The 1,153,433-nt window shown below is 39.1% G+C and overlaps 5 protein-coding genes, 1 long non-coding RNA gene and 1 other non-coding gene across 15 annotated transcripts; 4 read left to right on the top strand and 3 right to left on the bottom strand.

Annotated features, from left to right (window-relative positions):
• The first annotated feature begins 219,554 nt into the window (after nt 1–219,554).
• TENM2 (teneurin transmembrane protein 2) lies at nt 219,555–935,047 on the top strand. 6 transcript variants are annotated; one of them, XM_029997793.1, is made up of 34 exons: nt 229,289–229,558; nt 287,897–287,902; nt 297,232–297,342; nt 390,311–390,601; nt 435,316–435,591; nt 611,093–611,176; nt 694,405–694,614; nt 747,678–747,912; nt 761,003–761,241; nt 802,190–802,360; nt 813,489–813,694; nt 821,687–821,882; nt 824,725–824,826; nt 828,740–828,772; nt 844,536–844,730; nt 850,255–850,455; nt 851,986–852,171; nt 880,139–880,285; nt 891,275–891,485; nt 895,797–895,916; nt 898,055–898,316; nt 899,039–899,306; nt 900,444–900,587; nt 902,142–902,391; nt 905,340–905,360; nt 909,212–909,444; nt 910,973–911,127; nt 911,622–912,496; nt 919,294–919,469; nt 921,070–921,305; nt 925,949–926,245; nt 927,166–928,780; nt 931,799–931,929; nt 933,158–935,047. In XM_029997793.1, the coding sequence occupies exons 4-34, from the start codon at nt 390,376–390,378 to the stop codon at nt 933,917–933,919; spliced, it is 8,463 nt and encodes a 2,820-aa protein (XP_029853653.1). In that variant the 5' UTR covers nt 229,289–229,558; nt 287,897–287,902; nt 297,232–297,342; nt 390,311–390,375; the 3' UTR covers nt 933,920–935,047. The 6 variants fall into 6 exon arrangements, with proteins under 6 accessions (XP_029853652.1, XP_029853653.1, XP_029853650.1 ...); XM_029997792.1 differs by lacking the exons at nt 229,289–229,558; nt 287,897–287,902 and adding an exon at nt 219,555–219,574 and having other exon boundaries at nt 828,734–828,772; nt 851,986–852,198; XM_029997790.1 differs by lacking the exon at nt 287,897–287,902 and having other exon boundaries at nt 828,734–828,772; nt 851,986–852,198.
• On the top strand, nt 437,168–447,263 carry LOC121232525. The gene is made up of 3 exons (XR_005931117.1): nt 437,168–437,294; nt 444,183–444,188; nt 447,253–447,263. It is a non-coding gene; the product is annotated as an uncharacterized LOC121232525 (long non-coding RNA).
• A 16,271-nt stretch (nt 935,048–951,318) lies between the features above and the next one.
• On the top strand, nt 951,319–1,025,992 carry WWC1 (WW and C2 domain containing 1). The gene is made up of 23 exons (XM_029997614.2): nt 951,319–951,670; nt 986,524–986,633; nt 992,552–992,755; nt 994,486–994,562; nt 995,505–995,584; nt 996,516–996,645; nt 997,206–997,352; nt 998,415–998,488; nt 1,003,732–1,003,974; nt 1,005,430–1,005,519; nt 1,007,922–1,008,460; nt 1,012,664–1,012,772; nt 1,014,556–1,014,636; nt 1,015,556–1,015,642; nt 1,016,326–1,016,518; nt 1,017,873–1,018,025; nt 1,018,633–1,018,733; nt 1,019,533–1,019,680; nt 1,020,381–1,020,545; nt 1,022,000–1,022,092; nt 1,022,947–1,023,177; nt 1,024,595–1,024,716; nt 1,025,248–1,025,992. Exons 1-23 carry the CDS (start codon nt 951,552–951,554, stop codon nt 1,025,312–1,025,314), a joined length of 3,363 nt encoding a protein of 1,120 aa, XP_029853474.1. The 5' UTR covers nt 951,319–951,551; the 3' UTR covers nt 1,025,315–1,025,992.
• A 909-nt stretch (nt 1,025,993–1,026,901) lies between these two features.
• Nucleotides 1,026,902–1,046,400, top strand: RARS1 (arginyl-tRNA synthetase 1). Of its 3 annotated transcripts, none has more exons than XM_029997620.2 (16): nt 1,026,939–1,027,026; nt 1,028,884–1,028,983; nt 1,032,600–1,032,734; nt 1,033,249–1,033,437; nt 1,037,813–1,037,924; nt 1,038,945–1,039,045; nt 1,039,533–1,039,654; nt 1,039,982–1,040,102; nt 1,040,415–1,040,544; nt 1,040,886–1,040,990; nt 1,041,930–1,042,108; nt 1,042,655–1,042,764; nt 1,043,500–1,043,605; nt 1,044,780–1,044,952; nt 1,045,630–1,045,877; nt 1,046,254–1,046,400. In XM_029997620.2, the coding sequence occupies exons 4-16, from the start codon at nt 1,033,285–1,033,287 to the stop codon at nt 1,046,361–1,046,363; spliced, it is 1,770 nt and encodes a 589-aa protein (XP_029853480.1). In that variant the 5' UTR covers nt 1,026,939–1,027,026; nt 1,028,884–1,028,983; nt 1,032,600–1,032,734; nt 1,033,249–1,033,284; the 3' UTR covers nt 1,046,364–1,046,400. The 3 variants fall into 3 exon arrangements, with proteins under 3 accessions (XP_029853479.1, XP_029853480.1, XP_040975243.1); XM_041119309.1 differs by lacking the exon at nt 1,026,939–1,027,026 and adding an exon at nt 1,027,663–1,027,794; XM_029997619.2 differs by lacking the exon at nt 1,028,884–1,028,983 and having other exon boundaries at nt 1,026,902–1,027,026.
• LOC115333995 (rho GTPase-activating protein 7-like) lies at nt 1,045,101–1,069,701 on the bottom strand. The gene is made up of 13 exons (XM_029997616.2): nt 1,069,606–1,069,701; nt 1,062,384–1,062,455; nt 1,060,805–1,060,886; nt 1,059,288–1,059,351; nt 1,056,736–1,058,093; nt 1,056,103–1,056,273; nt 1,055,370–1,055,529; nt 1,053,740–1,053,938; nt 1,051,789–1,052,008; nt 1,049,816–1,049,930; nt 1,048,097–1,049,320; nt 1,046,809–1,046,987; nt 1,045,101–1,046,098 (listed from the first exon to the last, which is right to left on the bottom strand). The coding sequence occupies exons 1-11, from the start codon at nt 1,069,628–1,069,630 to the stop codon at nt 1,049,303–1,049,305; spliced, it is 2,484 nt and encodes an 827-aa protein (XP_029853476.1). The 5' UTR covers nt 1,069,631–1,069,701; the 3' UTR covers nt 1,045,101–1,046,098; nt 1,046,809–1,046,987; nt 1,048,097–1,049,302.
• A 49,606-nt stretch (nt 1,069,702–1,119,307) lies between these two features.
• TRNAD-GUC lies at nt 1,119,308–1,119,379 on the bottom strand. The gene has a single exon. It is a non-coding gene; the product is annotated as a tRNA-Asp (tRNA).
• Nucleotides 1,119,380–1,127,126: 7,747 nt separating this feature from the next.
• On the bottom strand, nt 1,127,127–1,153,130 carry PANK3 (pantothenate kinase 3). 2 transcript variants are annotated; one of them, XM_029997898.2, is made up of 8 exons: nt 1,153,026–1,153,130; nt 1,143,006–1,143,358; nt 1,140,919–1,141,172; nt 1,140,092–1,140,268; nt 1,138,355–1,138,478; nt 1,135,048–1,135,173; nt 1,133,588–1,133,639; nt 1,127,127–1,133,020 (listed from the first exon to the last, which is right to left on the bottom strand). In XM_029997898.2, exons 1-7 carry the CDS (start codon nt 1,153,051–1,153,053, stop codon nt 1,133,589–1,133,591), a joined length of 1,113 nt encoding a protein of 370 aa, XP_029853758.1. In that variant the 5' UTR covers nt 1,153,054–1,153,130; the 3' UTR covers nt 1,127,127–1,133,020; nt 1,133,588. The 2 variants fall into 2 exon arrangements, with proteins under 2 accessions (XP_029853758.1, XP_029853759.1); XM_029997899.2 differs by lacking the exon at nt 1,153,026–1,153,130 and having other exon boundaries at nt 1,127,127–1,133,639; nt 1,143,002–1,143,116.
• Nucleotides 1,153,131–1,153,433: the final 303 nt, after the last annotated feature.

Genomic DNA, 1,153,433 nt, shown 5'->3' with positions numbered 1-1,153,433 from the left:
ACAATTTTAATAAGTAACTTTTTGTCTCCCAAGTGTTGTGTCCGTTCCTTTTGCCGTCCCTTGATTTCTCTACAGCTCATTTGATGTAAAATACAGAGGATTAATGAAATCATATTCATTTAGAACTTAGAAGTAAGCAGCCATGGAAAATATTGTTTAGTAAATAGGAGTAAGCAAAGACTGCAGAATTTGGTACTTCTGTTTGTTGCTGTTCCCTAACTTTAGCATATGGAAGAAAAAGCAGAGTAGGGAATGTTGCACTACAACATCCATTTCTCACCATAAATTTCCTCGTACAGCTCTGGCTGATGCACAAGAGTGTCTCCCGTGAAAGCTACTGAGCTTGTCATCTTCACTAACCCTAACGCTGCACCCTGTAGTTCCACACTGCTCTTTGGTCTCTCCTGTGGGCAGCTAGCTCGTAACATGTACTGCTTAGAATCAAAGAGAAGGCAAAAAAAAGGAAAGAGAAGTAACAGAACTAAGGTAAAATGTAGGCATTTCTGGATTGCCTTCTCATTTCTCTCTCTCTGTTCTCGCGTGACCTGAGGCCACTCTCAGGTGTGTGAGCCCTGCAGCGCGTAACTGCCCCACAGTCAGTTGTGGCTCAGCAGTGACTGTGGTGCAGCGCAGAGATGCCAGAACTATCACAGTCTCTTCAGGAGCCAGGGGCCATCTAGGTACAAAAGCTATTAAAAATCCGTACGTGTGCACATTTGTCCTGTGACTAATCCAGTCATTTAGATTCGGTCTCTGGAGCTATTCTAGAAATTGAAACTCTAAGTCATTAATGCATAGTGCTGATAATACCGTGACTAAATTAATTTGTGAATTTGTGTTAAATAAATAAATAAATAACATAAGAATCCTTACCAAAGGAAAAACCATAGTAAACCCAATGTCTTCCAATGTATGGGGACTCCTGGCTTAGCCACTCTTCCTCAAAATGTTTTCCTTAAGTGTGAAGGGGATGATCCAACTGGCTAGATTAATAATAAATTTCATTGGTACATTTATGGAAGGGGAAGGTACATACTAGGAGCAGGCTGAGAAAAATTTCATATGCTCATTAATACCTCTAAAGATCAGTTCTGAGATAGAATGCTAAATAGTTGTTTTATACCTAAGAATACGATCTTATTTATTTATGTATTTTAGTAAAAATCTGAATATACAATTCCATGTTTACTTTGAACATGTATAATTGATATCGAGGTAGGGAATGTCATAGCAAAGATTTTTAGCTAATGAAAGACGCATATTTTCTTTCAAGCACCTTTATCAGAACTTGCAATAAAAATAGTATTACACTTATAATCCTTGTAGACATGACTTATCTTAAAAGCAAACAAAGGAACAAGAAACTTTGGGCTCCCTCACTTCCCGAGCCTTTTTACATCTTAAAAAAAAAAAAATAAAAAATTAAAGTCATGTAGCCACATAATCTGACTTAAAGGAACAGCAATGAAACCAGCAGTCTTTCACCTGCGGGCTGCTTATTCAAATTCAGTCCAGACTAGGAGAGTCCTAACCCGATGACAAGGTGCAGGGGGTGTGTTAGTGGTGCGGGGCGGCTCTGAGTCCCCGCTGGCTGCCACAGCTGCGCGTGCACCTTTGCAGGGCCCCCGCCGCCGTACCCTCCTCTTCAGTCTTGCCAGTCTTCAGAGAGAAAAGCCAAAAAGGATTAGTTTTGGTGGCTTGAAACATCACTGCAGTTTTAAAGAGCCTGTCACCGAAGGGAATTGCAAAGATACTTTCGCTCTTATTACATATGTTTTTACTGAACTTACAAAGCTGCCGAACCAACTACTTTGCTGAGCCCTGAAACTGTGTGTGAGCATGTGTGCACACATGTGCGCACACAGCTTTTTTCCTTACAGATGTTGTTTTCCTCATGCTAGAAAGACGATACAGCTGCTGCGTTGTCATTTTTTTATCACATCACTCTGTACTTTGATTGCATCTTTTTCAAGTCTCTCCTTCTAAGCACAGGAAAAAAGGCATTTCTAAATATATTCTGTTAAGGAATTATTTTTGAGTCAAATAGCTATCTATATTCATTCCCTAAAGATACTATTGTATGTAAGGCAAAATACCAGAAGTGGTGAAGACAGATATTGATTATCACCCCCAAAAAGAGCTGGAAGAAAACAGCAGAAGCAGTCCGGCTGAAATTGTATCATATCAACTCCTGCAGAATGTTTTCATTTTCATTGCTACTCCTGTTCTTTCCATCATTTTTTTTTTTTTTTTTTTTTTTTTTTTTAATTTGTGTCTTGGACAGGCTAGAGTAATGATGTTTGGAAATTAATCTCTGATATATTTTGCAAGCTCTAAACAGTAGCCTCTTCATAGTTGCATCATGACTGTTGTCTCAAAATGGAGGTGGAGCTGGAAGAATGGGGTTTGAGATCTTAATCACTCTCATTTTGCTCTTGTATTATAATATCTTTTAAAAACCTACTTTGGTTTAGCATAGTCTGCTATGCTGTCATAAGATAGAAAAAGGGAGCAAGTTTACTTAGGCATAGTAAGGTGGAAGAAAAATACAGTAATGATGTTTAAATAGACAATGACTTTGCGGGCCATTTTTCATTAAAACTGTTCAGCAGGAAAAAATACTTTACCTAGAGTACAGTGTTTAGTCCTTTGGCACTCTCACATTATCATATTTAGAAAAAGCAGGGGGAATTCTCTCCATCTCAGCATTAGAACCACTACCACAAAGGTTGCAGGGCTGGCCACCCATTTCTTGCTGTAGTAGGTACTGCAGTCGACCTTCCCATTGCTTTTTTGTCTTCTCTTCACTCTCCTCCCTTTAGCAAAGACATCCTCAGTTCTTTGTGGTCCTTTGGAGGCTAGGTACGGCCCTTTTAGCCAAGTGCCCACACAAGTATGGACAAACATAATATGAGTGGGTTAAACACTGTTAGTACATATTAAGATTATTTTGGTGTGAGGAGTAGTAAAAGGCAATTAAATTTGGCATATGTTTTCAGCTGCAACAAGGGCAATGCAATGCCCTCCTGGAATGTGAATGCCAGGGATTTCCATGGGGTGTTATATGGGATATATGTGTGGCTGGTAGCTGAAGTGGTAAAACAGTAGATAAAGAGGGAAGCTGTAAGAGCTGAGCATCTGAGCGAAGCTCCTATGAGACCCAGATTTATGGTTTTGTGTGGGGGTTCTGCCAGGTAACTCCTTGTTAGCTTCCGAGCAAAGAAAAAAAGCATTTGTGCTAGCGTTCTCTTGCTGACTGGATTACTCAAAAATCTGAGTTCTGTCTAGTTGCTACTCAAAACATGTAGCTGTAACATTGACACCAGCTATTTTAGTTACAAGGTTTCCAAAAGAAAGCCAGGTAAAGCAACAGTAAGGGAAAAGGGGGGTTGCCTGTACACTATACGTCTTCTGCTTTATAACACTGTCATATCTAGAAACCTGGTCTTTTACGCTGTTTGTCCGAACGGAGGGATGGGATCAGCAATTGTTATCACCAAATGGCTAGGAAAGTCAATGCCATTGCGATTACATAGATATGCAAGAACCGCTCATCTCCAGAATTGTGGTAGAAATACCCAGTCCTACGCGACAGCGATGTGGAGCTCCAGGCAAGTTATGTCCTGTCCTCTCAGATATCAGCATAGGATGCAGCTAAGTAGGGCCACAGTCCTGACAACACCTGCCAAAGTGCTATTGCAGTTTCAGATAAGTGGTGAAAAATAACCTGTTGTATTCCAGCAACTTGGACTGTGGAGCAGTAATTGAGTTATACTGATACTATGGTAGTTCTCGTTCCTTTTTTATTTCTTTGTGGTAGTTGTTATGATTTTGTATTATGTTATACCTGGCACAGACTCCAAGAGTTGGTAATTCCACTTCCCTAGTTATAGCCTCATCAACTGAATGTGTTTTGATTGCTAGCTTTGGAACAAAGGGATTAATTTCATAGTGCGATTATTTTATTTCCACTTCATCTTGTTAAAGTTGCTGAACATAGAAGGTGTAGAACAAATCAACAAACAAGAAAGGTTGAACTTTAAAAGTTACAGTTGTGTAGTTAGAAAAAAATTGAATATGAGGAAAAATTCTGAGGCCTGCTACAAGTGTAAACAGGCTTTTGCCTTTTCACAGAAAACCAAGGAGTTACTGTCTGTTTACATTGTTGTAACAAAGATCCAAAATTGGCTGAGGCTCTTGGGGGAGCCTGGATTTCTCCTTCCTGGGTTGTTGCCTGCTGTTCCCATTTACAGGTCATGCCAATAGCGAGGCTGTGTATGTATTCCCGACAGATGCACACACACATGTACACACACACACCATGCACATGCTGGGATACATAGATCAACACAGAGCATTGCCTTTACTGGCACTGACAGCACTTACATGAGCATGAACACCATGGCCCACTCCTGCTCCTCCTCCCCAAAACATTAGGAAGTTGAGTATTTAATGCGTGCCTGTGTATATACACATATACATACAAATATGTATTTATAAACTCTCTCTCTCTCGATTCACAGTCGCTCTAATATTTGCAGAGCCCTCAAACCTTGGCTATAAAACCATGCAGAACTGATGTCCTGATTCTTGGCCACTCCATCTCCAGCCTGGGTTTTTTCCAGTTTCTAGTCTCTTCCTGCTTGCCAGCTAGTGCAGCTTAATTAAGTTCTCACTTCCTCAGGTGTCTTAAGCCCTACACTGGACTGTAAGTCCACACAGAATCCAAGCCCAGAACCTAAGCCCTGTTTATCCTGTCTCCGTCTCCAGCCTCACACCTTTCCAGGACTTGCTGGCTAGTCAAGCCTGAAGTTTGCTAGCGAATCACACACACACAAACACACCGGAGAGCAAAGTTGCACAGAAAATAGCTGGATGGAATTTCATAAGACTGCAGTTATCAGGCACAGGGCTTGGCCAGACAAGTATACTGAACAACAGCTTGTTTGTATGTAACCAGCCTTTTTTCTTTCTTTCTTTTTATATTAACCTTCCTCTCCATCTTCCCATGCTTGCTTCTCCCCAGTCCACCTTGATCTTAAGCATTCCTTTGCATGTTCCAATAGGCTGCTTAAAACTTCCCATAAATGTTTCACAGTCCCACAACCCCCCTGCAATAAAATCAGTCATTCCTATGAGACTCAGTAATCTTGTTTCCACCCCTTCTTATCAGTTCTTCAGGACTTTGAATGGTTCCTTCAATGGCCCATCGTTCAGGGACTTGAGAGTTCTATCCTTGGTATCGTCTTCATTATCTCCTGTTTCTTAGGGTTTCTGTATCTGGGTGTGATTTATTGCTTTTTCTGTCTCTTGTCTTTGTTTTTATGCTGAATAGCCTTTAACCGAATACCCTGTCAAGCCAGATGTCCTTACACGCCAGGTATTTTTTTGTTGTTGTAGCAGCAATTTAGTATCAATTCAGATTTCATCTGTTCTTTCTTAGCCAAAACAAAGCCAATGGGAAATCATAAATCTGAATGTATGGTGAACCCTGGCTGATACAACAGAAATGTGTATGCACACTTCTGCGATAAATTAGGCTTGCATAATGATACAGACTCAGTGTTAATTTGACTATGGAACCTTTTTTTTCCCCCCTGCATGTCACTGTGAGCTTTATGTGTACATCTAGTAGGAAAGAGTAAATCATGGCACAATAACATAAAATGCTCAAATTTTATACTGGATATGTACATGCAGTTGGACTAAGGTCAACAGTGGAATCAGGCATGCGTGTAAGTGTGAGTCACTGGTCTATGAATTACAGGGTAAATTGACCCCTAGGCTGTGAATTGTCTGTGGGATGGAGTACTCTCTTCTTTGGTTTGTACAGCACGGAACATGGTGCCATTAAAACCAGCCATCAACAGCTACAACAGTAGCCTTATATTTTCTGCAATCCTGGTGGCTCCCTTGTATTTGTAGGCAGCCCCAAGGACCAAAATGTAAGAGCACAGAGTGATTAAGCTGAAGAGGAAAGGAAATTAGTTTGAATGTTACGTGAGTGGCGAGATTGACGGAATGGTGCAAGTGGCTGAAGTTCAATTGGGAGCTTTTCAGTTCAAGGTCATAAATATGAATCTTTCCCAAGCTGGCAGTGACCAAAAGCCCTAACCATCTGAAAGTAACGTCACCCAGTAATGACAGAGATTGGAAGCAGGAATGTAGAAAGACATGACAAGCTTTTTGAAAGTGCCCTTGCGGGCTAATATTGTTACTCCAGTGAATAAGTCTCTTGAAGGCTGTGAGTCTGTGGCCATTTATCTGGTAGGCTTGCTATTCATCTTCTTTGAGTGTAGTGTAAATGCACTGTATTAGGGTCATGATGAGAGCAAACCTAAGACGTTTAAATATTAGAAATGAGTTAGCCAGCTATCCAGCGGCAAAGTACAGACTATTGCAAGCACAAACACAAAGAAAGCAGGGAAACAAAAGATAACATTTGGAAAGAGGTGGCTGCACTGGGAGTTGTGATCTTACAAACAAGTCTGTTAAGGAGGAGAGACTGTTTGATGGTATATAAGACAGCTTTTCTCTTGCAAAATAAGGAGAAAACATTGAGCATTCTCTTAAAAAGACTTTTCCCTCCTTCCAAAATATTTTACGGACACAAAAAGCAAGCATGCAAAGAAACAAAATCATGTCTAGATTGCTCAAAAGTTTAAAATGTTGAAAAATAGGAAATTGTGATAGAACAGACTGAGGAAAAGTCATGCTGCTTCTACTTATGAAGGCTTAAGAAGGAAATACTGAGAGAACAGACAGTAGAGAAGAAAGGGTTGGAATATAACACTTGGAGTATAGTCTAGTATTGAGACAGAGAAAATGATTCAGATTATCTTGCCTTAATCTCTCTAAAGAAAAAATGAGATAAGGAGGAAGAGCTTGCAAACACTACTGGCAAACCCCAGACATTTGTTCCTATTTCACCATTGAAACAACACCTCTCATCTCCGCCTGTGACAAGGGTCTAAATTCTGAGTCCAAATCCAGCTATCAGTTTGACATTTAGAGTTTGTGTCTTTAGCAGAAATGGGAACCTCAAATCTACACACAGCATTTGGAAGTATGAAATCCATGTATAAAATAGGAGCTAGACTTTTATTCCTGCCTTCTTTTTACCAGAAAGGAAGAGAGAGTAGTTGAAAGGCTTTTATTATTTTTAAGAAAGAGTGTTTTAATTAAAACCTGGAAATAATCACATTAGTTAGACTTGTATGAAAGAGGATATGGTGCTCCAGAATGTATTGGGTGGACGTTTTACTGTCCTGTCCCTTTCTGCTGTGTTAAGGAAAGGAATACTGGTTTACTTCTGGAATGATAGAACAGTTCACATTGGAAAGGGCCTCTGATGGTTGTATGGTCCATCTTGCTCCTCAGAGTGGGACTGAGTTAACTAAGGTTTTCAGTGTCTTGTCCAGTCTGGTTCCGAATATCTCCAAGGATGGAGATACCACAGTCTCTCTAGGCAAATTATTCCAATGTTTGAACGATGATGCCAAAGAGGAGTTAGTTGTAATTTTAATTGCAAATCAAAACTAATCTGGAGAAGGAGCTTAACAATATTTTAGATCAGAGCCTTCTTCAATTTGCATAAGATCTGGATTTTCAACAAAATATATTAAATCTTCCTCATCATTCCTTGGTTTGAAGGCACTAGTTATACTGTGTCAGTATAAAATTCTTCTTTACAGAAGATGCAAGTTACTCTTGTTTCTAAGCTGGAGTAAAATGTAGTGTTAATATCATCTCTAATTTGAGGGTTTGTATTGCTACAGCCACAGAGTACCTCTGGTTGTTACTTTTCGCTTACAAAGTTTTCTCCCAGAACATGAGCGTTACTTGGAAAGAAACATCTTTCTTTAGAAACAGTGAGACTTTCCTAATTTTTTTTTTTCCCACAAAGTATTTCAATAGCCTTAATTAAAATATTTGCTGAAAAAAATCCAAAATCCTTGTTCAAAGAATATTGGAATTTTTCATATATGAAGAATAATCTGTAACTGAAGATTTTAAGAGATTTTTCTTAGTAATTTGAAGACAGTTGTCAAGATCTTTATATACAAAATGAACAGTTTTACATATAATTATCAAGAAAGAATCCTTCCTGAAATTTGTTACTTTTCCTCACTTTCAACAAATGATATTAAAATGTTTTGGTGATCTAACAAGACATTTTTTTAACAATTAAAATGCTTATGTATAGAAATCTTAATCCTTATTTTTTCAATTACATAGTGAAAGCTATTTGTGTTTGAAAAACTAAGAAATACTTTTATGTAACATCACAAACATCTGAATGAATGAGGCAAATGCCTACCAATTTTCAGTGTACTGCCAATGCTTATGGCAAGTAATGTTTTTCAAGGCACTTGCTTGTGGAAGATGCCAAGGGAATGTCAGATACCAGTATTCAAGCTATGTAAATAAGGTAAGTATATATTAAAGCTATTTAAATAAATTCATTTAAGTATCAGAAACAGTGCTGTAAAGTTATATCAGCTTCTCATTTAAAGAGTCTATGCAGACTGGGACACTAATACAGCAGTTTGCTTTTCAGTTACCTGGACACAGCGCACCATTGTACCACATAGATTTGTCTGTGGTTGCAGAAAGAAAGATTGAAAGTGTGAACACCAGAGGCCTTAATCTCACAGAGTAAATAAGAAAAGCCCTAAATATACTATATTTTAAATGTTCCAACTTTTAAGCCATGGCTGCATTGTATATGACTTTCTATTTTTGTAGGTCCTCACAGGGTAGCACCTGTCTGCCTTCTATCTAGCAGCAGATGGACCTGCTCTTAAGAAGAACTTTTTATGGGGTATTTACAAATGTGAACAGAGGGACTGATCTCTGTAGGTTTCCAGTGCAGCGAAAAGAGAAACACAGATTTTATTCAGAGCCAAAGCCAAAATCACTCTCTTGGGAACTCTCTCACTTGGTTGAATATAGAAAGGGGCAGGAGAGACAATGGGTTAAAGTTAACATTTACGGATATCTTCTTGTTCCATTTTACAGTCATATATTAAACCATGTAAACAGAGAAGAGGAAACTCATTCTTCAACTATTAGAATCATAATGATGCATGAGTCTTGCCAAGAAAAAAGGGATAGGGATCTGTAAAAATGTAGCTCAACTTGAAAGAAAATGCAAAGCATGTTGAAGAAGTGTGGTAGTGTTGGTTTTCTTCCCTACACTTTAAAATATTCCTGACTTGGGTTCTGACTTTGCAATCTTTTGATTTTTCTACAATGTATTTAGACAGGAGGCTTCATGATCAACAAATAAACTGTCTTAATTAGTACAGTTTTTAATTTAATAAAAGCAGATTTTTCACAACTGATTTTTTTCAGTGGGCCATGTACCCACTTTTGGTAAAACATCAGGTGAAACAGCACTCTCAGCTTCTAAGCTTGAAAACCCCCAAACAAAAAATACCACTTGTGTGGGTTGTAGCCAAGCTAAAAATGTTCTGACATTATCTGACATGATCCTTTTGCATGTTTTTCGTGCACACAGTGATCACAAGTCCCTTGGCTCACCTGTGCTGGGCCTCTCATCACAGAGCCACTCCAGCTTCTGTAACAAATTAAATGGTCATTGGGTCAGAAAGGGAACCCCTCCATAGCACAGTCCTACCAGTTATGGGTGCAGAGAATGGTAAGGAATGTCCTTGAAAGCCCACATCCCAGCAGATTGTTTTCTGTCTGCTTCAGAGACAAAAACACACCTTAAATAAAAGTTTAAAAACCCCCTCATTTATAGGCAGCGTTGAAAAGGAATATCCTTGAAATCTTGAAAAGGATGGGAGAACTTCTCACATATGAAGTTGTAATCATAAAGAATTGGTAAATCTTAGCTGTAATCCAACAGTATATAGCTTGGTTAAAACCCATTTAAATAAGCAATATATATCACCACTGACAGGAAAAAGTACGAGAGATTCTCCTCCCAGTTGTACGTTCCAGTATCTTTCAAAAACTTCAAAACAATCTTGAGAATTTTGTTATGTGGATTCCTTATGGTATTCCTTAGGGCATATCTTCTTTGGAGATGCGCACAACCTGTATTTGCTATTCTGTTTTCTGGACAGCAGCTTTGCTAAGCTTTGAAAAGAGGATGTTAGCATTTTTAAAGCCTTTTTTCCCCTTTTTATTATATGAATCAGTGTTCTTGAAGGAGTCAAAGTTCAATCCTCCTGCTGCATTACAATGCCTTTCAGTCTAATATTAGAGAGCGAGTCCCATTTTACTTTGTAATACGAAGCTTCACTTCGGCATTAATTTCATTCGGAAAGCAGCTGCACTCATAATAGATTCCTTTTAAGCAAAATGGAAAATATACATTTATCAAATGACTTTCTTCCAGTAATGCTGCAGCAGTCTTTATTGCATCAAAGTTGTCAGCAATCAGCCCATCTTTCTGAATAAAGATGTGCCAAATCATAGAAGCAGACTTTATATTGAATAAGCAATAAGTGAATTCTATAGTAGGTGGACAGACAGACACTATCTCAGCTTTTACAATATGATGTATTTATTTATGCCCAAATCACATAGCTTTAGCAAATTACTATTGGCGAGTATTTCCTACATGGACATAGCAAGTGATGTTATCAAAATAAAAATCACGTTATTCAAAGTGTTTTGCCTGGGAGACTAATAACACCTTATTACAAACAAAAAGATTTTTAAAATCAGCCTTAACAGCTTTATCTTCTTCTGCTGAGACTTTCTTTCTTTTTTTTTTTTTTTTCTTCCAATGTGGTTATTTAATGATTTACATTTTCAGCAGAACATCAGTTTCACAGTCTGGTTCAGCACAGTTTTGTTCTGTTTGTCTTTGTAACTAAAGCAACGTTTAGATTTCATTTTTATTTTGGGGGTTTGTTTTTACTACTTGGGAAAATGCTAGGTCCAATTGAAATGTTAACTCAGTTATAAATTTGTAAGTTTAATTCTGAATATTCTGTGGATTGGAATATCCATTCTTATGAAGAGAAACTATTGATATACTATTCTTTGGTTACACAGAGAGACTAGCATTAGTCACTTGATCCCTCTCTGCTGAGCCAAGCTTTTGACATGAAATAAAGGATACTTCAGCATTTTTCATAGTTCATTCTATGGATTTCAGAATTCTGGAGGTTAGTGTTTTATAATCTCTCCCGTCCTTATATTAAACACCTTCAGGGACACTTATTCTTGCAGGAGCTGTGATGCAGGCTTTGGCAGTGGAGATGGAAAGAAAGGGAAGATATTTTCACTTACTCCTGATGTTCAGGTTGTAAGGTTTTGAACCTTGCCTATTCCACAAGCCCAGAAATCCCGCTGATCAGACTTACACATTTATGACAAAATCAATCTGAAAGTGTCAAAATCAATCTGAAAGTGCTTAACTAGGACAGTATATCATATTCCTATTACAATTTTTTTTTCCCCAAATATTTAAAATGACAGTATCATTTTGTTTTCTGACATAAAATGATCCATGGAAATAGCACATGATAAACAGGAACAGATTCGAAAGGGAGTTAAGGGGAAGGTGAAGTCCGCTCTTCCATACTTTTCCTTCCTGCCTGCTTGCCAACCAAGATCAAGTCAGCGTTGGAAAATAATTCAAATATTATTAAAAAACCCCAACCTATAAATAAAAGCATACAGTCAATCAGCAATAAATGAATCAAAATAATCACAATGGCATCGTAATCACCAGGTTTCAAATTCCGGTGGTCTGAATATTTCTCTTCTGACTGCTATGTTCACAGTAGGTATATAGGTAGTGGGTAGATACACCCAGTAAGACAGCCACTAAAATCAATGGAATTACACTGGTTAGAAATCTTGACAACTATATTGGCCTAGGTCTCTTTCATCTCTTTAGAGCTGAGAATCCTGCTATCTTTAGTTTAATGCGTGCTTGCTAAGCCTTGCAACAAAACACTCAGGAATTGCAGCAGCAATTGGATGCAGCCTGGGAAACGCCACAATTAGGGTAAAGCTCCAGCACCAACCGTCTTCTACGATGTTGCATACTATAAGATGCAGCACATACCATACCCTGTTTTTTTTTACTTTACCTAGTAAATGAGTAGAAAATAAGACAGGGCAGAATTCAGTTAAGCTGCAGTACGTTTCTGCAGGAGTAGTGTAAGTTCCCAAACTATATGCAAAGCTTCAGCTGTAGCTTCCTCCTCAATGAGCTCCAAGTCTTAGAAATTAAAAAGGGGGAAAAAAAAAAACCCCACCACCAAAAAATCCCCAACGCCTTTGATTGTACTCGTGTGAGACTGGCTGATCTAATTGATCTTACCTCCTCAGGGAAGCTTCTCTTTACTTAATTGAGAGCATAGCCACTTGCCTGATATATTGGTGTCTAGTAATTCTCTTTAGCGGTCCATCAGCAGATTAGGGCAGTCCTTAACTGATGTGCAGTGCTGAAACACTACTACTAATGCAGAAGCCGATTTTTTTCAAAAGCTATGCTGCAGGTTGGATTACAGCTGGCTGGGATACAGCTTCTGTAGTTGTGATTGGCTAGCAGCAAGTCTAATCCACATTGTATTAATAGAATAAGGCAAACTCCTTGAGAGACAGTATGTCTGTATCATTCATTTAGGTTTTTGCATATGGAAACAATCACTTTTTAGATAATGCATTAAATAAAAAAATGTAACTATGGTAGGTGCATTATAAAAATGGTAAGAAAATATAAAGCAAGGATGCAATTATAACTGTTGTTTATGAAGGTAAAATAGCTTTTTGCTGCTGTATCACCTGAGTATTCATTCAATTGAGTATGGTATATATGTGAAAGGACCGCTGTGTGCACTTGCATATGAGTAATTCTGTGAAGCGAAAGTATTATTTTACTTGAAGACACAAGGGATATTTTAGCTAAATTACACTAGAGTAAAAAGAGAATGCACTTGAATACTCATAGAAACTGTCTGCTTCCCTACTAAAGAACATTTATAAATAAGATGAGGCCAACCGTATATTTAAAGTGGATTTAACTCTTTGTATTTTCTTATGCTTCAAATGTTAACTGTTTTTATAGGACTTCAGCAAGATAGTAATCACTCTCTGAAGACCAATCATTTAAAAATTTATAAACATAGAGCCATAACATGTGTGTATCCATCAAGTAATTTAACTATGGCTAAGAAACCAGTGCTCAACAATTGTATATTTGCTCATCAGAAAAAGATTCTTTAAAGAGTAAATTGTTAGTTGAGCAAAGGCAGTTCTCTGTAATAACTATCTTATACTTAATCCAAATAAGAAATAGATGAGTAAGGGGAAAAATTTCAGAGGGCTTGCATATTTATAACTTGTTCTTCACTCACAAAATTAGCTCCACAATTATGATTAGATCATACTGAATATCTTAGTGTTCATTTGCAGAGGCTGTTAGTGGACTAGCACATAATTACATGAGGAGATATTTTCCTGTTTGGCTCTACTTGAGTGCCTCCAGCAAAGCTTATCTGAGTAAGAAAAATATTTTAAAAATGATTTCTTAGTTTCTTGCATAGAACTCTGCCACAAGAGACTGGGGTATTGGTTTGTTTACGGTTTTGCAAAGCTTATTTTCACTAGTTCCTTTACAATGGGGGACAGAAATGACCATGATTGAGCCTTCCATATGAAAGGGTAGGAAAAGTCAGGACCTGTCTGGAGGTACTAAACAAGGCAATGTATTGTATCCCTGTTCTTTGTGTCCACCCCTTCCCCATTCCATGGGAAGAAGAGGTGAAATAAAACTGAATGATAGGGCAGGGGTTTTATTTGGTGTTCCCACACACAAAATTATGGTTTTGAGACAATACAACTTTATGAATAGGATTTAAAATCCTCACTCTGCCAGTGATGAGTTGTGTAACCTTCACTAGTTCCCTAAGCCTTCCTTTGGACTACAATTAGTTTGGGGGACTTTTTGACCAGTTTATAACTCTCTGCTATTTTTTTTTTTTTTTTTTAACATGCTGAGCTTCAATAATTCCCATTGACTTAAGCTCAAACTTCAATTTGTTAGCAGTCCTGAAATTTACCCCAAAAGAAAATAAAATTCAACTGGCCTACAGATTTACTGTAAAGATGGAAATTATTTGTCATTTCTTTGCCTCAGCTTTTCCATTTGTACAATAGGATGCATCTCTTTTGTAGAGACTGCTGGAGGCAAAGATGAAAATCAAGTATGAATGATGGCTGTCTGTAGGATGTTGCAAACATTTTTGGAGTGCGAAGTATAAAAGATTAAGTTTTAAAAATACTAAAAAAAAAAGTTAATTTCTATTCGCAATGTAGTTAAAGTGATTTAATTGTTTTGCGCAATAAGGTTAAGTAATAGGAAATAAGAAAGTCTTTTTGAGAATTATGTAATTGTGCATAGACAGGCAGCTGAATATTGGGTTTTTTCAGGTGTGTAAATTGCTGCTCTTCTTCTTTCCTTCATTTGTGTGAGATCTGTCCACTAGATGGATTAATTTAGATTTTCTGTTTGTTGCAAAAACTACAGAGGAATTAACAGATTATGCATTTACTTGATGTGCCTGAACTCTTCATCCAGCATGTAGGCTGCTTTTTTAAAACTGCATATTTCGCGTTCTCCACAGTAGAATGACTTTGGCAATGTTCCAAATTCTTGGGATACAACTGTAAGGTGGGGTTTTTTCCATTTTCCTTAATTATTCAGTTCTGAGAAGGAAAGAGAAAGACCTAGGAAGCTTTCCTATATTAATTTTGGTGTATATCATTTTTCAAGCAGAGGAATGCAACTGTATACAAATCATCCCCAAGTGCAGCTGAAGTTTCAAAGCAGGCTGATACAGCCTCTGCATCAAGTTACTGAGGTTGGGCCGCTTCCGTGAAATATTTGCATTCATGAAGTTGTGCGCATGTGTGTGTGTCTGGCAGGGGGACCTAACTGAGCATTTGTTTTCCATATTGTTGAAGTTACTAGATGTTTCATAAGGCAAATGTGCTTCATTCTTACCCGATGTACTTGGTACTGATTTTCAGCTTCAGACTTCTAGAGTTTACCTCCTGGGGAAAGTGTGGTCTGATTTTCCAAACTTGTTTAAAGGTACAGATCCTGCTAAACTAACTGGGCGTGCTGTATTTTTGTGCCTGAAAGTAAACCTTTTCTGTAGATCCCTGCCATCAACTTGCATGTGCGTGTGTATGGACAAGCTTTTCTTCCTTCCACAATGCACTAAAGATTACCTTGAGGGACTACAGAAGCATTTAATATGGTTTCTGTACAGTTATATAAGTACTTACATGAATCTTACTTCAAATTAAAGACTGAATGTGAATTTAGATATTAAATTCTATATTCAGCATTTTTAAGTACTTCTAGAGGTAGGTTATTCAAGGCTTTTTGCAGTGGTTCTGAACAAATAGCTCCATGAACTAATAATAGTCATCCTCATGTTTTCAACTTGGAAGTACTGATAACAATTTGGTTTGCTACTGTATGTCAGAGAGAGCAAATTCTTAAAAAATACTGTATTATAAACCATTGTACATACTTCTACTGTAAACGAATAGAGAAAACCAGCTAGCTTTTCATGCACATTGAAATAACAAATATACCTCAGTAAAAAGAATTATAGAATACATTGTTGCAGAGAAAAAATGACTTTGGGTATTTAAGGATATTTGACTTAGTGTGTAGGTATTGACATCTTTTTCTTGTTTTTTAATGTTTCAGAGTTTTTCAGGTGAATTTTATGTATGTGTTTATGCATCTTTTAAACATATTCTTCCGAAGAGTATTACCCTTTGCTATTTCCATGGTATTAATGCTGGTTTACACAGATCTTTCGGAAGGTATGAATAGGACCTAGCAATAGTATCTACTTGAAAGGGATAGTTTTTAGTTTACAGTACATCTCCATGTATGTGAAAACTTGGGCATTTGCTTTCATTATCAAATTAGTTCAAGGATTTTGTAGGTCTCAGAGATACAAGACTGGTCTTTCAGTTTATTTCACAAAGAATAACTGAAATGCCAGTGGTGTTAGACATAGCGCAGTGGAGCAGGCTTCAGCCAGGTACAATCAGACTGAAATGCAAATTATCTTGGCATCAAAGAGTGCGTTTCCCATTGATCCACCTTCATGTTGTTAAAGTAGTCAAACAATGTAGAAGTCTGCATCATGCTTCCCTGCATCACGTTTGTAAATAAGTAGGGAGATTCAGTCTCTGCTTGTTAGCTAGATGATTAGAGAGAGAGAAATGGAAATTAAATATCCAATGAATTCAGGTGCCTTCAAAATGTAGGTGAGTTAAGAACTGATTTGCCTCCTGCTTGAAAAGATGTGGATCCTCCTCCCTTAAAGCTCCTTAGGGCATGTCTATATTAATTTCATATTTCTGAGTCCTAAAAAGAACTTCTATCAGCGATGGCTACAACAGCTGAAACTTTCACAATACAACCCCTGCTCCAACAAACGACCAATCCAAAAAAAGCGGGATACTTTTAGACAGGGAATTAATGAGACTTGAGATATCTTTCAGTTTTTGTCTGTCTTACTTCACTGTTTCCCCAGTCCCGCTCTTGCTCTGATCTCACTGGGGAGCTAAGCCCACATGGATTTCACTTTGTGATGAAAATTGCAGTGTCACTTGGAGATGGGACTCCCACCCTTTTCGGATAATGTGGGTGGGTTCCCTTCATCCTTCATGGGGGGAAAGACTCCTTAGCAAAGTATAACAGTCTCCCTAACTCCATCTCTCCAGGGCCTCACAGACTCCCTTTGACTGCACACTGACAGCAAATCTATTCCAGTACTTTGGGGAGAATAGGAATTAACGTTAGCCCAGGGAAAGGGATAATGTGACATTCTTTTAGTCCTATTCCTTCCGCAGTTCTGGTGCTGTGATACTTTTATTAATGCCGAGAAACTGAGAAGGTAGGGAGTGGAGACGATAGAGACAAAGAGTCTGATCTGTGGGTGGCACTGAGCAGGGTTTAAGGCAAGTGTCTGAGCTGTTATGACAGTATTGGTGCTGCCTGGAGTTGTATATATTGAAAATCCTTAAATTTTCCCCATATAATACCTTTAGAACATCCCAACACTTTTTTTCCCACAATAGGATTGAGGGAGCAGATGTGTATCAATATCCAGCTGCTTGTGATGGTTTTGGACCCTGTGTTTTGGCAGTGTCCAAGTTGACCTTCTGCTTTTTAGAGGTTCCCAAAATTACGTACATTTTGTCCTGTTAGTATGTTCTGTGCCATTCTTTACCATTGTGTCTGGGAACTTTGATAGCATGGGGGTTTTTTATAAGTTACTTTCTTTACTGAAAGCCTAGATGACAAACAACTGGTGTCACTATTCAGACATTAAAGAGGAGTCTTAGAGCAATAAAGAAACCTTACCTGTTCAGTGTAAACTTAAAAATGCAAATGTTAAAGTCCAAGATTTGATGACCTGAATTCACATCCAAACTTATGTCATCAATTTTAAGTTTTTTAGCTGGGTTTTTTTACACGTTATACCGTCATGCAATAATTATATATAGGAAGAAATTTAGACAGGCCAAACTCAATTTTTATCAGCAGAGCTCTAGCAGCTTTTGCTTCACATGCTGTAAACAGCTAGCTCATGCTAACCGATCTTGCCAATGTTGTTGAACCTCCACAGCTACTGCTATATAGTGGCTTCAGAAGAATAGCATTACATATATTACAATGCTGTCTTTCGGTCTGGCAGAGGGATACAGCAGACCAGAGGTGAGCTGATCTAGCAGGCCTTTATAAGAAATTTTACAGCACCTCACTGAATTATTCCAGATCATTAGTCCTGTAGTCTCTTTACTGCGTACAAAACACTGCATGTTTACATTGACTGAGTTTTGTAAATACTAACACTGGGTTTGTACCTACCTCTAGATTACAGATGATTTAATAATGATTGCCTTACAACTGCACTGATTAACATTACTACTATTTTCTGAAGGATATAGAATGTGCTCGCACTGAGTGTGATCTGGTTTCATCCCAGTGACAGGCACAACTCTTCACTTGCTTTTGTGGTATGCATTTGTGGCGTGTTGGCAGAGGTGCTAGCTGTAGCCTGAGAGACAGTCTCAGAGGCAGTTGTGTTCCTTTACACCCACAAACTCTTACTCTTATGAACAGCTCATAGACTTAAAAGATTTTCATGGTAGTTAAAGGGTTATTGAATTAAGCCTTGTGACATCTTGGTGCGCATTAACCCCGGTAGGCAGCTAAGTCCCACACAGATGCTCGCTCAGTCCCCCTGAGCAAGACGGGGGATTGTGGGTTGAGATAAGGGCAGTTTAATAAGTAAAGCAAAGCTGCATGTGCAAGCAAAGCGAAGCAAGGAATTGATTCACTACTTCCCATCGGCAGGCAGATGTTTAGCCGTTCCCTCTTCATCACACCTAACGGTTACTTGGGAAGACAAACGCCGAAACATCCCCCCCTTCCTTCTTCTTCCCCCAGCTTTTAATGCTGAGCACAATGTCGTATGGTCTGGAATATCCCTTGGGTCAGTGGGGGTCAGCTGTCCCGGCTGTGTCCCCTCCCAACTTCTTGTGCCCCCCCCAGCCTGCTCGCTGGTGGGTTGGGGTGCTATTGTGCTGTTCAGCAAAAGCTAAAACCTCCTTGTGTTAGCAACACTGTTTAGGCCACAGATCCAAAACACAGCACCATATGAGCTGTTATGAAGAAAATTAACTCCATCTCAGCCAAAACCAGTACACATCTTTATCTGTTATTTTATTATATATGAATAACTCGAATCAAATGAATGTTTTAGCTGTGCTTTATTCTGCAACGTAACTCAGACTTCTCACTTACACTTACATGTTAGACCAGCTTACAAATGCCTACTTTCTTTTCCAGTGCTATTAGTAGAATAGCATAATATAATACCAAGATACCTAGTAGCAGCAGGTTTCATATTTTCTGTTTTAAGGAAGAGCTCTGAGGCTTGTTTTACATTCCTGAGAAGTAAAAGTAGCTTTTACATGAAGAAAGAAAAATAAGGAAATAAAGAAATTACAGAAACTTTGAATTCATCCCAGTAGAGCCTGTGTTTCAGATAACTAATTTTTAGGTGTAATTTTTTGCATACCCCAGTTGCCTTAGCTATTCTATGCAAGTTTTGAGCTCTGTGTGGAATTGATAGCACTTTGCTGTCTCAAATGCCAGATCTGCAGGTTGCTAGACGAAGCTGACTGCTATTAATTGTTCTAGAATTGGGCACAGCAAAATTGTGCTTATTAAGTTAGAGACTAAAAGAAAAAAATCAAGCATTGATTGTGCCAGCTGATTATTATGTGTTAGAAGAGCAATCTATGTTTGTTAAGTGATTATTCCATAACATGATGATAACTGAAAGAAAATATGATAATCTTATTTACCTATTTATTTGACTCTCTCTTTGAAAAAATTAAATTAGAGGTCGAAGATTCTGAATCAAATTTCTAAGAAGCCGTGACTGCTACTCATAGTAACGTTTTTTTCCCCTACTGGGAATAATGTTATGCATCTTTCCTTTTTCGAAGGAAAAAGTGTAAGGGTACAATAACTCCTTATGATTTTCTACAAGTTACTATGCATTTGTTATGATTGTGACATTGAATTCTGTACTCTTTTTTGATGCAAGAAAGGAAAAAGTGTAAGTAAAATGTTGCTTTAGAAATTATTAAAACCAGAATTCTGACAGCATTGCACAATTAGCTCTTACATTAAGCATTTATGGCAGCTACAAATTCACAGCATGGTTTTTGAGGCAGTAATAAATGGGGGTAGTGTGGGCGGAACCAAAACCAGAATGAGTCCAATTGACATTCTGCAGTCAGAACAAAGGGTTGAAAGTCTATGCCTTGTATACAACTACTTATGTATTACATATTAGCCCCTTAAACTAGAACTAAACTCAGTATCACCCCTTAAAGAGGCTTCATGCAGTTAATTATTAGTAAATTAAGTCCTTCAATCATTCTGAAGGTTGAAGATCATTAAATTATATAGTGCTTACCAAATGATGGCCAAAATCTGACTTAATTTACACTCTGGAGTCAATGATGTTCAAGAGGTTGTGAATCAGGGCAGAGTCTGGCCCTCTTAATAATTAAAGTAGAACAAAAATAAAGAGCTCATTCAGAATGTCACTGTGAATCTGCAAAGCCTTATGGTTTAGAGCTGTACACCTCCAGGAACACAGTGCTATGTAGCAGTGCGACAGAGAGGAGAGGAAAACTCACTCCACTTCAGGGGCTTTCTTGAATAAAAATGATTTGTATGGATGTTCTGCAGTTTTGCTGTGAGCCTTGGGGAATGCCTTTGATGCACTTGATTAGGGAACAAGATCTCAACCTTGTAGACTCAGTAAGATCTTCACATGTTTAAATACAGATAATTAGTCTCAGTTCTCTTCTTTTTCTTTCTTTTTTTTTTTTTTAAACTTAGACCCTCATGGGGTTTTTTTTTTCCTTTCTTGTACTATTCATTGATAATAAGAGTTTGTTTAATTGCCGGTGCAATACCCTGTTCCTAATTTATGCAGTATAAATGACCATGTCTAATTTTTATTTTGGAATATAAGGTGATCTATATTTTAAAACAGGTTTTAAAAGGGAGGAGGAAATTCCTTCACATCTATCTATGTAGTGTAATGGAGTGAAGTGCAGAGATTCCTACTGTAGCTCCAGGCATGCTGACATATGCAGTATCATGGCGAGATACTAGCTCAGGAGCAGCCTAGCCAAGTCAGGAATTGGGTTGTCCTCCATAACCTCTAACCGGTATGAGCTTCTGCTGGGGTCCACATTTGCTACATCTTCTCTGACCTGAGCTTTTCAGCAGGATAAATTCGGTGTGCAGAAGTCTGTATGCAGTTGCAGAGGCATAGTTCACAGGTATGCACTGTATGCAGGGATGGGGAGAAGATTGGTGTGAGCAGTTATCTGGGCATAGCCAACAAGATGGATGTCATTATTTAGAATGCCTGAATATTGTATGATGGGCCCTGGGATTCAGTACGTGGTCATCCATCATGAGAGTGCTTTGGCCTACAGACTTATTTTAGTCCATGATTCTTTCCTGTCCTAAAAGGTGGTGTATTATGCCAAATACTCACATGAATTCAGCTATGTAAGTGGGCAAATATGTGTGGCTGAGCCATTTTTTTCTATCATCATGGATGAAAGCTTGATTTTCAGCCTTGTTGAGCATAGTTTTGCTCTGATTACTCAGCTCTAAAGAGTCATTGGTCCAAGGTAAATTTTGGGCAAAGCATATTCCACCATATCTGGAAAATGTTCTGATAGTTTTAATTCTGTCTCTGTTGGCAGACTTGTTACTGACTGGTTCAAATTATTTAACTATGGAGTTACCCATTTTCCATATCAGTACAAAAATTACCTTTCTCAGAGAGATGTTGAAAAGACAATTCGCTTGCTTATTTCATGGACTTCAAACCTCATGAGAAATACACGTATTATATTAGTTTCTGATTCCTTTTTTTCCACTATGTGACCATCTTGTGTATGGAAGGAAGAGGATCGCAGAAAGGTTCAGAAGTCTGGCATGCTACTGTCTGAGGGACTTTTTTATGAAGCCATTTCAAACTGGTTTTGTAGACAATGTACAGTATGTTAATTCTGTGTTGAGAGCATTAGAGAGGGAACGTAATGGGAGTTTACTGTGCATATTTGTTTATGTGCCAGGATGTGTTCCAGTGTTGAGGTGTGAAATCCACAGATCAGAGTCTTACCTTTAATCACTCTACTCTGGCACAGGTTAAAATAAAACAACACACCCTCCTTCTCCCCAAAAAACCCAACGTAAACTGCTGGTTGTGTTCCGCTCTGATGCACCAGTTCAAAATGGCTTTCTGTCTCGCTCCACTGGTTTCTTGGAGGTGGGGATTGATCTGTGAATCTCTTGCATGATGTGTTTGAAATATTTATCTGAGGTTGAACTGTCAGGTGATGTCCAACTCACTCATTACTAGGCAGCAGAGGGAGGCTGGGCTGTCAGGAAGTTATCATTTTCATAAGATATGGCTCTGTGTTGATATTTATGGACAGCAGGTTCTATGTTTTGCTAAACTTTGCAACTGGAAGAGCTAGTTGCAAGGTATTTGATTTAAATGGTAAACTGAAGGTAACAGTAAATTATATCCAAACAATGTTAGCATTGTTGTTGTCTGTAATAGTCATGATCTTTTTTTTTTCTTTTTTTCTCTTTGCACCTTTATTCTTAGATTATTTTTTTGTTTCCTTTCCCTTTTCCTCATTTTGTTTTGCCCTAAGTTTTTCTTCCCTGTGTCAGCGGCTGGCTTGCAACACAGTGTAATTGGTACCTGGTAAATGACCTGTGTTTTGTTTCTTGATCTGAATACTCCCTGATCTACCTGAGCTGAGTGAAACATGCCTTCAGAGTGCTACAAAGTTTGCCATGATCAAAGAATCGAGGACTTTTCTCGTGGTGCAACCAGGCACCAATAAACACTTGTCTTACTTCCTACGAATTGTAAGTTCAGTTGTGCTGCAGACTACTAGTAAGAAATAAACCATCAGATGAAATCAGACATGTCATTTATCCTGTTGTATGCTCTCTCTTACGCCAACATTATGCCATGATACAATACTGCTGTCTGTGCTGTGGGAACATGGTGCTACATACAGCCAAGACTGAAAGGTTTCATTATATTTTGGATTCCAGGAGCATAACAGACATTTTTACATTATACAAACTACCTAAAATTGTAGTTCTTAAATGTTTTCATTGTCTGAAAGGCACATCTTATAACTGTGGGATAGGAATGTTATCTTTAGGTCAAATTATTGTGTGCTGAAGCATGACCCAATTTTCAGTTTAATGTGAATCCTATTTTTGGTTGTGCAAAAAAATATAAGAAATACCCATTGACTGTGTGGTGCTTATTTCAGTTTTATTAAAGAGCTGCTGATTGCAAGTTATGGGATGCTATAAAATTGAAACTGCCTTATTTAAAAGAATTCTCACTTGTGCAATGGTATAAAGGTTGATTTTGTAGCTGTGTAGATATTGTGTGAGGTTATTTAGATAGTGGTTCTCCATCTGCAGATATCTTCTGTTCTTTCTGTTAAAAAAAAAAAAAAGTCCTGACACTTTTACATTTTGACAGTTAATCTTTAATTCTTCACCATACCAATTAACTGTGAACTATTAGAGAAACAATAAGCCATGAATCATCAGCTACAAGTAGGCAGAGAATTTAATAGTCAAGAGATTGAGCATTTCTTAATCTTATATACACTCAACATCAAAGTGAATAAATCCAAGGTTAAAAAGAAAGGCTATCACATTCCCCACTGGTTTAGAAAACAACTTATTTCTTTCTCTCTCGTTCATCTGCTAATACAACACAACAAAAGGAAGGACCCGATTCTGCAATCCTTGATTCGTACAAGAAGCTCTTATTTCTGTATCAGTCACGCTAAGCAAAGTATATTATTAATAGGCATTATTCACAGTATACAAATAAAATTCATGAGAACAAACAGCCTACTTCTGTAAACTTTTAGTTCTGTGGAGAGTCCTCATGAAAATGAATACTCCCATTTCAAGGGTATTATGTGTAGCAGTACAGCTATTCAATTAAGAGCCTTTGAAACCTTTAAAAGCTTGTACTCTGCCTAACTATGAGCATATAAATAGTCTTTGGCTTTTATAGAGTTACTCATCTATCAGAAGTTAAGCTGGAGTTCGTGTATATTGCTGGATCAGTGCCAGGCTCTCCTGCATCTTGCAGAACAAAGTTACTAGATGAAAAGACTGAAGACATTTCTGTGGTCAGAACTGCACAGGAATTGGACTGCTTCATCTTAAACATTTTGAAAATGATTGGTTAGTGCAGTGCTTCCTAAATACAGTTAACAACTACAGAAGGTTATATAGAAAGAATAGTTCAGATTATATTTAGAATTAAAATGGTTGCCACATGCTAAACAGAATTGGACGCTATGAATTTATAGAAAGCTAACTGTCCTTAGAGCAAGCAGCTACATTTCAGACAGGGCAAATGCAATTGGAAGAGTTTCACAAATGCAGTGTCTGTAAGTCAGGATTTTTATACAGACTTGTAGAGCATTTCACTCTAATAGGGCTCCTGCAATGGAGCTGACTTTCAGATCAGTGGGTATGCTCTGCCTGGTTGGAACTTTTTTAAAATTCTAAGTGAAGCAGGCTCAAATTTGGATTTCTGCACCTCCTCATGATATCAGTAAGCAAAGGTAGGCTGGTATATCCTGGAGAATATTTTTCTGCAGGAAAATACTTACTCATCAAAAGTGACAGTCTGAAGGAGAAAGAAGAAAATGAAAAAGACTGTTTCAAACCTAAATTTGGAAATGTTTTCAATTGCTAGAAGATATTGCACAAATGCTTCGAAGAAGCCTCACATCTGTCAAAATGACCCATTTTGCTGGTCTTTGAATATTTCCTGGCAGGTGGCTTAGTTCAGAGTAATTTCTTATTTCATAATCCATATTTAATTTGCCAAATTGGCATCTTTTACAGATGTCTGTGCAAACACTAACAAAATATTCAGTCCAACATTGAAATAGGAGGAAGATTGAATTTAGTAGTTGGTATATCCAAAGAATATCATTAAGTAGCATCCATCTAGATACTTTACAAAAAAAATGGTAAGACTTCTAATTTTATGCAGTTTAGATATTTTTAGTTTTGATAGTAAATGTTTCAGACAACTCTAGTGTTAATGCACCTGAGGCCAGTGCTGCTTCCTCACCATTGTCTTTCCTTTCTCAGCCATTTTTAGAATAACAGTTGGAAATTCTGGTAGTGTTTCCTTGCTCAGGTATTCCAAGAAAAAAAATATTTAATCCAAAAAGCCACAGGAATGAATAACATTCTGCTATCGTTCTTTTTCCAAAGCAGTTTGTTGCCAATAAAATTTCCTCAATACTACTTAAGATTCTAATGTGTTTAAATAAATTAAATAGGAGAATTAATCAAATTCTACTCTGTTACATTAGGAGTAATGAATAGCTAAAAATCCTACTCTGTTGGAAATATAGAATTGCTTAATTCAAATTTCAGTATCAACAATGCTGGTATGGAGGAAACAAAGGTGTTAAGGGGCCTGTTAAGAATCATTATGTGATCTAGTTCCACAAAGATAAAAGCAAATATTGAGATAGAATTTTATCTGCATTAAATTACTAATTTACTATCAATCACATTAGTTATGAACCGGAATGGAAATATTTTCTTCTGCTCAGAGTGACAGTAATCAGAGTACAGGCTTCGAAGGGACCTGAGAAATTGTTCTGGACCATCCACGATCTCAGGGCAGAACACTCCAGTCTGATATTTCTTTGCAGTGGAACTTCCTTCCAATTGATACAATCTCAGGAAGTCCATCAATTTAAAAGAACAAAGACTTTTTTTCTCAAAAATCCCCAGTGATCTATTTCTCTAACAGTCTGTGAGAATATTTGTAATCACTTCTACTTAAAAACTAACTAACTCCAACAGTATTTCATTTATACTCATCTTCCTTTAGCCTGCAGTCTATCAAGATTTACCCTGAATTACCAGTTTACTGTTAGTTATTGAGATGGAGTTTCTGTGTATTTAAAATAATGGAAGCTTTGGAAGAAGGTGTTGAAAGGAGAAATGACAAGGTCGTGTGCAGCATGCAGTAAACAGTGTATTTACATGAATTCTTTGCTTTGTGATCCCAATCCAGTGGGGAGAAAACAAGTGTTATTTTCATGTTTAACAGGGCACTCATTCTTCCAGGTCCATGATTTCTACAGTAAACCAGGATCCAAGAAGCTCTTACTGTTGTCCATCTCTACTACAACTTTTTTTTTAAGGTCACTATCCTGAGAACCTTGTCTATGCAGAAGACTACTGTATTCCATGACTAGCAGTTTCAAACCCAGCATGAGCACAAAATACAGTAGGGCACTGTTTCTTTTCTTTTACTGTCTGAATGGAAAATAGTAGACTATGGTTGGTATTATGACATCATGAGAAAGAGGCAAGAATAAATCATATAAAGGGATACAGAAGTAGTGTGGCTATCAATGTACTTTTATATTCTGAAAAGATAATTTCCATAAAACACTGGTGGAAAGGGAGGAGGAGGTGGAGGAATGAGTCCCTCAGGACGGGGTCTGTGCTGTCAGGAGAAGCTGCTGGAGCACTAAATGCCGTTTGGAAAACACACAGAACTGGGCCAGAAATTTCCAGATCTAGAGATCTAAGATCTAAGAGAGATGCTACATTTTGTGTCAAAACAGCAAAAAGCTTCTATCCTTTCCCATTTCGCTTCCAGAGACACCTGTAATCTAAACTACAAGTGATGGTGATAGCAGTCTTTTAATGGGAATTTTAAACAAATAGAAGTGCACGTCAAAAAATACTACAGACTAATTTGAAATTACCAGCAGTTTTTAAAATGTTGATTCCCTAGTTTTAATCCTTTGCCTTTCTGAGCAATGGGCTTATTCTCTGTTGAAGTGTGAAACTGAAGTATTTTTACAAAAGTCAAGTTATTTTATTTATCTGTGGTGTTACTTTTGTGGGGGGAAGTCGTAGAACAAACTCAAGTCAAATATTTCCCCCCCTCCTTAAAATATATAATTATAATAAGTTTGTATTTAATTTCTCTTGAAAGTCGAATAGCAATAACACTCCTGTAAAAGAACTTACATTTGAAAGAACAGTTCTGAAACCTGATGCACATTGGATACACCTTTACCTCTCAAAGAACACTAAAGTTTAACTTAAAAGTCTATCTTAATCAGAATCTCTTCCTTGGTTATTGTTATTTTTCTTTTTATATATATTTAGGATAGATATATATGTACATACTATTCTTTCTTGCATGTATAAAATAATTGAAACCTAGATATATTCTTTGATGGGGTTTTTTTCTGAATCGCTCATTTAAAAAAATTTATTCCAGACTTTTTCAACTCTCCACTGCCAATAACTATCGGGACTATATCTTTTTAAGGGCCAGAAAAAGTATTAATCTAGAGAGTTATGCTGTGGCTTGGCAATGGAGGATGATTTTGTGTTTTATTTGCTGACTATTTCTTCTTGTTTGCTATTTATGAGAAGTTTTTTACAGTTGCATGGATTTTTTTTGGCTATTATTTTTTGCATGGAAAGTCCAGCAGTTTACAGCAAAAAATAAGTTCATGTTCCCTAACTCATCTTGCAGTTTGGGCCTTAAACTCATGCCCTTTTTGTGTGGTGAGGACCTTAACTTACTCCCCAACTAATGCCATAATCACGCTCTTTTTTTAAACAGTTATTGCATTGTATTCACAGAAAAAGTTACTATGATGCTGAAGTACTGGCTGTTTGTTCGGGGTATTGCTTTTGTCACAGAAAGAATTTGTGTTCTTTTAATGAGGGATTTACCATCTTGTAATGATACAGTAAAGAAACTGTGTATTTTTTAAATCAGATGCAATTACACTTTTCATCAACATTGATATTACAGTTTTTAGCAGTTTCTGAAGAGTGGTGGTAGATAGTTGGCCTGAGATGTAGAGCTGCCTGCTGCTATTCGGAGAACAAGGATAAAAAGCTTTAGCCTATGTATTTCTGAAATACACTTTCCTGTTTTAACAACAAGCTGATACATAGTGATACTCTGTCAGTTCTAAAAAATCTGTCATCGTGCCTTCCCTTTCCTCCTGCGGTGGTGTTACACAACGTGTTTGAACTGTAATATAATTTGTAATGGGATAGTGTGTGTCATTGCATAAGCACTGTACATACTTCCTATCTTCCAGACCTCCATAAAATTACAGTAATGTCATAGTAAATAGAGAAACTTAATGCAAGAAGTTTCAAGTCACTGAAGAGACTAGTAAAAGGCCTCATGGGATGTTTTTCTGATCCAGTCTGACCAATCCAGACTTTCAACACCTGCAATGTTACATGTGGATAAAACATCAGATGTTTAAAAAAACCCCACCCCCCCACCCCCCCCCCCCCCCAAATCAACAAACAAATGTAATTAATATGGTTGTTTTCGTTGGAGCTGCTACAACAATAAGAAATTTAGTAAGCCCTGTAGAAGGAGGATTTAGCAATATAGCTTGGCAAGTACAGTATAATGCCATTTACAACTCTGCCATGTCTCCACAGAATCATCATGTTATAAACCAACACCATGCATGGCACTACAAGGTAAATATCACCACATTCCATCATCAGCTCACTAAGTCTATGCTCCAGTATATTAACATAGCTGAAAATGAAAAATTGGTTGTCAGTTCTGTTTAAAACAAACAAACAAACAAACAAAACTAAAAACCAAACAGGAAAAGATGTAAAAGCGCACTCAGTAGGAATTCCGTTGTTGTCAGTGGAAGCAGCTGACTCCCACTGACTCCCAGCATATATAAAGTTTTCTTTTTGCTGCCTTTTCATTAAGTTGGGTCCTGTACCTTTTTTTTTTCTTTTCTTCTGTCTTTTTTAATGTTTTCTAGACTCATTTCAGTGATGCAGTTTCTAGAACATCCCCTCAAATAGCTGAAGACTAGCAAATTGGCCTAGGCATGAGAAAAAGTCATTGAAAAGCAGGAGGATGGAAATTTTTCTTGTTGGTTTTCCCAAAAGAAAGGATATCATGTTACTACTCCCAGAGGGTATCATTACATTATTGTCATGTGAATTAGTACCTACTCTTCTCAGTGGGGAATTCACATCTCCGGACTCCTTCTGTGGGTTCTTTACAAATACAAACAGGCATGGGTTACACAGGTAACTTTTTGAGCTTTTTGATTATTTTCTGTGCAACCATAGAGTTCAGAAATTACCTATGCAGTTTTTAACAGTAAAGCTGAGATTGAAAAGCAGTGTAATATCCCAACCTATTGCTCTTGCCATATTGGTAAAGGGAACATTTCTTACTCCTTGGGAAATGCTGCTGAGAGAGAAGAGATGAGCAGCCATTCTAGTCCATGCTGTTAGCATTCCTTAACCTTTGTTGCTGGCTAACACTTTGAATAGCAAGAGTAGTAAAGAAAAAACACTCATTTTTATTTGTATATGTGCATAATTGTGAGCTTACAGAGGGGATTCAGAATTCAACAATATTCTTGAGTACGAGAACTCAATGGCAAAGTCTACCTTTCAGCTTATACAGTTGCAAACTCCAAAATACATTTCAAACCGCTTTGTACTCATACGTCAATGCCTGAAAACACAATGAAGCACTTGAATTTTGGCACTCAGGGAGCACTGCCTTGTCATCTTGGGTCCTACAACACTTCCCAGTGATGCCTCATTAGTGTGAAACTGTTTACAAGTAGTGATTCACTGTGGAGAGGAAGGAGCAGCAGTGGGCTGTCAACACATAATATGATAAGGGCTAGAATACATTGACATAGGAGTTGACATACTGGTATTTCGTCCCAGGGCTCAAGCTCAATCATTCAGTGAATATGGCTGTAAAGACATGACTGTTAGTTTCACTTAGTCTATAAATGCTGCTTCAGAGAAGACTGCTTTTAGAGCAAGAGAGATATGTCAGGGTCCAAACTCATCTGAAGATTTGACACAGATTTTACCGCACCTTCTCCTTTTAAAGCAAGCGGTTCCCAAAAGGACCTTGAATCTCAGAGGCAAAGTTCTACTAAAACATCCACTAGAATCATGAAATTGCAATCAGCTTGGTAAGATAACAATCAGAGGATTGGACCTTGCAGGGGTGGTTGTTTCCTCCACGCTTTCAGTCCAGCAACTCACTGGCAACAAATTCATTACATCTGTTCAGACTCTTTGAAAAAGTGTCTTTATCCTTATTACTTCTGAGACCTAGTTTTGTTCCTTGCTTATCTATCAATTTCCTCCTCTCTGCTTGAACCATAGATTCTACCAGTCTGAATCTCTCACTTGCCCCAGTGCAAAAATGGTCACCCATCCACGCCCACCCCCAATCTCAGCTGCCCGCAGAGGAAGACCATCCAGTCCCCTCTTCCTTTCACTGGGTTACACCTGCACCAGAAGCAGCAGCCAGAAAAACATAACATGGTCCCCTGCTTTACCACCCATTCATTCACTCTTTAAGGGAGGATAACATATGATGCACAGTAGATTATAAATAAGCAGTAAACTCATGCCATCTATCAAGGGGCGGAACATTAAAAGTGTTTCTAGTTGACAATAAATCATAATGTTTATGTCCTGTCCATGTCAATGGGCTGATCTACAAAGAGGATAATGGTGAATCTTTGTAACACTTTGCTTTTTTGATTCAATACAAAGCACGCATTATGAATCTGAGGGTTGATGACTGTTCCTTCGGGGGAAAAGTATGACCATATAAAGTCAAGTCTTTACCACGGTTCTTGTGGGTAAAACCAGTTTCATTCACATGGATATGCTCTTATCAGCACCAAAACTAAGTAATTATTTCTAAAGCTGAATCATACAGTCAAACAGAATTTAAGTAGCTTCTGTGTTACTTTGCTCGCAACACATAGCAGCTATGAATCTTGATCCAGATTGTCAGTGATGTAAAACAGTATAGATCTATCAAGTTCAGCAGAGGGTCTAGATTCTCATCAGCTTAGCTGTGCAGTGGAACTGGACATGTAGTAGTGGCCTCCCAGACTTTTGGGGACAATAGAGTTTGCAGTAGAAAAAGTGAACCCAAAATACATGTCATATTAAGTTTTAATCCTGTGCTCTTTCTTCTTTTTAGAAGTGGTTCACTCAGTCTCCTAATCACAGTGTATTATGTTGCTGCTTCACAATCACACTCCAAATGCAAATCACTTCATTGCTTTCTTGGTGACAGCAAGCTCTGTCAGCAGTAGGTACTTTGAATATGCCAATAAGATTTTAACTGCTTTGAAATGGTTGCAAGGGACACTGTTTCAGGAGATTACAATCAGGGCATTCCATCAAAGGGCTGCTAAAATAGCAGTGCTTTATTTCCACCAGCCTATATGCAATGAGCTAATAAGTGATTACTGTCTTTGTATCTTTATGTTTGAGGACTAGGTACAGCATTTCGTTCAGTGAACAATGATTATGTCTTCTCAAGGCATAGGCGGCTTCATTAATATTAATGAAGTTTGCATGCATGCATCAAAAAAAGGCTTATACCCTATATAATCACTATTTATCTAGGCAAATTTAGCTTCATCATTGTCTATTTACTAAAAATAAGCCTTGTGCCATTGATTTATAACTTCTGCCTGGTTTGTGTTGTGAACAGTTACCATTGTCTTGATCTCTGAGACTACATAACCACTTTCTGCTCACTTAAGAGAAGAAAGCTACCTGTGACCTTCACAAAGAGGATGTCCGTATGGCAGTTGTCCATCTGTCATTTGGAGAATCTGTGGACAAAGAAGGTGAAAGCTTAGAGATTAACACAGAAGTTCAACACGTTTTATTATCATTTTCCTGTGATTCTAATTCTACATTTTAAGTGTAGTGTAAAATGCCATGTGTGAAGTTGCAGTGGAGATAGAAGGGAGCAAATGCTATTCAGAGCACTTTCCACACTACAAGTGCTTCTGACAAGTCTGTTCCTTTCATTCAGGTTGAACCGTTGGCTCAACAAGCTGAGCTTTTATTTGATCATTTAGAAATTATACTTGTAAAGAAGAGATGAGAAAGCGGAATCTGCCTTTAAAGTACTGAAAAGTGTTCATTGACATCGCAAGTTCTTAGTATGTGTCATCACATGTAATTTTGATACGTGTATACACACAAAATAATTTTTCTAAGTTCTTTTCACAAGTTTAATTTTTTAAAAAAATGTATACACTTAAAATACTACCTTTTTTAAATGAAGTCAAATACCAGCCAAGATTCAGAGATACCTGTAGTAGAAAATGAAGTGATAGAAATTTCTGAAATTGGTCAGATGGCCATATCTGTAGTCCATGGCCCACCTAGTATAAATCATCCCATCAAGATAGATAAGTAGCAAACTGTATAATATTTGGGAATTGCAGTGAATAATTACCTGAATCTCAGCTGCCATTGCAATATCCTGGGAAAAAGGACATATGTAATTCTTGGGTGTGTAAATAGAGGAAGACTAAGTAGTAAAGGGATAATACATTGATTCTGTATCTTAATTTCTGACTATGAATAAGTTTCTTCATTATTCCATGCCTCAGCTGCCAATATTTAAAAAGCATATAATATATTGAAATTAATCTGTCCCGTTTCTTGAAGTTCTGGAGTTTCTGGGCGTACAGCTCTGGGAGATTCTACCCTTTCTTAATAAATCTTTTTTAAGCAGGTGGTAAAGCTAGTGTAGTCCCTAAGAATGAGAGGTTGAAAACAGAATTTCCCCTTCAAATTTAAAGGAGGATCTCTGTGATCATCTGCTATTATTTTATTCTTCAAATAAACTTCTTTTATTCCTCACTTATGTAATCCTTTGTTAGACTATGAATAGAGTCTGACAAAATTGGGTGGTCTCTTGGATGATTTGCTTTTGCCTCTGGGTCAGTCAACTTCCAAGACTTCCAGGTTTCCATATCGTGGGCTAATTTATACCATTCCCCATTGTCCCAACCTGAGGCCATTCTTTCAGGGACAAAGGCTTTCCCAGCAGCTCATCTAGCATAATTTTAAATGCCTTCTAGCCTTTTGGAGCACTCTGCTCATTATAGGCTGTTTGATTGAATTCCAGATATCTTTTAAGTAAGCCCAACTACTTGTTTCAGCTGTCTTTCACAGAGACATTTCTCAGTTCATACTACTCTAGCTCTTCATTTAGGTAACAGTCCTTTACTACGTTAATCTTTCCTATTCAGCACTTTCCTTCTGCAAATTCACAGCCTTCTAGTTCTTTAGAACAATGTCCCTTGTATTAGTGTTCTTGTGGATAAACGGTTCCTTATGTTACATGCATAACAGCCAAAAATCATGTCTTACTTGCCCCCAAATGCCCTTGGTGTTCAAGCGTTCTCTACAGTATCCTGCTATGAGAAAGCTCTCTTTTGATACAGCTTGACAGCTGGAGAAAATTCCCTCTATCTTTGTCTTAGCCTGCTCTTTAGGGTGCTTCTCTAGATTTTATTGTCTATTCTCTGTTAGGCATCTTTAAGAGCACTTTTTAATACTCTGGAAACTAGGCTAGGAACCCCAGCACCTGGGTGCTTGGTGTTGGGATGTCCTGGTGCTCAGTTTGTAGATCTGCACACCCCAAGGTGAGGAACACCTGATTCTTACCTAATCATTTTGGAATCACCCTTGGCTCAAGGCAGGTTAAAGTCAAGTGCAAAGAAAACTAGTTTTTCGCAGTATCCAAAACCCCCCAAATGTTTGTAAAGGATGTAAAAGAAAAAATGAGAACAAGCAAAGCAAAAAATCATTTTACTTAAAAACACACTTTACTTATCCTAAAATTACACCAGAAAGTTTTGTATGTCTTTATCCAAGGACTTTCTTCACACTACTATGGCAGGGATAAATTCTTTCTACATTATTTGTGTCTTATATTGGGGTAAAGATTCATTGCAACTTAAGCAAACCTAAGTCCAGGCTGCTGTGATTTTGCCCTCACTGCTGGTCATGTTTGTGCTTTGTTCTGGTACTAGTGTTCATGCATCCCAGCAGGTAAGCCCAGACAGGGAGCTAATGCAAATAAGAAAAACCTTATAAGAAAAGCATACCAGAGGGACCAGAATCCTGTACTTAAAGAATTTCCTTTAGAATTCTTACACCAGAAACATGGTGAACAAAGACTAATAGGCAAATTGCATTTCAGGTTTGCAAAAGCAAAAGACAAAAGTAATATTGTTCTCATGAATCATGAGAGGGTTTAAGGTGGTTACCTAATATTGTGTCTAATGCTTAATTTTTTCCATGTTTTTTCCCAATCTTTTCCATTCAGTTATTTCTTTAAGTTCAGTCAGAAAAATTGGACTTTTAGAATTAGATCCAGATTTTTGTGAGTCTACTTACATTTCTTTTCATTTGACAATAATTGTGAACTCAGTAGAAAGATTCAGTAGAATTGTGTATTCAGTAGAAGTTAAATATCTCAGAAATAATTGATACAGACAAGGCTACCTATGTAAAAGCTAACAGATATGGAATATGTGAAAATAAGTACTATATGCTTTACATGATCAACAACAAACTAGGAACTCCAAAGGTCTAGAAATTTTTCAAAATTCAGATGCAAGCAGGTACTGCTTTAACCTACGGGCTTTGATTTAATTAATTAGAGTAGAATGAGGTCACATTCCAAAATAAACTAGGTGGATTCATTGTGGATAAGCACTGCATGCTGTGCCTGAAACCACACAATCACTTTCCAGGTCTGAAAATAGATTCACCCGTGCGGGTAGGCTTGGAGCCATTATTCCTCATTATTATTACTTTTTTTTTTTAATAGTACAAAAATGAGAACTGAGGCTCTTTATGTATGAAGGAAAACACATCTTTCTCAGGATTATTTACAGTCTAACATACAGTATATGTTGAGAAAGGAGTGGCAGAAAAATGAAATAAAATAAATCTCTGACCTTTTCTGTCTGCCTTACTTTTTAAAAATCCTTTGCCTGTTTCCTGGCAGGTCCCAAGCTTTTCAAAAGATCTTCCCCCCATACAAAGAGCACCTACTGCTAATCACTGCACACAAAATCTTGCATGTTCCCCGTTTCTCCTGTCCTTTATTTTCCTTATATTACTTTATAGACTATTTATATTGCATCCTCTTGTCATTCCACTCTTTTGGAGACTGGAACTCCAACCCTTTATTTTCCAGAGCTGGTGAGCATTCACAGTTCTTTCCTGGGTTTGCGTCCATGCCTTTCTCTTATAATACATGAAGGGGACTCTGCCCATATCAGAGATTCCACTATGTAGGAAAGAGACTAATTTGCAGTGGTTCACTAAATGAATTTGAGACTGATGACGCTCCTAGCACATTACTGGAGGATTTCCTTGCAAATGAGAAAGTTTGGTAGTCCAACCTGTTTCTTCTTGTTGCAGTGAAAAGGCACAGTCCTGATATTTAAGCTGATGCCTTAAAAAATATTAATTTAATAGGGGTGCGGGTGTGTGTGTCTATTTAATGAGCCTACCCGAAGCTACTGCCCCTTAATCTGATACAAGCCCTTGAGAGAGGATTAATTCCTTAGATCAATTATTGAAACTTACTACATAGTACTGTCGTCGTCTTTGTCCATTTCTGGGGGAGTTTACCCTTCTCCCCTCTTTCTAAGCTCTAACTGTAATACATGCTGCAGTTCTTATCAAGACACCACAAGTTCATTCTGAAATCGATACTAAATATGAAGTGTCCTTCTAGCCACCTCCCCATGATTATAGATCTCTCTGTTGACAATCTGCTTGACTATGGAGGCTAATGATGCTTGAAAGAATTTTAAAATTTAGGCAGGAAAATTCATTGTACCACTGATGGTATAAAACAGGATCCTTAGATATTGACAAAATCTTTTTGAATCTATAATTTATCAGTGCTATAACAAATAGGAATAAGCGGAGCATATTTTTACAATCAGCATGGGTTAGCTACGGATATTATTTCTGTAGTCATGTGGTAGAAATAAACCCTTACTATCCTATGTTATGCAATTTCAAGTGAAATTACTAGTGAAAATTTTCTAGGAAGTGAAGTCCTAACTGGGTAAAGAAGTAAAAGAGGATTCATCATCTGAAGTATTCAGAGCGTTACATTTTGCATACTCTTGAGAGAGGCTAAGCAAAGTGCAAAACAGTGAAGAAGCAGACCTCACTCAGGCTGTGGGAGTAGAGCTTGAAGCTCTGAGAATGAAAGCAGTCAGTTTTCACGTGCTGGCTTTGTTCAGGAAGTTCTTCCAAAACGGAAACTGGACCAGCAGCTTTGAATCTGGTAAGCCAAACTTAAGCCGCAGGAAAGGTCTTCCTGTTCAGTGCCACAGGCACTGCGAGACCTGGTGAAGAGGAGTCGTCTAACGCACCTTTTGGAGGAGGGTATTTCCTCGTGAGATAAGTCTTCTTGCCTTGGGCATTCATTTTACAGTTGTGAAAAGAGAATTCAATCTCAGCTGAATCACTCCTGCCCCAGCACAGACAGTCTTGTCTTTTCCTTCAATGGTTCAAACTTGCTTATGGATTTCTTTCTACATTATTCCCCGCAGTCACAGACATTGTCTTACCGATATATTTATCCCGTTGTATTTATTGCAGTGGTGTGGACTATGACGCTCAACTCTTGGCAAAACCTTCCTGTAGTATTTTTTTCTTGACTAAATGTTAAAAGAAATTGATCAAGGATGATTTTTAATTATAAAAGTGCTTTGAAAAGACTTTTTTTCACCTGTATAATTAGAAGACATTTTTAAAGAAAATTTTCCAGTCAATTAGTCCCTAATGAAGCTCAATTTGTTTTACAAATTAACCTTTTCTTAAAATAACAGGATGATTTAATGTAAGAGTTATTCTGCTTATTTCAGTCTGTACTACAAATCCTCGCATCCACAAATATACATCCCTCCTAAGTCAATAGGAGATGGGATTTAAGTTGATAGGTTTTTGTTCCCTAAAGCTTAACTTAAGCTTACCTGTTGACTATGTAACACTGAAATACTAAGGCTGTTCCCAGAACTTTGGTTTGAGCTCTGGCTTCATTCTTGCTCCAAACCATGTTGCTCTGTGGTCCTGAAATCAATGTATACTCTCCATGAAATTAAGGGTGCCATATAAAATCTGGTTACCAGGTTTTCAGGCTCTTTGTGATTTTGCTGTCTGTTTATTGGAGTCAGCCCTGCTGCATTGCTTAGTGGTTAAGCCTACGCTCACTTGTGTTTACAGAGCTCTGTTTGTGACTGTGTCTGATTCTGTCCTTTCTCAGGTGTAAAAAAGCTGAAATTTCCTTGGAGTCAGTGGAGTTAGACAAATGTAAGAGAAGTTTGCATTATAGGAAGAAAAGACTGCACTTGGCTGTTGGTTATACAGATTTAAGTCCATAGACCCCATAGCCTTCTCTTGCATACACTGCAGTTGCATCACAGATGCTTCTTTGTTCTTTGAACTGACTTCTTAGTACACCTGTCTGTTCTAATGAAGTGGGGAAGTGAAACGTTAATTGGTTTAAATGACCCTTTTATTGCATGGATTTTATTTTGAAATAACGGTAGTTCATATATTGGGGTACTATGTAAAAATGTTTTGGTTTTTATGACAGTGTTCAATAGTACATCGTATTAGTCATTGAGTGAATGAAGTACTACCATTAAAGTCTGCCTGTATTTACAACTATACATTTTTACTGCATTTAGGTTAATGTATATGGCTTGTGACTAATAAGATAGAAAATCATAAACAACAATAACAGCAACTGAAATACTTGCCATTCTTTGCCAAGTTTCGTCACTGAGAAGGAGATTTTCAAAGACAGTAAGGGCAGTTAAGCATCCAGTTCCTGTTGAAAGCGCATGGAAGTTGAGTTCCTTAACTTTCACTTACTTGTGCCTAGGACAAGGTTCTGTTTAACGTTGTTGCTGAACACTGTCCATGCAGATTGGCAGCTGTAACAGCTTTGAGGCCAGATTCCTTTCTTGAAGGTGAACGCATGATGCTCATTCTGTCTCCTACCATGGTTGTGTGTTGACATGGGGTGGGGGGGGAATGGGGAAGGACAGTGATGCCCCACCTCTGCTCTGCCAGGGTGGTGGTGTCGTTCACTTCAGTTGCTTTTAATGCTGGAATACTGCTGGGAACTGAGTCTGGAAGAAAATCCTGGGGGAAAACCTGATTTTGCTCTGTATTTGCGCAAATCTGCCATGTATAGAAAGGTTCTAGGACTCCGACAGGTTTGTGCATCTCTCCTATCCTTAGGAAAGATGGTATCATTTGACTGTGGTTGGACAAACAGGTCTTTCCTAAAAGGGTATTACGCTATCTGCTGTGAAGAGAGATGATGGTTGTAGGCAACCGGAATTCAGCTGGAGTTCAGCTACCTGCAGGGAAAATGCTGAGTGAGCTGGATATTGAAAGCACCTCAGGAAGCTCAGGTACGAAAGCTGGTCTGCATATTACTGCAAGTTATTCTGAAGATAAAACCACAGCTAACGTTTCTGCTTTAAATTATCCCTTTCTGCAACCAGTGATAATTTTGAAATGGCTTAGAACAGGAGCTGGCCTTTTATTCATTTACTTTTTTGATTTGTAATGGTAAGCCAGATTTAGGCATAGCTATGAGCAAGTTCTATTGAAATGAGAAGTCTGGGGCTGGCTGGTAGTTAAGTGGACTTATTTACATTTAGAGAGTTCTGGACAGAATTAATGATTGGAGCATTTGTTTCTCTTCATCCTGTCTCCTACAGGCACTAGCTGGTATTACTAAAGAAAGAAACAAAACGCAAGTTAACAAGACTCTTGTTTAAGACGTGGTTAAGACCGAAAGACAGCAGAAGTATTGCAAAACTAACTGAACACAATTTAAAATATTTACCTGATGAATATAATACCTGTCATCTTAGAGATGTACACTGCCTTGACCCTGTTTTTCCCACCATGTCCATTCAGGGTGAGATTTTGTCTGGCACACTCAGCTGTTTATTTAGTGAAACATTCACATGATGTGCCTATCTGTCTTCATATGCAGAGTTTAGTGCTTCCTGGCTTTTTCCCCAACACTTTCACATTAGGAAAACTGCTGTATGTCTCTGCCTGTATACTGTTCTGTTCTCAACTGCGTCCGTCTACGTGCCGTGCCCAGCAGAGTATGCATTTGAATACAACCTGACACAGTATGGCCCTTACAGGCTCGGGCGGTTAGGTGTTACCAACATACCAAGCAAAAGATGGTGGCAACACGTCAATGGAAATAGTTGCAAGTATATGCAATATATCTGTTCAATGATCTTATCTCTCCTGTGGGATCTTTTCCAATATCTTTTTAAAAGTTAGATCATTCACAGTCAAGGAATAAAAGAGAGGAACAAATACAGTGCATCTCTCTATTAATGTCCCAAGCTTCTCCAGCTTCCAGTTTCTGTTAGAAACTCCAGGTCTTTCAGTAGTGTGTACGTTTCATTTAGGAATAAGTACACTTTTCAGATTTTCTGCTCAGGGCCAAATAAGCTCTTCTGTTAAAGAACTGCAGTGAGAGTGGTAATCCCTTGTTTCCACCCTTTTGGACTGAAGTGACTTTATATGCCGCATGCTGAGCTGTTATATTCGAGTCAGTGCAAGGTTAGATATCTCACCATGATCACCAACAGTGATTTTTCAAAAAGTAAATTTAACATAGCAGTCAAGAATAAAACAGTGTGAAATATTGTAATTTGTCTCACCAAAACATGCAGTTAAATGGAAGAGAAATATATGTCATTAATTAAGTATAGCTGATTTAGCTGACAGTGGTAGAAATTTCAGAATACCTTTATTATGCTCTAATTCTTCTATGTTCATTCTTCAATGCAAGTACTGTACTTGGAACTAATTTTCATCTATTACACATTTCATAATACTATTAGTCTGATTAATTAATGCATAATACCTCCTGCAGACTAATTTGTTTACTCCTAGAGGGCTCATTAGGACTTGCTATATGAATGTGAGATTAGATTTTAAAGTGAGCCACCTTCTAAAGATTGAATCATATGTCTGCTTTGCAGTAAACTGGCAAATGAAAATCTGGTAATCTATATCCCTTGTTGATATGCAGAAGCACGTTAAAAGTTTACTGAAGCTAGACACATAGCTAGACACCTCTCACAACTAAAAAAATGTATTTCCTCATGATAGGTATAGCTTTATATATTTCAAACCAAAATACTGATTTATTAGGACAATTTGCCACTACTGCGAATCTGAATGGAGTAGTACATGCATTTTTATTTTGCATTCAAATGCATGCTGTATTCTCATAGGATTTCACCTTTGTTATTTTACTTTTTAATGATATTGTCTAACCAGAATGAATGGATAACTCTGCACTGAAGCTAAACATTCACCAAATACAGTAAAATTTGGGAGAGTTCCCCTGAGTGCTGTGAGTCAGTCTAGCTTTTGTTGCCCACTGTTGTATAATAATGTCACATTGTTATAAGTTTTTGCCCAACTGGCTAAGAGGAACTTTGGGGTTTTTTTAAGTCCTGGGTTTTTGTCCTAGCATGAATTCTGAATGTTTTGTAATACTGGTGCAAACAGTGTTAGAGAATTTAGTATCATTACAGAAAAAGCCAGAGTGGTAGTTCCTCTAGGAGTATATATAGTTAAGTAATTATATATAAGTTCCCATATATATGTGTGTGTGTGTCTATATAGTTTATATATATTTATAAGAATACCTTACTCATTAGTACCCTCCTAGTTCTGAACTGGTCATTAAAGCTGATTTCTATTCTTTCTACCTGTTAGCCTTTTCAAATAGAAGAGGTATCAGGTCAATGCTTTTCCAAAAGCTTTGTCTTAGGCCTGTATTCTCTGCAGACAGGTGATTTACAAATGTTCTTAAGTTAGTTATGGTCAGTAACCACAAATTCTGAAATAAATCATTATGTACATATCTTTCATTTCTAAAACGTGGATTGGAAATCTTCCCAGAACAGGCTGTGTAATGAGACTTCCTGCTTTCTGTCAATTATACCTTCTTTACTGTGAAAATACTCTTCTTTTCACAGTATTGGGAACCTCATGTTTGAGCTCTGCCTTATTAGGAAAATGTGAATCCACAAAATGAAGAGAATGAGTTAACTGAGTTTTTCTTTCATCCATCTTCACAAAGAGTTCAAGTTAAAATAGCAATAACTTAGAGGGCTTTGAGTTGTGATTTAACTGTCTTTATTCTTCTTTCAGGAGGAATATTTGCATTCCTCTTTATGCTACTGTGAAATCACAGATGGCCTTAAAGTTTTTAGGTGGTGTCCCATTCTTTCTTTTCATCTTTTTTCTTCTTGTCACACAACCTTTTACCTCACTGAACAGAGATGATCCACAAATCAGTCTTTAGACTGAAATCTTAGCCCTGCCGAAGGAATTAGGAAGTTTGTTATTTATTTTAGAGTCTAGATTTTGAGTGTTAGCCTTTTGTTGGTCATAAAATTTGCCAGAGATTTGTGCCTTTCATTTATTTTGTGGATGCTTACCAGAAACACCTATTGTTTACGACCAATAAAGGAAGTCTATTTTCTGAATCATCCTGGTGAGATCAGCATATTGCTTCACACATGTATGTTATGTTTTAGTAAATAAGTTAAGTTTGGATTTGAAAGATCTTCACCTTGCTGTTGTGTAGCATATGTTTTGAAAGGCACATATACAAAACATAGTGTCTTAATCTTTTGCTAGTTTCTTGATGTTATATTAATTGAATACCCTGTGTAAATCTTTGGCACCAGTACTTTGTCATTGTACTTGAAACAAAACAGGTCTTGGAAAAAAATGAAGTGTTTCTATAATTACGGAAAATGGAATTGCCCACTAATAGCGCTCAGTCTTACTAAGGTGGAGATTAATATAGTGTCTCCTGTCTTTCAGGGATGATAGCACGAATGCTTTTGTCTTGCAGAATTTCTCTTCCTAAGCTTTGGCAAAGGGTTGACAAACGAACTATCTCTCTAAATTATCTCCATCCTCCTAAATCATTTTGTGAGCTAAATGTCCTTCTCCAGCAGATATTCTGGAATAACCAATAAACAAGCAGTTCTGAATGACATGATTGTCATGATTACATGCATAACCTGTAAATATGATCTCGCCAACACTATTTTATTCCAATGATTATACTTAAAGTCAATTGTTATATAATTTAACTAAAATATTGTGTATATTATTTAAAAACCCTATTTTAAAAAAGGTATTTACTTTTTATAAGCCCCCAGTTACCTATTCCCTATAGAAATACATGACTGAAAATCAGCTACACAATAACCAATGTTTCTGGAATGTCATTACACTCAAATCGATGGCCAGTTTGTAAAAAAAAAAATATTCTTGAGGATTGTCTTGTGTTTGTTCCTCTGGGATATTATCCTTTTGGGTCGTTCTAGAGGCATTCCAGGAGGTACCTGCACTGGGAATAGTACTATTGTGCCAAGGAAATGTAAGGAATAAACTGATTGCCTAATTACTCAATATGGTTCAAAATCTTGTGTTCACAAAATTCCCTTGTTTCTCACTGCCTCCAAACTCCAACTTCAGTAACAGAGAAATAAAACCCCACCCCTGGTCTGAGGTTTGAATTTCAGCTTCATAACTGCTGTAGTATACAAATGATCTTGATTTACGTTAAGAATGAAGTTTGGGACCAAGTTTATGCACCTCTGATAAATTGGCAGCTACCCAGCAAATACATCAAGAGGTATGTTCGCTCTTTTAGATGTCAGAGTAGGCGTTGTGGAGTGAAACACATTTCTCAGATGTTTCTCCTTGACAACACTGTTGGAAACACTTAGAGTTAAATCTTGTTCCCTGGAATGCAATAGAGTTTTGTTTTTGACTTCAATGGGAAGAGAATGTGCCCCTGAAAGCAGTTAGTGGAGCGCCCAGGACAAGCTAATTTGTTTTGCTAACACAGTTCGCTATGTTAGAAAACACTCTTCAAAAAGAATTAAACTTTCCTCTGGTATGGACAGGACTAATGAAACTTCCTTCAGAGCCCATCAGCACCATTCGTTTATAATCAACCAGAGGGGCTGCTGTCTAGTGACAGAAGACACTGTCCAATCCTAATGGAAACCAGTAGCATCTGCTGTGTGAGTGGGTAAGCAAAACCGACAAGTTAAGATGTCTTGAGAGCTCTTTTGCAGCAGCAGGTATTTTATGTGATTCAAAACAGGGTAGGAAAATCTTCCCTTGATGAATCGTCAGCATCTGTCCTTATCTGTAACTCCATGGGGCTGAGTAAAGTCCTTTACCTCAGCAATACTGCTGCCTGTAAGTTCAAGTAATAAGACTCTGGGAATATCTCTTACGTGACACTTTTAAAGAAATGAATTCTTTAATATTAAGCACTTGTTTCCAAACTGCCTGAAACTATGTAGAGGATAAGCAAAGCATATAACTGTCCTTCAGCACTGTTGATTAAAGCTTAGATTATTTCAGCTGGTTAAAACAATTTGTCTTGCCATTGATATTCCCATGGCAGAGACCAGAGCCCACGTGCAGAAACCAATTCTAGCATCACCCAGAAGGTTACGTGTTCAGCACCTGGTACTCTGTGCTGGGCTCCCCGCAAACCGTCAGGAAAGAAAGGGAAATTCAGCACTCTTCCTTCTATTTTATCAGTTTGCAATCTTTTATTAAATTTCGTGGTATGTAATTAAATTACATTCTATGTAATTATTGAGCAAGGAACGTTCTCGTTAAGTGGCTTTGGGAAGTAGATATTTATGTGTCACCTGCAAACAGGTTTTAGCAAGCTGCAGGTTTCTACAGAGATATATGCCTTTATTGCTAGCCTATCAGTGGAATATTTAGCACCAGCTAGAGTGAACAATGCAAAGAGGCTGTAGATGTGTAGTCACTTAGGAATGTACAATACTTAGAATAAGTGCAATTTACAGGGTCCTGGGAATCTTTGACCTGCAAAATTGAAGGATCCATAAGCAAGTGGGTATACTGGGACATAAAACACTTCTGGCAGTTCCTAACTGATTGTATTGCTTAAAGCCATATTGTTTCTATTTCTCATTTTATGTTGCTTAGATTATCTCAGAGACATATACTAAGAATAATAACTAATCATCTGGTTTTTCTTCTCCTCTTAATTCTAATTGACATTCAAACACTCACCACAATTTTTCAGCTTTTTCTACCATTACAGCTAACAAAAAGGCATGAAATGTACATAAAGGCTAGCACTGCAGGATTTTTCTTTTATTTCTCATTAACATAGCTAATGGAAAAAGAAAGTTTACTCCCCAGCTAATTACTTAGAAGCTTGTCCAGTGTTAATTCCATATATATATCTCCACAGTTATATTCATCCTTTGAGAAGAAGAATGCAGTGATCAGATGGGATGAGAAAGAGTTTGAATAATTTTTAAAGAAGCATATTTAACAAATCTTGGATTTGGGTTTGATATTACGGCAATGCATGTGTATTATACTGATGGAGGTGAAAAGCTATCAGTCTCTTATAGGATGGAGGTGCAGAGGCATATACCAGAGAAAAGGGAGTGTGCACTGTAACATATACAGCAGTGACCCGTGTGATTAATTTAAGGACACTGATGTATGTTCTTGGAATTCTAAATTACACAACTGACTGACTTAGAAAATCATAGTAAAAAATCTGCTAAAAATTCCTTTATTCTGAAGATCACCTGTGCAGCTGATGAAAGCATGTGTTTCCAAAGGAAAATTATTCTTTTTGTTTTTTAAACAGAGAATACGGTAAGTTGTAATGAGCATGTGCACACTAAACAGTTAATTTAATTAAGCTTCCATAAGCATAATGCAGGATGAATTCAAGGATAGTCAGCATTACCTCTGGCTGATTTCAGATACGTTGCACAAGAGTAAAAGGACTTGATGTTTTCGATAGCAAGATGTCTTAGGCCACAACGCAGTTACTGAAAAAAAGCAGTATCTGTCCTCTCCTCTCTGTTTTCTAAGCTGGCCTTTCATGTCAGTCTTCTGCTCTCTGCCACTACAAGCATTTGTGCAGCTGTGTCATGAAAGGGAGAAGGGAGTTAATCTAGGTAAAAAATAATCTAGCATCATCTAATGTCAGAAAGCTTTCTTTTATTCTTTTATCTTTTTTAATGATAGCAAGACATTAAAAAGGTATTGTCAAATGCCAGAATGTTCTTCCCCTAAGTTTAGACCTAAATGCTGCCTCCTTCTTACACCAAAGGCATTGGATTTTGGCTCTTTCTGAAAGAAAAGCAGATTCTTTTCTATATTCTAGGGCTTTTTTATGACATTGTATTAGAAAACCTATTGTTTAAATCGTCGGTTGGCTTCCCATCCTAGTTTACTTCATATCATGTTAGTTTGTCAGCGGTTGGCTTTTCCTCCTACCAGAGTTTCTGAAAGTTTCAACATATCAACACCGCAAACTGCTCCAAATGACATTTCATAGTACGCAGCTCGGTTTCCTTCGCTACCGAGTGAGAGCGCACGCTGCCGTCGGCGCCTGTGCTGGAGTCCTTCCAGAAGGAAGTGTGCTGCGTCGGTGTGCGCGTGGCCGCGGCGCTGCACAGGATGTGTGCTTCACAGCACTTGTGCTGCAGTTTGCTGTCTGTCTGAGATCTGATAATCTCATGCGATTTTGTACAGAATTAGTCTGGTTTTAATTCATATTATATTCTGAATTCTCTCAACTGCCTTACAGTAATTTCACCCAGAAAACAAGGTAACATAATGTGAATCCACCCAGTACTGTAGCTGCAGGGACAAGTTTATAGTTGAAAGCAGTGTTACAAAAAGACTCTTTAAATTCAGGCACATTTTGTACAAACTTCCTGATAATGTCAGCACCTGGTATGGATCGGACCTGCTGCCGTGCAGACTGCTCCTCACACTCTCCATTTGTGCAGTCCTTTGAAAGCCACTGCATTTTTTTTTTTTTGCTGGTGGAAAGTACTGAGTGTCATGGTTCATCTAATAGGTATTTCAGAAACGTTGAACACCATCGCTGAGCTCTGGGGGAACTGAGTGGGTGTTTGAGTAGTCGCCTTCACCAGAACTGCAGAACCTGTAACAGGTGAATTGCTATGGCAATGAAGGAAGAATTTTCAGTCAGATGTTATGTAAATCATTGAAGCCAGGTATAACCCTGACTGACTAAAGCCACAGCAAATGTGGCCATTTACACCAACAAAGACAAGACTTTTCCTCTAATCTTGCAGTCCATGTACTAAATTAAGATGAACTCTAACTGGTGTAGGTAACGAGAAATACAACTTATGTGTTTCTTTTAATTTTAAAAGAACAGTCAGTTGAATCTGCTTTGTTGCTTGATCTGCATCCTTTAATGTGTACTGTAAATTAAAAACTTTTTTTTTTTTTTTTTTAAATCTATTGAAATCCTTTTCCACTCCCCGTACTTGATAATTTCAACTCCCTCCCAGGCTGCCTTCTGTTTGTCATTGTGTGCATTGCACAAGGACAGCTTCAGATGAGCAATATTCCCAGCTTTAAACAAGAATCTGCTTAAAAATTCTCTTTGAGGAAAAAACGTACGTAGAACATCATCCTTCGTAATCACATTAGTAAGAAAGTAAAGTAATTTCTTATTGCCTTTGCAAAGTAGGTTTCTGTTAGCATGCTTTTTGTTTCTTCCAAAGTTTGTCTTAATGAATACACCAATCTCAGTACGAGAAAATGGTAGACATGCTGTCAGAAGAATTTAATTACACTCAGCAGTAAGTATGCATGTTGACAATAATAATTATTATTTTTTTTACAAATAAACACTGGATGTTGAGGTCACAAGGAAAAAAAAGAATAAAAATGTGATTCTGTTGAGAATGTTTTTTCTAAAGATTTTTGCACTTAAGAAATGTGAAGGTAGGCTGTAATTTTGCTTATCAACTGGATCAACAATCCATTCCTGAAATGATTTCCAATTTCCTTTACTGTGATGTTGATGTGGGGGGAAGGTGGCAGCAGTAGGAGAAGAGGGAACAGAAAAAAATTTTCTTCTGTCTGCTGATAGACTAGCGATCCCTAAATCTTCAATAAAATTGCAAAACTGGAAATGTAACAGAGAATGTTCATGTTTATTCGTTTTCTCAAGTACATGATTTATATAAAATTGTTACGATTTTTTTTCATGGCAAAATACAAGGCTTATTCTTCTTACTGAAAAAAAGGAAGAAAACACATTCATTTCAGAGGGAGCAAAACTGAGTCTGTATTTTTTTAAAGGGGTTATGATTTTTAGAGAAAACTTCCACCCATTAGGCTATGCTTCCTGTGTGTGCCAGGAATGCCCTAGCAGGATATTTGAACTTAGCTAAGATTTTTAGAAGGAAGTAATAATTTTGTGTTCTTCATTCTTCAGACGTTGAAAATTAGGTGCAAAAATATATTGATGCCCCATAATGTGTACTTTTTAGGTTCTTTTTCCTTCTCGTCCCTCCAATACGAAAGTTTCTCAGAAAACTGCCTGTTAGGTTGCATAGCCAGATCTAGTTTCTTATAGTAGGTAAGAGGATTTATCAACTGATAGATTTGCACATTGATATCATTCTCCAGAACAATAACTTTCTTCACATTTGTGTGGATCGAAGTTGGCAAGACTAGATTGTAACACAACAGAGATGTTTTTGAAGTGCAGTGCTTGCACTGAAAGGAGTGAAAATGGAACGTGTGCTGAACTTCCCCAGGCTTCTCTCAAATGTGCTTTGGATTAAGCCCTTTTCTTAATAACTTCTGGCATCTGGGGTGCTTGCTGGTTTAACAGTGATTCTCAGAAGGTACTTCTTCCCAAATCCCCTGTATTCCTACCTGCATTGGAGCTTGTGGAGCTATATGGGGAGAGCTTCCTGTTACTCTCTAAATACCTTGGCAATGCCGAGTTTCCCCAAATACTCTTCTGAAGTGTTTGGGTACCCAGTTCTTAAGGATTGCTGCTTATGTAGGAATACTATGTCTCGTTTTCTGTTGTTGTCGCTGCTACTGATAAATCATTCCTACTACTGACTGAGATAAATGTATTTATTTATAAAATTTGAAACTCTAAATCTTTGAAAAAGCTGTTGTCTAGAACTTGCAAGACATGCAGTTAAACTATGTTTATCCAAGGACTGAATTTAAGATGCCTCTCTCTATCAAGTTTGGAACTTGCAGACAAACATTTAACCCTTTTGGTCAGACTCTGTCATGGTACATACATACCATATACCTGCTAGTTGTGTTCAGAGGAGAAAATTACATGTTAGCCAAGCTACGCTAACCTTTACATCCTCTTCATTTCTTAGTGTCTTTGTTACATTTCACTTTGCTGATAAATCTTTTCTCTTTTCTCCCATTTTTTAATCCTTCAAAGATATTCTGAATCTGTATCTCCCCTCCTGGGAGTACTAATACCCCATGAGCATGTCCAGTTGCAATATTGCATATCTAGCCAGATGTGAAACAGGATCAGTGATTAATTGCTGATGGGCTAATGGCTTTGCAGTGGCTTAGCCAGCTGTGTAGCAGAGTGCCCTCTGCGCAGGGATGGGTAGTGCTAAACCGAGTCAAGTCCTTTTGCATTCCATTTGTGCCAATAATTTCTTTATAATGTTTTATACATTAACATCTGGAGTTAATAGTAAATTCAGATCTGCCCATACACATGCCGTGTGGATGCAGAGATACAGCCATCTAAACAATGCGATACGCCGGAAGGATTGCTGGGAGGAACATTAGTCTGATAAGAGCTTGTCTGGACACTACAGCTGGTAACAACACTTAGTTTTTCACACAGGGAAAATAGAAATCAGAAGTAAATGCTCTCTTACTATAAGTATTGTATCTGGAGCTTTCCTCAGAGAAATATGGAAAGTCAAAATACAGACACCACAAAAATAATTAACAACAACAACAAAAAAAAAAAAAATTAGGTACTACACTAGCATTCCATTGAAAAAAACCCTCCCTTTCCAAAATGGGAGCTTTGCTGAAAATCCCAAACACAAGGTGAAGGACAGACTGAAGCATGCAGCCTGCTGATCCAATGCTTCAGTGAGAACAGATGGTATTCTGAAACAGTCCATTTGTGATCATTCCATAATAAAGATTAAAGTTGCATATTCCCCAACAGAGGTGCTTTCGGCAGCCTGCCAATTCACGAGCAAGTTCTTGGCCCTCCTCTTCCAGCATTTGACTCCTTTTTGGTTTTTTCAACTTATCTGAATCATATCATTTTTCCAATGATAAATCTTTCTATAAAAAGTCGAGATAAAGAAAGGGTTTTATATTGCCATTGTTTTCCTGTTATAATAGTCTATTAACTACAGTAGGAAATTGTTTTATTGTTCCAGACCATAATCTTACAGTAATGTTTTTAGTCATACACATGTTGGAGCTGTACTCTGTTTCCAAGGTGTGTGAGGTTGATAATTACACAATGAATGCAGGGCATTCTCTCATTGAATTTGTCCTTGTGAGCTAAGAAATGTGGGGGTGTTATAACAAGGCAGCAGCTGTAACTGACATTCTAATCACAGTTGGGAGTCTGATATAAATTAATTTTTTTATTTATTTTTTTTAAGTTGGCTGCAAACTGTTATTTTACTGGTTATAGTGGACCTCATACCCTGACAGGTTGTATAGTAGCAGTCAACCATCTGATAACCTGGGATAGCAACACTGAAAAAAATAATAAGCTGCTTATAAATGCTAGGTATACAGGTATTACATCACACTTTTAAGCTTCATGTGATCTGAATTTTGATGCATTTCCTGTAAAATTGATAACCGCATTTTCAGAGGTCCATTCTTTTCTGGTTTGGGGTTGGGTTTTTTTTGTACAGCATGTCAGTTTTAGAACGTTGTCCATGTATCATCTTATTGGTATTACATTTGAAATATGTATCTATATGTATGCCAAAAAAAAAGTCGTTAAAGCAACGCTTGAGCTATGAATGCCCATACTGGTGCACTATAATAATGCATAAACAAATAGGTATTCAGGCCCTGATTCACTCAGAGTTGTTTGGAAGGCATTGAGTTCTTACTGTATTTTGATCATAGTAGATGTTCATTAAAATTGAAACAAACGCTTGCTTTCACCCTTCCTCAATTACTTGCTGTTCAGTAACCATTCAGATGAAGAAGCTTTGTTTGGATTCTGTAATTCTTATAACACTTGCTGGAATTAGGCCAATTTGCAAACTATGAGATGGAGAATACCGATACATACATCAAGGACAGTTAAGATTACCCCGTGTCTGTATGGGATGTACATAATACTATGTGTTTCTTTGTCTCCATAAGTACTGAGTTTCCTATTATGTTAGATAATGAATGTAAATGCCTTCTTACTGTAAATACCATATATTATCTCTGAAAAGATCTTCTGCCTTCCACTATTATTTTAGAAACCATTAGAGGAACCTTTTTAACATTTAATACTCGGTTGCATTGCTGTGTCAGTTGCAGTGATTGCCTCATCCTTGAGGCTGATGGCTGTGATGCCACAAATAAGAAATGTGAATGGTAGGGCTTTTGTAAATAACACTGAATACTTTTTGAGCACATGGCCCAGCATAAAACAAAATGCCAAATATATACATTTGGAGCTCTAAAACAATAAGTAATTAAGAATTCTGGATACTGTCTTCACTGAAAGAGATAAAAGGAAAGTAAAAAGTACTTGGCTTCATCTACAGAGATTCTTGACTAGTATAGCTAAAACGATACTGTTTGGTTATAGTGCTTGGGTGTGCAGGGTCAAATATATTAGTTGTGTTATTGGAGGCAATTTTTGTAGCTTGAATATACTGTGGCATGTTCATATCACCTCTGGGCAGGCAAAGAAATAATTCCAAGTAGGCTACAGCCTTAGAAAAGCAAGGTCACTAAATGAGATTAAAAGATCTTTGAAGACAAGGCTTGAGTGAGAATTGTAATACTTTGTGCTGTTGAAGTAAATTGCGTTCCATGCTAATGGGAATTGTGACCGTGTTAATAAAAATAGAATATGATAATTTATTAGGTTTCTCTCTGTGTGCTGTCATTTTCTCACCTAGAATAAATAACCATTACTTTAGGTTAAATGTTTGAAACTGCTCACAACAGTCACATTCCTTTGTTCTTTGGCTGTCACAATCCAAAGATCCTTCACAGAATCATTCTATAACTAGTTCTCTATTTATCAGACATTATGTGAAGAGGTGCAAAAGTGCGTCATATGAGAACAGACTACACGTAAGCAATGCTGTTATCTGAAACTAGACTTTGATTCATGATGTCAAGATTCTTGCTCTGAAGTGCACCATCCATTGCCAGAGTTTCGTTTCTTTTTTTCAAAGAGCTAAGGGTCCCTAGTAAAATTGCAATGGGCCACATCATAAGAGGATTCAATATGTTCTTCCTAACAACAAAAACATTTATAAATCTCTTTTTTTTCCATAACACATGTATTTCCACATTGTAGTTGGGAAAGATCTGAACTTCAGTCACTTTGACGTGCTCATAGCATCACCACAGTACTTGAATGTACTTACCTGGCTTAGTTTGTAAAAGTTGCTGACTTTTTGGCTGACTTTGCAGTGGCTCAAGTATCTAGTAATGATCTTCATGCTAAAGCTAACACAAGCACTACCCTCCCAAATGGAGCACAGCAAAGGTAGGGTGATTATTTCCTTTCTCCTCTTAACTACCTGGTGAAGTCAAACTCTCACAGGCTAGCACAGGCTGACTACTTTCTAAAGGCACACGGGCTACTCTGGTTGATTACTACAAGTCGGTAAGTACTGTGCTCTTCCCATCTCGTGACAATAATGACAGAATCATTGTCTTGTAACTCTGCCCAGAGGATGCTAACAGAAGAAAAGCTGGTGGTCTCTCTTCACCAGTGCAACCTCTTTTGTTCTTTTTTACAATGCTTCCTTGCAGAGCTCCTTCCTGAAACATTGTCCCTATCCCTCCCTTGCTCCAAATGAGCCCATGTGTTTTGTTACGTGTCCCTGAAATACATCATGATCATAAAAAGGAATGAGAACTTACGTGTCCTGCCATAAGAACTGTGTCCTGCCATAGCTTAGTCTCTCTGTATGGCATAGAATAGTCTGGTCTACAGACTGAAACATTTAAATTCCTCCTAGTTATAACCTAGGAGAAACTCTGAAAGTACCTGACAGCTCTGTTGGGCTGTACTTCCGGAGCAGTTAGCAAAAGTGTCATGTCAAGTTAGCACATGAGCTGTATTAGAGAAACAGTATGTACATACATATATGCAACATGTGTACCTGTGTGTACATTCATTTTTATTGTTAGGTGTGAAACTTGAATTTTTCTATTCCAATGCAAACTTTGGGCCTCTTCATGTTTCCTTTCTGCTTTTCTTGTATTTTTAAACCACTCTTAAATTATAGAAATACAGAAAGCAGTACGGCAGGATCTTTAGTATTTTGCTAGCAGATAGCAGCATTCCCAGTTTCTGGATTTGGCATTGTACTTTTTTTCTCTATTTCTCTAGTTAAAAACATTTGCTTTTGGAGACTAATGCAGTCATGTTGGTATCACATGAAATTTTAAGTACGGCAATATTGTTAGTGTAATTCCCAGAGGTGCGTGCTATGTCTAAAGCCAGCAGTGATCTAAACTGAAACCTAGGTAAGAGCATGTCTTTGAAAATAAGGTGTAAAGATAAATAGTTTGACATAGGCTCTTTGGTGAATTTAAAATCAGTTAGAGCAGTAGCAGATGTCTAGTAGAAGCAGGTCTGTTGAAATGGTTTATATCTTCTCAGATTTTTAGTCCTGGGTGTTTGGTTTGGAGTGGGGGCAGAGAGAGGGAGTCACTGAAGGCAGCAAAATAAACCGACTCTCCACATCTCTACCTGCTGTTACTCAGGGGGAATGTGATGCTGTGACACCTTCCATACCTCTGTTTTGAAATTAATCTAAGGTTACTCAGAAGAAAGACCACTTGAGTGTCTGCATCTAAACCTGGGGAGCGAATGGTTGTCCTGTTTTGGGGGTGGGGGAGGGAAGGAAGGTTCACCATTGGAAATAATTTTTTCATGGCCATGCAAAGGAATTGCATCTGTTCTCACACTCAGGCAGAATTAGAGGAAGGATGTAAGACTGTCAGAATAAAAAAAGTGGCAAGACTAAGTGGCAAGAAAAATATTAGAGAAATACTTAACTATATGTTTGGTTTATTTATTTAATCTTTTTTTTTACTCCCTTATTTAGTACTTCTCCTTTTTTGACCAATTCATAATTGGTGTAATTTGTATCCCAGTTAACCTCACATTTTGGATTTTTCTTGATGCATACTTTTCAGTTGCTGAGTAGAAGTAAACCTAAAACTGATACAAATAATGGAAAGAGCCGCTTCTCACTGGATTTAGCAATCAGTTAGGCAAGTGTTTACGTAAAAAGTACCTGTATTCCTTCTGAGGTTTGGATATCTACGTAAGATCAAGACTGGAATTTCTCTGTACCTTGAAGTAGACACTGTTTAGTTACATTAAACAAAGTGTTTGCCAGGAACCTTGATGTGAAGCATTCCCCTGTGTGCTTCTGTTCTTCATACAACAGGTATGTAACTAAAGCGAAGTGATCTCACTGGGAAGGACAGACCCAAGCCGGCAGTGGGAGACTTCCTTTGGGCAGTCACTGAGAGCGCTGAAGAGTAACTAAAAATAGATGGATTTTGTTGCCTTTGTGTTTTACACTGTTTGAGTGTTAGTTCCTGCAAGATGAATGGCAGCAGAGGCAAGACATTCCCCGTTGCCTCTTTCTTGTAAAAGCTATTAAACAGCTTTTGAATGTGCCCGCATCATCCTTGGTTTGTTTTACTTTAACTTGGGCTCGTTTCTCTCATCTATGTGAGTTCATTACTAATGTGAGATCACTCTGTGCAAAGGCTGATTTAATACATGGAGGTAGATCTTCAGCTGGTGTAAATCAGCCTTTAATGTTCTGGGGGTTTGACTGATTTACATCACATTATGATTCAGTCTTTACCTCCAGGCTTAAAATTTACAAGCCAAACAATTTATATTGCAACCATTTCACACTGGTTTATATAACAGATATTTTAAATCCACGGTCTCCTTGGATCCTAATTTTGGGGTAAAGTTTTTAGTTACATCCAAGCAAATGACCGCAGTGCTATTGATCATGTGCTTTCCCAGACAGATTTTAATTCATGAAGTTCCTTTAAACTAAAGAAGCATCGTGTTTGCTGTTGCATGCCTTTGTCCACTGTGGCTAATTACCAAGATGTGTGCATAAGAAAAAGCATTTCTGTTCTCGTCATCCTTCCCTGGCTGTGATTCATTCCAGGTTGCTACAATCAAGTATTTGTAGCATCACAGTTCATTACTGCATAAGTGAGTTTGATGTCACAGAATCATTGTTTTCTTCCGTGTGCCTCTAGCTGAGAAGAGGAACAGACTGTAATTAGGAGGAAAGTTACTTCTGTGGTACATGTGCACATGCACAGTCTTGGAAATCAGCAGAGATGAAGAAGAGAATACACAAAAATAAATCATTTTAAATAGAATTATTAAAAGATATGATTTGGAAGTGATGACTGAAAAAAATGATTTGAAGATGATGCTGTATGAAAGATAAAAGGCAGTTCAGGCACGTGAAGTTAATTTTGTCCTAAAGAGATGCTGTAGGATTAAGCGTATTTATATCCAGTTTGAATTAGCTGACAACTTGACTACAGAATATTTTGTTGACTGATAGATGCATTCAAAGAAAGAGATTGAATTCCAGTGCTGAGAAAGAGCAACTCCAACTCCAAGTGTTAAAATGTAAGAAATAGTAGCGTGAGTCTGAAAATCATGTGGTATTTTCAGGTACAGTTCTGTTTCAGGGGTCCCTGCTAATCCATTCACCCTGCTCCCCACGGCGTTGGTTCAAGTATTTGTTGAGTTGCATCATAACCAGAATGACTGAAATTATTACAGTTAGGAACAAAAGAACTGCCTTTGGTGGCAAGAAGGAATGTCCGGAGTTTTTAAATCCAGATTGTTTCCCAAAATGGCCCCACAACGGCTGTGCTGGTTCCAGGGAATAGCCCTTCAAAGAGCTGCTGCCTGCCCATTGCCTCACTTCTGCTAGAATGGCTGTTTGCGTGGGCCCCAGAGAACCGCCGTGAGACCTCAAACTGATTGCTGGGGAAAGGTTTCTGGTTCGGGTATTGGTTTCGCTTGCAGATTTCACTTAGCAGTCGCACAAAAAGCCGTGCGGAAGCGTGGCCTTGTGATGGAAGCTGCCCAAAGAGCGTGACTGTGCCAGCCCTGCCGGCGCAGGGGGCTGGCGCCCACCAGGCTGCTTTCCCCTTCCCCCTCTTAACCTCTCTTTTGCCCTAAGTTTATAAGGTTGTATTAAACAGTCGTGCATAATCTGTTTTACTTGGACTACACTTTTTCTTATTAGAGTGGATAAAGGATCTAGAGGCCTGAAAGCAAGTCAGCTTTTCCAATGTCTAATGAAAGTACGAGATGACTAAAAGTACAGCATCAGGTTTTGAACATCAGTGCTCCTTACTCTTGTTTACTGCTATTGCGATATCACGGAGTTTCCCATACCAGTAGTACAAGTAGATATGCTGTGTAATCAGTAGAGATATTTTAGATTTTTTTAAAGCACAAAATTAAGGAAACTAAACCCAAACATTTGCATTACTGCAGCATCGAAATTATCATTTTAATAGTCCAAAGTCAGTGCAAAAAATGTTTCATATGCCAAACAGCATTTAACCAATTTTCTTCATACTATTCCATGCTCAGTTATGACATGACTACTAATGCAAATACTATTTTTTTAAAATCCTATGAGGATTATATTATTCTTATCAGTGTTAGATGTCCAAATATTAACTTTGAAAATGTCAGAAGATACACACAGTGAATATGATTTAATGATTCTGAGAACCCATAACTTGTTTAATGCCTGATTTTGAAGGTTTGGGTTTTAAGTTTGTCTTCATTAATGCCAGTTCTTATTTTATTGACACTGGGGTTTTTTAACAGCATTGCCAGCAATTTTGCCAGCAATGTTGGCAAATGACAGTGTCATTTAATTTAGAAATTTTTTACATACATTATTTTACTTTTCCTTTCAGGAAAGTTGTTTTCCTTGGAAAACAAAACAAAAAAAAACAAAACAAAGAAATGGAATCATGCTAAGCCTTTTTTGCCAGTTTTTAGGATCAGTGGTACCACTAATAAATAATATGAGGAAATTCTGCAATATTTTGCACACTAGCTGAAAGTTCATAAATCTCTTTTCTTTTGGTTCTACAACAGTAAGGAGATATGTACTGATTTTTACAACCAGTTCATTGGGCTTGTGATACCAGGTTGATGCCTTATCAGCACATTGAGAACTGTCTCTCAAAATGGAGTTTAGGCTAGATTCTAGACTCGATATTTTTTGTTGAGGTAATCAGAGGATTTCCGTAATGTGGACTGAGACTCACACATTTCATCTCACCAGTAGAAATGTTGTGGCTCAGTGGGCCTTTCTGTAGCTTGTGTTACTTCTGTGACTCTGCGAGTCTTCATTTCTTGATTTGATTTAAAGTCCCAGCTCTTGTGACAAAGTGACGATGAGCTGTACCATAGGTAGTTGTTTGCTCTGCTCAGGGTACCATCTGTTAGGCCCAAACTTTTGTTGAAGCCCCACAAGTAACAAGTGAGAAAATCTCACTGTCCAATTATGTGTATAGTACTAGTGTATTATATTGCACAAAATAACAAAAAAACAGCACCAAAAATTATAATGTGAATTAGTTTCCCCAGCTGTGCAGGAGAATTAGGCATTTGTTAAGGCATTAGAAATTAGAGGGACGTAGAGTGGTCAATCAAAATACGCTGTTGATCAGTGCTCTTAGCATACGCATTTTTACTACTGGATTCAGTCCCAGAATTCTTTGGCTCTGTTTTGTATAACATAGAGAACTTCAGCTCTCTTGTCCTTGATATAATAGAGCCTTACAGCCTCACAGTTTAGCTGGTTAACCACTATAGGAAAGGAAGGGGCACATTTCACGAGTAGCAGATCCGGTGCAAATCAGTAAAATGCTGCCTGCAAATTAAGCCACCGGTACTCTTTCTTGTATACTGCTACTATTTTTTTTAAGAGTGCAAGAGGAGATGATGAAAATGAGTCCCATCTGTAGTTCCTAGTAGCTAACTGGAGTTTTTCCAGTAGGTTCTAAATTGTAGCGGGATGTAAGATGGGAGCCTGCAGAGGGGGAAAGTTAGGAAAAAGGAGTGTGCAGCAGGTATTGAACAGCAGTGCAGACTGATATGAATACAAATTAGCTCAAAGTTAGACCTGGGTAGCATCTTAAAAGTGATGTAGATGAACTCCATAAAAATTCACTATATGTTTCAGTAAGGTTCTTTGAAAATCATTCTGGCGTATAGTATATATTTTTAACACTTCACAGTAAAAGCAAAAGCAGAAGTATACAGTTTTTTAAATAATTCTTCTAAGGTCAAATTAAAAGATTTCTCAGGCTCCTCAACTAATCACACACTTATTTATTAAAAATCTATTTAAAGCATTCCATTGTTCTCCATAAATATTCATGTTTATTTTAATAAGTGCTTTACAGATTTATTTTAATTCCACCTAAAACCCTCCAGTGGCTAGAAAACTTCATATTCAAGTCCAGGTGTACAGACAAATCTGGAATGTATTTCTAAGATGCTGTAGCATAGTTATTAAGAGTATTATTAATGACAGCTATTTTTGTTGTTGTTTTTGATTGCCACAAGAGAACACAGAAGCTTGCAGCTGGGATGCTTTGAAGCAACATTCTATTCTTTAGGGAGCTGTTATTTCGATAAAAACAATGAAATCAGTTAGCATAGGTAATAAAATAATTATAGTAATTTATTTTGGCTATTAAGTGTTGAATCCCCTTAGCTAATCATCCACTTAAAGCTGTTACTCAAAGCGCACTGGTTGCTTTTGCCTTAAAGTTAAATGTCATGAATTCTTATTCACTGATAAATCCATTTTTAATAAATTCTTGCCAGGCTTTTCTACTAGTGTTAATCTGAACACAATCCATAATGTAATGTATCGTTACCCAAAAGTAGTAAAGGATATTTCCCATTGTCCCATCAATAAGAACAGTCATTCCTTGTTTTCTTTGTGCCTGGTTACAACCATACTTGAAGCTCACTTGCCTGCGCTTAGAAAAACCTCATTGCTCACAAAGAAGAGCGGTATTAGAGGTGGGTTTATTCATGGGGTGTTCAGCAAACCCTGTATGTGAGCTGGCTGGACATACGTCCTTCCAGCATGTGCATCAGCAGAAGTGCCCATCTTCCCGTACTGGGGAAGCATAATAATTACTGCTCTGAAACCAATATAAATTGTTCTCTTTGATTAATTTAAACTTGTTTCATTTTACTTTGTTGTGGCTTCTAATAAGCCCTTTAAATGACCAAAACCAAAACAGACAAAGGTTAATTTCTGTCTTAACTCAGAAAATAGTGTTTGTCTTGCTTAAGAGAAGAACTCTGGGTCTTCCTTTCTTTTACAGAGCAAAAGTCCAGGGAATCTGTAAAAAGTATGATTCTAACTCCTGTTTACAGAATGACTGTATTTATTTACAGAGATCAGAATTTGATCCTTCAGAATGTTATTGCTAAAGTACTACTGAATAAATTATAGATTAACTGCCAACAGTCAAACTCCATCACCTTTAGAGAAAACATAATTTTTTGTGTTTTAACATAATTTCCCTTGAACTGACTCCACTACTCATTTCCTCAGATACAGGACACTAGAAAGCTGTTCGATGAAAGCTTTGTATGACATAGATGAACACACAGATATATATGGGGTATAGAATTAAGATGCTGTCAACTTGTCTATAAAAGTGTGATCTAAAATCGATTAAAACCAGTACAAAATGTTCCAAAGACTTCAGGAGACTTAGAGTCAGATTTCATGGGCCATGTCCAGCAAGAGGTATACACAGGACTAAATCCAAGCATGTGAATGGTTCCAGTGAGGTTTGCCCTTGCGTAAAGCCGTCTCATTCCTTTTCTGCAAGTCAGAGCCTCACAAGCATGTGACAAAATGAAAAATCCCTCAGTGAAAAACTGTGTATCGCTAGCAACAATCTATATTGAAGTTGGTACTGCAGTGGTAATTTTAGCTACTTTACTACTGTATTTTATCTCTCAGGCCACAAAAAGTGAGAGATTCTAAAGCAGTAAATCTACTCAAGGAAGAAAGTTGAATTTTGAAATAAGTGGAAGAGAGATTCCAGGATTCAGGCAATCCAGAATGTGGTTTCTTAGCTGTATGGGCTTCATGGTGATCCTAAAGGTTTGGAAAGGTGTTTGGGATGGCAGTTGCTGGATTTTTCTGTTTGTTTGTATGTTTGTTTCTATTTTACCTCATAATGCTTAACAGTGGTGACTATTTTCAGGCAGTTTCACTGTTTGGTACTCCTGAGAAGTACAGGGACAATCTTCCTTCAAGAGTCCTCTGAAAGTAGGAAGAAAACATTGGTTTAGCCTGAATATTTTCAGGAAAAAAACCCAGTTGTCCTCTTGTTAGGTATGTCAACATTTGCACCCCTATTAAATTTTAAATAACCCTCAAAAGTTGAGCAAAATCTGTATTAGGCTGTGATAGAATTGATACATCATGGAAACCATTCTCTAGCTCTCTGCTTTTAAATACTGACTGACTTAAAACTCAGGATGTTGGAAAGGCTATTATTAAGGGATTTTGATATCCACATTTCTTTCTTTTTTAAGGGGTGTTCTTTGTTTTCTTTTTGGAGGGATATAAATTAACATCTTTTGGGAGTTTCAGTCAGGGAGTGAATAGGAATATAAACTCTGCATTGCATCATTTTATTCCTTTAGGAATCACATTTTACTCACAGTGAAGTACCAAAAATTGCCATCTTTCCTGAAAAGGATTAAATTAAACTACACTGCATAAGATACTTTGACAATTCCTGTAGAATATAATGATGAGTGTTTTGATAAAAATGATCTTTTTAAGGAAAGCCTTTAAAATACATTGTTCTGTTTCTGCAGGGTTTTAATGGATGAAATATACTTGATTTTTTTTGCATTTCTGACTGTTAATACCCGACATGGAGGTTCCTTTTTCTTTATCATGTCTCTAAATCTACTATTTGCTTACATGTCTTGGTAAAGGCAATGTTGAGGTCTCCTTTAACATGAAAGTGAGGGAGTAGTGAGATTACATGGTTATTGCCAGCCATGAATGAATTCTGCAATGCACAGTTTAAGATCACCTATAACATAAAAAGCAAAATAAATACATTCTTCTGCTCAGCTTTGATAACCCTTATAAAGAACCTGGAATATCGTTCTTCAAGTCAAAGTTACTGTAAATAGTCTAGTAATTGTTCATTTATTATTAATTTACATTAAATAAGGAAGAGTTAAGATTTCTTGGAAATGTAAAAAACTCTTCCAGTAATTAGTCTGCTTCAAAAATGGAAATTTAAAGTCTAATCTGAAAAATGCATGTGTGATTAAATTAAAGTAATGTTAGTAACTTAATTGACTTCATTGGAAATAATAAAAACTTAAATGCATATACGTTTGATCATGACTTTAAAATAAACTGGTTATTTTAATAGTTTCTAGAATGCCTTTCATATTCTGTTATTTAATTTGTGGTTTTGTTGGATAAAAACCTGCAATTTTTTATTTACTTTGCAGTTACAATACAACTGGCAGGAGAAAAGTTAATCATACATTATGCCATGTTTTTCTTAAAGCCTCTGCTCTAGAGATCATTTGATTACCGAGCATCACAGCTTTCATGTGCATAAAGAAAAAAAGCTTGAAAACGTACTAAAAAATATTTTATAGAGGGAAAATAAATAAGATTACAAAAGGTACTGGTTTAGAGTTTGCACTTTGTAAAGACAGTATCAGGTTGTGAAACAGCTTGCTAATGATTTTTGACTGCTATTGTTCATCAGTATATAATTCAGGGTTTCCTTTAAATCTTAGACCTTCTTAATTTCCTGTTTTGATAAATGTTGGAAATGGGAAAGGCAGTAGTACAAGAAATACAAACTTGCAACTTGCAGGCCACAGAGTGTGTTACCGTGGTGGTCAATTTAGGGATATCACTGTATAAAATCTTACATTAAAAAAAAAAATTAGAACAAAGGCACTCTAAGCTCATGGTCAAACAGTAGAGTACCCACAGACTCTTTCAGTCACCATGAAGCTCTTCCTCTCTTAAAATGCAGCAAAATCTGTTCACTTAGAAGCAAGAAAAAAATTTCTGTAAGTGATGGATTTAACACACTGGATAACCTTTTCGTTAGACAATTATGCGTTTCAGTCTATGGGATATGAAGTGTATATTTTTTTTGTAGTACGTTTTCAGATGTCAATGACCCTATTTCATGGAATATAAGTCACACTGTGAATTTAAAGATCTGAAGAAAATCAATAGATGAGACATTGAAGACTCTTATATCAACTGAAAATATTTTTTTCGGGTTTTTTCTCTCTCTTTTTTAATCTTCTTGCTGAAAGCTCAACCCAAACATCAAAAAATCATTGAAAGACTTGGATAATAATTACTAGAGTCTTGGATTTTACTGTAAAGAGCTTTTGTATCCTAGCAGTATTTGAAGTCCTAATCCACTAGGTACAATACCTCTGGGTAAGACACCAGTAATGTAAGAGAGAGTTAATCCATTGAGCAATAAAAAGTATTGCTCTGTATCAATTTTGATAATCTCCTCTTACCTTCACAATCAATAGAACCCAAATTGTACAGACACAATTCACATTAAGCTAATTAGAGTAATTAACATAATTATTTATAATTACATATGCATGCATTTGGTGTTAATACTAGGGGAGACATTTTCACAAACATACCTTTCAGGAGCGCCTTAAAGTTAAATAAGACTGTCTTTAATGTGCTTCCCCCGTATAATTCCCATATATGTGTGCAAAACAACCACCTCATTCTGTCTATTTCTCACAGATTTGAAAGTTCAGTTTTGGACACTTGAAATTTTAAGAGCAAGCCCCATTCTCAGAATTGCATGATTAGGAATTTAAACACACATTTCTCAGAAAAAAAGACTGGATCACCGTATGCACTGATTATATGTAATTCAACAGGTTTAATCCTGAAAAAGATGCCTTTTATGAATACTTCAGTGATTGTATGGATACAATTTTATATTCTCTTATTAAAGCTGTTTAGCATTTGCAAACAGGCAGAGCTTTGGAGTTCTCTGCTTAATTGTCTTGTATGCATGGCTATAAACTATGAAAATCACTTTAACAGTGAAACATGAGAGGAAATGAAGAATAGAACAAAGTGGAACAACAGCCCCAATCGAACTATCACAAATTTCAAGGACACTTATCCTGCCACTTAGTCAGAGTTAAAAATCGTTTGACCTTTTTGAATGAACAAAATACCAGCAAAAATGGCAATTCTTAATGCAATACAAATTTAAACAGAAAATTAAAAAAAAAAAAATCAGTGCAGGTATGCAGAGTAAATATTTATCAAATATTATTCATTCAATTGGTTTCTACTCAGGAAACAGGGATTGTTGGAAGGACTATGAAAGACACGTATGGATTTGTCTCAGATAAATAATCATACTTATCTATGACGATGCAAAAACACAGTTTATGTATGGTATTTAAAAAAAATCACATTTATATAGTAACAACTCAGAAGTTGTTGATAATTTTCATCACTGTAATTTCTTATTTTATTTCATGTCTTTCTGTTAATTTCTAGTTAAAAATACAAATAATAAACAGTGAGGAGAACATCTTCAGTTTACAGAAAGTCTGTGTTTCTGGAGATACGTTTGTGTTTCAATTAGCCTATTTTTATTTTGGTTGCTCGATACTGTATTTCTCAAGTAGAATTGTGCACACAAATTGATAAGAATTCATCTTAAGGCTATGTTCAGCTTAATGATACATATGAGAATGATTATGCATCTGAAACACTGCTGACAAGGTAATTAAAAAGTGAAAACATTCTCAAAAATCAACCACAAGTCTCAGACTGAGTCAGCAAGCATTTTGGCTCAAAAATTTGTCCGTGCTTTACTTCTAATGATGGTTAGTTTTAAGAAACTATTCATATTTAACTTGCAGCTTTAATGCAGTATTGTAACAATTTTATTTATTTTATAACACGTCATCCTGCTTTCAGATACTTCAGACAATATCTTAGAGGCTGTGTTTTCCTGATGAAAGGCCATTAGAGGTACAGGCAAGTACTTACGCTGCATAACAGGTCATGGTGGGAACTTTGTGGAGAACATGGATTGCTATAAAACTGTTGCAAGATACACATAGTTTAGTGCTGCAAATTCTTCCAGCGGAGGATTTATAATGCAAAACGTCACTTTGTGTGTCAAGTTGTATAACATGTAATAAAAAGTTGCCCTAGATTTGTAAATGCCATGAAGAACAATGTGAACATCAGACAAAAGTGGATGATATTAAGGGAGAATATCTCAAACATCTATGTGGATGTGAAAACTGTGACCAAGGAAGATGAAGTAACTTGCTTAAGGTCAGAGTAGGACTCAGATCTCTTGTGCATCGTCACTACGCTATACTTCTCACACAGCATTTCCTAAATCTTATATGCCCAAGTTACCCACTTTTGCTTATTCAGTTGATTTAATAAAAACTGGATACTTTTCAGTATTGATTGGTGTAAGTGTGGCTTAATGGCAGAATCATTACTTTTTTAATCTTGGAACTGCCAGCCCTTACTATTCTCAACTGAAATTCAGTTTCTTCGATTAAGGACTGCCATTACTAATTGTTTTTAAATGTTGCTTGGATGGTTCTAGTTCAAAAAGTTTACTTCTTCAGCAATATCTTATAGTTCTACACTTTTAGTAATTCATTAAAACTTTATGTTCTGTGGCATGACCAAAGCCAGAAAAGGGAAGCTGATAGAATATCCTGGAACAAAAGCTAGAACTTAAATGATAACTTTCAGAAAATAGTGGCTTAATAGCTTCCTGCACTGCATATGAGCTGCATCTTTATGTCCATTCATTCTTTGCATTAAACTGATACATGTCTGGTGGCAACCGTAACAGAGTTTGCCTACCTATCTCACATCTATTCATGCAGTTCTGGAGGAAAGGTCAGATAAGGATAATATGTCAAAAGGGTATAATTAAGATTCAGAAAGATTAATACCTGTGGTATTTAGTGAAATTGCCTTCTAGTGGAATGCTCATCTATTACTTTGATATTTAACATTTCTGCTGTTAAAATGTTAGTGCTTGTAAAAGTGCAAAATTGGTGGCAGACATTTGGTTTATATACTCTTTTTATACCAAAAAAGAACCCCATAGGAGAAGCAATCAGGTCTTTTTTTTTTTTTTTTTTTTTTCAACCTGGAATTCTTATGTGTAACTCTTCCAGTATTTCCACTATAAATTTGCATTTGGTAAGGTTATTTAAGTTATGTCAATCAGTTTGACAAGTGGTGTCAATTTAAGAGGGCGGGGGAGAACACACCAGTAACAGAATCTGAGATATGTGGAACAGTCTGTAGTGAAATGAAAATGATACATCTGTAGGATGAAGAGGAATAAATGTTGTTTAATTCTACATGAAGAAAAAGATCTTTTTGACATGATTCAACACATACTTAATACATAATTGAAAGCAGATGAGTAGCCTCACTGGAGTTCGTGGTACATAGCAGCTACAGTTCCTCCAACTATTCCAGCTAGTACACAAACATGTAAAAGATGGCACACTTCCCAAAAAGTTCAACTGAGATGAGAAGACTAGTGCTAACTGATACCCCAAAGCAGGTAAAGTTAAAATAGTAACTAGACAGGGATGAACATAATGAAGTCATAACTTTTTTTTCTTACTCGTTATGAACATTGCAAATAGTTTTTTCTTACACACATTCTGTTCAAGTCTGAAAAAATATGCACAGTACACTGCTGAAAATTCTAGCACAAAAAAATCTGAATGAAAATCTACACTGTTTTCCTGAATTCTTGTCCATTTTTTTAATCTTTAGTTTCTAAAGTAAATGTAAATTTTACTTTATTGAAAAATAGATCCTGCAAGACATTTACATGAATCATCCTTCTACAAATGGAGTTGATAATTAAGTGAGTCATAGGTAGAGAACTTCTAGATTTACTCAGTAAAACTTCTACATGGCTTTGCTACAGATATAACATGTATCAAGATTTTGAGTACTGGCTGTACTAAATATGCTTTATTAAATGTTGTATGACATAACATGTGCTACCATTAAATCAAAAAATTCCTATTAGTGTAACGATAGGATCTTAAAATGCATTCAAAGCAAGGAAATTCAGAGATGTTACTGACATCACCACTAGAGTAAGTCATGTAAGAGTTTACAAGATGACACCCCAAAATTTCTGCAGTTCTGAAGAGTATAATACTGTGAGTGTCATATCACTATTTCATTGATTTAACTGTGGGTGCATTGTATTTACAAAATTACAAATATGTTTAGTTAATGTAATTAACAGTGTGTGTGTTTCCATCTTGGCCTCGGCCTGACTGTCCTTCCAGCTGTGCACAGAAGGAGATCTGGAAGGTTCAGGATACTTCTGTTTTAAAAGAGCTTTCACTAGTTGTCTTCCAAAGCTTTGGGGATGTCTTTGCACTCAATTATCATGTAGGAAAATCATTTCTTTCTCTGTTCCTAGAGTTTTAATTCTTATACTGGGAAGAAGCGTTCAGCCTTCTAAAACTGAAATACAACTTTTTATTTCTCTTCTGATTCTGAAATGTTTGTAAAGGTATGATAATTACCTCACATAATGACATCATAAGCCACGACAATACATTTAGTAAATAGCTAAGATGGATATAGACTAGACAAGGTGCTGCAGGAATTCAGAAGAGAGTCTCTCTAGGAGTTTTTAAACAAGTACATGATTTAGCTTACCGGAAGTTTCATTGTGTAAATCTGATGGTTGACTGTTATGTGTTAATAAGTTCTTTTTCCGATCATTGAAAACAGATGTGAAATCAGGAGCCAAAATAATTACTTTGATGTCTTGTAAGACACTGACAAAGCTAATAACTTTGTATTCACATAAAAGACAAGGCTATCCTTCAGGCTATTTTGAGAAGAAAGTGCTGTTTGTTTGCAAGTGTGCTATAAAGACTCAGGGTCCAGAAATATGGCGGGTGGGGGGTGGGGGTGTTCATATTTAAGTACATAGTCCTACTGAGTCTACTAAAATGATTCGCATAAGAGTTTGTGGGATCACACCCAAAGATTTTTTCTGTTTTGTGTAATGACTATGTATGTTACATGCTAGACTATACTTTATTCTTCTGTATCTTAAGATAGATCTTGCTGTAATCTGCAAGTCTCCTCTACATCTTAGGAATTGAAGTTTAATCTAAGAACTGCACTCACTGTGACTGCATTTTAAAAAGTAGAATATAGTTAGGGTTGCCTTCAGACCCACAGCTGCTACTTTCGCAGGAGTCTTACTGAGCCCACAATTTAATTGACACATCTCATGTAAAATCTCCCATTAAGCAACAGTATGTTATTTCTTAACTACTAGACGTTGCTTTGTTTAAAAAGCATGCTAATTACTTATTCATCTTTTATAGTTTACTGAAAGAAAGTAACAGGAAGGGAATGAGTATTAAGGACTAAGAGAAGACTGAAAGGAAAGAGAGAGGGTAAGCTGAGAAATAGGAAAGATGGAATTTGTTTGGAATAAATGCAGATGTGTCATTCGGTATTCTTGCAGCTGGATGTAATGGAGTATTGTGACTACAGAGGCTTAAATGGACATCACAGCTCAGTGGGGGAGAAAAAGTGGGAAAATATTGGGGGTGGGATGAGGGATCAGCTATAGCTGGAAAGGGCCAAGGCAATCATTCGCGCTCAAAGTACATTTGATGTGATGGGTACTGAAGATACAAGGAAGGTTAAAGGATTTGCAGCCCTTCTCGCTGCTGTTTATGGTAGTGATTTGGAACAGAAGGGAGATATGAGGATGGGGCTATAGCCTGGAAGCTGTTCTGGACTCTGTGTTACCCCCAGAGTATAAAAAAGGCCAGACATGCCTTTTCTTTTCTGCAGCTGGCCAGAAAAAAATGTTGGAGATGAACCTTTTTGTTTTAGACTTAAATAACACCATGCTCCTCTGGAACTGCCGAATGCATATAGTAAAGCAAGTGATTAAACAACTTGTTGAATTTTACTTTAATTTGTCAGCATCTGATGGGAAAATATAAACGTTCAGTGTCATAAATAGCTCATTTAAAAAAGTAAAATAGAGTGGACAAAACAATTGAAACAAAAAAGGTTTAAGATTCTTTCATTCAGTCTTTATTCAGGCAGAATTTCTAATGAAGCGGGCAGTTCAGTAAGGATTGAAAGAGAAGTAAAAAATTTCTTTATTTTAATGAATTTGATCTCGCTGAAAAGTAGCTAAAATAGAAACTCAAACTGAGTTTTTAATTGCCAGATATTTGCAGAAAGATAATAAGTTCTGTAAGCACACCTGATGGGATAATGGATTTTTTTACCCCTCCCTTTTAAGCAGAAACAAGAAATAGAAATACTATCCCATGCATCTTACCATTTAGAATCACATATGCTTTACCTGCCCATACCTAGGTTTTCTAAGTATGCAGCAATTGCTCTTTGAATTACTTGAGTACTTGCTGTTTTCCCATTGCCTGTATTACCTACTTAATTAACTAGTTGTGGCTCTTAACTGGTTATCAACTTTTTTTTTTTTTTTTTTTTTTTTTGTGGCAACAAAGACAATTGCATTGAAGACTTAAGAAACATGCAGAGGATTTTTGTCACTCGTGAAGGCATGATTTGCCTTTGTAAACTGCAGGTATCAAAGCAGCTTTTCTATTCTGTTTGGACACACCGCGTAGTAACAGGGGGATGAGAGGCAGCTGTGCTTCAGACCACATGAGGTAATTTGCAGACACATTTTAATTGCCTTTTAGAGAGCATGAAGGAGTTCCAAATAGTCTAATGAGTTCCAGCAAACACCTGTGAAATGCTTTTAGACCACCATGTAAAACAGAAATTAAGAAATAAATAAAGCACAAATCTAGCATGTATATTCTAATGGAGGTTAGACAGAAAAAAAATATATTTTCTTAAGTCCTCACCACATTCTCTAAGATGGAAATTAAGAAAACAACAAACCATTCTATATTTTTATGCCAACAAAAAGTTAAAGAGACAAATTTTAGCAAATGGTCTTTGTGGAACAGTTAATATAGGAGCCTTAGGAGCAGAGGCTTGTTTGAGGTTGCATTATAAGTAGTTTCAATGTATAAATGTATTTTTAATCATTATCTTGTAACTCAGCAAAGTAATTATGGTCAGCCTTAACTTCAAGTGTATGGGACTGTACCCACTTAAATCAGAGGTGTTCTTGAGTGCTTTTGCTCCCTTGGATCTTAAAAGTAACAGTAGAATCTCATTGCAAAGATCCTGCAAATGATTTAATATAAATCATTTCTGTGCCTATGTAGTGTTCTGCCCAAATGTATTTTTGTTGGAATTGTGGGTTGAAAACCTCTGATGATAGTGAATTTGTTGTTTATGTTTAATATTTAACAGTTTAATGGAAATAGTACAAGAAATCTACAGTGAAGTTGATCCTTGAGGTGGAGCCTTGGGTAACATAGGTTATGTACCCCCATTATGCTTCAGCTCTATGAAATACAACTTACACCCCACCAAGAATGCCATGAGATTTTGAATGTGCAAAAAAGACAAGAGCTTTTTCAAAGTAGATTGCTCAGAGAAAATGTTCAGAAATTTAGAAAAGTTATTCCAAAACCAATACAATTGTAAGTCCTGTAGAAGGTATACATTGTGGACATTGTTGTGTGGTGGCTTGTTTTTCAAAATCTATACAGGGAGGATTTGCAGAAGGAAATATCTCTAAAATTTCTTTCTTTGGCCTTTAAAAAATGCCTAACAGTAACTGCCTTTTTGCCTTCAAGAAATCCAGCAAGTTGATGGAAGTTACGTAAGATGTACATTAAATATACAGTAGAAGAATATCAATTTGACAAGAAAAAGTGTGCTTGACATTTTGCATTTCATCATTTGAACTTGCAAGACTGATTTGTGGTGTGCAATAATGTTGTCTTAGGCCTCTTTGGAAATGTTATAGTTCTCAGATGATGATAACGCTGAATGTTTGGCTTTATAGAGAAAGGAAGGAAAGTTTGCTGTTTGAATGACATGAATGAAATGACAGTTCATCTCTAGAATAAGACATTGTGCTGTGAGGCTGCTGTATCATTACTTCCTTAGCAATGAAAAATTCCATTAAAAATCACCTCTATCGCACACTTCGTCGTAACGTATATTCTTCCTCACTGGCAAGGACAAAACTGTTTAGGGTATATGAGTTGAAGGAAAGACTTTATATGTACGATGCATGCTGTTGCTTAGAAGAGATACTGAACGGAGGGAGAAAATGTAGAATATCCATTCCTCTCTTCTGATTAATCCTTCAGGATTAAGAATGTCCTCTTTTTTTCAGGTGAAGTTCAGACATGAGTAGGAGGTAAATTAATCCATTTTTCATTTCTGACACAGTAGAGGCAGACTTGAGAAAAAATATTTCCTTATCATGTACAAATTATACAATGTCTTAGATCTGGATTTTTTTTCCTGGAACTAGGTAAGTTTTATCTGTTGTGCAGGGACTAAAGGGGTACAATAGATGGCATCAAGGAAGCAACAAGGTAGGACTGAAGTGTTTTATGACAGTCAGCATGTTACAGAATTGGCAGCACAGTGTAAATAGCTGCCAAATAAAGTCGCATGGTAATCCAAAAGTCTTGGGATGGTGTGGCAGCATGTGGTGACGTGAGGGCTGAATTAAGGACATTACATATTAACTACTGAGCAGTCATCCTCATTAAAATTACTATTAAACAGCAACAAACACTGCAATATCGGGAATAATCCCTTATGAAACCATAGAAACTGAAGGTGAGCCTCAACACATCAGGTATCAATACATCCAATAAAACTTAGAAGAGCCTAGCAAGAACAAGTATTTCTTTCAGAAGTAAAATGCCATATCTTCTTTTGCATATAAAAAGGTCTCTAAATTTAAGAATGAGCAATGCTTTTTATTTTTGTGGAAGGGGAAGAAGATCTATATTGACGATTGGAAATTATTGAAAGTGTAGAAGCTCTGCGTTTATACAAAAGTATTTAAGAAGAAGTTGTTTTTCAATTACAATCGGCTCAAAGAATCTTTATGGAAAAATATTCTTTTAAAATGCTGTTTTATTGAAAACTCAGTGGTTTATACTGAATAATTTTTGGTGAAATTTTGAAAGGGAACAATTAATCTGAATAACTTAAATTCCGTTTCATTTCAGTATTAAAACATCTTATTTTGCTTGTAATATTTTAATACATTTTGTTTCATTTGTTAATATAATTCTTTATTTAATATTATGTATCCTATTTTATGTTATAATACTTCCAAGTTATTTCTGCTTAGCATTTGAGTCCTTTGATAAAGTCACTTTAAACCTGATTTTTTAAGGTGTTTGCAAAAATACTGTCAATGATTTAATCATAAAATCCACACTGAGCAGTACGGAAGTTACAAATAATAAAGTAACATAGTAATAAAGAACTACCAGAGAACATTGCGAGTCCTTTAAGTTAAGGCTTTGTAAGGTATGTTCCAGGTACTTGAAATACAGTAAACATTGGTAGAAATATTAATAGCCAGGGTTAACATTTTTATACTCATTCTATCCACATCCACCTCAGTTTCATTTTCTTTTCATTTGTATCTATTTCTTTTGTCTGCTCTTTTTTCCTTTCCTTCCTTCTTTCTCTGTGATTTGAAAAGATTCTAGTGCATGAAGACTGTTCTCTCTGCTGTTGTTTAAGAATTGAGGAACTGTTATGAAAGATTCCTCTCTTTCATCCATACATTTCTTTTGTTTACCCCCTCCTCCTTCTCTGGCATGTCTGAACATCTTTCGCTGCCTTTCCTCTAGATTTTGTAAAGCATCAGAGCACATTTTGCTCCAGCCATATCTTTATATCTTCAAGAATGTTCACCCTCTTGCTCTTACGCTCTTTTTAAAGGGCTAAATACTGTGCAAACATTAAAGATCAATAAAACCATTATTCAAGATTTCATTGTAACATTATTCTAATTCCAAAAATAAAGAAATCCTAGTTTCCCACATAAGGAAACTGAAGCAGGGTGAGATTAAATTTCAGTTTTAAAGTTGCTATTGCTTTGACATAGCCCATATAAGAAATTTTTAGTATGTCTTTTAAAAATATTTAAAACTTACTTATCCTACTGATTTGTGTTAGAGGTGTACCTAATCATCAGCTCTGGGAATTGTGCTTTCACTTGTCATTTCCCACAATCAAAGCATGTTTTTGAAGAACTGATCTGAAATAGCATAACCCTTGTGAATAAAAACTATTCCATGTGTGCCAAGGTAAATGGCTTCTGATAGGTTTTATTTCCATTGTACACTCTGGATAATTGTTGAAGAGAGGAATGTGTCTTGCTTGCACAGGCTTGCTCACCATCTCATGAAGATGGAGGGTCTGGCACCAGGGTAATCCTGAGATTCTGCAGATACTCAAAAAGATCTATGGAATTCATGGTGGCGGGGGGGAGAAATTTGTAGGGATGAGGTGGTTTACTTTTGATTTCAGACTTGACCCTTAGCACTCGTAAAGTACTTAAGATAGGCAGTTTTGTGAGGTAGTTAGACGCTGCTTGAATGAAGTTAATTATTTAAATAAATACACATTTTCCTTTCCTAGTATCTTTTAGAAGTGAGTGATTTATCTCATTATCATCATATATATCCTGCAACATTACCGACACCATTCAAAAACCATTACCTCCCCTTGACAATGGTATTACCTCTTCTGAGGATAGCCTGAGGAGTTCCTTGCAGCCTGAATGTGCCGGAATACTAAGGAAAGCTTTAGTTTGGTCTGTATTTGCCAGCAAATCCTCTTTGTGTATGGTGACTTTTGAATTTTTTTTTTTAGCCTGCCCATGCTCAGTACTTGGATAACCCTGAAGAGATTTCAGGGCTTTTGGTTTAAAAATGGTTGATATCTCCTAGTCATGTTGTGAATAAAAATAAGTAGTTTATTTTGAAACTTAAGCTTTCCCTTAGATTTTCCTCTGAAATTACAGTAGAATCTCTGTCAAGGTTTGATAATGGAGAGAAATATCCTTACTTGAGAACAGAGTTAAACAATAGTGGTAAGTATTTTGATGTGCAAAAAGGCTAAATTTTACAGTACCTTAAATATAAACACAGATTCTGCGTGTTCTGGCCTTGCAAGGGATAGTTTGGGCTATGCTATTTAAAAAAAACAAAACAAACAAACAAAAAAACCCACACACAAAACCAAAACAACATGATTTAAAGTGTTTCCTTAATGGTACCAAGGACATTTTGAGTGTCTTAAGTCAGTGTATAAATCTTGTTTACATTAGTCACTACTCTGTAACAGAAGGATAGTCCTACTTTCAGAAAGAGGTTGGCACTGACGGCTTTGTAGAGTCTGGGGACTGTGAAATTCAGTCTGGAAAAAAATCCAAGCAGATACATATTTGACAGGTATTGTCCAGGCTCTTCACAGTTAAGCACTGAAGAGCTGCTGTCTTGCATTGGAAGCCTGGTTTAGCAAATCTCTCTCTGTTCCTGTTAAATAGCAGGTGTACCTGTTCTACTTCTCAGGACTCTTGAAAAATAGAGATTATTTGGGAGGAGGGAATACTTTTCTATTAAAGGAGGAGCTGAAAAAAGGAAAATTCACCATTTAGCCCAGTAAAGCCTTAAGTAAGGAAAGTAATCAATGACCAAGCAATAAGCTTCAAGATATTATATACTTCTTTACTGAAATGTATAGCAGTGAAGGATTTGCAGCATGAGGGTCTTACGAGTACTCATCTCATAGTAGGGTGTAGGAAGTGGGCAAATAGATGGAAAAATGTAAGGAAAAGTAATAGCTTGGGTTTTTTCTAGGTACTAACCTATGTAGTTGCTAGTGAAGGGTGCACAAGACCGGGAGTTGGGGGAGAGGGAGGAAGTGTTAAACCATGTAATATTTAATGAAGTTTAGGTTGATCTAGACACAGCATACTCTATATATGCATCCTTAAATAGGAAAGAAATACTTGATATATAACAGTGCATATGCCCAAATTGTTACAACACAGTCCAGAGGTTTGTATAGCTCCGAAGAGAGTACAGGAAAAAGCATCTGTTAGAATTGAAATTATATCATTCTTGATGAAATTTCTGATTGTGGTAAACTGAGAAAAATCTGCATTATTTGTTATGAACATGCCTCGCTTTTCCATTTGCTTCTTTATTGCGGTCTACCTACTACCTACATTGCCTAAAAAGAAATCTAAAAGGAATGTAGTAGGGAAGAGAAAAAAAGGATTTGTCCTGCTTTGTTAAGGCATGCTCTCTATTTGGCTTCCCTCCGGCTAGAATGGATTATTCTTTCCAGGGTTAAAGCCTGGCATCAAAGAAGATCCCAAGTCCATAGCAAAGATAGGGGAACTGAGTAAATGACTGCCCATGCTGTCAGTGAAAAGCTGACAGTTTGGCAAAGGCTTATAGAGGGAGAAAGGTAAAAAATGAAGGAGAAGCCATCTGCTTCTCTTTACCATGGATGAAAGAAACTCGTGTAAAAGTGATAACTGTGTCTGCTGGCCTTTGCCTGTTCATACCTTTTTTCTCCCTACTGTATATTTTTGAGTAATGAGTAAATAATGCTTTTCCCTGAAGAGCCACGTCACTGCAAACTTGTCACAGACTCCTGGGCGGAAACCCTCACAGATGCCAAACCCCAACTTGTTGTCACAGACACCGTAGGGAAGTTCCTATGGATGCTGAAAACCCAACCGAGACACTGTCATTAACGTGATTGGGAACCAGACAGGCATATTCCCTCATTGGAGAGTGCTTGGATTACACAGACCTCTGCTGAGCATGGTACGTGAAGCCAAGTGTCAGTCATACAATGGAACAAGAGAGAGGGGTGTGGTTTAGAGAGAAGCCGCTGTTATACAGTCAGTCTACATTAGGAAAAAGACAGAAATGTGAATTAGTAATCATTTATCATCATTAGTAAAGAGTTCAATCATCTGACTTTTCAAAAAAAGTAACATGTTTTTCTATTAACAGCCACTTTTATCACAAACATACATCATGGTTATAACAATATTTTAGGATATGAACCCTCTCCCTCTACATTTATTTTTTTAAAGTACTGTCATTCAGAACAAAGTAAACATTACTAAATGCTTGTAGTGAGAGCAGAGTAAATGTAGAGCAAATGCTTAGAGATGTTTCACATTTTTATCGCAAGGACTGCTTTTTACCTCTGCATGAAATGTTAAAAGCTGTAGTACAAGTACAGCTGAACCCCAAAGCAAGGTGAATTTTATTTTAATCGAGGCAGAAAATGTGAGATTTCTAAATTACAAAGGTAATATTGTAAAAAGTTTCTGAAAATAGGTCACTGTAGTGTATGAATTGGAGTCAGACCTCTACTGCTGGCCTTCCACCCTCAGACTTTTGGAATGTATCATCAAGAATTTACAAATAATTAAGCCAAACCAAAATATAGTCTTACACTGTCCAAAACATGAGCCTCGTACTCATATGGTCTTTATTTGTGTAAAATAAGCTGTCCACATATAGTCCTCTACCCACCATTGATTACCTAATTACACAATCACTCCATCAGTAAATCAGCACAACATCTGTGACCCTACATGTCACTGCAGTAGCCCCCTCTGATTCCCCAGGAGCTTTGCTGAGGCGGTTCTGCTGACATAATATATTCATTATCCATTAGATCTGGCACACGCTCTGCAGTGCTCAATTACAATACAATCGAGCGGAGGGCCTGGTGTCAGCCGATGTAATGACTTTCTGATTATCTGTCTTTAAATGATGAATGAAATGAAAATGTACTATTCAAACCAAATGTAAGATTGCTAAAGATGCTAAATGAAAATTTTACCTATACACTTTATGGAAAGAGGGATGAGGTAAGAGGGTAGGGGGTTGTCTCACATTCAAAAATAAAAAGGTAGAAATCTTTTCTTAAACCACTGTAAAACCATCTGGTGGAATGATGCCACCTTCAAAGTTGTGGTCTTGTGCCCATGCATTTTCTGACCATTTCGGATGTTTTCAGACTCCAATAATTCATTGGAAGGATTTAAAATTCAATGACTTCTTCAATTAATTTCATCTTTTCCTTTTTTGTTGGACAGACTTAGTTGCTTGAGTTAACTTTGTATGTGATAACATTTCTTTAGACTAAAGTTGATTATAATAGAGAGCTGTGATAATGAGTCACTTCCAACTTCATTTATTTTTTAATTTTATGAATTATGGGGAAAAAAATGCTCTACGTGGTTTCACTTTAAAATACATTTCTATGTGGAACACTCTATTTTACAGCTTACTGTTAAAGATGTGTTTGGGAGCAACAGTCCTGGCCTCCATTTTGTCTTCAGATAAGAAGATAAAGATGTTCATGTTGTGCGATACCAATCTGTAAAACCTTAGATAATGAATGATGTAGATCACTACCAGATGTGGTTTCTTACATAATTTCTTAAAATCACAACTTTAAACAGCATGTAACCAAGTCTCAAAGAGTAGGCTATTATCTCATAGAGTAAACACAACATATCAGTATGGGGAGTAATATTTTAACTGAACAGTATCCTTCCAAGTAGACTAAAACAAAATGAGAGATTTCAGTATATGCCAGGATTATAAATAGATGGGAGATTCATAAGCATTCTGCTGTTCAAATAATTATGAAGCAGATGTTTGATGGTACAGTCTTTTCTGTCTCTGTTTACATCTTCAGTTATTTTAGTTATAATTGAAAATCCCATAAAGCCACATGTTGGAGCACTCTTTGAATCTTACTTACATTATAGCTTCCCATTTTACACCCTTAAGTTGAATATTTCAAGCTTTTGAGGGGTGTGCAGCTTTTCTGGGAAATGTAGCTCTATCTTTTCAACAACACTGTGACCAGTTGAAGGGCTAATTTTTTTCCAGAATACCATCATGGAACTTATTTAAGACTTTTACAATGTTTCCAGATATGTTTATCAGCATCCTGATATCTCCATTCTAGTACTACTTTTAATACAAAATTATTTTTACCTGACTCACACTGTGGGCAAATGAATTTTGTTGCTTGTAAACCTTGTGTGCATATTCTGACTATACATTACATGAGTAATAAATGCAATTGCAATACAGAAGCCTATATTGAATGAAAATGAAGAAAGGCAGGGGCAACCCTATGGAATTTGTGAAGATGTCCAGTTCATTTATAAAACTTGATGCTGTACAGCAGCTGAAATAATTTGTTTTTACAAATATTCTCCTATTTGGGGAGCTTGAGGGAAGGAATCAAAAGAAATGTAACTTACTGGTGCTTCATGATTTATGACAAATTTATGATTAAACTTTAGATGGAAATGAATCTGAGTTGCAAGTGTCATCTCTAAATGGAAAACTACCCAAAGATTTTGTTGCATTCAGGTGTGTATTTGGGGTCGAGTCAGCCCTTTCTAGAAGCAGGAGCATTGAAAAGTTTTGTAGCCCCTTAAGAACTTTGGAAACGTCTATACTCCCCAGGCTCCAGGATCTCATTTTGAGTAGATATTTAATAATAAGCTTTCTGATAAAAAACAGAGAAATATGCCAATATAACATGAGATAGAGAGATGCTGTCAACAGAAAGAGGGACATTCTACTGTTACAAATACATTTGTTTAATCTAAACCAAGGGGCAAAGTTGCTCTGGGCTGGTCTCAGGAATCCAGGTGGATCATATAACCTCATGAAAGGAAGCTGTGGAATCTATTAAATAAGAGAAGACCTGCTGGTGAAATAATTTTCACAAATACCTTACTATTGTTCATACTGTTTGTACCATTTTAATCATCATCATAGGACCATTCTGTGCCCCTTTTATTTTAGCTGTTAAAAAAATCAAGAACTGATTTTTTTAGAAGTCAGTAAATTCTTCCAGTTGAATTAGTTTGTCAGATGGCAAAAGAAATGTCTCTGTGCAAACATTTACTTCGAATGTTAATGATGTTTCCTTCAAATTTAGTTATAGTACAGTCCTGTCCCCAACTCCAAAAAATAAAATAAAATAAAAAATTCCCATCATTTAATATTTTAACTTGGCTGCAGAACTCAAAACGTACGAAAAGTTGAAATGTCTGACAAGTAATTCTTGTTTTCTTAGTTTAATTTTCTCCACTCTTTCCTCATTGGCTATAATCCTCAGCAGCTCTGAAGATTTGTAGTGTCAGGTAACAAAGCTGGGATAATGCAGCGGAGTGCAAACCCTAGGCTGTTCCTTAAATAGAGAAGAGAGATGACCTCTGGAAGAATAATGCAATTTAGTGCTGCTCCACTGGATTTACTCCTGTTTGTGCTTGTTAGCATTAGAAGGCAAAAAGCCAGGCAGCAAGGAGAAAAAAAAGTGTGAGGAAAGTCAAATAAAGGTAAATGCTTAGAAAGATTGCAGTAATTTTATGACTTTTATGTTGGATTAGAAAATTTGCAAGTTTACAAGTTAATTGGCATAAATACACATACGGAAATAATTATAAACTGATATTGAAGGCTAAATATAGTATCTTACTGTTCCTTCTGTAAATCAGGTGCTGATCTTCTGTGAAATACCTCTAGAGAATCTCATGAACAACTTATAGTTAGTATTTGTTAGTATTTTAATGTTAAAGAATTAGAGAGAATACATTACAAGCAATTTCCTTCCTCGCTTTTCCTTTCTTTCTTCCTTTCCGTTTCACACTAGACCTTTTCCTCACTGAGGCAAGGTGCTCTCCCAGGATGCCAGCCCCCCTGATGCATACCCTCTGTGCCAACATACAGCCAGTGATACATTTAATAGATAAATGCCATGGAGCGAAATGATAGAATTTAGTGTACATGCTAATTTCACTGCAAACCCCAAGGGGTTTGGCAACTGTGGGGAGTTAATGGAGTACAGCCTGAAGCAGTACTTTTCTTCCCTCCAGGTCCTGACACAATACCCACAAAAGAGCTCAAGATGTCGCCTTTGTTTTAAAGGAAGGCATCTAATGCCTGGATTTATCCTAGGCTGGGATACCACCCCCCTTGGGTTTTGAATTACCTCAAGTGATTTACAGCTCGTGCTGAAAGGCTCCATTATATTCCCAGGCTTCGTTAGTGGCAGTAGGCGGAATGATTTAAGATGGTGGTTATCAGAGGTTATTGTGTTGTGTGGATAACGTGAGGAGCTTCCTGCTTGTGTTTCCCACTCATGTGGTTTTCTCATATGGCATATACACTTAGCTTTCTGGGAAGAAGAAAAAAGAAAACCATTGTGACAACCAAGCAGAAATTAGAGTAATCTTTCAGTGGTCAGTTGTTATTTTCCTCCATTTTGTTTAATCATACGCATGTAGAAAGGTACTGCATATATATTCTTTTTATCACCTCATGACCACCTTCCAACATCTTCTGACATGCAGTGCTGTGCGGACAGGCTGAGAAGCACAGTCTTCAAGGACGGTCGGGAAAGTTTAAGACATCTGCTTTCCATGATAGCAGCTACAGCTGCTCAAAGATGCTGGGGTCTAAAAAGTGTTTTTAGTCTCCCACGAATAGTTGGAACACATACGTATCCATTTCAGTGATATTAGATGTCATCTGCTAGCCCTATTATTCTGCTTGCTAGTGATACAAGAATATTTATGCAAGTAAAAGCTACAACTCTAAGGCCTTTCCCTGATCTTTGATAGAACAGTGATGTGCACATTAGTGATCTACGTGCGTGGGCATATTTTAGATACTCAGAAAAATGCATAGGTGCTTACCAAAGGAGTTGTAAGTTTCTACTGAAATATATACTGATAATTTTGGGAAGCAAACAGGCTTTTAATTAGAAAACATATTGCTATTCATTGGAAATACAGTTTCAAGTCTCTTAATAAAAATAACGTTTTAATCTCAAGCCTCTTACAACACTGAACAGTAATTTGAATACTCAACAACTGGACAGCCAATTTTTTTGCAAGCTATGTGGGTTTTTTCTCTGTGTGTGTGCACATTGTTAATAGCTCTTCTCAGCAGTCAGCACATTTCAAAGCCAGGTTTAAAACATTGTGCTAGTGAATCTAACCTTTCCTCCTATTTTTGTATTTGATCGCTGGTTTGTCTCACATAAATGACAAAGATAGGTGGGCCAAATGGAGTCTTCTGGTTTTAGTTATAATATTTTAATAACAAAGTCTTATAATTTGATAAACACAGAAAGCACATGTTTCAGTAGTTTACAAAATAAAGTTGGCTCTCTGTTTTCAAAGTAGCAGAGATTCCAGCCTCTCTCACTAGGTTGTTAGGTTTTGATTGACAATGATTTTCCTACAGTTTTCCCCTGCTTCAAAATATCATGGGAAGGATATTATGCATTCCCAACCTGTCAGCTTTGGCTGCTTTACGGAGTGTTCAATTATGCTCTAATCGAATAGCTGCCCAGTGTAGGCCACATAATGACTTCCTGATTATCTGACTTTAAATGATAAATGAAATGAATATGTAACATTCTTTTCAAATACAGGATAGTCACTGAGCCAAATGAAAACTGATTTTGTGCCTTTTTGTCTGAAAAAAAAAAATTTTATTGTAATTCCATTCCACAGTTGTTCTGTTGCTTACTTTGCCTTCATTAAGATAAACATGGAATGAGTTATCTAGGAAAACATTACTCTTCATTTTTGTTTTCAAACAGATTCTGAAGGTGTTAAACAGCATTTAGATTGTTCTCCTTCCTCTCTTTACATTGACTTGTTATAAAAAGCAAGGTCAGATTTATAAGATCAGTTCCTATTGGGAATATTTCAATACATGCTGGCACTGCAACAAGTCTGTTTTGAGTAATGTATTATACAGACAACATTAAGGTCTGAATAAATTATTTAGTGGTGATAGTGCTAGATGTTTTTCATTTCCAGTCTGTGGTATTAGTACTACGCAACCAATACGACATTTGAAATCAAATAAACCTCTACAACCTCATTGGGATAGCATACATTTATTATGCCAGAGTCGAAGAAGAGTCTCATAGTGATCTTTCAAAGGCTTGTCAGGGAGATTCTCCAACCTCTTTACCCAACAGCCTATGATGGGCATTTTTCTGAAGCACTTCTGCTTAATTTGAGATACGATTGTTTGTGCCAAAGTGATTTGTGAAAATTTGCCTTGATATAAAGACTTAAAGCAGCTCCTGATTTTCTGACACATTAGCCTGATACTTGTGGCTTCTAAACCACTAGGATTATCATGTGACGTAATAGATAAAAAGAATACTTGTAGTGAAGTTCAGCTCATTTTGAACTTTGTTAATTGGCTAAAGCACTGGCAGTCCAGGACCAGTTCCTCGATGAAAGATGTATTTTGACCCAAGTCTGAGCAATCCATCCCTGAACTCAGTTAGCTCCTGAACTACATTCTTTCCAATTTTCAGTCTAATGTGAAGATACAATAGCCATGTAAAATTCTCCAACTTGGCTGCAGCAGAACTGCCTTTCCAGTATATTCTTTTCGCCATTATTGTTCTTCGTATTAGGCAGATCATGGCTGGGAATAGAATCTCAAGGCCCACTTAATTATTTTGTGAAAATGCTCCAGTGATTGAAATATTTGAGAGAAACATCCCCTCTTCATAGGGCAGCATTTTGGGAATGGCCCCCTCCCCTCAGAACTAAATCCCCTTCATGGAAGAATTTGATGAAAATCTTGTAATGGGCAGGATGACGATGATCCAGTCATGTATGTGTGTTGAGACACATCATGTCCCTCTATGTCAGATCAGGTGACAGAGGAAGGCTGCACGCAGACGCTCACAGAAACCTTCTGCCCCCTGTTTCAATTCCAGGTGCCAAGCATGAAAAATCAGGTTGACCTGATTAGCAGATCATTTCTGCAAACCAGCAAGTCTACTTTTGAAATCTCTCCTATATGTTTATGTTGTCACCCCAAGAACTGTTGCCCAAAGTTTACATTTCAGCAGGTAATGGATGCATTTTGCATGCTTTAAAATATTATAATGTAGGTTTTGCACTATTGGATCTTTATATCGTGAGAGGAGCTCTGACTTGAGGAGGAATGCATTCAGGGAGGGAAGAGGTTAGTGACCATTTCTATGGTGCTTGTGAGAGTAGGTAAGAAGGGAGAGAGCCAGAAGAATCTGGTCAGTAGACAAAATAGCACTAAGGAGGCATTTCAGAAAGCAGGCAGAGAGTCTGCGGATGTTGGCAACAATTTCATCAAGTCAACAACCTACCATTAAGAGATGATAGCCCAGCTCAGCTTAATCTGAAGGAGCAGAAGTGCCTTCCTGTGTTGTACAGCCCTGTCAGAGTGTGTTTAAAGTTAGTGCAGCTTTAGACTCAGCTGTATTCCCATAATTTTTACCCAGTTATTCTCCCTATTCCACTTCTAGCATCTGGTAATATGTTTTATGAAATTTCAGAATTGAATTACCTAAAGAAAACTATGTAAGGTTTGAAAACAAGTTATTCTTGTGGTTCAGTAGATTGTGATTCAGGAGATCAAAACTCCGGTAATTTTTTTCTCCTGTGTCACAAACGGAGTGACTTGAAAGGAACTAAAGTGATTTTTTTTAGGTGTTAAATAACATCTATTTTAAAATGAAGTAAAAAAATCCCAGATTCTGGAAAGACATGGGGTTTCTAATTAAACTTCTTGGGGCTACTTTATAACAGTCTTTCTAACTACTATCTCACAGTTGGAACACACAACAGAAATAAAACTAAAGATACCTGAACTCTTCTACAGTTAAAGTACTTTCAGTTGCCTAAGTTCTCTTGATTTCATACTGCTGTGCTTGTGATTCTTTAAATTAGCTACAGCTGAGCTGGCTGCAGCTAATGGATAGTTGCTGTGAGGGTGGTTATTTCCTTAGTAGATCTGAAGTGAGGTGGAGGATATTTCTATTTTCTGATTAGGTAAGGTAGTATTTATACATAGAACAAACAAATTTAATTAATTAAAAGTGTCTCCTTTCTTCTTATTTTCTTTCTTCTTCTTTCTCTTTTTTTTTCTGCACTAATTGTTATTATGTGAAACTGAGGTAATTATAGTGTATGCCTATACTGCTGCAATGATAATTCTTACAGTTGTTACACAGGCTGGCTAGTTCACTATTCCTAACCCCCTGCACTCTGCACTTCACTCAACTAGCTGAGTATTTGCCCTGGGTTTTTGTTGTTGTTTTCTTTTTTTTTTAAACAGATAAAGTGCATTTCTGTGTAGCTGCTGTGTTAATTTTAGCAGCACTTGAGCTGCCTACTTAGAAGCGGTGTCTGTATGTCACAGTAATGCAGACATACTTTCTCTTACTCTCTGGAATTCAGTAAAGAAGAAAGAAATATTTTCTCTGTGGTTTAAAAGATATTCTGAAAAACCTAAATAATGCGAAATTAAGAAGAGAGAAAGCTAATTCTGTTGGTTCTTAGCTCATCTCTTGTAAACACTTCTTCACTGAGAGCATTCTCAAAGCAAGAAAGGCTATAAGTATAATTCTGAGAAATATGTTTATTAAACAGATGAGGGGAAGAGGAAATCAATCCAAAATGTATTCTGTCTTATTTCAAAAGTTGCTGTGGGAAGAATGTGCTAGTGTGTTTTGCCATGCTTTACGATCCATACTTTTCCCTCTCTTTCACTTTCTTTCCTCCCCATTTCTTTCTGCTGTCCATAAAGAGAAAAAATGATGGGCTGAGGGGCACTCTTAGATGGTTCTGAGCACCGAGTAGGGCTTCTTAGTAAAGACTGGTCACTGCATGTTAATGGTGAACTCTGCCAGAGAAGGAAAATAGACAAACAGAAAGGTAGGAGTGTGAAAGGGTGTAGGCTCTTTCTGGAGTTCAGACAGAAAAATAGGTATTTTGTCTGCTTTCTTCCTTTCTTCTTTTCTTGTCTGCAGCCAGGTAATCTAGTCGTAGGACTTTGCTATTTCTCTAATCGAGATGACAAAATATAAATCTGATTTAGGAAAACTACCATATTTAGCTGGATAGCTATTTACACCTGTGTTGCTGGATGTCTCTTAAAGAGGCAAATCCAGCTGAATCAAATCTTTCTGATCTGAACGCAGGCAATATGGTACGAGTTGTGTTATAAATTGTCCAGTTTTTAAGCTAAAGACGACAAAGGAAAATAATACTAAAACCTGATCCTTGAAGAAGAAAGAGGGGAAAAAAGGCAGCAGCAGAAACCTTTATTAAGAAATACCTATAACAGTGTCTCTTCCTAGCCTTCTGCTGCACTTCTGCAGCATGAAAACCTGAAGATAGTCTAGGAGGGATATTATCCTGATTAATTCTATAATGTTTTATTGGGCCTTAGAAAGGCAAAGTGAAGATGGCATGCAAACCGTTCATCAAGTCCAGTATGAACACAAAAACACAGAGAAATTTTTCTGAACCTGTACTTAGATTGCTATGTATGATTGGTATGTGCTCTAACGATGTTAATCAGCTAGGCAATCTGAGATACATTTTTTCATTTCTGAAACTTGATTGTGCAAGAAGCATAGCTGGTGCAGGCAGAACAGAATGGAAACATCTGTAAAGGGAAAGATGACCTGTTGCTCATTCCCCAGAATGAGTGCATGTTGCTCCTTGATCATCAAGAGTGAGAGATCAGAGAGAACAATTATTTTAAGAATGATATTTGCCCTTTTATTGACTCTCTCTGAATTCAGATGAGTTAGATGAAATATGTAGCTTACTGTTGTGTCTATGTGTAGGATTCATGAATGTTGCTAGGGGGTACGTAGCATAGTGACTGATAGAGGTGTGTTGGCAAGCTGTGCATTTCTAATTCTATCAAGACTGTTTCCTCTCAGAGTTAATTACTCCATGGAAAATTCAGGTATGAGCAGAAGCTCTGCGAGCTCACACCAGCGCTCCTTGAGGGCTAGGAACTGGTGTGCAGCAGTTTTTCTAGCAGTTAGCAACTGTTTAGTTTTTCATATTTTTTCTAGTATCCGTTAATATGTAGCAACGTGAAATTAATGGTTAGTGTTTGTGTGGTTGGTAGACCAACTCCGGTAGGTTTTGAGGGATGTAAATTGTCTTGGCAGGTTTTGGAGAATCAGCAGGAATCATGCATTTGTAAGTGAGAGGCAGTACAGCGTATGAAATAATGGCCTTGGATCCTCTTTGAGAAATTTTTGAGGAGTTTACTTTAGAGAAAGGGACAGAAAAATCATGGGTGTCACTGAGCCTTGATGCATATGGTAGTTCTAAGTTGTTTGGTCTTTTTTTGAAACAACCCTTAATAAATAAATAATAATGAAGACATTTCTAGCTTTTCAACCGAACACTGTTTTTTGCGGGTCAATACTGATGGCGTTGCTATCGTAACCAATGCTGGTATTAAGTATTTCTCCCTGCATATGTAGAAACGTGTGTGAAATTGTGAAGCAGAACTTGACTGAAAAGCTCTAGGGTTTTGAAATACAGGAGGCCTCAAAATTTGTTTAAATATTTCTTAAATTAGCAACAACTACCAGAGGACTGCACATGTAGTATGAAAGACAAAAGGCAGGGTCCCCTGCGAAACGATCCAGCGGTAACCGAATGAAAACTCGGTTTCCCTGCTGCAGCGTGGCTCCTCTCCACGGGCCGCAGGGAAATGGCCGCTCCGGCAGCGTCTCTGCCCCGGCGCCTGCACTGCCTCCTCCCCTCCTCCTTCTCCGGCCTTGCCGTTCGCGGCGCTGCCTCTCGCCCTTTTTTCCTCGCTGCCAGGTAGCGTTTCGCCCTTTCTTGAACGCGTTTTTCCAGAGGTTCCCCCCAGCCCGGCTGACGGGCTCAGCTGTGCGCTGTGGTGGGGCGGGTTGGAAGTGGCTGGCAGCAGCCCCTCCCCACAGAGGCGTGGGCAGGCCCGGCGCACGGACACCCCGCACACGGTGCGGTGTCGTCTGGGATGAGGCTGAGGAGGTAAAAATCTTGAAATGGGAAGCGTAAACTGAGATAGTAATTGGCTAGAGGACAGAAAATGAAAACAATACTGGAAGCAGTAGTAGCAAGTTGTTTAAGAATGTGTTTTGCTCTAGTTCTTCTGGTGCAAAACATACCAGCGTAGGTGACATTTGCTGGGATAAAAAATAAGAAGACATTGTCATCGCAGCGTGCAGGAAAGCTGGATGACTTTGAGGGCAGCAGTAACAGACACGGAATTTAAATCCAGTAGTATGACGTATGGGGCATGTAATCAAGGAATCGGAAGATTTCTGCTGTGAGTTTGAAGCTCATCTGCTGGACACACGAAATGAGACCTGGGCGTATGAGCTGGTCCCAGGGTGACTGCTAGCCACGAGTGCAGCTTGCCCACAGAGTGCAATTGGTAAAATATTTGCTGTAGACAGGGAAGTGTTAAAACGACATTGCGTTGGAGTACAGTGTTTAAAATCTGGTTTTTCATACTAAATAAATGGGAGGAAAAAAAGGATGGGTCAGATGCTGTAAAATGACAATTAAGATAATGGGTAACCTGTCATGCAAATGAGCCTAAAACGCCTTTAATCATTGGGCCTGCATGAGAAAGGATCTGAATTTATAACTACTTGTTATAAATGTATTAAGAATAAATAGTGGGAAAGGGAGAAGAACTGTTTAACCTGAAGGAAAACGTTGGTAAAAGAACCGAAAGGTACCATCTGGCCATGATATAAACTGGTTTCTGTCCTACCTACTGGAGGATCTTGAGTTACCTTTGCATAGTTTAATGGGGTCAGCAGAACTGACTTATTTTAAGCCAGAGTGGTTTCAGTTTACAAAGACTATAACAATGGGCATAATTGCAATAGCAAAGGATTGTCTCAGAATTTCTTTTCCAGACGTGTAACTGTTTCTTCAAATCTTGAGGTGTCTTTTCCTCTATAAAAGGATACATCAAAGTCAAGACATTCCACCTCCTTTTACGAAACCGAAGTGTAGCCTTACAGTATTAAATGTGGTGGGAGATTAGTGGGTAGCATCTTTGGGAGCAGAGAGGCCATAAATAATCATTACTGCCATGTGAAGCGCAAAGGACTTAAGAAAGAAGTGACCTGAAATATTTGCACTTTTTTCCTTCAGACCTGTCAATGTTGACATTTGACATAAGGTAGGAGAAGGGCTATGAGCAAAATGTAATGATTATAAGCAACAGCAAAATGTATTTCATTGCAGAATAATGTTGAATGTGGATTGTCTGATAACATGTTAATGGTACTTTAACTACGGAGAATCACTAAGACTGCCACTTGATGTTATTTTTAAAGAGGAAAGGTATGGCGTAATTGAGTTTTGAAGTTTGAGTGTTGTAGAAATCATACATGTTCTTCTTTTCTGACAGTAGCTAGTGCCAGTCAGTATTGTACTTAGCTTGTAATAAAGCACAGGTGCACATCTTACCACCTTTGGACTGTAATACATCAGTTATCTGTACTGAAGTCATGTTGTGCTCTATGTAGAGAACTTCTTTCAGAATAAATCTTTTTTTTCTTTTTCTGACAGTCATTTTAAAAATGTATCTCCAGGAATACGTTGTTAATCAAGATGTTGTATGTAATTACAATACTTGGAAGCAATTTGTCGAGAAAAACACACAAGCTGTGAAGTAGTTGCATGTACACAGGTTGACATTCTTTTAGTGTTCTGTGCTTCAAATCATTCATGAAAACAGTTCTACTTAAAATTGAAAGAGAAGATATGGATGTTCTTAGATGGGATATGAAAATAGCCGAGTAAGGTGGAGTTAATACAGACATATTTTTGGCTGAAAATTCTGAAATTTTTCAACCATTTATGCTTCTGTATCCTGGGTAACTTAACAAAGTTTGAGAGAACTCTGACTCTTTCATTAAAAACTTCCATTTTGATTATTGGGAATCAAAATCAATTAAGGGAGGAAATGCAGCTGTGATGTACATATTGAACACTTTCTAGGCAACTCAAAGTAGATCTGCCAAAGCTAAATATCTATATATTCTGCATTGAAGACAGTTCGTCAGAGAATGGGACGTCATCTCCTAGTCCTTTGTAATATATATACTGAGAAAAAGCCAGACACATTTAAAAGAATCCTGAAAATCATTGTGATTTCAGAATTTCAAATTAGGAAGAAAAAAAGAGTGTAGTCAACAAAGCCATTTGGTGTTTGTTTCCTGAAGGAAGTGGTAGCAATGTGCAGGTAGTTTGTATCAAGGAAGTCTGAGCTTCGCGCTGTTCGAACCTGGGCCCTGGCTCTGCTCCTGGGCTCCGCCTGGGCTCCATCCACTGGCTCTCAGCATCTGCCTCTCTTTGCCCCTGGACAAAGTCAACATCCAAACCAGCGTCCCCTATGTCATGACCACATGACCGGGCTCAGAAATGAATTCTTAAAACATCTCTGCAGATTTTAGAACAGGATACATGATTTAACAGTGAAGCATTTGCATACCTGCTCCTGGTCCGTGTCGTCGTCCCCCCCCCCGCTGTTCTGGATATAGGTGATAAATGACAGATTCTCTCAGATAATATTCATGTGGTACTCCAAAATAATCCTGCAGACATGGTAAAAGCTTTTAGAGACTGTAAAACTGATTATCTCTTCTGTAGCTCTTTTCATCTTCAAAGCACTTACCAACATTAACTAATTAATCCTCACAGCGTCCCTCTGAGTTAGATATCATTGCCATTATACAGATGAAGGAATTGAAGCAAACACTTTCTGACTAGCTCATGATCACCAGGACAGTTGGTGACAGAGATGGAATTAGAATGCACAGGCTTGTACTTCCAGGTTCTCTGCTTGAACCACCATGCCGTTCATCTCTTGACAAATGTACGTATAGGTATTAGCACCCTCACTATGGCTGAGGGCTGAGTTTCTGTTAATGAAATCGTGTTAGGAATTGCTTTGATGGGAAATCTGTTTGTAGTCAGACAGACAATTATCTTTTTAAACCCCTCTTCTGCAACTTTTTCCTGAATGGTCCAGAGTGCGACCATGAATGGGTTGCACCAGAAACAATTTATTTTGGGTACAGCTATAGCTAATTTTAAAGTGCTTCAGGTGTTTACTAAAACTGTTAAACTCCATTCTGCTCTCTATGGGGTAAATTCCTTAGTGGGCTAACATATTGGGTATCCTGGGCCTGTTCTTTGTGGACTTCAGATGCATTAGACGAGCTCCTGACTGCGCCCCATTACAAGGCAGCCTGATGATGACATGAGGAAAGACAAGAATGGGGGCACCCAAATTGTAGTTGAGTGTTATGACAGTATTTCCAAATCAGATGACGTAAACTTTCTGCAGAACCTCATGTGCTGTGGAGTTTTTTTCCCAGTAAAATAGATACCTCCATGAAAAAAAAAAAGTTTTGCTGAAAATTCTGTTCTGTAACCCCTACAAGTTCTATCAAAACTCAATTTTTGTGGAGCTTTGAGAAAAGGCCCACTAGATATAACAGAGTCTAGGCAGCCATGTCTTTTATGACAAGGCTTGGGTGTATAGGCAATAGTGGAGAACAGGGGAGGTTTTCATCTGTGATTTTTCACACATTTTTATGAGTAATGATATCAGCGATACTTAAACTGAATGAGGAGGATCACAACGTGAACTTTAAGGCAACTAGCAAGTGCAATGCTGAGCATAGGTCAATTGACAATGAACACAAAAATTACTATTACAGAAAGCATAATTAAAGCATACAGTAGTGATGACTGCGCAGGTGTGCCTGGAAAATCCATACAGAAAATCGTCCTTGTTAAAAAGTGGAAGAGTACCAATTTTCTAATTGTCAAACTCCCACACTGGCTAATGCTGCTGGCACCCGGAGTAAAAATATATTGTCTTAAGCAGAAACTGCCATTTGATGTAAAACTTATTCTGTTGGGTAGAGGATGTACAAGGAGACTGGGAGCCCGGTTTCTTTAAAATCTGGGTTTGCCTCTTGGCAAATCTCTGCTCTGCAGTGTGAAAGAGCATTGAGATTTAAACTAGTGCAGTAGCACAGGCTGTGTGGCCTACAGGATGTGGAAAGACCTAGAAAGCTGTATGACAGGCTGCCATACAGGCCTTAGTATGACTGATTCTTTTTTTTTTTTTTTCCCCTTTAAACACTCAAATCAAAATACATAAAAATCTTTAGATCTCCAGATCTGTCTCTTAGAATATAAAACGATAAACTTAAGTCCTTAAATTTGAGGTACTTTAGGTGTCAGAAAGAGACTTCAAAATGTTTCTGCTCCTTCCTCACATGTTTGTACAGGGTTGGTTTCCTCTACTAAATTGAAAATACAGTCTATTACTTACGTATTGTGTAACAGTGGACAAAAGATGAAGCAAATATAAATCTCACAGATTTTACCTGTATTAGAGCAGGAAAGCAATGAAGACAAGAGGTTTGTTTATTTTTGATAGGTGGTCCAAAAATTATTATGAAATGGTAGGCTTTGGAAGTTAGGGTATAACTAAATTTGTTGAAAGATAAAACTTTCTTGTAGGTTCACTGTTGACTAACTGCAGACCTCATAATTGAAGAGCAGGCAATCGTGATGTTTAGGCAAGAAGCAGAAATTGGAAAACAAGCCTCATTCCTGTAGTCTGAATGCAGTGGCCAGTTTATTAATATACTTAGTACCATAAAATTGAACGTTAAATATCACTAATTTATCCTGTTGCTGTAATGAAACAAACTAAACACTAGAAGGCTTATGTTTTAAAAGTCCAGAGGGCAGGTTTCAGGTGTGGTTGAAGACTCTCCTATATCCTTCAGGGATGTGTTTTTTAACCATCTCTGAGGCTGACGAGCACTTGGCTTGCGTTTCTTTGATGTCCATGGGAGTATTTGCCATTTGAGGAACCGTTTGCCATGAGAACAGCTATTTAGCTGTCTGTGAGGAGCAAGTACAGGGATTGGTGAGCAGATGTTGGAATTGTTGGTGCTGTGACTTTAGCTCTTTCTCGTCACCAGCTGTTGAGTGCGATGGCTGGGGCCGTAGGTGTTCCACACCGGGGTGAGCAGGATCACTTTGCCACTTTGCTTTTCTGTGAGTATAGAAAGCTGCGAAGCTGCTCTGAGAAGGAAGGCAGGGTGGGGGCTTTGGTGCTGTCAATAAATAGTGCTCAAAGTTCAGCAGACATGCTCTTAAAAAAATTTAGGAAGTATAAAATTAATATTTAACCAGATTATTACATTTTGTCTGCTTCGTTAATTTTTTATTAATTTATGAAAATGCTGTTGATGGAAATAATATTGACAGGGTGTGTTGTTTTGGTTTGGTTGTTGCTTTTTTTTTTAATATCTTCTGGTAAATGGAAACTTATCTTCCTTATGAACACAAACCATCTAACAAGCCATATTGGGCAAATGCTCTAATAAGACGATAATTATTAGGGCATGATGCATTAATGTTTTATGTTGTCATAACTCAGCTTTAAGAGATTAATAATGGAGATGTGAGGGGAATGCTGTCTTAAGTGTTTATGATTATGTTACTATTAAGACATACTGTAGGAAAGGAAATTGCTTTCAGGTGGTTACTCTTTTTGTTTGTAGAGAGAGTATTCTGAAGGAAACGTTCTTTCCATTTTCTTCCAATAATTCTTAAGCAGTTCTGCTGAAATGAAGTGATGGGAGCAACTCTCCCATGACTACAAATCCACAAGAACCTATTATCACTGTTCCTAAAAATTACAATTCCAAAGTCACTTGAGCTGCAACTCTTTGGCCCCAGATTATTGGGGAGCAAGAATTCCAGAACCTTCATTCATTTTGCAAATTTCACAGATGTTCCGTCTATGTCTGAATCAAATCCTAATGCCTCAGAACTCTGATGTGATTTGACCTGTGCATTTGGATTTGACCAGTACATTAGGATTGGCAAAGCCACTTCTAAATAAGAAGCTGTCCTTTCAAAAGGCAGAGAAGAATGCTTGGAAAATTTGGAGGTAGTATTTAATCACAATGACAGACTGAACAAATGTGGTAAGGCGAAAGAAAAGCAATAATTTTTGTGGAAATGAGTGGAGCATACAGCATGGTGGAGTTTTGTGAACCTCTTTAACTAGTTGTAGGCACAGCAAAACCATTCTGATGGCAGATATTTTTTCCTATCTCTTTTTTTGATCTTAAGCAATTGCTGAGTATCCTTTCTTTAAGAAGTTCCTGAAATAAAAGTGCCTTTTGTAGGAGACAAAAATTCTTTGCTGTGTATTAGAAACCAAAACATCTCTTAAAAGTGGTTCTGTGTCATTTTGATGCTGTAGGTAGAATGAAAATGTGGTAGTCATATTTTTATAGAGCATTTCTGTCTGGCCCTCTTTTGTCACAGAGTATATGTATCTATATGCAGTCTTCACTTGGCTCTGTTCTGTATTGAATTTTTGCTCTCTGCCCATTCTCTTAATATCTTTATCATATATTCTGATCAGAACCTGAAGCCAGTAACAGTTGAGTTGGGCTTTTAAGATCATGAAGTGAGATAGAATTACGCAATGCAAGTTCACCTATGCAGGATTGCTCCTACTACCAGCATACCACGAGCTTGATCAAACTTGCAGACTCATTTGTGTTTTCCTCCTGCTTTTAAGTGCCTGCACGCATACTGTTAATACTCATACCTAATGTGTGAAACACACAGCTGTTTATCACAGCCCAGCAGGCAGGATACAGATATTTTCAAACAGCACTACTGTATCCTTATCTCAATAGTGCTAATACTATCCCCTGCCAAAACAGACACGATATATTGAAGTATCTGTAACCGTTACAGGATCTCTGCATATTCCTTGAATTTAGCCTGCAGCAAGTCTGTCATCCATGGTGATCCTGATGTTGCAGCTGATGTTGCAAGAAGCAGCTTAAAAATATTGTCAGAGCACTGGTGCTGACTTAAAAGCAGTATAGCCTCTACTGACCTGTGAATTGATACATGTCTGTTAAGCTAGACTGCCTGCTTTTCCACCTTCCCTACTGCTTCTTTATATTGATAGTAGTCCCCTTTCATGTTTGTAACCCTCAGTCAGATAGAGATGGGGTTCAGATCATAGCCACAAGCTAGCTAGAATCATAGTTAGGGGCCAAACATCTAATTTTAAAGCTTAACAGTCGTTAATGCAATAGGGTCCAATCCACCAAAGTCTGTTTGAGTTTTGGGAAGACTTTCTTTTCTTTATTTTTGCTGACTGGATTAAACCTGACACCATAACATAGGAAAAGGACAAGTCCAATACTGCAAACCATTTTCTGGTTTATTATCTACAATATTTGCATACTGCAGTGCTCAGTTACACCACAATTGTGCAGAGGTCCAATCTTTGCAATGTAATGACTTCCTGATGGTCTGTCTTTAAATGATAAATGAAAAGAATATGCCGCCTTCCAGCTGCATATACGACAAAGTTTATTGCCACCCAAACCTGCTTTTTATTCCATGGGTAGGTGGGGAGGTGTAGAAGGAAGGTCAAAAATGTCCGTGTTACACTCTTTTCTAACCTGTCCTCATATGGTTACATTATTTGGGTATATTTCCAATGTTGTTCAACCTCCCTGAAATAAATCTTCCTAATATTCAAAGGGGAAAAGTGGCAGTATGGGGTTAATCTCAGGATTTTACAACAGAGTTTAGATCAAATCAAAACCCTTGGCTATTGGTGAACCACAGGTTCTTCTTGATCATGTAAGTCCCTCCATCACCCACTCCAGCATGGCACTTTTGAAATGCAGAAATCTGTCACTTCTGAGATAAACCCACTAATCCACCTCTCTCCTTGGCACATTCTCTGTTCAGTGGGCAGATTTCTTCTATGGATATTTTCTATCACTTTTGCCAGTGCTACCTCTGTGTCATAAGCTGATGGCTTTAACTAGTGATTTTCTGGTTTTCAGATTCAACAGAGAAATCCAAACACCTCTCTGTGAAGTGTTTTCGGAGTTTATCCCCTGCTGAAAGTCTCCTCTAAGGTAATGGTTACGAATGACATCAGGCGCATTGTAAACAAAATTTCTGAAAAACGTTTCTTGCTCATCCAAAAAGCTTGTGAATTCTGTAGCCTGCATTATTCCTCCCAGCACCAGCAGCAGCCTCTGTCAGTCTTGCTGGTTAAATATCCGTACAAGTCTTTGTTCCAGTTATTTTTAGTTAATTTTTTTAGTCATACTTCCATGCTGTTGTCCAAATTTTGCAGTTTCATATCCCTGCTCGTGCTATCTTTTCCCTTTTTGCAGTCATCTGATCTCAATATCCTGCTTGAATTTTTCTCTCTGTCCTCTCTGAGAAGTGACCTTGATTAGTGCCTTTAGCTGTTCTTACCTTTTTGCCACATCTACTCAACTATTTAGTTTACTTCTTTGTTAAGAATATTTTTGGTGTTCATTGTGTGTATGGTCATGCTAATGAGCTTGTGCACTTTATTTCTGAAATAACTCTCAGTCTAGTTCCGGTGCAGTTTGTATATAAGCTCATTGTCTGTGTGAGTTTCAAAAGGTTTTCTAGTATAATGGTTACTTTTGGGTTCTCTGGTGGAATGTTTGTATATTCAAATCCTCAAGATTGTGCCTGTGTATATACATGCAAATGCATCTGAATACACATTTACATATAAGTATATAAAAATATATATGCATGTGTATGTATATATGTGTATATGTATATACACCTGCCACTTCTGTTACTACACTTAAAACAAACTGTATATATATGTATGCCTAAATCACTAAGTGAGATTCTTTTGTAAGAGAGGACACTGATGACTATAAGGTCCTTATAATCTATTGATCTTCTTCCTGAGCTGTGTTGATAGTTTTGTGCTTTGCAGAATAAATAACATCTATTGTATTATAGCACAGGCTGTAGTCATGGGGTTTTTTAGATTCCTTCTGACACTCTTGCAGCAGTCTGTTTCCTTCTTCTTGGACTTCTTTTATGAAGAAGTCTTATCATTTGGGAAAATAGAAACAGGTATGTTATTCACAGTGCTTTGGCACCTTGTTGAAAATTAAAGACATCGGACATATGAGTCTTTTCAAGTACTTGTATTGATTACTATTACTGTATTGTTTAGATTAGGAAGCAGCAAGATGGTAAATTGTTAACCATGTGTCACTGTTTTGTATTCACTGTTGTAAAGAATTACTGAGGAGGGTTTCTCTCCGTTCCTGTGTGCTACCCTAGCACTTTTTTTTTTTTTTTCCTCTAGGTGTTTAGTGGTGTGTTTTACAATATGGTTCTTTTTCACAGAAAAAAAAAAAAAAAAAATCTTGTCAGCAGAAGATTATGGCACACATAAACTGGTGACGTGAGGCGTTGTATCTGTCTATAGCTTGCTTCCCTTTCCACTTTCAAGTCAGACCTACTGAAAGACCTGTTTCTGAGGTTTGAGATTCAACATAGTAACACCTAAGAATGCTACTTCCATGATTTCACTGTTTGCTTGGTTTGGGGGAGACAAGTTTGATAGTTACAGTTGATCACAGGATTGCTCATACATGCAGGTTATGTAGAACTGCCAGATGAAAAATCTGCAGCCTGTACATGGTACAGCCAGGCAAAATGTTGTGTTAGAGGACTGAAAAATTTAGGCAGTGATTATTCTGGAAAACATAGTAGTAGTCAACTTAGAGGAAATCAACCTGCTTGTCAGGGGGAAGATTCGGTCAGAAACCTAGAGAAACATAGAGTTATACTAATTGACAATGGAAAATCATAATCCTCATCTGTCACCTGCCTTTTTTTCATTTTGTCATTGTATGTCCCCCTGTCACCTTCCCTCGATGACTGCCAGCCTCTGCAGTCCCAAAGCCTCTGGAATGTGTTATGCTAATCCACCATAACCCATGAGCAAGTTGTTGGATCTGATCTCTCACTTTCTTAGCAGCAACACCTGAAAGGTCATCAGTCTCTAAGCAGGTTTCAAATATTCAAGTGCACTTTTCAGCTATGAACTCAGGTTTTGTGCATACGTTAATTATTCAGCACTGATAACTAGGGGAGAAAAACAACTTGAAATTTGACATTTTGTATCATAGGTCATCCCTTAAATTGTATTAATTATATTAATTCCTTCAAATCCTTAAATGAATTGGTCAGATTGCTCAAGAGGACAAGAATTTGGAATAAATAGTTCTGCTAGTAGGTTTTAAATCATAAATGTGTTAAAGGAAGTGAATGCAATCCAGAGGATATGCTCCAAACAACAGGATGAGAATATATAGTAACGATACATGAGATTTTTCTGCATACTGCTTATTGACTAGGTGTGTTAATACAGTTTCTCATGAGATGGTAATTGCACTTAAGGAAAATGTCAGGTAAGTTTCAGCAATTCAAAGCCACATTCTCTGTTTGTTTCTTGAGATTCAGGTAGTTGAAGAGCTCATGGTTTATGCAAAATTGTTACTTCATACCTTTCTTCTGCATGGGAATTCTTTGTTTGCATCTTTAATATCCCTAAATGTGATCATCTCAGTTTGGAACTGATGCCTTAATTTCAATCCCAGAGTTATGTAGATTGTTTAGGTCCACAAGCAACCTTGGAGAGCAATTGAGGAAGGAATTGGGTAGACAGATTCTTTTGTCTCTAAAAGTTTCCACTGCTTCTGTCTCACTTTTCTGCCTTGTATAATGCATAGAAGAACACTTCAAAAAGCTGCATATTTATGGAATTGCTTTAAAAACTTAAAGTATATTGTTTTGGAAACTGTTGTACAATGGAAGACAATAATTTAAATACGAATGCAAATATTGAATTCAGTACCTGGAGGAATTATAAACCTGGATTTTGCTAGTCATGTAGGAAAAAGCAAAGCTGCTGTAATGGCTGGTGTCCTGTGACAACACTGGATGGAAAGAATAAAGAATTACTGGAGTAATTTGGACTTCTCTATGGCAGTTGACATTTACTCATTAGTGGTGTTGGGGTTCTTTTTTTTTTGTTCTGTGGGGTTTTTTTTCCAGCATTGTCAAGTAGAGCATTTTATAATAATCTTCAGCTAACAGCACTTAGATTCTGTGGTAAAGCGTTTGGGTTCCCCCCCCAAGCGTTTTTTTTTCCCTCTCTCCCCCCCCCCCCCCCCCATCCCCTCCCTTCCTTTTCCTATATATAAGTCTTTGAGAAAATATCTTACTTCTGTTTGTTTGGCTCCTGCAAGCGTACTACCATTGGAGCAAGGCATCCACTTTCAAGAAATTTTGATGAGACTACTTCATAGCCAGCTACAAATATTTATAACCTTGAAGTTGTCTTTGATCCTAAATCAGCTTTCAATTACCATTTTAGTTACACTGGAATAAAATGATTTTATCATTTCCAGAATACAGCAAACTCAGGAGGATGCAGTTATTTTAAGGCTTCAGTTACTAATTATAGCTAACTTGTTACCATACATTGTTGCTGGCCTTCCAGAATACTCGTTTATGTAGAATTCATCAACTAGTGGATTAATTTCCTGAAGTTTTACACAGACCGTTGCACAAGTGCTGAGATAGTCACAGTATTATTTATGAGAAAATTTTGGATTACTTTTCTAAATTCTATTCCTTTCTTATGCAAGAGAGAGCAAAACCCCATGAATCCTGAGATATTTGTTTAATATTATAATGAATGTTAGATCAAATTTTGGATTTGTTCTTTGTCTTTCACGATTGTGATATGCCTTGAAATTCTCAAACATGCTGGGTGTAATTTTTAGCAGCAATGTTTGGAATATGTAGAGTCAGTGTCATGTTTCATGACCTCTGTAACCTCACTTCCATGTGATGCTAAACATATCAAAAAACTCTGGTTGAATTAGGCAGGAAAGTTATAAAAGGGTATCAGCGTGAAGCTGTCATATAAAAGACGTCCATCCAATTCACTTGCCAGACACACGTTTTGCTACTGTAATCTTGAAGAAAATTTTTGATGCATTAAGAATACTGTATATCTTTTATTTGACACAATTTTTTTTATGTCAGTATGATTCAGTCTTTATCAAAATTTAAAAATTAAGAAATATAGATTGAAATTGAGGAATCAAGTGATCAGCACCATCTATTTCTTATGTATTTCTTTTTTTTTCTTTTTCTGTTTTCCTTTTTTCTTTTTTTTTCGTCTTTTTTCTTTTTTTCCCCCAAGTGTCTTCTGTGCTCTGATTTTACAATATGTTTGGATGAACATTTGAGAACAGGAGAAATTCAAATGCACTTGATCCCTAAGCTTCTCTTATTTACATTTCTGGTAAAAAAAAAAAAAAAAAAAGGGAAACTAGATAGATCTCTTTCCTCTGTACAAACTGTTTGCCTCATTTCTAGCACTGTGATGTGAAGAATAGACGAGAAAGTTGGTATTATGCATACACTTGTAAATTAACAGCAGGTTTGTCACTGAGGATAGAAAGGCATAGAAGAAAAGATTGATTTCTAGCATGGTGGGCAAGAGACCTGAAACGAGTCTGACTATGTTATTTAGTTACTGCTCCCCAGAAGGAAGCAAACTGTCTATGCAATAGTAACTTGCAGCCAGAATAGAATGTTCTCATTTTGGAGAAGCTTATCAATCATTTCTGAATCTCTGTTTTCGGATTAGACAGCTAGTGCTTTACTTGTTTTGCTGTTTAGCATGTTCTAGCATTGATTCTTTCTTTAGTCATATATGACTTGATTATGTATTTGTGTCATGCTTTTTAATAATTCCTAAAGTTTGGCTGTTGAATACTGCCAGATTTTCCTTTTTGTAAATGTTAATTGAAGGGGAGGGGGAGGAAGGCGGGGGGGGAGTTATTTAGCCACCTGACATTCCTGTTGCTCTGTGAGTAAACAACAAAAAATCCAACCTGATATTTTAACTTCCCCGTATGATTAACCTTTTCACCAGATGAGTGTAGTAAAAATCTAAATGAAATAGTTGTTCTTCTCTCCAGTATAACATCCTGTATTTAATGCCAAATCCATCCTTGTGCCAACATCTTCAACAAAATGGACAGGGGGGCTGCCAGTGTAGCTGTGTAGTAAGTGCTGATAATAGTTTTTTCCATTTTGCCAGTGGACATCTTCAAAAAAAGTTGTTGAGAAGTAGAATCTCTCTGTGACTCCTGTACCAAAGTCTGCAATGATTATTATAACAAGTACTTCATTAAGAGACAGTGCTATCACATTAATGTGGAGGCTCCAAACTGTTTACTTTTCTCCCTAAAATGTTTTCTGGTCCAATAGTGAGGTATCTTTTCATGTCAGTAGTATGGGAACTTTATGGATAGATCAAAGGTTGCATTCACTTAATACTAGTCTCTGTTTTAAGTATAAAGAGAAGAGGCCTGAAGTAGAATATGAAAGCACTGTGATGGTACTGTAAGCTCTTAAGGTGTTAATCGGAAAATGCCAGCAGAAATCTTGAAAGAGCAAAATGCAAATAAATAGGGAGATAGAGAGTTGTGTAGAAGTGCCAGAGTATTCTGGAATTTTTAGTCTTTAAGTCCAAGCTATGTGCAGAGACTTGTTTTGGAAGATAACCTGCTAGTTTTTAACAAAATACCAAGTTATGAGAAAAGCTGGACGGGGAAGATTTTGAGGAAAGGTCTTGGAGCAACATTGTTTTGCCTGTTACGTTGGATTAGTAGCTGTACAACATCTGCATTTTGACTGCAAATTACAGAAGGTACCCATTGCTCACCTACCATTTTAGCAAATATCTGTGATAGTGAGACTGAGTGCTAGGCAAAAACATGAATAAAAATGATGCTTAGTTGCACAGCATCATTTGTGAGCATTTTTGCATACAGTGTGCACATGCATTCATGAACATGTATGTGTACAGAAGGGCATGGACATACGCATTTCAAAATCCAGGCATCACCTTTCTGGTACTAGGAAAGGACATGTGCATTAAATAAGAAGGAAAAGCATTACATTTTAATGTAATATTTAAGACTATTTGCATTTTAGTTCTTTCTTTTTACAAAGCTGGAAGTTTTCTCTAGTGATATTTAAGTATTTGGATACAATTCTCTTCATATGTCAAACCCTCATCGCTTTCTACGAAGTGAAGAGTAAACTACATTGTAATTCTTTGCTCCAAAACCTCCTACGTATAGCTTAGCTGCAAGGTTGGTTGTATGTACCTCGTGTTCTTTAGGGATTGTTTACACAAATAGTTTGCTCGCTTATCTGTTTATAAATATGATTTGTGCAAACAATGAAATAAATATCTGTTCCCTTTACAGTACTACTATTTCTATTTGCATTAGTAAAAGAATATTTAATGCGCAAATATCCTTCTGATAATGCAGAATAAACTTTATACCTGCAAAATTTCAGTTTCAGATAAATACTCTACAGTCAGTACAGGGTGATGTTTATTTTAGGTGTCTAAAACTATAGATTATTGCTGCTGGATAGTTACACCTTAGCCAGAAATGAATGAAAAAGTGACATATGACTGATGCTCCTTTGTGCAGATTATCTAATTGCTGGTGAAAGAAACTATTAGAAACAAGGAAATACACCCCAGAGTTGCTGCGAAGTCATCAGGTATTTTGTGAGGATCTTGTGATTTATCCAAGAGACATTGTATTGCAGTGCACTGGGTCTTTGAGAGACAGCTCATCAAAATCTCTGAGGCCATGACCTAACAGATTAAATAGAGCGATGAGTTTTTATTGTCAGAGCAATTCTGTCTAGAGGACAAAACATTTTATTTAGGGGGTAGATTGATGGGATTAAAGCTTTAAATTGATTTACTTTACACACAAATTTACTGTAAGTTGTTTTTTATTAAACCAGACACTGGATTGTTAAGGGAATTATTTTAGGACAGATGAGTTCATTTAAATGAAGAGTGAAGGGTCAAAAACCTCAGAATTTATTAGTAAACTCAGTCCCTGCCATTCCTTTGCTCAAAAGCAACATAATATTTTCTTATTTTATGTTTATTTTAACTTGCAGACTATTTGGAAGAACTGGAGGCATATAACCCTGTCTCTTTATTCCTTTTCAGAGCTAAATAAACTTGGAATGCCACAAGGTATCCAAATAATCAGAAATTCAAATAATTCTTAAGGTGGAGAGAGATGCTATCTGTTTTCTTTAAACACTCTTCAAAAATGGCACAAATAAATAGTATCTATTACTTGTGGTCCCTTGATTTGTTGTAGCTACACAACTCTTGAGAATAAACAGAGAAATATGCTATGAAAGCATATATTCTTTTCACAAATGCAGTTCTTCACTCTAAGATAATTACCTAAATGTTTAAATAAACAGTTTACAGTGAGAGCCTTTTCATTGTCTTTCCCTTTCCCTGTACTGCTCAGCAGGTGTTTAAATGTTTGGGGTTTGGGGTTTTTTTTTCTACTTCAAAATACCAGTGTGAAGGAATACCAATAAATGTGTTACTTTTAGATAATCCAAAATTCCCTTTGCTCAGCTTCTTAGTTTACAGTTATCTGTGTGAGTTAGAAATCTATTACCGTGTGTTCATCTTCAACCCAAATCTATTCACCAAGCATCAAAACTCATCAGTGAGATGGAATAATGCCATTTAATTAGACTTTGATATACAGTTAAATTAGGTCTTAATAAGGGGTAGTGCATCCTAAAATCAATTATCTCGGTCTTCTTAATAAGAGCAACTAATTAGTAGGTAAATCGCCACAGTTCCCCTTTTATCCTACAGTTTTTACAGTCTTGTGGAGGAGATTAGGCTGAGGAAATTACTCCCCAATAGCTCAGAGAAATTTTAGGGCATACCTCAGAAAATGCTTTGCCAAGCAAACTGCGGTACAGAAAAGAAACAAAAAAGAAATAGGGGAGGAAAAAAAAAAAAAACTCGTCTTATCAAAAAGCTTAATTTCTTGATAATATTTCCCGAATTCCTTGTGTCAGGTCACCTACCTGACAAAAGGAAACAGAAACTAGGTGTTGCCCTGCCTGCAGCAATCTGTCAATGTACAGGGAGTGTCTGTCCTGGGGTTCATTTCAATGCAGTCATCAGTTAAGCAAAATATCTATTTTTTCATGGAAAATTGTGCAGCTGCAAACAAAGGATACCTTATGGGCCCTAAGCACAGTCTTTACAAAATATGGCTTTATGTGGAGAATGGCTTTCTTTTAGATGGAGAATCTGAATCCCAAAGAGAAACATAATTGCCACGCCATATGAAAGAAGAGTACAGTGGTCATGGAAAAAGTCAGTATTTATCCATAGGTACCAAAATTGTTACATGTTTTAAGCACAAAAGCGTTGCCTTTGAGATCTCATTTTTTTAGCAAAGACTTCCAGCTTCTTCAAAAGGAAATTTCTTCCATTTTTTGATCTATATTCCCAGTTACAACAAACTAACTGCTGGAAAAAACTCGTGGGTACAGGGAGAGTATAGCAAAGAGTGCTCAGGATTTCTTTACAAGTTCCATCTGTCTCAAAATGCTACTAGACATCTACTGACTTTGACAGACCCTAATTTCATCGGGTCATGTAGGCTAGTATACAGTATATTGCCATAGATTTGTCAAATTTGATGGCGCTTTGTTGAGTTTTTGCTTTCAAAAGATGGTGTCATTCTCTTTCATTGGATAGTCATTTTTTTATCATGGTCAAACATTTGAAGGGAACTCAAGGACACACTTGTGATTAATCAACGAATGGAGAGGCTTTTTTCATTCTTTTTCTGCTGCTACTACAGCCTGCATATAGTAGTCCCTTCACACTAAACTCCCTTGCCAAGCATGTCAGAGAGATTTTATAACTGTGAAAGTGTGATGTTATTGCTTCAGCTTCCCTTATGCTTATTGTTGCAGTTTTTCTAGACACTTTCTGGTGTTAGTTGTTAATGACAACACAGTGCCCCCATTTAGAGAGACTGAGGTTGCCGTCTGTTCTTTGTTTTTCCTCCCTGCTGCATTACTCATCTTTTTGTGGAAGGAAACATTCTGAAGGCAGCCATTCCTCCCTGTGAGACTTAATGAAATGATGTATTCTTTGATATCTATTCCTGATTCAAATGCTTATCCCAGTAATTCAGTTCATGATCTTAACAGTACCAGAAAGCTGTGAGAAGCAGTCGTCCTATTTGACTTTTAACTGGTCTGGGACAGACAATTTTAATAGCAGGTATCTGAATCTCCAGGTAGTAACATTTACATTAGCATCTCTGATATTATGTCAGTGGTCTTTTTGTTGGTGGTCAGCTTAAGCAGCAGAGAAGAAAACCAAACGTGCCGTCCAATTCCCTTGCAAGTTCTTTGTCTGCATATAACCACTACACAAAATGTTAACATGTCCTAACAGAGCGCATGTACCAATATCTGTGCTCTTGACACATGCTAATAAAATGGGTCAAACTTGCTGAGCGCTTATAGCAAATGCCTATGATGGGGGGGTGGGGAACCAACAAAAAACTAGTGAACACCTTTTGGGGGCTTGCCTTTGGTGCCTCAGATGAATTCTCAAGCCTCTCTAGCTTTCCTGACCCTCTCCTCAGCAGTGGAAAGTTAAGGTAGGGTGGAGATTTTAGTAGTCCACAATCCAACCTAGGTGCAGTTTAAGCATCTATGGTAAGCCTGCTTCTGCTGATAGCCTCACATTTAACAGGACTGAAGGAAATAAAACAAGCTAATAGTATGGCTTCATAACTGTGTTTTCTATAGATGTGGGCATCAAGTTTCTGGATGGATACTAGTTGCAAGTTTTAAGCTATTTTTAAAGCGTGTACTTTATTTTTTTTTTTTTTAATCGAAGTTGGAATGGTGAACTAGACTAACTTGTAACTAGTAACGAAACACTGCGGGCAGTTGGGAAAAAGCCATTAAACGTGTTCCTACCATTCTTCATTGTATGTTCAATTTCACATATATGCAATGTCTTTTTAAAAAATTAGAAGAAGTCAACAAGCTTTGAAACACAGCTGGAGAATGTAAAATGTCAGGAATCCTTCTGTTGACCTCTGCAGATTTTAGTTCTGGTTCATAATGGGGACTAAAATGTCATCATCTCTCATTCTCCCTTTTCCCCAGCTGTACATCTTAAGCGAAGGCCAAGTTGGAACCCACAGGTTTAGTGGGGGTTTCAGAAACAGCTGTGCCCCCGTGACCCCAAAGCAACATTTTATTACATTTTTTGACTTGCAACAATAGGTATGGATCAAACTGTTGCCTTAATAAGTACTAACAAGCTGTTTAAGGCGTAACAGAAGGTCATTTTACTGAGTGAAGATGAATATTGATTGCTTTTTTTTCCAATTTATTATGTAGTCCTGACAAAAAAAAAAATCATGCCAGTTTTACTTTCTTTTCTGCATATCTCTCTATTTTTCCCATTTTGCAGTGGACCTGGTTCAGGTAGGAGTCTCTGGTTTTGCAAAATATTGAAGCGTTCGTGGCATGCAAGTTTGAGAAAATATCCAAGTGGATATGTTTGCAGTTAAATGAAGTTCATTTTTTCTTCACAAAGAATAGCTGAAGAGAAATAAAAGATATCTTTGTCTTCTTGCCTACTCCCTATTGCAATGGTAATGCATCTTATCCCTGCCAAAGGGCATGGTGGACTCAGATAAAATCACCAGACAGGACAAAATTTCATCTCCAAATGCCCTCTTACCTTATCTCTCCTTTGACAGCTTTTATTGTGTGACCCACAACTCTGTGAATTGAGGTGGGTTCTCCTCAGCAATATCCATCGATTATATTTATAGATCAACAATGCATGTTTTATTTAAACTGGAAAAATATTGGCTAAAATTGGCAACCTATGTTCAGTGTCAGGGAATTAACAATTGAGCAGGTCTGTTCTATTCCCTGTCATCTTGTCTCCTCAAAGGAGCTTGGACATTTTGTTGCTGTCACCTTGCTATCGTTATATCATGATTTACATCTGCAGCTTGTAAACAACAGTACTCTGAGCGGTTTGACAAGTGGCAGTTTCGCTAGTAAACAAATCAGCGATGCACTTAGAGTGATTAACAGGGATTGCCAGCATTTGAGATGGGGTTGGTGCCTGAAACAAGAGTTTGCCCTAAGCAGACCTTCCTGTTTAGGATGCCCCCATTAGGGGGAAAAAAAGATAAAATTACCTTCAGGCTTCAGGTGTAATACGTGTGTAAGATTCATGCTTTAATCAGTAGTCTCTATGAAACTTCTGGTGTTGTCTGATCCACTTGCATTCTGTGGGTATTATTTCCAAAGACTGACTCCAAAATTGAAGACTGAGGGTCTCTATCGAACAAGTTCTTTGTGAGGCAGTTAGTTGTTCATTTGGGTAAGTAAAAGAAAGAAAATGTCAGCACAAGGATAAAGCCTTGACTGCAGTTACAGCTATGACTTGGTGCAGAAGATGGAAGAACAGGCAGCTTTCAAATTCTGTGACAAACTTGCCCACATGTACCTTTTTTTATTCTGTCTTTGATTATTTGTCAAATGACTTTTTCATACATTCCAAAGGTAACACTTCAGGCTTGTGTATGTGTTGTCTGCTGTTATCTTGAGGTAACATTTCAGAGCCTCACCCCAGGTGTCAGAGGCGTGTTTAAGAGCAGTGCTTTGACTTAAAGAAGCATACAGATGCTAAAGCAAAATTAAATTTGAATCATTAGAACGAAATCTCCCTGACCTTAAGTTCAAATGATCACAGCTGTAATGGTCTATGGAGTTGCTTGTCATGAACTTTTCAGAATCCCACTCTTAACCTTGTTACAATTCAAATTAAAATGTTATTTAAAACCACCAGACCTCTTTGCAGGCAAAGACCAGTGACTTTACTGGCCTTTTCCCTGTATGACTAGAATCATGCATCAGTGCAACGTGAGTATAAAACACTACCAAAGAATAAAGTCTGTTCAAGTATTTAAAATTAACTTTGTGTTGATATAAAGGACTACACAGAGTAACTGGTGATAGAAATCAACTGTAGGGTGGCTGCATCCTGGTCTTTAATATTAACGAAGGGTTGTTAGTTCATGTAGAAACCTACTTTGCTAGATTTGCTACTTCCCCATACATACCTGTGTGATTTTTCTCCCCATTCCACATCTTCTCCTCATTGACAATGAGGTGTGCTGATTTAAAAGCTAAGATTGCAATCAGAACCATGAGATACAGCAGGTTGAATGTTTTTACGTATACATCTTTTCAGCAGGAATTTGATTCCTGTCCTCCCTCTCTTCTTTGAGATAAAGCCTTCTAGCCTTTTCAGGAGTCTGGGGAAAAACAAAAATGTCAGCAGCTGTACAACAAATTATAAATTTCACCTGCATTTAAAATTTAATTTAAAATAATCTAACCTTGTCTTACTTTAAATGCCAGCAAGTTTGATATTTCTTTTTACATGAACTTGAATTTACTTCCTGCAATGATAGATGGTTATAAATACTCCTTACTCCATCGGCTGTTAATCATTTTACATTTCATCTCTGTGCTTTGGGTAAACAGAATCCTATAAAACAGTAACTGAAGAATAACTTTCTTATCCTGTTGCTTTCTTACTGCTGCAAGTATTTCGTTCCCTGGGTTTTCTTTCCTATCACTTGCCACTTATCTCTACATTTTGCCTTTTCCCTTCCCCCTTCTCTTATTTGTCTGCTTTTACCTCTCAAATTCTCTTTAATTTTACAGCCCTCTCCTCAAAACACACGCCAATACTAGGAGCAAAATGAAGCAATGTCCTTCCCTCTTCCCTTCCCCAAACACGGGGATTTGCCCTTCTCCAGAGGCGAAGCTCATTACAGCCCCAGCCGAGAGCAGCATGTAGCAGTTACGGTAAATTCAAAACTCTTCTCAGCCTTTGCGGCTCTAGCTCTGGGGAGAGTAAGATCAGCAATACATTGTTTTACTCTGCAATTATAGCAATCTGCCACCCTTGGTGAAATCCTTTGCAGTGGGGAGGAGGCTGCGGGACCGGGGTGGAGGGTGGCACAGAGCAAAGCTGGGAACGGAGAGCGCTGCGGCAAATTATCAGGTTAGTTTTCCACTCTCAACAGCCTTCTTCCCTTATGCGAGTGTGGGCTTTACCTATGACTACAGCTGTCATACAGCTGGATAAATGTGTAAATAGTAATTGACTTATCTTGACCCATTGTTCCATTTCAGAAACAGGTTATTTAACAAATGAATGTCAAATGCTTTCACCTAATTTATGAATTGTACTGCTACTGCATGGGAAGTGTTATGACTTTGAAGTTAGAGTTTAATAACAAAGGCATTGTGTTTATGTTACCATCCATTATGGCCATGATTAATCCTGGCTGAATAGTACACTGCCACACAGGAATCTAGATTATGGAGCTGGATTTTTTTTTTTCTTTTGGAAAGAATATTAACGGTGTGTTGCACATTGTCCAGTCCTGCTGGATGTCATGAGGACAGTGAGAATACTCTGTATAATTTCCATTCCTATTTTAGCTGGAATGTTTCCCCTAGTATTGTGGTGCCTTTAGACTTTCATTTGCACAGAAACACTTATCAGTATAAGCAATTTATTCAGCATTTATCACTTCACATTACAATTATGTTATCTGAAGACAGGATTACATAATGCACTATCAGATATGAATATGGATTGTTTTGCTGCAAAGTGGCGGATTGCATGTATGCGTATGCTTTCTTCCATCAGATATGGGAAATGCAAAAACAAATGTAGAAGGGCAAAAGTATCAGTTGTATAGCTTTTACCTGGCTAAGGAGTTCAGAAAAAAAAAAAAAAAAAGATAACTGAGATTAGTGTCCTTAGTGTGATATATTTCCATTTCAGTCAGTAGCCAATTTTACCATCTGAGTGCTGAGACCAGTATGCGTATGCTTTTTCAAATAACATATTTTTAAAGCTTGATGCTAATCTTCACTTTGCTGAAGACCCTGATACCGTTCCAAAGGAACAAGGGGTTCAGGTCTGTTTTCACAAGATGAAGTCTCATATGAGAAGGTGCTTCTTTTCCCCAGTCTGTGGCGACCTCTTACTCAGCTGGGTTCATGCGTCATTGGAAGCTCTAATAAATATTTTGCTGCCATTGATTTCGCATTAACTGCACGACAGTACTGCTTTAAGCTTTCTAGGCTTCTACTATTTTTAATCTGTTGAGTACAGATGCAGATTACACATCTTTCCCTTCTCTGTGCAAGCCACCATTTGTGCCGGACAGCATGCCGCAGAGAAGGGGGATACACACCTCATCTAGTCATAGGCTAAAAGCGTCTTTTAGCTTTTTTTAAAGAACTTTTTAACCTGTCTGTATATATCCAAATTCTGAAAGGAATTGCTTTATTCTTCCAATTCTGATGACTGAATCCTTTCCTGCTGAAGCTCTTTCCTCCTCTCTTTCTTTCCTCCTCTCTTTCTTTCCTCCTCTCTTTCTTTCCTCCTCTCTTTCTTTCCTCCTCTCTTTCTTTCCTCCTCTCTTTCTTTCCTCCTCTCTTTCTTTCCTCCTCTCTTTCTTTCCTCCTCTCTTTCTTTCCTCCTCTCTTTCTTTCCTCCTCTCTCTCCTCCCGGTGCCGCCTATGTTCTTTTGTGGGCATTCCGGTAATGAGGAAACTTTCATAAATGTGAGTTGTCTGCAGTGCAGTTCCTCTGTGGGATCAAGTGATGTTGTTTATTCCTGTTCCAGGAATTTTTAGACTATTGTTGTGTTTAAAGGAGGTTTTTACCCAAAGGGGAATTACAGTCTCATATTATAAGGCTCATTTGGGTCCTGATCCAAGGGAAATTATTATTCAGAGGCTCTAAAGAAATGACAGATGTGACAGTATTGCTGTCCTCACTTGTACAAAGTAATTTTCATATATTTGCCCCCTGACCTTTGTCTTTATCACTGATGTTGGATTTATCCTTGCCAGCTGCCCTGTCTGGAGTTCTCAGCTTCCTTTAAATTTTGCTAGACACTGTCCATTCCTTAACCAAGTCTGAAAGGTCAGAGACTACTAACACATTTAAGATAATATCCTCCATATATTTTAGGTCAGAATCTTTCCTTCTTTCCTCTGCTGTTAGTACAGGGTTTAGCGAGACAAAATCAGGTACTGCCTTAGCACAGATAATCCTATGTAGTCAAACAGGAAACAAACCTGTATGAACTATAACAAGCTTGAAATTAAGATTCAAATATTATGGTTTTATTTCCTTTTTTGTTGTTTGAGACTTAGGTGTTCACAGTTCCAATTTTGTTTTTACAACCAGAAAAAAAAAAACTTCGAAGTTTCTAGCTTGCACAGCTGATGCGTAGAAATAAGACTAAGAAGTAAAAACATCTGTTTGGTGAACTTGCAATATTGTTACATGGGATAGGAAGCAGATTCTGCCCTGGTCTTCGTGTTGTGGGTTTTGTTCATTTGTTTTACAAAATTAGCAACATAAATAGGCAGGTCTGTTTCTTGAGTAAATTTTTACATCCTTTCTACACTTACCTCTCCTTTAGATCAATGTCTCATGACAGTTTTCCAATTTTTTTTAATTATTTTTTTTTACTCACAAATTAAGCACAATAATACTTCTTTTATTATCTGGTTTTTATATTCAGTTCAGAAATAAAAATATAATTAAGAACAAAATGAAGAGAAATTATGTTTACAATAAAGTCTCAAAACACAGCACTATTCTTATGGTTTACGGAACACATTTATGCAAAACCTAAATATTTCAAACAATTTAAACATATTTCTTCTGTTTACTGGTCTAGAAAGAAATAATCCATAACTAAATGGGATACTTAACTATCTCACCTTTAAAAATCAATTTAAAGTCAGTTACTCCTGTTTGGGTTTTTTGAGGTGGGGTTTGTTTTTGATTGATTGGTTGGGTTTTGGCACTCTTGGTAACCACACAAGAAGTCTGCCCATTTTAAGCTGCTCAATATTATGCACAGGACTACATATGATACTGTTTTCTATGTATTTCTTTGTGGAATATAGCAACAAACCACTGAAAGAGAAGCTGCTTTCGTCCAATAATCTGAACTACATGGTAGGTTTCTTCCACAGTTTTCCTGTAACCAGTCATAATAATTAAGGTCTGCAATTGGTAGATCAGTAGATGGTGCCATCTTTGAAGAATTTTATTGCCATAAAATGACCCCTTTGTGTGCAAGCATTGCAGTTTCAGATTACAGACAATCAAATCAAGGACATGAGGGACTAAATATTCTTACTGTGATCATTGGCCATGGGTGAGGGAAGATTTCTGCATTTATTAGTCAGTAAACCGTTTGTAGGAAATAGGTGAATTAATGTTCATTAGCAAGTAACTTCTTATAAATATCATATAAATATGATACTTGTTGAAGAGATCATACATGTAGATATCTGGGTCTCAATTTACAAGCTTTGTGTGTGAGTATATGTACATATAAAATAATACTTTAATTATGATTGAAAACAAGATACTGTTTGTCTGAAGCAAGGAACCACCCTTGAAAACATCTGGATTACCAATATTTTCCAAAATAACTTTATATTTGAGTACCTTTGCCTTAGTGAGGTGTAATTAACTTCATTTCTCTGGTGATTTTGAATCTTTAGGTATATTCATTAGATATATCTAGCCTCTTCATCAGTATTATAAAGAACCAGGTACATGATATCAGAAATTCAATAGTAATCATATTGAAAGCTAGTTTAATTGGTTTTTTAAAAAATTATTTTTTCCATAGATTAATTTGGCTTAAGGTTTTCTTCTGAGGTAGGAAGATTCTACAGTGTAAAGCTAAATATGGAGACAGAATTATGTCGACCAATGAAGGAACAGTATCTCTCCTGTCACTGTAATGAAAACAAAAATAAATTCTACTTGCACCTCCCAACTGGCTGTAATTACAGCATTGGCTGCAATTCACTTGAAGAAATCTGTTTTTCAAGTGATTTACCAATATAAATTGTGACAAAAATATTTATGAAACTACTTAATCAGCTTAGCAAAAATGTGCCTCCTCTGATAAAGAGAAAGAAACATTATTACAGAGAAATTGACGTGATGATTTTTAGGGTCTTTCTTTTCAGTATCGTTGTTCAGGAACTGAAAAAAAAAAAAAAGAGTATTTGTTGCCTTGTATATCTCATTGATAGGTTATCTTAGTAAAATTGAACTAAAAAGAACATAGAAAAGTTCATCAGGGGACAATGAAAACTCATACAACTGAGAGGAAATAACTGTGAAAAAATAGCACTGAGAGACCTCGAGGTGATAGTGGGAAAACAAATTAGATGTTAATCTGCACAGTTATATATCTGCAAAAGTGGTCAGTACTACCATAAGCAGCATATACAAAGTCATCCCAGTTTTGGACAGGGGAAGAACAGACCCTTTCAATAAAACTCATGAAATAATAAACTCAAGATACCACATTACCTGATAAGTCTGATCAATTATAATCTGCTTAGAGAAAAGCCAGATAGATAAGGGAGCTAGAGTCAGATTTAAAGAACAGTAATGCTTGAGAAATGCTTGGGAAATAGCAGTTTCATCTGACATTTTAAGGGATATATTGTTCATCTACTCAACTACATTGCAGCAAAACTGCAAGCTTTGTTATTACAGCATGAAGATGCTGAAGGCTACATTTTTAAAGCTTTACAGTTCTTAAATACTTTAGGCAGACAATGAGTTTCTCAGATGTGTAAGATGAGGTGCATAATATATACTATTTTCATACAGTGCCCTCAAACAGAGTGCAGTTACATGCACGAGTACCTTCACAGTTTTCCTTTCATGTTTTAAAAGGGACAAAGCATGCATGTAATGTTGACTATCGAGGCCGCTTACTTTCTTCTGAACAAAACTAGGTAAGTAAAAACTACGATGAAAGCAACTTAGATTATACACACACACACACATATATTTATGTTACATACCTATGTGCAAATTAAACTAGTGATCACTCTTCCTATATGCAATATGTATCTTGTGCCCTTGTTGGAAATCAAATTCTTCAGAACAATATTCTCCAATGGAATGGAAACAAACAAGCTTTTAAACTTGAATCCATAAAAATGCAAAAATTTACAATAAGGATGTCACCAGGAGTATTTTGAATGTCTTAATAAAGAACTTAAAAGATAAGGGCAACAGGGGTAGTTGTTACCTATAAAAGACAAAATATTTCTACAATCTTTTATCAGCAATGTCTTGAAAGTAACATTGATTTTTCTATGCTATTAACAAGAAGATTTAATCTCTTGGCACCATCTCTGGTAGTTTGCTAGGCATTTCATCATGTCTTCAATAGAAATAAAACTGGATCTATTTGACTCTCAATTTGTCATATCCCATGTTTGACACACAGTGTGTGAGTTGCCTAGTGTTGTGTTATTAATTATGTTCATTGTAATCTAGCAATAGTAAACAGAAAGTATATTCACAGGGGATTCAGCTTCACTTGGAGTACCATAAGCTGTTAGGTACATGAAAACAGCAGAGAAGTTCTGGAAACTTTAGAAACGTAGCCATTAGTTCACATTCTGTTCATCACGGAAAAATGCAGACTAATAAAACTGCGAGAAATTATGATGAATGTGACCATGTCCATTTTAGCAGCCATCCAAAAAAGCTCCTACTCAGTAATTTCAGGACTGATTGAAAAAAGTATATATACTTCAGCAGAAATGAAGGTAGTGTTAGCATTGTTTGGATAATTGGTTATATCAGATATGAGGGGACCATACATAAGATGTTGTAAACATGAACTAGACCTTAACATTTGAAAGAGCATTAATATGAACAGGAGGTATTTCTCCCACTGGTTTTGGCTGTAGCAAGAGAGGAAAAAAATCTATATAAACTTAAAAAATACCTACAGAAGCAGACAGGCTTGCTGTATTTTTCTATTTGAAAATTGAAGAGATTGCAGCATTTTCTCTATCAATGCTTCTGAAAAGTAAAGAGAAACAAATATCTTAAGAAAAAGAAAGTATGAAAGGCCCCATTATACTATGTGAAAATATATTCTTGTATAAAAACTTGTCATACAAGAAGCAAACGGGTGCAGGTTTCCCTTCTCTGTTCGCTGAAGTGACGTGTTAAGCTGTTAGATTAACCCGTAAGCGCAACATTTTATAGAAATAATTTCAGACATAGTTGTTGCTTACTAGAATGCTTGTTCAAAATAAGCTTATGTTATATAAAACAGACATGTAAAGAACACAGGGACTGTTCGTCAGACTTTATCAGAAAGGGACCAAGATAGAAAATAAGTTTTGTGTTCATACCATTCTTCTGTGAACATGCTTTGTCTAGACTTTGAATTTACCGGGCTTTTTAAAATGTGGATTCTGACAGTATAGAAGAAAACATGGCAGCAAACACTGGAAATACAGGTCCAAATAGTGGCTTATAGTTTTATACTGTATCTTTCAAATGTAAATGTGTTGAATAGGTTGCAAAATTAGCACTCCCATTCTGACCTTTCTTCTTTCACCTAGTGTTTTTCTATCTCTCAGGCATGTTCCATTGACATTTTTTTGCAATATTAATCTTAGCCAAAATGAATGAGGCATTTAATCTCTTGGCACTCCTCCCCCTCCTTCCTCACCACTTTCAAAAAGACAATTCTTGTTCAGATCTGTGTGCTAGCAGCTATTTTGGATTACTTCTTTTTGCCCATTATGTTAAAATCTCACAGTATCTTCCTCAACAAAATGTCTGATATCAGACTTGCTTGTTTCATCCTCATTGTCAACTTCTTTACTGATACAGCATTCTTTGCTTTGGCTTCTCTTCAATCCCTAATAAATACAACAAATTATTTGTCTGACCTGGTAATTTGTTAATGTTATCTCAGTTCTGCAGATCTTAAGCTGTATGATAGCAAACTCAGCCTTCTCAACATTATGTTGCTATTCAGCTCATTTATTTTTCTTTGAACCTTGCCCCATCTTCCCTCATGGCACATTCTTTTTTGTTAGGTTTTTTTTGTTCCTGAAACTTTGTCTGTTTTTTCTTTTTGAGCCCTTCCGTATGAAGGACCACTTCTTTTTGAATCTTTGGAAAATGTTGATCATACCACACAGATTTAACACAGACAAACAGCCTAGTCTCAACAACTCTTTCTGGTGCCTTGGCCAGTTTAAGATAGAAAAGCAAAGAAGGATGTTGTCTGCTTATAGAAAGGTTCTATATTCTGTAACTGGAAGCATTTTAGGATAGCAAATCATGTCCTGAGCATGAACTTCTCATATCTCATTTCTATGTCAATGCAGCTGAATTACAATTATTTTTTTCAGTATAGCCATTAAGCCCCTGAAAAAAGAAAATAGATCAAGCCAAATTGATTATTTGCACGCTTATCAAAATGAAAGACTTAAAATTGCTGCAGATTGAAATTAGATAAATCAAATCAATTTCAGAATTTTTCAATGAAAGCAAAGGAATGGAAGCAGACTGCATTTAAGTATCATTCAGAAAAACTGCTTTTATCTAACAATTTGAGGTATCATGAAAGGAAAAACCTCAAAAACGACACCCTTCCATCCCATTCCATTGATTCATAGTTGCTCTAATAATAATTTTTAAAAAAAACAAACCCATGTTTCAGTGACTAAGTTTGCTTTAAACATCCTTTACTTTCTTCTAATTTTTGAGTAGTATATCCATTTTGATTAATTTTTGAGAGAGATGAGGATAAGATGGGTTGGGCTGAAACAGGCAAGGTTTGGGTAATAGCTGTGATGGAAGCAGAGCCAATTTGAATGTGTGATCAACAATCCTATTTCACCCTAGTTTCTTCAACTTTTTGGATCGCATACATACATACTCCCTGTCATCTTCCACATCAAGCCCAAGGGGTCTTAAACAATATCTTAGGTAACATACTAGGCATTTAATTTTCTTTAGAAGAACCCAATTATGCTAGAAATTAATAATTAAAAATTATAAATAGAATAAAGAAGAAAACATGAATATTATATCCTACGGCTACATTTTTCAGCATGGTGTGCAGGGAATTAGGTGCAAAAATCCCATTTATGTTAATGGATCTTGCATGTCTAATTCCTCATACACTACAGTGCAAATTTACCCCCTGGTGTCTTTGATGGTACAGAGGACCAGCACAGAGGGGGAGAAGAGTGAGTGATTTATTTGATGATCTGTCAATCATAATGGCAATGAGAGAAAATTGCAAAGCTGATTTTAACCTCTGTAGAAACAGCTAGTTAGACCATATGCTTTTTTTCTCTTGCCAGATGTCACCATTCATCAATTTCTCATTAAGAAAATGGCATTTAAAAAAAAAAAAAAGTAAAGGTTTGTCTTTTTTTTTTTTTTTTTTTTTAGAGTCCAGAAAATCAAACTGTAAAATCCAGGAAGAGGTAGCCCTTTTCATAAAGACACTTACTCTATGCTCTTTAAATTTTGCAACTACAGGTTCAGATTGGAGTGCTTAAACCTGTCACTATCTAGTTTTTTAAAAGGATTTTACATAGTTAAAATATTTTCAAAATTAGAGACCATAAAAGAAAAATGTATCCATTTATTCTGATGATTCTTAATCCTGCAGAGTAATCTAGTTATTCAGTGTACCACCTGAAGTTTTTATTTTCTTTTTGTCTCTTAGAGCTGGAGGTCATGTATATCTACCTAAGCTCATTCAACCTATGTGGATAATAGGGGTCTTCTGGCTGCTGTTGTGTGTTTGGTGTTTAAAAACAAACCAACCAACAAACAAAAATCACTGACAGGTAACAAAAATGTTAACATCAGAATAAGGCGTTATTTGTTCTTATGTTCTTGAAGGCTGTCAAAAGTCAGTGTGCAAAGAAAGCTTTTTAGCTAAGTAAGTTGTCATTTTTGTTACTACACTGGTTAAATTTAAATATAGTTAAATAGCTCCTGGTTTGGTTTTTTTTTTTTCTTTTTTTCTAATATGTGCTTAAAGCATCCTGGAGAACCATAGGACATCATTTTCCAAATGTGACATACCCCCTCTTCTTGTATAAATAACATCAACATGTTGTAAGTGTTTGGTAGGCTGCCATTAAACAGCTGTTTTGTTATTAATATTTTATTGCCCTACGTTTTCCAAGATATTTTGACACTTGCTATTATTTCAAATGCAGTTTTTCTTGGAGTTTTTAATGGTTTGTGTATATCTCTAGACAGTTTCAAGATCCTGAAGCTGTCACAACATGTTAAGTAGGCAAATCAGCTAACACAGTAGTTTCAAGAAAGATAATTTTCTTTGCATAACTTCAATCTGCATCATTTTGCATGACTTATTAACAGGAACTGAGTCATTGACAAACAAGGCATATAGCTTTATGGAATAGAGAATGTTTCAGAGTAAATGTCTTCAAAAAGCGAAGCATTGATCAAAACTCTGAATTTCCTGTTGCTGACAGACAGTTCAAAATTTGCAGAGGCTGCTTATGGTTAAGAATTCATTGGAAAGCTTTCCACAGGTATATTACAGTTTTGATATATATAAAATGTTTAACTTTATGGCTGTCAGACCTTTATGCATTCAACCTCGCTCAGTAGTTCAAATCTAAATTTCTGAACCTCATATAAGGGACAGTAATTGTTTTAACATTTTAATTTTCTTTTTGCATTTAATCCTTCCAATCCTGGAGTGAGTGGGACAGTGAAGGTCAGAGTAATGGCAAAAATGGAGAGTTCTGACTTTTTATTCATATAACTAGATACTGTGCATCTGGTCAAAAATGTACGCTGTCATTACACTGCATTGCTATTGACCTCTGCCCCTTTCTCCCAATTACACTGTTCCTAGGATAAGAGGTGATTCACAGCCTGTGATAGCTTAACGCTGTGTCTCTGCCAAAGACTGCTGATTGTTCTGAATCGTGTGTGGTGATCAGTTTTCTGATATGAACTACTATCACAAAGCAGAACACCAGATTCTGTTTGTTTAAGAACTTGTGTTAGACAAAAGAGCTGTCCTAGAGGTGAAAGGATTAGTGTTTTATCTACTAAAGCAGGCCTCAGTTCTACCTTTGTCTAAAATTATTTATAAAGCTAGTAAAGGTTGAATAGTGTTTTCACTTCTTGTGTTTTATACCAAAACAAAAGTTTGAAGGAGCTATCGCTGTTCTTTTCTGTCTGGGTTGTTTGTCATGTGCTGTGATAGTGACTTCAGAAGAGAAACTGGCTCTTCTCTCCAATTCTTGGCAGATGGTGGCTGTTTTGAACACTTATACAAAGTTTTAGTAGCAACTATCCTAAGTCTGTGTTTGAGAGTTTTCATGAAAAGCAAAGAAAAATCTGCCTGCATGCTTTAAAAGCAATTAAGAAGCTAGAAGTCAATGCTAAATCTTTGTCCTTTTTCAGGTAAAACTCTGTATTAACTTCAAAGACAGTGTGCCGGAGTAAAGTCTTTAGGATCAAACTTTTAGCAAATAAAGATTTTGATATTTAAATCTCTTTCTGTAACCGTTATTTTGCTTAGTAGGAAGAAGGCAGCTCTTCTCACAAAATAAGATTTATCAGGAGGACTTTGAAGTTTAAAAAATACAAATGAATACATTTGACTTTTTAAATATTTGAACAGTTAACATGACTTAAACTGCCTATGTGATGACACTTTGACTAAAGAGAGGTTATCTTTTTCATATGTATGCATTATAAGAACACACGTAGAGTCCAATTTTTCAATGCTGTCTGGGTACAATGTGCTGCCTCACTGACACAAAAAAAGGTCCTTTGGATGTTGAGCAATTGAAGGGTTTTTTGCTTTATAAAACTTCTCTGCAAGCCCCAGAGCAGAAAACATGCTTCAAATAGAAGAGTGATTAAGGTACTACACCGTTTAATAATGCCCCATGCCAGAATGGTTACTTGCAGCTGTCAGTTGCGTACCAGATGTAGCAGTGTGGGCTGGACTAGCTTTCAGTCCTCCTCTTGATCGTGCACAGTCCAGAGTTTCCTCTCCCATCCCTGATTTCTGACCCAGAGCCCAGCAAAGCTGAGGACTTGGCTGTGTGCTCATGAAGATGCATGGAACAGAAGAACACTAAGGGAGTTGTGTGCAAATGTCTTCCTGGGTTTCATCAGTTGAAAGTATTTAATCTCTTGTAGTTACTGGAAATGGGAATTATAAAACTCAGAAAATTCTGATGTGAAAGAGGAGCTCACGAAAGTTTGTGGGACATTTCCTTCCTTCAGGTACTTGCCTAGAGTTCGTAACGAATCTGAATAGACACTAGTATAGACAGGCTTAGCAATCTACTTTGTGGGAAAATTTTAAAAAGTATTAAGTACTGCTGGGCACCCAAATTAATGTTAACCTGCCTTACCACATTTTATGCTCAGGAACGTGGCCTCTCAGGAGTAACACTGTTACTCAGTAATATTTGTACTTATTCATCATGAACACTACTGAGTTTTTCATCCTGTCTTTTACATTTATGTGATCAACAAGTAATTCAGTGTATTATTGTGTATAATGCTTAGTATTATTTTTCCTGCCTGATTTAAAGGGACTACTCAAGTACAGAGTCCTATGTCTGTCATCATCACTGTTACATATGCTTGATATCTCTTGTCAAATGGGAACATTCCTGAAAAGGCTACTGTCTGATCCAGCCCAGGTAGTTGAATTCCAGGCCAGGTCCCTGTTTATCAGTGCACGTTGGACGAGGCAGAAGTTGTCATCCTTAAAAATGCATGTTTAGCACTGGATTTCACAGATTAAAAGATTAACTTGCATACCAAGTAAAAAAGTTTTTCTATCACTGAAAATGCACACCAACTCAGCACTCTTTGCTAGTCTTTTCTCTAGATGCACCATTACATGGAAAAGCTGTTTCAAATAAGCCAAGTAAATACTTAGCTGTATTCTGCTCCCTGGAGAGTAGAGAGCAGTGGTAGTTACTGCTAAAAATGTTGCAGGAATTTTGCTCCTCCTTGGCTCACTCATCTTTTCATCTTCCTCCAGCTTCTGTTTCTTCAGAGGCCTATCTGTATCCCAAATGGCTGCAGCAAATAACGCCAGTCAGCTGTTCTCAAAACACATTAGGAAGGAGGAATTACTCAAAATTTCTTCGTGCATAGCTGGACAGAGTGCTTCATCTAGCCAAGAAAGCATGCTTTGAATTGGATGATGGAGGTAAAATAAATCACAAAGTCCTGTGACTTACAATGAGCACCTGTCTCTTGTTACCAGGGTGCATAGTGTCAGGGCTTTGTAGACCAACAGGGCTTGTTCTTCTCTTTCCTGGTAGCCCGCGGTGTTCCCTCCTGCATTGCTTGGCTAAGCTCCACCACTGGGTAAGAAAAAAGCAATACTGGATAGCCCAAGTGAGAAGTAGGGGAGCAGCTTCTGTCTGTGCTTCTTATCTATATAATTCTAGAGGGATGTAGGAAGAAAGGCTTTCTGTAGCGTGATGGAGAACAGAATGGTGTGAGTAGACAAGCGTGGCACGTACTGCAGAATAGCTAGGACTGGACACTGGTCCTGTTGGTTTCAATAAGCTGAATCACAGCAGTCAGCACCTATACATGATCAAGCCCACAGTTCTTCTAGTCCAAATCCAGCAAGTCATGCTCAACATTGACTCCTTACATTAAATGATGTTGTGGGGTCTATTTGTAGAACATATTCCTGTTCATTATGAGTAAAGACCTTTTATCTTTTCTCAAAAGCACTGTTTGTGGTGAAAATGTTGCTGCAAGTAGTATGAGCTTTTTTGACATTCCTCTTACGTTTTAGTAGAACTCCGTCAGTCGTGTTTTGAATCTATTCTGTAAAATATTTACCGAGAAATCCATTTTCTTACCATAAAATCATGTCTGTTACTTTTAAACAATTTTGATAGTGGCTTAAACAGCAATAAAAGGTATTGTGAAAACCTTTTTCAGAACTAGAAATTGGTCCAGATAACTCCTACAAACTGGAAGAAGATACTAATATATTTTGCAGCACTATTTTCTGTTTCCTAACTAGTTACAGTAATTTCTTATTGGGGTTCCAGTTTATCCTAGCTTTATTAAAGGGTCCTGTCCCGCAGGGTGCTGAGCTCTCTCACTGCAAAAAAACATTTAACGATTTCTTATCTGACTAAATAATCTCGTTGACATGAGCCTACAGATGCGCTTAAAATTGAACACAAATATTTTTCTGGATGAACACTGACATAATATGATAAAATGGAGTCTTAAGTATGTAAGATGGGAAAAAAATATGAGGGAAAATGTCATTCCACAAAATTTAAAAGCGTAAGTTGTTTTTAAGCATCTTAAATGCATTTCCCTAGAAGTGGCTACCTTTCCCAGGTGAGTTTGATATTGCAAAAAGATGATGGCAGCCAGGGGCTCACTTGGTTCTGTTGTTCCTTGGATTCTCTTGTGAACATACCATGTAGCAAAGCACTTAGGTATATGTCTTTAAAATATAAATGTGAACCCAGTCATCAAAAGAGAAGTATGTGACAGTGAACACAGAAAAGTTTAAACATACAAAGTCGCGCTTGAGGTTCAGAATGTCCTTAGGAGCTTTACTAAATGGCAAGCTCAGTTACAAGATTCTTAGTGGTGGTACTGGGTTAGTCCCGTTGTCCAGGCACAGCCGCAGCAGGAATGGCATCATGCTAAACTGTAAACTGTACAATGACCAGTAGGCTGATTTTATCTATTGGCTCATTGAGGCTTTTGATTCAGTATATGACTCGTCATTGTATTCTGTAGTGTGACTATTACTGTGCTGCTTTCCTAGGATACCTACAGTTTGTCTGCCTTAAAATAACTGGCTTTCATTTCTTGCCCCTGCATTTTTTCAGTATGTCTTATAAGCAAATAGGATATCTGTTGTCTTTTTGATTCTTGAGCATTTTATAATCAAACCATTATTAATTGGAATAGGCAAGAAGAGAGGAAAGGAGAAGAAACACAGTTTACTTTAAAAGTAATGTGACAGGCTCATGGAAACATTTATTAGGCTTTTAATAATCCATTTATGGAAATAGCATGTTGCCTCGGTGGAGTAATTGTGTAGTCTATTAGCCTCTCTGTTCCTAAGGAGTTCAGTCCAGCATTGATGTTCAGGTCAATGTTTCATTTTGGTGTTGAGAGGTAAGCATCTGAATTTTGATTTAGTTCGCTTTTCTTCTCAGAAGAGGGGGAAACCCCTCAAGTTTCCAATGGCTATTGGGAAAACTCAGAAAATCAGTTCAAGTTATGTAGCTTGCTGCTTGAATTCAAGAACAGAGAAGACTTCAGTTAATCAAGTTTGTTCTCTGTTAGATGTTTATATGAATTGAAGATTCATCTGAATTTGATTTTGTGAAATTTATAAATTGCTTCATTAAAACAATTTCAAAAAATTGGAAGGAAAAATAAGAGTAACAGCAGCAGTATTCTCTTTTCCTTTCCTGGAATTAGATGTGCAGAGCAGAGAAGCATCTCGTAGACATATATACAACAGTCTACATAACAAAGAACAGTAGACTTTAAGTACTGTTATGTCATTTTGATGTCCCACTTATTCCACTTACTTGCCATGCCCCACACCTAGAAATACTTAGTCTTTATGCAGAGATTAAAGCAGACTCAATACAAAGCAAAGAGAATAGCCATTTTCATCTTTATCCCAACTCTTCTTCATTCTGCACTAATTTCAGTGAATCACTTCTGAAATTATATTCTTGAAAGCAATAGAGATTTTTCCTCTTGTATTATTTTCTGGAGTTCATTGTTCTTGGGAGGTAGAAGATTGAGAATGCTATAAAGAAAAATATCACTCCACAAGTTATAGATAGGGATAATAAACTTGATTATTTTTTTTTTCTTTTAATGCATTTTAGCTAGAGATACTGGGACCCAGAGCATAAAGATTACTTGTTTTTTTCCAACATCAGTGACTTTTGAGCAACTTTGAACAACTGTGTATGTTCTTGCTATCTGTTAAGACTGTTTTGTGATATGAATTATTTTTGACTGCAGTTTTGAGTTTTAACAAGTCATTTGAGGTGAGAAACCCAGATGCCAAGGGTGATGAAGAATTCTATTCTAATAAATAATAAAGAATTTATTTGTGGCTTGTTCATGGGGTAGTAGATGTTCATTCACTCTGGACGTTGTATCTCAAACTGAGGGTCATGATCACCAGAAGAATTCAAAGGGCTTATGAAGTGTGAGCTGCAGTCAAGAGCAATTCATTTCCTCCTGTGTCAGCAGTGGTTTAATTCCTTTAAGGAGGAGAGAGAAAAGACACTGGAAATGTTTACTATTTTTAATTGCTCTCTGCAGTTGAATTTCTTCTAGGTGGAAAAGTAAGTGTAAATACAGTGCACACCAGCTTAGATAAAGCCAAGTGACTCTTTGGGTGACCAGGCCTGGAACAGTCCTGCCTTACTTTTTTCTGCCCTTAAGCTGTGTTTTTACCTTTTCTGTGTAGTGACAATCTAGTGACTGGGTGGGGAGAGAATTTAGGGTACGAGTATAACTGAAAAATTACTGGGGAGGGAGGCTGGGTGATGGGGAGGATGAACTAGATCACTACATGTTTGTAAAAGCACAGTACTAGCCCAAGGGAAGGACACAAAAAGTCAGGGCAGGGTTGTCCAGTGGAATCCTTGCTTAAATTGACCAAAACCACTGTGCAATCTCATGCTCAGCATGTCAGTCCTCATATGCATCAGCTCAATTTTTTCTTGGACATTCAAGGGTAATGCAAGGACAGAACTGAGGTTTGCCCCTTAAGGAGATGAATATCGTTTCACGCTATAAGATGTTTAGTTGCCACCCACAGAATAACATTTTTCAATAAAGAACACAGAAATGAACTCCTGCAATCCCAGTCTTGTACATAGCCAGTGCATTGCTTAAAGAAGCAAAGCTGTTATGGACAGAGAACACGAATCCCCTGAGAAAATGAATCTCAAGCTAAACTGTAAGCTATCAGAATAAACCAGCAAAGCTGATTTGGATGAATGTTATAAATAAATAAATAACTCTTTATTTCTAATTTGCATGAGGGATTAATAAAAAAACCCCACCAAACAAACAACTTTAAAAAGATGAGGTATAGATGCAATTTTATATCTTAGGATTATAAAATAGAATACACAATGGAAATTCATCTAAAATTTTGCTTACATAAGGTGATTCAGTACTGTGTAATCCTTTCCAACCCACATAATTGTAACTTTGGAAATAGAATACTCACAAGGCTAAGATATTCAAGTTAGTATTCAGAGCTCTTATATATGTTCCAATAATGCATTTGATTGAGAATACAGTTGAGTCCTCTTTTTTTTTTCTTTCCTTTTTTTTTTTTTTAAACAAAGCAAGAAAACAGTCCTTGCAGGACTCTTGGGATGTGCGATACAAATGAAAAGTGGAGATTTAAATGGACCTACACTGAAACAGACATATTGTTCTTTTCAAGTCTCTGTTTGGATTGATCTTTGAAGGAAAATATGAAAAAATCTTATTTTTAAATGCTTTATTTTCATCCTAAATTAACTACTTTTTCTAGAACTCATCTTGACTATTGAATGAACCCAAGGGTAAAATGCAAATTCTGTTTTAATGTTATTTTGCATAATACATTTGCACATTGTGAGAAATGGTACCCAGAAGGAAAGCAGCAGTGTTTAGTTATATAATTCTACAATTCTTTCTGTTACCTTTCATATTTTGATTCTATTCATTTGTAACATGTTAACACCAAAGCCATGATTTGAAACGTATTTGGTCTAATAGAGGTTTTTAGCTTTCAAGAATAGTAGTGTTAAGTGTTTGTAGTCTTTCAAAAATGCTGTGCAATCCTTGTTTATTTTTGTTGCAGCCAGACAACATGAATAACTACAAATATATACGTGTATATCTTAAACAAGCATATGCATGCATATACATATTTGTTATGCATGAGATTTCTGTGGCAGGTAAGATTTCTTGATACAGCTGGAGTAGATAGTTCTTTCAATTGCTTAATCAGATTTTGAACGAGCACAAGAAAGTGTGAAGCTGTATAAATGCTTCTCTTTAAAGCTTTCCGTATTTCAGAATAGCCAGGGCTGGTTATGTGCTTTTGTTGGAATATTTGACTGCACGAGGTAGAGAATGTTGTCTCAGACTGTGCTGGAAGCTGAGGATGTCTGGCACCTCACACACTCCTCCTTTGGTAGTGTAAATGCAAAGACTGATGTGATACTAGACTGTTGAGACGAGTGGGACTTCAGTCCAATATACACTTTGTCTTAAAAAGCTGACTCAGTGAAAGGGTAAGAATTTGCCTAGTATGATTAGGGTTATTCATGCATGTATGTGCCAAAATTTAAATGTGTCACTTTGTCCTGGTTTCAGCTGGGATAGAGTTAATTGTCTTCCTAGTAGCTGGTACGGTGCTCTGTTTTGAGTTCAGTATGAGAAGAATGTTGATAACACGCTGATGTTTTCAGTTGTTGCTCAGTAGTGTTTAATGTCAAGGATTTTTCAGCTTCTGATGCCCAGCCAGCAAGAAGGCTGGAGGGGCACAAGGAGTTGGGAGGGGACACAGCCAGGGCAGCTGACCCCAGACCATGTGATGTCATGCCCAGTATATAAACTGGGGGGAGCAGGGCTGGGGGTGGATCACTGCTCGGGAACTAACTGGGCATCAGTTGGCGAGTGGTGAGCAACTGCATTGTGCATCACTTGTTTTGTATATTCTAATTCTTTTATTATTATTACTGTCATCTTATTGTTGTTATTATCATCATTATTAGTTTCTTCCTTTCTGTTCTGTTAAACTGTTCTTATCTCAACCCATGAGTTTTACCTTTTTCCTTCTGATTCTCTCCCCCATCCCACTGGGTGGGGGGGAAGTGAGTGAGCAGCTGCGTGGTGCTTAGTTGCTGGCTGGGGTTAAACCACGACACGCTTACAAGCATTGAAACCAAAAATACGTAAATTTTGTTCTGTTTCTTTGTGACTTTGGTGAGTGTTCTATATATGATTTAAGGTTATATATAATTTTGAACAAATTTAATTAATGCAAGCTCTGAAGCAGTTTGCTGACTGGAAGCCATTATGTCTAGGGTTCTCTCACACGTGTGCGCGTGTATAAAATTAAAAAGAAAATTATTTAGCATAATATACCATATTTCAATTTAGGAAGGATCTAAAGGGTTACTGTAGTCTGTTTTATTGTAGAAGCTCTGAAAAGTGAGGTTTACATTGTCTTGAGCTATTTCAGTGCTGTTGCTGGGATGACACTATAATCCAAAGGACAGAATATCAATAAAGCTAGGATGTACAGGAATGTAAACAAGCTTTAGAAAAAACGTCCAACAGTTTGTTAAATAGACCACAACAAAACAAGTCCATTATCATTGCAAAAATAGCTCTGAACTTAGTATGTCTAATTATCTGAATAGCTTGGAAAAACATAATTAATCCATCAGCAATATTCGGTATTCTAATTCTGATACTGGATGGTGAGTTTTATGTTAATTCATATCTCTGTCAATATATTGGCATCTCCTAAAGATGAATAAACACAAGATTTTTTTCTCCTTGTATGATTCTTAGTCTGGCTGACTTTGGGAATGTAGTCCAAATCCCAAAATCTTTTTTTTTTTTTTTTTTTTTAATACAGAATGTTCTTTTTATTTAATATTAAAGAAAGAGATTTTTGCGTTAATCTCTAATATTGTTACCATTTTGGGAAGCCTTCTCAGCAAACGGTTTGCTGCCTCTCCCAACATGGTAACTTACCTTTGTGTTGGATTTCTCAAAGTAATACACTTTATTTAAACTTCAAACATGCTAATGTAATGCAAGCCCACAGATGCTCGAGTGACTTGTACAAGGCTACACAGTACGCTGTTGATCTCTGTGAAATCTGGATTGTGTCATAAAGAGTTGATTCAGCAAGCGGCAGAGAACAGGGCTCACATAATCAGGAGTGCTCCTTTTCAAAATCAGGTGTGAACGTAAACAGCATTGAAACTCAAACCGATTAATCTCGTTCCAAGTTCTCTGTACCCACGCAGGCAGAGTAGGTGTTTAAGTTCTTGAGACACCGTGGTATCGGCAGCAGGAGCCGGGGGATCACTTTGCAGCTCTCCTCTGGGGCAGCGCACGCTGCCAGGGTGGGCTGGCCCTGCTGCCGCTCGCCGCGGCCACGCTGAAGCCCAGCGGAGGAACACCCGAGCGTGGAAACCCAGGTGTCTTCTCATCCAGCAGTTTTACTGTGCTCTTTTAGATAGTGTTGGCATATGGCAGGGTGAAGAAAGGGAAGGCATGGTATCTTTTCTGAGAGTATATATAGCTTCCAGGACTGTAACTGTTTCACTAGTTTTATATATACCTATTAAGCCTCTTTATAAGTCCTTTTAAATCTAGTTTGTATTCCAGGTGGTACATTTTTTACCATTTGCTCTTTCTGTTTGCTATCTTTTCATACTGATAGTATTGAAATACACTGATCTCTTAAAACGCAAACAAATGTCTTTGGAGTTTGTGAATCAAATAAAATTTGGGAAGAATTCAATATTTATGTTTCTCCAAGTTACAAAAAATGCCAATCAAACCAATGCTCTTCAAACACGTTGAAAAGTAGTTTTGGGTCCTTTTTTCTATTTTCATTTTATACTATACCCCTCACTTTGCCTCTACCATACATTCATTATTGAATCTCATTGTTCTAGTGACAGTAAATAAGCACAAGTGACAGTATCACAGAATAGAAGTTTATTGTGTAAATAGATTATCATTCACTTCACATTTGGTATTATCGATTACTTCACTTTGGCTTACCACCTATGTGTACTTCCACCTTCTAATGTGATTGGCTCTGTTCCGTTTTCCCTGAGGTGTGCAAATTTCATAGCCCTCAGCACTGTATGGCGTATAATGGATAGACAGTTCAGAAGAGTAGCAGCTCAACAAGATTCAGCCTCTCCAAAATCAGCCAGCCATGGAGCTGTGTATGGTGATGACACTTCATCTTAGCAAAGTGTTTTCCTAGTGGTTTACAACTCTCATATCTGTAGGAGCCTTATCTAATTGCTCTGCTCAGAGTATCTGCATGTGTATCTATTTCTTTCACCCCAAATACGTTCGCTGATGGCTAGTCCCTCTCTTTCTCAGTAGTAGGGAGAACTGCATACTTCTGCCCTTTGCTGCTTGTATGATGATTTGTTTTCCTGTGAGCTTTCGGGCTGTTGCATATATATCTTTAAATCACAAACCTCTGAGAGGACCGTGAATTTGTTGAGGGCATCCAACATTAAACCAAGCTTTTGTGATTTTATGATACCAGGGTCTCTCCCTGTCCCTCTCCGTTTCCCTTTTTTCCTTTCCCTTTTTTCCTTTCCCTTTTTTCCTTTCCCTTTTTTCCTTTCCCTTGTTTCCTTTCCCTTGTTTCCTTTCCCTTGTTTCCTTTCCCTTGTTTCCTTTCCCTTGTTTCCTTTCCCTTGTTTTTTCTCTTTTTCCATTTCTGTTGTTGCTATTCCAGAAACCATTTCTTTCTTTGAGTTTATGTGACATCTGTCCTTTTTGGCTTTGTCAATATGGCAAGTGTGATCATAGAACAGGAATCTATACCATGAACTGATTGGAAAAAAATAAGCAACCTTCTTTATAATGAAGAGAACCTTACTATTTTTTTTAACCTACAGCACTCTGTTAATAACTGACTTGAAGTTAGCCTGAATTTTGGAATAGAATGCCATGTATTTCAATGAATATATTCCTGAGGGGTTTGAGTCTGTTCACCATTGCTGATATCCTCAATGCATCATCTGACTCGTTTCAACCTGTGGGTGACGTCCTGGCCCTAAAGCAATTAATTCAGGCACACAGAATTTTGACTGTTGCTTTGTGAGATACATGTTTTCTGTTCATAACCAGCACTATCAAACTCCTTCCACATGCTAAAATCTGTATTTCATCCTGCACGGATATCTCAATAACAAGTAAGATTTGTCTTGCTACATTTCTAGTATTGGTTTCCTGTAAGCCTAAGGAACTTCTCAAGGTTTTGGATGTTTCTTTTTAGACTTTGGATTTGCCAGCTATAGCTGCATGGTTTTGAAAGTGCATACCGTAGGGGTTTTTTTATTTCTTGATTAGCTCTTCTTGAGACAGTGACATCCCATCTAAAAAGTACCATAAGTACAAACTGCATGTGCCAGGTTGTTACAATGTGATGACAAACAGGAGGTTTGTATGGCAAAAATCACGTGGCTCCATGACTTCTTTAATGGCAGAGTGGTTTTTTCCTCCTGTCAAATGCAAGACAACTTTGAGTCAGTGTGGTGGGTTGGCCCTGGCTGGAGGCCAGGTGCCCACCAAAGCCGTTCTCTCACTGCCCTCCTCAGCTGGACAGGGGAGAGAAAATATAACAAAAGACTCATGGGTCAAGATAAGGACAGGGAGAGATCACTCACCAATTACCGCTGGGTACGTTATGGGCAAAACAGACTTGACTTGGGGAAAATTAATTTAATTTATTACCAATCAAATCAGAGTAGTGTAATAAGAAATAAAACCAAATTCCAAACTCCTCACTCTTCCCCTGCTCCAGCATGGGATCCCTCCCACAGGAGACAGTCCTCTATGAACTTCTCTGGCGTGAGTCCTTCCTTGTATTACATGCAAGGTAAAGTTATATTATCCTCAAGGGTAACAGTAGTGTCCTTCTGTTTCAGTGTTTGTGCAAGCTTCCATGAGAGCAACGTTTAGATATTTCTTTTGCTGATATCAAACAAAATTAAAATCACTAAATGTCATGGAAAAAAATTATAATGCAAACGCATCCAAGCTGTGGATTGTAGAGCTCACTGTTTTGTATGTATTTGAGGTTAATTGTTAAAACCTGTTGTCTCCAGGACTGAAAAGGGATATTCATCAATAGGATTTTACATCTCTGGAGAATATTGATAGCAGAGCTTTAGTCTTTTCTTCTTAGTTTAAATAAAATGTATCAAAAAAAGCAAAGCAAAACAAACAGAGGCAAAGGAATAAAAATAGAGTGAAAAGAGTGAACCATAGGTCCTTATATGATGAATGATCTGGGGCATCTTTCCCAAGTAACTGACTACATGTTAGTTTTATACAGTAACAGAACCAGTTATTTCCAGTTTTCTCCCATGTTGTCTTACTAGGTGTTCATGTAACCGGTTGCACAGATGAACTGAAGAGTGGTTGGAATTTTCTAGTACTTTTTCTTCACAGTAGAGCTTTAAAATACAGCTATAGATAGAAGATGATTGTAAATCAATACATTATTATTCCACATATCATGTATTCTTCGTTCTGCTGATCTTTGAATACAAACATTTTAGGATTATACCTATTTGGTAAGAATGCATTGAAATCATTAGCAGCATGATATTTGATTTTACATTTAATAGAGTTGCTCATAAGACACTTGTTGCCGTACTGTTGCACAAAGAGAAATCACATGAGCATGGTGTTGTGATCTTTTTTTCATAAAAGCATATTCTGCTATTCAGTATAGGGTTTTATACCAAATAATTACGTACAAACCATTCATTCAGTGTTATCCTGATTTTCAGAGCTGCTGAACACATACATTTTTCAGTGAAATTGAAGAGAATGCTCTGTTCTCATCATTGTCAGAAGTATGGCCATATATGCACAGTGTAATGATATTGCTGTACAATAGTGCACTTTTTACTCAGATTTTGCTTTCTCTGGTTCACAAGTGGCTCTTGCTGGCTTATATCAGTTGTCCTGCAGGAAGATTTGAGCAGTGATCTGTTTCCTAATTGCTGTTCTTTCCTAAATCATTTGAATCTGGGTTGAAGAAATCCTCCTTCTCTTTAAATATTCTGCAGGACATGTGGTTTAAAATCTGATATTGTCATGTTAAAGTGTAAATACCCACAAGTGAATAAGAGCATCAATTCACTCCCCACTTTATCTCCAATTAAGTAGCATTTACTTAGGAAAAAAAAAAAAAAAAAATTAAACACCAAACCCAAAGCCCCAAATTTAAAAAAAAAAAAATTGAATATCCACCAGAAAACAAAGGAACTGTCTGCATTATCCCTAATTACATACTGTGTACTTTGAAAACTATCCACAAAAATGCACACTAAAATTACAAAGAAACTAGTCCTCATTATCTCTCTTATGGAATTAAAGAAATATTAGTTTGCACAAAAACGTACAAATTTAAGTAGCATTTTAAACAGATCAAAAAGGGAAAAACCAACCAACTCCTTTTATATTGTGATATTCAGAAAATGAAGAAAATTGAAAAATACTTATTTCCTTTTATGAACGTATGTTTCATTTTCAAAAGTGACTTTTATAAAAAAATCTCTACGGTGTGTAAAGGATTGGTCAGTGGATTCTCAGAAGTGCTTATATACTAACTTCCTTTGAAACAAATGTAGCCTGGAACTTCTGAATATCACTGTCATTGCCTCTCTGCTTCTTCAGAACTATATTTAAAAAGATTTGGTCTGTGGTTATTTAGAAGACTACTGCTTAAATCATTTGGGAGGGAAAGAGGGAAAGACTTTGTCTCCTCAGTCAAGTGAATGCTTTTGATTTCTTTCTCTATGTCAATAAGTACAGTCCTCAGATGTTTGTCTGTGATACAGTTTTTTTCTGAAATTTTTTTTTCCTCATTTTTTTGAGTCTTGTTCTTAAAAACGAGCTGCTTGGGATCTGTCTGCTCTGAAACTGTGTTCAGGTTGCACAGCAAATTTCACAGTGTAAGCCTAGATGGGAGTTAGGGAAGTCTGATAGCTAGGAGTAGAGCTGCTAATTTTTATGTTCCCAACTGTTAAAGAATTCATAGCCACGAGGTGTGCAAGGAATCTCCCTGGTCAGTGCCTGGAGATTTGGGCACCTTGGGACGGGGGTCAATGGGAATTTCTACACTAGCCAGAAGGTGAGGATGACAGCAAGGACATATCTTGAACTTTTCTCCATGTGAAATTTAGTTTCTCAGTTGAAGGATGAATTTACAGTGACTTTGTCACATGAGAACGGACAAGGGTATGTGTTCGAGGATCAGCTCCCGTGTCCTCTCAGAGGGGCAGAGTGTGGCGGGGCCAGTGTGGTAACTGCCTGGGGTGGTGTTGGGCTTGGGCTGATGAACCTGACTCTTTTGGTCAGACAAAGTGTTTCCTCCCTCTTTCCCTGCTTCTGTTTTACACTTAAAGACTTGATATTTGCCGGCTCTGGGACTCGCATGTAGCCAGGAGAATTAATGAAGTAAAACCCCAGAAAAAACTAAAAGACTGAAGATTTAATAATTTAATTTAGAAGGAATGTTTAATTAGGACATTTCTTTTTTATTATTATGTTTTGGCAACTCTTCTATAATTCTGGTGCCTAAAGAATACTTCAGAATAATCTCCCTTTAATCAACAAATATCCCTAAGAAAAAAAGAAATCCAGGTAGTTCTTCAGCAGAATTTAAAAAGCATTGTATTCTAAGGAAACAAAATTAACCCCCCCAAAATATTTGTCAAGAAAAAATAGAACAGCCTTATATGCCTTCTTTATCAAACATACGAAAAGGGGAAATAAACATTAATTTTACTTTATTACTTTATGGACTCTTATTTAAAGACAATTTAATGGTGAAATTCATCTAATTTTCTCTGAAGCCTTCTCCCATTACTGTTTTCAAGTATTTGTGATTTTCTTTTCCATGACCTAATTCTCAAAAAGGAATCATTGTAAATTCTACTACTTTTTTTTTTTTTTTTTCCACACAAAATATGCCTATGTTTATTTATTCAGAGATGTAGTTGCTGATTTTCGGCTCTTTATATTAAATACCATGAGGTTTTCAGATTTTAAAATAACAAGCTCATTCAAACTTGAAGCAAATACTCCTCCAATGTAGTAAAGGATGTGCAAATAATGCAAAGGTAAATCAATATATATTTATCTCTGGTGGTGATGCTAAAGACTTTCTCTAGTCTGCATGGTTTCAAGCATGTACATCTGTGATTTTTAAGTTTTCATCTTACTTTTTCCTTTCAATTTTTATCCACTTCTTCCCTCCCCCTTCTTTCTTTCCATTAACAAATAAGATAATATAGAAAAGTCACCTTTCCTGTGCGTTCTCCAGGATTATTTGGTTATAACAAGTAAGATTGTCATTTCTATTGAGGCTTTTTAGAACTAATGAAAATTATCAACATGTCACACAGCTGCATTTCAGTTTTGTTTGTCAGAGCCCAGAACAGAATTGATTTTATAAATAGATCCTAAATGTGAGCACAGAATATGCATGCTGATGAGTTCATGATAAGACTTTGTTTAGAAATACTTTTACAATTTACCCATGAAGAGGAAAAAGAATTACATGTCAAACAGAACAATGTAAAGCAATTTTTTCCAAAGTCATTTATGCAACTCCATATCCTTCACAAAATATCCTACATAAGTGGTTTTTGCTTTATGCTCATTGAAGAGATAGAAGAAGGTTTCATGTGTATTAGAAAGAAATCACATGCTCCGGAAAATGGAACATCTTGTTTTACTGTAACACAGATTCAATGAGTCTGACGGGTTTTTTTAGATAAAGTTAATTAAAATCAAATTGATCTGGGCTCCTTTTCCCTGCTTAAAGTTTTTTACAATCATATTAGTGATGGTGCAGAAGAAAAGAGGGAAAGTGGAATAGGTCTACCAGGAGGTCAGAGGTTTCCTGCGTCCTAACAGCAGCTCCCTTTCTGTCAGTGACTTTCCTCAGCAAGGAGGTGGTGTAGCGGCTAGTTCTGACGTCTGAAGAGCAACTGCTCTTTGGTGATTCGGGGGGCTGCTCAGCTAGCCGGGTAGCTTACAAAATGTTATGGTCACACCCTTATGTAAGCCCTTTTTTCTCCATTTGCAAACTGGCTTGAGTGCTGAGTCTTTTTCCCATTAAACTGAACTCCGCCTGTTCATAACTGACAAGTGCTTCGTCTTGCCAACCACCAGCAGAGCTTGCATATGCAATACACAATTCTGCAGAGTCTGAATATGGGGTGGCAATACAGCTCTTAAGGTCATGTGAAGACCCTGCTCTTTGTATTAAAATATTCCTCCCTGGACAGCATCGCTATAAGCAGGAGTTACATTAATCTGCAGCTGTAAGAGATTTGCTGCATTTATTGCAGCATTTATTGCCAAAGAAGAGAGTAAGAAGAAACTACAGGTGCTTCAGCAAACGTTTTTTTGTTTAGATACCCATAGGAAGATCGAGAGGTTTGTCTGTTATTGTGTCTGTTGCAACCCAACCAGGGTCCCAAGCTTGTTCTGACGTACGTCCTTAGGAAATGCGCCTTTCGCTGCAGGTGGACTGTGGCACTCCTGTGCATAGGATAGGCAACCTAGTTCACAAGTTTGTCCTGCTATTTAACCCACGTATACCTCATGGTTCCAGTCTTCACATACCCTTACTTTTTTTTTTTTTTTCCCCTGACATCTTGAACAGTTGTTCTCCTCTTGAGACTTTCATTGCATTTTGTAGAATTGCAATCCAGCTCTTTTTTTCTAATATTGTGGAGCCTGAAACAGGCTGTCTGTGGAGCCGTGTTGTGGTCCACAGAGAGAAAAGTTCAGAACTTCCCGGTCTGGGGATTATGTTTTGCTTTTACCAGAGGTGGGGATATTTGCAAACTAGTTTGCCAGCTGGAGTTGTGCTTCCATTCTGAAGGAACTTTGCAAAGACAACAACCCCCACCTTTCTGGGGCTTAATGTAGGCAAGACATTTGTTTATATCATGCACTGAAAAATTACTGCAAATGTAGAGGCTGTGTGCGTCCTTGATAAGGTTTGAAGAAGTTCATAGACTTCGATATGATGGTTTTGCTGGTACTGTATTCTATTGATGATTGTGGCTGTAGTATTTGCATTTATTTCTGGTGTTATGTAGGCCTTTTTGTGACATCTATTACGTGGAAGTGCTTCTAGGTTTTGTGACTTGATTTCATAAAATCAATGCCCTCTGCAGTATTTTGTATTAGATTTTGGCTGGTTGGTCCACCTCATTTAAGAAACAGATCACTATATCCAGCTCACCTTGGATCCAACTTTGGAGAGGTTGGACTTCATGACCTCCTTTGGTCTTTTCCAACCTAAATTATTCCATGACTGGATAATTCCTGCTGCTTGTAGAATGATTTAATTTCTAATAAGCAACAGAGGAGGATGAATACTGTTCTGCCAAAGCCTGGATGATGCTGGTTTCCAGCACGCTCTTCTCAAGGTTAATACACAGACTGTTACACCTTTTTGGTATAACTTTCAGGGGTATCTTTTCGATTATCCAAATTCACTGTCTGCAGTGACCTGGAAATATTTTCTTTCTAATTTTATTATAATAATCAGTTTATTTTGATCATTAAAATATGAAAGCTGGTTGGATCATGATAATTTGGTACTGGTTATCAAAGCCATTTATATTAAATGAAAAGAAGCAAAAATCAGATATATAGCACACTTTGCATCAAAGGTGAAATGTGCTTTGCTGTTCTGAATTATAGATCAGGTGTATGCCCACTATGTGTCATCCAGTTGCCAAGGTATGGCCTCACTGAATACATAAAATATGACTTTAGGGAAACTGTGCACATGATCAACCTATAAAATGGCATGGTAGCATACCTGAAATCAGTGGTATCATTCTGAAGAGCATGTGCAAGCCACCTAATGCTGAGTGGCCTCTAAAGCTTGGCTGACATTAAAATGTTATTCTCTAAATCAGTGATTGCAATAAGCATTTTGGTTTGTGATGTTCAGAAAATAATATTTGTGCCATAGAACAGTTGAAGATATCTCTGAAAAATCAACATCTGATCACTGATGCAAAACTAAAAGTACCTGTTTAGTTCCTAGGTATTGATTATTTGTATTGAGCATAACCAGTATGGCTGATGTCACTAGTAGTAACATAAGGAGCAAAAAATTGAGATACGTAAAAAGTTGGATCAGAGCTGAAATAATGTTTGTAGCATGCATAAGTGTTTCAATAAAGCTAAAATAGTTTTGCTGGGGTTTTTTTTTGTTTTAAAAATTCATGCTGCTTGTTCTATTTTCCTGTTAGTTTCCATATTATCCTAGCAAGAACAGTCAGTCATTCATTTTTCTTTAAGTTATAATTTGTCAACTGTATTTCTCTACCAGGTTATTTTGTCACTGTTGTGCTACATACCCCTCTTGAAGTGATTTACCTTTTTAGTAAGCACTCAAAAATAAAATGCATGGCAGAAAAATTTTGATTCAGCCACTCCGCAAAAGTGAGCATTGTCCATGGCTTTGATTTTGACAGATTAATACTTCTGCCTTCATCTCTCTAAATATAGTGTTGACAACATAGCTGATAGATTAGCCCTTTTCTTAATTCTGTTCCTAAAACCTCATTGCTAGCTATGAATTTATGTGCTGTGCAAAATTAATATATAGAACAAAGGCTGTCAGAGCATGAGTATTGGTCAAAGACTTATGCAAGTCCTTTTACTTTAGTTTCTTTGGAGAGATAAAATGCATATTTCATTTTTGAAGGAAAATTATTTTTAAGTGTTTATCTGCATTCTCTTATTTTAAATATCTCATTCTCAGTAGTTTAGGCCTGGATGAGTAAGGATAAATAGATGTACTGATGCAAATCCGCGGTTTGATTTCAAGTTGGATTGGTCCTTGTAATTCCGTGCCACAAATTTAACAGAAGGTGCCGTATACAAATTACAGCTTGTTCAAAATGTAGCTGCCAGAATATTTATTTGAACAAAATATTCACAACCCACGTTTTTTCCAACTTCTGGATCTTTTGCTGAGTTTTCCAATCTGTTGATTCTGTGCTTCTGTGTGTTTCCTGATTAACTGGCAAGTTCTTGAAAAAAGCCATCTTTGGGATTCCTTGTGTTCCTCTGAACCCAGGCTGATTTCTGGCTTTTTTTGTCATGCTCTTTTGAATGTCTGCTCATTAGTCCAACACATATAAATGAGTGGCTGGTATGACTGTGTTTATTTGTGAGTTATTTCATTTTGTTACAGACTGAATCGATTCATTCTGGCTGATATACAAGAGATCTTTCCAGTCTCACTTAACTAGACCTGATGGCCTGACTTAGATTTTTCCGTGGGATTGAAGTGCTTTTAAGTGGCAGATCACAGAAGCAGATGTGACTTTCATATCTGAGCTGGACACGGCCCCCCTTCCACGTTCTTAGAAATACATTTTCCTGCAGAAGGCTCTGAGTACAAACCAGGAGCCCCATCCTGCCTTCCCATCTGTCCAGGCTTTCAGGTGAGACTCCGAACCTGTGGAGTGCTCACACAAAGGCTGTTTGAGAGTAAACTGAAAGAATGAAGAAGAGGTTAAAGCTAAAGAATACATCTAAGCATCCGTCGTAGGCTGGCAGAGAGATACCTCTGTCTTCCCAGGCAAAGTAACACCAGGTATAAGAGAGCTGTCCTAGCGTTGCATGATCTGTGCAATGGGATGTGATGTATGGCTGCTGCCTCATGTCTGTGTCCAGTTTCTTATAGGCTCTCACCAAATGGAGTTCTAAAACAGTTATAAAGTTGAAGATTACCTTAACAGATATTAATATACTGGTTTGATTGTATTTGGATTGCTTCCTAAGGAGAAAATGTTATTTATATTATAACTGTCAGAGAATGGAAGAAGAATTGCATTAACAAACGCATTACAGCCATGTGTTTGTAGATCCAGACTCCCTTAGGGAATGCTGCCAAACATGATATTCCTCACATTTGGTTTGTAAGTTGCATCTTACAGTAGAAAAATATATGCTGTAAATGCATTATTATCTTCATAAATGAGGCCTTGATTAAATAGAAAATTTAAACACATCCTTAAATCTCACTGAGGCCAGGGGGGCATAAAAATAAGCTGAAAATTAAGTATATGTTCAACATCTTTAATGACTTGACTATATGCTATTGCTGGGCCCAGAATTTTAAGAAATGTATTTTTGAAATTATTCTGGTGTGGTGCAGTGTATTTATAAAGTAAACGTCCTTTTTCTTCTCTTTTCTCAAATATACTTCTTTCACAGGATTTATTCTTTCATACTGCTAAGTCTTTTGACTGTGGTTTAATGGTGTCCTGTTTTTCAATAAGAATAGGAAATAAATGTAGAGGAGTGCTATCTTTTGGGCCAGAATCTGACATCTTCACATGTCAAAAGGTGACCTACTCTTCACAGTACCATATTAAATTTATCTTATTCTCAGAATAAGGTATTTCTCAGTTTGATCAAGGACAGCAAAATCTAGTGTATACATTAGGAAAATACCATGTGCTTGCAGAGTTTCATTTATTGTACCTTAGAAACATAGGCTAGTCCAAGTGGCCATCTCAAGACAAGGCTCGTAGCTCTTAGTGCTGTGGAGACCGGTGTCAAGGTCCCTCCTTTTAGTTTGGCTTTTCTTACAGTTGCCCTTTTAAAATTAATTTCTGTGAAGGACATTTCCATAAAAGACATTTGGGGAATGGCAGTGGCTGCTAAAGTTAAAGCTTCATGTTGACAACATGAGACTTAGTCTCATGAAATGTTGACGCAATTTTCCAAGGTGCTCTAAAATCCAATATCCAGCTGAAGTAACTTTCCACCATGAGGTGAATACTAAGTTAAGGAAATATACATAAAGAAATCTTTTTAATAACATATAATTCAGAAATGTTCCTTACATAATTGATCTTTCCACATTGTTTAAATAAGATTTCCATATGCTTAGTTAAAATAAAGTCAAGTTTGGAAAACAAAATATTAAAAAAATGGAACATGTGAGCTCAACACTAACTTGCGTGAGAGAAAATCATATTTAAACTGAAAATATAAACCCACTCTGACATAAACGTACATTCTACCAGAAATAAAATCCATGCTTTACAGAAATTGTGGAAGCCTTTTCAGTCTTTCATAACCTGTGCGGTAATTTAAAAGAATTAGGTGTTAATCTGTGTTCTGTATATTTGGTATATAAATAATCGTTTTAATCAGTCAGGCGCTGCATGTCTGGAGGGTAAAATGTTTCTAAAAAAGAGTCCTGATCACTTGCGAGCAGGTTGCCCCAAGAGCACTGAAACAGGGAAACAGGATTTCTTCTGTGTTTCTGCTCTGGGTCCCCATGCCCTCCGTGACAGGAACTCCCGTCGCCGCATTTGTCCCCACGCGCATCACAGCCCTCCCCGCTCGCCGCACGGGGCATCTGTCCTCTGGCTGCGGGTCCTGCTCCGCCACGGGCAATGGGCACGCCTGCCGCAGGGCAAATGTCCGCTCACAAAGGCACTCATTTAAATCTTTCTCTGCTGCTAGATGAAATTTTATAAAACTTACAGAAATGTCATTATATTTGAAGCCTCAGATTTAGTCAAATGCTTCTAGAAACATTTTAGAGATTTTTGAGGAGGAGCAAAGGTGGCTGGCAGCTTTCTGCAGCTCGGTGCCTATGCATTATTGTTCAGCAGCTGAGACTAGAGAGGCACTTTCCCGCCCTCTAATTACAAAGTTATTATCTATAGCTGCTTAGAAAGGAAGCGGCTCTAAAACTTGAGGGGCATTTTCTCCGTTCATCTTCCCAAGTGCTCTTTTCCTTATTTCATCAAGGGTATCATCATAAATGTCAATACAAGTTACATGAAAATGTCTCTTAGGCCAGCAGTGATGTATTAATGGAGTCAACAGGTGAATTTTCATGCAGTGCTGGGTAGTTTAAGGTGGAAGGAAACGTATCGTGAAGCCCTGCAAGGAAAAAAATGTAGAGGCTTGAGGCGACTCTTAAATTTAGGAGTAGAAGGTGTTGCTGGGAGCTCTAGTCTTTAGTTATAAGGCAGTTGTCTTTTTTGGGGGGTTTATGGTATGAAGTGTGTTTCAAATCATCTGGAAAGTGTTAACTGATAAATAAGCAGCTTTACCGGAAGCTTTTAATGTGAATTTTTGGGTTGTGCATTACAAGCAATGAAAATCTTGTAACACTGGAATGCAAAAAGCAATGTACCTTATCAGCTTTTGTGAAAAATAAACCATATTACATGTATTTACACTAATTGTATAATTAGACATTCAAATTACAGTATGTAAATACTTAGTAATCAGCTGAAATTTGCTTTGAAAAACAAGATAATTCCCTCAACACAGGCTACCTTAAAAGAATGTTAAGTTAGGAGAAACCCCACGAAAGTACAATGAGAAAATTAGCCTGCAGTAATGAAAACCTCAATAACTGGGGAGCAATGTGTAATTCCATCATTTCCTTTTGCGTGCAGCTATATTTAACAATTCGAAGCCTAATCAGGTGATATGCTGAGCACAGTGAAATAAATAGGAGTTCTCAAGAGTCTGTAACGCTAGAACCCAGTTCACTTTAAGGATTTGCCTTATATCCCTAAAAAGGGGGGGGGGGATCTCTCTTTTTCTCTTTAGAAGACTTCTTCCTCTTTAAAAGATCTCTTAGAAGATACACGGAGTGAGGAGTTGAATGTGTCAATGAGTGACATGGCGAAACTACAGCCAAACATACTTAAAAAGGCAGTACTATGCCTGGGGAGTTTTACTGAGTTAACAAAACCCTTAATATTTGTTACGGTTATTCCATCTCAGCCTAAACCTGTTCTAGATACAGTGTGTAAATAAAAACATTTCTCCCCATGGAACCTTACTCTTTCAGTGTTAAATAATCGAGCATCATTTTTGTAAATTGCTGGTTGTTGTTCTTGACTGGCATGTTTACTCAGATAATGTAACAGTTTTTCTCAAAGAAATCTACTTAGTGTCTAGATGACATAAACATGGGGGTTTTTTGTGGAAGAAAGAATTCCCAAGTATTCTTTACAGTTCTGCCTAATTCTCTTTCAGCCTTACAGCCTCATTTAATATCTTCCCTTCCTCGGTACTGGTTCAATTACAGTCTGTATTTGCCTATATCTGTAAAAAGTTCATTTGGTGAGTCTGGGAATGGTGTCTGCTTAGGAAGCACCTTCCTCCTGCGTAGACTGAACCTCATGAATCAATTATAGCCTGCGGTGCTGCTGCCGCTGCTGGTTTTGCTGGCTGGCACGAGTGGACGTGATAAGCCACACACTTTGCTTGACACTGATCTTTCCTAACGCTAACTTGCTTTACTTTTGTAAATGTGGCCCCTGTGGCAGTGAAATGAGAGGTGAGGGACTGCGGTCGCATGACACAAATCAGCACGGCTTTCATAGGAGAGAGTGTTCTTCTGGGCTAGTGACTCAGAAGATGATGGTTATATCCTGACCTGTGCGCTGACACTTCTTCGCTTGTGTGGTATGACAGTAAATGCAGAGACTGAAGGGCTAGGATAATTTGGAGATGTTGAGAATTTGGGAGAAGAGAGGAGGAGGAGGCGAGAGTGTCATGAGATGTGCCCCTACACCAGGTTTTCTTAGCAGATGGAAAGCTTTTTAAAATTTAGTTCAGTATTACAATTAAATTTGGAGCAGCGATAAAACTGAGCCAGTAAAGTAACAAAGAGCAGTAATGCTTTACTAAAATGTTTAAACTGCTATATAACCAGTATTATTAATTTATGCTAACATAAAATAATATATAACCAGTTATTATTATAACTGTTGAGACTTAAAACATTTATCTTGTTGGTCCCAACGACCTAGGTGGAGAGATTTGCTTTTTGTGGCAAAACTGGTTGATCTCAGACTATTTAACAGACAGGGAACAACTGCGTTCTCCTTCCTGGCTATCCACATTAGGTAAGAGAGCCAGTAAATAGGGTCTTCGGGTCTACCATCTCATTACCTGAATTGCTGAGGAACCCCTGGCAGGTACGGCAGCAAAACTGGGTTTTCAGCCACTTTAAGGGCAGTGTGCCAGATCACGGGTTGCTTTCCCAAACATAAAGCGTGCCGGTAAAGAAATTTAGCAGGCGATGAGAAACAGAATTAGGATGGTAAGTGGATCAGCATTGTCCCCTGGCTTGGCTGAGTCTGGAGTGCAGCGGGAGCCAGGAGCAGCTGCTGCGCCCCAGCTCCAGCCCCACCAGGAGCCTCGGCTGCGCCTTTGCCCCGGCACCTGCGTTTCAGGTTGCTGAGCATCTGGTTGTAATAGAGCATAAGATTATGTGCAGTAACAACTCGGAAATGTTGAATTTGTTGGTCATCTTGACCAGCTACAGGCAGCCTGCTCTTGCAGGTTATGGTCATATACGTGCAGGTTATATATTCAAAAGCTTGAATTAGGTAATTCACTGGTAAATTGAAGTAATCCAAGCATGGCAAGGGCGCATCCTTTGTAATCCAAACACATGATCAGGATAACCACAAATATGCTTTGCGCTGAATACATAATGCAGCAGCTTAGAACACAGACTTGCTGTGAAGACAGCCGTGATGAACAATTTTTGGACTACAGCTGATGGACGCTTAGACTGCAGTGGTTACTGAGAGGGTAGCTATACCATTGTGTTGTATTGCAAAGTTATTTTGGTTTGCTACTTGAGTGAAGACAACCTTAATGAAAACCAACAAATGACCTCGGTAGCCATAGACTTGATCCAAGTTTCCTCACTGATTCACGGGAAGACATTTTGGGGAAGGCAATTGCTGGTATAGGAGACATGACAAGGATAGAGATGACAGACAGGAAAGGCTCTGGGCAGTGCTGTGATCTCAAGATAACTTGCAGAGGCTGACAAGACTGAGTCATTCCACTTTAAAACAGTGTAGTCACTACTACTGATAAAGATACTAAAAAGATTCCTTTGACATTTCCAATATTTGGATTTTCCTATCCATCAGCTCTTAAAGAAGATCTCTAACTTTATAATACCAATAGGCTTTTGTGTGCAATACATGCATAGCAGTATCTGTAGAGACTTGGTCAGTTTCCCAGTTCTACTAGGAAAAAACTGAATTGCCACTCTCTAAAAGAGAGAGCAAAGAATTATAATACTCAAATGAATCCATAGGGATTTCCAGGAAGAACCAATTCAACCCAAAAGTCAAGACGGCAGTGGCTTTAAAAAACCCCTGTCCTTCATCGCAAGATGGGAAAAATTCCTAAGACAACAGTGACAGTTTCTCCAGTAACTCAGTTGAAGGCAATTCAGATCATTTGATCTGAGACAAAAGAGCATATTTGAACATACCATAGTCAGATCCAGGTACAAAGCAAAAGACGTGTCAGCTCTAAAATCTAGCGTAGTGCTTCAAGGCTATGCTCTTAGAGGGTCTCTTGCAGACAATATTTTTTCTTTTTATACCACCAGCCATCAAGCATCTAAACTGAAGGCTCCTTAGTTCATCACATACTGGAAATACACACAGCAAAATACTCCAATAGTTGACAAAGATCTATTTAAAATTAATAGCAATTTAACACTACAACAACCAAAACTTGCCATAGCGTTTTATTTCCGTGTATGAAACAGGAAGTGTTCATTTTTGACCAGCACATATTATCTTATGTCAATCAGGATAATGGTGCTGTGTAGCTTTCCCTTATCTGAGGGGATATATTTGATCAAAACACTGTTTAAGCATTCTTATGTTAATGCCCTCTGTCTAAAGGAAAACTGATAGCTTAGTTTTCAATGAGAGCTTTTTATTTAACCCCAATATATGGACATTTATTAATGGGTTTCCCTTGAGCTTTGCTTATTTCTAACAGAACAAAATGCTTCAAATGATAGCAGTTTGAAACATCTAATTCTCCTTCTTCTAACTGAAGGTGTCTCCTTGTCATATATATATTTGGAGAAATACTGTTCAGAATTTGGATTCAGATCATTCTATGAAAAGCAGTATCTTTAATATTTCTCCCAACACTGTTGCTCCATTACCTATTGTTGTTTCTTCATGTACATAGCTGTCAATGTTGCTGCTGGCATGCTTCTTTAGGGCGACTTGATTAAAATCAATAAGTTACTGGGAAGCGCTCAATTAGCAGTCTTTCACTCCTGGTGGCGATGCCTGCTAAGCCTCCTGTGCTTTAAGCACAATATTTCTGCATGACTTTTCAGTCCAGATGTACACATTAATCAAATGAAGAGTACAACAAGCAACGCTGAGTATACTACTTTGATTAGGACACCCGACTGGACGATGGCAGGCTCGCAATGACAGGCACAGGTGTACATGGAAGTGGCAGGCTGAAATGTTGTTAATATAAGATACCAATCACTTCAGTGGATCAGCGAGACAATAACTAGATCCCCGCAGTGAAATAAAAGAGAGTGAAAGGGAGCCAAGTGCTTTATCCTTTGCTTTCAGTTCAGTCTTTTGAATCTCTCTATCCCTTTTGTCTTCTATGCTTGCCCTGATGATACCACAGAAGATTGTGGTGTAGATTTAAATCTTTTTTTCTTCCACTAGATTCAAGACCACTGTGAAATCCAGGTTCTTTTTCTGTGAGATTAAATCGTAAGATTTCAATTTCATGGGCACAACCATAAGGTGCTGCCACTAGGAATTCATGCCAGTTACTTGTACTAATTAATAATCCCCTTCTGTGTCACTGTGTGCCCATGTTCCAATGCAAAATATTCCTTCCCAATTTCCCTTTATTAACCACACCCTAAACCTCATTCTAACTAAACAAAAAGGACAAATTACTCAGAAATGCAGTCTCCGTCAAACTGTCAAACAGTTACAGGAAGATGGCAATTAAGAAAAGCTAGAAGCAATTTGAAGGCAGAGTTTCAGATCGATAGGCAAAGGAGCAATCAGCTTTCAGAGACCTTTGGCTGGCCATGAGATGTTAACACTCTGTGCAAGACAAGCGCCTGCTTTATGTTTTTGACCATGCACTTTCTTTCCATGCTTCTTGGAGATGTTCATCACGTGGTGTCAGGTCCTCCATCTCATGAGGTGCTTGGTTGACACATTGTTATTTTTTCCAAATTCTAGATTATATAGTACATGTATATAGCTTGCCATACTTGGATGGGAAAAACAGAGTATTCGGAATGAGTTATTCACAGTTCCGGCTGTGTTTCACAGCACTGACTACATTTTTTCTGTATCTCTTATTACTCCAGACCTGGAGAGAGCTACTAACTGCTTATTTGTGGGTGTGGTGCAGACTCACTTCGGTAGCGCTTGTTGCTAGAAAGTACGTGGAGCTTGAAGAAAGTCACTATTTTGGGCACTATTAAAAATTAAGTGAATAAAAATAAAGGCTTTCAAGCATCTACATGCATTTGTTTATCTTATCAAAATATTAGCATTGCCCGGGTTTTGGTAATTTCCAAATACATTGCTGTGAAACGCGTGCCATCTGCTCACTGTTTTGTAAAGTAGTGCAGTGAAACGTTGAGATTGGTACGAAAGGTCTCAGCTTGGCTTCTTCACCAGTGCCACTGCACCCCAGCACAGCTGTCCTCTGAGCGCTTCCCCGGGGCCGCCCTGCTGGCCTCGAGGCTTTCTGCGGCCATCAGCCCACCTGCCCTGCTACTTCTTGAGTGCCCTCATGGAGCCTCATGTCTGCACTTGTGGGTTTGGGTGAATTGGGGATTGAGTGAAAAGAAGAGTCATGATGCCGGACTGAGGAAGAGCACGTGTCCGTTATACCTTCTCTGACCCAGTGGAGTTTATCCCAAAAGGCAGGAAGGACAGGGACAATGCATGTATCTTCTTCCTGGAGTCCCACCCCAAGGGTCCGAAAAGCAGCCGTGCCAGGAAGCGCTCCTGATTGCGCAGTCTTGACACAACCCAGCTTTCAGAGCCACAGAAGAGATTGCACATTTCAGAGTTGTTGTTGCAGCATAAAAATCATACAGATATATCTTGGAAGCCTCAGGGATATCCCACAGATTTTCTCATCCTTGGGATGAAGGGAGGGAAAGTCACAGTGTTTTCTGTGATGAATTACATTTGCACTTCTCCTCTAATTGGAAAATGTGAGATTATATGTAGAACGATATCTTCTAAGAATTTATGCTCAGTGGAAATGAAAGATGTGTTTTTAATTCAGATTAGGTACCACTGTAATTTCTCTTGGCCACTCCATACTTCATTTCCCTCTGTCTTTCTCACTTATATGTTGAACTTCCCTGTTTAAAATTTTAGGATTCATTCTCTGCTCTACAATAACACCTCCTCCAATAATCTGTCATTTTCCAAATTGATTTTTCTTTCTTCTTCTTTCATTACAATGCAACACTGTTTCTTTGTTGACCTTATTTTTGGTTTCACACCATCCTTTTTTCCTTCACTTGCCACGTCTATGCCAAATGTTCTGTAACCTACTCATGCTCACAAACACTCTTTCTCTCTCCCCCCTTGTTTAATTGCTATTTCTTCTGAACTCTTCCAATTCTCACCTCCCTATTCTGAGTCCCATATTTCATCTGTGCCAATTTTTATTACTGCCACTTTTATCTGTGTCTCCTTCAAGCTTCCATCGCCCTTTGTGTTACCGCAAACTAATGATCAAGTGGGAACTGTATCTGCTCTTTTATTCTTTCTTCTTTCAACACCAGTGTGATTAATCCTAGTCTTTCTGATTGGCCCATGCGATGATGATTGAGCTGTCGCTCAGACTTTCACCCTGTCTTACCACTGGTATGAAATTGAACTTCAAACCGTGAGAGCATTCAGCACTGGCAGGAAAGTGTGAGTCAGTAATTTACAAAGTGGCTCCGCATTTCATACGCTATCCCAACTTATGAATGCAGAAAATACTCTGTAGGACTTATTAATGAATCAGGATACAGCAATGCCACTACATTACGTAATCTTGCATCCCTCGAGATGAATGAATTATGGATACAAAACCATTATCACTCCCTCTTGGCAACATTTTCACTTTCTCTCATACTGTATACCTGTGACTTGTTGGCAATGCTTCATTTCCTCCCTCCCCCAGTATATTGCAAAACTCCTGGAAGCTTTGTATTTTTATTATTTTTGTAGAAGTACTTTCATTGTTTTTCCACTGAATTCCCTTTCCTTTTGCTATTATGCCATTAACCTCTTAAAGCTTACATTATTGTTTTATTCATCTTAATAATTTTAGTTTGATGAATGAGAAACATCGTATAATGCAAAGTGTTTTCAAAATCACTGACAAATAAAATTGATACTATTAAGGTTCTGTATTTATATTGGATTTTCTGATGCGGAGAATTCGGAAGTTCAGAGAGACCACAAGGAAAACTGCCTTTGTCAAAAGTGTGGGTACCCAATCTGAAATGCGAACATGTGGTCCAGGCCCCCTTTAAAATTCTGCTCATGATACTGGAAGAAGAATCTTGCGAAAATGAAACTTCTCTTATTAATAAGTCAACTAAATTTTTTGACATCTCCAACTAAGATTTGAGACATTTTTTCTTCTAATGCAAATGTCCTCTTTTTCTGATCAAAAAGCCTATACACCCTCCCCATGCGTGAAGTTCCTTTAATGGCGTCTTTTCAAATGTATCATAGTGCATATTCAGTATAATTTATAAATAATGTGGTGTGTTAGGTCAAATCATCTTATAATGTTACATCAAGAAATGAGGATGCGGCAACCTTCAAGGCAGAGCTTCTGTAGAGGCAAGGCACTGTATTAAGCTCTTTTCCTTTTTGATTTCCGCTCTTCCCTCTCCAGATTTATAATCCACTTTCACAAGTGGAGTAACTAAAATGAACAGAGAATGGGAATATGCCTTTAAAAAGTACAGTGAATCGGTTTCTATTAAACCCCACTGTGTAAGAATGGGCCAGTGAAACTGGCACAAAGTCGGATGAGAGAGAGAGAGATTAATTCATCTTCTGTCACTTCTGAGAGCAGAGTTCAAACCAATCCAAGGAGACAAAAAAGACTTTTCGCATGTGTGCTTAATGTGTATAGTTGTCAGCAGTGAGGTACTTCAAACTGCTCTGCCCTAGTTTCCAGTGTATAGAAGTATCACAACCCCAACTGCAAGGTCGTGGGTTTGGAAACAGCCCAGGAGCTGAACTCGACAAGCTGGGACTTTGTTAGCAACACATGGGTAAGTTAAGGTGCGCTGGAAGGACCTGATTAAGGGATGCTATACCAGCAGATGAGCTTATTCTTTCAAAGACTCTGAAGTTATTGTTTAGGAGAGGTGTTTGGATGTTGTGTGTTGGGAGAACGTCTGTTTTAAAGAAAGCAAGCTCAGAATAAAAAATGAAAGTAACGTCAGACGTTTGATAATTGTCTGCTTGTTGACAATCCTAACACAACCAATAACACGTAAATTTGGCCATGGACCATTTACAGCTTTTGAATAACGTGATCTCAGTTGGGGCTCTGACCTGTGGCCCTGGGAGACGCTAAGCCGAGGTTTGCTGAGCCAGAGAGGCCTCCTGTGGCACAGGGTGCCTGAGGCAGCTTCAGTGGGCTTCAAAATGGAGCGGTAGGGAGTGTGGCTCTCACTGCACCTTTTAAAAGCGTACAGGATATGTTTCTTTACAGGCGAGACCAGCCTGGAGAAGTTAGTACTATTATCAGTGCTAGGCTAATGCAGTCTTGGGCACAGAGATTATTTCCATTCCCTGAAAAAAGTACTTGAATGCGTCTATATACAGAAAAGGTTACGCATGTCCTCCAGCTTCCCTGACTGCCAGACAAGATCAGGTACTGTCAGTACATACGGCAATGGCCTCAGCGTTGCTGTAATTCAGTTTATTGCAATTCTGTGATACGATCCTATAGAAATTAATACTTCTTAATCAAATAGCTTTTGATAGAATGCATTTGATACAGTTTTCTAGAAGTGTTTCTGAGTCCTATAAAAAGCAATAGAAATATTATTTTTAACTTTTTAAACCACAATATTACAAAAGCAATTTATTAAAATTTCAGAAATAATTTCTATAGCTTTAATATTTTACTATTTTCCATTGTCTTCCGTAGAAAGTTCGAATAAAGGCAGAGGGCAAGTTGTCTACTATCAACAGCAGTAATATGGAAATTTAGAAGGAAAAATAAAGTGGAGGATAGGTCAGTAGGATTTAACTGGAAGCCATGAGTAGCAGCTAGCTTTTCTGCGGCAAACAAAGGAGGTGAGGCTGAATTTTTTAATTACGGCAATGTTAACATTGCCACTTTTTACAGCTCCTACACAACATGTAATCTGTAATGACAAATGTCTAATACTCTGTTAGGATGTTAGTTCAGTGTTATTTCCAAGAGAAATATGCTATTCACTGAATTTCTGTAGCAATTTCTGATAACAGTTACTTTGGTTAAAGCAAAAACTGAGGCAAGAAAAATCAGGTTTTCCTAGCAAGCCAGAGCAGTAACTCGCTCTGTACAGCTAAGGAGCTGGACTGACACAAAGCACTGACACAGCTTACATTAATGGTCTGCGGGAAGACTGAATGATTGGTCTCCATATTTTAAGCCCAAAGATTCCAGTTCTTTAACAGCCCTGCAAGCGTGATTGGTATCTTTTATTCCAGTTTTACATGTTGCAGATATGAAAGCACAAAAAAAGATAAATCTTGCATTTTTATTATTGCAAAAAATGTGCAGTTCTTAATCTGCTAACTGGTTTTTGTACAATGCATCTTGTATATCCAGTTGTACTTGAGCTTGGCAGAGGAGGCTGTGACTAGGCTAAGGACTCAGTAAATCTCCCAGAATAGGGAAAAAGCACATGATTTAGTCCTAAGGCATCTCTTGGACCCATTCTTGCTTTACTTTAAGAACATCTACCTCTATGTTGTTTTTCTCTTCTTTTTGATATATTCTTGAATGATTACTTTGCCTGGATTCATAGAAGTTTCCTCACCAAGTCTTTCTGGACTTACTCTGTTCTTTTACCAAGAAATGTCAGATTGTGTCAAACAAGTTCAGCAGTGAGTCTGCATATGTATTTCTGCTCAGCGTTTTGCCTGTAATTTTTCTTCTCTCCATCTGTTAATTATATGTAGTGGCTTATGAAGGATCACATTAAAACATTTTAAATAATTGGTATGATAGGGGATACTATTAGTCACCATTATCACCGATAGGTGATAATTTTCTGCTCTGTCCCTTCTGTTTGGGTAGAATGGACGGTAAGTCTGCTAAAAGGGAAAAGAAATGCTGAGTAGATTAAAGAAATGTTGGACTTGATTCTTCCCTCACACACACTGTATCTCCACTGATTTCACAGAATTGCTCCTGATTTATATCACTGTAATGTAGAGGAAAATCAGTCCCTTAAACTATACTACTGCATGTGCTTCATTTTGTGTTTTGTCATCCTATAATGTATATTTTGTGTTTTTAATGTTAAGCTACACATCTTTCAAATCACTGTCACGTTATATGTAAACTACAATATTATGTATCATAACACAGTGGTGTTTCTTAATATTTTAGAATTCTGTGTGATACAATTTGAAAATATAGTGGTCTTATCTTTTCTGTTTTCTGTAAGACTTGAGATTTTAAATATATATATTTTTTTAATATTCCTGGAGCAAAGTACTTCATTCTCAATATATATCAGGCATTCTGACTGATGAGAGTAGAGTTTTGGATTTTAAAAAGTGTGGTCTAATACACTTGATAATATAGAATATAATACAAATAGTGTTAAATAAATTAGAACTGTGCTTTTCAGAAACAAAAAAAAGATTTCTAAACAAGAACAGATTATAAAGAGAAATTTTCTTAAAATTCTGTAATAGGTGGAAAATGTGAAAATTGCATTTGTGGATGAATAAGTAAACAACCACTGCACACTTTTACTTAAAAAACAGATGCCCCTCCCTTAGGTTTTACTCTAAATATGTTTATAGTTAGAGGAGTGGGTGTGGTCTTCAGCTACTGCAGGAATCCTCAGAAATAGTAGGCACATGGAAAGTGTGTTGGAAAATTCTCCTTCTGCAGCCATGGTATATTGGTCTGGAAAGAAACCCTAAAGCAACTGTGTATGCATTAATATCTGTCCAACATATCAAAAAGCTTAAAGAGTGGGAATAGTTCTGTCATGTATTAGACATCACCAGTTATTTCTTTATTCAGCTTGCCTTTTTCAATAGCATAGCAGGGTTTGCATAGATGTTTCTTTCACACATGACCTTGAAGTCCTGAAGGATCAGGTTACTTTATGTTGAACTGGGATTTCACCTCGAGGGTAGCCCTGCTTTCAGTGAAGGTCTGGACCAGATGATTTCCAGAGGTTCTTTCCAGTCTGAATTATTCTATATGTTAATATGATGCAGAGACTTGTTAATCAGCCTCTGTTGCCCAATTCTACAGGCAACATAATTATTAAGGTGCAACGTCCCACTGAAGAGCTGAATACCTAATGAAAAACTAATGATTAATTCACAAATTCTGTCTGAAATACAAATTGCAAAATATTGCTGTGTGGATGTTAATGTACAGATGTTCCCAAACACTTCTCATGTTTGATGAAAAAAGTCTCCTGATCCTAAAAGCACCCTAAATTTTAGTATAGTTACTAAACTGAAAGTGTACAGCAGCCTTGATGTTAGATTATTTATTATTTAATCGCGTGGTTAAAAAAAAAAGTGACTGGCTATTGAAACAGCAAGCATCCTATGGTTTGGAAAAACATAAGCAGTTTATGAGAGAGAGTCAAAAGAAAGATACATTTGTAATTAATGCTGTTCACCACAAAGAGCTTTGACAGCTCTGGTGAAAAAAAGCAAAGCAGCTATAATTAGGATAAGAGTTACACAGAACCAGTATACAGTACGTAAATACTCCTAATCTGCCTTCCTTATTCTTCTCTCTACCAAAAAAAAGACCCCAAAACAAACCATCATAAAAAACCAAACCTCGCCAAAAAAATTCTTCAGCATCTTTGGAAAAATAAAACCGTACCTGCATAAGAAGAGAGTAAAATTACAGGAGGGAGGATTGGGTGGAGGGAATGAACCTGAAGAAAGAGTCAGAAAGGTAAAGGCTCCAAATGAGGTACCATTAGCAAACTATGTAAAAGGCAGAGCATGCTTTTAAAATGCATAAGAAGCCAGGGAATAACAAAAGGAGTTGTCGATCCTCTGCTTAAGAGGATGGAAGGAAAAAAAAAAAAAGTATGTAGAAAGCTGAGAAGCTTAATAGCTACTTTGTGTTAGCCCTTCACTAAAAAGATAATAGTTACAGGCTTAATGCACTAATAGTAGTAACATAAAGGTGAGATGGAATCAGGAAGGAACAGGTTAAAAAGTGCCTACCGATTTAAGATGGAACACATTAAAATAATCTCTGGAGAGCCAGGCAGAATTCCCCCTGGAGTGAGGTAGCATCAGTATCAAAGCCATTGGCAATTTAGTTAGTGAATTCATGGAGAGGAGGGAATTTCACTGGGGCTGGAAATGAATGTTAGAGAATGAAATCAAGCAGGTGTAAGATCTTCGTGTTCAAATTCTGCTTTTTCAACTCAGATCTTTAGGCCTGAGGGAATATTCTGCTGCTCTGAAAATCCATTGTTCAACATGGTATATGGCCCTGACTGAACAGCCTGTCAACCTAATTAGTACTTATTTTGGCAGTGGTCGTTATATGGCTAACAGCCAGTCTTGCAGGCTGTGGGGACGCATTCTGCAAAGACGTGGACTTTGAGTGGCAAACATTACATGATGTCGTTTCCTACAACAGTAAAGTCAACCTCCCAGTCTGCGATGGTACTATCTGATTGATAACTCGCATTATTTTTTAAAGTTGAGGGACTCAACAATATTGTGCTAAACACACATGAAGAGGAAGCATGAAATCACTTTGGTTGCTGTCCAATCTTTTCTTTATAATTATTTCATAAGCTGCCATCTGTAATTAAGTTTAAACTGTTAGTGGTTCCATAGCATAGTGGTGTCATTGATAATAACATGTACACAATTATATAATCCTTTCTATTGGGAAACATCAAAAAATCATGACCGGGAATACATAATGTTTTTTTCAAACAAGAGAGCAGAAAAAACAGAAATTTCAATGGACTCTTATAACCCCACATTCTTATTGTTGTTATCCTTTCTTTTTTCTTTTTAATCTCTGCAAATGGGGTATTTTTGGATCTAGAATATTGCTACATTTTGTTTGTTAAACAGTTGTCCTCAGTTAAGTTCAGGTTCTGATTTTAGAACAGGAAGGCAAACAGCAGCAGAGTGCAGGTGGGATTTTCCTTTCAGAATATTACTTACGTCATTTGCTCTGTGAAAACTCCTCCAGATAGTTAAGTCACCTACTTGCACCCTTTCCAGTTTTCCTGATGTGGAGAAGGTATTAAAATCTGTCCGTCCTTTGGGGGAAGCTTATGCAACCAAGCGCATGATTCTTATGACCCTTTTGGCTGTCTCTGTTGAAACGTTCCGTCAAAGCCTAAAGCAGCTGAGTATCAAGCAATGGCAGAAGCATAGCAGCAGCTCAAAAATGTTGCCGGCCCTCCTCAGAATAAAAGAGCACGTTCAATAACAGGAGAATGACAAATTTCTCCAGGCACTCCTCAGCCCTGGGGCCACTGTGGGAATTCTGCCATGCAGGAGTGGTTCTCACTGTGGGCAAATCCCCCCGTTGATCAGCAGAGCACAAGAGGAATGAAATGTAATTTGCTTCACCCTATTTCTACAAAAGATGATGCAAACATCCTGTTTTTATAGGATATACATAACATACACAATTACCATATATATATGGTATATATGGGTATATATTTACCCATATATTTGTACAGTATCAATGACTGCAGTCTTTTATAGTTTCTGTTGAAACACCTATATCGCACACAAGAGTCTTCCTCCTCCTTCCTACCCTCAAAATCTCTGGCTAAGACTATTTGTATTCATCTCACCCAACTGTAGAGGCCACGCATTGCCATATCCCATAGTTGTGATTCTCCTTGTAGATGGGAGAGTTTATGTTCCCTGCCCAAATAACAGAGGAGGAAAAAAACCCCCTTCCAGGCCATCTCTAGTGACATCTCAGTCTTGCGTCCTCTTCTCAGCAATAATTTCTGTCTGCCTCTCATTCTGTTTGTGAACCCATCTGGGATTATGTGTTATGTTAACATAACACACAGTTATACGCGTGCCAAATCCTTTCTGATATTTCTGTAAGTGACACAATAGATTTTCAGCTGTACAGCAGCAGCTTGGGACTGGATTGGATGCAGTCAAAGGTGCGGAGGGAGTTGGCCCAGGCCACCGTGAGGTTGCCACTTACTGTCCTTGAAAGGTTGTGGTGAATGGGGAAGGTTCTTCATTGCAGGGAAAAGCAAATGTTACACCCAACTTGGTAAAAGACAAGGAGGAAGGTCCCCCAAGGAGGATCTGGGGGTCCTAGTGGAAAGGAAACTGACTGTGAGACAACTTTGCCCTTCTTTTAAAAAGAGAATTTAGTAGATGATGTCAAGGTGACCTTCTAACCTTAATTTTTCTACGACTTTTGGCATACCTCTGACCTTGGTATGTATAGGATTCCCAGCTCTGGCCTTGTATGACCTCAGGAGTTCATCCATCCTTGTGCCCTTGTCCGATAGCTCCCACGTTGGCCATTAGCGATCGCAGAGCTGTATGTGCTCCGCAGCGAGCACCGGGGAGCCCTGTGGAGGGTCGCTTGGTTTGGTCCTTGTGGGTCCGTGGAGATGGCGTCGGGAAGCCGCCTGCGGTCTTGCTTCTTTGTGTGGTTCTGCTGAAGGTGCTGAAAAAGCCTGTGGCGTTTTTCTCTCAGCTGTGCATGAAGAAACTGTCATCCCCCGCAAATGGTCTCTGAAATACGGGGGCAGGGGAATGTTCCGTCATTTGTTGCTCCGATTGGATTCATCTGTTATTCATGTTTGCCGATACCATAAATTGCGGCTGTAGACATTCGGCTCTTGGATGGCACTTGTGTCACATAAGGGGAGTTGGATTCCGGAACAGGAAGGTTTTGAATTTGGTCTGTTTAATATCTGTCAATTTTTCTGCCAGCAATATACCATTTTTTGACTACTGTTATTGAATATTTGGGGAGTAACTGTAGTAATGCTTACTTTTTTTTAAGGAGGTAATAGCAAGAGGTCTCATATATCTGCAATATATATGTGATATTAGATATGTGAGTTACATGTTGTAGTATAGATAGCAATTTCCCTGGAGACAGAATGGGTGACTGTGAGGGAAGGGTGGCCTGAAGATAAGGGCTATCTGCTATCTTGGCATGAAATATTAGTAGCGAGCATTTAATGCGTTTTTGCTTTCCCACTTTATTTCAAAAGCAGAATTAAAAGGATTTTGTTGCATTGAAACAAAACCTTTTACAAATTAATATCCCTGTCAGCGCTTGCACTTCATGTAACTTTTCCAGTCTGACAGTGAACAACGGCAGTGAGGGCAGATCACTTTTAGGAAGTTGCTTTAAAGAAAAAGCAGAAAAAGAAACCTTTGTAATTATAAACCCTGATTATGTAAAGTAGTCAGATATGGGCTTTTTCACTTGGATTGTGTGTTTCTCTTTTAAGATTTCTTGTTTAGAAGTCCAAGTGCTGAAATGGAGGATTTTCATTTAACATTTAAAATGAAATCAAATATCTGCTTTCTTATTGTTTAGCGCTCTGCTTATAATCTTTAGAGTTAGCTTGTTTAGCTTTATAGCAGCATTCCTGTATGCTGTTTGGGTCTTTGAACCTCATTGCTCCCCTCCTCATTTTCTTATCATAAAATTCAAAATACTTGACAAGGGAAAGGACTTCAGAGACTACAGCACAATCATACTTCCCTGACATCAAAGTGAGAAAAGACTGTGAGATGAGCCTTCTTGACCAACATGAAACAGGACTTTGACATTGTAATGCATTGACATCACTCTCATTTAATCTTTTTTTCCTCTTTTTTTCTCTTGTTTTTTAATATTTTTTATTATTATTTAGGACAGTAAAAAGAGGATATCCTAAGGACACTTAGGACTTACGCAACCCATAAGTAAGCAGAGGTGTAAAAAGCATCCGTAGCCCCACTTTGCTTTGAAGAGAGAATCGAATCTACCAGACAATATAGGGATTGCCTGGCTGAATGTCACATATAATACTCAATGCTCTGATGTTTCCTTGCTGGCCACTAAAATATAAAATAAGAAATTGATTTATTATACCAGCTTAGCAGCGAATAAGTAGCACTTGATGCTGATAATACACCAGAACCTAAAAACACACAAGCCTTAGGGTATGCCAAATAAATGCGACTCTTTTTTTTTATTTATTTTTTATAATGACAAAAAATGAAAATCCTATTCTTTGGTATCCTAAATTCGACTTAAGCTAATGTCATTATTACTGAAAAAAAGTTCCTTAAATATAAGTTGGAAAATAGTTACTAGAATCATATTATCATTATAGGAAAATGTAGTTATTTAGAACCTGGGAAATATATGTGTTTGAAATGCAGTTCGTGGGAGGCATGCATTTACACACTCGGGAAAACTCTGCTTGTAAAACAGATAAGTGCTTTGTACAGTACATCTTATAATTCAACAGCTACTGGAAGATTATCACAAGTTTTGTGTTAGCCTGCCTGAGGACAAGAGCTCTTTGCTAAATTCTAAATGATTTGGCTTATTGCGCTTAAATATATTTTGTTGTGATTATTCAATAGATGAATATGCAAAACTGTTCTTTATCCTCAGTGTGACACTGATGAGCAAACAGTCTATGTGCTATATTTTGAAAGTGTCAAAGTATTAAGAGCAAATCTTGAAATAAAAAGAAAAAATAAATTAAAAAGAAATGAAAAAAACAAAACCAAAAGCATATTGGGGTATTTTCTGATACTGTCTGCAGCTCGGCATGATGTTGTGCTGTTACTGTAGGTAGAATGTGAGCAGACCTAGAAGCAAAAATGAAGTGCATCTGAGGGGAAAAAAAAATAGAATTTTAAAATTATTGTAGTGTTAGTGTTTTGACTTTTTTTAACATTTAAGAAATATGTTTAATGAAAATATATCTCACTGACAATATGAGCTAAAGTATGTATTTATGGACATAATTGTATTTACTAAACATTGCACAGAATATATTAATGGACATAGTATGACTAGTGTTATAATTAGATTATTACATTTTATTTCTGTTAGGTTCCTGATGTTTTTTATTAAATAACTATTTCTTGATTAATTAAATAGAAGGTTTTTTTAAAATAGAATATGGTTTGCTGTATATTGAAGTCAAAAGATTCACCGTAAAATATGAATCCTTTAAATAAGAATGTAAATAGCCAGCATAAGTCAGCTTTGAATGAGCAACTCTTATATCAGTAACTGAGGTATGTTTTTTTCTCAACTGCTTTGTCTCTGGATGCATGAGAACATCTCTCTAGCACTGCTATGATAAGTAATTACCTATTGAATCATTTAGAGCTAGCGCAGTGAAAGTAGCACATAGTGTACTTACCTGGCTAAACTGATAGAGAAAGCTTTATAAAAGTAAGGCATTGCAGACAAGTAATAATATTTATGCTGTATCTTTTTATGACAAGCAGCTGTCTTTATCTCACCATCTCCTCATCAGAATGCTTATTTTCTATTATCCTATGCTGTAAATTAGACACAATGCTGTGCATTATGACAGGCTGAAAAAAAGACATTAAAAGGACATGAAATTAAGACAACAAAGTATTTTAATCGTTAGTGATTACTGAAAAGGATATTACACCTCCTGTTCTCTCTGATGTAGTCAAGAATAAGCAAGTTCTGCTGTATTTCTGAGGTGGGCTGACGGTGTGCATGGAGAGAAGACAAGCGTCCTGATGTATAGATAAGTGGTCACTGATTTTGCTTTAAAAAGGACTTAGAGCAAGCAAAGGAGGAAAGTCTTTTCCTGCGGTAATGCAGTGAAGTCTATTGTTGCTATGGTCTCAATTGGGTGCCTGGAAGCACCGATGTACGTGTGAAATGTTTTCATATCACAAACACATTAGCAACTTACTTGATACCAAGCACAGAAAAAGAAACCCACACTGTTCATGCATATCCTTGTTTTCCTCTTTTTTGTACTACGGTAAAGTGAGGGTGTTGTTGGCAGCCAATTTGATGTCAGGTCGTTCTGTGATTCTTTCTCAGTGCTCATCGGGGTGCCGATAGACTAAAGCCATCCAGCATGAAGAGATTTTTCACATCACAGTTGCAGAAGCAAACTATTTCTTGCCAAGCACAGAAAATACCAATAAACATTACATATTCACATTTCCCTTTTGTTGTTTAATAAGGGAAAGGTGTCCTGGTGATTGCCCAGCCATCAAGCAGGAAAAATTACAACTTCTTTTCTTCTCTTTTTTGCTCTTTTGTCAACAGAGAGTCTCTTTTCCTCAGCCTTCTGCTGTAAACTATAGAGAGCATATAGAGAGTCTCAATAGGAAGCATAATGGGAAAATATGAAATTGCATAGCTCGGTTGCCAATCGCAAACGAAGGCGCCTCTCCTCTTGGCTGTATGTGGGTTTCTTTGTTAGCCAGAATTGTCTCCCTGATTTTCAGAGGCCTGTTTATATGTTTGGGATACGTCTTCTTTCTCCAAACACTCTACTGTAAGATTTATTAATGAGAGTTGTACATGTGCAACCTAGATTTCCCCCTTTGTCTTTTTAGTAGGGTTTTTTTTTTTTTTGCTGTAACAGGTACCTCTTCTGTTGGTCAGGTGGTGTACGGCACTGCTCTGCAAAGCACCTCCCAAATACAGAGTAGTCTGAGGGGCTGCTTTTGAACTAACCAATTAATAAAGTGTGTGTGTGTAAGCAAAATTCTTTGCTTTAAAGTCCCGTTTGCTTGATTTTAGTGCCACCACCAAGAACTGTCAACCTCACTACTTACACTGTAAGTTTCTGCTCAGTGTGAGAAAGAAAATCTGCTCAAGCTGGTTTTTTGGTTGGTTTCTTTTTTTTTTTTCTTTTTTCCCCCTGAAGATGAGAGGACCCAGATCCTTGCGCAAAATAGCTATGGAAATTCCTCCTTCGTTAGGCTGGAAATATCTTTACTGATCTTTAAGTCTACTAATTTACTCTGTCTGCCAACATGAATTTGGCTCAGTTTCTTACATGTCACTAAACCACTACTAAACTACTGCTACTACCTTAATCTTTCTTGTATAACAGTAGTCATAATAAACCAGCAGTAATAAATGCCATCAGTAGACATAAATACTAATATTCGAGCATGATTTTCTATTTTTTTGTTTCATTTATAGTAACAAAGAATGAAAATTGCAATAAATATGAAGCCTTCCCATTATTTTGAAAAGTTTTGCTCTTAGACTTTGTGGTCATTCAATGATCTCTGTGGTAGACGTGTACTTCTGCTGCTTACATACGTGAACTGAAGTGTGCAGCAAATACACATACTTTGTCTTTCATTTAAATGGTGACTCCAGCTTAAAAAGATCTGGTCCTTTCAGGCACTTGATTTTTTTCCTAGTACTTTGGGGTTAATTTATGTCTTACAGATAGCAAATTGTAGATGTAGAAAATAAGACGATGTTCCGACATTGCTGTTTCATGATCAGTATTCCAGTATTTTACTTACTATCTGCTTCTATGTCTCCTTAAATGTGCAAGTCAAGCACCACCTCCATTGCTGGCAGACCCTTTAGAAAGTATTACATCTTAATGCTTGTAAAAGTACTGATGTACTTTCGCTTCTGTAGCAAATGTAATATATTGTATATAGTATATATAAAATTGAACATTTTTCTTGTAACACCTGTAACAAAAGTATCTTGGAAATACATAAGAAACATATAGCTCAACTCTCAGGGAGTCATCTGGTGTGCTGTATTTTTCTCAAACTCCAGTTATTTTCCCAATAAATTCCGATAGTAATTTTGGTTTAGTATGCTAATGTAGAAAGTAATCACACAAAGATTATACACACTAGTTTATATTTAGGATACTGGGAAGGATCCTTATGTAGCTCCATATTAGACTACAGTCTGCTTTCTCTTTTCATTATGAGATACGAATTTATATGACTGGCTGCTCTGGGAAGTTCTGGTAAGAGTTTTCTAATATATTGCTTGGCAAAATAATCATACTGTATTGAATGAATTCATACATTAGCATGACTCACATACAAGGCTGAGCAATTGCACAGTTAAGCCAGCCACTTCCAGTAAATAGAATTCAAAATCTCATGTTTATTTTAATTTTATTTGCTGTATTGCATATGCATATTTTCATGTTCTTCCAGGAAAACATGATTGCTCGCCCCACCCTGCCCCGCTCTCTAATTGGCAGATGGGAGTGACACCTTCTCAGATGGCTAAAAAACTCCCAACTTTCACATATTTTTCTGAAACTACGTATCTTTTCAAAAATAGGTCCCTATATGTAAATCAGTATGGAAAGACAATGCTGAAAACCTGCCTAGTAGAAAACAGTTAAAGCTGTTTGATCGGGAGATGTTGTCAAAATACAATTGTTCTGTTACAGGTTTGTACATTAAAAAAAAAAAAAAAATTAATAAGGTAACTTAAAAAAAAAATTGAAGAGAGAGAAATTTGAGCAAATGAAATCAACGCATTTAGAGTCTGAAACTGTCCTATTCTCTCTAGGAAATAATGTAAGTCTTGTTGAAAGCAGTGCTTTTCATATCACTGTATACAAAGACAGTTTGAATTTCAGATACTGAATTCAGATCTAACTGTTTTTCAAGATACAGAGTTACACTGCATCTCTTTAAACTAATTCCTAATATCTTAAAATTTCTGATTTAGAAAATTATTTTAGAATTTGGCTTAAGCTTTTTACTTTGGACATTTCTCTTTCCATTGAATTGGGCACAAAGGGTTTTCATGCATCTTCCAATATCCAGTTTTTGCCAGTCTGTTATCTTGTACAAGGTGGAATATTTATCTTGTCATCATTCACTCTTACCATCTCTGTGCTTGAGGGAGAGTTATGGGCCAACATCTGGCAATTCACCAGATACAGACTTGGACTGTAAAATGATATTCTGTATAAATAAGTGTAGCTAATGTGAGGGTGAATTAGGGTGGGATATAAGTAAGGGTGGGATATAAGGGATGGCACCAGACAGCACACCAGGTTTACTTCTCTGGGATTACAGCCGTGCAGATTTATGTGTAGTTTTTTTGTTGTCAATAGTTAAAGCAAAGAACACTAACGAGGTGACTTTTTACCTTCTGCAAAGTCTTTCATTATACTCTGGTGGGATTCCTGCATGTTGTTCTTCTAATGGACTTTTCCTGCTGTGCTGAAAAGCAAGCTTGTTAAATAAGATCATACAGAAATACAGGACAAGTGGAAATTATTCTGTAATTTTTTTAATTGATGGGTAGGGAGAATCTTTCACTGTAATGCACTTTAGAACAACATTGTGGAGTTTATGACACAATTCGTAACTGATGGGGAGGTACAAAATAGCACTGGAGTAGGGGAATCTGTAAGTTTCAAGGAAGGGAAGGTTTTCCTGGTATAAATGTATCACTGCTGGGGATTAGCAACTTGCATTTTGGTCTCCAGTCAGAGCCTTGTTTTCAGTTCAGCTATAGGTAAAGATAATTTGGGGCACTAAGTGCCATCAAAAGCATGGATTTCTTAAACTTGCTTCTTGTTCGTTTACCTTTTGCCATAATATCTGGCATCTTGCAGGTTTTTTTGTGTCCATCTTCACAACATCAGATAATAGGATCGTAGGATATTTTAGGCTGGAAGAGACCTTGGGAGGTTGCAAGTCCAAACCTCCTGGTTAGAGCAGGAGCAGCTCTAAGGTCAGCCCAGGTTGCTCAGGGCTTTCTCCAGTCTGGTCTTGAAAAGCTCCAAGGACAAGGACTGCACAACATCTCTGGGCAACCTGTTCAATGCCTGAACATCCCGTGACCCTGTGAGGTTCTGCTATCCCTATTGAATAAGTGGGAATAGAAGAGAGTCTGAGCTTTCTTTGCTGAAGTTAACTCAGGTTACAGTGTCGCCTCTAACTGAAAGCTTCTCTGCAAGCAAAAATGTTATTTAAGAAAGCAGTTGTATCAGGAAATAGAAGACATAGATCAAATTAACGGAGTCCAGGAAGAACATACCATATAACAATCAAATCAATTTGTGTCGGTTATTAGCTTGCAGTGTGGTTGTTTCACTTGAACTTAACTCTACTGGAGTTATTCAGATCACCTCTGTAGTGAAGTTGTAGTCCAAATGACTGGTCCTGGATGACCCAAAAATCCAGAGACAGAAAGGAAAACGCATTCTCTGGTTAAGAGTCTGAATTAAGTGTCTTAACCAGTGAATTGGCGTACTCCATAGCAGGAACTCTGATGGGGTTTCTTGGTGGCTTTTGGCTGTCTGATAACTTTGAAGCCTTGTCTTATCAGCAAAATTAGGAACAATTGAGTAGTCCCTAAAGGAATTTGTACTAAGAACTGATAACTGCTGTAAAGCATTAGGACAATAGGGGAAAGAGGAAGAACAGTAACAAGTAGCCTAAGAAATATGCAAACAAAATGTATATGTGAGAAGTGGTTCCCATGCTAAATGTATTAAAATTGTTTAGGATATGCTTATAACCTCATCTTTAAAAATTTTGTGTGTGTGTGTGTGTTATCCTATTATTTTTTCATGCCAGAAACTCAAAATGGATGGACCACTTTCTTATAGCAGGGCCCACATCACAGTGTGCGTTAGAAATGGTTTGAACTAGCTGGAGGCATCAGTCCTTAACTCCAAGTCCCAAAATTCACCCAAGGTGGTTTATGAGCAGCCAGTTGATGCAAACACTCTCCTGGGTGCATCACTGCTGTAGCACCGGTGCGTGGGTCATCGGCCAAGGTAGCTGTCCACACTTCACCTGTCAGTAGCCGATGCTTCTGTATTTCTCTTTCATTTTCAGACACATTAAAAATTTATCACAAACATTTAAAGAAGAAAAATGCATTGACTTTTCTGAAAGCAATTTGTTAATTAACATCAAAGGGATGAAATTTGCCTTGCATTGCCTGGTGAGTGGCATTCTTCCATCGTCCTGGTTGCTATGGTGATGAAGGAAACTCGTTTGTTCCGGGTCACTCCTAAATTTGCACATGAAAGCATTAGAGATTACTGCTGTCTAATCAAGTTATATGGAAAAGTTTAAAGGGAGGTACAATGTTTTACAGCCAGCAACCCTCAACAGAATAAAACACAATAGCTGAGAAAAAGGATTATCTCGTGCTTTTAAAAACATACTAGGAAAGTTCAAAACGGTATGAAAGCTTTTTTAGCCAAACATCTTGATTTTTTAATGCTATTTTCTAAATGAGGAATGTAGAATCCCATTTCTAATAGAGAATTAGTGTATGCATCGCCCAACTCCAGGGCTGGATTCAGCATAATGAATAAGGCATGTGCTATGCATTCATTAAATGATTTTACTTTTGAACTCCAGATTCTTCTGTGTCACAGCCCTTGGTATCGTTGCATCACTGCTGAAGTACAAAAATAAATGGTTACTCTTAGTATGAATTGAATCTCAAAAGCAGTCAGGACTGACACTGAACTTCGAACAGGAAGCCTCAGCAGAAACCCACATCTTGCTGCACATACTTACTGGCAGCAGAGTCTGCATGCAGCACATGCGGGCTGTACTGGGGCTGCATGTTTGAAGGTATTCTGCAATGCTGTAGGAAATACCAGGTGCATACCATGGTAGAAACTACATTTTTGACAGAGCTTGTATTTTCATGTATTGATTAGGTTTTTTCCTTTTTTTTTTTTTTTTAGCCATTATTTTATTTATTTTTGTTGATTATTAGCTTTTCATGACTTGCAGTTTCCAACTAATGTGTCAGTAAGTAATATTAAATGCTGTTTAAATGGAAAAGTCTAGAGCTTTAACAGCAGTTATGCAAACAGCTCCATTACAGAACAGAACATTAAGTTACCTTAATTCTTAATATTTATGATTTAACGGTACTGTTCAGAGACCACAACTGAAGAAACATAATGAGTTCTTCAAGTTATCTTTTAAATTCAATATAAACAAGCATATAGCATCCTGTATCTTAATTATATATGAGGATATTCGTGCTATAAAATAGCATTGTTGTCATGGAAGCAATCAAGACTCAGCAACAAGGAAACTGTGTTTGATTGACCAAGGCTGTTTTTAACAATACAGAATAAAAAAATATCCACTTTAAAGTAACTGCTGAAGAAATGTATCTGCTTAAATGTTGGCTTATTTTTCAGTACTAAACTGGCATTTTTCACTAGTAAAGCAAAGTATAAGATATGTTTTCTGATGGTACAAATTAGTAGCACACAAATGTAGGAGACTGTATACACGTATGTCCTTAATGAAGAGGCATTAACTATAGTAGCAGAACACTGACGTATATATCCATGTTTGCCTTTATATGAGGAAGGATCAATTAAGAATGATGTATCAGTTACATACATACATTCATTAATCTGTAAGTTTTTACCATCCCATACTGCTAGGAGACTCACTTCCATACCTCTTGGTTCTACTTGTGACATTTGGTTCTGAATTCGAGATTTTTATGTGTGATTTCCCCCCTAGCATTTTCCTATAGAGCAGAAATATGCTTATGTCCTATATTAGTCTGTCCAATCTATTTGTCTGTTCTATAAGCTAGGTCCAGATACGTGACAGTGTTTAAGGAGCACACTCTATAAACATGTGGAAAGTGTTAGTAAGTGTGAGAGTCTGATATTGATGAGTTTTTTCATATTGCGAGTGAAATACGAAATTACAAAGACTTAATCACATACTTTGTGCTCAATTTATTATTTTTTGATCTGCTGCCTTTTACTTTCTACCGAAAGATTTGCCACTTCCTAAGTTGCTAGGTTTTAAGGTATAAGAAGTGCACGTATCCTGTCTTATGCACGAGGTGTATAAATTCATCCAGGATTGCATGTGCAACATGGAATTCCATATAGATATCTATTTTCCTTATATTTGCCTACTGAAGAAATCTGCCATGTGCCAATATCGACAACTCCGTAGCCTAAGTGCAGCCGTTCTGCTCTGCTCTGCGGGCTCTTACAAGGAACCGCCTGGTAGCTCGTACCCTCTGCCCTGCAGCAGAGTTCCAGCGCAGAGCAGGGAGGTAGTTGAACATTGGTGCTCTCCATTACTTCCCAGCTTGCCTAACCATCACTTCAAGATTATTAGGTTCCAATATATGGCAAAAAGAGCATTTTACTGAAGCCAACAGTAATCTTTTCAGCAAAGTGATTAAGCACGTGTTTAAGTGCCTCGCTAGATCGGTATCTTCAATATCACTGCTGATTCTGGTAGAGCCATGGTTAATCCTCATGTGCTAATATTTATGTGGAAGGGGAATTCTGACTCATAGTTCTCAAAAATCAAATTCAAGTTAATAAAAAAGAGCAAAATGAATGTAAAAAGGAAGGTTAGCTATATACATTTTTCTCTCAAGGCTTAGTGGCGACATTATCCACCTAACAAAAAACCTAAATGACACACATGATGTTACCCATTTTTTAGGACTCATTATTTGTAATTACATACAAAATCACAAACAAGGCTCATCAAATACTGAAAAACAAATCACAAATGTTATTTTAATTTGAGAGGTCTTTTCTGTTCTTTGCCTTATTGGCTATTTTTAAACTGGATTTGTTGGTGGAATGACTGTTCTTTGTATAAAAACGGCCCTAACCATTTACAAGCAAAGATATTCACACATGAGTACACATATTTTCTATTCTTCAGTTTAAAAGTGTTTTGTCTACACCAGGAACAAAAGTGATACTGTGATTTTAGTTGACCAATTGCACATCATGAATAATGCAGAGTAAAATGAATAACTCATCAGCAACTCTTATGCTGAGATATGTTCTCACCCAGGGTCCACTAATTGTGATCTGATTCATATAGAGTAGCCCGCTTATAAATGCATTGTGAACAGAAAAAGGAATACATTCTCAACAAACAGTATTTTCAATAATTTTACCAGCTTCAGTCACAACTTTTCATTTCAATTCAAAATCCAGCTCCTTATGCTGTGGCCCTATTTTGATCTGAAATGATACAATTAATATCTTTGTTTAGTCAGCATTTAAAAAGCATCAATTTCCTAATTCAGCTTTACAGCAAATCCCTCTATTGGTTACTTTTTAAGCATACAAGCAAAACAGCACTTTATGAAAATGAAGTAAATGCCAGAAGAACTAGGTGTTTACTGTGACTGTGCTCCCTTTCTCTGACTTACTGAAGGGAGGAAAAGAGAAAAACATGCTACTTTCTCTTTAGTCCCTTTTCACTTCCTTTAAACATACAGTTTTATATAATAAGCAGTTGGCAATTTTAAGAAAATACTGCAGTTATGAATGATGAATAACCATTGCATTATGTTATGTTTTCATTTTTATTTTGGAATTGTGATTCTACACTCCAAACTGAGTACAGAATGGGCACCTTGATAATTTAATAAGAGATGAAAATTGCGGTTTTTCTCCTAAATCAGTGCAAGTAAGAATTGTTACTTAATGAATGACTTTTAGAAGATGCATTGTGAAGGAATGGAACCTGAGCAGTTTCCTAAACACATAGAGAGCAGAACTGATGAAAAAGTTATTGAGAAGAAAGATGGGATTTGAAACGTAAGGAACAGAAAGCTGACAGCTGAGGGCCCAGGTTTTCCTTCGAGGGGCCTTCCACACGTGGCTTTTTGAATACTCGCGTGAGAGAATGAGCGCGGCCTGAATGCCCTCTCCCTTCTCTCTCCCTGTGCTATTTTCCATAGTACCAGAACATGGGGAGATTTTCGAGAGGTTGGGGTGGTCTTTTGGGGATCCTTCACAGCACCCACTGGTAAGGACTTAGCTGGTGAGTCTTCAGAGGCTGCTCAGGAATCAGTGGAATGAAGTAGGTTCCTCCAGAGGTCACTGGGAGCATCAACGCTTGGCTCCTCTTGCATTGAAGTTGGGTGATCAAAATATATCTCTTTCCACAGAAATTACTTAAAACATTTTAAGCTCCTTTCATCCCCCTTTGCCCATATTCAGAGCAGTTTTCGCAGTGTCGGCGCAGATACATCATCAGAAAAAAGAATGAGAGAACGTGGAGGCCTTGTTTCGGTGCCGAATGACACCAGCCTCTGCTGTCCCGTCTTCACAGCCCGCTGTGGGTGCTCCAGCTGGAGCAGCTCAGAGTCTCTCATCTCCCATATAGACGGTAATGCTCGCCACGCTTATCCTATTCTGAAAATAAAATGAAGTAAGAGTAATAATGTTTAGAGACCTTGGTGACAAGTGACAGGTAGAAATGTAAGGATTTCTACTTCTTCATTGTTGTTTTAAAGCTGGTACAGGTTTGCAGCAATGTGAAAGTTCATTCCTAATAGGCAAGTGCTCACATCCCAAGCCTCAGGCTACAGTCAGATATAATTAACACCCTTTGACAGTCTCAGAAGGGGGAGTACAAAGACCATCTGAGCTGGGGAGGTTGAAAAAACCCTGTTTCTGTTGCAGCTGAGATCTTCAAGGCTGAGGCACTTTGCTGAGAGAAGTGTGGAGAAGTCAGCACTGCTGCTGTCTGAGCTTTAGCTCTTCTGCTGATAATCTGGATCTTGGGGACTGGGACTGTGGAATCTTTCAGTAGCCTAAAAAAAACTCTCTCCCTAATGTTAATGTTATGCCACATTTTTATTTTTCTTTTATTAGAAGAATAAAAATGTGGCATATAAGTATCAAATGCATGGGAATGTTCACAGTTCTTATTTAAATTAGTTTTGGTTCTCTTAAAAGAAAAAAAAGGCAGAAAAAAAATAGAAACAGCATTGTCTTACAGCATGAAATCTTTCTGGCATTGGTGGAGCAGTCTGTTTTCCACCTCTCCCAGTACTCATTGTTTGTTCCAGATCCGTTACAGTAATATTGCTTTTTCCAGTGCTATATTGTTGTGATAAATGCATACGTATTTTCTTCAGCCCTGAATTTTGGCTTCAAGGAATCGATTCAGACTGGTATTTTTCACAAATAAGCTATTATAAGAACTTCAGAGAGAGCAAATAATTTTAGCTTTCAGAATGAATTGGCTGCTGAGATCAGGAGCTGGAAATGTCAGGTGTGGCACCCGTAGTTACCCTGGGCTTTCAGGGTCATGTGCAGACGTGAAGTGAGAAGGGGCCTGACTTGCAAAGATGCTGGAATTCCTGAGAGTTGTTAGCATTTCTGATAATTATGCCCGTTTTATTTCTGGTGATTATTTTAGGACTGAATTTATAGCTTTTGAAAATATTTTGTATTCTATTTAATTATTGAAAATAATGTATAACTTAGTTGTTTGATTTCCTCTAAATGTTAATGAATTTTGTGAGACATACAAACTTTTCTGACATGCTCAGAAAAACCAAAATAGTCTTTAGTAGCTGTTTACCTTCTGAAACAGTTATTTACTTGCTAAAAATCAAGTGGACTGGCCAGTTTTCTAAAGGCTTAATGGAATATAATCACTAATGGTTTGCTAATTTTTCTCTTAAGCATTTGGTTGTACTTCAGACTGTGAGAATGAAATCAAATGGAAACAGAAATATAAGGGAGTGCTGTGCTATACGGTACTGTTGCTATACGGTACTACACATAACACATACCGCATGTTTTAGGTTTACTGTCTATGAATTTCCTGACTTAGGTTACATATTTCAGTTACTTTGGTTTCCTTAATTCATTAGTCTGAAAAGTAGAAGTAAAGCATCCAGCTTTACATAGTGGGAACAAGAATCACAAGTTGTGAAATACTGCACTAACTTTTGAGATACTTCCAGCTATCACATATACATGCACCATTTCAGAGGCATCCTCCATTTTTTTTCTCTCTGAACTCTTCTAAACTTATTCCTAATGAAAATTACTTGAAGTACACTCGTGAATGTTAATAAAATACAGTATAGTGTTAAGAGCTAATCCAGTTAAATCTCCATTAGACTCTGTAATTCTACCTATTTGTCATTCATGCAAAAGCAGATTTTACTGGCATATCTTTTAAAATGCCTCAGGTTCATTTTACACTCTTCCTTAGCTCATAGCCTCAGAAAAAAGAAGGAAAAGTGCTGGTAATGTAGACCAAAATGAAATGTGTTTGTTTCTCTCAGCTTTTTTCTATACTGCGTGGCTCACAAACTGCTGTGTGCTTGGCACTAAATCCACATGAGAAAGTAGAGTTATATTGTGAAATGGCAGCAGTTACTGCAGCATGGTTTCAGGACAAACTCACAGCTGTCAGCTTTTGGATCAGTCAAGTGTGGAGTTAGTGCAGGGAAAATGTTTAGCCTCAAGGGGGAGAAAGCCAGCTGCCATGTCCATTAGCACCCTTTGTTGACCATCCAAGAACACCGGCGGCATCCAAGGCAGCTTTGTCCCAGCTCTCTTTGCTGGAGGAAATTATTGGAAGAAGCCCAGTATGTGGGCAGAGAATGGCGTGGGTAAAAATAAGGCAAAGGTAGAAATGCATTTCGATTTTGAGGTACAGGTTGTTTGAGCCTTTGGGTATCCTCAAGTAGAAACTTAATTTTCACCTGTCCTTTCAAAAAGAAAGGGATTAATGAAGCACGACAGAAGAAAAGACAGTTAGCCCCTTTGCCTTGCCTGGCGAATGCAGAAAAAACAGGCCCCTCAAAAGGATAATCAATGGAATGTGCTAATATTTGAGCCAGCGCTTTCAAAATCCTCAATTAATTTTGGGGCTGAGGATATTGGGTGCTCAATCTGAGCACTCCAGCTGCACTTGAATTATCTGAGAGTGTAGATGCTTGGGATCTCCTAAAATGAGATCCCAGCTGTTTCTGGTTGATAAGTCTAAAATTAGTAATCACTTTTGACAATTTTATTTTAAATTAAAAATTAAGTGCTTTCATTCATTATTTGTATTGCATCATAGCACTTGGGAGCCCAGTCACAAATCAGGACCCTACATTATTCAGTACGTACAGACAAAGAACAAAAGATTGTCCTTGTCCCAGTGATCTTACAGGTTAACTATAAAACTATGTATAAGAAACAAAGTAAAAGGTACAAGGATACTATGAGATACGATCCATCAGCATTGTCTCAACATAATCAGCAGCCTAAGCAATGGCAACTTGTTGCTTTGTTTGTAAAAATAAATATTTAAAAAAAAAGGGGGGGGGCGGGGCAAAGTTTAAGGGAAGATTGAAAAGAAAACAAAGCAGCAGCTCTTTCGGATTACCCGTCAAGCTATGCACTTCACATCCAGTGAGTATATACTGCTGCAGTTGGTATGGAAAGTTATTCTTATACCTGCAATGGATGGATGTCTCTGTGTTAGTATTTCAATATACTACCATTTGTTCTTGTTCTAAAATTATTAATGGTTCCCTTTCTTTTTTGTTGCTATTCTTCCTGGGACTATAATCAACAGATGAAGCATAATTTCTGTATAGATTATAGTTGTTGAATTGAATAATAACACATGATAGGGCTAGACAGAGATATTACCATTGATGTCCAGATGAATATCACCCAATGAAAATTCTCACCTTTAAGAGCTAAGAGAAGTACTAAGTAGAAAAAGGTACAGTTGACACTAATGAAAACTCACACAATAATGCAGTGCGTTTGTATTTTATAATAATTTCCTCATATAAGCTTTAGAGTGTGTGTGTGTGTGTACATACAGTTGTGTGTTTTCCTGTATTGCGTGGATGGATGAAAATTAAACATACAGGGAAATGTCTGAGTACTTTGTTCTCCTTTTGTATGTGCACTGCTATTATTCCCTCACTAACTCTTATTATAAGACTGAAGCATTGTATTTCAATCTGTGAAAAAAAATGCCGTTGTTTAAATAAACAATGTAGAGGCAGGAATTTGTTTGAGTCATTACAGAACGATGTATACACTAAGAACGAAATCCCTAGCAGGTAGCTTGAGTGTAGTTATGTCAAGTCTCCCTAGCACGGATGGTGCATCCACAGTGCTGTAAGTACACAGTAGCTAAAGAGTATTTATGTGTGTGCTTATTCATGGCAGAAGGAGAAATTGTATCGACAACGCAGGCAAAGAATTTTTGAAGAGTTGTTTACAGTTTGCTGGAGTAAAGGAATAGTACAAAACCTACTATAGGATAGTAAACCTATACACTCACCATTTCTGTCAACATTTTTACTTTTTAATTCATTTTTATTTATGAGACTGAGCCAAAATCCTGAATCTGATCATCATATTTGGATGAGACTAGGAAACAGATGTGAATTTTAGCATTCAGATACATCCTAGCTATCTAACTGGCTGTCTGATGGTTATTTTTTTATAGTTTTAATCACTTCCTCAAGTACATGACATATTCTTGATCTGGGCCACCAATATTTTTCCATCTTGGCATTAAGCGATAAGGAATTATTCCTCTGTGTAGGTGCAGGTGCAATGAAGAATTATCCTGACTGCTTATGGCTTTCTGATACAAATGAAGCAATCATAGAAGGTTGTATAAATCCACGAACAGCTGAGAATACCCCCAAAAATAGCCATGTAAACATCTTACAAGAAATGTTCTCACATGGACCCCAAAAGAGAATTCTTTGAATCTAGAAGTTTCTTGTAAAGCTCCATTTAAACTGTTATATTTACTCCAGACTTTCTTCTCGTCTACAGGACCTTCTAGCCCTGAAAACCTTTCTTATCCTCCTACACTCCATATTCAGCTTGTTCTTGATTACAGTTATTTTACCACTGTAAGAATTCTACTTCCAAAAATACATACGAAAGCTTTTATTTCTGTGCTATTCAGCAGAAAATAACCACAGCATGGAGGCCACAGAAAATTGTGGATCTTGTTTCCTGCCTCCTTGCATTAAACAGTAAAGAACTAAGGCCACCAAACCATTTCCATCCACCTGTGTGTGTATCTCCTCTGGAGACCTGATATTGAGCTTTCTATCTCTAATAAGCCCTTCCACTTGACTTACAAAGGCTGGTCATCTCCACACTCCAAAACAATATTTCGTCTAATTACTTAGGCAAAACCAGACTGAATGTCTTTCACAATCACTTCCAGTGAGGGGCTTGTCCTGTTAGAAGGAAAGAGAAAAAAAAAAAAAAAAAAAGAAGAAAAAAGCACTTCTGGCTTTAAATTCCTTGCTTTCACAAGCAAGATGGTCACAATCATTTTAAAATAATTCCATTCTAGATTATCAAGGCTTTGCTTGCAGTCATGGGCAGTGAACCTTGAGCCAATCTTAAAATATTTCTAGGAACATTTACCAATACCTTTTGATTTGGTCAGTTCCCCAGAATTTCCAGAGGAGATACTAATCTTGATTGTTCTCCATTCACGGTCAAGGGGATAATGATTAGAGACAATATTAAACTGCCAAAAGGGCAAGTTTATTTATTTGATCTTTTTTTTCTTTCTCCTTCAGGAATTAGTATTTCTAGAATTATCTTCAGCTGGTGAATCAAGGAGGCGTACTGTTACAGAGTCTCTCAGTAGGGCTGAAAGGAGACGTTCCATATCCTTGATTTCCAGGAAGTGGCTATTAGCTCAAAATAAAACAAGTGTTAGCAACAAGACAATGTGTCAATAGTCAGATATAACTTCAGTGAAAATTATTTTCAGTTAGGTGATTGGACTGTTTAAATTTGGATACACTTCAATGGAATTAGACTTAAATATTTATTGTGAAGGTGCTGTTAATATAACAAACGAAAAGAGAATAAAACTGCATGAAAATGTTGCCATGCTTGTAATAATTAATGTTTTTATAAAGTAAAGACATAGTAAGAGGGTATATTTCTTTTTTTCTCTCGGCTATTCAACCATTCCTAACAGCAAAACTATCTCTTTTAAACTTTTTAAAATATTGACATTTTGCAGCAGTAAAATGAAAGTGGTATTTTTCTCTATGGAGTTTAATTTTCAGCAATTTCATAATAATGGATGAAAGTTTTCCCTCAGCATGGATCTTAAGCATCATTGAAGCCCAGTTTTAAGAGTGCAAGCTTGGTACGTTTCTTAATATATAAACAAATTTTCTGTAAAGATCATTTGTTTTTTCTACTTGCATCATTTTGAAATGTTCACAACTAGTCACCTCCAGTGTGCTAAAGACTTCTCTTTGTTCCACAGCTGTCTACCAGCATTACCAGAAAGTTAACGTACTCACCAGCCTTACTCCAGTTCAGCAATGCTTCCCCAGCCATCACACTCCTTTCACAACACATTCAGTGCTCTGTGTTTCACAAATTAACGTAGGTGCCATGGCAATGCAGAGGGTGTGAGGAATGAGGCTTTCTCTGGACTCTTCTGTATGCTTTGTGCATCATTTTGATGGAGCCAGATACGTGAATTTATGTCAGAAAGGTCATGTAAACTGATATCTAGATCTGTGCACAGAGATAGGTCTTTATCTAATCACTCCCATATAAGAGGAATGACTCATTTTTATGAATAGTATATTTTGGAAATCCGTTCAGTCTGGGTTTAAAGATTCTAGGAAATCAGAATGTACAAATGCACTCGGTAGTTCTTTCCAATGTTAATGTAACATGTCATTGGATTAGAAAAAGGAAAAAAGATTCTGACATGACTATAATAGGAAAATTCTCAGCTTCAGAAATGATAGATATTTCATTGTATTTAATTTTCCTTTCATTTATGAGTTACTGGAAATTTGCTGATAAACTGAATAGGAATTGGAATAGCTTCTAATAGCTCAAGTATTTAAAGAATAATAAAGTCTGTTAACTATTCTGTTTACTATCTAAATAACATTAGAACAAGGTGGCTGTGGATTCTTTTTTTGTCGTTATTTTATTTCTGGGTTTGGGGGTTTTAATTTTTGTTCTCTGTAACAGGAGTGGTAGAACTAAGTGATATCTGTGGGGGTTTTGTGTATTTTTTTTACAATCTTGTAGACATGTTTTCAATACAAAGATGCACATATACACCAACACAAGATGTATATTTAGGAATCTGCAGTTTCTGCAGAGCAGAATCCTCAGAGATTTCAAAATCTAAGTGGGGTGTTTCAAGTAATGCTTAGGTTTTGAGCTAAGTCTTTGCACAACATAAATTTCACTGCCAGAGATGTGGAACTCCAGGTGGAACTCCGGTGTACATCTAGGAGTGTTTAATAAATAAAATAAAAAAATCTTTATTGTGTCATTCCTAATTTGAAAAAAAACCCTACAGTGTCAGAAGAGTTTATTGCCTAAATTTGATGATGCCTTCCTTAGACTGTTAATTTTTTCATTTGAATGAAAAAATATCATGTATTCCCCCAATTCAAAACTTGTGAGACCAAGCAATTTTGTGGATTTTCTTCATCTTCTCATCTTTTAATAATTTTCTTGCTGCTGTAGAGAAGATGGTAATATAATGGGCAAAATATTATGGGAAAGCATATAAAATTTCAAATGGTGATAGAAAACCCCTGAGGAAAAATATTTCCATCACAAAGTGTTCTCTTTTCAAGGCATCTTTGAAGTGTGTCGTAGGACTCCACATTCAAAAATCTTCCTGCTTTGTTTCTTTTTTAAATTAATCATTTGAACATTTTTGGGGGCTTCAAATGTTTACTGGGTGATTATTAAGACACTGAAGTACTGAAGAAGACTCATGAGGCTACATATTCACCCTCATAGCCTTTTTTTATTTTATTTTGACAAACCATCAATTGGAATTTTTAATTCAAACTATTCTCAAATGTTACAGCATTTTTACACAGTATATTATCAAAGTATCGAGTCCTTTGATAAGGGTAATTAAACATGCCAAGTTTGTTTCCATAGCCCTAAGTCTGCAATTGCCTAGCCTTTCATTATGTTACAAGACTTACTTCAGCTCGCTCTATTTATTTACAGCAAAGCCAATGGCAGTGCTCCATCCAGTTCTAAATGGTGGTATATTTGTCATCACTGTTAATGATAACATATTATTTTGGAATAGATAATAAAACAACGGACGTTAGAAAGTGCAATCACAGAGAAATAAATGTCAGTTTTACATTGATTATTGACAAGAGTTGTCTGGATAGAACAAGAGTTTTAGATGTGCCATTTATTTGGGAAGACAGAAGAAGAAATAAAAAGGGCATCCCTATTTCTCAGAAAAAATATTTTAATGGGTTATATGAAATAATACATTTTTTTAATAATTAAAAGTGGTGTAGACTTTGTGGATTTTAATGTAGATAAATGTAGGTTTTGCAAGGTTTTACAAACCCATAACTGCCACATAGTAAGTGTCATGACCTTCATCTCCTAACAGAACCTGAAAATGCCAACGCAAATAAATACTTGCTTTTGCGTGGTCTCCACTGTTGAAGCTGGAAACCTACAGCAAGTTGTGGCCATCCTGCAGACAGCTTCTGCACCTAGTATGAACATTTGACTGTGGGAGAAAAATCACATTTCAAGTATTCTTCACCACTGGTAATAAGGGTATATTTGTTTTAAAAAAAATTATACTTTGAATTAGAACCCAAATGTTATGCTAGTGGGATCATTTTCCTTGTCCTCAAGCTGACACTGAGTAAGGTGGTTTTCTTCTTTTTCTAGCCAGGAAATGAAGAGGAAATCTCTTAATATTCTATAATTGTCTTGGTTTCACAACATAATATCTGCTTTGTGACACATACGCTGGCTGATCCTTTTTATTTTCTTTCTCTTTGTCTGAGAGTGCTGGAATTTCTCGCTGTTGAGCCCTTGATTTTGTCATTGGAATGCATCCTAGCAGAAATTTCAATTCACAGAGCAACCTCCTCTTTATTTTAGATTTCTGTAAAAGTTAACAAATTACAAGTATTTTAATAAAAAAGCAGTAGTGATAGCTCAGGAATAAGGTTTAGACTTAATGTCTGTGCCAGGGAGTACATTAACTCTAGTCAGAAATAAAAGCATGTGAAATGCCATACTACTGACATGAGCTGATTATGATAATGCCTTAGTACAAATTTTTGAAAATCAGATACTATAAAAATATACCATTAACTTTATGTTAATAAAATATTTTGCTTGATGCCTTTTAAATTATTCATTTGAAGTAGTCTAAAAATATAAAAGAACTCTTATTATCATTCAATTTACATGATTACTTTAAGTTCACTTTTTTGGTTTAACATAAACAGAGTATAAAATTCCCATCAAGCTTTTCGATATTTAAAATGTATCATTTTTATGCAAAAATTGGAGCCTGTTAGGATGTTAAGGTTGTCATTAGTATAAATATAACTTCAATTTCTGATTTGAAACTATTTTACACATAGAAATTACTACGTTTGTTGATTTGACTCATTATTTCTGCTTTGATTATTCATGTGCTCTTTTGAAAAAACACAGTTTTAAAAAATAAAAGCTAAAAAGCTCTATAAATTAACTTAAAATATTATTATGAACGTTTCTTGTAAGTAATGCAGGAATCAAGGTAGCCATGGAAGGAGACATGTGGCTTACTAAATATGAGAGTTGTTATTTTTTTAAGTAAGCTGAGCTTTGTATGAACAGCGGCGTTACTCCAGGTATGAGTAAGGCACTTTAGCACTCCCCAAAGCGATTGAAGTGAAGCAGGTATCTTTTCCTGAGATGGAAGCCTCCATCAGCCTTTGCAGAGCGGCTGAGCGACCTCTCTGCATTATTTGCTGGTGGCTGAGATTTGGAGAAGGTGTTAGCCGATCCTCCGCTGCCTCTTGTTGCATGAGATGACAGATTCATATGGCTTTCTGACCTTTGTGATCCCTATTGTTTCCCAGAAGTAGCGGCAACTTCTAGAGCCTCAGATGACTTTTTTGTTTGTTTTCCCTCATCTATTTCTATTTGACTGTAAAGTCTATTTCCTTTGACTGTAAAGGCCAGTTTAACAGTGCAGACTTGTCGTCAGACTTTTGAGCCTGATTCAGCCGTCTTCATGACCCCTCAGTCACATTGATACCCTGGCCCACCTGGAGTCCTCACCTCAGTGCCGCATTTAAACGTGCACCTGAGGCGAGCCACCCTGACCCAGCAAGCTGCTACCGGCGCCACAAGTACGCTGTGTCATGGGAACCCAAAACTCCGCAAAAAGGACGGTGGTTGCAAAAGTCAACTCCCAGCGCTTAGCTTTATAGTGATGAAGGGGATTTTATTTGGGACTTCCTACAGAGAGCTGTGTGCACAAAGGATTGCAAGACTGGGGAGATAAACCTTGGCAACTGGAATAAGGCCACAAAATGAATAAGCCAGCTTTTCAGTCATTCACAAGGGATACGGCCTGAAATCAAGTCAGCCCTGGATCGCCATCCGCCAGCATATGCAGGGGGATTCTCACAGCTGCTGTGCTCAAGCCTTGTTTATTGTAGGAGGTCACAGAAAATAGATGGTTTCATTTCTTATTTCTAAGTCATCTCCGTTTTCTGTGCTATAGACTTAATCCATACCAAAGCCACTCTGGCTGAGAAACACTAGACAATGGTATTTCCCTCTGATTAGCACTTTTTCCCAAATGGTTGTTTAATCTCCATATCTAGGTTAATTTGAAATAGCAACTGAGAACACAGAGACTTCCAAGAAGGAAGGAAATATATTGTACTGCTTTGCTAAAAAAATTAGCTTGACAAAGTAAAGGCATTTGGATGCGGCGTTTGCTATTAAAAGGCACTTTTTGCATGAGTGCCACGCTGTCTTAAGCTCTCTTTCTAGAGTTACTATAAAAACTGAGGAAAGTTAATATGATGGGAGTTTTGCAGGTAATCATAGAGTCTAATTGGAGGAATTCAACTGATATGCCCAACATAGGCAGCTTGTGTCATTGGCTATCTCTATACTCAGGAGTAGGAGAGGAAGACGATTTTCAAAGCAATTCAGGGAAGTCTAAGTAAAGTCATTTCTAAGTTAAGGATCTTTCACCCTTTTTATTGCTGTACAGGGGGCCCAATGGTTAATTTAGGTATTTCTATTGGATATAAGACCAGGTAGTGTAAATATTCCTCCCTCCCCTTGTTCCAGTTTAGCCATGAAGCACAATTAAAACAGCTGATTTTTGGAGCATCTTTGACTGATGCTCTTAGAGGTTTGTTAGTGAATGAGAACTTCCTTTGTTTGACAGAAAATTCATTGCATGAAAATGCTTAAACCCCAAAGACTTCATGATCGTGGGTGCTGTAATGTAATAATTCATGTCTTTAAAGCTTTTGTTGCCTTCAGGAGCTTGCAGAGTACCAAGTACAGAAGAAAGCCAATAAGCATTGCAGATTATCCTAGATATTTTCTGTGTAATTATACCATTGTGTTTCTCTGGTTTAAGTTGGCAAATGGCTGCTGGGTTTGATGACAGCCTGTACCTCAAAGGTGTCAGCTACTACAATGCAACTTAATTTAGAACTGCAAGTTAGAGAAAGTTTTTCCCCTAACCTCTAAATGCAGAAACCCTAGTAAAGGGATCTTCTTTCTAGGTACCATTATGTAGGCATCCAGGTAAGGAGCTGTCAGTCAAGTGCTTGATAGATGCATTTTTTCATTTCCCCAGGTTATGTAGCCCAAACTACAGAATATAAAAGCAGTCTTCACTGGTATCTTAAACAAACAAATGTATTGTATTATACAGAAATATCACTGAAACTCGTTACCTGGTTGCATTTTTGAAGATTTAACATAACCAAAGCATTGGGGATTTCATAGAGGTAATAACAGTTACTTGGTTTTCACTAATTGGCAGGTTGGCATGACTATGTTTTTGGCTTTCTTGAGATCCATAGCTTCATATGCAGTGCGGATATTACTGTGTCACATCAGCGAGAAGGCAAAGTATGTTTGGTACCTGAGGCCGTAATTACTCACAAGAAGTTACAGACAGAAAATGTAGCCTAAAACCTCTTCCAGGTAGTAATTCCTAACAGAAGGTTAGAAGCAAGTTTGTGTAATATATGAGGGTCTGAAACTGGTAAAGCCTGTTGGGGATGTTTTCTTTCTTTAAACTGGTAAGTCATCTTGTGATGCATAGTATCAGGTCACGTCAAACAAACAGGTGGTGTGACAAAATGAGCAGTTCAGCAGTATAAAACAAAGTGGTTTTCTTAAATTGCCTTTTGTTTAACCTTGTTAAAAAGTAGTGATACAGAGAAAAAGAGCCTCCATTATTCAGTCTTTTATATAGAATCAGACTAATTTTTTGTGTAATGAAATTCAGGATAGAGCTATTAGCTACTTCCATAATTGTAGAAATTGTTTGAAATGTGACTGTGCTACTTGCAACCATAAAATCAACTTAGAGATGATTGATTAATAGATACGTAGCAGATGTCTGTTGAATCAGCTGAAGAGAAGTGCTATGACCTACCAAGCATGCATCAATAATAGCTCTCCTTTCTCACAAAAGAACATACCTCCTTTCAAGACATACACTTCAGAAGAGATAGGGACTACAACTCTTTTGTCTCCTAAATACATCTGTACTCTTCATTTACAAATGTCAGGTTTCGGTGAAGGGTGTGCCACAAAACTCTTCCCTCTGCGTTCGGCAGTGTCTGTTGTTGAGGCGATGTGTGCCCCTGGGACCTCCTGGGTAGCTCGTGTTGCTAAATTGACGGAGTGAGAATTTGCCCAAATTACTTTACTTTTCTGAAGAACTAATTATGATGGGTCTTCGGGGATTGCAGGGCAAGCGCAGTCTGTGGAGTTAGAAATGCGATGCAGAGGTCAATGATAAACCTGTCCTCTCCCAGCAGTTGGAGTGGAGCACTTTCTGGACAGCAGTTACTCCCTCCTCACCAAAGAACAGGGAAGCTTGGGAGCCTTTCACAGTTCTGACTGTTACACGTTCATTATTCCCTGCGATACCAGTTTGGACCCACCAGCAATTCTAAAAATTGACATCATTAGAAAAATAAAAAAATCTTCAGCAAAGGAATTTCCTACCTATTTCCACATTCCATTTTTATCTTGCATTGTACAAATGTCTTAGCCGAAAGTACAAAATGCTAAATTTGGCACTTGTGCACTTACTGCACTGTCTCATACAATACATAACCTTACTAGCTGGAAAGAAAGCAGGATGTTATGCAACAAAAGTGTTTTTACTTTATGCATTATTTTCTAGCTTTAGGGATTTTTTAAAAGTTTAGTTTAGTTTCCTTTTTAGCTCTAGTTTCTTTGTTACTTTATTCTCCTTTTCTTTTGGTCAGCTCTCACAAGACTCGTACGCCAAGGTGTGAAACGTTCTGGATTGTTTTGCAGCAGCATTTGTCTCTCTGGGAGGAATCGGAGTTTGTTTCACTGGCAACTATGAAATCACCACTGGGTCTGTCATGTGGTTAAGCTGCAGATGGTTTGCATGAGTTGCTTGTTTCAACTGCATGAAATGTCCCTGTGGACTCGGCTGTGATTCTGAGGAATATATGCACTATCAGTCACATGAAAACAAAATCATGTTTTACTTTTCTCTGACATTAATCCTCACTAGCCATAAGTTTAGTTGTACAGTGCAGCTGCTTCTTCAGGTGAGGGAAGGAAGCCGCACCAGTGGGATGCAATAGTAAGCTATAACGAACCTTTCACAGGCATCATACAGCCTGGTTTAACCTCAGGAGATACCATTGCTGGTAGTCAGGGATAGATGGGAAAGAAAATCCTCATGTAGAAGTTTATGTCAAGTATCATATCAGAAATGGAACTTTTTTTTTTTCCCTCAATGGATTGCCAATACAAAAAGGTTTCAAACAAATATAAAAAACAGATTTCTCCTTTACAGGAATTTTTAAAAGGTACGTTTCCTTTTTCAGAAGAGTATGTATAAAACAGAGGCTGTGGTGGTCAAGCTACTTTTTCTCAACAGTGTAACATTTTTATACGCAGCCATGCTTGATGCGAAAGCCACAGGCAATGCTGCAGCTTGTTGTTGATGGTTTGTCACTCATCTAGTTTTGCTGGCACGAATTATGTATATGCAAATACAAATTCTTGTCATGCCGCTAGATATTTTAAACGTCAAAAAACTCTGGTTACCCTGTACAAGAGTAGAGGCTTACAACACTTGCATGCACATCATGGTTCAGAAAGAGATTACAGATCAGCTGAAATTATGGTAATATTTCACATAGAAAATACTGAATTCATTGAGGAGGAGAGGTTATTGTCTTCATGAATTTAAGCCTCATGAAAGCTGTTCAGTTATCACATCTGAAGTTTCATATCCAATTATTGTTAACCTAAGGCACCAGAACATTGTGGCTGGAGCCAGCAGGGCAATGTTTTCAAAAAGTTTGTTCATCATTTAGATACTGAAAGAAATGGCCACACTTTCAAATATTCTCATTATGTGAGATATTGACCACTTTTGAATGTCTGGAGAGAAATGGCAGGAGGGGAGCTCCTGAGTGCTGAATTCTTCTGAAAATCTCCCATTTACACTCTTATCAAACTTAAAAAATCCCCAAATACACGATTTTGTTACTCATATTCATTATTTAGCTAGCTTATAGATTTTTAAATGAATATATTTTATACTACTTTTAAAATGCTGAATAATATTTTAGATTCCAGAGATTGACACTCTAATTGAATATTGGGATCCCATTAAAACGGGATGTTTAATTTGACATAACATGCATGGGTAGCCTGAACAGTAGGACGGAAAGCTAGACTGGTCAGCCTCTAGGTAAATAAGATGATAAAGAAACTACAACCATATCTGAGGGGAATAGGACTTTGATATGCCATCTCAAGTTGTAGATGAGATGCAGAAGTCTATTACTGAAGAGCTGTTTTCATGAAAAAGTAGCAGCTTCGGGGTGAAAAACTGGAAGCCAGCATTGCTATAATAGCTGGCTTTCCTACCTTAAAATAGTTTACTTTCATCTTACGGCACAACACTCAGATTGTAAGATTGAGAGTCACGTTTGCTCTTCAGATTCTCATGTAAGACCCCACCTGATGCTTTCAGGCACTTGCCTGTATCGGAAGGCAAACCGACGTCAGTTGTCAGACCTCTGTGATGTTCCGGTGAGAGGATATGAAACCATAGGCTGGAACAAATTACAAGATAGGAATGTTGCATCTTCCCCATTTCTTCTTTCTCTACTTGAAAGACAAAGTTACAAACTAAACAGAAGAAAGAGAACCACTGCATTTTCTTGTTAAGTAAAAGTTCCTGACTTGACCTCTTTAGTTTGTGAAAGGGGTGTGGGGTGTGGAAGTCACTTTGAAGTGTTAAGCTTTGTCTTCCTGGGGAGTAACTATATGTAAAGGCAGAGCTGCAATATTGGCTTGCCGAGTGTCGCGCCACCTGCTCTCCGTGTAAGTGACCTTGGGATTGTAACAGAGTCACACAGCAGTAGTCTGACGCTTCAAGTCTGAAACTGTTTGCCGATGGCAGCTTTATTTTATTTGTGTGGAAATTGCTCGGCTCTGACATTTATAGCATGATTGTTGCTCTGCTCAGATCCCTCTCTGATCTATTGATCTGTGCTTTCTTTTCTACTGACAAAGTATTCCGTACTCATTTATAAATCCTTGAAATTAGCAAAAGTCATCACCATAATATTTTGATATAAATTGGACATTCACAAATTGCTGAAAAGTCATGATGCCAGTACAAAAAAATGTGACCCACCCCCCAGTCTTAACAGAAGCACCATGTATACAAGCTTACAGTACGGGCTCACATTCTGAATTTTTGTTTTCCCCTTTCATTAGCGGGATTGGAAAAATAGCCAGATTTCGGAAGGAGCTGTCTCGCACAGTGCTGGAGAATGCAGCTTTCGATTCCATCCCACTCTCTTCTGGGTGTGAAATAGGAGGGGCTGATACTACCCCACATTAGCTGTGTTCAGCTGACAAGAGTCTCCTGTGCTGTACTACCACTAAGCTCAGCATCGGTAGGTCTGTGCTGAGGAAGGCTCTCTGTACCTCCCTCTTCTGCACCAGACAGAAATGTAGAAAAGCAGATCATGTAGAAATTAAACCAGCAGTTTGTATGTCTAAAATAGTTATACTGTTAAATATAACAGTAAATCCAAAATAATATTTGAATTGAAAAAATCGATTACTAATTGCTTGCAGAAGTTGTGTCAAATGCAGACCAAGTTGGCAGTGGCTAAAATTTTCTAATTTGAGCGCTTGAAATGTTTAGTGGCAACTTGAAATTGTTTTGGGAGCTATAGTCCATGTCTCAGTCGATACATGTCTATATTACTAATCACAATGACATATATTTTTTCATATTTGCCAAGAATAGAACCAGCAAAGAGAGAGAATGATTTCCATTCTAACTCACATTCATTATCCTTTCACTTCATTTGGAGAAGTGAAATTTCTCACTCATAAGAGACCAGGCTGTTGGGACTTACAAAAATCTGTGCTGATCATGATGATAACATACTGTGCAATACACAGAAAAATATTTTGCCAAAAGCTTCACTAGCAAAAAGAGATTTGCTTCATTTTATAGAGCTTCAGACCTAAGACGTTACTAATGTTCTCTTAAGAAAAAAGAAGAGATCCTGTTTGAAATACAACATGGATTTCTTCAAACAACATGGAGGGTTAAGACAGTAGGAGAAAAGAGAAATTTTACAGGAACTGTTTACTTATTAACCAAGGCACATAGCCTGACTTATGTACTCTGGAAATAGATCAGACATGCTGGCAAAAGATCAAGGAACATATAGAAGCTTAATATGATTTGCCATTTTTATATAGGATTCTGTCTCATAACTATTGAGAAGTAGTCATTGATTGCTGCTATAAAGGAAAAGAACAGCCACTCCCCATGAAGCACAAATTAACAGTAATATGCAGAAAATATTGCAGTTCATGTTGGATGCCAACAAGTACAAATAACAAAAAAGCATGACTGCATGAATAAGAACTTCTTATTGCTCTTTAAATAACACTTGTAGAGCAATTTGGAACTGAGTTAGTGTACTGACAAGTGCTTCCTGGAAATTGTCAAAATTGTTAAGGTTTTTGTGTTGTTGTTTAAACATGTCTGAATTTTAAGGATAGAATGTATATATGAACAGAAGAATAATTCAAGAATTCATGTACAGAAGAAAGGAAAAAAAATAGGAAACTAGTGCTAAAGAGAGACAAACTCATGAGAATTAGACTGAAAATGATCTTTAGCATTTACCATTTCTCCTAGGAACTTACCATTATTTCCAGCTGGTGTTTTTATTAAAGGCTTTGCACAATGCAAAACATTGGGAAAACTTGCAATGTATTTTCCCGCTGTTTGTTCCTCCTAATTTAGTTGTTCAGTCATAAACAGAAAAGGATGCATAACATTTCCTCATACTTTAGATACAAGCAAAAACTGATGATCGGAGAAACTCTTAAAGAATTTCTGTCTTCCACCCTCGTTTCCAGAGGATCAATAAAACTAAGGAAATAAAAGAATCCAGTGGCTACTATAATTGGTAATAAAAAGACTTGTGTGACTGTCAGTGACTTACTCATTGCATCAGTGACTTACTCATTGCATCAGTGACTGTCAAGTGTCAGGCGCATAACAATTTCTCTCTTTCTCAGACTAATATATCCACTATCAACAGTGGGTGTTTGTGGAAGGATTATGTAGTTTGCAGATCAGGCAAAACCCGAGTGTAGACATTCCCAACCTGGCTCGACAACTGCCATTACATCTTAAGAAATCAAGTCCAGCATGAGCTTCACCTAGTGCACCTTGGTCTGGGGCTTGCTCAGAGACCCCAGCTGTCTGTGTTCAGTAGTATCACAAACTTTTTCTCTGTTACATTTTCACGTCGTGTTTTCGTACATAACTTGTCATGAATGAGATGGCTGGATTTCACATGAGTGATGGATGTTATCCATCCCTTTGGATAATACAAGTCATCCTGCCACCCTTACTGTCTTAGATGTTTGTGGATTAGTTGTAACACTGCTGTGTCTACAGTCCATTCTGCTGTCACTGGAATAGAGGTTTTGTTTGGATGTAAAATATTCTAAAAGGCATCTTCGTCACCTTGGAGTGAATGTGGTGGGTCCATCCCATGTTGAAGGAAGGCCTTTTATAAATAACAATAGAAGACATAACTGTCATTTGAATAAATTCTTAAATAAAAACATTTGAAATTACACTTTGTGTTAGCTACAAAATGGCTAAAAAATTACTTCAGCTCTTAATGTTGAAGTTCAGCCACATATGGCATTGCTGTTTTTTCAGAGAAGATTCTCATTCTTCCAGAAAGAATATGTATTAATTTTTAAAGTCGTATTTACAAGTAACCTACATAAGACCTGCTGATGTCTTGAATTTTCATAAGGCATTCTTTTATGAATTACAGATTCATAAAATGTCTCATTAATTGTAGCTTGGGTATTTGAATGTATCATGGCTACTCCTGGTGCAAGGCATTTTCCATTATAAATAAGATTCTGCTTATAAGGCCTCTCCCCTGGTAAACTGCAGTAAACAAGATATTGTCTCCATTTGAAAGACATTCACCTTTAAAACAAAATGGATGATAGAGGCCTGTTTGCTTTTACTTTTTATTTTCTTCCTTTTTTTAACTGTGACAAAATTTCTTATAGCTTATTCTTTATCCACTCCTAAAGTACTTTAACATTTTAATTTATTTAAGGCTCCTAAAAATATTGAATTGCACAATATTCCAAATTTTTAGCTGAATACAGTGAGCAGAAGTCTCTGCTTGAATATATAACTGAATATATAATGCTAAAACAGTAGCACTCAGATGAGTGTAATAGCCAAAAATGACTTGTGCTGTTACAGTTCATAAAGTCTTGGTCATCTGATGAGGAAACCTTCATCATGAACTTGATACAAGTGGAATCTAAGCTATTTAACATTACCAGCCCTTTAAATGCACTTTAAAGAAGCATCTGCTTCTTTAACTGTCTTACAACCTGTATCAGAATTGAATAGCCACACTCACGTATGTTCAACTTCTGCATAGTATTTTCACTCAGTGTATTTGAATGTGGTTTATATATATAGTAAAGAAACTGGTTATCATTTATATTCTTTTTGAAGGTTGTTTTTTTGTTTTTTTACAATTTGAAACTCATACTTTAGTATGTTGAGGAAGAAAACCTACATAATACGAACACAGTTAATTCAATTGCATGTGCTATTGTCATCTACTTGCATGCAAGTTAAATTGCAAGAGTAGTTTAACTGATAATTGAACTTTTTTAAACAGATGTACATATGCTGTGTGTATGTCATAAAAAAATGAAAGTCCTCATTCCAGTTCTTGGAGAACTGAATGTGTAAATCTTCTGTCTGATTCAGATGGCCCAATTTTTCACATGCAAAGATTCATGAGAAACCTCATGAAATCCTCAAGTTCCTCTGTAAAATGTCACAAATGCATACTTTTAATGGAAAAAAATTACTGATCCAAATCAGAATCTCAGATACTTATCCTTAATAAAAGGACACTAAAAAATTCAGGTTAATAAAATATTGTGACTTTGGGGGGGCGGGGGGCGGAAAGGGTGATTATCCTTATGAGGAAAAGCAGAAAAACTATCCACTGCCTCCATATTTAGTTTACAGACTCGCTTTCTTAAGATAAAGTATCCTTCTCTGTTAAGAGAAAAGATCATTTGTCTGAAAAATGTAGGAAAGAAAGAAAACGGTCAAAAACCCTAGCTATTATTATATGGGTAGCTAGGGAGAAGGGATCAAACTCCCATGAGTGCCAGAATTTTTATTAAATCTGCTAATGTCTTCTCTATTTAGATGCTTATAAAATAAACAACACATCAAATTTAATATATATAATCAGTGATCTGATAAAAACTGTAGCCCTTATGCCAATTTTATATGCATTATTCCCCCTTTTATAATTATACTGATATTCTCCATTGTGAGAGAAACACAATAGGAACTCTCACATTATTAGAAAAAACCCAAACTATCGAATTTGTAGAACAATTATTCACTGTAGTTGCCTGTAATCTCCCAGAATCTTTTTTCTTTGTGTGTAGATACTTTCTTATAAGTACATTAATAAAGAATAAATCTAAACAAGATAAGAAGAGAAAATTGGAAGCCTTCTCAATACATTTTCTTCCTCACAGCAGGAATTACAAAATAATTTTGTTTCTTTTTTCCAATTCTTTGCTGTTGCCCAGCCAACACCTGAGGGATCACGAACAAACCTGGGAGTAAGTAATTAAAATTCAAAGCTTCAGCATTCAGATATTTTTTACACTTTCTTTTGCTTCCAATTAGCAAGGAATTTTCCAGACAAGCTTTTAATTAACAGGTGAGTTTAATTGATATGTGAGTTTTCTCTAAATGGAAAGGATATCAATGAGAAGTATGGGAGGACTCTTTCATACTCACAGTTTAAGACCATTACTTTATTTGCACATTGATGTTTTTGTTGAATCAATTTTCTTCAGTGAATAAATAAAATGGAAGATATAAATATTGGAAAGATCTGAGGAAGATTTCACCAGAACGATGGCTAACTTTCATAGCCCCTCCTAATACAAAACTTTGCCTCAACTATACCCGACAGAGATTAGCCTGCTGCCTCTATTAAAAAATAAAAGTGATGGAAATTCATAGGCCCCATAAGCAATCTGTTGTGCTTCAATAAACTTTATGTGATTTCATTAGGTTGGGACTAATTGCACCTAACTTTGCCATCTAAAATACAGGTGTCAACTGGGTTTGTACTCCAGTGAGTGGAGAGTCAGAGGTGTTGTTGAACCCACCTTAAAACGAGAAGAGTCACCTTCTGTAGGTGGCTAAAAGCCTGGCTTCAAAATGCCTTAATTTAGACAAGAGAAATTAACTCCCTAATGTTTAACATGAATGTTCCTCGCTGCAATTTAAGACTGTTGGGTTGTTTGGAGGCTTGGGGGTGGCTTTTTTTACTTAACAGGGGTATGAAATTGTAAGCGTGGGTTGGGTTTTGGGGGGCTTTTATATGGTTAACTTCTGAAAGCAGACCAACATACTCTTTGTTATGAAGTCAGCTATTTTAAGAGACTAAGCCATGCTGTGCACTGGAGGTATTTTATAAGTTAGAGAAGCAATCAGCCAAAGAGTTTCTTGTGATTAAGATAGTAGTAGGACAGCACACACATTTGTTCATGAAGAGATTTATTTCTTCCTCCATCATTACTGCTCTAGCTCCATATGAGTCCGGTGGAAGAGTTGGGGAGAAAAAAATAGTATAGCATAGTTAACATGCTTTTGACACCAAGTTCTACATTTTCATCTTACTGCCACTCTTTTTAAAGAGTATTTGTTGCCGTATTTATTTGACTCAGTATACTTATGTGTATAAGCAAGTGATTTGTATCTTGAGCAAGAGCGACCGAATTGGGCATTTAATATAAAATTGTCTTGTAATTGGATTGTGCAAGCTTCTACAAGAATATTTATAAATTCTTGTGTTCATATGAAGACAGCCTAGCTTTTCTCTGAAAGTATTTGATCTGTCTTTCTGAAATACGATCTTTCAAGGAAGAAAAATGTGGAGATTATTGTTTAAAAAAAAAAAGTGTTTTTCCATGAGGTACATTTTTCATAATAAACATTAAAATGAGTCCAGCCTTTCAAATAATTTTTAGAATTTCCCACCTTACAAGCATTATATAATTCCTTGCAGGTAGAACTAAGGGTATGGTTAAATATGACATTTATTGCGTTTGTAAGGAAAGACCAAGCAGTTTTCTGCAGCAGAAAATACTTGGCATACATTTTAGGCAAAACGCCAATCTGTGTTTCCAAAGGTATGGGTGTCCCTTACAAACTTCATCCCCGCTTTCTACCCAGACACTGAAAATGAAGTCTTTCCTGGGGGCTTTCTGATGTGATGGAAACAGGAGACAACTTCGCTCTGCATGTGTTAATCAGCAGAGGGCAATGTCTCATACACAGCCCACTTAGGCTCTCCTGGTATCATATCATTCTGGCTGTAGGGTAGCCTTTGTGTTGGTTGCACTTGGCATGCTGTAGCTTCGCTGGTTATGTTTGAAAGTGAGGCAGGGGCATCTGTTTCTTTGAGGGATTTTTTTTAAGTGTATAGTTGTATTTATGGATTACTTGGAGTAAGCAAAAGTGAGAATTATGTTAATTTCCATTTAAGACCTCTGAAACATAGGTTTAGGATGTTGCCTTTCTGTCTTGATGGCATCTCTTTTGTTTGGTATCAATTACATTTTTTTTCTCCTGCTCAACACGTATAACACAGTGCTCAGAGAGAGTCTTTTAAAAAGAAAAAAAAAAGCAAAGTGGGAGGAAAATGGCTGTGCAATGTAATATGCTGATGCTACTTAACTCCATTTCTCAACATATGAAAACCTGCCTGCTTCATGAAAAAAACAACTCATTTAATTAGGCCCTCATTTCCATGAATCTCATAGTCCAAATGTATCCTCTTGTCAAATGGGCTTGCCTTTATAACCTTGCAATCCATCATGGCCGTGTTAGAGGAAGGGAAGTTCTAGCTAGAGAAGCATTTTGTTCTCCAATTCCTAGAGCGTACTAAAACAACTTCCATCTTTTTCATTTGCTACATGTATTTATTTCTTTAGAATTAAACATGAGCAATGATCCCTACAACAAAGCTGCACATGTACAATTAGTGTTGTATTTGAGTACAAAAACTTAAAAATCTGAGGTTCGGATAGGAACTTGAGAACTCAACTACACAGCTAATTACCAAAACGCTTGTCTCCATGCACTGACCGGCTAGGGAACATGCCTCTTTTTTCTTCTTAAACAGATGGTGCTTTCAGCGTACTGTAAGGTCACCAAATTCAAGCTGTTACAAACCAAAAAGCAATTCCAAAGTTTTGCAGCTCTCACAGAGATGGCTCTGCCAAGCAGCCCACTCTGTTATAATGTGGAGGAACCGGTGTACTAGGCACAGTAGTGGCAGAATGTCACCGAGCATCTGGGAGGCTGATCTAAGTCACTCTTTGGGACTGATCCAAGGATCAGAGAGTAAAGGCTTAAAGCCACCTTTAACTTCCCAGGAGCTGAATTGGGCATCATAATACTAACCCAAAGAGCTGGCTCAAAGCTTTATGAAATTGTAGAATATGTGAAAGCAAGCTGTGAAGACTTAATCCAGATAATATCACAGTGGTGTAACGATGGGCTGGGGCAGCAACTGGGAGATTTGGCTGGGGCTATGTCGCAAAATGGCCAGCATTTCCTTCTTCAGGGTTATTATTTCTTTGTTAAAATACAAGATAGGTTGTTAAAACAAATATTTTCAAAGTATTTCACCGTTTACTGAACAGTGAGCACTGCTGTACACTGAGAAACAAATTAATGAATCAAACATTGCAGGACTATCCACAGGGGCTCGTTTAAAAGCAAATGCATGACAGAGCTGGAAACCAGCTTAAATGCAAATAAGCCAATGTGATGAAATCTGTAATGTTTGATTCATTAATTTGTCTCTCATCGTACAGCAGTGATCATTGTTTAGTGTGTGCTACTAATGAAAGACCCTTAAAGACAAGGATTTCCAACTTTCTAGATGAGCTTTACTTTAACAGAGAAGTTCTGTCACAAAACCTTTTATGATCATGTGAGATTCTTGCAGCATCTGTACTAATTAGTTTCACAAAAAAGTAATATTTAACATATATTTTAGTTTTCTTATGATGCAGGCTAGCAGATGGAAAGAAGGAGAGCCAGCATCATACGATCCGCTAGCTTTCCAAAGGCCACCAGCAGCTAATATGTTATAGTTAAAAGGAGAAAAATACTGGAAAAAATAAAATCTTGGCTATATAATGGAATAGAAAAGCCCTTCCCCCGGTCTTTAGATACAGTTACTTTCCAGAAGATTTTAATCCACTGTAAAAACGTGATCGAATGCCCAAAAGGGGTGAGGGGGTGGTCAACTATATTGTTTACATTTTATAAAAGTTAAACTATTAAATGTCAGGTTTGATATTCTGGTAAGGTATATTCAATCTTGTATAGCAGTGACATCAGCCTCTATTTGTCAGCTCCTTAACTCGCAGCCTATAGTTGTATTTCTGTTCTCAGTCGTTCATGTGACTATAAGATTGGGGAAGACAGGACAGAAAAGGATTATCAAATTAAATGGCCACTGTAAAGCGTATCATAAAATGTAGCAATCTGGGCTCCAAAGACAAAGAAAATTCTACCTGAGTCAGCCTCAGCATTTACAGCTGTAAATACAGACATTTGTATAGGTTTGTTTTTGTCAGGATTCATCAATATGATGATGACTTTGATTAGTAGGGATCGCCACATGTCATTTTTGAGAGATGGGTGGCACTAGCCTCACGGTGTACCAGAAAAAGAGAAAGAGAGAAGTCTTTTGTAGCTTATCAGCAGCATATAATAAAAAATTGGCTCAGTTAGGATTCACATTTTTGAGATTCTTGTTCCAAATCCAAACAACATGCACTAGGCCAATCTGTCTATTTATTTCCATTCTGTATTTACAATGGGGTGACATTTAGGCAAGTACAGTGCTAATTGCCTTGCAGGTACCTCTAGGTATTGACATCTACAATTAATCACAAAGCAGGTACACTCTTGATTCAAACATACCAATTTCTATCACGTCACCACGGAAATGTGATTTATTTACCAGATTCTGAAGCCATTTTTTATGATAGGACAGTTTCTGTTCTCTTGTTTTTTTCTGAGATTGCAAACTAAGATGTCAAATATTGCCTGCTACAAAGCAGCTAGGTCTTGAGGGCAACTAGAGAAGGTTGTAATGTCATTAGTAATGACATAGAAAAGATCTTTTCTGTGGAAATGACTGTCTAAAATCAAATTATAGAAAATCTGGCCCTCCTGCAAACTGAATTTGGTTTTCATGGCATACTATATACCAAACCAAAACAATATACACTTTTTCAATGGCTACCAAAATAACTTGGAAGAAGGGATTGAAATAGATGTTTAGAAACGTATGAATTGTGATCAAGATTTTCTCAGTGAAAAGTTTCTGGAGTCTTGTTGTGGTTTAGCCCCAGCCAGCAACTAAGCACCACACAGCCGCTCACTCACTTCCGCCCCACCCAGTGGGGGAGAGAATCGGGAAAAGAAGTAAAACTTGTGGGTTGAGATAAGAATGGTTTAATAGAACAGAAAAGAAGAAACTGATAATGATAATGATAACACTAATAAAATTACAACAGTAATAATAAAAGGATTGGAATATACAAATGATGCACAGTGCAATTGCTCACCACTTGCCGACCAATGCCTCATTAGTTCCCGAGCAGTGATCCCCCCAGGCCAACTCCCCCCAGTTTATATACTGGGCATGACATCACATGGTCTGGAATACCCCTTTGGCCAGTTTGGGTCAGCTGTCCTGGCTGTGTCCCCTCCCAACTCCTTGTGCCCCTCCAGCCTTCTTGCTGGCTGGGCATCAGAAGCTGAAAAATCCTTGACTTTAGACTAAACATTACTTAGCAACAACTGAAAACATCAGTGTTATCAACATTCTTCTCATACCTAGCTCAAAAGCACAGCACTATACCAGCTACTAGGAAGATAATTAACTCTACCCCAGCTGAAACCAGGACAAGTCTGCTGTCCTTAGATGTGGAATAAGCTGTCAGAATGAAATTTTGCAAAACCAACCAACCAACCAAAAAAAAGAAGCCCACATGCAAAGTCATTAGAAAGTAAATTCCATGAAAATTTCATTTCTGTTTTCATCTAGCATTGAACATGTGTTAGACTTCGATTTTTTGCTTAAATCTCTTTTTCTATGCATAGTTTTCTGTCTGGTAGCCGCTTAGTTTTCAGCTTCCCCACCACCATTTAAACTCCATTTCTGCCTACCATCCTATCTTACTGTAGATTAATGGTGTTATATATCTTCTCTGGATTCAAAATTATTTTGAAATTTCTAGGAAGAAAATAGCTAATTTTTTAGTCATTAATAGCTAGTTCTGTTCTGCTAAAGCCAGTGGCAAAAATCCTCAATGTGTGTCAATGATTCAGAACCAAGACCAAAGAATGCTGCAGTGTATTTCGCATAAAGCCATCGCTTCACCTGCCTGTTTTCCTTTAATCCAGTTAAAAATAATTTTTGTCGGTGTTTTTGAATTTAGCGAACCAGTATTTCTTGTAATAGCAGCATCTTGTACCTTAGAACCTGTATGACATTTAATTACCCATTCTATGAACCTCTTTGGAATGCATTGTCTCCTATTCTCTGTGATTAGAAATACAATATCAAGTGGGCTTTCCACCCAGGGCACAATGATTTGTGTGGCTTCTTTCAGAAAAGGCAGTTGTGCATTCTGTGGGTAGGCATAGGAGCAGTGTGATACAGAGCTGGGCAAGGTAGCTGTTGTGCCTTCCAGCCGAGAAGTAAGCTGCGGGTGGTGCTGCTAGAGGTGTATAGTGGGGCAAAACAGAGGGTGGAGGGTCGAAGAGGCAGGCTCAGGAGAGGACCTGTGGAGCTGACTGCAGACAGCCGACTGCTGTGGCGTTGAAATATTCATTCTCTTTGATCACTAAACTGGTCCCCCAGTGTTGGCACCAAAGGGTTAACAGAGTAATACCAGGCAGACAGAGTAAGTTGATCTTGTGCTTAGCATGATTTTTTTGGTCTCTTTTCTTTTGTAATTTTTATATTATTCATTTCTGCCTATTAGATCTTTTCTAGTCTTTGAAGTCCTACCTAGCACACTGGGTTTTTTCTTCAAAAACAATTTTTGCTTATCTTGAGATTCACAGCTTTGTTGTGGCTCTTATGTTGATGAAGCATTTTCTCATGGTTATGTTTATTTCCATTCATAAACTATTGTGGGTCTATTGCTTCACTTCTGAATGTCATTCCATTTCTTAGCAGCCTCTTTTCACCATCTCTTTTAGCATGTCCAATCCTTTACATCAGTCTTTCGGATGGTTTAATTTCTCAGTTCTTCAACTGATGGTATCAGACCTGTTTATGTTACTAGGCACAGCCACAGAATTATAACTTGTATGCGCCGTTCCGCTTCATGCACATGTTTATTAGTAAGCTAGTAATGTTGTAAGAAGTTGCACTAGCCATTGCCTGATGTAGTGTACAAAAATTACAGTATAGTAATTCAAAAATGTGTTATCTCAAAAGAAGGTTGTGCTTCGGAACTTCTACTCTCTATTCGAGCTACAGCAGGTGGTTTTAGCTAGTTAAAGAAAACTCTAAAAACTTTCTTTTTTTAGGTTATTTTAAGATATCGTAGAAGCTTTACAAATCAAAAAGTGTTGTTGCTAAACAACTGAACTAAATACTTCACAAGCCACTGGAGATTTTATTTCAGCTTTTTTCCGAAGTGTTTCCATTGAACAACAACATGTTACGCCTTTCTCTTTACTCACATTCTATTTTAATGTTATGTGAAGTAGCTTTCAAAAGTGACAGTCACTGCGCCTAGTCCACAGTCTATACCCAAGAATTTTTTAGTTTTTCCCTTAAGTGCGTAGGAAATAACTTTGTAGTTTAAGTATAGGCATGAGAAAACAAAGAAAGTGGAGATAACAAGAGATTTAAAATTAATAAAAAAGTTGCAGTTGCTCAAAAGTCTTTCCAGGGCCACTGACCTGTATGTTTAAGACCTGGAAAGAGCAGGCATTGGCACGGTTTGAAGGCTCAGACGTGGTCTGAACAGTTCCCTGGTAACGAGAGCACTGCAGACGTGGTCGGTCAGAGCAGAGCGGTGCAGCGCGGAGAACTTGGGAGCTGACCGAATGGGTGTCGGTGAGCACAGGAGGCAGGGCAGGATTCCTGGCAGGGCGACAGCTGCCTACGTACAGAGCGCTCCGAGTGCCACCGTGCCGCGGCTTTGATGTGACAGAGATTCTGTAAGCTAACACTGTTGCACAGAGGCCCAAAAGGCAGAGCGGTATATTAGTTTTATTCTTCTCAGCCTTTTTAAGGATTCTGCACTAACCAGACTGACAAGTATATGACAGAAAGGTTGACTGAGTAGTTTGCTTGGAGTGTAAATAAAACTGGAACAATCTTTAATTTAAAAAGATCTTTTAATCAGAGCTGAGCTATAAAAGAAGATGATGAGCAGCATCTAAACCTTACTGAGAAATTCTGCTATCGTGGCCGCCTTCTCCATAGCCATAGATATTTGTTGACATAAAGAAAAACTTCTCACCCTGAGGATGGTCCAGCACTGGAGCGGGTTGCCCAGAGAGGTTGTGGAGTCTCCACCCTTGAGTTTTTCAAGTCTGGAAAAAACCCTGTGTTGAGCTCAGAGACAGACGACAGATGTTGACAGACGACTTCCCAAGGCCCCATCCAACCTCACTTGTCCTCTTCTCTGATTGTAAACCCCATACATTGACCACGCCGCCTTTTCCGGTGATGAACTATTCAGAAATAATAGTACTGCTTAACTGTCACTAGCACCTTTCCATGAATGAATCTCAAAGTATCTCTAAAAAGAGATACAGGTGATTTGGGGGATAACTGGGACAGAGTGAGCTGAAGCAACTTGTTAAAGGTTACCAAGCCGGGCAGTTCTAGAGTTGGTGACAGCCAACAAACCTCCTGCTTTCCAGTGCTGTTCCCTTTACACATTGCACACTCTTGCATAATTGTAGAGATGCACGAGTCGGCTGAAGGCGTGTGTCTGAGGCACACGGCATCGTACTAGAGACCTAAGAGGAGAGCAGCTGCCAAAGCACGCTCCTGGGTCCAGGTTCGCACGTACTGTTTCTCAGCAGTGCTAATTAGTTTGGAGGCAGCATCGAGCTGACGCAGGCAGACTGGTTCTGGTTCTGGGGCTGGCTACCTTGGTCTGGGGTAACATGGTCCACTGCACCATTCTCTATTGTATGTCCTGGACTCGCCCGCTGCTTTTCCATGAGAGGAGCAATGTAGTTTTGTGTTCAGATCATGGAGAGGTTAGAAATTTTTTTATTATATTTTACAGGAAGTTTTCTAAGAAAACACGGAAACCTGATCAGTATTAAAAAGAAAATCTCCTGTCTGTCAGAGACAGCATGGGAGCCAGTACCGGCCTCTGAACCAGTCAGCTGAGAAGCTTAAACTACATAAAGGAAACACAAAGTGAAGTCCGCCACGAAGTTCGTAAAACTAGATGAGCTGTAGCACCCTATCACATTATTCTTAGTGCCTTCTAGATATTTCAGGAGAGGGCACAGGACCTACCCTGTAACTGTTACAAACCCAAGTAAGTGCTCACAGCATGCGAGACTGTGTTAGGATGAGTTACGTTTCGTGCATGGTGCTTCTTAAAGGCCAGTTCGACCCTTCGTGTAAGTTATGTGCATTATTAGCAATAGAAATTGATCCCATGAAAGTAGCATAACGTAAATAGATCAGTTCTGAAGACTCATTACCAGGATAAGCGAATATCATGTGTTATGTTTTGTAATGTATTCTTTTATTTCATTTTTAAGTACCACATAGCTGATTAATCAAAAAGCAGTAGTACTGTCCATTTTTCTCCTGTGTAAATTTTATTTTAATTCTTGTGAAGAATCTTTAAGAAATAACATCAGGAGTTGCAGTAAATGTTAAAAGACATTGTAGAGAAAAACCTCATAGACTTCCTAGTTAGTTAACTGGTCTTTCTTTAGATCTGACTTTCCCCTCTTTGTGTTGTAAGACATATGACTAAACCAATTTGGTCTTTAATCCACAGAACATGCTGTCAGCCTCGCCTGTCTGTTTTTGTGTCACTGCTTACTTGACTACGACTACAGATGTGAAAAATTGAATAGTAATAAGTCTCTTGCTTATATTTGATATGCGATTTTTAGATGTTTTGTGCTATTTCCATATATACATTTGCTGAGAACTAGTCTTTAAAATTACTTTTTACTTATCTTCATGACTCTAGACTTTCAAGTAATACTTCAATGACAGCTGAACTGAGACATTTTAACAGTTTCTGAACAGGGTCTGAACAGACCTCTCGGTATTCTGCACCATGCTAAAGAACTCCTTCCCTCTTGAAAGTTTTATCATGTAGGAGGCTATTAAAGTTATGAGTTTAGGCTGAGGCATGAATAAATCCTGAGTCTTACTGATGATGTCATTATAAAGGTCAATAAAATACATAGAAGCAAACGCTTTTCATGCTACTAAGATCAGCTAACCAAATCAGGATACACGAGCAATTAACTCTTTAATTAAGATGAATGGATGACATTAGCCCTCCTTAAACCCTGCTCGTCAGCATTTACAAATAGAAAAAGACGGATGTCTCCTTCCCAAGAAATCTAGCTTTTATTTTTCATTCTTTGACAGCATCTCATTCTTTCCACTTTGTAAACAAATTCACTGATGAACGCTGCCAACTGCAGAGATTTAAACAGCCCTGTTCAATCAGTGCTATTTCTCTCATTGCTCAGAGGTAATGTATATGAATTTAATTTATTTTCTAGGCAAGCTGCATTGAATCTATGTTTCTAATTAAGAAAAATAAAGGGCTTTTGGTGACCAAATATATAAGATCATATGAATTCAATCAGCCTGACATGTTAGAGGCCACATAGTTAAGTACTATGAAACTTCTTGCCTTTGAATTGGGTTATTAGTTCTGACAAAGGTGTGTGTAAATTGAAGGAATAAAATCTCTCAGTTCTGTGTCCTTGCAAACCAGAATAATCTGTCTGGAAGCAGATAGATTATCTCTCCCTACATTTAATACATATATTGCAGTATATTTTCAGAAACATTCGAATTTCCCAGTGATTGAGGTGTTATTGCCCTTTCATAATCCTACAAAATTGCAGGTTTCCCACTAATAAAGTCAATTTACTGCTACTTTCTATTTTTAATGATATATGGTGCATATACAAATTCTGGAAGGAAGTAGTATGTTTTCCTACTACATGTATTGAAATAACATACCCCACGTGTAGGGCACAGATTGGAATCAACATAACTGTTCAAAACAGGAATTTAATATTGTTTTCACTAATAATTCTACATGTGTATAATGTTTCAGGTACAGCTTTTATCTGTATGGATGTTACTGTTGGTAAATTTGTGAAGCAGAATTTTGCAAGGCAATATTAAGGTATTGCTTTCTACTTCTGTAGCAAGTCCTTTGTTCAAAGAGTCAGAAGTGCTGAACATTTATTTAAACCCAGCCCCTCTGAAGGATGGGAAGTCTATATGATCTTTCCTCCCATAGTTGCACCATCAACTGGAAAAAAAAAAGTTCACTGCATCCATTATGTTTCTGGTACAGCAGTATGGGGTTGCAGCAAAGAAACAGAAAAGTTCTTCTTTGAACATAGACAGATTTTTGCACAGTCATTGGTTTAACAGCAGTTCAGAATAATGGCGTTTTCCACTTTCATGTACACTTACCCACACATTAAAAGTAGTAGTCCAAACATTTTCCTGAAATATGTTAGCTCTCTGTCCTGACCTAACGCATCTATATCCTGCTGCTGGTGTCAGGTACATGAAATTATTCAGATAATTTTCTCGTCCCTATTGTGCGATATTCTGTTAACCACAAGCCCCATCTACAAGATGACCCTTATGAGGTGCTTTTCCAAGACTGTTTTGGTTTCTTTTTATTTAAAAAAAAATAATTTGAAATGGTTCAAGGAGGCAGAGACAGGTATATGTAGGAACGAAGTGGGATGTAGAAGAATTAAGACCATAGCTAAGATTAAATATGTGATGACACAACATGTGTCTATACTAGGATGTGGAGAAGTCGACAGGAGTCAATGTCCTGGTGGCTTTCTACCAGAGGTGTAACAGAGGGTCCTTCTCTTCAGGAAGTCCTTGATGGTTCAGATGCATCCAGAGAACTGGCTTTAACTTTGCCTAGTTAGGTCCAGTGAAGGAGAATTGCAATTATGCCCCACTTCAAATAGCAGAAACAGAATGGCATGGTAGCAGAAGAGTATTCTTGACTCCCTTTTCTAGGTTCAAAAACTATGGAGCCTTTTATGAAATCATGTGGCTTTTTGATCTCCGTGACATGGTTACAGGTAGTGAGGAGGCTAGGTGGGACTTGGGGGAAGGATAAAGCAAGGTGGGCAATGGTGTCATTTGCTACGTGTAAGCAGAAGTTCCCGTTCCCATCTCTTTCAGGGTTATGATTTCCCCAGCATTCTCCCCCGCAGTGCAGTCTCTAACCTGCCGGGGAGCAGATCCCTCTTTTCCTGCATAGGCAAGTTCTGGCTCCAGTGTTTTTCCTGCTGTACTGCCGTGCAGGACTGGAACGTGGGGACATAATCCCTACAAGCTATTTTTGTCATGCTGTACTCATGGCAGAAGGCCTGGTGGTACCTGTGATATATATGACATTGTTACTTGCAATACCCGGAGCCTGAGGCAATCACCCAGCATGTTATCCAGCGGTGCGGTCTTCAGTAAGACATTCTTATATACGATCAAAACATCCTCACTTTGCAGTTTGTAGCTCTGTTCTCTTAAAGAAGAAGGTGCAAAAGCTTCCCTACTCAGGGAAAACTGTTACAGAGAATGAAGTTGAAATGGTGAGATCAGCTGAGGAGCTAGATGATGACAGGGAAAGAATAGCCATCTGGGTTTCAAGCAGATTTTTGGCTTCCTGACAGAAAATGGAATAATGCAGCTATTTGAACTGCCCCATGATTGCATTACCCACAAGTCCAGTCAAGTAAGATATTCTTTCAAAAGCTTCAGATGATACAAATCTACATGTACAGAGAAAGATATAGGGATGTAATTATAAAGGGCACAAGCCCAAACAACACAGATTTTGTAAGTGAACTCTTGCAGTTATTAAAATGTTTTGGCTCCGTAACAGAATACAAATTGCAGTTTTGCCAAAACCTAGATGTGAGGCCTCTGCGGAGGTGACGCTGCCACTTGTTACAACTCGGGGAGCAGTTTGGCACGTGGGGTGCTGCCTGCCCGGCGCCCAGCTGGCGTGGCCAGAGCTGCCCGCGCACGGCTCCTTCGCAATGGCGGCGGACGGTGGGGAAGGGCACCCGTGGGCTCCGGTCACCATCCGCAGTTCTCCGTGTTTCCCTTTGTTGTGCCATTGCAATACAGACTACTGGCGTTTCTAGCAAACTTTTTAAAATGAGGAACGAAAACAACGTTTTATGAGTATTAGTCACACAGGTACCGAAGGAAGAACGTAACAAAGGAGTCGAACGCGAGGCGGTTTGAAAGCGTACGGCTGTGCTGCAATCAGCAAGGCTGCCACGTGTAGTAAATCAGCACGCGCTGCTCTTCACGTTGCTCCGGCCGGCGCTGCTGCTCGTGCCCAAGCGAGCTAGTTTAAAGCGTAGCTTCGCGTCTCTGTGTTAACCCTGCCGCCTGCTCTTGGATGCACCCCGCGAGCTCGAGCCGAGCCCCGCCGGCTTCTGCGCCAGCAGGATCGCGGGCTGCGCAGGTATGGGAAAAGGTGACACGAAATCATCTCTAGCGGCGAGGCGAGGGGCCGAGGGCGCCGGCACTCCGCGGGCCCCGTCACCGCTGACTCCGACGCGGCCGGACGCTGCGCGGGCATCGGCCTGCAGAGCCGCGCTGCGGCCGCCCGAGCTGCGCCCTCGCGAAGGGGCGGCGGGAAGGGCCGGGAGCCTGGCGCCCGCTCCGCGGCCCAGCCCTGCGGTCCCGGGGCGGTCCTGCCCTTGCCCCCGCGCCCGACCTCCCGCTTCCGCGGTAATGGGCCCCTCACCTTACCATCGACTCCCGGGAAAGCTTCTTGCTCGCTGCACGGGACGGTTAATGGCAAGTCCTTTACTTCAGTCGTCGCTTCTGGGGTTGGTGTAACTTTACAGTGCGTCGGAGTGACGGCTTTTGATAGTTTTAATGCTTATTTATAATTAAACTTTCCATCAAGTTCCCATGTTTTGATTATAATTTTAGTCACTTCAGTTTTAGAAGGCCGGAGAGGATTGCATTGGGATGTGAGGATGCTTTTAACCTCCAAGCCAGCCTTCTAGGGTGCCTCTTAACCTTCAAATTGCTTGTACGTTCGCAGGGGTTGTCCTTATAGGTTGGTACACGGTCAGTTCTGCCAAAACGATAGGCTGACCACTTGCCACGGAGCTGTGGTTATCTGCATCGATATATTAGCTTTATTACTGATAGCTCAGATTTAAATAACAGAGCGAACACAGCAGCACAGGCTGGCTCCCCCCGCATGCAGCGAGGAGGCCGGCTGTGCTGGCACAGCCTGCGCTGCCGCCTGGTTAGGGAGACTGCCGCCAGCTCTGGGTGCCTCCGGGTCCGCCACTTGTGCCGCCCACTTGCAGCATAAACACGGACAAAGGACTGATTTGGTAAAATAATTCTCTGTAGTTGCTTTGAATATTTAAGTGCCAGTCACTGCTTCTAATACGGACCAAACTTCAAGATTAGTTTGAAACATTAGGCATCTATAGAATCATGGAATCATTTAGGTTGGAAAAGACCTTCAAGATCATCAAGTCCACCCATCAACCATGGCCACTAAACCATGTCCTGAAGTGCCTTGTCTACGTGCTTTTTGAATACCTCCGGAGATGGTGACTCAACCACTTCCCTGGGCAGCCTATTCCAATGTCTGACAACCCTCTCAGCAAAGAAATTTTTCCTAATAGCCAACCTAAACCTTCCCTGCCACAACTTGAGGCCATTTTCTCTCGTCCTATCTCCAGCCACCTGACAGAAGAGACCAGCACCCACCTCACTACAACCCCCTCCCAGGCAGTTGTAGAGAGCGATAAGGTCTCCCCTCAGCCTCCTCTTCTCCAGGCTGAACAGCCCCAGCTCCCTCAGCCGCTCCTCATAAGACTGGTGCTCCAGGCCCCTCACCAGCTTCGTTGCCCTTCTCTGGACACGCTCCAGCAACTCCATGTCTTTCCTGTAGCGAGGGGCCCAAAACTGAACACAGGACTCAAGGTGCAGCCTCACCAGTGCCGAGTACAGGGGGACAACCACCTCCCTGCTCCTGCCGGCCACACTATTGCTGATACAGGCCAGGATGCCGTTGGCCTTCTTGGCCACCTGGGCACACTGCTGGCTCATATTCAGCCGGCTGTCAGCCAGCACCCCCAGGTCTTTCTCTGCCGGGCAGCTTTCCAGCCGCTCTTCCCCAAGCCTGTAGCGTTGCATGGGGTTGCTGTGACCCAAGTGCAGGACCCGGCACTTGGCCTTATTGAACTCGATACGATTGGCCTCAGCCCCTCGATCCAGCCTGTCCAGATCCTTCTGTAGAGCCTCCCTAGCCTCGAGCAGATCGACCCTGCCTCCCAACTTGGTGTCGTCTGTAAACTTGCTGAGGGTGCACTCAATCCCCTCATCCAAATCATTGATAAAGATATTAAACAGAACGGGGCCCAACACTGAGCCCCAGGGAACACCACTTGTGACCCGCCGCCAGCTGGATTTCACCCCATTCACCACAACCCTCTGGGCTTGTCCATCCAGCCAGTTTTTCACCCAGCGAAGAGTACACTTGTCTAAGCCATGAGACGCCAGCTTCTCAAGGAGTATGCCATGGGAGACAGTGTCAAAGGCCTTGCTGAAGTCCAGGTAGATAACATCCACAGCCTTTCCCTCATCCACTAGGTGGGTCACCTGGTCATAGAAGGAGATCAGGTTGGTCAAGCAGGACCTGCCTTTCGTAAACCCTTGCTCACTGGGCCCAATCCCCTGGTTGTCCTGGACATGCCACGTGAGTGCTCTCAAGACGAACTGTTCTATAATCTTCCCCGGTACCGAGGTCAGGCTGACAGGCCCGTAGTTCCCCGGATCCTCCCTCCGACCCTTCTTGTAAATGGGCGTCACATTGGCAAGCCTCCAGTCATCTGGAACCTCCCCTGTTGACCAGGATTGCTGATAGATGATGGAGAGTGTCTTGGCAAGTACCTCCACCAGCTCCCTCAGTACTCTTGGATGGATCCCATCTGGTCCCATAGATTTGTGAGTGTCCAGACGGTGTAGTAGGTCACTAACTTTTTCCTCCTGGATTAAGGGGGGTATATTCTGCTCTTCGTCCTTGCCTTCCAGCTCAGGGGGCAGAGTACCCTGAGGATAACTGGTCTCAGTATTAAAGACTGAAGCAAAGAAGGCATTAAGTACCTCAATATATATCCATACAGGCATGTATATAAAACGATCGGATGGCTAACTTCTAGGGGTCAGGCCTAGAATTAGGTGTCTAAATATGAATTTAATTCCTTGCTATCTCAATTTGAAGTCATTCTGCTCCTTAAAGTCTTAACAGGAAAACAGCTGGAAATTTTATACAGGAGCCTTCTTTAACAGACTGTCATTGCTGATGATTAAAGATGGAGATGGGACTGTCCAAGAAACTTAGGTAGTAACACCTGTTCAGAAATGTATGTAACTCATGTATCTGTACCTTAAATAATTTGTGACAGTTCCATTGCACTTTAAAGCAGGAATTAAAATTATTTTCATATATACTTAAGCATATATAGATATATAGAGATATAAACACAAAATTATTTTCAAATACGTAATCTGTAGTTATGGGGGAAGGAAACTGAACTCTTCAAATTTTGCATCCAACTGGTTAGGAAATGAATGCTTATGAAAAGGCAGCACTCACTGCTTACATATTTGTAAAAAAGTAAAGTACTGCTCTTTAAAAAGATAAGAGAACATTAAGACGGAAAACATGAAGTAAATAAAAAGCCCGTAGTGGAAACAGAGGATAATCAGAAAAAAAGTTGATTACTTCATTTTACAACTGACAGTTCAGCAAAGTTTCTGTTTTAATATTATGTGCAAGCCAAACTGCCAGGTTTTATTTATCATCTGATATAACTCTAGCTCTAGTCCAGGATACTGGAAAACCTCTCTTGTAGAGTTTTACCTCTTTAACCTCAAATGAAAACTGGCATTCCATCTGGATAGTGTCCAATGTGTCACATTTTGGTAGTCATCAACCAGCTCGCCTTATAAATCAAGAGCACTGATTAAATAATCAAGATTTTTGAAATGCCTTGAGGGAGCTGTACGTTTTTTGCATCAGTGATTAGTATTCAGTGGTAATACTGAAATCTATTTGAGCTGCAGATATAAAACTGCATTTTGCATACTAGGCATAATCAGAGAGATTATATTCAGAAAGTGTGCTTCCCCTAAGACAGCAGAAGGTTATGACTTTTGCCATGGCTCCATTGTTAGTTTAAGTGAGCTTTGTCCTTGCTGTTGTACAGACCTTCATTCACCAGAATAAAATCTTTTCTGCAGCTGTGTACTGGGAAAATGAAAACTCTAGGTAATAACTTTCATAGGGCAGCTGGTTAAATAAAACTCCAGCCCCTGAATGGAAAGCAATTTTAATTAAAGATCTTTTCAGTTATTAAAATATAGCTTACATTGTAGCATTTCTTTTGTTGTTACAAGTAAGCATTTTGTCGTTTGAATCATTCCCCCAAAACACATATTACTGGTAACAAGGGGGACTGCAGTTTACAAAAGAGACAATAGTTATTGGTTGCAAAAGAGACCGGTTAAGAAATAAGTTTCTGTTCATAACAAAATATAGAACCTAATCCCTAAATCCACTAATGAACTTAAAAGAAGTATAGGAATATAAATCAAAACATGCTGTCCTGAAAACCCATGCTTAGATTGTGCAAAACTTTGCAGGTTGCATCAGTTCTTTTTATCCCCCTCCTCCTTTCTAACGTGTCGGTTCTGGGGCTCTGAATGCCCACTGGGAGCAAACTGCACAAAATGTAGCAGTGACCGAGCGCTAAGCTGCCTGGAGCCTGGGAGTTCAGGTCTATTCCCTACAGTCCTGCTGCCAGCTACAAAGTTTTCCTGGGCAACACAGAGCAGTGGGAGACTCTCCCTCCTTGCAGACTCATCCTCCCAGCTCCCAGACTGACCAGTTTTAGCTAAATGAAAGTGTATCGTGTTACCCTTTAGATAGGCTGGAGAGGATGTTTGGAGAGCACTACATTTCCCCAGGTTTGAGACCACCACGTTTAGGATAGCATGCCCTGATGTTAAGCAATTATATTTAAATTACCCTTACCTCAAAAATTTAAGAAGTAAAAAAAAATCCTTGCAACTGTCAAAAGAATATTTGAGCCTTGATGTGGAGCCTTGCCATACATCGATCCATGTATTTCCTATAACCTTGCAGTGTAATGTGTAATCATACTTAATACAGTCTGCATAAGTGGGCTTAATGCATGCTCATCACTGGCCTGGAGGTGATTAGAGATGATGATGTATAATCATTTGGAAGGGGGAAAGGAATGATGATTTGGGGTTGATCTGTCCCGCTTCCTAGCCCTGTCCTTGATGGATACTCTGACAGCCTTCCATATTCATTCATAGCCCACTGGAAGGCAGTGGTAGTAGTACCAATGCTCATCCTACCTGCCAGCAAACCTCCAGACCTGAAAAAAGGTAGGTTTTTGTCTCACTACATCAGTTAGCCTTAGAAAGATAATAACTTTTCCTTCAAACTTTGCTTGTACCCTTAGTTATCATGACTACAATGATACCATCGCTTTATCTGCTGTAAAAGAAGGCTCTCTCCAAGGGAATGGAGGGCCTGAGTTCAATTTCTTTTTTAATGGGGGATTTCCCTCTCATGTTTTTCTCACACTCCAGTTGAAGTTCTGCTATGACGCAGAAGGGAGTTTGAGCCTTATTCCACAGATGAGAAAGGGCACAAGAAGTAGCATGGACTCCAGTGCAGAAAGTCCTTCCTTTCAACTTTCATCTCTCTGCACTGTTTTGGTATTTTATGTTAAATGGTTATTGGATAAGAATGCATTACATGAGGATAGGGTTCTATACAGTAAAGAAAATGGGGCAGAATCTGGCATGACATCATTCTCATACGTTGTCGTGGTTTCAGCCCCGCCGGTAACAAAGGACCACGCAGCCGCTCGCTCACTCCTCCCGCCCCCCTCCGGTGGGATAGGGGGGAGGCGGAGGAGAGAAAAGAAAAAAACTGGAACCTCGAGGGTTGAGATAAGGGCAGTTTACTGGGACAACGCAAAAAAATTTACAACAACAACAATGGTACTAATGAAAGAGTATACAAAAAAAGGAGTGATGCTCAGTGCAACTGCTCACCACCCGGGACCCGACGCTCCGCCACTTCCCCCACCGAAAGTCGAGAGAGAGCAGGAGCGCCCTCCCCCCGGCCCACTCCCCATGTATATACAGGGCATGATGTCACATGGTATGGAATAGCTCCTTGGCTAGTTCAGGGCAGCTGCCCCAGCTATGCCCCCCCACCTCCCAGGTTCCTGTAAAAATTAACTCTATCCCAGCTGAACCCAGGACATACGTATAGCTAGATTTTCGTATATCCAAAACAGGCTGGGTGGGAGTGGTCTTTGGCCAATGCTCTCACCTCAACAGCATGCAAGAGTTGTCTGGGAAGCGCTAGCTGACTTAGGCCAAAAGCACATTGACGATCATGCTAAATACGCTCATGCCCGTGCCTGGCCCAAGTGTAACCTCTACACTCCTGTCCAGTGAAATCCTTACAAATTAGGCATGTAAGTACTTTACTGGATCTAGCCTTAAGGCAGAAAGCACTATTGTGTATACTTCTGTAGAGGTGAGACTAAACTAAAGCATGGGAAATATTTTCAGATTCCTGGATGAAAGAAACTGCGTGACTGAAAGGTGTTATTGCTGCATTGTTTTGATAGGTATAAATACATAAAAACATTGCTATAGACTCACACAAAATACTGGCTAAAACCAGAAAAAGGCTTAAGAGAAAAGTGTGGCTGTTAATAGCCCTACCTTCTCCTTGTCCCCTGCTAGGGGTGGCATTGCTTAATAATCCCAGTTGTGGTAAAAATTGTATAGTCATTAAGATCCAGTATCTGCAGTACTTAAGCAGAACTTGACATTGCGGGGGTGGGGGGAGGATTAGGATATAAATGTAGATATTCTGTAATTTTAAGCACATACTATTTTTTTCTAGGTCAGGTTCATAGCTAATTCCACTGACATTTAATGTGCTAGAGTATGTGGAATGTGATCTCTGCATGTTCCAACTGAATGCTTCTTCATTTCATACAGTAAATTGGAGATTAAAGATGTTTGACCCTATCATACCGTACTAGTTTTGGTGTTTGATGAATACACTGCCCTTCAATTGCTGTGTTAGTCAGTTATCTGTTATTGATGCAGGCTTTGCTTGTCTTACTTTTAAAGACAGCTACATTTTTACCCCCCATTTCTCCCTGATTTTTAATAATAAATAGCATACCTTGTGAGAAGTTCAGCTGCTTACTTTTTAAGTTCACTATTATTCAGTGCTGGCAACTTCCAAGCTACTGCAATTACCAATTTCCTGTACAGTAACTTCCAGAATGGCTAAAACTTCCTCATCTTTTCATGGAAATAATACTGTAAAATAATTTGTCATTGACCCTGGTTTCATAGTATTGCAAGTCCCTTTCCTTTAGTTGATTTCATCCTGATTCTTACTGTTGGCATCGAGCAAAAGGTTGGGACCATTAGACCTCGAAGTAGGTATTTTTTTCAAATATTTTTGGGAAGACCTCTACAGACTTGTCATTTAGCTACTCTGCAATGCCACTTTTCTACATAGTGGTTCCTTTCAGTTCCTGTTGGTCCAGTAGATCCACTGTCTCCCTTACAGGCTTCCTGCTTGGTACACTGGAAGCATTTTTTACGGGTTGTCTTATGGCTGTGACTAACTGCTTTTCAAGTGTTTCCACAGGCCTCCAAATTTCAGTCTTCTATTGCACCTGAAATATAAGCACTTCTTACTGACTTTATTCAAGTCTCTTTAATAAGGACTAGCTTTTTGCTTTGCCTTAAACTGTGATATTTTCATTCTGTAGATTTAATAGCTGGAGTTATGTCTTGGCATAGATATAGAGGTACAGTACATGGGCAGAGAGGATTCTTAACAGAAGAAGGAAAGAAAGACAGTTTTGTGGTTTGGTAGACAAAAATCAACTTTAGAGATTTAAGGGCTCATTTGCAGGGTACAATACATTATTAGCTGATCTTCTCAGGAAAATTCCCTGCTGAGGTTTGTGAATGTTTTGGTGGGAGTGAGTAGGGAATACTGAACAGAGCCCATTGATGTGGGTATTTTAATCCTTGTGCCTCTTAGCTTAATACAGAACATTAAATTACTCTGCTGAATAATTAGGCATTTGTCAAGGAAAATAGATACTTATTAATGGATGATTTGCTGTGTTTCATTCTCTCCACAGCAGACATGCTTACTATTCTGTTATTTAGAGAGTGCAAAACATTCTCTTTATTTGTCTACTCAGTTATGAACCTGAAACCGCATTCCCTTCATTTAGTGATGTCTGTATGTAGAAACTTCTGACTCCACTTTTAAAAAATTTTTTCAAACTATAAGTTCTCATAATTCATTTACATTGTGTTTTAGTTTATGTATTATTGTGAATAAATGTTTCCCAGACTTGACTCTTGCAGTATCTGGAGCACTGTGTCCTTTTCTGGGCTCCCCAGTACAAAGAGATCTGGAGCTACTGGAGAGAGCCTGGCAAAGGGCTGCTAAGATGATGAAGGGACTGGAGCATCTTACAGACGAGGAGAGGCTCAGAGAGCTGGGACTGTTCAGCCTATTCAGCCTAGAGAAGAGAATGCTTGGGGGGGGATCTCATCAATGTGTACAAATCCCTGAAGGGAGGGTGTAAAGAAGATGGAGCCAGGCTGTTTTCAGGGGCATCCAGCGACAGGACCAGAGGCAGTGGGCACAAACGGAAACCCTCAAGGCTCTGTCAGAACATCAAGAAACGTTGCTTTACTGTGAGGGTGACTGAGCACAAGTTGCCCAGAGACGTCGTGGAGTCTCCATCCTTGGAGCTATTCGAAAGCTGTCTGGGCATGGTCCTGGACAACCAGTTCCAGGTGGCCTTACTTGAGCAGGGGGGTTGGACAAGATGACCCCCAGAGGTCCCTGCCAACCTCAGCCATTCTGTGATTCTGTGTGATTGTGTATGGTGATGGTCAAATTCACCAGACATGGACAAATGTCATAAAAAGAGCTGGTGCCACCTTTATGTGGACATGCATGACCATATTGAGTACCTGCAATTCACAGTAAAATATGGCCACGCTGCAGCAGTTAATTTAATAAAATACCAGTTGCTAAAATATCATTTTCTAAAATGAACATAAGAGATGTGGTGTATTGTAACTAAAAGCACATGAAAGCCTTTCACGATGATATCATAAATATTTCTTGTTACAGGAAAACCACTGGTTTTTGCTGATACTAGTGATAACAGAAGCAGGAGGCAGTAATAAGCAGGATTTGAAGGAGCTGAGAGGAAAACAACAAAAATAAATGGTCTGAGGTTTTTTGATGTTCTACCTATTGGTGGTTACATGTAAATAATTATCTAAGAAATAATATATTCAGCAAGTGACGTAATTGAATTATACAAGGATAAAGTGCTCAGTTTCATCAAGGGTTGAACTCCCTGCCCACTGAATGCAATAGCCAGACTCTCATGGGCTTTAGATCAAACCTCAAATAAAACAGTTTGATTAGTGCTGTTTGACCAGTATAACAGCAAGCCTGCGTGAACTTAGTCTCATGCTGTGTTTTTAGCATATTCAAACTGATTATAGCATAATGACCAACATGCTGTATGCCTTCAGTCTAATAAACTCAGTGTATGCCAGTTTTAATTAATGAAAAAGCCCTCTTGTGCTTATTTTAAATATTGATGGATGCTTGGATCTCCTTTTTTAATTCACATGATACTAATTTTTATCACCTTGCAAACTAATATTCTCCATGATAACCTGGCAGGGTAAATTGTAAATGTGGTATAATGGGAAGTTTCTTGTCATAAATGTAGCTGCTCAGGACACGAACCATTCCCAGCTGTTCAATCCCCTGGCAGAACTAGGAGAAAATTCTGCAGGTTATACCCAGATAGTTTACTGACCATACATTCATAACTGACACTCATAACAGGGATAAAAAAACGCCAACAACTGATAATGTTTATAAAAAGATTGCAGTGATAGAAGACTAAACTTTATCAGTGTGCTCCAGACTGGCCAGTCACTTCTCTGGCAGCACTGCCATAAAGTGGTCTAACATGTTTCTGTCTCTGAGAATCACTCCAGTAATAAAATACCATACCATTTTGTGCATTTATGCTCACTTAACCGCGTTGTTTCTCCACACAGAGAGGAGGGATATCTCACCTCCCTCTCAGAACAACTGCACTCCAGCTGGCAAACACTGCTCTAGCTGAACAATTCTGATAAGTATTTATAATAAGCTAATGCAGCTGCTCCAACTCATTCTTTGCTTTTGTAGATCAGATTTTGCATTTAGTATTTTCTTTTATGATATCATCTGTTATACTAGCTAAATTCCTCACAGATTCACCCCAAATAGTAACAACAAATTATACTGCCGTTAACAGAATTGTATTATGTTTCTACTAATAATGGAATATTTTTCCACAACTTAAGCTACATAAAGTGGAATAAACAGATATTCTGCTATTCCTTGGTGGCCTTGTTTCTTCTCTATAGGAGGCAGCAAGTCTTTCATTTCAGCATGCTGTCCTCAAAGTTCATGCCATTTGGAGGCTAAGCTGTGGATGACAAACTGCAAAGCTGACAGCAAAACATGCAAGGTTGATATATAAAACAAGCTCGTGCTTTAACTGTCATCACTGCTGCCAGCAAAATAAATAATACTGCCTCGGTCTGTGCAATGCTCCTTAAGAGTTTCTTCAGCTGACATAGGGAATACTGCAAATTTCTTTTGTATACATTTGGAATCTAAGAACTGCAGTTTCTAAAACAAATTCAGAAAAAGAAATATGTTTTTCCAAACAAATCTATAAAAGAAAAAAGCTTGTATAACTTGCTCCCAAATTGAACAAAGCTAACAGAAGAGTGATGGTCTCTTTCACGAACTGTGAAAAATGCTGTAGATATTTCTCTGGCTTAACAACCAAATGAAAACATTCTCTATTCACCACTAGCTCTGCAAATTTTGCTGCAAGCACCAACAACTTTACACCAAGAAGACCCAAAGGAATTTTCCATCAAAGCAGAAGTGTGCACCACATGAGCAGGTGAAAATGTGATGGAGAAAGGTGTGATGTCTCCGTGTTTGCTGTAAGCTTAACCCGTGCCAGCCTTCATCTAATATACAATATTTTGTTTTATTTCCAAATTCCTGTGGATTTAGTAGTTGAACTTTATTCTTGTGAGAAGTCTATTATTTGGCATTCATGTATATATGATACATATATACATACGATATGCTAGTATATCCTTAAAAAAAATCAGAATTCCTCTTGTCTGTTAACGTGCTGCAAAACGTACATGTAATAGAAAGGGCTATTTAAAACATCTTTATTTCATTATCTCATTTATTATGTTGTAGGTTGGCAACTAATTAGTATAGATATTTGAAGTTACAGATCGAGAGAAACTAAATTACTGCGCTATAATATAATTAATCATAGAAAACTTTTGTTCAGCAGCTAATCTTCTATTAGCTACTTCTTCCCTTCTTGTTGATACTCATAACTTTGATTAAGATTTTTGGTGCTTTATTTAACACCATAGCTTATGAATATGAGATTCCGTGAAGTATCTATGGTGAAGTAAAGTAAGCCTCTGGAATAACATTCCCAGAAAGGTTTGGAATGAAAATCCTCCTGGCTTCAACAAGAAATAGCATATATAAACCACCAAGGGTCAACGTATGCTAGAAGTCCATTGGAGAAGAATGCCTCCGGGTATTAGATATTCTTTCCATTTATGCCCTTCCCTCTAGTTATTTTCCTACGCTTTCAGATGTTCCAACTACTAAGTATACAGCCACAGCTAAAAGTGGTGGAAGAAAGTAGGAATTCCAACCAGGACCAAGATTCTTGCTAGCCCCTTGAGAAACCTATAGCAGAGATAGCGCAAGGGCGGAACTCAGTGGCATTTTGCGAGTATCCTTGCACTGTTCGTGTGTACATGAGAGAGCGGGATAGGGTCTGCATACTGTATCTGATTCAACATGATTTAAATACCTCATCTTACGTTACTCCTAGAGTTAGTATGCTGTTCAGCACTATTTCCTAGCCTTTCATTTACCTAGACAAATTACCTCCGAGAAGCAGGAATATCTGGTAAGATTTCAGAAGTGAAAATAAATTATCCCATAGAAAAATTCAGTAACATTATCCTGCTGTCATGTTTTTCTTTTCAGGTGAAAAAGTGACAGGATACATAGGTCTATGTTATGTCACAGGCATAACCTATCCTTGAAAAAATAAGAAGCCGCTTTCAAGAAGCACTCGCACATACTTTAGTGTGTGCCTGTATTCTGGCTCAGATCATTTCAACGGTCTTGCTTTTGATAACAACAGGAATGGAGGAAGCTCTAAGAAACTTTGACTTTACAGTCACTGCTTCCTAGAATCTTCCTGACTGCAGCCCCTCTACTGCAAATTGATCATGAAGTAGTTTCTTCCTCATTACGCTTACAGGTTGGGTTGGTCAGGTTTTGCTGTACGCAGTCTCTGACATGACTGCAGGCTTATCACACATCTGTACTCAGGTCGGTATTTCTAAAATGTTTTTAAGGAAGATCTGCTCATAAATTCCTTCAGAAATGTGTGGCAAGCATACTCAGTGAGCTATAGACTGTCATGGTGTGGAAGGAGGGATAATATCTTTAATTAGGCCAACTAGCATCGTTAGCTTTTGGTGGTTCAGGATCTGAAAAAAAGACTTGTATGTCCATACGCCTGTCAACTTTTTCAAATAATGTTTGCTGGTCTAATTGAAAATACTATTGCAGAAACAGGCCTTACCTTGCCTGTTTTCATTGCCAGTATAATTATAAAGAGGTATTAAATTATGAAACTAAACATTTAAATGCTTAATCTGTATGTTTTTTAATCTATAGGTGTTGTGGTTTAACCCCAGCTTGTAACTAAGCACCACACAGCTGCTCACTCACTTCCCCCCCCCCCAGTGGGGTAGGGGAGAGAATTGGGGGGGAAAAAAAGGTAAAACTCATGGGTTGAGATAAGAACAGTTTAATAGAACAGAAAGGAAGAAACTAATAATGATAATAACAACAATAATAAAATGACATTAATAATAAAAGGATTGGAGTATACAAAACAAGTGATGCAATTGCTCACCACTTGCCGACCGATGCCCCGTTAGTTCCCGAGCAGCGATCCCTTCCAGGCCAACTTCCTCCAGTTTATATACTGGGCATGACATCACACGGTCTGGAATACCCGTTTGGCCAGTTTGGGTCAGCTGCCCTGGCTGTGTCCCCTCCCAACTTCTTGTGCCTCTCCAGCCTTCTTGTTGGCTGGGTGTGAGAAGCTGAAAAATCCTTGACTTAGTCTAAACACTGCTTAGCAATAGCTGAAAACATCAGTGTGTTATCAACATTCTTCTCATACTGAATCCAAAACGTAGCACTATACCAGCTACTAGAAAGAAAATTAACTCTATCCCAGCCGAAACCAGGACAACAGGATTTTATCTAGTCAAATGGTTACCAATTGCAACACTCGACATATGAATAAAATATCCAAGCAGTCCTTTAGAAATGCCAACTAAACAGGATGACAAGCTATTGACCAGCCATTTGGGAAACACTGTTTAGTCCATTTACTAAATGTTAGAATATTTAAAAAAATGAACTGGTTTTACTGTAACATGGCATTACTCAGAATACAGCAGCAGAAAATAACTAGTTTTAAAATAGTACCTCTGGTTGGGGTAACATATTGGTAAACATTTTAAAATTTAAATTTTTATTTGATTTCACTGTGTGTGTGAGTTTTGGTGTAATTTGACACAAATGTAACCCATATTCATACACTAACTGTGTATTTATGAGAGATAGTTATTTGCAATTCATGCTTTAGTGGCCATTTAAATAGTTTTACTTATCATGTCAGCCAGCTCTGACATTATCACATGACTCCAATTTGTTATATGCTTTAAATAATGAATAGCAAATAGACAAGGAATAAGCAATACCATTGAACGTGGAAATTTGTTGTAGAAGATAAAAAAAATATTTAGAAAGTAAAAACAGTTTTCCTCATTTTATTTTAGTAAGTGGATGGTATGTTTTCCGGTATATATCTGAGGGGTTTTTTTCCCCAAATATCGCTATACTTGGATTAGTTATAGTAAAAAGTAGGAAATGTTATACGAGTAACAATTGTGTCCTGGTGAACAGCTTCAGGTATCTTTCAGGATTTTATTTTGAAAATTTGATAATGAGGAAAAGCTGTTAAAACTTAACACCCAAAATATTTGTAAGAGCAGAATGATACATATGGTATAAATGCATGATTTTCCATTCTATATATTCTAATGGATTCTTAATTGCTTTTTGTTCTTATCCAAAATTAAGATTTGATATTATAAGTTTGTGACACACAGATTTCTTTAGACACCAGTTTTATATCTGTACATATAAAATGGAATGCACAAACGTAGAACACTTGGCGCTACTAGGCTATAATACTTTATGGTTAGAGCTCTACAGTATTTATCTAGTAATCTACTACTTTTCTTGTTTTCTTAATGATGCTTGAAAACAAAAAGTGAGCTGCATCATTTTATGAAGTACAAAATAAATGTCCATTTTACAGAATGAGGAGTCAGAATCAGAAATGTGTGAGCTCTGAACTGTGGTCACACTGAATTACACTGCTTGACTTCTTTGTAAAAATTTGTTTGATTTGCATGGAGATCATCTGTAAATCATTAGGAGTCAACACATTAATGGACTTTTTCTTATCAAGATTCCCAGTGATATCACCAATCCATCTCTAGTGAGAGCTATTATGTGAATGTTAACACATAGAGAAGTGCCAGTATTTGGTGCAAGTCTCTGGAAAAAAACAATTTTTTGGATGTTACAGTGACAGCACCTGGGACTTTTCTGTTCCAGCTCTCTTTGTTATTACCAGTGCACATTCTCTGTAGCAACTATGGTGGGAAACAGTGAACAAAAAAATTCACTTTATGCTTTCCCTTTAAGAAATTGATATGCCTGTTCTCCTCCTTAGGCCTTGATCTCACCATGAAATTAAAAACATGCAAGTCATAATTCTACTTAAACACATTTTTGCTGACATAATTCATGGACAAATACCGTGAATAATCATGCACAGGTATTATTACTGTGTATGGTCTCTTCTAAATAAATCAGTAGTGGTACATGAATTACAGACTTCCAGCAGGCGTAGGGTTTCACAGAATCACAGGCTTTAAGGCCAAAGGGGATCATTAGATTGTGTAACCTGACCTTCTCTATAGCATATCATGTAATTTCATCCATTTACTCTGTACTGAGTCCAATAACTTATGTTTGACTAACACATCTCTTCTATATTTGCCTTTATATTAAGTTTCTTGGCCAAAAATCCATTACCATTTTTGTCAGGTCTACCATCACCTAAAAGAACTTTTGAGAATTTCTTTTACTATATTAGAAACCTGACATTGGGAACGTGGTGCTAAGTTCCTTTAAATGGCAGTGATCATCCTAGAGTCTACAGTTTTGCATGATCAGTAGTGTTTCTGTCGGGCTTTGGGATTCTTTGGAGTGAAATATACCACTGCCTGCCCTATTTTCTTATTTATAGTTTTTTGCTAGGAAGTTTTAACAATTTTTTAAGAAATTGGTTACGTTAGTAAAAAACCCAATGTTTCTGCCATTTTCAAAAGAAACATTATATACTAAAAATGCATTCTAACACCATCCAGACCCTTCCTCTCAATCTTTTTTTATCCTATATAATTCATAACAACATCTGATATGTTCCTGCTAGCATTGTAGCACAGATGATTAGAGAAGGATTTTTAAACAGGAGAGGGAGATTGGGGAAAACATACATTTGAACTGTGTGGCTGTTGCTCCCAAGGTGGACATTGCCAGCATTCTTCAATCTCCCAGATGTAAACTGGTATGCTGAAATAACGGTATTTTATTTAAATCATCCATCTCCTCTAGGCTGTTAGAGATTTGCAGTCCCAGAATTTATTGTCTGTTTGTAGTCAACTATTTTTTTAATAGATATTTAAAGACATGGCTTTACTTTAGTCACAGATTAATCTTTGGTTTTTTCAGGGGAATTTTTAGGCTAAAAAAAAATTATTTGGGATAATCAATAAAAAAACCTACTTTAAAGTATTTCTGTAAATTTGATTCCTCTAATATGTTCCTTAAAGTATTCCTTTTCTTCCTCGTAAAAGAACAAATAAACAAACCCCCAAACAAATAAAGAAAAAAACTCCCTCAGAGCAAAAAAAAAAAGCGAAGAGCAGATATTCCTCTTGTAGATCTTGTAACTGAAGAGAGGAGGCTTCTATCTTGCTGGCTGTCTTAGAGCTCTAAGAGGACTCCCTGTAAATGTAATGAAGACTCAAAAATACAGTTGGATCATTTAAATTAGGAGCCTTATTCTGTTCCTCACAGTATAGCTTATGTTCCTATAGATACTTAAGTTCAAGGCTGATGCTGCGAATACCCAGGTGCAGGCGGTTTCTGAATGTGTTCTGATAGTACGCGGACCCAGCCGTCTGAAATACACTGAAAGCACGAAATGAAGTCCGTGAACTAGCGCTTTTGCTAAATTCTTTATACCCTGATTCAACAGTCGTATGATATTTTCAACAGCAATAAGGAAAACAACGGTAACTTCACACACAGACTGTGGAAGGTTTTATCTTCATAGATTAGCATATAAGGTTTAAGCATCTTGTAAAATTAATTGGAGGGGAGCTAACAGTTCTGAGCACTTCTCATGCCAGCCACGACTTCTAAGATTTTGTTTTGTTACTTATTTAAAGGTGATCATACCTTTTTGGCAAACCTAGTGCTTTCAGATATTTTTAATAAATTCACAGTACAAAGTATCTGAAGTACAAAGATTTTATAATGAGCAGTAAAAATAAGAGATATTTTATTAGGCTGTATAACTACCACTTGCCAATTACTTTTAATTGGTGAAGTAACAAATTGCTGTTTTATCTCTTTAAGCTTTTGACCTAGTAACTGCACTGTTTTCATGAAACATCTCCTTTGGATGTAGCTAGAGGCTTTCTCAGTGGTTTTGTTCACAAACTTACAAATTACTCTCTGGTATTAGTTCATAGAATCATGGAGTAGTTTGGGTTGGAAGGGACCTTTAAAGGTCATCTAGTCCCCCCCTGCCCCCCCACAATCAGCAGGGACATCTTCGACTAGGTCAGACTAGTTATTAGTTAATATACTTTTCTAACAGCGTACTTACGAGTCTCTAGTAACGTGCTGCTGTTTTTTTACAGCTTTTTGTGTGACTTTTCAAATGAAATCTTTTTAAACCAAGTCCTAAGCACCACTTCATACAGAAACACTTGCGTTATTAAGAACTGCAGAGCAGCGTTGGTCCTGTCCGTCCCCTCTCCTTCCCTCCCCTCCTTGCAACCCAAGTCTTTGCCATGTACAAACAAACAATTCAGTAAAAGAAAAATAATCTCTGGACCATATCTCAATGTATTAATACTACTTGTTATGTATTATCATCTTACCAGACCGTGATGTTGTTTTCATACAGATTTCTTTCTTGCTGTTAAACACCCCATCCAGGATGCAGGGTCTAACATTCATTCTCTTTTGCTACATAATTGAAGAGTATATAAATATAGATAGATATATAATCTGATATCCCTGAGGGCAGTTGTCGGTCTCCAACAATCTGAGAAACTCAACTAATTGATATTCCTTAGCTTTTTTTTTTTTTTTTTGTTAAACGTATCACAGTGAAGTTAGAGACCTACTGAGTTACATCTCTGAATTATTTCCCCCTCCTCAGGCTGTTCCAATATTTAAACAGAATTCTATATGTTTTCTTGCTTTTAAATGAGACCATTGTTATTCATAATCTATTTAATATGAAAAACTGTCCTCTTAAATGGATTCTAATATAAAAAGGTGTACCTGTACACTGATCTCTTCTTTGACCAAAACAGAAATCATCTTATGAATCATATCCTATTGTTTCAGATCTCCGCTTTGAAAAAAGCTAGCCCATATAGAAAACTAAGCTTCACAGAAGTGCATTTATACAGATTTTCCTGACAGGGAAAAACCACAGTCGATGCAGTCAGAAAAGACTTTGATAAACCCAAGAAGAATGGATTTTTATCTGTAAAAAAGCACCAGAAACTTAAAAAAAAAAAAAAAAAAATCCTTGAAGACATTATTTTAGTCAAGCAAAAGATTTTTCTCTCTTTCTTTATCCGGTTAATCTATACAAGTGCTGTAGAAGTTCTGTGGACAGAGGGATTATAAACAAAGTTTAGGCATCCTACCGCTAAAGCACTGGCATCTGGTTTGTAGTCAAGTGTTGCAGACCAATTTACTTTAAATTATTTATTAATTAATTTATTTACCAGTCCTTTGAGAGTGTCCTAGGATTTTCTTGTGGAAGTGCTCATTCTGAGAATTTGTAATCCGTGTAGACATTAGTCTGGTGATATTCTCTCATTAGAAGAGAAATATGAGTACAAAACTAAATGAATAGCTAAAAATGATGAAACCATGTCATCAACTTTTTCACTTGTAAAGAATAAAATGAACAGAAAAGAATAGATACCTAGATATTTTGTTAATATTTATTAACGACTCAAGCTACCTTTCAAATTTTTACTGAAGTAACGATTGAGTACACATTTCTGATTTAATGAATGTAAAAGTGATTTTTTTTTTTTAATTTTCTTGGCTATCCCTTTTTTTGTGGATTTTTAAAAATAGAAATAGGTTTGCTGTTTTGTCAGCGTTCACCACTTCTGATTGGTTATTCCTTGCATGGCCAAATTCAGCCCTTGGGTAAGCGATATGGATTCTTCCAAATGAAATTGCTCACTGATTTGTAGCTGCTGTGAGCTACACTGACCTCTTTCCAGCTACATGTGATGTTTAAGCTGGAGACTAAAACATCTTATTGGACAGTAATACAGACAGAAAGAATCATAAGAAAATTCTATTATCAGATAAATATTTTTAGTAATGAGAGAGCAGGATATAGTTATGCTAGATGCTTAATCTGAATGCCAACAACTCTTCAGATCACAACACATTTATAACATTTTCCATTTCCAAACAATGAGCAATCAAACATTAGCTAATTAAAATGCCTTCAGTGGTGAAAGAAAATATAAAAATATATGAAATTATCAAATAAAAAAATCAAGTGACTAATTTGTCAGCTTCACCATCACTTTACAAGTAGCAGCAGCCAAGTTATCCCTATACTGCATATCAATCAATTTTACTTTTTACAGCTGATAAGATATTCTCTAATTAAATTATGTTTTAATTGCCTTCGACTTTTAATGCAAGGAAAATGGCAATATGCTTTCCATAAAAACACTCCCTACTCATTTCTGTATACTGTGATTGTCATTATGCAGTTAACAGTTGTTCCACAGTGGTATCAAGACTCCACGTTTCCTCCTTAAACAAAGACCCTGAAATAAATGCAGGGTTATTTTTTATATCCTAATATAATTCTTTTAATTGTTGGCAATATTGAGTAATGGCCATTTACACCCTGTTGTCATTCTTGGAGTTATTCAAATAGCATCTTTAGAAACATTTGATTCCATGTGTGACTGCATTTACAATTATGCCAGTCCTGGAAAACACAATCTCCCTATTTTTCACACTGAGTTACTTACTAATTACCTTTCAAAATATTTGTTTTCTATAAGACTATCATGAAGCACATAGATAGAAGTCTTATTCCTGCTTTATGATATGAGAATTAAAGTTAATTATAGTACGAAAATGTGTGTCAGAAAGAACGTGCCAGAATTAGGACTGTAGATCCTGTTCAGCCTCCCAGCACTGGTGTGGTTGTCCTGCATATGATGGCAAACACACAAGGGCTGTACTGATAAACAGACCAGATCCAAGATGTAAAACTTAAAGATGACTCTTGTCCAAGTCTCTCTTCTGCATCTGCAAAGCAAAGTGGGGGAAAGAAGCAGGTAAATTCCTGACAGTTCCTATTCTTCAATTCAGAAAATACAGGAGTGTTTGGGGGGCTGGTATTTTGGACAATTCAAACCATACTTCCTCTTAATTCAGGTCAGAAGTAAAGAAAGGTAAGCAAGCTATAAACAGACACTGCTGCAAGATATGAAAGCAAAACCAGAAAAACAACGAAAAAGAGACAACTTCTTTCTCTGGGCTTTGAGATAAGCAGACCGGAGGAAAAATCGAAGTGCAGCCATACTGCATTTACTTTACTGTCTGACCCCAAAATTAATTTCTACACCAGTTGCAAAGAATACACCATCTCAAGGTTGTACATGAAGGCTTCTGTCACACTGTCACACAATTACTCAATGTTTAAGCATTCGCTCATTGCTATATGGACCTAATACTATGCCCCTTTCACCTGGTTTACAAACAAACTAAGAAGGGCTGCAGCTGTATTTTCCAGCCATTCCTTCAATGAACAGATAATGATATAGCCAATGCTGAGATATTTGATGTGAGTAGTGGACATTTTAGTCCCTGCACGAGTCCTTAATCTCCCTAGGATCCACAGGAAGAAAATTATTTGATATGAGAACCTTTGATATTACAAGTTGTATTTAACATTTCAAGGCTCATTTGAATCAGCTCAGCTCAGTGAACTGCTAAAGCATACAGGACAACACATCCTGTAGAGAGGAAAAACCTATAGATGTGTTTTGTAGCCTAAAGGTATATTACCAAAAATCACGAAAAAATGAGTTGCTGAAGATAAGGCCCAAAATTTTATTGGTGCCATTCATTTCAGAAGTCATCTGACAGCACAGGCCTGGTGCATTACAGAACAGAAGGGTAGAGGGATCAGGAGAAAAAAAAAAAGTAGTGAGATTTCCGTGATGCACTGGGGAACGTCTTAAGACAGAAATTCTGTTATGACCTGCAAATACCCGTAGAGCATGAATCAATGAAATTTCGTGTTGATGCAAAAACTACTGTATCATAAAACTGTATCACGATTCCTTTTCCCCTGTTGTAATCCATTAAGATGCTAGAAAGTTTGAGTTTTCAGTAGAGATGTGCAGGCAATAACATCCACCTACTGTGCCTTGGCAATGTACTAATGGCTATTGCAAAACACTTATTGTAAGCATTCAGCCAGGTTTCTGCCCACAGCAGAAATAAATGAATAAATACGCTTTTACCCAGTTGTGCTACCCATGTTAACACATTGTTTTGTAACCTCAGTATAAAATAGAAAAAACCAAATCATTTCAGGGGTTATGTATTTTGTGGTACATTGAAGATGAAATCCTAAACAGAAGGTTTTATGCCTTTAGAAAAGTGTATCTTTGTAGTACTCAAAGTGCTTGGCTTCTAAGTATAGCACTACAAAAAGAGTGCTTTCTGCAGATCTGTCTTTTTAACGAAGTATATATGCTGATAATGTTGAACCGATCCTGAGGCTTTACTTAGGTGACATTCTCAGTGACCCAGTGGGACAGATTTGGGGGGGGACGGACATTTCTGTTAATAGGCCTGAAGGATTAAACTTGCATTTAATTTCTAAGGCCAGCACATTTTTTGACAAGACACTTTTATTTCTACTGGTGGCATGAAGTTATTGCAAAGAAAAGGCATGACGTAATGTGCACCTTTTCTCCTCGGGATGTTTGTTGGAAAGACAACGTTAGTCAGTGGTCAAAGAATCAAAAAGTCAGAAAATTCAGTGGAAAAAAGATAGATATTTTAGAGGAAATCAGACTGCCTGATGTATAAGCTCGTATTTGTGGAAAGAATAATTATATACAACTAGAGTGGTACCACCTAGGAAGCACAAAAGGATACAGTGATACATTGCCCAGCTACTGTAGGGGAAGGTCTGGTGTAGGCTCTCAGAAGTCAGTAAAATTCTCTGTGTTAATTCAAATCGATTGTGGGTCATGTCCTAGATTTATAATAATTGCATTAAAAGTATTGTGATTAAAAAGAAACCCTAGCTTTTTCAATATATATAAAGATGGTGGGAATTAACACATAACTTACAAGATCTTTCATAAATGCAGTTAATGTGCAAATTTTTAATCTTTTTTTTTTTTTTTTAATACTAGGCAATACTCAAAATCTAGACGAAGAGGTTGCAATCTACAGGAAGCTGGTAGGTCAAATTTTAAAATTATATAAACTCTAGTATAATTAGGCTGACAAAAAAGATATAAGCGGTAAGGTAATGAAACTTGCATTTACTGGGTATTCAGAGAATATGCAAAATCATTTAAATTTACATACTGAGGGGGACAAAATGTGGTTTAGCAGAGGCAATTAACATGAGAAAGTAAGACAGATGCTGTGCAAATAATTCATAATGAATAATTTCTTTGCTCCATTTTGTGTTTGCAAGTTTTCCAAACAAACTAGTTTTTCTGATGTATATGTTCAAACTGTTTGCTGAATAATATCTGTGCATAATTTTTTGTCTGTAATTCATTCATAAGCAGAGCTTTTTGAATAGTCAAGCTTTTTTTGAATGGGTATGTAGGTCGTACAACACATTTCTCTTTTCCAATTGGAGAAACATAACTTATAGGTTCTGCTATGAATAATCACAATATTTAACAATATTTGCTTCATTATTTTACCAAACATTCCTGCTAGTAAACTCATTTGTTAAAATAATCATGGGAAAAGAGATGCAAACAAAAGCAAATAAATTAGTCTGGCATCCCCTCTTTTGTTTCTGATTTGAGAAAAAGACTTGGTACTGTCCATAATTCCGTTTGTCTTTAATCAAAAGTACATGAGGAAGCTGAAAATACAAAATCATAGTCTTAAAGATACTCGGGCTTCATATGGCTGTAGAGTTATACTTAAATACACAGAGTTCCTTGCCCAAATGGGCGCGCTTTAATTTACTTCATACGTTCTTGTTGGCTGGTTTTCTGCCAATGGTGCAGTTCCACTAAATGACAAACCAGGTTTCTTAACTAGGGTCTGCTCTTTCAGCTCACTTTCTGAATAACTGATGTGACGGGCAGCTTGCTCCTCCACGTATGCTACAGCTGAATTTCCGTCCATTCGGTAGCCAAACGTGGTATCAGCTTCTGCCGTATAGCAGAAAGACTTACATGTAGGAAGATAATGAAGATAAATATACTATTTGTTGGCAGTCAAGGTGATTAATTGCGAGAGGCAAGCTTCATTATGCCAGTAGTAACAATTGGTGTCATGGACAGACACTAAGTTTTTTATGGCCCATTGTTAGAAATGTGTTGAAGTTTGAATATGAACGCATTAACGAATTAGTACAAATTGTGTCTTCTTATATCACAGGCATATACTCTTAATTATATTTAGAGTTGTATTTCTTTGGAACGCTGGAAAAGTCAGGTTTACTCTTCCTATAAGTGAAGCGGTCATCAGACCTGAGAAACTGCAGCATTCTTATGATAAATTGTGTATGATGAACTCGAATTAATTCCACTTGCAGAATCTTATTAGCAATGTAAAAAATGAATTCAATTTTATATATTTATTTTTGTTTTGTACATGTTTTTATATTTAATGCATTGATATTTCGGAGTTTCTATTTCAGTTTACTATTTCAATAGCGGTAATTAAAAAAAAAAGTAATTTTGGTATTAGTAAGCTAAGTTTCACATTCCTAAGGAAACAGTGGGAGAATTTTAAGTTCTATTTTTGACGTACCTTTATAACCCATTTATACACTGGCACTGAGGATCTGGCAGTCTCAGCTTACACCTTTTTTTCCTGAGATAAGAAATTAGCCTGGGAATAGCTTATGACATGAGAAGTACAAAGGATTCCCCAAACCTTTCTAGCACTAATAGGACAGGAGAATGCAGAGAACACATAAATACAGCTTCACAAATGTCAATTCTGCAAACATGTATCGGTGTGAAAGTTCTGCCATTCTCATATTTTACACTGAATAATGTGAGAACACCGAGACAATTATTTTAAATAACTGAAGTATACCTATATGTCTTTGGAAGAGAATGGAAATAATAGAATAACTTGCTTAGTAAGTCCTGGTGTAGTAGTGTGTTAACTGACAATTACAAGTTCCTTTGGGTACAAAGAAATGATGTCTTTAATGAGCATGGCAAACTAAGTAACTGTTTGAAAATACAGAAAAATAACAATGAAGTGACATTAAAACTAGAAGGAAATTGTACTTCACTAATCTGGCAGATTTTATATAGCAAACATGACTTCATTTTTTTAAAATGAGATATATAAATTAAAGTAAGAAAACAGCAGAAAAGAAAACATCCATTAAACTGATCTAGTTGAGTATATATTCTCATTGTTCCTTGGGTTACTTGACTTCTCTTCTCCTACCTTTTTCAGCACTTTAAATTTCAACTTCATAAAACATCTGGACATAGTAAACCTTACAATTACTATGTTTTGTTGTGTTCTTCCCTATTTGTCTACAGTTTAAAAGAACATGTTTTGGAATCTAGGTATTTCGTAAGTGATTGCTATAATACATTATTTTTGTGATCTTAAAACAGACACTCTAGATCATACATCCCTGCAAATATAACTCCTGCTCTAACTTCCCGTTCTTCCATGGCTACCTTCATTTCTTTTTGCACTGCAGGAGTTCTTACTGGTAGGAGTGATAAATGAACATGTTTCTTTGCATTATACATATTTACAGCAAATAAACTGTGTATACCATATCACCTCATAGATCTATCACCCAGTGCTGTTACAGCCAATGCATTAAATACTGGGCTTCTCAGGGACTGCTTACTGTTTAACACAACAGATAACGAAAGGAGATCAGGCATGAAAACTTCCTCTTTATCTTGCACCTTTCGTCACACAAAGTAACTGATAACAGCGAAGTTCATCATCCTTCTTTCATACAATATTCAGGAAATCAGGCCCTTAAACCATGACCTTCACAGAGAAAGGACTGTGTCATCTTGTTTAGTCAGTAGCAACAATGGCGCCCCGATCCTGAATGGAGTTGTTGGATTTTGTCAGAAGATAAATAAAGCAAGTGAATACTTTTGTGTGCTTGTATAGAACTTCTTTTCAAGGAAAGCATTTTGCATTAAAAGAAAAGAAGGTAGAAGAAGGCACAGAGCATATAAATTATACTTGTGAAAGACGGGGCTAAACTAAAGTTAAGCAAATAAAAAATAAAATTGTTTAACTAATAGCTTACTTAAACATCAGTTACATAGCCTCTATTATTTCATTATTTTATTAAAAATGCTACGCAATAACACAGAATTTATGCTGCTGGAAAAAAGTTATTCCAATCTTGAGAATTTTATATTGGTTTATTATGATTTAATATTTCCCATTGTCTTGGTAATTCTTGCACACTAAGAAAATGAAAAAAATATTGTTCTATTATGTTTTCTAATGCCCAGTGAGCCTATGGAAGTTAAAAGATTCACCAAAATATCATTATATTTTTAGGTAAGAAATTGAGCTTTCCCCCCCTCTAATTCTTCCCCCAATCTCCAGAGTGGTCATATTTAAAAGAAACAAATGCTGTTAGTGAAGTTTGCATTGGCATTTTATGTAGGGCTAGTAGTGTATCACTCAGAAGGTAAACCGTCACAAATTGTATGCCCTATTTTATATATTGCACACTTCTGTTTTTACTTTTTTTTGGTTCTCATCATTCTTTCCCCAATCATTCTTTGCATTTTTACATGTACCTTCCAGTAGATGATTTGTCTGCACCTTTTTACGTGCTTACTGCTGAAGCAGACTGCTAACTTAATATTGCTTTTGAGTCAGACTTTAAATCTTGTACTGACTGAATTAATTTCAATGTTATGCAAAATAGCTACTGTATCCTCTACACCTTGCTAGTTTCTTTTTCTCTTCTCTATGTATTGTTTCAGATATATTATTCTACCACTTCTTGTGGCTAAAACAATTTAACTGACCTTTCACCTAGACTAGATACTAGAATTGCCTGTGTGTTGCTATTTACCTAAACTTAGTCTCATTTACTCTTGTGCAGAGTATGTATCTGTGGTATACCTCATCCACACCAATACCACTTCATGCAGAGCTGAGAAAAAATACTTCTAATATCAGACATAAATGTTGATTTTATCCTTAGTTTACTTTGTCAGTGAACTCAGTGTTACTAACCAGAATGGTCCCTGACCTCCGTGGTTTTTATCATAATCACCTTGTAGTATTTTCTTCCAGACCAAAAATGCAAAGGCATTTCTATACACGGAGAACTACATAACGCATACACTTTTTTCTTTAACGTAATGGTTACAACCTCTCAGTAATTACTGCAGGAAGACAAGTGAAACTGTTCATCCTCTGTGGTGTCAGAGTCATTACAATGGCTAAGAGAATTAACATTGTAATAGCTTGCAATTACACTCAGTAGCAGTCAGTAGTTTGCAAAACCAAACTAAGGACTAGTTAACAGCTGTATCTTCCACTTACACTGCAACAGTAATGGGAACACAGATTTCAGTATTCAGGAACTGGAATCTAAAATGTGTATTAGAAACCAGTATGACTCCAGTAACTGGATGGGCCAGAAGAAGGTAAGAGACCTGGGTCCTGATTCGCACGAGTAGGAATTGCCCTGATATTCGTGTATTTAGTTTAACATTTTTATTAGCGCTTTAGGATTATCACGTAAGCACTTTTAGCACAGTTAACTACGGTGGAAATTGTGCATCCCACCAACCCTTCAACAGTGATACCTAATTTCAATACCCACAAGGTGTTGTCTCCTGAGAGCTGGACAATTTGAACACAAAATTTTTTCTCAGAGCCCAGTGAATTCTCCTCTTGATTTGCCAGATGAGCAAAGGCCCATCATTTGCTTAGAGATAGCACTAGTTCACTTTAACAATACGTTGGCAGCCATATTCTTCAGAATTCCTTTGAGATATTTGTGGTCAGCAAAGACACTGTAGGGCAAAAGGGGTTTAGGTATGTAAGTCCAGAGGTTCACGTATGTCGAACACACTGTAGACATGCACCAGGACAGACAGGTGGTATTCTACTGAATTTTGCATGGGGGGTGGGAGTTTCGTTAGGGATGGCTGTGCATACCGAACATGCTCATTTGCAGACAGCGATCTCTGTAAAGAAAAATGATCCCTCTTTCAGTACAACAGTGTTCTGTGCCTATAAAAGTCTTCACGTTTTCTTTACTTTCCACTGAGCAGGTATTACCTACAAAGACTTTCCATCTTTTTTTTCTCCCCTCCTTCTTCCAGAACTGCAAACTTGTTGATGGCTTTGAATTGTTCAGAGCCGTTCAAGCATATAGCAAGTAGCTTTCTACCTGCTCAGTACTTCCATTTGAGCCATTTCAAAGACAGGCTATAATTCTTACAAGGTAGATGGGCTGGCTGTAGAAGGGAAGGGAAAAAAAAAAAAAAAAAAAAAAAGCCTAAAGGGACTGGAAACTACCTGAAAATACTAGTACAATTTCAACACCTTTCTCTTCTTTTGGTTTGGCGAACTACGGACAGCTTCTGGCAATATTTAAGAGGTGACACAAACTCCCTTCTTTTAATGTCAAACATGCAGCACATTTACTGAATTACCAAAGACGGTAATTCCAGTGTGTTAAAATTCTGTATCTTGCCGCTCCTCCTCTGTTGGTAGCTCACTGCACGATCCTTGGATATTTCTCCTGTACCACTGTGTGGTTACTTCCTTGGGAAAGATACTCCCATGTGTATTTTTTTTAATTTTTCTATTTTTTTATAATTCACACTACTGTTCAGAGGATGTATTTCTTACTATGCAATTGCAGGCATAGGATTAAGAATGAAAATAGGACATCTAAATCAGGTGCAACTAATGATATTCCAGTATATATAATAAATGTGGGAAATTGTACCAATTAATTAAAATAATCCTCTTTACAACGTGTTAAAGCATTTGAGAGGCATTGTTCAGTAAGATAAGCTCTCTCTTTATTCTGAAGAGTTGAGTCCTATGTTGTTATGGTGGATCATTGCATATCACGATTTATAGCTTACAGGGGTGGAAAAAACTACGCTTATCATCTGGTATGACCTCTTGTGTAATGCCAGCCAGTGAATTCCACCTGAACTTCACCCAAGTAACCACTTCATCAATCCCATAACTTACATTTGAGATGCAACATATCTTTCAGAAAGATTTTCAGTTCTATTTAAAGATTCCAAGCAACATGGAATTCACATTCCATAGGTAAAATGTTCCAGTCATTAATTAGCTGCAGTATTAAAATTTCACCTTCATTGTACAATGCATTTACTTAGCATCAGCTTCCAGAAACTGTCTTTAATTATGCCTGTTTTGATCAAGCTATAGCAATGTGTGTGGTGGAGCAGCTACATACTAATAGAGTGGTAACGATATAGAGGGGCACATTGAAAAATCAGCAGTTCCAGGTTAGAAAATTCCAACACATGCTTAAAAGGCAAGGGGACAAGCATCCAGCATTTATCTCCAGCAAACTGCAAATCTTTTTCTTGTCTCCTTTTTCCTTTCCTTTCAAATCACACTGAAGGTGAATTCTTCAAAGAAGTGTGAGAAAGAGAACCACGGCCCTCCTGAAAGTGGACAAGATGTTCTCGTGTCAGCAGTTTCTGTAAGCGACAAGGTGATACGGAGAGAGACTCCAAAGATATTGGGGACTGAAGCCAATAAAGCACACAGGTTCTACGTTGTGTATCACAGGCCTACCTTTTAAGCATGTCAGGCATAGAGCAGTAACTAATATAGCCAACAGGAAACAGGACAGTGATACATCTGCAGTCCTGTTCCTCAGGCACTTTACCCAAATCTGAAAAAATACGCTTATATTCACTTGGGATTCACTGCTTGGAACTTGTTCTTGAAGGTAGGCACTTACATTCTTTCCTCTTAAGAACTATATAGAGCTAACGGATTTAAAACATGCTAGAGGAGGAGTAGCCTGTGGTGACCATTTACTTACTAAACCAGTAGTTAAAGAGTTCTAGCTCAAGAAATGAGGTATTTGGTTTACGCTCTGCAGCCTCATGCGTATTCAGTCTCACATCTCCCATTCCCAGGAGAACACCCTTACCACCAGATTAAAGGGATGGGAACAAACCTCTCTTCCATTGAAGCTGTATCACCGCATCAAGAAGGATCCAATATCAATTTAAACAGAGAACACGAGGAAGAGAGAGCATGGCTCCCTGTCTTCTGTTGGGACTCTTACTTTAGGGAGAAGACATGGTTATCCTTCTAAAACATACATTAATTGTCTCTCAGACATTCTATTTTTTATATAGTTATCATTAATCCTAAGTGTGGACACGAAGCCAGTATTCCCACATTGGTCTTACTAATAATGCCTAGACATGCAACTTCTGTTTATTTTTGCTTTGATACTCTCTCTGCTACCCATCCACTCACAGCTGTCAACTTTACTAACCCATAACAATGCTAGCATATATTCAGTTATTCACGAGGACAAACTAATGCTATTTCCTGTAAACTGCCTTCCAGAAAACAATCCCCCAACCTGAAATGTCACCCGTGTTCTTTTTCACTAGATACCTGACCTTGACTTCAACAGTTCTGTTGAACAAATGAGGACACCTTACCAGGGCATCTAGAGTGGTCCATGCCATTAACCTGTATCCATCACGATTGACTATCAACGAATCAGCCATTTGTCTGTTCTCTCTCAAATCACTGGTATATTAAGTAGCTTTGCAATATTCTGTATTATCACTACTAGAAATACTCCAATGAGATGAAGATTTACAAATATCTTTAGATCGTATGGGCTAAACGTATTTTGGTTTTTGCTAATTTCTGTTCAGTCGTCATAGGCATCAAGTCACGTGCTTTATGGACTGCTATTACAGACATTCCATTACCTTTTTCACTGAAACTTGCGTTGCACCAAAATGTAGTTTGACAAGATTTGTTTCCCATCTGAGTGTAATTCTCAGTCATTCTTCCTGGTAGGGACAACTCATTACTTAACTGCAACAATCTTTTTAATACATCTCTAACATTCATTTTTGCAATCTCGTTTATTTTCAGGCAGAGAGATTATTTCCAGTAAAATGACTATCACAGTATCACTGTACAGAAGCCTCTCTGCAGAATCAAGACATCACCATGCATATTACATTAAAATTTAGACCACAGCATTTGAGACAAGGACACATCTTGAAATCTGTGAAATGCCATAGAAAAAGATGAGGCCAGGGAGAAGGTGTGGCTATGTGGATCTTCTTCACCTCTGTGAATAGATGCAGTCCTCAAGCTACAGCATTGCATGTAATTTACCAAGCTCTACTAGTATGCTCAGCTCTCCCCTCCTCTCAATTAACCTTGAAAAGCCGAGAGATACTTCCCTGCTGATTTCTGGATTGCCCCGTAAAACTCCTGCTCTTTGTTGACAGTTACAAAACTACAGTTGCAGTTGGAAAATTAACTCTGCTGTAGTTTCTCTCTAATCATACAGTCTGCTTTTCCCAGCTACAGGTAATCCAATGTGCTCTAGTTTACTTAATTTCTCCAGACAGATTTTCCATTTTATGGAATACCCACACGAAGATTTGTTACGTTTTAGCAGCACTGTTAGCCCTGCTGCTGTGCATTGCCCATGGCCAAGGCTCCTTTTCACTGCTGTTTCTGTATATCCTGGTCAATTTAAGTTGCTACTTTCCTCCTGGCCTTGCCAAGAACCTGTACGAAGTTCTAGAGGCTGACATCAGCGTGCGTCTACCAGCTCGCCATTCTCTCGTTTCCTCATTTACCTTGCTTTAGTGCTCCTTTTTTTGGCGCCATTGGTGCTTTCACCGATGTGTAGCAAAGGGGGAGGGGAAGAGTTAAGGTTAAATAATAGTCAGCATTTAATTAGGCTTGACAAGAGAAGTGTTCTGCGGAGTATTTGGAAGTAACATTAAGGAGAACACGGTGTCTGAGGCTCACCCACGGCCAGCTCACCGAGAAGGGGAAGATACAGCTAAAGTAATTCCTTTCTGACGAAGTGCAGAGCAGCTTGTTGAAACGTTTCTAACTTGCGGCGGCGAAAAAGGTGGAAGCGATCTTTTAACAGTTTTTTTTTTTTTTTCCCGCGGCGAGGTTTGGTCGGTCGCCGTCGTTCCCTTTCCCCGCGCTGCCCGTTCGCTCCCCGCGGCCCGGCCTGCCCGCGGCGGCGGCCCGCACGCTGAGGCGGCGGCGCGGCTGTGAGGCGCGGCGGGCGGCAGACGGGCCCGGCTCGCCCGCGCCCGCTGTTACCTCAGCGCCGCCGCCGCCGCCTCACGGCTCCGGCGGGAAAGGGCCGGCAGGGGCCGCGGCCCTCCGCGGGGGCGGCCTCCGTCCTCCGGACCCTCGTCCCCTCGCCGGGGCGACGGGACGGGCATCCGGGACGCCGGCTTCGCCTCCCTCCCTTCTCCCCGGGGGCCCTTAGCCCGGCGGAGGCGAGGGGCCTCCCCCCCCGCCCCATCCCCGCTCCCGCACCTCTGCGGCAGCGCTCGGCTGGGGCGGCCCGGCCGCTCCGCCGAGGGCCGGGCGCGGCGCGAAGCGCTGCCGCCCGCTATGCGCGGCTAACGGTCAAGGAAACAAGGACACCCACGCAGCGCCGCGGGGGCCCGCGGCCTGACGGCGGGGCGCCGCCGCCGCCCCCGTCCCCGCGCGGCGGCCCTCACAGACCGCGCCGCCGCCCGGCGCCGGCAGCGCGCGCGCGCGCGGCCGGGCGCCGAGCGCGGGGATTGGCTGGCGGCCCCGGCCGCGGCGCGTGCAGCCGGGGGGCCGGCGGGGCTGCAGCCAGAGCGCGGCTGGCGCGCGCGGCTGCCGGGGGCCCGCGCTCCCTCCGCCCGCCCGCCCGCCCGCCCTCCGCGGCGGCGGCTGCTGCTGCTGCTGCTGCTCCCCCGCTCCGCTCCGCTCCGCTCCCCGGGGGCGGTGGGAGGCTGCTGCTGCTGCTGTTCCCGCTGCTCCGCTCCTCGGGGGAGGGACGGGACGGGAAGGGAAGGGAGAGGAGAGCAGAGCAAGGCGAGGGAAGGGGAAGGGAAGGGAAGGGGTGTCCCTCGTCAGTGAAGGAATCCGCACCGGTGCTTAAGTTATCTCCCAGAGACGGTGTGAGGCACTCGGGCTGCTCAACCTGCTGCTGCTGCTGCTGGTAAATGCTCTTCACTTCTTACTCGCCTACATGCTCAGGGCTCTCCTTGCTGCTTTGCGTTCGGCAGCAGCGCCTAAAGCTGCAGCGTTTCTGTCTCTGTCGCTCCCTTCCCTTCTACCTTCCCCCTCACCCCCCCTTGTCTGTAATTGCGTTAGTGGAGTTGACAACTTCTGATATGTGTCTTAAAACCAGGCAGCGAGTGTTTTGTTTCCTGGAGCCGTTTAATTCAGCAGTTGGAGAGGTCATTAGTTGCCTGAGTTCCAGGGAAAGAGGATTCTCTGTGCCTCTGCAATAAGTGCTGCTGCTTCTCTGCCCGTTAATTCTCATCCTTGATCGCTGGTATTTCTTTTATTTTCACCGTGTTTTAATGTTGCCTTTGTTCTTTAAACTGCTTCATTTTTTTCTTTTCTCTTCTTTACCCCCTTTCTTCTGGGATCGTAGTACAATATTTTTATTATTTTTTTTTTCTTCAGTTTTTGCCAGCAGTGTGGAAAGGTATCGCTGATTCAGAAACTATTGTCCACAGTGCGTCTGGGTTAGGAACGGGCAGAAATAAGAGAAGGCAGGCATTTGTATTCCGAAAGGGAATTAAAAAAAAAAAAAAAAATGCTGCTTTGCATCATTGCTGCGGATTTGCAGGAAGCAGTAAAGGACAATAATATTATGTTGTTTGCAAAGATAGTAAACATAGAAGCGCTTTGGTGTTTCACGTATAGCCCTGCGATTGAGCTGTTTTGAAATTGCACTTAATAATAAATTCATAGCTGTGGAGGAAGAGATTGCTGGCATGTATCGCATACATTGCTGAGACAATGTACCAACGTATGCTAACACCAGACCAAGTCCCCGTTAGACCTTACATGGAGTGGCAGTTTGACAAGATCCTATTTTGTTTCTTGCATACACCCAAACTGAAATTTAAATAAGGTGGCTTAATGGATGCGAATTGAGCTCTTAACTCTCTAGCTCCGAACCAGGCTCCTTTTTCAGCACTTCTTGTTAGGAAGCTTGTAAATGCTAGTGTAAACATTTATCTGTAGCAATTTCAGATGATTTAATAATACTACTGATGTCTTATAATGTGCTTTTTATGCCTTTTTTTTTTTTTTACTTCTATACTGAAGTGTTCTGTCCTTTTAAAAGGCTCAAAATGTAAGGGCAAGTATTGTTTCTGTGTGTGTATGTTTGTGTATATAAATATTTATATATATAATGTTTGGCTTGTACTTGTTTAAATTTGCCAAACCGTGTCCAAACCTTGTACTACATGGAGAAAACAGGTATTAGAATTGAAATGCAGGAACATAGAATTAAAGGAGACTTTGTTTATAATATTTAGTTGTATAGTTAAAAGATTGTATAAGATGAAAGAAATTCAAAATGCATGCATTCTAAAGAAGTAAAGTCTAGAAGTAGCAGTATTGTAGCAATTTATGAAAATGAAACTTGACTGAAACAATACGGAATGCAAGCTGTCAATAAGTATGTGTAGTTATCTAATATCCTCACACAGCACTTCTATGGAATGCTGTTTGAAATCTGATGTATTTAAAAACGTAGTCTTTGTTTGTTAAGTGCAGAGTTAATGAAAAAGTACTATCACCTGTTAATACAGTTACTTTATGCAAGTTTAATAGTTAACCTTGGTTGTACAGTCTCAAAGTTTTTCTTCAAACTTCAGAAGAATTTAGAGAGAGGTGATTCTTTCTTCAAGATATTTGTATTTTCATTCGATTTGTACTGATTTGAGAAACTGGTGAACCTCCACCGTATAGAATGATGACAGGTATTTTTCTGAGGGGCTTATGTAAGTGCTAGGTAAAGTAGATTTTTACAAGGGGCCGACAACCTAAAGATAGGTGGCATTTCTTGCGTTGTCAAGGTTTAAAATATATACAAACAACGTATTTGGGCATCATTTTCCTGTGTGTTGGCAAATCAGTAACCAGGTTGACGGTTATTTTATCTTGGCCCATATGCTGAGGTTTCTAGTTGCTGAGTAATAAATAAAAACTATTAATATACTACACTGATGTAGATTGTGTGGTATTCAAAAAGCCAGCCGTGAGGTCTGACCTTTAATTCCTTTCGAGAGGAGAACTTTTTTAGCTGTGGTTTCTTAGTGTCCTGGCAACATCTGAGAACTCACAGAAGTATTTTTTTCAATTCTTAACACACATTCAGCATATTTAAAAAAAAAAAAAAAGTTTTGATCCGGAGAATCTGTTTGAATTTTTATTCTGCTTATTTTTAAACATTTCTTACTAAGACAGTGCTTACATGAAAACAGTAATCTTTTAATTCTCTATATGCTTATTTTTCATGTGGAGAATGAAAATAAAATAATCATGTTTCTGTGTCATTAGATTTCAACTGTTTATGTAGCTTGGGGAAAATTAACATGGGAACATCACTAGTGATCTTTTTCTCTAATTAAATTGAACTCTACTTTCATTTTAAGTTTTTTGTACTAAAAGTCAAAGAAAGACCTGCATGAGAAAATAGAGGAGGCACTTCTTTCTCTTGTTAGGTCAGAGATTAACAGTGGTAGGAGTATTGATTTGAGGGGGCTAATAGTTAAATTTCTTTGCTTTTTTAAAGAATATTTTTATTTCTGGGAAAACCAGCAATATATATATCAACTTGTGATATATTATGGTCATGGGTTTGGCATTTTCCTGTCAAATACTGTTGTTTCTGTTTCTGCAGTCAAAGAAAATTCCTTGTGAACAGTATTACTGTTAGAGTAAGTAATGGTGTAAGCTGTATTAGTGATCTTGTGCTTAAAATTATTTAGAACAACACAGAAAAGGGAAAATGTTTGTTCAGTTCAATCAAGGTCAATGTCTAGACTTTCTTGTCTGAGAGGTCAAACTAAACTGAAGGTCAAATTAGATGGAGACAAAGCTCAAGGCACTGTAAGACCACTCAAGTCAATATACCGATGTTTGAAAAGCTGTTTTGTGTTTGTTTGCAGTTTCCTGTGAATTTAATCCCTCAATCCTTAACGTTTTTTGGCAAAAGGCGCACATAGGAGCAGCACTGCTGAAGTCTATGCCTAAAGATAAGACCAAAAAATTATTGGACTGATCCTTTAAGTAATAATATTCTTTTATATAAATGGATAGTTCTAAAAAGTCTGCCCTCCCCCACCCTGGATCTGTAACAGGAAATACAACCTTAGAATATAAATTAAATTCATTTCTACTAAACTGATTAAGATAAGAGATGTTTTAGTCCTGACTTGCTTTTTCAGAAGGTTAGTATTTAATGGAAATAGCAAGTTTTTTCCAGGCTTTTTTTTTTTTCTTTTTAACTATACTTACAATTTCGCAAGATCTTTATCAGGAAGAATAGTTTTATATAATACTTACTTTGCTACATTAGAAAAGATAGTTTTGCTGACACTAAACATATGCAGAACTGGTCCATACTTTCTGACCTGAGGTGTCACATCCCAGAGCCTTCATACCAACTGATGATAGTGACTCATTTTTCTAATTTCTTACTGCACAAAGCAGCTCCTGTACAGTGCACTTTTACTTTAGGTAAGTAAGTAGAGTATGAGATGACTCTGGCTGCATCAGACTGTTCTAGCCACAGACAGGACCAAATTTGTGTCCTGGTTGTCTCTGTAGCCTTGAAGAGCCCCTTGTTCTGATCGCTATTCAGAGTCACTTAGCTGAGTGGCTACAGCAACGTGTAAAATGTTTTCTGCAATACAGTCTCACCTAATCCCCATACGGATTTAAAAGATACTTTGGGGCATTCTCTGTTAGCTGAATTTTGTCTCACAATTACTGGTCTGCATTGGGATCTCGTAATGCTGTTGAAGTCCAAATACATTGTTTTAAATCCACCTTGCTGACTAACTCAGTGTTATCAGATAGGCTTTTCAGATAAGCAAGGAGCGTGCTAAGCTTAGATATTATCCATTTTTTATTATTTTTTAAATAGATTCTTTTTGGTTGAATTGATTGACATTCAGTGCCAAATAGTAATAAATTGTCTACTTTTGTGTTTATTGCTGAACATTTATAACCTAGTAGTCATCCAAATAGGGATGTAATTGTAACATTTTTAGCAACAAGCTGCACAACATTGAATTATAAACTTATGTTTAGCTGAGCAAGTTGCAAATGGATACATGATGCATATATTGCCTTACACCAGTGGCAGTGTTCAGACACGTTTAAGGAAACAACCGATCTTAAGTCACACTTCTTTCTTTAACTCAGGAACAGGTTTTGTAGAAGATATGTTTTATTGTCTGATGAATGGAAAGCAAAGTTGCACTGAGGTAGGCGGGTTTGGCTTTGGGGTTTAGGGTTTTTTTGTTTGGTTTGTGTTTGTTTTGTTTTGTTGTTTGTTTGGTTTTTTTTGTTTTTTTTTTTTTTTAAGTATAATGCCAGTCAAGTAGTATGGGGAAATTAAGAACAATGTATCACCCTTTTTGGTTTTGGATAATAGAGTCTTCATTCTAGTTTTTTTCTTAAGGGACTTCTTTGATGTATGAAAGTGTATGTTTAGCCAAAACACTAACTGTAACCCTTCAGAACTATAAACGTGTGTTAAAGTTGTATAAAATATATGAGTAGCTGCCTTTGAAGGATTTTCATACTAGTTTGGGGCACAACATAGCTGCCTTTGTGTCTTTAGTAGGAGCATTTAAAGCTTTCAGTTGGTCTCAATTCTCCAGATTTATCTCTTGTTTTTCAGCCCACACGGGCAAGGAAAGCACCAGGGATCGTTCAGAGGGCTATGTGAGCCTATCAAAATCATTAATGAACATATCCGTGAAATACTTCAAGAGTGTGGAAATAACTTCTATATAAAGTCCTTGTGGCAGGTACCACGTGAAGTACGTGGAGAGGCAGCAATGGAAGCCCGGTGCTGTTCCTGTACGGTAGCTGTGCGTGCAGAGTGGGCACTGCGAGCAAGAACAGCGTATAGTTTTATGCTGATGTCCTGTGGGGGGGAAGCAGTATAAGTGATAGGAACAAAGCTGCCTTCTCTTGCTTATCCTTGTTCATAGAAGGCTTTTGTGGGCACAGTGATAGTGGCTAGTGTAAATCTTTTGAACCACAGTCTGAGAGACCCAGAGAAGCTTTTACTGCAAATGTGAGTCCAGGTCTGCCAAATTTTAGTGTAGCACCTTAACATTGCGAGTCATCTTTTTACATCAGTGTCCATATGAACAAGAGCAAACAGAGCCTGTCTCCATGTGTGCATTTCTGTGGTTAGCTATGTAAGGTTCTAGATGCGTCCTGGGAAGTTTTATGTGTGTTCCCTTAACTCTGAACATGAAAATCTGGGTTTTTTTGAATTATTTTTTTAGGGGAGAAAAATTAGAATGTTTAGGAAAGTTATTTTTCCTAAACTAATGAAGTTAGGAGTGTTGGTTCTGTTGTGTTTTCGAATGGCTATGTACAGTGCTACGTGTAACCCATATTGTTGAAAATGTAAGTTTAAAAAGGTATGGATGAATGTATGTAAGTGGAAACTACGCAAATTCTGCTCTGAAGCCATTATTACATAGTAGTGTAGGGCTTACATGTAAACACATGTAAAACCAGTAAAATATAGAAAGTCCTATTAAATGTAAACGACAGATTTTTCCAAAGCTTTTTGCGAGTATAGATTGCCTAGTGACTTTTCTAATCTCTCTTTAAAACGCAGCTACCCACAGTGAAATAAGTTATCATAATAGCATGTTCCAACATTGTACTGCATACTAAAAAAATGGTAAGCACTTTTTTCAATGAAAAAAAAAAAAGTTGAATATTTAGAAAGGCAGAATACTTGATGTTGAAATATAACAGTGACACTAGAGACAAGATTTTTGATCTTGAAAATAAAGTTCATTTTACTTGCTACACTTATCTTGCCAATGTTATAGGAGATACCGTGTTTGCATCGGATCTGGGGGATCTTGGTCTTGGCTTTACACGAATTGAAATAAAGTAGCAAAGGTAAATATTAAATTCATCATAGTATATAAAAATACATTCTCTAGGGAGGAGTGTTACGCGCTTCATACTTGCAACATTAAATGAGTTTTCTGAACCAAATTAAAACAAGTGATGTGCAGCTTAATACACTTAAAGAATATTAAAAAAATCAAATTTCATTAAGAATGCATATCAGTGCACGCTGTTTGCCTAGTTCTGCTGTCACTGTGTAGATACCTACTTTCACCATTACCAAAGAATTAGGCATTTAAAGAAAACAACTTTTCATCTTAATTCATATATACATAGATTCTAGGTTTGGATATGCATGTGTGCAGGTTCTTGGTGCATTTGGTTTTGGTTTTGTGCCTAGGGACATTCAGAAAGTTATGGTCTGGAATATAGAAGCTTTTCTTAAGGCATGTTTTCTTGTCTAGGCATTTCTTCTAACTTTTCTCTACATGTTTTTGACACAGAGAAAATGTTTTCATCATTGTCTGTGGTTTTTGAGAGAGTGAGCTACGGTTGGTATACTAGTTTTGCATGAGAACATACAAATGTAAACATCCACAAAAACATAAGCCCCTGAAAGGACAGGGAAATAGTTTTCTCTTCCACTTCAACATAGCTGACTGGGCACTAAAATCAAAAGGATTATTAATGAATGTCACAGAAAAAATAATTGTTTTGGGAGACTCCTTCCAATCATGGGGAAGTTTTAGACAAACCTTAGTTTAAGAAGAATATTTGAATGAGTTGAAACTTTATACGTGTAACTGTAGCTGTGAGTAAACACAGCAGTGCCGTGAAAGTGGATCTGTAATTTTATAACCTTGTACCAGTTTGATTTGTCTGAGTGTTTATATTACATGTGTACAGTTACCTAAAACATGATTGAGTTTGTGTAAACGTTCATGTGACACATGAAGGTCTGCTAGCAATGAAGATGCAGAAAATTTCCATGGTGAATGGCTTCGATCAGTTCCTTCTCTTTTGGGAACATGTGGCCTAAATATCAGCTGAAGAACACTGGCAAGTGCTGTTGAGGAAACTGTAAATGTGCAGATCGCTATTGGAAGTGAAGCAATAGAGAACAGATTTTTAAAGAAAGTTGACTGTTTAGAGATGAGTGGGTGCCTATAAGATGATCAAAACTTCCTATTAGGTTTACTCACTTTAAGGTCAATTCTTAATGTCCCTCTGGACTTTATCTTGCATCTGTAGCTGTGGAAAATCCTTGAGAAAAAAACCTGCATCTAGGTATTTCAATTAAGACACCTGAAATAAATGTGTATGTTTGGTGGTTAAGTCTTTTCAGGAAGTAGACCATCGGGTAGATTATTAATAATCTGAAAAGCAAGGTATGGTAACAAAGATTTGTATATAGCCTTGGTCACAAAAGGAACTAAACCTCCTTTTTTTCCTGAGAAGTGAGCTGGCTTTAGTTGTCTCCCTGCATAGAGACTAACCTAAATCTTCTCCTTTTCCCTTTCTCTCCAGCTGCTTGTTGTGGGCACAGAGCAGTCTGAGAAAAAGTCTCTTAGTGCAGTGCTAAATTTGGAGGTCACAGCTTTATTAACCATTACCGAAGTACCTGGTATTCCAGTGCAAATCTTAGCTGACACCAGTGGCCCCAGCTACGGAGTAAAGAATAAGCTGTGCAGCTGTCTTTCTTTCAGCTTTCCTACCTGCTAAGGGATGCTGACTGAAATCCAGAACATTGTCACCTTTCTTCTGTGGTACCTCCTTGAGGTTGAGAGATGACATGAGAGTGGAACTGCACAGAACGTATCTTTTCAGAAGATCATGTCAGCGGTCAGGACCAATGCCTAAGTGGCTCACTGTGCAGCAGAACTTGCTGCAGCATTTTTCTAGGGAATCAAAGTCACAATTATTTCAGCAGTCCTAAAACAGGCCCTCTGGAAGGTGGAAATACCTTCACGGTACTTTGACTGTTTCATCATTGCAGGGCAAAGGAGAGAAGTAGTCTCTTTCAGATCACGACATTGATAATCGACATGCCTTCCGTTGGTAACTGATCTTACCGTCACCGAAAAAAAGCTGAAACAGTGAATCCTCAGTGGTTCACTGTCATCACTCTCTTCCTCCTGCTCCTTTAGGATCATTCCCTAACAAGGTGCTACCTCCTGCTTTGGGAGCCTGTCTACAAACAGAAGTCTCTTTCCCTTCAGGGCATGAAGAGGGGGGAGCAGGAGAATAATGCAGGAAAAAAGTGACCTGAATGTTGCTTCACCTGCCCTGGGGTGTGTCTTTTCTCTTTCAAAAGTGTACTTATGGCTTTTGGCTCCACCACTACATCACTGTTCCTGGGGTGAGAGCCTAGGAGACCTTGAGCCCTGCCTTCTGCCTCGGAGCAGTGGAGGGAAGGGCTGGCAGCTCCTCCCGGTATTGTGCTCCTTCTTGTATTACCGGTGAGGATTACTAACTAATGAGTTGAATGAGAGAGACCTTTCCCTTCGCTTTTGCAGCAGCTGTCACTGCTGGAGAGAAGAAGTGGCGAGAGGTGAGAAGAACCTGTGGATTGCCTGTAGAGTATTTATTCTTCTATTGAAGCTCTAATTACCTAACTGAAACTCTTCTTCCATTTCTCCAGCAATCCCAGGGGCCTCTGTAGGTTCCTCTAGTTCAGCTGGCATTCTGTATCAGCTACCTCCAGGCTTAAATTGTCTTTCTTTTTCCTGCATTGTTCCTTTAAAGGAGCAGTAATCACTTCCCCCTGTGTTTGTCAAACCATCCAAAATATAAGCCCTTAATAGATTGCTCTTTTATGGAGCAGCTTATGCATTTCCTCAATGCCTGTCACTTGTCAGTTCTGTAGATCTTGAACTTAGTATTTGTTACAAGATTAAGATTTGTAATTGTACCCCACTTTGTTAAAGGCCAGCTTCTGGATGGCCTTTCCCCTTTGCACAAGGGTACTGGAATAGGGAGAGCTGCGTCATTCTGTTTGCCTCAGCGCCTTCGTAGGGAAAGTCAGAATTCAGATTCTGTTGATATTCCCAACATAGATGGTCGTTCCTTTCTCCCCTGGTGATGCCACGCAAAGGAGACAGCCACAATACTTTTTCATTCCCTTGCTGTTATAGAAAGGAAGCAAGCAATATGAGGTGTGGGGTTTAGATCCTGTGGAAAGCTGCCGTGAGTGCTGCTTTGTGGTACCTCCATTTGCCAAAGGTTTTCCATCTAGCCCTGGATACTAGAGAGTCTCTGATTATTGAAAATTTCCTGACCCCTAGAACAAAGTGTTAGAAGTCCTAGGTATAGTCAGATTGGGTTAGTCCTAGTAAGGCTGAAAACTGGTGGGTATTGCAAAAATCTTTAAGCAGTTTCCATGAAAACAAATAATTTGTCGCTATGAACTGTAGAGTAGGAGTGTCTTTAAATTTGCAACATAACAATACTTAGATATAATGACAGTTAAGCCTGAATTAGCTATGTCTGAATATTAGGGTCTGATCCTGTGAATAGTCGTTATTGTCCTGTTGTTCAGACTGTGTGTGAGAAAGGGTCACTTGCTTAAGGCAAGCCCTACTAGAATGTGCTTTTCCCACTATTGTCCATTTGCAGTTTAGTTTAATTGATGCATTTGAAAGGACGCTTAAAAGATGGTTAGATGTCACTAATTTTGCTAATGAAGTGCTGTTTAGTACTTAGTAGGCCATAATATTGGCACAGCAGAACCTATCATTTATAGCTAGCAAGTTTTATTTTCAAAATAAGCAGCAACAAATATATATGAGCTTGAATTTGTGGCAGTTGAAGTTAATGGATGCCTCGCAATGATTATAGTGACTTTGGATCAAACCTTGCTTATACAGACTACTTTTTTAGCTGGGTAGGGAGGCTAGCTGTCTTTGTTTCTAAGTGTTTTTCTTTAAAGAAAAAGAAAAAAAGGTGGGGCCTGGCACCACACATTACACAAACAATTGCCATGGTTAAAGAAAAAGCACTCAATACTTGGTTTAAGATTGCTCTCCATTTAGGCGGTGCAAACAGAAATAAAACTAGGGACTCTACTGGTAATTCAAGAGCAGCTATGTGTTACTCATCTGTGTCTTGCCTTGTTTGCAAAAAAGAATATTGGGAAGCTGGAAGGACTATGGCTGGTGTGCTGTTTCCTGGGTCCATGTGCTGAGCTAGCAAAACCGTGGATTAAAATCTTTCTTGCTGTCTTCCTTCTCACTTCACTTACCTGCTCTAAACTTAACTCTGGCACAGCTGTATTTTAAGCTCCAAGACATAAGCTCCATGACCAAGGGTTATTTGACTTGGTTCAGTCAGTTCATGAATATTTTGAAGTATAATTCCCCAGATTTACTACAAACAGGTCTGTCCGTGTCAGAAGTCACGGTATGCATATCACTGTGTATTTTAAAATAATGCTTTCTGTGTCAGGTGGTTGGGTGGTTAATTTATCACATTTATGCCATGACCGTAAAAGGAATGTCTTTGGTTGGATGGTGGTGCTTTTTCTCCCTTCCACCTTCCTTCCTCCTGTTTCCTTACCCTGCTCCCCTCAGCCATGACATTGATGGGGAAGATTTTGCAGGTATAGTTTACTGTTTGTAGTTGACTAATTATCTTATTGCCAGAATTCATATGAATACTTGGTGCCATTTCTTCTGCTGTGTCTGAAATCTTATTTGTGTCTATTACCAGTAGATTATAGCTAAATGCTAAATATTATAAATGAATGTTTATTTCCACTTTGATTACTTTGGAAGTCCATAGAGCTATTATTCATCTTTCCTACTTAACAGTTATTCAACATATCAGTTTGCTCACGTAGTAAATCTGTAATAGCTTTTTGTATTATGGAAAACAATCCTTCTCTAGTAGGGAAGCAGTGGTGCAGGATAAGCTAATGCACTGAAAAATAGGTTTTTTCTCCACTTAGAAAAAGGGCTGTTGTGGTCCCGCAGATAAGGGTCTGGATCTGTTGCCTCTGAACAGGAGACAAAATTCTGCTGGTCAGTTCACCCACTTAGCTTACAAACTGTGCTTTCCTTCCAGACCTGCCGTAGTAGATTCATATGGGAACTGGATTTACTGCCAGAAACGTATCAGTTTTGTGGAAAGATGCATGTCTTTAGGTTTGCTAATTGCACACCTTTTGCTGTTGTGATTTTTTTTTTTTTTTTTTTTTTTTATTGCAAATGTTTCAACTAGAAAGTGTTCTGGAAGATGATAGAAGTTGGATGAGGTTCCAGTAGTGTAGGAAGGAAAGAAAAATTAATCCAATTTTTAATTTCAGATAAACAGCTTCATTATGGAGGCTATATTCTCCCTTTGTGATTAGTCTGAACATGGACAAGACTCTTCTGAACTAACTAAAATGGCTGTATTTTATTTGAAATATATGGTAGGTAGGTGGCCTGTTCACTGCTCACTTTTAGCACATTATGGGACCATATTCTTCTTTCAATTACCGAAGCTCAGGTTCAGTAGAGTAATGAGTGCCTGGTTTAGCCATTCTCTTCAAACTCCCACAAGATTGAAATCCTTTGTTGAGCAGGGCAGATGTACCTCACTGGTGACCGTGACTATGTCATACAGTGTAGAAACACCCGCACTTCTCCCACATGAAAACTGGGTGGCAGCACTAAAATCCTGCTGTCATCTTGTTCCCCATTCACTTGCCATCTTTGAAGATCTGTGTTGACTAAAAGCTGAAATTCTGGAATACACGAGCTGAGCTCCTCTTACTCCTGGGACATACCTGGGAAGGACTATTTCAGTCTTTTCACGTGACTTAATCCGTTATCCCTGTGGATAATGGAATATAGTGGCTCACAGCGGAATAGAGTGTCTCAATGAGAAGCACGTTTTTTGGAAAACTGAGTTATACCTTGGAGCTACCTGCTTTTCCTTAGTGGTTTATTTATAGATGTCTCTAAGTCTGTTGCGTATGAGTTATTCAAGACTTTGCAAAATGAATTTGTGCAGTTTTATTAGCAGAGGGTACCTTCTTTCACCATTATATAGACTTCCCCCACCCACTCCCCATTGTGTGTGTGTGCGTGTGTGTGTTACAGCTAAAGCTTGCTTCCAGGACACTGTTATCTGCTCTGAGTGCCGTGACTTATAATGGCAAAGACATTATACCTACATATAATACATAGCCACAGAGGAACTCTTAACCTGGCTCCCCAATTCCTAGCTACCACTTCAACGACCTTGGAGTTCTGTTTATCTTAGTTTTGAGGTCCACAGGACTTCCGCTTGGACCTTCTCATCTTTGTTTTCCCACCTCCTGGCAGGAATTCCAGCCCAGAGAGATCATTGTTCTTTTCCACAGTCACCACAGTGCTTCACTTCAAGTACCCTTTGTACAACCCTGCTGCCACTTAGGACTTCCTTAAAGCTTGAATCGCTTTCACCAAGAGAGATTGAGGTTAGAAATTAGAGAAAACAAACAAACAAAACCCCAAATCCCCTTTCAAATAATAACAATAGTAAAGCATTGGAATAGTATATCTGCAGAGGCTGTGAAATCCTCACCATTACTGATATTACAGTACAGACTAGACGAACATCCATCTAGTCTGATAGCATTACCATTGATACTGTCTTGCAGTTAGTGGACAGACTAGACAACTTTGTAGTGGGCATCTCTCCCAGCTGTACTTTTCTGCAATGTACTGGACTAGCACTTTATAATAGAAATAGGTTGATCTAAACAGATGCCTACAAAAACCCTCCAACTTTTTTCAAAGTATGTTTCTTAGAAACTTAATGTGTTTTTCAAGTTACTGAACTGCAATTTTGAGTTAGGACAACTGAAAACTTGGATAATTTGAGAATGGTAACAATGGATTATAGCAGTTAGTGCTATTTGAGATTAAATACATATGTATATATAACACAAAAAGGAAGCCTACAGAGGGTGGAAGCAAGGACAGGTAGCTTGGGAGGAATACAGAGAAATTGTCCGAGCAGCCAGGGATCAGGTTAGGAAAGCCAAAGCCCTGATAGAATTAAATCTAGTCAGGGACTTCAAGGGCAACAAGAAAATCTTCTATAGGTACATCAGTGATAAAAGGAAGATTAGGGAAAATGTGGGCCCTAGCTAGAAGGAAATGGGAGATCTGGTTACCCAGGACATGGAGAAGGCTGAGGTACTCAATGACTTTTTTGCCTCAGTCTTCACCGGCAAGTGCTCCAGGCACACCACCCAAGACGCAGAAGGCAAAGGCAGGGACCGGGAGAATGAAGAACTGCCCACATTAGGAGAAGATCAGGTTCGAGACCATCTAAGGAACCTGAAGTGGCACAAGTCAATGGGACCTGATGAGATGCACCCATGGGTCCTGAGGCAACTGGTGGATGAAGAGGCTAAGCCACTCTCCATTGTGTTTCAGAAGTCGTGGCAGTCCGGGGAGGTTCCCACTGACTGGAAAAGGGGAAACATAACACCCATTTTTAAAAAGGGAAAAAAGGAAGACCCGAGGAACTACAGGCCAGTCAGCCTCACCTCTGTGCCCAGCAAGATCATGGAGTGGATTCTCCTGTTAATGATGCAGATGAGACCCCACCTGCAGTACTGCATTCAGCTCTGGGGCCCCCAACATAAGAAGGACATAGACCTGTTTTGGCTGGGATAGAGTTAATTTTCTCCACAGTAGCTAGTATGGGGCTATGTTTTGGATTTCTGGTGAAAACAGTGTTGATAAGAAAGAGATGTTTTTGTTACTGCTGAGCAGTGCTCACACAGAGCCAAGGCCTTTTCTGCTTCTCCCCCCAACCCACCAGCGAGCAGGCTGGGGGGGCACAAGAAGTTGGGGGGACACACAGCCGGGACAGCTGACCCCCACTGACCCAAGGGATATTCCAGACCATATGACGTCAGGCTCAGCACATAAAGCTGGGGAAGGAGAAGGAAGGGGGGACGTTCGGAGTTACGGCGTTTCTCTTCCCAAGTAACCATTAACACGTGCTGGAGCCCTGCTGTCCTGGAGATGGCTGAACACCTGCCTGCCCATGGGAAGTGGGGAATGAAGTCCTTGGTTTGCTTTGCTTGTGTGCACAGCTTCTGCTTTACCTATTAAACTGTCTTTATCCCAGCCCACAAGTTTTCTCACTTTGACACTTCTGATTGTCTCCCCCATCCCATCGGGGGGGAGCGAGCGAGCGGCTGCGTGGGGCTGAGCTGCAGGCTGGTTCAACCACGACACCTGCCTGAGGAAGCTCTTAATGGATGGAAAGAGGCTGAGATCATAAGTAAGATAGCTGTTTTGCTGAGCTGTTCTGTAAGTGCTGTAGCAACCTTCTAACTCCATAGTTAAAATTTTGCACTAAGGAGTATTTGTATATTCAGGCAATTCATTTGGCATCATGTATCCTAAAAATAGCGGCCAAATAGCTAATGAGATTTCAGCAAATACCATGTAAAGGAAATGAAAGTGTCCTTATTTGGTAAATGAACCTGACATGAGAGAAATAAAAGCACAGAAAAGTAGATCATGCTTTAGATCATACAGAAATACTGTGAGGAGAGGATAATAGGAGCAAAGTCTTCATGGTAGTCCCTAGAATGCACATGAAATAGTGTAAGATGAAAGATTTAAGCTATAATAGCTTTGTGAGGGAATGCCCTGCCTCTCTCCTTGTTTCCCTGTATTGCACCAGTACTGTCTTTTAAAATGTGGAAATAGGTGCCCTCTGTGACTAGAACTGCATCAGTACTACAGAACGGCTACTTGAACTCTGAATTCCACTGAGGTATCCCCAGATGCCCTAGATACTGTTGAGGCTTTCCCTAGAAAACAAAATGGTTCAGAAAAAATGACCGATCATCCAGGCCGACATAACCTTCCTGCATGCTTTTATAATATAAATTACAGTGGAATGAGCGAGAAAAATATTGAATATTGTCTCTTTTAATGCTATCCTTTGAAATGAATGGTAATGATGATTCCCCGTTTTGGGGAACATGGTAGTGGCTTTCTAGTGACTAATAGCTTCAGTCAGTAATGTAATAGATTTTTGCAACATGATAATGAAAAAAATTCTAATGAAGGTCAGATAGCAAATGGCTACTGAATCGTTAGTTTTAGAAATCTGTCAAACTTTGCAATAATTTTTTCAGGTTTTGTTAAGCAGGCTTTTTCACCCCTGATGACAGAGCTGTGATCATTACAGATATTTCAGTGAATTTGTTGGAAGAACAGACCTAGTCTATTAGGCTCTTGAAGAAGGGAATTGATGCTGCTTTAGCTTGATGCATGATGTCAAAGCCCCATTTGGTTTTCAGACTTCTTAGGTGAGATGACATTGTTGAGCCTGACAGTTAAAACAGAACTGTGTGAAGACTAATTTTGCTGGTTTACTTACTGGTTGAATACCCATCACAGATAACCTGATGGCACGATGCAAGTGAATATATCGCTCTGGAACTAGTAAACGCTTTCCACTAGATGTCTTTACTGTAGGTGACTAAATCAGTAACTTAGTGATGCAAGAATATCGAATTTTTAGACATGAGTTTGTTTTTCTACGTTTGTAGGTTTTTTGTTTGTAGTATCATTAGCTGTTGCAGCACTGGTATTCTGCGGGGTGTAGTGGTAGTTTTGTTGATTTGGGTTAGTGGGTGAGGCTTTTCGTGTTACACAGGTAGAGGAATGTGTCATGTCTTAGAACATCTTGTAAACACATTTCTAAATTGTGGCTAAAATCAAATGTTTTGTTTTCTTTTTGTAGAATATTTTTTTTCTCGTTTATGTTTGTGAATCATTCATCTGTTTGTCACCAGCCAGTGATATTTCTGTAGTAAGTGAATTTCCATTAGCTACCTACAAAGTAATTTTTTTTTTGTATAGCATACTGATTCTTATTATGGCCTAGTTATGTTAGCTACAAAACATTAATCTATGAAGCATTAGGTAACTGTGATTATTTCTCCGAGTGATAGAAAGTAAATACAGAATAAAAGCTAAAAAAAAATTTGTCTCAAATCTTGAAAGAAAAATTATGAAACTGCCTTTTCCTGTGAATCAGTAGTTTAAAGTGAGGGTAATACTACAAAAGTATAGTTCAAGTTAAGAATTGGCAGACAATCCTTGCTGCTCAGAATCTATTCTGGGGAAAGCACACCACCATATAGGCTGTTATTTTTTTTCTGTGTTGAGATAAATTTAACTTTTGGAAGGATATGCATGTATACATACAATTTCCTTCAAAAAAGTAAGTATGGGAAGTTAAGTTTCTGATTACTGGTTCCATGAAGATGGAAGAGAAAGTCTGACACAAATTCTTTGTTAAAGAGGAGGTGTTTAACTATAGAATTATTATTGAAATAAATAATTCCTATCATGTCTGTTGAGCTTTTTCATACCAAAATATTAATTGTTTGCCAGTGTAAGATCTGTATGTGAACATTGGAAAGGAATGCAGATACTAGCTTTTTTTTAAAAACCCTAAATCTTCATCAGTTACTAAAAGGCTATGAATGACTGATCTGAAAATATTTCTTTTCCATTCAGTATATTTGAGAAGGGGGTTATGTATTATTTCAAAATTTAAAACCAAAACACAGTATAGTACAAAGTACAATATGGTACTTCTTTGTACTATACATGCATAATATTGTTTTAATATTCAATTTTTTAAAATTAAAAATAAAGTAGGTTAGAACTGCTGTGGAAAAAAAATGTATCTGTGTGTACCTCATTAGGTTGCATTTAACTGCTGTAACAAAACTAGGGTAATAAATAGATGCAGTCTGCAGGTCTTAAATAAATTTACTGTGTCAGAGAATTAAAAAAAAAAGCTCTTAAAGCTTTATTAATTTATTTTTGCATTTTCTAAAACATTTGTCTCTTAATTTGCTTCTCTGTTACACTTCCACAATATGCATTTTTGGGTCAAAACCTATCCTAACAGGTTTCTCATACATCTTCAGTGTAGTGATTATTTTTGCGCAATGACTGTTAAATCCTTGATTATGTTGTGGGAAAAATGTAATGAAGTTATCTAGCACCTCGTTTGGGAAGGAATAGCTGTTGTGTTGTTAATACGTTCAGCATGGTGCACGTGGAGCTTTCTGAGGTAAGATGTTAAGAAGGAAATTTGTATGTTGTTCAGCTGCTGCTCTGAAGGCTACAAATTCATAGCTGATGGTAGGTACGTTTGATTCTTGCGGCCATGCAGAATGACAGGCATGCAGGTTAGAGGGCAGAGTTAATGGTCTTGCTGGCTCTGAACTGGTTATGGTCCTACTCTCTGTGATTTTTTTTTTTCTCTGTGATGCAGAAAACTACAGAACTTTTGTCTGTTGAGCAGTTCACACTGCTTCCTAATAACCAAGGCACGTCAAAACCAATTGCATAACATGGTGTCATCATCTAATATTTACCTTTTGCTGGTGCAGCATGAGCCAGGCATGCGTGTTGGCAGAACTGCTTGGGTCAGTTCTGTGCGACAGCAGGGTTCACTTTATTTTGGTATCTGTTGCCTTTATAATGCATGCCCGTCATAAGAGAAGGGGCTGCCGTGCTGCAGCTGGGGGTCTAGCCCTCTAACGGATCTATGCTATGAAGTACTAAGTGAATGAATTACGCTGATTCAGAAGGGTAGGAATTCTTAGATTTGTTATCAGGGTGAGTTGTGTTCTCCTCTCACTCGATGCAGTAGTGCTGTCTGTCCATCATTGTTTTATTGGTATGGCACCCCGTATGAGAAATTAAAGAGTGGATGCCTAATACCTGGGAGCAGGTTTTTCATTTTGTAATCCGTGACAAGCTGGCAGACCATGAGAAAACATGATGGCCTTTCTGCTTCAGACATATCTATCTGTCTCGGTGCGAGTACCTTGTCTATGGCCACAGCCAGTGAGGAAAAAGTACATGTGGAGGTTAGATACACGTGGATATGCCTGCGCTTCTCCAAATCAGATGTATAGAGTATTGTGGATGAACTTTTTAAACCAAAGTGTGTTGTCACAGGTCTTTCCTGAACAGTTTATGAACTTTCATACTTGATCTCAATCTACTGGCACTTTGAATTCTGGGCCTTTCCAAGCTGTATGGGAATGGTGAAGCAAGGTTTATTCAAATATTCTCATTGCCGTATTCTCTGGGCGTGGGCTTTTTGTTTATTGCATGTTCTTACAAGTGAAATATTGAAGCCCAGATAGTTGTGCTCTGATACCCTTCCACAACCAAAAATGCAAGCTTCCTGGTAGCCATGATTTCTCTCACACAATGGATGTGGTAAGTGTAGCAAATACCATGAATGGACTTAAAAATCTAATCTCACCTGCAGCCAACTCTTTTGATAGATCAGAAGAAAATGAGGTATTTCTTTATCCTGGCCACTTGCAAGTATCATCTAAAATTTGCATAGCAAGCATATCATTTCAGATGAGCTTGGTCATAAAAGGTGGGTGGTTTATCACCTTGGTTAAAGGTGAAGAGGTTCAGAAAAAAGAAGTTACCAGAAATATGAATTCTGTGTGTGATTCAGACCGCAAGTACTATGGATTTCTTTCATTCTTTCACAGTTCACAGAAAATATATTCTCAAAGAGACTGTATTTCATAATACTTAAAAAAAAAAAAAAAAGCTATGATAGCTATATTGGATTTTTAAGTCATCTTTGATTCCTGCCCTGTTGAATAGAAATGAGCAGCCTAATGTGGAGTCTTCAGAATGCTTAGCAAGTGGTGTTTAAACACCTGCTGTTACATATAAATATGTGGCAAAGAGCTCTGCCTCAGACTCAAGGAAAATGGATTAAATCTAGTATTAAATAAACCTCTACAACATCGGACTTCCCTGTTCTTTGTGTATGAACAGTAAAGGCTGGGTCTACTCCCTCGTCGTAAGTTCTCTATTGTTTTCTTCTAAGTCGTTACTCTTGCATTTTTTTGCAAGCAGTGTTACCAGTGTATTACACTTTTAACCAGTCTATAGGTTAAAAAGAGGTAAGGCTGCATCTGGACCAGTTCTTGGCAACTTGCATCCTTTTGGTAGCTAGGAATTGTGAGTACTATGTGGAAGTGTTTTCTTTTATAGCCTGTGCTTTGTGGAGATCCATTAGTAACCCTCCATTTGGGATGTGCTGCTTCTGACTTTATCCACCGAGTTCACCATTAATTGGAGGATATCTTTGTTTATGTGACTTGAATTCATACAGTATAAATGCCTTAGTGTTCTCGAGTCACTTTATTATGTACGATAACATTTTATTTCTCTCTTTAATGGCAACACTTAATTCTCTTCAGCTCCTTAGTAGTACATAGAAACAGAGCAGATGATGGTAGCACTTGCTGTTCTATTCTAGGTTGCACAGTCTTGCATGCTCAGGACGCTTCTCCAAACTTCTACCATTTAGTTCTATGGATGAGATAATCTCCTGTTTTAACTCGGGAGGAACATTTAAGTTTTAAGTCTGTTAGGTTACAACATTTGAAAATTAGGTAAAATTACACATCTTGACCATAGTTTTCATATTATATGGGGTAAAGTGATCTTTAAAGCCTCATAAAATGTTCCTTGACCTGCAGATGTCAACAGACGATTGTGTTGTCTTCAGGAAGACAAATGAGTATGCTCTCACCATATACAAGAAACTTAACAGTTTAATTTTAGCAAAGTAAATATAAAATTATTTGATTCACAACACAGAAAAAACCCAAGTACTTGTTATTTGACCAAAGAGGATATGTTTTGGTACAGTCTCTTATGCATAATTTTGGAGAAACATGTGAGAAAAAATTTCTCTTTCGGATTTCATTCAAGTATTTACGAGACATATGATGGAGAAGCTAACGTTTTATGGTCTCGCTACACTTATTGTTGTAGAATATTTGAAGGATTGCATCCCCATTTGGTCATTTGGTGGAAACTTTTTGAAGCTTTAACAGTCGGTTTGGCTTCTACAACATATCACAGCTTTGAGACATCTTCCGCAGCATTATTGTGCTATCTGATTGAGTCTGCATTTACTAGAGATTACAGCTGTGATTATATAACCAAGAGATACAGGCAGACAGATAAAGATGAAAATCCTTTGTATTATTTGGCTTTGATTTTGTTTTGTTGTGGGTTGATTTGTTTTGTTTTTCCCTCCCAGATTCAAGTTGAATATAGAAACTTGAGAGAAAGAAGTAGAACACAGACTTGGGAAAAGACGACTGTAAATTGCAGTTAGAAACCATATAAATCAGGGTTCTGAAGAAGATGTGTCACCTTTACTATATTTATATTTGTGTATGTGTCTATACATACATATGTGGAAAGGCTTACAATGCAGATGCCCTTGCTGTGAACTCAATAATGTCAGTAAGATTTTTTTTTTTCTATGAAATGTAGGTTCTTCTTTGTTAATTCTTAATTTTTATCTGACCATATTTTATTTGGGTGAAGATGGTAGTGGTAAGTAGTTGTTTTGCAGTAGAAGAATTCAAAATTCATTAGCAAAATGCAAAGCTGTCGTCTTTGCCATCTTAGTCTTTATGAAAGTAGGATTTTACACACAGCAACATTAATTAAAATTAACTATAGCTAGCATTCTAATTTGTTGACTTTATTTATTCAGAACTCTATTAGTGTTAAACAATTAATGGTAAGTTGAACTTCAAAGTGGATAAGAACGTCATTCTAAGCTGTAATAGCTTAGTGAATGAGCATATTGTCCTAAATTGGCTTAGCTACATCGTTAAACGGTTGCTGTATACAGTGCGTGTGAATATATGAAGACTGAATGCTATTAAACGTATCACTGTCTTAGATACACATCACAATATTGTAGCAAATGTTTCTAAAAGTTCCAGTTACAAAAAAATTGTTTCAAGTACTGTCTTTAGGTGTTCACTGGATGAATTCAGATCAATTTACAAAAATATACAGGTCAGAGGATTTGACTTATTACCTAAATCTGGTTTTGCTGGTATGTTTACTTTTTGGCAACATTACTTTTCATTTGTTCTGGTAGAAAAATTATTTTAGACTTTGCTCAATAGCTTTATTCTCTTTCTGTACACTTTCACTTAGAGAGGATTTGCATTCATAACACATTTTTCCATTTAACATGCATTATATTATAGTAGGAAGTAGAGAAGAGAATCGCCAGGCTGTTTAAAAATTCAAATAAATACTTTTTTGTTCTGTGAGTTACACTTGAATTAATAAATTTCTTTTTTTCAAACTGCTAAGTGCAGTAAGGACACAATCCAATGATGAAGTAGCCAGTTTTCTAAAATAAAAATATGCTAGCACACACACTTTAAAATAAATGTATGTAGGAAGGATATTTTCTCTTTACTTTTGCATTAATGTGTCTGGGAAGGGTATTTTCTCCTTACTTTTACATTACAACCAGATGCACACATGCACACAGACATATCTATTTATCTCTCTATATTTATAAATATAGGCTAGTCCTTTCAAGCCATAGTAAGGCAGCGTACGTAGTGGGAGCAGTCCGAGGCAGAAATAGTGTGACTGAAAACAGCTGTTGCATCCTGGTTCCCCCACGTGCTCCCTGGAGAAATAATATGTTGCTTATCTCCAAACAGTAGCTGATTATTTTCTCCTACGCATTCCTTGGCTGTTAGCGTGCTCGTGGACGAGACGAGGCAGAATCACAGCACCACGTGTCTCCTTCGCTCTGAGAGAGGAAATGGTGTCCTTTGTAGTCTGTTCGTCCCCGTCAGAGAGGCAGCAGTGGCCTACACGGGAGAGTAACTAATTCATGCTCTCTGACCTTCTGCATGTAAAACAAGCAATATTATCATCCTCATTTGCACTTCTTTATTATTTACCATAGTGATAAAATCAGAGGTCCACAGACAGCTTTGAAGTGCCGTTGTCTTGGGTTGTGCGTGTGTAGAAACCGGTAGCAGTCACGGGGCAGGTGAGGTGTCAGCGCTGGTACGACGAACTCCCGAGGGACTCTGGGGCTCAGGCGTGCTCCCTGCTGCCTCGCTCGACGCCCCAGCGCCGCGGTGCTTCACCCGGCTCTCCGGACCGCGCTGGCTGCTCTCCTGCTGCCCGGAACGCCAGCTCCCCTCCGGGCCCGCGGGGCTGCTGCGCAGGCACGTTCAGCCCCCGGTTTCGTGGGTTACCCTGGGGAATATCGTGTGCTAGGGAGTTAAGAGGTGTCTTACCTCCTGCCTCATTTCATAGACTGCCGCGGCCTTGAGAGGGGATTATTTTGTGTTTAACCCGCTATCTTGAAATCACCCTTAGCTCAAGTCAGGTAAAGGACAAAATGCCAACTGAAAGTGGCCGCGGCATCCGAACGAAACAACATAAATGTTGCTGCAAAGGGTGTAAGTGAGGAAAAAGGTTCTTAATCGGTTTTTAATGAAATAAATTCAGGAAGTTCTCCCTCACCTTCCTACTGTCAGCTGTCCTGTAGGTTTTCCTGGCAGTCTCTACTTTTGCATCTAGTATGTCTTAAGATGCCTGTTGCAGAGAGCAACTTCTTGGTGAAACATAGCATTTACTGCCAATCCCGTTGTGAAGTCCTTGGCCTTAAAGGAGAAAGCTGCTTACTTTCTCTTCAAAACTACTTTATTTCTCACACCAGAAAATAGTGCAGGTCTTCCTATAAATTAATTTGGGTTGTCATTTTCTTGAAGATCCCTGTCTGTTACTCCATGTTTTCCTCCCTGTGTACTTACCTGGCTGCTGGTGACTCCTCCCTTCCCCTTTTGGTGATTCAGTGTTTGTTTCCCACCATGAACTCTGTTGGTTTTTTTCTGAACTTAATATTTCTGTGTCTGTTCATCCTTAAATAGGCATAGTTGATACAAATGTCGAAAGTGGATGAGCGTAGGTGGCTCATTACTGGCTCCAGGTTGAGACTGAGCACCACGGTAATCGCCATTTTGTGGACACCAGGGGCTTGGAGCAACTGACCTCCATCGTCTTGCTCTCAGCAATACAGAAACACAGGGTTTCAGAGGCGAGACAGAAGCACGAACCAATGGGTCTGAATTAATTGCCATTTTAAATGATACCTTTTCAAATTTTCTTTTGAATCTGACCCTCCCTGGACTTTGTTAAGCAGCTATCCAGAGTGCTCTATCAGTGTGACTAATGATGTTGAACATCATCTTTACTATTGTGGCTAAATTGGTTATTATGAACCTGTTTGAACAGATCACCCTAACTATGAGTGTAGTTATAGTCTGTTTTCAGTGGTCTATCAAGACCACCTTCAATAAGCAACCATTTTTTGTCAGGGTTTTAGTGTAGTTTTTGTTTGTCTGTCTGTTCACAAGTAGCACAACGGCTCTGCTTTTTCCTTTGGATGCATATAGCATATTATATAAAAAGTTACTCTTGAGGATCAAGGTTGGGCTGGTTTTGCCACATCACAAGTACTTTGTGGTCCAAAATCAAGCTGTGTCGATCCACAGTCAGTCCGTGGGTTTTCTCTGTGGGTTCAGTTTTGGAGGAAAAGGCAGGCTAGATGTGGTGTCATGACCCCGCGCTCCTTTATTGCATAAGAGGGAGAACTAAGCATGTGCACTCAGAGGGAACAGATGTGGACAGTTAATTCTGTTGCCCTGACCAAGTGATTAAGGGAATTAAACCTGGCCCATTCCATTATGCTGAGTGTCCTTACACCCACTCCTGTTTAGAAGCAAAATGCTGCTTAAAGTGAAGAGTTATTGAATAGCAGAGCACAAAACAAACATTATCAATCACAGATGTGACATCTAACCTCTGTGCCTAAACACATGCCTTCATGAATACGAGATTCCATTGCTGTGACCAATTGAATTAGACTATTCAAAAAAAAAAAATAGTGTGAGACACCCATTTGAGTTGTGCATTGTGATTAGATTTCATGAAAATTGCATCTATTAAAAAGGGCTAGGGAGGTAAATGCACACAGAAAAATTACAGCGTGTTTTCTCTATAGTGTTGGGATATATTTTGTTACTGGTTTTAAAGAGTATTGCTCTACACTTTTCTATCAAGCTTTGCCCTAGGGTGACAGTTTAGAATTTTTAATTTAACTTTGTCTGTCATGACAAATGTAGAGAACTAGACAGCTGGGAAATTTTAAAAGTCGGTTTAAAAGTGAATTATCGAGTCCCTCCACTTCAGTGGATTTAGCAAACCAAATTTTACAAGAACACTATCGATTATGCTTGCAGAAGTAAGAGCACAGTCTTATTTGTAAAATATGGCCATGCTAATCATTACTAATTTTCATACTTAAAAGATCATAATGTTCCAGAGCTGCTCTCCTGTAATTATTAATAGAAGATTAAAGATGGGCTGCAACCTTGAAGCTTCAGATTCAATGTTTTGAACTTTTTATAATGTGGTAAATAGAAAAGGAAAGGTTACCAAGAGCTTGATTGGGTTTTCAAGACCTGGAACTACATTAGTTAAACCCTAAATTTATTGGGATAGAAAATTGACATACTTGGCCAAAGACAGATGAAAGGGAGGAAAAGGGTGAAAGTGGATAGCAAGTTAAGTTCAGAAGCAGTACTTTATAAAGAATTTTACCTCTCCCATCAGAAGAGAGAGTGCTGTGGTGTTTCTACCATACCACATGCTTGGACATATCTTGTGCTGTCTGTAAAGGCAAGAGTTCAACTTTTATAGCCACTTCAGGCAGGTAGGCGTTCAAGAAATGTGGTGGTTCAAGAAAAGAATAATGGCCTCTCCTACTTCAACTCAAAATCTGTGAGGATGCAGAACTACTGTTATGTCTTTACCCTCTCCTTCAAAGCCTCCTGCCTATAGGTGAGGGCAAGAAAATATAGATATGCTATTCTCTCTGTTCCTCGTATTCTCTGCTTCTCTCAAGGAAAAATTTGAGTCCAACCCTATGACTTTCTGAAGCAGTAGCTGCAGCATAAAAAATAAATTGCAAAACCTCCTGCATGTTTCTGAACAAGAGCCATGAAACTACTCTTTGCCAGTTGTTTCATTCCAATATTCATCAATATCTAGAGCTACAGGAGAAGTGCTGGAACTGCCCATAAATTGAGGAAAGCAATGTTGTAGTTGTTAACTCTCTGAACTGTTAACTAAGTGCTATCGTTGAAACTCTGTGGATAGTGGTGTTGGTGTTTGAATATTACAGAAGCTGATAGCTTAGTCCACTGCTCACTAGGGAAGTATGTTCAAGTGTATTTTTCAAGTGTTGATACATTAGACTGCTTAATTTTATGGTCCTGTGACTGAATCTAATTAATATTTTAAAATTAATTTCAGGCAACCTAATTAGCATTCTGTATTAGTAGGAATTAATGCTAGTACCTCTTTTGTTTTCTTATGCACAATTATTTTGCAAATATTTGCTTTTGTCACTGCTGTTTGTAAAGAAAATGAAAGCTTTTTATTTTAATTGAAAACAAAATATATCTTTTTCAAAACTAAAACAAGTCTTATGAGAATTTTTGAACAGGAACTGTATTTCAGCATTAAGAAACTTAAGAAAATAAAACTTTTTTTTTTCCCTTGCTTATGATATGCTGCAGAGTATTTAATGTCAACTATATTTTTTTTTCAAGACCTTGAACCATTTTGGTTTACTTTTACTATGGCAGTGCCTACAGCCTCAGTCTCTCGGGCGTATCTTAGACCTTTTGTTATTATCATGTTAGAGCGCGCTGGGTTTTTTGCCTTTCGAGCTCTTGAAGGTGCAATGTTATTTGTGAATCTTTGAATCAAAAACATTTCTGAACAAAATTTTAACTTTATGTATCAGGTGCAGTTTAACATAGTTTGGTTCTTGCTGATTTTTGGGCTCATCTGTTTTGATTCTGGCTATCCTTTTTTTCTGCAAGTTTTGTGGCAGCACATATATTCTTACATGACCTTTCAGCCTGCTGCTTGCAGAAGAACTGGTAGAGGGAAGATTGAATTAAATAATGATGAATGGAAACGCAACGGGCTGTTCCTTTCTGTACTTAAATGGAGGATTTGTGAGAACGAATCAGCACCTTTATACTCTTCCGCCTTCTTTCCCTTGCTGTACCCATGGCTGGAACAAGCTAGAGGACCCCTTGACTTTCCTCCCCCAGGCCATGAAAAATGGGCCGTGACTACCCCTGGTTTCTGACACTGGAGAGGTCTCAAAGCTCTCCCTGTCCTTGCATTTGTTACTGCTTCCAAGTCAGAAGGGTTTGCTGCAGCCAGTAGTCTGTGGCTGTGGTGTTAATGAAAAGACCTGGGGTGGTACACAAATTCTGTCTGTTCTGCCATTTACGTAAGGACCTGAAGAGCAGGCAGAAGAATTGTCCGGGGAATTGATCAGAATAGGAAAAATTTGAAGTGAGATTAGGAAGTATGACTTTTTTTTTAACCTGTGAAACAGTATGGAGTTATTGTTCTTTCTCCTTGTGTGGACTTTTAGATAATATTCTTGGATGTTTTCTAACAGAGTAGAATGACCCAGTAAGCCTGTCAGTGGCCCAATGGGCACATGCCTTCCAGTTTCTACATTCTCTGGGAAGGTATGGGTGTTAGTGAAGCTATATGTAATGATTAGTGTAGAAGAATGGAAATATTAGGAGGGCACATTTGTGTGTGTGTGTAAATGTATTTACTTCTGATAACATGAGTTGTCATGGAAAAGGTTAAAATACTCTAGCAAAAATTCTAGGGGTTTTTGGTTTAATTACCCATTTTTTCTGATTTCCTTACAATTTCACTTTCAATTAAGTGTCCAGCTGATTTTACACAAGGACGGTCTTTCCTATCTTTAGTTGCTGTCTTTTGCCATACGATTGTTGGTGTGTTCTATTAATCTTGCAATCATTGCCCTTCTGGTGGTATGCTGTTTGATTTGTATCCTGCAGGATGCTGGAAAGAATGATAGAAGGAAAGACAAAATGCAAAGTTATACGAGCAAGATGAAAGAAGAATTTTGGATCAAATGCTGCAATAGCAAGCAGCATTTTCTTTTTATGTCATCCTGAGTCAAACACAAGATAGAAAAACCTGGGATATTTCTTGTCTAATAAACTAAACCATGAAACCAGTGTGGATCTATTCATCTGCTGCAAAGAATCCTCTCTGCTGGTTATTGTTACTATACTGGGAAAAGGAAGGAAAAAGGAAAGAGAAAATGCTTCATTTTTTTCACTGCTGTCATCACTCATCCTAATGAGGACAAAAAAGGTTACCTCTACTAGGAGCATGATGCTTTCATGTACTCTGAAACCCACCTGCTCACTTCTTAATGAGAATGTAAGGTTTGGAGATACTGTGATCGTGTTAGGTTATTTCTGAAATACATTACACAAGAAGTAACTGTCAGCTGCCTATTTGGTAACCATGACTTTTTAAATTCAGACATCTTATGAAATGCTCTTGAAATAAATTTTGGAATCCTTTATTCTGACTGTTTTAGACATTGTCAAGTGTCAGACATCAGCAGTATCTGTGTCTTGGGGGTTTATAGGTTGCCTTTTACACAAACATATTTCAGCATCTGCACGTATAATATGCAATATGTATGTATGTATATGCAAATGAATATCCAGATCAGCACTGTGGTTTGAATTTAGAAAAGATCTGACAATGCCTATGAGCTTTCAGAGACTATTAGTAAGAGGAAATGATTTTTCATAAGGTATTTTTGACATATCTGACCCATAAATTTCACCTAGTGTTCTGCTTCTGAGTTTGTGTATGTACCTTGGAGTTGAAGTGTCATCACCACCCTGTGCTTTACAGCTGGGGTGTAAAAGGGAGTCTAAAATTATTAAGATGAGAAGGAGATGGTTTTATTTTGAGATTGAAAGCTGCGGGTGAATTTAGAGAGGCTTTTTTTTTTTTTTCTTTGGAAGTTAGGTGATAATGCATACCATATTTCATATACCACAAGACATACAGCTTGGTTTTTATCCTGTACCTATTTGTTACTCCATTTGCTGTTAAGTATATATAAAAAAAGAGGTATATCTGTAAACTTCAGTGGTTAAAACCTACTTGAAACCTACTTGAAACTGATAGAAACAACATGTTACCACCTCATTTGTGGTCACTTGAACAAAATAAGTGAGAGAAGACATCAGCTCTGGAGCTTTGTCAGTGATCATGAAGTTAACCAGCTTTCTCAAGTCCTGACTGAATATATTTAAGTACAGAATGTTTTGCTCCAGTCTCTCCATTTTGTTCATACGAGTATTGCTACTGTTAAAAGTTGCTCACAGAGGGAGAAACAGATCCTCTACAGCCAGCTGCCAAATCATTTAAACACTTCTGGGAAAAAAGCAACACTTGGACTTCTATACGCCTTTTTACTTACAGTAAACTTGGGTTGGGACCAATTAGTATCTTTACGTCTGTAGGTCATTTAGATGAGGTAGTTCAGGCTCGCTTTTAGTATTTATATTTTTGTTTCATTTAATTAATCTGCTTTATAACCTAACCTTGTGACTTTCAGTGAAATACGGATTTTTCTTTTTTTTTCTTTTTTTTTTTTTTTTCTTTCTTCCTTGCTTACTTAATAACAGATAGATCTGGCTATCCATACCCGGTGGGGGTGGGGTAGGGGATGTGTGTTTCTTTGCTTTTTTGGTTATGTAAATTGAGCATGAGAAGAAATCAGCTTGCCTGGGAGGCGCAGGTTTACAGTAGTAATCAATTGCTTCCTCTAACGCAATACAGTTAAACTGGATGGAAGAATTGCTTAAGTTGATTTGTGCTGAATAGCTGTCCGTTGTCAAAAATTCATTATGGTCATTGGTCTGCTAATAAAAGTAGCTCATAGAGCAAAGTAATTTTGAGTTAGAGGAACAGATGTAGGCTCATTAGTGTCAAGGAGTTCACCATCAGGAGTTCAAGCTGAGTAATGATTAGCCAATGGAAAGTATGACTTAAAATCCTTAAAATTCTGTTAACCCTTGCAAATACATATCTTTTGAGGGCCAAATTGACTTGCTAATTTACAGTGCAGTTGGGGCATATCAGACTCTAAAAACTAGACGAGAGGTGGCAGGTGGGGTTAACTGGTCCTTGAGGAGACCAGGTTAATGCTCAGTGAGGGGGAGAACAAGGTGGGCACATAGTCTTCCCCCTCCTCCCCCTATTTTATCAAGAGTTGGGAGGGGCATTCATACTCTTTATCCCTTTAATTCTCCAAAGGTCCTTAAGCAGCAGCCAGGGGCTTCACCCTAGCTCTAAAAGTGGAGTAATCGGTCTGTGTGCTTTTGGATTGTTTTTGTGTTTCATTTGAAGGGAGTAGAAGAAAGAGTGCTTACATGGCAAGAATTGAGTTTTACAGGGTCCTGCTGCGGTTGCTGTTATTTAACAGATTTTTAGCCCGATTCCAGATTCTTGACCTAATGTTTCTAGTACAAGAGCGCTTCTGTTGCCTCTTGAGTCTTTTACTAGCTGTCCAGCATTTAGAAAGAAGCACACCCTCAGCGCTGGGGCTCCCACCAACTTACTGCTCCATGGTGCAACACCGTTGCTGTGAACTTAGGGTATCAGGTAAACGATTACAATACTGTGACAGTTTGTCTCAGAGGGTATTAGCTTCCTTCAGTAAGTGAGTTGTGCTGTTGGTCTGTGTAGGGGAAGTTAAAAGGGCATGGCATAATGCCCGTAAATATAATTTTTTTTTTTTTAGTCATTTAATTCTGTTTAAACCAGGACATCATCTTTGAATCACTGAATGAAGAAACAAATGAAGATTTCTAATATTATTACAGTATATTCCCTCAGGTCATAATAGAAAGATTAGTGTTACATAAAGACTTTCATCATAAAAATTCATATTCTGATGAAAAAGAGATTGTGTTAATGACATGAAACTACTGGAAGATAGTGCTACACAATCATATGTTACAGAAATGTAACATTTTATCCTTCAACTTGTTTTCCTTCCTATTCCATATTGTTAGCTCGCTTTTGCGTAAGTATTTCCTGTATCTGATGGATAAACTCAAATAAGATGTTTGATAGCTATTCATTGGACAAAAATGCTTCAATTTCTGTAACATAAGCATAACTATATCTTCTCCTCTGCCTTTTAACTGTGATTTAGCTGAAGGTTGGAGCATAGTCAGTTCCATTAATCAGTGATGAATCAAGTCTGTAAGCTTTATATTAAGATTTAGGTGTAAAAACCTTTATTTTAAAGCTTGCCAAACTCCACCCCTGAATTTTCTTTCTCTTGTAGGAGCTGATAACATCACTAACACCTAAGTAGAATTGGAACAGTATTTCTTGTGGTGATTTAAGTGATAGTGATAATCTCTCTTCCTGCTAGAGAGAGAGAATGCTCTGAGCTTAGGTCTGCGCATAAAAGTAAAAAGAATGTTTCAAATACATTGTTTGGAAATATATGGGTTTCATTTTAAATTTTTCTTCTACAAGGATTTAGTACAGTTTTTCTACAAGTAGAAGGTTGTTTTGGATTATACAGGCTATAAACCAACGTTGTAGAGTGACATAGCAATGGGAGGTTTATTTGGTACTTGCTGAAAATGGAAATTATTACAAGTCCCATTATTAGAAAACTGCAGAATGAAACAATAAGTACATAGCAAAATACATCTGCTGAAAAAAATGCAGTGGACTGCAAAGTACATAAATATGCAGGATAGTTGTAGATAGAGTTTAAGTTTGCTTTTTTGAGAAAAAGATTATCTTTCAGCACAGAGATGTGACAAATGACATTATGATTTCCTCCCCTCCACTGAACTGGTACGTCTGTATTTCTCTATATGAATGTATCTGTGAATGTATGTGCAAGTATCGTCCTCTTTTTTTTTTTTTTTTTTTTTTTTTTTTTACTATTTTTCTGGCAGTAAATATACAATGCTTTATCCACACTTGTGTCCCTATGTGGTCATCTACATGTCTTTTTGTAAGTGCTTGATGTTTCACTTCTGTGACAACCATCTATATTGATTTATTATGCAAAAAAGAATGCTTATTCTAAGATGATAGTTTTGTTAGAAGTGTCTGTTCTTCAGTCTACTTTATCAACACAGAGCATATTAATTTTACATTTCAAAAAAGGCTATTTGCTGGCCCAGAATAAAACTGTCATGAGCATAGATGGTGAAAAGCATCTTTGAAGAAGTAAGGCAGTTCTTGATCTTTTCCACCTAGCTAGTGAAAGGATCACTCCATTCCATTCCACTGATCTCCAGGTCATCTTCTCTGGTCTCTGCTGTAAGGGTATAACGGGATGGAAGTTTTGTAGGACAGAGAGACTACCTTTTCTATTTTTACTATTTTAACTTTTAGATAGACAATGTGGGAAATTGTAAGGAGGAGAAATTATGGGGGCACTGGAGAAATTCCTGTAATAGGATTTTCTGATGTGAGGAAGTATAAACCCATCATCTGCCAGGCAAAACAAAAATCAGAAGATAAAATTAACTATTAAGAAATTGCTTTACTCTCTCCTCTCTTTTTAATGATTTCTCAATTTTTATCCCAGGCTCTTCTGGCTTATACATCATAAACAGTTAAATAAATTGAAGAACAGCATTAATGTAGACTATTATTATAATGTTAAATAATATTTGGCTCAATAAATGAACTATTATCTATTATAGTATCTGTCGAAGATAGTAACAAATGTGTTTTGCCTGCTGGTTTGTGTATGGTGCTCCAAAGAGTATTTCAAATGCATGTGCCCAAATTTTTAATTCTCTATTTAGGTGTCTGAATTAGTTTAAAAAACCCCAAACCTAAGAAACAAAAAAGTATGAGTACATTAATATTTTAAAGACACTTTTATAGAATAAACTTTCAACATACAGTCAGGCTAAAATTCTATATTCACTTTTCCATTTTTACTGAAGCAGAGAGAACTGTGGAAACCAGAGTTTAGATGCTCAATTTACCCCTGTAAGCTCACCGCATCACACTGAAGTGCACCTGAAATCCATATGATCTACGCTTACTTGCTGAACCTGTACTGCTATTTGTAGTGTCTGTCTTGCCTGTGACATTTTATTTAGTTCTTATCCCTGCTATGCTCACCTTGGGGCTGCTGGGCAGATGGGAACAGACTCAATTTGCAAGAGCACACGGATACAAGGGAGCAATCCTGCTCACCGTTCTGTTTTTTGTGTGGAGGCCCATCTTTTAAGGAACCTGCACTTTGTAGAGCAACCAGACTGCTCAGTGACTACAAGGGCAGGCTGCAGCGTGGGTTGGCTTTGCAAAGTTGGAGTTTTGTTCTGTGAAAAAGGCTTTTTGATTGACTGTGGTTGGTGATTGACTGGCAGATCTGGTGAATATGATGGTGTCGGGAATAGGCTTCTGGTCATCTAAAATGCGTCTGTGTTTGGTGGAGTATTAATAAGCTTTTTTGAAAACTGCGCTGTGGAAGCACAAGCTTGAGATGTAAAGCTGTCAAGGATTTGACAGTCAATCCCACTTGACTTTCTTAGTCTTGATAGGACTGTGTATGTGCCACCTTCCTTGGGCTTGGGGCTATGGCTGCTCTCGGAGGTGGCCGCTTTCACATGCTCCAGGCTGGTACAGCCAGAGCTAAAGTCAACTGACTTGTGCTATTAGAGATGTCAGAGTTATCTGTGACTGCTGGCTGTGGTCGGGGAAGCAGTGGTCTGGCAGTATGGAGCTCCTTGAGGATTAGTTCCTCTTATTTCTTTGAGGAGGATGCTGTGTTGCTGTGCTCCGAAGCAACTAATGCTGAATTTAGATAATTTAAAGTTAAGTACTAGCTACGCTCGACTGTAGGCAAACACTGATAAAGTTATTTCCTGCATTCCTGGTCCCAGACAAATGTCCGTTACAAATAGCTAGCCGTCCACCATGAAAAAAGGACAGATTCTGAGATGAGTTGGGGCTGGAAGTCATTTACAGACTGGATCGTACAGCGTGGTGGACTTGTTTAGGATAATACATAAAGCTTTATTTTTCTCAGTTTCTTCCTTCTTTTAGCAGTCTCGGTAATAGTTTTCTGCATAATTTTATGCTTGTCAATTGTACTGTGCTGCTCTTTCATTAATAAATAAATTAATATTATTCTTGGCACAAAGAGAGCGGAAGTCTTACATGGGTCATAAATCCTGTTGCAGTTTCTAGAATTTGAACCTAGTTGTCAGATCAAAGCATTTAAATTCCACCAAGGTACTCCTCACCTCTTTAACTTTATGACTTCTTTGTTTTTGCAAAGGCTGCATATATAGTATAGTATCATACTAGACTATTTGGATATTCTTTCACTAAATGTTGGCAGTGATCCATATTAGCTGATATTTACATATTTGTATTTAAATTTTGGTGATAATATGACTTGTTCTCTGTTAATCTTTCTATTAACTGAGAAGTTTGTATTTTAATGTTGCTTTATTTTACACCTTATTCAGCTTTTCATGTTTATTTTAAACCAAACCTTTCTTCGCTCAAGCAGCACTGTAACAGTATATACAAAGTTATATAAATATAAAGCTAGCTAGGTTAGCCCAGTACAGTAAGCCGTGAAAATACAAGTTCCCATTTTCTTTTTCAACACACTTTCTTCAAGCTGGTAATAAACATAAATAGTATCATCTTGTATTCAGTAGTATCACAGATTCACTGGCAGTATTCAAAGTCCTTCATGAGATGAGCAGGGATAAACACAGTGGAAATATGAAATACTGGAAATCAATTAAGTCAACTAGCAGGAAGCATTTAATATCAGATTGTATGCGTTACCTCTGTGTAACCTTGTTACATATGTTACAAGGTTATATTATTATAACATATATTCTATATAATATATATATGTTAAGTATACTTTTTCATATGGCTATCATACGAAGAAATCATAACTGTAGTAGAAGTTTTTAAACATTTTCTTAACTACTGTTTTTCTGAGGCGTCATTTTTGTTAACTTCTGGAGAAGAATAGACCTTTACCATACCAACTTGATGGTGTTATGTCCTTACTTCTTGTGTGCGATTTTAAAATGTTAGCTTAATACTGCAAACAGCGGGTTTGCCATCTGACGGTGTGTTACCATCTGATGTAAGCTGTCATTGCTGGTTTCTAGGATGGCTCATGATAGAAGGGTTTGGGGCTTGGTGTGTGAGTGGCTTTAAAGTTCGGTACTCCTGCCTCACTCCAAGCTGCTGATGTCTTTGTGTATAACTGAAACTGTAATGTGACAGTCCAACAACATTCACAAAAAATCCTTATTAATTGATTATTAACATTGTATGCCAAAGACCCATGGAACTTAATTCTTGCCACTGAAACAAAAAGGTGCCTCTAGGACAGTTTTTAAGTCAAAAGTATATTTGTACTCTTCCTCCCTCCATTCAGATATCTTTCTGAATTAGTTTGGATAGTGCTTTCTGAGGAAAGAATAGGATTTTTAATATTATTTCTGTGGTTAATAAAAAATAATTGTTTCATAATTAAGATTTTTTACTACTTGATTTCAAATGCTGTTTTCCTGGTATTATTAAAAGGGATGAGGTGGTCTCCAAATGAAGCAAAAAATGTAATTTGAAGTTGATATTCGATTCATTTCACGCTACTATGAATTTTTACTTCTTCATTTTGTGCAAAAAAACCCCTGCTTAATTGCAGTTAGAATCAAGATTAACCTCTCCCGCTATGATGCAGACACTGATCCCCATCATCCCTCCCCACCCCCCATGAAAGTGTTTTTCTTACAGACCTACACAAGAGGCTTTAGCTGCTCTATGGTACTCAGACAGCAGAGCAACGGTATCAGTTTTTGAGCTCCTCTGGTTGTTCAGGTAGTTATGGTTGTCAAGAATACTGTTTGTTATTTGCAGTTGCCAAGAAAGTTTGATTTTAATAAAAAAAAAATAAAAAATTCTTTCTTGGTTGGTCATTCTTCACTTCCGTTACAGGCAGGGCAGCAACTAATGGAGGGTGTTTTTCCAAGACATCACATTTTATAGTATCTAGAAGAATAAGATGTTAGAGTAGCTCTGGCTTTAATGTAAACAGTTAGTACCTCAGCTACCTCATAGCTTGATCTTTGTCTGTTTCTCCAGCCACGGAAGTGTTATTCTTAATAAAACTTCCAACTGGTGGCAACCAAATGCCTTCATCTCTCCTGTTTTTCCTCTTGTTTTACTTCTTTGAAGGTCCTTTGATCAAGAGAGCATAAAGTTCAGAGTCTGCTGCAAACTCTTTCTTTCCCCTTCCTGAGGGAGCTGGCTGTCCTTTGGGGAGGAGGATGGAACTCAGTCAAATTTTGGAGACCTGGTGTAAAATGTTTTCTGGCTCTTAGATGACTCTGAGCTACTTGCCTTTTATGCTTAATATAACACTGTTTATGCACAAATATATTGAATTTAGTAGGAAAAAAAAAGTTTTAAAAGTAAATGTAGGTTATTTGTGATTAATAATTCTGGACTTCAGGTTAATAGTAGGCTATTGGCATCTATTAATGAGGTAGCAAAGAAGCAAATTACATAAATGAGTATAAAAGGATTGATAGAGATGTTTATCTGAAAGCTGTGGTAACATGTGCGTACTTTTTTCAGAATGAAGTTTTTTTCCTCATGAGTTGAGATAAATAACCAGATTTCTTTGGGATTGTAAATCAAGTATCTTACTATTTCTGTTAACACAATGTGCCAAATTCTTCTCTGACGGTTTATTGTACAATTCTGTGGTGCTGAATATTTTTCTCTGAGCTTCAATACAGTAACATGGGTTAAGCTGTTATAATTTTCATTATGAATTATTATGTAGAGATTTCAGATATTCAACAATGAAAAATCAAGTTCTTGAACCTCCTCAAAAGTAGGTTTAATTCACACATGTATTTTATGTATTCCTGTCAAATTAATACCTATGCATTAATGTGCTCATTAATGACATTAAAAAGAAATTATATATTTGGATATTTTACATTCCTAGAGTTTTACTTTGTATTGTTCTCTGCATTAACCTTGTTAAAAGCGATTAAGTTGTGCATAACAGTTCTATTATTGTAATGCATTATGTTAAGTAATACGTATCGGTTTGTTTTAGAGGAGTTGAACTACTAACTGTAGGTAGCTTTTCAGGCTGAAGTTGCTTGAGTACCTATGTATATGGCAGTCTACCAATGCACAGTCCTCAGCCTTGTAATTTTAGAATTCGGTGTCTTAATAGGATCAAATGGGTAATTACATACAGCTCAGTCGGCTGCCTTCCCTCACATTGAGTTGCAGTCTACTCTAGGATTGATTATAGGGGAGGAAGGTGCAACGCAGCATCTAGAGGGATGGCATGTTTTGGGGTCTTTGTTTAAAAATTCAACAGAACTGGGTAATGAAAACTTGTTTGTAACTATTAGGATCAATCAAACTAATCAAATATGGATAGCTTCATGGTATTTTCTCTTTTCATACTTATTAATGTTTTGACAGAAAACTCCTTGGGCTGTTCTCTTATTAAGCTGGAGGTGTGTATAGTTCTCTGGGGGGAGCTTGAGAGACAACAGCCTTAGCTCTGTCACAGCTTAGTCTGATTTGTAGATTGAGGGTGCAAATAGCCACGTACTATCATCAAGATCACAACCACCAACCTTGGCTACTACCTCCAGTTAGAGATAAGGAGCAGGGCCAAATGGGCTGGTATGTCTGGGATTTTTTTTTTTTTTTTTAGGTGCAATGTTACTTGAGCCATGTTGCTGGAGCTTTGGCATATGCGTGACCCTTTGGATGGTCAGTACGCACAAGCAATGTGTTTGATCTATGGCCTTTCTCTGAACAACAGGTTATATGAGTTCTTGACTTTAGCACAATTTGAGGTGTTCGCTTTGGCGGTTCTCTTCATTGGGATTGTCACAATGGTACAGAATGAAATACAGTGGTGAGAAATGAGTGAATGGACAATGATGCTAAAGGGCAGTATTCGGATGTTATTTGGCATCTGAAGTTCAGAAAAGTGAGGAGCGTTCAGATTCTTACAGAATTTATTGCCGAGTTACCACAGTCTCCTTTCTGAAGACAAACTAAAGATGTTAAAATCCTATAGTTGCCTCTGTATAGGGTTCAAAAAGTTTGGTCAGAAGAAGGGGAACTTGTTTCGTCTACAGTGGACATGAATTTGAAAGGCATTTTGCTGTATCCTAATATCCTAAGACCTTGCCAAAAAAAAAAAAATCACGTCATTAACTGTGTTAATGCATCAGCACTTGTACCATAAGCTGTTCTTACCCTGTCTTTTTCTGTTCAGGAGAGGACATGGTAAGAACAGTTAATGGTAAGAACGTGGTAAGATCAGATATTCAGTCCATAGTTATTCCAAGTCTCCCCATGTCTGTTTCTGTTCAGAAATCTTCTGTTCTGGAGGCAGACACGGAGAGACTCGGAATTAACTACAAGTTGAACATATAGACTTCAGTCCTGGGAAGGATATTGGGAATCTTTCCAGAGACTGATTTACAAAGAATTGAGCAATAGGGATGTAATTCTCAGTATGCGTAGCTTTACAGGAAATGAATCTTGAGCAAGCTTAATTTCAATATTTAAAGAAGTTCAAAGGTTTGGCTGATAAAGGTGAAGGTGTAGCTGTAACAGCCCTTTTAGGAAGACAGTTCTTCTCCTTGCATGACATTCCAGTTTGAAAAATAGCACTGCCCTGTATCAGTGAAGCACAAGTTAAAAGGATTAAGAACTGGCCAACTGACAAACCTAAAAAATTAGTCATAATAACAGAGTGCAGCTCCATAGGGATCAGCACTGTGCTTGACACCGTTTAACAGTTTCATCATTGATCTGAAGTACATGGAACTGTGATAAAATTTGCAGATGACACAAAGATTACCAAAGCGGTAAATAATGAGGGCAGGGAGTAATATAGAATTATCTATACTGATCCTGCCTGTATTCAAACATAATGTATTCTGATTCAGTCAGATGCTATGTCTTACAGCTAAGAAGTAAAGGCATATTAAGTGAAGCTAATAAGAAATGGAAGAGCGGAAGAATGAGAAACTTCAGGACTCAGAAACCGACAAATCAGCACTACTTTTCGGCAAATACAAGAACAGGCCCAACAATTCTTACCTATATAGACAGAGAAGTAGTGGATAATGGACTGATCTGTAAGCATTAGGATCAAGTACCAAAGGAAATGGTGAATTATCCATCTTCCTGAATCTTTACATCAAGACTAGGAGTTCTGCCATAGTTTAACATGCATTATTGGGCTCAAACCAGAAGTAATCAAAGGTAATGTCACAGCATGTTGATGTACAGGAGGTCAGGCTATATGAACTAGGATTGCCCCTTGACCTTGAACTGTATATATAAAAAGTACTGAGTTGACTTGCAAAATTGACTGACTTCTTTGGGGAAGCTGTTGTACTTCTTATAGGAAATTTCTTGTCCCTTTAATTTAAGGCTGAAGCTATATTTTTAGGCTCCACTAAAATGTGCTTCTTCCCACATACTAAATTTAGACAAATTAAATTGTCAATTTTTCTGGCACAATAACATGCTAGTCTAGAATGTTGGAGATTTTTTTTGTTTGTTTGTTTTTCTTTTTAAGTTCAAGGCAAAAATGTGTATATAAATTAAAGGCTTCCCAGAATGAGATATGTTTTTCATACTGCTTTTGTGACTTGCGATAAGAAGACATTTTGGCCTAAGAATGAAGCTTATTTTTGGCATAGGGAGGGAATTTCTTTCAAGACATGGAAAGTAGGAATATTTATTTCAAAATGTTTTAAGAGCAGATTTGGAGTTGAAACCTGAACACCTGTTGTCAGGCTTATACTAATCACCTGTGAACTTATAAGTAGGGTGACACAGTGCTGTGTTGTGATGTTCGTGTTCTTAAAGAACTGGTTAATGTTCGCAGGGACTGAAATTCTGTTGGGGCAGTGCTGGAAATGTGGAGGCTCTTTCCACTCTTTTCTGACGTGTTTTGCAGTGGCGGATATTCTCCACGGTCCCTGCTGTTTCAGTATTTTGTCTTTACCTTGCACTTTCTGTGCATCAGTCCCTATATGGAGCCGTCACAGTACCTAGCACTCAGCAGCATTGCTGAAGGACTGACAAGTCCCAGGAAAATAAGTCTCAACCTCAGCAGCGCTCACTATCTTTGCAAATGTAGAAGTGCCTTCTGAAGAGTACAGAGAGAGGATCTGCGTGCTTTCCCCTCTTTTCCCACTTACTTTTCCCGGTGCCCTTCAGGCTTATGATCCCTGGTGTTGCTCAGTAATTCCTAGTATTGGGGGGCTTTCATGTCCCCTAACAAGAAGCTGCCAACTTAAGTGCCCTTGCTAAGAGGTTACATCTTCTCCTGTAGTCAGTGAAATATTTTAAGAATGATTCAGACCTGGATGTAGGTTAAGGAAATATTCTTTAGAAATTTTACAGGAGTTTAAGGGCCTATGTCTTGTCTTTCTTTAAACTCCTGACACTTGTGTTACCATTACATCCAGTATAAAAAGTTTTCTATTAAAGTAGAGGTTATATTTTTAGATACAAAGATAAAATTATCTCATCTCGGACTTGAAATTTTTTTATCGTCATTGAATAAAGCAAAGATAAAGGCAGTTGCATTCACCTTTCTGCATGTTTTGTTTTGTTGTGAGTTTTTTTGAAGTGTGGCCTGGATTTTTGTTTTCCAGCCCTGGCAAATTTTAATTTCCTTTTTAAGTTAAATTGCAGTGTTCTTTCAAATCACCTTCCAAAAAAAGGTTTAGTTACATAGCAGCTCTTCAGAGTATCTGTGTGTGGCAGTGGTGTTTGTGGAAGGAGGGAGTGGCAGAGTGGGGAGAGATGTGTTCTGTTTTTCTTGTGAGTTAATTTTAGTCTTTGGTATAAGTAAATTTCCATTAAATGTGATGAATTGAGCTGTTACGCAAAACAAAATGGTGTCTGTGTATTGCAAGACTATTAGCAGAACAAGGGTGTCCTGCTGCTGAAAACCACAGGTGGAATATTGTGGAGGTCATGACCTTAGTAGCCTTTATGTGAAGTGTACAGTAATAAGACGTGCTTTGTTTTCTATTGAATGCATGGGTGCACAAAAAAGTATTGGAAGCAATAAGAGTGACATGACAAATACATGATGAGATTAGTATTATGTTTAGAAGAACAGCAAAAAAATACATTCCCTCAGGAAAATTGGAGTTGCATAGTGTGAGATTGTAATACAGCCATGAAAAAGCTGAGCCAAGTAGGAATTTTCTGCTCTTATTGAATAAGGCTCTACAGATCTTTTATCTGGATTCAGGCTCAGGCATATGATTATTATGCTGACTCACTTGGTAGTCTTATGACGTGAGGCCTGTTAATATTAACCCAGACATGTAAAACCATTTGAGTTTTTCTTTAAGGTAGGGGAAACTTGGGACATAGAAGTTGGTAACGACAAAGCAGCGACTGTAGGATGAAGGTGTAGAATTGGGTGGGAGAGGCCAGAAGAATGTTCTTGGTTCTTTTGTACAAATTAGGGCAAAAAGAGAGAAAATCTTGGAAATAGGCCACGGGTAATGATGTCTTTGAGGAGAGGGTTTTTATGGTATTCCACTAAAGAGCATAAAGTAAATCTTGCTTGGAGTGCTTGTGTCTGACATAGCAGCATGCAGGTGTTTGGAGTGTAGTCTGAGAAATTGGTGAAATTCCTGCCCAAACTAGGGGTTTGAAGGTCAAGTACACCCGAACATCTGAAAATAATGCACACAGCATGAGTCTTAAGAAAGAGGAAGTTCTTCATTTTACATGTGGAGACCCCAGATGAAGAAAGCAAATGAGCTTGCACGGAAGAGCTGTACTGCTGCAGCACATGTTCCAAGTTGCAGTCCTAACCAGTGAACTGTCTCTTATTCTGGAGTTTACATAATGCTTGAAAGGCTGAGCATGGTATTTCACTCATGACTACTTGAAAATCAGAAGTAAAGCAGAAACAAACAAAACAGTGATTCATACCCAGTGCTGTTGTACTTAGTGTTGCAAAAACATGTGGTTGGATGTTGAAGACTATATAGCGCTCTGCTGGCGCACAGCTGCCTTCATCTTCCTCTGTTCCCTCGTCAAGGGTGCGGGGAAGTTAACTCGAATCTTTGAATTACTGCCATTGAGTTACCATTATAACGGGTTTGAAAAGAATTAATAAATCATACATTTTCCCACTGATTACAGCTAAATACTTAATTAGTGTCAGTGGGAAACAATATGTAGATCTTATTGATATAGTAACGTTTCTTAACCTAAGGACTTCATAATGGAATAATATGATTTCTGTGAAATACCAGACCTCACGTGAGGCGGTCTGATGCTTTGAAGCAGACTGAATTCTTAACCAGGTGTGCTTATAACTGAACTGGTTTGGTCTGAGATGAATCTTGTCAAAACCAAAATCCCCACCATTTTAATGCAAATCATTGCAGGAATTAAGGGAAAGAGGAGAATATTCAGAGTTTTTGAAATATTTTTACAAAGACTATAAAAGATTCAGTCTCTGTGTGATTCCCTTCATAACTGAGAGATAAGTGTGATAAACCTTCCAACGCCCTGCCACACACGCGCCTGTACAACACTTTGAGATGGTATAAAAGTCTCATGCTGAACATGAGCATTTGGCTATTCTGCAGATCAGGGCTGATCCAAAAATGCACAATAGTGTGTTTTACCAGGTAGCCCCATTCTCTGAGTTTTCGGATGTGGCTTCAGTGGGCTTTACGTTGGACTTTACCCATTAACCTCTCTCTGCATGAGGACCGCCACTGGTTTATTGGGATTCAGGGCATGCTTGAATGACACCGAAGGCACGAGACCCACTGTTGGAGGTAAGGATTTTCAGGGCAGTGAGTTGCAAGCAAAACCAAATAATGTTTGCAGTTATAACAGAGTCATACAATGTTAGATAACATTGCAACCTCCAGCCAAGCAGAAATGATAGGATCGTATAAAAATAGGACTGGAGATGACTGTAAGAGGGACTCTGGTTCGTTTCTTGCCTGAGGACAGGATACAGTCGCTTTAATGTCATTCTTATCAGGTATTTGGCTAAGCCATTTTTAAAGGCCTCCCATGATGGTGAATCTATGAAACCTCTATCCCACCTACCCAAGTCATTCTTTATTATTAAAAAGTATTTCGTAATCTCAACCTTTACTTTGGTTTGTGTAGTTAGATTTCTTACTGTTGCTAACGTAGTAACTACATGAATATGAATAAAACTTTTCCTTTCCTTTTTACTTTTGCATTATATGCAGTTGAATGTGTTATCTTGTCCCATCCCCTTCCTCTGCTGTGTCAACTGTTCTTCAGACTGAACAATCTAGATTTTTTCAGTCTGGTTTTATGTAGGTCATGTTTTCTCTGATTATCCTTGTGGCACTCTTCTGGACCTTGTCTGGCTTTCCTCGTTCTTGAAGTGCAGTGCTGCAAACTATGTGCAGAACTGTGACTGAGCAGAGTTGGAAGGATTATTTCAGAGTCTGTTTTCTTGTTTATACAGCCCTATATAAATATAAATGTAATATATATTTAGAGAGTGAGCAACAGCAAGATATTGTTGATTCATGTGCAGCTTGTGATCTGCCACAGCCAACAGCTTTTTTTACTGCAGAATTACTTGTTTCTCATCTGTTTGTGTGCAGCTGAGTATTTTTGCATAAGGGAAAAATCTTGCCCTTCTTCTCACTGTCATGAATTCTTTTTTTCAGAAACATTTTGCCCATATGTCAAGCTAAATTTAATTTGAAACCTGTCCGGTAGCGCACTACTTTCTCATGTTTATGTTGTTTCTAGATTTAAATAATCCAGATATTATCTGTAAAATGATAGAATAATTTAGTTTGGAAGGGACCTTGGGTGGTCGTTTGGTCCAACCCCTTGCTGCAGCTTCTCAGTCAAGGTGTTTGTTGCACTAGATCCAGCACACGTCCTTAGAGCTCCACACTATGCATTCTTGTATTTTGACTGTGATCCCTTAGAGTATTCTGGGTTGCAGTATTCTAGAAATGGCTTTCTCCCTTTACCCCTTACTTGTCTAGCTAGACTGTGCTTCATTAGCTTGGTCAGCTTGTCTCTTCTATTGTCCGATAGGAGGTCAAATTGTAAGATTTTCAGAAGAAAAAACTCTTTAGTTTCTCACTACTACTTCAGGGTTAAACAAAAGCTTTAGGTAGTCTATGTAACCATTAATTGGTTCATAAGTGGAGGTTATTAATTTGGCTTTTCCTTGAAGCAGTACCTGGTTTTTAGTTGTATATTCTCAGGGCTTTGTCTTATTATTTTGAGTCATAAAGCAATTTCAGCTGCATCCCCCACTAAGTTGGGAGAAGCCAGCTCCTTTCAGAATGCCAGGTTTTGACATGAGAAGGAAGGCCGTTGGGAAAAAATGTATTATTGGTAGTAACCGTTGCTATATAAATCCCTATCTGTGGTGAGCTAAGTTTGGGAGAAGATGCAAATCCTTATTTTGATCAAATGTCTATTAGAGGTAAATCGAGAGCTGCCTGATGACTTTGGCTGAATTTGGCCTTTAAGAGGTTGGTGCCATGTTCTGCAGGAGGTATGTCAAAGAAGGTAGGGGGACACAGAGCTGTGATTAGGCATGTTTCAGTCGGGCTAACGATGCAAGGAGAGGCTATGCAGCTTTATAACTGCAAGAATAACTATGAAATATCATTAATGACTCGAGAAAAAAATTTGGCCACATGTGCTATGACTGACTGAGTAAGGGCCTGTGTTAGGATTTGGTCCTGAGGTTGTAGGAGACTGTGGGACAGGTTTTGATGGTGGTATTGGGCTAGATAAGCAAACTCATTTAAAATCAGGATTTCAAATTTCCTTAACATGGACCAAGTGTTTTAGAGCTACTTAATGGATTAAACCAATGTCTACTGCTGTAGGGGTTTTTTTGTACAAAATGTTCTGTGTGCTAAGCATGCAAAGGGAGCTTACTGGCAAGGTTTGATTTTTTTTTTTTTTTTTAATTTATTTTTTTAATAAGGTGTGATTCATCTTTGCTATTCTCTAGTCTAATTAAAGATTAAAAATCTGCAACAGAATACAAAATTGTAACATCATTCTACAATTGTATAGTTTTGTAGCAGCTTAAAAAGCATCATTGCCAGTTTTACCCTATAAGTAAAGTATTTGGATGAGTATGATTATCCTGTACTGCCCCATGGTATGGCCTGCAGTGCTTATGCTTTTTTCAGGCCAAATTCCCTGGTAACATTGCTGCCTTAGCCTTATGGGTAAGTCCAGTGGACTCCTTGGAAAAGCTTTTAAGTATCTTGGGAAGTTTTGGGTCAGGTCCAAAAAGCACAGCCCTTAATCATTTATGTTCCTGTGTGTTCCGAACAAATGGATGTTTTGCTTTTCTGGAAACTTGGTAAATTCTTGCCAATGCAAGGTGATAAATGCTGCCTCCGAATAACTATGACGTTATCAGGTGATTTCACTGTGAAACAGGGGCATGCCCTATCAAGACCTTTGACAGTAACACCTGCAGATTTAGCAAAGCTCACTATTGATGTGTTTTGGGGTTGGGGAGAAATGCTCAGAAGAGAAAAGCTAAGTGTTCTAGTGAAATTATTAGTCTTTACAGCCTGCATTTTTCTTTGAAAGACTGTTCTGAGAAACTTGGTTGTGTTGTGTATGCAGGGCTCTATTCTAGCATGGTTTTCTAAGGAGATCCTTTCTTGCTAATACTGAAATACTAAATTTCGCGGAGGAGGTCATCTGTCCTTGTAAAGGAAAAGGTTTTTTTAATGGCTGAGTGAGCAAAAGAGCTGGAAAATATTTTTATTTCTTCTTTTTTTTTTTTTTTTATGTTACAGATAGCAGTATTTATCATTCAGCCAACCGGGGAGCCTTTCTACAGACATCATAACAAAAAGCCCTAATGATATTTTTAAAGCAGATTAGAAATAATCTTTCTGCATGACCTTGCCCAGGTGACCTCCTGGTTTGTTGCTTTTTAGTTGGGCCCTGCATCATCATAGCAACATTTTGGTGTTTAATATGGTTTACGTGAAGTGGTATTGTATCTTTATCTATACTTCATCACCAGAGAGAGAAGTAAGGCAGTACAGTACGCTGTACAAAGTCTGCCTGCTTTGTGTAAAACACATTTGGAGAGCAATGTCACTCAGATAATGATATGCTCAATGACACTGCAGCAGACAGGAGGAGAAGAGAAAAATACAATACAGAGGATCTTAAAAACTTCTTTTAGTTTAATTTAATATGAACTCAATGTATAATTATTTAGTATGATTCCCTTGTTTACCAAGTAATTATAGCTTTAAAATCTGTTTGGGTTAGCATTTAGCTTCTCTCCATCCAAGGGGATCATAATATTGATGGAATATGTATTAGCCTGTTCTTGTGAGCAAAAGTAATTAAAAATATATCTCTATTATTCTCAGTATGATAGTAACCTATAATAAATTTTGAAATGAGCTGTTCAAACAAAATATCCAAGTAATGTGCTGCTTTTCCTTTGCATATAGAAAATGAAGTCAAACCTGCTTAGTTTTACAAGGTTTTAATTAAATTAAGGGCTTCTAAAACGACATAAATTACGAAAGTGAAGCATGAGTGGTTTAGTATTGGGGGAAAAAAGTCTTGACACCAAAATTTAAACAGTATAACACAAACATTAAAGTGGCCTTCAACAATGACTTGAGGATTAGAACTGTGGATATCAAGAATTAAAGGATTTTAAAGGAATAATCTTTCTCTTTTGATTATCACAAGCTAGTGCTGATATATTTGACCTAAAGGAAAAGCTTTTTCCTTTAGCTATGTAACATCTAATAGCTTTTATTGTTGTTCTCATTATAAAGAGAATGTCTATAAATGAGTGCTTGAATGTTTGCTTTTTTTCTTATTTGGCTATTGTAACATTGGGAGATAAATACAGGAAAGTAATTATTATTCCAACTTAACGGTACAAGCTTGTTTTTAATGTACACACTTTCTAGATTTCAGTAGATGAAGATTTATATTCTAAAATGCTGATTGCTGTAAATCGTCTTTTGAGGCTTCAAACACGATATGATATGTAGACAAACCAGAAAACGACCTAATTGTGTTTTAACTTACATTGTAAGTAGCTGAAGTGATAAGGGGGATTCATACGTATTCTTATCTTTCTAAGCTCCTATAATATATGGAATCTTGAAGTTCTTAAAGTGACAGTAACTGTTTTACAATAATGTTTATATTAGGCTTTCTGAAGTGAAGTATTTTATTACCCCACATCTGCATATTCAGAAATACAGGCATGCTGTAGGAGAAAATTCTAAATATAAATTTTAATGATTTTTTTTTTAAATAGACTGGAAAAATACATGAGGTCATTTTCTGGCCATTAAAACTGAAAGAGAATTTGAGACTTGAGTTACAGTTCTGAATATTCTGAGGAAGAAGAGCGTGCAGTATTCCAGAAGTCATCATAAATTGCCAAACATTTTTACAAGTTCTACAGTGCTCCTAGGTTTTGTGTTTTGGGGTATTGGTTGGGGTTTTTTTCCCTTAAAATAAAATCACTAATACTGTTACTACCTTTATGAAAGTGTTTTCTGTAAAATATACATAGTCACAGAAATATTTAAAGGGACAGTGTTTTGTTGTATGAAAAATACACTGAATTACGTGTATTCCAGAAGCACTTTGTTCAATCCTAATGTTTTGAAAAAAACCTGGAATATTGACAAATCATTTTAGTATCTCATATTTCTGCAGATAAATTAATTTGTAAAGCACTTGAAAGAGGAAAATAGTTAGGAGGTGACATTGTACAAGGCTTTCTCTCCCCCCCCCCCCCCCCTTCTCCCAAGTCTATGCTTAAAATGTCATTGTTGATGCTTCCTTTCTGTACCTGGCCTTCCAAAAAACCCCAAACTTAAATGTCAGGTATTTTATGTATTTTGCCTAATAGTCAGGAGATATACAGGCAAACGAAAGGGTTTTTGAATGTAATCTAAGAGTAAGGACAATTTTGGTATAAACCTGGTCCAGTGTCATCTTTATTAATTTATTTAAAGTATAGATCAAGATAAAACCACCTTGATCTTTCTTAAGGATAGTTTTGACTGGTCGTTACAAAAAATGAATTAATCTTGTTTGGTCATTCATCAGATACATTGTTTCAAGTTTCCTGTAGCTTTATGTGGTGTCAAACTCATCCACTTATAAACGTTTAAGCAGGTCCCAACCGTGACCTCCAGATATTCAGGTCAGGAAGTTTGTATTACATATAGAAAGTTGGATGTTTTGGTTCAGCACACCGCATCTTGCTCTAGGGACGAGTGGCCTGGTGCAGAAGTAGATTCAGTGATGCCTTCAGACATGGGCACATGCTGGCCAGGATGATCATCCACTGTTAAATAAATACCTGCATCAGCCAGGTCTCCGCTCGAGGATGTGGAGGGCTGCAGAGATGAGGCTCGCTGAAGGCACCACGAACAGATGAGGAGGATCTTCATGGAGCAGCTGATGTTCTCCATGGTAGTTGGATTGAGGAGGCGATAGAAATTGTTGGCGTTGGTGAAGTGCAGCCGGTAGGGTACTTCGCTGTCTTAGTAGCCAGTCCGTGCTCTTGCAAACAGTGACCGAAGTGCTGTAGGTTTTGAGTGGGTGCATAACTGAGCCTTTGTGTTGCTTTTTGATTTTTGGAAAGAGCTTGTTTTGTTTTTGTTTCCTATAAAGAGAGCTGTTGTTGATGGGGAAAAAACCCAAACAAACAAACTCCCATGTAAATGTCATAAGAAGTAATGAAGTAATCATTGTTTCTACTGAGGCAGCAGTTAAAAAGTATCCTTAGCTTTTTTTGTTTGTTTGTTTCTTTTTTAATTTTCTTTTCTCCCTTGGAGGGGAGGTGGCAGAGACATGGACATTTAATTGTTGTCTTTACTGATTATGCAGTATGCAGAGGAGTGCTCAGTAACTCTGTTTTGCTTATTTTGTGGCTTCCCCCCCTCCGCCCCCTATAATGATATTCAGGCTGTGAAGGGGTTGAAATATCAACCTCATATCTGAAGACAAATTTACATTTCACTCCAAACACCATAATTTAATGAAGGTTTTATGCTGTTGTGGATACTTAATTATGCTAGAGGCAGAGCTGAAATTTAATATTGTTCCACATGCAGGGAAGATTTACTAGTAGCTTATTTTCAAAAGTCCTCTAAAAGACTATTTCTTATGCAGTCTACTCTTGTTGTTTTTTAAAGCAGATTGGAATAACCCAAACTTTCATAAATAAAATTTCATTTTAATTGCTCAGTGAAGATAATGTATGTCTTTTTTTAGTTTATGGGTTTTTGAGAAGGAGGTATCTGGATTAGCTGGCTTGGCAGCAATGATCAATGCAGTGTTTACTGCCCTTAGCAGCTAAACTGATGATCTACATGTAAACAAATGTAATCATTCAGGACATGTAATGCTGTACACATTTATATATAAATCAAGGTGACAATTTAAAAATTATTATAGAGCACACCTGTTGGTACTTCCTGTAACAGTTCTTCTCTTGCGCAGCAGAAACCTGCCTTTTCAATCTTAACCTACTGTGTTCCTCATAATAAATGAGAGTACACTGCTCGGAGACATGGCTTTCTCAGTTTTAGAGTCCCGGCACCATCTAACTTTGTCCAGCACTGTGAGTCAGTGGGGTAGAAGATGTGGTAGCTGTTGTTAGTAGGGGACTGGGGGTCACTGTGGTGGGAGCTTTCTGAGAGACTGAGACACCGGGGAAATTTCCAGACTTCAAACAAGCACGTGTTTATGTACAGCTACTAGGCAATCTATCCGATAACAATGAAAAGCAATCAGTAATTATAAATATTAGTCAAGCAAGCCTGAGCTATATTATACCATGTTGGCTGCGATGGTTGCTGAATTTGAAATGTCCAGGCTGAAGAGCTCTTGGAGGAAGCTGGAGCCAAAGCGAGTGTCATTGCTCTACCACAGGCTGCGCTGCTTGGCGTACACGTCTTCTGCAGATCGAGACCAGCCCTTCTCTTTTGGTGGGTCAGAATCAGTCTGTTCTGGCACTGAGATGGATATGACCTCCTGACTGTTGGTCCCTTCCACCTGCTGCAGATGAGCATTACCAGCTTGGGGACTGAGTGCCAGTCATCCGAGTCCTTTAAGTAGTTGCAGACTGGATACTGTTGTCATAGGTTTCCTGTGTTTATACACCCATGCCAAGGTTATTTTACTTCTGGCACTAAATGAAGCTGTCTTGAGGTACGTCTGGGGCCAGGGCAACCGGAATGTGTTAGAATATGCTATAAAGACACAGATTAAACATACACAGGACCGTAATGTGAAAATATGAACTGGAACTCTAATGGTAAATGTATTTATTAGTAGGATTTATTGCTGACATATGGGCAATGTAACTGAGAACTCAGTGAAACAAAAATTGTTGTGATTAATGTCAGAAGTTAGTAATTTTAACTTAATTAAAAATAACAATTTCTGCCCAGTGCATCAAGATACTATATGGGGTTGTTGGGGTTTTTTTCTGCACACACTGGCTGTTGCTACTTTGTTAGGCAGATAGTGAGATGTCTTGACTGTTTGTTTTCCTTTGTTCAATGGGAGTTGAAAGAACTGAGTAATTCTGCAGTTCAGACTTTTTCTAATGAAGCCTTTAAAACAAAATCTGCTGCCTTTTTTGGGGGAACGGTTTTTATTCAAAGCCATCATCTCATTTAAGTGTGTGACAGTTTCACGCCTGACAACTTTTCTAGTAGTAATTCCTTATCACTGAGAACCTAAATATGACAGTTCCTGAGTCTTAGATGTCCAGTTTCTTGTCATTGGGTAAGAGAATTAGACTGAGTGACTTCAGCTGGAGAAACATCTGCTGTAGTTTTGAGCTGATTGCTGGCTTTTGGATAAGCTCAGCTCTAAATCATTCTGTAGTTAAAAGAATCCATTCTAGTTATTAAGAATTGAAATCATTACATAGGTACCACGTCATAAAGCAGGGGGTTTTTTTAAAGGTGAGAAAACTTTCTAGTAATTTCATATATGTTTCGTTATTATTGAAACTGTTTATATTTGGGGGATTTCTTGGTAGAAGGCATCTTTCAGCACAGCAGAACTTGGAGTCAATGTTTCTTAGATCACAGTGAGAATCTCCGAGTTTGGTACAGCAAGGGAGGTGCTATTTTATTTGGGCTGTGTACCCCCTGCTTAAAAACATATTTACTTTTTGCCTTCTACCAGTTGGGGAAGCATAGAAGTTCTCTACTAAATGTTCGGCTGTTGCTCCAAAACAGAAAGTATATGCTATGTGTTTCAATTAAAAGAAGCCCTGTAGCAAAATGTGTTAGTCACAGGCAGAGGCCAAGTGTATCATTATTCTGTAGGAACAGCAGTCAAGATAATGAACGGCTAAGGACAGTGGACAATGGAAAGTGAAGCATGTCGTGTCAGCGCACTGTCAATGGAGTCTGTGCATGCTTTGCATTAGAAAGTGCTGTGAAATTGCAGGGATGTGGCTGATCTGTGGAGAAAGAGTAGAAGGTTGCCTAATGGCATGTAGTAATTTTAAGACTGATTTAATGCTTTTGCCATAATAACCAAAAGACTTAAGAAAACAGCTTTGGTGTTTAATTCTTTCCTTGCTTTGAGACAAACAGAAGTTGTTCCTGGGCTTCCAGTGCGTTTTACTTTGAAACAAAAGAAATTAAAATCCAAAAGAGACTTAGTCTGGTATACTTTTCTTTCCTATGAAGTATATCCCTTATGTAAACAGCTTAGGTGAGAAGCATGTTATATTGGAGTTGGGACTTCAAGAATTACACTGGAGAAGTGGCAAATCTCAAAAACAATATTATGTACATGATCAGCCTCATAAATACTGAGCTCAGGATTCTGACTCTGTGTTGCAGCTGTTAAGCATCTTTCTGAAATCAGGACTGCAGAGCAAGCATACCACTAGTGGGAGAAGAAGAGATGGCAGCATGTAGATTGAATGTTGCACCGAGAATGAAACTGGTGAATTTGGAGGAAAGAGAAAAGTGGTCAACAAGTTGAAGGGGGAGAGTAGCAAAGTGCTTATTTTGCAAGCTAAGAGGATGTGTTGTTTGCCAGCCATGCATATTATCTACAAATCTGGGAAAATACGGAAATCAAAGGAAAGAATATTACTATCGTATTTTAAGAGGTCACAAAAAGGTAGCTGGAAGTGCTGAGAGAATACTTATTTTAAAACTGTGATTATTTTTTTTTTTAATATTAATATTATCGTACAGATTGCTGGAGCATGTAGCATGTTTATCTGCTTGCCACTTGTCTAAAGTAGCATACTCTTCAAAACAATAACAACATACTTCTCTCGAGTTTCCAACTTGTAAAAATGTGTTTGAGCATTATTACAGTTTAAAACAGAAAACAAAACAACTTCAAGATGTAATTTCTTTTCTGTTTAGTGGAAGCAAATAGGAAAATAACTTTAGCCACGTTTCTCTGCATATGTTCCACTTGAACATAGAACGATATGGTGCACAATGGATACTTATGAAAGTGGCATTTGATAGTGCCACCTATTGCTAGAAAAGCAGAACTAAAATGAGTATTTTTGTTATGTGTTTGTCTAAATTGAGCAGAAAAAATGAATGGTACTTGTTCATCTTTTAATTATTTCAAGTTCATTTTAGCTATGTGGATATAAGTTTGACCTTGTTTTTATGGCTATGAAATGGACTATAGTTTTAAAAAATGGATTTATCGTACAGTAGCATCAGACATGGTGTGGTAAGCTTCTAATCCAGAAAGCTTGCAACTATTGGTATGTGCTTGAATGCCAGTGGCTGTATTTTGGCTAAACCTATTAAGCCTGATTATTCCCCACCCCCGCCCTTTAATTGAGGACATTAAAGTTCATGTAATGCACTAGAAGATTGATCCTAATAATCCTAAAACTGCTTTAGATTTAGCAAAAAACTGAAAGTTAGTTTTTCCAAATGCTTGAGTTTTATGTTAAATGTGAAGACAAGAAAACGTTTTTTTAACATCCATCCAAAAATTCTATGAAAAGTAAACGGTTAATGATGAAAATTCTTTGAAGACAATTAAGATCTTAAAACTGAGTATCCTTTATGAGGTCTTTTAGTTAGCAAGCATGGAAGCTGATTTCTCCACCTGCCCTTTGAAGGATGATACTTGTTTTATTATAGAAGTCTAACTAATACTAATGGTAAGAATAATGAAAGATTTATAGGGGCAGCCTGAGATCAATTTTAAGTTTTAATTGTGGTTCTTAGCATTACTGATCCTTCTTAATGCATCAGTCCTGTTGTTCATCTCTACCAGAGAAACACCCTACCCTAAAAAAATACACATTTTTGGCTTGTAATCTTTAAGGGAAAGAAAACCTGTCTTCTCTGCATTGTTTTCCTCATGAAGGATCTAGATGGCAAGGTAAGAACAGGAAAAGATGGAGCACCTTGGGAGTAATTTGTTCATTCTCAGGTCCAGGCAGGTATCTCTCACGAGTTTATTGCTGCTTCACATAACTAATATTCTTTGGCTGAAGCTGTCCTCCTTCCTCAAAGATAGAGAAGTCTCATTACCCCTGCTGAGCTTCTGAAGGTTGCTGCAAAGCTTAAGGGAATCGAAGGAAGCAGCTCTCGAGTATATAGGCATCTGTAGATTTAGAGAAGGTTCAGAAGGAGAGATAAGGGATGACCTACCCATTCTCCTGACTGAAGAAATGATGTGGAGAAATCTGACTTCATCATCCTAGTTAAGTTCAGGGCTGAAATCTTATTTAGCCAAATAGAAAGTCTTTCTTTATTGATTTTTTTTTTTTTTTTTTTTTCCCCTTCAAATGATGTTTAACTTCCTTTTCTCCTAGTTGCCTCTTGGACCTGAATTTGAGGTCACTTGTGTTCTTTGTCCCTTTTGCCACTGATCCAGGATATACTTTCTCTTGCAAAACCTGTTTTAACATCTTCTTTTTCGCTGTATATTTGTGTTTAGCCCCTCTGTCTTTCTCATTCTGAATGCTGTGACAGCCAAAAGCAGCATAAAGCCTTTAGCAACTACATTTTGCAGCATGGAGAAGGAGGATGTTGCTGCCTAATGGTTTACTTCATGGATGGATTTTGTATGCTCTCCCTTCTTGAATCTCCATGCTGAATCTCTTCCACAATCTCTGTTCCTATACCTTTAATCTTCTGTTTTGTGTTTGTAGCTACCTGCTCTCTTGGTGTTCATTAGCATTGGTCCACCTGTTTTGTTGTTTCCTGGTTCATTCATCTGCCTGTCATCTATCCACAGAATTAGAGCATCTGAGCGAAGCCAACGAAGTTTCAATTCTTGGCGCAAAGATTAAAACCCCTTTATAATTTTCCCTAATGCAGATCCTGTTGATGTAAAAGGGAAATAATTTTCAACAATTAAATAATATGTCTTTATAGGAGTCCGTATGTCCTCTTCTAATGAAGTTTCGTGTTTAAGAAAAGTTACATACAAAATGTATGAGCAAAGGCATCTGGAATCGTGGCCAGCAGAGGGCACATCAGCTTGAAAATGAGAATGGTGCTGAAAGCTGTAGTCTAACTACCTTTAAATTGGCTGTCTTTGTTTAAAAATGAAATGTTTTTTAAAAAATGTTAATGAGAATCATTTAGGCAAGGGATATTTGCATTGTGATTGGTGCTTTGTTGGCATTTTCTTCTGCAAACTATGTATCTGTGGCCAAACACGATTGTACCATGGAAGAATTTGGGAACTGAAGGAGAAAAAACGCTCTCCGTATAGTTTAAGATGTGACTATACTGACAGAAATTATACCTTTGTTGTGACGTTGTATCATCTAAAATTGAACATAATAGCATATGTTAAAGCCATCCTTTAGAAACTTTTTCTCCCAAAGTGGGTGCTTCTGATTTCCTTTTAGTTGTGATTTATTCTTTTAATTAAAAAGCAACTGAAATTGGAGAATGCTGTAACCTATTAACTGACTTTTGTGAATGATGGTGTAAATGACTTAACACCAAATAGTAATCTATTTCCCCTTTCAATCCAGTGCCGATATTGTTATCTTGTAATACAATACTAACATACGATTATATCTGCCATTAATGCATTTAACAGTAGATGACAAATTTTATTAAGATAAGAAGGGCCTCATGCTCTTCCACTTTCCCTGGTGTAAATCAGAAGTTACGGCATTGAATTGAAAAGATTTATTCTTGTGTAAGAACTTAGTGGTGTAAATTAGGAAAGTCAAGCCTGACATGTGGTGATGTACCAAATTATATTACAGGATATTTAAATTCTGTCTCCCACTGTGAACAGCAGGATACCGTTTTTATCCTTCCTGTTGAATGCAGAATCACTTTTCCATTTATAAATTGAGCCTGAACAGAGTGCTCTCAGTATTGGCTGTTCCTCTGTTACTCCACATACAGAATATATTAAGACACCTGTTCATCCTTGTAAGGCAAACAACAAACAAACCAAAATACTTTCCTGTAAACAAATTGGTCTGTGATTAGTGGAACTAATGAAGCTTCACTGCCTGCAGATTTCTGTCCTTCATCCCTGATCCCCTCAGCAACCCTCCCACCAGAAGGATTACCAGTTTCTCTCCGCTCGTATTCCCTATGATCTTCCCCTTGTCCTTTTTCGCCTACAGTAGTGCCAGTTCCTGTTTTCCTCCATCCTTTAAACCTTCCTGGAATACCTTCCGCAGGTTCCTCCTGCCCCCGTAACCATGAGCAGCACTTCTGCCTGACCCTGCCTGACTTGGGTGCTGAGTGGCAGCTGGTCAGCTAGCAAAGAGTTATTAGCCTCAGATTTCTCTTCTCAGAGGTCATGCTAATTCGAGACTCTTGTTTTACTATCTGTCAGATTTTCTCAGAGCTCAGGGGAATTTATTATCTTCAAGACAACTGCCCGCTGTTAAATTTCATGAAATGGATCAACAGACATTAAAAGTGTGTCTTTATTCCCTCCTCCTTGTTCCAGCGATTGGCCTTTGTTAGACTAATTTCGATTTGGTTTCGCTAAACTGCTGCTCTTTCTCCTATCTTGCTCTCTCTTGTTTTGCAAATCAAGTGCAATGGTTACCACCCTTGTAATGATATTATTAACTGGATAGAAAGCAAGCACAGATCAGGAAAGGAGTGCTTAGCCTCTTATTATTTTTAAGGGCATGTATGCAACTTCCATTAATCAACTTATAGATCTTGCACTTGAGGACAGTATGAAATGATAGCCTTCAAGCACACCAAAAAGAAAAGAGGAAGATGAATACTGAAAAATCTTTAGCTTCAAAAAATAAAAAATAGCAGATCGCACAATTACAGCATAGCAATGATACTGAATTGTAAGTAATGATGGAATGTATGGGGCTGGAAGGAACTTCTGGAGTCCTACCGGTTCCTCCTACTTCCAGAGTCCCTCTGGAGTTCTAGTACGACCCCCTGCTCAAGCAGGGTCAACCAGAGCAGGTTTCTCAGGACTGTGTCCAGTTGGGCTTTGAACATCTCCACAGATGGAGACACCGCAACCTCTCTGAGCAGCCTGTTTCAGCGTTTGACCCCCTGTGCTGGAAAGCAGCGTTTAACCGGAATGTCCCGTGTCTCAGTCCGTGCCCACTGCTTGTCCTGCCGGTGGGCTCTTCTCGGTTCCACCCCCCTTCAGGTACATGCGCACGTGGGGGAGATCTCCCCTGAGCCTCCTCTTCTCCGGGCTGAACAGTCCCAGCTCTCCCAGCCTCTCCTCAGACGTTGTAATACACAGAGATGTGTGTGATGCACAGATGTGTCCTGAATATAATTTGACCACCATAGTATTAAAGAGTAAATGTCACAGAATAAAGATTCTCACTTGAGAAAGAGCGGTTCTGAATAATAGCCTACATGTGAACATTTGCTGTTCTGGTTAAAGCAGGAAAAGGTGTAAAAATCTGAGAGCTGAGCATCACTATGTGAGAATAAAAGTTGGATGACAGTCTGTCCTCAAGATGGTTTCTTGAGGATTCTTTGCAAGTAGCATGATAATGTAGAAAATATTTTAAAAACTTAAACCCAGCAGACATTCAGACAGAATTTGTTAGCCATAGCTACATAAGGTACCGTGCTGGTATTTTTTTTACTTTTTTTTCTGGTCATGTTACGAATGGTTAGCCGTTATGTTTATAAAGTTTTGTACTTTGTATATCTTTTTTTTTTTTTTTTACATCAGCAGTATTTGTTTTGAATTACTGAACACCTAGGTGCAACTCATGGTATTCTTTTGTAAACTGAGTATTTTTCAAAAGGTCATTTGAAATTCTGTACTCTGAAATTCAGATACTAATTAAGTTTTCCAGAGGTTTACTACCTAAAAGTTGGCCTGCCCATGTATGGATGGATATTTAAGGTTACTGTTTTCATAGTAAAGGGGAAACTATTCGAACTTCCTACCTATTATTGTTTTAAGTTAGCAAAGCCAGGAGCAATCCCTGTCCTTTTAAGCTCTACTTTTATCAGTGGCTATGTATAGATTCACTGTCTTACCTTTTAATACTTGAAAATCCTATCTAAGTGTATTTATGCTCACTTAGGTGCTATCCAGTATTTGGTATCCGAATGCCAATACTCTCAATTGAGGCCTTTAAGCTTGTTTGTTGCATTGAGTCTTTCCTGTCTTTTGTAAAAAGGAAAGCATGCGCAGTATTTTTTATCAATATGTATTTAATGAAAACATCTGCAAGTTATAAAATTGTCCCGTTTGCTCAGCGCAGAGCACTGACAATAGAAATAGCTGGGAGCAGAAGAATTGCACTGTGCTTGGCAAGATGGCTTTTTGCTTAACCTCATAGCACCAAATCTCCTGGTGAATATAAAGTTATTTTCTCTATGTGTTACTTTCCCAAAGGTGTATTTAAAAAAAAAAAAAAAAAAAAAAAAAGTATTTTTTATCTCAGTAAATACATATTTTTTTTTTTTAAAGAGATTTTTAGACTGTAATGGTTACCATATAAATATACTGAGCAGAAATTTTTTGCAAATGAATAAACCACAGTCAGCGACTCCTATGCTGGTGAAGAATGTACACGTGGCTCTTTAAGGACTAATGAACAAATGAAATGATTTCCATTAATGAGGGACTACTGATAAGCCATAACCATTTACAGATATGCATGTTTTATTGCTGTGTTGTATCAAGGTCCTTGCTTAAGCCCTAAGCTAAGGTGTTGACAGGTATTGTAAAAGGCAAGGACTAGAAATGATAAACAGAACCTACATAAAAAAAGCAAATCTGTCTTTAAACTACAATTTGTAAAAGTAAGTTGGCTTCAGTCTTATGATAAATATAACCCTTACCTAAAAGGCAACTGGCAGCTTGCTTCTTAATTCTCTAAATATTTGGTACGGCTTACTTTGAAATTATTTTGGAAGCAACATCCAATACATATGCCAGGTTTTTTTATTGTTGCTTTGTTGTTTGGCTTTTTTAATGAACTGTGAAGACTCTCTTGCCTTTTCCACTTTCATAGCTGAGAGATGATAGGACTTGAAAAAAACATAATATTAAAATATTTTATGATTTGAAATACTTTTTTTTAATTTATGTATTTATGTACATCACTCTGTAAAGGTAATTAGGTAAAAAAAAAAAAATGACCCAATAAAAAGATGTATGAATTTCTCCAAACTGCTTAATGAGGCCTAATATAAATCTGAATTTCAAATCACGTTAGGGTTGTCGTATGCCCTAATTTCAAATGACAGTTCTGGCTTGCCACTCAGTTGGCCTTTTATTTTGTGTCACAAATTAACCAACCATGTGCTTTTATGTCACTGTTTTATTAGAGCAGTGCTATACTTAGAGATGGGGAAATTTCATTACAGTAGTTTTGTTAGAGCACAACTCACATTGGGGGGAGGGAGGGGAATAAAGGCAGTTTCAGGCCATATTTAGATATTTTAAATATGGATAAATATAGAGGAGTGAAAAATTCCTCCTAGTTTTCCACACTTCCTAACAACACTGTTCAGTGCGAAGTACAGTTTATGCTCATTAGCGGCAATGTATCAGCATCAAGGTGCTACATTGCTCTTCAGCAGCCCTTGCTGTTAATGGATGACTAATACTGTATACAGTAGAGAATATATTTACAGGTGAAACAGTTCTTGAAAATGTATGGTGTTTGTGACACTTTGTAAAACAGAGGGTCTGCTATCTGCAGTTGAAGAAAGAGAATCTACTAAAATCATGAAAGGACAAAAAGCAACTGTGAACTGTGTGGGGATTTTTTGAATCCGCTGTTTGCTGAAGGGGATTAGCATCTCATAATGCCTATTTTTTTGTTCTGTGGCTTGATTCTGTGTCTCTAGGTCATATCATCTTGTGGGCCTAAATAAATAAGGTAATACATAGAGTTTGATGCACTGACTTAATATTCTGGGATTGGATTAATAGTCTGGGGAAAGGTGAAAATGTGACTTCTTGTCTTCATTTGCCAGTGCAAAAGACATTATCAAGATAAGCTGGTGGTATCAAGCCAAATAATTCTTTTCTGTCTCTGTGTAGAGGTAGAGAGATGCTAGAAGGAACAAGAAATAGACTATAGCCATACTGGTTCAGATCGATGGCCATAAGCGGATACCTGGGGACAGTAAAAGAGGCAATCGTAACTGAAACGCCACTTACTCCTTCCCAGGGTTTCAGCCCTTTTGGTCCTGGGACTTCCTGAGCAGGATGTGGCCTCGGCTGCTTGGGAAACCTCAGTGGGGTTCTCTTCTGTGGATCTTTCTTGCCTTTCCTTAAATCCTTGTAAACCTGAAGCCTCCCCAGCATCCTCCAGCAAATGTGCATTTGCTGTGTAACGAACCACCGTTTTTAAAGAGGGGGGAAGAACGGAAGGAAAAAAAAAAAAAGCGTTTTGAACCAGACTACTGCTAGTTCTACTTGATGTCCCCTGGTTCTTCTACGGAAAGAGTCAGGAAGATCAGGATAACACACCTTGCAGCTTTCTCCGTGGTCTCCTTTCCTCTGAGTGGTATGATTTTGTCAAAGGGGAGGATGTGAAGTGCATTGCACAGTTTGCTGTGTTGCTCTTTCCAGTGCTGTTCCCGGGTGGGAGGAGGAGGTGCTGCCCGGCGGCTTTGGGAGGGGAAGCCTTCCTCCTATCCTCACTGCCCAGGCAGGGGAAGGGAAGATGATCGCCGCTGTATTGCTCGTTCTTTTCAGAGCTGATCAAAGCAGACTGGGATTTTGACCATTTAATGTAAAGAGCTGTGAATCATGGTACGGTTCTTGTGGTCTAGACAGTTTGTAGGAATGCAGATCTGTGCAAGATTAGGTAAACCACAGAGGCATTCTCATCCAGGCTTTCAAATGCGTGTGCCTTCAGCATCTCAGTTTAGCTGCTCTTCATATATAGAGAGGGGTGTATGTGTATCCCTCTGAAAAAAATTATATATATATTTATACACACACACGTCTCTGAATGAGAGAGAGACTCTTCTGGACTGACTTTATTCATCCCATTTAAAGAGATATACTTGCTACTTCAGTATGCATGTAAATAATAACTCTTATCCAAAGACAGTGTTTGGAATTGCAATTACTATTACTTTTTCATAAAATACTGTTGGAATAGTTCTTCACTTATTGGAATGTTAAGTTTTGCTTATATCCGGACCAAATTACACTTGTACTTCTAGTGGTGCCTGGTGATGGTGCTGTGAATGGTTGTAGTTTCCTTCACCCCACCAAAAGAATGTTTCTGAATGCTCGAAGCTGCTTCGGGTGCTCTACATTAGTGGCTGGTGCAAAGTAAAGAAGGAAAGACCAGGACTTTATTGGCAGGTGGGTTATTATTCAAGGCTGCAGATCCATTTCAGGTGTTGACCGGCCGTAACTGTGTGCCAGCTGCTGCTCCTAGCAGCGCTAAATGGCTGATAGAGACAGGTCTTCTCCCTCCCCTGCTGATGTTCCCTTCACTTTCTGGTAGCCCTAGTTCCTTTCATCCTTAGGAGAGCTGTGTTTGGCCTAATAGGATTATCCACCTCTTCTGTTCCCTCTCCCCCTCCCCTCATGATTGCGGCTTACTTAAGTAACTGTCTGTTGCTGTTTGAATCCGGTTACCGTGATGCCCGTCTTTGAAGCTTTGCAGTAGTTCTGAAAGTTAATGATATTCTGGCATTTTCACTGTAAGTTTTATTCTTTTCTCCATTTTATGTTATCCTTTGTAATTGGAAACTCTCAGTCTAAAGTAATGGTAAATACAGTCTTACATTTATTTTCATGCTTACAAGTGAAGCCCCTGATTCATTTGCTCTGGTTATTATCTACTTGGCTGTTTGTTTATATCATTTCAATTAATCCCTTGGACTCGGTTGAGTCAGACTGCTAGTTGTGGTGTTTGTGTGTGCATGTACATACACTAACACTTTGCACCTTTTAGTAATTGCTCCGGTTTATGCTGTAGCCTGTACTCTACAGTGACACTGATTAATGTTTTGCTTAGTTGAGCTACTTAAAAAGAAAAACTAAACCAAAACTAAATGTCAAGAGAGAGTGGTTTTCTCGTTGGTCATACAGATTGAGGCTTTACTGAGTCGCAGGCTGTGGTGGGCACAGCCCGGAATGTGTTTCTTGCTGGCGTCCTGCACAGCACCGGAGTGCCTTTCACGAATCTTACTCAGACGCTTTGCTTTCTCCTTCCAACTCCTTTTTCCTCCTCTTGAGAAACTAATGAATTCTTTATAATTGGCCTGTTCGTCACTCTCCAAATTATTGATAGCTGTTTTCTGTTTACCTGACACTTTTCCAGTCTTTTGCTTTGTTTTATTTGCAAACAAGAAGTATTATTTGTAGGTGTTAAATACACACTGTACCTGTTCTTGAAAAATTTAATAAACTTTCCTTTCAGATTTGTCTTTTCAAATTCACAGGAAAATATTTGGTTTAGTAATTTGTCCTCTAGAGTTTTTTGGGTCTTTTTCTTTCAGGTTCTTCCCCTTGCAGTTTTAGGAACTCCTGATACCCTGGAACAGGACAAAATCTTTGAAGTTTGTTATCCAGGGGTTTGTAATCTATCTAAAGCACTGTTTTCTAACTAGATGTAGACCATGGATAAAACACCCAGCAGTGGTGGTGAATGATTTTTTTCACTGAGCATAATTTTGCTTTATGAGTGTCAGCTCTCCTGATTCATATGCTAGAAGAGGCTTCTTCCTGCAGGGATGGTACTACAGCTGTTGCTTGTTAAGCACCAACTTTTAGTGTTCCTCCATTGTAGCATGTTTAATTTATTTGTGGAATCACGGTCTCCTTCGTGTTTTGGATGACCATATTGCTTCACTTCAGCTTCTGCATTCTTTCTCCCTGCTCTTCTGGATACATATTTCAGTAGATGTGTCACAAAGGCTGGTATATTTTTCATTTTTACTGCTTTTCTTTTTATTTGGATTAAGGTTGCTGTGTCTCTGAAGATGTGAGCAAAGTTACTTCTCTGTTGTATTGTGTTTTGTATTCTGCTATGATTCAGCTGCGATTTTCATTCTCTGCCTCTTGCAAGCAGTGCTATTAGATTTTTGCCATGATCTTTTCTGTTACTGTCAAGGACTGCATTCTTGTTCTTGTTGGCTTTGGTCAATATTTCTCTTGAAAATTTAAACTGTTGTCTTCAACTATTACTAATATTCATTAGAAAAAAGGATTAATTTTTTAAGCTAGAAGTTTGGAAAGATGTCAGTTATGAAGTGGTACAGAACTTAAGATACTTGAAAAATCTATAATTTCTTCTGTTTTGTAATTTCATTTCTTCTTTTGTTCTACAGCTGTAATATTTTGAAAAACTTGTGTTTATAATTTCATGGCTGTTAAAAACTATATTATTAGTATTATTATTATCATTCATTACGCAAAATTCAGTTAATTTCCATTTACTAATCTACCACTGTCTCTCATATCTTTTGCTGGCTAATAGGAAGATGTTGCGGAGGCACGCACAATCAAATCCAACAAGTGGTAAAGCTCAGATTTATTCTTCAGTAAAAAGTTAGTTAGAACTCCGGTAACATTTTGTAAACCACAGGCTCAATGATGCGAAGAGAATTAATACTACACGGCCGACTTAAGAATCCCCAAGATTTAAAGTGATGGCTCCAAAACGCGCATATCACTCGCCTAAAAGCGGAGGGCTCTCTCCCTCGAGGAGTTACCTGGGGCGGTGCCCGACCCGAGGGGGAGTCCCCGACTGCAGACCCGCTGCTCCCAGGAGGACTGATTCCAACGTGTCCTCCGGCGGGACCCCGTTTATAGCCCTGTCGAATCTGACCTGTGGTCATTTAATCCCTGTTGGCCAGGAGGGTCACCTCGGCGTACCTGGCACGTCTCGATTGGCCAGTTCAAATTTCAGCCTGCGGCCTCCAGGGTTTGGGTTTTTTTTTTTTCTCTTCTCCCTGCCCCAAGAAGTTTCGTTTCCTGTTGGGGGGAGTGTACTGCCACAGAAGAAGAAATAGTAGATTTTCTTTCAAGTTTGGCCTAACGCTCATGAACCTAATTTCCATTATATGTATCGATGTCAGGATGAGGAAAAGCATATCTTGAAAGTTTTACTCTCATTTGTCAAGGGTGTTAGGTTTTGATCAATATCGCTTTCAGTAATTGGCATCTATGTGAAATATCAAATGTATACAAATTCTAGATATTCCCTGATTTGTTGGAATGTTTGGTATTTTATAAAGCGTTAGTTTATATAAGTTTCTTCAGGATGATAATGCTATACATTGAATATAAAGTTTGCACTGTACATTCAAAGTGAGTTGACATAAAAGTACTAGATTTCTCAATTTTTTAAATGCTGCGTACAGTTTTACTTACAAGTACACCCTCTACAAGCATCTACCTGTCTTTATTGAAAAATGGGCTATATTAGAGTGCAATTATTCAAGTTGCCAAAAAAAGGGGGATGGGGAGGAAGAGTAAAGCACTCAATAGCCAAAACTCAAATCTTTAACCTGAATTTGTCATGGCCTTTGGGTGAAGTTGCATGATGATGTCTTTTCCTCAGAACGCTTCCTTTATGCAGTATTTTGATCAGATGCTGTCTAAGAAGAAATTAGTCTTGTGAAGCCAAGTATGGTGTCATTTGTAAGATCACTGGTTTGTGGGTTTTGGTTGTTTTTTTTTTTCTGCTGGGGTGAAGGCAATGAAAGGAAGAGTTCAGGAGGGGGATCATCTTATAATGTACATGGTTGCATGTTGTCTTACACTACAGTTCTGCCATCAGTTGTCAGCACTTGATCAGGACATTCCTGTGTGCTCATTTCTGCCCTGCGCACTCCCCGCCAGCCCCATGTGCTGGCATTACATACTTACATGGCAATACACGGAGCTGGATTAAAGAACTGACGGAGACTAAAACTGTGGCAGAAGGAGACAAAAGAAAAGGGAATATTTTGGTAAAGTTGCCCAGTCAGGTTCATTGAGTAACCACATCCGCTCCTGTCCTGGCTCAAAGGAGGGGAGGTGTTGCAAAACTAGGAAGCCAGTTGCTGAGGTAAGGAGAGAATTGCCTCTTTTAGCCTGCACACAAAGACGGTGACTGCTGCTAACATATGTATTCGCCTGGCTGCAGTGTTGAGGAGAGAGGCGAACTGGAATCTCTGTGTCCCATAGCTTTCTGTGATGTGATAGATACCTGTATGAAACAGACGGTAAATGCTTAGTTGTTCCTTACTTACTGGATACCTTAATTTATAAAAAATGTTTATCATTCTCAACTTACAGCTGAAGGCACCCAGAGCTATCCTGTAGCACGCAAAGTGCTGTATAATGCTAAGTGCTATGAAAATTGGGCACATGGTGTTAGTAGACACTTCTTCAATCTTCCTGTGCCAAGATCCCAGCCAATTAAATGGGAATAGTGGCCTCTCGGGTGCGATGAACATCGAGTGGTTAGTGCTGCGTGGCACCGGGGGCTGCAGTGATGGGTCAGGGGAGGCTGCCTGGCCTGGGGCCAGCAGTTTCAAAAATGAGCAGGAAAATGTTTTAGTGACACTCAGTAGGCGAGTATCTTGCACTAAATGACCTAGTCGCTAAAAAAAAAAATTAAAAATATTAATACGAGACTTCAACGTAAAGTATGTACCGACCAGGACCAAATACAAATTGTCTGTGTTATGTAGATTTTGCAGTTCCGTGGCTTTTATATGCTTGCAGCTGTGATATTCCATTTCCATCATTACTGCGTGTGTAGTCTATAACCGTCATCCAAGAAACATGACTCATTAATTAATCATTAACAAGGGCAAGACATGCAACAGCAGGAAGTGTGCCAAATCCTTTCTCAAAGTTTTTAAGTGTTTGACTGCTTGTAGATACCATCTCAATAGTACCGGCAGATTACTCTGTAAGGACCAGATCTTGGAGCATACACTGAATTTATGGATTTCTATATCAATTACTCCAGTGGCACTCAAAGTAATTTACAACCCTCCTTTACATTTGATTAGCGCCTCTGTACTCTTATTAGGTGCACTGTTACTGTGGTATTAGCTGAAAATTAAACGGCAACATAGACCGTGGCCTAAGCGTGGTAAGTATTTGTGCAAAATAGGCACCCTTTTCACTAACGTTGAAAAGGATTACGGAAATGTGCAAACTCCGCTCTAGCGGAGGGTCCTGCGGCGGGGCCGCTGTGGAGCTGGCGGGAACCGGCCGGAACCGGCGGGAACCGGCCGTGCCCGGCACGAGGCAGCCCCGGCCTCTCCTCACAGAGGCCCCTGCAGGCTCCCTGCCAGCGCCGGGGCACTGACACCCCGTACAATTAACAAGAATGTAACTGGCAAAATTACCCTTTTTTAGGTTACTTTCAATACAAGCTTAATTCTCATTTATCTTCTTCACTGATTGATTAACCATTGGATGACAATTTTGTCATAAACTTGCAGTACGGCTGTGAAGCAAATAGATACTTTTCCAGGTACGAGAAAGGTATTCCCCTGTTCCTCCTGCTCCTTAGAAAATAATCAACTCTCATCTTTAGACGCTGATAAATTAGAAGAGAGACAGAGTGTCCCGGACTCCAGAAATGCTTAGTGTCAGTGACAGGCTGGTACATGGGACGTGCCTTCTCTTTTGAGAAGTAGTGTACTTTATTTTTATGCTGGTTGTGTAGTATCTACTGAAATTATTTTTAAAGAATCTGGTATAATTTGTTATTGTAAGAGAAGTCTGAAAGGAACGACTCCATCTGGTCTATTTTTGCTTCTTTTCTTGCTTGGTTTTGCTTATTGGTAAATGCTGGTAGACGTGTACAAATATTTGTCACCTGTCCTCTTACAGAAAGGCACATCAAGGTAAAAAATTATTTGTTAGAATTTAGAGAGACTTTTCAGCTTGTCAGACCGCATTTTTAGCCAGTCCTGGTAACAAGTAGGTTACTGAAAAAATGCTATGATGAAAGACGAAACTTGTTTTAATTTTTGTTAATTAATTTACTACATGGATTTAGGATGTTTTTTTGTTGTTTTTATTCAGTTGTAGCTAGACCATTTCATCTTTCTTTGGACGTCTCACACGTAAAACAGGCGAAAGGAGAAACTGAGAACAGTAACTGTAGCACTGCTGTGTTTTTTTACAGTGTCAGAGGAGAAAGAAAATCAAATGCTTTTAAATCTTCCCTGACTTTGAAAAGCTCTGTCCTTCCTTTAGTCTTCTTCTAAAGTCATTTCTGCATCACCTTTTGTCCCTTCCCTCCAAATTGCTAGATGAGAAGACGCGATACCAGCGGCGCAATGACAGTCAAATAAGGGCCAGCGTGCGTGGCGGGGCTCCACGCAGTCGCCTGTTGGCCGGCGTGGTGAGCGGTGAGCGGTGCGTGGTGAGCGGTGCGTGGTGCGCGGTGAGCGGTGCGTGGTGAGCGGTGCGTGGTGCGCGGTGAGGTTAGCGGGCTGACAGGTACCTCCCGCTGGCCGGCTGGGCTCAGCACCACGCGTCACCTCCCGGGCGAGCTGGGCAGCGTACTGTGCTGCGGCGGAGGCCGGGGCGGGAGCGCCGCGCGCTCCGATTGTTCTTCGGAGTCGAAACGCTCCTCAAGTTTAGCTGGGAGCGGCCACGCGTGTGTCTCTGTTGGTCGACGGTTCCCCATAATCAGTTTTAAAAGGCTGTATAAGACGGGTTTTTTTTGAGGATTAAAAGATGATCCTACACATCCGGCTGCCAGTTTTTGCATGAGTCTGGCTTGAGGCAGATTTTAGCTCTCACAAATTACTTATTGTTCTTTTTCTTGGTAGATTATCGGTGTTTGTATCTCAGTGTAACCTGATGCTGCTCTTATGAATGTTTCTGTTCCAAATTCAGCAGTTCCTGAAATAGTGATATACAAACAGGGAAGGTATAAAAGAATTAGCAATTATAAGCAAATACTGTAAATGGCACAGAATTACCAAAGCAGGAGGTACGTAATAGAACTGTAATTTGCATTGAGGCATAGGTTGATAGGATTGCACAAAAGAAAGTAAGCATAATAGTGAAAATAAGGAGATTATGAAAGTAAAGACTGCATTCCAACCCCTAATTAGTGAGGTTATCTGTATTTCAGCTTTCGCATTTGCAAATTAAAAGCACTGGGGTTTTTTCACATTGATTCATATTCTTAGGAGATCTTATGCCATGATTCTGGCCTTAAAGATTTTACATGATACTAATGTACAATGTGTATTGAATTCTTTGTCTTATTTAAATAATTGATGCTTTATGGAAAGCTGTTGGCCTGAAATACAATTATGCCTATTCATTTCCAGGGAGATAGACCTCAGCAGTTAAGTAGTGCTAGTACATCAAGCTTCTTTTTTAACCAAAAATAAGTACCATTAATTTAAATTCAGTGAAAGCAATAGATAAAGCTGGCAGTGTTAAATACCCTCAATGTTAAAAGAAAATTGCTTAAAAGTTGCATGCGTAACAGTGGAAAGCATTAACTTGTCTTTATAGGTGTTTGTATGCATTTATGAAGTATGTGGCTCTAGTGTTGATGGTTAGCTTGTCTGTTCCCACCTCCAGCCTGTGGTGATTTTGTATTTTTTGAGTGGGTGGGTATCAACTGTTGGAATTTCTTTGGCAGCATGACCAATCACTTCTCCACCGTTATTTCTTAGCATTCGATTTTATGACGCAAGGTGAAATCTATGTTTTTTCCAAGTCACCTTACAAGTAGTTGTGGCTCTACCTGGATCATTTAATTGACCAGGTGAAAAATAAATCAATTGCTGAGGCTGTGGACGTGTTAGGTAATTTTTCTTTTCCAAAATTACTTTTGAGGATAATGAAAATTCTGAAGAAAATGTGGGAACCAACAGGTAGTATAAAGTATTACATACTGAGAAAGAGAAGAATAAATTGACAGAGGAAGCAACAAAGTGGTCTGCAAAGTGGTGGCAGCTAGGAGTACTTTAATTTAAACTTTTTGCAGTGAAGATACCTGGAGGAAAAAATGTCTTGATTCAAAAGTTTTGAGGAATTCTATCCAAGATTATCATGTCTTTTCTTTCTTTGGGAATTGAGTAGAGAGGACGTGGCCCATTACTACTCCTAGTTTTAGCAGTGTAAAAATTAAAACGAGTAAGCAATCTCATTGCTTGCGTGTCTACATTCGGGGTAGGGAGGAGGGAAAATGAGAGGCATAAGGAAAGATGCATCTAGAAGATTACTTTTTACATCCTAGAGTGGGTAGACTGTGTTGCCCTTTTGGTAGTTAAAATCTGAGAGAGATAAGTACCAAGATACGTTTAAAGTCTTTGCTTATTATTAGTATTTTACAGTTCATTTTTTCGGAAAGTTTTATTTTTTTTCTTTTCTTCCTTGACAGATCCTTCTTGCTTCTCATTGCCCAATGCATTAAGAATTCTTTCTCACCTGATGAGCTAAAGACACGAGCCACAACGACTGCAAAATAAAGCATTGCTGACCTCCCCTTTCAGTGAGTAGTCACAACTTCAGTTTTGTATGTTGTTTTGCTCTGAGATGTGTTTATATTGTTGACCGAAGTGCTTCCATCTATGCTTGAAAAATGCCTAGAAAGATCTCTGCAGGAAAGTGTTTTTGTAGAGGAAAGCAATTTGTCTCAGCACTTTCCTTTACAGAATCTGCTTCAGTCTTTTCCAGCCCAGCTGAATTACTTCAGTATGCTTCATTAAAAGAAATATGCCTTTTTCCTACCTACCTGGATTTTCATTTGCTGGAGTTGCCCATCCTGACAAATTCAGGATCAAATGAGGATGTTAGGAATTAATTGCTCCGGACATCAAAAGAAATTTTTCTTCGCTCAAGTGAGCCTTTTATTCAGATTCTTAACACAACAAAAACTATTTAGTCTATATGAATGGGTCCATATCATAAAGTTGTAAATCCGTGTATCCTATAACATATGCTGTGCAAAGAAAAGATAAACAAAGAGAAGAACCTTTCAAATTATCTGTTCTTTTATGGTGTCTCTAACTGCTGGACAGAATGCTCACAAGATACACTATAATTTAATTAATGTACATACGCTCTGGGAATTCATGTAATTACATACAGTAACACATTTATCCCAATGTGTCCAGCAGAAGAAGTAGGCTATCTTGCTTAGGAGTAGCTCAAAAGCAAAGGAAATATAACCTTCAGTTGATTGACTCCCATAAAAATTTAAAACTTTTTAAAATGTTGAGGTTTTTTGTGGATTTTAATTTTACCAATACAATTTTTTGTGATACACCTGAGAATTCTTACTCAAGCCACTTAACTCAGTGGCAATACTACTTAAGAAACTAGTTCTAGATTGTGCCTCTTGTAAAATAAATCTTATAATTGGAGTTGGTTTAATATAACATTTTAAATGGTATCGTATGTCTTTCAAAGCATGGAAATACTGTGGTGTTTAGATATTGCAAGCACCAAATTCCAAGTGAATTCTTTCACTCGCACTGACATTCTTCTGCATTGTTTGCAATGAGTCAATTGGTTGTCATTATATATTTTCTACTAAAAGGTTATTTTCTGACTCCATGACTCTGTATTTCTTCAGTTACTAGAGCATTAAGATCTATGCTCCCTACTTATAAAGTAAGGCACTTAGAATAAGTGCCTGAATCTTTGAATTTTCAAAATTTTTGTAGTGTATAAGACAATTAAAATGAGAAAACCAGAAATGCTTCAGTATAAGTAATTCTTCATATTGGAAGAGAAAATCTGGTGGGATTGTGCAGGGGTTTTTTTAATCAATTTTTATTTTTTTACAGTCTGAGTTTCATGACAGTTTTCTGCCAATTCTGTATAATTAGAAAAATTAAATAGGGGATTCCTGAAAATTTTTTTTACTATTATAAATGTATCTATATACTCTATGGAAAAGTTCATATATTTGTTTGAAGGGATCTTCAGAGCTCATCTTCAAGTAGTTAAAGAACAGATTGACAAGTACTTCTCATACCAAATTCCCAGAGAACAAACAATAAGTGATAAAAGATATTGGTCCAGAAGCTCCCACTTTTGCTCTGTATCTCACTGCAGTTTGTCAGGAAAAGGTTGCAGAAGTAGGTCCTCAGTGAAAATTTCAGAACACCTGATAGCTCAATCTAAAAATCCCCTGCTGTAGTCTTGGTTTGTTTGTTTTTGCTGCCTATTCTTTATGAGGGAACCTGAACATCACTGAGTGATCTCCCAAGGTCAGACAGCAGGTCAGGAGCAAAGCTGAATGTGAAATCGCGTTCATAATTCCCTGCAGTAATTGAGGTTGAGAATGTGTCCATTTAAACCTCTCAAAATGGTGGCTAGATCCTGTATATTGCTTTTTTACATTCCTCTGGAAAATATTGAGGCCAGCGAGGATTTTCAGGTACTGAGGAAAAAAATTCCTTCCTTCTGCTCCCCGTTGTATGGCTGTGGGAGTTTGCTATGGGTTTGATTTGAGTTGAGAGACATGCTAGGACAAGAGAGCTTAATGCTGTGATGTTTGTGAGGAGCACAACCTTCCTTCACTAGCAGTGAAGTAGTTGCTTAAGAGGATTTCCACCAATTCCTCCAGCTTAGAGAGGAGGCCTCACAGACCTCCAGGGCGGGGGAAGAACCACAGGAAGATCGCACACAGTATATTACTTCAGCTGGTTTGGAGTTTTATTTGGGGGGCTTTCGGGTTTGGGGACATAATCTGTCTTTACATGCCACAATGATTTTTCCTTAGCTGCGGGTCTGGGGTTGGGAATTTGTCCTGGGTTCTGTCCCGGGTGCCGGTGATATCTCTTGTTTTCAGCCTGTTGTAGGCTCTGCTGTTTACTTTGCAGTGTTGAACCAGGACCCTCCATTCTTTATTTAGCTCATTAAATTTGTGTTCCTGTGGATTTGCTGGTGTGATGAAGAAGTGCTGGTAACTTCTCAATTACTTCCCTTCTGTGTTGTTTGTCCAGCCTCTGAGCACTGCCTGTTCCTGCCTTTTGAGTTGTTCTTCTTTATACAACTGACAAAGACTCGCCATCAGTTCCTAGACAAATACTGAGACTCATTTCCCTCCGTTGTGTCCTTCTCCAACATCTTCTGTATTATTCAGAGACCACTGCTGTGACATCAATGTTTCAGCATATTTGTTAGGTTTGCTTTTTGTTTTGGGGTTTTATTTGTTCTCTTTTCAACAAAGGCTGCTATCATCCCATCATGGTGGATCAAAGCCTTTAGAAAGTAACTACCTTAAAGAAAAAGGGCTGCCACTCTGTGTAAAAAAGCATATTCTGTATGGTTTGAAAACCTTCTGTAAACTCATATTGGTATGAATAATCAAAACTACTTGAGAAAATTGCTGAAGTAGTCTTCTTTTTACTGTGCCTCTCTTTATCATGTTTGGTTTGTTAGTTGCCAGTGTTCATGGATCTTCTAAGTGACAGCATCCATCACCAACACTAATGCTCAGGGTTTGAGCTTATAGATTAAAGTCTTGTTTGCGTGGTTTCTGCCAAATTCCAGGGCTACTTCTGCCAGTTGCACATACCTTTGTATCCCGTAATGTGTTTTGGCCAGCTCCTGAGAGGCACCTTCAGTGAGAGTTAACAGTAAATTCTAGTGTGCTTGTACTTACTGCTTTTCATAATTGTTTAATTTTCTGGCTCCTTTCCCCCTTCTACTGTAGTTCTGTGCTCACAACCTGCCCCCCCCCCCCGCCAAATACCAAAACACCCCAAAACTAAACCAAAATACAAACACCAAAAAACAACTCTCCTGCAAACCCCCAAACTCCACTTCCATGAAATTGCATAAATGCACTTCTTTGTAGGTTTTAAAGATACAAGATACCGTTTTGCTGAAGTAGTAGTCAATAGATGTGAGGAAAAATTCTGTATTCCTTAAATACGTAGTCTTGTAAACAATTTTATTTTAAAGTATGCTCTTATCCTTCCCTAAAGCAAATTATTTCCTTTCAATTGATTTTTTTTATATACTTGTGTTTTTGAATAGTTGTCTTTTATTTCCTAAGCACCAAACTCCCAATCACAACCTGATAAATAAAATATTTGCACTCAGAAATGGAACCACAAAACCAATGTAACTTCTGCTATTGATTCTTCTCCTGCGTAACTATTTTGGCAGCAAAGGCTGAATACTGTCCTGTGTAAGCATAAAACTTTCTTACAGTAAATTAGTCTCAATTATAAACTAACCCATAAATCAGTATTGCTACAGTGTTCTTTTCCCATTCCTCACCCCTCGCCTAAAATATGCATCCCAAATAAGAAACAATGCATTGGAAAATTGTTTTGATTTTTTTTCTTAATGAATACAGTAAAATGAGCACTTCCTGGAATTATCAGCAATAGTTCAGCATGATGAAAGAACAAGGATATATATTCAATTAAAATGGATCATTGTAATACGAATGATTACAGAAGTAGAATTAAGATGTTACTCATGCTTTTGTAAGTTGTGCCACATCACCAATTACTTGTTTCACTAAAACATATTTTAAGGAAGAAGAGAAGCTATTTCTTTACATTTCTGTCTTTGTTATAGTTTTAGTAGAATATTAATGAGGTTTAACCTATTTAGTTTTAGGAGCAGCTTTAAATTTATCAGGATATATGCCCACACATTGGCCTTAGTACTGCAAAAATACTCGTTGGGAGGGAAATTTATTTAGCAGCATTTCTTAAGACCCAAGATTTGATTTGAGGAAATAAATGAAACACTGTCATTTTTCAAGTCCTGCATGAGTAGATGAGAAATTGAATCCTATTTTGGATAAATTCAGGCCTCTGTCAGATGTATGGAAGATGGGAATAATTCAAGCAGAACAGTAAGTCTAAGATGATTTCCCAAGAAAAAAAAAAAAAAAAAAGGAGGATTACTGTATCTTAAAATATTTTTACTGGATGCTAGATATGGGTATCCAGACTGAGAGGCTGTAATGAGAAAAACTAACTATATAAAAATAAAAAATTATCACTAAATGTCAAGTAAGAGTGCACTGGCAAAGATAACTAGATGTTTGAAAACCTGGATTTTTGACTGATTACTATGAAGCATACAAAGTTGAGTGTTGATAAATAGATGCTGACAGTATTCAGTATTTTATAAGGATTTTCTTGGAGCAAGGTACAGATTTTACTAACAATAATCTGCATTCTGTGCCGTGTAGTTGTGTAATTCATATATTTTTCATATACTTCAGTGGGATATGAGCTTTTGTATAAAAAAGGCTCGGGGGGGGGGGGGACGACACCCAAACAAAACACATTTAAGCTTTGACCTTTGATTTTTCTAACTAAGGGCAGGTTTAAATATATGTCATAATTTAAAAAAAAAACAACTCGTCTTTTTGCTTCTATTGGAGTATGGGACTGTGGGTCACAGGGTGGCAGGAAAATGCTGTAGATATTCAGGCTGACCTAGAATACAAGCTTGAGGGAAATGCTAGGATATCTATCCGACTGCTTCTTGAAATGAGGCTGAAAGAGACACATCTTGACTAGAAACTCTGAAATGGCATTCTGTGGCTGTCCTTGGAGAGCCCAAAGAAAAGAGTTATAGCTCGGCGCAGGTGATGCTCTATGAAATACTTCTCTGTAACCTGCTACAAGCACTGAATAAGGGTATCTGAGATGAAGGAAAATGTAAAATCCTAGCTCTTGGTAATCTGTCCTTTATTCAAGGTTTTATCCATTCTTTCCTGTACTGAAAAATCAGTACTGGCAATTCTAGATTTTTGTGGAACTGATTCTGAAGTCTTACTGGAAACTTGGTGTGATTTCAAAAGAAATTCTGTGTGCTTGAGAATGATGTGGCCCTTCATGTTTGATGATGAATCCTGAATTGAACTATTTTAGAGCTACCTCGTGAAAAGGAAAAGGTTAACCTTCCTTCTTGGAAGGAATCCTCTGTTTGTAATTACTTTGTGACTGGAGTTTGAGGTAGTGTGGCTGTGTAAGTGTCTGATAAATGTTTTTGGTGGAATAGAGCACACACGTGAGGAATGAGTGGCTAAGCTGCATTTTGTTCCATTCATTCCAGTCCAGGCTGGTGCCTTTGCCCTCATGAACAGCTTATTTTTGTGTATTTGAAGACAAAGGAAAAAAAAAAATCTTTAAGAGAAGGGAATCTTATGTAAACAGAGATTTTCTTCAGGTTTTTCCTTTGCTTTTCATTGCACTGTTTGTGTTTATAGAAGTAGCAGGTATAAACTGGTTCATTAGGCTTTGAATGCCTGTTATAAAAAATACCGCAGTTCTGAATCAGTCTGAAATCAAATCACAGGTTAACTTTTAGTCGGCAAGCTATATCTGCTTGGAAAGGATCTTAAAAAAATCAGGCTTTATAGAAAGAAAACAGAAGTAGATAGAGCTAAACTGCCATCACAGTGAGAAATCAAAATGTTCAACGCTTACAGACGTTTTGGTATCGGGAAGAGCTACCACCATCAGTACTCCATCTGACAGCTATATATATTTGCCACTGAAGCTGGGACATGAATCAGTTACAATAAGCCTGAAAACAGGCTCAGATGTCATCCTGGAGATGGCTGCTATTGACTGCAGGAAAGGAGATATTAGAGTGAGCAAGATACCTTGCAAGAATAAATCAGTTTTGAGTAATAGGGAGTCCTCCAAGGGTGCTAATAATGCAGTAGAAAAACATGTCAGTAGGGCATTGGAGAGTGACAAGATTATGCTGCACTGTAGCAGTGTTGCAATTCCAGTAAGTAGACGAGGCAAGATGATTCATAGCAGAAATAATTTTTGTTCTACCCTTTTATTCTTCTTTTAAATTTGAAGTTGTATGCAGGGAAGGTTGTGGTTTGCTAGTTGTCTTCAAGCTATTATTTATTCTCGGTTTCACTGTGCCTTATACAAGTTTGTCATTTACATAAACATTTCTCGTAATGTTAGTATGTTTACAGTGACTTGAAGTGGAAAACCAATATGACTACCATTGTCTTACATGATCTACTATAGAAAACCAAAATATACCTAACTTTCAAAGTATGGGTTTCAGCAGAATAATTTAAAATTATATTTTTGGTATAATAAACTCAATATAACTGGATTTTTACTGGATTTTTTTTTTTTTAACCTAGCACCTGCTTACCTGTTTTACTGGCAGATGGGTATAATCTTGCCTTTTTGAGCATGTGCAGTAGAAGCAGCTTTATTTCATACAGGTCTTTACTGACCTAGCTTTTTATACCCTCTGGCAATCTGGTCCATGCTTGTACAACGCAAGGTTAATTACAGTAATGTGAACATGTACATTAAAACAATCTGCCTACTGTTAGAGAGATTTGTTATTTTACAAGATTGCATCTTTCTTCTTATTTTTTAATATTAGCTTTGTCCTAACTGTGATGTGGCACATTTCACGGAGAGTTGAAGTTTCCCTCACTTTAGCAGAAATTTAGCTCGTTATGCAGATATCCACTTTTGACAATGAGCATCTGCAGCTACTCAAGACATAGAGATGTTGGTGTATGTGTCTAGGCATCTTCATTTGTTATGCTGTGTTGTCCCAGAATAAATATGCAGAATATATTACAGTAGAACAATCACAATGCAAAAAAAAGAAACACACTGTTGTTTTGTTATATGATAGCTGGCTGTGCTGCTGGTTATAAAGCAAGTAGTTAAATCCAAGTGGAAAGAATTTTCCTTTTTAAAAAAAATATTCTAAATATTTGTTTTATCTCTCTTTTTTTTTTTATTCAATCTCCTTAGCAACAGAAACATCTGTTTCTTTTCTCTTAGTCATTACATTCAAAGAAAGTAGCTGCTTCAAAAATAATGAAGGTAATTTCTATGAATTGGGTAGCTATTAATTGTTGCCAAGATGTTTTAGTATGATAATAAGACATGCAACAATTGGCTCTTTTCTTTAATTGAAATATAGCTATCTAGTTAACCTGTGCTGGTTAGGTGAGCTATAATCTATCAGCTCTTATAGTGCATTTATTGTGTGATTTTCCATGTGGCAGACAAGAGCGAGCTTGACTATTTCTGCTTTATTTAGGAGATACTTAGTATCAATGTGTGGATTGTTGTTGCACCTGATGTTTTATTAATTTGCAACTTCAAAGCAAGTTGGTGAAGAGTTTGCCATAAAGACAGAGGACTAAATATGCATGGCCCTACAAATATATACTTTTATACCTCAATCTACAATTTGAAACAGTATAGTTCAAAATACGAACTTTGTTTTATATGTTCTCAAATTAATATGTATTTTTCTGTAGATTGTATATCCCAGTTTAAAGCTCCTGTTTGGTTTCAAAAGGGCTTACTGATCTGTAATCTTCATCTGTATGGCCAAGAGTGCATTCCTAAATCACGAGAATTTGGTATACGTAAGTGAGATTTAGAAAGAAATAAGCTAGGACTGCAGGATCAGGATATGAACTGCTCTCTCTAAGCCAAATGAAACCACCCTACCTTTTCAGTGTTGAGAGGGAAGGACCTTTGCTACTACCATAGTCTTGAATGACTGTCATTTAGCGCTAACTGCATATGGATGGACCTACATATGTGCTTGAAAACTAATGCAAAAAATGAAACTTATTTCTTGATAGTGTGAACCTACTTAGCTCATCACATGGAGATTAGTAACAGTGTTGGGGGAAAAAAAAATGTTCGGATGGGCAAAACTGGGAAGGCTTAAGGTCAACTGGAGCTAAACTAGCAAGGGCTAGCAAGAGTGACGAGGAGGGGTCTTACAGGAATGTATACTCATTGCAAAAGGAATTACTAGGTATTCGTGGGTGCACTGATGGATGGGGAGAAAACTTAATGATGGACACTGTGGAAAATGATTAAGTACCCGATGCCAGTTTTGCCTTGGTCTTCACAAGCAAAGTCTGATTCTAGACCTGTGTGTGTACCATCTTGGGTTGAGGAGGAGAGGTGCAGCCAGACTCATAAAAGGCTAATTTTATGCCTTTTGTACATGATGGCCAGCCTAACCTCAGTCCCTGGAAAGACCATGATCGTAGATTTGAAATCCACTTGCAAACGTGTCAAGCATGAGAAGGTAATCAGTAATAGTGTGGATTTACTGAAGGGCTGCTAGTGTCCTACCTTATGATGAAATGAATAGCAATGTCAGTCATTTTACATATTTCAGTACCAAGTTCTTCTTTCAGTGCACTTGCACACTGAAGCCACAGAATAGATTTTCTTGGATGCTTCTGCAGAGTACGAATCTTGTGGTTTTTCTTTTGGGGGGGTGTGTATACTCTTATTGCTTGTAATGCTCTCTGACTATAACGTGTACAGCAGGAAAAAGAAAATAAAGCCTGACTTTAATTTTACTCCAAGGACCGGCAAAACTTTAGATTTGAGAAGGAAAAAGTGAAGACGACTACTGTTATGCTACAACCTTTAATCATGTTTGTACTTTCCCTGATGCTGTCTTTTTCTTTGTCTCTCTCCAATCCTGAAAATGATAATTCTGCATAAGACTACTTCTGGCACACGTAGGTGGCAAAAATGGTTTTGAGAAGCTTTACCAAAGAACCATCTGGAGCCTGTATGAGGGCCAAGAACACTGAGAACTTCCTCCATGGAAGAACTGATAAACTGGGCGGAGCAGCGAGCAGTAAACTATGGCTGTAATCCTTTTAACTGGCCAGCCCATCAGACAGATGGGCAGGCTACCCAAATGCCATTTCCCTGGGAGTTTTAGATAGCAGGCCATACTCTGGTTTCCCCCTGAGGTTGTGCTAAAGCAATAGCTGAAGCCATCTGCATTCAAGTTAGATGTGCAGAGTAGTCCAAAATACAAACAATAAAACATTCCTGATTCCTCTGTAGAATGGAATGGAGTGGAATGGTTGGGATTGGAAGGGACCTTAAAGATCATCTAGTTCCAACCTCTTGGGACACCTTCCACTAGACGAGGTTGCTCAAAGCCCCATCCAACCTGCCCTTGAACACTTCCAGGGATGGGCCATCCACAACCTCTCTGGGCAACCTGTTCCACTGTCTCACCACCCTAATACAGTGAAGAATTTTTTCCTAATACCTAATCTAAATCTGCCTTCTTTCGGTTTAAAGCCATTACCCCTCATCCTATCACTACACTCCCTGATAAAGAGTCCCTCCTCATCTTTCCTGTAGGCACCCTTTAAGTATTGGAATGCCACTACAAGGTCTCCCCAGAGCCTTGCCTTCTCCAGGCTAAACAACCCCAACTCTTTCAGGCTATCCTCATAGGGGAGGTGCTTCAGCCCCCTGATCACCTTTGTGGCCCTCCTGTGGACTCGCTCCAACAGGTCCCTGTCCTTCTTATGTTGGGGGACCCAGAGCTGAACACAGTACTCCAGGTCGGGTCTCACAAGAGCGGAGTAGAGGGGGAGAATCACCTCCCCTGACCTACTGGTCACACTTCTTCTGACGCAGCCCAGGATACAGTTGGCTTTCTGGGCTGCAAACGCACATTGCTGGCTCATATTTAGTTTTTCATCCACTAGTACCCCCAAGTCCTTCTCCGCAGGGCTGCGGGCTCCACTCATAGCCCAGCCTGTATTTGTGCTTGGGATTGCCCCGACCCATGTGCAGGACCTTGCACTTGGCCTTGCTGAACTTCATGAGGTTTGCACAGGCCCACTTCTCAAGACTGTCAATGTCCCTCTGGATGGCATATCTTCGCTCCAGCGTGTCTACAGCACCATACAGCTTTGGTGTCATCAGCAAACCTGCTGAGGATGCACTCAATCCCACTGTCCATGTCACTGACAAAGATGTTAAATAGCGCCAGTCCCAATACTGACCCCTGAGGAACACCACTCGACACTGGTCTCCACTCGGACATCAAGCCATTGACTGCAGTTCTTTCAGTGTGACCATCCAGCCAATTCCTTATCCACCAAGTGGTCCATCCATCAAATTCATGTCTCTCCAGTTTAGAGACAAGGATGTCATGCCGGACAGCATCAAATTCCTTGGACAAGTCCAGGTAGATGATGTCTGTTGCTCTGCCCTTATCCACCAACACTGTAACCCCGTCACAGAAGGCCACCAAATTTGTCAGGCACAGTTTGCCCTTAGTGAAGCCGTGTTGGCTGTCACCAATCACCTTGTTGTTTTTCATGTGCCTCAGCATAGTTTCCAGGAGGATCCGCTCCATGATCTTGCCAGGCACAGAGGTGAGGCTGACTGGCCTGTAGTTCCTCGGGTCTTCCTTTTTTCCCGTTTTAAAAATGGGGGTTATGCTTCCCCTTTCACAGTTAGTGGGAACTTCCCCAGACTGCCACAACTTCTCAAATATGATGGAGAGTGGCTTATCTACTTCATCTGCAAGTTCCCTCAGGACCTGCAGATGCATCTCATCAGGTCCCATGGACTTGTGCACCTTCAGGTTCCTTAGATGGCCTCAAACCTGATCTTCTCCTACTGTGGGCAGTTCTTCATTCTCCCGGTCCCTGCCTTTGCCTTCTGTGTCTTGGGCGCTGTGGCTGGAGCACTTGCCGGTGAGTACTGAGGCAAAAAGTCATTGAGTACCTCAGCCTTCTCCATGTCCTGTGTAACCAGGTCTCCCGTTTCCTTCTGGAGAGGGCCCACGTTTTCCCTAATCTTCCTTTTATCACTGATGTACCTATAGAAGCTTTTCTTGTTGCCCCTGGTGTCCCTGGCCAGATTTAATTCTGTCAGGACTTTGGCTTTCCTAACCTGATCCCTGGCTGCTCGGACAGTTCTCTGTATTCCTGCCAGGCTACCTGTCCTTGCTTCCACCCTTTGTAGGCTTCCTTTTTGTGTTTGAGTTTGTCCAGGAGCTCCTTGGCCATCCACGCAGGCCTCCTGGCATTTTTGCCTGACTTCCTCTTTGTTGGGATGCATCGCTCCTGAGCTTGGAGGAGGTGATCCTTGAACATCAACCAGCTTTCTTGGGTCCCTCTTCCCTCCAGGGCTGTATCCTATGGTACTCTACCAAGCAGATGCCTGAAGAGGCCAAAGCCTGCTCTCCTGAAGTCCAGGGTAGCGAGCTTGCTGCACGCCCTCCTCGCTGCCCTAAGGACCTTGAACTCCGCCATTTCATGGTCACTGCAGCCAAGGCTGCCCTTGAGCTTCAGATTCCCCACCAGCCCCTCCTTGTTGGTGAGAACAAGGTCCAGCATAGCACCTCTCCTCGTTGGCTTCTCTCCTCACTTGGAGAAGGAAGTTGTCATCAATGCATTCCAGGAACCTCCTGGATTGCTTATGCCCTGCTGTGTTGTCCCTCCAACAGATACCAGGGTGGTTGAAGTCCCCATGAGGACCAGGGTTCTGAACGTGAAGCTGCTCCTATCTGTCTATAGAGGACCTTATCCGCTCGGTCTTCCTGGTTGGGTGGCCTGTAGCAGACCCCCACTCTAATGTCACCTGTCCCTGCCCTCCCTTTAATCCTGACCCACAGGCGCTCGGTCGGCTCCTCATCCATCCCCAGGCGGAGATCCATGCACTCCAGCTGGTCGTTGACATGGAGGGTGACACCCCCTCTTTGTCTCCCCTGCCTGCCCTTCCCAAAGAGCCCGTACCCTTCCATTCCAACACTCCAGTCATAGAAGCCATCCCACCACGCCTCCGTGATGCCAATAAGATCACAGCCCTGCAGGCGTGTGCACGTCTCTAACTCCTTTTGTAAGTAAGTGTGAATTCTTTGTATCCATTGTATGCTGGAAGTGGAGCTGGTTATCAGACCTCCTCAGGGATGAGGTTGCTGTAGGCAGGTGAAGAAAGATGGTTTTGGGAAGGCTGGGAGAGGCAGAGTTTTAGTGAAGATGGGCACCGTTGTCTATCCATTCTGTTGTAACTTTTGTGGATGGGGTGGAGGAAAGGTATCTGCAGGAGGACCTCAGAAGGGAAGGCTTTCATCAGTTGTGGTCAGGGACAGTGTTACAAAAATGACAGATACTGTTTTGCAGGGAAGAGCCTTAGGAAAGAACCAAACTCTCATGGTGTCTTGCTGTGAGGCAGGGAGGCATCACAGGCTGGCAAAATGGATGTCTCCTTCTCCGTAGGCAGAGTCTTCTCCCTGATGCTGGCTGCTAAAGTAAGTAGGTGCTTATTCCTACTAGGTGTTGAGTTTATTTGGTTTATTCCAGGTGAAAAAAATATTGATCCTATAAAATAAAAGCAGCTAAATACTTGAAATCTTACTGCCAGTGTCATCTTCTATAAATGGAAGTAGAACAGGTGTATGAAATCTCCGGTCAGGTGTTTTCTGTGAACTTGCACATACAGTTCATTAGGTGAGCTTCTGACTCTCTTCTAGTTGGATTGGAATAGGAGGCCTTTTCTTGGAAGCAGGAGAGGGTGTAAATTCTTTCAGGATAGGTGCAAATCATTGCTACAAATCGTTGAGGAAACACTTTGTCACTTGGAGTAATAATACAGTCATCAGTATGGTTCTTTGCAAAATGCCCTAGTTCTGTAGGAAAGCCTGAAAGTTTATGACTGCAAGGTGGAAAAAGAATAAGTTGCTTTGAGATAAGAAGAGCAGAAACTTCAGTTACTTGTTGTCTCCTGTGCTGACCATCCTGCCATTTCAAAAATGAAAGGGATTTTTTTTGTTGCTTCTTCCCACTTTACCCTCCACTGAAAAGCAAAATTTCCCTTGGCACAGGCTGTCTCAATGTTTCCTGGATTTTGGAAAATCATTACTTACGTATTGGTGCTCTTTCTAAATAAATGTAGATGATTTCTGCAGAGTATTTCAGAGTAAATTGCACATTTTCTTTCATGTTCTCTGTGTGTTTAGGTTTCATATGCAAGCTATCTGTTACTGTCCGTGGGTTTGGTACTTGCTTAGGATGGATTTTATTTAGAAGAAAATGACTGCGTCTTTTACCATTAAAGTGGAGTAAAAAAGAAACACTGGGTGAAAAAGAAATAGCAAACAGGGTGCTTGATGAAGATAGCACTCTCAGTAGCAGTGCTTCCACAGATGTTTAATGTATATAACTCTTCAAATGCTTGCATAGCAAATGGGTGCCTTTTTAACCTTCTTGGCAAATTACCCCTAAAGGTAATAGCTGATAAATCTGCAGCTCTTCATGATGTCTGTCCACAAGTTATTTTTAAAGACAGACTTCTCATGAAGAATACTTCTTTGATATTCAAAGAATGAATCCCAGTCAGTTTAATGCTAATGTGAATAAGACACAATTTTTTATGTTTCAAGTTTAATTCTGATTTAACTTGAAATTGCTGCAGTTGATAACAGAGAGGAGAAAATATACATGTAAAGTTAATATTTTTGAAGTAAGTGTTACCATATAGGTGTTAAAATGTGTACTTTAACCAGACTGAATATTCAGAATTTGGCTGGTTTTTTTCTGAACTGTTGTTGCAACTGCATGAAAAATATGTGAATATAATCCATTTAATTAATACTCTTGCAAGGACTGTTTGTTTCATCTGTGGTTTGTTTGTGGGTTTTGAGGGTCCAGGAGGGTTGTTTTGGGTTTTTGTTGGTTTTTTTTTTTTGTTTTGTTCGTTTGTTAAAACTAGCCTAAGAACAATCTGAAGTAATTGCCTTAAGTTGGATCTGGGTTCTGTCACAGTGTTAGAACAAGTTTTTTGTCTGATAAATTGATACTGTACTCCTGTGATAGAAATAAATATTTCAGAAAGGAAGCAATGAAAAGTAGTTGTCTTCAAAACCAGTAGGAATACATATGTTTGGCAGTTACCACTCCAAGATCTCATGCTTATTTTGAGTTGAGGGTGAATTTTCAGTAAAACTAATGCATTAATTAGAATTACAGTACCCAAAGTTACTTAGATATTGATTTTTTTTCATTACCTTACTATAATGATTATTCATTATTGTGGCAGATCACAATCACATACATATCAATACTGATAGCCATTTTTTATTATATATTTCAGGTGTACTCTTAAAAAATCATACTATTTTAAACAAATTTATAATACAAACACCTTCTCTGTAGAACCTACTGTTGTGTGGAATTCATTGTGCTCTCCAGAGAAGTTTAGAATCTGTGGAAAAATACTTTTCATCCACCAAAGGAAATAGGGTATTTGACAACATGCATTTGTCTACAAAATGCGAAGCAATATCTGATGAAATATGCTTTGTCAATAAAATAAATTGCCAAACAAAATGTAATCCTTCCTCAAAATACATTTAGCCTACACAGTGAAATAAGCTACTTCCACAAAGTGCATTTTGTTGCTTGAATTATTTTGATTTGCTGTCTATCAGAATCTGTAGATAAAGTGTTTTTTTGTCAGACACTGTATATCAACCTTATTTTATTATATATAGATAAAATACATTTAATTTGAAGGTAGACATTTGATAGGACACCTTAAACTGGTTTTGGTTTAGCTGAAATGATAAACCGCAGACATGCACTGTTTGTGGTGTGAGAGGCTCATTTCTTTTCCTAACTCTGCATATAAAGTAATGCCTCTGTAGTTTCTAATTCAGCTACTGTTGCTGTGACTTAAGTGTGTTTAGTTTTTCTGTGGCAAATAGTTTCCTTGAATTGCTCACTGTTCTAAAGCAGAGTACGTAACTGTTTGGCCAATTGATGCAAATGTTAAGTACTTGTTCAAATTTTCATGCTTTGTCAGTCATATAGCTTGCATTACCTATATCCACATGTGAACCATAGGTCTTCAGATAAGCCTTTCTCTGACTTTTATGGAGCCATACCAGATTCTTATCTGAGTAAGAATTTGCAGGATGGGAGGGAGGAATGTCTAAGCTGAAGAAAAGCTCTTCAATTTCTAATTAATTGAATTTTTTGCATTATTGTAATTCTGTTAAAGATACAATGAATTTTTCTTTTTCAATGACTATTTCTTAGTGATCTCAAAAATGTAAAAAGATCTTCATTGTGTATATGCAAAGCTACTTTAGCCCTTATGTAGCTGTTAAGAAAGGCATAATTCTTCTTTGGAAAAGGTTGCCAAAAACTTAAATCTCTGTAGAGAAATACAAGGCTCCTGTTGATTTGTTGAACATTAGTGTATGTTGAAGTTGGTACTACAGGGTCTAGAGTTCAGTTTTGTAATACAATGTTCAGAAAAAAGGATTACGGTTTCCTATTTCATGGTTCTTGTTAAAGTTAAAATCACATATGAGGGCTCCAAATTTTCATGTAAAGCAATAAAAGTTAAGTTACTTTGAGACTTTCTGTGTATCAATCTAAGAAGTACTAGTTGTGGTGACAAGTAAATGTGCAAATTGTTCAGTCGTAATTTGGAAGTACAGAACCGAAGGTGAAAGCAAAGCAAAAGTCTCCAACCCAGGTGAAGTATCTCCTGAATTGGAGTGATTGAAGGTTGTCTTTACTCAGAAGAGGTTAACAAGATCATTCTTGTCATTGCTTGCTTTCCCAATTGCAAGAGTATTAAAAGAAAAAGTCTGAAGAGTGTAAAGGCTTTAGTTCAGCAAAACAACTTAAGTGTCTACTCAAAAGTTAAGTTTGTACTACAGCGTTTTGAATGAGAATGGAATTACTTATAAATTTAAATAAAAGTTGAGGTCTGTTAAGTATAAATGTAAATGTTTGGCTAAACAGAAATTAATGCTAAGCTTTTGCATCTTGTGGAAACAAAAATATACAGTGCTACAGGTGGAAAACCCATCGCAGGTCTGGTTCCTTCACCTTCTGTAAAAATAATTTCCCAGTTGTTTCAGGAAGAGCTGCGTGGGTTGAGCTATGTTTATTTTTATCATGTGTAATAAAGTAGAAATTACTTTTGTTTTAAAATGTTATTTCATGTACAATAAATTAGAGGCTCTATAACTATAAAATGCATGTGTATATAGAAATGGGCAAATTGGACTATTAATATTATCTGAACATTGTGTAGTGTCATAGGAAGTGCATGCCTCCTTACTTTCTCCTTCAAACCGGTATGCTTCTGTTGTTAACATTATTTCAATGAAGTGTGTCTACGTGAATGAAATGATTAATGCAATATTTGTTCAGATATTTTTACCTTAATTTGGAGGATATTATTTTTCTTGTCCCTTTTGCTGCCATGTTTCAGAGCTAACACAATAATCATACATTATAAAATACACATTAGCTTGGGACATCAGAAAGATTTGACAGAGAGCTCGCTTGGCAAGAAGCAGACTAATCTATATATGACGTATAGGAGCTGTTTTTCTCTGAACAGCTTCATAGCTGAAATGAGAGATGAGCCCAAGTACCTGAGGATAACTTGGGTAAATGTCAGAGCTGTTGCATTTTTCTCTATTTTAATGTAAATCAGGATTGCTCCCTCTTTCCTCGTGTGATTTAATGCAGTAAATCTTTATAGGAGCTGTCTGAAGATTAATAGCTGTTGTAGAAGAAACTATGTAATAGATCTTTAAATGATGTTTTAGAATTACGTATTATTTCATATTTTATTACATAATTGTATATAGCACAACTAATGAAATACCAATTTAAAGAACAGCTGGTTTTTGAATATGTAGCTATTGAACATCAAACCATTCTTTTTGCTTCAGCTTGTTAGTACACCAGGTGTTGCAGACCTGAGGTGTAAAAGTTGCCTATTTATTATGGTTTCCCTTCATTGCTTAGACTTGTGGTTAGTCCTGTCATGTTGCTGCTTTCGTTGAAGATACTTCTTTAGACGTAGGTCGAATATCTATCTCTATTATTGCATGTGTCTGTGTGCACTTTGAAGACAAACTTCTTATAATTGCCCTTACGCAACCTGATGCTGCATTTTCATATTTACATCTTGCCATGGATCTGAATCCAGGTTATTCACGTAGTGTTTTATGCTCCTTGAAAGGAAAGGTCCTTGGGGGACTCAGTCATACATATGCTTTGTAGCTCGTTTCTGTTTAGGGGTGGTAGACAAAGGAAGGAAGATGCTTAAGGACTGAAAATCAGGCATGGGAAGTTAAAGAATTACAGCTACTTCATTGGCAGAACTCAGAGCCTATTGTGGATACAGGGAAATGCTACTGGAAGAATGAGGACCATCTGCAGGTATGAATGTGAGAAATAAGGTACTGTAAAAATGAGTAACTAATGATTAATATGCAGATAATACTTTTACTACGTAGAATGCTAGTTTGGTTGCAGAGAGGAAGAAGTGAAATGCGCAGAAAATAGTTAAGTCTTTTTAAGTTGCTGGAAAATGTTCTTTCTGTGCCATAAAGAAAAAAAGTAAAACTGGATGAAACAGTATAATAGTAGAAGTATAATAGTAGAAATAGTCTAAGTTAGCTTCTGCAGCCTATTGCTCAAGTTTAATGCTAAACCTTCATACTGACACAAAAACTCAACCATTGGACTTTGCCTTTGGAAAGTTATCATTAAAGAATGTGCAAAGTAGGCTCACTCTTGCTCATTAAGCCACTAGATGTATGTGTACAAGTCATAGTTATGTTCCTTTTTATTTTGTTGAGTGTAGAGTTTGCATTCAATTTTGAAAAAAATCGTAATTTCAGAAAGCTAATTCTTGAGTGGTTAGATTACAATTATGCTTCCCACTTAATATATTTTACAGTTCTAAATAATCTGATTCATATTGAATTTGGAAGATGGAGGTACTATCAGAGATTAGGACTGAAAAGTTGCTCTTGATGCATTTTTACCTTCTGTGTACGACAGCAAGGCTTATGAGATGGTGTTTTCTGCATCTCTGTCAACTTCTTCAATCTAAATTTTGAACTTTTTCCCATGTCCGCTGACTTTGCTTAAAGGCTAAGAGATCTGAGAGAGAACTAATTTCCTGCAAGATGAAAGAGAACTTTTAAATGCTTGTATTATGGGGAGCTCTCAGAGAACAGATTTCAAAATGCCTCAGCTCTAGAAAAGTGTCCATCAGTGAATATACCTTGTAAGGCACCACAATCAATCACACACATGCACAGGTCACACACACACACACACAACTATATAGGTCTTATCAGCAACTGGATTTCATTAGTTCCATTGCTCACAGAATTAATAGTTTTTGTTGAGAAATTAACAATGCAAGGTTTCGTCATCAGGGGTATAGTTTACAGATCTTATTGCTAGAAATCGTTATAGAAAATATCTGTCTTAAAATGGTTATGTTGAGTTTTCATGAAAAATTAATATAAATACTGGGAAAATTAAGTGAAAACGTGTATGGACCTGATAAAATTTGTCGAGGTTGTAGTGTAACTGCAGATAATTCTACATCCAGTCTCTGAGGCGGTTTCTTGTAGGCTGTGCTGTATTTGTAGGCTTTATTTGCACTTAGATGAAGAACTAAAGTATCACATTCTTTCCCAATGTACTGACATTGATTAGATATAAACAATATTTTTGTTTAATTAGTTTTAAGGAAGCCTATTATTTGGAAGGCAAAAATGAGTGCTATTTCAGTCCCAGTGTTCAGAGTATATAGAAAATGCTGGAATTTTATCCAGGTTACGTTGTATACTTACTTACCATTTAAACACTCTAATCGTTTACAAAGAGAAAGGAAATGTGCGTGTTCATTTGGGTACATTCAAAAGGTGGCAATACATACAGAAAAATAAATACACTTCAGGAATAAAATGCCCTGCATCAATTTTTAAAATATGTTTCTAAAATCTTGAAATGGTGAATATTAAAACAGATTAATATACAGTGCTTTAGTGGTTTTTAGCAGCTGGCTGAAATGATATAAACCTTTTTTTTTTTTTTTGCCTGATGTCATTCTGTGCTAGTGTGCTGTCTCAAGGCTTTTACTGTCAGTTGATTCCCTGTAGCAACAGTTTCTTACACTTAGGTTATTTTCTTTGAAGGAAATGAACCAGCCTATTTCTCAGTGATAACTAGCTATATCTTCTTTTGATCATTGATAACAACTCCATGAATTGTAGTATTAAGAATTGCTGGTCCTGAGCATCACTGCTGAGAGAGAGCGCAAAGCGAGGAGCAGTCGGTGTCGTTTAGTCTTGATCTCCTGCATCATGTCATGTGCTCTTGTAGACCATCACCAGCCAGTCCAAAACCTTTTCATGCCACTTCTGGCTAACAAGAGGATAAATTGACTTATAAATCTTTGTTGCCACGTGAACCAGGACCTTGCATTTGTTTACGAGGGCCAGAAACTGCTTTTGTTATTCTGTCTCGGTTCAAATGCACTGTTGCCATTCCCTTTGCAGTTCAGGTTCTGCATGTCCTTTTGCATTTGTCATCTTAAAAGACTGTTTAGGATGTGGTAAGCCAGTAATGCAGCTGAGATTCAGATGAGCATATTCAGATGAGCACTAGAGTGATGGAATTAGACATCCATGTTTGGCTTGCATTTCTCTTGTGCACAAACATTGGATTAAATTTACACAAGTCAATTTTAAGGGTAAAGATATTGCTGCGATTTCTTCACCCCACCTCTGTATGTGGGAATTGCTGGAATTAAATACTATTTTATTTGTGTTCGTAGATCTGTAACGTAAAGTGCTTAAACATAAGTCTCTTGCCATTTATTGCACTTAACAAAGATTAACTGACGGGAAAAGAGAGAGAGATGAACATTCCTAGTTACTAGCAAAGCATGTAACTGTTTTGTGGATAAAACATAACTTGGGTTGTTCTGGTATTTCGTGGAAGAGCCAGGGTTGTTGAGCAAGTGGAGGTGTTTCTTGGAGCTGCCACTTACAGATTAGCAAAAGTTCCTTATGTTCAATTAATAATTAGTTAGTTCTGAATTTGTTTATATTACTATAAGAGTAATAACATTTCTATATGGACTTGTATCAAATTTTGCAGTTAACTTAAAGAAGGCCTGTTCTCAAAGACTTGGATAGGATCCTGCAAGGATTTTGGCTTTGAAAGATACTGTATACATATTTCTACCTGGTTTTTAGTGCATTTTTCATTACCTTAAGTGCTAGAGTCACTTCTGTCAGTTAAACCATTCTGTCAGTTTTAGTTTTGAGTAGTGCTTCTCTGTGCTTTATTACATTGCTTCTTCCTAAAGCCTTTAGTCAGCTCTTTTAATCTGAGCCTTTCGCTATGATGGTTTTACAGCTTCTTCGGACATGAACTGTGTTGACATGGACAGCTGCTTTTGCAGTACAAGCCCATATTTGCTCCACACTAGTGAGCAAATAATTGCATAATATGGAAAGCGCCTTATACTGTAGTTTTTGGTGTGAACTTAAAACTTTCTTCTTTCCTAATACTGTGACATTTTTTGTCACAAAAGTTGTCAGGGACCAGTGGTCCCTGAAGTGATGAAGCTTGGTGCTTTGGTTTGCTGCTCTGTCTGAACAGGCTTCCAGTATCCATTGTGGATACAGGAAATTATATGCCATCAAACTGGCACAGCGATGATAATACATGCCTTTTGAAATTCTCTCTTTCTGTATTGTACATGTCATGCTTCAGTTGCTGCAGTTTTAAAAAAAAAATTGTTCTGTGCAGTACTTACATGGCTGCTTTTTTCAAATGGCTGTTGCTTTTTTGTCTTTTCTGTGTGGCTATGTGTACGTGTAGGAAGCAGGCTGAGGGAGCTGTGTCTCAGAACGTAATGTATGTGAATTCCCCTGACTTCCTCTATTTGTCAACTTTAATTGTCAGAGTTTATTTGGAAAGAGCTACCAAAACCAGGAATTATAGACAACGCAACTGAGATAGATTGAAAATGAAACTTTTTCTGTCAGTCATGGGGCTCTGACTACACTGGAGCAAAATTATATGATAGTTTTCTTAATATAAACCTTAGAATGTGTGTTGGTAGACAGTATGTTAGTGCTGAAATTCAGAGGCAATTGGATTTGTTTCTTTTATATAAATATCCTTAATGTAAAATGGTTGGTTAAAAGTTGAGAAAATGTAAAATATTTATGGAAATCAAGTGATCCTTGATAGAGCTGGGAGGATTCAGTTCTTGGGAAGGGCAACTGCAGTCTTAATCCGTAACATGAAAATAAGAATAATTTGCAAAAGAAAATAATAGTAAATGTTCATTTAATTAGTTTTGCAGAGGAACAAAATATAGGAAAAAACATTGACATTAAAAAAGTATGGTTTTTAAATTAAGCTCTAAATGAGGATTGCAGTATTGATAAATTGAACAAAAGCAACTGTCTAAGGAGGATTCAAAAAGCAATGTGTACAATTTATCAGAGTAAAATAGCTTTATGCAAACAAGTGTTTTGACAAATTATTTGAAGTGAGCACTATGAATACTTTTTTGAATCGAGTAATGTGCAAGCCTTCATCTAGGAGTTAATATATCACCTGGAAAAAGGACCCAATAATCTCCATGCAGTTTTCGACAATATGAATATAATTGCAGAAAGACAAAAACATAACCTTAAAATTAAGTCAGGAAGCTTACAAGAAAAATTAAACAACCAGAAAATAAACGGATTAGCAGAAGGGATGAACTTAAATACATAGGAATGGAAATAATTAATTCAGCTAACATGAGGTTGCTCATTATATTAGTTTTATATGAATATGAGATTATTAGGTACTGATTAGTACATGTGCTTATTTATTTTTAAAAAAGAAATCTGATCTGAAGGAGTTTCATTGACCTTATGTCCTGATTTATTGCCCGTTGTATTCCTTTAAATGTGAGAATGTACGAGCAGTCTGATGCAAGCCTGCAGTTAAGTTCTCAAGAAAACAATTTGTTAAACTAAGCAAGACATTTTAGTGGTTCATTTTTAAAATACAGAAAAGTATTTTAGCATAGCACATAGCACATGGTACTAGTTTATTCTTAAGCCAGTGAAACGTTGAATTTATCTTCCTAGCCTGCATGTTTCAATACAGAGTGTGCAGCAGAATTCTGTTCTATGTGCAAGATTTATTAAAAGTATGCTCAGGATTTATGATGAAATTAGAGCAAAGTCATGCCGAATTCATGCATGTCAGTAAGGTCAGATTTTATGCATGATATCAAAATCTAGATTCTCTGGATCACAAAGGAGAAAAGGTTTCTTCATCTGTGTGATGGACTTAAAAGTTCTTGTGAGATTGTTCCGCTTCCAAAGAGGGGAGCAGGAGGGTAAAAGCTATCAAGTGATGCAATAACTCAGTGTGATTATTCAAGAAGGAATTTCTTTTGTTATGGAGATGCAATATTTTTTTGATTCCTATAAAGTAGTTACAATTCGTACTTCTCAAATGTTGTATTATAATCAGCCTATCAAAACATAGCAAATAACATAAATATGTAACAACACTTGCAGTTCTGGCCCTTACAGTTTTGGTCCATTTTTTTAAGATATAAACCTTGTCAATGTTTATTATGTGTAGGGAGAGTCCAGATGTGTCTCCTACATAGTCCAATGGATGACATCTTCAGCATCTCAGTTTGCATCCCTAATTTAAAAAGAAATTTTGCCAACTCAAAATCAAATTCCTTATAATATGGATAATTAAGTTTAAGGCTGCAGATGACAAATACTCAACTAAACCAAGACATTTGAAATATATTTGAAACATATTTGAAATATTGCCGTAGTAAAAGGAAGCAATGAAATAACGGCTGCCCTGTGTAATAGAAGAGAAGGTAGCTTGAACTCTTGAAAGCGAGAGATAAGTCAAATAGTTATTGATGTGAATGAGTAATTGATCGATCAGGTAATAACTATCCTAATTTAAACCTGACAAGGAAATTGCTAGTTGATATTGTTAAATATCCTCTAATGAGGCAGAAAGGGGACAAAAGAAATGCTAGAGTTGTGTGAGTATGGTATGAGAGTTGCTTTGATAAACAAATGCAATATGGAATGACTGGGAAACAATAAGAGATGATAAAAGGTACAATTTTCTAGTCGTTTTTCAGACTATAAGCATTATGTCTAGCATGTACAATGGAAGAAAATGAGGGAAATTACTGAAGCTAGGAAAACATGGCATTATCCTTTGTTTGCAGTGAGTTTGCATGTGCCCTACGTTGTTATTACATCCTAATTATTTTAAATGAGCTCTATAAAAGCGTTATGTCATTCCTAAATTTCTTGGGAAGTTTAAGCATCTGGGTTCTGTGATTTTTTTATTATGTTTTTGTTCTGTGTTTTTGTTTGTTTTTCTCACACCAGATATGTGGGATTTGCAAATAATTAATAGATTTAACACATTTAACAATGTCAGTATGTAATTTCCACTTCTAGGTAAGTTCTTGCATAGATCCCACTGTGCCTGTGGAAGAGGTCATAAAAAAACCCACAACAAACAAAATTCACAGATTATTTTGTTTCACTTGTATTATTGTTGGTGTACCTTTAAAATACCTAATTGAAGGCAGAAAAAAGAAGACGTAAATTACTGCTTTTTGCAATTGCCTAATATATGCTTGTAATTTGGTAATCTGTTCTCCTGGGCAATTAAAAAATGTACTTTATTCCCAGAATTCTAAAGGAAAACATCAGAAAAATTTCAGTGAAGGACCAGACTACATGGATTAGCCCCTAACTATGGGGAAATAATTTTATGGCTTGTAATAATTGTGATAATCATTGTACTTGAGTAACTAAGGAACCCTTTATTGATCATGGTAATTACTAACAGCTACTGAAGATGCATTCTAAAAATGTTCACAAAATTAGTCTATTCTACCAAGTTTCTGTTTTCTGGATTTTTTAATGAAAATAAATTAAAGGAATGTTCAAATTAAAACCAAATATAATTTGAATTACTATAAAAATGAAGTACTCTATTGAATAACTTTAGGACTACAGAGTCTGTGTTACATCAGAATTGGTGCATAGATGGCAAAATGAAAAGAACAGCAGTCCTAATTAAGATGATCCTTTCTCCCGTGTGGTTAGAAAATTTTTTATGCCCCCAAAGTACTTGCTTGTACTTGCTTTCTCCTTGCTTGAAATTAAAGTTTTGTGTGTTTCCACAATGAACCAAAGCTAAACTGTGTTTTTTCTAAGATAGAATAGTGAGCATGTGATCACACTATAATTTTTTGTAACTATTGCTTTGGAAAAATGAGAACTTTGAGTGTTTCTTTTAGGGGCACTCCACTGGGGCTTAATGTAATTAAGAAACATCACTGTGATACAGGTAACACTCTGTTATAATAGTGGCCATTATGGAGGTAGAGTATGCTAAAAATAAATTAGCTTAGCTCCAACCTTATGTTCATAGTAGAAAGAATAAATAGCATGGAGGTAGTATGTATACATACTATTTTAAAAAAAATATTTGATAATCATGAAAATATTCTCTGCTGGCAAAGTTACTGAAGATTTTTGTGTGTCACTGAACTTTATAATTTGGATTAAGAAAGTCTTACTGGTTTTAGGGGTTTTATATAGAAATTTGTGTGCAAGAAGTGTGAGAGGTTGCTGATACATTTAGGAGGACTCTTATTTCAATGATTCTAACTCTGATCCGTAAAGCAGTGAGTTTCTGCTGTGCTGACTTGCATATGTTCTGCGAATATTCGGAAGTAAATGGGGAGTAATCACAGTGTGTATGTAGAAGTCTTTGAAGGATGTGAACCTGAAGTTATTTCTTAGGCCAGTAAGAACCCCTGGCAGATAAAGTACCATTAAGATACTGTTGAAGACTTATAGAGTGGGCTCTTTATACTTCAGTTTAGATTCCTAGGATTTTTGTACCGATAAAGTGATACTGAGTACTTCTAGGGGCTGTCAATGCTGAGCCTAAAGCCAGCTGATGCCTCTCCAGCCAGCTGCCATTTTCAGAACTGCTGGGCAGACGATTATCCTTCGACTCTTGCCACATTTCAGAATATACAAAGCCTATATAAAAGCTTCAGGATGCCTCTGTGACCTTAAAAACAAGAGTGTAGTCCTCTCATAAGGTTACGTATTACTGTGCAAAAGATCAGCATTGCTGTCACTATTATTTTCTCCTTTCCTCAGTCTGACTTTTTAAGGAGAATTAACGACAGGCGCCTGGTTTGTGCTGGATTGGTTGCTGCACAGAGGCACTGCACATGTTCTGGGAGTAGGCAGCAGTGCTACTGCCACATTCCTTAGTCACTGTGAACCTTAGGCATAAACAAAGGGCTGCCATGCATACGTGAAACATTTGGGCAGAGCAGCAGAATCATAGAATCGGTTGGAAAAGACCTTTAAGATCATCGAGTCCAACCATTAACCTAGCACTGCCAAGTCCACCACTAAACCATGTCCCTAAGTGCCACATCTGCACGTCTTTTAAATACTTCAAGGGATGGTGACTCAACCACGTCCCTGGGCAGTCTGTTCTAATGCTTGACAACCCTTTTGGTGAATAAATTTTTCCTAATATCCAATCTAAACCTCCCCTGGCACAGCTTGAGGCCATTTCCTCTTGTCCTATCACTTGTTACTTGGGAGGAGAGACTGACCCCCACCTCGCTACAACCTTCTTTCAGGTAGTTGTAGAGAGCGATGAGGTCTCCCCTCAGCCTTCTTTTCTCCAGGCTGAACAACCCCAGTTCCCTCAGCCGCTCCTCACAAGACTTGTGCTCCAGGCCCTTCACCTGCTTCGTTGCCCTTCTCTGGACACGCTCCAGCACCTCAATGTCTTTCTTGTAGCGAGGGGCCCAAAACTGAACATGGTACTCAAGGTGTGGCCTCACCAGTGCCAAGCACAGGGGGACAATAACTTCCCCAGTTCTGCTGGCCACACTATTTCTGATACAGGCCAGGATGCCGTTGGCCTTCTTGGCCACCTGGGCACACTGCTGGCTCATATTCAGCTGGCTGTTGACCAACACCCCCAGGTCCTTTTCCGCCGGGCAGCTTTCCAGCCGCTCTTCCCCAAGCCCGTAGCGCTGCATGGGGTTGTTGTGACCCAAGTGCAGGACCCGGCACTTGGCACTGTTGAACCTCATACAATTGGCCTCAGCCCATCGATCCGCCTGTCCAGATCCCTCTGTAGAGCCTTCCTACCCTCAAGCAGATCAACACTCCCTCCCAACTTGGTGTCGTCTGCAAACTTGCTGAGGGTGCACTCGATCCCCTCGTCCAGATTATCGATAAAGATATTAAATAGAACTGGCCCCAATACTGAGCCCTGGGGAACACCACTTGTGACCGGCTGCCAACTGGATTTAACTCCATTCACCACAATCCTCTGGGCTCATCCATCCAGCCAGTTTTTTACCCAGTGAAGAATACACCTGTCCAAGCCATGAGAAGCCAGTTTCTCCAGGAGAATGCTGTGGGAAATGGTGTCAAAGGCTTTACTAAAGTCCAGGTAGACAACATCCACAGCCTTTCCCTCATCCGCTAAGTGGGTCACCTTGTCATAGAAGGAGATCAGGTTAGTCAAGCAGGACCTGCCTTTCATAAACCCATCCTGACTGGGCCTGATCACCTGGTTGTCCCGTACGTGCTGTGTGATGGCACTCAAGATGATCTTCTCCATAACTTTGCCAGCACCGAGGTCAGACTGATAGGCCTGTAGTTCCCTGGATCTTCCTTCTGGTCCTTCCTGTAGATGGGTGTCACATTTGCTAACCTCCAGTCAACCAGGACCTCCCCAGTTAGCCAGGACTGCTGATAAATGATTGAAAGGGGCTTGGTGAGCACTTCCACCAGCACTCAGTACCCTTGAGTGGATCCCATCTGGCCACATAGACTTTTGTGTGTCTAAGTGGTGTAGCAGGTCGCTAACCATTTTCCCTTGGATTATGGGGGCTTCATTCTGCTCCCCATCCCTGTCTTCCAGCTCAGGGGGCTGGGTACCCTGAGAACAACTGGTCTTGCTATTAAAGACTAAAGCAAAGAAGGCATTAAGTACCTCACCCTTTTCCTCAGCTTCTGTCACTATGTTTTCCCCCTCATCCAATAAAGGATGGAAATTCTCCTTAGCGCTCCTTTTGTTGCTAATGAATTTACAGAAACATTTTTTGTTGTCTTTTACAGCAGTAGCTAGATTAAGTTCTAGCTGAGCTTTGGGCATTCTAATTTTCTCCCTGCATAACCTCATGACATCCTTGTAGTCCTCTGGAGTTGCCTGCCCCTTGTTCCAAAGGTCGTAAACTCTTTGTTTCCCCCAAGTTCCAGCCTGTCCTGGTTTCAGCTGGGATAGCATTAATTTTCTTCCTAGTAGCTGGTATAGTGTTATGTTTTGGATTTAGTAAGAGAAGAATGTTGATAACACGCTGATGTTTTCAGTTGTTGCCAAGTAATGTTTAGACTAAGTCAAGGATTTTTCAGCTTCTGATGCCCAGCCAGCAAGAAGGCTGGAGGGGCACAAGGAGTTGGGTGGGGACACAGCCAGGACAGCTGACCCAAACTGGCCAAAGGGATATTCCATACCATGTAATGTCATCCGCAGTATATAAACTGGGGGGAGTTGGACGGGATGGGGGGGGCAGATTGCTGCTCAGGAACTAACTGGTCATTGGTCGGCGAGTGGTGAGCAATTGCATTGTGCATCACTTGTTTTGTATATTCAAATTCTTTTTTTATTATTATTGTCATTTTTATTATTAGTAGTAGTATTTTCTTCCTTTCTGTCTTTTAAACTGTCTTTATCTCAACCTGCGAGTTTTACCTTTTTCCTTCCGATTCTCTCCCCCATCCCACTGGGGGGGCGGGGGGGAGTGAGCGAGTGTCTGCGTGGTACTTAGTTGCCAGCTGGGGTTAAACCATGATGTAGCCAAAGCTCTCTGTTCAACCAGGCCAGTTTTCTTCCCCACTGGCTTGTCTTTCAGCACGTGGGGATGGCCTGCTCCTGCGCCTTTAAGATTTTCTTCTTGAAGAATGTACAGCCTTCCTGGACTCCTTTGCCCTTCAGAACTGCCTCCCAAGGGACTCTGTCACCCAGTCTCCTGAACAGGCCAAGGTCTGCCCTCTGGAAGTCCAAGGCAGCAGTTCTGCTGTCCCCTTCCTTACTTCTCCAAGAATCAAAACCACTATCATTTCATGATTGCTATGCCCAGGACGGCCTCCAACCATCACATCATCCACAAGTTCTTCTCTGTTCACAAACAACAGGTCCAGCAGGGTGCCTTCCCTAGTTGGCTCACTTACCAGCTGTCAGGAAGTTCTCTTCCACACACTCCAGGAACCTCCTAGACTGTTTCCTCTCCACCGTATTGTATTTCCAGCAGACATCTGGTAAGCTGAAGTCCCCCACGAGAACAAGGCGTAGCGATTGTGAGACTTCTCCCAGCTGCTTATAGAATATTTAATCTGTCTCTTCATCCTGGTTGGGTGGTCTATCACAGACTCCCACTGTGACATCTGCCTTGTTGGCCTTCCCCCTGTTCTTACCCATAAACACTCAACCTTATTGTCACCATCATCAAGCTCTAGACAGTCCAAACCCTCCCTAACGTACAGGGCTACCCCACTGCCTCTGCTTCTTTGCCTATGCCTTTTGAAGAGTTTATAGCCATCCATTGCAGCACTCCAGTTGTGCAAATCATCCCACCGTGTTCCCATGGTGGCAACTATATCATAGTTTTCCCGCTCCACAATGGTGGGAAAGAGCTAGTGAGTTTTATTTACTCCTATGGTTAGACCACTATGGGGCGTGGGTTTTGGTATCGCTTCTTTAACTGACCCATGTAAGTGCAAGAGACACGTATTATTGTAAAATGAATTGTGGTTACTTGAGTAGTATATATATGTGAATTTTAATAAAATATTCATTCAAGAGAAAAAGAGGATGTTCTTAGAAAAGTGAAGCAACTCAAGTGATGAAACATATGCTCAAATATGCGCATCATTGGGAATTATATGAATGAGGAAAAAATTATGGTGATAGATCAGTTACTTCCGTCAGCTCTTAGTCTGAAATTATTTTCTTTATCAATGCATTTTTCAGAGATAATGACATCTCTTGAACCAATCAGTTCTATTGCCAGTAGCACTTAGCTCCTGTTAGCACTCTGTGGAACCATCAGATCAGATCAAGTGAATTAATCTGTGACATGCACAGTAAAGAATAGCAGTATTTATCATCTCTAAGGTCATCCCTCACAGCAGCATTCTCAAAGCAGCAGTCCCTTCTCGTAGCAGGACTTTTCACTAAATAAGTGACCTTGATGGCCCATATGTTCTTCCTTTATTTGTTTCAGATGTATAGCTTTCAAAGCACATAATAACAAGTATTGTACAGACGCGGAATTCAAAAATATTATGGTAGTGATGGCATAGCAGAACAGACTGCTAAGAATAGCTGGGAGGTGGGGTTTTTTGTTTTGGTTTAATTTTTACATTTGGAATGGAATGTCCTGCTGGAAGATGAGATTTTGGAACTAGAGGTCAGAAAATTCAGGCCATAGATAAAATGATACATCTTCAAGAACTGCAACAGTAGGAAGAAAAACAAACAAACAAGCAAACAAAATTTTCTGAATATGGTAGAAAACACCATAGGTAGGTTAGCTGACTTTGAAGGAAGCTAATATACTAGAATTCTTGAAAATAATGATAACTAGTTAAATAGGCAGAATTGACGTTGACTTCAAAAGACCATGAATTTACTATCTACTCACTAGGAAAATTTTATATTCCTTTTGCTCAAACTTGTAACTGGGGAGCTTTTGACAGCAGAGAGTGAGGGATGTTTGTTTGATTAAGGATGTTTATCCTTGGGTCTTAATGTGATGATGCTGTCAGTCTATCCCTGTTTTCCTTGCTTCTGCCTCTCCCTTCCTGTCCTCACTCACTTTTAAACTTTAGACTGACTTCTTCCAAATTTGACAAAAAAGTCAATGTCCTAAAGACAGATAAATTCTGCCAGGCTATAGGACAGACGATCCTATAAGCTTGAGGGAAGACTGGCATTATTTTGCCCATTGCTGGAAAATGGAAAGTTTATAAGAACTTTCCTGGACATTCTCTCTTTCTTAATATGGATTTTGTTTGGGTGGATCTTTTAAGGCACCCTTTCTGTGGCAGAGGTTTCAGACATGTGGCAGCGCTGTGTCACGACTGCCCAAGGTCAGCGTCCTGTAGCCTGCAGGTATGCACAGCCGCTTAGGAACCTGCATGAAGAGACTTGCAGACGAAGAGCATGTCTAAGGTGTTGGAAGTATGTGTACCAACAGTTTTTAAAAAAAAAAAAAAAAAAAAAAGTGTTGAGACTGTGCTCCATTCTATACATGCAGTGTGTATTTCTTTTGGATAATGCTGTGCTAGAAAGGCTCCCTTCTCCCTTATCCACAGGAACCCTTGATGGAAGCCTGTTTTCCTGGATTACAAGCTCTTGCTGGATTTTATTTATTTTTTCCCCCCTTTTTCTTTTTTCCCTTGTGGTTGGAGCGTTTATAAAGTTTCCCTCTCAAAGGAAATGCCTGATTTTTCTTAACTAGAGAAGAGGAATCAAGTCTAATGTGATTAACATCATAGGAAAAATCCGTGATTATAGAAGTGTTCAGTACCATTTTTGCTTAATGGTCTGCTTCTCTTAATGATTTCCTTTAAGAAAAAAAAAGATAAAAAGAACAAAAAAGGCGCCTGCATGAGTGTGCATAAGTTTCAAAGACAGAAATCAAACTACACTGTAATTTATTTATATCTCCTATATTGCAGAGAATTCAGTTGCAATGTAGCTATCTCGTTAAAACTATGCTTTTTGATAGAAATTTTAACATTTGAAATATAATGTCAGAAGATAAAAGATGAGAAAAACCTGAGGTAAAGTTACTGTTGTTCTTGAAATGCTTTTTATGCTTTTGGCTTGTTACAGCAGGACTTTGGTACAGTGAGAGAGTAATGGAATTCTTCAGCATCTGTTATCCCTGTGCTTTTTCCTTACAGATCTCATGTACAGTGTCAGTATCTGTCTTTGATTGTATATACTCCTTAACTCACATGCTTTATTTCAGTCTGGTGTCTAAAATAGTCTTTGTATTTATTTAGTCCTCCTTACTTACTCAGAAAAAGTTTCATTGTTTATATAGTCACTCTTTTTATATGGAAGATGAATGCACTCTGCAGCTGTTACAGAGCACTCTTGTACCTCATTGCATTAATGCACATCTGTGAATATAGGTGAGACTCACAGAGCTGATAACTCTCTTGACCAGTAATGATATCTTATATGATTGTTTTTATAGGAATACCTATCTATATAATGATTTAATTATATTTTTGGTCAAGGTCTGTCAGTCAAGTGATTTGCCACTCTAATGTCAAACATTTGAATGCTAGTTCAGTACCTTCTAAGTAGATAATGTCAAAGTAGTAGACTTATAATCAAGCTGAATTGAACAAATTATCAAAATCAAAATGTCATTAAGTCACTCTGTCAAGGGACACTTACAATTCAGTTTAAAAAAAAAAATTATTCTTCGCCAATTTTTATGGTATAGCCTTTGAACAACACATTGCTTTTGTATGTGCCTCGTTTGATTCCTGTGTTTGGGTGTGGGTTTGTTTTTTTTTTTTTTTTTAAGACAACAATATCTTTGACATTTATAAGCTTTTTATCAGGGCTTTTAACAGGTTGATGGTAGTTTAACTGTTGCCTTTTCCAGGCCTGTGTTTTCACCCCCAGCTGCCAAGTGCACAAAGATGAGAAATAATATAAAATAAATGTTTTTTTAATTTGTAATTATCTTTGGCTCTCATACTTCAGTGACGTATGAAACACTGTGGCCTTTGGTATAGCTGTAGCCTGAATTTAACAAAGTATTCAAGGAGGTGCTTTAAACCTGGTGGAGATGCCTGTTTTCTGAAAAACCCTGAAACATGGTCTTAAGTTTGTTTTCAGCAGGATGTTACTCTGTGAGTTAACTGTTGTTCGTATGCTGAATAGAGTTTGATGTAAGGACTGGCAGTAATTACAGTTGTAACAAATGGATATATGATTTTCAGTGGGCTGATGCTATATGCGTAAATAATAATGAAAACAAATTGAGAAAGGATAGTGTCTCAACCTCAATGGATGCAGTCACTGTCATAGTTAAAGGAACCAAATGGAGCTCATTTATTTTGTGAGAACTTGAGAAGGGACATTGTTGGCAAAGTATTGCCTCTCCCTGCACTGATAATGGCAATTGAAAAAACTTGCATTGAGGCATCTACATCTGAGTCCTTCATTGGCTGAAACAACGAACAGTGCGGCTAATTTAGTAAAACTAAAACTAACTTGATTTTTTGTTCATGAGCTTCTTATACCTTTATTATATGTAATTATGGACTTTCTTCAGCAGTACACATAGATTTGATTAGGCTCCCTGCCATGATGTTGAGAGAGACATTCATTTTGTGTATAATGTTTTGCAGGTTGGTAGTCGTTCATTCCTCATGTGCTACAACAAAGGAAATAATCTGAAATGGTGTATATTGGTTTTAAAAATTTTGGAGGTTTGTTTGAGTCAAAATATTTAACATTTTCTTATTTTTTCCTAAGCCGCCTTGCTAGAGCTAAGCAGGCAGAGGATGAAGGCTGTAAATATCAATTCTGTATTCACAGCAGGATTTGCTTGGCCCTAGCATAGGGTTCTAGGTCAAATGGCCAACAGCAGTTTAAAGGAAGCTATATGCATCAAAAAATTTACATGTATAAAGCTAGGTCACAATTTTTTTAAAAATGTATTTTGGGGTATAAATTATATTCCAGTTATGAGTTTGACATTTCAACTATATCATCCATGTCTCAGGCAATGCCAAAATCACTCAGTCCAAGTTGAATAGAAGGAAGGAAGGAAATTGTGCCTAAAGAAGTCTGTGCTCTTTGTCCACCAGACCCTATGTTGATGGGTAGTTGCTCCTGCGGGTTGGTATTTTTCCCTGAATCAAGCTTGCCCAGTCTGCTTAGCATCACTTCTTGCTGAGCCCTGGACATAGTTGTAATTGATTGTGCTCAGCCTTTTGCAATTAGATGTTAGATGTCACTAAGTATGACATGTCCAAGAGGTAGTATTCAGTCAGTACCTGCTGTTGAATCCAGCCACATAATGAATCTTTTACTTCATTAGTTGATATCCAAACAGCTGTGAATGAACATATTGTTCAGTACTGTTGTTTAAATAGCACACTGTTGGCATACAGAACAATTTTTGACTTTATAATTGTGTTTGTGATTTTGCTTTGATATGACTAGGTTCATTTGTATAGAGCCATTTCATCAAGAAAACAAAGTGTATGTTTGGCCACATGAACCTCAGTCTTTTATACATAAATATTTAAAACTAGGTCAGGGTTGGCCTTTAAGTAGTCCTTAGATTGTCTTCTCCCAGTTAAGGAGTAGCAATATCAAGTGATTCCTGGCTCCTTGTATCTTTATAGACAGAAAATCAGCAGGATGCACTGTTTTCAAACACGCCTGCCTTTGCTGAGCTGCTACAGTATGTCTTAACACCGTTGATGAACCTAGGTATAATTGACTTCTGTCTTCTTTCTGCTATTTTGTGAGTTTGAATTAGCAAGTGTTCATATATCCTCACTATTGATTTCTCATAGATGAAGTTCTGCAACAAAGGCGGCACTAAGTGCATGGTCAAATGGAAAGAATGGCTAAATAAAGGAAAAAGCATCTAGGTAGCAGACCTGAATCAAGTAGCAGCTGCTGCTGTTTTTAAGGGTCTGATCAACTGAGTGATTTTTGACCCATCTCTGCTGAGGAAGGCAAACAGAAATCCCCATGATGCAAGAGTCAAGCACTGACGACATTGAAACTAAAAACTATCTGAAAAACTGACTCTTTTGCTGTCAACTAGAAACTGGTTAGTGAGTTAAGTGAGCAAAATCTTCATCATTTCTGTTAAATTTTACAAACTGGCCAATCCATGTATCTTGCTGAATTTATTTTAAAGAACATGTTGAGACAAATGTGCTTGCATAGGAAGGTTCAAGAAGGAAGTCAAGAAGACTACATGAAATAAAATAGCTTGTCAGCTGGAGCTGCATATAAAAGAATTCACCCTCACCCTTCTCATCAGGCATCTGCGCCATTTACACATGCAAAATGGCTATGTGAATTACTAAGCAAAATGACATGAAGTCCTGCATTTGGAGTAGTATTTCTTTTTCTTTTTTTTGATGAAAACATTTTTCTACCTTACAGGAAGATATTAGTTTCCACTGATGGACATGCATGGTCATGGACTCCCAGGAACCCATGAGTGCCAGATTTCTAACTCTGTTCTCTGAAAGCAGAACAGATAATCTGCTCTGCTGTTTTTCAGGAGAAGCATATGCACAGCACAAAAACCAGAACATTATATCATGGCCAGGGAAGCACAAAGTCTTCATTGACCATATGGCCCTCTGGGGACTTGACTGTTTTGCTTTTGATTGTGTATACTACTACACTGCTTGTTACACTATAAACTAACCTACCTTTTCTGAAACTCTTCCAACTATATTTCTTCCCAGGTTGGAGAATAATTCTCATAAGGGTATGTATTTTGTAATGCCTGCTTCCTTCCATGATTCTGAGCTTGTTGGCACTTCTTTAAAAGAAGGATCAAGTAGAAGCCCTCAGGCACATCCTGCCAAGCCTTTAATGCTACTGTCTGTCACAATCTGAAGAGCATACTGACATCCCTTTAAAGTGGGCCATGAAGAGGATCCCACACCTCCTTTCTCCCAGTGCTAGTCATTCTCATATAGTGACATGCTTCCTCCCTGGCAACAGTGGCTCCTGCTAGCATTAAAAATTTACCTGGGGCAGTTGCTCTGAATCTCTGTGCTTGTTTGAATATGACTTTTGAAGCTTCTTTTACCTCATGACTCAAGATCCAAAGAGCATCTCTGTTGTCCTGAGAGAAAGCTAAAGGTACTTAGCCTGGAGTTTAGCATGAGTCTGAAGTCAGTCAGTATATAGGTTCTTCTGCTGAGTATTTTTATTAATGAACCTTTTGTTGCATCTCTTCCAACCTTGAAGACTGTTGAGAGACTGTCAGGTTGCCAGTTCGCTTGCCTGCAAACAGAATATTGTTGGGTAATGAGCTACATGCTGTAATCTCGCTCTCTGAGTGCCACTGCTGTCATTTTCTGTAATAAAACACAGTATAGGAGCCTGTGACTCAAAGCTACAGTCTGGGAATGTCTGGATGGGAAGAGGGGCCAAAGTCGTTGATGTTTACTCAACATTGTGTATTGGTGGCATCCCGTAGTCTGGGTCAGGTGATACCTTGTGCCTCAGTTTCTGTATTGAGGCAAATCTCTCACTTGGATGAAAAAATGTCTTTAACATACAACTGTAGATTTCAGAATGGCCTGAATTAATCTGTAATTTTTGAATATGAAGCTCTACCAAAAAATCAAAATGTTATTGGAGATTTAGTCTCTGAATTGCCAGTCTTCCTTTATGACTCTTTTTTGTTTGCTTTCCCCTGAGGCACTGCCTGAAACCAACTTGCCATTCTCACTGGTCTCTCTGGGCCATTGGTGTCCCAAGCTCAGACACCCTGCAGCGTGAATGCCGCGCCACTTCAGCTGGTTCCTGGGGTGCAGCGGAGCAGAGTGAGGCTCTCTGTTGGGCTCAGCCAGCTCTTCCTGCTCTCCCGGCCATTCTCCACTTGCCAAACTTGCCCTAGGCAGCTGTCTTTCGAAATCTACAGCCATGTGCTCCATAGGCTGCTGTGTTTGTCAGAGCTTATCGAGCAGTGTTGCATATCGCAAGACAAATGAACATTATTTTTAAAGCACTAATAAGTAGGAGATGCCCACTCTCTAAAACGCCACTCACTCAGGGGCATCCTTATCCTTTTTTCTTGACTCAAGCAGTTAGTGTGTTCAAGGTACATTTTCCCTCCCAACCTTCCATCCCTTTCTGTGTGAATTCAAAGAGGACGTAAGTTAAGGTAGTGTTGATTGCTCATGCTCTGGGAAAACTTGTTAAATTTTAAAACTGAGGATAGTATTCTTCCCTAAACTGCCATTTGGATAGACCAATTTACCCTCTCCAAGTATTTAAATGAGGTATGCATTGTATTTTTTTTTTTTTTTTTTTTTAATGCAAGAAACAGTGGAGGAATAACCTCTGTGGCATAATTAGAAATACAGTTATACTTGCTGTTGTGACATTGGAAGGAGAAGTGTAAGTATTGCTTACCTAATAAAAATCAGTAGCCCTTCTGTTGCTGTATTTTAAGTCTGGTTTACTTTAAGTCAAACTGAAAATAAAATTGAGGTATTTTCCTACAAATACCCAAATTTCCTACAAACAGGAAGACAAAACTTCAACTGAATTTCAATGGCCTCATGTTTACATGTATTTTTTTTTTTCTTTGAAAGGGAGGGTTTGGTCCATTCTTTCTAATTAAAATAGCTATTAAAAAAAGAAAAAGAAAAAAAAAAAGGCTGCTTTAAAGGATTAGGTTTCTGGGAAGAAGATAGGCTAACATCTTGTATTCAAATAAACTTATTATCTAAGGGCCATGAGCTTTCTCATTAAGAATTAAATTAATTTATCACCTTTATTTCACCAGTCACCACTCTGTTGTGCCTAAGATTCTCTCATTTTATTAAAGAAATATATATCTGCATGTGAAGGTTTGCATGCATACTTACTTTGTATGTGTAGTCAACTAACTTTGTTGGTAATAACTTTACATAGAAATGTTCAAGAGAATTTTCTTTATTCTTTCTGGAGTGATACAGTCAAATGTGCTCAAGTTAATGTTTGTGTGTCATGCATTTTCTCATACCTACAAAGATTATTTCTGCTTTTTTTTTTCCCAAACTGATTTCAGGGAACTTGGGTTCTCTCAGTAGACAGAATGACCTTATTTTGGAGCCTTCCAAATACATATAGAAAAAAAGAAAAGAGGAGGTATTATTGTAGACACAACATAAACTCATTTTCAATCCTAAAAAAAGTTACTGTATATGCTGAATGAAGATTGACTTGTATGGTAGTGTCTCTTTAAGGTTATTGTGAAGAGTAAGAACATATGAAAATGATTCACCAGGGCTGCTGCTTGTCTCCAGGTTCCTATAAGAGGGAGATGATCTCAATCTGCCTTCATGCTGTTAAAATGATGCATAAGCCTACCAGCATTCTCAAATGATGGAGTATTATTGCAGCCTCTTAAAAGTTGGGCACTGAGATAATTTGGCTGATGTTGGAGAAAGAATGTACCATAACCCCTGTGGCTCAACTTTCATTGAATAAATACGGCATGCTGCTGCTTTTGTTCTCCTTGTATATGGAAGAACAATTAACATGTCAAAAAAGAAGAATCACAGAATGTTCTGGCTCCTTCCTGTAAAAGTGCAATTCCACACTGAGCTGTGTTTTTGAAGTTATTGAGCAAGATTCAAGGCTTTATCTCCAAAATATCAGAGGTAGTCAGTCTTATGCTTCTTATGGAAAGATATGTTACTGAAGTTGGAAGAACTAATGAATACCATATTACTTTAGTACCTATCACATGTTTTAAGAATAGGACATATTTTTATTGCTAGATGTAAACAGGATCTGCAATATGACTACAGCAGTAGAGTTGTAAAAAAAATGGGGTTTGTGTAAAGGTAGAAGATGGCTAAGATCATAGTTTCCTTTTTTTTTTAATTAAGTCAAATAAAAATAAGTTTCATCAGTTGTCCATAATAACTTGTTGTGGGGATTTGTTGATGAGCTGAAGATTTCCATTCTTCTCTTTGGCTGTAGGAGAGATACTATGAGAGATATTAAAACCTTTATAAGATTTGATTACAGATTTACATATTTTCAGGCTCTTGACGTTAACTGATTTTTCGAAGTAGGAAATTATGCCTTCTTTCTGTGTTTTATCTTTTGTTTGTTTGGGGTTTTTTGTTTTGTTAGCCCCTTAGCCCTTATCGTTGAGGGAACTTTGCTTATGTGTCCAGCAGTATAAAAAAGCTATGGTGAAATATAACTATTTACAGTTTCTAGAGAAGTTTGATCTTTCTAGTTCACAGTCTGAAATTTGCACGAGGGAATCTGTGAAGAGCAGATTCATAAGGTGTTTCTATTGAAAAACTGTTGTTAATTTTTGGGTGAATGTTTCTGACTGTGGAGAAGTTCTGCATTTCTGACAACAATATGGAAACTTCAATTCAGTGTAACACAAAATCAATAGAAAGCAACTTTTATAATTTCTAATTCTCTAAGTGAGAATGAACAGTGATCAGTTCTTAGCATTGTTTGGATTTTGTTCTGTCTAAACCAGATACAGCTTGCCAGTATCAAAATGGTGATTGGAAGCTAAGTGGTAATTAATGAGAAGCAAGCATAGGTTCATATTAGTATATGTTTTACAGAAGGCAAGTGAATTAGCCCAGTTTTCACGATTAGAGCTTCCTTAAGGCAATTTGCAAATGAAACTGTTGTATAATGCCCTGTTTTGTAAAAAATAGGAAATTAAAAATCTTAGAATTTGCAAAAAGGCAGTGGTAGGTCACAGGCTGCAGTTACTAAATATTTGTTGCATCTTTAAATAGTCTGTGTGAAATGCTAACAATATCTAATTTAGCAGAACAGCAGTCTTGTAAGACAGTGTTACAAGTAGAGTTTGTGTAACTTTGTAGCGTACTCTTTGATAACACCTGTCTGCCTTGAAGCATACCTTCTAAATCATTTAGGAGTTCGAAGACAGTTTTCTTCTGAAATACATTATAAGATGTTTTTTACCTTTATTTCTACTTGTGTTTAACAGGAGAACCCCGAGAGTCATAATTTCAATATATCAGAACATAAATTTTAACAATAACATGATTGCATCTGTCTTGAGAAAGGTTTGTTGCTTCTTAAGGGTTTTCATAGTGCAAGTGCAGCACATAGGTGACTGCAAATTGCCTTTGTTTGAGGCTGTACATTGTATCTAGGTACTGGTGAAGCTGAAGTGCTTAGAGCGATGAAAAGAGCGAGAGATAGGCATGCCTTTAGTTTATATTGTGCTGTCACCAAAAAAAACCCAAGATAAATATGTACCTTTGTACTGATAAGAAAGTGTTTATAATGTACTCAATCTTTAACTTGACTGCTATGATGTACCCTGCTTATTAGGTCTTACCCTTTCTCTGGCCTGACTGCAATTCTGAAATCCAATAGTTTTGCCTAAGATGAATTGGGTAATTCTAAATTCTTGTGGCAATACCATAACTTCTGTTTTGTGAGGAAGTATTTCCCATTGTACCATGTTTCAGTGTGAGGAAGAACATGAAATGATGTAATCATGCTGGATAAAAAATTACTTTATCTGCTTTTAGTAACATCTCTTTCTGCATCACATGCATGGTAAAATTCAGGTTCTGGAGTCTTCAAAATACAAAGTGCTTGCAGATCCTGTGACCAAATGGTGTAGATCCACTGCTGCATCAACCACCTTGTATCCAGATGGCTATACTTTAAGACTGCGATACATTGCTTCAGAACAGCTCATGTTTCCCCTATTTCCTGCTGTACTAATTGTTTCTGCAGTTCATAGTGTTCATGTACTTTATCTGCTTAGCAGTTTTTGGCAGTCCTGGTAGATTCATGCAACTTGTCCAAACTGTTGTTCGGAAATTTAGCCTGAAAACACCCAACCTCAGAACTGTGCCTCAAAGTGTTACTCTTTGCAAGAGTCAAGGTTTTGCCTCTTAATTTCTAGATGAATGTAGATTCCTAAGAGCTTCCTCTAAAGTCTGGTCACAGATTTCTGCCTCACTGGATTTCCTGACTTAACGTATTTCCCACCCTTGATTGCTTGGAGGGCAAATCTTGCAGCTGCTGGCACTGATTGGTTTCTAAATATAGGGAAATCTTGCTCCAGGAAGTTTTGAGACAGATCTGATAAAAAGAAAAGGTGAGAAACTTCTCTCTGTTATCAGAAAGTGGTAGCTCAAGGTCAATTTTATATGGGCTTCTGTAATTTATCTAGCTGCTACAACTTAGATGAAAGATTAAATTTACCCTTTTCTGCATAGATCTCAAGTAATCAGTCTTTGGGTGAAGAATTAGACCAGATTTGTAGAGTTAGTATTTATCTTTTCACCTCTGATTAAGGTGGACTGCTAAGTAGCACTGTAATTCCTCTGTGATTCAAAGAGTAAGACTAGTGATGACGCTTTTCCATTTTCCCCATAAGATCTTGCATGTCACCTAGCGCTCACTTTTAGGGTGGACCCCTGTGTCATCTGTTCTCGTTCTCCACAAAGCTTTAACTCTGCAGGAGTCAGTAATTTACAACTTTTTCCTCAGCATGCTTTTTCCCCTCAGTTGAAGTCACTGCCCTTGCAGCAAATGTCTGTGGGGCTAACATTGCAGAAATGTTTAGTTAAGTGTGAAATCATTACCCCAATGTGATAATTTGACAATCTGTTGTGGCAGGAGAAAATCTTCTGCGCTAGCCCCAGTGGCTATGTTACATCATGCGAAACATGCCCTTCATACTGTGGCTGCTTCTCCATGTTTGAGAGGTCTTGTTTTGCAAGCGAGAGACACCATTTATTCACAAAGAATAGATCAGAATTAAATTGAGATGGTTTATATATAGAAAACCACAACAATCAGGAGTTACTTTAGCCATGTCACGGCTTGGAAGCTTGATTACAATTATTCTGTACTTAACCAGCAAACATCATCCCGTCATTTTTCTTGTACGATGGAAACAAAAATAAATACATGAGTAACTAAATATATGAGGACAGAAAAAATATCCCAAATGAGCCTGTTGCATGAGGACTAGAACCTTCTCATTCCTGGGCATAGGAACTGTGAAAGCAGTATTTTCTTCTGTTTCCCACTTTAAGGGACACTAGGAACAGTTCACGTCCAGATTTTCAAACACAGAGACTTTTGAATTAGGAGCTTTGAAGCAGCTCGCTATAATGGATCACTGCAAATTAACCACTTCCTGGGAAATATAACTCAAAGCTTACTTTAAGGGTTTAGAATGTTATGTAGTCTGAATTGGTGCTCAGGACAATTTTGACATGTGTGGCCTTATGAAAGGTAGCCTTAATCAGAAAGAGGTGTCAACTCTCTGGAAGATGACTAGGATGAGAACTAAAAGGTGAGGATTATGGTGTCGTGGTTTAGGCCCAGCCGGCAACTAAGCACCACGCGGCTGCTCGCTCAGTCCTCCCCACCCTGGTGGGATGGGGAGGAGAATCAGAAGAAAAAGGTAAAAAAACTCACGGGTTGAGATAAGGACAGTTTAATAGGACAACACAAGGAGAGAAGAAATAATAATAATAACAGTAATACTATTAATAAGAGTATACAAAGTGAGTGATGCACAATGCAATTGCTCACCACCCAGAACCCAATGCCCAGCCTGCTCCCGAGCCGCAAAACCCTCCTCCCCCGTGGCCAGCTCCCCCAGGTTATACGCTGAGCATGACATCATACCGTATCCAATATCCCCTGGGCTAGTTCAGGTCAGCTATACTGGCTGTGCCCCCAAGCACAAACCCGGGACATATGGTAAGCACTGAGGAGCTGCTACTGTTAAGAAAGCAGAAAACCCAGGCACAGGGTTGGGTTTTGTCTTGAACATTAAAGCTTGAAATTTGCTATCATTTAATTAGAAATGAGCTTTAAAAACTCTGATACCTGTGATCTATGTGTTGCTACTGAGGAAGAGTAAAGCCAAGTTTGAAAAAATGATTGGAACGTTTTATGAGACTGTTGGAGAATATTTAAATATGGTCCTTCACTAAATTATTTGTTTCCTGGCTTTTAAATGTGATTTTCTTTTTGAAGGATAAAGCAGGCTATTTCATATTGTAACTTAAATGTTAATTCTTGATTTTATTTTTTTCTTTATTGTTCAGTTACATGCCTTTTAAAACTATATTATGCTTTCAGTCCCTAATGCAGTTTCATTTGTTGGAGAGCAAGGTACATTCTGTCTAAAAAAAAGTATAATACCCTTATAATTGAAGTAATTATACAGAGTAGAGGAGCAAGACTCATCGAAATGGTGTTACCCAGGGTGTTTTCTGCCACAAATTTCTGTATTCATCAGTTCATGTTTTTAGAGAAATAAAAGGCTTCTCACATTTGCACGGAAAGGGAGGAAAAAGGTGTGTCTATGTGTCCATAAATACATATATATGAAAGACTAAGATAAACTAGTGACATGCATTGTGAATAAACTTCCAAGTAAAGCTTAAAATCAGACAATCATGAGTGCTACCATTATTCCCTTCACATCTTTTTCTGTCCTCTGCCAGAAATGTTTGGTAGCTAATACCAGATCTTAATGATTTATTACGAGATAAAACTCTTTAATGTCAATAATGTTTGACCGTTTGTCATGACTGCAAAAGGAATGCAACCATCTTTGATTTAGTCACAATTTTGATGTGCTTGCTTTTTTATAAATTTTTCCTAAAACACTATGCAGTCCATGCTGTGTATTTTTTCACCCCCAGGAGCAAATGTTTCAGTGTTCCTTTTTCTGTTATAAAGATCAATGCCAGAAGCCTGATGCTCATGAGCAATCCTATTATAGCAAACCGGTATTCACATACACTGCAAGAAAACAGTTTAGTAAAGAAACAGATTTAAGTTTAAAGCTTGCAAAGGATTACTACAAACAGCATAGAAAAATCTTTTTTTTTTTTTTTTGAAAATAATTACAAGTATCATAAAATTATCCCTTTAATGTGATTTAAACATGCCTTTGTGTTTGTAATAAGTATACATTTAATTTTGATGAGCTACTTGCAAATAAATTTAGAAATGCTAGAAATGAGGATGCTTTTTTCAGTCACTTGTGTCAATTGCAGGGTAATTGGCTGGTTCTTCAGAGGACTTGTGGGAAAAGCATTGGAGTACTGTCAGCATTTGACTATGCTTTTTTATTTCCTTACTGTAAAGTACCCATAATTCAGCATAAGTTGCAGGCTCTAACCACAAAGATTATTTTATGCTAAAGAGCCTCTAAAAGCAAGGTCAAAATGCTGCTGTGTGGACTAGGTGGAAATGTCAGCTACAACCTGTGTAAAAGCTGAAGAAGAGTGAAATGAAATGTACGCTAAATAGATCCTCTTACTGCATGTAGAGTGCTCATGTTGATAGAATGAATGCATTAATCAATGAGACAATATATATATACACAAACTAAAATGTATCTTTATTTTTACTAGCTGTTGTGCTGTTACGTGACAGTGATGGTTAACGCAGCTAAAAAGAGAAAATTAGGCATCTCATCTTTAAATCCACATCTGCACCTCAAAGACAGACAGGCACCTACAGGAAATGTTGAGGTGTTAGGTACTTGTGTATATGCAGTACAGCAAAAGCATTTTGGGTAAGGGGCAGATACTCTTGTTTTAATTTAAGCTATTGTGTCTGGTGGAGGCGGGGGGTGTGTATGTTGCACAGCAGAAGACCATAATAAAGTGTCAGCATGAATTTTTGTCCCTACTTTTATCTGTTTAAGACAGACCATTAATGTTATTTTAATATAGTGTTCTGTGGTTGAGTGTTCTGTTACAAATGCAAGTTGAAATACGCTGTGATATTATGTACTCTGGAAGAATTTGAAATGGATTGATAAGCTTGGGTACTCACAAATAATCTTTCTTCCATTCTGAGTTTGAGAAGAATACTGTTAAATAAGGCCTTCATTAGCTGTTAGTTAATTTGGGACAAAATACTGAACTTAATGTTTAGTAAATGGAAATGAAGGTGTCTCATGCTGATTGAGTTTATTTCCCTCATACATTTTGCCCATTGCTCAAGCTGTGGCATTTTTGATACCAGCTAATTAGGTAGATGGACAGCCAAAGTGACTCAGCAGGGCAGAGTTAAATTACTTCCGTCCATCCTGCTATGCTTGTTAGCAAGTCATGAATATCCTGATATTGGGTTCTTGGGTTATTTTGTATGTTTCAGTATTTTCTTCAGAGCAGTTGTGAATCATGGGATGAGAATTAGCCTACAAGAAGGTTTTAGATATGTTGAAGGTGATTATCGTTTTCCTTGGAAATATCTTAAACCTAGCGTTTTGCCTAAAATGTTTTGATGTTCTAATACCTATACTGACTCATTGAACTATGGCAGCTTTATACAAAAACTCTTTGCAGATGTTTGCCATGTGAAGATCAGTAATATGATTAATTTGCCTTAGAATAAATTCTGTATTTCCTAACTGTTTAAAATGATGAACTGCTACAGAATTGTTAACACTGGAAAAATCTTTAAGAAGTAGAATCCTTTGGAACCCGGAAAAGGTGCAAAGGCAGAGGATTACACAGGTCATCCTTGTCTATGTTAGTGACTCTAGGAGAAGAACAGGTTTTATTAGAAACATAGTTAAATAGATACATCTCAGGGACAAAACTGGTACAGTGTTTTTGTATTAAGCGTGAACATAGACAAAACTGGTCTTACAAACCAAGCAGTAGAGACCATGCTCTTAATTTCTTTCTCATGAGAGGCTTTTATGGTTTTCCATTGTATTTTTCTTTAGTGTTCATCCAAGATACTTCCAACATCTTGGACACTAATCGTTCGATAAGCAGCAGCTGTTCCAAATGAATACCACTCCAAAAATGTTAGTTTATATTTACCATTTCTTCCTGGATCTTTATAGCTAACTAGTTATGCTGTTTGCTAAACAGTCTTCTTGATTCTCCCATGTATTACCTTAAATATCGATTGGGTAAGGAAAGCTGTAATGGTGCCTCAGATATTTTGCTGTACTGAGATATAAGGTTGTTTGCGGGCCATGGTAGCAATGGTAGACTTCCCTCTGACTCTGAATTTCTTGTTCACTTTAATTAGGCAGAGATGTGAGGTTAGCTGGTGCTAAATGAGTAAGCACTGGTCCTCAACATACAGCTCCCTGGGAAAAATCACATTCTGGTGATGGGATCTTAGTAAACCAATAAATTTTCTTTTTTTGAGTTGGAATTGTTCTGTTTTTTCAAGTATGACTCAGTAAATTTCCAGAGCAGATGTTTATAATACCCATATACACATATAGGCCTATCTGTTGACCAGCACTAGCGTAATGTCTGTCTGTTCAAGGCCTACTTGATGATCTTTTAAAATGATGAGGGGTTTTGATTTTGAGCTAAATATAAAGCCATGTTAAACTATGAGCATAAAACATTTACTCAGACTGAAATGCCTGGTATGATAGATTCTGCAGGCATAAAACACATTTGCGTGCATATTAGTTTATGTTCATAGGTAGAAATTTCTTTTAAAACTTAACGTTGTTTGCTTGAAAATATGGTTGTTTTTTTTCAGTGAAGTTTTTTAAAAATGTAGTTTTTATAATTTCTTTCAGTGAAATGTTAACTATTTCCAGAATCCTAGCTTAAAGAAGTCCTAACTTAAAGAACCCTCAGTGAAGGTACTTTTTTAAACATCTCTGGCACACTGGTAGGTGCTGTGGGTGTACATCTGCTTCGGAATCCCCTGGTTACATGAAATAGACTAGTTTCCTACAAATGGCTCTACTAATTGTTCTTAATATTATTAATCCTAGGATGTTAAACTTCTTGCTTACTCAGGGGTAGATCTTTCTCCTGTTTTTAAGGGGAGACTGGGAAGAGCAAGGGATGTGCACAGAGAGTCGCAATGCATGTAAAGCTTCGGATAACGTAATTGAACTGCAGATACAGAAATCGAAATGGCTACTCTGCTATGCATATTTCAGTGGTTTCAAAATACTATCTTTAGTATATATTGAGCAATGTGTTTAGGAAATACTAACAGAAAGATAACTGCAATAATTGCATGTTTTTTCAGTTTATTTATCTCAGCTACATAACCAACACTGAGTGGGTTTTTTTCCCCACAATTTTCTTTGTTCCAGCAGGATTGATGAAATCTGATGAAATATTACTTAGCCCAATTTCAATAGTCAGCTTCTGATAATTGCTTTGGTTACTAAATACCTGACGTGAACTTTTCATTTCCCAAATGGATTAGATTATCTAAGCATTGGGTTCCCTGCGGGCATTGAATTTTTCAGCTGATTTCCATCTTGATTTTAATGCTTTTGTAACAATGAATAAAGTTGGTTGAGCTGAAAATGATTGATATGACCAGAAGGATGTTTGAACCTTGGAGGGGTTTTTTGGTTTTATTTTAAGTTTGTGTTGTTGGTTTTTTTAAACTTCTTACGTGGCTATATCAGAAACGTCTGCTAGAGTTAATGAAGGAAAAGTGAAGCTCTACTGCTTATCATATTAATACAGTTTTGGGTTTCCCAGGAGAGAATTTCTTATTTGTCTCAAGGTGATTTTTTGTGTTGTACTTAAGTTGTCTGAATGATAAATAGTGCCCTAGGTAAGTTGCAGGCTGTCTATGTAACGAAAAGTAATATTGCATTTGAAAGTTTTCTGATAAAGTGGAATCCAATTTTGCATTGAAAAGCTAAGATGAATTTTAACCACTTTTTTGCTGAAATTTCATCAGTCAATCTGGGCTTATTAGGAAATGAGAAATTATTCATTTAAATCTTCAGTGATTAAGGACTGACAAGATTATTTTAATAGAATCACTTTTTACAAGTAAAGGTAGAAATGATCCTTATTTATTTACCTTATTTTATAAACATCTATATATAAATATCTATTATGTATAGATATATTTTATATACATAAAATACACAGCAATATATATAGTTTTATATATATATCTCCATTGTTTAGCATAAGAAAAACTTCAGATTAATTCTGGAGTCTAATTGTTTGTGTGCTAACTAACATTAGGATGAAATTATTTCAGTCATTAATGTGTTTTTAGATAACTTTGTTATTTTAATTGGTTCCACTTTGTAACAAGATACAGTGAATAGAGCTTTACTAGTACTTCTGGGTTAGTTTTACCTACAGCGCAATTTATCCTCCATGAGACAGTGACACTCAATTCCATATGTAAACTATATCAAACATACAATTTTGCAATAGCTCATGCCACCTGCACTTAGTTGGATGGGAGGTTTAATAATTGGCTCATAAATTGAGAATTCTGCATATCAGTAAATGACAAAATACTCTCTGGTGATCTGACAGCACATATAAGAAACCATAGGGCAGGTTAAAAAGGACAAAATTGTTTCATGTGTGCAATATCTAAATATATTTCCCACAACTAAAGGCAGCAAGAGAAGGAATATAGTAGCTGTTTTAGAACACTTTGCAGAAGAGCTGGGATCAAAAATAACTTTCCTTCATTGCAATGGCTTGTATGTACCGAAAATGAGTAAATGTGATATATATATCAAAAATACTTACTTTGAGCATGAACCCCCGTGTAATAAAAGCACTTAGATATATCATTAACAATATGCAATATTTTTACATTTAATGACACTTATTCTTCCAAGTTACTTTACTCACCTATTGCTCTGTGTAACTAGCACAAATTTGTATTAATAAGTCTAAATTCTGAATACGTTTAGAGTAGAAACACCTGATAATGAAGATGTCTTACAGGATTGTTGAGTATAACCTATTGCTCTGTGTAACTAGCACAAATTTGTATTAATAAGTCTAAATTCTGAATACGTTTAGAGTAGAAACACCTGATAATGAAGATGTCTTACAGGATTGTTGAGTATAAAACAAGGTGGGTTTTTTCTTCATCATATTTACAGAAAGCTTTGCATATGGAATGACAAAGTGGTTGGCAGGAGCACTGGATATGGTGAGGAGATCTGAGATGGGGAAAGTCTTCAGTTCACTGGGAAACCATTCGGTATTGTACCCTGGGTGACTACCCCTGGGACTGGATGAATTTCGTCTCTTCCAGCCTGACCTTGGAGGCTGATTCACAGCCCACTGGTGCCAATGGAAAGGCTCCTGTAGGCTTTTGGATCGGGGCTGAGATCCTGCAGGGTGGTTAGTCAGAGGGGCAGGGATGTGCTCAGATATCATCTGTGCTCAGGAGCAGTTGAGGCCTCTTTAAACATCTCTCTCTTGTTGTCTGGAGATAATAGTTTGTCTATTTTATGGCCTGGGGGGAAGAAATTGCAGGTGAGCACCCCAGTTGTTGGTTCCATGCAGTACCTGTATGGAGCTGTGGTAAAAAACAGTGCCCGTTTCACTAATGATGGAAACAAATGAAATGTGTTTCTTGAAAAATAATATATTTGGATATATTTGAAGTATTAAAATGAAATGCAAGCAATACATTCAAACTAATATTTCAGACAGTTTCAAAAGTTGTGTACATTATCTGTATCATGAACAAATATGACAGGTCTGTATCATATAGGATTCTTTCAGAAGTGTTTCTATCTGCTTAATCATTAGCAAGGCTTTTCCCTGACAAGACAGAATGTGCTCAGTTTGTCTTCCATGCTACTCAGACTCATAGCCAATTGCTGTTTAAAAGGACAAAACCCAACCAAACAACAAAACCAAACAAAAGCTTGCTCCCAATCAAAAGAAAACAGCACACAAAAAGGTTACAAATCTGAAGTCCAGACAGGTGGTGTACTTACATCAGGTAAGTGTTCATATTCTGTAGCTTGATTTGAAGTTTCTCTTACGAAATTATTAACATATGCATACTTAAAAGTGTGAAGTTATGGAAACATCTTTCTAATAAATTAGTTGTTCTTGAGAGTTTATTTGGAAAAAAAAATCCCTTTTTTGGATTTAATTGTTATTACTACTTAAAACTAAACTTTGCTGGAGAGGTGAGGCAGTTTATGTTCCTTTGTTAGGCTGTTCATATCGCACTGTTTGTACACTGTCACTTTCACATTTTAGAACTTCCCATTAGGAAGCAGAGTATTGTCATTCTGCTGTTAGAAACCATTTGCAGAAGGTATCGTAATGGACCACTGAAAAAAAAATCAGTACTGTATAGTCATTCCCCATACACGCTTGCCTTTCTCCCCCAAAATCCTAATGACCGACTGCCATAATTGTCCACAGGTCACTGCTTTGAGATATATACCCAATGTGTCCAGACACAGCTTCAAGTGTAACCTCATGGGATTTAGCTGGTTGCAGGTAAAGGTGGAAAAGGGAAGGGTGAAGAGATGCGGGTGATTGTTTTGGTCATGTGGGAGGAAAAAAGAAGATACAAAAGGGAAACGATGGCTCCTACAATTGGTAAGAGCAGAGATGCCTACTTACATGATAGCTTTCCACCCAAATTCAGTAGGTTTAGGGCCTAGAGTTAACCAGTGTTATTTCCGTGTCTCCTTTCGCTCAAAGAGCTTTGGCATTTGTCTGTCTGTCTCCAAATGGGTCATTTACTTTTTCCACCTGCTGTTATCACCTGTTTTTTAACTCTTCTGCTTGCAATTTCATGCCTACCTCACTCCTACGTTTCATTCTTTATTAGTTTGCACCATCTTAGAGAAATTCAAAAGAAGTTTCTTATCTCAAACACCAAATAATCTGAGCAAGAATATAAGACACATATTATGTGCCACTTTTCAAGGACACATTGTACGACTGGCTCACTGTAATCTGTTCTAGAATGCTTAAGTTTTAAAGGGCACAAAGATTTTGATAGCTGATTTTGTTTCTATATGTGTGTATTTATATTTCTAGCACATTTGATAAAGTACAATTACACAACTGCCTCTTGGCTCTGGTGTTAGTCTTTGTACCAATGTTTTTTAATGCTTTGCAATATGATTCTGTAGCAATCTGTATGCGTATTAGAAGGTTTGCTTTTTGCTATAGTAGCTATGTCATCTCCACCTTTGTATCCTCTACCTGTCACATCCTTCATGTCTGACTCAAATTTAAAACACTTGTCCTAATTTCTGAAACTTTTCTTCTAAACTGTATTTAAAACTTAATGTTTTTAGCAACCTCCTCTTCTTCTCTGCTGACTTTATTCCCGTCTTCATCTTACATCTGACCCACTTAAGTGCCTGTGACTTTTTCTATGCTACTACTTATAATTGAAGCTGTTTACTTTGCTTTTTTGCGCAAAATACCCGTCTCTTCAGATCTTTTTTCAGACAGCAAGAACCCTCTTTACTTATAAGTCAGATTCTCCTATAGAGAACTTGTCATCAATACAGCTTACTGGCCTCACTAAAATCACCCGCATGTGATTTCTGACAGCCCAGTTTGTGCTGAAACAGAAACTCTATCATGTTATATGCTTCTATAATACCAAAGAGAGTTGCCATTTGGTAAAATTCACAGTGATAATATATAGCTCTCTGGCACCATACTTCTTTTTTTTTTAAATTGTGCTGCTAGAACTAAAATTATAACCTATTGCATCTACACTATGTGATGAAGCTAGGACCTGTGTTCAGCAGGGCTTGTGAGTATATTTTTGTCTTAATAAACAAACCGTGTAATTTAACAGAATATTTTTTATTTTATGGCTCTTACAGGAAGGCAGCAACTGTAGGGCAGGAACAAGAGGGGAATTTTTACACACCTTTTCTTGTCTTGTTAGTCCATTACTATGTTTTAGCCCATTCTCCCAGTGGGAAAGTGTGAAGCGTAAGTGCAGGCAACAGAGTTAAGCTGGAATGTCCTGCAGAGATTCACTATCACAAAGGGTAATACTGCTTTATCGATCCTTTCCATACCGTCTCCCACAGTTGTGTTAAGCCTGTAGCAAGTACAACCTTTACAAAACAAGATCAAGAGATATGCCTTACCATTTAAGTTGAATACTGGCTTTAAAATAGGATAAAAGGATGTTTCTTAGGCATGACATATTGTTGGCATTTTAGTATATAAATCATAAAAAATCTGCAGAGTGGAAGTTCACATTTATTGGAATAATTATTTATTTTTGAGCCCTACATCTGTGGACGCAAGTGATAGGGCCAACTTCACTTTATATAAAGCACAACTTAAAAAAGAAAAAAAAGAAGTATTTTCAACTTTAACCAGGCAGCTTTCCTAGAGAATTCAACTTCCCATTCCTCCCCATACTCTGTGATATATTACTTAGTCATTATTTTGTTATTTGTACTGTAGGAGTGAACAAAGATTGTCTTAAGATTTAACACAAGACCATCAGACATCTTTTCATGAATATTTTTGTGTTATTCCCACTTCTCTGTTATACGCAATTCCATCGCTGCAGTAGTTGCAAAAGATGCTTATAAAATTTTTCACTATTGCTTACTGAGAGCATTAGTACTCCAGGCTTTCGAAAGACTGATGAAGGGCTTTCAGTTTAGTAGTGCAGATTCTTGCTTCAAGTGTTGGCCTGTACTTACTGAGAAATACATTAATATGATAGGTCTTAATTTCTATTTTGAAAACCACCAGAAAAGCGTCAAGTGCTTTAGATCTGACAGGATGCTGATACCTGTTATTCTGCGCCTTACTGGACTGCACATTACCTTCACATGATTGAGGCAGAGCTGGGGTCAGAAAAAACCAAAGGAAATTGGGAGACTGTTCTGTTCAGGTGCTAGCAGTGGTGTTTTGTCATGTCCTCTCCCCCACAGCCTAAGTGCCTTATCTCTAGAACTGAAGCGCATTTGTCCTTGAATGCAATGCGTAGGTTTTACGTTGCAGCTTTTGCTTGTATGCTGCTTTGCAGGCCTTTATACCTATGGAAGGAGCTCATCTACAGCTTTGCCTTGACTGTTCAGCCAAGCCTTAGTGCCTTGTGCTAAACTTCAATTTATCTTAAAATTATTTCAGTGACTGACTTGAAGGGAATGCTCTTTAAAAAAAAAAAACACACCAAAACCAACAACAGCAACATAAAAAAAAAACACAACAAAAACAATCAAACAAAAAGCCCCTCAAAACAACCAAAAAAGCCCACCAAACCCCATATCCTAGATACCAACATATCTTTATTTCTCCCCTTCCATTACTAGAATAACGTTACCACTCTCAAACAATGTGCAAACAAGTATTGTGTGACCTGTATTTTAAGGAAGTTACGGATTTTCTGTATTGATGATGTGGAAGAATACAGAGACTGCTGGGAAATAGCAGAGTTGCAACTAAAACTCCGATCATCTCAGTCAGTTCTTTGTCTTGTGATTAAGACTGCTTGCCCCATAGATGATTTGTCCAGATGAGAAATTCAGCAATGAATTGGGAAGAAGCCAGTAGCTAACTTTAGACAGGAGTAATAGGAAATACCTCTCAGGAAACAGTATCTCAAATAACCCCCTCCCTTGCTTTGCTTTTCAGGATGGTTCAGTCTTAGACTCTTGTACCTGTAAGTTGTTATAATGAACAACATGAATAAACTTTAAAATCCCTTGTATTCAATTTTAGATGTAATGAAAATAGTGAAGTACATTGATTGTAGTGCAGCGATCCACTGAATGCATTGTTTACATAGATTACTATTTGCTAGCAAAGCAATAGGACTGCAAACAGGTAAATGACTGTCATTGAAGTCAGACTTAACACCATACTCTGTTCTTTTTGTTTCATATGGTATAGGTATATTTTTAGAAAAAAATATATTCAAGATGAAATGAGTTGTTACAAAAATCAATTTTGAGGGCAAAAACCAGGTAATTGTAATTTTTTCCATTATTTAGACAGTGAATAGATTAAGAAAGATCTCTGGTATGCACATGCCACATGAATGGAATTCACAGAGCTTGGAAAATACAGTGTGTGCTGTGAAGTATCTGACAAATAAGAGCAGAATTCTTTATTCCCTTAAGTAATTTTAACACAATCTTGAAGCAACACAAAGAAGTGCTTCATTGTTTTGAAGCTTCTGATTCTCTGGTGCTAATGACATAATTATTAAATCAGTACTGAAGTATCTAGCTGATTATTATTATTGTTGTATAGTATGAAAGTAATAATGTTAAAAATATTTTTTTTCTGTATATAAGTAAAAAGCATATGCATCTTAGTAAAGCTCCTCTTTTTTATGATCTAGATTGCAGGTTTGATAAATTCTAGTATAATTAATTAAAGTCTGAGGATGAACCCAGGCCTGGAAGGGCAGACCGGAGAGATATTGGCTTAAAATACAACATGTAGTTGGCAGATAAGTTCCTTGCTAATTTAGATGGTTGAAACTTTTTAGAGGGTGGTTGATAGCAAAAATAAAAATCTGCTTATGAGCAGACTACTAGCAAGTATGGGTACTTATGTGAAAAATTTTTCTAAGAATGTACTCATTTTTACCAGTGTTTATAAATGATGAATGTCTGTTCTCTCTTTCTAAGTTTGTTTATCTACTTGTGAAATGTAATCAAGAATATTTACAGAGGGAAAAAAAGGTGATAGGATGTTTGGATTGGTAAATTGCAACTGAAACAGTTGTTACCTTTGCTACTAATATATCAAAAGTTATGGGTAAGCCAGTTAATAGGACTATGCCTGAAAAGTAGAAATAAATAAATGAAAAGCCCACACGCTTTTCAAAGTTACTAAACTATATTGAGACTTTGGATAAAAAAATATTATGTGGTAATTTTAACAAAAACCATTAAATTAATGCCACTGCATTAGAAACAGTCATAGAATGTATCATAGTCACAATGCAGCACAGTTGCTCAAATACAGGAATTCAGGTTTTAGGGAAAAATTTTTACTGTGTTATTATGTATGCCTTTGGTAATGCACAGTAATGTGCAGTACTTTTCTTGATCTCTTAGAAGCTTTGTACCAAGCCATTAGTTTTTTATAGTGTTAGAGGAGAGCCACACACAAGAGCAGTTTTGCTAGTCCGTGACTGGAAATTACCCCACTTTAAAGTACTTGGTGTATTGTACGTGTGCATGTAGAATATACTGCACATCTTGTGTACTTCAGTTGCTTTGTGAAAGACAGTAGCTGGGAGTAAGTAGTTGACACCAGGAATTTTATCCATCCTATTCCTAGGCACATTGTCTCTCAGGGGCTCATTGCCACCCCCTCCCAGATTTGTAAGGGAGGTGCTGCAGTGAAAGATGTCACTTGCAAATGGGCAGATACTGGTGCCAGTCCATTAATCTGTACTTCTGACCTTCTCTGTCCCCAAAAAAAAGCTTTCCAAGTGAAGATCATTGGCTGAGATGAATAATTCCAGCAGACCGAAGGCAGCACGTGTTCTACAAGTTAAGCACTTCTCTACAACAGTTGTTCCATAGCCACCAACAGTGCTTCAACTGTGTATTTAAGAAGTGGAGTGGTTTACATGGAGCTATGTTTAGGGCTTGGGGCTTTATTTTTAATTAATACTCATAACATAAAAAATTATTAATGATCATCGGATAAATTGAGAGGTGGTAATCACTGGATAAACGGTGTACTTATGTTTCAGAGAATAATTATTCAGTTCTGATATTCTGGTTAATTCCACTTCGGTATTTTCCATCTGAACTATTTATAGGTAGCACAAGGCACATCCTTTTGCCACATTCCAGTCTATTGTGTATGTATTATGCTTTTATGTATGAAAGGCATAGATAGAGTAATAATCCTTTAAATTTGTGTAAAGAATATTCTATAGTCATGATATATTGAAAGAACGTTTTGCATTTCCTGATTTGGTGGCTTTCAGAGAGGTATGTGTATGTGTTTGTATGTCAAGGATTGCAAAATATATGTAAGGTAAAAGAAATGATGCATGCGTACACTGAAAAGCTCATTCTGACCCTGACTGAAAATGCTTTTGAGATTTGGAGGGGAAAAAAAAGTTCTGTATTATCATTTTTGCACAGCTTTTCTATTTGGTTCCATTAGGGATTCAAATGTGGAAATATTATGGAATAGCGGCTGTCAATCTGAGCAAAACCTAGTAGTAGTGGAAATCTCATTAGCCTGTCTATCAGGTAAGATCTAAAACTGAGGTCTTTACCACTTGTGGTCATTAAGTTGCTCACTGTTCAAAGGAGTAAAGGTGTTAAATGCAGTGTCTTGGAGAAATTCCAACTTGTGAAATTAGATTTGGTCTAAATTCACTACCACTTAATTCTTTGTTTCTTATTCTTAACTACAGTGTAATAATGCTTTTGGTTATTAAACAGCTGCTCACTTGTATCCTAAGCATGTCTGCTTTTCATTGATAGGAATAGTGTATGTTATACCTTAATGAAGTAATATAGAAAAAAGTTATAAGCAATCTTAAGTGGAAGCTACAGCGTTAAAGCTTTAACATGCAACACTTTGCTCATGTATTGCCAAAAATGTATATGCTGTGTTCATTACTGGCTCTTAATTTTTAAGCCAAACCCCACAGGTTAGTAGCAAGCCATCCTAACACTGTGGTAGGATTGATGCAGAACCAGTCTGTGGCACATAATGCAATCTTACTCTCAAAACACACCCTTCCGTCTCATAGCATGTAAAAATGTGTAATGGAAAGATCCTTGTAACTCAGGAATACATCCATTTTCTGATCCGGCTCACTTCCATATCCTGCACTGCTCTACGGGTCTGCCCGCAGAACTGAACCGTTGGCCGCTACAACCATGTGCAGCTTCCAACCATCTATAATCCCTGTTTAGGGGCGCCTGTATAAATTCTATGTCTGTAGAGATTAAAGATGTATTTGTTGATACACCTATTTGTCTCTACATACTAACAGCGATTTGTTCTCTCTGTCAGTTTTCCTTCTGTGTGTTCGTTCTCATTTAGCGTACCATGGGGCTCAGAGATCCAGCAATACCTAACCAAGACATGGAGGGCATGTATGCATTCTCCCTGGGAAGGAGAATGAGGACGTAGCAGCAGGCCTTGGTGTCTTCCAGTAACCTCCCAGATTACAGTAGCACTGAAGAATCTTGCCAGTCCTCAGAATAAGGCAGTCATAAATTATCTTTTTCCCTTCTTTCAACTCCTTGGCCTACAGCAGTTAACTGTATATGGAAAGTACTAATTCTCAGGGTGCAGTCTACGCTCAGGCATTCACATTTCATCAAATATCTAAGGACTTCACCAGCTTTCGTTTTGTAAGTGTACTCTTCACATACTGATAACGCTGTCTTATTTAAGACATGGAGACTTACCCTCTCATCTGTCGGGGACTAGGGGAATAAGAATGCCTTGATTTCAGCTTATTCTTTCTTTCTGTACCTCAGATAAGTCAGATCTATAGGAAATACCAGAAGCAACATATAGTGAAATGGTGGTTTACAAGTGGAAGAGCAGAATTATTGTGTTCAGGACCGAGGGAGTGGCATAACTGTGTCCCCTTATGTATGCAATCAAAGGAAAGAGCTATCTCATTTCAAGTATTTAGAAATGTACCAGACCCATGTGTTTAAGCATCTCCTTGCATTTCATATCCACAGTTAGCATTTCAGACGTGGGCACATTATCAGGTTATTGCAAACTCAGGCAGTTTTCACAAGTCATCTGTTCTGTGGTGACTGACTAATCATGTTCTTAGACTACATCAAATGTTTTTGTCACTTATGGGCAAAACTGCCTTATATCTTTATGGAGTACAAGTCGTCACACAGTCATATCAGACTGCTGATGCAGCGTGTTTACACCAGAATTTACTTTCCTCAGTTTGAGTGTCCCTTTCCATTAGTTATATGAGATGGTTTGGGTTTTTTTTTTTTTCTGGTTAATCTTGTTTTAAAAACCAGCCATATCCTCATTTTTCACATGCTGCTTATTTTCTACATCCATCCAAATACTCTTTAGTTTAGGCTAGTTCTAGCCTCTGAATTATGCATACTCAGCTTGTCATTCAGTGCAGCACTTACAACATTTCAGTAGAAATTACATTTCGAAGTCCTTTCCTCAAAGATGTATTTCTGGAACATTAGTGTGTGCTTTGAAATCCAGTGAGAATACGCTATAGAACCAGGAAGCAAACACTTAGATAAGTAAAAAATTATGTATGAGTATTTGTTGTTAATAGTAGTCATTTTGCAATACTCATAGGAATCCAAACTGTTGTTTCTCACATGCTTGCAAAATTTCATGTGTGTTTCCTCCCTAATCTTTCTTCTTTAATCTTAAAAGGCACACTTACAAACATACATTATATAGAACATCTAGTTTCTTCAATAGGTTATTGTTCTCCCCATCTCTTTGTATTTTAATAACATGGTAAAGCAGGTGAAAAATAAATCAATATTATTAGGAGAGCCATAAAAATATGGGTTTTTTTATTTTATGAAGTTTTTAAGTTCATTTGCAATTACGCAAATACTACAGTTATCAAGTGGAACAAATCTTTACATTGATGATGTATAGTTTATAAAACTACACATATTTTGTGTCTTCCGCTGATCAAGGTAGTACAAGGGCTCTGTATTGTGAATGATGAAGAGTGCCATTTAAGATGAGAACTATGTGTCAGTAGAGTTTTGTCTGTGTTTCAGTGTTTGCAGGCTCAGCACTTATATATGTTTCTTTCTTAGTCTCACTGGGGCAGATAACAGTATAAAAACAACTTATTGAACTCTTAAAAGGACTTTCAAATCCTACCAGGGAATGCAAAACAAGCTGTCTTTCAGTACTTTGCTTTTATGTGGTAACTCAAATATTTGCCCAATTTGTATATTTATTTTGGCATGTGACTTATTTAACTAATACTTTGTCTTATTAATGCATTGTCCAGTAATACCTACCTCGTGTTGATATACCTCAGTAGAATGGTAACCAGTTCCTTTGAAAAGAAAGCCACATGGAATAAGAACCTATTTCCTTTTTTTGAGTTTGTGCAAGTCTTGCCAGTTTGGTTCAAGCATTGTACAGGTGATGGAAATCCAACAGAAAGGAATCTAGCAAATGTCTTTTTATTAATGTTATTACAAATGGAGTGAAATCTGTAAAGGATTTGTATTCTGGATGTCAGCTTACTTCCTTCTTTCTGCATTGCAGTTTGAGTTACCTTTTAATTTTACTCTTAATTTAATGTTTCAAGCAAACAGGGGAGAATGAAGCGGTTGAGGACTTTGGGGGTGGGAAGAAAAAAGTTCAATGGCTCCTTTTTTCCTTGGCATGGGTGAACACTGCATGTCATGACAGGTCCTGAGCTGGCTCACTAGCAAAAGTGAGAATTACTATACTTTCATTATACAGCCTTCTGGCTACTTGGTATGCATCTCAAAGATACAGAGAAAAACTAGGAAAACATCAGTCAGGTCTCCCTAAATGCAGCGAGAATTTTACTTTTCTGAGGGGTGAAAAATATGCCCCTGAACCTCTGCCCAGTTAGGAATTAATCATGATGGATCTCTGAGGAGAATTGCAGTCTTCTCTCATAAGATCAACTCAGACATTACGCCCATATTTTCTTGGATTTAAATCTGGTCCCTTGTTTGAAAAAAGATATTTTCTTAGTCATTCCCTTTCCTATTTGATAAGCAAAATAGCAAATATAGTGTCAGATTTAGGAAGCTGTAGGATATTTAAATCAGTGAAAATTTGTCTTGCTCAGGCAGCTGTTCATTCACGACATCTATGACTGGCTGTGCTGGGTTTCAGACTGCAACTCAAAAAGCTTAAAATTTACCAAAGGAGATTTGGTTCTGTGCTTCCAGGAACTGTTGTGTTACCACTGATGTAAATCATGTTGCCTACAGTCAGGCTAATGAAAATGCTCGCACATAATTTTTCAGGTACTCTGTTGGAAACGAGACTTTTTTTTTAATATATTATTGATTGATTGATTTTTAATAACTGTCTCCTGATATATTTTTGTCCAATTATCTGTTGCAAGAAGAAATTTTTTTTTTTTCATTTAAAATTCCAAACTACATCCAGGCTTTCTTTGTTTAGCAAAACAATCTTATTTAAGCTACAATCTATCTAATCTACCAGCTACAAGTTGAAATCATATTGCCTTCCCCAAATTTATGAATAAAATACTGCTGTAGACAGATTTGCACATATGAATTGCCAGCACCTGTAAAAGCAGGGAGCTATGTTGGATGTTTAAGGTATGCTGGGTTTAAAGTGAAAATACCCTCCAAAACATAATAATAAAGCCTTTACAATTTTTTCATCATTTAAATGTTTGATGATGATAAATGGCAGTGTTACAATGTAGGAATAATATTTCCAGTATTTCCAATACAAAATGATGGAAAGACATTTTTATTAATTTTAATAAATTTAATTTAATGTCTAGGTCAGGAAATAATTGACCACATGCTTAAGATGGTGAATAGTCCTGCTAGCTTAATTGGGACTATTAATTGATTTAAATTTCAAGAAATATGTAAATGTTTATGTGATAGCATCCCTAGGCAGAAGTAAAATAATTTGGCAATAAATTGTCATTTTAAAATGATGTAGGTATTGAATAGCTAAACAAATTTGTGAAAATCTAGGAACCAACTAATTATGAGAAGAAAAGTGAGACCAGAGGCAAGCCTTCCCAAGTGTATTCACATGAGTGCGTAGCTGGCAGAATTGGTAGGCTAGAAAACAAAATAGAAAAGAGGTTTTCTAGGCACCAGGAAAAGCGCATCCTGTGAAATACATCTGTGAAAGGACGTTCTCCTGCCTTTAATCCTGGTTTAAGTGACCAGATACCATGTGTTGATGCTTCCTCATTTATTCCTTGTTTGGATTTAGAGCACATCTTACTTATGTGAGACGTTATGACACCTTCTCTTTAAGTACACCAAGTATTAAAGGAAAAATATTAGGATGTAATTTTTGAGACTTTGTTCTTTAATCTTGTTTTGAGTGAGGAATATATTGGTTATAAACAGCTTGGAAGAACTCTTACGTAAGTGTTCAAGGCAGGAATTGATTACTTGGTAGAGCTTGAATCTCTGGGAATTTGGCTTCTATTTTACCTTCCTCGCAGTCATTCTCTTGTGTTAATGTGCACATTCCCGTTGCATGTGTCAAATCCCGTTGGTGGTCTGTATTGTGTCCCTGCTTGTACTCTAAACCTGCTCATGGTTCTGCTGTATAACAAATTCAACATAATTGGTATTCAGTGCTTAGGCAGACCTGTGGTTAAATGTGTAAGAAAATGGAAGTGTTTGTTGTCTATAAACAGGTAATCTCATTAGATTAATGATATTCTGTGCTGATGATGTTAGTATTCTTGCAATGCCTGCATTACTTTGAGTTGCATACCTTGCTGTGAGTGTGTATTCCATGTTAGCAATTTCTGCTCTTAATGTTCTCTTTGTAAAAAGTATCAGACAGGCAGTACAGGCAGAATAACTCTAAACTCAGACCTTCATTTCTGTTAGTAAATGAAATCAGTTAAATGCCTAAATGCTTGGTCTTGTTTGTCCTGTATACGAGATCGTACTGACTATACTGCTGAAGTTTGCTGTTAAAGATTTTATTTGACTACAGAACTGTGCAGTCTCAAATCTACTGAAATGAAGGCTTCCCATATTTTTTCTGTGCAGAAAAATTCTCATTGAGGCAGAGATCCCAAAGTTCAAGTAACTAATGTAACTAGAAGTTTTGGATAGATCTCCTTCCCCCTGCCAAAGTTTTTATGTATTCATATAGTGAATTACAAAGGTGTTACTTTATTTCACTTTTAGAAATAATGGAAAGTGAAGGATAAAGTTTGTGTCTTGGTTTTGATATAACAGCTGCTGACTAGGATACCTGTTGTTCCTTGGTTAGTCACTGAGATTCTTCGATTTGGGAAATATGGCTCAAAGATTAGATTATGTGAAATAGCTTGTCAGCATCAGAGTAGTGAATCCCGTCTCTTCATATCTTGATTGCACAAATTAGACATGGATACAGCAGGCCGACAGAATGATTTTAGCACAGAAGTGGCAATAATGATAGGTTAATTTTAAACGTATTAAATAATCATTAAAATCTGTGAATTTCATCATGCTTGCAATCAATGTTTTCTCATCAAAACCTGAAATAGAAATTACATGGGATAGAGTGTTGTTGTCCTTGATTGCCAGCCTGTAGGACAGTAGCTAGGTTTGTGCACTGTGAATGGATGGACCAAGAAGAGTTTGAATATGGTTGAGTTGCAAAACCCCACCTCAAGGACCATGTGTAGCATTAAAGGTTATTGCAGTGCGTTAGCATGGAGCTGCACACCATCCCGCTCTTTCTGCTTCTCCTCCTGGTTACTGAAGCTTTCCTGCTTCCATGTCTCTTACCTCCTTGCTACCCTCTTCAGGATTCTGCCTCTGTCCTCTAATAATATTGACTGATAGCAAGGAGTATACACGGCTGCTCTCCACAGCAAACTGACCACAACATTCTCCCCAAGTCTGTGGTGCTTTTTGATCGTGTCCTAAAATGGTGGCACTATTTCATTTCATGAGTAATTACTATATGCTGTGTTTGGTTAAAAGCGTATGGGCAGACAGCAGAAGGGAGGGATACATCTTTACATTTTTCTGGGTGCTGGACACGAAGAGGGAGGAGAAGACGTGGCTCTGGAGCACCCTCCAGAGGAGTGGGTGCCTTTTTCCTTTGGCAAAACCAAGCACGCTTCTGTAACAGGAGCTTATAGATCAGAGGGTACAGCTGGTGTATATCTATTTTCTGTATTCAGAAAAGCAAAAAACCTTACCCTGTTCCTTGTCATAACACACAGTCTTTCTAGTGTGCTCACAGAAGTTGCACAAAGATATATTTCAGAGCGCAAACCAACTTCTATCCGGCTCTTGGGGACTAAGCAGGGGGTACCTGTCTTCTAGCTGAAAACAACCAGTCAGCATGTACACTTTCTGCTCATCTGTTGGCCTTAGAGATGCCAGATTTTTTTTTCTCTTTTTTTTTTTCTTTTTTTTTTTCTTTTTTTTTTTCTTTTCTTATTGCTTACCTGCTCAAAGGGTAGTTCATAAGCCCCTGGGCAAACTAAACATACACACAAACTGCCTTCTTTGCTGGCATGATGATCAAAGAGCTGTTGAGGTTGGGTTAGGTTGCAATCACTGAAGGTCTGCATTGCACACTGCTAACAGGTCATATGTTCATTCAAGCTTGATCCAGGAGCCTGATTTACCTTCAACCTTACATAGTCACACTTGGAATTAATAAGAGCTTAGATTTAATAATGACTGATATCCACCTACAAAGGAGTGTCAGTGATTACGCAGTCTGGAAGGTGATAGCAGAGCTTTGCCTGTTTGTCAGGCTGGGTTGTATCTGTTGCTGTCGGGGGTCTTTCTCAAGTTATGTAAGCCTACCTTTAAATTTCTTTTCTGTCTATAAAATACTTAATGTTTATTATAAAGCTCGTGGAAGGAGGCATGCAGACAGAAGGATTAACTTGGTGATTTTTACTACAGTTTTTTTTTATACTATTCCTTGTACTACTCTGCCTTATGATGATTTGGACCAAACGGTGGGGTTTCATCACATATAATGCAGCTTACACAGCTTTAGCCTGCATCAGATGATGGTGATGATAATCTTAGTTGGGAAGCAATTCGCCCTTCCAGAAAAGCACACAGAATGATGAATGCTGATTGAGTATATTCTTCTTTTTTAAACAAACAAAAAATCCCTTATATAAACGAGATGGATATACAATATAAATTGTAAAGATAAGAAATTTACTTTCCCTTCTCTTGGGGAGTATGTACAAGCAGATCCTGAATATGAATATTTGGCATTTAGCCTAATGTTGAAAAAGGCCCCAGAACATGTCAGAAAGAATTTAATAGATGATTGCTGATGACCGGCTGCCAGTCAAATGTACAAAACCCAAACCGAGCAGGCAGAAAAACAAGAGACTCGGTAGTTGTATCTACATCCTCTTAGATTACATTAGGCCAAATACTAAACAGGAGGAGGAAAAAGGTGGGGTGGAATGGAATTTAAAAACTAACAATTACTTGTTTGAGGGAGTTCCTAATTGTTTCCTGTATGTGTCTGGGTTGTGTAGCAGAAATAAAATCCTAGTTCAGAACGTGTAGTTAGAATAGAAAGTTGGTTTTATTTTAACTGGAGTTTTGATGCCTGTGGAATAAAAATAAGTCTGTAGGGTTTCTGTGATTTGGGGGAAGGAGTAGGAGGGGAATTTCAGACAGTAATGTTTTTGCAATAATTATGTAAGGACTATGATAAGTTATGGAAAAAATAATCTGGTGTTTTGAAAAATAATAGAATCTGCTGTTAAATTGCTGCTCTACAATGGTTTACTTGTTAAAATAAGACAGTTTATGACATTTAAAAATGGTAGGGGAAGCATCTTGAAAGCAAACATGCAAGTTTGTATTTTAAAAGTAATAGCTTTGGATTGTCCAAAAGTAATTCTTGTTTTGATTCCTGCTTCTGCTCTCCAAAATGTTGCATATCTTCTGATGGATTTGTAGGGACTGTATTTGTCTTCAGAAATGTAATATTAGAAGATGAAAACCAGGGTCAATAAGCACAAATTGGACAGTAGTCCGGGGACTAGTTTGACCTAATAATTTTCAGGAAGTCTTAAATGCTAAATAATTCTGTTAATTTGTGGTCTTTACAACATGTGCAGCATCTCTTACAAGGTTTCACAACAAAGAACTTGCTTTGTCTACAGTGGCAGTTCAGAAGGAAACAGGGTAATGATCTGAAGGTCCTGAAGGGTTTGCAAGGGGTGTTGTAGCATTACGGTTTCTATCAGATGCAGTCTTAGCGTCAGCTTATTTTTATGAGAGGTTTGATTGGTTTGTTCTTCTAATGTGTCTTTTTTTTTGTGTGTGTGTGTGTCTGTGGAAATGTTGGTGCATCATTTATATATGCCTGTAATGCCTGAGTGGTCCCTGTTTTATCCTCCTAATTTCTACTGACTCCTACGTTTAAATATTGAGTAAATTTCAAGTATTACTCGATCAGAGTTTTGGAGACACATCACTTATTTTGTGATTAGAAAGTCAGTTACAGCTGATGCTTTGCTGCCAGGCCTATCGGGCTTTGTGTGTTTTCATTGTTAACATGCTTATGAAATAAAACTGGATATTCAGAAACTTGTAATTAGTCTTTCTTCTCTGTGTTAAGCAAGTGTTGCTGTTGCCTTTTAAGGGAGGGTGGCACATTGCTCCCTTGGAGGCACAGTGGAACGATGGAGGGAGTCAGTGGTCAGGAAAAGGACGATCATCAACTGATAGCAGTCGTCGTAGCAAAGATACTTTTGAAAGACTGAGACTGGTGAACTACTCCAAAAAGGCTTAAAAGTGCCAGACGCTGGAAACTGTAAGCTCTCTATATGCTTACAATGAGGTGCATAAAACATAAAGCAGTATTACTTTGTATCATCACTGTTTTACAAACTACTTTGTCATACCCACCCCGAGCTCCGAGAGAAAGTTTGTGGTCCCAGCTGTCTCATTGATCATATGCCACTAGACGTGGCAGCACACACAATTGAATTGCTTTTCCCTCAGGGAAACAATGTCTCCAGGTGTGCTAATAATAAAATTAATAGCTTAGAGAAACTGCTTGCCACAGCAGCCATGGCTCTACAATGAGAGGATCGATTCCAGTGTTTAACTGTCCTAATTCCATAGTGGATACCCGACTCAGCCACCGCTGAGATATGTTCAGTCTCACAGTTAATCAATACATCCCTGATTTAAAACAAAGAACCAAGATTCGGGATTAGAAGTCTTTCTGAATAAAAGGATGTAGGTTAAAACTGTCAACACCCTTCAACTATTATCTTAACATAAAAGTTCGGAGTGCTTTAGCTAGTGCCTCCACAGGAAGTAAACATTGATACTGCTGAATATATTCTACTCATTTTGTGAAACATTAGCTTGTAAATATTAGAATGTAAAATGGCACTTAAATCATCTTCAGCTGGCGTTTTGTAGAGCTTCATGAATTTTGATTGTAATTGATAATATTACTTTAGTGTGGATAATGTATGTAGTCATACACTGTAGTTATTACTCTGTCACATAGAGCTGCTGTCAGTAGCCATAGATTTGACTGCCAGCAATGTGTCTTGAGGGGCACACATGCTTTTCATATTGGATTTTGAGGAGATCTCAATTCTGAATGCTTGTAAATGTCAGGGTTTGGCCTGTGTATGAAAGAAAATATGCATTCTTATAAGTTAATAGTGGGAAGTGAAAGAGCATTACACATTACTGTGTGGGACAGGGGGCTGAAATTTCAGTGACAGCTTCTTAGTTGCAAGAGGAATGAGGAATTTGTTAAAAATCACTTGTTTGCCAAAGCTGGTTTTTAGCCTGTAATTTGGTCTAATGACAGCCATTATTGTTACTTGTCTTGCTTATATCCTTAGATGATAACAACTCCACCACAGCTACCTGCCACAACTTAGTACAGTTAGTGAGGGAGGCAGCTGAAGAGGTCTGAGACATTCCTGTCAGCCTTTAAGCATGGCAGTTCCCTGCAGAGGGAAAATAAGTTCTCCTTTCCCCTCCCTCAGATTTCAGTGAAAGGAATCGAAATCAGCTCTCCCTATTGCATTCGATACCACCAGAGGAGTGTGGCTTCGTTTGGTTCTTTAGAGTTTAAGAAATCTAAGGCTAACCATTAGAAGAAGTTTGAGAGTGCTGCCCTAATCTGGTGGCGGCTTTGTAGGTAATGGGCAATTGGAGGTGGTACCAGACCCGAAGAAAATGAAGGAGTTAGGGGAGGAAAGGCTTCCAAACAAATGTAAGTATTAAAATGCTGTTCATAACCTAGAAAAGATTGATGTATGTCATCTGAAATGTGTAGAGGTATTGCTGTTACTTTCTTTACATCACTTGGCAGAGAGGGTAGGGAAAAAACTCCTGTAACAGAAGTATAACTGAGCTCTGAGCTATACCATGACGTCATCTCCCAAAGATCTCGCCACCACTCTCATACTTCAGCCGCCATACTTGGCAGTAATGTGACTTGGCAGAGAAAGATGAAAGAAATGAGAAAATCCCTTACAAAAACATGTTTAAAAGAGAACTTCAGCCACCTCCTACGTACACCAGCAGGTAAAACATCGCTTGTGCGGATGGGAAGCACCAGCACTGAAGAAGCGCTGGCAGGATCTGCGGGCCTGTGAGGTGCACGCTGCACTTCGTCTGAGACCTGCTGCTTTTTGTCTGGAGACTCTGGCCTTTTTTTGCAGTAGTTAGTTATGACAGATGTGGGAGAGGCCTGCGCTTCTATTTTTATCAAGTGTGTTTCAGTAACTTTGCTTCATAATAAATTGCTTTCATTTTTTAGTCTCTTAATGAATGAAACTACGTCCAGAGATAAAATCTCAGGATAAATAAGTTTCAAGGGAGTATCTAGGGCCATGACTAGATCACTAATTAGTTGTGTCTTCTTTTCTCCTCTGTGTCCCCGTGTCACACACTTTGTTCACAGAGGTTGAGGCCAAGAGATAAAGATAAATTTGTTAAGCAGCAACAAACTTTCTTCCTAAATGGGGAGCATGGCCTACTTATGAGGGCAGGCAGAGTCTGAGAATGAGGCTTGACGGCATATTTCTGAGGCAGTTAACTTTAAATGATCGCTGGGAGCTATTGGTAGGAATGAAAGCAATCCTTTGTGGTTTTGACTGTTTGAATAAATAAATTTGTTAGGAAAAATGTGCTTTGAGTTACTCAGATACGCTGCTGGACACAGGCTTCCAATGGGGAAGCTCTTAAAGGTGCAAATTAGAGTTTGGTCTGTTGCTTCAATGCATTTGCAAGTAGTGGGGCTGAGAGTCTGAGTAGTGCTAGATCTGTAGGATTGTGTTCTGGAAGAAGTCCAAGAAATTGGTTTTATCTGAAGAAGAGAGTTCAGATGGGAGATTAAAGAAATGATGCTCCTCCTGCCATATGAGGGTATTGGTCTGAATGAGAAGTCTACGTTAGGGGAGAAACTTAGAGGTCCCACTCACGGAGGCAATTTTTTTTTTCAGTGGGTGTCATTACAGGTGAAGTTTTTAATTGATCTATGAAAAATTTGGATTGCATTTTCAATCTTTTCTTTACAGCTGCAAGCATTCAACTCTATTTGTTAAAAACTGTCATTTTCAAGAAATGAATGTATGCTGCAGTAGTATACCTACATTGTCTACTTTTCTGTGTTCTGAACTTGTCCACTGAGGCTGGAGTCCTACTGACCAAAGTGATACATGGTTGCATATTTAGAAGTGTAACATAAGAAAAAAAATTCCTCATGCAGTATCACAACAACTGTTTTGACCTTGGTTATTTCCATTTTTGTTAGTTCTTTTCAGAACATACATATTAAGTGAAATGTTCTCTAAAACTATGTCGGGTAAAGTATATCCTTGCAACATACAAGTTGCTTGTTCACTCCAAGGTATATTGATTTTTATTAAACAGTAATATACCTGTTAAGCATCCTAGTTATTTGAGTGTAGTTTTTGTACCTGATTTTTTTTTTTTGCATAAGATAATGTGGATGTCTCAGAAGTGGTGTGTAAGTCCCATAGCAGTAAAGCCTATTGATGGTATTGGCCTAAATGTTTTTTGTTGCATTAGAAAATGCCATTGAGTTTTTTATTGTGTTTTAAAGTATATTCAGCTTTAAGAGAACTAGTTCCATAAGCTGCAGAGGAGCATCAGTAACTAAATAATAAAGAGACACCATTTAGTTTTCATGAATATTACACTTACTAGATTAAAACAATGAATTTTTATTAAATAGACCTGTATAAGAAGTCATTTCGATTAAGACGCTGTCTTTTCATATAATGGATGTTGGTTCCATACAGAGTAACAGATGAAAATTGCCTCTAGAAAATAATAAAAAATGTGTAGAGAGAGAGGGAGGCAAAGGTTTTTCTTCATGGCTTGCCAATACTTGCAAACATGATTTAACAATTCTTTTGTCTGCTTTTAATTTTACAGAATTAACAGTTGGCTTAGGGTCATGATGTATATTTAATTTGTTAAAGCACTTCTTTAGATGTTCTACTTTATACCTAATCATTATTCTTATGTTTTTGAAAATACATTTCAGCTAACTAGAGGGTTTTAATATTATGGTGTAGTCTGAAAAGATGCTAACAGTGTGTTTAAAGCCACAACCAAAAAACTAATGAGTTGCATTGCTACGTTAGGATTGAGTATGTCTACCTGTAAATAAGAATCGGTATGTGGATGTGCTTACAACTCGGTTTCAAAGAAATTCCAAAAAGCATAGCACATTGTATCATACATATCTGTAATTAAACCCTATCAAGATTCTCATCATAAATTGAAACCTGAATTTTCTTTGCAGTTGTGCTGGACTCAGGCTAGCTGGCGTGGAAGGAAGGTGAGTGAGCTGGACGGCAAGCGGGGTGCAGACGCCAAGTTGAGGGGATATTGGGCAGAGCCCCTCTAGGTCTAAGTTCCCTCGCTGCAGTCCAGAAAGTGCTCTGCTTTGTGTGTTGTGTGGAGTAGGCGGAGGAAGAACGGGTGGTGCAGCTGCTGGTGCAAAGCTGTGAGTTCAGTTCTTACGTTTTACATTTAGAGAAGGCGGCAGCTCTGCGGGAAGCTTTTTCCTACTGCTTCCGTCTATCTCTTTGTGCCCCCTTTGCATTCACAGGGCCTCAGCTAGAGCGGCAGAGAGGGGACCCGTCTCGAGAAAGTCCATCCTAAATTGTCATTATTGCTATTATACCGATACCTTCTGTGTAGTCAAGAGAAGGGGGCGGAGAAGGGAAAGCAAAATTCTGTTGTAAAGCTCTGCTGAAACTAAATAAACTCTCATAAGGGGAAAAGGCATGTTTTCTTTAACCCTTAGGCTATCTACTTGATGAATTTCAAAGGTTCACTGTGAGCAACAGAGGTGTTAGTACTTCCTAAGTAGCTTGTAAAATGTGAAGCTAAGCCTTGAATTAAGATGTTAAGCTTTGTACAAGTCTTCTTACCAATCCCTCCTGTAACATCCCAGTATAACTTCCCAAAATGGAAAGTTTTGATTTGTGATGGCATTAAGAAGATAGTGCCACACAACTGCAGATCCCGGTCTTTGATGTTTTTTTTTTTTTTTTTTTAATAATTTATTTAACAGTAATGTAAGTGCCTTTTGTGGTGTGGAAGAACAAGCGTGTTGTATAAAGAAGAGCATTTCCTTTCATTTGTAGGCTCAGGCTGTAGTAAGAAGAAGGTGTTGTCAGGGATTAATTGTAATCATATTCAGACTCTCATCCCTTAAAAATTAATTCGACAAATGAATCCAGGACAGACAGCATTTTCAGTCATTCCTATAAAATGTGGCTTTGTGTTACCATTCAAAGTATAAATATCTGTAAGCTACAGTTCTAGAACACAGGCATGGAAAAGAAATATAAATGCATGATAATTCAAAGGCCGTGGTCTTTATTATCCTTTTAATGAATAGCTGAATTACACTGCTAGCTCATAAGCCTTCTGTGAATATTTTGCTTTCTTGCACAATGACTGTTTAGTCTCACTTGACCTCAATGAAATTATATGAGAGGTGAATCTGATTATTAGTTACAATCTGAAATAGTCTTTGATCAATTTTGTCAGCTTTACTTTTTCCTGTGTGGCTTTACTTTTTCCTGTGGGACAGACCCGTATTCCTGAAAATGGCTATAATACTTCTATAGGTTTTCCTTTTCTTTTTCTTTTGTTGGCTACATTTTCCAGTGCTGGAGAGTCAGAACTTAGGAGAAGCAAGATCTTCTCTCCATCCCTAATTTCTTTGCCAATTGTTTTACTTTTATTCTGTGATAGCCAAATACTATTGTATGATAGCACATCAGAGCTTTTGTCCATCAAAATTAAAGGATGTGTAATACATGCTGTGCTGGAATACTTACAGGAAAAACAGCATTACAAACATGGATGCTCAGAAGGCAGAGATCCAAGCTGCTAAGTGTTGCTGCACTAAGTTACTAGGAAGAGTCTGGTTTAGACAGTTACAGAAGGAGAAGACTGTAAAAGTAATTTTTAAAGAATGGTAATATGTATTAGATACTTAATGTACAAAAGATAAGGCTGGCATTTCATTTCATAGATATATTCCTAAGACTGTAGAACATCAGCATCTTAGGAAGGGAAAATCATTTATGTAAGAGCTTTAGGTCATAAATGTGAAATAAACCCTCTCTCTATCATTAATACCAGGTGATGTCAATCACTTCTCTCATGCTAATAATCACTATAAATAGAGCAATTACTACATAAGCAGTCAATTATAAACCGTTGCATTGTGGAAAAAACCCACAGTACATTGGCTTGCTGTCATTTCCAGAAAGGGTTTAACCTTTTACTAAAAAATAAATAAGTGATTATGATTCAGTGGGAAAGATCTAGAAAAGCTGCTGAAAGGGAAGAAGAAAGTGGTGCTGCTTTCACTTGCATAGGAGTTAGAAATTTCAGCATTCCTTAGCCAAGTTCCGTTTCTTTCTAAGGTTATTTAGATTGAGATGCTAGATTGAAATGAAGATCCTTTGTCTTTGCAGGGCCACAGGGGCCACAATTACTATTTGACTAGTGAGAGGAAAAGAGTTTTTTGAGAAAAATGTTCACAGCTGCAGTTTAGTTCCTCAAGTATTCGTTCAGCAGGGTGGCACAACACCAGGCATTACAGGACTGACTCAGCTCTTCAGCAGATGTGGATTGTTTACAAAACTCTCTTTTTTTGTTTCTGAGTAACTTTCCTCATGTGCCTTAGAAGAATTCAGGCAGGCATTAAAGTTACTGAGTGATGAACCACAGTTGCAGAAATTAGCATTCTTATATGTAAGTGTTAATATGATACAGCAAAATAGAACCACCCTCTATTACTTAACATTTCTGCAGATTATATTGCTGTTATGGATAGGTAGTGTCATGGTAAGTAGTTCTTACTGTGTTCCAGTAACACAATTAGTTTCTTCACTCTGTGTTGTAGAATTAGAAACAACAGATATGTGTATTTGAAACACTCAGACTCTGTGAGCAGGATCCATTAGATACGTTTGGACACCAGAGTGTCCACATTCTGCACTAGAAAACTGCAAAGTAAACAGAATTTTCAAATAATAAAATGTGAAGTGATGGTCAAAACTGGAAAGAAAGAGAAATGTGGTATGAGTACTAGAACATTAAATTAACCTCCTAGGAATAAATGGTAAGGTCAGTTAGACAAGAAAAGTGTTTACGTGGGCAGGCAATGGAAGCAATGACATCAGATGTGTTTGTAACTAGACTCAGGAACTTTTGGACAAGTTAGTGAGAGAGCAGCCACGTGTCCTCTACTTTCATCTGCAAGTCTCAGTGCTGTGATTTTGAGGCCTGTTAATTGACTACTCTGCTTTTTTATTGAGTTGGGACCCTGTACATCTCAGTTAATACTCTGTAATGAATACAGTAAATGTATGTGCATCATTAGTAAAATCTGGGAAGAGAGATTTGATACCTCTTCATACATAATCAGTGATTCTCAGGTCCTTAACAGTCTGTTCCACAGTAAAAATAAATATGTTGTTCTTGTATTAATATTATAGTAAGAGCCCCTCTCTATCCCCATTTGGATGTGTGTTTAAATGAAGAAGAAATCCTCACTGTATTATTTACATACACTGCATAATATATAAGCAGTACTCACTGTTGAATAAGCTGAATTTAACTGACGTTGTATGTTATTGTCATTACTGTAGTTATAACAATACTGAAACTTTTCCTAACAGCTTTCTGTCATTGATGCTTTTTGAATAGGCTGACTTACCTTACTTGGGAAAGCTTTTTTGAGTTGTAGTTGAAGTGACTGTGTGAACTGAACAAGTTTTCCTTCTGGAAATAGACATTGTACAAAGTGAGACCCATTCCCAAAATTCTGTATAGGAAAATATGATCATCTGTGGTAGCTGCAAATAATTATAACTACTCTGTGCTGAACATGTAACTTGTTAAAAGCAGTAGCATTTAAAGGGATCAAATGATCAGAAGTGAGCTCTTCAATCAAATACATCTGGAGACTAAAACAGGCTTTAAAAGTACATACCTCAAACCCTAGGTACTGCTGTCTCTGAGATGCAGAGAAAAGTGAGGTCAGAACCTACGTAGAAGTTAGAAATTGTGTAATACCAAAGAATAGGGATGTAATACTGCAGGATGGAAACAAAATCTGGCTCCTATTTTGTGAGCTGTTTCATGTAATGCTGCTGTGCTAGAACACAGGTTTATGGATAGGAAATTTAATTTTGAGACCTTTTATGTATAAGGAACATAGTTCTCAGGAGGTGAAACTAAAGGGAAAAAAGAGATCTGTTTGTTGTTTAAATTATTATTCGAAATGTTCGAACTGGTTGTTTTGAAAAATGCCTGAAGTGAATCAGGTACAGTGAAGAAATGTTTGGTGTTTAATTACACAGTACTGCCACCTAGCATCAACTCACAGATTTGTATGTGTGTTTGTAGATTTAAAGCTGTATCACTCTCAGGCTTTTACTTATATTTATTTTTCTGTTGAACCTTGTTATGATCTTTAAGAGTATAAATGTCTATGTTGAAAAAAGACATTTCTTACATGGTAAACTTCAAATATTAACGTGAAAAGCTTTTCAATTCAGACAAATTGAAACAGGAGTAGTACAAGCTTTTTTGTTAAATAGAGGTAACAATATTATAGCTAATATAATAGCTAATATTAATGGTTTCCAAGTTTGTCCTGGTAGATGCCATGCTAATAGATGTTACTATTTTAGCAGCTCTCAAAATAAAATGTTGCATTTTCAATTAGTGATGTCCTTCCAAAATCAAGCAGAAAATGGAAAATGAAGAAATCTCCTCATGTTTTTACTGCACATACCCCAGTTTTAGATGTTCCTAAAAAGAAAAATGCCTGTGGAATGGTAATAAGCAGCGTCACAGTAATAAAGACATGACTGATTCTGTATGTGGCAGCAACTAGGTGTTTTATATTTGGAAATTGTGAGATTTGTTGAGATATTTCATGCTGACATATAAAGAAGTACCAGCTTACTTAGTCATATATCCTTTTAGTATAGCACAGTGTGAAGTCTTCCATTGTATTACTCTCAAGTGTAGTGTGAAGTTAACACATCCAGTCAAAAAGCTACTTTACCTTAATAATCTTTTAGTGCTTTGTTCTATTTTATTTCACTTTTTAATACATTAAAAAAAAAGTATCAAAATATTACTTTTAGATTGATGCTGTATTTAATGAGTCCTTTATAGGATGTAATACCAAGTGTTAATCAATAGACATGCCAGAATAACTTCCAATACAACCTTGTAGAGTTTTTTAAATTAATTCTTATTAAAATTATTGACTTGTTGTGACTTACTGGGGCTGCAACTGGAGCAGTTTTTCATCCTAATTAGGAGGTTAGGTTCCACTGCTCAAACTGCAGATAATAGTGTAATGATTGTCATCTTGAAACACAAAAATCAATGTGAGATACTATCAAAATCTGCCGACTGTCACAAATTATGGAAATTATTCAGGGTTTTAAAAACACTGCTAAATAGTGTTTCCTTTTATTCTTTCTAACATATTCAAGCACAGCTACTCAAGAGAGTGTCTATTAACATAAAGCAAATATCAAGTGGTGCTCAGATAGTTTGGGCCACCTCTTAATCTGTGATATAATTTACAAATCTTTTAAGAGAGATATGGAATAGTCTTATTTTTTAAAGTATTGAAAATCAAATATTGTATTACAAATTATGTACCAGGATTATATTGTAGTCAACACTGTGCTCTGTCTTCTGGTCAATTTTATTTGTTTATGGAATAAAGAAACTGGAATGTGAAGGTAATGACGACATACATGCCTGTACATTTCCTTCACTGGTAACATCATGAGAACTGGAAAATTTTAGGTCATTCTATAGATACATATTCCATCTTTTCTTTTACTGTTTTCACACTGCTATGTCAAGGGGCAAAAATGAGAGAAAAAGAAAAAATGTTAGTTGTCACTGGGGCTGTGCTTCAGTTAGAGGTTATTTATAGTGAGTTTGTTTTTAATATTTGATGTACACAGACCTTTCCATCTCAGTCAGGTGTAAATCTGAAAAACTCCTCTGCTGTAATTGCCTTTGGAGGTCTATGGGCAGCTTTAAAGCCTCCCATAGATTCTGAACATAATCTGAAGAGAGTATTTTCTATCTGTTCAGATTAAAAATCTATCAAGTAATAACAAACTTGAAGGTATTTTACTAAAACTACCCAGAATATTTGCTTGTAGAAATATATAAATATCCACATACATGAAATGCAGTTACAGAAGTGAACAAGATACATGCTATTAGATTAGTCCATTATAAATTACTACATAGTTTTCCATTCCATCTGCTCTGTCTGCAGAATTTATTCTCCCTCTTCTTATGTTCCATAATGAAAAAAAGAGTGTTCTGCATTTGAATGTTTGTGTATATCATGTGTAAGGGGAAATGAGGAGCAAAACCTTTGGATTCGGAAGAAAACTAAGCTAAAGGTTGCATGTGAATATTCACCAAGTTGTATCCATGTTGGTCCTTGTCTCCCTGCAAGTACCTTAAAGCAACTAATTTCAAGTTTTGTAATGAAGCACTTAAAGATCTGGGTCCAAATCTTGCATCTTATTTTTCATTTTCTCTTCATCATCTATGTACCCGGGGAATTGCTGACAATTCTTCATAACGGTCTTTTAAAAGAACCTATGATTTTAGAGGTAAAAAGCACAGAATCACAGAGTGGTTGAGGTTGGAAGGGATCTCTGGAGGTCATCTTGCCCAACCCCCCAGATTATGTCAGACTTCTCAATTTTCTTCTTTTCTTATTGAAGACTTTCTGTTAAAAAAAATAAAGTCCATGTCGTTTTCAAGCATGTTCAGTCCCCACATGACCAAGTATGGGTTCCAGTTGGAGTTAAAATGAGCAAATTAAAGTGGTTCTCCATACAGCAGGTAGCCTGGGCTTGTAAGCCTCCACACCAACACATACTGTGACTGCAAAAAATTGACCTAGGCTCCAGAGGAGACTGAAAAGTACTTTCAGCTTGAGTTACCTCACATCAGTTTGAGTAAATCCCGAGCTAAAAAGACTGATGAGTTTGGAAGCGTCAGACCTACATCCTCTCTTCTTCCTTTTCCCTGGTTTTCTACTTACTGCCACTGCTGCAAACAGGATGCTGGGTGCGATGGACCCATTGTCAGGAACACTTCTGTCCTCCTCAGGTACTTACTGGGACACAGTAAATGTGGGGGAGAAGGGGAGGTAGGTCCCATGCGCGAGAACTGCAGGTTTCACATCTCAACAGGATTACCAGATACCTTAATTTTAAATTTCAATTGTCTGTGCTCTAGAAGTGTCCTGTAGAGAGAGAATTTGGCAAACTTTCTATTGCTGGTGATAGGATATCAGCATTGTTTTGCTGTGTTTTAAGTATATTTGAAGTTTAAGAAATGGAGGAGCCTTTTACAGAGTTGTAGACTGGGATGTGATTCAGATCTCTTTCCTGAGAAGTATATGTTTTCTTAGATTGTTATGTAACACAACGTAACAGTTCACAACTCTCCACTTTTTAGATTTTAAGATGTGCATACACCTGAGCTTCCAGATATAGTGTGAACATGGCATACGTGTCCAATGGCGTTGAGATTTTATTGTTTACTGTTGCTCAGACATTTAGAGTCAGCTGATATGTAACAGTGGTGTGATGAGTTGACTGAAATTCTAAATGGTGTATTTAAATTTTAATGTAAACGTATTTTTGACAAAACCAAAACTTTTACTGGTATGCAGCTTTGCGTTTTCACTGAAAAAGAGCTTTCAAAATGATGATGCTAACCCTGCTTGGGGGCAGAAACTGGCAGAATTCTCAGCTGATGCAAATCAACATATCTCCATCAACTCAGTGGAGGTGAAGTGATTTATAGGAGCTGCAGAGCCGATAATCGTCATTATCTTTGTGTGAAGAAGATAAAACTGGCTCTGAAGATCTACACAGTAGATTATAACATTATTTGAAAAGTGTTTATTAACCTTGCACTGTTAAACAGAAAGTAGCTTCTGGTCTCTGCTATAAGAAAATGTAAGATTTATAACACTTGAAAAGGAAACAGTAACTTTGGCCTTCTCGTTAACTTACTTATAGCTTAAAACAGCTATGCCCATGGTTTTGTAGGCTTTTGAAAACATGCAGTTGTGTCCATATTTGGATTCAAACCTGCACACTGCTAGCATTAAGTCACGTGTCAGTAATTCTTCGAATTGCTCAGATGGTAAAACAGGATTTGTTGGAAGAAAGCCTCTTCTATCAGCATTAATGCAATATTCCAAAATTTAGGTGGTCTTAAATTCTTTCTAATACAAACCAAGGAGAGTTGTGACTACAATAATTAAAATCACATTAACTAGCCTAGGACAGGCTGCTTTTCTCTATTACAGTGTCAAATTCAATCCTCAGTGTGAAAACAAAACAAAACATAATTTCAGTTAAATGTTTGTTGAGTAAGAAAAGAATCATTTTCCTTTGTAGACTCCTTAGAAACAATTAAACATTAGCTCTGTCAAATACTGAATTGTGAGTGAATTCAGTTTAAAGTATGTGAACCATACATTCTTTGAAATTTGCCTGGAAGAACTCATTATAAAACTAATGCCATGAAAAAACACTCCTTTTCAAACTGGGTAAAGCACCTGAATACTTTTTGTAAGCGGCTGTACATGTTTTGAAAGCATTCTAGTAATGCCTAAAAACCTTCCACAGTACCTTTCAACCAGTAAATTTCATATTCAGCACATCTGTGTTCCTACAAGACTTGCAGTAATAATCAGATTGGTTAACTATACTTCTTTTTTTTTTAAGATTGATTTTAATGCTTTTATCGATTTGAGGCAGATAAACTCAATTGTGCGTGAAATCTTATTTATTTTTGGGACAAAAGGGAATTGAGTCTTGGTAGAAAAAACTTACCTTCCAGGGAGGAAAAGTCCTTAGACTTCACTTTTTAAGGCATGTTCAGCATACTTAAAAATTCATAATTTTGGTCAGCATTACTTGTCAGATATAGAGTTTGGTCTATTAGTGCATTTTGGATCCAGGACAACAGTTACAAGTATTACTGAATGGTACTGCAGATACGGGGATAGTGTATTAGTTATTTTTCTTTTACCAACCCATTTCTCCAAGTGGCTTTTACTGGCTAGTAATGATTACTTCAAAGAGTTGCATATAAATATACACAGTAGAAACTCATTAATTTTCAGTAATTTTGGAAATGCACATGAGGAATGGCTGAATTCTGCAAATCTGTGCTGTTGCCCCATGCTGGATTCATTTATAAAGAGAGTGGTAGATTGTTTCAAATGCAACTCCACCTAGAATTTGTGAAACCAAGAGAAATGAAGGAGTAGGATTTCCAGAAATGCAGATGGGTTTGGGGAACAGTCAAAATTAAGAAGCTTATAAAAACTGAGAGACAAAAATGGGTCAAAATCAAGTAGCTGAAACCCAAGGAATGTTAATGAAGCTCTGATTATAAACACAAAAAAGAAAATCTTACAGTATTGTCAGTATACTGCTGTGAAATGCATGCACCATACTTTGACTTTTATTGGTTTCCTTTTATTTCTTTTTTTTTTCTTTTTTTTTTTTTTTTTTTTTATCTTTTAGTTTTACCTGCTGCACAGCAAATTTTATACCTAGTTGTCCATTAAATCTGTTTTGGGTACTTTCAGTGTTACTTGTTTTGCTTTTTGTCACACACTGATCTAGAGCAAAATTCTCTGCTGCCTCGAATACTTTTCCATTGTTGTTACTCTCTCTTTTATTACTTTGCAGGGCTCTAATGTAAGTCCGAGAGGTTTGGTTTGACTGTGGAGCTTGAACACAGCATTGTAATCTGATGTGTGTATGTTCTAGTAGAAATTACAGGTGGTTTTCATGATATGACACCTTGCTTTTCCATAGTTAAGTTCTTACTGGGAATGATAAGGAAACATGCTTTTGGTCCTTCTGATAAATGATGTTACTTAGCAAAGCGAGGATTAGCCTGGTTCTACATAGATAAGTAGACTTACCCTTAGACTTATCTGATTTCCGGAATTCTTAGGAAGTATGGATGAGTATCTATATATAAAGAAATAACTTTTAAAAGCATTTTTATTCTTAATTTAAAAAAAATCTAATTAACTGATATGTCACAATTTCACGTTGAATTACAATTTTTAAATCATACCCATTTGAAGCACTGATCTGACCATCTGTCTGATGATGCACTTGCACTGTATCAGAACTAATATTAGGGCAGTCTAAATGGAGTCATGGAACTACGGACCAATTTGTATTTCATTCTTATCACTCAAAACTCAATTTCTAAATGGGACATTTCCTAATTCTGTAGTCTTGATTATTGGAAAGTGTTCCAGTAGCCTCATGTAAGTTTTTTATAGTGAATATAAAAACATTTCAGATGACTAAATGACTTAAAGAAAGGCAGCTATCTAACTTTTTTCACCTCTGCAAAACAGAGGGGAAGGTTTGCTTGTTCAGGCTAGAATTTCTGAGAACTAATATTACTTCTGAAAATTTAAGCCAATCCAACTGGAAAACTGAGGATTCCATCAAGATATTCTGTGAGTATATAGACTTCCTTGAAGGTATTTATAGGAGATGAGATAACTAGTTTTATTTTGTGCTTTAGAATCACTATTTTCAAATAAAGGTTATTCTATCTACATAAATTCAGTTGCAATTTAGGTTACTACAGGTCTTTCTTTTGGGACTTGCCTTGAGTCTTAGGCACTGAGATTTGTGTGTTGTAGAATGTCTCTTCTGCAGATCTTGTAATATATAAATGTAATCACAAATTCTAAATTACAGAGAGATAAACCTGATCTGCAAGGTACTCTTAAGGAATTGTATTTCTTTTTCTTGTGCCCTTTTTGCGTTTTATTATTTTAGTGTGTGAACATGCTATTCCACTGCTTAAAAAAAAAAAAAAAAAAAAGAAAGAAAAATTGGAGTTGAATGTTGAGCTGAAGCTTAAAAATAAAATTAAATAATTAAAAAAAAAATGAAGGGTTCATGCAAACTGCTTTGTCCTTGACAATATTTTTATGAGAATGAGAAATGGGACTTACAGCCAAAGTAAATAAATAGCCTGTTTATTTATTTGTAAGAATACCCTATGCAAAAATTCAAGCAAGGAAATTTTTAAGTTGTGTATGTATATCAGATCTTGACTAAAACTTACTTTTCAGTCAAAATTGTGGAGTTGGACAGTCTTGTTAAATTGCTGAAGCTTGATTTCTGTTGCTTCTGTTCTCAGTTGTTAACTTTTACTGTGCTTGCTCAGTCTGGTGATTGTCGTTCTTTTAGCTTGCCTCTCGGGAAATGGGAATGAAACAGGGGATAGCTGAGCGATCTAAATGGAAATCCTTTGTTCTTATGGTAACTGAAATAAAAAAAAATTGATCATTGTATCTTTAACGGTGTTAGAATTGAAACCAGTTTAGTGGTTTATTCACAGAATCTCGTTGGTTTTTTTTTTCTTTTTTTTCAGTCTAATTGCATATGATTGAACAAATATTTGTTTTCTTTTTCTGGTTTGAATTCTAGCTGCTTGTATAAGCACAAAACTCTTGTCCATAGAAAGTTGGCTGTATGGTTCAGGGAGCAGCTTTTTCTAGAATGAAGTCAGTATGGATTACTAATACAGGATGTATTCGTGCTGCCTAATGCACTACGTTCACATACAGTCTTCTGTGTCACCTGTTATTCTGTGTTACTGGAAAGAGAGAACTAGAGTTGTCCAGAGTCCTTCAATTATTTCTGTCTTGCATGAAATCTTTATGGTAGTGCTGTAAGAGACGTCACTTTAAGTGGCTTTAGCTATGCCACTTACAAAACCCTCAAACATACACTTTAATCCTGCTCTTTTTGGTTAGGAGGCTCTGTTTTGGGGGAATATGAGAGGTCTAAGGTTTGTAAGAAGCTCTTTAATTCTGAGGTACCTGGAGTTCTCTTGTCAGTAGCTGAGGACCACTGCCTTCCCTGGCCACGGACTGAGCTCGCAGATCAGGCACCTCTGGGAGTTGGTAGTCAGTCTCAACCACTGTTTGTGCAGAATTTGCTTTTGAAGAGTGACATAGGTGTACCACTGAAAATGGCATCAAGAAAGAGATTTCCCTCCTTTACTTTTTGCTTTTTATTTTTTAATTTAATAATTCATAAAAGGTTTCATGCAAGTTAGAAGTTACTGAGATAATTTGGACAGCTGAGTAAATTGGTAATGGTATATGGATCATTTTACCTGTAGGTCATCGTGTGTCTCGGTATTGACCTAAATTTACAATCTGATGGCTCTTAATGTATAGGAAAAGCTTTGTCAGATGCCTTTCCAATAATGTTTCTTAGTAAATTAGGTAAAAACTGTTCATAGTTTAATGATTTCAGTTCAGGATAATAAAGCATTTATAGTGTTTTTTTCCAGTTTCCTTCCTGCTCTGAGAGGTACAGAGATAGGAGACTGTTTTTCCCACTGCCTGTAAGGCAGAACAACCTACTGAAGCTAAGGGAGGCTTTAAATAGCAGGGTTGCTCTGTGACTTTGCTCTTCTCTGCCTCAGTAACTTTATGTATTAACATATGGGATTGCAGTGCTTTTCTTTGTGAAGAGGAGAAATGCTTTAAAGGGTGGAGCATTAGTAAAATTGTTTGTGAAAGATGTAGTAGGAGGTTGCTTACAGTAGTCTTTGTCCAGGGGATTGAGGTGCATGTTTGTCTACCATTAAGCCAGAAGCGTGTGTCTGGGTGATCAAGGTTTATGAACATAGAAATACAGAGCTTGAAATTCGGGACCTATCAACTTTGACAGCAACTCATCTCAGACATAACTGCAAAAAAGGCAAGTTACGAAGGACATGGTTAATTAGGACACTTTATTGACTCTGCACATCTCGAGAACTACCAACACTAGTTCAGGGAATGTATCTAAGTTTTCCTTCCTTCACCATTTCTGCTGGCAAAAATTGTCCCTAATCCTCCACAGATGGTCTGCAGCTCTTTGAAGAACTTGTAGGAAAAAGAAGATGCTGGGGAAAAGGTTGAGTATTTAGTTAGTTTGTTTGCTTTTTACACTAAGCAATCACAAGTCTTTGATGCAGTTACCATAGGTGATGCTCTCTCCAGAGGTCAGTTCCAATTCTGTTGGGTTTCCTCAATAATAAGACTGTGTGGTACTGTGGGGAAAATAAAACAAACAAAAAAACCCAGAAAATTTCAATTGGTTTTCTGACCTACTCGGACGACAACAGTTCTTCCTCTGACAATAACTAAAAACTACCTCTGGTAGCAATGGACAAACTCCTTCCTGGTTCACCAGGACGCCTGGGTGGTGCTGGGGGACTAAACCTTTCCTATACTAATCCCAGGAATGCAGTTATATGACTGTTCTGTCTGTATACCCTGGCCTAGTAGCTTGTGTTCTCCATGCACAGAGAATGACCCCTGCTTTGAATTAAATCCAACAGAGAGGAAAAGTTAGCCCACCGCCACCCCAGTATATTGGCTAAAATTAACAAGCCTTTTGCAGTTTGGCAGATGGGATTATAGAGGAAGAGAAACCACCATTGCCTTCTGTGGAGTCATGGGTTCATACCTACTCTCTGCGCAATACGCTGCAGTGGAAATAGAAATGGAAGGATTTGGTAGGTGAATCACTATCACAACTTCAGCTTTGGATATTTTTTTCTGTTTTATGACAATCTATAGATTTTCAGACAGAACAATGTACCATATATCTGAGTATCACACACACAGAGCTAAAGTTGGTCATTGGCCACATATCTGTAGGATAGGCATAGACGAATGCCATGCTTGCTGGGCTGCCAAACAAAAGACAAAATCCTCAGTGGAAAAAGAATATGTCTGTATTGATTTACATAACATGGGAATGTGGCTGTGGCTGGTGGAGAGGTGGACTCTTGGGTGTTAGAGGTTACAATTCCTTCTCATGCATTGTTTTCTTTAGATTTATGGTAGTGTCATTATAACATATGGCAGACTTGTTTTCTTTTTAATTTTTAAGGGACCGTTTCAAAGTCAGCACTGTCAAATGACATATTTGGAAACACATGAGCTTGCAGTAGTGTCTTGGGAATGATGGTAGAGCTTGTGCTTGTTACTTTTGTTTAACTGTGCTTTTAGTTCCTGTAGATTTTCTTCACTCTAGAACTGCATTTTGGGCATTTTCTGTTCCCTCAGGTGGGTCTGTATTGTGGAACTGAAGAAGCAACAAAGCCCATTCTGCTTTCTCTGGCATACCGTTTGCGTGTGACTTCCTTTTGTTCTGTCACCAGCATGACTGCGTAGCAAGGACCCCACTGCAGTGGTGTTTGCTGGTCCTCTGCAGTCTGCACGCGTGTGTAGACAAAATGCAGCCTCTGCCTTTTTAAGCCTGTGTGCTCAGCTTACAAAGCTTTCATCATGTGTTCACTTTGCAGTCTTGTTTCCTAAAGAAATACTTTTTTGGTTTGTTTGTTGTGGGTTTTTTTAATGACTATGGAACTTTTCCTAAATTAAGAATAACACAGTCACAGACCATCGAGGCTGGAAAGGGCCTCTGGAGCTCACCGAATCCGAGCTTCAACACTGAACTGAGACCAAATTGCTAAGGGCTTTGTGCAGTTGAGTCCTGAAAACATGCAAAATTCCCCAGCCTCTGCAGCAACCCGTTCCAGTGCATATTTGTCCCCATAGTGTTTTTTACCCACCTAATTTCTGATCAGAGCTTCCTGTACTTCAGTTGCGCCTATGGTTTCTCACTCGTCTTTGGTTGCCCTCACTAAAGACCCTGGCTCCCTCTTCTCCATAGTCTCTTAGGTACAGGAAGGCCCCTGCTAGGTCCCGCTTAGCCATCTCTTCGGCAGGTTAAACAAGCCCAGTTCCTTCATTTCTCCACGCAGATCACATTCTCCAGTGCCTTGAGACGCTGGCGTCCTTCCCTGGACTTGCTCCAGTTCATGAACATCTTTCTCGTTTTCTGGAGGGAGCGGAACTCGATGCAATATTGTTGCCATCTGTAAAGTACTGCTAAGAATAATAACATTACGAAATCATTTACCTAGGTAGATAATAGAGCATTGGAACAAAGAGAGCATTTTAAGGCTTGTGTTTAACTTTTAAGAAGTTGGTTATGACTGTAGAGAATTCTAGTTTCACAATGTCATTTTTGTTAAACTGCACTATTTATTTTTGTTTTCTGTATATACCATCTAATCCTTAGTAGAAGAGTCAACTAGGTTTTGGACCTCTAGTTACTTTTCTGTTTTGAAAAACAAAGCTATAAATTTTATCAATTCTAATATCTTTAGAGAATAAGTAATTTTAATAGCAATTTAAAAATATTTTTAATTCCATATACTGTGGATGTAGAACAGGGTGTCTATATACCTGTACAGATGCAATAGATACTTAGTTGAAACCAAGTGTCTTCATTGAAGTTATAAATTTTATTTTGCAAGAGTCAGTGGTACAGCTGAATGTGGTAGGTGAAACAACATTAGTTTTAAATTTGTTTTAAATTTTTTCTTGCCAGGTTCCCTTAGGTTTGATCTCTATCCTTGTCATAAAATGCTGATGCTTTTGCCTGGGAAGTTTGACCATGGCATTTGAAGAATGTAGGCATCTCTGTTCTGGATACACAGCAATCTAGGCACCAGATGGCAAAATTGTGGGGGCTGGCTTTAATGCAGTGAGCTTAGTTTCGAGAAGTAATTAGACATTGCAGCTTTGTTGTTGTTCTTTCTGTGAAATGGCAATGGAAAGAAAGGACAAAATGAATTTTGTAAAGATTCCTTGCAGTTTTGAGAGTGTTTTTTAACTGGTTACTTCCTTGTGACTGTTCTTGCTTTCCAAAGCTCAGCCACACATGGTGAACAGGAGATGGCTGTTTGCATTTCTCATGCAGTAGCTTATCTGAGAATATCCCCCTGGGAGCTCCCATGTTCTGTGCTGGTACAGCTTAAGACCTTGCTGTCTCCAGGTGCCTTCAGGCACTTCCTGCTAGGTGTTGGATGAAGATCACATACAGGGTTGAGAATTGTGGCAACCGAGGAGCCAGGGTGGGCTTGCTTCTGACAACTCAGCCACGTGAGCCGTGCCTGCTGACAAAGTGACACAGAGGAAACCTCTTATCCACCAGCAAATGCCAGACTTTCTTTGGAGACACCCACAGATAGTAAGCAAAATGATGGTCCTATCCAAGAAGTCTGCAGAAGGAAGTTGCAGCGTGAGAGTATATATTGGATTACATGTGCTGTCCTAAATGACTTGAATGAAGCACGTGGCCTTTTCTCTAGAGTGATTTTTCTCCAGAGTGATGTGGCCTTTTTCTTCATGATTTGGAGATGCAACAGAGAGTATAGTAATGTCTGCACAGTGACTGTACAATATTATGAGGTATTTGCTGCTTCCTGTGGTCTTGGACCAGTTGATTTCCTAGAAGTGCATTTTTCTTAAGTTATTAAAAATATTTCCATTAATCAAGGTAACCCTTTCTGTCCTCTTCTGCTATGATAATATGCAAGCGAACCTTGCACTGCAGGTTTGAGTGGACCAGCTTTAATGGTGATAGGACCTCAGTTCTGTTCCTGCCAACCCCTTGCTGTGTGGACACTGGAAATTCGCTTCAGAGATTTTGAGTTACAGTTGGTAATTTTATATAATAGTTGTATTAATTTTATCTGTTGCTGCGAGGTTTAATTAATTTTTATAAAACAATTCATTTTCCTTTATTGGAAGATAGAACAACACTTGAGGTGTAGTTGTTAGCTGAGAAACTTATAGAGCAGCCTTCTTACTTCATTATGCAAAGTTTCATTGGTGTCTGAGGCGGTCTAGAATTTAAAATGTTTCAGAAAATACTTTTATGGAAGCTGTTGAGATAGGATGTCATCTGTTGTCTTCCATTCATGTTTCTCTTTTCCCTTTGACTTTTTCTTAGCTTACCTTGAACCTTTAAAACAAAGGATCACTTTAGAAAGTTGTTATTACTGATAAAATCTGTGCGTTTACAAAAGCAGAGAACTCCCAAGGAGTAAGGCTAATAGTTTACACAAACAAAATTACTCTTTTTTTCCTTTTTTTTTCTTTTCAGTTTTTTCCCCCCCCCCCCCCCCCCCCCCGAGGGGAGTATCAGGGCTTAGCTGAGTGGGTTATTTACTTGTGTAATTGGGAATAGCTATCTTTATTGAAATTCTACTAAATACGATTAGGCATTTTAAAATATTGTTGCATTTTATTATCATAAATGTATACAGCCTTAAAAATGGTCCCTAGTAAAGCCTTCTTCAAAGAATATTTTTGTAGGTTGACACTGCTAGCAGTGTCATATTAAAGCATCTTGTTAATGAGAATATGAGAACTGTTAGTATCAAATTGAGGTAGGAGAGGTTCCATGGAAGCTTTAAAGAAAGGCAGCGAGTGTTTCTTGGACAGAATGAGCGAGAATGATGTAAATTTAGAGTCAAAAGCAGGTGGTGTTCTCAACTGAAATGATAAGTGAAGTACCTAAACTCATAACTGTTCGCATGATTACTACTTTTGATGAGTTCTGACAATAAGACTATTGTAGAGGTCTGAAAATTGCTGAGAAACCTCTTCAGCAACTTGATCTTCTTAACAGTAGCATCCTCTGATGAGATGTACACAGGAGCTTTGCTTGATCTCAGATTCTGGAAAAGTTCCCCTTTAACAGTGTATTCGTCTATTAAGAGTAAACAAGAAATGAAAGGTGCGTTCCTAATGGTTTTCTTTTGGCTGATATTTTACCCAGCGGTACAGCTTCTGCTATTGCCAGCAGGAGCGAAGGTGCCCAACAGGTGTAGAATTACAGAATGTTTTACATAAGGAAGTGGAGAAGAATTAGGAAGGAACTGTCTTAAAATTCTTGGCATTGGACCTGCTTGGGTGCAAGAAAAGTACGAGTCCTTTCATGTCAGTTACATTTCTCCAACTTTATAGCACGGTCGTATGTTTAAAATCAAAACCCTTGAGTCTAATATGGAAGCACAGTGCCCAGGAGTTCTCAGAGACAGCTGATGGATTAGCCTGGCTGTGAAGGAAAACGCTTGTGGAAACGAATAGCATTCAAATCCATAACTGAAACTATGGGGATAAATAAGGTTTTTGAGAAAATGGAAAGACAGAGGAGCCTGACAAGAGGACAGAACACTGGAAAATGCTGGTGAAAAATTAAATAAACTAATGACTAAGTGCTGGTGAAGGCAAACAAGGGGGGAAATGGCTGGAGCACAACTTGTGCTCCAGCCAGCTTGATGGTCCATTGAGGCTCCATTGCTAGTAAGGTTAAAAATCCCATTAACTTAATTAAAGACAGTATTCTACCCCAGGATTAGAAGGAAAAAAGAACATCACCAATGGACAATTAAATAAAGCAAGTTGTCATTCATTGCATGGGCATTTAGATCTATCTCACTTCTATAAATGTTGATCAGTTTGATCAAAGAATTAATCAAAAATTATTTAGACAATTATTTCCTGATTCAAAAGTATTCTCTAGTGAGAGGAAACTATTATACAGAATCGTTAAAGCATGCTTAACTGCATTGTGTTAATTATCCAATGATAAATTATTCTACTTTTCTTCATTAACAGCGTTTTAGCAGTAGATAATAGTATTGTTTGTTCTTCCTAGGCAGTAGAAGACTAATAATGTTATTTAGGCAATTATTTTTAGCAAACTTAGTCTTTTGAAGTGGCCAGTTTGTATTTGATCTTTAAATCTACTTTCTGAACTTCTTCAGCTATACTAATTTTAAGTAATTATATTAATCGAGAAGTTGGCTTGTTGTGTTGTTCTGTGGTGACTTGATTTTTTTGTTTTGTTTTGTCTGACTGCATAGAATGATTGAAGTATGTAGATAACAATTATACTGCGAGCAGGAAACCAAGAACTGGAGCTTGGGGTTCCCAGTCTGCAGCAAACTTGTTGTATAACCTCAGGTGGGACACTTACCCTTTTGGTGTTTAACATCTTCTGTAGAATAAGGATGATACAGATTTAGCTCTCATGGCTGTTCTAAAGCCTAATGAATGTTTGTAAATAACTTTAAGTTAGGATTGGAAATATGTTATCCCGGGTTAAAACCTCTTTTTTTTTTATTTATTTATTTTTTTTTTTTTTTTATTTGGGCAGTGTTTGGAATTGGGGGAATGTTAATGCTTCATTCAGAAAAGAAGGAAAAACACTCTCCAAGAGGAAAACTTCACACGGCTGAGAAACTCCAGGATACACAAAAAATTTTATTCTGTCACTTTCTTTTCTTTACTTCTTCTTCAAAGTTTCTACTGTTCTACCTCTGTGTATCTGGGAAGAAAAGTAGATGTCATTTCAGCCTCATTTATCTAACCAATTTGGGTGGATTTATAAGCCCTTCTCTGAAAAATGAGTTAAACTTTTTGCTGTCTGTAAATGTCTGTACTTTCTTCATCACTTGTGTCACATGTTTTGTAAAAACATGGCCATCTTTCTGAGTCAGTGTGACGCAATCTATTTCTAATGGGTGGTGTAACATCTAGGATGGGAAACAACATGGTAGTTGACATACTCTTTTGATGACCAGCTACTGAAATATATAGGATGCAAGTAATATTTTAGTAAGTTTAAAATAACTTTTCAAGAAAAATCATGTAAATATACTGTGTGGGCTAATGGAGGCACTAAAGTTTTTTTGTGATGGAGTCTTAAAGGCCACTAGTTTTCTTCCTGCTCTGGAACCTATCACAAGTGTTTGTGAAAGTTGCTATTTCTGCTGTTGTTCTCACAGGGGGAAAAGCTCACAGTTCATAGCAGATGAAATGAAAATGAAGAATTGATTGGTTCATATGTGCCACACTCTGCCTCAGACCTTGAACACTGGCAGGTGCTTAGCTAATAGTGAAATTTTACTGGTACAGTTTCTGAATCTATAGTGATCCCCAGCTCATGAGGTTCATACACCAGAATCCACATTTAATAACATTTAGGAATTTGTATGTGAGTTTGTCTAGCTGCTTTTTCAACTGACATAAAGTACCTTTAAGAAAGAAACTCCGCATTTCAGTATTTGGAGAGGGGAAAAAAAAAGAATATGAAAAATCAGAAGAAAGACTTATCAATGGCAAATGAGGTCACATTATTACACCAAACAGACTGTCCAAATATACTTTGATTTTTGGCCCAAATCAATACTAGCATACTTGTCATCAACATTATTTCATGTGACAAAGTGTACATACTATAGTAGTATTTCATTTAAAAATTGCATTTTATTTATTGCCTTTTAAAAAAGGCAGAGGTGATCCAGAAGTAGAGATATACTTTTTCACTACTATTAAAATCAGCAAAAAATCCAGCAGTTAAATAACCCTTTTATTTATTCCCTGAAAATTTGTTCTGTGCCAAAGCTGAATTATTGAATTTTCTCATTTCAAAAATAGTCTTTGCATAAAGTAATGAACAGCATTTGATTCTCTAAATCACAAGCTTATTTCCAATTGTTGATGATGAAAAGAAGTACAGGCTTTTAAGAGACCTGTTTTTTAATGATCAGTTTGGTACATGGTGTACTACTTCTTTTTTTTTTTTAAAAAAAGACTGTTTCTAATATTGTATGCCCTATTGTAATGTTTTGATCTAGTTGCGGTAGGTTATTTAGGGGCACAAAGTAAATGTGAAGTGCTTTGTTTTCTGTTGAACTTCCAAGTGATTACTGCATTCTGTCTATTGTGAGTGGCAGTTCTAATGGCCATGTACGCTGTAATAGTATAAGGGATCATTAGAAAATGCAAGAAACAAGCACATAAGTAAGATCGGTGTACGAATCAACTTCAAATTTAAAGAGAGCTTTAGCATAGGCTTCACTAAGCCATTAAAATTCATTTTGAGTCCTCCCTCCATGCCTCCTATTGATTTGACGTTGCTAACACACAAAGAAGTGGTCAATTTTTTTTAAAAAAACCCTAAACAAAAAACTGGTTTTTACTTCTCAGCTCCTTAGCTTTTTCTTCTCTTCTCTCTTCTCTCTTCTGTCTTCTGTTGTCTCTCCTCTCTTCTCTTTCCAGGACATACAGTGTTTTAATGCCCTTGGACTACCCCACAGTTACCACTTCACGCTCTTGTTACCAGTGCTGTAGTCATGTCCAGGTAAATGGTTGCTGCGCATGAACACAAGAAATCTTATACTGGGTGAATAGTGAGTCCAAAGGTTATTAGACACGTGTAACTTGTGGCACATGTGGTATGTCAGCAGCAAATACAGCATATCCCATTTATTGCTTTAGATCTACCATCTGTGGAAAGTCTAGATCAGCTGAGACTATCCATCTTTGAAACTTGACCAACCCTTTTGCAAGGCATAAATACCTTATTCAGAAGGTTAGAAAGGGGTCCTCTTAGTACTTCACAGATAATTAAAACAATGCTAGATGAGAAAAACACTTGAAGTCAGTTGTTAGTAGTTGTACTACTCTGTAATATAAATGGGTCAATATGAGCAGTCTTAGTGAAATCCTTTGAAACAAAAGAAATTATTAAATCAGTTACTATTTAGGTCAATTACTCAAAATAAACCATTCACAGAGTGCCCTTGAGACAGGCAAGTCAAAGAGTATAAGGAATTTTAAATTCAAATTGAATCTCGCCATTATTCTTGCTCAACCAAAGCCATCACATTTTACCTTTTCAGGAATACATTACATAAAGATTTGACTAACAGGGAAGGTATTTAGCATTGAATTGAAACAGTATTTCATCTATTTAAGATAAGTATGAGAAAAATGTGAAACAAGTTTTCTAGGAGTGCGTTACAACTTCATTTCACCGTATTTTAAGCCGTGTATGGTGATACTGTTGTCTGAATTTTAAGAGTGTTTTTTGATGATGCTATGGAACTGCTTTTTGCCTGACTGTTTTGTTCATAGAAATCCCCAAAGCAGAGATGAGGATGGGAGAAGAATCCATGAGAATATTTTTTTGCATTTAGGTAGATGTATTTAGTCTCAGATGCTTGGGATTTGTCCTCAAGTAATAGAAATATTAGAAAAAAAATTACAAGTACTGTAATAAATATGAACGTGTCATTGAATAAAAACCCCAATAAAAATGTTTTTCAAATTATCTATAATATTTTTAAGCATCTCTTAAAATTTAGTAAAGTTCAAGAAATTTTTAATAGTATGGTATTATAAAGATCAAGTTATTCACCAAATTATTATGACATCTGATCCTTGTAACAAGATTTTCCTTAAGAAAGGTCAGAGTAAAGCTGTTGGGACATTTTTATCATATTTCTACATTTATTTTCTTGTGTTAACGTGTTGGACTTGTCATGGTAATGACAGTGCAGACGTTGCACCTTGCATTCTGCACATGAGGGTGACTAAGAAATATTTCTTGGCATTATCAACAGTAGAGCATTGTCTTACCATTTCCTTTTATTTTTGTATTTGTGGGGTAATTGCACAAACTCTACAAAAGAATGTTTACTGAGGGAACAATTTCAAAAAATCTTGTCTGCCTGAGAAGATGCTTTAATAAACTAATATCATGGAAATACTCAGAAGTTTTATCTCAGTCATAGTAAATCCCTCTTTCAACTATAGTAAGAAGGAATTAAATGTTCTTTCAGAAACAATAGAAATCAGGCCAGACAGCTTAAAGTTTAGCAATCATAAAAACAAAAAGCTGTTTGTTTTCTGAACTGATAGACAATACCTTCATATGGAATAATAGGCTTTTGTATTGAACAGTAGCGTGAAGACGTCCAGAGAGTAATTGGCAGTTTTTTCTCAATACCGTACTGTATTCATCTGTTTCGGTGTTTTATAATTGTGATATATTGATATCTGAATTTGATGAGATAGTATTGAACTGGAATCAGAGCGCCAGGCATTGTTAATCTAAACGATCATATATCTCCTCAAACTTCAAGCAAGTGTTTGTGCCACCAGTGTTAACATGCTTTACAGTTTAATAAATATTACAGGGCCAAAGAATTGAACTGAATAATTCAGATACAGAGAAGTCAGCTTAACCACTAGACGTTCAGAGAGGTGAGAAATGGGAGTGTACCTTTAGTCTTCCTTTCTCTTTAATCTAAAATTCAAAAACTAACCCTCCCAGTTTTAAGTGCTGAACATCTTCTGTTTTGGCTTTTCTGTGTGTGTTGTTTTGTGGTTTATTTTTTTCTCCTCTGAAATGTACCATCATCGTTAAAAATAAGAGAAAAAGGAGGAAAAAGTAAGCATGTTTACACTTCTTATCGCTCACAGATTGCAGAGTACCTGTGGGTGGTTTAAAGCAGCTGTTTCTCCTGGTTACCTAACTTTCTTCTTTAAAATATAGAAAGAAAAAAGGAAAAAAAAAAAAAAAACACAACAAGTCTAAATGTCAGAGTCTAAATGAAGCCAAGAAACCTTTTCTCAAGTCACTAGCTCATCTGGCCAAGTACTTTTATTCTCTCTTAGGGACATAATCTATTCCAGCCAAAAAGCAATGATTTAGCCAATATACTTATGCCAATGTTATGACCTCCTCTCCTATGGGTGAAAACAACTGCAACAATGAAAGACATGACTGCCTTCTGGGTTTTTTATCGTCTTTCGCTGGAGCTTGTTACCTTAGTGGCAGAGGTGGCAGAAGGAATTGTACTGCTGAAGTGCTTTGGTAGTTTAAGTAAGACTCTGGCCTGCGACTGGGTGTAGCAGGCGTGCAGGACCTGCTCCCGTTCTGCTGGGTGGGCTTTTGAGTAGGCCACCTGAACTGGGAGGGGACAATGAGAAAGAAAAAGTCTTCAACTGTCCCAGCTAAATTTGCCAAAACCGTTTCTTCTCCTCCTTAGCCATGTATAGAAAAGCAAAGGTTTTGTTCCAGTTTTTGCTTGTTAGCAAATCTGGGTAATTTTTGTGGGGGTATTTTTTGTGTGGGAAGATTCCGTTTCCAGCAGAAAGTTTTGTCATGAGGATTTCTCAGGACTATTACAGACCTGGGCATAGGATGCCATGAGAGAAAGACATACGGATACCAACTCAAAATAATTAGTACCCCAGTGGTTAGGGTGCTCATGCTTAGTGTGTTTCTTGCTTTCTACAGTATCTTTCATTTTGCAGTTTATGCATGCTAACTGTGCATACATGAAAGTATATATGACACAGTAAGGGTGTCCTAATTAGGTAGACTGTAAGAATCTATCTCTTTCTGGTCCAGTGAGCAAGAAGGTATTTACACAATTTTGAAGAGCTCCAACTGCTGATATGGATAAACTGGTCATCTTGAGGGATTGTGAAGAAGAGCATCTAGTCATGTTCTGTGGTGCACAAGAGTAGCTAATTCCCAAAGTTTATTCAGAGAATCATAAAAATGCAGAAATGTTGAGGCTGGAAAGAACCTCTGGAGACACCTGGTCCAAGCTTTTGTTGAGAACAGGGCCTTGGACTATGTTATCCAGGGGCAATAAAATCAGTTGCTGCTGCTTGTGAACACATCGTTAAAGGATAATGTACACCTTTGTAATGCATTAATGCTGAATAGGAATAATCTCCTCTATGCAACTTTCCTGCATGCTTCATTCTTAATTGCAAGCCCTCCTGCAGGAAGAACGGAAATAATTAAAGCTGGTTTGAGTCTGCTTTTCTTGGTACTGTTGCATAACAGGAACAAATATTATTCTGTCAGTTCTGTGCTGTGTTATCAGTGCTCATTCAAAAATCAAAAGATAACAGTGTTTTTGTTTTATCATTATTTTTTAAACTCTTCAATGAGATGATAATTTAGATAGAAAGCAATTCTCTTACAGCATTTGATTTTCTCCCCCCACCCATTCAGGTCAATTATTTCAATTTCTAAGGATGCATCATGTGGGTCTTCTCTTTCTTCTCAATCTGTGCCAGATTGTTCTTCAAGGATAAGTCACAGAAAGCAGAATAAAACAAAATGTATTAGCAACATTGCTCACACTTTTGTTATCCTTTCCTGTTTTTAGGTGACAGTGACTGACCCCAAATATAAGCGTGACTTTTCTGAAAACGTCCTACCTGACTCAGAATAATGGATATAAAAGATAGAAGACACCGTTCTCTGACAAGGGGCCGTTGTGGAAAGGAATGTCGCTATACAAGTTCTTCACTGGACAGTGAAGACTGCAGAGTACCAACTCAGAAGTCTTACAGCTCAAGTGAGACGCTGAAGGCGTATGATCATGACACCAGGATGCACTATGGAAATCGAGTTTCTGACCTGGTTCACAGGGAGTCAGATGAGTTTCCAAGGCAAGGTATGTTTAAAGTCAGAACTGGTTTCTTTTACAGTAATCCGCGGTAGACAGTCTCTGCGGCTTGTTGAAGTATACCAGTGTTATAAGGAGTTTTAATGAAAGAACAGTAGGAGAATGGTTGCCATTTTAACATTATTTCAACTGTTTTGTGTTAAATTAGGAAGTTCTTTCTCTTCTCAGATTTCTGATACTGTCGGAATTCACTATTGGTAAATGAGGCAAACCAGGATCCACTCTTCCTGATAAACACAAATGCTAGTGACCCTTAACCAAATGTTGTATTTGTCATGGATCTCAGGGTTGGCCAATATGCTAACTTTCTATTCTATTTCCTAGGTTCATTTTGGAAATAATAATGGCATTTTCACCTAAACTTTTCTGTCTTTAACAGAGTGCCTGTACTGAAAAGATAACTAAAACACTGTTATAGTAAAACCCCATATGGCCAACATATATTCATTATTAATCAGGTGCCTTGGAATTCCTTTCCTGTTCTTGACTGCTCTGTAGTTGGAATGTGGGAATGGGAATGCTGTTTCCTCTGGTTTCATTTTGTCACTGCTTACCCTTACTGCTTACCCTTCACCTCATATAAACTGGAAGGAGGAAACCCGTCTAATTACTTTTGTAATTGGCTATAATACGTTATCGCAGCATTGAGATCCTAGAACTAATATTTGAAATAACCTGCCTGTGTGAACTTGTAAGCAAGGTGAAGTAACCTCTTCTTTTATAAAATGTTCCTTGCTTTAAATACCTGTTATGTCCAATGAATTAACAATCTAAATGTTTTTAGTCGAAAAAAATGTGATTATGCCTTTGCACTGTACACACACGTAGTTTTACTCTCATTCAGGTATTTACTTGTCTTAGTAAATCATAAGTCTGTGTGTTGAAACCGATAGTGAACATTGCTTCATAGGAACAGTGTTTAATCATCAGGTTAACTTGACCAAATAGCCTGCTGAAATTGTCACTTAGTCAACAATTAGATTTGGTTTTTAAAATAAATTACTTGGTTTAGTTTCAGTTGAAGAATCAGATATGGTTTATATATCAAGCAAGATATAGGCAGTTTTGAGGCATAAATGTATAGCCCTTTGTATCCCTCTCAATGGAAGGTAAATTATCTAGTACATCGTTAATTGCTGAAACTCTACTATTCTATATGTGTGCTTGTTAATGGCATATGATAGTTCTCTACTATACATTTTTAATATTGTGACTCATGAAGTTCTAAGTTATCACACTTCTATGTAGAGATCATCCAATGAAAGGTCATTTTTTATACTTGATATCATATCATGCAACTTGTTTAAAGCATTCTGCCAACAGTCAGTGCCTGTCTTCACCTTTAAATCAAAATATCTATTAATTAGCATCGCTAATTAAACCCTTGTCTAATCCCGTGTTTCTCTCGCATTTGTGTACAGACATTTGGAAGTGTTTGCATTGTGCTTGGTCTATCAAACACCCAGTTCTATTTTCTGAGGTAATCTCTGTTCTTGTAGAGTCTTTCTTTGCTTATAGGTATTTACCTAGAGATAACGCATCAAACTGCAGCTAGATCATACGAGCTACTGGAGCCATTTTCACTGTGGTTTGTTCAGCCTTTGTGTACAGGAGTCATCTAAATATTGCTTTTCCCTATCTGGATGATTGATGCTTCAGCTCAAGTGCCTCATTTTAGTTTCCAGGTCATTATTCGGCATTTCATGAGGGTGTTCTTTTTCTCTTGATTACTGATTTGACAACTGTTCATCCTCCTCCTGCTCTTAATGTGTTCTTATCTGCCCTCTTTATGAAGGGGAGTGCAGATTGTTGGTAACTGAATTGAAACGCTCAGGTTTTTTACTTTTTTTTATTATTTTTTTTTCCTCCTGCTAGTCTGTGTTGTTATGTCAGATGAATAAAGTTTATTTTAGAGGGCCAGAGTAAGTTTTTTGTTAAATAATACGAGCAGTAACTCCTTATTTTCCTGCTTTTGTTAAGTTTACAAAGCAAATTTCTTTAGAAAATAAGTCTGTATGATGATTTTTCCTGTTTGAAAGCTCGGTATCTTTCTGATTGTACAGTTCCTCTACTGACATGAAATTTGAGAAAATGTGGCAAGTAGATCTAGATTAAGACTTGCTACACGTTCTCACTTTCTATATTAATGTTATATGGATAAAAAAGTGGTTCATATAGTAGGAAATACTGTTCATTACATCTTATGCATGCGGTTTCCAGCTGCAAACATCTAGGAATTTATACATGTAAATTTATTCTAAATTTGAGTGGGTGTTTTGATGGGATTAAATTCTGTAGGAAATAAACATGCTTAAAATAAATAGTCTTTAGAGAATTTTTTATTCATCTATTATAAAATAGCTTGACAGTTTTTAAGCAATTGTAGATATTTTCCTCAATATTTTGTCTGTTCTGTTAGTAAAGCTATATGCATTTGACTTATTGAAAATTATCTGGTTTAACCATGGCACTGGATCTGCTCAAAGCAGTTGTTTTTAGCTGCTGCCTGATCATACGTTACTTGGTTTTGAAAATCTGTTAAGCATAAGACCAAGTTGTACTACTTCTATTTTTGTTTGTGATGGTTAGACAGTGAAATGCTAATAACAAAAACTATATTCAGGACTCAGAAGTCTGAAACAGATCATCTTGGTCTGCTTTAGTATTTTATTGCCCTTCTGTTCTTACTTGTTTGTCTCATTCTTCATGAAAAAGCAGATCTCCAAAGTATAAATACCTCTCTAAGCTAGTGTGAATAAAGCATTTAATAGGAAAATTGAACGTTGGTGGAAGTGTAACTCTGAGAATACAACTTTAAAACTTTGTCATCGTTTGCATGTTTTGAAATAAGCTTTTTGTGCTAATCATTGACAAATGCGCCTACCAAAGAAAGTTCCTCTTTGTTGTAGCTGCTACTTTCTGGTGCAGTATTTGGAAGTTTTGGTATAAAGGCATGAAGGGTGACGTGACTGTGTATTACCTAAAGCACCTTAGTCTGGCATTACTTCTACTGTGCTTTTCCTAAGATGTTTACCTGTAATTTTTCTAAGTAATAAAATTCCCCTTTTAAAGTCGGTTTTTAACATAGCAGTAATAATATTTGTGCAAAGTAATTCAGAATAGGTTTAGTATTTTTGTGTCAAGCTTATTTTCTGATCATCTTCAAAACAGGTGTTCAGGTTTTTGGATAAAATGACAGGTCCAATGCATACTTGAGGTATTAATTTGTCATAGATTTTCCCTAATATAGGTAGAAACGTATTTGTAAGTCAATACCTGCACTGAATATTCATTAGTCAATTGATCTGAAACATACAGTCCTTCAGTGGATCTGAGAGAGCATTCAAACATTACAAGATTTATTTAAAGTTGAGGAGTCCTTTTTGAATGCTATATTTTAAGATGAATAGAAACTTTTATACTTTCTGCTAGGTTATGTCAAAAGCTTGACAACAGGTCTGAGACCTCTGAATGTTTGGAATATTTTACAATCTTCTGGTAATACATGAATTTCTCTATATGCTCTGTATTTTTTCACCAAAGAGAACCAATTATCAAACTACTTTTTTTTTTTTTTTTTTTAAATACCTTCTTTCTAACTTCATCTGCTGACACAGCATGGTGAAGGTAGATGTCCTTTAAGGCTAAAATGAGGATTTGGGAAACCTTTCTTTAAAGAGGTTGCTTTGAAAGGCAACTTTTCTTCAAGTATACTTTGTAACCAAATTTTGCTTAAAAGAGCACTCTACTGAGTTGTTAAGGGTTTTAAACTGGGTTTCAAAGGCACAATTGCCAACCTTACTATTCCGGAGTTCCTCACTTGGCATTCATAGCTCACGGATTTTGTGTGTCTGCCTGGGCCAAATGCCAGCTGATGCAAAATTTATTAGCCAATAGTTATACTGAATTGACTGCTTTCTCATTCTCAGGTCAGATCTAGTTTAGCAGTAAATCTCTGCTGTGAAATGTTAGAACAACTAGAGTATATGATCGAAGTTATTAAAAATAAGTCTAAAAACCACAATCGTATTAAACTGGACCCAACAGTCTTCTGAAATATTTTGAATTTTTTTACCACAGTTGAATTTCTTTGTATATGTCACAACATCTCTTTTTGTATGGCGAGATAATTTCAGTAAAGAACAAGAGCCAATACCTTTCTGAATGTCAGCTCAAATTCCATTTTTTATTCTTTTATACTTAAAACCGTATGCTTTTTGTATGCTGTTTAACACTGTAGGTACATTAATGGGAGTTAGAAAAAAGTAGTGACAATGATTATAATAAATCCCTTATAATGTCTCTTAAGATTGTCCAGTATTTTTATTAACATCAAATAGAAAATTAAGTTATTGCAGTAGAATTCTCAGAGAGGGGCACTTGGAAAGTATATCGTGCACTCGGTTTTCTTTCACATGAAGTTGTGTTACTATGGCATACTACTCATCATCTCCTGGGTATTTCATACTGCATCTTTTCTCCATACATATTAAACAGGTTTCTTGAAGAAAAAAGAAAAATATCAATAAAACAACTCCCCCAAAACCCAAACCCAAAGCAACCCAAACCAGTTTGATGAATCTACATTTTATTTTTTACAGCCTACTCTAGGCAGCTCTGATTGCTGAGAAAAACGAATGTTGTTTTCTCTTCTTGTTCTTCACATCATAAATCTGTCACCAAATAATTTACTGGGACACATTCGAAGAACCACACTGCAGTAAGAACATTTCATGAGAGTGATTAAGCTTGTTCAGATTTAAAGTTATTGTGGTCAGGTATTCTGTGTTCAGCAGTGACTAATGTGCTGCTATACAGAGGGATAGTTGCTGTTACAGGTTCTAGGCTAACTGGACTTTGTCTCGCTGCTTATATTCCCAGTAACACCAAGATGAGATTTTTGGTTATCTTGTCATCAAACACAAGTCGTACTCAACTTTTAGGCTCAAATTAGTGTATCCCTTCCAAATCCAACTGAGTTTTACTAATTTTAGTTTTCTTTCCAGAACATGTGACCTTTTGAAAATTAAATGTTCAATATATAGATTTGGATTAAAGATGTTAAAGAAAACTTTTTCTTGTATTCTGGCTAGAGTGGGAGCACATTCTTACTTTTCCTTTCTCATGTTAGGTTTTGAGTAGCATTCTGAAATACATTGCTTTTTGGTATATCCATACACTTACGTAATCAAACAAAATCCGAGGTAGAGGCAGGTGGCAGAAGCTTAAGGAGGAAGCCCTTAACAGGGAGTCAGATGTAGGGTAGCTCGTGTGGGGAAAAAGGCCTCAAGGCAAATTTCCTATTATAACTGGTACACACAGGTAACTTGCACTGCTGTTGAATCAAGATTTACTTTGTTTTTAACGGTTACCTAAGAGATACATGATCCCAGTGTAAAATATTTATTAAGGTGAGACAACAGCTGCATTCAGTTTCTCTTCTCTAGAAAGCATGGCATTAGTGAGAAATAAAAATTTATATTTTAGTATGTATACCTTATTTAATAAAGCAAAGATGTTGAATAAAAACTCTCTCCCCTACCTTCTCCCTCCCCAAATCATAAAAGATTATATGGTTCTTGTTAAGTGATTTAAAAACATGAAAGCACTTTTCATCTGTGCTTTCATCTGTGTTGATAATGTTAATGATGGACCTATGTAGCAGCATTACTAGACTAGCAAATAAATGAAAGTACAAACCTTTACAGGAAAATATTCTTTTAGGAAAGGAAAATGTAAGAAAGTCTAACCCCAAATCCAGCATGCCTCCTCTCATTTATACTCTAGCATCAGTCAAGTGGCCTTTTGAGCTTTAATATTAAGATCTGCTGACAAATAGGAATTAAACTAAAACTTTGCATATATTAGATCTGAGTGACAATAACATAAAATCAGAAGGAAATCTCTTTAGAAGTGGCTTTTCAGGGAAGCATCATGGAATAGACTCTCAGTCTTCGGGGTACTTCCAAGTACATATGCATAAATTGTTTTCTTTTGTTCTTTTGTGTTGTGTATGTTTGGGTTTTGGGGGTGTTTTTTGTTTGTTTTTTTCCTTTTGAACAGCAAGCTCACTGATTTGTAAATAGTAGTTTAAATCAGTTGTTCTGAAAATCTCTTACATTCCCCTTCCATCCTCCTTGCTTGGTGTTTCACCATTTTATATCTTCATACATTGTGACTTAATTTGCTGGGCGTGGTTGGTTGCTCAGGCCTGCTGGAACTAACCATTGAGAAGTCAGGCTGTCTAACAGGGACTTGTTGAATGAAGGTGTAACTCTTGCTCTCTTACCTATTTGACTAGTAGATGAGCATCTTGGCCATTAGGAGTCCTTTTCTGAGAGAGCAGACACTGAATGGCAGCAGAGGTATTCCAGCCCCGCAGTTCAGAGCTGGCCATTGCAATACAGCATGCTGAAGTATTTAAAATGTCATTGCTATGGAAAGAACATAATCAACTAGCAAGCTAAATACACAATGTAATCAATTAAAGTATTACCAGGAATCTCATTCTAGATGAACATGATAAAGATGAAGTTGGAGTTGAATAAAATACTATCTTCTGAAGCTTTATATAGAGAAGCTATGATGCTGACAGAGGACTCCAGTAATAATTAATATGGCCAGTGCTGAAAAACACAGTACTATTCTAATATTAATATGTATTTGTAGAATAAACAAAAACCAGCCAGACGTAGTAGGCGAATTCTGTGTACACACAGTTTCTCCCAGGGAGTAATTTTTTATTCTTGGCAGTTTCTCTCTAGTGATCATTATTGAAAATCAGCATTCGTTTACAGTTTAAATTAGAGAATCAGAATGCAGGGATTTCCGATGCAAATATATAGGTATGTATATAGACCTATGCTCCTTTTTTTCTAAAGTTATTTAGTTTTCAAAAAGAGCTTCTGCTTTTTTTACTGCTGCTGTACTGGACTCCTCATTAGTTGATGATTAAGTTAAACTAGGTTCTATTTTTTTTAACCATTTACAAAGTTACATGAACATTATGTACACTAGATATGAAAGGATAACTTCTAAAAAGTAGATGTTATCAACTCGTGTAGTTAGCACACACTGTGAATAAAAGAAATTTTTAAAAAACCTTAGGTCTACTCTAGAATAGGCTTAGTAGCCATTTTAATGCAAATACCTTTTCAAAAGTACTTTGAAATTAATAGGAATTATACTTCCTATACTTTATGGTTACAAATTTGTATCAAGCAAAAAGATCTTGTGCCTCAAAATAGAGGAGTACTGTTTGCTCGCCTTATTATGCTAGGGCCTAACTGAATGTTGAAGAAAACCTGTTCTTTGATTACTTCTGTTTCTCCTCATCCCTTTGCTTGGCTATGAAATAGAAGTCTGAGACTTTGGACACTGAAAATAATAATTTTTGATCCTATAAATCCTTCTCCATTTTCTCATACACACACATGCACACACTCTTCTAAGAAGTTTGTAATATATAGGCCCATCCATGTGGATGCTCTTTCTCACTTTAAAATCCATTGGAAAGGGAAATAATGTACTCCAAGGAGATGAAATAATATTTTTCTTTTTAAAATAAAATACTCTAAATGAAAATACTTATTTCTTGATTAATCCTACTAACAAAAAATGGCTAAGTTGTGCAAATTCTGCAAATATTCCACCTTCTCTGGGTTCTTGTCTTCAGAAGTATCTGCAGTTTAACATAAGTATTTTTTAGGGTGTATTTTCCAGCAAGAAGAGTTTGGAAAGGAGGCTGATTACTTATGAGTGTTCCCAAGCTGATGAAGAGACTCAGATGCTTTTCTAATACACCTATTACCATGAAAATCTCAGATTTAAAAAGCTTTTACGTTTGATCTGGGTTTGAATTGGGCATCTTTGCCCCTGCATGTAGCAGAAAATTAGTCTTTAGAAGTCATGTAGTCCAGAATTTGCATTAGTCAATATTGTTTTGTTTCTGCTGTTGACTTGGGAACCCCTCTAAAGCTTGTTTTCTGGTAAAGAAAAATTAGGCCATTTGCTTCTCCTCTTCCTTTCTCATAATAGAGAAAGAAAGAAATATTTAAATAAAATGGAAATCCATAAATTTTAAACTGACAAAAGGCATTTCTTTTGGATTATACATTGTTGAACTTTCTGATACCAGAAGTTTTTAAGGTCCATATTTTCAGGAAAATAAGGAAAGTATTAGACATTTGTATATTTTTGGAGTGTGTGGAAGATGGGTTAAGCACCAGAGTGTGTGCAGTGCTCCAACGCACAAGTCAGTTTTCAGCTCAAATGCATTGGGAACAGGTTTTAGGTGTTTATTGTGTTTATTCTGTAATTGTCTTTTACACGTTATTGTTTTGTTTTTTTGCCCATGTTCTTTTGAAATATCTTACTATTGTTGGGGACTAAATTCTAGACTCAGTGGACAACTGGTTGCTCTGTGGTGATGATTACTATGTTTATATTTGTTTTCTTGTCCCTGTTTGTTCTCCTAATACCTCAAATGGATTATGTGATTTTTAGAAGCTTTTCAAATATTATGACTGGACCTAAATACACACAGTTTACTTAGTAAGAAAAACATAAGGAAACTTTCAAACAAACAAACAAACAAATACACCACCCAAAACTCATTTTCTTCCTTAGAGAACCGTGGATGTTTTGGAGTTGAGTCAAAGTGCTGATGATCAATTCACTTAAAGCCTATAAATGGGAATCAAAATTAGTAGAAAAGAAAACAAGAAGCAAGTATAATTGGGTAAGCAGGGCCCAGCATGTTTTATTTGTTCTTTTTGTTTTATATTATTTGTCTCTGGATTCAGAGTTTAAGTTCAGAAGGCCTTCCAGTTATCTTGTTTGGCCTGCTATCCAGTTGCTCATTAACTTTCATCAGATTATTTCTACGTTGATCCCAGTAATCTGTCCTTGAATGAAGCACATTCTGGAGTCTTGAAAAGATCAGTCAGCAGAAAATCCATCATTTCCATTGGCAGGCAGCGTCTGTGGGAAGTCAGCCTCCACGTTAAAAGCAGATGCCAGCTTCTCTTTGGATTTTGGAAAGTGGCTTCAGTTACTAACCATTAGGTCTGGTGATGCCCTTTTCTGTTTTATTGGAACAGCCATAGTACCCAGTGTTTTCTCTTTACAGTTCTGTTAGATGCTGCAGTTAAGCCAGTCATCTTTTATATGAGCTCTATCTATCTATCTAGAACTCTTCAAGCATCTGCCTGTGTAGTATCATCTTCTGTCGTGAAATCAGATTTGTTGCTTATTTCTAAACCCTTTCCTACCTTTTAGTTTTCCTCTAAAGGAAGCAATATGTACCATAGCAATGCCATATATGCCTCAGTGTCATGGATAAAAACATGTTGAAGACACAGTGACAGGTATAAAGATAGCCCTTTCATACTACTTCCATGTTTGTAAATCCAAACTTCAGATTTGCTTTTTCTGGTAGCAGTCAGTTCCTGTTGAGCTGCTGGTCCTTCAAGGTTCCTAAATTTTTTCAGAGTCTAGATAGCTGACTAGACAAAATAGCATGCAGATATTTTTATATATTGCAATTTTTTTATATGAGTGCTTAGCTGGAAGTGTCTTACAGTGAATGCAAAAGTACATGTCTGTGAATGTAGACCATATTGGAAACAGAGATTTACTGTCCCAAAGTGTAATGCTTACTCAGCCATCTGATGAGATTTGAGCACTAAACAGTTTGAGAGGGATGCATAAAGCTGTTTTATTACAAGATGCTGTTATGAATTGTAGCAGCTTTCCTTATGGTATACTGCTGTTGCCAAACAAGTTGCATGAATGTAAGCAGTTTTATTTGTAATTACTTGCTTACATTTCCTTAGAATATTTGGGTTATAGCTGTTTGTGATTCCTACTCCTCCACTGGTGGCAATCCCTACATCCTGTTTAATTCAGAATGAAAAGATATCTTTTAAAACTGCTTCAAGAAAAGCCTCTCTGAGGAATGCTGTTTCTTATACATGGTATAGAATGGGTCTCAGATGTGCGTGTGTGTGCGCGCGCGCGCGAGAGCGACAGAACCTTGTTAAAATCAATGTAGAAAGCTTACACAGGAAAACTCAAAAGAGTTTTCTCTTTCTTCTTAATGCCGTGAAAAGTAAAGTAAGAGATTTCATTTTAGCTGAATTTGAGCAAGTCCAGAAAATGGAGAGAGGAATTACCCGCCTAAAGAAATGTTATGGAAAACAGAGTAGTTAAGAACTAGGCTATTTTCTAAACTTTGGTCAGAAACTGGATGTTACAAACTGAATTTGGCACTTGAAAAACGTTCTTGACATAACACTAAAAGCAGTGCCTGTTGTCTTGCTTATGATTCTGTTCTCTGAGCTCTGTGTAACTACCATTGTGTTCGATGATGCTAGTTAGCTGTTTTCCGTACAACAATCCAATGCTTTCAGTCATTATTTTCACAAAGTAAGATACTTGCTTGAAGTAGATTACAGGAGAAGAACAGTTTGATCATCAGTACTGAAATGTCTCTTCAGTGTAGCTTGTCCAGTGTAATTTTGCAAGTCAAACCTTGGTCTTCTGTTGATTACCATGCAAGATGCTTCTTCAGCTTAATAAAAATCTTGCTTGGAAGATCTTACCAATATCCATCCTGTTCTATTCCTTGCATTGCTTCCTTTATCCAAGTTATCAGTCCAGGTATGCCTTGCCACTCCTAGTATTGTAAACTTCTTTTAGCTGCATGCACATCACTGTCATATTTCTTCTTTCCTTATCAGCTTATTTATCCACTCTTAAGTTCTGAATCTTGGTAGTTGCTGTCACTGTGTTTCTTCTCTTAGCGTATCTTATCGGTGTATTCATATGTGACCTAAACTTCATGGAAAGTTTCGTGGATGGTGAGATTACACAGAGAGCTACAGCAGAGGTTTTTTGGTTTGGCAGCTCCACCACCTGTTGTAGAATGTAAAGAAATGTCTAATGTTAAGAAAATTTAAACAAATATCCAACATCAGTAGTATTTTTTCCAGTATTCTATGTGAAAAAGGTAGAACAGCATTTGGTCAGTTTTTACCTAGGAATAAGCAAGTTGTGTGCTGACTGCTGGCTAGAAACAAGTTTAAATTTTGATTATATGAAGTAGTAAGTGCTCAGTTGCGGGATGACTCAGTTCAGTACAACTTTGTCTTCTCAAATACATTAATCAGTTCGGTTTGTATAAGTATTGAAGTAAAAATTATCAGTATTTTAGGTTTTGCTACTTAAGCCAGAGGTAATGTTAAGTCCGATAATTTAAAAAAAAAAAAAAAAAAGAAAAAGAAAAATTTCATTCCCTCAAGCAAATGGCCCATTCTATGGCAACTGGTCTAGCACAGTATTCTAGGTTTTCTGAATTACTTCCAATATAATACTGTGTTTTCAAGATGGTAGTTTAAGATGACATATTAAATATTAGAAATATAATATTAATATTTCAAATTATGTAGTTACAGGACCAAAAAAAAACCTTTTATAAGTAATATTCCATTCAATTTCATAGCAATATCCAATTGTCTCTTGAAGTTTTTCTATCCCTAAGATAGGCATTTGAACAGTATTGAAGCAAAGCTAAAATGGTGCTTAATCTCTGTGGGAAACTATTACCTTCGATGAAAATTATTCACAATATGCTGAAAGTTTACTACACAAAAAATGATAATCTGGAGATCATTCTTGCTTAAGTAATCTTATCAAAGAGTTGGAGAGGTGGGGAGGGTAGTATTAGGTAGTTTCTTGTTTGGGAGGTTTGTGTTTTAGTTTCTAACGAGTCTGCTAAATTTGGTGCAATTATATTTTGGCACTAATTTTAAAATCATGACAGTGAAAAAAATTTTGTGTATGGATAGGCAGCTAAGTGTCTGTGCTTCTATTAAGTTTTTTTCTAAATTCTTACAGATACAAAAATAAAACTTGTAAGACATTATTACCAATATCTGCTTCAAGCACTGAATTTATAAAGTAGATTGTTAATAATATGAGGAATGATATATCACAGCTGTAATACTGTGTCTTCCAAAGTTAATGAACAGTTACAATTTTCATAATGAAAAATTAAAATAAGGTTAAAGTGGTTTATAAGACTGCCTACAGATCTAGCAGCAGTGTAATTAGAAGAAAGAACATTAAATTAGAGGGACTTGGAAATATATGTTACCTAGTATTGATAGAGGACTAAAATCCTGTACTTGTGGTTAGGATTGTTTGAATGTGGACAATTCAACCAGAACACAGCACAGAAAAATGAAATGTTATTTGCTCACTGAAATCACTGTGTACACAGCAGATTGTGGTTTTAGATGTCTTCAGTAGTTCAGTTATGTGATTCTCTCTTGTTGACTGAGTGCAACAATCTCTCATCTGTGTTTGCCCGTTTCTTTGCTATTTCTTAAGCAAAATGAACCTTTGTGCTTGTTTTTACTATTAACGAAGTGTAATAAAGGTTTCGTTACTGTGCGTTGGCTATTCTGGGGTAATTGCAACTGTGTAACACAGACGAGGTGCTGGCTTAATATGTTAGGGTCTTTTTGAGAAAGTCCACTACCCACAACTGTTTGCCTTTGAGAGACAGTATTGCACAGGTAAGGCTTAGCTTGACTTTTAGAACTGACCCTTAAAGAAAACATCTAACTTCCAAGATGACATTCAGCTTCAAACCACAAGAAGCTGCCGTGACTTGTTTTCCATGTTCCCGCGTTGCCCCGAGTATCAGTGCAGGGGTGGGATGCGTGTCACACGGTCCGAAGCTGCGAAACTGCCTTCTCTTCCGACAAGGTTTGCCCAGGCAGGAGGCTGGGGAGACTCCGTCACGTGTAGGGAAGCTGTGAGAGGCTGACAGCACAGAAACTGAGATGAGCATTGTAATACTGCACTTCCCTGAACTTGTTTTTTCATTTTGTGTAATCCAGAATGACTGTAATTGAGAGTGTATTTGGAATAAGCAGGCTTTGTGGTTATCAAATATGTCAGCTTTGCTCTTTATGTTTATATGTCGGCTTTGTAACTCTTATAAGCTGTTATTGCATGACAGACTCCTCCATCTTAAATTCAGTCTCTTAAATTCATCTTCTTCCTTCATTTTTTTGACAGCATAACAATGTTATACCTTGATCCAAGAATATCTATCCCACACAGAGGGTTTTCTGTGTGGCGGGGTTTTTTGTGGCATCACTATGCTAGGCAGAACAGTCCTTGTTAATGAAATTCCTCTGAAGTATTGTTTTAGTGTGAATTTTCTGTTGATCTGTGTGTTTCCTCATTATTTCTACAGCTTGCAAATACAGAATGGGATAGGATTTATTCAGTTTTTCTCCAGTGTCTCTTTTACTGCTGAGGGTCTTAGTATCCAGTTTTAGAAAATGTATACCCAAAAGATTTCAGAAGTGTGGCAACCTATCCTCTTACCATACAGATGTGTTATTTATAAAACAGAAACTTTGGCATTTCAAAATGTGATGGTTATCTGTAGAACAAGATGGGGTATCTGTGCATAGGAACAACTTAGAATAAATAGAATGACTCGGCAGATCAAAGAAACCCCAAATTAAGAGGTTATTTTCACAGTTGTAATATTTTATTGTAAAATATATAAATATTGTTTAATAGTACTGATTCAGTTATTGAATCTAAAGTATCAATTTGCTCAGCTGTGGAGTAGTGGATTGGGAGAATAGGAATTTAATTTAGGTTCAGATTTGTTTTCCTGAAAATTATGATTTTCCTAGCATACAGTGGTTTTGAATGCTATTCTAGGAATATTTTAATTACCCCAGCATCACTATTTTTGCATCCTCATAGTTTAAGCTATAGTTGGAGAGGGTGAAGTTGATAGTCTTTATCATAGAATCCTAGAATGGGTTGGGTTGGAAGGGACCTTAAAGCTCATCTAGTTCCACCCCCCCTGCCACGGGCAGGGACACCTTCCACTAGACCAGGTTGCTCAAAGCCCCATCCAACCTGGCCTGCAACACTGCCAGGGACGGGGCATCCACAACCTCCCTGGGCAACCTGTTCCAGTGCCTCACCACCCTCACAGTAAGGAACTTCTTACTTATATCTAACCTAAATCTACACTCTTGCAGTTTAAAGCCATTATTCCTTCCTGTCACTACAAACCCTTGTAAAAAATCCCTCTCCAGCTTTATTGTAGGCCCCTTTTTAGGTACTGGCAGGCTGCTATAAGGTCTCCCCAGAGCCTTCTCTTCTCCAGGCTGAACAACCCCAACTCTCTCAGCCTGTCCTCATAGGGGAGGTGCTCCAGCGCCCTGATCACTCTCGCGGCCCTCCTCTGGACCCGCTCAAGCAGGTCCCCGTCTGTCTTATGCTGGGCCCCCACAGCTGAACACAGTACTCCAGGTGGGGTCTCACAAGAGTGGAGTAGAGGGGGAGAATCACCTCCCCTGACCTACTGGTCACACTTCTTCTGACACAGCCCAGGATACTGTTGGCTTTCTGGGCTGCAAACGCACACTGCTGGCTCATATTTAGTTTTTCATCCATTAGTACCCCCAAGTCCCTCTCCGCAGGGCTGCTCTCAATCCACTCATCGCCCAGCCTGTATTTGTGCTTGGGATTGCTCTGACCCATGTGCAGGACCTCGCACTTGGCCTTGTTGAACTTCACAAGGTTCGCTGCTCTCCTGAAGTCCAGGGTAGCAAACTTCTGTGTGCCCTCCTTGCTGCCCCAAGGACCTTGAACTCCACCATTACATGGTCACTCCCTCTTTCTATCTTCCAGATTACAAAGAAATTACAGTAGTTAGTATATTTGTCAGGCATGGGAAAGACTTCTATACTTGTGTTCGCACCAGGAACGTGCAAACATTAAACAAATGGCTCAGATTGATAGATTTACCCTAGATCCTCTTCATGTGACTTAAATAATGTTCTGCAAGAGAGAGGATATGGTAGCATATCAAAAAATGCTGTTACCAAAATGCATAGTAAATTTCCACAAAATGATTGAAGAAATGAAGCCCCTGGACATATTTACGGTACTGTTTTTTCAGAATAGGAATTAAAATCTGTGTCTCTGGAGGTCATATGACTATTTAGCAAGGAAACAGACTCGTAGTTATTGGTAGCATCAGTGAATATCAAGTATGCTTTTTTTAAAATAAGAAGTATTGTACCTGATATGTTTAAAGCCTACATTAAGTCCAGCAGTATAATTTACTTAGAGCTGTGCTTATACAATATGCCTGAAAAAATGCCAAATTGTTCAGTTTAAATTAATCTTGTTCATATGTAATGAGATGTTTAAAATAAGTACTTCATTTATTGTTTGCTTATATAAGAGAAAATCTCCCCTACAGAGATGACATATCTAAATGGCCTTTATGACTTCAGTTTTCAAGACGGAGGGTGAAGTTGAGCTAAATATCTGCACAAAGTTTACCTTCCTACAGCCTTTTTATTAAAAGATATTTTTCTGTTGTCAGCAGCTCTGAGAAAGAGAGTATTGTGGTTTAATTCTGCATATGATCTTTGGCAACCACAAACCTCCCCCCCAAAAAACCCAAAGGAAATCTGTTAGCAGTTTGAGCAGCTAAAGTAATAAGTAGACCCTGTTGGTTAGTATCCTTATCATTTAACTTCCTCCTGTTCCACTTAAAAACATCTTTGTGTGGACTATCTTAAATTTCTGATGGCTCGAGGTTGTAAATTAACATACAGCATAATCTGAAATGCAGATGAGGGGAGAGAGGGCACTTGTGGAAAGTGGCTTCTTGTCTTACTGTCAAGGAGACTGTTATGCTTGAAGTTTTATGTTTCTGCTGAAATCTGTAGATATTTTTGGATATGCAGGTGGTAGAGTGTCTGTCAAATTTTCTAGCTCTTTTTTCTCTCAAGGAATTCTTTGCAAGAATCTTTAGATTCTTGGCAGAAGATTTTTAATGCATTTGTGTTTTTTCCTTTTTAATTTGCATTCACCAATCAATTACATGGTTTTCTCATGTTGGTTGTCCTTTCTTAAGGACTCCTAACCTGTGCAGAATGGTACTGGTAAATAAAGGCTTTTAAAATCTCAGAAAAAAAAATTTCCAATGAAGCTAAATGAAGTGGCAGTATCTTCAGTGTTGAACAGGCAAGGTAAATTTTGAGATATGAGGATTGATACGGAAGAGAGATACCAAGATAAAGAGAAGATGAATAAGGCTAGTCAGGAGCAATGCTGAAAGAGGGATAAAGAAAGAAAGGTATCAGTATGGGCTCTAAGGTGCTAACTCTAGGCAGAAGCAGCAAGAAGAGAAAGCATTAGCAGAATTTTTGAAACTGGCTCTTATCTGGAAAGTCTTATCCATAAAGTTGCCATCCCAACCATGGAGAGAACTGGAAATATGGCTTTGCAAAATAACCTGGAAGGAGATAAAAAGAAAAGCATGTGTAAGATGGTATCAATCGGCATTGCACTGTACATCTTGGGTGCATCAGCTAGTGGTGACGATACAAGATTGGGTTTTGCTTCCTGCCTATGTAGTCGAATTGCTACGGACAACATTAAAATAGATCTCTGGGAAGGTAATAGCGTGGCTGCAGATAGAGGCAGTACCCTGCAGCTCATCAGCGACATATATACTTTCAGCAGCATAGGCAAACGCTGCTGTAAGCCCGCTTACCTTCACACTCCTGTTGGATCCTCCTCTTCTGTTATCTGCACTGTGTTTCCATTTTGGGAAGCGGAAGCCAGGAAAACAGATCGTGTGTTCTACAACCTGGGAAGCGTTATCTGACAATGTCAGGAGAAGAACAGAAGGGGGGAGGTATGTTCCCAGAGGTTTCCATGGACCAAGCCCAGAAGTGATGAGTGGTAGTGCCAACTATAATGGACATTCGTACTTCTAAATCTTTTTCTGCTCTTGTTACTTAGTGCATATAGCACAACTGATGCTTAAGGATTGCTGAAATCTATGTGGTTGGCTTTATTTACCTGAAGGTGATGTGACTGAGCTGCATTTAGCATTCCTTCCTTTCTTCTTCAGCTTGTGAGTTACTAATTTAACAAGAGCTAATGAGCTTTTTCAAATGATCTTACTGCCAGCTCTCTTAAATTGTCATTTGGCTTTTCGTGTTAATTTGCAAAAAAAAAATAGCGCAAAATGCCTTTCCTAAAAGCTTAAGGAATTTTTTCCTGGTGCGGAGCCTTTTCAGTAATTCCTGAGTTCAGTGGTGTCCTTTAAGAAGTATTTAGGCTACAAATATAAATACTATCTCAGCTCTTGAGGGAAAAAGCCTCTTAAATTCATATTGCCATACAGTTGTTTAATGTTTCAAAACCACAGGCTGACTGAAAGAAAAATCAATGGCGTAACTGTGACTCGCTCTGAAATGCAGCGATACTCAAGTCCATATCTATATTGGATACCTAATGTGCAACAGTTCAAAATAACCTTATGTTAAACATACAATCGTCACAATAAAACATAGTTTTCAACATAGCGGGCTTTGCCTAGAAGTGCAAGAGTGCTTTAACAGATGGTAACTAGAGGAAGCATTATCTGAGAGAGGGGGGATGAGGCACAAGCAAACGACTTGCCCAGAATCTGCAACCTGCGCAGTGGCGTGCTGAGACCGGTTTTGCAGGTGTGAATGGCAGGGTACCTTGGCGTGGGCTGTGGGACAGGTGAGTGGTTGCTGGCATCTTGGAAAGCAGTTCCACCTAAGTAGAGTTCAGGAAAAAAAGCTTGCTCTATTAACTGTGAACTAATTAGATCATTAAATAAGAATTTAGGAGGAATGCTCCGCTGTTGAGCAGAATCGAATGTTTTAATAGCGCAATGTGTTTTTCCAGTATTTGTCAAGCAACAATGCATTAATATTACAAAAAATTGAGGAATTAAAATATCAAAATATTATGAAGTAGGTATGATGATTCCACCTTCCAGGTCATTGTATGTTTATTCTGTAGGATAGATATAGCTGAGTGCTAGGCTCGTAAGTGGCATGCTAAAATACTAATACATTAACATGCTCTGAATGTACAAGGTGGTCTGCTAAAGTTGCCCATTGGGGGAACATCAATTTGAAGACAAGTTTTAGGTTTTCATAGCCAGATGAAGTTTCGACACATCCTGTCGACAGGTGAAAAGGCCATGATGTTTATATTATTTGGAGAAATTTTTTTGTCTGTTTTCCAGAACAAATCATAGTAAGACTTTCAAAAGCAATTTGGATAAAAAAGTAAATTGGAAAGTGGAAAAGGAAAAATGGCAGAAATAAAGCAAAAGATCACAAAACAATGAGTAATCAAAATGGTGTATAAATTTTTACATCAATATTTTGTCACTGTGTTTTATCAGCCTCAAAGGTTAAGTCTCTTTTAATACACTTTATGATCTGAGAGCACGTTGTTCTTTAGCAGGATAAGGATTTCTGTGATCACCTGACACCCTTTACAGAGTTTAGGGTTTTTTTTGTTGTTGTTTAAAGTTCCAAGTGCGTTTAAAAATACAGTATGAATTCACATATAGTGATAAGCAACATAAAAATTAATTTTATGAGCGTGCTGTTGGGAGTGGAAGATTGTACTGGTCGGTGGACAAATAGGGTTTTTTCCCAAAAAAAGCAATTTCTGAAGAATATGTTTAAAGACTTTTTTTTAAGAGAAATTTGGTGCAGGTCTAAATTAATATAGCACCGAGACCAAAAAAAATACTGAGGTACCTGAGTTTATTGGAGGCAAAGTCAGTGTGTGGTGTGTTATTAGGTGGTCTTGTCAAGCTGAGGCAATGCTGAACTCAACAGGCCGTGTTTGCATAGACTGCCATGGATTTTGAATTGTTCTTGTGATATCATCTTCCTCTACCTAAGTTTTCTTTCCCCACAATCCATATTTGTCATGTCTGTGACTGAACTCAGTGAGACTACTTCAGAGCTTGAAGTGCCCTGCTGCCGCAGGGCCTATAGCTAGAATGCTGCCTTTTTTTTTTTTTTTTTTAACCCTTAATAATTAATAGCCATGGTATATGTGAGTTCACTGTAAAAAGCAGCCATTTTAATTTTTACAGTTTTCATTATGACATCATTAATGCTTGCTTACAGTGATTTTGTGACTGTTTGGCCACCACTATTTTTCATGTATTTGAATTCTCTACTCACTTTACAGTTCTCTCGTGTTGGGGCTGCACATAAAGCAGCTGTCACTTTGCTAATGTGAAGTGAAATTTCATGTCAGCAGGACAATAGTATGCTAAACTTGGTTTTATTTGTTCCAGAAGAATGTAATATATTATTCTCCTAGGTAGCATACAAATATTTGAAATGTATTAATAGTAATGGAACTTTTATATAAATCTGTAAGATGCAGATGACATTTTTCTCTGAATTAGGATTGTTACATGCTAAGAGTAATTTTTCAACTAAAGTTCCCCAAAGTACAGTATTTAGAAGCACAAAAATGCATTCATATTGTACTTTTATTTATATAATTGGGGTTTATTTATTTTATAGAGACATCATTCTTACCTTCAGAAAACAAATATGATGGTACTTTCCAATAATAAGCATTTATTTACTTAGAATGTTAAGTTTTACTTTCAGAGCTTTTTGATTAGAAAGGAAGAAAAGCAAACTGATTATTATGAACTATAAAATTATTCAGGTACTTATTTTATTAAGCAGTAGATATTCCACGGCACTTTAAGGTGCAATTCTTTTTTCATCTTTTCAACAGGCTTCGAAATGATAATGAACTTGTCTTGATGTGCATATTAATTTGTGGTGAAAGGTGGTAAATGAGACAAGTTACCCAAGATTTAAAGTCTAAGGAAAACAACTTGATATGCATCTACTTCATCTTTTATGTAGCTGAAAATGATATAAAATGGAAGAAGACAAAGACTCAGTTGAAGAGTGAAAAATGTATAAATTTTAAGTAATTCATAGTTTTTTTTCCTGAAGAGAACAAAAGCTAAGATTATATATGTCATCCTGATGTACCAAATCCTATTTAAATAATTATGAGATCTTTGGATTTTGTTATTTTTTGTCTTACTCTAACTCACATATTATACCATTGGGATAAATTATGTTGGTTCATTCCCCTTTTACAGACAAAGTGCGTGAGAAAAAAGATTAAGTGAGTTGCTTAGGGGCATGAATAACATTGTGAACAGAAAAAGAAAAAAAAATCTTTGCACTTAGATTAGTAATCCATTTTTATTTATTTTAGCTAATATTTTCACTGTTGTTTTTTTCCTTCCTTATCTATTGTCTATGTAGCATGTATTCTTAACTAATCAAAAATTATTTTGATTTTAAGGAAACTTCTCTGATTAGTGAAACTTCAAGCCATCCATCACAAGGGAGAACTTCAGTTAATTCCATGTGTCTTGCCTTCATCTAATTTTCTGATGTTTCTGGCAAATACATATTGCCTTTATCCATCACAGAAATGTAATAATCATTTACAAAAATAAAGCTTAGAGTGCTTTATTTGTTGTTACAAAATAGAATTTAAAAATATGAAGGTGAAGTCAAAGACATGCTTTTACTGGGTTTTATTAACGTAGGAATTACTCGTGTTCAAGCAGTTTGACAGCTTTATTAATACAATTCATTTAATAAAGAAGTCTGACACTGCTGGATCGGGGAGAACAAAAGATAGTCAAAGAAATAGGAAAGGTAGGCTTCAAGAGACACAATAGTGGAGGCTGAGTGAGGACTCTCACACCTTAGAGATGAATGGTAAAATTAAAGGAAAAGAAATTTAAAGGAAGAAGGGAAGAAAAAAATGAGATGAATTTGCCAAAATTTTTAGGAGTTGTCTAACTCTGACTTATAAGTGGGAATAAGATCTCAGAAGTCAGTGATAACTATGTCTTTCATTGTGAATCGAAGTTCATTTTCTCACTGAGGTGACTCTTCACACAAAGTAAATACTACTTGACTGAGCATGTTTTAAGAAGACTTTCGCCTTGCTGGCTAAACCCAGTATTTACTATGCAGGATCTTTTCCAGAGATAGGGTTTTTTCTTGATTCTCTGAGCGGTACTCTGAAGGAAAATTTACCACAGTCTCCATTACAGTAATACTCTCTTACTTATTAGTGTCCTGTGGTGGCAGGAGATCTAATCATAAATCAACTTTCTATTGGGAAAAGGCAGCAGGCAAAATGCAGCCCCTGAGCTGCGCATGGATGTTCTTGCATCACAAGGGAGGAAGAAAGACGATGTTTAACATGGCACGCATATGGCCCCTTTCACATTTGGACACCCTAGCAGAAATGTTTCAGCCACCCTCTTGGTCTGAATCTGAGGGATTTTCGTTATTCTAGCAGATGAGTGCTTCTGTGGTTGAAGTGCAGAAGGAAAATTGTGTTTCAGGCATGCTGTTGTGGTCACTTGATTCTTTGCAATACTGGTGTTGATAACAACTTATATTGCTTGTGCCAGTATAATTTGCAGTCCCATATGCAATATTTACAGTGTTTAGTAAAAAATGAAGTAGCTGAGACTTCCAGACTGGCTTATTCAGATTATTCCATCCTTCTAAGCAATGTAAATCTTGCATGGCATTCATTAAAAACCTGAATCAAGATGATTTTCTGGTTTTCTGAAATTCAGGGTACATCTCACTGTCAAAAATAAATATTCCTTTTAGAGAATTATCTAGCCAACCTTGATGTAAAACATAAAGTTAAAATGCAGGGTTTGAGTTGTTGTTGTTGTTGTACTTTGGCCAATAATCCTTCTAAGTCTTCAGCCAAGCACTCACTTAAGAGCTCTGTTTTCCTATCTGTAACATGGAGGGTGATGGTATGAGTCGCTTCTCTGTGTCATACTAAAGTATATTTGTTGCAAAATACATGTTGCAAAACATGATGTAGCTTAAATATGGGCAGTGCTAAATATACATGTATAGATTATATGTGTGGTGGCCAGCCTCATCTGTCCATGGAGAACAGGAGTTTCTTTATCCACCCACTTACATTGAGAAAGCAAGAAAACATGAGTTGCCCTCAGGTAACTGTAAAGTGCAGGATAAAGTCTTTAGAATTCATGGAACTTTAGAAAAAATGCATACAAGAAGTATTTCAAATTCCAGGTAATTTTAAATTTACATGGTTAAACAAAACAATCCCATACATACATAAACTAAGTAATTTAAAAATCTGTTCACAAAAGTCAAAATATTTTATATGGAGATAATACTTGTAATTATGAGTGCCTCCAAGAAAATGAAACTATAGGTGTATCTAAATGACGACACTGAGGAAAAAAATAATCATAGGAGTTTAAAATAGTAGTTAAACTGCATTAATCGACTTTGTGGCACTCTTATTCAGAATTTTAGTGACCTTACTTCAGTTTCATTAGTTGATTTTCTTGGAAGCCATTACATCAAAGTAAAGCTATTACATTCTAAAAATCAGAGTTTGTATAGGTATATTTATTAGTTTAATCTTCAGATTTTCTTCTTAACATTTCTGGGCTTGTGCACTTAATTTCTTACCCAGACACATTTATGTAGATAATTCAGTTTTATAAAGACTTTGGCTATCAAGCATTTTAAGGTAGCGATTCAATGCAGACATCCCAACAGAAGTCAAGCTCCTGTTTCCATGTCACAGTCATGGCTGCAAATGATGTTCAGCCACAGAACTGGTATCACAGAATGGGGGGGGCGGGGTGTGAATATTTTGTTCAGGAGCTTCCAAATAATAATGAGATATGTTCCGAGTAGAACTAAATGTTCTATATAAATGAGCACTTTAATTGCACTGTTCTATGAAGAATATATGTTCTGACCTATTTTATGAGACACTTGATGATGATTTTTCTTCTGTTTAGAACAGATGCAGCAAAAACAAGAAACCTAAACCAGAATCCTCTGTCATGCCCTTTACATTGCAATTTACGAGTAGTTTCTCTTCTAGTCTGAAAAAAAAGCTTGTTACTATTTCAGTTTGGAGGTGCAGTTAACAAATTTAGGTCCAAGGGTCACCGTCTCTTTTCAGTTCATGTACATGAAGCAGAAGGAATCAAGGCACATCTGATACCACCTAGATCCAGTCCTACATTAGTTTTGACTTGTGTGTAATACAGTTTTCAATTCACAGCAGCCATTAGCCTGCTCTTTCCTAGCCGTAAAACTGCGTCACGGTGAAGATGAGGCTGCGGTAGTAGGGTACAGAAGTTAAGTTTCTGGTTTAATACTGAGTTCCCTTCCTTTTCTGTCTTGAGCCATACCCTTCATGTTATATGTAAGTGGTATGTTGTGCATCGTTATATATTTGTGTTTCCTGATGAACTGGACTGAATTGTGCAGCTGCTTTTTCCAGTCTTTCTTATGCTGGCATTGTATTTTCCTTGTGCTTACAGTTTTCTGATGGACAGGGCTAGGACTAGTTCAGTCCTAATGATGAATGCGATATAGCTGTTCACAAAAGGACTATTTCTATACCACATTGCTTTTAAAATGTATGCATAATGTGTTGCCAGTTAGGAAATTAGCCTAAATGTGACCGTTGAAGTGGCAAATCTGAGTAAAAACTAATCTAATGGATTCCTTATTTTTTTATGCCAGGGTTTATTTTAATTCTAAAGCAGGAGTGAAGGTTTACACAGTGCTTGGTAACGTTCCTCCCCTGCTTGAGAGGATTGAAGGTAAGTGGGAAGAGAGCCAGCTGCCAGATTCATGTGCTTGCAATTTCAGCTGGACTGTTCCTGTCAGGATCTCTTAACATAGCAGATATTGTCGTACATAAATGGGATTCAAATCAACTAGAAATGACTTTAGATTTTTTTTTTTTAATGAGTGTAATTCACAAAGCTGAGTCCTTATAAACTCCTATTAAATTTTGAAGTCTTTTTTTATATATACTGATGCATAGAACATTACTAGCATTCATTTTTTTATAATGGGAAAACATTTGGGGAGATAAAACCATAAGCTGTAACTGATCAAGCAATGGCAGATGAGGATTTTGTTTCCGAGTTGATTCACCTCCCTTTCCCTTTTTCAGGCTGAGAAATCAGTTAGAGGTGGCTTGAGAGTAGAATACGGCTCATTGATAGGGAGGATTTTGTGGAATTTATGGAGGGAAACTGAAAATGTGCTTCAACAAGTGAGGAAAAACAAGGGGAGTGAGGAGAGTAGACTGAGGTGTAGGAGTAGACGTGTCTTTACTTGGGTCCATCCAACCGTTGATAAGTGCAGATTTCAGTCCTACTGTACTTTAATTAATTGATAGCTCTTTGCTGTGAAAAGTAGACTTGCTAGGCAAGTGATTAACAACTCCAAAGGAGAAAGAGTTAATCTGACAAGTATGATCTCTATAGGCATACAGAAAAATAAATGCTTTGTTGTAGGAAGTATACCATAACTCATTTGTGGTCTTCCTTGATAAAGCGACAGTCCAGGGAGCTAATTTTTGACTCTGAAAATGAGTGCTGTACTGTCATCATTACTGCTTATTGTGCTGCTGTTCAAAAGGCTTGTTTCCTGATATAATATTACTTATAAAAGAAATGGAGCAAGCTATTCCTGAAGTTAGCTTAATGTAATAAAACAGATATCATGCTCTTAAATTTCACAGTGTTACCAGGGTTTACCTATAGTTATTCTAGAAAAAACAATTAGAATCCTTAATAATTTCATCTTGATGAAATCTCTGCCACTGAAGCTTGACTAATAAACACGTAACACTTTATTTTTTGTAACTGAAGATGGTGTTCTGGTTGCCTGGCTGTATAGCTAAGGTAAGGCAAGGTGCCAGGTAAGCTATATTGACTATAACTATACCATGCAAATGAGATGAGGGAAATTTACCCCTACATGCTTGTTCTTTTACAATACCTTTAGAATTCTTTTAAGAAGAGTAGAGATTGCATTTATTCTATTAAGAAATTGCATGGTGTATTTTCTCTTTGTGCTTTATTTTTGCAGAATATTTTCCCTGTGCTTTTTTATATTTAGAACCTGTTTGAGTTTGAAATGGAAGCCTAAAGGTTTTTCTGACAAATTGCTGGGGTCTATTAATTTGTATGGTTCGTTTGTGCTCTCCATAGGAAAGCTGAATTTGCTGGTGCATACTTTGGTTGTGTCAGAAATGCAGTTATAGTTTAAAGTGATACCTAGTCCCTCTAATATTTCTTCTATCAGTGTCAATGTATTTGGAAGACTGAGTCTCTGTAAGGTTGAAAAGAGTCACTTTAGGAAATAAAAATAAATTGTATGTAAGAGGTTTGCAAAGGGAAGCTTCAGTGGCTGGTGAAGGCTGTTACAGGAGTACTGAGGGGAGGAGAGAAGCTGTTTAATACCGACTCTTCCTGTAGCCTGTCAATTTATTCATGCAGTGGACCTTGCAAGCCCAATCCACAGATGCTATTTTCTGTTCCTTACTGAATAAAACTCAGTGCTGGGTCCTGAGTGTAAAGATTAATTAGTCAGTGAGTGTTAAAGGTCTGTTAAAGCCATTATGGCGTATGTCCACAGAGACAAATAGGGGCTATAAAACATTGTGTTCGAAACCTAATTTTACATGTGTATTTTTCATTAATAATAGTGATGGTAGTAATAACTATAGTCTTTTCATCCTGAAAGCTCTCAAAGGACTAAATGCATAGTGCAGTGCATACTGTGTAGGAAGGATCATGCTTTCCATCACTGAAATGCAGTCTTCCTTCAGGCATCCTTCAAGTTACGTTGAGCTCAGGTTATTGTTGGCCATTGCACAGACAACTGTGCAGTGCAGGTGATCCAAGTACGCTTTTTTTGTCCAGAAATAATTATTTCCTGAGTTGAGGGTACTAGAATAGGTATATGTTACTTTGCTGCAAATGGCAACCAAAGAAGTGCATATAGTTGTATAGATTTTACTTTTTTTAGTTTGACTTCAAAAACATATTCTTCCAATTGGTTGCCAGCTTTCAAGTAAGCTCTGAGTTACAACATTGTTGAATGTTTGACTATTTATCAGAAATTTTTAGCTAATTTAATAATTTTTATCTAACGGCATAAATGGGAAGAATTTTTTGTAAATATAATCATATGCATGAGTTGAAAATACTCTTGTTTGTTTCTCCGGACTAAGCTGCAACTGCTCTGTGTGTACTGAAAATGAATGTCTGCATTACCAGCAGCTTTAAAAATGAAGCGCTCCTCTGCGCACGTTTTGCAGATTTCTGTGGGGTTTTGTGTCATTGTTCTGTATGATTTTTTTGTTTGGTTGGTTTGGGTTTGGGTTTTTTTGAAAACTGATGAAGCTTAAGGCAGTTCAGATGAGTGAACTAGCAAGTATGGTCTTTCTCTTACAGTTATAACTGTTCCAGAATGTAAAACTAGAATTGACTATAACACATGTAACAGTATTCCTTCTTTTTGCTCCACAGAATGAGATTTAAGCAGGAAAGGAAGTCCCTATAAATGCTTCCAAAATATGTTGTGGATTTGTTTACCCCATTATGTCCAGCTATGTGGAACTTGTTTGAATAACGTAAGCCTCATTTACAAAACTTAAAAGATGGAATCAAAACTGACTATATTTATTCTCTATCTGGTTACAAATGAAAAAAATTGTCAACGTGATTGGAAGGGAACTTCTTCTTCTTCTAAGTTGGACACTTGCGTTGTCTGGTATTTTCATCACAGTGCCATACTTGGATCAGAAGATGCCAAGATATATCTTAAATACAGAAAGAAAAAAGGATGGCTTTTTCATGTCCAAGCAATGGACTGTCAGGTCAAATTCCCAGATTTTTATGTCAGAATGCTTTCCAGACTCCTTGTTACACATAGATATCTTAGGTAATTTTAAATATTTGTTGGTTCTCTCCAGTAATGGAGGGAAAGGCTTGCATTCAACAGTACGTGTATAAATGTTCTGGGGTTTCTTCCTCTCTTTTAAATTGCCTAACTCCTGCAGTTTTTAATGGAAGTCTTGTTCCTTTAGGAGCAACAGTAGGCTATCATTTAAGCTGTTGTGTTGATGTCAAACCTGGAAAGCACGGACAAGAAATGGGAAGATGATGACTTGATGAACAAGCTTCCAGCTCAAAGATAACTACATAAAAATAGATAGAGAAGATAGTTGATTTAGTGTCTATGTTAAATGAAGCTACGGTGCAGTAAGGAAAGGGTATGCTTGGAGGGAAGATGAAAAGAAAAAATTTAAAAACTTAGTGGCTTTTAGCAGATTTCTAATTGCAATTCCATAATTAATAACTAATTATATGAATGTTTTGGAGCCTCCGTGGATAGTCATACTAGAGGCTTCAAGAATTTAGCACTCTCTCTAAAGAAATTGAATTAATCACTCACTTTAGCAATGTATTTATATTAGCTAGTGAATGAATGAAGTCAAAGGGCTAATAGATCTAGTGAGCGAAGCACTTGCTTTTCAGCCGTAGGTCAAGCAGCAACTGCAGATCTCCGAGGAGCACTTATCCTGGAGACAACTTGGTTTCAGTGTGCTGACGTGACTGACAGAGCCAAGGGTATGACTGACAGCTGTGCTTTTTGGGCCTCATCAGAATACTTAATGCTGCTTGAAGCCCTATCGAAATATTTCATATCTTGTAATGAAAGCTCAGTAACAGAGGTATAATCTCTTAAAATAACACTAGTTTACAGAAACACACTTTATTTCTAACATAGTTATCATCAGAAAGGATTGTTTATTTTAGGGTCTAGTTCTTTTTTAAAGTATCTAATTTTAATCTTATGTCTAATATTAAGTAAATTGCATAGGAATTGTGAGTGCTGCAGAAGATCTTGTGAAGACTTTCAGTAATTCAGAACATTTCAGATGCCTTATTTACCTTTCACTGTGACAATCTATCAACAATACACTGGAATAATACATGCGTTAAAATTAATACAGTTTTTTTCAGCTATGTGCCAAGATGCATGCCCATAATTCCTTAGTTGTATGTACGATAATGATTCCTCACAAATATTCAAAATAGTTACAGACAGTTGCAATTTGGGCAAAAGTTTTTTAGTTTACATAGAAAGGGCAATCCATAATAAAAAATTGCAAAATTGAAAAATGCCTGTTTATAGTCCTAAGCTTTAATTTAGTTTTTGGCTTTTTCAGCACTTCCCCGTTTTGCTCAGTATTTGCTGCAATTCATGTATTTATATTTTGATGTAAATATATTTTGCTTACTAGCGATTAGAAAAGCCAGTGCAAACTGTTAAGTTTTAAGATGCGAATGATCCTATGCAGCAGAGAAGGAAGCGTGCTCACAATATATAGGCCAGGGTCAAAATGTGTTTGCAATTTGCAAACAATAAGTAACAATAGTAAAAGTTTTTAACAATAAATGTTTCAGAGGGAGAAATAATGTCTTGGTAATCTCAGTCACTGAGGACTGAGGAAAGGCAGCAATGTTCTTTGTAGATGGATAGCGATACCACATTGTGGCTTTTTCATCATCTTAAGCTTCTAAATCTCCCTTTCAGCCTTTTGCTGCAAAACTAGGCTTGAATGTTTCATTATTTACACGTAATATGAATTCAGTTCTTTTAATATTTAGTCTTCTTACCATTTCATTGTCTCACTGTATGCTTTTTTATAGCTAGTAACTTTTTTATTGGCAAGATAAAAATATTTTTGAGTGCATTTTGAACACCACAAATTAAGCTAATTTTTTACTGTTGCTTTTTAAATCTTAATGATGTATGTATTACTGTATAAATTATGTGAATGGCTTGTGTCTAATGTTAATAATAGCACTACCATTAACAAAAGAAAGCGAAGTTGAGTGGTGGATCTTGTATACTTTATGTACAGTTATTTCATAGGGAATAGAGACTAACAAAAGCCAGTGACAATTTATAATTTAATGCATACAGTATGTCTAGCAAACAAAGTGCCAGAAGTTGCATCTCAATTTAGGCAGGTATTTGCTGGATTCATTCTAAAAACCTCCACAAATACTACAAAGGCAGGTTGTGAATATAACATTGTAGGGTAGCAATTTATTACATCATCATTTTGTTTATGGTGCTACTGATTAGCAGTTTCACTGTGGTGGCTTGAAGCTCAACTTTTTGTGGAATAGACGTTTTGTGGAATAGCAGTGGCCAACAATTAGACGTGCCACAGCTTTTGTCATTTTCATATGGGTTTCATTTATTAAGAGCAGTATCTAAATCAGCATTTCAGAGGTTTTTCAGGCTGAATGATTGTAACTGCCTTCTCGCATGGAAGTCTTAACCTCTTTCATGGCACAGACCCGTGAAGTATAGGAAATGACTATAAGGTGTCTGTACCTGATAAATATGCCTTCTGATGAAGGCCGTAGCAACACGGGCTTCCTCGGGGCGATAGCATCCCCCGGCTACCCCCTCTCTCCTCTGCCCGCCCCTGCTCTCCTCCTCCCCCCTGCCCTCTTGCCCCAAGGGCAGACACATCTGCCAGTGGAGCCGGGCGGTAGAGGGGTCTGCGCTGCAACTACGCGAGAGGCAGTTTTGCAGTTCGGAGCTGCTGGTGCAAACACCAGAGGGAACGTGTGAGGCTTGGCAGCGGACTCGCCCAAGCCAAAAGGGCTCACCCGTGTCTTCACGACGCGCCGTTAGTAATAGCTGTTCCTGAACGGGTGGGAACGGAGCTGTTACCCCCCAGGCTGGCAAAGGGGCCCCGTGGATATTCAGTTCCCTGCAGCAGCAGGGCGCAGTACCTGGCTCAGCAAGGGCCCTCTCCGGCTCCAAAAGTCTTCCTTTGTTTGCAGATCCAAGGCCTGCCTTGCCGTGTCGGTGATAACTTGATAAAATATACATCTTGGCTTTGGCGGCCTTTAAAAGGTTTAGGTGCTAGGGCCTGTTCGTGGCTTTGGAATCAATCTTTGACATATGTCACAGCTGCTAAAGTAGGTATTAATACAAAATAATAAATTTGTGTAGTGTTCAACTTTTCTGTAGCTGTCTATCAGAAAGTTCTGAAGTGGATTTCTTTAAAGACTCCCTGTCTCCTGAGGAAAAGGGGATAAGGCAGTGTGTCCCTGGACAGGATCTATGACTCATTATGTCAATCAAACTCCACTTCAGAGGGGAATAAAGAGATTTGTATCTCAAAGCTGTGCATAACGACTTCTTGGCTTTTCATTTCATATTTATGAGCGGTTTACTTTGAAGTGTTTATCAGGCAATACGCAGAAACATGAGAGAGCATTGCCTGAAACCATGTTCAAGTGTCTAATCTGTTAAATGCTTGCTGAGCAGGCTAGTTCATCAGTGCATGCAATGCAAAAAAGAGAGAAAAAAAATAAACTTTCTGGGTTTTTAGGTTTTGAAGCAGAATCTTTATATTAGCAATATAAAAAAGATTAATAATGCCAAGCATTTTGAAATAAATGTAATATATGAAACTTACAAAAGTTGGTTATGTTCTGTGTTAAGTAGATAAATAGTTCTTTGCTTGAAAGGAAGCTTGACGGTACTTAATACCAAAACTATACAGTGCCACAGCTGCTCCTAAGATGGGAGTATACAGTGACCACAAGATTCTCACTGTTAATTTTGAAGGCTTGAGGCGTTCATAAAAGCAGACTTCTGTAGGGTTCTTTTCCCCCCCTCCAAAAAGGGCAATTTGCTGATAACAGAAGTGTTAAAAGCTGATAAAAGAATAGCAGTGGCATTAGCCTGCAATGGAAGCAAATTTTCGGCAGCATTACCCATTTGCTGTGTGCTGTGCCTGCAGTGGAACTCTGAAGAGGCAAGTATTGTTAAATAGGTCAAAGATAAAACACCACAATTTTAGGCAAAGTGGAAACAAAATGACAGTGTTTTTCTCATTTTAATATGGCTCTGGTGGGTTAGCTAGAAGAGAGCATATGCCTGATGATGATTGTTTCAGTTCCCTGTTCACAAATTTTCTGCTACCAGCCCTCTGAAGTCAGGCTTTACTAATTGTGGCTAGATGTGACTGGTGAAGCCAGTCCTATGCGATGGAGGACAGACAGTGCTAACAAGAGCACTCCAGCCCACAAAACCACACTGGAAAATTCTGATACGTCTGTGGTCAGTGCACAGTATTTATTTGGGCGAGTAGTTCCTGAGGACGTGTGGTACATGGCGTCCGTGCATGTTATCCTGCATTTAATTTTAAAAGCAACTTCACTTTAGAGCTCATTTTCAAATATATTCTTAGATATTAGTGATTTTAAAAAGAATCAACAGGAATATGATTAGTTCAGTGCTTGATTTTTACCAGGCCACCTTTCATACCATTTTATGATTTTGTGCAGATTATTTCTGCTTTAAAAAACCCTGGTTTTTTCCACACTACAGAGAACATAGTTGACTTTGAATGACTTGATTTGTGGGTCCCCCATTTTGGACTTCTTAAAGTTATCCCTAAAATGATGTACAGGACCACGGTTGATCAGTACTGTACATTTCTCATTATCTAGCTATAGATTTCTCTCTTGACTTTCCAGATCTGAAATCCTTGGAAACTTTTAGGTTGTTCACTATTTTGGGTTGAGGGTTCTTTCTTTTGGCTTTCCCATTGAAGGGTGAAATGGCTTTCTCCTTGATAGTATATCCGTGCATATTGTTTGCCATATTCCCAGTTTAAAAAAAAAAAAAAAAAAAGTATACAAAAAAAAAAGCGCTATAAAACATATGCTGTGTTCTGTTTCCATGACGAAAGTAAGTTGTAGGGGAACTTAAATCAAGGGTAGTTTTCCAACATGCATGCCTGTTCCCTGTTCTGAAGTCATTAAGAAAATGACAAAGAAGAAAATAGAGCAACCAAATGCCTTTCAGAACCACAGATCTGAAATTTAAATAGATGTGCTGGCAAGTTTTAATATGCTTAGCTGAATCAAAGGTTCATCAGTCTGAAAGTGATGGATAAATCTGTGAAGTATCCAGAGCCTGTCATGGTAGCTTAAGCCATCAGAAGCTACTGACCAGCTTTGCTCGTGTGCTCTATCACACCAGTAATTAAGAAAATAATTTTTTCAGATAAGACAGTGACTGAAAGGCCACAGGCAAGAGATATACAACAGTACCACACAGCCACAGGATTTCTGTCAGTATTCACATAATGGAAATAAGAGACTGGGAGCAGAAGGGGCAAGCTCTCTCATCCAAGGTATCCTGTCAGTAGGAGAGAGGAGATTTTTTTCCATCCCTAGTCTTCAGTCCTGTCCTTACCTTCTCCATACTCCCTTTCAAAACAAACCTGACTTGAGGTTGAAAACTGCCTGTGACTCCCATATAGCCGAAAAGGAAATACGTGAACTAGCCTAAAGTGCTGCTTTGAAAATGGTTGGTAGGTTAAAAAGTGTGAACTAGTGTGAGGATTAATGAATAGTCAATCTAATCTCCCTCTTGTTAAATCCAAAGAATTCTATAATTGGAGTCTGCAAAGTAAATAATAATAGTAGTAGTAATAACATTAATAAAAATATTAATGGCATCGTCCGATACCTAGGTATACTTGATTTTTATCAGTGAGATGTGAATTTATCATTTCACCTGATCTGCAAGGCACTTATTAAGCAAGTAAAGGCACTTACAAAGCAAGATGACATGTGTGTTAAAAGTAGTCAGACAACACTGCCTGCACAGTAACTCTCTTTCAAATGAACCAAATTTTGGTCTGGGTCTCTTTGTAGTATTTACTGTGTTATCTCCTAATAATAACACCTCACTAAGATTTTTGGTTTTAGGCTGAAGATATTTAGTGTAGAACTAAGCAATAGAGAAGGGCTAGGTAGTAAAGTGTTTTTTATTACAACTGGTTCTTATGTAGAATAGTTGACCTAGTGGGGGAAAATGTGTTTTTTAAAAAAAGTTTTTAAAAATCAGGGTCAACATTTTCCCACACATAAAAGAAGATTTGACAGAATCGTAGTTTTAGTTGAGGTATCTTGACATTGCCTCTTCAGAAGATCACACACTGCTACCTGTTAAACTCAGTGCTGAAGTGGTGGTTGGAGCTCAACTTACTGCTTGGCACATTTGCATCTCCATTCTGTTATTAACCAAATTAAAGTCAGTGCCAGCAGTCCTTCGAATCTTAGACAAAAATGGAAGGGAAAGGACAACAGAAGGGCAACAACTGGCCTTATTATTAAAATAGAGTTTTATAAAAACAAAGACATAGTTTCAAACAGCAGAAAGTTAGAATACACATCATCTATAAGCTCTTCATTGGCACATACTACAAATCTTCACTTCTGTTCATTGAAGAAGAAGAAGGGAAAAGTAATCTAAATTAAAATTTAAATACGGGAACTGAAATTCTAAACCACTGGAACAGACAAAACTTTAGATAAAATAGAGAAACAGATCGCATTAACCAAGCAGAGCTGTGCTTCTGAGGTAGGAAGAGAATGTTAGAACAGCGTGCGCCTGCCAGCGCAGTGGCCCAAGTGCAACAGGCTAAAATGAAGATGTTGCACTTGGATTTACAGTGACTAGCAAAAAAAAGTCAGGATAGCAGTGTGTTCTCTGTGTGCGGAAAATGCCACTGTGGGGAAGGAAAAGAGGTGCGTGGAAGGAGGTTATATTTCTTCCTTCCGTAGTGCTGCAGAAGCCTGGTAAGACCAGTCAGTTCCAGCAATGGAACTGATGGATCTGCTGCTCTGTTGCCTATAACATTGCAGCTCTTGTACAGCCAGAAAGGCCAGGATGCACTCAGTTTCTGTGTTCGCGATTGTATGTGCAGTCTACAAATTATAGTCTATTGGTAGATAAAAGAAATCCTGTATTAAGGGTGTGTATTTCATCTGTAGCAAAGTTCAGGACCAATAGTAATCTGAATTGGTGCCAGCTGTTCCATTTATAATACCACAACTGACTGGCCATGAAAATAACTAATTATTTTACTAGGATTAAAAATGAAAAGCTGAAAGCAATTTATAATTCAATCAAATAAATAAAGACGTTTCCTGATCTCTTCATAAAATGAACACAAATGATGAATAAAAGAAAATGTGGCTGTGTCTGTTTCCTAGTAGGTATACTGTCTCAAAGACCTTAATCTGTTTTCCTTGATACCTGATTATAATATTTTCTTTTCTTCAAAATTATAATGCTCAAATGATTTTAATTTCATTATTCTTTAAGTTTGGCATAAAATTTATATGGATTTGTTCAGTATGCTTTTTTAATTCATATGATGCTCCATTTAAATTGTTTGAATTTTGGGGGAAGCTCTTCTTTCCATTTTAGATGAATTCCTTTATCAGTCCTCAAAGTCATCCACATTGATCTGTTGGTTGTCCTCCTAGCAGGATTAGAAATGCAGAGTTAAAGGCTGGCATCTCTGGCATTTCTAAAACCTGTTATGAGCAACATCATTCAGAATGTAAACACAAAAGTTGCGAGTTGAATAATGGTTTAAACTTCTTTTATTCTACTGTACAGGATACAATTTACATTACCATTATTTCTAGGTGACATGATGTTTACAGTGAAGAAGCACCTTGTGACTAAACAGCTGACAGCTGCTAGAGCTAAGGAATCTTTATGTGTGCCTGGGGACCTTCATAAAATATAGACTACCCATGTTCCTAACTTGTGAAGCAAGGTATAAAAGAAAACAATTAAGGTTTCATCTGTGATGACAGCTGATTCAGGTTTTTCAAGAGTTCCCAATTAAACAGTTATGAAAGTATGAAAGCTTATTACCTGTGACTTTTACTGTTTCTTGAGAGCACAGCTTATTTATCAAGTCATGAACAGTGGTTTATTTTTTACTGCTTTTCAAATCTTGATTTAACAGTATAAAAATAAGAAAAGGCTTTTGATGAATTCAGCAAATTATCACCAGCTAATTTATCCTCTGGTAGTTTCCTACAGATTTTCATAGAAATCTTTCTTAATAATTGAACTCAGATTCGTGTATCAATGAAGATTAGTAGCTGTATAGTGATTTTATCCAAAAGTACTCATATCTGTATATTTATGGTCAACTGAGTTGTTGGGTTTTTTCCTGGAGACCAAGGAGAACTCACTGTCCTTTTCTGACATGACTAAAATGCTTTTACACCAGAAGACCAGCATCTTCATGAGCTAGACTAGAATGCAAATGACTCATACCATTTTTTAGTGGTGGAAACTGAGATTTTAGATTCTGTGGGTACCATGGTCTAATTATTGTACTACTTTGTGCCAAATGAGCCTAACTGTGCATTGCGAACATGGATAGACAGTACAGATAGTAAATGCTAGCTCTTCTCTGTTGGGATAGCACTTCATTCTTTCCTTGTACTATCTTTAAAACTGACTCCTCTTTGAAGTTTGCATTTTCCATGGAGCTGTTGTTGTTATTCCTTCATAGTAAAATACTATGCTAGTGTGACAGGAGATATTATCAGGTGTTAAACAGGTTGTTTAACATGAAAAAGCAATTTGAAAATAATTCTTTCTGTGTTTTTTTTTATGGTAGCAATCACTTTATGTACACAAATGCAGTATATTCTTTATCTTTTTTGTGCTTCTGTGGTGAATTTGATTTAGAAATTTATGTTCTCTAAAGAAGAAACAGGCATATAACAAAATTATTCCCTAGTTTGCGTCATTTTCGACTGGGAATAGAAAATATGCACTTTAACTCCTTTTCATAAATTTCTATTAAAAAAAAAACCAAAACCAACACAAACCCCCTCCAAAAACCACTGTTACTTTGATGATGTTGGGACAGGAGCTGGGAAGTTTACAGCAAGAACAACATTACTTGCCACGAAGCTTCATATTCTGTTCTTTCTCTGCTGCTTGTAAAAGAAAAAATAATAGGAACAGAATTTTAGTCATTGATAACCACATTCTTGTTGGAATGTATAACAGAACATAGCTGTGAATTGGTACAGATTTTATCCCCAAAATGCAGTATTTGTCACTGCAGAGGTACGTTATATCGTTTGGACAGTTGTGTTAGCACAATGTTGTTGCCTACACTTCACAGATGAAAAGAACAGAATCTGTGCTGGTTTTCCCCCAGTTACTGTTTTTGTGGGTTGCTTTCAGTCTCTCTTTTTAGTATGTGGAAGTTAGTTTCTGCTAGTCCCCAATGCTGCACAACAGCCCAATTGTTAACTTTGTAATTTTGTGAACGTATTGGGACATGAGTAATGTGACACAACTAATTTTGGAATGCTAAAATGTCTACTATCACATCTGTGGAAGCATTTCGAGTCTCGTTCACATAGGAAAAAAGTGTATTGTTGTAGTTTTAAACATAAAACTTTACTCCCGTTTTCTTGTCACTTTAACAAAAAGTGTAGAAAATAGGATTAGAGTTGTTTTAGATTACTGGTCATACTCATTGTCTTATTACACACTAAGTAGCCCTAAAAAGAGCAGATTTTTTTTTTTTCCCCTCCTGCTGGAGGTTGCCCAGGATGCCATCTTTGACACGGCACATGCTTATGGAAATACAGGTATACATTGTGCACGTTTAGCACACACAACCCCATGGATTTTTAATTTGATTTTGATCACAAAACAGTCATTGCCTTTTAAATGGTAGATGATACTACTGGAGATAAGTAGATACATGGAGAGGCCTAAAGTTGCTTTGAGAAAGGAAGTTCTTATTTACGTGTTAATGCGTTGCGTATACTTGAGTTTACATACATTTCTTATAGTAACACCTCAAAACTTCAATAGATCGAAGTATTTAGGTTGAAATTTGCCATTAATTCTGTCTACTTTGGGTTGATTTGTTTGGAGACCGGACAGGAGGGAGTACCTGACTGGTTCTGAGAACGATGGTAGAGAAAATACGTTATTTTGCTTGCAGCGGAAACATCACGTGACCGTTGTGTTCATTAAACTGAAGTATCTCCATCCTTTGAATCGGAGATTCCAAGTTTGGAAAACCTTTCCCTGCTCTCTGTCTCCGCGTCTCTGCAGAAATATGATAGATTTGCTGGAGTTTGCCTGCAGAACTGATGAAAGCTTGCACGTGTGCCGGGGAGCTGCTGCCCGCCCGCGGGTCGGGTCTGAGCAGCACCTTCCCATAGCTGCTCTTCCTGCACCGCTGCCGGCACCGCACGGGCAGTAACAGGGCGGGCTCAGCCCTGAATTTGCTTTCTGCTGGCACTTAATCAGCGAGGAGGAGGAGGAGGAGAAGTGCGCCTAGGCAGAACGCAGAAGGGCAAAGCAGCAGAGGAGAGCAGAGCGATTGCTTACAGAAGTGCGTAGTTTTTTTCCTGTCTCCTTCAGGTTTCAGAACGGACAGATCTGTAGGAATAACACATCCCTTTGTAATAAATGAAGCTGTTCTCCTTTTACCATTCCTCAGAGCTTGGAAAAGTTGGAAAGCTTACAATAAATGAAAGACTGCCTAAGAAAGTAAAACGTTAGCCTGAAGAATTACATTTTAACCTGGGCTGCGTTGGGTAGATAATAAATACTTGCCACCTAGCTCCATCCTCTTGTCCTCCCAAATCTAATTTTGTCCTTAATCAACATCAGCATTTGAGGAGAAAACGATAAATGCATAGTTTGCCCTAAACCAGCATATCATTAAAAAGAAGTTCATCACCATAAGGTGATACCAGAAATACAATTTTTAGATGGTATTTGTTCTGCCAAAATTAGTTTGTGCTCTGGAAAGAGGCTGTTCTATTCTCCCTTTCCTTAGTTTAAAAGCTATAAAATGGGGATGATAAAAGCTCACCTCATAAGGAGGTGAAGATAAAGAAAGTAGTGTTTGAGGCGTTCTCAGAGACTACATTCAGCACAACCGCAGAAAATGTGTATGAAGTAATTAAAAATACTGTATTCTCTATTTGGTATATAAAGACTGAATGAGGAAGGTAAAAAAAAAATGAGAGTAGCTCCACAGTCATTTCACCAAAGGAGGAAATTTTACTGAAAAAACAGAATATGATCACATAACTGAAGGTTATGTAATATTGTGAGCTAGAGTGAAATCTCATTAGATGCCTGGTTTTATAAACCTTATAATTTTTTTAAGTGGATATGAATCTACTGTATTAATACTGTCAACAGCCTTATTGTCAAAAAGAGAAACATCTGTATCCTGGTATTAGGCTTGGGAATCTCCGAGTCAGAAAGAAGCAAGGCAGAAAGAGGATTATAAAAAAGACAATTAAAGGATTTTGCTGTCATTGATGAGAGAAGCTAGAAAATATATTTCAAATTCAAACCACGTGTTGTAATGTGCGTATGGATTTCTGTTTACTGCTTCTAGTCAGTTTGCTGCAGAAGGGACCGGGGCTGCCGGAGTTTCACATTGAGGAAAACCATTGTGTTTCTATTGAATTTTAAAAAATGTTGTCTGCATACTACTGTGTTAGTATTTGTAACAAAATTTTGCAATGTACATGTATATTCTAAATTGTAGCAAGTGTTACCAGAGTGGCGTGTGTATGTACATATGCACGTGCGGGCTGGGTGACAGCACATTGGAGATGGGCATCAAGACCTCTGTGGTATTCTCATACTTCTCAGTAACATCTGTAAAGCATTTCCTGATGGCTTTGTCACAAATGTGCTCTATGAAAGTAAGATTTATCATCATTAAGTGGTGAAAGTTCACATTCACTTAGCTATAAAATGTTTCACTTTCCTGACTAGCAATACCTAGAATTTAATAATCTTACATGAAAATATGTCATCTGCGAATCTTCTTAGTAGGCAGTAACAGAAACATGTAGGACGTCCTGCTATTGTTAAACCCCAGCAATAGATTTTAAAACCTAGAACAAGGTATAGCTTGTTTATTATTGTTGCTTTCTAGTTTCTAAGGAATCCATTCTCAGGTATTTTTAGTGTTTGATCAGTGGAGAGTTCATTCCACAGGAGCTTACGCTGCCCCTTCCCCACGCTACCAAAGGACTATTATCAGGGGAAAATGGATAGAGAGTTAGGAAAGAGGAGTGTTAGGAGAGTTCAGGTAAACAGTTCAGTTTATGTAATCACGTTTGCGAATATTACAACGGGGAGGAAGAGCTAGCCCATAAACCTGCTGTACGCTGATGAGTGTCGTGGCTAGGGTGGCTAGTATCTGCTCGCTCTTACCTGGCCTCCCAAGCCGGGGGCTGTTTCCTCTACTTGGAGGGATCACAGTGAAAGAAGAGCTTATCTTTTCTTTGTGCTTTTCTTTTTGGATTTGTGCTTTCTTCAGAAATGGAATATTGCAGTCATTGTGAGATCAATGATGTTAAGAGAGAGAATTTTCCAGGCATGTTTCATGCTAGTATTAGATTTGACACAGAGGCTATTCATTGTGATTACGTGGTTAAAATTCCTGTATGTTACACAGAAAAGATACTTCTGATGTAAGTATATTTAAACCACCAGAAAGATGCAGTATATTTTATAATGATGCATCAAAGAGGGAGGTGGGGGAGGGGAGAGGGACATTTATAAAATAAAGGACTTATATTAATACAATTTTTTTCAAAATTCCTAAATAAAATAGTAGAAAAGCTATAAAAATGCAGGAAGGCAGTAGTGTATCCCTCAGCATAGGTTTGAAGTCTCAGTTTGGAGTATCTGATAGTGTAGAATTAGAAACAAAATTAAGTAAAACATTTTGTAGAACAGGATCTTTAACCATGGGAAAAAGAATAGTATTGAAACAGGTGAAATACAGCAGATTAAAAAGATGGCAGTTGTTTATCGGATAAGGAAGATGAGTAAAAAGGGTAAATGTTAAAAATGGCTACAGTAAGTAGATTAAAAAATGAGATTGTAATCATCTGTTGTCCCTGTCATTATAATAAATGAATGCATAAAGAATTGAGAAAAATTAAGTGTGCATCAGAGTTTGTTAAGAGGAACGACCTCTTCATATACTGCAGATTGGAGCTAAATTGTGGTACTTGTGCCAGCAAAAATCATTATAGCTATGAACATAACAAAATTTTGAGAAAGGATGAAATATCTTAAATGAATGTATTCTTGTTATCCTTACTTCTTGTAATTGATTATAGTAGCAAAGAATCTAAGTGATATTTATCCTTTTGATTTTAGACTTAGCCCAGTTTTGAACTGCTGATCTAGTGTTGAAGGCAAATTTATCATATCTGTGCATTACTGGTTTCAGATATCTTCCTCTGAGGCATCTTGTAGCGATCACAGCTGGATTAGATTAATCTTCAGAAGGGCAATTCATGCAATTTGTAATGACCCAAATAAGACCTCTGCCGAGAGGTTAGGTGAAAATAACCTTTGCTTATATGGTAATGCTTTCTAGTCTTCACTGAGATGATGAGTAGAATTGTACATCATTGAATTAAACACACTTTTAGTAAGTATTATATACTAAATAACTTCAGTAGTAAATTTCTGTAAAAGGAGATGTGCTCAAAAGATAATAGAAGTAATGTACTAATTAAAAGGAAAACATCTTCTTTTCTACTCCATTGAGGGACTATTCACAGCATGTAGATTATGGGCAATGATGATCAAGTACATAACATACTACACTTCAAAACTAGTATGCTATTGGTCTATTTCTGTATGAAAGATTGCATACACCTTAAGGGAACAGCTCGTATTAACTTCTTTAATGAAAATGGTCTAGTGATTTCTGCAGGTGGAGATGAAGGGACTGAGGATGGAGGCTAGTAAGCTCTTTTACACATGAAAAAGCAAAAAACCTTGTGAGGGTTTTTTTTTTCTGTGTGGTGTGTTCTTCATGAGAAAGAGGTTTTTTCTTTTCCACCAATAAAGATCGGATGTTATTTATCTCTTTTCATTTAGTATCACCAGCAATGTAGTAGATACTACAAGAATCTGAAAGAAAACACCCTTAAGTTTTGAATGGGCAAGAACGGATTCTGCCTGCACATTTCAGTCCTACTTTGCAAGTGAAGTTTCAGTAAAATGCAGTTACTCCCAACTCCATGCAAGCCCTAGAGGTAGAGCATGCTGTGTAACACCGTCAGAAGGCATCCATGTGCTTTGACTGCTAGTGCTCGTAGTGCACTTTAGCTCATGGAGCAGATTTTTCTCTGTGAATACGCAGCGGTACAATTTGAATTCCCAGGGCATGGCAAGCAACAGGTACTGCTGCCCCCCTTCCTTCGCTTTTCTTCTGGGAGGTCTTGGTTTGCTTGATCTCCTAATCACTTAAAGAGCTGTAAGAAAAGTACTTCTTGAAGGAGACGCTAAACCTTAACCCCAGGCCAGGCTGTGTCCGTTTCCTCACTCCAGCCCATAGGTGCTGCAGTTTCTACTGGCAGTGGGGACGACGAGGGCTGCAGTGTTCTTGGTAACCCTGCCGTCATCAGGATCCCACAGGGAGTATCCTGCCAGGATACTGAGCGGATATGAAATGGGTTAGATATTTTCTCATTATTTGTGAGACTATACTTTATTTGCAAAGTAATAGTAGGGTTCTTTCTGCTATGAATTATTGAACAAATGATTTCTGTGCATGCAGAACTGTATTTATCCATTATCTGAATTTACAAGGGTAGTCTACTAATGCCATTAATACCTTAATGTGCAATAATGGCTGAGCAAATAAGAGAATATTATATTAGTGAAAGCAGTTCATACGTTATTCAAGAGAAGTGGACAGTTTCATTTTAGAGAAATGAGGCATGTAGGAGAATATGATCCAGATCAAGAATAGGTCTAGAGAACGTAACTGTAGTGTTTCTATCTCCTTTTCCTCAGATTTTACAATAACTTAAGGGCTATGAAGGTATCAAGAAGTATAATATATATAGATACATTTTTATATATTTAAATATAAAATATTTCTCTGAAAAATGGGTTTATATATGTATGTATATATAAAATCTACGTATGTATATAGATGCGAAAAATGTCTCCAAAATATGTTCTTATGTGGTTACCTATTGGTATCCAAGGACAAGTTATTCGGCCATTGTATGCTGTCTTACAGAACAGTCTCACATATTTTGCAGAAGCAAACACTGAAAATTAATAAATAAAACTAACTTAGACTCTACCAGAGAAGAACATGTTTTTGCTGGAGAAGGAAATCTCTAGAATATTTCATGTCTATCATCAGGATGCTGGAGATTTTCTGTTGTAAGACTGTAAGGAGATTTCTGAGAAGCAGGATAGAAAATGCTTTCCCAGAGGCTGATTCCATTTGTGTTCTTGAGTTGATCTGATCCACTTCTCAAATTTTTTGAATTTGGTCAGTTTTCAAATCTTTTTCTCCATGTTTCTGGATGATGCCAAGTTCCCAGAGAATAAAACTGAAATGGATGAATGATTTCTGTCAATACTGTATTTTCCTTACACTTTCAATGCCTTTACCATTTTCCTCAGACAAATAAAGTAAGAATTTCTTTGCAGATTGCTTTTTGCATCAGATGTTATAGTCAGATTCTGACGTCAATACAGGATGCTAATCAGAGTAAAATCATTTGGGCTTGTAATGGCTGTTAAAATCCACAGAATATCATTAAAAAGCTATACCGTGTATGTAAACCAGCTTAATTAAGCTAATATATTCATAATTGGTGTGTATTTGTAGACATTTATGCCAACAGCAAACAAGAAAACTTGAAAAACTTCACTTTCATGATGAGTTTGGTAATTTTAACATGTATTTAATGTCAAGATGCACTCTGCCTGTGTAGGTCAGAAAGCTTGGGGCTAGTAGGCTTTAGTTCACTCAATTTTTTATATATGTTTTATATTTTGGGTTGGTTTTGACCTTTTTTTTTTATGAGTCTAAGGTTAGTTTGCTCATGTGGCTAAAACAAAACTCTAATCAATCAAGCTGCTTTTGTTAAATGTCTTCTACTGAAATTGGACCTGATTAAAATTTACATTTTCTTTAAAAGTAGCTTTGTTTCATCTGTCATGCCAGAGCTCTTTACTTACTAAAAAAAAAAAAAAAAAAAAAGGCAAAAAATGTCTAGACTGAAGTGCACTTGAGAAGCTCATTTTTAGGACTGTTCAGTTCACTGCTTTTGACTAAACCACAAAATTTCTGATTACTAGAATAAATATTAGAAGGCAGGTTAAAATATACTCCTAACTAGGAGGGTTCAGGTTAATTTGGTGTTGATGAAAAAGAGCTGACTTTTTTAATGTCAGCCTTTTTATAATCTTTTTAAACATTGCCACTAAATGCTTCGTTTCTTTAGAAGCATCCAGGCAGTGATACTTCTTTACCTGAAGCTGTTGGCCACTCTCTTGCTGCTGGCCTGTTTACGGGTTAACCTAGGGGTGAAAGAGAGCATGTCTTCTCCCTCCTGTCATGCTCAATATTGCTGTCTAGCTGTTGCTGGATGAAGATGTAGCTCAGTCTTCCAGAAGAAATCCATTACCTTCCTTTAATTGATGAGATCTAGGAATAAAAGTTAAGTAGGGCCCAGTTTTACTTTCTGCAGATGTGTGCATACATCCCATATCCAAAAAATACTTTAACAGCTAGGTGTGAAACTAGAGAGGGCTGATACAGATAGATGAACCAGATAGATAGATTTAATACTGTATGATCTTTCCTGGCTAATCTGTGAAAGAAATTCTAACACTTAAAAAAAAAAAAAAAAAAGTTACTGTCTTTGTTAATAGAAGACACTTAAGTGTGCTTTTTATTTAGTGTATGAACATCCATTGTATAGCTTCATTCTGATAAATATATAGAGGAAGAGGAGAAAATATAAACTACTTCTGGAAAAAATAAAACTACGTTTTTAGAAAAACAGACCAGAGATCTAGTTTCCCTCTGAATTAAGAAATTAATTAAATAGTTGGCAGTTATACTGCCAGTGACTTCAGTCTGTCTTTGTTCTTCATTTTGAGCCCAATGTAATGAAGCTAAAATGACTGCTTTTCAAAACCTTTGAAAGCCTTCAAGACCAGTGAATATTTCCCTATATTTTTTTACCATCCTGTTCATTACTGTAGGAAACAAATACATAAGCAGAATTCAGCCAGCAAGTCTATACTTTCCGCGAACCCTGGGGGACTCCATGTGCTTTAAAAATGTATGAGACTTTATCCACTGACTCGTTATTAACTGCTAAAGGTCACATGTTTTGACATTGTTCCTGAAAGTTTTGCCTTTAAACCCAATGTCCTCCTGATTTTGGTATCAATGCACACTTTATTCTTGAATATGGTGAAAAAAGGTAGAAAACCATTACAATGATTATAAGGTCTATCTTGATTTCTATAGCAGATATTAAACTATCAATCTCACCAAATGTAAAAGTGCAAAGCTGGTGACAAGCTTTCATGTTACACTGCTGATAAATTTGCATTCTTTCAAGTGATCCTGATCTGTAAACTCTGTTTTCCCAAAGAAATGTTTATTTTCTATGAAATAGGAAACTATATGAAAATTAGAATTAAAAATCCTATCTCTATGGAAGACTTGTGTATGAGAAAATTAGCTTCATAAGAAAAAATTTCTCTTTTTGAGTAATCAAATGCTCAACTTCAAAGCTCATGCTCTGGTCCTATAAATATAAGGTTAGGTACATAATAAAGCAGGTCATGTCATTAGCTCTTGTCATGAGCTTTATGTTAATCACATACCTAAGTGATTAATTATTTGGGGCCAAAATAGTAACCTAAAATTTAAAGACCTTTCCTACCTTTGTTTTCTGTATTTCATCCATTTTAACTATATTCAATATGTTTTAGTTAAGTTGCTAGATCTGAGCACCAGAGATTTCTGTATGTAATTCATTACAGAGGCTTATGCAGCATAGTTAACAGAAATAAAAAAAGTCTGATATTTTCCAACTTAAAATAAATCCCCTAGCTTTTAAATTTCTTTTTTTTTTCTTTTTTTTTTTTTTTTTTTAATTCCCCTTCTAGGAACAAACTTCACCCTTGCAGAACTAGGAATCTGTGAGCCCTCTCCCCATCGAAGCGGCTACTGCTCAGACATAGGAATACTCCATCAAGGCTATTCCTTGAGCACCGGCTCTGATGCTGACTCAGACACGGAGGGAGGAATGTCTCCGGAGCATGCCATCAGGCTGTGGGGAAGAGGGATCAAATCCAGGCGAAGTTCCGGTCTGTCAAGTCGTGAAAACTCAGCTCTCACGCTTACCGACTCCGACAATGAAAATAAGTCAGATGAGGAAAATGGTAGGCCTTTTTGTTCAATATATTCTTAATGCACATGTATGAGAACGTGATCATACTTAAAAATACATGAGTATTCTTTTAAAGGTTAATTTTTCACTTTTCTTTCTCAGTTTGACTAAAGCTGCTTTTTAATGTTGGGGTTGTTTTAGCATCAATATCAAGAAACTCTATGACATGTATATCATATAATATGATCTATTTTGTGTTTTATCTTACAATTTACTTTCCACGCAATAATCTTTCACAGAAGTTTGTGCTCAGAGTACATTAAATTAATCTTAATGATGAGAAGCAGAAAGAAATTTCTTAAGAGAAATAGTTTCTTGTATGTGATTTTTATACACAGCTTGAGGTAATATTGATAACCTACAATACACTACTAGCTGTGGCAATGGTGCTAATTTGTAACAATCAGATTTAATTTTGTGTGTTTTTTCACGTTTTTGAAGTTATAAAAAAATACAATTAATTTGCTGTTTGCTTATTGGTAAGTATTGGGGACTTTTAGAAAGCAAACCTATGCATCAGACTGAGGCAAAGCACTTCTGTTTACTATAGTCATTAAGTTCATAGAAATGAGACTTTAGACAGTGTAACAATCATTTGTGACAAAACGCCTAGACATTGGTTGATTCTCAAAGTAAACTGCATTAAGCCAGCTGTCCTTTCAAATTCCTATAACCCAGATTCATGTTCTTCATACCTATCAGCTAAAAATTTTTACCTAGGGAATTTTCTGTGCTCCCATGTTTTTAAATTAAACTAGAGGAAAAATAGTAAAAGTGGATTTGCAGGAATTTGTCCTCCATCCTGTAGGGTGATGAAGGTGCAAACTCAGCTTAGTTAAAATATGAACTAGATGTTTTGATACTTGCCATTCTGAGAAGGTGTCGCAGTTTAACCCCAGCCGGCAACTAAGCCCCACACAGCCGCTTGCTCACCCCCCCCGCCGCGGTGGGATGGGGGAGAGAATTAGAAGGGTAAAAGTGAGAAAACTCGTGGGCTGAGATAAAGACAGTTTAATAGGTAAAGCAAAAGCTGCACATGCCCAAGCAAAGCAAAACAAGGACTTGTCGCGGGGGGGATTAAAAATGAGAGAGAGGGGTTCGGATCACTTAAAGAATCACCTCCAATTGTATTAGCAACAGAAAAATTATTTAATACAAATTTGTATAACAGTGCGACTTCACAGAATTCAATGCCAAGGTTCACTCTATTACTTAGTACATGGATGAAATGCATACAGGAAAATTAAATTAGAATCAAACTAAACTTATGTATGTGGGGACTGAAAATGTAATAGGGTAAAAGGGAATGTGGGAAACAGTAAGAGAAACCCTCCTGTTGAGTCACGAGGTTCAGAGAAGACCCCCTTGCTTTCTAAACTCCTGCCGGAGTCTAGGTGCAGCTAGATTGACTCCTAGTCCCAGACTTGGTCAACAGTTTATATCTAAAGGGATTGTCAGTATAATTGCAGCCTAAAATTCTTTCACAGTTGAATAAAAATCATGACAGTAATTTAAGTATAAATTTTAAAGTATTAACTTGTATCTTCTATAACTTACTTAACATCTTATAATATACTTGCTATAACATAATATATACTTGCTATCACTTACTTATTATAGACTTGTCAGGTTAGTACACACGCGTGCATAAAGACGCTAAGAGAAATACATATAGAGAATAAGAGAGAAAAGGAGGTCTATCTGTTAAAAATTCCCCTTGAGGTCAGTGGAAATATTCATGTCGAATGCTGTGGCATTCGTCTCAACGGGCAAAGGGTCGATCCTCAAGGAGCGAAGAGAATCAGCCCAGGTCACGTTGGCTTTCGGCGACAGACCTCCGATTTTTGCAAACAGGAGAGCTTGCGAGCTCCGAGAGGCGTCCCGCTCAGAGGGAGATGCTGGCTGCAGCCCGCTGCCGTCCAGGAGAGCTCAAAGGGCCTCACTCAGTTCCGCTCTTTATGGGTTTGGGATCGGGAGACGATTGACTTTTGTCATCAACAAATTGCTAGAATCCCAGCTGCGCTGGAAAATTCCGAGACTGAGAACAACTCAAAACACAGATACGGGATGCTCCAAGATTGTCAGGGGAGGACCGTAATGTCTGAAGGTCGTTATGCGAGAGAACTGGCCGCGGATCGTTATGAGAACTGGCTGTCCCTGCTCCCGTCCCCCCGCCTCCGCCGGGCAGCAGGAGTCCTGGAGACGCCCAGCGTATCTCCCTGTCTTCGCTGCGGAAGAGTTCCTGGCACAGCCAAGGGTCGCTTCACTGCCCGACTCGTGACACTTATGCTAAGGCCTAGCGAGCCTTCCCGAGTTCGAAAATCAGCCCGGAGAGGGGGAAAGAAATTCACCACCACAGGACTTCATTCCCCACTTCCCATGGGCAGGCAGGTGTTCAGCCATCTCCAGGACAGCAGGGCTCCAGCACGTGTTAATGGTTACTTGGGAAGAGAAACGCCGTAACTCCGAACGTCCCCCCTTCCTTCTCCTTCCCCAGCTTTATGTGCTGAGCCTGACGTCATATGGTCTGGAATATCCCTTGGGTCAGTGGGGGTCAGCTGTCCCGGCTGTGTGTCCCCCCAACTTCTTGTGCCCCCCCAGCCTGCTCGCTGGTGGGTTGGGGGGAGAAGCAGAAAAGGCCTTGGCTCTGTGTGAGCACTGCTCAGCAGTAACAAAAACATCTCTGTCTTATCAACACTGCTTTCAGCACAAATCCAGAACATAGCCCCATACTAGCTACTGTGAAGAAAATTGACTCTGCCCCAGCCAAAACCAGCCCAGAAGGTGAAAAGGAATCTCCCTGATGTTGTACCCTCAGAGCAACTATTCAGGCAGCTGATACTAGCTAATGAAACCAGCTCTCTGCTACGCATATTACTCGTGATAAAATTTAATTTGTTACATGTTGGATGCCTCTCAGAAGAGGATTTCTTTTAGATGTTTATTTTAGGCTCCTCCCCATACGTACTGACTGTTGTCTCGGTTTCAACAAAGCCGGTGTGCCAGGCCACTAGAAACACAAGCAACTGCTTGTCAAAGCAAACAAGGCAAAACTGAATTACAGGTTTTATATTGATAGAAAAAAAGCTCAGAAAAGTGCAATTGATTTTGTTTGTAACAGCAGTCTTTTTTTGTTGATTTAAATTGAATCTTCAAGTAGTATCCCCTCTCCATAGGCATAGCAGGATACATTTCTTTGTCAAAACCAGAGAGGAAATGTATATTTACTAATAATGGTGTGTACAAGGAAGTCAGTATTTTAAAAAGAATCAGCGACTGATTAATTGATTTTTTATTTTTTTTTTTTTTTTAAATAAAACCATTCACGGAAAACGTGACAGCTTCCATGACTTTAGTATAGTTTTGATAAGGCTACTCTGCATAATTTCAAATAAAAAAACCTGACTAATGAAATTCTGGCATTATGGAACAATTGGGATTCATTTCTGTAGCATGAATTCACTTCACTGAAGGCGACTGTCTCCATTTCAGTGGAAGCACTGTGCCACACCTTTTGTCTGAGAAAATTTAATCTCAGGACCTACTTTCATACATACTGTCACAGACATTGATAAAAGAATGAGTCTGTTTGCTTGCATTTCAGTTTCTTCCTTATACTAAGTGAATTATTAAGTAATTGGAAATACAGTGCAGTGAATCCATTTTGAATAGGTAATTTTTCTAACAATGATGTTAATAAGAGAAAGAAGGACATGATCAAATAGCACACAAGAAACAAACCGGTATATGGAATTCATTTTTACTTGGAAAGGTTTTTGTGATAAGGGTTTCTGTATGTTTGGGTGTTTAAAAAAAAATCATGCAAGTTTGAAGCAACTATTATATACACAGAGGTGTTAACTTCAGTAAACTTTTTAGTCTTACTCTCTTACAAATTCTGGTTAGCTCAAAAATCAATGCTTCTTCACATCACTGATTTTATGAAGTTTTGAGATGCATTATCATATAGATTGACAGTTGCCCCACTGGTTCAGCACCACAGTGTGGACACTTACAAAACCATCATTAATTTCTTACGCTTGTGCCCAGCAGTGGTTTCCTACATAATAAACACTATGTCCTTCAGAAGCAGATCAATAACCTGCTAGGTATTCGTCTTCAAGAGGAAGTAACAAGAATCTATACTTCAAGAGAAATTTGCTCTCTGATATCGTTTCAGATTTGCAGGTTACTAGCATAAAACAAGACATTTCTTGGTATGAGATTTTATCCATTTATGCCTAGCAATATTAGAGTGAACTCATGATGCAAGGACTACTGAATTTATTTAACGTACCGTTGAAGCTTTTTCCCCTGATACAGTTCAACTGTTGTGTTACAAAACAGTAGTTCAACTCCAAAAGGTGATTTTTTTTTTTAATATTGAGATGCTATCAATTTATATCATTGCACTTAAAAAAAAAAAAAAAAAAAAAAGCCCAAAACAACAAACTATACCTCTCACTTTTCTTGTAATATTAAATCTATTTTGTCACTTTTAGTACATCTCTAAGTAGCACAGAGGAGGCTTAATTTCTAAAAATTGCTCTAACAATATGATTTGTTTCCCATTCAAATCCATTCACAAAGCTTATGACCATTTTCTGCACTTCTAGATTTAGTATGATTTAATTTTATCATAAATTAGAATTCTGTGAACCTTGAAATATTAGCAGGTTTGAAATGCTTATAGATAAATTGAAATAATGGAAACTCATTTAAATTCAATTTTTTACTTGGTATACTAAAATTCTTCCTAACAAAACGCCTTATTGATGATCCAATTTGAAAAGCAACACTTTTATTTTCACAAGTCTGATTAGGCTCTAAATTCTTCTTATATCTCACAGCTTTTACTTCTGTCTCGATCTGGCCATCTCTTCTTTAGGCATGGCAATGTGAATATATAACAGCAAATCTGTCACCAAATTGTTAATCAACATGATGTATTGAGTTGTGAGATTTAAGTAAATTAATCTTTTTGTGATATATACAAATGTAAAAAGTCAATTAGATATATAGCTCATCTCTGATGTCATGTGCCAGCTTTGTAGAGAGAATTCTTCGTGGGGACCCACAGGTACAGAGTATAGGGGATATACCAGAGTTCCCGAGTGCTTATTTTTTTCGTTCCTTTTATTAAATCCTGTAACTGTTTATTCCAAAACATCATGGAAGTCTTTTCAAAAGTAGCGCTTGTCATCAGTTGTCATGTGTTCTTTCCTAAGCCTACAGTATTCCTATTTCCAGAGTAAAGCTTAGGTGCCGATTATGTTTAGGTAGTGGCCTTGAAGCAAGTACTCTTCCAGGGCTATATTTTGTTTACTTTTTTAAAAGGCGAGCAGTTGTTCTTTTTTTATAAGTTGAGTTGAAAATTATATTCTTCTCAAAACTACAAAACCTGTTGTAAAATAAAGTAATTTTCAATATAAAAATCCATGTAAACCGAACTGTCATAATTAAGGAGGATTGCTGTACAGAATGCTTTTGCAACAAATCTGCAATTGTCTCCCTGGCTTCACTGTTATTGAATGACCAGTTACAGGCTGTTAGGGAGGTGATTAAATTCAGCCATCATTAGGCAGATGAGAGTGAAAAGCTGAACAAACCAGTAATACAGAAGAGAAAACATAATCCTAGGTAGAAGAAAGGAGAACAGAAAAATAGCATATAAACTCAGAGCAGATCTCGGTAATATTTCAGAGTGCTGAAATGAACTTAGAGACCCAAAGAGAATCCACAAGGAGGGCTTTCAGTTTGATGTGAATCTAGATCATTTTGATTCTCCTGTTGTAAAAAAGAAAACATCTGGAATCATGTTGGAGACCTTTTTGGGGGTAGAAAGTTGTTACCTTGATACTTTTTGTATAGTGCCTTTATTGTATATAATGGATAATATCACTGGTAGAATGGAACATAATATAAAATGTTTATCATGAGATTTCTACACTGATATTATAATACCAAACACTTGAGATGTTTCTGGTTTAGATTTGTGTGTCAGAAAAGAAGAAAAGCTTGTCTTGGGGGAGGAGGAGAAATTCCAGGACTGAAACCATGTTATTAAAATAATGTCAGACCAAAAAAGATGATCAAGGAATGCTTTTATCTTACCTAGTAGTGATTCTGAACTGAGCAGCAAGACAAGAATGAATGGGAAGAAATAAAGCAATCTCAAACTTCAGCAAAACAAGAGAAATAGTTCAAGGTCATACTGTGGTAATCTGTGTGTGTGCTTTAAAGAAATCTGCAATAAAACACAGTGATTTTGGTAGCTTTTTGTAGATAATGCCTATGAAAAGCAAATAATTTTGAATGTACGGAACCATTTCTGTATTGATAGCCTAGCTGTACCTTGTGAGGTGTGGAAATGTGGTGCATTATTGGAATGAACCTGGAGAGTCCTGACGTTGAATCTGGTAGTGCCATGCACTTTCCCTTTCCTCACTTCATCCCCTTTTCTTCCTGGAGAAGATCTTCCCTACTCCACTGGAGCCAGCCTGTCTCTAGCATCAGGTGTGAGGATTCAAGTCATATGGAAAGGTGTTGTAGGATGCTTCGCAAGTATTTTCAGGTTCAATATCCATCAATATTTGCTATGCTAGACATATCGGTGACAATGAATTCTATAATTTTTTCCGCATTATTTTGGTGGTGTTTTTATCATAGTAATTGAAAGTTTGAATACCAGACAATGCCATGTGTGCATATCACTTATTAAAAAAAAAAAGAATACCATGAATAAAGTTAAATGAATTTGGGAAAATTGTAAGATAAAATGTGAGAAATTGTATTTATGTGTTGTACTTCTGATTGAATCGTATGAAAAAAACAGGAAAATTATATTTTCCTTTCTTTTTTTCCCTGCTATGAAGTTTTCAGTGGTAATTTCATATAGTGATTTCTCAAATGCATACGTAAAGTAAATCTTAAAAAAAAAAAAACCAAAAAAAAACCCCAAAAAACCCCACCCCATAACTCAAACTGACCTTGTATTTTATTGTTGCTTCAATTTTATGAGCAGTATAATCTGGGCTTATCCTGGGATGTTGTTGAATAACGGACTTAGACTGACAATAGAAAAGAAAAGATATTATTGCATCAGAGGAGTTTACAAAGAGGCACCAGACAGATGACAGCAAGGAGTTTATTTTCTTATTTTTACTGTTTTAATTTTGGCATGTTGTTCTCAATATTTCATTACTTTAATTTTTATTCAGCTTTCTATTTCACACTTCATAATTTGCAGAAAAGGTTATGGTGAAACTGTGATTCTACTTTTGAGAAGATTTTGGTTGTGTTGTATGCGTGCTAATGTCTCTGAGTGGTAAGACCAGTTTGGAAGTAGAAGGTTTTAACGTTCCTGGTGTCGGAATTCTATTTGGGTTAAAACGTTGGGAGATTAAGTTTGCTTCCTAAATATTCCCACTAAGAAATATTCACTTTTGCCTACGGGAAAGACTTTCCTTGTTAAAATGGGGTGTTTAAACAGTGGTGATGCAGTTGGAACAGATCTGTGTAGTCTTTAATTGAAGCGGGGGAAAGATAATAGGCCCTTATAATTTTGAGGTAGTATATCTATATTTTGTGTACAAGAAGAAGCAGGGAAGCTGTAGACTTACTGTATATTGCATAGCAGAGTGCTAATTTCAGCTGTTAGTACTGTATAGGAATGTTGTGCCCATTTCCCTCCCAGATCAACCCAGGTAGCTTGGAAACAGCAGGAGGGACAGACATGAAAGAGAAGAGAAGAGGAGCTGCCACAGTTGTACGATCTGTTCATAGCTGAGAAAGTGTCCAGATGGTCCTAAGGAAACGATGAGATTTAAATGAAATGTCATAGACTCAGAAAATGGAATCACGTACGTCATATATCAACTAGACTTCTTAAGAAGGAGTGCTGGGGAGGTTAGCTCATGCATGGGCATACTTCATGTCTTCTTTAGGAAGGCTTGTAAAGTACTTTGTAAATGACAAATTTAGCAAGTCATTAAGCACAGTATCAAAGCTCGGTTGCTTAAGTGGATCCAATTTTGATGTGCTCTCAAAACTTGAGGGCACTTCTAATAGGAAGTGGTTTCCTAATGAGGGAATTGACTAGCAGGAACGACTTTTAAAGACTTAACTACACATCAACTACAATTTTGTCCAGGTAAATGGCTTATGCGTTCAGTGCAGAAGGAGGCTAGATGATGGGGTTAAGGACAAAAAATGGATATGTAGTACTGGTAAACTTTAAAGCCTCGTGGAAGACATGAATATGAAATGACAGTATATAAAATCTTAAACATTTGTTACAATTTTAATATAACCCAATAACACTGTAGTGTGGGTTGGCAGGATGATGCGATGGAAGTAGTGCTAAACATACAGGTATATTGACAGAGCTAAATAAATACTATCTGGAACACAGTGTTTGGTGATATTCTAGAGAGTAAGGATGCACATGTGGCAACAGTGACAGCTCTGCTTAGGTGGCCTAAAAAGGATAAAAAATTGCCATCTTCACATTCAGTTGCTTGCAGCTGGAATTCAGCAGTTTGGCAGCCATTAGATTTTTCCATTCAGTTCGGTGTTGACCAGAGAGAGGTACACCAGGATCTCAGGTTTTATTCTCCCAGAGATAGATTAATTTTTAGCCCTCATGATCATAGAAGAAATGGATGGATTGTAAGAAGAAAAAATCTCTTATGCATGGTGTGGTGAGGTCTTATACCATGGGTGTCTGTAATCTTCTTGCCCATTCATTTGAGTCAGGGCTTCAGTGTCTGTAAAAATTGTAAATTGTCTTTTCTCTGAGTTGTCAGTGATTTCAGTACCTCTGCCACAGTCTATGCCACGCTCTGGTTGCTGGGCCTTGACCATTGTGCCTTTTGTCCATATACCATGAGGACCTGGCTGAAGCTGTGTCCTGTTGTGCAGTCTCTCGCTTCAGAGTGACTTTTTTGGATTATTTGAATGCCCCCTACATAATTGCATGAACCAAGGCAACCAGGAATTGTGACACGGGAAATGAAATCCAGTATTTAGCCAGGAAACTGAGGAAGACAGAAATATAGGCTGGTGAATTAAGGCTACCTGGAAAATACTGCAGCAGCTGGGTTCATAAACTGCTGAGGCTAGCTGTGGTCTTCCTTTTTCCCGAATTCAGAGGGAAAGAGCTTTTGCGTGCAGTTGTATCTACATCATTGTGTGAAGGTCACAACATGGAGAGCTTTTTAAATAAACTCTCAAAATAACCATGAGATTTTTCAATTAGTATTTTAATTATGAGCCTTTCCCTCTACTAGAGAGAAATGATGAAACTATGTTTAACAAGAACTCCATTACAGCACATCATTCAGTTTGTCAATTATTAGTTTTAGTAAAGAAAACTTAGATGATATAGGTCACCTAGGTAAGCAAGCGGCAGCGCCTTTGTTCAAAGTACAACTGAGTTAGAATAATGCCTTTTTGTACTTTCCTATAACAGAGATGTGTATCTGATAAAGTTAATCCAGCTTGGTAATAAATGCATTGTGAGTGGCTGATGAGTGATAAAACCTTCGCAGAAGCTTTGCCTATACGTGGCATTTAACAAAATTTATCATAGTGAAACAAAAAAAATGTGTTTCACATTTCCCTTGTAAACCAAAGCACACATCACACGAAACCATATACTGAATTTATTTTCTGTCTTGCCTTTCAAAAGACTGTGAAATTTTACCAAAAGCCTACTCTAAATTTGTCAGGCCAGATACTAGCACCTTTCCTCATATAGCATATCCCACTATTAATAATCTTCCTAAGTACAAAGACTTGCATATTTCACTGAATTGTGCATAACTAGGTCAAGGTACATACTGTTTTTTCATTTACGAAGCTTGGCCTGAGTCTGACCAAGGAACTGTTTTTGACAGTACAGTGAATGCCTATTTGCCATACGTGTAAAACTACACGCGTATGTGGCTGTTTCAGTATTATTACTGTTTCTAAATATTTCATTTGGTATGCTTTGTGTTTACACTCTGCACGCTGTTCTTTTCAAGTAATCTGGCAGCTTGTCGAAGACAATGTATTTGAATTGACTGTTAATGTGTTGTTGAAATGTAACGTTCTATTCAGGTAGAATAGAATTCATCTTCAGTTAGAAAATGGATAGGAAACTATACCTTAGCTCTTTTAGTGCCAAAGTTTTAATATGGATTTATTAGAATCAACAGAACTTGTTGAAAACTAAATAATCCCGTAATTACTGAGTTTCAGGGGAGATTACTATTACTTTACTCTCTTTTATTAAAAACCCTTTTTTTATCTAGTTCTTAAGTACTAAATGATAAAGATGTGCTGCAAGTTCTGTTCCTTAGATCAGATGAGAGGAAATCTCATTCATGAGCCCAAGTTTTATGGTTTTACCCATAAAGGCTTTTTGTGACTCAACTTTTTGCAGAAGCTCCTGGCAGAACTGGACTTCTGTCAGGTACTATAGGAGAAATCTGGAAATCAACTGTTTTCTTTACTTTTAATTTCACTATATTTCACATGGATTAAAGACAACTTTCTGCTTAATTTAAGCTTTTACACATTCTGTGACAGTCTCCTTCCTTGACATTGATAAGGGAAATACTTTTATATATTCATTCAGTCTTTCTGTAGCATTTGAAATTGCTGACTCTGACATTCTTGCTTTAAGAAGCATGGGGATGATTGGCAATGCTTCAGAAAGGCTGAAGTTCAGCCTTTCAAATCAAGTGAAAGATTTCTTGTGAGCAGCTCTTTGTCCACTTCCAAAACACTCGCCTGTTAAGTCTTTGGCTCACAGACCTCTCATCAATGTTCTTCAACATCTCAAAAGCTGTTGGTAGCACTACAGAGACCAAGCTGAAATCTTAACCATATGTGAACTTGAAATACTATCTATGATAGAAATAGAGGACGATTTTTTCAATTTATATTTTGTCTATCTGATGCTTAAAGAACATTAGATTAGACTAGAACCCATAAAAGGAAGATACGGTCATATCAGAGAGATGGAAGTATTTTGAAGAACTTCCCTTTTTCAGAAAATTTGCTTGCTGTTGAAGGCTAGTTATCATTGTTCCTAAAAATGTCCACCTACATTTTGCAAGTTGCTGTAGGAATGTTTTCTGTGTAATAAGTTTACGTGAAGTAGTAGCTTTAAATGTTTTTTCCAGGCTGAATAATTTATCTCATTATAATGTGTTACTGTTTGTCACCAGAGGGTGCCATTGCTGTGATCTTGCACATTCTTGTGCTAAAACCCACTGAATTTTGGAAGAGGTACTGCTTCTGAACGGTACCTTTTCCTTTAGTTGTGTAAAGCAATGGCAAGAAAAAATGTCCTTATGGAGAATAATTTGCACACCTGGCAGCAGAGCTGTGTGTAGATTTAATTCTTCAGGTGCTGTTGATCTCAGGAAATCAAGCAGTAGCCGGAACAACCAAGTCCTAAAAAGGGGCTGTTTCCTGGTTATGGACTTGGGTTTGTTATGTAAATACATTTAAATAAAACCACTTACACTGTAGTTGTACAAACTCTACATCACTCATTTCTTACCGAGAAAATCACCTTGAGTTTCCAGATACTTAGTACTGTGCAGCAGAACACTGGTGTCAGAAGAAGAGGTAGTTTTATTTGTGAATGAAGTCACAGAAAGAGGTATAGTTACTACAAAATAAGTTGCTGATATACTTTGTGCTGGCTACTCAAGGCATCCAGTTCAAGGTCCCTTTCCTAATACTAAAAATGTGGAAGAGGCTTAGGCTTGTTTGTATGTACTACCTGTCCTCTCTGTCCCCCTAAGTCTGTGGTTGCCCAGTGATTATCCATCTGTGGTCAGGTGATGGGGTCTGACAGAGAGATTTACACAAGCTGGACTCGAAGAAGCTTAGTTGATTCATGGAATATATCACAGGTACTGTTCATTCACAGAGTATATCAGACTGTATTTAGGTGCAATATGAACTCATATTTATACCTTCTGTCCTTTGGTATTTTTCCTCTGTGCTCCCAAATACACAATGCATCTATCGAGGTAAATGAAATAAAAGTATGAACTTATCAAGCTTTTTAGGCTAAGATAGAAGAGGAAGTTTTGGTAGGTTTTTTACTTTTTAATTACTTAGAACCGTGCTGGTATTATTAAGGGCCTTCAGATAACGTCTCTTTGGGGCAGATTTTACGGCTGAGCAACAATTCAGTGGAAAGGCTGGCTTTTGTGATTTCTGGAGTTGTTATAAATATCTCAGAAGCTGCTGACTGTTCAAGTCATTCTAAGGTTTTCCAGTAGCACGTTGCTGATATGGAGAGGAAGACCGTTCAGTTCATGAAATTGTATTTGCCAGGAAGTTCAAGACGCCTATGGAAGCTGATACTTCCTTGCCATGTTTGCCCTATTGATACTGAGATACCATCTTGTAAGAAGGCATAATATCATTCAATTACAACAACATGCCTGTAGGCAAGGCACAATATGTGAACATCATTTGTTTGCTTAGAGCCATGACTGTCATTCAGAAATATTGAAAGGTAGCAGTTGGATTTTTTTCACACAAATGGTTAAGGGACTTTTCTCAACATCAAATTAGCATTCAAGAGTGAGAATATAGCTTCTGTTTCCTCAGATGCTGAGCTGTAAGAATGAGTAATCATGATTCCTGGGGGAAAATTTCTTTTTATTTTTTTTTAAAAAAACTTGAGTGGTACTAGATAAGAAATGGGTTTATCAGTTTTCCATAGAACGCTTCTATTTAGTAAACTTGAAATAAGATGAATTACAGTGAAGTTACTCCTCTTTCCAGTTTTCTTTCAAAAGAGGGGAATTATTTTTAAGGATTTGTATGCTATTTTTTGTATCTCCCACATAATGCTGTAGCTTTAAGCTATATTACACAGTGTGAATAAGGACAAAACAAAGGAATGGATATAGTTGCTTAGCAGAGTGGAGTTTGTCTTTTGTAGCTCGCTCTTTTTTTTTTCCTGTTTAAACTTCTTTTTGCTAAGTAAAACACAACATCACTAACGCTTGTGTTGAAGAGTTTTGTACAATGCGTAGAAAGAAGGCATGGGGTAGGAAGGATTAGGTAAAGGCTAAGACTGTGACCTGCAGTGTGAAAAGACAAGTGGGTGAGAACGAGTAGTGGGACATGAAGTGCAAAGGAAAGAGGAGTCCGAGGAGGCTGCAGAGAACTCATCAAATGCTTAGGTTTAGGACAGCCAGGGAAACAACAGACCTGTGCAAGGAAGTAGTAATCTGCCTTCAAAAATGTTTTTACTATATGTGTATGCTGTTTTTCAAAAGCATGCTATAGCAATACAGAGAATAAGTTTTGATGGGTTTCATCTGTATATAAATGCTGATGTTCACTCTAATAACCTCTTTTACTATAGCAAATGTTCTGAGCTGTTGACCTTGAAGGGTTAATGTGTCAGTGAATGCCACAAGATTGCTAGGAACTGAATAATTGTATTTGTGTTACATGCTTGTGAATGAGATAAAAATATTTGGAGTTTTAGTTTCCTTCTCATTTTTATGCATTTCATAGTTATTTCTAAAGCTAACAATATATGTAAATAATTCAGTTTGTTTCCTTCCTTTGCAGAGTTCTCTACATTTTCAGTGTTAAATAGTGAAATAATAAACCTTATCTGCCCAGTCCTGTCAATATATCCCTGGGTAGCTGCTCAAAGACTCCTTGAGTTTTGATCGTCTAGATTAATTTCCCAGCTCTAATTTTCTGGATAATTACTGCATAATTCAAGACTACTTCTATTGTGATACTTACCCAGTTTTTGCTCTTTGAGATACTTTATTTCTTGACCTATAATTTGACTTCCCTAAGAGCATCTGAAGACAGGTATCCATATTCAGTTTAATCCTAAATTTTGGGATTGGCTCACACTCCAAGCCTGTCCTCTGTCTGTCTCAATCAGGACTCATTGTCCTCTCCTCTGTGGACTCTCTATTTGTGCACTTAATGTCCTTACGCAGAAGTAAGGACATGCTATACATAATGGAGCACTGTATTGGCTCTCTTAGGTGACAGAATGCCATCTAATCTTTTCAAATGAACGTTTTTATTAATTTAAAAGCAGACTTTCTCCTATGTTTTCAGAATTTTGGGTGGTTGGAATTAATGCCTTACATTTTACTTCCATGGATATCAGGACAGATGAAGGCAGCCTGTGATTACAATTATAATATTTTGTGTGACGCTTTTTTTTTTTTAAGATGCAAAGATAAATAAGAGTCTTATGATAAATGTTAGAAGACTGACCTATAACCACAACAGGCAGACATTAATAATTGGTGTTTTCTATTAGCTGTTTTGCTAAAGATCCTGAGAAGTGCTGGCTGACAGCCGGCTGAATACGAGCCAGCAGTGTGCCCAGGTGGCCAAGAAGGCCAACGGCATCCTGGCCTGTATCAGAAATAGTGTGGCCAGCAGGAGCAGGGAGGTGGTTGTCCCCCTGTACTCGGCACTGGTGAGGCCGCACCTCAAACACTGTGTTCAGTTTTGGGCCCCTCGCTACAGGAAAGACATGGAGGTGCTGGAGCGTGTCCAGAGAAGGGCAACGAAGCTGGTGAGGGGCCTGGAGCACCAGTCTTATGAGGAGCGACTGAGGGAGCTGGGGCTGTTTAGTCTGGAGAAGAGGAGGCTGAGGGGAGACCTTATCGCTCTCTACAACTGCCTGGGAGGGGGTTGTAGTGAGGTGGGTGCTGGTCTCTTCTGTCAGGTGGCTGGAGATAGGATGAGAGGAAATGGCCTCAAGCTGTGGCAGGGGAGGTTTAGGTTGGATATTAGGAAAAATTTCTTTACTGAAAGGGCTGTCAGGCATTGGAACAGGCTGCCCAGGGAAGTGGTTGAGTCACCATCTCCGGAGGTATTCAAAAAGCACGTAGACAAGGCATTTCAGGACATGGTTTAGTGGCCATGGTTGATGGTTGGACTTGATGATCTTGAAGATCTTTTCCAGCCTAAATGAGTCTATGATTCTATGATTCTAAGACATTCCAGGAGCAATCAGTACTGCAGCACTATAATTCTGAGGACTTCACAGTCAGCATCATTAAGAAAAATAATTGTACATGGTGAAATGTAGAGGTAGACCAGGTAGCTGTACGCTTTCTACAGCTTTGGTCAATCCCCTGATAATTTTTATTAACCTTTTTTTTTTAGGTATTTCATTTTTTTACTGGTATTTTTTACCATATTTTTCTCCCATCATTTTCTCTCTTGCTAAAAATATTATGGCATTGGCTAGTCTTTGCCTGAAACACCATTTATTTGCCCTTTCTGCATTTCATTTTTAATATAACATAGTGCCTTGAGCTTAAGACTTTAATGTGGTTCCAGATAATCTCCTAGTTTTGTTTGACACGTGATGGCTTAAAAGCATTCATTATAAAGCAGAATGACTGTGCAAAGTGAGGGTTATTTTTTTCCTACGTATGATGAATTCTTTGCATGGCTTAAAAAAAAATGGAGGAACAGCTCATCTTACAGAAATAATGATCATCTTAGAAAAATGATCTGAAGAAATCAATATTTTTCTTTTCTCTACTTTTGTCCCTCCTTATTTGAGTCTAGTTCACGTAATAACTGCATGTTAGAAATGCTTCAAATCACTTCTGTGGTGATAAATTTTGATGCTTTCTCAAATATTGGTTTTATGTATTTCCTTTTTGTTAGTCTTCTTGTGCCATATGTACTGCAATAGTACTCTCATTTTTCTTAGCATGAAAGAAATGGGCTTTTTTAACAAACAAAAACTTTTCAAATAATTTTAAATGTGATTTGAAGCTCCTAAAGCCTTACTTGAGCTCTGCTGTTATGTCTCAGAGGAGTAGAACATACGTGGCAACTTCTCCAGAAAGATCCTCTCAAAAGAACATATTAAAGATGAAATATAAGGATTTTTAGATCAAAAGGATAATGATTTTTTAAAATCTTTACTATGTGATAAATTAATCAGAAGGTATTATAAAGATGTACAAACTTGCACAAGGAGAGAGAAGAGAAAGTAGACAGTGACTTTGAAATTAGTATAGACATAGACCTAAAGACATACTTCCAGAAGTTTGTTATAAACCAACAGACAAGTAGCATACGCACTTGTTAGAAATCTGAACTGTGTCAGGGTAAGCATGATGAGAAAAATTACTGATATGATCACAAATACCTTATTTTATCAGATATTTTATTGTATTTACAGAGATGCTAGAATGCTCAGACATAAAATAATCAGGAGTAATGCAATGACTGTTCAGAAGCCCAGCATTAGCCTTTGGTGTCACTCAAGTCTTCCCATGCAGTATAAGCTGTATACCAAGCAGGGTGAATAAAATTATACCTTCTTGTAATGTCTTTAAAGAGAAAAAAAACCCTGATTTTTAAAACTGAAAGTAATTAGCTAACATATATCAGTGTGGCCATAAGTTGCATATTTCTGACAGGAATTATAACCAACAGACTTGACTCTGTAATTATGAAAAAATTCTGCAATTTAATAAAAGCCCAACAGACTTTCATAGCAATGAGACCTATGTATCCAAAGGCAGATGCTGAACCAAAACACCTAATACTATGATAATTTGTTTCACATTTCTTATGTGAGCACGTATATGACTCATTCATGCTTAAAATACATTTGTGAATGGATGAATTTGGTTAGGTAATAATTTTTGCTTCAGAATACAAATATAGCGAAACCTGTTCTAACAGATCAGCTGCGACAAAAGCCAGCAGCAGGAGAGGAGAGTTTGTATTGTAGCTTTCCATATGAGGTTCACAGATAAGTCTTACCTGCCCGTCCCCCCAAAAGAAAGATACACTGTAATTAAATTTACAGTCTTCATTGCAGTTTATCTAATTTTTCAAGATCTATTTTACTTACTTATGGAAGGCAAGGTAAATTCCACAACTTTGTGAGCTGTTACGATGCTTATGTAAGCACCATGTGTTGTAAACAAGTTTAGTAAATCTTAACATTCAAAGGAATTTTGCAAGAATTAGAAACAAAAAGCTTGGTTCTGCAAGTCCATTTAAGTTTTAATTAAATACTACTAATAGTATTTTAAGAAGGATTCTGAGCAATAATTAGAGTACTTTCATTATTATGATTTATCAATAATAACGAAGGAAAGTTCTGGGTTGCATGCACACAAATTGTGAATTTATGGCAATGCTATAAAAATGTGATGGTTGTAGATATGGAACCTATAATACAAATGCACAGTTCTAGCAGTGCTGGGTGTGCTAACATGTAGCCCATGCTCCGTCTATTTGTGCATAAAAAAGTATTCATCAGTCTGGGAAATGGTTGCAAACCTGATGAAATTAGTTCTGTATGCTCGTGGTCTCAAACTACTTGCCTCATCTTTTAGAGAGTTTCCGAAGTCTGAGGAATTAAAAGGAGAGAGGCAATGTTTTTTACAGACCTTTTCTTATGCTATTGAAACACAAAGTTCAGTAAGGGAATTCTAATAATTTTGTACAAGAATTTCTATGAAAGATCCATCCCATTAGGTAGTTTCATTTCAACTGCTATTATTAAAGAGATAATATAAAGCCCTTGCCAAGCAGCCTTTATTTAGCAATAGCAAGATCATCATGCAGGTTGAGCATGTGCTTGAGTACTGGTTCATACTCTAAATCAAATATTTGGAAGAAAAATTATCTCATAGTAATTTCGTTACCTAAGGATTATTATCTGTCACCCAGGCATACTGTCACATGGGACCACAGCAGGCAGCGCATGAGCTGCGTTCACACCACGCGCTTGATTCAAACCTAAAGCGGTGTCCAGCGAGCCTCCGAGCATTCCTGCTTCTTATATCCCGATTAAGGATGCCCTTTGATGGGGTGACGGTATTGCACAGCCCCCCGGCTGAGGCTCTCCCAGTCTCGCACTGCACCTTGTCTCTTTTTATCTTGTTCTGCGTTAGAAGAGAGGAACGTGCGCGGTCGGTACCGGTGTGAGCTGAGCCGCCTCGCGTTAGTCTGTGGTGACCATCGCTTCCCACCTGCGACGGCCGAACTCCCGGTGCGAAGAGGCTTCTGTGTTGAAACTCACTGTCAGCCGAAGTATGTTTATTTACCAGTTAGGGGAGTGTTTGAAAGACCAGCCAGTTTGAAAGTTCCAAACAAGTCTCTGCTAGATCGATACTCAATAACAGTAAACCTGTAGTTCTTGGTCATGATCCACGACATACCTGAAGAGCCAGTGCTCACCAGTCTCACGCCGAGCCCTCCGCGCACGCGTAGCACCCGGGGCTGAGCTGGTGGCCGAGGGCAGGCCACCGGCTGCAACATCTGCTGAGTGGGCAGCTGGAACCAAAGGGATTAACTTTATCTTCCCCATTCTTCCTCGCTCTTCCTCAGTGTTTTTATGCTTCTTGTCCTCCTCCCCCAAAAGCAAGGATCTCGTTTGCTCCCTGCATAGCGTATCTTATTCTTCGGACCCTGTTCCTCTGGACATCTTTCTTGCTTGTTCTACTGCCCTTGTTCTTATCTTGCGGATTTTACGTCTCGCGCATTTTATTCTGTGCCCCGTTTGTCCAACTATATTGCAACTCTCATTCTGCCCCTGTGTGGTTATATATTATGTATGTACTTAATTTAACAGTATTACGAGATGCGTCTGCGCTGTTGCTGGTTGTGCTTCTTGCAGTGTTACAGTGTTAAAAAATGTCCATCCGCTGTCGCGAGTGGTACAGGTTTTATCCAGAGCCCTTCTGTCCGGGTGGAAGGCAGACACCCTGCCTCGGGGATACGGCAGCCGCTGCTTTGGCTGTGCATCCCAGGACAAAAGAAAATTTAAAAAAAGATTAGCTTAAAATGCAACTTGTAAAACAATTTTTTTTTTCATGTCGTTACAACCTTCATATAACCCATTTCTGTCCATAGTGCACAGAAAAGGGGGCCGTTGCGGCTGCCTTGCCCTGTCCTGCCAGGCGGCGGTGAGCGGGGACACGGAGGGCAGCACCACGTGGACCTGTCGCTGTTGGAGGGGGCGTGGGTGAGGAGTCAAGCTCTGGTTCAAAAGCTGCTTTGATTAATACAGCTATTAAAACAGCAGAAAAGTCTTGTAGCAATAAATCGGTTCCGTAGTATACATAGGACTTCGGTGGTGAAACCTGGTTTTTATTTATTTTGGGGTTTTTGCCACTTGTGGGTTTCTGCCATGCCTTTGACTATATATAGGATTTATTTTTGTTCAGCTCTGTTGCAAAGTGCTGAACATAATATGCCCCTGAGTCCCAACTGAAGCTTCATGTGATTTAAATGAACAGTGGCATTCACCTTCTGAGTCAGGACCAAACCGTACAGTATTTCTGCGGCAGCGATGGCTGCGTTATCTTGTTGGGCCCTATGACTGATTAGGGGCCAATAGTCCATTGATCGCTGTTCCTCGGCTTCTCTCCCACTTCACGCTGGATTTGAAAGAGCTACTCGGTGACTTAAGAAGTAGGTGCATAATCTGTGCATTTATCACTCGGAATGAAAGAATCGTTTTGGTTCAGACACAGGTGAGTTAGTGCTTTTGTTGGCTCGAAGGCTACTAGCGAAAAGGATTTCCCTAGAAAATAACTAGACAGGAAAAATGAGTTGGACTTCTGAGGATTTGAAGTATAAAATATGCAAATTACAAGAATTTGGCATACTGTTAGGCTTACGCTTTTTCCCTTGATACATGGAATTTGTGTGATCTGCTCGGTCCAGCATCTTATTTGTGATATATGTTTTTACAATGAAATTTGTGAGTGGCTTCCTTTTTTATTTTCTTTTTTAATGTGAGCATTTTATGACAGAAATTCTAAGTCCAGTTTGGAGTGTTATGCTTTAGACATCTGCCTCTGTAAAACTTGAGTGAAAATACAAGATGCCTATTTGAATAACACAGTGTCACCAACAGTGCTTGAAAGTGATGCTAGAGGTGATGGTGCTCCTTATGGTTCTCTCATCGTATATCGTGTAGTACATTTGTGCATGTATGTGGGTAGTTCTTTGAAAAAGAATAATAAACAGGTCCAAGATGTGATGTCAGATCTAGTTAATCAGTGTACTAGAAATACATTACCCTGAGTCTTGGTTAGGAAAATAGTAATCAAAGTCTTGAGTTTCTTTTCGTTTGGGGAGACAGATGGCATATCTGCTTAACGGCAAATATCCAAAAGAAATTTTTTTAAAATCCTATCTTTCAAAACATGGCAATCAGAATCATCTTGGAAAGGAACTATTAAATTTAATAAGCCATATGTTCAGTGAATTTACTTATTTTGTTCTGAGATGTAGACATAAAATTCACCTCTGTGTCCTTTTGTGTAAATTAACTGCCTTATTCTCTGCTACACAATTAAGGTATTTAACAAAGTTCCAAATGTGCAACGTATTATTAGCCAAATACAGCAACTAGTTTTCATGTTGCTAAAATAAATGCATTTAGGTGAACAGTCTGCAGTTTACCAGAGTTCCCTCTGTGGAGTTCAGCGTGTTTGAAGATCAAATTGACTGGCAGCTTCCTTGGTATACATAAAACAGATCTAAAATTATTTCAAATAGAAATTCTCTGAGGATTGTATCATCTTTGCTGTTCTGTTGTACTGAAGATGCAGATGTGCCAGACTGTTCTGCAGGATTATAAATGCATTAGTGAAACCCTAATACACTCTCTAACAAATATATGCAGTGCAAGAGGTTTTCTTAGCCATCTTGTACCCGTTCATTTTATTTATTTCATGTAATTGGCATGTTGTTCTGCTTTTATAGCTTGTTAAAATGAGATGTGAAAAGGGCTATAGCTAATGGCTGCTGGAAAATCTTTTCCCATGGTAGGCAGGAAGAACATTTCAGAAAAAATACACTGCAGATTTTAAAGCACAGTGCTCTCCCAGTGAGAAACAAAGATTAAAAAGATGGATGTAATGCATTGGTATGTATAGCAGAAGCAAGTTTTAATGACCTCGGATATATAAATGAACATCATATACAAGTGCCCAAGCGTTGAGACGGCATCCTTTTGTAGGTGCAAGGATACTGGCGTAAGCCAGGGCTCCTTGGCACTGTGGTGCTAATACCGAGGCGTAGATGCGGTGTGAAGGGTCTGGTGGTAGCGGAAGGGGTTTTTTCCCTTCTTCCTTCAAAGAAAATGATAAGAGAATACCTGGAACAAGGTTTTGTGAGCGTCTTCCTGCTCTCTCATTCTAGCAAACAGAGTGTGTTCCTCGATTGCATTTTTCCCACCTCTCCTTCTCAGGTGCAAAGTCTGTGTCACCTGATGATTCCTTAAAAGCTGGTCCTTGCTGCCAGCCACTGGGCAGGTGTGAGCCAGAGCGGGTGTGCGGAGGAGTCATTCCGCTTGACTTTTCCATGCAGTCTGACCTATAGTCCCTTGCTGCATGAAAGTCACCGTGTTGATCTGTTCTAGCCCTACCCTTTCCTACAGAGTTTGGTTTCTTGGGTTGCCAAGGGCTAGGACGTTCAGCAAAGTTTGTGGTTTGGAAAGAGGTTTTTTTTTGTTGTTGCTGCTGCTGTTTGTTTTGTTGGGATTTTTTCCCCTGCCAAGTATAGCAAAATTGGAAACATGCTGAAGAGATTTTCTTTTTATCCTTCAAGAGTCTGCTGCCTTTATATCTCCCTTTGGGTTGTTAAAACATCAGCTATTGGTGCATCGGTGAAACTTGCCCAGAAACTTTTTTGCTGAAGGAATCGGGGAGAAATGGACCCTGCAGGTTAATGTTTTTAATAAAGTTGCGTTACCATATTATGGTCTCTCTTTCCCCTCCTTGCCCTCTCTCTTGTTTCTGTGTCTCTATGAAATGACTTTTAGCTGGACATTCACCTTAGCTGTTAACATAAAATGAAGTTTTTCTTCAAGGGAAAATTGTTACAGTCCTCGTGATGCTGTTCTGTGGGCTTTAGTCAACCAACAAGTTGCTTCAATTCTACGGAATCCTTTCCATAAATTACTGTGGCAGTGAACTCCCTCGACTTACCAGATACGATGAATAAAAACATTTCTCATTTAGAGAGAGATAATTATTATGTAACATACTTCGTAGCGCTCTCCCCTTTTTCGTTCTCTTTAACTATAAATATTTCCCACTTTGCACTGTCAAAATATAAATCTATATGTGGTTTGTGCAGAGAAAATCAGGACTCAGGATTATAGTAAAAATTGGAAGATAAGAGTATCTAATTTTGCTTGCCAGCATGTCGTTGTCTTTTAGAAAAAAAGCACTGTAAAAGAATACAAGTGCCACTGTACAACAGCTAATTTGAGTATGACTATATTTCTTAACAGTCATTTGGAATTTCTTAACAATTGTTGGTTTTGTTTCTCTGTGTGGACAGTACACTTGATAGTCTTTGATGACTGTTCCAAGAGGAAAAGAAGGACCTATGGCCCTCCAAAATTACAGAGCTCTCTGCACTGATGCATCTTCTAGAACAGATAGATCCTGCCCCCAGGAGAACTTGTTTTTAATTCCTAGCACCAGATGATGATAGTTTGCTAGCAGAAGCATGAAAATCAAATGCCATAACACATTTCGATAATGCATAGCATAAACTGTATAAATTCAGAATAGCCTTAATAATAAATCTCATAGCATAGGATGGCAATTCTAGTCGGTAGAAGTTGTACTGAAAGAATTCATTGCATCAGGACTCGTATGTAGTAGTTATCCCAGTGCATAGGCAAAGGCTCATAGGCAGAAACAGAATAAATTTTCATTGCCTTCCTCTAACAAGGCCACAGAAAAGTGGCTTTATTTGTGATTCTTAACTCACCCAAATTAGACCTGTGCAGTCATTCTGTATTTATTAACAAAAGCAACTAATGAAAATAAGTTCAAAAATGAAACCGAGTCGGTATAAAATGTGAGGCCTGATAAACCAAGCTTACTTGACTATTTTAAGTCTTACAAAAGCAAATGCAGTTGTTTGGCAGTGCCTCGTTTAATACATTTCATGGTCCATTTAAGTTTTGGTTTTACTACTGTAGTGACGGGGCTAATTCTGAACTGTAAAGTGCAGCATACACTGGAATATAGATCTACCATGTAATTCAGAAAACGTAGGGTTTAAATCCAAGAAACTTTGACAGGGTAAACTGTGAGCAGATGAGTACAGTGCCTCCTCGCCCCAAGTCAGGACACTCCAGCCCATTTGGATGACATAAATTAACACCTTTTTATTCTGCTATAGCAGTGAGCTGTTGAGGTATGATTCGATAACGATCCATGCAAATGCCCAGTGTATACATTGCTACTTTAAAGAGAAGCTTTCTTGTTTTTCTCCTGGATTACACTGTAGATTCTGTCAGATTGTTTTCTGTGGTTTGAATTGCTATCAGGAGAAACACAGTCTTTCCTGTGATTCTTATCCATTTAGTTTTTAAGCTATAGTGACATTAAAAAAAAGATTACAGTGCTGCACACCATGATTTTAAATGGCCTTTTCAGTCTTTAACAGCTCTTGGAAAATGAAAGAGGATTTTGGTTTCAGGATTTTTACCTGAGAAAGTAGAAGACAATAGAGGAAGTCTGGTGTAACCGTAGTGTCATCTGTCACTAAGGGCATTACACTGTCTCACTGCTGGCTCATCATTTGATCTGGAAATTTGCCAGACTCGGAAAATCTAGTGGTGCTGGTCAGTTCAGCAGTATGCAAGGCTGGTTTGTATCTGGGGAATGAGCTGCTCACCCCCCCCGCCCCGCAGTGCGATGGGGAGAGAGTCGGAAGGGGAAGAGTGACAAAACTCGTGGGCTGAGATAAAGACAGTTTAATAGGTAAAGCAAAAGCCGCGCACACAAGCAAAGCAAACCAAGAAATTCATTCACGACTTCCCATGGGCAGGCAGGTGTTCAGCCATCTCCAGGACAGCAGGGCTCCAGCACGTGTTAATGGTTACTTGGGAAGAGAAACGCCGTAACTCCGAACGTCCCCCCTTCCTTCTCCTTCCCCAGCTTTATGTGCTGAGCCTGACGTCATATGGTCTGGAATATCCCTTGGGTCAGTGGGGGTCAGCTGTCCCGGCTGTGTGTCCCCCCAACTTCTTGTGCCCCCCCAGCCTGCTCGCTGGTGGGGTGGGGTGAGGAGCAGAAAAGCCCTTGACTCTGTGTGAGCACTGCTCAGCAGGAATGAAAACCTCCCTGTGTTATTGTCCTGGTTGTGTTATCAACACTGTTTAGGCCACAGATCCAAAACACAGTACCATATGAGCTGTTATGAAGAAAATTAACTCCGTCCCAGCCAAAACCAGTACAATGATGAAGGGAAAAACAATTATTAAATCAACTACGGATGACAATTGTTTTGAAATAAATTGAATAAGCAGTGACTTTACTATTGTATGAAAAAATGTGGTCTAAAGTGCTGAAGAGAAGCCGTGTTTAATGAAGCGAGCAAAAAATCTTTATATTGCCATGTGGTCTAGGAACCTGTGGTTTGTTTCATGGCAAGAAATTAAATTGCAAATTGGAAGAAAAAGAAAATTTCCACTTAGAAAAAAAAAGCCTACCTTGCAGAGCACTGGTTTTCTGGCTTCTTGTGCAAGAGAAAGTTTATTTAGATACTTCAAAAAAAAAGTAAGAAAAGCTTTTCCATTATTAAAACATCTTAGAAGTTGCTGGGAAAGGGCTTGGTTTCTATTCTGTATACCAATATCAATTTTTTAGAAAAAATATTTACAGTGTAATTTCTCAACAATAGGAGAGCACCTGCTAGATGTGTTACAAAGAATGATCAACTGTTGTGTGCCTGTTCCAGTGTAAAATATTGGTAAGATGAAGTATATCAAACACATTTATCTGCTGCAAATCAGTTTGTCTCAGAAAAGACTCAGTTAAATTTTATGGAGCCTAATTTTGTTACTGATACACCTTCTGAAATTTATCTGATATACTGTATTTTTCTTCCCTGATAGGTCAAATGAATCATCCTTTTCTTTCTCTTCCAGAATGGACAGTAAAAATAAAGCCACCGTATGCGATTTGTGTATAACTGGCATGATTTACTGCACGTCTGAATATAAAATCATAAAACTTACAGGACATGGTTAATACATAACCATCAAAATAACAGAGTGCAATTCTAAATTTATGAGGCTGAACTTAACACTGAATATCAAATAAGAACCACATTGATTTCTGTAGCGCATGGCTTAAAAACACATTAGGTGGCATAACTGCAAGACAGTACATTGATTTAAGCGTAAAATGCATAGCACTCAATACTTCACCACCTAATGTTTCCCAGTAATGAACAAAGCTGTTGTATATTGATGAAAGGAAAATTATTTGTTTTGTTAGATTATGGTACTCAGGCAGATGCCTTGCTTTCAGACTAGGTAGGCATAATTTGAATCGCGCTTAGTAACAAGTGACGTTGGACACCTTAAAGAGTGAGTACCCAGGGATCTCTACATAATGTGTTTTAAGAAATATGTATTTAGTCTAGCCTTAATGTAAGTCTGAATACAGGCACCCTCATATCAGGGTGAGTGCTTTGGCAGGTACGGAAGATTCACTGCATTTCGGAGGCCTCTAATCGCTTTTAAAATGTTAAACATTTGCCTTCCTGAATCGTGGCCAGAGAGTAAGTCTATAAATCTCTATCACCCTTGCTCACTGAGTTTTGCCAAAATTAACTCTGTTTACATCAGGAAACACGCTTTTGCCTTGTTTTAGGCCCCAATACACAAAATGCCTTAGCAAGTGAAGAGATTCATTGACTTCAGTCTAAGCTCCCCAAAAGATTAATTGCATTGACATTGGCAATTCATCTAGATTTAATCTTAAGTAGAAAATTCTACGTGGGGGTTGAAATTGGGTCTGTTGAACATGATTTCCTCACAGTACACCATATCCAGAGAGGCATCCTTGTCCTTTTTAACGCTCCGATAGCGCAAACGGGACTTGAAGCAGCTCAGTCAGCGGCTTCAGGTGAGCGCGGTTCCCGGTCGCTGCCGGGAGCGGGGAACGGCCGCCCGCGCGGTTCCTGCTGCCCTCCCTGCGGTCGTGCGCGAGAGCTCCGCTCCTCAGCGAGCGAGAGCGGTGAAGCAAAAATATGTTGGTGATGGAGGATAGAGCGACTTTGAACATACACGTATTTATATTAGATACACGCACACGCACGTATATATGTACCTCAGACTTGTTCTGTGAAGTACGCCTACCCCCGCTTTAGGTCTGTGGCATCTTGCAGGACGCGCCCTTTGGATCGTGTACATTTCGTAGCTGAAGTGAGCAGATACCAGATCAGAGTCTGCGTTGCATACTCGAAAATTTCACGGGGCGCTACTTTGATTGTCAGTGTTTTAGAAGCAAAAATTGGATGCAGTCTGCTTTTCAGTTTTGCCTACGTTTTGGGTTACTTTTTTTTTATCTTACGAAGTTTAAGTATTAGTCTTCATGACATGCAAAATGGACTGAGATGTTAGAGAATAATGTTTTTAATCATCATTGACATTTTCAGAGAAGATTAATATTTAATAAAATTAATTGTCCATTTTTGAATGGCTCACTTTGCAGTTAATCATACACCTTTAGCTTCCACTACAGATACATATTTCTTTCCTGCAGTGTTTTTTTTTACCTTGAAACTTACCTGCAGTAATTATGATAATTGATTAACTGGTTATAATTTTTTCTTCAAATTAATGCAGTGTAATTGTAAATTATGCTTAGTGTGAAACAAACTGCTTTTTTAATCTTGTTGAAAAAGACCTTTTCTAAACTTCTGCAAATATTTTCTCTTTTCCTTTTAAAGGAAAATCTCCAACTTACTAGAAGAATATGACTTACTGGGGTTATATTTAATGGCAAGTACAGAATACGTTGCTTTCACTGCTGTGCATCTCTAGTAATATAATTTGAAGTGCTAGGGCCCTTTGCATCCATTTCTGAATCTATTATTAGTTGATTAAATTAACTGGCTGGATCAGTACAGTGAGAAGAGACACAGTAATGATATTACAGAATTAGTATGCTATGATGAATTGTCAAGAAAAGTAACTGTGACAGCCCTGTGGCCATATGCACTTAGCCATGCAATTTATAGTCATTTGAAAAGCCAAGGACTTTTCAGTTTTGGTTAGGAAATTTGTTCTTGCTTTTGACAGAAGTTGAGGGATATGTGTGTATCGAACAAGAGGGAGTTTACAGTGCCAACATGAAAAGAAATCAAAGGCTCTCTTCAACTGCTAGCATTTGGGTGATTTGCAAAGAACAAGCTACAGAAAAGGATGACTTTTATTGTAGCTGTGCCAGTTCTTTTAAATAGATTATGATATGATAGTGCATAGTATATGATAGTGCAGTTCCTTTACAGTTGTAGAAAATAGTATTACTTAGGGTAAGATAAAAGTGAATGCAATCTTGTATCACAATTTCAATAGTTATAGAGCACCACAAATTTTGGTACAGCAGCAGGGCCTTTTTAGGAGGACAGTAAATACAGCTGGTTTTTATTCTTACAACTGATTTGAGGCTATTTAAAATGTCTTATTTTGCCTTTATGCAAATATTTGTAAGTAAAATAAAGATTGCCAAACGCCATCAAAATTGCTGGTAGTTGCAGTAGGTAATCAGCATGTAAAAATTGACTCACGGCCAACGTTGTAGCAATTCCCACTCTTTTCAGCTTGCCCTGCTTAGTTGCTGGACTCTTGGAATTTAAATTTAAAATCTTGCCACTTTAACATCTACCATATTGTGAGTTGGCTCTCTCTGTAACATTCTTAATCATTAAAGCCAGTTCTACAAATATATTTTCAAAGTAGTAACAGGCAGAGCCTGAATAGAAAAGCAAGCAGACTACACCAAAAGACAACAGATTGTATAGTTAACTCCTTCTTTTTGTGAGCCTAATAAATGGTACATCAGTTGTACTATGGATATATAATCTTTGCTGAACATCAGACTAAAATTCTTGTTGAGCTTTATAAAGTGGAGCGTAGAGTCATTTTTGTTAATACTGGTTACGTCAGTTACAACTCTTGTAAAGAAAAGGAAAAGCATGAAATACTCTGTTATATTTTTAGTAGTTGTGTGATGAGCTGTAAAAGGAATTCTTAAATTTATAGGTAACCACTACATAATTTTTGATGCCTCCTGGGATCTCTTCCTGGTACATAGGTGCTGGAGATGATTCTTCAGACTTCTGTATTTGCTACCTGGTGCCCAGAGAGCAAAACTGCTTTTGTCTTCTTGTCTGCTCCAGCAGATTTTTTTTTTTATGCACGTTACTGGACGGCTTTAAGAACAAACAAAATTTTTCATTTTCATAAAACAATTTCACATTCTAATTTTAACGTCAGAGAAACATTTTCATAGCTGTAGTCTGAAGTAGACCTCTAAAGATTATTTAGTCCATAGGCAAGGCATATCGGTTTATACACATGATGAAGACCTAACCACTTCTAGTCATCTGTTCCTCTGTTTTGCTATCTTTGTCATTAGAAAGTTTTTCTTAATGTTTAATTTGAGTCTTTTTTACCACAGTTGAAGGCCACTCTTGGTTGTTTGGTTTTTAATGAAGAATGGATTGTTCCTTCTGCTTAAGATTTTCTGGCTTCATTTAATTATTAGGTTCATTTCAAATCTTGTGTTTGAGTCATATATATTAATTTTTTAGGGTTAATACATTAAGCAAAATATGTAGTATAATGTAGTCATAAAAATAATGTCCCTACCACAGATTTCAGTAACATGAACTGGCAACAGTTTTATTATTTTACTGGTAGAAATCTTAATATTAGTAAAGTGCTAAATACTACTGTTAATACTGGTGTTAATTAAGAAAACTGTTTATACAATTCTCTAGTTTAAGCAAATAGTCCCTTAACTTCAATGTAAAATAGCTCAAATACTCATACATTTAGAAGTTAGTAGCATACAGATGTATTTTTGTAGTCTAAGATAAAGTATTTGTCAACTAACAAAATGAGTTCTTAGGGCTATGTATTTTTTTGGACTGACCTGGACAGAATCTTCCCTGAAGTTGTGACTTGATGATGATGATGATGGTTGCTGGTGTTTTGGTTTTGTTTTGTGTTTTACCGTTACCTTGTCATAGATATATCAAAAAATATAGTCTGGTAAGCTAGTGTTTCCATAATTATTGCATCTACTTAGCTCTTCGGATGTCAGTCAGTCTGTGTTTTAGTGAGATTTTGGCTTGGTCTCATGCTTTATTCTTGCAGGATTGTCAACTCTGTATTGCTACCTGCATGCAGTCTAGGTAATGAACACTACAGTCACACGGTAATTTCCTAATCTTCCTGATCTATGTACTGAAAACAATTAGTATGAAGTTGCTCTCATGCTTATTTGCAACAGTAAAATATGAATATGTTTTAAAAAAACCTAACTAAATAAACAACAAAAAAGCCCCATGCATAAATTATAAGACAACATAATATTTCCTTTGAGTTGTTCTTTTTGCCATATTTACAGCATCATTATTTTTAAAATGTCTTTTTTTGGTATTACACTAGAAGCAGTTCCTTCTGAGAATAGTTGATCCAAAGCTGTCCTTGTGAAATAAAGCAAACTTCTGTTGATTTCAGTGAGTATCAGTGAGTGTAGGACTAGATCCAAGATTTAAGCTAAGTAAAATTGAAGAGAGACATGAAATGAAAATAATTTTATTTTTCATTTGCCTTGCTGTATCTGGCAGGCAGTTTTTATGATTTGGGTGTTTGATTTGGGGACACATTACACTTGGGTAAACTGGAGTGATTAAACTTCAGCTCTGATCTCTGAGTCACCCAATACCTAAGAAGATAAGCACTTAAGATCTTGCTTGTAAATGTGTATACAGAAGTGCTTGGTCCCTTTTGTAGTGTGTAGTCAGGCTTTTGAATATTTGTGTTTGACAGTAACTTTTCGTAGACAGAGATCACCAGCTGGAATAAGCAAAAGATTATTTTGTTTAAAAAGAAAACAAAAAAAGCTTTGTTAGTAGAAGCTGTTAGGAACACGGGCAGTGAAAAATAGGAAGCTGTGGTTCTGTAACATGCATCTTTTCCATATGGATGGATATTATGTGCCTTGACCCAGAGAAGGGCCTCTCAACTCTCCAGTGCCTGGACCACTATGTTAAATACTCCTCAGAAGTAACAGCAAGTCGGAATGATCTGAAAAATATTGCCCAGAATATTTCCTCGCTGTATTCTGTATGTGGAATCTAAAGAGCACTTAAACCTGAGCGGGATAACGGTAGTTGCACTGAAGAGTCCACTCTTGCTACCCGTGGAAATGAATGCCTTTGATGTCCGTTCACTGCAGAGAAACGCAGTAAGCAGCTAAATGCCTTAATGCATTCTGCCACTGAGCGATCTAAAAGCTTCCATGTGCATCGTGGAGCTTGTGCAGTAAGGTTTTCACTGTCAGCAAAGGAAAATGAATGCCTTTAGCTTTAAAGTTTAAATGCCTTGCTCAGCAGGGAGCCCAGAGAGATTTGTTCAACTGAAATGAGCTTATAATAAGGCTTTCATCCTAAGATAAGTAAGGACAACATTCAGTAGCTCTGTACTCCCTCACCAGAAAATACAAATAGCTTTCTCTATGTGTTATGATGCTGTTATTGTCTTTCATGTGATATGTTGCAATTCATGCTAATAGACATTTTCCATCGTAGACTGCGGTTAGGCCATGTTGTAACTACATTATATTTAGAAATGCAGAAAAATACGAGTTGCAGCTTACATTTTAATTTGTTTGTTTATTTATCTTAACCCCCCCCAAAAATGAGCGTGAGGATTATATCTACAGAAAGCAATAGCAAGATATTTTAAACCATTTAATTGTGCTCAAACTTTACAGAGGTTCAAAATACATTTAGAGAGATTCATAGCAGAAGAAAAATCCATCAGTGGCTATTAAACATGAAACACCACTCCTGGCTTAGGCAGTCCCAGAGCTGCAGATTGCTTGAGGCCGAGAGAGCGTGCGGTGCTTGCTGCTGCTGCTGGAGGCAAGGAACTGAGCTGGATGGATGGACCATTTGTCTGACCGGGTGTGCCTGTTGTTCTATTTTTACTCCTAGCCCCACCCCAATCATAATTATTTGTTATGCAATAAAGATGCAGTTTTTGACCTGTGGGTTTCAGTTGGGATTGTTGAAATAGAACTTACGACCTGAGTCTCTGTCCACTCTGTTGTTGTGTGTGGCGTTTGTTACAGGGTTTCAGAGTCCCTAATAAGCTGTTAACAAGCTGGCCATTATAGTGCTCATGAAAATTAGCAAAACAGGGAGGGACTGATGTGTACAGTATGCTGAGAGGATGTAAACTAAACCCTTCCAGTTTTCACCACTGCCCTTGCCGACGTCGTCTTCTTAATGTCTATAAAGCATTCATCTTGTCTTTTCCTTTATATCATGTTTACAAATTTAATACAGTAGTTAAATATCAATTAGTACAGGTTATTTTGTGTTAAATACCAGGCACCTAAAAATAGAACAATGACATTTAGATACCAAGGACTTCAATGAATCTATCTTCATGGTGGTTTAAATGTGTTATTTACAATTTGCTGGTTTTCCGTAGTTCACTGGAATCATCTTGTTTTCATTTCCACCACCCCATTTGTATTTTCTGTTCACTTGGGTTTGATATATCTTATTTTTGCTTGGAAATCCATTATTTCTTGGACTCTCTTTTTTAACTCTTCCCCAAGGGTTGCAAGCCAGGTATAAGTCTCCGTGCACCAGTCATCAAAACTTCTGTGGCTGCTTATTTATTTATTTTCTAAGTAATTCTCAGAAATGAAGTCTCATAGCCCGTACTTCTTATCTTAGTCATGGTTCCCTCAGGACCATGCCATGAACCTAATCTCTTTCAAATTCTCCATCAACATATCAACATAAATTTATTTGTGTCCCCCTTGGTATTCATTAACTCTTGGAATACTCACCCAATGTCATTTCATACCCAGTGTTACTAGACTTGGCTGCGTAAGCAGAGATCATTTTGACCTTACTAGTTACAGTTAAAATTCAAATGCTTCTTTTTTGTGCTTACCACTGCAGTATTTTTTTCATCTGTTTTGAGGAAGTGGGACAAAGTAGCAATCGGTTGACTTTGCTGTTTGACCGTTGAAAGTGAGATTACTGATGGAGTACAAGTATCTAACATCTGACTGTGTTGTTTAGCAAGATTTCTATTTAGTAAAAATGTCTGTCTGGAAGATTTTGAAGGGAGTCGTGTAGAAGAAAAGCTACTTTTCTGGTGAATTTTAAAGCTAAAATGACCATCAAAAGCCTTTTAACTTGTGAGTTCCACTTAAGTATGTATGCAATTTTAACTGAGGAGGGGAAAAGGTAGGTAACCTGTGATACAACTGTGAGCAGAATTAAGTCCATTCCTGATTGTTCGCTTCTCAGTTGGAAGGGTAAAAATGTTATGCACCTGGGACTTCACAAAGAATTATGTTTTATGGGGTTCTGCATAAATAAAACAAATCAGATTTCAAAATGCACAGTTCAATTCTAGCTTTGTAAGATTCTCTTGAACAACCAGTTCTCCTTTGTGGGCTCATACTAGGAGCTATCTAGATCTTTTTCTTTATTTATGTTTTAAAAAGACAATTTGTGTCCTGGGCTTGAGTCTGTGTTAGGGAACCATCGAATGTTTTAGGTTGGGAGGAATGGCTGGAGATCATCTAGACGTCCCTGTCTTGCTCATAAAGTGCTTTATTCATCCTACCTTGTGTTCCCTAGCACTGTACAGACTGTCTACTGTCTTCAGTGTGGTGATTGCAGAGGAAGGTCCTAGACACCTCAGTAAGTAGAACGATCCAATTTCCTTGACTCAAGCCTGTCAACAGTTGTCTGACAGCTGGATCAGAAGGAAGTGATCTTTCACCATGTAATGTTTGGCTCGTGAATTTCAAATATTTAAACGCAATTTTAGGAGTGCATAGGCATCTATTTAACTAGAGTTAAATACTCATAACTGAGTATTCTGCAGCAACTGAGTTACATGCCTACCAACTTGATTCTGCTGCATTAATATCAAGGACTGTTTTTCTTCTGGGAGCTGAATGGAATCAGGATCAAGTGCTAAGTAAAGTTAAACAGGCATTCATATTCATTCAGGAGCAGTACAAAGTATGTATTCAACTTGGTGCCATAATTTTCGTGTGATATCTGGTAAGCTTATTACTTAGCAAGAGCTATTAGATGAAGTTAGGCTCACAATTACAAGGAGACCCAATCAGGCTTTTGCTTCACAGAGCATGTATGGCTGTAGGAAGCTGATTAGGATATTTGTAGGATATTAGTGGGAGGCTGAGGAGTTGTCATTCCCTTTTCTGAAAAGATGGATTTATTCAAAAAGCTATCTAATTGGATAGATAATTGATTATCTGAGAAATTATATTTTCAACAAAAAGCTCTCACCAGTCTGATAAAAAGCTTGTCCTTTACAGATTTGTGGAATATAAGATATAAGGACAGATGTCTTCCAGTTATAATTTCCCAGCTGGAACTCTGTAAGAAACATAAGAGTTGTAAGAGCATCATACTGCGCTCTCTCTCAAATTTACATTTTTTTTTAAATAGTCAACAACAACTGGCTGCAGCATCTGGCATTACTGTACATTTTTAGAATTGTTAATTCTACCAACTTTGGGAATGTTCAATCACATCTACAGGCAAAGGTTTAGAGGATTTTGTTTTATTTTTAAAAAATCTCTTTAATCCAAGTATTGCCATTAAGACAATGCTTTTGGATTTCTTTTTCTGTAAAACAAAGTGAAGAACAGGCAGATCTGCTTCAAAGGAAAAAAAAAGTTAAGGTTATTTTATTACCATGTAGGTTAACCACAGAAAATTATAGAAATAGCATTACGGACTGAAAACAATACAGCTTCTCATTGCTTTTCTTTTTTCTTGAAAACTTTACTTTATTTTTATTGGTTCAGATGTGCATTTTGTAGTTAAAACAGGAACCTTAGAGTTACTGATTATATGTTTTGGGGTAACTGAAGAGAACCAGATATGGTGATAGTATTGCTCATGTGTAGAAAAAAGCAGCAGGAATTATGTGTCTCTTCTCCTCCCTCATGGATGTAGTTCCAGAGAACTGGTGCAGGACATCAGTGGCAACGCTTTACCTTTTTCTCATAGTACTGCAGAAGTCTTGCTCACAATAGGGGTGCATTTAATGTTAAGTGGTTTAACGTTCACTTGATATATTGAAAGGCTTTTTTCAGTTATTACTACTGGGGGGGGGGGGAATTGTTTGTTTGGTTTTCAGGGTGCTGGTGCAAAGATTTCTGACCCTACTAATGACTTAGAACTGTACATAATGCATGACAAACTGGAATTAAGTGTATGACTGGGTAGGTCTGGTAGTACTCTACAAAAAAAAAGATCAAATAATACTTTGGGGGGGGGATTCCACTTCTCTTGTGAGGAATCCAGTCTCCCAATACTGTTTGTGATGAGTCTATGGGGTATAGTGCTGCATATTCTTATGTTCTTTATTCCTGTGGTACCTGGCTGCTTTTCATGCATATGCTAACACCCATTACCAGATCCAGCCATCAAATATGTATATAGTTGAAGGCACAAATTGGAAGGCTGGATTTGAAAGTTTGACTTTTTTTTTTTCCTCCTGTTAAGCCATCAGAGTTGATTTAAAATTTTGTGTGTGGAGTCTGATTAACTTGCTGTAAATCAAAAGTAGCTGCATTCAAATGAATGAAATTGTGAATGGAGGTTAAAATAAGTAATAGCAAGCATTAAGAATGTTCTCAAAAAATGAATGTTATAGAGTCTTCCTCTAATTTTGTGCAGAAGAGTACTTATTTCTTAACCCATTTACAAAAAAACATGTAAAGTTAAGTTGACTACATTGGGGTTTTTACATGTTTTACACTTCATGGACATGGACTAAATCAGCTGTGCTAAACATACTTATTAGTATTCAATTTATTTCTCAGTCCCTTTGAAGGAACCATGCAAATATTTGGGCTTCTTATTTTGTTTTGATTTCTTAGTGGAAAATTGTATCCACATAAGTAAGTATGCACTGAACAGCAATAAATCGTTATTTCTCAGATGACCAATATCAGCAGGAATCTCATATACTTCGCTGCTGGAGCTGATTTCTAAATTCATTGAATAATTATTGGTGCTGTTTTTCATATGTGACAAAATTCTTCTCCCTCTGATTCTGTTAAGTCTTACAATGATGTTCTTACACACACACACCCCCCAACATGCAAGGGTTGTTATTTTTAGGATGTGGGAAAAGGAAGGATAAGGAAACAACATACATTTTAAAAGAACAACTTAAAATATATTGGGAACTTTGTACTATGTAGTTTAAGAAAAAAACCTAATTCAGGTTATTTTAATAACTTTTTAAATTTTGTATTTTGTCAAAATGCAGGTATTTTATTGCAATGTTACTATTCATGTAGTATCATGAACTGTTTCTGTCATGAAGAATAATGTTGTCAATTTTCAATTATCATAACAAAAATGCAGTGGTACAGGATAAAGTGCCTCTACTGAATATAAAATTTGGTGAAGCTCCCGAGGTTTTAGCAACAATTATGCAGACGGTACTGATCAATGATTGCATGAAATTTTATCTTTTGATGTAGATCCAACACCAATTGTATCAGTGTGTTTTGGAGAAGAGCAATTGTTTTTATAATTTCTGGATCAGGAAAGCAATCTGAATTCCTGCAGATCTGCTCTACCCACACAAGTTGTGCTGTGTGTCAGTGGGGTTGTTTACACAGAGCAAGCAGATTCGAGAAGTAAGGGTCTCTGGAATTGGTGCTGAGAAGGCTAATCTTACAAGGGTCTGAGGGATATTAATTCACTTTACTTGAAGTTAATGCCACCTCGTCAGCACCATTGATGTGATATCAGGCAAAATGGGGAAAAAAAAGTGATTGATTCTCAACACCAAAAGGAAAGTTCTTTATAATTTAAAAATAGATCTGTTATATATGTTAGTTAAGTCTGTAACACCTTTGTCTGTCAGAACAGTACAACAAATTACTGTTTCATTCATCAAAGGGTTAATTGAATTTTTAAATAAACACTGCAGAAATTTTCTACAGCAGTGAGACATCAATTCGTTAGAGGGGAGAAATCCTTTAATAGCCTGTAACTTAAATAGTTTGCCACCAAAATGAATTTATTGAGTATTGATTGGCTCCCAACTCAGTTTTAATACCAATTAAATATTACAGCTTCATTTCAACCCCCCGCTAGCTTTTTTTTTCTTTTTTTTCTTTTTTTTTTCTCATATGGAAACCTGGGTAATTGGGTTCGATTAATTTTAGAAGTTAAGTTCACGATAAGATAGGTGCAGTGAGAAAAGGCAGTCTGTTTGCAATGACTTTTCCTTCTTGCTTGTAAAATATTGTTGCCGCCTTAGCCCGTGGCTGATGCCTTCCAACCAGAGATAGCAATTATGCTAAGATTTCCCCTTCTAGAAGCTGCTGCACTTAAAATAGCTCCATATATTTCCATTTATTTACCATATTACCTTTTGCTGGTACCAAAGCCAAATCTTTTGAAACCAAAGCAAAGTTTAATTTTCTCAAGGCTCAAAAAATGTTGTACATTTCAGGATTTTAAATTGACTTCCATAAACTGAAATTTTCTGGAGTTGGTTTATCATCAGTTAGTGTGTCACTCTCCTGAGTGACAGAGCTGAAATGTTTCAGAGAATGCTGGTCTCTGAGTTTTATTATCCCTCACTCAGCTGTATAGCCTGTTTTGCTAGCATCACTAGTCTATGTGCAACTAACTCATTAGATAGCAAAAATAAATCTTATTTTATTTCTCAGATTATTTATTGAATTTCCAGATGCAGCCTTCTAGTCACTCTTTGGGAACAAAGAGAGAAAAGAGAAGGTATCTACATACGTACATATGTGATACATCCACACAGATGCACAGCTGCCAACTTCAGGCAAGTTGTATCAATTAACAAAGTTGAAACTAACTTTGCCGTTGTACCTCCCAAAGCAGTAAAGCCTACAATGCCAAAAAGGTGAGACTTAGTCTCCACGCTGCATAGCCAGACAACACAGTTGGTAATCTAGAAACTGGAGACCTTCTCTTGAGCTGTTAAGAAATAAAAGCATGCTGCATTTAAGTATCGATGGGGATTGATCTTAATAAGAAGTATGATAAACTAGATTGAGCTGAAATTCTATGAGGAAATTCTATTAAGGCTGGTTAATGATCCTGGTTACGTAGACTATGTGTCTTTGCTTCTTCAAGCTTTGTGCAAACGTATCCTCATTTGAAACACTGTTTTGGCTATGTTATACTTTATTAAAAACCAGTAAGTTTGTTAAGATGGAACTGAGCTGCTTTTTCTTCTTCTTTTTTTTTTTTTTTTTTAATAATCCGTAGAAGGCATGGATGTGTTTATGAAGAAAAGCTGTAATTGTTAAAACGTTAATTGAATCATACTTTAGAGTATCTTCATTTGATGGTCTGTTAGGTTAATAATGACTCAAAATGAATGTCATTGTTTGTTCCTTGAGAATTCAGCATAATGTGAATATATTTTTTTCTTCAGCTGCTCAGACTCCAAGATACACTTTTAGTATTAGAGGGTGGTTAAGGCTTCTGGTACAGGTGAAATAACTCATCACCCTCCTTACTGTTCTTTTCAGAAGAGGGAAAGGAGAGCAATGTGACTTAAAATTTGTTCTTTTTCTGCAAATGATTGAACCTATCGCCCTGCCTCAGTGTTGCAGTCACCTCAGTAGCTGACTACGCATGGATAGATGGGTTAGTGTTACCAACATCAGCTCGTTGAACCAGCTAAGAGGCTATATGAGGTGGCTAACAAAGTCGAGAGCTAAATAGTCATGATTGAAAGGTTCAGATTTAATGCTGTGCCGTGATGAACAGTAGTGTTTTACATCTTTAAGTGCTGTCATTCTGGGTGACTCTGTATTCAACAAAATGTTCTTGCATCTGGATAATGCGTGAAAGGTTAGCCCTTCTGGTTGGAAAAGAATTTTTTAAACTTATACTTTGTAGCACAATTATGCAGGAAATTTTTTAAATGGTCAGATACATTGTAACAGGCATCTGCTTCTGCCCACAGTACATTGGTGACCCCATCCTCTGAGAAACTTCTGTTTCATTTTTATTAGATATAATTAAAATATTAGCGATCCAATAGCATTAGCTTGTACAATTTATATGTATGCATTTTTTGTTGCTTTTTGCCTATGTTTATATGACTCTGTGTTTCCATTATACATTTAATATGTTACACCTAAATAATGCATTGGAAAGGGCTCTGAAATAAAAGGTTAGCATAACTTCCAGCACCCTACAAGATTCCCTAAAGAGAGCCAGCCTGCCCAGGCGAGGTCTGTTGCTACATCTTCCTTTGGCCTCACAGTAGTTACTAAAAAGTTGTGGGATCTTTGTTTGTTTAGTTTTTGTGAAAGAGAGAATGAATATTTACACTTTCCTTTATTTCATGCAGGCAGATAAACATATATAGTGGCATTTCTTATCTCCTTTACATACAGCCGTATTGCAGACACTCAGTGTTCCTGGGATGTTCAGGTTTGTGATACTTTTGGAAATAAATTTGGCAGCATTTCTTCGTACATCTTTTCCAGTAACAGCTGCAGCTTCTTTGCCTGTTGTGTTTTCCTTCTGTGATGGGTTGCAGTCAAGTGTAGTTAGGGGAGATGGCTGCTTCCCTTTGTAAGTGTCTAAGCCAAGCAAGTTTGGCTAAGTTTTTGCTCTTCTTCTTTCTCTTTCCTTGTCATTCTCTCCTCTCTTGTCTTTTTGGCAGTGTGCTGTGGGAGCAGTAGCTATAGCAAAGCTGCTATAGGGGAATAGGCAGAAGGTGCCGCTACTGAGTATTGTATAGTTAATACTGATGTACTTCTTTTTGACAGTAAGTGAGCATTCCACACGTTAGATCTGTCCTGCAGTTTTAGAAATATTTGTGGCTTTGAACGGTTGCTCAGAGTCTTTTTTATATTCTCGGCTTTCTGTGGGTAGGCCTAGATGCCCCATAGTGGATGCAAAACAACGGACCTGTCAGATTAGCATGTTTTGCCGGCTCCTTTCTTCACAGGGTGCTTCATTCCGTGGAAGGAGAGGGAGTCAGGGGCGAGTGTGGCCGTGCTGAAGGGCTGCAGGAGTAGCCCAGCTTGCCGCAGGATGCCGCTGGGGACGGGGCTTTGCTGGCGCCAGAAGGCCGTGCTGAGTGACTGAGCTGAGGCTGGCCGGTGTGGAAGCGGCGACCTTCAGAAGGGTGCACGGGGTGGGCGGCTGGGTGGCGGTGGCTGACGTTTAGGACGACGTCAAGGTTGAAGGAAGGCACTGCTGCAGATGGTGATTTGCGGTCCCTGCTAGGAAGAATACTTAACTCAAAATTTAATACCTGATGCTTTTAGCTTTGGAGATGTGTAATTCAGCCATGTGTGTAAACCAGGATGATGACCTTCACAAAACCCTAAGCCATTAGTTAATTCAAACAAACATAAATGTTTGACCAGTCATAAATACCACAAAGGTTGAACGGGTGAAAAGAAAGGAAGGGAGAGTAGAAGCTTTATGTGTATATAGAAATCACCAAGTTTAGAATCTTAATGGTATTTAAATGATTCATTTACATCCAGATGGAAAGATACTTCTTTTTTATGCATGATTATAAAGTTATTGCAACACATCAATTTATACCTGGAGGCACAGGTCTGACAGGCAGCACCAGGTTCATGGTGTTTTTCATTGCTAGGGGTCTGTTTGATTTGGGTATGCATTTTTTTCACTTAAAATACAAATAATATGTACAGAATTCTATCAGTGACTAGGGTGTCTGAACAATGCAACGGTTTTTAATCCAAGAATTAAGAAATCCGGTTATGTTCTTTTTGTTACTTGCATAGTAAGCTAAATATATATATATTTAAATATACTCTACCGGAAGATCTGAAATCAAGCTCACCTTCTGGTTCAGATTTAATGGTTTACATCAAGGTAAAATTTTCACAGGACTTAAATGAGATTTTTACATACCATCAGACGCAGACAGGAATTTCAGACTCCCACTAAAATTGATCTGTTTCCAAATGAAGATTGCCAAGTCATGTAGGTGCTTCAGAGTATTTTACCGTGTTCCTTCCCGTACTTCAATTGTTCGTGTGCAGTGACTTGCCTGAATAAATCTACTTGTGTGAATTCTCCTTTTTTCCAGAAAGATCTCTGTCAGGGGGCTGTCTCTTGTCCAGTACCGTTATTCCAGAGCAGCTTCCCTCTTGCCTGCATGGCATAAACAGAGCATATCTCCCCCAAACCCTGGACCCAAAGCCGTTTGGATCTATAGGAGCAGCCCTTCTTCCCTGTGTAAGCCTGCCCTTTTTTACCCAGCTCTCCGACGGGGCACAGCCAGCGCTCCTCATTTATTTTTCTCCTCTGCACACATGCACTCAGCTCCCACTCTTTCACCAGGGGAGGCTGAGCTGGCCCCGTGGTTCTGCAGCTGACCTGTTGGCAGCGGTCGACGGATCGCGGGGAGCCCCTGAAGCATCACAACCCCTGACTTGCCTCTCGGGGTGGCATCTCCCCTCAGCTAGTGGATCAAACCGGCTGGACTTGTCTCACAGTGGAGGAGAAGGAGGCACTGCATGTAGATCTCCACAGCAAACCTCATAGGACGGGAACTCGTAGGCGGAGTTTTGGAATAACTAGTCTTTACTCATTGCCATTTTAGGGTGGGCAGATATTACGGTGATCAATGATTGAGAAAAGGCCGCGCAATTACAGTGACGGTGCTGAAGACTTCTGGAAATTTAAAACAACAGCTGCCTTTTACCTGCCTTACTCTTGAAGATTTTGGCAATGTAGATTATGCGATTAAGTAATGGCTTGCAGGAGATTTTTTTTCTAGTGTTTAGCTTAGTGTTAAAAATTTGTCCCTGATGTCCTCTAACATCTGTCATTTTTATCCTAGTAATTCAATTAATTAAATAATTGGTACTTCGTAAAATAAAATTTTACATATTAACATTCCTCTGCAACTAAATTTTAATAAATGTTATATATTTTCTGACTTCACAAAACTAGTAGGCTAATGATAAGGAAATATCTTTAAAAGCTTCACAGTATTTAGGAGTCCTTACATTTTTAGCGAACTGTTTTCACTATAATCGGTAAGCTACATTCTGCCTTTGATTTACTTTCTCTAACTACATTGATTTCTGTAGCCTAATATATATTTAATTAGTAGGGATGTGATTGCAACGAATATTATAGAGCTTTTAAAGGACAATAAATTCCAGAGTGTTTTATAGATTTTTTTTTTTTTTTTTCTACTTCAAATATTTTAACCACTGAGGAAGGTATAATTTATCTTATTGTTAGACTTCCATGCTTTTTTTTTATTCTAACTCAGGTTACATTGAGATTGAGTGGTGTGTTCACATCTTCCAGAAGGCGTTCCAATGTAGTTCTGTATTTGTAAACTGTTATCTAATTTATAAACTAATCTGTAAGGGAAAAGCTTGTCTTCCCTTGAAATTCAGGCTGATACAGAGTTCCTAAAGCTCCACATAGTTCAGCTGGCTTCCAAAAGTCTGGGATGTACAGCTAACGTGGCCCTTCCTTGTGGGGAAGGAGAGGAAAACTGCAGAGATACTCAAAAAATAATTTGTCCTTTAGGTTGATGTTTGGGATGTCACATACAAGGAGGCGTTTATTCCCAAATCTAAAGAATGGTCAGAGAAAAGTGGAGGGAAGTGTTGGAACTACATTGTCCAGGACAACTGGAACCTGTGTGGATATCCAAAGCCATGCCGTAAGGGCAGTAAGGAAAGTTACTGCTTTATAGAAGAGACTCCACGTGCAGGGGTGAAATCTGAGACCATTTCAGCATAGACTGCATTATTTCTTCAGAGATGGTGGTGGATAAGTGATTAAACTTTTTCCATCCCCTCCTGCTCTCAAATGACGAAACACCAGGCAAGTACACACGGGGCGGGCACGGATACCCTTCCCATGCCTCTCTGACATCTGTTGCTGTCCACAGCCGTCAAGTGGAAGGGTGTAGAGAAGACAAGGACGAGCTCCAACAGACACAGGTTGAAACGCAAGACATTTCAACTGATAGAGGATACATTTTGTTCTACGTGGTCAACTGCTGGAATAAGGGCCCAGAGAGGATATGGAGTCTCCATCCTTGCAGACATTGAGAACTTGACTGGGCAGGGTGCTGAGCAGCCAGGTCTTACTGGATCTACTTTGACCTGGGGGGTTGGACTAGATGACCTCCAGACATGTTATCCAATATAAACGATTCTATAAATCTAGGGTAGCTTTTGTACCAACCTACCTGTTTTGCTTAGTTTCAGAATGAGGTTTCAATTACTTTAGTTCTGGCTTGTAATGCTAGTCTTTAGTTTTGACTATTCATGCCGTGGTGGATTTAACAAATACTGTGAATATGGCAGGGTATAATTACAATTTTATAGAATTGTACTGAAATTTGCATTTTGTAATTCAGATGTCTTAACAATAAGATAATGTATGCCTTAGATCGTAGATTCCCATTGTACGTGAATTTTTATAGCCGTGTTGATAAATAGTGTTGACATAGGCTGAGTCTTTCCCTCTTAAATCCCTAAGAAAGGATAACCAAAAGAAAGTTAAATACCCCTATCTGATAGCAAGAGAGAGTTCCCAACTGGAGGAGTGAGAAGGAGCTTTAAAGGAGGAGGTTTGTGATTCAGCATGACTAATGCTAATTTGGATTTATGGAAAGAGATGAGGAAGTCTACACTAAGCAGAGTGGCTGCACATGGCAAATGTACTAGATCAGTTATTGCCAAGTATGGTAGAGAAAAATAAAGAAAACAGAAAAAGTGGCTTAGAAATTTCTTTCCCAGTGTCTGCTTATCAACATGAAACATCTGCTTCAGCTGCACTGGCTCCCACTGACAGTCAACATTACTGATACGGTGAAATTCCTACTTACATGCAACACAACACTACGCCTCCCTGAGCTGCATTGTAATAATTTATTATTGTATGCATGTGATGTAGGGTATGTTGGAGGTTAAAATGTAAATGGTACCAGTGCACTTGGATGAGCATCACATATGGAAATTAGCATTGGCACAATTAATTTTTGTTTGTTATAGTCTTAATGTTGCTAAGCTACAGAAGGAAGTGGATCACGCTGAGGAAATCTACAAGTTGCTGACTGTTTGCACAGAATCTTTTTAAATGTTACACTAATCATGTGCTATAGCTTAGCTTTTATTTAGTGTAAATAAAATGGGTACTTTTTAAAAGCCACCATCTTAGTTTTAAAATACTCCTGTCTTTACTTGTTATGAGAATACTTGCACCTATAAATAGCAAAAGAGCTATGCTTAGATCAGCTTCTTCGTCAAAGAACCTTCTTGGACAGACATGTACAGACGTGAATATGATCAACTCCTGTATAGTGCGAAAGAACAACACATTTTTATTTAAGAGTTGCAATTACTTCCATTTATATCTAAAAAAAAGTAGTTTCACAGACAACACAGCCCAGGGTCGTACCCACAAATAAATACAAGCTGAAATACCTCATATTAATAATATTGCTTCCTAAGTTGAAGTGCTTAACTTATTCCTCCCATGAATTCCCAGGGCAGCCATGGATTATTAGAGCTTGAAATATAAAAGTTAAGTGCTTATGGTTTCATAGGCTGATGAAATGGCTAACACTGTTCAAAAGAAGAAAGGTGAAATCTTGACCTCGGGGATGGAATAGAAGCAATCTATGAATTCTTCTTTCCCTATATATCTCCCGCCCCCCCCCCCCCCCCCCCCCCAATATCTCGTAATACTTTGTAAAACTTAAAAGCAGGGCTTGATTTTCTTTGGATTTTTATTCTTGCATTCACCATAGATTTAGTTTATTTGCATGATAACACAAGCCCGTTTGATGTTAAAGATTAAAAATGTTTTAGGGAGGGAATAAGGAAGGACAGACCTTTGATGATATGGTTTTACTTAATCCTCTTGCTTTGAACCATTTATAAAAAACATTACAAAATCTTACTATAGATAGCAGAATTTGTCATATGATAGCAAAACAAGTTTAAATGCCTAATGTTTAAGAGTAGTAGTAAATGCATCAGTTGTGTGAAATATTTTTGTCATTTATATTTCTGAAAAAAAAAGCAGGATTTGAGTCTGAAAGTATAATAGTTGTTCTGAAAACCTATTGCTGTTCTCAGGTCAAAATTTACAGCTTGCTTGCACTGCAGAGCGCTGTATCTTTGTATTTTTCTGTTGCTTCCGCGTACTTGGCAGTGCCTTACTTTAGAGGACAAGGAGTATTTTGAACAGTAACAGACTTTTCACCTGTGTTTCCTGAATGGAAGTTTAATCCTGTAACAGTTCTAAGCTAATGAGTAAAGTCTAATGAAATAGATAGAATTGTGTTAAATTCTACAAAGGTATCATTATCAGACTTTAATTTTATATGTTGTGTAAAATATATGGGTTTCGTTTCAGGCCATATTGGAGGAGATAGTTAGATGTTATCTCCTCCAGATGTAATTAAAATTATACTTAATATTAAAATCATATATTAATTATTTCTAGGCAAGGTACTTCATTCTAAAATGGATGCATTCTTTTTAGCAGTGGAAAGCTATTACTCAGCAAATCAGGATTTGCAGTAAACTGAGTATTTATCATATAGCAAAGTATTACAAATCAATTATTTAAACTGTTGTTATATTTTAAGTCTATGAATATAATATCTTCACAGATGATTTATTTTACAGATGCTTAGACATGCCATTCAGTATCACATGGGAGTTGGACTCAGAAATCAATTTGTGGCTCTTAAATATTAGATAGCTTTAATTTCCTAGAAGGAATACAAACCCCTATTTGCTAAAAAATACATAGGTGAAGAGTTCTTGACCCTAAGGATGCAAAAAATCAGTACATGGTTAGCACATGAGATGACTCAGAGCCAGTAATGAACCCACTACACACACCGCATGGTTTCAATTACAGCTTTATATGACTAGACGGCATGGTGCCAGAAACAAAAGATTGAAACAATTTAAATGATTCTCTTCTTCATGGTTCAGATACTTGAGCCTCTGGTTTCTGTTCCCTTATTAATGTTCACTTTTATCTGTGCAGAACTCAGACTTGGAAAATAGGAATTCGCTGCTTGAATATGTAGAATGTCATCTTGTTAAGGGATGCTATAGTATGATCTGGTAATATATCACTTAGTTAATTATTTGCTGTGCGATAGTTGCCTTCAAGGTTTATGTGCTCAAGGTCAAGAACTATTTCTGGAAATTGTCTAATTTGTCCCAGTCAGAATTAGAGAAGTTCTTCTAATAGACAGTTAGCAAAATAAGGGTTGTAGTCCCCTCTTCATATAATTACTTAGCAGTTAAATCATTTACACCTCCAGTGGTGTCATCTCTTCACCACCTCCACAGCCTGAGGGAGAGAGGGAGGCAAACACTTGTGTCACTTTGTAGGATACTGTAGTCCCTGTTCCTCTTGTTGAAGATGTCTCACTGTCTGGTGCTCCTCTGAGAAATAAAAATAATCATTGTTTTAGCGTGTGGAGATCCACTGACCAACCGCTTGGCGCAGGATTCCTTGCCGCCCGCTTGTCAGACTGCCGGCTGACACACCGGCGTTGGGCTCGCCTCGGTTCAGGTCCGCAGGAGTCGTAGCAAGCTGCCGTATAGCGCTCCATTTCAGCTACCGCGGATTATTTTGATGATGACTTAGGAGAGCGCCTGGAACTGGAACATCTTTGCAGGCTCTTTGCCCTAAACAACTAGCTTTTTCAAGCTTATACATCACCTACTTCTGCTGGTGTGAAGGGATACTGAGGTTGCATAGCAACTGATTTTTTGGCATTGCCATACACTTTATGAAAGAGACTGTGTGCAGAGCCATCTGTCCTAGGATGCCCAACAAAGAGGGACAGCGTGGCATTCAGGGTATGCAGACCCATCCGACCGACCTCTTCTATAGGGAAGCATCTCTATTACAGAGCCAATGGCTGAGGAATGGGGAAAGAGAATGAATCACTTTATCAAGCACTATTAAATGTTTTCTAAAGCCTTTGAGCACACTTTTAAAGGAAGCGATGCTTTCTAATATCCCCAGATTTTTCTTCTTTTTTTTTTTTTTTTTTTTTAATACGGGCTGTTTAGGCATAATAGATTTTCATTTGTAAAGCTTATTAAAATGGAAGAATAATATAGTCAGATTTCCAATTGCAACTCAACTGAATTATTGTTGCAATGATTAACCAAAGTAGGAATTGTAGGGTATTTAGTACGTTTCTTAAAATGAGACCATCTAACATAATTGAAGGTATGCAGATGTGAGTGGAAGGTATGCCTTGATGTGTAGGTTGCTAGATTTTTCTTTACGTAAAGCTTATTTTCTTTGTACAGTTGGAGCAAATGAATAAAAAAATACTGAAAAGGTAATTCCCTACTTGTCTATCTGTATTAGCATTTTGCAGCATTTTGCTTTATAAAATAAGCTATGTTGATGCTTATTAAATCCAGTGATACATACTTGCTTTTAAAAAGTTATATTAGATTGTATTTCATCAAACTCATTTTTTCAGTCACTTACAGTTGCTTCGGTTTAATTGCTACCACTATAAAGGACTGCATCTTAAGGATTTTATAGGAATCAATCATGGTTTTGCAATATTTCCAAAGCCATTCTCAACATACGTTCTATTACCACTATTACACTTGTCTTCTCATCCTGGAATATTTGTCTGCCATACATAACCTATCTAGCATAAGCATTTGACATTTTTCAGCCAGCCTTTTTTTGGCCAATATGCATCTTAACTCCATATAAAATGGTTCTTCTCTTGCTCCCAGAAAGTCTTTGTTCCTTAAAATACTCCCCCCCCTCCCCCCCCCGGAGTAAAATATCATAAATGCCTGGATAAATATGGGTTTGGGGATGCAGTCTATTGTAAATGTTAATGCTGCCAAAAATAATCTAGTCTTTTCAATATCTGATTTCCATTTTATTAACCTTGCAACAGTATGCCTTCTCTTTAATATTGCCTTCCGTTTTCTTTTTCTTTTTGTAAGACCAGACCATAACCTGACATCTACATTTTTTCAGTCTTGATTTCTTCTGTTCCTCTGTGTGTGTTATCACAATTATTTTTTAGTTGCTTCATATCATGACAATCAGTTCCTTGAGCTTATTCAGCCTGTTTCTTAAATTGACAGCTATCATTTTTAAGTACTGTAACTTCAATTTTATATGAATTTTCATTTCTTGAAATGCGGGATCAGGATGAGAACTCTGTTTCGTCTTTGCTAATTTAAACTAAATCCAACTACTTTTTTCTTGTTCTGCTATGTTAAACATAAAATAAGCCATTTAACTCTGTAGTTCCTTCTTTTCTGTAAATTAGTTTTGACTTCTGGAAAAGGTTGAGAGTGAAAATATGTAAGGTGAACTGACTGGCAGGTCCTTGTGGAATATGAAGTGCTTTTGGACTTAAGACTTAAGCCTTCGTATCAAACTTATGTCTATACTTTTTACAGTAACCCTCCTTTCACAGTATTTATCATAGTCAGGCAAAAAAGTTCTACATAAAATACATAACTCTCAGCTTATCTATAACTTTGGGAAAAAAATTACACTTTAAAAAAGTTTATAAAGTAAATCATCAGTTTAATTTTTACTAGAAATATCAAATTAAGATAAAGTGGATTCATCTGTACTTCCTAAAACAAAAGAGAAGAAAATAACAGAGAAACAAGTCTCTTTGTTCTGTGTGAAAGAGAATACTTAATCACACATCAGCAGAGAATTAAAAAACATAGCAATACATGAAAGTATTCTTTTTTTCTTCACTGAACAAATTAATTGCCAGCAATGGAAAAAACTACAAAGTGCTGTTTAAAAATAAAAAATACATATCTTAAATTTAATAAACAGGAGCTAACACAGCTAAAAATGAAGCTCCAAAAATCAACTAGCAACTGGCAATTGGTTTTGGGTCTCATCAGCTTGAAATACATATCAAACAACTTTCTTGCGAAAGCAAATTTGAAAGAGTAATTCTACATGCCTGATTTTCTGAGACAGACTCATCACAAAAGCTTCTGTATAAATGTCAAATGGACACTCTCTCCAGTTTAATTCATTTCATAGCTGAAATCTGGCCAAATGTGGAGGTCTTAAACCACCTAATAATATTGCTCGTAATGTTCCTCATAATATTGTTATTATGCTTTTGTAAAATAGGTAGGAATAATATTCAGTATTCACTAGGAAGTAGCATTTGTCTATCACTAGATACGCTGACAAGTGTAGAAAGGGGATAAAGAGGAGAAATGATTACCAAGTGGGTGAGAAGGATGCAGGATAATTACCTCCTTATCCCCTTATACTGACCTACAAGAGAGCAATATGTTGCAGAAATACAAGGCATATAAGCTTATCTTGCAACTGGAGGTCTCTGAGAAATTGCAACATTTATGCTGTGCAGTCATACGCTTCCCCCTTTTTGGGGATGACCTTAAACATGATATTCAAGGAATAATCACTGGAATTAATTCTATACTGCAAACATGTTAATTCAAGTCCACTTTTAAAAAATGCAGTGCTGTTTTTGTTTTCCAAGATTGTCAAAATACCCAAGCCAAAATAAAACAAAAAATGTTTTCGCAAAATGCAGGAGTGTGGACAGGGCTGAAAGGTCCTCCAGGAAAAAAAAATTCCTTCAAAATTTCTGGTGAACATGTTGCTGGTACATACTGACTACCTCCCTCTTCCTGACAGGGGGCAATCATAAGAGAGGAGGTACGGCTAGGGCACGTCTGGCCTCAGAAGCATTAAGTGAGCGTATAATAACCCAAGGGAGAACCATTACCAGCCCACACAAGCAGGGACTTGGTCTGCAATTTATGGAGATGAAAATTAGAGTTGAGTATTGAAAAATTCTGGCATTTGTCCTTATTTCTGTATCTTACTGATTATATTGGGAGTAAGTTCTCAGTCGCATTTGTCTGCTGGTTTTATTCAAATGTAGAGAATGTCTTCCAAGAATAAGTTGTCCTGTAATGTCTGAAATAGATGGACATAAAAAAGAATTTGGGCTGCTGCAAATTTTTCTCAAAACACAAGAAATAGAGAAATACACATTGTGTTAACTTTCTCTTTTTTTGTTGCTTTGTGTGGCTTAAATGCTTATCATCTCTAACATGGTACTGGTATTTTTAGCAGCATAGTAACGGGATCTTAACTCACTGTCATATTACACACAGTTCATCAGACTGTAATAGATCGGAATAGATCAGATCTAGCCGCATGACTAAAGTTTTGTGCCAAGTTAGCCTATCTGAGATGGCAGTTTAATTGTCCCGAACCACCTTAATACTTGAAGTTAGTAGTTCAGTAAAAGAAAAAAGTATGGCAAAATGGAGCTTTATGTGTTGTTCACAGGCTGGATGACTAACGGGGATCCACCTTTCTGACTATTTTAATCTGTTTCTCTTCACTGAGGAACACCCATCAGCTTTCCAAGGTGGGTTTTTGTGGTCTTCTGTCAATATTGTTTAAAGCAAATCAAAATTTTATTGTATGGTTTAGTTTCAAGTATTTATTTTAAGCCAGCAAGTGGGATGGTTTTGACTTCCACTAGTCAGGGCTGGTAACAATTGATGAAAAAAAAGATTAGATTACTGCTTAATGATGACGTCTTCAAAAGCCCTGGAGTGACTGAGGAAGATAAGTCCCATGGAAAATCAATGAAACTTAGGCTCGGAAGACAGTTAGGTGAGTAGAAAATGTTGCTCTAATGACCTAAATGGTTGTTCTTTCTTATGCTCTCAGTTGTAATATACAAGAGAGAATGGGTCTGTGTAAAAATATCCGGCATCTCTGAACATTTTTAGGCTGTTAAAAATCTGAGTGCTAGATCTTTATCTGATTACTATGTCTTGTTCTTACCTAACTTAAGCAGCAATGGGCTAAAGAGTTTTTAATGTAGAAACTGGGGAAAAAAAAACCAACCAAACCCCCACTCCCAAAAACCCAAAATGAAACAAAAAAATACCCCTTTAAAGGAAGTAGAGGCTATTCAGATAGCAAAGGAAAAATACGTATTTTAAACCATGACCATTATTAGCTAGTTATATTCTTTAAGTTCTTGGTTTTATCATTCCTGAAAGGTTGTTCTTTATTACTGATGCTCATTTCATACATGCATGTGATGTTTGTTCACATCACACACAGAGGACACCGTTTTCTCTTACAACTTGCCAGGCTTCACAGATTTGCAATTTCTAGGTGATGGTTTTCAGTTCAATCCCCTTAATCATTTATGTGGTTATTGGGTCGCTATTCTGTGAACCCTTTTGGGAATCTGTTGTTCTCCTTTCTGGCCTCTTACATATCAGAATACCTGTTTGCTGCTACTGGTCTGATGGCACAGCATTCAGATAACGAAGAGGAGGAGGAGGAGGAAGGCAAAGTTGCTAGATTTCAGTCATGCTGGTGTTTTTCAAGACAGAAACGATCAGTAATGCATACAATGCTGGACAGCGATACAACAGTTAAGTTACCTTGATACTTATCGCTATCTCATGAGGTGTTCCTTGAGCCGTACTCGTGTGTTACAGAAGTTGAATAATGGCTTCGAGCCTTATTTTCTGCCCTATTATCAGGTGGTATAGCACAGAAAGTGTTCCTAGTCTTCCATGTTCTGCCAATTTCTGCCTTTTTCTTGTTTTATAAAGATAATATATTTTTGTACCATGTTGAGTTCCTATCATAACTAGTGGATATTTGAGAGTACATCAACCAATGACTTACCTGACACATGGCTGTGACAAATCTGACACATGAAGGAGAAAATTAGTATCAGAGATGTGGGAGCGAGAGCCATCACTTTTAAAGATACATAATCCTTTTTGTTAGCAGGCCTTGTAGCAATTAATGTGACTCAGTGACAGAGTGACATATCATTCAGCTGAAGCTCTAACTTCAGTCAGACTCTGTTTAAGGCAAAAGACAAAGGACAGACGGGAGACATCTCACAGATCTGATCACTATTCATGTAACTGAGATGCTTTCTATAACCAAGGCAGATGTGCACACAGTAGCTCCATTTAGTGCATGTCTGGAGCACATGACATTAGAAGAGAGACTGTGAGAACTGGATTTGTTCTCCCCTAATAGAAGACATTATTTCTGTTCACAACAACCTAACGGAAGAGCGAGGGGGACAAACCTCTTCTCAGAGGTGTACAGCCGTAGGACAGGAGGCAATAGATACAAACTGCAACACGGGAAATTCCAATTCAATACAAGGGAGAAGTTTTTACCATGAGAGTGGTCAAGTACTGGAACAGGTAGCCCAGAGAGGTACCTCATTATCCATCCTTGAAGAAACTCAGAGCTCCACTGGAAGGTGTCCTGAGCATCCTGCTGTATTTGGACCTGCTCTGAGCAGCAGGTTGGACTAGATGACCTCTGGAGTTCTTTTCCAATCTACAGGATGCTATGAATCTTTGGTATATCCATGTATTCAAGGAAGGTTAAAGTCTAGATTTACTTATACTAGGCAGTGTGATCTTTTGCTGCTTTGGGTTAGGTTTTTTAAGCCTATATTTGAACTCATGCTGTGTGATTTTCTTCCATTACAATGACACAGGAAAGCTCAGTGGGCAGCTATAATACAAATTCATTGGTTTCTCAGTAGGGTTAGAAACGAGATGGGGCACTTGCTGAGTAACTAGCTCTACTGGAATACTGGGGATTGCATAAGAAATGCCCATACGTTGGGTGATAGTACTTCCCATTGTGTGGTAGTTAAATAGCATCAAAATTAATGAATGAATTTTCTTCCTTTAGTATCACTTTGATGCCATTGTTATGAACACTTGCATTATAGACTGGAGAGGGTGACAGAGATATGGTAAGAGATTTGTCCAAGGCTGTGTAAGGCTGTCATTGAGTTGAGAAATAAAGCTGGGAGTCTTGAAGTCTGTCTGAGTGTACTGCTGCTCAGACCATCCTCTCCGTCCTTGGTTCAGACCAGCTCTGTGACAGAATGAAACAACTGTATTTTCTGATAGTGTTTTACGTATTTTTGTGCTGAACATTCTGAAATGATGCTTCAAACAATAGGGGAAAGTGTGTGCAGCTACACAGATCAAACTAAAGGACTTGATGCATAAAAGTAAATCTTATCTTCATTGCAGCTTACTTGTCAAGGATGGGTGCTTGAAATAGAATATTCAATGTCTGTTCAGGCATCTTTTTTGTCTAGCTTGGTACATTGACCTTCTTATCCCTTTTATTATGAATTCAAATTCAACTGGGATATGAACTGTAGTGAAGATTGCGATGAATCTCGTGATCTTGACAGTAGAAATCATTCTGTGCCATTACCAAGGGATGAAAGCGTCATAATTCGTCATTTTAATCTATGTATCAAGTCATCTTGCTACCTGAGTATTAGCTATGATAAACTTGCTGTTATTGCATTGTTGCCCTTCTATAAAGTTTTATATGCAATTGTAATAAAGATACATGCGGTTACAAAAATGGGCACAAAGTGGAAGAGAATTTTAAGGATTTTATTTTTTTTAGAAGAAATGCTTGAAACTTTCCTTTCTGAGTTAAAAATTATCTTTGTTATTTAAGTTTGTGGGACCAAATTTGTTTCAGGGGTAACTGCAGTCTATTGTTTTAGAAAAAAGGTGACTGGACAAATACTTCTGATAAAAGTAGGGATTCCTCTTAAATGAAGAATACAAAAGCTAACATTTGTTGAAATGTAATGATTCATTTGAATGACCAATTTTCTTTATAGTTTTTTTTTTTTAACTAAGATCACAAAATGATTAATAGGTTGATCCAGCCTGCATTTATATTACATTCTAATTCTGCATTATATATTCTCCAATGTCAAAGAGCTAAAAGTTCAAATTGGACTCATTTTCATTATCAAGTTAGGGGTGGGGAACTGTAAATTATTCACCTCCACTGAGGACACCAGATTTATAAATCTGTTCTAAGGAAAGTCAAGAAAGGTTTCTAACATGTCTTGAAGGTACTAATTCGTATCATCATTTCAGTATGTGGAGTTTACGGCCAATAGCTGTTTTCAGACTAAGGCTAGATATCCTTTCACCATTCATATTCCTTTCACTGTTATTAGCAAGAGACTAATTTTTTTTTCAAAGTAAATTCTCCTAGAATGTCTGTAACTCTACTTTTGCTGGAAACATGAAAAACTAGTTAAATGTAATAAGAAAATCATTATGGATACTCTGTATGTGTGAGCAGGTCCTGTGATCCATAACATGATCCTCTGCAACGGCATGCCTTTATGGTTCTCATATGTAACGGTGATCATGTACCTTTCTGGGTTTTTAAGTAGATATAAAAATATGTGCTGTGAAAGTAATAAGAGGATGAGCCTTATTTTGACAGTTCATAAGCCCTTTTAAGAATATCTGGTATCTGTGTAGAAGAGGAGAAATGAATTAAAACCAGAGTTCGTATGTGTTGTCCTTCATTTCCCTTGAAACGTTTATCCTATTTTGTCATAATTAAAACATGAGTTAAATGCTCTGCATTCTTGAAAATCAAGCAAGCGAAGCATGCAGATTTGTTTTTCACCATGTACATTTTCTGACCAACTGTCATCAACATGTTTAAACTGCGCTTCATGTTGGATTGAATTGGAGATTATATTCATACATAACAGTGAGATCAGTTAGGCTGAATTCTGAGCTCAGATTTTCTTAAGACTTTGAAGAATTCTGTTGATTTAATGCAGAAAACTCAGAGAAAAATTCGTCAGTTTACGTTAGACCACATGTGGATATCGTAGAATCGTCCAAAGCCATATAGAGAAGATATTTAACAGAATGATAAGCTCTGAAATAAAAACAAACCAAAAAAGACCTCATTTTTTCTAAGATAAGGAGAGCTATGAATTTATTCTTACGCGCATGATATTTTAAATACCTGCCTATTCAGCTTTACGTGACTCACTTAACTGTTCTGTTCCAGCTTTCAATATCAGTAATGACGTGTTTCCTGACATCTGGGTTAAGGTGAAGCTATTGTATCTGTCAGTTAACCTCTTTTTTGTCAGCCTGCCACGCTGATAATTTTGTGTGTATGGTAGAGTCATTAAGGTATTCTCTGTCCTCTGGCAGAATGAAAATTTAGGTTTCCCATTCAGTATGAAGACATTTTTTATTTTCTACAGAAATATGTATGCTAGCATGCTTCTAATGTATAAACTGTACCCCAAGACGTCTGATGGAGGCAATGCCAATGTAGAAAGCATACTCTGTTTCTCACAAGTGATTTAATTTTTGCAAACTTTATTACCAAGTAAAGCAAAAACTATTTATTTAGCAGATATTATCACGCAAAATTCATTACAGTGACAATGTTCATGAGAAAGAAATGCCGCAAGTACATTGTGAGGTATTTCATAAATATATAAAATACTTGTGTCACTTTGTACTTGTTTTCAACATATTTAACTTCTTTACAGCTTGAATATTAAATTAGTGACATTTAAAGTGTGTTCTCCCATAGCTTGTGGCATCTTGTAGGTTATTTGGTTTAAAGTAATTATGCTTCATCACAGATTTATGCTCCAGTCAGAGATTCAAACACTATTGAGCTCTACAGTATATGAACGATTGCAAATTTTCAAAAGAGGAGAGTTTTTGAAGGTGTCTGTGTGTTAAGTTAAATTTTTGAATTAATAGGAACATCAAAGATACAGCATCTGGGTCAGAGAAGGACCTCAGCAGAACTGCTGTTTGAAGCCTTTCATTCTTGACCTCCAGGACTGTAATAAACTTTTAAATAATTTTCAAGGGCACTTCAGATACTCTGTCAATTAAACTGCCTTGCAAGCCCTTTTCCTGTTGGCCTGTAGCCATTATTTAATACAGTCATTAAAATTTAGTTTTAGGAGATATTGTATGGCACATGAAGTTTTTTCATCAAATGGCTTTCCCTACAAGAAAGCAAAAATAAAGGGAGTTAGAATATTTATTAAAAAATAAATAAATAAAAATACTGTGATTGTTTAGAGGAGCATTTTGAGAGAATATACCTCTTGGTTACACTGTGCTTTTGTATTCAAGTGCTTAACCTGCCTAGGTCAGGTGTGATGAAAGCATGCAATGAGCTTAGGAGGACATGTAATAGTAAAAAAAAAAAAATAAAATTAAAAATTAAAAATTAAAAATCTAATAGTGAATCCTTTTGCCATTCTGGAAATCCTCATGTAGAGCATGGAATGCTGTAGACACAATCTAAGATAGGCCTGCTGAAGACTCAGTTGTTTTGAGATATATTTCCAATATTACAAAACAAAATATTGTGATGAAACCAGAATTCTCTCTTCTGAAAGAAAAAAACTTTGAAGTGATGCATGCAGTAGCGAAGGGTAGAAGGAAGCATTGTCTCACAGGGTGCTGTTGCAAGAAATTATGATGGCCAAAGAAGAAGAGGATGACTTGAATGCCGTTCCTTGTTTTGTGACTGTTGTGGCATTGGAGATATTTTTTAGTCATTTTATTTCTTTTTTTCCCATGTCTGAATTGTAGGACGGCAGGAATAGCAGTAATATCTGCTAACCACAAGAATGCTTTGAGCCGTAAGACATTTGTGTGTAAATTTGTTCAGTGTCCTTGAATGGAGTGTACTATGTATCTCCACAATATTATTGTTACTGGACCTAGCTAAAGGGCTTCAAACGCCATTTGCCAATGGGGCTGATGCGCTGGTTCCACTCATAAGCCTGTAGTAGTTCTCCATGATATTGTAACTAAATCTTCAGTTCACCTTTGTCAGTAGTTAAGATTACTTCATCTTCACTTCAAACATTGATGACACTATCCAAATAAAGAGGTGGGGACATTTGATAATGTACCAGTAATCTTACCTGTGCTCCGCTTTCAGCAGAAATTGAGTTTTAATGAGGCTCCAAGTTGCTTGGCCAGATAGCTCGATCTAAACAGAGAGGTGGTGCAGTCAGGAAGAGAGTGAGTAGTATGATGTGACACATAGCTGAGAGACATATTTCAGCAGCTGTTCCTCTTGTCCTCTGAGGGAAAACCAAACCAAACCAACCAACCAACCAACCAAAACCCAACCAACCAACCCACAACACTGGCATTGTCTTGCTTTCAAAATTTAGCCTTAATTTCTGGCCACAATTCACAGTACGTGTGAAGACAAGTCTTACCAGCTTGTACTCTGCCTTAGGATCTTGATATAGTTCTTTGCTTGAACTTAATGTTTATGTGTTTATGAAGGCCAGAGTTTCTAAGCTTTAGAATTAAAATCAATAAAGCTATTTCCATGGTTCTGAAATAGCAACAGCTGATATCCCATCCATTTGGGAATGGAAATTTTACTTCCTTTCTGGCATTAGCAGAGCTTTAGGGAACTGTCGAACCCTGAACCCTGTTGCACTGATCTCCTTAGGTAGGCTTCCAAGTTTAGGCCCCATGTTTTATTCCTGGTACCTTACGCTTAAATTTGTTGTGCAGGGTAGCAGAGGATATACAGTCAAGATAGCAAGATTTGGGTCGTGCTGTTGTGCATTGCCTCCCTTGCTCTCTCTCCTACACATAGAGACTCACATACTTAGATCCTACCTTCTGGAATAAGTTTAACCTTCAGTCATTTGCTACACAGCAGAAAATCTGCTTAATGCTGGATACTCCAGAATGATTTTTTGTTGTTGTTTGCTGCTCAGTCAGTCAATTGGTTGATTTTCAAAGAAGCGAGAGTATGAAGAAGTGTCACTTTGTCCATATTTATTTATTTATTACTGCAGGCGTTAATATATTGCTTTGTTTAGTCTAGTTCACAATAGTCTGTCACTCCACGAAGTTATCTTTCCTTAAGCGATTAGGTTCTGCAATCTGCTGCTTATTGCATCTTGAAAAGCATGATATAAATTCAGGTCAGGGACATTGTACTCTAGTTAAGGGACTGAGAGGATCGTAAAGAAAAATGAGAGGTATAGCAAATGTGTTTCCAGTCTCTGTAGTATGTATAATAGAAGGTTTTATTCTACAGTTGTCAGAGGGGATCTCATCAGAGTTCAGAATTACCCATTCCTGAAAAAGTTCTCATGTTGGGTACTTTAAAGGAAAGACTTCACAGAGTTAAGATTTAAGGGCATAGGCTCCCTTCTAATACAGGGAACTGTGATCACAATGGACTGAAAAGTTCATAAGCTATTTTGAAGACAGTAGTAATATGTACAATTTGCTTTATTCAGAAGCTCCTTCATGATGCAAGTGCACCTGCAGAGCTGCAGAAGGAAAGGAATTTTCCATTCTGTTGTCATCTGCTGGCCTCCAAAGGTAGCTGCCTAAAAATAATGGACTGGATCAGCTTCATCTGATTTTTCTTTTTTTTTTTTTTTTTTTTTTTGTAAGAAACCTATCCAGGACAGGCTGAGGAACTTGGGAGTGCAAAAACCTCAATTTGAGATAACCCAGTTGCAGGGAGTTTTAGCCATTGGCAAGTGAGGTGTCCAGAGCTGTCAGTTAACAATTGTCAGAACTCATGTGCTCTGTGTTCGAGCCCCTCTCCAGCTGCTGCTGGGAAACTACACTCATCTCTATGCCTGCGGCCTTGGAGAAGGCTTCCGATGTCTTGTTCTAAGCCCGACAACTGGAATAAATAAATTGCCCCTTAGAATCTATCTCCCAACAGCGTTTCAGAGAGAAACAGGTGTCCCCAAACAGTACAGGTTTGAGTCCTTAAAATAACGTATTAAAATGTAAGTAATAAATAGATACATAAACCAAGAAAGGGAAATGATGGTGGGAGTTTCTGGTTTAAGTTCAAGTAGGCTTCTAACTTTGGAAATTGTGTTCTTCAATTTTTATCATCATAATCTACTATATTTTGCTTTCCTTTTCTGTTCCCTGTCTCTTCTATTGACCTGGTGAAATGGTATATTCATATTTTTTTCCCATTTTTTTTTGAAAAGCCCCAAGTTTCATTTTTAAAAACCTTATATTTTTAATATTCAGAATTATCAAAGCTCTCTGTCCCAAAACAGACTCTCCTTTCCCAGGTGGGTGCATGTATGTTTTAGAGGGAAGATGCTTTTTGCTGGTGCCGCTCTCCGAGAGACACACTGTTCTTGGGAGCGGAGCTGACAAGCAGCTTGGGCACCGGCACGACCCACAGCCTCCCAGTGCAGTGCCGGCAGCGGTGCCGGCACATTGCCTCGCTGAGGACATCTTTATCGGAGCTTCTGGTCCAGGTGATGCCTCCACTGGAGGTAGAAATGGGAAGGAAACTGGAGGCTGCCTGCATTCAGGCAGAGGAAGTGCATGCTCGGTCTCTCTGTCTCAGTCTTGCCCATAATACATGAGATTTTTTTTTTTTTCCGGGAAACTTCCCGCTAGTTTTTTTTCTTTTCTCCACATTGTTATCAGAGGTACTGGGCTCAGGGCCTATGGAGAGATTCTCAAAAGGATTGAGACCCCTCTTTTCTATTTCCTGCTGTGTTCTAAGTTTATCATTTGGAATTGGTTCAGAACATAGCACAGCAAAATATTGTTGAGCAAGCTGAGTAGCTGGGCCTTTAGTTTGGCTCTTCTTCCATAAAACCTTTAAAACGTCCTTTTTCTCCTTATCGTAAGCAATCCTTTATCAGTATGGTGTTTGTTTTTTTTAACTGAAAATAAAAATAAAACCATACTTTTTCTGAGCTGCATTTAAAATGAAACATTCTTAAATTGTTCATTCAGCTCTTACACATATTCCTGTTGAACTCGTTAAACCTTTGCAACAGATTAAAATTAAGAAAACAAAAACGGAAACTTGAAATTGGTCAGATGTGGAGAGGCCCAGCTACTGGAAAAATGAGCTCGAGCCTGACATAGTGAACACTTACCATATGTTTGATTTTAAGGAACATTTTGATAGTTTCCTATATGTATTTATTTTAATTCACAGATGGGTATCATATATAGCCAGTGTGAGAATAATCTTTGAAAAATCTGTTGCTTTTTAAAATCAAATTTCTGAATTTGAAATATACTGACAACACATTAGACAGAATCCTGGAAGCTGTTCCTGGTAGATTAGGTCTTCCTGTTTTAATATGGAGAATATTTTTTAAATTGCTAATTCTGTGTAATTTGGGGTAATTAATAAATGCTTCTTAGGCTTATAGTAATATATCTAATTATTTACTTATAGATCTCTTAGACAGTCCTCTTAACTGCAGGATGGTTATCTGTGAAGCCATTATTTCCTTGATTACTGAAATTCTGAAAGACAATTTTCATTTTGTACTCATTTGTTTTAATTACAATTTCATGCCATAATACCTTTCAAACAACAACAAAATACTGCCTATCGGAGGAATGAGCTAATCTTAGTTGGTTTATGGTCATAGCTCCTGAGGTGAGTTTTCCTGGATATGCAAAATAATATGAAATATGACAAGCTTAACTTGTGCTAGAAAACAAATAATTGCTTCTACCTTCTAGATGGCATGAAAACTGGAGATTTGAGCTGGAGCAGATTCTACTGTCCATTTCTAATAAACATGCATAGGATATGTGGCTTGTTTTTGTCATGGGTTAGACAGATGGTTGTCTAAACTGGGTAGCTCTGCTGAGAGTTTTCCCCATGTAAAATATACGCGCATATATATATATCATTTGCATATAAAGACAGATGATATAAAGATCTTCCTTGCTCCACATTTCCCAATACTGCAAATTAGTCTCGAGTAAATATATCCTTTTAGCTAAAGAAATGAAGTCTCAGAATGTTACTGTAAACACTGTATTGGTCAGCAAGTGTCAAACTCATTGCTGTTGGAAATTACTTCTGTTGGTAATTACTGAATACAGAGAGAGGCGCCTGGACTGGAACCAAGATTGACATTTGGGCTTAATAATATAATGAGGCTTTAATAAGCCAGTAATAGGCAGCCTCACAAAATGAAATGAGCAAAGATTACAAACACATAGATCAGTTCCTTGGATCTTAAATACATAAATTGTATTAATCTGTATTGATAAAAATTAATTGCTTATTTTATATGGTCCAGATGTAATTATAGATCAAGATAACATTTCTTAATAAGGCAACATAGCCTTTCAAATTTCAAACCTTATGAACTATGCAACCATGACTTTAGGAGACCTAGAGCACAAGTTCTATCTGCTGCTTTATTCTGGCTTTTTTTCTGCCTCTCCCTTCTTGTGTGGTGCCTGTGCCCTTGCTGCCTTGACTCCGTTTGCTCTGAACTGTTGTACTGTCTCTGTATATTTAGGCCTGAGTTTGAAAGTCTCTCTGTATTGGAGGTTTATGTTACAGTGACGTGATGGCCCAATCGGGCCTCCAGAAACTTATTTTCAAATTTCAGTTTAGTTAACTGAGCACAGGAACAGTCCAATTGACTTTACTGTAACACGTGTATAAATATGTGCAGGTTTATGGTTGGAAATCTGCTCTGCAGACTCGAGTTTACTGCAGTCCCATCAAAGACAGCGATACTGGAGTCCTCCCACACAACAAATCAATGTGACAGGGTCTTAAATAAGCAGAAATAAGGAAAATAAGAATGTGAAACTTTTGTTATAATACACCAATTCTTACCTACTAATTTCTGAAGGTCATCTGTCAGGTTTTTTTTAATGTTATTTTATCATACCATTTTTAGTGTGAAATATATAGGAGGACTACAGTGTAAGCTTTTAATTATTATCTTTTACTAATGTTTGATTTTTTCTGGCCAAGAATCAAGTCTTCCAATTCAGGTTTGCTCTGTAGATTTTGGTTTATCTGGATGGCCACTGATGGGATTGCAGATAGGCTTACCTTCTAAGTGTAGCTCTTGAAAAACTGAAGAGGTTTTTTTTTTAAAAAAGTGTCCAAAATTTTGGTATTAATATATACCAAAGAGGTGTAAGCAAAACAACAAACAGATGCCCTATATGGATTACTGAAGATCCTTTTTCCTCGTTGTTGCCCAGCTTCAATTTTCTGTGAAGTCACTGTTAGTTCTTCTCTGATTGCCATAGTATTTTAAGCTTTCTGCCAAAATAGGTGCTAAAGATCTTTTGTAGAACAGAATGTGAAAGAAAAACAACACTTAGATGTACACTAAAGAAGAAAAAAGATCATAACCAATACTTTTCCTTTACTGGTCTTGAAAAAAAAACTTTTTTGTGCACATTAACCTCAATACACACAGTGTGGGCAATGTATGTGAGTTGTTATGGTGAGGTAGTATTTTTTCATAAGGCTCTGTCTGGGGTATTTGGCAATATGTGTTTTACATGTAACACTCTTGAGTTAGTGAGTTTCCTACATGTATAAAAGATACGTCTGAAAAACAGGAAGGATATATTCTGTATTAAAAAAAAAAAAAAATTCCCAGTTAATTTAATTTGGATTACAACATGTTTTTCCAAAAGTAATGTAAAAAGTGCATCTTCATAGTCACATGTTTATTTGACAGTCCTATTAAGACATCTTCACTCTGAAACAGTAAAGGTGTGTAACAAGGAAAAAACAGGGATTTTGAACATGACTAATATTTTTTTAAATGTGTTGAATTAATGTGTATTTGTTTTTTCTAAAATCTTGTCAGACCTCTCTGACTTCATCAAATAAATGGAGAGACATGTCCTGGAGAAAAGAAAAGCTTATGAAAAAAGAAGTGATGTGACATATGAATTTTACTAGTGAGAAAAGAGCAATTATAAATCATTGTTTTCACAGAGGCTTTTTGCTGTTTTTTACTTGCCTATATATACAGCTATTTTTTGTCAATGTTGTAACTAGCAACCTCTAGCATACTGAAGCTGACTTGGTGGATTGGAGGTAAAAGCAGTGATCAGCTAATGGTAAGATGGACATATTTTAATGATGTTGGGAATATATAAAACTGAATATATTGTCGGCTCTGGTCACAAGTGCATCTCATGTTGCTGTTTTCCTTGCTTTGTTTTGTTTTTGTTGAAAACTCTGCATTGTTTCTTCTCATTAACGTAAAATAACTGGAATAAGTTTCATATCACCATTCACCATTCCCACTTGACTTGACATTTTCATAGTTCAGATGAGGCTCTAATAACCTTTCTGAGCTCTGCTCGCTCTAATGATGTCCATTCATTTGAGCACGGCTGCCATGGTAAATAGTATACTTGTACCTAATTAAAAAAAAAAAAAAAAAAGCTGCCATGAGAATGAATACTTAGCATTTTTGGCAAAAATACAATCAAAATACAATCAAAAATACAATATTTTGATAACAAGTACGGTTGCCTTGATAGAATTTTTTTTTCCTTTGGAACTAGATTGTTTTGCTGTACATCCCTATTTGCCCCTTTGTCTGAAAGTGATAGTGATCCAGAAAATTTGCTAATGTGATAACTCAGTTTCTTGTTGAAATTACCTTTGTCTTCCACAGCATAAGAAAATGGTGTCAGGAGTTATTCTGAGGTTTAGTCTGGCATAGGTTATGAATGTAACGGCTGAGCGTTGCGGAAAGGACGATGAGACAGGCTTACATGCTGCAAGATTTACTTGGGGGGGGCATAGCTAATGGCATGTGTCAACTCTAAGGGTGTAAGTAGTAAAAAAGAAAAGGGGCGAGAGACCGAAAAAAAGGAAAACTTCTCGGTGGTCAGCTGGGCGGAGGAAAGCCGGGTCTCCCAGACGAGTGCCTTCTCCACAGACCTGTCCCGCAGGGACTATGTAATTCTGGCCAGGACCTGCTCAGGCATCCCTGTGCTCCCTCCTGCTTCAGATGTCCTCATCAGCTGCAGTGGGTGACGTGACCAGGGCGGGTGTCGCGCTCCCGCTGGCTGTTAGGCTTTCTGCAGGCATATTTATGTGTCATGCTTATCGCCTACTTAAATGACTATTATCTACCTCATTACTCATAAAGTCTTGTTTTCCTCTGAAGAAAGGAGAACCTACAAAACCAGGGGTAGGAAAAAGAGGAGGAAAGAAGTAGTGATTTTCATGCCGTGAGGCACCCAACATAACGATATCAGGATTTGCAGCTGCAGAGTCATGAGAATAACAAGACAGGAACAGGGGCACGGGAGCAGGGGGAAACCTCTGCCCCGCAGCTGAGGGGCGAAGGCACCGGGCAGCTCCAGAATTGCAGAAGGAAGACCCTTAGCATGCAGAGGTTAAGGCCCATCTGGCCCTGTGGAAAAAGAGACTGAAAGTTAGAATAGCGGTGACAGGCAAAAGATTCTAAAGGAAAATATAGTAGTCCTACACAATAATTTTTATTCTTTTTTCAGTAATTTTTATACTTTTTTTCAATCCCTTTCCACGCTTTACTAAATGATGGCTTGAGGAAAGACAGCAAAAGATATTTTTACTGTACAACTAAATGTGGGAAGAATCTAAATGGCATAGAATACTCCTGGAGAGAAAATGAGAGAGTAGATGCTCCATCTGTGAGGATTTTCTTGTTTGCCACAGCACTCTCTCGGGCCTTTTTATTTCTGATGTTTTGTGTTTGTAAACTGGTAACTTTTTGTAAATCATTCCGTTGAAGCAAAGAAACCTTTAGCTAATATTTGTTGCCAAACACCGAGAGCTGATGGTGAGCATGTCGGTAACCTTTGATGGAACCTGGAAAAGCATGAGCTGAGCGTACACTGAACGGCAAAGACACTGTGTAATATACTGGGGGTATGGAGAGAAAGTGCGAAAGCATGCACTCCAAGCATCTGAGCTGCAGGACACCTACAGTGATGGCATTTTCTAGTCCCTATGTTATTGTCGTAATGAGAGTTAAATGCAGAAAAACTGTCACTCGGGGTGCGCGGAAGAAACTCGGCTCTCGTACAAGAAATGCCCCCGGTGCACTATTTGCCAGACTGATGAAAGAGACTTTCGCGTTGCGTGAGCACTGCTGCAGCAGTACCTGGACACGTGCTCCATCCAGCAGACTAGTCGCTCTCTTCTCTGGCTTCAGTTTTTCTCCGGTGTGACACAGTATAGAGATATATATATATATATATATATATATATATATATATTCAGGGAGCCCCAGCAGTCATAGGAACATGTTCTCATTGTGCTCTCCAAACAAACAAAATGTGCGTTTACCTGGTGACTTTTATAGCTCTCTCTTCTCTTCAGCCTCTCAGAACACTGAATTAATTACATGTTAAGGAGACAGAAGTCCTTCTATCCCTGCAGTCATAAATAATTTCTGTAAACACTGTTTTTCTTCAGATCGCAAGATGAGAGAAAACAGAGTTCTACTCCAAATTAGGAAAAAAATCCCGAGTAAAGACCACATTCCCTTTGCGACACCTGGCCGTGTTAGTGAACAAATTGGCAGTGAAAACAGCTATCTGGTGTAGGTCTCCTCCATACATTTGGCTGCACAGGAGATTTTGCCTCAGAATGGCTGGGTTTGCACCCCAGGGCAAGAATTTGATCACATGTATAATGATGTGAGTAAACAGACTAGGTCTTATCTCAGCAGAATCAATGCCCCAAATAGGCCATTTGAAATGGGAACTCCCAACCTGAGGAAGAGCACCAGCCTGCGGAGAACCCGGCGGAAAGCGTGCTGGGCATTTGACCTTCCGCTTGGCATTGAAACTTCCTCCTTTCTGGGAGTTGAGGGACGGGAGGAGGACCTTCACATCACAAAGTCCGCGTGTGGAAATAATGCCAGTGTAGGCATTTTGTGGGGTGAGCCCAAACACGTACCCGTTCTATCTACAGTAGCACTCTGTGAATTTTAGTGTAATGAATTAATTTGGGCTTGAATGGCTGTGTTTGGATAGAGTTGGGATACCAATTGGCACCCAGCTATTTGAGCATCTCTAAAGGTATGGCTATATTGAGACAGACCTAAGCTTGAAATGGTAAGTAGTATTTCTTTGCAAAGAGAAAGACGGACTAAGGGATCGTTTATACGTTTGTTTAATAGAAAGAACAAAGCATTTTTAACAGTCAGTGAATTAGTATCTTGTTTAGAACACAACTGTTTTTTACATCCTCTGGCTGGGCATGGCAGCAGCTTTTCCCACCAATATTTATATGATAATAAAATATTGAAATAATAAAACAAAGCCAAGAGTGCATTTTTAACTTATATTGCTCATATTAGATGCTGCTTACAGACAGTTAATGGATTTTTCCCTCTCCATCTTTATACATTGAAAAATAGTCACAACAATAATAAGAAAGCTTCCTTAATTTTTTTTTTCAGTAAGTTATGTTCACCTTTTAAAAAAATACTGTATAATTTGTTAATCTGTTTTCACTGCCAAACTGGTTGTCTTATTCAACAATAAATTGAATACAAAGCTTCCCCCAGGCAGAGAGACAGAATACCAACCCCTGAAAGTCTGGCAGCTTAATTGACATTTGGTGGTAGCCTTAGGCGGAAGTTAATTTCTGCGCTGTTTATATATACACATATACTTTTCATAAAGCATGCAGGCAGTACTGCAGATAAATTAAGACTAATTCATATTGTAGTTCCCAGGTATACACTTGTTGAAATGACATGAAACCATTTCATTTTATGAGTGAAGGAGTTCCTCACAATTAACCAAATCTGTCAGCCTCGTAGGAACAGTATGTTTCCAGGCAGTTGTATGAGGTTTTCAGAGTGTTATTTTTATTCAATTGCCATCCAGTGAATACAGCAATCTCGAGAAGTAAAACTAAGGGCTTCAGACCCTATTCCCAGAAGATGTCCCACCTACCTGAATGCTGCTATTCATGACTAATAGTTACCAGACAGGCTGTTAGGGCAAGTGTAAACTTTATTCATAAAAGCAGCGCTATGTATGCATAACTCACAGTTTCAAGTAAGTGCCAGGCAAGCCTCCTTAATAATGCATAATCCACAATAAGGTAAGAATAGAAATATCAGGCCATTAAAAGGTAAATGGAGGATTTATTTAAATTATTTGATTTAAATTACATTTTTAATAGTGATCTATTTCCTTTGTCTATGCAAATTGAAGTCAGTGAATGAAGTCCAGGCTCCAGCAGTAAAACTTCTGACTTTGGAAAGGAATGGTTTTGCTCCATGCCAGCTGTGGAGTTGGTCCATTTCTCTTACTGTACCAGTCCTTCATATATATCGTGATGAAAGTTCTGGCTTTGTAAGGCTAATCCATTAGAGCCATTTGATTTATACCTATCAGTGCTATAGGCATAGAAAATATTTATGAAACTCATGATCTAAAGTGCAGTATTTGAAATAGATGTATACGATTATAAAAACAGTATCAGTCACCCTGGTAGGGAAAAGTCTGTAAATCAAAGCTCAGAGAGTTTTTTTTCTGTAGTCAGTGAGACTCTCTATGCCTCTGAGTATGGGAACAATGGGAGGAAAATAAACCAAATGTATTTTTTCAAGCACTTTAATATACATACCATTGAATATCGCATTCCTAAGTGACAAGCAAACAACTGCTTTGAATTGCCCTATTCTTAAAGTGAACTTAGTTTTTGTTTGATTTCACAATACATATTGTCTTGTTTTGAAAAAAAAATCTATGTGAGAAAACTGTTTTGATGATACAAATCATTAGCTACAATAAAAATCTTCAATAAAGTCATCCTGGGGTTTGGGTTTTTTTTTAACTACTCAGGAATTGCAAAAGGCAGGTATTACAAGAACTCAATAGGAGCATTACTTTTACCCGGACGCAAGTCATAGAGCTGAAAATCTGCTTGATGATCAGAGACTCAATAGTAGCAGCTAATTTCTAGCTACTTGCTCGTAGGTAGAGTCACGGGGAATGGGGATGTGCTTAAAGCATGTTTGGCAGCTGTTGGGGTCGGAGAGTCTCCCGTTGAAGACGGTGGAACCGGGTGTCGTTCCATACGCACCGTCAGGTTCTCGGGTACAAAGTGTTAACGGCCTCATTACAAAAAATCACTAAAAGTTCTCCTTTAGTTCTTGCTTTGTATAACACACATACGCTGATTATCATAGTATTTATCAGCACACCTTTGACCAGTCTTGCTCAAAGATGCAAAAGAAAACTTCTCTAAAGGCGCCATACGATAAAAAGAGAAGTCGGACAGTTAGCTACAACTCACGTGGCGTCAACTGCGTTACGAGTTCTCTTAGCCCTTTGCTACGTACGAGTATATAGAACAGGGTGGCACAAATAGGTTGCTCTTCTGAGTTCATGCTGTCAGTGAATTTTAGCTGCTCGTCACCGACGCTGTTCATCAAGGAGATGTGCCAGCAGTGCGTGTGATAGCATGTTAGATATACAGAGAACTACCCATAGCAAATCACCTGCAGGTAATCTGCAAAACCCTTCTATGCTCTGTTGCTAAAATTAAGTTTATGGATAATTTATCACCTACTTGTCTCTTGAATAAATTACACGTACAAATGAAGAAAGAAAAACTATGACAAGTGTTGCTTTTGGCTCTGGCAAATAGGCATGTGAGAATCTTATCAAATATCTCACAGACTGTTCTATTTAGCAGTTCATGATTGTGAACAAGTGATTCATTCTTGTAGCTATTGTTTTTGCAGTACAAACATTAAATATTCTTTCACTTCCATGACAACTTAGAAATTATCTATTATATTTGACATGTCAAAACAAACTGATTTATAAAAAAAATAATCAGAATTTAATTTCAGGGAAACTGTAGCTGTGGTTAAAACTTTCAGTTATTTTGCTTTCAGGTACTGTCATTTGAGTCTTTCCAACGTATCTTTAATATAAAGATGTTACATTATGTTGTAAATATGAAACTTGTTTCCCAAGGTGTTTTCTTCCAGTTTCCCCAGTTTCTCCTCAAAGAGGTATTTTCAGGATATTTTTGTGGTCTTTTTCTTGTTTACAAATACTATTGTAGGTTTCTTAAATGTAAATAATGGGAGAGGAACCAAATGGAATGAACTTTGGAAACTGCCACGATAATAAATGCCCCACTGATTTTGTGTTAAACTACACATGTACATTTTTTAGTACTGCATTAATCAATAGATCTTTTTTTTTAATTTCACTTTTATAAAATCTTACTTCTCATAGGTACTCATGTGCTGCCCCTGAGAGTTTGCTTTAACTCCTTGGTCCTGCAGTAGGTCTGTCGTCTATGTTAAAAGGCTGTTCAGAAGCCCTGAGACATGTTGAAATTTGCATGTATTTTGTTTTTCTGCCCAAGATTCTAGAGGTAGATGGAAGATTGGATCCCTTTCTTTGCTGAAAGCCTGAGACTTTTTCTTCAGTTTGAAGATCTGAAAGATTCTTTAAGTTTAAAGATTTTTTTTTTCTTTAATTTTGATTGCCTTTGGCCAGTTCAGGTGTTTGAGCTCGTTTTTCAAGTCTGCTGGACTGATGCTCTTGCCCCTTGCAGCACAGCTCTGCAGTCTTGCTCCTTGCCAGCCACATATGCAGTGCTAGGGACTATTATTTTAAAGCTCTCAGCAAAGTTAGTACAGCTGGTTCACGTGCACATTAACCCTCCCACTCACTCATTTCATTCCAAAATGTCAAAAATCATGGGGAGCTTTCAAAAAAACCTTAAGAATAATGGACTCAGATTCTTGCTGTGACAAATACACAAAGTTAATGATTAGTTTCCACAAATAATTATACTGTTAATGGAGCAGAGAAAAAAAACAGCTTATACAACTGGAGCAAATGACCTTAGTTTTAAGAATGTTGATGTTCCTGAAGTACCTCATGCTGTCTTGGGTTTTTTTTCGGGAAAAAAAAACCCACAACACCTAAACCTGCCAACTATTAACAAAATTCAGTTATTTGTGATTAATACTTGGATTTTTAGGTGATTAATTTTCTTTTTCCTGTACGTGATTTTTGTTTGCATTTTGCATTTCACTCTCTTTGTGTTTTAAGTGAAGATCAATTTGGTTTTTATGACTTATTTTTAATTTCCTTGAGCTACCAGAATGATACTACATTTGGGTTTGCAGTATAGCAAGGGAATCTCACCTAAGATGATTCTTTGTATCAGGCAATTCAATATCTTTTAGAAACTGCAAAGAATTCAAAGAGATATACTACTAATTCTCTTTACTTCATTAAAACAAGTTGCCTTAAAGATAGAGTATGTCCTTCCTTTTCCAAAACAGTTCTTTTACACAAGTTTTCTGCTTGGATGATTCTGTCTGCCCAATGCTATAATGTAAAGATGTTCTGCTGATGGTTATGACCAGCCATAGGAGACAGCTTCCGTTCCCATGATTGTTTTTGGAAGATCATTCCTGCTTTTTACAACTAATCTTTTTATAGCCTTTTAAGTAGACTGTAAGGCTAGGTAAAATTAGAGCTGTTTATATCAGGTTTGATGACTCAGTTTTCTGTTACATAGACAGAAATAGAAATGTCAAGATATGAATACTTTTGACAAGCTATTTCATGGAATTCATTCAAAAGTAAAAAGTGCATTTTATTTTGAGTTTCTCATTTTGATACAGATTTTGTAATATAGCTTAATTCACAAGTGGATGAGTAGATAGTACATGACAAGTAATCACGATTATTCAAAGTAAACATTCTTATGAAAAAGGCATTGCAATATCTTTAGAAAATATCTTTGTTATATTTTAATCTGTGCAGAAAACCTGAAATTTTAACTTATTATTATAAATCATACTCAAAAGGAATCTTAAGATATTACATTTTTCCATGACTTAAAAATTTCATGAGCTAATTATCCATAGTAAAAAACTTGTTAGTACCATCTGTATGTTCAAAGTGAAATAATGTAATTACATATTCAGTACATCATTCTCTTACAACACATTCTCAAATACAGTGAATGTTGTAAGATAGACCACACCTAAATGTATACCATTTCTGTTCTAGCATTACTAGAAGTTCTGTAAAGATTCACTAATTTGCTATATAGTAAATGTGCTATATTGTATCTTGTGTCTATTGGAATTTGATAAGAGGAATGAAAAAAAAAGTAAAAAACTGAAAGGTTTTAATAATGAAAAGGTTTCTGTGCACTCTGCTAGTCAGGAGGGGGGGGAAGACTAGCAGTTTGAAAAAAAAAATCCAATTATGTGTCATTTGTATTATTGCCAATATAACTGTTATGAGTAGGATTTGAAGCTAAGCCCATGCAGTATGCTACTGTAAAATATAGCTAATATATTTATGCGGCAAAAGTATTCAGACAGTTTAAACTATGCTGAGGTTGATAATCATAAAGTTTCTAATAAAAGAGGGTTCAGTGTGATAAGATTTCCTGAGCAGGAGTTAGTATAATATTTAGAAGTAGGTATTTGTCTGCTGAGGAGTTTGTGAAGCTTCTTCTACAATGTAGCTGTACTTCTCAAAATCATAGTAATCCACGAGTGTAGAACCGTCTAGGATTTTAATAAGAAACATAATACCAGGATTAAATTTTGCTTGATTCTTCAAGCAATGCAGTTTCAAAAACAAATCAAAGGTAACCACCTGGTAAAAATACTAGTCAATGTAATAGACCATAACTGTGATCTTTAAAACTGAATCTTGGTGTGTTGTTTTCTTTCTTTTTTTTCATGGTGATTTGAAGATTAGGTAAAGACTTACGTAACCAATGTTCTCTCTTCTTCATGTAAGGAGGAAGATTTCTATTATAATATATGGGGCGGGTTATCAGTCCTGCCCCTAAAAAAATGCCCTGTCCCAAACCTGGGTGGAGATGTTCTCTATCTGTAAAGTGCTGTAAGTCCTTTGACTTCCCTTGGGATACAAAGCTTTACAAAATCAAAACGTCTTACACTAAGTGCAGAAGCTACCCTAAGATTAATGCAGTTTTAGGGTTGAGAAATTAAGCAGGCCAGTGTCACGTATAACTATATCCTGTGCACCTATGCAGTGTGTTTCTCAAGTGTCAACATTTGAGATACGTCAAATATTTATGTTGCTTCCTTCCTAATGTTACAGTAAGTATAAAAACTTTGTAATGTTTGTTGTAACTGCTGAGTCTGGTCAAAGGAGGCACAAGCAAGGTAAGTCATTTGATTTCAGTGTTATGTTTTTTATTTCAGACTGTATATTTTTTAGGCCAAGGATTATGCACAATTTTCAGAGAGATATACTGAGGCAGTCATCTTGAATCAGTTTAAGGAATGGTATCAATTTCATGCATGTACCATTTCTATTAGTCATCATAATTGGGGACTGAAAAAGTCTAGGCAACGAAAAACTATAAATTTTGCACTTGGTTTTTCTTTTCCTAAAATTCTGTTTGCTCACTTTTTCCTCTTAAATAAAGTAAAAAATCCCATTGAGAAATCCTGACTGCAGAATGCTTGAGCTCAGGTAGCTCTTTAGGTAGGGGACACGAGGCTGCATACACTGGCATACTTACTTGCTGTATGTAGATAGTCTTACATAAACCGGATTGAAAATACACTTATAAGCCTCACAACTTCTGCTCCAACTCTTCACAATCTGTGAACATTAAAACCGTTTTATCTTTAGATTTGGTTAGGATTTTCTCCTTTGTTGAAAAGATCCAGGGAAAGGTTGCCCAGAAGAGGCATTCTCTTACCTCAGTTTTGTCAATGGGAAAGCAAGAAAAAGGAGGATTAAATAATCAACAATAAAATAAATCAGAACCCAAATCAAATGGAAACATTTCAGTTCTTTTACATTACTGTTATAATATGCTAATTGGTGTGTACCTAGTGAGATCTGCCCTATTCTATCGATTTTAAAGTCATTTTTTTTCTAGGTGCTTCTCCATCATCTTGATGAGCAAAACTTTTTCTTTGAAATCGGTGACCTCTGCATTTCTACTAGTCTTTTTATGGGTGCTAGTTCTGTATTTTTTTTAGTTCAGATTTTTGTTATACTTGCAGATACCTTCCTTGTTCTGTATTTTTTTTTTCTTTTTCTCTACACCGTAAGGCTTTTTGTAGCATGAATAATATTGCTTTGCAATTCCTAGTCATGTGTCTTAATTTTACCTTTTAAAAGGCTATTTCATCATATAAAAATAACAATGCTGGGTATTCCTGTCATCTGTAAAGACTGAGCTGGGGAATCATATCACTAGAGATCCTGAAGTAACTTTCTGTCTCTTTAGACTCTGCAAGATTTCAGAGGCAAAGAAAATAGATTTGCATGGGACTTAATCCTGTACACTCTCTTCCCAATTTGAGACAACTTAATTTCCTTTACCAAGAGAAATCAAAGAAACAAATTTCAGAACAAAGTGGAGTAAGATCTCCTTTTAGAAACAACTGGTTGGGTTTGGGGTTGGGTTTTTTTTTTTAGTTTTGAGTACACTGAGTATATTACAGCCACTGCAACCGTCCCCCAAGTTTTCCCAGTCCCTCTGGCCTGCCCAAGGCCATGCTTTTGAAGATGGATTCTTTACTCCCCAGGAGGAATTGGGATAGTTTAACCATCTCACAGCCACGCCTTTGTAACTAAGTGTCCTTGGGTTTTTGCTGCTCTGGGCCGTTACAGAAGCTGTTCAGTGTGGGCTGTCACAGAGGGGCACCGGGAGAGCTCAGCCAGTTTTCCTGGATATCTTACCTGCATTTTGTACAGTTATTGTTCACATTTAGTCACAAACTCTGCGATACTGCCTTCACGTGCTGGATGCTGTTACTCACCACGCTGGTGTGAAATAACTCCATTACAAATCACTTGAGTGTATAGACCATATAATTTGTTTTCTATTCTTGTTATCAGTTCAGGGAAAAAGGGCTCAGGCAAAAAAATGTCACAGAAAATGCGCTATTGTTAATGACATTGCTGTCTAGTTATGGGAAGCGTGGAACCTGGAAAATCACTGATGTTGGTGAATTTACTTTAGTGCCTCGTGCCCAAGGTCTGAAATGATATGTGTATGACAGAAAGTTTCTTTTTTATGTTAGAAATGGAGCATCAGGTACGGAGTACTGATTTCTAGTATTTGTTTGTAACAGTTACCCTTTTCTTACGTGTTGTAACACGCTCACCTATCTTAAGAAATAGAGCTAAAATATGGACAAGCAGAAGTGGTAACGGGAGTAAAGTGAAAATGAAGAACATGAGAAAGGCAAAGGATTTAGAAGACTGGCAGAGAAAATAGTGGTCTGAACAGGCGCAGAATAGAGCTAGGAGATAAGGCAGGGAAGGAACGTGGTTATGAGGCTGTTCAGGGAAGGATTTATCTCACCAAAAGCAATGCTGTTTGTCAGTCTCTGTATTTGCTAAAGCTCATTCAGTATTCATGATGATATATGGAAATAATAGTAGAGGGAAGAGGCATACTTAGAGTGTGATACTTTTCCTTTCAGCTGTTTTTATTTAAATGAATGGGAAACCCTGCCATGTGGTAGACTTTTCAGATGAGCTTCTCACAAATTACTTAGTACTCCATAACTTAGTACTGATGAAGTAATGCTTTCTTTAAAAGCAATTATTTGTATGTATGAAAGTGTCAGCAGCTTGTGATGTACTATAGGCAAATTTAGTGTGCTGCTAATAGAAGTTAGCATACTAAATTATCTAGACAGAGGGATATGCGAGCTGGTGTGACCTATTTCTGCATTTCTTGTGGGAATTAAACCAGAGGAATAGCTGTAAGAAAATCTTTGACCCCAGCATTGCTTTCACAATCAACTCCCAAGTAGTGGAATTCATAAAATACGCAGCTCACAAGGGAAGAGAACAATAAACAAGATTTGTGTGTGTCACTTGTAACCATAGCTGGCAGGAATATTTTTTCTGACTTCATTTCTGCTTCTCATTTTCATGAGATTAAGTTGTTGTTAATATGTTGACATCTACTGCTTTATTTACTTTAGTCCAGTACTTAAGCTACAAATTTCATCTCTCCTTCATTGTCTGTGTTGTCTAGAGTGAAAACAGTATTTTATGAGACCTTTTTGTTGTGTAATGCATTTCTGTATGGATTTCAGGACAGATCATTGAAAAAGTATCAGCTTACCTACTGTAATATGATCTTTCAGAGGTGGGAACCAAGGTAATAATGAGTTGCAAGTAAATCTAAAAATATTGCTACTGTTCTAGTTTCTAGAAGGTGTTGATTTAAATTGCAAAATCCTAATAAAGCATAATACTATTAGAGCTTTACAGATTTAAAAAATCCCAACAAGCTATTATAAGAAAAAGTGGAATTGTGCAGCAGGATTGTATCTTGCCCTTTTTTTCTATAATTTTGTAAGGACTGTTATTTTTTCCCTTTTCCTGTTGCAGGCTTCGGAGTAGTGAATGCTATAGGTGGAGGTCTGTTGGCACATCTTTGACAATGTTTGCATGTTTCCTATGCTTGATGGTAGTAGAAAAATGAATTGGGATAGAGCAAATTCTTTGGGATTAGTATAGGGTGAAAATATATTTGAAAAACATTTTAAGCATCTCTTAAATTAATCAAGAACTCAAAAATAGCTGATGAAAATGCCTTCCAATCTCTACATGTGATTAAATAATCCTTAATGAGAAGTAGGTCCTTCGTTAGACACTATGTCTAGCTAATTGAAGAAATAATTTTTGAATACACTCCAGAGCACATGAATGAGCGAGCATGGCCTATACATGAAGATGTTTATTAGTTATTGATATTTAAAAGTTGCTAAATTAATCTTATTTAACTGACTGTGCACAGCCAAACCAGTGTTACGGTAATTGTACTGTATAACTTGAGGGGTTTATTTTGCTTCAGTGAAAAATGTGATAGTTCAATGTATTCCTTGATTTTTTTTCCTGCAGTTCGTTGTTGCTGTAATTAATTCATCAGGGCTACTTAGATATGCAGAATCTAAATACTACACAACATTGATTTTTCTTTTTTTTGTTTCCTGAATATGAAGCCTGTCTGAAAACCAGAGTATGAAAACCCATGTGCATCCTGCAGGAGAAATACTTCTTTAACCTGCCAGTGAGAAGCAGTGACTAAAGGCTCCCATACAGCATAGGATTGTAGAAACACTGAAGTTAAGACGAACCTGGGACAGCCCCCCCCCCCCCCCCCACCCCGTCCTGCAGTCTCTGGTTAAAATCAAGATTTTATTTTTTTTCCATGGCCATGCTTTTGATCAGGAAGAATTGCCTTTGGGTTTCCTTTCCCCTTGGTTGTTTTGTTGAACTGAATCCCACTTTCTTATTTCTTCCCACGGCTGTGTGGGTTGGAAAACCAAGCATGTACCGAAGTATGGGGTTGGATATGGTATGGTCATTTCTATGTTCATATGGTTGTGGTTTAACCAGTAACCAAAACCCTGTGGCTGTGGGGGAGACGATGACTGGGCCAGCAAATCCTAAGCAAGTCACAACATAGAGAAAAGTTTTTAAACACAAGTGTGCGCTCTCTTTGCTGGACAGTTTTACTTGTCATTTGACCGATAGTTTCCCCTGGGAAGAGTCGTTGAACTGCTGATATGAAAATGTAAGGTTGAAGAGCAAAGAGGAAAAGGCAATGTAGTTTTTCTCATCTCCTGCTTGACCAGCGGGTGGGGAAGGCGTACAGGTAGGCGCAGGCTAACACCCACCTCTGAGTTTGGTGGCTGCCTTGGCTACATGGCTGAGCTGTCTGAGGAGGCATCAGCTACTTGTCTGAAAAAACTCTGCCTGGCCTGGTCTGCTAAGAGTAGCTGAAATTACGATTTAGATAAATCTGTAGACTTCTCAACCCTTACTTACAATTGGTTTATTTTCTGCATTCCTATTGAACAAGATGCTTTGGTTTTGCAAGATCAAAGAGTGGTGAAGAACCTCTGGGCCAAGAGGCATATCTGTCCCTCCGGGCTGAACAGTGCCACCCATGTCCCCTCCCCAATGCTCTCATCCCCAAAGGGGGACCCCTCCTGGGTTGGAGAGGCTGTCGCCAACTCTTCATTTACACAAAGACTGCCGTGTGGCAGAAATGCATCAGTGCTGTAACCTCAGCACGGGCACCTTCATCACATGCTTTCAGCACCGTGAGGGAGGAGCAGAGCTCCACAAGCTCTTCCATAAGAGACGATGGGATCTCGACACACCTCACTGTCGTCTCCTGGTTACTTCAGTGTGCTTTGTACAGAACCAGGTTTCTGACTAGCGGTCTGTGCAAGGGGAAGTCCTCACACCAAACTTTTGAGGGCTGGGATAATCACTAAGACCATTGCAGATACTGCATGCGGAACACTTGCTCCGATAGTTAATAATAAATTAAGATGTATTGGAAAAACTATCACAAAGGTTAAGCAAAATTCGTGACTACCTCAGACGGTCTGGAATTTCCCTGTTGAAAAAAAAAGTGTGGAGGTGAGGTTGAGAGTTTAATCTCATACAAGCAGAGGTTAAACCAAGATGCTTATTAAAATAGAATATAATTAACCTGTTGCAACAATGCTGGTATCTGGCCTTATTGAAAAGCAAAACACTGTAACACAAAACAATGCAAGAGTGAGAAAAACAACCCTCTGCTTACCCAGGGAAATGCAGCGACCATACTTGCTCAGGTAGGGAAATTGGGCGGCATAAGTATTTTACTTTTCTTCACGAGTGAGTGGTACGAGAGGTCATGTTCGAGAATTGTGCATGCACAGGGGAGAGGAGAAGAGCAATGAGCAGTCTCATCTGCAAGGCGCTCCTTTCCCTTGCCTTGAGGGGAATAAGCAGGTGGTGTTAATTATCTATTAACGTGCAAAGATTCTTCCTAGAAGGAAGAATTGCCAGGCCAATGTGACACCTTCTTGCTTCCCTTTCCCATGGAGCATGAGGAAACCCCGTTGTTTGGAGGAGCTGAAAACATAGCCAAACCAGGGAGCTTTTGCCGTTGAAAGAGTGTTTCTGAGGTTTTGATGGGGCTCTCTCTGCCCTGCAGCTAATTGACTGTCAGTTCTAGCTGGCTCCTTTCCTGCCCTCATTATCTTGGCTTCCTTCTAGCCTTGCCTTGGCCTATTAATGCTGCTGCTTTTCAGGGTGTCTCTCCTTTGACTTTTCATGGCTATTTCCCTCTTAAATAAACCTCTGCCCTTTCTCAGAAAAGGAGGTCAGAGAGGAGCGTGGAGACCAGTGCTGTGTCTGGCTCTTCCTCCTCTCACGGGCTGTGCTTCTTCCCCCAGTCGCAGCGTGACTCCAGCAGTGCTGTGATGGACATGTAGGTGTCCTGGTACAGGGAGGTACCAGCGGTTGCTTGTTATGCTGCTTTTTAATTTCATTTTCTGTACGTACAAATGTCGGGTGTTCTTCTGAAGTATCACTTAGCAAAGAAGGGGCAACGGATGGTTATTTGCTTTTTCTTTTAAAGGTGTCTCTCCTTTGTGTAGTGAGCGGGTTCTAATGTTGCTTGGTCCTAAGAAAATACCCTGATGAACATGAATAGCAGTTGAAGCAACTGATAATGTATTAATTATTTGGAATTTTTATTGACATGTAAAGCAGAATAGTGCCTGTAATTCCTCTCATCCTCACACACTACCTAGAGATTCAAGTTAGCATTTTTCCAGTGCGGCTCTCATACACATGATGACATGAAGTACGGTATGTGCAAAGCTTTGTGAGAGTGTGGGAAAAGATTTCCCTTCTGGGATCCCAGAATAATATGGGCAGTCAGTGTCTCCCAGTCCTTATTTGAATGCAGTTTTTGGAAGTGTTTTATTTTGGAAAGTCTTTACTGATCCCATGGAAATAAACGTGGATCCTCTGTCCAGGTTCTTCTAGTACTGGTTGCTCAGATTACTTCTAAGTATGTAAACCTGACATTTTACATGAACTGGGGATTGTAAGAAGCCTGAACCGACTAGCTTTAATTTCATAATAAAGCTGTTTTCTAATCTGAAGTGTTTTGGCAAATACTAATTTAGTTTGGAAAATAAATAAATAAACAAAAATAATCAAGCAACTGATTTTCTGATATCAAAATTGCTTCATATAACAAGAGTCAAGGATTCTCTTGAATACAAGGGATTTTAACAGTGCCTAGCTTGGTATTAAGATAAGTGTTTATATTTGAATGCAAAAAGAAGAGTTGCTCTTAAAGCTGCCAGTTTAATGGTTTTGTCTAATTGAATTCTTGTTTAATTCCTAGGAGGAAGAAGCGATTGGCTTAGGTTAATTCAGAAATCGTGCAAAATGTTACTCTTTGAAACCATTTTAAGATTTTATTTTCACATTTCTAATTAGCATTTTGAAAGTTATACATGCTCTTGATTCTAAATTAAGTAAAATAATTAATGCCAAATTAAATTTGTTTAAGTTTGGGCCTGCACCTGTTTAATCATTCAGTCAGAAGGTGTATATGGTTTTTGTTACATTTAAGCTCACAACTTAAATATTAATACTACTAAAATGCTATTAAAACATAGCAAGTTGCTAGAAGCCCTTTCAAAAGGTATTATTGGATCTTTTAAAAATGGGATAAGTAAAAGAAGTCGGGATTGTGCTCTGCGCATTTCATGTCAGCGTAGTGAAGCCTGATACTGCTTTCAAGTAGGAAAATTGCTACTCATCTGTGAAGAAGTTTCTAATACTATGGGAAGATCACTGGTGATAATGTTCCACTATTTACAATTTCTAGTACAGTACCAAGAACAAGGAAAGGACAGTAAGATGGTGATTTTAATTATCTGTATAAATTAAACTCTTTGCTAGAGTCCTGTGACTGAAACTCATTACTCTAACTTTATTGTTTGGTTGTGAGTGTAAACTACAACCCAATTAAATTAGAAAGGATGGCTTGATAGATGTTTACAATCTGAGGCTTTCAGAAGGGAAAAAACACTGTCAAACAGTTCAAGATGATTTTGTTGGCTGTGCTTTTTTATCTTTAAACCAAAACATGCTATTGGATTGAGTATTTGCAGCAGGAAAAAAGAATTCTGTGTTGCATAGGATGTGATATACTGGAACCTTCAAGCAAGTAGACTGTCTCATTTTTTCTGTCTGCATGGAATTGTGCTATGTGTTTTCTTACGAGTCTGGATATGACTTTCTCAAATTGACACAAATAATGAGCCATTTGGGATGTCTCCAAACTTCACATTGGTCAGCATCAGGTCTTTCTGTGGCACAGGAGCATGAAGTTCTGACAGGTACCCTAGTATCTTATACCCAGTAGGACTGGCCAGGCCATTCTCAGATTTTTTTCATATGTGTTTTTTTTAAATGTTAGTGCTACAGAGTGGTGCTGGCTTTGCCATCAACATATTCCAATAACCATTACTGAACAGGTTCCCCTGAGTGGCTCCAAGGGCATATTACACATCCATAAGGATGTACAAGTTTGTAAGTATTCAGGGCACATGACTATTAGAAAACCTACAGAGCTCCTTCTGCAAAACAAAGCAATAAAACAGACTGTTAATCCTAACAATCCGTGGAAGTATAGTCTCTTGTTCAGTCAGAAAGTCTTTCACTAATTTCAGTTTGCTAAGGAAATCATCTGTCTGTCACTGTTGCCCAGACTCCTCTATGGGTAGGGTCGTTTCACTGTAAGGATGGTGAGGTCAGGTTTCTGCGGCGCCTAGTTTCAGAACTATTGTGAGATCCTTGGTTGTGTGGGATTATACTGGGGACAGGTGTTGCCTGCGACGTATGGACAACATACTGGCTCTGTAGAGACAATATGGGATTTCACATATTAGTCATTTCTTTGAAAAGAAGCAAGGTGTTGGCAAAGCCTTGTACCACTAGTGTTATCTGGTGACTCACATGGGCAGAGTGAGCTCCTCCCCTCCTGTCTGTCTTTCTCAGACCTATGTCTTTGCTGACACCAAACTTTTAGTTCATCGGTGTTTGTCATTGAGGTTGGTGGAGAATCACTTAAAAGAAAATTAGCTGATTCCTTCATTAAATCCATTTCTAGTGTCCTTCGGCTTGAGACTAGTACCAATCCTTGATATGGTTGCAAAAGCGTTTGAACTCCAGGTTTCCTTCTTAGAGAAAAATGTTGATAATAAGCAGCTACACTCAGGGATCGGTTCATATGGGGTTCTTCTGCAAGCAAGGTCCTCATTAAGATGTGATGACCACATTTTAACCCTGATCTTTGTGTCAACTCAGAATATTGATCAAAGGAAGTTGCACAAGGCTTCTCTAGCTTTAGCCCGCCAACAATAATAAAAAATTGTACTTTGTCACTTTCCTAAATAACTTTGATATGCCAAGCATATGTTCTGCTCATGATTTTTATTTGTAGTGGCTTGAATGATGTATTAATTTACTTGTGAAAGAAGTAGTTCAGAAATAATGAACTCCAAATACTTCTATAAATAAAAAGTACTTGGTTGTTTATGAGAAGTGTTGGGTTTAATGCTTTTTTCCAGCCTGCAAACTTTCAAACAACTTTTTTTTTTTTTTCTATCGTAAGCATCTCTGCTTCCTCAATGGATTCATTCCTCAATCCCATCATATAAAGTACTTCCATTTCAGTAGTCTTTTAAAATATGCATTTATCCCAAGCTTACGGGTGGGTTTACAGATATGATCTCCCTCATATTCTAAACAATCTCTGCTACCCACTGCATATTTTAAGGAATTAAATCCTCCTATGTGGATCTGTTCTTTTTAAGGTAGAGCTGGATATGTAGTTAAAAGAAATGCTTCCTAGAAATGACAGAGGAATTCATAGCATCTAGTAACCATAAACAGCTCAATATTGCAATTGTACATCCAAGAAACCTGAGAAAGAAGCTAGTATTTTAAGTGCAAGGCCCGTTTATGGCATTGCAGGAATGATGACAATAATTCCGGCAAAGAAAAATAATAGAGCCTATCATGGATATAAGCCAGTTGCAGCACAAGTGATGGTAATGTGGATGATGATACTTTTGGAAACAAAGCACCATGTTTCTGTTTGATTTTTAAGATTTTCTGACTGATGCTAATATAAGCAAGTAGCAAGGAAAAGACTGTGACAAACAAATGAGGCCCTTACCCTGAAAACATTTACATTCTTCAGCAGACTTGCTTAGCTCCATTGAGTGTAGTCACATAGAAAACTAGTTTGCAGTAGGGTTGCCAGATGCTTTAATAATCAGGCCTCAAGTCTAGCAAAGCAATTAAGCATACATTTTATTCAAGCATTTCTACAGTCCCTGTGTAGTCCATTGTACACCCTGAAAGTTAAGCACACGCTTATACACCTTGCTGGATCAAAGCGCTCGGTATCTCGGTCTTATTCTCTCTCCGTCCTGTTGTCCCAAGGAATTTTCTAGCTACATGTCTCCATGCAAACTGCCTAGCGTTTATCCGGAAGGTGTTGTCTCAGCTGTAGTCTTCAGCGCACAGCAATCTTGACTGCCTAATGTTAAAGCTGAAGAACATCCGCTTTCATGCTATAGTTTAGGGGTATTTGGATATAGTTACCTTGGCTGCCGCTTCATTTCCTATTTTGCCCTGGCATAAGAAAAGCTCGCTGTACGATTCTCATTTGAAAATGGCATTTTGTTTCTAAACCCACTCTAGAAAAGCATATACTGTTTTCAGTTTGTTTGTGCTTATTAGCCATGCAGGATTATCTGAGCTGCAGGTTAAGGTTTGTCCTGCATATTCAGGTGAAAATAAGAAGTAGGAAACATCTGACATTTAGAAGAAGAAAAGAAAATACAAACTTCTTAAATGCTAGCATCCACTGAGAGAAGGCAGAGCTGATCTTTCTATAAATAATTTGAAAACATTTTAATATTTACTTAATATGTATCTCTCTGAGTTTGTTCTCGTGTGCTGCTTTTCTGAGTTTTCTACAGCTGAAAAACTCTACATTCAATGGAAATAGATTAGAGCACATGTTTGTATATGCTTTACAGACCTTGTGGATTTTTTTGTAACCCAAGTGAGAACTTGAAGTTGTCGCTAAATACGCAACATGCACTAATTAATGTACTGTAAAGTCAGTTACTTTCTCAATTGACAGTTTTCCAGGAGAGATGATTGAAGGTAGAGGGGCCTATTTTTGCTAGATATTAGTTGTACACAGCAGTCTGTGCTACTGTACACCAGCATTCACAGCCAAGTCCTGTCTCTACCTATTGCAGTCTTGATTCTCCTCTTTCTTTTACATTCTTGCTGTGTAATTTTTATTAGTCTTTTGTGCATGCTTTGTTTTAGAGTGCTGGAAGATAATGAAGATGTTCCCAATTTCATTGCTGTGTGAGTGCTCTGTCTAATCTTGAAGCTGGTCCATCTTAATCTCAATTCTAAAGGGGCTTTTCTTTTTAACAGCTACCCAGGGAAGATCTACATACAATCTCTATTGGAAGCTTTCACGTCATTCCATTGCTTCATGAAGAATTTATTAATTTTATAAAGTATGTCTAAGCAATGCATCAGTAATTTATGAAGCTTCCATCACCATTTTGGTAGACCGAGGACATGTGGGAAATATCATTTGTGCCACTGGAATGATGCTCAGAAAACAAAAATGAATACATCTCACAGGCTGTGTTACAGCTGTTTCCTACTGTACCATTTTTGGCTGTACTTCAAATATGGAAATCCTCTGGAAGTTATTTGTGCTTGTAAATGAAATCTCTGCAAAAAAAATGAGGGGTGTTTTTTTTACATCTTACTGTATATTTTCCTTCATTTAAGGACAAACTTTGGTGGACCATTTAGTGCATTAGTGACTAGAATAGGGAACTTCGTATTCTTAGTAGTCTGTAGCCATTATTACAGCAATGTCAATGGCTCTGTTGCTTCTACCTCTTTTTCTAAGTCACTGAAATCCAGACAAAATGCCCTGCATGGGCAAGTGATGCTGTGCTGTGCCGCTCTGTTGTCCAAGGGGAGATTTGTGGGGTTCCCGTTTCCCAGCTGAGCTGTACAGCTCCCTCCTGGAGCTCTGGGAGCTGGCTTGGAAGGAAATTATTTTATGTGGATGAAGGAAAGACAATACAGTTCTGATGTCAATTGTAAATTGATCTCTCTGGCTTGGGGTATGCCATTTTTTACGAGACCAGCGATTGATAAATTTAGCATTGGAAATTAGGTGTGTATTTGTGAATTTCCAGTTTTATTATAGTGAGGAAGGGAAGAAAAGCTAAAAATTCCTTTGGGACAATTAAACATTTCTCTTCAGTTAGTTGCCTGGAATAAGTCTTTGAAGCAGTTGATTTATAGACATGCTCATGCATTGGTTATTGCCAAGGAATCAACTTTAAAAAAACCAAAACATAAATTAAAAATCAAATGTATATGGTCCTTTTGCTTTGATTATTCTTTTGCACGCTGTGGAAGACATTATGGAATGAAATGGAAATGCTGTAACAAGATTATTTCCTTGAAGATCTGAGCATTCTGAACTGAATTAGGGAATTGGCAGAGTGTAAACTATTAAACCTCATGCATTTTAATTTTAAAGGGCCATTGCAGTAGTATTGTCATTTAAATATTTTAAATGTTTTGCTCTCAAACCTGAAGGGTTAACTTTCAGTTACTGATTATTAGGTGTTTACCACACAAAAGCTATAACTTGTGTGCAATAATTAGAAGGGTTATTGTTCTCCAACCAAAAATTTAGGCACTTAGTTTTCATTTACTGACATTTCTTTGGCAACACTGTCAAACTCCTACCTACTCTCTGCAGGCAAGTGATTAATATGCAACGTTTACAATAGAGTTATTTTAAAAGGTAACTTAAATGGTATCTATAGCACACTAATGCTAAAACTTTAGAACGTTTACTTGCTCTGAGCCTGGGCTTTACACTGCCAACTTTTGTTGCCGAAATCAGTAAGAATACAATCAAGTACCCGTTTTCCATTAAGCTGGTGTTAGGGCTTCCTTTCCTTTAGATTCAGCTTGACTCTAAAAAACAGAAACATGGAAGAAGTTGTTAGAGCAGGTTTGCATTTGAATGTGAGACTGAAAGAAAGTATGCATGAAATCCCTCTGTTGATAATTGAAACAACAACACCTATTCTTAATAGCAATGGCCACACACTTTAGCTGGATTATACTAATACAGATTTTGAGAGAACAGGGAATTAGGTGGAACAGGTTTAGAAGCAGATGCATTTATTCTTCTAAAGAAAGCTTGTAAAATCTCAATTTATATAATTCATTTTACAAATTGAAATAAAAAATCCTAATGAAAATAAAGCCCGTGATACAAAGATATCTATGAAGCTTCTTTTATTTTCATCAAAATAAGATACAATTCTAATGCTCATGTTTTCTGGCTGGGTGTATGTAAATAGATGCCTTGAAAATGTCCAGTATCCACAGGAATATCCAGATAGGAACTGTTGTTGGGATGACCAAAATACCCATTCAGGCTATTCTTTAATATCTTTTTAGAACACACATTTTGCACGAGATTGTAAAGTGCTAACAAGTACCCACTTGGTGCAGAATCCCTAACTATGCATTGAAAAGCTTCTTAACAGAAAAATTCTGTAAAGTGCTCAGAGATGATCTCGCGTTCATGGCTGAATGAATATCCTTGGCACCACTGATCTTCCGTTGACTGAAGGGGGAAATCAGGAGCACTAAAGAATTAGCTAAAGGTGCTTGGCAGTTTATAGACTGAATACTTGTGATACAGATGTGCCCACTGTATGTGTTGTATTGTTCATGAGCATTGCAAAGAAGTCATATAAATTGTATTTTTAGTGCAGAAAGTGTGTTCAGGTCACAGGTTTTCCGCGTCATGAATTGTTTCGAATGTGATTGGGGGAGGTGGGTGTGTGGTATAATTTAGAGGTATTCATCCCAATGTACTCTTGTTTTTCCAGTTTCTTGTTGCTGTGTTTTTTTTCTTTTAAAGAAAGACCAGAGTACATGGCCAAGGAAAATGAAACTCACAGCCACCTTTCCCACCACCTACATGTATGCTTTAAGCTCTAATAATGGAGGCATTTTATGTGTGGGCTGGCACTTCAGTATAAGTCTGTGTAGTTTCATTATATTTGTACTTACTAAGGTGTTGGTGCGTACATTTTAGTTGTAGGTCCTTCCTCTGCCTACTAGGATACAAACTGGAATTTCAACATACGTTCTCTTTCAATTACTTGTTTTCTTTCTTTAATGCGCTTTTTTCCACTTCCAAATTTTCTTAATTAGGCTTTACCAAGTTTATTTCCATCTATTTTTTAAAAAGCTGTAATAGCAGGGAGAAGAATGAAAGTGAACTGGAAACATCCTTAAAGTTTTTATAAGATTATCTAAATATGGAGAAATTGAATTTGACATACTTCTAAAAATATGTAAATCTATCCAGAAGAACAACAGAACTAAAACAACTCTGACAGAAAATAACACAAAGTATACAGTATGAAGGTTAAAGGCTTAATGAAAGGATTAAACCACTCCTAGGAGTATTCTGTATGCACCTGCCCTATGTTTTACGAGTTCTGCTGTTGAGAGATGCACTCCAGGTTTACCCCTGCTAGAGGTTATTTTAGGTGGAAGCTGAAGCTGTCATTTATATATCCATAGGATATATATTCTCACATACATAGGATATATATTCCCATCCTTTGGCCATTTTACCTTCTCTGCCTCAGGAAAACAGTCCAAACCTTGTCCCTCTCTATTGAAAACTAGTACAGCTCAGTTGATCTGGCTGTTCTGCATTTGTATTCGAGACTGCGGATCCTCATTCTGTTACACATCATGAATCCAGCATTGTCAGAAGAGATTGTCCACTGGTGGTGTACTGAACTTTATGAAGGGAGACTGCTGCTCTTTTTCTTGTTCTGACTTCTATACCTGAATTTTTTAATGTAGGTCTTGCAGTAATGAATAGCTCCCTCCCTCTACTGTTAATGCTATGTCATTTCTCATCAGCTTCCAGCGTCAGAAGCCCAAGTGGATGTTGCTTCTAAGGCTGAGCTAAAGAAATCGTCTCTGTGTAGAAGTAATTTTCTATGCTCACTTTTTGAGTTTAAAAAGTAAACAGCATATGTCCAAGGGTGTGTGGGAGGCAAAAAATGCATACACTTAACAACTTGTGTGCTTCACAAAGCATGGACTAGATAGCTGCAGAAACACAGTACTGATACTGATAGTATGTGCTTGACAGAAATTTGTAAGAAGAGAATAACCTTAACAAAGTGTGTGGTTAATTAACAGCCTAATGGAAGTATACTAAAATAGTTAATTCATATAAAGTGAATGTCATATTTTTGCTCAAAATATTTTTTTCTCTATATTTTGCACATGGATTTGTATCTGATGCAGTCCTCTTACTACTACTAAAAGATCCACTCCTGTATTTACATTCATGCTTAACTGCAAGCTCACAGATCCCAAAGCAAATGCTTTCACAAGATGAGTATATGTGCAAGTGCTCATTTGAACTGTGCACAGAGATGCAATTCTTTTCTTCCATCCTTTCCTTTGGCTTAATCACGTGAGCAAAACTATCTAAAGGGCAATTGGTGTGGTGTCAGTTTGGAAGACCACTTTCAGTCCTTCTCATTCACACCCACCCAGATGTACTCCTTTTAGTAAGGCCTGTGTTTGGTTTTCAGCCAGCAATTTTGTCATCGTCAGAAAAAACTTTCCCGAGATACCAGGCTTGCAAGAATTATTTAATTTTTTCAAAAGTACTTTATTCCTAAATGTCAATCACAGAACGTCTTTGTTTATAATCTTTTAAAACTGTTGGAGAGGCTCTGTGTGAATGTAATGATAGGAGGGATTTCAATGGTTATCTGATGTGATAAGGATGCTTTTAGCTCCTGTTTTGGGAAGGTCTCGGAGCTAGCGTCAGCAAGCCCACACACAGGCTCTGTGCCATCTGCTGCTAGTACAGGAGAGAAGGGAGACTGGAGGCTGGCTTAGGTGCTCAGTGAGGATTTTTCTGCTATTGCAGACTGGACCTTCACATAGCCAAGCAAATCATTAAGAAATTTGCATGTTTTAGCAGCAGGAGTCAGGCAGACCAGAGGCGAAAATGACGAATCCCCCTTTGAACCAGCCAACCCCACCTCTGAGGGGCTTGTCCGGAGCATCTGATTCCTCTTCCGCAGACCTTGCGGTAATCAGCTCCACCGGCGCTTTACAAAACCTGACTTAATGACTTTCTATATCACATTCACTTGGTGTACATTAATGAGGATTTTTTAGTTGTGTTCCTGCTATTTGTCTCTTTTAAGACTACTTTCAGTGTTTTAGCATCATGTTCAAAAGGCTAGTCAGACTTCTGTGCTCACAGCCTCATTAAAATTCTGTTCTGCACATCCTCTGACTCACACTTTATAATCTATCAGAACACCTGTTTTCTTTACAATGGCCACAAGGCAGCTCAAAACACTGTGGTATTTAGCATTTAATAATGAGCACAAGATATGTATTTTTTGACACTTAAAATTTCCTTTAGAAAAGTGTATGGAAAAAATCCAGGTTTGAATGAATTATCTGAATTCTCTCGTCCTCCCCTCCTCCCCCTGTTTCATTATTTGAATTTTGACAAAACTCAGTAACTCTGTAGCAAATGGAGCATTCCTGCATGACATTAGGCAATGGTCATGACTTGAACTGTGGTAGAATCCACATAGCAATTGCTTTACCCTTAGTATTAGCAATTTTTAAATTTGTTAGGGCAGGAAGTGATTGAGATTTGTATCTACATTTAAATAAGAGCCCTTCACAAGCAGTTCATTGTAACTCTACCCCTATGAGGATGCTTAGAAGCTTAAGTATATTGTTAACATCTGTCTCTATCATTCCATTACTTAAATCAATAGTGGGCATTGCAAACAATTTTTCTTTTAGTTGCAGGCTTTTAGAATTGTAGTATTTAGCTTAATATTAGCCATTTGATACAGAAGCAGTTTGAGGGCTCAGCATGGGGTGAAAAATGTGATCTCAAAGGGCGAAAGCCTGTCACTGTTATGTAAGTGAAGAATCATTTCCCAGTGGATATGAAATGCTGTATCTTTAGTGCCCTAATAGAGGACATACTGCAAGTTGATTATTGTAATCCTACAGTGTTATCTCATCAGTGAGTGGATTAAGGGAGTTCTCTCTGCTGAGGGGTCAGAATAAACATTTTCATTTACTCCCTGCTGTGTCACAGACAAATAGAGGTGTTATCTAAGAATGTTTTACTGCACATGGTAAACAAAACTATAGTAATGTACCAGTGATTCTTCTTTCAGCTTTTCACTGTCATAAAATAGAATGCATGCTGAAACTAAAGTCAAGAAATTGTCACTAAAAAGGAAAAAGGAATTATTATACTTAATGAAGAAGCTTGCATTCCTCTCTAATTAAATTAACTCGCCTTGTTTCAGGTTAGTAAAGTTTCAGGTGCGGGATATTGCATGTCATTTTTAACAGGGAGATGAGTTCGCTGTCTGAGTTGGTCCAAGAATCAGGGATGTTTCAAAGTAGTTTAAAGGAGTAAGTTGAAAAGGTAAGGAAATAAGTGTGCAAGTGGAGGAGATATGTAACATAGGCAGATTTAACATTCTGTCTGTTGGAGAACAAAATTTCCAAGGAATGCTGTGCTTAAAAAGGCGTTGTGCTTTAGTTGCTTACCCCACATACTCTTCAAGGGAATTTTCATAAAATACAACATAAAGGAATAGCAATTTCTCTTTTCCTGCTAAATGTTGTTCTTTTTGAGAACTGCTACTCCCAGGATGAAACCTCCTTCTCTGAATGAAATGATTGCAGGGCACATTTTATTACAAGAACTGTTCTTGGTAAGCCAGCAGCCAAATTGTGTGTGGCAGCAGAGCACTGGGAAGATCAAGGGTGGCAGCAAATGCAAAGGGAGAACCAGTATCACATTAAAGTAAAAGACCTGGAGGTGCCTCATGCAGAGGGTTCCTGAGTCTTGTAAAGCAAATGTCAGTTTAGCTCTGTGGTCTAAATCACCCGGTAGATACTGCGGGGATTTTATAAACAGAAGAACCGTTCTCTTAGATGGCTGTGGAGTTCTTAGCTTCTAGTAATTCTTAGAATGGATTTCTTCCCTATATGGCATATATAGCTAAAAATTACTTTAGAAATAAATGGGTAATATTCATGGACAATACAGAGAAAAAAACATGATCAAAATGCAAAATTGCTGTGGAATATTTCAAAGATTCCATAATCTGCAGAGTGTATACCCATATTTTTTCAAACACAATGTAAAATAACGGATGGATGTGATGTGTACTGAACAAAGTACACAAAGGAAACTGAGCTCAAAGTTGAAGTTGCCTCTCTATAGAGGAAGAAATCTTTAGCATAATGATCTTCTTTGGGGAATGTGCAGGTTCATGACCTTTCACTTCTAAGATGCATGTTGTCCCCCATCACCTTCATGCCCTCCCGGCAGAGGTCTACACTAACGATCTCTTCCAGCAAGGCTCATTTAAGAGCCACCTGCCTAGTTTCTGCTCAGCTTCTCACTTCTGCCCCCTATGACAGTTCCTGTAGTTGCGCAGCTGAAATTGCACAGGAAAAATTTCCAGATCAGTTCATAAATGACACTCAGTTTGGGGGGGTGGTGGTTTTTTTTTGTTTGGGTGTTTGTTTGTTTGGTTGGTTTGGGGGGTTCTTTGAGGACAGAGCAGTTGCTCTGTTTAAGTCGGATCCTCAGCTAATATGTTTGCAGTTGTCTCCCCTTCTCCTGCCACTTTCATCGGCATAAATAGCTGAGTGTGCTGAGCGGGGGAGAGCTGGCAGGATGGGCAGGGATGAGTGGGTGCGAGAGGAGGAGGGCAGGATCTATTTACACTGGGTTCACCACCAGCAAAAATTACAGCATGAAACTGCACTCTCAGCAGACAATTTGATTACTGAGGCAGTGCTCCAAGCACATGATTTATCCATGTAGCTCAAAACAGATATGAATAGAGCCAGTGTGCTAATGCAAAGTAAGAGTTTCAAATAGAAGTTAATCAGATGTGACAAAATAGAATAAAATATAGACAGAATTAAACAAAACGTGAGTGTTGTAGAAAAGAGTGAACTTAAAACGCTAAATAGAATAAAACATAAAATAGTAGTTACATGGCATTCTAAAATCTGTTTGAATGTGGTTTGCCACATGACAGGTTTCATTATATCATTCATTTGACAAAAACAAAGAAGTTTTCTCCAGAGCCTAAAAGCAGAACTATTACCAAGGTCAACGTGTATTAGATTTGCTAGTGCAGCAGAGCATAGCCATGACCGCTGCGGTTGTTGAAGCCCTCGGGACATCACACCCATGTTACTGGGTAAGTGCTGAGGCTCCAGCAATGACTGGCACAATAGTTTGCTGGGTAACTTCTGTATCTGATGTAGGAATCAAAACTGCACCTCAGCTGATCTAGCTGCCAGCTCTTGGTCTTCCCAGTTCCATCAGAGCAATGCTTATGGAGTACTTGTGTTGGCATAAAACAAACCTTGTCAAGATATCTCTGTGTGAGATTTATGCAGAGTGAAATAAAAGTGTGACATGGACACCTGATGCGTGAGTCTTCTGTATGAAGCATGACACTTGGCAACAGAGATAGTGCTGAGCTCTGCAGACCTGCCAATTCGCACTCATTTGGAGTGACTCAGTCATTTTTTCCTGTTGGTTGTGCGCAAATATCTAGCTAAATAGCTCCTGAAGTTAGAGATTTTTTTTATGCAATGAAACATTTTTCTAAAGTATTTTTTTAACAGTGCTTCTTTAGACATATGTTTTCCTTCTGTTCTTTAATCACACTGTTAGCCTTTCAAAACAAAATCTATATGGATTTTGAACATGAATAATTAAAAGAATACATTCTGCTTTTGTCTCCTTCTCTTATAGAAGCATGAGATGATTTGGATCTTCTGTTTTTGTTGAAGCTCACAGTTCCACTGGGGAACTGGGGACCTAACCTTAACTGCAGGTTAGCTCCTTATTTTTATCACCCAAGTCTTTGTTAGGGACAAAAAAGAAACACAACCATATGTAAAGTCAAGAATTTATTGTAAATGTAATTGCAATCGTAACAGGCTAATAAAAAAATTACTGTTAGGCCAGATGTAGCTATTACAGAAAAAGAAGGGAAGGGAGAGGGGAGAAAGCTATTACAGGAAAAATCGCAACAAAAATAACCCATTAAATAATACAAGTCTCAGTACAGTTAAAATTGTTGCACGCACTACCTAGCATCTACCCCTTCCTGTCTCACGTTATGCAACACTTCCACTGCCCCTGGGTCCCAAGGCTGCAGACTTCAGTCTTGGGAGGGAGGTTTGGGTGAGTCATTCGTGTTGCAGGAGGGGTATGGCACTGCGGGTGAGGAGTTCGTCTTTCTCTTTTGCTGGGAAGAGCAGGATATTGCTGTCAATGGCTTGTCATCCTCCTCGCTCTAGGGAACGCTTGGGGCTCCTCTTAATTTTCTGACATGTTTTTGCACCTTGCTCCTTCTTCACTGATCTGCAGCTCTGTGTAACTTCTGAATTTACTATATATGCAGTGTCTCGTATGTGGTATAGGCAGTTCTTTGATTTCTTCGTTAGCTTTAAAAACAGTTTTGCCCGCCACCCAGGCCTTTTTTTCTTTAACTGACCCCTGGAGCTTTTATAGGGCTGGGCTTTCCCATGTTACCCTGTGCCCCTCTCTTTGCAGTCATGCCTGCGCTGCCACATGCTATGTCGTTAGTCTAGGGTCAGAAATGCTAAATGCTAAATGCTGCCCAGACTAACCACTTGTCATTACAATTTCTTTAAAAATTATGGTTATTTCACACGAGTATACAAAGCTAAGGAAAAGTAAAACAAATCGGTCAGTAGCCACTTGGTTATTAGAAAAATCATTGTTAGAGCTAAAAGCAAAGCTCCAGCGAGGCCAGGACAAGTCCAGACTAAGGCTGGCACGGCCAGAGGCCCGTGCTGTTGGTTAGTACAAAGCCTGGTGCCTTCCCAGGCACTGTCAGCACCTCTCTTACTGGCATCTGCCACTACACTATTAAACAAGTCAGCAAGAGCTCTGCTCTCTGATTTTGATAGGATTGTCCATTGCTTCTGTCTTCCCTATATGCATTTATTTACACTGATGATAGTATGAATAATAACAATGTGATAAGAATATTTTTCACAGATTTTTGCAGAGATGGAAAGTGAATGTGTATGTTTTCTTAAACTCAATTTGTGAATGGAGGCTGAAGTTAATCCTTTGGGTGTAGTGAATGTAAAAACAGTAAAGGAAAAATAAGTTTGAAATAGCAAAAACGCCATGAAAAATTGCTATTGATCATCTGAGTGGCTCTTTCAATATCTATCACATTGAAGTTACCAAAGGAAAATCAGTCATGTTACAAGAAACATTATGTCAATGTGGTTGTATTTTATAATCCTAGTGCTGCCATAACTCCTTTGTGCCATTTGAAGCTAGTATCTATAGCCACGTCTACACAGCTGGTTTAGGGGCCAATCTTTGTCTTGCAATTTATTACCATGGGAATTTTACCGTTAGATTAGGAGTTTGGTGCAACCGGTCAAGCTTCTCTTTCTACTAGTCATGATAGCAATTATGTGATATGAATATTTAACAAATTATGAAATATATATATAAACTACAAATATGTAAATTATTAAGTGAAAAAAATCTAAACCTTAGAGATTTATTGGTGGTAGCATGAGGATTTATACAGTTTACCATTTTTATTCTTTGTAATATTACGATGATTGTGATTGTTTCTGTTTGGTGTTTCCGTATCAAGTGAATTTCAGCGTTCGGGTGTTTTATCCTAGTGATAGTGTGGCAACGAGTTCCACAGGGTAACAGTCATTAACATTAGAGCTACCTTACAGTTTAGTCAAGTGTCCCAGTTTGTTGGGCTGGGTAAATGTGTAACCAGGAGTATGCAGCTGAACTTCCCGTCTCCTTTGCTGTTGTATTTCCTTTTACTGAGCACGTATAGAACTGTACTATTGCCTGGGCACTCTGACAGCACATCTATGCAATGGGTTGTATAGGACTTTTTCATACTGCTAACCCCCCGCCCTCCTCCCCAGGAGTTCAATCTTCCACAGTAGATTAATATTATCTAGCAAATATTACTGTACATAAAAGGACAACCAAAGAACAAAAAAAGTGAAAATAAATATGAAAACCATGAATCTTATATGTACTTAAAAGAACCTATTTAATAAAACTTCTGAACTCCTTATAGCAATATCTATTACCTAATGAATGACATTGAGATATTTTATCATTTTTATGCTCTGTACACTCATGTATAAATATGATGTGAATGTATGTGATTTTTATTCAGTTTCTCTTTTTCTCCAGAACATTTCCTACCACTGACACTTCCACCTGAGTATGATAGGATAGAACAGTCTCAGAGGTCCATGGAGTTAAACTACATGAGATCAGTCTTAGAAACCATAATCGGGACACAGAAATTTGTTTAATTTCCTGGGCACAGAACCTTTTTGCAACAAACTTTCTTAGGACCAGTGGAGGAGAGCATGTGGGTATTGGCTCTCTGGGGTTTGGTGATGATACTACTGTACAGCTTATCAACCAGCTCTTCCCTGTCATTTGCGGAGCCTTTTTGGGTTTACGTTTGGCTCGGTTTTGTTGGGGGATAGGGGGATTTTTTTGTTTGTTTTTTTTGTTTGTTTATTTTTTAACACATTCTCCATTTGATCCATTAGGAGGAACATTAAAGCAGAATGTTCGGCTCATTAAGTTTCAGTCATGCAAGACTTTAATTCTTGGAATAAAGGCTTATGCACTTCGAAATATTTGAAAAAAAAATGAGAATGTAGAAACTTGAACAGCTCCAAAGTACAATGGCATTGTGTGAAAGACCAAAATCCATTTGATAAAAAATAGCAGGTTCCATGTGCCAGGAAACATTAGGAGAGCATGCAAATGCAATTGGGTTTTCAGGCTTTCCACCAAGGTGTAGAAAGATCTGCAGCTACGTGAATCCAAGGCTATTAAATACTTTCAATACCTACTAAGAATGTGTTTCTGTTATTCTTTGACAGCTGTATAAAATCAGTCTTCTGACAAATTCTTCTCCATTTTTTATTTAGATAAAAAGTTCAATAATTAAACTTTGCCAATGAAAGTCAAATTTTAGTTAGTGAAAGAGAGAGAAAATGCAGAAACAATCAGTTATTACACAATATAATTCCATTTCATTTTCATAGAAGGTGAGTTTCATTATCTTAAAACTTAAGCTATTACTCTTTCTCCAGACATTTAAATGAATAAATGTTTGGTCATAACAGAAACAATTTTAAAAATTTGTTTTTAAGTAAAGGCTGGAATTTTTTTCTGCTGTGATTTTCTCTATGTTCTTTAGGAAAAATTTCCCCGCTAGATAAGTGAAGCATAAGAAATTGGCCTTTCTAGGGATTCAGTTAATTCAGTATTTTGCAAGGAAATGGCAGAAATAGCACAGCAAGTGGTGAGCTGCTATGAGTTACTAGACAGGCCTTTTCCTAAGCATATAGATCATGGCTCACAAAACAAGTCTTACCAAAGATTCATTTTAAATAGTGGAATTTTTTTAAGCCATAGAGTGAGGTTGATTAGCTCTGCACTGCAATCCCATACATTTGCGCTGTAAGTGTCAAGAAAGCAGTTGAAATCAAAAGAATTAGGTACTGAATATTAAATATTTTTAATATAGTAATGAGATATCTTTAACAGGTTGTAAGACTGATGAAAAACAGAAGAGCACAAAGGTGCAGATATTAGTATTCTACACATCAATGATGTAGGTTTGCTTTGAAGTTACCTATTAAAAAAAATAGAGCTTGTTGCTTGAACTACATGTTCTCTGAAAATAGATACATTCCTGCCCTTCCAAGACTTCTTCTATTTTTACATAAGTAAAAGTAGCTTGAAGGAAAATCTGATTTGTCCCTTGATCATCCCTGGTAAAAATGTTTCTTATGGACTGCTTTAGGACAGCAGTTGCTACTACTCTATTGATGATACAGTAGGCAAATTTTAGCAATGAGCATATGATCAATCTTTTTAGGACCATAATGATTTCTGCAAGAAATAGCAACTTGTGCTTACCTCTGTTTGCACACTTTCTTGACTTCACTTCTCACTGAGGCAGCTGCATAACCTAACTGAACTCTAAATGTATTGGCAAAATTTTCATTAAAAATATGCTAGCACAGACTTTTTATATTACTTCTTTATATTTATATTTATATTACTTCTTTATATTACTTTTATATAATACTTCAAAATGCCCAGTGATTCCTTTCAGTTTTGGAAGTGATGTGTTTGAACCAGAATCAGTTTCTGTATTTTGTTGGAAAGATATCCTCATTATATCCAGAACAGTGAAAAACTGGATTATAGGCGTGTTTGGTATCAGTTTGTACTTCCCTGAACACAGCAGCTTGTTATACCTGAGTGGCTCTTTCTTACACTCTTTTTTTCCTAACAATTCAAACATTTGTCTAAGTACCTAAATTTTCTTGCCTTTTTTCTTCCTACAAGATGCACCGTAAATACTGTAGTTGGGAGACATTTGGCTCTAACCAGTCATTCATTTTTTCAGATCAAAGAAACAAACAAGCAGTGGCTTTTTCACTCCTTCACAATATCAGCAGAGGACAACTAGATTAATATGTGCAGAACTCACAAATGTAAAGTTTAATTATTTGCAAGCATTTTAGCTCATGTTAATTGGCAGCTGAGAGTGCAAACCCTGTCTTCCCCAGCCAAACAAGTCTTGAATCTAGAAGTGAAGTAACTAATGGGGATTGCGTTCATCAGCAAAGGAGAGAATTCAATGCTCTTTACAGTGGAGTTGCCTTTGGTGACTTCTGTCAGTCATGGACTTGGAAGGAGAATGATTCCTAAGGCAAAGCCGAGTATGGTTTGCCCTGCGTAAGGGAGTGTGTAATAGGAACCCTGAAACTCTTGAGTTTGGTGTACCAAAATGAAAAAAAAAAAAAAAAAGTATATGGATGTACTGAATCATGTCATATACATCTGCCTCAATTGGTTCTTGCTTATCTGTGTAATCACAGAAAAAGTAGTCATCTTCCATCTTAGACTTCTGTCTGCCTCAGTGGACCACTTGTATGTAGGTTTAATCAGAACTGTATTGATTTCCTTTGTATCCGTATCGCTGTCTGTTACAGAAGCGATCTTTAGGGTTGTAAATGTCAAAATATTTCATATGTTCTAGAAGATAACCCATAATGTTTGTTAAGGAATGAACAGTAATTAAAGGTTGAGGGCATAGCTATTGTAGTTGGCATTAATATGTTTACATCAACAAGCAAACAAATGTAAGTAAAATCAGAATTTGCCCCTGCATATCAGTGTGAATAATATTGTAATGTTTTAATTATAAAAGTTAGATGAAGGTATCAAACTAATGTGAAGTATAAATTACTGTCTCAGGATAAATAGATATTGAAGAACTTATTCTTCTGTTGAATCTGTGAAAAATGAAAAGCATATTGTATATGTAGAAAAGGCAGTATCTATTTCAGAAACACCTTTGGGATTAAAAAACTGCCTAACTTCAAGCTAAAAATGAAGAAATTTCATTGAAAAGGTGTAATGCAAAATTGTAGCTTCACTTGCTATATATTATCTTGCCTGTGTCTGTTTTATTCTGGTTCTTAGAACTTGCCTTTTATTATCGTTTTAATCATCTTGATCGGTATTATTATAATCACAAAATGTCAGCCTGAGGAAAGTGATAATCTAGTCATTATTATGTTTCAATGTCACCTTTGTCAATTCATGCTTAGCTACCATTTAAAAATTTGATATCAATCCTGTGATTAGATAGCATTTGTGATATGGCCAGTATTTACAGGTGAGCAGTTACAATAAAACAGCACTTCAGTATTCCTGTTCGGAATTAACTTCCTCATCTGAAGTTATTCACCTGTGTCACCTTAATGATTTTTTTTTCTTTGAAACTCATTGTTGGATCTAAATATTAATATTCTGATACGTAAATAGTTTTGTATCATTAAATGACACCAGTAACTCTCCCTGGTAGTTTGGAACCATTTTCTATGCATGATCAAAGATAGATATTGTTCAAACATCTGTAGTATAAATTTATAAGTTACTTTTCAAGACACTATTATATTTTAACTATTCTAACATTCCAAAACCTTTCCTGGAAATGACCAGCACAAACACTAATTTGATGTTCTCAGTATCTGCTTAAGAAAAAAAATAATTTCATCATTTATATTTTATTCCAGATACATTTAAAATGAGATAAATTTAGCAAGATTATTCAGAAATGTAAAGGATTATTCAATACTGTTTTGCATTCTTAGTTTCAGTGCAATAAAGATTAAACTATTAAAAAGAGGGACCAGTTAATGCAGCATAAAAATGATGCATGAAATGTGACATCTCTTTAACATTGAGAGAAAACACTTCCCTTCATTGAGTGCTTTACACTGAATGCAAAATATTGACACAGCCCTATTATACCAAACAATAGACTTCTTTCAGAAAGATAATTTTATAGAAGGGATAGTATCATGTGATCTTATTAATATTTATGAAATATGATAACAGAAAAAAGGGAATTGGGATAGCACTGCTATCTTTATAGACCCTATCCATTTCAGCTTCAAAATGTTTTTCATTTCACACATCAGACACTAATTAGCAAATATCTAATTAGTGTTAGAAGAGTAATCGCTCATGGGAGTTGTTGAGGCTTTGAGCTTTCATGCATGCAAAAATAGTGCCACTTTAGGTACATTTGTTAAGGTACAGTAACTTTAACTTTTATTTTTCTCTGAACTGCGTGAATTAAAATAAAAAGCAAAATTAAGCTCCAATAATTGGGGGTGGGAAAATGACTGTATTGATAAAGATTGAGGCAAGATCCAGAAAACTTAAAATGTAGGTATTTTGAAACTTCTGCAGCTGCTGGTAAATTCACTAGACAGAAAAGGATATAATATTAATTTGATTTGTTGTTACTTTCCAGGTGAAAAACTATCTGTAATGTTCCTATTTACAAAATAGATAACTGTATATACCCTAAATTAGTTGAACACACAATGCAGCTAAGGATGGAATAATCAAAATGCTGTAGGAATTCTACCATTTTGAAGTTTTATAGTTCAAGTATGTCATGTTGATAAGTTTCTTGTTATGATAGTTAATTATTAAGTTATGTGGGGTTTATTTTGCATTTTTCTTTTAGGAGAGACATGAATTCTATATAAACAAAATCTACCTTACTAGTAATTTTGTCACAGAGCAGATAAATGCATTTTAGCTAGAAACATAGACAGTGCTCAGTATGTAGCGTTGTACTTCTGTTAGCATCAAAATTACAAATGTGAAGGAGGAAGTAAAACCATCTATTTTTCATTCCTTGTTTTCATTCCTGATGTTGGCAACATTTCTAAGTTCACTCTAAAATAATATAAGCAGGACCCCAATTTTGAAAATAATCATACTGTAGGAAATATATGAAAATAATGTTAATGATAAAATACTTGTATACTGTTTAAATATGCAACAAAATATTAAAAAGTGCTGGAGGACTGAAGGATTAGTCTTTTTTGATTCTATTGAATTTGATAATGCAACCCCTTTTTGCTCAACTTTCTGAAAATGAAATGTCCTTCTATCAAAACTGGGTGCCTTCTAATTCATATTCATAAACATTTTTCAATAACTGTTTACTATCAGTTTAATTTTAAAGATAATGTGGGTTCAAAATGTAGCTTTTAGATGGATAGAGAAAAAAGCAATTCATCTGTGATCTCCACTAAATTGATTTCCATTTCAGTGGAAATGGCTTGTAGTGAAGTTTCAACTGTCCTCAGCAGAATGTTTCCTCCAAATGATGCAATATTTGCACAATATCAACTTGTCATACTATCCAGAATCTGGTTCCTAGATATTAGAGAAATTGAGTAGTCTATTTTGTTGAAGGAACTGAATGGAAAACAGATGTAATAGCATAAAGGCTGGATATGCTTAATTTTTTTTTTTCTGTTCAGGCAGCCAGATCTGCATGGGGTTTACACCTCTATCCGAAATATATTAATAAAGCCATCAATAGGTCAACAACACCTACCATGCAACAGGAGAAGTGGCTATCAACTGTTTGATCAAGTGTCAGCTTTTTTAAAATCTTATCCATTATACTGCTGAGCGAAGTATTTATTCCTTGTATTCAATCCCAGTGAACTCTTAATTTCAGTTTTTTATTTTATGTTGCTTTCTGTCTTAGCCGCTTTTTAAAAGCACTGCATATTCCGAAATTGTGGGTCACTGAGTACAGCTGAAATTTTTAAACATGTGAATGAAAATGTAAGTGTGAAAAATGGTGCTTAGATTATAAAGACTGTGTGAGGGCTTAATAAAAACGTTGGGAAAAAATTGAAAGTTTAGAAGGAGACCTCTGGAAAATGAAGCGCATTTAGGAGATGGTATTTCTCTGCATTGAATCCATGAAAATGGAAAAATGAGTGTGTTTTAGGGAAGCTTCCATGCATGGCTTAACAGCATTATTGGAAATGGACTGATTTACACTGGTATGGTCTGCTGATGTTCCTTAGAACTTAAGGGGGCATATCAGCACATCTTTTTCATCATCAAAATGCTGCACAAATAGTTTGCATAATGGCAGTTTTCCATATATTGTGACTTTTCTAATTTCAACTACTGTTTACAATAATGATACTTAGCTGTTGCATGCAGCTTGTAATCAGTCGGTTGCAAAGTGTTTCTATAGAAAAGGTTAGTGTCATTATCTCAATTTACAGATGAGAACGTTGAGGAAGAGGGAGGGCAAATGACCTGAAGCAACTTTGAGAATACAACCTGCTTTTCCAAACTCCAGTTTGTTTCTCTAGTCACTTGTCCTCACTACCGTATTACCTGTACTAAAAATAAGAGTTTCTGAACCTTACTAAAATATTAAAGCCTATAATGTTGGGTTTAGGTAAACAATCTTGCTTTACAGGTTTTTACTTGTTTTTAAGGCTGTAGTTGGTCAGGAATTGCTACACAATAGATAGAATACATAATGCATGTTTTCATTTTGAATATTTTTTTTTTAATATAAGTGTGTGTAGTTTAAATTTAGTAGATGTATGGAAAAATTCCACACAGGAGGGTTTTGTTGTATTGAATAATAATTTTTTTGTTGGGTTGTGGGTTTTATTTTTGTGTTTGTTTAAACTTGGGGGGAGTCTTTTATTTCTCTTGAATTCCTCATGTTTGTCAGAGCAGGGCGTGTTTGTCAGGACAAGAATTTTATCATACTTTTGGAGAATGCCTGTCTTTCTTAAAACACCACTCAGAGGCGAAAGAAGAATCAGTTGATTCTATAGGACTCTGTCTTTCTTCTTTCCTCAAAGACTGAGCTAATCTCTCTGTCAACTTGAGTGTCCTAATTTATAACTCCACACCCGTAGGCTTTATTCCTGCTCCCCTTCCAAGTAATTGACATGTCAATGAAAATGCAAGAGCAACCCCCCCATGGGTAATAGGGATACTGAGACACTGCTGTTATCTTCTCTTCAAAGGATCTCTAGAAATGCCTTCAATTGATCCATTCCTGTATGCCATCTTTTAGTTTGTGTCAATCCAGGAGCAAGGTGGGGGTTGTTTTAATTTAAGCCCAGGGTTTTTTTGTGATCATCGTGAGATGTTCTACAAATATAAAGATTTATTGTTCTGTATTGATTTTATATAGCACAATAGTAAGCAAAATGATAATAGTCGGTATTGTTGAATCATTATACTAGTCAAACCAAAAATAATAATAAAGAATACCTTCATTAGTAACATTTTTCAGTATTTGTAAGATTTCTAAGTTAAGCAGATGGAATCAAGCTTGTAAACATCCAACTTATGGTAGGTTTTGCAGGTGTGTCACACCTGTCTCAAACATTTGATGGTATTTCCACCCAGCCTAATTAGCAAGGTCAAAAATCAAAGCTGTCTATATAAAGCAACAATGACCAGATCGTAAGTATGAATCGTAAACAGATTCTCGATATGCCATGATGATTTACTACTTGTGGGAAAACTTCATCTCCATGTTTTATTTCATTTTTCTCCTTCCTGTTGTAAGGATATACTAAAAAAAAGATATTTTGTGCTTGATGTAGTGACATAATGGATTTAAGATATGTAGGCAAAATCTTCTGGGTTCTTTATTTACTGTATTTCCTACTTTTTAGCTTATAGTCTCCTTGTGTTTTTAACCTTTCTCTGTTGTAAAAAAGGACTCTTTAAAAGCATTTCCATAAATTTCAAAACCTTTTTTAAGTCACTTTGGGGTGTGGCTTCACCAGGGAAAGAAACTTCATTCCCTTAACTCGACTTTTCAGTTTTGATTTTTGAGAAAGTTGGTTTTGGATAGTCTGAATGTACTTAGAATTTTTCTGTTAAAACAAAGGAAAAAAAAAATCTTAGAAATAGACTATTTTACTTTGTCTTCCAGAATTCTTTGAGTTATCATTAATATTATTCAGCTTGTAGAAATTATGTGTTGCCATATTATTTTTTAATCAAAAAATGGGACATATTCCCAATTAACAGAAAACTGAAAAGATCCAACCCAAATGCTTCCTTAAAAAAGAGTTAAAACTGAGTCAGGGTCATGAAATAACAGGTGTCTACTTAGTATAAGGTGACAAACTTGATAAAGAATCTGGAGCAGCTGAATGTTGTTCCTGGGGAAGCATGTTTACCATTTTCAAAACTGTGGATTTTAAGCCTGGATTGAATTTCATAAATACATTTGCTTGCCACAATATGTAGATCACAACTAGAACAGGTAAATGCAATTTATATAAGCATATAAATCAAAGGGTGTCATTTCAAGTACCCTTTCATGAATTAGATTTGTCTCATAATATTCCTATTAAGTAGGTAAATATCATTGATCCTCATTATTTAGAGATCAGGTAGCATTAGCAAACACACATTATATTTCAGCAAAAGATTTTCAAGCTTGTCATTTGAATGTTAGGATCTTTGCTGAATCAGTAGTAAGTAGTTCCTTATCTCCCACGTAATTTAATCTATTTTCTGTTTCCTCTTCTGTAAAATGGGAACAATAATACTATATGCAAATTCAATATAAAAATGCACAGAACAGTTTTTGCCACTTGTGAGATCCAAAGTGGATATAGCCAACTGTGTTGTACTGTTTATAGGAAATTTTCTCACTATGTTAAACTTCTTTTATGCAGTATAGCCCACTGAAGTCATGAAACCATCAAAATAGTTTTTTATGATGCTGAGCTTCCTAAGATTGTAGGTAACTGTGCTAACAACAACAGCTTTAGTTAAGCTATAGTTATTTCAGTTTCTTCTACAACCAGTACAAAACCAGGATTAAACTCTTTTGCAGAAATATATATGGAGCATGACAATATACTCAACATACAAAGACTTTTATTTAAGATATGCAAAACAAAATTAAAAAAAAAATCCTAGGTTCATATTTAACCATATGATAATTAGATTTACGAGAATCTGTATGGTGTTTAGGAGGCCATCTAATTTATTTCTCTCATGTAAATTAATGCTTTTAACTTACAGTCTCAAATAATGTTCTTTTATTCCAGACTGTAACATAAATGATACTGTATCAGTATTATTGTCCCTGGATGTGTTTACTTGCTTGATCAGAAGTAAAACCGTGTGGTACCATCTTCTCACAACAATTTTATTTCCCTTTGAATGAGAATGGCTTATTTGAAGTTTGTGAAAGGCATATCTGTACGGAATTCATAGGATTTCATGTTGTGATATAGCAAGGAGACTTGCTAGAAATTGCCTGTTTCAGGCTGATGATGCAAAGCTAGACATCTGTTAAATTAACATCTATCTAACATTTTTGCCTTTCAGTCAAATGCATTCAAAAAATTTAAATCTTTTTTAGCTGTCAAAACAATCTGTCACAAGATATTTATTTTTTTGTATAATGGGTTACTTAAGGAAAGCAGCATATGGCTGAGTGAGCTGCACCTATGCTGCAGCTTTCCCAGATCTGTACTACCTATGAACTACTGGAAAATGTACATACTTACATGATTACTTTTGAAAATTTAAATAAATAAAGTAGAACTCTATACTTTTTAACGTATTGGATCCCTTTCTAATTTGTGTTTCAAACAAAAACAAAAACCAAACTTCTAATGTTAATTTTGGTGAAAAACTTAGTAAATGTCACCCTGCCTTTTTGTCTTAAAACAGTCCATAGGATGATAAATACTTCCCTGCAATAAATCACAGTGTGAACACACCTGCATTCACCTACAAGTTTGTTTCTTTGCTTAATTTAGGACATTCATTACTTCTCACAGAGGAGGATATAATAACACATTATCAATTACAATTATGTATAATTTTAATAAAAACCTGTAATGATAGATCGTAATAATGACCAAAGCAAAAAAGCCTTCAATGCAATATATAGCGCTGCATTGTGCTGGATTCTCATTCCATCAAAATATGGCTTGTGTATCTTGGTGACATACTCAATACACTTTTATGTGCCCCTTTCAATCATGTAGCAGTCTGCCCTGCCCTATCCTGCAAGAATACTACTGCAATTTTTCCAGATTAAATTCATAGTGAAATCCTGGCCTCATTAAAGTCAATGGCCCTGCTACCTCGAAGTCAGCGAAACCTAAATTGACTGCTTGCTTCACTGTATTTTCTAATAGATAGACACACTGGAAGTCCGATGTTAGAGCTGTTTAAATTATTTCTTTCAGATGAATTTATTTGTATATATTTCTTCTACTTTTAGGTTTAGATTTATGTATGCTTGAAAAATGAAGGGGGTTTTGTTTTGCTTTGCTTTTGTTAGTCCCATAGCACATAAAAAGCATGTGTGAATATGAGATGTTTTGCTCTGGGAATAGTAGCTTTGTAGACGGGTGAGATTGGAAGTACTGAGGATGTGACATACCTCACCTCTGGGGAGACAAGAAATGTGTCACCCACGCCACTACAGCCCTTCAGGGAGCATCTCATGTTGCTCATTCATGGTGTAGTTTTGGATGTAGTTTTCAAGCAGAAAGAACGTTGTATAAAAGTATTGCAATAAGTCATTGTATTTCATTAGTTATTAATAGAAAACTTTTAAGTGCCCCGGAAGGAATCTCTGTGGGCTTCCATGTCAGTATGATATTTTCAGAGAGACAGCATTTGAACATTGAGAATGTATGGGGACATAGACTATGGAAATCATTCACTTAAATGTCACTTTTATCTTAGATTTGTCGTCTAATTTTAATATTTGAATGCCATGAATATGTTTAATTGTAGTTTGCTTTACAGTAAGTTGTATTTCTTACTACTGACTGCAGCCAAAATACATACATGTTAATTATAATTTGGGTTTTTTTTAAAGCTAGTCATTTTATTTTTGCTTTGAGAAATACGTTATGTGTATAACAGGCTGCAGAAGCTGTTTTAGGGTTTGGGGGAGAGTTTAGAAACAAGTTTACTATAGTAAAGACTTAATTACAGTGAGATAAATGATGCTAGTATCAGAGAAAGAAAAATGAAAACTTTTAAGATCACATTGTAAACTAGTGTACATTGCTAGAGCCCTATGGACTTCAGTGGAGCATAGAGCGTTTTAGGATTTTGGCACATAAGAATAAAAAACCCCCACAACCCACACCTGAGCATCACCAGCCAGCAGCACCCTCCGTTCCCCCGCACCCGTTCACAGCAGTCCTCCCGTCCGCCTCTCTCTTCTTACCTGCAGTCCGTTAGCAGGGCGCCGGCAGGCTGTCAGCTTTGGAGCAGGTTGTACGCGGGTCGGTACGTGCACGTCCGTGTGCCTGGTCTAATGGAACAGGCAGTTCTTGGGTTGTGTCAAAACTCTTCTGTCAGTAGGGACAACTTTGGTACCTGTTCTGTACTCGTCTTATGGGTTCTGTGAAACTTTTAGGAATTTCAGCCCTTTGGGATTCACACAAATTTGTTTGTACCTAGCTGACTAAATACTTCAGGGGAGGACTGACAAAGAAGCAGGTTTTATCAGAGAGACAGAGTAAAAATGTAACAAGGTTAATATTTGATTTCTAAAGCCATTAGTCTTCATCGTAGAAACTAAGATTTCCTTTTTCCTCTTTGTTACTGCTATTGTGTCTGTTCTTTAAGAGTCATAAAATACTTTGAATGTATGATAGTTTTAAAGTGTTGATATTTTTAAGGTGCAATGGGCTGTGACAGGCTGAAGCATGAGCCTTGCCTTTTCTGGGCAGAGGTAGACTGTGTATAAACTTTAGTAAAGGGGACAATAATCGTTACAGCCTCAGGGCTATACTGAAAGTCCGCTGTAGGAGCAAGAAGTGTAGGTATTAGCAGGTTTTTATCTACACTGCTTAATAAAATGAAACCTGTCCTTTTGTTTGATATGCTAATAGCAGTCCCTTTTTGTTTGTTAGGGAAGTCCTTATTATGTTGACGCTTCATTCTGATCTGACAGGGCCATGAGCTAATCAATGGAAAGTTGATCCTAATATCCCATGATGCAAGCACCGCCAGTCAGTCCCTGTAAGAGCGAAGGGTCACTGAAAGTCTCCAGCTTACCAGTGCCGAGCCATACAAGCTCCTATCCCGGGCTGCTGCTGTCATTCTGTCTTTCTCTTACCCACCACTCATAAGCCTTAGTCTGTAGCTTCCTCTCCACATTCCTCCCACCTCTGCAGAAGGTACCACTGGCCAAAGGCTGTAGCTGGCTTTTCTGAAAACTCCTCTGGGGAATGGATGGTGTGGGGTTTTGCCCAGCTTGAAACTGAGAACATACCGTTCCTAACTGCAGCTGAACACTCACTGGTACCTACAGCTGGAATTATGTGTGTTCTGAGCAGCGAGCTGCACCTGAGAGGTATATATATATTTTCACTGGTTGGCTGCCCATAAGCACCAGGACAGACCATATAGGATGTGTTTTCCTTTAGCCACTGGCAGGCCAATCAATGAAATGGTTTTTGCCGACTAGAAAATTGTGCTGGCCCTCTTAGGAAATGCTGTTTCAACTAGGGCAAACAGTAAAGCCCAAGAACCTCCAGTGTTTAGGAGTGTGGGCAATGTATCTCCAGGCATAGGTACAAAAAATCTGAAGAGTAACAAAATTATTTTAAAGTGCTTTTTCCTTAAAACGGGTTCTTGGCTTTCCCTTTATCTATCCATTCCTTTTTTTTTTTTTTCTTTTTTTTTTTTTTTTTTTTTTTTCTTAAATTAATACTGTTCTGAAGAAGCAGATTTTGGGAGCATTGTGCTGGGAACAAAAGGATTCTTTCAAAGACTTGTTGCTCAATCTTGTTTACAGGATTTTTCTTTTCCCAGAGCCTTCTAAAGTCTTCTCAATTATTTGCTTCCCTAATGTATTCATATTTGCTAGAATAAAACCTTGCTCTATTTTGAGAAGGACAGTACCAAGTGCAGTGGTTCCCAGTCTTTTCTGGGTGAAACATAACCTGAGAAAGCTGGCAACGGCATTTCTTTCCCCAGATATCTCTGTGTCCTCCCGTTCTCACCAGGACTCCTGCTACTTCCTCACTTCTTCCTCTGTCTCAGGATTGCTGCAGCTGCTCTCTTGGTTGTCTGTGTTGGGACTCCTGCTGCTTTCTCCTTGACCTCACCAGCTCTGCTTGCTGCCCAACAGCAGAGCTAGTAAGTCACAATGCTGTCTGAATGATTCAGGCTGACTCGAAATGGGGCTTTTTGAGGCATTTCAGAACTGTGCTTGCTAGCACATTTTCCTTCCAGCATTTCCTTTTCTAGCATAGTTTCCATGCATTATGACTTTTAAGGCACCGTGCCATGCCTTTCCTATCAGGTACCCATAATGTCATACAAACATCATGCCTTGGCGGGTGAGGAACAATTGCACTTGTGCATGTGGCATTAATAATAATTATGATCATAATCATCTTTGGGAATACATTAATATTGTTTTCTTACATATGTATTAGGTTAACACTTAGCTAAATAATCATAATTAGCATCTTGAAAATTTTGCGTAAACATTAGTTATTAAACCCTTAAATGGGTCCTATGAGGTATCATTACCACCATTATATAAACAGAAAAAATTGACCACATCAAAGGTAATTGTCTTTCCCAAGTTCCAGCAGTGAATCACAAACTGAGATGCGATTTGATCTCCAAAGCTCTGTTTCAATCATGGATTTTGCATGCTTTAACATACTAACTCCCCAGGGTTCAATGTCACTTGTCTGAACAATAAAAATATTATTGTTTACATTCTATTTTCTAGTCATGACACAAGAAATAAGTTGTCAGTACTAGCCCTGTGGTTTTGGGGGGCTCCCTATTGCAAATAAAAAAATATTTTTTTGTATTTGGGGTGACTGCCATAACTGTATTAGTAGTTGTAACCTTAGGTGTTGTTTTCTACTTTGAAATAAAATAACTGAAGCAAGATATTACCTGACAAATGAGAAGCTATGTTAGAATGCTGTTGAAAGTTAACCCAAATGGCACAGAAATGTCATACATAGTTGATTATAATCATGCTTCTGTGTAGAATGTTATTTTTGTATATTGCTCTGGTCTGTTTATAACCATTAAGAAGGGAATTATGCATAGTACTGTGTCTAGATTCCAAGGAAGTTATTTGGCCTGTACATTATAATTTTTATCTGTTGTTTGGCTGCAGGACAGCATATGGAGTCATTATCCACTTAATAAACAAAATAGATGCAACCTCCCTTTCCACTCGGTGAGTGTTGGTATGGGAGTAGGTAGCATCTGTCACCTGTGCAGACAGACTGAGAGGTGGAAGTTCAGTCGGGGCTCTCATTTCTGCCTGTTGCAAGAAGGGTTGTTTGGGTTGGTTTGTTTTTTTTTTATTTTACTACCTAGAATAATGATCCTTCCCTACGAATGTGTAGATGATGCAATAGCAATGGCTGTTTCCACTGGTAAAGAGAGCACACTTCTGTCCCTTATGGCCCATATACATAAGGTTCATCAGCTTACAATGGATGGTATGTAGCACGTTTAGAATCTGGGAGATGCGTATGTGAAAGTATGAAAGATACAACTGAGGAAATAAGTTCAGTGTTCTTTGAGGCCATAAGGGAACTAGCTGAGGTGAGATTCCAAGTGTGTGCTTTGCTTAAAGACTGAAACACACAAAAATATTGAGTGAGGTCTTTGTAGCCAGAGCACAAACATTTCCATGTTTGCATATTGTTCTTTGGAATACGTACTGATTCTGCGTGTCCCTGTCTCCCTCTGTTGTTCAACTTCCTACTCTTTTTTGTGTGTGTGCTTTTTAATGGGTTTTTTTTTGGTCTTGCTGAATTGTAATCCAGCGGCTAACAGGGCAACTAAATTTTAATAAGGTTTTATTTGACTGTAACTTAATTGAAAGCTTTCGGTTTTGATTGGACTCACGCAAAACCTACTTTTTTTTTTTCATTCAGAAGCGGTGTAGTTAAAAATTCACTGGAATCCTGTGTTTAAAATTGTTAATCTAAAGTGAAAACTATACACCTTAATTGTTCACATTACCAGCAGCTATCGGTTGTGCTAATTTGGGGTTTTATGCATGAGCAAAGCTATGCACAGTCTATACCTGGCTCTCTAAGAAAATAAAAGATCTGTTTCTTCAGGCACCTACAGCATCAGCCTTGTCATGCTGATGACTGTGGCGAGACAGAATTGCCATTAGTGTTAGCCCTTTGGCATCTCTTTTTGATCAGTGAGCCCTGCCGAGCTGTTCAGCTATTCATCGCACATCACGGCCGCAACTGGTGTCCAAAGGATCTCTCTCTGCTCTCTCCTTTCTGGAGCTCTTTCTCCATTCAGACGTTGTCAGTTCTGGTTTATATCAAATAGTGCTCTTCTCTCTCCTAACCTTTCCTCAGAAGGGCGGCCCTGGGAGGCGCGCACTGTTCCACTGCCCTTCAGCTCCAGCGTCGCGCGGCTGCGTGACGCGCTTCCCGGTGCCCGAACGTTCCTTGAGTTCATCCGACTAACCGGTGTGTGCCAGACAGTCGCCCGCCCGGGTTCCCGGGCTTCTTCGTGCCACCTCCTCGTGGCACAGCATGTCCCCTTTCCTCTCGTTCCAAAGAAAACCTCGGTGCTGGAAACCCCCTTCGGGCGGCTGTCAAACTCGGGGGCAGCGCGTCGTGACGCCTGCCCCACCGCTCTCCAGCCCGCCCGCCCGCTCTCCCGCCCTCGGCGGTGCGAGGGCCCGGTCCCGAGCGAGAGCGACCGCCGCCCTCCATCGCGGGGACGCCTGCCCCGAGGAAACCGCCGCCCGCTCCGCAGCTGCCGCCCGTGAGGAGGCTGCGCGCGCCCAACCGCCGCCCCTCGGCGCGCGCCCAACCGCCGCCCGCGAGCCCAACCGCCGCCCCTCGGCGCGCGCCCAACGGCCGCCCGCGAGCCCAACCGCCGCCCAGCGCGGACTCCGCGGCGGGGCGGGGCGGCAGCCGGCGCCGAGCGAAGGGGAAGGCAGCGCACGGGGCGGGGGGGGGGAGGCTCCCGCCCCGCCCGCAGGTGTGTGCTTCGGCTGACAGGGTGGGCGCGGGCCGGCCGCGGCTTCTCGGCGGGGCGAGGCGAGGCGAGGCGGGGGGGGGGCCGGTCGGCGGCCGCAACAGGGACGGTGCCGCGGTCCCCCGTGGGGCTTTTCCTCGGTGTCGTCGGAGCGGGGAGGGTGAGCGCGGGAGGGGCCGGGCCGGCGCTCTGCTGGGCGGGGGGCGGAGGGCGGCCGCTCTCCGGCCGGGCGGTGGCCGCGGCTGGCGGCTCACGCCTCGCTGAGGGTTGGGGATTTCCGCGGGAGCCAGGCTGTTCCTGCCGCTTCTGTGTCCGAGTCCGAGTTAAAAACAATCGCAACAACACGCGCCTCCCCCTCCCAAAGAAAAAAAGTAACCAAAAACCCATCAAACCACCAAAAAACCCGACCAAAAAAACCCCCCAAATACCCAACCCCGGCCAAAGCAAAACTCGGCATTCATTGATTTATTTATTCTTCCTTTATCCTTTCTTTTCTCCCTGTTCAAAGAGACACTGGATTCGGGTCAATGCTGAAGCGCGCCAGGCCGGGGGAGGAGAGGTGGTGGCGGGGCTGGGGCTGGGTGGGAAGAAAGCGAGCTTTGGTTTCCCTCGGCCTGAGCACCTTCACCCAGAGAGACGCCGTCTTAAAAGCGTTTCAGTGTTGCAGTGAGAGCCGTGGTGGAGGTGAACGTACCCAGAGCGAAACCTCCAGCCTCCCAGCCCCCTCTATGGATGCCACCCGTACAGCTACGTTAAATTCAGTTTTAATGGTTTGGGGGGCAAAGCACCGTGTTCATGGCTGGACAGCTCGAGCGCTCGCGTCCTCCTCGCTTGCCGTTTTAGTAAATGTCGGGTGTCATAATAAAACTCGTAAATGCATTTCGGACTCGGTGATTAACGCAACTCTAGTTTGGCAGGCTCGGTCATCCTGTAGAGGTAAGTCACTCCACGCCATCTCGGCAAGCAGAGGTTGCTCGTTACGACACAGCACTTCGGGGCTTGCCTAATTTCACGAGTCGCTTCGAGACCCTTCGGCAAGGGGGGGTAGTTCTCCGCCTGCCCGCCCATGCGGGGCCCGGCCTGGGTGGCGGTTGGGCGCGCGGGCGGCGGTTGGGTGCGCGCAGCCTCCTCACGGGCAGCACTTTTCGGAGCGGGCGGCGGTTTCCGCGGGGCAGGCGTCTCCGCGATGGAGGGCGGTGGTCGGTCTCGCTCGGGACCGGGCCCTTGCACTGCCGAGGGCGGGAGAGCGGGAGAGCGGGCGGGCGGGCGGGCGGTGGGGCAGGCGTCACGACGTGCTGCCCCCCGAGTTTGGCAGCCGCCTGAAGGCGCTCCCTGCGGTCCACGCACCGGTGAGTCCGTCGCATTTAGAGCTACCTGAGGGTGGCACTTGGCTCCAGGAATGCAGGGCTGCGAATTGATTTTACGTGGACATTATTTCAGTAGCGTCTGTAAGAGAAATGCATGTGTGCCTAGTGTCAGGTGGCTTATCCTGGACTAACATTTTCCTCCTGCCACCTTTAGGGTAAACATTTATTATGTCTTCTGAGCTTTAAACATCAGCAGATGTTGAAAGTATTTCAATAGCACCCTTTCATTGCTCTTAAAGGACTTCTTGACAAGCATAAAGAGATGTTTCCATTTTGGTGAACACCAGAAAACATGTTGGAACTACTTAGGCCTTGAATCAGACATTACGTATGAAGATAGGATGGGTTTGGCTAGTTCTTACCGAACTGAGAAGCATTTTTAAAATGAAATTCACAGTACTATATGTTTCTTCACGCTTTTTTTTTCTTTGTCGCGAACAAGTATCGGTTGATGTCAATTAATGCTCTGTAAATTTGGTTAACAGAAAATCTGTTAGAGTTGAGACAAAAACTAGGTGATAGAGATAAGCAGGGCAACGGAATGTTTAAAACATCCTCTATGACTTATGCATTGCATGACTGCAGTCATATCCTTTATATTGAAAAAAAAAAATCACAACAGCGTAGCATTGCTTTGCATTATTATAATTACTTTGAAACCTTAATCAGCAGAAAATCTATCATGAATAAGGAGTAAGGTTATATAAAATTCCACCAGGGATCCAAACATTTTCCCATTGAGGTCAATAAGCACAGTTTTAATGGAGAAAAATGGGGTATTGGGGTGGGGGGGGAAGCTTAAAAGTTCTGGTTGGTGGGTTGGGGGGTGGTGGTGTTTCTTTTTTTTATGTGTTGATACCCCTCCCTGATCTCTTCAACGGTAGTTTTCAAAGTACCCTTACACACCAGCTGTTGCCTCTATATTCTCTTCATAGATAGGGGTACTGAGTCACAGAGAGAGGAAGTGTATTTCAAAAAGCCCTAAAAAAAGAAACTAGGAGGTTCACGGAAAGAGGAAATGGAGGTTATTGAACAATTTGAGCATTTATAAGATAGTCTGTCTGGGTTTTTTCCAAGATTGGACCCCTTAAATATCATGCTTTTGGTGTTGTGCATTAAGATGAGCACTTTCCAGGAAATACGTGTGGTGACTCCGTCATATTGTGTAGCCTAGTTCATATCTATTCCTGGTGACTGCCAGAGGTTTTTTTAGGTATTCAGCATCTGAAATTGTACTGGTTTATTCCAGATTTCACAAGTAAGAATCAGATTATTGTCAAAGAGAGTTGGCTGATAAGTAAAGTTTTGAATTGCTTCTGTGATTGTCACAGGAGAGACAATGTCAAAAAATGACAGTGGCTGAAATAAACTGGATGGCTGAAAAATATTAAAAGTAAAAATAGTTAACACTTCTTTTTTTGTTGCCTACTTTTTTCACTTTGTCAGAAACTGTTTACTGGAAAGCTTTTGCTCTAATGTGTCTGACTTCATAAAGTTGAAGAACATTTCAAATAACAGCCAGATAGTTCACCAGTGCTTTTAGTCAGCTGAGTGGAAGAAATGACACAGTCTCAATTGAGTTTCCATGGAATCAAAATCTGTATATTCTAAAGATAAAAAGATATAGAAAAAAAATATTGGAAGTTACTATTAAATTTTGTTTATTTTTAAATACAGCAAGTTACTTATGGATATTTTTAAGAGAATTAACATACCTAAAAAGCCACATCTTGGTATTTATAATGTGATCTGGTTGCCTTTCAGAACTGTGAAACAGTTGTCTTAAAACCAAAACTAAAATGTGCGTTTAATTTTTTTTTTAAGTTTTAGTCATTTCTAATGTAATGTCATCTTCGCTTTTTATAGAACTTTTAATATACATATGCTTTTTTGAACATTTCTGTCACTTTTTAACAATTTACTTAAAATACTATGTCTTAAAGTTCTCAAGAGTCAATCATGTCAAGTTCTTGCTGTTCTCAACATTCTAATCAGTACTTTACTTTTACCAAATTTTTTTTAGTCTTTTGCTTCACTATGCATTTTCTGTTAGTGGTGTGACAGGGATAAAGACAGGAACAGCTGCTCTGGTTCATACCAAAGGTTCATCAAAACCGATATCCAATGTCTGATGAGAGCTGATGGCATGCCAAGAAAAGTGTTTTAAGGGTGCTTTTATATGCCTTCTTGGTAGAATTTTACTCTATATTCTAAACAACAACAGACGGATAGTAAACCAGACTTTCTTGAAACTACCCACCCTTTTTCTTATCTACTCATTTGCTTGAGTCATAGGATAGATACAGCATGAAACAGTTTAATAAAAAACCATCTTGACTCATGTTATAAGTAGGACTTCGCACATATGCAGGCAGCAAGTAGGGATTGTGCAGTTGTTTTTATATACTGTTGTTATGGTATTGCTTGTACAGCAGTTCAGTGTTTCTTGCATCATCACTGCTGTGGTAACTGTTGGTGTAAAGTTAACTGTTCATCATGGGTCTGTTATAAATGTGCAGAAATGGAAGTCTTCAGAATTCTCTAGGGGTCTTTCAGCTGACCTAGAAGACTTAGAGGGCTTTACAGTTTTGTTTCACGAGATAAGTGGAATTTTAGGTGTTCCAGTATAGTATATGACTATTCCACTTGACCATTACATGAAATGGTTTGAAGCATTTAATGAATTTTCAGCTGTTACTAGTAGGGTAAGACCTAATCCTGTAAGACCTTTGCACTATAAATGTGAAAACTGGAGTTTTGGTGCAAAAATTGTGGATCAGGACATGAGTAAACAGGAGCAAGTGTTAGAAAGTAAGACCTTTGTCCCAGTTTTCCATTTCCTCTACCATGCCCTGTGTTAGAGATGGAGCGCCATTTTTCTGTTTTCATCTTGGAACTTTGTTCTTTAATAACTTCTTTTCTTTTCCCTTCATTTTTTGGTTGTCTCTTGCAGGCTTATTCTCCCTTCTTAGGGAAGCCTTCCCCATTTGAAAGAGTTTTAGGCATCCTTGGCACATGTCACAGATCGAGCTCAGCTCCAGGCAAGTCAGCAGGTCTTTGGACCCTGGCATAACAACAGATAATTTAAGGAGGTTTCTAGATTTGGTTCTGTGCTTCTACATTATCAAGGAAATATGCTTGTGCCAAGATTAGCTTACAAAAAAGGACGTTTTTTTGATGAGTTCTGGTTATTAGGGAACGACAGCAGTGGCCTTTTAATTTGTTGACATCCCTCTGCTTTTTGGCATCTGTATCATAGGGGTAGCAAAGCAATGTATATAGCATCTGGAATTGAACTCACAGCAGAAATAATCTCAGAATAGAAGTCAGCCTGAATATAGGTCAAGTTAGTGCATAGGAAACCAACACATCTTCAAAGCTGTGGCTCAGAGAAGTACTGAATGCTCAAGGGTATACTTAAGGCATAAATGTTGCATATTAATTCAGAGGACAGGGCAGTAAAACTAGGCTTTGTTCAGTTTTTAAGCGTGTTGCCCAGTACTCTAAAATAAATTGTACGCTCTGTGAAGCTATGTACTCTATTGACTTGGTGTAGATTTGTACTTCATGTAGTGAACTTAAATTATCTAGTAGTGAAGAAAATCTTTTACAAGCCATACAGCACTCTCCTGGAAGCTGGCCTTTGTCTTTGCAAGCAGAACATACCTATACAGTGTGAAGGAGCTCTCAGCCCATGTTATAGGAAGAAATCATGGCAGGCAAACGTGTACCTTGTAGGTAAGTTATTCTTTCAATCCCTAATGTTAATTGAGGCACACGAAGTTCACATGACCTGGCTACCGTTTAGGCACAGATGAAGGTAAATAAGTTTACTGCTGTTTTAAAAAAATTAAATCTTCTCTGGGAGATACTTCAGGAATTGTTTGACGTCTGATGACAGTCTTAAAAGGCTTTAGCTTGTGTGACTGTATTCGGAGCTACAGTTGGAGCAAAAATTCTAAACAGAAATGTACCAAGCAGACAGTAGTACAAGTTGGTGCCACAGAAGTCTGAATTTTGAAATGTCATTTTAATGCATATTCCTGTATGGTTTTACAAGTAAATACAATGAGGGGAGGGGGGGAATTATATGTCCTTTGAAATTAGTATTCCCAAATAACCAGGAACATACTGATTATCTCCTTTTTTAGTTTGTCTGTCAAGCAAAATTTACAAAAGTACTGATTTCCATTCATTCATGAAATGACTGATTTCATAATACATTAACACTTATTTTATGAAATAGAGAAAACTAAAAATTAACTATATAAACAAATAACAACTTAGGTATTAGTTATTATCACTTACTGAGTTGACAATTACAAGAATCAAAGATTATTTTCAGTAGCCATTAAGAAATCCATATGACTCAGAGCCAAATTACAAGCTGCTTCTGCTGGTATTTTTTCTTTGTTTCCTTTGCATGACACTTGGCTATTTCTTCTATCGTGTAACACCAGCACTCATAGACAAATTTGTTCAACCATGCATATAGCGAGTAAGGTTGTAGTGTTTGGACCAAATGGAGGTCATAAACAATTACGATTTATAATGATGCTTTCACATGTATTCAGTTATGCTCAAAAAGCAGTATTTAGGTTGGTTTTATAATTCATACCAGCAATAGCATCACATGTTTTCCTCCACCCTGCCAGGGTGTTACATGTAGCTTATGCTTGTGCAAGGTCTTTATCTTGGGCCTCTCCCCATTAAAATTATGTCTGAATGTGACACTTCTTTTACCACACCAATTTCACTTCTTGTCATAAATTGGACACTGGGAAGTTAAGTGTAGACAATATAAGACAGAAGGGATTTTTTTGTATGCTCTGCCTCTGTTCTAGCCCTTGTCCTACTCTTGTATTTCCTCTGAGCAGTGAACAGACCGCAGTCTAGGGAATGGTGGTTGGGGAGGGATGAAGGGCCTCACAGTGCCGTTCTACTTTTACAGGCATGGCATGAGAGAAAGATCCAAAGGTATTATTGAAACAAGGTTTGTGGGGAACAAGGTGGTATGTTTTATTAAACCAACTGGTATAACTGAAAAAAAAAAAAAAAGATGCTTTCAGACACAGTCTTTTTTCAGGTCTGAAACAGAAGAAACAAAAACAAAAGGTTGGAAAAATTAGTTCTGTGTTCATGCCATTCAACTAGATAATTGGCAAAGAAAAAGTCTTTCCTAGATGTAAAATACAGAAGGATATTCATAAGAGAATGTGGTCATTAGCTCTTTTGCATAGCCAGAGGCTTTGATTTAGCTCCAAAGGATATGTAGTCAATGAGTGTTTCTGGCCAGTAGTCCCTTTAATAGGCAGGAGTACTTTTGTAGCCTTTTGCCACTTTATTGCCCCATAATTTGCTGTCGTGATGCTCCATCTTCTAGATAATACTGTCGATTTGTTTTCCCAGTAGGGGGTTCTGGGGAGGGGGACTCAGCATCATAGAAACAATGCAATGTGTTGAATGTTCTTCACTATTCTATTACTATGCAAGTTTTAAGTCACAGACATAGAGTATGCATTTGCGTGCAGGCTAATGAAATCCTAGACCTAAAACAAACAGAAGAATGATCCAGATTGCTCGTAGAGTAGAGAAGTAAGGGATCAAGAGGTTTTCTGTGATTAAACTTGACTTGGCTTCCTCAGGTAAGATTGAAGGAAAGCTCTGATTAGTTGTTTTCTCTGTAATGGTAAAAGTACAAAAAATGGGCTGGGAATCAGTTATTTATACCTCTGCACAAAATGACATTACTAGTACATTTCATTGTGTAGTTATTTTGTAATGTTCTATGGTGTGGTTCCCATACGCTACTGGAGTACTGCTTGAGGACGCTTAAGTGGAAGCACATTTAACAGCAGTAAAATACAGGTTTTGCATTGATGTTAGTCAAAGACCTAGCCTGTCTTATGGAAATGTGGCTGATTTATAGAATAACTTACTTCCATAGGAGAATAACTTGCTTTGCTCACTGGAGCTGTCAGGACTCAAGCAGTTCAGTGTCCAAACATTTCTAGTTCAAACACAAGGTCAGTTCTTGTAGAAAAGAATTTAGTTAGCATAGTATGTGTAAGCTTATGCTTAGTTTTAGCAACACAATCTTGTATCTTTCATGAAAAACAAACTGCATGCATGTTTTCAAGTGTTTTGTTGACCTTGGATGTAAATACAGGGTTTGGATTGCATTGTGAATTTGTAGATAAGCCTGTAAGAATGGATAAATACTTATAGAGGTATGTATATATGTTTGTGGTTTTTGAAAATTGTTGTCATGAATATAATCTAGTACATTTCAAGATATGTGGAAACTGCTTATCAAGACTTCCACGAGACAAGCAATTTACCAATAAGGGTGAGAAAATACAAAATGAAATGGGAAATAGACAGGAAAAATCTCTTTCCTAATTGTTACTGTTACTAATTTTAAGTTAAATATTTATGCTCGCTGCATAGGCAGAGTGAGCTTCTTATAGGAACTTGGTACTTCCTTTTTTTTTTTTTTTTTTTTTCTTTAAAAGGTAGCTACGGACTTCCATTAGAGTATTTACTAATAATAGTCTGGAAAAACTTGCAATAACTGAACACATGGATCTCTATTTCTCCTTCCTCCTTCTGTCCCCCCGAATCTTCGGGTTGTGTTTATTTCCTTCATGTCTGGAAGAGAAAACAGGAGGCCTTTAAAGCAGCTGCACTGCTTGGATTAGATTCTTTAGACCAACAGAGCAAGGAGAAATACTTGATGTAAACCATCACACAAAATTCTTCTTTGCTAGGTCAGGCAAATGCTGTATTGATACACATATGGAGAGAGGTTTAAAAGCCCGGTGTTCTTATGAATATTTTTCTCCTTATAGTAAATTTTACTCTAAGGTCGTAATGCAGGTCGCTCAAGATTAGTGAGAATCTGATTTTAATGGATCTGTATTTATGTAAGTGTATTGCCAGTCCTCGGGGGACAAAAAAATAAGTGAAACACTGAAGCACTCACAAATTTAGCAGTAAGTGTGAGGTTTGGGACAGTTTGCAAGCTTAAAGAGTTGTTTTTCAAGTTTTACTTTACAAATATGAAAACTGGATTCCATCTGCCCAGACCTTAATATGATGGTTTGTGGTGAGATTCTGGAGGTTAACATTCAGAGAAAAACATCAATTCTTGTAAGATTTGTGGTATGATAATGATATTTAAATACTGAGTATTGAAATTGGCCACTGATTCCCTGATAATAATTCATGAACTCATCTTCATAACCTTATCTGTGGAACTGGGAAATCCTTACAAAAGAGGATACCGAGTTGTGTAGAGCTGTTAAAACATTGTTTTTTAAACTAGCTAGGTACCTTAAGACACAGATGCCTGAACGTAGCACTGTGACGTGCATAAGCTAACAAAGAAGTATGCTATACAGTTGAGATCTAGATCCAGATTTCCAGAATCTTATGTCACTGACATAGTCCTTCCTTTTCCCTGATAGAGTTGAGATGCTAAGATCCAAGAGGAGGCCCAAATAGGATGCTGCAGCAAAGAGAATATATATGTTCTTTTCCAGGTTTGTTTACATTTCTGCTGCCCTCTTAATCTTACATCTCCATGTAATAGCCAAGTCTGATTGTGGACTTGTGTTGGTTCTGCAGACAATTGTCAGTTGGCTAAAAGCCTATTTGCCTTTACTTTAAAAAGGTAAAAGGTATAAAGAAACCAAATTACAGAAGCTGTCCTAATGTTACAAATGGTATATATAGTTAGAAAAAACCACCAACCAAACGAAAAACCAAACAACTCCCCCACAGGCACCACCCCCATCTTGCATGAAAATGAACCCTACTTGTATGAGGACTTAGTGTGCGGACTTTTTCTAAATGAGTAAGAATTCATAATTAAATCTGAAATTTTAAATTTAGTTTTTAGCTTGTAATTGCTTTTTAAAAAATTTGAGATCTGATCGTAGCTCTGATGGATTCCTTTAAAAATGTTAGTTCTGGGTCCCGTTTTTTCTTCTCCTACTACCTAGTGCAACCTCATATAGAAATAACAAGATAAATAGAAGACAGTGTCTGTAATACCTCTTTTTTTAAGCACAGATTTATCAATGCTAATGTGTTTTGTTGCTATGAAAACTCAGTTATCAACATTAAACATTTGTTCAGTCATTTGTTTATCAGTGGCAGTTTGTTAGTAGTTATAACTAGAATTCCATCTGCCAGTTAAACTATATTGTAAATTGATGTAGAAATTAGCAGCTCCTGGTTTTGGGGGGTGAGGGGAGGTGTCTTTCCTAATGAATATATGAACTTAATTGCACATAAATGCATCTCTAGAAGATGGTTGAGGGGAATCTCAGGTATACTGCACACAAGTATGCCAATCAGGCAAAAACAGGCACACATTGTGATTATCTCAGTTTTCAAACCTGGAAGAGACAAGAATGTGTTGCTAAATGAGAGAGGCAGTATGTCATGCTCACTGAGATAAAAACAGAAGCTGCCAGACACTTTGGCTTTATTCTGCAAATTCTTTGCTTCAAAACTCTCCTATCTTTTCTTCATGCTTATTCCCCCTCACATTCTCATTCTTTCTTTTTCTCTCATTGCTGTCTCGATCTCTCTCTTATTGTTCTCTCCCTCTTTTCCTGTCTTTGATGCACATACGTTGTCACATTTCATTGACTCTCCCCTCTTCTCTGTTCTTACACTTACGCCTAGTGGTGCTTTAGCCAGAGCTTGCAGCCTCTCAGGCGAGTTTTAGTCATGTGTGAAGCTCAGTTTGATCGAGCGCTCCTTTTCTGCCTTTTCACTCTTGCAAAAGATTAAAAGGTGGCGTCACATCGCTCCCCTGCTCTTTCCCGCAGGAGGGACTTTAAAGGGACAACAAAAACTAATCACTTTCAATAAGCATTTTCTTGCAAAAAGAGGACTTAGCTGTGCAATTTGAGGCTGGTGGTGAGGATTGGGAAAGCTAGAGGATGCTTCATACTGCTAACAAGGGAAGGAAGCCTTCAACTGAGGCAGGTAAGAAGTGCCTGAATCCGAATGTTTTATGGAGTGGCTTGGTCAGAGCGGTAGATTTTCAGCGTTTTGTAACTGAGGCAAGCAACTGCAGCAAGAGGCAGCATCGGTGTTGTATCAGATTCCTTTTGTTTAAGATGTAAAGTATGTGCTATAAATTGAATTAGAAATGGGTTTGTGAAGATGCTGTATTCACACTGAATGATTGTCTTTCCCCCTTTTCTCTGTGTATCAAAATAAATCAGAGAACCAGCTTTTGTGAAACCTGGACTTTGCGTAAGGTTAAATTCACTGCTTAAATCTCGGTATAAGAAAAGCTTTTGAGTCTTACAACCCTCGAGGAGCTTGGCATTCAGCAATTTGGTTGCAACAGCTGAAATAAAAATTAATTGTACTTATTTACTATTTATTTAGTAAGGTAAAATCTAGCATTGAGTTTAGGTCTAGGTGAATATGGTTTGTTTGCCTGGCATTTCATCGGATGAATAGCTATACCCTTTTAGACATACTGTAAAACCTATTTCGTGTTTATGTTTTGTAAATTGAGATTAAGTAGCATCCTGAATGAAATACGTGACTAAAACTCATAAACTGCATCTGTGTTTAGTAAAGCAATCACCAAATTAGAATAATGGATTTATGTCAGTTGTCAAATGGAGTTAACTCTGAAAGTGCTGTCCACAAGTGCACTTGCATTACAATAAAGGGCTTTCTGTTTAACAGTTATTGAGAGGAGCTAATTTGTCAGGCAAAGCCTATGAACTTAAGTCTTGTGATAACATAAAATTACATAGGTTAAAGTGTTTGTGGTTTTGGGAAACATGCCCTTTTATTCTTTAAAAAAATACCTCGAGGCTCTATAGGGATTCCAAAAGCAAAAATAATTTTAATTACTTTTAAAATGTTACATGCCGATAACTTCTTTTTATTCACAACTGGAATATTTAGCTATTGGGACTTCTGTTTCTGGTCTTCACTGGCTTTGATGCCTTTTTTTCTCTCCCTACATTTCTGCACTTACATTTTACAGTTGCTTTCTGTATGAGCAAACTAAGACTCTAAATAGAAGGAAGGGATTCTGAGCAGGAGTGATGTTCTGAATTTCATTGTCATACTGAAAAGTGAACGAGCAGTCAAGGATAGTTAGACCATTATTGAGGATTTAAAGGAAAGCACATAATATTGCAGTGATCAGAGTTATTTGTAGAAGTAGAGTACTAATTAACTGGCTCTGAAAACAGAGCTATGAAAAACTAACTTTATAAGCTGTCATAGAGTAAACATTGTTTGATAGGTAGATTTTAGTGTTGCAGACCTACAAATGTGGATACTGCAGATAGAAATTAATATGTTTACTTGAGAACTTTTGTCTTTATGCAAGTTTACCCTAATGACTCAATCCTGCATGCAGACATACAAATGCGCAGTGCTATGTACCTTGCAAAATTCAGTGGCAGTGCTTTCTGTGTGCATTTGCAGTAGCTGATTTTACAAGACAGGCAGTGACAAGCCACCACACAGCTGAATGGGATCAAGCCCCCAGGGAAGCCTAGTCTCCCATCAGTGTAGAGGGACTTCATGCATTACTACTTATCTTCAGTGGTAGTTAATCATACATATTCAACCTCATATAAAGGGACAGATTTTCTTCTGAGACAAAAGAACTTTTAAATGTTTCACTGATTTGTAGTGGACATTTTTACTTTTTAACTATAGTTTTGTTGAACTTGTTATTGTTTATTATTTGGCATTGGAATTGCCATTACACCTCTCTTTCACGTTTCAAAATGTTTCTATACATTCTTTCAAGCTCTTTTTACGTTTCAGATCTGTTTAAGTGCATGTTGGATCAAACTGAAATTAAGAGTAACTTGTCTGATAAAAATGGAAGTCGTGGATGTAATGTGGTATTTTAAATGATATTTTGTGACTTAAAGTGCGTCTAAGTGTAAATGGTAGGTGACTTTTGATATGAATTAGTCATAGAGAATTTGTTCCTTATGAAATGGCAGAAAACTAGAAGGTTGAAGACGAGCTGACTTGATCTGTTTGAGCCCAGAATGCAGGATCTGAATTGCAGATCATTTATCTCTCCTTTTGGCATTTGCTAACTCTGCCCTACTAGATGTTAAGTGGGTGATTAATAGAAATAGCAGCATTTTACTGATGTTCCAGTAGATGTTGCTGGAGAGCAAAGTAAGGATTACTTCATAGAGGAAAAGAAATGCAGTGAGATTACAAAAGCCAAAGAAAAAATCTCAAGGCGAATGGTTATACAGGCTGTTGGTAGTTTAATAATATCAGGTCAATAATTTTTTACATCATCATCCTAGGTTCTATTCAATCTGAAAATCTGAAGAGGTACATGTGCTGAAATGAGCCACATGTAGAGACAACTGTCTTTTTTTAAGGTTTTTAGTTTTCACTTGCCACTTTTAACATTTTATCACTAGTATTAACATTGTTTCACATGTGTGTGCTCTCAGAGGAAGGGCTGAAAGAGTATCCCTAAAAGTTTGGTTTGGGTTTGTTTTTTTAAATACATTCACAAAATACAAATGTTTAATTATAAATTAAGAAATGAAATGCATGCAACCTCAAAATTAGAATTCCAATGCAGTGAAGTTGCTTTCCTTTGAGAACAGTGAGAGCTTACCAGATCAACACATAACATAATTAAAAGCAAAACCCGACCCTCTTTCTTAACTGCATGTTATTTTTTTATTTGTACATTTTTTTTTTTTTTACTATGAACAATTGTGAGTTACCATCTTCTTACATGCTTAAATTCTGAGAGAAATCCTATGATGAGTCTCAGATCAATAAATTGTAGAGTAGCTAATGACAAGTGTGTGGATAGAAAACTGTGATGTCCTATGCTAAAACTACTGTTTTATTAATTAATCTTATAAAATGATAGAGCAGTCTCAAAGGAGTGGAGGTTTCTAGTATACAGGCGCTAACTGATGCAATTTCAGGCAACCACTGACCTCTATCTGTGGGAATATTTATTTTTGGAGATGATCATCAACTGTAACTGATTTCAAACTCAAAACAGTAATGTGTGTTGTGTTGGTTTTTTAATCCTAGCTTTTCATGTAAAGTAGGATAAACATGCAAAACTAGACTAGTCATAATAAAAATGTGATCTCTCTGCATTCAGCTGGTTTGTACCTATTTGTACCTTAAATAAAAAAGGAAAAACAAGAATTAGTTGAAGACTTCTTAGAGAAGAGATTTCAGTTTGTAGGATTAAAATTTTGTAATACATACCAGCATGGCTTTATTTAGTTTGCTACTTACTGTGTAAGAACATTTCAGCTTCTTCTTGTAACTGGAAAAAAATGCAGATAGAAAAACGTGTGGCAGATCTCTACAGTCATCTCCCATGTCATTTGCATTGTAGATTATTTATTGTAGTTTGGTTTTTAGTATTTTTATGGGGTTTTGCAAATGTGTGCGCCAAAATTTCTTTAATCTGACAAGCTTTAGGTTGATGGGTTTTTTCCCATGCAGATTTGCTATTGCCAGTAGGGGTTTTCCTTAACGTTCTGCTTCTTTAATTTATTGTTGAATCTGTGCATGCGTACAACTGTGTACATACTCAGGTGATTCCTTAACCTTCAGAAAACTGCGTACTTTATATGCGGAAGAAGTGAAATCTTCCTGTGTTACACGAGTATGGTTTAGAAAACATCAATGCTATATATATTTATTGAATGGTCATGTGTAGTGTTTTGCAGGGTTTTTTGGTCAAACTTAGAAGTTCCTAGACCTTTAGAGACGATTGGTGGTTGATATTGAACATTATGCATCTCAGCTGGGCATGTTCAAAAGTTCCTGAGCACTTTTACCATTCTATGTCATTCAGAAAAATAAGCCTGACTGTTACCAGTGAGAGAATATTACCAGAACTATGTCCTTGTACCTTCCCTACTTCAGTTTACTTTCAGACTTGTGAGTTCAATGAAATGGTACGTAATTTAGTTTAAAAGATCGTAATATGTCATCAGTTTCTAAAGAGAATTCCCTGTTGAAAACATTGGCAAATTTAGTTTAAGGGATTATGACACAATATAGCCCTAAGGAATAAACTTTTATCTTTGTATTTCTCTGTTCTCAAAGTCATGAAGAGAAAAGCAAGCATATTGTATAGTGGAATTCTGTTTATGAGTACACTATGAAAAGCTCAAAATAGCTGAATAGGGTAAATAATTCTGGCTGCAATTGAGTCTGGTGCCACATTTCTCAGTAGCAGCAATATTGTGTTTCTAGGTTTGTCTATGGATACTTATGTACGTATAAGCAAACACACAAATCTCAATCTATGTATTTTAATTTAAGCTCATTTCAAATCTAAAAATACAAACCCAGTCTCACATTATTGAAATACAGGAGGAATGGATGTCTAGGAGTTTGCAGTAAGTTATTGAACAATAAAGCTGTGATGTGTACATAGGAAAATGTACTGCAGATAATAGTAATTTAATTATTTATTTGGGAAGATTGTTTCAAATGCATCTATATAATTTGTTCCATCACTGTGATCGTTTCATTAAAATGTGATATAAGGTGAATAAAATAATTAAAAGAAATAGAAATAGGATTTGGCAATTAAGTTATCTTAAGGATGTTATTTCTAAAGGAAAAGACATGGATGTATATTTTTCCTCATTTATGCTGAAGTAACTCCTGAGTAACTTGAAGTAGTGGATATAAGTTCTCTTTTAGCTGTATTGTGTAAAATATATTTAGCTAACGCCGTTCTTATTCTATCTTCATGCATGCAATTTTTGAAAGATACAGAGTTCAGTTGCTATCTATAGCTTATATTGATTTCATAAAATTCAACCTGTAGCTCATAGCTGATTCTAAATCAAATAAAATGTGTGTTCTGTTATCATGTGCAATATGATATAACAGTGTAAAATGTTGCATTAAAAAGTCTTATCTCTCCACCCCCAAAGTAAAAAAAAAAAAAAAAAAAAATTAAAAAAAGGCTAAAAAGCTTTTTAGCTAAAGCTTTTTGCATTAGGACTCTTTTTTCAGATCATTCTCCTAAACTTACCTTTTTCTATGAGGTTCTGGAGGATAAAGTCATGACGACTCATCTTATGAATAGACCTTCTCTGTAAAACATTAGCACTATTAGAAAACCCCTTGTATATTTTCTGAGCTTTTTGATATGAAACTTAATGCAAAGTACTTTCAGTTGGAAAACATGCCTTTAAAATTTCACATGTTAATTTTGTATATATTTGTGGTAATGTTTTTTGCTATACTTGACCACACAGTATTACCAAGTAATGTGTCATAACAATGCCAGTTATGCTAACATTGTTATGGAGGAACATAGTCTTTTCTGTTCTCCTCATTTCTCTTTATTATTGGATTAATGTCTATTTTGAATAGGTTTCAGTTGACAAATTCAACTCCTTCAGCTCTTTCTGTTTGGTCTAAATGTCAAACCCAACACAGGCTTTTGTACAGTTTTTTCCCTGGCAGCAAAATGGAGACAAGGAAGCTGCTGCAAGATGTTATCATTTGGCGGGGGGAAGAAGTCTCAATACTGAGTTGTGAGAAACTTGTCTTCTCTCCCTACATGCAATAATGCCTATTTTTCAGTAACTAGGATCTTCTGGCTTTGTGGTGCTCCCTCCCTGGCAGGTATTCATGCTTAAATGAAACCTGGATTATCTCAATATTCATATTGATATTCATACTTGTAGCTTAATTCTGTATGTAACAGATAAAGAAGGCTATGGTGTGTTTGGGTTGGAAGGACACAGAGAGGAAAAGGGAAAAAATAGCAAGAGATTCTTCATGTCTAGAAAACACAGGAAAGAAAATGTTTCTAAGAACAATTTGTGATTAGAGTAAAAACTGTAATATCAGATACTGCATACAGATTTCTCTAAAGTCAATCTATTGTGACATTGCTCTAGTATGTGTACATGCACATAAATAATGTATATGTGCTATACATATATACATACAGTCTCTAGAGGTCAGTAGAATGTAAGGAATGGGCAGATGTTCAGTTTTCTAATATGAGACTTTGAGATGCAGCATATCAGTTGTTGCTACCTTGAAAAGATGAATATGTTTCTAATGAAATTTGGAAGTGAAGTAATTAATCAGAGTTAAGAAAGAGCTGAATGAAAGAGAATCATGTCTGTCTTGTTGTGGAAATGAGTGTAAATTATTTGTTTTGGGCAAATTCCTGATAAATGCTCATTTACGTTCTAAGAAACTTGACAGAAATCCAAAACATGATTATTGTATTATAGTTCATTATATTGCATCTCCTTACTGCCTTTTTTGAGAGGATTTTTTAGAATGACTGAAATAAAAATTAAAATGGTCTTTTGAGACAGCATATGTCAAATGCTAAGCAAATTGGGACTACAGTGCAGGCAACACATTTTCTTTTCATGTTTACCCAGTTAGCCTTGGCGAGCATTAAATTAATTGTTTTATCCTTGTTCACCACCTTCTAAAATGAAATCTTCTGAATGAACTGATCACTTATGGTTGAAGGTTCTATTTTCTTTTTAAAAACTGTTTTGATAGTTTCTTATTGCAACCTGCACTTTTGGTGGTGGTTTTTTAAAATTTTTATTCCATGACTTGATTTTGTTTGGTTTGGTTTTCTGGGAAACTAAGCAGATGTAGAGCTTTTATCTCTGAAGGAGTTGATACAAATTCTAATTTATGCTGCAAGTGAAAAGGAGTTTTGTGTTTCTAGTGGTATTTTATAGATCTAACATCAAAATTTAAAACAACTATAATTCTGTGCTAAAGAATAGTTGAGAAAGGTAGGAAGGGGTGTTATAGAAGAAATGTGAGTTAACACCGGTATGGTTCTTTCAAGGAGATCTTCATTAGAGCAGGCAAGCAGGGTGTGTGGGGATTTTAATATAGTCTTTATTTGTTTGATTCACAATTATCATGGTTTTGGTGCAGAATTTTGAATTATATATTGAAAAAATCAACTTAAACTGTTCTGAACAATAAAAGTATGTGAGCTAGCTGAATGAAAAAGTAGATGTTTTAATAGGTTTACTGATTCTGGAACATACGTGAGTGCATTGTTTTATGTTTCCATCCTTTCTGGAGGAGAATGATAAACTGGTTCATTACATTATGGAACTGATTTTTTTTAGTCAGTATCAGACCAAAAAGATACTGGAATCTAAGTCCACTGTGGTGAACACAGAAATAAGAAGTTTATTAATCTGATGGCATTCTGCTAGCAACAATTCAGTTATGTGTTGATTCATAGAGATGATTCCATGATGGCACCTGCTGGGCATGTTTGCTTTCAGTACTGTCTAGATTGCGGGTTTTTATTTCTTTGTTTTTACTAACATCACATTTTTCCTTATCTTTGTAAGAAACATCTCAAAAGAAAACAAAACACTTCTAAAACTTACTCATTCATACTCACCAAGCATTAATTCACCAACCACTGATCAAATGTTTTCCACCTTTAGTCCAAAAAGAAAACACAATAATTCTTAAAAAGTGGAACTGGGTAGTATGTATCCATAGCACAAAAATTACTGTTCAATTTGATAAATGATTGTGTTGCAACATAGGTCCTCTTAAGGCATACTTGCATAGGAAAATGTACTAATGTAGCTTTAGCACTCTCTTTATACCACTATGGTTACACATGGCTTTTTGTATTTGAAGATGCTTGCAGTTGCTGCCTCACCACACTACCTGAACTCGAAAAAAAATCTGATTCTAGAGTCAGGCTGCGTTACAGTGACACATATATATTGTTGCATAAACAATATAGTTAGGCTGTTAAATTTATCTATATATACAGGTCCTTAGAAATTATTGGTTTGTATGCTGTTTTTCTCTTCAAAGAGGCTATTTGTGTGGCATTTCATACCTTTCTTCTGTTCATGTTGTAGTTATGTTTTATATTGTAAAATATTGATAAGACAGTTCCTGTGCTAGAATTAGTAAGGTCATCAATTCCCTTTTTATTTGGCTTCTAGTTATTTCTGTTAGTTTGCCTGGAAGTTATGCTTCAAAAATCTCTATGATGTCCCTAGATACTCTGGAAGGTATGTTTCAAAATAGTGTATGAAACTTTTTAAAATAGTGAGCTAAACAATGTTAATTGTTGCAGGAATAATTCTGTTTTTCTTCCCCCACTGTTCTTTGAGTGTGCTGAAAACTTTCTTTAAGCATGAGATGTGACAAAGCAAAGAAGATGTAGCAGTGGAGCTCAAACTTCAGTGTATCTACTTTTGGAGGAGCGAGAACACTATCAACTCTAAATTTTCATTGAATGTATGTTTTAACATAAACTGTGGAGGTAATGAAAGACGTACTTACATTCATTATTAATATGTTCTGATAAATACTGAATATGCATGGTCCTTATTGAAGTCTGGTGGCTCTCCTCATAAACAGTACAGAAAAGTTTGAAGATCAGCCTGGTCCTGGTATGTGAAGTTGCAGTATCTGAATATATGAAAACGTCACCTCAGAAAAGAAGATTGGATAATGTGTCTGCATGAAAGAGGTCTAGGTGCCATGCCTTCACACAGCTAAACATAACTGTTTCTGATTCTCCATTGCTTGCGTTCCCAGCAATAGACATGCTGAGATGGGATGCTGCTGAGAAGGCAGGAGACTTGTGGAAAAGCCTGGGTTTTCAATCCATTGCAGAGAAATGTACAGTCAATTTGGCGTTCCTATTTGTACCTCCTTACTATTTTTCAGGGAGTTGGTGAGGGGATTTTTTTTGTAAGCTGGTGAGTTCCCACTCAAAGTACCTCACTGAACTATGGGACAAGATGACATTTTTAGAAAGAAAGCTAGGCTAAACTTGGTTTCCCTTGGACACTCTGCTGTATTCTGAGAGGGGGACGTACTAGGCAATTAATATCTGGAGAACCACTCTCTTGGGGAAAACCTACTTGTTTTCTATTTTAAGCACAAAGAAACTAGTATGGCCCCTCAGAATTTTATATTGTGGCCTTTAATATAGAGTTATTTCATGTGCTGGAATTAATGCTGAAGAGCCTGATGTCACAGTTTATCTGTATAACACGGAAGAGCAACTGAAGTTGATATAAGCAAAAGAGAAATATTACCTCTGTAAATGGATATTTATTGAAGTTCAAAAATATGGCAAAGTTGTCAGAGCTATTGAAAACAAATGGTGAAGAATTGGTTTCCTTGGTTTGAAATGACTGCAGGCTTTTGGGTTTAGTTGATATATGTCCGAATATTTTATTTTGCTTACCTGTTGTTGTGCTTATGTGATTATGAGCTCTCAGGCACAAAATGATTATACTATAATAGCAGTGGTCCATATTTTTAGCTACAGTGGCTCATGTCTACCTCACTGAGAACTGTATGAATGTTTGTGGGGTAAAAATGAGTCTCAGAATTATCACTTCTAAAAGTGCATCTGTTTTGATTAGGATTTTTTTTTTTCCCCATCAGAAATGTAAAAAAAATTTATAGTGGAAAGGGGTGGTTTAGATCCAGCAGCAGTTATGGTGGGTTTCTAGGTGAGACATATTTTTGGTTTCAGGAATGTAAGGAGTGTCTTGGATCTTCTGTGGACTGTTCCTTATGTCCCCAGTCAGTTACACAAGAGAGTGAAGAATAACTGGATACAGCAGAATATAGATAATAAGATTCTACCTTAAAAGGACCTAAGAAAATATTTAGCACGTCCACCTTTCACAAATATCTTAAAAGGTGTTTTTAAAGAACAGTTAAGATAAGTGGGCAGAGTAAGTATGTATTTTACACCCTACACTTCAAGGCATGCTATTGGAGAATGATGGGCTCTTTTGAATCTACAGCCTAGTAGACAATCCATTTATAGGTGATCATAATATTAATAAATTGTGTGATTATCTATGATTGTGGAGAACAATTTCGTTACTCAGTTGGTCTCTTATAGTTCTGCATTCACTGTTTTATTTCCTTGTGACAAGAAGTGTATGCTTAGAAAACAGGACAAAAGTGCTTACCTTCTAAAACAAATACCACAGAACTCTGAGAGAATTATGTGCAAACTTGAGTAACCATGACATTTAGATGTAAAGAAATCTGAAATGACAGTAATAACCAGTATCACTGTAAAATTACAAATTATTTCAATTTAAGTGGTTTCATTTTTCTATGCACATTTTAAAGTCTGTCACCATAAGCTGCTGACTTCATCTCAAATGCATTCTGCAGTCTTGACAGTTGTTGTGGATTTGTTACTAAATCAGTAATTGTTGGCTTTGAAGAGGGATCCAGCATCTTCAGCAAGAGCTTATTAAACTGTAAAATATGGATTGCCTTTACCCTAATGGCCTCTGAATCCTATTACCATCCCATTAGAGAGTGTGGGATTTTAGTAATTCTGTTGTTGTTTCCAGTGGGCAGCTAGTACAATGGGGAAGGGCAGGGGTTAATGCAATTCATCTCCTGTAATAGTGTAACAGTGAGTCCTTTATCATTCAATGGGAGTCTTTCCCTTAATGCGGGGAGAGTGGCTTCAACCAGAACTACCCCCCACCCCCCCAAAAAACCACCAAAACCCCTTTGAGATTTACTTCATTACCTCCACTTTGTAAACAGAATAGAAATTAATAAGTTGATAAATAAGCAAGTGCCAAGTAGGCTGCAGTCTAGAAGGGTTTTCAATTGCTATCATTATGCCAAGAGGTATATTGAAATATCTCTTCAGTCAAGATCATTATATTTTTAATTATTTAATTGCATTGATACCTTAATATTCTGATTGGTTTCCAAAAACATGAAAGCACGTTATTCCTTTCCTTATAGATGTACAGTGTGAAAAGTCTAAAACAAAATGTAAACCAAACGAGGAAAACAGGTGGTGTAAGTGGTAAGAGTGAAACTTTTGTACGTGGAATGATAGTTGCTTATTTTGATCTGTATAAACTACCTTCAGTGATAGTACATCTTACTAGAGGAATAATTTCTTAAAAGTTCATGGTAGAAAGGAATGTGAAGCATTAATTGTTATTAGGTAGGGGCAGAAAAAGTCACGTATAGAGGTTATGTCTGCCTTCAGTAGTGAATGAGGCCAGAATGTAACTTTTTCAACACTTGGTATGATTTTTTTTTTTTTTTAAAGTGTTTCATGGAGATTTATTTGACAGCTAAATTCCAAATGCTAGAGGCAACTTGCTTCTGATTTCAGAACAGGATCAAAAAGGAGAAGATTTCGAATAGACATTGCAAGATAATTTAAGAGGGACTTGTCAGTGTAACTTTTCAGATAAACAATATCTGATATACTGATGTGCATGCCATATTGAGTTGGAATTAGTTTGATTCATTAAATGCTTCTAGCTAATACTTTTCTTTTCAAATAAAGACAAAAGGGATTATTATTCAAGGCAGTTACTTTACCATTATTTATTTATTTGTTTGTTTGTTTAAGAAATCAGAAAATACTTGTAAGGATTGGAGTCTTCATAACTGTTTTTTCTTTGTTTTCTTCAAAGTTTGGTTCTACCATAGTGTTGCCTATAAATATAAAGGTTTGCTTTATTATGAATAGCTAGGATCTTGTGTGCAAGTAGTAAGAAGGGCCAGAGAAGGATCTGATAGACCAGAAATGGACTACTTTTTCTTAAAGCCCAATCAGTAATAGTCATGTGAGTAGCTTTTTACATCCTACCTGTATTTATTTATGCCTCCAGCATGTTTGATAACAGAACCCAAGAAAGCAAAAGAAAGAGATCTTTACAGAAGCACTTGAGATTGAGTGCTCTATAAATATTAATTAATTTATCTTTGCAGTATTCCCTCGGTTAAGTTTGTGGAGCCTTGCAGTTGTTACACACACATGCTTGTTCACATGTGGACAGGCACTTAGATCTGTTTTCTGTCACTGGTAGTACTGGGTCTTGGAGAAAAGGGATTGGGTAGCTCCTTGTCTTTCTGCATTCTTTACTTCCCAGAATGGAATATCACAATTGCTCATCCTTCCTATGAATGTTGGAAAGAGAAAGCCTGAATTCATATGCTGTAAGAATTGCACCTAGATAATCTGCTCACTTAAAATATAAAATCAGGAATCAGTAACCCAGTTTCTTCATTGTGAAACAGATAGGTTGTCTTCTCTCTTACAAGAAGTAGTGAAATTTAAATGCTTTACGATATGTTGTACAAGTAGGTCAGTGTTATAGCTGGAACCAAATCAACTTTGTCAGCAAACTATTTTCCCTGCTGAAACCACCCTCTTGATCTACGTTGGGTAGAGTCCGTATGTCTCAGTAGGTCAAAGTCTAGTTGTGTTAAGTGCTGAACAAATATGTGGGAAGGTATGATCCATGCATTGTTGAGTTAATTATCTAATTATAACCTACTTACATAAAGATGTAGCATCTGAATATTTTAAGGGTTTTCTTCTTGCTTGTGAGCAATTTGAAATAAGAGGCTACTAAGAGAAATGTGCTTGCTTTAGAAGTTGACTTTGTTCTACTAACTCTCAGAATTAATCTTTGTTCTAATCAGTAGGACCTAGATGATAACGATAGAATGAGGGAGTATATATTATATTTCTTTATTTGAATTTGTATTAATTTCAGAATTTTGCTACATCCTTCCAGAACATACTTAGTAAAACAAAAATTCAGTAAGTAGCAGTACTGGTACAGTTCTTAATTAATTTGTATACTCTCAAGTATACAAATAATGGACATCAATAAACAAGTTTTGTCAACACAGGTGTTGCAAAAAAAAAAAAAATCCACTTTAATCACGAAATTTTAACGAAGGGCAATGTTACAGGACTTTGGCTCACACTTTTGTGTGAACGAAGATGTGCATGGTGACCATGACAAGAGTGAGAAGGGTTTGATTCTGCGTTGTGTGGGTGCAAAGCGTAGTGCACGCACAAGAGAATAAGTGGAGTGAAACATAACTGAAGACTAAATTTTTTTCAGGGATGTAATGACCAGTAAATACATGAATTATCTAACTGCTATTATCTTTGAACCCTTTAGCCCTACTCCATTTGATTAGTGCTAATTTGTGTATACAACAGTGTGGTTCAGCCACTATGCTCACTTGTGATGTATCAGTAGACTAATATGGCTTGATTACTTTGTATGATACAACCAAGTTTTAATCTGAAACCCTTATTTCATACTGGATTATGTTTTGTAGTGCTACAGCTTGTTAGGAACATAGCTAGTAGAAGGCCTTTTTACAGGAGGCTTATCATTACAACTTTTTTGTTTCAAACCTACACTACTATATTTTTGTTTATGTGCTTCTAAACTGCTGTTTTAGAATGTACTATAAACTGGAAAGTGCTGGCATGGATTTATGTTTTGGGTTTGTTTTTTTTTTTTTCCAAGTGTGAGTTTTATTTTCATTTAAAAACATTGTGATTAAACTTAAACTAATTTCTAAAAAAAGCTTTAAAACAATTACATTTTCTCAGTTTGCTTTTTGCATTGGGAAGTTGACCTTGTACACTAAGTACTAACATTAATCTGCCATCAAGATCATATTGTTTAAACATTTGACACATGCCAGAGAGGTGGAGGGGGAAACAACAAGCAAATAAAACGTTTGTGCCAAAGAGCTGCATTTTACATTGACAAACAACATTGGTCTCTTAGCCCAAATGTAATTATAAGAGAGCTGAACCTAATAAAGCATGCAGTATTTTCATTTTAATCTGTAAAACAAAAATGCAATGCTTAGGGGAAATGCTCAGGGAAGGTGGAAGTAGCTAAACATATAGGTAAAGAATTGCATAGTCATGAATGAAATAACTTTCACGCAGGTCAGTTGTTAAACCCTGGTCTAATAACTTAGGAGAAAGGTTGCAGTCTAGTTTCTACAATGTAGTAGAGTAGTGTATCTGACTATTGAAGATCATTGATTCTACTTAGTAATTGTTCTTTTGAATTGAAATTTGATCCTCTCTGGACTCAGTAACACTTTTATTTTGTTTGTATTTGACTCAAAAGGAAGATTGAAGTCTAAAGAAGTAGTCTCGTCCTTTCAAACCAAAATAAATTTTGACTGCTGGAAGGAGCTTTCTACAGCTAATGTTATTTTTCTGTATACTTCTGTTACTAAACAGTTCTTTATTTTGAATGGCCAAAAATGTCTTTCCAAATATGGTTTCAGTTGTGCAGGTTTGAATGAAGAATCGAGAACTAAAATGCATGAATGCTATGCACAGAGGACTATAACCTGCAGCATCCATTTATATTTAAAGAGCTAGATTATGCCCTTTTGTGTGTACTTGGTTGAATAGTTTTGTCTGCATAGGACATTTAAGATAAGCAAGATGATCTGTTCTTGTTTGGATCACAGATTTTGTCTTGGTCATGTCTGAAATAACTTCCTTAGAAGAACTAATCTGGGAAGGATAGAGCCCTATTATGGGAAGGCAAGTAACCTGAAAGGTTGAGCTTAATATCTAAAAATAACTGTAAATTAATTAATTCTTTCTTGCAATTTTCTGATACTGGCATACCACATGGGGGAAAAGCCAAGAAGCTAATTGAGTCAGGATTAGCTTTGTTCTAACTGTAATCCAGCAGATATTTCTGTTATTTTCAGAAAATGTCTGCTAAGCAAATATCAGGAGGCCTAGCAGTTTGAAAGGTGTCATTTTCCTCCTACCTCCCACCCCCCATTGTTTTAAACAGCAGGAACTGCAGTTTCAAATTGATCAGTTGAAAAGTCCATCCTGAAAAGTTCAAGAGATCTTCTTCCAGGGACATTTATTTGAAATGCATATGTTTTGAGGGCGGAAAATAACCCGTCCATCTATCATTCTGTTATTAAATAAGGAGTGGTGAGTAGTTCTTGAGATTTTTTTGTGTTGGTGACCATCCTTTCACATCCTTTCACAGTGATGTGCAAATCGTAGTCCTGCTGATTTCAAGTTAGCTGAACAGTGCGACTGGACCTTTTAGATAATTAAGGCTGGCATGGCAAAGGACAACAGTCTCTGTTCATGTTTTTCCATGTCAAACTCCAATAATTTTCAACAGGATATCACATTTTTCATTACGGGATCTTTAGGATTGTTGCCTTTACCAGCCATACTTAGCCCAAGTGCAACTTGTTATATTTCTTGCTAAAAAGTTCTCAAGAGCTTGCATAAGCAGTGAGCCTTTTTTGACCTCACTAGTAGAATTGGTATTACTTGTGACAATCTGAATTCATTTAATGTTATGAAATGCAATACCCTTTTTGCAAAGTAGAAATGCTTTCTTTGCAATCTTGGCATTGTATTTCAAACCCGTACTAAACAGCAGTTTTTATCCAATGTGCTTGCAATACCTGTATATTAAACTAGAGCTATCCAGGTATCAATAATTTTGTGTGGTGGCACATGTAGAGTTTTTTAATATTTATTCCTTCCCTGCCTTCTAATGAAAAGAACCTTTCATCTACATTAACAAAAAGCCTATCTGCATCAGAATGTCTGCTTTTTTAATTAAAACATTCAGTTTAAATTGTGAATGAATTTGTACCCTGGTAGCTCTGGCATTTGTGAGAGACACAGGTGACACTGATTGAAGCAAATATCTGATTCAAATTGAAGATTAGAATATCCTAGACACTTCTGACTCTGTAAAAGCCAAGCATTGCATATGGCTTTTATATGCTTGATGCCAATCAATGTTCTGACCATCGGAATGCAGGAGGTCGGTGTTGGTTCCCCCACCCCCCACTATAATCTTTCTCCTTGTTCCTCCAAAATATATCTTAAGCAGAAGTACTGCTGCAACTAATACATCATTGTAAAACAATATTCCAGTATGTTCCATTTACTTCCTTAACAAAAATGTCAGCCCAAGTTTATATTAACCACTTACAAAATTGTTTTGTGTGTATATGGAGAGTGTGGTACATACAAATTAGAAACCAGATTTATAAAATGAGAATTGAGGGAATTGGCATTTTCTTTTCACACTGAAGTCTGCTAATTCAGAATTATTATCCCACTCAGCACTATATGGAGTTAAATCCCTCTTTTGGTGTTTACAATGTAGCATTTTCATTCTTCATTGAAATTTCAAATGCTCTTTGAACTAGTACAGAATTAGTTTGTCTTTTTGTGTTTATAGGCATTGGGATGATATATAGTCTATTTTCCCCCGCTGTTCTGTTTGCTGACTACAAAAGGACATAACCTATCAGTGGCTGGTTTGATACCATAAAAAAGAAAACCTGCAGTTGTACTGGCGCTACAGTAAATTTGAAGGGAGTGTGCTCTTTGTTTATATCTTGACCTACATGGCTTAGTAGTAGTTTCTTCTGGTATATGTATGTTGTCACTGTTGTCTGTATGGTACTTGGCTTTCAGGAGATACTCCCATGCTGCACTGGCTTTTTACAGAAAGGGTAGTTTAAAAGTTTGGAGCAATACTGCAGTACATTTCCTTTTCATTTGTATTGCTGCTAGTTTTTGTGTGATTATGTTGCGTATTAGATTGCTGATATAATCCTGATAAAAAGTATCCCTTGTCTCCCTGACACAGTTTAGGGAAGGGGAAAAAAAAAAAAAAGGAAAAAGCAAACAAACCCCAAACATAGGCAATGTTATGCTGGGCAGCAGAACTACAGGTTTCTGCATGTTGTGGCTGTACAGAAAAGCTTCACCGCATGCCTGAATCTAAGCTCTAAAGGGATCTGAAGAACTCCAGATTTTTTTTTTCTCAAACTTTGTTTTCATGTGGGTGGTGTTTCTTTTTTCCAGTGCTTTGGCAATACTTTCACAGGTATGCAGCTACTAACTGTAGGACCTTGCTTATTTTGTGTAAGTAAAGTGGATTTCACCTTGAAATAGTAAATGTATTAGCTCTTTTATTTGTCTGTTTAGGAAAGTGTATGCTTCTAAGGTTTTTTTTAATTCAACTTCTTTAACATCAAATTAGCAAAAATAAAAGGTATATTAAAATCATTAGAGATAGTGAGTTCCTGCTTTTACGTGAGCTCAATTTTCTCCTGTGCTAAGTCTCCTGAGATCTGTAGACAGTCAGTGCCAAGATAACATTGGCACCATTTTCTTATTGCCATGGTGATCTTCAGCTCTGCTGAATACTCAAGGGAGACTATGGTATTTTAAAGCAAGTAGAATTTTGGTAATTAAAAAGGCTGGAAGGAATAATCTTTCTAAATTTTGCCAGCTTGGGTAAATAAGGATAATGAATTATGTCTGAATAGGAAAGTTATTAGTCTGCTTTACTTTATTAGTACAGAATAATAGTCAGCTAAAAAGACTCAGAGTCAGAGCGGGGGGGCAGGTAGTATCTCCAGTGTACCATCAGTGTTCAGAGAGTCTCTGAACTGAGATCTTCAGAAATTTTCCCTGCAAGAGTGCCGGGGAGCAGCTGTGCCTGCCTGCATAGAAACAACGCTCCCCTTTGTTGGAGGGTGACTGGCAAGAGGGCTGCCGCCCTGCTCCTCTTGTCTGTCGTCTGCACGAGGAATTAAGGACAGGAATACACTCCAGAAGATTTTCCAAATAAGGCTGTTGCTTGAAAGTTGGGCTCCTCCTTTGTATGCTGCTTTATCAAATACAAATTTTACACGTTACTGAAGGCAGTGAATTTTTCAGACTTTCCATCATTTTCTCTGCGGTGGCCTAGTTTTCAGCTTTGTATGGTTACAGCATGAGTCAGCACTTCAGGTTGTTTTATGATATTCTTGGATATTGCCTCTGCTTTTTTTTTTTTTTTTTGTCCTTTCTCTTTTATTACCTTTTCAAGCATACCAATCAGTGCACAAATACAGTGTAAAGCATGCTGACAGGAAGGATAGTGAGACACCTGCTATATGCTAATATGTTTGGGTTTAAAAAAGAAAAGTTATGAAGTCTTTACTCGCATGATTTCAACCTGTTATTTCAGGTCAAATTTAGCCCTTCAGGCATAGTAGCTATTTTTGCAAAGCTGTGTATCATCTTTAACATTTGTGTAAAGTATGCTTTTGGCAAGCAAATAAGCATTTAAAATGAAAATTAAATTGTTTTGTGTTAAACTTCTGGCATATTTTGTCAAAAATTGCAAATGATTGTGTCAGTTCTTTTTAATTGCCTCTATCCATATGTATTTGCTCATTGTTACCTGTCATAAGTTATTTGTTAATACTGCTTGCGATTTGGGGGTAGGGGGCATTTTTAAATACTTCTTTCATAATATATGAAATTTTAGTTTAAGTTGCAAAGTAGAAAAAGAAAACGGGATTCTCATTCAGTGTATAGTTTAATCATGTCGCATCTGAAAGACCCCCATTAAGCTTATTAAGTGTTAAAAGAGATTTCAGTCTATTTTGTATGTTAAAAACCAATTTCCTTTTCAGGCCAGATTTTAAGGCTTGCTGAAGCAGAGCTCCCACTGCTCTGGTGACTTTAGAAACGTATAAATGCAGTTACTTCAAAATGGGATCAGTGTGCATACCACTTTTCATAGTAGTTAGTTTAAAAACTTCAGGTGATCCCAACTGGAGTGGTGCACACTGACTCTCTAGAAGGAAATTCCTTTTTGAGCATGTGAAGCAGGGAACATAGAGACATGTTTGAGCAAGTCATTGCTGGGACCATTCTTTGAGATAACTCTAGTGTCTGTCCTCCCTGCAGTTCCATATTGATACTGTGAGGTAGATTGTGAAAAAACAGATTTGAAAGTTTGGGGATTAAACAGGAAATTTGTGGTTTGTGTCAAATGGGTACGTGGATATTTACTGGTTTCCTTTTCTGTATGTGTCAATAAAAATAGCTGTATTCAGGGGATAGACTATTACTTCCTTCAGTGATCTTCATACGGGAGCTATGGAACAGCATCGCTACTGTGGAAGCAAAGGTTTGGCAGCTTTGCATGCTCTCCAGCACAGTCAGCTAATGAAGAAAAACATTGCCTTTCTGGGGGGAATACAAAGCAGGTGTTGTGCATGTGTACCTACACCCACCCTTTATCCCCCAGTTCATCTGTAATCCTCCTGATTCACATTGGACACTATTGCTTGATCCTATTCTGTGCCAATATGTGTAACAACACAATTTCACTTTTGGAGAGGTAGGTGGATTTGGACAGCTCTGTATCAATTCCTGAGGACACAGAGTAACTTTCCCCAAATGGTTCAGTCTCTAATTAGTGGGCACAGAGCCTTGCCAAGAAATGTAGTTCTGGCAGAGCTCCACTTTCACTGGGTGGGTCAGGATTTTCCTGATTATTATTACTGTACTTCATATGTGATTGATTTTGTTCAACTGATTGTAATCCTCTAGTTTGCTTGTTTTTTCATATTAGTGTAAGTGACATTAATCTTTGGTGGGGTAATCTTTTCAGATTTGTTTGAGGTTTTTGGTTTTGGCGTTGTTTTTTTTTCTTCTGTTTTTATGTATTTTAAAATGTTTCAATCAAAGCAGCCATTTAGGTAGATTAGAAGCATGCCAGCTTCTCTAGTTATTTGCATTAGTTTTTAATTATTTACAGACCATAGTATAACCATGCTCTAAATTTACCTTCCTTTAAAAAGGATAAACCTGTTACTTACCTGGCTCTGAGGAAGGATTACAGTAAATAAATAAGCAGAAGTCTCTATCTAGTTATTTTTAGCTTAACTATACTTCTTTTCTTATTATTTCAGTTCAAGATGAGATGAGAACTGTAAATAGCCTAAATTAGTCTGTAGCATTTATATCTTGTTAAGTTTCCTGCTTTGGAAAATATGCAGGAAAATGATTATACATGGTATTCATCTAGAGGCTGATGAGTTTGTTATAATTATGAAAGTAGATGTAATGAGATGAAAACATCTCTTTCTTTAGGCTCTCTGAGGAATTCCTTCTCTCCATATTGCTGTTGGGTTAACTATTTTCTAACCAAAGAGTTCTTCAGCGTTGACTTCTGATATTTTGGGGAGTTTCCTCAATTACTGTGTAGGAGATTGATTGGCAGCTCTGCTATTAGCATTTATAGGTGATAACTAATTAAATTCTACATGCACATGGGTGGATAATAAAGGACCCTTTGCATCTCATTTATTAAGACAAATCTCCAGTGTAATTATCATTTTACTATTATTTAGCGTGCTTAATAACTCTTCTTTGTCTGTTGAGTAATTTTCTAGTTCCTCCTAAAATATAGACTGAACTGAGATATAACTATATCTCAAATCTTCATTTTGTACAGAGTTACAATTCAGTATTTTTAGTTTTGGTTTATGCTCACTTTTAAGAAAGTAGTTTTTTTGTTTGTTTCAGCTTGAGTTTTTTCAAATAATTTGGTAGTTCCTAGTCTTCAAATATCTAATAGGCAGTATGAAGCATTTAGCTGAGGAAATTGAAGATTTACATGGGTTCAGTTTATCACTTCCTGTACAGGGAAGAGCATTAGCGAGGAATCTGTGAGAATGAGACTATGAATAAGATCTCCTTGATAAGGAATGCTGAGTTTCCTTGATATCAGTGTAAGAGTAGATTAGAAATTGGTTTGGTTTTTTTGTTGTTGTTGTTTTTGTTTTGATGATGATAATTTTTGTTTGTGTGGTAATTTTTTTTTTTTAAAGCTCCCACATTCTTTATTACTTAGTGTGATTAGGTATTAATTTTGCTGTTTGATATTGTATGCAACCATGAATCTTAAATTCTTTTAGGATTTTTCTCAAGTACAGTTTCAACAGTTTAACTTTTAGACCTTAAATTGCTGCTGTTCAGTCTCCAATGTCCTCCCCTCCCCAAAGGAATCTGTCTGTATGGTTTTTTTCCATGTGCATTTATTTGTGTTAATAACGTATATGTTTATATACAGTTGTCCAAATGTAATCTGTGCAAGTGCTTATGTTTGAGAACTGGTTATGATACCCTTATTTTTACATGAGGAGAGATCTGGACAGATTAAACGGAGACTGGCAAAAGCTTTCCATCATTGTGGTTGATCAACTTGAAATGTTTTTATGATAGGGTTTGCATATATATATTTCTATAAATTAGGGAGGTGTATTTACCTCGTCATACCTACATCCTGAATGTGCACTTTCATTAATCTTTGCTGCAGTTAGATTTTTGCAGTTTCCACCTGTCTATGTTTTTATTTTCTTGTTTTCATTTTTTTTTTCCCCAATGCTGCTTCTCAGGTCTTTTCAATCAAGCTCAGGTGCTTTCTTTATTTTTTTATTTTCTGGGCATCCAGGACTTAAAGTACAGCAGAACAGATATTATTCCTTTCTGTCGCATGCCTTTTGTTACTGTAGTTTCATAAAGGTTTGGCTGACTTTTATGTGGTGATACAGATTTCTAAAGGAACACAAGGTTTGGGGATATCTTTCTGCTATTCTTTTGTACATCTCTACTGTACCTGCAGAAGTGGTAATTTTTGGAGTCTCATACATACATTGGCTATTTTGGTATGAACTTTTATAACAGCAGCAGTTTCACCCACGATTGCAGGATGACTCTCTCTTTGTCTAACGTAGAGGTATTCAAGATTTCAATGCAAGAAACAGCATGAGTTCTTCCTTCACAAGAAATTGTATTTTCCCTTAACTATATTCCTAGATGCTGCTGTCACATTTTTCTGAAGCCTCCCAGAAATTTGACCTAGAATAGAATGTTTTTGATGATCTTAACTATGTAGATATTTAGTCATTATTTACCTTCTATGCTTATAGTAATGCCAAGCCACAGTCTGCAGCCAAAGGCCTTCTGGCACGGAAGGCATGTTTACATTTTTCGCAGCAAGCCGAGATCACTACCTGATCCAAATTTTTATTAAAGAAAAGTTCAGAAGAAAATCAGAAGACCTTTAAAGAGAGACTAGTCAAATGTCCTGGTGGGTTTTTAACATGTTTCATATGAGGCAGCCATTCTTGGGCTAGATCAATTTCTAAATAAAATATAAATGATGTCTACCTTTTTTGGTTTCTTGACTTTCCAACATCCCTTTTCCTTAATCCTTAAGTCTCTCTTGATGTGAAGTGATGATATGCCATAGAAAAAGGGAGAGAGTAGTTCTTCTGTGGACACTGAAACAGTAAATGTGTATTTACTTTACAGTCATAGAATGAATGTTCACTCAAGTTAGAGATAATGCATTTACAGTATGTGAAGGTTTTATCGAACAACTCGGTGGTGCTTGCAGTTTAGGATGTGAGTAGGAGCGTTGAGAGTGACTTTGCAGTAGTAGAGGTTTGCTCAGCTGTTGTCAGTTCATCTGGGGCTCTGGAGGAATGCACAGCAAAAAACAGATGTAACATCAATGTTTCTGAACTAGGTCTCTCTCTATTTCATCTTTACAATCCTTGAAAACAAAAGTAATTGCCAGTAGGATTGGGGTGGATGTAGCTGTAAGAGTAACTTTGCACAGGGCTGCTCACACCATTCGGGTTTTTTGTACTAGGAGAAAGATTAGTGTGGTTTGTTTTAGCTCATTTTCTGTTATTACAGCTACTTCCTGCATGTGTATGTTATGGAGTTTCACCTTGAATGAAATTTTCTTACAGGCTTTGGGTTTTGTCAGTAAATGCTCAAGATTTAGGATGGAGTTGTAAGCTAGCATCTGTGTGAGCTGAATTGTATTCTGCCTCATGGACAAACTTGTATTATGTTTCTTTAAATGTTAGGAATGGTATGATTTACCTATTGCATTCTGGGTTGATCTGTAAAAGACTTTTTTTTTTTTTTTTTTTTCCAGTGGGCTGTTACTTCACAAATGCCTTTGGAATAACTTTGCTTTCACATTTTGCATTAAGGTCCCCAACTAATTTCTTTAAATTCCTTAGTCACTGAAGACCAGGTTTTTATATAAGTGACTGAAGATACAGATAACTTGTTTTGTAAAATGCATAAGCATCTAAATCTCATTGCTGTGTTTATATTTTTGAGCGTTGTCACAAAAAAATGGAAAAAAATATTAAAAAAAAAAAAGCATACTTAAGAATTGGAGGCTGCTATACTGCAAAAAAGCTTGTAAGGTGCTCGTCGATGACAATTAGTGCAGAAACAGTTACCCATTCTCTACATTTTATATGGTAGAGAGTAAAGGTTCTAGTTTTCTCCGTATTTCTGTATCTTTTGTTTTCAGACACTCCAGTTTACTCAAAATTTCATGATGATACACAGACATATTTTGTAGATTTGTCACTTAGATCTTTTAACCATTGTTCCATACTGTGTTTTCTTTGTATTTTAAGGTGTTCTGGTGGCAAAAGTCTTTTGATTGTTAAATAATTCTTAAATTAAGTCTGTCTTGTGAGAACCTGACAAGAAGGGATTTACAATAAGTCTGCATTTCTGAAACTCAAAACTGGTATTGTTAGCTAGCTATGCAACTTTTGCTTCAATGTGCTTTTATTTTTATATTTTAATTTAGTATTTGGTAATAAGGACATTTTGCAAGAACTTCTAAGGACTGCTTAAAATAAACTGAATGCCGTGAAGACCAGGCTCTTCACGTAGCCAGTAAAGATGAAAATTTCATTGGAGAGTTCTCCTGTCCCTGCCAAAGTGACCTTGGTTGGTGGAAAGATGACAAAGTGCTTTCCTGGCTGTGCCTGACAGCAGTGCGATAGCAGCACATTTGACAAATCACTCACATTAAAATGGGGGGCACTTTCGGCAGCACTGGCGTCCCTATCCATCAGTCCTGATTACTACACAAACGTCAGCCATGGCACAGAGCACATTTGTCAGAGGGAGTAAAAAGCAGTTGTTAGTAAGAGCACTACCTGTCATACTAATGGACTAAAGCTTGCTACGTTCTGACTTGCAGGAGCCAGCAGATTTGCAAAATGTCTTGACCAGTACTTTGAGAAACCACTTTCTGTTTGCAGAGTGCAATGAGATAATTAAACAGAGAGAATTACAAACTTTGGATATGAATGATTGAAAAGTTTCTTGAGTGCTTTGGCTACCTGAAGCATATTTGAGAGACTGTATTCTATAAAATGCTTAATGTAGTACAGAAGCAAAATGCATACTGTAAAAATTCTCTGAAATGCCTAATTCAGGTGGTTTGTGGGGGCTTTTATGCTAATTGAGAAACTATAGAATAGGAAATCATTCAAAAATATAAGTAATTGAAGAATTGGATATGGATTGGTATTTTCAATCATAACTACTTATTCTTGCATCTTTCACCCGTCTTTCTTGAGGCTTGTACATGCACATCCAAGCATTGGAAAGTTAGAAACTTGATCATAAAAGGCAGATTTCTTTATCATAAAAGACAAAGTAAATATGGAACTGATTTATTTCATTGGAAAATAGGTGTACCTTAACTTATAGTGCTTGTTTAATGTTGTCAAGAAAGGTGTTATGGATACTTATTTACATAATTCAACTTCAGATATGAGCCTGAGCTGATTCTTTTTTCACCTTTAGTCTTCCTCAAAAACTAAGTTATCCTTCTTCAACACAGGGGGAATAAACCTTAGCAAAAATAAATGCATGTAAACCTGAACCCTATCCAGTATAGTTGGATATGTCAAACTTCAGATGCAGTTTGAGAGTTAGTACATCCATTCTGTCTGTAAGACAGTAGAAACATCAGTGAACAATGATTCACTTTTCAGAAGGATTCTCTGTGTCTTGACTATAAGAATGTCTATAATCCATAAGTAAGTTTATGAATACCTTTAAACCAGATAAGCAGTATAGTGATTTCTTCATATCTTGGTCATATGCATGGTTCCTAGTCTGTAGAGTAGTCTAGAACAGTTACTGAAAATTTCTTCTATCATATGAAGTAGAACAATTTTCTGTGGTGGTTGATGTGGCTGTGGTTTGCTTTTATTTGGTTTTACTATGCTATATAATTCATAAAGGATAAAGCCCCTGAAGATTTCTGTATCATAGTTAAGGAATTCTACAGAAAGATCATCATTTTATAGTAAATTAAATCACTGTAAATAGTGGTTTCTATACAGAACATCTGATTTTATCCTTATTGAAGAGAGTAGGACTATCTGATACAGAAACAGCAGGACTCTGCTATGACTTCTATATTGTAAAACTGCTATTCCTAAGAGCTTATTAGAAACAGAATTATTCTGCTTTTCACTCACTCATTAGTCAGTATTCAGTGACTAATAGATTTAATAAACCTCCAAATAATTACTCCAGAAAGAGTGAGTCATTTAAGTTCAAATGTGTTCACATTTGAACTGTTTGGGGGAATCAGTACTTTATATTTTTGGTAATGCCAATACTGTTTTCAACACAGCTTTTTCTGTAGAAGAATTTCTACTTTGTATTTCAAACCTTCATCTTGACTTGAAAAAGAATGCAAAATATGTGATAGGGAATACCTCACAGTGAATGAATAAAATAATATTGCAACTAAGAAATCTCAAAAGCCATCAATTGCTAGTTTATTTGCCCATGTGGAGTTTTTGTGACCTGGGGTTTTTGGGGGGGGGTTGTTTTGGTTTTTTTAGAAGTTTCACCTCACAGGTGTCCTACCCTAATTATTACCCATTTAAACAACAAAGCCTTTTTCGAACACTGTAGATGCTAAGAAAAAGTTAGGCTGGGGGAAAGCTGCATTTGCTTTTTCAGTTGCACATAGGTTCTTGTGGGGAAAACTTTCTTAGGTATTAGTTTACTTTTTGTGGATGGTTAAACTTGCATTCATCAGGAAAGAGAAAAGGAAATTCGTCTGAAGTCAGAAAGACATTAGTATTTCTGTGGGTCTCCTTGAGGTACTTTTGACTTTGTATTGTGGATTAGAAGCTCAGTATGCAGAAGTCATTATATACGTTGGTCCAGCCAACTGACATCTTTGAATGAATATTCACACGTAATTGATTGTTGTGTATGCTCTCTGTTTTGAGTTTAAACTTCTCTTCTGCTGAATGGAAATTATCAGTTTCTTACATTGCACAATAAACTGGGAGATATCTCACCCTTCCTCCAGTACTTTAAATTACATTTAGAGCATTTGATGCAGCGCAGCATTTGCTTCCAAGTTGAAACAATGGGGAGATGAGTTTGAAATGGGGGCATTCTTTTTTGGGATCTCTATTTAAGTAGAACCCAAACACCTCCTGGATTATTAGTAAATGTGTCAGGTGTGTTACATGGGCACATCATTGCTTTATTTCTTTATAATATTCCTGCTTTGGGAAGTATTAGCATGTTTATTTTCACTGTCTTAATGAAATTAAGAATGGATTACTAGAATCAAATCTTAAGAAGGTAATTGCAGCGTGTTTCAAAATGTAACACTAACTTTGTTTTTAGCTACTGAGATCCAATTGAAACACAGTGTTGCAAGCCCTTCTTACATCCGCAAATGTGTGGTAGTAATTCTGTACCAAAACCTCCAAACAGCTTTTTTGCGTGTGTGTTTTACTATAAAGATCACATTAAAATTAGATCTTACTGGTGAAAAGTGATTACTTAAGATTATTTTGAACCTATGAAATTAAGTGAAGGATTATCTAGATATTATGTATTTCTCACTTTATTATATCCTGCTATGCATTAAACTGTCACTTTCTGTGCTTTTTGTATTGATAAAACAGTGGCTTGAAGAAGTAAACATACTTTCCATTATCATGGCTTTATTCCTCTGCCATTCTCTTTTTTTTTTTTTTTTTTCTGAGTACATGTAATCAGTTGTATCTGTATTTGCATTGACAAATGTAGGCTATGTTTAGTTTACCAAGCTTGATAAAGAATGCCTCCAAATGTTATATATTATTGGAATTTGCACACAACCAAGAACATATGACATATAATGGTCACTGAGCTAATCAAAATCTGCAGCTAGCTCTTTGAATTTGATCCTCTTCCAAAACAGAGTGAAAAGTCACGTTGTTTTTAAATTTTCTGGAAAATGGAAATTTCCATAACATTTCTCTGCCCAAAACACACCAGTGTGGGTAAAAAACGGAAATCCCCAACAGTTTCATGACTAATCAGCATAAACCCTGAACAGTCTGTCAGGTTCTCAGATCAGCTGGTGCCTTATGATGGTAAGGTGGAGTTTGCAACCTGTAGGCATTTTCTGGAGGTTTTCTCTCTTAAGGCAGCATGGAACAATTTGTAAGGCAAATTCTGGCAGGCTGTCATGGAATCTGTTGAAAATAATGAACCATGACAGCTGGGTTTTCCAACTAACTCTGATCTTCACCAGTGAACTCCTCTAACAATGTTTTTACTGCATTCCACTGCATATTGGAATACAATTACAGGGATATATGAGGAACGGCTAACTTAACAGTCCACAGAACAATCATTAAAGAAGCTCTGAGGTTTATAGATTATAGCATCGTTATGTCTCAGAAGTTAATAAGGGAGGGGTGTGGTCAATAGACCATTTCAAAGGCTTTTAAAGTAAGTTCACTAGTGCAGCAAGGAAACAGGATGATAGACTACACTTTGAATTTTGTTAATGTCAAGTATTCATATGGCAGAATAGGAGTAGAGCTGTATGAAACTGGTAAAGGGGAATGCTACGTAAAATAGTGGGGTGCTTAGAACATTTCTGCTACAGTAGTGGGAGGAATCTTTTCAGGTACAAACCTTTGTGTTAATGAAGTTGTACTTCATCTTATTATTGATTATTTTCTTAATACGTAGTTTATGGATATTGTCACTTTCATACTTCATCCCAGTTTTGTGTGTAGGATCATCCATTTGCACATGGTTTATATGGATAAATGTGTTCTTTCATTAAGATTCTATCTCTGGCACAACCAGCGGTAGTGTGCTAAAACGTGAGAGACTATGTTCATTCAAATGTCAAAACTGGAGAATAAGGCCTTAGCTGATCCTCCTTACTCTAAATCCATACATGTGTCTGCTTTTTCAGACTTTTCTATTTATATTAAAATTTCAAGGAGACTGGAAGATATTGAATGTGTCAGAGTTCACTGCTAAAAATCGATATTTTGTAGAGGAGAAGCCCTTTTTTCAATATACTATGTTTTGAACAAACACTAGTAGAATCATAAAAATTTGCACACTTCTGTTTGTACATAACTTTGTTGTTTCCTTGAAAGGAAGGTCCCTTTCTTGGAGATCTCATTATTTAGTTTGGAAAATTCACTTGTCCTTTACCTTGCTAGTGTACTTCTCTTTTTGTAATAGGCTGCCTGAAAATAGTGAAACAATAGTCTCTGTAACTTTATGAGTTCAACTCCTCTTTAGGTTTTGATGAAAAATACTGCTTGCTTATGTACAGAATTTCATGCTGTGTTCAAAATATTCCATAAAGGACTATTGAAGTGGATAGAGAAAATTCATGAGACATTCCAACCAACAAATGTATTCCCTAACCTATTTACATACTTGTCCTTAGTCACATTATATTAGTTTGCCATTTCTTACAACAGTGTTGATATTTTATGAACATGGTGAGTTAAGGAAGTTGATAATGATTTTTTTTTTTCTTGTAAAGGTTGACCTACCTGATTAGATAATAGTAAGATATTACTTCAAGGGGGTAAAAAAGATAAATGCTTTGTTTATCTGTATTTTAAAATGTATGTATATGAAGGAATTGTAAATAAATATAAGATTTGGTGACAATTTTGCTCTATTTTATACTGTTCTAGCTCAAGCATTATAGTACATTTTGTTAAAAAAAGTGTAGGGGAGAGGCAAAGAGATCTTCAGATATGAAAATGGCTTCAAGTGGTGTTTGCAATGATGGAAAAGACAGCAGTTCCCCAAGGAAGGAAAAGCAGCCTTACAGTTATTTTATTCTCTGTATGTACACATCTGAACAGCTGGAGAGGAGCTTGAGTTGGGAATCATCACTTTTGTTGATGATTGTTTTGTCTTTTATTTATCTCTGTATTTTGAAACTGCTGCTAACTTGCTAGGATTTTGCTTTTTGGTTTTGGTTTTTTGGTGTTTTTTTTTTTTAATGAGATAGAATGGATTTTTTTTCTTCCCCACAAGATAAAAGAGAATATTCTAGACAAAGTAATATTAAATCTCATTTGAATACTAACTTCTTAAATATTCAGAATTATTATTTTGCTCATCATTTCTCTGATATGAATTTGATGGACTTTTGCATATTTGATAAGAGGTACATTGCTGTGATGAGATACTGCATCATAAACATTTGTCCTTACTGAATTTCTACTGAGAAAATTGGAGATTCTATGCAAAATATTCTGAAACAAGTTTCATGCAATAATTCCAAAAAAGAGAGACTCTTATATTTAATATGGGAATATTATTTTGATAAGCTGTCTGTTATTAAATTTACAAGAACTCTTTGGTGCAAAGAATATCCTTCTACATAATAAAAACCCACCATTTCCTCCTCCTTCCTGGTCAGATAGGTTTTTTGCTGTCGTGGTGGGGTTTTTTGTTACAATTACCTCTATTCTAGTGAAGTTACACACATTTGCCCATCACAAAAGAGCCTGTATTTGTCTTTAGTCTGTCTAGTTTATATTCATCCTGCAGTGGGGTCTAAGACTGCTAAATTTAAAGTTATTTTTCTGGAAACCATAAGGAAATAAAATGTGATTGTTAGCTCAATAGGGTAATAATCTGTTAAGGATGCAGAATTAGCTCTGTGCTGGTTTCTCTTCCCATCCATTCCTTAATCTCTACTAGTTCTTTTCCTGATTGTGTTATAAGTATATGTGGAAGAAAAAAGATACCTATATTTCTCTCTGCTACAGATACACAGCAGTAGTGGTCCTTAGTTACAGAGCTTTCTGAGTCTGTACAATAACAGCAGGAATCTGGCGCGTGAAGTCATCTTTCCACTGAATTAAATGACAAACTTTTACTTCAGCAGATAAAAACTTTGCAGTCAGTGAATCATAGATATCATTGTGGAAGTCTGCTCTTTGCCAATGCTTCAAAATAATTCCTAGTGGGCAAACTCTCTCAGCTGGCAGAGTGTGGTTGTAGTGGAAAGGTACTGGTGTGCAATATGGAGTAATGGAATAGCCTGGAAATGTGGCATATGAATTGAGGTTATTCTTCATGAGTAATGCCAAACAGAAGGCTGTTCAAAATTGAGAGCGCTGATGCCTGCACATTTTGGTAGAACTGTAAAGCGTATATAAAGGGACAGGTACCATAAGAGTTACTTCATTTGTGAAAGTAGTGATGCAACTACAAGGTGGCATTGCTATTAATGTGAAATCATGGCTGGGATTTTTTCACTCTCCATGTGATATTGCCTTTGAAAACTTGCTAAATGAAAAATTCTCTTTAATAAAGGAATATATTTTTGCAAAGGTCACTGTAGCCCTTTCTGCTGCACGTGCCTGCTCTGGAGATTTCTCTGTGAATGCAACTGACCAACAAAATACTTTGCTCCTGCTTTACCTGTAATAGCAAATGTCATTCTAACCGAGGCATCCCAGTTGAGTTAAGGGAGTCATTTGTATCTGGACGAGGAAACTATGACCAAAGATGACTTACAATAAATGCCTCTTTTTTTTTTTTTTTTTTTTTAATTCCACAAATTTTCATCTCAAGAAATGACAGATGTTTAAAACATGAAAGTGAGGGGATTGTTTGGCTTTGGTTTTGCTTGATATTTGATAAACTAATGAGAAATAAGGAATAATGAATGAAATAGTTCAGCACAAGTGTGTCTCTAAATAAGCATTAATAAAACAGGGTGATAGAAGTTTTACAGATGCAGCATATTTCATTAGGTTAACAAACATCTATCTGTAACCATATCAAAGTACAGTTTTTCTGAAACCTTGTTGAAAACTGCAATATCTAATTTAAATATTAATTAGATAATACCTTGGTTATGAATGAGGAGCTTTGGTAATAAAATATTTTGGTGCTCAATTTAAACATAAGCATTCACAGTTTAAGTTTGGCAACAGTAGAGTATAAGGTGACTAGCTGCCGGCAGGGGTGACTCGGCTGAGGTGTCAGAGTGGGACAAGAGGACTTCAGATTGACTCATCTGAGACTACGTTTTCTGAAATGACAGTCTTAATCCCTATGGATAGGGTACTCGGCAGTACAGTTTGCATATTCCCTCCTAGTAATCTGAAAAGTAGCCATGACATTGACTCCGGAGGGACTTGCTTGGCAGCTTTCCCTGTGTGTGTGTGTGAGAGAGAGAGAGAGAAAGAGGGAGAGAGAGAGAAGGTGCTGTAATTAGTGACAATAGAATGTGGAGAGGGAATACAGAGGAAAAGGCTGAATTTTATTAAATTAAATGTTTTCATCAATAGTTAAGCAACAAACCACATGTAACACTGTGAATTAATTATGGAAAATATGTTAGGTAATACACTTGCTATGTAAATACTACTAACAACAGTAAAGACAGTTCTATGTTCTGTATAACATTGCTATGAAATAAAGGTATATGAAAATGGGACAGTATCATTTCTGTTAATTTTATTTCTCTCCTCAATACTTTTTCTTTCTCTTTGAAAAGGAGAAAATAAGCTTGAGGCTTTTTGCATTTCAGACATGTACACCACAGATAGTTGCTACATGTATTAAATATGGAAGAGTTAAAGGGGTGGGTTTTGTAATGATTGTTGTTTGGGTTTGTTTTGTTTTGGATTTGGGAGGGGATTTTGTTTTTACTTTAGGCATCCTAAATAATACATAGGTGTTTGTAAATAACATTTCCCCTGACAGAAGTCCTAAAAATACAGTGTAATTCATGACAAAAGCTGACAATTATTTTCACAGTAGGAAAATAGAAAGGGCTTATAAGCTAATTTAGCACTAAAATGTATTTGAGATTTGAGGGCTATTAAAGCTGTGGTAGTGATGTCATTGCATGTATACTCAAATATTGTGGGGTTTGGGGTTTTTTTCCTGATTTTTAAATACAGAGTTCATTTTGTTGAATTAACATCTGCACGGCAGGCCATGTATTTTTATGATGATTATTTCACTTCCCAGGCTATATAATGCTACCCAAAGGCATGCTGTTCTAACCTAGAAATTCACTTTTTATGTCTTGTTTTTTCTGAATAACTAGATGAACTAATAATAGCCTGAAAGTATATCAAAAGTGTGCTTAGGTTGAGCAAGGTAATGGTGTCTTTATATTTTGCTTGAAAATTTTAGTTTGTGAACTAAGCAAATAAATAGTAGCTAGGATGTTTTATAGCAGGAGTTATGCGAGTTTCTAATATGCAGACTGGATGTACAGCTCAGTAGGAGAAATGTGCTTTACATCTGCTAGCGATCTTTTCAATGCAATAAAGAAATGGAGTTCTTGTGCTTCAGAGAAAGTGTCAAGTCTTTATCTTTGAAAAGAGCTCTCCATATTAGGCTTCTATAGGTGAAAAATAAGTGTAATCAAGTACCTAATTTTTTTGTGTGTAATCAGACAGCGTTATTTGCACAGTGCTAAACTGCAAATGGAGACCGACATGTTTTTGTATGTCCAGAAGATATTAACAAAGAGCCAAGTTAGTTACAATATATGGTAAACACCACTGAGTGTTTAAAGCCTGGACTAGGCTTTGGGGTAACATGGCTTGTAAAAACTGTATAGCATTGCTTATTTATATGTTAAGAACTGGCTTACTTTTCAGGCAATCCCTTCATCACTTCCTGAGAAAATGGGGAAGGTAATGCATGTGGAACGTCAGAGTATCTCCGTTCTGTTCCGCACCTGACAGTTCAGTTTCTGGGATTTCCCATCCAGGCCAAAGTTGTTATTTTACCATCACAACAAGGACTCCCCACATCTGTGACCAATAGCATAATACAAAATAGAAAATCCTTAATACTGTTCTCTGAGTGTACTTACAGATGTGGAGGGAAGCTTTTTTAGCATATTCCTGAAATAGTTGCTGTCTATGGCTTTTGGAAGGATGCATTCCTCTTTGCTTGGTCTGTTCAGTAACAATTTAAAAAACGTGGCGCATCATCTGTTTCCCTGTCACTTCAAAATAAGTTTGAGAGATGCAGGGGAGTGGGGATTGCTTTCTTTCTACAGTTTCTCTAGCAAGTCTCATTTTTCTTCATGTTTTCCTGAAACACTTTTTTCTTCTTTTCACTTGAAAATCTCCACTGTAAGAACTGTCATAAATAATATTTATATCATAATATAATATTCATAGAATATTTTTAATGTAGTGTCTGTTTGCAGTATGCATGATTGAAATGTACGCCTGGATTTTATTCTCTTTCTTTGAGTTGGGTCAGATGTTTACTTGTTGATTTACTGGGTGATTTCTGAAAGACTTATTGTCAATTTTTTAAAAAATGTAAAATAAAATCTGCATACCACAGTCTCTTAGGATAACCAGCTCTAAAGTTTGTAGTCCTTAAGGATAGACAGACTCTACAGTATCTTTCAGGAATGACTTGTTAGTCCTGCCTTGGGCCAGGCATCTTTTCATTGTCTTCTCATGGTGAAGATTAAATTGCTATAAAACGTATCATCTGGTGCACTATGTTGAAATCCTTTCCAAGAGTACCATATCCCTTTTAGCTAAAGAAACAACTTTGAATTGGTTCTTAATTCACTCATTACAAATCTCTGTTGACTGTTCCTTATCTTCATTTCTTACCTTCACAAAATTCATGTTTAGCAATTGGTTCCATGTCATTTGATATCAGAGTTAAGCCGACAGGTCTATTAATTTCCTTTTCCTCCCTTACCCCTCACTTTGTAAAGGCAGATATTGCTTTCTGTTCCTCTGGGACACTTTGTCCTCTCTGAGTGTTCTGAGATGATCACTAATTGGTTAGAGATTTCTTTCTTTTTTTTTCTCAAGAATTTCATTGAAAGCTGTAGGCTCAACTTTTGTTATTCTTGATGTAAATGTCTGTGATACTGAAATATTCTTTAATTCACTGATTTAAAAAAAAAATTCAGAATTGTTATTTGAATTGCAAGTTTTAATCGTAATGCATTGCATTTTTGAAGATAAAAGCAAAATTGCTATTTAATAATTAATGCAGTTTTAGCACAACTTTGCTCCCCCCCCCCCCTTATATTTAAAGGTTTTTTTCCCTCTCTTACAGTTTCTGGCTCATGTTGTGCTTTACATTTCTAATGATCAGGAATAAAAGTACAATGCACAACCTTACTCTGTTATTAACAGAAATAGCATAAAAAGCCTCAAAGAAACAAATTAATGTATAAGTTGTCAAGATTGAAGAGGGATTCCGATAATTAGAGTTCATAACACACAGCATGAATGTATCAATTGTTCTGTTATGGCAGCTGACTTGATTTGATGTATATATAATTAAAACCCTGAAAAATTAATTTTTAAACATTCTTCACATATGTGAAATACTGTGCTATCCACAGTGCTTTTGTTTGTACTCGCTAAAAACTCTCATATATAGCAAGAATAACCTTAATGGAAAGAAATAAAACCCAGAAAATTATATTTTAAATTTTTTTTTTAGCCAAGTACAGAACATGTGCATTTAATCCCTGTGTGATTAAAACACTTAAACATGCACTTGTCTTCACGTGTGAGTCTCATGTCATTCTCTGAAACGAGGCTGCTTATGCTTAAAACCTTTAGCAAGACCATATGAAAGGAGAGGTTTTGTCCATTGATAACTAAATAGTACTGATGACTCCATTAAAATGAACATGCATACAATATCTTTGAATTTATGTCCTTATTGCTCCCATTTTTCAAATTTAAAATATTAAAACAAAGGCAAAGCTATCTGCAGCCTGTAGAATAAAGCAAAAGAAGCCTCCCATCATAAATATGATTACTTCAATTGTATTTTTCCATCCAACTAGATAATTCTGAAGACACATAATATATCTCATTCCAAGGAGCAGAAGGAAAAAAAAAATAAATAAAAATCACACTTGGTCTGTTGTGCCAGCCATATGATAGTATTTTTAATGTCATATTTTACAGATGTCTACTTCTTTTTAAAGTTTGCATTTTGTAATAAGCTTTGCATGCAGCTTCAGTGAGGTGTTGCATGGCTCAGTTATCTGTCATACTGTACCTAGTACAAGTTGAAAGTTTTAATCTTTCTTTACCTTTTTTGTAAGGGTATTGGCACTGTATTCTTCAAAAACATTCTCAACAGTGCTCAAGTGCTTGTCGAGTGCCAGTTAGGCTTCGAGACAGTATTTTTGTAACATACTGAATAAGCATAAATTGTCATCAGGTCTTATCAGAAGAATATGTAATATTTATTCTGTAAATAATCTTTCAGAATATTTACAAGGGACATGTAAATCACCTATATTCTTTTTTGGCAGCATGGTTAGGCTTTTTTTTAAATCCGTTCACTATGGAAGTTTTTGCATTATGTTCTTAATATGGTTTTGAAAGTCTGTCAGTTGTTAGTAATTATATCAATCCATATACAAGCTTATCAGTCCAGTCCCTACACTAGCACTCTTCTGCAATAACTTAACACAGTCTGAATATGTTAGTAATTTCCATGTGATTTTCCCCTTTATTTTTTGGAGTTAGTCTTGTTTATAATAATTAGTAAGGGTCTTGAAATATCAGTGGCAAAAGCAGACTCTGAGTAGATTAAACCAATATTTTATCAAATGCATTCATGCAACTCCTTAAGCCATACTGTGGAATTTTCTGTTCTTCGCCTATTGTTCTTACTTAGTCCAAAGTTTTGCCTCAACCATGCCAACAACACTGCATGGGGCCACACTGTAAGATGAAGGACTGAACTCTTGAGGTCTTTAGCTGCTTGCTAAAATTGGCAAGTTCTCTAGTGAATTGTGGCTTCATATTAACCATTTAATTATGTGAGGTAGGTAAGAGATCCTGGCACTAGTTCGAGAACATTAATCTCATGCTAAAAAGTTGTTTCATAACTTTTTAAGGAATTGCCTCACATTTAAATATACAAGAAAGATGCCTAGAGAGTAAGATTTTGGTTATAAAGGTGCTTACTTTCCTTGTGCTGCCGTATGTGCCTGTAGGTAGTAGCAGCTCAGCATCATGATGAATTTTTCAGTATACTGAGAAGCGTAAGCAGCAGAAGAGGTAGTGGATGCACTTCATACCACTTTATTTCCTTCGTAACGTTGAGTAACACTGATGGTGTGGGGAAGAGAGTGCAATCTGGTCTATATGCCATTCGTGCACCAGATTGCTCTTGGAAAAATACTCCAAGAGGTCATGACATATAGACAACAATATCACTGTTAGAAACCTTTGGGGTCATTCTCTTGTTTTGCAGTCTGAATTGTAGAAGCATGCACTTATTTAGACATTCCAATTTCCAGCAGCTTGTGGTTAATAGTTTTATCCCATGTTCCTATCCAAAGCCTGAAATATTTTCCATAATGGTTTTGATTAGGGCGTGGAAGTAGATGATATTTAAAGGTCTCTTCCAACCCAAACCATTCTATGACTAGTTGTCTGAAAAGAGGTTCTTTCAGTTGTCAATCCTCATCTCATTTCTGTTAGCAAAACATGAAGGACTTTGTCAGGAAACTGCAGGGCAGGGAAAAAAGCTTCACTCTCTTAAAACTGGCTTGCTCCCTTATTTTTTTCTGTCAAAAATCAGAAATTCTTACATTCCTAGCAAGAATCAACTGGGTGAAAGAAGAACACCACTTTTGCTGTAAGATTTTAATCCCAGATGATAACATCCGTAATAGGATACAATTCACAGAGGTACAGAAATGACCACAAAATTGTATAGACTTCTGTAAATCTTGTTACTTTTTCATGACTATGACAGATGTTCAGTGGGGAAATAACTTGTCATGCCTACTGAATTTTTAGAATCACTGTGTCATTTGGAAGAGCTCAAATGTCATTGTAAGGAAATAAACAGGAAGATGTACTACAGAGAAGCAATATCGAATGAAAATTGTCTAAGAGGATATAAATGTAATTAGCGAAACACACTTTCATGACTAGTAAAATTAGCACCCATTTATACATGTTATACACTTGAACCCTTGTTGACACCTGAGGCTGGGAAAATATATCTGCTAATCAAAACATGTAATTATATCCTATGAAGCTGAAGTAACGCACTGAATCCTTGCTCTTCATGGTGTTAATGATTTGGGAAACTCATTTATCTGATCACCTCAGTTTGTCCTTTCTTGCTGTATTTCTGTTCCCCAAAATAGTAAGGTCAGGGACATGCTAAAGCAATTAAACATTGGATCTATGGAAGAGTGAACATCGCATAGATTGTTAGATAGTATTGATATCATTAAAGAAGAAGGTGCTCTCAACAGTGGAGAAAAAACCTCTGGTTGTAAAATAAGCAAAGCAAGATAAATTAAGTATTAACTTGCTGGAGTATTAAAATTCCTACAGACCTTTAGTATAGTTGGGGAGTTGATAACTTGTAATTTCCTGCTGGCATGACCTTAAGTAGCTGTCTTCAGAGTCCATATCTACATTTAATTGAAGAAGATTATGGTCTGACACAAAAAACATCAAGGAGAAAAAAGTATAAATGTTTGGTTATGTAGGGGTTTGGACCTATACAGGAGAATTACTGAGGAAAAATGGGATGTAAAAAAATGCTTACTAAGTTTAATGATACAATAACAGAATAATTTATTTTGTTTTACAGCCCAGTTCTAAAGTAGTGTTGTGGAGTTGTGAGAGATGAATAATCCTAATGTAGAAAACCAATTTATTTAGTCTTCAAATAGTAAAGTATGTCACTGTCGGTGAAAGGTATGCTGCCATAGCTAGCGATACAGTTCTCTCCCATCTTTTTGTTTTGTGCATGCAGTTAGCACAGATTAGAATTGGGGTGGGTGGGTAAGGAGTGCTGTAGATATAATTGTTTGATGATGAAAAGTAGAACCAGAAATTAACTGATTCACAGTAACATTAAAATAATCTTTAGTTCTTGCAGTTCAACAGAATCTTCAGGCTAGTTAAATTATAAAGGTGGTTGTAAAAAGGAGAAATGCTTCTGCTGTAGGACAGATGTCATCCGTCTTGATTATGCAGCTCTGGCAGGTACATCTGAATAACGAGTCCTAAATATTCTTTTTAATCACCCTGTTTTTTTATATATCCAGCTGTCTTAGGTGAACCAAACAAAAAGAAAACAAGGAGAGTTTACAACAGTGGTACTTTAGCATTCCTCACTTACATCATTTTTAGACTAAGTGACATTCAATGAGAATATTTTCCTTCTTTTTCTGAAAGCCAAGATAATTAAAATCTAAAACTGAATAAACATAGGATACATAATGTTTATTAACCACAAGGTCCCATGAAGAACACTGTAGTATAAAAATGCATTCACTAGTACAGATACATTAACATATTTAGTATTAAAATGATTCTTAGAAAGCTGGAAATGAGCAGAAAATCTACTACTTCTAATATTTGAAGGTAAATTAATTCAGTATCTCATCGTTCTGTTGATATAATCTTCCTTTGTACCCTAATTTCATGTAAGGAAGACTGTGGCAATATTTACATACTGTATTTGCTATATGCAATGTAGTTACTGTCCTAAATTTCCCACTTAGATACATTAATCTCATATTTTTAGGTGAAGACTCATGGAACACCATAGATGTTCTGGGAAAATCCACAACTTAAGTCCTCAGAAATTACATTAAAAAACTTCCTGTGCATACCTTGAAATAAAATTGGGCAGTCTAAATAAATTGTGTAAATAAATAGAACTGATATGATAATATATAATACTGCATTGAATCAGTACGTATACATATGTAGTCTAGCACCTGAATGTTCTATTAGTTACTGCTACTGTTAGTTACTATTATTTATCTACTGGGATTGTAGTAAGTGGTCTCAGTATATTCTCTCTGTGGTGGGATATACGGCAAATCCTGTGTATAAGTTGTCACAATTACTCAAAAAGTCAGTGTGTTACTTCAATATCAAGAAGGTTCCACTTCTCCCTTTAAAGAGTCATTAGGTATGATTTTTCAGGTATGAATTTAAAATTTTGTGGCCCTTTATACACTTCTTCCATAACACATCACTGGTTTGAAGTAATCTGAATACCTGTGCAATGAGTGGACTTCCCTGGACATTCAGAATCCAGGAACAAAGCAATAGGAATTTGGTGAAAAGTAGTGGAAGTGGTTGTCTAGAATTTTCTGACATAGTGGAGATATAGGCTTAATCACAGGCCTTGAGTTCTCTTCAAAGTGAATTGTTGCCTGAGCTGAACAACTCATACCTTGACGCAGCCAAGGGTTGCTCATGCTTAGTGACATTTAAATTTAACATTTTTCCTTGCTGTATCAATTTATATTACCCAGTCATGCAAGAACGTTTTTTTTTAGCAAGACTGTTTTTACACTCTGTTCTGTGGCTTAAAAGAGTGAAGTGTCTAAAGCACAGGTTTAGTTCGTGTAATTCTGCACCTAGCTTGTGCTTAATGCAGCAATTTTGCAACTAAAGCACTTGATTTCCTTATAGAGTCAGTATAGAGTGGTAGACGCTCTTGGATGCTTGCCAGAGAAAGACCATTCTGTCTTGAGTTCACTCATTTAAGTTAGATAGACAGGATCTCCCTCTGAAGACATCTCTGGAGTGCTTATTTCTCTCCACTGACTGTAGAGAATAGGAGGTTTGGCTTCACTGGCAAGAATTTGGGCACAGTCTAAGTGTCTAAGTCAGGTAAACAAGATCCTAACTGTATTTTTTTTTTTAATGCATGTTGGGGATGTTGATCAGTAAGTAATAACTTAAAAGGGTTTTGTCAGTGTCAGCTTGTAAAAAGAAAGGTCATAAAGATAAACTTTGACATATTTGTTTTTGAAAAGGCTACTTCAGCTGTGACATTGCTTGCTTGCACCTTTCCGAAGTAGTACATTCCACCTTGTAGTTGTACCTTTTGTGAAGTATTGTTATTATAGGTGTGATTTTCCTAATGGTCTTTATGTACCAGATGATTATCTAGGGTCTATCACTACTGAAAAATAGGATTTGATATGTGGAAATTTAAATAGTTGCAAATGCTTGTGATGAATTAATAAGACTAGGTAATTCTAAAAAAGCTAAGACAGAAAAGGCCTTTCAGTTGTGAAAGACTAGTTAAGTGTCTGAGTGCCATTGGTTGCTTCGTCAATGCATGTATCATGCTATGCTACTTTGTAAAATTCTTATGTCCAGAGGTGAATTAGTGCATTGGCAACTTCCTCTATAAAGTAAAGGTTCTACTTTGTCATAATTGCCAAACTCTGTTCACTCACTACTTCAGAAGGGTGCTGGTTTTACAACTGTAAGTTTATCTGTGTTGGAACATGGTCAGCAGCTGTATAGACTTTATGAACAATAAACATCATTGCATATAGTAAAGGTTTGGTTTTAAATCCTGTTTTCTAATACATGCCTTTACTCCCAGATGATTGAATACCTTTACTGCACCACACAATAGCCGAACTCATTGTACAGCTCACGGACCACGGGTGACTGGTGAAATATGTAACATCCCAGTTTATTGACCACTCAGTCCCTAGCTAGCCACATCAGAGGTACTGTGGTAAAATAAATGAAGAAATGACAATTGGGGGATTACTACTGGGATGAAGCACAGTCTGTCCACTGTTGAGAAAACAGGTTTCTAGTGACCCGTTCACTCACTTGAATTGTCTTGTCCTGCCTCTGTTCTTGTATCTCCATACAGCCTTCTAGGAAGTTTGGAATACATTTCTACTACCTTTCTCTTGTCTTTCCTGAAAACTTAACAGGAATCAGTGGTCAGCTTGCTGGCATTGCTTAAGTAACTTCTCTCTTTGGAAGAGTCCTGTTACTGCATCTCTTCATTCTGCTTTCTTGACAATTACATAAAAATGTCATACTGTGCACATTAATCCCTTGTTCATTTTACTGCACCTTATCTAGAAAATATGTTTTAGTATGCCTGCTTCTGAGAGGAGATAATGTGTCATCTTCTCTTATTTGGGAGATATTACATAGATTGAAAGTGGAAAATTATTTTTTAAAGCAACTCTTCCTTTTTTCAGGCTGATGTAAATTGGTCCAATGGCTAGTACTAAAAAGAAAATCTAAAAAAAAAAACCAACTCTTGGCACATTTTTACAGTAGCTGGTGAACTAGGAGTGCCATGTAGTATTTTATACATAAAGCATGCTTTCCATCCTAATGCACTCTTTGGATCTGCTGAAAAATAGTTGTGTGTTCACACACGTTTTGTGCCCAGCACAAAAAGAAGGTAGAAGCTTATACCAAGAGTGCCATGCCAGGAGTGTCAAGGAGAGGAAATTTGGGACCAACCCCCCGCCCCTGCCTCATTCTAAATGGAGTCTTAGTGTTTGGACGGTTATCCAATGCTTTATCTGAAAGGATGTGTGAGGTGTTAAGTTTATTTGCCTTGGAGGAATAAAATGCTCGGCTACACCTATTACAATCTGAACATATTTCTTCAGTACAGTCCTCTCTGAATCTTGGTCCTTGGATCTTTTGAGTTGGTTTTTTTTTTTCCTAGGTCTAACATAATTGTAACCAATTATGTTGCTCACCTACTTAGCTGTTTTTTCAGGTATGCTGACTCTTACTCCAAGATTTCCTGCAGGTTTTTTTAATTTGTTGCTCCTTTATATGCCAGCATGGAGTATGCAATGAACAGGCAGAAACTACCTATGTAGCTTCTTTTTTAGCAGTTTTTCACCAGGAAAACTAGCTGTGAAAATGAGGTACAGTTTTTGTATGAATATCTAAATTAATTTGGTATATAGAGAGAGTGAAAAGGAGAACAAGGAACAGGATCTGTCTTTGAAGGATTTGCTGAACTTCTGTCAGTCACTGTGATGGCTAAAGAATTAAACTGTTGCACTTTAAAACAAAGAAACAAAACCCTGGTTTTTACATTCAGTCCTAAAAGCATATTTGGAAGGGGCAGACTGGCTCAAATTCACAAAAGAACTTGTATACACATCCTGTGCTGAGTGCTGTTTCGAATATTCCTTGCTTCTGGTGTAGGATTTGTAACCTCAAGTAAAGTGCTTAAATTCTTTATACAGCAGACAAACAAAAGTCAGGTGATTAAAAAATTGCGAGGGCCACAATACTGAGCAAGAGCTTGCTCAATAAGTAGAAAAACTTGGGGCCTTTACACCTAAGGTCATCCCTGTCTGTATTTGTATTTTTATTTATTTATTTATTTATTTTTTAGACCGATCATCCTCCATCCAAGGGTGCTATCCCTTGGATATTTCCCTGACCTATTCTTGGAAGCATTCAGTGACAATGGCTCTACAAATGTCTTGGTAATCGCTTTCATTTGTTAATAATGTCCTGGTTAGAAGATATTTTGGAACATTCAATATCAATCTGTCTTGCTAAAATTTAAGTCATTATTTCTCTTACTGTTAATGGGCATGTTGAGTGATTGATCACTAATGCAACTCATTTTTCTAACCTACAGTTGGCTTCTCTAGACTGAACAACTCTTTTGCAAGTCTTGTTTTATAAACACCTTGATGTTCAAGTTATTTTCTTCTGTGTCTTCTAAATTATCTACATCATTAAACTTCAAGTTTGATATACATTCTTCAGCCAAAACCTTTTTACTTTTGTTGTTATGTACAACCTTTTGCTAATAAATCCAACAGTACTTTCCTTGGAATGTTACTTCGTGTTCAATTTGTGGCTTTATCTTTACACCTTCATCTGTTTCTGCAGTACACATCAGACTAATTACTTTCCTTTACATAGCTGAACATTAGATCTCTTCTGCCTTACCCTCCAATCTAGAATTTTTTTTAACTGAATTGTATCTTACCTCAGACTATTTATTCAATTTGTAATGTAATAGAGCAAAGATGTAAATCCTGGTTTTCTTTTATGGAGTATTATACATGTTATTATGGAAGATTTTTGAGAGGGGGAAGGATTTATAGCTAGGAGGTATCACAAAATGCTTCTATTGCTCTTTCACTCTTTTTTAGGTGTCCAAAATGGCACTCTAGGACACACAATAATGAGTTAGATATGGAACATATAATGGTTACTTTAATGAGTCTCACATTGATACCAAGGTCTCAGTGAGTCATGAGTGGGAGAAGGTGAAATCTTTTCATATTAGGTGACTAGCCAAGTTTACTTGAAAGAGGCAGAGTCACTCCATCACTGGGATGACTTCTTGACAGTCCAATTTTTTTGTTCCCATTGACATAGCTTCGCTCCCGTGTTAGTTTTAAATACTTGGACTTCATCTGTCTGTTCAGTGCCTACACAAGCTACTGGAGAGGCCAAAGTTCTTTCTGTGCAATACTGGACCTTACTACTTTCTCCATACTCTACCTTGTGTACTCAAGATCTAATTAGCTTTCTTCTTCCTTTTCCTTCTAGGCAGACTAGCTAACTTAGGAGCACCCATTCTACCACTAGTTTTAGACAGATTTAGCTGTCTTTTGTTGTGGCGATGTACTGGGGTGTCAAGCCAGTGTAATATTATGTGCCCTCAGTTTCTCACTTATAAAAATAACAGTAATTACTCTAAGGAAATGGTTTGAATCTTAAATAAATAGATTCATAGGAATGTTTAGTTTTATAGATATAGGCTTTCGGTTTTGGATGAGCTGTTCCTGATGCAAAACATCAGAGACAAAAAAACCCCCCACATCAACACCCCCTCTGCCAGCAGACCTCTTATGGCTTATTCAGCTTAGCTTTTTTTACACCCTACTGCCCCTGAGCCCCCAAAGCAGTTGCAGCAGATTGAAGAATTGGAGTAGCATTCTGGTTGCTTTTTTTTCCTTAACTATTTCCTCTGCCACTCAAGCTACAGCTGATATGGGTGTCCTAAAAATAGGGATTTGAGGCACATAGATGGATTTTTTTTTTTCTACGTTCTCAGAAAGCTATTTAACTGTAGTTACATTTTGTGCTGCTTGCACTACAGTAAGAAATCCAGAGGAGCTGTTTGTCCAATATCTTTGTTAATTTTTGAAGTATTGTTATCAGAAATAGTAACTACATATTTTTTTAATCTGTGTTAGGTCTGTGTTTGTAATCTTTCCAGTCTTGCCCCTTACCAGTATCTACCTGAGAACAGATTTTCTTCTGGGTTAATGAAGTCTAATTGTGTGTCTCCTGATATCTTTACCAACCTTGCCTCTTCCTATAGATTGCTCTGATATGGACATTGATAAGATAATGAATTTGGACTCCATCCACAATCATATTTTCTAAATATGTCAGACAAAGACTGTTAGAACAATGAAAAGAAGGAAGAGTTAACTTTGGCTTAGTATTGAAAACAAGACATGTTGAACATAGACTTGTGAATCTGTAAAAAATGAAACAAAATCAAAAAATGAACTAAGGATTTTTAGCTATAATATGTCACAGATGATAAAGGCAATACTGAGTTTCTGCAAAAGCCCTTTTATATGGCATAAATGGACAATGATGGACACTTAAAAGATGGACAAGAATTGAAAATTTTGTCATAAGTTCATATAAGGTCTGTTTTCAAATGCCAGCCTGTTTCAAATACCATTTTCTGTTAACCTCAACTGGTGCAGGAAATATTCAGCACTTCTAAAATTCAAGTTACTACTTGGCCTTTTCCTGGCTTCCTTTTTAATGAAGACAGAAACTTTCTTATTTAAAGGGAAAATTCTGTTCCCTTTAAAGCAGAGGGGTTTGATGTAGACTAACACTGGATCTACTTTTCAAACTCCCTCCTTCATCCCACAACAGACCATGTATAGGATTAAATAGCACTCATTTTGATCAACTGAAATATTTGGAGATAAGCTGTCTGTGTACTGTCTTATGCTTATGGCATTTCCATGATAATAACTGTGGAGGGGGGGAAAATCAGATTTATCCTTTTTTCCCAGCAGTGATTTGTCATTATAAGTGAACATTCTTTTAGGCAATATAGTCGATAACAAAATGCTAAAAGGCAAGTTTGGCATAATCCCAGTTTTAGCCTTTATGAAATATCACTTACAACATCTATAGAGAGTAACATGCCATGAAGTTCTTAATTGCCAGGATTTATAAGAAAATACTTCAGTATGTACTGATCTTTCACTATTTACACAAATAGTGATGTATGCTGTCATTGTTTTGTGTGTGTGTGTAACAGAGGCCAGAATTTTGTCTGGAATGTTTTGTGGGGAATTTGGCAATTCTGTGTAATAGCACTGTCTTCTGCTATGGTTTGGATGGCTTTTATCTATCCACTAGAGGCTATTTCAGGATAAATTGACAAACTGCACTGTATCTTTTTACTCAATCACTTCTATGTGCAGAGTGCCAGTAGTATTTTCAGAATAGCACTTATGATAAGGAAAAAGTAGGTATAAATGGGCTGCTGAGAATTTATTGGTACTCCTAGTTCTGTTGATCAGGAGCCTTGCGAACGCAGTGACTCAACTACCTGTTTAGTGAACAGGTAGAGCCTTTTCTAGCCAGAGTATTTCTCCTCCTCAGTGATAAAAATAAGAGTTGGTGACTTAAGGATAGAATGAACAGGAGCTGAGACAGCTTGTCATTGCTGAATCTTGTCCTGACAGCTGCCTTAGCAGAATGCATTTGATAAACTGTGATTGACAAAATACTTGAAAACTGCAGCTTAAAACTGAATTTGTGGAGCATGCGGAAGTAGACAGGATAAAGTAAGAATAGTCTTATGAGCACACAGAGCTGTCATCACACACATAACTCTCTTTAAATTTGAAAAATAGAGAGCTGTAGGGAAACGTTGACTGTCCTAATGTAATTATCAAGATCATTACTGTAATTGAGCCTTCATTTGAAGCTAGGTCATTATGCAATATTTTGTGCTTGTTTATTATATAAAATCTAATCTTGTAACTTAATTCAGCAGTAGAGAAGGGGCAAACTTTCAGCTACTAGTTGCTAAAAAAAAAAAAAAAATTTCAGCTACTAGTTGCTCTGAACTTTTGGAGACCATGCATAAATTTTGAAGTTTTATGGTCCATTTTGATACTAAAAAAACCATTAACAACAATGGACCTCATTTCACTGACTTTACATTTCTGGTTTGAGAACAATTAGAATTTTCCACTTATTGCAAATTAAGCTCAGAATTCTCCAAAAAGGAAACCATTCTAATGCATCTTCTGCACAATTGGAGGCACTCAGAGAGGGCTTTTTTCTTAGGTGGGTTGTCTTTTGTATTTCAAATCGATGTAGTGTCCTTAATTGTCTACATAAAATGTTATATGCCATTCCACAAGGTTATGGAAATTAATTACACCACTTTTGTATAAATACTGGGGTGATTTTCAAAGTCCTTCTATATAAATTCAGTTGCAAAAATAAGATATACAGAACACTGCTAGTATTGCCAACTGCAGAATGCTGTGGCAGTAAGCAGAGAGCACAGTAGTCTCCTTTCCTTTGTTGAATGTAGTCATTAGTCTGCACTACTAGTTGATACATGTTTTGGTGTTCATTGTACTTTACATTTGCATGTAAATTCCTGTGAAGGAAAAATAAGATAGAAGTAAACAAATGATGCTTATTTGCTCTTCAGTTGGGACATCCTATTAGATGTATGACTTTAAGAGAGAGAGAACATTGGGGGAAAATCCCTAGGTATTCTTTACAAAGCATCATATGTCCAGTCAGTCTCCAGCAGACTTCAAAAGGACATATCCCTGAGGTTTTAATGAAAACATAAATCAACAGGGAATAACTAAAAATACACTTAAAATGAAGAGGAAACTAGGTCACTCACCACATGACTCAGTATTTGTAGCTTAGACAGAGAGTATATTGCAGTGTTTTTCACATCATAAATATCCTTCTGGTACATGTAGAAAGTATTGTCTACATTTACTTACTCTAATATGTTATCCCTTTTGAGTCATTGTGTCTAATGCTTTCTCTCTAACACTGCACAGCATGAACTTGTAATATGTTTATGTATCTCTGTCTTGTCCAGACAATTCTTCTGGCTCTTCTATAAACTGCTTGGTTTGTAGCAACTGGGCAGAGTCCTTAGATAGATCCCATCTATCAGGAAACAGATGAGTATATTTATTACTAGCCTACGTTGTATGCAGAGGGAAGCAGCTACCATGATGTGTAAGGTAAACGTACGTTGTAGCATGAAAGAGCTGAATTTGTCTGCTTTTTTGAATGTGTTACAGCCTCCGCCTGCATTTTGTTGTTCCATTCATAGGGCAAACTTAATTTTGGTGTTTTTTTAAATGAGCTGGGAAAACAGATATGTACTGAGGTGATCGTTTTCAGTATGCCAAGTGTTATCCAGGGTAGTGAAGATAAAAGACAGTGAAAAATTTCCTGAAGAATCTCATGATGCTAAATGGGTGGGAGAGAAAACAGCAGGTGAAATTGATAATTGTTGAGGAAGTATGATGGGCTCCAAATTGTCTGTTATTATTCAGAAAAGTCATTTTAGTGTGACAGTGGACAATCCTATGAAAGGATATCCATAGAATATTACAATAATGCAAACAACTCCCTTCTTACAACAAACAAGAGGAACCAGTGGAAAGTTTATATAAAGAACAAAACAGAAAATATCATCGCTGCCATTGTATAAAGGTATGGGATGTCCATACCTTGAACAATATGTTAAATTCTCATTCTTCTGTTTGAAGAATGATATAGTAGAACTGCAAAACGTAAGAGCCAGTGAGATGGGTTACACAAAGTATGGCATAGTTTCCTTGTGAAGAATGACTTTAATAGTTTAATATTCTTTAGTGTAAAAAAACCAGCGACTGGTGACATGATTGGAGTCTGCGCAGTGGTGAGTGACATAGAGAACGTGAATAAGCAATGATTGTTCACTGCTTATTCCCCATATGGGAACTATACAACATCAAATTAGCAAATGGCAGATCCAAAATGAACAACAATCTACTTTATATAACATTCAGGGAATTTGTTGGAGTTCTAATCCCTGGACTTTGTAAATACTAACAATTTACACTGGTTCAAAGCCAGACTTGAGAAATTGATGGAAGAAAAATCCAACAGGGGCAGTTGAATAAAAATTTTAGGAAATCTGACAGACTCCTGCAGTTTCAGAAGCTATGCTGAAGGATTATCTTCATATGTTTACTCTAGTTTTATACTTTTCCTTAGACTAGAAATGTGATAAAAGATCTGTGATCTGACTCGCTACAGGTTGTACGTAGATTCTTTGTCGAAGAGCACGGAGAATAATTTTGTTTCAAAGCTATAGGTGATCTCATTATAGAGGCTGAAGACATAGCTGGTAAAATTTGAGATTGAAATCTTGTCCTTTGTAATTTTTTTTCCCAACAAATAACACAGTAAGACAATAAGTTTGTCTACGTGTTTTCTTGTGAATTGCGTGTCAGTTCTTAGTTCTTCAAAACTGTTTACAGGCATAGATGAAAAATTAGATTTTACCAGCTAAATTACTTGAAAACTGCAATTTGATTTTTTTTTTTCCACTAATAGAACTTGCTGTAGAAAGAGAAGAGAGATCAGTAAGTAAAAGTAGGTCTAAAGGTGGTTGAGACTCATAAATTAATTAACTTGCTGTAACAATTTAAAAACAAAAAATAATTCTTAACAGCAAAGAACATAAGTGTATAATGAGGAAATCAGATGCTGAAGTTATTACATTAAGAGCTGCTTTGCTTTGTTTTGTTTTGTAAGGCATTATTATTGCTAGGACATCGATCTCGATCACCAGCTCCTGAGGAACACAACTGTATGTATTTTTTATAGTGTTTCGTTATATTTTTAGGGGCTTGCTTGGTTTTAAATGGGCAATGGGCTATAGTGTTAGAAGCATACAGGATGTTGTAGGGCCTATGGAATATTCAGGTCATTGAAAAAAATGCCCAATATTGTCAGTAATACTAATGTGCTAGCGCTTTGGTCCTTCTTACCTTTTTTTGTCCATATATCTTAACTTTACACTGTTCTTTTGACAGAAAAAAATCACATTTCAGTGGTTTGGGGTTTTGTTTGTTTGTTTTAGAGGAGGAACAAGGTGACACAACACCCAGCGTGGTTATAATAATTTAGCTCTATTAGAATTGCATGCTTGTACTGGAAAACCTTCTTTCCATTGTTCTATGAATCCCGTAATGTTTATTTCACAGCTGTCACAGTGCTCCCTTCTGCTGACATTAGTTAATAAATTAAAACAAGTGCAATCTTATCAAGAGCAGCTAACTTTGGTTTATTTCCTTACTCACAAAAGCAGCAGCAAAGTGGTATGTGGCAGATAATTTTTACTGTAGCATTTTGCTTGACTTATTTGTTCTTTACACTTTCAAGCTGAAAAAGTACAGGATATCAACATGTATCCCACAATAAGGAGAAAAATTCTTTTTAAGGAATTCTTTTTAGAATTTAAATTCTTTTTAGCCTTTTCCATGCAGTTGTTATTTATGCAGTTTTGTGTGCTGCCAAAAGTGACGAAGAACAGCAGTGGGTGCTTTTAATTGAAGTGTTGATTGGTTGTGTACAATGCATATAGTCCCCTCTAAATTTAAACTTTGTACCTGACCACTTTTGTTGTAAAACTTGTGTAATGTGAATTTTGTCACCATATTTATGTTATGATACTGGGTGTAGTGATTTTTTTTTTTTTTTTTTTTTTTTATTTCCCCAGATAGCTGGATTTGAAAAAGTGATACTTTCACCAGGAACGGTTTAGTTTGTACTTCGGTAATTTAAATTCTCCCCATTAGCCTAATAACATAGTCATTGGAACAGAGGCTGAACTAATAGTAAAGTGTTATTTCAGAGAAACACTTGCATGGAAGAGGTATTAAAGGAAGAGAAAGCAACCTTAGAGTACCTGTAGTTGCTACTTGAGACTGCAGCTTTTCTTAGTTTTTAATAAATTATTCCCATGAGAATTGTGGCTTATGGTTTTATAAATTATGGGGATATTGACCTGTAGCTGAGTCATTGACCTGTATGGGTATACTAACCCATTCCTAACAGCATGAAGTAATAGTTGTTAAATTGACCCTTACTTTAAAAAGCAAAGCAAAACAAACCCAGAAGGAAACGGCTTGAGGAAGAGCAAAAATGTTATGAAGTTTCACTTAGAGTTTTTCTTTTTATGTGAGTCAATGACCATGTCGAATTAAGAGGCAATTATGAATATTTTAGATGTTAGGGCTTGACTGTTCAGGGGCATTTAAGAAGATTTATCCAAACTACCAGTGATTTAGTGGCATGATTTTAAAGTGGTATTGTGAAATTGATTGAAATTCCTATGTAGACATATTTGTTTGGACTTAAGAGGGCCTGTACTTAATTCTTTTTGGAAATAACACAAGTAGAAACCATTTAATTTGACCTAAATAAATCCATTTGAAATTTAGTTTCAGTTCACTTTAAGTTCATGAGTGTAAGCAGACTTCTGCACAAAGAAATAGACATGTCTATGCGCTCTACTAAGTGCTGATCTGAATTATGCATGTTCCTGTGATTCTTATGGTACTAGTACATCCTAATGCTTTTATTAGTCCGTAGGAAATGAAAATACAAAATGAAGGTATTTGTCATTTTAAGGCCTGTACTGTTGTCTCTAATGTAGCTAATTGCGTAGTTGATTCTGTATAAAAGACATGGGCAATGAGCTGGGAAAATTCAGTTCCTGGTGCAGTAGATCTGTTGCTGGTCATGTTTGCTAATGTTTAAGACATCATAAATAGCAATCTGAGTAAAAAATTCTTCCGACCTCCATTTTGTAACCTTACCTTTGGTAGACTGAGGAGAGGGAAAATGATGTATGTGCTGTTGAGTTCACTGAACTTATAATAAGCTTCCCAATGTACTTGAACTAATATTAGAACATTTTCCTTTGTAGTGTTTGTCATTCTTGCATGAATATTTGGTGGTGTGTTAACATATTTAAGTGTATACTTTCAAAAAATAAAATGTCTTGTGGATGTTTTATACTGGAGAATAATTCTGCTTGAGAGCTGCTAGTATGCTATTCAGGTAAAGCATTTTTAACTTTAATTGGCTTGGTGAATGTGCTTCTGAGGAGAGAAAAATGAATACAACTTTTGTAAAAGATCAAACAAAACATTGGATGTAAAATGTGCAATAGAACATAATAGAATAAGACAGCAGATAGTAATTCTGTCAAGATAACATAGGAAAAGAAAATTCGTGTGGCCCTTTTATTGCAGAACAGTACATATTCCCATACTTTTGTGCATGATTTTTATATCACTGACTTTTTTCTAATTTTGTCTTAATCATTATTTGCCTCCAGAAATGGTATGTTTATAGGTTAAGAGTACCACATTTGTTACATCTGTCCAGTATGCTTGATCCAAAATGTTAGGGGAGAATGTGATGAAAAAAACAAAACTAAAAAGGGTTATTTGAGGTAAACGTAGAGCTTTGACCTGCTCAGTACTGGGAGAGTGTTCTGTCAGTTGTTACGGTTTTTGTCCTACTCGTCAAAAACCATAATGATCAGTAATAAATGTTGAGCAAATAGCAACGAAAATGTACCAAGGTACTAACAGAGGAGCAACTTCTGCTCATTGAAAGTGTTCAATAGAGAGGAAATCAGAGACAATTGGGACAAGCCTCAGCCATGTAGGTGTGACAGAAATGAGGCAACTGTTTGTTACTGGATGTTTTTATGTGAATATTGGGAGGGAGGGGAAGCAGCCCGAGAAATTAAGGGTATTTATTTGTAAGACCTTTTTTAATGCTTCTGAAGTGCTAGTTTATAAAAATAAACCATCTTTTTATTGTTTATTACCAGTAAAAATTGGGTTATGCCACTTTGTTCTCATTTTCCCCCTTCTGTTTATCAGAGCTTAGGAGCCTATTTAGGCTCTGGTCATATTTAAAGCTCCACAGTTATTTTCTAGATGAATATTGACAGAGAGGTGTAAGAATTATGGGTGGAGGAAGCAAGCCTTATAAAATGCAAAAAGTTTTCGTACTGTAAAAAAAACCAAACCAAAACAAAAAAAACCCACCAAAACATAAACAATGTGCTATCATCTTAAAGGGAGGAGCATATACTATATGATTGGTAGCCAAGCTTTTAGTGATGCCTATTGGGAAATGGTAAAAAGTGGAATTTCAGAATACCTGACTAAACTAATAAGGTTGAAAATTCATAGTGCATGGTTGGAAGCATCCATTCATACAGGACTATGAAGGGGAAAATTCTGAAGGAAGAAAACAACTGGGGATGGGGGGCGGGGGAGAGAGAAAGAAGAGAGAGGAGTGATACTTGTTCCTGGATAGGTAATAGTTATGAGCCATTGTCAGGCCAGCTCAAAAGAGGAACCATAAATTAAGAACAACAGGACATTTGGCGATCAGCCTCTTTGCTGTGAGAAAGATGTGTCCTGCGGGACCCAGGAATGCTCTGTGTTGGGATCCTGATGAGTGGGGCCTCCGACTGCGTGGTGTTCAGAGGTGCCTCCTGATTGCTGGTTACACAGCATAGCGATAGAGAGGGAATGAAAATGAGGAGAGTAATTACAACCTTTCCTTGTCAGCCTTTCTGAGGGACAGCAAGAAGACGTTGTGTAGGTCTCGTGAGAGTGCCAGGCCTCATGGAGACTGTTGGGGTGTGAGAGAAACTAGATAAATGTTAAAAAGTAATAGAATGGTGGAAGCAGAGTATCAGTTTCTGAATAGGCTGCTGTGAGGAAAGGGGAAGAAAATAAGTTTGCTGAATAACATGTAGAACATAAGCAGCTAGTCTCAACATCATATACCTCACAGGAGTGAGTTTAGGAATTGTAGTAAACTGGAATTCCAGTTTAGGAATTGTAGTATTTGTTTTCTCAATTTTCAAAAAGTATTGCTAGTATTCATACTGTTATTTAAAATTAGCTCTATCAGCATTGTTTTTTAACTTAAACTGGGACTTGAGACAGCAAGCTGAAAACTGCCACTAATTCATCTTTGAAAGTAATGTGGAGAAAGCAGATTTCTTTCTCTCTGTCAGTTACTGTAGGAGCAAACAGACCTGTGGACATTGGGGTGTTTGTGTTTTGGAGGAATGTATAAGAGGAAAGCATAGTAAATTCACACAGTTTTTACTTTTTCCTGATGTAAAGTGTGGTGTCTGATAGGGACTAAAATTAATGTAATAATCTAAAGATTTACTTAAAAAAATTTTTTTCCTAATTTTTGGCAAGGCCAAAGATTGTAGGTCATAGTCTATTCTTTCCTGTCTGATAATTGCAAAATCCATTACTATCCCTTTGAGATGTTTTTTATAAAAGCCTGTATTAAATCTGAATAAAAGCCTAATAAGTAGATTAGTTAGAACAATAGTCCTCATGAGGATGTTTGATTCTGAGTGTAGCTGCTAGAGATAACCCTAAATGCAATTAGGTTTAACTCCCTGTGAGTGTCAAAGGAAGGTAATACCCAGCGAAACTTCCCTTCAGATGACACTATTTTTAAAGTGTCTCAACATTTAAATTATTCTTTCCTTTGGGCATCAGTAACAAACTTTTTTTTTTAATTGTTGGAGAAACAGAGCTTGGAAACTTATGTTTTAGCCACTAGTTTTAGATGGCTCAGTTTCTGTGGGGGAACAGTTTGTTGTCCTCATCTGTACCCTTTCTAATTGTAAGGATCGAATATCCCAAGGTGGCCACAGACAAGTAAAAAGAGAAAATAGCAGATTCAGTAACATACACAAGCTTAAAGCGTAATGTGATAAAATGTCAATAGATAAACTGTTGATGGATTAATTCTGATTTTTTCCTCTTGAGAGAGAAATGAAAGCAAAACTTCTATTAAAACAAAAACAGAGACAGTAAAGATTTCAAAAATTTGCATATTATAGGGTGTGATATAACAGAAACTGTAACATTTCAAACTACTAAAATTGTTTCATTTAATTGTAAGTACCACAGAAGAATTGCACTGCATTTAAGCATTCGGTCCCATTTTCACATAAAAAAAAAGATTAAAAAAAAAAGCTTAGGGAAACAATTCCATGACTTTTTTTTTTTTTATATATTCCTGAGTATGCATCTGTTTACTTATATTTAATTTCTCCTATTTTTAAAATATGAAAAGTATGAAAATAATCTCATCGACCTTTAGTATTATATTTTTGGGAAAATTGCTGGTAACAACAAAATGAAGAAATTTGCAATGATTTCTTTTTTTTAATTTACCGAAGTGTTTATATTCATAGTCATTGTGTTCCGTACTTCACGTATCTTTGCTTTACTTGCATTATTGTTCTTAGAATCATCTTGCAGTGGAACAGTCCTGAAAATCTCTTGTTTTCCTTCCTTGCTTTAAATCAAAAGTCTGTATCATCAAAAGTAAAGCTGAACTAATTAGACATGAGCCAAAATACCTGAAAATGACTTGTAGTCATACCACATCGAACTGGAATTTCATGTGTGGCAAGGAGACGTTTAGCCAGTTCAGTAAACTGGTTTTTATTGTTTGTAAAAGTGAAACCTGCCCCTTAAAATTACTTTTCACCCCCAAAGCCAGCAATGTAAAACTGAGGAGCTGCCATTCTTTCACATTATTTCTATTGCATGCATTTTAGGTCCAAAATATTTGTGCTCCTAAAAAATAGCTAATTTGTTGTCTTGCATCTTTAACATGCAAAGTGGTTTATTTTCTATTGTTTTGGTCAGCTGTTTTAATATCTTTAAGTGTCTATGCTTTGCCTTTTTTCCTTTGCATATAATAAATTACTGTGCTATACAGAACACATTTTCATTCTTGATTCTGGTGAGTCTTGGGTGCAAGATTAAATTATTATCTTATAAAAATTGTTAAGGATTTGAACCTGAGATGTACCAAGTAAAATAATTTCCCAGTGAAGCCTTAAAGGCAGTGAAGAACAAGAATTGAAGTGACCGTACATTAATAATTAAAGCTTTTTATTTTACTGGTGTGTGCAAGGAAATTCATGTAAATAAATAAAAATAGGTTTTATGTTTCCTGTTTACAACATCTGAAAACTCTCCCGTCATTATTATGAAATTCAGTAAGAATTTTCAATTGATTTTGTGGTTTTCAAATGTAAGAGGACTCCCTAATCACTTCATGTTTTCAAAACCCAGGTATATTTGAATTAGTTGTACAACCAAAAGAAACCTGTTCTCTTTTTAGTCAAAGAGAAAGACTATTCAAAACTAAAGGGGGGAGGGGAGGGGGGGAGGTGTATATATTAAAATCTGTCTTCCTAAAGCTGGAGAGTTTTTATGAGGCAAAAAAGAAACTCCTTGCAACAGTGCAGTTTCACTGGTTCATGTCTAGTTGAGATGCAGCAGAATGAGCCTGATTATGTTGATAGTCAATGTAAAAGTCATCATGCTGCTGCAATAAACATGTAAGAAGTGATTTATTGCAGCTGAAAGTGTCCATTTTCCAAATGTATCTTAAGAGTCTGTTTTTAGATAATAAAAATTATCTTTTAGAAGGATGTAATGATACATACTTGGTTATATGAGTAAAAGATAATACACTGAAAATAAGTTAGTAAGATCTTAAATACCTACTGAACAGCATGTATGGAAACTCTTATGGACTTCAGGTTAAATTGTAATGCACATATAGCCAGATTTTATGCACTCTGTCCTTTTTGTGGTTAATGATACTGACAGTGGTTATATGTACCTCCTGCAAAGCAAGATTTCACCAGTATTACTGCTACTCAATATGCCTTTTTATATGTCATTGATAACAAGATAAAAGAATTCTCAATCTCTAGATAATAATGAGTAATGTATTTTTTTATTATTCAGGAATGCTTTGGGTGGGAGGAGGTGAAACATTCTATTGGCTGCATTGCACCAAAGGTGAATGGAATGGGAGAAAAGGAGGGAAAGAGCCATCTCTAAAATGTATTTGTTTTATTTCATTTAGATTTTCACACACACCTTTCTGAGAAATTGAAAGACAGACAGACAAGCTGGCAGCAGCTGGCTGAGACAAAGAACTCTCTAATACGTAAGGTTTTTATCTTGCTTAAACTATTCCTTGTAAACTTAGAACCTAGTTTAGAATTTGTGGGTTTTGCTCTGATTGATCTCGTTCTGTTTATGTTCTGCTTATTATGTATTGTGGGATTTTTTGTTTGTTTGGGGTTTTTTTCCTCCTGGGTATTTATATTCTGTGGAATATACCTAATCTCTTTACTACTTACTTCTATTTCATTGTTGAATATTACTTTCCTGATTTGATTGAACTAAGGGTGGGGTTTTTATTGTGAGTCTTCACTGGGTGGTGAAGGAGCTGCATTTTCCCTGAGCTGATGTTGCTTCATGGGACGGGGCTCATTACATGGAGAGAAAGAGAGCTGAGACATGTAAGAGATGCCAGATCTGGGTACACACAGGCGTAATTTAAAAACAATATGGTACCTATATCTAGCAGTATTTCACAAAGGCAATTACATATGTTTTATCCCATTGCTAAAAGCTTGCATGTGATACAAGTTTCTTCAGTGATTCTCGAATCCGACTTTCTAATGAAAGATTTAGTGATAGCTCTGTTCATCTTTAGTTTTGATTTCAATTTTTTTTATCTAAAAGTTTCAGATTCAGACAGTCACACTTGGTGTGTCACTGAAGTTTTTGTATCTTAGGGGCAGTGCAAAACTATCGGGGGTTTTGTTTGTTGGGTTTTTTTGTTTTTTAAGGAATGACCTCATTGATAGACAATTTTTTTTTTTTGAAGTACCACTACTCCACATGCACACACATACCTTTTGTTTCTGTGAGAGTAAAACTCCTTTGAGAGGAGGAGGATGTTTGGAAAAAAGCTTGCAATGTACTGTTTAGCAAAAGAAAAAATTAACAAGATGTAGTAATATAAATCCAAAGACTCTTAAGGAATTTTAGTACAAAGATAATGATTCAGTGACATCTTCCTCTTGATGTTTCTTGAATTTAAAAAATGGTTTTCATTCATTGGATATGTACACTTACACTAACTGTAGTATCAGTATGTGCCCTTACTAATTTAGCAGGGGCCATTTTTTATAAAGTCTTTTGTCTTCAACACTGCAATTTTTGCTTTGTATTTGAGTGCCTAATGAGATGAAAGATATATTTTGATATTTCATTTTTTTCTTCCATTGCAACCGTGACCTAGTACATACATGAAAGATACCTTTCCATTTGGACTTTTCATTCAAGCACTTAAGTAAACGCTTTGCAAAATCAGGGCCCTAACCAGGAATAATATTCTGCTTGGTTAATATTTAAATGAGACATAAACCAAGGTTTTCTTGTCACCCCCAATTTGATTTTCTGATATACTTCTTTCCATAATTGCTTGATTGTTGGTAAAAACTAGTGAATGACATTATGCTTTGAATCTCAAACAGCATCTGAGCAAATACTGGGACAGTTTCTTACATCAAATTCTGGAAAGTACCAAGCATCTGTGACCATTTTGTTGTTAATGCAGCCCGAGAATGCTCTGTGTGTTTTCAAACTGGAGATAAGGACTGGTTTTTTGTGTTTCCATGCTTCTTAGAAGAGTGGGAGCCAGAGCATTTGGTAGAGCAATTAAATTTCCATAATGCTGGTATATAATACTAAAAACTGTCCAAGGTGGCATGTGTATGGTTGGTAATAAAGATGAAGAATGGAAATGATCTTGTATATATCTCTGTATTTCTGAAGCATTCATGATTATTGGCATTGCAGAAGGGATTTTGGCACAGGTGAAATGAATGGGTTATGCTATTTAGACCATACTAAATCTCAAAGAATAATACTTGATTGCATTTTCCAGGATCATGGAAATGTTTTGCCCTACAAATTGCATCCATCTGAACAATGTCTTCTCTTATTTGAAGCTTTGAGACTTTTCGTCAAATGTTGTTTCTCTTTGGTTTAGTTCTTTTCTCTGACAACCTGATAGTCTTCCCAATTCAAACAAATTTGATTTATATATTGCATTTAATTTTTGGTATTGTGTTTGTTCAGAGCTCTAGAAATTAAGAACAACATGAGAATGTATTAATAACTATATAGCAACTCAAAAATATTTGACAGTAGTATTAATTCTCACCTCTGGCTTGACAGTAACATGCATTTAAGAAAATAATTGAACTGGGACAAGTAATAGGAAAACTTAGTACTTTTTATTACTTTTATGACCCTGATTACTTGGACATACTAAATCTGATATGACTAGTAAAATAGTTTGTTGCATGCTCTAAATGTGGTAAGAAAGATGCAGTGAGCTTATAGATCCAGATGTGCTGACCGGCATTGATGTCAGCCAAATCTATTATGTTAATAATTCAAGGGAACTGACTAAAACCAAGCTTTATCTCTCTTCCTTTTAAAAAGTGCCATAGGATTTTTTACCTCAATCTGGATGCTGCCAAAACCAGACAGATGGCAGTAACCTTGGTTTAAAGCCTCAGCTGGCTGAGAATGCATCCAAACAGTGTTGCAAAGCTTTCAGTGTGCATGTTGTGTCAACAGAAGAGGACTCTTTGTATCACCATAAGTAGAGCCCTCAGACTTTTCATTTTAAAGCTACCCAGTTATCGAGTGTGCTCATTTACTGGGTGGATTGCTTTGCTGTGTTCTAATAAAATGTTAGGTTTCTTGATCTATTCAGCCTTTGCTTTGCTAAGGAGAAAGATGCCGCTTGTGCAGACCAAGAGTTAATGGGAAAAAAAGGAGGTTAAGTGCTGAACATGGGTATTATAGTGGTCAGTGCTTCAGAAATACAGGCAGAAGGATTGTTGTCAGATCCATGTTCAGGCTTTGGCAGGAAAAAGAATACAAAGCATCCTATAGGAAAATATCTCAATATCTCCCCTACCTAGTATTTTGAGTAGACCTAAATCTCACCTTTTCTGACTTCTCCTTTTCTGGGAGAGGAATTCTTATTAGATTAAAAACCAAACAAACAAAACAAAAGAAACCCCAAAATATCTTAAATCTATCTCATACATCCAGAATTAAAAATAAAAACAAACAAACAAATGAACAAAACCACCCTGGGTTTCTTTTTATAGCTGTAAAATAATGTAACAAAAGCTCAGAGATTTATCAAAATCATTAATTAATGCTTTTAAAGCATTCAGATAGTAATGTTGAGCAATATATAAAAGCAAAGGAAGAAATTTAATAGTGCTCTGCTTAGAGTATGATTTGAAAAGGATGCTGAGAGGCCTGTGCTTCTCATTAAGTAATAAAGATAAAAGGATCAGTTCCTTGTATAGTGTGTGCAAGCCAACCTAAACACTAAGGGCAATAGAAGACTTAACAGGGAGGGAGAAAGGAGCGAGTCAAGTAATTAAAAAAACATATTGCAGTGCACTAACAGTGGTTATCCAGGCAGCCTTTTTTCTACCATTTCCTATCTATTGGTTCACTTTGCAGTCATCATAGTGCAGTTTAAGCATCTTTGCTGTTTGTTTCAACATGATGATCTTGAGTAAACTGGGAGCACAAAAATCTGGACATTGTAGTGGAGTCCAATTAAGTCCAAGTTCTTAATTTTGGGATGTTATCAATTAAATAATTTAATGAAGATAGGGATTATGCCTTTTCTGGGGGAAGAAAATGGATTGGATTTTATCCTGTGCTTATGACATTTAGAAACAAAATGCAACTGGTTGTATGGGGTTTTGATTTAGGAGAAGGATGTCTCTATGGCACGACATTTAAAATCATCAGTGAGAATGGTAGACTGGTGTCCAGCAACCTTCAGATATAAATAAGTTCTTTTACTTTGTTGCAAATTGTATTGAAATACTGTGTATGGATATTGTGGATAGCATAATTCTGTTTAAATCACAGTAGTGAGGAATTTAGTTCACCTTGATGCTTTCAATGTGGATTTGCTTTACTGAGGATTATATGGGTTTGCATTTCTGGGAGGTTTTGGGGGGTTTCCATTTTAATGGAAATTCTTTCAAAAATACACGAGCAAAACCTGGTTTTATCATGGGATTTTAGCAATGATTTCTTTAAGTAGCCAAGTCCAGGTCGTACAATTGCTCTTCATGCAACATGCTGTTTTGTTAAGAAACAATCAACCAAAGAATGTAAACCGCAAAGCCAAAAGTGTGCGATAAAATAAAATAATGAGAATGTAGGAAATTCTGAGGGGGAAGTAAAACTCTCTTGCATATTGGTTCCTAGAAGAAAACAAGCTGACAGTTCTACCAGGTGCCTCTCCTAGGAGCAGACTTAACACTTGTTACAGAATTTGTCTTGAAAACACCAGTATTTGAACTAAAGAATTTGCAAATTTGCTTGAGAAACAAAACAGATTGTGTGTTGAAAGACTGAGCTGCTAGCAAAATACTCGATCGTGTCAGATTTATACAAACCGATCTCCTGTGTATTGCACCATGTCCTAGAAAACTGGAAGCCATGAAAACAAGAACTTATATTTTAAGGAGTTCTGTGACAGCTTATAAAAAATAGCTTTTCCACTTTTTACATGAAGCTTCTACCTTAAAGAAACTGATGAAATAGGTGGTAATTTTTAACACAAGCAGTGACAAAATAAACACCATCTGCTAGTGTTGACTTATTCCATAGTATTCTCATGCTGGGTGATTTTATTTCACTTTTTTTCAGAAATAGTTAATGACACATCTGCTGTGTGGTGGAGGTGCATTTCTGGTGATTAAATGTGGGCATAAGTTTTGGGAAAACAATAATGAAACTTTTTCAGGAAACTGAAGGAAATACTAAACTACTAAAAGGAACTTACAAAACAGATAGCTATATTGATGCCTTTTATTTATTTTTTTATTTTTATCCAATTTATTATTGGATCAAAAATGTTAAGCTTATATTTATTCTTTCAGAATACCTGGTTATCATGGAAAACTTCTCATGTAGTCTTTCTTTTATCAAAGCAAAAATCTTGCCACAATGACATTCTTAGACGTCTAAGCAAGCCTAGTTTTCTGTCACGTCCATGAATCTGTGGCTGTGAAGGCAGAGCAGGTTCAGGTGTCGTGTGGGATCAGTGACAGATGGGAGAAAGTATTTAAGGGAACATAACGTACAGGGCCATCATTGCAACTGCAGAACAAAATAATGAGGTTTATCTCAAGATCCAGCTGAATACTGTACAATAAGAAATTCTACATTCATGCGGAGTTGTTTACTTTTATAGAGTACGTCTTTATCCTGCAAAGCTCTGTGAAGCTATCTTTCCTCCAAGCCAGGTTGTAAGCCAAGATGTAATCATCTGGTGTCCCTGGGTTATTCAGACAAAGTCAGAATCCATGGTGTTTTGTATTGTGGCATGCTTTCTTCCCTTTGGTAGAGCTTGGTAGTCCTGTTGGTTTGAAGATTCCTCTCCTGGGTCCCTGAAGAGCAGTCTCTTCCCAAATTACCCCAGTATGTCCTACCTTTTCCTTCTCAGTCAGCAATGAGAAGTCTTTCTTGTGGGAATTCCTATTTAGCACTTTACTGCAGAGGCATTAACATAATGATCCACTATACAAAACCCAAGCAATTAGGCTGTTAAACCTGTGCTTACTCTGCCAAATCATATGTCTCTATGCTGTTATCAGTATAAGTAGATTTTAATAAATCCAAAAAACTAAATGCCTGGATCTCCATATGGATGGGTGGATATTTAATTTTAAGATTTTGAGATAGAAATTAAAGCCATGGATTGGAAACCTTAGAAAAAAGAACCTTTGTCTACTATATTCTCTAGTAGGTAAAAAACCAGGATCGACTACACAGAGAGATGAATTCAGATTCTTTGTCTAAAAATTTAAAAATCTCAAGTAAAAACAAATTCAATGTCTTCCCTTCCTGCCACCAAGGTCTGTTTAATGGTATGAAATCCTTGTCCTTCTTCTATGGTTTCACAAAGTGTTTTGACAAGTTGTGCAAGTAAAACTGTATACAGTATAAAAAGAAAATTATGTCTGGAAAAAACATAATATAAACAATTTTAAAAGGAATTACCATTTCTTTTTTAGTTGGGAGTCCTGAAACATATAGTGAGTATAAATGAAGCTTTGCATTACCTCCTTATGAACACTGGCTAAGGAAATATTGATAGAAATATGTTTAAGGATAAATGTCTGTACTTACAGTTATTTTAATACTTTTATTCAAATTTCATTCAGTTTATTATTTTCATAATGAATGTGTAGAAAAGCAGTGCCTGTGAAGTAATATGCGATTAATATTAATTGTTCTGATAAAAGAAAAAAAAGAGCAATCTGACTTAGTGGATTTTTGTCTTTACAGACTGCATAGTAATTAAAAATTGGAATGAGAATTCATGCGAGTTGCACTAAATGTGTACTGCGTATATTAGATAGTGAGCAGCTGAAGTCATCCCATGTTCCTTAGCAGTGATAAACAGATTTACATAAGTTAAATACTTATATTACAAACCTTTTGACTTGACCTGATTTGGTGTAAACATTGCATTTATGAATTATCAAACCTCTTTGAAAGACAGCCTTATGTATGTGTATTATCATTTATGTTAATCTGAAACATTTCTCAAGCTGCTGTGCATGAAGTTAGGGTGAAGAATCCCTTGCTTATTCATACCCATATGTATGCTGTGAAACTTGAATAAGGAGGGAGACAAGAAAAATTGATGTAAAAAAAAAAAATTATACAGATATTTTTTATATCAGTGCCATAATTCCTTAGATTAGGTTTACTTATATCCACTGCTAGGGTAAAAGTGGAGGGAGCTTGACCAGTGCTTTCTTTGTGAATTTCCGTATCTTGCTTTTATAAGCACTTTCTTTTGTTTGGATTATCAACTGGAAATATAATGTGCTTTATTCCAAACTGGATCTGCATCTGGGGCAAAATATTTATAGTCTCTAATGCCATAGTAGTAAGTAAACCAAAACTGATTACATTGTATTTCTTTAATATGGAGAAGCAATGAGGAAATGATGACAGTAAATTATTTTAAACTATGTTACTTGTGAACTCTTCCCCATGTTAAAGATTTTTACATTGACGATGCATAATTACATTCAGAGGTTGTCAGTGGAAGGCCAAGCATTTTGACAGAAATGTAGATAGTGGATGGGCTTATTGTATCTGAACAATTAAATCTGCTTGGGATAATAAGCAGAGCTGAAAAGCTGAGTCTTACACAGCACGCTTCTTGATATCCATTTCCTTACTAGCAAAAGTGAGTTCAGTATTTTCAACCAACTTCACAGTATTTTTCCTGCCAGTAAGACTTACAGCCATATCTGGTAATACGTTTTCATGCTGCTTCAAAATTTATTTCCTTAAACAGGATGGATAGGAGTTAGTATTTGATCCCAATATAATTGTTTAGATTTTGAATGATGGGTCAGTAGAGTGAATGTGCTTCAGAGACAGGTTTTTCTGTAGTGTATATGCTCAGAATCTGGCCATACTTGATTATAGTTGGTTCATTTTTTTTTTATTTAGAATGAAAGCTTTGTTTTCTCAGTCAAAGTCTGGGGTAGGAAAAAACATGTGCCTCATCCCACATGGCTTGAACTATTTGGTCCTTATTAATGAAAATATTGAATGTGGTGTTAATTCTAGGAGGCCCCTGAAAGGACTTAGTGAAACTCACTGACATAATCCTTTTTTTTTTTTTTTTTTTTAACAAAGCATGATTTTTATTTGATTAAATAGGATGTGGAAGTGGGAAAGTGCATTTTGGAAAACTAAATGATCTGCAACTAGGAAAAAAAATCAGGTGGCCTTCTTCTCTTTAGATACCAGAAATCTTCATCACTTACCTATCTAGCTTGCAAAATCTTCAGCTTTCTTTGAGCCCTGTAATATATTCATTGTTAGGGCAAAACTGTACTGCTGCCCTCCCTCCTCTTTCCACTCAAAGGATACTTGGCGATTCTCAAGATTAGTTGCCCCTGAGTTTTGATTCTGAAATTTGACTTTGTGTATCATGTGATATCATCATCAGTTTGGGGAACGTATATTGGTGCTTCTTTTCAATAGTAAAACCAGGTTGTGCAGCCTCCCTGACAGCTTATTACACAGTACAGACTGAACAGCCACATGTTCAAATTTACTGAGTGCCTGGCTTAGTCACTAGAATTGATGTATTCAGAGTAATAAAAGGCATCTCTTCTTTTAGCCACTGTCAGGCCACCTTCTCTTTATAGAAAGCCTTGTCAGAAGTATCAGAACTGCACTTGCAGTCAAACTTTTCATTGTCTTCTATTCTTAACGGTAAGGTTCAGATCCTTCATTTCATAGATCTAACTCAGAACTAGCTTCATCGTAGGTTGGTTTCTGAACATTATGTCTGATTAAAAGTTACTTCTGTAAAAAATTTTCAGTTCCATATCTTAAAGGCAATATTCAATACACCTGCATTTTTGTAGCTTAAATTTAGGATTTATATCAACAATCTCTTGAATACAGGAAGAAATTAAGACTAAAACAGGAAATTAAGACCACAACTTCCACGACTGTACCGTACTGCTACATGTAATAAAGGCTAAAAGATGTAAATTCGGCAGAGGCAGAATTGAAATAAGGAAAGTATGTTTCAGCTAGGTTTAGGTGAATCTAAGGAAGATAGACAGGATTGACATGTATTGATTTCTTAATTTTCTAAGTCACTTCTGTGATATGTATTATTGACATTCCTTTTAAGGTGGCTCAGAGTTGGTCAAGTCTGCGGTGTTAGGAAGTGATGTCATTTCAGGCATGTGTAGTTGTCAGAGTGGTTAATGCTGCTAGTTGAGTAATGTAGTAGTAATATGAAAAGTACTGCAAATGTTAATTATTACAAAAAATTTAAATGTTATTTGCTTTCCTTTACCATGCCTTTTCAGATACGTCCTTCTAAATCTGTGGTGGTAGTAGAAATCAAACGGTCTCAAAGTTAAATGTGAAGTAATGGGAAAGGACAGAAATATCTCTTAAGTGTGAGTACACAGATACACTAAATACATGTGGAGATTCATACAGACAAAATTTGAAATCGACAAAATCTAAGCAGCTGAGCTGCTTTATATGAATTAAGAAATGTTATATAAAAAACAGCTGCTGTTGTTCACCTTCAGGGTTTTTAAGTGAAATCATTCCTGAGCACGAGCATTTGGGTTGTAGCTGGTTTGATTGGGGATATTTTGGTTTTGCATTTAAGTTACGACATTCAACAGTTCACTGAGACTTTATGGTGGATTAGCTCTCTAGAGTGAGAAGTTGGGGTAGGAAAAAGTATTTGGATTGGTAAAGCACTAGAGCAGTTCTGTGATCAGTTTGTTGGAGTAGGTTGTTGGAGTACAGAAATTACTATAGCCTCAAACATCCCTGAAGTTATCGTTCCTCCATGATTTAGCTTTATTGTAACAATATAAAAGGTCTGAATTTGAGGTATTGTGGCTTCTAAGTAAATTTTAAACTGTTTTCTTAGAAAATTTAGAGAATTTATGTTAACAAGATGGAGGCAGCGTAATTATCAAATGCTTCTACCTCTGTTTTCCTTGTCAAATTAATATAGAAAAAAATGTATTTTTAAAATTTGTAGGCTGAATATGTGTACTTAGCTCATTCCCTAGTCTGCTTTTAATTAATTTAAATGCAGTTCTAAATTTGGTTCCTTGACCAGGTCATGCTTCTGAGCATTATTTTACATGACAATCAAATCAGCATTTAGAAATTCCCTTTCCTTCACCTTCATTGTTCTCATTATAGAAATATCTACTTCAATATTCATACTTTTTTCTAACCTCAACCTGAGGTAGGAATTCCAGGTTAGAGTTCCTGGAATTCCTGTTAACTACAGGTTTTCCAGAAGAACTGGATGGTATTATGTACTCAGACTTTTTCAAGATCCCTTTGAAATGTTGTCTCTTATCGTTCACTTTCTGTTACATTGTGGATCTAGAGAAAATGTCATTTCTGAAATGTGCCTTTTCTCTTTCACCCTAGAGTGTGTTGCAAAGACTTGACTTCTCATTTGCAATGAGTTAGCCAGCTAAGATTAGTTACCTACCCTACTTACCTAACTTTAAGTTTATAACCTTTTGCTAGACACACTGCTGGAATTTAGAATGTGTTTAACCCCTGGAAAACTGTGCTGTGTGTCTAAGAACATGTTTTTAATGCGTTTCCACTAAAACTGCCAAAAATAAACTAAATAAAGGTAGGGGTTGTTTATTCCAAGCCCTGTTGATATGAAGATTTATTCAGCCTCCTTGTTGAGGAGGCATGTAAGCACAGGATTCTATGGAAAGTTATTATTTTTACATATTCTGTAGGCTTAAAAGATACATTATAGGTTTTTTCCCTACATGTAAGTCCTTTGCAGTTAGCTGTTTTCTGGAGTTATAAGGGCTTCTATGAAACTGTCATCGTTAAGGTGCTGTTACTTTCAGAAGTGCCCTACCCAATATACCAGGAATCCCCCAAGAGAGTAATACAGGGCAGACCACTGTGTGCTTTTCCTGACATAGTGACCTACTCTCCTTTTATTTTTCCCATATCTGCCATAAATTTATACTGCTCAAGTTTAAGTCTCTTGGCATTAACATAAGCAGGCTAGAAATATGTTTAAACCTGATTCCCAAAGTAAGATGAATAGTGCAGCGTGTGAGGTTTAGCCTGTACCATCAGGACTATAGATATGTGTTCAAAAACTGTTTATTCCTACAAGCACTCTTTCTGGTGTTACTGTCAACTGATATTTGCAATGATATACTTCTATCAGTCATAGATATTTTTGTCTTTTTCAGTTACATGAAGACATTTTTGAAAACGAAGATAGAGTAGAACCAATATTTCACTAAACCCCTAGAGTTCATTTTAGTATTTGGTTTTGGTTTGTTTGGGCTGTGTAGAAACCCATTTCATATATAGGGAGGAGGAAGTCCATTTAATTTCACTGTTTGATGCTTTGGAGCTCAACTGAGGCAAACCTAGAATATGATCTATTCCAGAAAATTAAAAAGAATTACATTTACCTGATCTCTTTAAAGATATGTAATTTCTAAAATTAATCTGGAAATCCTAGAATTTATTAAAATACCTACTTGGCTTTCTTTAACTGTTTACATACGGGTGTTTCCAAAAAGCTGTTCTTGGATAAGATTTTAATTAGCTATTGAGTCTGTCTTTAAAAAAAACCCAACCAACCAAACATATTTTTTACAAGGTTCCTACTACATAAAATTAGAAAACTTTGAACAGTTCAGGTAACCACATATGAGCCTTTTAAACTTGTAACAGCAAAATATGAGAGAAGTTCAGTCTGGATAACTTTTCCTACCCAACTTTAACTTTGTATACTTTCTCTGTAGTTTCCCATTTGCTTAGTTAGACCTCCCAGTTGAATTTCTTTAATTTATAGATGAAAAGAATTCTCTTTGTGCAAATTACAGGAGCGTGTGTATTTGTAGTGTGTCAAGGTGACATGCATAGCTGTGGTTTTGTGTAATACGTATTATTACATATACAGAAATATATCCTTGAATTATATTTATACCCAAATCTGGAAATACAGTGGAATAATACGTATGTGTCTGTGTCCCTGAACTCTGTGGCACAGTTCCTGTTGCCTTCAGCAGGGCCTGCCCTTCAGCTAGTATATGTAGAAGGTGGGAATTGACTGCGGAGCAGTATTTCCCACCTGGCTGCAGGACAATGGTTAAAGAGGTACTTGTCTAAGAAGATTCCAGGCACAGTCAAGAGACCTCTAACAAATGATACACAGTTTCTTATTCTGTAGTAGACAAAATTATTTCTTTAAACCTTTCTGTTCTTAGGCTACTTAAATTACAACCATTATTAAGCTAAAGGAGCATAGCCAATGAATGTTTTGTGCAGTTGAAAGATTACAGGTCATATAATGATAGGAGACAAAGCTTATTGAAATGCAAAATTTAATAATTTGTGCTTAATAAAATGAATCTTTTCAGAGTAACATCTCAATCCATTCATTTTCTGAAGTGTCATGTATAGAAGATCTTTTTGTCTTGCTTACTGTAATGTACAGGACTTGAATAGGCTTTTGTCCTTATCTTGATATCCATCTATCATCCTTTGCACTGTGGCACAACTCTTTCTAAGCCTTCTTCACATTCACAGGAAAGTCAGATTGTACAAACAGCATAAGTTGTTGTGTTTTGTTTCGGGGTTTTTTTGTTTGTTGGTTGTTTGGTTGTTTTTTTAAACACTAGTCTGATTGGTATTCAGATGTACTGTGTGAACCTGTGGCTAGAACAACTCTCTTTGCCTTACCTGCTTAGCGTAGAAAATGCAGGTACTACTCTCGAAGTGGTATCACTTAATAAAAGTGGCAGATGACTGCTTATTTTAGTTGGAGGGGAGTCTGTAATATAATTTCAATTTTGTTTTATAGATACATATTTAATGAATTCCATTCTTCTGTTATTTCTGATAGAAAAACATACAGAATTTAACTTTATGAATTCCGAGAACGATGTTAACTTTTGAACTTAATCTCTGTCAGCTTTTTCTCTTTAGCCCAAAGTAACAGTATGTCTCTTTTTCCTCTGTGCCTCGTATGTGGCAACTATTACTGTCTGTGACAGGATATGGTAATTAAGTTACATTTCATGTTGAGGGATATTGGCTAAAAATAAAAACCAATTTGATTTCATAATCCACATCTTGGTAAGCTCCAGTTGTCAAAAGTCAAGGTTAATTTTTTTTCTATTTCACCTTGCATTTTTAGATTCCCCTGTGTCATCTTATAGCTGGGTGTTCTCTCGCAAAGCTCAGCTGTCTACTCCTTTCCAGGCAGTGCATCTCAGAAGCAAACACTAGTGTCAGCACATGCACAGCTGTGGTTCACTGCATGGTTAATTCTTAATCATTAATTTGCTGAAGTAATGTTTGAACCTATCAGCTTAAAGGTAGATCACTTCTTAAGCATGTTACATCAGAAGGTGTGATTAAAGAGGTAGTAAAATTGTATTGGTTTTAAACTGTTGTTTATTATAACTTAGAGATACAAACCCAAAGTTTTTCTTCTATTATGGAAAAAGGTTCCATGTCCAGAAACTGGGGGAAAAATACACTGAAGTGTTACACTGTAGCACTAGGATTGACACACTTTACATGTATATATACATCTTCTATATAGTAACAGATCCGGATGGGGACTTTGGCTACTGAGAACCTAGAGAAGCAAGGACATAAGCCGAGTATGCTTCCTAAAGAGGGCAGAGTATTTGAAAAAGATCGTATTTCAAGATCTTAACATTCCTGATGTGCTCTTTGAGTTCTTTGATGAATATTATAAAAATTAAGTTTTCAAGTAAATTACACTGTTCAACGAGTACTTTGTTGGAGGTTGGAGAAGAACAAAATCTCTGGTAAGCTCACCCTGTCTTTACTAGAATGCCTGTCATATGTGGGCACTTTTTTGTTAGTTGAAAACCTAATCAACTTGGTATCCAAAGGGTCGTAAGCACCCTGACATGAAAAATAAATTCCATTAAAGGAAAACTAAGTTGTGTTTCTAGTGAATTTAGTTTTTTAAATAATAAAGATGTCCATGTACTTTATGAATTGTTTATGTATACCTCACTGCCTTCATAGTGTTTTGTCATTGTCGTTGCTATGTATGGTTCATACTACGCAAAAGTTCATGAGTGGTAGTGTGAGCAGATGTTTATTGTGCCAAAATGCATGTGCAAGTGAAGACAAAGGACTGTAAATTTGGACTGCAACACAGGTTGTGCTTTCCTGAGTGACCATGCTAAGAGGCATAGGATGTAATTAATCTATGCTAAACATGCACAAGATGTAGTTGAGTAAACTAACTACTAAACATACTCTAACAGCTGTTTCAACATAATTTCTTTTTCAATAAGCTGAAGAATTTGTTGAAAAGAAGCCCAGCATACACTTTGTATTGGATTCTAATCAGCCAGCTAAGGGACTCAACAATTAGTACACTAGAGGTGAAAATTAATCAAAAGCTAACAGAACTGTGGTGAAAGCAAGCAATTTATACATTGATTGAAACAGTACTGGGGGGGGGGGGGGGGGGGCGGTTAGCTGGGAATATAATATACATGGTTCTTTTAGTTCAGTGTAAAAGCAAAGTACATAAATCAGTAGGATTCTCCTGGATGCATTTAAGAACAGCATCTGCCTTTCCTGTATAATGCTGCCTAATATAGTTTTATCTGCACTCTTTTTCTGGTGTTCCAGAAGCCTCCAAAGCATATGATACTTGGTTCCCATGAGTCTTAAGTATCTGGCAGATCTTAAGTTATCCCAAGGTGTCCTGTTTCCGCAGCTGGGTCAGGATATGTTTTTCCTTGGCAAATTTTTTTTTATTATTATTATTTTATTTCATAAACCAGTTAAGCTTTGACAGCTAGAGATATCTTTGAAAGAATTTTAAGTGTATCTTTGTAAGGCGTGGAAACTGTTTAATCAGTGGTTAAAAGCTAAAAGGTACTTAATTAAAATACAAATATCCTATTCTTGTTTGTATGGTAAAATCAGAGGATGTCATACTTGCTTGCTCAAAAGCAAGACTCTGAATTTAAGACCTGCATTTCCTGATGGTAAGAATGATTTATTCTGTAGATTTACATTTTGGGGTGGGTTATTTTATTTTTCTGTCTGCATGGGGTTTTGGGGTTTTTTTTCTTTTTTCCACAAGAAGCTTAGGCCCAGTCAGCACCATGGTAACCCCTAACAGCTTGACTGGGGTTTTTTGAGAGAGATCCCAGCTGTTCTTAAAGTGGAAGAAGGCATTAGCCATTCAGGTATTTGTGTCATAGCAGGTACATACAGAAGAAAATGTAGGGGTGATTTTGAACTTTCTCTTATTTGTGTAGATGTAAGTTCTGTAACTTAGTCCCTGGATTAAAGTATTATTTTATATGCAGCATGACCTTCACTTTTCTTATACATCTGAAATAAATGCTACTGAAGTTTCAATAAAGGAGATTTTGTGTATGTGTATAATGTGATACTAATTATATTTGGATTTTAACCTGAAATCTTTTTCTTAAATTCAGCTCAGACATTAGTTTATACTTCTTCAAATTGTTGATTTGCTCCCAGCTGGGATTTCCTATGTAGCACTGAGATATTCATGCACTCAGTTATGTTGGTGGCTTTGTGTACAATACTTCGAGCTTTCACATATCCTAGGCAGAGTTTTGAATAATTCTTTCCTTAGGATGTTGCTATTTAAAATATTCCTATGAGGTTGTATCAGTTGTTTTTTGACAGATTAATATGTTTTGTACAAATGCAACTTTAATCATCTTTCTTCTAAATTTGTCTGTACTTAAACATCTGCAACCCTGGAGTTCCATAGCTTGGTAAGGTTGTTCAATCCCACTTCTAATTTTCATCTTGATGTATTATAAATTTTACCTTGCAAGTAATAGCAGGAGGGAGTATAGCAGTATCCCTAGTAGCAGCACTGCACCTGCTGATCCGTGTTGGTGTAAGTGGCACATATTTCAGTGAAGTGATGTGACAAATGACTTTATTATTGTTTCATCATTTCTTTCTAAAGAAAAAAAAAATCTGACTTCAAGGAAATGTCAGTATTTCCTGTAAATGTAACTTGCTATTCATAACTCATCTTGAAAAAATGCAAGATTTGCATTTAGATACCAATAAAAAATTGGAGACAGAATATTAGTTAACATACAAGAGTTGCTAAAAACATAAGAAGAAACGGAGAAGGCAGGTCCTTATTTTTAAATCACAGTTTTCGAAGTTATTTTGTTATATGAAAATGACAACTATTTCTTTAGTATTTGTTCATGTTCATATATGTTCACATTTCTTCCCCCATCCCTCCCCTCCCATCCGTATCCCTTGTAGATTGGGAGAGTCATGATTACTAGCAGATTTCTTGTTAATGAAAAGTGGTAACACTTGCTTTATTGTTCATTGAAGGCTTTCTTCTGATGGAGATAAATGACGTGCTTGGGGTTACCAGGAAAATGTGATTTCATCATTGAATGGGGGAGCTTTGAAACAGTCTTCCCGATTTACAAATAAGTTATGAATGTCCCAGATCTGACAAAGAGAAACATTTACTCTAATGCCTGAAGCTCTGACACTGGAGTCACTTGAACATTGTGTCTTGCTGTCATCTATTTCATATAGGTTTCAGTAAATAACAAATTTTTAAGTTCTAGAAAAAATCTCTATTATTCATGTAAAAGCACACTGCATAATTTTTCTAAACATAGAAACATACTGTACACGGAAAGAGTAGAACACTGCTTATTGTTTAAGTCTGCATGTGTGAAAGGATCTGATATGCTTGTGCCAACAAAATTTAGACCCCTTATGTAGTCAGTAACAAAGGTAAGGGCTCTAAGCTCATCTCTTCCTCTTTCTGCTCCTATTTGACGTACCAAAAATAAGTATCTGAAGTTACAAAATGTGGGTATTTCTATCAAGAATGAAAATGAGTGAGAAGTTAACCTTATCGAACTTTGAGATTGGCTCTTGAGGTTGGTGTGTTGAACTGGATAACCTCAAGAGGTCCCTTTTAACCTTAATTGTTCTACGAGTCTGTAGTAATATCTCCCTATATTTCTAGGTGGCACAGAAAGAAGATAATTAATTTGTGTGAGCCCTGTAATTTGTTTCCTGAAATCATAATAATCTTGACCTAAGTATAGGCACTTATGCTACTGAGCCTTTTGACATCATTTCTGGAACTTCCCATCTATTCAGAACCCAGATCGTTGCTTGGTCCACTGTATCCCTGTGGGTTATTCCAGCAGCACAAATAGCAAAGGAGTAATGACACACCATTCTGAAATAAATGACACCTGTATACCAAATTTCCGGTATTTCCCAGAATTGATGTTATAAAATATCATCAAAAAATGTTATCATATCACAAAGTTCTCTGTTGCACATGAGACAGCAGTACTTCAACTTCTGCATTAGTTAAACATTAAATTGTATCAGGATGCCAGATGATAAACAACTGCATTTCCCTAGACTCGCAGACTTTAAAGGCAGGCCTGTTATGGAGCCCTGTTGCTATTTGTAACAAAAGGTTCATTGCCTCATAACATGATGTTGGTTCCATACATAAATAAGAATTAAAATACTAGAAATTACCCTGTAAAGAGGTAATTAACAAGATCTAAATCCTCCTGTACCTCCCATGTTTTATTTGAGAGAATTGGCTGACCTTTTTCTGCATGGCATATATTTAGTAAATCTACAAGGTGGGAGGGAAGGTCAGCAGTAACAATTGCTTTACAAACTGGCAGACTGCCAGCACTGGATCAAAATTTTAGTCTCGGAATGGTTTGTGTAAGTTTGTCATGGAGAATCTGGTGCTGTGTTAGGTTTCACAAGACTGTAACAAACTATTTTCTTCATTCTCTTCACATTAAGTTCTCTGCTAGAGTTGTTACTATACATACCTGAATGTAACGGGGTTATGACAAGAATTGAGCATTTCTTGTTATTTATCAGACAACAATACACAGCTGGTAAATTCTCCTGTTTGTGTCCTGTCCAAAAATGTTGAAATGGATGCCTACATATACTTTTGGAATATGTTATTGAAGAGATAAATATGCCCATGGGAAATCAAACCAAAAAGCTGGCTCTTTTGCACATGTTCTTTACCCTTACATTAAGAAGGTTTTCTTAGCTTTCAGGATTTGGTGTGGTTCTTCATAATTTATTTTATGCTTTCATTGTTATTCATTGCTATTTCTTTTCATTTTCATTGAAATGAGTAGCTATGGTTACTGTTTGGTTTCTGCAGTCCCATGCAGTGAGATTGTGAGGGTTTTTAATTGTTGTATGATATATGTTTTCAGACTGTAGTAGGAATTCTTCAGCTTCCAGCCCTAACTCCTATTTCTTGGGAAAATAAAATTTTATCAGAGAAGTTCCATAAGACTGCCTGAAACAAGGGAATTTGGTAAAAGGTGATGTTTGAATAATGATGTTAAGCCTTTTGTGAAGAGGCATGTATTCTTCTTGTCAAGGGCATAGAATATGGAGAGATAAACTGTTTTAGTAAATCCTGTCATAGTTACAGGTTACTTTGAAAAACTGAAAACTTGCTCAAGGTAAATGCTGTAGTGGTTAGACTACAGCAGGCCAGCATATTTGGGAGAACTCAGATGATATCTGATGGGGAAAGGACGTAAGAGAACTGAAGTAACAATACCCATGAGACATTTCTCAGTGCTGGGTAAGTTTACTAGGTATTCACCAAGATAAAATCAGACATAAACTGTTGGACTCATGTACACCGTAATCTGAAGCAAAACAACTTTTGCATGCTATATACAAAGGGGTTGGAATCAATTGTGTGAGCTCCTGTATCCTGTCTTATATTTTGTTTACGGAGCCATGAGATCTATTTTAAAAGAAAATCAGGAATATTACTTAAACCACTAGGGCTCCTTAGCATTGCTTTGTGAGCAAAGCAGCAGCAAACGTCTAGCATCCATATGGGGTGCCTGATAACATTGGATATTTTCCAGGATTAGTCATGTTCTCTCATGGTGAGTGTAAGGCTACCATTCTGTGCCACACTGTTCTGTGCCGCTGTTGCTTCTGGCGTAAGGTGGCATGGCATGGAAACAGGATTTATCTGAGACTTGACACTATCATGTTAATGTCTGGCTGCCAGAGCAACTTGTTTGAGCCACAGGAGTCTACATTTAAATTAAGTAAGTCATTAAGCTATTTCACATTAGAAGAGAAGCTAGTAATTTTAGTGAATTTTATAATATTTTCACACTGTGCATGTACGCTTATATAAAACTCTCACTAATCTAGTTACTTTGATATTATTTTTATACATATTCCTGATATTTATTGAAAAAAACCCACCTGAGTAGTTAGTAAACATAATTTCATTCTTGTTCATTGATAAGTAGCTAAAAACCAGCAAAAGTAAACAACAAGATTAACTTGCTTCTTTCTGATAATGGCCATTTGTTGATTTATTGGTAATCAGCAAAGCAAATATTTAAAAGTATAATTGTTGACAAATAACCTAAATTATAGTTTTGATGCATCAGTTCATGTGTAGTGCTTTGCTGCAGGCTGCCTGATCAGTGCCTTCACCGTACATTCTGGGTTTGGTTTTTTAAACATGTACAATACAATGAGAAAGGAAGAAATTGAGGAAAGGAGATATACATATGATGAAGGGACATAAATAAGGTTGAGTTCATGGGAGGGATGACTATTGAGAAGTAGAACATGTTGGATGTGGAACATTTTATCAAAGGTAACAGTTAAAACAGCTATTGAAAAGAATACAAAGCTGACTGGAACAAATAATAGAAGGGTTTTTATAGTGTTAGAAAATCTTCCCATTAACTGAACACAATATGCAGGAGCAAACATGGATCGGTCTCATTAAGAAAAAAGACGGTTGTTTGATGAACCTCAAAGGGAAGAAGAGAAGTGGCATTTCGCTTTGGGAGAGACAAAAGACTAATGGGGTTAAGTTAGAGCAACATCACATTATCACACTGGTGGAGTTTAGGCAAAGACAGAGAGTACAATAGTCAGTCTTGCTCTATGTGGAAAAACAAGAAAAAGAAAAGGATTGCGTCTGTTAGAAGCATAATAAAGTTTTGTTTATTTTTCAGTGTTTCAGTGCTAGAAAGCTCTTTCCCATTTGTTTGGTGCTATGATTCTGTGCAGTTTGGACAGTGTTGGTTCCATAGACAGTGCTGTCACACAGAATATTGAGAAGAAACCCTTAGCATTGAGTGTAATGTTCCTTTTGTTCCTCTCATGAATTTGCTTTTCTTTTCCTTTTTTTAAACATGTTGGCTGCTTAAACTTTTATATAATCTTTGGTCCTGATTCCCCAGGCTAAATGCCTAGATTTAATTGATGAACTGCAGGCATTCGGCCATCTTACTTGCTCTGCTTTTTAGTTACAGTAGCTTGGAGATGTTGGTAACCTGTATGTCGAAATGTATCAGCTGTTCTTCTCGTTGAAACTCATATTTCTGTGCCTGACTGATGGCACTTCACTACATAATATATATACACTCCACAGGGAATATGCGTGCCCAGAGCATTCTTTAAGTGGCACTTTTAACACAAAGCACGAAAAAGCCCATTTAGAGGTTAGCATCTGAATTTCTACTGACGCTAAGTCTATACTGTTGGTTATCTGGATGTTAGTAAATAAAACAGGGGAAAGAAATAATAAAATGAAAATATAGAAGAAGCTTCTGTGTCTTCTTTTTGTCTCGTTCCCTTCAACAGGTCTATGAATGCTGTTAGGTATTTGTAGGGGCACAGCAAGACAGGTTTGCTGCGTCTGATGTAAGACAGAATTTCTCAGGCAGATAGGCTTGTGTTTTTCACATTGATCCCTAAATCAAGCAGACAGGTACTCTTTACCATCCTGTGGTTAAAATAAATAAATCAGTAACAGCTTTTTCGTCACCGTGCTTTTGAGCTCCCTTGTCAACAAGTCCGGTTATCTTATGTGCTGTGTTCCTTTCTTTCACTGAATCCACTAATTCACTTTCTTCTTTCTCCCGCTCCCCCACAATTGTATTCCCCTGCATCTTAAATAGTTCATTTAAGAACTAGCAGACTTCCAGAGGAATTTTGATATGAACTTCCATTATGGAGATTTCAATCTGTTACACAATCACGATTCAATCTGTTAACTAGATAAGAGTTTAAGAAATTTTTTAGGCTTTAAGAACTTTGTAACAAAATGAAGCAATTTAATATGCAGTTAACAATACAGTATAATATTTGCAGTAATGTTTTAATAAAAAAGTGATTATATGCCAAGGAAAGATATTACTGAAACTGAGATGATAATTTAAAGGACCCAAAGATAAAACTTAGAAATTGCAAAAACACAGAGTTATAGCTAAGCCTTATAAGAAACATGTGCCTTAATATTAAAAAGCAGAGGGGAATGTAGGAAGAGAAGTTCGTTCTTTTAGCTCCTGAGAATCCTGTGATGTGCAAAATCACTTTTCTGTAGCTGTGATACCTGTTGTAACATTATACTACCAGGTGCTGCAATATCATGCCGCATGCAGTAGGACTGGACTGTGCAAAATAAGGCAAAAATGGCACCTGTTCACAAATATTTATAGTGCTAGCATAGGATCTACTACCTGGTCTGAGACTACATTGTGACTGTTAGGAATGATATAACTGACTTATTTTATTTTTTAGTGGTGGGGTTTTTGTTGTTGTTTTTTAATTACAAAAACCAGTAAGTTGTTGTTTTGGGAGTATTAAGCACAGTAGGAGACTAATGAAGCCAAACTATCAGAAAAAGTCTCTAAAATAACTTTACTTTTCATCTTCTGCAAGTATAGAATACAGTTCACATAATGATAGTATTTGAATGTCTTAAGTGTGTGTTAAGAGATTAACATTTGACCATTTTGATATCTTAAGAATTAGTTGGTTACATTGTCCCTAGTACATGAACAGATTGACAAGACAGAACCAAGTACGTATTTAGATAAATAAATTTATTAACCTTGTCTCAGAGCCAGGGGTACTCTCGGTCCCCGATGAGACAGAGAGCCTGGAATCAGTCAGTTATCAAAGTTTTAAAAATTACACTAAAAACTTCTAAAACAGGTGAATCCAGAATGTATTTCTGATGAAAGAAAGCAGGAACAGAATATAACTATAATTGTTATGGGTTTGTATGGTGCGGGTTTTTTTGGTAGCAGGGGAAGGGCCGCAGGGGCGGCTCCTGCGAGAAGCTGCTCGAAGCTTCCCCGGCTCCAAGATGGACCCGCTGCTGGCCCGGGCCGAGCCCGTCAGTGAGGGTGGTAGCGCCGCTGGGAGAACAGATTTAAGAAGGGAACCTGCAGTGGAGAGGAGATTGGAAAGTGAGAGGAACCCCTCTGCGGACACCGAGGTCCGTGCAGAAGGCGGGGAGGAGGAGCGGGGCGGAGGGGATGCCCCCGCGGTGAGGCGGCAGGCTGTCCCCCCAGCCCGTGGAGGGGAGCGGAGGCTCCCCAAGATGGCCGGGACTCCGAGGGAAAGCCCGCGCCGGAGCAGTCTGTGACTGCAGGACTGCACCCTGCGGAAGGGACCCACGCCAGGGGAGTTGGTGAGGAACCGCAGCCCGCGGGAAGGACCCACGCTGGAGAAGCGGGTGAAGGGCTGTCTGCCGCGGGAGGGACCCCACGGCGGAGCGGGGGCCGAGCGCGGAGTCCTCCTCCCCTGAGGAGGACGGAGCGGCAGAGACGAGGGGTGAGGAGCCGACCCCGGCCCCGGCCCCTGCTGCCCTGCGCCGCCAGGGGAGGAGGGGGAGAGGACCGGGAAGGCGCGAGGGCTGGGGGAAGGTGTTCTGACGTTTGGGTTTACTTCCTAATAGCCTTGTTTGGGTTTGAGTGGTAGCAAATTAAATTGATTTTGTTTCTTCCCCAAGTTGAGCCTGTCTTTTGCCCGTGACTGTGAGTGGGGAGTGATCCCTCCCAGTCCTTATCTCGACCCACGAGCCTGCCTTTATATTTTCTCCTCATCCCACCGGGGCCGGGGGGGTAGTGAGCGAGCGGCTGCGTGGTGCTTTGTTACCTCCTGGGCTTAAACCACAACAATAATGAAGGCCAAGTTGTCTTATCTTTCGCCAAGAGCAATTGATGAAGTTTAGCTTGTGGATTGAAGTGGTAGTCTGGAAGGTGTGCAGTTCAGAAGAGAGTACCAAATGTTTGATCCTGACAGAGGAAAAAAAAAAAGAGTTCAACTCCTGAAGTGCATGTCTTCAATGTAACGCTATCTTGGTCATGAACGTGAGGCCAGTCTGAAGTTACTCTATCCTTTCTCATGTTCCCCTCACCACTATATATGCCTAGTATGTCCAGCATAATAAAATGAGCTGTTCTGGGATTCCTTTCCAGTGGACTGTTGGAGAATTTTGTCTTTCCAGAGAACATACAGGGAATTGCAGGGAGATGCAGGGGAGCACTGGATGCCAGATTTAGGGAATAAATACACTTTTTTTTTTGTCAATCCGATTGGAGCAGTTTAAGAAGGTATGGCTTCAGTTATACCTTAGCCCTTGCCAGGAGGCCACTGCTACATCATGCGTGCGGCACTGAGGAAGCGTATGAGTACTCCAGATTTATTTCTATAAATGTTTGACGAGGTTAACTCAGGTGAAACCAGATTTAAAAAAACCCTCATTTGTAAATACTCTATTTTTTTTAATGTATTTCAGCAAATCATATGACATGGCTATCTTGCATCTAAATATGTCATAGTTCTTTTTCTCAAGCTTGCGCTGTACCAGCAGCCATTCTCATGCACCAGAGGTAGAGCTTTTCTGCATAAGGGTATTGAGCTTGATTATCCTCTGTTAAGTAGAATGATAAGCTTCATTTCCTTTGTTGATTCATGAGAAATATTTTGAAATATTGTGATTTCAGTTCAAGCAAAAAGTATTTTGATGACAACGTTTGCCATCCTCCTTATAACTTTGTCAGTATATATTGTGAGTTAGAAGGAAAAATGAGTAGTTGTGGCTGGGTCAGATAGCAGGAATTTACGGAGAACTTGGTGTTCTCTGTTGCATCCAACAAAGTCTGCCTTCCTTTGAAACAGGGATGACCTCTCTGACTGAATACCAAGGAAGTTCAAAAACCTCTAATTTTCCTTGAAATCTATTTTTATCGTTATCAGGGGCAGGCAAAGTTAAAAAGTACAAGACTGACAGTACAGAAAGGAAAAAATGCCTTTACTGAGTGGTGCAGATACTTTGTAGCAGAGTTTAGAAATGCCTCTGGGTTTTTTGGCTTCATCATTTTCATGGTGTGCAGCATGTTACTGAAGAATGCTTTATTATTCAATTCAATGTCTAAAAGAAATTATAGTAATTTATGAATCCCACTGCAAAATCATAAAGTTTAATTAGCGTTAGTGACTCTTACTGTCATTGGCAATACCATTAGTATTGAGAAAAAACCCATATACTTAATGAGGAGAAAATATTTCAAATATGAATTCAAAAGCATATATAAAACATATGTAAATGTGTGTAGATATGTATATGTGCACTAGAATTATTTTATATGAAGTCAGATCTACAACCAAGGGTCTCCTTGGGTGGGTTAGATAAAAACACTTTCCATAATTCACATTTTAAAGTTGGACTGACCTACTGTCCAGAAACAGTTTAGAAGTCCTAAGAAAAATTAATATAATGTCCATTTGTGTAATGCCATAAGAATTTTTGGAAGGTGTGCACAAAATCTGTTAGATAGAGTTTTAGTACTGCACTTCTGCAAATACTATATGCTGCTCCTTAAGAAAAACTGTTGTAATGACTCAACTACAATAGTTGATGCACTGATCCTGTGTCTGTGCCAGATCCCTCTTTGGTTTGTAAAAGGTCCCAACTGGGAATTTGTACTTGCATGGCAAAAAATAGAAGTAGGGAAGAAATTGCTTTTACATTTGAAAATTTTGCAGATTTTCCCAAGGTCTCCTACTGCAAATAACAACAACACTAAAGAAGGTAGGGTGTTAAAACATTTTCAGTGCTGCCCCTGTTAAATCTGTCAATCATGTTGATTCTTTTCAGTTTTAACAGTTCTGTTGTATATGAAGAAGGTAATATTTGAACATTTTGTACTGTCCATCAACTGAAATGTACCCATTGATTCCAAAAAGGTATTTGACCCTCAAAAAGCAATTACTTCTACCTAAATCAGAAGACAAAAGTGGAGGTGGTAATAGCATTTTAAAACGTTATAAAGTGGAGTTAGGAAGGCAGCAGTAAACACACATTTTTAAAGACATATATTTTTAAGTACTTGTCAGAAACGTTAACCTGGTGAGATGTGGAAATGTCAGACACATTACATGTGCAGGACGTGCATTTGGCATTTTGCTGTCAGCAGGGGAGTTCTTCTACAACTAATTCCTCAGGAACCACACGCTGAGTCTGTCTGCAGGGCGGAAGAAGGGCTAGGGGTGGAAGCATATATTGTTTATTTTGTGGAGGTGTATTACAGGATTTTTTTCTCTTTAAGGTAAGACCATGAGTTGTGTCAGTCATGCTGTATGATAATTTTCTGTAGTTAGAGTAAAATCTGTGGTTTATGCAAAACATCAATCAAATTGTGCAGCTCACTAGTCTTAGAGGTACAAATAGGCAAATACTAGTATCCTCCATATAAAATTGGTTAAAAATCTCTTCTCTTGCAAATCACATGTGTTTAATAAATATTACCTGCTTTTGAATTATGACTGTTGTAGGGGGACCTGTATAGCATTGTTTTATTGGGGCCTCTTTTCAGACATAAGAAAAGGGGGGGGGGGGGGGGTGTTGATTCCCTGGTTTAGCCATTTTTGTTACTTTCCTTCCTCTCCCCTCAGTTCTGCCAACTAATAAAAAAACTTGTTTGCTCTACTATTGAATTTAAATGGAAATGTTGGCCCCCATAATATCCACTATCCCAGTAGTACTACTGGCCGTGTTACGGTTGTTTATTTCAGCTACAAATGTTTAATTTGACACTATTGGTTTAGTATGTAGGCTTAAGAGCATGATATGGAAATGGAATTTAAGTATCATTGTAAACTCAGAACCAAATCTCCTGCAGGATAGTATCACATAAAATCAATACATTAATGAATACACAGAATATAGTGGGTAGTTATAGTTTAAGTTCATACACCAGTGTTTCCCATAGGAAGCTTCATAGGTACACCATAAATACAAAGCATTATGATTTTTAACCTCTTTTAGACTATAAACTCTAAATGTTGGAATCAATATTATCCAGATTCAACAGTAGTATTAAATAGAGGTGCAACACTGAATGGAAAGTCAGATTCATAGCAAATAGTTTCCTCTCCTTACTGCATTTTTTTCAAATTTTTAATGTTTATTGTGGTTATTTGATATAGTCTTGGTTACCACTGATAGATGCACTTTTTTATAATATGGTCAGAATGCAGTGAAAAAATAACAGACCTACTTTATGTTAAGAAAAATTATATTTGGCACTTTAAGTATGCCTTTGGTTCAGGTAGATGTGGTTTTAAATTTTACCATTATTAATTTTGTTCTCATTAAGACAAGGTTTTCTTATGTGAATAAACTGCAGTAATTGAGTGTATCTTGTTGTTATCAATCCAGAGAAGACAGAAATGGAAAGAAAAAAAAAGACTTTTTGGTTCCATCTAAATAAAAAAATTCTGTCTCATTCCTCTAGGAAGAAGTCACAAAATTTCTTCACAAACCTTTGCAGAATCATAGGGTGTTTTTTTTAAATAGCAAAAATTATTTCTGGAACTTAAGATCCTTAAATTTCTTTAAAAAGTATATTAAGACCCTTAAATTTCTATTTAAAATGTATAGCTTTCCCTTATGGACAATTGTTCCATTAATTTTTTTCAGGATTAGGCCAAAATTCTGATTACTGTGCATTGCAGCTTCACTGACAGCAAATAGATGCAAATGCTGAACCACATTTAATCTCTAGGAATAATCATTATTTGACTTTAAATGATATGCAGCAAGACTATTTCTTTTTCTGTGTTCTTAGCTGTAGTTAACTACATAGGGAAAATACAATTAGGAGATAGTGAAGCTATTTTTTAATCTTGAGAAATAGTTTATTAGTAGATTAAGCCTTTTTTCAGAGGTTTCCAAAGCATATATTCAAAGATATTTAACTTAGTGGACTACATATTATTGTCCAAAAGGGTATAAAAGCTGAATTATCCCTGTCTTTCAATTGAGACAGCATAGTTGGTCCACATTAGTAAAAATGTTCGTCATTCTTTATGAAGTCACCAGTGTGTTGTCAAGCACTGAAGTTTGTTATGTTTTCTTCAGCTGAAATCCTTTTCAGTAAGTGCTTCTGGTCCCATACACCCATATTCCTGATCCCATCTCTGCTACACCAGCATATGTGGAAAATAACATGGATTGTGATGGCTTATTGGGCTGCTAAATCAGCTTCTCCCTGTGAAACCTACTCTGTCATTCCACTGTTTGAGTATCTAAGATGAGTGCATGTCAGCATTCACCCATCAAAACCACCCCTTCCTAGGATGTTACTGTATTTTGTACAGCCTGTGCAGCACTTCTTCCCAGATTTGTAACTCCATGTTCTTGCTACCATCTTACGTACAAACGTGGCTGCATAGTGAGTATGCCTTCTAAGGCAAAGGTGACTCAAGTAATGATGTACTTAATTTTTACGTAGTATGTTGCAGTCATAGATTTCTGAACAACTGGGAGTTTTGTATCATTATGCATTGCATGAAACTGAGCAAAGAAAAGTGCAGGACAGTGAAATAGCTGATGATAAACCCCAACATTAAAATTATGGTGAAATGTTACTGTCCATTTCCTATCAGGGAGACATATGGGATTTTTGTTTTGTAAGGACTAACTGGTGTCACTCAACTTGGAGGAAAAATAACCTTTTTTTTTTTTTTTAATAGGAAAAACACACTTAACGTCTCTGTGTTATTAACTGAAAACAAACCACACTTTCTATATAATCCAAAAATTATTTGTAGCCTTGCTGAGGAATAGATTAAATGAATTAGAAAAATAGCTTGAAAAATATCTCAAATATCCTTTCCATTTAAGTTTTCTTAAATGGAAACCAGTAATAATTATTAATACCTCTCACACTTTTGTCACATGAAGATGTCACGTGATTCAGGCTCAATTGTGTAAACACTTGATTAAATGTAAAGCTAAAGATTCTGACTGTAAACTTTTTCACTGCATCTGAGCAGAGAAGGGTATACAGTGACATATAAGAGGATGTGGGGAAAAGATGTAGTAATCGCATTTTATTTATAAAATTGTAGTTTCCTGGAAACATGTTTTTATTTTTTAAAAAAACTGAAACTGCACAATTTTACTTTGGTTTACAGTCTTTCTCAAATGAAACCTAAGCACAACTGTAACTAGTGCATTTATCAGGAAAAAAAATTCAGCAGCTGTAGGTAGTTCTTCGGTGTGCTTAGGGCTAGCCTGAGGATCTTACTGTTCCTCTGAACCATACTTTGATTCCCACTCTATTTGTTGGGCTGGGAAATCAAAGTCATTTTGACCATTTAAACTTCTGGATAGAGAAAAGTCTTTATTCTTTGGTGTCATAAAAGAAGGAAGAGAATTTGGTAGTTTGGGGATGCTTGCGGAGAATTTCAGCAACACCTCTAGATCCTTTAACGTTTTTTATCTTGGTGTTGAAATTTTTCATTGGAATCTTAATATTTGCTACAACACGTATATATGGTCAGAGTGATATTAAGAAAAAAATGGTAATGTATAGGACTAGACTTTACTATTTCAATAATTGGTTCTAGTTGTTTTGGTTTCTTTTTTTTGAGAAAAGTTATCTATCACTCCATTTGAAGGCAAAAGGCTGTACCGGTTTGTAGTTGGAGTGGCTTGGAGGTACATTTCTCCCATAATCTCACGTAGTAGATGATATATAAAAAAAAAAAAAAAAAACCCACAAAAAAACCAATGTCTGCTGCTTTTATTCTCTTTGTATTTTCCTCAACAGAAATATTTCAACATTCCTGATGGAACTTTATGCCTCTGTGGTACCAGGCGTATCTGCATTAAGTTTTCACTTTTGACCAAAGTTTGAAACATTTGATAATGGTGGTTAATAAAGCATCAGTGATACTACATGGCTGTCCATATTTTTCATATTCATTGCCAAGTGTTTTATTAAACCACTGTAAAGCCCTTATCATTCTCTTTAAAGAACCATTAGCATACATAGGCAAAGTTATGGAATGTCACAACTACTGATTAAAACTCAGTATCATAAAAGCTCAAGTTGTTATATGGTTCTATTTGTTTTCCTTTTACAAGAAATTATTAAAATATCTTGGCTTAAGAAGAAATCTACTTTCACTTCAGTGTTTTTTCCTCTTCTGTAGTTTGATTAATAAAATGGTAGTCCCAAAGCTGAGATATTTAAACATGGAATAGGGCATAGCTTAGAAAGCTATGCAAAGCTGCTAAAGTTCCAGAATACCATTTTTTAACTCCCATACTGATGTATCAGTACTGAAACGCACCTGTGGCCACATGCTAGTAATGGAAACTGAGCACCAATGAAGAGAAGGAACAAATGGAATAGTATTTTGAATCTGTCCTGGTTTCAGCTGGGATAGAGTTAATTTTCTTTCTAGTAGCTGGTATAGTGTTATGTTTTGGATTCAGTATGAGAAGACCCTTGATAACACACTGATGTTTTAGTTGTTGCTAAGTAATGTTTAGACTAAGTCAAGGATTTTTCAGCTTCTGATGCCCAGCCAGCAAGAAGGCTGGAGGGGCACAAGGAGTTGGGAGGGGACACAGCCAGGACAGCTGACCCAAACTGGCCAAAGGGGTATTCCATACCATGTGATGTCATGCCCAGTAGATAAACTGGGGGGAGTGGGGCTGGGGGGGGATCACTGCTCGGGAACTAACAGGGCATCAGTCGGCGAGTGGTGAGCAATTCCATTGTGCATCACTTGTTTTGTATATTCCAATCCTTTTATTAGTATTGTCATTATATTATTGTTATTATTATCATTATTGGTTTCTTCCTTTCTGTCCTATTAAACTGTTCTTATCTCAGCCCATGAGTTTTACCTTTTTCCTTCCGATTCTCTCCCCCCATCCCACTGAGGTGGGGGGAAGTGAGCAAGCGGCTGCGTGGTGCTTAGTTGCTGGCTGGAGTTAAATCACAACAGAATCCTTTAATGTTTAAAAATAGCGTTATTTTCATGAAGCTTTCTGTAACCGTTTCTGAATGATGGTCTGAGTCTGCGTTAATGGGATTTGAAGATGGGATTGCATGGTGCTCTAATTACTTTAATCCTGATTTTCAGACAATGTTTTATTAATGGCATTGTTGTTAAAAGCCTGATAAGGTACTCTTAAGTGTGGCAGGAAGAGGGGCCTAAGTAAAAAAAGAGAGAGAGGATTATTGTTTACACTGAAGAGTTTATGGAGGTTTTTTTAGTGGAAACATTACCATTTAAGACATTCGGTGTTGGAGGAAAGAACTTCAGTGAGTACAATTTATCCCTAGTGCTTGATCCTTCACATTCTCATGCTTATGTGTAGAGTTGTCTCAAGTTATTTAATAGAACGCTAGCCTGGCTTCTCTGTTCCTCCAGCCTCATGGTGCTGGTATTTGTTTTTTCCTTCTTTAGCTTTGTCTTTCTGCAACTTAGAATTTGCAGCATTCAGCTTACCAGATGATCAGTAAATGTCAAACAAATCAAAGTGTTTCTGCCAGCAGAGCTATTGAAGTGCTGCATTCTGAATGTGACTTTTTTTAATTGATTCCTGAGAGGTTGACATAGAAAGTGCTAATGCATGAGCATCAGGGATTCACAGAAACAGGGCCTCAGCATTCCAGGTTTTGTTCTCCATGTACTTATCTGTGCCCTCCTTACCTTGGGCAGGTGTGAGCACCTGCTTATGCTTATATATATAATCACCCTAGGAACTGTTAACATGTAGTATAATTTTAGTTTTGCTAGGAATTAGCATATCCTAAAAGAGAGGGGAAGACATGTAGCTGAGTAGTGTGCATCCTTCGGAAAGAGCAGGGGCATGTTGCAGGCTCTAAGCTACAAGCATAAGGTGTCACAAGTTGTCCCCTGCTTTTCCGTCTTCTGCATTTCTTTACCCCTTCATCTTGGTGACGGCTGCTACCTCTTTGCTTGTCTGTTGGGCTGAGAAGTATTGCATGTGCTATTTGGGCCATATTTTCTTCCTCTTGCCAATCTGCATGTATTTTTTTGATAGGCCAACTGTCAAGCAGCATAGTATTGAATGTAGGGTACTTGTGTGTTCCAGCCAGTAGATGGCAAGCCATCAGCTCTGCCCAGCCAAGAGATGTGTCCTGTGGGTCAACCCACTTTCCAGTTCTGTGAAATGTGATGTAATTATGACTCAGCAGAGAAACAGGGACAAGAAAGGGATGGCGTTTACTATTCTTTACATATAATGTCCTTTGAATTAAAGGCAAATGGCTTCTGGGTTTTTTTTCTAGAGTAATTTCAAGATTTAACTCCTTTTGCTCTCCCCTGGCTCTCCCAATTCTTCTTTCTCTTTTAAATTACGTATATAATTTTGCTTTCCCCAAGGTCACAAACATACTAGTCCTAGGAAGTTTTAGTATAAAGAGAAGAGTTTTTGACCCACTCTGCAAAACATGGCTTACATGTTTTACATCTCCACTTTGCAACCTGTCTGCAGAGCGACAGATAAACATACAGGTAATCACAGCTTACTAAAAAGTTGGTCAAATCAATTTAAGCTAAAATACAACTTTTGGTATTATACTGTGCTGCTTCGTACTCTGATTTATCAGAATATTTACATTTACATGTCAGATGCAGAAAGATGATCCCAAAAATCAGGCTTGCTCATCTGTATAATCATTTTTGAGCATTTTCTAATCAGAGATGCCTTCTGCATTAGCATTGATGATTTTCAGTTGCACTGATATGTTTGTTCTGTATTTGTGATTAATAAGCTCTTGGAATATTTTTGCACTTGACTGTGTGAATATGTTTTCACCTGTACAAAAAAAGCATTGTTACAGAGGTTCCAGAGAATGTCCTGTGTTTGTCTGTTCTTAGTGATATCATATTCCAGGAAGATACTTGGAAACCATGGGTTTCTGAGGGTGTTTCACTATTCTTTTCTATTCTGGTCTCCACTTGCATACTGGGATGGAAGAACGTTGTCAGAATACATATTTATGATTCCTGGATAAATGTTCATGCTCGGTGTGTCAATGGAGAGCTCTACCAATCTTATTCTCTTCTATTTTTTCTGCAACTGACTGATATGTGCATGCAAATAGATATGTAGATGAACTCTTCAGCTCTCACAGTAAACATCTACAGTGAGGTTTATCTAGTACAGACATAGAATGATAAAGCTTTGAGAGATAAACTTTACCCACAGCCTGAGATTAACATCTTGGCCCTTGTGCAATGTCATGTGTATGCCCAAACTCTAAAGATGATGATGAAAGGAGCTGGGTTTGTATTTGCTGTTTTAGCAGATCAGCCTTTATGTGCAGCCAATATGCCTTCAGTACTACAGTAAAGTTAGGCAAGTGGATGGAACTGTGCCTATTAGAAGCTTCCCCACACAGGAAAGCAATTGAATGAAAAAATGACCTAAAAATATACAGAGAAGTCACTAATACGATATCATTCTAGCAGGGAGGTTACTGGGGAGAACAAGCCCTCGTCTTTCAGTGTATAGTACTAGTAAACATGTAAATTAGGTGTTGGTGTCTTGTCTAGATGATTCCATGGCTGTCATCTTTCTTTCCATCAATAAGGTTAAAATACATGTATAGTTAAATAACTGGTCTAAAAATAAGGAGAATTTTGAAGTGCGGGTTATGGGCTAAGTCTAACAATGTCATGAGCTTATTTTCCATAAATGGATTATTTTTAGAGACCTTCTTATTTTAAGTCCTTAGGCTACGCCCACATCCTTTTTTAAAAAGTCTTTTCCTGAAGCTAGGAGGATTGTAATGCTGAGGCTTTCAAATAATCAGCTCCTTCTAGGAGTGGGACCTAGAAGCAAAATACCAAATAAGGAGGTTAGTCACATTAACAGAATAGAACATACGTGACTCTGTAGACATAAAGAGCGCCACATTTAACAAGGTAATAAAGAGTAGCATATGCTAATATGTTAGAGATTAAAAGGAGGTGGCACAAGTGACATGCTAAGGCAAATTACATTGTTCTACCATTCTATAGGCTCCAAATAACCTCTGGCCTGAGGGCTTAAGATTTTTACTACTCAAAAATAAGAAAACAAAGATAGAATTCGTCTTGTTAATTTGCACTAATATAAAAGATACGCTATTAATCAAAGTTAATCATCAGTAAAATAAGACAGGCAGTTACAGAGTGATCCCTCCTGCATGCTTCATCTTAGGATGGCATGGGAGAAATTTCCCTGTTATGGGGTGTATCTCTGCTCATTAACTGCAGAGGTAACTACTTGACTAGTTATGGTTAGATAACTATTTTTAAATTGTTAGAATTAGTTGAAGCCCGTCCTAAACATCTACGTTAAGATAGAAGAGTGTTTTCATTTGAAATTCTCTCACTAGTTAATTGCTCTGCTCTGTCTTTTGGCATCAGTTTTCTTGCTGTCACCTGCTTCTCCATGGAGAGCCCTGGGAGACCAGCGGTGCTAATTTTTAGCTGCTGTCACTTGTAGGCTCTTTGGACGCATAGCCCAAATTTGGATATTCCCAAGACTTGTCTCAGTTTGCAAGTATTCCAAAGAAAGTGAAAAGAAATGGTTAACCCTATTTGTAATCTTGACTTGACTTAGCATTTAGGTTAGATAACTTTGACACAGGCAAAAAAAAACAATTCCCAAAGCAACAGCATTGCTAACCTAGAAATGAAGTTATAAAAGTGAGGAATTAAAACATGTTATTAAAATACTTCCGGACAACAGCATGTATCATGGTTGTCATTCAAAGGTTTTTTTGAAACAAATCTTAACCACAGAAGTGGCTATCTTGGTAGTACTTCAAAAAGAACTGTGCTGGGGCACAGTCTCCACAGTTAGGCTTCTCAAAAGAGCACTGAAGCTAATGCAGGTAAGTTCTTTTGAAGGAATTTCTTGCAGCTTGAAGACAACAGAGAGGCAAATAAACATTCTTGAGTTTACCTGAAAATGACTCTCCTTAAGTTTAGCTGGGAATTCTTCAAAGAAGTACTTGCAGTGGTTTGCTTTTGCTTTGTTTTTCAGGTGTTTCCCTTTTGAGTCTGGAAGTCAAATTGTAGTTATGAACTTCTTATATGTGTTGAGTTTGTTGATTTTTCTGTGTCACTTAAGAAAGCCTTGTGACAGAGTCTGTAAGTGACAGAGTCTGTACCTGACATCTCAGTAAAACAGATGTCAGTTTAGGGAATACAGCACTTGAAGTAAATGTCTGTCTGTCCTAGGTGCACACTGGAATCAGTTTTAGAGATCATGCATTCTTATGTTTATGGCACAGCACCCATAGTATTGTGTTAAGAAGTACATTGCTTGGTGTGTACCACCACTGGTTTCCGTGTTAGTGGCACTTATGCTACTTTATAATTTACTCCCATTTTATGATGAACTTAAAACTTTTTCTAACAAAGTAGGACTATGCATACTATGATGAATTTGAATTGATGGCATCCATGGAATTTAACTTTATTTTGTCATTATGTATAGTTAATTTTAGATTCATATACACTTAATGTTTTGAGAAAAATATAAAGATTATTCTTTAGAGCCAGGTTTACTTGTTTTTATAAAATACATGTAGTTTTATATCTTGTATGATTAGTATTCATCTCAGTCTCCATTATTAGTACATTTTATTTATGATTATGCTTTAGCTGCCTATTTGCACTTTTTATTTTGTTTTAAAAAACATCCCATTTTTGTAGGTAGTGTTTTGGATTAACTATTCCAGGCTTGTAAATGTAAACATTCAAAAGTCTAGATCCTAGATGAACAGACGTGCATCCTGCCACGCTGACTTGTGTGCCTGTGCTTTGCAGGGAAGAAGAGGGTAGGATGGGATTTGGATGCTTTAGTATGGTCCATGCTTCCTGTTGACTAACTCAAGACAGTTCTATGAGAAGCCTCTAGAGTTTTTGTTACTGTTTCTACTCACACTTCCGAGTTACCTAATTGCCATATTATCTATGGAGATTTGCAGATGCCTAACTGGAAGGAAGTGCTACAGTGCTTAACTGCAAGACCTTTTGTCTTTTATTGCATTTAGTTCTAAATAGCTAATAAGGCAATCGTCCAGTGTTTAGAGTCAATTTAAAAATGACAACTGCCAGATATTGCTGAAAGTGGTGTTTACTAATTGATTGGAATAAAGGGCAAGAATTAAATAGACTTAATGATTTTTATTTTTTTTAACCAACCAGCACACCATTGTATTCCTAATACGTTATGATATTTGAAAACTGTAGTTCATTTATTTTTTCCTTGCTTACTGAGAGCAACAAAGAGGATTCTCACTTGGCTGTGAAGGCTCAGGTCACAGAGTAGTTTTGTGAATTTCATAGAGCTAAAGAAAGTAGACTTTAGCAAGGCTGCCACTCAGCTGTTCACTTCCCAGCTTGTACTCGTGCTTGGGATTATTCCACCACGTTTGGAGAACTCTGTATTTCCCTGCAAAACGTCATGAGGCCTCTGTGGGTCATTCCTTGAGTTTAAAGGATCCTCTGGATTGAAATGCTGCAATTTGTTGTGTCAGCCACTCCCCCAGTTTAACACCAACCAAAAATATTGTGACAGTGTACTCTGTCTTATTGTCCAGGTCTCTGATGAAGATATTGAATGACACAGACTCTAGTACCTCTGCAGTATTTTGCTTGCTATTGGGTGCCAGCTGGATAGTGAGTCGTTAATTCCTGCCCTTTGAGTCCAGCAATTCAGCCAGTTTTTGTCTCACCAAAAAGTCCATTTGTCCAAACAATATTTTTTCAACTCGCAGTTGAGAATGGTGTGGGAGAGGGCGTCAAAAAGTTCACTAAAAACTAAGTGCAACATCAGTTGCTTTCTCCTCACCTCCATAGCCAGTCATTTCGTCGTATAATGTAATTATTTTGGTCAAGCGTGATTTGCCCTCTGGTAAATCTGGGTTAATTATTCCTGATTATCTTCATGTCATTGAAGTTCTTGGAAAAGTTTTCCAAAGAGAAGTAGTTCACATTCTTTCTAGACATCATTCTAGGTGAGACTGATCAGCCTATAGTTCCCCAGGTTCTCTCTTGCCTTTCTTAGATGAGCATAACGTTAGCAAGGCCATGCCCCCATGGCAATGCTTTTTCACACGTGAATGCCACCTTATGACAATATCCATCATTTTTTTCAGCACTCTTGGCAAGCCCTATTCAATCCTGTGCATCCATCCCTGACTCACTGCCCCCTCATGGTGTGCCACACCTCCTGGGCATAACCTTCATGGCTGTGCCCCCGGAGGTTCTGTCTAGCAATTCCTTGACTACACTGAAGCCTACTCGCAAGTTGAGAGTGCAAACTTTTGCTAGTTGCCTTCCCAGCTTTCTCAGGATCCCAAACTCAGTTATTTCATGATCTCTTCAAACTTGTACTGTGTGCAGTCAAGTAGTAATCCCTCTCTTTCTCATCCTTGCTTGTCCTCTGAAAATCAACAGCCTTTTTCCAGTCATGCATGTTCTTCTACTATGTCTCCATGATCATGATCGTGTCATGGATTCCTGAGTGAACTTGAATTTCTTCCTGATCGTTGCCCAAACTCTGCACAGTAGTGTAGTGTCTGAATGCCCTCACTTCTGAGCAGGAATGTGGAAAGTGCCTCTTGTTTTTCTCCCTCTTGCATCCCTCCTCCACTTACAGCTCCTTCTCCTTTACTTTTGAGTTTCACTCTGTGTTGCGTGCTTGTACTCCTACAGCTATGTTAATATATTCACTGACAGCTTTGGTAAAAATCTAGTTTTACAGATGTGCATGAGCATATATGCATGCATAACATTATACTGTATTACTTCAGTTTTTCATTTTCAGCCTTGTTTTACCTGTAAACAAACATATAGCTCATATTTGGTTGTCTGACAAATTTTAGTTGCAATTAGAAAGCATAAATGTAATCGGCATATAACCTTGGCTATGAATTTTTAAGGCAGGTGTCAGCCACTGCTAGTTACGTGCCTTCTGTCCGCCCTAACCAGCCACAGGTCTTGGTTTTGAGATGTGTATCAGAAACAGTGACAGCATTTCCAACTGCTGCTCTGGAGCCTTTTAGAACTTAAAGAAAGAAGTTATATCACTGGGAATTAACCTTTGAAAGTCCAAAGGAGAAATTGTGTTTTATTTGAAAGTCTGTCAGTGCATTTAAGAGTCTGAAATAATTCTTTGCAGTTCAATAAAAAAGAAATATCCCTGCTTTATAAACCTACTTCAGGGGGGGGTTGTTTGGGTTTTTTTTTTCCCCAACATTCCCTTTGAAGCTTGCTACTTGATAGATTAGCCCAGTGCTAAATAAAATGTCCTTTTTTATGTGTGGAAGCTTGGTAATTGCTGCAGAAAGATTCTTAGTGGCTCGTAATATACATATAATCAGATTAGTTTTGAATTCTCTCCCAGCTGAGAATGTAGGAGGAATCCAATTCGTTGTTGTTTACCTCTGCTTTTTCTGATGCTTCAAAGGGTGCAAGCAAGCAAGGCCACATCAGCATCTCAGTAAGGAGGGCAGCTAGTTTCATGGTGCAGAGAAGCAGTAGATTTAAGCCTCTAAGGAAGACATATTTGAAACTGTTGAAACTAATCATGGTGGTTTTGGTATATACTACTTAAAACTCGAAAGCCTGGTTGTGCAGTTAAACTCTCAAGTCTAATACCATTACATAGTGAGAAATCTTTTCCAAAGCTGTAAGTGTATGGCTATCTCTGATACTTCAATTGATTCCATCACGTAGGACTTCTAAATACTGCTCTTCAAGAGAACAACTGTCATGCAGTTGAAGTGTGTGGATTTCAAATACTCTTAGGCAGAGATTAAACTACTGGAGTTTCTGGACACTCTGTGTGTAACATAGAAGCTTGGGTAAAGACCAAACCCATGGGTTCTCTGGGTCTTTCAATAACACTTTTTTTCTACTACTTTCACCTTTCATGGGATTTATTCCTCTATGATAATAGCTAATTATGAGATTGCAGGGAACTCAAAGGTCAGTTACAGCTTTTAAAGTATTTTATTTTATTCTCCGACTCCTTCAAACGAGTCCCAGACTTCATTGTAGTTGAAACAATTTAAGAGTTCTTTATTTTAGTCATTCTCTCGCATCTTGCCCAAGCAGTCTTTCATCATGTTTTGTTATAGTCTCAGCTTCATCTATTGTAGCACAGTGGGAGAGGTGATTGGTTCAGGTGCTGATCTTATAATTAAATTAAATTATGTTCAGAGCATACATATAAAATGGCTATATGATAGTGTGTATATATAATAGATCTAAATGAATTTCAAATTCTAAGTATGTAGTAATCATTAAAGATTCTGCCTTCAGTAATAATCAAATATACATATATTTATTAAATGTAATATGTGTGAATTAGTATGTGTCAGCACAGGTATACAATGATGTTTAATGCCTTTTGAAACTTACATATTGGGAATCTGTTCCCACTCTCCCAGGGTTACTTCGCAAGGAATATTGTTATATATTTGGTATCTGTTTATAAACTTCAGTTCTTTGTCTTTGTAACTTTTTATAAAACATATACGAAAAGAATAGTGCTCTGGTTCTCAGTGTGTAACTGTGAGATATTCATAATCAGCTTGATACAGGTTACACCTGTACTGGCTACAAGGCCAGTACGGGTGTATATACTAGCAAAGCTTGCAGTATATGGTCTATTAAGATTTTTAAAAAGCAAATATTTTTATATTCTTTATATTATACCTATTTGTTAGCGTGCCAACAGGTCTTTTATTTATAAGCTTTATTTAACTGTAAACTGTGAAGGTTTTTAATTTTTCTTGAACAGTAAGTTTTAAAGCATTTAAAATTTCAGCTGCTACCAAGTGTTTGGCACTGTAGAAACTAAAATCACAAACTACAAAATTAAAATGTCATGGTAAAGACCTGCTTCATTGTGTTTATTGTTCATTAAGAGATTAAAGAGGAGTTGTTCATAAGGATAAAGAGATTCATTGTTTCAGTTTACTTGTTCTGCCTTCTTTATAATGTGTTGGGGCGGGGGGGGTGTGTTTTCCATAGCAGAATTCTGGTTTTGAGACTTGGTTAGCCTGCTTGGATAGTTTGAAGTTATTTAAATTGGATTTTAAAAAATACAGAAATTGATATTCTGCCTACTTGGACTATATTTTAAAGATACCAGCACTTCAAAGGAAATTACTGAAAGGAACCAACCTGTACCCAGCCTAGCAAAATTAGTTCAAGGTATCCTGGGGTACTGCTAAATTAAAATGGTGTTCGTGATGTCACAGCACACAAAAATTGTATTAATGTGTTCTTTCTTCTGCCGGACTGGAAGGAAAGATGTAAAGTTATTTTCTCATACATAGGAGGATAACTGTAAACAGTATAACTTGATAGATATTTGGTTAGGATACTTGATGTAAAATCCCTTCTCCTCACTAACTAAAGACATGTACTCCTTTTCAGTCTGCTGGAATTGCCATGTCTGACAGAGAGGGTCTCTTTTAGTAGTCTATTATCTCTTTTCTTACTGTAGAATAAATTAGGTCTTCGAAACAGTGATGTGTGCACAAGTTCTAGATGTGGTAAGCATTCTGGGGGTGGGGTAAGGAGTAAGGTTTTGTGGGGTTTTTTTAATGAAGCCAGAGAGATGGAGTGATCTGCTTGATAATAAAGCTTAACTTCAATGCCAGCTCCATGCTGTTAAAGCATATTACTAAACAGCAAGAAATGTGGCACAGATGTTGTGGGAGCCATATTTTACACCCTCCAAAAGGTCATGTCGCTTGTTATTACATTCAGAATCAATATTAAGTGAGCGTTCCAAATTTCAGCTGTCAGTTGAATTTATTGCTGCAAACCAAGGCTGAAAGGTTTTCAACTGTGATTCAAGCAAGCTAACAAATTAATAATACAGAAGTATGCATGGTGGAGCAGGTGATCCATGTTCCAACAGAAAAGGAAGTTTAATTGAAAATTGTAGAAATCAGAGCTGGGATGTTTAGTCCATTCCCTCTACCATAGTGGACTTGTAGTGTCTGCGAGAGCGCACTGTAATGGTCACTGCTAGGGAAGATTTGCAGCGAGTACAAGAAGTACAGTGAGATACTATGCATGTGTGTGGTACCTTTAAGTGTCTATCTTGTAAAATATTTGGATCTCTGACACGCGAAAGTCGTTTGCAAATTCCTATATTCTGTGCAGGTATGACAATTCTGGGTTTTTGTCATTGCCTCTGGTAACAACAAAAGTGAATAGGTCTGAGCGAGGGAAGTGGTCAGCAGTGGTCCAGGAGAGCTGCAGCAGAGGCTTTGAAGGCTGAGTTTGCACCTGTGTTTTCACTTTCTCTAGGGTAAGGATAAATTGCAACATCAAAACAGTTTTTGGAACAGAAAAGTTAACGTCATTCAATGCGGATGGTCTCGTGGGAAGGAGCCTTGTGCTTTTCGGTGGCCACAGTGCTCACAATTCAAATCTTTCTAGTTTTGGAAGATGTTGGGATTTCTTAAGTTTCTAGATGTTCAGTATTTTTGATCCTGCTTTACAGCATCAGGTACTCAGAGAACAGAATGAAGAAGAATCCTTGCAGTTTGGAATTTCTCTTTTCAGTAGGTATTAAAGTGACTTTAGCTAGATAAAAAGCATGATTTTTAAATCTGATCTGTGTATCTCATGTTTTGTTCTTTCTTCCCTATATTTAGATAGTTCCATTCTGCCAGATTTGCGTTTGCTTAAAGGCTTTTCCTTCTCTGTGGCATGCTTTGTTGCTTTTCCTCTTTCTGTTCCAGAAATGGTGAATTTTGCTTCTGACATATCTGTGAAGGAAGTTTCTCCATTTTAGAGTACAACTGATAAAAATTTCAGCTAATCTGCAGAATTTCTCTAGTTGTCTTACATTTTGCTTAAATTTGACATTCTTCATCCTACTTAATGTAAATTCTTCAGATAGAAGTTTATGGCTCTTGAAGCTAAACGTGTGAAAACAAGGAAAAATTACAAAAGAGCAGTCAAATGGAAATGAGAGCAATAAGAGAGACGACATGTCTCCACACCTGCCTTTGGCGTACTTTTTCACTCAAATTGTGTGTGGGGGGTGGTGTTCAACTTTCAGTTTTAAACTACCTTCTCGTTTGTGCTAGTGCCAAGAGAAAAGCAACAATGCAAAAGTGTGAATACTGTTGTACCCTTCTGGCTTCAGTAGACATCCAATTGACAAAAAAAAAAAAAAAATCCTTAACAATAATTGATAGATATGGGGAAAATATAATATCAGTTTACTCAGTGCAGATTTTGGAGAAATAAGGGGTTAATATGAAGGGGATTAAAGACTAAAACGGGGAGCAATGGGGCAAATGTGTTAATACACCAAAGGTGGTTTGCTGCACCACTGGTTACTATTTCTGGATAAAGCATAAATCATGGTTATTTAAAACAGATTATGAAGTTTATCGAGCTGATTAAAGTTAGTCTCAGTCTACCACATGAGTTATTATTGTGAAATAGAACTGGATTCCGGCTTTCCTGCTGCAAAGAAGATCATTTCTGTCACGTATCTTGTTTCTTGTCCTCACCTCCACTGCCATTATTCTTCTCATTGTTTCTGTTTCCTCAGTAACAACTATAGCTATTTGCATTTGCAATGGTCTTTTGAGACTACAAGCCCTGAAAGGATCAAACATTTCTATGTACCTTCAGTTTTAGTGAAACGGCATTTTCAAGGCCATTGTAAAAATCCACATATTTGTTTTCTTCTAAAATGCAGAAAGCAAGCCATGGAGACATCCAGAGACAATCAGTATTTTTTTTTATTTTTTTTTTTATCAGAACATCTCTATATGGGTGAGAAATTTACTTCAGTGCTTAAGTTTAAACGGTTAAACTGTAGCATAAACTGGTTTTATCTAGTGCTGTCAGCTAAATCTAAATAAAAACTTCTAGTGTCCTTTTTTCTTTCTGTGTACCTCAGTGAAGTAAATACTTCAGGTTGCATGGCAGCCAAAATCTGGCACATTAAAATTTACAGATGGTAAAAGGCATGTCTTTTCATCTGCCAATGTGTGATTCAGATAGCACAAGCAGACTTCAATCCACTTGACCTCAATAGAGTTGGCGCAGCCTTCTTTCCTGCTCTATTCCCAGACTTGTTTGATAAAGCAAAGTTGGTGGTGCTTCTGTGTGAAGAGGGACTGTAGCTTTTAGATCTAAGGTAATTAAAAAATACTTAGGTATTTATAGAAAAGTTTAATTTTTGTGTATATGCAGTTGAATTCTGTGTATGCCACGGAGTGTATGTTGGCTAGTTTGAAGCACTGTCTTTCTTAGAAGATAATACTAACTTCTAAATAATTTACATGTCAGAATCTTAGGTCAGGTACACATTAAAATGGATAGAACATCTCAATTCCACCAAATTAAGTCAAAATTGTAGAGCTAAAACTATAACTATCAAATTATTTAATTTGTGTTGGCAGGTTATAGAATGTATATTCAACCCTATAAAAGTAAGCACACTGATGTGGCATCCCATTATGAAGCTACAAAAAGAAAAGTTTGTGGTGGTTTTTTTTTTAAGAAATTATTTTGATAGAAATTTTGTGGGAGCCATTTACTTGCGGGGGGGGGGGTGTTTAGAAAAAAAGTGTTCTTAAGCACTGGAGGGTAAGCACATGGATTATTGTAGTTTCAAAGGACTCTGCACACTGTAATACATTCTTAGAGCCCTTAAGTTCTTTTCACAAAGGTCAGTTTTTCATTCAGCACTACACATCAGTCTCTATAGTCTGACATCCGGATTTGTGTTAAGGAATTGAGATTTCTACGACGTAGACTTTTATTTGATGGAGCCCAATAGGGTGCTTGTATCATGTAGAGCAGTAGTTCTCAAAATTTAAGAATCAGCATGGCACATCAAAAATTCAGAAGTACTTATTATACCACCTGTAAGATTTTGATTAGTTTAATTATAAATCTTTCTTGTTCTGATTTTTGCTAACTTGCACACAGCCTGATTGCAGCTCACCAGTAGTATATGCAATACAGTAATATATTGTACTCTAAATTTTGATAACCACTTTTGCAAAAAGATTGGTCTGCCTGTTTTGGACAATTACATATGTTGGTAATCTGCTCTTTCTGTTTTTCTTATTGTTACTTAAGTATCTCTGGAATAACAACGCTATTTTACTTAGAACATAGGTGCGCCTGAGTGGTGGTGGGATCATGAGCAGGAAACCTTGAGAAAATGAGACTAAACTGAATTTTAAAAGGGAAAAAGCAAGAGGACTGTCATGACTGCAGTCCTCATCCTGTTGAATCTAGGGGCAGGAACCAGAGTGCAGGCTGCTTCCTCCATTTTTAGAGTTCTTGAGGGCAGAAGTGTTCTCCTTCCTCGTGCCAACCAGCATCTACTTTCTTGCATCTTCTCTTATATTGAAGAGCTGTGTTGATTAATCATTCCTCTATACTCTCCAAGGAAAGCACTCATTTCCACTGGTTTCTACATAGCCCTGAGGCTAGTAATTCTCGTCTTTGTGACTGAGTTTGGTAGAGGTTAGTCTGTGCTTTACTCAAACCATTTTGGGATGGGATGGAATAAACACTGGTAGGACTGAAGTTTTGTCATTCCAGTGAGTGCTGGACTTGAGTCGGGAATTGTGCATCAACACAACTGGGCTCTTTAGGTATATTCTGGAAGGAGTTTCTGGTTTTATACGGTTTTCTGAGAGCAAAGGCTTGAACAACCCAGAAGCCTGTTGTTCACAGCAGCACAGAGTGCTTCTTGGTAGTTTTTCTTCCCTTCAAGAATTCTGTGATTAAAGATAATTCTTTAGGAAGACTTGATACGCGTGGCACTTAATATCCTCAGATTTGCACAGGGCTTTCAAAGAGGGGTTTCTAAACTTTAATAACTGGAGAATGCACAGGTTTCAGAAAAATTGTCATTTACTGCATGCCTCCATGTTACATCCCCAGAAGCATAACAAAACAGAGAAAAAAAGAACCTTTACAGGTAATGTCAACACTTGTGATTTCTTTTTGTTAATGAGTATTTTTCTTCTGTCTTGTGCTGATGAGTTTTGGTGTTTAGGCTGATCTGGTCTGAAACTTCTGCCTCTTGTACCCCACTCTCCTGCCATTGATTAGCAGCATTGTTATTACAGCAAGTGGTTAAGGGAGATCATAAATTTATAGGAACTTGTGAACCTTCTGGATTATCCTGTAGTTGATACATGTGTATAATTGAGATAAAAATTTTGAACTGGAATTCTTCTGTTTATTTTGGGGGCCAAAGGGGAAAGCATCACAAAAAGGTTACATTCTTGTAGCAGCCTATATATGAATTTCCATTATTTACTCTTTTCCCTAAGTCATGTGATTTATTTCCTTGTTTAAATTCTTTCTCTTGCTATGCTTTTTTTCCCTTTTCTGACTACAAAATTATGTCTTACTCCTTCAAGAGGCTTAAGTTGGTGAAGACTGGTGAAATTGTTTTGAGAAGCCTAAGTATATACTTGTCCTATTGATAAACTTTTTTCTAGACATACTTGTTGCTGTTGAGGACAAAATACAGTGTTGATGTTGTGTTCTGGAAGTTCCTGTGTTTGTGTATTCCCATGCTACTTTTGAATATTCTGGGTTTTCATTTTTTGTGGGTTTTTTGGTTTTTATTTCCTCAAATTCGCTGAGTGTTTTCTCAACTAAATCACACATTCTGCTTTTGACAGTTCAGCACTAGACATTCACCTCATTTCTTGAGGTGTTTATGGGCAACATTCTAAGACAAGCCTCTAGCAGTCTGTGTTGTGGCAGTAGTAGCTTTATTGCCAAAAGATTCACCACTGTCAGCCTATCGAGAGCGAGATGAGATTGGTCATGGTTCCCTGTCTGTAGGAAAGTCAAAGATCACTGGGGAGATTTGAAAAGAGAAAGGAAACAAATGTTACTTTTTCAATTATAATTTCACATAAAAAGATGCTAAACAAGAAAGAATAGACAAAGGGGTTTTTACTAGAAACAAATAACCAATTGAAAATACAGTTGTCTCTTCATGGGGGGGGTGGAAATCTAGTGGTAGCTAGGACCCTACATTGGAAATGATCAGTAACCATTGGTTGCAATTAAACAGAAATCTAATAGTGTGGTGGTAAATATATATTTATATATAGTGTACAGGGAGGAGGGAAGGAAATCTATCAAAACCTCTAGAAAATGTCTGGGGAAAAAGGGAAAGAAATTAAGCTTGCTGCCAGTAATGTTGTTATTCAGAGACAGTCAAAAATTCTTTCTGTCCCCAGATTACATTAAAGGACTCATAAAAGCAATTAACATGTGGACTATTTTTCTAAGTCACTAGAAGTTTCAGCATCTAATTACCCATTATGTAATAGCTGGAAGCCAGCAGATTAACTGCAAATTGTTGATGCACTAGGATAATTTAAAATATTTCGGTAGTAGTTGTGTTTAAAAAAAAAAAAAAAATTTAAAATATATGGACATTCCTTTAGCATGAATGAATGCATTTGAAATTTTTTAGTCTCAGATTGAACATCAAATGATTCTGATTAACTTGGTGTTACTGGGTTTTGATCTTGTTCTGGTGAACTAGAACTGATGCCATATCAAAATGGACTGCTCCTATTAAAAAAACAGGAAAAAATGAGTTTGTTAAATTGATAGCAGAAATTGATAAAATGCAGTTATTGATCAGTTGGGTAAAAATTATTCTGTCCAGTGCAATCTATTTGTTACCTGAAACAAGGTAAGAGATTTTAGTTCTGTTATTCTTGCTTTAAGTTTTAGATTTATGGTGTCACCATTGTATGTTAGGCCTTAACTCTCCACAGACTGAAAAGAGAGAGAAAGAAATGATCTAGTGGAAAACACTGTAAATCAAAAAGGTAACTGAAATGATAAAATTAATTTTGTGATTTTTTTCAATATTCAGTCCAATTTTCTAGTTTTCTTTAGTGTATTTTTGTTATGAAACTACTAGTCACTGTAAGAGATGAAATACCATTTTGTTGGTTTCATTCTAAAGAAGTTTGTCATCTCAGTGCTTATAAACATTAATTTTGAAATTGCCTACAGTTTATGTTATATTTTGATTAGTGCCACTGTTGCCCTCATTCACTGAAACATTTAAACATAATTTAAATATATTCCAAAAGTTTAACAAATGCTTATATTCTTGCTGAATATGACTGAAAGCTACACTTGTTCATGAATTTAATACTTAAGAAGGAAAAAAAACTCATCCTGAACTCCCAAGAACTGAACTCTATTTCTTTTCCTTCTTTGTCTTTTGAGGTTTTTTTACCTTTAGCCTGTTTTTTGTGCTGTATCAAAATAAGTTCTTTTTTTTTTTTCATCTAAAAGTAAAGCTTTGAAACTATCAAAGACAAATGAGCCTGATAGAAATCTAATTTTTTTTTAAAAAAAAAGGTCTTAAATAGAAAATAAATTATTACTATCTAATACAGTACAATGAAGAGGGTAAGATGTCCAAAGATTAAGATATTTGTCTGGGAGTCTAAAGACAGAATTTTCTACCCACATCTGCCTACGTGTATTAATCTTTATCACTAATGGCATGATACATGTGGAGACTTGACAGTCACGGTGCTTAGCACCATTGTACAAAACACTTCTTCACAGGCTCTACAAGGCTCTCAACAGCATTTTGTAAGTGCATGAAGAAGGGAGTTTTTCAGGTCGGGTCTTTGTAGGGTCAGCCAAGGATTGCTGGTGTTACGAATGCCTCTGTGAATGTCCTGCAGACAGCTGAAGAACAAGTGCCTTTTCTGGCACTTGGGTTGGCCGCTCGCTATGTTTTTTATTGCATGTTATCACTCACATGTTATTGTAAAAAGGGGACATAAGCACTTCAGTACTCAACTGAGACATTTGAAGAGTAGTAGGAGAACAAACACATCTTGTAGTTTTTGTACGTTCATTGGAGAAGTTGGTGATGAGTTTTTAAAGTCAGAATATCAGATATTACATTTCAATTGGATTGCAGTTCAGCTTAGGTTTGGTACAGTTAGAATACCAGCACAGTATACTTTTTTTGCTGAAGGCTGATATTCTTAGAGGGACATAAGCATATTCTTCTGTCAAATTGCTGTCTTTCTACTTACCACATTACCTTCCATATAAACATATGTATACTAAATGGGTATTACTCTCAAATTAAGCCCATTATTATATTACACGTAATGGGTACCTGTCAGAAAAGTTTGTCTAGTGGTTACCAAAGAAAGTTTCTTGTAAACAAGACACCTCTTATCATCAGTTTTCTCTGGGGATGTGAAAGGCAGATATTGATGGATTTAGGCCAGCCCATAGGGTTGCATTGAGTTAGTGTTGTAAAATATTATATAAGCCAAAAGCAAAAGGTATATTGAGAGTAAAGGATGGATTATTTAAACATTTAAATAATCTTAAACAAGCGTGGAAAAGACTGCAAAGAAACCAATTGGCCAATAAATGTAAAACTAGAGGAATATACCTTAAAATCAGAAAGGAGCACCATTATCCAATCATACTTGCAAAATGTGGAGTGCTTTGTAATTTTTGGAGTAAGCATGTAGGAAACAGTAATTCCATAGACAACCATTGACTATTGCAAGTATAGCATGAGAAATATGTTACTGTTAGACCTAATTCTACCGTTTCATTTAGCTAAAAGAGACCATGATAAGCATAGGTGGAAAAATTTGTCAATTCCAGAGTTTAAACAAGAAGAACTATTGCTCTATTAGCACCTAGAAAAACAAATGTATGTGTATGTGGAGATAGAGATAAAAAAATTAGCAGTAAGTTCCTGAGAAGAAAACAGATTCTACCATCCAGCCAAAGGCAGATCTTACAACCAGAACAGGTGTACATACAACTTGAGATTTTTTTTTTTTCCACACATTTATCATAAAATGAGAAAAGTGGTTTACACTTTGCTTTTGATCATCCAGGATTAGTCTTTTTATATTTACTAGCCATTGAGGTGTTTTTCTTTTATCTAGTCACTTTTTGACCACAGGTAAACTCTGGCATTTACAACATCTTTTAGGAAGGAATTCTACTACTTCAGCTATATGTACTGCAGGGAACTCCTTATTTTATTTGTTTTCAATTTCTCACCTGCTGTTTTCATTTGAGATGCCCTAAGTTCTTCTATACCTGTGCAATCTCCAGCAGAAGACAGAAAAAGCTATGAGGAAATGCAGTTTTTGTCCAAAATTATTAGTGGCTGGTTTACAATTAAATATCCAGTTAGTGGGTTTTATATAAAATTTATATAATATGTATTTCTCTATACAATACTATAGTACAATATGCTTCACATGCATATATAAATGCTTTTCATATATAAAACATATGTTTACATAGTACACACGTATATCTAATATGCTTATATATATGTGTGTGTATATATATATAGTGTTGTCTATGAAAAGCATGTTTTACATATACATTAGGGCACATACCTGAACATGATTAGTTTGCGTTATGCAGGCTTTAGCTGTATGCCCATTCACATCCTAAATGCTATTTTTTTTCTGAGCTGGTTCCTAAATAATGGAACAGTGTGTGGTTAAGTACAGTTTTTACTGAGATAAGCGTACTGAAGCCTGAGAAAAAAGAAAAGGTCCTCAATGAAAGAATCTCTAGACCAAACATAGTCTAAAAAGCTCAATGCCTTTTAATGTATCTGTATATGGGCAGTCCCCAACAAGTTGCTCCAGGTCATGGGGGTTTGTGGTTGTGGCCAAAAATGTTTCATTTCTAGGAGATTTAGTCTCCAGTGTTTTGGTCCTTGCCATGCCTGCTATTCGTAAGGCACTGCAGAAGTTTCTTGTGTCCTAGGTACAGGTTGTAGGATTACATTTATTGCTTGAGACTTTCTTCTTCTTTCTGAAACAGAGAAGAAAGACTGTGTTCACGTTCTTAATATAGCACTTCGTTAGGAGAAATGCAGTAATATTTCCTACCTTACAGAGAAACCAGTCAGCCCTAGCTGTCAGAACTGATGGAGAGTATTAAGAATACTCTGAATTCTGTTAGGAGGGCTTTCCAGTAGTTTTCTGGTCTCTGCATTTGCATCTGAAACATGTTCTACTTGATCATCTCATTCATTGATTAATCCCCATCAAATTGGGAATTTTTAAAATATTTTTCTCATTGGGTATATTTAAACACATTTTAAGAAATGGTTGATTTCTCCAGTGCATTGCTTTGTGTTTCTAATACAGAAAACGTACTCAAAAGATGACTAGTAACTTTGACCTTACAGCAGCTTTTGCAGCAAGTTTAAATCCTAACATGTAGTTGTGGGATAGTAGTACATTACTTGCCAAATACATTGTTTTGTTGAATACTTGAACTGATACTCCAGCATGCACAGTTCTTCTACACCACCAGTGAGAAGTGCATTGTAAAGTTCAGCCGCCAATAGCTTGATTTGCTGTGAGCTTTCCTAAAACCCTGTGTAGGTTCCTCTAACCAGCTGAGACAGTGATGGTTACCTTCTTGTGTTGCTTTCAGGTCTTACTTTCATTTTAAGCCCCATTTTAACTTCAGGTTCACTTCTTTCATTTTTCTCATGCTTTCTGTATTACTTCTGGGTTTTATTGACTGTCTTGGTAAACGTTTAGCAAACGAGAGCATCTCCACTGCATGCTTTCAACTTTATGTTACAGAAGCCTTATAAATTTCATTAAAAACTAATTGGTCTATGAAACAGACTCTTGTAACAACAAAGCGATGTTTTCTTTTTGCTTTGGTCAGTTTAAACTTACCTCTGTATTGGAATGTGATGGTGTTAATCCTTAAATACGACCTACTGATTTTGAGTGGGCAGCATTTGACTTAATGGAATTCAGTAAAGAAATGTTTTTCTGCTCCATGCACTGATCAGCCAGAGAATCTCCTCTGTGTTGCCTGTGAGCTTGGTATTAAGCTTGGGTCTCTCTGAATAAGTGTTGGTGTGTTCTAGTGCAACTAGTGGTATGTGAACAAGGTGCTTGCCTGTCACCTGTATTCTCAGACATGAGAAGAACAGTTGTACATACTAGCTTTCAAATACGTTATAAGCATTTTTCATCAGCTCTACAAGTGAAAAATAGGAGACTTTTGAAGTAATGCATAATGATTAACATTTATTGTAACACTTCAAGTCACTCTGTGACTTAACGTTTGGGCTTGGATTATATTCTGTAGGTCAGTTCATGAAATCAGTTGATTCATTTCTGCTTCTCATTTTTCTTGCATCTTCACACACTTGAACTTCCAAATGGCAGAACACTAATGGAAAATTCCTACTTACCTTTCTAAAGTATGTATGATCTTACACGTGTGATAGCACAAAAGAAGTCCAGAAATCTTACTTCCTCAGGTTCTGAAGAGCATCTTCAACCTTCCTGAACTAAGTATATGTGAACAAGTGTATTGGTTTACTTGTTGATCCAGTGAAGTGCTGATGGCCGTTGTGGAGAACAGTGTCGGCATACAATTTATGCTGAGAAATACATTACGAAGATAGACACATTATGAGGATAGACACTTACTTGAAGGAAAAAGCAGTCAGGGGAATAAGGTATATTTGTGAAGTAGCTCAGAAAGGCCTTAGTGAATAATGGAACCGTTACAATGCCTCACTCAAGAGCTAAGGGATAAAAATTAGTGTAAATATTGATTTTTTTATTTTTTTTTTTTAAACCATTACTCCTGAAAGGTGTCAGTACTCACACAGCTTCCATCTTGACATGCTATTTTTTCATCACCTCTACTTCATAAAGGCAACTAGGGTACAAGTTCATGTTAATGTTCCCAGGTATGTCTTGTTTTCACCTTATGACCTTGAGAGTTGTTGCATTATTTATTCATCATGTATACAGTATTAAGTGCTTTTCAGTGTCTGATCCCTGCCCTGATGAGCTTGTGGGCTATGTTAGACATAGGGACAGCAGGGAAGAGGGCAGGTTCCCAAACTGCCTAGGAGCACATATAATTGATTTTCAATTTCATAACAGAAGGTTCCCAGGAGTAGTTTTATTTGTTTCTCCATTTCTTTGTTTTTGATGGGTGGTTTTTGGAAACAGTTGTGTTAGTGTCTGGCAGTAGAAGTCAGACACAAAGGTTTAAGATGCGGCTTTTTTATTTCATAAAGGTGCCCGGGTTTTTTTTTTCACCTCTGTGCTGTTAAGCAGCGTACAACAAGAGTTATGCATACTAAAGCCTGTGCAAACTAGACAGTCTCACTTTGGACCTACCAAACAGACAAATGTCTGAACAGCACAAACAAGACAACATTCCAAACATAAGGGATAACTTGGTTTGTGTGGGAGTGGAAGAGAAGAGAAATGGAAGAATAGAATGAAAGATTATTTTTTTTTAAAAAAAGCAGTTGTTGCAAATGGTTAAGATCCAATGGAAGAAATGACTATTCAGTTTTCTGCCAAAATACGAGTTGCTTTCTACAAAGCAGAGTAATACCAATTTTTTAAACATAAGCTGCAGTTATAATATTGACAAAGAACGTGGAGTTGTATTCCTCATTTGAAACAGTCTCTTATGAATATTACAATAGTTCCAACACTTGAATATTGAACTCCTTGAGTTGGACTGATTCAAAGTTATAGTAATGGTTTATGTTTTCAGGGTTTTGAGAGAGGCAGATGAATTCCACTTAGCATTTGCTACTGGTAATAAGTTTCAAGTAAGATTTTATTAGTACTAAAATAAAATGATATCTTAATTATTAAATTTTAAGCCTAGAACAGTAAATTTATTTAATTAAGTCAAACCAGAAATAAAATTAATCCCCATATTTAAAATACAGGAATATAGCCAACCACAGACATAACAATAAAGTTCTGTATCTTCCCGGGACTGCAAGACACTAGTATAGGTTAGTATATCTTAGTCACACACTTTCACACAGACTATGATGTTATGCTCAAAGGTGTACACATGTAGAAGCAAGCTGTGAACTGTTCAGGGAAAGTGATGTTAGTCCTATGCAAAAATAAAAATTTATGACTAGAGCAAGACACTTGTACTTCAGCAGGAAATTTATAGTGCATATGAAATCAAACACGTAAGGAAGATTTTGAGACTAAATTTTTAGTTGGTAGGGAGAGATTGCAATATGGAGGCAGTAAATGTTCTCGGACATAAGCTGAGAAAGATGCAAAAGAAGAAAGGAAGTCCTTAGAAGCAAAATAAAATGCAGATTGGAGAAGGTTGGGAATTACTAAATTAATTATGCTGAGTGCCACGTTTACACATTCCTCTCCCGTATGTGAGTAGTGGATATAGGCATGCAGGTCAGATCTCCGGCAGACAGTAGCTCTAAGGAACCAGTAATCCTCTCTGTCACTCTTCTCTAAACCGTATTGTTCATCTAAACCAAAATGGTACTAAACTACATGCTGCTGGCATTTAAAATGTAAAGATTATCAAAAGATCTTAAGCTAAAGACTGAAAAAGATTGACAAGTGCAAAAGCACACATCATTCAGGATTCATTCCTCCAGGCGTTCAATCATAAATTATTTTCTATTAAAAGAATGAAACATAAGTTGACAGCATGAAGACAGGAAATGGCATGGATAAGCAAAACAAATGAAGCCCAAATTACAAAGGTACATACACATTAATAGTGAGATCAGGAGGAAGTGTGTAAGTATCTTTGTATAAATCTTAGAGGCCTACATTGAGAACACCGAGAACATTTTTTTGAAATGACAGTATCAGCCTCTTTGTAACAGATAAGAAACTGGCATGATGTAAAGGAAGGGAGTAGGGGGCTTTCCAGATGAGTCATAAAAGGCCAGACTTGGGAAGGACCATCTGTGCACACTGTGATTGGAACAAAGGACCTAAAAGACTCAAGAACTAGAAGGCTAGTTCCTTCTGGATCCCAGCAAACAGTAAGCCTGCCTCTCAAAGTAAAGTTAGGGATGTGCTGCATGTTACTGGAGATGCAATTTTCTGACTTACAGTTTCAGGTCATGATAGGGCTGTGACAACCAGGAGGTTCTTTTGGTCTTTATCATGGTTTCACCTTAAGGGAGATGGAGAACTAGTGTATTCATCTATGCAAATCTTCTGCAACATCAATGTATAGCACAGTCAATTATATTCAAGATCTAGTTTTGAGCAGGAAATGAGTAGCATGCTAGTAGACATAGAGTAAGGCCTGAATAGAAAATAAGGCACTTTTTTTTTTCTTTTTTAAGGGGGGGGACACAGATAGCTAAGATGTTAATGAAGCCGAATCTCCTACCTAATCCGGTCTATGACTGGTTCAAAGAACTGGAATCCAGTCTGTGACTGGTTTAAAGTATTTTGGTATCTCCAATACTGGAATCAGTGTATGCTTGAAAAACAACAGTTGCATGGAGGTTACATCCTGTAATCCAAATCAAAAGCAGTGGCCTTCTCGTGCTTTTGCTTGTCATTGTCAGTAGGCATCCTGGAAACTTGGTGGAAAGTAATCAGCAGTATGCTGCAATGTCAGGGGATAAATAGAGTAACAAGAAAGCATCGTATGAAAGGGAGAGCAGCTCTGTAAAGCACTATAAGGCAAACAAAGCATGTAACCAGGTAAAGAAGTCCAGTTTGTGTCACCAAATCTTTGTGGTTTGAAATTCCTTGCTGAAGTTGGAAGAACACAGTAGGAAGGCTGTACTTTTGACCATCTGACTAGGATGAGGATTGACTGCTAAATGTCAAGGAAGATCAGAGACTTCTGTGCAGGTAGAAAGCACTATAATGATGGCTTATAACACGCTCTGTAGATTAAGTCTCAAATGATGCAAAGACTGCATTTTTAGATGCCACAGATTACTGCTTCTTGGAATCCACTAAAGCTTTTGCTTTAGCTTTGAGTTGCATTTGAACTGCCTCAAGATGTAGGTGTGATAGGGAAGCTCTCTGTAATGGTGACCAAAACTTGCTTAAGCTGTCTTTATTTCAGGATGGTTTTACATGTTCCCAAAATACTTTTACAGTCTCCCAAAGGTTTAAGTGTCTTAGTTTGGAGAATTGTTCGCTGATTGATGGGGAAAGGGAAGGGAAAGCAAGACAAGGGGTTACTAGAAGTGGTTGGGTAGGGAGGGGATGGACTAGGTGACTTCCGATGGCCAACTGTAGTCCACTTTTCTATCACTAACTACTCCAGGAGATTAAGGAATTGAAATTTAAAAAGTGAAGGTGATACACTGTAAGTACAGCAAATCTTTTATACTTCCTCATACCTATATTGACAGTGCCACTAAAGAAATTGACTATGATTCTGAACAATTTTGTGGAGGTTGGCAGGGTAAAATATGTGCATATTTCTGATGATCACATTTCAGTGTAAAGCCTTGTAGAGGTAAGTATGCCCTGTGTTTTTATTAGGACTTTATGCCAGTATCTTTGAAGAAATGGGTAACTCTACTTTCTGTTACCTTCCTGTCTTTCTACTAGAGATGTCTCTATATAGTATAGGCTTCAAGTGACTGCAGTGCTAAGTAGGGCTTGTCAAACAGCTTATTGTCAAAAGGTTGAACTTTGATGGTTAAAACCATCTAATCCAAATCCAGACATGTTTCTCTGCTTCTCCTAGAATACACAGGGTGAAATAAATAAAACTTCATGTGTTTTTGTTTTTTTTTTTCCTGGCTGTGACAGTAATAGCACTTTATCATTAATACATCCCTAATGAAAATATTAGATTTAGTACTTTAAAGGGGACTTTATTCCTGGGGGAGACGTTCCAGTATCAATTCACTTACCTTTTATTATGTTTCTAACAAGTCCTTGCCATATATGGTAATTATGTAATAGAGCTGATATTCAAATCAAGTAGTCTCACCTCTTGTGCTGCTCCTTAACATGGGAAAAATAAGAAGGAGCCACAACAAGGCTGTAACACTTTAGAGTATATCCAGTGCAATACCTGGTTCTCCATGTTGTCTTTTCAGCGTAAGCGTCGTGTGGCTGTGACCATATCTTTCCCTAGTTTCCGGCTTTGAACTTGCTTGTTTTCGATATACCTCTTACCAGCTAAGAGTCACTTTTTGAGTGTAAGACATTGCAAATGCAAGATTTTGCTCAGCTGTGTAATGAAATCAAATAACATGGATGCAGACATAATGATGTTAAATCCATTCTTTGAAAATTTGAGGTAACAGGCTAACAGTTATTTGCTGTCAGTTGCTATTGCTGTAGGAAAATACATTTCTTCCTGGATATTTTTCAGTTATTTTTTTCTAGTGTCTGTATATATATTTATGAAGCAAAAGTTGTCATTATGAAATGCAGTGTGACATTAATACCAAAATATTATTAGAAAATATTAAGATGTTAATAAGCAACACAGCATTAGAAAGATAGGGCTGGTTAGGTCTTCTCTTCATTATGCCACAGGGTTGTTTTGCATCCTTGACCTAATCTTGTTCCTTTTTACGCAAAACTAAGGTAGCAAAATATACTTACCAGAGGGATACAGGAATAGCAGCACTTGAAAGACTTTTTAAAGCAGAATAATGGAAACAGCTTCAGTACCTTTTAAACTAAAGTACCATTCTACTCCAATACTTTGTCTGAAGAGAGGAAAAACATTTTTCTTCTTTAAAGGGGGGAAGAAGAGCAATTCTCCTTTCTGAGTAGAGTTGGCTGGAAAATTATGAAACCTCATCAGTTAGATGCACTTTATGCTTTTGAATAATCCTGTACAATTTCTTTATTCCCATTTATTTCCAAGAGCTGCTACTAAAGAACAAAATTGGTACTTCTATCTAATATTAACTAAGTTGTTAGTAATTGTGTGGAAATACTAATTAAATACAGAGTTTAATTTTTATTTTACACACACACACGTATCCCTTAGTAATTTTTTAAAGACTTGTGATGCACAGCGTGAGAAAGTACTGCTCATGTCAGCATAGCAGCAACCTCGTCAGTGGTGTGAAACTGAATAATTGTTGGTTTTGTTTATAAAACCTGTTTCTGTTTGCAGATTTTCTGGCAGATATATATTGGCCTTGTTACATTTTGACCATAAAAACCCAGATAATTGATAGGCAATGAGAAAAGTACAAGTAATGGGGAAAAAAAAAATGCAAAAAAAGCAACTGTTGTAATAGAGTTGTATTAGTGCTATTGTACTGCTTTGTCCTTGAACCACGGATCAGAACCACAGAAAACAGATCTCATGCATTCGACTTTGAATTGCCACTTAGCTTTCATCATGCAACAAATACTTGTCTTTCAAATATTCATGTTTTAGTTTTGCATTTCTTTGTGCTTTTCTGACTCATGGAAAAGAAGGTGGTATGTATAGGTGTGATATGGAAAGGTACCCATGTGGCTCTTCTTTCTTATCAATTAAGACTGGGAGGCAGGCGGAAAAAAGAAGAAAAATAAATGAATAAATCTCTGTTTTCCTGTTACAGAAACAGTGGAATACCTATGAAAGTAACTCATCATTCTTCTTTCAACTGAAGTGACATGTTTATAGGATGACAGAACTACTCTGGGTTGGACTTGGGGTGAAGAGGGAACCCCCACTGTCCCATATTGTGCAGGGAGCTCACTGCCATTTTGGGTAGGAACCATATTGAAAGTTGTGCCTTATATGTATATACTTGTCACTGAAAGATGAAATTTAATGTCCATGTTTCTTCAAAGGGCATATCAAGCTCTGTTGCTTCCAGGAAGAAAAAAAAAAACTGCTTTTGAATCTGGCATACCTTACTTTTCAAATCATGGCAGTGTGTATACTGGAGAGAGGTTTGGGGGGTTTTGCCTGATAATTGTAATTGGAAAAATGCACCTGACCTGCAGAATTCTGAAAAATTGATATTGCTGAGACTTGGAGCAGGTGGCTCCTGCATCTCCTGCTGAACCTAGAACGTGTTGACATTTGGGGTGTATTTTCTATCTGATGTGCTCCTTATCACGTACCCCGCTCTACATAGTGGTCTAGTATTCTCTAAGTTCATGTGAAATCAAATGGAGGTATTCTTCTGTGATAGGTAATGAAGACAGTGCTACCAAACTTAAGTCAGGAGTTACGCCATAAATATATGGCTCATAGATAAGCCAGGTTTCATTGCAGTCCACCTTGGAAGAATCTTCCTATGCCTGGACTTTTTAGATATTCCTGCCTTATTGGTACAGGCAGAATATGCTTAACTGTGCAGAAAGCCGCACATGATATCCTTAACGGAAGCTTATTGTAAATCATAATCTTAAGTTATTGAGATGAGGGAAACAGGTGACACCAAAGTAAGGTAGCAAATGGATCCATTACATACAGGCTTTTCTTTCCCAGTCATGCCATCTCTCTTTAATTTTGACTGGCATTAGCAAGATTCTAGATTATGCAAACAGCATAGCAATCAGTTTAAAAAAAAAAAAATTTAAAAATGAGGATTTTCCTTATTGAAAACTAGGTTTGAGGCATTCTTTATAAGAATAACGGTCGTTATGTTTATGCAGTGGTGGTTTGCAGAGGCATCTGGAGGAACACTGTGTTCCTCTTTTCAAGTTTCAGGAGGAATTTTGGGTTAGCAAAGTGTGATCATCGTGGTATAAGTTTCATTTACTTCAGTCAGCCTTACAGATATAGAATGAGGTATCTAAGTCTCAGGGGTTGTAAATAGCTGCAGAAATGTTGCAAAGATAATTTATTGTTGTATCTTAATTAAAACTATAATTAACAAATAAACATTTTGCTAATAACATGCTAACAAATTTTCTGAAAGGTAATATAATCAGAGACTTGATTCTTATTTTTCATACCCTTTACAGTGGTGTGTTTCCATTGACATAAATGAAAATACTTGTAGGTTTGGGGGATTTTTATATAATCATAGTTAGAGTAGGGACCAGAATTTCTAATTAGAGATTTGAAAGTTGGTTTCTTGGACCTGGAGCAACTATTGGCTTTTTTTCTCTTCAATGCATTTTTTTCCCTTAGTAGTAAATGTTCTGTCTGCAGTGGCTATCTGCAGACTCAAGTTAGAATACAGCCTTTTTACAGACTTTTAACAGAAATAGAAGGACTAAGTATCTGTCCTGCACTACAATAATAATAAAGTATTTCAAGGTGGCTTAGTCAACTGACAGCTAGAAGTTAGCAGTCCTTATTAAAAAGAAAGGTGTTGTCTTCCAAAATATTTTTACGTTTATTATATTTTGAAACAGTAGAAGACTTGAGAACATTATGCATTTGTACAGCTACTGCAAACACAAATTAGTAAAACAGATTTTTTTTCATAATACAGTGTTATCTGATTTTCACAGATTATTTAGTTTTAAAAATATGGTTGTTCAGTGAAGCCACTTGTAACTGTTTATTTTAAAAATCTTTTACATTTGTAAACTCCTTTGTGATTCTAAGCAAATTGGAGCTCTGGGAGTGTAAAGCACTTTTTAATAAATGGTTTGGCCTGTAGAAAATGTTTTTCAAAGCTTTGTTCACCCACAACATTCAGAAACTACATGCCAATTAAGAGCATCATCCTCTGACTGCATGGAGCTAAGTTCTCTAACAAAAGAAGTGACCTGGAGGAATTAGGAGAGGTGATAGAAGGACATAGTTTGGCTGGCAAAGTCAGGCCTTCATGTTTAATTTAAAAAAACATTAAACTTTTCATGTTTAATTTAAGGAAACAGTAGAATGTTGGGATTTATAACCCTAATGATGCTTTGTCAGTGCTACATGATGTTAGTGGCATGCCTGCTGTACAGGCTGCAGATGTATAGAAACATTTTACTAAAAATGCCTTTCTTTTTGTTATTGAGAAAAAAAGGAGAAAACAGCTAAGGCAGCAACAACAAAAACAACACATTAGGCATGCACTACTAGTCTAGCTAATTCTAGGGGTGCTATTAGCAGACATTTAGGCAAATCTATTAACATTTAGCATCAGCACAAATGCAATTGCATTCCTGCTTTTCATGTTTCTGGGAAAATATGCATGGCCATTCAAGGGAGGAAAAGGACATTGAAGCCATTTGTTAGGTAGTACAGCCTAAATGGGTAAAGAAGTTTTAGGGAAATTGTTAAATTGAAAAAGAAACTTGACTCAAAAAATGGTACTTAAAAAGGGAGCCAGATTTCTTAAAGAATAATGCTGATTAAGTGTTTAGTTGGCATTTTCTGTGCATCACCACTGATTTTAATTTTTAAACAAGTCTTAAGCTTTTAACACACTTTTATCTGTAACTGTTCATTATTTTATTCTTGGAATCTGGGAATACGTTTTGAAAAATGTATACAAAGTAGTCTTTTTGAGGTGCATCCATTGTACATTTCAAGTTAAAAATATTTAAAAAAATATTTCACATCTTCTAAGATATACCAGACAACTCCGCAGCAGAACAGGCTGAAGGGGTAGCTACAGTAATTGTCTTATTTTTGACAGTGACAAAGGGCAAATGCTTTATTATAAGTCATAAAATATCGATATTGTAATGTGATGCTGTAAATGGGAAAATTCTTCCTAACTCTAGCTTAGGTTTTTTGTGGGTTGACTGACATCATAAATTACACGATAGAAAATTCACCTTCAACTTCATAATTAAAGTAAAATATTTTGAAAAAAAGCTGTCATGGATTCTAACTATTGTGATTATTTTTTGAAGCACTGAAGTTTACCGTGTACATTTTACTCAAGGGATCAACATTTTTTGAATGTCTGGCTGTATAGTCCTTATAAATTTACCACCTGATATTACAGGGGTTGCCTGTTTAAAAAAGAAACCAAACAAATCATCATTATTCAACTGTTTCTATTTTAAAAAACTTCAGTTTGTGTTTTATTGGTTATCTTGTTCTTTGAGCTACCCAATTTGCAACTTGATATCAGGAAGGAGGATTTGTGAACCAAAATAGAAGAGTCCCTATGGGTACTTAATTATTATAGATACTCCTGTTACCTGCTCTGCTTGGTCCTCTCCTCAGTTCCTCTAAATGGTGTTAATTTATTGTGGCCTCTTGGTCCTTTGGAGACCCCAGAGCTCCCAGAGACATTCATAATGCTTGTTGCCTGTTCAGGCCCTTTTGTTTTTTTCAGCTATGTAAAGCATTAGTGTGTGGAGAAAAGATTTCTGACACTGTGTAGCATTAATCCTTTTTCTATATTGAGAGTTGTCTGTATTAACTTTTACTATTTTTCTCTGTCTCCTACTCCAGTACGTGGGTAGTCCTGATTTTCGTCTTCATTTCAGTACTGTATATTGAGTGCAATCATATTGAATCAGTGGAGTTACAGTAAATGAAATACTACGTCTCATCCAGGTTTTTATTATGTTGGTTTAGAAGCACTTTTTGTTGTAGGGTTATGCTGTTAGAATGTCTAAGATCTGTCACAGTAGAAAGCCATGGGTTTTGACCAATTTTACAACTCTATGCTGTTGTTCTGTCCTTTTCAACTTTCCATTGCGTTTTGCAAGTCTTTCCCACACCCCCCCACCCAGTGCCCCTTGCATCCTTCCATCCCCAAGGAAAGTTTTAAAATTTAAGGTAAGCCACATCTCAAGAGCTGTGACCTGGAATGGCCTGTGGCCAGGAAAGGTGAAACCTGTTTGGGTCTCTGTCACTGCGTCCCCCCCAAGCCTTGGCTGCTTGGTCCTTTCTCACACCCATGGAGCGTCAGCTCGGCAATCCGGCTGCGAGAAGGAGGAGGTGGTACTCACACCGGGGAAACGGGGGCAGAAACTCAGAGGTGTGCTTGTGAGCCCTCCTTGGTCTCAAGTTTCCTGGAGCCACTGAAGAATACAGTGGGTTTGACAGCTAGAGGAAGAGATGAGGAATTGGAGAGTTTCCGAGCTGAAGTGAGGGACCAGGCACTCCCTTCATCTTCTTTCCTCTGAGGCTTCTCCAGATGAGCCCCTTGATTAGGTGTTTATTCACCTTTTTTAACTTTCTTCTTTGTTACTAAAATTCTGTAGGGCTTCAAGGTATAAAATTCCTGTCGCCCTTCTAAGATTTTTTTCAGTAAATACACTGCACTAGTTTGTTATTTAATTCCTCAAGCAGCTGCTTTGTTTTATACTATAACTTTTTTTTTTTTTTTAATAATTTCTTCTCTTTCAATGAGGAACGCAAGAATCACATTTGTATGAACCGGATACTTTGTTATACTAACGCATATTTTGTACTGAACATGTACAGACTAAGTGATTATTTATATAAGATGTGTGATGATAAATTCTTCCTCTGCTTGTCTGTTGAGACTTAAATTCAAGATTCTGAATTTTTCTACACACAGCAGCTAATGATTTAATTTGTATTGGTGGCAGCTTAAATCCTATCACTGCTCAAATGTCATTGACTGCTGCTACAAAAATACACAACCATGAAATAAACCCCAGATTGTTATTTAAAAAAAAAAGTAAACCAGCTTTAAATACTTCATTTCTCAATTAGGTATTAATCTTGTAAAGTGAAGTGCCTAAATGTAAAAAAAAAAGAGTAAACAAACTATTCTTTACAGAATCCTTCAATGTATGTCTCAAAACTCAAATTTCATCTGGAATACTGTTACATTTGTGGGTTTCAGAGGATTTGGGACCTTTTAAGCTGTCTTTTAAAATTTTTCTTCTACCTTTTGACACGTTTTGGGAAGGCATAATGAACTGTTGAAGGCAGCGGAATTTGAAAGTGTTCAACAGTATCAAGCATAATGACAGAAAGAGTGCAAAGTCTAAGTGATCGTAACAAAAGTTGGTCTAGAAGCCTCCCAGGTTTTTCATTATTTTTTTCTGAGGCGTATTTCACATAGGAGCTGATCTTCTGGCACATCATAATGTATCTCAAGGATTGTGCTGACAGCATCGTAGAGACCCCAGCAATTGAAGTCCACCTTAGAGCATGGCACTGAAGTGATCGCTAGTTTTAAAATCTTTGAAGAAGTAAGAAGACACTTTGGGGAAAAATACTCATTCTAATGAGAACGCGGTACATGCAGTCCTCCTCACGCTGCTGCATCCCAGCACCCAGTTAAACCTCTGCACATAGGTTAATTTTTAACAGAGGGAGCACCAATTTGAATTATTGCAATGTCATAATGGCTTTCAGCTCCTCACCTGAACCTGCTTGTTGTCTACAAGCAAAAAACCATTAAAACAGTAGTTTTCCTTTATGAAAATTCAACGTATAAATTTTTAACCACATAGAAAGTTTGAAATGTCAACTTCATTCTGTTGTTTAGATTGCTTGGGAACCAGGCAGACACAAAGATGGTGGTGTTACTCTGCGTTCTAACTGCATTCTTTACTGAGATGGTGGTCAAACACTGGAACAGGCTTCCTAGAGAAGTGGTCCATGCCCCAAGCCTGTCAGTGTTTGAGGCATGCGGACAAAGCCCTCAATATCATGCCTTAACTTGGTCAGCCCTGCATTGCTCAGGCAGTTGCACTGGATGATCGTTGTAGGTCCCTTCCAACTGAAATAGTCTGGTCTATTCTATTCTAACTCTAAAACCAAACCCCAGACTTTGTGGTAGACTCCCCAAAAGCTTGTTCTTTGACCACAGTCCTCAAGAAATTAGTGCTCCAGATCTGGGACGATGGAACTATAATCTTAATATGCAATAAAGTGGCTGAAGCCATCCATTGCTAAGGGAAACTGTTGAATTTGTGGCGCACAGCAATAATTTCTGCTGAAGGCAGGTTTGAGGTTTAATATCGTCGGTACCACACGTATTGACACAGCAATGAAACAGGAAAGCAGTGTCCCTGTGTGTCCGGAGGCTAAACTGTAGCAGAGCTGAAAGCTGTTCTCAGCCTGTGTAATGGGTCACTTAGCAACACCTTTGGAGCAGGTGGGAGTACTCCTTCATTTGGGTCACCTTTCTGATAGTGACAAAGCAATGTACTTACCTTTAAGACATTATGTTTTACGTAACTGTCAAGAAGCAACAGTGAACTGGCTAATGCAGAAAAGGCATCCCTTAGTTACTTTTAGCTTGCAGAAAAGCTGTAAATGGGCTTGCTCTGGAAAAATGTTGCCAATTTTAACTTTTTTGTATATATATTTAAATTTGAATGTTCCTCTGCTAGAGGGTGTTCAAGTTGATGAAACAAACCGAGCTTTGACTTAAATCATAGAGGCAAACTCTTGCCTTATTTTATCAATCTAAATATTCTAATATCAGAATAGTTACGCAATCACTGATGTCAGCTTTTCCTCAGTGATGTACCTGCAATATTGAACATAATATCATTTTAATAAGGAAGATTCTTTTCTGCCTGCTGTCTTTGAGCTAGCTGTTGTATGAATTCTGTGGTACTGGCAGAAGACAAATATGCATGGATAACTTCCGTTAATACTGGGCAAAGAATGGAATAGATACTGTAAACATTTTCAGTCCTAATAATTTCTATAGGAAGGATATAGCAATTCATGTAGCTGTTGATTAGTTTGGGTTTTTTTAAACCATTTTCAGGGATATCGTTACTCTAACAAATTTTTAATCAAGTCTTTCAGTGGCAATATTGAATTTTAAAAGTTAGTAGTTACTGGTTACAGCATGACTTCGTTAGTATACAGGAAAATCATTCTGTGGTGATTAACATCTATTCGTATCTTGGAATGCATTATGGGCTCTAAATTATCATAGAAATTAATGCAATCTTCTTAAAAGGGCTTAAAATATGGTAATAGATACAGCATACTAGCACCTGCAGCTCAAGGTACCAAAGTTATTAAAGTTGGATATAATTATATTTATTTTGCAAGCATCTAAATGAGGGGGAGAATGAGAAACAAAGTTTAATAAAAATTAAAAAGGCACTCAATTGAAGTCAATTTAGATTTTTTTTAAATTTCCTTGTATTTAATGAGTATATTGCTACTTCTGATGCATATGAAATACTTTGTCCATTTTAAAGTTCAAAACCTATGGCAGAATTGTGACATTCCTTGTACTGATTTCATATTGGTGAATTCAGTCAACAGGGTTGCTTGTGATTTACACCAGTAAATCAAGGAGAGAAATTTGTTACGCAAGTTTAATTTTTCAAGGCTGCTGCTTCTTACCTGTGCACTGTGTTTGTATTTTTTTTTAAGGGTCACTTGCAGATTAATTTTATACTAGTCGAACAGAACAGGAAGTATGAAAAACAAAAATATGGCAGCTGCTTGCAACTCAGTTTCTGGTTTACACCTATGTAGGCATCTTGTAGGAATAGGCTAGCAGAGAGCAAGTCAGTGGCACCTGAAAATGAGCAGGTATGATTAACTTGGGGCTGATGTACTGTAGTACTTTGCTCATTTAGAGATGCGATACACGGATAAATAAGTAACTGATCTAAACTTGATTTCAGCTCCCATTCTGCAAGTAAATTAATGGAGCTAGCCAAGAATTAAAAGGGCTTTTTTTGCAAAAGGTTATGATTATTTCCCCAATGTAAGAGAAAATAAATATATATGTTTCTGTTGAATATCTGTGGCATAATAACTAAATAACTCCTTGTTCCTTTTCTTCTTATCCTTTAGCTGTTTTATTGAATGAATCCCTATCTTTAAGATAACAAGACGACAAGCTGACATTTGATGCGAGTGTTCATTCTGCATAAAGTGAAGCGTGTACAGCACATTAAGTGCAGAGTTAGAATGCCAAGAGAGATTTACAGATAACAGAAATTAACAGAAAATGCTTCTTATTATCAGTAGAGAAAAGCTGTATTTTAAATGACAGCCAGATGCTTGTTTACTATGATTATAATGTTAATGGTAATATTCTGTTCACAGTTCTGTGTGCATAGCAGCTACTGAGGTCATTGGGAATTCTGGGAGACTTTAACCTCTACCTTATTTTTTTTTCTTTTTCTTTTTTTTTTTTAAAGTAGAATGATGACTGCTGCTTACAGTGCCAAACAGTATGAAGTAACATAAAGAATGGTAGCTATTTAATGAGGTTTTTTGTTTGGCTTTTGGGGGTGGGGTGGGCGTTGGGATATGTGTGTGTTGCTAGACATAGTACAGGCAAGCAAAATCTTTGCAGCATCATTAGATTATCGTTCATCAGTACTTTTGTTTCAATTTTCTTAACAGTTCCTTCAGCACTAGATGCTTTTAAGCATCTGTTGGTATTGTATGATGATCTTAATGAGATAGGAAAACAAGTTTTTACTGCATAGAAATGAATTCAGAATCTTTTTGTCCCATTTGGAATGAAGTTAGAATTACAATGTAGTCCTTATGTAGATATCCTTGTCCAGCTGTGACACTTGAGATTTACTTTAGCTTTAAGTTTGAGACTAAAAATAAGTAGTGAAAGAGAAAATGAAATAAAAATTAAGGGATTAAAAAGGAATACCAACATACCACACCCCCCAACAAAACAAAAAACCCCAAGGAATGTCAACAAACAGTGTAATTACTAATTCATTCAGAAATGGGAGTGATGGTTTTCTAAAGTGAAATGACCAAATCTAGTAACTAGCAGTTTGTCAGGGCAATAATAATGGTATTTGTATCTCTTTTAATTAGCTTTAACCTTTCCTTTTGTGTGGAACCATTAAAAAATTAAAGGGGAAAGTATTTAGAGAGACAGATTTATGTTAGCTCATGGTTTGCACATTTTAATGAGGTCAAAGCAATAAAGACTCTCAACAGATCCTCAGGTCTGGATGATGAATGACTGTCTTCCACTGCTGATTCACAGTGTTGTGCTCAAGTCTTTGAGTTGCTGTTTAAATATGAAAATATAAATTTCTGCAGTTAGGAACTATTCTTGAATGATTTACTCTTTCTCAGGAATATGTATGCAAAGGTATTTGAATAAAAATGAAAGAAGTTTTGCTTCTTGGCAGGAGGAAGATTGAAGTGGTTGGATTAGAGAATGTGTTTTTAAGGTGTGGTTGATTTTTGAAATAAATAAATAAATAACCCCACGTGTACATATATGTGTTTAAATGTATCTGCTTAGGGTATTCAGGCATGTCTCCAGTAATTTGATCATTAATCATATGTAGTAAAGTTATAATGATAATTTAGCAATTGCTAAATGGGCCATTTTCCTAATGCAAGGTTACACATGTGGTGGATAAGTAAGTGGTAGTTTTAGTGGAAGTGTGGATAGTAATTATTGCGTATTGATCTGTCCTTAATGGCTTCATTTATGTTTGTTTTATTTGGTTTGGTGGAAGTCTACGATGCATCAAGCTTATAATTGAAAGATGATCCCTAGGATTTCTTGGTCTTATTTTAGGCCTTAATTTTTCCATTTTTTCTTTTGGTCCATTTCATTCTCTTGAAAAATATCTGCAGTAAAAATCTGAAGGTGGACAAACAGCGAGTCCCCTGGTTCATATCCACATATGCATTAAAGTTTGTATAGTGAGCAGCAGTATCTAAAAATAGAATTGGTAAAGACATGCATGATTGCTGACTGTATTCCTAAGGGAAACTGAAGTTGCTTAAGAAAGGAATATAGCTCCTCTTGCACTTAGGAGCACTATGAGAAATAAATCCCATGTAGTTACCTTCCTTTCACTAACAATAACTTCACATATCATTCACAAGAGAAAAAACACTATAAAAATAAAAAAGGTATTACTTTCTGTGACAAACAGCTACATTGTTGGTCTGAAAGTTTTATTAACAGCTCACATTTATATCTTTTTATGATACTTTTAAAATAGTGAATTATGAATGATTGAAAATACCCTCCAGCTTAATTGAGAACCATTATGTCTAGTAATTGACAGTGATTTCAGAGACAGCCGTTGTTCTCTGGCCTATTAACATAATTTGAATTTTTTATTGCACTTCATAATTATCTGTTGGAGTTAACAAACAGGCCCATTTACTGAAGTGTTTAAGAACAAAAGCCCCAAATGGACTGGATTGTGATGTATTATTTCTATTAACCGACCTTGCTGGAACAGTTTTGTGCATCAGTTTTTGATGGGGTCATGACTTCTGATAGAAGAGTAGTGTGGATTTTCTAGTTTTCATTTCATTAAGTGTAGGTAAAATAGCATCTTTTAAAATTGTCTTTGGCTCTTTCTTATATATCTACTCCACTGAGTCCTCAATACCACTTTTACACGTTTTCCATGGTAGCTGGAGAGAAGCACTATTTCAGCCTTATAAATTCAATAAATTTCATCTGTTCACCAAGGCAAGTTAGCAAAGACAGAAGAAACTTGACCCCTGCTTAGATTATAATATTTTTAGATCAAGACTCCTTTTTAGTTCTGTGATTTGTAGTGAAAACAAGCTCCTTACCTATCACTTAGATTTCTATGTACTACAATAAAAGAAATCAATGAAACTCACTGTGTCATAACTGGTTTTCCCAGCACGTGATCACATACAGCATACCATCATTTGTAATATAAGAATCTCCAGTGACAGAACGATCTCGTAGTCGTTCCTCTTTCTGTCATTCTTCTTTGTAGAAATCATTTTCAGCAGGGTTTTCTTCCTTGAGCATTGAGACCTCAAGCCTTCAGGTAATCTTCTCAATTAGTCCCTGGGGCTGTAGAGAGACAGGAAAGTGCAATTCTCTTAGCAGCTAAAATGGCAGGTTCAGGTTAAAATTAAGGTTTTAAACAATCTGGTATCAGGGGAAAAAGAAAGGGGATAGGAACAGATAGAAATCCTGGACTTTTGGTTAATGGTAAGGATAGTGAAATATGTGATCGACTTTTAAGAGAGAATTGTAACTAACTCTTCCTTTGTAGATTCACTTCTGGCAGATGATATGTTAGGCTGTGTACACTGCTTCCCTCTATATCGATCCCCTCTGTCCTACTAACTTCATCTACATTGCCCTAAAATCCATCAAATGTTGTGTTCAGTCTTCGTAGGGCCCTAATGGAAAGTCCGAGAAGATTTGGGGGACAGAGGACCTGGGGATGGGGGCAGGCAGAAAGGGGACAGTCTTCTAACTGTCTTGACCTAAGCCAATTGTTTATTTAGGGCATTCAGCTATCAAGTAACTTGACCCATCATTTATTGCTTCTTTCTATGGCAGAAACATTTACATTCCCTTTTACATTCGTAATCAGAAAGCGTATACCAAGAAATCGGTATAACTGCTGGGAAAAGTATGTTAGTGATGAAAAGACAATCTTTGCTATGAGCAAAGAGAAACAGGTCACAAGCCAGTGAGTGTAGGGTTTTTTGTTTGCTGTGTGTGTTTTTATTTTGGAGAAAATGCCTTTCGAATAAATTGACAGAACCCAGCTGTAAACCTACATTCCAGACATGAGCTTTCCGCAAGCTCTGAGTAACTTCCACAGAGCTGAGAGGACTGTAAAAATACCATGCATGCGTTGGCCAGTGGCAAAGTTTAGATTTGAATAAGCCTAGAGCTTTCTGAGGATTAAAATAGCAATTTTTTTCTTCAGGGATGTTTTAGATATGTGAGGTGGAATGAATGGAAAATTTCTTAATACGTAAGTGTTCTGCTATCATTGAAAATGATAAAATAAATGTTATATAAGTGTGATTCTTCGTGCTTTAGTGTAGGAGGCATCTTTTTGAAGACTAGGCAAGAAAATCACCCACTATCTTTTGTCATTTGTTAAGCCTAAACTAGGAATCTGGAATTGTTATACTACCTTTATGATAAATTTTTTTGTGGGCTAATGCCTATTGTTACTGAAGCATATACTTACATCATATTTGCATCAATCAGGCTAACTGGTTTTGCCTTGCAGGAAATACTTTTTCCTATCTCTAGCTTGCTGTTTTGTTCTTTGGGGTTTTTTTCTTAGTGACATCAATATAAAGTAAATCATACATCTTCCTTCCCATGAGTAATGAGAATTTTTTTCTGATAATAACTCAAAGGTCAGCTCTTGGTAGGGTTAGGACACCACATATCCTAGTATGTGTACACATATACTTGTGTGTATATGTATATATTTGTATGTGTTTATATAATATCCACATCTGTGGTATATGCCTAACTCATATATTACGTGGATTTTTTTTCCTATTACTTGCAGCAAGGTAAAGGGAGATCCTTAAATTGGAGACTGCCTCAGAAGGGTTATCTGCAGTAACCCCCCTAGTAAGGATAAACAGCAAAACGTCTTGCTTCTTATGAGACTAATGTTCTAAAATGTTTCACATTTCTTTTATAATTAAACTAGTGCATTCTTTATCCAAAAGATAGTGAAATACAACCCATTAGAGTTGTGTCATGCATTATGCTGGCATAATGTAAGGATTTTTAAATACTGTGCAGGATAGGACTGGTGATTGTATATGCCTTATAATAGGCTTGCTTTATTTTTCAGTTAGTCTTTGACTCCATTATAGATGTTTTATTTATTTTATCATATGTGCTATAGATTGAGAAGATATTAGGTCTCATAGTAAAGTACTAGCAAATGAGCAGGGACGTTCCTGTCATGAAATTTTACAAGGTGTTAACTACAGGCAAATTTGGGACTCTTACATAAGGCATCTTTTTTAATAATCTAAGCTCTTTTTGTACTTTTATGATAGCTGTCAATTGTTGACCAGAGAAGGAACTGATAATTTTTTGTCTCTTTCAAAAGCCATTCATTTTTAGTATATATATAGTGATTTATTTTCTATCTTATATATATGTGCTAGAAAATAATATGTATAAAATATATCTAAAATAATATATATTATATATATGCTAGCATATGTATACGCTGTTGAGTTTGTGGGGGGGATGTCTGACACCTTTGCATCATTTAAAATTAAAAAGGGGAGGAATGGATAATCTTATTAATAAGAACAGTAACATAGCCACTTTCTTTGTCTCTTTTTGTTATTAAAGGAATATGTCCTCTGCTACTCTTACAAGATTATTACTTGTGGCATCTTAGGGGTTGATCTGACTTGCATTTTCTTTGGTTGCTGTTGTATGTCATTGAATTTAGTGTATGTGGATCTAATAAATAATGGGATTAAACCAAATAAATTGTTGTCAGTCCATATAGTTGTAGCACATATATGCGTGCTTCAGGTATTTAATTGCCATTCTAACTCGGAAGACGGTAGTTTTATGTTCCATTGTTGTGAGTGATCACGTGGTTAATCTTGCAATCCACGGTGAACCTAAAAACTGAAATAGCGTTGTGCACAGTAGAAAAGTTACATAGGTATTGTTCGTAAAACCAAGTCTTACTGTGCAGAAACAAGTAAAAGTTTTAAAATTTTATTTGCTAAGTGTTATGTACTGTAAGTGTATATTGTTTCAGTTGGACATCAGAGAATATTATGTATTGCAAAGGAAACTGTTTCTGCCATATTTCTTTACCTCTCTGCTTACAGGTGATGCCAAGGTAGTGCCAAAGTTAGATGTGATGTGACCTGGGCTTGCTGTGGGATTGTTTTGTCTGGATGTGAGAGGGAAACTGTCAGTGTATTTAACATAGGACCAAGTTTTTAGTTGGGAAAATTGATTTTCTTCATACTTTTATTTGTGACATGCAGTTGTAAGTACAGTAGTTGATCTTCTTACCTTAAAATTGCAGTGTAAATGAATATTTGAAACAATTATCCTGAGTTAAGAAGTTCAGACAAGTTAGAAGTTGCTTTTATGGTATAGATACCTGACTTCAAGCAAGGGTAAAAAAGAAATAATCCCAGATTACTTAAGTACTTCTTAATGTTCTCTGCCTCCATCGATAGACTGAATTTTTTACAGTGAAAGCATATACAGTTATATTCAGTTCAACTTCCCTGACTGTTTTCTCCATAAGCCTTCGGCTGAGTTTAGTTATGACTTATAGCTTGAGTATGGCATTTGGGAAAAACAGAAAAAGTAGTATAAATGTAAATGTGAAAAGCTACAGCTCATTCTGTTTTTGAAAATGTTGGTGTGAAAAGAACTCAACAGTGTTTTATTTAAACAAGGTCTGCTTCAACCTTGATTGACTTGCAGTAAATTGCCTGGTAGGAGAGGCAAAAGGAAGTGGATAGAAAAATGGCAATCAGCACCAAATGTTTCACATATTGATTGACAAGCACCAGAGATGTGCTAGAGTAAGATAAATTGGCTAACAGAGCCCATCTTGACAGCTCCTGAGATGGGAAAATTGTTCCTGTTAATTTGCTGCTGGGACCTTGTCATTTATGGGGATATATATTTGAGTGCCTTCTAATGGTGTAAACAAACTTTGGATTCTTAAGTAGCATATTTCAGCTTCAGTTGCTTTAATTCTTCTCTGTCCGTATATTTCTGAGCTGTAGTTATAAAGTGCTTTAAGATTGAAAAGATGAGAGAAACTGTCATTATTTTAAAGATACAGTTCATGCTGAAGTACAAATAGTACATTCAAGCTATTCTGTAGCCTGTTTGATTTTCGGGGGGGGGTTGCTTTACCAAAAGGCATGGAACAGAGCCCATTTGTTTTAGGGGAAGAACATGTATCTTTATTCCTTTGTTCTGGCAACTTTAACTGTAACTATAATGAAAAGATTTCTTACCTTTTTAACATATCTAATTTTGTGCTTGCAAGTGCCTTTTAATCAGGTTACAGGTTTTCTTAGTACTGCAGAGTGAAGCTCCCTTTTCCATATAGTAGTCTTTCATGTCTGTGATTTCTTTTCATTAAAAGGAAATTTTATCTTTTTAATTTCCTGTACTGTTCTCCCAGAGTGCCATTAATTATGGTGATACATAGCAATGGTAAAATAGTTAATGGTCTGACAGCTGTTGCGTTGCAATCTGCCACTCAGGTTTTATTTTGGCTAAATCTTTTCACTTAAAGTGAAATTTGACATAAACCTCCTCACTTAATCAACATTTTCAGCTTTCATGTAAGGAAAGTGAGTATATTCCAGTATTCATTTAAGGTGTGGCCCTCAAACAATAAATGATATTTTCCTTTCTTCCATAATTTACGTTCTGTTTCTTTATTTGAGTCTACTTCCCAAACTCTGAACCGGAAATCAACTTTACAAAGATGGAATATTTCAAACTTTATTCAATACTGGGAGTGAACAAAATTTTATCTGCACTTAAATTGCTCATTTGTAAGTGGTTTAGTAGGTTGTCCATAACCCCGTATTTGGATATTTTCTGTATTACATGTCTTCTTCAGGGAATAGTCAGCTCTACCAGAAGACATTAGAAAGATTTTAAAGGGCTAAATAGGCCTAGCTCCTTATTAGTGATGGTATTTCCCTTCCCCCTTTGATTTTTAACTGCGGTTTAGCTCCAAGCTGTATTCCTAGATCTGAGCGCAGTGGAGCATCCTGAATTGACTGAACAGCAGCAGCCTCATATTCCAGTCAGGAAAAGACTGCTGCTGGGGAGCTTCTCTCTGTGCAAAAGCTTTTTAGGACTCTAGGGTGAAATCCTGGCTGTGCTGAAGGCAAAAATACAATTTGTATCGACTTACATGGAGCTAAGATTTCACTGTGGTTTGCTATTAAATGGTGGAATGTTCATTCTTGAAGCAGGATCTGTTATGGGGCCTGATAACTTCTTGTCAGAGCACACAAATGTTCAGTGTGAAAAATCGTAACAGTCCTAAACATTTGTAGCACCCATTAAATGTTTAAGAAAAAAAGATGTTTAGCTGCCTGAAGACACAGTAAGACACAGGCAATTTAAATGCTTACACGCTTTTGTGCTTTGGAAAATCCCGCCAGTGACATACGTGACTGAAAAGTCAAGCCTTTGGTTTCCTTGTACACCCCAAAACTTCTGCTCATGTCAATATGGGTTGTGTAAGAAATGTGAGATTGGATCCTGAGAGGAGAAACCAGGTGAAGCAGAAAAAGTGTAAGTATCAAGATAATATGTAAATGTAAGTATCAGTATCAAGAGTAATGGAAGATTAATTCCCATCATACTTTTCATACTTTTCTTATTGCACCTTAGTATCTCCCAGCACTAAAATACAAACATCTCTAGAGTGTATCACAGCAGATGTTTAGCACTAATTCAGAAGTACATTCTACACACATCTAGAAAGCAAATAGGAACACTGTATTCAAACTCTAGATGAACTAAGAAAAGTAGACTTTAATAACCTGAACCAGAATTAGCCAGAATATAGCACTGGCACTGCACTATATGATAGAACAGATTTTAAGCATATTTTTTAAATTATTTAGCCATTTACGTAATACTGATCATGTGAAGCCTTGTGTTTATTTCACATTTGTTCACCAGAAATTAGAGATGCTTTTTTAGTAGGTTGCAAAGAGTTAACACAAACTCTCTAATCATTATCCAACTCCCACCAGTTAGTATTATCTATGTATGATTTTCACGGAGTTTTTTAAATAATTACAGGTTGGAGTTTTCTCATTTTTGTTCAAGATAGTGTTATTTTTCCCACCTATTAGTGACTCCAGGCACTTGAATCACTAAGTGTTGCAACGTTCCTGGAAATAAATTTCTCTAATAGAAATAAAGCCAACAACATTCAGGAGGATATGTAGTGGAGACAGCATGAGTAGTTGTTTAACAGTATTTAGAATTTCAATAAAATAAGGTGAAGGTAATCAGGAGGTGTTTGGATAGTGGAAACAAGTTTGTAGCACATCATAGTCTGAACTCTCTGTGTCACTAGAATAAAGATCAAATCAAGTACTTGTAGATTTATCTAAGGAGGTGTAGATTTCATAGGGTGCCTGGTAATTACCTACCTAGGGCCTAATTAAAACCCTTTCATTAGTGGAATTCTCTGGCATGAATGCTTAGCTGATAAGATTGATAAATAGGAAATTCTCTTTCTTCTCAATTTTTAAAAGCTGCACATATTATTAATTTACTATAAAGATGGAAATTCAGTCACATATGATGATGGTTGTGTAGCTTCCAATGAGTTTCTTCTAAATATGTTCCTAATCTTAGAATATTATTTTTGTCCCACAAGGAACAGGCAGTTGATGAGTTGTTATGATTTAATGTTAGTTATACTTAGTTCAGTAGAACCTTTTTTAGGGAAATTAAGTTAATGCAAGTTCATGTGAGTTATGCTCATGTGGATTTGTCTGTTTCTTCTTGCTCTGATTTTACTGGCTAAATCAGAGGTACAGTAGTATTAGAGAAGACATTTTGACTTTATGAGTGATGGGAAAAAATCGTTGAAACAAATTACTGTTTTCCAGCTATGAAGGTATCAAACATATGCCAAGTAATCAGCTTGCTAGTGTAATAGGTTCATGAAGGAAAAGAGTTTTCTAATCTTATTCACTGATTTTTTTCCCAAGACAGCAACAGCTTTTATAAAATGAGGCTTATAACTTCTCATTACAGAATCTAATCTGCCCAAAAGACATTGAACAGCTGCAAAACCATAACATCATCTAGCTGTAAATTGTTTTTATTATTTATCTTTGTTTAACTAAAAAAAGAAAGGGGCATCAGATGATTTAACAAGACAAGAATTAAGTGACATTAGCTTTTGACAGCAGCAAATTATTCCTTTAAATACTGAATTGGTTTAGATAATTTTTAAGTCATGACTGTCTACTTATTTTTAATATCCAAATTCCATAAAACATATATTTTGTAGATGGATTGCTTAGGAGAATTAATTTAACTTTAACCCTGAAAGTCAGAACTATTGATTTCCAAGTTAGTCTTATTCTTCTGCATAGATTTTAGTAATGATAGTTTCTTGCCTTGGTACAGTGGTTTTCATATTCAAGGATTACACATGTGCAGTACTTCAGGAAATATTAGCCACATACAGAGGTCAAATGGTTTAAGGAAGATTACAAAACTTGAACAAGCTTGTAGAATGGATCCATAATAAAAAAAAAAATAGAGACCAGGACTTGCTGGTTCTTTTTCATTCGTCCCTTTAATATTAGCTGCAGTTCTCAAACTGTATTCCTGGGTGTGCAGTAAATGGTTCTACTTCAGAGGACAGGGAAGAGGAACATACTAAATATGAATATGTGTTAACACTGAATTTTTGTTTTGTTTTGTTTTGGTTTTTTGTAGCAGAAACTGTTTGCCATTTTAATTTTTTTTTTCTGTTTTTCTATCACATATAATACCTTATAAACAATTTCTTGTCCTGCCGGCAAAATTTAACTAGAACTACAACAATGCTAAACCAATGAGACTTTATGCATTACTGTCACAAAGAATCTAGGATTATTTTGTTTTGCTTTGGATTATCTTGATTTATCTGCACACATACCATCCCCCTACCCTGCCCCATAGGATTGCTTGGAAATATAAATATAAACTATAACATGTATCTAAGAAGAAATAGCCCTGAGTTTTAGGATAATTTTATTTAACCAATGTTTTAACTTCTAGACTATTAAAATGCCATACCTACATACACAGGTAAGATCATGATTTCTAGAATTATGTTTTCTAGACAATTGCTCTATTTTGCTTGTACAATGTGAATTTAAGAATCTTTCAAAACTATATTTTATGCTGCGTCAGATCATCCTATGTTACTGTCTTTCATATTTTCATAAAGGAGGTAAGAGATTTTGGCAGGTATGTGTAAATTCTTCAGTGCCCTTTTCCTGAGGGCTTTGGTCCCCTTAGAGTTGATTTTGCTTTTTTGATGTTTCACAGAAAGGCTGTAGGAAACCTGGGTGTGGTTGAGAGAAGAGTTAGTTCCTTTCCTTGCTTGAGAGGAGAGGGACTGGATGTGCTTGCGCCAAGTTTGGCTTCAGTATGATCTTTGGAGATCTTGCCAACATAAATGCTTTCACTCCCCCTCAATGCAACAGGAGTTCGTGTATTGGTGATGTGATGGAGCTGTGCCTCAGCAGCACTGACGCTCAGTTCCTGCTGCTCTGGGGAACTGCAACACAAGCCTTTCAATGTTTCAGCCACCTTGAAATGAAAATCCCACCAAAAAAAAAAAAAAAAAAAGACGACAGGTCTTAGGGCTTCAGGGGCCCAAGTGAAGTCCATCTGAAAGAATGTAGCTTCAGGGAGTCCCAGGGAGCAGAGTGGACAGTAGCCAACCCGTCATACAGGCAGTCCACAAAGACGTAGCTGTAGACATAGCTATCGGACTCCACAAACGGTGCCACCATTTCTTATTTGGCAGAGCAGAATCTACGGTGTGTCGGTGAAAATGGCATAACCAGGCTCACTGTGTGCCATGCAGGGCTCTGCAGCTCTGCTCTCAGGGGAGCTACTGACAAAAGATACAAATCTTTCTTCATACATTGATAGAAATTGCCTTTTAGGGCATATTCTTGCCTATACTGTAGTTACATACTTTTTTTTTTATTTATTTATTATCTTCACTCTGTTCATGCTCTTGCTTGGATTTTGTGCTTTTTTACATAACAAAAATTTTGAAAAAAACTGAGCGAGACATGGGGGGTGTTATTCATTTTGTTAAATGGGAAAGATAGGAACCCATAGTACTGATTTGTCTTTGCTGGTTCATTGTTATGTAAATCACAGGTGATGACCTACTGTGTCTAGATCTCTTGTTTTGGCATTCTCTTTTGATTGTTTCAAAGCCACCTTCTCTCTTTGCCTGGTATGACATGATGGTATCAACTTCATCCTTAGTTGCCCTGACTATCCGTTCTGATGCAGAGAAATACCTAAAAACATCAATAAACAGGTCTGTGTGGGTATATCGGCCCCATGCTTTTAGAAGGACCTTGTTTTCTCCTTTCGCTCTTGTGAAATAGACTCTGTGAAAACCTTTTTCTTAGCTTGGCTTGTTTTGTTCATTTGCTGCTTTTGGAGAGATAGGAGCTTCAGAAGCACTGGAAGTACCTTTCTGCAGTGATAACTCTGTCATCCCAATCCTGATTCATATCTTTCTTTTTTGCTGTTTTGAAGCTTGTTTGCCTTAGAGAAAAAATGCAACAGGAGTTCAGGCAACAGAAAGCAACTTTCTGAAGAAAGATGCTGAAGAAAATGATCACAAATTGTTAGATTTCTTTCCCTCTTTTTCTTGCGTACTTCACTTTGGGCTTTTGTTTTGTCTTGTCAACTTGAAATGCAGTCTGATGAATAAAGGGTTAACTGAGTCCTCTTTACAGATAAATTAGCACGGTTACTTGCCAGATGAGGTAACTGTTAGGTGGTGTGTCTTGTCTTTCTCCTGAGAGCTGGTACTAAGGGCCGCTTAGCTCTGGGGGAAAATTACTTTCTCCCCTGAGAAAAGCTTTGCCTGCTGGGGCTTCACGCTGGCCTCCAGTGGGCCGAAGTACAAATGCCATTTTAGCTATAATAATAATAGGTGCTGTTACTATACAGAAAACGGGTGATTTTTTCCTGTTGCCAGTGAACTGTAGTAATTTCATCAAATACAAAATATTTCTATTCCTTATGCCAGTTATGACAATATATATTTAATTTATTAACATGACTCGGCTTGAGAGTGCCCAGCCCATTGGCAAGATGTGCTTTGCACACATATTTGAAGGACAGGGTTTTTTTTGCAGAAAGCAATTATTCTGGGGAGGAATAGGAGAGTCTGCTGAATGTGCTATACCTCTGGCAAGTTTCACCTTCATCAGCTGCCTGCTTAATTTATGGTGCTTTGCACTGCAAAAACATGCATCTTACTTTATCTAGTTGTTTTCTGACACATTTAGCAACATTTCTCACTCTTTAAAGTGAACTTAACATTGCTGACAATGTAGGTGCTTCAGTCAGGCTGGCTTGGAAATGTAGTGAGAATGTGTTGTGTGCTGGGGGGGGCGAGGGGAGTGTTACCCCTGACAGCAGGGTCCTGCCTATGTTCCTTGTATAGATCCCGTTCGGCTTTCCAGCTGTTTCCCGAAGTAAGAAAGCAAAGGAGGAGGATATCTGATCCTTCTCTTTTATCATCTCTAGTTAATGTCCAGCCAATGCCATTACTAGATAGCCTTCCTTCTACAATTTTAGTAAATATGAGCAACACAGCAACTGCTGTTAATGATACTGTCCGTCATTTAAGTCACTAACATAATTTTATGGGATTACTTTATATAGGGTACTATACTTTGTATTGGTGTAACATGAATATCAGCTTCAATCAGTAAATGTCAAAATCTTAATTGCCAATTAAGTGTTTCACAGTTTCTGTTCCGATGGCATCAGTTATGGAGAAACAACTCATCTCCTTTCACTTTTTACTTCCCTAGCTTCCTGCATTAATACTTGAATATTACTACATCTTCCAAACAGTTGTTTAAAAAAAGAACAAAACAGTTATCTTAAAGTGAATGTTACTAAATCTTCCAAACCATTGTTTAAAGAAAAACAACAACAACCCCCCCAAAAAACCAGTTATCTTAAAGTTTCCCTTCTTTCTGCAATCTAATGTGTTGAGGATTGCACAGTGAGTTTTTGCTTGTGTGTATCTTTTCTATGTGAGTCCTGGTCCTTATGACCAGAGCCATAGAACAAAGACTGAAGTGGCTTTATTGGTATTGTGTGACTAACTGTAGTTATTATAGATCGTTTATGTTCATTTTCTTCATGAATAGCAGGTAGCCAACTTAGAGAAGTACAAAATAGTTATATCATAACCTTGATTATGAAGATTGCGGGGTGTTTAAAGCTATTGAAACTTGATTTTGCTTATAAAAGCCTCTACACATAGGAAGATGCCTTCATAAATGCAACTTAACAATGAAGATATGCTGTTTAGGTATGTGAAATTCTCAGTGTGACATGCTGAAAATGCATGGAGTTGAACAATCTACACAGATTTTTGCTACATGTGCTAAACTTAGAAGTGAGACTCTCATGATGGGAAAAGCTTGAGAATTCTTTTGCAGGTACAATAAGCTTTGAGATCTGTATTTATTGCCCCTGGGATTCAGCTATTTTCTAATGACATAAGTTTTACATTGAAATGGGTAACTTAGGAGTTGGGGATGGCAACGTACAGGTTGTGATCTTCCCCAACAAAGTTAATGGCAAAATGGCTACTTAAGGAGCCTGGATTGATCCTTTAGACCTCTTAAAATAATGTTATTTTCTGGATATTATGTATATCTGTCTAAACGTGTGTGGGTAAATATATTGAAATATATAAATATTTCTGTAAATAAATATACAATTATGTTTTTACATGTTGTTAGGTAGTAATACTATACTATATTACAGTTAGCTGAAAGGTTACTTAACAGCTCTTCAAGATGTATTTTTGTAATGCATATTTACACAGTCCCTGCTCACGTGTCAAAATTCTTAAATTCTGGGGTGGGGGTTTTCATGGTTGTTCCCTGCTTCCTATTATGCACCATGGTGGAATATAGAGGCCAGGGTTTCACACACATAGGGGCTTTATTCAGCCACAAAATTCCATAGGTCCTTTGCAGGAGCGGCGAGAAGGGAGAGTATGGAAAGTGCATCTCAAAAATCCTTCAGTAACTAATAAGCAGCTTGCTTCTCCTCTTGATTGTGTCTCTTATTTATGTATATTAATGCTAGAGCAATTAGCAATTGCAGGCAGTGTTTGTTTTGTTTTGGTTTTTTTTTTTCCTTCTTCCTTCCCCTTTTTCCCCTGGTGTTGGGTTTTGGTCTTTTAGGCTAAGAGCAACCAGAGTGCCTCTTTCCCAAATGTGTTATTGTGAGTAAGATGAACATAACTCTTCTTAGCTATCTTGTAAGTGTCTGGGCTTGAGACAGTCTTCTCCGTCACCCCATTGCCATGTTATACCATGACCACACGTGGCAGGCTCACGCTGATAAGCTTGTGCCTTGTTCAATCTCTGTCTGGCTGCGAAGCTGTCCTTAACAAGGAGATTAAAGGATTTCCTCACACCAATGTCTGATCTGCATCCTCAGCTTTTGTGGATGTCTTCCTGAGGATGGTTGCAGAGCTGTGGCATCATTACCGGCTACACGTGTGGCCCAATTTTTGAATGTAGATTCTACAGCAGATTTTAAGCCTTAGGGACTTAAAGTATAACAGTAATTGAGGAATAGTTTCATAGAAGTTCCTGGGATGATGATGAAAGATGTGAAGCTGGGAGGAAAAAAAAAATAAAGGAAAGAAAAAAAAGAAATAATAAGTCTGTGCTGTCTGCTATATAAACTTAGGGGGAAAAAAGGAATATAAGTGATAAGAGAGTAAAAAAGGCCCTTGCAGAATGAGGTGCTGTGTGGCATGGAAGCCCAAAGCTATCCCAAATCAGAATGCCCTCCAGAAGGAAAGTTACTAAGTTTCTTCCTTCATTCTAAGGAGTAAGATAAGTCAAATGACAGGAGAAAGTAATGAGGGGGGAAGGTTTTTTTGTTCTTGACTGCTTGCTTTTTTTGAAAAATGCCTTACAAATACTGTTCAGTATCTGTATAAGTCTTTGCCATGCATGAGTATATGCAGTAGGAACATGCATATGAACAGATATTGGAAGAAGAACTACTATTAACTTTTACTATTGAAATTGTAATATATCAGCTTTAAGACTTTGGTTTCCCTTTCTAGCATTTGTATCCATCTTATGTTTCTTTGGGTATGTTACACAATTATATTATTGCTGTCAATAGAAGTAAGTATCCATTACATAGGGTTTCTGTCAATGCACAACTAGATAAAAAACTTATTCACAGAAGCTTTATTTCTAACCCGTTATTTCTAACTTAAAAGTATATAGTAACAAATAAATTGCATTTATCATATTCTTTATAGCCTAACTGCATACATTCAATTCTCTTCAGTAGTTTCACAACCATTCTCTTGACTGTGGTGCTGCAGACAGTTACCCTTTAGATTCATATCCTAAGGCAACAAAGCTTAATAGTGTCTCTTTCTGTTCCTCTTCAGTAATTTTTCAACTCACTTCCCACCAAATTTTACAAAAGGTTGGGTGTCTTAAGATATTCTGTGTGTTTCAGGGGCTGGGGGTGGAGAGCCACATAGAGAGAAGACACTCTACTAGAGCCCCACTGCTGTAGAGGGAAAGGTTGTAGTGGGAGTTTAGTGTTTAGTAGATGCCAAAAATCAACTTGACAGAAAGATCAGGAATGCCCCAACCACAAGAAAAGTTTTAATCAAATTTGGCAGCTTATTAGGAAATTTAACCACAGGACGGATTGGCAATAGGTTCTGTGGCTCACAGACATCTATGTTTTTCAATTAACATGTGCTTATGAACAAATCTTCCTCAGGAGCCAACTTCCCACCAAAATAATGCAACGTTTTAACAACCTGATACCTTCTGTTTCCTCTAAGCTACAAACAGAGCTGTAGTAATTAGACATTTTACCTTGTCTTCAGGGACTTGGGCTGTATTATTTCATGAAGGTAACAATGTGATTAGCTTTCCTGGCAAAATAATTCTTGGGTTTTTGTTTCTCTCGATGTATTCTGCAAAAAGGTACTTACATTTCTCTGAAATACCATATGCAATTTACACAGAAGGAAACATCTTTTTCCCTTCATCTCATAACCTCACACGTCCAACATTTTTATAATACACTAATATATTTCCATGTGATACAACAAATGCAGATTTTGAATTTATAAAGCTGCTTCTTTTAACTTCATAATGTTGAAGCAGAGCCAGAATTTGTGAAAATTGAATGGACACAATGGGCACAGTGTCACATTCCTGTCTGAGGTGTGTCAAACCTCAGCCTCTCTGCTTGTTTCCAACACATTGCAAAGAAATAATTAGAAACTGGTTTTGCTCAATCACTTCCCTTGAATGTCTAGGATATTCACTGTAGTATTTCATAAGAATAGCATAATCATGAATAATAACGGTAATTATTCCTATCATCAATATTAGAATTATTTCCTCATAAATGCAAGTCCACAATGAAAATATTCAATGCACATTGAATTTTCTTTAGCATAAAAGACGGCAAATGGGGTTCCTATGGAGTAGCTTAAACCCATTTCTATCATATAACTTGGTCATTTAGTCTTATCATCAATTTATCCAGTGCTAAAAATATAATAAAAAATAAGCATAATAGTTACTTGCCTATCTCCAGGTACTTATTTTGTTCCCAACTTTTTGAAGGTAAGAAAGTAGCTCATGCTACTTGCTGGTACCATGCAGTGAAAGGTGGGGAGCTTTGGTTTTGGGGTTTTTTTTAGTATCTATGGGTATCTTTGGTTGATTGCTGTTCCCCAAATCTAATTTAGATGTGATGGCCTGAATTTTTTCATTTTCTTGATTTTCTTTTTTTTTTTTCCTCTGTTGGAATTTGATGTGTGACTCCAGAATATTAGCTAATGGTATAAATCTTAACATAATTTGTATAAAGTGGGGGGTTCTTGAGCCCCAAAATGAAGATGTAACTAATGAGAAAGCCAGTGTGTATTTGCTCTGCTACTCTTCCATTAAGAACAATGGAAATAAGGATCGCCATTTTGTGTAGTTTTGCTGCGTTTTAACATTTGTAGCTAGCACGCAGCAGATCTCTCTGTGCCTCACAGACTTTGGCAGTATCACAGAGGTCATATTTTCCTATGTATAAATTATTCATGAACAATTTCTCCAATGCACTAGATAAACTTGCAGAGATCAGAATGCATGTTTCTCTTCTTCCACTCATCCCTATAACTGGTCATATTCTAATGGGCAATGCAAAAAAACCGCCAAAACCTGTCTTCATCTGTGTGCATTTGATGGAATGGATTGATATAAAGTTATGAGAGGAAAGTTCACAAAAGCAAAGAATAAATAAGTATGAATGGGTTTTTTTGTTGACTTAGTGCCAGTGGTTTAGCTGACCAAAAATACATTGTTACAGTGGGCTGAGGTATATCCTACACATTAAGGATCGGGTTTCAGAGTTGAAATTAATCTGTCTGGTGAGCTAGGTGGGAAACTCTCCCCCTACAGCACCAGTGCCAAAAGAAATGAGAGTGAAAGGACAGAAAAGCTTAAGAGTTTCCAACCCATATTCCAGGTTAGCCCGTCCCTACAAATGGCGTAATTCCCTTTCAGTCCTGCTGTCCCCTGTGCTTCCTGCCACATCTGTCTGTGGGTTTTGGAAAGATCTGCAACAATACAGGAGGAACCTTAGCTTGGAGATCGCCTTCATATGGTTCTTGTTACATGCCTCTAATAGATTCCTGTAGTGGAGCAATTTCCCTGGTTAAAATAAATAAAGAAAGAAAGAAAGAAAGAAAGAAAAAATCAGACCACCACCATTATTTTAAGAGATGATTACAGACATGTGTTGTAATCCCAGGAATCAATTCATTATAGCCCCCTTTCTCATTGGTCTTATTTAGCCAAAAAAACTATTTCTGTGAAAATTGTTCTGGTAAAATACATAGCTGATGCACTTGCATTTTGCAGCATCTGAGAATGCAGCTTGGGGCCTTGCAGCGTTTGGCTGCTGTGTGTGTCAGTGCCCACGCAGAACGGAGTGCTGCCGGTCCGGTGGTGTGCGGTTCCTCTCATTCCCCCAGCGTCTGTTCATCTGATGAGTTACAAGCTGATGCTGCGGAGAGATTTTTGGAATGAGTTCACAACATAGCTGCTCACAATGCCTTGAATATGATACAAAGGGACAAGTTCGTACTAGTGGAGAGATCTTGTGGCTCTGCGCAGCGGTAACCATATGTAACGATGGACAGTTACACTGCAATTACTTGGCTGTTTGGTTTTTTCGTTACATTCATTGCTGATCTTTGATCCCTGTGTCCTCTTTCCCAGGTCGTCCCATTCCACCTACATCCTCGTCTAGCCTTCTCCCATCTGCTCAGCTGCCCAGTTCTCATAATCCTCCACCAGTTAGCTGCCAGATGCCATTGCTAGACAGCAATACGTCCCATCAAATCATGGACACCAATCCTGATGAGGAGTTCTCTCCTAATTCATATCTGCTAAGAGCGTGTTCAGGGCCACAGCAGGCTTCCAGCAGTGGTAAGAAAATTGCAAACATATGGAGTTTGTTTGTGACATGTTTGTGCCGGTTTTATGCTTTTTTTTTTTTTTTTTTTTGCAAATGTGTTCTTGCATCACCACAAAATTGAGAGCGTCTATGGAAATGAGGCAAACAAAAATCTTACGGTTTTATTTCATGGAAGCTTTTCTGGAAACACCATACATCATATATGTTTTTCCTTCATCTTACTACAGAGAGCTTTCTAGTTTTAGGAGTGTTATAAGTACTGTAAAAAATATTATTGAATTCTTGTCATCAGAGAGTTTTATTTTTCGAAGTAGGTTTCCTGCTCCTTGATGGATCTCGTAAGAGAGAGGGGTATGCACAATGGTTCTTTTTTCCGCATACGCTAGTCCAATACCTCATGTAGGTGATGAGGTTCTGTATCTAAAAACGTGTGTTGCTTCTGCCATTCTGTGTCTGTTCTTGTTTCAGAATCTGTCTGATTCTATACTCCCAATGTCACTTTTAACTAAGATACTGCTATTTTTCAGCAAATTAATTCTTGTCTTTCAGGCCACTGTTTTAAAACATTTGCAGCTCTGCTATCAGTCATATAATCTGTAGTGCTTAGCATTTTCTTTCTTTTCTTTTTTCTTTTTTTTTTTTTTTATTAACAGATGCTGACTTTTCATTTTGACAGCCAAAAATTGAGGAATGAAGATGCAATCCTTTTTTAGAAATACAGGCAAAACAAAAGAAGGCTGTTATAGCTCCTTATTTCTTTTCCTTTTTTTTTTTTTTTTGTTAACATAGATATCTGTTGTGCAGTTCCTGTCTATTTAACTAAACACTATAAGTTTATATCTTATATGCAGTTTCCGATCTGTTCAAAGTCGCTCTTCTCTGTAACAATACAGATCTGAACAGTATTGGAGATACGAGGTGGTGTAGAACTTTTGGCTTTTGTGGGTGCATAGAGTACACTTGAACGATGCCCTTTACATAGTGGCTGGTGGTGCATGGGGGGAGGATGAGACAATGAACAGAAGTTGAAACATAAGATTCAAGTGGCTATAAGGTGAAACTTTTGCCCTCAGCATTGGATTAGAACAGGTTGCCCAGAGAGCCTGTGCAGTCTCTGTCCTCGGTGCTTTTCAAGAACAGGTTGGTTAAATTCCTGAGCCACTTGGTCTGACCTCAGAGCTGCCCTTGCTTGGCAGGAGGCTGGACTAGGGACCTCCTGGGGTTCCTTCTGTCCTGAATTATCCTTTAACCCTTTGATCCATTCAGTTACGTTAAAATATAATTACACAAAGAAATAATAATTCAGAGATTGAGCATGCTTCCTTGCTACTTGAGGTTTGAGGGTGGAAAATGATACCAGTTTTTACGTTGGTTTTTTGTTGGTGGTTTGTTTTTTTTTTTAAGATATTCAGGGACATCTGGGGAGCAGCACACCTCAAAATCTGTAATGGGCAACTCAGTGGAAACCATCGAAATTAAAAAAAAAAAAAAAAAGTGGATGTGATCTGTCTTTGATGAGTCAGTATACTTCTGTAAAGGGTAGTCCTGCCTTAGAAACATTTAAGAGTTCTTTGAAGGAGTCAGCCATTTCTGAATAAGGGTGATCTAGTTGATGAAGGGTCTTTGTATTTTCAAAAGGGTCTCAGCAAAATTTGTCACTAGATGCTTTTAAGGAAACTAAACTAACACAGGGTAAGAGGGAAGGTCCCTGCATGGTAAGTAGTTATTTGAAAGACGGTAAGCAGAAGTTGGAGCTCCCCAGTGAATTTTCATGGGACATGAAGATACTTGGAGAAGACGGTGAGCTGTGGGGTAAGAAAGGTAGCTGATGGCAGGGTGCTAAGGACAAGATTGGGCTGCGAAGAATCACAAAAGGACCTTGTGAGACCAATTAAGAGGGCAATAAAATGACAGAGGAAATTCAGGGCAGAGAAACATAAAGTGATATTCATAGAAAAAGCAGCTCTGGTACACTGGTTATGGACCATTACCAATCAGGAGTGGGTTGTTGGGGGCGTGCAAGCTTCATCTCAGAGCTCAGGAACAGGTGAATGTTGACACCTGAAGAAAGGAATAAAGAACAAAAGAGATAACATTGTCTAAAGGAAGTGGTGGATCAAACAATTTATGAGGGTTTAAAGGGGAACGGGAAAAGTAAATGGAAGAGAGATGCAATGCAGGTTGCTAAGTTGAAGAAAATCAAGGTCAGGGGATGTAAACTAAAAAAAAGAGACTTGGAGGATACTTGAATACTTGGTACTTGGTATTTATAGCCGCTGTTGGAGACTGAGTGAACGAGCATGGCTTTTCTTACGAAGCCAAGTGAAGGAAGGTGCAGTAAAACAACATCTGAAAATTTGATGGAAGAGCTCTAGCTCTTTATGTTTCATTTTAAATAATAATAATTGTTTCTTTATATCCTTAAAAGCTTTGTGTTTTACACTTGTGACTGGGGACTGACCCAAGGAACCTTTTTGGCATGCTCAGATATGCTTTGATTTGTTTATGAATGGCTGATTTGTTCATTCTAAGTTTTAATATTTTTTCCCCCAAATATTCCATTTCCTTCTTTAATGTACAGTCATAAAATATATAATGACTTTTAATTTTCGGCATATAAGAAACAGCGGTCCTTGTTTGTTTTGGTTTGGATTTTTTTTTTTACCATAGACACATGCATAATTGTTTGATCACCACTGAGCTCTTCTGGACTTAATACATCCTCTGGAAACTAATAAGCATTTTCTAGTGATGTAGTTTTTTTCTGTTGTTCTCACAATGCTTCCTTTAGAGAGTTAATAAGAAAATACCACAGATAGTGACATATACCTTGAATTGGAAAAGCTTGCCTGTTTTTTTGTGGCTCATCCTTTTTCTTGAAAGATTTTTAGGGTAGCTTTTACCATCTACATGATACGGAAACATAGACCATGCTTTGATTTTTTTTTTTTTTTTAAATATTTTAAAAAATCTATTTTAGTTCCTATGGAAACTTAGGAATATAGATCCAGACATTTTGGAGAGAGTAAACAAATTTAAATATTTGTTTAAATTTGGGATTGCGTTAAAAAGGAAGATTTGAAGATACTTAGATTTAAGACTTAGTTTCCAGGTAATCTTTGATCATTAATAAATATTTGCTAGCACTTTCTAGGTGGTTCTTTAAACATTTCTATCACAGTCTTCAAAGTACATGCTGAAGATGAAATATTTGGAGAAATCTCGTACTGATTACATTATATGAGTGTCCTCTTGTTTGCCTGATTGTACACTTATGCTTGCTTCAACCTCTACAATTACAGAATAGCTCCTCAACAAGTTTAAGATGAGTCTTCTTGGATATGAGGTGATAGTCATCCACATGTACTGCCCTGTGCCCTTCACAATAGCCATTCTTGATATATCTGGAAAACTCATTTGCCTAAAAAAATTACCTAATCAAATCTTCCATCAAATGAGCAATCTATTGTTGATATTATGAAGGCCTTTAATCTACAATAAATCTTTGTTAGAACTCATCAGAGCTTCCAGTTTGAGAGAAATGTGATTATAGCACTCTTAAAATGACATTACATCATCGGGGTGATTGGTTTATCATTTGGAGAAGCGACATCAATCATAACTAGCATAACCACACAGTAAATGAATTCAACCTTTCTGCTGCAGAACAATGACACAATAATTGCTCAAAATCAGACTTAAAATGAAATCAGAAAATGCACTTTCTTTAAATATGATGTTAACCTAATGGAATATATTATTAAAAATCATGTTTGAGGAAATTCTATGTAATTAAAAATATGTGAAAATGTATTCCTTTTTTCTTTCATTAGAACCTGATTTCAGTTGCAGAATCATTTTCTATGCAACAGATATTATGCTGTTTTTAATTGAACTCCCATCACTTACATTCCTCTGCTTGTACTTCTTAATATAATATGCAGCACAATTATATGTGATGAAGGACAAGAGGTTTTTGAAAACCGGTGCACCTGCTGATAGTATTTTGAAAAACACAAATATTATAGAAGGAAATGAGACCTTTTATCCATGAAAAGTTAGTGGATTCCCCCCCCCCCACACACACACCTTTTAAAAGAAGGTCAGTTCCTGCCACACCATTTTCCAGGATGGTTTCTTACAGCTAACAGGAGGAATAGGCTCATTTCTTCTTCCTGTATACATTGTATGTATTTTCTTTCTGGTAATATAAAGTGACTCATCTTGTTGGAATGCCACTTTAATGGCTTCAATCATAATACAATATAACAGGCTGTTTTCCAGGCTTACATGGAAAAAAAAGATAAGGGTTTGGGGGTTTTTGTTGCCAGCACCTTTGCTTTTACTTTTTTATGTAAGATTTAGTCCTATTAAACCAAACTCTGGCATCCCAACAAAAAAACCTGTTTGTTTGTTTTTCAACATGAGTGAAACACCTAGGATATACCTACTCACACAATTGTTTTTGATATAACAGATCCTTAATTGGATACATTCATCATCTTCAACCATTCTAACAATGAGAAAGTAGATTCAGAATGATTTTTGGAATATTTCGATCTTGGGAAAATTCTAAACTGTGGATTAGATATTGTCATGATGCCCAGGAAGTTACTGAAGTTTAACTGGAAGGGAGGTCATGCTTGTTTTTTCAGCCTTAACATGTCTTCTTGGCTCAGAGACAGTAATAACAAAGTATTTGGCTCAATGTAACAATATTTGCCCACAGAGTAGTTTGGATGCTGCTTAGAAGACAGGGTTTGCTTTGATTTTTTTCACAAGCAGTTACTGGCAGCAGGGAGAGAGGAATGGAGAAATAGGGTGTCTTGAATGAAATAATTCTTGTTGTTTAATGTTGTCTGTGAGTTAGAGTTGAAAAAAAGAATAAGACTCCTTATGCTTATGACCTTAGTTTGTGGTAATTATGTGGTGGTAATATGTAAAATATCAATATTCATTATATCCAGTATAAATATCTAGAAGGATCTCCTCCATTCAACGTATATTACCTGTCTATAGGATTTAATTATTATTAATGTATAATTACTACCACTACCTAAAGCAGTTTAATCCAGTATGTAAAAATCTTTTTTTCTGAAAGCAGCCAGAACTTTCATTAATGCACTGTAGCTAGAAGCCTTATTTGAGATCTTCTACTGGGAGTGCTTGGAAGTGTATGGTTTATAACCCTCTACAGTCTGGCATCAAGTAAACATATTTCCAGTTTCTAGTCTGTAATGCAAACCTATATAGAAGATAGTAATCTTTAAGAAATAAATGAATCCTATGGAAAAATAATTACATCTCCTTCAGATGATTAAGTATTACTCCCTACTGAATGGAGAAAGTAGTTTCTGTATCTGCCAACTTACATGGTAGAAAATAAAGTAGCAACAACAAAAATCTAGGATCCATAGCTCTTTTTTTTTTTTTTTTCTTTTTTTTTCTTTTTCTTTTTTTCCTTTTTTTTTTTTCCTTTTTTTTTTTTTTTTCTTCTTCATAAAGGATTGACTTTGGCTTCTTTAAGAGACTAAATAAAAGAGTTTGGGTATCTCAGCAGGTAGCACCTTCATCTTATTGCCAGAAAGACATGGGTTTAAACTGTAGATAAGAAACCTAGGCATGCATAACTGTCCCAGCATGATATCCAGTTGCTGGGTTGCTGGATGAACTGTTCCACAATTAACCAGGCTCGATGCAGAGCATTACACATTCTGACAGCAATCTCATGGACTTCGACCAAGGGAAATACAAATTCCTGCACCCGGGGAGGAATAACCCCCTGTACCAGTATGTGCTGGGGCTGACCAGCTGGGAACCAGCTATGCAGAAGTGCACCTGGGGATCCGGGGGGACGACGGGTTGACCATGAGCCAGCAATGTGCCCTGGGGCAAAGGTGGCCAGCAGCACCCTGGGCTGCAGTAGGCAAGCACTGCCATCGGGTCAAGGGAGGTGATCCTTCTCCTCTGCTCGGCACTGGTGAGGCACATTGGGAGTGCTGGGTGCAGTGCTGGGCTCCCCAGTGCAAGAGAGACATGGACTTACTGGAGCATGTCCAGTGAAAGGCCACATCTAATATACCAGGAGAGGTATAGAGGAGATATAGGTATAGAGGATATATACCTGGAGAAGAAGAGGCTCAGGGGGATCTTATCCCGATGGGGCAGAGTAATGACAAGGGAGACAGGCTCTTCTCAGTGGTGCCCACTGACAGAAAAGAGGCAATGGCCGTAAGTCGAAGTATAGAAAATTCAGTTTAAACATAAGAAGAAACTTTTTTTTACCGTGGAGGAGATCAAGCACTGGAACAGTTTGCCTAGAAAGGCCGTAAAGTCGGCATCCTTGGAAATACTCAAAACCCTCCACTGTAACAGCTTCAGCAGTTAGTAGGTTTTAGAGGTGTGGAAGACCTACAGGTTCTTTATATGGCACCAGGCTGGCCAGGACTTAGTGAGTAGGTTTGTGTTAGCTCCTTGTGCAGCCCCAACAGAAGGTACAGATCACTCCAGTCCGCACTCTACACTCTCAGAGTTTTGTAGTTTCCCAGTGTTGACTATTAAAATGGTGAGATTTAATTCTGCTCAGATTCAAAGTAACTTTCTCATGGTGACTCGAAGTCCGTGGGCATTCTTTCTCAATCCCCACAGTATGGTGCCATCAAACTTGTCTTGCTCATATACTGTCATTGCAGGTGGTAGAGATCTTGCCCACACAATTACACAGAAAATGAGCATAGAATGCTTGATCAATATTTATTTTTTATTTTGCAGAAAGATTTATTCCCCCCTGCATTTGGAAGTCCTTGTTCTAAACTGTTTCATTGGAATTGAAATCTTCCTCTCCTTGTCAATATTGCAATTGGGGCAGGGAGAAGGGGTGTTGGTTTACTTTTGTTGTTGCTCTGGTGTTTGTTTACTTTGGGTTTTGTTTATTTTGGTCTCTGTGCACGACTTCTGAGATTACGTAGGGAGGAATAGTAATCCGAAAGAAAAGTTTTGGCCTTCTACACCTTTACTTTTCTGTCCTAACTGCTGTATACATTTGTTAAGATTTCAGTGGCATCTCTTTCTGAAACCTCTTTCAGAATGTTTCATTTTAGACTTTGCTAGGTTATGCTTGGATCAGCGACAGTTAAAATCAGTTAAGGTTCCAGGGTTGGTTTTTCTAAATTATTTTATGTACTTTCTAATATCTGCCTCTGAAAGGCAGCGCTGTATTACATCTGTATATACAATTTTGGTGAGGAGCAGTACTTCCTATTTAATATGTTCACAGGGAAATACCATAAGCAACTTTTTTCTGATGGCATTTTACAACAGTGCAAAAGAGTGTGGATTGATAATTTTAATTTTTATTTCAAAATTAAGAGTAAATTATGTATGTTTGTTTCTGGGTCTGTTGTTGTTGTTATTATTATTGAGAATTTCAGTGCTACAGGCTTTATCTACCTTGGCACCCATGGTTGCCCCAGAAGTAGAAGAAAGCAACGCTAATTTGAAGTATTCTATCCTTAATACTTAATGTAGCTGAAGAGCATAAACCACCCTATATTTCTTAAAGACTTCTCTTCAGCAGATGACAAAGTCCAATGAAGATTCCTCCATTACAGTAGATAAGATTGAATAGAAACTAAAACCTGTTGGTTTCTAGTGTTTATGCTATGAAGACTGGCCTAGCTTTGAGGTTTTAAGCAATAGTCTCTTTCCACACATATTGTTTTAAACAGTGCACCTATTTAGCAGCAAGGTCTTTGAATAGATTTTTTTTTTTCCCCAATTTGTTTTTAATACTTAAATTCTCTAAATCCTTAATGGCCAGTCACATTCTTGAGCATCTCTCTAATGGCCAGTCACATCTCTTGAGCACTAGGTCTAATTTTAGAGCTTTGGACTGGAATTAGAAGTTGAGGGAACAGCATGGACTATGTTTTCCCATTGAAACTGAAGGGTGTACTTTTTCTTAAGTATTAGTTCCATGTTGCTGCAACTATTACTGATATTATTGCTGCTGCTAATCTGTGTAGCATATGTTGATGATGCCAGCAGATGTCTGAATTTCAGCCAGAAGATGTGATTCCAGATATTAAGACGTTGCAGAAACATTGTATTTATTAATTTATAAATTCATAATCGTAACAGACAAACAAATCTCAAACAGAAGGTTCTATGGTAATAAAAACAATAATGCATTACAAAAAACTATAGAATTGAGAACAGATTCTAATTCTGTTGTTTCAGTATTTTTCTTAAGCTCACATGGTTTTGAGACCTGGAGAGGTTTTTCTTAGCTGCTTTTACATCATTTTAGTTCAAGGCTTGTAAATGTGTTGAACTGGAAGCCTCTATAGCAATAAAAGCAGCACAGCATAGTAGCTGCGGGTGCTAACTTTCCAAGGTTCCGTTTCTCCAGCATGTTACTCTGCTGTTTTCCGATATCTACCATAATGGTTGTGAAACAACTTAGTTACTATGGCCAGTCAGGCCTTGTTTTTTCTCATTACCGATCCTTGTTTTATCTCCTAGGAGCTAGTTGAGGATCACCAATAAATGTCACGCTTTTGAAACTTAAAGACTAGATATTGTTGCTCTATGCTGTTGTGCCAAGAAAATGGGTGCCCAGGCTTGGTACCTTGCTCGAAAACTGAAAGGCGCTGTGGACATTACAATTATAAGCAGAAAAATGCTTGCTTGCTTGCTTTTTTTTTTCTCCTTTCATATGCTAAGTCCAGATGCTGTTTGTGTGTTTTTCCTTTGTGTGTAGAAAAGCCTAAAATTGTTCTTGCTAATGGTCTCAGCTGTAAGTTGTGCTGTGTGGAAAGAATTTCTCAGGCTTTCTAATAATTTTGTCTTTTGATACAGAGTTTTTAATCTTCTGAACTACATCTCCTTTTTCATTGGCACTGATGTAGTCCTAACAACTTCCGTAGTGGATTCTGCTGCTGTTTATGCGGAAAGGCAACATTCAGAAAACATTTCATGTTTTTTAACTGTCACCAACAGAATTTGGTAGCTAATTCAAAGTGAGGAGACAAGCATATGTAAGCCATGTGTGCTTCATGGACTATAAAATCGAGAACCTAAAATTTAGGATTTTAATTTTTTCAGAATTCTTTGCAGTATTTGTACACAAGAAGTTCTTTGGGTTGTTTGGTTGCTTGCTTTTGTAATAACAAAAAGTTTAATAGCTTCATTCTTTCTCCCTATAAATCCAAATAAGTGCTGTTATGAACACTTGAAGGCAAGGAGATACTTTTCCTCTGAGTCAATATCTTGTCTTATGGATTTTCTGATTTTGATAGAACAAAACCATACACTCCTGCTTTATTTAAATGATAAATTGTGTGTTTATCTACCACTTAATTATTATTCCTGGTTATAGAATTACTTGAATAGTGTTACATATATAATAATAACTATTTCTAATATGCTTATAAATACTAGCATCTTATCAGGCAAATCTGTAAATATATGAGATCTATTGATCACATTATCATCTCTAGAAACTGAGTTTATCTTCATATAAAGCATGATTCAATCAATAGAAATTAGGACTTTTTTTCCTTTAGAATATGTTCAATCTTGTTCTAAAAAGTACAGGAGATGGAGAACTCACCACATTGCTGGAGAAACCGCTCAGTGGTTATTAATTATTCTCACTGCTATATTTTTTTTCACCATTCGTGCATGACTCTGCCTGAGAGTTCTCTCATGCATGTCTTTTATATCCCTTCAGCATAAGCAGAAAGAAACCTGAACTCTGTCATTTTACTCTGAATATTTTTCCCTTTCTGTTTACCTTCAACAGCCCTGTTGCCCTCGGAGTATGTACACAAAGAGGGTTTGCACATATAGCTTTACAGATGAAGCCGTCCACTGAAAATACAGCTCATCCATGCAAAATATGCTCTCCTGTTACTTCCTAATCCAATTCCTCAAACACATTAAGGCCTATTGTAAAGAGGACTCCTTGGCTTGCATCACTGCATCTTCTGCTGGGTTTTGCTGATGCATGCTTTTGTGGACCAGGATTTTGTCTTTATTACAATTTCAACTTTAGTAACCTTGTGCAGCCACTGTTACAGTGGAAATGTAACAGAAGTATATGGTTCCTCCATTAAACAGCTGCTTTATTTTGATGCAGGTTTGCAAATATTTCCCATAGAGGGAGCATGATAGAGGTGCACACCGTGGGGTTTATGTTGGGAGGCCAAGCAAATGTTCAGAGGCTTTGGTGTTGTGGGATGCGTTCAGAGCTGAGCATGGCATTTCAGCTTGGTACTGTCTGTGGTGATGCTGTTCACTTGCATCATGTCTGCTCTGATATTGCCTGTGTAGAGCTGGTACTACGCCGCTCTAAAGATTCAGGAACCGAAGGAGTTTGAGTGCAAGTCTTGAACTGACCAGTTCTTTTGTTGTTTGTAATCCTATTGTTTGTAATAATTACCTACTAAAACTACAGATGAGAGGTTATTTTTTCTCACATAAGCTAACCAACAAAACAATATTGCCTTCTTTATTACATTACAAATATACGTAATTTATTTTTCTGCCAGATTCTTACACAGAAAAGCTGAGGGCTTTGAATGTTTGTAAAAGTTAATTACTGGCCTGAGTAAATGCTTACTTTTTCAGATAACTTGACATCAAGGCATAGAGGGAATCCTGTTCCATTTTGTCAGCTCCCCAAATGTTTCCACAGCTCAATCTCTGGCATTCACATGTGAATGAAATTTCATCTCTCGCTCTGTTCCGTTTGTTTGGATTCTGTGTTTTCTTCCAGTCTGTAGCAATGCCGTACTTGCTCCCAGTTCCCTAGGTTGCTTTTATTGTGGTGACCTTTTTCATCTATGTAGGGTGCTATTTGTCATTCAGCTCTTCTTCGGTCCCTGCCTCGCCCCACCAAGGTATTGCCTGACATGTCGCTCCTTTACAATAGTTCCTTTCCATTTAATGCATTTGTGTTGGATATCATAGGGCTGTAACAGTGTGATTTTCAGTAATTGAGCTTTTCTCTCCTTTTATTCAGGTCAGGTCTAACGATTTGTGAAATAAATAAATAAATGCATACATACAAGCAGAAGCATAACAGCATCTTTATGATTGTAGTGATAGCTGGTGCTTATCTTGCGTATCCTGTATCTGAAAAAAACCCCTAGTAAATCAAAAGGAAAGAGAATTGGCAACATAGTGCGGAAGTTGTATTGTTTTGAGAAGGCTTCTTGTCCTTGGTGCTCTGTTAATTTAGGAGCAGTAACTAGAACACTGTGGAAAATGAGAATGACCTTTTATAAATGATAAAAGGCAATGTGTGGGTATAGAAGCCTATATATACCAAAACCCTAAAAGCTAGGGACTCTTACTGTGCTGCTAGATCTTTCAAAATCTGCCAAAGAAGGGACTGGCTTACTGTGAACTACCATGCCCCCAAAATTCCATTTGTAATAACAGGAAAGTTCAGTATTGTCTTAGTACTCCCTAAGAAAAAGATTTATGACCTTGTTATTTTGAAAGATCCTTCTTGGTCTTGAATCTACAAACCTGGGGGACAGTTGTTAGTATGTAATGAAATGGGAAGTCCCAACTGCAAATTTACATGATTTGGGGAGACCTCAGAAATCTGGACTTCAATATTGCACACTGAATTAAGTAAGTCTGTAATGTATAGGCCATGGTAATTATTTGGGGTTTCACAGATCGCTGCTTCTACTGGAATCAGTGGGAATTTTGCACACCAAACACCAGGCTAACTCCTCAGTTATGTAATGAAGTGTGAAATGTTCTGCCTAACAAAACACAGTGTTTGAGCATGTTTGTTAATATTTGTTCCCACAAACAGGTAGATAATTGTTTCACTTGACACAAATCTGTCAGTTATAGGGACTAGCAAACATGAAAAGGTGTAAAATCTTTGTAAGTTTGTGCACTCCGGGTTTCTGAAAACATAATTTACAAAGTCAAGAGAAGGGAGTTTGGGGAGTTAGGACTCAAGTGGTAAACGATGGCTTTGAATTATTCTATCAAGTGCTGAGAATGAGGATTGGGACTGGGATGGTTTGGGAGTGCATATAAATCCTTAGTGACCCTGTGATACAAGTTTCATCAACTCCTGGCACCTTCACCTCCAGTGTAGCTGAAAACTTGCTACAAAACCAAAAGGGAGTAACATGGAGGCCAAACAAAACAAACAAACAAACTAACAAAAGAGGCAATTGGTAAGGCTTATGTGGAATGAAAGAAGAAATTTGGACTTTTTCAATTTGCAAATTTGGTTAGGAAGAGCAGTATGAATTACTTCAATCTAAAGCAAAATGTGGGTTGGGTTTTTTTCCATTTTAAGTTTCAACCTTTTTGTTTAACTTTTTTTCAGTGTGGAAAAAAAACCCCAAACACCAACAGATGCAAATCCTCAAAATGAAAAATGCAAAAAAATCTTCCAAATGAAATGGTTCAGCATTTCAAAAATGAAATAATTACTGTTTCTGCATTTTCCAAATCTCTTCTGTCTTTCTCCTCTATCTTTTTCAGCTAAAAATGTAGCAAAATTTAATTATATATTCATGAATAGTTTGTCTCCTTGTGGTCTGAAGCAGGCACTAGGCAGAAACCAGTTAAAGAATAGCTTTTTCTTCTAAAATCCTTGAACTTAGTAGACATAGTAAGGCCAGTCAGTTATACTTGCGAGTGCTCTACGCAGCTGGAGAAGAGGGTGCAGACAAAACCAGACCACCTTGAAGAAAAGGAGGAATTTCCAAGACTGAGTTTCTGATTTGAGACTGACTTGAAAGCATGATGAGATTATGGAGAGCAATGTGTATGAACAGACTGAGAATTGGTGGTTCTGGTAATGCAGAAAGGCTGGTGAGGGACTGTACTTATAAAACGAATCTGAGGAAAAGACTCAAGAGACTGGCTAGAAACCAAACTTTCAAAAGTGTACTGTCAGCAACTAAAGCCCAGTTCATCCACACACGTAGCACAGCTGTTTCTTCCAAATCATTTACAGAAAAAGAAGTTATGTAATAGAAATCACTAGAAATCATCATCCAGAAGTATATAGATGGCCACAAAACTTATTTGTTCACTTGTTTTCCATCCACAGAGCAGTTGTTCTAAATATCTTTCTTCTTTCTTTTCTTTTTTTTATTGTAGACAGCTGGAAAGATTCCACATTCTTCATTCTTCAGTTCCTCTGAGATCATATCAGAAACACAAATGCATTAGAGAGTCTTGTTTCATTTTCTTTTTTTGGAACAATTTCCATTAACATCCTGCTGTCACAAAGCAACTGGTACTGTTTCACAGCTCTTTATCATGGCAGTTTTATTCTGGGGAGCTACAGAGATTGCTCCTTGAGACGCAGAACCACAGCAGCATAGCTGGCTTTGGGTAACATGGAAGTTAAACTTCAGTCAAGTTTGTTTCAGATGATAGCAGCTTCTTAATCTTTAACATCTATATTTATTTGAGGAAATTAGTACTGATGGATCCTGCTGGATCAGCAGCCTTTCCATTCAGTGGCTTCTTCATAGGATAGTATAGGTTGCTTTATAGAATAGTATTTTCTTCATATATTAGGCAGATTCAATTCAAATTTCCAAATTCCTAAGGGGGCTGCAGACCCAAATTCAGTTTCTGGATAGCTGGTTTGATGTTTGTTCTCTCTAGGTGGTTGGGGTTCATTTGGTTTTGAGGGGGAGGGGAGGATGCATGTGGTTTGGTTTGGAGGTTTGTTTTGGTTTGTTTTTTTTAGCCAGGTGTTTAAATGTATACATTAAATACTTTGACATCTTTCTGGGAATCTTAATTTTGAACTGCTTTTTAATAACCAATCTGTTATGTTCATTTGATTAACAAAAAAGTACATTGCAGTTGGTTCTTTTCAGGAATTAATGCTCTATCCTGCTGAGTTATATTAAAAGGATCTACAGAAATATGACCATTAGGTTTCAGTCTGTGCAAAAATTCTGTTGTTTAATTATTTCTAATTCCCAGAAAATGCTCTCAGGTGGTTTTATGAGAAAGCATCTAAAAAGTTTGAGAAAACTGTAGTGAAATTATATCATTTCAGATTTTGGTTTAAGTGTAGTGTTATCAAAGAACAGAAAAATAAAATAAAAATAAAAATAAAAAAATAAGTTAACAGAAAAGAAAAAAGAAAGCTTTCTTCTCTATAGTTTTTCTAACCCCCCAATATGCTTCCCAACACCAAAACTCTCTGTATCTCCCCCACTAGTCTTCAGTCTGAGTAACTTCTGTTCCTTTTTTCAGATAAAAGCTTTTATTTTCTCACTGCAAAGCAAACAGAGAGCAAATGTCGTAGATGGGAAGGAGTTAGTACTTCCCAAAGCAACCCAACCATGAGAGCAGGATTCTCAGCTCGCCACGCCACCGTGTTCCTATAGAAATTGCCAAGCTCCGTATGAAACTACACACATGTTTGCATAAGATTTGATGCTTTCTCCACCTTCAATTTGCATTTTGAAATCTGTTGAAGATATGAGACATTGTTAATTTGATAGTAAAATAACAAGTGTGAACGTTGCTAAATATTCCCATGAGTAAAATTCACAGCAATGGGGAATGTTTAGAGCAGACATGCAGCAAATTGCTCAAATACGGGACAACCTGTGGCACAAATCTGCCTGCTCTAACAGGCTTCATAAAATTAAAGATAACGTATTTTCTTACTGCTCTCCCAGCTGCTTTTTATTAATCTCTGTTATTAGATGATGGCTAAAGGCTCTCTAATGGTTCCTTGTTTGTACCCTCTTCATCAAAATTCAGGCAATTAAACTGTTTTCCTGCTTTTATTTGTTCTTAAATCTTGTTTGAGCCACTGACTCGATGCCTAGTGCTACTTTTAGCACTTTTTCATGTGGCAATCTCTGTTTCACAACTACAAAATGTAAACCAACAGAAGAATGTGCTCTATAGCTGAATTTTCATTGCTAAGCAATTTGAAGTAAGGATATTAAAACCACTTATACTTTACAAGTGATCCATATCAGAATATGGATAGTTTTTATGCTGTCTTGATGTAAAACTTAGGATTTTTACAGAAATTTTTATGCCACAGTTCTTTAGCTGAAAGTGTTAAAAGCTTGCTTACAGGATTTAAAAAAGGATAGATAATTAAGCTTAAAATAAAAGTGATTTATTGGCTGGTCTGCTGCAAACATTATATATTTAGTCAAGACAGAGAGACAGTACTGTGAAGAAGTTTTTGAATTTAGAATCAAACCTCACAGTCCTGCACTTCCATTTATCACTGTTGAATCCTTTTCATGAGATGTTTAAGATTCAATATTGATAAAAATTAAATCACCAGGAGAAAAAAAGAGTTACATTTTCACAAAGATGAGACAAGTAAAAGAAATATAATGCTATTGCTTTTAATGATAATAAAGTTAGGTTGCTTTTTTGAGTACTGGAAGAGCTCCAAAAAAGCCATTGGTACTCACTTTGGGAGTACTTAAATATCAGTGGCTCAGAGCAACATATAGCTCTGCTATGTCATTATAGAGAATTGTTATGCCTCACATAGGCATTATTGGGCCAATCAATTCATCAAGGAATTTGCATAGAATTAAAACTGCATAGTAAAGTTTTCGGGAAATAAAATTGCATATCCACTTATAAACACAACACACATCTGATTTAAAAAAAATAAAAAAATAGTTGTGTAATGAAGCAAATTAAAATAACAGTGGTTTTCTAATTGAACTTGGAATATCCAAGTTTCTTCCACAAAAGTAATGGAATTGCACAAGTGAAATTTACTCACACATTTTGGATAGGCATCACTATGCTCAAATATTACATTACCCAGCATGTCACATGATGAAGTGTACATTTTGTATCCTCTGGAGATCTTAATGGAATATTCTGACAGCTGTCAGTAAAACAAATATTATTGTCCGGTAGAAAAAATAATCATTACAAAAAACAGGGTGATTAACACCTATGCTTACATGCTTCACTGCTCCAGAAAATTGATCCAGTAGACATGACACATATGCAGAGGATGAGCTAGTAATTAAATAGGTACACGTAAGTATTGTCTTTATTTCATAAATGTTCAAAATCTTACAGCCCTTACTTTTTAAGGTGATCATTACCTTAAAACTTTTACCTGTAATGTGATAGAAAATTTTGAAAGAATGGGACAGAATTATTCCATAGAAAAGAAAAAAATTTACGAGCATCCTGTAGAATGGTTATTGTGTTAAAACGTTTTCACTGTTGAATTTGCCAGTTAAGAATATGTTTGAGGAGTCTTTGAAAAATGAGTTTATTCTCAAATATAATGGACTTTATAGCACTGATCTTGTATGTGGCCATTAGCTTAGGGAAAAAAAAAAATTTATTTCAAATACTTCTTTTTTCATCAGGAAAATAATTCGATCTCTGTTTTTAAACCACTAACCACTATTTATAACCCCATTGTTAAACTATTTTGAGGCTATTATAATATTTTGCTATTAGTAATATTCAGCAGATATTATTTAATAGATATTTATATTGCTAGATGTGTTTGGTTATTGCTCATATCCAGCCTGGAGAACTATATAGCTTATAGGTGACTCTCATATTGAACATGCATATATACATGCACATAGCCCCTGTGAGTCACGCTCTCCTTCACATTTATACAGGTACTTAAGGGGTGTTACCCGAAGTGGGAGAAACACGCTCTACTGCTCAGTTTACTTGTCCTGTATTTTGTCAATGCTCAGCAGATGGTGGAGACTGTATGTCTAAGTTAATGGAAACAAAAATTGCACGAAAAATACTATGTCCAGAAAAATAAAATCACATAAACTTAAAAAAAAAAAAAAAAATCCATTAAGAGAAGCCAAAAATGATGGAAAAGTGGGTGATGACTGAGACACTAGCAATGGCAGGACTTTGAGGCATTCTTAAAAATTATATTCTGTGCCAGATACCTCAGAACTTCCAGCTGTCATTTAATCACTCAAATCAGCTTTTAGAGTTTCAGAGAGTCAGAGGAGATAGAGTTCATTTTGAAAATGTGCTCATTGTTCAGGTTACCAAAAGAGGCTTTACTCTTAAAAAACCTTATTTCGCAAGATTGAATAAACTGAGATTTGCAGTTTTCAGATTTCTGCTGGAAATAATCTTTGGAGGAGTTTTGCTTTAATCTTATATTCTTCTTTATTGAGGGGAATAAGTAGTCGTGTACACTTGTTTCCAGCTTTTTATGTGCCAGAAATGGTGTGACATCTTATACAAGTTTTATTTCTGTTGTCTGGTGTTGGCTAGAAATTATATCTTACACTTGGTAATATAACCTTGAAATTCATTAGGCTGGTAGCTGGGAAATGTACAGATGGTGGGGTTTGGCAAGCCAGTGTTTTTGGTAAAGGTCTTCTCTGTTTGAAGTCAGTGATTTGATCGTTGATTTATTTATCACTGGTTTATTGTAATTTAAATGAAAACTTAATTAAGTGAGCTTTGATTAAAATTCCATATGAAGAATATAAACGTTGGTAAATGATAATTAGTCTCAGAATTGCTAAAGTATTGAAAATGCTTAGAATGTTTCCTATTACCTGTCTGGCTGCTTTGTTTTAGCAATTCCTTTTCAACTCTTCCACTGCATTTCTCAGAGTGTACTTTTGTGTAATAGTGATCTGTCTTACCAGATTATAGAATGGCTTAATTACAAACAGCCTCTTCAAAACCCAGGAGTGAACCTCAAATTTTAACAATTATATTTATTAGTTCTTAGAATTTTCTGCTGTTGTCATTTATCAAGTGCTTGAGCTTGTTCAGCATCAATAAACACAGAATCAACGCTGTAAATTTGGGGGATGCGATATTTATGTTTAATGATGGAAAGGAGAGCTAGAGGCTTAAGGAAAGAATTTATTAAAGAGGAACGTTGAGCAGAAATAAGGGAATGTTGTTTGGGGCAATATGGGGCTGAATTAGAAAAGGTGTAGAGTGCATTTGTAATGCATTTGAAGTTACCTCCGAGGATCAGTCAGTGAGTAAAATCCTTACACAGAGTGAGTACAACTTAGTGGTATTTACTTTTATAGCTAGCATTGACTGAGCCTGTATCAGCTGTAAATTATCTCTGTATATGTTGATATACCTATACACACATGTCCGTGCTCACATGTGTTATAAATATATAATGTGCAGTATACATAAACATACTATACATATATATTAGTATGTGTATGAAAAAAGGAAAGAAGGTGGAGAAATTAGTTGGGTTTTCTTGTGTTTTTTTTTAAATTACATAGAGCCTGGGTATTTGAGAAATTCTTCTGGACAAAAGCAAGGAAAAGGGCATTATCTGCAATTAGAAATAATAATGTATTTGCCATATTTCTACAGTTCCGATTTAGTTGAACAATGTGATCATTATGCCACCAGTTTTCAATAGAGGTGTCACAATGAAAAATAATTGCAATATTCCACAATATTAACTGTACCCTAATTGCAAAAGTTTTGAAATATAATTACCATGAAAGCTAATGCGACAGGGAACATTAAGCATAATTAGTGTATTTTAAAAAAGGGAAAAACTGTTAGAAGCTTGTTATTGTCTCATAAGGTAGCTTCAAATTAGCTGGATGCAGAGCACTTTCATCTAGGTTTTCTATAATTTTCGTTATTAGCACAGACTGCAATAAATTTATTTGACATAACCCACACCTGCTAACCCTGCAGGAAAGAATTTCTAATGTGCACAGGTCCCAGGTTTCTCACAGAATCTGTAACAATTTCCTGGGAGACAGCAGTGGGTGAGATTTAGGTGTGGGTTGGTTGGTTTTTGGGGGTTGGTTTTGGTTTTGTTGGTGGGGGGTTGGTTTTGGTTGTTTTTTTTTTTAAACAGTCAGTCATGCTGCACTGCGCAAATTGCACTGTTTTAAGAAATTTCTGCAAAAAGATATACAAAAGTGCTATTATGAAGCACTTAAAGCATTCATTACACATCATAACCATGTTCTGAAAAAATATATGGTATATTAATTATCTATTTTTTTTACAGAGCAACTACATACTTTCACATAGAGCACGAAAGTTCACTGATATGATTAGAATTTATTTTTTGAAGTAAAAACCCCCAATATATCGCAACCACTTGTATACTAGAAATGTTTCTGTGCTCATACAGCAGGGGATAGGATCCAAACCATAAGAAGTAGTGCTGATTTTCTATAAGATCAAATTTTCAATAAGAAACATCCAAGAGATTTTCCTGTGGTTTTTTGGTAACATTTTGCAGGTAGAAACTAAAGTTTTTCTGTTTTTACTGTGTTTCAAAATTATTGAAATGTGTTTTGGAATAAGCTATATCCAAACAAAAATATATGTAGGAACACCATTAATTTAAGTGTTGGGAGTGGACACAGTTTTAAGAAACGTTTGTATTGCGTGGTCTTAAATTACTATTAACCACTGAGGCTACTTTTTATCATCTATATATGCTGTTACTGCAGATGTGTAACAGATTTCTTTTTGGAAGGAAATTAAGTCATATATTAGATAAAATTTTGGATTGGCTGGTGCAACTTATTTTTCCCTAGAACGATGTCAGGAAAAAAAAGGCATCTGATGCTAATTTTCAGAAGTGTAATTTATGGAAATGTTTTGTTTTCAGTTTAAATCCTGTGATTTTTAATCTATCTGGTGTCTGTCCATCAACAGCGAGTGCTCTAACATTGCTGCTAGGACAATTTAGGATCTTATGGAAACTTGTAAGAAAGGTTCTTGTTTTTCTCCCTCAAAAGTAATTCTAATTTAATTCAAGCCCAGGACAGAGCTTGCTTCCGCAGAGGGAATAGAAAGTTTAAAACTGAGGAAAGACGTTAAGGTATGGAAATCCAAACAATGTTTATGCTGTGCATTGTGGAAGTCAGCCATTTGAAAGCAAGTAGGAAGAACAGGAACCTGTTCTTTCTTTCAAAAGGTAAACTGATTCATTTATTCAGCCTAAGACCATTTTCAATAAATTGCAATTCTGGAAGGGGTGAGGTGGGTTTTTTTAAGTTCTGTTAAACTGTGGGCATGGAAATCCCTTTAGATAATCTTTCTGGGTACTTGCATGGGCATTTCCGTTATGTTTTGAAGTGTTACAGTTACTGGAAACATTTGCAGATATGTCTGAACAGCCATTTGGTATATATGTTCTGTAAGTTACCAAGTCTTACTAGAATACTTCCAGTTAGGAAACAGCACGGCAGAGCTGTCAAACCCGGGGGGCAGGATCAGAAAGAGATGCGGGAGAGTGTGATCTAACACTCCGAACCAGTGGCCAGCCCACAGAAAAATTAAGATTAGATAATGTTAGGAATCATATTGTGTTCTCACTTATGTCCATTACGCTTACATAAAGAGAAGAGATTGCAGTCTGTTCAGTATTTTGTTTAAAGAAACTTAGCTACCCTAATTATTAATTTGTAGTAAAAAACATTATACCTGATCTACAGAAGAGTATGCTTACCTTAGCTAAACTGAAGAACATGAGCTTTAATGCATAGGGCTGGAATACCTTTATTCCTTTGTTTTATTGGATATATCCCCGGTTTATTTTATGAGCCTGACCCTTACACTGTTTCCCTCAGCATGCAGAAATACAAACCCAACTTGAAGGGTAGGTCTGCACAGTTCCTTGCCGTCCTGCTCTGCCCGTGCTCCTACCTGACCAGGAGCTATGGTACTGCAGCATGAAGATACGTACAGGTTAATCAGCGTTGCTGACAAGCCTCTCCAGGTGCTGACAAGCAGCAAGCCTCAGATCCAGGCCTCCGTTTCCAAGTAATGTCTCAGTAATGATGCCTATATTGAGAGCCTTTTCTTTCGATTATTCACCAGTGCTGAGACTTATGGGCAAAATATTGCCTTCATTTGGCAGCACAAGTCAGCTCTGGTCTTGGCTCAAACGGAGCTGATCGCTCTGAACGGCCATAGCCGAACATACAGGGCTGAACTTCCCTGCCCATCTAGAAAAGGAGTTGACTGATGTCACTTCTACAGAAGACTGACACCTTTTTCTTAAAATGCATTAATGTTTCTAAAGTCCCTCATTTTCATAGAAGTGATATACAGCTTCATGGTATTATATCTGTAAGTGCAGCCTGCGTGTGTCTCCTGTTAAAGTGCAGTACAATATTGGCCAAATATCATGTTTGATAAAGTTAAGACAGTCTTTATAATGACTTAAAGAGAGTGCCATAGCCAGCTGTGAAAGAGTTCATATATAAAGGTTATTTCAGTCTTAGTTTAATGTCTTACAAAAACATGCGTTATTATCCAACTCTTTTACTACTAAAATAGGTACTATACAGATGCCATAAATTTTAATTATCAGTATCCTATTACTAAATAGGGACTCATCCTCACAGTGAAATAATCTCTGATATTAATTCAGAATTAAAATATGACCTTTTTTTAGCAAACTAAGCTACTCAGGAATTAGTAAAACTATAGAACAGTCTGAGTGTGTGCACACACTTGTGTCTGCATACACCATTGTGCCAGAAATTTTTTGTCCACTTGTACAAATGCCTTAGCTCAATGGAATTTATGAATATGCGTGCTTCAGTCATAAGACCACCAGCAAAATATTTATCCTTCAAAATGTGTTAAATGGATTTACTGTAATGTTTATTAGACTATTTTTTTCTTCTTTCCACTCCCTAACACTACAATTACAACGAGTTAGAATTTTTTTGGGAGGGCTGCAGAAAACTTTTTTCTTGTTAAAGATTTACATAAAAGCCTAGGTCTTCTGTAAATAGTACTTAACAGAGCAGGTGAAATAACAGTATATGTAATGAGTTATACGTAATCTCTCGTGCTATGGATTTTTCCATGCACCTCCACGTGGCTCGAGAACTCTCTAGTCCATTTCCTCTGGCTTTGGCAGGGTGTCAGGATGTGGTTTGACAGCAGCTCAGGGAGCTGCATCTTTGCTGCTTAGGTCAGTGCATGTGTTTGCCCGTGGGCTGTGCAGTCCTGCACCATCCCCACCTTGTAACATCACCAGTACTCCCAAGAAAGGGCTGACCCGTGCAAATGATAGGAAAATTAATCTTACCCCCAGGGAAATAAACAGTGCTCAGTTCACAAACCGATAGCTCCTGGCACCAGTTTCCCACACAGTTGCACAAACGTTAAGCGTGGTGCAGGAGAAGGTGGAGTTTGGTAGCATTCCAAAGTTAATCAGCTGTTGGCTGGGGAATCCTGTTGCTCATCCACACCTTGGGGTACATTTTCATCGTTGGTTACCACCAGCTGAAGACTGTGCTGCTTGTGAAAGCCTCAGCCCTGTTTTCCCTGGCTTCTGGCTTCACACTGCTGCCGCTCTCCCTTCCTTTGCGCCAGCTCTAGAAACTGTCTAGTTAGTTGGATCATCAAAGTGGTCTGACTGACAGCTAGGCCAGTCCGGAGAGCAAGATTTGTTCTCAGCTGGATTATCAGGCTGGTTTGACTCAAAGCACGCTGGTGGTAGCAGTTGCCAACAGAAAGGAAAGAGGCTGGAGTGGGAGGGCTGGGACTAAACTGCCTCTTTTGGCAGCAGTCTGGACTTTGTCAAAACCAGCTGGAAGACTGCACTCTTGCAGATATTTGTGCAAAGATGAGCTTGTAATTACCTCTGCTTTGGGTCCACTGTCAATGTCTCCTTTGGAGTATGTCCTACCGTGCTGAGGGGTGCTGCTCCGTATTTGTCTTTTCGTGTGTAGTCTGAACTCATTCTCATTGCTGAGCTCTCTGGACCACATGTCAGAAACATGCCATGCCTCTTGCTAGTTCTTTCTCTGATAAAGGACTCTCTATTCTATCTCCTATTTTTTGCCTTTCTGCACCATTTTTGTTTGTTCTTTCTTCCCGCCTCCTCTTATTCTTCCTTCTTCTAGTTATCAGTAAACAGTTCAGTTCTTCCTTACTGCAGCCACTGCAGAATCAGAGGGCCTTCTGCCAGCAGGTACAAAATAGGAGTGATCATCTTTCCCAGACAACTTAGGGTTCTGCTTCATTTTTAAAGATCAAATCTAATGTATCTGTTCTTTTGCAAACAACTTTAAGCTATGTGTTTTGCAAGACTTGCATTGATTCATTATTTAACGCTTACTGTTAACTCTCTAGCTTAATTCTCCTGTTATTTATTGTATAGATCATTATTTTATTAACTAGATTGAAACAGATGAGAGTGGAGAACAGAGCTCTGACAGGCAAATTTAAATTTGTATTCAATATCCAAAATAAAGCTTTAGATTTTCAGGAATGAATCTCCATTTAGGCTCCTATATGAAAAAGAAGGATTTCTTTCTTTTTTCCTTTGCTCTTAAACATGTATGCAACTACTCATGCATACAAATAATCATGTCAATACTGGAAGGTGTAGATTTTTTTAAAAATAGACTGTATCTAGCATAGAAATTGGGCCTCTCATTACTACCATGACAAACATTTTTCTTACTACAGTTCAGCATATCTAGAAATGAGACTTACGTCTTCTTGCCTTTAGAAATTGTCTTTGAAAGTGAACATTATCAGTTGTGGTGCTAAGAGCTTGTATTTGCAAAAAGATTGCTTTGGTGGGGAGCAGCAGCCCTGATAGATGCAGTGCCTGCAGAAATGCTCGCAGCACTGTTGCCGCCTTCTTGAATTCTCTATCGGTAGCATTTCTGGACAAAGTGAAAAAAATGCTCGGATGTATATTTTGTTCTTGATATATTGAGGGCAGGTTATGGATTTTTAACTCGCTATATTTCAGCTTGCTCAATGGTTTGGAACAAAAGAACAGGCTGGGGAAAAAAAAATCACATTAGATTTGTGAGTCAGTCACCTACACCTGCTGTTCCCCACGAAACCTTTGCCAGTGGGTCACTGGGGATGTTCTTGTCTTCAGTTCCCTGATGAACTAAAGGTGTGTCCCCACTATTTGTGGCAAACAAAAAATTAGACATCTGAATCTTATTCGATCTCCCCCTTCTTTTGTCCCTTTGCTGCACAGTTTACATTGAGAGGGTATTAAAATAAGATGCCAAGCCCAGCTTGCTTCGCTCTCTTTGTTGAGCAGGAAGGGTACCTTCATTAATTAACATGAGAATTAGTTTAGTCATAGTGACACTTGTGATTCAGAGATTACTCTTAGCCCCTAAAACATACAAATATAAGGGGAATACCAGTAACTAATTTATGTTCTGTGCTTCACAATGTACAGGAATGCATGTTCCTCTTCTCATTAAGACTTTCTACTTATTTTTCATGTATGTTTAAAGTCAGACATTTCCTGTTGGGATTTACTGCCATAAATAGCTGTCCATTTTTTATTCCCACCAGCTGTGCATTTGAGTAGCACACAGCAAAGTTTATGAATCACTTCTCCTTGACAGCTTGTAACAACCACAATATTCTGCCACATAGCCAACAGCAGCAAGTGAATGATATTAGCTCTTAACTCTCCAGAAAACTCTGTTCAGTAATTAAACATTAAGCCTCTGATGCCTATCATCATTCAGTGCCAAGACCCTTTACAATACAGGTTTGCTATATTCAGGTAATGATATTAGAGATGATAATTTATTCTGGAAATGTAGCTATCTGAGAAGAATGAATTTACTGAAATCAGAATTTCATTTATAAGCTGGCTTTTCGGGACTTTTCTCCTAATTCTGACATTCACCATGCAGGAATATTTATTTAGTTAAAAAATCCTCTGCATGTAGGATAATTGACAAAGAGTGATGAAAAGAACAATATTTAAAACCGTGGCACCAGTAGCAGTGTGTAATACAATGCAGAAATCTGCCTTCATTCAATAAGGACAAATGATCCAGCAGCACTTCAAGCTTTGGGCATCGTTTCCAAGTTAATCTGCTCTGCTTTGGTGTCAGCGTAAAATTGAGATCAACTCGTCAGCTAACAAAGAAGCTCAGGAAACTTCAAATAAAAATGCAAACTTATAACATACAGCACTGCTGACAGAAGCTGTGAAGTCTGTTTTCCATCAGTGTATGTACATAGCTCATTTAATATTATTGTGATGAGAAATAATAAGGATAACCCTCAAATAAATTAATAGCTGTGTGGTGGTTGGTAGCAGCCACAGCTCCTGCTCACCAGCTGAAGCTGCAGTGCTCTGTTCACTGTTAGTAATTTTCTATTTTACAACAAAATGGCCAACAAAAATGAAACACACAGAACTTAAAAAGATCTTAAGCTTAAGGTTGCAAAATCAAGCATGTAGAAGCTTGCTAATTGTCAGAAATAAGGCTATCTATGCAATCTGAATTTGCCCAGTCTTTTACGCTATAACGCAGCGTACAGAAAGCTGGAGTGCTATTCTCGTCCCCTCAGCGCCAGCAGCTTTGCATCCAGGCCTGGCACGTGCCCCAGGGTAGCAGGGATCTCTTCCCACCGTTGTGGTGGTCTTTTTCCAGCTTTCCTATTTATTCAGTACACAGTCTGCTTCTTTATCCAGTCCTAATTTTCATTTTCCTTGCTCATCTTATAGTGTTTCTTATGAACTGACTTCCACTCTTTTCTTTGTCCAGCTCTGTGTGGGGTTTTTCCTTGTAGTTTTGTTTTTTCCCTCCTTTCTCAATAGTTTTCAGTCCCTCTTTCCTTTACTGGGATCTTCAAATGTCTCTCCCTTTCTCCACTCTCTTTGTTAGGTCTGTCTTTCTGTCTTGTTTCTACCAGCACCTCAATGTGTTATTCTCTTGCCTCCATCACCCTGACTGACAAGTTTACATTTCCCAGCTCCTCATCCCACCTCAACCTTTTCTAGCCCTCAGTCCTAGGCTTCCTATTCTCTGACTAACCAGTCAGATAAAAGTCCCAGCCCCTGTTCAGGCTAGTTTGTGTCCTGTCCCTGCAGCCTGGCATCCCTTGGTGGCTTCTTCTGCAGGTCTGGTTCTTGCCTGTGTTGCATTTGCACAGTAGGATCCTTCGTCTCTGCCCAGCGTGAAATGCTTTGGAGAGTGCACAGTGTGCAGCAGTGTCTTCTACAGCACTGACATCAGGAAAAGTTTTGCATCACCACCAAGCCTCATGACACCATCAGACTTCTTGGACAACAGCTCATTGTGAGTGGAAACCCCTTTCTCTAACTTTTGCTCTCCTTTCCATAATCCCTGGTCCTCCCGATCTCTTCTGTAGGTGGAGGTGTAGCAGGACTTGAACACAGAGGTCTTCACTCCATGGCGGAGACTGCAGTGTAAGATACAAGCGGGAAGCACTAATGTCACCCCTCCAGGAGATGGCCATACAGCCCTCCAGGAGATGGCCATACACCCCTCCGGGAGATGGCCATATACCCCTCCGGGAGATGGCCATACAGCCCTCCGGGAGATGGCCATATACCCCTCCGGGAGATGGCCATACACCCCTCCGGGAGATGGCCATACACCCCTCCGGGAGATGGCCATATACCCCTCCGGGAGATGGCCATACAGCCCTCCAGGAGATGGCCATATACCCCTCCGGGAGATGGCCGTATCTCTACTCCAGCATCACCCTGGCCAAGACCCTCAGACTCTGTGGATTCCACACATTCAGGTGCTCTTACCTGCCACAGTTGATGGCTGGAGAAAAAGGAGTGCTGCTCTTTGAGCACGTAGTAGCAAAATGTTAGCCGCTTCTGGTCTTTCCTAACTATGCCGTCACTGCTGCAGAGATGCTTTGCCGGTAATTTCTCCACCAGTCCATGTGAGCAGAGACACTGTAAGTCAAGACAGTGCAGAGGAGAGTGTGAGGCTACTACTACCGGTTCCTAATGGTTTTCATAGTGTTCGTTGTCATGTACCGTCATGGGTTAACCCCAGCTGGTAACTAAGCCCCACGCAGCCGCTCGCTCACTCCTCCCTGATGGGATGGGGGAGAGAATTAGAAGGGTAAAAGTGAGAAAACTTGTGGGCTGAGATAAAGACAGTTTAATAGGTAAAGCAAAAGCCACATGCGCAAGCAAAGCAAACCAAGGACTTCATTCCCCACTTCCCATGGGCAGGCAGGTGTTCAGCCATCTCCAGGACAGCAGGGCTCCAGCACGTGTTAATGGTTACTTGGGAAGAGAAACGCCGTAACTCCGAACGTCCCCCCTTCCTCCTTCTTCCCCAGCTTTATATACTGAGCCTGACATCATATAGTCTGGAATATCCCTTGGGTCAGTGGGGGTCAGCTGTCCCAGCTGTGTGTCCCCCCAACTTCTTGTGCATTTGCTTGCTGGCCGAGCATGGGAAGCTGAAAAATCTTTAACTCGGGATAAGGACTACTTGGCAACAACGAAAACCATCAGTGTGTTACTGACATTGTTCTCATACTAAATCCAAAACACAACACTATACCAGGTGCTAGGAAGAAAATTGATTCTATCCCAGCTGAAACCAGGACATGTAAATTGAAAAATGTGATATTAGTATGGTATTGTTGTATTGTCTGTCATAAACGTATGGCTTACAGTAGCCTGGAGTCCCAGTTGCAGGGGAGAGAGGAAAGCCCTCCTCTGATCCAGGCAGGCAACCGACTGCAGAGTCTTTGAAAATGTGAAATTTTCAAAGCGAAATAAAGCTGTTGTGTACATGGACACAGGGATGGCAAGAAGCATTTTCCTGATACTGAGTCATCGCACTTCCACATGCCTTATCTCTGCTGCGGAGCACAGGGTATTCTAGCTGTTCAAACATTCCTCTGTTTTCTTTAATACGAGCAACCCAAAATATTCCTGCTGTCTGTCTTCCAGAAAAAGTGTAAGCCTTTTGCCTGATGTATTCCAAAACAAGACTAGGCTAATATGTTTTTTGTAGAATGGTGACCAGGCAGTTTGGGGGTGTTCTAAGGAAGAAAAACAGATTATTCAAGTAGGCAACACAGGACAAGATTAATAATTGGTGGAGTTTGTAGTGCAAGGAATGTATGTACAGATGGAAAATTGTCAGAAATGTTGTAGACACGTAAACTTATGTATTTCTTTTTTCATTCAAATTGTTTTATCAATTTTATTAATCTTTAGAAAAATGGCATAGGAGCAGCTACATTGAAATTAATCTTTTTTACATCTTTAAGAATAAGAAAAATATTTTAAAATCGCTATGCAGAAAATAATAGTATGTTTACAAAATAAATATACATTTTTGCTTGGAATGATGATTAATAGATGCAGTATTTGAAACAGCTGTATTGCATATTGAGATTTCCTTTTAATATATCTCTAGGATACAAGCAAAAATTAAACTACTGAAAATACAAAGTATCAATGCTGTTTGGCTGTAAACAAAAAGGAAGTTTACATTACTAGAATACAGAATAGTTGTGAATGGAACCTTACACTGTAAGGTGGATTCAGCAGAAGCTCACATTACTAAAAAGAACACCCGAAAGAACAATGTTACATCTTTCATAGTATGAGATTAACACAGCTAATTCTTAATAACTAAAAGTGAGTTTGGTTTGTAAGATGTCAGATGTTAGGCAATATAATTGCCTAATAGCAGAGTTTTGAAACGGTAACTTCCAGTGGTTTTAGAGAGCCTTCTGAAAGACTCAAATGCAACAGCAGTAGTGCCATATTACATTATTCTAAAATTTTTCACCAAATATTTAGAGACTATATTTCAAATAGGAGTTGCATTTCAGATTTGGAGAAATAAAATGTCTGCCTGTAAGTTTTCATTCTTTCCCACCACCTCTCCTCTCTACATGTTTGAAGGTATGAGTTTGAAATGTTAAACTAAGGAGAGGAGTCAACAGGGAACTGTAGAGATGGCCATGTTACCATTTGTTATTGCGGTCTGTAGCATGACACTATCTCCAGGCACCTGGAATATATGATCATTTAAATGCATAACTTGATAATAGTGGCGATTGTGTTATAGCTATCATGTGTAATTACACTGACTGAATGTGTTTGTGTGTAGCTGTGTATGTCTATATATGCACATTTTTTTGGTTAATTTGGTTTTGTGTTGATTTTTGTTCACATCAAAAAATTGATCTTGACAGGTTGATGTGTGTCTGCAGGCAACGCCAAATATAGGTCAAAATCGTAAATGGGATATCTCCCAGTTTAGTGGTACTGCAGAAATTTTTGTTGCAGTACTGTGCTTTAGAAACTGGTTACTAATGTGTACCTTTTGATAATTTCATTAGTATTTGTGAACTTTTTTGTATTAAGTTAAATTTAACCTTCTTAAGTGTCTTATGTTCTCATAACAAAATAAAGTTTTGGATCATCCAATGGTATCAGGTAGAATGTAGCAATATTACTGCCAAGGATGACTGTGATAAGTGAATTTTGGATAGGTCTTTTACCAGATCTATGTGACTAATTGTTAGGTCATAGTTTGGATGAAACTATTTTATTTTTTCACCAAAGCTAGACTAGGCATAAGATTATTTAAATGAGCTTTGAAACCTTAATTCGTCTGGCAAACTGATGTAGCATACTAGGAAACGTTAAGGGGAAGAGGAGAGGAAATTCTGAAAGCAATTAGAGAAACCTTTTGAGAGCTCTTTTCAGCAGATAAAAAGCCAGCTTCTTGTGAGAAAGAATCTCCTGGCATTGGTTTCAGTGTCTTATGGACAATTGTGCCTTCAACATGAAACGCAGGATGAAGGGGAAGGTGTACTGAGATGCTTGCCGATTATTCAAAATTCAAACAAAATTACCAAGAGTATAAATAAGATTTTTCCTTCAAATCTAGCAGTCAAACTTTTTTGAAATTGTTCGGTATTTTACTTTGACATCTAGCTTCTTGAGCAATCAACCCTGTGATCTGAATTTTTCCATATGCATATTCATGTGTGTGTTTACATATTTGTTTGTTTATTACATCTGGTACTTCAGTAATGTGTAATTTCTATTTCTTCCTTTTGTCTGGAGGCCTCTCATATTACATTTAGATTGTATCTTTTATCATCCCAAATTGACATTTATGCTTTTACTGCTATTGTTTGCCTAGCTCCTCTCTGGTATGGATCAACAATTTGTTTTAATCTATGTCACTTCTCTTATCTCCCTCTACACAGAGATGCAGTCATTTTGCACTAGCGTACGCCTACGGAGATTGTGTTAGCAACAGTGCGGTGGCTGCCCCCTCCCCTCTCTGAAATGCCGGGGAATCTTAATTGCTTTTCCAGTTCGTTTATAAGCATGCAGAGACAACAGTATGTGCGAGACCAGTTTTGACAAAAGTAATGGTATGCCAGTGCCTATGAATAAATAAATCTGATTTACATAGAGGAATACTGTGGCAATAGAAAGGAAGTCAAAGAATGGAAGCAAATGATGGTTTAAAGACATTATTCCTCATTCTTAGCAGGGAGCTGAGTAAAGTCCAGAGTGCTGTAGAGCTTTCCGTGGTACTTTGCTTTACAGGTATGGCTGTCTTTGTAAACAATATTTTTTGTTCTAATTTTCTAAAATGACTGGCTGGAAAAATTTGAGGTATAAATGAGACTTAAACAAGAAATGCGTGAATTTCCAGAGGTCTCAGGAAGCCGTTATGCTTCCTGTGGATTTTTTTGCTTCCTAATAATCATTGTAACAGTTTGTGTTCAATTCCTTCCCTAAATCTGTTCAGTTAAAAGCTGTGATGTGAAATAGTTTAGTAGGTGAGAAATACTAGCATAGTCTGTGTGTAGTGACAGATTTGGAGCTGTAAGCAAAGGGTTGAAACGAGTCAGATTTACATACTGAGTAATGAGTATCTCTCTGTTGGAAAGAAGGAATAATGAGAGCAATCAGAATAGCCTAGCGGAGAGCAGGCGTGGAAAGAGGGTTCTGCAACACTCGATAGATCAATTTAGGTATGAAGGCTGATAATGGGAACCTAATAAAATAATCAGAGGTGAGCAGGGATATAGAAGTGAGAGAGCTAGGGCACATGCCTGTTCCTGTTTTCATGTCTATAGACCAACGGCCGTGGCTCGCTGTGCAGCCTTCCAGTGCCTCGGTGACCCTTCTGTTTTGCTTGGGGTAAATTTCATGCACCATGAGTTCACCATTTGTTACAAACTATCATGGTGGCGCACAATGCCTTCTCAGGAGGAAAACATGCTGCACCGTACAGAAGAGCACGGTCTGGAAGGAAAAGGTTGTTTGCATTCATGTACATCCCGGGATAAATACCGACTGATTTGTAAACGATAATCGCCAGCTTGGTAGGGAACTGTACTAATGGATACATTTCGGAGAGAAAACCTCTGTGTCAAAATTTGAAAGAGAAATGTCATAAGGAAGTGCAATGAGCATTTAAACTGTTTATTGAGTGACTTGGTAATAGCAGCAATATATATGTAACTACATATACGTAAAGACAAACAAAGATAATATTCACCTGCCTCGTTCAAGTCCGGAAGCTCTACCTTCGTGAAACATCAAAGCAAGTGAATCCGTTTTGTGTATTTCCTCCAGCAGTGTCCTTGTCACTGACAGCATTTCCCACTTTTACTTCCTTCCCTTATTTTTTTCTTTTCTTATGTAATGGTTATTGTTAATTTTACTTCAAGAAAATAAATACCGTTTTGGAGAGTACGTGACGTTTAGAAGGAAAAATAAAAAGGAAATAGATTTTCCTTTTTCAGAGGTCTCCTGTTCTGTGGGATGGGAGTGAAAGCAGCCCAGCAGCATGCCTGCACAAGCCTGACAGTGACGGTGCCAGATAGATAATTCAGGGACCACAAATAAACGATGAGTTATTTCTAGCTTTTATGAATCGTGAGATTCTATTTTTTTTTTCCACATCCCCCATAAAAACTGAGGCAGACAGCATGCCTGTCTCTTACAGTCGTATCAAATGTGAATAAACAATGCCTGTAGCACTGTAGCTCTTTAATTTATGATCTAGAGAAACCTTATTCTGTTTTTACTATGCAACGTCTCCTTGACCAACAGCTTTGTTTGCGGTTGCACTGGGCCTCTAATTGCTTGGAGTTAGAAAATCACATGTGTAACCTAATGATACCAGAAGAACCAATGTGTTACAGTTGCACCTGAACTGGTTAGTATGAGTCTTGTGAATTACCAAAAAATGACAGCAGAAGAGTATTGCCTCTTTCAGTGAAGAATTATGAAGTGTTAGAAAATTGAAGACAATATATTATTGTGTATCATTTACGACAGTAATATAAGTACTTACGCTGTGCCTAAGTAATGCCTTTGTTTTTATTTTGCTCTGTTGATGCTGCAGTTCATTTGAGCAACATATACCAATAACTGGCTTGACTCACAAGTGGAAAGAATAATATATATATAATGCAAAGCAGTTGGATTGAACAGGAAGCTCTAACCTCATTTATGCAGTTTATGTCGAGCCGTAAACTGTGCTTATAATATGGGCACAGGACTCCTCCGTTTGGAGTTGGGGATACCTCAGTCCCTTTGACAAGTCAGGGATATTTTGGGGTGGACCAGATGCCTGCCACTCGTTGTATAGCTCGGAGTGCCCCAGCCTGGGCTCTGACCTCGCTGCTGGGCACTGCTTCTTGACCATACTGCCCACACTGGAAAAGCCCCAGGAGTGATAGGTGCTGCACAGCCACACTGTCAAAGAGAAGTTGCTGCTGAACCATCTGCAGAGACATTCAGTTCGGTATCATCCAGCCAGGAATCTGATCTCTGCACAGTAGATGTGTATGCAACATTTTTAAACAGCTCTGCACACTTATAAAATATCTTGGGCTTGATCAACAGATCTGACTGTTACTGTAAGCTGGTATTTGGGTTTCCCATGTGATTGGTTAATATATGCCAGTGGAGAAATATGTTGCTGCATCTGTTTTGGCAATGTAGGTGATCTCACAACAGAAATGCTGGGTCATGACAGCTAAAAGAATGCCTGTCCTTCTGAGCAATAGCAGTGCACCTGATTGTCAGCTCTGAAACCAAATGATTGTATTCATGGCTTCCTGCTGTGTCCGGGGAGTCAATCACAAGCCATCTTTTGGCTACTTGAGCTTTTGGGTAAGTTTCTTTCCTTTATTAGTCCAAGACGTATCATCTCACCAAGCTAAATTCGGTGCTTGTAACAGAATTTGTTTTTCACAACACTAAGCATGAATGAGGCAGGATGGGTGTAGGATAACACATAACACCTTCCACACGTGAGCGAATGATGCGGCATTTCCTGACTTGGCATATTCGTGCATGTTAACGCAAGGTATGTCGTAAGTCAGCCGATAATTGTCTTTCACTTCTGTAAAAAGGATGCAGCATGCAATAACTTGATGTCAGAGCTGAGCAGATATGCTGCATTTTTATTTTCTTCCATTGTTATGCATTTAGAATGTTATTCTGGAATATCTGCTATATTACAGTTATTTTCATTGGTCTGTTTACAAAAATTCATCCCTCCACACCTTTTTCTTCTTGGAGTTCATTTAGGTAGTTTATAATCAATAGTTAATAGAATTTCAAGTTGCTGTTGCATTTGTCAACACTGAATTGCATCTCCTATCCCACCACCTGTTACATAGCTTTGCTTCCTTTTGAAGGACCGCCTGGTATATTGTAGTTAATGATTTTTAACGAAATACTATAACTTTTAGACTTAGCAAGATTTGTTCCCTATATATCTTCTCAATTTTCAAGACCTTTGTTAAGCACTCTCTGGTAGACTATTTCCATTCCATAAACGTTTTCCAAATGAAAATATTTAATTCACTGCCTGATTATTGCCTTTTTCTTTAACAACCATCTATTCCTATCATAAATTCCTGATCTACATGTTTAAATCTAATTTTAGTTGGCATTACAACTCCTGTATTGATATAGAAGAGCTCCTTGATCTCCAAAATTCCTGCTTTTTCATTTTTTATATGCTAATGCGTGTAATATATCTCTGCCCTATGATATTATAGCTGATTTTAATTATGCAATCCTTAATTCTTATTCTTTGAGCAGCTTAGCCATCTTGTTCTCAAACTTGCTCAATATTCTCGGTTTTAAGAATGTGTAGGCCCTTTGACATGCTTCTCAGATTGTCAATGGCATGCCAGCTATGTTGTGTGCTCTAGCTTCTTTTCTAATGTATCTTTAATTTCTGTCTTATATTGAGTGCTATTTTTAAAAAAAATTAAAATTGTGGAACTCTGAATCTTAGTATTTAGGAATTAAATTAATTTAATACCTAATATGTTCTGAAAGCATTAGCATTCAGAATGCATAAATAACTGCATCTAGTGGCTTCCCTATTTCCCTCTCTGTATGTTAAGGGAGAAGTAACATTTGAGCAAGTCATTGAAGCTAGTGAATGCAGCTGTCGCATTACTTGATCGTGGTAGTGTTGCCTTATGATTACATCCACTGGCTTGCTCATGTCTGTCAAGTATATGAATTTACGAACCCTGTATTTCTCGGCCTTCTAATACAAAACCTGATTTGGAACCCGGAGTTCCTGCTAGGTTTATTTTTCATAATATTTAACCTGATTTATTTGTGATGTGGAACAATCTCATGGTGTTCCTTGCATGTTTGACCTGTCATTTAGAACTGCTGTATCACCAGCACAAACAAAATCTGCTATTAACTCTTAGACCATGAAATATTTCTGTTGTTCCAGTCTACAATTTTTTCTCATAATGAAACAATGGCAGTGACAAACAAGAGAAGAGATTGCATTCTCAGTTTGACACCGGCAGCTGTATTAGACTCTCTGCTTAAGTTTGCATTTCGTTTAACTGTAGAAGATGTACCTTGAAATACAGTTTGGTAAGCTTAATTATTTTTGCTTGATTCCCGTAATATTTCAAGATATGTGAAAATGAATCACAATGGGAGTTATCATATGCTTTCCTAAAAATCTATAAAGGTTATAAAGGGTAGATATTGCTTTGTTGCGTTACACCATTTATTATCCTCTGTTGGTGCCGTAAGTCCTTTTATTTCTTTCAGTTTGACTTTAGGAGTTCTGTCTAGCTTGAATTATTTTATTTAAACCTTACATTGTTTCCTTCATCAGAATCATAATTAATCTTCTGTCCGCTTCTTGAGAAGTTTGGATTGTAAGCAACTTGATGCCACCCATCTTGGGTGATACAGGAACACAGAGCATGCAGGAACGCAATCCCATTTAGGGAATCCCGTTTGCTGTTGAATACAGCTCAGAAAACTCAAGTGGCAGTAGAACTCTCTGCTAACGGCCGCACTTTCAACAGTGCAGAATTTCACAGTAAGTTTTGCTTTCAAACCAGTGCTGCTTCCTCCCTGACCCGCCTGCCCCTTGCACCGTGCCCCCTTCACGGAGCACGGAGCATAGAAGTCCCAAACAGTCCTTATAACTACCATGAACTTAGTGTGAAATAACGTTCAAATGTCTTTAAGGAAAAATAGAAGATTCATATGTGCAACGTATATAGGTATGTAACTTCCGGAAAGAAGAAGAGGGAAGGAGAAATACAGTTTTACCACAGGAAATTTTTGTATATAATGTCGTACAAACAAAAAACTGGAAGGACTCTTCCAGCCTGCAGGGAGGACTTCTCCCTGGTGGGAACTCGTGCCTTTGAATGGTGAACACAGATTACACACCGGGAAAGGAGGAACGAAGGAAATGTTGTTAATCCTCATCAGAAGCATACAGTCATGATCAAGTAAAATATTGTAGGCATATATGGTATTCATAGTTTGCCCCATTGATGCAGTTTTTCCATTCAACCCTCAAGAAAATTTCTTTTACTATCCAATTAGTTTTTATTTTATTTCTAGTGAAGATTCGTAATATTAATTACCAACATAAAAACAAAGATGCAGTGCACTGAAACAAATGGATGCATTTTTATGCTTAGATTAAAACATTACTTGTAATTGTTTACAGTGAAATCTCCTTGCTGTCACAGTGGTGTTAACGGGGTTATAAACTTTTAAGTTCTTAAAAGGAAACAAAAAAGTATATTATCTTCTAGCTATGGTGTAATCTACCATTAGTCACCCAAATATTGCTGCATTTACACTGTATCATGTACTTATCAAACATCTATATGACTCCTTAACTATTTCCAAAACAAAAGAGTCATTATTTACCCACTGTGAAAATAGCCTCGTGTTAGTGGTATTAGAAATCATTAGCTCTATTAAGTCCGTTATCAGCTATGCTAGCAGCTGGAAATATCCTGCAGCTCAGGAGGGCTCCAAAATGTTCCCCAGTCATTATTTTCTAGATCACTTTGTTTTCTTGTACAGTGAAAACAGATTATAATCACATTCAGCCACAGGCAAAAATAGAAGTTGACAACACTGGTAGAAAAAGATTTATGAAACTTTTCATTGCTTGGGGCAGTATTTTGTAACAAGATAACAGTGTTGTCCCTTAGACAGGAGCATGAGTGAACAGTTCAGCTATGTCTTTCTATCGTCTTGGTGCACTGTGTCTCAAAATGACACAGTTATCACACCATAAATACAGCCCAAAGCATTACAGATGTCTATAAGCAGGATCCATATTAATTGTTAATGTGTAAAGAAGAGAAGATTTGATTATGTTAGCTTAGGAAACAACAATCTATTTTTTTGAAGAGTGTAGAATATAAAGAAGTATCAATTTTGTCTTGTCATTGCTTGCTTTAAATAGGATTGACTCCAAAGATGGTATCTTGAAGTATTGACATTAAAATAATTCCTTTATCAGTCTTTGCTCTGGGTGAGGTTGGCCCTTCAAACAGTATGTCTAAGTGGCAGGATTAAAATAATGTCTTGAAGGTGGCTTAAGATCATGGGTTTGTTTTTTTTCTTTAGCACAAGCATTTTTTGCCAAAACTGCTCCTTCTTGAGAAAGAAAAATAATTTAGTTTTGCAAAAGCTACAGTGTTGCAAGAATAATGATGTGTCCATGAAAGTATCTTTTTAATTTACTGGTTTAGAGGTGTATAGGTAGTGGCTCCCTGTTTTTAAAACCCTCTGAAATAGTACTTGAGGTTTAAGAAGTATATGTCATAGGACTTCCCAGTAACATCTCTGAATTTGGAAACAAGACAGTATTACTAGGACTAAGGGGAAAGGTGTACATTACACAAACTGCTGCACATTTGTAACACTAATCAAAAAAAGGCAGGTGTGTATTTATAAGTAATTACAGGTATAGATATGTCTATAGTAGACATATGGCTATATGTGATATAGCTATACAGATAAGCCTAAAGTACGTAGTACGGTTTACCCTATTCAATGCTGCATTCCTCCTGCCTACGCAATTCCCTTGTCCCGTCCTTGACAGCTCTCCTGGTTGTTTCCCTCTCTCTTAATTTACCCTGAATCTTGCCTGAAAAGAAACACAAACCGTCCTGGCGGAGCTCCGCACCTTTTTCTTGTCCTCCTTTTTCACCTTGCCTGCTCCGCTCTCGCGGTTCCCCGCTCAGAACGGTGCAGCACCCAGCACCGCGGGGAGGTGGTTCCTCCACTGCCTTTGCTACCCGGCTCCTGCTCCTCCCCTCCTCCTCCCGGCGATGTTCTTCCAACTCCTCTTCCCTGCCCCGTTGGCTCTGTGGCTCTGGGCAGGCAGAGCCCGGCCGTGTCCCAGGGCCGGGGGGGTACGCCTGCCCCCCGCCCCGGCAGCCCAGCTCCTCCTGCTCGGCACGGCGGCTCGGCCGGGAGCTCGGCTCGGGGCCAGCGGGGTTGTTCCCCGGCAGGTAGGGATCCGTTTTGTGTGTCGGGGAGGGTGCTGGCCTGCGTATTCCTGAATACCCAGCACCTGTATATGCCCAGATAGCAGGCTGTGCCTAATAAATTGTTAACATGATATGGATAAATTCCATCACTTCAGAAATTCTACTGTGTATATGCTTCCTTTTTCATTTATCATCTAGGGTAAATTAGTATAGGACTGATTCAAACTGAATCTCTAACTCTCCCTGCTGTTCACGTGAAGAGCTGAAATCTGCATCAATTGAATTCCTGTCTAGAGCATCATCTGAAGTATTTGTAACTAAGGCCCTAAAACTGTTACAAAGGTAGTAGCGTGCCACTTCTTTTTATGCAAAACCCACTTTGCTATGACATATCTGGAGCGGTAGGAAAGGCTAAAATGTTTATTTTGCCAGCTGACCCACGTGAACAAATAGGTACAGAAAGATTGGAGTGGGAATTGTTACATTTTATGTGATGAATCAGGTCTTGAAACGGGCTGAGACTAATTTGGTGCTGTGCAGGGCTGTCAGAATTCCTGCCAGTTACGGAAGATGTTTGACTCTTATGCAAGAATCGCAGTAACAGTTTTAAGCAGAATTATTTGACTAGGAAAAAAGCTGTTGTGTGTTTCTACTTTCAGCTGTAAAGATACTCCACACACATGGGGAAATATGGGAAAGGAGGATGGCATTTAGGGAGGAAAATTCGTAGCAGTGTTTTATCTGACTAGGAAGTGAGATTGTACGGAATTAAGATGAAGTACCTGATTTTGCATTTCTATGTCACCAAAAGATTATGGACCTTTATGTTATTTGAAAAAATATCTCAAACATATAGAACAAGGTGTGTAGGTGAGTGGGAATTTCATATTTCAGTGGATGCTACAGAAAGGTTTTTTTGCTGTAGACATATTTAAGGATATTGTCTTTAACACAAATCATACTTGTCATACTTATATATTTCAGCAGTGGAATTATACAAGTTAATAAGTCCTTTGTGATGCTGTGAGTGAGAGATGATTTGTTGTTTTGTTGTTTGTTTTTTTTTTTTACTAGGAGTTTAAGATGGATAATCTTGGAGGGTAGATTGTAAGAGATGATGAGCCGAGGGGTGAATCTCCTGAACTATTGCAGAGATGGCAGAACAGGAAAAGAAATAAAAACTACAAAAGGAAAGTATGAAAAAAACCCACAAGCTAAAGATAGTAGGTGGCAGAAAGAGAGGGCTGAGAAGGAATGGAGCGATGGTATTTAATGATGAGTTTTTCAGACACCCTCAGAGCTCTGGCACTATGAACCAGTCTGTTAGAGCAGGGTGGTGCTGTATTTGCGCGTGGTGTTTCACTCCATAAAAGGCATTGCACCAAAGTGCTATCTTCCTCTTCCCTTTCTTATTCCTTTTCCTTCTCTTTTCCGCCTCTGAAAGGCTTTCCATGTCACTAACATCGTACAGTTCCTTTTTCTTTCCAGTAACACCTGCACCATTGCAACCGCAAAGGTGGAATATCCCTTCCTGCCCATGAGTGGGTTGCCCACTGTGCAGATGGACAAAGCTCTTGTTCAGCACGTCCACAGAATGTGCTCCTGAGAAGATCTCAGGCTGCTCGTGCAACTTTCCTGTATATACCAACCCAATGCCCCTTCGAGTCTGCGGTGTGCTTTTCTATTTCATCAACAAGGAGTCTGAAGCAGGGGCTCGGGGGGATTCAGTGGCTCGGACACCATCCTCATCACTAGGTTCCATGCTCAGCTAAGGGCTTCTTTGGTACAAATAGCATCTTTCCTTGAGTTTTAAGCCAATTTCATTGTAGTTTGGCACAGCAGCACAGAGGTGCCCAGTGGCTGAGGCGGCTACCATCTAATGTTGTGGCTCCAAAGTGCCATAAAGTCACGGCACCTTTTTGCCAAAAGCAGGGGGTAGGCAGCTTGCAACAGCCACACAGTGATACCCAACGTATACCTACCTTACTCTTCACATGAGTCTGTCGCTTGTGCCTGAATTTGACTCTGAGGCTGCTTTAGCAGCAGGTTTCCTCTGTTCAGAGGGTATTTTGCTGCCAAAACATACTTTTAATGAGAGGACCAGCTGTTCTCCCTCAGGACCAAGCTTCCACTTGCTCCTTAGTTTGCTTCTTAATTGTCTTATCACTGATGAATAATTTAATAATTTTTTCTTGAGTATTTCATAAATTTAGAGTTTTGTGGAGTCTCAGTTAATAAAAAGACAACATACAACAACAGAGTTAGTTCTCTTCCCCTCCGTTCGTGGCACAGCTTGCCGTATTTCCCTAAGCTTGTATCAAACAATATGCAAGTAAATTGAAATAGTGAAACCGTATCAAGATGTCTGTCAGCATCCTACACAGATGTGTAGTTTGGGTTTTATTCCAGACTTCTTTTTTATGATGTAGAAAATATGCATGGAACAGTCTTTAAGCTTTAACGATGATTGACTTGCATGCCCTGTAGAGGGTAGCTTTTCCTCTTACATTTCTGTTAAAATGTACTAATTAGACATTAGCTTAAAAATGTAATCCTCTCCAATGGGTAGAACTTGTGTTATGTATCATTTGGAAGATCTATGATCAGCTGTGGGGCTTTTGTTTGGGGTTTTTTGGTGGTGGTTTTTTTTAACAGCTAGCTAAAAGGTCAGGCAGAATGATATTGCATTTCTAGATCTTTATCCGATGTAGAAGTTGCCCCATTTGTTTCTGTTTACTGAAATACATTATTCAAATACCCTGCATGAAAAAAAACAAAACAAAACAAACAAACTTGTTTGAAATAATAGTTAAACTTAAACATGGGTTACTTTCTGTTAGCACTCACTGGAATTAGTTTTCATGTGTTTTAATTTGTTATGACTGGAGAAACATATGTACCAGATGAGGAAAGCTTGTTGGAAGAATACCAGGTGAAGGGTGAAACTAGGGGACTAGGGTTCGGTGACACAATTCAATATTAATTCATTGCTCTCTGTGTTTCAGTTTACATGCCTGTAAAATTCTGATAACATCCTTACCTTATGAGGCTTCATTTATGAAGCACCTTAAAAAGAACACACGGCAAATATTTTAGAGAACACTAAGTATTATTGTTATTATTACATTGTGGTTGTTGGCATTGATCAATTCAGCATATGTAACATTAACTACGAACAGTTTTGAGAGAGAAAAACTCCATAGTCTGCGTTGCCAGAGTACCAGGTTACTGAGTTTTATGATCCCTTTCTGTACCATGTTTTACTCTTCAGTTTAGCATCTCTTCTTCCTTCCCATGTTTGTAAATATTTCTTTCAGAAACACCTAAAATAAAGTCTTTGCTATCTGGGCATCCATGTGCCTTTGTGACTATGTCAAAGATAACCATAATTTTTGAGAGTTGTGTTTGATAAAACATCATACTTATTGCTGATCCAGGTGCCATATGCATGTACCCACCTGTGATACCTTCTGAAGGTGCAGTTTGATTTTTTTTGTTATCAGAATAAATTTCCCCATTAGTGAAGTTGTCTGAGTTGATAAATGAGTGTAAATGAAAATCTTTCACACATACTAGTAGCAAGAAAATTACTAAAAATGAATGGATATCATAATTTAATTTTTCTTTTAATTTGTAAGAAACTGTTATTGGCTTGGAGAAGCATAGCTACCTAATAGCAACAGTTTAGCTAGATAAGGTTTGTTTTTCAAAGTAATTTGATTTTGGTTCATTCCATGTTAAGTAGGGACACCTAATAAGTAACCCACTACCTAAAACTATAGATAGCTGTAATTTACTGGTAATAGTATAAAGAAAATAACTTTCACTTAAAATACTGGAGATATTTGGGGAAAAAAATATCCTTTTGACTTTGGAATTTCTTAAGCTTGACTCCTCTTTTTCTGAATGTTCCTTGGAAAATGTGGTTGATAAAAGGTCCTTGCAGAAAAGCTTTGATGTGTTGAGCGTGTCTCTATAGATAGCTATGAAGACTTAACACAGATTTTTCTTGCATGTTAATTTAGAAATAGGAATATTGTGTGCTGTCATTCTGTATCATAGTTGTGATAACAAACCAAACTAGTCTTATTGGATTTTAAAAATACAGAATTGCAGCTTAATATCTACTAAATTATTAGTGTCTTGCCAAATTGATGCAAATGGGCTCCCTCTTCTAGTGGGGACATGAGAGGTGGAAACACTGACCAGTCCATGAAACTGCTTCAAAGCACATGGATGGTGGGGACTCTTGAACCAGGTGTGTCAGACTAAATCTAGTCCAAATTTACCACCCTACACTATCCAAAGAGCATATAGTGTAGAAGAGGGGGTCTAGGACCTTCTGTTCTCACTACTGATCTGTTTGTATTGTGCCAGATGACTTGCTGATCTCCATATAACCTATACATATAACATGCATAATCATCAAGAAGCTTCCTTTGTATGTAGAAGACTACTATCACACTAGTTTAAGAGCTTATAGGACATTTTTATTTAGCATCTTTTTCCCTTCGTTTCTGCTGACTCTTTCCTTGCCCCCATGTCTTAAAGAAGCAGAATTCTTTGACTGACTTCAGAATCCTTTTACCTCCTTTTCTTCTGTCCTGATTTCACAAGTCAACTTCAGTGTCAAAAAGCTTTGCACCTTGGTCTGTGGGTTTTCTGAAATTCATCTGTCGCATTAGGGCTTTAACTGCCATGAACCTTTTCTGTCCAAGGGATTCCAGCAATCCTCACACATTTTAAAGCAGAGATTTCAAAGATAGGTTTTGATTACTTCTCATCATTAGAAAAAGCTGTTAGCAATTTTTGCAAGGTCGCAGATGTTTATCCAGAGGTTTTAGCCAAACTGCAGTCTTGGTATTTAACTACTCTCCAGTCTCCTATGACTTTAGTTGGGTAAAATGTTGGGGTCATCCTCTTTTCCTATTTTAAATTCTTCTTTAATATTGCCACTATCATTATTGTGAATACAGCATTGCACCTGAGAGCTCTTTTCTCTCTTTCTTTTCATGGTACTAAACTCCACTTCGTACTGCAGTGGTCTTGGACATTCTGAAGAAAGAAACACTATGTACTTCACTTATCATAGCTACTTTTATACCTTGCATAGAAAATGGAATCTGTTCCCTCATTACTCAATTAATACCATATTTCTATGGCTCTTTACTTGAGTGTCTTTGCATTGCTGGTCTTCTCAGAAAAATGGAATCACGGCCTTGAGACAAAGAAGGACAGGTAAAGATGATGTGTTGATCTGAGTACCTGGGATGCAGCTGTGTTTTCAAAAATGTATGCCTTCTAGATAAGGGGTAGGACTGTGCTGTTCGCTCTTCCTTTGACACTGGGAACAAGAAGCATTGCCAAAAGACATTACAGTTCCCTGCATTCTGTTTGTTCTGGTAATGTGGGAGCACTTCAGTGTTTGGTGTCTGCCAGTATGATTACACAGTCTCTTCAGGCTGTAAATGCGATGGCCTTCTCCATGCTGGAGAAGCGAGAACAGTGCATATTCAAAGTGGCAGCCGAAAGCTTATAGTTGCATTGTAATTATGGTATCAGAGGCAGGCTGGGTAAACAGGGCAGAGGGATGTCAGATAAGCGAGCGGGTCCCAGGGAATGAGTAGTGACGGTGTTTTCTTTTTCACTGATTGTAGGTGATGAGACAGGTGTATTTTATAAAAAAAAAACAAAGTAAAAAAAAAAAGAAGACAGACCCATAGCCTTGTTCCGAGAGCCTCTTCGAGCTCACATAATAGAGAGTTGCACTGAGGTTTAATGTCCTGATGAGGACTAAGTTTCTGCAAGATGCGGGTGACGCTGTTTAGATAAGACAACGCTTGGTCTTCTCCAGCTAATCAAAGTCTTCAGTGGGCTGTTTCATTTCTTCTTCGCTAGAGAGTGTTTTTCTAGCTTGCAGTAAATTTGTTCACGGTAAATGCAGCAGCAGTTAAGTATTTGATGCGGTACTATTGAGAGGATGGCTGGACAGCATAAGCTCAGCGGGTGCCTCATCACGATGGTGTTAGGCAGTTAATTTTCCTGCTCTCCCAGCTGACCAAAAGCCAGCTGCAGCCTGAAAGCTGTTTCGCTGTTGGCGTGGAGCTGTGCCCGAAGCAGCACACCTTGCCCCTCGGGCGCGAAGCGGAACGCAGCGCGGGGTCAGCGCGGGGAGGTGGTGGTTCCCAGACCAGACCGGCGCTGACCTTCCCCGCGCTGGGCTGGCCGCGGCTCGGCCCCGCACTTGGAGTCCGTTGATCCCTGGGCAGCGCCTGCTGGCACCTGCGGGGGCTTGGCTTTGCCTTCGCTCGGCCCCGCTGAGGGAACGGGACGGTAGTTTGCCAGGCGCCCGCACGGCGCCGAGGCCGTCCGTGATGGGGACTGGGATCAGCCCCTGGAAGCCAGTCACCTCAGACATCGTATTTTGAGGAGTTCTAGCCCGGCTGCAGCACCCAGTGACAAAGACCGATTGTTTTTGTGACTGAAATTCTCCTGTATTCATTCTTCTGTTTTATCATGTGTGATTGTGGGGTGTGTGGTTGGTTTTTAGTTTGGGGTTTTTTTCCCTTCATACACTAAAAACTCTTAATTAAAAACTTTTGTTAGAAATGCTGGCTTATTGTTGGCTCGTTTGCTGCCGAGTGATAAACTGTGTGAGGGCGTTCATACACCACCTTACAATACCCTGTATTTTTACTCATTAACCCATGGTTTCATCTTCCGACTAACAGAAACTGTTGTTTGTGGTAGCTGAAGTTAACCTCTCTGGTACGCTGAAAAGTCAGGCAACTTCAACAGGACTTGTTATTTGAATGGTTTGTGATTTTCTTTTTTGTCCAATACCAACCAATAAAGAATTCAAACCAAATTCTACTGCCTATGGAAGAAATGCCGGTCATGTAGTATTGCCCCTTGCGATACCCTGGAGGCAGACAAGTACTTGTTTCTTTCTTACACTTATTCGTGTCTTGCCTGGTTTTAAAAAGAGAAATAACCTATTGAAAAGTCTGGTTCAATGCAACATATACATTGCATTATATTTGCTTTTCTTTACTACAGCATTATGCAACAGTCCTCTTACTTTTTCCATACAGTCTACACAAATTATTTTTACCTGTTCTACATGTTGGGTAAAGTAAACTGGCTTTCCAGGAGCTGTGAAATGGAATTGTCCCAGGAAGCTCCTCCAGGAACCTTGGATTTACTGGTCGATGTCAGTAAGTCTTCATGTTAACAATTCTTATGTATCAGTGTTTATTTCCACCATTTGATCATCAGGTGGTTCAGCCTAAAGGAAAAACTGGTTTATTATTTTCATGCTTTCTTTGGGCTGAAGGGGTAATATTGTAAATATTTCTGGGGGAAAAAAAAAAAAGCTCAGGGAAAAAAAAAAAAAGCTGAAAACCCATGGAAGAGCATTGTAGTAAGATAGAATGTGTTTGGGGTTTTTTTTAACAAGAAAACTGGTCTATTTTTGTTGATACTGCTGTTGAACTGAAAAAAATTCTAGATTTGTGTGCAGTATGCATTATGGCGAATCATCCCAAGGCAGTAGTGTAAGATGGAATATGAAAAAATTTCAGCAGTTGACAAAAGTTAGTGTTGCTAGGAAGTGATGATAGTACTGCCTGAGAAACAGAAATTACTTGATGCTGAAAGCCATGTTCAATATATTCAGTTTCATTAAGAGTTCAGCTGCCAAACTTCTCAGTGGTGAAACTTGACATTACAGACTCTTAGAACAACAGAAGGATTCAAAATTGTTACTCTGCTGATAGACCTTTCCTTCTTAAAGGATCTGCAGTACCTGGAAGGCTGATTTATTAAAAAGCTTGCCTAGGCATTGCTGAGGTCTCAGTCTCCTATTAGATCATCTCTCTGACACAGTTACTTTCAGTAATTTATTTTGAGAGAGTCTTTCTTGTATAATTTTTTTATGAGGTTAGGTTTAAAAAAAAAAATTTATTTTGGACAATGTGTAATATGTTTTGTGATGTTTCCGAAATAATCAAGATAATGTATTGCATTAAAACACCTGTGACTAGCATTTCTTTTGCCCCCTTGGAAAACAGCTTTGTGTGCTAGCTGACTGGGTTATGTAAAATCCAAAGTACTGCTGTAATAGCTTTGGGGATGACTTTCTATTGCACCTGACTCCAGACTCACAATGAATTGGAAATTACAGTACAATTATTCTTATTTCACTATGCAAATTTTCAGGCTCCCCCTTGGACTATCCAGGGATACAGCAGTTTTCAAGCTGTACTCCAATCAGGAAAATGTCACCAGGCTTACACTGCTGGCCTAAATATTTCTGTTCATAAGTTTCCGTATGTTGTTCAGAAAAATGTAAGTCTTCATTTTCTCTTTGGTGTGATTCTCGGTGTATCAAATTGTGTAAGCTTTAGAGAGGGTTTGTGTAAGTCTCTAGATAGTGTTCAACTCTTTCCCATTCTGTAGAAACAGCTATATAGAGCAACATTTAGCATTCTGCAGTAAAATGTTCCATGGTAATTATGACAGTAATGATGAACTTTATTGCTTAGAAATATATATGTACACTTTTCTTTTTAGATCTTCTTACATCAGTGCCTTCTTCAGACAGAAGTCATATATCTAAGCTAAAGAAGATAAATACACCCTTAGTCTCTCTGAAATATGTTTTATATCTATTTCATTATTGGAAAACTAGATGAGAAGGTTGATTGGGAAAGATGTGCAATGCATGGATTGTTTTTTTAATTGGAAAGACGACTTTTTTTTAACCTCTCTGTGACTCATTTTTATGATATGTAAAAATAGAAATAGTATGCCTACCTTTATATATATATACACATAGATACATATATAAAAGTATCACAGGACACGGAGTCCACATAAAGCATTATTATTAAAGCAATGTGCTTTGTCATTGACTAGCCATTCTTTTATGCAGCTGATGCACCTCGTGCAGTGTGATAATGAATACTTCAATGATGTATTTCAGCAAATATAATTAGTACATGGTATCTCAGATAATACTATTTTGTAGGGCAGTGGTATTTAACCTTTTTTGTAGGTGACTCTCACTTGAGAAAATTGTTTATAGGACTGTAATCCCTCAAGTTAGACTCCCGGTGAATGGTCCTAGTACTTTGCCTTTGCTTGCATGAGTGTGCACACCACTTTTTCACAACCAACCAACCAACGCACGCGGCACAAAGACCAAATCTGCCATTTCTTTGGCTCCAGCAATGCTGAGAACAAGCTAATATTCCTGCTCCGAGCAGGCGGATTCTGTCTAGATGCACTTGGGTATCTGCACAGACCGACTCAGCGCCTCTGGTTTCGGGAGCGCGACGGGGTCGCAGTTGCACTCTGTGTACGCGGCAACAACTCGGGTCTGGCAGAGTTAATTTGGTTGCTGCTGCTTCTGCCTCCCGTGCGATGAACTCGTGCCCGGCAGGCTGGGAGCCGCAGACACAGAGCGTTTGACTGGCTCCTACTGCAGTAGTATCTGATTGCCTTGTAAGTGGTAAGGTAATTTACCTTCAGCACTCCTGCGAAGGATATGGATAAAGACGCTTATAGATAACAAGTGATTCGTCCACAATCGCTCAAGGGTTGGCTCAGTCAGAGTAGGATATAGAAACTATGACAGAGTCCTAGACTTTATCCATTAAACCACCTTTCCCCTTTTCTGTGATTATCTGGATATTGTGGGTAAGCAAGGGGGTATTTTTTGTTTGGTTTTTTTGTTGTTTCTTTTTTGCCGCAGCAACATTTAATTTTCTACTCTAATATTGTGCTGAGGAGATGGCTGCAGTGCACTGGCAGAGGCTGATAAGTGACTTACAATTTTATACCACACGTTTACTGAATTTTCAGTTTGAAATGTACAGTCTGGGATGACAGCCAGTCATTCAACCTATTCTTGCCTCAAACACTGTAAAAACACGCGGACAAAAGAAGGAACACCCTGGCAAGTGTTTTGGGTTTACAACAACAAGAGAGAGAGTTAATGATATCCATGGTTATGCGCGAGATAACTTGCTGCTTTTACAGCGTATGTTGAAAACATTTTCAGAACATTTAGATTCCATTTAACTGTGGCCTTGCACAAAATAATGTAGAGAATTAAAGCAAACGAACAGAAGAACTGAAGCAGACGTAGCACAGAAGAGAGTCTGTATTGCTGGGAAGGACCCCTGGTCCCACCCCGCCAAACTCCAGTGAAGGCCGAAACCCCAGGGTGAAAGCTGGCCACGGAGACGGCAGCTCCTTGTGATACTGCGTTCTATTCCTGGGTGTTCAAACGCTTTCTTTTCTTCCTGACTCTGAGTAATGTGATCTGCCTTTGAAGATGAATTTAGCTTGGAAGGTGGCCCTGTGGTTCTGTGAAAAAACTGTTACTCATTGTGATAGCAGATGATGTGGTTTCCTTGAGAAAACAGTGTGCTGGAGTTATCTGAATAAAGAACTAGGAATACTGAAGACTGGGTTTCTAATGCTGGCTAACAAGGATTTTCTGTGGGTTTACTTAATTCATTTCTTCTTTCAGTGCATCACCTTCGTTATCTTTTTGTGTTCAGTATTCGTATTGTTTAGAAGAATAAGGAAATAGCCGCATCATTTTCATTTCAGAAAAATAATATATGTTTGGGTTTTTTCTTTTAGTTCTTTTGTGAAAAGGATTGATGAGGAGGTGTTTGTATGTGTCTCTAGCATTTAATCATGGCACAGGGGATAATTCAGCACAACTAAGATAACATCTACATTATTTTTTTGAGGTAGTATTGACAAAGAACTGGGACGCAGGGAGGCGATTGCTTTGCTTAGATTAGGGATGCTTCTGATTCTGCTTTGAATTTAATCTCTGAGGCGGGAGATTAGCCTGTTCTCTTCAGATCATTGTGTTGCTTGGATTTAGCACGTGTGTTAAGTGGGTGTACCAAAGCCTCGAAAGAACTTTGAAAAATAGTTTGACCATGTTAAAGCAGATCTGAATTTCACTTTGTATTCTAGGCAACATTTGAACAGCAAAAATAGCTGAGAAGTGATGTTTGGGAGTGCGTACTCGGGAGCACGCAGCCGTCGCTGTTGTACCTGTAACGCCGTGACGTCCAGTGGCTTTCCCTGGTCCCTGAGGTTGCCAGGCTCGTGCCAGAAGACGCCGGGTAGGACGCAGCAGCGCAGGCTCCCGAAGGACCTGCGCCAGCCGCCCGTCACACAGCGCTTCCCGTGGCAGCCCTGCGCTGTGCGCGGCACGGCAGTAACCACGGGCTGGACTTGGGGCTGCAGATCCTTTGCTCTTTCTTGTGTATGCAAAAGAAGGGAAGATCATAGTGACAGAATTTTGCTCGGGGTTGGTTTTTTGGTGGTTTGGGTTTGCTTGTTTTCAAGGAGACAAGTGCTATTTTGCATCTTGGTTTAGCTGAATTTTACCTCTGTGCTAGCCTGAGTTGTTTAATTGTTTCACTGGATAAAAGAATGGACAGAACAAAACTTTTTCTTTTTTTTTTTTTTCTTTTTTAGCATTTCAGTTCTGATTAAACCCAAATAAGTCAATTGGATAGCTTATGACTACCTCAAAGATATGTAGATCAGACTTTGTATTCTTAGATTACTTAATTAGAACACGATTTATCCTCACTCAACTTCTAATTTGCAATGAGGAGTGTTGATGTTCTTGACCACAGTAAGATCTCTTGAAGAATCTCATGTTGATTATATGGTCATCGGGCCCTGATTTTTCAGAAGTGCTCAACACAATCAAGGTGTACTAAAATTAATTAGAATTAGGTATGTTTGTCTATTTGTGAATTTAAATCAGAAATTAAAAAATAAAAAAAGCCAAGATATGGAGGGTACCGGTATTTCAGATTTCCAGTTATCTGATTTTCATTGTGGTTTTAAGAGACTTCTCCTTAAAACCTAAATGTTTTGAGATATTGTGTAGTGTATTCTGGTGAAACCCCTAATTCATGTAATAATTGAGAAAAGGTGTAATTTCCTCTGTATCTTTCCCCAGACATATACTGGCAACTGCTATATATAAAAAAAACCCAAAACCCAAAAAACTCTTTCCTGATGTAAAAAGCCAGAGGTACTCCATCAAGACACTTATTGTGTTTAAGCTTCCAACTAATAAAGCAATTTGCAAGAGGCCGCAGAGCATATCATGTCATAAGATACATTGTGCCAGTCCTTTAGGCTGCTGATCTTTTATTACGGGGCAAGTGATTTACTTTTCTGAACTTCAGAGCTCAGCAGATTTGCAGGTACTGCTGTTGAAGTTTTAATTTCGGCAAAGATGCTCATAAAGAAGTGCTCAGATGTTCAGATGTGAATCCAATTTTATATCCCTGGCAAGTTCAATAGTCTTCAGCTTCTGCTTTTGATTCATTTAAACAGGTTTATGAAGAAGCAGCATATTAAGCTTTTATCTCTCTCATATATACACAAGTGTGTGTGCATGCTCCCTAGTTAGTACTTTATATATATATAAGCTTTTATATGTTTTAATATAAACTATATAATATCTATATAATGTTGATATTGGTATTTGTTTTATTATTCTATATTAAATGCTACATTCATCTTACACCAGATTTGTGAGGTTTTGCAGCTGCAGTATATGTTGAGTTACTTCCGCAGAGCTTATTTTGCGCACTACATTTTATTTACTGTGTGGGAACTGAGTCTTGAGGCAGATTAAATTAATTTGTGGTAACTTGAATTCAGTTCTTGCTTCCTTAATCTTTCAGAAATTCTGTTTATTCTTATTGATGTGCAGTTGGCTCACTTTTAAGAACAGCCTCTATGATTTTGTGGTTCCAAGATTCAGAGTCTTTATTTAGCTGGCACTACTGTGTCTCTTGGAGCAAAACTTTTTTGTTTCTGTGGGTATGACTTTTCTATATTTATCCTCCGAAAGGAAAAGCCGCATCCAAAGTAAGTTAAGAAAATATGAAGCACATGAATCTTCAGAAGTAATTTTTAACACAAGGGCACACATTTGTATTTTATCATTCATAAATATCCACTTACTGAAATCCAAGCACGCTTTGTTTAAAGCCAGAACACAGACCAGGAGAGTAATTCCACTTAAGCTGCTATGCGTGTGGATATTGTCCAAACACATTTTCTTCCTGCTGCGTCTTACTCCACATGCTGTTGGGGAATGGCAGAGGACCTAGTGTAGATTAGACATTTGATGTTCTAGGGGTCCAAATGGGGGTGTTAAACATAAAATTTTCTGGGCTAAACAGTCTCTTTCAAGCTTAGGTAAGACACAGCCGAGGCAAGGATAGTGAGGAGAGCAGCACGTATGATGGCCCTAAAATTTAGGGTGCGTTCATGAAAGGTGACTTTGTATTTAAAGCAGTTGACGCTACCATAGGCTGAGCATTCAGGCAAGAGACATTTTAAAAAGATAAACAAACTTCTGTGCAAATTTAAAACAACATGTGAAGTATGCAGAATTTATTATAATTCACTTCTTAAAGTTTCTTGTCACAGGACTTCTACTTGCCTTGCGCAAGTCCCAGTAAACCTGTCTGTCTCTTCTTTATTGGCCTGTGCTTCCCCAGGCCCACAGTAACGCTTAAGAAAATTAATGATCTCTCTCCAAAAAACCTCTGTTCTCTTTCTGTTCCCTGGTTGTATTGCTGTTAGGAGTAGGTGTTCTCACTAGCTTTTCCCTGGGGCGGGCAGTCGGCAGAGCAGTGCCAGGAGAGGAGCTGGTCCCAGGGGTGTTGAATAGAGTCATAGAATCAATTAGGTTGCAAAACACCTTTAAGATCATCGAGTCCAACCGTGACCCTAACACTGCCTAGTCCACCGCGAAACCGCGTCCCTGAGCGCCACATCTACCCACGTAGGCAGAGCCCAGGCGGGCGCTCAGGACCAGGCAGGACACAGCCACTGCTGCGGCGCGGGGTGCCGTGCCGGTTTGCCCCTCTGATTGCCGGTGTTTGAGCTGCAATATCATGTGGTTTTCCCTACACAAAAGACAAGAGACTGGTTACTTCTCCTTTCTTGGATGGCTTAACATGAGAGTCTAAAATATCTCCCTGGTTATGGAAGGTGCTTTCACCAGAACTTTAGCATTCAGAAGCCTGAAATGATGCACCGATTTCAGTTCCTGGCTGTGTGGCCTGATTCTCAATGGGGATTAATCCCCCTTGAATGGTTTGGGGTTTGGTGGTTGGGTTTTGGGTTTGGTGTTTTTTTTTTTTTTTGGGGGGGGGTGTTCTTTTTTTAAATATTGACCTTAATTAACTTACAGTTAATTAATCAGTTCAGCAGTTTTTCTATACTTCATTGTTTCATATAAAAATAGATGTCTAGCTGCAAATGGTTTCCCCTTGTGATGTTTTCTTTTATCGCTTGATTCATTAAGTACAGAATGTGCTTCAGTTTCTAAAAAAAACTATACATCATTATAATTATCATTTCACTAATATTACTTTTTCTGATTATTGTTCACTAGAAAACTACAACTTGACATAATGACTAAAGCATGCGGTTCATAACACACAGTGTTTGTTTTCTTTAATCTCTTTCGCTGTTTTTCTTAGAAGTAAACCCTTGCAACATGTGGAATTGCACTTAAACTTATTTACCATTCTGCATTTATGTTTAGAAAAGTGACTATGCTAGAATGACACCTTCTTATTCTGTTTTCTTTTCATGTGCTTTTTTTAATCCACTGGCCTCATTGATTAGAAAAATTTATTTTCATTATCAATGCGAACATGTCAGTATTCAAAGAATGAGAAAAGTTTATATCCTTCTTTATATCTAAAAAACATCATCTGTCATTTTTCAGTGAAAGAAGCTGAAAGAGTAGCATAATTTTCAGATCTTGGTGTGTGTTTGTGGCATTACTAAATAGAAAAATACAGGCCAAATCCTGATCACATGGAAGAACATGAAAGATATCGTCATTGCATTGTTGCTCTCTTTTCATATTTGGAGTTTAATCTTTCACTGGCACAAACACTGTTCATTTGAAGCTGGTAAAATAACAGTGAATGAGAGAAGATTGAGATCTCTGATTAAGTTTTATAGAAGACTAAAGATGGTATTCTCCAAAGCTGTTTTTAATCCCTTAAGGTTCATCTCCTTAAAGTCCCTGATACAAACAGGGAGGAAAAAGTTCTTCTGGGTGGATATACAGAATGGTTAAGCTAGACTGCTGCGCTGGCTCCTCCACAGAGGAGCCTTTCTCCAGGGAGAATCCATAAAGAAGTATTTTTAAATCTAAGTATAGTCTTCGTGAAAGTCCCAACTGTGCAACCTCAAAACTCTGGTTTATATCTCTGATCTCTAATAATCACTGATCTGATTTAACCATGTTTTAATGCCTACAGGTCCAAAAGGCATGCAGGTTTAGCTTCCTGCTTGTGGGGTTTGGCTTTTTTTCCAGGCAGCGGTCCCTTGAAAATGCCAAGGAGAATAGTATCATCAACACACATTTGTGATTTATTTTTCTTTTCTATTTTAGGCCCTTCAAATCATCACAGCCAGTCAACGCTGAGGCCACCTCTCCCTCCTCCTCACAACCATTCACTGTCCCATCATCATTCCTCTGCCAACTCCCTCAACAGGAACTCGCTCACAAATCGCCGGAACCAGATCCACGCGCCCGCTCCGGCGCCCAACGACCTGGCCACCACCCCCGAGTCCGTGCAGCTCCAGGACAGCTGGGTGCTCAACAGCAACGTCCCGCTCGAGACCAGGTGGGTCGCGTGGACGGACACCCCCGGGGGATGCCAGCGCACGGTTCTCTGACGTGCGCGGAGAAAACGGTTTGGCTCCTTAGGAGATGGGGTTTAGTTCACTTTCTGTCAGCGATGGTTTTGGCTGACACAGCGTTGGGAGTTAGTGACGTTAGAATACCTGCCAGCCTCTGATTTGCTTTGCGTCGGAAGGTAGATAGGTGACCATCTCTCTGTTCATTTTAAAGCCTTTTATTCACTTGGACCAGCCCTGCGTACAAAACTCATGGTATTAGCACAGCATATTTTACTCACAGGCTCAGGGACGACTTACTTTATAATTCATATTGACTGTGTTGCTGAAAAATTATACATTTTGCCTTCCCTGCAGTAACAAACAGAGGCTCATTTGAAATTATGCATTTTGGAAGACCTTGAGATACAATCCCAGATTCAAGACTGACAGTACTATAATTTTAATTTATATTTCATCCAGTATGCAAGCTCATTTTAATCTCTTCTGTACGTGTTAACAGCTTGATGCCCGTGGGGCAAACAGTTGCATATAAATGAAAAGGTGCAGCACTTAGGCCTGCCAGATAAATAAATAAATAAATGCCTGACATGCTGCCGTTCTAAATATTCCGGTTTGTTGTCATTTGGGGTATGGAATGTCAAACATATTTAACTTGCGCTTTAAATAGCGGAGCTGGCAGAGCTGATCTCCCAGAATTTAAAATCAGCCATTGTGGTGCTGAAAAAAGCCATTGGAATAGTCGGGTGTTCTTGCTTGCCCAGAGAGCTCTGAACACAGCGTACAGGTAGAGGAGCTGGACTGTTTATAACGCTGCTCGTACCGTGGCTTCAGCTGCTTGGGTGCCGCAGCTTCTGAGAGGTTTGGTCTGCAACCTTCCGGGAATTTAATGCCGCTCTGCTGAATTACACCCAGAGTAGCTAGGTACGGTATAGTTACGCTGCTGTGCAGTCCCAGCCCAGTCCCTCCCAGATTTTCATTAAATATTGCCTTCTGGTTTGGAGCTCTGGGAGAAGTTGGTATAGCTGGATTGAGGCTTACAGCACCCAGGCCATTGTTATTCAGTGGTTAATCAGTGGTTGTAGCACCATGGGGAGCAAATGAGACTGAAAAGAGCAGGGAGTCTGTGCCCAGTCTGTGCTCCTGTGCCATGTTGGAACACGCACAAGGAGCTTCATTCGCATTGCCCTACTTTACTAAAATGGTAACATGGGTGCCATGAAGAAGGGGGGGAGAGGGTGCTGAAAAGCAAATGCAACTTATCCTAAAGCCTGAGGTGTCCAAAAAAAGAAAGGAAAGGGATTCTTACTTACTGAAGGTTTGGAGCTAACTTTGGCCAAAAAAAAAAAAAAAAAAAAAAAAAAAAAATATGGAGTGAAGCTCGGCTCTTAACTGCTGCTTCTGTGAGAGCATCTGCTACTATTTAGAACTTAATTTTGCCATCCTGAATTTGGTATTTATTGCTAAGAACTACAAGATAAAAGTATTGGTCCTATTCAGCAATTGTTGCTGTGTGGTTCGTTGCCCAGGATTATAACATACCTTTAATTCTAGTGTAGAGTGACCCCTTACTGTTCCTTGTCCATCTGTTTTCATATGAAATTGTTCTTGGGTACAATAGTACGTGAAATATGTCATTTCTGATGGCTTAAGATTGTCCCAATTTACCAAACACTTTATATGGAGGGAATTCCTTGGGATATTCACAAAAGGATTCTTTGTCATAATACTGGCATCCCTGAGAAACAGAAGTGGGCATTTGTCTGGCTCTTTTTCTTTTACTGTCTGATTTTGTGCCTATTCCCTCTCAGCGGAGACTATCAATTCCATTACTGACTTTGGTTCTTCTCATTTTCTTCTTTTTTTTCATCATAAAACCTCCAGGAATATATATGTATTCATGTTGATAACAAAAGGTTACTTTGTGAATACTGTTATTTTTGGAGGCTGCAAGATACCTGGCAGTTAATTGGAGCTTTTCCGTAGATAGGTTTGTCATAGGCAAGCATTAAGATATTAGAAAACATCCTGACAGGATTGCTGTGTTCTAAGACTATTCCAGAATTGCTTCAGGATCGATTTTTCTTCTTTTCTGAAATTACACACCTGACAGGACTTGGTGACAAGTTTCATCACAAGAATATTAACTCAGAAGATGATGGGGGGGTTTTTTGTTGGTTTTTTTTTCTGGTTTGCAGTGAGTTTTGCTGAAATTGATGCCTGCAGATTCATTGGGGACTTTCAGAATTAGCCTGTAATTCTTTCACTTTAAAACTGGTATTTCATGTACATTCATAGCAGTAGCCACAGAAAAAAAAAGGACACTTGGTAACTTTTTAGTTCAGCCTTTACTTTACAGCTTTAGCTTGTGAAACGCTGATCCCTCTTACGCTGCCTCTTCACAGTGCACTACTGCATAATTTTTTTTTCTTGTCGTCAGTTTATTAATCTCACTAGTGGAGTGCTCAGGAGGCAAAGCCAGCACTTGACAGCACCTGCTTTATCAGGAAAAAGTTTCACAACTTTTAGTTTTCACCTTTCAATTACCTTCAGTAGATTCTGCTCTCAACTGAAAATAATGTGCAAGTGGTCACATTGCTGATTATGAAACAAAAAGCTGTACCTGAACTGTCTGAAGGGAATGCTTTATGTCAGCACTACAAAACTCAGATCACAACTTAGATTCCAGACGTCTCTTTATCTAACAGTACCGAGCGCTGAAATCATTGAATAATACAATGTGCGTCTGCATGTTGGGGTTGTTTTTTTTTTTTTTCTGGTAAGAATGTTTTTCCCTTCCCTTCTTTCGCTTGCCATCTTAGGCAGTTTGGGCTAAATTCAGACTGTTTGGAGACAGCACATTTTCCACATATAGCCTTGTCCACCTCTTGTTTCAATATTGATGGGGGGGGCGGGGCAGGGCGGGGAGTAATCGCATTTGGTTTAGTTTCTTTGTGATGTAAAGTAAGCTTTTACTGCTTGCACATGTTTTCATGTACCCTCTTCAGGCAATTATACCCCAAGTCTCCATGTACCCTTTGTGGTTGTGTATTTTTTACCTAATTATGCTTAGCTGTGTTGCAGTAGCTTGTTGCTTTTAGTGGAGTTACAAGATTGCAAAATGCTTATACAGAGTTGCTAATTGTGCTTTTTTAGAATCATAGAATGGTTTGCGTTGGAAGGGAACTGTAAAGATCATCTAGTCTAACACCTCTGCCATGGGCAGGGACATCTTTCACTCGATAAGGTTGCTCAAAGCTCCGACCAACCTGACCTTGAACACTTCCAATGATGTGCGCTTGATTTTAGTGTGCTTGTTTCTGGTTCAAGGCAAACAAATTCGGACTGTATCTTCCCTAGTCTGCTGCTTCTTTATGACTGCAACAGGCCCCCAGGCTGGCTTCATAATTGTTCTGTTTTCTTTGAAATAAGGGTCCGTAATGGAAGGGTTGAAATATCTTTAACTAAGGATGCCGTAATGCATCGCCGTAGCATTTTTATGGTGCTATTTTTATGGTTCATTTCTGCAGTACTTAGATGCTTTACCTTTAGGCTCGGAGCTGCTGTTTAATGCTCTTTAACTTTTATTGTCCTCTTGCAGTCTGTTTCAAACCATCTCCTCCTCCTCCTTTCCAAAGTGCTGGTTTCTACGTTTTCCAGTTAAGAGGTGTTCCTTTATTGCTTCTTTAATCATTGCTTTCGAAGAGGATGAATGATGAAAATACTACCTTTGAACATCCCGGTGTAGGTCTCATTACTTCCAGACAGCTAGAGAGGCAGTGCTCTGCTTTAAAGCTTGAAATGCTTTGAGGGCACAGGGAGAAAAGTATGGCTTTGCAAGGAAGGTTTGCATCACTCTTTGCACTTTAAGAGTCCTCCCTGGTACGGGAACCTCACACAGGGCCATCTGCAGGCACCGGTCAAAAATGGAATGACTCGTAAGTGGGGATAACAGAAGAGCTTTCATGCATGGGTGTTTGACTAAGATTGCCTAATGTGCTAATGCCTGTTCCGGTACTTTATATTGATGTTAATTTAGTTGGTACCATTATAATTAATAATACTTAACCCAAGAGAAAAAAGACAAAATGAAATAGAAATTAGTGTTTTAGTCCCCTTTAGTCCCCTACTTGGTCTCTTACTCTGAATTATTTTCAGTCCAGATCTTTTACTTGTAAAGATAATTTTGTATGGATGTCTATAATTTCTTTGAGCTTGCTCACAAGGAACTGTTGCCAGGCTTCAAGGAAGACTGTAATGTACTAATGTTTCTCCTGTATTTCAGGAGAAAGGATCATGGTCACTCTTCTGCTGATTACAAAATCAGTTACTTTAGATCTTGTGAGCTCTAGTATAAAAGCAGTGGTCCAAATCTGGGGTCATTTAAGCAAAGTTCAATTTAAAGACTGAGCAATCTGAGAATTAGCCTTAAAACAACCCCCATGCTGCTCTTCAAAATATTTGCCTGCTCCTGGGGTTCAAGCTATATTTCTTACTTTGCCAGTCCAATTCCTACACAGTCATTCTGAGTGAGCCTGAGGAGAGAGAGCTAGGACAGAAAGGGGAGATTGATGGATGGAGTAGCAACGTAAGTTATATCCTCGTCTGCACCAATGCAGTGCATGAACTCAAAATCATGGGGCATCATAGGAGGGAAACATCTGCGCTCAGCATTTTTGTAGCTGCAGCCTTCCGGGCAGTGAAGGAATGAATGCGGTACGCGGTGGCTATGCATAGGCTATGGCAGTCCTGGCAAAAAAGCCAAGAAAAGAGTACATGAAGAGCGGGATTTAGTGCTAAGTGTTTGTTTTGTTTTGAAGAAAGAAATTAAATATCTGACATGTTGTTAATACTGCATTCAGATGCTGTACCACGCTAGGGTGTCAAGATCAGCTGCAGAACTTCTGAACTGAGTATGTAAACTTGAAGTTTCTGAATGTGTAGAAGTTCCAAGTTACAGCCGCTCTCCACAATTGTCTGCCTATTTTCAATGATGTCTCAATATTTTGATATCTTTATACATAATGCAAAATGTTCTGGAACAGAATAGTGAAATGAAATTTCTTTTCCTTTTGTTAATGCAAATTTCTAGGATATATTCAGCATAACACAACTACTTGGAACAGTAAAATAACTCTTCACTCTAATTTTGCTTTGTCTTACGTGGCTTTCTCTTACCACTTAAACTATATGGCTACAGACATATATGCTAGAGCAGTTTAGTCCTCTGAGTTTGAGGGCTGGGGCAAGAACTGACTCCTCTGTTCTCTTGTTCCTGCATGTGAAGGTTGCGGGAAGGTTGTGGACTTTCCAAATAAATGGGATCTGCATAGATAGAGGCTGGACCTATTTAAAAATCAAAAGCATTTTAAAGAGTCAAGTAAAGCACAGTCAAAAGCATCCCCAAGGACTTCGCACACATTTGGGCCACGTACTTGGATGAATTCCAAAAACATTGTAGAAAGGTCATTTTTAGCAGGCTACTGTAATATTGTTTTCATAACAAATGTAGACTCTGATAGGAGAGAAAAAAGGGTGAAGGAAAACACTACAAAAGCAGGTTATGTAATGAATGATGGTTCAGAAAATCAATCTAGATATACTCCCACTCACATACACATAAGCTCAAAGAAGTTTTTACAGATTGCAGATAATTGCATGTTTTTACGATCTTGTTGGTTTGCATTTTTAAGTTTGGGGTTGTGCAGAGTGAACAGGCAGCATGAGTGACTGTACGGGAAGAGGCAGGTATGTTTAGGGTGTTAATGTTTTATTTAAAAAAAAATTAATCTCAAATGATGTGATTTAGGTTTCTATTTTTTAAGTTTACATGTAGACTGATAAAATTATTTAAGAGATTTGAGTTTATTGTTCTATGCTGTTATTCTATTCTATTATTTGTAGTCTGCTATTTATAGACTTGAAATAGCACTGCTGTTAGTACTTTTTTTCTTGTTAAGTGAGCAGTTGAATTAAGAGATAGTGAAGACCTTACATGTATGCTTTTTAAAATAGAAGTGTTTTGAAATTATGTTCATTAATCGATGTAGAAAGCTAAAAATGAACGGACCTATTGAAATGCAGAACACTGTTGTCATTATCATCATTAACAGAAAAACAAATGTAGGCATTATTGGATGTCATTGCTTTGACTGCACTATGCAACATACTACTCAGAACTTTACAGCAGAAAAGACACAAGTTTTTCCATGTAAGAAGGGAAAGGTCCTATAGTTTGAGCTGATTCAGAGGTGCTTAAATCTTCCTGTATCTGCATTATTCATCCTGCTCCCATTTAATGTAAGTACATATGCAAAGTAACTGATTTTTTGTGATATGATTTTATGTCTGTAGCTATTCATGTTACTCTTTACTAGGCGTTAACTAGCAGTTTCATTGCTGCCTTCCCGGAGAATAAACAACAGTGTGAGAAAGATAGGCATAAATTTAAAAGGCAAAGCAGTTATTTACTGGCTAACTCTCACAAAAGCTAACCAGGATTTCAGCTGACAGGGTGAGTGAGTGTGCTCACCACCTGTTGCAGGGCACCTAGAACCTCTTTTGGCCGCGCAGGCACCGGTCAGGAAGGTAAGGGCTGGCCCCTGTAGCTCCCCGGGGCTGCCAGGCTGCCTTGTGCCACCAGCTCCACCAACACCAGCCATTCGACCCAATGAATCCTTGCTAGCCTTCCCGGGTTTTCCCCTTTCAGATTTTATGCCTTTCCATGTCGGTGTTCTCCCCCTCAAATTCTTGAGCTACCAATGATCCCCATCTCAGCAATCCTTCCTCTCTCCATATTTTTCACCTTATCTTTCTACAGACTCTCTCGCAGCTCTTTGTCACAGCTCTCTGAGCAGCCTGAGCCAAGGCTATGCCATTGGGAGGTGTCAGAGCTAGGCCTGGAACACAGCAGCGAGAGCCCCAGGAGAGCACTCCGGATTAGAGAGAGAGAGGGTTGTAAAAGTTTATCCAACAGTATCTCAATCAACATCTCCCAGATAAAAAGCAGGTGGTCCTGTAAGAAGGTATCAGTAGAGAGCTAAGGCAGCAGCTGTGGTACAATACAGAAGTTTTGCCTTTTTTGACCTACTCTGCTTTGAATTGCGGCTTTGTGAACATTGCCTATTTGTTTTTGTTTAATAGTATGACAGATCGGGGTGCCCAAAGGCTGGCACCTGCCTTTTTGTACAACATCCTACCCTCCTGCCAGACAGGTTTCAATTACTCTGCTTTTGTGTGTCCAACTGCGTCTTTGTTAAGAATGTGAAGATGGCAGTGACGAGCTAGTCTGGTACTTAAGGCAACATCCCCGACACTCTGCTTTACACTTTGCATTTTTTAGAAGACTTTGCCCGGGGATATGAAGAAACCAGCCTTTAAGGAATCATGAACCTTTCAAGAGCTGGAAAGCTGGTATTAGAGCTGCGCTGGAAGCTGAGTGGCTGCTGCAAGGCTCAGAGTTACGTTACAGTGGATAGAAGTGTCCCATTGCTATTGATGTGTTCATTCTGAATTAGTTTCCATGCCTGATAGAGTGTCCTTAGTTCCTGCACCGTGCACACTTAGTTACAAATTGACTATCTGCAGCAGGCTGAAAACCACTGAAATAGTGCGTTGTCGTGAGGGCTGTCCTGTCGTGGCAACAGGCGTTTGGGTGTGAGGGTGCCCATAGGCACACGTGTGTAAAATGGCAGGTTCGTATATGTAAGTGTGTATTTTAAATAGCTTTTCACTGAAAAAAATCTGTCTTACTGAGTTTAGTCTGTAGATTTGACGTGATTGAGACAATTTCTTGTAACTATACAATTTAAACACATATAGATGACATTTTAAACCTTTATTGCTAACTTTAGTGCATTTGGAGAATACCTAAGTCCCTGTGTTCTAGACACTAAAAAGAGTAGAAACTTGTGTGCAGTTTTACATCAGAGAGCCCTCAGCTGTGTAAACCTGGTTGATAATCCTGTGTTTCTCTGCAAGAACCAGAGAGCAAGAACATGCAATAAAATCTCATCTGGAGAAAGACTGAGAGACCCTTTCACAGGTGACCAAAGCTTGCACCAGTCTAACACTCAGAGTTCATTGTAGCATAAAAGGCATAAGAACAGCTTGTAGTTTTCTTCAGTCTTGGTTTCTTTTTGTATGGAAGTTAGAAAACTGCCATAAAACTTCACTGTATGAATTTGGCAGCCACTTTGAGGCTTCCACTGACATAAAATGACTCATGGCTACTTTTTTGGAGGACTTAGAAGACTACAGAAGATTAGGGTTTTTTTCTCTGATGAAAGACAGCATGTTACATTCTATATTTCATTGTTTTTTTCTGCTAAGAATAAATGTCCAACAAAATTATGGACAGGTATGATTTTTACCATAGCTTGAAGATATTTTTGAAGACCCTAGAACCACAAAATTGAGCCATTACTGTTTTCTTGGTATGTATTTTTTCTATTTATTAATTGCTATTTAAAACCCATGGGAAAAAGACAATCTAAGCATTACAGCTCTCTATTTCTTTTTTCATACAGAATAAGCTTAGGATAGTATGAGGGAAAGAAGCAATTTATGTTAGAAAGTATCTCGTTCTTCCTTTCTATTACAGTTTTTCATTGCAAACCCCCCCTTTTTTTTTTTTTCTCAACTGGTTCTTGCAGTGTGCTGCTATGACAATCTGGCCAGAAAGGAGGGAAAAAAAAAAAAGATCGTTCTCTCAAAGAATACGAAAGTTAATACAGTCTCTGTCAGACCACTATTCCCTGAACACCAGAGGTCCTTTTGACCTGTGGGAAAATAAATGCTATAGAGAGCTCTGAATTAATGAAGAAAGCAAAATATAGCTTTTTCCATTTACCATTAGTCCACAGAACTGTAGACAAATGTCCCCTTGCAAGCACAACTTTCATAAATGTCACCTTTCTCCTGGCGTCAGTGATGAGGTCCCCATCTGTGATCCAACGCATCAGCAGCACACGCTGCTTAAAACAAAGAGGGGGGCATTTTACAGCCCAGAAAGCTGCACAGTGGTAGAGGAGAGCACTGACCGAGCTACAGGGTTAACTTTTTTTCTGTAAGCAGCATGCGAGCTCCTTCAATAGCTTTCATGGTTGCCTAAATTACTGAATCGTTGTATACTGACAATTGTATTTTGTAGTTTTCCAGTATAGGAATGTCTTCATGATGCACAGAAATTAGGGAGACTGGGCTGAGACTTAGCAAATTTACTCCCATGTTTTCAAAATAGAAATTTCGTCCCAATCTAAATCAAATTACTAATGCTAATTGTGAGGTAGAAAATGTGTTTTTCTTAATATGTTTGATAGGTGAACAGGTAAGACAGAGAATATACAGGTTTTTTAATTCTAATATGGAATGTATTTGAATGTAAGGGAACGGGTACAAATAAGATTATTTCTTTTCATAACGCCTGATTGTACATACCTCCCAGTCTTACCGCTGTGAGACTGTAATTAATGTTGATAAATGCTCATGTTCTCTCTGTGCAGCTTGGGCCCACAGACAATTGGTTGTACCAGAGCATGTCAAATCCCACATAAAAATATAGCCATAGATCATTGGGTTTAGGGACAGAGTTGAGACAAGTCAATTTATTTCCATTAGTAGCTGAATCCAGACTTAAAACTCTGGGGGTCCTAGTATTTTGTCCATTATGTTCTCAGTCTTTCTGGTGTGCTTTACTATAACTTAAGTTATCTCTGCTAATCAGGTCTCCAGCTTCTGAATGCAGTGCCCATTTTCCAAAATGGCTTGGTGGATATTTAACATATCTTTAGTTAAATGTCTTTTAAAAGTTTTGAAGGCAGAATTTCTGTACTCTAAGATGGTGTGCTGTCTTCTTATTCTTGCCACTTTGTCAGAAATCCTCATATGGTGACAATAAGCTTTCAGCTTTCAAAATACGTGGGTAGGACCCGCAGGTGTAACAGAATTCAGAGTTTATCCAGTGATATTTTTTCTTTTTTGCTTTGAGAATGACAGCGTTCCACATATCTATTTCAATCGGCCTTTTTTGCTTCGATCAAGTTCTGAGCAGTTTTAATGATATAATAAAGATCATGTTTGCATGGAAAAGTATTTTGGTTTTCTTTATATACTTTATGTATCTCAAAGTGGATCACAGTGGAACTATTTTTTTCTTCTACTTTTTTTTTCTTCTTACATGAAACAGTATATGATTGACATGTTCTATTAAAACATATCTAGATATTCATTAATTCAATTTTAATGGGAGCAGAGTTTCATTATATATCTGTGTTTACTTTAACAATGCTTTATATTAAAATTTCTGTTGGTACTGTAGCTGCCTTCTCAGCTAAAGAGGACATAAAATTCCCTGGTTTAAAAACCTTGACATTTCAGATAAGGGCAATGCCAAGGACTGCAATTTCCAGTTTGATTCTGTGAGATCTGCTTTTAGGCAGGAAAAAGAAAAGAACTGTTAGAACTCTTTGTTGTAGACCCTTAGGTCCAAAGCTGAAAGGGCCGCTCATGCCATGAGGATTTAGGAGGAGAAGGAGGTCCTGGGCTGAGGCAGATGCAGAGTCAGCCTGAATGAGAGAGATGAGCCTTCCTACCTGCCTTGGTCTCACTAGGTCTGTCTTCCTTCTGTCCTTCCTTCTTTCCTCATGCTCCACGTCACTTCAATCCCTAGTTCCTATCCTGGAAGTTGTATTGTGTTTCCAGCACTGGCGAGCAAGAAGAAAGGACTAAAACTGCTTCTGCTAACAAGTGGTAGTCAGGTCTTAACCAGAGAAAAGGAATAGAAGTGTCAATAGATGTAGTGTAACACAACCAGCCTGATAACATCCTTTTCCCAACAGTTATTCTAATTGAATTGTTGCAAAGTAAAGAAACATTTAAAATGAAGTGTTCAGGAAATCAGACTTCCATTATTTCTTGCTTTCTTGTAACTGGAAGGTGTGTTTTTTTCTTTAAAAGGCTAGGTAATTTTGAGGGGGAAACCCTTTTAGCATTTGCCTTTACTGTGTTTTCTCATAGATCTTGTACAATGTGCAGAAAAGAAACAATTCTAACAGCCAATGAGCCTCACTGATAAGGAAAAAAAGAAGGGCAACTTTATTTGAAAAAAATGATAGAATGTTTCTGTTAAGTAGCTGGTTAGAATATTCCCTTTTTATTCTGCTTCTTTCTTTGTTTTACAAATACTGCATAAAAAAACCCAACCAAACAAACAAAAAACCGCCAAAAGCCCCCCACAGAATTAATCTGCTTAAGATAGTTAGGCTTTGAAAGCCACTTCTGATTGTGTACTTGTGTGTCTGAAGTTTCTTCTGCGGTGTCTCCAAAGCACAAAAAACCACTTATGACAGTGAATGCTACCAATACTACCACTAACTTAGGTGACTGAAATATTTTCTGAAACAAGCTAAATTTTTATCACTGGTATAAGGGATGTACAAGGTCATTTGGTGTTTAAAAGAACAAACAAACAACAACAAAAAACCAAACCAAAGACAGTGTCAAACTAAGTGATCTTTCATGTTCATTAATAGAGTTTATTAATGACGTCATTAAAAAAAAGACCATATTTTCAGAGACTGTCTTCAAATGTGAATGTTTAGCCATAAAACTGGGAAACCTAGCCAACTTTCCTTTTACTGTCTTCTACCTGTATGCAAATTCTATGCAATTTATGATGCACTGGGTTTCATTTCAAAACAAATATTTTAATATTCTTTGAAATCACTTTGATTATTCTGTATAATAAGTATACAGTAAAGTCTATGCTTGGAAGTATGCACATGCATGATGATGGGCTGGAAGATGCACTTAGGAAACACATTTCCATTGCAAACTTCCAAATCATTGTTGTAGTAAGCAGTGACTGAAACTGATTTTGAAGTTCTAACAGGTGGTTTGAGAGTGACATACTAGATTCTGATCTGAATAAAAATATTAAACATTTTTACATTTGAAGTAAGACTTGGGTTATTTTAGGCTGTGGTTTTGATTTTGGAGATTACTGAGTATCTTCGTTCTAATTGATTCCAAGAAGCACTTGTTTTTCAGTGCTGTGAAGGGATAGGGTATGGAAGGAATCTTCACAGCTCTTTTGTATCCAAACAAGTGGCCTACTTGAAGAGCACCGCCTGTAATCTGTGCTGCTGCTTTTATCATTTACTGAGAACATGCTTGTGGTCAGTTCTTCCTGACTGTGAGAAGTTAATCTAGAGAAGCCAGTCTTCTAGTTTGCTTTCTCCATTTCCTCTCTCTGGAATGTGTTGGCAGCATTTTCTGAGATTTCGTTAGGTAGTATATTTTGTCCCTTAATTTCTTCTTAACTTATGTATGGGCACTTAAGTCCTCTTTTTTTCTGCTGAGTTGTGTGCTTTTGGTGATTGTCTTAGTTGTTCAAACCAAACCTGTGTACCGTTAAAAAAAATATGGTTAATTCTAATTCTGGTAGGATCTTTTCTTACAGGACTATGGTTTTTGCTCAATATGTTCTTAAAGTTTTTTGCTGGCAGCTTTTGCCGAGAGTGTTAATGAGACTCATAATTTTTTTGTCTTAGAATATTTGTTGGGTAGTAGCTTCCACAGGGAAATCATGTAAACCTGTGAACTCAGAAAGGATGTTTTCTCATAAAGTGTTCTGTTATACTAATAAATGTTACAGGTATTTTGTAGTGGAATTATTTGCTTTTTCCTAAGCAAACACAGGCCAATAGGAATTGATAGTGACATCACTTCTGAATACGAGCTTTGTTACTAGACTGCTCACACTTCTTACAGGTGCAATCTCAACTGGTACTCAAAGACACATCATCGGTCATGCTGGTGTTTTACCTGGTATCTGGTCAAGTTGCATCTAATTATAGAAAGGATTATGCAGATATCCTGACACTGTGTTCTAGTGACAATTGTTAAGCTCTGGTCGCAAAAAGACTGAGAATTTTCACCTCCTTACTTCTTCATACAAAATCCTTTTTCTTTTTAGTTGAGTTTAACACATTGTGGCAGCTGGAATGGAATAGGAAATATTCTTTCTTAACTACAGGACTTGCCATTTTCAACTATGTTCCATTTTATGTTTTTCAGGCATTTCTTGTTTAAGACATCTTCTGGAACTACTCCGCTGTTCAGTAGTTCTTCCCCTGGTTACCCGTTGACCTCAGGAACAGTTTATACTCCACCTCCCAGACTGTTACCTAGAAATACGTTCTCCAGGAATGCATTCAAGCTGAAAAAACCCTCCAAGTATTGTAGCTGGAAATGTGCTGCTTTATCTGCAATTGCTGCTGCAGTCCTGCTTGCCATCCTGCTAGCATATTTCATAGGTAAGGCTGTGTTTTCTCTGTCAAATCACATAGCTATGTCGGCAAATGAAAATTCAGCAGATAAAAGGATGGTCAATCTGTTTCACAAATTCATGTTCTTAATGAGCAAAGAAAATTATTATTCCTTATACTGATTAATGAGGAAAAATAAAATGCTGAAGTCCTGCTCACTGTCATAAGAGCAGTAGAAGCAAGAAATCGATTCAGGATTCTCAATGTGCAGTGTTAACTTTAGGTGTCAGATGTGCATCTCTCATAGATGGTCCAAACAGACGGCGACATAATAATTTTTTGATGTACTACCATATGTTTAAAAATATTTGGAAAAAATGGTGCTAGGTGGTGAATCCATATAAGTAACAGAAGCTACTATCATTTGAATTCAAATATAGAATCATAGAATAATAGAATCATTTAGGTTGGAAAAGACCTTCAAGATCATCGAGTCCAACCATCAACGATGCCCACTAAACCATGTCCTGAAGTGCCTTGTCTACGCGCTTTTTTAATACCTCCAGGGACGGTGACTCAACCACTTCCCTGGGCAGCCTGTTCCAATACCTGACAACCCTTTCAGTAAAAAAATTTTTCCTAATATCCAACCTAAACCTCCCCTGCCACAACTTGAGGCCATTTCCTCTCATCCTATCTCCAGCCACCTGACAGAAGAGACCAGCACCCACCTCGCTACAACCCCTTCCCAGGCAGTTGTAGAGAGCGATGAGGTCTCCCCTCAGCCTCCTCTTCTCCAGGCTGAACAGTCCCAGCTCCCTCAGCCGCTCCTCATAAGACTGGTGCTCCAGGCCCCTCACCAGCTCGGTTGCCCTTCTCTGGACACGCTCCAGCAACTCAGTATTACCGTCACATGCTGCTGTTTTAGATAAAAAAACCTCACAAAATCATTTTGATGAATAAGTCTTGATCTATATCTGTATGCCTAAATTCCTGGTGATGTTAGATCTAAATAGGTAGTTCCATTTTGTGTGCTGTTATTTTCCACATTCCACACATCCTTAGTATTTTGTAAGCAAAAATATAGAAAGGAAACTCTAAATGTTATGCTTATTTCCTGTGATTAATATATTAATGCTGACCACATGATGTACTAATTCCTTCTGTGGTCTGTTGAGATTTTTTTAACATGCTTCTGTTATTTTGTCTTTCTTAATTTAACTAATTTCTGATTCTGTTGTGTCCGCCTCCCTCCCCCCCCCCCCCCGCCCCGTATTCCCCTCATTGTCTGTTGTTTTGGAGGTTTTTCTAAGTGTCTACACGCACTAGCAGTGTGTTTTGTACCTTTTGCAGTGCCTTCAACAACACCTTGGTGACAATGACGTCCTGCACAAACTCTCTAGCTCCTCTGAGTAAATGGCAAAATTAGGGTAGCTTGTCGATATTTTCTGTTAATATTTTCCAGACCTATTCTATGTGGTTTTTAGTTCAGCTCTGAAACTATTCTCATATATAGTGCTCAAAAGACCTATAAAGATGTACTGAATTTTGTCCTTATTCTCTCCATTTGAAGAGAATTATTTTCTTTTTTTGGATCCCATATAATCTGACTCAACAGGATAGACATTGTTTTCTAAGGAAACCCCATTTTTCATACTAATTAACTTCCATATGTAGTTAATGTATTCAGTAGTAAGAGAGAGCTGACTGGCTACTTTATTGCTGCTGTCTCTTTAGGCCAGGCCTACATCCCAGCATATTCAATACTACAGAGCTAACCATCTTTCTGTATTTCTTCTGTTGAAAACCTCAGAAGAATAATAGGCTTAGTTTGATACATAAATAAAAAGATTGGAAAGCACGTGATTTATTGAACTTGACAGTTATCATACAACAGCTCTCTGAGTGATTATGCACATGGGAAATGATATACTGCAAGTTGAATATTTTAATCATGTGCATAACTTTGAAGTGATGGATTATGAAATGTATTTTTTCTTGGTATTTAGGTTACTGTAATCTAAAGCAAAGCTTTGCAACATGGTTATTGCTTTCTACACTTTCATATACTAAAGAGAGAATGTAAGGCAATGCATTGACTCTTAATAATTGATGAATGAGCTATCGTTTCAAGTAATGACATAAGTGATCCATTTTGACAGAAGTTTTTGAGGTCTTCTTTCCTGACTAAAGAATGATGAGCGCGATAGAGTTGGCTAGTGAACACAAGAAAGCAGGTTCTAGGAAAAGAGTGTTGGCTCAAGGATTAAATAAAGAGAAGTTACCTGACAAGCTTCATGCCACACACAGTAAAGAATAAGTATATTGAAGAGCAGCTGTCAAAACCAGAAAATAGCTGCAATTAATCCTGTGGGTAAATTTGATGGCTCCACTGTGATCATAATTTAAAGCGACGGAAAAGAGAGAAAAGAAAAGAAAACAACAAAGAAGTTGCATTGCCTTAGGTGCTTGTGAACAACAGAAAGGTAAAAGGAGGCTGCTTTAGTTAGGCCATTCATTAATTTAATTCTCACTCTTAGCAAAAACTCATACAATTCATTCTACATGACAAAGAGCAGGCGTAAGACCATCAGCTATGAGCTAATCCACCCATCAGATTGCTGGGACTTGCTGTCCTCCAGTAGTATGACTTAAGGTGATTGGTACTTAAGGTGCTAAATCATCTCCTTATTTAAAAAAACAAACAAACAAACAAACAAACAAAACAAAAACAAAAAACCAACTTAAGAATGTTTCCTTGTTCTGCAGTTCTATGGAGGGTTACCTTCTCCTGGGTATGTGCAGAACTTGAGTCCTGGGGAAACTAAATGTCCTCTCTCCTGGGGAAAGAGCAGCAGTGCAAAATACCAACTGTCCTGCTCTTCTGCAGCTCTTTTGGAGCTCCTGACCTACTAATCCCTGAGCTGCTGTGAAGACAAAATAATTCTGTCTTGCTCTGTCAGGAGGAAAAATGTTTTTCTGTTTTCAAAACGGGTGACCAGAACAATGTTCAGATCAGGCCAAAATCACAATTCTGTCCTAATCATTGAGACAGTGAGAAAACGAGAGCTGTTAATCTACCAGGAGAGCTGTCAGTCTCAGGAGGAAGAAAGATGTGAAGTTCCCCAAGACACACGGGATGAAGGGCAATACTCCATATTGCAGTAACTCCTCTTGACGTATTTTGCTGTCAGAACTACAAGCATAGGAGAGGCTTTAAATGTGCTGATAAAGTTTTTCTGCCATACATCTCGGCAAAGAAAATTTCTTGCTCTCTAACCATAGCAGAGGTTATATCACTGGGGTTACATTAGCTAAAAGTAATAGTTATGGGAAAAGTCATCCAAATTTGCAGCAAATGGTTCTGCTGCTTAGGTTTGTCAATATATCTAGGCTGTGTGAAGATAATCATATCAATGCTAATCAGGACTAAATGAAAAAGGCAATGCTGGCAAATATGAGGTATATTATATTGAAGGAATGCTTTGAAGTTCTCATAGTCTTCAGGATTTCTAAATGAATAGTCCTATAATAAAAGAGATGGGGGAATTGATATGGATAGATCATTGAAAACATGCTGTCTACACATTTAAACATGGGACTTTCAGAGGACTGCCAAAGATTATGGGTGGCATAAAAAAAATTTCTAATGAGGAGTGATATAAAGAGACAAGCAAAAAAAGTATCATAACAGATAGAAAAGAATAAATACTTAAAAAATTATTTAGGCATTCCTATTGCCTTTCCGATAGCACACAAATAAAAATGCAGTTAATAAAATGAAAAGGCAGTATGTTTAAAGCTTTAAAAATAAATTCATAGTGCATAATAACATCTGGAACTTTTTGCCACACTACATAATTGATGCTAAATAAAGATACTACTGAGATTTTAAGAAGTTAAACATTTGTCAAAATAATGACAATGTGTCTTGTCAGAAGGAAACTTCGGTTTTTATTTTCTTTTTAAGATACATGTAGATTGATGCTTTAGATCATAAAATGCTATTGAAGTTTGGCTATTTAGATAGAATCTTCCTTTATGGGCCAGTCAGTACCATCATTATCTGAGTTTTCCTAAATCTTCCTCTGAAACTTATCCTGACTAATGTCTGTGAAAAATTCCTGCAGGTTTGTGTGCCACTGGTCTACTGTGACATGGCATGTGTACGTGCAAAATATGCTTGCTTTTGTATGTGTACAGTTTGCCATCTTAGACATACTGTTCTATACCTGAATTCCTTTACCCTGACAGAATTTCTGCTGAAACTTTGACACCCATCAGATTCACCAGGTTGAAAATAAATCAAGCAACTTTGGTTTGTTGTTGGGTTTTTTGGTTTTGGTTTTGTTTTAAAGGAATACACAGAGGCAAAAAATTTTCATATTGTTTCCATGAAAAAAAGCATTTTAAGATGTTTCTATGGCTGAGTGTTATACTATTTTTAATAGCAGAGAATAGGAAAAATTCACTTCTGTTAACTTTTTGCTCTACATGGTATACAAAATGTTCTCTGCTTATTGAAAGCCAGGTTTATCACTTCTCCCTGTTTCTTCAGTAGCCAGATGTAAATGTGCAGAGTATAGGTTGGTAGTATTGCACAACGTTTTGGTAACTTCCAGCATGCAGTACGTAAATAAAATTGTCCTACAATCCTGTCTGAGACATACGTCATTTCACAAAGCCCAGGAGTTATTGCTATTATGCTGGGGTGACATATGAAGAATGTAGAACTAGCCATTCAAATTAGGACATCCTGAAGGTATTGGACTGGTGGTAAAACCCAGTTACAAGAAAGTAATTTATAAAGTGTCAAAAGGAAAGCATATACCACACATATTGTCTTTGTCAGTGTTCACTTCAGAGGTTAAGGGAGTGATGAAAGCATTTGTCATGTTAAATTAGTTTTTAGCTCTTTAGATGCATGCCAAACTTGGAGGGGAAAAAAGGAGAGGAAAAAGAGAGTCGCCTTGTGTTTTTCACAAAGTAATTGCTGCCAAACATAAATACCACATTTTTGTAAGCCCCTACACTGCTCTGATTTCTGCCAATCTCACTCTGAGCATCAAAGAACATCTGACCATTAATATGTCAGTACATTACAAATGTGGTAATTTAAAGTATTTAGACTTTTCTTTGATAAAAAAATAAAAATAGAACTGTTATTTCCTGCAGAAATTAAAAGCTACAATGGGTTTAAAGATACTCCACTTGAAAATAGTATCTTGAGAATCATACTGATAACTTTTAGAGCATTGATGCTATCTTATCTACTCCTATCGTGCAAGAAGATACAGGAAAAATAAAAGGAAAATGACAGAAAGAAATTATAAGAACGGCATGCTTGCACTACATCTTTAATGTATATATTGCATATGAAAATGTTATTACTCATTTATTCTTCAGTGTTGTTTGGCCTTAAAGATATATGAGGTTTAAGATAAATTTCAGTTTTCTGCATAAACTTAAAATAATATATTCACTTCTGTGCTATAGAAAGGGCTGAATTGCCAAAGGGTCTGGAAGTTAATTAAGCAAATGAAAATGTCCTCTTTTTTTTTTTTTATGCCCTATAGGTATTTAAAATTAGAGCCTGAAAAATAGCTGTGCACAGAACAAATGTTTTGGTAAATTTCTTGCTATTAGAAAGCATCATAGTAGGTGTTTTAAGGATAAAAGATGTATAGGCAAATAAATGGTTAATTAATTTGGCTATCCCACTTTTACCCACAAAAGTATTCATTTGTTTCTGTGACAGTCAGAGTCAGAATTTATGGACTTTCTTTAAAAATTAGACTTGGAAGTAGAAGTCTTATCTTTACTCTGTATCAAATATGTGTACATACCACAGTTTGCATAAAATTGTATTCTTCAGGTGTTGATATCAACTTGAATTATTTTATTCCCACAGATGAGTCAGATATTTGCTGACGTGAGTGCCCGTGTGAAGTTTCTTGTTCATTCATATTTGTAATTTCTTCCACTCATAAGTCCAAGTGTCTTTTTGACCCTGATTCCACAGATCAGGATTGATCAAAACAGTTTGCTCAAGTGGCTATCTTATGTATCAATTGATTTTTTTTTTTATCTCTCCGAGTTGTTTTTGGTGAATGGCAACCTACATTTCACTTGATTTCTTATGTTGCATTTGTTATTTTTTACTTGTAGAGTCAGAAAACCACTGACTTTGTCTTGTCCAGACTTTGCTGAAATCAAATATGCTAGACATTTTGGAAACCAAGACTGAAAAAAGAGAAAATCATGCAAAGATGGAACCTCTGAGAGGCAGAGGTCATCTGGCTGCCAATCACTGCTATCAGATTTGCTTGAAATCAATGTAAACCAAGGGAGCTCTGCATCTTGCAAGATTAGCTGATGACAGAAGGTTCTGTTCTTAAATTTGCATTGAAAATAGGTGTCAGTTAAGGGGCAAGAATTAAATTTTAGAATATGCCTGTCATATTCTGAATGTCACACGTTCAGTGATTCTTATTGACTGATATCATCCAATCTGAGAGAGAAAAGAGTAATAGTAGCTCGGTAAGCTGGTCTGATGCTACGTCTGGGAAGAGAGACTTTGAGCCTTTCAGAGAAAAGCACGTGGCCCCATTCCGTAAGAAAACTATGCACTAGTGCTGGGAATCATGGAGCCTGGCTCCAGGAGCTTTAGATGTGGCTTTCTAGCCTAGCAAGTGGCCTATTTCACAGTCCAAAGGTGTGAGAGATTCATTAGGTGAAGGAGACAATTTTCCTAGAGACAAAATGTTCCAGTTGCTGCATATGCATAATGCCACAAAGAACAGGAGGATATTTATGTGAAATTACTCCGGTATAGTTTGCCTGTGCTCTTCCTGAGTCAAAAATAAAAGCTTGATCTACAGATTTGTTCCAAGAAAAGCCAATGTACCTATTGTTTTGCCTAGCAGAGATCTCGGCGGTAATGGAAGTAGCTACCTTTCAGTGTGAAGGGGCAATCTTATCAGCCTGTTCAATTCTTTTTGTCTTTGTTGAGGATTTTCATACAGTAAACCTCAGCACTTGAAACTAGAGTGAGACTAAACCTTTCTGTAACTTAGCATTTGAAATTGAAAACCTTTTCTGCTTGGCTACCAAGTCGAACAAACATACTCTAAAACCTCGGCAAGAAACCCGAGACCAAGAGGATGTTCTCTTTTGTGTGTTATTGGGGTTGTGTTTTGGGGGGCACATTTTTCTTTGTTTTTTTTTAATGCATATTGCACAACACAATCTAGGATGGGTCTGAGAACACATTTTTCATAGATGCTGGCAGTGCTCCCCAGAAGCTGTTAAAACATATTGCTGTGAACTTGAGTAAAGTAATGTAACTGCCTAGCTGATGCTAGCTATAGTAGGTGATGCTGCACTACTCAAAATATGTGGTGTGGTAGAGGTTAGTATCACAAAAATGAGCAATGTGATGCCATAGGATAGCAATGGCTACCCTGGAAATTTTAGAGAGATAATGTTTAAAATTAGTAGTTTAGTAGTACAATTATTCTTTATACAGTACAGGTTTTGGCTTTTTCTACTCAAAGCTGCAAGAATGGCTTCCTCAAGGAATGGCTTCCTCAGAGATGCTTGGGTTTTTTGGTTGGTTTTGGTTTTTTTTAAATTGTGACGTACATGCTGTGCTTCACATGCACTGTCATTGTCCTACTATGCACAAACTAGAAAATATCCTGGGTTTCATAATGGCTATGTAACAGAGCCTATTCTCACTTTCATCAGTGCAAATACTGAATATTATGAATTTTTTTAGTAGTCTAGGATTTAATCCCAGAATCACAGGTATGAAATCTTCTCAGGGCAAAGAGATAGCAGAGATAAGTAGATGCAAAACAAGTCTTGCAGGAAGTCAGGGGGAAAAAGATGAAAAAGCTTTGAGATACTTCAGTGAGACATGCTTTATGACCTAGCCCAACATACTGAGATGAGACCATTTTTCAAGGGAAGGTTTAGCATAAGGGATATTGAAGATTAAATTTTGCTAATATAATGCTAAGTCAGAGATACCTATCAAATAAACCTGTGGTGATTCTTTCTGAAAAGTCAATGTTCAATATCAGTGTAAAATGTCTCATTTCTTCCTAGGGAAACATTGCTCTGATAGCAGCTATTTACATTGAGATCACCAGTTGATCATTTATGGATTCATTTATATTGATTATTTGTTGCTGTGCTGCTGTGCTGCTGTGTTAACTCATGGTGTTATTTTGCACATAGCATGCTTCTGGATTTTATTCATTTAAGTGTAGAAGTATATGTTTGCCTTTAGGAATATATCTGTTGCTCAATGGGGTAATAGCAGATTGAAGGATGTGACATGGATTTTGTAAGTGTGGCTAATGTAGCTCTTGCAACACTATTATGAAAGCCATGAAAAAAAACCACAAATAAAAAAATACTTAACTGTGCTAAAGAGACAATATTTAAGGAATATTCAAGGAACTTGCAGGAAGACAAAATATAAAAATAGGACTTAATTCAAGCTGTGAAAATAATAAGACAGGGTGTCATGGTGTAACCCCAGCCGGCAACTAAGCCCCACACAGCCACTTGCTCACTCCCCCCTCAGTGGGATGGGGGAGAGAATCGAAGAGTAAAAGTGAGAAAACTTGTGGGCTGGGATAAAGACAGTTTAATAGGTAAAGCAGAAGCTGTGCACACAAGCAAAGCAAACCAAGGACTTCATTCCCCACTTCCCATGGGCAGGCAGGTGTTCAGCCATCTCCAGGACAGCAGGGCTCCAGCACGTGTTAATGGTTACTTGGGAAGAGAAACGCCGTAACTCCGAACGTCCCCCCTTCCTTCTTCTTCCCCAGCTTTATGTGCTGAGCATGACGTCATATGGTCTGGAATATCCCTTGGGTCAGTGGGGGTCAGCTGTCCCGGCTGTGTGTCCCCCCAACTTCTTGTGCCCCCCCAGCCTGCTCGCTGGTGGGTTGGGGGGAGAAGCAGAAAAGGCCTTGGCTCTGTGTGAGCACTGCTCAGCAGTAACAAAAACATCTCTGTCTTATCAACACTGTTTTCAGCACAAATCCAAAACATAGCCCTATACTAGTAACTGTGAAGAAAATTAACTCTGTCCCAGCCAAAACCAGTACACAGGGTAACAGACTACAGAAATTATGGAGCAAAAGAAGTTGAACGGTGGTTAGAGAAATGACACATCACTATGAAATGACAGAAAACGTTACTCAACATATAATATAATGTGGTGAAATTAGCTCCTTTCAGTAATTTAAAAAACTATCTAAGAAACAGTTTTCAGGCTTCTTTCAGCTTTTGCTTATTCAGGCGTTAATTCTATGTAGTCTTGCTACATCATACTTTGAGCTGCCTGCTCATGTCACTACTCAGATATAAAAAATCCCAGCCATCTTATATATTATATGTGTCCAGTAATAAAGTCATTGACTTGCCAAGGTCAGTGAGTTTGAATACCTAGCACGCCATATTCACGTTATGTTGTGCCTTGTTATTAATTCTTTATATGATAGCCTTGTAGCTATAATCAGGAAAAACAGCATCTTCCATGACAACCTATCTGATCCCTGGGACAAATTTTGCACTCCAGATTTAGGTTTACAAGGTTATAGGATAATTCAAGTTGGAAAGGACCTCTGGAGGTCTCCAGTCCAATCTTCTGCTCAAACCTGGGTCGTCTCTGAAGTCAGGTCTGGTCTTGAAGACCTCCAAGGACAGAGAAGGCACCACTTTCTTGGTCAACCTGTTCCACTGCTTGACTGTCATGGGGAAAAAGTATTTCCTTATATCCAGCTTGAACCTTGCTTCAATGTACGCCCTTTGTCTCTCATCCTCTTGCCATGTACCAGTGTGAAGAGCCTGGCTTTGTCTTCTTGATGACCTGTAGGTACCAGCAGGCTTGCTTTTAAGCCCCCATAGCCATCTCTTCCTCAGGCTAGATAAACCCAGCTCCCTCAGCCCCTCTTCCCAGGGCAAGTGCTCCAGCCCCCAATCATCCTGGTGGCATCCCTTGGACTTGCTCCAGTTTATTGATGTCTTTGTTGTATTGGAAGGCCCAAAACTGGTATCTTAGAAGCAGACTAATGAGTGCAGAGCAGATGGGGATAATCGTCTCCCCCCGTCTCCTGGCCGTGCTTGTGTTCCTATGGCCCAGGGTACTGCTGGCCGCCTTTGCTGCCAGAGCATGTTCCTGGCTCATGTTCAGCGCTCTGTCCACCGGGACCCCAGGGCCTTTCGCAAAAAGCTGCTCCCCAGCCAGTCAGTCCCCAGTTTGTACCACTGCAGAGAGTTATTCCTATTTCTAGTGATTTGAGGCACTTTTGCCTGAATAATGATGAGCGCTAAGCTCTAAGACATGTAGTCCTTTCACTGAGTATGAATGAATGTTTGTTTTCCACAACAGAATTTGACCATGATGAGTATAGGTGAGCCAAAGCCTATTTTATTTAATAGAGTAAGGGGTGTAGGAAGGAGAGGCTACTTTTTTGACTGGGGTGTGTGTATACTTTTTTAATATTCAGGGAATTCTGTCCTGCTTCTTTTCTCATAATTGTTTCTGACATCAGAAGCTTGAATTACAATGCCAAAATGAAGAACGTAGTTGGTTAGAAAAATCATGTTTTGACTTGTATATTGAGCAGATTTGATAATGAGAGAATCACTGTTGAGCCCCAGTCTGTGATTATTAGACACTATTAATGTCTTTATCTTGGCTATTACTAAATAATTACTAGAAAAGACAAGCATTTGCATTAATATAGTTCCTGAATGGAAAAAGAATTTCATTTTCTTATGTTGATCTTACAGAACCTTACCTAAAACTTTAAATATGCGCTGGGTTTAGTTTGTTTTCTTCTCTGGGATGTCCAGATTTATCCCCCTGTGTCGTATTTAATTTTTTAAAGGTAATATACATAATGCATAACAGTGCTGCAGTTAATTTAATGTTAAGCTTTTTTTAATTTGCTGGTTGGTTGATCAGCTGATTTCTTCCAACATTTTTCTTACTAAATACTTACAGAGTAAAGCCACAGAATAGAAGATGTTTTCATATACTAATGCCAGTGAGGCAGAATAGGTTCACCATTGCTGGATGAGAAGGCGTACTCTGTTTCTGCGGTACTTTATTTGCCTTTGCAGGAATTGACCTGGATTAGATAAGACTCTTTGAAAGGTCAGTCAGTCTATTGCATATATGCTACTTGTACCTGTATGTTAACAGTTGTTTTGTTTAAATCTGAGTGTACTGCACTATTTTTGAAATTAACATTTATATTTTGTATATTTGCATCTTCTCCTTTCAATTTACTCATTTCTCCTGCAAGAGACTTCCTACCTTCTGTGCGGTGCAGATGACTGCATATAGCTAGTGTATAGCTAAACCTCATATACATAGCATATAGCCTCTTCAGAGGCTGAAGAACTGTATGAGGAAGGCAGGAGATTATCAGAAGGCCCTGTCCATGTCTCCTTCAGCAGGAGGCAAGGCTTGAACTGCTGGTTCTCAGTATCCCAATTTGGCTGTGTAAAAAAACGTTAATGCAATTGTACCAACAGCAAGTACAAAGCCAACCTGCTACTATCAAAAGATTTGGCAATGTAGCTGCAATAATTCTGTGTAGTCAGAAGAACAAAAAGTACAAATTTTCGGTTTTAAATCAGGAATTTTGTGCTACAGCTATGTCTCCTAAATATGGAAACCATGAAACCCCTGTGTAATTCTAGGGGAGCTAGTTTGATCCAACACATGTGTTTTATCAGCAAACTCAGGGTTTACTCCTGACAGTTGGAATGGGTCTTAACTGAATAGGGAGTTGTGAGGGTAATGTTTTCTTTTGTGGAAGAAAAGACATGCTTCTTCTGTGAGAATGTACTGTTGCTAAAGGGTTTCTGTGTTCAGTTATTAAAAGACTTTAAAAGAGAGGAAAATAGTGCTTGATATACTGAGAAAATTAATAGATGCTGGACAAATGTCAGGAGTACGCAACAGGTATCCCAAGGTAATATAAGGGTAGATATGAACTTGCGAGATCTTTGCTGGTCTGTGGTAAATGCAAAATACTTTAAAGTGAAATAGAAGTTAAAAAATTTCACAGCAGGCATACTAACAGTTACCAGAGAAAGACAATGCAACATCGTAGTCCCGTTTACCTCGCAGTAATGGGTCAGTATGCCTGTATCCTATATGGTCTTTTCCGAGGAGAGAACTGTGCGTGTTTATAAGAATGTAGTGCAGAGCTGGGACATAAAAATAGAGAATCTTGTTAAAACTGCCCACAAGGCAGCAGAAAGCATAAAGAGAAAAGAGATGCAATTTAGGCACGTAAGATTTATTGAGCCAAAAGTTTATTTCACCTGTTGTTTCTTTCTTCATATATATCCCCTTCTACAACTTGAGATTCCATTAATCACTGAATTGCAAAACTCCAACCACGTGAGAAAAGAGAAAGAGCAGCCCATAATGGAGCCTGTTCATTAAGAAAAGCTCAGGGATCTGATTGGTCTTACTTTTGCATGGGGAGTTTTAACTTTTTTTTCCAAAAATTTTTATGTCTTTTTAACTGTTTAAAAAATGTTACTGTCTTTATAGCCAGAGTTTATTTTGAACCTTAAAAACATCAAAGTTCTTTAACATGGGTCGGGGATTTGGGGCTTGGTTCATTAAGAGTATTAGGGTCTTTTTCAACAAGAAGAATTTTTCTGCACCTCTGGAGGCATCCTGAAAATCCTAAAATAAATAATAGAAAAATAGTGATTTAAAACCTAATTTCTAATACAAACCAGACCTGGCTGTCTAGATGAAGAATAAGCTTCAATAAATGGGAGACAGACGCAGGCCTCTTCAGTATGAAGAGTAGCGAGGATGCAGAAATAGAAATAGGTTTTTCATTACATGAGGGATTATGCTTGGGCCAGAAATGCCAAATATTCCGTGGACCGCAGCTGCAGTTTCTGTCTGCTGTTGTATTAGCTGGTAATAGTAAAACAATAATGTGATGGTAGAGACAGCTATTTGTTCTCAGAAATACAGAAAAGTTGTTTTCCTTTTCTTTGCTTGGATTGCCACATTGTATGCCATGGCATATCTTAAACTTCTATCCTTTTGCGGCAAATGGGCTACAAATTAAAATATACATTCTCCTTGAGCACCACCTGAGGATGCACATACAGCTGCTGGTGTGCTCCCTTAGCCAATTTTTTCTTCTGTCGTTCTGACACTCCTTAGTCAATTCAGGAACTCGTTATTTGCTTGCACAACCTGGGTCATTGCAATTGCCTAAGCAGCCATCGGCAAGTGCTGCCAATTAGGCCTGCGGCTAAGGAAGTGTGTTACTGAAAGCAGTGAATTTATAGACATTCAAGAAAACAGCAAGATGTTTCTTTGCTACTTGATTGGTTTTCTGTCATTTGATCAGCACTACCTACTCTCATATTAACAGAGAGACTGGAAATAGCATTGGTTGTCAGGATGTAGTTTGGTGAAGGGTTTCACTCAATCTCAGCTTAGAATATTTGTAAAGGGAAATTACTGAGGTTGAAAAGCTGTGATTTTCATCACTTCTTTTAGATCTTATATAGATCTCTGACAAAGCGAATTTTATCTTTTGCTTTAGGACAAATAAAGGTTTAACAACATCTAATACACGCAGTTCTCTTCATCTTTAGATTTTTTATTTTTTTCTGTCAAAAATCTCTGCAAGTTCTTTCTATAAAAATCACTGTGAAAACGGTCTGCTTAACTCTATTTCACCATGCTATGAAGAATTGTTTTAATATGTTGTTTGACTTTTTAAAGTGAGAATTCATAAATCACTCATCTTTTCTCCCATATTTACCAGTAGAAAACTGTAAACAGCTAGAACAGAAAAAGGCTTTTAAACACAGTGCAATTTGCTTAACATTGATTTGAAACTCCTGGAATACTAGACACGCGACAGGTAAATTGAAAGAGTGGGAATTTTCTTTGCTTCAACTGTGTGTGCGTGGGAAAATGTACAGTCTTGACTGTGGTTTCCATGATTTGAAGAACAGACATTTAGTATGGAATTCACCATTTCAGAATTCCTGGAGACCAGTTTCAAAGCTATCCACATATCCCAACCTGCATTTCAACCCGAGTGTGAAGTAGGAGACCTTTCAGTAGAGTGGTGTTTTGCTGATGAGTAGTCCTCAATACAGCCCAGGTGAGTGGTTTAGGTCATTGGGCAGGTGTCGCCTGCTAGAACAACCCGTGCGGTCCCTGGGCTCTTTCTGGCACTGTCTTTTTCAAGGGCCCCAGAAAAACGGGAAAAGACTGAACTGCAGGTTGTGGACTGTGCTATAAATCCTCCTCTGCCAAGCGCTGGCGGCGCTATGGCCAGGACCTTGGGCTGTCAGTTCACATGGCGGATGCCTTTGTCCTGTACCTGTGACCGGTGTGCACTCAGTCATTTCCCAGGGAAGGGGCAGCACATGGCCTTGGACTGAATTCATAAAATCCATCCCATTTTTTACATTTTGAGTATGGAGCCTTATCCTGAGTACAGATCTTGGCGTTTCCTAATAGAAAGGAAAAAAACAAAGCTCAGGGTCCAAAACTTAGGAATTCTAGTTCTCTTAAGGCGTAGATTAATTTTTTTTCAGCTGTCAACTATCCTTCACGTACTTTCGGCAGATTTTGTTTTAAATGCTCTCCATTAACGGCTTCTGCTGCGTGCTACAACTTGTATACTCTGGCAGTTCCAGAGTACTTTGCAAAAGAGGTAATGGTTGCATATACTGCATACTTTGCTTTTTCTTTAGTATAGTCACGACACTGGAATCGTACATATTTTTTTATAGTTGTACAAAGGAGTTTCCTAAGTTCAGTATTCAGGGTTTGACACATGGGTAAATTACTGAACACAGCGGATCACCAGTAAGTTTCTGTGTGGATGATTTTAGCCAAAATTTGCAAGTTTTCTTACTCAGTTTTACTGTGTGACCCCACGTCTTTCTGTTTTCAGACAGACTTTTGTATTTCTCACAAGGCAAAACAGGCCTCAAATACCAAGGGTAAAATATGGGAGTTTGGAGGTGGCAGTAATTCAGTCTTTTACTTTGCTCAGTAAGGTTGCTCATGAAAATCTTCAGATGAAAGATTTACTGATTTGATCAGAGGGCAGGAGAAAGGCTTTGAAAGTAAGTTGATTCTTTTAAACCGTCACTGTTTAGCTGGTCTCAATCATAATGGTTAGGCACATGGCTACTTGTAGATAAAGATGAAGGCGTACAATTGTGTTGAAGATAACAGTGAATCTTTGTTTCCCTCGACTGGAAATTTAAACACAATCATGTCCTTTCTTGGCTGAAGGAAAATACAAAATCCTAGATGCTTTCTCCTCACTTGAAGTGTCTGTAGGGCTGTGGGCCTTCTTCCTGCCCTCTTTTGCTGGGATATCTTTTGTTAAATACGATTTTCGTCAACGTGCATGTGCACTATGCAACATGTGTTCGGTCTTTAGTAAGTCATGCTACTTATCAGTGCCAGCTGTGGACTGGGGGAGGTCTTTGAAACCCATGTGTGTCACCTTCATGAAAATATCACCTTTCTCAACTCCGGAACTGGAAATCCTGCTGTCATTATCCCTGGTTTTCAATAATATAGATGCCCTGCATGCCATTTACAAACGGAGACAGTATTCCTTAGTATAAAATGCCATTTCACTTTGAACTCTTTGACTAATCTGGTAAGATAAAGATAATATTATTCTATGATAGGTTTACCTTTTAAAGCTTTTCCTAAATATAAACAGAGTTTTTCCCTAGAGCCTTTTCTTAGAAGTCAAAGGTCTGGATTGAAATGGCAAGCTTATAATAGAGTTTGGGCTGCAGATTATGAAAAGGCCAAATTTGTAGTAGACAATTATATTATACATGTATGGAGTTTGCTCATTGTTTGTGTTTATGTGTACAGATATCTACAAATTGAACTGATTTATATATATATTTTACTGGTTTCATTCACCTGCTTTTTATTGTGTGTTACTAGATGCACTTAAGTCATATGTAGATAATCTTTTGTGCTGTTCTAAAAATAACTAATATTACTATAAATTGACAGAAATGATGAAAATATTTCCCCTCTTTTTTAGCTTGCTTATTTTTTGTATTTGTCAGAATTTTACCCTACGCCCATTCTTGAAAATATTCCACACGTACCTTTTTGAAGTTTGTTAGAAATTCACATGTAAGTAAAGTCAGGAATGGGAAAATTAGTCATAGTTTGTGTAGGCTTTTCTGCATCAGGGGAGAAGTTTACAAAAATAGCTGAGACAATGCTTTTATTTTCTTTGGTGAAATTCACAGTATCTCAAAGTGTTTAATATTTTGGAGTAATCTAGTACATATTGGCCACCAATACTTACTGATACTGAATTATAAAATTGTACTCTTTTATAATGAGAAATGTGACTGAGACCCATCGTTGCTACAGGATTGGCTGTAGTTTCGGAGCAATGTTTTATATAAGTTTTAGTAAAGTATACGTAAGGTTCACTGAACACTAAATCTAGACTCTCCCAACAGATTTACAGATCAGCTGGGTCTGCAGAAAACTGCCATTCCCACGTACGTTTTTGTGAAAGAGGGCACTAGAGAAAGTCTTTAGACAAAAGCCATTCAGGACGAAGCAGTTCATCCCGGTTATGAAGTTGGGGAAAATCCCTCTAACTCTCATTTTGACAGTATGGATTTAAAACCAGCCCATGGTTGGGCAAAACTCAAGCTGAAAGTATTCTTAGGCACCTCTAAAGCTTTAAAGCAAAATTTTCTCTGTTTCGCTGGCTGAAGGCTAGATGCAATCTCCTGCGAGCATGGGGTGAGGGAGCGGGGGGGGGCAGTGCAGCTTTTTCACTTCCTCCTCTCTTAATGTAAGTTCATCTGGATTTGACCATCAGTTTCTTCCCTGCCCTTGGCAGTGGAGCAGGCACCACTTCACAGTGTCTCTCTGGCACCATCAATCTGTTGTATGAGCTTGCAAGTCAGAAACGGGCTGGGATGCCATACTAGGAAAACAAATAGCACTAGTTTCCTAGCCAAGAACTAACAGATGGGGCTAAATTCTGCTATCCTCTTAGTAAATCTAGCTAGAAAATTGATAACCAGCTTTTGCAACTTAAATTGAAAAAGCTAAGTCTCAGGTCTACAAAAGGAATTCCATGTACCACCTCATAGCACTTGCCTCTGTGTTTGAAGTTAGGGTTGGTAGATTTCTTTTAGTAACAACTTTTTCCGCCCCCCCCTTCCCCCCCCCCCCCCCCAATTGTATTTCCTTATGGGCATTTTAATTCTTGATGGTCTGGACATCTTCTAGATGACCCAGATACTGCTGATGTCTTTCAAGAAAATGCAGTTTTAATTATGCACTTGGATTTTATTAAGCGAAAACATATATTCTGTGGTCCTCTCATAATTAAACAAAAGTTTGTGTAGAATCCAGTATTCTAAATTTTATTTTCCTTAAGAAAAAGTGAGCATCTTATTTAGGAGCAGTAAAAATTTTGTAAGTTTTATTTATTTGTAAAGCAATAGCTGCTGTGATTGAAATTAAACATGGAATCATGCTGCTTCTGATTAATTCTAGCACAGAGGAGCCAAAAAAAAGGACTTGATTTTTCTGTGAATAGGCTAAATTAGCTTCTGGTAAATAATGTAGTTGGAGGAATTGAAAAGAAAGACAAAAGTTTTATTTCCTGCTCAATGAAATTACTTATTCATTTTTTAAAAATAATGCTTGAAGTTAAGGCTATGATTCACTGTTTTCTAGAAATGAGATGAATAATAGTTAATGCTAATTTAGCTTATAAGCACTTTACTGTGGGGAAAGTAAATGTTATTATTTCTACATTTCAGATGACTAAATTGAGTTTGAGTAATGTATATATTTTACATTACTGTAAAAAATGCATCTTAGGTCTGCTGGTTTTGAGTATCTGTTTTGAGTAGTATCAGGCTCTATATTCTGGTATTTAAAAGTAATGTAATAACTAGATCTAATAAAGAGTGTTGTGTTTCAGAAAGAAATCATAGCACAGGGTGGTAAAGTACTATAGACAATTCATGCCTATTTTCAGGTAGTCCAGGAGGAGAGATCTCTGTGTGTCAATGTTTGTGTCTATTGATAACGAAGTGACTTCTTCACGAAGTGCTGGAATGATAACATGAGATTCACTACGCCCACTTTCCAAAGAATCCTAAATGTTCACATCACATTTGGGACAATGTTTTAACGTTGTTTTCCCTTCCAGTAGGCAAAGTAATTGTTCCAGCTAACATCTCAACACTTTTATTTGTGAATAACTAACATTTTGTTAGTTATTTTAATGAAGAATATCGGTACACTATTTAAGATGAGTTCTGATATTCTATTAAAACTTAATACGAGGGTCAGCTGAGCTTTGGGATCTGTGCGTCAGGGTGTTTTTCTCACTGTCCTGCTCCACGTAACCGCTTGTTCCCCAGCTAGTTTGGTTTTCCCAGGTAACTTTATGCAGGGAGAGGGGCTGTAGTCTTGGGTGCTACCAAAGCAATTAAACCCTTCCTCTGGTCTTTTAGGTTGTAGGACTTGCTCTCCCAGCAAACCTTATCTATCCGTTTTTATTTTGGGACCCCACATTATTGTCCCTGTGGAGCAAAGTATTGCTTTTCAGGCTGTTTGCTGGGCAAACACTGCTCCTTGGGGAAGTGCAGCTATTTCTGCACTTTTTTTCCTCCTGTAAGCTGAGCAGAGGGCAAATAGAAACCAGCACTGCCCAGCTCTGAGAAGGCTCTGTTGAGCGGAACCAAGCCCATGACATGAAGTGCATCCACTGGTTGTTGCAAGGATATCAGGTATGACACCCTTTGCCCACACACAGTGCTAAGTCACTTTTTACCATTATTTTAGCTGAGGTATATTCTTTTTCCAGAACAGACAATGATAAAGGAGCAATTTCTTCAGAGTAGGAGGGAAGCTGGACCACTTGGGGAATCTTTCAGTGCTACTCCTATTCTGAGAATAAATGGCAAATATCGGCTTCTGGGGCTATCAGTCTAGTGTCTTTTATTAGCAGGATAATCACCTTAAAAAATAAAATGAGTTAAAGTACAATCTAATGTGGCAGAAGCTGTAACAATAATAATCAAACATTTTACATTAATGCTCTGTTCTGAAGGGAAGATGACAAGTTTTATTCTGTTTCCCATACAACTTGATGAAAAGCACTGCACTGAACAAGGAAAAGCAGTGCGTTACTTCTGCTTTCTGGTTGATTCTCTTTTGGAGGAAGCAGATCCCAATTCCCTAGTGAAGCTTTCAAAATTACTCTGCTTGCACAGTAATCTGCCTTTTCCCACCTCTGGTTTACTCATCCATTTTCTAATGCTGATACTACACACTCCTTCTTTCAATGCTATCACGTGTAGGAGTAGTTCTATTTTCTTTGTGTTACTGTTAGTGGCGATAACGTGTTTTCTCATTTACGAATCTGCAGGAATCTTCGGTCTGATTCCAAGGAAAGTAATTTCTATGTTACTACTGAAAAAAAATTATAAGGCCTTGCAAAAGAAAAGTAAAATATAAGGAGATGTGAATGTTAGCAGTACCTATTTGTAATGTTGACAACTCTGCCAATGTTCCCAAATTGCTTTTAAAAATTTTAATGGTTGTTTTATGGAGAAGACAGTGAATATTTTGATCTTGGCAGTAAGACTGTGATTTCATCCAAATAACCTGATACAGGTTAATTAAGAGAGATGTTGCAAAGCTGCTTTAAATGTCTTGTGTTTCCATGATCGAGATTAATAAAACTAAATTTATTTTTCTTGATCGTTAAAGTTTGACTCTGTAGAATTTTGTTCAGTGTTTTGGTAGCTTTGTGTTCTTTGCTTTTTCTGTGGAATTAGTATAGAAAAGTACAAGCTTCTTGTTGATATATATGAATTGAAACACAGCTGGGTACGTCTTATTTTACTGCTTTGAAGATTGCTCTTTATGTGCTTGTATTCTGGTGCAACAGCAATGGTATGCAGCGTATTGTGCTACTAAAAAATTCAGCAGTTTCGATCTACAGCATTTATATGCCACTGCCTGAGCATTTCTGCCAATAGGTCGCATGTGCAAAGATAGTCAGAGTCCTCCTCTTTCCTGTCTTTTCCTCATCCTCTCCCCAGGTTCCATATATTTTGTCAGTTATCACCACAGCAGGTGCCTTACGTCAGATAGAGGCCCAAAAAAATGTGAATGAAGTAGCAGATAATTTAGCGATTGATTTACAAAGCAGACACTTGGAGGGAAAAATGCTCCCCTCTCTGATACCAGCAGGCAACCGCTAAATCATCAGCCTACACAAATGCATGCTACAGCCATCCACGAGGAAATTTTAAGGTGAACTAATCTAAGCAGCACGCCATGGCTAGCAGCTGGAAGGTGTCAAAGAAGGGTAACGGCGCGGAGCCTGTTTCTGCGTCAGGGTTAGTCACGGGGATGGGGTCCAGGAGCACGCGCCTCCCGCCCAGCCGCCCTCCAGCCGCTCCTGGGCAGGCGTTCGCAAGTCGGTTTTGTGTCCCTGTCACAGCTAGTCGTCCTTTGCAGTGCTTGTGTCAAGAATGCTCTTTAGTGATGATAAATTCATATTTGTCTTTTAGGAAAAAAGGAGGGAAACCGGCAGTGTTATGCTTTATCTTCTAACTGTTTGCCAACCCAGTCTCCGGGATGCCAGTGCCTTAGGTACACCAGAGTAATGTTGCTGTGGCCACTTGCGAACTGTTCAGATTTTTAGTTACAGCATTTGACAGTACTTCTGACAAATCCAATGCGAGGATATTTAACAGGAGATGTTGCTAAAGTTGTTTCGTACGTGTCTGCTGCATCGATATTTACGTTTACTGAGTCACTTGCGCTCCTTCCCGCATTTATCGTCTGTGATTTTGGTTACAGCGTTTCCGAAGTGGCAAGGGCCCCGTTTCTGCCGTTTCTCGTGGGGAACGCGGAGCCCTCGGCCCTGCTTCAGGCAGCGCAGACAAAGCCCGTGCAGCGCCGGCGTGGGGCGCGGGCCGGCGGGCGGGAGGGACGGGCCCCGGCCCGGCTGCAGGCCACGGCAGGCCTCGCGGTGCTGGCGAGGAGCCGTGGGGCGTGAGGAGCTCGGGGGCGGCTAGGAGCACCTGTGACGTCAGCCTGGCCCTAATAAAGACAGAAATTCGTTTCCCAGCTCACAGAACGTTTGTTTTGCCTACAACAGATAAGGAGCCCCAGAGGCTCACGCAGAGAGAATCTGGCCCTTTTCGTAGCCGAGTGAAGATCCAGGCTTTCCTGAGCTGTGTTTCTTTTCACAAGACTGAGCTCGGGGCTAGAAGCTTTATTTTAAACTCTAAATCATGCAGAAGCTGATGAAAAGGTATTGCGGGAAACAATCTTCAGTTAAGACTACAGGGTCTAACCCCAGATTTCTTACTTGGTCTAACGATCAATTAGACAGGGTCCTACTGACACCGCATTCTCCCTCGTTTCACAAAGCTGACAGTGGTTGTACCCTTCATGCGCAGAGTTAAGTTGCTTCTTGGCTCTTACAAGGGAAGACTTCAGGGTGCTGTAGTGTAAACAAGTTTTCCTTACAAATACTAAGGATTTATTGCCATCTGTCTAAAGATATGACTAAAACTGCTGTGGACCCTCTCCTGCAGTTTTCATACAGTCCCATTGCATTTTTCCATGAGGAATTAAATTTCATTTCCCTGTTCTGATGCAGCTGTTGAACTTCAGTTAGACAGCCCTGTTCTTGGCTCTCTAGTGATGGGTTCACATTAAGGTACAGCACGAATGTGGTACTTCGTTGGCCATAGTTGGTCACAGAGCATAAAACTGGTGCTGTGGAGGATGCCCGAGCCCAAGATGCAGTGCCGCAGGGCACGTTCGTTCCTCCAGCTCACTTTCGGGGCTGTTACCGAAATCACTGGAAACCATAAAACGTGCAACAATTGGTCGTGGGACACTTAAGCTATTTAGGGATACTTTTATTTTGATATCTCCTGTAACGAAACCTTAATATCCTTGCTATTGAATTTACATGACAGATCTAGTGAATAGCCTAGCAAATGATACCACTAATTAAGAGATACCTTAAGGACTGGGTGCAGATACAGGTAAAATGTATGCGTTATGGCCCCATTCTGCAAAATTTATTCTCTCAATTATGGCCATCAATGCTGGCGCAGCTATTCTCAAAAGTAAAGCCTGCATTTGTAGGTAAGATTTTGAAGGCTTGTTCCCAGTGTTCTGATATTTTAAGGGTTGCTAAGTTGCTAAGAAACAGGTGGAAAGCTAAGTTTATTTAATACATTTTGTTGAACAAATTTTATGAAATATTACTGTGATCTGTGGTTCACTAGGTTATATCTGAGGCTTTGCTGAAGTGGAATTGTCATGAAAAATAGTATGAACTTGATTCATGATTGCATTATTCCTTTTTCACACTGATATAGCTCCATTGAAAATAATTGGCTTAGACCAATGGGGCATGAAAAAGATGCAGGGATGAATTTGGCTCCGTATCTTGAAATGAAATATGTGCCATTTTCTGTTCAACATTTGCTGTACCTTAAGAAAAATCATAAGGCAAATTACATCAAATCACACTATTAAAAGAAACATTTTCTTGTTCCGTACAGTAGAAGTGATCTGAAACATTTATGTGTTCAGAATTTTCTCAAAACCACACTTTTTTTCTTGCCCTGTATTTAAAAATTGATAACCAAGGGGAAAGGAGTGATGAGTTATAAAAACAGTTTTTTTCTTTTAATTGTGCCATCCACTGGTAAAACATAATTGAACTCAAGGTTTGCATTTGCAAATGACCTTGACTAAAGTTTTACAATTCAAAGAATTCATTTAATGAATTAGACTGTCTAGATTGCCAGAATGACTTTACAGGGCAAAACCTGTGTCGCTCCCACTGAGGACGCTGTATTTGGCAAAGCCACAAAGTGAATCTTTCTGCCTCTTATGGGATGAGTTAGGCTCTGTTTACAAAGAAAATCAGTATGAGGAAGCAGTTCAGAGTGAGGCTGAATGATCTTAGCAGTCTTGTTCTCTCCTATGGCTTGAAGAACCAGCTTGTAAACTCTCTGGCGGTACCTGGCTCGCCAGTCTCCTGGAACCAGTAGCCCTTTATTGGCCTCAGCTTTGGGAATAATCTTCGCTCCATTGCTTTCTGCATATGGAGGCTGGTTTATGTCACGAGGATGACATCGCTGGGTTGTGCATGCTGCATCTTCCGAGCACTGAAGTAGTTCCTACAAGGGCAAAGATGGCTGTAGCATGTGTGCTTGGTGGATGTAATTCCCTGGCTCACACTGCTATGCTATATTGGTTATGGAAAGAATAAATAATGTATTTCTGTCTGTCAGCCCCCTTTGCTCCCTCCTCTCTTCTCCCTCCCCAAAGGGAGGCTTCAGGCTCAGGTTTTTTCCTTGATTCAGGTTTTTAAACTTTATTGGATATTTCTGAGTGCAAGAGGAGGGAAAAGAACAAGAGAACTATTACATACCTTTAAGTGCCTGTAGATGAAAATCCTCAGTCTTAATTTCTCACCTTCAAGCCACTATTCATTTTCTTCATGAGTAAATACTTTCCCAGAAGCATTAGTGACAAAAGCAGTTGTCTGCATGGATGTCCCCCTTGTAAGAATGTCTTAGGTTTTATCCCAGTGGTGCTTACCCAGATTTGCGTCATGTGCTGAGTATAGCATAAAGCACTTTGCAGAGTGAATGTTCATTGCAGATTTGAAGTACAATCACAAGTTGATTGGAATATATGCTGTTCTTTCTAGCAAGTTCTTTATAGTTTATTCTTTAGGGATCTTTTAAAAGGCGTAAGTCATTGGCTTATGATTGCTCTTCAAAGTAAGCTGCCTGGCTGTATCTGACAGCACCCTTCCCCAGATTCCCCTTTTCTGCCTCTAGCTCCCTCCCCAAGCTGTATCTTCCTGTGAGTATACTGAGGTAGGACGACAGAAGAGGGTGAAGAGGATGATAAAAATAATTTCTCTCTTTAAGAGTACTGATCCCCAAATAGGGTAGTTATGCATACAGATAATATGGGTGCTCTTAAAACCCACAGACAAGAGAAGTAGGTACTAGTTATTTGCTGTATCATTGCTCCAGACAGGCTAGTGTATACAGACGCAGTCAGGGCAATGAAACAACAGAAACCGGTATGCAGCTCACTGACTCCCTGTTCAGTGTGAAGCGATTAAGTGCAAGGCACCAGGCTGGGACCACAACCACCTCGACCCAGTTCTTGCAAAGGACTTTGGCTGACACACTCTGCTTCCTCTGGCTGAGGCTCTGGCTCCTGGTTTGATAGCTAGCCAGGTATATGTCCCAGTAGTTTTTAAGCTTGTACCTGTCAGTCAGGCATATTCTAAATGGACCATAGGCGTGAACAACTGCTAGATAGGGAATTTAATCTTTTGCATCTGCTTGCTGGAAGAAGAATTGGATGGCATTATGAGCAGGGAAACATTAGTGGTTTCCTAGCTGGCAGATCTGGGTTATGCTGGCAATGCAGAATCTGTAGGAGACTCAGCTCATATGTCCCTGGGCATCAAGGTATCTTTTTTTTGTTGTTTTTTTAATTATTATTCTGTCCTTTCTGGATATTTACAGTTCTGCCGTTTTGTAAAAGCAGAGCTCTAAACAAGGGACCTTGGTCAAAATGTAGTATCCGTTTACTGTAGTCTTGCTGTTAGTCTCTGTGTCCCTGCAGGACTTAAACGATGCTGTGTGTACATATATTTCAACATCATCTGGGATGTTTAAGTGTATTGAATATGATTAAGCAATGGGCATTATTAAAAATATTACTTGAAGGGAAGAGTGTTATAATCATGCCTTTGGATTTCCTCCTTTAGGGCAACCTGTGTTTTAATGACCTCATTGGAGTTTCATAAACTTGAAAGAGGCCTCGACCTGCTAGATATTGGCTTCTAGATTTCTTAATACACCCTCTTGTTAAGAGTTCATGTTCATCATAGTCTGCTCTTTATTTCCACTCATATAGATGCTTTAAAATAGATGAAGCTCAGTGATCAAATAAATGCTTCCTTTTTAACCTGGAAAAATATCCATGATTTAAAAAATAATTTAAAATGGAACTTCCCATTATTACCAGTGCTATTGTGAGAATTGGGCTGAAAGCCATACAGTTCCTTCCTTGCCAAAAAGGGGCATAACCAAGTTTGTTTAGCAGGCTTTTCATGAGTGTCAGTCCTTACATTGAAAGCTCCTATCCTGTCACCTGTTTTTAAATGCTTCAAATTTAGGAAGCCTGCTGCAGATGGTATCAGTAGTTTTACTGATCTGAGGCCTTGGGCAAATTCATTTGAATTGCTTTGAAACTGCATATTCAAAATTCAATAAAATAAGAGGGTCTGATGGTGCAGCTGCAGCATATCCCCTCCAGCTGGGTAAGCTGAGATGTTTCAAGGCCCTGGACTAGCAAAGCCTGGGTGTGATACACAGATTATACAGATAGCTGCCAGGGAAGAGGTTTTGGCAGGCTGGGTGCAGCAATACCCCCTGCCAGCAGACTTGGGAGTAACAGTGGCTTTTATGCTATGTGGCATCTTTTGCTGGCTTTCCTAGACAGAAATTTGTTGGTGCAATAGTGGCTGCAGGCCAGTGGGAGGGGATTGCCTCAAGGGTAAAGGGATGGAATGTAGGAAAAACAATAAAATCAAAACGCTCCAGTTGTTTTGAAAGTGATTGGCTATCCCGAATGCCCTGGTATGGATCCAAAATGATCTGCTCTGTGGGCGGGTATCGTTAAATTGCATTCAGAAATCATATTTGCCCTTGGGCAAATACCCTTGCTTTTATGCATACTAGGCAAGTCACGTGCAGCAAAATGGAATTCACATGGTGCTTTAGTCAAAAAGCTAATGTCAGTCATCATACCTTTTATGCATATCCAGTCCCTTGGTTCTTTATGCCCATTTAAATATGCAGAAGTGCTTTTTATTATTACCTTGCCTGTAAAGCACTGATATATATATATATAGGCCATGTAATTTATTGCAGTATAGACCCTTCTCTGTATATGTATTCACCACTTACAAATACAAATTAAAATCATGAGGCATAAAATATTTTGGTTGCTGGGTTCTGATTTTCTGAGATTTCTGCTGTTAAACTGTGGAAGTAATTCCTTTATGCGCCGTGCATCCATGCTTTCCAAATAACTACTTCAGTAGCAGTACATGGCTTATCTTTGTAGCATTGTAGTGCTGGTATCCTTGTGAGCTTCACAGTTCTGGCACAACCAGCACAGTGCCTAAAGGTGAGATAATCAGAGAATACATGCAGGGATGTTATTTGAGCACCATATCGTTGGACTGCACAGTGTGTCCCTAGTTACTGAAAGGGCTACCATGAAATTTAATTTAGAATTTTACAGACACATTTTGTATTGGAAATCTCTGTAATAACTTTCCCTTTGCTCAGCCTTTTAACTGTGAAATTCAATTGGGGAGTTTTGAAGCAGCAGGTAGTGTCGCAGCACTCTAGAGGGATTTTGCCAGAATTCAGCTAAAGTGCTTGCAAGTGTCATTTCCATATTTAACTAATTTCAGTTTTTAATTAGCTCCGTGTGAAAAATGAGAGTTCATGCTGAGCTAAGCTGTCAGCATAGAGTCTTGTTTCCTTTCTAGCCTCTCAGGACAATTATTGCAGCATCCTCTGGTTTTTTCAATGAGAGTGCTTAGCCACTGCATGCTCAGTCCCTCCCATTGTTCCCTGACAGGAGTCAGTGAGTGTGTTGTGTCTAGCTTGCTAAAATGGAGCAGATAAGTTCTGAAAATATTTCAAATTCAAAATTGGTTTAGTAAAGCTTCAGAGAACTTCATTGGTCTGACTCAGAAATATACAGCAGAATATAATACATTCCTTCCTCAGACCTCACTGGTACTGTGCAGTCAGTAACATTGTTCAGAACAATATCTGATCATTTCAGCTTCATTACTTTTTGCATTGGGTAATATTACATTTTGGAAATCGCAGTGTGAAAGCAGTTTTTTTTCACGGTGCTTTCTGCAACCTGAGTGCTAACAATGCAATGCTCCAGAGGCTGTTTCGTCCCAAAGGCCTGTGGTCCTCTATAAAAAGAGAACTGCTTTTGCATAAAATTCCATAATGTAGTATAGGGATGGAGATTTGTTTATCCTGCATCTGAACTGAAAATTTACCTCCGAGGACTTGAATGCAAATGTTAAAATATTTTTCAAGAATGAAGTGAGAGCTGCAGTTTATGTAAACTCTGCAAAAACATGGAATGTGGACAGATTTCTGAAACAATTTTATGAACTGATGGCAATCCTGAGTTACATTTACATGACAGTCATACAATACCATTGTTATTTTTGAAAGAATGTACTCATTAAATTGTCAAAATCACATTTAAATGGAAAAACTGGTGAAATAACTCTGTAGGTGTTATCACAGGGTGGTTTGGTTTTTTTTTTTTAAACCTGTCCTAGAAGGTGAGATTTGTAAAGATTTATGAATAGGTTTGGTAGTGTCTTCATTTTAATTTCTGTTCATATCCTAGAAAAATAAAGGTTGTGTGTATTTTATTTCTCACAACTAGCTTGGACAGCCACTTCCAGTAGACAGAGCAGATTTTCTCTATTAGACCATACAATCAAATGCACCTTTCTCAAATTGAAATGGATGGAAAAAAATCTCAGCTGTAGCACTTTCTGGGTATTTAAATGTTAGTAATGTTGTGAAAGAAGGTGGTAAATACATTGCAGAAACTCGTCAGATGTAGTGACACTGAGGAGTTTCTAGTAATCTTTCTTTTAAGTTATCAAGGAGCAGCTTTCATACCAGCTTCCAAGATGAAGCAAATTCTTGAAAGGAAAAAAAAAAGGAAAATAAATTTCATAGTGAAGAGTGAGGCTGAAATGCTAGATGGATTTTCAATATAGTTCAGGGTTTGTTGTTTTTTTTTTTTTTAAATATAGTATTTACTGTTTCATCTGTCAAAGAAAAAAAGGTATATAATCCTGGTTTGGTTGCTGGCCAACTGGGTGTTACAGACATGAAGAAGTAGAACTTGAGCATTAGCTATGAAGTGCTAATGTGTACTTCTAGCTACCATATATTGCTTTTTGCCCCTTGTCGTGTAAGTTGTCTTATCTGTGAAGGATAATTCCTGGTTATTTTATTGGTATTATTAAGTAATGTTGTTACATATGTTAAAATTTACTGTATTAATAATTTAACATAATTTCAGTTTACAAAGTGTATGCAATTAAAGCCAAAGGTTTTTGAGGTTATGTAATCTAGCTCATATTTTATTCTATGATTAATTAATTAAATAATTAATTGTATACAGTGATGTATATGCTAATGCATTATCACTCGTGTCCAATTCACCCTGCAATTTAAACTGTTGACTTTGGAGGGTAAAGTTTTTTATGGGTTGCATTGCTGTTGCCTATAGAAAACACTGTTTTTTCAGGCATTGTTATGATATTCGCAGTCTCAAATACTTAAAATAAATAGACGAGTTCTGAAGTGAAGCTCTCTCCACTGAAGTCAGTGACAATTTTGACCTTGATTACAATGGGCCTTGATTTTAAACAGCTCTAAACTGACTGATGATGAGCATTCTGCATTGCTGACCTTAGACAGTGGAATTGGCTTCTGCACCATTTTGTATTCAAGACAGAAAGCTTCATTAAAATGATCAGGTATCAGATGCTCTGTACAATAAGCTGGCTTCATTTTTCTGTTGTGGACAACAGCTCCATCTGTAACCGTGATTTCTACTATCTATCTCAGCTGTGATTTTTGTTATATCAAGAAGATGATCAAATTGAGCTAGTCTTAAAAACCCATATTATAAAAGGCAATTTAAGACATAATAGATAAAGAAAAGTAATACAAATATTAATATTTAATTAAGTGTGTATATATGATGATGTTCCTTAGATGAATGGGGATGTAGGTATCCAAATTAGATCTAATTGTCTTCCATTATGCGTGGTGCACAGTGCTTGAAATGCACTTATGTAGACTGGTGTGCTATCGTGATGTTTCTTGGGACTTAAAATGCATATGCAAGCTTTTGTTCATTCCTATATTGGCTGATGAAATTGTATAACAGGATGTTTAGGTGATGCAACTGATAATCATATATGAACACACACACACACACAGAAATTCCTTGTAAAATGTATATTGCTGCAGTCTGAAAACTTGCAGCCTCACCACTTCAAAGTAAAGCAGTGATCCAAAACTAAAATCCTGGCACCATGTAAACCCTTCATTGATTTCTCTGTTTTCTAATGCACTTCCATATTGGTGTGATCACACTGAAATCATGTCCTCACTTGCAGCTTGTACTTCCTTACCAGCTCCAGAATTCTAGACGGGAAGGTGAGAAGGCATGGATGCAGGAGGGCAAGCTTTCAGTCTCTGCTTTGTTAGAAAAATTATTTTTCCTGTGAAGGCAAGATAAGCAAACTTCAGACTTGGAAACCTGCCAAGAATAAGACAGGTATAAGATTAAAAATAGAATATATCCCAGTTATAATAAGCCCATTATGGGAAATGCTTAATAGAAATCAAGTAAGGACAATGGAAAAAAAAATTCTCAAAAACATAACTAGAGTCCAGTTTGATAGCTGTTTATTTTTTAAAAAGTCACCGTTAAAAAAAACCACAAAGGAATATGAGTTAGAAGGCTGTAACTGACTAGTTGTATAAGATATTTATCAAATAAAATCTGTATGTTTGATTTTCATATATGTTTCTGTTCTGGATCAGCAGGACATCTAATTCAGAATACATTAATCATGTCAGCTTTGCAGTGCATATAGAAGGTCTAAATCTGCCTAGATGCTAAATATCATCTATACCTTTATCTCAATATCAAGATATGATTTAGGCTATGTTTGTATATACCTTTTGAAGCATATCGTGAAAGAAGTATAAATAGTTTATAGTGTTGAAAATTAATGAGAATGTTTGGGAGAAGAAAAAATCTTATTTACTTTTCATCTTCAGATTTATTTCCTCTTTGTAATGAACTTTTAACTCCAATAATTACTTTGTGTAGAGAGTAAAACCTTAAATTTTATCATTCATGCAAGGTTTTACAGTCAGGTGATTAAATTAAACTATTCTGTATCAATTCTATTAAGGGAAGAATATACTCTGTGATTAGAAATTATACTTTTTGCAGTGTGGACAGAAATTTGGCCATTCATCATCATGCAGTTCCACTTCATTTAGCATACACAAAGGAGTAATAAAGGTGAAAACTATTTTCTTATCAATATGGCCAACAATCAGAGGTTGAGTCAAGGTCTGAATGCTTTGAAACAGTTAGATTATGAAAATCTTGTTCCACATGTTTGTAGAGATTAGGGCAGTTGCATTTTTGGAAGATGAACGTAGTTGAATAAATGTTTGACATGATATCCCTTAGGGTTACAATCAGTATTAAAAGTAAAGCAGTTATTCTAATTCTTGTAAGTTCAGGCATCAGTGATTTAAGAGAGTATATTTGTGTCTATATTCCTTGAAACATCCATTTCAAGGCCCAGCTAGGTTCTTCCTCCTCTTGCAAACAGAATAAAGATGAGCTGGGTACTTTGTTCATGATAATGGTGTCTTTTAGGTGTGAAATTAAAATTGGATTCAATTTGCTTTGTATTAACATTAAACGCTCACAATTGCTCCAAAAAAACGAGGTTTTCTATTGTGTTTTAGTCAAGAGCATCCCTTTCTGCTACTCTAAGGCTATTTCAAAAGTGGCAGTATTTTGGCAAGGCTGGTAAAGTGGGTAGTGTATAATGTGATTTGGGATCTTCCAGGCTGAAAGATGCTATATTAGATAAATAAAAATATAAACTTGTTTCTTACTAGTTAGAGCCATCTAGTTTAGGTGCAAGACCAAAAAGATTGCAGCCTTGACTCTTAAAATTGCCGTAAGAAGAGAGTTCATTTTATACAGTCTCAGGAACTGATTAATCTTGTGCCAGTTTTTCTATGCTCTGTACAATCTAGGGCCTGTCACGAGAATAAATGAATAGTGCACTGTATTCTGCTTCTCTTTTAAGGTCTTTTTCATGAGATTCCAGATTCTGAAGGTAGCATGCAATGCTGTTACCCTTCTTGTGACAAAAAGATTGCTCAAAGTGGCACAAAATCAAAACATTTCACTAAAGAGGACTGATACGAGAGAAGTTGAGCAGTCTAAACCAGAGAATCTTTTTCAGTCCCAGCCAGACTGGTGACTGGGGAACTAACAACCACCCAAGGCACAACTCTTGCTCCTGCAGGTTGAAGCTCTGCTTGCCTGTTGTTATCCTTGGAATTGGGAGCCAGGTCTTCATATCCTCCAATTTTCCCCACCCCCAAAAGTAACTGCAAGTGTGTGTAAGCTTTTCAAGTATTTTTGGAAGTAGAAGGACTGAAGTTGGACATAGAGGAATGAACTTTCAAAGCATTGCATGGCAGATAAGCACACAAATCACATTACTACTAATGGGATTTGTGGGTATATCTTTCATGCTGCGCTTTGAAAATTTATTCCATTCGGTTTATTGACGTGCGCAGGGAAAGAAATCAGTCAGCTTGGAGGGGGTGTGTGACCAATTAAAAAAAAAAAAAATTGCTTTTTTTGGGTCCCCCTATTTCTTCTATATGAACACAGTGATAATGAACCATCTTATAGCTCTCCTTCCCTCTCCTTTTTCATCTTCAATAACACTTATTCAAAAGAGAGCAATTAATAATTCCAGGCAGAAGTTTTGCTGCTGATTATAACAATACACTCATTCATAGATCCTTTATGGTATTTCTATAAAATGCTTCTTGGGCTGGATGCTTTAAAGCAAAAGCCCTGTTCTAAACAGTTTATTGTCTAAAAGAGTTTACATACTGAGGGTGAAATTATGCCTAAGGATTGCTTTCTTATATTTAAGATTGTGTGAAGTCAACTTTCCTTTCCATTGTGTTTTCAAAAAGGCACAATATCTCCTGTGTCTCCCTGGTGAGTGGAAAGAGCATGCCTGACATTTCTGCTGTAGAGGGGAGGCACCATGCTTTCCCCTCTTACACAGCAAGCATTGTCCTTACAAAGAATGCAGAAGCAAAGATAAGGGTCTGCCTCTGTTTCCCTCGCCTTATGTCCCAGAAAGCGAGGTGCTGAAATTCAAGTTTTACTGTGACTGTGTTTATAGGATCACTCTTGGATTAGAGAAGAAGAGCTGTATTCTCTCTGCAGCTGTGAGAAGGCTAGTGGAAATAGATATTTATTACATTCATTGTTTCATAAACTTACTGGGTAATGAGCCCTCACAGCTTTCCTCATGTAGTCAGAAAATACACTCTGTCTTTCTCTTTGGAAAGTTTCAAGAAGTTGTTGTTATTATTTTAAGTAAAACTATTGAAGAGCTCAGGCACAGTTAACAAGAGTATAAACTTGTAGATGGGTAACATATAGAAGCTTGTATGTGGGTAACAATATCAGCTTAATTCAACTGATGGAGAGGTGGAAAAAAACCATGTTACAAGATATAAAAATATGCAGCGGTGCCATTGTAGTTAATGGAATTCTCCATTTTCAACATTGTAAGCTAAAAAAAAAGCGAGTCCGAGAAGTGAGAGGTCTTGTTCAATGTTATGTGTAGGATAAAGAAGGCAGAAAAATGGTTCTTTATTGTGCTCTCTAGCCATAATACAGACAAATCTATTGTTTTAGTGAAAATAGTGTGATCTGTTAATTCTTAAAGTTGTGTATTTTGGAATGCTTTAAATGGAGTTCCCAAATGAACTTTTAATTTTAATTTATTAAGAAAACATAGTGCATACCAAATAGCATACTGATGATTAAGATGATTTACTGAGAATGAATGACCTTGAAAGTAAGCCATCTATTCGTTGTTGAGCTTCAATGATCACAGTCAAGAACCAGTATTTTTTGCATACATTCTACAACAGTAACATTAAATTTAGATCAAGTGATCTATTTTTGAAATACTACTTTAACCTTTCCTGCAAACAGTTGAATGCTCACAAGTAGAGGAGACAATATGATCAGGAGTACATCCAGATGTTTTACATTAGGTCTGTAGGATTCTTAGTCATTAACGTTACAACATGAGTTCATAAATTCGCTAAGTACTGGTAGTCCAGAGAATTTTTTTTTTTTTTTTTTACCTGATCTTTAATCTCTGGTATCAAATGTAAAAGTTAAATTCTTATCTCCTGTGTCCCTGAGATCTCCAACAAGATATTTTGAAAATATATGTCTCTCATAATCATAGCTGAGTCTGCTTTGCTATTAATTATTTAATTAATAATTTAATTAATAATTAATAGTATTTACTATTGTGCTGGTGAATAACTACACTAGGTTGAGACACCTGCACAAACTTTGTGGCATGTGAGCAATTGCCATTTTATATACTACATTCTCAGCCTATTTAGATGTACTGAAGCTTATGCCCTAGGGGACCTAAAAATCATACTGCTTCTAGAAAATGCTTTCTGGCATAAAAATTCAAGGGTTTGCCTGTGATGCGTTGATCTAAATATTTCTTAGATTGTCTGGGCTGGTGGGTAGGTAGGGACATACTGTGGTACAGTATAGGGGGTAAAAATGCATCAAACACTTCAAGAAACATTGGGACTAATGGGTACACAAAGGAGTGTTGTGAACATGTAGGAGCAGCTGTGTTGGGTCAGATAAAAGTCAAATAATCCATTAACTTATCTCCAGCATCCAAAAGTGGTTGTCCTGTAAGAACGGGCAAATCATATATGTACTTTTCCCTACTGATCTTCCAACCTCTGGTTCCTCTAGGTCTTTTCTGAGGTGAGGGAAGGTGGCATAACAATATTCCTTGCTTGGTTTGCTCTTCCCATAATGATTCAATGTTTGACTTACTTGAAATTTGCAGGGAACTTTATCATCTAGCCTATTTCCCTTCAGTTTTGTAATGGTCAGCTCATAGCTCATTATTTTATACGTGGAGTTCATCTTGCTCCTCTCCAGCTTATGTTATTTTATCTTAACCGGGTTTGAATTTCGTCTGCCATTTTATGGACCAGTTGCTCAGTTGCGTTATGTCCTTAGGCAGTTCTCACTCAGCCCCCTTCCTACATAATGCAGTATCAGCTCCATTTGGAATTCTATCATACCATATATGATAGGTTTGGATTTTTTTACATACTACTTTTAAACTTTCCTGTAGATAATATATCAAAAATGGCAGATTTCCACCTAGCAAGCCGTGTGGCTTTTGATTTGCTTTTAGAAAAAGGCCTGGGAATGTGATGAATTTTTGTGAGATCTCTTGGATACCCTCAGGAGGACTCTGGTGTCCTTGTCACAGTCACACTAGGTATTCAAAGAAGAATGGAAAGTTCTGGCAGTTAGTCCTGAATTTTGGGAGAGACATCATTTTTTCCTCTAGCAAGGAAAGGTGCTACTTGTACCCGTTGTTTATTTTAGGACTGCTTCTTTAAGTAACAAAGACATATTTTTTGGTAATGCTTCTCCAAGCACTTTAATATATGTTGAAGTGGAGGAATCACATATTAGAACTACCTAGAGACACTGTCACTTTCTGCTGGTAACAGAATATGAAAGGGCTTTAGTATAATTCTGAGTCCAGGTCCTTGGATGCAGCAGCTTTCTTTGAGACAACTGGCTCAGCCATCGTTTAATACAAGGAGTCGTATAGTCCATTCTAGCTGCATACTGACAGTGCTTGTTTTCCTCCTGCTGCAAATGTGGCTGATGGCTGGCCAACGAAATTATTGAGCAAAGGATGGTGTCAGCCTCTGTAAAACATCTGTGACTTGCTGAAACTGACTTTGTCAGGCATATTGTTGCCAAGTCCAAATTTTGTGGGAGAGGACTCGTACTGATTGTCCACAATGATGAGATACCTTGTACATAAATAACACTTGCAGAATTGCCCATCCAAAAAAGCCTAGCTGTCCTCTGTGCTCCGTTGCTGTTAATCATACGATATGTTAGCATAATATGGATCTCAACTGAGATTTAGTTCAGCAAATTCTGATTGTGTGTGTGTTTGTGAACTGTCTTATAACCTCTTCAGATGTGAGAGGAGCTAGGGAAGGCTTCTTACTTTTCTTGTTGTAGCTACCCAATAATCCATGCTCCTCAGATAGAGGCCTGAAAGCACTAGTTAGAATCAAGTGTAGTGTTTTCAGGCACCATGCAAGTTTTTCCCATGCAGCTCCTCCATTGCTCTTTTCTGACTTTCAGACCCCTGCTATTCCTGTCTCAGGCATCCCTTGAGGAGAGCTTGTCAGTTGTGATGAATTGTGCATTCATTTTGTAATGGGGGCAAGTAGTCACTGGGGAAGAGGCCTAACACACTCGTCTCACTTGTGACTTGGGTTGAACTTGAACCTATTTCTCCAACAGAATAGTAGTAGAACATGAAACTACTATGTTTCTAGTCTTTTAATTAACTGTTACTTTATGAATAATAATTGAGATCAGTAAGATAAATTTCTGGTATTCCTGGATTTCTGTTGCAAGATCAAGAAGCAGTAGCTAGTAAAGAACCACGAGTCTCAGCTGAATAACATTTAATACAAAGTAAGCATGCAATAATGTTTAATTATTTTTAATTTTTTGGGATACGTTTCTTCTTTTCAAGTTAGATGAGTTACCCATCTATATGCGCCCAGAAGTGTAAAACGCTACATACAAATATTCTCGTGCATTAAAACAATATGCAGACCACATGAAATAAAAAATAGATGTGCAGATAGTTCTTTGAATACATATAGTATTAAATTACACGCTGCTAAGATTTATTAGGTAGGTTTTGTTTCATCATGTCTGTGAATCATTAGCCCTGACTTGGAAATCACACTGATGTTGCTCAAGACTAAGTATACTGGAATAACAAGAGTTACATCATTGTTCACCTCATGAGTGGATGGAAAGGAAACACACAGTGTTTCCACTCCCCTACAGTACAATAGCCTACGTATAGCAAATGTGCTTTTAGTGTTTATTTGCTAATATTGTTCATGATATAGTGGACCAATTTCTTTTTCACGTGGAAAGAGGCAGGCCTGCTACAGTTAAACATAATATGACTAGATATATCCTGACAAAGATCACAGTTTGATGGGTTCATTTTGGATGACAATAATTTAGGGTTTAGTAAGCATGACAGCTTGGAAAATTAATGTATGGAAACATTCTGAATTCTGTTCACTTTTATAATCTTCCCATCTTTTTGAGTTGCTTAGGGAATACTGAATTTTCTAACAAGCAAGCAGTGCGTATCTTCCAGACCTCAACTGGGAAGGTGCAGTAGAAATGGGGAAAATGGTGGATCATTAATCTGCATATTTCTGCCTTTAAGAAGGAATATCATAAAGGGATGAGTTCAAAACCTGATTCTACCCTGCCTATTGGCAGACACCGCATTGTACTACAGGGAGATCTCTAGCACATGAAGAGACCAGAGGTGTCTCATTTTAAAAATACATGATCAAGAGTGACAGGAGAGCACAAAGGGAAGACAGAGAGCTTTCTCAGCTTGGAAACCATTGCCCATTAGACTAAACTCTGAATGGAGTGAGCATTGGGTTTATGGCCAGAACGAGAGAAGACTGAACGAAAGAGGAATGTGGGGTGTGGGGACACTACTGAGTCTTAGAGAACATTCAAGAAAGTTTTGCATGTAAGTTTTGTCTTTTTTTCTGTGGATTTGTATACCTTTTGGGATTTCTTAAAATAATATGTGATTCACTCTAGCAGCCTTTATCTTATGTAAGTATTAGATTGATCCTTGACAGCTCTACCACCTGGAGTGATGAACTAGTTCTCTGCTTTTGTTCTTGGTGGGCACGCAGGTTTAGCTTCCAGGTGCTTTTGCTCTGTGTGTATGTGTGTTGCTGGGGTGGGAGTGAGAGGTTTATTGTTACTTTTTACGTAAACCTCAAAGGTTTTACTTCAAAATTTGTTGTTTCTATATTCTTATTTTTAGACAATATAAATACACAATTCACTATCCTGAGCTACTAGATGTTAGTGTTAAATGAACCAGAGAAATGTTTGAAAATCGGGTATCAGAGACAAGAACTTAGAAAATATGCTTAAACATTGAGGGGGAAAAAAGCCAAACCAACCCAAATAATACCTACAAAACATATGTAAGTGCTCTGTGAATTAGAATTTATGAATACACCATAAGTGTAACAGATAAAATGGCACTTTTTTGTGTTTTAAATCTTCAGGGATATGTTTGTCCCTGAAGGTTAATCTATAAGCTAAATGTGGAGCTCTGGAAATGTGTTCAGTTAAGTGGGCTGTTTTGGAAAATCAGTGCTTATCTTGATGATCAGCTTTGGATCTAGCTGAGTATCCGAACTCAGCTGTCTGGTGACTATCCTTTGGAGAAAATGTGGCCAGTACTGTAATATTTGATGAACGTGTGTCATTGGGGAAGACGGCAAAGCCACAGCATCACAGATTATTTAGTTGTAGTTTCAAAAAAAAAAAAAACAAAACAAACCAACCCACAATAGAAAACAATAGGAAACAGGCACAAATTCACTAGCCCAAATTTCTCTTCTGACACACATGCACTTAACTTTTGAGTGGATCCCTGTATTTCTAATTAAACGGGCTTCTACTTATTCCTTTGCTGGAGGCATTTTTGTTTGATTAACAGAACAAAAGGTTAATCATATAAATTTGCCATCTCGTAGCGTTCTGAAGCAGGAGAGAATAGGTGGCTCCTTGTTCTCCCTGCTCGGCTGCCAGTCAGGTTTGCTATATGCAATGCAAACACAGAGCTTTCCCCTGAGGCCCCTGTGACATACTTTTCTTGACGTATTCTTGGTAGAAGGGGAACGTTCCTCGTGTTTGTGACTTCAGCTGTCTTAGTGGAAGTTTGTAGATCACGTAATGGTTACATGAGCTGTGCAGGAGATTGTCATCTTTTCTCTGTCTCTGTAAGGGACTTACAGCGGACGTGCAAATCCCTGCCCCGTTAGGAAGGAGCTTTAATTGCTCCTACCTAATGTGCATCTATGATTAAAACAGAGCAATGGAGTTATTAATGAAATCATGGCATACTTGGAAGCAGATGGATCAAAGTCTTTCTTAATACCATGTTAATAAGATCTTTTATAATTCCTTGTCTGAATTTACCTGGTAATTATAAGTTAGCAACTATAATTCTCTTGGACAGACTATTAGTTATGATTTCTTTATCTCTTTGTTGTAAGGAATGGTTCACACTTGAAGCAGCAGACTTTCATCTCTGCGAGTGACCTACATTTATGGTTACGCTTGCAATAAAATAAAAAAAAAAATGCAACTTTGAATAGACACACTGAGAGTATAAACCACAAAAGTCTAATTCTCCTCTGTGACTTGTTTTCATTTGGGAGCTCTGAAATTCACTTAATCTTTATGCACTCTTTGCTTACGGGGGTGGTCCAGCTGAACTCTGTCTTTGGAGCCCTGGTGTGTGCGCATCGCGTGGGAATTGCTGACAGCACAAACATGCCACAAGCTGCTCTGCTACCTGGCGCTCCCCAGCCCTCTCACGTCTACAGCACAGATGATGTCTCTCACTCGATGGGGAGAGTCTGTGTCAGCTAGCGACTTGTTTGTTGTTTGAGCTTTATGGACAATTTTTCAGTTTTGTTGCCATACTGAAAAGAAAATTAGTTGCTCGAGATTAGACTGAAAAGCCTTTTACAATGGGGGTTTTTTGGCAAAACAAAAAAGTTGTAATTGAATAAAACATTTGATCCCACGTAAAATTTTTGTATGTTCTCCAGGAATTCTTGAACATTCCCTAGAAATAAATTTTGAGTAGTTTCTCAGCAAAACATCCTTTCCAGGTTCATACTTGGTATTTTTTTTAAAATACCAGATGCTTTAATATATTTTCAATTTTTTTTTCCTAATAGAAAAAAAATTCTGCAAATTCAGGATGAAGGCAAAATCTGGCAACTACCCTCTTCACACAAAATGTCTCCTGATTTTAGTTACTATTCTTAGACATCTGCTTGGTCCATAGGTATGTCTAGGGGAAGGTGATGTTATGAAAGCTGTCTTACTTCTCAGCAGCTGCTTTTGTCAAACACTTGAAGGTTAAACTCTGCATAGATTGTGTGCTGAGAGATTTCCGGGATTTGGGATAGATGGATTCTGGGTGTGGGGTGTGTTTTGTTTTGTTTTGTTTTCTTGGGTTTTAGGAATATGTATAGGAGTCGGTCACACCTAAATAGATTCCCTGAATTCAGAGATTATCTGAGTGATGTCTCAAGCATTGCAAATTGCAGTTCCTGTGATAAGTCTTTTGCCTTACCTAGCCCTAACATTTAATCTCTGAATGCTTAGCTGTGCGGCCACCGCTGGTCCATTTGTGACCACACCAGTTATTCTACAATTGCTTGTAATTGGACGCAAAATATCTGCTAATTTTATGTGGATCTGCCACTGCAGAAGTGAACAATTATAAGGGTGCCCATGATCATATATATTTTCTGCCCCTAAACTGACAGTGAATCCTCTCAAACACCATTTTAGTATATAACTGTAAATGCTGTTCTCAGTGGTATGTAGGTTTACATACAACCCCCGTAAACAGGAAGAACGCTGATGGTGGATGTGAAGAACGTGACTAAAAACGGCTTTGTGGGCTCTCCTATCCTCACCACTCCTCTGTATTGGGAGGATGCCATAGAGAGAATATGATGAAAGTATGGAGATGTATTCAGGTAGCTTCTGTTTATACAAGGTGAAGATGCACATAAATCCACTAGCTGAATGATTCAGACCTGTCAAGTCTCATGCATTATGCACAGGACTTATTCAATTAGCCCCTACCACGGTGCCTATAACTCATGCACTTGTGGAGGTGGCGTCGTGGCCTTTCTCCCGCTCCATCTCTTGCGTGTCAGGCGCAGCTGCGTGGCCTCCGCCGTACCTGCGGGCCCTGCGGGCCTGCCTCCGGCGTGGGGACGGCCCCGCGGGCCTGCCTCCGGCGTGGGGCCTGCCTCCGGCGTGGGGACGGCCCCGCGGGCCTGCCTCCGGCGTGGGGCCTGCCTCCGGCGTGGGGACGGCCCCGCGGGCCTGCCTCCGGCGTGGGGCCTGCCTCCGGCGTGGGGACGGCCCCGCGGGCCTGCCTCCGGCGTGGGGCCTGCCTCCGGCGTGGGGACGGCCCCGCGGGCCTGCCTCCGGCGTGGGGACGGCCCCGCGGAGAGGCCGCGGCGCTGCGCTGCCACCAGGAAGCTGTGCTAGCACGTGGGTCGCTGTTGTGCGGCCCGGTTTCATGCACTGGATTAGAAAAAACTGCGAGGTCAAGGGATTGGCGAAGGCCTGGGTTTGTCAGGAAAGTTTAATCTACAAAATGAAGACAGAGGCTGTTAAATCTGTTGAATTAAATAAGTTGTAATAAACACAAAATAATTGCATTACAATGTCATTAGTATACATAGGGCTAAAGCTAATTTTATAATCAACGTATAAATTAATCACACCTAATTTAAACTCGGAGCTAGTATTTCGAGCAGTGCTTTGTTTCCGAGAACGTATCCCCCTGCAACGTGTGAATGGGGAAGGTGGTGCGGGATGCCAAAGTCTGAACAAATGGCTTGCCTCTGTTCTGATACACTGGACTGTAAGCATTTTTCCTTCTGTGTCTCAGTCATTTCGAAGACCTGATAACCGAACAAAAATGAGACAGATTTACGAGAGTCATCGGGGCTTTCGTTGGGGTTTTATTTCTCGCTGCTGCTGTTGCCCGTGTTTTTAGCGTGCGGACACCCCCCCCCCCGAAACAAGTCGCTTTAGGGCGCTTTCCAAAAGCCGCTCGGCTGAACTGAGCCGGAGCCTCCCCCGCAGCGTTCCCGGCGGTGCGCGGTGTATTGACGTTTCCCGACTTTGTGTCTCCGGCAGCGATGCACCTCCTGGGGCTCAACTGGCAGCTCCAGCCGGCGGACGGACACACCTTCAACAACGGCCTGAGGGCGGGCGCCGGCTCCGGCTCCGGCTCCGGCTCCGGCTCCGGCTCCGGCTCGGTCGCGGCGGGCGCGGAGGACGTGCCGACGGCGCCATCTGGAGGCAGAGGTGAGGCTGCGGCCGCCGGCGCTCCGCGCGGGTGTTGTCACGCGTGGGCGGAACCCGCGCCGAAGGCCGGTGCCGGCGTCGCTGGCGTTTCCCGCCTTCCGCCGCCGGATCCCCGCCCGGGTACGGCTGGTCTTGCGCTGGCCCTCTGCGCGTTAGTGCGCAAAAGCACTCGAACCTCGTCCGCCAGCGAAGGGGTGCTCCCTCGGACTCTGGCGAAGCAGCGCTCCGTCAAAAAGACGTGCGCTCGACTGGCCAGATGTCCCCTTTCCGGGTAGAGCTTAGAGAGCGCAAAGAAGAAGAAAAAGCTTGACTTAGTGGGAGAAGGACGCAGTACTGCTCGGGAGAAGTCAGGAGCTCTGGCTTCCAGCCAGGACCGCTTCCCCGGGTTTGTTCTTTCTCAGATGTAACTCTAAGAGAAAACATCAGGGACAGCAGAATTTGACCCACAGTAAATAATCTGTCCTGTGGTGTTAGTACGAGCAATGCGGGCAACAAATGGAGCCTTTTTCTCCTGAAGAAAAACGGTGTTTCAGCGGAGGATGGTGGAGACAGGGCAGTGAGAAGAACGAGGGAAAACCCAGAAACAGAAATACTTTCTCAAACTGAGAAAATTATATATACATATATATAAAAATACAGAGAAATTACATGTCATGAAAAGCACTTTCATCATTTAAATTGAATGCTTTTTACTGGTGAGGTTCAGGTGTTTTCTTTGCTACATCGCGATAAGGCTTTTCCTGGTTATTACAAAAACCATGATAAGAAGACAGAACAGAACGTTTCAGTTAGTCAAAGGACCTCACGAGCCATAGTGTACTGTGGAGGTGGATGGGGCGACCGAAACAAAAGTAAGAGCACTTGCTATTGGTCAACAGAAGAGTTTTGTTCAGAGCTGAGCATCGTCTGGCTCTCAGGACCTGCGGCTCGCGTTAAACTTGCTGATTGCCAAAGCAAGTGTTAGAAACAAATGCTAACTCAAGATACTTGCATTGGATGTATTGGAAAAAATTCAGGTAAAACGGAGCTGGGAAAGGAAGCTGAGTTGTTCTTTGGTGTGCCCAATCATTTCATGGATTTGCTTCTGTTTTCAATAAATGATGCTGCTGCACCTCAGCTTCTTCACATTTTCTGTGGAGGGACTAATTTTGGCTTCCTTCTTTTCATGAAATCCTACATCCTAGTGGTGGCAAAAACCTGTAGATTTTTAGACAGCTCTTTGTTCGCTTGGCTTTCATTTCTGACTGACTGTAGGTCAAACTGGACGAACAGTGCATCCCTAAGTACAAGGCAGAATGTTTATATTACTGCTGAACTTCTTCCAGATTGTGCACAGGTGAGAGACCCGGCGGTTTTAGGCAGGAACCTGAAGAGCTCAGGTCTGCAATTATGGTCACTTAGCAGACAACTGCAGTGTTTAACACGTTTCCAAATTCCCTCCCCTGCAGCTTTTTGTTGCCATCTCTGTGCAAATATAGGGCAGCAGGATTGTTGAATTGGAATCTGCTCATCTGCCTGGGGCACTTCAGTGCAAATTCTGGCAGTTTATCCCAGCCCCACTCTAATTAGCTTTGCACATTTGAAGAGGCTGAGATGCCGGCTGTTTGGGGAGTGGTAACCTCCTGTAGAGGAGACAAGGAGAGGGAACTGCTAGTTGTGTCTTAAATTGCTGCAGTTAGCTTTCCTCAGAGCATGTTGGAAAAGTTTACTTGTTCTTCTGACATTTCGTAGAAGATTGCTGAAATGTTGATAATCTGGGGAAAGGGGGGAAGAACAATATTTAGGCAAGTAATCTTCCACAGTGGAATAATATGAATGACAGGTTTGGGTAAACACAAGGATTATCTAAAAGACAAATTCTTATAGCAGGGAAGGGTGAAAAGTTTTTCTACCTCACCTTTCCTTTTATTATGTCCAAGTTAATATTGCTATCCCAGCAGTTTTTGGGAAAGCTTCTGACAGCTTTTAACACAACAACCATTTCAGGGCTCAGGGCTCTGGCTGTGGAGAGTGACCTTTCTATAATTGACACAACTCAGGATGAAGCCATTCTTTTCAAAACATGGGTCTCCCAAAGAAACCTTTAACCCCTAGACTGAGAACGGCCACTTAAACGCAAGCTGTGCCTACTCAGCAAGCAAGGCATTTTAAAGTAGAGCAATTTGAAAGGAAAAAAAACCCCAGATATTTCAATTTGATCTGCTTGTTCCTTATTAAGAGACTAAATTCTGGTATGAAACAATAAACTGCAATTTAAGAGGGATGTAAATTACCTTATTACTGCATTTTCCTATCTGAATGAAAACAAAATTCACTATTAAGATAACACAGTTGCGGGTTTTTTGTAATTACATCTCACTAATACTGGGGATGTTTGAGAAGAGTAGGCAAGTGCAGTGGGTAGAAAAATCCTCAGCGCTGCTGTAAAACTGCAAGTGAAGTCCACCATGCTCTGACTGTAAACAAAGCACCAGATAGCTTTTTGGGTTTGCCTTTAGGCTCTGGAAATTGTGCTGAACTAGGGGTTTAGATTATGAGACAAAAGTAAAGAAAAATTCCTTTCTTAATACGAACGATAAGGTACTATCCCTTCATAGTACATAAAAACCAAAAAGTTGGCACTGCCATGGAATTGCTACAGGCATGAGATAGGTAGTAATGACAGTAAAAAAAACTTTCTGAGAGTGAAACCCATTTGTCTGTTACAGTTGCATAAGGATAATGTTAGAATATTGGTGTAATAAATCTAAATTAGGGGAAAAAGAAAAAAAAAAAAGCAAGCATGTTTGGGAATAATTGCTTCTTCACAAAGAAGTGAATTAGATGACCTTATGGGATTTTTTTGTGCCTGGATTCTGTTAATCTATGCCAAAAAGATATTCTACATTTAAAATTATGTGGGGGGCTAGACACACATTTCCATAAAATCTGTGACTATCTATGTGCTGTTTCCTTTCTAATTGACAGAATATACTATAAAAGTCAACTTTAATCATTTCAGAGGACACCGAAAATAAACTACCATTTATGTGGAAATATCCAAACTAACTCCAGCTGCAAATCCAAGTAAAGAATGCTTTGGTGTAGAGTTTTTTGTTTATGACATATTGTCTTTGGTGTGCTTACAAATTTAGCAGATTTTCTACTAACTCAAAATTTACTTAGTATTTTTTATCTTGATTATTTGCTATAGATTCTATAAAGCTGAGAAACACAGTAAGAGATTGTGTTCTCTGATCCTAGAAACCCACATTTTAAAAGACACCAAAGATAATTATGGGCAAGGATTGTGGACCTGAAAGATCACTTCAGTTACCATATACTGACTAACTGGAAAAGTTAGATTTGAATTTGTGTTCTGATACTCACGTAATCCAGGGTTTGCATCTCCTTGGACCAACCAGCTGCATTCAGGTTCATGCTCAGTTCATGAGATATTTCACTAGGTCTACCACAGTGTGTGGATTTCAAAAAGACAATTACAGTTAATTAAATGGTAAAGTATTGAAGTGTCATGAAAAATACTTGTTTCCAGTTATCAAAATCAGCTTGCTTCCAGTTATCAAATTCAGCATTGTAAATATAATGGCAATAATGAAATGAAGTTAAATTTGCTGTTAAATTTGACACCATCTTTCTTGCTTGAGATGAGAGAGGGGAATAACAGATTTCTACTAATCTAGCAGAAAATTACCTTGAATAGATATGGAAAGATAAACTCAGCACTCGTTGTGAAGCTGTATAGGTTGTCTTCAGCTCTCTCCAAATGATGTTGAGACCTCTGCCAGATGCTGCAGCTTCAAGACACATTTTGGTTTGCACACAGAAATTATTATTTTCTAATAGTTAAGATATTTTATTAGCAATGCAGCAGACAGGCAAGGTTAAAGGAATAACAAAATTATTAAATGGGAAGATTTGCCACCCTTGCGTATTGATGAGCTGGGGTTCAGATGCGAATAGAATAGGCCCTGACTTGACCGTCTGAGACACTGGTACTGCCCCCAACTGTGTTTCTGCTGAAACCTAATCCTACTCATCGGACAGTATAAGGACCCAGGAACAACTGGAGGGACCTCTTTGTCATGTTGCAAAAGGTAAAAAGATTAAAAACTCATACCTCATTAACAATGTAAACAACATGAATCTTTTGGTTTCTACTATTTCCTTTCAGATGCTTTGAAACAGATGATCAAAATGTAAGAATAATCAATGTATTTTAAATGTCACTTCTGTTACCCTCATTCAATTTAATCAAGACATGGCATCATTTTCCAGGTGGATTAATCTTATTAAGTAGTTACGTGGCTAGTGTAATGTAGTTCTTAATTAACATGTTAGCAAGCAGAAATATTAATATGGACGCTATGAAGGCTTGCAGATGTGGTCTTCTGACAATATACCAGGCTCTAGGGCTGTTTTAGCAAAAGCAAAGCATTTGACTAAGTTCAACAGATCAGGAGAGGAAGTTTGTTTTTGTGATTGTGTTGATGGTGATATTATGAGTTGCTGTTTTTAAAGTTAGGTGATGAAGTGTATTATATACCATCAGAGATTATTGTTATGTTGATGTAGAAATTCATGCTAGTATATATTTGTTCTTTGTGAAATGCAGTGAACTAACAGATCTTACTTTTATTTCAGTTATAATTTGCTTTTGATTCTGAAAACAATGAATCTTGTGAAGCCATGCCCACATGAACGTGAAGGTGTGCCTAAAGTTTTAGGTGTATCAGGGTATTAAGGCATGTTTCTTAATTCCACCTGCAGGGTCAGATTGTTTGACTTCAGCTGAGCCAGAGCAGTGGTCTTAAGCAGATCCTCTCTTTGCAGAATTTCTTTCCTTTCACCACATCAGAAATATGGGATACTGACCAGAAAATCTGAGATTTTGATTTTGTTTCAGAAGCTGTTTTACCGGACTCCTGAAAGCTCATATAAATTCAGAAGCTTCTTTCCTCCTCACTTTACAAAATAGAGCTCATTAGTACCTCAGCATCTTCAGCACAACTGAAGTTCAAGATGTGTCATAGCAGCTTCTCCAGACAAACTCTCATTTCTTGGCTTTTTACTTTATTGTAGCTGTGGGAGTTTGTTTTGCATCCGCAGCCAATCTATTGTACACATTTTAAAAAGAATCTTGTTTTCCCTTGGGTCCTAGGGCACTTAGGTATTAGTAGGAGATATTTTGAAGCCTAAATTCATACAGGAAGTGATCAGTGTGGTAATAGTGCATAGCACTGATTTTTCCACTGAAGGAATTTGTATAAAAAAGACATTTTCTACTTTTTTTGTTTGCCTTTCTGAAACAATAAGGAATGTCTGGTCATGTAAGTAGCAGATTTACCTGAGGAAAAAATCAAGCTATCATTGAAAAACATAGTAATTCCCATGTATTTTTTTTTTGGCAAAAAGTCAGTGGAGTGTATTTTTATATTGAATAGTTTCCTTTACACAGCGGTACCATGAATTTCTCTGGAATTCTGAGTCATCTGTGAAAATCCCTAACTATATAACAAACAACAACAGAAAAATAAGTTAGATAAAACGATAAGGAAAGCTACGTCTGCAGCAGTGATTTGTAAGAAATGCAGAGGTACAGGAAGAGAAGAGGTACAGGAAAGAGAATTCTCTTGAACCAACATTGGTGATATTTATTCCTTGTATTTGATTTGAAATTGTCCAAATTATCTTGGTAGTTCATTATGGATCTGTTGGAACGGTTATTCTGCTAGGTTTTTTTTTCAAGAGTGTTATCAAGACGCAATTTACAGTCATCACCGTTATAAAGGCACACAGTCAAAGCTCTGGAGTTAATTGCTATTTAAATGTGATGTCTGTAGCGTGACACTGCTGGTCGCCAGATTTCATTTTTATTTTTTAATTTTAACTACAGTATGGGAGAGGAGCCCATAATAAATACTGAAGTATATCTGGTTTCAGTGTAGATACAGATCTGCCTCCATAGCTGACACTGCTTGCCATCAGTTAAATTAAAGGCTGACTGGGCATGTCCTATCAGCTGCCACCTTGAAACCGACCTCCAGCTCAAAGATGAGGCCTGCTGACAAGTTAGCAGGGGGAGTTTACATTGCTGTTGTCATGTATTGCCTGTTTGATAGCTTCAAAGGCAAATATACTTGAGTGCTAAAACAGTCTTTTCAAATGTATATGCCAAAATAGTAATTCAACTGGGTAAATAACACAGCAGTTTAAATGAATAAGTGTTATTTAGTTGATAAATATATGTTTGACTGAGTGATTGAAATGGCTCCCCTGGGTAAGATGAAGAAGTACGCTTTTAAAACTCTCTTTTGTAGATGTTTTTAGAGAGGAAATCACAGGAAAAAAAAAAAGTATCCATGGGGTTATGAGATAAACAGATGAAACTCTAAAACAGTCACCGACAGCAGAGATAATGATGTTGGGATTTATTTGTTCACAATAGTATGAGTTGTTTGGGTTAGTCTTTCTTCCCAGATTTGTCACTTTGTCACATCTGTAAGTTCACTTAAAGACGGTTGATGTTCTTTCAATGTGATCTGCAGTGGTCCATCAAAATGGAAAAGCTTCTAAAAATAGCTGGAGGGGAGTGAGTCAGGTGGCAAGGTACATTCTCTACATTAGGAGATGAAGACTGAAGTGAGCTATAAAAAAAAGCTTACTTTAAGAGTCTCTAGAGACAGAGTTTATAAGTGAAGCTGTTAGTGCAGAAAAAGGCATTGCAAATATAAAGCTAGGATGATGTTCTCCTTTCAGGTTTAAAAAAATAAACTTAAGCCTGTTAACTAAGAAAAGAGGTTCAGTGGTCATATCTACTTTGCATTTCATTTCTGTATTTCTAACTTGGGGAGGAAGGAACATGAAGAGGCCAATGTTGAGACACCTCCTGTAGTATTTTTATGTGACTGCTCTGCATTACTCATCTTCAAGGTAAGAATTTTTAAGAGGTCATTGTTAATATTTCTGTTTTACAAGTAGTCATCTGAGGACATCAAGATCATGACCAACTCAGGTGCACTGGCTGTGTCAAAGCAAGGAGTAGAACCAAGATGCTCTCGCTAGTTTTGTGTCTCCTACCAGCAAGAGTAACTCAGCAGGAATTTATGAGTGTATGATTCAATAATGCATAATCTTTAGCGCTCTGGTAGCTTGCTGGACTTAAAACTTTATAAATTGTTAGTTAAACTTGCAAATATAAAACTTATATTTTAGTACAACTTCAATCATCTCTAAATTGTGTTATTTCAGCATTGTAATGTAGAGCCATAAAAACAGGATGTCATGTATTAAGTTCTTAAAAGCAAAAATAAGGCTCCCTTTCAGCATGCCAGAGGTGAGGCAGCAGCTGTTTCTCACAGACATGGCACAGGCTGGATATAAAGCAGAGGCATGCCATACTACAAAAATACAGACTTGAAAATAAGGGGTCATCCATCTGTTCTTTGTTGTAGGTTAAGTATATCTTGATCACTTGTGATAGTTGCTCATCTAACCTGCTCTTAAAATCCTCTGCTGTGTCGAACCCCTACAGCTGTCACAGTTCTCCTCCTGGGTAGATTTTCCTGAGACACTGAAATGTTCCAGAAGGAGTGGTTTGGACAACTAGAAACCAGGTCATTCGTGTTGTAGAGCAAAAAAAAATGAGCACCTATGGGGAGATGTTTCCAAAGATAATGCCAAACTGAACTGCATCATTTCAGTTTTGGGAACCTGAATCATGTCTCTAGGCTGATTGAGAATTAAAAATTCAGTTCGTTTACCTGCAGTTTTCACCAATTTTTAAGCTAACAACTTCAAAATTTTCATGAGAAATATAAAGGAATGGTCTTTTTCTAATAACTTTTTGTTGGGAAAGTGTGGCATCCAATATATTTGTTTACCTGTGAGGTGCATGCTGAAGTAGTGTGAATGTAACTCTGGTTGTTCTGATGACTGGAATATTCTCTTTTTAGCTTTATTGATGTATTTGAGGATTCTTGACTCCTGAAAAATGCCCTTTCCCAGATAGAAATACAAAACAGAATTTTGGAAAACCAAAGGAGGCTAAGGCTAAATTCAACAAGAAATACTAAAACTTGAGCCTCCATAAGAATTAAATTTATTTGCAAAATTATAATTCTAGGGAATATATACTCAGCAGACCTGGAAGCAACGTAATTAGCAAAAGTCATTGACGGTGGTGGTTTGGAGCTGCTTTAATAGCCAATGAAACCATAATCTCCAACAGAGACTATGGTGGTCTTACCATTTGCATGCTCAGTAAGCTTGCTGCACTGGATAAAAGTGAGGTACAATGGCTGATGCAATATTCAATATAATCTCTATTTATTTGATGTATCAGATGAAAAACACGTGACTCAGTAATTTGTAAAGCAGATGTATGCATGCAGGCATTCTAACACCACATCACTTCTTAAAGTGCTCTGACAAGGATTCGTTTTTCTGAAACTTATTCTGTGCCATAGGCTATTTATGTGTGTTAGTAGCCGTTTCAGTATTTAATAACCCTGATATATATATGGTTTTATATATAAGTTTATGACATGAGGTAAGTGACTATAAACTGCTTATTTTTTAACTATTGGAATATTAGATTTGTGCTGCTAATACAAGCCATATCTCTGAATATACATGACCATTGTTCCACTGAATTCTAGAACTGTATTAAAAAGTATAAAGTATTATATATATACTGTATTAAAAAGGATAAAGATAAAGTTTTGCTTAAAAAGGAACTAAGTGAGAAGCAGATTCCAACATGGGGGAAGGCTAATGATTTCAAACAGATCTAAGCTCCAGATTCCCACCCATTTTACTTGTGGATTTCAGAAATAGATTACACTTGCTGACTTTTGTATTCTGTATGTCAAAGGTTTGCACTAGCTTCCGTGGACTGGAGCAGCTTTGTTGTAGACATGAAATTAACCAAATTGAAAAAATATGTAATTCAGATAATTTATTGAGTATAAGGAGTCTGTGGACAGAGAATACTGGAAGAGGCACTGGACTATTAATCTTTGCATCTTTATTACTTACACAGCTTCTATCATAATAATAATGCCTGGAAATAGCTTTTTCTTTGACTGCTTCACTTTGACTCTGGATATACTGATCCTGAAGAGCAAGGTTCTTTAGAGTGTGTCAAGGAGTCTGTTCTCAGGGTAGATACAGATGATGTTCATTTAAGTATGCACAGTCTGCTTCCAAAGAAATAATTTACAGCACAATTTTTAAGAATGTTGGGAAAAAAAATCACCATTTATTACCATAACTTGGAATTGTGAAATGAAATAAGTGTAATGTTGTACTCAAAGGAGATGAAGGAGCCCTCAGCCTTACACTGACTTCCTGGCTCTGCCAGTGATTCCAGTATAGTATTCAACAGGTGATTTTATGTGCTCTGTACCTGGTTTTCCTATCCCTGTGGGTAAGGATGAATTTAAAATCTAGTGAGATGGTGCCTGACTTCATTGAGGTAGGAACTTTGAGACATCCTCTGTTGCAGTAATCCATTAGAAATGAAATAATATAGTTTTTACAAAACATGACATGTTTGAATCTGGTTGATACCTGTGTTCTTGTGCGGCTCTGAAGGCACATTGCTTGACCTTCTCAGCCATTTTTCCTTTCTTTGCAGCGTCTTCTGCTTTTTTTTTTTCCTAGTGCTGTGATATTATTGTAGACCCATCAACATAGAAAATGAAAAAAACAAACAAGTTGCCAAAAACTGTATAGCAGTTGGTATTCAGAGCATTCTTTTACCATTTCAAAACACTGCCAACATAATATCTGTTTCATTATGTACAAGTGTAAGTGCTGCTAACATAGATAATTTGGAATCTATAATTGAAACCATGCTATTGCAGCTCTCTCAATTAAAGATAGTCAAGACAGAAAAGCTGTTATGTACTTACCTGCTGGAATTATATGTCATTCTGTGCCACCCTGTTACATTCATACAGTGCTGGAATATATTTCAAAAGTAACTTGCCATTTATTGAAAATAGCATCACACCATGAAAAAAACATGAAGTAAACATTGAGCTTTTAACAAATACTGCCAGGTTGTATCAGAGGTATCACTGCCATCCAGTGTGTATTTAATAGTGATATTAATGATACCTTTCCGTTTCTGTGATTGTTAACAGATATTTTCTGTGGTTTTCTGGTCTTTACAGTGTCTGTTGTAATAATTTTAAAATGGATTACTCACCATGTTGTTTGGGAATGTGGAACACAAAATCAAACATTGCTACATACTGTAGCTTGAAAGCACTGCTAACTCTTCACATATGACGCTCCGTGTTTAAAATATGTGTAGCCTCATTCAGCTGAGAACAGAAAGAATTTCCACCATGTTTTAAAAGTTGACTATTTCATGGGCTGGAAGCCAGAGCACTCAGCCAGAAAGGTCTTGTATCTTGTCTTCAGTAATGCATGCTGAAGAACCATCAAATGATGGATTTTAACTAATCACAGCACAAGGGAAAAAGACTTGTAGATAGTCCCTGCTTCAGGTAGAGAGAACTTAAAAAGCAGCACATTGAGTTGTACTAACTTTCTTTCAGGAAGGAGAAGATGCTTGTTAGGGTACAGAAACTGTCCTCTAAATCCTTTTCTGTGCATGTCATTTCTTCTGTCAACACTCTTGTCTCTGATCTGGAGTTTATTGGACTAGTTTACTATATAAAACAATGATAATAAAAATTTGCAATCAGTTCATTTAGATTGAAGTTACTTCTGCAGTTCACCTTTCCGATAATTTTTTTATAACCTTGTTACATACAAGATGCAACTGAAAAGAGCACAGGGAGATTTGTATGTGCTTAATTGACTGTCTACTGTATTTGATCAGTAAAGAGCAATCACAGACTTAAAGGGTTGGAGGGGTTAGAAGATTGCAGGTGTTCCACAGAAAAAGGTTCACAGTCTTTGTACTTCAAATATACGGGCCAAATTCTCACATACTGATTGAAACAGCAGGCACATTGCATCAGAATAAGAAAGAAAACTTACAGTTTGATTTAAAAGGTGGCATTGCCACAGAGGTTCATCTTGAATGAATAAAAATACCTGTATTAAAAGAAGTTATCTCATTTGATTTATATTTGGTTTTATTTTATAGGACCATGGGTCACTAGGAATAGCAGCATAGATAGCGGAGAAACAGAAGTTGGCCGCAGGGTCACCCAGGAAGTACCCCCTGGAGTTTTTTGGCGGTCTCAGATCCATATCAGCCAGCCACAGTTCCTGAAGTTCAACATATCCTTAGGGAAGGATGCTCTTTTTGGTGTTTATATAAGAAGAGGACTCCCACCATCACATGCCCAGGTACTTTATCAATGTATTTGTTGGCTTTAAATGTCAAAATGCAAAAGTATAGAGCATCTATGCTAGATTTATGTTGGAGCTTATGGAGCTCAAGTTTAGGGATTCCTGGGAATTACTTAATTTGTGATATTTGACTGAACACCCTGATACTAAGATTTCTAGGTTACTACATACAGCAATAGTACATTGATAAAAGAAAGAATCAGTGATGTTCTTGCCATTCAGGTTTTTAAGATAACTTGCAGTTTGGCACTCAAGGTTTTAAATCTTTTGACAGAATCTTGGCACCAATTGGGATAAACCTATCCAGTTATATACCAGTCAAAAATGATGAGTGGTGTTGGTCAAACTCACAGTATCAAAGCACTGTATACAGTTGGAATGCATGTACAGCTAGATGTGTTAACGTATAATTTTCTATCTTCATAGAAGTTTTAATCTTCACAGACTGTTGGAATGCCATTGCTGGGGTATCCAACGGACTTTGGCATCGCTGCTACCCAGCCATATTAGAGAACATAATGCAGTGGCCATGTGTTTGAGAGCTTTAATTTTACTACTTTTTTCTCAAGGACAGTATTTAGGTATAATATCTGATTCAGACATGGGGCAAGTCTTGCAGCTGGGAAACCTAATTCTTCTTGATTTCTAAACAACTTCAAAGATGCAAACTCAGTAACACTGCATTTTTACAGTGACCCTGTAGTACAGAGCTAAGGGCTGTAGGTAAACATAGTTTTAAAGTTAGTGAGACAAAACTTAAGTATCTTTTTCTTCTACATTGTTCAGTGGGTGTTTTAATTTCTTTGCTGTGAGAAGATATAGCTATATTTTCTGTTACAGAAGGAAATTTTTTTATTATATTGAAAACTCATTAATGTGAATGGAAGGATTCCCATTTACTTAGATTAGAACTGTAATGAGAAATAATACATTTGCCGTTACACATACTAAAAGGAAAGAGCCTCCGTTCTTTAGAGTGCAAGAGAAGCAGAAATAGCAACCAGCTTTTGGAAGGGACCCCTTTCTTGCTGCTAATAATCGGTTCTTCATTCAGAAATTACCACTTAAACTTAAAATGCTTTATTTAGTATATGATTTCAAAAATCAAATGTAGAACTCCATGATCCCTTTTGGGAAAGCCTCATTTCATATTTCTAGATGCCTTGCTCCGATTTAAAAAAAAATGCTACTGCTTTTTTTTTTTTTTTTTCATTTGGCAAAGCAAACTGCAATTACATAAATGGTTAAAATGCATGATCTAAGCTAAAAGCCCAGAGGCTTTAACATAATTGCATTGCTACATATTGCCATATAGGGAAGGTATGTTCATATTGCCGGGAAGGTATGTTCATATTGCCTGCAAGGAGATATCGATACTAAGTGAACTGTGTCCATGTGCATGCACAAACTCATGGTATAAACAATGAACCAATTAATTTTCTGGAGAAAACTACACCTACGTTAACTGAATTTTGGATTTGCTTCCCAACGTGAAGCAAATTTATGGAACTATTCTGCACTGCCTCTTGTTCCTTGGTGTTTATTCTTGCCTGTCGGCTGAACTGAGAACCAAAATTTTTAAATAGAGTTGGGAGGAGAGAAAAGGTGTACATGGGTTTATGACCTCTACTTCTAAGAACTGACTATCCGAACTCCATCAGCTTCCTGTACTGTGCTGTTTTAAAATGTTCTGTGAGTTATTGAATGGATATATCTGACTGGTAAGAAATAAGGATCAGCAGTCCACAACCCAAGGAGGGGAGGGCAAGTGGTCAGTTTTACATATAGCTAGAGGTTAGCATACAGCATATGAAGTTCTATACAGACTAGATAAATTGGGGAAATTGTAGAGGGCTACTGACTAATTTTCAGCCATTTCCAGACATCCATGCAACACAGAAGATATCCACAGAGAATATGTTCCAGGGTGGGAGCCCTTCTTAAGAATGTTTTGATTTTGGCTGTAATGCTTCAATATGTTGTCTTGAGGGTGAAATTATGTCTATGGATCTTTAAATGTTGCAATGAGGTAATGGCATAATTCATTGAGTATGTCTCATTTAGTTCAGAATTTTGGCACTCACTTCTATCATTCCACTATGAAAAAAACAGCAATTTAGTTGAGGAAAACAAACAAAAGTATAAATCATGAAGTGAAAATGACTTAGGGCAACGAAAGCTCCTAAGCAATCATCAAGGTTAGCTATAAATACAAGTTAATTATAATTCTCTGACTAAGACGTGATGGAGGTATGCCTGTATCTTTTACAAGAAATCCAGTTGGATGTAACTGGCAGTACAAAATATTTTTTTTAATTCAAGCTGAACTTTGATTTCTATTGCACTGCGATCAAATGTATTTGTTCTAGGTTTCATTATGATGTTCTCATCTGAGAGATCTCATCTACATCTCATCTATGATCAGGCAAAGTTTCTCTTCTTTCTCTCCACATTATGTGGAGAGGATATAAATTGCGTGACCTTTCTGTTAAATTAAATAATGAGAAATATCAACTGTGTTTCCTACTGAGCCAGATTCCTCCTCAGAGAACCGGTTTTCCAGTCTTGAGGAAGCAATTCGAACCCTCTTTCATAACTGGGGTTAATCAAATCCACCAGTATAATCTGCAGAATTACTTTCCCATATTCATGCAGGGTCCTGGTGCTTGTCAACAGCAAAAGATTGCTTGGCATTTCTGCCCAGCAATCAAAAATCAGCCAAGCTGCTACCAAGAGAAATAATTTTGGAAAAAGAAAGGCAAGCTGTTACAGACCTGAGTTAGTGAAAAGAAGCCTTGTTCTGACAGAAAGGAGCAGAATGGCTTTGTATTAACGAAAAGAGTCTGAAGTTGACACCAGACGATATTTTAAAATTGAAATTTAAAATCCTTGTTTCTGCAGGTTAGGGACATGAGCTGTAAAGCAGTGAACAACTACACTTGACAGTTCATCACTGATCAGTGCTGGTATGTCAAGCCAAGTAAAATCCTTTGTGGGAGCAAGTCGATAATCAGCAAATTAGGTACATGATTAACCTGAGACAACAAGATGCAGTTCCTGTCTGAGAGCCCTGCTGAGATTTAACCTTCTCAGTATTACTGTTTAGCAAATATTCCAAATGCCTGGTTTAGTCAGTCAAACTGATGTAGCTGTAAACTTGTCCAGAAGCAGCCTTGTGTGCCATGTGCATAGGGAGTGGAGCTTTACAGGAAACGTAAAAATGCAGTTTTGAGTGGCAAGCAGACTACAAACTGGACTGCATTGCTTTCAAGCAAAATTATTCCAACCTGTGTAGTACTACATAGAAATAACAAAAGGCACATTGCGGGCTTGAATGATCAGTAGGAAATTAGTAGAAGATAGTCATATTAATAAAATTGATAATGTATAGAAAATTAACTGTAAATGTCAAATAATGCATGAAGTGACTCTACAGAGATTACAGCAATTATGATGTTACTACACATTGGTAGAACATTCCAAATGACGCATGAAATAAGGTAACCTTACAGAAACATCGCTGTAATGCCTGGAGAAGGCAGTGCATGGAGTTGTATTGTTTTCATTTCCAGCAGAGTGTTTTATACTTACAAATTTTTCATGTCAAAATGAAAACTGTTTTCATTTAGAACAGGAAATGGCTTTATTTGAAACAACTTGAATAGCTGGGGAACTTCAGCATTTCCTTGGTTTTTAGCCAGTGCTAAAACGCGCTTAGGTGTTCTGACCACCTTAAAGTTATCTGATGGCAACTGTGCTGTTATTACTGAATGCTGTGCTGCATTGTACTTGTTGTGTTGTGTCACATTCAAATGTTGAAACAAATCGGTTGGCTGTCACTGTGGGTATCAGATGTTTCATGGGTGTATTTTAATGAATAATTACCAACTGGATTTTATGAAGAACTAATTTGAAAGCACTTTGCAAGCAAGTTTTCCTGACATATGTTTTCTTGGCTGCTTAGGTCTTACAGGGCTTTGGCATAAAGACGAATGCTAGCCACAACACCAAACGTGTTTTTTCCTTCCTCCCCCAGCCCCTGCCATTTGAATGTGCATCCATTTTTAAGACAGGAGCTCTAAGAAATCTTTCTTTTCAATTCCTAATTTCAGACACTGTTAGAGATTTTGTGGAGGCATGCAAATAGTTTCAAATCTAAGAAATAACCAAAGATTATGCAGCCTTTCTGCGTTTTCAGTCTTGACCCCTGCAAGCTCTCTTTGCTTTGCTGTGCTTTCACAACTAGTTCACTTCCTGTATGCAACTGGACTCAGTCGATCTGTACTGTATAGATGGCATTGTGCAGTGTAGTCACTACTGTATATGTAAAGTTCCAAAACTGCTTTGCTGACTCCCCATGGTTACTGGAAAAAGAAAGTCCTTATTAGCCTATGAATAAAATGCTTTGGGGGGTAGAAAGCACTGAATGGAGAAATTATAAAAACAAATTGCCCAGAAAGAACTTAGTATGAGATTTAGGTTTGTAAATAAAAGTATGCAGTAGGGTTTTGGTATGCTGTGTAGTAAAAATAAACAAACTCACTGAGAATGTGAATTTGGAATTTGTTTAGAGTAGGCTGGCAAGTCACTTGCTTGTATGGAGCTTTAATCATAGTAAGTACTACCCCTGCAAAATTGAACTCTGAAGATGTAGTCATTTGGGATTTCTGGTGCATTTTGTTTCTGAGCAGTTTTTGCCATTTTTGTGTGACTTTTGGTATGAAGCCATGAAATATAAAGGATCATTTAAAAAAAAAAATAAATTCAATGAAACTTCCAAATTACTTCAGAGATTTAGTTTGGTTTGACAAATCCATCCCCTAATTCATGTGATTTAGTTCTCTGTTCCTTAGCAGTTGTGTGTGTCAGATTAAAAATTCCACAGTTGCTTCTTAATGATCATGAAAGTACTTTCATTCTTTTCCTAGATGGGTCTTCCAATCCGTGCGTATTTGTCAATAAGTAGCTTTAAAGCAAGAGTGATATCTTCAGCACAATATTATATAAAAGTAATTAATCATGCAAGTGTGGTAAATCAGAAAATCAACAGGGCCACAAGAAGCAATATGATGATTCAGCCAACCATGTGAAGAAATCTTATCCGATTATGAATTCACAATACCATCTCGGTGACCCTTCAGTCAGGGATTTTAGATTTTGGGGTACATATACATAGTACTTGCTGACACGTTAAGACTTGTATAGCCAGGGAACCACCAGCAGATACATTATCTTCTTTCTTTTTTCCTCAGTCCTGAGGAATCCAGAGAGGGATAAAAATATATTGTTATATTCTGTATCAGTCTGCACTGGTACTTCACCATTCATAAAGTTATTCAGTCATTATTTAGTCATTTTGCTTTTGCCTAAGCATGGAATAGTTCTTCGTAGTTTGATTAAAGAGGTGCAATACCAGTCTTAACTTTACCAAAGTTAAAATTATAGCCTTATGGGGAGTCATGTCAAGGGACCTGCTCTCACTAGGTCACACCCCATCATTGTGAAAAGAGATTCTGCAGGTAAAACTACTTAAAGCAGTTTCAGCCTGAATACTCTTCCCCTTCGATCTTGCCAACTGCTGAGCCTTCTCTACTATATGAGGTAGAATCAGCATCAAACAGAGGGGAGGCAGAGGAACCTGCCAGCACAAGCAGAGATGAACAGCATGTTGCCAGTGAGAAATGTCAGCTTTTATTGCTACTTCCTTAGTTGACCCTTTGTGAACAATTGTTCCGAAGAGCAAGATTTCTTTTTCCCAAGATGTTGCCCGAGTAATAACATTTCCCAAGGAGGTGATGAGTCTCTCCTTAACCTCTGACTGTTAGACAATAGGTTTTAGCAATATTTCCAAATGTCATTGATTTAAAAGAGAGATATATGTGTGTTTGGCACCTCTGATACTCTGAAAGTTACTGACATGCCAGAATCTCTAAATCTCTGGCATGCATTGGCTTAAATGTACTAATTTACCTGATTTACCTTCTTCTGCAAAAATCCTGTGTGAAAAAAGGCTCAAGTGGATCGCTTTCTGATATTAACAGTTCAGTGAAACTTTTTATTCCACTTCTCCTACTCTTTCCCACAATTAAAAGCATAGGAAAGAGTGGATAATGCACTTACTGTGACAATAGCTTTCAACATTAGTAGACCTGGGCTCAAATTCCTACCCTGCCATGGATTTCCTTTGTGGCTGCATATTGATGTCAGTTCCACATGTTTAACAGGCAGGTAGTAGTACTTCCATACTTTCCCCTTTGTTGTAAGGTTAAGTGTATCAAGGACTCTATATTGCTCATATGTAACTTAAAAAATTTCAAATAGAAAGGTCATCTTTTATACCTCAGTTTTAGATAGATGTGTAGCATGGCACTAAAGTGTTAAATAGGTTCATCTGTCTGTCTCTTCGACTAGAAGCGAGAATCTTCATTATTTTATTGTATATTGTGTATTATTTGCTAGAACTCACTGTTAATGAGTGGAATACAGTGTACAAGACAGCCCTCTGTGGATGTTTAGTCTGTTTAGGATGCGAGATTACAGTTTTCTATTTAAACTGAAAGCAAGTGAAGGTGTATGTTTTCTCATAGCTGTCGCAAGCACAGACTGTATGTGCTGGAGATAACAGGGGAAATGCAATGAAACTACTGGCGAGCAAGCACATACTATTACTGTATTTTATTGAACACATACATCTTTCTTTAGACATGTCCATCTATCTCTATCTACTCCTACATAGATAAATGTGTCTAAAACAAGATGTGTTTTCATAGGAGACTTGTTATACAACTATCAAAAGATTAGATGTATTGTTTTTGTTGTTTCTTAAGGGCTTCCCTTAGATAGGGACTATGAGAGCTAGTAAGTTGAGCATAGCATCAGCTTGAGAGCTCCAGAATCACAGACATTAAAGACAGAAAAAAAGCTTATTAGGACAGCTAGTCCAGCTGCTTTGTTATGCAGAGTTATTCGCTGTTGTAGATTAACCAATATTTCTTCCAGTCCTGTTTAATTGTGTGATGCAGTGGCATCTCCATTGGGAGGCTATTACTGAGCTTAATAGATGGGAAGCTTATCTGACATTCATCTTAAATTTCTTTCTTTCTTTTTTTAGTTTCATGCCATTAATGGTGCCATCCCTCTTATACTCTAAATAATCACTTGCTCTGTTTGATCCCTTTTCCAAAGATTAATGTAATGTTCTACCTTACTGGAAACCATCCAACCAGAAAGTCTCGGTTTTCCTTAATATAAGTTCAATTCCTTCAGCCACTTGATTTGTGTTATTCCTTTCCATGCTCCCTCTGGTTTTTGTATGCTACTTGCCCCTAATTGTTCCACATACAAACTCAGGTAAGCAACTCTTACTCTGTGATGTAAAACTTGTACAGTGTATTTTTATTGGGTGCCGAGTTACCTAACATTAGACAAACACATTTCCTGTTTGTGCTGTTCCTGTTTGTTTTCATGTTCTGGGGGCTTCCATTCAATTATATGTCTGGAGCTACATCTGAGACTTCTGTTCCTCTTGCAGCAAGAATTTATTGTAGGCAATTGCTTAGAAAAGGGTGTGTCTCTCATAGGTTGAAGGTTTCTGGCTTTGAAAGCTGTGTAGGAACCTTAAATTTGATGGGTCAAATCATTGATTTCAACTTCTTTCTCAAAACTCAGCCTGTCAAGAAATACCGTTTGTACATTTTTGATCACCTATGCAGAGCAAAGATGCATAATTCTATGTCACTGTTTAAGAAAGGATAAGTCACAAAATCTCTGCGTGTTCCATGGTCGACTAGTAAATATTAGTTTCACATTGACATATCTTCTAAAAATACCATTTTATGACAAGGTAGAATAGAAAATATGGTGTCAGATTTTGAGCTGAAATACCATTCTGTATTCAGGTCTGTCTGTTTGGGGTTTTGTTTGTTTGTGTTCTTTTTCTTTTCTTTTTTTTTTTTTTTTTTTTTTTTTCCTGTTTTTTTTACCCTGCAGTATGATTTCATGGAACGCTTGGATGGCAAAGAGAAATGGAGTGTGGTGGAGTCGCCACGGGAACGTCGAAGTATTCAGACCCTTGTTCAGAATGAGGCTGTGTTTGTTCAATACTTGGATGTGGGTTTGTGGCACCTGGCATTTTACAATGATGGGAAGGACAAAGAAGTGGTCTCTTTCAGTACAGTTATTTTGGGTAGGTATCTCCATAAGCCGAGCATTTTTCCTCTCTGGTTACACCTTCGCTTACTTGAAGTCATAATACTTTTGCAGCCTTCAGTATTCGGCCTGTTTATCCTTATGTTAAGTTGTGCATTTTTTTTCTCCAACACTATGTCAAAAAGCGTGTAATGGGGTGCTGATTTTAATTTGCTGATTTCTCTTTTAAGATTTTAGCATTCCCATAGATCTTGAGTTTAGTTCTGGAAAACAAGACTTACGTAAGTTCAGTCTGGGTTGAAGCATTCCCCAGTTAATATTCCTCTCCCTTATCTCTGTCATTTTTATACTTCTTATTTGCTTCTCTGGAGAAGCTTCTTTACACCCAGGTGGAACAGTATCCAACAGGAGAACTGTTTAATCTTAGTAGAAAGACAGCACAAGAACCTGACACCTGCGAATGAGGTTATTGTTTGCAGTCACCCCAGAGATTAACTGAGTCAGTTAATTAGCCATATGCTGTTTTACGGCTTACTACTCACCTAATAGTGGTTCATCTCCTCAACATGGTGGCATCAAGAGCAGAAGAACATCTAGCCTATGATCTGAGAAGCCTGCGGTTTTGTTAGGAGAACAGGGTCACATTTAGTTGAAAATCAAACTGAGTCTAAATTCTCCAAGCTTTATTAGAAGATCTGCTGAACTTTGAAGCACTTGATGAACTTTGCTGAATATCTTGTCACAGTGGCATAAAAAATTTTGACATAGCGTATGTGGTATTCCTGGCTGGTGAAGTGTTAAATGGCACTATATTGTATAAATCTGTATTTCCTGTTAGTTTAGGGAAGAGAAACTGCAAAAAAAGTCCAAGTGAGTTTTTAGGCTTGATGAAAAATAGTTGGAGGTCTTTTCCAGTCTTGCCTGATTAATGATATGAAGCTTAATTTTTTCCTTTTACATGAGTATAAAATTCAGTTTGTTGGCTTAAGTCCCAAAGGGTGTAGGAGGGTAGCCAATACTGTGTCATTAAGTATTAATATAATTGTTTCTGTTAACCTTAGTTAAGATGAAAAAATGATCTTCCATCCATAGTTTATATGTGGTTTTGTAAGAGTTACTAGGTGCTATGCATGTTCATATAAATATATATATATTTGCATATTTGCTCATAGAAGCCTTTTTCTACTTCTCCAAAACCAACAAGAACATTTGTGCTTATACCTTGTTATGCCCCTATTGTGCTTAGAAAATCTTCAGATATGATAAGCTGCCCTTAAAAGAGTTGCCTGGTCTAGGCTACAGCTTTCAAGAGCATGAAAGGTCTAATAGACAGGTAGACTACTTGATAGTGCAATAATAGTAATTGGACTGAAACGTAGAGAAAAGTATAGTGTTTTATCCAGTTCAGAGGTTCTTCTACACACACCTAGTATCAGACATTTCATAATCAAAGGATCTGAGACAGCTGAAAGTTTCTTTGATGTGAAAGAGGAGAAAGAATAACAAATGATGTTAACTCCAGACAATACTAAATTTACCATGATTTTGAATACATAGAAAATGCTTTTGTGTGCCATGAAGCAAAATAATGAATAAATCTATAGACAAGCTTCTTCATGAGACAAATTGATATCTTTGAGCATTACGTTTCAATTTTTCTTTTCATTGTTTACATGAATCATTTCAAGAGGCCAAGTTAATGACGTGTCTTTGAAAATTTGCTTTAGAGGTTTTTTTATTTAGTGTCCTGCAACTGTGAAATTAGACTTAAAGTTGTGCTTGAATCTTTTTCCTCTTTTCAGTTTAATTTGACAGAAAAAAGCTCTGTATGGTTCTGCTAGTTCCAAATCGAAAATTCATTTTCTGTCTTGTACAGCTGCTATTTGTTTGGTGTCTGGGACTGACAGAGCCATTTCGTTTGGGACCATAGGTCTCACAACAACAGGGAGTAATAGTGAAAAGTAACAACATTCTAATTAGATTTTTGTTCCAATAATTCAGTACTGAAAATATGTTCCACTGAAATCCAACAGCTTTCAAACGAAAGTGATTTTAAGAATTAATTGCAAAATTGGAATTTTATTTCTAGGTTGTTATTATGCAAAGTAGTGTATATATTATCCAAATAATAACATAAATTGTGGAAAATAAGTACAGCTGAAATGTTGTCATCACGCTGGTGTGCTTACTCTTCTCAGATTATTGAAGTCATCAACACTTCAGTCAGTCACTTAAACTCTAGTGTTAAACCTTGTCCTCTGTTTTTACAGACCTCTTCTTCATCCTCTCACGTAGCTACTTGCACCTTTTTAATTCATCTTTATTTTAGGATAAAGAATATGTGCTGGAGCAAAAGAGCTCCTCTTTGTCAAGTTCAGCAGATATTTGGGTCAGCTTAATTAATGAGGCTTTAAATGTCTGTAGAAGGGAAAGAAGATACACTCCCTGGGATAATCAGTTTCACATGGAAGGGTGGTTGTGCAAGATCAAAGTCTCATTGCAAAAGGGAGATTGTCAGCTTTCCTGATGAAGCATTATGTTTGCTACATAATACAAATTCAAATGTAAGCTGTAGAGGTCTTAACAGGCAGTCCTGTCTACCTGTTGGAACAGAGGTCTTGAGCACTGTCAGAAGACTTTGAGTTCTAATGGTGCCCATAGACTTAATATGTAACTTTAGTCAATCATTAGGTCTCTACATCTACTCATGCTGCCATAAATCTTGGTACCTTTCTGCTTCACCTGAACTTTGTGGTGTTACTATTATCAGGGATTGTTCTTCTAAGTATTGAAGACAAAATAAACTGAAGAAAAATTAAGCAAAGAATTTGTAGCCTAATTAGGAACCAACTAATGTTCCTGTGATGCTTATATTTCAGATTCAGTGCAAGACTGCCCACGTAATTGTCATGGGAATGGCGAGTGTGTATCAGGTGTCTGCCACTGTTTTCCAGGATTTCATGGAGCAGATTGTGCTAAAGGTATCATTTTTCCTGTGTTTACAAATAACCACAGTGTGTGTTTGTGATGTATGGATCTACAGTGCCTGCTAGTTAGCATGGGTCCAAGCTAGATTCAAATAGATCAATATACATTTTTTTTCTTAGATCTCTTAGTTAAATATGATCAAGTGGAAGTATTCCTACATTGCTGATGAGCTTGCATAACTACAACTTTTTTTGTGTCAAAGGTAGTAGGCAGAAATGGCAGAAAAGATTTATTTTCTGTAAAAGTGGATGAATTATCATCAATGCTTTCTGATAATCATTAACTTGTCTGCAACAGAAGACTGATTAACTTCATTGATAGCATGTAATGTATATTCTGGCTTGGCTGAGCCTTACTTCTAGTACATAGCATCTTTCTTGCATATACAATTACTCTTTGACCAAAGGAAATTCGCCTTTTTTAGGAAAATAAGTAGGACTTGATAAAGTCTTAAAATAAACCTTTTCTTAAATGTCGATTGTAAATTTTTACAACTAAAACTGGGAGATGCATGATTATCAAGGATTAAACAGAAATCTAAAAGACATCTGTGGATTGGCAGTATGTGTTTACAAAGTTTTTCTGAGAGTCTGGGATAGCTGTCATAGGGAAAAGATTCATAAAGAAGGACCTCTTTAGTTTATACAGCTAGTAGCACATATGTTGTCTAAATTAAATGACTTGGTTGTATTCCCTGCTGTTCCTGAGCACAGTCATAACATTTTACAGTTTGCTTCGTTCTTAGTTTGTGTGAGATTTAGGCACACTGTCAATATCATATGCTTACAATGGTTTTCCACAGGGATAGGGTTGTTAGTGTTCAAAGGGGGAAAACTTGGTGTTTGAAAGCTTTTTGAAACGCCTTGAAGGGCCTTAGGAATGTGCTTATTTCTTCTTAGATTCCTGATCCAGTCCTGAGGACAGTTTGTTGTACCCCACCTCTGTCACTGGTGTAGCAGGGTGGCATCCAGCATACCCGTGCGTGTCTATGAAATACTCCTTGAATAGCTATTATAGTTGTACTGGAGCAAGTAATTTCCATTTTGTGTCTCTGTATTTGGCTCTTGAAGGTACCCCAGTACAAAAAAAAAAAAAAAAAAAAAAAAAAAAAGACCCCAAGGGCCTTGATGATATTTCAGTGCTAACCCTACTCATTTTAAAGAATGTTTCAAATACAGCATGCATGTTGTTTGATTACCTGAGAAATTAAGACACTTGGCAAATATATAGAGGAGATATCTGTATATTACAAAGTAAATGGTGGGATAATGTGTGCTATAAATACACACTGACAGCTATATGCATTTCTGTGGTGTTAACCTGTGAAAGTATGCATGCAGTGACTGTGTGCTTCACTGCCACTCTTCACACATACATGGCCATTAAATCAACTCATTTGCATTTTGAGTTGTGGAGCAATCCTGCACTGTGTACTGAACCTCTGTGTACCACTGTATTCTGTGTTAATGCTATAAAATACTTCATTCAGGCTATGTCAGATAAATCGCTTTTTTATAGGGTACTTGTCAAACTGTATCTGTCAGGCTTCTCCTACCCCTCAGTACATTCGCTCTGCTTCCTGCTTTGTCCTTTCTGTGTTGTCTCTCTCCCCTCAAAAGCAGAAACAGTTTCTTGGAAGCTTCTTTCAACTCTTCTACTGTTTTCTTGTCAGACATCATGGTATTTCTAAAGAACAAAGAAGCTTGAAAAACGACATAAAATGACAAAATAGGTGTGTTGACAGAATTCTCGTGTTTCTGTGCAAGCACACGGCTGCACATCTTTATAGTATGAGACATACCCAGAAGTGTGTGGCTGAGTTAGGGTGTCAGAGCTGTATGCCTCACCCATTTCACGGGCACTGTCATGCCTGCTCTCATGTCCACAGATTTTTCTGCTTACTTGAATGCTGATTATATGTGAGAGCAGTTTCAGAAGACAGAAATCAAAACTGGGATTGTATGCATGGTAAAACACAGTAGAATAAGATAGAGAATTAAATCTTTTCCAGCATATTGTATGTATGGACACATGTTTTATATATATTTACCGTAATGTTAAATTTATATTTAAGCTGTCACAAGTATGGAAGGATAATGATTTTCTTTCCATTTGATTTTTTCATTATTATTATTTCCCTAGCAACACATATTTCAATGTCTCAGTTCTCCACTGTAAAACAGTTTGAGGCAAGACTCAAATAGAAAAATGTGGAGAAAATGTGAACAAGCTCCTCAGCTGGCTTTTAGAACTTGATTCATGCAATAACACAGCAGTCTAAGAGCTTCACATTAGGTGAAACCCAAGTCTGATAGATATGAAGCGTGATCCATTATACCAGTGAATCCCCTGTTACAGGGCTGATCTTAAGGGCATTAGAGGGAATGAATCCTGAGAGGAGTTATCTGCAAACTATTTGCAGACAGTGCACAGGTACTCCCTCTGTTACTTTACTCCACCCATGTAGTCCTAAAAGATAAAAATGAAGGAAATCTGTGAGAGACAGCACAGATTTGACTTCAGATCCATTAGCTCCAGGAAAATACCATGAAAATTATTAGAAAGAGATGAACTTTTGGCCCAACCTACAGGCTGAAGTACACTGTCATGCCCTGAGTGAAGTGGAGGAAATTTCACCTTCTCAAGCACTCTTGCTGAATACTTGGGGGGGGGGGGGTTATTTCTCACTCTTACCTGTGGAAATAACTTATTCTCAGGTAGCCAGTATAAACAGATTTACTCCATCCTTGCCCAGGCAAGGATTTGAAATCATCTGGAGTTTAACCTAATTAAGAATTCCATCTAACACATGAAAAAGGTAATGATACATTTTAATCTCATCTGGATAAAATGTGGCATATAAAGACAAAGAAAGTCTGATAATCAAAAGATAATTCAGTGGGTGGAGATGTATCCTGATAAAGAAAATGTGTATAGTTAAAGCCAGTGGAAGATTTGCTGTAAATTGAACTGCACTGTGAGTAACCGCCTGTCCACAATTATCTCTAGGAGTTATTGATAAGAAGCAATGCTATGGCCAAGGATCGATTAAAGAATCAGACATGCAGCTCTGATTATGTTATTTTGGTGTGTTGTCACTTTTTTATATTCATCTCTATTTTTCTGTAACCTCTATGACATAACCACCCAAGTATATCAAGATGTCTTTTTTACTTAGTGTTCCCACTGTTAATGTCTGATAATAGTTTGGTCTTTCAGCTGCCAAGTTCTGTGGTAAATCTGCAAGCAGGCATCCTTCATTGTGTCCTGCTTTTCACCATTTGTAGAGTTCAGTGTTACAATGAGTTGGGTTTCTAGAAGTGACTCAGAGTTGGCTATAATTTCGTTTTGTCTCATAATATATTTGAAGGGCATGCAACTCTTCCACTCCTTTAACAAAAATACTTCCAAAGACACTGTCATATACTGTTTTGCAAATGTGCTTAGAGCCTTCTTTAATCCTCCATTTTAAAATACTAGGATTTGCATCATAAGCATATTTAGCTAATCTGAAAAGGTGAAACAATGTACCATCACATGGGATTTCTACATTGACATGATGAGCATAGCCTGTTAAGAGATGGTGTCCAATTTATGAAAGAAGGAAAAAAATTGAGTCAAGTAGCTCATGTCAGCTGCCATGAAGTTGCCATTTAGCAGATACTTTTAGTTGATTATGCAATGTAATGAGAAACATGTTTAATATTTTAATCTAAATGGATTGAAGGATTTTGGATTTTTTAAACCAGAAATTTGTACCATGTTTGATCAGTTGACTTTTTAATCTGATTTTAAGAACTCTAATGATTCAGATTTATGTTATTCACAGTTTCTTTTCCTGTTCTCCTTGTGTGGGTTTTTCATTATTTTATTTTCATTCTGTTTGTTTTTGGCTTACTGGCAAAGGACGGCGCCACTTTAATAAGTATAAAAAGAAGGGTAGGTTTTTTAAAATTTCTTTTTATTTCTTTTGCAACATCTATTTAGTTTGAAATAGTTACTAAGCTGTAAAGTGTAGTCTATCTCTTTTTAAATTTATTCTAATGGATTTGCTGTTTCTGATGATTGCCTGCACCACAATAAGAGTTCCTACCGCTGCCATTTTCTTTGTTATGTGTGTACTGTTAATCTCTGTATAAAAATGTAAAAAGCTGTCAATTATTAGGTAAGTAAGGTATAATTTCTAGAAGTAGCAACTCTTGCTTTTTCTCAGTTGTTATTCAAATTTCAGTTGTCTGGGACTCTTCTTGCTCTGAGGTTATTCAGAGGCTTATTGCTTGAGCAATAGTGCATAAAGTAATGGGGTTTTGTCCATTGAATACTCTGCTTGAAACTATTCTCTTAGTGCCATGTCCAGAATGCTCCCAGTGGCATAAGAGGTTTGGGAGTGAGTGCAGTGGGGAAAACATGAATTTTGGAGTGCATCTTGCTGAATAATTCAGTACTTGGTTCATTGCTGTAGAGCACGTGACCCACATGACTGAATGGTGTTTGGCATATAGTGGTAATGTATAGGAGTTAGTATTTCCTCTCTATGTTAGCAAGGAAAATGATATTGCCTTCATAACTTGGCTAGAAATTTTAGGAACTGAAAATAGTGCAGGGAGACAGAAGCTCACTGGACTTTGAAGGGAAAGGTGAGAGGTGACACTGAATAGCATTTCTCCTTTGCCTGTCCTGCACAAGTTCATAGCCTGACAGAAGAGATGGGACCCATGGTGAGGCAGCTCTTCAGGTCTTCCATGACACAGTCAAAATGGTGAATGTGTGTCTTGTACTATTCGAGTGACTCACTGCAAATTTATGCAATAACAGATTATAGATCAGACAAGTGAAGTAGAGTGGATTAAACATGATGGTACCCAAAGCAGATTGGTTTTTTGGCAGAGAAATGAGCAGGAGAGGAACAATACTATAGGAAAAACACCATTTTTATGGCATTATAAAGAGATTGTCATGAGCAATAGTACTTGTTAAAGGTAATCTATTGTGGTTAGTGCTTTACAAGCAAAACAAATAGGTAAAAACAGCACCTACCTCCAGGAATTTACCATGTCAGTACAAGTTGAAACGGAATGAATGGGAACCAATTGAAAGATGTGGAGATGCAAGGGAAAAATGTGATACGCAGTGTTATAAGCACACCAGCAGTGTGACTTTTGTCAGTTTTGGGGAACAGTGGTAAAAGGCAGTTTTAAAGAGGAATAGTGGGGCAGATAGATAACATCATGTGGATAATGGAGTGCAAATGGGCCCTCCAAAGGAGACAGAGCATAGGAAAGAGCTCAAAAAAGGTCTTTTTAAATTTGACTTTCAAAAGCATTGTAAGTTACAGAGAGGCTGAAGTCCGATTTCTAGCAGTGAGCCGTCTGGGGTGAAGTGGGTCTGTAAATGAAGTTGAAGCATGGAGTTCTTGTTCCATGTGACAGGAGGAAAGGACCTGAAAAAGGACTGGGAAAGAAAAGTCACATAGCTGAAGGTTAGATTAACAGATTAACAACGTGATTTTTGCATCACTGTTGCACACAGACATAACTGAAGAAGGCTGAGTTTATCGATGCTGGAGGAAAAAGGTGTTGATTTAATGTAGATTTTATTTGCTGAAAGCTAGGGCAAGAATTCTGACAAAGAGATGCAATGCAGAATAAATCTGTAGGACTTTGTCAAAGCCTGAATGTGAGGTGAGGAGATGGATGAGTCAAACATAACGTCCAGATTAGGAACGTTAATGACAGGTAGAATGATGGTATTGTCCACTGTGATAGAGCAAGGATGCAAGGGAGGTCTGAGAAGTAGTGGGTTAGAGAGAGGAGAGAAATTAGAGAAATAACAACTTTATTGGTAAGCATTTTATTTGTTCATAATCATAGCATGTATCATCACTTACATAGCACTCATGAAAGAAAAAAAAGTGTGCTTTTCTTTGGAAATACTGCATTCATGAGTTGTCACCCACACATATCTCACATCCTTTCTTGTAGTTGACAACATTCAACGTGTTCAGCTTCTCTCTTAGTATCTCTTTCTGGGTGGGTTTGTTTTGGGGTTTTGTGTGTTTATGTGTGTATGTGTGCCAACTTATGTATGTGCTGCAGCAGCAGCACAGCCCAGGCTTGTCACTCAAATCTTCTCTCACAGTGGGTGGAAGCATGATTTTGATACTTGAACAAACAAGGCTGTCTTTGGCAATATTCCTCTCCAGCAGTTCCCTCCTCTGTGACTCAGTACCTTAAAATGCCTTTGTTATAAATTTTCTTCTCGTTTTCCCAGTCTCATACTTTATTAGCAGACGTTTTTCATTTCTGGCAAACTGATCATGTCCTTGCTTGCCTTCCAATGAGTTCTATGCACAGGCCAGTGCTTGCCTGCCTGCCCTCAGTTTCTTAGTTTTATGGAACTGCAGTACACTCTGAAAAGGGTTTTGTGCCATCAACTGTGCCTAAAGTAATTACAGAATAAATAAATGGACATGTAACCTATTTTGACAATGATTGACAGTCATTGCTGTCCATCAGCTGCTAGCTTGCCTGCATGAAATGAGATAGTAGCTTTGATCCAGTGTCAGGTAGACAAGTAGAGCCAACACAAAATCCACCACTCTAACTCTTTCTAATTGGCAATTTAAACAGGAGCCAAGAACTGAAGGGGTCACAGGCTGAATTCTCTCTGATTGTTAGTGGTCATGGCTCCAAAAGGGGCTCAAGGCATCCAGCCAGTAGTGCGACAAGGAATAGAATACAGGAGCCATCATTTCTAGTCTGCAGCTTCCCTCATCAATCCTCATGAACTCTGTTGGAGATTAGAGGTAAAAACAGGGGACTGGAGAGTCTGGACTCCAGAATTCTACAACAGATACCTTGTTAAATTTCTGTTACAACACAAGTCATTTAGCATCCTAACATTTCATTACTCTTAAAAATAAGTACCTGTCCCTATAGTACATTGTAGATTAAATGTGAGGATTAGCAGATGTTTGTAAGGCATGCACTATTAGTAACAGGATGGTGATATAAGAGTACTCAGATTACTCCCTAGCCTGCGCCGGGCTAGAATTAGTGCTTTGTATCCTTTCATTATTTGTAAGGGAATATTTACAAAGCTGAAATAGGACCCAGAGCTACTTCTAGCATTGTGAATATTTGAGAAAACGGACTTTAAAAATATGAATTTCAACAAGCAAACTATTAACTTCTTGTTGTTCTTAAAGCTGATTCCAGCATTGCATTCAGGGTTATAAACAATTTATCTGTAGAAGAGCTTGTCCTGAATAATTTCAAGTGGGGATGCTCCTGTTGTTTAGAAGCACATCCTTCCTTCTGTCTGTTATAGTTGTGCCTTTACAGGGCAGCAAAAATGCTTTAAAATTTTAAAGATATTTATTTAATGTTGTTAAATATACCAAATACTTACATGTAGTATAGCAACTTAATTAGCATTTGTTTTCTATATTAAACCACCAGTAAACATACAGCCAAATTTGTGCCTGTGGATTGCATTGCCCTTTTATATGTTTCTAAATTCATGTTGCAGCATATGTACTTGAAATTTTGTATGACTTCTTTTCCCAAAGAGCTTGCAGGATAGTGGTGCAGCTAAGAAGGTAGACTTATTTCTGTAGGAGAAAATTTCGAAGACAAAGCTAAAAGGATTAAGGAAAAAATGGGTAATGCTGAGGAATTAAGTAATGAAGGAGGAAGGCAAAAAATGAGAAAAGTTGCTAATGCCACTGCTGGACAAAACATGATAGGTAAAAAGAAGAGGGCATGTAAGTAATTGTGAGTCTCTGATTTCAGTGAGCACTAGTGCATCTTTATCTGATCACTCATTACCCAACCTGTAGAAATTCAGAGACCAAAGACGGAGCCACAGGCAGTGCTGTAGCTGAGGCCTACAAACTGGAGCCAAGTTTTATTGGCTTAGTATGATAAGGAAGTGTCCAAGATGGAAAGCATATGGAAACACAGTAAAATCTTATTAATGGATTTTTCTTCAACAGTATTATAGTAATATGTTCATACTTATTAAAAGCTGGGTACATTCATTTGATCTCTCTCAGCTGCTTTCAAAGCCCACTCTATTATCAGTTACTTCACTTTATCTTTCTTCCCTTCTTATACATGTGCAGCAACAGCACATCTATTTGCACAAATATTTTCTGTTTCAATGGGATTCCAATAAATGGAATATTTCAAAATGTTCCCAGTGCAGCAAGGAGGTGGACATGCATACAAATACATGCAGGACACAAACCATTGTGCAGCTTAGTTCCTGGCAAGCCAAAAATCTTTCTTCCAATCTTATAATATTCCGTTGGTGGCTAAGAATCTCACTGCTCTAACTGTACTCTGTAGCTGAATTGTGCTCACTGTGATGTATGCTTTGTAATTTGTTTTTGTGTTTAATTGGTTAGCTTATTTAATTGTGTTGCAATCTACATTTTGTTTTTAGATTGCATTGTTTCCATGGACTTGGTACTGGTATTTGTTTATTTCATTAAGTTCTAAGAGTTTGTCTTTGACAGTTGTGTTGGGATCATCCTGGAGTCCTTGCGGTGGTGGTAAATGTAATTGAAGCAACTATGATTAAGTAGTATTGTAAATCACAATATAGAAATACAGCTGTTAAGAGATCCTTAGACATTTGACATCCCTGAATAACAGAAACAGCCCTGAATCACAGCTTCAGATTTCAACGTGCATGACTTTTTTCATATGAACATTCTGTCTAGATTTGAGCCTGTAATTTAGATCTTTTCCTATATTTAGACCCTCTTTGGGTGAGATTAAATTCAGTTAGCTGTCATCCCCTTTCGCTTTCTCAAACAAACAAAAAATTTTCTAATTTGAATGTAGAAAAATGTTTAAATATCTGCAGCTAATGTGGAACTGTGCAATTAATCATGTTATGATTCAAATCTTTTCTGGTAAATTTAATAAGGCAAATAGTACTAACTAAAATGAGACCAAAGCAGTCTGGGTTCTAAATACCCTGAATACTGTAGCCTATGGATGCAATCCTACATCTGCTGTACTGCTATTTAGCCACAGCTAAACCATTACCAGAGAAGTAATAGTTTTTACACCATTCATTGGGAATGGTGTAAAATCTTACCAAAAATATTTGAAGAAATATTTCAGGTTTTTATTTCTTTTTCTAGATGCATAAATGACTTCATGGTGTTAGTGCTTTGCTGTTATGAATCACAACACAGATGTTTGGAAGGATAATTCTGGTATTTGGTGTTTGTCCTTACTGCTGCTTTTTGTGAGCTTGAAGCACCATCTCTTTGCTTCCTCACTGGCTCTTTCCACTGAGATAGCTACTGAAACCTCTGAAATAGTTTAGTTTTCCCTTCTTCCTCAGTTTTTTCTAGTGATCAAGTTATCAAGACATACAAATGAAGATCTACATATGTGTCTGTGACAGTAGTGTATTTCAACATCTGTTTATTTCCATCTGTGGGTAGAAAGTAAAATTTATTTGTCTGCACGTTCTTGTAGTTGTATCAGCTTCACTGCTTATATCTAAAGCAGGAATTTCACAGCTCTGATTCTGTGTAACTAGTTCCCACAGAAAAAGAGTTTTAGATTGCAAGGCAGTGTTTTCAGGACATGCATATCCACCATCTACATTTTCCTCCAATCCCAGGTATCATGCAGAGAGTTGAAAAGAAGTCTTCCCTCTTTTTTTTTTTTTCCCTTTTTTTTCAAAGGCACAAAAATATACGGCAAACTGATCAGTCACATTCTCCTGTGGTAAACCAGAACCAGTGCAGGGTAACTTCCATTTCCTTGAATGCATTGATGCATATGAAAAAGAAATTGGACCATGCTGCTCTTTAACAATGTAGTAAACAGGGAGGACCCTAACTGGATTGGCTGCAAATCAATCTACCATTTTGTGAATCATCTTACTGTACTGCATGGAGAACTGCAATCTTTCCTTTAATATAGGTAGTGATAGTTGCAGAGCTTCTTCAGTAGTGGAGGGGGCACAAAGAGGCTGACAAAGTGTTGAATCCAGAATGTACTGGCAAGAGAAAGTCCTCATGACATTTGAACCCTGGCACAGCTAGCTGATTTTTCAGGTGTCTAGCTGAACTCAGATGTCCTCTTTTCTATCTCCAGTTTGTTTTATACCACTTGAAAATCTTTTTTATGTTCAGCTGTGGCTTTTCCAATGAGACAGTACAATGGCCTTTTCGTCTCCCCCCTCAGGACTCCAATATCTTTAGAGAACTAAGACTTAGATCTTTGTTGATGGTTGGCTAGATTGTCTTAGCTCATCTTCATGCTAGCAGTAATGGGACTTCAGCCCTTTCAATCCACCACTAAATTAGTTCCAATATATCTGACACCTGCTTAATTTTTGTTTTCCCTATTCTTACAGACTGCATTGTTATTGTTATCAAGAATATTATAAGGGTCTATTCATGAAGCAAAATTTTCTTGTACCAAGTGACTAACCCCAAAGACATAATTTTAAAAATTTGCTGTGGTTCTGGAAATTGCTGCTAGATAGTGTGGGAAGACATATTCATATTTCATACATAGATTTTTTTGTAATAGTTGTAACCAAAGCAGTTATCTAATGGAAATAGATACTTTGTAGAATGGTAGAGCAGGGAACAGCAAGTGTTGTCTTTTTGACAGGTAAGGTCACACTGAAGGCAATGAGAAAAACTATGACCTTTCTGATAAATTTTGGCCAAAGCAAAAGTTTGCTGAGTGTTCAGAAGAATGTAAATATTCATTGTGCAATTAATGCTGTTCAGTCATTTCTATAAAAATCCTGCCATTTTTTTTGTAGAACAGCTTAAGTACTTATTGATTGAGAACTTCTATAACTCCCCAAATGGAGGCATCCCCATATCTCTACAGGTATTTTAAATGAATTGAATTAATCATAGGCTTAAAAGTCTCTAGTGATCTTCGTTAACTTTCCTGGGTTTAATTAAAACATCTGTGCGCTTTTAATTTATCGATTCATCCAACTCATATGTCATGTTTTTAACACACCCCAGCATGCTCTGCATCATTTTTAACCCGATTTCCACTTAACTAAAGCAATTAAATTCACCCTGGATTAATTAAAGCAGCCATACTTTAGTGCTTAAGTCAGCGTGTGCTGCTTTCCCCAAATGGTTTCTGAATGTCAGAGATTTGACACACCTGATGGGTTTTTTGTCCTTCTAGAAATTCTTCTGCGAATCTCTTTCTTGCTTACTAATGTGCAGTTTGACAGAGCTAGACAAGGGAGCTTGGTAAGGCTTGGGTTTGGGCAACTGAAGTAAGGATTGTAGAGCATGACTACTATGAAGGGCTGTACATTTCTTCTTAATACTGACCTAATGCCTGCAAGCATAGAGTAACACTACTATTAAATCATTTAAATTATTTGTGTGTTCTGTCGTCAAAGTAAACAGTTTCATGAGGTAACTAATAAAGCATATAATGTCAGTAACAGTTATTCATAGTTGTTCATTCTTCTGCTTTTGGGTGAATTTCTACAAGATGACTTCTGCTTGGAAGAGCACAAGGTCTTAGAGCAACCTAAAAGGTGTTCTAGATCTTCCTAATTGTCACTGTTCTTAAGAACATTTCAGCCTGATGGAAGTTAGTGACCTCTGAAGAGCAGGCAGTCTAGTCAAACACCATTCTTCCTGACCATGCAAATATCAGGTTTGTGAGGCACAAAGAACAGATGAGAGAAAATGGTCCTGGATTCATTCAATCTCCCATTCCAGGATGATTGTCTTAGGGCTAAGTTTGCTAGGGGTGGGGAAGCTTCTTGCCAGAAAAGCAGCATAAAAATAGCATAAACTAGGGAAAGTGAAACAGTGTAAACCATGGAGTGGTCTTAGAAGTTATTTCAGATTTTCATATCCATAAATGAACTCCAGTTAAAACTAATAAGCATGCAGACAAGTAGTGAAATGTGCACCCAACTGATTAAAATAGGTTTAAACATAAAATATGAAGTAAAGTGTTGTCAAACAAAACAATTGTATTTTGAAGCTACAAATAAGAATACTCATATATTTAACGTCTCCTAATTTTCAGAAATATCTTATGGGCAAACACTTGGTGTAACAAGAGATGTGATAATTTGTTATGTTTCAGTACTGTTTTGTTTAAAGTAATAATAATGTAAAGTCAACAGCCAACACTTTGAATCAGGTTGTCAGAAGTTAACTTCTTAAATAACTGGGCTGATTTTCTAAAATGCAAACGTTTGCAAGTCTGGTGTTAGTGGGTTTGTGGATTTTAAGCCATTTAGAAATTAAGATTGTTTATATCTAAATAGGTATAACTTCACTTCAGGAGGTTGACTGTAGGCAAGAGCTTGGTTGTAGCTTTTGGAGTGAATCTAAAATGATTCAGGGCTTTGGTATACAATTGTAGTAGGATTCAGCTCTAGCATCAGTAAAATACATCTTCACCTGCTCAGATCTTAATCTAATTTGTCCATTGAAGAAAAATTAGCATTTTTAAACTAAATGCTAGATACGCATCACCAAGATAAAGATGAAAAAGAGAAAAATGCCAGTACGATATGACCCTATTCATAATTTTTAGGTATTTGGAACCAGGTGGTTATAAATAACAATGGTTTTGGATCTTTCCTGTATTTCTACTCCAGTTTGGAGCTGACCTGGAATGCATTTATTGGTTTCAGATTAGGCTGTCATAAACAGTAATCCGTCTTCTTTAATACTGGCAAAATCATGCATAATCTCTCAGCAGTAGCAGCTTAATCTCTGCTAAAAGGAAGTCCAAGTGTGAGCTATTACAGAGTCTGAACTAATTATCCCCTAGAGGAACTGCACCCAGAAGATTCACTGGTAAGGTTCATCGGCAAAAAATTTGACCTACATCTGCCTTCAGTACAATTTCTTGTGGTCAGTAAAACAAAGAACAACTTGATTTCTATTGTGCTAGTGTGTATTTCATTTTTTTATATAACTAGGAATTTGTGCGATTCTGTCCAAAGAGTGTATCAAAACTGCCCAGTCTGTGCGTTCAGATTATTTTTGAGACAGCTATGGAATGTTAATATGGTTGTATTAAAGACTTGAAAAACATTTACTCTGTTTCGTCATACGTAATGACTTCCCCAAGCTTAGGGACACTGCGCTGACTTGCAGTAGTGAGTATAGGGAAGAATTGTTTGGTCAAAATCAGACTCAAAAAATTTGGAAATTCTTCTTGATGAGAAGACTCAAAATGTGTCCGTATGTTTGGACATAGAACCAAGTTTTTGTCTGACCCCAAGCGAACTTTGTGTAAACCTCAACAAGTGCTCTGCATGCTAATATTAGTCCATACCCTCCACTGTTGAACCATACTAGTTACTGTAGACCAATAAGATGTACAAGTACGTGACCACATATACAGAAAAGGTGATCCTTACGCAGTTTTGTAAGTGGGTATGCTCTCAGGCACTTTTTTTTTTTTAATTTGTGTTCTTTAGCAAAAGTTTTGGGACTGAAACTCACTTCCTCCTCCTAAACAGGAACATCTACAGATAAAAATAATCTTTATTTCTCTTAGGTCTGCCAAAGTTCTGTACAGTTCAACAAGGGTGAACATATCTTACTCTTATAAGAGTATAAATAGTGTCCCTTCAGAATGTTTTTTTCTGAATGTATGTGTTTGTATAGAGGTTATATTACAGAAGTAAAGCTGTAATGGCTCAGACGAAAATTCCATTTTACCCAGGATTTCAGCTCTGATGGTGGCATACAGCAGATAGTTGAGGAAGAGTAAAAAATGTACCTGTCTTTGATGCTTCTCCAGTAAATTCTTTTAGTTCTAGAGATAACTTGTGTTAGGACTTCCTACAGTAGACGATGTCTCTTTGTGTATAGTAGCCTTGTAGATTTTCATTCCACGAATTTGTCTAATTATGTGTTCAATCAGGGAACATTCTTCCATGAGTTTTAACTTTTCAGATAATCTTGTTAAAATTGGTTGATGGAACAGTTAGCAGTACTTAGGATGTAAGGGCACTTTAGATGGTGTCTAAGTGCTCTGTTCGTGCAGCCTTAAACTTACACTTCAACAGTCAGTCCTAATTTTCCTTACAGCTTTCATTGTGAATAGGCAGTCAAGCTCATCTTTTATGCGCACCAGCTTGTGATGAGAAGAATCTGGTTTATACGCAAGATTAGGGCTTACAAGCATTATGGATACAACCATTCTGGTCCTTACTCAAACAGTACCCTAACAGGCTTGATGCAATTTTGTCCATCCAGACCAGTGACTCCCCTCACCAACCTGTCACGAGCATCTCACCACAAAATTCTGTGGTACATATGTGGAAAAATTTTGACTTGATATGGGGTGACTCCTGACAACTTGTCCGGGCTCTGAATAAGCCTGTAGGTGGCACAAAGGAAGCTAACCTTCTTAGGCCCTGTTTGAAAATTTACATTTGGATGTAAAACTGAGCTGCTTGCAAAATAAGAGCAATATAAGGGCACTGCTTGTGACCTGGTCCAGGACAGGGAAGCATTGCAGGTGCAAGTTCAAAAACCTTTCAAGTCTGCGTATTTTTGTGCCCAGAAACTCCAATAACTTTCAAGAGAAGTATACCAATTTGTCTCTTTTATGAGGAGGAAATGAAAAAAGTCTGCAGTAGAGAACTGACAGCCTAGATCCTAGTGGTACAGGACTCTCTCTGCACTAGGGTAATGTTTGCTCTACAGCAAGAGGAACCAGCCAGAACTCTGCCTTCAAATCCTGTTTGGAACCTCAAGTAGCAGGAGAAGGCCTCTCAACAAAGCAGCTGTGTAACTAAACCAAGGTCTGCAGCAGCCTCCAAGAGTTTGACTCCTCAGATATCCTTTACTGGTTTCTTGCCATGCTCTAGAAGAACACCTCTGGTGAGTATGTACGTGTGAATACCATAAGGGTGGGTGAAAGGAGTGTGTGCACAGACTGCAGCTGGCATACCTGTGTGTTAAGTGTCACTGGACAAAATGGTGGCTTTTGATGCCAGACCATTTGGGCATTATCCCTTACCATCTCCCCTCCTAGTCCATGTGTAACAGGCTGTTATCAAATCACCTTTCCTCATGCATCAGGGAATGTTAACATTACTCCAGAATACCTATGCAAAGATAACCTTTAGAGAGAGAACTTTGAGGGATGTTTGGATGTCTTTCCTGCTCAGTTCATGCTCTTAAACATGTGCAGCCTACAGGACTCAAGGGTGTGTAGTATCCATTGACCGACTGAGACCCATGTTACGAACTTAGTCTGCTTTTGTTTGAATGCTTGTAAAGGGCAGAATCACATCATCAAAAACACATTTAGGGTTAATACCTGTTGTGCTTATTCAAACTTCACTCAGGAGATATACCCTTGTGCTTAACATACTTGAGTATTGCCATAACTGCTCCTGAAGACCTCTGTCCACTTTTTGACAGTGCTGGTGTGTGATACGCAGTTGTCTTTATGCAACCTATCTGTCCACAGAAATGAGATGGAACTTGATTGTTCCATTACATAAACCAACCTTCCTTCACACTCCTTCAACAGACTTTGAACAGTCAATTCTATCCTGGAATAGGGGCCATCCACTTCACACAGGGAAAATAAGCAGTCCCAGATAACAAGAACTCCAGATGACTCTTGAGTTGATCGCACATTAATTGAAGCCACCTGGATGTAAAATTAGAGCGGACTGTTTTGGTCTCGCCCTGCAGCAATATGATCTAGCAAATAAGCATAGCAGACCTCTTTCTAGAGCGCTTGCTTCTGTTTTCTATGGAAGAGCAGCTTGATTCTCTCTCAATTCCTCATTTAGGACAGCCCATAAACCCATAGCAGAAACATTAATGAAGAGCTATTTATTACAGCAGTGAAAAGCCAGCTTCTTATAACCTACACTTGCTTGCATTCTTGCTTACATGTCTGAGTAACATGGCAGTCTTGGAAATGCCAAAATCTGACCAAGAACCTCTGTCACTTTTCTTATTCTCAAACTGATACTCCTGTTATATAGTTTGTAGAATAGCCCCAGCAGAGGGTTGTAGATTAAACTTTGTGGCTTTAGGTTGCAAGTGTCTTAATCTTAACTGTACTCATTTCATCCCTAAGGTTAAATGACAGATTCCCTCATTTGTCCAAAGTCAGTTCTGGTGTCACTAACATCTTGGCAATGCATACTGCAGTGGCAGACCACTGAAAGCAGATTACTGTTCAACTTTATATAAGCTTCACAAGGACTGAATAGATTTATGAACCACAGCAAGACCTCTGACCTGGTAGAAGCATGAAGAGAGGAATGAAAAGCTGTGACATGGCTTTCAGCTTTACTTACATTCTTGAAGCACCATAGCAGAATAAGGGAACACTGAAAAACTACTGTGGGAGCTCTTTAGCCCAAGACCCAGCACCATCTAGTAATCTTTCTTCTGCTCTGCCAGTCTCTGGTGTCCCAGAAGTTGAACCCTGCGAATTCAGATCAAAAGTCAGAGCTAAGAATGGCCTCCCCATAGACAAGTTCTAAATAGCAGATATACATCTCTTTTAGCTGGACCACAGCTGCCCATTGCTTAATGAGACTTAGGGGCAAGGTGAGGAGAGAAGCAATTCTACAGCAGGTGGCTGGCACAGTATTATCTAGCTAGGTCTAGAGTGGTGACATCTAAATTGCTTGTGGTTTTTTGGTTTTGTTTTTTTATTTATTTTAATAATGGATTTATTTCTGCTCAGTCCCTCTTGCAGGAGGCTGTGCTGTTCAAATAGAATTATTGCCTTTATTTGAGTTTTGACTCCAGAGGAGAGATTTGCAGAACAGAAGTGCTTTCAGGTGTTGAGTGCCATGTTGGCCTGTAAAACAACAAAACAAAAAAAGCTATTCCTCACTTGTATCCAGCTTGTAAGTCAGGTCTAACTTTTTGTCTTTATAACTACTTGAACAAATGTGGTTTGTCTGAAGAAACTGTCTACTGCCTACTGATTCATTTAGCTTTGCTGGGACCTTTTCTTTCTATGCAGCTTTATCACAGCATGGTGAGGAGGTTGATGGGCAAAAGCAAGCCATATGCTGGCATGTCCCAGTGCAGCTGGAGAATCCACACTGAGCAACCATTAATAATGATAACATCAAGTCTCTGCAGTGGCTCGTAAGCATGTAGGGAATTTGCATCTAACAATATTACTTCCTTCTGTGGTGGACTTGAAGAAAGGGACTGCAAGCTTAACCACCACATACAGGAGCTGAGAGGCGCCTTGTTCTAGAGAGAGATATTTTTGTGTTAAGATGAGGCCCAAATAAAGGGACAGCATCTCTACAATGTGTCAGGGTGTGGAAGGTGGCACCAAGAAACTTGCCACTCATGATTACTCCAGGTCTTCAGCACAAGCTGCCTTCTGATCACTCATCTCCAGATCCTCTACACCATGGCAAGTAAAGAGAGGAGGACTGAAGTTATTACCTTTTTTACAGTGATTTGGGAAAATGTATCAATGTCAGCCCAAACAAGACTTTTAATTGCAGTAAAATGGAGAGTTATGGAAAAAGGAATTTTTTGTCCCCCCAGGTCTTCATACCTGAAGAGTGGAAGTGGTCCTTGTTTGATCCCTTCCTTTATGGCTCACCTATATGACTTGCAGTAGCAGCAGTTAGCATATCTAGGCAGTGAAAAGCAGTGCATGCTGAGGAACTGAGATAGACTCCATGATGTAATGCATGCACACAGAAGGAAAAGTTAGTCATATGGCATTGAAGTTGCTACTAGTTCAGCACGTTGTATATCATGGAAGGGTGTTTGAGGATGACATGCAGAAAGATGTAAAATAGGCTGTCCTAGAGTGCAGTATGGACATAATGGATATTTGTCTGTATTGTAATTCAACCCAGCTGGTTCAGTAAACTTAATCCTGAAACCAGCTACAAAAAGCAAAACCAGTAGAACTTTAGCAGAAACTTTTTCACTGAACTCAGTAAAGCACTTGTGAACATATGTCACATCTGAAGTCAGGAAGTTGCTGCTGGAAATTATATTTTATTCAGATTTGTATTCATTTTTGGAGTGAGGAAGAAAAAGATTGAACAGCACTTGTAGGGAGAGAGAACACCAGGGATGAAGTAGAATGAAGTTCTATTGCTACCAAAGGATGGGTGATATGTCCCTAAGGCAGAGGAGGGGTGGCAAAAAACCCCCAAACTTCAGCATACCGATTTTGTGCTTATTCTACTGCAGAAAAAATAGGCTAAAAAAGATTATACATGTGACATGTGGCCCATCAGCCTGTAGTCTTAATTGAAATAATTCTCAGCACTCTAAATTTTAGCTAACGTATCAGGTTAAAAATCTGAATATATTTTTTCTGATCAATTTTTTCCCAGTTCAAATAAGAAAATTCTTGAAAAAATCTATCCTGGAATGTGTTTTTGCAGCAGATCAGTTGGACGGCTAAGATTAATAAGGGTTACAAGACTGAACAGAGGAGAAGTTGTATAACTGGACACTTACACATTTCTTTGTAGGAAATCAATTACTTGGGTTCTTCTTGATCATTCAGGTTAAAGGAACAATAGAAGCAAGAAAGCATTAGAACCTTTTAATGATTAATAGTAGCTTTTGAGTATATTTTTGGCACTGTAAAACTAGCTGTTAGTTTCTAATTACTTTGAAGGGTGAAAAGACAGGGAAATACTTTTCTGTCTTTATCAAACTGCATCAGAGAGAAGAGCACAAAAGGGTACCTTTTCTCAAAGATTCACTTCATTAATCCCATTTTCTGTTATTCCTCTGTTATTTTTTCCATTTCTCTGGCTGGTGACCATACATTCAGTCTTTGGTGGGCATGTGAGTTCACAGATCGCCATGTTCAAAGGGGAGACGTGGCCATATAGGAGTGTGAATATGCCTTAGTGCAACATTTATGTGCAACTGGCTTTTAATAAAACACTTGTTTCTTTCCATTGCTCTGCATATGTACAACATCTGATTCCTGGCATCCAAGACCTGCTGACTACCTTTATTATTCACAGGCTTCACTTCATTTGCATAAATGAATATTTGCTCAGAATGTGTCTTGCCCCTTAATAATACAAGAGGGAGGGATAAGGGTTAATGCTGCTTTCTTGTCAATACACACAGGGTAAAAGCAGTCACTGTGGGATTTGGGAAAACAAGGTTCAGCAGGGATATTGGTGGCAAGGTGCATTTGTTGTAGATGAAAGCTTGTGTTATTCCTGTGTTCAAGATTCTTACACTGAAAAAAAACAAGTCAAAGGGTCTAAAATATTTTGGGGACATTACATTAAAAAAGTGTTATGGAATAAGAAAGATGCTGTATAATAAAATGTTCTGGGGACTGAATGTTTTGTGTTCTGCTATCTGTGAAAATTGGATGTTACCTAGTGGAACAAAGCAGAGTAATGTCAGACTCAAATCTGTTCAAATTACCTCATTAGTTATCCCAAACATCATCAACAGTCTGTAAAGAATAGTAGCTGTATTCTCAGAATGCGCAACACATGCGTGCTTTATTAAATAGTAATCAGATAATTTCTTTGGAAATGAAGAACTGAACTACTACAAATTATCTTAGTTTTTTTTCCCAAGAAAATTAACATCTTTGAATATATGTATAAGTATTTGGTAGTGGATTTTTAGTGCACTTTTACATGACTACATGTATGACCCTGTATGCTGTTTTTCTTTCATTCAATTTTCCAGCTGCCTGCCCGGTTCTGTGCAGTGGCAATGGTCAGTACTCTAAAGGCACCTGCTTATGCTACAGTGGCTGGAAAGGTCCAGAATGTGATGTACCCATCAGCCAGTGTATTGATCCTTCCTGTGGAGGTCATGGTTCCTGCATCGAAGGGAACTGTGTCTGTTCTGTTGGCTATAAAGGAGAAAACTGTGAAGAAGGTAGGACATTTTCTTTCTATGTTGTGAGTTTGTTTGCTGGGTTTTGGAGTTATTTAATGGGTAGAAAAAAAGGAAAGAACAGAATAAAAATTTAAATGTAAAACTACTGGAGCAGGGTATTGTAAAAGAGGGGTAAAAATGTCATGCCTCACAATTTTATTGATGTATCAAAGTTCAGACAAAACTTCTGGCCTTCCATATACATTGTTTTGCAGTATTAAGTATGTCTGCCACAAGTAAACCTGAATAATTCCTTTGTTGAAGAGTGAAGATGAATCTCTTCTTATGGATTATCTTTATTGAACAATTTAGATGTGAAATGCAGAGGAAAAAGGAGCAGCGGTAGGCAAAATTGTATAGCTGCAGCTCCACACAAAGCAAACATATCAGTCACTATTAAGACAGAAGTTGATGAAACAAATTTGAAAGACAGGTATCCATGTTACTTACAGACTTAATGTAGGGAAATTACTCCTGTTATCTGCAATCATATGGGATTAAAGAAAGGTAGATGGCACACACAAATGATAACTGTCCTTTAAATGCAGAAAAACTCTTCATGTTGAAAGTGTCCAATTCCTTGTGTACATAGAATGAGCAAATTTAACAAAACAACCCATGCAAAATGTGGTCATAGATTAAGCTCAATATTGATTTTATTCACAGTGTTTTCTGTTAGAATGCACAACATAAATTGGACTGCTTTGTTTTTTAAAATATATTAGTATGGTTTTAAAAGGGAATTTAACTCGCCAGAAAATTGCTAAATAGACAGTTTAGCATACCTTGACACATCCTCAGAGCAGTAGTAGTTCAAGCTACATTCTGATGACATTCCAGAGCTTATTAATCTTCCAAAAGGGGGAGCAGTCTGAGGACTGAAGTGGTAGGACTGGAGCTTGCATGGTTTTAGGACTGAAGAGTCTCTCTATAGAGTATTCTGAGTGGAATGCAGAGCTGTCCACCATGTGTATTGATTTTTATCTTACCCTATAGTAAACAGCTCTTACTCCCACCGGAAAACAAAGGGAAGAAAACTAGAGGGACCTAAACCACTAAGGGTTTTATTCTTTGGGCGTGGACTGCAGTCATCACCTTTAAGACAAGTTCTCCCATTAGTCTGAGTGAACTTATTTTGCTAAAAGCAAAAAAAAAGCAAGGATCCTCCCTAGTGGGACTGCCAACACTGCAACTGTTTGTTCAATTCATTCCTGTCATCTCCTTCCAGGAAAGCTTCACAACACTGGTTATTAAAGCTCTAACCGAGAACTCAGTTGAAGTCAGTAGAGTTTTTCCGTTGTTTTTAATGGGTTGCATTTTAAGCTATATCTGGAAAATTCTGTAATGTCCTTTCTGTCTGCTAGGATTGATAGTTGTCAGTTCACCCTGAGTGTGTGATTATAGGAAATATTCAAAAATTATCTGAAATGCCTTGCTATAGCTAGCATTCTCATCGAAATCAAAGATGAAGAAGACTGTCTTTAGCATGCTCTACAATATCCAGTCTATACCCCAGGAATGCAGAAGCTCTCTTTCTGGTACTAACTGCAATTGTTTGCTTAGTCTAATCAAGTTATATAAATTTTGTCACATTTTGTGTTGTCGTATAAATGCTTGTATTATTAGAGAGACTATGGTAGATGGCCTAAAATTATCTTTCTTTCATTTGATTCTGTAAATTTTACCTTGTAAGCAGTTCCTCCCTCATCTTGATTGTAATTTCCAGCTACTTGCATGGAATTCTCTCTCTACTTTCAGTTGTCTAGAATGGCTGTGGTATATCTGGGCTAGACCTCTTGAATCCCCTAGCACTCTTGTAAGAGAAATAGGCACTTGTAGTGCTTAATTCAGCTTATCCTAAGGTGAATGTTTGAAATGGGTGAAACAAACACATCACCAACTCCAGAGTTTATAGAACAAACTAGTGCGTTTCTTTTTGTACAGGTGTTCATGTTAACACCACTCGAAGTTGGAAACACAACAAAACATTGTCAGTCAACAAAGTTTTGGGGGAGGTGAATTACTATGTGAGGTGAAAGGATATACATTATTTAATCAACACGGTGCTTGAAAGGTTAAGTTTTTTCTTAAAAAGATAAATGGATTACAAAGGCAGGAGATATTGACTGCAAAATTGGAAGGGGCCAATAACATGACAAGAAAGGTTAAAATAACCTTTTGCATACATCATTGGGCAATAAATAAGTCAATAAATTAATTTACAAATAAATAAAAACCAGGCATCATGTTTCTACTCTAAAATTCCATTTCTTCTGTACATATTTCTCACATTAATTCAAGAGCTATGGGAAAAAGGGCATAATATGAAGTGGAGTCTCTCCAGTTGCAGGTAATCATCTGATCTTATTTAAAGTTTTTGCATGAATTAAAATCCTACAATTCTAACGGTAGAATGATACAAATAAATACATCTTCATTTATATATGAATATATGAAATCTCCTCTATTGATTTTTGGCTTCCAAGAGGAATGGCAAAGGTTGATTCATTCACCATTTTCCAAGTAAGATGTTGTATTAGAACAAGTGGGTCAGCATTTTTTTCTTCCCGTTAGCTTTTTCTTTCTGATACTCATCACGGTCATATTGTTCAAACAATTTACCTGAAATGAAAGTGGCACCAAAATCAATATTTGTGATGCACAATTTTTGCAGCATAAACACTGTTGTCCTATTAACAAATTTGCACACAAGATGAAGTGGCATATTTGTCAGGTTTCATTCAATCTGGTTTGGGGGGAGACAAGTGAAATTGCCAAATTAGGTTAAGTTCAGGGTGGTTTTCTTGTCAGTTTCCTGGTCGAGTCATTTTTCAATGACATTTAACTTCGTAAGTGTAATTCATGGCTCTTTGGGGGCTTTATGGTACATATTGTTCAGAAAACTCCTTGACCTCCTTTTTTGTCCTTAGGGATATAAATTGCTTTCAGTACCCTTTTTGTCAAGTCTACAGAGGGCCCAATACTAAATGAGCTCTAATGATCTGAGCTGCCAAGGGGCTATGAGTTCTAAGTCTAATGTACTTACTTGCTGAGGCGCATTCTCCTTTGTTTAAACACCAAAGAAGCTCCACTTATAAATCCTTATTAAATGTCATTGTAAACCCTTCTAAAGACTCGGGGCCAGAACTTTTGCGGCATAAGTCAGTGTAGTTCTATTGCAGGTAATCACGTTATGCTATTTTAGCAGCTGAGGATCTGGCCCAAGATGATAACTCTAAGAACATGTATTAAAATAGAACAAGATTTGAGTTCAAAGTAAAAACTCTCTTCAATTTAAACTTTGAAAGCTATTACTTACCCATAGGATAGAACAAAACAGCTATAAAGTATATTTGTCTAGAACAAAAGACAAAGGTAGTTCGTGTGTTATTCTATAAACCAAGGGAGATTGGGGACTTAGGGGTATTGGTAGGCTTATTCTGTGGAAATAAGTCTTAGCTGCACAAATACTGTAATTCAGGATAGAGGAAGGACATTTAATTTATGTAGCAGAAGGTGGTGTTTTTCACATGCTCCACATTGCTTTCATTAGTACTTTCATTTGAGAAGGAAGATGATACATTTCTGACATGGAGAGTACATTAGGACTCATCAATGTCTCCTAAAGTTAGCTGTCCTGCCACATACAATGTTATACACATATTACCCTTTTAAATTTTCCATTAAAATATCATCATCTGAAAAAAATAGAATAGACTAAATTTAGGGGAAAAAAGTAACCTTCATCCTAAAATTAAATTGACCTAAATCTTTGTGTTCTTTATTTCTTTATTCAATCAGATTATTTCCTCACAGCTCTGTGTCTATCGGGTTCAACAGAAATAGTATGAAAGATACATTCTAACCTTTGGACAGTGTCTAATTTTATTAAGCACCAAGAAAGAGTAACAGTACAGGATAAACATTCTGGATAATTTTAAAACAATTTATGAATTTATCAAATCTTATCTGAGCTGAACCACAAAACGGTCTTTGTTTACCTATAAATACAAAATTGCATTATAGTATTTTCATGTCCAATTAAGTAAGCATTACATCTTAAAAAAAAAAAGGAAAAAAAACCCCCACCCTATAACCAGTGTTGTCATTAAAATGAAAATCTTATAAGAAATTTTATAGTAATTTATTCCTGTACTACAGTAATCTGAATTAAAATCAAAAGTATTCTGATAACTCATGTTATTGCATCTCTAAATGTGCCTGCCTCAATCCTCTGTGTTGTATCTAATCTATATACTTACTTTAAATGTTCTGCAACTACATAAAATAATTTGACAAGACTCTATGTTTATAGAAAAGTTGAGATTTGAAAGATCGAGTATTGTTCACATAAGGTAGAGTGAAAATGTCTCTGCCTTAATTTAGAAGGATCAATTTGGAAAAGATGAGAGATAAATCACTTTCATTATAAACTCAGATCTTCCTGGAGCTGCAAGAGAGAATGCCAATCATTCTTGGTCCTTCTGTTGTGAGCTAATATATACCAGTCATGAGAAGAATTCATTTTATTTAGGACATGAATTTGACCTTGGCCCTCAATTCCACAGCAAAAGGCAGTTGGTAAAGCCTCTATGTTGGTATTTGCAGTAGAGCATAGTATACTTGTATAAATTCATGATATAAGATAAAAATTTGGAAAACCATCATGTTACTGATAGAGTTTATTTGAAAGACAGCTCATAACATTCCTTTATTTATCAGGATTGAAATAGCAACTGAAATTTCATTGGATGATTTTCCATCATAAGTTTTTTCACTTTCTTATTCTGTTGTTTCTGGATTGAGAAAAGATGAAATCCATACCTATATCTGTTTTCCTTTATTTCTTTAAGAGGAATTATCTGCTGGTTAGAATATGGGTTGAAGTAACTAAGACTCTCAATTTCACAGCTCAGCTACTAATGGACCATGAATCAAATGTTCAGAAGTGCCTGAATAATTTAGGAGTCTAAATGAGGCTGAAAGCCACTGATATTTTGACTTCTAGGTATTTAAAGTGGATATCATAATGTGATTCACAAAATCCTCTAGCATTTCAATAGTAATAATAGCAGTATTGATGAAGATACTCCGAAGAAAAATATCCTTTTAAAAGTGCAATTTATTCAGGGGTTTTTTTATTTTGTTATTTAAATATAGTACATGAGTCATTGGAGCTTCAGTGTATTTCAGAAGAAATGTCCGTAGGCAAAGGCTTATGTGTGGAACTCTTATTATATAAATTTAGGTGTTATTTTTAAGTGTTTGTGCTTCTTCACTACAGCATTCCTGCAGTAAACTTTCATTGTTCAGTCACATACTGTTTTATTTGGAGCCAATATAAAACACAAATTACTTTGCACTTTCCCATTCTCGGACCGGGTATTAATATGACTTGAAGATCTACATCAATTTGCTTTATTTATCACCGTGATATCAACTTTTTAGAGCACACATCTCCATGTTTTCCATACATCACATTGTGTGAACTGACCTTTCTCTACATTGTTTTTTTCTTCTGTAGTTGATTGCTTAGATCCAACGTGCTCCAACCACGGAGTCTGTGTGAATGGAGAATGTCTCTGCAGCCCAGGGTGGGGTGGAATAAATTGTGAGCTTCCCAGAGCCCAGTGTCCAGACCAGTGTAGCGGGCACGGTACCTACCTGTCTGACACAGGTCTTTGTAGCTGTGATCCCAACTGGATGGGTCCTGACTGCTCCGTTGGTAAGAAAAATATTTTTTTCCTGATTTTGCAGTAATGTTCCTATTTTGTTAAAATGTTAGCATCTGTGACAAGTTTGAAATTCAAATAGTTTAGAAAATTGTCTTTGGAACGTGTTTGGTCCTCTTTAGTTATGTTGGGAAGAAGTGTGTGTATATCTTAGATACTATTTTTTGTGACATTCTTAATTTGGGACTGTCAGCTGGGGGGCAGGGGGGATGCAGGTTAGGAGTTTGTATTTTGTTCTAATGTTGACCCTCATTTTGACTGAAAAAGTTACTTCAGTGCTTCACACCTGTTTCCCAACTGTAGATGAAAACTTCCATAATTTATAAATATGTTTATAACATTTGAGGAATGGAAAACACTCCAGTTAAGTAAATTTGGGGGGGGTTGCTTTACTGTGCATCAAAATGCTACTTATTTATAAAAACATCACAAAACAGAAAAATCTCTTTTCAAATGGAGGGTATTTTTCCCTTTTCAATTGTACATGGAATATAAAAAAAAAAAAAAAATTTAGTGGAAGAGACACTAAATTGCAGGCATAAAAGTGTAGGCTAAAAAATTTCATCCTCTCCAAAGCTACAGTGGTAAAACTTGATTATCCTAACAGAAGGAGCTAAAGAGAAAAAAAACAGTTTTGACAAGACAGCAAATGTTCTATTTGTGGGGAAATTTTGCATTTATGTTGTAAGCTGAACCTTGAGACCGAGCTGTTGGCCATAAGCAACTCTCTCAGAATAAAATTTACACTTTTCACACTTATTCAGTTATTTCTTAAGATTAATGTCTTAGAATACCCCACCAGTAAAATGAGTATCAAGATGTGTTTTTTCTGCTTCATGCATTAGCAGCCAGAAAAATTTATGAATGAGAGTTTCACTCTCAATTTCTTTGATGATGCATGAGGCAAAAGACCCCTCTGCTTTTCTACAACTTCAGCTGGCAGAGAGCAGAAGAATTTTTGGAGTGAGACACCGGATAACTGACCATGTTAGTAATAGGATTCCAAAATCTCTCCCTTGAAAGTGTCTTTTACCCATCACTCCCAGAGTCTAAGTGACCCTGAATTGTCACTATTGCCTGCTGAATGAGTTTTAGGTGAGTTTCAGTCTCATTCTTAGCAAATCGATGTCTGTATCAAAATCACCAGGGGTCCAGGTTTGAGTAAAACAGAGCTACATGCTCCCCTTCTTCGCTGCTGACAGGTGTGGAGGAAGCTACCTCTGAAATTTGTTTGTATCTCAATAGAGGATGCAGCTCTACAGCAGTCTGTCCAGCATAAATTAGCAGATTTTTTTAAAACAGCTTTTTAATATAGTTTAGTTTGGTTTTAAGCACAAGTTAAATGCCGGTTTTGATCAGACGATGAACAGGCAAGCTTTTGACAGCATATAGTTTTCAGCAAAAGCATACCTGTTCTACTCACTTTTCCCTTCGTGACTAGGTTGCTGCTTCTGCCCCATTGCCGCTGCCATAAGCTATAGCTATTATAGCTAGCTATAATCTTTCTTCTTTTCTTCTCCTAGAAGTGTGCTCCGTAGACTGCGGCACTCACGGGGTGTGCATTGGCGGAGCATGTCGCTGCGAAGAAGGGTGGACAGGAGTGGCGTGTGACCAGCGTGTGTGTCATCCCCGTTGTACGGAGCACGGAACTTGTAAAGATGGGAAATGTGAATGCAGAGAGGGCTGGAATGGGGAGCACTGCACCATTGGTAGGCAAACGACAGGCACCGAAACAGGCACATATTGCTTTCTTTTCATAAATCGTAGAAACATAGTTACTGTTGTGTATTGTGATAGGCTGTTCCTTTAAGGACCCTAGTGCTTTCAATATTATCTCTGACTCAAAGTGTGTTGGGCGAAATGCAGATGTGCTCTCGGAATCATTTAAAATCAGTAACAAACTGATTTGTAGAGGAAAAAAAAAAAAAAAAACCACCAACGAATTCCACAGCAAATGAACATTAGTAAGTAAAGATGTAACAAATGGTCCATCACGGTATCATCTGAGCCAAGATTTTCAAACTTAACTAAACATTCCTTTGTGTGAATGGCATCTTTTTTAATTTCCTGGTCTGATGCATCAGTGCTCTCCGGCTATTATACATCACATCTGAAACACATCGCCACCATCACCACACAAAGCGGGGGTCAAGTTGTGGAGGAATAAGTGGTCCTGGTGTTACAGAAATAGCTCCCTAGCATTCTCCTGCGTTGTGCTGTGACAGTGGGCATGGTGTTTGCATATAGGCAATCCCAGCATGGGAGGGCCCTGCCGGTAGTGCAGCATGCTGCTGTACCCTTTCCTAATAGCGTGCTGCTCAGTACAGCATTGGCATCACGCAGAGTGCTGTGACTAACACGATTGCAGCTCAGCTGTGATGTGTCAGCCTGGGAAGTTCAAAAAGGTTATACTTACACAAAGCAATGATGTTCTATCCTCTCAATTACCGTGCTTGAACATTTATTCTGAAGAGGAACTAATTGCTCCTAAATAAAGTTCTTTATTTACAAGCAGTCAGGTAGTGCATTTGGATTACTTTGTAAAGTTACTGAAAACAAAGGGAAAAATTGTTATTTCCCCTATGCTGTAATCAAAAATGGGAAGTTCTGAGTGATCACATCTCTTCTGAAAAGTCTGAGCAAAATTGTCTGGAACAAAAGTATCCAACTTCCGAGGCAATGTGAGATTCAGGCAAATGTACTTTTCTCCAAAGATTTTTTGGAGGACTGTGAGGTATACCTTAAAAGAAACCTAGTGAGTCCAAATCCAAGGTCATATTGTTTTAATTATCTTGAAGTGGTAAATTTAACAAAGCAAAGGAGTAGATCAACTGAGATTTCTATGGCAATCAGGGACCCTAATGGAACAGTCCTATTACAAGTGAATTGCTATTTCTTTACTTAAAAGTATGGTGAGATTCTTGCATCCCGCAAGCTGGTTTTCTTTTTCATTCCCCTCTGATTTCTTCCTGGATATACAAGCCATTTCTGATACACACATGAGTTGGAAACTAAAAGTATACTCTTATTGGAGAGAAGAAAAAAAAAAAAAGAAAAATAAATACATATTTTGGGGGCATATCCTTTGATGTTGTGGTGCTGCATGCTTCCACCACACTATGCTAATATGATTTAAATCAAAGCTTTTATGACTGAACACTTTGTGACCAGCATAGATGCAGAGTGTTTTCTCACAATTGCTTTCTGACTTCCATCTTATCAACATATCTCTGCTAGATTAATCCAGGCATTTTGTTTTCATATTAAATACTTCCCAGATCTTTTCAAAATGCCTAGTATATAAATTTTTTGCATTGAATTGTGTAATAGTTGCTTAATTTAAAAGTTGCTGCTTTGCGCAAAATTTGTTTTGCTTTATGATCTTTTAGTACTATGCATATGTTTACAGGTAATTAGTGTATTTAAAGTCTTCATTACTGTGCACACAAAAAGCTGCCTTGTACTGATATGTTAAAAGAATTCTGAAAATTACAAGCAAAACTAGTGAACTCTGAAGTGAGATATTTTTAGTCTAATTTTCAGAGCTGTGAAATAAGTATTTTCCTTATTATTGATGTATATAATCAATTCTTCTTTTCAGAATAAGGGTGATACTGCTAAAGTGATTAAAATACCCGTAAGCTTTTTTTGTTTGGTATGTATTAGAAAGATTTCCTTGAAACTTAATGTGTGTCTGCCTGTGGCAAAGATGAGACTAGGGCAAAAAATTTAGGTTTGCCCTTCTAGTTATCGTATATTAAATTTGTGCAGTCATAAGTTGCCTGTTGTATGTAGGCAGATATGTATTTTTGTGACAGACCTGTATTAGTAATAATTTTCATATGCTTATATCATGAGGCCTGGTTGTGAGGCCATTTACAAAAGCACAAAGCATGATGCCAGAAATGGAATTCAGTTCAGAGGGACAGTCGGCTTGATCCCACTGGTTCATGTTACATGGGGCTGAAACAGAGAGAGAGTTTGGAGGATAAGGATGGTAAAACTAATTTTTGTCGGTATTGGTACAAACAATGCTAGAAGTTACCACTGGAAAATTTGTCCTTAGAGTGACTTGATACCTGGGAACAAGGATGAGTTCCTCAAGATGTTTTAAACTTTGGTGTGAAGAACTAAAGTGTACTTACATTTTACAGAAACAAATTTTAATTTAGAGTACTCCCTTTATGGTTTCACTTTCAACTGAAAGGTTGAAAGACCATTTAATGTCAGAATTACTCACTGAGGAGTGTCCACCTAAAAAGATAATATTCAGGAATGCAAATTTGATGTATTCAAACCTTGATTTTGTAATTTTTTTATAATTATTTTATTTTATTTTATTTAATCCAAAGCCATTGTTTTAGTCCTGTTTGAAAGGTACCTGGCAAACTGCACAGTCTGTTTGTCCTAAGGCAAAGCCAGGCCAGACTAGAGTAAAATAGCATATGAGCAGACGTTGAATCTCTCCCTTCCCTCTACATAGTTTGAATTTTTGAATACCCATGTTAGGTCTTCAGGAGCAATGAATGGCCAGGCTTACCTCACAAGACATTTGAGAATTTCTCCATGTGGACTTCAAGCAGAAAAATATGAATCACATAGGAGAGTTTATTTACTCTGAATTTCCATTTATTGATACACCTAGTCTGAAGTCAGTAGAAAAACTTGCTTTGATTCCAGTGACTTTAGGCCAAGCCCACTTAGAACAAATCGATCTAATTCGTGAGAAAAGAAACAGGTTTCTATATACAAAGCAAAATATATTTTCTTTTATTTGTGTTTCTTTACCAGTTTCATGTGCTAGATTCACATGGCTGTGGAAAAAGAAATCATTATAGCAACCTGCAGGTATCCAAGTTCATTCAGCGTATTTTGTTCTATTTAATATCAAATTAGGCCTTTATAGATATTTGACAGAATGCATACCCTTTGGCATTTTGATGTTGAGTATTTAAGCTCAAAAAATTTAACAAAAATACAGTTTCTCTCTGCATTACCTCCATTTTAAGAAAAGCACTCTGAAAAGTCTCCCAGAATGTCACTATTAGCTCGGTGTTAACAAGCTGTTTGTGCAAAGCAGCTTTTACCTATGTGCAGCAATAGAATTACATATAAAAATCAGTGAACGCAAAGTCCAGGTTACAGAGATTTTAATGAATCTATATCCAAAAATATAAAAATGAAAGGAGTGGTGTCTGGTCTAGCTCAAACGCTGTACGCAGCAAAGCAGAACTCCACATTGGGCACTACATTTCACTTTGTTACTTCAGGTAAGAAGAAAAATTGCTTACTGGAGTGATGATAAAGAAAATTAATCTTTTCCCAGTGCAAAAATAGACCTGTCAGGATATGTTTATTAAGTGATTACTATTCATTGATTGCAATTATGGAGGAAGTTATAACTAAATAATAGAGGGTAATCTAGATGAAAAAAAAATATTGGAAAACTAATAACAAAGCGAAACACTAAGATATAGCAGTTGCTAAATCTTGAACCAATTTCATGCCAGAATTTTAAGATGGAGGATTTAGCTTTTCCTTGAATCATCTGAGTGTTGTTAAAGCATGCTGTTACAAAACAGATCTGTTACTTTCCCTGAAAATAATATTTGGATGTTTAAAACTGTTGTTTTTAAACTGTTGTGGAGGGTGTTCTCCATATAAACTGTCAGGATAGCATACTAAGGACAGTGTGATATATGCGGAGATCTTAAGAAACAGTCAAAACACCATTTTAAAAGTGTAATTCTGTCTGTAATTCATATCCCTGCAGCATGAAATACGACTGTTATTAAGTCATTGGTAAAAATCTCACTGTGAGACCACTGATCCAGGATTTAATCCTAAATATTTACAAGTAAAATTTGAAAGTCTGCAAACGTATCTTGTAAGGTGAGCTCTCACCAGAAGACGATATATGAGGTTTTCTTTGCGGCCGCCTGTCATATTGCCAAAGCCTTGCTTTTATCTGCTCACATTCTACATTAGATGTAGGTTAAGCACTTCTGCTTTCAGACAGAAAGTGGCAAAAGATTGTAGTCAAGGCTATTTGATAATATGGATACTCTGCTGCAGATTACGATCAGGACAATTCTTTTGTGTTCCTTTTTTTTTTTTTTATTTTTCAATGCAAATGAGCTATACCTGCTTTGACAGCCATAGAAGCTGAACCTCCAACTATCTACCTGCTAGGTTGGACAAGACCCTTAAGATCATCGAGTCCAACCGTTAACCTACACTGCTTCCTGGCTTGGTACTGCTTTTCGGAATCTAACTCCAGAGGTGGGGATCTGCCACTCTCTTTCCCCCACTGAGTCCTTGGCATCTGTACTGAAACTGTCAAATGGTAGGACATGTTCTTTAGTAAATAAGGGATTTGGAAATCTGTATTAGCCCTATGCCTTATCTTCTATGTTTTCAGGGCCTTGAATAAAGAAGAAAGATTTGTAAGAATCAGGATCCTGTCACCTACGTGGTGGGAAATAACCTAAAATTTTCAGATACATAAAAATGTGCAGGAAAAGGGAGGACTTTCTGTGTCCGGGATGATTAAGATCAGAAGTTTCAGTTACAGTATGGGAGATTTGGGTTAGGTGTTAGGAAAAACCTTGTAACAATAAATGAAAAACTGAAGTAGGTTGTCTAAGCAGGTTGTGGAGTCCTCATCAGTGGAGCTTTTAACAACAATTTAGACAAACGTCTGTCAGGAATATCAGAGAGGCAATTCATCCTGCCATGGGGGAGCAAGCTGACTAGAAAGTCATTGAACCATATGAGCTCTCTTCCAGTCTGATTTTAAATGAGCTTAAAAGGAAGCATTCCTTCTAAGTACGTTATTTTATAATGGCCTATGTTAAGATTTGCACTGTCATCCCCTTTAAGAATCTAATGCTGCTCTTAGAAGTAGAATTGATCATTTATCCAACCAAGGAGACTAATCTGTGTGTTCTGTATTTGCAGAACAATGGGTTGTCAATGTATATATTGAGCCACTCTGAAACATCCAAACAAAGAGCAAATATTACACCCAGTAGGTAAATAGTTCAAATCCTCTCCCTTTAAAGCACCAAGACTCACCCAACTGAACATTAGATGAATAGTATTCTACCTCTGTTTTTACAAAAAAAAAATGTTTACTAAAATTTTTTTTTTCCCCAATTGTTTTGGGATGACCATGCCCTTCTCAGCTTTTAGATATGTTTATATTTTTTGTCAGCCGGAAGGAATACCACATATAAAGTGTAAAGATTATGATTTTTACCTTATCATGAAGTCAATATTCAATAGAAACATTAATAATGCAGCATTGTGTTATCTCTGGATACAGCAGGATATTTTTGTCCCATGATAATGCTCTTTGCGTCAAAGATTTTTTTTCTTCTACTGCTGATTTTTCTTGTTGTAATTACAACGGTAATGATTCAAAGATGAGGCAATTTTCAGGAGAGATGGAAAGTGTGTGGGAGGAGACAGTGGAAAGCCATCGTATCTGACAAAGAGCAATTTAGAAGGAGCTAGATATATTAGACTTCTCTGATGCACTCTAACTTAAAATTAATCTGTAACAGTTTATAACCTATCAAGGCACAAAAAAAACCTTCTAAGTACTTTATTTCATAATGGCCTATGTTGGCTCTATAGAGGGAGGAACACATTTTTTCATTTTATTTGAAAAATGCATAGAATATTTGGGTCATGACCACTTTTCATTACTGATGATACAGAAATATGTTGGGAATATATATGATGGCGTGACCAAAAATGTTAGAGACATCGGCTGTTTCTGTATCTGCAGATTCAGGTTCATCATCTGTATAATACAGTCATCCTATTGTCTTTACACCTGGTGGCACATATCTTGATAAGCACATCTATGATGCAGTCTTTTAGGTACATGTTGTCAAGCTTTCATTTGGAGTGTGACAGGGTGGTTTCCCCTCCACGCATCTCTTCAGCAAAACGGAAGAGTAGCAGATACCTCATGAAGTAATCTGAAAGATTCTCAATGATTTCTGTCATTCTTTGCCCATAATTTACATTTTCATTTCTGTCAGGCAGGCACAGACAGACTCATAAGGTAGCTTTCCTTATAAAGTGATGTTTTGGTCACGTATGTCACATTATATCATGTTACATTTTATAACCAAACCCAAGTAAATGTACTAGTCAATTAGACAAGTGGTCATCTAGTCCAACATGACCGTGCTTCAGTAAAGATGCAAGCTCCCGATAAATAAGCAATTAGAAATTTCTTCCTGGGAAGATGATGCTTTTTATCTTTTCCAGCTACATCTGCTATTGGGTGTTTTGTTGGTTTTGTAAACATGTCATCTTTTATTTCACCTCAAAAACTTCTGAATAAAATCTCTTGGCTGTAGACTGCCCAGATTATACGCTGTGTAAATAGCTCTTGTTTGGGATTTTTGTTTCTGATTTGTAACTTTCTAAATTCCTATCCCAATAACTAAAATATACTTCGCTACTTTTGTGTATCAGGGATGAGTAAACTTTCTAAACAATTTCTGTAGCACTAAGGAATCCAGAACTACCATATGCATCCTCTTACCTTATCAGAACTGAGCAAGATAGCCGATTATATATATTTGGAAGGAAGTATTCTGTGTAGAGATCTGTATACAGTGAGAGTGGTTTGACTTTCAGGGAGTTTAGAAACAGAATTCCTTTTCATCTGCGGAATTTACACAGGGCAGCTGGGGATCTTTTTTGGCTAAAAGGCAAGCTTATTCATGAGGAAGAACTTTCCTGTTTGCATTCTTTGCTGCGGGCTTCCTGTAAATGATTGAAATATGTCACAGCACAGTGTTGGAACACTTGAGTGGCTTTTTTCTTTCTCTTTATATAGGATATTTGCAGAACATGACCTTACTTCTTCGCTTTCTATCCCCCAAAAATTAATGAGCGTGTTTTCAGCAAAGCTTCCTGCATTTTGTCTGGTACTTCAAAGATGCACCCAGCAGATACTGGTGAATAGTTTCCCAAACTGAAATCACATTTCTTTTTTCTCCTTTTGGAGGGGCTTCTACATGAGTTATATTGATTTTCTGACCAATACTTGAACTCTTGAAAGACCACAAAAAGAGGGGGAGGGCAATCAATCAGGCAGCTGATCTAACTTTTGAAAGGGTAAAGCTGATTTTACTGTTCATAGGAGTATTCCCAGCATCAGGCAATCTTCTCTTCTTGGACAGATAATGTTTTCTCTGTTATTGTGTACCCTGTGGTGTCAAGCGCAGCTTCAGCAAGTGAGTGAATTGCATGGTGTTGCTGGATACAAAACAACAAAGACATGGGAATGCTTGTGAGAGGTCAGTGACATAGATTATATAGAGATAGGAAGGTAGTACCAGATGTTGAGAAACATATATATGTATATATAATACTTACTAAGAAACAAATACAAAAAAGAGCAGTATCTGCCCATCCTTTTCAGGCCTCCTGTTAGTGTTCTTGTTAAAGGTATCTTTTCCTTAATCACTTGCATTCTTGCTCATACATTCTCAAGATATAATTCCTGTATCTTCAACATCAGTTTCACATACTCTTTCATGCTTGAAGATGCAAATAAAGCCAAATGTGTTTTGCCTGACTGCAGCAAACTCTATGGAATAACAATTCAGACACAAGGCTTTAACTTTTCAGCTTCTTGTCAATTTAGTATCAAATTAACAGTAGGATCCATTAGAAGTTAGAGGCTTGTCTTCCTAAGATATTTGATGCTTTTGAAATTCTCTACTTAATATTTTCATAGTTTAATGTTGTATTAAAAATATTAATGTCAGAAAGAAAGAGGAAAAAAAATGGTCTCCATAGCATCTGTGAAGTGTCAGTTCAGGATTTTGCTGTGTGATCTATTTAGGGCTTTGGGGGAAAAATGAAACTATTGAAAGCTTTCTCTTTAAACTGTCAGTTATCTCTTATGCAGTAATACTCACCAAGGATGAAATACACACTGATGTTGAATATTGATATATCCTCCTTTCACTAAAAGCCCTTACTTAGACAATTTTTTTAAAAGATCTTAAGGATTGAATATGGGGACTTGTTCAGGGTACCAGTTATGAGGTACCGTGAGCCATTCTTACTGAACAAAGTTTTTACAAAATTTATGTTATTCGGCTCCTTTCTCTTGTTCTTTCTTTCCATCCCTATTCTGACCTGCTTATGAAATGCTTATTAGGATAACCTCGCTTCTGGAGATTATTCCTGTAGGTAGCCTCAGTCTATTTCATTTTCGATACAGTTTTTCTGTATATATAAAAAGAAGCAAAGTTTTCTGTACAACAGAAATCATCATATAATGTAGTATATTTTGTTTGCCCAAAGAAATTACAAACATCAGTTGGATAACTGAAATGTAAGAACTAAATACAAACTTGAGTGTTCTTGAAGGTGTTCGGGTCTGAGGTTATGGTCCATGTTCATCTCTGTATGTTGAATGTGCAGATAGTTGGAGTAATATTGGGATCATTATTACCTGATTTATAGCTGCCATGAAAATTGTAACTAAGTGTGTAGATTTCTACAATTTCCAGTACATACTACTGTAGCGTTTTCAGTGATATAGTATTGATTGACATATAAGTCTCCATCTCATTCTGTCCGTTGTATTCAAAACACATCCATGCTGGGATAGATAAGAGACAAAGCAATACTGGTGTCTCATTAGTCTAGCAGCAGTTCACAGTCATAGTACTAAGAGCCAAAGGAAAAGTGGGACATGAGAAATTAAGGTTACTGTATTTATCCTCATTCTCTCTTCATTCAGTAACAGGATTAGAGCAGAAAGGATTCATGGTCCAGCTGTTCCTTGAAGATTTTCAAATCTGAGAGCTGACCCTTAGCACTGGGTGCTACACGCCTAACTTAAATATTTCACTCCAAACAAGTACCTCTCTTAAACAGTTAAGCAGTTTTCATGGAAAAGTAGTAACTTTTGCTTTCACAAAGACTTCAGTGTGACATGGATCATAATATTATCCCTAATGAAAATTTAGGCAGAGGAGACACAGCTGTCTGGTTATCCATGTAAAGCTTTTCTCCCTCTCATTCTACTAAACTTAAAAGATACTTTTACTCCAGTCTTACTGTAATCTGCCAGTTCTATGGCCCATGACCGATGTCTAACATCTGGGATTCGTTGCCTTTTCTTGTGCTGTCTCACTGGTTATTGGGAGCCATGCAGTGAGTCCCAGATGTTCAAGTGTAAAACAATTTCTGCATTCTCTCAAACATGGTTTGCATAATGGCACCTAAGTCCTACCCAACTCATTTGTATTTTCTCTGTTGTACAATGCCTTTTGAAAGGCTGTGAGTTTCCTGGATTCTGTAAATAGGGAGCCATAATTTTGACAAACTGCCAGTCAATGTCAGGTTTTAGTGCTTTTTCCTAATCCCATTGTATTTTTAGTTTCTATTCGCAGTTTTTAACAGTCCAGCGTGGAGCAGGTTGATCGATGCAGCATCAATAGACTGTGGCCTGCTTTTAAAATGCTGTAAAATAAGATACCATACAAAATAGCTGCAAGGAAAGGTTTAAGTATTTCTTCTTAAATGTTCTGGAGTGTTTAGGGTAGACAGAACTACATGAGCTCATAGTTAATCTTTCATATAATTAAAAAGTATATACACTTTTAACATTTTAGTATATTTTTACAGAAACCCATGTAAAGTAAAGATGAATCTCTTCTGTATTCATTCGAGTTAATTGTAAAATTTCAGATGAAATGCTTTTAGGTAGATGTTGAAAGAGTAAAGTTATTCATGAGTGTGACAAATGAGTAAGATTCATAATGCATCTAGACCACATATGTTTTAATTTGCCTTCAAATAGCCAGTTTTTCAGAGCACCGAACAACTGAGCTAAAGAACCACAGTGCGTCAAGATGCAGTCCCTGTTCTAAAGAGAAATAGTAGTGATAAGAGCTTTGTTATTTAAGAAATAAATACAACAGTGTAATCATGATTAGACCCCATTCTTTTTAATTAAAAACTAAATCTCTTGGTAGTGAAAAATATTACTAGGTTGTCATTTTAGGCTAGTAAAGATACTAAGAGGACAATTATCCAAAAGAACAAATTAACAAAAGAAAAGATCAGTTTAGAAATAACATGTTTACCTAGAACATGGTGGTTTATTGATCTTCAAAGCAGTACTGCTTCAAATACTGTGATTTTCCAATTGTTAGGAATCAAGAGGGATTGCTGAGCTTCCTGTGGAATGAGTTCCTCAAGAATAGCACTGCAGTTATTTTTGTAAATTCAGCATGCACAAACACAAAACCCTCAATGTCCCAGAAGACACTGATTCTCCTAAAACCAGAGGTACATTAGTACAGATGAGAGAACTGACTTTTTTTTTTAACCACTGGGAATACCAGAGAGTAGAACTCAGTTCCTAATGTAGCATGTTGCCATCCACTTTTCAGCAGATTTTAAATATAAACTGATCTGACTTCTTTGCTTTCCATTTAATAAAGCAAGGCAAAATGTGTATATGCTGGGTTACAGATCACTTCTCTCTGAAATTAGCAGAGAAATTAGCAATATGGCATACAGTTTTACAATGGATGATAGTATATCCAGAATAAAGTGGTTATAGAAAAAGAAGTTGGGTGTCTCTCTCCCTCTTCCCTATTGTCTTTTATTTTTAAATTGCAGAATCACTTACATTTGAACAAGAAAAGTATTACTGAAAGCAGGAAGCCATGGATGATTATTTACTGCTGAAAAGTAAAAGCACAATATGAATGTGTTAAAATGTTAACAGATTCTGATTAATTCTACTCCTTACATTTTTTCTTTTTTTCCCCCCAGAGTAATTTGATAACAGTACAGGAAAAGTAATGGCAATGTGCCTTTTCTTGTTTCAAAAAAAAAATTGAAAAGATGTTTTAGACTTAACACAGAAAATCACTGCATAGGAGTTTGTTAGGAATATGAAATGAAGGTTGACATTGCTCACCGTGCTGCATTGTTAATAGATAGATGAATTGGGGGGGGGGAGTGCGGGGGGACGTATAGTGACACCGATTTTTAGATCCAATTCATCTTTTTGTTGGATTCTTTGGAAACTAGGGGTAAAATTGCTTTTTGTTACTGCCTCCCTTGGATCGTTATTAATTGATTCTTTATCATGAAGCCAATCCATATATATCTTCATTGTGTCCTGTGAATGTTTGAACCTTTTTTTTTTTCCAAAATAAGTCAGAAATATTGATTTAGAATGGAGAAAGCCTTCCATATTTAGAGAACGGGTTATTAGAGTCAAGGTCACTTTGTTTGTGAAGGCTGAGAGGGCAACAGTTGCTTGAAGGAAATACTAGGTGAGTGTTAACACTATAGAAAATGTTACGCTTGTGTAAACAGGTCTGCACTCATTGTTTCTGCATCATTCCTCTACAGAGATGGTTATGAACCAGAACCCTAAACAATGTATATACTGTGTTACTCTTGCATATGTAGCTAGAAGGCTGAAGGAGAAATGAAAAAAATCTATACAGACACCTAAGCATTAGCTTGCAGTTGCACCGTTCCTTAATTCAGATCCAGAGGGACCTGTAGAGGTTATCAGTTTTATGATTGTTCATTGGAATCTTTTGTTATATATTCTATAACAACTTTAATTGCTTATATGCTGAAGAAAAAAGTGAATCAAAATTGGTCAGGCCCTCCCTTAGTTTCAAACAGTAGTTCATATACTTTATCAAAAGACTTAATTACATATGAAATATCACTCAGATAGCAAACTTTGTGGATACACTGAAGTGTCTCCTGAAATTGTTAATATTTTCATACCACATGAAATTTTATTAAAATAAAATTCAGACGGTGCTTATTAAAACCTAATGATTTCCCCATTCCTTTGATCTTTCAATCTTCCATACATAGAGAATTTGATAAGTAAAGTCTGTCTTCTTTGACCAGTATTTGTATTTCTAGTTACCGTGAAATTCCTAAAATGCTTATTACCTAATTTAAAAGTGTTACTGCATGGAAAGTTTAAGATGCTTTGTAAAGGGAAATATTTATTCAGCAGAATTGGGGTAATTTAACATATTTGCCTTCCATTTAAGACTGTATCTGTTTATTTAACCTTTATAGTTACAGTTTCCCCTACTATACTAAGGATTTTTGTCAGCATTTCTGAGATAAAACACTGTATTTTTAAAAATTTCTGGCAAGGTGTATATAATGTATGTGATTTCTTCAGGTGAATGTTCCTGCTGATATTAAATGGGAGCTTTCTTAAAAGTTATTTGCAGAATATGGCCCTGGATCTTAATTATTTATTTTATTTTCTGTATTTTATTGCTTGAGATAAAGATGTCATAAAATGCGAGGAGAGGTGTCACTCAAATGTGAACAAATGACAGTGAAGTGAAAAGGAAGATGTCTGTTCTTTTCAGCATTGCTTCTACTATTTTGTTCTATGACTAAAAATTACAGGTTTATTAAAGATAAACTTTCACAGGGCTACTGCTACTGATCCCTTACTTGAATTAGGTAACTTCATTCCAGCTTAGGAAATAATTAAAATTAGTAAGTTGTTTCATTCAGCATGAGAAGCAGATACGTGTGCTGGAAAATGCACTTAAAGGTCTTCAGTTTACTGATTTGTACCTTGAGGAGAAGGGCAGTGTCATTAAACCGCAGGGTAGTTTTTCCAGTGAGCGATACCCAGTTAAAAAGAATTTTTGCAAAAACTTCCTAACCACTTACAGAAGTTATTACAGTAAATTGGATATACACTATGCTGATTAAACGTATTCCCACATATGTATTCACTCTGAAACCTAAAGCCGTTCCAAAGTTCACTTTGCTTGATTAAGAGCCGTGGAGATCTCATAAACTCAATAGAGTTAAACTGCATCAATCCTCAGGTGAGAGACCTTCAACTAACATTTTGATGTTGCAAGGGGTTCTTTTGTTAGCTATCATGGAATATAGAGTGGAGTATTATGGAAGTCGTTGGCAGTTTGAGTTAGGGCAGTACTTCTCACTTTCTGCTCTGAACTGATGAAATATTGCTATGCAGTGGGAAAAGGCTGCTATCTACTGCTTGGTTTCACAGCTTTGAACAAATCATTATTGTCTAAAGGAAAGCCTAATTAATCTGTGTTTCTAACATGTTCCTTAGAATGTGGTAACAGTTCAGCTACATATAAGAAATGAAAAATGATACTACACCACATTGAAATTATAGGAAACAGACAGAGTACGGTAGCCTAAGTTGGAATTCTATTGGAACGCTGATGGTAAATAATGCTAGTCTTCAGAGCAATCTCATGTTCTGGTAATTTTCCCTTGAATTTTTCTACGATAATTAATAACCTGGATAGAAAACAGAAAAGTCAAATTTCTTTGACATCTGTTTGGTATGTTTAGAGATACTATTAGCTACTTATGCTGTATTTTCAGTGTCGCAAAGAAAGAGCAAATTGCACAAAACTGTAACAAATTGTCCTTTAGATGTCCCATGCACAGATCTTAGGGTTTTTTCTTTCTTTTTGTTTTTTTTGTTTTGTTATTGGAAATTCCTTTTGACTGGTCTTTGTTTCTAATAATTTTAAGTCTGCTTTTCCCTGTTTTGTTTTTTTTTTAAACTAAAGCAAATATCATGACAATACATAGTTGTGCAACTTTTCGCCTGACATAAATCAGTGAATAAAGGGTATTAATCCAAAGTATTGATCATACAATCCTATTGCAGCCGAGGTGGAGCGATCTCTAGATTTCTTGGCTGCCTCTCCAACTCACTTAGTTTCTGTTCCCAAGAGAAGTGCTCCTAGCAAACAGTCCCATTATAACTAATAACATCCTGCTTGTCCCAGCATGGCTTAAAAACTGTCAAATACAGATGCAAGGCAACCAAGTTAAAAGCCTAGTTGGTGCTTCTGAAGGCTTCAACAGAGAAATGGAAAAGAAGTACTCTGTCTATAAGAAGAAAGACTTAAGTATTTGCTCCAGAGACTTAAGGTCACTTCTAGTGAGGCTAGGGGAGGAGCAGAGCTATCAGTTGCCTGATAGTAAATATTTTTAATGTAAAGCAAGCAGAGCTTAAAGAGTCCTTCCTCTTCCAAGTTTCTTCCAAGTGCAGATTAAATACTCTTGGCTTTCTCGGGGGTGAAATGGTGAAGATGACCTCCTTCGTAGATCAAAACCAGTTTCCCAGATTTATTTAGTATTTAAATATCAAGGCAACTGGCTGCACTTGAAGAATTATGAAGTTTTTTCCTTTGCCACTTAGGCAGATAAGGAACAAAAAGAGAGCTATCCTACGCTTTGTCTGTGCGTGCAGGATTAAAAACTGTTTATTTGTCAAAACAATATTTTTATTTCTATAGCTTTTATTAGTTATTTGTGCAGTTGGTAGATACAAAAATTGGAAAATTGCATGACATTCATGAGGCTTATGTATAGTGAAAAGGGATGCAGAATGGATGCCTAGCACTTAAGAATTAAAGGCATGTTTATAAAATATATTTTATGTAGTGAAATATTCATCTTCTATCCTACATCTGCCAAACAGCTCAGCATACACAAATACTCACATAACTCAGAATGCATTGTTTATGTATTTTAATTTCTTTTACATACATTGCCTATGTGGCAGAATACTGCTCCTGTCATGGGCATTATTTCATCCTTTACATTTGTACATATTTAAACTCCATAAATTCTAGCTTTAACAAACACATGAGATGTATGTATTTTAATATTCATATATCCATTTTTTTTGTCACTTCTGATCAGATTTTACTGTCACGAAGATTTAGGATTACTGCAAGCCAGAAGGGGTACAAGAAGCATTTAGCGTATGTTATCAAGGCTTTTTTCATTCCAAACTATCCCACAATGATTCTTAAAAGCTTCTTTTTTTTCTTCGGTGCTTTCTTTTGATTTTCCTTTGGAACAGCTGAAATGTTTGGACTCTATAGTCTGTAACCATACAGTCTGCAGCCATTTATTGGAATCCATGTAATGATTACTTTAAGAAGACCAGCTGCAAAATATTATATCTGTCCATATAGTACTTTTCATCCTGAAGGGATTCCAAAGTTCTGAACCAAATTTAAGGGATAGATGCTCGTAGAGCATACTAATCTGTTACACAGTAATGGAGGAAAATGTGTACTTATGTTAAGGCTCATATTTATTCTTCTGCTAGAGATAACCCTGCACACTTATACAGGATCTGCATTTGCATACCTGAAAGTTAATTGCTAAATTATAAATTCTGTGCAGGCATTAATATCTGATGAATAGCAAGTAATTATATTTTAATAATGCCTGAGAAAACTGGGATTCCCTGCCCTGAGAATTATGAATTATAAAGCTCTAAAACTGGAGGGATCATAGATAATTCAGTTTGGAAGGAATGTCAGGAGGTCATCTAGTCCAACCTCTTCCTCAAAGCAGGGTTAGATATGAGGTCAGATATTAGACTCAGGCCCATAGTTTTTAAGGCAGACTTCCTACAGCCCTCTTTATTGTACATTGGATAGGCTGTTACTCACCACTCAGTGCCCTAGCTAAGCATCTTCTACAGCCTATTGAGCAACGTAAGTAGTATATAATATCTGCTTGTTCTCACTACAGTGCCCTGCTTGTGTATGCATGTGTGTGTGTGCACATCCCGTTCCCTCCCGTCCCTGAATTCAAACGGGGTTAGAAATACTGGTGCCAACTACTGTTAAGTAGTACTGGTATAAGGGAACCAGTTCTGTTTGGTCGCTGTAAATGCTGGCTTAGCTTACTAGAGCAGTTTGGTCGACTTCAACTCCTCTGCTTTGTAAGCTATTTGTATATTAAAGGAGTTACGGTCAAAGAAATGCAATTTGTATTTGGAGCAAAAGTGGATAATATGTGATTCCATTTATTTAGTTATTTATATAAATATAGATAGATATATATATAAATGTGAGTTCTTATTTATAGAGTGAAGGAATTCATTCCTCCTGTATGCCCTATGTGGAGGATTTGTGAAGTGAATAAAAGTATTCCAAAGTCAATGACTGAACTGAGAACGGTGAGTGTCTTCCCCGAAAATCCCAAATTGCATTAGGTCTAGAATGTTAGTTTAGTTTTAGTAGGACTTTATAAAAGTGTTTGGAAATGGAAAGCCTGATGCTAGTGATATTTGGCTAGAATGGATACAACCGAGGATTGCCTCTTTGCGGAATGTTTAGGCTCATGCCAGTCTGATGAAAGGAACTTTCCGTTTCCAAGTGATTGATCGCTTTTCAGACAGGAGAAGCATTAGTTATCCATGACCCTTTCAGGAGTCAGGAAGGGCTGTAAAACCACCAGCAGCAGTCTATACACCAAGGGGTTTCACCATGCTTGGTAGTCAGTTAACGCATAGAAACCAGAGAAACCCCATGTTTTTCTGAACAACCACTATGTTAATTTTAACTATTATATAAAGGGCCCAGGTACAGCAAACTACCACGAACCTTGAGGCTGTACAGTAGCTGATTGAAATTCATGTAATTCTGTTGAATTTGGCTGAGTTTTGCCAATGTGGACCAGCTTGTGTCCTGGCTGTCAGCTGATACAACCGAGAAGGATGAAGAGTCAGTCTGGTCAGTGGAGAAGGATGTGATCCCAAGAAGTCTAGCCACTTCAGATTTAACAGTTAATTTTACATTACAATGTGTCAGTTTTTCTCACACAGATAAACTTTTCAATATTTGCAATATACCTTGTGTTTAACAGGGCTAATGCCAAGGCCTTGTCTGTAGTGTCAGCTTTCGTGTTCGGCACAGCATACCTGTTGGTGGCTTTGTTGTGCTCCCTCTTTCTGTCTGTGTCTTGCTTCTGCAGAGACCAGAGCTCGAAAGCTTGCCTTATGATCATTGTGTGTTAGGCCATCGTTTGCAGAGTGCTAGAAACAATTTTGTTACCAAATCTGATTTAGAAACCTAGATTCACATGTAAATGTGTGAGCACAGCAGAGGACAATATTTCACGCTTAATTACAAATATCGTGTTTGTAAAATAGGTCTACGTAAATCCTAAAGAATTATTTTAACCTGGTTATGTTTAATGTACCTACACACTGAGCTTACCAGAAAATATCTGATTTAACTTGGCTTGGTGTTTACCTTCTCTGCCTCTGCACTGCAACTTTGTTGCAACAAATAATGTTGCTTAAAAATATTTTCTGAGCAGTAAAGCTAGTGATTGTGATTTTCCTTTAAAATTTAAGGAAGTAGACTAAATGCTGGGTGGCATTTGTGTCTTAAGAAAAGCTAGCCAGTGACAATGTAGTCTCCTCTGCTGACCCCTCGGAGCATTCATAGAGAAGAAGTACATCTGCCTCACTGGAGGGTTTTCAATCAAATGAGAGGTCTGGGAGTACTCTGTACTACCAGACAAAGCCTTGGTAGCAATAAGCGATTCTGCCCTTTCCAAGCCTGATCTTGTACTTTTTATATCAGCAGGGTCTTAGATCATAAATATTTGAAATTAAGGCCTACCTTTATGGCATCTTGACGTATACTGGGATTTTAGAAGTTCAGATCTGAGCAGGTGAAGGATAGGGCTTATCTCTAATTTTACGCAGGCTGCATTCACAGCATCATTAAATTGGGTTCAACTTTGGGTAAGCATGGCACCACGCCATCTCCACCAGCAAGCGTAGTCTGCCTGGGAGTGCGGGATGGAGTAGCAGCATCCTTTGTTATCTGGGCTCGGTGTCAAAATTGCATAAAGGAACATGAAACTAGAAAAACCTGTAAAACCACATGACTTCATGCTTTCCTCCAAAGTTAGAATAGAATACTCCAGGTACTTCAGTAAGTTGGGTATGATTCTGAGTTCATACATTGTCTTAGCTGTTAACAATAGTAAAATTAGGGCTTTGGATTGTTTTCTGCCTGAAACAAGGAAAAATTAGGTCATTTATGTTGAATTTGATAAATTTCAGTTAGCCAAATGAAACTGAGCTTTTGACTTCTAATGTCTGGGATTTGACAGCATAATATCAAATATCCTTTTGCCAGATACAGATATCACTTAACATAAGAATTATGTCGTATTTTTTCCTCTTTGTCTCTCCCTATGACACGAAGAGGGTAGAATGGGTAAGGAGTATGGAAATGTGACACAACTTTGTGCATCAGTGTATATGAGATTCTTGAAGCTTTGTAGTTAATAAGTACATCTAAAGGTATACCAACACTTTACCAAAACATTTATTCAAAAAAGTTCAAATGCACATTTTTGAAAAGCTATGACTGCCGCATATTTCAAATAATAAAAAAGCAAATTGCATTGTGTGCAAGGAGGTTGAGTAGCAATTACTGTGTGAATCCTAATTTTTATGAACGAATGACTGAAACTGCCTGCCATAACGCTGTGATTAATGTAGGGATTTTAGTTACTACATTGTAATTGGGTTATATATTCTTTTAAATATGAGGTCAATGTTTTGCTTGTTACTCTTCAATTGACTGAATTTACACATCCTGTCTGATAGGTCACTTTATCATTACACTGCCACTAAACTAGTTATATAGACGTTATTTTAGAGATAAATCCAACTTGAGAAGGCTTCTTTCTCAGAAACGATATTAAATATTACAAAGGATAATGCCAGTCCTTGTATCCGATATCAGAAACATTAATACAATAAAAGATTATGGTTGTGGTACTGGTTTTATGAATGCAATTTCACCCAGAATTATATTCTAAATGGATTTTGTTACAGTAAGATTAATTTGAAAGAACCAGCTATCTTAAATACAAATTTTACTGCATCTTTTATGTATTTTTTTATTGGGTATATGAATATGAGTTGAATATGAGTCTTATTTGAAAAGAATACACTGTGTAACCTGAATGTGCTGCTAGGGTTGAATTTTAGCTCTTGCTCAAAATCTCAGCAAATAATCTGCTTAGCCTATAGAAGAAACTACGCAGCTATGCTGTAGCTTTTGGGCTGCAGCAGTGTCTTTACTTATGTCCATATATTTCGTGTGACTACTTTGCTTATGCTGGTGCACATCCCAAACTATCGTCACCTGATCATTGATAAAGCCACCGTGCAGAGATTTGGTTTCTGTGCAGGATGTGATGCATCTTCACGTTAAGGTTAGCAGTATCGGGGCACGCAGACAGCACGCTGCCCTCGTACCATCCCCTACCCCTGCCTGCAGTCAGTGGGAGATGTGGGGGCTGTGTGGTGGCGGGATATTGTGGACATCCCACATTTGCAGGGCTGGATCTGGCCTCCTGCCTACAGCGGAGCACTGGGACTCGTACCATTGCAGAAGCTTCTCAGTCTTACGACTAAACTTCCCATCAATGCAGTCTCCCTTCCTTCTTGAAACTGTCTTTTATATCTATAAATAGCCCAAATTCTTGGGCTCAGCTCTTTGTGTTTGCACAAGCTTCTGAGCAGACAAGGATTTTGTGATTATTGATCTGTTTGGTTTCCTCAAGTCTCAGGACAGTGTAGCACAAACTGTCACCCTCTTTTCCCTGCCCAGCTGTTAGCAGCTTGAAGGGGGGTCACACCAAAAGCTGGTGACAGTTAGAGAACTCTGTTGGTTGTGCACAAGAGGGAGACCTCGAGGGTGTCTCCCCCGATGAAAGTAATGGGAGCCCATCTGCTTGAGTCGCTTAAAATGAAGTTGGATAAAATGGACTGTACTGCTGGGAACAATCCTTTGTTAACAAGGCGTGATGCTCTCACACCCATGGGGGTTTTTTCAATCTCAAATTTTTGTGACCTATATTGCAACATGAGCTTTCCTCTGGTTTTGGCAGGGGGTGGTTTGTTTGGTTGGTTGGTTGGTTTTTGTGTCTGTATCTTTTCTGTAGGGTTTTTTTTCAGAAAGATATAAGTGACTTTTCTTGAGACTTCCTTGTTAATACCAACAGTTCACCTTTGTGTGAGGTTTAATTCTCTTCTTCTAAACAGTCACACACATGTTTTTCTCACATTTTCCTATTTTGTTTGGAAAGCTGGAAGTTCTCTGAATTCCTGCCTTTACATGTGAAAGACAGAAATTGCATAGCTATGTAGTAGATAGCAGAATTTCCTTCTAAATTCTATGGCATATATATCCCAGGCAATTTAAGGAACCTTACTTAACATTCATAATTATCTGCCTTCACAGAAGGTACTACAGTGGAGGGATTCAGGATTCTTAAAACTTACTTCTCGGCTTTTCCATTTTTTTCAGCCTGTTCAATAAATAAAATTGCAGCTGGCCCATTCGTTAGTTTTAACTCAGGCATGTGTTCGTCTCCCCCTACCCATCTACAAGCAGTTATTTATTCCATACATTCCTTTGTTTGATAAATAGCTTAAAGAAATATTTAGGCTATTGGGTAATTTAAAAAGAAATGTTTTCTCTAAAAAATAAAAAGGAAAAAAAAAGAAGCAAGGAAGCCAGTCAGAGCATCTTGGTGACAAATGCTTCAGCGCCAGAGAGAAGCTCCGGCTCTGCGTGAGCACTCTCTGGAAACGCAAGCAGGACTGCTGTGGTACAGGAGCGGTGAAACCGGGCCTTTTATTACAATGAAAAGCTGGGTTAATTCTTAGCAATTTGTCACTCTGTGTGATTATCCTCCTTAGAAGACCTGTGCTAGTGCTTCTGCATGGCTCTCTAGCCTGTTCTGGAACTGTCCAAACTCTCACTCAACCAATACTGTATTGCATTGACATATATTTAGTTACATGTTTGGGGTTTGGGTTTATTTTAGTTGAAATATTGCTCTGTAGAAAATAACTTGCGTGTGCCTACCATAATACTATGTGTCCTTTTTATTTGTATGCCCTTTCTTTGGCTTTAACTAAGCCCTGCAGGCTTTGGAATTGAAGGATTAAAAAATAACAATAGCAAATAAAAAGCATAATTTTATTTTCAATGTTGCTAGGTACCTCATTCTGTGTACCTCATTTATTATTTGCTAGATAGCTATAGGCACACCAGCAACTCACTGAAGGGATGAACAGAAAATATGAAAACAGTGATTATCCTCTAAAATCCAAATTAAACAGGCTATTATCATTACTGCTTTTATGTCATTTCTCTATATTCTGTAGGTACCATCATATCCCAGAATACTTTTATTTGCTACAGTTCTGTAGTTAACAGCTGTAATGAGAAGAGGAGGATTTAAATGTAATTTAAATGTTCCCCTTGAAACACATGTGTATCCTGTGAGCGAGAAAACACCGTGCTGTACAACATAGTCTGTACTGCAGGGCATCTTCACCCATAGGACCAGCTGGTCCAATGTCAATTCAAGTGAAAGAAAAGACTCCACGGACTGCCAGCGGGCTTTGGATAAGGCTGTGTGAAATGAGGTTAGGCGGAAATATAAACAGGAGATAGTATATTCCAGACTATAGCTGCACTACATGTGCACTAAATGGAGAGAGGTGCTGGGAACCCATTCTATCTGCTTGGAGACATTGTTTGGAGGAGTTTGGAGGATACATGGCTGACAGACAGTTTTGGATCAGAAGAAGACAGAAAATGTAACCTCTAAATTTACATCTAGTTTTCCATGTAGAAACAGAGTAGAGGCTAAAAACATTGTCTGCTTCTCTAAGTGGTTACGAGATATCACCTAGGGAGATTTTACTTTTTTTCCGCCATCTCTCCTATTCCCCTTTTTCCTTTAATTATACTAAGAGGCTACCTATTCCTTCAAAGTTTGAAAACTTTAAAAAGAACAAGATTTCTCTAACTTCTCTTTCCCTGGCTGCCCTTTCCCTTCCTTCTTTTCAGAATGATTGGCCCCACCATAAGTGGGAGTTCTGATGATTATGACGGTCTAGACTGGAACCACAAATTAATTGGACAGCGTGTCTTTATATTCTGATTTACTTAAAATGTTTGCTTTGGAGTTTTAAAGTAGTTTATGCAAAGGAAAAATCTATATATGCCTGGGTAGCTGGGTACATGTGTCTTTGTACACTTGGAGTTTGTGAGTATCAGTGGAATGAAAAGGAACTCTGTGCAGAATTTACCCAAAATTGACTGGAATTTTTGATGTACTGCCTAGACACTGGAAATTAATTTGCTGAGTTCAAAAATGAATTAATCATTACAATTTAGTCTCAGAATAATTTCATTGTAGATGAAACCTATGAGTATTCTCTCATAAATATATCTGGCACTATCACTTTCTTAGAAACAAGCACTGTCCATATTGATTTCGTTTACTATTCATAATGTTTCTGCAGACTTTCTTGTTAAATTCAGCTTTTCATAAATCTCTTGTAAGTTTTGAAAATATGAAGCTGCAGAAATAGATTACAGAAAAAGCTTACATAGGCCTTGAGGAAGCAGTAGACTTAATTTTGCTCACAATGACCTCGGTAACAGCAATGTTTGTTGTTTTCTAGACTCACTATTTATTTTTCTGTTGTTGTTATGAAAAACACTTTAATTTGTATTGTTATAGCATCTTCTAGGCCCCATCATGGACTGTGGCAATGTGGACCTTTACAAACAAATAACAAAATCTATTATTTTAAGCTCATTTTGTCTTTTGGATTGTAAGGGCTTTCAGACAGGAACTTGCTTTTCCTATTGTGTCTAACCAAAGGTCTCAAACCTTTTTAATCCCTTTTCTCCATGAATATTAATAACGTGAAATAAGATGAACGTAATAAGTGTATATATATAGTAGTAGTTGACTAAATACTCTTCATCATATTGACATGTTCTCACTTCTCATAGTGTTTTGTTAAATAGTGCCCTGTTCTTCTGATTACACTATTTACTTAGCATCCATGGTAGATCCTCTTCTTCTTGGTAATAGGCACCATCAAGAGACAGAAATCTAATTCATTCCTAGAAGAAGGAACTCAACTATTTTATGGCAAATATACCACACTTTTTTTTTTCTTAAGCCACAGTCTTCTCATGTTGCTATTGAGTATTCATTTGTACTATGTATCACCAGAGTTCCTTTCATGTTAATGTACTGTCATCATTTGTGCATTGGAATGGATAAGCTGAGGAAATGTAAGTGAAGGGCTTTCACATACTGAGAAACAACGTAGGTATATAGGGGGCAAGTGTCCCCGTGCACTGAAACAGATAAATTTGCTGAATCTTTGCTTACCAAATTGTAGAGTTCCAGGGTTGTCTTCAAGCCCATGTTGTGATCCATGAGAGTCAGCATTCTTGTGCTACTTACCACTGTAGTTGTGGTATGATATTAACGTGCCGAGAAATGGGCTTTTTAAACTATGAGCAAGTTAAGAATGTAACAGCCTGTTTGAACAAAGAGAAGCAAGAAATACAATGAAATCCATTTAATGAATTTGTCCTGTTACTCCAATTTAGTTGGGTAGTTGGAAAAAAAAAAAACTAAGAGAGGAAATAAATTCAGGCATTAAACACTAGCCCTAGTGTTCCAGAACTGCAAGATAATAGAGATTGTTCTGTTCAGTGAGAATGCTAAAAAGTGTTTTGGGATCTCATATATACAAACACCAGTTTACATCATTTGCTGTTAGATCCAGAGATAGAATGCCTTTATTTTCTCCTTTTTCTTTACCACTGCCTTCCAGCTTTCACTTTACATGAGTGCTGGGCATTTTGTCTGTCTGTGGTATAGAGAGGAATGAATTTTAGTATTTTGATTTTTAAACCTTCTCTGACTCTGATGAGCCCTCACAATGCCAGTCACAGATTCCTGACACTACATTACAAAAAAGTATTGAAATCTTTCTTGCTGTTTTAATTGTAAATGCATATGTAGCTGTATTAAAGCTCCCAGTTACCAGTCCCACAGGCAAGTTGGAGACTGAAAAAGAAGGGAGGCTGCATTAGTGTTTCACGTCTAGCAGCAGCAGCAACCTGTGCTGAGACTTTGCTAGAAAAGTGTAAGACGCTTGAAATGCTGTTGCCTGTACTCTGCCTGCTCTGTAAATAAATAGGTTGTCAATCTAGCACTTTAAACAAGCACTTTCTTCTTTTTTAACCTAGCTTTTTGACATTTTCCATTAAGCATACTGTAATAGAAAAGATGAGTAGAATTTCTCTGCACACCAGGAATAGCAACCTGTCTGCTTAGCGTGAAGGGCCCTCTTCTGTGCTGTGACTGAGAGCTTCATACCATGGCAGATTACTTCTTAAGGTTAGATGTTGACTACCTTACTCTCTCCTTGACTACCTTACTCTGTGAGTGAATTCGTAAGACAGCCAGGAGGTAATGCACTGCTCAGTGTGAGCTAGGACTGCAGAATGAAAGCAAGCTTTAACAAAGCACTTAGTGTTAGGATATGCTTTGCACAGTGTGCGTTTCCAGCAAAGATCGTATGTCCAGCTGTGAGCACTGAGCAGCATTTGCTGAGACTCTGAGGGCTCCTCGGTTAGGCATTTTGCGACCTTGTCCACTGTCAAAACCCATCGAAGGGCACCAAGGCCCATTAGCCACGTCCGAATGCTCTGTGCGCAGAGGGCGTTCATCGGTACTCGTCATTATGCACATGCAGTGTAGGAAGATTTAAAAAGAGATATTCAGTGCACTGCCTAAATATAAACTTTTTTAGAAGAAAACTTGTTATTAATAGCTCACAATGGAGCTCTGTTGTCTAGCTGGTCAACAGGCTGTTAGAACAAAGTTTGGTCTAACAGACTATAATGCTATGTAAATGTTTGCTTGAAGAAAGATAGGCATAAACAGAAATGCATATATGCACACACGCATGTACAGAAACACACATAACCATGCAAAATATCTAAATAGTTGTCCATTACTTAAAGCTGTTTTGAAAATTAATACATCATTAATTTAATAGATTTTTTAAGGAAGACATTATTGTCCAAGTACTTGGGTCTTATTGTAGTCTACTGCTGGTTTTTCCCCTTCCTTCTGATATTTATGTTATTGAAACACAAAGTCTGTCTTTGGAAGGCCACAGTTAAATAAACTGTATAGAGGTAGCAACAGGTGTTTCCTAGCAACATCATGTCTATACCAGTGATGCTTGCTTCTCTCTTTAAGCTAAACGCAAAGTCACGTCCATTAATCCCCAGCTGAACGTAAAACTTTTCAGAGATTTTGCTAGCTCCCTACTGTTCATGTTTTCATCTTGCTCATATGCTGCAAAGCAAACTGCTTCAGTGATTTAATTCTCTTCAGTGCCTCAGTATAAAGCCAACCGTGTGTATATATTCACAATTACTATTTGTTTTTCATTTAAAACAAATAATTTGTCCTTCAGTATGATGCCTCCCTTCAAACATTATCATTTTAGTCATTCAAACAACCTGACGAAAAAGATAAAATAAATGCCTTGAAAATGTATTACCTGTGCTGCAAAAGTAAGTGCAATTTTTTTTATAGCTAAGATATGTAATGCCAAAATAACCTTACATTTAAGAGAAAGGGGCACTGTATTTTTTTAATACAGAACAGCATTGAAATAAAACTTCTAGGACTTGTCTCTATCTGCTGATAGCTTTCTGTGTAAAATTAACTGAATGGTCTTGGCTCTGTTCACAGGGGTCTGGTGTCTCACTCCACAGAGCTTTGGTGGAGATCAAGCTGTTGTGCCACTGCTAGAAATGGTGCGGGTTCAGGCACCTTGGTAGGACAATGCACAGCAACTTTGATTGCTGTTATCTATAAAGAACCTTTTCTGTGGGACAGCTGAGGTCTCAGAGGTCTCAGTCCAGCACCTTCTACAGGCCCAGCATTCATTTAAAAAAAAAAAATAGTAAAGAAAACTTTTGGAATTACATTGAAAATTAACGTGGCTGTGGACTACTTAGTGATTAATTAAATTTTAATAGGACTATGAATGTATCAGGCAACAGCCCAATGAGGAATAGTAAAAGTGAATGCTTACATATTGTGATACCAGTTGTGTGAGTACCAGGGATACAAGGCAGCCCACTTTCCTGCATGAGCAACTCCTGCAGCAGTGAGAAAACCAGCATGGGGCCAGAGGAACTTCTCTGTAACATCACTTGGCTCCAGCAAAGGCAGCTGGGAGGAGTAGGAAGAGACATGAACTCAGAGCTGTGGCTTTCTGAACAGGTTTCTAGAAACACAGAGGCAGTGTAAATTAGTGACTTCTGGAAGGCTACTCAACCTCTCAGCACTGGCAGGAAAGCTGTGCTAGTTTGACAGTTGCTCCTATTCCCCGTAACCTGCAGAGGCCAAGGGGCACAAAGGTGACACACTGTCATCTTAGTCTTTCTCCAGTGCTGCACATCTGAGTGGTGCTGCTCAAAGAAAACATATTTATTTGCTTTCAGGATATTTCCCAGTGTCGCCTTCCTCACTCACAGTTGGTGAAAAGAGTATCCACACTCTGGTAGGGTGCCCATTAGTTCCTTGGTGCTCTTAAAATGCCTGGGGAAAGGAGTGGAGTACTATTAATTAATAGTCACAGCTTGGGGTCACGGTGGCAAATGCAAAGGACTAACCCAGCTAATCGGTGAGACCCGAGAGGCTGCGGGAGGTTCCTGCAGATCTTGATGCCAACAGTGACCCGTCGCTGCTGGTGGAGGGGAAAATGAGAGAGCGTGAAGCTTTGTGAGCTGTTTTGAGATTAAATTTTCTGCCCAAGACCAACAGCAATGAAATTAATTATTCCATGATCTCTGGTGGTTGTAGAGATGGCAGGATTAGACTGTATTTCCAACCCAAACGAGAGAGCTTGTGAATGATTGGGATCCAACATCTGTTGTCAGTATGGCAACACAGCCTTCTCCTCCTGCTCAGACTAATGAAAAGGTGCTATGAGAGGTCTGCTGCAGGACTCTCAAATCTTCTATCATCACCTCCACAGACAAATACGCATGCTTGTGTGGATTGGGTGTTGATGGATTTGATTGTATATACCAAGGCTTAAATTTGGTTTTCTTACCCTTTTTCATAATGAATATTCAGTAAGATACAGTAGTGCCTCCTGAGACTCATTTAGTTTCAGGAAAAAGCAGTCAAGGTATTCTATTACCTATGGACATTTTGTTAGAACATGTAAGCACCTTAGCTAATTAATATTTTTGTTCCTAATTCAGCTCTTGCTATACAATGTCACATCATACCCATAGTCAATTCAAAACATACATCTTTTGTGGGAAAGCTCTTCTAACGTGTCTTTCAGAAAGCACAAAATGCTACATTATAATATAAGTAAACTTAGTATTAAATGAGTACATCTTTTAAAATGACTATTAAAGGAAAATATTTTCAAAACTATTTATTTAAACTTTGTGTTTAGAGAAGCTCTGGAGAATTATGCAGTGCACAGTATAAAAGGCACTCTGAACATTGACATGCTTGTTGAAGACGACGTTCTCCCACGTATACGTGTACGCACGCACACATACGGTGGGAGAAATAAGAGGCTGTGATCTTCTGTCAGCAGACTGTAATTTCTATCAACTCAAAGTCTGAGCCTTTACAGGGTTCTTAAAACATGTATGACGGCTGTTGGTAGGACTCCTCCTGCCTTTTGGCCTGAGTTAAATCCCCGTTTCTCTGAGGTATCCCCTTTCCTTACCCTGCCTCTCCAGCCCAGGGCTGTGGCTCTGGGCCAGGAAAGCGTTTGTCCCGCCAGCAGAAACGAGCTTTTTTGTCTGCACAGTAATATTGTCAGAAGTCTGAGCGGCTGTGCGAACGAGCGTGTCTTGTACTTACCTTCTCCATTTCTTCGACCAGATGGCTGCCCTGATCTGTGCAATGGCAACGGGAGATGCACGCTGGGTCAGAACAGCTGGCAGTGTGTCTGCCAGACCGGCTGGAGGGGGCCTGGATGCAACGTTGCCATGGAAACCGCCTGTGCCGATAACAAGGATAACGAGGGAGGTGAGCACGAGTCTTTCAATTCCCAGTCCCTAAAGAGCAGAGCGTTATACGCGCCGCCTTCCTGAGTCACGTTAGCTTGGGAAGGCTTCGCCTGCCATCGCTGTCAAGTGGTGGTGGTGCTTTTCTTTTGAAACGGATGAGACTGAGCGAGCTGTGGCCTTGGGGAGAGACGCGGTGACCCGCGACGCCTGGCTCGGGAGCGGGCGGCGCGCTCGGTCCCACCCCGCATCCCACCGAAGCCCACGGTGGAGAGCGTGGCCCAGCAGACCACAACGTTCTCCTGCGGGCGCTTGGCGCAAAACAACTCACTGTGCCCGTGTGCACACGCATGGCAGCTGACCGAGCAGGACATTTAGCAATAGTTTTTCAGCTCGGTGCTAGAGGCCCGCGTCGTGTTCTCATGTCCGCAACCTGTGTAAGTGGTTGTAGCTCGCTGTCCTATTGCACAGTTCACGTGCCAGATTTTAAAGGGCTGAGTGAGCTGCACTGAACAGTCGTATACGGTAAGGCTTTGACACCCCTGTTCAATTTTCCCGCTCTTTTATCAGGCATATCCCTATGCAATATAGAATTTGTGTTTTGTGTTTACCTTCAAAGATGGCTTTAGTTTCTCTCGTTTTGTAGAGCCTTCCATGGTGTATTAGCCTATGGTGGGCTGAAAGCAGTTCTGAGTTGTGCCATCTGAACAAGATTGCTTAATCCATCTACTTCATTTGAAGTAGCTTTCTTATTCCTTTCATTACAATGTCTTTAGTAAGTCACGTAGATTCTTTTTCACGTGCTTCTGCTCTTCGTTAAAAATCAAACATCAGACGCAGCTTTCTTCCTTAAGACTCCTTTGCTTTTCTTTGGCCAATAATTGATCTAAAGAGCACATCTGGGTTTTGCTGATTAATAAATGTTTTACAGTATTTCCTAAAACTGCAGAGAAACATTTGGCTTATTTGAATGGCTGCTTCTAGGGTAAAATTGTCATTGAGGTGGGTGCTTTAATTTTATAAAAGATTTCAGGGTGCAGAAATTGTTTGTAAGTCCCAAACTGAGGAACAGGTATATTTGGGTTTGATTACAAGATATTAACCACATCTGAATATCATCTGCTAGTTTTAATCTGTAAATCCTCTGTTAGTTCCTTGGTTTCAGATGTGATCAGTGCTTACAGAAATACTTTAAAAGTGCTAGAGCTGATTCAATTTCAGAAAACTGGAACCTGCTTTATAGCTGTTACTGAACTGTAAAGAGCAAAATCTAGCTGCCAAATTACATAGTTGGCATTTAACTATACAACAAAACCCACTAAACTTGTGTTAATATGCAGTGTAAGACACTAAAAGGTGAACTGCTTAGGTTTGCAATTTTTATAGGCTTTGAAGATTATAAAGGAAAATTTGAAAACGGATGTATCATCAGATTTTCCTCAAAACAAGGAATGAGTTTGGAAAACATTATTAGAAATACTGAAATAAGATGTTTACTTACCTATCCAAGATAATATTCTGCGCTTGTAAAATAGATAGGCAAACAGGAAAAAAAATGACCAGTGAGACCATTCAGCTGTTCATCCCAATTTAAAATTGCAGAATTCTAAAACTGAGTTCATGGAAGGCAAATAGTAGTTCACAGAAGTCAAAGAATACATAGAATAAATAAGCCATACAACACATATAATATTAACCAGCATTACTGTACAAGGTGCGTGGTTTCTGGCCTACCATAGTTGCACCTGAACGAAAAGTGTTTGGTCTAGCTGAAGGCTAGAAAGATTAAGGGGAGAACTCTTCAGAAGTTCTCAACGCTTGTAGGTTGAATTCGTTTTTTTTCTAGAGGCTAGAGAGGTTACTGCTTATTGCTTCTTGTGGGAGTGTGGAGAGTTTAAAAATCTATGCCTTTTCCAAGGTCCAAACAACCTGAAAAGTCCATTTGACCCACACATTTTCACATGGGGATTTTATGATGAAGGCAGAAATGAATCTCTTGTCTTCTGACCCTTAGCTCAGTACTTGAATCCGACATCATTACTGCTTTCCAACAGTCTCATCCTTACTACGTTTCTGCAGAGTTTTTCTGTAGGGGAGCTTAGGTGGTGTTCAACACCTGTTCAGCTAGCGCTTTCTCCACATACTTGCAAGGTATACCTGAAAAACCGAACGGACAAATCCTTTGATTCAGCCATGCTGTGTTCTGTACACGGTGCAGGCTGAGAGTTACCCACGGGCTGCGTGGCACTGCAGTATTCTTCGGTCTCTGTCACGCCTTGGTGATTTCTGCTGGTTTTGCTTGATTATATCTGGAGTTCCAGATTTCTTTGAGATGGCGTGGGATCCTTTCCAATATGCACTGTAAGGACAAGAGTCATTGTCATTCCCATCAGTTTGTCAAATTGTCGGTTACTAGAGCTACAACAAAACTCACAACTGAATATAATGTTAATCACTTAATACTTAGTATCTCAGAGTGCAGCTCTGCCTTTGCCTTAAGCTGTACTGCTCTTGATGTGTCTGGTCACTACACATCTGGCCAGGAACACGTCCTGCGACCTGTATGTTTATCAGTGCTAACGCAGGGGAGACCACAGGAGTGTGCAGGAACGGAGCGGAAGGAAGGGATGTGTGCTCTGTGCTTCAGGCTGCATCTTTAGGTAATTGTGACTGTGTATATAAAGGAACAGATAAAATTAAGTTTTCTGATTAGACGAAGCTGAAAACTGTACTATGGGAATCAATGTCAAAGATTCAGCTAGTTACCAGAACCCCAAGTTTCACATGAAGTGCAAGATTATTGGAAGTTAAAGAAATGGCCTCTTTTCATTTGAAACTCAACTGAGTTTATTTGCAACAAAATGTTGAACTCATTTGCTGCTCCATTACCAACATTGCTCTGTTAACATAAGCAAGTAGTTCTGGAGTAGTACTGAAGATGGAAGCTGTTCTTTCAAAAGGCAGTAGGGTAGCTAAAAATACAATTTTTTGCCTAAATAAGGTCTTTACCTGGACAGCTGAACCTCCTTCCTTTCTGTCCATCTATTCATGTTGTTAAAATATAGTTGCTTCAGTGTGTCACTGAAGTGGAACTATCATTTTCTGTCTTCCATTCTTCCCCATGAGGCAACAGATTTAGCATATTTTGGAGCTCTTTCACTGTTCAGCCATTCTTATTGCAATTGTATCTCACAATCAGATTCAAAGGCCTTGGGCCAAGTCTTCATTTCATGGATGTCAAGAAGAGCATTGCCACTGACTCCAAAGGGATTCCCATTTGTCCTGTTTTGTCTTATTATCTGCCACAATGCAAACTCTATACCATAGTTCAAAAAGAGAAAAATGAAAGATTATACTTAATATTTTCTTTCAATTTTAGATTAATGCCCTTTAGTTGGTTTATTCCTAGAAGAGGCAGATGTGTCCCTGACTTGTTGAGACTTACAAATCTTCATTTTAAATGAGATGTCAGTGTGTATTACTCACGTAAAACGGGATTCCAGAGCAGAGAGAGGAGAGAGTGTCCAAAGCTGTTTTCTCCTCTTAGGGCTGCTCAGGTAGAGCTGTGCACGATCCAAGGTAGCACTGGGAAATTCACCTGTATTTGTCCTTACCATCACTTGTCAAATCTAGATATGGGCTTAACTGGGTCTTCATTATGAACCTGTTTAGGGTTGCTGTGGTGCATAGGCTACTTTGCTGAAAGGACTTGAAAATCTTTTATTTATCTGTTTGTTTATTTATTTGTCTTTAAAGAGGAAGCCTAACTGAAAGGTAAGGGGGTTTTGGCATTGACTCACTTTTAAGATCTTTTTAAATTGGAAGATGCTTCTGTTTTCCAAAACATGTTTGGATTATGTAATTTACCCACTGTGGCCACTTTTAAATCTAATCCCTTTCCTTAATCAGTCCCTCAGTAGTCTAATAGTTATTAAGCATCTTTTGGAGGGATTAGAAATAGCTTTATTTTAAGACCTATAATTGTGATTACAATGTATAATCCCCCCAATAGACATATATAACCCATTTAATTCACTGTGGATTTATTTTAGGAAATTAAGGGGTTAGAAATGTTATTTTGAGGAATGGGAGAAGTTACATTACTTTTTAAGTTCATATTTCTTTTGACATATTGCATAAGGAAATCACTACAGTGGCTATTTATAACCATCTTTTTACAATAAATATTTTATAATAATTTGCTTGTTCCTAAATTGAAAAAATGTTTTTAGTATCTCGGAACAGTCTTCATAAATTGTGTATGTTTAACTAGATTTCACCTTAGACCTTACAGTGCCTCCAAGTAAAATGGACAATGTAATGCATAGCAAAAATCATATTTCTTTTCTAAAGAATAGTTTCACTAGATGTTCGATGCAGGAGCTCATGTTTGAGGGGCCTTTGTCCTGAACTCGATGGGATAATTTGGGAGAGATATTTAGGAAGAAACTCTGGCCTCTGCAGAAGCAGCCCTGGCAGGAGCCCGTATTGCCCACTGGGATTGGTCTTTCTAGGCTTTTCTTTTCCATTTTTTTTCTCTTCTCTCACCTTTTGCATCTGTTCAAAATTACTGTACTCCTGTTTATAATTTCTATTGACAAGACAGTTAAATTATGTAGTGTCAGAGATAGGAAAAACAGAAAATACCCAGAATTTTGCTAAATTGTTTTGTTTCAGATTTGATCAGGATGGAGAGGACAGATGCAGGCAGATTAAAAAAAAAAACAACCAAAAAAACCCAAACTTAAATGCAATCACTGCTTATATCACTTCACAGATCATATTTCTCCTCAAAATGTAATTATCTGGACTAAAATTGGGTGGGGAAGGAAAGGAAGCAACCCATAGCAGTATAGAATACTAAGCTAAATAATAGAATGAGGAATTCCTTTTTGTTATTTAAAGTGGGACATTCTTTTTAAAATAGGTTTTAATTTATTTCCACTCGGCTTTCCAAAGAGAGTTGTGCATATCTCAGAAGGCAAATTTTGCCCTTCAGTTTGTTACTATATAGCTGTAACCCCACCAAGAAGTACAGTTGGCGGTAATTCTGTTTGGCACAATACATTAAAGATAATGAATGAGATAAAGCCAGCTATCTGCTCTGGTATGAATTCTCTTCAATTCACGAGAAAAATACATTTCTAGAGAAGTTCACTGTCAGGACAGTGCACTTGACTGATTGAAAGGCTGTTTATTTGAGTTGTCTTAGAAAACTCATCTCTGAAATTAGACAGAAAGAAAATAGAAAGAAAAGAGAAGTGTCTTCCTGCAATAAACATTTAGAAAAAAATTGCTTTTAGAAAATTACAAATCCTGTGGCTTGATACTGCATCAGGCTCGTGACATTTAAGATAATACAAGTATTTCACAGCACAAAAGCAAATCATGTAATTTAGCTTGCCTCAACAAGCATTGCCTCAGCAGGGGTCCCTAATTCAGCACAGACAAAAGATTTTATGAAGTTCTCAATATAAATACCCAGAATACTCTTGGCACAGAAAATACCTTCTCAGAGCCTGTACAATAGTCAGTTTTAGAACATTAAATGTAATGAGTAGTTGAAATCTATTGTGGATGGGGGCCAGAGTGAGTCATGTAGGCTCAAGTATAAAATCTGTATCAAAACTAGACATTATGTAAGTTTGACAAGAGCTAATGAGTGTGCTTGTATGTGATTTTGTTAAAACTTCATGTCAGCCTCTAATCGCCTTTACACACATTAGCCAGCTTATCCTAACGCTGTCCCTCACGGGAGATGTTACTACAATAACATGCTCTTATAACCCATGGAGAAGCGAAAGCAAGAAACTTAGTGACTGCAAATTCCACGGTTTAAGAAGCCACCAGTTGCTGCATAGGTATCCATATGTACACTAGAACTCCATAAACATTTTTTTCAAGATTGTTTTCATCCGGGAGCCCTCTAGGTCAACTCTGCTCTAAGCGAAGTGTGGTTTGAAGTTGGAGCATCAATAATCCACCAGTATTCACAGGTTCCGAAGGACCACCAAGCGCTCAGGGCGTAGCTGGAGCTACACCTGCAGGAGTTTCCTCCAGCTGATGCTCTTAGGGATGAGGGTTTTCCCGACTGCTGGAGCTCTGGGCGGCACAGGGATCCTGAGTGGATGAGGGAAGCGGGGCTGTTGCTCTACCAATGTCATGTTCCAGGGTACTTTAAAACCTCATTAGGGAGGATTTGGGGCATTCAGAGGCACACCCAGCTTACACAGAAGTCAGGTTTATTCTACTTTGCCACAATTTGGGGTTTACAAACCAGCTTTTCCTGAAGGACAGCTGTGGTTTAGCTTTATGGTTCTGAAAATACTCATGCTCACAGTTTGTTATAAAAGCCAGTGGTACGATGGCTATCCTGACAGTTTACAGAGAGGCTTTCCAGTTTGGCTAATTGAGGAACAGGGCTGGAACAGGATTAGAAGCACTTCCTTTCTTTTTAGCACTAGCAGCTTCTGAGGAATTGTTTTGAATGATGTATGCCAATATAGCTAACAGTAATTAGATCAAGCTACAAAAATGAACATTTGGGTTAAAAATTAGATAAAACTTAATGGTAATAAGATATACTGGGCTGTGGAATAGCCTGTCTGTAGAAACAGTTCTGCGGTTTTGGAGCTCAATTAAAATATTTCTGTGTTGGCAGAGAGGAGGCCTACTCTTTTGATAGTCTGAGAGAGCATCTCTAATTCTTTCACCTTGGGTATATTAATACTACACATAATTAAAATCGGATCATGATAAATTAACTAATTTGCCCTTAGAGTGATCAAAGGCCCTTTTGCCCTCAGGGTTCGTAGTAGCTGCTGTTCCCCCTCCCCCTCCGCCCCTGCCTCTATTTTAATCATCAGTCTGAAATGTTTATGGGAAAAAGAAAAATTTCCAGGAATTAGGCTCCGAAAGTCACCAGCTTCCAAAGCTAGTGAAGTGTAAGGATGCCCTCTGCTGAGCTTGTGCTCAGAAATTTGGGGTTGGAAACAAAATTGACCCCTGCTGGGTACCGAAAGCATTTTCTCAGGCAGCTGGATGTCAGGTCAAAGTTGCCTCATTCTAACGTGCATCATGAATTGAACCTGAAGCACAACCTGCAAGTGTTTGATGAAGAGTGGAAACTAAAGATGATTTACGTGAAGGAGTTAAAGAAAAAAAACCCAAACCACAATAGCTCAAGCATCAGCTTTCCAAGGAAAGGTGTAGCACAATTCTGGAATCCAGTGACCTGAACGTGATGAGAATATATTCAGTGGTTATAGAAAATTGATGATAAGAGGTTCTAAATACATTAGCAGTAATATATATCACTGTTTCTACTGAAAGCTTTTTAGGCCTTGTAATGATGTTCAAGATGAGCACAATAATAAGGCCATCTTAAAATATGGTGTGCACGAGTGGATTATTCTACTTACATGTAATACTTGAAAATTTTCTTTTTGCTGTATAGTTAAGTCTGCCAAAAAGCAGACTCATGTGGAAGAGTTCATGGAAAGTCAAGAAATGTGTGTATCCGTTAGCAGAAGTGAAGTCTTCAAGAAGAATACCAGGTCACTTGCTTTGTTTCTGAAAAGATTTGGGATTTCAGAAGAACCACAAACAGCAATGGAGAGCTAATACTGTGCTGCCAGTTTAAATCAGATCAACATTTCCTATTTCTTTCTTCTCAGTTAAGGCCAAGTCAGGACTTCTTTTGGTCTCAAATTGTTGGAGGATGTTCAGCACCATCTTAACTCCCTCTACAGTCTCTTTCCTTTAGCATACAGAGTTTCACAGAGCTGCTAACTGGCCACTTTAAACTCAGATGTGTACGCTATGAAAAGCAGCAATATCTTGGTGAGGCTAATGGTGAGGGGTTTGTCATTGAATTAACCATATAAATAATTCAGTGTGCCTGAGGAAATCTGGAAGACGACAAGCTCTGAAATATATATTAAAAAACAAAGTACTGAATTCTAATTAAAATTCATGCTTATGGCAGAGTTTTCTCTTACAGAAGCTACATTTTTTCTAGCCCTTGTTTTAATCAACTGAGTCTAATGCAACTGAATGATTCTGTAACGATTTACTTCACTTCATATGTAATGGTACAATATGGCTGGAGAAATGGGCTGATAGGAACCTCATGAAGTGCAAGGTCCTGTACCTGGTGGAGAACAACCCCAGGCACAACACATGCTGGGAAACACTTCTTTATCGTGAGGGGTACTGAGCACAGGTTGCCCAGAGAGGTTGTGGAGTCTCCATCCTTGGAGATATTCACAAGCTGTCTGGGCATGGTCCTGGGCAATCGGCTTTTGGTAGTCTTGCTTGAGCAGGGGGGTTGGACCAGATGACCTCCAGAGATCCCTGCCAACCTCAGCCATTCTGTGATAATATGTCTGGATAGCAAATTAGGCAAACATGGACTAGAAACACATAGATTCTGCCAGTAATGAATGCTCTTTCATACATAGAGTCACAGATTTCAGAGGAACAAAGTAAACAGTAGCAGCAATGCAACTATGAATGCAAACAGTATAGCGGTGTACAAGCCTTTGACACCAAACAGCAGTGCCCAGGTTCTGGCTGCGTATGCTGAACAGATCCATACCTCAGCTCTGCCGTTGCAACAAGCTGGATCAACTAGTTGGCATAAGGCAAAAATATCCTAACTCCCGAATCCTGCCATCTGGGAATAAATTAGTATGGGGAAATATAGCCATATATTATAAGTAATAATGTTCCAAACAAGTAAATCATGTATATTTATGTTATGGTATATGCCTGTCTTTTCTAAATATTCTTGTAAGCATCTGAAAGCATGCAAGTCTGAATTCACATAACTGCATAAAAACCTTCCTACATGAAAAGAATCATACACAGGTTTCTCCCTGGTATTGAATGGAGATGTTTCTAGCCTCCCAGGTCCTGAACTGGCAATTCAGAGCAGTTTGATTGCCTGCTTGATTGTTTGTGAGATAACGGTGAGATTGGCAGTGACAGGGTAATTTACTGAAGATTGTAATGTCAGACTATATCCAAGGGGGCTTGCGAGCATGAAGATGTGATTCGCATGACTGACAGGACGCTGAGAGATTGATATGCCAATTGAAAGTTCATGGAGTCATCAGAAGTGTTCGGTCACAGCGTCCCATAACCTGCTGCATGATGAGGTCATTACAGACATAACGTATGCTCGCCTCTAATAACAGGTATAGCAAAAATATGATGCAGCTTGAACAGGTAAATGTAAATTTGTCAAAGGGAGTGATTTATATCCAGTGTTTTGCTGCTGTTACTTCTAATGTGTTGATTGGATTCTCTTGACTGGTGGTCGTCTGAATAAAAGAACTGAGCTGACTAAAGAGTGGGCAGCTTTAAGTTCATAGTTGTAGAGGTGTCACAAACAGAAAGGATGTAGGATGCTAAGAAAAAGTTCTCAGAGCTTAATAGGAAAACTGCCTTGAGTTATAATCTGAAGCTAATGATGTCCTTACAATGATTATATAAAGTGGGTGGAAAAGGGACTGTAGCAAAAAAGAAAATTCCTATCACCACATTGCAAAAGATTTCAAGATATATGGAGCTCTTAATGTGAATAGGTGACTGACCTTAAAGCAATGTATAGCTCTCACAACAAGTTTGTCAAATTTCCTTAGAGGGCTGAACGGAACATTGTCAGCATACCTTGGCAATTTTGTTTTTAAAGCAGAAACAGTCATTTCAGGCACATAGAATCTGGTGGAAATACAAGGCTAATTGTAAAATAAGAAAGCGTTTTATAGGTTTGGGGTTGGGTTGGTTTTTCTTCTGTTGTTGTTATTGTTCCAATTATCACTGTGTGGGGTAATGTTGGTCTGTTGTGCATTTGAAAATCTTGAAAATACATGAGTCATGATACTATTCTAAAGTAGTTTTGTCAACTAACCTACTGGAATGTTCTCTCTTGTGTATGATATTCAGTATGTGCCCAGGCTGTATTTGTATTCAGAAATCAGATGCATGTGCCTTGGGGAGTCTCTGAAAGTTTACAGACCTAAGTAGATTGCAGATTGAATGCCTGATTCTTGCCAGAGTAGATGAACAAATGTTTCTAAATTGTTAAAGATTATAATATTTTAAAGTAAATGGCTATTAATTTCTAAATTACAGTAGAACTCCATTGAGAGAACATATTTCAGTTAAATGATGATATCAAAGGAAAGGATGATGCTAGAAGTTGTTACTGTATGTGCTAAAAATAGTCAGTTGTGATTTATCTAAGTATATAGATCGATCTCCCCATTGAGGATTCCATTTTAATTTCTGGTGTTTAAATTCTAATTTTTCTTAAAAATACTTCTTAAGAAACATTCTTGGTGTACAACCTAACATGTAATATAATGACTGAACCCACCAGCTTTGTGACTGATCCTTCCTTACCCAAGCATGCTAACAAGTTCTGATTCAGATATCTGTGGGAAATGGATTCCAGCAGCAATTCCCTATGAACTGCCAAAATGGGTACAATGTAATTTTTACTTTACTTAGGTAATGATAACTGACTCTGTCACCCCCATCTCCTTCCCTCATCTCCTCAAACAGAACAAATGAAATTAAACAGCATAGTTCTCAAGACTCTTATAGCCCAGCAAGGAAATCAAAAAACTTGGTAAAGCAAACAGTTGAAAAGAGAAAAAAAAAAAACCACACACAAAACAAATAAACAAAAAAACTAAACAAAAAATCCTCTACTCCTTCCACTATTCCTTCTTCCTATTTTCAACTCTTAACAGATTTCTTTGGGATTGATTCTCATCTAACACTGGTTTAAATTACTTGTATCAGTAATGGTATTTAACCAGTGTACTTGAGAAAGTCTCATCCTTATTGCATTATTGGTTCAATTACCAGTTTTATGGCGTAAAAATGTTATGAAGAGTAAGCATTAACATTTTTTCCCAGTGCCTTCAGGTGTCGATTAGATATTACTGCTTGATAGCACTGTGCAGCCGGCTGAGTCTTGATGATTCTTACCTTTCAGATGGCTTGGTTGACTGCCTAGACCCAGACTGCTGCCTCCAGTCTACTTGCCAAAATAGCCTGCTGTGCCGGGGTTCACGTGATCCTCTTGACATCATACAACAGAGCCATTCCGGTTCACCAACTGTGAAGTCATTCTACGATCGCATCAAGCTCTTAGTGGGGAAGGACAGCACTCATATCATCCCAGGAGAAAATCCCTTCAACAGCAGGTAGCAGCTATAAATATGATGCTGTATCTGTGCAGTTGCATTGTATGGGAAAATTTCTACCAGAGATTTTATTCATGTTTTAACATGAGATGCTGCTTTCAGGTGCTTCATGTGTTTGCATCTCAGGCATCGTTCCCACTGAGGGCACTCTGTTGCCATTTATGATGTGGCCTTTATTTTATAACACTGAGTTTTATTAGCATCTTAACATATTGGCAACACCTAGAAGAAGGTTCCTTCCACTGAGTAGGACCTTCTGAGGTTTCTATTTTATGAAGACTGCAATCTAGAACAAGGGAAAATGCAAGCTGGTTTCCAGTTAGAAAGAGATTGCATTTTATTTAGCGCCATTAACACAAGTTTCAATAATGGAATAACATTTCACATTAATTTAAAGACACATTAACTTAGGAGGTTTTATTATTTATTCCTCACATAAAACTGTTTTACTTGCATCATCAATACATCTGACTAGGTTTTTGTTTTCTTCTTGGTTTTCTTTTTCTATGTCTGTTCTTCCTATGATTCTTAATTATATATATATTTATAATGAATCTAAAAGCCAGCATATCATTAATTGATATTTGATGCCATTTTATGCTTACAAGAAGAGTGGTGTTCCTAATTATCAATAGTATTTAAATATTTCTCCATGGAAAGATGCTAATAAATTTATAAATATGTGAATTATGTTCATATTGCCAAAGTTAAAACTGAAGAAAGAAGTTCATTTGAGATAATGCCCAAAAGATTGGACTTCATTACAGGAAACTGTTTTTTTAAGTCAGGATTTCATTATAGGCTTACTGGGTGATGTAGAGCAAGTCACTAAATATTTGTCTGTAAAATGAGGATCATAATGTTTCTGGATACACCAGGCAGGTCCCTATTGTATTCATCCTTACAATGCTCAAATAGCACAATGATTTCTATATTCTATCAGAAAAGCCCTGTTGGATCCTACTCTATATAATATAGACTTCACTTTATTCTATAAATACCCTATGTGTACACACATGGAGTTGTTTGGAAAAAATGGAAGAAAATTGTTCTGTTTTCATCTAAATTTGTTGTGATTTTTTTTTTTCCTCATCAGCTCAGTAAAAATAAAATGGAGGAATTCTTGAAATTTTCTGCAATGTTGCATGAAAAGGGGAACAAGACAAGAGAGAAGCTTACTAATTCATGAGGCTGAATAATTTGTCCAAAAAGGAATAGAGGCTACAGCATAAAAAGCATATAGTCCACAGGCTGGTTGGTACATGCTGCTCTATATATGTTACTGTCAGCAAAATTTTCTTAAGTAAAGACGAGCTGGCAGTTTCCTGTTACATATTGTATGCTAACCAGTGCTTGAGCTGTTGCCCCATTAAGCCACCCAGAATGAAAATTAGTATATTCCCTCTATCTGTGTTCTGCTATCATCTGATAACATTTAGTTGTGTTATTAACATGATCCAACACTTTATTGCCAGATCTTGAAGTATTTTACAAAAGCAGATGATTATCATTCCAAATTTCTAGACAAGGATAGTGATATGCAGACATTCTTGCACCATCCAAGAAATAATCAAGCTGTTTATGTATAGACATGGGTTGTGGTCTTCAAAACAGTCTAAGAATTAGAGCTCCAGACTAAGCGGGAGCTGGGCAGTTCAATCCTGAGGCTCCTTTGAAAAAATCTCATTTTAAATTTTCAAATTTTTTTTAGTGTTTTTCTAGGGTTCCTGGTGTCAGGAGTCTTAGTTCTGTTTTATTCATCTGAAGTACGTCACATATTTTAATACAACTTTGAAATGGCATATTAATGACATTTTAAAATTGGCCTTAGCCTCTAAGTTGTGAAGGTGCTTTTGAGAATTCTACAGCTCGGCTGTTATTTTTGGTACCAATTTTAGGCAAATCTAATGCATAGTGTCAAATTGAAAGTTTTAAAACTAAGGGGTTTGACTTTTAAAAAATGCCACAGGGTTAGACTCCAAGTTTCACATTTACTGAAGCTGCCATAGTCTCAAGAAATAGCTACCATGAAAGATAATGGCTTCTCTCTTTTCTTAGCTCAACCTCTCATTCCATTGAGAGAGATGAAAACATAGGGCAAAATAGTGGTTATGACTTTTTTCCAGTACTAGTATAAGAAAAAGAAGTTATTTCCTACCATGCTAAAGCAATAAATAACAAAATGTATTGATTGCAAAATTATTTAGATCCTGCTGATCATTTCCATGCAGAAACAATGTGAAATGAAGTTTTCAGGAAAAAAAAATAGCTATGTGTTTTTACACTTTTAACTTCTGTGTTAAAAAAAAAAAAAAGACTTGATGTATCAGCTTAATTTGTCAGTTACACTGTTAAAAGATTACCAAAAAAGTTGTCCTATGTGTGACTATTAGTCAACATATTACTTCTTATAAATCCAGATTTTAGCTACAAATTTTAATACGCATTGTGTTGCGTATTTTGGCATTTTAGAAATAAAAAGGAAGATTATTGGCCAAAATGTTCTTATTCAAATTATGTCCTGAAATATTAAAATTGAAGGTAGAAAAAAATGTCATGAGCATTACTAGTTCTTTTCTGCCATATAATGATTTCTTTCTAAATCTGCTTGAAAAAACTTGACCTGGAGGCTCAAGAAATGGTTGAAAGTTCTAAAAGAAAAGTAACAGAAATGGCTTATTTTCATTAATTAGTTTCTTTTATCTAATATTGAAGAAAATATTACACCTTGTTTGGAATAAAAATATGAGGCAGTAGTTGTTAAATAGCCAGTATAATACAGTTAGAAATTTACATCACAGCACCTTGAACATTTCAGAGTTAATAGGAAAGACCTAGAAACAATCCCTGATATTACTAATGAGAATTGATGTTCTCTGATTTGGGGATGATGCAGGTGTTACAGCCGTCCCAGAATTCAGCTGCATTTCGTCAGTTTCCAGCAAAACACAGCTCGGTTTAACCCGCTTGTCCTGCAGCTCAGGCTGGGTCCAGAACTCTGCGGTGTCAGGGTGCTGTGCATGTCGGTGTGCCTGAAGCCAGCTAAGGTTCAGGGGCAGCTCCAGTCCTGCCAGTACAGAGCCAGTTCAGAAACGGGGCTTTTCATTTTCTGGCACTCTCTAGAGCTACACATGAGAGCTGGTGGCTCGCGCTGGAAGGACGTACTGCTGAAATAGAAATCTGTTCACCTAGGACTACAGCAAAATGCAATTTTGCAATCCCTGAGATTATGGGTTGCAGCAGGATTTAACTCTCTCCCTGTCTCCCAGGATCGCCTTCTCCTTTTTTCACATTTCCAATGTAGAAATGGAAGCCATCTACAAGGAGCTTCTGCTTTTCCATCTCCCTTTTACCGTGCAGCTTCCCCTACTCGCCATTCTGCTTCTCTCGGGGTACGGGGAAGGTGGAGGGCAAAGGAGCCAGGGGACGACGACTCCTCTCCGGCTGGGAGAGGAGAGGAGGGGGCAGGAACGGACTGGCCATGCCGGAGAGCAGAAGAGCAGGGAGAAGCGGGGCTTGCTTCTTCCAGCGCTCAGGAGGCGGAGAACGCAGCCAGGCGGGCAGCAGCAATGTCTGCGGGCTCTGCACGCAGCAGCGGCAAAGCACTCTCAAAGGAGAAAAAGACTGACTGTGCCTCTTACAGGAATAACCCATCTTCATCTCCTTCAGGTTAAGCAAAGTTGCTTAACCTGTTGGCTAAGAAAACTCTTTATTTTGCCTGTGCATAAAGCTAGCCTTAAAACCAAATCCTTTCTCCTGCTGACACGGTGAAAAGCAAGGGTTACAAATCGGGACCAAATGCAGCGTACAAACATCAGTCACTCCCTAAGATGAAGGAACGTGAACCTTAATTTGGAAAATTGGTTGTATAAAAAAGAGGTATGGATTACACCATATTTTCCAAGTGTATTAGGCATCCAAAGACACGCTATGGTACCCAGGGAGGTTTTTGAGAAGTGCCCAATCGTCATTTCAGTGGGACTTCAGGGTGACGGTTCTGGCTTGGCTGAATGTGGGGTAGCTTTCTACTGTGCAAAGCCTTGTTAGACAGTGAGACAAAGCCTCATTAGACAAGGAACGCGCTAACTCCCATTCTGGGTACACAGACCTCACTGCATAGATAAGCAGTTTCTTGATTTAAGTATATAGAGGGAGCTGGGCAATATTGTGGTATCTTCAGTAGTCTAAAAATCTTTGGAGTAAATTGGATTGAGAGTAAAGAGGCACAAGTGTTCCACTACTCAGTTTATAAACAACGTAATTTTGCTTTTGTAACTAACTTTAATACCTTTAATTATCTTTCTTTTTCAGTCTTGTGTCTCTCATAAGAGGCCAAGTGGTGACTACAGATGGAACTCCTCTAGTTGGGGTCAATGTGTCATTTGTCAAGTATCCAAAGTATGGCTATACCATCACTCGTCAGGATGGCACGTGAGTTTGCTTGCTTCATTGAGCCCCTATTTCGTATGTAGTATCTTTGCTGATTAACAGATGGTGCAATCTAATGGAACCATGTGGTATCACGCATTGCATTCCTCCCAGGGCAAAGAGCTATTAAGTAAACACAAAAGTAATTTTTCACATGGCATTTTGAATACTAACTGCAAGTAAATATGAAAAGGCTGACTTCTGATAATAACGTGTTAGCAGGCAGACTCCTTTCAAATAAATTGCTCTGTATCTATGAAAACATTTGTGGACTACAGTAATATCCAGCTGAGACCAGAAATATTTTATTTTAAAATGCAAGGCAGGCTGACAGTGCTGGGGAAAAAAAAAAAAAAAGAAAAAAAAAAGAAGAACGTAGCATCATTATAGATAGTATATTTTGTTAAAAGTTCCCTTCTGCCTCTCTTTCCTTTTGAAGATCCGCTATCTTTTGAGTTTCTTCAGGGTAGAATGTAATCAAAAGATTCTAATTGAATATATTTAGACAATTTCCTGCTGTGCAAAAAAAGTGCTTTTTCCCCCTTGTATCAGCTGATTTGAAATGCATACAAATTTGGATAAACAAAAATCAATGTGTCATGGTTTATCCAGTTTACTGGCTGTGGTAACTAAAACAGTGTATCTGTGACACATGCATTGTAAACATTTGCCATTTTATCTTGATCTTGCATGCAAACAATTGAGTTGAAATAATTAATATGAGTCAACTGAACTATAGGGAGTATTTAATTTCCACATTTCCCAGAATATTTTTCTGTTATAATAAAAGTATAATGTTGTTGATTTCAGTGGTTTAATACTACAGTAAATGGTGAGCTGAACTATATTTAGATCTGAACAGATTATTGAAATCATTGAGTAATTTATTATGTTGCCAGCATTTACATGAAACAACTGATATCTACCTCTGTTGTCGGAACAACCTGGAAGTATTTTACTCACTTAGGCCAGACTTCAAAATGCCTGCACAGCTCCACATTACTGCTGTGACTATGTAGGGGGTTGGGAGTAAATACCTAATCTCTCTGAAAAATGACAGATCAATTGTCCTGGGGACAGGAATTCTTATCTTATTTGTAGAACACAAACAGCAAAACATCTCATTACTATCCTCTTACTGCCACTTGTCTCATTCTGAGCTTGATGGACAGCATCTTTTAGGAAAGGGATAATTCAGTGTCCAGCTCAATATGAACTTGGCTTCTCTGCTGATTCTGTATATAAAGGTGACTTGTAATACTAAATGGGGTGTTTGTTAGTTGGGTATTTTTTAATTATTTAATGCAGATTTTATAATACCCAGGAACAAGATTTGTCAGGGTGACTTCAAATCATTGCTTGTCTTGGCTGGATTTCAGTTGTTGCCAGAGGTTCACATCCCATTCCTGATCATTTGAAGCATGACACTTAAAATATACTGTCGTGGCTTAACCCCAGCTGGCAACTAAGCTCCACACAGCCACTCACTCACTCCCTCCTGGTGGGATGGGGGACAGTATCGGAAGCGTAAAAGTAAGAAAACTTATAGGTTGAGATAAAGACAGTTTAATAATTAGGAAAAAAAATTGTAATGAAAAGGAAAATAACAAAAAGAGAAATAAAACCCAAGAAAACAAGTGATGCAAATTAAAAACAATTGCTCACCACCAACCAGCTGATGCCCAGCCTGTTCCGAAGCAGCGGCCGCCTGGCCAGCTTTCCACCTAGTTTATATGCTGAGCCTGACGTCATATGGTCTGGAATATCCCTTGGGTCAGTGGGGGTCAGCTGTCCCGGCTGTGTGTCCCCCCAACTTCTTGTGCCCCCCCCAGCCTGCTCGCTGGTGGGGCATCATGCGAAGCTGAAAAGTCCTTGACTTAGGGTAAGCACTGCTCTGCAACAACTAAAACATCAGTAAGTTATCAATAGTATTCTCATCCTAAATCCAAACCACAGTACTATACCAGCCACTAGGAAGAAAATTAACTCTATCCCAGCCAAAACCAGGACATACACCTATTGCTATAGGTATACCTATATACCTATTGCTGTAAGTATACCTATATACCTATTTCATTAGCCAGGAATGCTATTACTGGAATTATTCAGTCTTGTCACTTCTAAAGCTCACATTTTTCTAGGTTTGACTTGGTTGCAAATGGCGGAGCATCCCTAACCTTGCACTTTGAACGGGCCCCATTTATGAGTCAGGAAAGGACAGTATGGTTGCCATGGAATAGTTTCTATGCCATGGACACACTTGTGATGAAGACAGAGGAGAACTCCATTCCCAGCTGTGATCTAAGTGGTTTTGTCCGTCCTGACCCAGTCATCATTTCATCACCACTTTCAACTTTCTTCAGTGATGCTCCTGGCCGGAATCCCATTGTACCAGAAACCCAGGTAAGAACAGTGTGAGTGAAAAGGATATAGAAATCAGTGGTCAGATGCTAGTGCTGACCTGAGCACTCACCACAGAGTCACCATTTGTCCCCTGGAATTGCTGTAGCAAATGCCTCTGTAGAGTTGCATTCATTCTGACAGATACCAGGTTTTCTAATGAGGTCTGCAGGAGATATCCTAGGTTCATGTCACCCAGACACATTTATCTTTGACTACCTTGCACCTTCTCATTATCATACAATATATCAAATATATCTCTATTTCAGTTGACAGCTTACGTGTTTCAAGAGAATATTGCAAAAGCTTGGTGTGTGGTGCTAACCACAGGCTGTTTTCTTGTATGTTATTTAGGACAAAGGAAAACTCCACTGGCACTATTGTTTCACTACTTTATTCAGTTAATCGTTGCTTTATACTAACTGTTAATGGAAGTTGCAGGTTCATATGACTGTATTTCTTATGCTCCCCTTGCATATAACTTGCAGTAAAACTACTTGTACTTATTTGCACTTTTGCCAGCAGTGTGCTCTTAAAAAGAAGTGTACACAGATGCCAAGTAACTGTTTGTCCAGAAATGTCAGCTGAACTGCATCACTGCACTGATTTGAGAATAACCATTCCCAGTAGAAGAAAGTCACAAATTCATAAGAATATGCAAAGCGATATTATTCTAAAAAACAACAAAGCACTAATGTAAAATGTTTGATCTTTTTCCTATTCAGGTTCTTCATGAAGAAATTGAGATCCCTGGCTCTAGTATAAAGCTCAGCTACCTGAGTTCCCGTACTGCTGGATACAAATCCTTACTTAAGATCACCATGACTCAGTCACTTGTGCCGCTGAATCTAATCAAAGTCCATTTAATGGTAGCAGTAGAAGGGCATTTGTTTCAAAAATCATTTCAGGCATCTCCCAACTTGGCATATACATTTATCTGGGACAAAACAGATGCATATGGTCAGAAGGTTTATGGGTTGTCAGATGCTGTAGGTAAGTCAGCATATACAAGCTCCAAAACTTTCCAAATAACACCTGTAATTCTTAATAACAAAACTGCAAAGATTTCTTACGGAGAAGCAAATATAGACTAAGCAGTTCTTGTCTTCCTGACACAATTTATCTTTGTATTATGTTTCCTTTACACATTAAAGATCACATTCAGAGGGTCTAAACTCCATCAACATGCCTGTGTTTCCTGACTTAGAAGGTTTAGACCAGACAATGGGAAAAAACTGGCCACAGGAACTTAGGTGAAACCTAGTCCATCACTATGTTTTTATTTGCTTTCAGTTAACAAATGAACCTCATGCTCGACTCTCTGCCATACTTCAGTGCCTTTGGATTTTCATGCATGCCGTTGTTATAGCCTCTTGTGGTATAATACATTTGAAATGAAAATGGTGTTTTTCTGATGCTGTTCAGTCTTGTAGTTCTATAGCTATTTTTAGTTCACTTGGTTCTAGTGGGTGGGAAGAAGAGTGATCATCATAATATTTTTAAGTTTTCATTTCCATTTGAGTATCAGAATAATTTTGATACAACAGTGCTAAAAATGGGTATCAGAGCTGTGCCGGTGTGGAAAGAAAGAATTACTTTAAAAATCTTTTTTCTTTACTATGTTTTCTTTGCTGTAGCTTTTCTTTCTTACATTATTGCATAGGATATTGCTTTCCTGGGTAATGCTTACAGTGCATGTGTGCTTAAAAGCACACAAAGTTTTCACTGCTCCTTGGTATATGGTATGTAAACGAACACACTAAATAAATGCTGTGAACATCTGGCAAATTAAGAGTTTGATCTTGTCCTGTTATCTGATAGAATAATTTTATTATATTTTGAAAATTATATTTCTCACTCTCCTCTCACCAAACCAGTCACTTCCCAATGCCAGCTATTCAACAAGAAGTGATCAGATCCCTGCAGAGTACATGTGAATGAAGTTTCAAATTTGTGTCTAGTCAAAGATCTGAATTTAATATTGTAGAATAAAAGAGAGGAATATAATCACTCCATCTTCTTGAGGGGGCTGGGGAACTAGAATGCTGAATAATTTGAATGTGCTCTGGATTTAATTCAGTATTTGTTCAGCAAGTATATTAGATTTTATTTTGTTTTATTTTATTTCAGTTTCTGTGGGTTTTGAATATGAGACTTGCCCCAGTCTCATTTTATGGGAGAAGAGGACAGCACTGCTGCAAGGATTTGAACTAGATCCTTCAAATTTAGGAGGATGGTCTTTGGATAAACATCATGTACTTAATGTCAAGAGTGGTGAGTTAGCTAATTCCACATGTTTTCTGTGTTGTATGGAGCTTTGTCTGTGAACACTTTTTATTTGCATTGTATTTACACTTTAAAAAATGCAATTTCTCCACTCTTTTTTTTATCTTTACCTCAGTAAGGTGTGGGACATGTTTCAGTTGTCAGAGAATTTTTGTGGAATTTGCATAAATTTTTTATTGCTCTGCACAGCATGACTTTCTTAAAGTCCAAATCTTTATCTTCTATTCTGTTGTTCGTTTATTCCCCTGTAATGTCTTTCTGTCTTGCTTCCCTGTTTTTCTGATGTTAACCACACCCATTTTTGGTTCCTTTTGTTTGACCTTTTTCCCTCTAATCTGAGATAGGGCTTAAAAGGTGTATGAGTCTGTGACGAGATACTGAGTCACATTTGTCTTTTTCCTTTGTCACTGGTTTGGTTTTTTCCTCTCTTCTCTTTGTCTTTACATATCCTAAGCTAATGTTCCTAGTCCTCATATTTTACCAGAGACTCTCAGGGAGCTGAATGCTTAGCATATATTTCCCTGTAAAGTGTTTTCTACAGCCTTCCTGCTGATCCCCACATTAACAAATTGCAAAGTATATTGTTGCTCAAGAAATCTAAAGTAGTGTTCAGAATAGGCAAGATCACGCTATTTGAACACACTTAAAGTGCTGTGCAGTGGATCAAGCGTTGTTGAGATAGCCATTTGGATAGTGCATGATATTCACTGTTGTCACCAGTGAGGAGCCAGTTACATTAAGATCATACAACTGCATTTCCAAAAGAACATGAGGCTAAAAGTTTCCAGCCAGATTTCTACAATCTTTGATGACATTGAAAATGGTCACTCTGTCAGAGAATCCACTCCCTTCTTGGAGCACGGGTCTGCTCTTTGAACCAATATTTTGAAAAGAAATGCTATCTTAAAGGCATTTCATGAAGCCTTATAAAGATCCTTACTACTAGCTTTCCGCTTGCCTTTTATCATTGATCCTTAGCAGCCCTTCTAGGAGTTTCATCTTTCTCGTATCTTTTCATTTTCTGTGCTGTCGTCTTCTCTGGCACCTCCGTTTTTCATTTTACATTTTCCATGAAAAAAGCATGAAAGACTGAGAGGTGGAAAGAGAACAGTAAGGTTGGCATAAAATTCCAAAGAAAACATAACATAGGAAACTGGAGTGAGAAGATCCAGGGACAGAAATAAGGAACACGTCTTCTCCACTGTTTGCCTTCTCACTTCCCAGTTAATAAGACAGTCTAAACCATTGTGCCAGGCCAGAGAGCTGTATGGCAGTGTTTTCTTTCATAATGAATAGCAAAGGACTCTGGGTTTAGGTTTGGGTCTGCGGTTGTGTATTTGTGTGGTTTTTAACAGAAAATCTTCATTACACCTTTATTTTTACTACTGCAAAGCTCTTCCACTCTTTTTGCACCGTTGAAGAGCCAAATGCTGGAGTCATTTCGGTGTACAGTCCTTAACAGCAGCTGTTGAAAAGAGAGCTACCTGAAGTCCCCTGCAATGAATGACGGTAATAACCACTTCTTCTCCTCTTCATTATTAGGTATATTGCACAAAGGCAATGGAGAAAATCAGTTTCTAACTCAGCAGCCGGCTGTGATAACCAGCATTATGGGGAATGGGCGCCGAAGAAGCATATCTTGTCCTAGCTGCAATGGTCTGGCAGAAGGAAATAAGCTTTTGGCCCCTGTAGCACTGGCAGTGGGTATTGATGGAAGTCTCTTTGTTGGAGATTTTAACTATATTCGGCGTATCTTCCCATCCAGGAATGTTACCAGTATATTGGAGCTGAGGTAAGGTGTTAATCTTAGCACTTCATTTCTGTAGCCTGTGCTCAAATCAGCCTTTACCATTACTTTTTATAATTTTGTAAAACATTGTCACTTTCAACCTATTTAAATTCCAGTGGAGAAATGGGGCACAGAAATGCATAGTTCAAAGTCTGTAGCTTATCAGAGCAACGCCTCTAGAGAAGGACTAAAGAGTACAAACCAACTTGTACAAGAAGTACAAGCAATCTTCTTCTGTCTTGTTGGTGATCATTTGATACAATCTCCCCGCAGTACTATACATCATTTAGTTTTGTTTGAAAACTACAGCATTGACTGCCCTTTGGTATTGAGCCACAGTGATAAGCAAAGGTATAACAACAGTCTTACGAGGTTAGAAGGAAGAATTTCCTATCAATGGTTTTGAGAGCCACTTCCCCACTTCTTTCCCACACTCGTATGTCCATTTCTGTAGGTTGACAAGTGCAGTTAAGATTGACATACAGAGTCGCTTTGCATTATCAGAACTCTTTTTAAGATTGTATTTCTGTACCTGCACACCACCCCCCTGCCCACAACATTAAGATTTGGTCATTTAATAGGGAAGGCATGAGTGCAGAGTGTACCACTTCACCCATTTCTGTTCCATCTTCTTTTTTCGTTCTTCTAGGAGAGGCAAGAGCTATTGCTTCAAACTGTAACTCTTGTAACTGGACCTTATAGTTACAGCACTGTTGAGTATTTGCAGAAAAATGAGGAAAAATAGCTTGTATGGGCTGTCTTCCGATACTTCTACAGCCCACTCAGGCAACAGTATTAGTGCTCTTGTAAATTGGATAGAGCTGCAAAGTACATTGAGTGAATTTAGGTCATTAGCCTTTTTTTTAATGCTATGGCCAATAACCAGTTTCTCTGCTTTCACTGTACTTTTAGTTTTTAATTAGTGGGAAAAAGTGCAAAATGATTGGACTGTTAGAGAATAGGAGGCCTAGCTCTATTTTACACCTCTCTTCCATTCATGTCATTCTGTTGATGTCACTATTGTGAATTCTGATTTTATATAAGAGAAAAGAGATCCTATTCAGGCCAATTCTACTCTGAAATCACTCTCTGACACCTACCTCATACACCACCAGGCTGCCTCATTATATTTAAAAAGAAAAAAAAAGTAATAGATCATCCAGTGCTTTCTGCTAGCAGCTCAGTATAAACCACAGAAGGTAGCTGGTATGGAAGTGTGACCTGCTATAAATATTTATATCAATATACAGTATAACTCTGCTTTATATAGAATATGTTGATTTTTTTTTTCTGATTTGTTCAGTTCTGTTTAGCTTCCTAGTAAATAGGACTACAGCTTCATAGGTGAAGAGAAACATTTTCAAATTAGGATACTTAATATAAGGCATTTATATGGACCTCACTTCCTAATATCAGCCAGTGACAAAGTTTCCTAGCGCATCTGGTATTTGAAATGTTGTCTCCAAGTAGTCTGAGTACTTTGCTTTCTCTCTATGCAAGAGAGAACTTGGGCTTTTCAGCACGTGTGAGGGAAAATGGGAAAGGACATCAGTAAAGAGACAGAAGAAGTACTTAATCTGCTTTTGTCTACTTTCTCTTTTCTTTTGTGAAAGTCTGTTTTCCATAGCATAGTTTCTTTAGCTTCTGTTATAACTATTAGCAATGAACAATAAAGCTATTGTATTTTGAGTGCTGTTGGACAGCTGCAAATGACTTGACACACAGATTTTTAGGATTTGCAGTGATGTCTTTTGCCCCCTGTTCCTCTAAAGGGAATTAAGGTCCATTCCTGCAAACATCATCTATAGCAGTAATTGTCATTCAGTGGTCATCTTAAAATCTGTGTGAGTTACATGGGTAAGAGTTTGAAGATTTGAGCTATTTAAGTATGAATGAGAGCAGAGTCTTCAGCTATTATCAGGTAGCTTGAATAGCATTGCAAACAGTATGTCCATAAGTGTTACAAACCAAATACATCACTGTATTTAGATTTCACAATGGATGTAATTTTGGTTTTACATAAGCCAATATAAATCTTGAGTAACTTTATAAGTCAGAATATCCCAGTGTGCATATTTGCTTCGCACTGTCCTTTATGAAGGTGCCTGATCTGAGTGACTAATAGGAATTTTGACTCAAGAGTGTTGCATGTCACGCTTAACGTTGGTATTGCAAGTTTGGGGCTGTGCATTGAGTGCTGCAGCTCAGGAGTCATGCACCTCTTTGTTTAATTCAGTGACTATTCCTAAATGGCAATGACTTAAACACAGTGAAACACTGTGGTGTGGAGAACATATTCATTTACATCTGGGGAGTAGAGGATACTTTTCCTTTGCCTTTGTGTCTAGACAGTAAACTAGGGATCAATTGATGCTCTATATCTCCCACTGTACAGTATCTTACTGCTCACTTAGAAGGTTTTTTTTTTACCCTAAGATTTGCTTTGATAGGCTTAAATAGATACCAAGTAGCATCCAAACTTGCTTTAAGCAATTATTTTAGAGACTGGGAGGAGAGGAAATAAACTGTGCAGTAGAAATTTGTTTAGAAATAGCCTTTGATTAAAGAGGTTGCCTCCAACTGGTGGACAATATCCTAAGCCCAGTGCTTCCCCCTTCCCAGTTCTGTATTCAGAAAACTGCCAGTTTCTCTTGCTCCTAGCCCACAGGCTACACATATTTCCATGTGAAAACTCTTCCAATGGTCCAGAAAGTTTCCTGCAAAATATATGGGGGGTGGGGGGTGGGGGCAGGGGTATCCTACTAGGGAACTAGCTTGCAACTCTATCGCTCCCAGTCGCTCTTCATCCGTAAAAGAATCTAAGGCTAGTGCTGAAAAGAGATATCTTCTCCTGTGTCCTTTTGTAAAATAAAACAAATACTATGTTTGCTTTACCATCTATTCTTCAGCTAACTGTTTGTTCTTTTTTCTTCTGTTCCCTTTCTATAAAGAAATAAAGAGTTTAAACATAGGTAAGACACGAGCTCTTTCCCATATAATTTGATATGGTTTGTTTGCTTCATTGTGTTTGCTTTTTGTGTTGTGCTTCTTGTGTAATGTTATGTTCTTCATGTACCATATATAGAAACATTTTTATGTGCTAATTGTGTGTTATGAATATGATAAGCGTTAGCAATTATGAAATGCAGTCAAAAAGCAACCAAATAAGTTCTGACAGTAATTAGAAATTTCTAGTAGAATGCAAGTATAATGAACCCAAGCTAACTTCTATATAAACACTTCTCCCTGCTGTCTATAATTGGTCTAAATGGTTGAGGTAAACTGCAACAGCAGTTTTACAAATGCCAGAAAGGTTCACAAAAGCACTAATGACTGCAAATAGGTCAAAAACTCATTTTCCGGTCATTAATGATTTTCTGAACCCTCTGTCCTTTTTCATAATTTAGTTTCTATTTTCTTTCATCAAATACATTTAACAGTCAGTCAACCTGTGGGGCTGGTTGTATGCAACCGCTAGATGCAGTCACTGTAAGATTCATGAGGGAGGCATAACCTTTCTGGACGTTAGCAGAAAAGATTTTTCATCGTCTCACGTGAGCACTAGGCCTTCTGGATTGCAGCAGCATAGGAAACGCTTGTACCTTCTTCCGTGCCACACCTGGGACGGGGAGGATGTTCACCCTGGAGAATATCAAGGGCACAAACAAGAAGAGCTGTTGTAAACTATTCCATAGTGTCCTGTGCACCGCCCTTTTAAAACCATACTTTCCGTTTATGTAATGCAAGTTAGATGCAGAAGATGGTCTGGACTAAACAGTAAAATTTCCCCTTTACAATATATTTTGGTATAGCAAGTGTTACACCACTAAATTTTCTTACCTGGATTAATTAATTCGTAATTTGCTAATAAGTCTTGGTGATGCCGGAGGCTCCTCGTTTGCATTAACTAAGCTTAGTTAATTTTTCAGGTGGTTAGAGATTTGCTCTGGGCAGCTTCTCTTTTTGGCCAAATCACCACACGGTGGTAACCGCTGCATTCATCGGGGAGGGCTAGAGGCAGAGACGTTATTGACAGAGGCCTCTGAGCAATGCTGAATGTTATGGAAAATCTTTTAAAACAAGGTACATTCCTTGGCTTCCTATAATTCAAATAAAAGATTACAGTGGCATGGAGAAAAGAGAGGCAGAGGTCTTTCATTGCTCAGATGCCAGTTTGAGAAATATTTACTACTCGTTTATAAAATACATCCCTGTTTGAGGTAATAATCTCATAGTTCAGTTTCTCTGGGGACACAGTGAGCGCATGTCACTTTTCACCGGTCATTTTCTGCCAAAGTCCCTCAAATATTTTACGTGGAGAGTCTTCCACTATCCGACCCCTTCCGGAGCCTCAGGAGAGAGCGAAGGGGCACGCGCTAGGTCTGCAGCTCCGGCGAGTTGCTCTCTGATCTGGAACAAAGGCTCATGACTGACTCCCCGGCAAAACCGCCCTGAGGGAGGTTCCAGAGGAGAAAGGCAGGGTGAGCTCCATGGACACGCCACTGGCGGCAGGAGAGGAGAGGGAAATCAGCCTGTGTTCTGCCATTGCTCTTTACCCTGACTCATCCCTTCCGCCATCCCGGTAGCAGTGGGACACGCCTGAGGCTCGCTGTGGGCAGAAGGGAAGCAGGGGTGTGCTCGCTCAGGAAGGCAGGCGCAGGCTGGCAAAATCATGTCGGAAAAGAAGAGAGACCCTTCCAGTCTTGGGAGCAGCTCCCACCACGGAGACCCAGCAAGGCCCCCGCCTCCGGCAGCGAGCAGCTATGGCCGTGCCCAGCTCCAGTTTGTACCTGCCGCTGGTCTCCCTGCTCGGCCGAGGTGGGGGTGCCGCACATTTTAGAAGGACCAGGCGAAAGGCGCTCTGGGCCGGAGATGCAGAGAGGCAGCGCCGGCGAGCCTGCAGCCGCAGCACTCGGCTGGTGGCTCGTCTGCTGCTGCTGCAAAGCCTTGAGCTAAGTCTGGGTCTATTTGTGAAGTATGGCGCAACGCTAGTGTCGCAGCAAAGTTTGTTCTTCAGCGTAAGGGGCAAGCGTGGTGGAGGAAGAGAGCAGAATTTCAAAACAATGACAAACGTGCGGGTGCTTACATGGCTCAGATACTCGAGAGACTGGTGAAATCTCGTAAGTGGAAATAAATATTTTTCTATGCAGCAAAGGTTGAGCTTTGTTTTGGAGGGATGAGAAGGAATGTGATAAGGGTCTAGCGAAGAGGTGCAGTCTGCTGCTGAAGATAAGGAGAGGAACTTGGGGAATAAAAAGATTGTGCTCTAATCTCAAGCATGTCACTAGCCTCCCTGCATAACTTTGTCTACACCACTTAACCTCTCTGTGCCTCAGTTTCCTCCTCTGTAAAATGGGTGTAATACCCATCTTTTTAAAGTACTTTGAGATCCATGCATGAAATAAACCTGCCAAGTATTTTTTGTTTATTGTATTTTTTCATCTCTAATTTCTACACTCCTAGACTTCAGCAGATGGTATTACCTCTGCCTACTGAATTTTGATCAAACCAATCTCCTTCCTACTTTCTACAGTTTTAGAACAAACTGTTACTGACCTAAAATCACGGCATGTCAAAGACTGGCGTAGAGGAAGATAACTGTAGAAAGTGGTATTTTGGGGCCTCCTCATTCCTCCAAATCTGGTCATGACCACATGAACGCAGTTGTCTTTGTGCTGCCGATAATCCATCTGCCGAAAGTGGCCTTATTATAGTTTCAGCAAGTCTGATCAAGAAATGTCTTATGTCCATCATAACTTACCTCTGTGTATCCGCACTCTTGGAGTTGGGCACTTTTGCCACATGAAACTAGGAGTGTGGATATTTGGAGGCAAATCTCTCTGGTTACTGGTAAGTAACCTTCATTTTTTTTCTTCCTGTCTTCATTTGTCTTCTATGCTTTGAAACCACCATTGACCTTATTTACGCTCACCCATAGGCTCCAAAGGCTGGAAAATTCACATCATGCTTAAAATCCAACTAAATTGAGTTAAACTAGCCAGGCAAGATTTTGAAAATATTTCTGCACTGCAGTTCTATGTGTGTGAATGTATATATATCGCAAAGATTGACATTTCTCAATTTGCAGATGATTTGCTAAAGTAGTTCCAAAATGTGACAAGCTGTCAAAAAACATATATTTCAGAAGAGAAGTAGCTTTCCATATGAGCACCCATTCTAATCACAAACTGAGGACCAGTTTTTCAATAACAGAAGGTTTGGAGTTAAAGTCAGACACTTGGGGTCTCTGGTTTTAGTCATATAACCAACTTTACCTGCCATAAATGAGATTCTTAAGAAGAATGAATTAGAACAAATTTGCTTTAGGAATAAATTTGTTATGCCTCTGCCTCCCATTTATACAAGACCTCACAAATCTTGTGGCATAATATAAGTAACTCAGAAGCTGATTCTTTGATCTTACTCCTGTGACTTCTGCTTTCAAGGGAAGTTAAACAAGGTGGCGGGGAGGGAGGGCAACAGGTAGAGATGAGCTAAAGAGAATTGACCTGGAGCAGATCGAAAGGGCTAAAGAGATCAAGAAGAAAGTCTCCTGTGCAGCTTTGGCTTATTGGGCTCTGCTGCGCAAGGTTTGGTGTAGCAGGACGAATGAGATTTAACATGACGATCCTTCTGAAACACCGACCAGGCCCTAATCAAGTTAGGTCCTCAGATGGTAGTCCTTCAGACCCCACCTCTGTATGAAGGTGTCAGACTTTCTTTCCAGATCTCTCTGTGCCTGATGAGTATCCAAGCTCTGAAAGTCTGCGAAGTTTCTAGACCGCTCAGCTGTTTCTGTTTTATGCTTTCTTTTTCTCTAAAGCAACAATCCCGCTCATAAATACTATCTGGCCGTGGACCCTGTTTCAGGCTCACTGTACGTATCGGACACCAATAGTCGACGGATATACAAAGTCAAGTCGCTCACTGGCACGAAAGACCTAGCTGGTAACTCTGAAGTGGTAGCAGGGACTGGAGAGCAATGCCTGCCCTTTGACGAAGCCAGATGTGGGGATGGAGGGAAGGCAGTGGACGCAACCCTAATGAGCCCTCGAGGTAAAGCAGGAAAAGAAGCTGGAGAAAATGACTGCGTGAGGCTAGGCTGGATGTGAAAATAATTATCTGGCAATTAAATCACTCCTTGCTTGGTAATTTTTATTCTGGGCTTTAATTACAGTGGATTGGCAAGTGTTCGTGCCTTGTTTAGTTAAAGCAAACTTTATTACCCCAGCACTGAATGCTGCAAAAGGAGAACAGAACGCAAATTAGCAGGGTACCACTCACTCGAAGAAGCAAGCATGTAAACTGGGAAAAAAATTACTGTTTGAGATACAGTCTTAGGGGAGAAAAACTGCCTGCTGTAGGTTTTTTCTGAGTTTTTATTCTATGTAAGCCTTTCTTCAGAGGTGGAGGAAAAATAAAAGGATTTTTGCCCTATCCAGTTCTAATTTTTAACAAAAAGTTTTCAAGAGGATGTAGAGATTTGGGGATGTGTTTCTTTTTAAGATTTTTTTTTTTTGTTCCATTGTTTCATCTTAATTGTAAGGATGGATTAATCAGGTGTATTGCCAGGTGTTTCAAACATCTTTGGGTTTTATTTCAATATTTGAAAATAACTAGATAATCCTAAAAGTGAATAAAAATGAAAGGTCCTGTTTCTTTGTATAGGTGATAGTTAATACATACAGAGTATATTAACAGGACAGAGCTGCTTGCATGTTTTAAGTTAAGCCTCTACATAGAAGTTAAGAAGATAAAGCTGAATCTTCTCTCACTGCCCAATAGGATGAGCACTGCAACCATTTGAAGACAAAATTTTTAGATCAATATTTTATTTTCAGCCCAAGAAACGGGCAAGGCAGTGTGCCAAATCAAAGCAGGAAAGGCAAGTGAGAAAAGGTCTGCCCTCCTTCACAACAGGCAGCAGCATCCTTCTGTTCCTCCAAGGGAGCACCCTTTCATTCTGTGCCTTTCCTCTCCAAGGACTCCCGATACGACAGGCATTGAACCTTTCATTTTCTTCTAGGGTGGAAACCCCTGTGTCTTCATCTGGAAACACCAGATGTTCTTCCCATATTCCTTACTGCAACAGGTCAAAGAATTAAAAAACATCCTGAAAGAATATAATGTCCTCTTAATTTTTCAAAATTTTTAAAGCAATTTCAAAAGATTTCTAAACATTCTTCATCCTCATTAGATCCTTCAGATGAAGAAAGCAACACCTCAGATTTCTCAGATTAAAACTTAGGAGGTGAATTTTTTTTTAATCGGGTTATGTAACATATCATAGAGAGTTTGAATTTACAAAAAAGCTGATGCATTCTGCTGGCTCTTTGGCATATTTTGGGGATTTCTGTGGTTTTCTTTTCTTTAAAGCCCCAAAGGATAAACCTGCTTGATGCCATTTATTCAGCAGAACTACAGGTACTTGGAGGGTTCCAGGACCTGTGCTCAGGTTGGAAGGGAGGAAAGAACAAGGGAAGTGAACAAACATCACCATCTTGTAAACTTGTTAATAGGATGAAGCCTGCCTTGAAGCTAGGAGCCTCACTGCTTCACTGATGCCTGGTTTTTATATTTGCAGGAATTGCAGTGGATAAGTATGGACTCATGTATTTTGTTGATGCCACTATGATTAGAAAAGTGGATCAGAATGGAATTATATCAACCCTGCTGGGCTCCAATGACCTAACTGCTGTTCGACCTCTCAGCTGTGATTCCAGCATGGATGTCACCCAGGTAGCCTCTTACTGCATTTATTTTCTTCTCTGCCTTAGAAGAGATGGGCATCTATTTTGGATGACTGCCTGGCCACTTAAGAAATACATTATGCAGCACAAGATGATAGCATATTTGATTTGTTACTGAAATGAGTGAACCATCCTTTTACTGTGGCTAACACAGGTTATTTATGCAACTATAGAGAAATAATGTTGAGATAATGGGAGTTATTGTCTTAATTGCCTGTTTTTCTGTAATTATTGTAGAGCTTCCACAATGTAGCATTCGTTCTTTGCACAGAAACACAATTAGCCAAAGTTACCACTGCACATAGCTTTAATATTTCCGAAAAACAAAATCATTGTTTGAAATAGTTGCCGTTCATGACTTGGTTTCATGATTTACGCTGATAAACCCCTCACTAATTTGCTGTTGTTACACATGGAATTTTAAACACTAGAAGTGTACTTTTCAGTTATGAGTTTTACAGTAATAATTTGTGCAACTCATAGGTACGGCTGGAGTGGCCTACTGATCTCGCTGTCAATCCCATGGACAACTCACTTTATGTCCTAGAGAACAATGTTATTTTACGGATCACAGAAAATCATCAAGTTAGCATTATTGCTGGACGCCCCATGCACTGCCAGGTTCCTGGTATAGACTACTCTCTTAGCAAACTGGCTATTCATTCTGCACTTGAATCAGCCAGTGCCATTGCCATCTCACACACAGGAGTTCTTTACATCAGTGAGACAGATGAAAAAAAAATTAATCGGCTACGCCAGGTAACTACCAATGGAGAAATATGCCTTCTTGCAGGGGCAGCTTCAGACTGTGATTGCAAAAATGATGTCAACTGTAATTGCTATTCTGGGGATGATGGGTATGCCACTGATGCCATCTTAAATTCACCATCTTCCTTAGCTGTGGCCCCAGACGGTACCATCTACATAGCTGATCTTGGAAATATCCGCATTAGGGCTGTCAGTAAAAACAGGCCCATTCTTAATTCTTTTAACCAATATGAAGCTGCATCTCCAGGAGAACAGGAGCTGTATGTCTTCAATGCTGATGGGATTCACCAGTACACTCTCAGCCTCGTTACCGGGGAGTACTTGTACAATTTCACCTATAGCAGCGATAACGATGTCACGGAGGTGATGGACAACAATGGCAACTCCTTGAAGGTCCGTCGGGATGCCAGTGGGATGCCCCGCCATTTACTGATGCCGGATAATCAGATTGTCACGCTGGCTGTTGGCACTAATGGTGGACTCAAGCTAGTCTCAACACAGACCCTGGAGCTCGGATTAATGACATATAACGGAAACAGTGGTCTCTTAGCAACGAAGAGTGATGAAACAGGATGGACAACATTTTATGAGTAAGAATGTTTTTGGATATATTAAGCATACATTTATTTTTCACATGGTAGCGAGTAGGCCCTAAACTGACCCTACTGAAATCTGTTGTAGGCTTTTCACTGATACCGAATAAGGCCGTTACATCTCACTCTAGTATGATACTGGAAATGATTAAGTGGCTTCTTGATTTCATCGGTTTTGCCGGGTCCTTTAGGTGGGTACCAAACCACCTAAATTCCCGCCCGCAGTGTGAGGCCAGTGGGGAAGCTCACCCACCTCCAGCATGAAGGACTGTGTACCACATTCAGAAACGCGTGTTTGATTTACCAGAGTGGGTCCCTGCTCTTAGTTGTCAGCAAGACCGCAGGTAATTCACATCCAGCCCAGCCCCCAGCCATCTACGGCTCCTACCGAGCTGCCTCTCTCTAGGAGCCCTAGTGCTGCAGTTTCTTTCGGAACTCAAATTATGTATCTTTCTGTTCAGGCTCATATATTACTCATGGTTGTTAAAATGTTGATTAACTTCACTGATTGTTCCTTCTTGAGACAAGTGAGGAAATTAGATCCCCAGCTATCTGTCAGACCCCTGGTGTAACTTCCATAATTTGTAGGTAACCCAAAAGCACACCGGTGTTCATGAGCATATAGATTAGAAAGGCAGAACTTCCTCTTTAAATGAAATTCATCAGACATGAAGTTCAAAAGTATATTAAAAATCTAGAAAAAACTAGTCCAATTTTTATTTATACTTATCCTATTCTTAGTAGTCTTATTGCCATTTATTGATCAAAACAATTTTAAAAATAGAAGCTAAATGCTATATTGAAAATATATATAAGTATGGCAAGTCTGATGCTATATATTTTGTTCGAAATAGTTAAATTAATGATTACTAAATACCGTTTCTCAAATCAGTGGGTAGAAAGGATGAATAGGGCTTTATATTTAATTTTAAATTGTAGGGTTATTTTTAAGGATACAGACCAGCAATGACGCACACCTATTTTAGTTTATTAATGCCTTCGTCTTGGCCACCACCTTCTTTCTTTTTAGAGAAAACATAAGTAATGCAGGAATAAAAAGAACTGTGTTTGGTCTGCTCAAAAATATACCTAAATCAGCATTGCACATCAGTATTTTGTCCACTGTGTTTTGTTCCCGTAAAAAGGAAAGCAGTGCCCTCTTGTGGTCCCCTTCTGATGTGGCCCTGGAAATTGAACCACTGCGGGTAGAGATGAGGAGGTTTTTTCTCCTTAATATTTTGCGAAGAGTATTTCTTTACCACACATTAGTAACAAAAATAATCCAGTTATGTGAACGCATGAAGGTATTACCTGCTGATTACAAGATCAAGTAAAAGCTCACTGTGCTAGAGGGTAGTAAAATCTCACCTGATTGCTGATGAGATGTGGATGCCCTTCTAGGTAGGTTTTTTTGTTGGTTTTTTCCTCACTAGCTAGCTCAGGTTTCAGATCAGAAGTCATATAAACTAGTTATTTCTCAAAACACCAGCAATTAATTGTAGAAAATTAAAAAGCAAAGTAATTTAAAACTCTACATGAAAATCAATGAAACATTAGAAAAGGTCATATAGTTACAAGTTACAAAACTGGTATAACCGGTAGCTGAGAATCACATGAAGTACTAAGTTAGCATGATTTATTAGAAAAATTGTACAATGATTCCTAAGTAAATATAGAAGGCAGGTGCTTTGATGTCTTACTGAGATGCATCTGAAAATATAATTTAACGTGTAGATAGTGCTGACATGTTGACTAGATTTTTTTCCAAGATCAAATAAGAGAAGATGTGCAACCCCTGCCTCAGGTCAGTGGAAGTTAAGTACCACATTTAGGTCTAAATAGTACAACCTGAGGTACTGTCTTAGATGATTAGTAACTTTGATGAGGCAGCTGAAATAACTTGCTTTCTCCCAGATTTGTACATACATTCTCATAAGCATAGAGCCCCTAGATGAGAGAATAGTATAGACATTTTTTGCATTAAAAATGCATACACTTTATAGTGCCTGCATAAAATAAACTATACGTGGTGACTGTTATCTAGGTTAGAAAAAAAGCCATAAAATGCCATTCACAAAGATGTTAAAAGAAAATATGTGTCTCTATATGTGCATGGAAAACCCTACGTGAAGACTAGAAGTTAGCTATATGCACTGGAGATACTCATTACAAAATACCAGGAAAACAGAGGCATCCCCTTTAGGCTGATCCTAAGCAGCTGACTTACAGTAACTCCTTAATATGCTTTCTCCTCTCATGTACCCCCACAGCTGAGGGGTTTATTAATAAGAATATGCAAATTATTTAAATCAAATTTACAAACCTAAACAATCACAGTCCACAGTCACTCAATACTGGCTCCTGGTTTCTATTTGTTCTTCAAAGCAGCTCCAAGGGGAAAGTTCTGTAGTCATCATTATGCAATTTATTTTGGTAGCTATAAGTTAATATAAATTGAAGATGAAAGAAATAGCCAATGAGAGTTTATAAGGACAACAAAATAGTTTTCTGTGCCATTACATTCATGCATTCATACAGAGATAACCCATACCCAAAATTGTTAATATGGCAGCAGAACTGGAAAAGAACAAATGTCTTTTAAGTAGTAAAATACTACATGAACTGAAGTTCTTATGAAAAATTTATTTTAGTGCATTTATATCAACCAGACATTGAAGTGCCATGCTATCCTATCGGGTATATTCCTTTCTTTTATCTGGAACTGTACCCTGAAAATGCTCACAGAATTAAATTTGTGCAGTATATTCAGGTATGCATGTGTATATGCAGAGAAATGAATACACAGACTATTTTTATGTGTGTGTGTGTGTGCAGACACACTCCATACCTATATTATACTATAGCGCACGTGTATATGCATGCAGTCCGTTTGCAGTAGGAACAGGCAAGGCTCTTAAATAATATAACAGCTACCAGCAGACTCATGCGAGGTAATTTAAGCTTGGTTTTGGGCATGAAGCACAGATCTTTGAAGTGGTCCTCAGTGGTATTCCACTTGGTCTTGGGAGCATCCTAAGAGAATGCTGCAGTTTTCTTCTTGAATCAGCTTGGGTTTTGTAAGGGAGAGAAAATAGGGATATATGTAAATGTATGTGGATCTGCACCTTGCCCTGCTCTATGCTAAGCCAAAAGCTGCTGTTACTCCTTTGTGCAGTGCTGCATATAGCGCTGTCCTAGCTACTCCCACCTACAAGCTGTCGAGCAGCACACGTCTCAGACCTCAAAGACCAGAACACTAGCAATAAAAATTGCGGAAGATGTAGAGGTACCTATACTGGACATGGGAGAACAGCCTGCAGTGCATTATCACAAGCCCGCTGGAGGGATGCACAGGTCAGATAGTCGTAGCTACCCGAGAAGGTGACGAACAAGCGCTCCGCTGTGTCTCACGGCCGAGCTAGCGCTGTGCTCGGTGGCCCAGCGGGTGCCAGCTGGCTGTGGCCGGCTCAGAGCCACCGGCGTGCCAGGCACCGTCTCCCGGCTGCAGGCAGGATCGGGCAAGGGCCTTCGTGTCTGCCCGCGGCGCCGGTGGCCGGTGCTACCCAGAGCTGTCCTGGGAACCGCGGTCTGGGAAACCCTTGCCTGCTCGGGCAGACTTGGTCACAACGAGCAGTGTGTTAGCGAGTTAGTAGTGGGTACAGGGACACGCTGGGTTTTTTAAGATACTGGGATTAAGAAAGGATCTCTGCCCTTGTAATTTTATTAGTAGAAAACTTGGTAGTAGTAAGATGAAACCTTACTCTAACTGAAGTCAGTAACAAAAGCTCAGGAATTTCAGTGTATCCAGAACCCACCTCATTTGAAGATATAAAGATTGCCTTATCAGATCTGATTGAGCTAGCCTGATGCTGTGTCATCGACTGTGATACGTAGTGGCTGCTTCTGAAGAAGATACTAAGAAGTCCCGGGTCGATCAGTATGTTTTCCATTGCAAAATCTTCTTCTTTTTACTTCGTTAGACCCGGGTTCATGTCATGAGGAAGAAAGGTATATAACCATTTAATTCCTATATAGCTTTATTCTTATTACTCAGATAAATGGGTGTTGTATTCTACCATGCACCTGCTCTCACAGAATACATAAATTAAAAGGAACCTCTCAATAATATGTCATTTCTAAATTTTGTAGTATATAAAAGGTTTCTGTTTTATTAATTTTAATTTTTTTACCTTTAAGGTATTTTTTTTCAATAGGATTTTACTGATGCAATGGATAAAGTAGAAATGCCTTCTTTATACATTGGTATTGCAGGGCGTATATATCATTTAAGTAGTGATTTTTTTTATATGTCTAGCTTGTAAACTAAATGGTCTGCAGATCTTCATAGAGAGTACTTCCGTATGTATCACTTTGAGTGTGTCCATCACTTGCTTATAAACTCTTTTAATCTCTGCCACTGCTGATTTCAAGAATTGTGACCAGCACTGGGAAACATGCCCCATGGCAGGGGGCAAACCACTGATTTCTAGAAATAGAACTAGAATATTTTCATTTTTCTGTTTCAGTCTCTGTATGTCCTCATCCGTATTTACTTTTTAGACTGCCCTTGCACTTTGAACAGAGATTTTCAGTGAGTAGCCCACAGCAATCCCCAGGAATTTTTCCTGGGTTAATTAAAAACCCAGCAATGTGAATGTAGAGTTTAAATTAATGTCTCATTTGCATTGCCTAAAATATATTTGCTGATGGGGAATTTCGCCAACCATTTTTCTGGATGTTCACCAAGCTCTGCATAGTGACGCTGAAGCCACTCATAGACTTTTCTAGTTTGTCCTAAATAACATTGTCTCTTCTGTAATATTTGACACCTAAGCATTCTCCTCATCACTCTGCTAATCACTAAGCATACCAAAGTAGTCCACATACAGAGTCTTAGGGCGTATCTCATTATTAACCTTTGAGATTTTTTGAAATTGTCCATTTTTTGTACTTTTTTTTTTCCTTGCTAGATGGATGCTTGACTGGACAAAGTTCTTCCTTCATCTATATTTTACAAGTACTTTTCTTTTTTTCTTTTTTTCTTTTTTTTTTTTGTGAAGACCTTTATATAGACTTAACCAAACCCCCTTTCATAGATTATCTCAACTTACTATCTTTTATCCAGTATCTTGTTGGTATGGTAAAAAAAAAATTGTATAACTATATATATATATATATATATATATGGGTAGAAATCTGGGATTTTTATTAAGAAAAATCATGCTGCTTAATCTTTATTTGATGCTGAACTGCTTAAATGAACACAATACATTATCGGTCCCTTTTAGATTGCACGATTCTTTCTTTTATTGATTTCCATCTTTGCCTAATACTTCCATTGGTTCTGGTAAGGCTTGTTGCTCCACAGGTGATTTTTTTTCCTTCCTCCCCAATATTCAGTTGACTGGGTGCAACCATTTGCAATGGATTTGAAAGGCATAATTTATATTTGTATTAACTGAGGAGCCAATTTGTGTATTAATTTTGGAGATATGCTATACAGTTCAGGTGGCCTACTTTGAGGTTTCTGAATGATTTAATTATAAAAAGTCATGTTGAAAGCACTGATTTTTTTTCATCTTTACAGCTAACCACGATGTACAAAGAACTCAGCTAGCTCCATGATACTAAATGTGCTCCTCTTCTCTTCTGTTACTCTCAGGCAGTGCAATGGATTTACCAGTTCTCTTCCAGGCTTCCCGCTCCCTGGATTTCTACGTTCGAAGGATGACCAGTTGGTTTCAATCTCTACCTAAACTTTTCCCTTTATCTACACAGGACATTTTTTCTTGCCTTTCTGCCGTTTAGAAGTATGTGCGCTTTGGTAGCGGCTGGGTGAGAGACTCTTGCACAAGTAGAGAATTGCAGCAAGCAGAGTGTCAGACTTGAATACTGATTTTGTTTCAGGTCCCCATTTCTTGCCCTTAAGATCCAAGGGATTGCTTCTTTAGCATACGTATGCACACAAATATAGCATACTAAAGGAAAGGGAGAAACACTATGATTTGATTTCAGCCAGCGTTCCTTCTTTCCCCCATCCTCAGGCTTTATACCTCTAAATAAATTTAACTTAATAAACTCATGGAGAGCCCTTTTTCTCTTTTTTTTTTATCTTTATGCCTCTGGAGCACTTAATTCATCCTCTAAGGTATATTCTGAGTGCTGACTGCTGCCCTTTGTGCAACTCCAACCTATCCTGTGCTTTAACTTCTCATCATCCATCTTTATGAGCCAAAATACTGACCCCCAAATGCAGTACAATACCACAGATAAGAAAGATCTAAATGAAATTATTATGTTCTCAAGCTGATGTCTTTTTTAATCTCTTATGGCAAGTTTGTTCCTTGATATGTCACTTAAGACCATATTTAATAGCTTCCACTAACTATTCAATTGCAAATGAGCAGTGTATGCAATTGTATATTGTAGTATCCATCATAAGTCTACTTCCTTAGAGTGAAATGCAACTAGTAAAATACAGATGAATTTACTAATATAATTGTTTGAGCTAAATATCACTCTGTATATCTGTAATAATATAATTAATTCATTTAATAATTTAAAAGATCCTAGCCTGGATTTACACTCATGTAGTTGAGATCAGTGTCTCTAAAAATTATTATTTCATCATTATAGACTCTTTCAAGAACAGAGAAATAGGTATGGCCAGGATGTTCTTGAAAATCTGTTTCATTCTGGGTTTTTTGCACAAATGTGGTGCATTATTAATATATTGGGTATTGAAATGAACATATATCCTCATGCTTTTTTGCTCTCACTAACTTTTCTATTAGCTATGATCATGAAGGGCGTCTGACCAATGTAACACGTCCCACTGGAGTGGTAACTAGCCTTCATCGAGAAATGGAAAAGTCTATTACCATCGACATTGAGAATTCTAATCGGGATGACGATGTCACGGTCATCACAAATCTCTCCTCTGTGGAGGCTTCCTATACAGTTGTTCAAGGTACCAAAGCACACTTCTTAGCACACCTCCTAACCACACACACAACTTGAGAAAGCAATTTGCAAAAGATTCGTGTCATTAGTACACTTATGAGCAGGGGAAAAATGTATAAAGTTTTCAAGAAAAACTCCCATAAAGCTCATTCCTAAAATGGCAGGTCTTCAGGACAGGTAAGAGACATTTCACAATCATGCTTTGTGTCAAATATGTATGGTCATTATCTGCTTGTGTCAGTTAGTCCTGCCGCTACCTCTTGGGTCAGGTTCACTTTACCCACTCACATATTTCTTTCTATTTCACTGCAAAATTTGTTCTGGCTTCAGTGCCGCAGAGCTGCAGTCTGACTGCTGAATGTTGGCTGCCTGGGTAGAGATCCTTGTGGGGAGAGAAGGCTCAGGTATTCTCCTGCTATTAGAAATGAAATCTTCCACATGTATACACTACCATTAAATAAAAGGTAGAACAATCAGGGCAATGGATGATCTTTTGCCACAGTTAGCACTTCCGAGAACAGCGTTACAGCCCAAGTATGGCAGGAGAGATCAGCAACGAAGTGGTTAAATGTTTGCATAGAGCTTTCCAGCAATGCCCAGGCATTGTATCTGATGAAGCAAAAACAGTCAGTCATCAAAGATAGACTGAAAGGAATTTGGTGAGTGATGGGGTTTGTTTTAGTTAAGATATGATGTCACCGGAATAAGAACATCATCATCAAACAATAGCCTCCTCCTGGCATAAACGTCAACATTTATAGACTGTTATACCATGACACGTCTGGTCACAAAGACTTTATTTCTCTTATACCAGATGATTAATTACGTAGATGCTGTCCTTCTGTCAACAAATATTGATGCTTTGGTGACAGTTACACACTGTAGCGCTCCATCCTGGCTGAGAGCAGACTTGGCTGTGTCAAACAGCTGCAGAACTGCACGGCCAGAAAAGTACGGGATTATTTTTGTAACTCTTCTCCGACAGCCAAAAGGCCAGGTGTGCACATCAGGCTCGCGCACTGCTGGTAGGGTGGCCGAAAGGCAGGCAAGTGAAGGACTGTGGCTGCCAGCTTGCATTGCTGGAGCCTCACACCTTGAGGATTTAATGCCAAACTGTAATTCTGTACAAAGCCTCTGCTTGGAGACAGTTTTTAAAAAAAGGGAAAGAAAAAGAAGAGGTGCTTACTTCTTCCCACTCATAAGGAGTCCAGCAGTCTTTTTTTTTTTTTTTTTTTTTTCCTTTTTGTCCTGGAACTTAATGGTTTGTTTTTTATCCAGCAGTTCAGTTTCCAGGAGTTTTTTGTTCATATTAGAAATGAATTATGCGGTTGAACACATGTCACTGTGCATTTTGATTCACAATTAAGACTAAAGGGAAAACATAATGAAATAAACACAGTATCTTTCTGCAGGCTCACTGTTACACTCCTGTTCTTTACATGAATCAGTAACATCTGTAATTTCCACCATAGTACCACATAAATGGTAATTGCAGGCTGACTTCATTTAACATCAACAGGAGTGCAATAAAAAACCAATCAAATTAAGCTATATGTTTTCTTTATGACTGGAGTAGCTAAATTATTTTCTTTTCATTATTGCTGTAGATCAAGTGAGGAACAGCTACCAGCTCTGTAATAATGGTACTTTGAGAGTGATGTATGCCAATGGCATGAGCATTAGCTTTCACAGCGAACCTCATGTCCTGGCTGGGACTGTGACTCCCACCATAGGACGATGTAATATTTCTCTACCAATGGAAAACGGTTTAAACTCAATTGAATGGCGTCTGAGGAAGGAACAGATTAAAGGCAAAGTGACTGTGTTTGGAAGAAAGCTCAGGGTAAGTAGAATCTGTCATTATAATAATGATCTTTTCTTCTGTGGGCAGAAAATTAATTTTCTATTTTGAAGGACATGTCTTTCCTATTTTTACTTGTTAAAAACGTACAACTCTGGGATTGTCTTTGCTATGACAATCTGTTCTTTATTTGAGAGGTCAGTTAACTGCATGGGATCATCTGCTGCAATCAGCTATAGAAGCTTCATTACTAAAAGTATTCCAAAAGAGGTTGGTAAAAATACCCAGAATATTGCCGCAAGTCACTCCGCTTCTGAAGGTGGGGGAAAAAAAAATCCGACCACTCACCATTTGTAAAAATGCTATGGCACACTTACCACAGTTAGTCCTGGGGAGTAAACACAATTACAGCTTGAGCAGTTACCTTCTGCTTCTGTAAAATCCCCCTACAGATTCATTGAGACAGGCATATTGTGTTTATTCTCTTTCCCAAATGGCACGATTGGAAAATAATTGCCATAATTACAAAGTCATAAGCATAGGATAAGAAAGACACTCAGGTCATGTAATCCATCCCCTGCCAAATTAAAGATCTGCTGCAGCTGGATTAATCCCATTCTGTGCTTAGCTGGCCTGTTTTTCACCCCTTAAGTGCCTAAACTTTCACTGGCTGCTTCAGTGTATACAGTTTTGGAAGGGATTTGAGATACTGGGCAGAAAAGAAATGTAGTGCTGATCAAGTCCTGGTTCTTTTAATAATTCTTTCAGTGTCATTGGACATGAGATGCAGTTCTATGTGTTCAAGATGATACATTAAATCAATATATGTAAACAATTATGTAGTAATTTACAATAAAATAATAAGACTTAGATGTTACATTTTGGTATTTTCCTATCTAATTAACAGTGTTGAATTAACAAGTCTTTCCTTATTCTCACAAATGCTGAGAAGGCACCTATCGGGGAGAGAGGGAAGGTTAGACAAAAAATGGAATGAGATTAGCAGCTAATCCTTAATGACTACATTTCATGGCTGTGTAATTGATTTTTGATGTGTTGACCTGCAGAAGTTGATTATAAGTAGAAAATAGATCAGCTCTGCATTTTTGACTAGGTGTTCAAAATAAAAATAAATAGGACCCTGAAATGAAATTGCTGTAATCCTAACTCTCAATACTAAAAATTTAGTAGAGGTACTTGTGGTAATTAGCTGAAGTTAAACACGTCTTACAGCTGAAACCTTGCCTGAGATGGGTTTTCCTGCATCATGTTTATGCAAATCAAAACACTGCTTTATCTAGCAACACCTCAACATTTAATTGTCTGGTGTTAGTTCCTGTAACAATAATCACATATCCATTTAGCTCTTTTAAATGAAAATCACTATGAGATTATAACAGGTTGAGTGGACTGAAAATGAAATTTGAAAATGAGGGAGAAAGCATAGAATTTATTTGCATCTCATTTATTCTAATTCATCTTTATAAATCGTTTAGTGAATGAAATAGAGCAAGTGTCTCGGAACGTTGGGGGGAGCAGGTGGCAGGCAGGGTAGGCTACAGCAGCTGGGACAGCTGTAGTGGTACAGATGGGGGGCACTGCTGCAGAACTAACACGGTGCCGGGACCACCGGTGAGAGAGCGTGCAGAGCCAGCTCCTGGATCCCCAATTCACGATCAAGTGTTACTGAAAGGCATTGTTATTATATGGGATTCACCTCTTACGAGTACTTACTGGAGCCCATACCCCTTTTCTTCAGTACTTAAAGGGGGCTTATAAGAAAGGTGGGGACAGACTTTTTAGTCAGGCCTGTTGCGACAGGACAAGGGGTAATGGTTTTAAACTAAAAGAGGGTAGATTTAGACTACATAGAAGGAAGAAATTTTTTACGACGAGGGTGGTGAGGCACTGGAACAGGTTGCCCAGAGAGGTGGTAGATGCCCCATCCCTGGAAGCATTCAAGGCCAGGTTGGACGGGGCTCTGAGTTGGTCTAGTTGAAGATGTCCGTGCTCATTGCAGGCGGGCTTGAAATAGATGACCTTTAAAGGTCTCTTCCAACCCAAACTATTCAACGATTCTTCAGGTAGTGCTGCTACCTGTGCCCCCCAGCTCTGCTCATCCGTGCTGTAGGCACGTTGCAGCTGTACGTGTCGGCCTCTGCAAACATGCCTGGGCAGACTTCATTAAGCCAAGAAAGGAAGACCTGCACTTCACCTTTATGTTATCCCACTTACTGTCCGCTACTATTTTATGCGCCACACGTTCAGTGTCTTGCAGTAGTTTCAGATAAAGTCTCCATAAGATTCCCTTCTGAAGAGTTTTTGTTACGGTGCAGCATCATGTAAGTGATTTTTGTTGCAAGACGTTTACCCAAGGCACAAAGGGCCCATCCCTACGGCCGCTTGTTCAGCAGCAGCCAAGGGAAAACCAGATGTACATGTAGGTAGTGGAACAAAAGAGAAAGAGCTTGTTAGGTAATCTTCAGTCATGATACTTGTAATAGTGTTATTAGTGTTCCCAGGTAGCGTGGGTGTTAGTCATTCTGTTTGGGTTTCTATGTAATTAATATGACACTACAATTACACTCTCTGGTTTTACTTATTTTACAAATGAAAATGAAGTTACTGAATTATCCAAGCATGTGCTTCTTTATTCTCCAAGTGATGTTTGTGTGTGCATAGCTCTTGTCTGTGTAATCATTAAAAAACCCCTAATACTTTAGTTTTCTATGGCAAACAAACTAATAACCTTTATAATGTTTCTGAGAAAAGGAAGGATATCTGGAGTCAGACTTTCCTACATGCAGATTACAGCTGCAGTTACTGTAATGGAGGGAAGAAACCCCAGAAATCCCAACTGCTTTATGAAGCTTCAGAAATTTAAAAAAAAAAAAACAAAACAAAACCAAAAATCCAAAAGCTAAAAATCAGTTTGTAATCTTTCTGAAAGACTTTTTTTTTTGTTTGGGTTTTTTTTTTTTTTCTTTTTAGAAAATCTGCCTGTCCTTAAGAAATTGGGATCTTTCAGTCAGACACCCTTTAATGTTATAGCTAAATGTTTTTGAGAAGTGAAAGCTCTCTTCTGCTTCCCCAAGAGCTCTGTGAAGGAAAGGGTTTTGATATGTCTCTGTCATCAGGATTGATCTTACACTTACAAAACTAGTCGAGAAAGTACTGATGTTGAGTTTGGCTTCCCTGGCTTTGTTTCCGTTACAGTGGGAGAGCAGAATCTGATTTATTTTACCAAGGTGTTTTTAAAAAAATACCCTATCTTTTCATTGAATCACAGGAGTTGTTGTTGCTGGGATAACCTTCGGGAAAACCTACAGAAAAAAGCTTTTTCTAGTAATTGCCCACTGAGGAAATGCAAACTGTTAAAGAGCTAAATTTTATTAATGGAAAAAATTAGGATAATGAGCGATAATTTCAAATAATTATTTCTTTACAAACACAAGATTGTATTAATTTTAAATTTGCTTTCTGTATAACTGAATTCCTACAGAGTTGGTTGGGATGGGAATTGGGTTTACCCCTGCCAGTGAAAATATCTCAGAACAACTTTTATGTCCTCGAGAAAGGCTCAGGGTTAATTTACATATTGTTTGATGTGCAGTTTAATTTTGGATAAGAGAAAACGTTGCTTAATCAAAGCTACTGTAAAATATAAGCTGAAGAACAAATTCCCAGAAACCGATGAATACTTTTTAAGTAGTCATTGCTCTCAAATTATATCTAATTTAAAGACTTCTACTTTATTAATGATGCATCTACAATTAAATGACTTAAGAAGCTTTATCAGATGACAGCATTAGCCTGAATTCTGTGGCTTAGCCTCCAGTGAATATATTTATGTATCTCTCATTATAGCACTCTCACTGGAAGCCTCTCCATTTGGCATTCTTATGCTCTTTTGTTTATGTTTTGCTCTTTTACTAAACAAAAAAGAAAATCTGGGACTGAAACACTTCATGCTGTACTTTGATTTGAAAATCGTAACTGAAAAAAATGAAAAAAAAAAGAAAAACATTTAACCTAATTATTTAGCACTTTTGTTTCTCAAAAATGGAAGTCCATCTTTCCCAGCCTATATGATCAAGATTTTAAGCAGAAGAAATGAAACCCATCCCAAGTGATCGGGTTGCTGATGGATCTATTGAATATTTGGAAAATAAATGAAGAAAACATTAAATTAATGAATTCATAAGCAGGGTGTTGCAGCTACAGAACCTAAGTGGCTAAATCTCAATGAAGACACAAAATTATAATTTCTTCTATTGTTCTTGGAGTCATTGTAGGGAAAACGGCTAAGAACTACTGACGGCAGAAGTAGAAAAATCACTTCCATGCAAAATAATTCATTTCTCTGCTACGTGCTAACACTCTGCACTTTAAGACCTAGGTGTGCAGTATGTCTGTCTGTTCTGACAACAAGGGAAGCCTTTCTCTGTAAGATTACAGGTCTCATGTTGCAGGGAGAAGGGAAATATCCCAGTAAAACACTCAAAGTTACACATTTGAATACACCGAGAAGTGGGAAGCAAAAGCCAGTTAACGGGAGGATGTCCTACCCTTTTAAAAAATGTGGGGAAATTGAGTTCTCCGTTGTGCATGCTATTTTCACGCTGAAAATCCATAGAGGCATAGTGCCCGCTGCTCACTGAATGCAGCCTTCTTTCATTCCATAGGTGCACGGAAGGAATTTACTGTCCATTGATTATGACCGGAACATACGCACAGAAAAAATCTATGATGATCACCGGAAATTTACACTGAGGATAATTTACGATCAGCTGGGACGGCCTTTCCTTTGGCTACCTAGCAGTGGCCTGGCTGCTGTCAACGTGTCTTATTTCTTCAATGGGCGCCTGGCTGGGCTTCAGCGCGGTGCCATGAGTGAAAGAACAGATATTGATAAGCAAGGCAGGATCATATCGCGCATGTTTGCAGATGGGAAAGTTTGGAGCTACACCTATCTAGAAAAAGTAGGTGATGTTGTTTTACCTTCTGACATTAGCTACAAAGAGACCAAGTACTATTCGGCTTCATTTTAAGCTCTGTACATAACATACACACACACACACACACAAATTGTCTAAAATTTGATGTATTCCAGCTGTTAAGAATCCCTTTGTACCTGGTCTCAGAATTCCTTATTTTTCAGTTAGTCAACTGATTTTGACTAATTTTTAATGGGAAGTACTTTACTTTGTTCACAGTTCGTGTCTTTTGATGTTTCCCTGAAAGCGGTTAGGCTGCTATATAACAGCATAAACTAACACAATGAATTGTGCTTAATTAAGACCAAAAATGCATGACTAAACCTGAAAAAAGGTTCAGGTAGAAACAGGTAATTCATCTCTAATCATTGTTTATTAAATGAAAATACGATAATGCATTTTTACTTAGCCTAATTAAGACAATTCAATCATAAGTGTCTTAAATACTTCAAAATTGCATATTATTTTCCCTTTTCCTTCTTCAAATCTGTTCTTTTAAGCAAACCAGAGCTGATGTTCTCTGCTTAGTTTCTCACCTGTTTCACAGTAATAGTTGTGAATTGCAACTGCAAGCAGAAAGATAAATCAAGTCATTTCTCTAACTCCTCTGCATCCCTCAGTAAAAAAGAAAATAAAAAATAGTCCTACTAAAGGGAGGGTAGCTAATAGGCTGCTAACCTACAGTTTCTCTGGAGTGTCAGGATATTGATTTCCAAGCAGCAGATCCTCTCCTCTGGCAATCTGACAATATTCCTGAGCAGCTTTGTGCCCCTAACTAATGTATCTAATTCTGGTTTTATTCATTTAACAATAGTGCCTCTTCAGTAAACTTTTCTTTTCTTTAATGCCCTCTCAGAGGTCACATGCTGAAAGCTAGTAACTGTGTATAATTTTTTTCCCTATAGTCAATGGTACTACTGCTTCAGAGTCAACGACAGTACATCTTCGAGTATGATTCTTCAGACCGACTTCATGCTGTTACCATGCCTAGCGTTGCTCGGCACAGCATGTCAACTCACACCTCTATTGGCTACATTAGAAATATTTATAATCCTCCTGAAAGCAATGCATCAGTGATTTTTGATTACAGTGATGATGGGAGGATTTTGAAAACATCGTTTTTAGGTACTGGCCGACAAGTCTTCTACAAGTACGGAAAGCTATCCAAATTATCTGAAATTGTTTATGACAGCACTGCAGTTACTTTTGGATATGATGAAACTACAGGTGTCCTAAAAATGGTGAATTTGCAAAGTGGAGGATTTTCTTGTACAATCCGCTATCGTAAAATTGGTCCTCTCGTTGACAAACAAATCTACAGATTCTCTGAAGAAGGTATGGTCAATGCAAGGTTCGATTATACATATCATGATAATAGCTTTCGAATTGCAAGCATCAAACCTATAATAAGTGAGACGCCTCTTCCAGTTGATCTTTACCGTTACGATGAGATTTCCGGCAAAGTAGAGCATTTTGGCAAATTTGGAGTTATTTATTATGATATAAATCAAATTATTACTACAGCAGTTATGACACTGAGTAAGCACTTTGATACCCATGGACGCATTAAAGAAGTTCAGTATGAAATGTTCAGATCCCTGATGTACTGGATGACTGTACAATATGACAGCATGGGAAGGGTAACTAAAAGAGAACTGAAACTTGGTCCGTATGCCAACACAACCAAGTATACCTATGATTACGATGGAGATGGGCAACTGCAAAGCGTAGCAGTAAATGATAGGCCAACCTGGCGTTACAGTTATGATCTGAATGGAAACCTTCATCTCTTGAATCCTGGAAACAGCGTCCGATTGATGCCTCTGCGCTATGACCTAAGAGACAGGATTACGCGCTTAGGTGACATACCGTACAAAATTGACGATGATGGATTCCTGTGTCAGCGAGGCTCAGACGTGTTTGAGTACAACTCCAAAGGACTCTTAACAAGAGCTTACAACAAAGCAAATGGGTGGAGCGTTCAGTACCGTTATGATGGACTCGGCCGAAGGGCTTCATGTAAGACTAACCTGGGGCATCATCTACAGTACTTTTATGCTGATCTTCACAATCCAACAAGGGTAACTCATGTCTATAATCATTCCAATTCAGAAATTACCTCTTTGTACTATGATCTGCAAGGCCACCTCTTTGCAATGGAGAGTAGCAGTGGGGAAGAGTATTATGTTGCCTCTGATAACACAGGCACTCCATTAGCAGTGTTCAGCATCAACGGCCTCATGATCAAACAGCTTCAGTACACGGCATATGGGGAGATTTATTACGACTCTAACCCTGATTTCCAGCTGGTTATTGGGTTCCACGGAGGGCTGTATGATCCTTTAACCAAACTCGTCCATTTTACCCAAAGGGACTATGATGTCCTGGCTGGGCGCTGGACATCTCCTGATTACACCATGTGGAAAAACATTGGTAGAGAACCAGCTCCTTTCAATCTGTACATGTTCAAGAGTAACAACCCTCTCAGCAATGAACTGGATCTAAAGAATTATGTAACAGGTGAGACTTCATTACATGTCTTATAAATAACACTACAGTTTGGAAGTTGATTTGGGAAAGAAATCAGACTTCTCCTTACTAGCTATTTGCTGAATCTTCCCATCAAGGTTGGGCCATTTTCCTTTTTGTGCTATGAAAAGGGCTGGCTAGTCCTGTTTCTTCCATACTGCTCCTCCCTGAATGAAGGGTGCTAAATGAGAAGCCACAATGAATTATGGAGGGGAAAAAAAAAAAAATTGCCTAAATATTCAATTTCAGCACAGCCATAGTGCTCTTCCTATTGACCTAGTACTGTATGAAGATGTGTTCATTCTAATTTTATATAAAGAAAAGTGAAGTCACCTACCAGAATCACTGGCAGGTTAGTTGCAGAATCGGGAACCAGAACCACTCGGCATCTCTTCCTTCAGGGCTACTTTCAAAATTAACTGCCGACTGAGCCCATGGGCACATTATGAATTAGCACCAAGAATGGATTTAATTAAACCTCTTTTTCCCATTTAACTTTTAATATGCAAACAGTCTTTAGTCTTTAAAACAAAAATCTTGATTTTTTTAAAAAATTATTTCCTCCTGAAAGACTAAGAATTTTATGGAATGTGTAGAGCTGAGAAAGAGAAATAATAAAGTAGTTTTGACTGTGTATGTTAGAATTGGGTAAAACTTGTAACCTCTTCTTAATTAGTAATAATTTTTCACTTAGTAACATCACACAGTACTTGAACTAGCTGATGGCAATTTCTAAAAAGAAAGGTAATTCATATGTCTTCAGGAAAAGCTTTTTTTCAGAATTGAATGTGCAGTTTACAATAATTACAGCAGCGATATCATTTTTTAAAAAGGAACTCTCTTAATTTTAGCAGTAATTTGAATTTCACGAAAAGTGTGCATTTCCTCAAAGAAATTCATAGCAAGTTTCATTAGTACGTTGGGACCTAATCGTATGTGTAACACACCATAGGTTCTACTGTAGCTACTTTGCAATTTGTATCTGATAGTGTGAAAACATCGGTGACTAAAATTACCTTGGGTCAAATTCTGTTGTCCTAAATTCAACGGAATTCCTATTTTCGTCAACCACTTTTTGATTTAGATTTTCAGTGTCATCTTATGAAATTTTGCTATGTTCTGAAATTGCATTCATTTCACTTACCTATCCACTGGATGAAATCTAGGAAGATACATTGCACTTTGGTATAACCTTGTAGTCTGTAAAAATACTTCATTGGTCATAAAAACATTTGTTGCTGTAGGGACTAAACAGATTATCTTGCACAAGAAGTGATTATGGTGGCACCCTGGTTGTCATAGTTTAAAACAAACCCAAACAGAAAACAAACAAACAAAAATACTTCCCCACCCCAATCCATTCTTACTCGTAACCCCTGACACTGCTTTATTCACAGGTTTTGCTGAAAAGAATTCCTGTAGCAAGTGCAGTGCTGCAAAGCAGATTAGCTAAGCAAAATAGTAACTACTTTGTATATAGGTCCTCCTCTTCTTTTTCAGAATTAGGGCAGCAGAAGTGAATTGTTCAGGAGATACCATTATACCGTAAAATAAACTGAAGCCTTAAAAAGGAGCAGTAAGACTGTGCTGTCCAAAGCTAGAGGAAAAATATGGTAGGTTGGTAGGCACTGTGCGATGGGAGATATGTACAAATATCTTTGTAGAAGCAAAGTATTCTACTACTTATTTTAGCGTCAGAACGGCTAAGGAACGAAGACTTTTGTTGTCAAATGTCCACAGCCAAGAAGTATTCCACTTTTTATGACGTAACATTACCTCTGCTAAAAGCTTTGGGAAAACAGGCTTTGCAACAGCAAGCAAGGTGCCGTGCTGTGGCGGAGCATGTCCCGGCGGTCTGTACGCACAGGCGGGTGCTCTGCACACTCTGCGTGCTGTGGCAGCCGGCAGAGCCGGCTGTGCACCTACCTGCTGCAGACACCGTGCGCGGAGTGGTCTAAATTCAGCCAGCGACCCTTGCATCGAGAGTGTCTTGCCACAGTCATGTCTCTTTTCAAACCTGGAGTTTGGCTCACACAACAAAGCGGCGATGGCAGCATCAGGAGTCGTTGTAGGAACAGCGAGGAGAGGAGGCCACTGGAAAAGACAGGAGAGATTTTTCAACAAAAATGGTCATGAACATAGGTCCAAATCAGCTGAGAAGTACCCGTGCTCCCACACTGCTCCTTATCTCCGTGACAGCCAGAAAAGAGAAGCAGGAAACAGAAATGTAAAGCAGGGTCTTGGGCTTTTTGCGGGGTTTAAAACATCATTTTGGTAACTAAAATACATCGTTAGTTCTTAATACCTGCTGAGTGAGAATTACCGTTATTTATTTAGTTACTTAGCTTTTTCAACTGGATATGAAGACAGAGTTTTACTGGTCAAACCCAGAGCTGGAACTTCCCGAAGCTCACCCCAGAGCTGAGCTGTAACCCTCCCAGGCAGCTCCTACTTTTCTGTACTGTGCCTGCAGGGATGGGGAGGATATTCATGGTGCCTAAATTTAGACATCTGAATTACAAGTCTAGCTTCTCACTGCATTTAATGGAGCCTCCTGAGACCTGATAACAGCTAATAGAAGTAGGACATAGAAGAGAAGCCATGTATTTTCCCAAAGGACTTTGCAGATGTTTTTAGGAGTACTAACCTAATAAAACACAATTTTACAATACAGCTTATAGGTTACATTAGCCACATCAGAAGGTGTCAGAGATGAAACAAGTATTGCATATGTGGATGTTTGGATAATCCATGTGCTGTAATGGAAAAAGAATGAAATAGGCGGTATATCCCTGATGAACTATTTAGGGTAAATTTAAAGCAGTATGTCCTGTGCCTGTTCATGGTGGATTACTACAATTCTGTAAAGTGCCATGCTGTATTGTAAATTATGAGTTCCACTGCTACTTGAAATTAAGGAGGTCAAGGATGGATTTCCTAAATTTTTTTATTTCTTGTATTTATTACACACGTTTATTTCTCACTTGCCTGCTTACTTTTGATTTTTAGATGTCAAAAGCTGGTTGGTGATGTTTGGATTTCAGCTTAGCAACATTATTCCTGGTTTCCCTAGAGCAAAAATGTACTTTGTGTCACCGCCATACGAGTTGTCTGAGAGTCAAGCGTGTGAAAATGGACAGGTAGGCAGAAATATGAAGTTATTTTTCTTGATAAATTTGCCCCACTCTACGAATAGAATTGCTGGCTCTTCTGTAGTTATAGCAGAAGGCCAAGTATTTATTTCAGTGTAAAATGAAGTGAGTATAGCTAGATTTTATACTAATGAACATATGCCTTTCTTGCCAGCTTCATTGTTATCATAATTACAGTGTCATTAGTTTGTCTTTTATTGAGTTCTTCCTTGATTAACAAGTTGTAACTCGATTAACTTGATTAGCAATGACAAAGGGAGACTTTGTCAGAGTAATTCATCATCTGTTGTACCTTTGGTAAAACCATCCTAATAACATATGCGTTGCAGTAAACTTAGACTGGTACTTGCTGTACTGCTAAGAAATGGTTCTACTTCTCACTCTGTAATAGGATTTCTTGTCATTTTTTGTCTGATGCTTTTCATAGTTAGAGGCTTTGGTTTGCTACTTCAATTACTACAGTTGACCAGTTACAGCATTCAGACTTACTTGTCAGGTTAAGCGTGGAAAATGGTATATGCTTTCGACCTTCATAATAAATTCCAACCCATTTAATAAACTTAAAAAGAGTACTAGGCCAATTCCAAACTTAGTCTTTGCTAGGCTTACTTCACATTTGTGGTAATACAACAGAAACGATCATGTAAACCTAAACATACTGCTTTCACAGGCTTCTAAGTCATTTTAGAGTCCAAATCCCCTCTTCAGGAATTGCTTTGGTATTTTGGAGCCCAAATCTCATCTATTTTCAAAAAGGCTTACATTCATAAGCATTTTAGTCATATATACTGGTTGAAATCTCTGGGCAAAAGTGTCCAGAAGTTAAGTGCCACCTTTTAATAGATGGATGCTGTGTTTTTAGCTCTGATTAAAATAGTGCTAGACTTGAGTCTTACTTATTCTTGTAACGGACATTATATAATTTGCCAAAATTGAGATTTGTAGTACATATATGCTACAAAGGGTGATTAATGAGAAATATTTTATTTGGTATTACTGATAGCAAAATAATTTGCCAAATGAGTAGTTACCTAATTCTAAAACAGGATATGTACATGGACGGGTAACTGAGAGTGGTCTTCTCGTAGTGTAGCATTTTTCACTGCATGGCTTTCCTTTCAAAAAGCAAAGCAAAGATTAGTATCGGTCTCCTAAATGAGTATTTTCAGATCTATATCTTCTTCGGTGTTTTTTTGTTTTGTTTTGCTTTCCCCAGCTAATTACAGGAGTTCAGCAGACAACAGAAAGACACAACCAAGCTTTCATGGCTCTTGAGGGACAGGTCATATCTAAAAGATTACATGCCAATATTAGAGAAAAAGCAGGTCACTGGTTCGCAACAACCACTCCTATCATTGGGAAAGGAATCATGTTTGCTGTGAAGGAAGGCCGTGTAACCACTGGCATTTCCAGCATAGCCACAGACGATAGCAGAAAGATTGCCTCTGTCCTTAACAGTGCTCACTACCTGGAAAAAATGCACTACAGCATCGAGGGGAAGGATACCCACTACTTTGTCAAGATAGGCTCGGCTGACAGCGACCTCGTCACCCTCGCGATGACCAGCGGGCGGAAGGTCCTGGACAGCGGGGTCAACGTCACCGTCTCCCAGCCCACTCTCCTCGTCAATGGGAGGACTCGAAGGTTTACGAATATTGAGTTTCAGTATTCCACCCTGCTGATCAACATCCGCTACGGACTGACCCCCGACGCGCTGGACGAGGAAAAGGCGAGAGTGTTAGACCAGGCTCGGCAGCGAGCCCTGGGATCAGCCTGGGCCAAAGAGCAGCAGAAGGCACGGGACGGCCGAGAGGGCAGCCGCGTATGGACAGACGGAGAGAAGCAGCAGCTTCTGAACACGGGAAGGGTTCAAGGTTACGAGGGATATTATGTCCTGCCTGTGGAGCAGTACCCAGAGCTAGCAGACAGTAGCAGCAACATCCAGTTTTTAAGACAGAATGAAATGGGAAAGAGGTAACAAATTAACCTGCTGTCATCCTTTGCTGGATGAATCAGTAGTCATAACTGTTATCTCCTCTCCTAAGGAGATGAAGACCTAAATGGGGGCACTAGGCTGAGCTACTCTGGGATAGTAAGTGGCAAAAAAGCTCATATTTTTTGAGTTAAATGCTACTGTTCAAGTGATTAAAAACCACATCCTGAAGTGGACTAAAGCCAGACTGAAAACTCTAACCGTACAAATTAAAAAGTACCCCTGAAATATTACCCACTTGTTCTGGGTCTAAAGAAAAACAAAAAGAAGGCCTCGTATTGTATTACCTCACTCCATTCACACGTGAGCAAACTAAGAAATCCAAGTGGGCCACTTTCACTAACCAGCTGATGAAACACAGATGATTCAGACTGCTTGTTTGATAAATATCCAAGAGGTTTTCATTTAAAGCAAAATACAGGTGCATTTAAAACATGACTTTGGGGTGATTTGTGTGTAGCAACTGGAGGACAATGAGAATGCAAGTGAGAGCGCACTGGAAATAGTAAAGAAAAATATATTTAAAAGTAACAAAACCACACTTGCACTCTGACCCTCCACTTGTCTGGCCTGAATCTTAACTTATTCAAAGAGGGCAGAGTGTAAAGTTACATTCAAAATGGTGGCTATAAATCACTACAAATAAATTTCATACTCTGTTTGTCTTTGAAGATTTCCATTGTGGACAGTATAACACAGTTACAGGGTGTAGTCTGTTTAGATTCAGTAGTTTGTTGGTATCAGTTCCAGTAGAGCTGTGGGCATTGTGTTACACTATTGCAAATGGGCACCACGTCAGATCACCCTGTACATACATCAGCCAGAAGGCACAATCACTGTTTCAGATTTAAAAATTATTAGTGTGTTTGTTTGGTCGAGAAACTGAGACAATCACATTACAGTCACCACAAAAAAAAAAAAGAAAAAAAAAAAAAGTCTAATAAGAACTTTGGTACAAGAACTTTTTTGTAATATACATGTATGAATTGTTCATTGAGTTTTTATATTAATTTTAATTTGCTGCTAAGCAAAGACTAGAGACAGGCAAAGATAATTTATGGCAAAGTGTTTAAATTGTTTATACATAAATAAAGTCTCTAAAACTCCTGTGAATTACTTGTCTTCCATTGTGAAATCTTTTAAAAATGAAAAAGTATTAGTGTCTCACTGTCACCTAATGCACACAGCATCTTAGATGTCAAAATGACTTGCTGTTGTTGTAGCGTGGATTCTACAGAGGGCTGGTCCTTTGATCTCTGGGTAAGCAAAGTCCTACATACACATCGCCTAGAACTCTGTTTAGGACACAGCAGAAAATTGGTAAATGCTTTAGAAATTCCCTTTCTGAGCCTCACAACTAGCAACCCTCAAACTGCCACGTTTCAATCCTGGAATTAGTTTTAATTGCGCTAGAGTAACATCCAAACAGTTTGAAAATGCAGTAACATAATATTAAGAGGAACATGGAAGGCCGTGCCGTGAGCCAGGAAGTCTCCATGAAATCTGTCTTCTTTGGGAGATCGCTTATTTCTACCACATTTAAAAATTGGAGGTAAGATCAAAGACCCTAAGCAAACAGTCACTCCTGCTGATGTTAAAAGGGAACCATCCATCAACCAGAGCCCTGCTGCTTTTATCTCATTTAAGTATGTAGCTAGGGAGCTCTACTTAATTTCGAGAACAGTTTCGCTTTGGGGATTGCAAATGAGGTTTTTAATAATTCGTGATATCGACAGAGATGCTTGAGTTGATTATGGGCATTAATTCTCTCCAGGTCATTTTTAAAGCAGAACAGTTCACTGGCTCTGTTGTACAACACCTATAGCACTCAGAAAGTGCATCCAATTTTTGCTGTGCAAACAAGAGCCATCCTGTTCTGACTGGAACGTTACACCTGTGTGTTTGCCCTATGCAGCGCACGCACGGGAACGCCAAGCCCTGTTTCTCAGCCTCTGAAGCATGAGGCTGGGTACATTTTCAGATGAAATCCTGTATGTCCATCACTGCAGATGTTTTTCTGTGCTGATGGACTTGAAGTGCTGTTACGTTATCAGACTTCTTTATAAGTGAAGCCTCTTAAGAAGTATTGTTACTTTTTTTAAATGGAGGCATAGAGCATGAAATCACAAGGTGGAGGCACTTTTCATTATCACAGCTTTTCTGGATTACCCTTGCCCTGTACTGGTAAGCTTCTTAGGCTATTTTTTGGAATGGAATTTTTCTTGCAGTTGGGAGGGTTGAAATGAGAACCTGTTGCACAGTCCCCAATGTCCTTTATTCTGTCACCATTCTCCTAAAGCTGAAACTCTTCAGAATTAGAGATTCTGCTATTTCAAAAGGAAACTTTGTTAAAGTGAAGTACCCTTTTTAATATTAATTACTATGGAAGGAGATGCAACAGATTTGCAGGGGATGCACTCCCTACCCAGCTCCTTTGCAAATAACATATACATCATCAGGACCTTCTTAAACACAACTTTTGAAAGTGGTCCAGTCATGCTAGCTAAATACTCACCAGAGACCATTTATCCAGGGCTATCTATGGTTTCTAAAGCCTGTGTGCAACTTAGCACAAGTCCCGGGGAAAGCCCCAGCAATACACTTGAGCTCTTGGATCCAACTAACTATTGTGCTGGTCCTGACCGAGGTCATTCCCAACCCTACCTCTTGGCTCTGCCACTATGCTTTTTTTGTGTTTCCACGCAGATTCCCTGCCGCATTTAACAACAGTGTATCTACATGGGCAAATTCGCCCAGCCTGTCCTTTTGGCAAGTAAACCGCAGTATGTCCAGTTACTTAGGAAGCCCTTGTGTGGTGCATCAAAGAGATTGGAAGAATTACTGTATTTTGTAATTATGACAAAGAGCTAGATGCTCTCACGTCTGGAAAAATAGCTGACTTTTGGAGGCTATACTAAAGAGCTTTTCACTTAACAAATGGGGGAGATAACTGGACTGATGTGGCCATGGCCAACCACTTATTGCCTCCTCTCCTGTGGTCCCATCTGAGTTTCCCCTGTTTCTTGAGATATCTTTTTCTCCCTTTTCCTTTCTACAACCCCCCCTTTCCTCAGCCCCAGCAAATTGGTACCTCTGTGCCTCTCAAAGCCCTTGCTTTTCCTCTGTCCTCCTTGCTACGCTTTTCCGTTTGGAATAGGTGATGAACCTAAAGCAACGCCAAAGAGACGTGAACTGGGATCCTTTTTATGGGAGAGTAGTTAAGCGGTGCTTTAACAGTGACATCGTGGCTGTGTCCCCAACAGCATTGCGACCAGGTCAGGCTGAAGGCAGCCGTGTCAGAAGCACTCCTCGCTGTGGGAAGGCACCGTGCCTGAGCCCAGGCCAGCCCAAGAGCTGCGAACGTAAGTTTGCCCTTCTAACTCACTCGAGCGTAAGCTGAGCTGTCTGCAGAGCGAACACAAATCCAAGAACAGGCTTCTATTTGAAGCTAAAACCAGATGGAGAATCAGCATTAGAGTACGTTTCCTTTTCTCCTATTGGATTGCTGTAACTGAAGGAGTTTGGTATTTATAACCTTGCATTTCAGCTTGAAAAAAACGGTTTTGCCGCCTGACTTAGCCCAAAGCCTGGGACTTTGCTGTCAGTGTAGGCGCCTGTCTCAGCACACCCTGCTGCTCACCACCACTGGCGTTTTGCCTCTCGAGGTTGCACTCCGTGGCATTCTGGCTGCCCACGAGACTCTCAGAGTTCCCGGCCTTTGCCTCCTTGCACCGCCTTGCCCACGCCAGTCCCCCAGCAGCGCCGTGTTAGCCTTAGGGGCTTCGGTGTGTCCCAGATAAAGGCACCAACAGAAGCTCCTCCTAAAGCTGGGCCAGACCAAGGGATCCACAACACTCTCATGGGAACAAATGTGGGGAAGGAAGCATTTAGACCCTTTGTTTTTTTTCTTTGCTACCTGGAGTGCAAGGGCTGACACACAGACACATGCTGGGCTCTGAGAATGTGCAGAGCCAGTCTGAAACCTGCATGGGAACCTGGCTCTGGTATTGTTAGTTTTCACCTTCCATCCCTTGGGTAACGTAGCCTCTTGGAATTTTCCTGCCAGAAATGATTGTGCCAACAGCATTCTGCCTCTGTAATATTACCCTGTAAGCACCTGATCTTCATGTAGCCCAGGCTCATCATTGCTGTAAGAGCAGAAGAACTAGATATCCCTCATCTGCCCTGGACATGACCGTAGCACCTCCTCCCAAGGCTCTCTCATCTTTGGTGGTCAAGAGTTTCCTGTGCAAACAAGCATTAGCCTTCCCCGGGAACCCAAGAAAACCACATCAGAACTGAGTGCCATTGAATAATTTGTATTAACTGCTTTGTGCTATAATTTCTGTCAGGTTGATCCTTTTGCCGACAGTCTTGCAAACCCTTCTAAAGCACTCAGTGATGATCAAACATGGGAATATGTTTGACAGTCAGCTTTGAGGCTACATCCCTAGGAAACTCAAAAGGTAAAGTTTCTGTCACCCTATCATACTGTCCTGTGTTCATCTGGTGCTCTTGCACGAGAACCACACGTGGGAAGGCACAGTGCCTGAGCCCAGGCCAGCCCAAGAGCTACGAACGTAAGTTTGCCCTTCTCCTGTTGGTCAGTCACATACTCTGTTGGCCTCTGTTTTAACTGTGCAGCAGTTCAAAGGTGAGATCTTACCTTACAAACTAAGGTGGGAAGGCCTTTACAAGTCCTACACCACCCAAATGTTAAGCACAAGGCCCTTAATCTCAGAAAATACAGATTTTGTCTTGAAGACAAGACCTTCTATAGCTATAATTTTTTCTCCAAAGAGGAACTAAGATTAGATGTCCCTGGGCAATTTTGAATGTGGGAATGGGGAATGGGGCTCTACTAGCCAGATGTAGAGTGTAACAGGCTCCCTGGCTTCAGCTAAGCTGGGTAACGAAGAGGTACCGGGACCGCTCTGCCTCTGAGCTCTCTCTGAGCTTTTCTGCCAACAAGGAAAGTTCCTTCCTAACCTCTTCAGGTAGAGCCTGCAGCATAAAGGTTTCTTATTTACAAGGATTAATTTGTTTAAACCTTACTCGCTGCATTTGAAACCTGCTACTCCTCTGGAACCAAACTCACTTCACCTCAGCGGCACCGAGTGCCGACGGCTGCATGCTCGCAGAAGAGTTTAAGGTGGGGTCATCGCACACCCCAGTACAGTTGCTGAAGCAGCTGCAAAAGACATTTTACTCGCCAGATCTCTGAATTAGCAGAGAATTTACAGCCTCACAGTCACTTTCAGCCCATGGAACATAGTGAAGGAGTGCTGGCTCTAGCAGGTGGCTCCACTGGGCAGGGGCTGTCACAGGAGGCTCCTGGTGGTGGTAGGTACCTGTATACATACATTACATGCTGTAACTGCTTGTTTTAAGTCCATAAGATCTAAAAACGTCTCTCTCCCTTGCCATGTATGTCTGTCATCTCCCTAATTAACATAGTTTTATGCAATGCTTGAACATGACCAAGAGCTCTAGAAAGGCAAATACTACTGCCAGTGTCAAAGCACAAACACCCCATGTTGATAAAGCCTTTTCTGCTTCTGCCTAACCCAATGCAGCAGTGCTGGGCAGATCTAGATTCACCGACATGAACTGTGTGTGTCTGCAGCAGCATCTGATGGGTGATTAGCTGAGCTACTAGGAAGAGCAAGTGGTATTTAACAAGCAGTTAACCAAGACATAACCAAGACTGGGTCACGCAACAGTCAACATCACAACATGATTTGCAGCACCCTCACAGCTGGACCCGTCACACTAATGGGCTAAATTGGTAATTTTAAGCTCAGCTGACCAAGAGCTCACTATGTCAGCTCAGACTCCCCACCACCACAAGTAAATAAAAGCCAAGAGGTGGAAGCACTGGCGTGATGTGCTCAGGTACCCAAGCCAGGCATTCAGCCAAATGACCCAGGCAAGGAAAGAGCTTGGCAGAGAAGGCAGGGACTCGACCCTGCCAGCCTCTCCCCACACGGTTTGGGTGGCTGCCTGTGAGCACCCTGCATGCTGCAGGCCGGTCACCCTCTGCAGCCACTGGCCCCAAGAGCCACTTCTTAACCTGGGGAACGTGAGGTTTGCATCAAGGCAAGAGTCGGTGCCCCAGCAGATGCCTTGCGCCCACCCGGGTACTTCAGTTCACCTGCAGCTCAGCAGGTGCCACCAGCTCTGCCCAGATTTCCCCGCATCTCCTGTGGCAGGAGTGGGACATTCCTCTTTGTAGAAGTTCTGCAGCAGCTCTTCAAAATATATATCTATCTAATGTAACAGGTTAGGCTTTCCCTTATTTCCTTGTTCGTTAAAATATTTGTGTAGCATCTTAGCCTCTACCAAGGATTTAATGGTTCTGGGGTTACAGTCAGGATACTTCTGTGGTGCTTCTGAGCCGAGGAGAAAAAAGCAAGTAATAAAGCAAAATGCGGTAAAAACACCATGGGAGAGAGCCGTGTGCCAACTTTCAGAGAGAAGCAAGTGAATGCAGCCAATTTATAAATCCTTAACAAATAGGATTTACAATGGAAGCGGCAGTTAAGCCATTATGAGTACAGAAGGTGGCAGGCAGTATACTGTAACGCTGTCCATGCTGTGTTACAGCAGCTCAACAGCATTGCTATTGGAGAAATTATATTTACAGAAGTTTTACATCTTTAGATGACAGCTTCTGGCAGGCTTTAGTCTAATTTTGTGGTTGCATATAAAAAGAAAATCTGCCAGCAGCATTGTGTTGGCTGTACTACTCCCTACCCTGCTAAAGCCCAGGCCTTGTGACTGTTTCAAATACCCCTCACTCCCCAAACTTCATTAACTGAAGCAATCATGTAAATTAAAGTAAAATATTAAGCAACATTACTCAGTGCTATAAATCAGTAATCCAACTGTCTCGTTTCTAGTGGTCAGCAATAGTCAGTGACTCAATAGGCTCTCCTTGATAAATCACACTTTTTCATCTGTCAAGGGTTCTTCCTAGAGATAAAAATCAGATTCCTGTTTGCCTCTGTGGGCTGCAGTGATCTTTTTGAAGACATCCCTATCTTAATGCCTTGGTCTCTGCCCAGGTGGGGAACGCAGACCATTAAAAAGTCTGTGACAAAGCATCTAAGAGAGTTTTCACACCTGACACAGGACAGGGCCCTTATTAAAAAGGCGGCAGTGGTGTGGGTGGAGGGATTGGAGTCCAGCTCCTTTAGGTTTCACAGAGTCACAGGACGGGTGAGGCTAACCTGCAGTTAAGAGCAGGGGCTCAGAATCATGTCCAGCTGGGTTTTTAATATCTCCAACAATGGAGACTACAGCCCCTCTGGGCAACCTGTTCCACTGCTCAGTCACCCCCACAGTAAAACTGGTGTTTCTTACGTTTAACCAGAATTTTCTGTATTTCTATCTGTGCCTGTTGCCCCTTGTCCTGTCACCGGGCACCACTGAGACAACCCTGGCTTCTTCGTCGTTACTCCTCCCTTGAGATGTTCATACACACTGATAAAATCCCCCCCAGCCACCTCCTTTCCAGGCTGAAGAGCCCCAGCTCGCCCAGCCTCTCCCCCTACGTCAGAACCTCCAGTCCCTTCACCATCTTCGTGGCCCTTTGCTGGACTCTCCCCAGTATGTCCACGTCTGTCTTGTACTGGGTCACCCAGAACCAGCCCCGGTACTCCCGAGGCGTCTCGCTGGCGCTGAGCGGAGGGGAAGGATCACCTCCTCAGCCCGCTGGTGATGCTCCGCCTAGCGCAACCCAAGCCGCTGTTGGCCTGCTTTGCCACAAAAGCACGTTGCTGGCTCACGGCCAACTCGTCCCCCAGGTCCTTTTCTGGAAAGCTGCTTTCCTGGTGGCCCCAGCTCGTACCGGTGCTTGGGGCTGTTCCTCCCCAGGCGCAGGACTCCGCGCTTCCCGTTCCTGAACTTCACGAGGTTCCCGCCGGGCCCCTTCTCCAGCCTGTCCCCCTGGATGGCAGCAGACCCTCTGGTTCATCAGCCGCTCTGCCCAGAGCCTCCCTCAATTGCCACGACCTTCCCCGACAGCCGGGGATGGCCCGGCAGCGCCATCGGCCAGCTCCCTCAGCTCTCCCGGGCGCGCGTCAGCAAGTCCCGGAGACTCGTCCACGTCCCATTTGTTGCTCCCTTACCTGATCCCGCTCCACGCAGGGGAAATCTTCCTTGCTCCAGACTTTCTCCCTGGGCAAGCTGAAGGCAGATCGTCCCAGGACAGACCAGAGGCCACGAAGGCATCGAGCGTCCTCTCAGCCCCCTCTGGGTCACCAAGAGCCCCGCTGCGGCGGGGCACGGAGCTCACGCTGTCACGCCGATCTTTACAGAAACACGAAGCGTCCGCGTTGCCCTGCGCCGAGCCTCACGGCAAATCACGCAAAGCACCTCCAGCTGCGGGGGGTGCCCGGGAACCCCAGCTCAGCACCCGAGTGCTCAGCCCAGCTGCGGCTGTGCCCGCATTCGCTCCTCCCGGCTGGGCACAGGCCGGAGACGCCGGGCAGCGCCGGGCAGCGCCGGGCAGCGCTGGGCAGCGCCGGGCAGCGCTGGGCAGCACCGGGTGGCACCGGGCAGCACCGGGCGGCACCGGGCAGCACGGCCGCTCTCACCGGCCCCTGCCCAGGGAGTGCTGCCCGCTTGGCAGGACACGGGGCCACTGCACCGCTCTGCGTTCTACAGCCCCGTTGCCCTCCGTAAGATGTGTCACAGGTAAAGGAAGAATATTGTTCTCGGTCGTGTTCGACATCAGGTGACGTAACCGCAAAACTCGCCGTCATTTGAAACTTATGCCTGTTTGCCCGAGGAAGCGGGTCTCGTTTGTCAGGTTTGTCGTTTGTGCTTCCACCGGCCCCGCTGACTGCCTCCACCTCCCCTCCCGCCCGCTGCCCCCCGCAGCAGCAGCTGGGCACATTTTTCGGCAGCTGCGTCCACCTCGGTTCGGCCACCAGAACCCGGTCTGAGGTGTGACGGGTCCAGGCAGCCGCCCTCTTGCCCCGGCAGGAGGCAAATGCTGCTCTGCTGTCCCTGGGGTCGCGGGCCTCACCTGGCTTGGCAGGAGGTCCCCTGCTCAGCGCCGCAGGGGGTCCTGAGAGGAAAGGTGGATCGATAGCCACGCGGCCGGTAAAGCTCAGCGCTGCCTTACTGGTCGGCTGGGGCGTGAGCAGCAGCTATAAAGCAGCGTTTGGATTACTAAAGCGTGGAATAAGTGGTCCTTAGAGTCCTAGCCACTGGTTAAGTATTTTCGAAGTGAAACTAAGCTGCTTTAAAAGGACAGTTGTTTCTTTAGTGCCTCTGATTTATGTAGTGAAGTAACCAGGTGGGGTTTGTTGGTTTGTTTGGTTTTTTTTCTTTCTTTGCTGCTGCAGCTGTAAGGCCGCTGTGCGCTGGACAGGAGCGGTGCTCTGACTCTGCAGGGCTGTGGACACGCGTCCATCCTGCGACACCATCGCTGCTGCGCTGCCACACGGCCGGTCAGCCTCTCGCCCCGTGTAGCACGGGGGATAAACCCCTGCTGCGCCGCAGGCATCAGCACCCCCTCGCCAGCCTCTGGGTGTCAAATTCAAGCTCACGACTGACCGAAACAGCATGCTGGTGAGCAAGCGAGATGCACATAGGTGGGAAGGCAAAGCCTCGGAGAACTTGCTTCTGCCTTCATGGCACTTTGCCCTTCGCTGGGCCAAGTAGTTTTGTCCCCTTTGGGACCTGCCGTGCCACAGACAGCAATGGCACCCTGCGGTGGGCACATCCCTGCGCTGCTCCCGCGCTTGGCAGCTGCAGACGTGCCACCGGACGGACTGCCGAGGCGGCACGACAGACTGCCGAGGCACCGGGCTCCCATCCCACTGCCGCCTCGCTCAGCAGCAGCCGGCTCACAAGAGCGGCCTTGGCATCCCTTGCCCGGCTGCTTCCCGCTTTGCGAGGCGATGGCACCTGTCCCTTCACCATTCGTTGCCACCAGCTTCTGCCCCCAACTCCACTGCTGAAACTGTTTGTTAATGCTAACGCAGCGCCTCATGCTAGACAACAGAAATCCCACCTGCAGTGCCCTGTTGTCGCTATCCGAGTGTAAAATGAGCCCCAACAGAAAAGTCACATCCGTAGGGTTAGAAACATAATGCACGCTGGCAAAACTAAATATGTTTTGCTTCCCTTGCCCTGGGTCAGGCGCATGTTGCCGTCCCAGTGGTGCCTGTGTAGCTCCGGTCCGCGGTGGTCCTTGGCCAGCTCGTCGTGACGTGACATGGCAACGGCACTGCGGTGTTTTTCCAGCTCAAAAACGATTACCGGTATCAGTGCACATAGCCACATTTCCTTTTACAAGCCTGCGCACGTGCGGGTTTTTCCCTCCTTGCGTGCAGCCAAAGGCACTTGTCACACTTAATAAGGACGAGCTCCAGCCGTGCTGCGTCCTGTGCACGTCCCACCGCCCCACTCTGCCGGCGAGGGACACCCGCACAGGGCTGTAGGCGACTCTGGGTTTGAGACTCACAAGCCACACTGGCAGTAATGCAGAAGTTCATATTTTCAGGCCAGAAAGGTGGAGTGCTGTGGCAGCTCTGTGGCTGGCGAGCTGACAATTGACCAAGAGAAACCTGCTTATGGGAGGAGGTCTCCCTAACTTCTGAACAAATAACGGGCCAGTAAAAATAGCAATTGATACCAAACCAATTGATTTTTCTGTCATGTGTGTTCTCCACGACAGGTTGATGGAAACTTTTAAACTTTTTTTTTTTATAACTGAGAGTGACTGAGTGTTTGGCCCCATTCCTAACTCCCACCTGCAGCACCAGGGCTGGCTGCCGAGGGCAGACCTGCCCCTGCCTTTGCTGAGGAGCTCGGTGCTGGTGCTATGGCCCCGGCTCCTGCCGAGCTCAGCAGAGCCCCGCGCCGAGCGGCTGGGTGGGCGGCTGGGTGGCAGCTGCCAAGAGCTGCTGATGAGCCATGGGTGGCAGCCAAGCACCTGGGGATTGGCACAGGGGCTCACACTGGGATCAGAGACTCTCACCGCTATGAGAGCGGCTCCAGCTTCGGTGGAGCGGTCTCCCATTTAGGTTAAGCAGCTCTCGGTTATTGCAAAGTAGAAAACACACATTTGGCTCCTAGTGTACGTTGCAAGGGATGTCCACACACTCAGGGAAGACAGAGGCCCGATCTTCCCAGCAATGTCAAGGAAAGATTGCAGTGCGGTGCTTCCAGTGGGCATACAAGGGTCTAATAAAACAACAGAGATAAGGGTTGTTTGCGGGGAAAAAAAAAAAAATCCTGTTTTGTTTGTAGGTGAAAAAAAATCTCAGAGCACCAAAGGTCATAGTTAGGAATTTATTCCCTCGCTGCAGGCTTGTTTGCTGAAAGATAAAGATCTTTGGTGCAGGTGTACAAAGTGCCAAGGATGGTGAAGGCGACACAGAGTAAACCCGTGGCTGAGTGATGTGCTCGTGGCAGCCTCAGCAGCCCCAGGAATCATGAGGACTGTCCCTATCACAGGTGTCCTGCGACATATCCCGTTCTTCCAAGGCAGCGCTCAGCTGACGGATGGTTTTCCTGCCTCTGGAGGTTAATGATGTTGCCGTGTTAGAGCCAGCCTTGCCTGTGGCAGGGGACGGCCTGAACATTTGCGCTGCTGCAAATATTGACCCGTGGCTTGGGAGAACCCTGATTCAGCAGTGGCTGGGGACTGTCCTACAGACCGCAGTATCGCGCCCTCTTTCATAAGCAGCCCTGTATAATGGCCCTGCCACACACTCACAGCTCCGAATTACGGCAAGCTACTTCTAAACAGAGTAACCAACAAAAATACCCAGAGCAAAGGGCTGGAAGAAAATTATTTCAGACCTGGCAGGTTGTTGTTCAAGTGTGCAGTGATGCAGCTGTAACTCAAAGAGCACTTGGTCAGTGCAAGCCTGAGAACTCCTGAGTCCTCCCATGACACACGAGGTGGTCAAGGCTTGAAGGTTGGGGAAGGGTCGATTTGGACAGAGTCCTACAGGCTTGGTACTGCAAATGCACTTGTATTTTCACAAGACTTGCAGGGGCTGAGGCTTCTTAAGGCTGTAGCTTTCCAACTCACCCCTAGGTCTCTTGCCTTTACTTTTCAATCTTGTTTTAGCTGCCATGTGACATGTTCTTGACTTTTCCCTTAGCTACACATTTTTATCCTATGCACTCACAAAAGCAAGTAATATATTTACTACTTAATAACCAAATGTGGGGGATTCTGCTCAATTTTTTCAATGCTTAGGGTAGCATAAAGAACTGCATTATGTTTACTAATGCTGTTCATGACAAACAGCACAACAAAGGTAGCTGGAAATTTAACAGTAGAAATACAGAACCCACTGCCTGAGGCTTTGATAAAAGAAGGCTGAATTAAACCTTTCTCTTTGTCAGAAACATTTATTTAGTTTGATTGGCTTATGACAAGTAGGTCTTAAACCTTTCCACATTTATTTTCCAGCTGGCCTTTTTATTTTACTTAGGTTTCAAAATTTCTGTATTGATTGCCCTTTCTCTTCCACTCTGCTAGCTTTGACACAAGGCCATTGAAGAAGCCTGTGTGGTTTAAGTCCATTTGTTGGCTGCTTCACTGTGCAAGTGCAGGTGTCTGGTGGGTCACGCTGCAACCCGGGATGATGGGATAAAAGAAAAAATAAGCAACTCCTGAAGAAGAGATGAGGGACCGGGTGGTTTGTCTAGGGGAGCAGTGATATTTCCTACACACAGCTGTGCTCGGGAGGCCGGAGCTGTCAGTCAGGGTGAGAACAGAAACAAAAGTTGGAGGGATAAGAGCTTCTTAACCCTGCGTTAAGGTGCTGACACCAAAGCCAGCCACCCACGGGACTGTGAACTCCTCACCTGGGAACCACAAAGCCTTGTGAGTCTGGTTTCCTGACGCCTGGTGCAACCAGTGCCTCTGTGAACTTCAGGCTTCTCCTTCTACGGTGAGCTTGGGAGTCAGCTACAAGAGCCTTTTTACACTACAGGACCTTGGGTACGTTCAAGGATATTTGCTAACACCTACCCCAGCATTTTATTTCCTGCATAGACACCTAAGAATGTATGAAACCATAAATCAGAAAACATAATAAAAAATAAAAAGCAGGTTTGTTTTTAATACAGCAGGATAGTTGTATGCTCTCCCAATACACTTTTTGGGGGACTACTGACATCCCCTGGGGTTTGATCAGTGCTCCCAGCTCTGCCCCTCAGTAATATGGGAGGTGGGAAACAGGAGAAAAACCAAAATTGTCAGAAAGCAAATCCTTAACTATAGCCTGAAGGGACAAAATATCCCAGAGCTTTGCTTTCTGTACAACAAAAAGTCAAAGAGTTAAGCAGCCTTGTTGGATCACTAAGGATGTGCCCATGTAGCAAACCTGACCAGAGTAGCATCTCCCTGCGTGGATGCACTTTGTGGAAGAGTGATCAGCACATTTCCTAAAGAGCAAGTCCCAGTTAGGGCATAGTTAAACAGGGACGTGGTGGTGGCCTCGCAGTGCTAGGTTAACAGTTGTACTTGATGATCTTAAAGGTCTTTTCCAACCTGAACGATTCTATGATTCTACAGCATCTTGTTTCACAAACAAACTAGTCGGGGATCTCTTACAACCCTCTTGCGAGAGGCCAAACCAGCAGAAATCCAGCCAGCAGACTTCCCAGGGTAGTGGGAAACGCAGCCTGCTGCACGGGTCCTATTTAATACTCACCTTGCTAGACGAGCCTGAAACTCTCACCATTCCCCACATCTCACCCAGGCTACAGGACACTGCGTGTGAGGGAGCATTGTACCAGAGCTGCGTGTGTACAGAACAAACCGACTGCTTCGTCTGGAACAAGGGGTGCAGGGACCGGGAGGACATCAGGCAAGACCCAGCCAGTACCTGCCAGAGCAACAGGACGGCTTTGCGGATGTCAGCTGCTTTTTGGGGTTTTTTTTTAAGGCCTCAACCAATGGATCTTTTAAGGAGTAGTTTGAAAGAAAACAATGAAGCAGGTTTGCCAATGTTTACAGAAGGTTCCTTTCATGTTGGGACTGGAAAGTACAGCAGGTTGTGTGTGCTCTTCCCCGCCTCGTGGGCACCTCTGTCTTCTCGCCAGGCTGGAAACAGCTTCTGAAAGCAGGAGGGCTTTGGGTTACTTCCAAAATGAAATGTTCCATATTTCCACACCTGATTTTGACTTTTTTTAAAAACCAAAATGCCATCTGGAAACTGAAAAAAATTGACATACAGTTTGGGAGTGGGCAGGGTGGGGAAGAGGCTTTCTAGAAGGACAAGGTAACCCTCCACAGAAACAATATGATTGATTCAAGTTGAACAATGCTGGAGATTTTAACCAAAAATGTGGTATTTCGGGTAGATGCAATTGTTTCCTGGCAATTGAATTTAAACCCATTTTTCCTCCTATTTCAGTTCAGACACCTGAAGATATTGGCTAAGAGAGCAATATTGTGCTCTAGTAGCTTTTGACATTTGTGTTTTTGTTATTCGCAGTCAATTAAGAATAGAGCTTTAAGTGTTGAGTACAAAAATACAGACTTTTGAATGTATTAGGAAAAAAAACCCCAAGCAGCAAGCAACCAGCTGCTCCAAAACAAATCAGCAACAGAAAATGGCTGCTCTTGTTACTGAATAATTTGTTACCCGGCCCGTTGTGGACTCTGCTGGACGGGACTGCGGTGTGCCGCACATGAGGTCATGCTGGAGACATTGACCCCCACAGCAAAAAAAAATGAGCCTTCTACAGACTTTGTTCTCTGCTCTGTTCTTCCTTTTCACATAGGTAAGAGCTTACCTATGAACCAAACCTTCCCTTTCTTTGCTCATGTGAAAACAATCACCTGTTTGTTTATTGCTTTACAGTTCAAACAGACTCTGATAACGCTGAATTCTTTTGTTGTGAGTGTAAGTGGTAAAAGGGAGTAAGTTACCACACGCACATTCCTGATTACATTCATAAATTCATACGGTTCAATGAGAGGCATTTTTTTTCTGAGTTAAAAAATACAGAGGAGTGGAAAAATAAGATCTTTTGACTTGAGTCAGAACTACCTGCAAATATTTTCTGAGATATTTATTTCAAAAGCAATTATCTTTAAAAAAAATTACACAATTACTTTCTTCATAAACACAGTTGATGACATCTGGAAAAGAAAAGGTATTTGTTCGGCTTCTTTACATATAGCCTTTCTCTAGATGATCTATACGTGTTCTGAAAATTTGAAAAACCACTTTAAAACAAGACATGCCTTTGGAAGTACCTCTGTGCTTGAACATAAGACCACAAATACAGGAACATGAAAATACATAATAATTTGTTCTCACTTTGTTATTCGTTTCTTGTCTTATAATATTTAAACACATTAGTTGTTGCTGATTTTTCTTCTATTGTTACAGTTCCCCCTTTTAAATGTCTTAAGTACTTTGCTGAGTGTTTTACAAAGAGAGAAACACCATTATCCATGAGATTAAAAGCAGCAAAGAGAAAATGACAGCCACAGAGACTAGCCCAGTGCCCCGCACAAATCCATTGCACACCGCTGGCGTCAGCCCAGGACTCCCGGCGGTCCTGGTGTCTGCTCGCTGGAGCGGCACTGCTCCCAGTGCTCCGAGTCTTTGCTTCCAAAAGAAACCGCAAGCTTCGTTTAGAGTTGTGGACAGATAGAGTGTTCGTTCCCTTATTCTTGCTTTATTATTAATTTAAAAGCCTTGTGTATGGTCCTGTTCATAAAAGCAACACATTTAGTGGCCCCCTCCAAGTTTGGTGTCAGATAAAGTGGGGTTAAATCAGGCTATTTTCCAAATGCCTCACTTTCAGTTTTACTTGTCTTCATTTTCTTCCCTGCTCAACCACTTCATCAGCCAACTGCTACTGCATTCTGCTTTGGCCTCCGGAGAATTAGCAGTTCTGACTCCCAGCAGGTTGTCAGAAAGCCTGAAAGAAGTTATCTTACCCTCAAAATCTGGCAGAAAAATGAGATGTTATTTCTATTGTCTTTCTTGCTTTTACTTTTCCTCCCCGGCCCTTTGGGGCTCCCCTCTTCCCATCCTCCAGTTTCCTTTTCCACCCTGTGCTTGGCAGGGATCCCCGCTCCATTCTGCTGTTTCAATAGCTGGAGCTCTGCAAAACTTCTTGCTTTCCCCCCACCCGTGACGGTAGGAAACCAGCGCTGGCTGGCGCTCCCTGGGGAAAACGCTACCTCACGCGAGACTCCCCTCATCGCCACGCCGCGCGGGTCGCCCGCCTTAGCTCGCGGCCCGATCGCACGCCGTCGCGTGAGCTTTCGTTGGGACATTTTGCCACGGGCAGTCTGTTCCAAGCCTAAACCACTGAAATCCGTGGAGAGAGGACTGCGGAGGGCACGTCCCCGAAGCTCCTTCCACCCTGCGCCGCGGCCACGGCAGAGGCACGCTCGGGTGCCGGCCGCGGAAGGGGTGCCGCGCCGCGCAGCGTGGGCACCACCACCCACCCTCCGGCCCACGGCCTCGCACCCGGGACTTTATCGAGCTCGTTTTTAGAACCCTGCCTTCTGCCGACGGCCTTGCCGCACCTACACGGCCAGCCGCGAAGAGCTCTCGCCCTCGAAGCCGCAGGAGCGGGAAAGCCGCCGCCGTCACCCGCGCCGAGACCCGCGCGGGCGGCTCCGCTGGCTGTTCGCTTCCCGCCGGCCGACCGGGCCCGGCGGGGAGCCCAGCGGGCGGCGGGGGGCCCAGCCCTGCCGGGGGGGCCAGCGGCGGCCCGGGGACACCCCCACGGCCCGAGGGACGTCCCCCAGGTCGGGGAAGAGCTTCCGCGCTTGTCCCTGCGAGGGCCAGCCCCCCACGCCCCGCGTCTCCGCGGGGGGGCACCGAGCGGACCCCGATCCGCGTTTTCGGCACCCCCCATCCTCCACCTCCCGGGCTTCTCCTCAGAGGGGCCGGGCCGAGCCGCAGGCCCCTACGGGCGAGAGAGCGGTTATAACGGCAGCCCTCCGGGCTCGGCCTCGTAGCTCCCGCCCTGCGCTGGCCCCCGAACACGGGTGTCCGTCCCACGGCCCCCCCCCCCCCCCCCCCGCCGGGCCGCCGACCGCGCGGGGAGCGGCACCCGCCGCAGGCGCCCCCCCCTCCCCGCCGGCAGGGGGCGCCCTGGTGCGTGCGGCGGCGGGGCGGGGCGGAGCCTCTCAGAACCGGCATCCCCCGCCCGGGGCGCCGGGGGTGGGCGGGGCGGAGCCGCCCCGGGACTCGCCGGGCCGCCGCCGCTTGGCGGAGCAGGAAATGGAGGCGTGAGGGGCCGGGCGGGCCGCGGCTTCCCGCGCCGCAGGGCTGACCGTGGGCTCGCCCGCCGCCCTCCCCGGACCGCCCCCGCCGCGCCGCGGTGCGGGGCCGGGCGCCTCGGCCCGGCCCGGCCCGCCTCGGCCGGCTCCGCGCCCCGCCTCCGCCGCGGGGCCGGCATGTGAGGCTGCCCGGCGGCGGCGCCTCCCTGCGCGGCTGGGCCGGTGCGGCCCCCGCACCGCTCCTCGCCGCCCGCGGGAGGGGAGGCCCGGCCCGGCCCGGCCCTGCCCCGGGGCCGTCCCCCCCTCACCCCCCCCCCCCCCACCGTCCCGTCCCGTCCCGGAGCGGTGGATGGGGCAGCGCGGCCGTTGGTGGGGACGATGCCGCGGAAGGAGCTGCCGCTGCCCGAGGGCTGGGAGGAGGCGCGGGACTACGACGGGAAGGTGTACTACATCGACCACGGCAGCCGCACCACCAGCTGGGTCGACCCCCGCGACAGGTGGGCGGCGGCGGCGGCGGGGCCGGGGGGGGGCGGGCAGGGCGGGGGGACCCTCCGGGTCCCTCTTCTCCCCTTCCCGGGGGGGACCCGCGGGCGGCGGTGTGCCTGCCGCCGGCCGGCGCGGCTCCTCGGCGCGTCCTCTCCTCGCTCCCAAGTTGCCCGGTCGGTACCTGCTGCCGGCCGGCCGGGCTCCGGTTTGGCTCCGCGGGAGGGCAGGGCGGGGAAGGGAAGGGAAGGGACGGGACGGTCGTTTCGTTACCCGCGGCCCCGGCTGGGCGCCTGCCTGCAGCTCGGGAGGCGAGGGATGGCGGGAGGTCGGTGAGTTTCGTGGCGGCCGTTTTGTCCTCCCGTTCCGACCCACCTCCTCTCCCGTCTCCAGACATCTCGCGGATCTGCGTTGCCCGCTGCCCGCAGGGCGTGAGTGTAGGGCAGCTGGCACCAGCGCTGCCATCCGAACCGCGGCGGGGGTGGGCAGCCCGCCTGCATCCCCCCCCCCCCCCCCCCCGCCCCGGGCAGCGGTGGCTCGGTGGAGCCGGGGGGGGCTGGCAGCGCAGGGTCAGAGGGGCGCCGGTGGGTCCTATCCTGCATCGCGGCCCACCTCTGCAGGCAGCTCTGCGGCCTCGGTGAGCGTGGCGATTACGGAGGTCGCTGACTTCGGGGTGTGTTTCCGATTGCCCCCGTCTGCCTCCTGCCTCCCAGCAGTCCCCTCTCGCTCCTACTTGCTCCGAGGAGCTCTTTCCCTATGTTGCTCACTTTAAAAAGTAAGAGAAACAGGGAAGAGTCTACTGTTCGAGACCCGAGTGATTTTCTAAGCAACATTCTGTCCTAGTGCGTTCTAGTTCTGTGCTCGAGGCAGTTATGGTAAGCCGGGGTACGGTAGCTTGAGCATGCGGGAGGCTCAACTACTTCTGTTGAAATCAGAAGTTTCTAAATTTCACACGTAATGCTCTGTTAGCTGAAGTTCCCAGACACAGCAACTCAAAAATCCATCTTGATGAGCTGGAAGTTCCAACAGTCTGAATATGCGGTTTGTCGTTGATAAGTTTTATGCGCTTCCCCCACCTGACAGTGAGTGTTCTCCTTGTTCTGGGGCACCTAGTGTAACTCCTGAATTTGTTTTCCTTTCTTCCCCTTGCCCCAGCAATAAGTTCCTTGAAGGGGCTTCCATTGTTGGTGGGATGTCAGTACTTTGCCTTCTCTCCAGTTCTACTTAGATGTTTTTTGTTAAGCATGAAAGTGAATGATTGTCCCATTTTACAAGACTTCAAGGAGTGTTCTGCATTCCAGGAATAATCCTTGTGTGTACTGTACACAAATGTAACCTGCTGCCAGCCAGGAGTTTGGAACTCATTTGGGGGCTTCTGGTTCAGCAATGTGGTTGAGAAGGGCTAGTAACACAGTAGTTTCAAGATGTGTTTTTAAATAAAAGTCAATACAAGATTAAATTAGGAACGCTTTCCTGGCATCTTTATTTTGTTACAGAGAACGAAGACAAGTGAAAAATCTAATAGGCTTAATACTGGCTTATAAAAATTCTCATATGTCCTGGGTTAGTGACTCAAAAATGACAGAAGTTACTAAATGAGTGCCTCCTTTATGCATGTGTACTGAGCTGTCGCAGAACCATTACCTCCTCACCACTGTTAAAGGAGGATATTCAAACACATACTGATAACTTGTATCACATGACATATTTGTCGTGCACATAGAAATACATACACCTGAATATACACGGCCCTGACGAGCTTTGCATCTGATTCACCTTCCAGTAGCGCTACCAAGAAAACAAGCTGCATTGGACACTCCCCCTGAAAATCCTCAAGGTTTTGAAGGGTTTATTGGTCCACCACTAGAACAAATATGTGACATGACACTTAACCCATCACCTGGGGGACCACATGCTTGTATTGTTTGAAACCCTGCTCTGACACACAGGAAAGAAGTTTCTCTTCCAATTGATTAACACTGTCTGTGAAAACCAGCTGATGGGGAATTTCTGATCACCTTGTCATAAGATAACTACTCTCTGTGGTAGTGAACTTGATTTGCACACTGATCCTTGAACTTTGCCAGTGTATTTTATGTTTGAATATTTGTAAGTGTGGCTTTTTACAAGTCATCTTCAACATTGCTGCAGCTGAGAGGTTGGTTTGCGTATTCGCTACAGTTCCTTCTGTGTGCTGTGCTTACACATGCTGTCTTTTACCCAGCGAGAAGCAATAGGTATTAGGAAACATGGCTGTAAAACCGCAAGTTCGAGGGATGTGGAGAAAGATGTATGTGTTGGGGCAACCCAGTTGCTTGTCAGTGGTACTGTACCTTTGTAATACCTGATCAGTTTATTCAGGGAGCAACAACTGGTAGCTAAAGATAGGACGCACAGGTTTTTAAACCTTCCCTAAATCTTTCATTCTAGCTTAATTTAGTGGAAATAAACATGAGCAGGGATACCATCTAGCTTCAGGGCACGGGCTTGCCCATTGTTTTTGTGACAACAGTTGGTGTCAGGTTTATAGTCGTGCTGAGGTTGGTTTAATAGGCTGCTAGGGAAGCAGGCCTGGCTGTGGGCACACAGGGGGGTGTCGGGAGCAGGGAAGGGCAGGCAGGGGCTGTACGGTGGGACCTCAGAGGGCCTTGGACTGTACGAAATCAAAAGCTGGGCTGGTGGTTTTCTAGCTCTCGTGTAACGCATGACACCAGTCCTGCAGATGGGCTATTGCTAAGAGAGGCCATTAGACTTTGCCAGTAGGAAGTCACTGGCACCCAGTGGCATCTCATTCTCCTGTAAAGCTGACTTGAGTGATGCTCAGATGACTCAAATCTTGATTGAAGCAACTGCATGTCAGAGCACTTCTACCTTGTACTTTTTAAGGGTATACTAGACTTCAGGGCAGTCCTGGGAAGCCTGTGGGTGTTAGAGCATTTGGGGAAATCATCTAAGGTTAAATAATCTGAAGAATATTGTGACTTAACCATTACTGTACCTGTGGTATGGTGTAACAGAAAAGAAGCAAGGTACTTTGTAAGCAAGAATTTTGGGTAAAAAAAGCTGTAAGGCAGTTCTAGTGACCAGGTGGGAAAAAAGCCACAACCCTCCTGTGTTTTTCCTTGTGTAAAAGGAAGCTCACGTAGCTCACTTTTTTATAGATCTGTCTAAAATTAGATAATTCAGGACTTGGGTACAGTGTAATGGGAGATCAAACCTTACTGAGCTAGGGGAAGAAGAAATTTGTCACTGCTAGTTTTAAAAGCAAGCATGATCTTTCAGGTATGCACCAGTACATACTGTTTGGTAAAACATACCAGAGAGTTGTCCCGGTTGCTTGCTTTAACACAGAGGGTGCATCTGCGCTGTAAGCTGCTGTGCCGATGACCAAACAGAAAATAAGAATGGTGTCTCAAAACATTAGCACCAGCTGCTGCCCCTTCTTAAACATCAGTGTGAATCAGGAATTGCACCAACAGAGTGCTCCGAATGAGGTTTCTGCTTTCATCAGATGTGAGGGTTAGAGGTGGGTATCTGGGTTCCGGTGGGTGTGCTGTCCTTGGGTGCTTTACACCAGGTTTAGGGGAACCTCTGCTCTCTCTCAAACCATCTTGGAAGAAGATAGTTTTCTTCACTTCTCTTTGCCTTTCAACCCAGAAGCTTCCTGATTGCACTGAGGATTTGGAAATGCCTGACACCCTGTTCCACTCTCCAGTATTTGTGTTCTTGTACTCTTCCTACTGGCATGGTGGTGTAAGCAGTTTTTTCTAGGTTATTTTAGATGGAGCTGGTTGAACTTCTCATTTTACCCCAATCACTGGCCTCCTGTTGAGAGTGAAAGCTAGTGAAACAGGAGTACTTCTAGCTTCAGTTTGGTGAAGCTACTTAACAGCAGCAGATGTTTTCAGTTTTGGGAGGCAGCAGTGCCTCAGTTGATAGCCCTTCATTTCTTGAAGGCTGTTATTGGTGTAAAGGGTTGGAGACGTTTACTGTATGAAAGCCCAGGTTCTGCAGTTGCTCCCTGAAATCCCTTCCTACTCCATATGGAAGTTTTTCCAGTCTGAACCTCCAAAGTAGAGCTGTGGTAAAGAGAATTAAGGAAGAGGTTTGCCAAGGTTCAGGGCCAATATGTGCCAATGTATCTGTTGTCACGTGTAGAAGACCTTGTGCATTTAAAATAGTTAGGGCCACCTGTTTATTCGGGAAGATTCAGGTTTGCTGATCCTGAGGATCTTGCTGAAGAAAAGCTAGGCATGTCATATAGAGAGCGCAATCATCTAGCCATGCCCCTCTAGGTCTGCCTTCTAGACTTGATGTGAAATACTGCAGAGTATTTTCTCTCCTCTGCATTTTTCTGATCTTGAAGTTTTTCATCCCCAGTCTGCTCTGCACACTTTGTCTCCAAACTTCCTGTATTAAAGATTTAGAAATGTGAACATCATGCTAAAAGTTCATATGTAACTGTCCACTACTTGGATTATTTGCCTACAGCATAATTACAGTCACTGGAATAAAGCTAAATATAGCTAACTTAAATGTGGGAGTTCTCCAGAATAAAAGGGCTAGAAGAAGGGAGGGCAATGAAAAGCAGCAAGAATAAAAAGAGCTGTGCTTTTCTGTAGATGAAAATCAGTAAGCATAAAGAGAAGACAGAAAAATTCTCAAAGATGGAGCATTTCCCTAGGTTTTTCTTCATCACTGGCAGCAGTGTAGGTCATGCAGCTGAAGGCTGCTAGTTTGATGCCTGCTCTTGCCTTTCTTTACCGACAGCTAGCCAAACACCCTGTCATATGTATGTGAATCTGCTGCTTTCTCATGTTTACGTTCCCCGAAATAGCTGATTGTTTTATAAAGAACAGGCAGTTCAGTGTGTGCCCATAAAGCTGTTGATAACCATTTTCCATGGGTACAGAAGTGAGTGACAGAAATGCAGTCTTCATAGTCATCTAAGTGCCATCTCTGGGAACAGGTGGCTTAATGTGTAGGACTTGTGCTGTTCTTACAATTTTTTTTCCACAGTAGATGAAAATTAGTTGGTTTATATAAGTGCTAATATATAGGGAGACAAGGACAGCAGGTAAGATTATGGTGACACTTGAAATTTTTTTAATTTATTAATATCAAGAGTCTTCCAAGATGAATTAACTCAGGCTGCACCCTGTAATTGGAAAAAGTGGATTGGAGCTGAAATAATCAGACCTCTTCAGTTATGAAAAATCAAACTTTATTGTTTTGTTGCTGGGTTGTTTTTTTCTTCCCTGAGACTCCCCAGACAAACTCTGTGGTAGGATGTATCGATCGCTTTGGAGACTGCAGGGACTGCCTTCAGAGCCAGTGTGCTTCCTCACCTGTGTAAACTCACTTTAAATTGGGGAGGGTAGCTGGAAACAACAGGTACGATGCTTTTTAACAAGGGCATCGCTGCTAAAGGTGTGGTACGCACACGTGTGTAGTGACAGAGGATGTTGGCAGTGACTTTAGAACTACTAAAAACATTATTTTATCTTACTTCCCTATGGAACGTGAAAAAAATGAAAAATGTGAAGCTTTGTTCAGCTCAGCAGCTTTTTAATGCATCTTGGGGAATTCTGAGTCTTAAAAGATCAGAATTGCTTTTGAAGGAATCTCTGTAAATCACATTGTTTAGAAATATGTAGGTTGAGCTTCATCTTCTGCTCTGGCAAGGTCATCTTGCTCACGAGATCAGTCCTTTAATTTTGCCTCAAAGACTGATGGCTTGTGAAGTTAGTGACACCGCCACAGACTGGAAACTTACTTGGCAAGGGGATCAACAATTTCATCCCTATGTAGGTCATGTATTTTCACACTGAAGTAGTTATCTTGATCTCCATCCAGTGGAATGGCTGAAAATTGGCTAGTAAATCTCAGACAGCGTGGATATGGCAGGTGAGAGCTGGCTGCTGTGTTGGTCACCTGGGGCAGGTGCTCAGCGCTGTTGCTGATGGGGCACCTTAAGCGGCTGCTGCTGCCAGAGTAAAATCCTGTATCAGTGCAGGGAGAGAGGTCCAGAAGCTGGTCTGGCTGAAAAATGTTACTTTACTGTCTGGGTTTATTTTACAGAAACAGTTGATCCCGGTTGTGTATGCTTATGCATGAAACTTGTGATGGCGCAGCTGGGGCTGAGCTGGAGGCTAGGAGGTGTGGGAGTGGGGCTGGCTCTGGTGGCAACCCGGGAATGCTGCTGAGGGTGCACTTGTGAAACTGTCCCCAGGCACTTGACATGGTCAGGCTCTCTGCCAGCCCAACCGAGTAGGTGTTCCCAGGGCTGGAGGTGCTTAGCTTTGCCCTGTGATTTCTGACCAAGTTTTACAGGGAGAGTGGATTTTCACTTGCTGGAGCCCAGGCGAAACCAGCAGTGGGGTAGAGCGTCTCCTAAATGTGTAATTCGTACTGGTGTCTTCATAGCTAGCACAGTTATGGGAAGATGAGTTTGCAGCAAACTTTTCCATGTCTGAATCTGATTTAAATTCCTCTAGTTTGTGCCAGAAAATTTATTGGAAGACTTGTCCAAAAAAGTTTAACAAAATAACTTGTACGTAAAGAAGTGATGTGTGCTAGGTGGCTGAGGGTGGTCCCGTCACTGGACTGCAACACTGCCTTTTCAGACGGGGCTCTTATCTCAGTTACTGGAGGAATCTATTAGTAAATGATTGATTCATATTCTGTGCTCCTGAAGGTGACTGCGCACTGCCAAGGCTAGCCTTGCACTCTGCTCAGCATGCCGAGGAGCGTCACCGCCCCACAATGCGTTCCTGCACGCTTTATGGAGACTCTGCTGATCTTGCTGTCTTCCAGGATTGAAATGTTCTGGGCTTGACTTGACACTCGGTTGTGTCAAGTACGGGAGAACTTCAGGTCTTTCTCAAAGAGGGGGAGAGACCATACAGCTGGCTTAGGAAAGCCTTGCTGATGTTCTCCCTGTGCAGGGGTTGGCTGCCTGAACCTGGTGGCCTTGAGTGCCACACCAGCAGGGCAAGTGTTAGCTGAAAAAAATAAATGAATAAAGGGGGGGTGGCAGCAGTTAGGCAAAGTCAGGTGGAGGTATGTAGACTAGTGCTACTACATACAAATATATGAGAGCTATGTAGATCGACCACTTCCTTGGAGAGAAATACTTTTTACGCTGGCTGGTTGCCATTCGTGAGACCTGTTTAGTAAGGTTATGTGCTTTGCTTGTGGTAATGAAGACTTAGTTTTAACTGCTCAAATAAAACCCAGAGTTCTTGTTCACAGAGCCTAAGGTTACTGCTCCCCCCTCCCTTTTAAGCTACATGCATAGATAATTGGCTGAACAAACAACAGACAAAACTGCTCCCAATAGAATAATAACTGCTTTTCACTGCCACTCATCCAGTCAAGTGACATCTGGAAGACTCTCTGGATAGTCACAGGAGGTTTGGTGCGTAACAGGAAGATGCAAAGAAGCCAAATCCTACAGCTGTCAGTGTTCTCTGGTTTTTCATGCTTTTGGATGGGTTCTGCTGGCTTGGTTTGTTCTCTGTTTATACTGGTACTTACGGCTTCCACCCCAGCCACAATGTTCTGCAACATAAGTACCCAACACATTTAAAAACCAGATGAATTGCTTTCTCAATCTTATAGAGGTGCTGTGGGGATTAATTAGTTCTGACAAAGTGCTTTCTGGCTGGGATGTCAAGCTGATGTTTCAGGACTAATGGTATTGTTCAATGAAACTATTTAATTCTCCTCAAATGCCTAATCACTGTTTTAGAAGAATTTACTCTGTGGAGGAAAGCTTTATTGATTTAAAGCACACAATAAACAGTATTGATTTGCAAGAGGCAGTCATTCATATCTGCTCTATGCAGAGCTGAGATGTAGGTGGTCACATAACTATTTTGAACTAAAATGTAAGTGAAACTATTGCTTAAATGACCCTGCAGCAACTTGCAAATTTCTCATATGTGACTTACAACTGCCTTAATACTGCCTTGTACTCAGAACAAGGGCAGTCCCCTGCTAAGGAGAGGGCTCTCTGCTATTTCATCCCTCACAACCCTACCACAGGGAGAATGGCCTGCAGAGTGGCCAAAATAATCTTCGGGACCCTTAGAGCAGCATAGGAAAACGTAGGTAGCCCAAAGCTGTCCTATAAAGCTGTGCTGTAGATAACTTTGCAGTTAATTTTGCTTGTGCCAGGCATCTGTGGCATCTGAGCCAGCTGAGCCTCCGCAGCTCCTAGAAGACATGCTGGTGGCCCAGCTGCGCAGGCTGTCCCCTTGCCCACGCAGCCTCCAAGCCATCCAGTGCACGAATCCTGCGGCACGTCCTTCGACGGGTTCAGGCAGGTTGGCTCCACGGGTTGGCAGCAGCAGTCTGTTGGACCGTGGCACCTAACCCCTGAGCGAGTGGGAAGAGTCATCTCGTTGACAGCTTCATCCTGGACACCTGAAGTTCTCATTGTTGGACTGTTTGAAAGATTGAGTATGGTTTTTAGCTGCTTATCCAAATTATCTCAAAGGGAACTTGGGTGGGGATGATAATGGAAAGTATTTGACTGTCACATGTGATGCAGCTCTGCAAATTATCCAGTCTGTTTCCTGTGAAGTATCTCGGGCTGGTGGCCTGTCTTGGGTGGTGCTGGGTCAGTCCGCCTGATTCAGGCTACAGAGAGGTTCGTAGGAACCCCTTTGGGAGGTGGAGTTTATCGTACTCAGTTGGTAGAAGTGGCTTGCTCTGCAGCTGCTGAAATGCAAGGAGGAGGTGTGTGGGTGGGAGCGGGGAGGCAGGCAGCACCCCAGGAATGGGGCAGCGGCTGTCCTGGCTGGCAGGGACTGGGCGGGCGGGTGAGGGTGGGCTCCTTGTTGCCGGCATTGCAGTAGTGCACCTGAGTGTTTCATAGTGCTCTGAAGGGGAAAACTCTGCTCACCCGAATGCTGCTTTCCCCGAGGGGAAATCTTCAGTCTTCCTACTGCCTGCTCCATAGGCTCCTGTGGTTCACTACGGGTTTATTAGGATTTCTGAGGCAGCATATGTGTGCTGTGTTTCTGCATTTTGTGTCACTGATGTAGGAGATGTGACAGTTCTACTGCAACAGTGCACACAGGGTGAGGTCCCTGCTCAATTAGCGATGCCGCTCTAGTTTTTAACAGCTGTTAGATTGTTGCAGTGCTCTTTAGGTAGGCTTTTGCTGTTCAGACCTGACCTTTGTTCAGAACGGTGCCACTTCTGTTCCTTAGCATCTGATGTGACTTGGGTTCGGTATTCTGGTTGCTGCTTATGACTTGCTGTTTTGATGGGAAGAGAGGGGCTCAGCTAGCCAGAGACCTTCCTTCTTTGGAAGGTCTCTGCTGCTGCAGCAGCTTTTGTGTTCTTTTCAGGATTTTTCCAGATGCTCTCTATGACTAGTGGAGTGATGCTAATGATGCAGCTTCATTGACTGCTGTTGTTCTGAATGAGTTCCTGTATGGCAGGGATGAAAACTTTTCTCAGGGGAGAACTTGGTATGAAAAGGAAGTATTTTTAAGATAAAATGGTAAGGCTTATCTAAATTAGGATGACTTGTACTGTGTGTAGTGTTCCAAATGAGCTTTTCATATTGAATTGTGTTAAAAAAAAAATCCTTAACATTTTTATATTGCAGAGTTTTGGCATGGTTAAACCTGAAATCAAGTCAGCACTTTGAGCAGACTTTTTTGTTGAAGCATGTATGTGGTGATGCTCGGGTGTATTTGATTAGTGATGTGTTAACCCTGCAGAGAATAAGGAGGTCAAACTCTTCTGTTCAATATATTATTCAACATTTCTCAACATCTCACCTCTCTCCACTTCAGTTGTCAGTTCACCCACTTGTTTAGATTTTTCTGAAATTCCTTGAAGTTATCTCTACATCCAGCTAACCTAAATACCTTGTCAGCCATCAAGGCAGTAAGCCAGACTTGTAATTTGTCTTTTCTTATGTCACTAGTAAGTACTCCACACCACAAGATCTAAGCATCAAAGTTAAACAATCTGTTGCCTTGATGGGACACTGACTAATTATTATGTGGACACATACATAGAAGGCTTTAGGCTGTTTAACAGCTAGTTCTCAAAAAGGAAGTTTTCCAATATTCTAGACATAGGCAGATTTGTCTGGTAAAGAGATCTCCTTACAGTCCTCAGTGAGTGTTTGTCTGTCAGTTTTTAATCTATATATGCAGTAAAGTGAAATTTCATGGCTGCTACCACATCCCATGGCTTTCTGTGGCACCAAGGTTTTGCAAGGTATCTTAGACTCCCTACTTTTCCTATTTTTTGCTTTTTAAATTTGAACATAGAAACTTCCATATTTAACTTAAATCCAGTCTGTCAAATATCAATGTGATATCTTTTCAGTTGAGATGGTCTGTAATTCTGAATAAAGGTAGATATACTGTCATATGTCATCTGTTAATTATTCATAGACTATTGTATGGCATTGCTAGGCATGCAACTGGCTCACTAGTAATTTAATTTAGGAGCTATCTGCCATCATAGTATCTGCTTGATGCTAAGAGAAGCATAACCTGAATGTAAATACTTCCTTAAAGCACATGTTGTTCGCTTGCCTGATCTCTTGTACTCCTTGGGCACTACTCTCGCTTCCTTTTTAAGATTTCTTTTTAGGAGAAGAATATGTGGGTGGAAAGGGAGGGGTATGTGGCTGAGGAACCTGGCTTGGTCATTTGCAAAAGGGTTGCATGGATAAAAATCTCAGTTTGCAAAGACAAATTTGCAACTGAACTGGTCACACAGAGTCCTCCACTCAGACTTGTTTTCACACATTCTTTGTAAATGCCACTCTTATCCCTAAAGCAAATGTTCTGTGTTGCATTTTCTCATCTTTATTCTCTATTTGTCTAGTAGTGTGTTGCTAATACCCCATAGTGCTTCCTGGTTTATTTTCTTGCTTCCTGGTTTATTTTCTGTCTGCTTCCCAGATACAGGCTCCTGCAGTTTTGGATGGTAGTTCTGACAAGTTGTGTTGCATCTTCAGTAGCTTAGAAGGGTTGGTGTTCCTTTCTAGTGTGGTCACTATGGGTTTTGAGTCAGGTGCTGTGGTGGTTCCTCCTTCCCTTTGGGAAAAGACCCCTCGATTATTGGAGGAGGACATGACTGCAGCTGAACATGCCGCAGTTCACAGCCCAGTTTAGACGTGTGAACAGACAGTGACTATTTGGGGGTGGGAGGACTTGGTCTTCTTTCAGGCCATGTCCTATCATGTCTCTGTGGCTGCTGCCAGAGCCCTTGTGTTCTCTTCTGCAAGGCAGCAAGACGTGGGCTGGAACTCGAGGGCTGCTCCAGTTTTCTGAACAGAGCCAAGTGACACCAGGTCCTTGAAAGAGAAAGGCAGCTGGTGCAGTTAACTCCTTGGTGTTTAGGGTTTTGCTGTGTAGTAACAGAAATGAGAACAGTCCAAGTGGTAATTCACACCCGTAATCATTCTGCTTGGAAATCTGCTTGTGACACTTGCTTCTGATGGAGCGCTGCATGTTGGTAAGTGTTTCTTCACGATCAGATTTATTACAGAATAGATTTGCAGTGACAAAACCTAAATTAAATAATTTTAACAATTACCTTTAAAGGCATTATTGTTTGAATTACTTCCCTGGAGTAGTTGGGCAGATGTGTGGCAACACCTCTCTGAATGACAATAGTGCCTCTCACTAAATATATTGTTGAATCTAGGCTGAAATGCGTCTTTGATCCAGCTACTTTGTGTCCAGCCTGGATGCCTCATGAAAGGTGTAGGGATTAATGGAGTTATGTCAGTATGAATTAAGGATTTTACAATAACAGTTTTATTATTTATGTTACTCCTAGATGTTTATGGAGGGTTTATTTCTCTTTAGGTAGTGTCTTTGCAGTCAAAGGCAAGCCGTTGACCTGTCATTTCATGTTTTTGTGTTCCCAGCTCTGACGCTCAGAGCACTCCTTTTTCCAGTGATTGTTGCTTCTACTTTCTTTCTCACAAGCTGTGTAACACTGTTGGTTGGTTCTCTTATGGCCATGCTTACAGGGTCTTTAAAGTTTTTCATAAAGTAAGCATTTTGCCTGATGGGAGAAGGAGGTTTACAGAGTTTAAAAAAAAAAAAAAAAAAAAAAAAAAGGCAAGAAATACACTGTAGATAATAGATTCCAAAAATGCAAATTTGTTTAAGCAACTCCTTAAAAAGAAGGGAGGGAGGAAGGAATTGAAGATTAAAACCTGTGTTTATATACATGTAGAAGCTGGAGGCAAAGCAATCCATTCATAAATATACAATAGGATTTATGTCATGGTGAGAAGTGCTACATGCATATTCATGTGTAATTTGCAAATCCTTTAGCGATTAAATACTTTACTCCAAACTCTAGAACTAAATAACCTTCTTGTTGAAATGAGATGTCCAAAGGCTCTAATGCTTCTCCAGTGGAGGGGAAAGGCTGGCTGGTGTAATAGATCTGATATTCTAATTTTCACTCTATTGAAAGACTTTTGGTGTGCTTTGGGCATTATTTTATTAGGGTAATCAGTAAGTCTTGAACAAAACATGTGAAGCAGAGACTTGCAAGAAATATCATAAAGCTTTTCATGCTAAGAAAAGCAAACAGACTTGGAAACTTGTTAGGATGTTTTTCTCAACTGATTTTAATGTCAAATACCTTTGTCTAAACTTTCATATCCTGTAGGTAAGGAAGGAGGCAGATGAGTATTAGAGCTTGGAGTGCTGATGTCCAAAAGAAGTAGCCTTTGTACAAGTGGAGTGAATCGCCTTTAAAGGATGTAGCCTCAGTTCTTCATATAACACTAAAAGAATGAGTGTGAATGCACTGTTGCTGATGCTTTTGGTTTTCAAAAGCTTTAAAGTATTGTAGACAAACTATAGACCTTCCAGTATCATGAATGGGGAAAAATACTGCTACAGAATAACTGTTTCCTGCAGCTTGGGTTGTTACGGCTGCTGAGTGCTCCGTGACAATGCAGTTTCTGGGTAGGCTGGGGTGATATGACTGGTTTATCTTGCCCTTCAGTCATCGGACTAAATGATACTCTGCAAATGGGACAGCAACTGACAGGCATCCTGCTGAAAAAAGAGAGTTCAGCGTATGCCTCTAATACTACCCTGATAAGATAAGGTTGGGACTTGTCATGCGATTGTGTTATATGCTCTGTGCCTGCCCTCACCTTCCTCGGGATCCTTTCGCAGTTGGAAGTAGCAGGCCCGTGTCCTCTCTATTTCTGTATTGCTACGGTCAGTTATTAAAGAACCACATTTTTGGGGGCTTAAAGTTCTGCTCAGTTCTTAAAACTGGACTGCATGTTCAGTTACATCAACTTAAATTCTCTGTTTGCCCTTTGGGAAAGCTGTGGTTTATTCTTGTATCTGGACCATCACAAAGTGTTGCTTACTGTGCTCTCTCCTGGTGTTCCTGATGGCTCATTTTGGAATTGCCCCTTTTTGTAGCTTTATGAGCCCTTTTTCCTTTGTACATCAGTTTTGCGTTGGGAAGAACATAAAGTACATCCACGCTGGATGGGAAAAGCCAGCAAAGTTCTCGTGTTCTTTTCTCCCCACTGAGGTTAGTCCCTTTTTGAAAGCTGTGTTGTCTGATTTAGCTTTCCTGCTCCCGTTTTGTAACAGCCTGCTTCTGGGATGCTTTGATTCAACTGAACAAGAAAACAGGGCAATGCACTCAATTCACCAAGGATGATATATGCATTTTTCTGGCTGGCACAGGTGTAACAAATTGCCCTTTTAGTCCTGTTTACTTGTTTTTCTCGTTTGGTCACAGGTAGGTTCTGCTCCTTGGTGATCAGAGAAGAGCCCTGGATTCCCTATTCCTGTCTTGTGTTGTGATCAGGGAGGCATGTAGCAGAGGTGATGTCCCTTTGGTGCTTTGGGGGCTCTGCTGTACAAAGCTGTACTTTGGTTGATTTGAAGTAGTGTTTCCAGGTAACTGTGAGAAGTTGTTGCTTTTGCAATGAGCACTGAGAATTTGTTATCGTCTGCCATGTCAGAGCATCAGTGTGTCTAAGCTGGTGGCTAGTCACATAAGGGGATGAAAATGCAGCTCTGGGTACTTGAAGAATATGAATTGATTTAGTTCCGTAGCAAGGACAAAATTGGGGTAAGCAAACCCAGTCCTCCTTAAACTGAGCCCTCAGTGGGTGACTTCTTGGCTTTACATGGTGGACACTTCGCCCATCAAGCAGTTGAGGTGCAGACAGGGGAATGACTGATGTGTGAAGTATGAGGTTTCTGATTACTGTGGGGCTGTATGAGCTGGTTTTATGCCAGTATTTCGTATTATATGTTAATGAGGAAAAATAGGAGGGATTAATTTACTAACAAACCTCACTTTTTAAATGAGTGCTGCTCAGGTAGAGGCTGGATGGGATGTGAATTTGATGCCCCCCCCCTCCGCCCCATTTCAGTAGCCATAAGTGATTGCCTCTGGATCCGTCATCTCAAAAGAGTGCAGTGAACCATTGCTTACAGTATTGTAATCACTTGTACATTTGCTGGTGGAAAAGGTACAAAGCTTTGCCATAGAACCTGGTTGTGGCTGGAGTGCATCATGTAATCTTGCCCTCTCGTGCTGCTGGAGGTCTGGCTGTGGGCCTGAGTGCAAGTCCCACCGGCAGGGCTGGGACAGGCTGAGGAGCAGCTGAGCCTTCCTGCCACGGGAGGTGGCTGCTCCTTCAGCCCCGGTGCCTATCCGTCTCCTCACTAAACTAGCTGGCACACAGAAAACTGCTCCCTCTCTTTCTGGGCACCAGGAGGTTGAAATGGCCCAAGGACTGTCTTTTGCAGAAGTGACCTCCTGGGTGGGAGTAACCTTCCTGCAGAACACGGTTCCCCTGGAAGTCATGGCTTGCTCCTGAGCTGCGGTCGGTGCGGTCGCACTGTGCTTGCTTGGCACTGCGGGTGGTGAGCATGGGTTCAGCGAGGCAGCCGTGTCACTTGTAGTTTGTCTTTCAAAGCAGACAGCTTAAATATCAGATTGATGCTTTCTCAGTGCTGCGCTGTGGGCTGTAATTCCATCTGCTGCGACACTGTGAAGGTGACACCTAAAAAGGTATGTGCTTCTTTCTGGATGTCCCCCCTCTATCTTCTGCATGTGTAACTGGAGGTACCGTTTTACCTGCGTGTTGGCCTTGCTCAGCATGTGGTTGCTCGGGAGCCTAGCAAAACACTCGATGTTTTTCTCTGAAATGCTGTTAGAGAGAATTTCAATGTCCTATTTCATTCATCCCAATCACTGCAGTTTCTGCAATATCGATGTCCTTTGTCTTCTCTGGTCTGGAACAGTAGAGGCATCTGTTTATGCCATTGATTTGGCAATTACTAGAAGGACATTGAATAAAGGGTGTTAGTGGAAGGGAGGAGTGTTCAAAGACTTCTGCCAGTAAGGTCTGTGTTTTTAATAGTTCTGCAGATTGATCACTGATTTTGGAAGTTGATAGCCTGAATCAGTCTATAGGTTAGCTTAAAGATACTAGCCAAAGGCAACAAAGTATTTTGTTTGCCTGAGAATTGCAGCTTGGCCTTTGCAGGTGAGCTGAATTATGGATAATGATTTATTTAGCTGAGCTGATAGGACTAAGTTAATATGCATGTTGAGAAATCTGCATTGATGGTGTAGATCAGCGTTTGGGTAGAAATGAATAAAATGGATAATACAGTGAAACTGTTTGCTGAAAAAATTACTGGCATGGGAGTCGCATTTCATTCAGGTGCTGATGGTGAAGTAGTACTTAGTTAAGCAGCAAATTTCAAACCTGTAAGCTTTCGTGATGGCTTACTTAAGACCAGATGTACAGGGCTATAAGGCACAATGTCAGATCCATTAAACACAACTTTAACTTAAAAAGAAGGATGGAAATGAATAGCTGAGATATTTTAGGTAATTGCCTTGAGCAACAGGGATGGTTGTATTGTAACAGCTTCAGTAAGTTATAAGCAGGCTGCAGCTGAGACCAGATCAGGCAACTGATAATTTGCACAGTTCCTGGCATAATTTGGTTGAAGAGCAGCACACATGGTGTGTGCAGGCTCTACTCCTTGGTATCTGCCCTGAGCTCCCTTACAGGGTGTGTGTGTGTACCCACAGAGGTCTGGTTCCAGTAACACTTCCCACCTCCCCAGCTGCTTTAGTTTTACCTGAAGTATCTTGCTACAAATACTGGTTTTCACTGAGTAAGACTTAAAATGCAGTTTTACTCATTCAGCTGCTTCTTATCCTTTGGCAGCTATAAAGGCTATGAAAACTGATAGTTACGAAGAAAAAATGTTATTGAGGGATCTTGGAACAAAACAGTATTTTTCACTGTCTGAAAAAAACCCCAGGTTTTTCCTTTTTTTTTGGATGAGTGGAAGAATGGAAAACATGACTGAGGTAAGCTGGACAAGGATGTCTTTCTAACAATGTGAGTTATACAGGATTTAGATTGTGCATAGAGAAGACTGGCTTTGAAATAATTTGTTTTTCAGAACCTTGCTCTCTAAATTCCAAGGAAAGGTACTGTTTAAGGTAACTGGAGATGAGAACAAGCTAAATGTAGAGAGGCACCCTGTTCTGGCATTTGACATCTCTTGACATGTGAGGATCTCCTTCTGGAGGTGTTAGCTTGGAAGTCCCGTGGTGGTGATTTAAATAGTCACATTTGTTAGTAATTTCTTCTGTGAGCAAGGTAGATGTATAAAAGAGTTGTACATAGCAATTGAGTTGCTAATTAACTTGGCTCTTAAGCGTGGCTTTTTGGAAAGGCAGGGTGTACTCCGGCTGATGTCCCTGGTGACCCTGGGCATTTCATGCCCCACAAGAAAATCTCAGGAGTGAAATGTCTTGTGCTTTAAAGCACCTGCAGATCCTGTGACTTGTTTGCTAGGTTCCTGTACAAGGTGGGTTTATTTTGTGAGGAGAGCATAGGAATATCTACACCATCTTCTTTTCCTGGTTACATCCCCTGCATTGAAAACTGAAAGAGGGAAAATAGCCTGTTACAGATGAGCAGGTGCTGGGGCTTGATATGGCATAAAGAAAGATGTGATTTCCTACTGTACCTTGCTAGGTTTGTGTGGTCTCTACCTGATTTTAAGAGCTTACTTTGACCAACTCATATTTTCCAAGACAAACCTGAAACTCTTACAGAGTTGGTGCCTTCTGCTGCTTCCACTGACTTGCAGGGAAGAAAAATGTGTGAAAATGGAGGTGGTTTGACCTGACTCATTACAAAGCCCCTAGATAATATTTTGTGCCTTATGCACCAAATGCTTAAAATCCTTCTATTTTGGAGTTCACGTTAAATAATCAGGCTAAATGGCAATGCATAGAAGGTGAAAATGGAAGATGCAGTGTGGAGTACATCCCTTTGAAAGTATAGCATAAGGTATAGCTATATGATTCCTTAGGATAGGGCTTTCCATAGCATGGAGTCATGCTATGGGGATGAAGCCAATTGAATTAGGGAGGGCAGAGCTCACCTGCAGATAATGTTGGCTATTTGGAGTTCTGGGAAGCTGAAGTGAAATCCTCAGCAGACAAAATTCTTTTAAAAATAAGAAATGCCAGAAACATCATATAATCCACGAAAAACAGTGCTATTGCTCTCAGTTTGTACAGAATAAGCACCCAAACGCTTTGTTAATGGGTACAGGCGTAAAAGGAGAAGCTCACTGAAGTGCTGAGCGCAGGTAGATCCCCTCTGCCTGCAGCCCCGTGGTTTTGTGCTGTGCCACTTGCCATTAGCCTCGCCAGCCGCTGCTGCCCGAGGACGTGCGGAGGGGAGCCCTGGCCTGAGCTGGGGTCCCGGGGCTGCGGGGCACCTCGCCTGGGCTGCTCTGCAGAGAGCTGTTGCCTTGCAGTTGATCTGCCTGAATTCAGCGGGGGCAACATCGGGCGCTAATAAATGAAGGTAAAATGACTGAAGGGAAGAGACGGCATCTCTGACGCGCCGCAGCATTATCTGTCTGGCAAACACCTAGGACAGGGATCTCCATCTGGCGTGGGCTTGGCCGTCGAGGAGTGGCTGCTGCCATAGGAACCGAGGTCCCTGCCTGCCGGAGTGCCAGGGCCCTTCTGCTGGGATTAAACCCGGACAGCCGCATTATGGCAGGCAGAGCCGCTGGCTCCCACGTTGAGTTCTTTGTCTTCGCAACCCATCACCTGCACTGCTGCTTTTTCATCGCTAACATCACTCTTACAGCTTCAGAATAGGGCTTGAACATTACGCTGTGCTCTGCTTTCAGATGCTCGCAGTGGTAAAAAAGGGAATAAGGATTTTAAGCATTGCTGGGGGAGCAATATGTGCAACTGGGGGTCACAGGCAGCCAGTCAGACTTTTGCAGGGCTCAGCTTTGTATTCAGATGCGCTGGCCTGCGAGCTGCAGACATTCCAGATACTTGTGTTCGTTTTGGCTGTATCCAGGCACGCACTCACAAAGAGCAAGATGCGTGCAGTGAAGTATAAATCCCGTCCTCTAATGACTCAAAGCACTGTTGTGTGCGCATACATGCTTAACAGATTGTATAATTAGCTGGCTTTGTAAGCAGGCAGCATGTATGATTCTTCAGTAGTTACCTAGAAATCTTATGTGGTGTAGGGAGCACATGCAGGTCCTTAAGCTCGTTGTATCCATGCAGGGATGACTGCTGGGCAGAGCAGGGGAGGCTGCATCCCATGTGCCTGGCGGAGAGGGGCTTCCCAGGCCCAGTGCCATCACCTCTGCCTTTCCCCCGAGCCCTGGGCTGGCAGGCGGCTCTTCCCCCTTGGCTACCGATGCCGGGCTGGTTTGGCTGGCCGCTCTGGGGGTGTGGGGACAGGGCGAGAGGGGCCGTCCCCAAAGGCAGCCTCCGCGCAGCACCCTCGAAGACAGGCTCACCAGATCGTGTAGCCGTGTGCTTTAGCGTGCACAGCACGAGTCACGCCTAGAGCCCTTCTCCTGGACTGTGAGTTTGATTAGGCTGTGGCCCAGGCCGCAGCCTGTTTTTATATGAAATATTTAATTCAGAAGTGTTAATCCTGGAGTTCACGAGCCTGGTTGCAGAGTTATCCTGACCCCGCAGCACAGGAGCTGCCGGCCCTGCTGGCGAAGCAGCTGCTGCTGCAGCGCTGGGCCTGCTGGCTCCTGGGAGAGAGGTGTTGCCAACCCCAGGGAGCCGGCTGCGAGCAAGCGGGAAGGCTGGGGTTTTCTGCCGCAGAGGAATGCGACAGGTTGTGCCGGTGTCCCGGAGACGTGGAGGGTGGGAACGCGCACCAGGGCCCAGGGCTGCGTGCTTGGGATTTCACTGGAGCTGGGGAGGAGCCGACAGGGAAGCGAACATGACCTTGAAAATCCTTATCGAGATGAAAAGGTGCAGTCAGCGAGCACATTCCTCCGCCGGCCACGCTGTGCACAGTGTGCTGCCTGGCCGGGCTGACAGCGAGCGCTGCGGCCGCACAGAGCTCCAACAAACAGCTCCTTGTCATGTCTTCAGGAGATCGCTGCCCGCGGCCGGCGGCGGGGTGTCTGTCGGTCCCCCGGCGGGGCTGGCGTGATCTAAGGGTGTGTGTCAATCTAAGGGACCTGCTTCTAAAGCTGACCGTTTCTATGCACTTCATTTATAAGTAATAATGAGTCTGAAGGCAGTAGCAAGGCAAAGTCTGGCAGCTGGAGGAGATGGGCCACTCGAGAGGACCAGTTTTAATTATGATTCCATGGCAGATGAAGCTCATCGACGAGTTTGGTGCCCAGAAATCTGGTGAGCAGCCAGACAGCTCATCACAACCAACGAGGGGGGGTGCGGTTTTCCCCAATGCTGCTTCTGTTCCTGACACTCTGTCACTGGCATGCTATCGACTGCCAAGTCCCGCTAACCCAACTGTAAATTCCCTCAGCAGAAAAGTCTGGGTACTCTTCTCTACCTGAATGGAAGCAGTTTGTGGGAGGGCTTGGAGGGTGCGATAGGGGAGAGCAGAGCTGCTGGACTGGGAAGAGGAGCAGGGAAAGGGTGCGGAGGGTAGAAGGTGGGAGAGATGCTTTTTATGGGATCGACAAACCATTAGCCTGGCTCAGTTGCTGATGTCTTTGTGCCGTGGATCTGACACAATTCTCCTTCCCTCCCCTGTACTACACGTCCTTGTACGGTCACATGCTGATTCAGGTTAAGAAACTGCATTGCCTAGAAATTGATCCTTTTTTAAAATGCTTTTTTTGGGTGCATTTAATCCTGAAGCATGTCCCAGGAAAGTGTAATGGTGCAGATAAAGCAACCCTTGTAGTTCAAAAAAGAAATCAACACTTACTACTATGACTATGAATGTGCGCTGCAAAATGATAAATGCTACATTCCTGAAGAAATCTAAGTATCATTACAGCTTGACTGTGGCACTTTTATTGCTGAGACTGCTGCAACTTTGGGAGCAGATACTTAAAATTCGTTGGTGTTTTTCTTTTTTCTCTTGACAAGAATACAGTAAAAACCTGTCTTTCTCCATGGCTACATGAACTTACTCTTGTGTGCTATGTGTTTTTTGTTAGAAGAATTCAGGTGTTTGCCAGCATCTTTTAGATAATTCCTTTCTAAATGCTTAGCTTAGAGCATTTGGGCAAAAATCTTGTCTCGCTTATCCAATTCAGATCCTTCTCAGTTTTAGAGGATCTAGATGTGTGCTAGGAATTTGGATGTGTGCAAATGATCTTGGGAAGTCTGTTCTTAGCTACTGTGGAATGGTGTGGTCTCTGCTTAGGGAGACGGAGCTTTGCTCGCTCCTGCTGGCTGGGGCAGTCCATTTGCTCTAGTATGTGAAGAGTTGTCTCCCAGTTAAATGAGCTGAATCGACTCACTGAGGAGTGCGATGAGTACTCTTGCCATCACCTCTGATGCTCTCACAGAAGTAGTATTTGGTCCTGTTGCGTGGCAGAGTTGTCAGGGTTGATAGGCTGGCATGTGCTCTATCTAGCTGGGTTACAGAGAAGATGCTGCGTGTCCACAGCCTGTGCCTGGGAAAAGCATGGGACGGTGTGAACACACCATTTCTCTCAAAACTGGTGGACTTGCTAGCCAGCTTCTTTGTTGGTCCAAGCTTGATGCCATAACCCCAGCTTTTGTTTGCTGTGATGCTTGATTAAGACCAATGTAGCATCTTTGGTTTTTTCTTTGAAGTTATTCAGCTGGTAAGGCCAGGGTGAAATGTAGCCTGTTCTGTTGTGATTCACCTCCTTCACTTCTTAACGTGGAGCAATAAGTATGGGGGTACTGAAGCTGGTGTCTGCTGTCATGCAAGCCAGGAGCTTGAATGAGGTACAGAACCTTTGAGACTTGAAGATAACTTTTTTGGCAGACTATCATTATAAACCTTGAAACCACTAGTAACGAAACAATAACCACCAAGCATTTGGTTACGAGGAAGATTGAGGGGAGCGGATCGTTAAATGCTGACCCACCTACATCCTTCCAGTACAGAGTTTGTGACGTGGGTTTCTGAGTGAATTGCCTGCAGGACCACCACCGGCTTGCTCCCAGCTTGACTTAGCAGAATTCTGTTTGTCTTCTCAGAAGGACCTGAATCTCAGTCACTTAACATGGGTGTAGGAGGTCTTGTATGTTCTCATTAACTCTGTGACTTCCAGTGGTGAATGGCCAGTGTTGTTGAGGTGAAACTCTTTCCTGTACTGTTGCATCAATGCCAGTAAGGTTATAATGTCGTCACCAAAACCAGAATTTAGTCCTCAGGGGTTACTCTGATTTTATTTTATTTTGTTTTATAAAAAGTTGCAATCTTTTGCTCTTTCCTGAGAGGGAGTGCTGTAAATTTGGCCTTTTTTTAAAATGCGGAAGAAGGTTGCTAGTTTTTCCCAAAGTTTGGAGGCATTGCTAGCAGAGTTGAATCTCTGGAAGAGCAAGAGACTGACTCTGGAGAAAGATGAATTTGGTAACAGTGAGAAGCTTCAGCACACCAAAGCAAAGATAATATGCTAAGACCGTTGACAGTTGATTTCTTTTGTCTAGAATATTTCTCTTATGAGAAATATTTCAAAGTATGTTTTATTGCTTCCAAAGAGATTTAGAGTAGTTGACTTAACTTTGCCATCAGGAGTTGATAATCTTTCAAGGTCCCAATGAGTTTTGCACATCTGTTGTATGAGCAAGAAGTGGGGATGGGAGAAGTAGGAATACAGCAATACCAAAAAGATACAATGTAAGGTGTTTTTAGTCACCTTCACCAGAGTATGTTGGAAAGAGGAAGATTGTTCCTTTGGAAGGAGGTTCCTGTGCTCTTTTCTCATACGCTAAAGTAAAATAGTAGCTAAATATTAATAGTAAGACTATGTAAGGTGTGTCTCTGACACATACCTAGACCATGAAGTGTGAGCAGCAGCGATGAAGTGGTACCCGTGCTGAGTCTTTTCTTAGTGGAAAGCATTGCTGTGCCTTTTGAACTGAGGAATAACTAAAAAACTTTTACATAAAAAATACCTGGTACCTCTGTAAAGGTCTATTGGACACTTTAAAAAAAAAAATATGATAAACTGCATTAGGTAGAAATATGGTTAACTGCCTCAGGCCAAAACATACAGCAGTCTCTTCTCCACAAGGCCTTCACAGCAAAATAACTGTCAGTTACCCCATGGTAAAAGATGACACTTTCACACACATGCACACTCACATTTAAAGATGCCACCTTGCTTTTTTGGCAACCAGTTATAATTTGTGATCAGGGTATGGTTTATTCCTCGTACTTAACTGCTGAGCCCTTCTGCTTATATCCTCTTTCAACAGTTGACAACAATTGCATCCCTGAGCTTGTGTTCATGTAGATCCTCAGATGAGAATCCCTGTAATAATACTTGAGTTGTAAACAGTCTTGGGAAATGAATTCGTCATAAGGAGTTTTCCCTTGCATCCTGAAAAATGACATGTTGTTTCTGGGCTTTGTCTCAATTTTTTTAAATTTTGAGTAAGACTAAAATGCTCATCCTGGTCAGGACACAAGGCAACTCAGTATAATGAAACTCGTGCTGAATTCAAGAGTTACTGTCCCCTTCCTCAGTCTCATACACCAATCTAGAATGCTTTAGGAAAACTCATTTATTTTTCCTGTGGCTTTGTAAATTCTGTGTAAAGAAGAGGGAAAGGGTCCCTCACAACCCCAGTGTCCCTGGAGGAGACAGTTGGCTGTGGGCTGGTGTTTCGGGAGGGAAGGGGCAGCTCTCCTGGTGTCACACACACTCCAGCTGTGGAGACTCCCTGTGCACAGGGGGTCTCCTTCACCGCCCCCAGACCCGGCAGCTGGGAATTGCAAGGGGTGCTACGAACAGTATCCCAGTTTCAAGACACCATGTGCTGATACGTTTGGCTTTGCCTGTGATGAAATACGTGTTTGTCCTGAATGCGAAGAAGGCTTTCACCTTAGTGGCACTGTTCCAGAGTCTTGAAAGTAGACAGTACCAAAACCATTGTCCTTCTCCCAGTTTGATCTGAGCTGTGCTCCCTGAGTCTCTGGCCTGTGCCTCTCTGCAGATGGACTATTTTCTTTCTTCCTGAGCTGAGTGCTGGGCATGCAGATCTTCAGCAGGCTGCTCATGCCACTTTTGAGCTGGCAGAAGGACTGCAAGTGGGCTTTAAGCTGTGCGAGCTAGGTGAGGAAGGGGAATGCAAAGAGTAAGTGGCATTATAACTTCTATGTTAACACAGATTTAATCTGTTGGCAAAATATATTGATAGTGGATCATTCAAAATAAATGATGTTTGTAAGAGTAAATCAATTAAACTCACTTGGTGATGCAAATCTCATTTTTGCTGTCTTCAAATAAGCAAGCAAACTTCAATAGTTGTTGATTTGCATTGACTCCCTTGCAATGTGTGAAGTACTGAGCTATGTTTTGTGCTTTGTACGGTTCTGTCTATAAACGCAGTTTGGAATAATTTTTTGTGGCTTAACTACATAGTAAATCAAGGCTTTGTTACTTTGGATGAAAAAGGTACTAAACTTATTAGCTTTATGCTCTTATCTGATGCTTCTAACTCTTTACATCTCCTAAAGCTTTACTCTCCCGAGGTTCTAGACATCTGTTCTTGTTTTGACATTTCTGTTTATTTTTATACAGTATGACTTTTCAGGAACTGAGAAGGCATTGCATCAACACTAATAGCAACAGTAGTAGGTAGTAAAGCTGATACTGTGAATTCCAGCTGCTTATGTGCTTCGGCAGTCACTGCATCCGTGATCTGAGTGCTGTGTAACCTGGGCTTTCTCCTCTTTGGAGCAGAATTGAGGTGCCATGCCTTCATTTCCAAAGGCTGACTTCAGTGCTAACCCGCAAGGCTGAGCCTGTTGAAATAGTTTTGGTTTGCCCCTCTTGAAGGATATGGCACAGATTACAGTTTGCAGGGCAATGCCTATACTTAAGTACATGTTCAGTATCTTGAATTCACAATTGCTTTGCAACTAGAAGGATTTTTGTTCTGTGTTCTCCACTGCTCCAAGATCATCTTGACCAGGCATCTCCTCTGATTCTTACAGGCAGCCAGAAATATTCCTGTTCGTACCTGGTACTGCTGAGTTTACAACAGCATTGGAGGGGCCCATGTCCTCCTATGACTGCACTTAGGCTTCTTTGGGGTTCGCTTGACTTGGTAGCTTCCTATGCGTAGCTGGATTCAGCTCTATCTGGACAAGATTTCCAAGTTGACAGGCTACTGTCGGATCAGAGAGCAGTGAAGTAATGTTTCCAGAACTGATCTAAGCATGGCATAAAAGCTGAGTGGATGCAGCTGATCTGTCTTAGGGCAAAGAGCAGAAGAGGCTTTGGTGATGCCCTGCTGCTTGCCTAGACTATGTTCTGCAAATGATGCAGAACAAAGAGCCTGCTAATGTTGCTGTCTGGGATCAGGAACATCAAATAGCTATATAACTCAATAAGAATGTTTATAATGCAGAAATAGCAAGCAGGCAGTCCTGCTAAAGCTGCTGTACTGGAGTTAGCAATTAGCCCAGTGATAGTAGGAGGCGAACCAGGGAGCAGCATACAAACTAGGTGCATGTAAAACCAGCCTCCTGTGCTTCCCTTGCCGCTCTCTAAATATGCTTCCAAACTAGCAATGCTTGGTTTCTACATTGGGTAGACTAGCGAGCCTAGGTGAGTCCAGTGATGCCATCCTAGAGTTGTGTATTTTCCCACTTCAAATGTGACGTGAATAAAGGGCACAGGAGCTGGTAGTGTTGCAGGAGGTATTCGCTGTCATGCTGCTCTTTTTCACAGTAGAGACAGAACATGCTGGTAAGAAATATAGCAACGTGCATTGCTTCTCAAAGAATTAAGGTTTTTAATCACCACACATGAAGTGAAAATTCAGTGCCTGATGAAGTCCGACTGTGGGGTGAACCACAAATCTGTTCCCCTTCACAGACATCTAGACAGTCGGCCCTATGCTCGCTCTGCTGCCATTGTCTGCCTCTGCATGCCGCTGTCCATGGGATAACGTGTTCCTGAATGCTGAGGTACAGCAGTTGTTTAATACCTACCTCATTGCCAAAATCTCAAATATTTATCTTTTTCTGACAGTAGCTATTGGTTCCCTGCTATAGGAGCTGTATTGTGTGGGGGAGTCTGTCCTATACACCTCTTTATCTTGAGGCATCTTGCCAATGTAAACTGCTGCCACCCACACTACAGGCAGCCTTTCAGAGAAGTAGGAGTGCAGGCTGTAAGAACAGAGACAAGCCTTCCAGTTCATAATCTCCCAAATATGTCAAGAAACTAGTCTAACTACTCTGTCTGGATGTCTGGTAGACAATTTACCCCTTACTGTGAAGTGACCAGTCCCCTTCTTCCCGAACAGTCAAACCTCTGAGGAAGAGAGTACTGACTTGCTTTTAGTTAATCTATTCAGGCTGTGCAGGTGGCCAGGCTGCTTGTCATCCTAGAAGAACTGAAGGCAAACTTAAAAAACAACCTCAACTATTTAAAACTAAAGACATTTGAATTACTTGCATGGTTAAATTCCGACTCTTGCATGCTTTTGGTTTAGTAGTGTTGCACTGTTCTCATCAAGTTGTACCTTACTCTTTTATATCTTTTCTGCTTAATTGGTTCAGGAAAGCATGCAGGATATACAGGCTGGCAGGCAAGTTAATGTTGTGAGAAGCCTCAACTCCCATTTACTGACTCTTTAACCTTGAACTATCCCAGGAATTTTGCATTTGAGTGATTAAGAAGGTATGACTGACCTCCTGCCTTTCTCCTGCTAGCAGAACCAGTTTGTTAATCTCCGGGAATGATATAAAATCTGTAAGTGGTTTTTGATAGTTTTCTCCTTGCAAACAACTGAGTAGTTCTTTGCTTCCAGGGGTAAATGATCTGTACTGAAAAGAAATTCATAGGGAAACAGACTGTCATTGTGTGCAAAGTAGAGCTTGTAAACATGCAAGAGTTTTCAGAAGTGGATAGAACAAGCAAGCAGCTAACTGTTAGACTGATATGTACTAGGCATGCTCGTTGTGGCTGGTGGGGTGGTAAATTGTGTATTATATGGCTCAATGCTTGCATGAATCTGCTTGAGTAATGGAAATGTATTACTATTAAAGTTATAAATGTATTTGTGTTTGGACTGCTCAAAATACAGGTTGTTGCCTGACTTCAGGTGTCTTTGGTGTCTCCTTATCTGCTTTGTGTAGAATCTACTTGGGCAGCATCTGACTAATTTATGTAGAAAAAGAAGAATTTGGATGTTAGCCACTCATGCAAAAGTAGTAGGGGGGTCTAAATTGGCAAATTACATGCAACTCAAGATCACCTTAATGAGGTGCAGGGGTTATTCTCATGTCCTGGCCAAAGAACAGTAGAGGACATCACTGAGTTCTCGAGCATCAATACAACTGTTTAAAATTACGATAGCTTGGAAAATAAGCTCTGAGGATAGATGTTGGGCTTGCTTATCCCAGAGGTGGCCCAATGGATGGAGCATCAGGGGCCAGGAGGAGAGGCAAGATGGAAGAAATCTTTGGGAGGCTGAGATGATGCTCAATAACCATGGCAACGAAGGAATGCACTTCTGAAAAGAAAACAGCTCTGCAGTCTGAGTTGTTTGAGATGTGTTGTTTTCTTAGGGCATTGCTATTGGTGATGTTTACATTGTAGTTTAAGCAAATTGTTTTGGTTTACAGCAACAACTTGAAATAAACTGTTTTTCTCAGACTTGACCCCATTTTTACTGTAAAGGGTGTAGTTCTGTTTCTAGTTATCCTTTATCACAGCAAGACCGGACCAGGCTGCAGTGCTGTACACACTGACAGTCATCAAAATGACATCGGTTTGGGGTAACTAGAAGTTTAGGGTGACTGCCTTTGTGGGGGTCTTGCAATAATGTCTGGCTTCCAAAACTTTGAAATGTCATCTTTGATCTCTCATCAGACTCCTTGGAGCATAGTTAAGAAGCTCCTCATATTTGTGATCACTTCTTAAAGGCTGCTTCTTGTTACCTGGGAAGTACTTTCCCATTCATAGTTCTTATCTGCTTACGGTAGTCCTGAATTACTCCTTTCTGCTCCCCTTGGTGTGGTCTCCCGTTCTAAACCCACTGCAGTTGCTGAGGTTTTGGTGCAACTGAGGGTGCCGTTTGGCCCAGGGCTGCCTGTTGTGTCACTGCTGAGGATACTGGCTGTTAGGGATGAGCTGTTCTCATCACCTTTTCCCTAAATTGCAGTTGGAGTAGGAATCCAAGGCAGCGTTTCATCGTGCCCGGGTGTGTGGTGACAGGGTGAGGAAAGCTTTGCCAGCAACATAGTAAAACAGGGCCTCTTCACTGCCACACCTCCAGCCTCCAAAGGCAATTCTCCCTGCAGTGAGAGAAGATGCTCCCAGGGAAAATAGTTACTATAGTGACGAATAGCCCTGGTGTGTTTGAGGGCTGGATCACCAAGTTGAGTAATAAGTGTGTAGGAGTCTATTTTTAAAAGCTTTTGTGAGGAGGAGATCGCTGTAGTCCTAGAAAATTTGTCTGCAAAGTGATAGGTTTTTCTATGCTGAAGTTTAAAAATAATCATCGTCTGTCTTGAGAATGGGATGACCTCAATAAAAACAAAGCAGCTTGTATGTCATCGTGTTGAGCCTCCTGGCAGTGATTCTTGCAGCAGCCTTCTGAGTTACAGTAGGAGCTCTACCTATTAACAGGTTCCTCAAAACTCAGGCCCACGGGGATCTTGTGTACAGCTACCCTGGTGTCACAGCTGGAATTGAGGTGCTTTTAGCCCGTTCTCTATCCTGGTCTGTGTAGTGCATCCTGGCCCATAATGAGCAGTGAGTTTTACTCAAATGAGAAATGAAGAAATACTGTGTTAAAAAAAAAAAAAGTAGAAGCCATGGAAAATAAAACCTGACTCCAAGCTTCTCCCACAAAATGCTGGGTTTAGAAACTATTTGGTTTTGTAAGAGAAATGGTATGTGTGGAAGTATCTGCCAGAACTCATAATTTCGTTATCTTGCTTGACTTCTTTCCCATGAAACCTGTATGCCTCATACACTCGCTGTGTACCTGTGAGCGCAGGAGGGAAGGGGAGAAATGAACGGAGCTGTTAAGCTGTTAGGTTTTGGTGGCTAATGCTGCAGCTGTAGGAGGAGCTGACATGAAGGTCCTGAGTGATCCAGGTGCTACCTTTGTTCCTTATGCAGTAAGCCATTGCTATCGGTACAGTAAACTGTAGGAAATCCCGTGGTCTGTAGTTTCACCAATATAGAGTCATGAAGGATTTCGTATAAGGCCATGTGATCTGTACTGAGCTGATGAAAATAAGGCTCTAGTGTTTAACTGGCTTTACTGTGTTATGGGCGTTTGAGGAACCCTGCAAACATCGGGATTAAGTGGGTTTACGTATGGCGTAGAAACTTGGCAATCGAGTGTCCGTTTATAAATGCTTAACGACTTGGTGACCCAAGCGCACTGTTTGCTGTCTGCACATATACGTACGTGCACATACGTACTCAATGCCATGAGCCTAACTAAAAAGCTGCATGTGGGTTTGCTAGATTGCTGTAGCCCACCAATTGGCACTGAAATCCAATAATTACAAAAACAACATTTCCTGGTTTAAGAAGTTCAGAATTGATTTCTGTTTCCTTTGTAGTATTAAGTCCAGATGTGTAAGTGGCACAGTTCACCCATCTCCTACTCCTGTCAGGAACCTCTGCGATCTTACAGCCATGTTTAACAAACCTTCTGTCAATCAAAAACTTGTTATACAAGGATTATTTGCCTCCAGTTTCCTGTGTAATGAGGTTTTTGATTGACAACAGTGGAGTTAAAGACTATAGAAAGGCTTTCTGAATCTGAGATGAGCAAGTTTCCATTTAATAGTGTTTGCACATGATAACATTGGCTTCCAGTTTTATCTGTGAAAGAAGCTGAAGGTGATAGATCAAAAATAAGAAATATAGAAACGCTTCTCATTTAAAAATGATGTGACTTATAAACTAGAGCTAGGAAACTAACTTTCTATTTCCTACTGTGGGAGTGGGATTTGAACATCATTTGCTGTACAAATACTTGAGCTATCGGGGGCAAATGTTTCGCGAAGATGGAAGTGTCTCGGTACGTTCACTGGCTGGTGGGTGGGCAGTGGCTTTCCCCTCAGCCTGCTTGTGCCTGAAGACCGTAAGGTACTCCTCAGGTTAGGATTTTAGGTGATGCTGTTACCTTTTACCTCTGTTATCAGGATTAGTTTCCAAAATGGTGTCCTTGACTTGCTGTGTGTGGTGGTTGCTGAGGGTACCTGGTTTCCAGGTGTCCTAATGAGCAATTGCACTTGCTTAAGTAAATTTTAATTTCTAGAATGAAATCAAATGAAAAAGTAACATATCGAAAACTAAGAAAATATGATGGAAATTGATAAATCTAGGTTGATGTGTCTTTTTCAAAATACTAAATGTTCGTAAAATGACACTGATTAAAACTTAGCTAATGGGGGCAGGGCAGTCGCAGGTGGGATGAACATGAGATACAGGTGAGTTGATAAGCGATGAACATGTGGGTTACTTTTTGGTGAGCTAGAAGGCCAGAGTTAGGCTATAATTTACAATGTATCTTCTCTAGCTCAGGCTGGTTTCTCTTGCAAGAACTCCACACCAAGTTTAGCCTCCAGTTTAGGAGCAGGTGAAGCACTTCAGGAGTAGTTCCAGTCTAACTGATGCTCTAAAGGACGTTAGAGCAAAGCGAGCATGGCTGGAAGATGCTGACAAACTCATGTCTGAAAGTGTCGTCTTTTTTAACTAGACCAGTTTGGGTTTAATAAAAAATGCTATACCTACAGACTTTTAAGTTTTCTCCCTTGGTTCCCACTTTGTGACTGGAGATCAGAACTCAAAGTCAGAATTTTCTGAACTTCTGGGCGCATTGCTTTCTTTTGAAAGCAGAGTGAATGTATCTGGAGGTTTCCCTAACAGAGGAGGGCAAGGAATGCATAAACCATTTTGTAGGTATCCTTCCTTAGTTATAAGCACAGTGGGTGGAAGGGGTTCCATATTTCTAGATTGCTGCTTTGACTCTAGCTACAGAGAGGACCTATTATATGATAACATGGTTTGACTGAGTTGATGAGATTTTTCCATGGCTGCTAGGAAACTTTGTGAATTGCAAAGGAGATACTTGAAAAGAAATAGTTCTGCAGATGTGCCCTAGCTTTAACTTCCCAAATGCAGAAACAGTCCTGTTTTATGCAATATAATACACTAACTGAACCATGTCTTGCTGTGAGAAAGAAACTTTACCTTTTGCTCATTTAATCCGTCATGCTACATTGTGAGTGTGCTTAGGGAGATGCTTGATTTTGGACCCCTGCTGGAAAATTGGTTTATTTCAGTCTTCATAACGCCTAAAATCATATCTTAAAACAAGGAAATAATCTCCTTTCTCTTTTTATGCTTTATTCATAGTCCGGCTACACAACATACTGCATGTCTTTCATCTGTAATTGTAGTATTGCTTCTTTGATTTGTGCCAGTTTTTTCCACACCAGCAAGGGAAAGAAGTTTAGAAGAGTAAGTAATTTGGTTATGAAGCTGCAGTTATTTGGGGAAATAGCTATATGACATATGTTGTCTGTAATAAATGGAATTACTCCCTTAATTCTAAAACTAATTACTCTTCTGTTTGCTAGTTGAATGACGGATCTCTGTTTTAATGAATACTTACTCTTCTGTACAAATGGGATAGTTGCAAGCTTGCGGTCAGCCAGGGAGGACAGCATTAGTCTATGCCTGGTGGTGGGTGCTTCTTGTGAGAGATGCTGAAACTATGAATCTCAGAGGTGAAATTATTGTCTGTTTCTGAGCCCTAGTAACTGGCAAGTCTGCAGTTGGCTTGTGTCATTGCTATAGCAGACTGATCCTGCCTTGCTTTTTCTCCCCTTTTTCCAAAACTCCAACTGAAAGAGCTGACTGGATGTAGTTCATGCATTGCACTTCATATGGAAAATAGGAATAAGCATCCTTCAGTTGCTTGGTCCTGGCTTCCTATCGAGCCTGACAGTTCCTGAGCACATCTAGAAGGAATTCAGCTGCTTCTAGCAAAATAGGACTGGACAAAAGCTGAGGAGAAGCTTTATGAGCATCAAAGTTGGCACTACAGTGTCATTCCCTGATGAAAGTAGTCCCAAGTCCTGGGGCTGATAGTGCAGCTCAATGCTGGTTTTTGGTGGTTTTTCGTTTGTTTTTTTTTTTTTTAAAGTTTTATTTGAATCTTGGATGTGATTCTTGAGCAGAATTCTGCAGAAAACTCTGCTCAGTGTGTAATACAAATTAAGCTACTGAGGTATGTTTTATACATGTAGCACACCCTCGCCTAGTATACTTTAAGTATGGGTTTAATTACTGCTCCACGTTGCGGGATATTTGCTTGGATCACTTGCCAAAAATGTTGAGCACTGTAGCTGGGGCATGGGAAATGTGTGATTTCTGGTTTAATCAATCCGTTGGGCTGAATGGAAGCTGGTGTGCAAGGTTAGAGGCTGTGCAAACCCAGGATGAAATGACACCTCTTCTTACAAAGCTCTCCATAGAAGGAGCAAAACAGCAATCATAAATCCAATTGACAGCAATATTTTGAGTGTTACTAATCAAATGATGCACTGGAAAAGACCACTTGGACTTTGCATGGCCTAGATGGCACACTCTACCCCTGCTGACTTTAAATGTATTTTTACAAATAAATAAATACTAACTTTTCTTCCTTTCCCATGTTCCAAATAACATCTAATAAGCATTAAATTTAAGCTCTACCTGGACTATAGGTGAAAATTTTTGACTGAATTTTTTTTTATAAAATATTGGTCCATGGAAGAACAATGTCATGCTTATCAGGGCAATCAAATAATTACTACAACACAAGTCCTCAGCAGTTACACTGAAGTATCATCATGCTGGTTTTCCTGACGTGTGTGAAGTTGAGACCAGCCCTTAGCTTTTAAAAATCAGCTTGATTCTTAAGTCATAAGAAAATAAGCAGAGACCAGTTCTTGTGGTTGTCTTTTGTTTTGGTTTCCTGCAAATGCACGACCATCCTGAAGACACTGAGATTCTTCTGCATTGGTTTTGATGGGCTTGCAGGAGAAGGCACCCTCAGGAGCACCCCTGTGTCTGAGTGCCAGGAGGACAGCGAGGCTCCTGGGGCGGGTCGGCGGCGAGCGCTGGCTCGGGCGGCAGGCAGTGGTCTGAGCACCGTGCCGTGCCCAGGGCAGCTCGCCTGCGGCCGGGACAGCCAGGGCAGGGCGAGCTGTGTTCGTCATTACCTGTCGTGTCATCCCAGTATGCCTGTGCCCCGCTAAGGGATGGGAGCAGGTCCTCCGTAGCTCAGCGTTCAGCACTGCTCCTTCCCGCTTCGCTACCTGTCCTGCTTCCACGTGAACCACTGACGTTAAAAGCAGATGCCGTTTTCAAAGCGGTGAACCCCAGTGTTTAAGTTAAAATTGCTGACACGTTTGCAACAGCACTTTCATCTGTGTTCTCTCCAGAGAGTTGCTTGTATCTGACCTTGCTCTGCATTTTTACCCTTGTGCGCCTTTGACTTCATCAACTCAGAGCAGCACATACTGGGTACTCGGGCTGAGGAAACAGCTTGATTCATGGGGAAAAACATGGGATAAGGGACAGCAATCAGAAGTATTGAGATTCTATTTTCTTTTGGGGTAGTCTCTATTTTCTATACAAACGTGCTTTTGGTACACAGTCTAGATTAAGAACAGTAAAAATAAACCTTTCAGTGACACTTTATTGAGAAAGTTTCACAGTTCTACATTGTGAAGCTCTGAGTTCTTTTTTGCACTGCAGAGCTTTAAAATAAATTGAAATTTTCTGAGAAAATAGTGATTCAAGCACTGCTTCAGATGGCAAAGGCAATGTGTTGAAAGTGAAATGCAACAGCAGGTAAGTAGAGATCTTAGTGGCTTACGTAGCTTTTACAGAAATGTTCCCACCTCATTCTTACCATGTACCAGACTTCAGGTCATGTGTTGGGGGGAATTATGTTAGTCATTAAATGTTGATTTTATGTTGAACCTCTTATGGTTGGAGGCTTTTTCCTAAAACTCCCCTTTACACTGATGAGTGACTGTAAGATGTTAATATGGGGCTACCAGCTGGTTGTTCAGTGCCTCCAGATGAAGTATTCTCAAGTGTGCTCAGAACTTAATAAAACTCTTTATCTAACTGCCAGCCCTGCTGAATTACCTTTGGATATGAAAGACTTTCTGCAAACCTGGCCAGTCTTTACAGTGGGTTTGAAACTTGCTCTCTTAACCACCTTACCTTCCTGTGGCATGCCACTTGTATGTGGCAGAGTTCTGTACAGCTCCGTGGCTGCTTTTTGACCCAGTTGCTCTTAGTACATGCAGCGTAACTGCTAGAGAGGGGCTGTGTTGGTTTACGTTGTGTCCTGTGCTTTCTGCCCAAAGGGCTCTTCTGATATATCACACTCACAGGTCCCAAAATGAAGTCATGGCCTTCCTTCCAGATACGCTACGTGCAGCGTGTTGGGGTTGTGTGATGGATCTATGGGCCTGTGGCATATTGTGCTTTTGGCAGCTGGGTAGGAGATACCTGCAAGCTTAATTCTTCCTGGCTTGTGCCTCCCTGCAGTGATGTGTTTGGTCAGTAGTTTTGTTGGTGCAAGCTGAACCTTGTTAGGTCAGAGTCAAAGGGAGGAAAGGGGCATCATTTCAGTGACTAAAATCTGTGGGGTCACTCAAGCATTGGGTACGCTAAGCTTTGGTTTTAGCCATGCAAGTCTTCAGACTGTTGCTGGATGTGGTCTCTAATAGAAAAACTCATCAGAGCAGTATTGCGGAAATACTTCCTCATTTGGACGGAGTGCGTTACACATTTTCATGATACTGAGAAACTAATCTAGTTTGTCATTAATGAAACGGAACATATTGCAATGCAAATGAGGGGAGTTGCATGACAAGTGGTCCCACAGTCCTCAGCACTTGCTATTGATTGTGCAGTCTTAATTATTCATGCTATGCAAATTGCATTTCTCATCTTGCTCCTTCTTGTCTACATATTTTTGATACAGGACTTGCCTGCAAACAGTCTTGTTCTTTCACTTGAGAGACGAGGATTGTTTCTGGCAAAGTTCTTAATGTTCTTTTGTTGAGCGAGTACTGGCTGAGCCAGGCAAGGCTCCGGAGCTGTGTCAGAATGAATTCATCTTGCTGTAACTTCAGATGAAGAAAGGGAAGTGTTTGTGGAGTATTATTTGATAAGAACAAAAGCTTTAAAATAGTTTTCAACTTTCTTTGTTTTCTATACTGAAGCCCTTGTGGTACTTGTTTTCTGGTCAGTTGTTTGGAATAGACATGTGAGAGTGTTCTTTTATTCATCCTAAATATTATTTTGCATTTCAGGTATACTAAACCACTAACCTTTGCAGACTGCATTAGTGATGAATTGCCGTTAGGATGGGAAGAAGCTTATGACCCTCAGGTTGGAGTTTATTACATAGACCACAACACCAGTAAGTGACATGTTATTGTATTTTTGCAGAGTGATTGTTTTGTGCCTGTGTTAAAATATAGTGAACACAAACCCACAAAATCGCTAACAGCATGTTTTAGAGTAGATGAGATCTGCAGCTCGTGAAATCAAATCCTGTCCTTCTCCATCGTACAAGTTACTTCCCTCTCTAAAACAAGAATTTGAGACCTTTTGGTTTGCAGTCTTCAGCAGTCACGTTCAAGCTAATACTATGGACACACCTCTGTAAATTCGGCTCTACTGAGGAGTCTGACTAGGTAACAATGATCTGGAGTTTGTTCTTAGGCTGGAATTTGTCCTTGTGGCAAGACCATCAGAAACAGTGCAAAGGTCTGGTGTTGATTCCTCTGGCAGGGATAAACTGAATGACTGCATGAGCTCCCTTTGCTGCAGGAATTCACACTGCCTTTACACTGGAGAGGAAACTCTCAAGTAGGCTTGGGATATCCTGAGGGGTGTGCAAGTTGGGAAAGAGTAAAGTTCAGGCTTGTGGCATTTTTATTCTCTATCTTCAAACTAAGCCCCTGCTTACTCTCTTTGTTAGATTGATAGACTGGAAGTGTTAAGCTTTATAAGTTCATTTGAATAAGAAAATACAGAATTTGGTATATCATTACAGACATTGTTAGGAAATGTGGATTGGGTTGTGCTAGAGCAAATCCCCTGAAAAAAGTATTATACAAAATAAATCAGTGACTTTGGTTCTCTTTACAGAACAGCTCCAATTGCAGTCCAGGAGTTCACAGCAGAACCATGCCCAGGCCCTTTTGGGGGTGCTTGTAACTCATGCAAAGAGAAAAACTTTTAAAAGACAAAACTGCCTTGAAGTTGTGGTTTGGTTTGGGGGGGGGGGGCGGTGCTGCTTTTAATCTGCTTCTAGGACTTCAACTGAGAACTTCAGCAATTTTTTTCTTTTTTCAGCAAGTTACAAGATCTTTTTTAAATAAAAATGTGAAAGTCTGTTTTTTGTTTTTTGTCTTTGTATTTTTTAATTGGCAACCTTTACAGCCTTCCCTTTTTCAGAAAAGCCACATTTTCACCTGGCCTGAGACTGCACCTTCCAGGTTTTAGCAATTCCTCCTAGGCAGTAAAAACGGAGAATGAAAAAAGCCCATTCTCAAAAAGCAGTAACTGCCCTCTGCAATACAAAGATCAAATGTTTCCAGATGTGAGGGTGACACAAATATTTTCATTTAAAACTTATGTCATCCCAGTATTAGAGTATTTACATATCTTTAAATAGCTTTATCCTAATCATTTTTCTTTGAGGCAGGGGATGTTGAATTTCCTTTTAAAGGAAAGAATAGTGGGAAAGAAAGGGTAGACAAGCCTACAGGATCACACAAAGGAGATCTGCGGGGAGAGGACTGGACAAACTTCACTTGAGAAGGTGCTAAATTGCAGGATACAAATTGGGGTCTCCTATAGGTCTGTAAGGCCATGTCTTGTGTCCATTTCACTTCCACAAGAAAGTACTCTGGTGAGTTAACAGTGAAGTTGCTCTTTAAAGACAGTCTGAATCTTAATGCTTTTTCCAGTCTCACTTGGGTCTGGGTTATTCCTGTGCTGACCTCACTTACAAAAGGAGTAAAAACTGAGTTTAGAAGTCTTGTTAAGACTTCTTTTTACCTCCTTCTGAATGATTTAATGTTTTCATGACTGTGTGCAGCCAGGAGGAGAGAAGAGCATGGGCAAGTTCTCCAGAGGAGTCAAAAATGTGGTTGGACTTCTCTTCCCTTCTCTGGTGGTTGGAGGTTTGCTGTATCAGGTGCTGAGATGTAGGAGGTGCCTACCAGAGTGCTCCAGGCCAAGAGCCGCCCAGAGACAGGGACATGCCACCTTCCAGTGACTCTGAAGGGCTTTGCTGTGTTAGGCAGCAGTGTTGGATTAGGAGGTTCCTGCCAATTCAGTTTTACCTCTACAATGCTTTTGGGGAAGCTGTTTGTTCCCTGTCCCCTCCCAGCGAAACATCTGTGGGGCTTAGTGGTTTCTCCCTTGAATCAGTTCCTTCCTCTGGTTTATCAGGCAGTGACATGGACTGTTGCAGTAGATGTAAGCTTCTGCAGGTGCTGTGGGAGCTGGCATTGTCCCCAAAAGAAATAATATTCAGCCCACCTTCTGAAGTGAACATCAGGGTCACCTCTGACCACAGGAAAAACTTGGCTCACGTAAAATGAGGGGATGTTTCCAAGAACCTTTTCCTTGTCCCCTCTGAACTTTGTCTTCACTTTGAGATGTATTTTTATCTTACTTGTCTTCCTTTCTTATCCACACTGGAGGAAGCCGAGTGCTTGTTGTCACTGTGGCCCATCCTAGCCAAAACTGGGGCATTAACTTACTCTGCTGGCATTTGCCTAAGCAAGGATGGCTAGCTGTGGTCCTGGGGGAACACAGTTCAGGTACAGGAAAATAACCTTGATCTGCAGCCTGCTGTGGGACATGGAAGCTTGTCAGACCTTCTGAGTGTTCCAGCTAGCAGAAAGTACAGCATGTAGGTGGGACAAGCCAAACATGGTCTTAGTTGTACATTTGAGTTGGCCCCAGGGTGAATGTGCAAAGATCTGGTTGCAGGTCTGGGGCAGTTACCCCTGGTCTGTGACACTCAAAAGCACCACAGGCTTCAAGGGTATGCAGAGAAGGCTTCAAACCGTGCTGACACCTGCTTAATAGCAGTTGCTCTTAAAAAGTTTCACTTCTATGGGATGCGAGGGGCTACAAGATTTGACCTAGAATTTCAATTAAAAGGTTAAAAAGAAGAGAAACAAAATCATGACCCTATTTCTTATGCCAGCTCTAATCCAAATCATGATAAAGCAAACCCTATCCACTTACCTTCAGCTAATCAAGAGCTCATCTTTGTGGTTTATGTTGAAGTATCCTCTGGAGAATGTCCAAAACCTTCTTCCTCTCCAAGGTCTCTTGCAGATTCCCTGTGCAGGAAGGAACCATCATCAGAGGATGTGAAGGGGATGGAGGCAGGTTGGTTCTTGCTGCACCCTTGAAGTATTTGAGACTAATTATCAGAAACAAGCCCAAGGACAGACCTAAATTAAATCTAAAGCCAGGAGCCATTAAAAAAAGTGAGATGGAGAACACTTCTAACCTTCTCTCTGAGGCAAAATAAATACAATTAAATTGAATTGAGTACTGCGAATATTCCTAATACAGTATTAATGCATAGCCCTGAGTGTCTCTTTCTGGGAGAACTTCTTTGGAATTTGATTTGCACAAAGAAATGATGATTTTCTTGCCAGATGCTGATGCAAGCATAGTAAGACAACATTCTTCAAACATGAAACAATCAGATTTATTTATGACAAGCTCAACATTAAATTAAAAATTCACAAGACAACAAATAATGTAATAGCCTGCATTTCTGTAGTCCTTTCATCTGACTTTTGAACGTATTTTGCATTTCTCAGTAGCTTGGGGCAGATCGAGAGCCCTTGGCCAACATTTTTGTAGATTGTTATTACATGTTTGAAAATCAAAGCTCAAAGCTGCAATCAAGGGGATACAGTTAATGCTGTGATTACTGAAAAGGTTGAGGTGAATATTTAGAAAAATGGGAACAAAGCAGTTTCAGTACTTATGTGCGTTGTCCATCCTCTCCATGAGCTGACTGCCAACCGTTGACTTTGTCAGGTGGCGTGTGCGCTTGGGGCAGTGTCAGTGTTTCACCACCTAACAGAGATGTTCAGGATTGTTGATTTTTATAGTCTTCCTCATGGTTGCTTATAATGGAGGGATTTCCCTGCAGCAGCTTCCACCATGCTTCTTGTGATTATAGGAAGAATGGGCTGCTAGTTTAAGGGAAAACTGGAACTAACCAAGCTTGAAGAAGCCATAGGTACAGGTAGACTTATGACCCAGTGTCCTGAATTAGACTTCAAGAGTCATGGGTACTTTGCTAACGTACTCACTAAGCTTGAAATTAGGAGTCCTGAGTCATGGTTGCTGGTGCTTGTTCATACAGTCTCATCCAGGGAAGCTGCATGTCTGGGAATATGGGGGGCAGCTGTCTGGGTAACCTGCAGCAGACTTTCCCCTTCTGGTTTAACTATGGAGTAAAGGGAGTTACTCTGTCTGGGTGTGGGTAATGGTTATCTGGGAAATGGGATTTGTGGGCAAGAATAGAGACAGGAGTCTGAGGTTTTCAGACTCTTGCAGTTGATACGCTGCTGTGTCTTCCTGACTTTTCTTTTGCTCCCTCTAAGAGAGGCCATAGTGCTGTCTGGGAGGGCACCAGCACCTACAGTTGGCACAAGTACCTGCTTTTTCCTCAAGTTATTCTGGGGCAGTTTTTCAGGTCCAGGCTTAGCTTTAATTTTACATCAGCTGAAACGTTGCTTCTGCTAGCAGGACCTATAAAGGACTTTTTGTTGAAATGCTTCTACAAACTATACTTAGTGTCTTAAGTTTAAGACACCTATACTGTCTTAAAAGTGTGTGGGGGGTTAATCATCTTTTGCAGCTTCTCTGAGTTTTGCTATGTAACTTGAAATGCCATGTGTTCTTTCGGGTCTTGAGATACTGTTAAAACAAGTTATTGCTGGAATATCCTGTTAATTTTCTCCTCAGCATGATCATGGACAGCTTGTGAAAATGGTTGAGTGTCCATCCCTTGGGTAAAATCCTTTATTTCTAATTCTGCTCCTAGGATTATTGTCAAATTGTTCTCTTCCCTACATCGTGTGTATTGTGGTGTCAGTCTTATGCCTGACTTGCTTAAGAGCTGCTCATACCTTCCACTGTGGCAGCTTTTACTAAATATTTAAAGAGGCTCTTAAGATATGCAGATTAGAGTCCTACTGATAGTTTCAAGCAGCTTCTTTTTATTAATTATTCATTATGTGGTAACTAGGCATCCTTATTCAAGCGCGGTAGTTTAGACAGTTTAGAGCACTTAGTCAACTGACTATTGGAACCTGTTCCAAGCAAGAACGTATAATAGCCTTGAAAGAGAAATGAAAAATATTTTGGACGCTTCTTCACAAAACCAAGACAAATGCTGACAATAAATTTGCCTAATTAGTATTAGGACTAGCTGCGTGTCTGTGACCTTGTGCCTTTTTCATGGTTAGAAACCTGAAAAGCAATGTATTGGTTGTGTTGAGGTAATGGAGATGGAAGTGGTGTAGCTGTTCATGACTGCGTTGCCTATGTTACCAAAAAATATTTTTCTTAAACTCCGCCTCCTGTATTCTGCAGTGATTTACTGCTGTGCCTGCTTTCAGTGAAGGAAATGTTTACTCCCCTTCTGAGATGCTGTTTATATAACGTCATCTGAGATGCTTTCATGAATACATTCTGTGATTTAATGAGTCTTTATTTTTACTTACCTATGCAATCTGAGCGAGAAGGTTTTCCTTCTCCTTTTTAATAAAAGCCACTTGGCAGCCAGAGAGGATGGGCAGAGTTGTAATTGCTTGCATGTTGTCAGATGCAGTATAATGCAGTCATGTGGCAGTGATTTCTGAAAGTTTTTTTTATCAGTGAAATAGTAGAGGTATTTTATTAGTAATGTTATAAAGCAGTTGCAATAAAGATAAGTCTAACAGTCAATGTCAGTATCTTAGAGCTCGTGTGTGCATATGCTCGCGTGGATGTTGTAAGAGGCAGAACCAGAACGGCTTCAGCAGCAGAGGAGTTGGAGAGTTGTACAATGATTTCATCATGAATTGTTCTATACAGTGATTCAGCGTGGCAGAGCTCATTGGAGTTCATTGTGGATCCATGGTCACATCCTAAGGAAAAAGGAAAATGTCCCTATTTCACTTTTTTATTATGGGATTGGGCAAGGGGCTATTTTAAAATATTGCCATAAATGGTGGAGCTTCTCCAGGCAGCAGTACAAACCTGCATTCCATTGACCTTGTCTCCTGTTTTCTCTCTAAGAAACTACACAGATAGAAGACCCTCGTGTGCAATGGCGGCGAGAGCAGGAGCATATGCTGAAAGACTATCTTGTCCTGGCCCAGGAGGCGATTGCTGCACAGAAGGAGATCTATCAAGTGAAACAGCAGAGGCTTGAATTGGCCCAGCAAGAATATCGACAGCTGCATGATGTTTGGGAGCACAAACTGGGCTCTCAGACCAGCTGTGAGTAGTTAGTGAACTCTTACTCAGTGACTGTCTCAGTCATGAACCCACTAGGACAGGAAAATGCTTGAAGCTGATCCTCTGCTTCCATCCATAATGCTGGGATGTGTTATGCCCTGTCAGTCTCCATGTTTGCTCGTTTTGTCTCAAAAGCAATAGCTGCCTCGCACCTGTTTGGTAAAGGAGAATTGTTATGAATCTATCGCGGTTGGCTCCGTCACTGGAGTCAGTGTGCAGATTTTCAGCATGGGCTTCAACAAATGTGAAAAAATGTGGTGGTTGGCTCAATGTGAAAAAATGAAGTTATATGGTATTTTCCTTGATTTCTGTGTCCAAAGTGTAGAAACGAGGCAAGAAGGCTCATCTCAGATAGCATTCCCAGGCCTTTTTGGAGTTTAACATCCTAGGTAGTTGAGTGACTGTCTCGGGGAACTAAGGGTCTGTATTTTATGCCATGCAAAAGCTAACATTGGTGGATTATCTGTCTGCATATGAAGAACATTGTTTTGTGCTCCATATTCGTTGTCACACACTAAACACTGATACTTGTTGCTTCAAGAGTTGGTACAGAAATGTTTGTAGAAGGCCAAATTTCCTCCTTACTGTTACTAGTTAGGAGCTGGAGAATGTCCAGAGGAGGATTTATTTCCTGCAAGTCTTCCAGAATTTTTTTTTTTTACAATCCTTAGTGTTGCAGACTTTTTACGTTCTTGCTAGCCACAACAGTGGACTGAACTCCCCCTGCTTCACTCTTGCTGAGTTATGTCTTATGTTGGTGAATTCCACTGGCTAATCCTGTGCCTGATGTTAAAAATTTTTTAAGTAGTTTTCTGTCAGCTGAAGCATTCTTACTTGACTAGGGTCTTGTCCATCATCTCTGAAGTACAGTTTTTGGTCTTTTCTTAAGAGCACTCTAAGTACTGGTATACCAGAGCAGTACACTAAGAATGTTGTGAACGTGAATTACATTGGTGTGATGAGATCTGTCTTTAAAAATACAAGCAAACAGAAAGAACTGGAAATGCTTTCCCATGTTTTATAGGGCATAAACTGATGGCTGCAAGGATCAAAATATCTCCCTTGCCTACAGCTACCTCTAACAACATTGTACATTGGGGAGCTTCTGTACCTTCTGAAGCAGAAAGGTTTAACCACTGCTGAGAAGAGAACTCTCCTCTTAATGGGACATTGATTTAATCCGGTGTGACACATTGTATGAGTGGTCGTGTCCTCGAGGCTGTGAGAAGGCTTGCATCTCATTTTTCAGTTTCTTCTCGTTCTTTGCTTTTCTTTGTTTTTAAACATTCAGTGGATTGTTTACTCAATGAGAAAGTCTAAAAAAAAAAATAAAGTAAACCTTTATGCAATGCCTGTCCCTTCAGTTCTGTTAAATGCCTTTGGAAATGCAGGAAGCCACACTATTGAATGGAGTGAACGTGTTTGGGAGTCTGAGTTAAGTGTGTTAACCTGGAACAAATCAAGACTTTGGAGATGCAGGACATGCTCTGGCCTCTTTAGTATACACTTTTTGTGGAGTACTTGACTGCACTATTGCCTTTCCTTGCCTTTGAAGTGTGAGAAGAGATCTGGAAAATGGATAAAAGGCCTACACCAGCAATGTGTGGCGATCTGGGTGTGCAGGAGTGATGGGAGGTCTTGATTTGTGGTGGGGCTGGTGGAAGAGTAGGGAGGAAGGTAGAACTGCTAAACTGGGTGTTGTATTGTTCTAGTGCTCTCTGGCTCATCGTCAAGTTCCAAGTATGACCCGGAGATCCTCAAAGCAGAGATTGCTACTACAAAATCCAGGGTAAGTAGTACGAACAGACCTTTGCTTGCCACGAGTAATCTTCAGATATTTCCAAACCTCGTGGCAAATACTAAAAGGAAATGCCAAAGCAGTTGAAAGAGCTAATGTTGCCCTTCTTAATCTAGGAGATAATTTATCAGAATTCTCAAACGTTGCCGTCTTAAGAGTTTGAAACACTTTTTTTTTTTCCCCTTAGACTTTAGACTTCCTTGGAAGCTGGCAGTACATACTGCTGTACAGATACGCTGTGGGGTATTTAGCTGTGTGCTGGCTCTTCGGTGTGCTGCAGTGCTGGAGAGCTGTGAGTTCTCTCCAGAGACTGGCAGCTGTTTTGTCCTGGGCTTAGTGCGGGTTGTTAGCAGCGGCAGTGTGTGCTCTCATGCAGAGCTCAGTTTGGGAAGAAGAAAGGACTAAAGTAAAGTAGGTCAGTCTAGCCTCTGTGGAGGAATATAAAACAGCAAGCTGTAGGGTCAGTGGGTTTATAATATGTATTATCATCCTGCTGTGTTACTCATGCAGTGGAGCCTTTTAGTTTGGTGTATTGGAGGATGGCTTCTATCGCTGCAGTGTAACTCCTGTCCTGATGCTTAATGGGTTTTTTTAATGATTGGGAAGGTTTTAAACATTTCTGAGTAAAATCAACATGTGTTTCGTTCCTGTCTCTCTTGATTTTTTCTTAGCTTTTCTGATTATGAGGTTGGAACTTCCCTTGAACCCCTTATTACGTGGTGTAATACCCGAGTACTGGATAAAGCCTTAGCCAGTGATAGTGTCCTGATGAGGATGCAGTCAGGGCTGTTAGCTGCTGTTGAGATGAACTGATTATCTGGAAACTTTGTTTAGAGTACTATCTACCCTGAGTAAGTTTTGAATTGAATGGGTAGTGCTGTACCTAAATATTCATATAAAATATCATTCTAAAAATGTGACACCTTGCTGCAGGTTAATAAACTCAAGAGAGAAGTAGCTCACATGAAGCAAGAGCTCCAGTACAAAGAGCATGGATTTCAAACACTGAAGAAGTAAGTTTGTTCTCAAGATCTTATTTTCAGTGTAGAACATCTCTGGCTTGTAATACATCCCCCTCTACATTTATAAATAGCTGCCTAAATAACTTAAGCTGAAATATGTTGCTGCTGATATCTTTAGGCATATGCAACTGAAAGCAGTACACAGCCATGAGGGTAGTTCTCTCAAATCAATGCCTGTATGTGATTGACCACATCAGAACTGACTTCATGGTAAAAAGATTTTGAACCAGGATCTCGTCAGTTAAATGGTATTCCGTTTTACTCAGTGTTGTTCAATACGGATGACACATTACAGCCTATTATCTTAATTATAAGAGCCATTGGTTTAGGGCACTGAAGAAAAATTTGGGGTGGAGTGGAAGGAGAGGAAAAGTTTCAGGTACTTACCTTTGTATGACTAGATATCTGACATGTTTTAAATAATGTCCCTGGTTAATATCTTATTTATTATAAATGTCAGCTGCAGTAGAATTCCTTTGGGAAAAGGGAAGGATGAAGCAGCTTGTAATTAGGTTGTGCAAGCAAATACATCCATGCATGTGAGATCTGTGGCTGGTTTTCAGAATCATGACTGAAAATAAGGTAATTTTCATAGATGGCTAAGTTGATCCTCTCTAGGTTAGAAGCAAGCAGCAATCTGCCCAAACATACTGTTTTGGGGGTTTTGCGTACATCTTTGTCGTCCCTAAGGAGTCAAAGAGATGATATAGCTAAAATCAGAGTTCTGAAGCTTAATGTATTTCTGAGTGGAGTAACTTAGGTGGTTATGAGTGGGGTTCTTTGTTCCTTCTGTTGTCTTTGTTATACTTCAGAGTGTGTTTTTCTTAAAAATTGACGTCGAGATGCATACATCTGGGATGATTAAATTAACTGGACTTTATAAAGTGTTAGCTTACTGTATTTTTTTTAATTTTCCATGCAGAATTGACATGAAAATGTCTGATACTCAAGGTGGCTACAAACTTGATGAGGCACAAGCCATTTTAAGTGAAATGAAAGCTCTCAAGAAGGCCATCACATCAGGGGAGAAGGAAAAACAAGACCTCATTCAGGTATTGAAACAGGATGACTTTATAGTATTTTGTGTCGCCATTGCTATCAGATTGAATTTCTGAGAAGTCATTTAAGTATTTTCTACTTCAGATATGTAATCAAGATTTTTATTAGCATAAATTAGTTCTGTATTGTGGTTGGACTGCAGCCTGTGTTGTGGTTGGACTGCAGCCTTTTTGTTGTTCGGATCCTCGAAATAAGAAGTATAAAATACAGCAACTAAGAGTAGTAAGCACTTGCTTAGAGATGGGTGTTTGTCTCAGGGTTTATTGGTCAAGAATGAACCAGTGTGACTGTACTGCTGTCAAAGACCAGACCTGGAGAAGCCATGAGGCCCACTTGGTCTGCCACCTCCAGCGGAGAGCCTGTCTGTAATGCCGTGGGCTGCTTTCTGCTGTGGGAGGTGCAGTCCAGTCATGCCTGACCTCATGTCTGCAGAGTCTGAGTGCACGCAGTAAACATGGTCAGATCTTTGTCATGTAGTTTAGGCTGAAGCTATGTAGCTGCTGAGGTGGTTTGAGCAGAAGGGAGCTCACCTCATGACTTTTTATGGTTTTAGAGCTTAGCCAGGTTAAAAGACAGCTTTGTGAATGACAGAGGATCGCAGTCAGACCTGTGGGCCAGCAGCGTGTCTGTGGAAAGCTCCAGCCCTTTGTTACCCCGGCAGTACCTGGATGTCAGCTCCCAGACGGATGTTTCAGGAAATGTGAGTAATGCATGAGAAACCAAGTGCATGTGGAGACATTCCTCTGAACTATGTGTAGTGCTGCCTTAGTACGAGTTTCTGAGCATGGGCAAGTATCTATGAAATGATACCTTCTCCTGGTTTAAACTTCAGCGTGACCTTCATTTCTGTGTGCAGTGTTAATGTATCTCTAAAGGCAAGCTGCTGTTTCCCTACACTGTCTCTATTAGAACAACCCAGGTGGGAATAAAAGGGAAGGAGGTTTTATTTTGCCTGTAGGTGTAGCTTCTTGTGATACAAATATTCCCTTAGCTCTTTATAGCATTGATATGCTACTAGACAAGAAACGTTCAGCAGCTACGTGTGGGCTAAGCTCTGATGAAGACTCCTCCCTTAAGAGTACATTTGGCTTTTAGCGTGTTATGAGTGAGAATGATAGCATATGTGCAGATATTTTGATGCCATCAAACATGTGTAGTACTCATAAAACTTCAGTCCCACTTGTGCAACAAGATCATAACCGTCAGGTTGGTGCCAGCTTCAGCAAGGACTCAATCAGCACTGTGGGTACATAGTATGTCTCACAGGACATCATAGAAGCCTCTCCTGTGAACCTTTACTTAAACATTTGCAGCCACTTTCAGTCCCAGCCACACATGTGACTAAAGATCTGCAGATTTGGGCATGATGGGGTGTCCCTTGTCATTAAGACTTTACAGCCAAAGCAAGATGTCATCCAACACAAAATGCAACACAGCACTTAAAGATTGCAAACAACATTCAAGAAGAAAGTTTACAAAGCTGTTTGTGTGTGCATGAAAATAAAAGCCTGAGATAGATGTGGTAGATTTTCTTTTTCTGACAAACTAGACCACAAAGAGCCTCTGAATCTTGTGGGCTTTTAAGTATTTGAAGAAATTGTGAAAAATTTAATCAAAAGCAATATTTTCCTATTCTGTGATTGGTTTAACTAGTAAATGAGTTTGACAAGAGCAAGTATAACTTGTAACATCATCAATTTCAATAGGGAATATCAAAAGAGAAGTGGTTACTAAGTTGCTGATTTTATATTTTGTGTCTCAGTTTATTACCAGCAGCAATAACCAGTTGGCTGAGAAAGTGAGATTACGCCTTCAATATGAAGAAGCAAAGAGAAGGTAATTCTTTGGACCGTTGTACCTTTTGGCTGTCACACAGCTTATTCTGAAGATACGTTTCACTAGAAAAGGTGCCACTTGGATTGAAACCCAGTGTTACTGCTAAATAAACGTGGTAATTTTTGAGCCAGTGAGGCAATAGGCTTTCTGGGCCAATGTTATCATTCAAGAAATAAATAACCATCCTAGAAATTACTAAGGAGTGACTAATACATGAAGAATTCACTCTGGCCACACCTGTGGGGACATAAGTGGTTTTGCTGCCTGTTGCCAGTGCTTCCCCATTCCTAATAAGGAGACTGTACTGCAAAGCATCTCCTTACCTTATTCAAAATGAAATGAATGTTTGCATGGCTGTAAGTCTGATAAGGAGAAATGTATATTGTGTTAACACCTAACATATCAAAATATAGTCAATGGCTACAATACAGAGCTTATCTGTAAGAACCTAAGTTTTCACTCTTGCCTTCTGATCTGGGATGAAGTATAGATTTTAAAAATTCATATCTACTTAACAGGCCAATTTAAGCAAAAGTTTTCTGGGATTTACTTGTTTTAATAGATAATAGCTAACTCAACTGTTTAGTTAAACGAAAAACCACCAAGCATTATTATTTAGACTTTGGCTGGCCTAGTCCTTGTTCAGCGATGTAACCATCGGTGGTGGTGACTTCAGTTTTAACTGCTCTAAAGGGACTTTGCAATTCCAGAATAACAAACTTCAGATGTATGGTACAATCTGTACTTGGGATATATGCAAAGAGAAGGATTTTTCTCCAGTCTCTGGTTAGAGATAAGAGCTTTAAGGCTGAGATTACTCATAATGTTCTCATTTGAATATACTGGCATGGTCAATAGGGCCATGTTTCTCAGTGGCATAAAATCTAATCTGTATCTGTGGCAGTTGTCAAAGACTCTGTGTGCCCAGCTGCTTTTGACATGAACTTACACTTCTCTTCCTAGGTGGAGCAATTTTTTCAGAACTGCCTATTTTGCCAATCCAAGATTTGTCAAACTACCTTGACATTCAAATCATTCTGTGACTTTTTAAAACAACATTAAAATTATTAATCCTCCAGATGCAGTGGTTACTTTTTCAGTGTTAAAATTGCTTTTTACTTTTAAGCTTTGCTGAAGATTGCAATTTAACTCACACTGACTTTACATCTTCAGATTGAAGTAGAATACTCTTACTTTAGCCTGTATCTTTTCCAAGGAGGGGCGAGTGAATAATGACAAACCTGAGAAGATAATTAATATGCTCTTTAAAAGGAGACAGAACTTTGTAAAGGCAGCACAATAGTTCATTTGAAGTAATGATGAAGGGCGTACAACACAATCTTGCAGTTGAAGAAGTTTGATACCTCATGTCTGTCTTAGGTTATCTATAGATTTTCTCAGAGTTTAAAAAACATTATCATGAGGAAAGATGGGCCTGAATGGGCATGAATAATTGATGGTAAAATGAAAAGATCTGTAGCTATCAGAGCATTGTGGTTTTGGCATGGTCTTTAGTAGGAGCTGCAGAAACAAATACCTTAACTGGTTTTAAGCTGGAACAATACTATGGATATAGTGACTCACAAGGAACCTTCTGCTCCTGTGAAAATTCCTCCTTGTGATGTTAAAAGTGTTTCCTGCCCCACAGCAGCATATTAAAATGTTCCAAAAACACAATAGAAGAGCAAGTACTTTGCCCACGCACATATTATGAAGGGAGCCAAATGGTGGAAGTACATCTGTCTTATTAGCTCTGCATTATCTGGAAAGGTAAAACTTAAGGCTTGAAAACAAGATGATCCCATGTTAATTAGGTTAGAACTACTAGACTTATAAGGGGCTGATGTTTTTGAAAGTGGACTGTAGCAGACACTGTTTACACTGTCACTGTGGACCGGACTAAAGGCATAGATGTAGGTGAATATCTTGCTGAACTTCACCACACCAGAACTGTCAGGGTACAATTCTGCGTGTTCCCTTACCCGCCACTAAGTCCTTTCCTTTCACGGCTCAGTGAGGCAAAGAGAGCCCTAGAGCAGATAATGTTAAACCTGCAAAAAAAGAACAAAGGGTAACCACAGTGACAAACCTTTAGCTTAATTGGATTGGAAACTGATAATGGGTATCATGTCAAAAGAGATGCCAGTGCTACATCTCAACAAGGAGATAGCTACTGCAGCATAAATGTAGTCAGAGATGCAACTAAATTATGTTGTACAGTTTCAGACATATAGTAGTAACTCAGTTGTGTAGCAGTTCCACTCTGTGCACTGTTTTAGTTCCTTCAACAGTTAAACTTTCAGCTTGGGTTTTGTGTGACTGATGATAACTCTGGGATTTTAAAAGTATGTTTTATAATCTCCTAAAATGAAATATTTTAACGTTGCATTTAGCAGCATTCCAACAACGGTGGGTATTTGGTCAATTTTTAGACCACACGTCCCACTTTGATTTTTTTTTTTTTTTTTTTTTTTTTTTTCCCTGAAGAATAGAGGCTGATCTGATACAGGATTGCTAATCACTGTTTGAGGATACATGTCTTAATGTACGCTTCTGCAGAGATGCATGTGCTTTGAATGATGTCCAAAGAGACTAAAAATTTTACGTGTTATGCCTATGTCACAGATAAGTACCAGATTTCCCTAGAAAAAAAAAAAAAAGAGACTTGATATGACAATGAATAAACCATCTACCTACTTTTTCTAGGTAAAAAGTTAAATAAAACTTGAGCTTCCTGTTCTATGTGTTGTTCAGTCTTGCAAGCTAGTGGCTATTCAGAAAGATGGTATGACCTGAGCCCAGTATTGCTGGTTTCTTTGCAATGCAAACCTAGCATGGCTTGGCAATGATGTAGTTCAGACTCGGTCAGTGAATGCTGAAGGGCTGGAGTTTTCAGCCAAATGCCAGACAGTCTGCAAAGCATTTCTTTTGTGATGATGCTGTTTTATTGGAAAAATAGAATACATAAAGCTCCTTTTAACTGAGAAGGGGAAAAAGAATGATCATTTACAACGGGTAAAACTTGAGGTTAGTTTAACAAAGCCGTTAGACTCGGAAATGCATAGAGAACAAATTCCAGTGGAAAAGCCATATCCATGCAAATGTATGCCAAAAGTGATCAGATTAATGCCAACCAATCCTCTTAAACTCATATCCTTTCAAAATGCACAGAGGAATTCTTGGATTATGAATTAATGCCACTGTTAATTCTTCGTTGGAGCACAGTATTGCACTTAATCAGGCACTCAAAAACAAAACAGCTCCTAAGAAGACCTAAAAATAGTTGAGCTGAATATCTATCAATTATGGAACTTTAATTAGAGTAAGCAACCTGCTGTGGGAAATAGGTTTACAGAAAGTGAGGCTTCTCTTCAGAAAGGTGATCTCTAGTCTATCTGCTGTGATGGAGGAGGCAGGTCAGTCTGTGTGAGCCTAATCATTCAGAGGCTCTCTCGGGGCTCGAGTTCCTCTTGGCCTCCAGAGCTTGGAAGACAAAGCTTTATTCTTCAAGGCCATTCAGCAGTTGTGTAGCCGCTGCTGCCCAGATCTGCATCTTAGTACTTACTCTGCACACTTTGATTTTGCTAGTTGGCGTTGAATTTGCTCTGTCCCTGCATGTGTGCTGGTTTGCTGGAGGAAGTGTGCACCATCCTGTGTGCTTCTGTAGCATAAACCAAGGTCTAGAAAGAAATGAATCCAGATTAGTGGCCGCAACTATTTGTTGTGCCAAATTTAAGTCCAGTAATTCTGTCACCAGATCACAAAGCCCTTTTCAAAGGGAGATTAATATTGGACTTTCATTTTACACGTACAGCATTTCACTTCTATTTCTTATGTATTTACTAAACCTGAGTGAGAGATTAACCTGAGTTAATGACGTGAAAGGGCATGGATGCCTTGACTCTCTGGTCTTCAGTCAGGTGAATTATTTTTGGAAATACCTTGCCTTATATTGCAAGATACTTTTCCTCCTTGTTTGCCTTCTAAGCTTTTGTAATTTCTCCACCCCAGCCCATTCTGCCCTCCCCATTCCCTGCTCCCCACTTGATCATTTTCAATTGTGCGAGTTCCAGAAATGCAAGTCCTTAGTAACTCCTATTCAACTTTATCTGTATGCTTGTTTCTCACCAAACTACCATAATCACCCTGTCAGATCATGAAGAGTTGTAGGTCAGTGAGTCCAAAGGAGACAGATTCCTTTGGGAAGACTGACATTACTGCCCTTGGTTCTGTATCCTGGCCTGCTGCTGATTTTTGCTTTTCTCTGTATGTTGCATTGCAAAGCTGACTACTTGTGGAGCTAAATGAGCAGTTCAGATACTTGGGAAATTAGGAATGGGCACATAGTTGGAGTGAGCAGCCTCCTTACCTGCCACGAGCTGTGCTCTCCCCTGCTGTCAGTCAAAGCTCTTGCTAAATTATAGATCTGTATTGCTGTTGCTTTTAGTAATCATCTTTCTGCCTGAGATAATGTGGTATGGTGCTGACGGATTAGCGATACAGACTTTAAACTGAAATCCGGAATGATACCTCTAATGAAAATAGACTTTAAATTTCATGCAAATAAGTGGCTCTGGATTTAGGTAGGATCGTATTGCCTCTTCGACTCTTTGCATCCTCAGGTCCACGTTGTACCAGAAGTAGCGTAGCTCTTTAATGTGTCCAAAATGCTTGGTGTTGAGTCAATAGTTGGATTCGTCCAGTAGCAGCATGCATATGATTAACTTCCTCATTGTAAAGACAAAAATGGTTTCTAAACTTTTGAGTAACCACTGATCTTTATCAGCCTATCTGAATTGCATATGGAAAAGATACAGTTCTTTTCCATAAAACTGATTAAAGATCAGATATTTACCACATGATGCTCTCCACTCCAAGTATTGTGAGGTCATTAGCTGTAAGGCATATGAAACGCCCTATAGTAAATCTGACAGCTTTTTTCAAGATCCAGATTTTCAGTTACACTGTTCCCTGACTGGTGGACACTGCAGGTTAGCTAGAGACTTAGCTTACCATTGGGAGCAAACCCGAGTTAAAATCCCATTCTGCGTGTCAGCCTCCCAGCGGTGCCGTCACTTGGCAGCGCCCTGGTGAGGAAGGCATGAGGGTGAGGGTAGTTGTCCCTGGAGAGCCTTCTTCAGGGCAATGGAAGATGTGGTTGGTCATGGTGTACCTTTGTGTGTCTGGAGCAGTAGCTCAGACACTCCTCATGGAATAATGGCTTTTTTTTTTTTTTGCTGCAGAATAGCAAACCTGAAAATACAACTGGCTAAGCTTGACAGCGAGGCCTGGCCTGGCGTGCTGGACTCTGAGCGGGATCGTCTAATATTAATTAATGAGAAGGAGGAGCTCTTAAAAGAAATGCGATTTATTAGCCCCAGAAAATGGACTCGAGGAGAGGTGGAGAGACTGGAGACGGAGAGAAGGCGCCTGGAGGAAGACCTTCAGGCTGCTAGAGACACTCAGAGCAAAGCTCTAACTGAGAGGTAGGTTACTGGGCATAGGGCAGAGCTTGCCTTGTTGGACAAGAGGTAATTGGGAGCAAGCAGCAACATCCCCTAGCTGAATGCTGATAGCAGTGTGCCCTCAGATTTCCAGGAGACTGATCCTACTTACAAGGTTTCTGAAATCATCTCCCAAAAGAAACCGCCTGGAAGTCTTCTTACTCCCCAAGTGGGGAAAGGTTGTTGTTCCTGCAAATGGATCCTCTTTGAGAACGTAAGAAGTGCTCAAAATAGCCTGGTATAGTGGTAGTGTACTGTAATGTATCTGTATGCAGCCAGCACCTTGCAGCAGCTTCTACAGTTGCTGTGCAGTCTGGAGCTTGGTAAATGTCAACAGATGGAATTTTAAATTTTTAAAATTTGTTTGTTCTGAGCATCCTTGTATGTGATTCCTGTAGGAACTGGTATTTGACAGGGCTGTGGGAGTTGCATGGAATATCCTGTGAATCTAAACTAGCTGAAAAAAATGCCAACTATCCTCCCTAATTTTACTTGTGTTGCAGGAGGAGATCTCATGGGAATGTACAGTGAGGATGAATACTGCATTAGGCATTGCCTACAAGCGCTTTACAATCTGGATGTATTGATGTGGGTGGCTATGGCAGTGTTACTTTTAGCTGCAGTCCCTTGAATATATGTGGAATAGGCCTGTTGCATTCACTCTCTCTGTGGCTCTATATTTTCATTTCTTCTACGTGCTCAGTGTCCAGACTACACCAATTTTCTACAGAGTCTTTTCACTGTTTTATCACACTGGAAAAAATGTAGGCATCTCAGATGTTTCAGCTGCATGACTTCTACCAGCCTGAAATATCTGTGGTTCAACAGATGTTTCTGGTCTTGCTGTAAGATGAACACTTTAGTTTGTGATTTTTAGGAATATGGTCCTGTTCTAGTGTGCCAGAGAAATAACATGTTTCTGGAGAAGGATTTCTTGACCGGAGGCCTCTTAAGTTAGGGTATGAGCACCCAAGTGCACATTTGTGTCTCAAACCATTTCAGGTGTGAAATAAAACTGAGATGTTGCTAAAGTCCGTAATTTGTGTAAACCCATAATGAGATGGTTAATAACTAAATCGTGTAAACCTTGGTCATCCATAGACCTTACTGAAAGCAAATGAAAGCATTTACACCTTTATTAGCACAGTAAGTATAAGAATACAATCCTGTATAGTGAGCAAAATCTGCCGGACTTTTTTTGAGGCCTGATACTAGAAACTTTCATAGAACTAGCTGTAATTATTTTCCCTGTTGTGAATGTTTACGAATATTGGAAGTTGGTAAACACCTACACATCTTGACCAAATTCTGTCCCAATTTATATTGTGTATTCATATTAACTTTTGTAGGATTTCATAGAAAAAATAGAATTTTCCTTTACTCATTTTAAATAGTAAATGCTGCTTTAGCTCATCTTTTTCTTCTATCTTCTCTTAGATTGAAGTTGAATAGCAGAAGAAATCAGCTAGTCCGAGAACTGGAAGAAACAACACGATTAGTTGCAATGTTGCACACCCAGCTGAAAAGGTATGTAGCCTTTTACAAAAGTTGTAGGCGTTTTAACTGCACATGGTGTAACTGCCTTTCTCTGCTAACAATTTCACCTCCCAACTGAGAGATCTAAAAGGCCTTTCAGTTATAATAGTGACCTAACACCCCTGTGTAGTCAATGGAAAGAGAAGCCTTGAGGATTATACATCCTGCTCAGTTTAGATGGATGCTTTAGAATGGGATAAGTAACCTTGTGGTGGTGCCTCTGTCTGACAACAGAAGGAGTTTGTGCAATCCCTTTTATTTTGGACATGTAACATTTAGGTGACTACGGATAGTTGAGATTTTTCTACTAATGTTTGAATTACTGAAGTATTATATTAATAAAGTATGTTAAAGACAGCTTAACGCTCACACAGCAAGTGAAGTGAATCTTAGTAATGCAACTACACATTAACGTATGAATGTCATGATTATATTTCTCTAAATTAATTCCAAGTGTGCTGTTGCTTGCAATGTAGACGATGTATTGAGATATGCCTGAATCTGTTGTGGTTCATACGGTATATAGAAACATTTCTGCAGTTGTAATGTGGTCTGGTTGTTCAGGCTGTAGTTTTGGAAGAGCATAGGATTACTATTTCCAAACAAATGCATGACTGCAGGCAGTAAGGCCAAATCATCATTAGCTAAAACTACGGTTTTATCTTTTTTATTAGGAAGAGAGTTTGGTGGGGTTTTTGTTTGGTTGAGGTTTTTCCTATCAGTGTGTACTGAATTTACTCTGTTTGTAGCTTCTGCTCCACTTGGATTCTGTTTCGTTTTGTGAAGATGACACCGAAAAGACTGGAAAGAAATCATAGTGCAAGACTGGCATGTAAATAAGCCACCATGGAGAATAGCTATCTGTGATGCTCTTATGCAGTGGAAATGCATCGTATTTTCATTTCATCTAGCTGATTAGGGATCTTTTGAGGTGACCAAGAAGCATGTGAAACTAATTTCTTCCTAACTATGTGCCCAGTGTTCTTGGCATGCTCCTTCATAAGAATAAGCATTTGTTATTAACCCCATAATGCAAAATGTCTGGCATTCAAAGGTATGCACAAAATGAAGTTAAGCCCAGTTTGTTGATAGGGAAAAGATTAATTAAAAAACCCTCCCTTTTCATAGTGAAATACACTGAAAAGCTGTAAATTTATTAGTCCTCACCAGATCTATATATACTGTCACAATGCAAAAACTCTATCATGTTTCAGTTATGTTTTGCCCAAAAGCTTTTTTGAACAAACGTGATGCAGTGCACATCTGTCATACAAATGCAGAAGACATTTTGTGCCAAAATGATACTAAATTCTGCATACTTGCCTTTTTCTCATAAGGTCATGGGCATAATTATACAAACGCAGCTTCCAGCTTTTACCCCATAAATAATAAATAAGGGATTATTAGGCTTATTAACATCCTCACTGTTTTTCAGTGGGGCAACTTAAGCCACTTATACATATGCAGAAATTTTTCAATAGCTAATCCATATCTGAAGTGAGGGTTAAGGGTCTTTAAACAGTCAGTAACAAGCAAGGTATTTAATATTCGCAGCAGGAGTGTTGGTTTAAATGGAATTTCTAGGGAATGGTAAATGTAGTCAGTACAGGAGGATTTGTTGGGTCTTCTGAGCAGAAAACAGTGTGCAGTGGTGTCTGGGCTTTCTCATCTGAACACACTTCTATTCAGCATCTGCTTAAAATTAATTTTGCTGTCAGTTATGTTCTGAACCTACATCTCTAGGGATAAATAATTTGTGTGAACTGATTTCACAGACCAGCCCCAACTCTTTCCCTTGCTCTCCTGGCCCTGGATTCCATGTAGCAGTCTTTCACATAAGTAAATCCTGCCAGTTTTCAGGTAACTGCTGGCTGCTGTGATCTCTGAGGGCCAGTTCCAGGCAGCTGTGATATTGCCTTTTGGCTGTGGGTACAAGATTGAGGCAAATGGAAGAAAATTTCCATATGGTGAGACAGTTTGCTGCAGTAACTTCATCTGCTTGCACGGACCTTGCTGGGTTTTGTGGTCTGCTTTGGAGATTAACAGGAACCATAGATTTTTTTTCCAGACAGATGTGGGAGGAAGAATTAGTTATCGCTAATTTTAACTGATTTGAAACTATTCATTAGAGTTGTTTTGCCTAAACAAGGCCTCTTAAGAGGTTGATATGGTGAGTAGAAAAATGTGTATGAACTATATTATTTTTATTGAAAAGTGAACCAACTGTTCTGCTGGGTAGACTGTGGTTCTGGATTGTTGTGGGGACTAATGCGTATGGCCTGAGCTAACAAAGCAAAATGTGCCATGTGGGCTTAGAGATTTGGTGACATTGCAGTGTTTTGCTGAGAAATCAGGAGATACAGTGTAATGGTTTTCTGACTTGTTTCCTTCAGTCTCTCCACCAGCATGCTTTCCCTCTCCTCGAGCAGCAGCCCTGGTTCTCTTGCATCTAGCAGAGGATCTCTTGCCACCTCCAGCCAGGATTCGTCCACCTCAGCCAGTTTCACTGATCTCTACTACGAGCACCTGGAGCAGTTGGAGCAGTTGGACTCGGACTACCAAAGCAAGCTTGACTTGCTCTTAGAAGGAGCCACTGGATTTAGACCGTCAGGTTGTATCACCACTATTCACGAAAACGAAGTAGCAAAACCTCACAAAGCAGATACCACCAGTCGCATACAGGCTCTGAGATCATTGTCTGGTACTCCAAAATCCATGACATCGCTATCTCCAAGGTCATCTCTCTCTTCTCCATCTCCACCTTGCTCACCGCTGGTGATAGACCCACTCCTAACTGGTGATGCCTTTTCAAGCCATATGGATTTTGATGATGCAGAGATAAGTACAAATCTCTCAGAACTCGCCCTAAACACTGGGAGTGGCAACTGTAGACTGGAAGAGCCTAGAGCAGGAGATAAACATCTAGGTCAAGGTATGGTAACAATTTGCATGCACATGCATGCATTTATATTTAATGTAGTTTATAAAGCATTGAGAAGCAAATATTTCAAAAGCTGTCTTTCATCTTGATATCTTTATGTTGAAAAGTATATTCAACTGTGTTCTATTTTGCTTGGGAGAAAGGGTTGGTATTTTAATTTGTACACAAAAAATACTGCTGATCTTAGGAGTCTTGCAGAAGACTATCTAGGTGTGTTTTTAGTGTACTTATATGCATGTATACAAATTGCAGGGATTTAATGTGCAAATATAAATGGTTGTGGTGGGATTCCTGGTTTAATTTGGCACGAAACTATTCAGAATGTGATCTAGTGTTTTGGGTCTGGGAGGCACATAATGCCATATTGACACAAACTTTTTGGCTAAGCTTTTGAGGAAGGCTGGGAAAGCCATTTAGCTTAATAGTTAACAAATGATAATAAAAATCCTTCCCTGCCACCTCAGCATGCACAATGACTTGCTCTGGTTCACAGTAAATCAGTGGCAATGAATTTATTAACTTCAGCTGAGCAGACATGTCAAGGCTGTGCTTGAATTTCTGCTGTTTTGAGGGGGATGGTCTCTTAGCAACAAAAACGTGTTTAGATTGTGAGCATGATAAAATAAGACATTTAGAGATAGTGGATGTTCTCGTACATGCATATGGCTTATTGGTGGGTAGGAAGGGTTCATCCTTTTTTAGAATGACGGCTGGGCTTGAAGTGGATGGAAAGCAGTAGGCAGCAGTCAGGGCACTCATGCTGGGGCCTGTCTGAAGCCCTTGTGACTGTAGTTGGGTTAAATCCAACGGAGATGAGTGAAATGACTGGATTTGTAACTGCAGCAAAGAGCCTTAAAGGCAATACAAACTTGCAAGCTATAGTTGTATGAACCAGCAGTGCAGTTTGTTTCTGTTTTTCATAGGATTATAAAACAGCCTATGTGAATAAAGGGAACTAGCACCATGTTATCACTGCCTTCTGCAGTAAGAAGGCTGACGCTATTTACAATACAATAAAAGACACGAGTGCAGATCTTACCCTTTGAGCTACCATTTTCCTACAAGCAAGAAGTATTATGCATTTGAGTAGGAAACGCTAATTATTTTTATTAGAACTGGGTGCTGATTAGTTTTAACCTTTTTAGCTCTTCAAGATTTGTCAAGGCTGTTAAAGTGAAAGCTCAGGTGTTAAGCAGATTAAGTGATTATTGCTGTTAGCCAGTCAGCAGACAAAATAATCACCATAAGTAGTTTATTTCAGGGCAATAAGGAGATGAAATTTTACTCCTCAGGCATTTTGGAGGGGGGGGGGTCCAGTGTAACACCCAAAACACAGTGGCTGGATCTGGGGTGGTCAGTACCACCCTCATGGGCAAAGCATGCTCACATGTTCCTGTAAGTAGAGCTGAAAAGTATGTACCTGAGGGATTTGCTTTTTCTTTCTGTTAGAACAGAACATCTGCTACCTTTGAGGCTGAAATAAGGTTTCCTCTCTCACCTGACTGATACCTGAGCAATTTAGGTGAAACTAATAGCAAAGCCTGGAATCTGGCAAAGTCTGGCATTCTCCGAGGAAATGGCGCGGATCTGAGGACAGTGCATGACGTGGCTTTTCAAGGCCTTGTCATGGTGTGTCCAGGAGAGCCCATAGAAGGGAAGACCAAACTTTAAATTCTTGGTATGAGTGAAAAAAATGATGAAAAAACATAGGAAGCATTATCTGCCTGCTTGGAAATACAGAAGAGAGTTTAGCCAGTTCTGAACTCTTCCATGAACTTTCTTTTTAGTGTGATACCTCTTTAGAGACTTAAGGCATAAAACAGAAAATCCAGATTTTGTGTTAATTAGCCATATGAAAAAGTTACAGGTCCAGTGTGTCTGTAAGACTTACAGGGCTGAGCTTCCAAGTGCTTTGCAAAAAAACTGAGGAAAAGGATGGCTGCATGATGAATCCTTTTCAGGGAACCATTCATCTTTATTCAGGTTTACACTTAGCATTCTGCTGTACAAACAGACAGCCACTTCACTGCTGGGTTTTGTGCACCTTCTGTATTCACCGCCCCCCCCCGCCTTTGGCCGCAAGGTGCTCAGGTGAAGTGGTCAAAAACAAAGGCTTTCTGGGTGGAAATGACTAGATGGCATTAGTAATTGAAGGAGAAAAAGAGGTTAAGCATGTGGAGACCAACCCGCTGTGTCCTTCCCAGTAAGCAAACCTCACGCAAAGGGATTCCCGGAGTGGCATTTCAGGGAGCGGTGTGTAAAACTCAAATAACTTGATCTAGAAAGGCAGCCAGCAGGGAAGAAATTATTTTCATATTAAAACCATGGAATAGGAGGTACAAGTAGCATTGAGGAAAGAAGAAACATTGTTTTGACCCTGCCCACATCCCCCCAGCATAGCCTATGATCAAGAGCGCAGCAGGGGCCAGGCCCTTGCACGCGGCAGGAGGGAGGATGGATTAAACTGTGAATGCCAGTATTAAATGAATGCCAGTATTAAATGGATCCACTTGTTTCAGTTAATGTCTGATATATTGTGTTGCAGATGCTAACTTTCATTCATGTGGTTTGGCCTACGGGGAAAAGGTCTGGAGGTTTATTTCTGTCCAACGGTTCCATGGGAATATCAAGATGAAAAATACCATTCAGTGGTGGTGTCAAAAAATTACATGGATAAATGGGCACAAGTTGCACACGTGCACTCAATATATTGGTGTTACCTGTAGCACCCTCTACTGTTGATTGTACAAGTCCTTATATTATTCCATAACCCTACGTTGAGCTTGCACGCTTTTTGCACCAATGTTTTTTCAAAGCTGTTTTTAATTCTTTAAGTGGTTTTGTGAGACTGTGCCAAAAACCACTCCAAACTTGCTCTGTAGTAAAGAAAATATGGGATGGAAACCATATATTGGTTTGGGGACATGTGCTTTCCTAAGGCTACGGGAAAGAGAGACCACTTCTGAAAGATGGAAGCCCCTTGGAGAGGAGTGCATTGCCGCACTTCTGCTATGGGGTTGCAGCTGCTCCCGGTGTGACAACGTGGCACCTCCTTGCTCTTGGAGCAGGTCTCCCAAAGCCCTGACAGTGAGGGAGAGCTAAAAGCTGGGTATGTTCCAGCACTCGTTAGCCACCTTGGCAGACAGAGTTCTCCAGATTCTCGGCTGAAGCATATCTCTGCAGAAATGTGATGGTTTAAGTGAAAAGGTGCAGAATTTGCAGAAGTTTCCAGGGCGTATCTTTCCCTGTTCTGTAGCACAAGAAATCCACATGAGACAACACGTCTGTGCAAAACTGCTTGCTTCAACTTCCTCAGTTTCTCTTCCCTATCTCCTTTTCCCTGTATTCCTGCATGGTGCTGCTACTTTAAATCCTATAATCTCTCTTTCTCTCCGTGTTTAGCTAGTTAACCTGGTCTTTCTGGACCTATCTTCTGTCCTGTGCACACAAACCTTTTGGGTTCAGGCGTAGGCGGGTGGTGGTTTTTTGCTGTTCCCTCTTCTTGAAGCTAAACTTGGCATAAGCTTTCCACGTAATCCATACTTGGCCAGAGCTTGGTCAGTAGCGTTTGCCCAGCCGCTGCTCGCTGGGTAGCTAGGACCAGAAGGCCTACTACCTGCTGAAGGGTGACTTGCAGCAGGGAGCTGTTTTATTGGTTCATATTTATAACTTCACTAGAATTTAGAAGTTCTGCTGCTTCTGCACGTTGCCCATCTTGTCGTGGGTACCTTCCTGCCTTTCCAGTGCTTTGAAAGCCTCTCCTCATGTTACCTGCGAGGACCTGCACCCATGGAGGTGCCGGGTAGCCAGCTGTAATGCACTCAGCACAGCCGGCGTGTAACCTCAGCCCCTGGGTATGCTACTGCAGGACTCGGGTAGTAAATGGGCATTGACTGTGCAATAAAGCCCTGCTCTCACCTCCACCACATAGGCTGTTCCTCTGGTTGTCCAGGGGCTTTTTGCTCTCCAGGGCAGTCAGGCACGTTCCTTCCTGAAGCACTAACCTCACGGTGGCTGTGGAGCACAGCCCGCCCTACCTGTGTCCTCTCTGTCTTCAGAAACGTGGTGTTGCTTAACAGTACTTGGGCGGAGAAAAAATGCAATTCAAGGGGATAAGAAAAAAGCTACTCCTGATCCAGACAGTTTGTTTGCGTTAACACCTCTTTTTGATTTTCCTCTGTGCTTTTCTGATAGGTATAAATACAGCTGGAGGGACGGCACTGAAGGTGGCGTGTGTGTCAGCTGCAGTGTCTGATGAATCTGTTGCTGGAGATAGCGGGGTATATGAGGCGTCTGTACAAAGGTAGACATCAGATCTCTCTCTAGGAAGAAGCCAATGACTCAGCGTTGCACACAGGAGTCAGCTGGAATACTGCTTGTTGTGATCTTTTTTGTAATTTGGTGGCTAAAGTTCTCAATCTCAGATTTCTTAATACTTCTGAAAAAACTATAAGCATGTTGAATTTGATTATCAAAATGACCCATGCTTCCCATAATAGAAGGAGCTGAAAGCAAGCTCACAGAGAGCTGTTTGAACAGCTGGTCTGTTTGTGAAGGTGCTGGTAAGCTATGACTGCTGCCTTGATGGAGCCATCTGGCAGGTGTAAAGTTCCCCTCCTGTCAGTCAGCCATTCTGGTGTCAATGGCAGCCCTCAGTCAGCATGAGAGGACTTTGGGATGTTTAAGGAAGACAGCAGAAGCACCTTGAACTGCCTCATGGATGTGTATGTGCTGCAATGCAGTTCCCGAGTGCTTGGATCCTGTATGTGATTTCTGCAGGACTTCTCCCCCTAAGTGCATAGCTTATAGCTGGAGCTGGGCATCACTGCTCTTGCTGGGTTTCTGGATCTCCCTTACTGCTTGCTAAAGCTGTCTGGGGTGGTTTGACAGAAAGATCACTGGAAAGTACTGATCTTATTGATACCTGGTTTCCCTGCATCTAACAGGGGGTTTCCTGCTGTTTTTATTGGCATCGAGATGAATTATGGGGTCATTTTTTGCAAGACACGACTGTAGGGGTGAAAAATTGCTCATCTCATATTCCCCCCATTCATTCATTCATTATCTTCATTAACTCTCCACATAAATGAGTAATTTTTTGTTTACAGCACAATTCGCTTTGACAAGAAAGTGCAATGCTTCTGTAAATTAGACTTCATGGGCTTAAGCCAAGCAGTCAGACAGCTGGGTGTCTTAGGACGCCTGTGTCCCGTCAGTGGGATAGGGGGCTTTGCGGAGAGGGGAGGAGGGATAATGTGTGACAATTACGGAAGGCATCCCATGCACACTCAGTGTCTGATGTTACTTAGTGTTGTTTGGGTTGTTGACTTACCAACCTTTGTAATGACTACAGTATCATTCTGATGCCTATAATAAATGGTGAGGGTAGAATGAGCAATACATTTGTGCTCTGTAGCTGAAATGTAATGAAATGCAAGAAAGTGCTAAGTAATATGGAAAATACTTAGAAGAGAAGAATGCTAATCCTGTTTTCATGTGCTACAGCATAGTCCCTGAGTCAGACAATGAATGTATTTTGGGGGACTTTCAGTGCATAAAACTTTGGAGGAGGAGTACATTGGGAGGGAAACGATGCAGGTAGCTGTTTCAAGGAAGACCAGTCAGCGTACTCTGTCACTTTTAATGTGCTTAGGGAACTTTGATTTCTTAAAGAAACAAAGGAATGACTTAAATCTAATCAAACTTGAGAATTTTTGCTGTCATGATGCAGGACAGGATTGCAGTTGTTAAGTTTTATTTCTGTTGCTGGGCAGTCAGCTGGCTTTACTAAAATCCAGTCAAGGGAACCCTTTAAAAATCCCCCACTGCCTTATTTTTGCAGTCTTTTGTGTGGCTTTTTTTGGCAGTGAAGGGGGAAGGCATATGACTTTCTGCTGATAAGCACTGTAATACATACCTCTAAGGATGGTTGCACTTACTTCTTAAATGGGCTTTCTTTTAGCTGCTAGTTTTATAAAATCCATATACCCAACCCCTGAATGGAAGGGAAAAGATCTTATATCACCTGAATGCTAGCACTTCAATAAGAGGAAATCAAGTCCTTAATTGTCTTTGATTTCTTTCAGACCATGTCTGTCAGAAGTGATGGTGTTTGACAGTGATGATACAGAAGCAGTTGGGACAGCTAAAGTGCAAATTGCAATGAGGTAAGCGCTACACATTTTTATTGGATTTTCCTTCCAATGGAAAGAATGATATATGGGATTTAGAAGGTAGTGCTTTCTGTTCTGTTTTCTTACCCTGTTTATCCTGCCCTGTTAGTATTAACTAACTAATGCCCTCTTTGAAGTGTAATTGAGAATTACACTTGACTCCAGGAGGTCCTTGGCCCAGTTATCCTCTTTTATGTCAGTGGAAATCAACTGGTGATAGTGTGGTATGAGGGTGCAAACCAGCAATGGGAGCACTGACAGCCCTGGGCTGGAGAAAGCCTTTTGCTGGCTTGCAGTCTCTTTTAGTGTGCAGCTTGTGGGGGAAAAACTGCTGAGAGTAAATGGTAATCATAATCATTGACCGCACCTGAAACCCACAAGTAGTGGGTAAGGTATAGGAAGGTAGGCACAGAGGCATCTTCTTTAAATGACTTAGTGGAAGGTTATTTATGATTTGAGGAAAAATAAGTAGCACAAAACTCTCTTGTCATGGCCATCAACAGTAAAACAATGGTTATCCCAACATCTTCGCTGTTGTACTTGAAGTATTTCTACTTGTAACTTCTTTATATTGCAGTCATTATATAAGGCCTTTCAAAAGGTTTTAGTTGCAGTATAGCAATTTAGCTAGACCTCAGGAAAAGCAATGTGTGTTAGGTCTAATTTGTAGTCCATTGTATCTGAATTCCTAAGTTCTGGGTGTTCTGGACTGTTCTAAATTCTGGATGTTCTGGCAGCAAAACTTCATGTAGTATGAAACTGGTTTTGTTTTAATCTATAGGCAAGCCATGGTCCCATTATAGTTTTGTCTTGTTTGTAAATTTTTAATGTTGTTTGTTTGTGTTAATGAAATTAGTGGAGTCCAAGGCAGGCTTCTCTAATAATAATGCTTTTTTCTGTCTTTCCAATTCAGATATGATGACAAAAATAAACAATTTGCGATACTGGTCATCCAGCTGAGTAATGTTCCAGCACTGCTGTTACAACAAGATCAAAAAGTGTAAGTGGGTGAAATAAACATGCTTGAAGTATTTTTATTAGATTCTAGTGGGAATTAAACAGATAATAATAAACCTGCAGACTGAAACAAGGTGCATTTTTTTCCTCAAAGGTCTGTATTTGCTAGGAAAAGACTTGCCTGGAATTAGCACTAGCCAGCAAGGTTCTTAACTTAGCAATGCCCAGAGCAGCGGCATCGAGTGGAGTGGGGGTGTTCGTTCTGCTACAGAACCCATCCTTGGACAGCTGCACAGGTGCATGTGTGGGGAAATGTACAGCTTCTACTAGACTCATTCTAGGCACAAGTTTTTTAAATTCAGCTGTGTGCTGAATAAGCCGACAAAAATTTGATTCATTTTTGCATAGCTGTTTCTACTTACAAAAGGGTATGTTAGCAGCGTGACAAGTTGCACAGACGTAAACAACCATGTAAAACATAATCCCATGGTGTTCGATTACAAGATTCAGAAGGATGAAGTCTATGGCAACTCATGCCACTTCATGTCTCTGATGTTGTGACGAGATGTTCCTTTTTTCTCAGCTGACTGATATTCCAAAGACCAGGATAGGACAGTAATGTCCACGGTGCTTAGGTGAATTTCACTTACAGATTCATGGAGCTGTTGCAATGGAGGGAACTGCAAACCTGTATGGTAGTACTGATTGCAACGCTTTTTTCAATAGGAACATTCGCGTGGCTGTCCTGCCCTGTTCAGAAAGCACAAGCTGCTTGTTTCGCACAAGACCAGTGGAAGCTTCAGACAATCTTGTGTACAATGAAGTATTTTGGGTTTCTATCTCTTACCCGGCTTTACGCCAGAAGACTTTAAGAGTCGATGTTTGCACTGTAGATAAGTCTCACCTTGAAGAATGTTTGGTTAGTATTAATCTCTATTTTAATATCCTTGTGTTTGTTTCCTCTTTTTAATTAGACAAAATTTTAAACTCTGAAGTATGGCAATTTCACTGGAAGTTTTCTTGATAATCCTTAGCTATATATCTCTCCCAGATAGTGTTCTTTGCAATGACAGTTTTGATCAGGAAAAAAAAATCTATTGGATAAAAGTTCTGTTACAGAACTACTGGTGACTTTGTCAGACTATTAGATTTCCCTTCTCCTATGATTTAATGTGAAACACTACCTGTTTTTCTTCCTTTTGGAAACATTTGTTGTAATGTAATTGAGAATGGACTTACGGGAATTTGGAAGCTACTGTAGAATATTAAAGATCTCTGAAGGATTTTTTTAAAAACTGCTATTACTCTACACTATTAAAATCCGTATGAGTATAGTTTTTTCAGTGCTAGCATTGCCATAGCCAGCTGCCTTCTGTTGTTAGAAGAGCTTTTTTGTTGCTCAGTGTTACCTGAGCAAGTTTATTTTAATAGAACTATTTCTGGAGTATTGTACTCCAGAACATGAGTAGGGTGTGTTGAGCTGGGACATAAGCAGCCATTAAGTTACAGAAAAGTTGATGTTCTGTCCTGCACGTGTTCTGTAGCATCTCCCTTGACTGGAGGGATACATGTTTTATGGTGCTTCTACATTTCTTCCTTCGCTTGCTTTGCAAAGCACGCTTTGGTTCAGGAAAGCATCTGTTTTCCAAATGGGGTTTTTCTCTTTTGGCAGCATGAGCTCCAGGTGGGAGCATGCTAACTTGCAGGAGGTATGCTCAGCATGCAGTCTGCTGGACTGGGCTGGTGCAATGGAGTCCACTCGACATGGATTAAATAAATTGCGAATCAAAGTTTTACTTTGGTTTTGAATATGTCAGGATGTGTACTAAATGTAACGCAGTAAAAAATGACAAGGCAGATGAAGTGGAATGGCTTATACAAAGCTAAAGCATCTCAGTCTGAGGCAGTGATTTTTGTCAGCCTTGCAAATTTCTTGGAAGGGAGTCTTCATCTCCTGTTCCTTTCTCTTTTTCTTTGAAGCTCTGGCTGTAATTTATCCTAGCTGCAGTAGCACTGTTCATACTTCTGGATTCTTGTACACAGGAGCTGCAGTGATACACTTGCTACTTAGATTGGAAGCCCTAGACAATGTTAAAATAATTAGACATAGAGCATTACTAGTGCTGTTGAAATGGGGATAAACAGGGCAATTTTTCTTTTTGTCAAACTTGCCAAAGTCAGGTAGTCCTGGATTTTCACTCTCGTTTCTTCTGACTGGTGTGGTAGTTGTTCCTTTTAGTATTACACTAAAACTGTGGTTTTGTTCTCAATAGGGTGGAGCACAAATTAGCCTTGCTGAAATATGTAGATCCGGAGAGAAATCAACCCGTTGGTATAACCTACTTAGTTATAAGTATCTGCAGAAGCAAAACAGGAAAAGTAAACAAGGAAACATTCACTCTGAAGTACCCTGCACTGAAAAAACAGTAAGAACAACTGCTTAAATCAAACAAATCTCTTCTAAACAGTACTAATGAGAGGGTTTGTGTGGCTGGAGGACTGTCACAATAGACGAGAAGTGAAGGCTGGTGTGTTTATATTTAGAACTTGAAAATGTCATTAAGTGCAGCAAAATAATTAACATGTCGATTACAGATACGCCCTTGTCCTGGGCTAAATACTTACTGAAATCTGCTCCTCACGAAGCTGAGGGATGTGGTATGTGGTCTGGTGTAAGTGATGTGTGAGCTTTTGCCTTTCTTCCCACTAGACAGTTCACCTTGCTGCAATGACCTTGCTGAGCGAGTCAAGATACAGACTTACCTTTGCACGTGCATGGCATGCAATATGCTCAGCCTATAGCTGCACACGTGCGTATGCCAGTGTAACTGGGGGAGGTGGGCCAGGTATGCTGACACAGGCTTGACTGAGCACTGTATGTGCAATAGGCTGCTTGAACAACACAGGTGTAGAGACTACGACTCTTTCCTGCCACCAGAGGAAAGCTGGTTGGGGCCGTTCTGACGAGAAAGGCTGGGCGCTTTGCAGTTTGTGAGAGTCGTATCTTCACAAGAAGCCTCTTGCTCTCCTCAGGACTCTGTCTCAGCACTCTTAGAGCAGACAGCTGTTGAACTGGAAGCTGTGGAGAAGAAATTGGAGGAAAGCAGAAGCACTTTAACTAGTGGAGAGAGCTGGTAGGTAGCATCCCACCATCAGCATTGTGGGATGATCAGACCATTTGGGGATTCATGTGCAGAGAAAAAAAGCAGATGATACAGAGCTGTGGGAGGCTTCTTCTGTCCCCTTCTGCTTTGGTGAAAAATCCTGTTTCTTCTGTTCTGGAGGTTGTGCTTGGGAAATGAGAACAAAGCTGATAAACGTTGAAAATAGTTAATAGCACTATGCTAATTGTGTGATTTGTACAGTGTTCTATGGACGTCCATAAAAGCTCCACTGTATGGTGCAAGGCTTTGCTTGAATATTAGTTTAGGCTGCTGTTTACGTATTCAGATTCAGATTTTATTAACGAAGCCCGACATTTGAAACAAAAAGCAAGCCTGTCCAATGGGTTTGATGGGGAAGCCAGCTGTGAGTTCAAAGGAGATGAGAAGGATGTTAAAACAATTCTTCAATTTTGTCCAGCATCACTTTTTAAACTAAGATTAATTAATGGCATCCTGAGAGCTCCTCTTAAGATGCACTCATCTTGAGCTCAGACCATATGGCTGAACCCTTAGCTTGCTGCTTTTGAAGCAAGATCAGTATGAAGTTTTTGGCTGTAATGGTTGCCTTCTGGTGCAGCTTTACTCCAGTTTCAGTTATTCTCTTATAAGCCTGTGTTTGTGTAATCTCAGTGGCTACAGGATCTGCCAGGTACAACTGGCTGCCTTGGGGACGTGTTTCTGTCCAGCAGCTTACAGGAGGTAACTCCTGCTGCAGCACCAGAGTATTGTCCACAATGGGCCAGTTCAGTAACAAAGCTGTTCTTAACAGGCAAGATGAAGAGGTTCCTGATCAGGAAGAACAGGACGAGGTCAGTGAAAATGAAGCAGAGGAGGAAGAAGAATTCTGTGCCGGAAAATCGCTGTGGGAAACAGAAGAAAGTCTGAATTCCCAGCTGCACATGGAAATAGCAGTGAAGGTAATGTCAAGGACCTTTTGAACAGAAAGATGAGTTAAGCTTCCCATTGCTCAGCTGACTGGGTTGCTGTTGAGCTGAGCAAGGCTACAGCAGTTGTTTGAAAGTTCATCATTGATGTTTAAAAGTTTATTTACCTGAAATCTTTTAAAATAACTCTATATTTTGTCCCACAGTTAATATAGCATCATTTCGTGCCTTCTTTTTGCTGGTCATGAAAACTGTTTTCATTAATGTGACAGTGGTTTTGACCTTGTTTAATTCTGAATGCAGTTGTAGTCTAACAAACGTGTGCTGTACACGTGCTCTCTGTGCATGCACATGCAGCGATTTGGATCGTTGCTGCAGATGCACAAGTAAGGAAATGGTCTTTATAATCATACCTCTGTTCTGTGTGAGATTGCCAGGTCACATTGATGTACTGGATCAACAGGCAAAGCTTGTTGGAATCAATTGTGTTGTACAGCGATCAATGCATGTGGAGCCCTTAGGGAGCGATACAGTTAACGTAGCAGCTACTGAGTTCAAGGAGTGAAGTGTCAGGACACCCTGCGTGAAAAGGGCTAAAGAATATCTGTTTTTGAATGTGATGCCTTTGGGACTGAAAGCGGAGATGTATCACAGGTGGCTGTCAGACAGCCCTGGGTACGTGTCATCGGTAAGATGGCAAGGTGGCATTTACACTGGAGTATCTGTCTTTTAGGTGGATAAAGAGACAAACACGGAGAGCCTTGCACAGTCTTCTACCGTAGTTCGTCCAAAGGACAAAAGAGCAGCAAATCCACCCCAAACTCAGTTTGTCAGAGGTAGCACTATCATCCGCTCAAAAACTTTTTCACCAGGACCACAAAGTCAATATGTGTGTCGGGTAAGGCAAATACGATCCTTAGGTTATAAATGCTGTGTTTCACTAATGAATGCATGATATCAGTGTTCACTTAGTCTGAATTTTTCACAGAGACCTGACAGTGCTTTCTTCTCTCCCCCTTTGACTTAAGAAGTTGCTCTCTCCTCACCTCCTAGACAGTATCTTTCCTTGGAACTAATAGTATTAAGCACAAATTTATAAAATATGTATGTGCATGTATGTTTGTGGTACGTGCAGCATGTTGACATGCTCAAACTAACCTGGAAGGGCTGCTGTAAGACAGTGATGAATAAGCTGCATGTGAAACCGTTTCCTGCTTTTTTAAGACTGTTCTGCGCTAACTTGAACTGAGTTAGCTGTGTCCACCTGACTTTAGATGAGGTGAACATGCAAGCTTGATAGAAATGGAAAGGCAAGTACCTGACAATGTCAGCAAAATTTGTGAAAGCTTGAAAGCCTCCAGCGTGCTTTGTCTGAAGGTAACTGAACAAGCCACGTACTGGGTCAGGATGTCACTTCCACTGCTTTGAAATGTTTGTTCACAATTATTTCCTGGATTGAGGGTCAGCCTAAACTATAAATAACTCGTCTTTTAAATTGAATTGGCAAACAAGCAAGCACTGCGTTTTATCATGGATGACCTGTCCTAAGCGGGCATGCTCTTAATACAGCTGCGCTGGATTTGATGTGCAGGTTTTCTCTGATTCAGAAGCAGGTGCTTCCATAGAAACAAACCTTATTTAATTTGCAGCAGTGGACTGTGCTTGGGTGGTAGAGGTACTGTGTCCCAGCACATGCAGATCCCACACTCCTGTTCCCCCTTGCCTGCAACTGTGAGAAGGAACATGAGAAGGGAATTAAACCCTACCTGAGTTGAGCTCTTTTTAAGAGTCTAGAGGCAATCACAAAAGAAGGCAGACTGTATGTGTGTAACATGACAACTCTTTAAGTTGAAAAACCCAGGTGAATAGCTTACAGGTGTTAAACCTACCTCTTGCACCACTAGCTTAAAATACAGGTGACTGGAGAAAAGAGAAATCTCTAATAAAGTAGTCCCATGTTTTACAGACACTAGAAAAGAGTAGGTTTTTTTATTACTTAGAGCTTATTTTTCTAGGCTGTTTTGCCCAGCCTAGTTACTTGCACAGAAGGCGGCCAGTGGGGTAGAGTCCCGTATTATACCCAAACTTAGTGTCTCTCTTTCCATGCAGTCTATTCCCAAAAAGGGACAGAGTTCAAGGCTTGTGGCAGGATCTGGCTGTGCCAAATGGATTGCATGTTGTGCACTCAGATTGGGGTGGCAGCTGTCCGCTGTAGTCTTTCACAAAACTTCATATTTCTGCTTACATCACTGCTTATAATCACTTACAGAACCCTCTGATCTTGCTAATAATGTGTGTATCCACTGCTTGTATTTCTTTCATGAAAAATACAGGTTTTGTTTTCATTTTCAGCTGAATCGCAGTGATAGTGACAGTTCAACGCTATCCAAAAAGCCTCCCTTCATACGAAATGCAATGGAGAGACGAAGTGTCAGAGTGAAACGGGTAAAAACATCACCACTTTTTTTTTTTTTCTCTAGCGTAGACACTTGCAAACACCGGAAAACTGTTTTAAAGGAAGAATTTGCAAACATAAATCAGTTGCCACGTGCTTTCATTCACAACCTTTTCTTTGTGTGTGAGAAGTCTCTCAAGGCTACTTTTCTTTGATATATCAGAATATGACAGGAATGCTTAAGTTGGAACTCATTTAGAACAATCAATTTAGGAAGAAGGTTCCTGGTATTTTCCGTCTTGTCACAGCAGAAGTAGCACAAACAGTTTTGCTGTGTTTATTGTTGTGAGATTCATAAGTACTTACAATAAATGTGAGGAGCTGGGGTAGAGGGTGAGGAGAACGATGTCTCAGATGCTCAAGTGACCCTGTTGTAGTGACTCCGTGGCACACAGTGCACACCTGTGCCCGTTGTGATGGCAATCACTGAAATTCCCCCGGGATACTGATGCTGAGTTCTGAAGGAGATGGTTTTCTTGAGGCAGCTTGTGTTTGAAACTAGCTGAAGGCAACATAACGTTACTGGAAAAAACACACACAGGTGGATTCATCTGAAGATGAGACATTAAACACAGGAGCAAGGTGTGCAAGCAAGACTTGGTTTGATTTGGAGAAGCTGCCAAGGAAGATATTTAGTGGAAACACTGAAATCAAAAGGCCTATCTATAAGACTTGTTTGAGTTTGTGTTTTCTGTCTTGAGAAGGATTGGAAAGCAGGTTCAATAGAGAAGTTTTGTGCAAAGAGAAGTACTGGAAAAATGGGGCTCATGATGCATTTGGCCCTTCATGGGGGAGTGGTTGGGACAGTTCTCATCACTGTGTTCCTACACCCCTTCTTTTCTAGCCTTCAATCAAGTCCTTCGGTACAGAGCGCCTAATCCGCACTTCACTAGACCTGGAGCTGGACCTGCAAGCTTCGAAAACCTGGCACGATCGGCTGGTTCAGGAGATCTCGGTGCTGAGGGAACTGAAGGAACAGTTGGAACAAGCTCAAAGTCAGGGTGAAAAAGAGTTGCCGCAGTGGGTGAAGGATGATGAGAGATTCCGACTGCTGCTGAGGCTAGTGGAAAAACGAGTGAGTAATACCTGCCTTTGGATTTTACTCAACATGTTTGAGAAACGTGATTTGAGAAGCAGGGGACTTCAGACAGTCAGGAAATGAAGCCTTAGCACTACAGTCACTCGTGTCTTCCGCTTAGGGCTCCATCAAGCAAGTGATTGATAATGGAAGCTGCAGTCCTCGAGTGTCTGGCTATTCTCAGGTGTGGTATTTACAAACTGCAGAGTCTGTGCCTGCCTTCCCACAGATACAAGGGTTAGGAAGGTAGCAGTTATGTCTTTTGCTTCTTCTAAGAGAAATAATGGCTGCATAAAACTTGTGCATGGATGACACTTGGCTTTAGAATAGGATCCTTATGCATATGAAGTGATAATATAAGTCAGATGATACTGAGCCAGACTTTCTGGCTTTAAGAGCTTAATAGTATCTATCTTTCTGCTTATGAAGGGTGGACTGCAGGGCAGGGATGGAAGGGAGATGGAACTAATTGCCAAGGATTTCAACAAACAGTTCATTAAACAATTTTGTTTGCTTTTATGAAAGTTGTCTTTCATTGCATTATCACTTTTCTGGAGAACGTTTAAATACAAATCATTAGCTTCAAAAGGAATGTATTTACAGATAGGGTAGGTACAGCTTCAGAAATGTCTGAATAAGCCTGGGGAGTTGATGAGCAAGGTGGGCAGCCTTCTGTCACATTTGTTCTTTTTTTAAAAAAAAAAAAAAGTGTTATTCCATCGCTGATTACCTTCATCCCTCAGATGCTGCAGTTTTTGTTCTTTGCAGGAGCTTGTCCTCTCTTTAGCTTCCTCTAGAGTTCTGTTAGTCCCAAACCCATGCATTTGCCAGCACAAAGATTTCTGTCCCTTAGAGCCGGGTGCAAATACAAGAAGTCACAAATGCCATCTGTTTTGTCAAGTGCAGCCTCCCAGTCTGTAGTAGGTGTGGTGTGTCATGGTTAGCACTTACCTTACTCTGTCTACATCATGCTCTCCCTCATGTACAGGCCTCCTTCTCAACTTCGGTGATTTATCATGGCACCTCTGCTGACACCAGGCAGAAACTAAGTTATGATGGCACCGGGTGTAGGAGTGAGTTGGTACAAGGTGCTCTTTGGGGCACAGCTGGAACATGGGTTGCCACGTTCCTGCATGAGCTGGCTTAAAAAATAGATCAAGAAGATAGAAAGAAGGTGCAGATAGCACCCATAATTTTTATCAAAGGGCTGGAAGACGACCTTACAAAAAGCTCTCTCCATTACAATGGTTAGCTAACAAGCCTTCACTTTAGCTTCTGTGGCTTGTGATTTCCAGAGTCAGCAGCTTCCAAACCCCTTAGACCTGCAGCTGAAATACTGCTGTATTTGGAGATTAGTTGGGATAAAATGATTCCCCCTGGAAACACAAACAGCTCTTTTTGATTATTTGTTTAGGTGGAAAAAACAGAACACAAGTGTGAGCTCAAGGCCGATAAAATGATGAGAGCTGCTGCCAAGGATGTCCACAGGCTGCGAGGGCAGAGTCGGAAGGAGCCTCTGGAAGTACAGTCATTCAGGTAATTACAGGTCACTGGTAAAGGGGAGGAAAAATTGACTGCTACCATGATTTTTCTGCGGATGACTGAGATGCTGATGAGGAAAGCTAATCTTTGTAGAAGTAGTTAACTGTTCTGCTTAAACAAAAACTTCCGTATTTTTATATCAAAGTATAAGGTCTGAGAGTTGGGGAAACTAGCTGCAGCTCTGCATGTGATCTCAAAGCAACCGGCAGTACTCCAAATCATTCCCCACCTGGCAACAAATTCACAAATCCTTTGTTTCATACAGAAGCAGCCCTTTGCTTCCCTAAGTAACATGCCTAGAAAGCCAAAAAACTGAGCCTTTCCGAAACGGCTTTTTGATAAGGTCAGTGTTGTGAGTTTAACTGCAAGGGTGCCTCATGTCTTATATGTAAATAAGAGGTGTAGGTTGTGAGAGGACGTGCTGCTGCTCCTTGTGGTGACAGCTGGTGGGATAAATTTTAATGTGGATGATGGACATTTCTGGCAAGACTTCCGTTGCATTAACAACTGATCATCCTTTTTTAGAGAGAAAATGGCATTTTTCACACGGCCGAGGATAAACATTCCAACGCTCTCTGCAGACGATGTGTGATCGCCATAAAGTATTTGCTTTCTGGACAATTCTACAAATGCAGTTTGGGTTTTGAAGTTATTTATGTGGTATTATGAAGGTACCAAGGCATTTGTATATTAGAGCTTTTGTCAGTATGTGGATGTTTTGAAGATTTTTAGGTTAAAGTTATATCATCACAGAAACCAGCATTAAAGTGACAAGATTGTATAGTTTGTATATTTAGGAATGTATTTTTGGGAAATAGAATTTTAAATAAGAACAAATGCAGCGTAAGGTGCTGTTATTCTTAAATAATGCTGTTTAGACTTTTTGTACAGCTCTACCTTTTAGAGGTTTTACTGCAATAAAATAAATCTGAAGGAACCTCACCCCTACCTTGTATGATGTTCTGCATCGGACTCTCCTCTGAGTGATGTTTTTTGTACCCTGTGGGGAATGCAGGGAGCCAGTTTTGACTGCCAAGTGCTGTGAACGAATTCTCTGTGAGCTGTGAAGCTTTTGTGTTTCCTGCCAGGTCATAAAAGTGGGTGTGAAGTTCAGAATACTTGCACTTTTAACATTTGTACTGCAGCTCATGTCTGTAATGGGTCTGTTAAGGTAACTTGGGGAGCCCATTGAAACCACTGCTGTGGGAGGAGGGCTGCAGGTTTTAAGTCCATTTTAGGTTTTTCCAATAAAGTGACCTTTCTGGACAAACCTGCTTTCTCGCTTTTTGTCTTGCGTGAATCTTCTCATCAACTGGCACCTAAATTGTTGGGGTTTTTTTTCCTGTCACTAGCTGCAATTACATAGCTTTTAGCGTGTCTTGCTCTGCAAGTCCTTCAGACCAGGCATTTTTGAGACGCAGCTAGAGGACATAACTGGAGTAACGTGGGTGCTCCTGGGATTTTCTTTTTTCTTCGAAATACAGGTTTTACTAAAGACGCTGGAGACGGAGCTCCCCCGCTCCCTGGGTCGTTACGGAACAATGTGATTTTGCACACAGCCGGGCAGGAGCTATTGACGCGTCCCAGCCCCAGCCCCAGCACCTTCGCGCCGAGCCTCTCCTGCGCTCGCGGCTCTCCCGAGGAACCTTCCTCGCCGCCAGCCCTCAACGCGCGCGATCGCCGGCTCGTCTCTGCCCGTTTTCTGCCTTTTCCCGGGAGTTCGCTGTGCCGCTGCTACCGGCGGCCGTCGCTGCGCTTTGGGCCGCTGCGGACCGCCGGCCCGAGCGCTCGCGGGAGGCGCGAGCCAACGCCGGGCCTCCGCTTCCTACGCGGGGCCTGGAACTTTCTCGGGCGCGTTCTGGTCACACCCGGCGCGGGGCTGGGGTCGGTGGGTGGTTCGGGTCAGCCCTTCCCAGCCGAAGAGCTGTAACGAACCGCGCACCGCTGCCTCCCCGCCCATGCCGTCCGCAGCGGCGCCCGCTGCCGCCACGGGCCCCGGTACCGCGCCTCGCCGCCGGCCACGCCCCCCCGCCGCCGGCCACGCCCCCGTCGGCCACGGCCCCCTCGCCGCCAGCCACGCCCCCCCCCCCCCGGGGCGCGCGGGCCTCGCTGCCGCCCGTGGCGGGGCTGACGTCAGACGCAGGACGCTGCCCGCGCCCTCCCCGTCGCCCGGGGGCGCTGCCGCCGCCTTCGAACCTCTTTCCCCCCCCTCCCCACGCGCTTTCCGCTTCCGCTACTTCCGCTTCCGGCCGGTGGAGGATGGAGGCGCGGGTGGCGCAGTCCGCAGCTCGGCTGGCGCGGCAGGTGCGGGGACGGGGACGGGGGAGCGCGGCGCGGCGCGGCACGGCACGGCACGGCACGGCCGGGGCCAGCCCGGGGTCGGCCCCTGCCCCGCCGGCTCCCTGGCGGGACCGGCTCCGCGCAGGCCGCCTCGGCCGGGGACGGAGCGGGGCCCGGCGGGCGCGTCCGCGGCGGCCTCCCGCGGGGGGGAGGCGTTGGAGGTCCCGGGGATCGCGGGGGGGGCCGCAGGTGGCGGCTGAGCCCGCCGGGCAGGGGGCTGCGGCCGGGGGGGGGCTCCCCCGGTGGAAACTCACCGGAGCCTGGCGGCCGGGGCGGGTGTCGGCGGGGCTGGGCCCGTGTCGGACGGAAAGGCAGAAAGCGGGCGGGGGCTGAAGCGCCTTCCTCGGCTTCTTTCGTTTCTCTTGAGGCAAAACGTCGAGCAAAAGCACGCTCTCGTCCCTGAGACCCTGTGTCTTGAGGTCAGGGCGCGTGGTTCAGCTCTTAGCGCTATTCAGCGAGGGTGAGGGGTCAAGGTGAAATTCTGCAAAAAACTTCTGGAAAAAAAGCAGCAGGGAGCTGTCAAACACGGCTTGGTGTGTTACCACCCTCGTTCCTCGTGCTGGTCCTTTCGCTGGCCGCTCGCTGTGGCGGCCGTGCAAGGATCGCCCTGCGGCCAGGCGAGGCGACGGGCAGGAGGGTCTCCTGCGCTCGGAAGGGGAGCCCTGAGCCCGGCGGGTCCTGGGAGCCCAGAGCAGCCAGGGACGCGCTTTCAGAGGACCTCTTGGAGGGCAGGTACGCTAATGGCAGTCCTGGCTTTCTCACACAGCGTTACTGCAACCATAAGGTGCTTTGGGTTCGGAAAAAAGACGGTGACAACCCTTTCCCTTTGCAGTGGCTGTAGTAATAATAAATAAATTGGACTGCCAAGTCTATCCTACCTAATGAGTGGTATCGACAGTAGAGCATAGAGGTAGCTCTAGGAAAACTCTGAATCCTACAGGTTAACTTCTCCTATGTTGCCCCAAGAACATGTTACTGAGAGATTCTGGACATGTGGCTTGTGGTTTTTTTGGCTACCATACACATGTGTTCTGGAGCAACTTTTCAGTACGTTTTCTACTCAGAATTCAAACATACAGTAGGCACCACCATAAAACACTGAGATAATAAATCTGGCTGTTGAATCTCTGCAACTCCTTTTTGCCTTTGTTTTTGCGTTTCTCCTTTGTAGCTGCTCAGGAGAGGAAGGGCATCTCAGGTATTGTGGCAAGCTGGTTCTCCCTTTGCTGTCACTGCTGTCTGGTCTTTAGTCCATAAACAAATTCCAGTCACTCTGAAGCAAAGCAAGAGGGACAGTGTTCAGCTCTTTAACTCCAGGAGGCTAAAGGAGGCCATGTGGGATTACTGAGCCTGAATCTACCTGTCACCTCACTCCCAGCCATGTGCTCCCTGGTGCCAGCTCCAGCACGCCCTGGAGCCCGTTGTGAGCTGGCTGACAGGAATCATTAGCTTTTCGGGAAAATAACCCAACAAAGAACAAAGAGTGCGTGCTGAGTTATTGCACTGAGCTGGCTCAGCAAAGGCTTGGCAGAGTAGTGGCAGAGTAGTAGCAGAGATATAAACTATGCAGGAAGCAAGAAGGAGGGGAAGGAAGAGACGTGCTGTAACCCCTTTGCCATGCTTTCTCAGGCCATTTTCTCTCTTTATTTTGTTTAAATGTGATGGAGAAAAGCACTACCAATTTAAAGTCCAGAGACAGAGGCTTATGCGAGTTTCATGTTAATTCAGTGGGGTCCTTGGAAGACATTCTTACGTGCTAAGGGAAAATGTAGGGATTATTTTGGTCCTATTGAAAAAGCTATAGTTTTCTTGTATTCGCAGGTGAGGGGAAGATTTCTAGCACTCAGCTGACGAAAGAGCCCTTGGAGATGTCAGCATGGCCTCATGTAATTCCCGCAGCTTCTCGTGAGGTGGTCATCAGGTATGACCCTTTACTGACAAGTTGTGATATGTCCAGGGCTGTGCAGGCAGAATAATCCAGGGGGTGACACTTTATGTCCTGAACAGCAGCTTTTTCCTTCCTTTTCGCAGTCACATGTTTTGTAGATCAGAGGTGTATCGGTGGTGTCTCCTTTCCTCACTTGGATGGTACTGTGAGAGAGGAGTTACAAGGGGTGTCTGTAGTTTAACGTAGTAGTTTGTTTTTCAGAAAGAATTTAGAATTTATAGTAACCCTTTAATAACATCCAGCATTCATAGATGATTTGCTAGAGAATTAGCTTTATCACAGGTTGCTGTGATAAGGGGCATTTATAACATGCAAACGTCTAAAGACCTTTTTCCAGGCGAGCTTGGCAACAAGACCCATAAGGATCATTGAGTGCAACTCCCTGCTCCTCGCAGGGCTACCTAAAACTAAACCATATGACTAAGAGTGTCATCCAGACACCCCTTGAACTCTGAGAGGCCTGGTGCCGTGTCCGCTTCCTTGGGGAGCCTGTTCCAGTGACACACCACCCTCTCGGTGAAGAACCTTTTCCTTATGTCCCACCTGAACTTCCCCTGATGCAGCTTCATTCCGTTTCCTGGTGTCCTATTGCTGGTCACCAGAGAGGGGGGTCACGAGTGGCGTTCCCCTCCTGACTGGCCCATGAACCAGCATGCCCTTGTTGCCAGTTCTGGAGCTGTTAGCTGTACTCAGCCGTGCGGCTGTCCCAGCCCAGCTGTTGTGATCTTAACCCCATCGATTCTGGAACTCAGTGTAATCATTGCTGAGTTCAGGCTTTTCTGCTAGGTGGTTTTGAATGAAGAGTTCATTTCATCATCTGTGTTAGCTGTTGATGAGCACAAAAAGGGAGATTTAAATGGCAGCAGCAATATTGGGGTAGGCAGCTAGGCCACCATGGTGAAACCTTTTGCTTTCAGTTCACACTCAAGTTAACATAGGGACTGCTACTGAAACTCTCTGAAGGAGAGGAGCACAAAACATGATAGGAAAACGTGACAGTCTGGGCTGACACGTTGGGCTTGGTCAAATCTGGAATGGGGCCAGCCTGAATGCCTCCTATTGGCAGGTGTTTGTGCTGTGAATTGGCTGGTTTGGTGCAGTCATGGGAAAGAAGTAGATGAGACTTAATGAACTATGTCATTGCTTTAGAGCTTTTTACCTCCTGGCTAAATCCAAGCAATTAGGATACTAATTGTCACCCTGGTTTTGTGTGGGAAAAACTGTTTGGGCCAGATGTCTGCCCCAGGGGTCGGTGATTCCCAGGAACCCTTGTTCTGGGTTCTGGCCATGCACGTGGATAAACCCCTTTCCTCATCCTCTCTTGTAGTTTACCGATATGGAAAGAAGCTCCAGTAAGATACTGGTCATCTCGCCTCCTGCAAGTCTTAACTTGGGTGGCAAGAGGTATCTGTGATTATGGAGAAAAATCCAAATCCAATTTCTGTTCTGTAAAGTTTGCCAATGGTACTGAAATATCTCGGTGGCTATAGCTTTGGGGGATTCTTTTAACGCAGGAGGAACACGTGTGAGCTGCTTGTTGGCTCGGATATGTAGTGATTTTAATTTCAAAAGCAGAATGCAAATTTCTGGATGTGGACAATGTTCGTCCTCAATGCAATACTCTCCTAAGGGTCTTGCTAACCTGTCCTGAAGCTGGTGGCTTTGCTAGAGAGAAGGTGATACTGGTTGGACACAGAATTTACAGATAATGTGATATTAAGAGTAGAAGATATCTTTGTGCTTTCTTAAAGCATACGTCACTGCTCCAACATTCCTTTAAGTCAGTTTATAGCAATAACGATTCCTTAAACTTACAGTGAAACAACTGTAAAACAATGCAGTGAAATCTCTCTTGCGCTATTTTAAACTTGAAGTTCAGTCTGAAAGTATTTCAAATGGGTCTGTAAGTTATATGAAATGCTACCAAGTCAGGCCAGTAAAAAAGTTGAAAATAAAAAAAAATATATATTTTCTGTTGGTTATATGGGAGAAGGTATGTATACGTATGTGAGAAAAAACCAGCCTGATTTGGAGGGGTGATCTGCCTTGGGTTAAAAAAAGAAGTAATAGGCTGCAAAAGGAAAAGCTGCAATGGACTATTTGAAGTGAGTCATTTTTGAGCTACAGCTGTGCCGTTCAATGATTTTAGTTGGCTAAGTGCCAAACCAGAGATTTTGATAAAGGTATTTTTTCTCAAAGTCATGTTTCTTCACATCTGAACCTGCAGGAAGCATCCTCTTCTCCTGCAGCAGAGGAGACAGTGAGGCTGTAAAAAAAGTGTGCTGGAAGCCGAAGCACAAATGAAGAATGACCTCAAAAGTACTGATTTTCAGCTTGGTCCACAAACAGGCCGATCTTAAGATTGTTTTGGCTGAGCTTAGGTTTTTTGAACATCTGCAGTTAGTTATAGTGGCACTTGTGGGAGCTGTTATTCAGGTGGCCATATAAAACCAGGAAATTTGATGGCCCATTTTTTTCCTTAATTAAATATTCTGATTGTTTCAAGAGCAGCAAAGTAAATGAGCCCTTTTTGATAAGGTTTAGTGGCCTGAGCTGCCTCCTGCTGTGGGAGTTCTAGTAGAGGAGAGCCTAAATGAGTGTGATGAGGGGCTGGCGAGCCAGGGTGGGGAGTGCTCACTGCCTCTTCCAGCTGCCTCTCCCTCCATAGCAGCATTTGAGTCGTTTAAATTTTCAGTAGCTTCCAAACTTCTGTTTGTGAGCCAGGTTTGTAGCTGATGGGCACAAAGCCTATTACAGGAGAGGACAAGAGATGGACAACAGAGATGAAGTTTCAGATACTTCAGGGGGTGGGATGAGGAAAATTACTGCTCCTTGTAGCAGCCTCCAGCCATTGGGCTAAGACTGCCTGGTGAAGCATTTGCCTGTGTCCCAGGCTGCGAAGTCTGGAGGGGCACGGGGAAGCGTAGGGAAGTTTGTTTATTTGGAGCACAGAGGTCCACCTGAAATTCCTGATTGCTCCTGAATGCCTTACGTCAGTTTTAAGGGAGAAGCCACACTGGAGGTAGGGAAGGAAAGGTTGTGTGGCAAGGTGGAAGTGAGCGCACGACGCAGAAAAGGCCCTATCGCTTCCCCTACGAAGCAGCACACTGTACTTAGTGGCATTTCTGTCTCCAGTTGGTGTTTGAGCTTGCTGGAATTGCATGAGTGATTGTGGTTTCATCCTCTGGAAGAGAAACTGTGGCCTGTGAGATGGTGAAACTGGCTGAAGGAGGCTTTAGGGAATTTTGAGTCAAATCATTTGACATCTTTATTAGATTAAAAAAGCTGGAGAAAGTGCTTATTTTGGGAATATATTTTATTAGCGTGACCTGTTGTCTGTCTTGCACTTCTGTCTTGATATTAGTGAGATTATTATCTCATTGACTTACTAAGAATGTTTCAGGATCCCTGGTTTTGACACAAATAGAAACCACCTTTAAACATTAATTGTTTGGAATTATTCAACTTACATGTCATTGCTGTTACCTTTATGAGGCAAAACTAGAACTGTATCCAAGATCTTGTAGCTCCTCACCTTCTGTCCTCCCAGTCCAAGAATTACTGTGTGACAATTTAATTTGCTTTTCAGGAAAACGAGATCAAGTTGTTAACTGCAGAAATTGAGCGTCTGAAGAACTTTGGATGCTTGGGAGTCTCCCCGAGTCTGGAAGGGTTGCGAGACGAAAACGCAAAACTTAAGTATCGGTTAAATTTCCTTCAAAAGGTAAGGGAATAAAGAATTAATGCTGTAGCGTGTGGGTTTTGTTCTCATTAAGACAAGCTAAATAAATGATGTCAGTTTGTTACAGCTAGTGATGTGTGACAGCATGCTCACTCTGCATTCTGACGCCTTAATTGTTGGTGGCACATCAGATATTTCTTGGTTCCTTAAACAGAAACCTACTTTATGAACAATGTCCGTAGGTTAATAAGCCCACACCACCAAGTCTTGGCTAGTCTTGTAACGGGCAGCCCAGCCGAGGTCTCTACCAGGATCACTGACAAAGGTGTGGGAAGTAATGCAGCCCTGCATTCAGGGGAAGTGTTTGTGCTGTGAGGTTCAAAGGGAAAAGCAGCTCTTGAATCACTTGATTTTTATGTTGCATATGTTGCTCCTGTGCCTAGAGGTGTCAGCCCAATCTGTCAGCCATGCTTTGCCAGGCAGCCAAGGAAAAAAAGGAGGATGTAACGGCTCCTCAGATGTTGTGAATTTAGCCTTCTGGATTTTGTTTTTTCAGAGCCTTCAGGAGGAAAGAAGTAAAACAGCAAAAAGCATGATTAATATCAACAGCTGTCTTCAGGAGATCTTTGGAACTGCTATTCAGGCTGCCTACCCAGATTTAGAAAACCCTCCATTAGTGGTGACGCCAAGTCAGCAGCCCAAATTTGGGGATTACCAGTGTAACAGCGCCATGGGCATAACACAGGTAAATCCAAATAATCTTAAAAAGAGAAAAAAAAAAATGGGGATGTTGTCTGTTGGAAGCTAAGTGATACACAACTGTCAACACAGTGAGAGTTGCAATATTGGACCTGTTTCAGGCTTGTTGCAGGCCTCTGGGCTGAGAATTCAGTGAGTATCTAACAGCATTTTAAGGGAAGCATTGGCCTTCACAGAGTAGACCTTTAAACCTCTGTTTAGATGGCTGGTATGAGAGAGTTACGTGTGTGTCACACAGAAAAACTGCTCGTTTCATGGCATCTAAATCAAATCAGGATTTCAGTGCTGCATTGATTTACTAATGATGTGCAAGTAACTACCAATTAGTGAGCTATATGTTTGGAACTAATATCAGCAAAACAATAAATCACAATTCTGGACAGTTACAAAATGTTGATAAACACCTACAGATCTCTAAATACTCTTCTGTAATGACAGAAAAGTATAATGTCCCCACACACATTTGCACAGAGTTCTGTGCGCGCCCCCCCTTTCTCGCAGGGCAGGTGGGTTACAAACACGCAGGAGTGCAGGTTCCCCTCGTTGCCCACACCTTCTGTTGGGGTGGGTGCTGCAGCTTCTTGCCACCACTGATGCACACGGCAGTGAGAAGGGGCCCAGGCGCTCCCCTCTGCGCCCGGCCGGGGCGCGGGTCCCTGCGTGCTGCATCCTGAACTGCCCTCTGCGAGCTCCGGCGCGGGCCACTGGCGGCAGCTGGCAGCGGGGGTCATTGTGGGGCCTGCGCACCTTCTCACAGTGTCCAGCCAGGTGTAGACGACTGCTCAAGCACTGTCCTTCTTGCTGCTCCGACTCCTTTGTTTCAAAAGTGTGTCCTGGTTTCAGCTGGGATAGAGTTAATTGTCTTCCCGGTGGCTGGCACAGTGCTATGTTTTGAGTTCAGTATGCAAAGAAAGTTGATAACACTGATTTTTTCAGTTGTTGCTAAGTAGTGTTTAGTCTAAAGTCAAGGATTTTTCAGCTTCTTGTGCCCAGCCAGCGAGAAAGCTGGAGGGGCACAAGGAGTTGGGAGGGGACACAGCCAGGACAGCTGACCCAAACTGGCCAAAGGGGTATTCCATACCATGTGACGTCACGTCTAGCATAGAAACTGGGGGAGTGGGAGCAGGGGACTAACTGGGCGTCGATCGGCGGGTGGTGAGCCATTGCACTGTGCATCATTTGTACATTCCAATCCTTTTATTATTACTGTTGTCATTTTATTAGTGTTATCATTATCATTATTAGTTTCTTCTTTTCTGTTCTATTAAACCATTCTTATCTCAACCCACAAGTTTTACTTCTTTTCCCAATTTTCTCCCCCATCCCACTGGGTGTGGGGGGAGTGAGTGAGCGGCTGCGTGGTGCTTAGTTGCTGGCTGGGGTTAAACCACGACAGTGTCTTGTTAATTCCCTGGTTACAGCCAAATTTGGCTGATTGTTGTTGTGTTCCTTTAAGCATTTTCAGTTTTGTGACAAATGCTCTTTCAGACGGATTTGAGTGCACCATTCCGCACACTTTTTGTGCTCGTGTTCCTATCTTATTGGCTGTTGTTATCCAAGCATTTGCTGAGGGTTGGCTGTGTGGGCAATCCTACATCTATGGTTGGTGGCATCTCTACTTTCTTTTAATTGAGCAAAAGGCAGGAAACATGGGGCTTTTATTACGATGTTCTGATCTTGGAGGTTTTCAGGCAACTGTAGGAATGGTTCCACTTTACAGAACACCTGTTAAGTGTGTGCAAAGGAAGGAGTGAGGGCTTTTTTTAACCTGGCTAGTATCAACAGTTACTGTGAAAATTCTGGCACCCTTGCTTTCTGGAAGGTATTTGGCCAAAGAGGACCCAAACAGAATGAGAGACACTTCAGGAGTTGCTCAGTGGGCTGGGACTGTGCTGAAGTAAAACCGGGAGGTGGGGGAGAAAGAAGGTAGTGCGTTCTAGCTTAGGTGCTAAAGCACCCAAGCTTTCAATGCACTGATGCCTTTGAGTGAATAGGTAGACTCTTTGTAATTACAGATCTTTTATTTTGCAATCTCAACAGAAGCAACTTGTTTTGTTTTTGTTGTTTTGAGGGCATTTTTTAAGTGTTCTGTTGTCAATTCACCTTTATTAATCTATTAGACTGGTAATTTTGACATCAAGCTTGCACCAACACCCATGAAATTCTACTCTCCCAGGTTGTCACCTGCAGCCGCTGTGTCTGTTGTCCTGCTACAATGAGTTTGACTCCCGGGCAGCATCGATACGTGCCAGCCAGCAGGCTCTTGGTCTGAAGTGCCAAGGCGGAAACAGCCCTCACAAATATGCGTCGTCTTCCCTTGGTCTCGTTAGCATATTGTGACTGGGCTCCAGCCAGAGGAGCACCCTGGGTGACTGCGCTGACATGGGCTTTCAGAGCTTTGCCATTTTTTTGACCGCTGCTTTACCCCAATTAAGTCGCGGTTGGGATTCTCGAGCAGTCCTGGCTTCTCAGTGTTGACGTTGTTCACATAACTCAGTGTCTGAACGGTCCCCTTCAAGCCAGGGTTTCAAGTTCCAGATTGTCAGCTGTACTGGTGAATAAGGGTTCCTAGTATTGGGCTTGCCTGTAGAGTTTGTTCCCTGGAAAGGCACGCCATGTGAGCTGGGCCTGAGCTTGGCAATACTCGCACATGCAGCATACTCGGAGCGTATCAGCGTATCAGCGGAGCCAGGGGATGCGGTTCAGTCATTTCCCTCTGAGAGCAGCAGGTTATGTACTTTCCGTCAGCCTGAGTTTTAGGGACTTGACCGTGGTGCGCGTCTCCCCGTAGAGCCTGGCTCCCCCGGGGTGTCCCCTGTGCAGAGCTGAAACACCGGTCACCCTGACTGCCAGAGGAGCAGGAGGTGCCCTGACTCGCAGGCAGCACTGGTACGTGCCAGGCAGCAACCTCTCCCTGCAGTGCCCCGATGTGGAAACAGCCCTCACAAATGCATATTGTTTCCCTGGGAGCTCGTTAGCATATTAATGCCTGGGGTTTGAGCCAGGAGCTCTGCTTGCTCCTTAGAGTAACAGGAGTAGGTCACTGTTTCTGGAATGATTCAGGTAGCATGCCTGTAATCTGGTATGACATGCCCGTAATCTGGTTTTGCGTTTATTTTTCCTGTAGTTTGCACTTTGAGTAGCATTAAAGGCTAAGGAGGTTTTCTTTTCTTGCCCATTTTAAGCCTTTACCATCTTGTAAGGATCCTGTTATGATCAACTGTATGGCAGGTTAAACAGGAAGCTGAAACTTAAGTAGAAGTCACGTTTTGCAGCAGACTGCAAGTGAGCAAATACAAGCAGTAGTGAGTATGAGTTCTGAGTTGACAGAGAGGTACGTGCTCTTTGTGGGCCTGATGGGAGTGAGGTGATAGATTATTTTCAAACACTTCACAGTAAGAATGGAAAATCATGTGCTGGGAAACAAATAGGTGTGGTAATTTTATGCAGTGTGAATGTAGTGTTTTGCAAGGCACAGGTTGGGCTAGCTCATAGAACCCTCCTAAAGGGTGTTTTTGTAAGACTTGCAAAAAGCTATGTGAGAAGATGCTTTGGGAATGGACAAAGAAATTGTGGAGTTGGACTAGACAATCTTTGAAGGTCCTTTCCAGCCCAAACCATTCTGATGCTATCAGTGTATGTGAACTTGCATCGTGCTACTTGAGTTCCTCACAGTGGGCTGTTTATGTCTGGAGGGAGAAGGAGAGCTACTTTACCAGCAGTTTTTCTGATGCTCTTTGAAGAAGATTGGGCAGTGTTAGGATTATCTTTGGTTGCTTGGGTTGTTGGATTTTATTTATTTATTAAGTTTGAGTCTAAGGTGGGACTGAAGGCAGTTTGCTTTGGATGCTTTTAATCATAAATCAGCAGACTTGTTTTGAAACCACACTCAGCATCTACAGTAGGAACAGTTCAAAACTTCAAATATGAATGCTGGTAGAGCTGAGGATACCCGTGAGACTGATGAACAAGATTTTGAAGCAATGTGAAGGATTGTGCCAGCTATGTTGATCTTTAAAGAGTTTGTCCCTTTTACTAGCTTAGGGAAATACAAATTTGCAAACCACTTAACAGGTTTTGAAAAATAGCTGGGAAGATTTTCTTCTGACATAAGAACTACCCTTTAATTGCCCTTAGCAGAAAGGAGTGAACGTGTTGGGTCTAGTTAAGACTTCTGCTGTGTGGAGAGAGCTGATGTAATCTGTAAAATTTGCTAGAGATATTTTTGTTTGTGTGTCTCTGCATTATGAAGCTAAAGGATCATGAGGATTTTTTAATGTCGCAGTATCTATGCTTTCTGTTTCACTCTGTAGAATGTTTTGGATGATTGAATTTTACTTGGTCGTCTTGTTGTGTTTCAGATACTGCTCAAAACCAAGGAACAGAAGGTTAGCCCAAGAGAAATCGCTGAGAAAATATCAAAAAATATTCCTGCCAACGAATGCATTGAGAAGGTTGAAATTGCCGGTCCTGGTAAGATAGTTTCATGTTACACCCTTTGTATGTTTTAATGCTGATGGGGTGATTTTATACTGGATGGTGATCAGGGAAGCTGAGTTGAGTTCAACTAATTTGTGATTTAAAACTGCAATTACAAGGAGAATTAGCCGCTTCTGTCTTGGTGAGCTTTGCAGCCCTCAGACTTGTGCAGCAGCAGCAAATCTACCTCTGTATTAGAATTGGCAAGTGCAATCCTGAGCCCTTTAATTAGCAATTTTTCCACTGATCCTTAAGGGACCAGCTTTTCCCCTTCAAATATTGGTGATGGGTATCAGGCCACGATCATGAAATCACAGCAAAAATCAATATGCCCTTCTCACTGTTGCTTGCATGATGAGGAGACCTTGTCCTCTCAGCACTGAGGTGCTGGAGTAGCATGGAGGTTATTAATTGCTGCATCTGTTTTGTCCCTGTGACCCAGGAAGAAATACAAGGGCTCATATTCCTTAGGGCTTCAGCATAAACACAAAAATCACATGGCACAGCCCTTCGAGTGCTTGGGCAGAAGCTTGTTCATTAGCTCTGTGAAGCAGGAGAAGTAAAACAGTGTCGTCCCACAAGCATGGATTATCCCAGGTGAAACTATATGTTTTAGGATATTAATTTAAAAAAAAGGAGACAAAGCAGGATTTGGTTTTGCATTCTGCAAACCCTGGCAAGTTTGTTTATTTTCTCATAAAAAAGTGTTTTTATAAATTCACCTTTGAGTGACAGTGTGCAAAAAGTAGTTACGTCAGTGGACTAGCTTGCAGCATCTAAGTCCTGCAGTAAAGGCCATAGTGGTGTGAAACAGACTCCTGTAATCTGGGAACAGAAATTGTCTTCTAGTGACAGCTTTGTTGTCCTGTCCCTGAAAAATTTATTTTGTCAAGCTAAGTTCATATGCTCTTGTCTTTGATGCGTGGAAACAGAAATCCAAGGGGGAAGGAGACAAAAAGTGGTTTGAGGCACTTCTGCAACCCCAGCACTCATTGCTGGTTTTCTCCTCTAAAGGTTTTATCAATGTCCACTTGAGAAAGGATTTTGTGTCGAAGCAGCTGAGCAGTTTATTGATGAACGGAGTTCAACCACCAGCTGTTGGCAAAAGGAAAAAGGTACGGCAGTAAGCACATAGGCATCCTGCTCCCGTATAGATGAAACGTGCTGGACTGCAGGTAGCTTTGAAATTCCCCCCGAAGCGATTTGTTGAGCAGTGGCCACGTCAGCTGGTTGTTAGAGGAGAGTCAACGGGATGTGACTTAGGGATGGGGGCCATGGGATAGACTGCCCGTACCCGGTGTGTCTCTGGTGGGTGAGGAACGGGGCTCCCCGGGGACAGCGTGTTGTGCCGAGGTCAGCCTGGGAGCGATCCCTGACCCTCTGCGGGGCGGGTGCGGCAGAGCCCCCGGCTGGAAGCCTGCTCTGATGTCCCCCGCTGGGCCTTCTCTGTTGCTGTGTGCTGTCGGCAGCACAGGGTGTGAGGGTCCGCGGAGGGGAGCCTTGTTCCCCCCTGTCCCCACCCCAACAAAACACAGATTAAACATGGGGTGTGGTCATGGCTGCTGCCTTTTATCCATTTCTTCCTTTGGTACTGTGTCTAAGGTGGTGGTGGATTTTTCATCCCCTAACATTGCAAAGGAGATGCACGTTGGCCACCTGCGGTCTACCATCATTGGAGAAAGTATGTGCCGACTGTTCGAATTTGCAGGTTATGATGTTTTGAGGTGAGTGTTGATTTTTGGGTGTGGTGGGCTTGTTTGGCTAAATTTACGCAATACCTGTCTCTGTGCTTTGGTCTGTATTGGTCTTTGTTTATAAGCACATAACAAATAATCCTTTGTGTAGTAAGATACTAACCCGAGCAAGTGTAGCAGGGTTAGGAATCAAGATGGGCACCAGCTTCATTGCAGTGAAACTGGGGGGGCTTGCCTGGTTTTGGTTTCTGATATTATGTGTGTTTCTTCTTTTAGAATATATATATTTTTAAATGTGTGTATTTGAAAGCATATGTTTGAGAAATCATTATTATCGTGCTCTTTGATTGCTTCAAGGTTAAACCATTTAGGAGATTGGGGCACCCAGTTTGGAATGCTCATTGCTCACCTCCAAGACAAATTTCCGGACTACTTAACTGTTTCTCCTCCCATTGGGGATCTCCAAGCTTTTTACAAGGTATTTGTAGCAAATAAATGTGATATTTATGTCAACATCTGAAAAGCAGATTGAGGAGCTTTACAAATTGCAGTGTAGTTTTGGAGAAACAAAAGAACTGAATCACTGTTAATAGATTATTGCAATAACCTGCCACTGGGTATGAATTGCGTATTTGGTATTGAGTTGTCTGCGTGGGGCACGATCAAAGGACTTTGTAAGCATGCTGCCTCTCTGTCTTTTGAGATGAGTACGCTTGGACAGCCTGTCATGAATATTAGCATGTTTCAGGGGAGAAAGTGGTGCTGTTTCATGTGGTGTGTTTTACCATAGGAATCCAAGAGGAGGTTTGACACAGAGGAGGAATTTAAGAAACGTGCCTACCAATGTGTGGTGCTGCTGCAGAGCAAAAACCCAGACTTCATTAAAGCGTGGGAGCTGATCTGTGACGTGTCACGGAAAGGTGACTTTGCCAGATTCGGAAACATGTCTCAGCAGTAGAACAGTGTAGCTTTCCTCACCTTTATGTCCGAGTCCATCCTCTAGTTTTCTTTTTAAAATCACTGCTGCACTGCTATGAGAAGCTTAAAGAAAACAGCCAATACAGCCAAAGTACTGGCCTATCTGTGGAGGCTTTCAGCAAAATCTTTTGTCTCCCGAGTCCAGTCTGATTCCTAGTCTGATGGCTTGACCAAGAGATGGAAAATGTCTTTAGGGACTTGCTATGCCCATTGGTAAACATATGCCACTAATTCTCACTGTGTGCACTTAATGGAAGTATTTTGTTGCATTTCCCTCCTCAAGAGTTCCAGAAAATCTACAGCTGCTTGGACATCACACTCATAGAGAGAGGGGAATCATTCTACCACGAGATGATGAAAGACATCGTGAAAGAATTTGAAGATAAAGGTGAGGCTTTTGGTCTCAGAGTCAGAAATTCTGCAGCTGTCAGGATGAGCGACGTAACCTCACTCCTATTCAGCGAGGCTTAGGACTGATGTTTTTCAAGTTGCATGTTCCCCACCCTTGCTCTTTTTCTCAGCCATATTTCCTGAGTGGATCTTCTGTGTTACTTCCTCACAGAGAAGCATTAGCAGAATTGATTTTTACATGTATCATTCCAGAAAGCTTGAATCTTTCTTGCTGACACCAAAAGCAGTTTGTTGGTGATATTTGTAGGCAATAGCATGAGGAGCTACTGAAATTTATTGTATCCTTAGTAAATAGTCAAGGAGTGATATATGACAGACTTCATGGTCTTAGTGTTGTGACTGTATGAGAACTTTGAGAAATCTCTCTGAAGACAGTGGCATTTTTGGATCATGTTGACTTTGAGACTGGCAAGAAGCCAAATGGAGCATAACAAGTCTCTGCTTTTATGTGTTCCTGTCTGGATTTGGCAGTTCTTGAGTCTCACCATCTGAAGTGTTCTGACTAGTCTTATCTCTGAAAGACTTTGTGCTAAGTCTTCGCTGCATCTCTGCAGAGTTTCTGTTGCCTTTAATGCCATATTTTGTGATGCTGTTTTTGTGGCTGTAAAGGTGGAGCTGGATGCTAGCGACAGGAGTTTTTAAATCCAATAGGTCTTTTCTGGTAAGGCCAGATCTGTATAGATCTGCTTCCTTGTGCATAATCTTGAGTTCTGGAAGCGCAGTACAGAATGTGACTCGGATGGCAAAGGAGTTCTCATTTAGGTTTTTTTGTATTTTGAGCCATTAATTATTTGATAATGTGAGTGCATGGCCTTTTCTTTCTGGTAGCATCTGGGAAGGGAAGTGTTTCTGCCTGTGCTGGCCCACAAATCTCCCTGTGCAATACGACACAGAATGTTTTCCATTGCTTTTCTAGGATTTGTCCAGGTTGATGATGGCCGCAAGATCGTGTTTGTCCCAGGTTTCCCTGTCCCATTGACGATCATGAAATCAGATGGAGGTTACACGTACGACACATCTGACCTAGCTGCTCTTAAACACAGGCTGTGCGAAGAGAAAGCTGATATCCTTATTTATGTTGTCGATAGCGGCCAGGTGAGTAAGCCAACCTCTGCTCTTGCTGCTGATACAGATCATCAGAAAGTGTGTTAAATGACAGATGCAACAGTAACATAGGCAGAATGCTATAGGGTTTTCAGCGTGGTTGGTATTATTTACTCTTGTCCTTATTGGTGTAATGGTGAATCTAGTTTGGTGGCTGGCAGTCTCCATGAAGCGCCCCTAGAACCGATTGATTAGGGAGAGACCCAGTTACCACTGGAGGTGGGTGAAGCCTAGATCTCAACAGATGAGTCTGGAATGAGATTTGTACTGCTTATAGTTGGGTCTGTCCTTACCTGAGGAAATGCAAGGTTGTCAGCTCCGTATCTGAGCAGTGATGGGAATTTGCCAATTGCTGCTTCTGTAAGCCAGGAAAACTCTTTGAAAGGTTGACCTTTCTGAAGTGTAATTTGTTTGTGGAGCTAGAAACATTTTAAGTCTCATTGTGAAAGCAGCACTGTGAAGGTGATAAAGCTGGGAAGAAAATTTGTACCTGGAGGAGTGGGTTAAGAACCAGCTGTTGGTATTTGTTCCTTGCAGTCGGTGCATTTACAAACAGTGTTTGCAGCTGGACAGATGATCGGCTGGTACGATCCCAAAGTAACCAGAGTGGCCCATGCCGCATTTGGAGTGGTGCTGGGAGAAGACAAGTAAGTCTTTGGATGTAGATTTTCCTCTGTACGTGCTCTGAAGAGGATGTTTGAGTGAATGCAGAAGACTTGCTCTTGTTTGTTGACAAGTATGTATGTGGTATGCCAAAACAAACAAAAAAAACCAACCCAAAGCACTGCATCCCATGCTGTTATTCACAACTGTGTCGTTTCATTGTGTGTCATGGGTCCTTGATCCACATAGTCAGTGGTGCTGTGGTCAGGTTCCCTCCTGGGCCTGGCTTCTGCTGCCTGGCATTTGGGGAGGGGCACCGGTAGAATGTGCAGCAGAAGCTGATGTGAATACTGGGAGATGGCAACGGTAAAGGCCATGATTTCCATTATTGTCTACCTGCCTCGGGGTGGATGAAATGAATATTTGGGAAGAGAACCTCTGTGTCCTGGTCTGCAAGCCAGGTCCTTGTGCTCCAGAGTTGCTCTTGTGTCTCTGTGAAGGTGTGACTAAACCAATGTGCTCTGAGGGTCACGTGCCGTTACAGTCTGGGTGGTCTTGCTGTAGCTTTGTTATAAAAGTAAAGGTGACTTGCTGGGCTGGGCAGGGGTCTGGCACTGGTATTGTGTCCTGCCTTATGTCTGGAACTGGGACGGTTCTAACTGTTGGACCCTTTCTGATCACGCCTCCCGGCCACCCGATGGGTGTTGCCCAAGGTTCCCAAGTTTTGTGGGAGTATTTTGCCTCTTAGGCAGGTGGTCATTTTGGCTGTGTTGTTTCAGGAAGAAGTTCAAAACTCGTTCAGGGGATACAGTACGTCTTATAGACCTGCTGGAAGAAGGGCTGAAAAGAGCCATGGACAAGCTGAAAGACAAGGAACGGGACAAGGTAGTTGTGACAAATTGCTTATCTTTCCTGAGAACTTCCCAGATTTGTTCACAGACTTGTGGTTTCCACATTCTGGATGTGACCCGAGAATATGGACACTGCCAAACTGCCCAGGGGATGCCGCGGGTTGTGTACACAATCAGTGTGGTTATTTGGTAGCATGTCACGGGGAAAGAAGAGCATCCCTGAGTACACAGCAGTGAGAAAATGTGAGCTGCGGGCAGCATGCTGGCCTCTGGCTCGTACTGCAGAGCTTTTTGAGGACGGGGGAGGAGAACTGGGCCTGGCAGGGTAGCTGGCCTTGCAGGTACCATCAGGTCTCACTGGTGTGATGGCAACAGTGGTGACTGCCCCAGGATGCAGGAGGTGGTGGCAGAATATAAAGTTGCAGCCTTGGCCTGCTGGGCTAGCAGTGACTTCTGGTGATGGACGGCTGGGGATCTGCAGGGGGCTTTGGCATCAGGCTTCACCCTTTCCCTTGGAGGCTGAGTTTGCTGGAAGCCCTTTGCTTAATGAGATTTCTGTCTGCCTTGGATCATGATGGCCTGGAGAGAACATGGAATGGAACAGACGGACCAAACTCTGCCCAAGCGCTGTGTGAGGCAGTGGAATTGGGAAGTGCAGCTCCTTGGTGCTGTGCAGTGTAGGGTGAAAGGTCTCTTTTTAAACAGGAACACAAGGAAGTACAGAAAAGAAACACCTTGCAAATCTCCCAAGGGCTCATGTGAGTCAGACACAAAGTGCTTTGCCACGCTGACGGGGCGCTGTTCCACCAGAGAGGGGTTTTGTGAGTGTTTGGACTGCCCAAAATGCTCTATAAGGGTAGGAGGGCCAAGTGTTTGTTATGTGTATGTGCAATTTGTAAGAAGCAGGAGCACAGTATGGTCGTCAAACCTCTATGGCATCATGGGGCACAGAAGTCCTGCAGGCCTTCAGGAGTAGAGGGAGTCAGCCTTAACCCTGGCAGGGCTGCAGTGCCATTTGATGGCAGGAGAAGTGAGGGGTGGATATGGGGTTATCTGGTGTCTTGAGGTGGAAAAGTGGGTGTGAGCCTTTCACTGAGCACCACGCTTTCCCCTTGAGGCTACTGAGTGGCCAAGGCTGCGTGTTGCAGTTTGTAATGCCAATGTAGCATTCTTCCTCTTGACTGTTACCCGTTTTGAAATTGCAACAGGTCCTCACGGCAGAAGAGCTGAAAGCTGCCCAGACATCAGTCGCTTTTGGGTGTATTAAATATGCAGATCTCTCCCACAACAGACTGAACGATTACGTATTCTCCTTTGACAAGATGCTGGATGACCGAGGAAACACAGCTGCGTATTTGCTGTATGCTTTCACACGGATCAGGTAGGTTGAGCGTGCAGGGAGTTGCTTGGAGCTGGTCTGTGATGCTCTCTGCATCTTTGTCACAAAGGGAGATGTGGGGAAAGGGGTGACTTAGTTGCGTCAGTGCTGTTGGGTGTAGTTGGTAAGAGAAGGCAGCTACACTGCTATGTACCTTAGGCAAGATTTTATTTGTCATTGGAAATGGTGTCCTCTGCTATCTGAAACAGGGCTCCTCGGTGTGACATGCACCCCAGCCCTTTAGCTAGCGGGGTGGGAACTGTGGGAGTTTCTGGTAATTCCATTAGAGGACTTAGGTGGTCAGAGAGGGGTGAGCCTGCGTTCCAGCAGCTGCTCACCTTGGGTGTCGCCATGCCCCACACAGTTTTTCTGGCACCCTGAGCCCTGGTTTGCTTGGCAGCATCAGCTGTCCTTGCCAACACATGTGCCCAGAGCACATCCCTCCCTGTTCCCCTGCAGTGCCCTGTTGGATCGCTCTGAGGGCAGTGTCTCCCCATGCATTCCCAGGGCTCGTTGCTGTCTTCTGGCCTGGTAACCCAGGACCGGGCAAGTGAGGAGGTCAGCGGGTGGCCAGTGCTAGCCCTGAGACAAGCCAGACACGTGACCAACTTGCAGGCTGGCCCTCGGGCAGGTTGAGCAGTGGGACCCTCACAAGCAGACTGTGTTTTGGACCATTTCAGGGCTATTGCTCGCCTGGCCAATATTGACGAGCAGATGCTGCGGAAGGCAGCTAGGGAGGAGGTGCTCATCCTTGACCATGAGAAGGAGTGGAAACTGGGCAAGTGCATCCTGAGGTTCCCTGAGATCCTGCAGAAAATCCTGGAGGACTTGTTATTGCACACGCTCTGTGACTACCTTTACGAGCTGGCCACCACCTTCACCGAGTTCTACGACAACTGCTACTGTGTTGAGAAGGACAGGCAGAGTGGTGAGTGTTGGCGTAGGGGTGCTGCATGTGCCTGTGTCACATACCATGGTACAGGCAATGTGCAGGGGGTTTCCCTGTGCTGGGAAGGCCGTTGTCACACTACTTGCTGCTGCAGAACAAGAGTTGTCCATGGGGGAGGACCGAAGGCGGCTGGCACAGCCTGTGTCGTCATCTGCATGTGAGCAGGAAGGCTGCGTAGAGAGTTGTGAGCAGCCAGGTACCTGAAAATGCAAGGGCTGGTCAGTCTGCCTGGCTTGGGGAGAAGAGGAAGGAGCTCAGCCCCAGGGCCAGGTTGTGGGTGGATGGGGTTCCCCTGGGGAAGGCGGTGTTAGTTGTTCTGAGCAGCTGCTCCAGCTCCTGTGTTGGTGTTTTGCAGGCCAGATTGTGAAGGTGAACATGTGGAGGCTGCTGCTGTGCGAAGCCACTGCCACCGTCATGGCCAAAGGATTCGACATCCTGGGGATTAAGCCTGTGCAGAGGATGTAGCTGTTCTCTGTGGAGTGACAATAAAGGGACGAAACAATTGGATGTGTCTGTGTCTGTTGGGGTGGGGTTGTGGTAGGGGAAGATGCTCTAGGGGAGCAGCACCTCCTTAGGAGAGCAAGGAAGGAAGGAATGAAAGGGAAGAAGGAAGGAAAGGAGGGGGGCAGGGAGGAAGGAAAGTAAGAGAAGGAGAGAACAGGAGCATGGCTTCAGAAGCTGCAGCTACAGAGGCAGACAAGAGGGGTCATGGGCACAGCTCAGCGCAATGCTCTGTGCAGGAACCAAACCCCATAGGCCCATGCCCAGGGCTGCTCTGCTTCAGTCTGCAGAGTTTAAGGACTGAACTCAGAACATCCAAGAGCACCTCCAGGAAACCCTCCAAGCGCAGCACAGTCACCCACACTCCCAGAGCCAACCTTACTCTCATGACTCCTGCCATCTTTTTTACCTTATTTGCCAGGTGTGAACAGGTCACCCAGCTTTTGATGTCGTCTCTGGCATCCCTCAGCAGAGCACAGAGCTCTCAAGGGAGCCAAGCAGTCTCATCCCAGCCCAGCAGTGCAAGGCCCTGGCGCTCAGGATGCTTGTTTCATGAAGTCAGCAGTGACCAAGGCAACAGTCAAGTACCTGCAAAAGAGATTGAACATCACACTCAAGGACTGAACCTTAATGTAACACACCAGGGAGGTGTGAAACAACACACGCTTCCCAGGACAGTGGAGTACAGGCTGTGGGGTGTACCACCTACAAGCAAACACACACATCCACATCAGTGCCCTGTGCAGGTGGCTTGTACCAGCCCTCAGAAAAGGGGTGGCTTCCCGAGCGCCTCTCAGGGACAGCAGTGTTAGGCCGCATGCGGGGGGAGCAGCACCATCAGCTGCCAGCAGTGCTGGTGTAGGCAGGCAGGCAGCAGTTTTAGCTGGAGGCACAGGAAGCCCAGGGGAGGAGCAGCTCAATTAACTACGTTCCCTCAGAGGAAGACACAAGGGAAATGCCTTTCCCTGCAGCAGCAATGTTTGAATCCCTACAGAGTCGGCAAACCTCTTTGCAGGGTGCATATTGATCTCAAGTAACCGCGAGGCCAACTACAAGGCAGTGGGCCATGGCTCCTGCCTTTGCTTTGGGATTTGCTGGAAGCTCTGCTGTGCAAGGTAAAGCAGCATAGAAATGAGGCTTTGCTACCATTAGAGAGTAGGTGTTACACTTGATTTAGGTGCTCGCTGACATATGCGTGCATGTGTGTGCATAGATATGTAGCGATACAAAAGATACGTGTATCTATTTACCTGATGTCCCAGGTTCTTTCCCATATAGACAGCTGGGGGGGAGGGCCCGGCTATGACAGCTAGACAGTGCCTAGCACCTCGTGTGCACGGATCTGGCACTTAAACAAGCACGCGCCCGTGCAAACACGCGCTCCTGAGCGCTGGCTGAACAATGCCCACGAACAAAACCAGGCCTAGCTCTGGTGCCACGCTAGCAGCGTGACGGCCCTGTGCGCTGGGGGCTTCACCAACTGCCCAAACCACGTCCTGTGCTACCTGTCCATCATCCCCGGTGCCGTGGCCATGCCCTCCCTCCTCCCAGGGCTGGGCCAGGCGCAGGCAGGAGGCCAGGCCCCCCCGGAGCGCCCCACCGTGGGGTCAGGGAGCAGCAGGGGCCGGCTGCTCCGGGGGGGGCTGAGCACAGTACCACGGCCGGGCCGCAGCAGCCAGAGCCCTGTCCCACCGTACCTGAGGGAGACGCCGGGCGGGCCCGGGAATGGCAGTGGCGACCGACCGAGAGTCCCAGTCGCAGGGGCCGAGGCCAAGCCAGGCAGGGTCAGGGTCGGCGGTGGTAACAGCGTCAGCTGCAGTCCAGCGACGGCCACGGAGACCAGGCAGGGCCAAGCGTCAGAGTCCAGGTCTGGGTCCAGAGCAGCGGGTGCGTGTCCAGGCGCAGGCATGGCTGAGGCAGGCCGCCCCGCGGAGCTGCCTGCGGCCCCTCCTCAAGGTCACCAGCAGAAGGGGGACGGCCCTCTCCGGGCGGTCCCCGAGTCTCGGCACCAAATCCTTGCCCTGGCAGGGCAGGGGGCACGCGAGCCAGGGCCCTGGCACCCCTCGCTGAGGGGCAGCCCCACAGCTCGCAGCCCTGGCATCAGCAGCACGTCTTGCGAAGCGCCCTGGTCGTAGCAGGAGTGTGCAGGATGGCGGTGGGTCCGAGGGCAGATCAGAGTCCCTGCGGGGCTATTTTGGGGGGGGGGGGGGCCACGCAGCCAGGGACGGGACCAGCTCCCATGTTGCCAGGGCGGACTGCAGGGTGCGGGGCAGGCATCAGGGCACCCCAAGGGACCTCAGGGCCAGGCAGAGGGGTTCAGGCCACTGTTGACGAAATGGGGACCCATGGTCGGACTGGGGGTGGAGGGGGTCACTTAGGAGCCCTGGCCAGGTTGGGGACTGATGCCATGGAGAGATCGGACCCCAGGCTGGGCTGGGCTGGGGGGGGGGGCAGCGGGTGTCACTCAGGAGCAAGGGACTGGCTGGGGGGGTCAGTGCTGGGGAGAGCCCTGGGGCAGGGCCGTGTGTCGGTGCAGGGGAGCCATGGGACAGCGGCCCCGGCCCAGCCGTGGTGCTCGAGTGGAGCGTGGGAAGGCGCGAGCTGACTGTCGGGGTGCACCAAGGGCTGGCGGCTCCCAAGGGAGAGGGGCCAGGAGTCAAGTGGGATAACAGGGCTGGCACGGCAGCCACCCAGTCCCACAGTACCTGAGCCGGGCCAGAGGTGGCAGCCAGGGTCAGCCAAGAGTCCAGATCATCAGACACATCCATGGTGATGCGGTCTGAGGTTGTGCCAGGAAGGTGAGTCAGCAAGGGAGGTCAGGATCAGGTCCAGTGACAGCAACCAGGGTCAGCCACAGTCTAGTGATCGCCAGGCAAGTCCATAAGGATGAGGAAAGGCCGAGGTCAAGCCGGGAAGTCAGTCTGTGGGTCAAGGTCCAGGTCCAGATTACTGGGGTCCATGGCTATGCACAGGCATGGCTGTCATGCCGGCCAGGCCCCAGCAGCAAAACCTCAACTTCAACCCGCTCCTACAAGAAGGGACGGTCAGCCCTGGCCGGGGCCTCCCTGCAAGAGCGTACGGCAGCCTCTGCCCCACAGGTACTCTCTAAGTTGGCCCTAAGCCCAGGGAGTCAAACCCCCATTCCCAGAGTGGAGGAATGCTCTCACAGCTCTTACAAATAGTTGCAGTAAAATCTGCAATGACATTAATTTTCTCTGTACTGGAGTCAGCAGGACTCACACCTATTACAGGCTCAGAGAAACAGCTGGGCTGGCAGGGACCTCTGCAGGGCTCTGGCCCAAACTGCTGCTCAAAGCAGGCCATCTCCATCAGGCTGCTCAGGGCCTTGGCCAGTGTGGGAACACCCCTTACCCCGCTCCATGCTTTTGCTTTGCTACAGCAAGTGACATACATACCTGGAAGAGTCTGTTGCACTCCATTATCATGTGGGCCAAGCCCTGTGTTGCTGCCAGGTTCTCACTCAGCTCCCTCTGGTCTGGCTTCCCCAAGCTGCACTTCCTCTGACTAGATCTATGGAGAGGAAAAGGCAAAAGGAAGGCTGTGCGAGCAAGATGCTGTGAACCACAAGTACAACGTGCCCACTCGGCTGGCCTGCCTGGGGGCTGGAAACCAGCAGCTTCAGCAAAAACACACTGTGTTGAAGGACCCTTATGTGCCATGTAGGAGCTCATGTTACATTACATTATTGCAGCAAGGTCCATAGACAGCATTCCCTCCCAGCACATCCTGAAAGTGCCTGGGGCAGTACTGACCAGTGCTAACATATGCCCAAGAAAGGCAAGTCAAGGCTTTTTATTCCCCAAACACATCATCACACACTTAGCCAAAGACAGCAATGACCCCAAACTGATTTGTGTGTAGCCTTCAAATATCAAGCTCCCTTGATACCCTGCAAAGCCCATGCAGAACCTTTTAAATCCTTTGGCCCAAATCACACCAAACGTTTCAAAAACAGTCCCTGCTTTTAATTCATAATCATCATATGACATCATTAATCCTTGCTTCTGATACTTTTATCTATGTGCATTCCTGCCAAATGGCTTGAAAATTGGGTGGAAGATAAGAGTCCTCAGCCCTGCTCCTCAAAGTCAGACCTGTCAGCTCCTACTCTTTGAAGTTGGAACCCTGCACTATGGCATTAATGCCCAGTTACAAAAAAGCTAAAGCTTCAAAGCATCCCGGCTTTTAAACAGTGACAACAAAGAGAAAACTCAGTTTCTATTCTTGGTCCTAGAATTTCAGAGTAATGATTATGTAAACCAAAGAGGTACAACGCTCAAAGTATGACTCCCAGGAGCTCAGACACAAGTGCAATCCAGGAAGGACCTGCTGCCACTACAGCTCCATCGCATCCCCACCTGCCCTTGCAATGACCACACGGCTCCCTGGCCACATGCTGGCTCAGCCCAGGGACAGCTGGGCAGCCCTAGGCTCTAGTTACGCTTAGGCTTTTTCAGATGTTTTGTGCCATTCAAAAGAAAAGTCCTTAGTGTTTTCTTTCCCCTCTCTGTGCTAATCACAGCCTGCATTATTATCCTGAAAGATGCCAATAGCACATCTGACAGCTTCTGCTTTGGAACTAGTCCTCATCTTTAGATCCACATGCGAGGTGATGAACTCGCTACTCTGATGGGTGCATGTTTCCATCAAAAAGTCAGCTGTCCTCTTCTACCCTGATACGTGTCTGTCCATAGCAGGAGCATGGAGTAAAGCAAACAGCCCTGCCTCAGGAGACCAGATAAGGCATGAATGCTCTCAGAGATTATTTGTCTACTTTGGCCCAAGGGCACCTTCCTCCCTGCACGTACAAACAGGGGATGTTATGCAACCCAGATACTTATTAAGATAAATTTACAGAATCCCTGTGGCTTGGTTTGGCAGGAACCATCCCCTTATCACCCAGCAGACCTAGTGCCAGCAACTGCTACAATCTGCCAGATATCTGCAGGGACTTAAAGCTGCACCTGGGTTTAGGTTGCCAGTGCAAGAGCTACAGTTTCAATGGCCAGCACCACCTCAATGCAAACTGTGGGCCACATGCCGGGTTCCTGGGCAGCTGGACCTGTGGACAACCGCAAAGAATACAGCAGTCGTGAGGGAGGCAGGCTGGCTCGCATGCAGACTAGTCAGGAGCGTGACAATAGGGCCTTACCACTGTTCTCTACACTGGACAATGAGCTGCTGGATCGTTGCATGCCCTGTGGTCAGCTCCTGCTGGACCTGAACAACAGTATTTGAGACAAACCCCAAGACGCATACGCTATTTCCCCCTTAAAAGCAGACACTGATCCTAGGCCAGCTACAGAACACACTGTTCCAGCAAAGAACAGTACGGACAGCAGCAATGCCAGCATTAAGATGCTAATACCTCACGGAGGAGGAGGAACTATCCCTTCTCAAGGTGTTGAGGTGAAACAAAGAAGGTGCAAGACAGACAGCAATGTTGGTTGGGGTCATCTGGTTTTCCTCAACAAAAGCAACCACATCTCGTAGAAAGAACAGGAGGATTTTCAGAGCTTCTCGGTTTTCCTTTGGGAGAAGGAGAATAGCAGCCTGGACAGCCTGAAACTGCTGATCCTTTGGCACGTCTGAAAACAGAAAAAAATGATGAGCATCACATATGACTTGCAGAGGAAGCATCCATCAACAGAATCCCAAGCAGGACATTGAAACTGTAGGTTCATCCATTTTCCTGTGACTCTAGCTCACAACAGACAACACAAAAGCCATTATCACAGTCACATCACTCAAGTACAGTTTTCTCCTGCTGCCTGTCAAGATGCACAATTCACACTCAGTGATGCTGGTGCTTGACTTGCAATTTACCTTGAACACCATGCTAATGAACTTATCCTGAACCAGCTCTGGTTACAGTCCAAATAAGGGCTTGTCTCCCCATAAAATATTACTCTGGAATGATACTTTGGAGCAGATAGCTACTTTACTGTCTTTTCCTTTCAGCTTCAGGCATGAAGACAACAGATGCTCTCAGATGATAACTCAATTCAGAGAACAATGTTTTGCCAACAGATTTTAATTCACACTAAAACCCAGTGAGCCTGTGTGCCCAAACAGCTCCTGCAGGAGAGTAGGTATGGTTCATCCTGCCATGCATCCCCCTATCATGAGTATTTCTCCAATTTACACCACTACAAAGGGTAGAAGATCACTTCTCTCTCCCTTCAAGTAGAAGCACATACGTAGAACACACAAAACATGCTTCTTGGTGAAAGCAGCACACTTCTTACCTCCGAAAGTTAGTAATTTAATCTGGGCACTTGCTCAAGTCACATGTGCCAGAAGATCAGTGAGTAGAATTCAGTCATTTGCTGTTTCTGTCCCATAACAAGAGACAGGAGATGGACAGTGGCCAGGTTATAACAAATGGAAGAAAACGGTTCCACATCCATTGGACATAGGAATTGTGGACCTCCTTACAAAAAGGATTTGTGGATGCAAAAAGAAAACTTGCTTCAAACACATAAACAAACCATTTTCAGAAATATTTCTAAAAGCCTGACAGGTTAAAAAAAACCCAACGAAACTTTCACAAACCTACACCATACACGGGACAGCAGCCGCTCATTTACTCGTGTCGATAAAAGTCACATAAAACACGCTGAAAACCAGTCCACTCAGAAATCTCATACTTTGACTTTCAAAACTTTTTCTCAAAAGGAAGAAACTTGTCTGTAGCAACGTCATCATAAGCCCCTACAGCAAGCTCCTTCCCCAACCCAACTGCTTTTTGAAAGCGAATTCCTTAACAACGAAGTACTGGAGATGGAACATGTTTAAAACTATATTCAATGCTAGATGTCAGCTTCACGTTTCCTTCTTTTTCAGGTTGAGTCTCAAGGATAGTAACAGTGAGAGCACAGGCAGAAAGTTGCTGGCAAGTTTTACAGCAACTATGCTTGGGCACCTTAATAAAGAAATGTCATCAATATAACATGACTTTTTGCACAAGGAGCTACTTCATACCATGAACAAGGGAACTAGATTCTTTCTTAATTTTGCATAAGGAAATGACCATTTAAAAACACATTTTAGGAGGGCTGCTATAACATAGGTTATTACACTCATCCTTCAAAGAACAGAAAAGACACAATGTTAGAAAATAGCTGGCCCATAGGATGCAGATGGTGAAGTCCTTAAGTCCAGAGCCACAGTGAACTCCTCTCTTCAGAAACATCCTGCCTGCCTTGTCTCCTCTGACTACAAGGGGACATGGCACTAGTTCTAGCCTGGCCACTGCCTTGTACAGTTGAACATTAAGATATTCAAGGAACTGGAAAACTATAGCTTTTGCTACCTACATTGGTAGATGTGGAGGAAGGATTCACAGAGCCTGCTAGTAAATATAGGCTCAGGAAGGTCTCGGAAATACTGCTTCACCATATCTGCCACATCAAATGCTGACTGCCCTTCGTAACATACGTTGTTTGGGTTGGTTTCATTCATTTCTCTTAAAGACAGAATCCTGGATTTAACACCAGATTTTCGGAACAGGCCAACCTGCGGGTATAAGAAAATATTAAAGAAAGACAAAAAAAGGACCCATCAGGAATCAAACCTCTGACAAATAATTGATCCTTCACTTTCCTTTTGTTGGCTAAGACCCTGTGGTAGTGGGATCTAACACCAAAATATTTTGGTATCATTAGAAGCAGGACAGATATTCCTCCCAGGCAAACCATGAGTGATGCCAACAGAACCAGCTGTGAAAGACATACCAATTTTCATGTTTGTTTGCTTGCTTTTTAGTTGATGCAAAATTACTCTTTTCGACTTTTAAAATCATTATTATTGACATCTGGAAGTTTGTGTGAGCAGGCTATGTTCACACATTAGAACTGCAAGTTGCTAATACACCAACATGAGTTCATCCAAAAGCAGGTGTACATCAATGCCCATACTGGAGCAAAGAAACTCAGACTGTGAGATCCACATGGTTCAGGTTTAACATCTGTCATGTCTGACACATCTAATACATCTGCAGGTTGGCAAAGGGCAACTGCCATTCTGAGGGAAATTATGATTTTATCTTTAAGGTGAATGTCAATCAAGCTTCAGACAAAACGTAGATTTAGAAGTTGCCCATGAACTCAACCTCAACAAAGCTTCTGCTGAAAGTTTCACTGTGTGCCACTGAGCGAGTATTTACATTCATCAGTTTATTTGTATTAACTGATACCACAACCTCAAAATGAAACACACTGCCTTCAGAAGAAACTGACTGCTCACACTCAAGTATGTGCCACCAAACTGCACTGTAACTTCACAGGGCACACACATTTTTGTACTGCAGCATGACATTACACACCTATACAATTGCAAAGCACAGAAAAAAAAAGTCCTTTCTTTACCATGTCTTATGTCACAGGGTCTCCCATTTCTGCAACTATCCTACAGAAATAGCATATGCAACACACACTTTCACTGCCATGCACACATCTCCACTTAGTGGATAAATACAGATTTGAGCTCCAGAAAAAGATGTTACAGGAACTGCTCTAATATGTTTTACCTCTGCTTAGTGGTACATTTCAGCTGAAACAAGATTAATTATCACATTAGCTCTGATACTTAGCAGCAACCACAGAACAGAAGGAATAACGACACTGTGTGGTAGATTTACTTCCTAAGGGAGCAGAGACATGCTGCCTCACCAGGAGAAGACAGCTTGACTGCCTGCACCAAGAGAACTGACTGCAGATGCTTTCAGTGAAGCAAGGCACAAAAATACAACACAGGATGAAAGATATTCCCGGAAGGAAACAGCATTGGCATTTCTTTGCAGGCCACCCGCTCAGACCTACACCCTTCTGCCTATTCAGAGCCTTAGGAGGTAAGAAAGTCCCTCACAAAAGCTGGAAGCGGAGACTGGTTCCCTGGAGCAGATCTGTTTATGGAACAGAGCTGCTCTGGGCTGCCTCAAGTTCATACCTGGTCAAGAAAGTGGCTTCTTAAATAGTCCAGTGCTTGCAGTATGCCGTTAGGCAGTGGGTGGCTTGTTCGCTGAACATTCAGAAGTAAAGGAACCCCAAACACATTTTTGTCCTTGTAGTCAGAGGCTTTTATTTTTTTAATGAACTTTGGTATAGTCCTGAAAACAAAAACCAGTGCATGCAACTTATTAGCTCTCCAGCACAGTTCTACCTGCTACTTTAGTTACAGGCACAGGAAAGGATTTAGCTATACTTGCCACAACCCCAAATTCTGCCACATACCTGTACACATAGCATCATAAGATAGAGAGAAAATCATTAAGGTGCTAAACTGATACTTCTAAGTCCTCTGAGTGACTGACTTTTTGTCATTGTTTTAGTTCAAACAGGGACTTGATGCTGAAGAGATGGATTCTCAGCCCAGCCAGCTCTCCCCTCAGGTCCTGCAATCTCTGTGAAGGACCTCTGACAAAGCCCTGCAAATGGGCAAACTCAGAGAGAAACTATAACGTGCTTTGAAATCAGTAACATGACCACCAGTGAGGAGCAGAAGTGCAGTCCATAGCAGAGGAAATCCTGGAGCCATTGAAATAACTGTGAAACTGCCAGCGATTTAACAGGATGAAATTCCTCATCTTGGACATGTGTAATCTAGGCAGACAAGGAAATTCCCCTGCTTACATCAAATCCTCTCTCTCCAACACAAGTTGCTTTAATATTAGACAACTTACCAGTTCCAGCCCTGCTTACTGGAAGGGGAGTATCTGTCCATTAAAGCAGTGAGTTTCAACAAAGCCAGCTTTTGTGTCCGGGCTAGCTGGGCAGCTGACTGGCTATCAGTCTGGATGGAAAGGCTTTCCAAGTTCACACTCTCTTCCACAGACCAGTGTTGCTTCCCATGCCTATGGGATAAATACTGTTTAAGCTTAGGACTATTTCCATTGCCCCTGTTAGTCTTCTGTCTGCATCTGTGAAGCACCTAAGACTCTAAATGACGTGCAGTTCCTGAACACCATACGGTTAGCTGCATTTAAACAAGGTACTTCTCATCCAGGAGGTACTCTGGCAATACAAAATAATTCAGTAAGAAATACAGCAAGCTAGCCATAAAGTCTGATTCCAAATGTCTAAGTGCTCATGCAGATCATGAGTGCCCTACTTTCAACAGAGGTCAGAGCAGATGTAGATACCAGAATGCCTACAAACCAGCAATACCTGGCACCAGCACTGCAGACCCTGCTACCCCGAACAGACTTACTTAAGGATACTTTGTTCTGGAAAAGAAATTACATTTTGAGTGGAGAGAATCAATGGGGAAAGGTTCCCAAGGGGCAGTCAACTAGGGAAACCCAAGGATGGCTGACCTGTTGATCTTCTTAGAGTCTGTCACATATGCCAGGTCTGCAGAACTGATCTCCTTGCCCAGTTCACAGCTGCTCTCTCCCTCAGTGGCTGGGAGGTCTGCTCTCTTATCTTCTGAGCCCTCTGTTTCAAGACAGATTTCTTTAGGTGAGGATGGATACAAAGAGGTCAAGTCACTGGCAAAGTCCAAATCTCCATCATCAGAGAACTTCTTTGTCCACTGATCAACCAACTTTTTGAGACCGTTGACATCTTCTATGACATTGTTCAGTTCTGAAAAAACATCATCATCACCAACTTGTGCTGCCTCCAAATTATCAAGTTCAATACTGGGCATGTTGTCATATACACTTAGCCTGTTATCTGTGCATGAAAGGGGATTCCTGGGGGCTTTGGAGTCCTTGGAACTGCTTCTGCTCTGGCTCCTCCTGCACCCATGAAAACTCCCAGTTCTCCAGTTGATGGAAGAGTTGTCTACTGGAGACAGGGAGCTGTTTGTAAGTGCTTTGGGGAAAGTGCCAGGTTTATGGCCTTGTGGTATTTGAAACATCTGGTTCATTCGTAACGTCATGTCATTTTTTAGGTTTTGCTGAGATAGATCATCCCACAGCAAGAGCTTGCTAGAATCGAAGTCCTCTGCATACACCCCCCTTCCTTCACAGTGGCTTCGTGGTTTTATAACAGGACTTGGAGTGCTCACTGAGCTGCTATTTTCAGACTGATTGCTGCTATTGCAACTCTGGGGAGAAAAGGAAGAATTGTTCTTTGTTTGGGTGCTAGAGAGGTCAGAAATATTTACACAGTTCAGCATCTTCATCTTTTCTTCATTAAGTCCTTCTAGAAGAACAGGTTCACTTATTATGGGTTTGGCCTTTGACTGACCACTCCTTAAGTTGCAGCTCCTTAAGTGCAACTTCTCCATTTTCTTTAGAAGGCTCTTCCTCTTTTTATATGGTGACTTATCCAAAAGCTTCTCTTCACTGGTGATATTTAAAGATTCACTGCAGGGAGGAGAACAACTAAATGTAGAGTCCAGTGAAGCCACCTTAATTGAGGAACATCTTGAGGAACTTGTGCTGGTTTCCACATCTTCAAAAGGTTTTGGGAAGCTAACAATGTCACTGTCACCACTGCTAGCACTGTGAATTGAGGACACATCATGTTTCTCGCCATGATCCAGAAAGATAGCATCCTCGTTGATGACGCTCTTCAGTATTGGACTGCCTGGGACTGATGCACTAGCACCTTCCTCTCCTGGAAAACCTTCTAGGCTCTCGATACGAGACCATCTCTGACTGCACCTCTCATAAGCCCATTTGTTACTTATGGCACAAGGTTCATCATCTTCAGAGTCATCACTCTTAGAAGGAAAAAAAAAAAAGTACAGTTCAAGGGCAAAGTCTGGCAAACTTTAAATTATGAAAAAATGTAACAAAAAAGGAAACTTAAATTTTCTGCCTTCCTCCAAAACCCCCAAGACCAACAAATGGAAATGTAACCGTTCAGTTACTGACGGTCTGCCCTGAGCTCTGTTCTGTTTGTTGAAAAACAAGCTGACAAATTACTCCCAAGCATGCTGACAAATCTGGTAAGTTTACCATAGGAAAAGATGATAGATTTGATCTGAGGATGAAAAATTCTGGTTTGCAGCAAATCCAAAGGTTCTGAAAGATAATTGTATCGGTTTTACATGGCCTTTCCTAAAGCCAAACAGATCAAACACTCTTTCACGCTTCTGTGACCAAATTCATCCATTTTCAGGTAAAGAAGTATTTGGCTGTGGGACTGGCAGCATCAATATCTGGTGTACCCTCCTGGAGACCTCAGCCTCACCACCCATTTGCCCCAGGTGCTCCATTTGCTGTACTGTCCCCATGCCAAGTGAGTGCCCGGCCAGCAAACTGTTAGAGAGATGGAAATGACCTTTCCAAAAATGTAGACATTTTTCCAAAAGATGACATTATTTTTTGGCTAGTCCTGCAGTTAATCCATGGTACCTAAGAGGCTTTACAATCCTGATGTTAACTAGCCAAGGTGTGGCTATAACTCTGTGTCAGCTACTGTACTTTTTTGCAGGAGAGGACAAAGCTATCACAGCTAAAACCTATCCAGCTTCTATTGGCTGGACATTTGACATTAGCTAACACTATTTGGATTGTCCATTTTAATTTCTTATCCTTCATTTAGTTAATAAGAGTGAAATTTCACTTTCAGGCCTTAAATAAGATGTGAAACTACTTAGGAAAGACACACTGAGGTAGGGCCTTGGTGCAACAATTGGACAGTAATGTGTGTCAAATTATTTTTAAAAACCATTTCAAAACCCATCCCTAACCTACCGTACAGAGTTACAAAATGAACATTACGTAATTTCAATCTCCATCACTATGTTTTTCAGCAGAAAATGCAAATGGAAGAGCTTTACAGGATGGAAGAGAATACAAAGAAAAGTTCAGAAATTGCTAATCCCTCATACACCTTTTAAAAATAGGGTTTTGATATAATAGCTAAGCACATTTTTAATGAGAAAATTAACTATATTTTACAAACATACCCGTTTCCTCTGACGGCTTATTTCCACTTTCATTGATGCACACTTGTTCAATGTGTTCAACCGTCTAGGGTATAAGAAAAAAGACAGAAGTTTTAAATTTAAACTATTTTATTTCTTGCTAACATGCACCAAATTAGTTGTGAACTTCTACCATGGAGTCTTCATTATTGGTATCAAAGACTGACATTCTGTTAGAGGTTCTCCATACATTTTCCCAAAACCAGCGCCAACTAACAACCCCATGATGTTCACAGTTCCAGTTCTGCCATCTTAAAATTAGAGAAGAGGACCATAATTAATCAGTTGATTTAAAATCATATGATGAGCTTTAACGATTGTGAAAAACTGTACATTGATGTAAGATTTTGAAAATGAAAGAAACCCTAAGTGGCCTTCTTAAAAGAATAAAAAAAATATATAAAAGACATTACCCTGTGTCCTTAGAAGGACTTTATTATCTATCATTTTAATTAAAACTTGCGGAATCAATAAGGCTCAAAACTTGTCAGTCACTTTTAACTGTGAAACAAATATGTGGCATCAACAGGGAGGCACACTGACAGCCTTCAAGGAACACTCAGGATAGAAGTCATATCAAGAAACAAAATATATCCAAAGTTCTCTAATACCTGCTGTGCATTAGAGATGTATATGCAAACAACTCCTGTTGGTGCTCCTGTAACAAGCAGAATTTGAATTCAGGTGACCTAACAATACAGAAAAGGACCAAACCACTTTGCCAGAAGAGGAACTTTCCAGTCCCTTAAGAGTTAGACGTTCTTATTGCGTCCCTCGGATCGGACGAGCAGTGTGGCATGGATGGTCTGGAGTTCACTTCAGCTGCTAAACATTCTCATAGTGAGAAGGCTTCAATAGCTGCAGTAAGTAGTAAAGTAGAATGCCTCTACGCTATCCTTGCACTATTACATGGGGAAAAGTCCAAAGAGCAATGAGTTTGACTTTGCACCTACGATGCAATTTCACTTGTGTACTGTGAACAGCTGTGGCAAAACTATAATTTCAAATCAATACCTTTGCTTCTCACTCAAAAAAATATTCAGGAGAACAAAACAGAAAACGTATCTCTTGTGCAGATTGGTTTTGCTGTTTATCTCCTGGAACAGCTCTGGGGAAGATCACTAGTCGGAGGAAATCCCTGCACTCTGTAATATGCAATTCTAAAGAGCAAACTGTCATGCTACCATATGCTTGCAGGGAACTGATTATTCTTTCTCAGCCTGCAGACATTTCACATTACAGAAAAGACAGATTTGATGCTTAGTGTAACGTCACTGAGACCTTGGCTGAAGAAGACATGCAGACACATGCTTACTTTACCTTTTAAATTCTTAAAACAACCAACCTCAGTGGTACTAAAGTATGTGCTTAAGTGATTTCCTTAAGTCACAGCATCGGTGACTTTGTTAGTCTCTGACAAAAACTAAGGCATGAAAAGATGAATGACAAATAACTATGGAGCCTGGAGGTATTAAAGATGATACATAATAAATGTTTACCTGAATAGTGATTCAATCGCATCTCCATCTAAGAATTCATGATCTTTCCTTACAGTTTTTACATCAATAGGAAACTGCATATCTGTAAAGAAAGAAGCTGAATCTGAAATCTGAGTTATAATTGCAAAGACTTTGAATTTTGCAACATATTTATCATAGGTGAAATAAATCTAAATCTATTTCTACAACTACATCATCACACAAATGTCCTTCAAGTAAGTGAGGATCAGTTCCTTAGGTCAAGTGGCAGAATAAATGTAGGTATCTGCTTGCTGTTATTAGTTACAGGTAGACAAGCATTTGCTGCATTTTGGGAGCTTGCAGTGGCTAAGTACTATAGCCAAGAAATGCAAAATTGAAGTTTTGCTTTGGTTAGGTTCTCTGCACCTTCTGCCTTCAAGTACAGTATAAAACTAGGAGTATTTTACATGAGCTTTTGCTGAAGGTAAGGTACTATGCAGCATGCGACATATGGTCTTCGAGGTGTAGTGAGCGTGACACATCATGCTGTGCTTGAAGCTAATCAACACACCAGCTGAAGAGTTCAATGTTTCAGCTTTAGAGATTTAGCCTTGCAGGTGAGGAAACCAGTGAGACCTATCAGTATTTTCTTGGCTTACTTTTTAAGCTTAATTTACCTAGTCAAGACACTGCATAAACAGCAAGGTAATTTTTCCAGAAGCATGATAATGTACATTTCCAACAAACTGTAAGATTGACAGCTTATATAATAAAATCTACTGTAGTCAAACAGGAAGCATTTCCATGAGACATCATGTTTCACAGTATACAGCTTTCAAATTTGGCTCTATTGCTTGACTTCCAATTTTTAATTTTGCAATGAACAGGGGAGGTGGGAATGAGAGGAGGCAGAAGTTACCGTTAGTTCTTTTAACTGTAGTTCTTTGATAAAATCTCTCTTTAAAATAGACTAGCTTTTGTTACATTCAATGTTTGTAACAATAAACATATTTTAAAGAAGCACAAGTGTTGTCTGAAAATTATACAAGTTCTCAACAAATACGTATCTCCCCCCCAGGTAATAAGCACTCTTTGTAGCTTTAACAACATGAAAACATGCTGAAATTGCACTGTTTGACTAGCTGGCTGCTTCTGAGTATATGTTTTAAAAACTTATGATTGCAAGATGATTTTTCCAACGCTCTTTTTCAAAACACCAATAAAACAATCTTGCTCAAGAGCACAGGCTGGAGAGCCTTAGATGAGTTTTGGTTGCAACCAGTGAGTCGGAAAAAAAACCCCAACACGCCAAGGAAAAGAGCCTGAGAAAATTATAAGCAACTAAAAATTGCAAAAGCAGAAATTTGACTGAGTTACAGTCTAACAATAACCAGGAAAGATTTGGTCCTTTACAGAATTCTACTGAGTCCATGCTAACCTAATTACGATGTCACTTCTGCAAGGACACGCTCCATGTTAGTATTTTTCTACAGGTTTGCATGAAGATATTACAGAATTTGGAAGTGCTTCCATCAAAAGTGTCGGGTTCTCAAATATTTATGTAAAGAATTCTACTTGAATTCAGTGTCAGCTGCTTGACAAGTCTTTGGGATCATACCTTCAAATAGCTGAGCATACTGGGGAAAACCGGCAGCTCTCAGCCAGTCACAGGCTTCTCTGGCTTCAATTTCTGCAATGAGAACATAAAATTGTTCACTTACAGCACTCACAAGCATTAGTGCTTTCACAATATAAGCAAGCTAATATTATCTGGTGGATTCTCAGAGGATCTTGTATATGAATGTTTTGTTGATATATTACTAAAAAGAAAGAAATTCTTGTATCCAACGCACTTATGCGTACATAGATCTGGAGTAGTCATTCCAACATAGGATAGACAGCAAACATACGAGAGTCTAGATATAAGCACATACTTGAGATGTCATACATTGGTGTACATCAACTACCCCTGAGATTTGGACAGTGAAGCATCTGTTATATGTCGAAATAAGTCACCAGAAAAGCGTATATGATACACATGTCTATGCCCTTGCACAGCGAAGCCCATTCATGCATTCCAGTTCTGAGAGATGGTGATAAGACACAAACAAATCCTATAAATAAACTTAAAATGCTATCATGACATTAGTAACACTGGACACAGCCTAAGCATTCCCAGAACAAGAGTTCTCAGGAGTACCTATTGCTAGGGTCTATCAATATTTATTTCCTTGCCAACTACCCACGCAACTTGGCAGTCACTTCAGCACAGCAGATGTCAAGAATTAACTGCTCATTTTGTGACAATTCATAAAGCCCTATGGCCAATACTGTAACATTCCCATAGGAGCAAGAGCAGAATATAACTTCACAGAATCACAGAACACTCACCAGATTCCTCAAAAACATAAACATGTTTAGCGTGAGTACATCCTAGCAGGCTCTAAACTCTGCAAATACTAGAAATTACTGGGTCTATTGAAGAGAAGAGGATTGCCATACTACACATTTTGTATGTCTGCATGTACTCCAGCACACGTTAACACATACACCAACCAAAATGCAAAGACTCCTTTGAAAGAAATGTTTTTAAACTACCTTAAAATGAAGCATGCTCAGTAGAGAGAAATGTTTTTAAAGCACCTTAAAATGTAGCTAGGCTGGAGGAACAGACCTGTTTCTTAAAACTATTTTCTTTACACGTACACTCAAAGATTAGGATTCCAAGGCACTTCACATACATACCTATTCAAATTCACTGGTTGCTTTGCTCTAACTTCTCAGTTGTAAGTCATCAGTGCAACAGACTGAAGAAACTCATCAAAAATCTTACAGAACTTCCATGATTTTATTACTCTACTTCTAAACTTTAAATTATTTCCATTATCACTTGATTAATTTGGACAATGCCATCCATAACAAATGCTTTCCTGCACAAAACTCTGTGGCTTTTTCATCTGAGAATAAAGCGATACCACAGGATGATAAGGATACTTCTACATAAAACAGATGCAGGACTCTTTTTTTTTTTTTCAAACTGCAGAACAGAAACTAATTTCTTCCACAATAGCCTGTATACACTATGCCTACATTTATTACTATACTTAGTGCCACAATTTATCATAATCTTTATCGTAACACAGCATTTACTGAATACCAAGACAGGGGACTGATAAAACACAAGCATTGTACTCACAGAGCAAAATAGGAATGAAAAAAATCTGTAGAAAAGAGCCAGGAGGATGACCGGTCTAACACTAAAAGTCTTCACAAAGACAAAGTGATTTTCACTTAGAAAAACCCAATAGACTCATTCAACCAGCTCAGCTGTGGAGGAACTATAGCTGTCCTCATTCCAGACCTCACTTCAAACTAGCCAACCTGAGCCTGTGCACAGCTTCCCTGAGCTCAGGCAGGAGAGTGACCGTGTAGGGGTTGAAGCTTCCCCAGTTCCCAACACATTAAAAGTACAACTTTATTTTTAGAGCTAACCAAGCCATGAACAGTGATGCAAATAAGAACAGGCTAGAAAATATTTTGCAACTAGTGATGACATTTTCAGTGTATATGACTGAAAATACAATGGCATAGAGGTGTTTCTTCCATAAGACAAGAACAGGAGCTGGGGGAATTTTCTTTGCTAATGTAAATCTTCAGGCCTTTTAACATACCTTTGCACGGTCCCATGCTGCAATGCCACTGCTGTGCTAGGAGACAACACATGAAGCACTAATAAGTTCCTGGCCTGCATGTCTACAATTATTTTCCATTAGATTTGCTGCAATTATTTCACTGCTAAAATAACTACCGAAAGGGTCCTACTGATACCTCTCTATTTCAGGGATGTCTACACTGCCTCCTCTCAATCCTACTGGAAATTGAAATCATGCAGGGATAATGGATGATCAGGAATTTTTCTCTGATGAAAGGAAATTCCCAGACGAGCCTGTATTACTATTATAATGACCAATATGAGAGGAGGAAATAAAAAGGAAATAAGAAATAATAGCTCGAAAGGAAATAACTGCTCTCCATAGGGCTGCACTCAGTACTGACATGCAAGACTGCTTGGCTTTTATGGCATGTGCAGCCTGAAGGACAAGTGAAAACTCATTAGGTAGTAGTGGCAGAATACAGATGAAGCACCCCAGCAATGCTCTCCGTCAGGGACCCCAGAGAGTTCTCAAGCTCTGGGAATAAAAGTCACAGAGACGTAAAAGAAGAGCAATAATCATGAGTGGCATTAATGGCTAACACTAACATACCCACCTGGGGCAGCAGCTGTTATAAACATGCAACAGATACTTATAAATCCTGCCCTAATGGAGGTGCTAAAGTAATGATCACGCTCCTGGCAACTTGCATGATGCTTTAAAGCATGTATTTAAAAGCTGCCAAAGCTCAGTTTCCTATGTAAGATTCCTTCATAAAAAGCAGACGCAATCTTCTTGAAGACTCTTAGCAGCTATTGAAAGGATCCTCACACTATTTTTTTGGCAAGACAAATAGTACAGATGAGCCATTTGTGCAGAAGACCCATTCCTAGCTTCTGATCCTAGCTTGGCTTCACAGCCTGTCTACTCCACCTCGCCATGCAATGATGACATGTACCATCCCAGCCAGCCTCACTGACTGGTTAGAATTTGCTTTCCCATTTCTATAGTCATAGAGTCACTACAAAAGAATCTTCAGGTTTACTGACCAACTTTTAAAATAGATGTACTAATAAACACAAGCTGATAGCAATTGCTTAGTTCTTCTTGATGTTAGAATAGCTGCTCAGATGCTTGTTGGGCAGAACTTAGCTCTTCCTGAATAGAAACTGGAACTGGTGGAGTCTTCAGAAAGCCGGCATGGAGCAGCACCCCCAAATACCATTGCAATTGCAACATATCTGCCTGTGAGCTAGATGTCATACAAGAGAATGACAATTTTTTAACAGATGTTTTTGGGTGCTATCTGCACAACTGAAATAGCAGAGCAACCCAAACATGTCACCTCCTTCTCATGAACTGATTTCATAATTAAGCAGATGAAAAAAAAAAATTCCTCCAAAGCTTAATATTCTACCTTAGATTAGAGGCTGCCAGCAAAATTTCCATGCCAAGCCAGCAGTCTCCCGATGGGCTATGGGTGATAGGCTACTACCAAATGTTCATGAGGAACAATACGCAAGGACATGACCTGTGACATCCTTTGGCTGTACTATGTCACACAGGTCCATTCTGTGCTGAAAATGATTCAGTCCAGTCCCACTGAAAACAGCCTTCAAAATGATGGCTGTGCCTCAGCCTGCCGGTCCCAATGACCCCCTGCAGCCCTCCACGGCTGCTGCCCCTTCTTCTCCACTGCGGAGCCATTCTGTGCTCCACCGCCTCCTTCTCTCTGGAGCCCCAGTACCTACACCAGCTTGGCTGACACCTCCTCTCCTTCATCCACTTGGGCTGAAGACCTGAAAAACTGCGTTCCCCCATCTGAGCACTATCCTGTTTGCAGACTAGAGAGCAAACCCCGACTCATCAGGTACTTAGAAACCAGATGCTAGGACGTGTATTAAATTCCTATCTGAATGAACACCGATGTTAACAGGAATGCTTGCATACTTAGTTTAAGCAATAGTGAAAAGACAGCTGTGCTGAGATTTAGGCATTCTCTCTGAGATGTTTTCCTCACAAGAAGCAGCACTTCTCTAACAACAAGGGAGAGGCAGCAACTGAAACAATGAGAAAGCTGTATATGAAACAGGCCAGTCAGTCTTACTACACGATGATCACAAACTTCAACTAAAGAAGAAAGGGTGCCAAACTGTACTTCAAATTTTTAAAAATACTTGCTCTAAATAAAATGGGAGCATACAAATTTCTATTTGAAAGAACAATGAACCTTCTTCTCAGGATGCAGCATGACTTCTCAGTTGCACCGATCTGCTGCCAAAGCAGGAGTCCCGCTTCTTTCCTTTCCCCGACCGCACTGCACGCTCCTCACCGCTGAGCCTGTGCGAGCAGGCCCGGCCAGCCAAACCAGCAGGAAACGATTCACTTTTTTTGGCAAGATCAGATTTGTGATGCGTTAGCTTTCTGCACCGGCTACCAGCCGTTCCGACGAGCAGCAGTGACAAGACGAGGGCGGTGGTGGGCACGGGCGGGAAGAGTCAGGGGCACACGGGTGGCCAGCAGCCCTTAGGGCAGCTCAGCGTAGTATGAAACCTTAGCCTAAACGTATCGTTTCTCACAGAGGTGTCTCATTGTAGCTCTCCTATCTCAGAGTAATTTTTTAGTGTATTTTTAAAAACCACGGTAGATGCATTACTTTTACTTCTATCTTCATCCAAAAGAGTTTTCCAGTTTTGACAGGTAAGAATCACATGGTGATCAGGTCTTAATTAATTAAAGGGATTTGTCTTTAAGTCGGAACATCTTCCAAAACCATGCCAGTGAGCAAACAGTTTGAGAGGTTTTCTTGCTGTTTGCAGCACCTCTACAGTAGTTACTCCAGGACCCTACTTGTCCCCTTTTCTGTAGTACGCAAGCGCAGTGCTTGCAAAAAGGAACAGATTTTCTCAACATGCCCAGCCAGGAGGCACCCACATGGCCTCTCCTCCCCATGCCATGCGAGTACAGACAGGAGAACAGAAAAGAGGGTAGGACTGACTCTTGACTTTGACTACATGTTACACCAATCTGGAATGAAACAGAAAAAAAATCACAAGAACTGTGTTCTTTCCCAATCTCTGTCATTATATAGGAAGACTTTTTTTCTCCACATGGCAGTAATCCTACTACAACAGCAACAGACAAGCAGACACCCAGAGCCCCCGCCTCAAAACCTGCTGGATTTGGCACAGCACAGCCAACTGTTCCAGCACAGCAAGATGCTGCTGCCTCCTCTCCGCACCGACAATCCCAAACTCTCGTCCCCCTCAGCCTCCTCCAGAACAAGCACCGGACATGCTTGGCAGCCACATGTCAAACTCTGCAATGCATTTTTCCCATAGCTCACAAGCCGTCGGCTGTAAGCTGGCAGGTCCTTTACGCAGTGACTTAGATCCTGTCATCATCGGTTGTGTTGGCAGTGGTGGAAACGCCAAGGCTTTTTCAGGGTCCACTTGATGATAAAATTATGAGTTTCCCATTGCATCTTTCTGGTCCGTGTATCTTCCCTGGGGCTATAAAAATTTTTATTACTTCCCTATGACAGCTGCTAATAAGGTATTTCATTTTGTACACACATGCATTTGCTGTGCTAGAATTATGATTTCCTGAGGATGATCAGAACTGCATTATACCTGTGACAGGATTTTCAAGAACTGTTTTTTTCTTAAGTTATCTCCTCTTACCTAGGGAGGGAGTCTGAACATGTTGTCTACTCAATGTTGAAGGCTCAAACGCCATGCTTTCAAAGCAGGGTGTTTGCACTGACCAGGGTAAGCAGTCAGGGACTTGTAAAACTGTCACACTCTCCAAAAGCTGAGGTGGATCATAAAAAGTGGAAAAGTTTATTCTGTTGTCCCTTGTGCAATGCAAAATAGCAAAGCCTAATTATACTTTGTTAACCCACTCGAGGTAGAGGGGGAAAAAAATGGATTATTGCTTGGAATTTTGCCAAGATAATTTAGGCTCCATGCAGATAGTGAATATAAATGCCTGGAAAATGAAAAGGCCAAGATATTTGTCCTTTCATTCCTACTTTACTATCATGCTGGTGTTTTGGAACTGCAGCCAACTCTTCGGCTATCACAGCTGGGAACTGCAACGTATCCCAGTATTTTGTGGCAACCTTAATTGCATCTTTATCCAGCTCCTTGGCATCAGCTTCCCAGGCTGATTACTAGGACTCCCATGCTGACATTAGGATCTTTACTCAGGTCCTTGTCATTAGCCTCCCATGTCAGTTACTGGGACCTAGACAAGTTTAAAGGCATTTTCTTTGCAGATCACATTAACTAGCTTGTCAGTGTTGGCCGATCTTTTAATTGCTTCCACATAAGTTAGAGAAGGTAGTGTTTGCTCAACAAGAATTTCACAGGGCTCAAGGGAATTAGGTATCTAATTCACATCGACTTTAGGAGAAATGAGAGTGTTAACTCTCTAATTTCCAAATCCACACTTGAAAATTCTTATCCAAGTAAACGGGGCAAGAGACAGGGGATTTAACTCCCTGCAGTCTAATCCCAGATATGTTGCTTCTCCATGCTTTGGTCCTCCTGGCTGTAAAACAGGAACAGATACAACATTTCTCTGACGCAGAAGCTCCTTACGGCTGGGTCTTCTTACAGGACCCTTGTACGTGACTGAGAAATATTGATGTAAAATTCCTAGGAGGAACTGTAACAGGAAGGGTAACTGCTTGCTTCCAATAGAACCAATATCAATAAACCTATAGCACAGAAGTAACAAAAACCAAAACAAGCATATTCTCCGTGCTCTTTCATCATGTAGCACTAAGTTTTCCTTAGTTCTACAAAATGCCAATACTACTGCAGTGTGTGACACGGGTTCAACCTGCACATCAGGAACTATTTACCCAACAGAGGCTGGCCAGCATGTGATTATATTAAAAACAAAGGCAGTTTATCAGCCCTGCTGTGGGTGCGCTGCGCTGAGCCTGCCTGCAGCTGCCGAGTCCAGGTCAATGGACAGCCTTTTACGTGGTCAATATTTGTTGCCATTCAAAGACATGCAGCAAAGTCGGAAAACCTGCCGCCCGGCTCCTGAGTGCATCCAACTACGCAGCAAAAGCGGCAGCCAGAGGAGCACGGTCCGCGGCGCAGGCAGCACCGTACGGTCACCCTACCAAAGCAGCAGTACTGGCGAGGAACGGGAGGTCTCTGCAGCACCCACCTGAGCTCTCCCCCACGGATGTCATCCACCTCGGCACAGCCGCCCGAGCCCACCGCCGCGGCCCTCTCCTCTCAGCTACCCGACCGGCCCCGGCGGCCGGACCCTCCGGCCCAGCGCGCCGCTTCCCGCCGCCCCCCTCACACGCCCGCCCCGCCCCGCCCCGCCCCGCCCCGCCGGCAGCTCCGCGCCGCTCCCGCCTCTGCCCGCGCCCTGCCCCGCCATTTCGTGCCTCGCCGGTCCGGCCCGGCCCGCGCCCCGAGGCCCGGCCCGCCCGCCCTCGCTCCGCTCCACCGCCCGGCGCTGCGAGCCGCCCCCGGCTGCGGGGCCGTGAGGGCGCGGGGTCCGGCGCGGCCTCCTGAAGGGCGCCGAGGCGCAGGTGCCGGCCCCGGGCCCGGCCCCACGCCCGGCCCGGCCCGAGCCGCCGCTGCCGCCCGCGCTCAGCTCCCGGCTCTGCGGCTGCCCGACCCGCGGGACCTGGCAGATAGCAGCCTGCCTGCGTGGGGAGTCCGGCCGCAGGGAACCGTCCCCGCTCCCCGCACCCGTTCGGAGCGGAGCGGAGGGGTGACCCCCGGCGAACCCACAGGCACTTCACGGCCAAGTTGCTGGCTTACCGCGATGTTTTAACATTGCCATTTTGACCGATGACTCGCGTTTTCGCAAAACTGGCTACTCTTCCATTCCTTCCTTCCTGACAGATACCTAGAACGACGTTGCCTCTACCCTGCTCACGCAAAACGGAGAGTGCAGAGGAGGTGCTGTGCCCGGCAGCAGACACCCCGACTTCAGAGGGAGCGGCGGAGGGGCCGGGCTCCGCCATTGACACCCGCGTCGGAGTGACCCGGCCACGCCGTGCGGCCCTTGTGTTGCCGTTAGGTCCCTCGCCACCACCGTCTTCGGGGAACAGACAGAACCTTTACTTTTATTTTGCTTATATAGACTTAGTCTAGACAAAAAATAGTTTGTGGTCTGAAAAATTCATTTGCGGTTGAGCAATGAATCTGTGTGCTAAAAGTGTTAGCGCTCTTTGTGACCTTTGCAACTAACTAGATTTCCTTGCGTTTGCTGTAGTTCATTGCTGCTACGATTTTATTTTCTCCTTTTAATGGCGCTGTTTTACTGACCTAAACTAATACAGGCCCCTCCCCGCAAGCTCTAAATGTAGGTGGTCTATTTTGTCACATTAAATTTATTTTTTAAAAAAAGGAAAAACTTCCGAGCTGCTTTTTAAGCCAAGATGAGCAATACGAAATGGTAGATTTCTAATAAAAATACATGATCAGCCTTTGCAACCTGAACAACCATTTTGCGGGGGCTACTCAACAAGGTACAGAGTGTCATGTAGGCTGGTCTCAGAAGAACGTATCAGAAGTATCAATCCATTTAAAATTATTTCCCTGGAAGTTAACTTTAAATCACTAACAATTTTCTATCTGCTGGACTGTTAGGCATTACAGTTCTATAGCGTAGACATAAGGGTGGGATGCTGTGTTAATTTACAGAGGTTGAAAGGTAATTCAAACTCTGTGAACCACTCCAGATAACCAGATCAGGCTCTAAATTTCTGTAGGACATCTTCTTGTAATTATTAAGCTCTTACAGTTTGGAGCTTAAAACACAGCAGAACAAAAAAAAGAGATTGAATGCAGTGGACAAGCAGAAATTTTCTATTTAAAACAAGAATTCTGGATGTGGCTGGGTTTTTTTTTTCCCTAAATGAATATTTAAGATGTGAAGTAATGCATTTTTTGGTTCATGTCATTTACCCCAATCTCATTTAGGATCATCACACCCTCATGAAGTTGCAATTTATGGGTGTGTTTCATTATCATTAGATTTGTTTTCTGTATACAAAATTTGCACAGACTTATGATTTATTTTTCATGCAATTGGTTCCTAAACTGGCAATTTGTGTGGCACAATAAAAAAGATGTTTGATATTGACACTGGGCTACACAATACAAAAGAAATTAAGATAGTGTGATATATGGCATCTAGCTATGATTAGCTAAGAAAATGCTTTTGGCCAGCCCCACCCAAAGCAATATAAAAAGTACACACCCTGCACTGATTAAATTCTCCACTATGGGCTTGGGTTAGGGAGTCAGAATGTATAATTTAAATCTGGGGATAACGTCAGTAGACTGCTTCCATATGACAGAAATGCTCCAAATAGGCCATGCAGTTTCTCTTCCCCACTCATTTTCCTTTGGGCATTTGCCATGACATGACAATGCATAGCCCTACAATGCTCATTTTCTCTCTCTTTTAGGTACCTAAGTTACTTTAACAATAACCTTATGGCACGCTTCCTAGTGTTGTATGGGTAACTGATCAAGAAAAGGCCTACAGAAAATCTTATGGGGGGACCACTTCAGTATGACATAGCACTAAGTGAAGAATTTCTGAAGGCTTTTCAGGAAGGAATCGCATTCCCCTCTCTTGATCATTTTCCTCATCCTGTAGTGCAATGAACCTGGGGGATCCTTGCATCGGCCTCTGACTAGAGGAGGTTCAGCCCATACGCAGCAAGTTTACACTCTACAGAGGCTGGTCCTTAGCACCTATATCTGAAGTAGGAATTACTGTTTTCACAAGAATGTCTGGAATAATGATGTCTCCGTTTCAGAAGAGGCATCTGGGTATTTTCACAGAGTGTCAAACCCTCCACACCCAGCTGCCTGGCCGCAGACTTGTGGGGTGGCTGATGGAGGTTCCTGTGCCAGAGGGAAAGATGACAAGAAAATCTATTTCCTGCTCACCTGGGCTTTTCCATTCCCAGCTCTGCAGCTCGCCAAGGACCACCCAACAATATTACTAAAGCCTCAAAACTTGCGCCATTGTTTGGGACCGAAGCCTGGAGAACGAGATCTTTTCCCCAAATGGTCATTAGTGCTTGATTTCCTCTTTTCTGAAACCGCTTACCCTTGCTGAAGACTCTCCAGAACCTTTCTGATGGGTTGCATTACAAGCTGACTCTTAACTTGACCAAAAAATGCAGCCATCAGCCTACTGTAGGTCAGCACATGTAGGGATTCTGTACACAGTGTCTCCAAACCAGTTACATTCCACCTTGCTCAAATATGGTGAAAGACAATCCCAGAGCGGGTCATTTTAAACAACTTCAAAAAATACTGCATGAAGAAAATTAATCATTTTTATAAATGAGCCTGCTGCTTCTAAATCCCTCCCTCATACTTCACTAAAACTGTACAAAAGCCCCAAGTTACTGAAGTTATTTTAGACAGGCACTGTGCCAGGAAATGGAGGCACGTCTCGTTAAAGCCAAGCTTCTTGCATATTTTCATTCTGATGTCACTGGAATATTTCCCATGCAAATACATTTAACAGAGATCACTCCTTTCTTCCCATCACTCCCATTTACTGCCTGCCACAACAAACACCTTTCAGGAATCAAAGCTGAATGGAATTTCATTTCTGACTTTCTCTTAGTAAGATCCCAAGGTAATTGTTTTCCATTTTCCTTGCTGATGATCTTGACTTAACATAGGAGATCAAGAAATCTAACTTGAGCTGTGACTATACTAGTAGACATCAGGAAAGATATTTCTATGGAAACAAGTTGTTCAGAGAAGAGCTGCATGATTAATTAAGGAGTTAGACCAACTGGGAGGAAAAATGCAGAACAAAACACAGGCAATATATTAAGACAGAGTTAAAAGAGATGAATATTAAAAGTAGTGGGGAAGAACTGTCAGTTACAAAGAAGAAAATTAAAAAGCTCAATAGAAAAGGATTTAAAATAGGAAATAATCAGATAAAATTAAGAAAAAAACAGGTTAACAAAACCAAAAACATCCTGACAAGGAAATCCATTGATTGAAAAGCATTTTCCCAAGGACAAAGACTGAAACTTTATCATCTATGAAGCAAGGCAGATTAGACAAACTGCTAGTAAGTGCATTTCAGGGAGCAAGATGTATGAGCGAAAACCCGGACTATGTGACTATTTTTCTTCTCTTGTGACAAGAGTAAGCTGAATAAAGTCTTTAACCTTGCTTAAAAAGAGGAAAATAATATTCTTAAAAATAGATTGTTGGATACACTAAAGTGATGTGGTGTCGAAGACAAAACATTAGCCCATCATATTATAAAAGTAGCATCTAGTTATCATTCTGGTCTTTCTGTCAGAAAGCATCTATGTGAAAACAGATGTATGAGAAAATAAGCACATTCAACGGCCGCCTGAAATTAACAGCAGATTTTCCCCCTGAAAATCAAGATAAAATGGCGTGGCTCCAAGTCAGTCAAAAAGCTGTTGGATTACAGCAAACATATCCTCATGGTTTGTCCAGGCTGTAGTCATTAAAACCACTCAGACCCGATTTTTACAGTCTTCACCATCAAAACCTTAAAACATGATTAAAATCTTTTAAATAGTTTTCATCATATTTTCTCCATCTCCCAATGAACTTTGCTTGGCTGCTTTCAGTGGGACCTTCCAGTGAAACCTGCAGCAGATAAAGCTCTTATTTCCAAGCTCACCTAGGAAACACAGACCTGAAATCTAGAGATACTCCTGCTATGGATTTTGGTCCCTGACAAGGTCAGGTAATCATTAATTCTCATTTTTATGTCTCTCTTTCCAAACCCAGCCTTCAACAATTAGGTCACAACAACCCACAATGGTAGGAAATGTACCCCTTACCTCTTCTAGAAATCCTTGCAAAATAAAAACCAGGGAGAATTCCCTTTCTAATACCAGATACCGGAACTAAGAATAAAACACAAACCCTTTTTTTAAAGGGAAAGGTAAAGCATCCTTGTTATTCCTGTATCCCTTAGAAGAAGTTTGTCTTTTTATATGGCTGTTTACCTGCTGCTACAATAATCACAACTACTCTTATGTTGTTATGAAAGGAAATACTGTGGAATTGCAGATCCTGGAAAACAGCATGGACTGTTGCCTCATCCAGTAGGTGACAATGACTTGGTTTGTTCTTCACTCCTTCAAATCCCTATGCCCCTATTTCCATGAAAATTGTGCAATCTGCTTCTCATTAGAGCAGGTCAAATCTCAAGCTGGAACTTAGCTTTTGTCTTCTGTTGTTAAAAGTCAAGCATTTTTTAAAGAGGAAAACACTATGCTATCAAAATGAATTCCAGGCATTTTCTCAAGGAACTTTTATGGTTAGACTAAACAAATAGAAGAATTCTTCCAGAACTAGTTCCTAAAAAGTTCCTAAAATGTGGGTGAGAGAATGTAGCAACAAAGAACATAACATCGTGTTTCATAGATTCACCAAGAACATTTAACTTGAAAAAGCTCAGGAGAAATAGTGCATGGACTTCTCTGAGGAGTCTGCCCTCCAGGGATGTATATCCATGTCAAACCTTCCTGCCTGGGAGCAGTGCACGGAAGAGTTTAACTGCCTGGTGCGGAGAACAGGGTACCCAGAGCAAAATCACAGCTCTGACCCCCTGCCAACTGAGAAAAATGAGCAGATTAAACACTTTGATTTTCTCAATCACTTATCTTTTTCTCCTATCTCAGGAGCCAATTGCAAAGGCAAAGGTGACACTAAAGGCAGAGCCACCAACACTTTTGGAGTCTCGACATAAAAGCATTAACACTACAGACAGAGTATTGGCCCGGATGCCTGAGGAACACAGCTCCAAAAAATCCATCTTCACAAACAGGATTATCTGAAGAAGGAAAGCACTCAATTGATAACGCAACCTTGAAGGCTTCATTTCAGTTCTTTCCACCAAAATGTAGTCAATGTTTTGGATAAAGAGAACTGGATTGAAAGCATACTGCAAAAATTCAAATTAACACCAGTGTCTAACTCTTGAAGCTTAAAAAAAATCCTTTTGCATAGGTTGCAGAAAAAAATACAGTTGTTGCTTCTAATTTCTTACTTTTGTTACTCCCAGCAAAGGATCCTCTCTGATAGGTTTTGCCTTACCCATTATTAAAGTGCATTTCCAGAATCATAAGCATACTTGTGCTTGGTTTATTTACACTACAGCTAGAGGAGGCCTGCATAGTGGAATGAATAAGCTGCTGAAATGGTCCTGAGGAAGCTTTTAGATCACACCTATTTATATTTGGACCTGCGATATTTGGGAAAATATGACTCTTAACTCTTTTCACATGCACCACACATGGGCCCTTACAGATTCCCTGTCATTAATGCTTGTTTTTTATTCAAAGTAGTATTATTTCACAAATGACAAAATGCTTTTCCCAGCAAAGCAATCAGGCTGGGATCTGCTACTCTCAGGAGTAAATTTTTGAAGCCATAACATGTTCCTTAGAAGGGAACCCAAGAGGGGTTTCATGTGAGAAACAAATCCAAAAGAGCAAGCCACGGCATAGCCTTGGAGATGTGTGCCAGGCCCTGTTCAGGCATTAGCGAACACAGTGTCCTGCCTCGGACAGTGGCGATCGTTGCCAAAGACATTACGTAAAATGGGAGAGCCAGACGATCGCACGGGAGGAGACAGAACATCAAGAATTATATGAAGCTCCTCTACTTAATATGCGTGGAATTGTACGGAAAAGTATCTTCTTTCAACTCTTCCCACGTAAGAAGCCAACAGATTGTAATTAGCTTCGATTCACAAAGCCTTGTTGCACACCCCCTCTGCCCACTGCTACCTCCCTCCTTGGATACAGCATCTGCTGCTGGCAGGTAAGCCCGAGGGCACTCTGACATGGAAGTGGTGATGAGCGGTTTGCCAGATACCTGGGCATGCCCGCTCTGAACAGAGATGGGGACTGTTGTATTTCCCTGACATGACTGCTCAGGTTTTCAATATAATGCCCCACTACTTGTGAAAATTGGTTCTGCTGGTTATGACTTTGAGTCCACCAGACACAAGTTTAAAAAAAAAGGGGGGAAGGAAATCCGGCAGCAAGTGGTCATTCCTGCCCAGATTACCAAATTCCCTTTGGTTACCTAATATACACACACTGGCATAAATGGTACTTGACTGAGGGGGGGAATAATAAAAAAAAATCAGAGCTTCTGGTGAATTAGATGGAGTTCAACACAGCACTCGTCTGTCACTGTTCAACATTTAAATTTTACATGGAGGAAGAAGTTCAGGAAAGAAACAGCTCACCTTTCTCTCAAATCTGAGATGCAGTCTATAGTCAGCGATGTCTCGTGTCTTCTGAAGTGATTCTGAAATCTATCCACCCACCAGCTCTTCCCAGGGGCACCCAGTCAACAGCACTTTTTTTCAACTTGGAGTGACTGTCAGTTCAGCAGCACATAAAGAGAACAAACTCACCAGCACATTTTCAGGTATTTAAATATAAAACCAGACTGCCCGCTATTATGTGTTACCAACATTCCTCCGAACAGCTGAGCCTTAAGCAAGAATGGATGATCCATTCTAGAAAGGACACTTTGACACTTGGGAAACACAACATTTTGTATAAAATAACTAACAAGAATCACTTCTACGCCACTGTGTCCCTCTGACACATAGACCAGGCCTGAAGGTGTATGGTTGTTCAACAATCCATTCTAAACTGTTCCTTTCCCAACCCAGAGGCAGGGCGAGCTGTGTGCCTCCAGCACTGATGCAGCAGAGCTTGCGTGCAGACACTAACCCTTCACATGGCAGCACAGCCACTGCACCCACGTTTGGGCTCAGTACGCATGGAAACAGTGTCCCAGATGAAAGTTCCTCAAGACATTGCAGCGTGTCACCATCCCTTGTCAAGCAGGCCATGCAACATACAGACTGACAGACAGCCAAGTCTTTTTCCCTCTGGACTTCAGACGTTGCTGTGATACTGCTGTGAACCAAGACCAAGTTAAATAGGATCTGTATCCAAACTCTGGATCCTCTTTCTGTCATCATTCTTGAAAAACAGCTGTTTCTTGCCTGACCAGAAAAGCAGAATAGTACCTTGCGCTTATTTTTCTTCCTAGCTTCATTATATCTCGGCTGTTGAACAAAGTGGCTGGACAGAGGATTCCGCAAAGATCCAGTGGATGCTCGTTCCAGCACCAAATCAAAGCAGCTAGACAGGTCAATTTTTTGCCAATCAGCCAAAGCCAGTACCTCCTAATTTTAGCAGATTGATTTTACACATGAAAAGACAGTTGCTGTTTCTAACTATATGTCTTAACAGCGCAGCAAGCAGCAACAGGCAAGTGCCATACTAGATCAAAGACTGTCCCAAGCTTATCCCTACATGCAGTCAGATCTGCTTGGTTGGAAATCTCCTGAGACAGGTTTGCTTGTGAGTTTTTCCAAGAACTTCTTGAGCTAAATAAATGTCACAGAATTAAAAAGACATCTGAATTTCAGTATTTTGGAACTGGTGGTCCAGTGTTATTACCATTAATGTGGTATTGCCATCAACGTGAGCAATGCGATGCAAAGGAACATGTAGTATTTTATTACAGGAGAGCTAGGTATAATAGCTCACATGAATAAGAAGCACTAGAATATATAAACTTTGGAAATCTTGATAATTTATTGGTGAAATTGCTTACTAGGATAGTAAAATCTGAAAGGTAATGAGGTTTTGATAGAATACAATTAAACAGATTTAAAAAATGCTTGCTTGAATTGTCCACAATAGTTCAGTCTGGCCATGTTCACATCCTTGTTTCATTATTTGCAAGTATTTGTGAAACCATAATTTGTTCAGATGAATAACTGGGGACCAATAGATCTTACCTACAGCTAGCAAATCTGCTGTTCAGTATGAACAACTGATATCACAGCAACTTTGATCAGTTTGCATTCCCCCCATAGGCTGAAACTATTTTCAAAGCTATTTGACGAGTGTTTACCAATCTATTTCCAGGAATGTGTCAACAAGAGAGAAGGAAAAAATTGTGGTGGTTAATTTGAGCCAAATCTATCATTATGGATTGTGGACTGATTTTATGATACAATTAATGTCATTTGCTATTTTCCTGGCTCAAGTTTATCATCAACAGATAATTCTTTGACATCTTTGAGACCTTTCCAGAAAACACTGCTATTCTTTTTCTGTGTTTTTTTTTCCTATGCACTCTTTTCTATGACATATGCTTAAACTTTTCATTTGAATCACCAGTTAGGCCTGTAGTAAACTTATGAAAATGCAATTGCCCTTTGGGGGAAATAATAGCCAAAAGATTTCAATAAATAGCCTTAATAAATTCCATAAGTAGATGTAGCATTTTCATCTGAAAAGCAGAACAGCTTGTATCTGGACCTCAGAGAAGCTGAGACTCATTTTGGCTTTTCACTTCGGCACTTTAAATGAGAAGAAGGTGTCAAAAAGAACAAGAACAAAGCAACAAATGAGAAAAAAAAAAGAAACTACAGATCAGAATCTGTAAGGCAAAGTGTAAAATTGCAATAGTAAAGTCGTAACTTGTAAATCCATTTTCCAAATGTACAAAATGTGCTGTCTAGACAGGTAACTACAGAGGATCTCCCGTCGCAGCCATTATATGGATTGTGACAGGAGCCAAGAAACAGGTCAATATTCTGAATGCTTTAAAAATAATTTCCTTTGCAGCAATTCTAAAAAGAGCAAAAACCTTGGAAAGATGACAGTGGTGCTCTAATCATGTATCTCATTTTTACAATAGGTCTGGAATTGGTGTCAAGTCAATTTAAAGGCAACATAAAACTGGATTCAAATGTTATAGTAGGCTCAGCCTCTTTAACAGATTATAATGTATCTCAGCAATGCCTCGTAGCTTATTTTAATCTCTACATGATAACTGTTTACTGAAAGAAGAGAATGCACTTCACATACGAAAGCGACTTTTAAAACATTTTATGAATATTTTAAAGCTCGTAAAATAAATATTTAATATAATTAATAGATAATGTCCAGCGCTCACATCTATCACAGGAATCCCATTTCCCCTCTGTCCAGCACCCACCTGTCCTGACCTAAAATGCTCTATCTAATAATACCGAGAAGAAACTGCTGAAAGGCATGGTTGGACGCAAATTCATTCCCTTGAGCCTCCTAAAACTTAGTTTTCTAAAAATGCAGATGGGCACCAAGCAGGGGAAATATTAAGAGAGCCTAAATAGCCCAAAACTGGAGCAGGGATGCCTAGCGGCCCCAGCACAGTTTGCCTGTCCTCCAGGTCTCCATTCAGAGAGCATTTCTGCTTGCACACCCACGCTCCCCCAGCTCCCGCGCACCGGGGCACGCCGAAATCCCGGGCAGCCGCCTCCCGCCCCGGCGGCGGACCTGCCGGAGGGCGGCCGAGCATCCCTCCAGCCAGGCTCCAGGGCAGCTGCGGCTGCTCCGCGCCACCGAACTCCCTCGCCTCGGCGCCCTGCGTGCTCGGGGGCTTTCCAACGGGGGACTAGTTTTGCTCTGTGTTTTATGGACCCAGCGTGTCTCTCGTCAGAGTTTAAGTTGTGTACATAACTCATGCTGACCTCTTCCTTCTTCACCAAAGCACTCGTCCGAGCCAGATATCTGTCGGGCGTCACAAGGCTGCTTATTTGACGCACTATTTTTAAATAACTCACAAATATTTAAACAACATTTCTATCGGCATTACATGTTTAAAGACATCCAGAAATGTCAAGAGTACCCAAGCTGGTTGGCCCAAAGCGAGCGCAGCACTGCAGCAGCTTATGGAGTGGCCTGCGACTCACACCAGCTTATACAAAGCCCCTGGCAAGCACCTGGGAGGCTCTCAGCACCCTGGCAAAAAGTCCTTTGTGAGACAAGCTGGGTACTCACAGTGCAACTGCCTTGAGACACCGAGCCTTAATCGTGGTTTAGTCATGATTTGCGTTTTAGGGGATAACAAAGAACCCAAGGTCACTACCGAAGACATCAACACCCAACTTTGGTTCTGTGATCTCTGTCAGGTCCTTCAACCTCTCCCAGCTCCTCTCCCAGCGGAGCTGAAAGCACCCATTTTGGCTAACGAACCTTTGCCAGTTCTAAGAAAGACTCTAAGCCTAGATCTGAAGACAAACTGAGCCAATGGTCCTATCGCACAACAGCGTGAAGCGAAGACAAAAGCCCAGTTGGATTTTAATTCTAATTTAGTATACATTTAAGATACATGGCTGTATCTTCCATAACATCTCCAGTGGACCACAAGGTCTCCACTACCACGGGATGGGTGTAGAAGGCATCCACTATCCAGGCACTACTGCAAACCAATTTTATAATCGGTTTCTGTCTTGGAAACGTAGCAAGGCCAGTAAAGCTTGGGTTTAAGACCTTAAAGCCTTTGGGTTGGTTATTGAACTACTTTGCTATAGCAGACTTTCAAAACTCAAAAGAAGAGTATTTTACACATTTTGAATGTGAAGAAGATTGCTGTTAAGGTGTTAGAAAAAGAAATACTGACACTAAACCACCCAAACCACTAAAACCCATTAATAAAAGCACTTCAGATAAAAAGATCGTGATTTACTTTAGCTTACTTCAGATTTCAGCAGTATCCAGTCCTTGCCTAAGCCTGAAGTGAAGTTTGGTGACAGCCTGCTTCTGATGGGAGGCTGCCCACATTCTTGTTTGTATCCAGGCACAACACAGCTCCTACCTTACGGAGCCAAACAATTTTTCCTTAGATGGCTTGGCTGTGTAGGCTATTATAGGACATGGAGTTGGCAGGTCACAACAGTATGTGTTGTCCTGAGAGAGGGCTGGCAAGACATATGAAGCAGACTTCAATTCTTCACTTTCTTTTTTAAGCAATGAGGCAGATAAAGGTGGCTAATTCAGAATAGTAGAAAATACACGTGCCATTTCCTCTGCTTGCTAAATATCCACAAAATTATTTGCGCCAAATGTCATAGGCTGGTGCAGAGTTAGATTTGGAAGGTATAAGGTACACGTTAGCTACCTAGGTAAGGTAACAAGTCAAGTATGCATTCCATATGTACAAGGCTTTAGAAGGATCAAGAAAAAAGTACGTTATCCTGTCAATACTAGGATGTCAGCACATGCAATCACCTTGTAAGTTGTGCCCTGCAGAAGAGCTCAGTTTCTCACTTTCTGCAAAACATCTTGACCTAATATTTTGGATAATACAAGTCTTTTAGATATTTCTCAGTAAGATTTAAATCTGTTTTGCAGAGAAGATACCATCTCTATTCAAGCGGCCTGATTCCAGCCACTTGCCCTTTCCAACACATTGCAAGAAAAGCCAAAATCAGGACACCCTACATATGAAGTAGGAACCCAGATTTCAGCCAAGGTCAGTTGTTAGATGTGCCATTTTCTGCAGGTGTAAACCTGCCAAGAATGAATGGGTAGGCAAGTGTGTACTGCAGTTCATGTGTTGCTACAAGTTCAGGGACATTTACCTTTTCCTAAAAAGCACTGCCACATATTTCAGTGACAGGAGGATTTGTCTTGTCTTCCCACATTTAAGAATAACTATTGCTGTCAGGTTCCAGCTGGACCCAGGGAATGCTGTGCAATTTCTAGCTGTGGCATTCAGCTAGTCCTTACCTCTGATAACGCAGAGTGAGGGAGTGTCTGGGCTGATAGGACCTGATGGGTTGGTTTACATCAATATCACTTACTCAACTTCACTATAACTTTTTGCAGTTCTTGTAAAGGAGACGCTATAGAAATAGCAAGTATTCATACGCTGCCTCTTTTCTCCTCTCCAGAATTGCCCCACTTCATCTTTAAGAAGTAAAAACAGCAAACGAAGAAAAAAAAAGGCACCGCTCCCTTGCAATATCAAGCCAGCACAAGCAGTGACAGCACCCACATGAAATATTTTACCATTAATGGCTCCAATAGAAGGCTTTCTGGATGATCTATGGAAGCCCTGCAATCAGAAATATTATAAGCTTTGCTCAGCCCCATTTCAAATTGATGGTTCTCTGATGAGAGGGGAGTTGCCCTCACTTGTACCATCAAATTTAGAAATCCATTTAAGTCCTTTTGATGTTATTTGAGTGATCACTTCTGAAAGGTTATAAAAAATGCAGCTAAGCTGTATTTGTTTTTTCTGCAATGTTTGGAAAGTGTAAACACTTAAATCATCAACCAAGTGCATAGCATTCATATTCACCATACCTTTTAAAAGCATACTTAGCATACCACTGAGAAAGATTACTCTGCTGACAGAAATCAAGCGTCTGGATTAATTTAAAGGAGTGCATTTCACAATCCATCATTCCAGAATAGGAGAACAAGGAACTGCTCAGTTAAATTAAATGGTGAGTTACTCTGGAACAAATTAAAGGAAATTCATCTCTGCACTGTGTCTAGTCCAGACGTGTAATTCAGGGCTGAAGCTATTAAAAGCCAAGCAGTCTAGCTGGATTTCATAAAGACCGAATCATTTTACAACCAATATTTATTTATTTGCACTCTTGCACAACATGGGAAGAAGCAGGATTTGTGGCTTGTAACACGAGCTGACAGTTTCAGGCCAGCACTCTTCAAGGACTTTTTGACGGAGAAGAGGTGTGGGAAACCAGCCTGGGAATGGTGGGCCAGAAGCAAAACCCTCCCAAGCCAAGTGGAGAGTAAATACAGAGGCTGCTTGCTGCTCCTGCTGCAGGCTGTTGGAAATGGCAGCAGGGCCTTCTTACAAGAAGTTCTTTTTGTGGGATGCTTTGGTGGCCATCACTGGCTGGAGTTGGTCCATGTCCATCAGCTAAAGGGCTCTCCATTAGACCCTGCCCGGCCCACATCCAGCTGGTTCATTTCGGACTGAAAGGTTTTTTTCTTCTGAAAAAAAGGATTTACTTGATAACCCTAGAGCCCACATGCAGAGACAATCAGGCTCAGCAGAACACAGGATCTACTGAGAAGACTTTACAAAGAATAGAATGAATGAAGAAACTTAATAGAAGAGTGTAATAAGTAATATACATCTGTGTAAAATTCCTTGTTATACCAATTGGCTCCAGCTTTGCAGATATTACCCAAAGCCTAAATTTCTCAAAGTGCATGTTCAGCATTTTCTTTTTTGCCCTTTTTTTTAATCTTTAAATAACCATTTTCTACCAACTCTCTCCTTAATTGTCACTTTAAATTTTCAACTTTTTCTCCCTGTATCTGTATAGATATATTTAACCCAACCTTCTCATAGCAGAAGAAAGAGCAGTTTGAAAAAGAATGCTCCAGTGAGATGCAAACTCCCTTATAACCATTTACTCTTCAAAAGTAAATCAGAATATTATCCTCATAGTGGATAATATTCCACTATGAGGAATATGAGGAATATAATACCTGACAACATTCCAGGCAAAACATTAGCATATTTAATTTACATTCATTTCCCTAACTAGGTCTCATTTAGGCAGTGAACAGCAGAGTCATACCAGCACAACCAATCATACAGAACAGCAAATGCAAACCGGCTCTCTGCACTTGAAGACCTTGAAACCTTGGGAAAAGAAATGCTTTGAACCAGAGAGGAGCTCAGCACCTTCCAGAAACCACAGGCACCGGTGACTGGGACGTATCCGGCACAACGAGATGAGTGGTTTCCCCACGGCTTCGGCGTGCTTGCGAGCCAGCGTCTCTCGGCCCGCTAGGTAAGAGCAGTGCCTCTCTGCCGGGCAGTGCCGTAGTGTCCCACCGCCCGAATCCGCAGCCCCCCTTGGCACCCATGTCCCTCCTGGGCGTCCCCGAGGGAGGGTCCTCCTGCGTTCCCCTCTGCTTTGCTCGCTTGCTCCTGTGTCTCACCATGCAAGGCCAAGAAGCAGTAGGGCGGGCAAGCAAGAAAACAAACTCTTTCTCACGCTCACACTCACACACACACACAGAGCCTGGTGCAGAGGAACTGTCTCGCACCCCCACACCGTCCGTGTCAGCCTGCAGGCAAGCGGCGGCTGTGGCTGGTGGAGGAGCCTGCGGAGGAGCGAGAGCGTGCACGTCTACCCGTTAGTGACCTTAAGGGTACAATGGGAGAGCAAGACTTCAGCCAGCTTGAAGCATCAGAGAAGTCGTCAGAGCATGAAGCTTCCTTTTTCCAGGTGGGGCAGACGCTGGAAGGACGGCGAAGCTGCCCTTTGGACCGGCAAACGGACAAGTCTGAGGAAACAGCCGGAGATGAAGTGACTTCTCAAAGGAAACCTGCAAGAGAGTCAGCAGAACTGCTCCGGCTTCTCTCCCTGTAGGCTGAGGTTGCACGACTTTTCTCCGTGGAAATGTATGCTTACAGGCTGCTGTGCTTTTGAGAGGCTGTGTCACTAGGCTGAGAAGCCAGGCTGTGAGTCAGTCCTCCTGCAACCTTGCAAGCATGAACAGCCACAAGCTATTACCTGCAGCTTGTCAGGTGCTGCAATTAGCGAACACGCCAAGTGGATCTCATTTGGTAGCAACAGCTTATTCCTCTATCTGCTTCCAACCTGATGCATTTAGGTGTATCTCGTAAATCGCATACACTAATCAGCTTGAGAGCTAGTATTTCTGTAAAGTCTGATTTCCAAAGTGTTGTGCTTCACCATAGCAAAAGAGGCATCTCAGTTCCCCAGGTCCTATCTCCATACTGTAAAAAGGACCAAAATATGGGGGGAAGGTGGTGTTCGGAAGAGCTATGCTGAACTGGAGAAGGCAGAGTGACACAGGACATATGCTGCCATTGCACAGGATCACACAGCAGGCGAATGGGCAATGCTGAAAACAAAACCTCCTTACAAACCTCACCCTTTAGAGCCAGCTTGCTGCCGCACACTGTCTTTTCTGAAATCAGCATGGGATATCATTTCCATCATCTTAGTGGGATTAATCCTTCTCTGTTGTAAATGGGAGCTTCTGCTGAAATACCAATCATTTGTTTTTATACGTTTGGCAACACACCTTTTCCTTTTATTGTCTTGGCCAAAATCAGCCCAATTTTTCAGCTTGATTGGGCATTTGGCAGTAATGCACCTAAACGGCTTTCTACTGCTGTATGATAACTGAGCATTGGCACAGAAAGATTTATAGCAGTGAGCCCCAGGTAAGGATGCTCCATTTTCCTGCAGACTGATTAGTACTGTCTATTCCAGTGATTTAAGTGTTTTTTCAAAGAACACATTTGAAGAGCTGAAATGGGTACATATTGTCAGCTTCTGGCAGTTTAAGTGCAAACAGCTGCCCTGAAAGCTCTGTGCAGTACCACAAAGAGATGAGCCTCTATGAAAGCTAGTCAATCAAAGAAGATAAATCTTTGTGTCAGTTCCAATTATTGAGATACTCCAGTTAACTCAGGGAATCATAGGCATTAGACTGGCTTTAAATGCCCATGTGGTTGGGACTATACCATTGCTCTTGGGAGGCAATTTCACTGTCTGACAGATCAAGAGGCTTTTCTCAGCTAGTTAATTCCAATTAAGTTTTTCCCCTCAATTTCATCCTGCTATCCATTATCCTCAGTCAGCTACCCTTAGCAATTCCTCTTCTGCCATGCTGCTTGTGCTAAGAGTCCTGGAAATGGTGACATTATTACAAGTACCTGGTGATAACACCCATGAGACCTCCCAGCACTACAGCCTCAGAGCAAAGATGGTTTCTGTCTTAAAGAGCTTCTTCCAGCTTCTAAGGCCTTTAAATAAAGCCATAAACATTAATTTAGGTATACCAGTAACCTCCCCTCCCTGTGTTTTGCCTCTTTTGTCCTCTGATAAGCTTCATTTCTTCTGGTTACCCTGACTTCAGATACACCATCTAAAGATGAGTTTAGATGGTATAACACTAGAGAAGACCTGCTGCAGAATTATCTCCTGATATTTTTCTAGAGGTCTACAAGCACCGGTGTCCTGGAAGACATTGCAAGTATAGGTAACATAATACACAAGATATTATTTTTTTCTGGCATACTGCTGTGGTCGTGAGCTTTATATAAAGGAAAAATTACAGGGGATTCCATTAAATAATGCCTTTCCTTGCCCCTCCAAAATTTAATGGGAATGGCTGTACACTGCAAAGTGGATGGGATTCAGCAGTGTCTTGTCTATGATCTCGCAATGGGCTGGTCACACCGCTCTCCGGCTCCCCTTCCCTTAACGACACACTCGTCTCTCTCACACACTCAGGAAGACAAATGGAATTAAACAATCTGTAAACATATTCCTCCAGCTCAGGAAGGTCAAGGGTTTTGTAAGTTTATTTCAAGAAACAAGAGGAATTCAGCCCTTTTGTCAACACGACAGAGCATCAAAAGGTGGCATGCTCCTCGGGGGAAGCAGCTCCCCTTACCAGAGGGTGACTGGAGAAAGCCCAGGGAAACTGGGGTGAGGACTGTCGAGGGTACGAACACCCCTTCTTCTGGGGCGATGACCAGCGGGGAACCCAAGCATCTCAGCTGCCCGGCTGGAGGGTTGCGCTCTTTGTCTACTCAGGAGAACACGGGATTGTGTCAATCAACCTGGCACGTAGAAGTAACTAGTTTTCACCCCGGCTCCCAGGAGTTGAGAGCAGGAGCCGCTGCTGTCGTGATAGTCTTCAGACCACGGCTGGTGGTTCCTGGGACATGCATTGCATGCTCCCCGAGGGCCCTTGCTATGGCTCAAAGCTCAGCTAGGCAGCAGCAGAGTCTAAAAGGACCGGTACAGTAAGCACCAACTGTAGGAAATGTGGAAAGCAATGTCTCCATGTGACAACCAGCGTCGGGGCATGCCACAACTTGTGGAGATCGCCATACGTTCACGTGAGTACAGCCTCCCCCCAGTTCACCGCAAACTCGAGCACTCACTCTTTATAGCGTGGAATTTTCCAGGCACAGGGTGAAGCCAGCATATATGAGTGAGTGGGCTGTACTGCAGGGCCTGGTCACTTTATGGTTTTCTATGTAGAGCTTTTATTATTTTGCTTACTTTTTTTTTTTTTGCATCAAAACAGATTGAAGAGATGACTTTCTAAAAGCAGAGTCAGGCTTGCCCAAACTCTAGAAAGTGGGCAAAAGAGAGTGTGTCGCATCAGAAAAAGCTCTGAAAACTGGTGTTTCCCCTGACTGCACCTGGGGGAAAGCCTGGTGGGCTGCCAGAACAGCAGCCCCACAAGGCCAGCTTCGTGTCATGGTCGGCACAGCGCATCCTGGCCCTGGCACGGCAGGCAGCTCTCAGGGCGGCAGGAGGAAGGCAGCCTGGCCTCCCCAGCCCGGCCACGCTCCGACCCAGCACACGGACCTCAGAGCAGCCCCCAACTGCCCAGAAGCTCTCTCCTGCTGCCAGTCTTCTAAACCAGCCAGTCCTCTTTCAAGTGCATTTTTAGCATCTTCGCTTAACCGTCAGTAGAATTTGAAATTGGCCACTGTATGATAACACCTCATCTCCAGCATGCTCCCACCACATCTTAAATATTCACTAGTCTTCTGTGAATCGTGAGGGCATGGGCTTGGAGAAAGGAGTTAATATAAAAGGAGATAAGTATTCTACTCATTATCTGCGAAAAGAACATCTACTTTAGCTATTCAAAATAGATAATCAGTTCAGCAGCAGAATAAGCTGATTATGAAACCTGTAGGTATTTTCTCTGGCAGGACAGAGAGACTTATTACTAAGAAAAAGAAAACTGGAAGAATTTCAGAATTATCTGTTTATTACCAAATAGCTGTTCTTGGCTAGAACCTCCATGGTGGGTACAGCAGAATGTACTAAACCAAATTCGGCCTGTGTTGCACCAGCTAAAGTCCAGAGGAACTGCTCTGAGGTCGTCCGAAGTGAAATTCGCAGAACTGGGCAAAAGTCCTGCATAGATTTACACCCGTGATTAATTTTATACCACATGCTGTCCTGCTGAGATCTCAGGGATAAAGTGTGTGCATGGTCAAGTCAAGGTTTGAGCTCCAACCTAGATTTACACCAGTGTAAAGAAAAGCCCTACCAGCCCAGTATTTACATTATTCAGGCCAAGGAAAAAATGTAGTGGCAGCTGTGAACAGTCTGAAAATCAAAACCCTGATGGGAGGACCTTCACACAGAGGTTTGGGTTGTTGTTGCAGCTGACTCTCTGCATCCCCTTTATCTTTTTTTTTTTTTTCCCTTTCAGAAATGTTTGACCTTAAATGCAAAAGGATAACATGGGTCAGGAGGAGTGTTTATTATGTATGAGCTATTTTTCTTTCATGTTAGCAAAATCCTTTTGTAAAAGTTGGCAGAAGTCCTTGTTACAGCTAAACTTCAGACCCATGGGTGATCTGGAATTTAACATTATTTATGTCTCAGTATAAAAAAAGCAATGAAAAGGAAGCAAATTCTAAGAAAATAATCAGAACACAGCTGAGGTCTGGTAGCTTCACTTTTTTAAACCATTCAAGTCTATCACTGCCCTCGTCTTCGCTGATGTCTTATAACTATTTCAGCGGTTTGAGGGCTTCCTATGTAGAAGCTGGGGTATTTGTAGAAATTACACATCACACTTATTTCTATGTTGTTTCACAGGCAAGGAGCACGAAGCACTGTACAGATTCAAAGAACTAACTTGCACAGCAGAGCTCCTGTTTACAGGTGTGCCGACACTAGCTGCTCATAACGCTAATGCATTAATAGCAGTGCACAGATTTTGTAGTTTAAATCCTTTGCAATACAGGTACGGGGAGGAACACTGAGTGGGGATGAAATCCTGCTGCCGCCATCACTGAGGTCCCACTCCAACCTCTTGTCCCCCAGCCCATGGCTTTTCATTGGGTTGGGACGACAAGCAGCCAGACTCTGCAATCCTCACTCCCTCTACGTGGTACGTGGTTTCTCAGCAATTCGCCTCTTGGTTCCAGGATGCTATTTGTAACTGCTGAGCCTGAACGAGAGCTGAAGTTCAGCCCTTGGCTGCCAATGTTGTCCAGGCTTACATCGTTGCAGAGACGATCGCTCCTGAAGGGTGGGGTTGCAAAAGACATTTTTAGGAAAGGGTTATTTATGTTTGCTTATTCCCAGAATGGTCCCAGGGTCAAACCCATACTGGCTGCTCTTCCAAGCCTCATTTACTTTCAATTAACATACACAAAAACCTAAGGTACAAGTTCTTAAAATATTCAGAAAACAGGTTTGCTTCTTGTCTGTGTTATTTCACAGCGATCTTACAACAAAGTTAAAGAAGACCACAGTAGATCCTTATGCAAACATGCACAAGAGAAGACAGTCTCAAAAACCTTGTATGATCACAGGCAGGGGCCAATCCTAGTGACAGGACAAGCTCTACCCACACTTCTCCCTTGGCCACTCATTCTTCCAGAAGACTTCTCTTCAAACAGACACCACTCCTTGATTCAATAGTTCATCTCTCCAATGCACAGAACATACAGGTGACTAAAATAAGAAAGCAAGCGGCACCAGGCAGCCCCTCTAAAATAGCTGCCCAGGAGCTGGAGGAAGCTGTTATTACTCGGCTTGGGGTTGAGATGAGCTTTGAAGAAGAACACATTTAAATGCACAATAGTTTTCACATTGAGGCGTCCTCCCCCTCCAGCATTAGCAGACATTAAATATGTGCATACTTAATGCTTTGCAAGCTCCGCAGCAATCAGGTTGGATCAGCAAAGGGAACTTGCCTTAGTAATTCAGGTGTCTGTGTAATGTCAGACCCTGGAGGTACAGCTAGGGTGACATTTTCAGAAGTATCTAAATTTCTTAGACTCTTCAAGCTCCATTGAAACTCGCTTGAGGTGAATTTGAATGGAACTTAGGCTCCCAAATCTCTTTTGTGTTTTAGAAGGGGTTAGCTTCTGTCTTTAAATTTTGCAATAAATAACAGGCAGACCCTGCTTGGAAAGTTAGGTATAGAGTAGGAGTTTGGATAGCATGATCATGAGCATAAATGAGCACATTTCCTTTGAATATTAAAAGTATATTTAATGTGGTGCTCAAGGTCACACAGCAAATGAATGGGCAAAACTGAATCATAGCCCTAAGGGCGTATTACTTGCAATCAGATGCAGGAGTAATTGAGCAATTGTACAGACTTAAAAGCAGCATTACATCAACTTAACATATGGCTAGAAAGGGGCTTGGGGAGGTTCAGTGATTTGCTGAAGGGGAGAAAGAGTCAAGAGCAGGGCTGACATTATATATGAACGGCTAATTTCATTGCACAGGTAACCTGGCACTGGAAAGTCTCCTACTAATTTATACACCATAAAACCTTTAGTGTCATAGTTTTCAGTATCCACCGCTGGAAATACTAAGAGTCACCCACTTGAAGGACACATCTTACTGACTGTTGGCACTGTGTTGGGAGAACCCGAGATGAAAAACACTCAGTGACTTGGCTCCGACATCCAAGCTGGCAAAACACTAGTAACGACTGCTGAGTAGGGACGTCCCTGTGCGTGGCAGTGAGAACGTGCCCCTTGGCTGTGGAGCTTCAGCAAGAGCTGCTGGCCCAGCAGCCTGCTTACCAGCCCTGCCTGACAACACTTGCCTCTCACTTCAGCTGTCAAAATTCTATTTATGCTACCGCAGTGTTTCCCATTTCCTAATTTGGATGGTTCCCTCAGTCATTTTTCCACTAAAATGCTCAAGCATTTTTTGAAAACATCTAAACAGGAAGAGACCTGACCTCTCCTCCCCGAACATCGTGTGCTCTCTTCTCCTGGCCACAGAAGATCACTCCTGTGCCAACGGCCGTGGTGACTCCAGGACAAACTGAGGGGTGGATCCCGTACCTTGGGACCGACTGCACGGGGGCTCTGCTTGTGTGCGCTGAAGAGTGTGCACGGCTGGTCTCAAAGTGTTCAGTGGTCTTAGGACTTCAGTCAAAGTCCTTCCTATTCGTGCCCAGCATGCCCCCCTCATTCCAGCTCGCTGCCATGCCTGACCGCGCAGACGGATCCGGGGCTATGGTTGGCAGGTCATGGAGGAACCACCCCACAGCTCTGAAACCAAAGGAAAAATGCCCACTGACTCAGTTGGTCTGATGTTGAGCCAGATACTTAATTCAGGTAGATACTGGGCAGCTCCTCTCCTGTGTGCTTTCACTGGGCACAGAAAGGTTTTGGGGTCTGTTTCCACTTGGAGACCTGCTGGCTCTGGGGCATCATCGCTGCCTCCTCATCCGGAAAGGTACGGCCCCTGAAGCAGAGCCATGGCGTTCCCTGCCATCCAACCGCTTCCAGTAAAGGCCCCAGGGAGGAATTTCTCTTTCCCAGAGATGGACAAGCTCCACACCTCAGGAGCCCGACCTGTGCCTGAAGTCCCTTGCTGTTGAGACGAGGGATGCAGCAGAAACCTTGTTAGCTGTGCGCGCACCAAGGCCAGCCCCAGCCAGGCTGCAGGACCCACGGGGGTGTGGGGGGGTGCCAGGAGGGGCGACCCTTTTCTGGGAAGGGCAGTGCTGCCCTCGGCAGGTGCCGCACACCAGGTGCTTTAGATTAGGCAAACTCCCTAGCACATTGCATTAAAACGTTAAAAAGTTAGGCAGCTCTGAAGGTAGAGCCTAGAAGCAAGCTGAAGAGGCAGCTTGCCTACAACTAGCAAGTGCAGACTGTCGTGGCACCAGCAGATCACAGCTTCAGGGGCACTGCGCTCAGCCACGGGGAAACCGGCATGAGTCTGTACGAATCCAGCCGACATGGCAGCGGGATAAATGGGAAGAAGTCTTCTTCTGACTTCAGGAGGAGGAGAAGCTAACGCACTTCCCTTCCAGGAGTTTTCACTTAGCCTTAGGAAAGGAGTGAAGCAACGCTAAAGCCTCCGTCAAACCACCTGGCTGTGCAGATGACAGCTCAGGGCAAGCTGCTAGGACAGCCAGTTACCTGCCTTGCAGCCCCCAGTGCCGCATCTTCCCCTCACCGCCCTCCTCCCAGCGGCTGCTCTGGAGCCGGGCTAACCACGCTGCCCTTCGACGTACCCTAGGCTTTCCTTGGCGAGTTTGAATTGCCAGGCTCCGGATTCAGCTCTTTCGCTGGTGCAGATCAAATGCTGACACATCTGAGGGTGACAGAACAGCACAGGGGTGCAGAAAAAAAAAAAGTGAAAGGAAACTCAGGGCCCTGTATGTTTCTGTGCGCACACACTCCTCCTGCAGAGCACTTGGTTCCAGCTGCCTCCCAGCCCGCGCCTTATCTGCACTCTCCTTGAGAAACCCTAATGTGTCCGGAAATCACATTTAATATATACACCAGTATATATTAAACATACTAGTGTGAGGGCCTTGCAGCAGTTTGGTCATGCTGCGGAATTAATCTGAGATTGGTGATAACTGCAGAAAATTGGATTTATGTTAATTTTTTAAGTGTTGGTTTTTTTTTTCCAAAGAGTTGCTGTTCTAAGCCCCAGCCCCATCCTACAAGAGTAAACCTGTTTGTTAGACAACGCCAGCCTCCCACGCCACGCAGGAGAAGGCTTCCTTCCTCGCGCTCCGGCAGCAGTTGAGGCTCGGGCCGGCAGCCTCACGTGGCGTTGGCTGCTCGGAGCAGAAGCCAGGCTGTGGCCGTCGCCCCCGGGGGTGACGCTGATTCCCCAGCTGCCAGCTCCCACCTCTGCCCGTGTCCCGGCCCCGGCTGAGCACGGGGAGCCGGCGCTGGGTTGCTCCCGCCCGCTGCGGGGATGCTGTGTTCACCGGACCGGGGTCTTCCTCCCCGGCGGGGGGACTACGGCCCCGGCCAGCCCCCGGGAGCCCCCGACAAGCCACAGGAGATGCAGCGCTGCCTCCTCTGCGAGGACCTCGCTCAGCCTTAAGACAGGCTGGGGCAGCCCGGAGAAGAAGCTTTTGCCGGTTTTCTTGGTGGTTGTATGCATCCCACCTTTTCTCTTCTCTCCCTGTATCCCGAGCGTCCGTCCTCCCGCCCCCACCAGAACAGGGAAGCGATGGGTTTCTGAAACGCGGTGAGGCTCTGCCATTTGCCCAGAGCTGAAACCGGACTCTGACCCCCCAGCGCGGAAGGGTGGCCCCCAACCAAGAAACCCTTCTTCTCCTCCGGAGGAGCAACCTGCTCTGCTCAAAGCACCTTTTGCTGTGATAGTTATTGCAGGTGGTGGATGGGAATGATGGGGTGGCTCAAGCCTCGTTCTCTAAGGAGAAAGCAGCACAGTAAGTATTTTGGGAGACTCCTAATATTAAGGCACAGTCACTAACCGTGACTAAGTAAGATCTGTACATATTCTGGACTGGTGCCATGCAGGGTGGGGGGAAGGCAATCCCAGACGAAACAAAATAATAATGTGTTATTGGTCAGGAAGATTCATGTGGTGAAAATTAATAGTAGCGAGTGGTTTGCAGCTATACCCCATCCATCTCGTCTGCTGCAGAGAACACGCTCCTCGGTGTATGTGCAGCACCATATCTGACATTCAGGTCACAAGCTGTAATTTAAATTTCTCCAAGTTCTTCTTTGTTTAATGTGCTATCAGTTTGGAAGCAGTTCAAGGAAAAATCCCTGCTATTTGTCCTTCTAGCTGCTTTAAACAACTCCCTAGCTTCTCTAATTAGTAGCCTAATCAGTTAAAGCATTGAACATATTCGAGCCCTCCGCTATGGTGGTCTGATGAGACACGCTGCGTCCACAGCCTCAGTGGTGACTGCAAGAGCAGATCTGCTACAGATTGAAAGGCAATGAGGTTCAAAATGAGTTTTCTTTCTAGATGACTTTTGAAAACCACAGGCTTTTTAGGAATGTTTTATTAATTTATGGACCCTTTTGAAAAACCCTTACATCCTATAAGAGTATCTTCACGTGCTGACATAGCAGGTAGAGCCACAAAGGGAACAGCCCTGTTTTCTGGAGATGGGGAGAAAAAAAGAATCGGATTCATAGGTACACTTGAAAAAAAGTGTGGTTTATAAAGTTAAAATGTTGCTTTGCCTTTTCCCCTCTTTGGCAGTGGTATCTATCTGACAGGGAACTGCTCATCATGGCCAGCCTGGGAGCGGGCTCTTGGTCTTTGAAGGTCACTTGCGGGGGATCTCCTGCGGCACAGAACCGTGTGAGCCGCGGCTGGTGTGCAGCTGCTGTTCGGAAATAGAACTCTCCTACTCATACGCACATACCACCTTAGGTTAGGTTGCTCCCCGCAGACTCTGGGGCATCCGGACGAGTGAGCGCTCCACGATGTGTGAAGGTGCCGGGATCTGTCCTGCCGGGAGGAGACCGAGGGCGGACGCAGCCTGCGATCCGGGGGGGGCACGGGCAGCGGCTGCCTTCCCCGCGCACGCGGTGCACCGGTCCTGCCTCCCCTCGCAGCGTGCCTGCACCCCCCGCCGCGTCCCTGCGTGCGAGGGGCGAGCAGGGTCCTGGCCGGGGAGCTGCTCTCCAGGTTGAAGACCAGCGATCAGAGCACGAGATCCCCGCTCAGGCTGGGCAGATCCGGGTCTCAAGGGAAGTGATGCTACTGAACACCAGGAAAGACTACCACCCTCCATCCCAGGTAACACCTCATGTGTCATCTGTTCAGCCTGAGATTGTCAAAAACAAGCTCATTTGTGATGGCGAATGAATGCAGCAGAGTGATGCCATCGTTACTTCAACAGCTGCACTTCACCGAAGACCTGCCTGGGTACGGGTGGTGGCATGGCCTCGCCAGTCTGAGTCTGTACATAAATCACTTCCACCAGGAGGTCTTAAATGCTGTCATTCATTTATGTATTCAGCAAATGCATCTCACTCTAATCTTCTCCTAGTCTTTTAACGATATACCCATTTTTTTATAAAGCTGTAACAAGTTTAGAAGATGACTTGCCTATCTCATCACCAGCCTGCCCAAACCCGACCACGTACATATTCCACCACTGCTCAGCGCAATGTTCAATGAAAAAGCACACAAAATTAACGTTCCCTGCGCTGCTGAGCTGATTAAAGATTCAACCTAGATGAGAGAGAAAGCCCAGGGCCCAGCATGGTTTCCTGTGCACCTATAAATAGCTGTTTGATATGGTTTAGGCAGAGGTCGGTACCAGCCGGCTGCACGAGCTCTGGCCTCCGTTTGCCTCGTGCTGGTGAGAATGGGACTGATGGCAAAACGTGTCCCCCTTGGAGCAAAAGCTTTTGAAACACAGATAGTGTGCTCCTGCTAAATTAACTGACGCTAACGAGGGTTTGCCATTTGCTGCAGTGGGAGAAGGGCCACTGGATACCTGCCAGAGGAGGGGTCCCATCGGGGTCACCCCCGCGGGCCGGCAGCAGGTGAACCTCTTTATTCACCTATTGCTCTCTCTGACTTTGCTGAATGACATATGAAATCGAGGAATATTTCCAAAATGCTCTAAAAGAAAAGCACAGACATAAAGATGCTATTTACTTGTTTCGGTCCAACAGCGGGACGTTAGGGGACAGCTTCTCCCCCGCTGTGAGTGGATTGGGTGGGGGTCCCCAGCACCAGTGGCACTCCTGGTCCCCCGCTGCAAACCCAAGCACGCTGTGACATCTAGTGGCAAGTTACCCCGAGAGCCCAGAGAAAGCTGCTTTTGATAGGTCTTCCCACAGTGCCTGGACAACCGGCCACAGACATGTCTGCTTTCGTACACGCTCTTCAGACTCATCTTTATGCATAATTATATATTTATGTGTAACGGCGAGTATGACGGCTATTTCTGCTTAGGCCAAGAAGCGCTGGTGAAAGGGACAGTATATCCACCTCGGCAGACAGCTCTCATCTTCCTGGCACTAGGTGGAAAGGTCCTGTCCTCCTCCCACCCCAGGCAGCCATGGAGCGAACCGCTCTGCCGGCGTCACCTCCAGAGCCACGGCTGCAGCTGCACCGTGGCACAGGAGCTAGATGGGGTTGGATACAAGCTCGGCCATTTGCTATTTGATATGGTTTCCAATCCGTGTCCCCCAGCAGCGACCAGTGGTGGTGTTTGACCAGCTCAGGTGGCCCTACCAACATTTCCCAGAAGCCGAAGGCACTAACAGCCTGCGTGCAGCCGGAGAGGCGGAGCAGCAGCCACGGCACCATGTAACCTTATTGCACATTCACCTCCACCTCCTTCCCGTCCTTTGGCAAGGTTTATTTAATATTTCACCCTGTTTTTCAGGCTTTGTTCGATTTCATGCACCATCATCAGTGACATATTCCATATTAGCTTGAATAATGATACAGAAATTAAATCAATAGGCTTTGCCTAACAAATAGAAAGGCCCCATCATACAAGGCCAAATAGCATGAGTCAGGGATGTCACCCGATTACTGTGCGGCTTTGTGAAAGAAGGGAGGAGCAATTACCAAATACAAGGAGTAAAACTGAGGAAAAAGGTCAAATTTCAAGAGGATCCTTGCTCTTGTGTGAGAGTTCGGAGCTGGGAAGGAAGCGGGAAGCTGCTGTGCAGCACATGAGTACTTACCTCTTCACATAACCACCCTCTGTGCACCCACCACAAACCTCTATCCCTGCAAACGCCCCGCTCATGCCCCGTTTCTGGAAGACAAGGGAAGCAGCAGCAAGGTCTGCAGTACCACAGCCCCGGGAAGCTGAAACCAGGGTGGCCAGCATCAAGGCTACTTCAGATGCTTAAGGTCGCTGAACCAAGCTGAGACCCACAAGTGGTCCCCAGGCTCCAGCAGCCAGAAGATGTCAGGCACCACAGTAAAATCCTACCGAGCTGTCAGCAGGGCCTTTCCTTTGTCTTTTGCCTTTCATAAAGCTTTGTTTTAATGCATAAAACAGCTACGTATTTGATATTATTTATTCACCAGAGATGCCAAGTTCCCTTCCCACACCAGCATGCCTTCCAAGAGCTCCAGGTCCTGCCTCTTCCCAGGAGCATTGAGGCAAACGGGAGGAGGGATGGGTACAGCGGGCAGTGTGTGCGCGCAGCCCCTGTTGCACGGGTCTTGCCAGACCACGAAAGCCAGGTTTTTGGCAGATATCAGATAATGCCTACCCTGGAAGCGTTTCTAAAAGGTGGACTTCAGAAGCCGGAATGGCAAATTTATACCAAAAAGAACAGCCATCCACACGAAAATGCTTCCAAAACAACCTCCCTGTCTCTTGATAGCTCTCTGACCACGGGACGAGTGCTGGGGACCGGGGGGTACCCCTGCTCCTGGCCGGCAGCACTGACCCCAGCAGCCTCACGATCGCTCGGGGGGGCCTTCGCAGCACCCCGGCAGGTTTCCCCACCGCCGCACACCCCGAACGGGTACTGCCAGCACCTGGGTCACCCTGCTGCCCGCCTCAGGCTTGTGCTTCGTGCCGAGCACTTCTACTGGCCTTACAAGCAGCTCTCGCCAGTGAGTGCAAGTCACAGGAGAGCAGAGAGAGGGTGGCTTCGCCCTGCCCGGTGCCCCTGCGGCACAACGGCCGTGGGGCCAAGGGGGGTCCTTCCCTGCCGCAGGGCATGGCAGGGCCAGCGGCTCGGCCCCTCCTGCCCTCCAGCCGGCATCCCTCTGGGTCGCTTCCCACCGCATTTGTTGTATCAGCACTCAAGTGCATAATGTTCTTCTGGTGAGTATCTGGCAACGTAACCCATTCTCCTCTTATGACTTTTAGCTTATGTCAACAATTTATTCATTTCCAAAAGGCAAGCAATTTTCCACCTTAAGAAAATACACCTCTTCCACCGCCTTCAAGACCCGTGTGTACCAATGGATGGATGCTCAGCCCTGGCCTCAAATGCAGCAAACTAATTGTGTTTCTTCTCAGCTCTTGTGCTCGGCACATTGCCAGGGTGACGCAAAGCAATGAGAAATAAATTGACTCAAAACTTGGCCGGAGAGCATCAGCAAACAGAGGGTTGAAAACTCAGCTTGATTTATTTTATAGAGAGGCAAAGGACAAGAAATGCAGTGTTATTCCCAGTTGTGGTCCTGGCAAACAGTCCTCAAAGCCCATGCGAGAGCAGAGCTGCCGGCGAGGCTGGGCAGCCGTGGCCCCGGCAGCCGTCTGTCAGGGGAGCGTTGCTGGGAAGGGACGACATGACACTAATTCATTTTCTGAAAAACAGTCACTGTAACACTTCCATCTCCTGCCCAGAGAATACAAAATGTTTTACACGGAGCAATAAAATAAAAGCCACCATCTGACATGTAGACACTTAATACCCTCCTACAGATCCGTCAGAGTTACTGTAGGATTTTTTCAGCATTACAAAGCAAGCCTCTGGCAAAGGCAGGAGCTAAAGCTGGCCCAGCTGATGGCCAGAGCAATGCCGGGATTGCCCCAGCACAGGGGCACCAGCTCCCTCAGGCTGGGGGTGCTGCCGAGGGGCTCCAGCCCTGCCAAAGTTACCTGGGCGCAGCAGGAGCGAGGCGGGAGAGCAACCGAGCGGGTTGAGACAGCAAACATGCTCGACCCGTACCCAAAAACCTCCTCCCGCTCTGGGGAGGACCCAGAAGCGCAGCTGAGCGCCGAAGCCTGGAGCAGCACCCGCTGCCCCTCTCCAGCCCCTGCTCGCGCCGGGACAGCCACCCCGCTGCCGCCGGCTCATGGCACCCACGCCGAAGGGCTTCCTTCCCCGCTAAACAGATCGCTTCTGCCATTACTTTTCACGAAGAGGCATCAGCGCTCAGGGTGACTTCTCCTCCGATGCTGATGTTTTCCCAAGGGCTGACACGCTTTCCCCACCAACCACGCACCGCTGCCGCTTTCCCGGCTCCCGTGCTGCCCACCGCCCCACTCCGTCCCCCGTGGAAAGCCTTCCCCGGCCCCGGCTGTACGCGCGCGGGCAGGGACCAGACCCCAGTGGCAAGCACTAAGGGTCCTGGCGGTCCCTGCGAGGAGCCGCCGGTGCCCTCTCCTGCTGCCCTACCTGCCCTGGGCTGACACTCAGGGTGAGACGCAGGATTTTTTTAATCTAACAAACTAAACCCTCCATCCCTTGGCCAGCACGTGGAATTTCATGACTAACCACGTGTGAGACCTATAGCAAAACAAACCACACCCACGTACTTATAGTCACGCATACCCCCCAGAACGACTTTGCAGTCCGCCCAAACCCAGCAGGAGGCCGGGTTGCCGCAGCCGTGTCCCCAAGACCGCTGCGACCCGTGCCCGACCCGTGCCCGACCCGTGCCCGACCCGTGCCCGACCGGTGCCCTGCGCTCCCCGCCCGGCTGCAGCAGCGCAGGTAGCTGCTACCCTCTAGAGGAGAAAGCTCTGCCCAGCACGAAACCCTTCCGAGAGAGATCGGGCTTTGCCGGGGCGTTAAATGCCCCGTGTGTGACTTTCAGATGGTAAAGCATTAGATTTCAAAATTTCTGACACCTACTTTCTTCCCCCCCCCCAAATCCCTAACAAAATCTATCACTGTAAAACTGTTTTCTGTCTAAACGAGCCCAAACAGAAGCAGCACATCCCAGGAGGGAACAGCCAGACCCACACCTTTGCCATTCCATCCCCCAAAACAGCTCACGCCCCGTTTCCTGGTAATAACATTAAAGAAATAGAATAATCCAGGAAAGAAAATAAACCTTCTCCTACCTTCCATGGGGAGAGCAAACTGCGACGTATCACTGCCCTGTGCAGAAGTTATTCCTGTGTCCCTGCAAGCGAGCAAGTCCTGCCCGGGGCAACTGAACTCCAACCCCGTCTGCTCGGCTTTAAGCAGGACCGCCGAGATCCCACCCAGGACGGGGTGGAGAATCCTCCCTGGGAAAGAGCAGCTCGGTCACAGCTCCCTCCAGCCGCTCTTCGCATCTCGGCAGGGCTCTGACATGCCGTTTCCTTTCTCTTGCCCTTGGTATTCAGCAGCAGCCCCTTCCACTGCCGTCTCACATCAGCATCTACAACCGAGTTTGCAACGGGGATTGAGTTTGACAGTGCCAAAGGTGTGGGTGGCAAGAAATACCGTCAGGACATAAATGCAGGATACATATAGTTTAAATCAGCTGCAGGACGGAGACGAAAGAAACACGCTAGAGGTACTCGAAGCGCTACAGTTACGACAGTGAGAAATCCTCGATAAACTGGAGCGTGGCCCAGCTGAGTGAGCTCAGCGCAAAGCACATTGCTGAGCGCTATTATGCGGACACCACCCCTGACACTCTGCTCTAGTTTTGCCAGAGGCGATGGGAAAAGCATGCTAAATCTAGTGCTTTTACGCTGAAACTCTTTCACACAGCGAAGGTTATTTTCTTTAAAACAATCTCTCCATCGAATTCTTTCTGGCTGGAGAAGAGCCAGCTGATCACGGTTTGAATTTATTCCGCGGCGACCGGTCCGTACGGTGAGGGTGGCCAGGCGCCGCTGGACACGGGCAGGGGGCTCACGGCGGGGTGGGCTGCAGGAAGGCAGATGCAAGCGGGTGAGAGGGCAGCACCCACCTCCACGCCAACCCACCTGAGTGCTGCGCGGTTTGGGGTTCCCTTGGGTTTTCAGGCAGGTAGAGACTAGAGGATGCTAGTAGCCTATTTGGGCTTTAATGTGTTTATTGCCCACCATGTGCATTTATTCAGTTTTGGACCCGTTCCCTCCTCATTTGAGACTGAACTGCCCAGCACCAGGCAGTTCCCACAGACCCAGGGAGAGCAGCCGATCCCTGGCTCCCACTGCCACAGCTCACGTAGGGGAAATTTAAATTTACAAGTACAGTAGAGAGATGGAGAAACCAGGTAGCATACAACAGCAGAGATCACTGCCGTTATTGCTAGGAGACCAGAGCTGATCCCTGGTCTCCGTTTTCAGCTGCTCACAGCACACAACGGACGCCTGGCTGGGCACCAGCGCTCATTACTGATTAACTCTGTGCCACGCAGTCTCGCACCAGGTAACGAGGTTAAGCACTAATGAAGGAAAATGCAAAAATGTTCCAGGTCCTCGTGGCTGCCAGACATGTATAGCAAACTGAAATAACTCCTGATGAGGTTTCTAGCTGGAACACGCTTCTGCATCATTTGTGGAGGGAGACATCCAGACTTAGGTCCTGGTTACCCTGACCGGGATGTGGTTAGGATAGCCACATACTTTAAGAAGGTACGCTGGCGTGATGAGAACAGAAATTAGCTTTTAAATGTTTCTGAAATAGGATGGCTGAAAGAACAGTCTTTTCTGACTCCAGAAATCAGAGGAAATGGAGACACACGCCTCAGACAGGGCTCCCTTCAGGAAAGGGGCCCACAAGACCCTGTTACCCCAGTTGACTGGGGGTGGCACTGCCTGGAGAAGGCAGCGTTCGGCAGGACGCGGGTAACTGCACCACTGAACCCAATACATGCAGTGATACAGAAAAGCGAATAATTCCTCTTCAGAAGAGGAGCAGAACCAAAGCCGAGCTTTGCCCCAGAGCCCCAGGCTGCTCCCTGCTGCCACACTGGGCATCTCCCACAGCTCTGGGGCTTTCCAAGTCACATCTCCCGCACAATTAGCACTAACCGGAGGAGACCTGGCACCGCTGACCCGCCGGGGCCGGGGCGGCAGGACACCGGCACCGTGTCTGACGCGTTGGGTCTCTTCTGGCCAGCCCCCGGTTCCTGCAGAGCCGGAGGGGACCCGCGCCTACGTGCGACGCCTGCGCCTGCTCCCCGGAGGCGGCCTGACCCCGGCTTCCTTCCCAGCCTCTCTGAACTCCCGGGCCCTCGGAGGAACAGCACAGCGATATTTTTAGCCTGTTTACAAAGACAAAGCAGTACATTTCTGCGCGGCTTGCAGCGAGCGAGCACAAGTTGTGTAGTCGGTGGGTCGGCTGGCAGCCATCTGGGCAGCAACGTGGAGGTGGTTTGCCAGGGTAGATGCTGGCATCGGAGCAGGAAAGAGAACCAGAAAGAGCACCTGGAGAACATGGCCGTTTTGCCTTTCCTTTAATAAACTTTGCTTCTTCTGAGGCTCCTCCGAGCGCCGAGAGTTTCAGCCTCCCCCCACCAGCGACCCGGCTCTGCAGGAGCAGCAGCGCGGGAGCACCACGGGCTCCTGCTGCGCCCCTCTGCCATTGCTGGAGACCGGGAGGCCAGGAGGAACCTCAGGGATCCAGTCGCTGGATCTTTTACATGGTCTCCGGCGAGAGCGTTACCCACCTTACCAATTTCTTTCTTGAACTGCAATGCTTGGGCTAAGCACAGCAGCCCAGGAGCAATAGGAACAGTTGTCAGACAGCCTTCTTCGGCTCCTCGTTAAAGTCGCCTGGAGTTTGTGCACACAAGTCACGTTAGCGTTCTGGCCACCCTGTCACATGCGGAGCAGATATCATCTTCCCCTTTCTTTGCAGATATTTTCAGGGTCACTGATGCCCATATCCTTACATCTTAAATACTTTTTAATTGGAGCAGTATTGTCACATATGTTGTTTGCACACAGGTGTGCTTCTGTAGTCTTGGAGTCCCCGTGCCTCTGCATCTGGCCAGTGTATCTGCACCAGGTAGGTGCCTCCTGGTCTGGTTCAGTACAAATGTACTAAAGCTCATGCTTTACATTCAACACCAGCGAATGCCATTTGCTCTTCTCCCAACACTTGTAAGTGTTAAGTTTTTGTTCCAGTTAGGAGGTTTTGGTGTGGACAATGTTATAGTTGCTTCACTAAATGCCCCTTCAGCCCCGTAACATCTGCCCGTGTCACAAGGCATCGGGATTGCGCGTGGCAAAGCACGGGCTGATGTTCGTCACGCTTCCCTGCTGCCCCTGGCCTCAGACTGGTAATGAAGGGTGTCTCCGGGCTTCCAGCCAGGCACACACCAGACCGGCTCTGCCCTGCGGCCAGGAGGAGACTCAGCCCAGTTAGCCATCGCTCGCTCTTCTTCACAGCAGAAGGTGGTCAAGCAGAGAAGCAGTTTGTATTGGAGCTCCTCTTGCATCTGGAGCAGGGTAGTAAATACTACCCAGGGCTCTGTCCCTTGTACTGCGATAAAACATGTCCGTGCTGCTTTCTCACAGCCCAGCGTAACTCGCATGCAACTGTCTGTTCTGGAAGGTCGCCCCGCTCAAAACGAGTCAACACAAGATGTTTCATCTCAGCGCGGGGCTGTGTGCTCAGACACGAGCCCAGCAGGGCCCGGGCTATGGGCGGCCGGTACGTACGGGTGGGGAGAGGATATCTCGGAAGGAGGCTTGAGCCAACGCGAGTCTCTGGCGGTGACTGCAAGACTAGAAAGGGGGGAAAATCTCAACCCGTATGGGGCCAAATGATCCCTAAACAAAAAAACGTTTGGAGGGCCCGGCCCTAACGCTTTTGCAGGGAGAGCTGAGCAGGTCACAGGCGCTTGGTGCTGCGCTGAGGCGAGCGGGAGCCGCGTGGGCTCAGCCCGGGGGGCAGCGTCTCCCCCCACTTGCTCAGCCGCCCACGGCAGAGCTCTGCGCTGCTCGGCGAGAGCCCCAGGAGCGGCTCCAGCAAGACAGATGCCGGTGGGAGGGGGGCAGCGGCCTGGCTGAGCAGGGGGACAGCCTTGTCCCCTCCCCGCGGATGGCTGGCTGCCTCCCGCGGCCCCCCGCGCATCTCCAGCCCAGGCCGGGTCTCACCTCCCTGCTGCTCCCACCACGCACGTTCAGGACTCCGCCGCAGGGCTCTTCGGCGGCGTGCCCCGCTGCCTGCCGAGCCGCTGGCACAGCGAAAAACACTGTTCTTACCCGCTCGGTTTGGCACAGGCGAGGCAGGAGAAGAGAGCGCCAGGTCCCAATGTAAACCGAAAGCCTGCGGTGACCTCCCTTGAAGACAAAGCAACCGGGGGACAGGGCTGGGCCAGGTACGGCTGCTGGAAAGGGAGGCAGCAGGGCACAAAGCGGAGGGAGCCCTCCCCTCCAGCCCGTGCTGCCTCCCGGTCACCAGCCACCAGCGGGCAGGGATGTAGCAGGGGCTATGGCATGCTTCATTTTTTCTGGATTACGTACGGCTTTGCTGGTCGTTGGGCAGAAGGGGAGGGATCGCTGTCTCCCTGGGTGTTGTGACAACACTGCAAAATAACGGTTGAGGCAACTGGCGTTCTGGAAGAAGCCCCCGACAGACCAGGGGAGGAGAGACAAGGGGTGCACCTGCCCCCCCTCCCTACCCCCTTTCCAGCGTGGCGGGTGGGTGTCCCGGTCCCTCTGCTCCTGTCAGCCCCGGGGGAGCTGCCCGGGAGACCCCGGGCATGGAGCACAACCTGCCATCCAGGGAAAAAGAGAGGGGCCGGCCCCAAACAGGCTGCTCAATCTTTACTTCCCAGCCCTTCGTACGATGCAGCAGTTGGACTGGCACGAAGTGATTTGTTTCAAAAGGCTCTGGCTTGTTTCCCCCTCGAAAGCTCTCGGTGTGGTTTATATTATGTCCCAAAATAGAAACAAATAGTTGACAGTGCGGTTCACTGCAAGAGTTTCTTCCCTTTCCAAAGGCAGCCCAGACCTCGAGGTGCAGCGGCGGGATGCCAGGACCAAAGGTGGCTCTGAAGGAGGTGTCACTCGGTGCACCGAGTGACTGCAGCGCTTGGAATCCCGCTGGGCTCTCACTCTTGCTGGGGGACCCCCACGGCCGTGCTCGCTGTAACACCCCGAGCCTGGGGGTGCTGGGGGATGCAGCCACTGGGAAGGGCTTGCACAGCTCCCTGTGCAGGGACCCAGCTGAGAGCAGGTCTGATATACCATCCTTGGGGCTTTATTTTCTTCTTCTCCTCTGCATTGACTCCGAAATACAAGTGCACTGAAGAGTAGGCTGATTTCTTCGTTGGAAAGACTTATCACAACATTGTTTTTAGAGAATAGATGCGATAATATTAGGCAGAAGAAAATATATCTTTTGCTCTACTGAATACAGTTGCTTTCTTGGTGTTAAGCTTTGGTTTTAACACCATTAAGTAGAAGAACTAACGATATCTCAGGCATGATTGAACTCGGTCACAATAACTTATAATGCCTCTTTTTGTACAGAAAACAATACAATTAGGGTATGAAGAATTACTTTGACAAAGCAAGCAGTTTGTCATGCCTAATTTCCCCCCCACCTTTCTGTAATGTAAGTCTATCAAACACACTGTATTAAAAATAATTTTTCTCCTCTGATAAATAACAGATCATATTTAATATCTACAGAAACTTCAGCTCTAACCCCTATCACCAACAACAGCATGCGTACCAGCACAGCCCTCGGGGCGAAGGCCCGTGCTGCTGGGGCACGTGCAACAGCAGCGGGGAACAGCTTTGGCCGAAGGAAGTGCCAGAACTGCTGTCGTCAAGGGCCCAATAGCATTAAAATACCCTAAAGAGCAGAGGTCCAGATTGCCAAAAGCCCATTAGCTTGTATTTGGAATAAGAGATGATCTCTATGGGGTTTTGAGATAGCTATTATAGCTTGGGTTTTTAAGTACCACCTAAATTGTGTTACCCTGGGAAGGGATAGGCTGAGTTCAATCAGAGGTATGCACTTTTTCATAGGAAACTATTGAAAGAGTCTCTATTTGTTGAAGTGATATTTTCTAAAGTAAAAAATATTTTGATATGCCATTTCTCTCAATATCTGTGTGTGCATGTGTGTGTAAATATTTTCCACTTAATATCAGGACTACTATTTTGCAACTTTTTTCTGAGAAACCCAGAATTGCAATAAACTGTAGTCCTGAAGGCTGACCTTTGTGATATGCTCCGGGACCAGAAGTGGGAGTTCGTGCCTTTCCACCACCCGAGGGCAGAAGGGATAACACAAACCTCCCTGAGAAACAGCAAATGCCTGAACTCTGAGCTCCCCAAAAGGCTTCTTAATCGTGCTGAACCTTAGTCGTACTGTCTAGAAGAGTTGTAATTTAAGTTCTGGCTATTGTTTTGGAGAAGAAAGAGACCATCCATCTGGCAGAATTTGTGTTACTTCTGCTCCTCGGTAACAGTCATGCTCCATACTCCTACTGACCAACACATCTAGTATGTACCCGTGATAAACTCCTCGCCGCTTCCAATGGACTTTAACGCTAGCCTGGAGTGACGGGCTCCACAACCGCGAGCAGTGACTATGGTTTGGTGCTACCGTTCAGTCCAGCTCAAACGCCTTGCTGCTCTCACGCCAGAGTCATGACCAGCCCACACAAATTAAAGCTAGGATTTTCAAAGCGGCTTGAGGACCTCGGCAGCCCCTGAATCATAGATCTTACACGCAAATACAATTTCCAATGTCCTATTCCTCCACTGAAAGTCCCCAATTAATCTGACAGCCTCTTTGCCTCCATCCTACAGGAGGAGCATCTGGCACCTCACTCGCAGCATCAATACACTTCCAAACTAAAACTTAAGTTCAGCCCAAAGAATAACTTGCTGCTTGTTTTGAAAGAGGAACGGGGATGTTTGCAATAACAGTTAAGCCCCTTGGCACCTCTGAAAGGTCTTCTTATAAAGCGTGAAGTGCCTTTAGGCTCAAGGGAAAAAAGAAATATCTCAGTTTGGTGGTTGCTGCTTCGACTTATTTTGAACACAGTCTTGGGGCCAGAGAGAGGGATGCACCGCTGGCAAGAGAATGGCAGGTTGCCAGGTGGAAAACCGCTACAAAATCTCCTGTCTCTGCAAGACGAATGCAAGCCACAGGTGGAAAGAGCTCTGCGCAACCCACCGAACTTCTAAAAAAATAATCTAGAAAGCCATTTTTCAGTAACTAGAAAATTCATGACTCTTGTCCTGCCTGGGATGCTGCCAGCTCCCTGCTGGGGACTGGGACCACGCGTCAGAGAAGAGGAGCACCACGGGCGCTCTGTTCGTGAGCCCAGCGTTGCCTCCGTGGCGCGCAGCGCGGGGTCCCAGCGCAGCCCCCGAGCCCCGCACGTGGGCCGGCTGCCCGGGGCTCCTGCGAACGCACAGCCTGGGAGCTCGGAGTGCAGCGCTTGTGGATGGGCGGCTGGGCACATCGAGGTGTTATTTCTGACATCCTACAACGGCTGCCTGAAGAACCATGCAGGTTCAAGTTCACATCTTCCTGTAAACACCAAAACTCAAGAGGAGCCCAGAACTGACCCTCAGCCTTGTCAGCTCGGGCGGATTCCCTGAGCGGCAGCCACCCCCGAATCCCACATTGCCCCAACCCCGCCAGCTCCAGACTTCCCAATAACATCAGGGAGAAGAAGGAGATGACAAGAAACCTTTAGAAAATGGGCTTTGTGGCAGTCGTTCTTAAGAGCTTTCCAGTTATGCTTTGGCTTTTAGATACCAATTACACTTCGAGAAACACCAAGGAGATACCAGAGGTGCTGATGTTAAGAAGTGAAGTGGGAAAGTTGGAGGGTCAGCCCCCTGATGGTGGGGTCAGGCTCTCGGATCCCAGACACCCTATTGCACCAATCTAGTGTTGTTGTTTTAATTTTTTAAAGACAAGTCAATGTTAAAGTCAGTAAGAACAATCTGGTGTTATTTATTTATCTGTTTTTAAGGACAAGACAACATGAACATAAAAATCTGGATTTAGCCAGGGAAACAAACTATTTTTGAGCATTTCTGCCGCGCATTTGCATCTGTCAAGATCAAGAAGTTCTCCGTTCCAGCCAAAGGAAACATTATATAAATTTTTTGTCCAACAGTTGCAAGTGGCTGTTTCCACATGCTCTCACTATGCAGTATACCAGAAACCTTCCTGCAAAGCACAGGCACTAGACAAGCCTCTCAGGGGGTGTAACCACGCATGTTCCCAGGTAATACCTGGCACCAAACCCACCTGCCTGCTCCTCCTAGGACTTGCCCGCTTCCCGGCAGCGCTGACCAAGCAGGGCTGCGGCACAAGCTCCGGCAGGCATTAAACGGCACGAAATCCAGGGACCTTGGAGTAACAAAGGTTAGTTCTTGATCTAAACTCCTCATGGTATGATCGGAACAGCCTCCGATTTTGTGCAAATATGCAGAACAGTTGGGCAGCTGAGATCTAAAGTCGAAAGCTGACCTTCGCCACGTGCTAGGGGCTGGCTTGCCCCAGGCTTTGGTTTAGCCTCGTGGCCCTAACAGTGTAATATCCGTTGTGGAGTACCAACAGAACACGCCTGGTCAGATCTTTGCTCTGCCTTCACACGGGTCCTCGGGACGTCTGTCCTTAACCTCGGTATTGCTCTGACAGGCACAGGTTTCCAGACTGAAAGGATCAAACTGGAGTTTTCATGTTTCACTTGTTTAACTCAAGCTACTCCCCACTACCTACTCTCTTATTTTTGCCCAAGTTGTTCATTAGCGTCCTTTTGAACATCAGCAACACCCAAGAGCATAACGGCAACAAATGGCAGAAGGAAGAAAATATGAACTGGAACAGGAATTCCCTATTCAGCCTTCAATCAAATTAGCTCCTACTGCAGTCAGTGCAGGCAAAAGCTGAGTAATGGATTTTTTTCTTTTACCACCTGTCCTCTAAAAGCTTTGGAGTTCGCCTTAAAAATAACCTCAGCACTGCCTTCCAGTGCTGTGCTCCCCACAATAGTTCTTAACAGGACATGACAGTACTATGTGCACTCAGAGATGCTCTGGAAAAGTTTCGCTCCATCACACCTGGGTTTATCCAGAACTTCTGTATTGACTTCACTCTGAAAATCTGCCAGATCTGAAATCAAAGCCCTGGAAGAAACTCCTTGTATTCACCCACCAAGTATTCCTCGCTGCTCCCAAGAGCATATGTATTTTTACCACAATATACCAGGCTTAAAGCCCCCAAAGCTCCTTCCAGCAACACTGCTGTTCTGGAAGGAGGTTTTATTTAGCATGCGTTTCATAAGCACAGATTTCATCCTGCCATGCAAAGCTTACCTCTCCCCCCCCAAGCAACAGGCCAGCAGCGTGTTATAGTCTGTGCACTAACTAGTTTCTCAGAACATGAATTTTTTGCTATATTCTCCTGAGTTCTTTATGCATCATTACCCAAAAGCTGGTATGTAAGGAAGTATTTCTTCGTTTACTCCTTCAGGCTTATTTCTGGGCTTGGCCTCACAACTGCTTGTGATCGCACAGCTCTAAGCATTACTCGTGCGCCTTGAGAAGAGGCTGTCAGGCACTGCGTCTTCAGTCACAGTGCCCAACTGGACCGACACTGTCATAATTTAAAATGTCTACAAAACTCCAGCCAAAACAAGTAGAGCTACTGAAAGCTAGAAATCAAATTCTAGATAAATCTGCCAATTTGCAGCTCTATATAGAAACCAGCAGTTCAAAAAACCCACTTGGTCCCACGAGTGAAAAAAGCAGCCCAGGCGAAGGCAAGTCCTCTGGTGCGACACACCAGCACGACACGCAGTGCAGCCGCATTAAAAGGGGCACGCTTGCCAAAAAAGCAGAGGTATTTTCATTCCTCGATCAAGGCCGTAGCCCTGATGCTCAGTTCACCCTGGCACGGGATTAAATATGCCTTTGGACTGACCTGCGAGGCGTTTTTCCCTTGCGCTCCTCCAGAAGCCGTCCCATGCCTTGCTGGTGGAGCCCCAGGGGTGGTGGCTGAGGCATCGCCTCAGGGGGGGCTTCCCCGGCACCTCCATCCTCGCCTCAGCGTCTCGGAGAGAAACTGCGGCGCGTTAGGACCGCGGCAAATCCATTCTCCCAGCTTTTGCCTCTGAAGCTGGACCGGCAAAGTTTCTGCCGAGGAGAAGTCCGCAGGTAGCTGGTGAACACCCCTCTGGCGAGCGGGGGGAGCAGAGCCCAGGGCAGCGGCCCCCGCCGGGGTCCCCACCACGGAGCTCGGCCCAGCGCCGAGGCTCGGCTCCCACCTCGTATAAACACAGCCGTTCCCTACCGCGCCGGGTAATAAATGAAGAGCGAGGCTACGCGCATCTCTGGGAGCGCCGTAGCGGTGCGTTCCCAACCGCGCTGCGTTAGCCGCCTGCGTAACGCCTGCCGCCTCCTTTCGGGGCTTGCTGATTTACACTGCCTGCGCGGTAGGTCGCGTGCCTGCCGTCTCCTCCACTAGTCTGCGGGTTTTGGGGATGGTTTTTGTTGGGTTTGGGGTTTGGTTTTTTTTAATATTTATTTTGAAGAGAGCAGCCTGGTCTAGAAGCGGCATGGGATGTTTCTCCTGTGTTACGGGATTAACCTGAGCGAAGGTTTTGTGCAGAGACCATTCAAACAAAAGAGGTCTCCAGGACTCAGATTAGTCAGTTACCTGAGGAACGTCCTCAGAGAAACCCTGCTCCAAAGGCACTTCTCTCCTGCGTTATCTGCTCTCTAAGCAGTGACAGGGATGTACAAAAATCCTCTGCCACATACCCGTTCAGTTACATGCCTGGAAATAGCACCCACGTAAGTATGTTCTTAATAAGAGCATGCTAGGAGAAGTAGAGGCACACCCAATCGTTAAATTTAGGTTTCCTCCCCATTTGGGACGTGAGAATGGAATAGATTTACAATGGAAGCTGCGGCGTACGTACAAAAAGCAAATACCTGACACGTAGCTCAGCACTGACGAAGCTCCTTGGCAAAGTCAGTCCTGGAAAAGAAGAGCAATTAATGGGGAGATAACCTGAATGGAAGGTGACTATGAATGACTGCTGGACAGGCTTCACACATCCACCATTTCTATTTCTGGCAGCAGGTTTGGGTCTGATATCTCACAGGAATGAGTTTTGATGGTATTTGTTGAAGGGAGTTCAGCGCACAGCAACACTTACCGGGCTGCTCCAGCGCGCGCATCGCCGACACACGCGCTCGTCTGTACCTCAGCTGATAAATCACCAAACCCCCACGGCTGGATGCTCCTCACCGAGCACACAACCGCATCCAGGGGAGGTCTGAGAGCACCACGGGAGTCTTTAAAGCTGGTTCCTTATGTTGTGGACTGATGCTGCAAACATGCGTCCTGATTAAGACAACTTAATTAATGTCCCTTAGCGGAAGGAAATCCAAGGACTGAGACGCAGCTGGTGACAGGCACAACGGCTGCTCTGAGGCTGTGAACTGCGGCATTAACATCCCCTCCTCAGAGCCGCCACGTGCTTCAGGCCTGCAGAGCAGACCGGGGAGTTCTCAGCCACATGTAGCGCATTTGATGATACAACAAACTTCTATGCATGGCTGGTTTTTTGGCCTCTATTTCTAAGATACTTGGAGTTAGTATCATGATGAAGAGAAAGCACTCAGTGTGTGCTTCCATTTCAAAAAGTTTTTTGGTTTTGGACAAACGCAATCCCCAGATATAATTGCAGGTGTATCTGGGCCACGCAAGTAGCCGTTCCCCACTCCTCCCTGGCAGGGAAATGCTTGGAGCGGCGAGCTCATCCTGCCCAGGACGGCTTGCAGACACCTCCCTGGCCGCGGTCAGGATGCACTACAGGGAATTACTCTTCCACGAAGATGAGACTGAACGTGATGAAGGCATTTAGGTTTAAAACTGACCGACGTAAGCAGCCACCCGAAGAGTGAAGGCAGACACACGTACCGCAACTTGTGCAAGAGGCCGGTTCCCATCCCGGTGCCCGGTGAGCTGCGTGCGGGGACACAGGGACACCCTGAGTCCTCCGAGGGCCGCCGGACCCACAGCAGCTGGGGGCATCGCACAGCCCTTAGACACGGCTGCTGCTCAGGGGAAGGAAAAAGCATCACGAGCAGCTGGGACAGAGACAGCAAAGTAACAGAATTATGTTCATTTCGGTTTGCTTGATACATTTAATGTCACCTCCCACTGTAGTTATGCTGGCAATGCTTCTAACTAAACCCAGAGGTCTTTAATATTAAAAAGCTCTTGGATGCATTTTGTGCCACCTGCAGAGCTCTGCTTCAGGCCTGATCCTGGGGAAGTGTGGTTTTCCTTCTGCCGAAGAGAAAAGGTCATGCGAGTTTTAAAAGGGCAGGAACAAGCCAGCAAGAGGAACACTGGTCATCGCCGACGTGCCTCCTCCCCACGGCAGCTTTTCTCCCAGACCCGTAACGTGCCGCGAACCGCCGGCGGCAGCTCTGTGCAGCCCCTCTGGTGCGGGCAGTGCCGCGGGCAGCACCGGGCAGCACCGGGCAGCACTGGGCAGCACTGGGCAGCACTGGGCAGGCGCTGGCCGTGGGCGCTGCCCGCTCCGAGGGCGGCGAGCGGCTCGCACGTCGCCCACGGACGGCTGACCTTCCCTGCGTGGAGACAGCACGCGGTCCTCCCGAGAGCGCAGAACGACCTTCGGGTTTGGTGCCGGTAAGCAATCCCAGCCACAGCGGCGCTGGCGTGCTCCCGGCACACCGCACAAACTTGGTTTGCTTCGTGTCATTTTTAACTTGATGCCTAATGAGCCTGTGGCGGTCACCTACAATTTCATGGAGATATCGCAGCTGTAAAGAAGAAAAATCTGTTTCATAAAGCCAAAAAATCAAGAACGAACAGTCAGGCTATTCACATAAAGGAACTAAAGTACCTCCCGTTGTCTCCCAGGCACGACCCTTAAACATGAGGCACGCTAAAAATAAAGCTCTGGCTAGGAAAAAGCAGCAAAGTTGCTCCACATTCCTAGAAGCTTCTCACATTCACAACTCCACCTTGGGACTCCTGCAAGGGCTGAAACATTTCCCAAAACATCAGGCCATTTCGAGATGAAGCAAACACCCTCACTCAGCAGATGCATTCAGGTAACGCTGGCGTTTTTAAATTACCCAGAATGGTAAAACAACATATTTGAGCAAAAAAAAAGCCAACAACTAATCATTAGAGTTGCTGCAAAAATAATCTGAACCTGTCCATAGTATTAAAGGCCAAGATACAATTATTTTTATGTACCATTTAGCATCTCCCTTGTGGAGAACTCGAGCGTTTGTGCATCTGGATTTCATCTGCACCCGAATGAGACCGCGGGTGTGATGTTTTAGCTTGAGCTGGCTGCAGCTGGTAACCATGTGTTCGGATACTGCCACTCTCTCTCAGAAATATTTAAAGGGGTGTGTGAGCATGTGCATAACTGTTTAAAAAGATAATTAATGACTTAAGAGCTAAGGTTAAACTTGAGTCATTCTTTTGCCCAAAGAGACAGCTTTATTAGCCAGCACAGAGGAGTATTTATTCACAGTTACATAAAAAATATAAAGTTTGAAGATAACTGGCTTATGATTTAGCCAAAGGCCTCTTACAGCACTCAAGGCATGCTGTCAGAGCGAGCCAAGAAATGTCCTGCGTCTGTCTGCAGCGGGCAGGCACTGAGTGGCAGGGCTGGGCATCGGCATCAAAACATGCTGAAAGTCTCGAGTAAGAAGGATGTCTGATTTTTCCTTACATGCAAAATTTGGCCACCTTAACTGCTAGATACCAACATAAGAGATTTCCCTCCCATCTCTAGTCTAACAGCTAAAGCTGTCATTTCCCAAAGCAGACCACGCCAAGGGAGAGGTTTCACTAGCAGAGGGAGGTTATAATTAGATCAGATAACCCTAGTTAATGTTCACACTCAGAGCAAAGAGCAAACCTGCTATCTGTCGAACATGACATTATTTACAAATACCATGGTGGTAAAAGCAGCCTATATCTCTCTTACCCCCAGTCATATTCCTCTGTTACAAAGAGCAACACGGAAGGTCGCTTCTTTCCTCCTTGAGAGGAGTGTTCAACCAAGATTTTAGGATTAATTATATAAGGCAGGAACAAACAGCACTGTGTTACAGAACGGAGACAGATACATTGGCAGTTGTGTGTTCTTGGGCAAGTCAGCTGTCACTTCCGAGGACTGCCTTTACAGAGAAATTAAAGTAGCAATTGCATTTAGTTAAATCAGTCTGAAACATCCATAGGAAGGCTTTGGTCACCTGTTGTAAGCTTATTACAGTGAAACGAATAAACGTCCCCGATCGATAATAAACTGACCCCGATCAGCCAGCCGCCGGCTCTCCCACGGGCGCTGGAACTCACCACCCTCCGGACAGACCCTCCGCACGGTGGGGTGGGGGCTGCGGTGCTGCACCCACCCGATTGCTCAAGTCGGCGTCTCCTCTTTCGGATTCGTTGCCTCCAGAAAACACAAGGCAGCACATGCTGTCACCTGTACGCCAAACCAGGTGGGGCGGCAGGCATCAGCAGAGAGCCTGCGGAGAGCTGCAGGACCTAAAGTCAGCGTCACAGAAAGGGCAAAAACGGGCAAGTGGTCACACCCAGGCTAACGTTCCCGTTCCTTCCCAGGCAAACGCACGCTTCCCTGATGGCAAAGGCGAGAGACCTTCAGGGAGCAACGAGCGAGAGCCAAGGTACCGACCGCAGCAGTCGCAGCCCTCCCAGTTCTGGTACCTCTGCAGGGACGAGACGTTTCACAGCAGGGGAAGGGCAGACCTGCATTAGCTTTACTCTAGGGAGCACATAGCCTGGAGCGTCGACGGCTGAAAAAACAGAGTCCTGAAACGGCCCAGGGCCAGAGCTGCTAAAATGAGGAGCGGGCTCAGCCCGTCCATGTGAAAAGACCTGCCGGCATGATGAACTTGCAAAGGTTTGTCTCCCTGCTGCAGGACGAGCTGTTGCTCCCGCAGCTAACGCTCACCTCCTTCCCATAACCCTTCTCCCCACGTCCTTCGCTTGGAAAAGCTTGTGTTACACAGTACATTCCCAACATACAGAACCTGGAAATAGTGTAGTTATTTGTAGTTTATAAACACAAAATTTCATTTAATACCTTTGTGGAAAAATTGTGGAAATCAGTGGAGCCCACTGAAGCCAGGGTACTCTCACATGATGGACAGCTGGTTGCTCATCAATTCTTATTTGTCAATCAACTTGTTATTCTGGCACCCTTAAGTTATGGATTTCCTTTTAAATAACTGTCATATAGGTTTGGTTATTTAAAATTTTGCTTTGCCATAATTGTTCTGTGGAACATATGAAACTTCTACACCAGGAGAACAGCAGACAGCTTTCCAATAAGGCTCGGAGTCTGTGCCAGCGCAGGGATTTTCACGCTATTTTAAGCATTTACAAGTTGTCTCAAGCCTTAAACGATAAAAACATCAAGTAGTGAGAGTGCACTGAACTCAATATTTTGCTATTCAGCTAGCCTAGTGGGAACATGCTAGTGCAAACATTTAAATGTAAGCACCAGCTGGAGGCATTTCCTTCGGCTGCCGCCACGAGGCATTAACCTGGCGTTAACCAGAACCGCTGGATGTGCGCGAAGGCGAGACCCGGGAGCCGCTGCCCTAGAAGGAAAGGCATTAGCTACAGCCAGGGTGCTGTTACGGTGAAGGAACACAGATCCGCTTTAATAATAGCACCAGGGCTGAAGGTGACAACAGATGGCTTAAAAGGACCAATGGCAGGTTTTGCGGAAACAATTGAGAGGCTTAAAGAAGATTTTATTAAGCCTAAGTCATTAAAGAAAACTTGTTTGAGCAGTTTCACTTCATCACCCTGCCAAGGACAGGGTTTGTGGGGAGAAGAGGTACATATTGCCCAGGGTTACAGAAGAGCTCGTCACACATCCGCGACACCTCCCCCTGCTCTTTCGGCCTATTTACGCACCTCACGTCAGGCTCGCAAGTGCTTTTACTGGCACCACCGGTCAAATAATTCATTTGTATGTGGTAGAAACTCGGCCGTACCAAGCACGGCGGGCATTTAGTCCCGGCTGGACCATCTCACCCACCTACAAACCATGCTCACGCCATCCCAGCCCACGCTCGGGCTCGGCTGCAGCCCGGCGCCGCAGGCACCGCTGCCCGTGCTGCGAGGAGCGCCGGGCTCCAGCCGGGCCAGGTCGGAATTCAGCGAAACGCTTACGGGCCTGATGAGCACCGACTGTGTGCGCTGCCGGGGCCAACCTGAGAAACGCAGCGCTGCAGGCGCTCAGCCTTTGCAGGCTTTCAGGAGTATCTACAGACAGAGATAAGAAACTGGAACGGATGCAGCGCTCACCAGACCTACACCGGCAATTCTGCACGCTGAGGAGTGACTAGCGACGCGCTGGGGAGAGGCTGTGCCCTGCAGAGCTGCTCTGGCGGGGTGCGATGGAGTCACCTGGTAAAAAAACCCAACACCTTTTTTAAAAAATAGGGATTGGAGAATAATGTTTAAAAAAAAGAAGGCATGTTTTCCAGCAATTTACCCAAAGAGTATCCATAGCCAAGTAGCAGGGAAAGCAGAGTCCAGAGCTGAAGGAATGATTTATTCAATTTCTTTTTAAAATAAGATGCCCTCAGTTTCCTAGGAAATTCTCTAAAAGGACAATATTGTGCCAAAACCCTCCCAGCTTTAGTTTTCATAGGCTCAGAGTGATACATACATAAGCCTATACCAGGATAAAAATTGACAGCTCAAGAGAATCACCATGTTTCTGAAGACAGAGAATGAAGAGCTGAGAAGCAAGTTATTAGAGCCTGAAAAAGATACTCCCTTCAAGTAAAATACTGTTGTTGTACGCGTGGGAGGAGGGGGGGGTACGAGAGGAGTTGTGTATTTCTTCAGAGAACACAGGCATTTGAATGAAATCGGCAATGATACTATAAACTAGAATCATATTTCAAATAAACATGTAAGTGACAAGTGTTATTTCAACACGTCTAGTTTCTTATCTGTTGAAAGAGCTGTTAAGAAGCCTCTCTAAAAGCGCCAGAATTTTTTTGCTCCAGCAACACTTTCCATCGGCATGAGCTGCGGTGACAGGGCAGGAGGCTTTTAAGTGTGACATTTCTTTTAGTATTTTGTTGACACCTTTTGGTTTGGAAAAATCCCTTCCAAATCCTACAATCCAGCAACTAAAGTGACTAGAGACCAGCGATGCGTTAATCAAATATTGCCAGGAGTGACCAAAAGCCTTATTGTGCCATCAAATCGCGTCGTAACATGGCTTTTTATGTTAAACTGCATGTACTAAACGTGAGAGCCCACGAAGTGTGAAACCTACCTTGACCATCAACATTGCATCTGCTCATGAAAGGTAATCTCTACGCCAGTGCTTCACCTTTCAAGAAGCAAAGGCTTAACCTTTCCTCCAGAGCCGCCCCATCGGTTTATACTCACGTCACGCAGAACGTGCTGACAGCGGGAGCACGAGCAGCACCGCGCACCGCGCGCCGGCACGTCCTGCAGCAGCTGCACGAGCCTGCTCTGAGAGAAATCAAACACATTTCTTTAAGTCGCTTCAGGTTTCAGATCATATATGCTGACGAGCAGGATCATTAATGAGCAGGTGCTGCCGCCGACCGCTGCTGCTCTCCCCGAGGCGGCGGTAGCGGTTCCCCGGGCCCGGCTCAGGGGCGCAGCACCCCGTGTCCTCGCCTGTGGGGGTGGGCTGCGGGGTGGGGGCACAGCCCCAAACCCCGGCGTCCGTGCAAACGCTCCCAGATCGAGCAGGTGTCCCAGGATACTGTCTAGGTTGGATAAAACATAGTTTAACAAAACTTAGCAAATATATTTGAAAATAACCTCAGAGCTAAGCTGAGACAGGTCCACTACTTTAGTGGGTTCAGCCTCCCAGTGAAGCCCACCTGGAGCCAACCACCACTTCTAGGAGAAAGAGTTGCAGAAGCCAGCACAAACTAACAGATGATCAGTAATGTGGTGATCGAAGCAGGTTTGGATTTCCTTGCTCCGGAAGAGCTAGATCAACCTCTGCAAGTACAGGTGAGGGACATGCAAATTTTTAGGGAGAAGCTCTAGAACTGGGCTTATAGCTGTGACTCCCATTGCAAACACATTGCTTGCAGTAAAACAATCAATCCAACAAACCCTTGCTCATCAAGAAACTTGAATGTAAGCATTCCTTCTGCACAAGATGTTTAATAACTCTCCCTGAAAATTACCAAAGACATTTGCCAAGAAGCCTGTGACTCAACGGGTGTGTGCTGCTGAGACCCCCCAAGCGGGACCTGCAGCTGACCCAGCCTGGATTCACAGTTTCAGTTCCAGCATCTCACATTTTCAGCCCCACGTCCTAGTATTCATCACCACCTGCAAAGGTGATGAAAACTCTAGAAGAAAAAGCGAGAAAACTCTAAAAGAGGCAGTGGGATTAGCTCAGGCACACGGATGCCGGCAGCCACCAAACGCACAGCCCGGCACCGTCATCCCCGCCGTGGTACCCCCGGGCCCGGCCCCAGGAGCCTGCCGAGATCCACGCCACGCTCCTTCAGACTGGCACCAAACGTTTTGCATGCAGCACGGTCCGGGCTTCGCAGCAGAGCCGACCCCTGGTTTACCAAGTTTATATCCCTAGGATCCAGCTGGGAACAAACGTCAGCGCTGGGCCCGCAGTAGCAACTTCTGCAGCTGCCAGAAGCCAACGTACCACGGGCCAGGGTTTGCTCCAAAGGCAGAGGCAGCCACGCAGGTTTCGCAACAGGCAGCTCGCTTCTGACAACAGCTAAGCTACTGAGTGGAGTAGCTTTTTTTTTTTTTTTTTTTTTAAGGAGAACCTCTTTGAACTATGAGGAGTCATATATGTTTACCAGGCTGGTTAAAAAACCCATCACGGTTTTCATGTGGAAGTTTGCTTTCAAAAAAGTGTTTTGGTCAATGTTTAAAGGCCTCCGATGGCTGGCATATAAATTTAATAGTGGAGGCGACGATAAGGAGATGCAGACTGGAAATAAGGTACCAAATTGTAACAAGAAGGGCAATTTAGGTCTCACACAAATTATCAAGGGTCGTCATAGATCACCGGATATTTTTAAAAATTAAGGTTAGATTTCGTCTGGAGCAGGCGCTAGAGTCAGCTCAACTGGAAATGCATTTCGGGGAGCATTGCCGCCCGTGTTAGGCAGCGTTCCTCCTGTAGCACCACGAAGGTTTCTGCTCCGCACCTAACCGAGCCCCCTGCCCCGAGGAGGAGGAGGAGGAGGCGGGGAGCGCTGGCTCTGCTCTAGCAGCGGGGGGGCCCCTCGGCGCCCGGCCCACCTCAGCCGCACCGCCCGAGCCCTTCCCACCGCCCACGGCGCGATTCGCTTCCCCACGCAGTAACCGCTCCGCGCCTTCGGGCCCCCGGCGTCCCTCCGCCCCGCACGCGTGGGGCAGAGCGCGGGTCCCCCCCGAGGGGCCGCCCTTCTCCCCGGGCACCCCCCGCCGCCGCCGCCCGGCTCTCCTCTTTCCCACGCACGGGATCCGTTACCGGACGGACAGAAGGACAAATAAAAACCGATGGCAGAGCGGCGGGGGGGGGGGGGGGGGGCGCGGGGCGGGAGAGGAAAAGGCGACGGTGCCTCCCCGTCGGGGAATCGAACCCCGGTCTCCCGCGTGACAGGCGGGGATACTCACCACTATACTAACGAGGAGCGGGAGCCCCCCGCCCAAGCGCCTTACTTGAGCGGCTGCGGCGGCGCCGCGGGCGCGCCCCGCCGCCCCCCTTCGCTGATGCCCCCGGGGGGGGGGCGGCAGGTTTCTCTCCTGCCCCTCTACTTCTCTTGCCGCAGGTCACCGCGGTTGCTCCGGCTGCAACAATCCAACCTTGGCAGCACAGAGAGGCCGCTCGGAATACCGGGGGAGCGACTCTTCGCCCTGCCTCGGCCTCTCTGCGGTGCGCAAGGTCTGCTCGCTCCCGCTCTGCCGAGGGCTGAGACCGTCTGTGCTATGTCAGCTGAAGAGGTGCTCACCACAAAGCTTCCCGCGTAAGGGCCGAGCTCGGGCTTCAATATTTACCTTGCAAATGTACACACGCACGTACATATACATCCATACTATGGCTATAGGATATACACTTTAAAGCGCACGTAAGCTCAACTCCAATACTTACTGCAGCAGTCTGAGTCCACAATCACTGCTCTGTTGGTATCAAAGCAAGTCAGGAGATTGCATTTATGTATGTAAGAACGTAATGCTGCATTGCATCCACTTCCATGGAAGCAGCATGTCAGAGTCTGAGTTAAGATCCATCTCTAACAGCAAAAAGTTAGAAAATAGGGGGTTTTTGTGGTGAAGATTCAGAAACATTTCTCTCCCCATCCAAACTGCTGCCAATTCCAGAAAACTAGGAAATACACACTGAGAATACAGGGGAAACTCAATAGAAGAGACTTCACTTCCAGATTTCACAAGAGCTGAAGAAGTTAAAGGAAAACATAGAATCATAGAGGTTGGAAAAGGCCTTTAAGATCATCGAGTCCACCTGTAAACCTAACACTGCCAGGTCCACCACTAAACCATGTCCCCAAGCGCCACGTCTACGTGATTAAAAGCCACACGGGGTGAGCACCTAGTGCCACTGTCATGGGCTACAGGCAAGAGGGGACTCCCACCCATCCCGATCAGTCGTATCCAGCTGTAGGCAGGGGAAATCACCACGCTGAGGCAGTGCCTATAGAGCTGTGGGTGGGAAATGAGCTGTTATTTTTGTGTCAAGATTAATTTGGGGTTTGTTAGTTGATACAGAGGAAATGGACATAGAGCCAAAGCGCAACCACAGCTAGTGAACTGTCACCAAACAGCTTAAAATTAATACTACATTAATTTCCCAGGCTGGAACATGCTGTGGAGTGTTTTGTAACCTTATCTGTGTGCTAAGGGAGCCTCCCGCATACTGCAATGTTTGCCTAAAGCTCCTCTCGGTCTGGCAGCGAAGCTGTTTGCGTTGGCAACTCTCTGCCCTCCTTCCCCGTGCAAGATCCCAGTGCGAGAGAAGAGCAGCTGAAAATGGAGAACTTGAAATCGCACACCTTTTATGAGATCCCCAGAGGTCCCATTCTCACCCCATCAGAGCAAAGAGCAGCAGTATTTGGTGTGAAAGACGTTTATAACCTCTACAATACATTCCCAGTAGAAGCTGAAACTGATTTTTTAAAACTGTCCCATAGCAGAACTAATATCTGTTTGTCTGAAGGTTTCTTTACTCCATCCTTCTCCATGTCATCAGTTTTCCTGTGGTAGCAGAATCAAACGTTAATCCTCAAAGGACATGAGAACTGCAGGACTGAAGTGTTTTCCTGTCTCACGTAGGTCTCAGTTTGAGCTGACAAACAAATGCCCATAAAGTGCCAGACAGCTGGGGTGTTAACTTAGAGGTAGCAACGGATTAATTGAGAAAAGCTGAAACAGCTATGGCCTCCAGCTGTCAGCTCTACACCTTGTGCAAATGATGGCTAAAGAGCCTGGAAGGCTTCTGAACTGATCCCATTTATAAGTTTACAAACAAAAGGTCTCATGCTGTTGAAATTCATCACCTTTCCTGGTAGATCAGAAACCAATATTAAGCCTCAGCCTAGTGCAGGACCTCTGGCCAGAATGCCCTGCCTGCAAGTCACTCACACCAACACCTGTGAGAGAAAGAATTTGGGAAGGGTAGGTGGGTAACATAAAGCAGACTGGTTTCCAGAGGATGGGGAATGGTGGCTCTCTTAAAAACTGGCTGCCATTAAATACCCCAAACTGAAAGATGACTCAATTGCAATTTAAAAATAAGTAAATTTAATGGCCAGAAAAGAGATGAGGTTATTAGATTTTGAACACTTGCAATTCCCCTGGTACCAACTTACAGAGTCTTAGCGACGATGGGGTTTTTTGTTTGTTTGTTTGGGTTGTGGCTTTTCCCCTCCTTATCCTCTGGGGTAAGAACAGGTGTGCTCTACTCTTGGGGTAGTTGTGCACACCATTAGCTCAGCAATGTGTTTTACCTTCATGAAGGTAAATCCTTTTCTAAAACCTCTGCTTCACCAGGGACAAACAACTAACAGCAACGTACTTGGTGGGAAGAAGGAAAAGCGGAATCCATGAGTAGGTCGGTGTTGTCCAGCACTAACCTTGTCACAAGTCCCAGAGCTGGCTTCAGAACAGCAATTCAGCATTCCCCATGCCCTGCGAGCAGCTCTCCAACAGTGACCTGAAAAGTCTTTCCTAAGTAATGCCTTTTCCTCTTAGTTTTAAATTACTGATGTAAATCCTTGCACTTCCTACACGTTCCCTGGGAAATCTTATTGTCTACTGTCAAACGACATCAATAACTCTCCACGGGTAGCAAACCAGCAAAAGCCTGTGATATAAAAAGTACATAAACAGATTACATCAGAGACAACTCAGTAATTTGCATATCTGGACACGTGGGTTATGAAAGACTCACAACCTTTTATACGTTTAGTACAGCCCCTTCAGAAAAGTGAGAACACTGTATTACAGATGGCAGGCTGATCTCCAAGCTAATAAGCAGCCATAAACCTGTAGGTCTTGGTTAAGATTTTAAATCAGATTCTCCCATTGTAGGGTGTTCCTTAAATGAAACATAACTCCATGGAAATTAAACACAGAACTGAGCAAAGCCTCTCAACTTCCCCCTAGCAGAGGTTACACTTCTCCAATGTACCCATCAGCCTGAAATGCTGAAACAAAACATCCTTTCTAGTAAGAAAAGTTAGACAGGTAGGTGATAGGACTGCTAGCGATTGTCCTGGAAAGAGGTCGGTCTACCCAAAACAAGAAAACGCAGAATGCTCTGGTTCCTGTTGTCCTGAGCAAACTGTAGGGATGCATGGCCTCTGGCAGGAACTTGCCAGGGAATTCAAATGAAGTGATAAGCTATAATAAATTGATTGTAACAGAAACGTGATAAGGGGCTGTAAACTCAAAGCAAAGTCAAATACTGCAGATGACTGGAGTTAACAGCTAGCACGGCTTCCAGGTCGATGACACTGACTTAGAGTACTTTTTAGAAGCAGCAAACTTAATTTGCTGCGGTCAGTTCCTCCAGTGACACCTCTCTCCCCTGCATCTCTAATGCCACTGATTTGGGTATTAGCCCTTCACATTTACGGTGCAGAGCCCCTCTTCTTATGTTCCCTTGCTAGCAACACCTGCTCCCTTCCTGCTTCCAGGCTTGCATTCCTCCGCTGCCACCAGTCTCTGAAAACCAGTCCCTGGCCAAAACTCAGGGCCTTTTGCCTGGATACACCTCACCCCAATATACTGGTCTCCTTCAACAGAACCACCCTGTGAAGCCTAGTAACAAAGGACACAGAAAAGGCTATGGTAGTCAGTACCTTCTTTGCCCCAGGTTCTCACTTCTAAGGTCTGTCTTCAGGCTTTCAGCTCCTCGAGCCCAGGAGCAGAAGTGGTGGGAGCGAGGCATTCCCCACTTGGTGGTGGGTTGACCCTGGCTGGACACCAGGTGCCCACCAAAGCTGCTCTACCACTGCCCTCCTCAGCTGGACAGGGGAGAGAAGATATAACAAAAGGCTCATGAGTAGAGATAAGGACGGGGAGAGATCACTCACCAGTTACCATCACAGGCAAAACAGGCTTGACTTGCAGAAACTAGTTTAATTTATTACCAATTGAATCAGAGCAGGATAATGAGAAATAAAACCGAATCTTAAAACACCTTCCCCCCACCCCTCCCTTCTTCCTGGGCATGGCTTCACTCCCAAATTCTCTGCCTACCCACCCCCCCACCCAGCAGCACAGGGGGACAGGGAATGGGGTTTACAATCAGTTCATCACACGTTATTTCTGCCGCTCCTTCCTCCTCAGGGGCAGGACTCCTCACACTCTTCCCCTGCTCCAGTGTGGGGTCCCTCCCATGGGAGACAGTCCTCCATGAACTTCTCCAACGTGGGCCCTTCCCACGGGCTGCAGTTCTTCACGAGCTGCTCCAGCGTGGGTCCCTCCCATGGGCTGCAGTCCTTCAGGAGCACACTGCTCCAGTGTGGTCCCCCACGGGGTCACAAGTCCTGCCAGAAAACCTGCTCCAGCGTGGGCTCCTCTCTCCACGGGGCCACAGGTCCTGCCAGGAGCCTGCTCCAGCGCGGGCTTCCCACGGGGTCCCAGCCTCCTTCGGGCATCCCCCTGCTCCGGCGTGGGGTCCTCCCTGGGTTGCAGGTGGAGATCTGCTCCACCGTGGACCTCCCTGGGCTGCAGGGGGACAGCCTGCCTCACCGTGGTCTTCCCCACGGGCTGCAGGGGAATCTCTGCTCCGGCGCCTGGAGCATCTCCTCCCCCTCCTTCTGCACTGACCTGGGGGTCTGCAGGGCTGTTTCTCTTACATGTTCTCACCCCTCTCTCTGGCTGCCGTTTCTGTCTGTCCCGCAACATTTTTTCCTTCTTAAATATGTTATCACAGAACCGCTAGTACTGTTGCCGATTGGCTCAGCCTGGCCAGTGGCGGGTCCGTCTCGGAGCCGGCTGGTATTGGCTCTGTCGGACACAGGGGAAGCTTCCAGCAGCTTCTCACAGAAGCCACCCCTATAGCCCCCCTGCTACCAAAACCTTGCCACACGAACCCAATACACCACTCCAGTGGGAGAAAACAGGGAGCCCTGGAGCTGGCTGGGCACACGTGATGCTGTGGGACCAGACAGGCTCTGCCCAAGGGCGAGGATGGAGCTGACCACTGGCAGATCATGGCCACCAAGGAAGGTTCCTGATGGCGGAAGAAAGGCAAATGTCGCACCCACCCTCAGGAAGGTGTACGTGGGGTACTACAGGCTGGTCAGCCTCACCCCAGTGCCTGGGAAGGCTATGGACCAAGTCTTACTGGAAGACACATCCAGACACACAAAGCGCAAGGCAGCGATTAGGAACAGCATGGCTTTACCAAGGGCAAAGTGTGCCTGACCAACCCAATAGCTTTCTGTGATGACTGGCTCTGTAGCTAATCAGATCTTGTTTATCCCGACTTTAGCAAGGCCTTTGACATCATCTCTCATAGTTAACTGAGAGCCAAACTAGTGAAATACAGAGTGAATAGATGGACAATAGGGTAGATGTAAAATTGGCTGAACAGCCAGACTCAAAGGGCTTTGACGAGCAGTACAGAAACTACTCAAAATTTAATTTGCAAGTAATTTCTTAGGTGCTTACTCTGTCTTAAAATCACACGGGCTGCAGGCCCTTTACCTTTCAAGCCTTGCACAGTCTGGAGTTTGGCTATGAATCTTCACTGTCTTTGTATTTCTTCCCCCTCAGTTGATGAACGTATTTTATCATCTGCTTGAAATACACTGTCATTTTGGATCCCTCTTTCTTTCAGGTTTCATCATGCAAAAATCTGTTAGAACACTTCCTCTAGTCATTGCTCAATGCGTAAGCTGTTTTAGGGCAAAGAAATACATACATCTCCTTTATAATTACGCAAAGGAAACCAATGCAGAATGCTGCAATGAACCATGGCCAAAAGCTTCTCTCAGTCAACACTGCTCAGAATCTAAAAGGTTGAGAGGATAAAGTGTTCATACACCACAGAGGTATCTGTCCCATTAAACATTTGCCATTTGCTCATCAACTCAAACATGTTTCTGAGACCTTAAGCACTCTCAGCGCACACATTTCCTTTCTGTATGGCATAGCTTTATGTCCTTCCCCAAAAAGGCACCTTCAGGAACTGAAGAGCTTTGCTGTGTCCTTGGAAGAGAAATTTTTACCTACAGAAAGTTGATACTGCTTCTTCTATAACTGCTTATGACCCTGCCGTAACAGAGCTACTCCCATCATTTCCCTTCCTCCACCCAGCTTCCAGGGCCCACCCCAGGAGTCTGGGCCAGCCACAGAGTTACTGCAGCCTCCCGGAGGCAATTTGCCCCGTGACCCTGTAAGGCTGCAACGGAGCCACCATTGCCAAATTAACTCTCTCAACTACATACTTTTAGAGGTTGCATAAAAGTTCCCTGCCCCTCCTGCCTGCGGACACGGAGACGCACCTCCCCGGGGCAGAGAGATGCTCGTGGTGCAGCAGACGCCATGCTGAGTCCACGGTGCGGTCGGCTCCCTCCAGACTGGAAACAGGAGAAGGGGGTCAACCACCCCGGTACCTCCCGTGTGCTGCGCACAAGGCGACTGCTACCGCTTTTTCATACTGTAGCCTGAAATGGCAGAAAGTGGATATACTTTTTGAACACCTGTTGGACAGAAATGCCTTTGGAGCAGGGGGGGTTCACTCTGGGACAAAAGGCAAACTTCATTTTTAATCTATAGTTCTAAAAAGAGGGAAATTACAAGGATTATTAAATTAGAGGTTTGTATTTCTGAGTCCAATAAAAATTCAAATACAGCTGGCTGAATAGTCTTACAGTAAGAAGTCACTTGTTTCATACAAACTTGTTTTTTAAATGAGATCCACAGATAAGACAGAACTAAATGAAGCTCACACAGCTTACCCCATCCCCTGAGCTTGCACACAGACTGCACCAGAAAGCAGTTAAGGACCCCAGCTGCAATGCAAACCAGCTTCCACAAAAGGCTACTGCAGTGCACTCAAAGAAAGAAGAGATTTCTACATTTAAAAAAAAAAAAAAGACAAACCGAACAAATCAACACCCCATAAACTTGTAAAGGAACTTGTATTTCTTACAAACTCATTTCACCTAGGTAAGAAGAGTCACTGTGGTGCAGAGCTCCTCTTTGCCAGACTCGATGGAGATACAATACAGAATGGAATTTTCAGGGTTTCATTTTTAACAGTTTAAAGCAAAGATTTGTAGTTTGGATGGGTAAAATATTTGTACAGTGAATCCTGAAGAACAGTTTCTGACACAGCAAGCTTGTCACAAGATGCATTGCCAGCATGCTGTTGCGGCACAGACTTCATTCCCAACAGCTTCTTGCCCATCAGGCATCCAGTCAGAACAACTTCAGGAAAACGTAATTTGGCTTTTCCAAAACATGAGCAAAGAACAACTCCAACAGAGGAGTAACTGCAGTTTATATATAATGTGCAGTTTATACATGAAGTATTTTATTCAACAGGAAAATATCACTCTGAGTCACCTGTGTGCATGAATCAGCATGTGCTCTCAAGTTAATTCAGAAGGCAAAAACTTACAGTAGCTTCACATCATGCTTTCTACTTCAAGACTCCAAAACTAACATTCTTTAAGACATCAAATGTTTTTAAAAAGAGGACCTGAATCTAAGAACCGTGAAATATAGGCTTTTATTAAAGGGGAGGAAGAAAAGAGCATGAAAACCATACCAGTCATGTTTCCTTAGGATAAAATGCTACACAGCCACCCCCAGTATCAAGTATCACAGCAACTTATGATGCTGAAAGAAAAAACCACACCCAGAAATCCCTCCCCCAAAACCCACAAATGTAGGCAAACAATGAACAATCTCAAATTATTTATTAGGAAAAGACAAAGTACTGTTTCAACATTCATACAGAACAAATGGTAATAAAACCAGGAAAATAAACTGTAAAAAGTAGGCCCATCACAGAAGATTTGGGTTATGACAAAGTAAATGAAATCCAAACTTCATTCATGCAAACAAGCAGTAAAGAATTATTTACAGTTTTGATGGGATGAATTACAGCATTGGCCATATTTGCGCCCCAGTCAAATGACTCAGTGACATATTAAAGGGATCTAATCTGTACATTCAATAATGAGAATCTATAAAAAGAAAAATAATTTAAACAATTTACAAGAGCTGTATTACAGATGGCATAAAGGTATCATTTACAAGAGCTGTATTAACAGGTGACACAAAGGTATTAATCAGTAATTTATGAATAAAAATTTGTAGCACATATTTTTACATCACATCTTCAGTGTCTGAACAGTAAACAAGAAAGTGGAGACATAACATGAGTGCAATGTAATAGAATAAGGCAACTTAACCAAATGGCTCCTCAGAGAACTTCCATCCTACAAGAGTTTACAATTTATAAATTTGGCTGTCCATTTTACTAACTAAAACAAGTATTTGAAGACAGCAGTTGGTGATTAGAAGGCCTGCATATGATGAGACAGTAGATGGAAAATTAAATACTTGTTTGTTAAAATGCCAGCACTCAGGAATGTAAAAAAGTGCAGATTATCAAAAGCCCTCTATGTCCTATCTCTATAACATCAACACACTAATTTTCATGTTCTAGATGTTGTAATTTAATACATCTCAAAATACTAATTCACTAGTCTTATAATTAAATTCTTTTGTAATGCACAATCTGAAACTAATATACCTCCTCCAAAGCTTGTATTTACAATCTTCTTAAATTGATGCTAGAAGAATTGTGAAATGCTAGCAATTTATAGCGAAGATTAGCAACTGACACACCATATTCCAGTTTATTTTATAGGCAAGACTAATTAACACATTTAGCTTTTAATATTCTTTTAAATGGGTATTTTTGCATTTTCAACAACTTCCTCAAATGCTTACAGTAACAGCTGATTCTCTTGAAGTTTTAGCAGAGAACAAATGCCAATCGTGTTCTACTTGATACTATTTGCTTAAACAGCTACAATGACAAAACAATATGAAGGATAACACTGAAATCCAGCAATGAAAAGTCATCTGTATCATAATGTGCAACAGGAAAGTTATGGGCCTTACAGAAAGCAGCACAGGAAGCCAAACCTGCCAATGACTTGCCACATTAACAAACACAGTCCACATACTCTAAAAAAAACCAAAAGGGAAATTTGAAATAAGGCCAAAAAATATTTGCAAACGATAACTTTTAAGTCTGTCAAAAGGACCAGGCCATAAATATTTTATTTACAGTTTCTATTTAGAATCTTTATTCTCAACAAATGATTTAGCACCAGCAGGAATATGCAAAGTAGCATTACCAGGCAGAAGACCTCAAGGCCAAATCTTGCTCATTAGTTTAAAACAGTCCCCGTTTAAGAAAATCATCTACTCAAGTAACTGAAGTGAGCAGGATTTGGCACTCAGTTATGCAAACCTAGACTGCTCAAACATATTCCATTAGCACATTAATAATTACATATATATTACAGCATCTTTTGAGATGTTTTCAGAAAGTGTGTTTTTAAGAATACTTAATATGCTTTACATGTGTGAAGTAAACAAAACTAATAAAACAGGCTTCTTCAGACTTTTTTTAAACTCGGAGAATTAGTAATTTTATCAACAGATGATAATACTGGTGATGTACTTTGGAATATATCAGTAAAACTTAAAGAATGTAAGCAGGGAATGATCCCTCTATACTGTGATACTTCTTTAAACTCCCATGGCCATGTCTGAGGACTTAATTCACCCATTTTACCCACAATGATTGTAAGCCTGCCCCCTATCACTGTGCGTTAACAGGAAATGGAAAAATTAAAAACAGTAACTGTATGTGTCAAGCATGTTCCTAGCTCTGCACTGTGACCTACAGGTCTTGCTCAAATACTTTTAATCTGACCCACAGATTTTTGTTCACTTTTTAACATAAGCAAAGCTCTGTTACATATTACAGGTTTTCTTAAGCCTACATAATCCAAAAAAAGGATGTAGAAAGCCGTGTCACTAGGAAAACACTGACAAGGGAAAGAACTAGTCTCCATAGGTGTGCAGATGGACTCAGGATAAAAAGCTGACCACAACCAGCTCAACAGAACTGCACTGACCTTCATCTCTGTTCTGAACTAAACTGTTTCCTTGGGATTATAGCCACCTACTATCCAGAACATGAATAGTGAAAGTGATATTTAAAAACAGGTTGAATATAAATTTAGGCATTAACATAAGTTAATGACTGAAGGCATTAGACACCATCTAGTCTTTAAGAAGCACAGATTTGCTCTAGATAAGACACTTTAATTAGTTCCAAATGTTAAAATCCCATTGTTATTCTGAAACGTTTAAAAATGAGAAGTTATTGCAACATATCTGAAAGTAGGTACTTCCTGAAGACCTATACTGGATAGAGACATAGAGTTAGTATTACAACCCTTAAAGGAAATATAATCACCTTGCATGTATACTGCCAACAACTCAAATGCAAGTAGTAATCTCCGTACTACTGAAGGAATATTTAATGTGTTATGAGAAGCCAGAAAGGAACTTTTGTTCTTAATATACAGGCTGAGATTAAGTGGGACAGCATGGTCTCATATTCTTTCCACGTCGTAACTCTTTAATTATGAACAGAGGTGTTGGCAGAATCACACAGGTGCTTGTTGCAGAACACTAGAGAGAGGGAAAGATCTTCAAAAGGCAGGTCAGACATCTGAACACCCTTTGAAAATCTCGGACTATAAGACAGTGTACCAGTGCTGCTTCTCTCCAAACTGTTAAATTTATTGAGGCTTTACTAAAAAGAATGAAAGTGTTTATACTTAAACCTCTGCTAGCTTTAGTAAAGAACGTTGAGGATGTGTTCACTCCAGCTTGCTAAATACTCAAAACGTATTGTAGAAGAAGTTCCCTTCTTGTTCAAATTGCAGTTACCCTACGTAGAACTAGAAAGGTGAAAGTGGTTAAGTTTAATAGCCATACCAACCTGGAATAGCTTCATCTAAAAATGAACTTTCTTGGCCAGAAATAATCTGTACTTATCTGACTAAAACCGCATGATTTTTAGGGAGATACTGATAGAATAAAACTGTGCATAATACTTAAAAAGATCAAGCAGGAGGGACAAGACCAAGAAATGCAGAAACATTACCCCAAGATAAGGGCTAAAAGGATAGGAAGCCAGAAACCTGATGCTGTTTTCCTGGCATCTCTAGCTACGCTGGATTGAAGAGATCATCTCCATGGCCAATAAAATTATCTGCCATTTCTCTGGTATGCAACACTGGTTAGGAAACCTCATGGATAAAGTCCCAGTACCAGCAAAATTGGCATTATATGAAAAAATTAAAAAGGCACTCACATGGCTGATTGAGCTGAAAATGATTACACATTCAAAATGAGCTTTATGTTTTACTTTAGAAGAGGAAATAGCACACAACTTTCCTCTAGAGAAGTGGTTCTACTTGAGAAGACAGAAGTAGCCCTGAGAAATCCCCAAATTTTCTCTACTGCAGTACATCACACTGAATCAATTCACTCTAAAGCTGCTTCAACCAGTTAGCTTTGAGGAAAAGGAAACGAAATGGCAAGGGTAAAAGTGAAAACAGAGAAGATCAGGAAAAAGCAAGTTACTTCAGTGATTTGTATAAAAGAAACAAGCCTTTTCAACCTATTTAAAACAGAATTTATATGAAAAGACTTTAAGGCTTATCTTGCAACTATTTGTGATGCCTAGCATTTTATGTGGTGGTAGAGTCAATCTTTGGAGACTCTAGTAACAAGTTCTAAGTTGAGAGAAAATGAGATGAAAACCAAAGATGTGGCTTAAATACGGGACCCCTGGGCTTTACAGTAGGGCTTGAAAACTTCCCCGGTTGCTCTTGTAATAAGTAACAATTGTGCTGATAAAACCAGCAAAAGGAAGCCAATTTTTTAGAAGCTCAAGGGAAGTAAAACAGAGGTAGGGCATACTTTTTGATTCTCACAGTAGTTTCTATACAGTACAGCTATTCAAGAATTACTCCATTAATTTATCTGTAACTCTGTACAATTTACTTTAAAAATGTATCTTAGGTCATTTCAACTTCAAATGGTTTAAATTAACCATGGTCATTATGTAATCATCTTCTACATGTGCTTCTGGTTAAATATACAAGTAACTTCTAATCACTGCTTCAGGAGCAGCTCTCTTTCCGTATCACAAAATGAGAAGTGAAGTAGCAATAAATATGGTCTAAAAGAACTCTTTCTAATCAAGCTGTAGTATGTGTCTTAAAGTACCTCACTTTGCAAGGAAAATACGCCGTTGGTTTGCAAAATTTTCAGAAGGCTGTCAAAACATTCAGAAAATTAAGTTTTTACAAAGTTTTATAACCAAATAAAGGTTACTTTCTATAGTCAATCGTAACTTAAAAGGAACGGTATACAGCATTTATAAAGACATTCTATAAAAACCATGCTCGCTTATTTTCTGAAGTGCTCTGATTTAGCATTAGATCAGTTGAACTGTGAGTGTAATTTTTGTTTGTTTTTTTAATGTCTAAAATGAAACATCAAAGCAAGCACAATGGAAATGTAGTACGAGTACCAGGAAAAGCAACACTAAATGGAACGGCATTTGTGATTGGCATTGGGCTTAATGAATTGGCTACTCTAAGTTACTGCACTCTTAAAGGACCACAGAAAATTAAAAAAACAACATATGATGTTAGTATGGGGCTTCGAATTTTAAGAAAAGAAAGAGAAGACTGGAAATAACACACAGAGGTTTCTAACACAGTAGGTGGATGTGTCTGTGAATACAACACAGCCATGCTGTGGAATACTTGAGCAGTTTTAAAAATACCTTAAAACCCCAGATATGAATGTGTTCTAGTCTGGTTGCTCCTCATGCACTTATAGGAAAAATTTAACATTAAAATGATATCATAAAATTGGGTAGCTCTTGAGTCCACAAAGAGTCATGTAGCTAATGACTGTATAATATTCTTAGAAGTTTAAGATCTCATGCCCTGGCTTCAGGACTAAACTTATTACAATAATCACAACCGTAAATTTTAAAAGTATACAGAAAACCCAAAAGATCAGTTCCAGAGTATGGATTTTATCCCAAGGCCACAATTTGATTAATGATTCCATATTGCAAGTGCACTAAATATTGGTCCGTTTGGTGCTGCAATACAAACTCTGATGCTGTCCTCAACTTTCAAAAACAAACTTCCAAATCCAAAAGGAAGCTAACAACCTTTCATTTTCAACATATCTAATTAGATTCTGATCAACTCTTATAAAATTAAGGGGAAATCACATTTTCAAATTACTAGGATGGGGCAGAAATTTTCCAAACCTCCACAGAAATGAGCCAAAGCATCACAATTAGGAGGTCCCATATTTAGTCTATTTTATAAGGATTTCTTCAATTCTCTAAGGCTTTGTAGTACCTTTACAAATAATGATGCATGATGTCAGAATTTATAAGAGAAACAAACAAACAAAAACAAACCAGAAGGCATTTTGGAAGTCATGTCCTGAAAAAAAACAAACCAACCCCCCCTCCCCAACCTGCCTTCATTTATCATTAAATTCTTTTCCGAATCCAACCAAAGACAGAGGGGATCTTCCCAAAATAACAGCTGCATCTTCAAATAAATGAAGAGGGCAAGTGAGTATCTTCACAAAACCTTCAAAACATCAACTGCTTAATCTGCTGCTTTGACTGATTTTTTGTGTTTCTATTCTTCCCACTGAAAATCAAAGCATTCATATTACTTCCATTACACATAAAAATAAAATAATTACTATTCTTACTGTGGGAAGCAATTGTTTACTGTTTCCTCATCTTGTAGATAGTACCTTACTGTTTTTAAAGTTGTTTTCTGTAAGTACACATTGGAAATTGTGCTCATAATATAGTATAACTAATGAAAATAATTTTTCATTCATCAATTATATACAAAACTGATGGGCCTAAAGCCTCAGGAGTAAACTTGCAATATTTTCATGCTGTGCACTTAAAGGTTTGGCATTCCTTCTTCTGGAAGCTTGTTTTCAGAGGATGTATTGCATATTAAAAGTTCAATACTGGCTACATGTACCAAGGAACATATACGATATCCCCAAACAGTTCACTTTTCAAGGCCCAACAGAGTGAAAACCCCCTTCCTTATAATGGCAATATTCAGTAGCTAATCACTTCTTAAAAACAGTTACAGAAAAACCTGCTATTTTTTTTCTCCCCTCCCCAGATTTAGTTCCCATTGCCGTAAGTGTCATTCAGGTGGAAAATACTTCAGTGTAGTGACATCTGGTACCTCAACTGAAATTTGGCAGCCCAAGAAGAGCACCAACAGCTCCAAAGTATCCCTGTTCAAAACAAAGAAAAAAGTATTTCAGGTTCAAGTAGGGTATTAAATTCTGCACTATTCACATTTCAATGACAACAAAGCATCTGGTGGACCAATGCTACAGAAAGACCGCCACAAATTTTCAATATATAGTCTTTCATAATAATTTTTTTAAAGCTTTGCAAAACAAACATTTTATCCTTCTCATCTAGCTTAACTTTAGATTTCACCCCAAGCCTCCCCATACACTGCAGGACTTCTAAGACATGTATCAGTGACTCCTAAAACACAGAAATCGGGTTTGGTTTGTTTTTCCTAGAGGAGCTGCATATCTTGGTTGTCAAAGGATCTTCGATATCCATGCCAACACTGTTCCTAAGGTGTAAGTCAAAAACTTCTTAAACTAGCTGCACCTCACATTCTTAAAGAATTATGTCCAAGCTTCAACACCATTTTTTGGACTGTATACTCACCTGCATACAAAGAACCATGTTCTCCTGTTGGATTACTTTTCCCCTCTGGGGAAGCAAGATGTTCCCCCTCCCTAAAACTATGAAATATAGAAGTGTTTGGAATCTGCACTTGATTCCAAATGCAAGAATTTAAAATTTATCCAAGAAAAATCTGAAGGGGCGTAGAACTAACAAGGAACCATTCTGCTACTACTGCAGACACTAGCACCAAGACAGACTACTGTCAGTCTCAGGATAAGCAATAAAGGAAAAAAGTTGTGAGAATCAACTGAAGTGGAAATGAAATGCTGTAACATTTGCAGACCAACAAACTGAGGACAAAATTTGCCAGCCCACTGCCAAGAAGCTACAAGTCTCCCAACTGCTGCACCTGTAATTAATACTGGTTGCCTATATTTTAACCAAAACAAGTCAACTCTCTCAGCATTACATACTGATCTAGATTGCAGAAGCTGCCCAAAAGCAGGGTAGTCTCAGAGCATAAAATCACTACGACTTTAACTTTAAGGTGTTACCTGTGGTTGCATGAAGGCAGTCCTTGTTAAAAGCAGTCTCAACTTTCAGGTCGTTGCTCAAGCTCAGTTGAGAACAATGTAAGTATTTCAAAGGCCCATGCTTTAGATCTCTCTGTAATCTTTTGAAATACAATACTTACTATTGTTTCCCTCCAAAACCAAGGAGAGACTGCTGAACCTTAGTGCAGAGCTTAACATTTTCTTGTCCCTCTCCACAGATCTATAGCATGAACTGAGATACTCCAAAGCAACCAAAGTACTTCCCTGGCAGAGAAAGCTGTCCCGAGAGAACGAATACAGTATGACAAACCTCTTTTTATTTTCAGTGCTTACTGAGTACTTGGGTGTCTCAGGATATCACACACATGAGAGCTACTCAATACATGCATTTTTGATTTATGGTAAAACAATACATACAGAAAAGTGAACCGCAGCATACCTCATGTTCTAGGAACAAGGCCTTCAGCTGGCCTTTTGACCAGTAATCCAGTGCATATGCAAGAAGCTTCATTGACAAAGTATTCACACGTAAAAAATTGCCAACAAATACAACTCTGTTTATTTTCTAAAAAGAAGAGAAGAACAGCAAAGAATTAAGTCTTTTCACTGTTTAATACAGCTTTCAAAAATTAAGCTATGAAAGAACAGACTGTCTCGGGCAAGGAAAAAAAAAACCAAAAAACAAACAAACAACCAACCAAAACCCAAACAATCCACAATTAAAACATGGTTCCAAAATTTAAAACACAGCATACTTGGCGAAAAGGAAAAACTCTGCAACCCTGAAGAATTAAAGGACTTAATTTACAGTGAAGTAGCATTTGTGTTTCAAATTAAATGAGCATTTTCAGTAATTAAGCCAAAGAAACAGCCAAACTAAATGTGAAATTAAATGAAAAATACTTATATTTGGTAGAGAAGACTCAATGCCTTCATAGCCCTGTACAATGCTGCTTGATCCATATGCAACAAGGCAGCACTGTAAAGAAGCCGAAGACAGTAAGACGTAACAGATGTTCCTTTCATCTTCAGACCTCAATATACCTCAGCATAACATTAGATTAAGACTTAAATACTAGAAGTGAGCTGTGAATTTTAATCAAGTCAAATGTAAAAAAGTGAAAATCATTTGACTTTCCCCCTTCACTGAAATAAATCCAACATTAAGTGGAAACAACATTTAACACTGGCTTAATGATATGAGAGCAAAAACCAAAGAAAATTTCATTGTGTTAGTGCTTAACATAGTGCTTAAATAAGTGCTTAATTACATTAGATGAATACGCATATCCAAGTTGTTACAAAAACTAGTATGACAATTCAACCTGTAGTCAAATGACTAACATGCAACTGTGTTTCACCATCTTGATTAGTTCATAGTGAAGACAAAGTAAACACACTGTTAAGGCACCCAAACATAATTCTGCTCTAAAGCAGGAAGCCAAAATAATTAAATCCATTTTATCTTTATACAGCAGTTCAAGGTATTAGTTTGTGTATCCCCATTAATTATTTCTTATGATTTGTAGCTCTGTGACATAGTTGGAATTAGACCAAAAAAAATTGGAATAAAGCTAATTTGTGCAGTTTACGAGTTCTGATTTGTACTCATTTATCCCCAGCCTTAAATATAAATTGCATACATTTGCCTCAGACTCAGACTATTAGTATGTACCTTCAACTTCACCCTCATTTTAACTCTTCTGTTATCAAGCTTTGCCATAAAGCAAAAAAGCCAAAATTAACTTAATACCCACAAAATTAACTTTCTTCTCCAAGACAGACATGTGAGAAAGAGAAGGAAACTGAGGGAGAACTTGCAACATTAAAAACAGAAAAATATATTAGTCTGGCTCCTAAGCAAAAGGAGGATTACTGCAGCTGACAAGGTTGTTGATATTTCTGAGACTATCATGTCCATAGATTTCAAGCAGAGCTCTAAATACACTTACCCTTAAGTCTTCTCTAAGAAAGCTGTTACTAAACCTCACTTTATCCAAAGCTTGTTGATAATGAATGAGGAAATCCCTGGTGCTGACACCCGTATCTTCTATGCCTAAATTCATTATTCTTCCACAGGTTCCTGACTGTCCACGCTAATCATAGTGCAACTGAATGCATACTGGTTCTGTTCAGCATAGTTTTGAGAAACAGAAGATGGCAGGAAACCGTCTCTGCATTAACCAGTATGAAGACAGGTGTCAAAACAATGTGAAGTCTCAAGAGTTGGTAAAAATTAAAAATAATGCTTAACTAGAAGCAAGGCTTTCTACAAGCTTTAATCAGAGAATAATTTCAGCTTGAAGAAACTGCTGGAGGCCATTAGGTCCTATGCATTGCTCAAAGCAGGTCTTTCAGCAACTTAAATGTTGAAGTTGCTCAAGTCACGTTTTAAAACTCTCCAAGGACACAGAGCTCACAGTCTCTCTCCGAGTCCATGTTTCAGGGCTTAATCACTCTCATTGTGAGCATTTTTTCCCTTATACCAATCAGAGTTCCCTTTGCTACAAGTTGCGTCCATTGCTTCCCGTCCTTCTGCTATGCACAGCTGTATCTGGCAGTGTCTTCTCGGTAACCCTCTCTAGATAGTGACCACCATTCCAGGCTTCAGCTTCTTCTTCAGGCTTAACCCGGATCCCTCAGTGTTTGCTCATACGTCAAGGCCCTGTCTTGGTAACCTGTCTGTTACACTTGTTCTAGTTTGACAGTGCTTCTCTTTTGGTGATGGTGGTGGTCGGGGAGCAGGGGGAAAGAGGTCATGCCCAAAGTCATCACCTCCTCTGAACTGCTGGCTATGTCCTTGCTAACGCATCTCAGCACAAGGTCAGCCTTCACCATTGCATGTGTACACTACTGATACGTGTTCAGTTCAACTTGCCTGTCAGCACCCTCCTCTCTTCTGCAATGCTACTCCCTAGACAGTCTGTATCCCACCTTTTGCTTTTGCCGTGAGGATGCTACCCTAGAAGATCAACAAGCTATTCTGAGCTCCTTACACCATTGGGACAACCTCCCACAAAATCTTGCTTCCTAAATCCCCCCTCAAAACCAGAATCCTGTTCTACTCAAGTCCATCTAGAGTCTCCATTCTCCTACTTGCCTTCTTCACTTTCCTCAGGATCTTAAACTCTACTATTTCAAGGCTGTCACTGGAATCCCTGACCAGTTCTTCACTCATGAACAGCAGGTCCAGCACCATGCTTGCCTACTCAGCCTGCCTAGCACTTGTGTCAGAATATCATCCCCAGCACACTGAGAAGTATGGATTGCTTATGATGTGCCTTGTTACGCTTCCAATAGAGGTTGGGATAGTCCCTCATGAGAAGCAGGACTTACAAGTCCTCTTGTATCCCATGCTGCACATGTTTGTATACAGAGACTTAAGTTGGGCCCACAATCATCCTGGTTTTGCAAGTGGACTTCAGGACCTTTCATCACAACATCCTGTGTTCCCCTTCTCCCTCACTTGTCTGCAGGCTTTGGGCTCCATTCCCTAACAAAGCTAGTTTGAAGCCCTCCTCATTAGGTTATCCGCCCCATTGGCAAAGATATCCTTGTCCCACTGCTCCAAAGACAGCCAAAGCATTCTGAACCAATTCCTAGTTCTTTAATACTACATGAATTTCTTAATTTCATTTGAGAATGTACTAAAAGGTTTAAAACAATACGTCATTTTAGCAGTCATTTAATCTGAAACCAAATAATAGACCTATAGATAGATCCATTTCCTTGTCAGAAGTTTTTACCTCATTTACTGCACACATCCGGGCAATAGATCCAATGTTATTGGTGATGGTGACCAATATGGCTCTTGCAAGATCTTCTTTACTAACAGACTCTCTCTTCTCTTTGTAGATCATATTTCCAAAACTAGAACAGGAAAAAATCCCATTAAGTACAAAGTGATTCATGTGCATTTGAAGTAATTTCGGAATGTAATTTTTATGCTATAACAAAACTTAAGTCGCATGTTTGCTCTTACGGAGCTCCCATTTTAAGTCTATATTAAGTATAGCAATTTGACAACTGATACTACAACGTGTGTATTTATTCCTTCACGGGAAACAGTCAATCTTGTCACAATAATGACCCCCAACAAAATATTTTTGTTTGGATTGTTGACTTCCATGAAGAAGCATCTACAGCAAAAAGTAGTCTTATTCTTAGGCAAGACGACTCTGCAAATGTAGTCACTGTAAATTACGTTAATTCCTAAGTCTGACTGGCGAATCCTCCAAGTCCTCATGCTTGCTTCCTCACTCACAGAATCTATCCAACCCTCTATTCTCAAAGTAGAAGTAAACTAGAGAGGAGATCAATGGTTTTATGATGGAACACAATCCTCTGAAACAGAAAATAAACAGCTGACAGACCGCAATTTAGGTTGTATAAATGAAGAGTTCTAGATTAGAAGGGCATTTCTATTACTGTACACAGTAGGTAATTTCTTACAAATTATAAAAAAAAAAAACCAAACAAGACAAGAATCCATAGCTATGCATGGTATTTTACCACCAAGGACTCTGCCATATCTAAGTCAGTTCGGAGAGCCAGAATCCTGAATATTCTAAAACTCAAATAGTCATTAAAGATCCTAAGGGTCTTAAAAAGTAAATGAGAACAAAAAATACCCATATACAGACTGAGTTAAGATGTATTGACTAAAAGTGTAAAGTTTGCACATATTAAAACCTCTCAGCATATGCTCTCTCAACAGACTTTGACTCAGCTGGCTGGAGAGGGAGAAGAATAAAGTTACTGTGAATTAAGACCTCTTACTACTGAACAAGAGCAAGGACTCACTTATGTACATATTAGTTTCACTCCCAAAGTTTATTCTGCTTACATTTCTTAAGGGTAGAGAAACTGTAACATCACCAATAATCCTCCCCAATGGAAATAAAACTTGCAGCTATGACAAAAATCCTTTGTCACTGGCAGTAAAATACATTCATTCTCATGGTGCAAACTGTTTATGTTCAACAGCCTTTATAAGTGAAAGAAGTAGTTAAAACATTATGCCAGGTGCCTGTACTGACAATCATGTACCAAAAAAACACAGTCTTTCAAAAAAAATGAAGAGATACTACTGTAAGAGCAACACAAATGCCATCTACCACTCACCTTCCCTCTGGACAACAACCCTACTAAAAGATTCTAGGAAGTCAAAAAGTAATCAGCTTTGTTTTTCCTCTGCACTTTGTTCTTGCCACTCCTGTGATCACCTCACGTTCTCTGACTCACGTAAAGCTGTATATGACATACCACACGAGGTTTCTTCAATACCTAGCTAGCAGGCACCTATGGTTGCATGTGGCTTTAAATCTTCAGGAAAACTGAGTATATATACTTTTAGGATAAAAACACAACTTGACTACAATAAAAGTTTGCAAAAAGCAGTTTTCTCTGTATTAATAGTTCAAGTCTTGCTTTTGAAGCCCCTCAAACCAGCAAAAGAACCAACAAAAAGATCTCTTGCTTACCTGGATGCTACAGCCCATCCTGGCAAGCCAAATCTTTCATAGTCTCCTCCATAAATGTCTCGAACCAGCTTGTCAGCGTGTGTGCTGTCTCCTTTGGATGCCATTTCCAGAGCTTCTTCAAAACTCTCACAGCCTGTCAACAAACTGCATAAACCAAGAAAGGTCCCTCCACCTAGACTAAGAAGAAAGAAAACTAGTTGCTTTAGATATTTCCTCACATCAAAGATTCTTGTGTTTGACTAATAAAATAAACAAACAAAGCCCTCCAACTTAGAAACCAAGCTGTCTGCTTTCTTGCTTAAGGTTCACTACACAAACAGCTGTCAATCAATTTAACATTTATATAAGTCACTTACAAGAAGCTAACCATACAGTAAGAGCTAACAAATAGTTATAAACTCTCAAAATGTAAGCTGGAAAACTTAATCAGAGACAAACTCCCTGAATACCCACATCATGCAACTGAGTGATCCTTGATCATTTACTGTAAAATATGTGGGGGCACTATTTATTCTTATGGAGCAAAAGAAACACAGGTTCACTGGACACATTATCAAAATTTAAGACTAAACCTATAAAACTCTCACTATGGAGCACTTCTAGCACTCACTGATTGATAAATAAGATACTAGCTAAGTCTCCTCAATACCAGAACTATCAGAATGGGCTTCAATGAATGCAGCTGTAAATTAAAGATAAAATATTTTTCCATACTACAGAGTGAGGGAAGGAATAGATGGGGAGGGAGTCAGGGAGAGGAACCACTCTGAAAACAGAAGGCTCATTGTTCCATAGAGTAACAACCCCAGCTTAGGTTTTTGAGTTACCTTGTTCCAGTTACTCTTTTATAATTGTCTTTGGAATGGACTGATAAAATACTGACTCCTGAACCAATGTTAACAACCAGCAATGGATATGGATCATCCAGGTTAAAAGGCATCTTTTGGCATCTCTCAGGATCTGAGGCATTTTCAAAATAATAGCACTCTGCCTGGCCGTTGAAGCTGACAGAGTCTATATACAATAAGCCTTTGACAAGGCAGTCAAGCTCATCCAGTTTGTGCAGCTGGAGGTTTCCAATCTGTGTTAAAAAAGAAAAAAGACAGTGTCAACGTGTTCTAACATTGCCTATACATGCTGCAAATTTGTAAGTACATTTGTACTGCCTAACTTTAAGAAGCTCTCTCAAGCGACTAATTCAAGAACTTCAACCCCACTATAAAGCCAAAGAAGAATTCAAAGGTAAATTCTGAATACATCAATTAGCAAAATTACTCTGACTATAAATCTAGACCTCAGACTTGAATCAAGAACAGACAGGCAGTATAAATACCTGCTTTGGTAAGCCCAAAGGTAACTTTTGAGATACTCGGACATTAATCCATTGAAAAATTAGCAACATTTTTCATCAATCTAAATAAAGAGTCACCAAATACCCTAGAGACCCCACTGAGTGTCATCTTGGTGAAAATCACACACCTGTGGGTTTCCTCCCCCATCTTAGAAGTCAGTCATTTCTAAGATGTCAGCAGATAAAAACGTAAGATAAAAACCTCAATGGCACCGTACTAACTATCCTTGCAACTTTATTAACACTCCAAGGACCATAACAAAACCACAGGTCAGAAATTCTATGGGACTTTAGGCTCGTTACAGTTCTTCCTCACTTTTGCACATACATTTAAGCTGCCATTCTCTCACAAAGCAGAAACACAATTTAACAGGTGCTGTGGATTCCAGGAAGGCTGTAATTTCACACCATACTTAATCCAATTTAACTCTAGGCTTTCACAAAAAGAGTGATCACGCTCTCTCCCTTACTGCAGCAGGGAGTTCCAACAGTTAGAGAGTCCGATTAGGCAGCTAATCCAAGAAAAAACACCCATAAAGTCTATCTCTGAATCAGGTGAGCTGGCATTTAGAAAGCAACCCACAGTTAGATTAGGAAGCTGCACAACCAGACCAGGCTGCACACTGCTGACTGACGTCAGTACCAGACCACAGCACTGCCAGTCCCCTCCTCTTCCCCCAGATCCCTTCAGCATTTCTTGCCATGGCACAACTGTGAAACTTCACTGTTGAGCAGATCAGGGCACTGTTCCAACATAAAATATTTCTGTGGGGTTTTAGATAATGAATTAGTTCTGTTGTACAAATTGTGACCCTACCCCACAAACAGTTGTACCAGCTCAACACAAGACTGGCAGAGGAATGGAAATACAAGCAGATTTTTGAAACTGAACATTTTGTGCTATTGAAAGTCGTCTTGTCTCTCGAAGCACAAGAGGTATGCAGCCACTTTAAAACTAGGACATCTGCACACCATATACTGTGATAATATTCTTAGTTAGTAACAACTATCTTCAGACAGAAACTGCATCTAAACAAATGATCAATTTTGATCATCAAGGGAAGAGCCAAAACACCTCAGGAAAACCCCAAACTGCTCTGCAGTTGAAAAAAAGACTGTCTTTGAGATACACATTTTGTCACAGATCTCTAAACAATACACTGGACTAAATTAGTGAGGATAAGTCCACCCACAAACATTGAAAACCTATCATCAAAGACTGCTTAGGAAAGAAAATCCAAAGTGACTCAAGCGCCTCAGCAGTTTAAGCACATTTCCCATCAGAGAAAACACAGATTAGAAAATGGTTAACTTCCACAAAGCTGTCCTGCCTTTCACTGCATTAATGGAAGTTTCTAATTAGCTGTTAGCATTAGATCTCCGTGTTTATTATGACGATGTCAGAAAGCATATTTCTAGATTATCATACTTAAGACTGAAAAAGAAATGAATAATTAATAATCTCTGAGCATTCCACAGTTTTTCAAAATACTGCTTTTTTTAAGCCATCATCAGCAATGCTTTTAGCATCAGCTTCAGTACAAGGAAAGATAGGCTACCTACTGTGCGAAAATCTTCTTCAAACTTGTAAGCACCACCGCCGGTGGCACAGAGCACCGTATGTAGTGTTGAAAAGTTTTTATTTCTTCCCATTTGGATAAAAGTAGGCAAATCATGAGTTGGGAATCGAATAAAGTGCAAGTTTCCTCTTCGAGCAAAAATCGTTAAGTCTTTCAGCTCAAGGTGGACATCTCGAATGCCAGTGGATCCATAGGCTACATTGGAAGTCAGATATTTCCGGATGCTCTTCAAGCTTTCAACTTCCTCCTGTTCCTCCTCTGCAGTGATATCAATAGGTTCAAAATATGCAAGTTTCACCAAAGTTCCCCCAATGTCCATGCCAAACCATGGAAAAGCTGTGAAGATACAAGAATTGATCAACTAGCTTGCTTAAAGAGCAAAAGCAATACATGTAACTTAAGACTAAACCAATGCTATACTTTTCAACAAGACAGACATTAAGAAAAATCCTCACAGGAACAAAGAATTAGTACTCATTTCCACTACATGATCTTAAACATCCCTCTGGCTGCAGGCAAAAATGGAAAAATGAGCAACTCTATTTACATATTTATAATGCTGTCACACATGCTCAGAAAGCCCAACTAAAAACTCCCCAAACCATACTACATCTTTCATACCGACTCATAAACAAAATTCAACCACTTTTTTTTGGGCAGGGGCAGGGGGGGAGGGAACAAAGGATTAAAATAACCTTCACTCCTAAAATAATAGTTTTGACATAGTTTAACACAAAGACTGCAATGCACACTCATGAGAAAGCAGGTTACGCATTATAGTTGACAACAGCAGCAGGACAGGTGTTTCTCCTCTAACAGTTATCTTTTGCTCACGTAACATGTTTTGTTTGAGAGGGAAACATTAATTTATTTCCATGCATTTTAAAAATTGACACAGTTAAGATGACCAATTTCTGGAGCTGAAGAAAACTGTTCATATATCCCTTAAAGTTACAACGGGCTAACACAAAGTACTATTAAGAAGTATATGGAAGATAGAAAATTAATATTACTGAACCTATGTTCCATTTTTCTTTTTTTGTATCTTGGATAGGAAGGAGAAATTTCTGTACTACAAAACAACAACACTAAAACACAAGTATTTTGTCTTTGTCACTTCTGTGGGATGACTGCAATTCCTAACAGGGATTCCATGGTTTATGTCATCTAGGACCATGATTTGAATATGCCTGTGTCAATAAATCTTCCTAACTGTGTGTGGAGAAACAGATACTCAGCAACCCTACAGCAAAGACAACATCTTCATCTGAGAGTTTCCCCACTGTCATATCCCAGAAACAGTGTTTAAAACTTAATTTGTAAGATTAAGAAAGATCCTGAACATCAAGCTGGGAAGCTTGTATTTTTATTTCCCAATTGACACTACAACTTGCTGAACTGTTTGGGGTTTTTGGGGGTAGGGTTTTTTTGCTGGTTTTTTTTTTGGGGGGTTTTTTTTGGTTTTTTTTTTTTTCTTTTTTTTTTGTTTGTTTGATTTTTTTAATATTCTGTAGAGTTCCAATTTATTTCTTCAGATGCAATTCATATTACAGAAGCATGAAACTCAGGAACAAAACCGAAAGATGCTAACATGTTCATCGTAAGATGTAATTACGTTGGACTTACATTACCAGTGGGATCTATCCTTGAGCAGAACGGCCTACCAAAATTTTTTAATCTATTTAGTCAAGGCTGCCTGCATGCCAGTTCATGTATAACATGAGTGCAAAAGTTAAAAAAAAAAAAAAAACCAAAACCAACCAAACAAAACAAAAAAAAACCCACAAAAAACCACCCAACTTAAAAGTTGCCTCAACTTTCAGGAACAGATGTCTGGAAAATGTTGTCAGATATTAACAAAAAAGATTGAGTCAGTAACCTTACTCTTCTTGAAAAACAAAATTTAAATACAAGGTTAAATTCTGTGAGCAAAATCTAGCTCCAAGTAGGAATACGGAAGTTCTATAAACCTGATATCTGTTCTATAAAGTTGAGATCTAAGCATAAGGCTAAGTATAAATTCACATATGAATTGACTTTACAACTGCATAACTCTGGACATACAAAAGTTTGTCATCTTACTGTTTGACCACAATTAATTGACGATTTAAGTGACCTCACTAAGTTTCAGCCTCTTGTCATATACAATGTCACAAGACCAATACCGAAGAAGGGAAGTTGACTAACCCAGCAGACCAGAAAGTGTTTGTAGGAGTCAGTCCAACCCACTCAGAATTTAAATAGGATGCTGCAAGCCAAGTACTACCTAAAATACTTTGGATTCTTCCTACTCAGTGGGCCTACTGAATAACTAGGACCTAATCTTCCACAAGAAGAAAGAGAGGGGAACAGCTGAAAGTTCAAGTGATGAACTTAAGGAAGATTTGGTGCAAGTCATGCCTGTTTGTCAGAAGATCCACCACATCCCATGTTAAATGATCCAAAAGGCTTTTGCAAATATAGCATTAGTCACATCTCTAAAAATCTTAAAGTTTATGAATCTTGTATACCAAGTAAAAAGAAGAACAGTTGAACTGTAAGGAAGTTTATTCCATAATTCAAGTGAGAACATATTTTATGCTGAAAAATGGGATCATGCTGTACAGTACCAGTTTTCTGGGTTAACTGAGTGATCTTAACAGCCATTTAAAGATTTTGAGACTGAGTTTTCAGTTTTCACCTCTGCAACAAACCCCAAGAAGTTTCACACTTTTCTGTTGAAAATTTGTCAAGATTTGGCTAGTAAGTACATTGCTCAAATTTCATTTGCAAGGTGGAAGAGTTCTGACAAGCAACTGGGCCCATGTACTGTCAACTTACTCCTTGTACCAGCAACCCAGAAGATACTACACAAAGATTCTTGTGTATGTAAGCCACTCTTGATTGATTTATATACAGGTCTAGCCAGGAAAATTAAAGCCATTTCGTTTTCCAAACACAGAAGGGGATACACATACACATATGTATATATGGCAAGCGCACAATCAGTTGAACTGTAGCTGCAATTTTGGGACTGCAGGGATACAAGATTTATCCATGCTTGAGCTACCTTTAAATATCAGAAATACACCAATTCTACAGAGTTAGAATGTAATTGTACATGGACACAACATGGAAACGTTGTGAACTCTCCTCCCATTGCTGCAGCCTTCAAATCAGTTTGCTTTGGGTGGATCTTGGCTCAGGATACATCCTATCTGGATGCAGGGGAAATGGAGAAAACAGGAACCCATGTGAAAACACCAGTTCCTCTTCCAATTACTGAAAAAGTGATTTCATTTGCTGGATTAAAATAAGGCCACAGAGAGATTCAGGATGGAGGACTACTCAGAAAATATACTATGGAGAGCATGCTCCAGTTTCCTACAAGACTTGCCCTTCAAAGGGCAGCCAGGCTAATCGTGGCAATGGCTAAAGATGACATACCTACTTTAAGTCATGCCATACATACAGGGAACCTGTGCATTACTTTACACTACATATATGAGCACTCTGCTTAAGGTGATGTTGCTACTCTGAGGCGTGTTTGAAGCACAAGAGTTGTCACCCTTACATATGGTATCTACAGCATATATACCAGCATCTGTAGCTGGTACGGTCTCTCAAATCCATGAAAAATTTAATTCTATCAGTCTTGTATTTGAAAGTTGTCTTGGAACAAGACAAAAATAGCATGGCACGTACCTTGGGCTGAGAATATATAAATGATTCTATAAAAAGTATTTTTATACTTGTATCTGTGGGTCATGCTTCTTTGAGTGAGAGATTTAAGAGCAGAATGACGGCAGCACAATCTTTTGAAAACATATCCCCAGACATCAGCTTGATCCTTACGGCAGTCATAGTTAAAGAAACATGCCTGGCTGAGACCAGTACCAATTGCACAACTTCGTTCCAAGCTTATAGCTCTGCGGATACCAGGTTTGAGGACCTGTGCAACTGTAGCCATCATTCCACAGCTTCAATTCATGTGGAGAGTCAATGCACCTGCATTAAAACTGGGCTTTTTCTCCAGCTGTATAGGGATTTGGTCATTAAAAGATTTCTCTCGGCTCTTCCTCTTTATAACTGTTCCTATTCCTGGGAAGACTCCACAAAAAGTGATGCACAGCTCAGAAATATTCCTTGCTGAGAATTTAACTGCTATTCACAGAACAAATCCAGCGTCCTGTCTTTTCAAAGTTCAGTTCCTCTCTGCAGAGGTCAGCTGCAATTTGAAAAAAGAAAAGCAGGAACCGAGCTTTTTACTCAACAAGCCAAATTGTCTTGGATAGACTATCTAAAACCGCTTCAAAAACATGCATTCTGCTTTTAGTAAGTCAAGCCAGGCTCTATTTAAGAATACATAAAATACGTATTTTTACTATCTGAGAAGAGACAAATATGCAAAGTAGAACACAAACTGGGAAGTCAACACCCATAAGGTTTAATATGATCCGTCACACCAAATTGAACTGTCTCCAACAGGACAGCAAAAGGAGTATCACAATATCCAACCTCCCCAATTCCAAATCCAGAATTTCTTTCACTCCCCAGCTCTGCCAGCAGCCACTGTGGCCCCTACATAGACACAGCAACCAGGAACCTTTGCTATAAAGCAACAGACTGTTCCATACATGCTGTGAAAATAGCTTTGAGAGGTAACCTGCTCAGAGTTGAAAACATGATCTTTACGAGGATTCCCTAGAACTGCTTCCTGCAATGTAGAAAGGCACTTCCTGCATGGGAAGAGGGCTGTCACAAGGTGCTGCGGTCAAGTAACGATTCAGCAGTTCTGCCTAGTAAGAAAACCCATGCTGATGGCTGTTGGTCCTTTTTTAAATTATTCTTTAGAGCTACACAGGGAGGCCTCAATCTCTTGTGTTTGCGCTTTTCAAGTTCTTGGTGTACATAGCTTCTGGCAGCAATCTTAAGGTTACTTATATCTTATCATATAAGGTCTTTATATGCCAAAAGGAAGTAATTACAGTAAAAAGCCTCTCATGCCAGCACAAGCACAAAGGTTGAAGTGTTCTCCTTTTCTGCGGGTTCTGCTTCAGCAGAGCAGAGGACCTTCGAAGTTCTCCACCCAAACCACATACTAGTATTTTGACTTTGTACACCCATTTTGGATCCAAAGCTGCAGGAACTACACACTCAAAGACTTAGCTACTTACCCCTTATTCAGTCAAGCATAAGGTTCTTCAGTTTAACACTCTATTTGTATTTACCTTTTAAAGACTGAGAAACAGGTTACTGGTAAACTCTTTTCTATGAACGTAATGACACATTAGAAACACAAACACCTTTAAAATACTTCCTTCTCACTGTAAGATAAAATAACAGTCCGGGTCAATGCTGCATTAAATTAACAACAAGAAGAGTAGCTACCTCCTAATTCAAGCAGGGAGCTTTGCACCATAAAAAAAAAAATTCACAGCTGTCAGTGACAGCAGAGAACAGGCTACCAGATTTTGTGTCATCTTTGTAAGAAAGTTTACATATTATCAAGATATAGGACTGTTGCACTTCAAGTACAACCACAGCTTGGGGAACAACTGCCGAAGCGTGCTGCAGTTCGTGATTCTATATTGGCTTAAAATACAAGAAAGGAAAATGATCATGGAATCACATGGAAACTTAAGTTTACTTCTGCCAGCACTGCAACAGTTTGTTATGAAAGTATGCAGATTATCAGTTCTGATACACAAAACTCATCTTCTAATTCAGCTCAGTATGTAGCCTTTGATAACAGAACTAACCTTGATCCCATTCTTATCTGATTACTGACAAGACAAACAAGTTAACTATATAAAAGTTATACTGAACTACTACACAGTTAGTGTTCATAAACACAGAAACTTAAACTAAATGTATCTTGCAGTTTCTCCAAATGCATTTTCCTCTACATACATGTATACACTCTTATGCTTCCAGTATCTCCCTAAAACATCTGCATACAGCAGAGTAAAAATTAATGGTAAACTCTAACACCTACATCAGCTAGCAGTCTAAGGTAGCTAACATGTCCAATGGGACAAGTTAAGAGAAAACACATTGAAGGTTGTTGAACTGCTAAATCAAGTGGGATTAGCCTGATGGCTAGGCAGCAAAGTGCCTTTGCGGTACCCATGTTACATGAATGTGTGCCTATGAGCCTCTACAGAGCAGAACTGCACATCAACCGTCCTTAGCCCTTGAGAAACCAGAGAGTTTCTCTGCTTAACTAGTTTTCTAACAGGCTTTTGGTTCAAATATACCAAGTCCAGCTCAAAATAGATTTGGGCTGGACAGAATTAACACCTGAATTAAATGTATCTGACATGGCTGTCACATCCTCCCATTTCCCTCATGGGAAAATTTCTCCATCAAACTCTCTAAACTCACCACACTTTCCCACTCAGCCACCTCTAATCACACTACAAAAAGGCCACATTTACCAGTGGGAGGACAGGTGGTAATCAGCAATTACTGCAACTGCTCTTCATTAGGTTTACCACATCTACAAGTGGATACCATGTAAAGCTAACACAAGCCAAAATATTGTTGCTTTCATCTTCTCCCTCCTTGCTCATTCTGTTAATTTTGTTGACATTTCAGCAGCAGCCTCTTTGGGGATCGCTGCTTTTATTATAGAGAGATACAGCATGCAGAGGCATAATCTAACACTTACAGATGCAAACACAGTATAAACTGTGCCTGGCAGTATTAACCCATTATTAGAAGTACATTTTTCAACTGCAGTGAATGAGAGCCTGTAACATCTACTATGGGCTACTAATCAGCTTTCGAGGACTAGTAAGAAAATGCTAGGATACCACAAGACTAAGCAGCAAGTTCTATGAACAGAAAAATCCCTTTAAGAGATATTCTCCAGCAACTTAAATGGATTTTTCATCAATTTTACTACACAAATCCTGCACGGGATCACTGTGTCCACAATGACTACATGTGTCCGTAGAATCACGTTAGAGAAAATAAACTTAAGATTTTCATCTTTTCTTTATATTGATACAGCGTTTTGTGAATCTCTGCTATGTACTTTCATAAGTTAATGTGTCTCAACTCGCCTGAATGGAAATGCAGGCATTTGCTCTCGAACTATTTTTAATAAACAATTAAAAGAAGCAAACTGTAAGAAGTAACATACACTGCGTACTAAATATTAGAAGTTTTTGCCTTTCCTTCAGCAGTCCATTAGACTCCAGAGCCAAGATGAAGAACTCCACCTCCCCTGAAGAGCACAGCTAGCTGGCACTTCCCTCCTCTTGATTGCCTCGCCTTCCCCTGCCAACATGAAGCGCTCTCATTCTGAGTGGCTCCTCTCTTCCCTTTAGACAGATCTCACACAGCAGCGGTTCTGCAAGACTCTTGGCTCTCACATTTATCATCTCCATCCCCAAATAACCTTTGGAAATTTCTCTTACGAGAGCCAGCCATTCTTCCCCATAGGCATTTCCTCAGAAGAGCCATCATGCAACTGCTGGTTGGAAGGGTCCCCTGTAGGTCATCTACTCCAACCTCTCAGTCACACTAGCAGGAAAATTGCCAACACTAGATGAGGTCAACTACGGCTTTGACCAGCCGAGACTTGAAGACCTCTGAAGTTCTGCAAGAATCCGCCAAGGATAGAGGCTCCACAACCTCTCCAGCTTCCACTGCTACACTAACTACTTAGTACAAGGTTTTCCTAATTTGAATTTCTGTTATCCTCCTTTAAAATGCCTATCACCTCCCATCACCTGCAAAAGAAATTTAAATGGCCCTTTACTGGCCTCTTTCAAGACAGCCAATCTCAGAAGCCACGTTCCACAAATTCAGCTGTGTTTCTCACAGTTTTACAACAACAAAGTATACTTGTCTCCATTTTACCCTCACCTCTCTTATGACAGACATGACACTTAAGCCAGTGCAATCATGCTTTCTTTCATTCTAAACATCACAGATAAAAGTACAGGTAGCCTAAAGCAATCTTTTCAATTCCACTTTGCAGGCTCTCACAACAGACTAATGACCTCTTATTAAGTAACGATTAACCATTTTTCCCCTGCACCAAATCTGGCTCCAGCACAGATGATTAAATACTCACTTCACCTAAGAAACATATACGCACTCAGCAACTGTACTGAAAAGTGTCTACAACTGTCTTCACTAAATAATTTGTAACTAGACAGTCTAAAAGTGGTATTGTGAGCCCAACTCAGCTTGCAGGTCAGTTTGAGCATATAAGCCAAATGGACAGCAGTAGCTGGGCACCAAAGCCCCCAAACATCAATGGACTTTTCCATCTTCAGTGCTTTTGTGGATCTGCTCCTCTTCGAACATTCAGCTGCTCTCCCACTTCAGCCAGTGTGACTAACCAGGAGCAGAGATCTGCAGAATGAGCCTAGAGTTCTCTGCCTATGAAACTAAGTGCTATTATCTTTAAAAAAGCCACTGGCTTCAAAATATGTTAAAGAGTCAAGATGAAACAAACAATGCCGTTTGACACTGTATTCTTCCCTTCCACTGCTTATGCAGCTCCAATTGTTTCTGATTCCCATCATAAAACCAACATCGAAGTTCAGGTTCAAGAACTGGAAGAGTGTAACTACAAATCTAGCATATTTAAGCAGTTAAAACTTCTTGGTAACATTTGGCATTATTATTTAAACATGAGGTTTAAATCCACCACTACAGAAAACAAGTCTTTGAGGCCCAACAGAGACAGTTCTGAAATTAGCAGGTTTCTGCAGTAGAAGCAGCCACACTCTTACCATTTTAAATTACCAAGCCACTATAATGTCTTACAGCCAATTACTGCTTCAGAGTCTTGATATCATTCCTTAAATATTACACCAGGGAAAAAAATGCTGTCTGAACTGTACTCTTCATAAACGTGCTTACAGTCAATTCAGCGATTTACACACACTGGCACTAATAAGAGGTGATGGCCAATTGTGTGCTTCACATTCACAAATGTGTGATGCACATTTAGGGTTTCCTTAACACATCACAAGAAACAAAGTACTTTCACAGCCAAACTCAACTGCATGTCTATAGCTATTTCTAGAGCTACACTAACACTTCCTGTGTTAAAAACGTTTGGTGATTTTCTTCTTGTTGGGCTGGTCAAACAATATATTTAAAATACACACTTTCAATATACTCTCTCAAGTTGCACGCTCGTCATTAGACAGGCATGTCATATGACTGAGAATAACAGTAGGCCTAGCTCTTTAGGACTAGACATCTTTTCCATACAGTAACTCACCCTGAAAATAAGTCTTTAAGTATGATGACAAAGATAAAAAAGCCTTAATCAGTGGAGTGATACGTGCACCCCTTTCAGCTCAGGTACACCCGTGTAAGTTTTACAGCTGTGCTGACTTGCACAGCTGTGCATCTGTTACACTGGGAAAACACTGCTTGTAGGTAGGCTAACTTTACCCAATCCAGTTCTCTGTTCCCACAAAAACGCATGGGTAGTCCGAGACGTTTTGTCTGCATTCACCTGGGTCTGAACCATGTTTGTGCCCTCCAAAACAAATACGGCACTCCCGAATAGTAAGAAATGTTATTACAGCTGTGCTTACTAAAGGGGAGCGTTCAGCGTATTTTAATGAAAGACGTGTACACAAGTATTAACAAATATTCTCTCTCAAAAAAATCCGAAGCTGATTAGCCCTTAAAAAGCAAAACCGTAGCAACTGCAGCCGCCTGCGCAGGTGTTCAGGACACCGATTAAGTGCCGTCTCCATTAAAAACAGCGCCCATCCCCCAAGCCCCGGTTACGTTACTTTCTATTCAAAGAGAAGCCCTCCCAACGCGAGCGCAGGTCTGCAAGACCACCCGAGCCCTGCAGCCCCACGGAAAAGGGACGCGCGGGAGCCAGCAGAGAGTCTCGGCCGGCGGCTTCCCAATTCGGAGAGCGGAGCGCCCCGCCGGAGCGGCCCCCGTGCCCCCGCGCCCCGCCATGGCGGAACGACCGCCGCCTCCCCCCGCCCGGCGCGGCGGAACGCGCCGCGGCAGCCCGCGGCCTTACACGGCTTCTTGGCATCCTTGATCTTCATGGTGCGGCGGCGGCGGCGGCCCGGTTCGCCGGCCGGCTGGGGCGGGCGGGGCGCGGCGCCGCGCTCGGGGTGGGTCTCCGGCCCCTCGCCTGATGGGGCGGGAAGCGGCGGCGGCGGCTCCTCGGGGCCGGCCCTCGGTCTCCTGATCCGCGGGCGGTGGGCGGCGGGCGCCCGCCTCCTCGGGAGCGGCGCTGGCAGCGCCCACCGCTACGCCCGCGGCCCGGGCAGGCGCTCGTCCAGCGGCGGCATCGGCGTTCGGGCTGGGGCGGGGGAGACGGGGCGGGAGGCGGCGCGGAGCGGCCCTCACGCCCGGCCCGGCGCGGCGGCCGCGTCCCGCCGCGACGCGCCGAGCATCAGCCCCGGGGACCGCCGCGTGGCGC

The sequence above is a fragment of the Aquila chrysaetos genome, chromosome 22 (genome assembly GCF_900496995.4).
Source record: "Aquila chrysaetos chrysaetos chromosome 22, bAquChr1.4, whole genome shotgun sequence".
NCBI classification, from domain to species: Eukaryota; Metazoa; Chordata; class Aves; order Accipitriformes; family Accipitridae; genus Aquila; species Aquila chrysaetos.
Note: the sequence above shows the minus strand (reverse complement) of the source record. Positions and strands in the feature narration are given on the sequence as shown.

Coding starts and splice junctions, on each gene's coding strand:
- TENM2 (XM_029997792.1), top strand. CDS start 390,376: ATGGATATAAAAGATAGAAGACACCGTTCTCTGACAAGGGGCCGTTGT. Junction 694,615..747,677: donor ACAGCAGGCTTCCAGCAGTG/GTAAGAAAATTG, acceptor TTTCTATTTTAG/GCCCTTCAAATCATCACAGC. Junction 928,781..931,798: donor TCTAAAGAATTATGTAACAG/GTGAGACTTCAT, acceptor TTTGATTTTTAG/ATGTCAAAAGCTGGTTGGTG.
- WWC1 (XM_029997614.2), top strand. CDS start 951,552: ATGCCGCGGAAGGAGCTGCCGCTGCCCGAGGGCTGGGAGGAGGCGCGG. Junction 994,563..995,504: donor TTGCTACTACAAAATCCAGG/GTAAGTAGTACG, acceptor ACCTTGCTGCAG/GTTAATAAACTCAAGAGAGA. Junction 1,020,546..1,021,999: donor AAAGTCAATATGTGTGTCGG/GTAAGGCAAATA, acceptor TTTCATTTTCAG/CTGAATCGCAGTGATAGTGA.
- RARS1 (XM_029997619.2), top strand. CDS start 1,026,982: ATGGAGGCGCGGGTGGCGCAGTCCGCAGCTCGGCTGGCGCGGCAG. Junction 1,039,655..1,039,981: donor GCAGGTTATGATGTTTTGAG/GTGAGTGTTGAT, acceptor GATTGCTTCAAG/GTTAAACCATTTAGGAGATT. Junction 1,043,606..1,044,779: donor AAGACAAGGAACGGGACAAG/GTAGTTGTGACA, acceptor AAATTGCAACAG/GTCCTCACGGCAGAAGAGCT.
- LOC115333995 (XM_029997616.2), bottom strand. CDS start 1,069,630: ATGACATCCGTGGGGGAGAGCTCAG. Junction 1,056,274..1,056,735: donor GACTCTAAGAAGATCAACAG/GTCAGCCATCCT, acceptor TTTATCCCATAG/GCATGGGAAGCAACACTGGT. Junction 1,053,939..1,055,369: donor GAAGCCACTTTCTTGACCAG/GTATGAACTTGA, acceptor TTATACCCGCAG/GTTGGCCTGTTCCGAAAATC.
- PANK3 (XM_029997898.2), bottom strand. CDS start 1,153,053: ATGAAGATCAAGGATGCCAAGAAGCCGT. Junction 1,141,173..1,143,005: donor TTGAAGAAGATTTTCGCACA/GTAGGTAGCCTA, acceptor TTTTTAACACAG/ATTGGAAACCTCCAGCTGCA. Junction 1,138,479..1,140,091: donor GGATGGGCTGTAGCATCCAG/GTAAGCAAGAGA, acceptor TTCCTGTTCTAG/TTTTGGAAATATGATCTACA.